Source organism: Symphalangus syndactylus, chromosome 4 (genome assembly GCF_028878055.3).
Source record: "Symphalangus syndactylus isolate Jambi chromosome 4, NHGRI_mSymSyn1-v2.1_pri, whole genome shotgun sequence".
NCBI classification, from domain to species: domain Eukaryota; kingdom Metazoa; phylum Chordata; class Mammalia; order Primates; family Hylobatidae; genus Symphalangus; species Symphalangus syndactylus.
In genome coordinates, this window is record NC_072426.2 from 14194330 (window position 1) to 15347762 (window position 1153433).

The 1153433-nt window shown below is 38.3% G+C and overlaps 6 protein-coding genes, 1 long non-coding RNA gene and 1 pseudogene across 38 annotated transcripts; 3 read left to right on the forward strand and 5 right to left on the reverse strand.

Annotated features, from left to right (window-relative positions):
- Positions 1-3962: 3962 nt before the first annotated feature.
- On the reverse strand, positions 3963-13269 carry LOC129480197 (uncharacterized). The gene is made up of 4 exons (XR_008656935.2): positions 13243-13269; positions 10620-10687; positions 7785-7861; positions 3963-4400 (listed from the first exon to the last, which is right to left on the reverse strand). It is a non-coding gene; the product is annotated as an uncharacterized lncRNA (long non-coding RNA).
- Positions 13270-31911: 18642 nt separating this feature from the next.
- ME1 (malic enzyme 1) lies at positions 31912-260192 on the forward strand. 2 transcript variants are annotated; one of them, XM_055274145.2, is made up of 14 exons: positions 31912-32489; positions 61611-61744; positions 70617-70766; positions 124597-124672; positions 130329-130490; positions 151945-152048; positions 216874-216983; positions 229146-229243; positions 230943-231056; positions 241714-241819; positions 243222-243364; positions 247797-247970; positions 255176-255274; positions 259675-260192. In XM_055274145.2, exons 1-14 carry the CDS (start codon positions 32412-32414, stop codon positions 259843-259845), a joined length of 1719 nt encoding a protein of 572 aa, XP_055130120.1. In that variant the 5' UTR covers positions 31912-32411; the 3' UTR covers positions 259846-260192. The 2 variants fall into 2 exon arrangements, with proteins under 2 accessions (XP_055130120.1, XP_063493889.1); XM_063637819.1 differs by lacking the exon at positions 247797-247970 and having other exon boundaries at positions 31976-32489.
- LOC129480412 (glyceraldehyde-3-phosphate dehydrogenase-like) lies at positions 76011-77029 on the reverse strand (annotated as a pseudogene).
- Positions 260193-272788: 12596 nt separating the features above from the next.
- Positions 272789-278431, reverse strand: RWDD2A (RWD domain containing 2A). 2 transcript variants are annotated; one of them, XM_055274152.2, is made up of 3 exons: positions 278280-278431; positions 277100-277440; positions 272789-276149 (listed from the first exon to the last, which is right to left on the reverse strand). In XM_055274152.2, the coding sequence occupies exons 2-3, from the start codon at positions 277298-277300 to the stop codon at positions 275472-275474; spliced, it is 879 nt and encodes a 292-aa protein (XP_055130127.1). In that variant the 5' UTR covers positions 277301-277440; positions 278280-278431; the 3' UTR covers positions 272789-275471. The 2 variants fall into 2 exon arrangements, with proteins under 2 accessions (XP_055130127.1, XP_055130128.1); XM_055274153.2 differs by lacking the exons at positions 277100-277440; positions 278280-278431 and adding an exon at positions 276481-277088.
- Positions 277790-307207, forward strand: PGM3 (phosphoglucomutase 3). 4 transcript variants are annotated; one of them, XM_063637831.1, is made up of 14 exons: positions 277790-277900; positions 280732-280937; positions 282941-283125; positions 284658-284725; positions 288745-288878; positions 289781-289976; positions 291738-291895; positions 293025-293108; positions 295986-296084; positions 297562-297675; positions 299963-300085; positions 301539-301712; positions 302686-302767; positions 305621-307207. In XM_063637831.1, the coding sequence occupies exons 2-14, from the start codon at positions 280734-280736 to the stop codon at positions 305698-305700; spliced, it is 1701 nt and encodes a 566-aa protein (XP_063493901.1). In that variant the 5' UTR covers positions 277790-277900; positions 280732-280733; the 3' UTR covers positions 305701-307207. The 4 variants fall into 4 exon arrangements, with proteins under 4 accessions (XP_063493901.1, XP_063493902.1, XP_055130121.1 ...); XM_055274146.2 differs by lacking the exon at positions 277790-277900 and adding an exon at positions 278526-278544; XM_063637832.1 differs by lacking the exon at positions 305621-307207 and having other exon boundaries at positions 301539-301716; positions 302686-303100.
- Positions 303534-408723, reverse strand: DOP1A (DOP1 leucine zipper like protein A). Of its 16 annotated transcripts, none has more exons than XM_055274135.2 (40): positions 408603-408723; positions 377476-377568; positions 377184-377374; positions 373384-373565; positions 364855-365025; positions 363626-363815; positions 360505-360603; positions 354982-355081; positions 354115-354197; positions 353184-353292; positions 351625-351745; positions 350722-350841; positions 348879-348993; positions 348501-348530; positions 347968-348201; positions 344186-344807; positions 343295-343569; positions 341360-341512; positions 339405-339505; positions 337825-338084; positions 334547-336536; positions 333602-333713; positions 333311-333493; positions 331668-331793; positions 328142-328276; positions 326512-326567; positions 324951-325055; positions 321913-321979; positions 321540-321684; positions 321191-321270; positions 319935-320044; positions 319520-319669; positions 319319-319380; positions 317454-317606; positions 316248-316384; positions 314921-314976; positions 312156-312320; positions 309156-309285; positions 307361-307420; positions 303534-304144 (listed from the first exon to the last, which is right to left on the reverse strand). In XM_055274135.2, exons 3-40 carry the CDS (start codon positions 377319-377321, stop codon positions 303839-303841), a joined length of 7431 nt encoding a protein of 2476 aa, XP_055130110.1. In that variant the 5' UTR covers positions 377322-377374; positions 377476-377568; positions 408603-408723; the 3' UTR covers positions 303534-303838. The 16 variants fall into 16 exon arrangements, with proteins under 16 accessions (XP_055130110.1, XP_063493891.1, XP_063493890.1 ...); XM_063637821.1 differs by having other exon boundaries at positions 354115-354224; positions 360505-360599; positions 363622-363815; XM_063637820.1 differs by having other exon boundaries at positions 354115-354224; positions 408603-408702.
- A 1790-nt stretch (positions 408724-410513) lies between these two features.
- UBE3D (ubiquitin protein ligase E3D) lies at positions 410514-683795 on the forward strand. 12 transcript variants are annotated; one of them, XM_055274154.2, is made up of 11 exons: positions 410521-410742; positions 418231-418427; positions 421992-422082; positions 431606-431837; positions 437790-437859; positions 452259-452328; positions 453744-453852; positions 457171-457334; positions 512106-512244; positions 596694-596760; positions 597266-597562. In XM_055274154.2, the coding sequence occupies exons 1-11, from the start codon at positions 410666-410668 to the stop codon at positions 597373-597375; spliced, it is 1326 nt and encodes a 441-aa protein (XP_055130129.1). In that variant the 5' UTR covers positions 410521-410665; the 3' UTR covers positions 597376-597562. The 12 variants fall into 12 exon arrangements, 10 of the variants coding, with proteins under 10 accessions (XP_055130136.1, XP_055130129.1, XP_055130137.1 ...); XM_055274162.2 differs by lacking the exons at positions 596694-596760; positions 597266-597562 and adding exons at positions 581000-581117; positions 585169-585819 and having other exon boundaries at positions 410522-410742; XR_010120439.1 differs by lacking the exons at positions 596694-596760; positions 597266-597562 and adding exons at positions 561691-561848; positions 585169-585819 and having other exon boundaries at positions 410525-410742.
- A 442321-nt stretch (positions 683796-1126116) lies between these two features.
- On the reverse strand, positions 1126117-1129081 carry TPBG (trophoblast glycoprotein). Its single transcript, XM_055274163.2, has 2 exons — positions 1128889-1129081; positions 1126117-1128417 (listed from the first exon to the last, which is right to left on the reverse strand). Exon 2 carries the CDS (start codon positions 1128077-1128079, stop codon positions 1126817-1126819), a length of 1263 nt encoding a protein of 420 aa, XP_055130138.1. The 5' UTR covers positions 1128080-1128417; positions 1128889-1129081; the 3' UTR covers positions 1126117-1126816.
- Positions 1129082-1153433: the final 24352 nt, after the last annotated feature.

Here is a 1153433-nt window from a genome sequence, read left to right on the forward strand (position 1 = left end):
ACAATTCCTCCAGAATTTTTGAATACCCTCAAAACTACTCTTCTACTTCCAATCTGGCCCCTTATCAATCTTTTTTCACAGAAAACCGAAATGATTTTTAAAAAATAATTATCTGTGAGTCTGACGTTCTCACTCCTCTGCTTAAAATCCTTCACGAGTTTCCACTGCAGCTAGAATAAAGTACAAACACCTCACAACTCCCTATAAGGCCCTGTATTACCAGGCTTTCTCTCTGGCCACATTTCAGACCACTCCCCGCTTATTCATTATGCTTCAGCTGTTCCTTTCTGTTCTATAAACTCATCAAAACTATTTCCACATCGAGGCATTTGCACATGTGCCCTTGGCCTGAATGCTCTTCCCCCAGATCTTTGTTATGCCCATAGGATCATTCAAATGCCTGCTCAGAGAGGTTCTCTGACCTCTGCATCTGAAGCAGATCCCTCCCACTCCATCATTCTATCACATCACAATTATTATGAAATAATCCTGTTTGGATTATTATTATTATTATTATTGAGAGGGAGCCTCACTCTATTGCCCATGCTAGAGTGCTGTGGCACAATCTCAGTTCATGTAACCTCCACCTCCTGGGTTCAAGCGATTCACCTGACTCAGCCTCCTGAGTAGTTGGGATTATAGGCATGCGCCATTACGCCTGGCTAATTTTTGTATTTTTAGTAGAGATGGGGTTTTGCCATGTTGGCCAGGCTGGTCTCAAACTCCTGACCTCAGGTGATCTGCCTGCCTTGTCCTCCCAAACTGCTGGGATTACAGGTGTGAGCCACTGTGCCTGGCCCTGTTTGGATTATTCTATAGCAATTTTATATAAAATTTTATATCTGAAATGGTCTTATTTATTTACTTATTGTCTGTTTCCCAGCGTTAGAATGTAAGCCTCCTCAAGACAGACATCTGTTGGTCTTGTTTACTGCTGTGGCCTCAATGCCTAGAAAAGTTCCTAATTTATAGTAGGTACTTAATAAATATCTGTTCAATGATTTGGGTTTTTCCTTCAAGAAAAAAAGCATGTTTCAAGGTAAGATATCTAAGAAGGGTACAGAGTCCAGTTGCTTACTTATAATGAAAGATGCAAGCCAAAGACAGAGATATCAGAAGGCTCATCATCAGCTTTTCTAAAACATTCTATTCTCACTCCACTAATATGAATTAAATTTCTGCCTCTTGGACATTGATGTTAATAGACATCTCAAGTTCATGTAGTCTGACCCATGCTTTTCACAAAGTATTTAAAATATAGTGAAAACTTAAGAGCTTTAAGAACACTAGTGTGATGGGAAGAACTTTATATTGATTCCTACAGTCATTGACAAAGACTCTCCTTGACCAAACTTTGGTTAGGCTCCTCTAAGCCCTTTTCTTGACCAGGCCTCCTTCCTGGCCTATAAGAGCAGCAACTGAAAGCACAAACTATTTCTCCCAACTCCTCCTGCCCTCCCAACTAAGAGGCGTGGGCAAACACTAGTATAGTTTCTATAAGCTCTAGGCTGTGTTCCCAGGATGACAAACCCAGATCCCTTAAAATGCCTGCCTGAGAAAGCCCAACACTGCCAAAAGAATTTACTGTTCATTCCAGCCCAAAACGTGAGTATAGGCCCCTGATCTCTCTTTTCTTAGAGCATTTACTTTAGAAAACTTGCTATTGTAAATCTTTTCTCTCTTTGAGGTGTATCCTCTGCATTCCAGGAATGTCTTTCTCAAGGACCTGGGAGCCATCCCTTTGAAGTGTAATCACCAAGAAAGATAGGGCCCTGTTGTGCTGTTTCCCTGGGAGTGTAGGAGCCTAACTTTGAGAAGTTCCAATTAACAGACAAAGACAGACTAATCATTTTGAGCCAACCCCCACTAATGTCCTGTCCTTCAGTACTTTTTCTTTAGTACACCCAGATGTTTAAAAAGCCTCCCACCTTTTATTTCTGCAAAATTGAGTTTAGTTCTGTACTGAAGTATTTCTCTTCTATTGCAGTAGCTCAGACAAATTCTGTCTTGTCATTTTCAACAAATGTCCAGTGAATAATTTCTCTTTAACACCATGAGCTAGGTAGATATTACATGTGGCACGTTTGGCTCTATCTTAGGGTGAATGAATTGTCATAGATTGTGTACTACATCTAGCCAGCATTTGAGATTCCTCAACATGATGATATTTTCCACGAATGGTTCTTCGCACTGTCTTCACTTTGATGGGAGATGAGCTCAAGAAAGGTCCTAGGGATGGATCTCTGGCTAAAACAAAAAGAAAATAATAGAGCTATATCCTGAAGCAATACCCAAACACCTACATCTCCAAGACCATCTTGATAATCTTAATTTAGGCCACTCGGAGTTTTCTTTTGTTTTTTTAATTGTCCCAGTTGGATTTTGCAGTCTCAGTGACTGTAGGACCTCCAAGTGTCATAGATAGTTGGGTATAGAACCTGGGACTCAAGAGAGATATCTGGGCTTAACGACAGCTGTGCTTGGGGACACAGATTTGAAATAATTAACATTCAGGTGCAAACTGAGTAGGTAAAATTACCCAGCAAGAATGGGTTAACTATGAGAGGAAAAGAGGATCAAGGGCAAATCCTCCTAGGAAATGCCAGTGTTTTCAGAAATGGTGGTGGACTGTGCTTCCCAACTGTCTACATGTCATAGCAAACATGGAAAATAGCATTTGTATGACACACTGGGTAAACTGGGAGACATTTAGGAGTGTTTATATAAGGCTGCATGACATTTTTCTTTACTTTCTGTGTTAGTTCCCTAGGGCTACTATAACAAAGTACCACAAACTGGGTGGCTTGAAACAACAAATATTTATCATCTCACGTTTCTGGAGACTATAAGTCCAAAATCAAGATGTCAGCAGAGCCATATTCCTTCTGAAGCCTGTATGGCAATCCTCCCTTGCCTCTTCCTTGCTTCCAGTGGTTTGCCATTAATCTTTGGTGTTCCTCGACTTGCAGCAGTTCAGTATCTGCCTTCATCTTAACATGGTGTTCTCCTTGTGTGTCCACTCTACATTAGTATGACTTCGTCTTAACTAATTACATCTGTAATGACCCTGTATTAGGCTGTTTTTACATCGCTATAAAGGAATACCTGAGGCTGGGTAATTTATAAAGAAAAGAGGTTTATTTAGCTCACAGTTCTGCAAGTTATATAAGAAGCATGGCATGGGCATCTGCTTCTTGTGAGGACCTCAGGAAGTTCACAATCACTGGGGAAGGCAAAAGGGAGCAGGAAGTGTCACATGGCAAAAGAAGGAGTGAGGAGGGAGAGGAAGTGCCACATTCTTTTAAACAACCAGATCCTGCATGTATAGAACAAGAATTCACCCATTATTTTGAGGATGGCACCATGCCATTCATGAGGGATCTGTCCCCATGACACAAACACTTCCCACCAGGCCCCACCTCTAACACTGAGTATCACCTTTCAACATGAGATTTGGATGGGACAAACATCCAAACTGTATCAGAACCTATTTTCAAATGAGGTCTTATTTTGAGGTACTGGGAGTTAGGATTTTAACACATCTTTTTCGGGTAGGGATACAATTCTTAATTCTTTATATTCTATAACTATAATAAGAAAAATTTTAAAAAGTAGTAGGGGTGCTAAATATTGAATTGATATAATATTTAACCTAACTCTTTAATATCAGATTTTATGTTTGAAATTGGTATACTTTCTTTCTAATTATATGTGATCATTACCATTGGTGAGAAATGTTCACATGAGTAGGTAGTTTAAAAAGTGAGAATATTTTTTATTACCACTTAACAATGTATGACAGTTGAAATTATATCTAAAGAATCTGTCATCCCTTTTTTTCAGTGACAAATGTAATAGTAAATTTCTTGCAAAGATGATGATTTTGAATACAATCAAATTTTCTCTTGAACAAACACATTATTAGGATAGTCATACTATAGCTAGAAAGAACGCTACTAAAATTGTAGTTAGCACAAATTTTATGTATTTCTTTATTTCTAAACATTATGCCATAAGAAGTAAACACTAATATATTTGAAGACAGAATTTTTATCCTCCTTGCAGCTCCAATTGGAAAGAACCCCTACCTGGCTTCCCCTGCACAGGCAGCTGTATCTTGAGCTGTGCACTCTCCTCTTTGGCCTACTAAAGTTGATGTCCAACTTGGCCTCTCCCAGATCTATTCAATAGAGCAGTGAGTGCCATGTGATGCTGGGAAGGAGGAAGGCACACTTTCAGATCCACTTTTCTTGGATGACCAACACAGGAACACAAAATAAAAATGCTTCTGATGATAGCAGTCAGCTAAGAGGTTCTGTACTTCCAGGTCTCACATGGGTGAAACAGTATCTCTTTGTTTCCTGTTTGTTGGGAAGCTCCGAGATAGAGGAAGTGGAGTCCTTAAAACAAAAACAGATTAAGCAAGAGAAAAAAAAAAATAAATGAGTGTAGTGTCCCAGAAACTAAGCAAGGGTGTGGCCCACAAAGTCAAGTGCCGATGATAGTCTGGGTAGATAAGGACTTGAAAGGGTTCACAAAGAGGTTACTGGAGACCTTGTTGAGAGTAGTTTTAGTCAAGTGGTAGGAGCCCAAGCACAAGTTTCCATGGGTTGGAGCTGGAAATCGGAATGGCAGTGAGAAGTGGGGACAGAGGAGGCAGACAACTGTTCAGCTTGGATTGCTACTCTGTGTCTCTAAGTTTCCTGGTTTTTTGTTTTGTTTTCTTTTGGTAAAATAGGGCATATATGAACACCAACCTCATAGGATTTTTGGGAGGATTAAAAGAATTAACATGAAAGCTTTCTGAAAATTATAAATCACCAGAAATGTATAAATACATCCAATTATTATCAGGGATTTTAATGAAAGTTTGTGATTCTTCTTGTACCATCCCCTCTCCCCAAAGAACCATCTCTTTTAAGTCTGGTTTAAAAAAAAAAAAAAAGTAGTTAAACCAGGAAATAGAGCTAAACGGTGGCCAAAATTTTTGATCCTCTTTGGTGCTCACATGATAATGGAAGTAAATCCCCTGGGATGCCACTAAGAAAGCAAAATCACCCTGAAGAGCTGTCTCTCTACAAACTATTGGATTTACTCTCTGTGATGAACGTATGTTTTATTAACAGTGATTTAACTTCGGGAAAATTCTGAGAAAAAGCTGAAAGACACGATGATTAATTCCTTGAATTTGCAGAGAATATAAATTCTAGGAAGACCTGAGAGTGTAGATTTGGAATGTGTGTGGCCTTGGCTGGGCCTGAGAATCATAATGGAAATAGATTGCTATTACAGAAAGACCCATCAGTGAACCTAGCTGGGGTCTTCTGCTGTGTTTAGCTAGAGGAAGGCCATGTTCCAGAAGAAAGTATTCCTAGACCAAGACACTTGGCTGCCTTTTCCATCATGTATTCACAGCAGAACAGCTAAACCGGGTGATAAATATGTGTGATGCTGAAGTGGTGTCAGGTATAGCTTATATAATTGCAACTCTACATCCTTAAATCCTGGAATCGGATTTATTTCTGTAATCAAATCATTTCACTTTGCCACATTATTATCTGTATATGATTACTTATGTAGATCATTCAGCTTAAGAAAACATTAAACTATTTTCAGTATGAACTAAGCCTTACACTTTTTTTTTTGAGATGGGGCTTGACTATGTTACCCAGGTTACATTTGATCTCCTAGGCTCAAGTGATCCTCCTGCCTCATCCTCCCAAGTAGCTGGGACTACTGCACTCCAGCATATGCCACTGCACTCAGCTTACACTATTTTGAATTACTATTTTCATTTTCTGAAAACTGGTGTTAAAGCAAAAACTGTACCAGGCGGCCGGGGATGGTGGCTCATGCCTGTAATCCCAGCACTTAGGGACGCCAAGGCGGGCGGATCACGAAGTCAGGCGATCAAGACCATCCTGACTAACATGGTGAAACCCCGTGTCTACTAAAAATACAAAAAATTAGCCTGGCATGCTGGCGGGCGCCTGTAGTCCCAGCTACTTGGGAGGCTGAGACAGGAGAATGGCGTGAACCCAGGAGGCGGAGCTTGCAGTGAGCCGAGATGACGCCACTGCACTCCAGCCTGGGCAACACAGCAAGACTCTGTCTCAAAAAACAAAAAAACCCCAAAACAAAACAAACAAACAAAAAACAATTGTACCAGGCAAAGTAAATTAGGCCAGGATGACATTACTTTATTCAAGGCTACTGCAATAGGGGAGAAGCCAGAACTAACTCTGAACTTGGCTCCACTGAGGCAGAGGGGGTAGGGTTTTTTAAGGGCTCGGTTGAACTGGTGGACAGTACTGGAGGACATTAGGGGAAAGTCATAGGCCATCTGTGTTTGCCAATTGGCTTTATCCAAAGTAAAAATAAACTTCTCATATGTTTATTTTAGAAGGTAGTTTTGCAACCTGGAGCAGATGCCCACTAAAGTTAGGCTCCTACTCTCCCATAGGAACTAGGAGATAGGAGTACTATATCCTTTGATAATTATATTTCAAAGAAATTGCTCTCAGGTCCTTGAGACAAGATATTCCTGGGTTGTAAAAGTGGCAAGAACTGCTCACTAGTAAAACTACTCACTAGCCACATGTGGCTATTGAGCACTTGAAATGTGGCAAGTGAGACTGTGAAACTGAATTTTTCATTTTTATTGATTGAAATTTAAATAGCCATGTGACTGGTGGCTGCCACACTGGACAGTGTAGGCTCAAATTACCTTATCATCATTTGATCTGCAGAAAAACTGCTGCTATTAAATGTAATGTCTATAATCTGGATCATTCTCCAAAGAGAAATTATCACTGGCGATTAGGGACGCTTGTACTCACTTTGGATGGTGGCAGTGAGAATTAAGTTAGATAATGTATGTGAAAGTGCCTAGCAAAATGCCTAGTACAAAACAGGCACCAGTGATGTTAGTTTAGTTTTCAGTCTCCTTCAGGGGACACAAAATGAATTGTGGAAGAGTGTTCAAAGTCAAGAACATAACAAATAATTGCTGGTGTGGGTGTTGCAGGGGCAGAAGTGTTAATATTCCTCATGGTTACATGGTTACAAGATGCTCTGGCTGTTTTGTAATCTACAGGAAGTTATTTAATCTTGGAAATAAGCACCTTCTTTATACTTACTCAAATAAAAATGCCAAATTGTAAAACTACAAACATTTGGGTTACTCTCAATACATTTAATAATACTCTATTATTGCATGATGTTATTGATGCATTCTTTTCCTTAGAGGAGTTAAAATAAAAACCTTTATAAAGACTAAGTCAGAACATCTTCTAAAGATTCTTGTGATGTAAAGGCATGATTTTATATATTACATATGTTCAAAAGAAATTATATCTTCTTACAGTGAATTATATATTTAAAAATGTGGGATATACAGAGGGGAAAAGGAAAAGTAACATATATAATGAAGGAAAGAACAATTTTGGCAAATGTGTTTCAGCAGAATATGAGGATGTTGGCATACTACAATCGGCCTTATCCTGAAAATAAGCTACTGTAGCTCCAGCCATCAGGAATTCCACATTTTTTAGCTGTGGGCATACAGCTGTGGGCTGGTTTCTCCCAGACACTATATTCTCTCGTATGTCTGACTTGGCTTTTTCTCCACTGTTGATCACCATCACGAATTTTCAGTTGCTTTCAAAAGTTTTAATTGTCTCCAGGGAATTGCATAGTGATAAGTTTCTCCAAGAGATGCTTAAATTTTTATAACAGATGAGGATGTTTTTATGAAAGAATCGTTTTGAATGAATTATACTTACTCTCTGATAAGGAGTTTGGGGTGCTGCATTCAACCAAAGGCAGAATAATGAACCTCCTGGTCTTGGATCCCACCATGCTGACACATAAGAATAAATAGATTTTAGTAGTTTATTTCATAATTGGCCTATAATAGGGAGGCATTACATACTGACTTTTTATTCTGAATCTTATGCCCAGGAGATAAGACCCATTACATAATAGCTAGAAAGGTTTTTTTGTTTTGCTTTGTTTTGTTGTTGTTGTTAAAGCAAAATTAAGCAAATTGATTTAAAATTGTTCAGGTTTACATAATGAAGAAGTGATAAGATTATAATTTACTAACAAAGACCATTAAAGCAAATTCCAATAATCCATTTAAGAAACTTATTTTATGAAATTTCAACTCATACTTTTAAGGAACAGATCTATAGTGTAAAATAAGACAAAACTACATAACTATGTTTCCTTTCGCCAACTATCGAATATATAATAAATAGTAAAGAAGAAAACTGACATTTGCCAGGCAATTTCTGTACGCTGGATGAGCACCCAAAAAAGACTCATTTCATCCAGTTTTGTAAATATGTTTTAAGTTATCATCTACCTTGCCCTGAATTCACTTGACTTTTTCACTTTCAGCGATTTTATGATTTCTTTGGATACCACAAGTCACTTTCATGTTGTAATGATTGACTAAACATGCTAATTTTTAATATTCTGCAGATACAGTATGTTACTTTTACTCTTAATTTTTATGTGAATCAAAAATCATATTAATTTCATATGAATAGCTGACAAATATCATAGGCTTTTAAGACTATTATGTAGGAATATTCTTATTTATAAGCATTAAAGAGCTAAACCAGGCCAGGCACGGTGGCTCACACTTGTAATCCCAGCACTTTGGAAGGCAGAGGTGGGAGGACTGTTTGAGCCTAGGAGATGGAGACTAGCCTGGGCAACATAGTGAGACCCTGGCTCTACCAAAAGAAAAAGATTAGCCTGGCATGGTGCACCTGTAGTCCCAGCTACTTGTGAGGCTGGGATGGGAGGATCGCTTGAGCCCAGGAGGTTGAGGCTTCAGTAAGCTGATATCACCACAGCACTCCAGCTTGGGCGACAGACTGAGGCATTTTCCGGGGGCAAAAAAAGCTAAACCAAAAATAATTAACAAAATTGGGAAGTTGGAACATGCTTAAAATTTTGGAAACGCTCTCTTACAAAGTTAGCCCCTTACGATCATCTAGAAGCCATTGTTTATTATTTTACCTATTTGTCATAAAACAATCTTTTTGCAGAATATTTTTTGTTCACAAGTCCAAATGTAATGACTTTCAGATACCTGAGGTGAGCATTTCTAATTAAGGAATTGTGTTGATTTACACTGGCCCCGCACCAAAAAAATTCAGTATTTGATTAAAAAAAAAAATGGGCCAGACATCATGGCCCACACCTGTAATCTCAGCACTTTGGAAGGCAGAGGTAGGTGGACCGTTTGAGCTCAAGAGTTCAGGAACAGCCTGGGCAACATGGGGAAACTCCGTCTCTACAAAAAATAACAAAAATTAGCTGGATGTGGTGGTGCACACTTGTAGTCCCAGCTACTCGGGAGGCTGAGGTGAGAGGATGGCTGCAGCACAGGGGGTGGAGGTTGCAGTGAGCCGAGATGGCACCACTGTACTCCAACCTGGGTGACAGAGTGCGACCATGTCTCAAAAACAAAACAAAGCGAAACAACCAACCCCCCCGCCATGCTTTTGAATATATTCAAGGTGTAATGTAATAACTAGCTTGAATACAACACAGTTTCATTTTCAAGTGATTTGTATCAGCTAATCCTGTAAACACTAATAGTGTCATAGGTAGACTAATTCCTTTGAAGAATGACTCTTGGGACATTGCCAGTATCTGCATCTATTTGTTATTCTTTGATTCCTTTAAGAGTTCATTATGTGGCCGGGCGCAGTGGCTCACGCCTGTAATCACAGCACTTTGGGAGGCTGAGATGGGAGATCACGAGGTCAGGAAATTGAGACTATCCTGGCTAACACGGTGAAACCTCATCTCTACCAAAAATACAAAAAATTAGCCAGGCGTGATGGTGGGCGCCTGTAGTACCAGCTACTTGGGAGGCTGAGGCAGGAGAATTGCTTGAACCTGGGAGGCAGAGCTTGCAGTGAGCTGAGATTGCGCCACTGCACTCCAGCCTGGGTGACAGAGTGAGACTCTGTCTCAAAAAAAAAAAAAAAAGACTTCATTATGTGAGCTTTGCTTAGACACCCAGAACAATTATGAAATTATTGTACAATTTGCTTACTTCATTGAAAACTTTACATTTTATAGTTTCAAAGTTTTGGTTTTCATTTTTTATTTGTGGACTACAGGAGCTATTGTATTTGAAATGCAAGTATATTTCTGAGCCCACTTTCAGTCCACCATCCAGCTAGGATTAAGGGATAACATTTTGGCAATTGTGTAAGTTCACATTCTTGGTTTCCAAGCAACAATTTCAAAAAAGGTTTCCTTTCTTCTTTGTTATTTCCAACATAAAGAAATCCTGTCATAGAATTTCTTTCTATCATGAATGGACAGCTTCTATCACAGAATGACAGAATCTTAGAGTTGGATCTAGTCCACCATCCCACTCAATTCAAGAATCCATTAGTTAGCATAATTTAGTATCCTAGTGGATGATCATCCAGTCTTTGCCTAAAGTCCACCAGTGATGGGAACATTCATCATCATAAACCTCTATTCCATTTATGGTATAGTAGAAAGCCCAGTGGTTTTAGAAACAGACAAGATGGGTTACAATTTTCAGTTCTAACAACATGAGCTAGGGCAAAGTTACTTACTGTCTCTGAGCCGTGTCTTCCATGCCTATGTCTAGCATATAAGTGCTCAAAAAGTAGCTGATGACAAACTGTATGAAGATAAAACTAGTTAACATAAAACATCCTCAGTGGTTGAAAGCTCTTGCCCCTTCCCCACAGAAAGAAAATTCTTTCTCTATTAAGCCAAAATCTGCTTTCCCATAAATTAGTTCATTCAATAAATATTTATAGTAGTACTGTTCAAGGTACTGTATATAACTGTGAACAAGACACAGGGGAACTTAGTATCAGGAAAATTATGTTCTAGTGAGAAGAAACAAATCAACAGACAATAAATTAATGAATTAAGTTTACAGAAAAAAAATTAAGTGAATAGATAATGATACGCATTATACAGAAGGCTGAAACAGTTATGCACTAATTACTGGGTGGCTACTTCAAGGCAAGATACTGCTGAGGCAGTGTCACTTAAGCTGAAATCTGAATGACAATTCTTCTACCCCTTGTTTCTAGATATGGTTTCTGAGCAGCTCAGAAAAATTCTTTCCAATTGTTGAAGGCAGCTATCGTGTTTCTCTTTCGTTCTTTCTCTTCATCTTTCTTATATAACATGATTTCAACAAAAATTTTCAGCAGGGAAGCCTCATGTTTTATTAACGCCATCTTTAAATGTGTCCTTAAATTGAAAACAATACTCTAGGTGTAGCTTGAACCATGTGGAAATGATAAGAACACCCCTTCCCTCTGGAGTCTGTACTTCACTGATAATACCTAAGCTTACCTATCTTTTTTGGAAGCCCAATTCTAAATCAAAGCCCAATTCTGGCTAAGTTTTCATCAACTAGAAATACCCATTCTTTTCCACAGTAACTCCTATTTTGATGCATTGCCTTCTTCCTGTGCAAGGACAGTTGTTTCTGTATCAGAACTTTACCTTTACTTTTTTTTTTCTTCTTTTTGAGACACAGTCTTGCTTTGTTGCCCAGGGTGGAGTGAGGTGGCACAATCTCTGTTCACTGGAACCTCCACTTCATGGGTTCAAACAATTCTCCTGCCTCAGCCAGCCAAGTGGCTGGGATTACAGGCACATGCCACCACACTCAGCTGATTTTTTTTAGTAGAGACGGGGTTTCACCATGTTGACCGGGCTAGTCTCAAACTCCTGACCTCAGGTGATCTACCCCCTCGGCCTCCCAAAGTGCTGGGATTACAGGCATGAGCCACTGTGCCTGGCCTACATTTACTCTTGCTACAGTTTATCTTGTATTTCAACTAATTCTTCCAGCCTATGGAGGGTTTTGAATCCTCATTCTTTCTTCTGCCATACTAGCTATTCCTTTCATCTCCATGTCATTCACAAATTTAGCTAATATGTTGCTAGGTCTGTGAAATGGACACTCTGACAAATATAAAAATATTTCAGAGCCTTGGAAAATTATTCAAGAAATACAATTTGCTAATGAAAAAGAAAAGCCACACTACTATGGATGATTCCCCACCACCACCATCCCGTGTTTCCTAAATCATCTGTATTAAGCATTAATTAATTTTATAATTAGGAAGAAAGTTATAAGAAATACATATCACAATATATCATCTATATTTTCATCTAAAACGTTGGTAAATGTTAAAGAGTAAAGACAATGAAAGAGCCGTGTGTCATTCTATTAGAGACTTCCCCATAGGCTGATGCAGGGCTGTTAATTTAAATCCAACTCAACCTGGGCAATAATAATATATTAATAAGTGTATTAATATTATGGTAGCAAAATCATGGTCCAGAAGGATGCAGGCCTTTAATTCAATATCCTCATATTTGTTATAATCTCATCAAAATGAGATTTTCTGGTGAAATTTCTTCTATTTCTTAGTTTAAAAGTAATTTTCTCAAGAATCCCTAGAAATAGTGATTATTTGAGTCAGTCAAACCTTAAAAAAAGCAAAATTTTCTGCCATAGTGTATGCTTAAAAAAACTAAACAAAAGTGTTTAGAATTTAAACTTTGAATCTTGGCATACAACTAATACTCAGAGGACCAAGAATGCATTTCTGAGTGTGGGAAAGCATTTGCCTTTGAGAGAAATTTAGAACAAAAAAATAACATTTTGCTGGGTGTGGGCGGAAAATTAGTTCTTATTTAGAGAGAAATGCTTACATGATATAATTGTCTTGATAAAATTTATAGATAGAACACATTGACCTTGAGAAGTTCAGGTCAATTTGAATATTTGTCCTTTTATTTCCCTAGAGATCTGACATTGGAATTTGGTTCTTTTTGTTTTTTGGTAAAACTTAGCTTAAAACCTAATCTGTGTCTTTTTTTAAAACTTGACAGTAAAGCAGGCAAAAGCCTTAATAACATCGTCTTCCTCTCCCTGCGTCCCAGCTCTCTGTTGCTAATGTCAAGGCAAGAATGAGCTGGAACATGACAGGTAAAGCTGTTGTATAGGCTCAGTTGAGGAAAGAGGGAGACACCTGAGAGGAAGAATCATTTTTGGTTGTTAAAACAATAACCAGTTTTCCTTTAAAAGGATGGGCATGGTCTTGATGAACACATTTCTTCTTTCATCATATCAGATTTCATATCAATGACATTTACTGATTTTGCTTGTCACCTAAGAGAGTTAGTCAGTTGGCATCTTACTGCTTAAGATGGAAATTAGAGAATGTCTGGCATAAACTGTCTCTTCAAGTACAGGGCAACACACGTCTTGAACTCCTACTGTGCCCCAAGCACCAGGGATTCAAAGATGGATGAAATGTAGGTCTTACTCTCAAAGAACTCACAATTAAGTAGGAAAGATACAGGCAACCTGGATATAAATGCAACCTAGAGGAAAACACAATAAAGGTGTGCCCATCTTATTGTGTGATCACCAAGAGACACCCAAACCCAAGCCAGAGGGATTCCTAGAGGAAGCAATACCTTCTAAGCTCAGCCAATAAAATTATCAGACCACCATGTTCATCACTGCCTCTCCCCAGCATCTACCATAGTGCCTAACCCATACTAGGTGCTTAATAAATATTTGTTGGACAAACTGAGTGTGCTTTACTCTTATTAAAAGGTTTTATGCCAGATCAGAAGAGCTGCATATTCTCATTAAAGCTTCAAAGAATTCAGGTATGTCATGCTTATTATCTCCACATTTATCACACTTTATATTATACACATAATTAACTGTGCTTCTTCTTCTTATTATTATTATTATTTTGCAGTTGCAAGATTTAATAGAGCAAAAACAGAGCTTCCATACAAAAGGAGGGGACCCAAAGGGGGTAGCCATTGCCGGCCCAAATGCCTACGTTTATATCCCAATCATTGTCCCTCCCCCTGTGCTCTCAGGCGATAGATTTGATTGGCCATGTTTTTGCCTAGTTAGTATTTTAGTGAGCTCTTTTTACTACCTGACTGGTCGGGTGTGAGCTAAGTTGCAAGCCCAGTGTTTAAAGGTGGATGTGGTCACCTTCCCAGCTAGGCTTAGGAATTCTTAGTTGGCCTAGGAAATCCAGCAAGTCCTGTCTCTCAGTCCCCCCTCTCAACAGGAAAACCCAAGTGCTGTTGGGGAGATTGGCTGACAACTTCTGTAATTGTTTCCTGCTGAATTGGGGTGTAGTAGGGGTCGTGCAGTTGAGATTTCCTCGTGAGGAGTGCCGTTGATGTCATCAACATCGGAGCATAGGCGGTCCAGGGGTCCGTGGTAGATCTTAGTCATGGACTGCATCTGGGGTTCCATTTGAAGAATGGAGTTTTACAGCTTCAATTCTGGAAGAGACAAACTTAACAAGGAAGTTAAAGATACAGGGATTGAAATGTATGGCCTGCAGTGTAGGGGATTATTTCTTTGGCACACTTCACAGGCGCTGACTATCTGCTTGATAGTTTTGAAAAGGCCTGGTCCAGTAAATAATAATTTGGCCATCTGATGGGTGCTATCAATGCCTAAGTGAAAGGTTTGGTGAAGGGTTTTAAGTAATTTCCATTGGTTAGCTGCAGGCAAAAGTATTTTTCCTTGTTCGGTGGCTAGCCATTCTGAGGGGAGGAAACTGTGTCCTCATGAGGTTCCCCATTCTATTTCTCCTGCTAAGTACTGGGGCTTTAATTCTCGGAGGGGATTACCCCATACTAGGGGCCCTCCTATAAGCAATTCAAATGGAGGGTCCTGCCTTGCGGCTCTTTTGGCTTCAATATCCACTTGGCAGTTCCTTTCCATTTCCCTTTCCTTTCTTTTCTGAAGACCCCAGCAGTGTAAGACTGCCACCTCTTTAGGTTTGTGTATAGTCAATAATAATCTCCTAATGGCTTCCTGAAGTTTGATAGGTGTTCCCTCAGAAATTAGGAAATTCCCTTTCTCTCCATATTGCTGTGTGGGCATGGAGGACTAGGTAAGCACACTTAGAGTCTGTATATGTATTTATCCTTTTTCCTTCTCCTAATTCTGGTGCCTGAGTGAGGGCTGTTAGTTCTGCCAGCTGAGTGCTAGTTCCTGGAGAGAGGGGATTACTTTCAAGTATTCCATTATCACTGACCACTGCATACTCTGTTTTTTGAAGTCCTTTTTCTACAAAGGAACTTCCATCAATATACAAGTTGAGGTCGGGATCAGTCAAGGGAACCCCTAGAAGGTCCCTTCAAGTGGCATAGGTTTGAGCAATCACCTGTTGACAGTTACGTTCTATCTTTCCTCATTGTCTGGAAGAAATGTGGCTGGGTTAAGAGTTGCACAAGTGGGCAGTCACAGCACTGGCCCTTCAATTAATAGAGCCTGATATTTAAGCAAATGATTATCTGACAGCCACAAGTCTCCTTTAGCAGTGAGTATGCCGTTCACATCATGAGATGTCCACACAGTAAGATCTCTTCCCTGTAGTATTTTAACTGCTTCAGATGCTAAGACTGCTACTGCTGCCACTACCCGTAAACAGTGAGGCCAACCCTTTGCCACTACATCAGTTTCCTTACTCAAGCATGCCGTGGGTTGCAAGCTGGTCCCTGGAACCTGTGTAAGGACTCCTAGAGCTATTCCTGTTTTTTCTGTGACATACAGAGAAAAGTCTTGACCCGTCGGCAAGCTTAACACTGGGGCTTGGGTTAGGGCCTTCTTTAGGGCCTGGAAAGCCACTTTTGCTTCAGGTGTCCATCTTACTAAATGAATATTGGCTTTCTGAGTTTCCTTAATTAGTGTATATAATGGCCTGGCTATTTCACCTTACCTGGGAATCCATATTTGGCAGAAGCCTGTTATGCCAAGGAACCCTCTTAATTGTGTTTAGGGTTTGGGGATGAGGATAAGCCAGTATAGGCTGGATATATTTCTCAATGAGGGCCCTGGTGCCTTTGGATAATTTTAGCCCTCAGTATTTAACCTTCTGTAAGCAGAGCTGAGCCTTTCATTTGGAAACCTTGTAGCCACAAGTGGTGAGGAAGTTTAAAAGCACTTGGGTGGCTTGATGGCACAAGATTTCTGAACGGGTGGCTTTTACGTCAGATAATTTCTGACGTAAATTATCCACGTACCGAAGGACAAGAGTGTCCAGGTATGAGAACTGGCTCAAGTCTTGGGCAATGCCTGGCCAAATAGATGGGGGCTATCCTTGAACCCTTGGGGTAAAACAGTCCAGGTGAGTTGAGACATTGGGTTCAAAGGATCTTCAAAGGCAAACAAGAATTGAGAGTCAGGATGTACAGGGATGCAGAAAAAGGCACCCTTAAGATCCAGGACTGTAAACCACTCTGCTTCCTCTGGTATTTGGGAAAGCAGAGTATAATAGTTAGGTACAGCCGGGCGTGGTGGCTCATGCCTGTAATCCCAGCACTTTGGGAGGCCGAGGTGGGCGGATCACGAGGTCAGGAGATTGAGACCACAGTGAAACCCCGTCTCTACTAAAAAAAAAAAAAAAAAATTACAAAAAAAAAAAAGAGGTACAGCTGGGTATAGAGGGACAACGGCCTCATTGATAATCCTGAGATCTTGCACTAACCTCCACTGTCTGTTGGGTTTCTGTACTCCTAAAATTGGAGTATTGCAGGGGCTATTGCATGGTTTTACTAGGCCTGGGGCTTTTAGGTCCTTAACAATCTTTTGGAGTCCTTGTTGGGCCTTGGGTCTAAGGGGTACTGCCTTTGGTAGGGAAAGAAGGTGGAATCCTTTAGTTAAACTTGAACAGGACAGGCTTTGTTTGCTCATCCATATTGTCCTTCTGTTGCCCAGACTTCAGGATCCCTTCCTTCCTCAAGCAGGGGACACAAACATGTGTTCCTTCTCCTGTGTTCAGGTGTATAATGGCCCCTGCTTTTGCTCCGGGCCTAAGGTGGACTTTTGAAGTTTTTTTCTAATGTCTGCAACTGACTGAGTGATGAACTTCTCCTTTAAGATTAGTTGGCCTTTAATAGAGTCAGGTGACAGAGAGGTATGCTTCCTCAATGCCTCATTTAGTCTCTCCAGAAAGGCAGTAGAAATCTCTTGCTTTCCCTGTGTTATACTGGCCATCACTGAATAATTCATAGGCTTCTTCCTAGTTTTCCTTAGTCTTTCTAGCATGCAAGTTAGCAAATGTCTGCAGCACCGATCTACATGTTCTGATTCTGCATCCCAATGAGGGTCTACACTAGGAACTGCCTGCTGACCTGTAGGGAATTGTCTCTTTCCTCTGTTGCAATCCTATCATTGACCTGGCTGAGATACCAGAGATCGCCAAACTCTCAGGCTGCAGTTATGGCGGCACTTCTCTCATTTGGGGTTAGTGTCTGATCTAGCAGTAATGTATCTCTCCATGTCAGATCAAAGGATTGTCCTAACCCTTGTAAAACATCAATATAGCCATCAGGGTTATCTGAGAATTTACCTAAGTCTATTTCAATTTGCTTCAAGTCTGACAGGGAAAAAGGTACATACACTCTGACTAGGCCGAATTCTCCAAAATATATCTTGGGGCGTTTTTGCCTTGGGGGAAATGTTTTCCATCTGAAACAAAAAACATATGGATGCCAGCACCCCTAGTCATTTTCCAGTGAGCATTAGTCCTAGAGCATCCTCTATGGTCCTAATGCTTATTCCTTTCCAGAGTGTGTAACCACCCATGGATCTCTGCTTATTGGATTAGTTACGCTCACCGATGTAGCAGTCCTGCACCTGTTTTCCTGCCCTTCTTGACGACAAAGAAAGGGGTCCGGGCTGCTGGATTCTGGTGGTCCTTTACCAACATGCCCAACATTGCCTTTGCACTCAGAGGTGAGTTCCAGAGCTGGCCTGGGATCCTGTTTCATAACAATCCAGCTGCCCCATCAAGATGCATTCCTATAAACAATAGTTCTTATGCAAATTTGTTTCAGAGAGGGTGTAGGTAACCTTTTGAGTCAGGATTGAGATAGTCTTTTTGATTCTGTAAGTACTTTAAGGCTTGGCTGAGTGCAAACAGCTCGCAGGTTTGAGCAGACCAATTATTTGGCAATTTTCCTAACTCTGCTTCCACAAGAGTCTCCCTATCAATTACTGAATACCCATTGTGTTTCCCCCCCCCCAATCACCTGGGAGGAAACATCTGTCGTCCTGTCCTGAAAGGAATTCTTCCTAGGTCTGGTCGGACCTTTGTATGGTCATTAAGATTTAAATTCCCTGTTACGAAATCTGCTAGGTTAAGGGAATTTTCAGTGGTTAACGTTAAATCACCTTTTTCTAAGAGAATAGCCCCATACTTTAAGATTTTTGAGTTAGTAAGCTACCTTTTTGCTTTTTTGACTTAGAATAATTCTGAACTGGTGAGGTGTTCTCACAATGAGGTTTCCTCTAAAAGTTACTTTTCTACTTTCTTCTGTTAGTAAAGCAGTTGCTGCTACAGATTGAATGCATTTGGGCCATCCGCGGGTTCCCGGGTTAAGAATTTGTGATAGGAAGGCTACAGGTTGTCAGTGGTCTCAGAGTTTTCAGGCTACGCCCTTGTTTACACTGACAATAAGGTAGTATTGGAGTGTTATAGGGTCATGGAGAAGACCTTCAATTATCAATTATAGGTTTTAAATTTACTCTGACTTTTAAAGGAATAGGGCACACTGCTTTTTTCTTTACTACTTCTTTCTCTTTCTTTCTTTGACTCCCTTTTTTTCTCTCTCTCCCCTCTCTGTCTCTCTCTCTTTCTCTTTTCTCCTAGCCCTTTACAAACTTGGGGCCCTGGCAAGGGTGGTGGGGAACAGGCCCCACATAACTGCCCATGTCAAGAGCTGTATGCCTAAATTGGGAAGGACACCAGGGATAAGACGCTCTGGGTTCATAGCCTAGGGGCCTAAGGATGCAGCATAGAACTTCCTTTGATCCCTTTGGAGATATAACTTGCTAGAGGAAATGAAAGTCTGAACCATTAGTACCTAGGAGGCAGGGATCGGAGGAAGTAGATTCAGAGGTAAGGAGAATTTTGGGGCTACACTTTCAAGAAAGTCATGGTTGGAACCCAGGAGATGCGGGTCAGAAGGAGAGGTAGGGACACATGCATGGGCGATTGTTGAGTAGAGAGTTCTGGCTGTGCCATGATCCCAACTGGCTAACACCAGGAGTTCAGGACGACAGCTTTCTGCCTCTAGTCAGCCCTCAGCTTCGCAGGTAAACTGAAAGCGGAAGCTGGTTCTAGGCAGACCAAGGCTCCCAACCCAGAAGGGTTGGGGGTTGTTAGAAAGCCCTTTCTCAGACAGCCTCACACCTGAGTCTTAAGTCCGGTGGCCACGCTAATCGTTTTTAACCAGCTGACAGGTGCCCAGTGTTTTCCTCCAATTCTAAGGAACTATAGGACAGAATAGCAAGCGAAAGCAGTCCAATATTACTGACTGCTTTGGAGGTCCCTTCATGGTCGCCAAAATGTTACCGGGGCGGGGGGGGATCCTTGCTCCTAGAGATCCCAAGATGGTGGCGGGCCGCTTCCAAGACGGCGGCAAGCCTCTTATTCTCTGACCTGGGGTTCTTGGCCTCACGAATTCCAAGGAATGGAATCTTGGGCCATGCGGTGGGTGTTATAGCTCTATTAGAGGCCCTGGATCACAGAAGAGAACCGTGGAACCCAGCAACTAGTGTTCAGCTTGATTAGGACGAACCCGGGCACTTAGCCATGTAGGAACAATGGTGAGCCTTTAGCCCAATCAGGAGCAGTAATGGGCACCTCGCTGGATCAGGAGCACAGCGGACGCCCTGCCGGCTCCGGAGGGGTGGAAGTCAGTGGCAGGTCTGCGACCACAGCCAACAGCAGTGGTGGATGGCGAGTGAAAGCTCAGCTCGAGCCGTAACAAACGCGGACCAGAAGAGTGTGCAGTTGCAAGGTTTAATAGAGTGAAAACAGAGCTCCCATGCAAACATAGGGGACCCAAAGGGGGTAGCCCAGCTGTGCTTATTTGCCACGCCACCTCCTCCAGGAATGTGAGCTTTTGATGATGGAATTTGCATTTCTATAGCCTAGAACTGTGTCTGGCATCTAGTAGAAACTCAGTAAATATTTGTTGAATGAATGTGGAGTTCAACACTAGTGACACTGATGAAATGAACAATTTAAAAGGAAATTCAATACATTTGGCTTTACTTATTTTGCAGGGGGGTTACATGAAGCAAATTCATGAGAATCTATATGAGAATTCAGTGACTAAATTCTTGTTGCCTAGGGCAATGGTCCTGGGTTTTCTGACTCTCATGAAGCTATTAACTCTCTCTATAGAAAAATTTACACATACATCAAGTTTTGACATTAACAAATACACAAAAATATTTGGTTGAGACCTCTTGACCTAGTGGAGAAGTGGGAAAATTTGAAAATAGTTGATTAGGCTTTTTTGTGAGTTTGCTTTTTATTGGCAGGGGGGCGATTTTAATGTCCATCTTTAAGTGTCTTTTATCTTACTTTATTTGTAAAATGAGAGCTATTGTATGATATATGTGTCAATCTGTATTCTATGATATTATCTAGCTCAATACTGAAACATTTTGAAAAGATTTGATTTTTCTTCCTTCTTACTCCCTTTAATTTTGTTTAACAACAAGAAAAAAGTTTTGAGCATTTAGATATATCATTAAGTGAAAACTAGGCAATTATTTTAAAATTTATATAAGAAATTATTTCAAACAATTTTTAAAATTTCAGAGTACAAAATAGACCATGCTTTATTGAAATAAAACTCACCAACCCTTAGAAATGGTTATCCAAGATTGTTGAGATCTACAAAAGCTCTCGAGCTATAAGGTATTTCCCATATCAGGTGTGGCAGTCAGACTCTTAAAAAGCTTCCAAAGATCACTGCCTTTTGGTGTCCACATATTTTGTGCAACCTCCTCACCTGGAGCATGGACTAAACATCATGACTTGCTTCTAACTAACAGAATATGGCAAAAGTGATGGGTTTCTGAAATTAGCTTATAAAAGTCTGTGACTTGCATTTTGCTTCTAGTCATCTTGTGACTGTGGCTCTTCTTGTTTGCTTGCTTATTCTGATGAAGCAAGTTGGCATGTTTGATTTGCCTGATGGAGAGGCCTGCAGAACGAGGCCAACTAGAGACTGAATCCTGCCCACATCCGCAGTGTGAGTGAGCTTGGAATCTGATCCTCCTGTAGTTGAGCCTTGAGATGGCTGCAGCCCTGGTCATCACCTTGACTGCTGCCCTGTGAGAGACCCTGAGCCAGGGTACCCAGATAAACCCTCTCTGGATTCCTGATCCACAAAAACTGAAATAAAAATGTCATCTTAGGCCACTAATTTCTTAAACATTGGTAGATAACTAATGTACCAAAAACTACCTTAACTACTGCCAGGAACACTCTGATGTAACTCAAATGTCACTACAATGGCCTTTAGGGTGAAACAAGTATTTCATAGTAAGAGTTACATATTTCCAGCAAAACCATCATTACTAAGGTTCGGTTTACTCTCTTTTTAAAAAATTACCTAATTATATGGTTCTCCAATAACCTTCCTGTCCTGCCCCCACAATAAGTTTTTCTTTGTAGCATTCCACTTCTGCTTCATTTTAATAGGTTGAACAGAAAGAAATATTAGCAATGTCGCTTTAAAATGAATAAATTAGTTTCATGAAACGACTATGTAGAAATAAGGAGATACCTGAAAAGAAAAACCTGACAATTATAAATGTAAAAATAAATTTACATTTATATCCACTGCAATTATCAGTGGTTTTGAAATAATGGGCATGTTGCAGAATGTTTGTTTATACATTTCTAAAAAAAATGTCTCTAGGGAGATTTGAATTTTTTTCTGGGTTTTTTAAGTCCTCTTCTGTTTGTAAGACTGCTGTAGATTATAAAGACTGTCATAAGCAGAACTGGGAAACAAAAGAATCTTAAATTCAAGTAAATTGTTTCACTGAAGGAAGAAATAACTCTTTCCTATGTGTTTGATGTGGATTTAAAAGCAGCTAATTCTGGAAAAATTATCTTCCTTGGAATGTGGGGGTTGAGAGTAGCTTATATGAAAAAGTGAGATCTTTATGTATAAGAATTAAAATACCATTTTGTTATTCTCTCTACTGCTCTTTAATAGTTCAGAAACTACCCTATAGTTTCAAATTTATATGACTTTACCTTTAGGCTCTTTTACATTTTTCTATGTGCACATATACTTATTAAGAAACTATATGTGTTGTGGTGGCTCATGCCTGTAATCCCAGCACTTTGGGAGACCAAGGCAGGTGGATCACGAGTTCAGGAGATCTAGACCATCCTGTTCAACATGGTGAAATACTGTCTCTACTAAAATGCAAAAAATTAGCCGGGCATGGTGGCGGGCACCTGTAGTCCCAGCTACTTGGGAGGCTGAGACAAGAGAATCACTTGAACCCAGGAAGCAGAGGTTGCAGTGAGCCGAGATCATGCCACTGCACTCCAGCTTGGCAACAGAGCAAGACTCCGTCTCAAAAAAACAAAACAAACAAACAAAATTTTAAAAGTATTTTAGCCTCATGGAGATGGACTTAGTGTCTCTTCAACATATATTAGAAAAAATAAGAATTTCCAGACAAACTGTATATAACAACGTCCAAGTGATTTAATATTTGTAGTAAGTTAACAATATATTTCTGCAATAAATCAGTTTCCCTGTACACAAGGCAAACACATCAAGGTGTGAATCGAAGTCTCTAGGACCTGACCTATAAAACTAATCATTTATTCTCTGGCAAACCTAGAGCTGTCACTGAACTTAATTTCAAGTCTTTAGGGGCATTTGATAATTATATTCCTTTTAATTGAATGATTTTTATAGTTTTGCTCTAACTTTGTTTGTGTTCTGACAGCTTCTTCCCTTTTCTGCTTAGGAAGATCTTTTCACTGCTTTCTGCTTGTTTTTTTCCATTGCATCGAATGGCTTAATAAAGCATGAAGAAAGGAAAGGGAAGGGATGAAGCAAGTGTGTGGGGATTATTCATCTTCCCTTTGTGCAGTTCTGGTTTGCCTGATAAAACTTAATTCCTGTGTTGCCCTGATACTCTACCACACTAAAACCACAGTTGGGGCATAATGGTCTCAGATCTCTCCATAGCCCAATTTAACTGCATAGCAGAGCAGTTTCCACAGCAATCACAGAGGAAAGTATGCTGAGGAGCCTCCTTTTCTGCTCCATTAGCCCCAGAGGATGAACAGCCAGTGGAGGTGGAACGAGCAGGGAGGAAGCTCAGAATTACTTACTCCACATTTTTCTGCATATGGTTCCAGCAAAGAATACTCGAAAGTGTTCTGGTATTCCAGCAAAGAATATCTCCAAATCTAAATATGAATGGCCTGGAAATTTAAAAAATTACACATAAAGGTTTTTGTATCAATATAAGTTCCACTCTTATTTGGAAGTCTTGAATGGATTTGTGTGGATAACAAGTACAAAAACCTTGGATATTGTCAAAACCCCAAAGTGACTTAATAACTTTCCTACCAAATCCATATGATTTTTTTCCCTCCTGCCCAGAGGTTCCCCAGTTTCTCTTCAGGAATTGGACCATGTCTTCAAAATGCATTTTAACACTCTAAATTTCCTCTGGCCTACGTGCTTTCATTCAGGTCTCTGCCTCGATCACGAATGAATCTCGTGTATAACTCTCCTGAGTACAACCTTTCATGTACACATTCTCCCTCTTCCAAGAACCAGAAAATGTGGAGCTTTGTCATTAAATTAGGAGCTTCAGTTAGAACTAGATTTGAAATGCCAAGTTTCTGGTGACATTACAGATTCATAGTTTGTGCTTAATGCTGGCTTCATTCTATTTCCGGCAGGTCACTGGATGTTAACCACTAGTTAGAGTGGTTAACAAAGTTAAATTTAAAAAGTTTGTGTTTTGACCTGATCTCCAAAACAAAGAATATTCTGTCTAGATTATTCAAATTAAAGCAATTTGATAAGGCTCTTTTGTCTGTGTGATTTTTTTTATTCATTTAAAAAAATAATACCTGTTTGAGATAAGAAGCCAAATAATTTAACATGGTACCAGAAACTAATGCCAATTTTAAAGCAAGAATTAGCTAGACATTCCAAAGGGAAATTTTAATAGTTTTTGAACCACTATATTTTTGTGTTTGTAAAACTTTACTCAAAAATAAATATTAAATGTTTATTTTCTCTAACTCTAGCATCAAATTTCTCAAAATATGTAGAAAAATACTGAGAAGTAAAAAGCCACGTAATACTGTTGCTTAGTGAATTACCATTAGCATCATGTTGTATTTGAAAGTCAATTATTTATTAAATAAGTTATATGACAATCTGTTGTTTAGGTGAGTCTGGGTTAAATAAATTCAATCTATATTGTCACAAAAAAAGTTAAACTTTCTATAAAGTTTTTAAAAATTTTACTTTTTAATTTTTAAGATCATTTTGGTTTGTTTGTTTTTAGTCTGGCATTTTCAAAGTAAGGACAGCAGGATGGATCCGCACAGGTGGAATAAGGTATTCTGAAACTTACCCTCCCTAATTCAGAGTTGCATTATGTGGCTGGCTTCAGTGCCTACTGGCAAGCAGTCAGAGATTTTAAGGTATCCACACTGCAGGAAAGTAGTGAAGTATGGTGCCAAATCATCATCTCAAATTAACTTTGGAACAAAAGAAAAAAAAGTGTGATTCCTAAAGTTTTATAATATATTGCTTTCATTATATCCTCCCCTGGGCTATGTTCCAACTGTTAAATGTTTTTTTTTTTTTTTTCCTGAATGTAAAAGTAATAGATACCTTTTTTTTTCTTTTTTTTTTTTTTTTGCAAACTTCAAACATTACAGAACTACAAAAGGAAACAAACCATCAACAGTTTGGAAGCAGATTTTTCCAAATTGAAAAAATTTTCAGGCCACTTGTGGTGGCCCAGCACTTTGGGAGGCTAAGGTAGGAGGATCGCTTAAGGCCAGAAGTTCAAGGCCAGCCTGGGCAACATAGCAACACACTGTCTCTCTATAAAGAAAATTCTCCATCCATTCAATATTCAGTGTCCAGTATTATTTTTAATATGGTATTCTTTTTTTTTTTTTTTTTTTGAGACAGAGTCTCGTTCTGTTGCCCAGGCTGAGTGCAGTGGCATGATCTCGGCTCACTGCAACTTCTGCCTCCCGGGTTCAAGCAATTCTTCTGCCTCAGCCTCCCGAGTAGCTGGGACTATAGGCGCCCGCCGCCACGCCCGGCTAATTTTTTCTATTTTAGTAGAGACGGGGTTTCACCGTGTTGCCCAGGCTGGTAGCAAACTCCTGAGCTCAGGTGATCTGCCCGCCTCTGCCTCCCAAAGTGCTAGGATTACAGGTGTGAGCCACCATGCCCAGCTAAGTTTTTCTCAGCTTATTTATTTATGCACATTTTATATTGGTGTCAAGAATTTCTCTATATTAAGTGCACCACCCTCTCCTTATTTCAGATGAGTTAAAAAAGTGACATAAAAAAGTGTTGGGAACAAACAGTTCAATAGGTCTCTTTATACATCCATGTGTGTGACCGTGTTTTCCAAATGGCTGCAACATTTATCCTATCATACAAGCTCTTCTTACACGTAACTTTGACACTCCTCCAATTGGGACAGGCTTTTGTGACTGTTTGGATCAAGAGAGTAAGAAAAAAGTGACAATATGTGACCTCTAAGGCTAGGTCACCCAAAGGAAAGGCACATTCTGTCCTTTTCCCTGGAATGGTTGCTCTGAAAACCTTCGAGCTCCCGGTAAGCACTTTGACTGTCCTGAGGCTGCCATGCTGTGAAGAATTCAAACTGGCCCATAATAAAAGATCATATATGTAGAGAGCCTGAGACTACTTGAGAGATAGAAATAGAGATGAGGGTGGAGGTAAGAGAGAGAGAGAGAGTGTGCATGCATAGCCACCCCTCACCCCCTTTTACCAGCCACTGTTTAACTGCAACGACATGAGAAACCCTGGGCCAGAACTAACAATCTAAGCCCTTCTCAAATTCTGAATGCACAGAAACCATGAGAGATAATGTAATGATTGTTACTGTTTTAAGTTATTAAATGTTGCAGTAATGTGTTACATCCTGATAAATACCTGAAATATCCCATAAGCTTTTCCTAATTTGGGAGTGACATAATTTCCTTTCTTCTTATAGAATCTGAACAGCTCTACCATTTTCAACCTAGAGAACAGGTTTGGATTGGCACAGGTACAAGTGGCAAGCTTTAGCATGACATGCATAGATAGCTGACCCCTGACCTAGATAGACAAATGATGTTTTGTAGAAGGTATACTGTGGTGATAGCTGGGAAAACATGAAAATTAAAAACAAGCAGTTTCAGAAAAATTTTACTTTGTTATATGAGAGTAAAAAACACAAACAGAAAAATCCAGTACATTAATTAATCCTACAAGATTAATACTTAACCTTGTTAAGTCACTTAATTCTACTTTCTAAAGCCAAAACCTGTAATTGCTAAAATTATAAGTAAAATTTATATTCTTAGAATATTTTAATTTCTTTCTTTCTTTTTTTTTTTTTTTTTTTTTGAGATGGTGTCTTGCTCTGTTGCCTAGGCTGGAGTGCAGTGGCGCAATCTTGGCTCACCGCAACCTCCACCTACCAGGTTCAGCGATTCTCCTGCCTCAGCTTCCCGAATAGCTGGGATTACAGGCGAGTGCCATCATGCCCAGCTAATTTTTGTATTTTTAGTAGAAACAGGGTTTCTCCATGTTGATCAGGCTGGTCTTGAACTCCTAACCTGAGGTGATCTGCCCACCTCGGCCTCCCAAAGTGCTGGGATTACAGGCACGAGCCACCCTGCTTGGTCAATATTTGAATTTCTTTTTAAAAGTTGAAAGTAAGTATACAGAGAAATGCACCTGATTTATTTTTATCTTTGTTTTCATTTGACAAATACCCATGTAGGGCTTGCTATGATGAGGATAAATCACTGGAGGAGACAAAGGGAGGTAAGTAACTTGACAAAGTTGGCAAAATTGGAACAGGAGCCCAGGAACTCTTAGTCCAAAGTCTATATTCTAGATTACTAACTTTAATGCCTTGTTGACAAGTACACCAGCTATTACCTGTCTAAATGAGTATTTTCCCCCTTCAAAATTGAAGTATTTCTGGGAATATCCCCAGTGGGGGCAAATTTGTTATGAACATGCAAGCAAAGTGTTACTGAAGCTATCTTTTATTTACATTTGAAAGAATACTTCTACCATTCAGAGAGATTTTCAAGTACTTAAATACAAGACATCCCAAATACTAATAAAAATACAATTTAAAACATTATGAATATTTAAAAATATTAGTCTTCATGTTGCTAATTGCTGAAGTGCACACTTATTTTCTTTTACAGTTCGGATTTCATAATTACCTACTTCTTTACTTGTGTATTGGCTGTTTTTCCCCATAAGCTTATGTTTGCATACCAGTGCCTAGTCTAAGGCTTGGCATAGAGGAAGTGTTCAAGAAACATTTTGAATAAATTAAGGGGGAAATAGCTATGTGAGGGAATGGGGAATGGCTTCATAAGATGAACCAGATCTTGAAGGAAAGGAATAACATTTGTTGAATGCTTACTATGGGACAGGCACTGTTACAAGTGCTTTACATGTCTATCTGTATTGTATGATATGACATAGTATAGCTTGTTTATTATCTCAGTAGGATGTAATTTCTAGATGACAGAGAATTTGTATTATTCACTATAAATCTTCCAGGGCCTATATCAGGGGCTGACACATAGTAGGTTAATCGGTAAATATTTATTGAATAAATACACAAAAATCACCTCTTTTAATCCCCATAACAACTTTAAAAGGCAGGTACTTTTAATATCCTCATTTTTCTGATGAGGAAGCTGAGGCCCTGAGGCAATAAGATTTTCAAAGACACAGGGCTAGAAAGATTCAAACCCAGTCAGTCTGATTCTAGACTTCATTCTTGTTATGGATTGAACTGTGTCCCCCGAAAATATATTTTGAAGTTCTAATCCCTGGTACCTGTGGACGTAAAACTAATATAATCTTTTTTTTTTTTTTTTTTTTTGAGACAGAGCCTTGCTCTGTTGCTTAGGCTGGAGTACAGTGGCACAATCATGGTTCACTGTAGGCTTGACCTCCTGGGCTCAAGCAATTCTTCTGCTTCAGCCTCCTGAGTAGCTGGGACTACAGGTGCATGCCACCACACCGGGATAATTTTTTTTTTCAAGTTTTTTGTAGAGACAGGGTCTCACTTTGTTGCCCAGGCTGGTCTTGAACTCCTGGCTTCAAGTGATCCTCCTGCCTTGACCTCCCTGAATGCTGAGATTACAGGTGTGAGCCACAATGCCTGGCCTGAAACTAATAAAATGCTCTTAAAAGAATGTGGTATAGTGTTTACCCAGAGTAAATAAGAAATAATTCCAAAAGAGGAACTGAGAAACATTTCAAATAATGGCAGCTGGCCAGGTGCTGTGGCTCATGCCTGTAATCCCAGCACTTTGAGAGGCTGAGGCGGGCAGATCACTTGAGGTCAGAAATTTGAGATCAGACTTGCCAACATGGTGAAACCCTGTCTCTACTTAAAATACAAAAATTAGCCAGATGTGTGGTGCACTCCTGTAATCCCAGCTACTAGGGAGGCTGAGGCAGGGAAATCATTTGAACCCGGGAGGCGGAGGTTGCAGTGAGCCAAGATTACGCCACTACACCCCGGCCTGGGCAACAGTGTGAGACTCTGTTGGGGGGAAAATAATGGCAGCAACGTTGAGAGTATGTGCAAAATTTCTCCAGCAGTTTGCTATCTTGAAGTACAATAGTTATGTGGACATCTGAATTTCAGAAGGTTTATTTAAAATGCAGTTTTACTAATTTAGAATTTTATTCCATATGCCATGTTATCAACCGGGATGTTGTGAACTTTTAACAAAATGGTTTGAGGAATGAAACAACTAGGTTGACTATCTGAGAAGAAGGAAAAGAATCAGTGCTTTGTAAAGAAAATCAGTATGTTGCATGCATTTACAGTTATAAATAGCTATATATGTGAAACTAATAAGGTAGTATAACTTGAGTTACTCTGCGATTCATGTTACAACACCTGTATGAACATTACAATAACACATGTATGTATATTTGACCTTTATTTACTTAAAACATTTAATTAAGGGCCCAAATGCATTGGATTAGACTTGTGCTCTCTAATTCGATGGTCACTGGCATGTTACTAAGCATTTGAAATGTGGCAAGTGCAAATGAGATACTCAATTTAAATTGTATTTGATTTTAATTTAAATATAAAACAGATACTCAATTTAGTCATTGGAAAACTTTAAGGTATATTTGCAACAAGTTAGGTATGAGAGTCTACTATTGCAAATGTAAGTTTTATAAAATTGAAATACAGATCAAATTTCTGACAAAAATTTGGTGTCTAAATTGAGATGTGTTATAATATAAAATGCACACTAGATTTTGAAGACATAGTAGTAGTGTGCTTTTTGTGTGAAGAAATACAGAATCATTTAGTTAATATTACACATCCTCACCTAGATATGTATTTTTTCTATTAATCTTTTTTATCGCATTAAAGTAAAATATTTGAATTGTTGTATGTGCCATGAGTTATTTCCTGAATTTTCTATACTTGCAATCTCAACTGACATTAGATCAGAGTATCTGTTACAATCATATTTTATGTTGTAAAAGCTCTTTGTGTGCTAAACTATAACTTGGGAAAGAAAAATCTGATTTTGACTGATGGCATTCTCACCTGTGTATAACAGAAAACTATAGGTTTTAGTCCCTTAATTCATGAATGATACCCATTCTTAACATTACCAACTGCGTTCAGAGTGACAGTGCAACCACAGTTTGTTACAAGGCAAATTAAAGCAGTTTTTTTCTCTGCATCTGTTTTCCTACGTTTTTGGAAATAAAACCTAACCTTATGAGATTATTATAAAAAAAGACTGAAAATTTTGATATTCTAGCTAACATTTATGTAGAAAAATAGGTTCTTTCTAGTATTCGTGGAACTACGTATTAATGTACTAAACAGCTTCTTCAGCTAGGCCTTATCCTGTTTCATTCAAGATGACTGTGGCTATTTTAATAATTAAAGTAAACATATAGATGAAAGATGTGAACTTTACCCACTACTGGCAGGATATCCTAATCCCCTTGTAATGTTGCCTTTGAGGGAGAGGCCATATATTCTTTGTGGGTTACTCCCTGTACTTACAACACCTTTCCTATCTGTAGATATTAAATCTCAGAAACAGGAACAGATAGGTAGTATATCTAAATTCATGTAATAGGTACTTTATTATAATAATGGTCTGTTGTACTAACATTTTTGTTTCTTCTTAATCAGCTTGAATTGGCTCCCATGCCTGCTGTTAAACTGTTTTCTCTCACATAAAACACCCTAATTGTTATGTGTCTCAGTTAATTCAGGAGAATGAGTTTTGTAAAGTACACCTTTTTCTTAGATGTTGTAGGATTAAGTATTTATGGAGTATAGAATTAACAATGAAAGGTGTCATTTAACTTCAAGGAATTTTTTCAAAAAGAACTTTGTGATGCCTAGAAAATATTCTCTATAAAAACAACTAATTCTAGATAATTCAGACGAGGTCAAAGAAGCTTCTAAATGTAAGTACGGACAAAATACAATTACTGTAAGAAAACTTTCTGATAAGGCAAAGTAACGTAACTGGAAATGAAAACACTGTGATTGGATGTGTGTCTAGTATATGGAGATATAAAATCAGCAAATAATCTCAAACACTATCCTTTGTAACATCAGTATGCAGAGACAAATGGGACAGAAACTAGCAATCCTATGTAACTGAAAAGGAAACTGGGGCACAGAAGGCTTTAGTGTCTGTTGCTATTAATTTATTTTTATCAGACAGGCACTCCTTTTGGCTATGATCTGACTATTCCTCCAGTCCATGAACCTGCAAGCATAAATATCAATAAAACAATATAAAAATGGCTCAGAGCGGTGGCTCACACCTATAATCCCAGCACTTTGGGAGGCCGAGGCGGGCGGATCACCTGAGGTTGGGAGTTCGAGACCAGCCTGGCCAGCATGGACAAACCCCGTTTCTACCAAAAATACAAAAATTAGCCCAGAGTGGTGGCGCATGCCTGTAATCCCAGCTACGCGGGAGGCTGAGGCAGGAGGATCGCTTGATCCCGGGAGGCGGAGGTTGCCCTGAGCCCAGATTGTGCCATTGCACCCCGGCCTGGGCAACAAAAGCGAAACTCTGTCTCAAAAAAATAAATAAATAAAAAATAAAAATAAAAAAATAAAAAATCAGCTTTGGAAGATAATTTAGTTTAACTCTCTGCTTTTACCAAAGAAGAAACTGAAGGCCTGAAAGACTGCTTACTCATCATTATTCAGAGAGAGCAGTGGTTCTTGAACATCAGGTTTCTAGAACTCCCAGAGAAATAATATACAAGATAAATAGGACTGTTCATTGGGCCTTTGCACCCTAACACCTTGACTCTTGTCTTATTGGCATTCAAGTAAAATTCCGGTGGAAAATCTGTAGAAACTGACAGGTGTGGCGCCTGAGCTCTCCTCTCTGGGCTTCCTCCCAGTTCCCCCGGGCCTCGGCATTCCGGGTCAAGGTTAGTTCCCTCCGGCCTCAGGGCCCCGGGCATGGCCGGCATCCTGGACGGCACTGCGAGGGCTGTGGATCTGTAGAAAGAGCTTCCAAGACGCTAACAAGAAGGGAGAGACGAGTCTGCTTCTCTCTCCTCAGCCTGTCGAGGTCTTCTGTCAACAGTCCTGGGGACCCCTCACGAGTCCTTCCGTCCTATAATCCCCCTCAGTGTCTGAGCGACCGCCGGCTCCGCCTGAACCTCTCAGGTTCGCACCTTCTGGCATCTTCTCGCACTTTCTCCAGCCTTCCCGGGCAGGGGGATCCTGGCCTGACGCTCCCCGCTCCCTGCCCCCGCCGTGGGTCTCTGGGGTCAGTGCACTGCGTTTAGGCATGCCCACATGGAGAGGCGATCACAGCGGTGGTCAGAAGCCCATGGTGGGCAGAGGCCCTGTGGAGCCAAGGGCTCCGGCCGCCGCCCCCGCTCCGCCACCAGCGGCGCTGCCAGGACTCGCTCTTCCTCCTCCTCCTCACACGCCGGCTCGGATGATCTCCCGCCATGACTCAGCGCTTCTCGCAGGCTGCCCTGCTGGGGACACCGGCTTCGCTCGGGCCCCTCCCGACGCGTCCACCCCCTCTCGCCACCCACGCCCGCCCCCAGCCGCTGGGCCTTTCCCAGTGCGGCCGCCGCCGCCACGGCTGCAGTCAGCACCATCACCCCAGCAGCATCCGCCGCCTGCACCGCGCGTGCGGCCCGCCCTGGCCTGACCCCGCCGCCGGAACCCGGCGCCAGCCATGGAGCCCGAAGCCCCCCGTCGCCGCCACACCCATCAGCGCGGCTACCTGCTGACACGGAACCCTCACCTCAACAAGGTAAACCCGCAGGCCCACCTGGTCGCCCATCGGCCCCTCTCTATCAGGGTCAGGGCCCTCTTGCAGGTCCCGGCACCATGGCCTCGCCCCTCCGCCTCTCCCCTGGGAAGGTTCCTGGTGAGCGGCCGCGGCCTGGGGGGCCTTGGTGTGGGCAGAAGGAAGAAGGACGCCTAATCGGGTCCGTATCCACTAGAGTGATGGCAGGGCGGTGCTGGTGCCTCTGCACTTCCGCATCCCATGTTAGGGATAGAGGTAAAGGTAAAGGTTAGTGATAGAGGAAAAGGTGATACTTTTCGGCAGCTCTTCTCCAAAAACAATAGCCCAGACAATGAAAGTAGTATCAGACAAAGTGTGTGAATGGAGTGTTTTTTGTGAAGGTAGCAGGCAGGCTGCCAGGTCAGACTCCATGTGCCACCCACTTACTGGTGCACACACAGCGTGGCAATTATTGGAGACTGATAAGGCAAGAAGTGGCTCAACTGGTCCTGCCCAGACAGAAATGTGTACTGAGTGCCTTCACATCACGTTAGCAATCTGGAAATCCAAGTCCTCTCGGTTTCTGGAGTGACACGGTTAAGAGTCTGGGAATGCGTGGTGGGTGGCCTCTGTCTTGGACACTTTGCATGGCTTGGTAGAAGAGCTCTGTCCCAGACATGGGACTGTGGGTAAAGGCATTTCTTTTCTTTCTTCTTTTTTTTTTGTTTTTGTTTTTAATTTGGCTTTCTGGAAGTTAAAAAAAATTTGTTTAGAGCTGCTCTCTTTTTATTAAAGGGGAATTCAGTGTACACCCTGTTCAGAGACTCCTTTTCGGATCCTGGTAACACTTCATTTTCCTTCACTGGTGATGCAATATAAGCACTCGGGATCTCTCTCAAATAAAAAATACCTCCGAATTTATCATTTTGCTTCCACACTTATTTTACAGCCAGGTTTGTCTCTGGATTGTTCCTTTTGTGTGTGTGTGTGCGTGCGCTTTGGACATTTCCTATTTATTCAGGAGTTTGAAAATGCCATCAGTCAGCACAGAGGTCTGTTTAGTTATTTTGGTTGTCTCTTTTGTGGACTGCTTTTCGCATTAAGAACAGAAGCTCAGCTTTTTCCTTGTCGTGTTCCTGATGATTTGTTGATCATACTAATGACTTAAAGACATGATTTATTTAATAAGTTATAGTCAGTGTGAGTTCTTGTTTTTTTGGGGGGCGGTGACAGGCACCTTTTACAAATCTATGATTATGGGCTATCTGTGGCCATGTAGCATTATTAAATTGTAAATAATTCCAACTTCTTTCTTTAAAATAAATTTAATTGCTAGTTTGATTTTTTTTTTCTTTTATTATTCTGCAGGTTTGCCACCTATTTTCAGTGGAACAAAAGTAAAATTTGATGTGACAAAACTATTTGTGACTTGTATGTGTCACCTGCCTACTGTAATTTATGACCAAGTTGTGGGTTGACACTTAAGAAGGACCACATGAGTTGTAAAACCTGTTTGATTTTCCTGAAGTCGGGGGCAAGAGTGTCTATTAAGAGTGTGTAGATGGCATGAGCAATCCCTGAGCAAGAGTAATCATTGCCTTTACTATGCTTACATCAAGAATTTATTATTATTATTATTTGAGACGGAATCTTGCTCTGTCGCCCAGGTTGGAGTGCAGTGGCGTGATCTCCGCTCACTGCAAGCTCTGCCTCCTGGGTTCACGCCATTCTCCTACCTCAGCCTCCCAAGTAGCTGAGACTACAGGCGCCCGCCACCACGCCCGGCAAATTTTTTTGCATTTTTAGTGCAAACGGGGTTTCACCGTGTTAGTCAGGATTGTCTCGATCTCCTGACTTTGTGATCCACCCGCCTCAGCCTCCCAAAGTGCTGGGATTACAGGCATGAGCCACCGTGCCCAGTTAAGAATTTATGATATAACAATTCTTTTGACTCCTGTTCACAAGGTTACTAGGAATTAAGGATTAATTCCTACTTCAGAATAATAGTATCACAAAGATCTTCTATCAAAGATAAGATGTAACATTAATATGTTAAAAACACATTTTCAAATTTGTAATACTTGAACTTTTTATCTGCATTATGTCAAATTGGATTCACAATCCAGTGTACGAACTTTGAGGCAATCAATGGAATAAAATCTTTTACTCAGTTCTAGGATGGTTATCTGGTACCTTATGGGAGTAACAGAATTTCTGATGTACCACTGAAACTACAGCTATGGGACTTTCTTCATCTGTCATACACTCAAGACCTCTAGGCCTTTAATTTTGCTAGTAGCTCAGGAATGTTTTGGTTTATTTTTATTCTTGTTATTTTGTAATAACCTTGGCTCCAAAGAGACAATAGTAGATTTTACTTCCCTCAACAACCCAGCCTGTCACATGTCTTCTTCAACCACACTAACACAGAACTTCATCATCTTACCTTTGGGTAGCTGCAACAACAGTTTTGCTGGTTTTATTTCCATTGATATAGTTCATTCTACATATATGTATGAAAGAGACACCTTCATTGATTAACATTTTCTTCACTTCACTCTTCTATTATCCAAGCATTTATAGTATGTTATTATTTCCTATTATGTTTAATGTAAAATCAGTCTGTCAATTGGGTTTACAGTCTTCTCCAAATTTATCTTATTAGTTCCCCGATGTAGCCTTCAACTTAAAATATATTTGGTGAATCTCTTCTTTCCTTTTTTGTGTGTAATTTCTACTATGAAAATGTCTTAGTTGATTTAATAATGATCTCTCTAGGGAAGCATTTCTTAGTTATGTTAGTCTTATTATTTAACACCTCTGTTTTTATGTATTCAGTTGTACGATATAATTTTGTATTTACTAACTTGTATTTTTCTTTTCCTTTTTTTTTTTTTTTTGAGACAGAGCCTTGTTCTGTTGCCCAGGCTGGAGTGCAGTGGTGTGATCTAGGTTCATTGCAAACTCTACCTCCTGGGTTCAAGTGACTCTTGTGCCTCAGCCTCCTGAGTAGCTGAGATTAGAGGCATGCGCCACCATGCCCAGCTAATTTCTATATTTTAATAGAGACAGGGTTTGGCCATGTTGGCCAGGCTGGTCTCAAACCCCTGACCTCAAGTGATCTGCCCGCCTCGGTCTCCCAAAAGTGTTGGGATTACACGCGTGAGCCACTGCATCCGGCCATAAGTTGTATTTTTTTTTCTTATTTCTTTGATTGTCATAGGGCAGGAGTCACAATATTTAGTACAGTATTTTGCTCAGTAGACATTAAATAAATGTTTACTTAATGAATGAGCCATGTCTTTATTTTTGTCTTTAAACAGAACTCAGCTTTTAAAGTGATAGTTTGGGCATTGTCCTCTTAAAAGTAATTTTGTGAAAATAAATTCACATTGAAGTCTAAAGTTTAGTTCACTTCCTATGCCATTATATTGTATGCTGAAATGTAGTCAGAAAAGTTGGAATTTGGCTTAAGCTTGATAATCTCATGAAATTTTAATTACTTGCTGGATAACCTAAGGGAGGTGCTTCATCTTGGTAAAATCGAAGTTAACTGTAGATATGGTATGAATTCAAAAATTTTCAAAATTAAGAGAATTAGGATCTTCATTTGTTATGATTCATGTATGAGTCTAAGCCTTACTATTTGTTTGTACTAAAATATGCATCATTCAAGGTAGGATTTCATCAAAACAATTGGGGAAGTAAATCTGCCTCATTTTTAGGAGATTTAATATTTTTCTGTGCACAGCCCTAACTATTTTTGAGATGCTTATCTTTGCCAGTTTTATATAAATGTGTCTAATTTAATGTTTAATGTTTTTTATTTTCAGGGATATGGTCTAATATAGATGAGTTGTGTTTTAAATTTTTTCTCAATAATTTTCATGTGACTAATAATATTTCTTAAATTGCCCTTCAAAATTAAAATTCTACACACAATAAAATAATCATGCCTATTTTTTATTCTCAATTAGTTTATTTCCCTTTGCAATGGTAGAAAACACTAATTGATAGTTCTGTCATAATTGTGCTTACACGGTTTCTATATCTTAAGATTAAATAATAACATACCCATAAGTAAATCTCCAAAAGACACCACTCTTCCATATTTTAGGCAGTTTGGTTCAGCATAAGTCATGTTTAAGAGTTATGTTCCAGTAGAAGATAGTGTTTTATAGAAGTTAGTTTGGGTCATCATTACTAACTTTTACATCTAAAAAATCAGCTTTTGTAGCTGTCTGTTTCCTGGCATGACAAGACCTAGTTGGGTGTGTTATAAGAAAGAGAGAGAAATAAGATTCACGGCAATAAAGGAAAAGTACCCTAAACCTCTTTTTCTTCAATGTAAACTAGACCTGAATGAATTATTCAGAAAATTCCATCCAACCACATTCTCTAGAGTTGCCTCCGCAACATGAGAAACTGATTTATTATTTAAGATAGAATCCCACTTATGTGAAAGTCATATACAGCCAGGTACCTCTGTGTATGTTTGTTACCTTGCTGCAGTTGAAACAACAGTAGTAGTATAGAATATTACAATAACAAAATGTGTGCTGTAATAAGAAAGATGAATTTGATATGATGACCCTTGAGACAGGTGATATGGAGTATAAGAAATATTGAAGAAAGGAATGGATTTGAGATTTTTCATTTTTCAGCTCTGATTTCCCTCTAACTTTTGGACAGGTAGGGGAGAATGTGATGTAAAGGAAAGGACATTTTAAAACTTTGTGCCTAGAAGAAATGAGCCCAAGTCCCAAGACTCCCAATTAGCTGTGTGATGTAGCATCTGGGAAGGTCCTCCTTGCTACATCATCCCATGGCGGAAGGCAAGATGGTAGAGGGTGAGAAAGAGCAAGAGAGGGCTGTACTTGCTTTTATAAGGAACCCACTCTTGCTTGCAGTAACGAACCCACTCCTGCATTAACAATACTAGTCACGTCCTAAAAATCCCACCTCTTAACACAGTTGCATTGGGGATTAAACAACACATGAACTTTGGGGGACACATTGAAACCATAGTAGGAAGTCAAATAATGTAATAATGAATAATGTTCTCTAAAAACATGAGAATATAACTACTAGAGCTTTTGTACTAATATATAGACCATGGATTTAAAAACACTGGTATTATTTTTCCAATAATCAAGTAATGGTTGAGTAAGAACATCAGCAAAAGTACTTGCGTGTTTGATATGGTTTGTCTGTGTTCCTACCCAAATCTCATCTTCAATGGTAGTTCCCATAATCCCCATGTGTTGCGGGAGGGACCCAGTGGGAGGTAATTGAATGATGGGGGTGGTTACCCCCCGTGCTGCTGTTCTCCTGGTAGTGAGTGAGTTCTCACGACATCTAATGGTTTTGTAAGGGGCTTTCCCCCCTTTTGCTCATTCTTTTTCCTCCCGCCATGTGAAGAAGGATGTGTTTATTTCCCCTTCTGTCATGATTGTAAGTTTCCTGAGGCCTCCCCAGCCATGCTGAACTGTGAGTCAATTAAGCCTCTTCCTTTATAAATTACCCAGTGTTGGATATGTCTTTATTAGTAGCATGAGAACAGACTAATATAGTATTCATACCAATGTTAATAATTATGTTATGAGGCCTGGTGTGATGGCTCACACCTGTAATGCCAGATGTGAGCCACCTGGGAGGCCGAGGTGGTAAGGTCACTTGAGCCCAGGAGTTCAAAACCAGACTGGGAAACATGGCAAAATCCCATCTTTACAAAAAAGAAAAAAAATACAAAAAGCTGGGCGTGGTGGTGTGCACCTGTAGTCTCAGCTACTTGAGTGGCTGAGGTGGGAGGCCACAGTGAGCCATGATCATACCCACTGCACTCCGGCCTGGATGACAGAGTGAGACCTTGTCTCAGAAAAACAAAACAAAGCAAAACAAAACAAAAGAATAAAACCTTAGAGATCCAGAGGCTGAAGGAGTTCTAAGACTTCCATTATACTATTAGGCATTGGCCCTTTAAGCTTAGAATATATTTAAATACATTTAAATTGTCTATTCAGAGTCTTAAGATGGCCATCTAGTAAGTCCAGGAGAGAAGCCATAGAATAAAATCAACCCTCCAGACACCATGATTTTGGACTTCTATCCTTCAGAACTTTGATAAAATAAATTTATGTTTAAGCCACCCAGTGTGTGGTGCTTTGTTGTGGCAGCCCTAGCAAATTAATAATATACTTCTGTAATTGAAGCAAAATTTCATAATACAGCACTTGCCCTTGCTTTGTTTAGTTGACATTTTCTGGACTTTGGCAGGAACATGTAGGTGAGAAGCAGTAATGATCTAATCAGTCAGGTTTGCTTGTAGCCATTGCCAATTTTTGACAATCTCTGTCTTTTGATTTGTGTGTTTAGGCCATTTACATTTAATGTAATTGTTGATACACAGAGAGATAAACAGATTTCTATCATATCATAGGTGTCTGTTCCCTTATTTTTCATTCCTCTATTTTTCCTTTCCAACCTAATTTTTAATTACTTAAATATTTTTATTATTCCATTTTGATTTATTCCATGAGTTTTTGACAATATTTCTTTGTATAGCTTGTTTTTAGTACTTGGTCTGATGATTATGATACACATACTGAACTTTTCACAGTCAACTTAAAGTTAAAATTTCATCACTTCAATTGAAATATAGAAATCTTACTATTATATAGATCTCATTACCTTCCTCTATTTACGTTGTAGTTATATGTATTATATCATCTTATATCTCTATATATGTATTACATAAATATTTTTAAAATAGTAATTTAATGTAATGTTTATACCTTTTTTTTTTTTTTTTTTTTTTTTTTGAGACAGGGTCTTGCTCTGTTATCCAGGCTGGAGTGCAATGGCGTGATCACAGCTCACTGCAGCATCGACCTCCCAGGCTCAGTCCATCCTCTTGAGTAGCTGGAACTCCAGGTGCACACCATCATGCCTGGCTAATTTTTGTATTTTTTTGTAGAGATGGCATTTTGCCATGTTCCCCAGGCTGGTCTGAAACTCCTGGGCTCAAGAAATCCTCCCACTGTGGCCTTCCAAAGTGCTGGTATTATAGGTGTGGCCTGTAACTTTTATTTATTTTTATTTTATTTATTTTTCATTTTTTTTTTGAGACAGAATCTTGCTTTGTCATTCAGGCAGGAGGGCAGTGGTAACATGGCTCACTGCAGCCTTGACCTCAAGGCTCAAGCAATCCTCCCACCTTAGCTTCCTGAGCATCTGGGACTACAGGCATGTGCCACTACTCCTGGCTAATTTTTGTATTTTTTGTAGAAACACGATTTCATCATATTACCCCATCTAGTGTCAAACTCCTGAGCTCAAGGTATCTGCCCACCTCAGCCTACCAAAGTGCTGAGATTACAGACTTGAGCCACTGTGCCTGTCCCTAACTTTTGTTTTTAACTGTCACACATATTTTAAAGAGTTTAAGAGGGAAAAGATAATCTATTATAGTTATCCAGGTAGTTACTATTTCTGTTGCTCTCTTTGATTCCCCATGTTCCATGTTTGTTTTGGGGTATCATTTCTCTTCCGTTTAAAGAATGTCCTCTAACATTTTTTTTTTAGAGCAGGTTTGCTGGAAACCAATTGTCTTAGTTTTTCTTCCTCTGAGAATGTCTATTTTATCTTCATTTGTGAAGGATATTTTCAATAGTTATAGAATAATGAGTTGACAGTTCTTTCCCTTTAAGACCTAAAAAAAAGCCATTTCTCTTCCTCCTGCCCTTTCTTTTTCCTGATGAGAAATCTGCAGTCATTCAAGTTGATATATGTTTGTAATACATCAGTTTTCTCTGGATGTTTTAACAGTATTTTATTTTTCGCTTTCAGAATCTTAAATACAATGTTTCTGGGTATGGACGTTTTGGGGTTTATCTTTTTGGGGTTTTCTGAGCTTCCTGATTCTGTAAGTATATGTCTTTTACTAAATTTGATATGTTTTCAGCCATTATTTCTCCAAATATTTTTTTTTTTCTCCTCTCTTTCTGGGACTCTGATGAAACAAATGTTAGGCCTTTTGATATTGTCCTGAGTCTCTGAGCCTCAGGTGACTATATGATAGTATCAAAAGGCCTACTTTTTTAAGGACTTGCTTTCTCTTTATTTTTCAAACTGGTTTGTTTCTAATGATTCAGCTTTAAGTTCACTGACGCTTTCTACTCTCATCTCAATTCTGTTCTTCAGCCCATCCAATGAATATTTTATTACAATTATTGTATTTCTAAGTTCTAAAATTTCCATTTGGATATAGCTTTTATTTCTTGTCCAGTACTGTCTTTACATTTATTTAGAAAGACTTTGCTGTTATGTTCTTAGGCATGGTTATAATAACTGATTTTATGTCTTTGTACATTGTACAGAAATTTCAAGGTCTGACACCTCAGGATTGGTGTTTGCTTATTTGTCTTTTATTTTCCAAGTTAACGTTTTCCTGTTTCTTTCTATGTTGAGGAATTTTTTAACCTATTCTGGACATTTGCATATTATGAGATTCTAGCTGTCAGTTGTATCTTAAGGGGAATACTGTTCTTATCTTTAGTGGTCACTCAACCTGGTTAGGTCATTTTGCAAGTTGGACCCACCTGTGGCCAGCGGTTCCGATATCAATTTGGTTTTCATAGTCTACTCAGTAGTACTGTTTGGATTTGTCCATTATGTGTACCACCCAGTGGATAGTGTGGGATCTGTGCAGTAGTCTACACTATAATTTACTTCTCAAAGCCTTTGGTATGCTGTTTAAGGTCAGATCTATGCATGTTTAGCTCAAAGGTGAGTGTAGACGTTAGTATACAACTTTATGGGATTGCTCTCATGAGTTCCCTTCTTTCTGTGATCTCTCTGATATTTTTTGGTTCCATGAGGACCCCCTTTCCAGTCCTCATGGTCAGAAAACTGGGCTTTTGTTTTCCTGCCCTGCTGTGTACTTCCTCCAAATGTATTTGCATCTGAGGGCATGTGATTGGAAGACAGGGAGAGAAAGTTGCAACAGACATTTGACCTAAGATCTTGAGACCAGGTCTATATCCTCTGGTAAAAAGAATGATTCCCTTACCTTAGAATTTTAGGCATCTGTCGTGGTTATTGCTTCTGCCATCCCTATGGGATTACCTGGGAGTTGGGACTAGAGAGGATGGAAAAGAATATTGGATGTTCTTCCTTCTCTGACCTTTAAGCACCTCCTTTCTGATTCTTGGACCAGAAAGATAAGGCTTGTCTTGGCAGTCTTTGTACACAATCAGTTGCACTTCCAGCTTTTCTGGAAAAAAAAGCCAGGCCATATTGGAGGAAAAAATGCCAGGAAACTTAATCTAGTTTTGTTGTACTTTCGATTCTAATCTTCCTCCTTAGTTCTTCTGCTATCATTTATTTTTCAGTTGTCAAATAGCTGCTCAATGCATTTTATACAAGGATTATCGCTGGATTTAGTGGGAGAGACAAGGTATACTATAGCTACCATTTTGCACAGAACCAGACCCTCAGGTTATTATTTTTAAGGTATGAATGTGTGAAACTTAGTCTAACTTGATTTTAAGTTCAGAGAAGAAAAATACCAGGGAATTGGTTCCCAAATGTATACTCAAAATTTTTTCCTATTTTATTGGGTACATACTTGTTATATCAATCAATATTAATAATAAAGATTATTGTGTGGAAATGGTTCATGTAAGACAAAAACTCGATACATAATTTATAAAATGTCTGTGCTCTAAGGATTTAGAAAGAACTTTTGCCTTTTTCATATCTACATACTTCATTTCTGCCCCTCTTTGTGCTGTGAAGGAGAACAGCAAGTTCAACGTTCAAAATTTCTTTGGGGTTCCGTCTCTTGGCTTTGGGGCCCCCCTCCCTGTCTCCATACAGGGAAGCTTCTTTCTTTCTTCCCCCTTCTTTCGTGCCTATTAAACGCTCCACTACTTAAAACCAAAAAAACAAAAACCAAAAACAAAAGCAACAACAACAACAACAAAAAACCCAACAACAACAACAAAACAAAATTTCGTTGTGGATGTGGGAAGGAGTGTTATACTGTTTTGCATCATAGATTTATCTTTCAACATAGTTGCTCTTAGGGCCTGGAATGTAGTAGGTATTCTGTAATAATTTGTTGAATGGATGAATCAGGGATTATTCTTGAAGTAACACTGTTTTACCTTGCAGATATTGCTATAACCTCTCAGCAGTTCACACCCTACCTTGCGGGATAAATGCACAATAACCCCTTTTATATGCTGTTGAATGTGTGTTGGAGAATCTCTTTTCTGTCATGGGTATATGGATGACCGCTATATTGTTTAGGATTAGGTTTTGCTACATATAACAAAAAAGCAAAATAAAAGTGAGTTAACTAAGATACAGCTTAATTAAGATAAACTTTTCTGTGGGTCCACAAAGTCATCAGGAATGTAGGCTTCTCTTTTGCTGCTCTGTTATCTTCAGGATCACTTCACGGTCCTAACTGAGTATGTAGGTCTAAAGATACCACCTACAGGCTGGGCGCAGTGGCTTATGCCTGTAATCCAAGCACTTTGGGAGGCTGAGGTGGGCGGATCACTTGAGGTCAGGAGTTCGAGGCCAGCCTGGCCAACATGGTGAAATTCCATCTCTACTAAAAATATAAAAATTAGCTGGGCATGGTGGTGGGTGCCTGTAGTCCCAGCTACTTGGGAGGCTGAGACAGGAGAATCACTTGAACCCAGGAGGTGAAGGTTGCAGTGAACCAAGATCGCACCACTGCACTCCAGCCTCGGTGACAGTGCAAGGCTCCGTCTCAAAAGAAAAAAAAAAAGATACCACCTACACATTCCAAGGTGGCTGCTAGAAGAAATGAGAGAATCACAAGAAGGCCTGCTTTTCAGTGAAGTCCCCTCTTTTAAAGTAGCCTTCCCCACATTTCACATGATACTTCCACTTAGGTCTTATCGTTCAGAACTCTGTCATATGGCCACATATAACTACAGGGGAGTCAGGAAATGTCTTTTATTTAATGCATTGCCACCCCAAATAATATTAGGATTCTGTTCCTGGGAAGGAAGAGGGAAATAGATGTTGTGGTAGGCAGTTAGCAGTCTCTACCATAGCCAGAGCTGCCAGAGGCAAAAGGATTGAGATTTAATAAATGTAAATATTAAATATGAATGTAATATTCTTGAAAATTGGGGTGAATGGTTCTTAATATTTTAAAAATAGTCTTATAGATTTATTTTATAAAAATAAGAAGTTATAATAATATGAAAAGTATGTCTGCCACTTCTGTGTCTGGGCTAGCTGGTTCCCCTTTCTAAAGGCAACCACTGTTGCCAGTGACCAGTGTTTTCATTATATACTAGAGATATTGTATGAAGTATTTTTTAAAGTTAATTTTCATAAGTTAAAATGTTATTGATACAGGGCATGAATCAGATATGCCCTTAGTGTGGTAGATAGGAGATAATGTTATAAAGAAAAATGTTTCAGGTGGGAGTATGTATGTGAATTTTATAGAGACACCGAAAATTAAGAATCATGATATCAGGTGAACCATCTATGATTTGCCTGGTAGTCTGAAAGTAGTTCTGAAGCATTGTTCTACCCAGCACCTTTTGCTTTTTTTAAAATCTGAGCTAGCCTTAGTATGTGGATTCCTTAATACAGTGAGTGGTAAACATGAGGGTTGGCTATTGCTAAACTCACAACATTTTTACGAAATGGAATAACTAGTCAGGAAAGGTGCTGGGGCTTCCCATTACTCTTAGGATAGTCTCTGAAACTTCTTACCTGGTTAACTAGGACTTGCCCACTCAGGTTCATACCTGTCTTTCTAGTGCTCATCTTTTATCATTTCTCACAGTCGGTGCAGTTTCCTTCCCTATGCTTTCCCTGAGAAGCCAAGCTTTTCTGCATTAGGCGTTATGTCCATGCTGTTTCTTCTCTACCTACCCCCAGCTTTTCACCTGGTCAGCTGCTACTCTTTCTAGTCATCCTTCACATTGCATTTTGACATTACTCCTCAGTGAACTATTTCTTTTTTTAACTGTCTAAATTAAGTTTTTCCTTTTTCCTGTACTTATCACAATTGTTATAGTTATTTGTGTAGATTTTCATATAATATCCTGTTAAGCTCTTTATATTGTAAGCCTAATGAGACTGTGGATCATACCTGACGAGCCACTGTTTCATTGGGGTAGTTCCTGTATGCATTGTAAGCATTCACTCAACCATATCTGTATGATGATTAATTTTATCTGTCAACTTGCTTAAGCCACAGGGTACACAGACATTTGTTCAAACATTACTCTTGTAACTCTTGTAGTCAGTGAGAGTGTTTCTGGATAAAATGAACATTTGAATTGAGTAAAGCAAATTGCCCTCCCTAATGTGGTGGGCCTCATCCAATCAGTTAAAGGACCAAAAAGCTGAGTAAGAGGGAACTTCTCCTGCCTGACTGTCCTGAAGCTGGGACATCAATTTTTTCCTGCCCTTGGACTCAAAGTAAAATGTGGGCTCTTCCTGGGTCTTGAACCTCCTGGCTTTCAGACTGGATCTACACCATTACCATTGGCTCTCTTGGGTCTCTAGCTTGCTGGCAGCAGGTCTTTGGACTTGTCAGCCTCCATAATCATGTGAGCCAATTATAATATTTCTCTCATAAGAAACCTCTTCATATATATAAAGGTTCGGTTTCTTAGGAAAACTGACCAATACAGCGAGCTTCACAACCCCCCATAAAGTAACTGTAAAAGCAGAGAGAAAACATTTCTGCAAATCTCCACAGTGGATTGTGGATGAAAGCCATCTTGTGGTGTTTCTGGGAATATCATGTCTGAGGTATATATCCCTTAAGAAACTGAAGCATAGTCCTCTGCAACAGTTCTTAACATATTTTGTGCCAAAGGCGCAAAAGTTGGAAAGTTGATGAAGTCTGTGGACTCATTAAAGCAATGATTTTAAATAAACAGTATACATAGTAATACAAAGGAAACCATTTGTAATTAAATATAGATACCAAAATATTAACAAATGTATCTTACAAGTGTGTATTGTAAGATATAGTCCTCTTTATTGAAGACTTATATAGGAAGATAATATATTTAAATATGGGCAATTTAAAATAAAGTTTTATTTTTTAAAGAGATCAATATCAAGGTTGTCTGCATGACTAGCCTGTGTGCCTGTTCATGTTACTAAAAAAAGTTGGGCCTGGCATGGTGGCTCATGCCTGTAATCCCAGTACTTTGGGAGGCCGAGGCGGGTGGATCACAAGATCAAGAGATCGAGACCATCCTGGCCAACATGGTGAAACCCCGTCTCTACTAAAAATACAAAAATTAGCTGGGCATGGTGGCACGCGCCTGTAGTCCCACCTGCTTGGGAGGCTGAGGCAGGAGAATGGCTTGAACCTGGGTGGCGGAGGTTGCCGTGATCCAAGATCATGCCACTTCACTCCAGCCTGGGCGACAAAGTGAGACTCCGTCTCAAAAAATAAAAATAAGAAATAAAAAAACGTTGGTTAGGCACAGTGGCTCCTGCCTGTAATCCCAGCACTTTGGGAGGCCAAGGGAGGAAGATTGCTTGAGGACAAAGGACAGGAATTTGAGATCAATCAGGGCAACATAGCGAGACCCTGTCTCAAAAAAAAATTTTTTTTCCAGATGTGGTAGTGTATGCGTATAGTCCCAGCTACTCAAGAAGCTAAGGCAAGAGGATTGCTTAAGTCCAGGAATTCGAGGCTGCAGTGAGCTATGATTATACTACCGCACTCTATCCTGGGCAGCAGACTGTCTCTAAACAAAGCAAAACAAAACAAAACCTTATTGCAGATCTAAAGCTACAGTAATTTCAAAGTAATGAAGAACATGAATGTTATTTCCAGATACATGCCACAGATGTAACATGACATAAAAATAACTGTTATTTCTATTATGACAAAGACACAGAAACCACTTTTTTTTTTTTTTTTTTTTTTTTTTTAATTTTTTGAGGCAAGTCTCACTCTGTCACCCAGCCTGGAGTGCAGTGGCATGATCTTGACTCACTGCAGCTTTGACTTCCTGGGCCAAAGACATCCTACCACCTCTGCCTCCCAAGTAGCTGGGGCTACAGGTGCATGCCACCACACCCAGCTAATTTTTGTCTACTTTTTTTTTGTAGAGATGGGGATCTCACTATGTTGCCCAGGATGGTCTCGAACTCTTGAGCTCAAGTGATCCTCCCACCTTGGCCTCCCAAACTGCTGGGATTAGAGGCGTGAGTCATTGTGCCTGGCTAGGAACTACTATTATGTCTCTTATTTCATTTAAAATGGAAGGAAATACTAAATCTCATAGAGTTTGTGAAAAAGATGTCCAAGTTCAGGCCTCCTTAATTACTCATCCATGCCTTGAGAATCTGTGATTAGGTCTGTGGACCTTAAGTTAAAAGCCTCTGATAGGGGGTTAAATTGGTTCTTCACCAAAAGCACTGACCTTGGTCTCTGAAAACTGATTCTTAAACTCAGAGGCTTTCAGACAATACTGAAATGTGAAGAATAAAAGTCAATATTCACGTAGCATGTGCATGTTAGTGACTTTATTTTAAAACTTAGTAACATAAGCATTTATATAACACTTTATAATTTACATAGGATGCAAAAACACCTGGTCTCATTTTTTTCTTCCCAACAACCCAATGAAACGCACATAACATGTACTATGTGTTCAATAAATAGTTGATTAGCCTCATTTAGCAGATGCAATAATTGAGGCAAATCTCCATTTAACCCTTAACACCTTAAATATTTGCTCAAAATCAAGTGTTAAATAATACCTACTTGTGACTCAAACTTGACGAGTGGTATGCCCTTTAGTCTTATGTTGCTATTCAGTCATATTTGTTGGTGAAGTGTGCATCTAAATTTCTAGTGTATGGCTTATTACAATCTATTAAATACCAAAAATGTACTGAATAGCTGCCTACAACAAATAATTGTCTGTCCTAAAATGTCACTAGTACCAAGATTGAGAAACCTGGTCAAGATGAAAGTACTTTAAAAAATCTCCATAAACTCTGACACTTATGCTGATATGTAGATATATATTTTGGTCAAACCAAAGTTGATCTTGAATGCCTAGTTTAAAGTCAATGAAAAAACTTGTTAATAGTGGATTAGTTTAATTAAATGATTTCCTAAGGTATATGTGGAAAGCTTAATTATTATTTGGGAGATTTTTAAATCATGAGCACTCTTTGTACTATTGCATAAATAAATCTTTGTTTGAAATTTGAATTCGATGATTTGGTTATTCAAAATAGAACTACACAGAACCGAACTACAGAGTACTGAAAATTTGTTTCACATTAATATATTTATACATCCATTTGTTTATTTAAAATTTATTAAGGCCTTGCTCCATCATGACATTGTACTAGGTGCTGTCATACAAATATGAATAGTGTAGTGCCTGTCTTCCAGAGCTGGGTAAAACGGGAGGTAAGCAGAAACAATGAACTATGGGAAATTCTATGATACAATTAAGGAGATCGTTATTCAGGAATAGGCAAGGGACACAGGAAGAAACAGACATTTGCAACTTCATGTGTAAATTAATTGGTAACTAAATGTGTTGGAATTACTGTCTAATGTTCATAGTATGTAGATTCTTCTATAAGCTTGAAGAGTTAAGAAATCAAGACACAATAGAGGATTATTTTATAATTCTGATCTTTCTGGTTCACTATATGAGTGATCACTATACACACTATCATAGGCATAGAGGATTTTGTCACATATATAAGATTTTTAAAAATAGTATAAAGGTACATATGATAACTAGGAACTCTATTGGCAACCAGTGGTTTATTTGGATTATTCATACGCGTTTCAATTGAAGATCTTAAATTTCGATTTTTCATCATTTGTGTACATTGCTAGTTTCAGTTATTTACTGAGAAGTCTCAATCTGCTTATTTAACAGATACTTTTCTCTATTGGTTTAGTGACGGTGAAATTTGCCTTACAACTTCTTGTGATAAAATAGCGCTCCATCTTGCCGAAAAGCTTTTGAAATTTTTCAAATGATTTCAAGAGATATATTTGGGAAAATTTAGTGTTGATATTGTTGGCTAACAATTTTTCAGCCTTATAAAGAATCTATAACAATCAGTAATAAGACTTTTAAGTGAGAAATACTTAAACCTCTCATCCAATGGTTTAAAAACCCATTTGCTCTCTTAGGTAGAGGTGTTCTTTCCTTTTTTGAAAAAAAATTTAAGCAAACATGTCACTTAAATCACAAAATTGTTCATTTGCTTATATCCTATACTCATACCTCAATGAAATAATTTGGGGGTACTGTAAAGTGATATTTTGCTGTAAATTTTAGGGTATCAAAGGCCAAGACTTAGCTAAATATATTTTAGATATATTGTTATAATCATTACCAGGTTAAAATTACTTTATATCAGATATGAGTAAAAATTAATTACTATGCAATGAAACCGAATGATTTTTTGTGTAAAGAAGCTGTGTTTAATATATTGTTGGTCTTAAATAATTGGTTTTCTGTCCTTTAAAGGAGACTAATAAAGAATTTGTTTGTATAGTTAAATGCATTCAAAGTAATTATTTTTATATGATTATTTTCTGATATAAACTTTACCTTGTAAATACATATGTCATCTGGCTGATTTTTTTTGGGGGAAAAATGAGGTTGTACACCACCATAAAAATAATTTTTTTTAGTTTATTTTTTTTTATTTTATTTTTTTAAGACAGGGTCTTGCTCTGTCACCCAGGCTGGAGTACAATGGTGCAATCTCGGCTCATTGCAACCTCAACCTCCCAGGATAAAATGATCTTCCCACCTCAGCCTCTCAAGTAGCTGGGACCACAGGCATGCACCACCATGCCTGGCTAATTTATTTTCATTTTTTGTGGAAGTAGTATCTCCCTGTGTTGCCCAGGTTGGTCTTGCACTCCTGGGCTCAAGCCATCCTTCTGCTTTACCCTCCCAATGTGCCGGTTTACAGGTGAGAGGATCGTGCCCAGCCAATTCTAGAAATTGTTATCTATATTGTCAATTAGAATTTAAAAATAATCATTTCCAAAGAACAATTGTTGGCACTATAGAAGCCTTGGAGGAAGGAACCCTTCAGTAGAATGTGTTCAGGGCAAATTAGTATCAATTCTCTTAATGTAGATGTAAAATATGCACATAAACTATGTTAATAAATTGAACATATGACACTTAAAACAAGCTCAATTTTATCTCTTTATTTCAGAATAATAAATAATAAAAATATAAAGGGTCCTCTTTCTATACTCTTTATATATAAATAATTTCTCCCCCAAATTAGCATTAAAATTCTAAAACTTTTTTGATATGAAGAAATAATTTTAAGATAGATCTACTATATTATTTGCAAAGTCACATTAATAAAATATATATAATTCATCTGAAATAAAAAATTAAGAAAAAATTTTCATAAAGGATTCAAAGACAATCATATTAGATAAAGAATATTTTAGGCTGGATGCGTGAGCCACTGTGCCTGGCCTAAAATATTCTTTGTTTAATTTGTTTTTTTTGTTTCTTTTTTCTTTTTTTTTTTTATTATTATACTTTAGGGTTAGGGTACATGTGCACAATGTGCAGGTTTGTTACATATGTATCCATGTGCCATGTTGGTTTGCTGCACCCATTAACTCATCATTTAGCATTAGGTATATCTCCTAATACTGTCCCTCCCCCCTCCCCCCACCCCACAACAGCCCCCGGTGTGTGATGATCCCCTTCCTGTGTCCATGAGTTCTCATTGTTCAATTCCCACCTATGAGTGAGAACATGTGGTGTTTGGCTTTTCGTCCTTGCGATAGTTTACTGAGAATGATGTTTTCCAGTTTCATCCATGTCCCTACAAAGGACATGAACTCATCATTTTTTATGGCTGCATAGTATTCCATGGTGTATATGTGCCACATTTTCTTAATCCAGTCTATCGTTGTTGGACATTTGGGTTGGTTCCAACTCTTTGCTATTGTGAATAGTGCCGCAATAAACATACGTGTGCATGTGTCTTTATAGCAGCATGATTTATAGTCCTTTGGGTATATACCCAGTAATGGGATGGCTGGGTCAAATGGTGTTTCTAGTTCTAGATCCCTGAGGAATCGCCACACTGACTTCCACAATGGTTGAACTAGTTTACAGTCCCTCCAACAGTGTAAAAGTGTTCCTATTTCTCCACATCCTCTCCAGCACCTGTTGTTTCCTGACTTTTTAATGATGGCCATTCTAACTGGTGTGAGATGGTATCTCATTGTGGTTTTGATTTGCATTTCTCTGATGGCCAGTGCTGATGAGCATTTTTTCATGTGTTTTCTGGCTGCATAAATGTCTTCTTTTGAGAAGTGTCTGTTCATGTCCTTCGCCCACTTTTTGATGGGGTTGTTTGTTTTTTTCTTGTAAATTTGTTTGTGTTCATTGTAGATTCTGGATATTAGCCCTTTGTCAGATGAGTAGGTTGCAAAAATTTTCTCCCATTGTGTAGGTTGCCTGTTGACTCTGATGGTAGTATCTTTTGCTGTGCAGAAGCTCTTTAGTTTAATTAGATCCCATTTGTCAATTTTGGCTTTTGTTGCCATTGCTTTTGGTGTTTTAGACATGAAGTCCTTGCCCATGCCTATGTCCTGAATGGTATTGCTTAGGTTTTCTTGTAGGATTTTAATGGTTTTAGGTCTAACATGTAAGTCTTTAATCCATCTTGAATTAATTTTTGTATAAGGTGTAAGGAAGGGATCCAGTTTCAGCTTTCTACATATGGCTAGCCAGTTTTCCCAGCACCATTTATTAAATAGGGAATCCTTTCCCCATTTCTTGTTTTTGTCAGGTTTGTCAAAGATCAGACAGTTGTAGATGTGCGGCATCATTTCTGAGGGCTCTGTTCTGTTCCATTGATCTATGTCTCTGTTGTGGTACCAGTACCATGCTGTTTTGGTTACTGTAGCCGTGTAGTATAGTTTGAAGTCAGGTAGCATGATGCCTCCAGCTTTGTTCTTTTGTCTTAGGATTGACTTGGCGATGCGGGCTCTTTTTTGGTTCCATATGAACTTGAAAGTAGTTTTTTCCAATTCTGTGAAGAAAGTCATTGGTAGCTTGATGGGGATGGCATTGAATCTATAAATTACCTTGGGCAGTATGGCCATTTTCACGATATTGATTCTTCCAACCCACAAGCATGGAATGTTCTTCCATTTGCTTGTATCCTCTTTTATTTCATTGAGCAGTGGTTTGTAGCTCTCCTTGAAGAGGTCCTTCACATCCCTTGTAAGTTGGATTCCTAGGTATTTTATTCTCTTTGAAGCAATTGTGAATGGGAGCTTACTCATGATTTGGCTCTCTGTTTGTCTGTGATTGGTGTACAAGAATGCTTGTGATTTTTGTACGTTGATTTTGTATCCTGAGACTTTGCTGAAGTTGCTTATCAGCTTAAGGAGATTTTGGGCTGAGACAATGGGGTTTTCTAGATATACAATCATGTCATCTGCAAACAGGGACAATTTGACTTCCTCTTTTCCTAATTGAATACCCTTTATTTCCTTCTCCTGCCTGATTGTCATGGCCAGAACTTCCAGCACTATGTTGAATAGGAGTGGTGAGAGAGGGCATCCCTGTCTTGTGCCAGTTTTCAAAGGGAATGCTTCCAGTTTTTGCCCATTCAGTATGATATTGGCTGTGGGTTTGTCATAGATAGCTCTTATTATTTTGAGATACGTCCTGTCAATACCTAATTTATTGAGAATTTTTAGCATGAAGAGTTGTTGAATTTTGTCAAAGGCCTTTTCTGCATCTATTGAGATAATCACGTGGTTTTTGTCTTTGGTTCTGTTTATATGCTGGATTACATTTATTGATTTGCGTATGTTGAACCAGCCTTGCATCCCAGGGATGAAGCCCACTTGATCATGGTGGATAAGCTTTTTGATGTGCTGCTGGATTCGGTTTGCCAGTATTTTATTGAGGATTTTTGCATCAATGTTCATCAAGGATATTGGTCTGAAATTCTCTTTTTTGGTTGTGTCTCTGCCAGGCTTTGGTATCAGGATGATGCTGGCTTCATAAAATGTGTTAGGGAGGATTCCCTCTTTTTCTATCGATTGGAATAGTTTCAGAAGGAATGGTACCAGTTCCTCCTTGTACCTCTGGTAGAATTCGGCTGTGAATCCATCAGGTCCTGGGCTCTTTTTGGTTGGTAAGCTATTGATTATTGCCACAATTTCAGAGCCTGTTATTGGTCTATTCAGAGATTCAACTTCTTCCTGGTTTAGTCTTGGGAGGGTGTATTTGTCGAGGAATTTATCCATTTCTTCTAGATTTTCTAGTTTATTTGCATAGAGGTGTTTGTAGTATTCTCTGATGGTAGATTGTATTTCTGTGGGATCGGTGGTGATATCCCCTTTTTCATTTTTTATTGCATCTATTTGATTCTTCTCTCTTTTCTTCTTTATTAGTCTTGCTAGCGGTCTATCAATTTTGTTGATCTTTTCAAAAAACCAGCTCCTGGATTCATTAATTTTTTGAAGGGTTTTTTGTGTCTCTATTTCTTTCAGTTCTGCTCTGATTTTAGTTATTTCTAGCCTTCTGCTAGCTTTTGAATGTGTTTGCTCTTGCTTTTCTAGTTCTTTTAATTGTGATGTTAAGGTGTCAATTTTGGATCTTTCCTCCTTTCTCTTGTAGGCATTTAGTGATATAAATTTCCCTCTACACACTGCTTTGAATGTGTCCCAGAGATTCTGGTATGTTGTGTCTTTGTTCTTGTTGGTTTCAAAGAACATCTTTATTTCTGCCTTCCATTTCATTATGTACCCAATAGTCATTCAGGAGCAGGTTGTTCAGTTTCCATGTAGTTGAGTGGTTTTGAATGAGTTTCTTAATCCTGAGTTCTAGTTTGATTGCACTGTGGTCTGAGAGACAGTTTGTTATAATTTCTGTTCTTTTACATTTGCTGAGGAGAGCTTTACTTCCAACTATGTGGTCAATTTTGGAATCAGTGTGGTGTGTTGCTGAAAAAAATGTATATTCTGTTGATTTGGGGTGGAGAGTTCTGTAGATGTCTATTAGGTCCCCTTTGTGCAGAGCTGAATTCATTTCCTGGATATGCTTGTTAACTTTCTGTGTTGTTGATCTGTCTAATGTTGACAGTGGGGTGTTAAAATGTCCCATTATTATTGTGTGGGAGTTTAAGTCCCTTTGTAGGTCACTCAGGACTTGCTTTATGAATCTGGGTGCTCCTGTGTTGGGTGCATATATGTTTAGGATAGTTAGCTCTTCTTGTTGAATTGATCCCATTACCATTATGTAATAGCCTTCTTTGTCTCTTTTGATCTTTGTTGGTTTAAAGTCTATTTTATCAGAGACTAGGATTGCAACCCCTGCCTTTTTTTGTTTTCCATTTGCTTGATAGATTTTCCTCCATCCCTTTGAGTCTATGTGTGTCTCTGCACGTGAGATGGGTTTCCCGAATACAGCACACTGATGGGTCCTGACTCCTTATCCAGTTTGCCAGTCTGTGTCTTTTAATTGGAGCATTTAGCCCATTTACATTTAAAGTTAATATTGTTTTGTGTGAATCTGATCCTGTCATTATGATGTTAGTTGGTTATTTTGCTCGTTAGTTGATGCAGTTTCTTCCTAGCCTCGATGGTCTTTACAATTTGGCATGTTTTTGCAGTGGCTGGTACCGGTTGTTCCTTTCCATGTTTAGTGCTTCCTTCAGGAGCTCTTTTAGGGAAGGGGTGGTGGTGACAAAATCACTCAGCATTTGCTTGTCTGTAAAGTATTTTATATCTCCTTCACTTATGAAGCTTAGTTTGGCTGAATATGAAATTCTGGGTTGAAAATTCTTTTCTTTAAGAATGTTGAATATCGGCCCCCACTCTCTTCTGGCTTGTAGAGTTTCTGCCGAGAGATCAGCTGTTAGTCTGATGGGCTTCCCTTTGTGGGTAACCCGACCTTTCTCTCTGGCTGCCCTTAACATATTTTCCTTCATTTCAATTTTGGTGAATCTGACAATTATGTGTCTTGGAGTTGCTCTTCTCGAGGAGTATCTTTGTGATGTTCTCCGTATTTCCTGAATCTGAATGTTGGCCTGCCTTGCTAGATTGGGGAAGTTCTCCTGGATAATATCTTGCAGAGTGTTTTCCAACTTGGTTCCATTCTCCCCATCATTTTCAGGTACACCAATCAGAAGTAGGTTTGGTCTTTTCACATGGTGCCAAATTTCTTGGAGGCTTTGTTCATTTCTTTTTATTCTTTTTTCTCTAAACTTCCCTTCTCGCTTCATTTCATTCATTTCATCTTCTATCAGCGATACCCTTTCTTCCAGTTGATCGCATCGGCTACCGAGGCTTCTGCAATCTTCGCATAGTTCTTGATACTTGGCTTTCAGCTCCATCAGCTCCTTGAAGCCCTTCTCTCCATTGGTTATTCTAGTTATCCATTCTTCTAATTTTTTTTCAAAGTTTTTAACTTCTTTGCTATTGTTTTGAATTTCCTCCTGTAGCTCAGAGTAGTTTGATCGTCTGAAGCCTTCTTCTCTCAACTCGTCAAAGTCATCCTCCATCCAGCTTTGTTCCATTGCTGGTGAGGAACTGTGTTCCTTTGGAGAAGGAGAGGTGCTCTGCTTTTTAGAGTTTCCAGTTTTTCTGCTCTGTTTTTTCCCCATCTTTGTGGTTTTATCTACTTTTTGTCTTTGATGATGGTGATGTACAGATGGGTTTTTGGTGTGGATGTCCTTTCTGTTTGTTAGTTTTCCTTCTACCAGAGGACCCTCAGCTGCAGGTCTGTTGCAGTTTACCAGAGGTCCACTCCAGTCCCTGTTTGGCTGGGTGTCAGCAGCGGTGGCTGCAGAACAGTGGATTTTCATGAGACCACAAATTCGGCTGTCTGATTGTTCCTCTGGAAGTTTTGTCTCAGAGGAGTACCCGGCCCAGTGACGTGTCAGTCTGTCCCTACTGGGGGGTGCCTCCCAGTTAGGCTGCTCGGGGGTGAGGGACCCACTTTAGGAGGCAGTCTGTCCGTTCTCAGATCTCCAGCTGCGTGCTGGGAGAACCACTACTCTCTTCAAAGCTGTCAGTCAGACAGGGACATTTAAGTCTGCAGAGGTTCCTGCTGAGTTTTTGTTTGTCTGTGCCCTGCCCCCAGAGGTGGAGCCTACAGAGGCACACAGGCCTCTTTGAGCTGTGGTGGGCTCCACCCAGTTCGAGCTTCCTGGCTGCTTTGTTTACCTAAGCAAGCCTGGGCAATGGCGGGCGCCCCTCCCCCAGCCTCGCTGCCGCCTTGCAGTTTGATCTCAGACTGCTGTGCTAGCAATCAGTGAGACTCCGTGGACATAGGACCCTCCGAGCCAGGTGCGGGACACAATCTCCTAGTGTGCCATTTTCCAGGCCCGTTGGAAAAGCGCAGTATTAGGGTGGGACTGACCCGATTTTCCAGGTGCCGTCTGTTACCCCTTCCTTTGACTAGGAAAGGGAACTCCCTGACCCCTTGCGCTTCCCGAGTGAGGCAATGCCTTGCCCTGCTTTGGCTGGCGCACAGTGCGCTTCACCGACTGCCCTGCACCCACTGTTTGGCACTCCCTAGTGAGATGAAACCAGTACCTCAAACAGAAATGCAGAAATCACCCGTCTTCTTTGTCGCTCAGGCTTGGAGCTGTAGACCGGAGCTGTTCCTATTCAGCCATCTTGGCTCCACTCTTTTTTAAAGTTGATTGTGTAGTAATCCTAGGAGTTTGGGAGGCCAAGGCAGGCAGATCGCTTGAGCTCAGGAGTTCAAGACTAGTCTGGAGCAACATGGTGAAACCCAGTCTCTATCAAAAAATACAAAAACAATTAGCTGAGCATGATGGCATGTGCCTTTTGTCTTAGCTACTTGGGAGACTGAGGCAGGAGGATCACTTGAACCTGGGAGGTGGAATATGAAATGTATTAATAATTTGCTAAACAAATTTTTAGTCATTGTAATTATATTTCTTTTTAAGTAAAGAGAATATTAATTACTGAATTGACTCTATAGAGTATAATAAAATTCAATATAATGAAATTTACTTTTGGATGTACAGTTCTATCAGTTTTGACAAATATACAATGTTGTGTAATCAACACCACAATAAGGAATTGTTCTATCACTGAAAAACATTTTCTTTTTGCTTCCTCTTTGAAGTCAAACCCTTTTTTCCACTCCCAGTCCCTGGCAACTACTGATCTTTTTCTATCCATATAATTTTGCTTTTTCAGAATGTCATATAAATGGAATCATGCAGTATGTAGTCTTTTGAATGTGGCTTCTTTCACTTAACATGATGCATTTAAGATTCATCTATGTTTTGTGTATCAATAGTTTGTTTCTTTTACTGTTGGGTAATATTTCAGTGTATGGATATACCTTAGTTTTATCCATTTACTAGTTGAAGGACTTTTGTTGTTTCAAATTATTTGCAATTATTACTTTCCATTTGCTTCTCTACCTTTTCAACCGTCCTTATTCACTTTTCTGCTTTGTCTTCTCCAAAATGTACTATAACAAGTATAATTAATTAATCATTAGTTAATCCAATGCATTTTTGTTGACTGCCTATGAAGTGCCACGCAGGTATTATTCTAGACAGTAGAGATTACACTAGTTAAACAGAACACACAAACCATCTCTGCCGTAATATAATCATAGCCTCAAACATTTAAATTATAACTTCTGTTACCATAATGAATTTTCATATGTGTATAGATTAACTGTCTTAAAGATCTTTGTGAATTAGATAAAGGTTTCCTTTTTTTTTGGCAATTCAGCTTGATTTAGTAATTTTTCAGGGAAAAAAGAAAGTCGTTGATTGGAAATTTTATATTAAGGATTGTTAGTGTGGAATACAGAATATATTTGTTCTGTTTTTATGGCAATAGTTTCTGATAAATTACTCAGGACAAAGTTTCTTTCTCAGTTATGCTTGCTCCCTGCAAATATCATTTCTAATATAAGTCCTTCGTCATGTCAGGAATTTTCTTTTCATTTCTGCTTGGTAGTCTCAGTTTTCTCAAGAAGATATACATAGGTTAATTAGCACAATCCAGAAGAATAGTTGTCCTGTTTGCTGCCCTTAGCAGTGAAACAATGTACCATTCTGCTGTCTAGGGATCTAGTCCAAAGGTTTTATAAGGAATAGGGAAAGGAAAGGCAAGACAAAAAAAGGAGAAAAATCAGGATCAAACTTAGCATATATGAGGATGTCTTTAGCGAATTAGATGTACAGGTGGTCTGGAAACCGAATATATCTATATAGACGTCTAATATTTTCAACTACACGAAAGACTTGATAGAAATCAAATGACAATTAGAATCTGCATGTATAATTTGGGTTAATTATCCTTTGTTGGAAAGGCCCTGCAGGATAATGCTAAGGTAAAAATTCTTTGAAATATTTTACTTCAAATTTTAGACATAACTGACCTCTTTATAAATTTCTACAAAATATATCTCTAATGAATATGTCTCTGTTAGTATGAAAAATATAAACTGTGGCTTAAATGAAATAATACAATATCCATTTTAAATTTTTCAGGGACTTTAAAATTTAAGTTTACTTATTCGTTGATGTTCTTTTAACTTATAAAGGGTAGTAATAGAATGTGAACCCAGTCATGGGACTAGTTTTTTTTTTTTTTTTCCCTTGAGATGGAATCTTGCTCTGTCGCCCACGCTGGAGTGCAGTGGCGCAGTCTCGGCTCACTGCAACCTCCGCCTCCCAGGTTCAAGCAATTCTTCTGCCTCAGCCTCCCAAGTAGCTGGGACTACAGGTACATGCCACCACGCCTGGCTAATTTTTGTACTTTTAGTAGAGATGGGGTTTCACCATATTGGCCAGGCTGGTCTCAAACTCCCGCCTGCCCTGGCCTCCCAAAGTGCTGGGATTACAGGCGTGAGCCACCATGCCTGGCCCATAGGACTATTTTTCTCCCTAATCCTAGGATTTTAACTTGGCCGAGTTCCCTAGATTCCTAAGCCCTAGGTTTTGTTGCTGTTGTTTTTAAAAAAATTGAATTGGTACTTTAGTATGTTTTGGAAAATTTGGCTAACAGTGTATGAGAGTTTTTAGTTACTAAACATCAAAGAATATAAAAAGATTTCCAGATGGCATTATCATTTACATGGCATAAGATATGGAGAATTGTTAGATTTAGGAATCAGTTTCAGAACATACCATTGGAAAATTTATGTTAAAAGACTGGCTAACTATAGCAATAAATGTTGTTTCATTATTAAGAGAATGAAAGGGCATATGTTAGTACTTCTCGTAAGACTTATCAAAATATTGATATTTTGATTATTGTGTTTTTGGGCAGATTTTCAAGGCACAACACTCAGAAGTTTACTGCTTCTTCACATATATTTATATATTTTTGAGACTTTAGCCAGTTTTCCTTTCCCCTTTTCATTTTCTAGTTAGATAAAAATCTGTTGAGTTTTCTCTTCTTTCTTTTTCAAATATATTACTGTCCATAATTTTGTTTCATTCCAAGGAGTTATTTCATGACATTTTGGTTTAAATGTTGTCTTCCCAGTTATATCTTTAACAAGTGAAGTTTGTCTTCCATTTTATAAATTACTTTTTCATACAAATATCTCTTGTTGCTTTGAATTTTAAAAGTAATTTAATCAGAATGAATATGCTAATCAGGTTTTTGAGCAGCAATTTAATAGATTTAAAAAATTTTAATGTCTCTAAAATTGAATATTTGAAAATTTTTATGAATTCTAAATTTTCTCATAATAAATTCTAATGAGTTATAAATATTCTATTGACTATGTTAAAATTTTATTGCAACAAATTTCTGAGTTCTAATTATGTCAGGCACTGTTGTAAGCACTAGGGAGAAAGCAGTGAAGAAAACAAAATTCTGTGGCCCCGTGGAGTTTTCATTCTGTTGTGGGGATGCAAACCAAAAGTAAAAAAGTAAATGGCAAGCAAAGACTTTAGGCAATACCACAGATGTCTTCTGGTGCCAGCTGGAACTGCTGGGCAAAGGACTGACAGATTGTACCATCTGCCATTTAGGTCCAGGAGAGAGTGATTGGTCCAGACACAGTTGAACATACTGGATTATCCTCTTGGAAAGAGACCATTCTGCTGCTGTCCACACAAATTGAACTTCAGAGGATGCCCAACTGTAACAATGGGGGCTTTTGCAGCTATGAGAATGGCTGCTAATGAAAAATATCTTGCAACTAGATACCAGCTGTGGTGATAGCACTTAGAGACCTTATGAGAATTGAAGGTTGTGCACTGCTTCTTGCACCGAAGATTCTGGAGTTGTTGGTCCCAGCTAGCTCTTGCAGTTATCTCAGAGAGCTCTATCATGGCATCATTCAGTGGACAAATTTGTCTCTCTTCAGTCTGGCCCTCAACCCGGGAGGCTAATTAAACACAAACCTTTCCATCAGTGACATGAATTAGTGGGTATATATATATGAAAAATTAGAAGAAAGAGAGGATTGTTCATTCATTGACCTCTTTCATAAACTTCCTGGGGTTGGACATGTTTATTCCTAACCAATCAAGGTTTGTCATCTCCCTGTGGAATGAACCAAATTGTCTCTCCTTTCTCCCTAGTAATACACTTTATAAGTACTCAAGAGTCACTATTCTGTCATTGCAAGAAGCTTTCAGGGACAGAGGAATGATTGTAGAATCACTCAGTGCAAAGTTAATGAAGACATTCTTACCCATCCAGGTTGATTAGAGATAGCAGTAGTTACAATGAGCAAAACTAGCTATCTTAGTCCATTCAGACTGCCATAACGGAATACCATGTACTGGGTGGCTTATAAGCAAAATAAATTTATTCCTCACAGCTCTGGAGGCTGGGAAGTCCAACATCAAGGTACTGCAAATTTGGTGTTTGGTGAGGGGTCTGCTTCCTTATTTGTAGACGGTGGTCTTCTTGCTGTGTCCTCACATGGCTGAAGGAGTGAAAAGCTCTCTGAGGTTCCCTTTATAAGGGTAATAATCCTATACACGAGGGGTCTGCTCTCATGACCTAATCACCTCCCAAAGGCCCTTCTTCCTAATGCCATCGCCTTGGGGGTGAGGATTTCGATGTGAATTTTGGGGGACACAAATGTTCAGACCATAACATCAACTATCATGTCATATTGGTGACTTATCCTGGACCCAGGGGAACAGCAGTCATAGTCTAGATAAAGAAGTCTCTTGGGCTTCAGTGTCTCCAATCAGATGCCTCTCCAGAGGGACTCCTTATCCCAATCTACCACATCATTAATGACTACGGGAGCTGCTCTGATATTACTTTGTCTTGTATTAATGCCAGCAAATATCTTAGGTCCATTATGGTTTATGCATCAATGCATAATTTCTATTTAGTTTTCATGTTTTTGAGCTTCATTGCTTGTTATTATCATTTGTTTTATACAATCAATGTTCATGTAAACATGTAACACAGGTATAATAATAGGGTTGTAATGGATATACTGAGGCTTTAGACAGGAGGAAGCATTTGAGGTAAGGCATGAAGGGCAGAGAAACAGGGATGAATATCTTGACCATGTGCCATGGAAGGATAAAAGGGTGTGGTATGTATGGACAATGGTGAGAAGTTTTGTATGCCTAGGAGTGCATAAGAATCAAAGGCTACAACTTGGGAGAGGAGTGTTGAAACAGGTAACTCAGAATCATATAAGGCATTTCCTGACCTATTTTAAAGGTGGAATCACAGCAGGTCACAGCTGACTTACTCACATTCGTAATTTTAAAATCTCCTCTAATAATGACTTTTTATTTTTACATGTACTGACATTAATAATAATGATTATATCTTCTTTCATTTTTGTGTCTTTAAGTAGTTTCGTACCATTCATCATCTTATTTTATCCTGATAATCTCTGAGTGGCACAGCTCTGAAATATTATAGTATTCTAATTTCTACAGATAGGGAAACTGAGATATGGAGAGCTTACATGGTTTACTCACAGCCACGTGACCATGCTTCCAGTGATGCAGACTTTGGATTTTTGATTGCATATACTTGTCAGATTTTATATTTATGTTTTTTGTCTATTTTCCTCTCAAATACTATTGTGTATGTGTGTGTTTTTTTTTTCTCTATAGGACTTGGCCTTTACCCTGGAAGAGAGACAGCAATTGAACATTCATGGATTGTTGCCACCTTCCTTCAACAGTCAGGAGATCCAGGTTCTTAGAGTAGTAAAAAATTTGGAGCATCTGAACTCTGACTTTGACAGGTAACACATTGCTGAAGGTGGTTTTTGTATTTCTCTTACGCAGTTGTCTAGTTTATTTTTTATTGGGTGAGAAAATGAAAACATTTAATGATTTGGAAAGGGTAGCCAACTTTGAGGAGAATTTGCCTGTAAACACAGTGATGTTTTTAAAAATTTACTCTCTTTAGGAACATTTGAATGAAATAAAATTTTGCTTTCTAAACTGTATGCTCAGACAGACCATGTTTATTGTATGATATTGTAAAAGTAAATGATCAGGAAATGCCATCCTAAACAGAACAAAACAGGTTAGAGTGGCTTTTAGTCAGACTTTAAGTATATTGTAGGTGAAAGCACGCTTTTCTAGCCTCCAGCCTCTGTTCCAACACGGTTGCAAGTTTAGGTCACTTACTTTGGATAGTGTATTCAGTTTCTGTATTTGCACAAAGATAATATTTTTCCCTACCTTTGGGATTAGATAACCTTAGATTGAAATTCTGGCTCTATCTCACTAGCAGTAGATCCTTGAGCAACCACTACAGGCCCTGCCATGGCGACTGTAACTGCTTTGCTGTCTGTTTTTGACTCCACTCTTTCTTACTAAGGTACTAAGCCTTTGTAGACCTTAGTTTTTTTCATCCATGGATTAGAGAGAACAACAGCTATTTGAAAACGTTGTGAGGGTTAAAAGAGGTAGTCAACTCAATGTCACATAAGTATTGGTGTTAATCAGGGTTCTCCGAAGAAACAGAGCTGATAGGATGTGTGTGTGTGTGTGTGTGTGTGTGTGTGTGTATAAATGAAAATATAAATATAAATGGATAGAGAGAGAAAGAAGGAGAGGGAGAAGGCTTGTTAAATCCAAAATCTTCAGGTAGGTTGTCAGGCTGAAGACTGAAGGAAGAGTTGCAGTTGAGTCCAAAGGCAGTGCGCTGGCAAAATTTATTTTTGCTGGACAGGAGGTCTGCTTGTGCTATTAAGGACTTCAGCCATTTGGAGGAGGCCCAACTACATTTTGGAGGATAATCTGATTTATTTAAGTCCACCAATTTAGATGTTAATTTCATCCAAAAACACCTGTGCAGAAACATCCAGAATAGTGTTTGACCAAATGTTGATACACCATGTTTGCTATGGATTGAATGTTTGTGTCCCCCTGCAAATTCGTGTGTTGAAATCTAATCCCCAGTGTGATGTTATTTGGAGGTGAGGACTTTGGGTGATGATTAGGTCATAAAAATGGCACCCTCATGAAATAGGATTAGTACTCTAAAAAGAAGAGGCCGGAGTACCAACAAAAAAAAGCCCAGGATCAGATGGATTCACAGCTGAATTCTACCAGAAATATAAAGAGGAGCTGGTACCATTCCTTCTGAAACTATTCCAAACAGTCGAAAAGGAGGGACTCCTCCCTAACTCATTTTATGAAGCCAGCATCATCCTGATACCAAAACTGGGAAGAGACACAACAAAAAAAGAAAACGTCAGGCCATTATCCCTGATGAACATCGATGTGAAAATCCTCAATAAAATACTTGCAAACCCAATCCAGCAGCACATCAAAAAACTTATCCACCACAATCAAGTTGGCTTCATCCCTGGGATGCAAGGCTGGTTCAACATATGCAAATCAATAAATGTAATCCATCACATAAACAGAACCAATGACAAAACTCACATGATTATTTCAATAGATGCAGAAAAGGCCTTTGATAAAATTAAACATCCCTTCATGTTAAAAACTCTCAGTAAACTAGGTCCTGATGGGACATATCTCAAACTCATATGAGCTGTTTGTGACAAACCCACAGCCAATATCATACTGAGTGGGCAAAAGCTGGAAGCGCTCCCTTTGAAAACCAGTACAAGACAAGGATGCCCTCTCTCACCACTCCTATTTAACATAGTATTGGAAGTTCTGGCTAGGGCAATCAGGCAAGAGAAAAAAATAAAGGGTATTCAAATAGGAAGAGAGGAAGTCAAATAGTCTGTTTGCAGACGACATGACTTTATATTTAGAAAACCCCATCCTCTCAGCCCAAAAACTCCTTGAACTGATAAGCAACTTCACCAAAGTCTCAGGATATCAAATCAATGTGAAAAAATCACAAGCATTCCTTCACACCAAAAATAGACAAGCAGAGAGCCAAATCATGAATGAACTCCCATTCACAATTGCTACAAAGAGAATAAAATACCCAGGAATACAGCTAACAAGGGATGTGAAGGACCTCTTCAGGGAGAACTACAAACCGTTGCTCAAGGAAATAAGAGAGGACACAAACAAATGGAAGAACATTCCATGCTCATGGATAGGAAGAATCAATATTGTGAAAATGGCCATACTGCCCAAAGTAATTTATAGATTCAATGCTATACCCATCAAGCTACCATCGATTTTTTCACAGAATTAGAAAAAACTACTTTAAATTTCATATGGAACCAAAAAAGAGCCCGCATAGCCAAGAAAATTGTAAGCAAAAAGAACAAAGCTGGAAGCATCATGCTACCTGTCTTCAAACTATACTACAAGGCAACAGTAAGCAAAATAACATGGTACTGGTACCAAAACAGGTATATAGACCAATGGAACAAAACAGAGGCCTGATAAATAACACCACACATCTACAACCATCTGATCTTGACAAACCTGACAAAAACAAGCAATGGGGAAAGGATTCCCTATTTAATATATGGTGTTGGGAAAACTGGCTAGTCATATGCAGAAAACTGAAACTGGACCCCATCCTTACACCTTATACAAAAATAACTCAAGATAGATTAACGATTTAAATGTAAGACCTAAAACCATAAAAACCCTGGAAGAAAACCTAGGCAATACCATTCAGGACATAGGCATGGGCGAAGACTTCATGACTAAAACACCAAAAGCAATGGCAACAAAAGCCAAAATTCACAAATGGGATCTAATTAAACCAAAGAGCTTAGAGCTTCTGCACAGCAAAAGAAACTATCACTGGAGTGAACAGGCACCCTACAGAATGGGAGAAAATTTTTGCAATCTATCAATCTGACAAAAGGCTAATATCCAGAATCTACAAAGAACTTAAACAAATTTACAAGAAAAAAACACTCCATCAAAAAGTGGGCAAAGGATATGAACAGACGCTTCTCAAAAGAAGACATTTATGCGGCCAACAAACATGAAAAAAACTCATCATCACTGGTCAAATGCAAATCAAAACCACAATGAAATACCATCTGACACCACTTAGAATGGCGATCATTAAAAAGTCAGGAAACAACAGATGCTGGTGAGGCTGTGGAGAAATAGGAATGCTTTTACATTGTTGGTGGGAGTGTAAATTAGTTCAACCATTGTGGAAGACAGTGTGGCGATTCCTCAAGGATCTAGAACCAGAAACACCATTTGACCCCACAATACCATTACTGGTTATATACCCAGAGAATTATAGATCATTCTACTATAAAGACACATGCACACGTATGTTTACTGCAGCACTATTCACAATAGCAAAGACATGGAACCAACCCAGATGCCCATCAGTGATAGACTGGATGAAGGAAATGTGGCACATATACACCATAGAATACTATGCAGCCATGAAAAAGAATGAGTTAATGTCCTTTGCAGGGACATGGATAAGCTGGAAACCATCATTCTCAGCAAACTAACACAGGAATGGAAAACTAAACACCGTATGTTCTCACTCATAAGTGGGAATTGAACAATGAGAACACATGGACACGGGGAGGGGAACATCACACACCAGGGCCTGTCATGGGGTGGAGGAAAGGAGAGGGAGAGCATTCGGATAAATACCTAATGCGTGTAGGGCTTAAAACCTAGATGACAGTCTATAGGTGCAGCAAACCACCATGGCACATGTATACCTATGTAACAAACCTCACATTCTGCACATGTAACCCAGAACTTAAAATAAAAAATAAAAAAATAAAAGAGGCCTAAGAAAGCTGACTTTCCCTTTCCCTCATGTGAGGATGCAGCGAGAATGTGCTGTCTTTGTGGAATGTGTCCTTATCAGGCTCAGAATCTGCTGGCACCTTGATCTTGAACTTCCTGGCCTACAAAACTATGAGAAATCAATTTCTGTTGTTCATAAGCTACCTAGTCTATGGTATTTTTGTCATAGCAAACTGAATGGACTATGACACCACCTATATGCATCTCCTCAAATCATATTTAATCTTGGAATAAAGGCAATAACAAAGTCAATACTTCCACCTAACACAGTACAACTATCTTGCATACAACCAAAAATGCACCAACCCTATCCTCAAAAGAAGATGCCAAATCCTTGGACGATGTTTACTCTCGTCGATATTCCTTAACTTAAACACTATGATGTAATATTAGCAGTACTTAAATACTATGATACAGTCAGTATATCTTATGTTATCAGATAAGGTGATAAGAGAAGGAAGAAAATGGTATTTTCTGAAATTTGCATATGGATTTTTGCTTATATATGTATACACACATATTAACAGCAAAACAAGGAAGAAATACTTATGGCAATTACAGTCTTCTTTTTCTTTAGTTGATCACATGGTCATAGCTGGTATTTATAACTACCTTTTTCCATAACCCCATCCATATCCTCTTTGCCCTCAGCAAGTATCTCAGCTGATTGTGGTTCTTTACCTGGTGAGGGTGACTCAAACCTTCAATCCTGAATGGTCTGGGCCATTAGTAATCCTGCTTGAATTGGATTGTTGTTTTCATTAGCTTTAATCACAGGGCATGGTAATACTAAGAGCTGCCCTAAGGGATCTCCTGTATTTCAGACATATGCTCTCACCTCCACTGTAGTGTAACAGTTTAGTTTCCTCTTGGTAGTCAGGATCAATTTTTCCCAGCCAGCACAGTAACTCCTTTCTTGGCCTGTTAATTCAGAGGCATGTGGTGCTCAAAGTGGTCAGGTGGCAGTCTTAATTTCCTGTTCAATGGGTTTATTATTGTGTTTCTTGATGGAAACATTCTTCCCTTTGGAATGAAGACCTCTAGACCAGCAGAGCATAAAGTCACAGGGGGAGAAAGGAGAAATTTTGCTAGTGTGACACTAGGGCTTTTAGTGAGAGGTGCCATTTGCATTTCCACCCCTTGATTTCTAGACCTATGAATCCAGGCTATGAGAAAAACAGGACCATTTTTTGGACACTGATTGAGAGCACATACAGCCTCTTGGCGAACCTTGCGTCAGCTTTGCAAGGTATTGCCACTTTGCTGGTACTGTAACTGAGTCTTCAAAAGTACATTCCACTGTTCTGTCAAGCCAGTTGCTTCAGATTGTTGGGAAACATTGTAAAACTAGTGAGTTTCATGAGCATGTGCTCATTCCCCACACTTCGTTTGCTCTAAAGTGAGTTCCTTGATCAGAAGCAATGCTGTGTGGAATACCATGATGGTAGATAAGGCATTTTGTAAGTCCATGAATAGTAGCTTTGGCAGGAGCATTGCATGCAGGGAAAGCATATCTAGATCCAAAGTAAGGGTCTATTCCAGAAAAAAAAGTTGTCCTTCCCATAATGGAAGCTGTTGAGTGTAATGAACTTGCCACCAGGTAGCTAGCTGGCTGATTACCCTGGAGAATGGTGCCACATCAGGGAATCAGCGTTAGTCTCTGCTGCAGATTGAACACTCAGAAGTGGCTATAATAGCCAGGTTGGCCTTGGTGAGTGAAAGTCCATGTTGCTGAGCCTATACATAACCTCTATCCCTGCCACCATGGCCACTTTGTGCATGAGCCCAGTGGATATGATGGGGTGGCTGGGCAAAGAGGCTGACTCAGTTTGTCTGACATGTATACAGTTGCTTCTTTTATTAAACTCCTTCACAACCTTCTCTTTCATTTGTTCCATAATATCTTCCTTTAGCTGCTTGTGTCCTTACTTTATATTCTTTTCCTGGGCCATTTTATCAGCTACCTGCTAAGAGCTGGTGACCTTCATATATTTGCTACAGACTGTTCCTCAATATGTATTGAACATCAACTCAGTGTCAGGTACTCTTTTAGATATTGGGGTTATAGGCAATGATCTCTGACCTCATGAAATTTACATAAATTATTAAAAATTATTATTATTTTGAGAGAGGGTCTCACTCTATTGCCCAGGCTGCAGCGCACTGACGTGACCATAGCTCACTGTAGTCTCAACATCCTGAGCTCAAACAGTTCTCCTACCTCACCCTTCCAAGTAGCTAGGACTGCAGGCATACACCACCATGCCTGGCTTATTTTTAAATACAAATTATTAAATTTTGTAAATAGTAATACAAATTGGTAAATTATAAAATATGCTAGAAAATGGCTAGTGTCTTGGGATGGGGGAAGTAAAGGTAGAGCAGGGTAAAGAGGAGCTCAGAATGCTGAAGGGAGGTATGGCCAGTTTGCATTGTTGAGTTGGGTGATAAGGGTAGCCTCCATTGAGAAGGTGAGTTTTGAGCAAATAATCAAAGGTGGTGGAGCAGTTAGCCATGAAGAAATCTGAGGAACAGTGTTTTGTAGCTGGCATGTTGAAGAATCAGCAGGGAGACTTGTGTCTAGAGCAGAATGAGCTAGGGAAAGAATGGTAAATTGGGAAAAAAAGTTAGCGAGGTAATGGGCGGTGGATTAGGTATGGCTTTGTAGCCTACTAAAGACTTCTGTACTATGAGTGAAAGGGGTAGTCTTTTGAGGTTTTTGACCAGAAGAGCCACGTGATCTAAGCTATAATTTCAGAAAGACTGGCTGCAATGTTGAGAATAGAATCTAGGCTGGGATAGCTTTTAGGAGACCGTTATAATAATCCAGGCAAGAGATGATGGTGATTTAGATCTAGGGTGGTAGCAATAAGGGTAGTCAGATTTTGGATATATTTTGAAAGTAAAACCAACACAATTTATTCATGTATTTCACATGAATGTTAGAAAGCTTTCAGAGAAGAGGAGTGTGTTAGTCTGTTCTTGCATTGCTATAAAGAAATACCTGAGGCTGGGTAATTTATAAAGAAAGGAGGTTTAATTGGCACATGGTTCAGCAGGTTGTACAAACATGGCACCAATTATCTGCTGCCTCGGTGAGGGCCTCAGGAAGCTTACAATCATGGTGGAAACAGGAGCAAGATAGGAAGGATGTGCCAACCAAATCACACATCAACTCAGAGCAAGAACTCATCACCAAGGGATTGGTGCTAAGCTATTCATGAGGGATCCACCCCCATGATCCAAATACCCACCAGGACCCACCTCTAACACTGGGGATTACATTTCAACATGAGATTTGGAAGGGACAAACACCCAAACTGTATCAAGGAGAAAACAGCAAGGAAACAGAAAAGAAATGACCAGAGAGATAGGAGGAAAACCATGAGAATATGATAGATTGGAAGTCAAGGAAAGAAAGTGTATTGAGCCCTAAGGAATATCTCCTGTGTCAAATGTTCTGATAGGTAAGATGAGGTCTGAGAATGGACCATTGATTTAGCAATGCTAATTTCCACATTGCCAAATTAATTTTATCATGTCTAAAGTTAAACTCTTTGTCTTCCACATATTTATTTTCTGGGTTATGTCTATCTAATTGCCCAAACATTAGAATCCATGCATCTCTTACTCAGAATTCTGTGCATTTTCATCTATTCTAGGGAATGAAAATCAATTCAAAATGGCTGGTAAGGTTGTTGAGTAGTTTTGCAAGATTCTTTAAGTTGAACTGAGCAGTTTACGTTTTATTCTATGAACTATTGAAGGTTACAGATATCATGAAAAGGTTTATATTTACAAAGATAACTCTGGATCAGAAATGCTTATAGAAAGAAAAAGGCCATAAGATACAGATACAAAGAAAAGTTTCTTGAACTTCCCTACCTTAGTTATTTTTAGGATGAGTGTTACATTCTCTTACTTATTTCCCGTATGTCATTTCCCTTGGTTATTCAGTACTGCAAGTCAAAGGATGAAATCTTTCTATTAACTTAGTTAATATTAAACTAAATCTATAGTTATATTTTCATCTCTTAAAATAGGGATAAAGTCTCTTCAAGTATTAAATAAAACTGTGCTATTTCAGCAATGATTTTAATGTTTGCATGATATTAGTTAAGTTTATGGTTCTTTATTCTTTGAGATATTTAAGAATATTTCTTGTCTGGGTGCGGTGGCTCACGCCTGTAATTCCAGCACTTTGGGAGGCCGAGGCAGGCAGAGCACTTGAGGTCAAGAGTTCAAGACCAGCCTGGCCAACATGGTGAAACTGTCTCTACTAAAAATACAAAAAAAAATTACCTGGGCTTGGTGGTGCACGCCTGTAGTCCCAGCTACTTGGGAGGCTGAGGCAGGAGAAAATGCTTGAACCCGGGAGACAGAGGTTGCAGTGAGCCAAGATCGCGCCACTGCACTCCAACCTGGGCAACAGAGCAAGACTCTGTCTCAAAAAAAAAAAAAAAATTAGCCAGATGTGGTGGCGTGCCCTTGTAATCCTAGCTACTCGGGAGATGGGGTTTCACCATATTGGCCAGGCTGGTCTTGAACTCCTGACCTCGTGATCCACCCACCTCTGCCTTCCAAAGTGCTGGGATTACAGGCGTGAGCCACCACACCCGGCCATTTTTGTATTTTTAGTAGAGACGGGGTTTCACCATGTTGGCCAGACTGGTCTTGAACTCTTGATCTTGTGATCCGCCCAACTCGGCCTCGCAAGGTGCTGGGATTACAGGCATGAGCCACTGCGCCCAGCTGAGACTCTGTCTCAAAGAAAAAGAAAAGAATATTTCTTAAGTCTTTTTTAGTCAGATGTTTTCTATGTAACCTAAATGTACTTTTTACTTGGTTGAAAATATTTAATTAGATTTCTAAGTAGCTATTTCATGACTTATGGGATGTAGATCTAATTATGTCCAATTTTTACAGGTATCTTCTCTTAATGGATCTCCAAGATAGAAATGAAAAACTCTTTTATAGAGTGCTAACATCTAACATTGAGAAATTCATGCCTATTGTTTATACTCCAACTGTGGGTCTGGCGTGCCAACAATATAGTTTGGTGTTTCGGAAGCCAAGGTATGTCAACTTTTATTTTAAATGCAACTTGTGTCTTTATTTATTTTTGTAAGTTTTTTAACGAATTTAAAATTCATTATTATTTTAAATTTAACAATAAAATTGCATATATTTATGACCTACAGAGGATGTTTTGAAACATATACATTGTGAGACGGTAGAATCAAGCTAATTAGCATATGCATTTCACATTCATATCATTTATTTGTGGTGAGTACGCTAAAATCTACTTTTAGCAGTTTTCACGTATATAATAAATTATCCTTAGCAACCATCTGGTACCATCTGGTACGATAGATGTCTTGAACTCATTCCTCCTGTTTAACTGAAATTTTGTATCCTTTTCACCAGCATTTCCCTAATCCCGCAACCCGCTCCCCCACACCTTTCTCCTATCCTCTCGTTACTACCATTCTTCTCTTTGCTACTATGAGTTTGACTATTTTTAGGTTCCACATATAAAATCATGTGGTATTTGTCTTTCTGTGTCTGGCTTATTTCACTTAACGTAATACCCTAAATGTTCATCCGTATTGTTGCAAATGACAGAATTTCTTTCTTCTTTAAGGCTGAATGGTATCCTAGTGTGTATGTGTACCACATTTTCTTTATCATTCATCCGTTGATGGACTCTTACCTTGATCCCATATCTTGGCCATTGTGAATAATGCTGTAGTGAACATGGGAGTGCAGATATCTCCTAGACATACTGATTTCATTTCCTTTGGATACGTACCCAGTAGTGTTATTACTAGATCATATGGTACTTCTATTAATTTTTTGAGGAGCTTCCATACTGCTTTCTATAATAGATTTACTAGCTTACATTCCCACTGAACAGTGAATAAGAGTGGATAAGAGTTTCCTTTCCTCAGGTTCCTCGCCAATACTTATTGTTCATCTTTTTGATAATAGCCGTTCTAACATATCTCACTGTGCTTTTAATTTCAATTTCTCTGATGATTAGTGATGAGCAATTTTTCATATACCTGCAGGTCATTTATATGTCCTCTTTTGAGAACTGTCTATTCTGGTATTTTGCTCATTTTAAGAACAGGTTATTTGTTTTCTTGTTACTGAATTATTTAAGCTCCTTACATATTTTGAATTAATCCCTTATGAGATGTATGGTTCATAGATATTCTCTCCTATTCCATAGATTGTCTCTTCACTCTGTTGACTGATTGCTGTGCTGAGCTTTTTAGTTTATTATAATTCCATTTGTCTGTTTTTGTTTTTGCCTATGCCACTGGGGTCATATCTAAAAACATCATCGCCCAGACTACTATCATGAGGCTTTTCCCCCAAATTTTCTTGTAGTAGTTTTATAGTTTCAAGTCTTACATTTTGCTTTACCTATTGAGTTGATTTTTTTTTAATATGGTGTGAAATAAGAGTCTAATTTCATTCTTCTGGCATTTGGAAAACCAGTTTTCCCATCACCATTTAATGAAGAGACTGTTCTTTCTCCATTTCACTTTTGTAAAAAATCAGTTGACTGTAAATGCATGGGATTTATTTCTGGGCTCTCTTTTCTGTTTCATTCTGGGCTCTCTATTCTCTTTCTTTGGTCTCTGTGTTTGTTTTTATACTGGTACCACACCGTTGTGATTATCATAACTTACAGTATATTTTGAAATCAGGTAGTATGATACCTCTAGCTTTGTTCTTTTTGCCTAAGATTGCTTTGAATATTTGGGGTCTTTTGTGGTTCATATGAATTTTTTGATTTTTTTTAATATTTCTGTGAAAAAATGTCATTGGAACTCTGATAGGGATTGTTCTGAATCTGTAGATCTCTTTGGGTAGTATGGTAATTTTAACAATATTAATTCTTCCAATCCATGAAATGGAATATCTTTCCATTTATTTGTGTCTTCTTAAATTTTTTTCATCAATGTTTTGTAGTTTTCTGCATACAGATATTTCACCTCTTTGGTTAAATTTATTCCTAAGTATTTTGATTTTTTAGTGGCTATCATTATTATTATTATTGTTTTGAGACAGTCTTACTCTGTCTGGAGTATAGTAGCATGATCTTGGCTCACTGCAACCTTTGCCTCCTGGGTTCGAGTGATTCTCATGACTCAGCCTCCTAAGTAGCTGGGATTACAGGTGCGCACCACCACACCTGGCTAATTTTTGTATTTTTGGTAAAGATGGGGTTTCACCACGTTGGCTAGGCTTGTCTCGCACTATTGGCCTCAAGTGATCCACCCTCCTCAGCCTCCCAAAGTGCTGGGATTACAGGCATGAGCCACCACACCCAGCCTTGGTAGCTATTATTAATGGGATTGCTTTTTTGATATTTTTGGATAGTTTATAGTTAGTGTATTAGAAACATTGCTGACTATTATATGTTGATTTTGTATCATGGAACTTTCCTGAATTTATTAGTTGTAACAGTTTTTTGTTGGAGTTTTTAGGGTTTTCTATGTATATGATCATATTGTCTGCAGACAGACCATTTAACTTCTTCCTTTCTAATATGGATGTCTTTTTTTTTTTCTTTTGCTTGCCTAATTGCTCTGGCTAGGACTTTCAGTACCAAATTTTCTCTCTAGATTTAAGATTTGGCCAGGAACAGTGGCTCATACCTGTAATCCCAGCACTTTGGGAGGCTGAGGCGGGCAGATCACGAGGTCAAGAGGTCGAGACCATCCTGGCCAACATGGTGAAACCCCTTCTCTACTAAAAATACAAAAATTAGCTGGGCATGGTGGCATGTGCCTCTAGTCCCAGCTACTCGGGAGGCTGAGGAAGGAGAATAGCTTGAACCTGGGAAGTGGAGGTTGCAGTGAGCCAAGATCGCGCCACTGCACTCTAGCATGGCAACAGAGTGAGACTCTGTCTCAAAAAAAAAAAAAAGATTTAAGATAATGAAAGTATTTCCAAATCAATTTGGGTTACCTTTTACAGATAGTAAATGAATTTCTTTTTTGTTTTGAAAGAGATTGGCTGGGCATGGTGGCTCACACCTGTAATTCCAGGACTTTGGGAGGCTGAGGCAGGCAAATCACCTGAGGTCAGGAGTTCGAGACCAGCCTCGCCAACATGGTGAAACCCTATCTCTACTAAAAATACAAAAATTGCTGAGCGTGGTGGTGGTTGCCGGTAATCCCAGCTACTAGGGAGGCTGAGGTAGGAGAATTGCTGGAATCCAGGAGGCAAAAGCTGCAGTGAGCTGAGATTGCTAATGCACTCCAGCCTGGGTGACAGAGTGAGACTCTGTCTCAAAAAAAAAAAAAAAAAGTAATCATAATATTAAGCTCGCCTTTCATATGTTAATTACCACTATTACATATATATTTTTACAAGTTAAAACAAAGATACCAAATTTTTCTGAAATGAGGAGAATATTACTTTCTAAATTGAGTCAAAATTAAATGATCTTAAAGTAGCTCTTTTGTTCTTTCCGTTAAATGAAATAGTAGTCACCTTTGAGATGCATAAAATATAGAACACAATTTTTCTAGCACTACTTATTCATTATATTAGTTTCAATACTTTTTGAAACAAGAAACAATTGAAATAAATAAATATTAATACTTTTAACAACAGCAATAACAAAAGTTCAAGTTGAATATGTTTTTCTACTTTTGGCTCTGAATTTAAAGATAAAAAAGAAATGTTTAAAGTATCTACCACAAACACAAAAGCCTATTGAAAGTGCTGTCCTTAAAAGGAATATTTCAGAAGTATTATCTGAAAGCAATATTGAATGTGGATTTCCTTGTAGCTTATTGATATAGTGGTAATATTTATCATACTGTGCTGCATTACCCTTTGTATAAAGAAAAGAGTTGGCCACATCATCCGTTTGTATAAAGAGAGTAATTAGATAAGTATCTATAGATGATCTAAACTACATTAAAATTTTTTTATTGATACATGTTAGATATACATATTTTGGAGATATATGTGATAATTTAATACATTCATATAATTTGTAAAGATCAAATCAGTGTAATTGAGATATCTGTCACCTTAAATATTTATCTTTATGCTAGAAACATTTGGATTATCTTCTTCTAGCTGTTTTGAAATATACAATAGGTCTTATTTCTTCCATCAAACTGCGTACTAAACTACATTAATAGCACATATCCATGTTATATTTATATAATAGTTACATTAAGAATGACTAAATTTTTTTTCATGGAAGAAAAGGAGTTAGAATTTACTGTGAATTGTATTGCAAAGTAATTGTTTTCTGGGTATATAAGAATATTATTTTAACTATACAAATAATTCGATATTCATTATTGAAAAAATAATAAAACAAACATTCAGAAGGAAGAAACTTAAAAATGCCTAATGTCATCATACCAAAAAACCCTGACAGACCCAATACATACTATTTTCCTTATAGATGAAGGAATCATACTATATAAACTATTTCTTCCCTTACTATAGGCAAGAAACCTACAATATTTTCCTTATAGTTGAAGGGATCATACTGTATAAGCTATTTCTTGCCTTACTGTCTTCTCTGAGTAATATATCATAAACATCTGTGCATGTCCAAAAAATATATGTCTATATAAATAATCTTAATACAAGCATAACAAGAAGCTGTTTTATTTTTTTTTTATTTTTTATTATTTTTTTTTGAGACGGAGTCTCGCTCTGTCACCCAGGCTGGAGTGCAGTGGCGCGATCTCGGCTCACTGCAAGCTCCGCCTCCTGGGTTCACACCATTCTCCTGCCTCAGCCTCTCCAAGTAGCTGGGACTACAGGCGCCCGCCACCACGCCTGGCTAATTTTTTGTATTTTTTTAGTAGAGACGGGGTTTCACCGTGGTCTGGATCTCCTGACCTCGTGATCCGCCCGCCTCGGCCTCCCAAAGTGCTGGGATTACAAGCGTGAGCCACCGCGCCCAGCCCAAGAAGCTGTTTTAAATTCAAGGATGTTTATTGAAATTCTGTTTCTGTGAGATGCTAAGTACTAACAATGATAAGAAATGTAGAAGAGCTTGAATCAAATGAAGTATTTGGGTTGAAGTCGATAGAAATCTCAATAGCAACAATTTTTTTTTTTTTTTGGCTAAGCACAGGCGATTTTATTGAGGGTACATGACAAGGTGGGGCTCCCTCAGCTCCTCCCTTTTAGGGGGTCTGCATGGAAACTGTGAGGAGGGGAGATTCTCAGTGTGGTGGGAGACTGAGTGTGTCAGGGACTCCCCAGGAGTGAGGGCCGCTCTCTTCCCGTCGTGCTCTTGCTGGGGCTGGTGGTCTGGGGGTCTTACTCCTTGGAAGCCATGTGGGCAGAGGTCCACCACCCTGTTGCTGCAGCCAAATTCATTGTCATACCAGGAAATGAGCTTGACAAAGTGGTTGTTGAGGGTAGTGCCAGCCCCAGCACTGAAGGTGGAAGAGTGGGTGTCACTGTTGAAGTCGGAGGAGACCACCTGGTGCTCAGTGTAGCCCAGGATGCCTTTGAGGGGGCCCTCTGATGCCTGCTTCACCACCTTCTTGATGTCATCATATTTGGCAGGTTTTTCCAGATGGTAGGTCAGGTCCACCACTGACGCGTTGGCAGTGGGGACACGGAAGGCCATGCCAGTGAGCTTCCCATTTAGCTCAGGGATGACCTTGCCCACAGCCTTGGCAACACCAGTAGAGGCAGGGATGATGTTCTGGAGAGCCCCATGGCCGTCACACCACAGTTTCCCATAGGAGCCATCCACAGTCTCCTGGGTGGCAGCAATGGTGTGGACTGTGGTCATGAGTCCTTCCACGATACCAAAGTTGTCATGGATGACCTTGGCCAGGGGCGCTAAGCAGTTGGTGGTGCAGGAGGCATTGCTGACGATCTTGGGCTGTTGTCATATTTCTCATGGTTCACATCCGTCACGAACATGGGAGCATCAGCAGAGGGTGCAGAGATGACGACCGTTTTGGCTCCTCCCTGCAAGTGAGCCCCAGCCTTCTCCATGGTGGTGAAGATGCTGGTGAACTCCATGATGTATTCAGTGCCAGCATCGCCCCATTTGACTTTGGGGGGATCTTGCTCCTGGAAAATAGTGATGGGATTTCCATTGATGACAAGCTTCCTGTTCTCAGCCTTGACAGTGCCATGGAATTTGCCGTGGGTGGAATTATACTGGAACATGTAGACGGTGTTGTTGAGGTCAATGAAGGGGTCATTGATGGCAGCAATATCAACTTTACCAGAGTTTGAAGCAGCTCTGGTGACCAGGCACCCAATATGACCAAATCCGTTGACTCCAGCCTTCACATTCACCATGGTGTCTCAGGGATGCAGCTGGCAATGCATGAGAAGATGCAGCTGTCTGTTGAATGGGAGGAGCAGAGAGCTGCAACAATTATTTTTTGAGAGCTTTTACTATATTAGATGGTTTTCTCAGGCTTAGGATACTTTGGTGTGCATATATTCCAAAAGAAGAAGAGACAAACATATAAAATAAATAAATTGTCTAGAATGTTTGAAGGTGCTAATTGTTATGGAAAAAGAGAACAGGAAAAGGGGGATCAGGAGTGTCAGTTGCTTTGCAGGAGGCAGTTGTAATTTTAAACAGTGGACAGTGTGGGTCTCATTGGAAGATGACATTGGAGGAGTTGGGGAGGAAGTCATGTAGATATGAGTGGAAACATGCCAGACAGAAGGAACAGCCAATGTCAAGGCCCTTAGTGGGAACATGCCTGGAGACCAGGAGCAGTATGGAGACCACTGTGTCTGGCGTGGAGTGAGAGAGGGAGAGTAGGAGATGAGTTCACAGAGGTGGGGCAATGAGTGGGTATGGGTCTTAGGGCTTCCTGTAGGCTCTTTGGAAGAACATTGGAATTTTACTGTTAGCTAAATGAAAAGCCCTAAATGGTCTTAAGCAGTTACATGACATGATCTAATATTTTTAAAAAGAGCATTTCTTATTGCGGTGTTGAGAATAGTCTAAAGCAAAAGAAGAATCAGGGACCATTGTTAGGAGACTATTACAATAAACCCAGTGAGAGATGATAGTGGCTGAGATGAGGAGAGTAATAATGGAATTAGGGGTAAGTTTTAAAATCTAGATTCTGGATAAAAATGAAGACAGTCACAAGGACTTTCTGCTGGACTGAAAACTTCCTAGAGTAGTGATTGAGAGTATGGGCTCTGGAGTAGGTAGCCTATTTTTACTTACTGGTTTTGCCACTTGTTGTAGTCTGGTATAAGGTATTTAACTTTTCTGTGTTTCAGTTTCCTCATCTGTAAATTGAGAGTAATACTACAGCCCGCCACATCTTATCCATACTTTCGAATTCCAAAACTTTGAAAATCAAGACTGTAAAAAAATCTCATTTGGGACAAAACCTGATCTTATCTGAAATCATTGGCATCAGTACCAAAGACTATATATAGTCTTATAAGTCCAGCAGTAAACTGGATTTATAAGACTATAATAATCTATTTATCTCACTTACTGTCTTTTGTTTTTCTGTAGAAGTACTAATGTATTTGATTATGGGGGCTTTCTTAGAAATAAATATGTTTACATATATATAAACATGTAAGTATGTGTTTTTATGTATGTATATATATATAGAGAGAGAGAGATGGGTGGCTGGGGAGGGGGAGAGGAAGAAATAGGGAAGAGGGTAGAGGTAGGAAAGCATTTGTGGCAAAATGCTAACAAATGTTGAATCTAGGTGGAGGTATTTGTTGTATTATTCTTTCAACTTTTCTGTAATATTTGAAATTTAAGTAAGGAATGCTTTACTACTAGAGAAAGTAAAGTTTCTAAATCCATTTCTGTATGACCTCTTCGTGACAGTTTTCTGTCATATTGCAATTTAGTGTGTATATTTTGTTGAACTTTTGATGATTTTGAAATTTTCCAGTAAAATAATTATGGCTTCTCTTATAATTATAAAAAATCCTGTTTGAAATTGTGTTATGTGGCTTAAATTTAGGTGTTGTATTTAATTAGAAAGGGAATTGTGGATGTGTGAATGATGTGAATGATGGATCTTCCATTAGCATATAGAAAAATAAAATTCATATAGACGAATTTTATTTTTAAGCCAAAATGGAAAAATGTCTAGTAAACCTTATCTACTACAACAGCAGGTATTTTAAGACATTCAGAAAGTGAAGAGGAGAATTATACCCCTTATTCTATTAATACTTACTGTGTATGGTTTTGGTGGTAGCATTTAGGAACATAGTGAAAATTAAGGGTTAAAAGTACTTCAAGTACTGAGCGTAACATAGTTACAAACAGATATGTCTTTTGATCACACTTTTCAGTATGTTTCTTAATGCTGTGATACTTTTCTGTGGCTAGATTTTTTTATTTTGAATATGGCATTAAAATCTGGCTAGGTATCCCAAAATAAATTATTGTATGAATAACCATATTTCTATTTTTTTTCCAAATAACTGCTGGGATATTCATTTATTGGTTTTGTGTGGAATTTCTTTTCTTTTTGGCATAGATACTTTGTGTGGGTTTTCCAGATGTCATAGATAATCATTTTTACGAATATTTTTGGGCTTGCTTGGATTGTCTTGTTCCCATGTGCCTAAATCATTGTAATTCTTGCAGAATTTCCAGTATTTGGTAATGCAATCTGCTTATGTCAGTGTGCCTAATTGTGGTTAGTTTGTACATAGAGGTGTGATTTTTGGAAGCTAGAGACAATTTTTTTTTATTTTTGCAGATTGCTGAGCTTCCTATGTTACTTAAGTTACCTGTGTTTTGTGAAACTTTATTTTTTAAAGAAAAGTTTTGTGCAAATTGATAATGCAGTTATATGTAATGGATAGCTGAAGCAGATTCATATAATTTCTTTGGAAATATTTCTACCTACTGTATTTTTACACTGCATTTTCTAAGATTTATCTCCCTCTCTTTTGAGTTCTGATTAGCTACATATTATTATACCATGTATTTGGCAATTATTCATGTTCCTACTTTTGATATTTCGAATGTTCTATCAAAATATGCTTGATCTCTTTTTTTGGTATTTTACCATTCATTTTGTCTCAACTAGATTGTAAGATTCTAGAGAAAAGGGATCATATTTTATAAATTATTCTTGTATTTCTCATGCTATTTAGATTTAATGCCTGGTTGGTGTTCAATTAATATATGTTGCTTGCTATCTCAGAGAAATTGTAACTTAGAATTACTTTATTCATTCACTCACACAGAAAAAATATAAAATATTCATATATTCTTTATTTCTCCTACTGTTTAAGCATATTATTCTAACAGGCAAATTCTCATAAATAATAGATATTAAAGAAATTGGACACACTCTAAGGAATCAGACTGTGAGGACATGAAATATTATTATTATTATTTTACTTTTGAGACGGAGTCTCACTGTGTCGCCCAGGCTGGAGTGTAGTGGCATAGTCTCGGCTCACTGCAACCTCTGTCTCCCGGGTTCAAGCGATTCTCCTGCTTCAGCCTCCCAAGTAGCTAGGATTATAGGCATACGCCACCATGCCCAGCTATTTTTTTGCATTTTTTTAGTAGAGACGGGGTTTCACCATGTTGCCCAGAATGGTCTCAAACTTCTGGGCTCAAGAGATCCATCCGTCTTGGCCTCCCAAAGTGCTGGGATTACCACGGCATCTGGCCTCATTCACTCATCCTTATACAGGGCACCACTGATTTGATTTTGGCAAAAGAATGTGCTAATACAGCAGTTTGCTGGTGATAGTCTTTTTAAAAGAAGCATTTTCCAAAGTTTGATTAGAGTAGTACTTTTGGTTCACCAAAAAGTTATGATGAAAAAAGTATTCAGTGCTCGAATTAATTGGAGAAAAATGGAATTAAATGAAATCAAACAAGATTCTTTACAGCCAAGTTTCTCAGAATAATAACCTATTTTGCGAGTTTTTTGGATGGTGAGAATTAGATTTAATAAAGTAGTATACATAGCCTAATTCTTGGCACAAAGTAGATATTCTCAAATGGTGGTTATTGTTACTGGTATTATTTTAACTCTCAGATTTCTTGATGATCAAATAGATTATGGTATCATTTACCAAATTTCAGAATTTTGGAATATTTGCAAGAGAAAGTTCATTTGGGGGGCCAGATGTGGTGGTGCATGCCTGTAATCCCAGTACTTTGGGGGGCCAAGGCAGACGGATCAGTTTAGTTTAAGAGTTCCAGACCAGCCTGGGCAACATGGTGAAACCCTGTCTTTACAAAAAATACAAAAATCAACTGGTGTGGTGGTGTGTGCTATAGTCCCAGCTACTCAGGCGGCTGAGGTGGGAGGATTGCTTGAGCCTGGGATGTGGAGGCTGGAGTGAGCTGTAATTACACCACTGCAGTCTTTGTAGCCTGTGGGACAGAGTGAGATCCTGTGCAGGAAAGAAAGAAAAAGAGAGAAAGAGAGAAAGAGAGAAAGAAAGAAAGAAAGAAAGAAAGAGAGAGAGAGAGAGAAAGAAAGAGGGAGGGAGGGAGGGAGGAAGAAAAAGAGAAAGAAAGGAAAAAAAGAAAAGAAAGTTTATTTTTGGGACATGTTAAATTTTAAATGTCTTTCGGACTTCCAAGTAGAAGAGTCTAATAGTCAATTAAATATATGGACCTGGAACTTAGTAGATGATGTGCTGAAAATGTCCTAACATTTTAACTTGCATATTATATATGCTGCGCGAATGATATCTGTTTTGATTTTGGCAATGTCACAGATTATCAACAAGAGTAATTTGTTAAAAAGAATTAGTCAATAAGATGTTCCATTATGTTGCTTTATGTCTTCCTAGAAAATTACTTGAAAAATGCATAAAAGGAAATATTAAAATCAGCCAAAACAAAATATTAAAATATTTTTTCTACATTTAATAATGCATTTTTATATTTATTTCCTTTAGAATCCCAAAAGGATTTGAAGTACAGTATTCATTATTTAAATTGTGGGGACTAAGCTTTCTTTATTACTTAATATGTAATTTCATCTGAGGAAGTATGTCTAGCATGCCATCGTGACCATGATTAGAAATGGAGATGTATACAAATATGAGAGTCTAAATAAGGTTTACTTATATGGAAACATACAGTTTCTGCAGATGTATAGCCAATAATGTTGTCTCATATGATGAGGGTTTCGGTTTTAATTGATATTTGATTTGTGAAATAGCACAAGAAAAGAAGCTTAAAAAGAATAAATGTGAAAAGAAACCTTCCCAAAACTAATACTCCTTTAACCAAAAATGTTCTTGTTGTATAGTACAGATTATAATTATACTATCAAAGGAGAGGTTAATATAATGAAACTTTCATATTGTTCTTGCTTTATAAATTTTCTCTAGTTTTAAATCCACCTAGCTTTTTTCATATATCTATTTTAATGATATACTGTATAGTATGGTAATTTTACTTGATTAAGCTATAAGTACTTCAATAACTCAGTGATTGCAAAATGAGCCTAAGTTGTTTATGGAAAAGAAACATGGTTTCACAGCCAGTTTTAATAACTGCAAATTAAATTTTTAATGCTTGAAATAAGACTGTGGCACTGTCTTAGTCAATTTGGGCTGCTATAATAAACTACCATAAACTGGGTACTTTATCAGTGACAGAAATTCATTTCTCACGGTTCTGGGGAGGCTCGGAAGTCTGAGAGCAGGGTGTCAGTGTGGTTGTGTTCTGGTAAGGACCCTCTTCTGGGTTGCAGACTGCCAGCTTCCTGTTGTTTCCTCACGCTGCAGAAAGCAGAGAGCTCTCTGGGGTCCCTTTTATAAAGGGCACTAATCATATGACCTAAATCACCTCCCAAAGGCCCCATCTCCTAATACCATCATATTGGGGGTCAGGATTTCAAAATACATGAATTTTGGGGGACACATTCAGTCTGTTGCAGGAACTTTCAATAGTTTATTGCTATTCTGCTTGTTATTTGACAATTATAAGGTAAACTGTCAGGTGATTCAGTGCCCAGAGGTTAGTAGACATGCCTTGCTGTCCTAGGTCCTCTCACTCTGAGATGTGTGGAGCTAGCCTTTTTTCATGGACCAGAACAAGAGTTTCTGGGAAGGGGTGAGAGGCGGTCCTAAACCTTTAGGTAGTCCTGGATACTAGAGCTGCCCAGGTGAACCAGAACTATTTTTGATTGCATTTGCGTTTTTTTAATTAAACTACTTTAGAATCCTTAGGAATATCTAGGAAACTTTTGAAAACCAGGGAATATTTTTGGCTTATAGTTCTGGTTTAGTGTGTGACTTTTATTTTTTATTGTGTTATAATTGTCTGCATTTCTAGAAATTCTCTTAAACATCAACTATTTGATGTTTAAGAGGGCAACTAGCTTTTAATGCTTCCAGAAAAGTGATCATTTTAATGTTAAATATTAATAACGTTTTCACTATTTGTCTATGGTAATAAGCCTTTGATTTTGATTTATACTTATTCTGTAATATTATTTGGTCCATTTATTTCATTTCCCTTGAAACTGGCTTAACTCTACTTTAAGGTAGGAGAAAAAGAAATACATGGTGTAATTTTTTTCAAAGATATGAAACAAGTCAGATAGAATGTCTGGACTAATTAAAGTCTTAACTGTTACCTCACTTGATTTTGTAGTTAAAGATAATTATTTATTAAAAGTTGATTTTTATTTATTATAGAGATATAGATGATTTCTTAAATTACAAATTTAAACTAATTATTTTTTCCAAGCAGAATAAAAGTTATTTTTATGAAAATATATATATGACTTGTGCTAAATAGGAGTGAGGTAGAGTATCCTATATCTTAAGTACTGGAAATTCAGTGAGTGCCCAGAAGTAGTTTAAAATACCAAACTATCTTCTTTCCTAAGCATTGCCTTAATGAGGAAAAATTTGGAGAATGGAAAAAATGTAGACATGTTTCAAACATCAGTTCTTTACATCAAGATCTAAGGGTTGTCTAAATTTGTGCATAGACATATAAATCTTCAAGGCAGTGAAACTTATCTTTTACTGTAAAATGCCATTAAAAATATAAAGTAGCAGTTCATCGGGTCTCCATATTCATCTAGAGATTTTAAATATGGAAAACTTGAATGGAAATTTAGTTTAGGATCCAAAAATAACTTTTCTACAATCTGTGTGGTGCATTCAGGTGTTCTGACTTAAGTTTACACATAGCATATGGAGAATTAAGAAAAATTGCCAAGTTTTATCTCAGGTGGTATTTATGGAAGTCTATTAATTTGGGCATTATTTCCTCATCTTTAAGGAGAGTATTTATTTTTAAGGAAGATTGTAAATTTCACTCTTCTTTACTAAAAATAAAGAATTTTTAAAAAGGAGGCATAGTTCTTATATCACTTTGCATCCTCTACCCAAATCACATCTGGAATATTGTATTTAGTTTTGCATACCATGGTTTTGAAGTGTCATTGATATCCAGAGAAAGTGACAATAACAGTGACAGTTACTGAAAACTTGTCGTGTGAGAAACAGTTGGTGGAAATAGGAATGTTTAGCTTAAAAGGAAAGACTTGAAAGTTAAGCCTTCAATTATGTGAAAGATTTTCATACAGAAGAATGTGTGTGCTTGCATGGCATAGCCTCAGAATGTAGAACTTTAATCACTAGATGAGGTGTAAAGCCACATACCCACAACCATGTCATCTTTGACAAAGTCAACAATAAGAAACAATGGAGAAAGGACTCCCTGTTCAATAAATGGTGCTAGGATAACTGGCTAGCAATATGTGGAATATTGAAACAGAACCCCTTTCTTTCATAATTAACTCAAGATAGATTAAAGACTTAAATGTAAATCCTAAAACTATAAAACCTAGAAGAAAACTTAAGAAATACCATTCTGGACATTGACCTTGGCAAATAATTTATGACTAAGCCCCCAAAAGCAATTGCAACAAAAACAAAAAAAGGACCCTAATTAAAGAGCTTCTGCACAGCAAAAGAAACTATTAAAAGAATAAACAGACAACCTACAGATTGGGAGAAAATATTCACAAACTATGCATCTGACAAAGCTCTAATATCCAGAATCTATTAATATAACGAACTTAAATGTACAAGCACAAACCAAACAATCCCATTAAAAAGTGGGCAAAAAACATAACAGACACTTCTCAAAGGAAGACATGAAAAAATGTTCAACATCAGTAATTATCGGGGGACCTGCCCTGATAATCACGTAGGTTCTTTTCTATTTTTCCTAAGCGTCGGCCGGCTTGAGAAATAAAGGGACAGAGTACAAAAGAGAGAAATGTTAAAGCTGGGCGTCTGGGGGAGACATCACACGTTGGTAGGATCCATGATGCCCCACAAGCCACAAAAACCAGCAAGTTTTTATTAGGGATTTTCAAAAGGGGAGGGAGTGTGCGAATAGGTGTGGGTGACAGACATCAAGTACTTAACAGGGTAATAGAATATCACAAGGCAAGTGGAGGTAGGGCGAGATCACAGGACCACAGGACGGAGGCGAAATTAAAATTGCTCATGAGGTTTCGGGCACCATTGTCATTGATAACATCTTATCAGGAGACAGGGTTTTTTATTATTATTATTATAGTTTAGGTTTTAGGGTACATGTGCACAGTGTGCAGGTTTGTTACATATGTATCCATGTGCCTTTGAGATCAACTGGTCTGACCTAAATTTATTAGGCGGGAATTTCCTCTTCCTAATAAGCCTGGGAGCGCTATGGGAGACTGGAGTCTATTTCATCTCTGCAGCCTTGACCATAAGAGACAGGCGCACCTGGGGGGGCTGTTTATAAGCCTATACCTCCAAGCGTGTATTCTCTTTCTCAGGGGTGTTCCATGCTGAGAAAAAGAATTCAGCGATATTTTTCCCATTTGCTTTTGAAAGAAGAGAAATATGGCTCTGTTCTGCCCGGCTCACTGGCGGTCAGAGTTTAAGGTTATCTCTCTTATTGCCTGAACAATTGCTGTTATCCTGTTCTTTTTTCAAGGTGCCAACATTTCATATTGCTTAAACACACATGCTGTACAATTTGTGCAGTTAATGTAATTATTACAGGGTCCTGAGGCGGTATACATCCTCCTCGGCTGACAGGATTAAGAGAGATTAAAGTAAAGACAGGCATAGGAAATCACAAGGGTATTGATTGGGGAAGTGATAAGTGTCCATGAAATCTTTACAATTTATGTTTAGAGATTGCAGTAAAGACAGGCATAAGAAATAATAAAAGTATTAATTTGGGGAACTAATAAATGTCCATAAAATCTTCACAATCGTTCTTCTGCCATGGGTTCAGCCGGTCCCTCCATTTGGGGTCCCTGACTTCCCACAACAAGTGATCGTCAGAGAAGTGCAAATCAAAACCACAATGGGATACCATCTCACACCAGTCACAATGGCTATTATTAAAAAGTTAAAAAAAATCAGATGTTGGTGAGGTTACAAAGAAAAGAAATGCTTATACACTGCTGGTAGGAATGTAAATTATTTTAGCCACCGTAGAAAGCAGTTTGGAGATTTCTCAAGTAACTTAAAACTGAACTACCATTCAACCCAGCAATCCCATTATTGGGTATATACCCAAAGGAAAATAAACCATTCCATCAAAAAGACACATGCACTTGTATGTTCATTACAGCATTATTCACAATAGTAAAGACATGGAATCAGCCTAGATGCCCACCAGCAGTGGATTGGATAAAGAAAATGCGGTGCATATACACATGGAATACTACACAGCCATAAAAAGAATGAAATCATGTATTTTGCAGCAACATGGATGCAGCAAATTGTCAATTTTCACTCAATACTATATGTTTTATTGTATATTTTGTAATAATATTTTATTTTTGCTATGGTAAAATTTATAAAATAGTTGATAGAAGGATTCCAGATTAAATATTATCTACTTAAATCCTTAAAGTTATCAAATTTTATTTTTTTCTAAGCAAAGAAGTTTCTCATTTAACAGTATAAACCCTGATCTTAATATGATTGGTGGCTGAATTAATGGCATTTATAATAATTTGGAGAGTATCATATTTTACAAAAATAGTGCTGCCTTGTGAAATAAAACATTTTCACTATGAAATGAAGTAATTTGTTTTAAAAGCTGAAAATGTGCAGGTATATTATTTCCCTCTTTAAATAAGTTCATTTTTATTGTCAATGTGCCAAATAAATGCCATCTGCCTGATGAGATCAGTGTTACCTTAGGATTCTTTCCAGTGCTTTTTACCATGAAAAGTACTTTGGAGTTTATCAGAACAGCAGTCTATTTATACTTAATTAATTGGGTGCTTGTACTAGTTTTAAAGTGAATAAATGAAGAAGAGGTTATATAAAATTATTTTCTGTATATTTTGAGTCCACATTTATTTGGAAACAATAGTTGAGCTGTGATATGTAGAGATTGAGTCAGTAACATTTGCTATTTGTTGATTTTTAAAACCTGCTCATTTTATAATGTAAAACAATCATTCTAAGGAAAGTATCACCAGGTAGTAAATGCCAGAGTTGGGACCTGAACTTGTTTTCTTCCTCCTAATCTTCTGCATTAGTAAGAGTCCTCCAGAGAAACAAAATCAATAGTGTATATATGTGTGTGTGTGTGTGTGTGTGTATGTATGTATATGTATGTATATGCATATATATGCGTGTGTGTATACATTTTAAGGAATTGTTCCATGAGGCTGGCAAGTCTAAAATCTGCAGTTTGAGTCTGAAGACAGTCTGCTGGCAGAATTTCCCCTTTTTTGGGGGAGGTCAGTCTTTTCTAATAAGATTTCGGCTGACTGGATGAGGCCCATACACATTGTGGAAGTTAATCTGTTTTATTCAGAATCTACTGATTTAAATATTAGTATCATCTAAAAACTACCTGCATGGAAGGTAGTGTGGTACATTCAGGTGTTTGACCAAACATCTGGGTACTATGCCTAGCTAGGCTGACACATGAAAATAGCCAATACATATTCCTAGACCAATCTTGAGTCTTCTTATCTTAGATTGATTATGTTTTCCAACTCTACTCTGAGTTGCTCAGAGAAGCAGCACTCTATCATGTAGCTCCTTGGACTTCCCTATTGATTAATATGTGTTCTGATTTTCAAAAGGTAAAATGATATGTTTGTTAATTAAGATTATTTTCTCAAATACTGGAGTGTTTACGTGTGAAGAATTTCATATATTGCTTTTCAGAGGAGCTTAATTCTAGCAGATATTTCTTAGGAATATTGCTCTACTATATAGTTTCACTTTTAAAAGTTCCTAATACTGACTGGATTAATTATAGTAATTTAACATTTAAACCTAATTTTAGAAATTGTCAGATAATATTATTGACCATTCAATTCTTCCGGAAGATTCTTGCTTTGTTTTCTTCCCAACTCTGCCATTTCTTTACAGTCTTTTAAATTATTGACTATGTTTATTATTTCCCTTCTCCTTTCTTTCTTTACCAGAAATTTATTGGGTGTCCACTGCATGCCAGGCACTTTATTAAGCATTGAGAATAGGTAAATAAAGACTTAATTTCTGCATCTGTGGAATTTACAGGTAATATACAAGTGAACAAAGAAATACATGAGTACTGTTTGTGTTATGAAGGAAATGAACAGAGGACAATGATAAACAATAACAGGGAATTTCCTTTCACAGTGTAGTTAGGGAAGTGCCTCTAAGGAGATAATATTTAGGCTGCCACTTGAAGGATAAGGAAGCAGCTTATGAAAATCAGGGAAAAAAAAAAAGGAAAAAAGAAAAACCTTTGAGCCTGAGCGGATAGCATGTTCAAAAGATCTGGGACTGGGGAGGTGGCATGAGATGAAGTTTGAGGTAGACAGCAGTCTCATGCAGGGTGTGTGGGTCATGATAGAGTTTCATTATAATGCTTAATCCATTTAAAAAGCCATTGAATATTCCAAGTAGACAGCATCTAATTAAAGTTTTAAAAGATTACTCTGGCTACCATGTGGGTAAAATATTAGAAATGAGAGCTAGAATGGAATGGAAAGGGCACTAAGAAGACTTGCAGTACTGGATCCCTTTCCAATCCTTAATCGCTTTGAATGCACTTGATCCTCTTAGGATATGGAGCAAGGAAATCAAGAAAAGCTGTAAGTTAACAGAGTTGCCAATAGCAGCAACCAGTTCACATGGGAATAATTCCACAGTCTTGTAGTCCTGTACTGATGGCTATAGGTAGGTGAGGTGATAGGGATATGATATGCATACACAGCACCTAGGTATGTACACAGACTCTAAATACATCAGCTGGAGATAAGAAGGTCTCCTGTACATAAGAATTTCTCAAGCTTGCAGTCAGCTGAGATTGCACCACTGCACTCCAGCCTGGGCAACAGAGCGAGACTCCGTCTCAAAAAAAAAAAAAAAAAAGAATTTCTTAAGCTTGTAGGCTTAATATAGTTCATTTTATTTATAGCCCAAGTCAATCCCCTCACTATCTTGTCCTTTACTCACTGTACAAATCCATCCTGAACCAATCCTTCTTACCTCCCAGAAGAGCCAATTAGATCATGTTCTATGAAGCCAGTAAGTATTATTCACTTCATTTCTCTGCACCTATTTTTTAATTAAAATATTATTAATGTAGGGGTGGAGTGCTATAATTCTGCCTGCACAGTTCAATTTCAGCTGGGCCTTGTGCTCCTCAGTGTTTCATTCCAGCTGTGTTTTTGGCTCATCTCACTCTTGCAGTTACAAGAATGTAAACATTCTGCAGCCTTATCCTCCTTATCTCAGATATTTCTCTCCATGTCCCCCATGAATTCATTGGTTCAGCATTTTATTTCCATAAACTAAATCTAATACATTTCCTTTCTTCAATTATTTCCTTCTTAATCTGTTCAGCTAACTGCAGTGATCCATTCCACCCACTAAAATGTTGGTTCTTGCTAAGGCTTTATTCTGGGTTCTATTTTCTTTTTATTCTCTATATTCTCTTAGCCACATGTAACTGAAGAATTTCCAAGTCAATATTTGTAGCCTAGATTTCTTTTCCTAAGATTATTACTCACAATTTCAACTATTAAGTAGCTCATCTTGTATGGCAAACAACTACTTCCACCTACCCACTCCCCAGCCTAACATCCCAGGCTCCCAGGTTTTCTAGCATTGTAAGGTGCAACATCATTCATTCAGTTATCTAAACCAAACACCTCAGAGATAATCAGGACTTTTTCCCCTTCCTTTCCTTTTTTGAGCATTAGAAATTGTATCCCTTAATTATCTATTGAGTCTCTTTTGTCCTTTCGATCCCCATTGCCACTTTTTTTAGCTAGTTCTTCTTGTTTCTTTCCTGGACTACTACTGCATATTTACCCTTGAAAACTGTCAAAAGTGAGTGGATTTTCAAAAAGATATATCTACTTATGTCATTCTCCTGACTAAAATAACTGAATGGCTCCCCATTTCCCCCATGATAAAATTCAAACTCTTTAGCATGATATTCAAGGATTTTTGTAATCTGACTTCTTTGCTTGCTTCTCTGTCATCTTTTTCCTGTTCCTCCCACTCAGGTCCCTACCCCACGTTGAATGCCCTCGAAATCCCCTGGGCATTTCCACAATCTATATCATATTGATGGTGTAGTAACTGACTTTCTTTTCTATCTACTGACTGATTTTTTTTCTTGAGGGTAGCAACTCTGTATCTTTCAGCTCTACCCCTGAACTTAGTAGAATTAGCAATTTTTATTAAGTGAATGAATGGGCAATAAGGTATGACAAATGTTGCCAGCCTTGTATGTGCTTTGGACCTGAAGAGGGTTGGTTTGAATCCCTCCATTTCTTCTCACTAAATGTCTCATCTGAACTTTAGTTTCCTCTTCTGTAAAATGAATATTGTTACTTTGTTTAAGTAAAATGTTCCCTCTTAAACCTTTCTTTTGACAAGAGGTATATAGAACTTAAAAACTGATTTGTCTACAATTCAAATGTATTTACAGTTCTCAAATATCAAATTCTTTCTTATAAAGCAGAAGTTTCTTTTTCTAAATATTCAAACTTAGTTTGAAACGTGATTACAGAAATTATCATTGGAACATAATGGTTGTAATGTGATAACATGTATTTAGTAATATATAATAATGGAAAAGGATGGATGTCATCTGACTCATCAACTAAAATTATAATTTTAAGGACTGGATTTCAAAAAACCAAGCAAATGTAAATTATGTATTATAAATATCATTAATGAAGATATTTCTAAGACATAAATCAAGATTCATATAAAAATTACTGAAAGCAGTGTTTACAAGTATTCATAGAATGCAAAAGAAGCTATTATGTTATTCTGCTTCATGACTAGTATATCATATTTAGTACCTTAAAGGAAATACAAGTATTTCTGAAGACAGGTGGAAAGTGTTAAATCTAAGTGATAATTTAAACTATGTAAAGTTTCTCAAGAAAGTCCTCACCCAGAAAACAATCTATTTTATATTGGGGAATTGTTTCTTTTTCACATGAGCAGATGAGGTCACTAATTTTTCTAGTAAGATAAATAAGATACTGGTGTTGTAGACTTCTTTTTGCAAAGATTATTTCTTTACCAAATTTAGCTTGTGACTTATCTTGCAGTTATAAGACATTCCTAACATGTGACTGTTAAAGTCTTGGAGATGGTAGTATGATTTCTTTATTACTTTTCATTATTTCTCATGTAACAAAATAGAATACAGAGTTTATTTTAAAATGTGAAAAGTTACACTAATGAAATTCATTTTATTAGTGTCAAAAATAAGGAAGTAATTAGAGCACTTGTATAATAAATAAGTCACTATCATGAGCAATGCCAAAGAATATATTGAACTGTTTTCGTCTTGCTTTTATTTGGAAATAAGGTACATGCTAAAAAACAATACAAAGCAAAAACCTTAAGCAATCCCAGAGGGCAGTCTTCTTTAGTCTGTACCCAGAGAAAACCACCAATGACTATGGTAGGAAGAATTCCTTGTGGTTGGAAAACAGATGAACAAGTTGCTGAAAGTCTCATTTATGTATTAAGCCAGTTCAGTCAGTTTGAGAGTTATATGAAGGATTTCTGTTGTCCAAGTATCTGCTAACTGCCACACTGAATTGGTTAAAAAAATAAAGAAGAAGAAGAAAGAAAAAACCTTCCCTCTGCTGTCTTCTCCGATCAATGGACGAATATAACTATCTGAATAGAGAAGATACCTTCTAGTTTGATACTTCAACAATATAGCAAACTGTCTTCAGCAAAGATTATTTCTGACTCATTCAACCTGATTTATAGGCATTTGTAACTTTCATTGTATATAGTTTTTGTCAGGGTCTGTATGAGAAAAAAATACCAAATAGAGAAAATTCTTTTATATCTTTCATTGAAACTGTGGTTAGAAACAATATCTACTATGTTGTTCAGTGTGCTTTATATAAAGACCCCTTTGATAAATTCCTCTCAAAATCAAAGAAATGCCTTTTTTTCTTCTTTCTCTCTTGCCAGAATTGAGAACTAATTCAGTTTTTCCTATTGAGCTTTGCCTATATAGTATTTTATGCTCAATTATAGTAGTTTTCTTTAGAACATCTTTTTCCTGTCTTTTCCCCAACCCTCCCCATTGTATTAATTATTTTTAATGAATGAGTCTTGCAAACCCACATTTTAGATAGTTGTTAGCCCTTGAGTTCCTCCTAGGCTCAGTGGAGGTCTCGTGTCCTTTTAAAAAAACATTCTGCCCCACTTTAGCAGAGTCTCACACTTTCTTCCTCCTCCTGGCTATGAGGCACCTTACTGCAGCTCAGAGAAAACAGAGTAAATCTTGCCTGTCTTCTGGATCTCTGTGGTTCCTCTCATTTTTCTATGGTTTGAATAATTTCATGATTTTACTGAATCTGTGACTTTATTAATTATTGCCTCAAACCTTTTGAAATTTATTTTAATCCACTAGCAATTTATTTTAGTTTAAATGGAAAAAAAAGATCAGAAACTAAAACCATAATTTGAGTCTTTGTTTTTTTAAAAATACTTTCTAAACACCAATCCTTTGCCTTCCCAGCTATGAACGTAGTTAATTAGCAAGATCTTGAGGGAATCTGAAGGCTGAGATCCCAAAGGCTTCATACATTTTTTTTTCAAATAATTATTTACCAACCTAGTACCTCTCCCTTTTAAATTAATTATTATATTATATATTTGGGAGTTTAAAAGATTAAATTATTTTTATTGCCAGTATGCTGCCAAATATTGGGTTAAATTTAAGTATTTCCAAAAACTATGCTCTCAAGTCTGCAATTGCATGTTTCAGAGTGACGTAATTTCATCAATGCCAGATGATTATCATTCCTCTTTCTGAAAAGACATTTTTGATAGAAAGTTGTTTTTTTCTTTCTTATTACTAAATGTCAAAGAGTTTTGTTTAACAATGTCATTTAATTCTTAGAACTTTTTCCAAGTCGTGTGCCAAAACACACGTAGAGATATATTATGGAAACTTATTTTTAATTGATGTACCAGTTGACAACTAGATTATATTCTCATTCAAAATTGTTGAAAGCAAAGAATTAGAAGCCACTTGAATTGCAAAAGGATTTGTTGCCCCATCATCATAATCATCACTTCTTCAATTTCTGAAAACTATCTCCAAAAGTCTTTACCAAGATTTTTCAAATGGTCTAGTATCTGTTATTTTTTCACTTAAAGTCATTAAAGTCATTTAATCTGAGATACTCATAAAGGGTTGGGAAAATTAAAATACGAGTTTTGATACATTTCCACAGTATAAACTTTTTCAATGTAAAATGTGTGTATCTTACCCTTTTGTCATAAACTTGAAGTTACAGATTTCATTCCTTGACGTAGTGGAAAATACTTGCCCTGTAACCTCATTGGCCCAAACAGTCCTCTTTATCAAATGTTTCAGGTGAATTAGACTTTCTTTCTGCCAGAAAAATTCTGACTTCATTTTTCAATCAAAATGTGTTAATATTTCTTTTTTGCATTTTCTTTTTTGAATTTTTTTTTTTTTTTTTTTTTGTGAGACAGGGTCTGGTTCTGTCGCCTGGGCTGGAGTTCAGTGGTGCATTCTCAGGGCACTGCAGCCTCTGCCTCCCATGTTCAAGTGATTCTCATGCCTCAGCCTCCCAAGAAGCTGGGATTATAGGCGCCCACCACCATGCCCAGCTAATTTATTTTTTATTTTTGATAGAGATGGAGTTTCACCACATTGGCCAGGTTGGTCTTGGATTCCTGGCCTTGAGGGATCTGCCCGCCTTGGCCTCCCAAAGTGCTGGGATTACAGGTGTGAGCTACTGCACCCGGCCTCTTTTTTTTTTTTTTTGACAGAGTTTCACTCTTGTTGTTGCCCAGGCTGGAGTGCAATGGCATAATCTCGGCTTACCGCAACCTCCAGCTCCCGGGTTCAAGTGATTCTCCTGTCTCAGTCTCCTAAGTAGCTGGAATCACAGGCATGCACCACCACACTTAGCTAATTTTTTTTTTTTTTTATTATACTTTAGGGTTTTAGGGTACATGTGCACAATGTGCAGGTTTGTTACATATGTATCCATGTGCCATGTTGATTTCCTGTACCCATTAACTCGTCATTTAGCATTAGGTGTATCTCCTAATGCTGTCCCTCCCCCCTCCCCCCACCCCACAACAGTCCCCGGAGTGTGATGTTCCCCTTCCTGTGTCCATGAGTTCTCATTGTTCAATTCCCACCTATGAGTGAGAACATGCAGTGTTTGGTTTTTTGTCCTTGCGATAGTTTACTGAGAATGATGTTTTCCAGTTTCATCCATGTCCCTACAAAGGACACGAACTCATCATTTTTTATGGCTGCATAGTATTCCATGGTGTATATGTGCCACATTTTCTTAATCCAGTCTATCGTTGTTGGACATTTGGGTTGGTTCCAACTCTTTGCTATTGTGAATAGTGCCGCAATAAACATACGTGTGCATGTGTCTTTATAGCAGCATGATTTATAGTCCTTTGGGTATATACCCAGTAATGGGATGGCTGGGTCAAATGGTATTTCTAGTTCGAGATCCCTGAGGAATCGCCACACTGACTTCCACAATGGTTGAACTAGTTTACAGTCCCACCAACAGTGTAAAAGTGTTCCTATTTCTCCACATCCTCTCCAGCACCTGTTGTTTCCTGATTTTTTAATGATGGCCATTGTAACTGGTGTGAGATGGTATCTCACTGTGGTTTTGATTTGCATTTCTCTGATGGCCAGTGATGATGAGCATTTCTTCATGTGTTTTTTGGCTGCATAAATGTCTTCTTTTGAGAAGTGTCTGTTCATGTCCTCTGCCCACTTTTTGATGGGGTTGTTTGTTTTTTTCTTGTAAATTTGTTTGAGTTCATTGTAGATTCTGGATATTAGCCCTTTGTCAGATGAGTAGGTTGCAAAAATTTTCTCCCATTGTGTAGGTTGCCTGTTCACTCTGATGATAGTTTCTTTTGCTGTGCAGAAGCTCTTTAGTTTAATGAGATCCCATTTGTCGATTTTGGCTTTTGTTGCCATTGCTTTTGGTGATTTAGACATGAAGTCCTTGCCCACGCCTATGTCCTGAATGGTATTGCCTAGGTTTTCTTGTAGGATTTTAATGGTTTTAGGTCTAACATATAAGTCTTTAATCCATCTTGAATTAATTTTTCTATAAGGTGTAAGGAAGGGATCCAGTTGCAGCTTTCTACATATGGCTAGCCAGTTTTCCCAGCACCATTTATTAAATAGGGAATCCTTTCCCCATTTCTTGTTTTTGTCAGGTTTGTCAAAGATCAGATAGTTGTAGCTATGCGGCATCATTTCTGAGGGCTCTGTTCTGTTCCATTGATCTATGTCTCTGTTGTGGTACCAGTACCATGCTGGTACTAGCCTTGTAGTAGAGTTTAAAGTCAGGTAGCGTGATGCCTCCAGCTTTGTTCTTTTGGCTTAGGATTGACTTGGCGATGCGGGCTCTTTTTTGGTTCCATATGAACTTTAAAGTAGTTTTTTTCCAATTCTGTGAAGAAAGTCATTGGTAGCTTGATGGGGATGGCATTGAATCTATAAATTACCTTGGGCAGTATGGCCATTTTCACGATATTGATTCTTCCAACCCATGAGCATGGAATGTTCTTCCATTTGTTTGTATCCTCTTTTATTTCATTGAGCAGTGGTTTGTAGTTCTCCTTGAAGAGGTCTTTCACATCCCTTGTAAGTTGGATTCCTAGGTATTTTATTCTCTTTGAAGCAATTGTGAATGGGAGTTCACTCATGATTTGGCTCTCTGTTTGTCTGTTATTGGTGTACAAGAATACTTGTGATTTTTGTACATTAATTTTGTATCCTGAGACTTTGCTGAAGTTGCTAATCAGCTTAAGGAGATTTTGGGCTGAGACAATGGGGTTTTCTAGATATACAATCATGTCATCTGCAAACAGGGACAATTTGACTTCCTTTTTTCCTAATTGAATACCCTTTATTTCCTTCTCCTGCCTGATTGCTCTGGCCAGAACTTCCAGCACTATGTTGAATAGAAGCGGTGAGAGAGGGCATCCCTGTCTTGTGCCAGTTTTCAGAGGGAATGCTTCCAGTTTTTGCCCATTCAGTATGATATTGGCTGTGGGTTTGTCATAGATAGCTGTTATTATTTTGAGATATGTCCCATCAATACCTAATTTATTGAGAGTTTTTAGCATGAAGGGTTGTTGAATTTTGTCAAAGGCCTTTTCTGTATCTATTGAGATAATCATGTGGTTTTTGTCTTTGATTCTTTTTATATGCTGGATTACATTTATTGATTTGCATATGTTGAACCAGCCTTGCATCCCAGGGATGAAGCCCACTTGATCATGGTGGATAAGCTTTTTGATGTGCTGCTGGATTCGGTTTGCCAGTATTTTATTGAGGATTTTTGCATCAATGTTCATCAAGGATATTGGTCTGAAATTCTCTTTTTTGGTTAAGTCTCTGCCAGGTTTTGGTATCAGGACGATGCTGGCTTCGTAAAATGTGTTAGGGAGGATTCCCTCTTTTTCTATCAATTGGAATAGTTTCAGAAGGAATGGTACCAGTTCCTCCTTGTACCTCTGGTAGAATTCAGCTGTGAATCCATCAGGTCCTGGACTCTTTTTGGTTGGTAAGCTATTGATTATTGCCACAATTTCAGAACCTGTTATTGGTCTATTCAGAGATTCAACTTCTTCCTGGTTTAGTCTTGGGAGGGTGTATTTGTCGAGGAATTTATCCATTTCTTCTAGATTTTCTAGTTTATTTGCATAGAGGTGTTTGTAGTATTCTCTGATGGTAGATTGTATTTCTGTGGGATCGGTGGTGATATCCCCTTTTTCGTTTTTTATTGCATCTATTTGATTCTTCTCTCTTTTCTTCTTTATTAGTCTTGCTAGCGGTCCATCAGTTTTGTTGATCTTTTCAAAAAACCAGCTCCTGGATTCATTAATTTTTTGAAGGGTTTTTTGTGTCTCTATTTCCTTCAGTTCTGCTCTGATTTTAGTTATTTCTAGCCTTCTGCTAGCTTTTGAATGTGTTTGCTCTTGCTTTTCTAGTTCTTTTAATTGTGATGTTAGGGTGTCAATTTTGGATCTTTCCTGCTTTCTCTTGTGGGCATTTAGTGCTATAAATTTCCCTCTACACACTGCTTTGAACGTGTCCCAGAGATTCTGGTATGTTGTGTCTTTGTTCTCGTTGGTTTCAAAGAACATCTTTATTTCTGCCTTCATTTCATTATGTACCCAATAGTCATTCAGGAGCAGGTTGTTCACTTTCCATGTAGATGAGCGGTTTTGAGTGAGTTTCTTAATCCTGAGTTCTAGTTTGATTGCACTGTGGTCTGAGAGACAGTTTGTTATAATTTCTGTTCTTTTACATTTGCTGAGGAGAGCTTTACTTCCAACTATGTCGTCAATTTTGGAATAGGTGTGGTGTGGTGCTGAAAAAAATGTATATTCTGTTGACTTGGGGTGGAGAGTTCTGTAGATGTCTATTAGGTCCACTTTATGTAGAGCTGAGTTCAATTCCTGGATATCCTTGTTAACTTTCTGTCTGGTTGATCTGTCTAATGCTGACAGTGGGGTGTTAAAATCTCCCATTATTATTGTGTGGGACTTTAAGTCCCTTTGTAAGTCACTGAGGACTTGCTTTATGAATCTGGGTGCTCCTGTGTTGGGTGCATATATATTTAGGATAGTTAGCTCTTCTTGTTGAATTGATCCCTTTACCATTATGTAATGGCCTTCTTTGTCTCTTTTGATCTTTGTTGGTTTGAAGTCTATTTTATCAGAGACTAGGATTGCAACCCCTGCCTTTTTTTGATTTCCAGTTGCTTGATAGATCTTCCTCCATCCCTTTATTTTGAGTCTATGTGTGTCTCTGCAGGTGAGATGGGTTTCCTGAATACAGCACACTGATGGGTCCTGACTCCTTATCCAGTTTGCCAGTCTGTGTCTTTTGATTGGAGCATTTAGCCCATTTACATTTAACGTTAATATTGTTATGTGTGAATCTGATCCTGTCATTATGATGTTAGTTGGTTATTTTGCTCGTTAGTTGCTATAGTTTCTTCCTAGCCTCGATGGTCTTTACAATTTGACATGTTTTTGCAGTGGCTGGTACCGGTTGTTCCTTTCCATGTTTAGTGCTTCCTTCAGGAGCTCTTTTAGGGCAGGCCTGGTGGTAACAAAATCACTCAGCGTTTGCTTGTCTGTAAAGTATTTTATTTCTCCTTCACTTATGAAGCTTAGTTTGGCGGGATAGGAGATCCTGGGTGGAAAATTCTTTTCTTTAAGAATGGTGAATATCGGCCCCCACTCTCTTCTCACTTGTAGAGTTTCTGCTGAGAGATCAGCTGTTAGTCTGATGGGCTTCCCTTTGTGGGTAACCCGACCTTTCTCTCTGGCTGCCCTTAACATTTTTTCCTTCATTTCAACTTTGGTGAATCTGACAATTATGTGTCTTGGAGTTTCTCTTCTCGAGGAGTATCTTTGTGGCGTGCTCTGTATTTCCTGAATCTGACGGCTGTCCTGCCTTGCTAGATTGGGGAAGTTCTCCTGGATAATATCTTGCAGAGTGTTTTCCAACTTGGTTCCATTCTCCCCATCATTTTCAGGTACACCAATCAGACGTAGGTTTGGTCTTTTCACATAGTCCCAAATTTCTTGGAGACTTTGTTCATTTCTTTTTATTCTTTTTTCTCTAAACTTCCCTTCTCTCTTCATTTCATTCATTTCATCTTCCATCAGCGATACCCTTTCTTCCAGTTGATCGCATCTGCTACTGAGGCTTCTGCAATCTTCGCGTAGTTCTCGAAACTTGGCTTTCAGCTCCATCAGCTCCTTTAAGCCCTTCTCTCCATTGGTTATTCTACTTATCCATTCTTCTAATTTTTTTTCAAAGTTTTTAACTTCTTTGCTATTGTTTTGAATTTCCTCTCGTAGCTCAGAGTAGTTTGATCGTCTGAAGCCTTCTTCTCTCAACTCATCAAAGTCATCCTCCATCCAGCTTTGTTCCGTTGCTGGTGAGGAACTGCATTCTTTTGGAGGACGAGAGGTGCTCTGTTTTTTAGAGTTTCCAGTTTTTGTGCTCTGTTTTTTCCCCATCTTTGTGGTTTTATCTACTTTTTGTCTTTGATGATGGTGATGTACAGATGGGTTTTTGGTGTGGATGTCCTTTCTGTTTGTTAGTTTTCCTTCTACCAGACAGGACCCTCAGCTGCAGGTCTGTTGGAGTTTACCAGAGGTCCACCCCAGACCCTGTTTGGCTGGGTGTCAGCAGCGGTGGCTGCAGAGCAGCGGATTTTCGTGAGACCACAAATTCAGCTGTCTGATAGTTCCTCTGAAAGTTTTGTCTCAGAGGAGTACCCGGTTGAATGAGTTGTCAGTCTGTCCCTACTGGGGGGTGCCTCCCAGTTAGGCTGCTCAGGGGTGAGGGACCCACTTTAGGAGGCAGTCTGTCCGTTCTCAGATCTCCAGCTGCATGCTGGGGGAACCACTACTCTCTTCAAAGCTGTCAGTCAGAAAGGGACATTTAAGTCTGTGGAGGTTCTTGCTGACTTTTTGTTTGTCTGTGTCCTGCCCCCAGAGGTGGCGCCTACAGAGGCAGGCAGGCCTCCTTGAGCTGTGGTGGGCTCCACCCAGTTCGAGCTTCCTGGCTGCTTTGTTTACCTAAGCAAGCCTGGGCAATGGCGGGCGCCCCTCCCCCAGCCTCGCTGCCGCCTTGCAGCTTGATCTCAGACTGCTGTGCTAGCAATCAGCGAGACTCCGTGGGCATAGGACCCTCCGAGCCAGGTGCGGGACACAATCTCCTAGTGTGCCGTTTTCCAGGCCCGTTGGAAAAGCGCAGTATTAGGATGGGACTGACCCGATATTCCAGGTGCCGTCTGTTTCCCCTTTCTTTGACTAGGAAAGGGAACTCCCTGACCCCTTGCGCTTCCCGAGTGAGGCAATGCCTCGCCCTGCTTCGGCTCGTGCACAGTGCGCTTCACCGACTGTCCTGCACCCAGTGTTAGGCACTCCCTAGTGAGATGAAACCGGTACCTCAAGCAGAATTGCAGAAATCACCCGTCTTCTGTGTCGCTGGGGCTGGGAGCTGGAGATGGGAACTGTTCCTATTTGGCCATCTTGGCTCCACCTCCACTAATTTTGCACTTCAGTAGAGATGGAGTTTCACCGTGTTGCCCAGGCTGGTCTCGAACTCCTGACCTCGGGCGATTCACCTACCTCAGTCTCCCAAAGTTTTGGGATTACAGGCATGAGCCATCGTGCTCAGCCCTGGCCTCTTTTTTTAAATATTATAAACACCACTAAGAAATAATTTATAGAACACAGCTTGTATGATTAATAAAAATCATAATGTCAAGATTAGCATGATGAAGATATAATTAAATGATTTATCTATTTAAAAGTAAAATATTAAACCGGATAATTGTTTCTCATTTGTTAATTTGTAATAAAGCAATGTAATATATAGCAGAAACTACAAGTTATTTATGAACTAGAGAGTATGAAACACTTCCAAGTATGATATTACTTGAAAGTATGTATGTATGCATATATTAAGTTCTGGTGTTGGGCATTTAGAAATAACATACACAATTCAATTAATGTAATCCATCACATAAACAGAAACAATGACAAAAACCACATGATTATTTCAATAGATGCAGAAAAGGCCTCTGATAAAATGCAACATCCCTTTATGTTAAAAACTCTCAACAAACTAAGTATTGATGGAACATATCTCAAAACAGTGAGAGCCATTTATGACAAACTCACAGCCATTATCATACTGAATGCACAAAAGCTGGAAGCATTCCCTTTGAAAATTGGCACGAGACAAGGATGCCCTCTCTAACCACTCCTATTCAACATAGTATTGGAAGTTCTGGCCAGGGCAATCAAGCAAGAGAAAGAAATAAAAGGTATTCAAATAAGAAGAGGGGAAGTCAAACTGTCTCTGTTTGCAGACAACATGATCCTATGTCTAGAAAACCCCAAGGTCTCAGCCCAAAAGTTCCTTAAGCTGATAAGCAACTGCAGCAAAGTCTCAGGATACCAAATCAGTGTGGAAAAATCACAAGCATTCCTATACACCAACAATAGACAAGCAGAGAGCCAAATCATGAATGAACTTCCTTTCACAATTGCTACAAAGAGAATATAATACCTAGGAATACAGCTAACAAGGGATGCGAAGGACCTCTTCAAGGAGAACTACAAACCACTGCTCAAGGAAATAAGAGAGGACACAAACAAATGGAAGAACTTTCCATCTTCATGGATAGGAAGAATCAATATTGTGAAAATGGCCATACTGCCCAAAGTAATTTATAGATTCAATGCTATTCCCATCAAACTACCATTGACATGCTTCACAGGATTAGAAAAAAACTACTTTAAATTTCATATGGAATCAAAGAAGACCCCATATAGCCAAGACAATCCCAAACAACAAGAATGAAGCCAGAGGCCTCATGCTTCCTGACTTCAAACTATACTACAAGGCTATGGTAACAACAACAGCATAGCACTGGTACCAAAACAGACACATAGACCAATGGAACAGAATAGAGACCTCAGAAATAAGACCACACATCTCTAACTATCTGATCTTTGACAACCCTGACAAAAACAAGCAATGGGGAAAGGAATTCCTATTTAATAAATGGTGCTGGGAAAACTGGGTACCCATATGCAGAAAACTGAAACTGGACCCCTTCCTTACACTTTACACAAAAATTATCTCAAGATGGCCGAAATACTTAAATGTAAAACCAAAAACCATAAAAACCCTAGAAGAAAATCTAGGTAATACCATTCAGAACATAGGCATGCGCAAAGATTTTATGATAAAATTGCCAAAAGCAATTGCAACATTGCTAAAATTGACAAATGGGATCTACTTAAACTAAAGAGCTTCTGCACAGCAAAAGAAACTGTCATCAGAACGAACAGGCAACCTCCAGAATGGGAGAAAATTTTTGCAATCTACCCATCTGACAAAGGCCTAATATCCAGAATTTACAAGAAACTTAAATTTACAAGAAAAAAACAACCCCATCAAAATGTGGGCAAAGGACATGAACTGACACTTCTCAAAGGAAGACATTTATGTGGCCAACAAACATATGAAAAAAGCTCAACATCACTGATTGTTAGAGAAATGCAAATCAAAACCACTATAAGAAACCATCTCACACCTGTCAGAATGGTGATTATTAAAAAGTCAAGAAATAAGAGATGCTGGTGAGGCTGTGGAGAAATAGGAATGCTTTTACATTGTTGGCGGGAACATAAATTAGTTCAACCATTATGGAAGACAGTGTGGTGATTCCTCCAAGATCTAGAACCAGAAATACCATTTGACCCAGCAATCCCTATACTGGATATACACCTAAAGGAATATAAATCATTCTATTATAAAGATACATGCACACATATGTTTATTGCAGCACTATTCACAATAGCAAAGACATGGAACCAACTCAAATGGTCATCAATGATAGACTGGATAAAGAAAATATGGTACATATTACACCATGGAATACTATGCAGCCATAAAAAGGCATGAAATCATGGCTTTTTCAGGGACATGAATGAAGCTGGAAGCCATCATCCTCAGCAAACTAACACAGGAACAGAAAACCAAACGCTGCATATTCTCACTTATAAATAGGCGTTGAACAATGAGAACACATGGACACAGGGAGGGGAACAACACACACCAGGGCCTGTCAGGGGGGTGAGGGGAAGGAGATCAGGACCAATAGCTAGTGCATGCGGGGCTTAATACCTAGATGGCAGGTTGCCAGATGCAGCAAGACACCATGGCACACATTTACCTATGTAACAAACCTGCATGTTCTGTACACGTGTATCCCGGATCCTAAAGTAAAATAAAATTTAAATAAAAATAAATTTAACAAATTAATTTTGTTAAATATAATGATCAAACTTTCATTTCATTAAATGTATTTAATGAAAGATAAAAATACACATTGCTGGCTGGGTGCGGTGGCTCACGCCTGTAATTCCAGCACTTTTGGAGGCTGAGGCGGGCGGAGTTTGAGACCAGCCTGGCCAACAGGTGAAACCCCATCTCTACTAAAAATGCAAAATTAGATGGGCTTGTTGGTGCCTACCTGTAGTCCCAGCTACTGGGGAGGCGGAGGCAGGAGAATCGCTTAAACCCGGGAGGTACGGGTTGCAGCGAGCTGAGATCGCACCACTGCACTCCAGCCTGGGCGACGGAGTGAGACTGTCAGAAGAAAACAAAAACGAATACATGTTACTAAAAATGCTTGGTTTGGTGGTCGGTCAATAATTTGGCCTTTGGACAAAGATACAGGAAATATGAAACATTTGGTAAAATAAATTAATATGAGGGTTATCTAACAGGAAAAAATGCTTAAGTTTAATAAAGTGTTATCTAATATCTAACTGAAGGATGGACCTTTTATTTGAATGAAAATAACATGAAATTTTTATCTGCAGGTTTTAGCCAGTATATCTAGGAATATTGAGTAGTTTTGGAAAATATTCTATTTATGTTAAAACAACCAACATCACTAAACATTTACTTATTTCAGCTGTTTGAATATTTCTTTCTTTCCAGTGGACATATCATAACCATTGTGAATAGCTGGAAACGTATGCTTTTTGTCAAATATGTTAGGGAAAAAGCCATTTTCACTATTTGGTTCTTTTGCCTTACTTTCATGAGTGTCTCCCTCAACAGTGAAGCCATCTCCCACTGGTCTACTCTACGTTGTCTGAATTCAGAACTAAAAATACCCTCATTCTAGTGTCAGAGTTTGCCTGTAACAGGAATATGTGAAAGACCAGATAAAGCACACGTTAGCAGGCCTTACCTGGTCATGTAAGTTACCTCACCAAATACAGTAAAATCCCAAAGGTTTTTCACCTCAGGACAATGCCGATAGTAACTTGAGATAGATAATTTGGTGTCTTTCTTTTGTAAGATAGAAGGAAGTCTAGTATTAAGGCAGCTAGGGAATGGAGAATCTACGTGAGTGGATCAATCTTGGAGAACCACACTGTGTCTTGGCAGATCAAATTTAGGAAAGAGAGATATGAAAGGTAAATATGTAGAAATTGATTAAAACTGTTGATGCTTTTGTTGTCCTAGGAAAGTCTCTCAAACCATACCCCAGTCAGTCTTGGGGTTCTAGGAGCAAATGTTTGAAGAGACAGGAAGTGGAAGCTGATAGTTCTTAAGAATTGGTTGGAAACTGGCACAGTGTTACTCCTGTCATATTTTATGGGTCAAAGCAGTTACAGAGGCCATCTGAAATCACGGAGAAGACATCGACCCCAGTTCTCTATAGGAGAAGTGTCAAAGGATTTGTGATCATCTTTAATGTGCCTCAGCTACTATTTGCTAGACACTGTATTAGGTCATTGGAATAAAATAATGAATACGATAGACATAATGGTTTGTTGCATGAAGCATATGGTCTAACAGAGGAGACAAACAAATGATTATAATATTGTGTGATAAACACTATGATAAGAGAATATACGGTGCCATGGAATCATACAGGAGGGGCCCCTAAACCAGAGAGAACTGGAATTCAGGCACAACACCCCAAAGGAAGTACCCTGAGAACTCTATTGTGAACCAAGTCTTACTGATATGATAATAGTACAGCTGTAATTTTTGAAAACATATTTCTCACTCGTGCTAGACTTGAAGGAAACTAGTGACAGATTTTCAGTAGTAGTATAAATTTGAATTTGTGCAGAGATTATCTAATCTGAGGGAAAATGGGCATTATGTGGTTTATAGAGTAGAATTGGAGGGATCATTTTCTTAGTACCCAGCAGTAGCAATCTCCTCTGGAAAATTCTTTGGAAAAGTGCCTCATATCAGAAGAATTTGCTTGAACTGTATTTGGCAGTATACCAAGTCTGTCCATATGGCTTGTATTTTTCTATTGATAAATTTTCTTTTCTCTGAAAAGGAAAAACCCGGCAATAGGGCCTGTGAACAAACAGCAGTTTTTCTGTTTAGGTTTATATAAGCCTATTCCTACAGTTTTCAGCATATGCATGTGAGTCTCTGTCAGTTTTTTAGAAAAGGAAATGAGACTGGTTGGTTGAATAGTTTGATCAGTTAGTTTTGGGTTTAGATACACTAATCTGCAAGAACACAGCCTTCCAATGTAAAGATCAGCAAAGGGAAAGACTTCTGGATAAAGGCTGAGTCAAGGCTATAGGATTTACTTTAGTAGCAGTTTGAAAGGAACTTGAAAATAAAACTTCAACTGAGAAGATATTGCTCTTCAAAAATGCTGTTTTATCAGAGAAACAATAATAAAATTATTAGAATAAATTATAAATGAAATTATTAGAAAGTTTATAGCAACAACAATATGATTAATGAAAGTTGTATTAATGATAGAGATTACCTAAAGATTTGGGACATGAGATCTTGAGCCAGCATAGGTAAATTTCATGTAAACATTGGGGCAAATCTTAATGGTCTAAGTAAAGTGTTATATGTTTATAAGTAATTGAATTCTACTGTATCATCTTTTTCTTCATTAATTTTTTTTGTGCTTTATGCCTTTGACTTCTTGCATAAAAGCATGGAGTCATTCTGGTGCACTTCCATCATAGAGTGTCTCTCCTATTTCCGCTCTTGGATCCCATTGCATACTCAGTTTATATTGGCCCTAGATATAACTGTCATTCCCTAGACATTAAGTAATGGAAATATTTTTTCTTTGCATTGCCAATAAATGCTGGATCGGATGTATATATTTTCATTTAACAGTGAGAAGTGCTTTTTCGCCTTTACTTCATTGCTATTATTTGTAATGTTTGGAAAGAAACCTGAGATGCCAGTCTAGATGTGAGACTAAGTAATTATTCTATTTGATAGAATTTGCTAACTCGAACAGGATGGGTAGGATGGATACTTGGCAAGCCTTTGGTACTTATGCAGTTGCTTTTTATGCATAGGAGTTTATCATTCTATGGATATTTCTATGTTTTTCAATCCTTATTTCAAATTGTCTCGTTTTCCTCTCTATAATGTCATATTCAAACAATTGTCATCTGTCCCATTAAATATTATGGTGTCTTTGCCACCTTCTTTACTGAAAGGGAGTTTAGAAAAAGCAAGCAAGTTATCATGTACGGGATTGAACACAGTGTAAGTAAAGTTGACTGTTTTTCCTGCAAAGTTAAGTTGTAGAATTTATTATGCCTTTTCCTCTCACCATGTAGTATCTGGAAATAATTACAGTACAGGCTGAGAAAGACAGGGATTCGTCAGCTTCATTTCTTTAACTTCCAATGTCACAGAAAAGTATGAACATATCTTCCTAACTTTATCCATTTTAGTATGTAATGGCCTTTACAAATTTTAGCCTGAATCACTTGTATTTAACCTAAGTTTTTATTTTTGATTGAGATATAGATTCTTAAATTCTTTGCAATAATCCTATAAATATTTAAGAACTATTATCCTTTTCTCTTCATATCTTCTCCGCTGCATCCTTTTAACACCTTTCCTAAAGGATTGAAAACCTTTCCTAAAGGAACCCCTAAAGGGTTGTCTTTTAAAACATTGAATCATCTTTACTGTTCTTTTATGACCCTTTAAAAATTCTCTGTAATCAGTTTAAATCTTATTATACCAAGGTTAATTTGATTGGAAATATATAGGACTTTGATATAGTTGACTGTCAAGTTTTGAGCCGAGAAAGAATATATTCCTTCCTCTCAAGTTGTTATAAAAAAGCATTGTTTTCTATGGATTAGATTTCATTTATTGCCTTCCTTCTTTCCTTTCCCTCCCTCCCTCCCTCCCTCCCTTCCTTCCTTCCTTCCTTCCTTCCTTCCTCTCTCTGGCTCTCTTTTCTTTTTTCTTTTTCTGACAAGGTCGCTCTCTGTTGCCCAGGCTGGACTGCAGTGGCATGATCACGGCTCACTCCAACCTCAACCTCTCTGGGTCTTAGAAAACAGAAGGATCATTTTTCTACCAGTCATTTGAAAATGGAAGGTGTTATCTCCATCTTAGTAAGGATAGTATTTTTATTATATGGTGGCAGATTTTGCACCTAGGTAAAGGGAGAAAATAAGGTCATTGACTTGGAAAAACTAGAGAGTTACTTTAATATAATCTGTTAGGCCAAAACTCTCTTAAATAAAGTATATTTTTAAAATTATGGAACAAACACCTCAATTCACTTCAGTAGACATTTAGAGTGCCTACAGTAAGTTCAGTGTCAGGAATAGAAAAGAAATTTCCAATGAAATGTCCTCTTTGGGCTACCAACATTTAGTTAGGTCTTTGATCTCCCATTCATTACCCTGTTCTTCATGTAATGACCCACATGACCTGACACTTAACTGTGTGCCTGGAAGTTGAGTGGGAAAAAATTATAGGAGAAAATTCTTTAAAGCATATATATCTATTTTTATTTTAAAAGTCACATTCTGTACATGTATCCCAGAGCTTAAAGTATAATAATAATAATAAAGTCTGTTTTCTTTGGAAGGAGGATGTCTTCATTCAACTTTCCTGCAGTTCTCTGGTTGCTAGCAAATATTGCAGAGGGAAATGAAAATAAAATGGGAAAATTTTCTATGGCAAGTTCAGGATTGGGAAAGACAATATAATAGACCCAGAGAATATTGAGTCTCAGCTTACTGAATATTCTAGGTCCAGCTCTTCTTATCTCTAAATTACTGAGTCTCGAGAAGATAACTGACTGTTCTAAGGATTCATAGCCGTGACTAAAACTCCTATTCTTATCCAGTGCCTTTCTTAATAAGAAGCCAAAAAATATGATAGGGTCTACTCAGTAAATTGTAATGTGTTAGTTTTGTAAAACAATGTCGTAAATGGTGAGATCAATGCATGTAGTTATATGGCATTTTAATTTATTATATGATAACATTTGACTTCTTTAAAGTTAGTGGACTAAATGCTACAAAAATTAGAAATGTGGCCATAAAAGTGACCATAAAAGTAATGTAATTCATAGTTAATATTTAAATCCCATGAAAAGCATGTGGAAATATTTAATAGGGAACTAAAACCAAGCTTGTTAGTACAAGCATGCCTCGTTTAATCTTTGTTCATGTTATTGGGCTTTGCAGATAATTTTTTTTTGTTTTTTACAAGTAGAAGGTTTGTGGCAATCCTCCATTGGGCAAGTCTATCAGTGCCGTTTTCCAATAGCATGTATTCACTTGTATCTAGTATCTCTGTGTCACATTTTGATAATTCTCACAATATTTCAAATAATTTTGTTATTATTATAACTTTTATAGTGATCTTATATCTGCAATCAGATCTTTGATGTTAGTACTGTAATTATTCTGGGGTGCCATGAGTCGCTCCCATATAAGACTGCAAACTTAACCCATAAATACGTGTTTTCCAGCCGCCCCAGTGACAGCAGTTCTCATCTCCCTTTTCTTGGGCCTATTCCCAGACACACAACAGTATTGAAATTAACCGAGTTAATAACCCTACAATGGCCTTTAAGTGTTCAGGTGAAAGGAAGAGTCACACATCTCTCAGTTTAAATCAAAATCTGGAAATGATTAAGCTTAGTGAGGAAGGCAAGCTGCAAGCTAGGCCTCTTTTGCCAAACTATTATCCAAGCTGTGAATGCAAAGGAAAACTTCTTGAATGAAATTAAAAGTGCTATTCCAATGAACATACCGATGATAAGAAAGTAAAGCGGCCATATTGCTGATATGGAGAAAGTTTGAATGGTCTGGATAGATCAAACCAGCCACAACATTCCCTTTAAGCCAAAGCCTAATCCAGAGCAAGCCCTAACTCTCTTCATTTTTAGGAAGGCTGAGAGAAGTCAGGAAGCTGCAGAAGAAAATGGTGAAGCTAGTAGAGGTTGGTTCATGAGGTTTAAGGAAAGAAGCCATCTCTATAACATAAAAGTACAAGGTGAAGAAGCAAGTGCTAATGGAGAAGCTACAGCAAGTTATCCAGATCTAGCTAAGATCATCGATGAGGGTGGCCACACTAAACAACAGATTTGCAGTGGAGACACCGCAGCCTTCTATTGGAAGAAGATGCCATAGGACTTTCACAGCCAGAGAGGAGAATTCAATGCCTGGCTTCATAGCTCCAAAGGACGGACTGATTCTCTTGTTAAGGCCAAATGCAGCTGGTGACATTAAGCTGAAGCCAATACCTACTTAGCATTTTGAATATCCTAGAGCCCTTAAGAATTATGCTAAATCTACCTTGCCTATAAATGGAACAAGAGTCAGGATGACAGCACATCTGTTTACAGCATGATTTACTGTTTTAAGCCCACTGTTAAGACATACTGCTCAGAAAAAAAAAGATTATTTTCAAAATATTACTGCTCATTGACAATGCATCTTGTCACATAAGAGCTCTGATGGAGATGTACAAGGAGATGAATGTTGTTTTCATGCCTGCTAACATCATCCATTCTGCAGCCTGTGGATTAAGGAGTAATTTTGACTCTCAAATCTTATTATATAAGAAATACATTTTGTAATACTATAGCTGCCATAGACAGTGATTCGTTTGATGGATCTGGGCAAAGGAAATTGAAAACTTTCTGGAAAGGATTCACTAGTCTAGATGCCATTGAGAACTTTTGTGATTCATGGGAGGAGATCAGAATATCAACATTAACAGGAGTTTGGAAGAAGTTGTATTCATCCTTCATAAGTGACTTTGAGGGATCCAAGACTTCAGTGGAAGTATTTTGATTTCTGGAAACTGCAGCCATCTATGTATGCTATTTAATCAGAACTACCAATGCAATGCATTGGTAATTTGGTCACAGAAGTGGCAAAAGAGGTATACAGCAATACCTGGATAGTCCTCTTGTGTTGATCATATAGCTCCTCAGTGTTCTTCATCCTAGGATTTTTGCCATAGTGTTTCACGCACTTTTGAGCCAGCTAGAGCCCCAGTCTGATCTGAACTATCTTTCTTTCTTCTTACCTTTATCCTTCCTGTCTCTCCCTGTTTCCTTCTTTTTTGAAAGCAAATTCCTTCTTCACACAAAATTCCTGACTTCAAGAGTTGGTATTCTAGTAGGACAGACATATAAGAAAGTGAAAAATTATATGACAATATGGTAAGCATCATAGTAGAGAAAAACAGCAGGGTTCTATGGGATTTCTGAGGGATTCCAAACTCAGATTGAGAATGTGGGTCAGGAAATATTTCCAAGAGGAGCTAACACTTGAACTGCCTCTGGTAAGCAATTAGGAGCTAGCCTAGCAGTGAAAAGGAGCTGAAGGTATTGGTCAGATGCCTAAATGAATCCTTAAAAGATCACTCAGAGTTGGAAACCAGATAGTTCTCAGGCTTAGTTGATCAAATGCCAAGAACAGGGTGGGAACCTTAATGGGAGATGAAGCCAAATTATCTGATGTAGCAGAAGCTGAGACAAAGTGGACTTTGAAAATGAGTCCAAGGATTGGAGCAAAGCAAGGATTCCCTAGGCGTTCACTGTTCATTAGAGTAAAAAAGAGAAGAGTTGAACATTGGAGCCTGGAGAATGCCAGCATTTAGGGGTAAGCAGAAACAAAGAGACTATGAAGAAGACTGAGGAGTAACCAGAGACTGACAGCGTCAGGGTAAACTGGACTAGAGGACAGAGACACTGACCCTTTATTTACTAACACTGTAATGAAGGAAATAATTGGGATACAGATGGAAGGAAGTTTATAGGTAGATAGCTAGAAGCGAATCTCTGTTTATCTTTGGAGCAAATGAAAGTGTACTAATCTATTGAGAGTATAGAGGGGTGGGAGTGAGGGACAGGGGAAATATGAAGTAGCTCTTGTGAAGAATCTAAGTGTAGCTAGTAAGGAACTCCTGGCCTCAAGTGATCCTCCCATTTTGCCCTCCCAAAGTGCTGGGCTTACAGGCACATGCCACTGCACCCAGCCAACAGTAAATAATTATAGCTTGATTTTGTATACCTTACACTAGTTTTTCTGTGTTCCTTAGAGATAACAGCAACAGTCAGGCTGCACCCCTCTCTGCATCATGCTCTTTCATTCTCTCATTGAAAGGGCTGGGAACCCTGCATGAAATGTTGAAGACTGGGCAGGGTTAAGAACACCCACATAGGGCCAGGCGCAGTGGCTCATGCCTGTAATCCCAGCACTTTGGGAGGCCAAGGCGGGTGGATCACCTGAGCTCGGGAGTTCAAGACCAGCCTGGCCAACAGGGTGAAACCCTATCTCTACTAAAAATACAAAAAAATTAGCTGGACGTGGTGGCAGAAGCCTATAATCCCAGCTACTCAGGAGGCTGAGACAGGAGAATTGGTTGCACCCGGGAGGTGGAGGTTGCAGTGAGCCAACATCCCGCCACTGCACTCCAGCCTGGGCAACAAGAGCGATACTTTGTCTCAAAAAAAGAGAACACCCACATAGGTTGGTGGCCTGCCTCAGGGTGTGAGGACAAGTGAGGTGAGAGGAGAATCTGTGTAGGAGGGCAGTCCAGTGCCAGGTGACAGAGCCCCAGTGGGATGAGGAGGACTTCCGGGTAGGAGAGCTACTTACTTCAGAGATTGGTGTCTGAGTGAGGTGAGTGGGGCATCAACTTGGGGAGGGGAGGCAATTGGTTTCATTCAGGAGGACTGAACAAATAAGTATTAAGCATAATGGGAGCTAGGTTTCTCACTGTAAGAAAAAGTGAAAGCTGAAGGGAGACAACCAGAATGAACCCTGTTGGAAGTATTGCTGCAAATTTGTTTTCGATAGATGATAGATAGATAGATAGATAGATAGATAGATAGATAGATAGATAGATGATAGATAGATAGATAGATAGATAGATAGATAGATAGATATGTATATACACACATATTCACATACATATGTATGAAGTGTATATGTACCTATATATAGTCTCTAGCTCTGTCCATTGGGTTGGCCTGGAAGCAGCAACACACCTGGATCAGTGAGCACGTGGAACACTCACATCTAAATAGCATCCTTCACCAAAAGGAACCAGAACTCCTTAGAAAAATTGCTGACTCCAGGGCTGTGCCAGAGTAAGTAAAAGATGAGTTTGGGATATGTACCAAAAAGTAAGAAAGTACTTGAAAAATGATCAGTGTATTAGTCAGGGTTCTCTAGAGGGACAGAACTAATGGAATATATATATAGGGGAGTTTATTAAGTATTAACTCACACAATCACAAGGTCCTACAACAGGCTGTCTGCAGGCTGAGGAGCAAGGAGAACTAGTCCGAGTTCCAAAGCTGAAGAACTTGCGAGTTCAATGTTTGAGGGCAGGAAGCATCCAGCACAGCAGAAAGATGTAGGGTAGGGGAGGCTAGGCCAGTCTCTCTTTTCACATTTTTCTGCCTGTTTATATTCTAGCCATGCTGGCAGCTGATTAGATTGTGCCCAGCCAGATTAAGGGTGGGTCTGCCTTTCCCAGCCCAGTGACTCAAATGTTAATCTCCTTTGACAACACCTCACAGACACAGCTAGGATCAATACTATGTATCTTTCAATCCCATCAAGTTGACACTCAGTATTAATCATCACAAGTCCACCCCTTGTCAACTTGAACCCATACGCATCTCCTGAGATCATACATAATCTTCTAATAAAGACAATAATAAGGTCATAATTATGCCTAACATAATACAAGTATCCTTCCTACAACCAGAAACGCACCAATCCCCAATCCAAATACTGTTACGTAAAGTTAACAATACTTAAATGCTGATGTGCAGTCAATAAATCTTATGTCACATGATAAAGGAGGAAGGAAATAAAATGAAGGTATTTTCTTAGTACAAGTGTATACACGCACAAACATGTTTTTAACAAAAGAAGGAGGAAATACCCATGACAATTACAGTCCTTCTTTCTGCAACTGGTCACGTGGTTGTAGTTGGTATTGATGACTGCCTTCTACTACCCATTCTGTATTCCCTTTGCCTTCAGCAAACACCTCAGCAGGTTGTAGTTTTTTTCCTGGTGGAGTGACCTAAACCTCCATTCCTGAAGGGTCTGGGTCATGTGTAATCCTGCCTGGATTGGGCTGTTGTAGTTTCTCATTGACCTTAATCACAGGGCATGGTAATACGAAGAGAAGCCCTAATGGATCTCCTGTATTCCATGAATACTCTTCCTTACCTCTGTTGTGGAGTAGTAGACTGATTTCATCTTGATAGTCCAGGTCAATCACCCCAGCCAACACTGTTACTCCCTTCTTAGCCTGTTGACTTAAAGGTATGAGGAGCCCAAAGTATCTAGGTGGTAATCTTAACTTCCAGTTTAATGGAATCGTTGTTGTGTCTCCTGGTGGCAGCATTCCTTCCTCTGGAACTAAGACCTCTAGGCCAGCAGAATGTAATCTTGCGGGAACAGGAAGCAAAAATTTTGCTAGTGGATCACTAGGGATGATGGTGAGTGGTGCCACTTCCACCCCTTGATTCCTGGACTGGTTAATCCTGGATATGGGAGAAACGTGCCATATATTGGACACTGATTCAGAGCATCCATGGCCTTCTGGAGAACTTTGCCTCAGCCCTGCAAAGTATTGTCACCTAGTTGGCATTGTAACTGTGACTTCAAAAGGCCGTTTCACCATTCTATCAATCCAGCTGCTTCAGGATGGTAGGAAACATGGTAAGACCAGTGAATTCCGTGAGCACGAGCCCACTGCCACACTTCTTTAGCCATAAAGTGAATGCCTTTGTTAGAGGCAATGCTGTGTGTAATACCATGGTGGTGGATAAGGCATTCCGTGAGTCCACGGATGGTAGTCTTGGCAGAAGCATTGCATGCAGGATAGGCAAACTCATATCCAGAGTAAGTGTCTATTCGAGTGAGGACAAACCTCTGTCCTTTCCGTGATGGAAGAGGTCCAGTATAATCAACCTGCCACCAGGTAGCTGACTGATCACCCTGAGGAATGGTACCATATCGAGGGCTCAGTGTTGGTCTCTGCTGCTGGCAAATTGGGCACTTAGCAGTGGCTGTAGCCAGGTCAGCCTTGGTGAGCGGAAGTCCATGTTGCTGAGCCCATGTGTAACCTCCTTCCCTGCCACCATGGGTACTTTGTTCATGGGCCCATTGGGCGATGACAGGGGTGGCTGGGGAAAGATGCTGAGTGGTGTCCACAGAACGAGTCATGTCCTATCACTTGATTATTAAAATCCTCCTCTTCTGAGGTCACCCGTTGGTGAGCACTCACATGGGATACAAATATCTTCACAGTTTTTGACCACTCAGAGAGGTCCATCCACATACCTCTTCTCCAAATTTCTTTGTCACCGATTTTCCAATCATGCTTCTTCCAAGTCCCTGACCATCCAGCCAAACCTACAGCCCATGAATCCGTATATAATCGCACATCTGACCATGTCTCCTTTGATGCAAAGTGTACAAGCAGTTGCACTGCTTGAAATTCTGCCCACTGGGAAGATTTCCCTTCACTGCTGTCCTTCAGGGATGTCCTAAAAAGGGGCTGTAGTGCGTAGCTGTCCACTTTCGGGTGGTATCTGCATATCGTGCAGAACCATCTGTGAACCAACCCCTTCTCTTCCTCTGTCAACTGATCGTAGGGAACTCCCCATGAGGCCATCAGTGCAAGCTAGGGGAGAGAAGACAGGGTGGCAGGAGTGGAGACCACGGACATGTGAGCCACTTCCTCGTGTAACTTACTTGTGCCTTCAGACCTGCTTGAGTCCAGTCACCTATATACCACTTCCATTTGATGATGGAATGCTGCTGTGCATGGCTCACTTTATGGCTACATGGGTCGAAAGCACCCAGTTCATGATAGGCAGTTCAGGTCACATGGTGACTAGATGACCCATAGTCAAATGTTCAGTTTCCACCAAAGCCCAGTAATAGGCCAGGAGCTGTCTCTCAAAAGGAGCTTATTTATCTGCAGCAGATGGCAGGGCCTTGCCCTAAAATCCTAGAGGCTGCCACTGTGATTCACCTATGGGGGCTTGCCAAAGGCTCCAAACAGTATCCCTATCTGCCACTGACACTTCAATCACCATTGGGTCTGCTGGGTCATATAGCCCAAGTGGCAGAGCAGCTGGCACAGCAGCCTGGACCTGTTGCAGAGCCTTTTCCTGTTTTGGACCCCACTCAAAACTGGCAGCCTTTTGGGTCATTTGATAAACGGGCTTGAATAATACACCCAAATGAGGAATGTGTTGCCTCTTAAATCCAAATCGGCCCACTAGGCATTGTGCCTTTTTCTTGGTTGTAGGAGGGGCCAAATGCAGCAACTTATTCTTCACCTTAGAAGGAATATCTTGACAGTCCCCACACCACCGGACCCCTAGAAATTTTACTGAGGTAGAAGATCCCTGAATTTTAGTTAGATTTATTTCCCATCCTCTGGCATGCAAATGTCTCACCAATACATTCAGTGTGTTTGCTACTTCTTGCTCACTGGATCCAATCAGCATAATGTCATCAATGTAATGGACCAGTGTCATATCTTGCAGAAGCGAAAAGCGATCAAGATCTCTCTGAATAAGATTATGATACAAAGCTGGAGAATTGATAACCCCTGAGGTAGAACAGTAAAGGTATATTGCTGGCCTTGCTAGCTGAAGGCAGATTTCTTCTGGTGGGCCTTATGGACAGGAATAGAGGAAAAGTCATTTGCCTAGTCAATGGCTGCATACCAGGAACCAGGAGATGTGTTAATTTGCTCAGGCAATGAAACCACATCTGGTACAGGTACAGCAGCTGCAGTTGGAGTCACCACTTGGTTAAGCTTACAATAATCTACTGTCATTCTCTATGATCTATCATCTGTCTTCTGCACAGGACAAATGGAAGAATTGAATGGGGATGTGGTAGGAAACACCACCCCTGCGTCTTTCAAGTCCTTGATGGTAGCACTAATCTCTGCAATCCCTCCAGGGATGCGATATAGTTTTTAATTTACTATTTAGGTAGAGGCAACTCTAATGTTTTCCGTTTGGGCTTTCCTACCATAATAGCCCTCACCCTACCAGTCAGGGAGCCAATGTGGGGGTTCTGCCAGCTGCTAAGTATGTCTATGCCAATTATGCATTTCTGGCACTGGGGAAATGACCATAGGAGGAGTCCAGGGACCCACTGTAAGTTGGACCTGAGCTAAAACTCCATTAATTACCTGACCTCCATAAGCCCCTACTTTAACTGGAGGACCACAATAATGTTTGGGGTCCCCTGGAATCAACGTCAGCTCAGAGCCATTGTCCAGTAGTCCCCAAAATGCCTGATCATTTCCCTTTCCCCAGTGCACAGTTACCCTGGTAAAAGGCCAGAGGTCTCCTTGCGGAAGGGTGGGAGAAAAATGCACTGCATAAATTGCCGGTAATGTAGTGGGGTCCTTCCTCCAGGGGATCTGGCCTCCCCTTCATTCAAGGGATTGTGGGTCTGTAAACTGGCTCAAGTCTGGAAATTGATTGAGGGGTCATGATTCTCTGTTTTTATAATTCAAATTAGTCTTTTGTCCATTCGACCTAGAAATTTTCAGATTGTATAGATTAAGCAGGAATGCAGTAGGTTTCCTATCAATTTCACTTCTAGCTCTACAGAAGTCAGACTATTCTGATTGCTGCTTTGCCTCTGCTGTCTATTAAGGTAGCTCCACTCACCTTGCCTTTGAAGGTTGAGTGTGGCACTTGGCCCCTGTCACCTCAGGATCCAATTATTCCTGTTGTATTTAAATTTTGTAGTTGAGTGACTGTAGTTCCCACATTAGATCTGACATGCAGAGGAGAGCAAGTGCAAGGCTTTTCAAAGATGTAGGTGCTGCCCTCACAAATCTATTTTGCAAGACATTGGTCAAGGGTATATCTTCTGGACCCACCCTACTGGGATGAGTCAGTATAAGTGACTAATCTACTCCACCACCCCAATATCCCTAAGCCTTTGGATCCCTCCCTCTACATTAAATCAAGGCAGATCAGGCATTTCCAGCTGACTCACAGTGGGCAATCTTTTAATCCAGATTTCAGCTAACCAAGCAAATAAACTATTAGAACTTTTTGTAACTCCCCGAGCTACAACATTAAATGCAGAGTTCCTATTTAGGGGCCCCAAATCAATAAATTCAGCCTGATACAACTCTATTTTCCTTCCACCATTATCCCACACCCTTAATAGCCACTCCTATGCCTGTTTTCCAGATTTCTGCTGATATAAATTGGAAAACTCAAGCAGTTCTTTTCGAGCATAATGTACCTCCTCAGGGGTCACACTTTCAACCTCACCTCTAGGGGCCTGCCGGGACTTTAGTCTAGTTATAGGTCTAGAAGCAAACAGAGGTGGGGGGTGGCTCCTGAGGAGAATCAACATTATCTTGAACGCCTCTGCCCAGCCCCCGCATTGTCTGGGATGTGAAGAGTGCCTCTGCCTGACCACCGCGTCTGGGAAGTGAGGAGTGCCTCTGCACGGCCCCTGCCCTGTCTGGGATGTGAGGAGCGCCTCTGCCTAGCCGCCCCATCTGGGAAGTGATGTGCCCCTCTATCCAGCTGCCCACCATCTGGGAAGTGAGGAGCGCCTCTGCCCGGCTGCTGTGCAACCTTCCAAGTGTGAAGTGACAGCCTTGTGTGTGATCTTTTCTGTCTTCCCCAAGTTTGCATTTTCGACATTAAAGTTTACTTTTTAATTAAAAGTTTAAATTGGAGAATATAAAAAGAAAAAAGAAAAGGAAAACATTATCTTGCCTGGCAACTGCCTCAGGGGAGGCCATCACAGTTGCCTCAGGCAGCGCAGGGTTTATCTCCTCAGACAAAGATGGAAAGGCTGATGGCAGCATGGGTCCAGGAGGGGATGTTGCCACTACTGGAGATGGGGAAGCTGTTCCTTCTGGCAAAAAGAGTTCATCACAGTTTACAAACTCAGTGTCCCCAGTTTCATCAGGGTCCTCCCACACATCCCCATTCCAAGTTGCATGGTCCCATTCTTTTCCAATCGATGCCCTCACTTTAACAGTAGACACCTGGCGAGGCTGTGCATGCACCTTTCATTGCAGGTCAGCCACTTGCACAATAAGAGCTTGTGTCTATTTTTCCACAATTTCAGCTCTTTCTCTACAGGAGATAAGACTCTCACTCTGAGCAATCTTAGCAGATTTGAGGCTCAGTATATGCTTCTGAAGCCAGAAGATAGAATCTCTGAGTTCATCATTTACTTTCATAACTTTGTCCACTGAACTTAGGAGCAACCAACCACCTTTATTATGGTCCTTGGTTTGCCACATAGGCTCAAAGGTATTAGGTATAGAGTCACTAAACTCCTTGCCTCTCATGAGTGATGAATCAGGAGTGTCAAATGCATTTATTTTGCATAATTCTGTAAACAGTTCACGCCAAGAACTATCAGTGTTTTCCATGCTATTAGAAGTAGAGTCCTTAGCATTTCGTGGTCTAATCATATTAGGCAGCCAACTCCCAAAACCCCAAAACCCCAAAACCAATGAAAGAACTCCATCCTTAATATTCTTTTCCGCTAGAACCACTCATTGTACCAAAATCTGTATTAGCCAGGGTTCTCTAGAGGGACAGAACTAAGTCTGTATTAGTCAGGGTTCTCTAGAGGGACAGAACAAATGGAATATATATATATATACATATATATATATGTATATATATATATATACACACACAGAGAGAGAGAGAGAGGAGTTTAAGTATTAACTAACATGATCACAGGGTCTCACAATAGGCCATCTGCAGGCTGAGGAGCAAGGAGAGCCAGTCCAAGTTCCAAAGCTGAAGAACTTGGAGTTCGATGTTCGAGGGCAGGAAACATCCAGCATGGGAGAAAGACGTAGGCTGGGAGGCTAGGCCAGCCTCTCTTTTCACATTTTTCTGCCTGCTTATATTGTAGCCACACTGGCAGCTGATTCGATTGTGCCCGCCCAGATTTAGGGTGGGTCCGCCTTTCCCAGCCCACCAACTCAAATATTAACCTTCCTTGGCAACACCCTCACAGATACACCCAGGATCAATATTTTATATCCTTCAGTCCCATCAAGTTGACACTCAGTATTAACCATCACAGTTGGGATATCTCAAAAGCCATAGAAGCCAGCTTGAAGGGCCTCCCTCTGGCAAATCTGGGACAATTTGGCCATCAGATACATTATATTTGCAATAGATTAAAACCTATTGAATAAGATAATAAACCATGAGCCCATACTGATCTGAATAAATTGAAAGTTGGATGAAGAAACAGTATACTTACAGTTTTGAAGAATCCTTTCACAAAATACTTGTTAAATACAAAGGTAAAAAAGAATGACTTTGCAGTAAAGAAGCCTGGAGGACACCACTTTAATCAAGTGTCAAATGTGAACATCATCACTAATAGGACCAGTCGGCAATGGTGCCACATGATAGTAAACAATAAGAAGAAGCCAGCATCACTTCTGTAATATTACTGTAAAAGATGTATAATCTCAATGTAATTACGAGCAAACAGCATGCAAACTCAAATAGAGGGACATTCTATAAAAACACTAAATTGTTCATAAGTATCAATATCATGAAAGTCAAGTAAAGACTGAGGAAATGAGATTGACCAAAGAGACCTGACAACTAAATGCTGCACAGCATTTTGAACTACTCTTTATTATGAAGGACAATATTGGAACAACTGGTGAAATGTGAATGATGTCTGAGGATTAGATGGTAATAATGTGTCAATATTAATTTTTTGGTTAAGATTATGTAGGAGAATATTTTTACTTGTAGGAAATGCATTACATCATTTGATAGTGATGTGGCATCATGTTGGCTATTTAAATCATAGTTCAGGAAAAAAACCAATTTTATCTAATGTACTTCAAAGAAGAATTCAAAGAATTTACTGCACTTAATGATCATATTGATCTATGCTTTCTTAACATTTTTTCCCCTTGACTTCCTTTGGCTTCAGAAACACTGGTTGTCTTACCTGTTAGATCATTTTCTTCTCAAAGGCCATTCTTAGTCACCTTATTCTTTTATTGTGGGTACTAATTTGTAATGTTTTTCCTTGGTCTTGTCTTCTTTCCCCTTAAATAATTTCTTCTATTTCTTTCAAGTCTAGGCATATCTATCCTAAATCTGCATCTTTATCCTAGCTATTTCCTGATCTTTAGACCTACATTTTACTTGAAGTTAGCTTTTTTTTAGTACTTCTTTTTCTGTCAATCCAGGCCTTTGGTATATAACTCAGCATTGGGTTAACTCGCAGGGCTCACTAATGCATACTCATATTTTGTGAAAAATGTTGGGTTTACTTTTCTTATTTCAAAAGATAGTAAAATTGGCTTCTGTAATGGAACAGAGGGTTATTAAGAAAATTTCAGAATGGCTACTATCTGTACTGATCTAGGATCAGGGTCATAACTTACCTCCAAAATGAAATACAAGTTTGATTACAGTAGAAAGTTGCATGTTATAAAAAGGTGAATTTTATCTTGATACGAAACAAACTTTTAGGGATATTATCTGAGATAACATGAAGAAGTAAGAATATTATCTCATCTCCCAAATCTGTTTTGAAGGAAGAGGTTATGAGAAAAGTTTGAACTATATATATATGAAAAAGCAGTCCATATTTTAAAATTGTCTCAGTTCTAACATGAAACAAGAGCAAAAATATGAGTATTCTTAGTTGGCATGTTTAAAATTAAACATTTTAAATGGATCAAGAATAACGGATGGTGAAAAGGTATTCGTTATAATTCCATTCATTAAAAAATATTGATAAATACCTTTCTTATTTAAACTTTTTTATTTTATAACTGTATATATGTATATGTTGAAAATTAATGTTTTTATGTCCAACTGTATACCAGAAAGTATGAGTCATTTCTGTGCCAAAACACTTTTGGATATCTCATTTGTTTTCTAATTATGAAGACATTTCAGGAAGTATTGCAAATAACTCAAATAGCTCTCCCAAAATGCTTGGTTTGGGTGGGACATTACAGGTCCTTTATTTGTTGACCTCTCTTCAAAAGTAATAATTCTTTCTATGCATGAATCTCTACTCAGTGCAAGAGATTTCAGGTGGCCAAATGACTCTTCTCCTGAAGCTGAACTCATATAATAAACATTGGCATTTAATTGGTGTTAATTTTGGTGTAATTCATTGTCTCTCTTATTTAAAAAAATGGTGTTTCCTGAAACCAGTGTTACTTGGAAAACCTTGGCTAACTAACAAGTTCCTGAGATATACTATTGGATACCCCAAAGCCCTGACTTGACCACTGTGCAAGCTATGCATGTAACAAAATTGCACTTGTACCCCCTAAATTTATACAAATAAAAAATAGTATATTGCCAAGAATGTCTTAATAATTCAACAAAAGTGCCTTCTTTAAAAAGTCCAAAAATATTTTATTTTAATTTTATAATTATTTATTGAGATCCTGCTGATTTTATAGGCTCACACTGGACTATGACAGGGATCCAAAAGAAATATATACCTTATAAAGAACTTATAATCAATTTTGAGAAACAAAATACATTCATATGAAACAGCAAGAAAACCATGAAAGGATATAATGTAGTGTCAGCTTAGTAAATTAATATTCTTGTTGAATCAGACAGTCATCAGTAATCTTCCTATAGCACTGACGTAATTTTGGGTTACTTAATGAGTCAGTATTAGTCTGGATTTATTTCATGTTTTCTGTGCTTTATAATATTTGATTATAAGAGCCTTATTTTTCAGCACTGAAGTCAGCACATATTGTTGGATACATACTGCTTGCTAGCACACTTATAGGCATCAGGATTACAAATGTAAGCAAAATAGAGATTCTTTGTACTTAAGCACCTTACTGCTTTGTGTGTACATATACTCTGGGTGATGATGCCAGGGAAGACACAGACAGTTAACATTTGAATACATAAATAAATAATTCCAGATATTTTTAAGTATTATGAAGGTGATAAAAATGTTGGGGTGGAGGTGCACTGACTACTGTTATCAGAGAAGGCCTGTCTGAAGAGCCAAGATTTTAGCTGAAGATTGAATAATGAGAAAGAATTAAGTAGGTAGTTAGATTTATAGTTTGGAGCTCAAGGAGAGGTCTAGAGTGATGATAGAAGTTTGAGAGTCACTATTATGAACATGATATTTAAAACCATGAGAGGCCAAGTGCAGTAGCTCATGCCTGTAATCCCAACACTCTGGGAAGCTGAGGCAGGTGGGTCACTTGAGGTCAGGAGTTCAAGACCAGCCTGGCCAACATGGTGAAACCTCATCTCATGTCTACTAAAAATACAAAAATTAGCTGGGCGTGGTGGCAGGCGCCTGTAATCCTAGCCACTTGAGAGGCTGAGGCAGGAAAATGACTTGAACCCAGGAGGCAGAGGCTGCAGTGAGCCAAGATTATGCCACTGCACTCCAACCTGGGTGACAGAGCGAGACACTTTCAAAAATAAACAACCAATCATGAGAATGCTTAACTTACATCAGTGAGTGTAGCTGGAGAAGACAGGAGTATAGAGCCCTGGAACAGTTCAACATTAAGAAGACAGAGCGGAGGAGGAGGCAGCAAAGGAACCTGAGAAGAAGCAGGTGATTAGGAGGAAACCTAGTCAAATGTGGTATCTCAGCAGCTAGAAAAGAAAGTGTTTCACAAAAGGGAAAACCAACAACGTCAAACACAGTCAAGAGGTCAAATAAGATGAGAGTTGAGAGCTGACCTTTGCCTGACCACTTTCTGCTCAAGGAAACAGATTAGAAAAATGGCTCATTTTAGGTCTGGGCAGAACATTTTCAAAATAGACCTGGAACATTTGATCATAACAGAGCAAGGAATCTATCAAAAACTACTCTAGACATGTCAAAAGGACTCAGGGGACAGTGTGAAGAGTCTTTCACTTGCTCAAGATGAGATAGTACGAATATCAATAAGGAAAATAACTATAATGGATTGAAACACATCAGATATGTTTAAATCCATGAGTTCAAATTGATCAAAAAAAGAAAACCAACAACAAAACCACACACACACACACAACAACAACAGCAAACAACTAAATGGAAACCTCCAAAGAAATTGAGTTAACCAGCTTTTTAATTTAAAAACCGATAAAGAGAATCGGGCATTTTTCCTTTTTCTATATCAGCCATATCCTTGGATACCCAAATAGTAGATGTAGTGAAATTTCTCTTTAAAGGGGTGTTCCAGTAAATACATAATGAATGATACAATTGGAATATCACCATTTTGTAATGCCAGATGAATTCGTGAATTTAGACATTTAGCAAAATAAGCTACTAACATCACAAAAAAGACTACCAAATATGGTGTGCCTTCTGATAACATCAACCTATGAAATGTCTTGTCCAAAAAAATTGAACATGAATCTGATTATGCTTCTAGATTCAATTTCCAATTACCAATTTTCCAAGAATACAGAAGAAAGATTAACATGTTAACCTATGTCATAGGGATGTAATTAGCCAAATCCATATTGAGAGAAACTCTGTCAGACAAATTAAACAATAGTGCCTATGGAAGATTTATGATTTGGTGATAAAACAATAAATTAACTATAAAGGATGTGATACCATAAAAGTGAGGATAGCGGTTACACTTAGAAGGGAAGAGTCTTTGGGAGAAAACCTGGGGATGGGTTTTGGGTAGCTGGCAAGATTCTGTTTAAATGAATATTATGTAGAAAGGTGGTTATCTTATAACAATTCATTAAACTGTATGTGGTTCTCTGTATCTGAGTTATATTTAACAACACTAGAGCAAAACTTTTAAATGAGGATAAGGCATTTACATATTTTAAATTATTTTAATTTGTGAAATTACTTGTTAAGCTTTTGTAGGAAATGGGAGGGGCAAGCAGTGTTAAAGACTTGAGAGTAAATAACAGAGTTGCAAACGGCAACTAAGATCACACATCAAAGAAATCAAGTGAGCTCCACATGAAGGAACTGCTCAGCATTGGTCAGTTACTTCAGGCATCTCTGACACATGTTCTCATCTTCATGTTGAAAATGGATTAGGTGGAATATACGTTGAAAATGCCTGTTTACAGATGCTTCATGTTGCTTTTCAAAGTGCTTTTATGTATATTATATCATGACAGATTCTAAATGAATTTGTGAGTGGAACTGATAATGGTATCTAAATTCTCTGTACATAAAAATAGTGAGTTTATTAATTTAAAAATATTTTAAAATATCTAAGAGAACAAACCTCCCTTTATTGTAGATGTCAATATATTATTTCAAGTAATTTCTCCCTTATAAGAATTCCTGCCCCTTATTTGTTTAAGGAAATAATGTTCACCAGTTTGATAAAAATTGAGATAAATTAAATTCTTGTTTGAAAAAAAATTTAAGATATTCGTGATAGCTTGACAGGCCTGAAATAAATGTAAACTATTCCCTTTTTTTTTTTTTTTTTTTCTGCCAGAGGTCTCTTTATTAGTATTCACGATCGAGGGCATATTGCTTCAGTTCTCAATGCATGGCCAGAAGATGTCATCAAGGTAAGTTACCATGTTTTCAAATATGGCAAATTTTTTCTTTTTTCTGTCCCATAAAACAGTTTAAAATATACTGACAATTCTCATGATAATAGGTAGCATTCATTAGTTTTTCTAGTGAATATCACCTAATTTATATCCCTTTGATTTTTACATAGTGGGTTAATTTTATTCTGATGCCATTTAGATACTAAGTTTTCCTATTATTTCTATCTAATTTCTTAAGTAATGATAAATGTTGAATATGTGATAGCATCTGAATTTCTTTAAGCAAACCCTTAAGTTCTGTCTGTTGTGTTTAATTATCAACTAAGAGGTATCCAAGGAGGCAAGAAAAAAAGTCTGTTAATTCATTTCTTTTATCATTATGACTTTAAGTAGTTCATTTAACTTACCTCTGTAAGTGAGCTAATGAAAATAAAAGTAATAATAGTACCTGACATTTGGTAGCGTTCTGAATGAGACTTTTTACATGGATTAACTCTTATAATAATAATGATTGAGGAAAGAGAGGCACAGATGGGTTACAAAGTAGCCTAAGATAGTGGTGGGAACTGCATGCAGGCCCCAGAGCTGGCCTCTGAGTTCCTGTCCTTAGACACAGGGCTCTGCCATCTTCCTTGTCTAAGAGAGGTGAGAAGTGTTTGTTCTCCCTTTGGTTCCCTCTTTCTTTTCTGTTGAGTGCCTAGCAACAACTTTGTGGTATCTTTTAGTACCAGGATGGAATAAATCAATGCCTTTTGGTGGTACAAAGGCACTTCAGCTATAACTTGTGAATGTAAGTCCGTTAATCATCTTTTTAAAATTATTTTAATTTTTTTAGAGACAAAGTCCCACTATGTTGCTCAATCTGGTCTTGAACTCCTGACCTCAAGCAGTCCTCCTCCTGCCTGAGCTTTCCAAAGTATTGAAACTACAGGTGTGAGCTACCATGCCTCGGTGATCTTTCCTATTTGAGACATTGTGCCTATAATTGATTAATTTGGTTCTCTAGGGCTCATGCTAGGAAAATGTGTAAATTAAAATGGTTTTTATTATGTCCAGTGTCCTCAATTTTTTTTTTTTCTTTCTCCACCTAAGTTGCTTCCTCAGCTTTTCTGCTATCAATAAGACCACATTATCCACAGATTCAGGTCTTAGAAACTACCCTAAGAAACATCTTAATTGTATAAAGCATAAATATCTGATCACCTAAGGATGTTTACTTTTAATCAGGAATCTAAAGGAGATTTAAAGAATCAACAAGTTGGCCAGAAGTGGTGGCTCAGGCCTGTGATCCCAACACTTTGGGAGGCCGAGGTGGGTGGGAGGATTGCTTGAGCTCAGGAGTTTGAAACCAGCCTGGGCAACATAGTGAGACTCCATTTCTAGAAAAAATTTAAAAATTAGCTGGAATGGTGGTGCATGCCTGTAGTCCCAGCTACTTGGGAGGCTGAGGTGGGAGGATCACTTGAGCCCAGGAGTTCGATTCTGCAATGAGCTAGCCTGGGAAACAGAGTGAGACCATGTCTCAGAAAAAAAAAAACAAAAAAGAATTAACAAGTCAATAGAGGAAATAGTTCTGCAGTAGAGAGTTCTAGTCAATATCCCTGTAATCATAACAACTAGGCAGTTAGCTATCACACCATATTTCTTGTTCTTCCAACTAGCTGATCTCTGCATCTTTACCTTTATTCATAGGCTACTTTTATCCTTTGGACTCTTATTATTGGACCCTTACTGACGTTCTTATCCCTAACTATGCCCTCTTTTATTTAAAAATCTTAGCATAGTGCCTGGCACATAGTAGGTATTTAGTAAACGGCAGCTATTGATTGTAAAAGAATGCTGAAGATAGATAAGTATATCTTATATGGTCTCTACTATATACTTGAAAGTACTCATGAAATAAAGGCAATTATTAGGCAAAATATAATCAAACTGTGTGGTATTGTAAGTGCCTTATTTATTCATTCTGAGGAGAATATTATTTAGAGAAGGCTGGAATAGTTAAGAAAACTTTTCTAGCTAAGTAGGAACTTAAATCCAACCTTTGATAGTTAGAAAGGGAAGAACATACTATTCTAAGAAGGGAACAGATGAACGTAGGTATCAAGTTCAGTAAGAGAATGGGGTGTTTTTAGACAATAAGGAAATGCACTGGCCTGACTAAAGCTGAGTGTTAATATTGGAATATAGTGGAATTAAGATTGTTTAAGGGGTAATCAAATTGTTATAAAAGGTTTTGAAATTCAGAAAGATTTAGATTTGAAAAAATAGAATGTCATATTTAACAAGGAAATTATATAAGTAATATTGGAAGAAGGTTCACTGGAAACAGATTTTAGAATAGTTTCAAGAAAGCAGGAAAAGGTGCAAAGATTCTGCATTTAGGTAGGCTACAAGAGGATGGGCCTTGGGAAATTAAATGAAGGGATGAAGACAGGACACATGGAGAGATCTTTGTGTGTTCAGGAGAAATCTGCGTATTTCATACACAAGTTTCTAGTCAGGTAATGCCTAGATAATAATTTGTATAGTGGGGTGAAGTTTTAATTTCTGAAAAACAGACATCACTGATAGAATTGTAGTTGTCTTACTGATATTAATCTTGCAGTTGTGACTTAGTTATTGTACAGAAAACATCCAACTGCTTCATTTTTCTGAAGCAGGAGATAAAGTAGGTTAAAAAAAAAGCAAGAGAATATTAATTTAGTGATAAACTACATAAGTGACAAAGCTTTTTTTCTTTGAGAGCATTCTTTTACTGTTAAAATCTACTCTTTTATATGGAAGTATTTATGAATTAATGCCATAAATGTACATTTGTAATAAAGCATAAATATCTAATATCTCAAAACCTATTTTAAAAACTTCTGAAACTGCTATCTAAATGTTCATGTATATGTATATAATTAAATAATATAAATAATAGCTCTAAGAGAAGAACTTAGGGAATAAAAGTTATGAAGAAATAAGAAATAATGCACTTCTTTTTTTTTTAATTTTTTTATTTTTTGAGACAGAGTTTCGCTTTTGTTGCCCAGGCTGGAATGCAATGGTGCGATCTCTGCTCACTGCAACCTCCGCCTCCCAGGTTCAAGCAATTCTTCTGCCTCAGCCTCCCAAGTAGCTGGGAGGCTACTTGCCACCACGCCTGGCTAATTTTTGTATTTTTAGTAGAAACGGGGTTTCGCCATGTTGGTCAGGCTGGTCTCAAACTCTTGACCTCAGGTGATCCGCCCGCCTCGGCCTCCCTAAGTGTGCTGGGATTATAAGCGTGAGCTACCGTAACTGGCCTGCTTTTTTTTTTTTTTTTTTTATGTTCAAGACATATATTTAGTTTAACATAGATGAGCTATCAAAAATAAGTGAAAAGGTATGCCACTTGAAGTCCCGTTTTCAGAATTTTGAAAGCAAATAACAACTCTCTGTGTTTAAGCACTTTTGATGAAATCTGGAAAGCATTTTATAAATTACTATTCAGGTCATAACTAAGCTAAGCTAAATGACTAAGCTAACTAAGCTAAATGACAATATTACTCTCCTTATAAAACATATCATTAAAAATATTTGTAAGTATAGGCAGGCCAACTGGACTTTACCTATGTAAAGATCACATTCATAAAAGTATATATTATCAATGATATGTAAAAGTACCTCTATTTGTGGTAATGCAATAAATAAAACTGTCTGTTAAATACACATTAGAAGTATTAGGACTTTGAAAATTTGACCTTAATTTAATTTAAAAAACAAAGTTATAGTTCTCTGCAGTATTTATCTTTTTTGCCTTAAATCAGGGCTAAGTTAACCCAGTAGTATCAGATCACTTCCTCCAAAAGAACATCACATATTGATCCATTGCTATTTGACGTGGAAAATCTTCCAAAGACAAATGTATAGAATATGCAAAAGTAATTTTCACCTACCTCCCAAATGTATTTGCTTTTAAGACAATTTTTCAAGAGCTGAATAATATAAGTGAACAGGAAATTAAATAAAATATCTTAGAAGTATATTTTAAAATATATTCTGCAATGTGGTATGGTGAAAAGAGCACTGTACTAGGAATTAACGTATGTAGGTTTCTGGTTCTTTGATATTAACCAAGTAAATCACCTTAGGCAAATTATTTCAGTTCTCTGATTTTTCAGTTAACTAATTTATAAAATAAGAGGAATAGATGGAATATACTTTAGATTTCTCTTTACATCTAAAATGCTATAACTTTATAATTAGCTCTGATGAAATAATAGTAATAATAGCTATAAATTTTTAAGAATTTGTAATGTACCAGGTACTGTGGTAAGTTCTTTATATATCATGATTTCATTTTATGTAATCATAGTTTTATTCAATTTACTAATATTTATTGATTGTTTACTGTGTGCCAAATGCTGTACTAGGTGCTGATGTACAGTGGTAAGCAAAAAGACCTGGTACCCAATTTTATACAGCTACTCTGAAAAGTAAATTTATTACTCCCAATTTATCAATAAGAAACAGAAGCTTAAATTCACCCAAGGCCAAATAACTGACATTTTCCCACGTTTCTCTGACTATGATGAGTGTAGCAGTTTGTGGACTATTTAATAAATTGTGTTTCATAAGATTGGTTTTGTTTAAATTCATATAATTGACATGAATCTCAAAGATGTTCAGTAATGATATCAAATTACATGGAATTAAAATCTCCACATGATTAAAGTATATGCTTCATAAATATTCAAGTTAATTAGAAATAAACTAAACAGGCTGGGTACGGTGGTGGCTCATGCCTGTAATCCCAGCACTTTGGGAGGCTGAGACGGGTGGATCACGAGGTCAGGAGTTTGAGACCAGCCTGGCCAACATGCTGAAACACTGTCTCTACTAAAAATACAAAAATTAGCTGGGCGTGGTGGCGGGCACCTATAATCCCAGCTACTTGGGAGGCTGAGACAGGAGAATTGCCTGAACCTGGGAGGCAGATGTTGCAGTGAGCTGAGAATGTGCCACTGCACTCCAGCCTGGGCAAAAGAGCAAGACTCTGTCTCGGAAAAAAGAAAAAAAAAAAGAAGGAAGGAAGGAAGAAGGAAGGAAGGAAAGAAGGAAAAAATTCATTAAGTCTAGTGGAAAATTTTCAGGTAAGAGAAGTAGCAGACTGTACTGGACATGTTTCAAAGATATCAAGTGATTATAGGAGTTAAGGAGAATGGGTCAGATTGTTGTAAAAATAGGAGGATAGTGCCAGGATGCATAAACTAAAGATCAGAGTATTTAGGGCAGAGATATAACCTCCTCAATCTCTTCAGTAACTGTGCAGTACTTTACTAAGGACACGCTCTTGCTCAAAACCACCCTACGTTTCTTTTGGTTCCCAGTCTGAGCTCTTATTTCCCTATACTTTACCCACTTGCTCCTATTGATTGAAAACTTAAGTTATTTGGTATGTTTGAATCTTTATATACACACTTGCCCTTCTTTTTTCAATAACCTAATTAAGCATATTTATAAATCAAGTTCATTTCTTCACCCTATTCTTCCACAATTACAATTTATAAAATCTTTTTCATATATATTCAATTTCTGGTTTTTAACAGCTTAATATTTCACTAGTAGTAACTTCAGAAATAGAGTCAGAAATTGTGTCTCAGGATTTGTGAAAACTTGTTAATAGGTAATTTTTTTTTTCTAGGCCATTGTGGTGACTGATGGAGAGCGTATTCTTGGCTTGGGAGACCTTGGCTGTAATGGAATGGGCATCCCTGTGGGTAAATTGGCTCTATATACAGCTTGCGGAGGGATGAATCCTCAAGAATGTCTGCCTGTCATTCTGGACGTGGGAACTGAAAATGAGGTAAATAATTTACGTCTATAAGGCAGCTATGTACCTTTAAAAATGGCATCAATTCTTGCTTTTTGAACTTATTCCAGGAACTTCATAAAATTCATTCTTTTTTGTCTGGTTCTCTCTCTCTCTCCAAATCTGCCCTTTACTATGATAAGAAAATTACTTCTCCTGTTCTCCTTTTCCCATCTTTATAATGTGATTAATCTTTTATCTACTTCCCTAGTGCCTTATGATGCTTTGATATGTATTTACACCATTGTTCTATAGAGTGTATGTTTTACTTTAAGACAATAGTTTTAAAAATTATTGTTTTTTATTATGTAGGAACTAATCCCACGGGATTTATTAAATTTAATCAGTCTCAAATATTCTTGTTTTAAAAACCATATTGAACCTAAAGTAGATCATTTGGAGTTTAACTTTTCTCATTTATGACTTTATATTTTAGAATCTTAAAGCCAGATGTTAAGTACTGCTTTCTTTTTGCTCATCCTTTACTGGTAATATTTAGGATTAGCTAGCTAACTAGATACTAGAAGTTAAACATAGAATTCTCTGAAATAGAAATGAAAGAGAATAGTCAGTTAAGGATGAACTTTTAAAAAGTTATTTACAAATTTCAGACCTAGGTCTGAAACAGATATATCATCAAATAAGACCTTGACACACATACATACATGCATTATGTTTATTTTCTTTGTCTCCTAAAACAATTGAAGATACAACTTTTGATCTGTAAGTAATGTGAAATATATTTTTGCTTGAGCAAAAATGTATTTACGATAGTGACTTAAACAGTTATGTTTTTAACCTACACATACAAAGTTACAATATTTAACTTGATCTGTGCATGAATGCTCACTTAACCTTTACCAAAGGATACATTTTGATAAAAATACATTGCTTATCTGGCATTTTCTTTTCTAATACCAATAGAAATGGCTTAGAAATTATCAAAGCTCACCTCTGTAAACAATTGTCCTAAAATTATGTGTATACATTGAACATTAACATTTCCTCTTTAAGCCAGGAGAGGTGGTGTGTACCTACAGTCCTAGCTACTCAGGAGGCTAGAAGGTAGGAGCATTGCGTGAACTCAGGAGATTCAGGATGCGGTGAGCCATGATCGCGCAATTGGACTACAGCCTGGGCTACAGAGTGAGACCCTGCTCTAAAAATTTTAAATTAAAATAAAATAAATATATTTCTACTTTATTTTTAAAATATATTTTTAAAATTGTTCTGTGATAAGTTGCATTGAAATAAAATAGTTTATTTATTTATTTATTTATTTTTTTTTTTTTGAGATGGAGTCTCGCTCTGTCACCCAGGCTGGAGTACAGTGGCTGATCTCTGCTCACTGCAACCTCCGCCTCCTGGGTTCAAGCGATTCTCCTGCCTCAGCCTCCCAAGTAGCTGGGACTACAGGCACATGCCACCATGCTCGGCTAATTTTTTGTATTTTTAGTAAAGGGGGGTTTCACCATGTTAGCCAGGATGGTCTCGATCTCCTGACCTCGTGATCCATCCACCTTGCCCTCCCAAAGTGCTGGGATTACAGGCGTGAGCCACTGCACCCGGCCTATTTTTTTATTTTCTTTAAGACAGGGTCTCACTGCCATTGCCCAGGCTAGAGTGCACTGTCATGATCATGGCTCACTGCAGCTTCAATCTCCCGTGCTCATGTGATTCTCCCACCTCAGCCTCCCAAGTAGCTGGGACTACAGTTACATGCCACCACAGCTGGCTAATTTTTTGTTTACATTGAAATCAAATTTTAAAAATCACAAAAATATATAATATATCTTAAAAATTCTGTGGAGAAATGAGGAGGAATATATAATGACAAAACGGACATGCAAAAATGTTAGAATTTGGCTTTTTTTAAATAAGAGATAGGATGTTGCACTGCCACCCAGGCTGTAGTGCAGTGGTACTATCATAGCTTATTGCAGCCTTAAACTCCTGAGCCCAAGTGGTCCTCCTGCCTCAGCCTTTAGAGTAGCTAGGATTCCAGGTGTGCACCACCACACCAATCTAATTTTTTTTTAACTTTTTTTTTTAGATGGGGTCTTGCTATGTATGTTGCCCAGGCTGGTTTTGAACTCCTGGTATCAAACAATCCTCCTGCTTCACTGGGATAACAGTGAAGTTTTAAACAGTTTTAAACCTTGGCCATTTGTTGAGATTGTTTGTATAATGTGGACATTAAAAAGCTGTGCACTAGTGAAACTGTAACACTAGGACTCTTGCATTGATAGATTGTATTATATGAAAGAGTTGATTTCATGGGAGAGATTGTATTATATGAAAGAATTGATTTCATGAAAGTAGGTCTTAAAATAGCCAAATTGATGGTTGTCTTGAATTTTCCACATTATCTATGTTTAGTGTATGTTTCTTTCCTCTTTTGGTATTCATTGCCTTTATGTCATTACATTTCTATCCATTATCTTACTTCCTCAGCCTGCAGAACCCATCCACTTCACGAAATTTCTTCCTTTACCCAGCTGTAGATCTAGCTTTTTCTCTCTCTTTTTATTAAGACATGTCTGGTTCATACTACATTTCAAAACTTTTAAGCTGATAATTAGAAAATAATCTGATTATCTAAATGAATCTACTGTTAAAATGCTATGTATTATTTGTAGAGATTTTGCTTACTGCCATTGGACTTTCAGGAATATTAAGGGAAGAAAATTCAGTGAATGGTGAACCTTTAACTCTTTGACAGGTCACCGGAGAATACCTTTGTCACTTCGAAAGTGACAAAGGTCTTTGAGAGACCTTTCTGAAACTCCTCAAATTGCATTTGGTAGATTTAATTGAATCAGATCAACACTGAGTACCTACTCATTATGTTAAGTGAAATAAACCAGGCACAGAAAGACAAATATCCCATGTTCTCACACCCGAGCTAAAAAAGTTGATCTCATGGAAGCAGAGAGTAGAATGATAGTTGCCAAAGGCTGGGAAGGGTGTGTGTATGTCCGGGTAGGGGGTGGGAGGATGAAGAGAGGTTGGTTAATGGGTACAAATTTGTCAATTGAAGGAATAAGTTCTAATGTTTGGTAGCAGAGTAGGGTGACTACAGTTACCAACATTGTATTGTATATTTCAAAATAGCTAGAAGAGAAGACTTGAAATGCTACCAACACATAGAAATGATATGCAAGGTGGCCGGGGGCAGTGGCTCACGCCTGTAATGCCAGAACTTTGGGAGGCCAACGCAGGCAGATCACCTGAGGTTGGGAGTTTGAGACCAGCCTGAGTAACATAGAGAAAACCCGTCCCTACTAAAAATACAAAATTAGTTGGGCATGGTGGCGCATGCCTGTAATCCCAGCTACTCGGGAGGCTGAGGCAGGAGAATCGCTTGAACCCGGGGCAGAGGTTGCAGTGAGCTGAGATCCTGACGTTGCACTCCAGCCTGGGCAACAACAGCAAAACTATGTCCCAAAAAAAAAAGAAAAGAAAAGAGATAATACCCAAGATGATGGACTCCCTAAATACCCTGACTTGATCATTACACGTTCCATGCATGTAACCAAGTATCACATGTACCCCATAAAAATATACGAATTTATGTATCAAATAAACAAATTTTTAAAAAGCATTGAATATCTGCTATCCATCAAAGCCTAAGCAAATCCTAGATAATATCGGAGTAAGAAACTAGATTTTGCCAGCAGGATGCTCTGAATCTAGAAGAGGAGATACACGTGGAACTAGTTGCAGTATGTATTAATTGCTTTCTTTGGTAAAGCCTTTTGACGGCATTTAGCAAACCAATTCTCTGATAATGATTATATACTCTTGTTACCGGTGAACAAAGAATTGGACAAAACACACAACGGAAAGAAAGAATAAAGCAAGAAAAGCAGAGATTTAATGAAAATGAAAGCACACTCCACAGGGTGGGAGCAGGCCTGGGCAGCTGCTCAAGGACCTGGATACGGAATCTTCTCAGGTCCAAATACCCCCCAGAGGTTTCCCATTGGCCAATTGGTGTTCACCCCATTTAAATGAAGTGGTGGCCTGCTATCAGTCTGATTGGTTGCAGAAAGCAACCCATCAGAGGCTGAAGTGAAGTTACAAAGGTCACACTCCTAGCAAACATCTGATTGGTTGTGGAAAGCAGCCAATCCGAGGCTACCCTTCTATGCAAACGAAGACTTGGCCCACAGTCAGTGTGATTGGTTGGGGACAACAAACAATCAGAGGCTGATGTGAAGTTACAAAGTTACACTCCTATGCAAACGCCTGATTGGTTGCAAAAACCAACCATTCAGAGGTACTTCCAATTTCTCATCTGCCAGCAGAAAAGGTAGGGGTTTGCAAAGGGAGTAGCCTCTGGTCATTTTGTTACTTAGGCGTAGAAAGTTAGGGTTTTCCTTTCAATTTTGTTCTAGGAAGTCAGTGCAAAACGGCCTTAGATTCCCTGCCTCCAGACCCTATTCTCCTGCCTCATTCTTGGTCTTAAACTCTGTATTACTGTTATCTTCTTATATCTTGTCTTTTTAAATAAAACATATTTTGGGAATTTCATTGTAAAAATGTATTCTAGTAAATGATCAACTAGAGTTCTTGTTCTAAAAGGAGAGTAAATTATTTGTTCCCTTTATAAAAGGTAGTTTAGCTGTACCCAGAGTTAAACTACAAAATTTACAGGTATACGTACTCTTCAACACTGTCCTCATTTCTGACATCAACTGCAAGTTGAAGAGCTTCCTAAAACCAACTTCAGGCTTGATAATTTGCTAAGACTCAAAAAACTCACTGAAAGCTATTGTACTCACAGTTACAGTGTATTATGGGCTAAAGATACACATTAAAATCTCACAAAAGAGGAGATGCACAGGGAAGAGTCTAGAAGAGTCCCAAATGTGAAGTGTCCATTTTCCTATAAAATCAGGACATGTCATCCTCCCAGTATGGATGTGAAATATCAACATATGTCCCACTGTTCAGAGTTTTATTGGGGGTCCATTACCTAGTCATGATTGATTGATTGATTGATTGCCCAGGCGGTTGAACTCAGTCTCCAGGTTGACCGATACTGTATGACGCAAAGGCCCTACCGCAGATCACATGGTTAGTCTTTCTGGCATGGCCAGCCTTCACCCGGTGACTCTCAGTTATGGTCGCTAAGCTACTAGGTAAAAGGATTAGGCCCTTATTCAAAGTTGAATGCTTGTCAGCTGTCACAAGAGTCCAAATATAGGAGGCAAACAGACAAAAAGGAAAAGAGATGTAAATTTTGTGTTAATTAAGCAGAATTAAGTTTTAAGCTCAGATAAGATTAAGGATTTGATCAAGCTTTTAAGGAAATATAGTTCCTATGCTATATAAACTGTCCCAGAGCATATTAAAATTGACAGCTTAACATTTCAGTTTTTAAAAAGAGCATAACCTTGATATCCAAACCTGGTAAAAAAAAAATAGCACATAACAAGAAATTGCTAATTAGTCTCATATTTACCCATGCTCCCAGTTTCACCACTTACTAGTGGTGTTTCTGTGTTTTGCTCATGTAAAGTGAGTACTTACCTCATAGAGCTGTCATGGTTTAATACATTTAGAATGCTTAAAATTGTGATTGGCATTTTGTAAGCACTTGGTAAATGTTACCTCATGTGAACATAAATGTAGAAGCAAAAGTTCTTTATAAAATATTGGCAAGTAAAATCTTGCAGAATATTTTAATGTTGAAATAATGTTTGAAATCTATTCAAACCATTAGCTACATCATAATTAATGGTGATATATTAGAGGCATTATTTTAAAAGACAGGACACCCGTTATCACTGCTGTTTTCTTTTTTATTATTCAGAAAATTCTAGCCTCTAATAAGACAATAAAACAAAGGAGATATAACTGATAGGAAAAGACAAAATTATCATTATTTACAGGCAATATGTTTATCTATTACTGAAACCCAAGAAAACCAGCTAAAAAATACTGTGGTCAAATTATAGCACTCAGTAAAGTGGCTGCTTATAAAACAAATATTCAAAACTTAATAGTTTTTCTATGTACTTGTAATAACCGGTTAAAAATTAACTCATTCACAGTAGCAACAATATTCTATTCTGCCATTCTGCTAATGTTATATAGTATTTGACATTTTCTAAGCAAAGCAATAGTTACATATTATTTGGTTAATCAGAATAATTAAATTTGGGGCAAGTATTTTTTTTCCAAAAACTGATCAAGGTGTGTTGCATTTATTAAGCAAAATATGTTTTCATCTTTGACTCAATTTGCCCTTAATTTTATTGACTTTTAGGCTACACATATCAATTGTATTCTGTTAGCAATACAGTACTTTTCAGGATAAAAATAGAAGTTGTTTAAGATTCTGGATTAACTTTTCTGTTGCTTAAAATAGATAGAAATGCTCCAACATATTACTTTCTCTGTTTGAGCTCTTGTTCAAAATATGTTAGTAATATTGTAACCTGGAAAACATCCTAATCTAAATTTTTATGGTCTTTAACTCATAATGTGTGTGAAGAATAGAAAAATATTTGGAATCAACTGAGTTGCCACTCATAATGTTCTTATTTTATTCATTCTGACTTTTTGTTTTTTTGTATTTATTCTTTCACTGCTGCTTTACTGAGAAGACAGGAAGGAAAACTTAATTATGACTGAGTCTATGAGTTCGTTTAAAATGTAATGGTGTTTTTATGTAGTGGCAGTTTCACATATGGAAAACTGATTTTAGTCAAACTGTTCCTGTAGTACTAATTTTTAATCTTAATTGCTTTTTTGAATCTCTGCATAGTTTTACACTTCATAATAAAAATATAGAAACTGCTTGATAATATCACTTAGTTTCTTATCCAGAACCACCTAGCAAATTTTAATAAAAGTAAATCCCCTTTTAATACAAATTATAGATGTTTTCCTCTTTTATCATACCTACATGTACTAGATAGTAATGAAAATAGAAACAGAGTTAGCTGCCAGTTAATATGACAGTCTTCGCTTGCCATAAAGATACACTTGCCTGACTGCTTTTAAGCTTCTGCAGCTTTCAACTAAAGGAAATTTAAGGAGCTAAGACACCAAAACAGAAGTACACAGAAGTACTTGGCTAAAAAAATTCTTATTTTTTAATTTTAATTTTTTATTTTAATAGCCTTAAGGGTACAAGTGGTTTTTGGTTACGTGGATGAATTATATAATGGTGAACTCTGAGCTTTTGGTGTACCCATCACCTGAAAAACATTGTACCCAATAGGTAATTTTTTATCCTTTACCTACCTCCTACCCTCCTCCCATCTGAGTCTCCAGTGTCCATTATACTGCTTTGTATACTCCTATGTACCCATAGCTTAGCTCCTTCTTATAAGTGAAAATATGCAGTATTTGGTCTTCCACTCCTAAGTTGTTTCATTTAGGTTAATAGCCTCCAGTTTCATCGAAGTTGCTGCAAAGGACATTGTTTTATCCTTTCGTATGGCTGAGTGGTATACTATGATATATATGTGAAAATTTTCTTTATCCACTCATTGGTTGTTGGGCACTTGAGGTTGATCATATCTTCGCAATTGTGGATTGTGCTGTCATAAACATACATGTGCAGGGGTCTTTTTGATATAATGGCTTCTTTTCCTTTGGGTAGATACCCAGTAGTGGGATTGCTGGATTGAATAGTAGATCTACTTTTTGTTCTTTGAGAAATCGCCATATTGTTTTCCATAGATGATGTACTAATTTACATTCCCAATAACAACGTATAAGTTTTCCCTTTTCACCACATGGTGCCAACATCTATTGTTTTTTTACTTTAAAATAATGGCCATTTTGATTTTGTTAAGGTGGAAAATACTCTTATTCTTTAAGTTAATAATGCTAAGTATTAAATTAGGTAGGGTGTTTGTGTTTATATTTTCATCTCATCTTTCATCTATTATTTCACAGTCCACATTTTCTTTAATTGTGAAGCAGTTGCTGTATAAAGTTTACTTGTTACCTGAAGTAAGTTTTCTTTAGAGCATATCATGTTTAATTCCTTCTTTTTTTTTGCTGTTGCCAAATCTTTTCTTAGAAATTATGTTGATTATATGTCTATTTTTCTTGTATATGACTAATATTGAGGCTTGCTATTTGACTAAAAATAATTTGGGTAGATGTTCCTTGTGTTCCCTTCACGCTCGTTTGGACAGTATTATGTCTTAAAGAACCTTTTCATGTGTTATATGGGATATTCGTTCTTTTAGGGTTATTGTAACAAAGTGCCATAGACTAGGTGGCTTAACCGACAGAAATTTATTTTCTCACAGTTCTGGGGGCTGGAAGTCCAAGATCAATGTGTTGGTAGGGTTGGTTTCTTCTGTGGTTTGTGTCCTTGACTTATAGATGTCTATCTTCCTCTAGTGTCTTCATACAGTTTTTCTTCTGTGTATGTCTGTATCCTAATTTCCTCTTTTTTTTTTTTTTTTTTTTTTTTTTGAGTTGGAGTTTCACTCTGTTGCCCAGGCTGGAGTGCAGTGGCATGATCTCAGCTCACTGCAACCTCCACCTCCTGGGTTCAAGCAATTCTGTCCCTCAGCTCCTGAGTAGCTGGGATTACAGGCGCCCACCACCACACCTGACTAATTTTTGTATTTGTAGTAGAGATGGGGTTTCACCATCTTGGCCAGGCTGGTCTTAAACTCCGGACCTCATGATCCACCCACCTCAGCCTCCCAAAGTGCTGGGATTACACACTTGAGCCACCGCACCCAGCCAATTTCCTCTTCTTAAAAGGACCAGTCATATTGGATTAGGGCCCACAAGAATGACCTCATTGAACTTAATTACTTCTTTAAATACTCTGTCTCCAAATGTGTCACATTCTGAGGTACTGGGATTAGGGATTCAACATACAAATTTGGGGGCAACACCATTCAACTCATAGCACATGGTCAGTCCTCAAGAGGTCACGGGCAGAATGAGTAGGAGAATGTCGTTTCTGCATAGTTATTCTTTGCTATTAAACCATTGCTTCAGGTCTCAGCTTTTCTGTGTCTAGTTTTATGTTTAGTCTGGCCTCTGATGTGTACAGTGTACCCTTGCCACTTCAGACAAGTGATTCTGTATTGGAATGAATACCAGTCATCATTAGTAAAGCCAGGGGAGAGAAGAAAATTCTCAACTCCCAAGATTTTGGCTTGGAGTTTCATTTGCTTGCTCTTTGTGGTCTCATTTTGCCCCACCCTCTCTAAATTAGATGATCATAATAGATTTTATCAAAAATTTATTTATCTATTTCCTGAGACACTACACTAGTGCCTTGGGAAAGAGAATGGGGTCTTTCTTTAGTTTGATTTTATACACTCTATAACTAGCAGGAACTCCTTGAAATTTTGAGGTAAATTTTAGAAATACTGGTTATACGGAACAAAATAGAAAATTTATTTAAATGAGACAGAAACCTAGTAGGAAGTAGAATGGTTTTATTTTAACTTAATAATACAAGTTTGAAATAACTTAATAATACAAGTTCTCACCACTTCAGAATTATCAGGGGCATGTGTTAAGAAGGCAGAATTTTGCACCCTGCTCCAGACATACTGAATCACAACTAAATTTTAATCATTTTTATTTCCAGCACTTTTTAACAATCATGCCAGCTCATATGCATGCTGACATTTTAGTGGTACTGGTTTTAGACTCTTTCCTGAATGTGATGGTTACTTTGCTTATTCTTATTGATGACATGAGCCAACAAAACAGCAAAAGTTATATATTATTTCTTTATAGAATCCATAACAAAAAATGAGAAACGGTAACAAAGAAAATAATTTTCTGTAGATTATAGAGTTTAAAAATAAATGCTAAAATGAGGAATAGTTACATTAGTATAGAAGATAAAGGTGTATAATGTTCTTAATATTTAAAGAATACTTTCATGTCAGTAAGAGAATGTTAGACTAGGCTCAGTGACTCACACCTGTAATCCCAACACTTTGGGAGGCTGAGGTGGGAGGATCACTTGAGCCCAGGAGTTCAAGACCAGCCTGGGCAACATAAGCAAGACCTTGTCTCTGCAAAAATTAAAATAAAATTAGCCAGGTATGGTGCCTGTAGTCCTAGTTACTTGGGAGGCCAAGGTGGGAGGATTCCTTGAGTCTGGGAGTTCGAGGCTACAGTGAGCTGTTTATGATTATGCCACTGCACTCCAGGATAGACAACAGAATGAGAGCTTGTCTCTAAAAAATAATTTTAAAAGAAGACATAAAAAAAGAGAACACTTTAAAGTAAGTAAGAAAACGTCAAATATCCAGTATACAAATTGCCTAAGGACATATGGACACAGATAATTTACAAATGAAGAAATAAAAATGGTCAATAAACTTATGAAAAAATGCACAACAGTAATATAAAAGACATATAAATGAATGCTACTTGAGAACAGTTTTGTGCCTACGTGCCACACAGAGACACACATATAGCGGGTATAGATATGAATTTATTGTAACTTATTATATATTTATATGTATGTTTCATGATATAGGCATGATATGAAAAGATAGCTTATTTGAGACTGCAACAAAATAGACATACTTATTATATACCACTTGAGGTGTGATGAGGTGCTGTTAATTTGTTCATACATTCTAGGAGAGCAGAGTACCAATACAGATGTTGGTCTATTGACACAAAAACTTTCATCATATATTCCTTTGTGAAAAGAGGTTAAAATATACTCTATGTTATCATCCCAAATTTGGACAGATAATCTTATGTATACATAGATACGAAGAAAAGGACCTGGAAGAATATACATCAAGGTGCTAATGTCGGGTAGTTCTGAACGGGTAGAGATTATTGGTATTCTTTGGTTTTCATTTAACTTTTCAGTGCTCTCAAACATTTCTCATAAACAAATACTGCTTTTGTGATGACAAAAATACTTCTAATATTAAGACAATATTTTTAAATTCTCAGACATGTCAGATTGTAAAGATAGAAATGTTGGAGACAAAAACAAGGTGAGATTTGATAGTGATTACTATTAGCTTCAAATAAATGGATGCTTCAGTTATAAATTCTGAAGGGCCCAGAATTGAGATAATGTTAATAGTAAGATAATTAGTATAATTACCAACATATACCCTCTTTATCTCCTTTTTTGAGCTCTCTTATATTTCCATATGTCTTGCTCCTTACTTTTTCCCCAATCTTTTTCCTTTTCTCAGGCTTGTAAATTTTCATAAGTCTTCAGTGGCACCACATGCATTTAGCGTAACACCTAATACTAAAGAAGTTCCACCCTTTTTTAAGCGCTTCCTTAATACCAAGTGTTTATTCTCTAACAGTGATCTATTGAGTGTTTGCTTCTGACCATAAGAAGTTTTTAATCCAGTAAATTAATATCACTTCTGTGCCAGTCTACTTTGTCTGTGGAAACATTATCAAAATGGAATAATGTTGTTAAATTGCTTATTGTAGATACTATTTTTTTTTGTCAGCCAAATCTCTGAGAATGCACTAACTATTCAAGCCTTAATTATCTTAATTAAAATTATGAAATTAAAAAAACTAATTTTTGACAGGGACATTATTATGATTGGAAGAATTTTTTTTATATACTTTAAGTTCTGGGATACATGTGCAGAACATGCAGCTTTGTTACATAGGTATACATGTGTCATGGTGGTTTGCTGCACCCATCAACCCATCATCCACATTACGTATTTCCTAATGCTATCCCTCCCCTTGCCTCCCACCCCCTGACAGGCCCTGCTGTGTGATGTTCCCCTCCCTGTGTCCATGTGTTCTCATTGTTCAACTCCCACTTATGAGTAGGAACATGCAGTGTTTGGTTTTCTGTTCCTGTGTTAGTTTGCTGAGAATGATGGTTTCCAGCTTCATCCATGTCCCTGGAAAGGACATGAACTCATTCTTTTTTATGGCTACATAGTATTCCATGGTGTATATGTGCCACAGTTTCTTTATCCAGTCTAACATTGATGGGCATTTGGATTGGTTCCAAATCTTTGCTGTTGTGAACAGTGCTGCAATAAACATACGTATGCATGTGTCTTTATCATAGAATGATTTCTAATCCTTTGGGTATATACCCAGTAATGGGATTGCTGGGTCAAATGATTTTTCTATTTCTAGATCCTTGAGGAGTCACCACACTGTCTTCCACAGTGGTTGAACTAATTTACACCCCCACCAACAGTGTAAAAGCGTTTCTATTTCTCCATATCCTCTCCAGCATCTGTTGTTTCCTGACTTTTTAACAATTGCCATTCTAACTGGCGTGAGATGATATCTCATTGTGGTTCTGACTGGCATTTCTCTAATGACCAGTAATGATGAGCTTTTTTTCATGTTTTTTGGCCACATACATGCCTTCTTTTGAAAATGTCTGTTCATATCCTTTGCCCACTTTCTGATGGAGTGTTTTGTTTTTTTTCTTGTAAATTTAAGTTCCATGTAGATTCTGGATATTAGCCCTTTGTCAGATGGATAGATTGCAAAAATTTCTCCCATTCTGTAGGTTGCCTGTTCACTCAGATGATAGTTTCCTTTGCTGTGCAGAAGTTCTTTAATTAGATCCCATTTGTCAGTTTTGCTTTTGTTGCCATTGCTTTTGGTGTTTTAGTCATGAAATATTTGCCCATGCCTATGGTCTGAATGGTATTCCCAAGGTTTTCTTCTAGGGTTTTTATGGTTTTAGGTCTTATGTTTAAATCTTTAATCCATATTGAGTTAATTTTTGTATAAGTTGTAAGGAAAGGGGTCCAGTTTCAGTTTTCTGCATACGGCTAGCCAGTTTTCCCAACACCATTTATTAAATAGTGAATCCTTCCCCGTTGCTTGTTTCTGTCAGGTTTGTGAAAGATCATATAGTTGTAGACATGTGGTATTATTTCTGAGGCCTCTGTTCTGTTCCATTGGTCTATATATCTTTTTTGGTACCAATACCATGCTGTTTAGGTTACTGTAGCCTTGTAGTATAGTTTGAAGTCAGGTAGCATGATGCCTCCAGCTTTGTTTTTTTTTTTTTGGTTTGCTTTGCTTTTTTTGTTTTTTTGGTTTTTTTGCTTAGGATTGTCTGGGCTATATGGGCTGTTTTTTGGTTCCATATGAAATTTAAGGTAGTTTTTTCTAATTCTGTGAAGGAGGTCAATGGTAGTTTGATGGGAATAACATTGAATCTATAAATTACTTTGGGCACTGTGGTGATTTTCACGATACTGATTCTTCCTATCCATGAGCATGGAAGGTTTTTCCATTTGTTTGTGTCCTCTCTTATTTCCTCGAGCAGTGGTTTGTAGTTTTTCTTGAAAAGGTCCTTCACATCCCTTGTTACCTGTATTCCTAGGTATTTTATTCTCTTAGTAGCAATTGTGAATGGGAGTTCACTCATGATTTGGCTCTCTATTTGCTTATTATTGGTATATAGGAATGCTTGTGATTTTTGTATATTGATTTTGTATCCTGAGATTTTGCTGAAGTTGCCTATCAGCTTAAGGAGTTTTTGTGCTGAGACAATGGGGTTTTCTAAATATACAATCACAAAGAGAGACAATTTGACTTCCTCTTTTCCTATTGGAATACGCTTTATTTCTTTCTCTTGCCTGATTGCCCTGGCCAGACCTTCCAATACTATGTTGAATAGGAGTGGTGAGAGAGGGCATCCTTGTCTTGTGCCAGTTTTGAAAGGGAATGCTTCCAGCTTTTGTCCATTCAGTATGATATTGGCTGTGGGTTTGGCATAAATAGCTCTTATTATTTTGAGATATGTTTCATCAATACCTAGTTTATTGAGTGTTTTTAGCATGAAGCGGTGTTGAATTTTATCGAAGGCTTTTTCTGCATCTATTGAGATAATCGTGGTTTTTGTTATTGGTTCTGTTTATGTGATGGATTACATTTATTGATTCTCATATGTTGAACCAGCCTTGCATCTCAGGGATGAAGCTGACTTGATCATGGTGGATAAGCTTTTTGATGTGCTATTGGATTCGGTTTGCAAGTATTTTATTGAGGATTTTTGCGTCAACGTTCGTCAGGGATATTGGCCTGAAATTTTCTTGTTTTGTTGTGTCAGGTTTTGTTGTGTCAGGTTTTGGTATCAGGATGATGCTGATCTGATAAAATGAGTTAGAGAGGAGCCCTTCTTTTTCTATTGTTTGGAATTGTTTCAGAAGGAATGGTACCAGCTCTTCCTTGTACCTCTGGTAGAATTTGGCTGTGAATCCGTCTGACCTTGGGCTTTTTTTTTTTTTTTCTGGTTAGTAGGCTATTAATTACTACCACAGTTTTAGAACTTGTTATTGGTCTATTCGGGGATTCGACTTCTTCCTAGTTTAGTCTTGGGAGGGTGTATGTGTCCAGGAATTTATTCATTTCTTCTAGATATTCTAGTTTATTTGCTAGTTTATTTGTAGAGATGTTTGTAGTATTCTCTGATGGTAGTTTGTATTTCTGTGGGATCAGTGGTGATCTCCCCTTCATCATTTTTTTATTGTTTCTATTTGATTCTCTCTTTTCTTCTTTATTAGTCTGGCTAGCAGTCTATCTATTTTGTTAATCTTTTCAAAAAACCAGCTCCTGGATTTATTTATTTTTTAAGGGTTTTTCATGTCTTTATCTCCTTCAATTCTGCTCTGATCTTAGTTATTTCTCATCTTCTGCTAGCTTTTGAATTTGTTTGCTCTTGCTTCTCTAGGTCTTTTAATTGTGATGTTAGGGTGTCGATTTTAGATCTTCCCCCTTTCTCCTGTGGGCATTTAGTGCTATGAAATTCCCCCTAAATACTGCTTTATCTGTGTCCCAGAGATTCTGGTACATTGTGTCTTTGTTCTCATTGGTTTCAAAGAACTTGCTTATTTCTGCCTTAATTTCATTACTTACCCAGTAGTCGTTCAGGAGCAGGTTGTTCAGTTTCCATGTAGTTGTGCGGTTTTGAGTGAGTTTATTAATCCTGAGTTCTAATTTGATTGCACTGTGGTCTGAGAGAGTGCTTGTTATGATTTCCTTTCTTTTGCATGTGCTGAAGAGTGTTTTCCGTCTAACTGTGGGGTCAATTTTAGAAAAAGTGCTGTGTGGTGCTAAGAAGAATGTATATTCTGTTGATTTGGGGTGAAGAGTTCTGTAGATGTCTATTAGGTCTGCTTGGTCCAGAGCTGAGTTCAAGTCCTGAATATCCATGTTAATTTTCTGTCTTGTTGATCTAATATTGACAGTGGGATGTTAAAGTCTTCCACTATTATTTTGTGGGAGTCTAGGTGTCTTTGTAGGTCTCTATGAACTTGCTTTTTGAACCTGGGTGCTCCTGTATTGGTGCATGTGTATTTAGGATAGTTAGTTCTTCTTGTTGAATTGATCCCTTTACCATTATGTAGTAGCCTTATTTGTCTCTTTTGATCTTTGTTGGTTTAAAGTCTGTTTTATCAGAGACCAGAATTGCAAGCCCTGGTTTTGTTTTGTTTTGTTTTGTTTTGTTTGCTTTGCATTTGCTTGGTAAATCTTCCTCCATCCCTTTATTTTGAGCCTATATGTGTCTTTGCATGTGAGATAAGTCTCCTGAATACAGCACACTGATGGGTATTGACTCTTTATCCAGTTTGCCTGTCTGTGTCTTTTAATTGGGGCATTTAGCCCATTTACATTTAAGGTTAATATTGTTGTTTGAATTTGCTCCCATCATTATTACGCTAGCTGTTATTTTGCCCATTAGTTGATGCAGTTTCCTCATAATGTCAATGGTCTTTACATTTTGGTTTGTTTTTGCAGTGCCTGTACCGGTTTTTCCTTTCCATATTCAGTGCTTCCTTCAGAAGCTCTTGTAAGGCAGGCCTGGTGGTGACAAAATCCCTCAGCATTTGCTTGTCTGTAAAGGATTTTATTTCTCCTTCACTTATGAAGCTTAGCTTGGCTGGATATGAAATTCTGGGTTGAAAATTCTTTTCTTCAAGAATGTTGAATATTGGCTCCCACTCTCTTCGGGCTTTCAGGATTTCTGCAGAGAGATCCACTGTTAGTCTGATGGGCTTCCCTTTGTGGATAACCCAACCCTTCTCTCTCACTGCCTTTAAATTTTTTTTCTTCATTTCAACCATGGTGGATCTGACGATTATGCATCTTGGGGTTGCTTTTGTCGAGGAGTATCTTTGTGGTGTTCTCTGTATTTCCTGAGTTTGAGTGTTGGCCTGTCTTGCTAGGCTGGGGAAGTTCTCTTGGATAATATCCTGAAGAGTGTTTTCCAACTTGGATCCATTCTCCCCATCACTTTCAGGTACACCAACCAAACGTCAGTTTGGTCTTTTCACATAGTCCCATATTTCTTGGAGGCTTTGTTCATTCCTTTTCATTCTTTTTTCTCTAGTCTTGTTTCATGCTTTATTTCATTAAGTTGATCTTCAATCTCAGATATCCTCTCTTCTACTTGATTGATTCAGCTATTGACACTTGTGTATGCTTCATGAAGTTCTTGTGCTATGTTTTTCAGGTCCATCAGGTTGTTTATGTTCTTCTCTAAACTGTTTATTCTAGTTAGCAATTCCTCTAACCTTTTATCAAGGTTCTTAGCTTCCTTGCATTGAGTTAGAACATGCTCCCTTAGCTCGGAGAAGTTTGTTATTACACACCTTCTGAAGCCTACTTTTGTCAATTAGTCAAACTAATTCTCCATCCAGTTTTGTTCCCTTGCTGGTGAGGAGCTGTGATCCTTTGGAGGAGAAGAGGTATTCTGGTTTTTGGAATTTTCAGCCTTTTTGTGCTGGCTTTGCTCATCTTCATGGATTTATCTACCTTTAGTCTTCTCTGTTGGTGACCTTCGGGTGGAGTTTTTGCATGGTCATCCTTTTTGTTGATGTTCATGCTCTTCCTTTCTGTTTGTTAGTTTTCCTTCTAAGAGTCAGTCCCCTTTTCTGCAGGTCTGCTGGAGTTTGCTGGAGGTCCACTCCAGTCCCTGTTTACCTTAGTGTCACCAGCAGAGGCTGCAGAACAGCAAAGATTGCTGCCTCTTCCTTCCTCTGCAAGCTTCCCCCGAGAGGGGCACCTGCCAGATGCCAGCTGAAGCTCTCCTGTATGAGGTGTCTGTTGACCCTTGCTGGGAGGTGTCTCTCCATCAGGAGGCAAAAGAGTCAGGGACCCACTTGAGGAGGCAGTCTGTTTCTTAGCAGAGCTCGAATGCTGTGCTGGGAGATCTGCTGCTCTCTTCAGAGCCAGCAGGCTGGAATGTTTAAGTCTGCTGAAGGTGTGCCCACAGCTGCCCCTTGCCTCAGGTGTTCTGTCCCGGGGAGATAGGAGTTTTATCTATAAGCACCTGACTGGGGCTGCTGCCTTTCTTTCAGAGATGCCCTGCCCAGAGAGGAGGAATCTAGAGAGGCAGTTTGGCTACAGTGGCTTTGTGGTGCTGCAGTGGGCTTCACCCAGTCCGAACTTCCCAGTGGCTTTATTTACACTGTGAGGGGAAAACTGCCTACTCAAGCCTCCGTAATGATGGACATCCCTCCCCACACCAAGCTCGAGTGTCCCAGGTGAGACTGCTGTGCTGGCAGCAAGAATTTCAAGCCCGTGGATCTTAGCTTACTGGGCTCCATGGTGATGGAATCTGCTGAGCAAGACCACTTGGCTCCTTGGCTTCACCCCCTTTTCAGGGGCGTGAACGGTTCTGTCTCGCTGGCATTCCAGGTGCCACTGGGGTATGGAAAAAAACTCCTGCAGCTAGCTCGGTGTCTGCCCAAATGACTGCCCAGTTTGGTGCTTGAAACCCAGGGCCCTTGTGGTGTAAGCACCCAAGGGAATCTCCTGGTCTCTGGGTTGTGAAGACTGTGGGAAAAGTGTTGTATCTGGGCCAGAGTGCATGGTCCTTCAGGTCAGGGTCCCTCACAGCTTCCCTTGGCTAGGGGAGGGAGTTCCCCAACCCCCTGCACTTCCTGGGTGAGGTGACACCCCACCCGGCTTCTCCTTGCCCTCTGTGGGCTGTACCCACTGTCTAACCAGTCCCAATGAGATGAACCGGGTACCTCAATTGGAAATGCAGAAATCACCCACCTTCTGCATTGGTCTTGCTGGGAGCTGCAGACTGGAGCTGTTCCTATTTGGTCGTCTTACTTGGGAATCGATAATTTTTTAACTTTCTGATTTACTTCAAAATCTCTATCTTGTTCATAAATCTTTGTAATTGACTACATTGTAGTCAGACTTCTTTATGGTATATACTTTAATTATTAACATGGGAAAGGAGGGAGAAAAGAGAAGGGGAAATGTAACATTTTTTTCTCAATTGTGTTATTTTTCTAATTCACATTTTAGAAGTCTAAATATGTTCTAGACATGGAGAAAGTATTTTAATTCTGGCAGCCATTAGTAGCACATTGGCACTTCAACTTCAGCTGCTCAGAAGCCTGCCAGTAGATTGTTTGAAGTTTTTATGCCTTAAGGAACAGCTGCACTTTACAGCAGAGCTTGGTTTCAGATTTTACATTTCATCTGAAATACATTTATATGATATAACTTGTTAACTTTCAGCTAGCTGGAAATCCTTAACTCTTCTTATGCAATACATTGTAAGTAAGATATATTGGCCAAACCAAGACAATTTCACAATGACAGAGGGTGTCATTACTAATTACAACAGGACAACAAGTGTGAAGAACTGGGCTATAATTTCTATTGGCTGTAAGTAAACTCCTCTTCGGATTATTCTTAACATCTGAAGGTTTAACCTTCTTAACATCACCATCTCAGTGGCTTAAAACAATTACTGTTTTATTAATGTTTACGATTCTGTGGGCTGGCAGTTTGGACTGGAATGGCTAGGAAGGCTAGGATGCCTGGCACAGCTGGGCCTTTCTCCACATCAGTTCTCATTCTTCAGAAATTGGTCACATTCCACATACAAAATATGCTCATCACCATCCTAGGATTTCAAAAGTTTCATCCCACTAATAGCAGCAGGTCCAAAGTTCAAGATACTGTCATCTAAATCTGGTCTAGATGCAAATGAGATTTCTTGGGTTTTGCTCCTTGGTGGAACTCATTTCTGTGTTCCCACGCATCAAACATACAGTGGTGAGGCAGGGACAGAATAACCACCATCAACATTCTCATTTATAGCTGGAGGAGTAGGAATCATATGGCTCTAAATGGCACATAGCAATTCTGAAATCTCACTGGACATATGTTGCCAGGCCACCTACATTGGGAAGAGAAGGGAATATTCTTTGAATAGGGCCCATTCAGTTTCCTTAGGGTGGTTCTGTAGTTCATTGTTCTTTTTTGGGCTTTTGGTTTTGCCTTCTGGGTTCTTGGCTCTGTCCTCTGAAATATCCTTCCTCTTTCGTAAGAAATGATCTGCATTAGCAGCTGAATAACTTTCTCAGTCTGCTTCCTGACTACAGAAAATTGGGGACCCAGATAATTATTTTCATTTGAAGTGTCTCTATCTTAATAATCCAAGATAGTACCATAACCTTAAAAAATCTTTAGGTCTTCTCTGTATCAGATTATAGTCTACTCAGTTTGACAGAGGCTCCATTCACAATTCTTTCAAAATAGGACTCCTTCCTATGTTGGCTGGCATGTCAGAGTGCTGCAGGACCAGTTCCTTTTGTCTAGTCAAGGTGGTCTATTAGTCTTCACTTTAAATCATTCAGAGATTTCTTAAAAAGTTAGTAAAACCACACACTTAATTTGATCTTCGAAGACCTTATTTTACTATGCACATCTTTTACCAGCAAGTCCTATGTCCTCTATATTCCTTCAATTTTGCTCACAAACTGAACATCTTCTTCTCTAGCTCTTCTCTGTTTTAGACTTTATTATATAGCCACAAGAAGCCAAGTCAGCATTCTGCCTGGAACTCTCATTAGCCAGATTCACAAATTCATTGTTTCAGTTTTCTCTATTCTAGATTACTGAAGGTGTCACTTTGGTCTTTTTTTTTTATTTTTATTTTTTGCAAGTTATTCCCAATTTAAGTCTTTTTCAGTTTCTTTCAGCAATTTTTTGTAGTTTCCAGTGTGCAGGTCTTACACATATTTTCTTAAATATGTCCCTATGAATTTTGCATTTTGGGCTGGTATTATAAATGGAGTTGTATATTTTATTTCATTTTTAACTCTCCATTGCAAGTGTATAGAGGTACAATTGATTTGTGTGTATTTACTTTATAACCTGTGATTGTGTTAAATTCATGTATTTTTTTCTACTGGGATTTTTTTTTTTGGTAGATTTCTTAGTATTTTCTATGTACACAATCATATGTGTACAAATAAAAAAAGTTTTGCTTCTTTTTTTTTTCAATCTATATTTCTTTCTTTTTCTTGCCTTATTGTAATAGCTAGGGTCTCCAGTATAGTGTAGAGTAGAAGTGATGAAGGTAAATATTCTTGTCTTGTTCCCTATCTTAAGTGAAGAGCACTCAGTCTTTCACTGCTAAATATGCTATTAGCTGTGGGTTTTTCACAGATGTCCTTTATTGCGTTAAGGAAGTTCCTTTCTGCTTCTAGTTTACTGAGAGCTTTTGTTATGAATGGGTATGTTATATTGTATTTAAATTATATCTCTATTTCAAAACTGATTTAATAAAAGTGATATTACATATTATATATTCCAAAACTTACACAGGGCAACATTCTCAGATATATCAGTTTAAGAAACCACTTAAACTGTGTAAAGTTAAAAAATTTAAGAAAACACTAGTAAAGGCTAAAAAATTTATTTTAAAGTCTGTTAACTATCGTAGTAAAGGTAAAATAAAACCGTTGTTTGATAATTTTGCTTTTGGAAGTGGAAAATTAAGAAAGGAATTGCTATCTTTCCATTCCTTAAGCTAATATTTCAAAACTAAATGTTATTTCTCTGTGTGATTACCTTTGTCTGTAAAGTCTGAATTGGACTTTTCTAATTAACACAAATGAAATATTTTTTTTCTTTTCCTCAGAATAATCTAGAATGTTTTTAACATTTAGGAATTATTTTTCTTTCTTATTTATTTATTTATTTTTATTGCGACAGAGTCTCCTTCTGTCGCCCAGGCTGGAGTGCAGTGGCACAATCTCGGCTCACTGCAACCTCCACCTCCCAGGTTCAAGTGATTCTTCTGCTTCACGCTCCCAAATAGCTGGGACTACAGATGCACACCACCACACCCAGCTAATTTTTGTATTTTTGTAGTGACAGGGTTTCACTGTGTTACCCAGGATGGTCTTGATCTCCTGACTTCGTGATCCGCCTGCCTCGGCCTCCCAAAGTGTTGGGATTACAGGCATGAGCCACTGCTTCTGACCAGGAATTATTTTTCTTATTTGGTGTATAAATACTACAGGTATATTCTTTGTAACATTAAGTAATTACCCTGTAGGTTAATTCTGAATCAGTATGGTAAGATTTTATTTCTATTTTTATCCCTTTTATACAGATGAAGAAACTGAGGCTCAATAAATGATTTGGTTATAGTTATTTCTATTTTTATGGTAACTTTTTTTAATAGGAGTTACTTAAAGATCCACTCTACATTGGACTACGGCAGAGAAGAGTAAGAGGTTCTGAATATGATGATTTTTTGGATGAATTCATGGAGGCAGTTTCTTCCAAGTATGTATCTTTATTTTACCTATATTTTAGTCGGTAACAATAACATAACAGACTATTAAAAAATCTAAGATTTATGCAATATGGTTTAATAATTAGAAGTAATTTGAATGAAAAATGCATATATCCTATTTCCTCATAACTGTTAATGGACAAATGATAATATCATGTGTCTATCCAGAAAAGATTATTTCTGTTGCTGTCCCTGAATATACTTTTTTTTTTTTTACAAGAATCTTTAGAACCTGTGGCTGTTGAAATGCATGATTAAAGGAGGCAGTGACCAGTGACTAAATTACCTGCAAACCTTTTTGTGTTTATTGACAATCTATACTTTCTGGTTGATGATAAAATCTGATCTTCAGTCATCTTTGTGGCTGGTATTTGACTCTCTTATGGTCAACCACCAGCCACAAAGGAAAAGCAGAAAAAGAGGTGGGGATTGAGCATGAGTTGGTACAAAAGTTTAAATAATTTTGTGTGTAAAACAAAGTTTATGTACATCGAACCATCAGAAGCAAAGATGTCACTGTCTCAGCTACCCATGCGGACAATGTATGGTTGTTTGGCATCACCATTATCCCTGATTCTGAATTTTATATGCTACCAATAAGCAATCATTTTTGCACTTATCATGCATAAATCCTTAACAGTATAAAACATAATATACCATTAATGCAATGAAAAAAATAATGTGTTCAGGGTAACTTGTGGCATCATATCAGCGCTCAAAATGTTTCAGATTTTGGAGCATTTTGGATTTTTGGATTAGGGATGCTCAACCTGTATCTTTTCAAGTTAGCATTTGATTGTGGGCCAGATGCTATTGTAAATTTTTCCATTTTTTTCAGAAAAGAGACTCCCACTGTAATTTAGTAATATATTCTAAGAGAATTTTATCACACTGACAGTCATCCCTTGGTTACTGTGTAGCCACAGAAACCACATACTATTTAAAAACACATATGTTGCCTTGGTTTTTCTTAGAAATAAAGTCATCACTAGAATTAACTGTAACTAGAGATGCACTTCTGGTTTCTTTTTATTATAATGTTTATTTTTAAGAAGTTCTATCCAACAGCAGAAAGTGCTTTCATCAGCTTGCACAACATTTAGAATGCATTGAACCTCTCATTACTCAAGGTTTTAATGCTGGGTACATTGGCCAATTAGTATGGACTACATTTTAGAACCACATGCTTGATTTATTTATTGTAATTATTTGACCTATTTCATTAAACTATACTTATTTATAGAAATAGTTGAGAAACTCTGCAGTTTGTTTGAGATCACATAATACAGTTAATTTCTAATAGTTTTTCATATTTAAAATGCCTTATCTTGTGAAACACTCCTGTAAGGTTTCGAAATTATCCAACTTCCTCAGTAGCAACACTAATCAAGAGATTGTATAGATAATACTGCAAGGCTATATAAAAGGAAAGGAAATGCAATCTGGTATAAAGTCTATCTAAATAAGACAACTTTAACAAAGAGACGCTGCTAACAAGTTAGGTGCACTTAAGTGCTGATGAAATAAGGGGAGAAGGAATTTTTATTATTGGGAACCAATGAAAAGCTTTTGGGAAAAAATGAGATATGAGCGAATTTTGAATATTTTGTGTTAATCCAGAATCAGAAAAACTTTTTTTTTTGATGTGGAATTGAGGAGTTACCTAAGTTCATTGTAAGGAAACAGGGATTGAGAAGTGTCAACAATAATTTTAAATGTAGATAGCACCTATGAATCAGGGGTTGTACTTCCAGAGAAGCTTGAATATTCTGATGATTAAGCCCTGTTTCTGGACATAAGCTTTCTCTACCCAGCAGCTACAGAAGCTGAGAACATCTTTGTATCTACAAACGAGGCCCTCTGGCTTTCTTGTTGGCAATTACTTTCTCTGAGCTTTTTGTGTTTTTTTTTTTCCATTGTCCTTATAGTTACTACTTCTCTCATATTTCTCAAACATCTGAAATATCATTCTAGCTAAGACGTTCCCTTCCCAACATCTAAACTCACCTCTGGTGAGTTTTAATAGTTGGACTGCTACCTTGGACCGGGCGTGTGCTCCATCTTCTACCAGTGGTGGGGTCCTCATTACCACTGTGGCAGTGAGTTAACCAGTGCCAAAGCCCCATCTTATTACCAGCTTTCTCAGACTATCCCAAGATTAGGTTACCTGGGAGGCACATTTGGAAATGAAGTTTAGTGTTTAAGAGGTTTGTAAGAAGTGCCCTTGAGATTAAGCTCTGTGGAAGAAATAACAAAGGAAGCAGGAATAGGTAGAGGGAGAAGCTGAGCTGTCTGCAGGCACAATGACAGCTTTCCCTGATCCGGTGGGGAACTCTGAAGCTACAGTGGCTTTTCAGAGTTGTTACCAGTTGGGCTGAGATGGTCAAGGCTTTATATTCCTGCATCAATTAGTCACTGGATGTGGGTCACTCTAGGGAAGAGCATAGGTCATGGTCTGTGGTGAAAGGACTCTGTAGCTGAGGCAACCCCCAGGACAACAGTGAGGGATCCAAGGGGCATATCATGATATTCAATGTAATTACTGAATTCGGAAAGTATTGCTTAATTAGCTTGGATATTAATTAGCATCTCTAGTGGAGTAGCACAAATCTATTTCCTAGTACTGGCCTGTTCAACAAATTTATCAGTTGGGCCTAGTAATTCTACATCTGAGTATATAGGTTAAGAAAATACTTTAAAATAAGAATATAGGTAAAGGAAAAATTTGAAGCCCAACATACAGAAATTTCTTCTCTTTGCTTCCAGGATAGCACACTCCCCTTGCTTTCCTCCTACTTCACTGATTGTTCCTTCATAGTTTTCCTCAGCTTATTGCTTTTCATCTTCCGCACTCTCTGCCACCTGTATACATTAGAATGCTTCAGGGCTTGAAGCTTGAAACTTTTCTTTTTGCTATTAATCTCCACTTCCTTGGTAATCTCGTGAAGTCATACATCTTTATAATTGTGACTCCCACATCTTTATCTCTAACCTGTACCTCTTCTCTGAACTTCAGAATCATGTGGTAAAACTCCTACTTGACATTTCTACTTAGATCTGTAATAGACATAGCATGTGTAACATGTCCAGACTTGGACTCTCAATCTCCCACTCACCCCCAGCCCTGCTCCTGTTGCAGCCTTTCCCATCTCAGTAAATGACAACCCCATTCTTCCTCTTCCTGTGACTAAAAATGTTGGAATTACCACTTTGTACCCAGGCCACCTGCAAAACTTGGTAGCTTTAACTTCAGAATGTATCCAGAATCTAACCTTTTTTCATTGCCAGTATCATTACTTCTCTTATCTGAACCTCTTTTCCCTGGATTATTGTAACAATTTTTTAACTGTTAATGAAATTCTGCCTCCTCCTTTATTGCCCTTTAGCCTGAAAATTCTGTTTCACTGCTTCCTCCTTTATTGCCCTTTAGTCTGTCCTCAACACAAAAGCTGTGATGATTCTGAGGTAATTTCTCTGCTCAAAACCCCAGGAAATCTTATCATTTTATTCAGAATAAAAACAAGTTCTTGCAATAGCGTAAAAGGCCCTGGGACTTCTGGCTTCCTGTTACCTTTCTCACGTTATCTCCTCCTAGTTTCCCCCCTTGCCCACTTTGTTGTGGCCCGTTTGCTATTTTTCTAATTCAAACTAGGTCAAAGCTTCTCTTTCTGTCTACTTGACATCCTCACCATACCTGCCTTTGCCCAGTTTTCCACATGACTAGTTCTCTCACCTCCTTTAACATTTCCTGAGATATCCCTTTCTCAATAAGGCCTTCTTTGACCAACCTATGTAAAATTTTACCCTCAGCCCACTTTCCTCTTTTCATACATTTATAAATATCTGACATATTTGATATTTATTTATGTTCTGTCTCTATTCATATACTGTTAAGTTCTATGAAAGCAGGGAGTTTTCTTTTTCCTCCACTGCCATATCCCTAGTTTCTAAAAAGTTATCTAGTATGTGATAAGTACTCAATAAATATTTGTTAAATGAATGATAGAATTTGATTGGTTTTGTTTATGTAGCTTAAAATGAAAGGTATGAATGGAAGAACTTATTAGAATTTCTTTTCATGTGATTTAACTTCAGGAAATATTAAAGCTTTTAAATATGTGTGTTTGTTTTGTAGTTGTACTTCTTATAGTGAGAAGCAACAGTGTGCTGGCAGCCCTCACAGCCCTCTATTGCTCTCTGCGCCTCCTCTGCCTGGGCTCCCACTTTGGCGGCACTTGAGGAGCCCTTCAGCCCGCCGCTGCACTGTGGGAGCCCCTTCCTGGGCTGGCCGAGGCCGGAGCTGGCTCCCTCAGCTTGCAGGGAGGTGTGGAGGGAGAGGCGCGAGTGGAACCGGGGCTGCGCCCGGTGCTTGCACACCAGCTGGAGTTCCGGGTGGGCATGGGCTTGGCAGGCCCTGCCGCTCTGGGCAATGAGGAGCTTAGCACCTGGGCCAGCAGCTGTGGAGGGTGTAGTGGGTCCCCCAGCAGTGCCGGCCCACTGGCGCTGCACTTGATTTCTTGCCAGGCCTTAGCTGCCTTCCCGCAGGGCAGGGCTTGGGACCTGCAGCCCGCCATGCCTGAGCCTCCCCCCAGCCTCCGTGGGCTCCTGTGTAGCCCGAGCCTCCGGGACGAGCGCTGCCCCCTGCTCCACGGTGCCCAGTCCCATCGACCACCCAAGGGCTGAGGAGTGTGGGTGCAGCGGCGCAGGACTGGCAGGCAGCTCCACCTGCAGCCCCAGTGCGAGATCCACTGGGTGAAGCCAGCTGGGCTCCTGAGTCTGGTGGGGGCTTGGAGAACCTTTATGTCTAGCTAAGGGATTGTAAATACACCAATGGGCACTCTGTATCTAGCTCAAGGTTTGTAAACACACCAATCAGCACCCTGTGTCGAGCTCAGGGTTTCTGAATGCACCAGTCAACACTCTGTATCTAGCTACTCTGGTGGGGACTTGGAGAACCTTTGTGTTGACACTCTGTATCTAGCTAATCTAGTGGGGAGGTGGAGAACCTTTGTCTAGCTCAGGGATTGTAAATGCACCAATCAGCGTCCTGTCAAAACAGACCACTCGGTTCTCTGTAAAGTGGACCAATCAGCAGGAAGTGGGTGGGGCCAGATAAGAGAATAAAAGCAGGCTGCCCGAGCCAGCAGTGGCAACCCGGTCGGGTCCCCTTCCACACTGTGGAAGCTTTGTTCTTTTGCTCTGTGCAATAAATCTTGCTGCTGCTCGCTCTTTGAGTCCACACTGCCTTTATGAGCTATAACACTCACGGTGAAGGTCTGCAGCTTCACTCCTGAAGCCAATGAGACTAGGAACCCACTGGGAGGAACAAACAACTCCAGACGCGCCACCTTAAGAGCTTTAACACTCACGGCCAAGGTCCGCGGCTTCATTCTTGAAGTCAGTGAGACCAAGAACCCACCAATTCCGGCCACGATAGTATCCTCTTTTTTTTACTGAATTAATTAATAGAAATGTAGAGGCAGCTTCAGCTTTACTGCCTAAAATTCTCTGTATTAGAATTTCATTAATGATTATTAACTAAATGAGAACAAAAGCTTTACCTCAAGTAAGCTTTAAAGAACTAATATTAAATTTTTAAATGGAATAAATAGCTAATATTCAACAAAGACTGTATTTAAAAATTTTGTTCTTTTTTATTTTAAATGACAAAAATTAAAAGTTATTGGGAAGCACTAGGAATGGCCACAAACATGGTTATTATACTACACCCTCCTTCAACCTTGGCTGTCATCACAAATTGTTCTGTGATCTGTCACATAAAGTTTAAGAGAAATAATCTTAGTCTGAAGCCATATCATCTGCCATTTGCTGCCAGGTGTGATAATGGGGTTTTCATAAAATTATGCTTTTTTTTGCTTAGTAGTGTTGAACAAAAGTCTTGGCTGTGTGCCTGAAACAGACCAGACTAGTCAGAGATGCTTTCAAGTTGGTAGTAGTCCTTGAGGGTCACATATCAGATTTCAAGATATATAGCTTCTGAATTATCATGGCCAGATATACTAAATTTATTTCATTAATAATTCATATCTTTTCTAAAGAAAACATCAAATATGTAAATTAGTATGTGCTCTTCACCCTTATTCAGGGTTGCAGTTAGATAGAGTTTCCCCCAACTCTACACTAAATCCTTGGCTTCCCAACAGGGAAGGGTCTTTTTCTACTGCCTTCCTTCTTTCTCCATTTCTTCTGCAGTTAATTTCATGGCTGGCTTTCTGTGCTACCTTTTTCCACCTGTTCTAATCGTTGCTTTTTATGCCTGATCATTTTTTAGATGACAGGGATATATTTATAATTTATGTGATTTTATCTATAAGTCTGTGAGGCTCTTTAGATTCCACCTGTCACTTTGATCAGCATGAGTTACTTTGCTTTTCATAAGAAACTTAATGAAAGCATATGATTATATGGGATACCACCTGCTATTCTTCCGGGTGGACCCAAGGTGAAATAACCAGCTGAAAAAAATAAAATGCAAAGAATGTCTGTCAATGTGAGAAAAATCAGCAGTCATGTTACTAGGGAACATGACTCAAATCAGGTTTCTGACTCAGAGTTTTTTTCCATTTTCCCATCCAAAGAAAGATCAGATTCACAGTTAACTGTAGTCATATTTTCCTTAAAATCCCAACTATTTCTATTTATACCATTCTCTCTACTTTTTTTTCAAGTGAATAAAAATGGTGGGTCATGAAAGAATTAGAAATCTAAAGGTATGCATTATGTGTATGTATGTGTAAATACACGTGCAGTTACATTCCATAACGGATTTAAAGTGGATATATGCTTCAGTATTTTGATATTTGATTTGCATCCCTGTCAGTATCCCAGTCCAACCTTGGAGAAGCCAGAACTTTAGCAAGTCAAGTTTACTGCTTCTTTCTGGACATGGTTTACAACTCTTCTTTTTAGAGCTTTTTGTGCCTAATTCCATTTTATTCTAATCAATTGCATTAATTCCACCATCCCTTTAATATGGATATAAATGTTTTACACTGTTTTTGTTCTGGTTACATGAGTCTTATGCATGCATTATTTCATTTACCCCTATTTTCCTTACTAGAATATAAACTGTGTTAGAAAAAGTACTGTATTATCAAGGGATTGCTTTTTTCTGACTATCCCATATTATATTTTACCCTATAGTAGGCATAAAATAACTGCTGTTAAAAGCATTATTTAAGCATTGAGTCTAATGTTCATGAAACTACAGTGACATATATCTGGAGTAAAGGTAGCTCCCCAACATAAACTAGAGAAAGACACAGTTTTCCAAATAAAGAGTCTCTGCCTATAGTAAACTAAATATTTGAGTTGTAGTTACACAGATACATTTATGTTTCAGGTTGTAATTTTATCTAAAGAAAAGAAACATTTTAATAAATTCCTGTTGTATCCATTGTTACCTATCTTTCTCTCTTGGAATTTGTAAACATTGAGATTTATACAGAGAAAGCCCTTAATATTTTATCTGAATTTATTAAAGCTAAATTATTAAATTATTAAAGATAATCATTATGATTTGAAAATTAGATTATTAAAGATAATCATTATGATTTGAAAATAATCTGTATACCATGTTTCTTTTCTATATCTCTCTTCCTTTTTTATTCTCTTAACTTTAATTTAGCAAGATTAAGCCCAATTTCTTAAAAGCTTGTGTTTCTTATTGTTTTCCATCTATAGTCCCACATGTAATAAATTAGAAAATAAGAATGATACATCTGCTCATTGGTAACATAAAAAAAGAAGACTCAATATGATTTCCTCAGTTATAGATTAACCTAAAAACAAAACAAAAAACACTATCAATAACAATATCTTGTAGGTTAAAATAAGGTCTTTTGTTTATAATATTTTTTCTTGCCATCCTTAATTTACATGTATTTATAGACAAAGGTAAGGCAGGTATGAACATGTGGAAGCAATTTACTTTTCGTTTTTAAAGACCATCTTTGTGGCTGGTTTGGGGAAATCTTATAACAATATTAGAATGAAGTACATATATTTTCATTATTAGAGATTAAAGATGCTGAAAGGAAAAGAATAAAGAGGCAAAGTTAGAAAATTGGTTTGGGGGTAAGTTCAGAAATTAAGGATACTTTTTTGGTTCTCTAGGAAATTGAAACCCTAATTGCAATTAATATCATATCGGGACCTAACATTAGTATTGACGGTCAGTGCATTTCAGTTAATGAAAGCCAAAGTCCTTATAATGGCCCTCAAGCCCTGATGTGGCCCCCTTCCTGACCTCTGTGATGTGCACACTCTCCTGCACCCACATTCTCCACGTTGCCTGTACTGTCATTGAACTCTCAAGGCATGTTTCTAACTTAGAATATTTTCAGTTGCTTTTCCCTCTGTCTAAAATATCCTTCTCCCAGAAATGTGTTTGGTTAAAAACTTAATCTTTTTCGTATATTAGCTCAAATCTTTTTTTTTTTTATTCTAATTTCTTTTTTCTTTAATTTTATTATTATTATTATTATTATTATTTTTTTAATTATACTTTAGGGTTTTGGGGTACATGTGCACAATGTGCAGGTTTGTTACATATGTATCCATGTGCCATGTTGATTTCCTGAACCCATTAACTCGTCATTTAGCATTAGGTGTATCTCCTAATGCTGTCCCTCCCCCCTCCCCCCACCCCACAACAGTCCCAGGAGCGTGATGTTCCCCTTCCTGTGTCCATGAGTTCTCATTGTTCAATTCCCACCTATGAGTGAGAACATGCGGTGTTTGGTTTTTTGTCCTTGCGATAGTTTACTGAGAATGATGTTTTCCAGTTTCATCCATGTCCCTACAAAGGACACGAACTCATAATTTTTTATGGCTGCATAGTATTCCATGGTGTATATGTGCCACATTTTCTTAATCCAGTCTATCGTTGTTGGACATTTGGGTTGGTTCCAGCTCTTTGCTATTGTGAATAGTGCCGCAATAAACATACGTGTGCATGTGTCTTTATAGCAGCATGATTTATAGTCCTTTGGGTATATACCCAGTAATGGGATGGCTGGGTCAAATGGTATTTCTAGTTCTAGATCCCTGAGGAATCGCCACACTGACTTCCACAATGGTTGAACTAGTTTACAGTCCCACCAACAGTGTAAAAGTGTTCCTATTTCTCCACATCCTCTCCAGCACCTGTTGTTTCCTGATTTTTTAATGATGGCCGCATAGCTACAACTATCTGATCTTTGACAAACCTGACAAAAACAAGAAATGGGGAAAGGATTCCCTATTTAATAAATGGTGCTGGGAAAACTGGCTAGCCATATGTAGAAAGCTACAACTGGATCCCTTCCTTGCACCTTATACAAAAATTAATTCAAGATGGATTAAAGACTTATATGTTAGACCTAAAACCTTTAAAATCCTACAAGAAAACCTAGGCAATACCATTCAGGACATAGGCGTGGGCAAGGACTTCATGTCTAAAACACCAAAAGCAATGGCAACAAAAGCCAAAATCGACAAGTGGGATCTCATTAAACTAAAGAGCTTCTGCACAGCAAAAGAAACTATCATCAGAGTGAACAGGCAACCTACACAATGGGAGAAAATTTTTGCAACCTACTCATCTGACAAAGGGCTAATATCCAGAATCTACAATGAACTTAGCTCAAATCTTAACCTTCTTCTGAGGTTTACCCTGACTACCCTATGTAATATGGAAACGTGTCCCATCTTCTCCCCACCCTGGCTCTCCTGATCACCCTTGTTTTGCTCTACTTTTCCTTTTTTTAAATACCACTTATTACCATTATTCATTTATTATGTTTATGCTTATTGTGTGTTTCTTCCACTAGAAGGTATGCTCTCAAGGACAGGGATCTACTTTGTTCATTTTATGAACAAGTTCCTTCCTGTATCAATGCTTGGCACAGAGTAGATAAACAATAAATATTTGTTGAACTGAATTGAGATACTCAAAGGGAGGCCACACAAGACAATGTGAGTGGTTTTGCAGAAATCTTTCACCATTACTAGAAAATTATTTCATTTAAACATGTCTTATTTTTACTGAATTACTTGCATCATTTTTATATGGAAAGGAGAGCCATCAGCACATGGTAAGTAATGAGTACCCGATTGTCTCAGGTCCCAGGAGCAGATTATCCCTCAAAGAATTAGAGGTTAGTTCTAAAGTTAGCATGTTACATAGAGTAATCTAATGACATTTAGTGCAAGTTGGTAGTAAATATTGTTTGAGCTGACATATGTCAGTCTCATTATTTAAAGCTACAACAAAATTTGTGTAAAATTTGCCATGATCAAAATGTAAGAACAAAATAATCATTCCTATTGCCAAGATGAACACATTCTGGCTGACTCAATTTTCCATGATTTGACTGTTACTTTTATTTCGCTAACTATAAAGCAAGCCAGAATTAACACAGTGTGCCATGTTTTTTATTTAACTATGATGTAGTGATTAATTCTCAAGGGTGTTTTTCTTTGTGGCATCCGCAGATGGTGACCCAGTTTTTTCATATACTCATGAAAATAATATCATATTCTGCATATACATGGTAAAAATGCCACCTTTGTGAATAGAAAACAAAATAAGCTACTGTTAAATTTTTGTTGACCAATATTGTTAGATTGGGATGTGTAGAAATTTAGATGGAAAGAAAGGCTCGTCCTACTGAGCACAGGTTGGAATGGTGTTGCCTGGGACAGGTTTGCAGTCCATTTCTTCAGAGGCATCTTAGAATGACATTTCTTAATTCAGTTAATTTACCATGATTTGGAGCCTGACTCTCAGCTCAGGAAGTTTAGAAATCTAATTTTGACAGCTTGCAAAGCCTGTATCTCAGGTACATGTGATAAGTAAAACCTGCACTTTGGAATCAATCCTCAGCTCCACCAACTACTACATTTGTAACCTTGGAAAAATTACTTACCTTCCCCAAGACTTAATTTTCTTGCCTGTAAATTGGGGTAAAATAGTAATAGTACCTTCAGTAGTACCTTCAGACAGTTGTTATGATGATTGAGAGAAAATATATAAAACAAATTACTTTTATCAAGTGCTATAATTAGTAACTATAATTTTTATTTTTCAGGAAGGATTACTAGGGCCAATAATTTAGTTAAAAGGTGTAGACTGGCAAATTTGGCTTAATATTAAATGGAGCATTTAATAGTTGGAATTGTCCCCAAATAAAATAATGTATATAAAATTACTTGCACATAAAAATTACTCAGAGGTTGTTATTCCTTATTGTTTCTGTTGTTAATATTATTTGTGAACTCTCTGTCACTCTAAGAACATGGACAGATGTGCTTAAAGATATAAAGATTTCTACTTTTATTTGAGATGATGGATTAGAATTAAATGTCTGTAAAGTGTTCCAACTTTAGAATTCTATAAAAGTGCTAAAAAAAATCGTATTTTGTTTCAACATTCAGGACTGGTTGTTTCATAAAATTCAGTGATTCAGCCATGCTTGTGATCATTATGAGTCAGTTGAAATTGATCATCACAATATATTTGATCCAGAGGAATAAACTTATCATTCAACATTGTAAATTAGTTTTTTTTGCCTAACAAAACAACTTTAATAAACTTCAGTAAGCTTTAGCTTTCCCTTGCTACCCAAAGTTTATTTCATAAAGAGCTCAAGAGACAATTGACAAGGTAAATAATTCAAAAGAAAAAAGGTTCACAAAAAGTTTTTATTTGCTTTGCATTCTATTCTCTATGCTACATATTAATTGTACAGTTAGCTTCAAAGTAAGTTTGTAGTAAAAATTATTTTTGCGATAAGAAAGGTACATAGATACAAGCAACTATCAAATTAACTTTGCAAAGAGTAAGATGTGGGTTTACATAAGCCATTTATGCCAATTAACTAGACCAGTTCTCAACTCTTTTTTTGAAACATCCGTATCAGTATCATCTGATTGTATCCTAAAGCAGATATGGAAATAATTTATTCTTCTTGGGTCTCTTCTGAGACCCCATTATTGTCCTGTGCATTTGTCTCAAGAGCAGATTCATTATTAAACCTATCAGACAATTCCTCTATCATGTGCCTGATCCATTTCTATAACCATAACCCAGTTTCTATAACCATAACCCAACTTGACCATTTTGTATCTTTACACTATCTCGGTAACTTCTGATTGTCTTTAGGATCATATTAATAAGTATTCAGGAACTTACCTTTACCCCGCTATTGACTGTTTTCACCTACATATAAATCCCTTTGTGATCTGGCCCGTGCACTTCACCTTCCTGTCTTGCCATCCTCCACCCCTCCGTGTATCCTTTACACCATTGTATAAATAACTAGTTTTAGTTGCCTGCACATGTCATTGTTCTGTCACACTTCTTCTCTGTATAAACTGCTCCTTCTTCCCCCAGTGCTTTTGCTTATTTAATTCATGCTTATCTTTCATAACTCAGGTTAAATATCTAGACTGGATTAGAGAAGTTTTCTGTATGGTATCCTAGCATGGATACACCAAAATAGCATGTATCACACTGAATTGTAATTATATTTATTTATTTGACTTAGCTTTAAGTCATCAAGATATTAGAGGTCAAGGCCTCGTTCTTTTCTCTCTTCCTTTATAATATATGTTGTTACTGTGATACTTCTTTTTAATAACTTTAATTTTAAGTTCAGGAGTACATGTGCAGGTTTGTTATATAGGTAACCTTTTACGATGGGGGTTTGTTGTACAGATTATTTCATCACCCAGGAACTAAGCATAGTACTCGTTAGTTATTTTTTTTGCTCTTCTCCCTCCTCCCACCCTCCTCCTCTAAGTAAGCTGCAGTGTCCATTGTTCCCTTCTTTGTGTTCACATGTTCTTATTATTTAGCTTCCACTTATAAGTGAGAACATGTGGTGATTTGTTTTCTGTTCTTGCATTAGTTTGCTAAGGATAATGGCATAATGGCTCCAGCTCCATCCATGTGCCTACAAAGGACATAATCTCATTGTTTTTTATGGCTGCATAGTATTTCATGGTGCTTATGTACTACATTTTCTTTATCCAGTCTTCTATTGATGGGCATTTAGGTTGATTCCATATCTTTGCTATTTTGAATAGTGCTGGAGTGAACATACATGTGCATGTGCACGTGTCTTTATGGTACATTGATTTATATTTCTTTGGGTACATACACAGTAATGGGATTGCTGGGTTGAATGGTAGTTATGTTTTTAGCTCTATGAGGAATCTGCACACTGCTTTCCACAACGCGTGAACTAATTTACACTCCCACCAGCAGTGTATGAGTGTTTCCTTTGCTCTGAAACTACACCAGGATCTGTGTTTTTTGATGTTTAAATAATAGCCATTCTGACTGGTGTGAGATGGTTATCTCATTATGGTTTTGACTTGCATTTCTCTAATAATCAGTGATATTGAACTTTTTTCATATGTTCGTTGGCCGCATATATATCTTCTTTTGAGAAGTATTTGTTGGCTGGTCATGGTGGCTCATGCCTGTAATCCCAGCACTTTGGGAGGCCGAGGTGGGTGGATCACCTGAGGTCAGGAGTTCAAGACCAGGCTGGTCAACATGGTGCAATCCCATCTCTACTAAAAATACAAAAATTAGCCTGGCATGATGGTAGGTGCCTGTATTCCCAGCTATTCAGGAGGCTGAGGTGGGAGAATCGTTTGAACTCGAGAGGTGGAGGTTGCAGTGAGCCAAGGTCGTGCCACTGCACTCTGGTCTGGGCGACTGAGCACAACTCCGTCTCAAAAAAGAAAAAAAGAAAGGAAGGAAGGAAGGAGGGAAATTTGTTGATGTCCTTTGCCTACTTTTTTTTTATTATTATACTTAGGTTCTAGGGTACATGTGCACAACGTGCAGGCTTGTTACATATGTATACATGTGCCATGTTGGTGTGCTGCACCCATTAACTCATCATTTACATTAGGTATATCTCCTAATGCTATCCCTCCCCACTCCCTCCATCCCATGACAGGCCCTGGTGTGTGATGTTCCCCTTCCTGTGTCCAAGTGTTCTCATTGTTCAATTCCCACCTATGAGTGAGAACATGCGGTGTTTGGTTTTTTTGTCCTTGCAATAGTTTGCTGAGAATGATAGTTTCCAGCTTCATCCGTGTCCCTACAAAGGACATGAACTCATCCTTTTTTATGGCTGCATAGTATTCCATGGTGTATATGTGCCATATTTTCTTAATCCAGTCTATCATTGATGGACATTTGGGTTGGTTCCAGGTCTTTGCTATTGTGAATAGTGCCGCAATAAACATACGTGTGCATGTGTCTTTATAACAGCATGATTTACAATCCTTTGGGTACATACCCAGTAATGGGATGGTTGTTTCAATTGGTATTTCTAGTTCTAGATCCTGCACAACTCCATCTCAAAAAAAAAAAAAGAAAGAAGAAAGGAAGGAAGGAAGGAAAGAAGGAAGGAAGGAAGGAGAGAAAGAGAAAGAAAGAAAGAAAGAAAGAGAGAAAGAAAGAAAGGAGGGAGGGAGGGAGGGAGGAAGGAAGGAAGAAAAGAAAAAAGAAAAGAAAAGAAAAGAGAAAAGAAAAATATTTGTTGATGTCCTTTGCCTACATTTTTTAAAATTTTATTATTATTAAGTTCCCTATAGATAATGGATGTTAGACCTTGTTAGATGCATAGTTTACAAATATTTTATCCCATTCTGTAGGTTCTTTGTTTACTCTGTTGATAATTTCTTTTGCTGTGGAGAAGCTCTTTAGTTAGATCCTATTTATAAATTTTGGCTTTTGTTGTGATTGCTTTTGGCATCTTTGTCATGAAATCTTTGCCAGATCCTATGTTCAGAATGATATTTCCTAGGTTATTTTCCAGGGTTTTTATAGTTTTGGGTTTTATATTTAAGTCTTTATTGAGGTGATTGTTGTATATGGTGTAAAGAAGGAGTCTAGCTTCAGTCTGTATATGGCTAGCCAGTTATCCCAGCACCATTTATTGAATAGGGAGTCCTTTCCCCATTGCTTGTTTTTGTCAGCTTTATTAAAGATTAGATGGTTGCCTGATACCAAAACCTGGCAGAAAACCAACAGAAAAAGAAAACTTCAGGCCAGTATCCCTGATGAACATTGATGCGAAAATCCTCGATAAAATATTGGCAAACCGAGTCCAGCAGCACATCGAAAAGCTTATTCACTGCAATCAGGTCAGTTTCATCCCTGGGATGCAAGGCTGGTTCAACACACAAATCAATAAATGAAATCCATCCCATAAACAGAACTAAAGACAAAAACCACGTGATTATGTTAATAGAAGCAGAATAGGCCTTCGATAAGATTTGACATCCCTTCATGTTAAAAACTCTCAATAAACTAGGTATTGATGTCACATATCTCAAAATAATAAGAGCCATTTATGACAGACCCACAGTGCATATCATACTGAATGGGCAAAAACTGGAAGCATTACCCTTGAAAACTGGCACAAGTCAAGGATGCCCTCTCTCACCACTCTTATTCAACTTAGTATTGAAAGTTCTGTCCAGGGCACTCAGGTAAGAGAAAAAAATAAAGAGTATTCAAATAGGAGGAGAGAAAGTCAAATTATCTCTGCTTGCAAACAACATAATCCTATACCTAGAAAACCCCATGGTCTCAGCCCAAAAGCTCCTTAAGTTGATAAACAACTTCAGCAAAGTCTTAGGATACAAAATCAGTGTGCAAAATTCACAAGCATTCCTATACACCAAAAATAGACAGAATGCCAAATCATGAATGAACTCCCATTTGCAACTGCTGCAAAGAGAATAAAATATCTAGGAATACAGCTAGCAAGGGAAGTGAAGGACCTCTTCAAGAAGAACTACTAACCACTGCTCACGGAAGTAAGAGATGACACAAACAAATGGAAAAACCTTCCATGCTCATGGATAGGAAGAATCAATATTGTGAAAATGGTCATACTGCCCAAAGTAATTTATAGATTTATAGATTCAATGCTATTCCCATTAAACTACTGTTGACTTTCTTCACAGAACTAGAAAAAGCTACTTTAAAATTCATGTGAAACCAAAAAAGAGCCCACATAGCCAAGAAAATCCTAAGCAAAAAGAACAAAGCTGGAGGCATCACACTACCCTACTTCAAACTATACACAAGGCTACAGTAACCAAAACAGCATGGTACTGGTAAAAAAAAAAAAAACAACAGACACATAGACTAATGGAACAGAATAGAGATCTCAGAAATAAGACCACACATCTCCAACCATCTGATCTTCAAAAAACCTGACAAAAACAAGCAATGGGGAAAGGATTCCCTATTTAATAAATAGTTCTGGGAAAACTAGCTAGCCATATGCAGAAAACTGAAACTGGACCCTTCCTTACACGTTATACAAAAATTAACTCAAGTTGGATTAAAGACTTAAATGTAAAACACAAAACTATAAATACCCTAGAAGAAAATCTAGGTAATACCATTCAGGACATAGGCATGGACAAAGATTTCATGACAGAAACATCAAAAGCAACTGCAACAAAAGCAAAAATTGACAAATGGAATCTAATTAAACTAAAAAGCTTCTGCACAGCAAAAGAAACTATCATCAGAGTAAACATACAGCCTACAGAATGGGAGAAAATTTTTGCAATCTGTCCATCTGAGAAAGGTGTAATATCCGGCATCTTCAAGGAACTTAAACAAATTTACAAGAAAAAAAACACACAACCCTATCAAAAATTGGGCAAAGGACATGAACAGACACTTCTCAAAAGAAGACATTTATGTGGCCAACAAACATGAAAAAAAGCTCAACGTCACTGATTGTTAGAGAAATGCAAATCAAAACCACAATAAGATACCATCTCATGCCTGTCAGAATGGTGATTATGATTGGTGATTATTAAAAAGTCAAGAAATAACAGATGCTGATGAGGCTGTGGAGAAATAGGAAGTCTTTTACACTGTTGGTGGGAATGTAAACTAGTTCAACCACTGTGGAAGACAATGTGATGATTCCTCAAAGATATAGAACCAGAAAAACCATTTGACCCAACAATCCCATTACATGGTTTATACCCAAAACAGTATAAATCAGTCTATTATAAAGATACATGCAAGCATATGTTCACTGCAGCACTATTCACAATAGCAAAGGTAGTGAATCAACCCAAATGTCCATCAATGATAGACTGGATAAAGAAAATGTGGTACATATACACCATGGAATACTATGCAGCCATAAAAAGGAATGAGATCATGTCCTTTGCAGGGACATGGGTGAAGCTGGAAGCCATTATCCTCAGCAAACTTACACAGGAACTCATAAGTGGGAGCCAAACAATGAGAACATATGGACACAGGGAGGGGAAGAACACACACTGGGGCCTGTCAGGGGTGCAGGGGCAGGGAGAGCATCAGGGTAAATAGCTAATGCATGCAGGACTTAATAATTAGGTGATAGGTTGATAGGTGTAGCAAACCACCAAGGCACAGGTTTACCTATGTAACAAACCTGCACATCCCTCACATGTATCCTGGAACTTAAAATAAAATAATATTTTTTAAAAAAGAACATTAGATGGTTGTAAGTGTGCAGCCTTATTTCTGGACTCTCTACACTGTTCCATTAGTCTCTTTGTTTGCTTAGGATTGCCTTGGCTATTCAGGCTTTTTCATGATTCCATATGAACTTTACAATAGCCTTTTCTAGTTCTGTGGAGAATGTAATTGATAGTTTGATTGGAATAGCATTTAATCTCTAAATTGCTTTGGGCAGTACGGCCATTTTAATGATATTGATTCTTCCTCTTCATGGGCATGGAATGTTTTTCTATTTGTTTGTGTTTTCTCTGATTTCCTTCCGCAGTGTTCTGTAGTTGTCAGTATAGAGATCTTTCAACTCTCTGGTTAGCTGTATTGCTAGGTTTTTAAAATTCATTTTTGGCAATTGTGAATGGGATTGAGTTCCTGATTTGGCTTTCAGCTTGGCTGCTGTTGGTGTATTTTTATGTGCAGGTACTTTTATATCTCTTGGGTAGCAAGGGAAAGCTAAAGTTTATTGAAGTTTATTAATGTTATTTTCTTATGCAAAAGAAAATAATTTAAAATGTTGAATGAGGAGTTTATTCCTCTGAGTTAAATACGTTGTGATGATCAATTTCAACTGACTCATAATGATCACAGGTATCACTGAATCACTGAATTTTATGATACAACCAGTCCTGAATGTTGAAACAAAATACAATTTTTTAGCACTTTAATAGAACCCTGAAGTTGGAACACCTTAGAGTTGTTTAATACAGGTGATTTTTGTACATTGATTTTGTATCCTGAAACTTGGCTGAAGTTGTTTATCAAATGAAGGAGTTTTTGGACTGAGAAAGTGGGGTTTACTAGATATAGAATCATGTCATCTGCAAACAGGGAGAGTTTGACTTCCTTTCTTCCTATTTGGATGCCTTTATTTCTTTCTCTTGCCTGATTGCTCTGGCCAAGACTTCCAATATTGTGTTTAACAAGAGTAGTGAGAGAGGGCATCCTTGTCTTGTGCCAGTTTTCAAGGGGAATGCTCCCAGCTTTTACCCATTCAGCATGATGTTGGCTGTTGGTTTGTCGTAGATGGCTCTTATTATTTTGAGGTATGTTCCTTCAATACATAGTTTATTGAGCATTTTTAACATGAAGGGATGTTGAATTTAATCGATAGCCTTTCTGCTTCTATTGAGATAATCATGTGTTTTATCTTTAGTTCTGTTTATGTGATGAATCACATTTATTGATGTGTGCATGTTGAACCAACTTTGCATCAAAGGGATGAAGCCTGCTTGATCGTAGTGGAGTAACTTTTTGATGTGCTGCTGGATTCAGTTTGCAAGTCTTTTCTTTTTTTGAGGATTTTTGCATCAGTGTTAATCAGGGATATTGGTCTGAAGTTTTTGTTATTGTTGTGTCTCTGCCAGGTTTTGGTATCAGGATGATGCTGGCATCATAGATGAGGAGGAGACTCTCCTCAAATTTTTGGAATAGTTCCAGTAGGAGTAGTACCAGCTCTTCTTTGTACATTTGATAGAATTTCTCTGTGAATCTTTCAGTTCCTGGGCTTTATTTGGGGTGGTAGGTTATTTATACTGATTCAATTTTGGTGCTCATTATTGGTCTGTTCAGGGGTTCAGTTTCTTTCTGGTTTAGTCTTGGGAGAGTTTGTCCAGGAATTTATCCATCTCTTCAAAGTTTTCTAGTTTGGGTGCATAAAGATGTTCATAATAGTCTCTGGTGGTTATTTGTATTTCTGTGGGATCAGTGTTAACATCCCTTTGTTGCTTCTAATTGTGTTTATTTGGATCTTACCTCTTTTCTTCTTTATTAATCTAGCTATCAGCCTATCTATCTTATTAATTTTTTCAAAGAACCACCCCTGGATTTGTTAAACTTTTAAATAGTTTTTCATGTCTTAATCTCCTTCAGTTCAGCTCTGATTTTGTTTTTTTCTTGTCTTCTGCTAGCTTTGGGGTTGGTTTGCCGAGGCTGGAGAATTGCTTGAACCCAGGAGGCAGAGGTTGCAGTGATCTGAGATTGCGCCATTGCACTCCAGCCTGGGCAACAAGAGCGAAACTTCATCTCAAAGAAAAAAAAATAGATTTATTGAGTTGGATTTCAATGTTCTTCCAACTCTCGATGGTCTTCATTCCTCTCCATATTCTGAATTCTATTTCTGTCATTTCAGTCATCTCAGCCTGGTTAAGAATCCTTGCTGGAAAACTCTGTGGTCATTTGGAGGACAGAAGATACTCTGGCCAGTTGAGTTGCTCAAGTTCTTGTTCTGGTTTTTTCTCATCTCTGTGTTTGAGTGTTCCTTTAACTGCCATGTAGATTGAGTACAGTCAGTAGAATTCTTTTCTAGATGTCTCTAGAGGGCTGAGCCTTTGTGCAGAGTCTTTATTTCTAGCTGTCTTCTTGTCTTTGGTTTCACATGGGGGTATGTTACCAAAGTATTTTTTGGTGTTGAAGTTTTGGGGTGTGATCCAGTAGGTGGCACTTAAGCATAATGGTCAGTAGGTAGCCTCTTAACCACGTGGCTCCTCTATATTTACCCACAGTTGCAGCCATGCTACCTCTTAATGCTCTGAAAGTGGGTTCCTCTCCTATTTGAGTGCTGGCTGCAGATCGCAGCTTGGCACTCCGGGGCTGCACACCGTGGTTCTGGAGCAATCTCAGCGTTTATGTTCCCTCTCCGACTTGGGAGCAGCAGTGGTTGTGGCTGAGGGTCTCTCACTTCCCCTTTTCTTCTGGGGCTCTAACCCAGAGAGATGTGGCACTGCAATCTATCAGTGCAATCGGCCTGGGATGGGGAGGCTGCACTGCCTATTGATGAGCAGGGGGAGTCAGGGGGAACTGTGGAAGACAGATTGGCCTCCCCTCCTTAGGGTAACTGCAGCTTGCTGGAGATGTGGATGAGGCACTTAGGGTCTTTGCTCCTTACCCAGTCTGAGGACAACAGGGGCAGTACCGCTGCAGAGGCAGTGGCAGAAGGGCTTTTGGTTGCCCATGGGTGCTCCATGTCCAAGAATTGTTTGGCTGCTGTCGCTGGGAGTGTTTAGCCAGGGGATTGGGCGGCTGCAATGCTGGCCTGAGCAGGGGGCTTTGCTTGTTTGGGAGCAGGGGATCGAGGGCTCACCAGGAGGAGAGACCGTTCTCTCTGTATGGTGACCGTGTGTGCTGCAAGCTCGGATAGAATACTTATTAGGTGGTCAATAACTGGTTGTTGAATGAGGGCTGAGGTAAAATCTTAGAGATGGAATGTCAGAGATGGTGTATCTGAAGACTCTGTAACCTTAAGGGAATTGGATGATTACTTGAAATTAATTCAGAATTCTGGATGAAATAGTGTTTCTTTTTTCCTATGGATTTACAGTGTAAAATTAGCAGTTCTGAATAATACATAGAGTAGTTGTATATTTGTCCAGTGTTTTTGGAAAAGTATTGTGTATGTATTTCAGTGGCAAAAGAATTTCTTGCATAGAAAGTAAAAGTTTAGCCTCATGCATGTCCCATACTTAATATATAATTTAATATGCAAACATTTATGTTGTTTTCTGGTTACAAATAGTTGAGGATAATACCAACTTTAGCCCATCTTAGTTTTCTTATTTAAACTCTGGATTAGACTATAACTGTAGTCTCTGCCTAGAAGTATATATAGCTAATATAAATCTCAAGTGCACACAGAGAGTAAATAGATGCTACAACTAAATGCAAAAGAAAAATTAAAATGAGTGTAATAGCTCACTTCAGTGGTGTTTTTTATAAAAGTGACTGGAGAATTTGTATGTTAGAGATGTCATTTGGAAATAGGAATTGGGCAAAAGAGAAATTGAGGAGATACCCTGGAATGAAGGCAAATGTAGTGAAAAAACTCAGTCAGAAGCAGATATATTATGACAGTTCCTTTCACTTACTTCATTTCACCCCTTTCCCCATCCCACACATTTATGCAGTTGATTTCCTGGGCAAAATTCATTTTTATTCTATTCAGTTTATTTTTTTGTTGTTCTGGTTAAAGCTCTAGGCACGACTGAATCTTCAGTTTCAGTAAAACATACCTAAATAAAATTTTGCCTATGGGAAATTGTAATATTATTTCACTCATATGCAATATCTACAGTAGGCAAAATCGTAGAAACAGAAAGTAGAAACAGAAACTAGAAAATGGTTGCCAAAAGCTGGGGGAAGAGAAGAGGGAGAATTAGTATGGGTATAGAGTTTCAGTTTTGCAAGATGAAAAAGTTCTAGAGATCCATTGTACAATGTTGTGAAGATACTTAACATTTCTGAACTGTACATTTAAAAATGATTATGATGGAGGTCGCTTCCAAGGTGGCTGAATAGGAACAGCTCTGGTCTACAGCTCCCAGCGAGATGGATGCAGAAGATGGGTGCTTTCTGCATTTCCAACTGAGGTACCTGGTTCATCTCATTGGGACTGGTTGGACAGTGGGTACAGCCCACGGAGGGTGAGCAGGGCAGGGTGTCGCCTCACCTGGGAAGTGCAAGCAGTCAGGGGATTTCTCTTTCCTAGCCAAGGGAAGCTGTGAGTGACTGTTCCTGGAGGAGCATTATCGTCCTGCCCAAATACTGTGCTTTTCCCAAGATCTTTGCAACCGGCAGACCAGGAGATCCCCTCCCACGCCTGGCTCAGTGGGTTCCACGCCCACGGAGCCTTGCTCACTGCTAGCATAGCAGTCTGAGATCGACCTGGGATGTGGGAGCTTGGTGCCGGGAGGGGCGTCCACCATTGCTGAGGCTTGAGTAGGCGGTTCTATGCTCACAGTATAAGCAAAGCGGCAGGGAAGCTCGAACTGGGCAGTCCACCACAGCTCAGCAAGGCCTACTGCCTGTCTAGATTCCACCTCTGGGGGCAGAGCATATCTGAACAAAAGGCAGCAGACAGCTTCTCTAGACTTAAACGTCCCTGCCTGACAGCTCTGAAGACAGCAGTGGTTCTCCCAGCACGGTGTTTGAGCTCCGAGAACAGACAGACCACCTCCTCAAGTGGGTCCCTGACCCCTGTGTAGCCTGACTGGGAGACATCTCCTAGTAGGGGCTGACAGACACCTTATACAGGCGGGTGCCACTCTGGGATGAAACTTCCAGAGGAAGTATCAGGCAGCAATATTTCCTGCAGCTTCCACTGGTGATACCTAGGCAAACAGCGTATGGAGGGGACCTCCAGCAAACTGCAACGTAACTGCAGCTGAGGGGCCTGTTAGAAGGAAAACTAACAAACAGAAAGGAATAGCATCAACATCAACAAAAAGGACATCCACACCAAAACCCCATTTGTAGGTCCCAACATCAATGACCAAAGATAGATAAAACCACAAAGATGGGTAGAAACCAGAGCAGAAAGGCTGAAAATTCCAAAAAACAGAAAACCTCTTCTCCTCCAAAGGAACACAACTCCTCGCCAGCGAGGGAACAAAACTGGATGGAGAATGAGTTTGATGAATTGACAGAAGTAGGCTTCAGAAGGTCGATAATAACAAACTTATCTGAGCTACAGGAGCATGTTCTAACCCATCGCAAGGAAGCTAAAAACCTTGACAAAATATTACACGAAGGGCTAACTAGAATTACCAGTGTAGAGAAGAGCTTAAATGACTTGATGGAGCTGAAAACCACACTACAAGAACTTCGTGAAGCATACACAAGCTTCAATAGCCGATTCGATCAAGCAGAAGAAAGGATATCAATGATTGAAGATCAAATTAATGAAATAAAGCGAGAAGACAAGATTAGAGAAAAAAGAGTGAAAAGAAATTAAAGCCTCCAAGAAATATGGGACTATGTGAAAAGACCAAATCTACATTTGATTGGTGTACCTGAAAGTGACAGGGAGAATGGAACCAAGTTAGAAAACACTCTTCAGGATATTATGCAGGAGAACTTCCCCAACCTAGCAAGGCAGGCCAACATTCAAATTCAGGAAACACAGAGAACACCACAGAGATACTCCTCAAGAAGAGCTACCCCAAGACACATAATTGTAAGATTCACCAAGGTTGAAATGAAGGAAAAAATGTTAAGGGCAGTGAGAGAGAAAGGTTGGGTTACCCACAAAGGGAAGCCCATCATACTAACAGTGGATCTCTCTGCAGAAACCCTACAAACCAGAAGAGGTTAGGGGCCAATATTCAACATTCTTAAATAAAAGAATTGTCAACCCAGAATTTCATATCCAGCCAAACTAAGCTTCATAAGTGAAGGAGAAATAAAATCCTTTACAGACAAGCAAATGCTGAGGGATTTTGTCACCACCAGGCCTGCCTTACAAGAGCTTCTGAAGGAAGCACTGAACATGGATAGGAACAACCGGTACCATCCACTGCAAAAACAGGCCAAATTGTAAAGACCATCAATGCTAAGAAGAAACTGCATCAATTAATGGGTGAAATAACCAGCTAGCATCATAATGACAGGATCAAATTCACACATAACAACATTAACCTTAAATGTAAATGGGTTAAATGACCCAATTAAAAGACACAGACTGGCAAATTGGATAAAGAGTCAAGACTCATTGGTGTACTGTATTCAGGAGACTCATCTCACGTGCAGAGACACACATAGGCTCGGAATAAAGGGATGGAGGAAGATCTGTCAAGCAAATGGAAAGCAAAAAAAAAAAAAAAAAGCGGGGGTTGCAATCCTAGTCTCTGATAAAACAGACTTTAAACCAACAAAGATCAAAAGAGACAAGGCCATTACATAATGGTAAAGGGATCAATTCAACAAGAAGAGCTAACTATCCTAAATATATATGCACCCAATACAGGAGCACCCAGATTCATAAAGCAAGTCCTTAGAGACTTACAAAGAGACTTAGATGCCCACAAATAATAGTGGGAGACTTTAACACCCTACTGTCAATATTAGATCAACAAGACAGAAAATTAACAAGGATATCCAGGACTTGATCTCAGCTCTGGACCAAGTAGACCTAATGGACAGCTACAGAACTCTCCACCCTAAATCAACAGAATATACATTCTTCTCAGCACCACATCACACTTATTCTAAAATTGACCACATAATTGGAAGTAAAACACTCCTCAGCAAATATAAAAGAACAGAAATCACAACAAACTGTCTCTCAGACCACAGTGCAATCAAATTAGAACTCAGGGTTAAGAATCACACTCAAAATCGCACAACTACATGGAAACTGAACAACCTGATCCTGAATGACTACTGGGTAAATAACGAAATGAAGGCAGAAATAAAGATGTTCTTTGAAAGCAGTGAGAACACTGACACAACGTACCAGAATCTCTGGGACACATTTAAAGCAGTGTGTAGAGGGAAATTTATAGCACTAAATGCCCATTAGAGAAAGCAGGAGAGATCTAAAATTGACACCCTAACATCACAATTAAAAGAATAGAGAAGCAAGAGCAAACATATTCAAAAGCTAGCAGAAGACGAGAAATAACTAAGATCAGAGCAGAACTGAAGAAGATAGAGACACAAAAAAAACCTTCAAAAAATCAATGAATGCAGGAGCTGGTTTTTTGAAAAGATCAACAAAATAGACTGCTAGCAAGACTAATAAAGAAGAAAAGAGGGAAGAATCAAATAGATGCAATAAAAAATGATAAAGGGGATATCACTACCAATCCCACAGAAATACAACCTACCATCAGAGAACACTATAAACACCTGTATGCAAATAAACTAGAAAATCTAGAAGAAGTAGATAAATTCCTGGACACATACAACCTCCCAAGACTAAACCAGGAAGAAGTTGAATCTCTGAATAGACCAATAACAGGTTCTGAAATTGAGGCAATAATTAGTAGCCTGCCAACCAAAAAAAGTCCAGGACCAGACAGATTCACAGCCATATTCTACCAGAGGTACAAAGAGGAGCTGGTACCATTCCTTCTGAAACTATTCTGATCAATGAGAAAAGAGGGAATCCTCCCTAACTCATTTTATGAGGCCAGCCTCATCCTGATACCAAAGCGTGGCAGAAACACAACAAAAAGAATTTCAGGCCAATATCCCTGATGAACATTGATGTGAAAATCCTCATACTGGCAAACTAAATCCAGCAGCACATCAAAAAGCTTATCCACCACGATCAAGTTGGCTTTATCCCTGGGATGCAAGTCTGGTTCAACATAGGCAAATCGATATACAAAATCCATCACATGAACAGAACCAGTGACAAAAACCACATGATTATCTCAATAGATGCAGAAAAGGCCTTCAACAATATTCAACAGCCTTTCATGCTAAAAACTCTCAATCAACTAGGTATTGATGGAACATATCTCAACATTATAAGAGCTATTTATGACAAACCCACAGCCAATATCATACTGAATGGGCAAAAACTGGAAGCATCCCCTTTGAAAACTGGCACGAGACAAGGATGCCCTCTCTCACCACTTCGATTCAACCTAGTATTGGAAGTTCTGGCCAGGGCCGTCAGGCAAGAGAAAGCAATAAGGGAGATTCAAATAGGAAGAGAGGAATTCAAATTGTCTCTGTTTGCAGATGACATGATTGTATATTCAGAAAACCCCATCATCCCAGCCCCAAATCTCCTTAAGCTGATAAGCAACTTCAGCAAAGTCTCAGCATAGAAAATCAATGTGCAAAAATCATGAGCATTCCTATACACCCATAACAGACAAACACAGAGCCGTGAATGAACTCCTATTCACAATTGCTACTCAGAGAATAAATACCTAGGAATATAACTTACAAGGGATGTGAAGGACCTCTTCAAGGAGAACTACAAACCACTGCTGAAGGAAATAAGAGAGGACACAAACAAATGGAAAAACATTCCATGCTCATGGATAGGAAGAATAAATATCATGAAAATGGCCTTACTGCCCAAAGTAATTTATAGATTCAATGCTATCCCCATCAAGCTACCACTGACTTTCTTCACAGAATTAGGAAAAACTACTTTAAATTTCGTATGGAACCAAAAAAGAGTCCACATAACCAAGACAATCCTGGGCAAGAAGAACAAAGCTGGAGGCATCACCCTACCTGACTTCAAACTTTACTACAAGGCTACAATAACCAAAACGGCATGGTACTGGTACCAAAACAGATATAGAGACCAATGGAACAGAACGGAGGCCTCAGAAATAATACCACACATCTACCACCATCTGACCTTTGACAAACCTGACACGCACAAATAATAGGGAAAAGATTCCCTATTTAATAAATAGTGTTGGGAAAACTAGGTAGCCATATGCAGAAAACTGACACTGGACCCCTTCCTTACACCTTATACAAAAATCAACTCAAGATGGATCAAAGACTTAAATGTAAGACCTAGGACCATAAAAATCCTAGAAGAAAACCTAGGCAATACCATTCAGGACATAGGCGTGGGCAAAGACTTCATGTCTAAAACACCAAAAGCAATGGTAACAAAAGCCAAAATTGACAAATTGGATCTAATTAAACTGAAGGGCTCTGCACAGAAAAAGAAACTATTATCAGAGTGAACAGGCAACCTACAGACTGAGAGAAAATTTTTGCAATCTATCTATCTGACAAAGGGCCAATATCCAGAATCTACAAAGAACTTAAATTTACAAGAAAAAAGCAAGCAACCTCATCAAAAAATGGGCAAAGGATATGGACAGACACTTCTCAAAAGAAGACATTTATGCAGCCAACAGACATATGAAAAAATGCTCATCATAACTGGTCATTAGAGAAATGCAAATCAAAACCACAATGAGATACCATCTCACTTCAGTTAGAATGGCAATCATTAAAAAGTCAGGAAACAACAGATGCTGGAGAGGTTGTGGAAAAATAGGAATGCTTTTACACTATTATTGGGAGTGTAAATTAGTTCAACCATTGTGGGAGACAGTGTGGCGATTCCTCAAGGATCTAGAACTAGAAATACCATTTGACCCAGCAATCCCATTACTGGGTATATACCCAAAGGATTATACGTCATTCTACCATAAAGACACATGCACACGTATGTTTATTGCTGCGCTATTCACAATGGCAAAGACTTGGAACCAACCCAAATGTCCATCAATGATAGACTAGATTAAGAAAATGTGGCACATATATATTCTGGTATACTATGCAGCCATAAAAAAAAGATGAGTTCATGTCCTTTGCAGGGGCGTGGATGAAGCTGAAAACCATCATTCTCAGCAAACTATCACAAGATCAGAAAACTAAACACAGCATGTTCTCACTCATAAGTGGGAGTTGAACCATGGGAGCACATGGACACAGGGAGGGGAACATCACACACCGGGGCCTGTGGCAGGTGTGGAGCTAGGAGGGATAAGATTAGGAGAAATACCTCATGCAGGTGACACGTTGATGGGTGCGGCAAACCACCATGGCTTGTGTATACCTATGTAACAAAACTGCACGTTCTGCACATGTAACCCAGAACTTAAAGTATAATTTAAAAAAAAGATTACGATGATAAGATTGTTACATATTTTTACCATAATAAAAACGTTTTTAGTATTCGTTGATGAAAATTTTCATAAAAACAGTTTTTAAGGGATTGTTGAAATATTTAGTGTTATATACTAACCTGTTTTATTATTTTTATAGTTCATATAAAGTGCTTGGACTAGTACCTATAGTAAGTGCTTAATAATATTATGATTGAATTTGTAACATTTACTTTCCAATGCAATTTGATGCTTTCTGTTTAAGCTGCTTTTACTGAAAGGGTACTTGCACTGTAACTCAAAATGATCTGATGTAGTTCATGAGGGCTATTTATAGTCATAGAGCACTGTGAGGCTACAAGGAAAATTTTAATGTAAATATACATTCTTCAGGAATATTTTATGCTTTGTAACAACTAATTTTCCTTGAAATAGCCAGCCTGCTCCTGTGTTTATCACTTCTTTGTGTTTTTCTCTTAAATGTTATAAATGCAAAAGAATTTTCTTTTAAGTATGCCTTTTGTATACTGCTGAGCACTCATAAATATTAGGTATTAAAAAAGGTATTTTCTTCTAATTTAGATATTATGAGAAGGTAACTTAATTTGAATTCATTGTTTCTCAATATTTAAAAATCTCTCTTTAAGTGTAAGAATGAATACTTGATATGTATTCAAATATTATCATGGATTTGAATCTTCAAGAATTGAAGAATGATTTTAACTATTGACATCAAGAGAGAAAAATAGAAAAGTTAAGGAAGCATTATTTTTTCTTATTTTGACTATGACACATCAAAATACCCACCTGATCCCTTCCATCAGTGTTAATAACAAGAGTCACAGCTAGTACATTTGTTAGTTATGTACCAAGCTCAGTTCTAAATGCTTTAAATTATTTTTATTCTCAAAACAACTATGAGATACTTACAATTATTTATCTTAATTTTTCAGGATAAGAAAACAAGGCACAGAGTAACTTATTATAGCTACCCAATCAGAAAGTGACAGTCTGAGATTGAGATCCAGACTCTCTGGCTTCAGAGAGTCTTTTAATCATACTTTTAACCATACTTTTCTAATCAGTGCACAACACTCCTGTCTTACTTAAAGAAATCTTATTCAGATACGTCAAGTGCAAACAGGATGGCATCTCTAGTACATTCTGAATTCGGAAATGTTATAAGCACCACTTTTGGTGTAATGTGAAAATAGAAATGACAATGACTGTATGCTTTTGGCTTATTTTAAACATGAAGGTAAGCCATACCCAAACAACTGAAAAAACAACTATGGAAAACTCGGTTATGCAGTTGAAAATTATACATTCTCCTCTTTTCCTAAACATAACTTCCCTAAAAAAGACAAAACAGTGTGATAATCTTTTGTCATATTTGAAATTCAAACAAATAGGAAATTTATGTGAATTCAATAGAAGTTTCATTCAATGGCATTCCAAATCTTGCTATTTCTTGTACACTTCAGGTGCACTCTCACCTCAGGGTCTTTGCTTTTGCTGTTCTCTTGGACGTGAAAACTCTTCTAGGTGTCTCCATGCCTTTCTTTATCCCTTTCTCCTCTTCTGCAAGTCTTTACTAACTTGTCACCTTCTCAGTGAAGACTTCCCTTCAACATTTGCATATCTCACAGTGGCTTTCTCCTTCTTCCTTCTCTACAGCACATATCACCTTATAACATGGTATATAGTTTACTTATTCTTATTTATTATCTGTCTTCAACAAGTACAATAAAAACTGTATATAAAGGCAGGGATTTTTTTGTCTATTTTGTTTACTGCAATATCCCCAGAGTCTGATTGCAAGTAAGCACTCACTATAATTTGTTAAAGGGATTCACCTTATCTCTGGTTTCAAAGCAGTTTACATTAAGATTTATCTGACACTCTGGTAGAATTAAAGCTTTTATGCTTTTTGATGCAGTCAAAAGAACAGAAGAGAGAAAAACCAATCCATTTTGTTTTGAACAGTCCCTAATACACATACATTTTCAATAACTGTTAAATATATATTATACTCTGCTGGTTAAGGTTGTTGTATTAATCAGTTTTGTAATATATTATACCCCCATTCACTTATTTTCAGTCTAATGTTAAGAAAAGACAAAACAGGAAAACACATCATCATATCAGAAAGATACCTGCATTCATATGTTTATTGCAGTGCTATTCACAATGGCAAAATCATAGACTCAATCTAAGTGTCCATCAACAGATTATTGGATTTTTAAATGTGATAAATATATACCGTGGAATACTACTCAGAGAGATTATTTTCTTCTTCTTTCCTATTTGGATGCCTTTTATTTCTTTTTATTGCCTGGTTGATCTGGCTAGGACTTGCAGTACTATGTTGGATAGGAGTGGGGAGAGTGAGCATCATTGTCTTGTTCCTGATCTTAAGGAGAATGCTTCCAGCTTTTGCCAGTTTAATACGATGTTGGCTGTAAGTTTGTCTTAGATGGCTCTTATTATTTTTAGGTATGTTCATTCTATGCCTAGTTTGTTGAGGTTTTTTATAATGAAGGGATGTTGGATTTTATTGAAAGGTTTTCTGCATCTATTCAGATGATCTTATGGTTTTTGTTTTTAAATCTGTTTATGTATTCCAAGAATAAATCCTCCTTGATCATGATGTATTAACTTTTTATGTGCTGCTGGATTTGGTTTGATAGTATTTTGTTGAGCATTTTTTGCATATGTGCTTATCAGTGATATTGGCCTGTAGTTTTCTTTTTTTTGTTGTGTCTTTGCCAGGTTTTGGTAGAAGGGTGATGCTGGCTTCACAGAATGAGTTAGGGAGGAGTCCCTCCTCCTTGATTTTCTTGGAATAATTTCAGTGGAACATGGACCAGCTTTTCTTTGTACATCTGGTAGAATTTGACTGTGAATCCATTTGCTCTGGGTTTTTGGGGGATATTTTTGGTTGGTAGGGTTTTTATTACTAATTCAATTTTGGAAGTTAATATGGTCTTATTAGGGTTGCAACTTTTTCCTGATTCAATCGTGGGAGGTTGTGTGTTTCCAGGAATTTATCCATTTTCTCTAGATTTTCTAGTTCATGTGCATAGAGGTGTTCATAATAGTCTCTGAGAATCTTCTGTGTTTCTGTGGAATTGGTTGCAGTGTCACCTTTGTTGTTTTTGATTGTGCTTATTTGGTTCTTCTTGCTTTTTCCTTGTTAATCTAGCTAGCAGTCTCTTGATCTTGTTCCCTCTTTCAAAGAACCAACTTTTGATGTCATTGATTCTTTGTATGGAATTTTGGATCTCAATTTCATTCACTTTTGCTCTGATTTTAGTTATTTATTTTCTTCTACTAGCTTTAGAGTTAGTTTGTTCTTGTTTCTCTAGTTGCTCTAGGCGTGATATTAGATTGTTAATTTGACATCTTTCCAAATTTTGATGTGGGAAGATTAGGGAAATTTTCTTGAATTATTCTTTCAAATCTATTTTTCAGATTGTTTACTTTTTCTCCTTTTCTCTCAGGAATGCCAATAATTCCTACATTTGGTTGCTTTATATAATCGCATATTTCTTTAAGATTTTGTTAATGTTTTAGGGTTTTTTGTTTGTTTTTGTTTTTGTTTTTTACTTTAAGTTCTGGGATACATGTGCAGAACGTGCAGGTTTGTTACATAGGTATACATGTGCCATGGTGGTTTGCTGCACCCATCAACGCATCATCTAGATTTTAAGCCCTGCATGCATTAGGTGTTTATCCTAATGCTCTCCCTCTCCTTTTCCCCCACCCCCTGAGAGGTCCTGGTGTGTGATGTTCTCCTCCCTGTGTCCATGTGTTCTCATTGTTCATTTCCCACTTATGAGTGAGAAAATGCAGTGTTTGGTTTTCTGTTCCTGTGTTAGTTTGCTGAGAAAGATGGTTTCCAGCTTCATCCATGCCCCTGCAAAGGACATGAACTCATCATTTTTTATAGCTGCATAGTAATCCATGTTGTATATGTGCCACATTTTCTTTATCCAGTCTATCATTGATGGACATTTGGGTTGGTTCCATGTCTTTGCTATTGTGAATAGTGCTGCAGCAAACATACGTGTGCATGTGTCTTTATAGTAGAATGATTTATAGTCCTTTGGATATATACCCAGTAATGGGATTGCTGGGTCAAATGATATTTCTGGTTCTAGATCCTTGAGGAATCGCTGCACTGTCTTCCACAATGGTTGAACTAATTTATACTCCCACCAACAGTATAAAGTGTTCCTATTTCTCCACATCCTCTCCAACATCTGCTGTTTCCTGACTTTTTAATGATCGCCGTTGTAACTGGAGTGAGATGGTATCTCATTGTGGTTTTGATTTGCATTTCTCTAATGACCAGTGATGATGAGCTTTTTTCAAGTTTGTTGGCCGCATAAATGTCTTCTTTTGAGAAGTCTCTGTTCATATCCTTTGCCCACTTTTTGAGGGGATTGTTTGTTTTTTTCTTGTAAATTCGTTTAAGTTCTTTGTAGGTTCTGGATATTAGCCCTTTGTCAGATGGATAGATTGCAAAAATTTTCTCCTATTCTGTAGGTTGCCTGTTCACTCTGATGATAGTTGCTTTTGCTGTGCAGAAGCCCTTCAGTTTAATTAGATCTCATTTGTCAATTTTGCTTTCATTGCAATGGCTTTTGGTGCTTTAGTCATGAATTCTTTGCCCATGCCTGTGTCCTGAATGGTATTGCCTAGGTTTTCTTCTAGGGTTTTTATGGTTTTAAGTTTTACGTTTATCTTTTTTCTTTATTTGTCTGCCTTGATTAATTCAAAAAACTAATCATCAAGTTCTGAAACTCCTTCTTCTATATGGTGTAGTCTATTGATGAAACTTTCAATTCTATTTAGAAATTCCTTAAGTGAGGTTTTCAATTCCAGAAGCTCTGATTGATTTTGTTTTCTAAGTTGTATTATCTCTTCCTGCATTTCCTGGATTTTCTTACAAGTTTCTTTGTGCTGAGTGAGAACATTTGGTGTTTGGTTTTCTGTTTTTTTTCTCTCTTTTTTTTTCTTCTTTTTTTTTTTTTTGAGACAGAGTCTCACTCTATCACCCAGGCTGGAGTGCAGTGGCACAATGTTGGCTCACTGCAACTTCTGCTTCCCAGGTTCAGGTGATTCTCATGCCTCAGCCTCCTGAGTAGCTGGAGTTACAGGCTCCCACCACCACACTTGGCTAATTATTGTATTTTTAGTAGAAACGGGGTTTCACCATCTTGGCCAGGCTGGTCTCAAACTCCTGACCTCAAGTGATCTGCCCACACCTGCCTCCCAAAGTGCTGGGTTTACGGATGTGAGCCACTGTGCCTGGCCAGAAGTTTGTGTTGATTTTTAACCTTGTCTTGACATTTTCAATAAGCCCTGTAGTAAAAATTAGTTTAGATAATGTAAGAGCATACAGAAAGTGTACCTAATAAGTAATGTTGTTGGATGAGTTATCAGAGATGATGTCTCACTTATCTCTTCTGGCTTTTATAGAAAGAATGGTTTAGTAGTAATTGTTCTTTTTTAAGTGCCAAGCCACATGAAATTAAGATTAGAGGCAGATTTTTGCTCAGTTTATTCATTTTCATTCACTGTAGCCCCATGATGTTTTGAAAAGTTATATTAAACAGCCATGAAATTTTACCATGGCATAAGTCTTCCTAAATCTGCATATGTATTTGAAAAGCTTTGAAGTATTTTTTTCACAAGGGAATGGTTTATGTTCAAAGACTTGTATAGCTATTCTGAACACCTTTTAATGTGCCAGATACATGATCTTTTCTTAGCATGCTCTTCAATATTTTTGTAAAGTTAGATTCAGAACTGCAAAACAATATAGTAGACTTCATTTTATTTGTGAGATGGTTGTTAACGCAAGTTGACAATAATAAAAATGATTTTATTAGTCCTCAACAGGGATTAAATATTCTTCCTTTTAATGTCAATTAATTTATTCCTTCAATAAATATTGACTATTTGCCATATGGCAGGTTTTGTTCTAGGCACTGCAGACACAAATATATTATTATGAGTATAATCAGACTCACCTGCACAGTTATATCAACTAATACCTAATTATATGTTCATGGTGAGGCAAAGGCTGTAAAATTCTGACACATTTCCATCTCTTCAGCTACTGTAGTTGCTGGATCAATTTTTTTAATTTTATGGGCAGCATTTTTTGTTTATTTACCATCTTGCCAAAACATGGGCAGCAAAAGGAGCAGTTAGTGGAGACAAAATGTGAAATACATGTAGCTCCAAAGGAGAAGTTTAGCAGATATTGCAAGTAAGAAGTTAATTCATTTAAGGAGAAACAAATACTAACCCTAGGTTCATTTTCTCTCCAGTTTTAGCCTATCAATTATATACTTGTTTTTAAAAAATGTTTAGTGGTTGCCTCAGAGTTTATAGTATGCATTTATAACAAATCCAAGTCCACTTTTAAATAATACTATGCTGCTTCATGAATACTGCAGGTACCATATAACAGAGTATTTCCAGTTCTTCCCTGCTGACCCTTGTAGCATTGCTTTCATTTGTTTCACTTGTCCATAAACTATAATTATGGAATATATTGTTGTTGTTATTTTGAAAAAAAAAAGGTTATTTTTTAGGTCAGTTGAGAAAAGGAAAAATGTTTTATTTTACCTTAATTTATTTCTTCTCTAATGCTTTTCCTTTATGTGGATCTAATATCCTACATAATTCCTGATTTATATCATTTTCTTTCTTATCTTTTAATATTACTTGCAAGGCAGGTCTACTGACAAGAAATGTCTTCATTTTTGTCTGAGAAAGTCTTTATTTCTCCTACAGTATATCGGTGTATTACATGATGGAGAATTGTAGGTTGGTGGGGTTTCTTTTCAAAACTTGAAATATTTAACCCCACACCCTTCTTGCTTGTGTGGTTTCTGAGGAGAAGTTTCATGTAATCCTTATTCTTCTCCTTGTGGAGATAGTTTTCTTCAAACTTCTTTCAAGATTTTCTTCTTCTCTTTAATTTCCTACATTTTAACTCTGATATGCCTATGTGTAGGTATTTTGGTATTTATACAGCATGATGTTCTTTGAGCTTCCTGGATCTGTGCCTTGGTTTCTGTCATTAATTTTGTAAAATTCTCAGCCATTATTACTTCAAATACTTACTTCTTCATTCTCTTTCTTGTATTTCCATTGTGATTATTTTACAACTTTTGTAATTGTCACACAGTTCTTGGCTATTCTGTTATTTTTTTCTCTCTCTCTTTTTTCTCTTTGCATTTCAGTTTTGGAAGTTTCTGTTGACATTTCTTTGAGCACACAAATGCTTTCCTTGTGGTGTCTGGTCTACTGATGAGCCCATCAAAGGCGGTCTTTATTTCTGGTACTGTTACTTTGATTTCTATCATTACCTTTTGATTCTTAGAGTTTCTATTGCTCTGCTTAGATCACTTAGCATATTAATCATAGTTATTTCAAATTCCCAGTCTGTTTATTCCAAAATTTCCACTATATCTGAATCTCATTCTGATGCTTGCTTTGTGTTTCCAGACTATATTTCTTGCCTTTTAGGATGCCTTATAATTTTGTTGACAACTAGACGTGATATATGGGGTAAAAGGAACTTAGGGAGATAGGCCTTTAATGTGCTGGGTTTTGTAATAGAGTTAAGCTGTGTTTGATGTTTGCTGTAGCTGTAGTATTAGAGGCTAAAAATTCTTCAGTGTCGTTATTTTTGTCTAACCTCTTGTCTTTGGATTTTTCCAGAGTCTCCTTAAATAGACTTTGAGGCTAGAATTTGTTTTAGCTGTAATCTGCTGTTATTATACCAGGGCCCCGTTGGGGCAGTGATAGGGTGTCGGGGGAGGGGTTGTTTACTATAGTCCTGTGATTGGCTGTCAGGTTTTTAGTGAGCCTGAGTTTTGAGTATTTTCTTTCCTCCATTTGAAAGCCCAGGGAGGACTGTAGTTGGATATTTCCCTTCCCCCAGTTTAGGTAGGCTTTGGTGAACCCCATTAAGTTAGGATCTGGTAAAATAGTTTCTCTTGAGGGTAGGTCCTATTAAGAAGAACAGAATGCTCTGGCATTTTAAAAAATGATAAATAGGCTTGGCACAGTGGCTCATGCCTGTAATTCTGGTGCTTTTGGAGGCTAAGTTGGGAGGATTGCTTGAGCCCAGGAGTTCAAGACCAGCCTGGGCAATGTAGGAAGACCCTCATATCTACAAGAAATTAAAAAAAAAAAAAGACTCTAGCCAGGCACCAGGCATGGTGGCAAGCACCTATAATCACAGTTAGTTGAGAGGCTGAGACAGGAGGATCACTTGAGCCCAGGAGTTCTAGGTTACAGTGAGCTATGACTGTGCCCCAGCACTCTCGCCTGGGTGACACAGCAAGAGCTCCTCTCTAAAAATAAAATAAATTTAAACAATCAAATTTTTAAAATGGTTACTATTCTCTCCCAGCTTGCTGGAAGCACAAGGGGGACTTTTCCTCAAATCTTCAGTCAAAACCTAATGAAGCTCCTGGAGATAAAACTTATGAAAGTGTGCAGGCCCCCATAAGACTGGACCTCCTAGTAGTTTTTAATTTGCAAGTTAGTATACACTGAGTCTCCAGCAATTCATTAATTACAGTTTAAAGCTTTGCTACTGATACTGGCTCTTGCTGCAGGGTTCTGCTCCTGGGCGTCTACTCAAAGCCATGATCCTCTGTATTTGCCTGTCTTTCTAGTTTTGGGGGCAACCTAATGCATCACGATGGATTGAGTTGTTAACGTGTAGTTTGTTCAGCATTTTTCTTGTGAGATGGGAGTAACAGTTTCCAAGCTCTTTACATGTAAGAACCGGAAACTCTGACCCTAGATTCAGAATTCTAGGGTTCAAATGGCAGGAGGTCCAAGAAGATAAGCAAGCTTTCGGGCACACTGAGTTGGATTCCAAATCTTACTATTTTTTTTTTTTTTTTTTTTTGAGATACAGTCTCACTGTCGCCCAAGCTGGAGTGCAATGGTGCGATCTCAGCTCACTGCAACCTCTACCTCCCAGGTTCAAGCAATTCTCCTGCCTCAGCCTCCTGTGTAGCTGGGATTACAGCCATGTGCCACCACGCCAGGCTAATTTTCGTATTTTTAGTAGTGATGGGGTTTCACCATGTTGGCCAGCCTGGTCTCGAACTCCTGACCTCAAGTGATCTGCCCGCCTCAGCCTCCCAAAGTGCTGGGATTACAGGCGTAAACCACCACGCCTGGCCCCAAATCTTATTTTTGTTCTTAGTTTTAGTTTGATAATCTAACTATAGATTAGAATATACTATATGAATCCTTTCTCCATGTTGTGTTACCTTAAACAATACGGTATTCTAACTATTCTGCCATAACCCTGAGTCTCTCGTCTTCCTTGGCCTGTGGCTCTCCGTGACACAGTGCCAACATACTTGTAGTGGACATTGGTTTTCAGCTGTGTTTTCTGCTAATGTAGAATTACTGGTTAGTTCTGATAAAACTGGGGGTGCTGAGGCTAGGCCTGCTGGGGAATTTATACCCAGATTCAAAAGCCATTGAGTTTCATGTTATAAAAGAAGTTGTATAGTTAAGGAGTCAGCATTACACAACTTATAGACAGTGAATATGAGAATGTAAATATTCTCTTTATAAAAGACAATATAACGGATATGTAAGTACCCAGGCTTGTTTTGTTTGGTTCACAAAATATATTAAAAGTTTTATTTAAGAGAATGTTTATTGCTGTTTTTTCTTCTAAAGAAATGCCATCTTATACATTCATCAATTGTTAAATATTTCTTTGAGGTAGGATACAGTTTACTTCAATACAGATGGCTGTCTGTCTTAAGACAATATGCTAAAATTCAGTTTTAAAATCTTAACCACTTAACAGTTTATTGCAGAGCTAGGGAACTGTAGTGTAGCATATAAGTCATTAGTCTCTTTCTTACAGCAATTTGTTATCAGTGATAATTCTAAGTGACCAGGGAACCTGAAACTGTGATTATTAGGTTATCTTAATAACCAATAAGAAAAATTAAAATTGTTCTATGACCTTTAAAATTTTTTGTCAAGACATTAAAAACTTCTTAATGTTGGTTATAAGTATATTGGGAAATGAAAAAATAGTAAAACTAATTTTTTTTAGTGTACTGTAATTGTAAACATCAGAAACATTCAGAATTAAAGTTTTATTTCTTTGTGAAAACTTTTCAAGAGTAGTTTGAACACTTCTTGCCTTGTTTTCATTGTATGGAGCAAGAGGTTTTCTATGCCTTGGCAAATTATCATACTGCTTTCCAAACGTGGGTAAGCTGTCCACTTTTGATCTGTGCATTTTTAATGTCATGGAATATCTGAGAGGTCTTTTAACGTGAAGGTCTTTGCTGGCATCACTGCTCCTGGGACATGTCATGCTTTGCATCACAACTACTTTCCTGAGTTTATGAAGTTTTCCTGGGTATGGATTTCACAGCAGAATCTTTATCTGCACCAGCAGTTCACCAGATAGCTTAATATTATCAATTCATGCTGACTTTTGAAACAAAGAAATCAGCCTTTACTGGAGGTTAGAGATTCATCTTCAGTCTTCTTGTAATTACTGTTTTCAATTACTGTATTCAAAGTAGGTGCTTGGACCTAAATGCCAGCCAACTGCATCGTGAATTTGTTTTATTATAGAGTCTTCAATGCAAAAACATCAGTGCTTTGTTTCTACCATAAGTGACTTTCTGTATGTTGCGCAGATTAAACTAAAAAATGTTGACCAGGGCGCGGTGGCTCACATCTATAATCCCAGAATTTTGGGAGACCGAGGCGGGCAGATCACGAGGTCAGGAGATTGCAACCATCCTGGCTAACATGGTGAAACCCCTCTTTGCTAAAAATACAAAAAAATTAGCCAGGCGTGGTGGTGTGCACCTGTAGTCCCAGCTACTGCTGAGGCTGAGGCAGGAGAATGGTGTGAACCCGGGAGGTGGAGGTTGCAGTGAGCCGAGATGGCGCCACTGCACTCCAGCCTGGACTGCAGAGCAAGACTCCATAAAAAAAAAAGTCAAAACTATTTTACCTAACTTTCAAAATATTCACTGGACTTTTCAATATGGTTTATACTATAACTTCATGTAGTGCTAGTTTTTTTTTTTAATTGTTTGCTTGTTTCTTTGTTTGAGACTGAGTCTCACTTTGTCCCCCAGGCTGGAGTGCAATAGCACGACCTCTGTTCACGGCAACCTCCAACTCCCAGGTCCCAGCAATTCTCCTGCTTCAGCCTCCCATGTAGCTGGGATTACTGGCACCTGGCACCACACCTGGCTAATTTTTGTATTTTTAGTAGAGACAGGGTTTCACCGTGTTGGCCAGGCTGTTCTCGAACTCCTTACCTCCTGTGATCCGCCCACCTCGGCCTTCCAAAGTGCTGGGATTGCAGGCGTGAGCCACTGAGCCCAGCCTGTTTTTGTCCTATCTTAACATTGCTGTTACGATTTTAAAATCTTCTAGTCACATCCAATTTCACTTCCGGTGTCAATTTTCATTTCTTCATTGTACTTTCCTGGGGCATTTTTGGAAATTTCCTCTTTTGATTAAATATTTTTGTAAAATATCACTGGGAGTTTATTACTTGGAGACAACACAATTACATACTTTGCTGTCTGTGCATGAGCCGACTAGCAGAAAAGAAGTGACGTGATTCGTCACTGATCGTAATGTGCATCTCTTATTTATGTAGTGATTTGTAAACAGCAGCAAGCACATCTGGTTTGGTATATTTTCCATATCAGATTTCAAAATGTAAATCAATTGCTTACTTGTTGGTTTTAAGTCCCAATATACATTTTACACTCGAAATAAACACTTCTAGATATATTTTATGTTGATGCTTAGTGGTCGTTTAAATGGCCTTCTCTCCTGGAATTAAACTACAAAGATTCTCACTTATATTCAACAAAAATAATGGATACTAAATAGAAGAACTGAAACAACCTTTTATGAATCCTTTGAAAAAAAAGTTTCTTAGTAAATTTCTGCTGAGTTAACTATTCGATATAGGCTCATCTATAATATACTATTTATGTGTTTACATAAAGAGAAATTACTACCAAAAGATCAAATCCTTCCATTTTTTTTAATGTTCCCTGGAGTTGAAGAGATGGAGCATTTTTATAAGCTCCTGTACTTCCCTTTTTCCATCTATCCACTGCTTAACTTCAGGCAGTATTTTTATCAAACATGTTCTTTTTCTCCATTATCATGACCCAAGATACATGTTCCATTTATTATTTTTAATTAACCATGGGCATGAACACTTATCAATATGGTAAGAGAAAACAGAATGGAAATTTCAAAAATCAGGTAGCAAGCATAAAATAGTTTCATGTTATTCTTCTCCATATTTCATTATTAGCAGAGCATTAGGTGACAATATTTGAGTATTGGCACATCAGAGGAAAGGAGCCAGATTTTGGAAAGGTAGCAGTGAAGCTGAGGGATACGAGTTTGAAAAAAGAAGGGATTAATAGGGCCAAACATAGTGAATCAAGCAAGAGAAGCATTTAACAGTTTCCACTGAAAACTCACTTTTACACTATGAAAGTAGGATACTTTTACACAAAGGGTTAAAAGGCACTTAACCAAATAACTGAAAAGGTCAGTGGAGCACACTGGTGAGTACAGTTAGAAAGGTTTGGCAGAATAAGACTTAACTGAAGCAGCAGAAATGGTGTCATATAACGTTCATTTCATAACACATAACATGAAGCAGATTCTTGTCAGCTGACATAAAATCTTCTTTCTAAAATGGTAATGATTTTACCTGATTTGTCACTGTAAATTCAATCATCTGAATCTATTAGTATATTTCGGGAGTTTAAAGGAAAATCAACCACTTTTTTATACGTAGAAAATACTTCATCATAGAAGAAAACTTTCTTTTTAATCATGGAATGTTGTTTTAGTTCATGGAATAAGACTTAAGTTTAGGATTTTTGTTGAAACGTGAGTGTTGAGTTGAGGTAGTTGATTGTTTTAGAGATTTTTAAAAACTTTTTAAAACTTTGTTTAAAAGTTTTTTAAAACTTTTTAAAACTTTGTGTTTTAAAAAGTTTTTAAAAACTAGTTTTAAAAGAACTTGGAGAGCAGTGTTTAAACCAAGATTCTTATGAAGCCAACCTAGAAAAAATAACATTCCTGTATATTTTTAGTCAATTGTTTATTGTTTTACAAAAGATTTGCTCATAGTCATATTAAAACCTTCTTATTTTATGTCCTCTTAAAAGGGATAATTTGAAATTCTCATTTTAGAAACTAATATTACAGCTTTATACAGTGTCTTATCTTTTGCCTATATTCTTTTTTTTTTTTGAGACGGAGTCTCATTCTGTCACCCAGGCTGGAGTGCAGTGGCACCATGTTGGCTCACTGCTACCTCCGTCTCCTGGGTTCAAGCAATTCTCCTGCCTCAGCCTCCCGGGTAGCTGGGATTACAGGTGCCCACCATCACACCCAGCTAATTTTTTTATATTTTTAGTAGAGATAAGGTTTCACCATATTGAACAGGCTGATCTTGAACTCCTGACCTCAGGTGATCCACCTGCCTCGGCCTCCCAAAGTGCTGGGATTACAGGTGTGAGCCACCATGCCCAGCCCTTTTGCCTATATTCAAAGGAGCTATTAGTTGCTTTTAGAGAATTAGTTTACATGTAAAGATTAATTCTATAAATACACATATAAATATCAATATAAATATATACACATATAAATATTATCTGCATATATACCTGCTAAGTCTATAAAGAGAGACTAATTCTGTGAACATGATACGTATGTCCTCAGTTTTAGAGGAAGCTTTATCTTGCATTTAGTTGTTTGAATCTAATCCTTGGACTTAGGGGGTAAGTAGCTGACTGCATTGCCTTTCCAATCACCCCTAAAAGAAAAAAAGCACAGCTTTTCTGAAGTATAGAACCATGGCAATATTTGCAAGCATCATATGTAAGTCTCCCCAACTTTAACCTGGACATCCTTTGTTTCAACTTCTCCTCTTTCATATGGTTTTTAAAAATATTATATACCTCAATTTTAGGACCTAGAATGTTGTTTTTAGATACAATTAAAGTATGTTACCCACAAACTATCTTCTGTAACACTTGAAATTGGTACCTTTAAAAACTTAATACATACCAATATGGAAATTCAAGATAGCACATTATATTTCAGAAAAAAAAAAATGCTTCTCTGTTGGGATTTCATGACAGTGTTTAGGCGTTTTTCTGTCTATTGTTTTACAGTAAATTTTTATAGATTTGTTTATTTGGTAGCCCTGTTAAGGATATTTCATAGTCATATCTCTAGGATCCTTTAGTGTATCAGGTGAGTTGGTTTAATGATGTCCGCATTTTAAAATGGGTGCAAAAAAATAGAATGAGTAGTATTTAACAGCAAAACAGAGTGACTATAGTCACCTGTGCATTTTGTGCATGAAAATTTGAAATGCAAAATTGTGCAGTTTTAAATAACTAAGGGAGTATAATTGGATTGTTTGTGACACAGAGGATAAATGCTTGAGGAGATGGATACCTCATCTTCCATGATGTGATTATTACACATTGCATACCTGTGTCAAAATATCTCATGTACCCCATAAATACATACACCTACTATGTACCCACGATTTTTTTTTAAAAAGTGATAAAAAATAAAATGTTGCCCTTACATTTTTATTATGAAATTGAATATTTTTACTTGAAGTTACAACTTCCCATGTCTTTACATTCCTTGGTATGTGGAGAATTTGAAATGTCCCATGCTTAATATTTTGATTTGCCACCAGGATTGCTCTGAATCCATATTCTCCTTTATTGCCAAGTTTCTTCTTAACTGGGAGTTTGAAAATATAAACTTTAACATTTTTTCTGGATACCACAGAACTCACAACATATTACTGTTATCAGCTTACAGAAAAACACAATGACTAATACGTGACTAATGACTGATGTAGTTGATATGAGAAAGACTTATATCAATGACTAATACAGATTCTTATGAGAAAGAGGAATGGGAACCTCTTTATTCCACATATGCTTATTATTCAACATTGCCAAATTTCAAAAAACCAATTGCAGCCTCCATGTGACTCAGTTGTAGCCACATTCTCCCCTTTTCCATTAAACTGCCACACAGATCTTTTCACTTATGACCTGATAGAACCACCCCAGGAAAAGAGAAAATGGTTTTCAGACAATTTGCATCTGTAAATTGTCATTTAACTTACTTTGTTTTTAAATTTTTATCCCTTTTGAATTTTCTGGAGCTTTGTGAAGTTACTTACTACTTAATAATCCTATCTTTGAGAAGAGTTAGTGCTGTATCAGCAAGTAATCCTGAGGTGGGAATAGTCCCAAATTATGGGCCCATTCATCTTGAGATGTTTTCATTTTATATTACCAGAAAGTAAAAGCCCCTTTCCTGACATTGTAGTGTGGGTTTTCTAGTTAGATTTTTTTTTTTTTTTTTTTTTTTTACTCCTTCGCCTAGCCACAACTTTACTTCATTTGAAATTAATTAAATTTGTTTGGCTTTGATTATAGATTTATCTTGTTTGTTTAAATTTTCTTCTCCCAAAATGACATTCCTACGTTATTTACGTTATTTATTAGTGTGCAATAGTTATGAATCCTTTCCTTTTTATTACAAACTGTTGAACAACTTAGAACTTTTCTTACGCTGTTTTAAGAATTGCATGTGTAGAGTATTTTCAGTAATCTTTTCAACTCTTTTGGACTGTGGAAAGGTATTTTCTAGTAAAATAAAAATGAGAAATTCCACATATTATGCATCCTCTTCTCAGAGATTATTAGTTTATAGAAGCATGTTAGGGTTCAGAGAACTTTAATGCTGAGTAAAGAAACCCCTTTGTTTTGCTTTGCCAAGTGTTTCCAAAATCAGTTAGTCAGGATTGCTATTTTTGCAAAATCCCAGTTAATGCCCTCCATTAGCGTGCCACTACTGCGTGCAGTAGTGTGCAGTTCTGAGAAACCCAGTTTCTCAGGTGTTTCTAATCACTGTAGGATATGGTGATCACTTTTGCCAGAGGAAAGTATAATAATTAAATAGGATTTGTCCTATAGAAATACCAATTTTTTTATTTTTGAGAAGGCTTTAGGGAGAAAAGATTTTTAAGTAGAGTAGATCATTTAACAAGAAATCTGGGACCTAATTTGTTGTGCAGTTTAGCTAACAACTTCAAAAAGAAAAGGAATGAAGAGTGGCAATTTAGAACTAAAAGCAGATATGGTCTGATAAGAAATATGTTTTAAAAATGTATATGTCTTAGAAAAATCAAATAGGAATTTATTACGCAAACCAACTGAAGTATGATAATATCAATCATTTTACTTACATGAGTACAGGTCACCTCACCCCTTGCCCCAGCACCGTTTTTTGATGTACTATGTTTTTTCCCATTAGATGGATTAAAGAATGAGATATATGGTATCTCATTTTGTAAAAAAGCATTACAGAGACCTATAAATCCAGACTTCTGGGTCTATATTTCACAAGAAGTTTTGGAACAATACGGAGGTTATTTTTCTTGCTATGGAGTAATATAGAATTTTGGAATGAGACAAAGATATTTTTAAAAGTTAATGAAGACTTTTATTTTTATAAACACCTACATATTCCAGAAGATTACATTTGGACAGCCTCCTAGTTTAAAAACTGAAGATAGGCACTAGAATCTTGTTGTAATAAATCTGTTTGGGTCATTTTGGAAGACTTAATCCTCTTCCAAATTCTCATTAACCTAGTCTCCGAGGACAAGAGCACAACCAGAATGCGTTAGTTACTGAACTTCTTTCCCAATCTCTTTTTATAGATAGATTCATTTAGGCCTGTAATTATTTTAAATTTTATAAAATTATTGAAATAAAAAGGGGGAACAGTTGAGTATATCTGAAAAAATGCATTTCAGGAAGGAAAGCCAATTAGACAATTTAGAAAACTGGCTATATTTTGACTTATGCATTGTCTTAGTAATGTTTTATGTTATTGTTTAACTACTTCGTAATACCTCCGCTAAAGTAAACTAACAGAACAGTCTCAAGATTTGTGTATTATGAAATCCAAATATGGTGTACTTTATGACAGAAAAGGCATATAATCAAAGCCTCCCAAGAATATTTCTTAAATGTCACAATTAACATCCCTTAATGTTACTTGCATATACACTTTATTATATATGTGTTGTATATGTATTATATACTTGCATGTACTGTTTATTATAGAAAAAAACAAACACAAATGATAGAGGAACAAGATTTAGAATATAAATGAATCAATAACTGAAAGGTGATTAGACTGGAACTGTTTATTAGCACTGAGTATTTCGTTTGGGATCATACTACCTTTACCCACATGCTATAGTAACACTTACCTAAATATATGCAGATATCTAAGGAAAGGACCAATAAATATTCCTGGGTCATTGTTTACTCAATCATGGTTTAATATACCACCAAGCTTACTCGTGGCTCTTGTGATAAACAACACAATCCCACTGGGCAAACAGTAACTAATATTTAGTGAATCCTTTTTATGTGCCGGAGTTTGTTCCAAGGGCTTGTATTAATTTAACCTCTCAAAAGTGTGAGCCAGATACAGTGGCTCAGGCCTATAACCCCAGCACTTTGGGAGGCTGAGGCTGGCAGATTGCTTGAGCTCAGGAGTTCAAGACCAGCCTGGGCAACATGGTGAAACCCCATCTCTACAAAAATACAATAATAATAATAATAATAATAATAATAACTGGGCATGGTGGTGCACGCCTGTGGTCCCAGATACTTATGGGCTAAGGCTGGAGGATCTCTTGAGCCCAGGAGGTGGAGACTGCAGTGAGCTGAGATTGTACCATTGCACTCCAGCCTGGGTGACAAAGTGAGACTCTGTCTCAAAAAAGTTTAATCTCCAGTACTAGAAAGCAGATCAGTCACTTTCTGGGGCCCGTACTGGACTGGGGATTGACTGAGGTGGGCCACAAGAGAACTTTTGGGGATGTTGTGAATATTCTATACCTTACCTTTGTAAAGGTGAGGCATAAGATACATTTATCGGAACTTACCCTAATTGTATACTTAATAGGGGTACTTTTATTGTATGTAAATAATACATCATTTAAGTTAATTTAAAAGAAAGCAAGGCACAGAAAAAGTCTTACCCTGAAATAAAACTACTATAATACCTTATTGTTTATCTAGGCAACTTTATAGATTTTATTATCAATATTTAGATTTTCTAGGCATTTTCTTTATACGATTTGTCCTATATAAATATCAATTTTTTTATTTTTGAGAAGGCCTTAGGCAGAAAAGAGATGAGTAGATCATTTAACAAGAAATCTGGGAGACAGTTTGTTGTAATTTCTGTTCTTTTACATTTGCTGAGGAGAGCTTTACTTCCAACTATGTCGTCAATTTTGGAATAGGTGTGGTGTGGTGCTGAAAAAAATGTATATTCTGTTGATTTGGGGTGGAGAGTTCTGTAGATGTCTATTAGGTCCACTTTGTGCAGAGCTGAGTTCAATTCCTGGATATCCTTGTTAACTTTCTGTCTCGTTGATCTGTCTAATGTTGACAGTGGGGTGTTAAAATCTCCCATTATTATTGTGTGGAAGTTTAAGTCCCTTTGTAGGTCACTGAGGACTTGCTTTATGAATCTGGGTGCTCCTGTGTTGGATGCATATATATTTAGGATAGTTAGCTCTTCTTGTTGAATTGATCCCTTTCCCATTATGTAATGGCCTTCTTTGTCTCTTTTGATCTTTGTTGGTTTAAAGTCTATTTTATCAGAGACTAGGATTGCAACCCCTGCCTTTCCTTGTTTTCCATTTGCTTGATAGATCTTCCTCCATCCCTTTGTTTTGAGTCTGTGTGTGTCTCTGCACGTGAGATGGGTTTCCTGAATACAGCACACTGATGGGTCTTGACTCCTTATCCAATTTGCCAGTCTGTGTCTTTTAATTGGAGCATTTAGCCCATTTACATTTAAAGTTAATATTGTTATGTGTGAATTTGATCCTGTCATTATGATGTTAGTCGGTTATTTTGCTTGTTAGTTGATGCAGTTTTTTCCTAGCCTCGATGGTCTTTACAATTTGGCATGTTTTTGCAGTGGCTGGTACCAGTTGTTCCTTTCCATGTTTAGTGCTCTGTCTCTCAGACCACAGTGCAATCAAACTAGAACTCAGGATTAAGAAACTCACTCAAAACCACTCAACTACATGGAAACTGAACAACCTGCTCCTGAATGACTACTGAGTACATAATGAAATGAAGGCAGAAATAAAGATGTTCTTTGAAACCAACGAGAACAGAGACAAAACATACCAGAATCTCTGGGACACACTCAAAGCAGTATGTAGAGGGAAATTTATAGCACTAAATGCCTACAAGAGAAATCAGGAAAGATCCAAAATTGACACCCTAACATCACAATTAAAAGAACTAGAAAAGCAAGAGCAAACACGTTCAAAAGCTAGCAGAAGGCTAGAAATAACTAAAATCAGAGCAGAACTGAAGGAAATAGAGACACAAAAAACCCTTCAAAAAATTAATAAATCCAGGAGCTGGTTTTTTGAAAAGATCAACAAAATTGATAGACTGCTAGCAAGACTAGTAAAGAAGAAAAGAGAGAAGAATCAAATAGATGCAATAAAAAATGAAAAAGGGGATATCACCACCGATCCCACAGAAATACAATCTACCATCAGAGAATACTACAAACACCTCTATGCAAATAAACTAGAAAATCTAGAAGAAATGGATAAATTCCTCAACAAATACACCCTCCCAAGACTAAACCAGGAAGAAGTTGAATCTCTGAATAGACCAATAACAGGCTCTGAAATTGTGGCAATAATCAATAGCTTACCAACCAAAAAAGAGTCCAGGACCTGATGGATTCACAGCCGAATTCTACCAGAGGTACAAGGAGGAACTGGTACCATTCCTTCTGAAACTATTCCAATCGATAGAAAAAGAGGGAATCCTCCCTAACACATTTTATGAGGCCAGCATCGTCCTGATACCAAAGCCTGGCAGAGACACAACCAACAGGAGAATATCAGACCAATATCCTTGATGAACATTGATGCAAAAATCCTCAATAAAATACTGGCAAACCGAATCCAGCAGCACATCAAGAAGCTTATACACCATGCTCAAGTGGGCTTCATCCCTGGGATGCAAGGCTGGTTCAACATATGCAAATCAATAAATGTAATCCAGCATATAAACAGAACCAAAGACAAAAACCACATGATTATTTCAATAGATGCAGAAAAGGCCTTTGACAAAATTCAACAACCCTTCATGCTAAACACTCTCAATAAATTAGGTATTGATGGGACGTATCTTAAAATAATAAGAGCTATCTACAACAAACCCACAGCCAATATCATACTGAATGGGCAAAAACTGGAAGCATTCCCTCTGAAAACTGGCACAAGACAGGGATGCCCTCTCTCACCACTCCTATTCAACATAGTGCTGGAAGTTCTGGCCAGGGCAATCAGGCAGGAGAAGGAAATAAAGGGTATTCAATTAGGAAAAGAGGAAGTCAAATTGTCCCTGTTTGCAGATGACATGATTGTATATCTAGAAAACCCCATTGTCTCAGCCCAAAATCTCCTTAAGCTGATTAGCAACTTCAGCAAAGTCTCAGGATACAAAATCAGTGTACAAAAGTCACAAGCATTCTTGTACACCAATCACAGACAAACAGAGAGCCAAATCATGAGTGAACTCCCATTCACAATTGCTTCAAAGAGAATAAAATACCTAGGAATCCAACTTACAAGGGATGTGAAGGACCTCTTCAAGGAGAACTACAAACCACTGCTCAATGAAATAAAAGAGGATACAAACAAATGGAAGAACATTCCATGCTCGTGGGTTGGAAGAATCAATATCATGAAAATGGCCATACTGCCCAAGGTAATTTATAGATTCAATGCCATCCCCATCAAGCTACCAATGACTTTCTTCACAGAATTGGAAAAAACTACTTTAAAGTTCATATGGAACCAAAAAAGAGCCTGCATCACCAAGTCAATCCTAAGCCAAAAGAACAAAGCTTGAGGCATCACGCTACCTGACTTCAAACTATACTACAAGGCTACAGTAACCAAAACAGCATGGTACGGGTACCACAACAGAGACATAGATCAATGGAACAGAACAGAGCCCTCAGAAATAATGCCGCTTATCTACAACTATCTGATCTTTGACAAACCTGACAAAAACAAGAAATGGGGAAAGGATTCCCTATTTAATAAATGGTGCTGGGAAAACTGGCTAGCCATATGAAGAAAGCTGAAACTGGATCCATTCCTTACACCTTATACAAAAATTAATTCAAGATGGATTAAAGACTTACATGTTAGACCTAAAACCATAAAAATCCTAGAAGAAAACCTAGGCAATACCATTCAGGACATAGGCATGGGCAAGGACTTCATGTCTAAAACACCAAAAGCAATGGCAACAAAAGCCAAAATTGACAAATGGGATCTAATTAAACTAAAGAGCTTCTGCACAGCAAAAGAAACTACCATCAGAGTCAACAGGCAACCTACAGAATGGGAGAAAATTTTTGCAACCTACTCATCTGACAAAGGGCTAATATCTAGAATCTACAATGAACTCAAACAAATTTACAAGAAGAAAACAAACAACCCCATCAAAAAGTGGGCAAAGGACATGAACAGATACTTCTCAAAAGAAGACATTTATGTAGCCAAAAAACACATGAAAAAATGCTCATCATCACTGGCCATCAGAGAAATGCAAATCAAAACCACAATGAAATACCATCTCACACCAGTTAGAATGGCCATCATTAAAAAGTCAGGAAACAACAGGTGCTGGAGAGGATGTGGAGAAATAGGAACACTTTTACACTGTTGGTGGGACTGTAAACTAGTTCTACCATCGTGGAAATCAGTGTGGCGATTCCTCAGGGATCTCGAACTAGAAATACCATTTGACCCAGCCATCCCATTACTGGGTATATACCCAAAGGACTATAAATCATGCTGCTATAAAGACACATGCACACGTATGTTTATTGCGGCACTATTCACAATAGCAAAGACTTAGAACCAACCCAAATGTCCAAAAACGATAGACTGGATTAAGAAAATGTGGCACATATACACCATGGAATACTATGCAGCCATAAAAAATGATGAGTTCATGTCCTTTGTAGGGACATGGATGAAACTGGAAACCATCATTCTCAGTAAACTATCGCAAGGACAAAAAATGAAACACCGCATGTTCTCACTCATAGGTGGGAATTGAACAATGAGAACTCATGGACACAGGAAGGGGAACATCACACTCCGGGGACTGTTGTGGGGTAGGGGGAGGGGGAGGGACAGCATTAGGAGATATACCTAATGCTAAATGACGAGTTAATGGGTGCAGCAAACCAACATGGCACATGGATACATATGTAACCAACCTGCACATTGTGCACATGTACCCTAAAACCTAAAGTATAAAAAAAAAAAAAAAAGCAATCTGGGACCTGATCTGTTCTGCAGTTTAGCAAACAACTTCAAAAAGAAAAGGAACGAAGAGTGGCAATTTAGAACATATAGAATGTAAAAGCAGATGTATTTTCTTTATAGAGCATGCCACCTTTTTTCAGTTTCATTATTCAGTATAAACTCTAATGGAGTATGAAAAAAAGAAGAATGTGACACTTGAATTGGTCACTTATGCTGTTTGAGTGAGGAGAATGTTGGACCTATTGGCATTTAATAAATGACTATCATATATATATCTCTGTCCTTGTTCTGCTAATATTTTTCAATGGATTATCAATGGATATCACATATACAGAATATCTATGTTTATATATAAAAAGAAAACAATATGTGAGAGATTTATTCAGTATTTCTTTTGACCATATTAGTCTATTAGTTTCAGAAGTGAGAATGGAATTCTAAGGCATTTGCCAACATGAACCATAATTATCTGTTTCAGAAGTTACTTATGTTTCTTGCACATCTGTGGAAAACAGTTGGCCCAAAATACTCCTATCTAGAAAATGCAAAGTTTATACATCTTGTCATGTATGCCTCATTAAGAGACATAGTTTTATTTAGACATTTTTCATCAGAGAGGCTAAAACTGTTCACTGACTGGGCTGCACTGAGAGGAAAATTATCAGATTTTTATTTCCTCTTTGACTAATCAGGTTACTGACAGGGTCAGACTTTTTCAAAACCTGAGTATTTTGCTTCGTAATAAGTGGCCTGGGGTTGTTCATTTGATCTCTGTTGAGTATACTTTTTCCAGTTCTTTTTATTGATTTAGAATTGCACAAGGAATTCTTAGAAGGGCAGTGGAGAGACTTGAGATTTTAACCCAAAAGGCTCAATTTGTTTGTAACAATCTGCGGGATTATTGGGTTCTTTTTGGTAAGTATTGTTTTAGGCACAGAAATTTCTTGTATTGGTTTATGTTTCTCAGTGATACCAGAATAAAATTATTAGTTTAAAAATGATAAATTATTGAGCTTCCATACATCCCTATGTTAGTAAACTCAGTAAACTACCAAAATTACCCTTCCTAAAAGATGAACTACCTAAAATATAGCTTTGTTAATCAGATTATGGAAGTTTGTCAGTTTGGCAGAGACGAAGTTGCATTCTTGAAAATTTAGGCTGAAATATAAGCATTCTTGTTATTTCAAAAAAAGTTCCAGAGTCATTCATAAATGGTTTAATGTGAAAGGAAGTCCAAACAATTATTAGAACTACATAGATGGCATCATGTTTTGTCCCTAAAAATTGTTAGGAATGAGGCAGAGACTCTGCCAATAGAATTCTAATTTTAGTAGTATGTCAGATTAAATCAACTAATTATTGCACTGTGTTAAGGGTGGGTAGAGATTGGCATGCAGGTGATTGCACCCATACCAGTGCCAATGGAAACAATTCTAAAACAGTTTGGGCTTAAATATCTTCAATACCACTGGACGTATGATGGCTTAGTTCATGATGTCCTCAGTATATGAGAGGAAAGGAGCTTATTTATAAAACAGGGAACATAATATTTTGGCATTTAATTAGTATTAGACAATAATACTGCCATAAGAAACACTATTAATTTGGAATTATAAATAGACATAACTCAGGACATGTTATTGAGAGGTGAGTGCTAATTATGGAAGATGGTTACTATTCAGACTTTGACATTATTCCAGATGATTGTGCCAGAGAAGCTAGATTTGTACTTTACATTGGATTTGTGCTTTCAGCTATTTCTAAATATACCATTCTGATTATTCTTGAATAATATGCATGGATTTCCATTACTCTGTGGCCTAAGAATGGATATTGGCTTTCAAAGTTTTTATTTTAAGCAGTTATACATGCAAAGTCCTTTTTTAATTTTTCTTTTGATTTTGAGGTCTCACTATAAAATAGTTTAATTTTTTTAAAAACAAAGATCTGAATGATTGTTATCTTTTTCTAGGTAGTACTCTGGAATGCTGTACAATGATAACTGCTAATGTTCATTATACTTTTAGAATGCCTCTTTGAAGATTATGTAACCTACAAGCAATTATTTTAAGTATCATAATGGTGACATTTCAGGAAAAATCCTTTGAAGTGGATATTGACTTTTGAGAATAATCAGAATGAGAATATTGATCCAATTAGTATTCATATTCAGTTATAGTTCACAAAATACTTGTTCAAATCTGTTATTGCCAATGAGGAAAAAGGATAGAAAATTACCTACAAGATATAACTATCAAGCAATAAAATTGATTTTAAATTCACCTTGTAGTTGAAAGTAGTTGAGCAGTTGCAGCAACATTGCATAAATTATATAGTCTGAAAGTGTGCACAGAAAGATAAATAACATTCATATTCATTTGAATACAGGCATACCTCAAAGATATTGAAGCTTTGGTTCCAGACAACCACAATAAAACAAATATTACAATAAAGCAAGTCACATGAATTTTTTGGTTTCTCAGTGAATATAAAAGTTATGTTTAAGGCCAGGCCCGGTGACTCATGCCTGTAGTCCCAGCACTTTGGGAGGCCAAGGTGGGTGAATAGTTTGAGCTGAGGAGTTTGAGACCAGCCTGGGCAATGTAGTGAGTGCTTGTCTCTAAAAAACATTAAAAGAAAAATTAGCCAGGCACAGTGGCACACTCCTGTGGTCCCAGCCACTAGGGAGGCTGAAATGGGAAGATTACTTGACCCTGGGATGTTGAGGCTGCGGTGAGTTGTGATCATGCCACTGCACTCCAGCCTGGATGATGCAGTGAGACCCTGTCTCCAAAAAAAAAAAAAAAAAAACCTCACTTGTGTTTACATTATACTGTAGCATACTAAGTATGCACTAGCATTGTGTTTAAAAAGTCTGTCTACATTAATTAAGAAATAACTTTATTGCTATTAAATATGAATGATCATCTGAGCCTTCAGAGAGTCATAATCTTTTTGCTGGTGGAGGGTCTTGCTTTGATGTGGATAGCTGCTGACTGATTAGAATGGTGGTTACTGAAGGTTGGGCGAGTGTGGTAATTTCTGAAAATAGGACAATAATGGAGTTTGCAGCATCAATTGACTCTTCCTTCCTGAGAGATCTCTCTGTAGCATGCAATGCTGTTTGACAGCATTATATCCACAGTAGAACTTCTTTCAATATTGGCGTCAATCCTTTCAAACCAGGTTGTTCCTTTATCAACTGAGTTTATGTGATATTCCAAATCTAAATATTCTAAATTGTTGTGGTTTCAACAGTATTCATAGCATCTTCACCAGAAGTAAATTTCATCTCAAAAAAACACTTTCTTTGCTCATCCAGAAGAAGCAATTCCACAGCCATTCAGGTTTTATCATGAGATTGCAGCAATTCAGTCCCATCTTCAAGCTCCACTTCTAATTCTGGTTCTACTTGTTATTTCCACCACATCTGCAGTGACTTCCTCTGCTAAAGTCTTGAACTCCTCAGAGTCATCCATGAGGGTTGGAATTAGCTTCTTCCAAACTCCCAATAATGTTGATGTTTTGACCTCCTTCCATGAATCACAAATGTTCTTAGTGACATCTCGAATGGTAAACCCTTTCCAGAGGTTTTCAATTTACTTTGCCTAAATTCATAAGAGGAATATTGTCTAGGGTAGCAATAGCTTTAGGAAGTACATTTTCTATATAATAAGACTTGAAAGTTTAAATTGCCTCTCTATGTATGGGCTGCAGAATAGATGTTGTGTTCGCAGGGCTGAAAACATTGTTCTGGGACATCTCCATCAGAGCTCTTCAGCTGACTAGGTGCATTGTCAATAAGCAGCAATATTTTGAAAGGAATCTTATTTTTCTGAGCAGTAGGTCTCATTAGTGGACTTAAGATATTCAGTAAACCATGCTGTAAACAGATATGTTGTTACCCAGGCTTTGTTGTTTCATTTATAGAGCACAGACAGAGTCTATTTAGCATAATTCTTAAGGGACCTATGTTTTTCAAAATGGTAAATGAACATTGGCTTCAGATTAACGTCACCAGCTGCATTAGACCTTAACAAGGGTGTCAGCCTATTCTTTGAAGCTTTGAAGCCAGACATTGACTTCTTTCTAGCTGTGAAAGGCCTAGGTGGCATCATCTTTCTGCAGAAGGCTATTTTGTCTCCATTTTGAATCTGGTCTTTCATTTAACCACCTTCATTTATGAGCTTAGGTAGATCTTCTGGATAACTTGCTGTAGCTTCTACATCAGTACTTTCTGCTTCACCTTGTTATGTTATGTTATGTTATGTTATGTTATGTTATGTTATGTTATGTTATGTTATATGTTGACAGCTGTTTTCCTTAAACTTCACAGATCAGACTCTGCCAGCATCAAACTTTTCTTCTGCATTTTCCTTACCTTTCTCAGCCTTTATAGAATTGAAGAGAGTTAGGGCCTTGCTGTGGATTAGGCTTTGGCTTAAGGAAATGTTGTGACTGGTTTAATCTATCCAGGTCACTCAAACTTTCTCCCTATCAAAAGACTCCCCAAAAAAGACACTTTTTGCTGTCTTATCATTTCTGTGGTCACTAGTGTGGCGCTTTTAGTTTACTTCAAGGACTTTTCCTTCGCATTCACAACTTGGCTAACTGCTTCGTACAACAGGTCTAACTTTTGTCCTGTCTCAGCTTTCAACATTCCTTTTTCACTAAACTTAACCATTTCAAGCTTTTGATTTAAAGAGATGTGTGACTCTTCCTTTGACTTGAACACTTAAAGGCTATTGTGGGGTTGTTAATTGGCCTAATTTCAATAGTGTTGTGTCTCAGGGAATAGGGAGGTTTGAGGAGAAGGAGAGTCATGGGTATGGCCAGTCAGTGGAGCAGTCAGAACATACACAACATTTATTGATTAAGTTTGCCATCTTATATGCAGTTATAATGGTAACATAAAAGATCACTGATCACAGATCATCATAACACATATAATAATAATGCAAAAGTTTGAAATATTGGGAGCATTACCAAAATGTGACAGAGACACAAAGTGAGTACATTCTGTTGGAAAAAATGATCCCAATAGATTTGCTCGACAAGGGTTGTCACAAATCTTCAATTTGTAAAAAAATTGCAGTATCTTCAAAGTGCAGTAAAGCAAAGCACAATAAAATGAGATGTGCTGGTAATAAATTCTGATAAACTTACCTGAAAATATTCTGTATTCTTATAGTATGAAATAAGATAGAATGTATCTTACTACATTACAAAAAAGGTCTACTCTACCGTATGTGGCTATTGGACTTAGTCCCTCTGGCTTTTCTCTTAGATGGCAATATTCACTAACATATATTTTTCTGGAACCGTGGGTGTTTTTTAACCTTCCTGGTCATTAGTTATTGCCAAATGGTCTCTGAGGACATTTCTAGATCTAAAATTTTATGACTGTAATATTATACAGTAAAATAATATACAATTCTCTTTTCTGCTGAATATGTGACCCTTAGTGTTTTGTAGAAGTTGCTGGCTTTTAGAAATAAACAGTTTGATTCAGACTAAATGGAGAAAAAGACACAGATTTAGTGATTCAGACTACAGAAGTAAATGACATGATTGAGGTTGGAGATGAGATATTTACTGGAACATGCATTTGGGGAGACCTTTAATTCTCTATTGTAAGTTTGCACATGGAGTTTATAAAAGCATTTTCTAAATTTCTGCATCCCTTATATGAAGGCATTTTAGGCAGAAGGAATGGTACAAACTAGAAATAGAAGATAAGAATACAGTGGTATGTTGAAGCACAGATAAGTCCTTTAGAGCCAAAGCTTCTCTGAGGATTTGAGCCTGTACCCATGCTGCCTTCAGCTCAGAGGCCATGATGTTCCCTCTTTCACATACTCATCTCCCCATGCTCCACCTTTGCCATCTATCAGATGGCCTGTGCACATAATTAGAAAGTCTTGCTTCACATTATTGTTATACTTGGTTGCCTATTAAAATGTAAAAATAACATGTCATTTGTCTCTTTTCATGTATGCCTGCACATACGTCATGCTTTTTCTTTTTTCTTTTCTTTTTTTTTTTTTTCCGAGATGGATTCTCGCTCTGTTGCCCAGGCTGGAGTGCAGTGGTACAATCTCGGCTCACTGCAACCTCCGCCTCCTGGGTTCAAGCGATTCTCCTGCCTCAGCCTCCCAAGTAGCTGGGATTACAAGCACCCACCACCACGCCTAGCTAATTTTTGTATTTTTAGTAGAGACAGGGTTTCACCAGGTTGGCCAGGCTGGTCTCGAACTCCTGACCTCAGGTGATCCATCTGCCAAAGTGCTGGGATTACAGGCATGAGCCACCGCTCCCGGCCTATGCTTTTTCATACTTCATGTTTTGTACTTCATCTTCCCTAAACCAGACTCCCAACACTCTTCTTCTTCTCAGATCTTTCCACTGTTTACCTGGAAACCCACACTTTAACAACAGGCTCCCTACCTCCTCACTTCCTCACTGGATGTTCCCTTTACCTCCTTGCTTTACTGAGAAATGGCTGTCTGAACATAGGAACAGGCAAAGATTTCATGACAAAGATGGCAAAAGCAATCACAACAAAAGCAAAAATGTACAAATGGGATCTAATTAAACTAAAGAGCTTTTCCACAGCAAAAAAAAAAAAGAAAAAAAAATTATCAACAGAGTAAACAAAGAACCTACAGAATGGGAGAAAATAGTTGCAAACTATGCAATTGACAAAGGTCTAATATCCAGAATTTTAAGGAACTTAAATCTACAAGAAAAAAACAACCCCATTAAAAAGTAGGCAAAGAACATGAAGAGACACTTTTCAAAAGAACATACATACGGCCAATAAGCGTATGAAAAAGAGCTCAATATCACTGATCATTAGAGAAATGCAAATCTAAACCATAATGAGATACCATGTCATACCAGTCAGAATGGCTATTAATAAAAAGTCAAAAAATAACAGATCCTGGCAAGGGTGCAGAGCAAAGGAAATGCTTATACAGCTGGTGGGAGTGTAAATTAGTTCAGCCATTGTGGAAGCAATATGGAGATTCCTTAAAGAAATAAAAACAGAAGTACCATTTGACCCAGCAATCCCATTAGTGGATATATACCCAAAAGAATATAAATTATTTTACCACAAAGATACATGCGCACATATTTTTTGTTTATTGGAGCACTATTCACAGCAGCAAAGACATGGCATCAACCTAAATGCCCATCAGTGATACACTGGATAAAGAAAATGTGGTACTTATACACGATGGAATATTATGCAGCCATAAAAAAGAATGAGCTCACATCCTTTGCAGGAACATGGATGGAGCTAGAGGCCATTATCCCTAACAAACTAATGCAGGAACAGAAAACCAAGTAGTGTATGTTCTTACTTATAAGTGGGAGCTAAAATAATGAGAATACTTGAACACAAAGAGGGACACAACAGACACTGGGGCCTAGTGTCCATGTGTTCTCATCTCCACCCCAGAGGGAGGAGGATCAGAAGAGGAAGAGGAGAAGAAAAAGTAACTACTTGTATACTAGGGTTAGCATCTAGGTGATAAAATAATCTGTACAACAAACCCCCATGACATGAATTTACCTGTAAAACTATCTTGTACATGTACCCCTGAACCTAAAATAAAAGTTTAAAAACCACAACAAAATAATAAAATTAAAATCACAAGGGAAAAAGTTTCATGAATTTTGGAGACAAGGAGGATTTTTTAAATGCTTTTTAGTAAAATATACTAAATAGCAACTTTAGTTATAAAACGGAACTTCAAAATTTGTTGAATTTTAAGGAACTCGGAATCTCTTAGGTTTGCTATTTTTTTTTTGAAAAGCAGACAACACCTAAACGTAGTGATTCCGTTTTGCTTGTGATTCTTTTTTTTTGGTCCTTGCTATAAATGTTGTGTGATTTTTTGATACTATAGATGCTTTTACAGAAATAAATACTAAATAAAAATGGTTGGAAATACTCTTTTAATTATTTATCTCTCATTCTAAAGGAAAAAAGATTCATAGTATAACATTTCTTCAAGTCCTTGGTATCATTTTGGAAACAGAGTTGTTTCTTTGAAAGATCAGCAGCAGAGATACAAATTTAGAAGTCATTTGTGTAAAACATGACTGTCAAATCCTTAAGAATACAAGAAACTTGAGGGGTTAAGAATATGGGGGAAAAGAATGGATGATTATGGCTGAATCTTTATCATTTCTACTGTCACAAAGAATAATTAAGAAGTAACAGTAAAATATAATAAAAGGAATGGTAAGAGAAATGAAAGGACTGTCTAAATGTTACAAAATAATATGGAAGTAAAGTAGTAGGAGCAAAAGCTATATTGCTATGAAAGAAGTTAACACATCCGTCTTCTTCATTGTTACTTACAAAGAAGAATTGAATTTGAATGGTTCTTGGCCAGAGATAACTTGTGTCAACTTCAGATTACTTATTCTAGCATTCAAGACCATTCATCATCTGAAATTCAGCAACCAATACTGATCTTCTAAAGTCCTTGAAGCTAATGTTTGTCATCTCCCCAGTACAAGCTTTGAGACCTCTGTTCTATGATTGATTCTTTACTCCACTCTTTTCCTTATTTGAATTCTACCAAGGACCCATCTTAAGTCTCACCTAATTCATGTTGTTTTCCCTCAGTCCTTTAGTGATCAGTGTGCCATTGCTTTTGCTTTTAATCTGAACCTCCTTTAAGTTATTTGCTTGCATACTTTTGTCTTCCCAATGAGACTTTTCCCAGTGAGCATTTCCAGGGCAAGATCCATGTTTCTTGTTTGCTGCTTAATTCATTGAGCACTCTCAAGCTTCAATACATTATCAAAAATGAGTAATTTGGAATAAGTTATCCCTAAGGTACTCATCAGAGCTAAAGTGCACTAGATCTTGAATGTTCCATATGTAATGAATCCTATAAAAACATTTTACTATATCTCAGGAAAAATTAAAACATGCTTGGTTAACCTGGTTACAGTGAATTCTTGATCAGTTATAATCAAAGAAAGATTCATGTTCTCACCAATATCTGTTCATATACTTCTTATAATAAAAGGACCTGGTATGTTGAATGCATACAAATACTCTTTTGCTATTAATAGTTTTATGATAACATTATAACTCCCTTATTTTATCAGTGCAATATTTTCAGATGTAAATATGCTATTCATTTCATTGACTTGATAACTCTGTTGGTGCTCTATGGTAGCCAGTATATATAGCACTGGGCCCTGTGGTTCAGTCCAGACCTTAACACCTATTAGCAGTATGAACTCAACCATGGCTTTTAATCTTACTGAGTTCATTTCTTTATCTGTTAAATGGATAATAATGCTACTTTCTTCACTGAGTTGCTGACAGAATTGAGATAATCCCTGTAAAGTATGAAGCATAGTGCCTGACACATAGTGCTAGATATAGTGATTAGTCACTGTAATAAGGTATTTGTCAGATTTAACAATGCCACAGGAGCAAAATCTCTGCAGTTTTTACATGTTAATTTTATGGGTGCTATTTCTGTTAACTTTTAAAACCATTTGCACCTAGTATTTTATGTGGTATTTTGATCATAAAATAGTAGGTTCTTTTCATAGTTATACAGAATTGAATTGGCTAAATTCTCAGTGTTCCACTACTTATAATTTTATAGTGACAAAGTGGGTTCAAATTGGAACTAACTATCCCTTACGTGGCTTTCTTTTATTATATGATGCAAGCTGCTTGTATCACAAAATGAATTCAGAATGCCTGTCTGTAAATCTTTAGGAGTCAAGTCAGAGTTAACTACCAGGTAGAGAAAAGTCATGAAACTAAAACTGATATATAGTTTCTAAGGGATACTTCTAAAATAAACTTTTGTAAATGATAAGGTATCCTGTACACCATTTTACTACCTATGCCTATTCCCAGATTTCACTTAAGAAACATTATAAATTTATAGCCTGACCACATTATGTCCTAAACATTGAAGGCAAACCATATTGTAGGGATTTTGTTTTAACCACAGAGAAGTTGTAACAAGCACAAAACCGCAGAACCAAGTAAGTAGTAGATCCGGGAATAGAATTGAGAAGGCTCTGATTCCTCCTCACATACTGAGACCACAGAGTTCTGCTCCTTCTGAACATAATGACAGCTCATCCAGTGCTTCCAGACCACCAGTATATGATACATTAGGAGCAAACCATATGACAGCACTCTCCAAAGGCTCACAGTCTTTACTTTCTAAAGGCCTGCTTAGAAACCAGAGAAGTAGAGGAGCCATTACAAGCACCTCATGATTATTGACTGATATTTGTGTTTGGGGTACTTAGTTGCTATGACGAAGTTTGCTTCTCTGCTAGGTTATAAAAAATGTAATAATTTGTAACCATAGAAGTGGTTTTACCAGTTTTTAGTAACATTTTTATAATTATTAATACAGCTAGCTAAAGTATTTCCTTGGAGGATGAACGGCATCATACATAAAAGGAGTAGAAAAAGTTTACGTTCTCTTCAAGAATTGACCCCACTATCCCATTTTACTTTTAAATTGTTACTTCTTTTTGTCTTTAGTGATTTATAGAGCACTGAAATCGTTGTTTTAAATATTTTGTCTTGCAATATCATTGCTGTTTAGGGAATGAATTTGCCAGCTTCTTCACTCTGTCATGCTAGAAGTAGACTTATTTTTATTACTATTTTATATGGATAAAAATTGCTTGTATTTCCCTACATTTTACCATTTTATTATACATAGGCCTTTTAAACTGGGATTATTTTTGTTCTTTCTGAAATATACCTTTTAGAAGTTTCTTTAGTAAAAGTCTTTTGATTTTTATTTATCTAAAGATGTCTTAATTTTATTTATTTATTTATTTATTTATTTATTTATTTATTTGTAATTATTATACTTTAAGTTCTCGTACATGTGCCAAATGTGCAGGTTTGTTACATAGATATACATGCGCCACAGTGGTTTGCTGCACCCATCAACCCATCATCTACATTAGGTATTTCTCCTAATGTTATCCCTCCCCTAGCCCCACACCCTCAAACAGGCCCCGGTGTGATGATGTTCCCCTCCCTGTGTCCATATGTTCTCATTGTTCAACTCCCACGTGTGAGCGAGAACATGCTGTGTTTGGTTTTTTCTTCTTGTGTTAGTTTGCTGAGAATGATGGCTCCCAGCTTCATCCATGTCCTTGCAAAGGACATGAATTCATCCATTTTTATGGCTGCATAGTATTTCATGGCATATATGTGCCTCATTTTCTTTATCCAGTCTATCATTGATGGACATTTGGGTTGGTTCCAAGTCTTTGCTACTGTGAATAGTCCCGCAATAAACATACATATGCGTGTGTCTTTATAGTAGAATGGTTTATAATCCTTTGGGTCTATACCCAGTAATGGGATGGCTGGGTCAAATGGGATTTCTGATTCTAGATCCTTGAGGAATTGTCACACTGTCTTCCACAATGGTTGAACTAATTAACACTCCCATTAACAGTGTAAAAGCGTTCCTATTTCTCCACATCCTTTGCAGCTTCTGTTGTTTCCTGACTTTTTAATGATCATCATTCTAACTGGTGAGATGGTATCTCATTGTGGTTTTGATTTGCATTTCTCTAATGACCAGTGATGATGAGCTTTTTTTTCATATGTTTCTTGGCTGCATAAACCTTACTGTTGAAGAATAGCTTTGTCTAGGATGACAGTTATTTTCTCTTAGCCCTTTGAGAATGTTATTTACCTGCCTATGGCTTCTATTGTTACTATTAAATAATTTTTTTAAATCTGTAGATTTTTAAGTGGCTATAGAGTACTTATGTGCCAGTCATTGCATTGAGCACTTAATGTTTATCACTTCATTTAATCCTGCTAACAGCCTTGTGGTAATAGGCTGTTACTATTCTCATTTTTCTGATAGGAAATCAGAGGCACAGAACAGTTAAGGATGCACGGTCTGTAAGGAGGACAAGATTGATCCCAGGAGCTCTGACTCCAGAGCCTATGCTTATAAACCAGTATGGCAGCCAAGTAAATACTTAAAAAGAAGGATAAAAGATGATTAACAGTACCAAATATTAAAATCACTATAAAGCTGTAGGAATTAAAGCAGGGAGGTATTTCTTTCTTGATAGATTAGTAAGACTAATCATTACTGTTAGACTATCATTACTGAGCAGTACCGATGTGGTATACCTGTGTGCCTGTTTCCTCACCTATTGGTTGAGAATAATAATAGTACTTACTTCATAGAGTGGTTGTGAAGAGTAAGTGTGTATGTGTAATATCTTATAAAGGAAAACATATTTGTTGTCATCAGGAGTAGTAGAATAAAATAGGAAAGCACAGAAACAGACCCTACTATATATCAGAATACAGTATCTAATTATAGGTGATGAGGAGAAGGATGGACTGTTAAATAAATGGTGCTGGCATAGTTGGGTGATTATATAGAAAACAGAAATTTTGGTATAGCTTGTTTTTTTAATCTATGGCCTAACAGTAAAAGTATACCAGATTTAGAGGTTAACTATTTTCTAAATCTATAATATAGTTGAGGAAATTTTTCATTCATAGTTAAATAAATATATGTAGAGGAGACTGTTGTAAGCATTTCATCAAAGGAGAAACCATAAATAAAAGGATTGAAAGATCTAACCACATAAAAATTTAAAATTTGTTTGGTGAAAACAATTAGGAACACTCTAAATAATTAATGGCACAGTGTACTAGATTAGAAAAATCATTTGTAACATATATAACAGAAGGTGCTATTCTTATGAAATAATAAAGAAAACAACTATAACAATATAAAAATGAACAAGTGAACATAGAATCTTCCAGAAAGAATTACAGATGACGAATAGACGTAGAAAAAGATGCTAGGCTACACTAGTAATAAAAAATAATAATAATAAAATGTTAACGCCAGTTTTCACCTGTGAATTTTACAGTAATTTAAAAAGATAGTCTACCCAGGATAAATATGTAATTATATATAAATTAACATAATTGAAGGGAAATAACAGACAGAGTTTTTTTATTGTATCAGAAGAAAAAGAGAGAAAAATCATCTGCCTTGTGATATCGGGGGGTAGTAGTTTGAGACCGTCCTTGAATTATAATGTTGACAAGAAGTGAGAAATGAGTGCAAGGTTTAACGTTCTCTGTTCTGAGAGGTTTGACATCAGGGGGAAGAAAGATAAGTAGCTATAGCTTTGATTTTGTCATGGTCAAGGGAGGTGGTCTTAAAATCAGGTAGTCCTGAAAATGCTTGGAGACAGGAAAGGACCAGTGGTAAAGGAGAAATTGAAGCTGTTAGTATAGAGAGGTGCAGTTGATTCAGTAAGATCCATAGGGAGGTTCAAAACAAGGAAGCAAGAATCATTCTCACAAGTTGAGAAAGAAAATAGAAATAAAAGTACAAAATATTTTAATGTAGGGGAAAACTGAGAAGGTTAATATTGTTCTCTCTACCATTGATCTTAGTGAGGTAGTGACTGGTAAGAGACTTGGGAGACCAGGAGAATAAAAGGTTTGTAAAAGCTGCTGCTATGGTCTAATTATTGCTATTACATGTTAAGTTGTATATGTTGAAATGTAGTCACCACTGTGAATGTATTAAGAGATGGGGCCTTTTGGGAAGTGATTAACCCATGAGGACTCAACCTTCATGAATGTTTTATCAGTGCCCTAATAAAAGAGACTGAAGAAAGCATGTTTACCCATGAAGCTAGATGGGAGGAATGGAAGGGCCACAATGAAGATCTGACCGTATCTTTCACTACACCATTACATTTACTACCACATTATAGCCAAATAGGGCTTTTAAACCATTTTTTAAACAATTTTTCTTTTTTATCTTTCACCTCAGTTATTTTGCTTCTATTTTTCCTCAGCTTATAAAACCCCACATCTCTACTTTTGAAATTACAACTATTCATTAAAACTCAGTTCATTTGTTGCTTTGTCTTTGATCACAGCCAGAAGTGATACCTATATTCAGAACACCTATCATTCCTTGTTTATACCACTTTTATATTACTTCTTATTTACTTCAAAAATTTTTGTTTCTGTTAAAAGTTAAATTCCTTAAGGGAAGGGAACATATTTTGGTGATTTTATGTTGTTTCACAGTGCCAACACAATGCCTTTTCTGTAGTAAGCATGTAAATATTTACTGAACAGATATTATATTACATATTTATACTTAAGCAGCAAGGTAGAACCTTTAAAAGGAAATAATGTTTTCCTATTTCTATGGGCTAATTTTAAAAGTTTATTTTTAAATAGCATTTTATTAGCCTCTTCTAATATGAATGTTTTTGTCCCATAGGTATGGCATGAATTGCCTTATTCAGTTTGAAGATTTTGCCAATGTGAATGCATTTCGTCTCCTAAACAAGTATCGAAACCAGTATTGCACATTCAATGATGATATTCAAGGTAACAAAATTTTCACTGCATATGGATCAATAACATGTCTGAAATTAGTTCATAATTGTAATAATGATTCAAATTCAATCAATATATACTGAGTACCTTTTAAATTCCAGGAATTATGCTTGCTGATGTCACATACGATTTCTCATCTAGTTGCATATATTTGAGAAAAGTACTCTCTGACTCTATAATATACCATATTATCCATTAGCTAGAAAATGAGCTCCAAGAAATCTGACAAAATCCCTGGTGATTATGGCTAAACAAAGAATGAAATGTATGAGACCATATTATTCATTGCTTAAAAATAAGAGTGTACATACTTCTCTCTTTGGCCTATCTTAGCCACAATTTTTATGCTTTACCCCAGTAGGAGCTGCCTTTATGTAGTATGCTGCATTTTGCTTTTTGTCTTTGATTGTAGATGCTTGGCTACCTGCTTTTGTCTAAGCTGCCAAATTTTTTCCGCTTCAAGCTCTAGTTTTTTAATCCTCTGCAGATCCATGCAGAGCCCACCCCCCAATACACATGTCTTACTATGAGAATCTTATGGATTCTGTTTCATTATTGGAAGGTAGGGGGAAGCACAGGTAGATGTGCTGAGGAGAAATACCGTAAAGAGATTTTGCAACTTGAAATAAGATTGCAAATGGCTTCCATTTCACTAATTCCAATGAATGTTTTCCAGTGTTTATCTTATTTGAATTTTCAGCAGCATTCCACATTGTTGACTCACCTTGTTTCTTGAAATACTCTTTTCCGCTGGCTTCCATGTCAGGGCATTCTGCTGATTTTTTCTTACCTCTTTGGCTGTTTGCCTTTTCTTTTTCTTCTGCAAGTTCATCCTTTCCTGTCTAGGTATTAAATGACAAAACACTTCATTTTTAAATGACCTGCTCAGTGCCAGGTCCTTTTCTTTTTGTTCTGCTATATGTTCTTAGGTATATACTCAAGTCCACACATTCAATTAGCAAATTTATATTGCCAGCCCAGACTTCTTTGTATTCCAGGTCTATATACCCACGTCTTTATTTAAAATGTCCACCTAGGCACCTATAATCCCAGCACTTTGGGAGGCCAAGGCAGGCAGATCGCTTGAGCATAAGGGTTCGAGACCATCCTGGGCAACATGGCGAAACTCTGTCTCTACAAGAAAATACAAAAATTAGCCTGGCATGATGGTGTGTGTCTGTAGTCCCAGATACTTAGGAGGCTGAGGTGGGAAGGATTGAATCCCTTGAGCCCAGGAGGTCGAAGCTGCAGTAAGCCATGATCATGCCACTGCACTCCAGCCTGTGTGACAGAGCCAGGCCCTGTCTCAAACAACAACAACAACAACAACAACAACAACAACAACAACACTAAAACTCCTGCTGGATATCTCAAAGATATCTCATACTTAACCTACTCCCAGATCAAACTCTTATTTCCCCACCAAACCTGACCTTCTTCCAGTGTTCTCCTTTTCAGTGAATTGCTGATAGCTCCCTCTTCAGCTTTCCCACCAAATACAGTCTATCACTAAACCTTTCTCATTTCCTATCATCAAAATCTGTGTTTTTCATAGATTTCTCCTCATCACCCCAGTGTAAATTACTATCATCTAAGTAATCTATCCACATTTACTCTTGCTTCCCCTTCTTATATGTTTTCTGCATAGTATCTCTACAATTTGTCAGATGTAGATCTAAGTGCTGAGGCTTTTGTGGTGAACAGAGATAGTTTTCTTTTTGCTATAGAAATCTGATCTTATTATTTCTTCCTCAAAATAATTTGATGGATTTTCATTGTACTTAGGATAAAGATGAAAATCCTGAATGTGGCCCAAAATGCATGGTCTGACCCATTTCTCTCTTCAGCCATTCTAGCCACACTTCCTTTCTCAGGTCCTGAAATGAGCCAGGTTTCTTCCTATTTAAGGGTCTAGCCAAATGTTGATCTCTCATCCTAGAATACCCTTTATTCCCCTCTTCAAATCTCATCTCATTTATGACATTCATCAGTAAACCCTTCTGAATTTCTGGGTCTGGGTCAATTCCACCTCATAGGCTGCCATAGCACTAATTATTTTTCTTTTTTCCTTATCATAGTAGAATTTTTATATATTTATGCAATTTTTTTTTTTTTTGAGACAGAGTCTTGCTCTATTGCCCGGGCTGGAGTGCAGTGGTGCAATCTTGGCTCACTGTAACCTCTGCTCCTGGGTTCCAGTGATTCTCTTGCCTCAGCCTCCTGAGTAGCTGGGATTACAGGTGCATGCCACTGTGCCCAGATAATTTTTGTATTTTTAGTAGAGATGGGTCTTTGCCACATTGGCCAGGCTGGTCTCGATCTCCTGAACGCAAGTGATCTACCCGCCTCAGCCTCCCAAAGTGGTGGGATTACAGGCATAAGCCACCATGCCTGACCTATTTATGCAATTAAAAAAATTAGTATCTCCATTCCAACTAAATTTTAAGCTCTGTGAAGGCAGAGAACATGGCTATTTTGTTCATCACTGTATCATTAACTTGTCATTAACACAGCCCCAAGCCCACAGAAAGTATTTAATGTTAGTGGAACCAATCAACGTAATATGTCTAAAGCAGGGGTTGGCAAACTACAGCCTGTGAGCCAAATCTAGCCCACTGCCTGTTTTTGTAAAGTTATTGCAACAAAGCCGTGCCCACTTGTTTATATATTGTTTACAGTGGCTTTCATGCCATAATAGCAGAATTAAGTCTGGGATAGACACTGAATGGCACACAAGCCCTAAAATATTTACTATATTGCCTTCTATGAAAAGAGTTTATCAACCTTTGGTCTAAAGAATTAAACATGAAGGAGTTGGTGAGCGTTGAACTAAGGAGTTGGTAGGTTGGCTTGGGTAGGTTTGCATTTGGAAAGATTATTCACACTGTCTTCAGTCTAGAGAACAGGATTGAATTGGAGCACATTTGAAGGCTGTTGCTGAAATCTATGATGGTGGCATCTTGCTCTAAGAAAGTGCCAGTGAAGTTAGAAGTAGACAGGTAATTAGTTGTTGATAGTGAAGGTGAGGAAGGAGCCAAGCATGGAGCCTAGGCTTTTGCCTTGAAGAACTAGAAGAATGGCAGGGCAGTAACTGAGATGGATAAAGTGAGAGACACTCTTAAATGTAGATGTTAAGAGCATGGACTATAGAGTCACACTGATTTGCTTTGCCCTTTACTAACTATGGACTTTGACCAATTTACATAACCTCTCTGTGTTTAATTTCTTACCTGTGGCAGAAAGTCACATAACAGCTTCTATTTTTTTCTTTGAAACAATAGACCAGAAGTTTGAGGAAAACAAAAAATATATGTAATAGCCTCCAATTTTTCTTTGAAATAACAGGATTGGAAGTTTGAGGAAAATAAAAAAAAAAAACAGATCTGAAAGAACTATTGTAGAGAACTAGAGAGCCAACGGACTATGAAACATAAAAGGATTCAGTCAGCGGACATTGCAGATTCAGTTGAAATTAATACTGTAAATGTATCATGATGCTGGCTGAGCAGCTTGAGTTCAAGAGTTCAGGAATAGGCAAGGCCACAATGAACAGCTGGATTCATCTATGTCAGATATTTTATTGTATTTGTGCGAAGAAAGGACAGTGGGATAAGAGCTAAGGTTAAAATGATGACCATGACACTAAGCTGGATAGGGAAGAAAGTGAAGATAAAAAGACTGTGAGATGGGGGAAAGGCCTAGACATTCCAATGGGGTTGAAGAATGGATATAATGAGGATGATTGAATTAGAGGCCTGGGAAGATAGGAGACTGTAGACCAAGAGTAAAGTATTCTCATGCAGTACTTTCAAGGGTTGGTTCTGAGTGATGGCAAGCACAACATGAAATTTAGAAGGAAGTCAGCTGAAGTGGAATAAAGGTGAATGCTACTGGAAATGAGGTGATCAAAGAAAATTTAAATGTAAAATGGGGATGATAATGTTTCTCTCATGGAGTTTACATTGAGGACAAAATAATTATTTGTAGAAATACCCTATAAACTGAAAAGCACTTTATAAATAATGATTTTTAGGCCAGGCACAGTGGCTCACACCTGTAATCCCAGCACTTTGGGAGACCAAGGCAGGCGGATCACGAATTCAGGAGTTCAAGACCAGCCTGGCCAATATGGTGAAGCCCCATCTCTACTAAAAATACAAAAATTAGCCCAGCATAGTGGTGCGTACCTGTAGTCCCAGCTACTCAGGATGCCCTTGAACCCGGGTGGTGGAGGTTTCAGTGAGCTGAGATCATGCAATGCACTCTAGCCTGGGCAACAGAGTGAGACTCCATCTCAAAAAAAAAGAAAAAATAAAAAAATGTATATATATAATAATTTTTAAAATTCACCATGCTTTAAGTATTTAGTATGGCAGCTATATATATTTAACGGCTTTAAAAATCCTGAGTCTTTATTTCTTTTGAGATACTTGAAAGTAATTGGTCAAATCTTTCTTTTCCCCAAATTCTTTGTGATGTTAATTACATTGTTCCTTCAGTGCCAATTTTCATGACAAAGATGCCTAAGTTAAGTAAACTGTGTTTTATTCTTTTTTATATTAAATTTCTTTTTTGAGTATTCATGAAAAGTGAATATAGGATTTCAGAAATGGAATAATCTGGAAATTTCCAGGTGTTAAGAATTGTGAGCTATAGAAAGACAGCCTGATTTTAATATTATTTGCATTAGTCTATTTTCACACTGCTACAGAGAACCTTCCTGAGACTGGGTAATTTATATAAAGGAAAGAGGTTTAATTGACTCACACTTTCTCATGGCTGAGGAGGCCTCAGGAAACTTACAATCATCGTAGAAGGCAAAGGGGAAGCAAGCACCTTCTTCACAAGGCAACAGGAGAGAGATGAGAGAAGGAAGAACTTCCAAACACTTATAAAACCATTAGGTCTCATGAGAACTCACTCACTGTCACAAGCACAGCATGGGTGAAACCACCCCCGTGATCCAATCACCTCCCTCCCTCGACACGTGGGAACTACAGGTCCCTCCCTCAACATGTGGAGATTACAACTCGAGATGAGATTTAGGTGGGGACACAGAGCCAAACCGTATCAGTATTGCATATTAACTTGAAGATACCATTTTAATAATGATAAAGTGCCTTTGGTGCTACAAACACATGCTTTGTAGACCAGTGTTTTTAAGTCACTTGTCAATTCATTTTGCAGTGTTCTCTAAAACAGCCACCAGTAAACTGTTGAACAAAACTACAGAATTCCTTTAATATTGTATATCTTCTCATTTTGTGGGTCTCATGTAAATGTCCATACAAAGTTAAAGACCAGTATTAAATAATTTCAAATTATCATGCAGAGTTAATAAGAAACAGAGTTCAGTTTAAGGAAACGAATGCTAAATTCAAATTATCAAACAAAACAAGCAATTAGGGTCAGGATTTCTATCCATCAAGGCCAGGAATTTAGAGGTCAGGCTCTGGGGTACATCAGAATTAAAAGCTGGAGCACAGGATATCAAAAGCAAGAGCCAAACCTAGGTCAAGAGCAGTGCATGAAGGAGCCCTGAGGATCCACAACAGAATATGCCCCCCAAGCAGGTCACCACAATGGAGGCATTAAATAACTAGTTTTTCATGACTAATTCGGCCTAAAATATAATCTGCACATATATAGTCTATTATTTCCATATAGGAATTTTAAAGTATTACTGCCTTAGGAAACAAAAAGATAGGTTTGAGAAAAATATGTCTAATCTCTGACTAGAGAAAACCTTTGGCAAGTTATTGGGGTTCTGACTAGAAATGACCAAACCATTTTGTGCACATCATACAAAATTGTGCTCTTATGACACAGTTTCTCTGTATGGTTCTTTTTTACCTTTTTAACCTTATGTTCTTACCATTATGCCCACAGATTTAATACTTTCCTCTCTGCAGGCACAGAATTTGCATTCCAGTGCCAACAAAAATAATTATCTAACCATTACAGCCTTACCATGTAAATAAATGTGTTTACACTGGACCCTTGGGTGGACTCTTTTCTTTTTTTTTTTAACAGATGTGTTATTTAAAGATATGATTTATGAAAACTATTTGATTAAAATTGTATATACTTAGAATTCTACTAAGTTAGTTATCTAAAATAACCTTAAATAATATAGATTTTGGTTCAAAATATATTTTAGACATGAATGCGTTCTCATTATAAATTATTTTAAACTGGAAAAAATGCACAAATTGAATCTATTAAGAAATTGGCCACATGATTATATAATCTGAAGACAATCAGAATTCAGCAAATTCAGACTGAAAAAAGTAAGGTTTCAACCTCTAGTCATTTAAAATAAGCTACAAAAAGAAATTTTTCTTCTCATAGTAGCCTCTGGAATGGCTACTCTGTAACATGACACTCTAAATATTGCACACAGAAATTTTTGCCATAATAAACTAGTTTGACTTGTTAGTATTTTTTTAAATACATTTAATGTATTAGGCTACATTTTTGTAAATATAGTGAAATCTTGTACTGAATGCTTTGATAATTGAAAAGATCGAAATCAGACATGGTAGAACAGATATTCACAAAAGGATACCATGGCCAGTAAACATATTTTTGGAGTTTAGCCTTACTATTAAGTTTTAAAAATTTTATTAAACAGCAAGTGAGAAATTGATTTTCTCTATCAAGCTTTCAGAGATTTTTGTAATAAACCCAACTGTTAATGATGCTTTTAGAAAATGAGCACTTGCATACATTGGTGGTAGAAGTATAGGTTGATACAACTTTTGGGGAGCCAGTTTATGTCAAAAACCTTAAAAACATGCAGATCTTTACCTGATACAATTCTTTTGTACAAGTTTATCCTGAAGAAATAATGATATGCAAATTAAATATACAAAGTATTGCAATGCTATTTTTAATAGCAAAAAATCAGAATCCTCTAAATATCTAAAAATAGAGGTTTGGTTAAATGAATTACCATATACCCATAATATGGAATATTATAACTGTACAAAATAATATTATAAAATATAGACATGGTTAGGTATTCACAAGATATTTTAAGAGATAAAAAGCATGTTAAAATAGTAAGTATGGAATGAGGTATTTTTTATATATTAAAATTTTTTGAATATCCACATATCAGTAAGAGACAAAAATTTGTTAAGACTATACATCAGAATGTTGAAAGTGGTTACAGCTACACAGTGAGATTACAGGTGACTTTTTTTGTCTTTATCTGGATTTTAACTGTTTAATGCATTTACCACAATGAGCATGTATTTATGAATAACTATTTCAACTGCAAAAAGATCAAACATGGCACAATTGTTGAGCCATAATATCAAAAATACCTAATATATAATCTTTCATTAGCAAGATAACTTAGTACCAAAGCTTCTTACTTCCATTAGTATTCTTTCCAAAGTGGTATTGTTGTTTATGTTGTAATTTGGAATTTGCCATCATCTCATGTCAGTGACATTCTTCATTATGTCACCACTTATTTGACAAAATACTAGACATAACTGATCGTAGCAGACAAGACAAGTTATACAAAGAAAGAAAGACAATAGCATTCTGACTATACTTCTTCCTCTTACTCATAGATTTTCTGAGTTAATACTCATTTAAGACTTACAATTAACATTCTGAAACATTTTTATGTGTAGATCGTATATTTATGTGTAGATCCTATAAGATTTCTCTATATTAAAATGCAAAAAAAATTTTAAACTATTTTATTATACTAAAATGTGTTTTGTCAAATACTTATCAGAAAAAGTGCATGAATTAGAATGTAAGAATATTTTGTTAAATATTTTTATTACAAAAGAATGTAACATAGAAGAATTTTAAAATATTGCTTTGCCTCGGCCAGGCGCGGTGGCTCATGCCTGTAATCCCAGCACTTTGGGAGGCCAAGGTGGGTGGATCACCTAAGGTCAGGTGTTCAAGACCAGCCTGACCAACATGGAGAAACCCTGTCTCTACTAGAAATACAAAAAAATTAGCCGGGCATGGTGGTGCTTGCCTGTAATCCTAGCTATTCCGGATGCTGAGGCAGGAGAATCGCTTGAACCTGGGAGGCAGAGGTTGCGGTGAGCCGAGATCGTGTCATTGCACTCCAGCATGGGCAACAAGAGCGAAACTCTGTCTCAAAAATATATATATATATTTTGCCTCACTAATAATGACACACCACCACTTTGGAGAAGATGTTCATGGTTAAAAGATGGCTTCTTTTCCTGTAACTTCAACCTCTTTCTCTCTATTGCCTTCTTCCCTTTAGTCTATGACCATAGACCATATTTAAATTGCTTTAAGTCTTAAAATTATTGCCTCAATTCTATTTTCTTCCCTCCAGCAGCCCATGTCCTTCTTCCCTTAAAAACATAAAAATAAGATATTTGCCTCAACCTTGTTTCCCTCCCACCCCATCTCCATCCTCACCCCATTCTTTCTTTTCTTATCTAAGCTTCTCCAAGGAGTGTTCCACACCTGCTCTTCCTGTTCTTCACCTTTTATTTCTTCCTCAGAATACTGCCGTCCACCTTCAGCCCTATCATGCATGCCACTAAAAACGACTCTTTGATAGGTCACAGGTGACGTAATTGCAAGATCCAATAGCAATTTTTCATTTTCTTTCTTGATTGACCTTTGTTCTTTGTCATTACTTCTGTCTGTTTTCAGGTAACTATATGCTCTCTTACCTCTTTGATCATTTTTTTTCTGTTAATGTGTGTTATAACAAAAATGTGTTATAACACATTTTTCTGCCCTCTATTCCTTAGATGTTCATGTTCATTTAGGTTCTCTCCTTTAGCCACTGCACTCCAGCATGGGTGACAGAGTGAGACACTGGCTCAAAATAAAAAAATAAAAATAAAATATAAAAACTGATAGTATGAATATAAACCTAAGCATGAGTTCTGTCAGATTTATAAAAAGCTTAGTTTTAAATCTTAAAGTAAAAGTTATTATGGAATAATTTATTGTAAAAATTTACAGTTTTATGAAATTTCAATTTTCTACATGTATTCCCTTCTCTGCAATGAAATTTAAATCAAGGTAGTACCAGGCCACGTACAAGAATCATGTTCAAGTTAAATTTTTGATAGTGCTAAAAATATCTTTCTGATTTAATTAATTAATTATATAAATGGAAGATTAGTGTTTTCATTATGTTCTCAGGAAATATTATGAAATAGATCTTTAAATATAATGTGTGAACTTAACACATTTTGAGTTTTGAGTGATCTAGCATAACCATATGAAAATAAGGTACCAAATAGTTAGGAAATTTTAGAATATTTTGTGTATCTCTGACCGCAAATGTCCAATTCGATGTAAATAAAAATAATAATACAAATACAGTGATTGCTGATGATACTTCAACTTTGATGCTTCAACTGGTTAAATCTTATAGAAACCCTTAAAATCATAGACTCTCAGAGTTGGAAGGGAGCTTAGAGTTCCCCAGATCCAAACTTCTGGCCAGTTTACTTCAAAAGAATCCAAGAGAGATATAGCTTGAGCTACTATTTCTGAATAACTTCTTATTTAGTAAGTGGATATCTATACCTCTCTTTCTAGTTTAAATTCTCTTTCATCTGTTTAATGACTCTAGTGAATATATCTTGCATGGGGAAAATATCATTCTAATCATGTCATGATATATTCTCTACATACACTAGCCATATTTTTTGCATAGATTTTCACCTTAAGTAATGTATAGAAGAGTGGCTTTTTCATAATATATTATTTAGCACAGTTCATAATTATTGCAATAGTGACTCTAAATTGCATGCATTTTATTTTTGTAGTACACATTGTGATCCTAAATAAAAGACATGTATGGGACTAACAGGCCTTCAACAATTATTATTTATTGTGTTCTTATTTATGGCTACCTAATTATACAAGAAAGAAACTAAAAGATTGAATAGAACAAATTTACTGATTGTGAAATGTTGATTATCTTTGATACTTGACATACATAATGCTTCATCGTTGTGTCATTCATCAAACCTAGTCTAATCTTTGTTTTAACCATAATGTTAAATAAGGGTATTTAATGTTTAGCTAGGCTTTACTACCCAGCTGAGTGATGTAGGAAACATTATAGGTAGAATGTTACCTTAGAGGAGTAAAGTGTAGATACAGCTGGAAAGTGCTGCAAGAAGCTGCTGCTTTATTAGCCATAAAGAAGTTGAGCTGTGTAATTACACTCAAAGCAAGAGAACTGCTTTGTGATCTGTGAATGCTTGTATGGTAAAGTAATATAATTGGAACTGGTGAAGTTTTTATGCCTATGAGACACGATGAGGAAAATACAATTTTTATCTTAAAGAAATTTTGCATTAGTTTTGTCTACTACCTTTGGGATCCACCAGTGATTTTCATAGGTAAAAAGTCTATTAAATAATACAATATAATTAGATTTTAGTTGCTATTAACATTAAATTCCAAGTGTATCAAAAATATCATGAGCACCAATACCATCATCAGCAAGAATTTACTATTTGTGTCCTCCTGTCTGAGGTTCTGAAACTCTTACATTAAGAGTTTCTTTGTGTGAAGAAGAGTTTCTTTGTGTGAAGCCTTCTTGGTGTGAAGGGGATCATTAATAGATTTCAAAACCCCAAGAGTAATTAGATGGAAGAATCTAATAGCACTTATTACTCTTTTATATCATAAAGTAAAACTACTTTACATATGAGGAAACTATCTGTTTGGTGTACACAATAATTTCTCTAAATTCTTTCAGCTAGTCAGTGGGTTGTTGAGCTAGAATCTGAGGAATCCAGATCCCATCCTTTCATTGATTATGTCACTAAGATAAGTCACAGAATCTTCTTTTCGGGAAGTTTTCAAGAATAGTAATAAGCTGCTATCTTAAAATATTGATGTCAGTAGCCTGGGAATTTTACCACATATGCAAGCATGGGATAAGACAACCACAGGTTTCTCTTCTGTACCAGTTAACCTGTTTTATGATTATTTCAAGATGTGAATAAAAGCTTGGAAATTGGCAGGATCTGTTTGAGGATTACTCAAGGATATTTTTTTTTATTAATTTTTTTGCACACAAAACAATAAACATTTTCTAAAAATACATACAAACAAAAAGATGCGTATCAAACATATTAGGAAGGTTGCACATGGGAAGACGGAGAATAGAAATGGGGAGTGGGAATTAAAGAAAATAAATGAGAGAGAGACTTTGTATGGATCAATGATAATAACTCAATCCTCTATTTGACAAAGAAGAAGGAGAAGGAAGGGGAAGAAAAAGAAAGTGGGATAAAGGATCAGAAAGGGAGGAAAATAGAAAAAATTAGAGTATGACTCCAGGGTAGAGCTGTTTTGTTGTTGCTGGGTTGGTTGGTTTGTTTGTCTGTTGTATTTTTCATATGTTTCGCCATGTCGGCCAGGCTGGTCTCGAACTCCTAGCCTGAAGTGATCAACCCGCCTCGGCCTCCCAGAGTGCTGGGACTACAGGCGTGAGCCACCACGTCCAGCCCCCACATTGCTTCTGGCCTCCGTGGTAGACCTCCCAGACGGGGCGGTCAGGCAGAGGCGCTCCCCACATCCCAGACGGGGCGGCCGGGCAGAGGCGCTCCTCACTTCCCAGACGGGGTGGCCGGGCAGAGGCGCTCCTCACTTCCCAGACGATGGGTGGCCGGGCAGAGGCGCTCCTCACTTCCCAAACGGGGCGGCCGGGCAGAGGCGCTCCCCACATCCCAGACGGGGCAGCCGGGCAGAGGCGCTCCTCACTTCCCAGACGATGGGTGGCCGGGCAGAGGCGCTCCTCACTTCCCAAACGGGGCGGCCGGGCAGAGGCGCTCCCCACATCCCAGACGGGGCGGCCGGGCAGAGGCGCTCCTCACTTCCCAGACGGGGCGGCCGGGCAGAGGCGCTCCTCACTTCTTCCCAGACGGGGCGGCCGGGCAGAGGCGCTCCTCACTTCCCAGACGGGGCGGCCGGGCAGAGGCGCTCCCCACATCCCAGACGGGGCGGCCGGGCAGAGGCGCTCCTCACTTCCCAGATGGGGTGGCCGGGCAGAGGCGCTTCTCACTTCCCAGACGATGGGTGGCCGGGCAGAGGCGCTCCTCACTTCCCAGACGGGGCGGCCAGGCAGAGGTACTCAAGGATATTTATTATTGGTTTCAGGAACAGCATCTGTTGCAGTTGCAGGTCTCCTTGCAGCTCTTCGAATAACCAAGAACAAACTGTCTGATCAAACAATACTATTCCAAGGAGCTGGAGAGGTATTTGCCTTTTGTAATACTTATGTTCTCCTAAACTAACATATAATTAACATTAATTGCTCATTAACTCAAGATTTGACGTATTCTTTCAAATGTTTAGTATATTACCACTATAGGCTTTATGGAAGATTCCCAAATTAAGTACTGAGACATATTAATCATTCATAGGATAATTTAGAAGTAATGAGATATTTTTCACAGTTTTGAATTTGTAATATTATCAGATGTTGCCATAGGTATTTGTTATGCATATCTAAGGTGCCATACAGGAAAACTTTCCAATGTATGTGTATATATGCAAGCCTTTATGTATTTAAGCTGGGTTATCTGATACTGGCTTTTAGTATAGTCCAGTGTTACAAATACAAGTTTTTAAAATTTGACTCACAATTCAGTGTGTACGTATGTAACAACATATGTATTTTTAAGAAAAAATACTTTGAATTAGGGATTCGTAGTATATTATTACTGTTCACATGCAAAAATCCCAAAATATTTTAAATTGTTGGAAAGAGACTGCAGCAAAGCCAAATTATGCTTTGTTATTATTTGCCTAATTTAATAATCTGGAAGAAGAAAACTAGACTCCTGTAATAATAATTCATCCCCAAAATAGAAATTAAAATGTTAGTTGAATTTGAGTTTCTTATGGGAAAACTGCCAAAATCTCTTTAGAATTATAGAATGTAAGTAATGGAGAAATATTTTGTGGCTATATATATATATATGTATTTCAAGAAACTTTAAATTTTCAAATTGAATATGATTATGAACAAAACAATATGTTACACTGGTAGATAATTGTTTATGTTGTATTGGTTTTCATTTTGCTTGTTTTTAGATAAAACAAAATATGTGAAGTTAGAATTCAAATGCCACGATACAAATATGTGAAAGTATTCAGAATGTAAATCACAAATTCACTTTCACATTGAAATAAAAATCAAGGCTAAATGACAGCTCATTAACATCTGAGTTCTCTATTTTGCGGATTATTACATGCTGTATTTAACTTTAATAAACCTCTTTGAATTTTCAAAGGGTTTGATGAATGGCACAGGCCAGTTCTTAATACTCAACTAGGCAGAAGCATTCATGGTTGGATAATTCAAAACTAGCACTTGTTTGTCCCTGAAAAGATATTGGAAATTTCATAGATAATTATAAAATTTACCAAATACCAAGGAAGTTGATTCCTTTAATCTTGCAATAAATTTCACAGCACGTTTGGTATCCAAATTAGAAGAGTAAGTAGATGCTTGGAAACACAGATTTTTTTTTTTTCGTCAGTTTCATTCTGTTGCCTAATTGGTCAAGTTCCCATCCAAATGACCAAGCTTCTTTCTTCAAATTCAATTAGAGTAGCTTGAACCTAACAATAAACAATACAGTTCAATGAGCAAGGTTGACCAGTTCATTATTTTGAATTCAGTATTTTTTCTTGGAGCAAATCTTGGTTGTATTAACAGGATTAAATACACTGACAATCAAGGATATCACCAGTTTATCTGTGGCCAAATAGCAAGCCACATAATAGTGGCTCTGTTGTAGTAAAAAGGGTAAATAATAGTTATTTGGCTTAACCTAAATGTAACAAAAATATTTTGTCCCCCCTAACAAAGACAAAATGGGGTGAAATGTAACCCTTAATAAGAAATCATGTAGAACAACTTTAAAATTTTTTCTTTTCATCACTGAGGCTGCCCTAGGGATTGCACACCTGATTGTGATGGCCTTGGAAAAAGAAGGTTTACCAAAAGAGAAAGCCATCAAAAAGATATGGCTGGTTGATTCAAAAGGATTAATAGTTAAGGTAAGAATTTGTCATTTTTAACCAGAATAAAGATAAATATGCCATTCTGGATGACCATCTCAAAGACAGCTCTGTTTCTACCACCTCCCTTTACACTATATTAAAAGAGTAGCCATTAAATACAAATGATCATGTCATACAATAATACTGATACTCTTCTGAATAAAGAAGAAAACTATGGATTAGGAACAGATTCCATCTGCAATGTGAGTCAGCTCCTTACACCCCTTTGAATTGACAGTCCATTTGAATTAGTTTAGTTTTCTTTCTTTCCTTCCTTCCTTTCTTTCCTTTTTCTTTCTTTCTTTTCTTTCTCTTTCTTTCTTTCTCTTTCTTTCTTTTCTCTTTCTTTCTTTCCTTCTTTCCTTCCTTCCTTCCTTCCTTCCTTCCTTCCTTCCTTCCTTCCTTCCTTCTTTCCTTCTTTCCTTCCTTCCTTCCTTTCCTTCCTTCCTTCCGTCTGTCCTTCCTTCCTTCCTTCCTTCCTTTCTTTTTCTTTCTTTCTTTTCTTTCTTTCTTTCCTTCTTTCTTTTTTTCTCTCTCTGTCTCTCTCTCTCTCTGTCTCTCTCTCTCTGTTTTTGAGATAGGGTCTCACTCTGTCACTCAGGCTGGAGTGCAGTGATGCCACCATGATCACTGTAGCCTTGACCTCCTGTTTTCAAGTGACCCCTACCCCACCTCAGCTTCCTGAGCAGTTGAGACTACAGGCTGCCATATCCGGCTAATTAAAAAAAAAAATTGTACAGCTCTCACTATGTTTCCCAAGCTGGTCTCAAACTCCTGAGCTCAAGTGATCCTCCTGCCTCAGCCTCCCAAAGTGCTGGGATTTACAGGCATGAACCACTGCACTTGGCCAGTTTAGTTTCAAATTTAGCAATTTGATATTGATACAGATGAAACACCTAGATATATCACGTTTTATTGAGAGTTGGTGATCAAATTCTACATTAGCTAGAAAGAAATGAGGAAATAAATGAAATAGCTACCCTTTACCTGCTACTTTCTCTCAACCAAATTCTTAAGGGTTTGAATGGGAATTCCTGAGAGATAACTTTGATAAATAGCTTGTTTGAATGTTATCTTACCTGAGCTTGAGTTTCTCCATCTTTAATAGAAATAATAGTACCTACTTCATAGTATTTTGAGAACTAAATAAAATTAGGTTTGTGGCCATATTGCTATATAGTTATAAGGCATTATTAATACTTGTGCCACCTGTGCATATCAATCATTCTTTAAACTGCTAGAAAAAAGTACATATAAATCCCCTTCCTATGTGAAGATGAATGATTAGGAATAAATAATGGTAAGCAGTGTCTTCTGGAATTTAGTAGAGAAGTAAATGTGAATGTGTACATACAGACTTTCTGGAAAGCTGTTTTATGTGTATTCAGAGCCCTTCAAAGTTTATATTTTTGAGCCACTAGTTTCCATTCAAAGAATCTCTCTCATGGAGATAGAGATGTATACAGTATTTTATATATGAGGATGTTATTGCAGCATTATTCACAATAATGATATGGTTTATCACACATTAATTATAATAGTGATATGTTACACTTACCTAAATAAAGGATGATTGTCAAATGAATTGTGGAATAGCCACATTAGTATATTGTATAGGCTTAAAGTTGTTTTCAAAGAGCAGTAAATGACATGGTAAAGGAATCATAATATAATGTTAGGTAAAAAAAGCAAATAACATAGTATATATTATTTTTTATTTAAAATATAGTTGTATATAAAAGTCATAGAAGGAAATATATCAAATGCATATTACCTTAAAACATTATTTCTAATGTCTTTTTTATATATTTTGAATTCTTAGTAATCTGTTCCTTTAAAGCTAGAAAAATATTTGTTTTTTAATATCAATATACATAGATATATTTTTCTTTAAATGAAGAAAAAATATATGCGTAAGTTTTGTAGTAAATAAGTATATATAAAGACAGAGGCTTTCAGTATGGATTTCTTGGCTTAAAAATTGCTATTGCTGGCTGGGCATGGTGGCTCACGCCTGTAATCCCAGCACTTAGAGGGGCCGAGGTAGGTGGATCACGAGGTCAGGAGATCGAGACCATCCTGGCTAACACGGTGAAACCCCATCTCTACTAAAAATACAAAAAAAATTAGCCGGGCGTGGTGGCGGGCACCCGTAGTCCCAGCCACTCAGGAGGCTGAGGCAGGAGAATGGTGTAAACTCGGGAGGCGGAGCTTGCAGTGAGCCGAGATCACGCTACTGCACTCCAGCCTGGGTGACAGAGCGAGACTCCATTTCAAAAAAAAAAAATCACAAGCATTCTTGTACACCAATAACAGACAAACAGAGAGCCAAATCATGAGTGAACTCCCATTCACAATTGCTTCAAAGAGAATAAAATACCTAGGAATCCAACTTACAAGGGATGTGAAGGACCTCTTCAAGGAGAACTACAAACCACTGCTCAATGAAATAAAAGAGGATACAAACAAATGGAAGAACATTCCATGCTCATGGGTTGGAAGAATCAATATCGTGAAAATGGCCATACTGCCCAAGGTAATTTATAGATTCAATGCCATCCCCATCAAGCTACCAATGACTTTCTTCACAGAATTGGAAAAAACTACTTTAAAGTTCATATGGAACCACAAAAGAGCCCGCATCGCCAAGTCAATCCTAAGCCAAAAGAACAAAGCTGGAGGCATCACACTACCTGACTTTAAACTATACTGCAAGGCTACAGTAACCAAAACAGCATGGTACTGGTACCACAACAGAGACATAGATCAATGGAACAGAACAGAGCCCTCAGAAATGATGCCGCGTAGCTACAACTATCTGATCTTTGACAAACCTGACAAAAACAAGAAATGGGGAAAGGATTCCCTATTTAATAAATGGTGCTGGGAAAACTGGCTAGCCATATGTAGAAAGCTGCAACTGGATCCCTTCCTTACACCTTATACAAAAATTAATTCAAGATGGATTAAAGACTTATATGTTAGACCTAAAACCATTAAAATCCTACAAGAAAACCTAGGCAATACCATTCATGACATAGGCGTGGGCAAGGACTTCATGTCTAAAACACCAAAAGCAATGGCAACAAAAGCCAAAATCGACAAATGGGATCTCATTAAACTAAAGAGCTTCTGCACAGCAAAAGAAACTATCATCAGAGTGAACAGGCAACCTACAGAATGGGAGAAAATTTTTGCAACCTACTCATCTGACAAAGGGCTAATATCCAGAATCTACAATGAACTCAAACAAATTTACAAGAAAAAAACAACCCCATCAAAAAGTGGGCAGAGGACATGAACAGACACTTCTCAAAAGAAGACATTTATGCAGCCAAAAAACACATGAAGAAATGCTCATCATCACTGGCCATCAGAGAAATGCAAATCAAAACCACAGTGAGATACCATCTCACACCAGTTAGAATGGCCATCATTAAAAAATCAGGAAACAACAGGTGCTGGAGAGGATGTGGAGAAATAGGAACACTTTTACACTGTTGGTGGGACTGTAAACTAGTTCAACCATTGTGGAAGTCAGTGTGGCGATTCCTCAGGGATCTCGAACTAGAAATACCATTTGACCCAGCCATCCCATTACTGGGTATATACCCAAAGGACTATAAATCATGCTGCTATAAAGACACATGCACACGTATGTTTATTGCGGCACTATTCACAATAGCAAAGAGTTGGAACCAACCCAAATGTCCAACAACAATAGACTGGATTAAGAAAATGTGGCACATATACACCATGGAATACTATGCAGCCATAAAAAATGATGAGTTCGTGTCCTTTGTAGGGACATGGATGAAACTGGAAAACATCATTCTCAGTAAACTATCGCAAGGACAAAAAACCAAACACCGCATGTTCTCACTCATAGGTGGGAATTGAACAATGAGAACTCATGGACACAGGAAGGGGAACATCACACTCCGGGGACTGTTGTGGGATGGGGGGAGGGGGGAGGGACAGCATTAGGAGATACACCTAATGCTAAATGACGAGTTAATGGGTGCAGGAAATCAACATGGCACATGGATACATATGTAACAAACCTGCACATTGTGCACATGTACCCTAAAACCCTAAAGTATAATAAAAAAAAAAATTGCTATTGCTTTGAAGAATCAGCATAAGTATAAAAATTTGTACACTGTCATCATGTGACAAGTTGTGGGCATGAAATAAGAATGTTTATTGAATAAAACCACCTATGGATCGGGTGTTGTTCTAGACTCTGGGGATTCAATAAAGCCCTTGATCTTAGGAAGCTGCTAGCCTAGTGAGAAAAATTCAAGCCACGAGTTACAGAACTGGAACCATATGAAAGTGTTATAAAAAATATGTTCATGGTGTCAAGGTGCACAGGAGATGATGCTCCCAACTGCACTAAGGAAAAAGATGGGAGTACTGAGGAAGATATCAAGACAAGGTGTCTATTAAGCTAAGTTGGAAAGGAAGAGTTAGGAGTTTATCTAGGGTCTCCATAGATACCTTACATTTCCTATATACAAAACTGAAACAAAGGAAATATGATGGCAAGTTCACTGAGAGATCTTGATAGAAGCTAAAGATGATGCCTTTCATCTCTTTAGATCTTCAAAGTTCTATACAATGTATAGCACATGCCTGACAACAAATATTTTGTTAATAAATGAGTGAATAAGTCGCTTTACAGACAGGAGAACCAGCATGTACAAAATAAAATATTTTGGTATAAGGGACATTTACAGATTATATTAGAAAGGAAGCAGATGACAAGAGATGAAGGGCTTTCCGAACCCCGAAGATGAGCAATTAAAGAAACCTATGCGGGGGGGTTTGCCTCTCCTTTACTCTGATGGCATTGTGGAGGATGGATTGCAATGAGGGGAAACTGAGAAAAAGAACTAGTTACGAAGCTGTTGCAATAATCCAGATAGAAATTAATTGGGGCATGACCATGGAGGTGAGTGAAAGAAACTTAATTCAGTAGGTATTTAGGAAATAGAAGTGGCATACTTAGTAACTGATGAAATATGGAAGCAGGAGTAGGGTAGAGTGGAGGAAGGAGTCTAGGTGGACTCCTTGGCGTCTGTCTAGTAAGGAATAAAGAACAGACCAATTTAAGGGAAGTAACAGGATCAGTTTCACACATAGTAAGTTTAAGGTGCTTGTGGAGACCTCAGACAGAGATGTCCCATTGGCAGTTGGAGATACGGGACTGACACAGAGGGTGAGTGTCTGGGTTGGAGATAGGGATCTGGGGGTCATCGTCATGTATATAGTAGGAATAGTAGGAGCTGTGGAGAAAGCTATACAAATTGCTGTCCTTAGGGATATAAAATATTCAAAAGTCCAAAAAGTGGAAGTCTATGTGGTTTTATTTGTTGTCTCTGATGACATTTTTACCTAAAATCTGTGTAAAAATATATAGATTTTAGCATCTTGAATAATTTTAACACACATTTACTGAGCTGAGATTCCAGAGTCCGTGGATATAATACTTGGAATAACTGTGAAGTAGTTGGCTGGATCTAGTCAGTCTCTCTTACTTCATGTCTTTTACTTGCCAAAATAAAGAAGTTCATATATTCTGCTTGCCAATTTAAAATTACATTTTAAAAGGTTGTTATATATTTAATAGCTTGTACACACTATTTAATATAAAAGATACATATTAAGTTTCACTTTTTCTTTCATGCTTTTAAACAGTCAAAATCCTTATATTGATTTTTGTTGCAGAACTAAGCCTTAGAATAACCAGTAAATTAGTGTAATCCTGTTTTCAAATTTACATGATTCTTTTGTGTTTTTTATCCTTCATTCTTAGTACTTTTATATCTCCTGAGAACCAATAATAATCATTTTATTAATTTTATTAACTTGTAATGTAATTGTTTATAAAATGTAAAAATACCATAAAGTTTTAAATAAAAAATTTTCTTGGTGAAACTCCACTTTTTAAAAACACCATGCCAAAAACTAAAACATGAACTGTGAAGTCAGCTCATCTTTGAAGTTATATCATCATCATGCTAGATAATTATTATTCCAGCATATTTTCTCTTTCAACTTTCAATGTCACAGGCATAGCATTTTCCATCATTTACCCCATATCCATATGTGCAGTGGAAAAAGTTAATGCTATAGAATATCAATACTGTAAATAATTCATCCATATCTCTAAGGTTAATTGAAGTCAATTACTTGGTTATGGATCATATTCAAATATCTTTGTACTTTATAGTAATAAAGATAAGATGCATTAGTTTTTATAGTGGAAAATAATTTATATATTAACTTTGTCAACTAATATTAATATATTTTAATGTTAAACTAACAGTTTTAAAAAACCTTCCAAAACAAAAATTAAAGTAAGAATAAAGACAGTGAAAAGAGGATGAAAAGGGAATATTGCCTAGTATTTGCATTTTGCAGTGAAGATTTGGAGCATTTTCGGGGAGGATAAGAAACCACACAACAAACCAGGTTTAATCTTTGTCTTAAATAAATATATTTTCGCTCTCACTAATAAACCAAATTAATGCTAAGACAGAACATCAAAATAAAAAGTAGAATATTAAGAGACCTTGTGAAGGATCGATTTCATCTAACCCAGAATGAAGCCATAGACTGGTTTGAATTTTGTTTTTATTTTTATTTTATTTTGTTTTGTTTTAAATAATTTTGCTGTACTGTATTTTTCTGATTTATAATTAAATGTTTAGCTCCTGTAGAAAGAGATGGTCAATAAACGTATATTGTATGTTATAAAGGTAGTTTTGACAATACAGTTATTTCATTCCTGAAAGTATAATCTCTAGGCCGAGGGCTTGAAACTACAGACTATATAGTTTATCTGCTATTTTATCAGAATTTTTGACTGGTGCTGCCTTCACGCTGAATGATGGTTAATACATTTCATACACTGTGGTTTAATAAAAAAGTCAAACTCCAAAGAGAGTATGTAAGCTGGTAAAAAGTATCTGGCTTGATTATTTTCTCCCTCTTTTTTATTTCATATAGAGTATGATCAATGCATGTAGGTATTAAAAAGAACAGAGGCCAAAGATTATATGCATGAGTCTTAGAAGATTATGAATATTGATTTTTAACATACAAAATTAAATATTGATGGAGTTCACCACCTACTATCTTACATTAAAAACACTCCATGCCCCTTACTATACTTTTGTCACATAATTTATCTTTGTCTAATCTTTCCTGAGATGATGAAACACAGCTCTGGACTCTTTTAGCAAGTGCACATACCTGATTTGCAACAAATGCAGTGAAATGCTACTGACTATGTGCTGAGAAAGCCCTGTCTACAGATCCAAAGAGGGGCCAGGTTCAACTCTGATAAACTAACGACATGACAGCAAAAACAGGCCAGTAAATTGGGGGTAGGTAGTCCAACTGGGGCTTGTGGAAGAGTTTTTCTAGTCCCTGTATGTAGGAAGGAATAAATATTTATCACTGGTAATCTAGAATTAATTTACTTATTCCTATCCTGGGCTGTGGAATAACAGCCCAAAATCTTGGCAACCTTTGCCCCCATTCTCCTCCCTATGCCCACTACAAACATATGTGCTTTTGAAAAGGTAGTAATTAAATCTGGTTATATCTTCCACGACATAGTAAGAATCATCACAATATAAAGGGATAGGGGAGATTAAAGTAATAATATCACAAATAAAGTTTCAGCTATCCATAATATGTTTGAGGTAATTAGAGACTCTTGAAAAAAAGAGAGAGAGAAAAGATGCGTCATAGAATTTGGGATTTCTGAGGTGAGAGGTGCCCACATGCACTTTGCCAAAAGAAGGCAAAAAGATTCCAGCAAGGGATCCTGAAAAGGGAGAATGAAGGGAAAAGACATCTACTCATCTCCATACCAACTGAAGTTATTGGCATAACGAATATGTATTCCAAATCAGATTTTGAAAAATAAAGAAAAATAAGCCATTAGTCTAGAAAATAGAAGTCCAAAGGTACAGGTAGTTGCCTCAGTATTACCGGATTTAGAAAAGGTTGTCACATTTCAGTAGTTTCTTTAAACTAGGTCATCAAGTCAGTTTTGAAAATGGTTAAAGAACATACTTGGGAGACATTTTGTGTGTGTGTCTTTTGCTTCTTCTGTTTTGTCAAGTAAGACCTTCAGTATTGCTAGTATTACCATTTCATGATTCCTGGACTTTTTTCAGCATTCTTTCAGCGTTTGTAAGTCATACCAGGAATCAAGCCTTTGAAGGTGTTGCCGTGGGTAATTTATGCTTCTTACTAGATGGAATGTCTTCTGGCTAAGTTCTGGCTTCAGTGTCTAGGAGCTGCCAGTGGGTATACTATGATTAATAAAGATGTTTATGATTAAGCATATGTCTTTTTCTTTTCATACATTATTCATCTGTCTTTTTATTATTTGTTTCCCATTCTAGGCAATTTAAATATTTTTCATTATATCTCAGTTTGTCAGCCAAAAAAGCTGTGACTTCCAGTTTATCTTTTTCTATAGCTTTTCTTCTTTAGACTCTTTATTGTATACCTTTTTGAAAACATAGCACATAACCTCTTAAAAACGCATGTGATAGGGATATGATAGATCATTTAGTGCACTGATTCTCAAAACTGGCTAATCATTTCTTTTTTTATTTATTTTTATTTTTTTGAGATGGAGTCTGGCTCTGTCACCCAGGCTGGAGTGCAGTGGTGTGATCTCGGCTCACTGCAAGCTTCGCCTCCTGGGTTTATGCCATTCTCCTGCCTCAGCCTCCCGAGTAGCTGGGACTACAGGCTCCTTCCTGCCACCATGCCCAGCTAATTTTTTGTATTTTTTTAGTAGAGACGGGGTTTCACCATGTTAGCCAGGATGGTCTCGATCTCCTGACCTCGTGATTCGCCCGCCTCAGCCTCCCAAAGTGCTGGGATTACAGGCATGAGCCACCGTGCGTAGCCTACAGCAGATTATTAATAGGAGAAAATATACCAAAACTTTAAGTGCTGGAATTATGATTTTTTTCTTCTTCATAAAAATTTTAATTGCAACAACTAGCATTGAGCTCTTACTATAAAACAGGTACAGTCCTGAGTGTTTTACATGTGTTACATTTCATTTACCCCACAAACAACCTGATGAGGTAGAAATTCTTATTATCCTTATTTACAGATGAGGAGACAAGCACAAAGAGGTTCAGATGTTTCAAATTTTTTAATAATTCAGCATATTGCTTTTAAAAACAGAGCCTGTCTCTACTAAAAATATAAAATTAGCCGGGCACCTGCCTGTAATCCCAGCTACTTGGGAGGCTGAGGCAGGAGAATAGCTTGAATCCGGGAGGCGGAGGTTGCGGTGAGCTGAGATCGCACCATTGCACTCCAGCCTGGGCAACATGAGCAAAACTCTGTCTCAAAAAAAAAAAAAAAAAAAAAAGACAAAACAAAATAAAAACAACAACAACAACAACAACAAAAACAGAGCCTGGCATGGTGGCTCACGCCTATAATCCTAGTGACTCAGGAGGCTGAAGCGAAAAGATCACTCTTGAGGCCAGGAGTTCGAGACAACCCTGGGCAATATAGCGAGACCCCCATCTCTAAAAAAAAATGATAAATTAGCCAAGCATGGTGGTGCATGCCTGTAGTTCCAGCTACTAGAGAAGCTTAGGAGGATCCCTTGACCCCAGGAGTTCAAGGCTGCAGTGACCTCTGATCCACGGCACTCCAACTTGCACGACAAAATGAGACCTCATCTCAAACAAAAACAACAGAAATAAAATGATAATAACCCTTTAAAGCAAGAAAATCGTACCATCTTCATTATTAACAATTTGCAAAGACTATGACATACGATTTGTTAATTTTTTGCCTGGGGTGATTCTGTGCTATATTGAAAAGGCTTTGAGTTCCAGTACAATCTCTTGCCTTGAGCAAGTCCCTTAAAACCTCTGAACATGTTTCCACATACGTAAAATGACTATACTTATACTTGTCCTGCTTCTCAGAATTGTTGAGGAGATCAAATGAAATACGTGAAAACAACTTGTAAGTCATCAAGTACCATATAAAATTAGGCAGTAATCCATTATGTAGTCAAATCTTTAAAATTTGGAGGTAGAATATTATAATTAGATGTTTACTAGATAACACATGGCGCATTCATAATCAGAACATTAAAAACAAAAACATATAAAACGAATACTTACTGAGAAAATCTAACAATGACATAAATATGACTTCCAATTCTTTTCTTGGTCAGTAGCATAAATCGGTAGTGCTACAGCTGAAGCCAACTCCAGATTCTGAGACCTGCTGTAAAACACAACGTGTGGCAAACAGTATCATTATTTAAATTATATTTTGCATTGCCATTTGTTAATGCTAGTTCTCACATGTCTGTAAAATTAGGATTTTTAATATCAATTAAATGAAGGACTTTGTTTTGTTCACTGTTACATCTCCATTGCCTAGAACATTGACATATAAATACTTGTTGAACGAATGAATGAAACAACATTCTGACAATTGAAGAAGAGACTTTAAGAATAGCTGTAACACATCATACATAAAAATGTTAAGCATAAATATTTGTAATATATATACCGAAATTTATTTGACCCTCACATGTTTAGCAGATTCTTAATTTTTTCTTACTTGCTTTACTTAGGGACGTGCTTCCTTAACACAAGAGAAAGAGAAGTTTGCCCATGAACATGAAGAAATGAAGAACCTAGAAGCCATTGTTCAAGAAATAAAACCAACTGCCCTCATAGGTAAGCATTTTCTCCTCTCCCTTCTCCCATGCCCCTTATTTTGACCTGATTGGTTTTTTTTTACTACCAATTTTTGAGGTATAATTTAGCCTTTTTGAAATTCTAACCCTTTGAATTAAAAAAACTACAGGTTCGCTCAAGCGACAGTACCCTGTAGAGACCTAGATTTTTAACTTTTACACGTTCGCTCAAGCGACAGTACCCTGTAGAGACCTAGATTTTTATCTTTAGTCCTATCGTCTTTCTTACTGATCTGAGCTGAAGTGTATGGCCCCCTCCTCTAACTCCGTCAGCCTGCTAATACCTGGCGCATTCAGCACTTTTCTAGGCTTGATTACTCCAGATAGACAGTGGTTCTCAAATAAGAGGGATTTTTGCCCTGCAGGAAACATTTGGCAATGTCTGGAAGCTTTGAGTTGTCTTAACTAGGGTAGCGGGGTTGGAAGGAAGTAAAGGGAGGGGCTGCTGACAGCAGAAGGATTCTACTAAATATCCTACAGTGCACTGGACAGCCCCTGTGACAAGGAATTATCCAGCCTAAAACGTCAGTAGTGCTGAGGTTGAGAAACACTGCAGTAGATAAGACCCTCCTGGAAGACAGGGATCACATCTCACATATCTTTATATTCCTTATAGCACTTAATGCAGTACTTACACAATGCATGTGCACTGCAAGACTTTAAAGTGGTTTTAGAAAACTCAAAGGAATTTATGAAACTTTATTCTTTGTTTTGTGCATATATAATTTTGATTTTTACCTTGTATTATACTCCATTCCTACAAGCTCTTGTGAAACAGATGACAATGTTGAAAATAATGATGATAACTACAATAAAACAAGTACTTACTCCATGACAGGAACTTTACTAAGTGTTTAATATTGTTTTTACAAAATATATTCTGCCAATAATCTTATTGTTTTTCATTTCCATTATGCTAATTGCTTTATTCTTCTGTTAAAGTTACTTCAGTGGGTGGTACTTTACTTTTACAATTGAATCAGATGGTTGTCTTAAGTGATAGCGTTGGTTTATAAAACTTAATTGTTTTATAGCCTGACAGACTGAAATATACTCATAGAATTGCTTATAAAGAAAGTTTACATATTAGATACAAATTTCCAAGTGATTGGTGACTAACTCAATGTACTATAGGAGCCAAATATTATCTTTAATTTTTAATAGATATTTGTAGATTTGTGACCCTAAGGATTGTAAGGATTGTTGGCATTAACAAACTTGCCTCTTTTTGTCACTATACTTTAATACAAATAGTCTATATAGCATTTTGTTTAGGGTCTATTAGAAAATGACATGACAGATATCATTGATTTGAGGCATGGTCTTCTTGTCTGAATTAACCAATGATAGTGTTAATTACCAGCTTCATATTTCTTCATTAGGAGTTGCTGCAATTGGTGGTGCATTCTCAGAACAAATTCTCAAAGATATGGCTGCCTTCAATGAACGGCCTATTATTTTTGCTTTGAGTAATCCAACTAGCAAAGCAGAATGTTCTGCAGAGCAGTGCTACAAAATAACCAAGGTAAAGTAAAACTATAACAGATATTTTAATAATCAAATTTTTATTCGTTATAGGGAGGCCTAGGACATCTAAGGTGCTTACTGTTTAAGTTTAAAAATTATACGACCAAAATGGAAAGAAAAGCACACAGATCAGAGGGATAAGAACTATTTCCTTTTCTAGAATGTTGTATAAATCCTCTTCTTCAACAAAATAAAATACATATTTTAATGTTTTACTGATAATTTTCTACAAGTGATTTGGAAATATCTAAGATTTAAACATAAGGGTTAAATAGAAAGGAAGAAGCTTGGTTCTAGAGGCTTATTAAAATAGCTTTTAACTAGCTATTCCCAAACACTGAAGCATACAATGTAAAACCACAACCTTATTTTTGCTTTGCTAAATCCTGGGTTTGGGTTTTGGTACTATGGGTGGAACATTTGGGCAACTATCTTGACATCCAGCCAGATTGGGGTAGGAGTCCTCAATGCTTCAATATTTTACTATGATTTATTTATACTATGGTTGTACTAATATATATTTGGCTGATATGCTGAAAGGAGCCTTTTTTCCCTTCAAAGACTTTAAAATATCATTACAACAAAATAGAGGTTGAGTCATATCTATCTAAAACGTTTATTTTGGAAAGAAATCCAAAATGAACTAGAGAGGTAAACATGAAAGCTATGTCACTCTGCACTAACTGGAACTTAATGGCTCTATTTTAATCATATATCCTTAAATGCTCAATACTAGAATTAATGATTTTTTTTTTGGCAAGGAGCCACTCCATTGTTTATCTCTCTTATTTGGGATGGCATCAGTGTTCTCACTGATTTTAATTTTTATCTCATCTCTAGATTGGGGAATTTGCCTCACATTATTCAGTAGTCCTTAAATCCTTAAAGGAAGAAAAAAGTCCTTTGAGCAACAACAAAATTTTAGCATCATGCCTTGCACATACTAGGCATATAATAAAGTGTTTAATTATTTTGTCTTAATATATCTCAACAGGCCTCAAGGGTTAAGAGACTTATCTATAACACACATAAACAAAATTAGCCAAATTCATGTAGTTGTGTTTTAAACTTTGAATGTGTCTGATGTAAATGCATGCCTCAACTCTTTCTTATCATCTTGCCTAATGTTCAATGTTTTCACATAAAACATTGAAAGTTATTTTGAGGATGAAAATTTAGACACTGGTTTGGCTAAAGGATTGGAGAAAAAGGAAAGGTCTGCCTGTTGCTGGATGTGAGTTTCTGCTATTGTAGGCACAGGTGAAGATAGGAAAAGTTAAGTTACAATATACAAAAAGACTATTGAACCATAAAAATATAATCCAAACATGGTATGGGAAGGTTTCCTTCACCATGTTAATAACATATATATATGAGAATATTTAGCTAGCTACAGTACTATCATTTATTTAATGACATTTCTCCTTAAAAATATGGTGATTACAGAAAGATAGGCAGGAGGAGTGGGAGTGCAGGATGGGGGGAGATATATATATATATATATATATAGTGTTACAGGGGGGAGATATATATATATATATATATAGTGTTACAGGGGGGAGATATATATATATATATAGTGTTACGGGGGGGAGATATATATATATATATAGTGTTACAGGGGGGAGATATATATATATATATATATAGTGTTACGGGGGGGAGATATATATATATATATATAGTGTTACGGGGGGGAGATATATATATATATATATATAGTGTTACGGGGGGAGATATATATATATATATATATATAGTGTTACGGGGGGGAGATATATATATATATATATAGTGTTACGGGGGGAGATATATATATATATATATAGTGTTATGGGGGGGAGATATATATATATATATATATATAGTGTTACGGGGGGGAGATATATATATATATATATAGTGTTACGGGGGGAGATATATATATATATATATATAGTGTTACGGGGGGAGATATATATATATATATAGTGTTACGGGGGGAGATATATATATATATATATATAGTGTTACGGGGGGGAGATATATATATATATATATCTCCCTATATATATATCTATATATATATATATATATCTCCCTATATATATAGTGTTACAGGGGGGAGATATATATATATATATATAGTGTTACAGGGGGGAGATATATATATATATATAGTGTTACGGGGGGAGATATATATATATATATATATATATATATATAGTGTTACAGGGGGGAGATATATATATATATATAGTGTTACGGGGGGAGATATATATATATATATATATATAGTGTTACAGGGGGGAGATATATATATATATATAGTGTTACGGGGGGAGATATATATATATATATATATAGTGTTACGGGGGGAGATATATATATATATATATATATAGTGTTACGGGGGGAGATATATATATATATATATATACATATATATTTATATATATATATACATATATATATATATATATGTATATATATAGTGTTACAGGCCTCTTTCTCAAATATAATTTTCTGAAACCTTTATATATGAAGTAATAATTTAGTTACATTAGAAAGCTGTTTATAACAAAATGTTTTATCTGCTAAAGAGCTTAAGGTATCAGACTTGTCTGAAAACAAAACCGAATTCTGTGCAAAACATAACAGTGTCTTATAAACAGCTGGATGAGAATTTGTTTTTCTGCCTCATCTATTTTCATCTTTTTATCTCTCAAAGAAGGTTGAATTTCTGTTATACAACTTTAAGAACAACTAAAATGTATATTATGACATTTGCTAAAAATAGGTTAATATTAATATCATTATTTAGACTCTACATCCAAGAGATATGAAAGTTAAAACCCATTCTGTCATCATTTAAACTATGCTTTGAGGATTTGATGCTTTAGACTTTTCAAATAGATTTCTTAGACTGTGATGCTTTATTTGTTGAGGGTTTCCGATTCCTACTTTGAAGCCTAAATACTCTCAACTAGATGTCCACTCTCACCATCACAGACAAATGTTCTTTTGATTAGCAATATGAAATGCAGCACCTAACAGGCCCTAGTTAATGCCTTTTTTTTTTTTTTTGAGATGGAGTCTCGCTGTGTCACCCAGGCTGGAGTGCAATGGCACGATCTCGGCTCACTGCAACCTCCGCCTTCCAGGTTCAAGCAGTTCTCCTGCCTCAGCTTCCTGAGTAGCTGGGATTACAGGTGCCCACCACCACACCCAGCTATTTTTTGTATTTTTAGTAGAGATGGGCTTTCACCATGTTGGCCAGGCTGGTCTCCAACTCCTGACCTCAAGTGATCTACCCTCCTCGACCTCCCAAAGTGCTGGGATTACAGGCGTGAGCCATCACACCCAGCCAAGTTCATGCCTTTTTAAAGCAAGCAGTACATGAGATTCCTCGAAACAATTATGACAAAATATTAATACTAGGCAAAATGAAGACAATAGTTGAAAAATATTGATAACTTAACCTTCTTCTTCCTTGCCAATTCTACTCCTGCCAATGAGTTTGTTTCCTATGTGATTCTCCATGTAACTCTTTATTTTATTTTATTTTATTCTATTTTATTTTACTTTATTTCTCTGAGCTGGAATCTTTCTTTGTCGCCCAGGCTAGAGTGCAGTGGTGTGATCTAGGCTCACTGCAACCTCTGCCTCCTGAGTTCAAGTGATTCTCCTGCCTCAGCCTCTCGAGTAGCTGGGCTTACAGGCACCCGCCACCACTCCCCAGCCACTTTTTATATTTTCAGTAGAAATGGGGTTTCACCATGTTGGCCAGGCTGGTCTCAAACTCCTAACTTCAAGTGATCTGCCCCCTCAGCCTCCCAAAGTGCTGGGATTACAGGCATGAGCCACTGTGCCCAGCCCACATAAGTCTTTACAATATAGAAATATATATGATTTTCCCAGTTTTTATTTTGGAAGTGTGTTGATTCCTAAACCTCAACCTAAAATATCATTATTTTCAATACTTAAATATTAGCCCATCATTTTTTATCTTCAGATGTCTATAATTGGAAGCCTATATAGAAATGGTTGATGAGCCTATGGGTTGAACCACTGTAGAGAATAGAGTGCTGGTCTTAGGGCATCCTGTACTTTGCATGCTCCTCCTGGAAGTAAAGAGTAAGACAGAGAACAGTAATAATCACCCATTCCAGAACTGGTTGCACAACATCACAAAAGCTTGTCCAGACTTATTAGCAAGTTAATAAAAAACTAGACTTCTTTCTTTTTTTTTTTTTTTATTTTTTTTTTTTATTTTTTTTTTTTTGAGACAGAGTCTCGCTCTGTCGCCCAGGCTGGAGTGCAGTGGCGCAATTAACTAGACTTCTTTCTAAGTACTTACCATTTAGGCTGTGGGGTAGTTCTATTATGATACATTTGTTTTAAAATATTCTGCTTCTTTTTAAAGTGAGTTGTATGTGTCTTTGTTGTAGGGACGTGCAATTTTTGCCAGTGGCAGTCCTTTTGATCCAGTCACTCTTTCAAGTGGACAGACCCTATATCCTGGCCAAGGCAACAATTCCTATGTGTTCCCTGGAGTTGCTCTTGGTGTTGTGGCGTGTGGATTGAGGCAGATCACAGATAAGATTTTCCTCACTACTGCTGAGGTATTGTAAAATCCTCTAAGTTTACCAAGGGTTTAAAATACCAAGTGTGCTCAGCCTAGGTTGTCTAATGTTTTATTTATCTAGCATCTCAGCTTACTCTCTGAAAGAAGTAAAGTCTGAAGAAGAGAAAATATTTCCCAGTGGAGTATAAGGGGTGGGTAGCTTGTTCATACTGACTCACAAACAAAAGGTTCTTCTTCAGTAGTCATTAGAAAAATTGTGTTTTTGATTTCTTAAGAGGAACATTTTTGTGTCTTCACACATCAGATCAAGTTCTGTGACAGTGATGAGACAATTAAAAATATTGTTTCCAGGGCTGGATGTGGTGGCTCATGCCCCTAATCCCAGCACTTTGGGAGGCTGAGGCAGGTGGATCACTTGAGCCCAGGAGTTCGAGGCCAGCTTGGCCAACATGGTGAAACTTCATCTCTACTAAAAATGCAAACATTAGCCGGGCATGGTGGTGCGTGCCTGTGATCCCCCCCGACTCAAGAGGCTGAGGCAGGAGAATTGCTTGAACCCAGGAGGCAGAGGTTGCAGTGAGCTGAGATTGCGCTACTGCACTGCATCCTGGGCTACAGAGCTAGACTGTTACCTAAAAAAAAGCAAAACCAGAATTGTTTCCAAATGATGATTAAGTGGTAAATATTTCCCTGTTGAGAACAGTACTTAATAATGAATGGCATTTTGAAGGTTTAAAGTGAAAGTCTGATATGGTATAGTGGACATGTTTATTATTCAGGGTTCAGTACAGAAAACAGAAACAACCCTAGTATTTAAGCAGAAATTAAATCAAAACAGGAAATTAGTTGTTTATAAAATCATTAAAAGAATAGGAGAAGTAAGCTCTGTCTGGGCCTTGAGGAAAGATTCTCAGAACATTACAAAGCAGGCCCACTGGGGAATCTTGTACTGTCATGAACTGTGAAAGATCTGAGATTTTACTCTACTTGCAAGCTAACAAGTTAGCCGCAATTTCATAGATATTGACAAAAGACATGAAACTCTTAGGTCAGAGACAAAGGACTTTGATAATTCCTGGCACAAGAGATATCATGAGCTGCATGTTCCTATCAGTTTCCCTCCCCCTCCCAAGCCTCAGCAGGATGATATGGTGATTGGGCATATATTTGTAAAATCATGAGCTTTTGATAATCATCAGGTTGATGTTCATCAGGTTGATATGTTTCGGATTTGAACAGGTTACCATTTGTGGATGAGAAACTTGAGTGAATTTCTTCTCTTACGATTAAACCTTTGCAGCTGAACTGATCCAAAGAACTTGATTGATATTCAAATATTTTTATCCTGCAAATATTTTTTCCATTGTGAAGAGGAACCCCAAGAATGTAGACAAAGATTCTTATGTTACTGATGTGATCTAAAGGAGCATAATCTTGGTGGCTAGCACCCGGCGTCATTCTCTGAGAACAGATGCTTGGAGGCAATAATGTTCTCCTGTCGTTTTCTTCACTGCATTAAAAAGCATGCCAGCTGATGTCTCAGGTTTTCTTTAACTCCGAAAATCTTGTTAAACATAAATGGATGTCTGATTACTAAGAGAGCATGTAAAAGTTGCTTTTGCATTAAGGAAAATGTAATCACTGTCTTTTAGAATAGGCACATCAGAGTTTTGGTTACCTGCAGTAGTCAGTGTTTTCTTTCTTAAATAACTCTAGCACCCTCTAGTGACAAATTCCATGAAAAATATTTTCAGTTTACTCTCCAAGAAAAGTAATAATCACTACCGAAAAACACTTTGAAGGAAAAAAAAAATGTGGTGTTGTCAACATACCACATCACTAATTCTTATCATAGCTAGTGATCTCTCTGGCTGCATCTCTTGGCCTTTCTACTGGTTTTCTCTTAGGCTTCAACACAACATTCCTGTTTTTTATATCATCTCAGTTATGTCCCCACTCATTATTTTCCTTGTCTCCTTTTCATCTCCCTTTTAAGTAAGAGTTTTTTTTCTAGCATTCATTTTTCGTTACCGATTTTTTCTTCTCTTTTTCTTATGCTTTCAAAGATCTCATTCATTCATTCATTTCTATTATCTTCATTCTAGTAGTGGCCAAATCTGTGTATCTCTATTCTCATCTTTTTCCATATCTCCAGTTGCCTGTTGGGTAATTCCACAGACATGCCCTACTGTGTCCTTAAACACAACATTATGAAAGCCTTACTCATCTTTCCTCACTCTCAGCGTTCACATTTTTATTAGTGATACCCCCTTTCCAAGCAGGCAGCAAAGCTTAGAAGCTTGACATTCTTTTCATTCTCCCTCATCCCATAGCCTTCAAATACACCATGCATATGTATGCCTGTGTAACTGCTTTATCTCTTATCCTGTCTGAAAAGACCTGAGAATTATTCTCCAATGATCTAAGCTTCTCCTTTAGGGTACTGCTTAAATCCCACCACATCCTGGAATCTTTTTTGACAAGTCTAGCTCATCTTGATCTTTCTCCGTAGCCATGGCTGTCTTTATTACACACTTTGACATTTAATTTTATTTCTGGTTATGATACACTCCTGAGAGCTTCCTATTGTAAAAGATTAGGTGTTGACTTTATAACTAAATTGTAGATTATCTTGTTTTTTTTTTTTTTTTTTTTTTTTTTTTTGAGACGGAGTCTCGCTCTGTTGCCAAGCTGGAGTGCAGTGGTGTGATATTGGCCCACTGCAACCTCCAACTACCTGGTTCAAGCAATACTCCTGCCTCAGCCTCCCAGGTATCTGGGATTACAGGCACATGCCAACACGCCCAGCTAATTTTTGTATTTTTAGTAGAGACAGGGTTTCACCATGTTGGCCAGACTGGTCTCCATCTCTTAACCTTGTGATCAGCCCGACTCGGCCTTCCAAAGTGCTGGGATTACAGGCATGAGCCACCGTGCCCGGCCTGTAGATTATCTTTTTTAAAGACAGAGAGCCTTCCATATACTTCTTTTAAAACTTCAGTAGTATCTAGCACAATGCTAGGCACAAAGCAGAAAATTAGTAAATACTTTTTGAACAGGATTAAATAGAATGAGTCATGTATCTTAGCAAGAGGAATAAATACAATACCACAGACATTCACCACCAGACGGCCCCAAAAAGAAGAAAAGTACTTCTTGTCTAGATTATATTTTGTAGTTAACACAAGTAACATATAGGAGATATTTCTGAATATTTTGTTTTGCAACCACAAATTTAATAACTGTTAGGATTATTGTCAAAATACTAGTTGAATCTCTTATGGAACTAGAAATGTCACGGGTTAGCACCAATCTCAAAGAATATTTCTGGACATTTTTATATCATGAAGAGATTTTTGGCTTTCCTGGCACCGTAGACAGTCTTCTGGACCTCTGGCGATCAGCCCTCCTGGCCCTGTGTGGTCTGTTGTGTATCCTGGGAATAGACTCCTCGCATCCTGTTCACACCTGGAAGACAAATCTCAGGCTCCTATCTTCACACCACTTCTCCTGAATCACAGGCTGGTGTCTTCTCATCTGCCTTGCTCCACTCCTTTCTCATATCTGCTCAGAGGACCCTTTAGGTAATCATCATGGACAGTCACACATGGAGAGTAAGGATTCAGAATAATTCTTCTTTACTCATCTGTCCTGTGACTGGCTCCAATCTCTTGAAAATGACATTTGTGTGGCATCCTAGAGAAGAAACAATGAAATTGAATGCCAGCAGTGTCCTGGTGTTTATAGGTGGAATACACATATTATGTCGTATAAATATTTGAAAAAACTTGAAGTTGATTCGTTATAGAACTTGCCCCCAAATCAAATAGCTAACGATCTATACACTGTAGAGCCAGATCTGACACCATTTTGCTTCCATTTGGCCATGTGGGCTGCCTATTGGTTCTTTTTAAAAACAAAATAGCTGGCCAGGTGCAGTGGCTCACTTCTGTAATCCCAACACTTTGGAAAGCTGAGGTAGGTGGATCGCTTGAGCTCAGGAGTTTGAGACCAGCCTGGCCAATATGGCAAAACCCTCTCTCTGCTAAAAATACAAAAAAAAAAAAAAATTAGTTGGGCATGATGGCACACACCTGTAGTCTCAGCTACTCAGGAGTCTGAGGCGGCAGAATCACCCAAGCCCAGGGAGACAGAGGGTTGCAGTGAGCCAAAACCGTGCCACTGCACTCCAGGGTAGGCAATCTGAGTGAGACCCTGTTTCACATACATACATACATACATACATACATACATACATACATACATAAAACAAAATAGCTAATTGAATACTTTTCTGACAGACCGTGGTAAATTGTTTGCTGGCATTTATTTCATTTAATCCTTATGAATTAGGAACTATTATTAGTCCTATGTTACTGATGAGAAAACTGAGGGCTAAAAAGGTTAATTAATTTGCCCAAATACAAAACAGATAGTAATTGATGGAATTAGAATTCAAACATAGGTCTACCTCACACCAGAGCCTGAGCCTTCAACCACCATGCTCTGATATCTTTTTAACATTGTGCTATTCGTTTTGTTCTATCCAATTAAATAACAATACCTGACACCCAGAAAAGTTTTTGCTTTAACATCTAAGAAATTATTATTTAAATCTGCCACATCTCCTTTGCAGAACAACAAGAATTAACAAAGTTTTTTGAAAGTTTCAATTCAGTGGAGCAATAACATAAAATGGTTTTATTTTGCCCCAGGCATTGTTTTAAATCATTCTCCACCAGCTCTCCCTCTTGTTTCTCTTAGTGACATTTCGGTAAGAGCCCATAACTTTCAGTTCACTCATTCTTTTAATATTCTTTTAATTAAATACCTAATATATGCTAGGCATCATTCTAAGTGCTGAGAATACATCAGTGAACAATAATTAAGCATCTGTGCAGTTCAAAATCTTATATCCAATTCAAATGTCATGTCCTCTCCCTGCAGTAGGAGAGGCCTGCAGTAGCAGGTAGAGAAAACCCATCTGTTCTTTTACTCTTTCTCTGACGCTAGCACTTTGAGGAATTTGGGGGGAAATGTTTGGCTCGACTCTGAGAAACCTCCTCCCTCTTTTTGTTAAGGCCTACTTCTTCAAGTATGTTGGAGAAAAGAAGGAAGGGTATGGAAAAGGGCAAACATCTCCTTTATTAACTCGATTATTAACTCCACTAATCCTCTCTGGCAGGGTCCAAATCTGGCCCTCTGATGTAGGATGTCTGGCTTCAGCTTAGGTTCCTTACACTTCTTCAGGTCCCCAGGGATGCAGGGGCCTCCTCTGCTGTGGCCAGTTGACCCTGGGAACTCGTGTACCCATACCAGATCCACTGATGGGAATGCATACAGCTTACAGCCACCGTGTCTGTCTGGCTCTCCCTTTCCCATTCTCTTCTCTGCTTAAGTACACATATCTATGACTGCTCACGCTGAGTAGGGGAAAAGAATGCCCCCCAGTCTTTCCTTGAGGACACCACAAGCCTTTAAGAAGGAGTAGCATGCACCAAGAAGAGGGGAGGAAAAAGCCACTACATTACCCAGTAGGCCAAACCATGGTTCCAGCAAATTTCCCTGCCTCTCACTAGCTCAGCCTTCTGGAAGGGGGTGGCTGTGGTTTGTGGAGTTGGCAGGGCTGATTCTACTTCTGAGGTAGATGGCAAGCCCCACTTGTTTGGTGACTTCCTGATAGTGTGGAATAGTTAATGTCTCTTTGTCCTAAAGTTTGGGACCCTGATGACCAATTCTAGGGCAAACATCCTGTTACAAAGGCAAGAGATTAATGAGTTAAATGATGAGTTTTATTATAAAATTATGGTCAACACCCTACAGTTATATGTTATAATATTTTGTATAATATGTAGAGCAATACTAGTCAAACAAATAGTTATACTAGTAACTTTACCTCCTTCTCCCTTCCCCCATCTTACCTCTGCCTAAATGTCCCTGGTCAGAAGTCCTTAGTCACCGACAGGATTTAACTCCAAACTCCTTTTTTGACTTTGATAATGCTCCAGTACCCAGACCCTCTGCTCCACCAGGTCAGGACACTTGGGCGTGCTGAGTCCAGCTCACACACAACTCTGCCTTTGGTCTGACTCTGTTTTTTTGTCTGGAATGCCTACCTACTTTCTGTTTGTCCAACTCCAGGCTTTCCTGTAGGTTTGCCTTTCAAGCCACTGTGCACTATAAGGCCTTCCAGAACTGCTCTTCCTCTGGATTTCTTAGCACCCATATTTCACCATTAGCCTAAGCCGTCTTCTCTTTCAGCATTCTCTTTTTCTTCCCATACTCTGTTACCTCACTAAATTATACATCTCTCAAGGACAACAACACTGTTTTTTAGCTTCTCTGTAGTGTTATGCTTGTTCAGTGTCATATATATTTGCTGATGGCAAAAAGTAATATTTTGGAAATAATTTCATGATTTAAAAATCTAAAAGATATTAAGATATACTGAAAAATAAGTATTTGATTATTTAAAGTGTTACAAAAGAGGAAAGTTTCCTACTCCCTCTCTGCATCCACATTTTCATGGAACAAAGGCCTAGGTATAAGCTGATTTAGATTTGCCCCCATCTAGAAATTTAATCAAAGTCTTAGAGCTGGAGAGAACATCAGGGTTACTAAGTCTCCCTCTCTGCCTTAGGGTTCAATACAAAATTTAACACTGTTTGATTTGGAACTAGGGAATGGTTTGGGGACAGCAAATGTTGAGGCTAATTAGGTGATTTAGATAATCCAGAGTCTGTGTAAAATTAAAATTCTACTTGTAGTGAGACTCTGAACTAGCTTTCTCAGCCTTTTGCTGTACCTCCTGCACAAGAATATGACTCAGAGCTGGGAGTAATGGCATGCTTAGCCTTGGATAGCTGTACTCCTCTGCTTTCGGGATCCGTTTTCATTAGTCTATCATCTTCCTCTTTCTTTCTTTTCTTTTCCCTTGTTCCCCTAATGTATCAATTGGAAAGTATCTAGCATTTCATGGTACAATAGAAAAGGAAGTGGACTAACAGGAAACCTAGATTCTATTCCCACCTTTTTCACCAGTTGTGTGATCTCAACCACCACCACACCGCTCTGGGCTTAGTTTCTTTGTTGATAGAAGTGGGGATAAAATTAGGTAATCATATTAATGTCACTGGTTTTTGTATAGACCATTATATGGAACCGTTCACTTAGTTATTTGCATACCCACCACATTGTATCGTGTGAAGTGTAAACACTTTTTTTCTTTCTTTTTTTCATAAGGTTATAGCTCAGCAAGTATCAGATAAACACTTGGAAGAGGGTCGGCTTTATCCTCCTTTGAATACCATTAGAGATGTTTCTCTGAAAATTGCAGAAAAGGTAAAACCACTCTTGTTCAAGCTTCATTATTTTTCCTTCCTTTTCTTGCTAAATATGCATTTTTAAATATTAAAAATCTGCTTCCTTGAAATGTATATCTGTATCAACTTACTATGTCAGAAGTCAGAGAAATGAGGCACACTGACACTGTAGAGCTTAGGAGCTACATTTGCTTCTCAGAGAAGAATGGAAGTATTGGGCCGAATAATTTATTTCCCTCTCTATCATTCTTTTTTCTCCTAAAATTTAAATAATTCATTAGGGCTTTCTGTCAGCCAGATTTCTCCCATTTCACCTTTTTAAAGTTATTCTTTTCTATATCACATTAGTGATAATTACTAAAATATTACAGATATGTTAGAGTAACATTTAGACCTTGAACCACCTTCCATATCCATGTTACTATGATGTATGGCATCACAAATGACAGATCACAACTGATAATACTGGGCGGAAGGCAAAATAAAGAGGACAAAGAACTTGAAAGCTGTTGGGGTGGCAGATGAGCTACTGAAGGAGTTAGCCAAGAAGAACCCAAAGGCAGAGAAATTTTCTGTAACTAAACCGGAAGATAACTGGACTTTTTTTGCAGTATAATTGTATTAGTTTTCTTGGGTTGGGATAACTACATACCACGGTTATGTAGTAACTGTTTTTAAGTATTTCAGCCACAGACTGTGTGGCTTAAAGCAGAAAACTATTTTCCCATAATTCTGGGAGCTGGAAGTCTAAGATGAAGATGTTTGCAGGTTTGGTTTCCTCTGAGGCCTCTCTCCTTGGCTGGCAGATGGCTGCCCTCTTTCTGTGTCCCCATATGGCCTTTTCTCTGTGTGTGTACACGCTTCTGTGTCCAAATTTCCCCTTCTCATAAGGACACCCGTCAAATTGGATTATAGACCATTCTAACAGTCTCATTTTAACTTAATTATCTCCTTAAAGGCCTATTTCTAAATACGGTCGCATTCTGAGGTACTAGTGGTTAGGGCTTCAACAATGAATTTGGAGTGGGAGGAACACAGTTTAGCCATGACAGTAGTTATATGTCTAAATTGGGGTTTCCCTACCTCAGCAAATGTAGACATTTTGGGTCAATAACCATCATGCGGCTGTCCCAGGCATTGTACAATCTTTAGCAGCATTCCTGGCCTCTGCCCACTAGATGTCAGTAGCATCTGCTCAGTTGTATCAACCAAAGCTGTTTCCAGACATTGTCAAGTATCCCCTTGGGGGGCCAAATTGCTCTGGATTGAAAATCACTAGCTTAAGCTATTAGCAAGTTATCTAAACAACACCATTTAAGAGTCACATATCATTATTTATCTTGTTGACTGAAGGTAGACTCTTAAAAAAGAAGTAATTCTCTAAAAACCTTTACATAATAATCTGCTTGGTTATCTATTTATGAAAAAGTATGTTCATATATTCTACTAATATGTATCTGCTAGTTTTTAAGTAGTTTAAACTATTAATATACTGAATAGCATATTATCATTTTAAGTTCATTTTGGAGATTTAAATGAAAAGGAGTTAGCTTATGATTAGAGGAGAAAAAAGCAGGGGACAGCAGGGGAGTGCCAAAAGATTCAGATATCACACCTAGAATAATGGAAGAATACAGAGTACATACACAGAAATTAAGAAATTAGAACAAAGAACCAACTTCAGAGAGTAAGATCATGTAAGTGGACTGCAAGTTTGAGGTATCAATGGCACATTCAGATGTACCATTTTATCAAGTAGATAGAAATGACTGAAACTTAAAGAGAGGCTAGATAAAAGACCTGGGCATCTTCTGCATGTGGTAACTGGTGAATGTCTAGGAGTGGGTGAGGTTGTCAAGAAAGCAAGTATAGAAAGGAAAGAAAAATGAGAATAGAATATAGTTTATTATTCTGTCTAGAAGACAGAAGAAAGATGCCAGTTAAGAAGAAAAGTGGTCAGGATTTTAAGAAGAGACTCCAAACTGAGCAGCATGTCAATAATTAGGAAAGAGACAATTTCAGAATGGGAGTGGAAATTGTGACCAACACAGCCAAATCCTGGAGAGAAAAACAGATGCAGACTTTTATTTGGTACTTAACAAGTTATCAGAGACTTTTACAAAAGAAATTTCAAGACGTACAAGAGGTTCAGAAGGCAGAGAATCAGGAAAGCAATAAAATATAAGCCACTCTGTCCGAGAGTTTGGCATTGACAGGACAGAGAGAGTGAAGATTTTATTGGGAGGAGGGATTATTTCTATGGTATACCTGGGAGCAGAAAGAGGAAATGAATTTCCACATACTCTATGTCAGTAATGAAACAATGTGTCTTATTATAAAATTAACATAGCCATCTTAAATAGGCACGAGGGATCTTTTTGGGGTGATGGAAATATTCTAAAACTGAATGTGGTAATATTGTTGCACAGCTCAGTAAATTTACAAAAATAGTTTAGTTGTACACTTAAAATGCTTGAATTTTGTGTGAATTATATCTCAACAAATCTGTTTTAAAAAGTAATAATACCATATTATAGGCACTTTGGAAAACAAATAGAGAAAAGGAAAATAACCAATGTCCTATTTTTCTAATATAAGTATTATTTTTTTCCTGTGTTTGTTTTGAGTCTTTCATTTATTTTCTAACATTATTATAATTATGAAATATACATATTGTTTCCTGCTTTTTGATAGACGTTTCATAATACAGCACAGTATTCATAACACTAATTGTTCATAAATGCATAGTTTTACATTGAGATGAGATACTTAATGATTCTGATATTCTTTGAAATCAGACTTACCAAAATAAGTCATATAAATATTGTTTTAAGAACTGATGTGAATTCGGCTGGGCACGGTGGCTCACATCTGTAATCCCAGCATTTTGGGAGGCCAAGGCAGGTGGATCATCTCAGGTCAGGAGTTTGAGACCAGCCTGGCCAACATGGCGAAACCCCTTCTCTTCTAAAAAAGTACAAAAATTTGCCGGGTGTGGTGGCAGGAGCCTGTTAACCCTTGGGAGGCTGAGGCAGGAGAATCGCTTGTTTTTTGTTGTTGTTGTTGTTTTTTGTTTTGTTTTGTTTTTGAGATGGAGTTTTGCTCTTGTTGCCCAGGCTAGAGTACGATGGTGTGATCTCGGCTCACTGCAACCTCTGCCTCCCGGGTTCAAGTGATTCTCCTGCCTCAGCCTCCCGTGTAGCTGGGGTTACAGGCATGCACCACCACACCTGGCTAATTTTGTATTTTTAGTAGAGATGGGGTTTCTCCATGTTGGTCAGGCTAGTCTTGAACTCCTGACCTCAGGTGATCCACCCGCCTCGGTGTCCCAAAGTGCTGGGATTACAGGCATGAGCCACTGCACCCAGCTGGAGAATTGCTTGAACCCAGGAGGCGGAGGTTGCAGTGAGCTGAGATCGTACCACTGCACTCCAACCTGGGTGACAGAGTAAGACTCCACCTCAAAAAAAAAAAAAGCTGGTGTGAATTAAATAGTATATATGAAGTGATTAATTTTGATGAGGAGAATCCATTTAAAGAAAGTAGGGAAAGAGAAGATGTATGAAGACACTGAGGGGATAGTCTGAGTTGGTCAAAAGGGAAATTAAGGTCATTTTCTCTGAGTAGTTAAAATTTTCTCCCATGATGTGATATGATGATGTGATTCTCCAGTGAGTGATGAGAGTCAAATGGAAACTCGAAGATGGGGGAAGGCTTGGAATTGCTTTTTGGGAACCACAAGAGGAAGTTTTAAGAAAAGAGGGAAAAAAGTATAATGTGCAGACTACAAAATAATATAGCACCACAGAAAGTTTACTACATGGTTCTAGGATGCACAGCCACAAAAGGAGAAAGCCAGCTCTGAGGGGTTCCCAGACGAGGGACTAGAATTATGCATGAAACACAGGACGTGATGACAAGAGATTCTGTGACACTGGCAAAGAGCGCTGATCCTGACTGTGGTGTCCAAATGATTAGCTGAGCAAGATCAGGAGACCCTGGGGTACAGGAAGAGATTTTGTAGGAGGCTGTGGTCAAAACAGGGAGTCTTGAAAATTCAAGGTTCAAGTTTAGCAGGACTATTTAGGTATTTATTTCAAGTTAATTGTCAGTCAGGTCATGTCAAGACTTTGAACACTGGCTTCTGTGAGAAATCCAGATGTGACAGTACTTGAATCAGTCTCAACTGTTCACACTTTCCTTAGTTGCTGGTGTCATTTTTCTCTCTCACTATATGAGTTATAATTGCATTTTCATCTTACATGTTCATTGCTTAAATGTGCTTTTATTATAATACACTTAATGTTTTTGCAAACATAAGATACACAGTGTTTTTGAAATGGATAAAAACTTCCACTCACATGGGCTCATGATTACCTCTATTTATTAAAATAATTAATATTCTTTTCTTATATCTAGATTGTGAAAGATGCATACCAAGAAAAGACAGCCACAGTTTATCCTGAACCGCAAAACAAAGAAGCATTTGTCCGCTCCCAGATGTATAGTACTGATTATGACCAGATTCTACCTGATTGTTATTCTTGGCCTGAAGAGGTCCAGAAAATACAGACCAAAGTTGACCAGTAGGATAATAGCAAACATTTCTAACTCTATTAATGAGGTCTTTAAACCTTTCATAATTTTTAAAGGTTGGAATCTTTTATAATGATTCATAAAATACTTAGATTAAGATTTTACTTTAACAGTCTAAAAATAGATAGAAGAATATCGATATAAATTGGGATAAACATCACATGAGACAATTTTGCTTCACTTTGCCTTCTGGTTATTTACGGTTTCTGTCTGAATTATTGTGCCTACATTCTCTTTAAAAGCTGTTGTACCTACTACTGAGAAACTCATCATTTTTATACAGGACACTAATGGGAAGACCAAAATTAGTAATAAATTGACATAACCAACATTAAAACCCATAATTATTTTGTTGACCATTTTGTTAAAATCTACTTTTCAAAAAAAAAAAAAAAAGCTAGAAATGAATCTAGGCATAGGTGAACTTTTGCTAAGCAGAAATAACACTACTTTGTTGCCTGGAGAAAGATAACTTCTCAAGTATTTTTATTCCAGTCCTAGATCATATATGTTCCATTTGTGCAACCGAATTCTAACAGTTCTAAGAGAAAGATCACTGCTGTTTACAATGCCTTGTGCAGCCTTAGATTTTAATATTATTTTGTCATTGTTACATCTCATAGAGTAAAGCTCTTATTACCTTGATCCTGAGTCAGAAATCCCACCTGAAAGCACCTTTTTTTCCCCTTGATCAAACATCCCATCCTTCAGCTACCATACCGTTACTACAGGGACTCTGTGGACTGCAGCCCCTGTCCAGAGGTTGGCACCTTCAGTTCAGCACAGCCTGAGCAGTGAGAAGGTCTGAAAGGAGAGTATATAGTTAAGATCCTTGAGAAAGGGCTGCCTGAGGAACTGACCTCTTAAAGATCTCAGGATCTTTAAGACGACAAGTTAGGTTCCTACTGGAGTTACCTGCCAGAATGGCCTCTTAATTAACTCAGGTAATTAAGAGCTAACTGTGTTATAATCACCTCGCTTTCCCCTGAATTTGGAGAAAGTATTATAATTAAGTTCCCAGTATCAGAAATGTCCTTACATAAGATTAAAATATCTTGATGACTAATACCATTCTATGAGAAAGAGTAGTTATATGCCCAGATTGTATTAATTTACTTTAGAAACTAATGTTTGAAGTAATGGAAAAAATTTTAAATTATAAAGCTAAGGTGCAATAACATTTGCTACTTATTTATAGAATTATTTGAAGAATTTTGTTTTTGAAGTAATGCTTTAAGGAGTATAAGATGTTCAAGATAAATTATACTATAAATGATTTTATTGAAAGTTGAAGGTTACACAAATTGTTTTAGGTATGAGCAGAAGAGGTTAAGGTATTTCTAAAGGTAACATATGGTCAAGAGTTTCCTCAAAATAGTTATTTAGAGAAGAATCAGAATGTCTATGTATTTTTTGTCTGTTTCTATGTTGTCTTATAGCTCTAACTAAATGTGTTTACCTTTGCAAAAGATTTATTAAAGCATAGAAAAGGTGAATGAATAAAAATATAAAATAATGGTCCTTTTTCTTAAAATGTTACATTGTAATGCTGGGTCTTGGGGTCATATGATTATGTATGATGAATTTCTAAAATATTCTAATAACTGCTAATTTCAGTACAAACATCATTCATTTAAAACATATGTGGCTGGGCACGGTGGCTCATGCCTATAATCCTGGCACTTTGGGAGGCTGAGACAGGCAGATCACCTGAGGTCAGGAGTTCAAGACTAGCCTGGCCAACATGGTGAAACCCTATCTCTACTAAAAACTACAAAAATTAGCTGGGCTTGGTGGCTCATGCCTGTAATCCCAGCTACTTGGGAGGCTGAGGCACGAGAATCACTTGAACTGGACGTTGCAGTCAACCAAGATCATGCCACTGCACTCCAGCCTGGGGGACAGAGTAAGACTCTGTTTCAGAAAAAAAAAAAAAAAAAAAAAAAATATGTATATATATATATATATATATATATGTAATCACATATTCTGGACACTGGGATGTGTGAGCTACTTCCTTGTCCTCAGGGAAAGATAATGAAATAAGCATTAGATAGTTACTTACTAGGTGTCAAGTATCCCACATACATTATTTTAATGTAGTCCCCTCACTTTCCTTATGAAGTTGATATTTTAAGTAACTTGCCAAGTCCACAGAACTAATAAATGAAGAAAGTAAGCTTTACATCCATGTTCATCTTTCTTTATAGTTTTTTCTCCTTTCCGTAGGCTACAGTCTAAGAACAGCCCTGTCCCATGTGTAATTTTAAATTTTGTAGTAGCGTCATTAAAAAAAAGACACAGGTGGAATTCATGGTAATAATATATTTTGTTTAAACCAATATATCCAACATATTATCACTTCAACATGTAATCAACATAAAATTATTAAGATAGTTTATTTTGTTCATACTGTCTTCAAAATCCAGCATATATTTTACACTTACATTTTAATTCAGTTCAGACTAGCCACAGGTCTCAGTAGCCACATCTGGCGAGTGCAGTGTTTGGACAGTGCAGGTTTAGAAGAGATGGTTATATACCAATAGCTGTAAGACTGCATCTCCATGAGAGAAGTGAAGTAGAAGTCTGAGGGAAATGGTTACTCAAAAATATTTTGGTAAATAATGCCTCAATAAAGTAGATAAAAAACTAATTTGTGCCAGCCTCTCTTCATAAGCCAGCCATGCATATTAGGAAGGGAGCACAGCCCCAGAACAAGAAAATTATTTAACAATTTTTTATAAAACGCTCACTTTGCTATTAACCAAAGAAATGTAAAATGCTACTGGAGCACACATGGAACAAATAAATTATATAGTGAGAAGGAGATGTCAGGGAAGAGAATATAGTAACATTAATGTTAATAAAATTAGACAAAAAGAAAAATGGAAAAAGATAACTTTATCACAAAAATAGAATATGTAAAGAACTAAATGCACATTCTAAATATAAAAAATAAAATATCTGAAATTAAGAATTCATCAGACAGATGGCTTAACAGCCGACTAGAGGTCATAGAGGAAAGGATTAATGACCTCATAGGCAGGTCATTAGAAATTACCTACTTTTTTTAACTTTTATTTTAGGTTTGGAGTTACATGCAAAGGTTCATTATATAGGCAAACTTGTGTCATGGGGGGTTTGTTGTATGGATTATTTCATCACCCAGGTATTAAGCCTAGTACCCAATAGTTATTTTTTCTGCTCCTCTCCCTCCTCCCACCCTCCACTGTCAAGTAGACCCCAGTGTCTGTTGTTCCCTTCTTTGTGTTCATGAGTTCTTATCCTTTAGCTCCCACTTATAAGTGAAGACATGTGGTATTTGGTTTTCTGTTCCTGTGCTAGTTTGCTAAGGAAAATAGCCTCCAGCTCCATCCATGTTCCCACAAAAGACATGATCTCATTCTTTTTTTATGGCTGCATAGTATTCTATGGAGTTCATATATCACCTTCTCTTTATCTGATCTGGCATTAATGGCATTTAGGTTGATTCCATGTCTTTGGTATCGTGAATAGTGTTGCAGTGAACATTTGTCTGTGTGTGTCTTTATGGTAGATTGATTTATATTCCTCTGAGTATATACCCAGTAATAGGATTACTGGGTTGAATGGTAGTTCTACTTTTAGCTCTTTGAGGAATCTCCGTACTGCTTTCTACAATAGGTGAACTAATTTGCACTCTCACCAACAGTGTGTAAGTGTTCCCTTTTCTCCACAACCTTGCCAACATCTGTTATTTTTTTGACTTTTTAATAATAGCCAGAATGTCATGAAGCCATTCTGACTGGTGTCACAGTGAAATTGTATCTCATTATGGTTTTTGATTTGCATTTCTCTAATGATCAGTGATATTGAGCCTTTTTTCATATGTTTGTTGGCTGCGTGTATGTCTTCTTTTGAAAAGGGTCCGATCATGTCCTTTGCTTGCTTTTTAATAGGGTTGTTTTTTTCTTGTAAATTTGTTTAAGTTCCATATAGATGCTGGATATTAGAACTTTGTCAGATGCATAGTTTGCAAATATTTTCTCCCATTCTGTAGGTTGTCTGTTTACTCTGCTGATAGCTTCTTTTGCTGTGCAGAAGCTAAATTTAATTAGATTGTGTTTGTCAATTTCTGCTTTTGTTGCAGTTGCTTTTGGTGTCTTTGTCATGAAATCTTTGCCTGTTCCTATGTCAAGGTTGGTAATGCCTAGGTTGTCTTCCAGGATTTTCATAGTTTTGGATTTTACATTTAAGTCTTCAATCCACCTTGAGTTGATTTTTGTATATGGTATAAGGAAGGGGTCCAGCTTCAACCTTCTACATATGGCTAGCCAGTTATCCCAACACCATTTATTGAATAAGGAGTCTTTTCTCCATTGCTTGCTTTTGTTAGCTTTGTCAAAGACCAGATGGTCGTAAGTGTGTGGCCTTATTTCTGGGTTCTCTATTCGGTTCCATTGGACTATGTGTCTGTTTTTGTACCAGTACCATGCTGTTTTGGTTACTGTAGCCCTGTGATGTAGTTTGAAGTTGGGTAATGTGATCCCTCCAACTTTATTTTTTTGCTTCGTATTGCCTTGGCCATTCGGGCTCTGTTTTGGTTCCATGTGAATTTTAAAATATTATTTTCTAGTTCTGTCAAGAATGTCATTGGTAGTTTGATCAGAATATTATTGAATCTGTAAATTGCTTTGGATAATATGGTCATTTTAATGCTATTGATTCTTTTGATCTTTGAGCATGGGATGCTTTTCCATTTGTTTTTGTCTTCTCTGATTGCTTTGAGCAGTATTTTTTAGTTCTCCTTGTAGAGATCTTTCACTTCTCTGATTAGCTGTATTCCTAGGTATTGTATTCTTTTTGCAGCAATTGTGAATGGGATTGCATTCCTGATTTGGCTCTCAGCTTGGCTGTTGGTGGTGCATAGGTATGCTCATGATTTTTGTACATTGATTTTGCATCCTGAAACTTGGCTGAAGTTGCTTATCAGCTGAAGGAGCTTTTGGGCCAAGACTATGTGGTTTTCTAGATATAGAATCATGTCCCCTGCAAATAGGGATAGTTTGATTTCCTCTCTTCCTATTTGGATGCCCTTCATTTCCTTCTCTTGCCTGACTGCTTTGGCCAGGACTTCCAGTACTATCTTGAATAGGAGTGGTGAGGGAGAACATCCTTGTCTTGTGCTGGTTTTCAAGAGGAATGCTTCCAGCTTTTGCCTATTCAGTATGATGTTGGCTGTGGGTTTGTCATAGAGGGCTCATATTATTTTGAGGTATGTTCCTTTAATATCTAGTTTACTGAGAGTTTTTAACATGAAGGTATGTTGAGTTATATCGAAAGCCTTTTCTGCACCTGTTGAGATAATCCTATGGTTTTTGTCTAACATAAACAGAAAATTTCCAGATGGAAGCATAAAGAGAGAGCAAGAAAGGAAAAAGAGAGAGAGATGTTGGCTAAAATGAGGTGGTCTAGTATATGTGCTATTGGGTCCTGTAAGGAAAGAAAAGAGATACTGGAGTACAAATATTTGAAGAGATAATGGAAAGGAATTTTCTCAAATTAATGAAAAGCATCAACTGATAGAGTTAGAGCTAGCAAGCCCCAAGTAGGATCAATACAAAGGAAACCATACCTAGGGATATCATAATCAAATTGTATATCAAAAATAAACAGAAAAATCTTAAAAGCAGCCAAATGAAATAGGTATACAATGCCTTCAGAAGTACAGTAAGAATGACAGCCAACTTCTCAGAAGAAAAATGAGATAATAGACATTTTTAATGTGCCAAAAGAATAAAACTTAGCATTCTTTTTTTTTTTTTTTCCAGATGGAGTCTCACTCTGTCGCCCAGGCTGGAGTGCAGTGGCATGATCTCGGCTCACTGCAACCTCCGCCTCCTGGGTTCAAGCAATTCTCCTGCCTCAGCCTCCCAAGTAGCTGGGACTACAGGCACCCGCCACCATGCCTGGCTAATTTTTTTTTTTTTTTTTGTATTTTTAGTAGAGACAGGGTTTCACCGTGTTAGCCAGGATGGTCTTGATCTCCTGACCTAGTGATCCGCCCGCCTCGGCCTCCCAAAGTGCTGGGATTACAGGCATGAGCCACCGTGCCCGGTCTAAAACTTAGCATTCTATACCTAGAGAAAATATCCTTCAGAAATTAAGGCAAATAGAGACATTTCAGACTAATGAAATCTGAGCTAATTCATGGCCTGCAGACCTACACTGCTAGAAATACTAAAGGAAGTTCTTCAGGCTGAGGGAAAATGATCCTAGATGGAAATGTGCATCTGTGGGAAAAAATGAAAAGCACCAGAGAGGGCCGGGCCCGGTGACTCACGCTTGTAATCCTAGCACTTTGGGAGGCCAAGGTGTGCTGATCATGAGGTCAGGAGATTGAGACCATCCTGGCTAACACGGTGAAACCCCCACTAAAAATACCAAAAAAGAAAAAAAAAATTAGCCGGGCATGGTGGCAGGTACCTATCCTCCCAGCTACTTGGGAGGCTGAGGCAGCAGAATTGCTTGAACCCGGGAGGCGGAGGTTGCAGTGAGCCGAGACTGCGCCACTGCACTCCAGCCTGGGCAACAGAGCAAAACTCTGTCTCAAAAAAAAAAGAAAAGCACCAGAAAAGGTGGATGTGTGAGAATATATAATACTATTTTAAAATTCATGTAAGACTATTGACTAATAAAAATAACAATGTATGTGGGGTTTATAAAATATGTAGAAGTAAAATGTATGGCTAGAGTAGGACGAGGGGTGGAAGGGGGATTAATAATGGAAGTATACTACTGTATGTTTTATACATTATTCATGAAGTGGTACATCCATTATAAAAGGAATACTGTAGCAAGTAATATACCACTTCATGAACAATCTAGGAACCTTACAATTTAAAGTGTATTGCAAGAATTCAAGGAATATAGTAATAAATTAAGGAAGAATATTATAACCTCTAAAACACTAAAAATAATACAAAAAAGATATAGTTTAAAAGCTAATAGGCCAGACGCTGTGGCTCACACTTGTGATCCCAACATGCTGGGAGGCCGAGGTGGGTGGATCACCTGAGGTCAGGAGTTCAAGGCCAGCCTGACCAACATGGTGAAACCCCATCTCTACTAAAAATACAAAATTATCTGGGTGTGGTGGCAGGTGCCTGAAATCCCAACTACGTGGGAGGCTGAGACAGGAGAATCGCTTGAACCCAGGAGGTGGTGGTTACAGCAAGCCGAAATCGTACTATTGCACTCCAGCCTGGGCAACAAGAGCGAAACTCTGTCTCAAAAAAAAAAAAAAAAAAAAAAAAGCTAATGGAAGAAATAGAATAATTTTGAAATACTTGATTAATGCAAAAGAAAGATAAAGGAGGAACAAAGAACATAAGAGCTTAACTCCTGGGATAAATATAAAACTAATAGCAAGATGGTAGACATAAACCCAACTTTGTTGGTAATTATGTTAAATGCAAGTGAACTAAACACTCTAATAGCAAAAATTGTCAGATTGGATTTTTTTTAAAGATCCAATTATATGCTGTTTATATATATTTTTTGTTGTTATTATAGAGATGAGGCTTCACTATATTGCCCAGGCTGGTCTCAAGTTCCTGAGGGCAAGTGATCCTCCTGCCTCAGCCTCCCAAACTGCTGGGATTACAGGCATGAGGCACCATGCCCAGCCTACAATTATATGCTGTTTATAAGAGACATACTTTAAATATAATGACACAAAAAGTTTGACAGTAAAAGGATGGCAAAAGATATCTCATACAAAGGGTAAGCCCAAGAAAGCTGCTGTGGCTCTACTACTGTGAGAGAAGCACACTTCAAGGCAAGGCATATTAGCAGAGATAGTGATAAATGGGTCAGTCATTAAAAGACACAATTCCTTCTATGCTTTTAATAAAACAGCTTCAAAATATATGGAAAACAATGGCAGAAATAAATGGTAAAATATACACGTTCACCATAATAGCTGGATATTTTAACTCACCTCTCTTCATAATTGAAAAATAATGACCTGTAAATAATTAAGTCAATTTGTGGCCAGGCACAGTGGCTCACACCTGTAATCCCAGAACTTTGGGAGGTCAGAAGTTCAAGACCAGCCTGGCCAAAGTGGTGGAACCCTGTCTCCACTAAACAACAACAACAACAAAAACAAATTAGTTGGGTATGGTGGCCCAGCCACTCCGGAGGCTGAGCCTGAAGAATCACTTGAACCTGGAAAGCAGAGGTTGTAGTGAGCCGAGATCACACCACTGCACTCCAGCCTGGGTAACAGAGCAAGACTCTGTCTCAGAAAAAAAGAAAAAAAAAATTAAGTCAATTTGTAAAAGAAAAGCAAAGGGGGAATTACGCTACAGATAGTTGCATATACATCAAAGTCATGAGAATATACAGGACAATGGAATGGAACAGGAAACTCACAGGAATATGAGTTACCAAGTGATATAGTTTGGCCGTGTCCCCACCCAAATCTCATCTTGAATTGTAGTTCCCATAATCCCCACATAGCCTGGGAAGGACAGGTGGGAGGTAATTGAATCATGAGAGCAGTTACCTCCATGCCGTTCTCATGACAGTGAGTTCTCACAAGATCTGATGGTTTTATAAGGGGTTTTTCCCCACTTCGCTCTGCACTTCTCCTTGCTGCTGCCATGTGAAGAAGAACATATTTGCTTCCTCCTCCTCCATGATCGTAAGTTTCCTGAGACCTCCCAGCCATGCTGAACTGTGAGTCAATTAAACCTCTTTCCTTTATAAATTACCTAGTCTCGGATATGTCTTTATTAGTAGCGTGAGAACTAATACAGCAAGCTAGCACAAAAATCAATAGATAAAGAACAGAATGCTTGGTAAACGACTGGAAAAACTGGCCCACAACATGGAGAAAATTAAAACTAGAACCCTACCTTACACTATGTGAAAAGGTAGACTCCAGATCGATTAGAGACCTAGGTATGAATGGTAAAAATATAAAGTTAATGAAAATTAATGTAGCAAAATATGTTTGGGACCTTATAAACGCAACTATGAGGTAAAATGGGATATATTATCTAAGGAAGGGAAGGTTTAGGTGGATCAGATGGCTGCTGCCATAAAACAGTGTAAAGGACAAGGAATTCCAGGACTGTGAGTTGGGGTGGCTGCTTCTAGCAGAGATGGATACATAAAGAAAGATAATTTAGGCTTGAGTCTGAAATCCTCAGCTCAAAAATTTTAGAGTGAATTCTCAATCTAAAAACCAGAAAAAGCCCTATGTTTTTGCTAACAAAATATTTTCTCTCTAGTTATAATGCTGAAATAATTGAAAACCAAGATCATACTTAATCTTGCTGGTTGCCAAATTATATTAATACCATGAGTTAAACTGACCTCCTCATTAGGCCTCTTATGTAAAACTTAGAGTATTGACCAAGAAACAGTAGGACCTTGATTTGGAATGGGGAAGGGCATTTGGAGGACTCATAATATCCTAAACTAGGGAGAACAATAGTCCAGGTTTCAGAACTGAAAGTCCTGTGTCCCAGGAAACCCCTCGGTCCCAGGAAAACTGGGATAGTTGTCATGTTCTCCTTTGCTAATCAAAGCAGGAGCTCTTCCTGTCTAAAGAGGTTGTTACTGCCTTGCTAAGAAGATCCTGTAATGACCTCACCTGAGGTAATAATTACCTTGTAAAGGGAAACCAATTGTAAAGGGAGGCCTACGCTCCTCCTCCTTTATTCTCATGATTTCTATACACCTCAAATCAGATTCCAGCATGAGAGGGGCTGCAGTGGCTAGAATTTAAAAGGCAAATCCAGAAGGAGGAGACTTATGGCAAAAACATTCTAGACTTTGCTCATATATATTGGCAAAAACCCAGAGAAGAATGTGTGGGATTCTCAGAACGTTACATTGACAAGGAGAACGTATTTTGGATAGGGCAGAAATGATTGATAGGGTACACTTGCCACAGATTCTGGATTCTGCGTGCTGCCTTGAGCAGCTGGGGGTGATTTGACTTGTTGGTTCAGTTAGTTGAGTGAAACACGAATAATGGTCCACATTAAATGAAATTGAGAATGCAAACATTCCTTAAATAATATAAAGCCATTCAAATATTTACAAAGATACGAATGTTGGAGTGGAATTGTTGTGTGCAATATGACCGTCCTAATCTATTGATCCCCTAAGTCTCCTTGGAGGACCTATCAATGACCCTCCTTTCACTAAGGCCTTGAGAGAAATAACACTGGTGAAGGGAGTACCAGCATCCATGAAAAGCATTTTAGTAATGCTTCTCTTTAAGCTAGGAAGGCTTGGGAAAATGTTATGGTTAAAAGGGGTTCCTGATTTCAATGGAGACATCAGACTCTTGGGGTTGGTACAGGCTTAATAGCATTTAGTAGCAATTAACAACTGGAGACAAGGTGAAAACAGTGATTGTAATAGGAGCAGGCCCAGTGTAATCGAGAGTTCAGCCCACAGAAACCTTGGTTGTGGATAACACGGGGCCTCCTGGCTGAAATGCTGTTCAAAAAATTAATGAGGCAGCGTACATACTAACCAAGAAAAATTGATACCATTGTATAAAACTGATACAGCCATGCCAGTACATACCAGCTATATCCCAGCCTGGTCTAGGACCAAATACATTGGCAACAGTGTACATCCTACTTGATATATAGAACAATAGCAGAAAAGCCTGACTGGAGCCACCAAGATACAGTGTCACCAAATTGCCACAAACAGATGTGAATGAAAGACCCCTAAAGATGCAGAACTCTGTAATTATATCATAAATGTTTCCAAAACCTTCCTTTGAGGCTCCCATTTGCTAAGATAACAATGCGCTGCAGAAAGGAAACTATTAGGCCTTTTGGAGGCCATCTGGGAACAGCTCTGAAAAAATTTCTCAGGTCTCTGAAACCATTGTGGTCTATGGAACAAAGTATATGCTATAGGAATAAACCCATCCCCCACTTATTTTTCCAGTAAAGAGTTATAATTTATTTCTTCATCCTCTGTGGCAATATACCCACATTGGATCCCTGATCCATAAAAAGATGGTTATTCTATCAGGAAGTATGAAGAGATTTGCAGAGATGAGTCCCATCATCAAAAGCTTTGAAAGCAGCAAGAGTGTGATTCTTATCATGGCTTGATTTAGCATGACCTTTGGCATATGAAGGAGGAGACAGATGGGTCTCTAAGAATGACTTCACAGGCCAGGCTCAGTGGCTCACGCCCATAATCCCAGCACTTTGGGAGGCTGAGATGGGCAGATCACTGGAGGCCAGGATTCGAGACCGGCCTGGCCAACATGGTGAGAAACCATCTCTACTAAAAATTCAAAAATTAGCCAGGCATGGTGGCATACGCCTGTAATCCCATCTACTCGGGAGGCTGAGGCATGAGAATCACTTGAATCTGGGAGGCGGAGGTTGCTTTGAGCTGAAATTGGGCCACTGCACTCCAGCCCGAGTGACAAGGCGAGAGAGCGAGACTCCGTCTCAAAAAAATAGAATGGCTGCACATATTCCGAAACTTAATCAGATGTTGATTCCAATTGCAGCTGCTGTCAGATTCCAATTGGAGCAAATCAGAAAGTAGCTGGCTACTGATTTGGTCAATGCTTTTTTGTTTTTCCTTTATTCCAGTAAGTAAAGAGCACTTGAAGCATATACTCTGTCTCAGTAAGCAGCAATGTAGATTGTCTTTTTCCAACGTTACATTAACTTTCTATGTCAGAATATCAGTCTCGATATCAGACCTTTGATCAGCTTACCACTGTACAGGGCAGCATGCTGTATGCCTCCATGTGATAATCTGATAGGACTTGGAGAATGGAGTCATGTTTCCTGGATGCCTAGTAAGATGTGTCATCCCAGAGGGTGAACGATAAATCCCATGGAAGCACAGAGCCTGCAGCCAAGTTTTGTAGAGGTCCAGTGTCTGGTACATGCTGGGATTTCCCCTTCATTGTGAGGAACAAATTGTGTACTTTGTTCCTTCTATAACTAAGGAGAACTCCCAGTGTTTGGTGGGTGATATGGTTTGGCTGTGCCTCTATCCAAATCTCACCTTGAATAGTAATAATCCCCATGTGTCAAGGACGGAACCAGTGGAGATAATTGAATCATGGGGGTGATTTACCCCATACTGTTCTCGTGGTAGTGAATAAGTGTCACCAGATCTGGTGGCTTCATAAAGGGGAGTTCCCCTACACAAGATCTCTTTCCTGCCCCTATGTAAGATGTCCCTGTGCTCTTCCTTCATCTTCTGCTGTGATTGTGAGGCCTCCCTAGCCAGGTGAACTGTGAGTCCATTAAATCTCTCTCCTTTATAAACTACCCAGTCTCGGGTATGTCTTTATTAGCAGCATGAGAATGAGCTAATACAGTGGGCTTACTTAAATTCTGTGTACGCTGCTCAAATTCATTCGTGGGTTGACCCAAATGCGTCTAGTTTTGACTGGGATTGGAAAGAGGTCTCTCTAGCTGGTCCAGGCTATGGTGAAATTAGTTCCACCATGTGGACCTTATGAGGGAAAGCCAACGGGCTCAGAGTTTCTGTGGCAAATCAGGATTATGTATAAAACCAGGAAGTGTGAGCAGCACTGTGCCCCCTTCAGACAATAACTATTCTTTTGACTTATTACTGGGCTACTTGAGATAAAAGCAAGTGAAAAAAACCTGTTCAAAAGGGTTCCATGAAGGCTGCAGACAGACACCATCAGAACCTTCTCAAGTTCTGAGAGGGGATGGATGGCATGTAAGGAGTTATATGTGAACGCTCAAGTTCACAGGCAATGTATGTTTGATTTAATAAGGAATGTTTTAGAGGTCCCTGTGTTGTGGTCTGCCAACTCATCCGGCCCACTCAATTCACTATGCAGGTGTCCTCAGCTCTTAGCCTAACACATAATAGACCAGTAAGGAATGAAAAGCAAAGAACATACTTGACGATATGCCTCATTTAATTCAGCAAACTTTAAAAAGACACTGCAACTTTTATAAATGAGCACATTTTCCAAATAACCATTTAAGAATATAATAAATAGAATATCCAGATTCTTAAGTTACAAGCAATAGAGACTGATTCTGATTTCCAACAACAAAAGGGAAGATGCTGGGTCATTCAAAGGAAGTGCCAAACAGCTGAGCATTCAGTAGGTCAGAAATGAGGGTGGCACTAGAGGTTTAAGCAGCAAGAGCTCACAGCCATCTCTCCAGGAGGCTGCCAGAGGACAACTTGATTCCTATCACTTTCTCCTCCCAAATCACACAGGGAAGGGGCAGTTTCCCAAAATAAGCTGTGTGTGTAGGGGGAGGGGGTTGGGGAATGATGGACTTTTATTATGTGCTCGTATCAGGCTGTGCAAACAACCAGCAGACTCCTATACATACAAAGTTGAGTTTTGAATTATACATGTACTTTTTTTTCTATAAAACCTACACTTCCCCATAATACTATCTGCATTAGTTTTCCTGATAGGAAAAAAGTATTGCAGAATGCTCAAATTAGACTTATAAAAAAGTAGGTTCTGAAAAATCTCAGAAATAGCTCCAGAAGCAGTAGAGTTCATAACCTAGAATTTATTCCCTTTTCTTTACACTTATCTTTCTGTAGCTACTTTTGCTCATGTAATCAGGAAAAACACCTCTATGAGGTAGGTTGATGGCACATATTGATTCATTTGGATGGAGTTACATCTGTTGAAGGCCTAAAACTTGTGAATGCTAATTATAATTATTGATAGCTTTGTGGAGACTGTGGGGGAAAAAGATTCCTACACTTTGTTGTTTTTAGTGCTGGCAAACATTAAGAAATGATTCCTTGGCAATGTAAGTCCTATTTCTTCCCTTTGCATATTGGCAAAGTGTCAGGCTCCAGCCTGAGTTCCAGCACACCAAGGCTAGGATGGAAACATGAATGGCGAGCTGGAGAAGCTGGAGGACCTGGCGGGGCAGGCCCACGGCGAGCCATGGGTTGAAGATCTGAGTTGTACCCTGAGAGGACACTCATTGTGACCTAAGAAGAAAGAGGCAGTACAAAGTGGACCCAGTTCTAAGACCTCCTGGGGATAGGGCCTCCTGGTCCATCATGTCCTCTCCGTAGCCCAAGGACACGTCTGCATCCATGGCACAGAGGGTAAAACCAGATGGTAGTTTCACCAGAAGTTCTGTAGGCTCCCCAGCACAAGCAGCACTGTCTGACATCTAACAGGATTTGTTCCTAAATCCCAGCACGCAGCTTTGGCATCTTGAGGGGACCCAGTAGGAGAATGGAATGCCTCCCGGGAAAGGGCAGCAGTAGCTGACTACGGAAACATGGAGAGCTGCAGAGGCTGCTCAAGACATCTCTTGGCACATGAGACTCGCAGAAATACTTGGGGAGGGATGGAGACCTGGTAATGAAAAGGTTTGGCAAGAGCTACTTAAATAGCGGTTTTTAATCAGTAAAATAAACTCTCATTTTGAAAAGCCTGGTGAAGCCTGTGGAGCTTGGAATTTTCAGAGGAGATGGCAGTAACATCACCAGACTGTAGAATTAGATTTTTTTTTTCCCCAATAAGGTAATGATACAGATATCCACACTGGTCCCCTCAACAGTCTCTTGCCCTGTATAATAATGCATACTGGCACGCAGGCAAAGGTTGGATTGAAACAGAGGAATACTTTGTAGACAAGGAAGCATGAATTTATCTTTTCTGGATAAGAATTAAACTAATACTGGTATCAGGATTGCTAGTATCATTAACTGAACACATAGCATTGTGCGTCATCTTTTAACTCCTGGGACTTCATTTCTATGAGTCCTTTGCCACTGCTATTAGGATCTAGTTTTACTAAAACACTCGAAACAGGAGTTTAAAGTAAGAAATGAAGTAAATGGGCTGGGCGCGGTGGCTCACACCTGTAATCCGAGCACTTTGGAAGGCTGAGGCAGGCAGATCACGAGGTTAAGAGATCGAGACCATCCTGGCCAACATGATGAAACCCTGTCTCTACTAAAAATATAACAATTAGCTGGGCGTGGTGGCGCACGCCTGTAGTCCAAGCTACTTAGGAGGCTGAGGCAGGAGAATCGCTTGAACCTGGGAAGCTGAGGATGCAGTGAGCCGAGATCACACCACTGCACTCCAGCCTGGCGACGAAGTGAGACTCCGTCTCAAAAAAGGAAGTAAACATGTCCTTCCTGTTCTCATTTTAAACTTGATTTAGATTTCCAATAATGAAAGACAAGTGGGTGTGTCACATGTGTGCTAGCAATGTGAAATAAATGCTATTCATATTTCTCAATTCATAATTGCAGTTTGACTTTTGATGTTAGTTATGGGCTTTGGATTCCTCTTCAATCAAATCAGCTTCACAAGTTAAATGGATTGTTTTTATTAATTTACAGTGAAATAGTTTTTGAATGACTTAACACAAGAACCTGGAGAAAACATCACAATTGCACTGTTATAAAGTTTAAAGGCCTATTCATTTCACTGTCAGTTGAAATTCATTACCAGGTGAAAATTCTGGAGCTGAGTTTTGCACTGAGGATGCTACACAGCCACCAGCCTTTTTATTTTGGTCTTATTAACAGAAATACTGACTTAGTGAAATTACAAGCATAGGCCTCTTAATCGCTTTTTATGAGTCTGAACTTTTGCTTTCAATACCAAATAGTATCTGAAAAACATGCTCACTTTTGTGCTTCTTGAGAAATTCTAAGAACTGGCCCAGATTCATGTGATAGTCATTCCTTAATCCATAGTCACCATGAGCCTCAAGGAGTAATTCTTCAAAAGAATGGAAAAGGCGCAGGTCCTCACCATTTCCTTCTGTCTCCACGCTTTCAGCATGCTTACAGGAAATGTGCTTCCAATTGGGGTACCTAATTGTGTGCCAGAACTCCTCACAGTGCTCTTTGAAACCCTCCACACAGATTATACCAGGCTTTCCTGTCATGCAAAATCCAGTCACATCTAACCTTTTCCCAACATCCAAAATCTTTTTCCTTAGGTCCTGCTGATATATATGGTGACTGTAGATCCACATTCGGAGGAATGTGTTCTTGACTGGCTTTGCTTGTGTAGATGGTTCATATACAAGCTTTCTGTTCAGGAAATAAGATGCACTGTTGTCCTGTAGCCACTGGATTGCTGCACATACACAGAGCTCACCTGGATCAAAAGTCCCTATGTAAGAAGTGAGACCTTTGTTGAGAAGTAGCTGCTGATGTCTGTCAAGTTCAGATGACCGTCCAAACAGCTGCAATGCTACATAGGGGTAGCTGTGAGGCATGGTCACTTGCAAATCAATTTTCACCTTAAAATGAAAATCAAATAGATTTAAATACCATAACATCACATAAGCTAGTTTATCAATAGCAACTGCATGATTTTGAGAAATGTTATTGCTACTATTAAGTGTCAGCTGTGTACCAGGTACTTTACATACACGATTGCTTCCTTTTATGCATTATTTCAATATTTATTGAACAACTACGTGTGCCAGGTGCCCTTGTGTGGGATAAAAAAGTGACTAAGCCAGACACTATTTTTGCCCTTCATGAAGTCCAGGGCCTAGTGAAGGAGATACACATTAAACAAATAATTACATATAGCAAGTATTTAATTTCAATTGTGAAAAGCATTACCATGGAAAAGTGGAGGGTTCCATTGAAGTGTGTAACCAGCAGGACAGAATCCAGTCTGGAGAACCAGAAAGTCTCCTCTGAGGGAATGACAACTGAAGGATGAGTAGGAAATAGCTACAACAGTGGTTCTCAAATGCCCAGTCCACGTGTTACCTATGCTATGCTAATGTTGCTGGAGATAAATGGATCAGAAGATGGAGGTAAATTCATTTTTAGTCTTTAGATTTTTCCATCCGTATTTGCTTTGTGTGTTTTAGTGCCATCAAAAAATCCACTCATTCACTCCTTAAAAGACAGTTTTGTTACAGGAGATATTTAGATTTATGAAAATCATGACACATGTGAAAGGTAGTCCAACTGGATGGGTGAACAAAATAATAATGGCATAAGACTGCAAGATAGCTTCAATATAAACTCCAGGTATATTTGTCAAAAAGGTATGTATGTTCACATAAAATTAAAGATATTTACTGAAGACAATTTATAGAGCATTCCGTATCTTTCAAACAAGGAAATATGCACCTGGAATATTTCTATCTTTCCTTGACATAAAGCTCATGTTCTAGATGTTTCAGTTAAAAACCGGGCACCTGGCAAACACTTAAATCAGGGCACCTACCTTGGGCTCTTCAATCTGGAGAGTAATTACAAATTCGATTTTTGGTGGCAGCGCCTCCCTTGTGCCTTCCAAATACCTCTTTATATTTGTCAGGGCATTTACATCTTCAAGTTTTACTTCTCCTTGGTTAGGAAACATAGAAAACAGCATTTCCATCTCCAGTAGCTGAAGCTGAAGGCTTTCTTTCACCGAAGCAGACATGTTGCCTCGCAATCAGCCTGCCTGGAAACCTCACAAGGCCCAGGGACGCTGGGTTTGTCAGTGCCAGCCGGTGTCCAGCGAAATTTCCCGAAGGTCCCTTTACGTGGAAGCAATTCTGCAGGAACGCTTTGCACCGAGAGCTAGGGGCACAAACCGGACACTTACACTCATCTTTATTTCCTGACTCCAAAATCGAGTATGCACAACATCCTCTAAAACACTCCGTTAAAACCCACATTCTGCGTACCCGGGCTCCCGCCTCCCGCACCCCGCACTAGATAGGGGAATCTGCACTTTCAACAGGTGTTTGGAATTGTCCCGCTGCAGGTGGCAGGCAGACACCTGCAGACGCTCTGCAAGCCTGAATTCTGGGAAAGGCTGGGGCTCGGGCTTGGGCGGAGCCAGAGGCTGCGGCGAGAGAGGCCGCAGTGCCAGCGGGATGAGCTCCGAGTTCCCCAGCGCCAGTCGCCACCCTTGGGTCCCGGACTCGCGGACCGCCCCCACCCCGCCACACCGGGGTGCCTTTTCGCTTGGGCCGCATTCCAGAGCTCCGGACGTGTACGATTCACTGGACTCTGCCCCGAGGGACCCAGGATGAGGGTAGGGGGTGTCTCAGAGGTCATTAAATAAAAGATGTTTACAGTGAGCCGGGGGAAGGGGGTACCCGGGGAGACGGCGGCCGGAGAAGGCTTCCCAGCCTCAAAGGTTTGGGAGATGACCTCGACGTCGGACAGGGGGATGCGGGCCGCCGGCGGCGCTCACTGTGGGCGAGGTCTCCCTGTCGGAGGCCCAGCGACGGGGCTCATTCCCCACCCCCGCCCCTAGCCAAGACCACCGGGAACCCCGGCTTCCCAGGAACGCAGGGCCTGCCGCCCCCAGAGGCCCGGATTTGGAGGCGGAGGCTGCGCCTCCGTGGCCGCAGTACTCTGAGGACCCGCGACCCTCGGCCCCAACCCCCGGGCCACCGCGGGGACCTCACCCTTTCTAGTCATTCAATGGTAACAGCCCCAGACCCCGCTCGGAACCACAGCCGCAGTTCCTCAGGCGCGAGCTGCGCGCGACCGGCGGCGAGGAGGGGGCGGGGCCGGCGGACAGTCCTCTGCCGTGATTGGCTAGGGGGCGTGGCGACGAGCCGGAAGCCACGCAGGGCCACGTCTGCGGTTCTGAGGACTGGGTCTGGTTGCAGACGTTGTCGCTTGGGCGCTTCTCTGGTGCGTGTAGGTGAAGGGGGCTTCCTGACCGAGGTAAGCCGGGCCCCGAGACTGGGAGTTGAGAAGGGAGACTACCGGTCGGCAGGGGCTCGGTGGGAGCGGGACAGGTTAGATTCTCTGCCCGACAGAGGCGCTAGCGGTCTGGCGGGCGACTGACCGAGCGGCGGAGCGCGCGGGACACACCTACAGGCCCCTGCGCCCCTCGAGCGGGCTGGTCGGGCCGCGCCGCGGGTCTCCTGCCGGGGCTCTGGTACGTGGACCTAGGCGGGGACCTCAGGGTGGAGTGCCGGGAATCACCCTTGTGCGGTGATTCGAGGGTAGGCGGGAGAGAGGCACCAAGGAGTTTTGAAGATTGAATGGAGAGGAGGGGGATACTCTTAACTTTTTGCGTGGACGCTGGATTTGGCAAATATGCTTTCAATAAAGGCATTCGCAGACGCATTGAAAGTAGTTGTAGGGCCTAAAACGCATGAAGGGATGAACTCATATTATCTGGACCTTTTTTTTTTTAATGGCTTTTTGGAGTTAACAGGACTGGTTTACGCCCTTATGAATAATCATGACACATAACTGCTCAGTTTTTACAAATATGTATTCATCATTAGGAAAGAGATTTGATGACTGTCTTGAACTAAATTATCTTACTGAATGCCAGCTTTTTCCAACTGGACAAAAGCAAGTATTTTTCACCATTTCTTGTAAGTTCTGTTCGTTGAAGCAATGAAGGACAATAAAGAAAACAAAATTATGAGGCCAGCAGCTGGGGGACTGCTCCTCATCTCTGGGCTAATTGGGAATTAATTGACCCAGGAAATGTAGTATATGGACTACTGAAGGAAAACTACTGACTGAGGTTGGAAACCCCAAGTTCCACTTAATGGGAGTATCCCAGAGAAAGCAGTATTAGTGGGCTAAGGGCCGATTTTTTGTTGTTGTTTGTTTGTTTTGAGACGGAGTCTCACCCTGTCGCCCAGCCTGGAGTGCAGTGGCGCGATCTCGGCTCACTGCGACCTCCACCTCCCGGGTTCAAGCGATTCTCCTGCCTCAGCCTCCTGAGTAGCTGGGACTACAGGCGCTCGCCACCACGCCAGGCTACTTTTTGTATTTTTAGTAGAGATGGGGGTTTCACCATGTTGGTCAGGCTGGTCTTGAACTCTTGACCTCGTGATCCGCCTACCTTGGCCTCCCAAAATGCTGGGATTACAGGTGTGAGCCACTGCACCTGGCCTGTTTTTTTTTTTTTGGAGACACAGTCTCCTTTTGTCACCCAGGCTGGAGTGCAGTGGCGCGATCTCGGCTCACTGCAACCTCCGCCTCCCAGGTTCAAGAGATTCTCCTGCTTCAGCCTCCCGAGTAGCTGGGATTACAGGCGCCCGCCAACACGCCCGACTAATTTTTTTGTATTTTTAGTAGAGAGGCGGTTTCCTCATGTTGGCCAGGCTGGTTTCAAACTCCTGACCTCCGGTGATCCGCCTGCCTTGGCCTTTCAAAGTGCTAAGATTACAGGCATGAGCCACCGCTCCCGGCCGATGTTTTATTTTTAAAAGTAAAGGAAAAAGGTGGCATTCTTTCGGAAGAAGATATTGCTAGTTTTAGAGCAACATCTTAGAAGGGTGTCCTGATTGTTCTTAGCAAATGGAAAAAGATCTGGGTAGTCTTGGAGAAGAAACTGTTGCCTTTTGCTTTTCCTTTAAGAATATATCTCTGTAGTTTGGGAGAAATAGCAAAAGAACCACAAAGATTTCTCAGATATTTGAGGATATATAGTTTCAGTCCACTCAAGAATCTGACTTTAGGCCTCAATCCGTCACCAGCTATCTATGTTAATTTAGGTTAGTTTCCTTTTTTGTAAAATGAAATGATCTTTGAGCTCATTGGAGTCTCTGAATAGGTGTAAAATCTTCATTTTAGTTGAGATGGACCAATTTAAGTGTGCCCGGGGTCCAGGAATAGTCCTGGAGCTAAAATGGGAGGAGAGTGGGGACAATCTGATATCTGCCCTGAGTCTGCCCAGGAGTGGACAATCCAAGTTGGACAACATCCTCTAGGTAATTCTAACCCACAGGACTTACTCTCCTGCCCATTGCTCTGTCAAACATAGGGTTCTCTGAGGAGGTTCAGAATGAGACAGACGTATTCGTTTGGGGTGGCAGTTTTTGAAGCAAATGGTTCTTGAGAAATTACGTGTTATGCCTGAAACAGTATTTCTTAATTTTGTAGACATGGATTTAGGTGCTATTACAAAATACTCAGCATTACATGCCAAGCCCAGTGGACTGATCCTTCAATACGGGACTGCTGGATTTCGAACGAAGGCAGAACATCTTGATCATGTCATGTTTCGCATGGGATTATTAGCTGTCCTGAGGTCAAAACAGACAAAATCCACTATAGGAGTCATGGTAACAGCGTCCCACAATCCTGAGGTAATGGGTTTAGTGCCCTGATAAGCAGACCATTATTTACAAGACCAAGCCTTAGTGTCTGAGCAATTTGACCTAATTCTAATTCTAGGAATGTGCCTTCTCATTTATATGTGCTTTGGATGTGAAACAACTTTTTTTTTTTAAGAGCATGATCATTAAGCTCATGATTCTTAAGGGTGTGGAAAGAATGAAAAGATACTGTCATTTTTTGGAGTGTCCATATTAGAGAAATAACAATGTCCTTCCAAATTTATTGATTTCAGACATTTTCAGTAATTGAAAATTGTTTCCTTTGCTAACTTAGCAGTGATTAAAGATATTGGGGATGGGTGGGGAAGGGTAAAGATTTGAAAAGAAACATTTTGAACATTTTCAGACAGGTTTTTATAGCTCGGCAATAATTTCTTGTTCTGAATGAACAAACAGGTGAGCTTTGGAAGAATATTGATGATGCCTGATGGTTCTAGTCTTTGTGACAGTTAGATTTTAATCAAAGTATTCTTTTTGACACAATTATTTTTTCAGCTTTATTGAGGTGTAAGTGATAAATAAAAATTGTATATATTCAAGTCATACAACACCATGTTTTGATATATGTACACATTGTGAAATGATTACCACTATCAGGCTAATTAACATATCCATTACCTCACATAGTTACCTTGTTTTGTGGTGAGAATACTTAAGATGTACTCTCAACACATTTTCAATATATATTATTATGAACTATAGTCACCATGCTATATGTTAGTCTTCCAGAACTTATTCATCTTATAACTGCAAGTTTATGCCCACTGGCCAGCATCTCCCCATTTCCCTTACCCTCTAGCTGCCACCGTACTACTCTCTGTTTCTATGAGTTCCACTTTTTTACATAACACATGTATGTTATGAGCCTGCAGTATTTGTCTTCATGTGTCTGGCTTATTTAACTTAGCATAATGTCTTCCAGATTCAACCATGATGCGAATGGCAGTATTTCTTTTTGAAGGCTGAATAATATTCTATTGTGTATATATACCACATTTTCTTCATCCATTTATCTGTTTATGAGCACTTAGGTTGTTTCTATATCTTAGCCAACCTCTTGACACAATGTAGTTATTCTTTATTATCTATAGACTATTAATACAGGGTTTGAATAACATGCTTCTATTTGATTGCTGGGGCTGTGGGATTTTTGCCTTTGTAGCTAAATCAGCAGCAAGTTAGAGTGGTGTAGGTCTGTGAAGGATTGTAACCTCCTCTTCCCCCAAACAAGGGCATTGCTTGTCCAAATATGTGATCACTATAAATGTGTAAATGTCTAAATATGTAAGTCACCATAATTGATTGACCGATTGACTTCTAGGAAGAGCCCCACATTTATTGCTAGTTCCAGAGGCACTTCTCAAAACGATTCTCTTTTCTTTCAGGTGACATTCACTGTGAACTACACTTTTTTCCACGAATTTGAGCAGAACAGTGTTGGGAGGCAGTGTTCAGTTTCTGTCCTACCCCCTGGTTGACAAGCTGGCTGTGTGTTCTTGGAGTTCTGAGTCATAGTGAGAAGGATCTCTGTGTGCCCTTATTCTGCTCCACTTGTACCCTAGTCAGTTTATTGATAGCGGATGCACAGATCACAGCCTTTTACAGAGGCTAGTGTGGCACAGTGTTTTTAGGCGAGTAAGATAGGCGTGCTGTTTTAATATCAGTACTGACGTTTGTTAGCTGTATGATCGTAAGCAAATTACCTAACCTCTCTGAAGTTCAGTTTTCTCAAAGTAAGATTGGAGTAAAAATAGGATTATTAGTTTAATTGATTTGTGTGTGTCACGAGGATTTAATGAGGTAATATATATATAAAATACCTAATCCAGGGTCCAGTATTAATATTTGGTGTTTATTGTTGAAGCTGCTCAGCCATCACTGTCTTTGGTTGAAGGGAAACAGCTTTTGAGTTCTGTTCTCGACTTAGCCTCATGAGTATGCACAGATTGCTTATTGTTTGTTTTTCTTTTAAGGAAGACAATGGTGTAAAATTGGTTGATCCTTTGGGTGAAATGTTGGCACCATCCTGGGAGGAACATGCCACCTGTTTAGCAAATGCTGAGGAACAAGATATGCAGAGAGTGCTTATTGACATCAGCGAGAAAGAAGCTGTGAATCTGCAACAAGATGCCTTTGTAGTTATTGGTAGAGATACGAGGTGATGATAAGAGTTACTGATAAAAAAAAAAAAAAAAAGCTTTGGGAACGTGATATAAACAATTGTATCAGTTTTAATCCAAGACAAATGGAAAGAAGTAGAGTGGAACTACCCTGAGCTGCATGTCTGCCTGCCTGGCCTTTTTAGGATAGCGAAGTCACTACTGCAGCTTGGGGTTTGGAGTCTGACCCTGGTTCAAAACCCTACTCCAAAACCCAAGCTGCAGAATAATGGATGTAAAATACTTCCTGACACAAGAGAAGCACTCAATAAATGTCTCCCACCCCCTCTGTAGGTTTATTTTTTTTTCCCTACAGAGTCAACACATGATTTGAACTCATTATTTTTAAAGATTTACTTTGTAATCTGTGTTGTTATTGTTTCAAATATTTATATCATTTTCCCATGCTGGAGCTCACTGTCAACTACAGTATTATTTTCCACGTAGTTCTATTTTGCACCTTTTGCCTTTCTTAACAAAAATGTCTTTTTGTAAAATATTAGATGAAAAGTGTACTTTGCAACAGTAGCATTTCCTTTTGCATAAGATCTGGTTTTAACCTGACATTATTTCAAAAGGAAATTTCTACTCAATCTCCAATACCTGGACTGGTTTTTTTACCCCATTGTGTTACCAGAGGGTTTTCCAGATACCCATGATGGTAGCAGAGTAACTTATGTTCTGAAGTAAATTATCCCACTACAGTAAAGCCATCCCACATGTATTTGGTTCTTAACTATTAACTAATCTAAGTGATGAAACATCTTTTCCTACAAGGCAGTTTTTTTTTTTTTTAATTTTTTTGAGACGGAGTCTCGCTCTGACACCAGGCTGGAGTGCAGTGGCAAAGTCTTGGCTCATTGCACCCTCCGCCTCCCAGGGTCAAGCGATTCTCCTGCCTCAGCCTCCTGAGTAGCTGGGACTACAGGTGTGTGCCACCACGCCCAGCTAATTTTTGTATTTTTAGTAGAGATGGGGTTTCACCATGTTGGCCAGGATGGTCTCGATCTCGTGATCCACCCGCCTCGGCCTCCCAAAGTGCTGGGATTACAGGTGTGAGCCACTGTGCCTGGCCAAGGCAGTTTTGTGATCTGTTTTATTTTCAGATAGATAATTTGTTCTGACTTTGCAAAATGGAAAACAGGTTCTGTATCCTTGGTGGCTTAATACAAGTACTGTCTTATACACACTGTGTATATTCAGTGTTTGTTGTTACTGTTCTTAAGAGTTCAGACATGTTGCTGTGGTCAAACTTGAAAAGGTATTTGGGTATGCCGTGGTTAGAGTGTCCTTTATATCTATTTTATAAATACATTTAAAAGCCAAAATTTTTCCTAGAACTAGATTGTGAAAGGCTACTGGAAAATGCTTATAATTTACCAGTTATCTTCAGAGTTTATAGCTTTCAGTTCAGATACCAGGAACTTACTATTTTGAAATTTGTAGCATGTAATTTTTGCATTTGCTTGCAGAACCAGCAACCTGCCAGTTTCAGGGTGGGATATATTATTTTCTTCCTTTTCTTTCCTAGGCCCAGCAGTGAGAAACTTTCACAATCCGTAATAGATGGTGTGACTGTTCTAGGAGGTCAATTCCATGGTATGTAGTTATCCTGAGTTGGAAATTAATCTTTAAAAAACTTTAATTTAGAAAAGTAATGTATATTTATTTAGAAAAGTTTGAAAATGCAGATGAACAAAAAATGTTTAAAAAATGAACTCCTAGATACAAAATACTAACTTTAAAAATAATCTTCCAGGTCGTTTCTGGGCAGGCATGTTTTGTCTTACCTATGGTAGTACTATAGGAGATTATAGCTGGGAAATTCTGAACTAATACAACTTCCTTTACTTTGGTAAGACTGAATTTCCTCAAATAAAAACGTTTTTAAGTACTTGAAGATGATCATTCTGGGGAACTTTTGTCAATATTAGGTCTTCCCTAATAGCTGGTCTCCTGTGAAATCAGCTGTTACCTGTCAAGTAGTGATGGGAAATATTTTTGACAGGTAGTTCTTTATGTTATATCAAATGACAGAAAATTAAGTGAAACAAAACAGACTAGGATCCCCTTCTCACATTGTGTCTGTTGTGAAGGCGCTGCCTCCACCATGTTTTGAGGTTAATATTTTCCTGGTGTGAGATCTTTCTCATTAAAACAAACATCTACTCTTGACCTTTGAACCCTCCTCTCGAGTTCCGACTGTGTTCCCTTCCTGCACGGTCAGTCTGGCCTGTGCTGAGGGCTAGCTCTGCTTACCTTCTCTGTTTCCTCCTCTTGTGTCATTCTTCAGCCTTCTGCAGGTGAGTCTCTATCCTTACCTCTCCTTGAAATAAGTGTCTCCCCAGCCCACCCCTGACATCCATCTGCATTGTTATTGCCAAATCTGGTGGATATTGTAAAGTAGGGATTCTTAACCAGGGACCTCTGGCATGTCTGGGAAAGCTGCAGAGGACCTGTGGACCTCATGGTAACGATGTACAGAGTGTTGCCGGTACAAGCACTTTCCCAGGGAGTGCATGCATACCTCTCCTCAGACACTCAGAGGGGGCTGTGATCTAAAAATAATTTTAATAATTTATGCTTTAAAGGTCTTACAGTTGAAGTCTTTGTAGCTTTCCATAATGTTAAAGCTCTTTCTTTGAGCTTCTACTTGCTTGGCCACTATTCCACATTGGTCTTCTCTGTTGGCTTCTCTTCTGTCTCTTTCGGGGAGGGCGTTCCTTGGGACCCTCTTTCCTTCTGCGTGATTTCTGAATGATTATCTATACTGCCATAGCTTAAGCTACCTATTTTCAATCATTTATTTATTTATTTATTTATTTATTTATTTATTTATTTATTTATTTACTGTTTGAGATGGAGTCTCACTTTGTCGCCAGGCTGGAGTGCAGTGGCTCGATCTTGGCTCGCTGCAACCTCTGACTCCCTGGTTCAAGCGATTCTCCTGCCTCAGCCTCCCGAGTAGCTGGGATTACAGGCACACGCCACCACACCTGGATAATTTTTGTATTAGTAGAGACGGGGTTTCATCATGTTGGCCAGACTGGTCTCAATCTCCTGACCTTGTGATCCACCTGCCTCAGCCTCCCAAAGTGCTGGGATTACAGGCATGAGCCACCGTGCCCAGCCTCATTCATTTGTTAATTCATCAAACATGTTTTACTACCTGCTGTGTACATCCCTCTAGTAGTCTATTTCTGTTTCACTGTGTATCACAACCCATAGTAAGAAACCCATTATGTCATGACATGTCAATGTGTGCTTGTGTGTATAACTGAAATAATAGTTTCAATAAACAATGCTCATCCATCCTACATGACATGCAATCATCTGTTTAAAATGCACAAATGCTGGTTGTGTGTCACTAAGTAAATTCCATGGCCCATTGGCAGGCTGTGGCCTGCAATTTGTAAAGCATTGGTCTGAGTGGTGTCTTCCCTTAGGTGGCCTGTTTCTGTCTCATGTTCACCCTGCCCCAAACTGTATTCTTTCTGTCATCCCCAGAATGGTTGTCTTTTTCAGCATTTTCATTCTATCGCTAGAACCATCACTCTTCTAGTGTTTTAGTCTACAAAAGGTGAGAGTAATTTTTTTAACCTTTCCTTCATTTCTCTCTTCAGCTTAGTGTATTTCAGTAAATGAAAAAAGGTTAATGTGGCTGCAACATAGGGAGAATGGGGGCTAGGAGAAGAGAGTAGGGAGGTAAGGTGGGGCTAACTCATACAGATCTTGGAGGTCATGTGAAGAACTTGGCCTCTATTCCAGATGCAATGGGACTCCATTGAAGGATTTTATGCAAGAGAGTGATATGATCACATTTTCATTTAAGCCAGTCCCTCTGTTTGTCGTAGAGAGAAGGGAAAGGAAATTTGTAAGAAAGGGAAACAGACCAGCTAGGCCACTCTTGAAAAATTAGTATTGCATTCAAAGGATTTTGTGATATGTGGGGAGAACAGAACTGTGAAGAACACATTCCAGGTTTCTGAGTTGATGAGTTGGATAGATAATACTTTTCATTGGGTATATATATAGCAAATGTTTATTTGGTAATTTTGATATTGGTCACAAAATTGTTTCTTCCTTTAGCATGTTTTTTAGAATAATGGGTTCCTCTAGTAAACACTTCATTAAACTAATCTAAGCTCTTATTTGTATTTTTTGAGCTTCTCCATCTCCTCCCATCTCATCATTATACCAGAGCTAAAGTTGCCTTCATAAGGTATCATTTCTGTTAAATAACTTAAGGGCTGAAGAATTTAAAGTGACTCCTTTTTGCCTCCAGTCAAATTCTTGTGTTTGAGGTTCAGGTCCAACTGACTGGTTTAGTCACTCAGTATTTACTTATTGGTTACTGGTCCATCTTTGCTATCCATTTTTCTTTGTTTTTTGCTCATGGTGCTTTTCTTATATGTTAGCTATGTTTAACTGTAAGCTGGTTTTCTTTCTTTTTTTTTGAAAATTATGGGATGTTTTTGAGGTTTACAAGAAAGTATAGTCCTTTGGTAAAGTTTAGTCTTTGGCTTCTGCTGGGTACCTGGGGCACTGGCTGGGTTCACTTTAAATTGATTCATGACAGGCCGGGCATGGTGACTCATGCCTGTAATCCCAGCATTTTGGGAGGCTGAGGTGGGTGGATCATTTGAGGTCAGGAGTTTGAGACCAGTCTGGCCAACATGATGAAACCCTGTCTCTACTAAAAATACAAAAATTAGCCGGGCATGGTGGTAGGCACCTGTAATCCCAGCTACTTGGCAGGAGAATCACTTGAGGCTGTGAGGTGGAGGTTGTAGTGAGCTGAGATTGCGCCATTGCACTCCAGCCTGAGCGATATGGTGAAACTCTGTCTCAAAAAAAAAAAAAATTCAGGACAAAGTTCCTTTGGACTCCTATGGTTATGTATGTTTGGGCAGGAAGTTCATGCAATGGCCTGTGCTTGGTAACAGCTCTTCAAGAATGGGTTTTCCCCTCTTCCCTGCTCAGTGTTAAGATAACTGTCCTGGGAGTGGTGACATGGGGTGATTAATTTCTGACTCATCCTTGCACCGAAGGTATAGTTCTTTGGGATTTCAACTTCATGAGAGTCTGGTCTTCTACTGGGTTCTGCATCTTAGATCAGCATGGGCTTTTTTTGCTCTGAAAACCGTAGCTCAATTTCTAGTTTAGAGGAATAACTTCAGGACAAAACTGGCTTCTGAACTAGCTTAGATCTTCGAGTTCTTGCCTTAAGGTATGTTTTGGCCTGATAATTCTGTAACTTGTCAGCACTGTAGTTCTTTTTAAAAGGAGATTTTTGTCTTTTATCTAGCATTTTGGTTGTTTCCAGGAGGATGATTCATCTCAATTATGTAGTTTGCAATGTTACTGGAAACAGAACTCAATTATTACTTGTCTGTGTTGCTTTATATTTACATTGTTACTTGTTTATATGTAATGATTGGTTTTTTGGCTTCTTATAGTCATTTATATTTCTTTTTAAGATCATTTTTATGTTTTCTAAGATGTCTGAGATGACACAAAAGGATTTGTCACCCTGAAATTCCTACGCATGAATGCATTTAAACTTTTTTCTCTTTGTTAAGAAATGCGATGAACTGCTTTTTGTATTTCTATGACAGATTATGGCTTGTTAACAACACCCCAGCTGCACTACATGGTGTATTGTCGAAACACGGGTGGCCGATATGGAAAGGCAACTATAGAAGGTTATTACCAGAAACTCTCTAAGGCTTTTGTGGAACTCACCAAACAGGTGAAAAGTTTATTGAACATGGTTAGAGTTAAACAAATGAATAAAGTAGCATAGTCTACTGAACAAATTATCTTGTTTGTCATGCCTTCTCTTTCCTTTTCCAAAGATGCTGCATATCTCCTTTCTTGTTTTTCTCTAGAGCTACACAAGGTTCAGGTCTATGTATCCTGCTAACTTACACTGGCGTTTACTTGGCAAAGCACGTAGTACATTCTGAGATCCTCTGGGGAAGAAAACATGGTGGGGGTCTTGACGATGGTATCACAAGTATTCATTCAAATGATTTGATCTTAGTTAACGTAGGTGCTGTCGGCTTAATACCTGAGGCATCTACTATTGAGATTTTCTTCTAGGTATATTGGCTTGTTAAAGGTGGAGAGATTTGAGAAGTATCATTCATTTGATCAACAAATATTGAGTGTATGTCCTTACCAGGCACAATTAACTAAAAGCCCTTGCTCTCATAGAACTTATAATTTGGGGTGAGGATAGCTGGGAGAGGAGACAGTTAGAAAACAAATCTGCCCGATGATGATGTCACATACTATAAAAAGAATGACATGTCATTACTGCCCATTTGTCTGTGTGCTTATTCTTGCATTTGAATGGCTGCCTTGTAATATTACTTTTAAGAGACCCTGTTAATTGAGACTAAATTCTAATAAAGCTCTATGCTATAAGTTGTTCAATCAGCGAAACTGTTCTATTGTTCCAGGTGTTTTTAAATTTTACTTTAGTGTTTTATAATTTTAAAAATTGAAAACAATTATAATTAATAGAACTTAAAAATTAAAATAGATGAGTTAACTGAATATTTACATATGCACATATGTATATATGCTTTATATTTCACATTTATTTTTATAACTTGTGTTATAACCATGTGTCTTTTTCCTTTGTAGGCTTCCTGCAGTGGAGATGAATACAGATCACTTAAGGTCGACTGTGCAAATGGCATAGGGGCCCTGAAGCTAAGGGAAATGAAACACTACTTCTCACAGGGCCTGTCAGTTCAGCTGTTTAATGATGGGTCCAAGGGGAAACTCAATCATTTATGTGGAGCTGACTTTGTGAAAAGTCATCAGAAACCTCCACAGGGTATGTCATACTAGCACTGTAAAAATTTGTTTTTAATGCTCTTTGAAGCCAATCTCACTTATAAACTAAGGTGGTAAAGTGAGTTAAGAATCTTGCAGCTAGTCCTGGCTCTGCCACATTTAGACATTGAGAAATCTTCCCACTCTCAGAGCCATTGAAACATGGTCTGCTCTCTCTGCCTGTAAATCACACCACTCCTCATAGTCTACAGGAAATCAGGTGGGGAAAGCAAAGTCAGGAGATGGCATTCTAGAGCAGTGGTTCTCAAACTGGCATGCGTCAGAATCACTTTGAGGGCTTGTTAGCACACAGATTCCTGGGCTCCACTTCTGAGTTTCTGGAGGTCTGGCATAGGATTTGCATATGATAGAAATTTGCATTTCTATCAAGTTTGCAGGCTTTGTTCACAGTGCTTGTCTGGGGATCCCTTTTTGAGAATCACAGATCTAGAGGGGAGCATAGTAAGTATTATTAGATACCTTATCTAAATTAAATATACTATGGAAAGCAAATGTAACTCTGCTTATACAGTTGTTAGCAATCAGTGTTTTCCACTCAGCGCAGAATAGGAGGAAGACTTTTCTTCAGATTTTAGTTATAGTAAGAGGTGTTCTGGATTTATCTGCATTATAGACCCTATATTATTTGCTTAGGCCAAACCTGACTTGCAGATATGTTTTGTTTGGCCGGCTGCATTTGTTGTTTGTCTGTGTGCCACTGTTTAAAAATTCCGTGACTTCTCATATATTGGAATCTCTAGCATCTCTTTACCAAAATCAGAAAATGTTCACACATGGCATTAGTCCACTGCAGTCAGATAGATGCTGCCCCCCCTTAAATAGGACATGCATTCTAGAAGTCTACAGACATCATCCAGTTGCCTCATTCATTCATGTTATTATGCCTTACTTAGTAAGCATTTAAAATGTCAGTGTAGTTAACCAATTTGAGCTCCTTTTCATTGAATTGCTTATTTTGACATTTACTTGCCAGTTCAGTTCTGCCACTTATTTATCCATTTATTAAATACTGAGCTCTTACTCTCTATGCTCTAGGCTTTGGGACTACAGTATGAACAAAACCATAGTCCTTGCTTTCCTGAAGCTTGCGTCATGTCCTTTCATCAGTCTTATGATCCCATTCCTGACAAAAGCCTTTTACTTCTTAGTTGTCTCATGTTGGATTTGTCACTCTGCTGCTGTCATGGCTAAGGAATAGCCAAATTTTCTAATAAATTTGATGTGACAATTGCTGAGATTTCAGCAACTTTATGTAAATTTCACAGGCCAGTTATCTCTCAAAGTTATAATTCTTTTCTCTTAATTACCAGTGTTTCTTTTTATTGGTGGTATGAACAAATAAAAATCATTTCTGTTAGAATTAAAGCACATACATCATCTGGTGCTGATTATTTTTTCTATGTAAAGGAGATCACGGTCCTAGGTAAATTACATTCAGAAATACATGTAGCTTTCAAAAAACCTTTATGGGAGTCTAGCCAAACCAACCTGCTTATAAAATGGAATTTTATGGTAGTATTATAGCAAATTTCAGCATAGATTTTGAATGCTCCTTTTTTCACTTTGCAGTGAAAGAATTTGACCTGTAAAAACCACTAATAAACTATGTACTATTTAAAGATTATATACTATTTAAGATTAAGACATTGATTTTTAGGTGGATAATTTTAAGAGAAAATTCTAAAACTCTTTATAATAAATTCTTAGACTGAAAGGCATGTTAAATTATCCTGTGTGCTAGGAATGGAAATGAAGTCCAATGAAAGATGCTGTTCTTTTGATGGAGATGCAGACAGAATTGTTTATTACTACCATGATGCAGATGGCCACTTTCATCTCATAGATGGAGACAAGATAGCAACGTTAATTAGCAGTTTCCTTAAGGAGCTCCTGGTGGAGGTATGGTGAGGGGATTGGCTACCCTCTAAAACAAGACCTAGTAGTGAAATAGTTCCATATTTTACAATCATTTGTCAGAAGGGCACAATGTATGACAAATTCTTTACATTAGTGGGACCCTCTAAAACAAGACTTAGTAGTGAAATAGTTCCATATTTTACAATCATTTGTCAGAAGGGCACAATTTATGACAAATTCTTTACATTAGTGGGCAGAAAATTTAAAAAAGAGTGGTAATACCCAGTCATTTGAACATTTGAGGCATTGGCTTTGGAACCTGAAGGTACTCTTTTCCTCCTTATACTGGCTGAGTTTGTGATTTGAAGCTTTAGGAAGTTTTGCTTCCATGATAATTGAAACTTTGATGACAGTTCTGTGGTCACTCCATAGAAGCCCTAAATTCTAATAGGAAATCTCATCATCTGATATATTAACTGATTATGATAATAAGCTTAGTAATGTGAGATTTGTTTCATTTTGCTATTTTAGAAATAAATCTCAGGCTAGCTTTAAGTACACAGTGTAACTGGAAATTATTATAATCTGGAAAAAGCATACTTTAAGAATTCAATAGATACTTTTTGGTTTTTTTTTTTTTTTTTGAGACAGTGTTGCTCTGTCGCCCAGGCTGGAGTGCAGGGGCGAGATCTCAGCTCATTGCAACCTCTGCCTCCTGGGCTCAAGCAATTCTTCTGCCTCAGCCTCCCAAGTGGCTGGGATTACAGATGCACGCCACCACACCTGGCTAATTTTTGTATTTTTAGTAGAGACGGGGTTTCACCATGTTGGCCAGGCTGGTCTCGAACTCTTGACCTCAGGTGATCCACCCACCTTGGCCTCCCAAAGTGCTGGGATTACAGGCGTGAGCTACTGTGCCTGGCCAGATACTTTTATTTAGAAAATTAAAGAGGTGAAGATCAGGAGATACAGGCTTCTTAAAAGAGGAATTCTCATAGAATTGCTTTAAACAGTGTTCAAATGTATTTTAGGCTTTTTTCCTGGCATACATGTACATTTTCAGTCAGACATTTATGGCATAAACTAAGGCACAACTGAACTGGCTCTCATTATATTTGTTTTTGTAGACCATACTTTTGATGGCAAGTTAAGTATCATTGTTTTTGTCTAGATTGGAGAAAGTTTGAATATTGGTGTTGTGCAAACTGCATATGCAAATGGAAGTTCAACACGGTATCTTGAAGAAGTTATGAAGGTATTGAACCATTTTTGTTTTCTGGTAGTTTCTTAATTAAGATGATGTTTCTGTGAGGAAGGTACTGCCCTCATAAAAGTGATTCTGTTGTAGTGCATGACGCTGAGCTGCCGTTCACGTAAAGGTAAAAAGAAAGAAATAAAACATTTAGTTGTCCTTGATGAATAAAGGAAAACTTCTTTCCTTCCTTTTCTTGGAGTTTTCCTTTAGAAAACTTGGAATTCTTTCTCTGTGCCTTTGTAATGAATGTAAATCTTTCTAAAGGCCTAATAAGCCAGTTTTACAGCCCAGGAATATTTTTCTTTAAGGGCCTACAGTCACCAATTTCAAATATCAACATCAAGGAAGATAGCTCACCTATCTCCCAGCCTCAGGAGAGTTTAACTTAAGTGTTTGCATCCAATTTGTAACTATCTACCTGTCACAGAGGTATGAAAAGTTTTATTAGTCCTTAGAGAAGGGCAGTTAACACAGGTGGCCATCCCTATTACCAAGTAAGTAGGATAAACCTTGTGTGTGACAAATGTTGTTGTCAAGTTTTCCTATTTGAGGGCTAGTGTTAAAGAAAAAATAATTCATGACACTTGTTAAAATGGTAAGGCAGACTTGATTCAGGACTGTTGTGATAGGTACAGGGACTAATGTGATGGAGTTCTGCAGTGGTAGGAGAAAGATTGGGCTCAACTCCAAATATAGTAAGGAAAAGTGGGGCTTTATGGCCAAGGAGCAGGGTGTGTGGGGGGTGGGTGGTGGTCAGTGGATGAAAAATTACTGAGAGGAAGCATGAGGGTAAGTGGGTGGTATTTTGGCTAAACTGATCTAACAGGACTTGGGCTGAAGGTAGGCCAGGGTGGTCACATATTACCTAGGGGATGGTGGACAATGAGAACTCAGATCAGATGTCAAGAGTGGTCATTTATCAGGATGAGGGATTCTCGCTAAGCTCACTTAGCATGACTCTTATTAAAATCGGGCTATTGGAAGACATGCCTAAGGACAAGCCTAGTCAGGCCCACCTAAGCCTGACTCAAGTTTGGTCAAGGAGATAATTTTTGTCATTAGCCATCTTTTATCTTAGGAAATTGGATTGGAATGTGTCTGCTTGGCTATATTAAAGGGTGAGCGTTTATCTTTGCTATCTCTTAGCAAATTAGCCTGTGATTGAACATCAATTTGGCTTAATACTTATTCAGTAATAAAACTATGTCTTGCCCTTCTTTTTTTTTGGAGAGGTTTTCTGGGGTGGTGGGAGATTCTAATTATTTCCCCGGTGTCCACCAGATGACCACCCTTGGCACCACACTACTTGATCGGAGAGTTACCAGGGTTCATGGACAAAACTGGAAGCCTGTTTGCCTATACTTTCTCATGAACGAGAAGTTTTCCAACTTTTTTGTACCTCGTTCTGGCATTTATACTAGTTTTAGTTACCTTTCCATTCTCCAGAAAGCAGGAATTATAAAGTCAGATTTCTGCAGGATTTGGACAGGTAAAGTGAATGAAGGCAGCAGGGGGCTAAAAACAGGTCAGTATGTGCCAGCTGATGTCAACTGTAGTCACACTCTTCAAGAGAAGCAGGAATCTGAATTTTCATGTGATTTTCCTACTTTTTTAAAAAGAAACAGTGGCTGGGCAAAACGAAATATATCTTGAGGCTGCTGGTTTATGACTGATTTTAATATATGGTTATAATAAGCTCATTCAAGGGATTTCCATCTGGGGCCCATTTGCCTGCCTTTTATAGGGATTGGGTTATTTCACAGTACTTGGTTTATTGTTTTAGGATTTTCATTTTCTGTCTTAAAAATTTATTACAGATAAAATAACCTAGTTTAAGAAACTGTTACTTCTCAACTCACTGTCTTCCAGATGAAATATTTTTAGCCCTTGCCGTTCCCGAGGTCTCCTACATCCAATCTAATGCTGATCTTTCTTCTGCGGTTTTTCTACTATCAATCTTTCCTTAACCATTCTTAAAGCTCTCTCAGATCCATCCATCCATGACTTTCCCTATTCACTGTTGCTGATCCAGCCACTATTTCTTACTGGGATTAGTCCTAGAAGCCTCCTCATTCCATTTCTTTTTTTTTTTTTTTTTTTGCGACAGAGTCTTGCTCTTTCGCCCAGGCCGGACTGCAGTGTCGCTATCTTGGCTCACTGCAAGCTCCGCCTCCTGGTTTCACGCCATTCTCCAGCCTCAGCCTCCTGAGTAGCTGGGATTACAGGCGCCCGCCACCGCGCCCGGCTAATTTTTTGTATTTTTAGTACAGACGGGGTTTCACCGTGTTAGCCAAGATGGTCTCGATCTCCTGACCTCGTGATCCACCCGCCTCGGCCTCCCAAAGTGCTTCCTCATTCCATTTCTTAACCTTCTAATTGAACTTGCTGATATTTGTAAACAAAGTTTCATTGGAATAGAGCTATGTTGATTTGTTTATGTATGGTCTGTGGCTGCTTTTGTACTGTAATGGCAGAGTAATGGTGACAGAGACCATATGGCCTGCAAAGCCTAAAATATTTACTGTCTGGCCTGTTACAGAAAAAGCTTGCAATTCTGCTCTAAGCTATTCTCCATACTGTAGCTAAACAGCTTTCTAAAACAGTTAGGTCATGTCACGCCCCCACTTCTAATCTTTCTTGTCTTATAAGGAGACCCTCATCTGTCTCACCGTGCTTTACCTTTGGCTGTGTGCTTCCAGAGTGTATTCATGCTTCCATTGTATACATACCATTTTGTATTTTAATGCTTAATCGACTTCCTCACTGGACTCGGCCCCAGTACGTTTTGTTCCCCTTTGTATCTCTGGGATACTAGGTATGCAAGAAACATTTGACATCTGAGTAATTGCTGTATTTCTTTAAATGCATGTGTTATAGGTACCTGTCTATTGCACTAAGACTGGTGTAAAACATTTGCACCACAAGGCTCAAGAGTTTGACATTGGAGTTTATTTTGAAGCAAATGGGCATGGCACTGTAAGTTCTTTTAATTACTGTTGGCCTTAGCTGGTACTTTTCTTTATGATGAGACTTCTGTATCTGGGAGGTAATAATAGGTTAATATTGTACTTTGTTGAAATAATTGGATGTGACAAAAAGATCCTTTGGTTATCTTATATATTGATGTATTATGAAACTGTGATTCTCTTTTACATGGTAATGATTCTTCTTTGAATGTGAGGAGATATAATAAGGTGTTTTGAATAGTTTTGTAAAATTTACAGTTCTTAATTTTGTAATAAGCATGTTGTCTATGCATTTTCCGGCTGGCTATAGGAGGGGAAAAGAAAAATTCAGTCGCTATGGTGAATTGCAAAGTGTTGGAAAGTTGATAATTAGTAAGAAATGAAAATGAATTTAAGGTTAACTAGTGATAGGCATAAAATGTTTCAATTTACATTTTACATAAAATTACATTTTAAAGTGTATAATTTAGTTTTTTGTAGATTCATAATGTTCAGAATATTTTTAAAATGTTTTTATACTCATCTCATTTAATGAATGCACTTGAGGTGGCTATCAGAACATTTGAATCTAAGCCAAATCATTTTCCTCATTAATTTAAAATTGGCTTTTGGAGGGCATAAATATAAAAAGGGGAAAAATAAGTTCCTACAAAATGCAATTAAGATACAACTTTAGTGATCGAATGGAGAAGTTGGTAAATTATTTTCTGAAGGGTAGACAGTAAATATTTTTGGATTTTCAGGCCATAAGGTCTCTGTTACAGTTGCTCAACTCTGCTGATCTAGCTTAAATGAATGTGTGGTTGTGTTCCAGTAAAACTTTACAAAAACAGGTGACTAGCCTGTGCCTTATTTTATCAAGAAAAATGTATTTCATGAAGTAATTGAGCATAGTATGCTAATCTTGCTCAGTATTAGGCCTCTAGAAGGCAATAAAAAAAGATGGGTATTTCCAAATGAGGTAAGACTCTTGAGGAGCATGATGAATTATATATTGTAATGACTATCCATGACATTAGTTGCCATATTTTGATGAATACTATGAACTCTTAATTTTGCCTAGCTCATCCCCTTAAGTTTTAGAATAAAACTGTACTAGCTGCAATGAATTATATCCTTCAAAGTAAAAAGGATACAGACAGGCTCTAAGTAACCTGGTTGCACAGAAATGATTTAGCTGGTTAAAGGAAAAACATGAACTTACTGTGTGTGTTCGCCTCTTGTCAAGGTGGTATTTTCTTTGTAATCAGATGTTTAAATTTTTATAACCAGTTATATAATCCACAAATAAAATTTTTCCCCTAGTACTATCCTCTGGGTTTTAATGTGATCTTACATTATTTTCATACATTCTAAGGCTGCCACTATTTTTCCCCTCAGTTTCTGCAGATTGACTAGGAGGGAAAGGTGGGTTAGCTAGAATAATAGTACTTATGACTAGGCTTTGGACAGTGTTTTGAGACTGATTTTATATGCTTTTGCTGCAGGCACTGTTTAGTACAGCTGTTGAAATGAAGATAAAACAATCAGCAGAACAATTGGAAGATAAGAAAAGAAAAGCTGCTAAGATGCTTGAAAACATTATTGACTTGTTTAACCAGGTCAGAACTGATGGGGTAGTGGACTCTTGGTTACCTTTACATTATTCAGAAGATGGACAGAACAGAGTGTGGGTGCATGCAAAATTAAAGTGGAGACGTCCTGGCCTGGTGGCTTCCTTCCAATAGTGGTATATTCAGTTGAGATTTATAATGAAATGGAATGACAGAACATTTTTTAATATGCTTCCCTTCCCCTACATCTTATGATGGAAATTTTCAAGTATATTGGGTAGCTTCTACTTAGGATTACAGATTCAGCTACTCAGTGTATACATACATATTACTATTTTTTTTTTTAACCAAACCTCGAGGAAATTAAGTAAAAATAACTGGTTGTCAGGCTGGGCATGGTGGCTCATGCCTGTAATCCCAGCACTTTGGGAGGCCAAGGAGGGCGGATCATGAGGTCGAGACCATCCTGGCTAACAGGATGAAACCTCATCTCTACTAAAAATACAAAAAATTAGCCGGGCATGGTGGCGGGCACCTGTAGTCCCAGCTACTCGGGAGGCTGAGGCAGGAGCATGGTGTGAACCCGGGAGGCAGAGCTTGCAGTGAGCCGAGATCATGCCACTGCACTCCAGCCTGGGTGACAGAGCGAGACTCTGTCTCAAAAACAAACAAAGAAAAAAATAACTGGTTGTCTCATCGACAAAGGACATACATGTGGGTTAGTTGGGGTTGGAGTGTCGTTTGGCTATGAAAAAGCAGTACTCAGGGTAGAGGAAAGCGATTCAATTATTTGAGTGTCTTGTACACATTGGACACTTTATGTACCTTACTGTGTAATCCTTACAGTAACACAGGGAGAGAGGTGTTACTGTAATTTCCATTTTATAAGAAACAGATTTATCTTCAGTTATACCTTATACCAAAGCTCATATTTCTCCATTTTACCTTGATGCTTTCTATCATTGTGGGGGTAATATCTCAAAAGGGATCTAATTATAAAGAAAAATGAGTGTGGAATGTTAGGCTGAGCCTTAGAGTTATCCAGTCTAATTTCATTTTATAGATAAGAAGCACTAAAGGCAGGTTTCTCAAGAGCTAGTTTCAGTGTTCTTTGTCATACCTTTCATTGTCTTCCATGGAGATCTTCACCTCATCGTTCATATTTATCCATCCACAAAAACACTTCATTTAAACATGCTGCATGTGAGAAAGCACATGATATAGGCTGAGTATCCCTCATCCAAAATGCGTGGGACTAGAAGTGTTTTGGGTTCCAGATTCACTGGATTTTGGGATATTTGCATATATATAATGTGACATCTTGGGGATGGCACTCAAGTCGAAAACACTAAATTCTTTTGTTTCATGTATGTTACATAAGATTAAAGGTGGTTTTATAGAATACTGTAAATTTAGTGCATGAAACAAAGTCTGTGTCTACTGAACCATCAGAAAGCAAAGGTGTCACTCTCTCAGCCGCCCATTGGACAATCTTTGGTTGTTTGGCATCACCATCATTCCTGACTCTGAATTTATAGGCTATCAATCAATAAGCAATCTTTTTTTACACTTATTCACACACAAGTATTTTAATAGTAAAAAATATGATACATATCTGGCATGCATGGAAATGATATATCACAGCTGAAGGAGGCTGAGAGGGTCTCCCTTTGGGATGCTGAATGAACTGTAGGCCTGCCTTTAGTGGGTTTTCTGTTGTTGTTTTGTTTTGAGATGGAGTCTCGCTCTGTTGCCCAGGCTGGAGTGCAGTGGCACAATCTTGGCCTACTGCAACCTCTGCCTCCTGGGCTCAAGCAATTCTTCTGCCTCAGCCTCCCGAGTAGATGGGATTACAGGCACCCACTACCACACCTAGCTCATTTTTGTATTTTTAGTAGAGATGGAGTTTTACCATGTTGGCCAGGCTGGTTTCAAATTCCTGACAGTGACGTCAGGAGTGCATTTGTTTTTTATTAAGAGACAAGGTCTTGCTATGTTGCCGAGGCTGGAGTGCATTGGCTGTTCACAGGCATTATCACAGCACACTGCAGCCTCAAACTCCTAGCTTCAAGTAATCATCCCATCTCAGCCTCTCCCGAGTAGCTGGGACTGTGGGTGTATGCCACCACCCCTGGCCATTGTATACCCACATTTTGACCAGTCACAGGAGGCCAGGTGTGGAATTTTTCACTTGTGATTATTTTAGCACTCACTCAGCATGTTTCAGATTCAGGATGTTCAACCTGTACTGTGATTGGTTTTCTAAGAAAAAAACATCCATTTCCAAGATTTGCTTGTGTTAAGTGGTTTCTTCCATTTGTTTCCCCATTTGCAGGCAGCTGGTGATGCTATTTCTGACATGCTGGTGATTGAGGCAATCTTGGCTCTGAAGGGCTTGACTGTACAACAGTGGGATGCTCTCTATACAGATCTTCCAAACAGACAACTTAAAGTTCAGGTGTGAGAGAAACTTTAAAATAACTTTTCTGAATATTAGCTAAGTAAAACCTATTATCCTAATTAATTCTCACTATATCTCACTGAGAAGTGTTTCCTATTTCATTCTGTACATACACACATGATACACAGAAAATAAGGCCTTGTGGGCCAGGTGCAGTGGCTCGTGGCTCATGCCTATAATCCCAGCACTCTGGGAGGCCAGAGTGGGAGGATCATGAGGTCAAGGGATTGAGACCAGCCTGGCCAACATGGTAAAACCCTGTCTCTACTAAAAATACAAAAATTAGCTGGGCATGCTGGCGCACACCTGTAGTCCCAGCTACTCGGGAGGCTGAGGCAGGAGAATTGCTTGAACCTGGGAGGCAGAGGTTGCAGTGAGCCGAGATCACGCCGTTGCACTCCGGCCTGGCGACAGAGCGAGACTCCGTCTCAAAAAAAAAAAAAAAAAAAAAGGCCTTATGATATCTAACTGTATTCTCTTACAGCTGAAAAAAAAATTATAGAATAACTAAGTTTCATTTACTTAACATTCTATTGTTTAAGAAGTATTTGGTTTCCAACTTTATTATATAATAAATATGAATGACGGCATCACTTTTTTAAAGAGATTTTATTGTGGAGAATTAAAAATCGATATAAATGTAGAGAAACAACGTAATGAACTTTTGTGTACCCAGCTTCAACAGATTTCAATTATTGCCCTATACATTCTTCATACCCCCTTCCAATACTCTTTTGTATATTTTATTTAGAGACGAGATCTCACTATGTTGCCCAGGCTGGTCTTGAACTCCTGAGCTCAGATGATCCTTCTCCCTTGGCCTCCCAAAGTGCTAGGATTACAGGTGTGAGCCACTGCACCTGGCCCCAACATTATTTTGAAGCAAAACTCAGATCCCCTGTCATTTCAAGTGAAAGTACTTACTCAGCATTATGTTTAGTTCACAGAGTACTTCCTGAGGGTGAGAATTCAGATAAATTGCTAATTGATTTCTGTACATGTTTATGCCATTTTACACATTCACCAACAGAATTTGGGAAAGACAATTGGAGGTACTAAAGCCACAGTTCACAGAAATGGCTGTTGATTGTTGAGATTATTTTTGGCATGTTTAAGAGATTCTTATCGGTCTTCTTATATAATGGGCTACCACTTATCCTGTTCTTATGTGTGATATGGGACTTAAAATCATATCGTATTTACTGGCCATTATCTTAGTGGTAACTAAGCATTTGTGGAAATATTTTTTGCCAAAGGTAATTCTTTATAGACTGAAGAAAAAGAGAAAAGTTGTACAAATGTTGAAATTAATTACCCTGACCTTGGAGAAACAGAAGTTTTAATGTAATTTTATATTTAGTCTGGCACTTTTCGTAGAGTGTATGCTTAACAGGTTAAGCTTCTGAAAGGAAGTGTCATAGAGTAACAAATATGAAATGCTTGCACTTAGGTTGCAGACAGGAGAGTTATTAGCACTACCAATGCTGAAAGACAAGCAGTTACACCCCCAGGATTACAGGAGGCAATCAATGACCTGGTGAAGAAGTACAAGCTTTCTCGAGCTTTTGTCCGGCCCTCTGGTACAGAAGATGTCGTCCGAGTATATGCAGAAGCAGATTCACAAGTAAGCTGGGATAGTTCTATTGAAAAAGAGCCTAACGTTAGGTGATGGGGAGGCAAACTATTTTCATAGCTTTTAGAATCTCACTATGATGATTAAGGCTTTATTTTGTTGAGCCTTTTAGGTTCACGTTAAGACTACAAAATTATTTTCACCAGCAGTAATTATACAATTTAACAAAATTAGACCCACTTAGTTTATTTCCCCAAATATTTTTGACTTATTCTAGACTTCCTGAAAGTGTCATATTTTTAACCATGGCAGGAATAACTAATAAATACTTAGTTTATGCACTATAAGGTAGATGATCCTTTTCTTTTAAAAATATAATCTTGTGACATGAAAACAACCAGCTTTGTAGTTCATTTCTAAGTCAACTGATAGCATTCTGGACTCTTGGTTTGTTTTTCAAAATATTTCCTTTAAATGACAGCCTTACTCTGTGCCTGTTTCCCTGATAGGGGTCAAGACTTGTGGTCTGGATTTTTATTATTTGGCCTCTTCACATACTCCTTAAAGTGTCTGCAAAGCCAGGGCAGAGTACAGTGAGTGCACTGAATAGGGAATCAGGAGGAGACATTTGGCAGCTTTCTTGCAGAAGCTTAAGCCATCTCAGAGTCTAATGAATATCCATGATGGATGAGGAGATGGCAACAGAGGTGGTAATACTTACTATTAGGCCAATTGTGGACTAAGATTTTATTGAATTTTTTCAGTTGTGGAATGAGAGCTATTTTTATAATCTGAATTGATTAAAAACTTACCTTATCCTAGAAGAATTTGGTCTGTTTTCCATTTATTTAAGGGCTTTGGAATTTGTTACTGAAAGATGAAAAAAGGTTTTCATTAGAATTTGTTAGTGAAACAAAATCAAGAATCACCCCTCTCTTCCCCAGAGTTCCAAGTAACATGGTCTTCCCCATGTTAGACACATGCTATGTCTTTCTCATCTAATCTCTTTTAATGTAATTTGCAGGAAAGTGCAGATCACCTTGCACATGAAGTGAGCTTGGCAGTATTTCAGCTGGCTGGAGGAATTGGAGAAAGACCCCAACCAGGTTTCTGAAGATAATTTTCATATTCCTGAGAAACTGGACTTTTTACAAGTCTTTACAAAACTGTCAATAATAATGGCAGTACTAAGAGATTTATAATCATAATGTTTACAATGCAGCCTACTGGATTGTCTCTAGATCTGTTTTTCTTAAACACTACCAGAATAATTCTTTATAAGTAGGTAAGCCTTACACTTGTTAAAGAAATTTACCTCTAATTTCAGTCTCACTAATGTAAAATACTGGGACTTAAGTATACAATTCAATCACTAACTGTACAGTTTTATGTGGGGAATAATTCATGCAGGCTACTGGAAAATTAAATCTTATTACCAACTCCTTGTGGTATCTTTGCCATCACCATCACATGAGCAAGATGTGTTTTGCAGCATTCCTGATACAAATGGAGATGGCAGAGAAGACTTTATACAACCAGTTTCTCCATTGCAGAGTCTTAAGAAAGATTATTAGACGACTCACCTATATGACTAATGCCATCAGGAACTCAGAGGTATGAACAGGGGGTTGCCCATCCCTCTTCTCTGCTGAGGTGGAGAAGCTCGTGCAATACTTATAAGGATGCATGGTCCAGCCTTCAGTTATTCTTCACTGCTCTTGGTGGAGGTATGTGGGAGAAAAACTAATTATAATACGTTTCCCAGCCTCTGATGGAGAAGGAACACCACTCTGATACCAGAACATGGTTAATAAGGAAAAGAGAAAAATCCCCAACCAATCTTAATCAATCAAACCAAGCCTGAAACCAATGGAAAAAAAAATGGGTAGTGTATATTTTGCAGGTTTAAGACAACTCAGGACAATAAAAACAATGGACTTTACATGTGTGTATATATATAGCTCTCTTAGGCACCATAATCAGTATGAGCCAACAATATTTAAACTTGATTCAGGCCACATTCAGACATTTGCTCTTATATACAAATATTTAAATTAAATACAACCTGAAATGTGTTCTGTTACATACAAAAAAGGAAAAACTATACAACGCAGAGCAGTGTGTGTGTTTTAAATAATTACATTTACATGTAAGCTAAATGGAACCACCAGTGGTGCTCAAGTTTTTATCATCCCTTCCAGAAAATCTTTTTCTACCATCTCTTCTATTTTTTGCCTGGCTTTGCTGGAACATGGTTTGTGGTTCTCCAGTTTCATGTCCTTATTAGGGAAGGCATTTGAGTAGAGGATAGGACTCCCTGAGTGTCCTCCACATCGGCTTGTGACTTTGCTGTTGAAGACTTGACTGAGCACATTGAAGAACGGCAGAAGCTGCTCCATACTGCGCACAGTGCAGATGGTGAGCAGCAAGTGCCCTGGCTCCCAACCCAATGTTCTCCCTGAGTTGTCTTCCTCTGGATTTTTCTGCAGAAAACAAAACGTGAACTGGTATTAATACAACAGACAATGTGGTATGTTAGAAAAATTAAAAAGATATAACCTTTGGCAATTGGTCAAGAAATGAATACAAATGACATTAAGTTTCTACTCCTGACCTGATCAAAACCCTTGGTGCTTCTGAGACCTTTTACTGCCATTTATTAGTTTTATATGGAGCAGTCTAACACTGTAGGAATAGTTCCTAACTAGAATGCGCAGATAAGCTTAGTTAACAGAAATAGCTTTGAACAGGAATAGAGTCAAACATAAAAGTTTTATGTTGTGCTTTGTATTTACTCAAAAAGCTCCCAGGTTTCTGAACCCTCACTACTGTAACCAAGGACTGGGTCACAAAATTACTACAAAAAAAAGGAACAAAGTGTTTTATACATTTCATAATATATCCCCTTTTATTATAATTAGTTAATTCCCTTTTATCTAAATGGCCTAAATTTGCCATGATGGTGGCAGTGTCCAGAGTGAATAATTACTGTCAGTACTGCATCACAGAGAAAGGAAGGGGTCCCTCAGGCAAAGTGAATAATTACTGTCAGTACTGCATCACAGAGAAAGGTACTGTCAGTACTGCACCACAGAGGAAGGAAGGGGTCCCTCAGGAGAGACACTGCTGTCTCCTTCTGGGTTGTGCTAAACAACACAGGGAGGAAAGCTGGACCTGGAGTCAAAGGAATTGAGTTAGTGTGCTGGCTCTGCCATACTTACGGCATCCTTGGGCGAGATACACAAAGGTTCCTCACTTATAAAATGGGACAGTCTAAAACTACCTTTTAGTAGAGAAGTCAAATGAGAAGGTATGTGAAAACTCTGTCAACTAAATATAAAGACAATCTGTGTATTAAGAGGCTAGTTTGAGAAGCCACCTGAATTACACAAACACAGCTACAGATATTCTGTCTAGAGAAAGACATGAGAGAACTGAGGTTGGTTGAACTTGGGCAGAATCACAGATACAATACCACACTAAATAAAGATAATGAAAATAAGCAATGAACTAGACAGAAGAAATCATGAAGACTTAAGCAGAATTACAATCTGTCATATTAACAAATGGAGTTTTTGCCTTCTAAGATCAGATGTTGCTCCGAAACTTTCATTGTTTACCTAATAATTTAATATCACTAGTTTCCTAGTGGGTCAAGCAGATGCAAAATCCAGCTTATTTTCTTCTATGTGCTCTCAAGCTTATTGCTTATTTTAAAGTAAAATCCTGAAAAAGGAAAATACTACGTTGGTGCAAACGTAATTGCGGTTTTTGCATTGTTGAAATTTGCCGTTTTATATTGGAATACATTCTTAAATAAATGTGGTTATGTTATACATCATTTTAAGCACATTTCTCACTTTTTTTTTGCTAATGACTTATTACTTGCTGTTGATTTTAGACTATGGAAATGATGTTAGACAAAAATCAAATTTAGCGATTTTCTGAGTTCAAAATAGGTTATAAAGCAGCAGAGACAACAGGCAACATCAACAATGCATTTGGCCCAGGAAGTGCTAATGAACATACAGTGCCGTGATGGTTCAACAAGTTTTGCAAAGGAGACTAGAGCCTTGAAGATGAGGAGTGCAGTGGCCAGTCATCGGAAACTGATGATGACCACTTGAGAGCATCATCGAAGCTGATCCTCTTACAACTATAAGAGAGCTGCCCAAGAACTCAATGTTGACCATTTTATGGTCGTTCAGCATTTGAAGCAAATTGGAAAGGTGAAAAAGCTCAATAAATGGGTGCCTCATGAGCTGAGTGAAAAATAAAAAAAATCGTCATTTTGAAGTATCATCTTCTTTATGCAACAATAATGAACCATTTCTCGATCGGATTGTGACGTGTGCCAAAAGGTGGATTTTATACGACAACTGGTGATGACCAGCTCAGTGGCTGGACTGAGAAGAAGCTCCAAAGCACTTCCCAAAGCCAAACTTGCTCCAAAAAATGGTCATGGTCATTGTTTGGTGGTTTGCTGCTGGTCTGATCCACTATAGCTTTCTGAATCCAGGTGAAACCATTACATCTGATAAGTATGCTCAGCAAATCAATGAGATGCACCAGAAACTGCAATGCCTGCACCCGGCATTGGCCACCAGAAAGGGCCCAATGCTTTTCCACGACAACACTGGGCCGCACATCGCACAACCAATGCTTCAAAAGTTGAACTAATTGGGCTATGAAGTTTTGCCTCATCTGCCATATTCACCTGACCTCTTGCCAACAAACTACCACTTCTTTAGGCATCTCAGCAACGTTTTGCAGGGAAATTGCTTCCACAAGTAGCAGAATGCAGAAAATGCTTTCCAAGAGTTCGTCAAATTTGGAAACATGGATTTTTATGCTACAGGAATAAACAAACTTATTTCTCATTGGCAAAAATGTGTTGATTGTAATGGTTCCTACTTTGATTAATAAAGATATGTGTGAACCTAGTTACAATGACTTAAAATTCATGGTCCCAAACCGCAATTACTTTTGCACCAAACTAAAAGTATAAGTTAAAATGGAAGAGTCCAGGAGCAAACCAAGAAAAGATCACCTACTTCTTCATCTCTGGTCAAAAACAAACCAAAAAACTTAACAGCTATCACTTAAGTTTGCTTCCTAGCAATTATTTAGCTTCCAGTCTAGATTATAGGATATATAAAACTATCTTTCTTTCTCAACTATGACACTGGCACCAATGAGAGTCCTGTGACTGACTTTCACATTTCCACCATTACTCAATTACTGGTACCATACCACCTCTAATCCCCTAAATCAAACTGCAATTCAACAATAAAGGGCGTACAGACATGACTTTGTCCTGAAGGAAAATGAATATCCTTGTACCCTCTATATAGCTAACTTCCAAATGTAAGAGAACGATGGGGTAACCTTTTGTTTATATTCCTACCAAGATGAGCCTTTAAGAGAGGGACTTTTATTAAGCTCTTGACCAAGAAGAATACACTTGATTCAGAGTTTCTGATGCTCTTAATCAGAACTATATGTATTGTTTCAATATTAAATAAAGTCAAACGTTTCCATACAAATGATTTCTCCTTTGACTTCACCAGTCTAAACTTCAAAAAAGACTTCCTTCCTGTTTACCTCCCTTGTACTTGTTGACATTCAGACCTGGGTTTGTGTCTCAGTATTTGGCAACTTTTGCTGCCATAGCATAAGCATGAAACAGCCACCCTCACCTGATGCTTGGCCATCTCCAATCCCTCCAAAATCACTGTCTTAAAGTCCTCCTCCTTGTCCTGTGGAAGGAAAGAGGAGAACTCACAGCCTTTGTTCCAGTGAAAAGTATGCCTGGCCATGAAGACCTTGTTTAAGGTGATCTGGATGGGAAGATGCCTTTCAATCAAAATAGTTTTCTTATTCTGTGGGACAAATTTTGGGCAAAAGACTGTCATATTTATTATTTAGATAAAGGAGAGGGGACTTACAAAAATTCTCATTACTAATGAAATGCAGGCATAACAGAAAAGGACATGTGCCTGGGGTCATATTTGCTTCTGGATTTGTCATGATTACTTGCCCAAACTCTGAGATATCAAAGTGAAAGTACCAAAGTCCTACCCTGAACTCAGGACCCAGCTTACATCCTCATCTCTGTCCTTTTATTAAGCCCCTACAGAAGCAACTAGGAATTTAAGTCAAGTTTTCTCATGTAAATTCCTTCCAGCAAAACCTCTTTAATCACTTTCTTCATTCCATTTCTATAGTTATGGAATTCAGTTTAAGAGCTGCTGCCTGATTAGGAGGACTTCAGAAGACTGGAAAATTTCTGAGCACTCAAAGCACACACTGCATACTAGATCTCACCAAACAACCTAGATCACTCCCAAATTGTACAATTTGATTTTGAAATTTGTTCAATGTAAAAGAAAATTTGACAAAAGGTTAATAACAAAGGCCCAATGGTGAGCGTACCAGTTTCATTGCTGGTAGGTTCTTGGGCAAAGATCTGTAATAAATTAGCATGATGCATACTGAAAGATAAAAAGTATGTAAGACACAATATTTTACAAATTTTATTTTCCTACACTTTTTAATGGTATATGTTCTAAGTAAATTCCCACTTTTCCCCTTAAATAATTTATCTAAGAAGATGCTTTATTTTAAAGAGTCATAAAGCCAGTTTAATTCTGAGCACTGTTTTAAAAACTGCAGGTAGGGGGGGTCTTGCAATCTGTACTCAGCATCATCACTGTGAACTACAAAAAGGAAAATATGTTAAGGGCAAGAACTGTTTTGTGAAACTTTAGATTCGGTTATATAGCTGTACTGGATCAGGATAAGGAACACATTTCGGAATGAAGGTTATAATCAAAAAGTGAAAAATACTTAAAAAATGAATTCTAGCATATATATTTTATTTCATATAAACAGAATGAATGCTAATGATTATTTCCTTTATTCTGATCGAGGTCTAGCTCATTCAATTTCAATGAAATCTGACTCATATTTTACAAATTTAAAATGTATAATCTTCTTACCCATTGATTAGTTCTGTTGAAACAACTCTGACAGGTTCTAAATATACCTTTTGTATTGCATTTTTCTCAATCAACTCATACTTTTGTTTCTCATCATGGCATTAAGATGAACATTATATTACATTCTCAAGTTTTTGACACGAAGACTGTTCAGGACTACAGTCTTAAATACTCACATGTATGGTTCCAAGGTTTTTATTTTCTTTTTTGAGGGGAAAATATTTTAAGGTAGATGTTATTAATGTACAAAAGCCTTCCTTTTTCTTCTCTTTAAAAAAATGAATAACCATATATTCCTTTAAAATACATACGATATGTTTTCTAATGTCTGGAAATATGAGGCTTATGGACATTGACTCTCAAAACTGGGGACTTGTTTTCAAAATAGCTCAACTTGGTAACGTTCTCAGTTTCCCAGGAAGTATTTAATAAATACCTCACTAATGCAACATGTAGTGATGTAAAACAAAACAATCACAAAAGAATGCGATACCTTTGCTCTTTTCCGAAGAAGTTTTGCTAGTCGTACCACGTAAGGTTTAAATTCTCGTTGATGTATACCCTGCCTTCTGACTTCCAAACCTGAATCATCTGAGGCTTCTGGAATGAAGGCCCATCGATACCTATGTATAGAATGACATCAGCATCAGTAAGACAGACTTTGTGCCATCTAAGATTAGGCCACATAATGTAGTAGAAAGATCATGACCCCACTGCTTATAAAAATTCAAATGCCAGATGTGCCACTCGTAGCCTTGTCACTTTGGGTATGTTTCTTAACCTCTCTGAGCCTTCATCAGTAAATATACTATTAACTACCTCATAAGGGTGTAAGGAATAAATATGAAAACTTGTAAAGTACTCATCATTACTTTTTTCATGAGTCCAAAGCGAGTACTCAACAAATGTTTCTTTTCTCATTAGCGAATAGGCATAAGGTTCTTAAAAGGAGAATGTTTTTATTTAGCTTATCTCTTTGTACTGTAACATAACAGTCTGACAAAGACTTGATTTTTGAACATATAATTGGCCAAATGTTCCCTAGTTGCACAGTAAAGGAGTAAAAAGTTGAATGAATTTAAGAAAACTAAGTAGGGCTTTTTTTGCACTTCTCTTGTATTTTTGTTTGTAATTTTGTCTTTCATAAGTAAGTAAAAGTAATATCCGACCATGGGAAAAATTCGAACAGTATAAATGGGCATACCAAAGAAAGGTAGTCTCCCCTCCCCGCATAGGATCCATCAATGTTGTCAGCTTCATAAGTCCTTCCAGAGAGTTTATGCCCAAAAGAGTACATATTCACACAACCAACCCTCTCCTTTAAAAAAACATGATCGCTGCCTGTTTTGATTTAATTATACATGTAGGATATATATTTTGATATAATTTATTTGATATTAATTCCATATCTTGGAGACAATTCTGCATCATATAAAACTTCATTCTTTTTAACAGCAACATAGTAGTACACCACAGCCAATGGCCTAGATTGTCCAATTTCTTGCACTTACAAAGTACCACAATGGATACCCTTATGTAATGCTTATTTATTTTTGTGCACATCTGAGAATATAGAGACAGGATAAATCCTTGGGTGTAGCAGAATTATAGCCTTAAAGATAATACATATTTTAAATTTTGGTAAATATAACCTCTGAACAATTGGACAATATCAGTGTATACTTCCAACAAGAATAAGAATGCTTCTGTTACTAAAAATAAAAGGAAAGCAACTTTCAGATCTTTACCATTCTGATGGTTATCTATAATTTTAATAGGAAACTGCGGAGAACAACTGAGCAGCTTTTCCTATGTTTAGAAACCATCCTATAAATTATTAACTGTCTTGCTCATTGGCCCATTTTTCTACCAGGTTATTTTTATACATTACGCATTTTAGACTTTTGTCATATACATTGAAAATATCTTTTGCCAATTCATTGCTATCTTTCGAACTTTATAGTACCTTTTAGTTACATGGATACTTTTAAATTTATATACAGTAAACTTATCAAATATTTTGAACTTTCCAAATATGGATCATGCTAAGATATTACTCTTTCAAGATAATTAAAATATTCACATTTTCTACTTTATAGATTTTTATTTTTAGAAAGATGTAAGTTTTTAAAAAAACTAATTAATATAACAGCATATTTCCTTCCCTTTTGTAGTAACATCTTGACAAGTAAAGAGGATAAACTTATTTTGGTTCTTGTCATGGAAGATAAAAAGTCAGTATCATGAGCATACTATTTCATGTCTCTCCAAAAGCACCACAGAATAGTTATCACTTTTGTGAAGGTAAGTGTCTTGGTTAATATTAGCCACTTTCCTGCAATTCTGTTTAATATTCTTTTCTGGACTTCCTTAGGAGTAACATCTGTGTAACAGATGCCCAACAACTGAAATTCATCAAAAAGTAGATATATATATGGTTTTCAAGTAGAAGAGAAAATTAAAGGAACTAGAATGACTCTAAAAGTAATTTCTAGTTCTTACCATTAAGTTTAATGAAAAGTAAGCTTGTAAAATAGCAAATTTTGGAGCATGTCCAAATAAAAAAGAGAAAAAGCTCAGTAGCATACTCTTTATCCTATTATTTCCATTCCAGAAGAAAAATAAGACACAATATAATAATACATATTTGATCTTATGGATAAATTCTCATATTACCTTAACTACATTTTGATAAAACAATCTTACATAGCTTGCCCATTGTTTTTAAAATTTATATATGAAAAACCATAATTAAATATTTTTGCCACTTATGAAGAAGGCATTGTGAGCATTTACTTTTATCAACTCTTCCCCTATTCCTTTCAGTTCAATTCATTATCATCTAAAACTACCTCCTTCATTCTAGTCTTGCCCATCTCCAGTCCATTCTCCACACTACATAGCCAAAATAAGCATTCTAAAATTCAAGCCTAATAACATCACTTCTTTCCTTAGCTGTCCAAGTTCTCTAACACAGCTTACAAGGTCTTACGGGGTTTAATCCCTTTCCAGCTTCTTCTCAACATTCTGCTCCAGCAATACCAATCTCTCTACACTTCAGACGTATCATGTCTGCAGCTGCCTCTGTCTTCACTCTCCCAGCTGTCATTCTTCACCACCTCAGGTTAAGACTCCCCTCAGGGCCTGCTCTGACCTTCAGAGCTAGTAGGGATCTCTGCTATGTGGCCTCAGTGTGTCTTGTACATGAGCCACCATAGTATCAGTATGTCTCCTTCCCTGGACTTGAAGCATGTGAGTTATGTACCCCATTGTCTCACATCTGGAGGTACTCAATCTGTTGACTGAATAGTCTGTTAATATATCCACATTGACCATTTACTTCCAGTAACTGCTGTGCCAAAAGAATTACATTTTAGTAAAAATTAGGAATATTTCAACTTACACAAAAAACTTTTTAATTAGTCATAGATGTCAGTGACCAAAGCAAATGCACTTTCAAAAATATCCATTTAATATCCTTGCTTTTACTTACATCTGAAACTGAGGAAGGTTTTCAGAGGGCAGTGCGAGAGCCAAATCCAAAAATTTGCAAGCAGAGAGATAGAGGTTTAACCACCGCTGGCTATTATATGAAGTAGAGAAGCCATTACCTCCTGTGTACGTTGTCTCCAGACCAGCCACAGAGGGCCCTGAAGTCCTGTAAGCAGGAGACAGTGCTGTCAGCAGCTGGACCCATTTACTCACAGGAATTCCTGGAAAGATCTAAAAGTTCCAGCTAATATTTTTCATAATCATCCTGAGATAAATGTGCCAGTAACTGCTAAGTAAGGTCATGATGAAATGTCACCATTTTCAAATAAAAAACTCACTTTTCTTCTTTAAGAATGCAAAAACAGTATATAGACTGGGTGCAGTGGCTTATGCCTGTAATCCCAGCATTTTGGGATGCCAAGGCGGGTGGAATGTTTGAGCCCAGGAATTTGACACCAGCCTGGGCAACAGGATGAAACCCTGTCTCTACAAAAAATACCAAAAAAAAAAAAAAAAAAACCAGCCAGGCATGGTGGCACACACCTGTGGTCTCAGCTGTTCAGGAGGCGGAGGTTGGGGAATCACCTGAGTCTGGGAGGTCGAGGCTGCAATGAGCCAGGATCACACCACTGCATTCCAGCCTGGGTGAAAAGAGTGAGACCCTGTCTAAAAAAAAGTAGTACATAACTTATATTACATTCAAGAAATATAAAAATAAAAACTGTAAAAGCGAGAAACTTCTTTACTCAGTTTCTGCAAAGATGAGAAAGTTCTCTATAATAATAAACAGTTATTACTACAGGAGATGAAATCCTTTTTATAAATCTACTACTGAAGAAGAAAATATATTCAAGAAACTTGGTCTTAAAGGAACTTTTCAATTTATAAATTTGTGTAAATAAAAAATTGTATTTAGTCATACATTAATAAACTGCCTCTATTAAAAAGAATGAAAGTACATTAAATTGGGACCATCTGGAAGATCTGCACATACGGATAGCCTGGTTCCAGGTTACCTACTGAGAGGTGACAGTGTGCTGGCAGTCCTCACAGCCCTCGCTCACTCTCGGTGCCTCCTCTGCCTGGGCTCCCACTTCAGCAGCACTTGAGGAGCCCTTTAGCCCACCGCTGCACTGTGGGAGCCCCTTTCTGGACTGGCCAAGGCCAGAGCTGGCTCCCTCGGCTTGCAGGGAGGTGTGGAGGGAGAGGCGCGAGCGGGAACCGGGGCTGCGCGCGGCGCTTACGGGTCAGCTGGAGTTCCGGGTGGGCGTGGGCTTGGCGGGCCCGCACTTGGAGCAGCCGGCCTGGCCCTGCCAGCCCTGCTGGCCCTGGTCAATGAGGGGCTTAGCACCCGGGCCAGCGGCTGTGGAGGGTGTACTGGGTCCCCCAGCAGTGCCAGCCCACCAGCGCTGCGCTCGATTTCTCACTGGGCCTTAGCTGCCTTCCCACAGGGCAGGGCTCGGGACCTGCAGCCGCCATGCCTGAGCCTCCCACCCCCTCCATGGGCTCCTGTGCAGCCCGACCCTCCCTGACGAGCGCCACCCCCTGCTCCACAGTGCCCAGTCCCATCGACCACCCAAGGGCTGAGGAGTGCGAGTGCACGGCTTGGGACTGGCAGGCAGCTCCACCTGCAGCCCCGGTGCGGGATCCACTGGGTGAAGCCAGCTGGGCTCCTGAGTCTGGTGGAGATGTGGAGAACCTTTATGTCTAGCTCAGGGTTTGTGAACACACCAATCAGCACCCTGTGTCTAGCTCAGGCTCTGTGAATGCACCAGTCGACACTCTGTATCTAGCGGCTCTGGTGGGGCCTTGGAAAACCTTTATGTCCAGCTCAGGGATTGTAAATACACCAATCGGCACTCTGTATCTAGCTCAAGGTTTGTGAGCACACCAGTCAGCACCCTGTGTCTAGCTCAGGGTTTGTGAGTGCATCAGTCAACACTCTGTATCTAGCTGCTCTGGTGGGGCCTTGGAGAACCTTTGTGTCGATACTGTATATCTAACTGATCTGATGGGGAGGTGGAGAACCTTTATGTCTAGCTCAGGGATGGTAAATGCACCAATCAGCGCCCTGTCAAAACAGACCACTCAGCTCTACCAATCAGCAGGACGTGGGTGGGGCCACATAAGAGAAAAAAAGCAGGCTGCCTGAGCCAGCAGTGGCAACTCGCTCAGGTCCCCTTCCACACTGTGGAAGCTTTGTTATTTTGCTCTTTGCAATAAATCTTGCTGCTGCTCACTCTTTGGGTCCACGCTGCCTTAAGAGCTGTAACACTCACTGCGAAGGTCTGCAGCTTCACTCCTGAAGCCAGCGAGACCACGAACCCACCAGGAGGAACGAACAACTCCAGACGCGCTGCCTTGTAACACACTCACTGCGAGGGTCCGCGGCTTCATGCTTGAAGTCAGTGAGACCAAGAACCCACCCATTCCGGACATACTACCATAACAGGGTTGGCTATATGTTGCAATGTTTCAGAGACCAGATCTGACTTACCAAAACCAGCCTAGCTCATGTAGCTGAAACAATACCGTATTGCTTTAAACTAAATTTGTGTCTAGGGGCCCAAGGCAATGAATGCTGATGGCTTAATCCAATCTAAAGGGCTTAAGGAATAAGTAAAACTACATTATATCCAAATGTAATCAATTAGATAATAAGCATTCATAAAAATGCTATCTATATTCTCCTAGATGCTGAGTAATACTCTGAATGATTTCAGGATATTAAAACATGGACAAAAATATATTTAAATTACATATTACCGTGAAATATCTTCATCAGCAGTGAGTTCCTGCTCCATCAATAAAAATACTTGTACCTGAAAATGGGGAAATAAATGTTAAATGTTTATTTAAACTGGCTATTTAATCCTTTCAAGTTATCTTTAAGTTATATTTTCAGTAACGCAAAAACAAATTTTAGAATACATTTTCAGAATCTTTTAAATTATACTTAGTTTCTGAAGGTAAACTGCAAATTTAGCCACATAGGGCCTTGCTAATCATGTGGTGAAATCCAGTGAGAAGAAGGCGAGCTTTTGTTTTTTAGTGATTATGAAAGAGTTACAGTTATTAAAAAAGGAAAACAGATCTGGTGTGGTGGCCCACGCCTGTAATCCCAGCACTTTGGGAGGCTGAGGTGGGCGGATCACAAGGTCAGGGGATCGAGACCATCCTGGCTAACACGCTGAAACCCCGTCTCTACTAAAAATACAAAACAAAATTAGCCGGGCGTGGTGGCAGGCGCCTGTAGTCCCAGCTACTTGGGAGGCTGAGGCAGGAGAATGGCCTGAACCCGGGAGGCAGAGCTTGCAGTGAGCCAAGATTGCGCCACTGCACTCCAGCCTGGCTGACAGAGCGAGACTCCATCTCAAAAAAAAAAAAAAAAAAAAAAAAAAAAACAAAAAAGGAAAAATAAAAGAAATATTAAAGCAATTATATTTGTAGGGAAACTATAAAGCTAGATTTTCAGAGAGATAGATTCCTTTTCCTTTCTTTACTCATTCCTCTTTCCTAACTCCCCAAATCATTCTGATGAGGAGGAGGATGACTGGGTACGGTTTGAGGAGGGGAACAGAAGGGTGTAGGTGGGACTTGGGAAGGTGTTACCGTTTGGTAGGTAAGTAAATCTTTGTGAAAGTCTCTCTGAAGCAAGTTTAAATGGGGTAGGTGCTGCACTTCAAGAGTGAGTATATGTAATATCTCAGAGCAGTGAAATCCAGCTCAGCCATCTCTATCACTAGAGGTACAGCTACAGCTATTGTAAATGGGTCCAGCTGCTATTGTCAGGACTGTAGGCCATGACAGAGTTAAAAATGTAGCGTAGTACAGACTAAACACTAAACCAGATCCAAGAAAGTAATCACTCACAAGGAGCTGGCCATCCATCTATGTTGCATGTTTGTAAATTTAAGCTGTATGGAAATGGAATCTGACTTATTTTACTATTTTCAACTGTAAACAGTGTCAGTAACTGGTTTAACTACAGCTCAATTCTCTCCCAATATTCGTTATATCTAGTAAGCACATGGAAACTAATCACTGTTTTATCATTTAGATTTATAACCTGACTGAATTAAAATTAACTCACAAGTTCTGTAATCATGGTAGGCCAGAGTGAGGTAAGATGTTGGGGAGACATTCTTAAAAGTAACACTCTGAAAAACAGGAACACTTGAGAATGGAGAGTTGGCACCTGTGGCAAACGGAGACTTTCAACCAATCTCTCTGAAAGAAATGCAGAGCATTTTCAATAACTAAATAATTTTAATCACACAAAACTTTCTATATCATCTGGTCCAGTACTCTCAAACTATCTGTAGTAAAGGATAAACTTAAAAAACATTCAAAACTGTTGTATTTTCATAAAATAATGAATAAGAAAACTCCAATTAAACAAAGATACACAAAATACAAATGTCATTTTCTTATTAAGCAGATTCTGTCAAATAGCAAATAAAAGTTTACTCTAAATTTTTGTATGTATGGATGGGATAACAGACGGGTTACTGGTCCATGGACCATACTTTGAGTAGTACTGATCTAGTCAACTTAAACAAAAAAGTCGTAGGGACAAATAGTATACATTTTGTATAACTGAAATTAGGCATAAAAGGTTAGGAAACAAGGAATCATTTGTCTTCTGGGAGAAAAGAAAATTCTCCCTAGAGAGATGACAACTATCACGTTCCCATTTTGGCTCCTGAGGCTGGAGGCTTTAGAGTATGCTGACTCGAGCAGCAAATAATTCTGTTCTGGATAAATCCCCATTGTGGAGCTATTTGGTGGTACAGGGTGATGACGTGTGTACTGATATCCTTCTGGACACAGAAGATCACCAAACCCACTTGATGAAGTTACCGAAAATGTTACATAATCCCCCATGCAGTCCCCAAATTACAGATCTCCAGGTGTTACTTCCAGCCACAATTTCCTGGCTTTGCCTTATATTTTGGTCTTCTCAGAGTACACAAATTCTTGTCCACAAGGAGAACATGCTAACATGACTGCCTGCAGCAAAATCATCTTATACCTCATCCTCAAACATGAATTCCTAAGAAATGTGAACTAAACAATAAAATACAGACCACATTTAGGCAAGTGCTACAACTCAGTGATGATTTCTTTTAGATGCTGGCATTGATGATTTTCGTTGTTTCAGTAGAAAAATTTCTAATTCCCGATTGATCTACATTTGATATATTTTACCCTAACTTAGAATTTAGAGAACTATTTTCTAAGGAACCAAAAACCTATAGCTAGAAAGAGAAAAAATAAAGGGTTTTTCATTTTTTACCTTGTATATCTGGAAGATATTTCTGGTACTGGTCAACTTCACTGCTAAAAATAGCAAATGCTAATCTTTTAAGAAGCATAGCTCTCTGTTCTAGCTCCACATCACGGTTTGCAAAGAGATTAAGTGAACTGCTTTGAGCCACTGCTACTCGAGCTGAAAAAGCAAGTGAAAGAGACTGTGACACTTTCATTTGGAAAAAGATTATTCTGTTGTTTTTTAAAATAGCTAGATGCTCTATGACATCCAAAACTGAGAGGAGCTTGGGGTACAAAACTTGATGCCCCTCTCTGGGGCAGACAGGCTGGCCAACAGATCCAGCATATATAAGCCAGAGGACCAAAATGGTAGGAATTGTGATGGAGAGAGGAAAATTTAGAACTGTAGGTTTTAGAAGGTAAAACCACTAATAATACCATTTATATAAAACCCTGAGGAAACCCTTTAATATTTGAGGCCATCTGCTTAAATCCTTCTCGTTACTTTAAAAATACTTTCTGCTGTAGCCTTGCCTACCTACCTCTCCTTCCTCAAGTCATTCCTCACCCTCAACTCATTCTGCTGTAGCCACATTGTCTTGCTTGTCATTCCCTCAGTGCACCAAGCGTGCTCCCATCCCAAGACCTTTGCAATTTATTTGTATTTTTCTTCGAGATGGTATCTTGCTCTGTCACCCAGGCTGAAGTGCAGTGGGCACAATCATGGCTCACTGCAGCCTCAACCACCTGGGCTCAAGCAATCCTCCTGCCTCCTGAGTAGCTGAGACTACTCAGGAGGTACATACCACATTTGGCCAATTTAAATTTTTTTTTTTGTAGAGCTGGGGTCTCGCTATTTTGTCCAGGTTGGTCTCAAACTCCTGGCCTCAAACAATCCTACTGCCTTGGCCTGTCAAAGTGCTAGGATTACAGGCGTGAGCCACTGCACCCAGCCAACTTTCGTAATTCTTATTCCCTATTCCTGGAATATTTTGACCCTAGGCCTTCTCATGGTTGGCTTCTTTAGTTTCACCTTGTATATGAGCTATTTAGCTGTTACTTAAAATCCATCACACATTGCCCTATTTCCTTCACAACTTTTAAAATTTCATTAAGGGTAGCGCAATGCGTGGCCCACTGTTGTCTTTTAATAAAAATTTGTTGAATGGATAAATCTGAACCTTAAAACAACCTTATGAAGATAAAACAGATATTCTGCCCTTTTTCCAAATGAGAAAACTGCAGCTTTGGCTAAAGAATTTGTTAAAAAATATTACAGAATCATACAGTGTCACTGCTATTTAAGTTTGATAACTTTCAAATGTTTTTTAAAACTTTATTCAGATGAAATTCTAAATGGAATCCTAAACTATAAAACCAATCAAGATAAGAGTAGAAAGGGAGGTGGGGGGTGGTTCTGCCCTTCTTGGCACCCCTCTTTCTTCCTTCAGATGAAATAAAGAGCCCTGGAGATTTAAAGTGACTTGTCTGATAGGCTGGATTCGACTGCCTGCCTTTTGCACTTCATCATCTGTCAGTCTCTCATTCACCGAATAATTATTTATTGAGTGCTATTATGTGCTGGGTATGATGCTGTGTGCTGAGGAAATAATTTAGAGTCAAATTAGACATGGCCCCTTCCTTCCACTAGTTGCTGCAAAAGGACAAATAGTTTTACTTATTATCACTTAAGTTGTCCTCTGTAAATTTTAAGATTATATTCCCATAGCGTATAGAAAGTAGTGTGCTTTCCCTAGAGCATATATCCCCACTGACACTTGACAAAGAGCTAATTCAGTAGTCTCATCGTCTCCAGAAAAGAGTAAAAGTAAATAGTAAGAAGGAATCACGTACAGGAAAGAACTTGGATTGTCATCCCATAATACTCACTCATCAAATCTCTAAATGTTGTTTTATCATGTGTCATCAGATTGTCCATAATTGCTCTCCAACTGAAAGAGATAAGGATTACAACATGGAATTATGCTGTTAGTGTTAAAGAACAGTATTCTAACTTTCCAGGGGAGTAGCTGATTTCAACAGACTGGGAGGTGCATTATCATACTGAATACAAATAAGAGGACAACTTACTGATTAACACAAGAGGCATCCATCTGAAAGAAACTGGGATCCATAAAGAGGTCAAAAGCTTCTTTTTTCCAAGCTCTCCGTGTGTACTGATACCCACTAAGACTGCTGAGCAGCTGGACACAAGCTCGGTAACTAGGGGCATTATGTGCACTACAAGGAAGAAAAACCACCTTAACCTATGTGTCCTAACTTTAATCATCCTATCAAGTTATACACAAATGTTCACATTTACCTAAGACAGTGACATGAAGATAGGAAATAGCACCATAAGAAAAATAATATATGAATTTTTTTAAACAATTGTAATTCAAGGTAAAAATGTCATTTTGTGATAATTCTAGAAATGGCAATAAGGGAACAGAACTTGCTTCTGACAAGCTATGAATTTAAAAAACTATTTAAATAATAATAGTACCTGTGATTTCTGAGGTAGGGCACAACATAATGCATAATATTTATAAGTAAAGGAATAACCCGCTCCTTTTCATCACTATAGAAAACCATATCCAAAAGATGAGCCAAAACCTATAAAAACATAAAAAATGAAGAGTAACGTATGAGGTGAAACTGACATCATCCCAAGGTACTGATATTCAGTTAGCTAGAAAACCCAGACTACTTAAAATTAGAAAAATCTAAAATTACATCTTCCTGAATCATTTTTATGTTAATGAGTTTTGCCACCATCTGCTTTTTTGTACATTGTTACTATAGGATATAAATATGGGCAAATCTTGCCATTTCCAACTGAGATAGGGAAGTACAAAAAAGAAAAGAGTTCAAGAACCTTCTGTGACAGTGAGTAAACAGTGAATTTAGTACTAGAAACTATAGTATTCTTTTTCCCTGACTCAGCTAAAATGTAGTTTAGAAAAAAAAAAAAAAACCAAACAATTGAACTGGGCTGTTCAAATTCCAAGACTGTCAATTAACAGCTGTTTGGCCTTAGTCCTATTGTTCTGATCTTTGTAAAGGTCACTATCCACATCTGCAAAGAGGAAACAAAATGACATTTGTATAATAGGGTATAAAAAAGAACCTGTCAGACAATGTACATGAAAATGTCTGGTAAACTGTAAAATACATTATAGTGGCAGGCTTTAGATCACCTCCACCCCTCCCCAGGCCGGGCGTGGTGGCTCATGCCTGTAACCTCAGCACTTTGGGAAGCCCAGGTGGGCGAATTACCTGAGGTCAGGAGTTCGAGACCAGCCTGGCCAAACTGGTGAAACCCTGTCTCTACTAAAAATACAAAAATTAGCTGGGTGTGGTGGCACACACCCGTAGTCTCAGCTACTTAGGAAGCTGAGGGAGAAGAATAGCTTGAGCCCGGGACGCAGAGGTTGCAGTGAGCTGAGATCATGCCATTTGACTCCAGCCTGGGGAACAAGAGTGAAACTTCGTCTCAAAAAAAAAAAAACAAAAAAAAACTCACATAAAAAAGAATAGGACATGGAGAAGGGGAGCAATATCTAAATTTATCACTAATGTTTGGCAAACTAAATAATCCAAATACATACAAGGCCAAAACTTTATATTAATTCTATATAGTGATTTCTAGAAGCACAAAATAGTTCCTCAAATTAGAAATCTCTCTATAAAAATTACTTGCTAATTTTTAATAATGAAACAGTCTACTTGAGAGTTCATGTGAAAAAGCTTAGTATTTACCTCAGAGAGTAATGTCAATGCATGGACACTATATACAGAAGGAGTTATGTTTGCGGTTTCCATTGCAGGTGATAACATATCTATAAATAAGAGAAAATTAAAGATATGGCTAATTCCCACTGAAAATAAATTTTATATGTGTGTGTGTGTGTCTGTGTGTATATGTGTGTATATATATGTATGTGTGTGTGTGTGTGTATATATATATATATTTCCCACTGAAAAAAACTTACTTGTTAAACATGAGAAAAGGGATAAATTTGTGGTACTTATAGTGCTAGGCAAAATGATTTCTTAGTAAATATATGCCTGCTTACAGACAATAAACCTAAGTGTTTGACAAGAATACCTTCAACATCAGATTCCACATTGGTTCCATCTACCATTATTTTGGGAGAAGGCTTAACTTCAAGATTTCGTCGCAGCCATGTTGTTTGTTCCAGAGAAGAACCAGCAATTGCACCAATTGCATCTACTATTTTGTGAGTTACATCCTAAAAAAATAAGGAAGAACAACTATATATGTACACACAGGCACACTAGTTATGAACTTCTGTAGTTTATATTTCTGATAATAGATATTTTACAGTAGACATTGTTGATTCCCATAGAATGTTCAGAGTGGAAAGAAACTTCAGTTTACCTTATCTGACTCTCTCATTTTCAAATTGAGGGCACTGAGAAACAGTTTTGGCAACAGCTCTTAACTCAGACTGCCTTACCTGAAGGTCTCTTTGGTCTTTTTTATTTTCCAAACTAGGGTTTTTCATAATAAACTCATTCAGAACCCTAAATAGGGCCAAAGAGAAAACAGAAACGGGAAATATCAGTCTAAAAGAAACCAATGCGATCTAATTTCTCACGATGAGTTAAGTGGCTTAATGGTCTTGATTTCCATTTTAAATATTTAATATATATACATATCCTATGACTCAACTGACATTCATAAACATACTCATGAAAAGACATTGTATAAAGATGCTCAAAGTAGTAATATTTGTAAGAGCCCCAAAGTGGAAAGAACCCAGATGTCCAACAAGAGCAGAAAAGATAAATTGTGGAATGTGGTCAGGCGTGGTGGTGCATGCCTGTAGTTCCAGCTACTTGGTAGGCTAAGGCAGGAGAAATGCTTGAGGCCAAGGCTGCAGTGTGCTACGATCATGCTGTGAATAACCACTGCACTCTGGCCTGGGAAACCTGGCAAGATCCCATATCAAAGAAAAAACAAATTGCAGAATGTTCAAATACTAAACAACAATGAAAAATTACAGATATGTGAATTACATAAATGAATCTCATAAACATATGTTGAACAAAAGAAGCCAGACACAAAATATTTATATATACTTATAGTTCAAAAACAAGGCAAAATCCATCTGTGGTGTTAGAATAGTGGTTACATTTGGGGAGATAAAAGAATAGTAATTGGGAGAGGTGTGGAGGGACACATGGTGTTTTATTTCTTAATTTGGGTTTGTAATGATATAGTGGTATGTTGACTTTTTACAAACTTTGCATTTGTAGAGTTGTGTACTAATTATTTGTGTATTTTTCTATGTGTGTTTTATATATAAACAGAAAAGTTTAAAAAATCTTAAATTGTAACACAGAAATAATTTCTTACCATAACACATTAAAAACAGTTCATGAAGAAAAAAATTTCCATTTTCATTATTTGCTAAGAGTCTACTCAATATTCACTCTGACATGATTTTTTGATTTTTTTTTTTTTTTTTTTTTTGAGCCAGAGTCTTTCTCTGTCACCCAGGCTGGAGTGCAGTGGCGCGATCTCAGCTCACTGCAAGCTCCGCCTCCCGGGTTCACGCCATTCTCCTGCCTCAGACTCTCGGAGTAGCTGAGACTACAGGCGCCCACCACCACGCCCAGCTAATTTTTGTATTTTTAGTAGAGACGGGGTTTCACCGTGTTAGGATGGCACTCTGACATGATTTTTTAAAAGAAATTATATGTAAAATGAAACTAAACAGCAACCTTCATATCAATTTCTATTTTTTAATTAGGTAATTTTAGAGGATCAGTACAATGTTTGGCAAAAAGGTAAACTGACAAATTTTAAAAGGAAATTAAGTTTCTAGTATAACTGAAAATGTTCAACTTTCAACTTTTTGTTTTAACATTCAGCATATGCACATGTTGTAAAGGAAGAGGATCCTTCATTCTGAAAGGAAGAAAAGGCATGTGAGGAAACAGTAAAATATTGGAGGGGAACAGCTACAGATCACAACAAATGAACTTAATTTTTTTGATGAAATTAGCCAGCAGGGTTATTTGGTGATGATTCCAACAACTGTACATACATTCCCTCTCTGAACCTTATGACAACTCCTGTGTAGCTGGGACTACAGGCATGTGTGACCACACCTGGCTAATTTTTAAATTGTTTGTAGAGACACGGTCTCCCTGTGTTGCCTGGGCTGGTCTCAAACTCCCAGGCTCAAGCAATTGTCTTGCTTCAGCATCCCAAAGTGCTGGGATTGCAGGCATGAGCCACCGCACGTGGCTTCTTTCTTTCTTTTCATGATCAAATATCCTCAAAGAAGAATCGACATTTACTTTCGCACACTAAGCATTTGCTGTTAACACATCTGTGCTTCTACCTCTCCAAACCCTCTCTCCAAAGTCATCAGATAACTGGTGATTAGATAATTAGGATGCCTGTCCAGATTGTCAACAAACATAGCCTTTTATTATTCCTCACCTTCCTTAACCTCTCTGAAGGTGTTAACCATGCCCTCTTAACCTCCCTTTGGTTCTGGAACAATTAAATGCCTGGTTTTCTTCTAACTTTTTGATACTTCCCTTTCTATCTCCTTTGCTGGCCCCTTCTTCTTTATCCTGTTCTTTTAATCCCATCAATAGTTGAAACCATCCCCACACATCCCACTTGAAATAGAATTCCTAGTCTAGCCTCTTTCCCCTCTGATCTAGCCTACTACTACTAACATGCCAGTCATGTCTCTCCTCAAAAACCTGCAACCGCTCCCACTCCCTTGCAAGACCAAATTCTTTAAAATAAAATTCAAGATCCTGCCCCATCTAGCTCCCATTTCCCTTTTCATCCAGCCTTATTTTCCACTATACCACTGCCTGTGCCCTGCTCTATTACCAAATCAGACAATGTACTTTGCCCCAGAATACCCTTCCCCTTCCTGTTTCACAAAGGCTTTCTGTGCCCACCACCTCTATTCACTTATCAAGTATTTCCTGGGGACCTATTAGGAATCAAGAATAATGGCAAGCAAGAAACAGAGACTGTCTATGACATCCCAGTACTTGCAGTCATGGGTGACTAACATTCATCAAATAATCATATAAATCATTAAGATAAATCAGGAAACTCCAAGACACAGAGAGAAAAATTTTCCCAGCCTGTTTAGGTTTGGGGCCCAGCTCAAGTGCACCTCCTCTATAAAGTTCCCCTTCAGCCATGCTACATCACCCCCTCCCCTTTCCATCCCGTTCTCTCCACCACCACGGAAACAGCTACTGTTGTAACAGTTTTATGTTAGTGTAGTTACATTTTGTATATGTATAAACATAGACTGTTTCCTCCTCTCACCCTGCCTCCCACTTTTTTTTTCTTAAACAGGCCTTATACATCTAGTTTTGCATCTCAAGAACACTATGAGAAGGTAGAGAGATCACTGTCACCTAAAACATCTATTATTAATACTTGGCAACTCGGACAATTAACATTATCCTTTTATTTCAAATAATATTTTTAAATGAAATTGCTTACCCAAGTATAAGAAACTGCCCTGGAGCTGGAAGACTCAGTTGTATGGAGTCTTTCAGAAGTATCAACAGTGACGCCCAGCTATCCACTAAATTGGGCACTGGAATTCTGCAAGATAATATAGTTTATACAAAAGCCACAATAAACTATGGTTTTCTACTAGTTTGTGGAACATTCTCTAAATTTTTATAGACAATGATAGAACAAAATTCCTAAAAACTTTACATTTTTACTAACATTAATTAGTAAACCAACACAGTTAAAATATCAATGCAGTTTCTTTCTTTTTTTTTAAATAGAGATGGAATTTCACCATGTTGCCCAGGCTGGTCTCAAACTCCTGGGATCAAGCGATCCACCTGCTTTGGCCTCCCAAAGTGTTGGGATTACGGGCATGAGCCACTGCATCTGGCCCCAGTGCAATTTCTTTTTTCTTTTTTTCTTTGTTTTTTTTTTTTTGAGATGGAGTCTTACTCTGTTGCCCAAGCTAGAGTGCAGTGGCCCAATCTTGGCTCACCGCAGCCTCCACCTCCCCAGTTCAAGCAATTCTCTCCTGCCTCAGCCTCCTGAGTAGCTAGGACTACTGCGCTGCCATGCCCAGCTAATTTTTGTATTTTTAGTAGAGACAGGGTTTCACCATGTTGGCCAGTATGGTCTTGATCTCCTGACTTTGTGATCTGCCCACCTCGGCCTCCCAAAGTGCTGAGATTACAGACGAGAGTCACCACCCCTAGCCTGCAATTTCTTAATCTAGAAATTTTTCTATTGAAATCCCATTTATCACATGGGATCTCAAAAGTAAAATACAACTGCAATAATTCTCAGTTTAACTACTGATACCACAGTCACGTACTCCCTAGCCTGGTCTCTCCATTTCCCTCTTAGTTCTTTTTCCTTCACCTTGTAAGTCTCCAGCTCATGTTATGGAGGGCTGTCAACTGAACATTAGTCTTTAACCTGTAAAAATAATGAAGACTATCTTTGTTTCAGTCTGACCTTAACCCTAACGCCTGTCTGTATATAAGTTCAGATTTTAGGCAGTGCTTGCTGTAGGTCACAACCAGTTTAAATACACTCAATAGCCTGACCTTATAATGCTAGTCACTGATTACAAATGGAGGCTGAGTTTGGTGAATAAAATGGAATTATAAAGGAGGATGAAGAGTCAGGTTCTTGAGTAAGAAGTTATAAAAACTCAGATCATAACTTCTGTTCACAGGTCAGTTAAACGCAAAATGGAATATAATAGATATTTCATGTAATCATTCCTAACATTAAAAAAGCAGAATGAATTACTGTATGTTCACCTATACCAAAATAATGGATTCAGTGGCAATATGCATAGTTTCGAGAGTAGGTTCAGCTTTTCGTTTATATTTAAATGATTTTATCACAACTCAGTGTTTTACTATCTAGGAATCTTCAATATCCTTAGGTCTTTAGGTTTGTAGGATATACATGGCTGGGTCATTAAGACACTCATTACTTGTATTAATATATCCATAAATAATGTTTCTCTGTTTCTAGCAACATAGTAAGGAGAGATCAATATCAGTAATCTTACCTTTGAATATAAGCATAGAAAAACTGAAGCATGCAGACTTCCAAAGAAAGATGTTTCTATAAATAAAAGAAATCAATTTTATAGTGAAGAAGAATGCTGCCTTTGCTTTTTCATTGTTGCAACTACTCTGTATCTTACTGCCAATTTTTAATTAAAAAAACTGAAAGAACAAAATCATCAATTTTTCATTAATGAGCCATGCAGCTCTCTTCCACCCAGTAGGAAAAACTCAGACACAAGAGCTATTTTAAAAGTTGAAAACAGATGGAAGGAATGGAAAGATTGTCAATTTTTCCTTCCATATATCAGATGTTGATAGTCCACCACTCACTTTTAAATGATTCATGTACTCTATAAGTATCAACAATATTTTAGGTAGCTTATGCTTGGTGCTATCAGAATGACGTTGAGATTTTTAATGAAATGTGTATTTAAGTCTTATTACACATATCTGTTCAATTAGTGTAGTTCAAATTTGTGATCAATTCCTAAGAGCTTTAAACATAGCCACGAAATTAAAGATAGTGTTGAGTGTAATATATAATAAAAATAAAACACCTGCCCTTGGAAATTAACAAGAGGCCAGAGAATGATATTGATGACCACTGACATTTATCAATTTCTGCTTTTTTCGTTCCAACTATTTCCTTGAAGGTTTCCCGTTCAAAAATCAAGTGTCTAATAGATTCAGAACTTAATAAGGGGACACAGGTTGGTGGGGCAGGATGGTGGATTGGCTCTAATTTGTTTTCATATCCCTCATGTGTAGCTCAATGTCTGGCACAAATAGGTACTCAAAATACAAACTAAAAATCCTATGACAAATGCCCCAGTTTTTATTAAAAACTTAATAAGGACACTGACTATTCACACACATCTTACTCCCTTTGGAAACTCAAGATAAAAGGAAAACATAATTCAACATTTTCAGATACATATCATAATTCTTTAAAGGATGTGATTATGTCTATTTTGGCTTGGCTCAAAGTCTAATGTTTGTAGTTGGTAAATACTTTCTGAGAAAATACGACCTCTTGATATTGCTTGAACAAAGAGTAGAAAAAGAGAAAAGTCTGTAATATTCCTAATTTGCAGACTTTTATTTTTGCCCAGAAACACAGCAATGTGTGTGCAGAGACTATGTCATTCATAGTGGAGCAGTTGCATAACACAGTATTATACATGGTCAAGAAATGACATTGATTAGAACTAAGGTTATGGCAAAATTTGGGGAGTTCACAGAATTAAGAGATTCATTCAGAAAAGAAAGCAATAAGGAAGCTGTGAAAAATGGCAACAACTGAGAGAAGCGAATCTTGAGCTCTGGCTTGTGTTCTTTAAGTGACCAGAAAAATCTCCCCTGAGAATTTAGTCACATGGTCCCTGACTACCTTTGAGGTACATATGAAGATAGGAGCAGTTAACTGCTCTTCACTGGCTACCGGATAATCAGAATAGCAAGTCACTACAAATATTGATAATTGTTTTGATTGAAGCAGTTTGAGGGCTACATGCAGTCATCTCTGCAATCTGTATTATATTGAAAGGACATTATTGTACAAAAAAAATCTTACCAGCATAGTTTCTGAAACAGAATTGTAAACACATGTGAAGAAGAGTTTTTTCTTACCTTGTCCTTGGCTATGGCTGGTGGCTGCTTTAAAACTTCTTTTACAGTCTGGATAACAGTTTCTGCTCTCATGACACTGATTGAACGAACCAATTCCACTAATAAAAGCTGTTCTTCACTGGCTGCAGGAATGACCTAGGTAATAAATCATTGTATTTATGTATGTATGTGTGTATATAAGTCTTTTAGGGAAAGTTACAGAATTAAGAGAGTATTTTATGACCTGTTCTTTTTTTATATTTTTTAAATAGAGATGAGGTCTTGCTATTTTGCCCAGCCTGGTCTCAAACTCCTGTGCTCAAAATGATCCTCCTGCCCTGGCCCCCCAAAGTGCTAGGATTACAGGCATGAGCCACTGCACCCAGCCCTGGCCTCTATTTAATATAAAGACCTCTTCAAGTCCCTTGACTACTTTAGGCAAATTTTACTTTTATATATATATATATATTTTTTTTTTTTTTTTGAGACGGGGTCTTGCTCTGTCTCCAAGGCTGGAGTGCAGTGGCTCAATTACAGTTTACTGCAGCCTCAACCTCATAGGTTTAAGTGATCCTCTTGCTTCAGCCTCCTGAGTAGCTGAGACCACAAGCATGCCACTATGCCCAGATAATTTTTTAAATTTTTTTGTGGAGACAGGGTCTCCCAATGTTGCCCAGGCTCAAAATTTTTTTCTCATCAATAAAGGTACATCACCTCAAAAAATAAAGGTTTTGAGGTACATCACCTCAAAAAATAAAACAGAACAATAAGCTTTATAAGAAAAAATAGTATTGTCCTATATCCCTTCCCATGCCCCAAGGCAACCATGCTCAACTCTTTACGTTCTTTTCCATTATGTCTAAATAACATACACTACTATTTTTCCTATTTCTTGATTTTATTTTCAATTTTAGACATTATCTATTCATTACTTATTTTGGAAGACAAAGATGCAGCTCTCTTACACTTTTCTACCTATCCTCCCAACATTGTTGTATCATATTTTTATTTAAATCCCAATGTTCACATGATTATCTGTGGTTGCACTGTGCATTGTACTAGCATTGCATTTGTTTTATGGTACAACTTTTTGTTTTTCCTAGAGCTAATAAACTGCTTTTTTTGTTTGCTTCATTTTCTCTGTACCTATTAAAATACTTCAACTGTAAATCTCTAATTACATATTCAAATACTTCAGGTAATTAATTTGTATCTTTTCCTCCCTCTCTTCTCTTTTTTCCTCGAGACATTTCTGTTAGATGTCTTTTTATTCTACCCTGGCTTGATACTCTCTACGTTTGCTACACAGTGTCATATTGATATCTCTCCTGTTACCATTATCCCAGAGATTCCCCTTGCTTTCTCTTTTGTGTTGGAACCCGTTTCTTGGATCCCCTGTCTTCTTCATTCTCGGTTTATTCCTCCTCTGGTGGAGTTACATCTTCCGGTAGCCGAGAAAAAGTGAACTCATGGCAATTTTCCTTGTTGTTGTTGTTGTTGAGACATTGCATAGCTAAAAATGTTTGAGTGACAGTTTGGCTGGAGATAGAATTATGGGTTGAAACTAACTTCCCATCAAAATTTCCAGTGTTGCTGTTAACAAATCTCATCTTTATTCTTTGGAATGTGACCAGTATTCTTTCTTTAGAAGATTCTAGGATCTCTTCTTTATCTCCAGTGTTTTGAAATTACATGCTAATCTTTGTGCAGATCTCTTTTCAGTGCTAGGCACAATCTGGAAACGTATTTACTTCATTCCTGAGGACTTTTATTGTATTATTTCTTTGTATTTTTCTCCTCTTGTTTTTAAATTCTGCAGAAAGATACTGGGTCTCTAGTATCACTCCTCTAATATTCTTATCTCTTTTCTCGTATTTTCCATATCTTTAAATTTGTATTCCATTTCTGATATTTATCCACTTTCTGTTCCAACCCTCCTAAAAATATTGCTTTGTATCTGTTGTAGAATTTTTAATATCCATGAAAAATTTTAATTTTGGGAATGGTCTTTCCTATGATCTCCCTTTCTATTTCATGGTCTTACCCACTGAAGGACATTATTATTATTTACATTTTCTTCTGTTATCTGCACTGTTTGACTTTTTAAAATCTAGTTGTTTCAGTCTGTCTATCACATTAGAAACTTTATGTGACTGGTAATCCTTGGCTCGCTATTTCTATTTAAATATGAGGAATAATATTATAGCTAATATTTAACAGTGATTATTAAGTGCTAGGCATTGCTCTATGTGAATTACATATTATCAGCTATAATATACCTGATAATTCTCCTGCCTCAGCCTCCTGAGTTGATAGGTCTACAGGCACGTGCCACCACACTTCACTATTTTTATTTTTTGTAGAGACAGGGTCTCATGACGTCTTGAATTCTTGGCCTCAAGCAATCCTCCCACCTTGGTCTCCCAAAGTGCTGGGATTATAGCTGTGAGCCACTGTGCCTAGCTTCAACATGCCATGTTAAATCAAATGTTCTTTACTGCTTTTAAGTAGTCCAGGATTTAAATTTTCAATGTGAGCGATACCTACTACTGAATCTTCACATGCAAAATAATGTAATATGGTGTGAATGTTTATTTTGATTACTTTAAAAATGCAATGTAAAATCAGCACAAAAGTAAATCAGGAATTGTTAGGTGGAAAAAATCGTATTTTTCATATAAATGTAAGTTATATAATAGCCTTACTATTCTAATGTGCCATGATTTATTTTCAATATAGAGCATTTCTCTTGAGCTTTGAAACTCAGAAAGCAACAAAATTCACATATATAACTCAGCTAAGACCAACAGCAAAGTGAGACCTCATCTCTACCAAAAAAAGTAGAAAAAAAAATTTGTGAATTATATTTAGAAACAAGAACTCTTTGAACTATCACATCATAGTAAACTATAGTCAAGATGAAAACTTTTCTCCACATCCTTGCTTTGTACCCTAAATGCCTAGCACTTAAAAAATATACTGTACCATATTACCATTTCTATGTAAGTTTTAATATCATACTAATTTCTCTTTTTTCACATAATATCTTTTATATTTGACCTCAAATTTTATTTTTATCTTTATTTTTTGAGAAAGAGTCTCGCTCTGTTGCCCAGGCTGGAGTGCAGTGGCGTGATCTTGGCTCACCACAACCTCCACCTCCCAGGTTCAAGCGATTCTCTTGCCTCAGCCTCCCGAGTACCTGGGACTACAGGTGTGTGCCACCACGCCCGGCTAATTTTTGTATTTTTAGTAGAGACGGGGTTTCACTATGTTGGCCAGGCTGGTCTGGATCTCCTGACCTCATGATCCGCCCGCCTTGGCCTCCCAAAGTGCTGGGATTACAGGTGTGAGCCACTGTGCCTAGCCTTGACCTCAAATTTTAATCAATACTTAAAGAAATTAAGGCAACGATTTATCTAAAGCTGTCGACAGACTTTTGCTTTACACTCCAATCTACCCCAGCCCCACTGCAATATATGGAGAAGTGGAAATTAGCATGTACTCAATGCAAAAACAAAAAGTGCCAAATGTCTTAAATACATACCTTGGTCCTGGTGGTTGTTTTATTCTGTCTTCTTTCATTCCACACAAATGCAATGGCAGCCATAAAATGAACACCATGATTCATTGAAATGGGGCCCAACAATTCAAGAATCTGTTGTCTCAAGTTCTAAAACAATTTGAAGCAAATGAAAGTGAAACTTTTAAAAAATGAAAACATTTACAACTAGACAGCATTTTTGGTTTCTTTGAAATAATATAGTACTTATAGGTTTTACTATCTAAATAACACTAGAGGAAACTTTAATAACGTTAAGAGCTACAACATGACTATAATTCTAAAAGAAAAACAAATCCTATAAAATGACAGCTACCAATCAGCCAAATACAAGTGTATTCACTGTGAAAAGATACTAGAAAAACACAACACATATAAAATTCGACTTAGTAAGTTTGATATAGAGTCCTTTAAAAAAAGGTGAGGGATTCTATAATTATAAAACACCTCTGTTTTATTTAAGTAAAGCGAAACATAAGTATAGTTTAATCCAAGCATCAAAACTTAGATCAAATGTTCTAATGGTTCCCACCCTTACCCTTTTCGCAATTCCCTATGTGTTCCCTTGGATCCCAGATCCAGGTGGTCTGGTCTAGGAGCAAAATTAGGTTATTGAAGGATGTCAATTTGACAGCTTGATATGGCACAGCATTTGGAAAATATCAGAGTGCAAGGAAGAAAAAAATTTTAAAAATCAATAATCCCATCATCCTGAGATAATTACTGATAAAATACAAACTTTCTTTATTCCTTTTTCTACAGATAACATTTTTTACATAATTGAAAATACGGTATTTGTTCAATTATGTAACATCCCTGTTTCACTGAGCTTTTGAGCCCTTCTCCATCCAATAAGAATTCTTCAAAACCATGACTATTAGTGGCTATGTAATGAAACACTGAAAGGATAATTTAAACATTTCCTAATTAATTGTTTAGGATCTCTATTTTTTCTGCCATTAAATAATACTATGATGAACACTTTGTATATACATCTTTGTATAATTTCAATTACCTTAGAATTCATTCCTAAAGTAGATTACTAGGTCAAAGACTATGAAACTTTTAAAGCTCTCTGTACATATTGCTAAATTGTTTTCTAGCAGGGCTTTGCATATTAAAATGTCAATTTAAAATGCCCTAAAAAAAAAAGGAACAAAGTTATAGCATGTATGAATGAACCTTAAAAATATGTCACGTGAAAGAAGCTAGACACAAAAGACCAAATATTGTTATCATTCCATTTATATGAACTTTTTCAGAAAAAGCAAATCAATATATGGAGAGAATAGATTAGTGGTTGATTGGGATTAGGGATGGGAACAGGGAGTGAGTGCAAATGGCCACGAGGAATCTGTGGTAAAGGACATATTCAAAAATTGGACTGGGGTGATAGTTCACAACTCTGTAAATTTACTAAAAAAATTACTGAATTGTATACTTAAAAATGGGCAAATTCTGTGATATGTCAGCCATAGCCCAGGAAAACTGTTAAAAATTATATGATTATTAATCTATGCGGGGTCCTGTAAATACTACACAAATTATTCACATATTCTGAATATAATCTTCGGGAAGGGGCTCAAATAGACTCTTGAGCTCTACAGATTAAATATGAATTGTCTAACCTTTGTAGCTCCAAGATTAATAGTGGTAACAGATGCGGATGCGGCAATAGTCATCTTTTCTGAAGAATCAGCTTGATGCAGTATGCTCCAAAGCAGTGTCACAGAAGACATGATCATATGAAGGATTGAGAGGATTCCACTGCGTGCTTCAAACAAGTGTTTCTGGTCTACATTGACCAAAAGCTATTAACAGTTGGGGGAAAAAAACATATTACTTACTGAGACTTACAAATGGAAATTTATTAGGTCTCACAGTCTTTCAAAAGAAGTCAAATATTTGTGCAGTCTTACTTGGTGGTATTGTGTAGTTGGATCCAACAAACAGTAATGGATAACGGCCGTAATCCCTTCCAAAAGAGTAAGAATCATATCTGGTGGAATAATTGATGCCATCCACAGAGGCCTGAAATAAAATGCATTCATTTAAACACAAGTTTTATGATAGTATAGTTCATATTTTATCACTAGTAAATACTCACAACGTGTCAGGTACACAGAAGATGTGCAATAAATACTAGATTAACAAATGGCTAAAAGAATAAATCAAGGGCTTTTATTTCCTAATCTATAAAATAAGTGAGTTGGACTACATGTACTAGAGTGCTTTTTGGCTAAAGAATTCTATAAAAAATAAACAAATGATGGCCAGTGACTCTCTAGCCACTGAGGAATGGCAGGCATATTAATATTAAACAATACAGGCAGTTTTCTTATTACTTTACATGTAGAAACTAAGGTTATTCTGAAGAAAAATGAGATAGTCTACTGGAACTAATTTTTCAGACTTCATTTTGAGCATAGGGACTCAGGTCGAATTTGCCACTAAACCATGAAAATCAAAAACAAGAAATAAAATTGGATGGAAAAGATTCGTAAATTTAAATTATTTTCAGTCTGAAATTGATTTGCACTTAGATAAAACAGACAAAACCTGGGAAACCCTTTCCTAAGCTTCCTATTAGTTTTGCCAGCTCAGGCAAGAAGAGCACTGAAATTAATCTCAGCCCTTGGAAGAAAATAAGCCTGTTTAAATATTCCTTCCCTTTTCCATTCTAGATTCTTTTATTGATACTCTTCCTCAAGCCAAATTTTCTTTTTTGTGGAAAGTAATATACTATTTGTAACCTACCAAAAACCACTAATTTATTTACTCAAGTTGTGACCAACTTCCCAGACATTAAGCAGTCATATATGTGAAAAATGTCGGTACAAATAAAGTTAAAAATCACCTCTTACCTACTATCAGATAATCCTGTTTCGTATTTGTACTGCTGAATTAGATTATCTAAATTTCTGCACAGTTGTAGTGTCACAGAAACAACCACTCTCTGTAGAACTTTTCCCATGTAAGGCAGAGTAGATGTGATTAAACCAATCCACTGTGGGTGCATCTTACATGCACAGTGCTGATGCAAAGCTCGTATCACTGCACAGAGGAACATGCCTTGACAGGTGATTGGCTGAGCATGCAAATATTGAAGAGAAGTCATGGGTTGATGGGGACTGATGTGTTCTAAGTCAGATACGACAAAATCAAAACCTGTTTCATTCTCTTCAGGAATAGTCATTACTCTGTGTTCTAGAACAATCAGCCTCTGAAGCACCTTAAGAAGTTGTGACTGCAATGTGCTGCCATTGTCAAATTCATCCTCTGAGAAATTAATAAGGCTGTCCTCTGAGAAACCTTCTTCCACAGCAACCAGGTTCTTACCTGCCATTTTTTCACTATGCCATTTCTGAGCACTAAAGATAGATGACAGCAAACAATGAAGAATCACTTTCTGAACTTTGCACTTAGATAACATATCAGAAATAAAACTAGGGAAACCCTTTGCTGAGCTTTCTATTACTTTTGCCAGCTCAGTGAAGAGTAGTGTCAGAATTTCTATGCTCATCATTTGCATGTTTCGATTGCCTATTAAATCTTGTGCAGTAACCTTGACATGAGTTGGGTAATGGCTACGCATGTAATATAAGCAGAGAGAAATAAGAATTTCTATGTACATAGAACTCCGGAAGTTATGATTTGAGTCCACTGGAATGTGACTATAAAAATCTTTGCCCATAACAGAAATCCGGTGTCTGGCCAATAAATTCTGAAGGAGAGACAACTGAGGAGTATATGCGTTATTTACACTAGTAGTTGAAATGGCATTTACAAAAGCTATAGGGTTAGTTTTCAAGATGGCTTTGATGGCAGAGAAAGCATACAAAGTCCTGGATGAATCATACAACTGGAGATACAGGAGCACATGTTGATAGAGAGGATGAATGTTGAAACTGGGAGATTTCCGAGATCCTGGAGAACCCATGTCACTCTCAATTTCAGAAATGTCTCCCTCTCCACAGCTATACCAGTTCTCTAAATCCAGACCATCACTGAAGAATACACTGGTTTGTTTGAGTTTTTCATTTGAAGGTTTTTTCTTGTCATCATCCTTTTTTCTGGCAAGTTTTACTTTAGGTTTTGCTCCTGGTTGTTTACCTGACTCCTTAACTATTGTTTCCTTCTCCGAAACTTTTTCTGATAATTTTTCTTTGAAGCTGAATTGAATACTACTGTGACTCCTTTGTCTAGATTTGGTTTCTATGGAAGCAACAGAAGAGTCATGAAGAGGGTGTGTGGTTGCTGAAATACAAGGTGAGGAGCTATTCCTGGAGATTCCATTTGCCACACACTCATGGCCTCCCTCTGCAGACACAGACAGAAACTGAGAATTTTCATTACTCAGCAAAGCATTCTGACTCTGTTGAATGGAATCATCTTCAATTTTAATTGTCTCTTCATCTGGATCTACATCACTGCACTTTGGGGGCATAGCTTCAATTTCTAATTGAGATGTAACTGATGCAGATTCCACTTCGAGGCCACTTACAACTTTACGTATCAGGTCAAACACTACCTGCTGAACATCATCATCTGGGAAGCTTTCCTTTGGCATTTGAGAATCCTCTTGGGCATTCACCGTCTCAGGATCAACTTCGTAACTCAAGTTGTCCCCAGCAGAGGACTGTGAACATCCCGAGTCAGAACTCTGAAGTATTTCTATCTGTTGGTCTGGAAGATCAAAATCAGACACAACCATTGGAATTGTCTCACTGCTGGTACTTAGGAGGGAAAGTCTGTCACTTAATGGATTCACAGTGAGACTAAAGTTCTCTATTTCATCCATGGTAAGTGGCTTTTCACCATTTCCTTTTGATGTGATGAGTTGTACTTGGCTCACTGATAGACGAGAAAAACAGTGAAAGAAGAAAAATACAAGATACATTAAAATAATTGAAATGTAGAAATGTAGACTGATCAAAATTTTTAATCATTAGTGTCATCATCTACTTATATTTTCCTACTAAAATTACATTTTATTTTATTGCAGGTGAAAATTTTGTTTTTTTCCTCCTTAATACCTCACTTTAGTTATGCTGTTTCTAAACTCTCTGAAGAGTTTAAAATTAGCAGCAAACCACAAATATATAATTCATTTCTGTATTTTTTAGGGGGCATACAATAATGACGGTCTTCTTTTAGCAAAGGTGGAAGGCTTAGTGACATACAAAGTAGTACATACCAAATGCTAGCAAATTTAGGGAAAGAATCACAATACCATTGATGAGGTCTGACACTGATCTCAGAGGGGAGGTGAGAATTCAGCAGTTAGATAAAACATTAACACAAAGACATTCTGGCAATAAGCAGGGTAATGCAAATTCTTACAAGATTCGAAGAAGTGGAAAAGAAGCCAGAGAGAGGAACCAAGACTCTGTAGAAACACACTAGAGATGAAGTAGGAATATGACAGTTTGGTTTCAGTTTCATCACTTAGTAGCCATGAGACTCTGAGAAAGCCATAGCCTTCCAGGCATCAGCAACCTGCTCAGTAAAATGATCTTTTCATTACCACCACAGGGTTTGTCAAGAGACAAATGACATATGTGAGACTTCTGTCCCTTAAATAAATTAATCTAAGGGGACATTATCACTGTATAGAAGGCGTCACTCAACAGTTTATAAAGTATGGACTTTGTAGTAATATAGTAATAGTGAATATTTAGGCATGTCACAAACATGACTACACCTGATGGTCATAATAAAACCTTGAAAGTTGGGCATTATTCTTCTCTTAAAAGATGAGGAAAATGACTCATGAAATACAAAATGTGCATTACAGATTTACTATAAATTCCCAGTGAAGTATCTACAGAGCCTGTAGGACCAGAATTGCTAACTAAGCTCTAAAGATATTTCCATCAAAATTGAAGAATGTCTCTAACCAGAGCTGTGCCTGATTCCTGCCCTGAAAGAGTCAACTGAGAGATCCACAACCTCTAAGATGGTCATTGACAAAGTACATTCTGACATGGTCCACACAGCATTGCTAGTGCATGAGGAGGCGAGAAAATAAGCCCATGGAGATAATCTCACATGCAGTTCTTTCACCAGTTACTGCTGTATTCATCTATCACTTTATTTTAATAATGCTAAATAAAGCTGTCCACTTCTATGTGATATTCACCATTGCTGCAGGCAAAATTTTGCATGAAATGCTTGTCACTCTCCTCTCCTGGATAACAGGGAGACTTATTCCAATAACGTTCTGCTTGTACACGTTGTACTGAAACCCTCTGAGTTTTTGGATGAAGCAGGAGTAATAGCAATGGTTCCAAAACTCGTGCAATATCATGTCTTTGTAGGACTTGGTTCAGCCAGGCTTGTCCCACAGAGCTCGTAGAACCATCGAGACTGTTAAGGCTATCTAACATGATGAACAGTGACCTAAAATAAACACAAATAATTAAAATAACCAAACATCTACCGTGTCACACTCTTTTATAAAATTAATAAATTGTGTTTCTTATTTTGAATTAACTATTTTGGAGTAGTCATACTTCAGGATAAATTTTGATCATAGCATTTTAATAATCTTAATCCCAATAGTCTCGGTAGGTATAAGAAAGGAAAAAAACCTTTTGCCCTTTTAAAAACATGCTTTGAAATTTCACAGGCATACATTACTAAGATTAATACTGAAGAACTGAAAAAAAATATGATTAGTCTTGTTTTAGCAACATTTTCCTGTTCATATTATCAAGCACTGAGCCTTCGGCAAGTCAGCATTACTCCATGTTGGTCCATGTTCCTCTGCCCACACTCTCCTTGTGAGCCAAAGCTATGTGCTTAATTCAAGGAAAGATCTGTGAAAGGTACGAAAGTGTGGTTTGGAATCAGAAAAACCCAAGATTCAAATCTTTTGTGTGGTGTTGGGCAAGTAACAACTTTTCCTGACCTCTATTCCCTCACTTGTAAAATCAGGAAAGATGGTTGTCAAATAAGAGATGATTATTTATAAAGTAAAGGTTCAATATATTCCAGTACTTTGTAGGGGTTCAATATATGGTTCAGCATCAGATGACTTAAAAACGCTAAAGCTGGTTGAAAAGCACCACCTGAAATAACGTTCAGTAAAGGGCACATCTGATCCTGAGCTCTGCTTGAACACAGATTCACGGCCACCACTATGAGACTGGCTGGTGAGACTACCTTATGACAATATGTGAATCCACCTAAAAACGGCAGCTCCTTGGAATGTAATGCAGATCTGGTATTTGAAGTCACCTACATAGTCCAGACAAAAACCAAAACCACTCTCAGGCAGCTACAAGTTCTCTGGATTCATGGAAAGAATCTGTTAGTGTTTTCGGCTATAGATTTTAATAAATCTAGTTTAGGCAGAAGATTGAAAATAATTGCTTGAGAAACACATAATCTACTATTTATATGCAGTTTCACTAAATGTGAATATAGTCTCAAGAGAGCTGTATCCATTGCTTTATCACTAACAGTATCAGGAATGTGAATAGTTGTCCAAGGAAGGGAAGTGGGGCCGGGCACTCCAAAACCAGAAAGTAAAAATCTGGTGGATGAGTAAAAATGCCATGCATTTTAATACAGCTTACGGTTTTCAAAATAATAAATTCTCTTTATAAAATTTATAAATTGCTATCTCCTACACTTGCCAAGCTAGACAGTGGACTCAAGGAAAGAGGCAACATTAAGATATCTGACTGTGAAATCTTAATATAAAATGTAACTGACCTGTCAAAAGAACGTACAAAAGATGAAGATTTATTTATATGGAGATCTCTCGTTAGATGCCAAAGAACTGCAAACTTGGCATGTGCTTCCATCCTTATTTTCTGAGGAGAAACATGAGAGCTTAAATTATGCTCTTCTCTCTTGAAGATACTAAGTGATTTTAGTAAAATCAGAGTACTATTTAGGAGTACAGTATTACGTTCAACGTCCACAATATTCAAACACACATTGCAATAAACTTTATTTATATTCTTTATGGAAGTAGAAACACACAAAATATGTAAATATATACATAAATATTGAACTTAAAAGGATCATCTCATCCTGTCTCATAAATAATTATTCCTGAGTTTAGACTTTAAGTAATTAGTTTACTAGATTATTGTATATCAGAAGAAAAAAGTTACTAATGTACATATATCTGGAGTCAAGAAAGCACTTGCTCCTTCATTTTAATATAAACATTTAGTTATCAAAATTGATTTCACTGCACTATATATTTTTTGTCCTAGAAATGATACATTAATCCCAAATGAGTTTTTCATCACTTATAAACTTGGTTTGACTCAAAAATTTAAATACTTAAAAATTATTTTTACAATAAAAATATTAAACTACTTTTGAGATTATTTGCAAAAAGATTAATAATGGGTAAAATAATGTAAAAATAAATTATTTAGAAAGGCAAGCACATTTGGTATTAGATAATAAACATGCATAAATCCAGTAGAAATTATCACATTATCAAAATTTTTAAAGTCTTTCTTTAGCATTTATGGATCCTTCAAGCAAACGTCCGAAGAAACCAGACGGCAACTTTCTAAATGCTTGTGATAGGTGGGAGGTGTGCTTGTTTTTTCTATGAGCTTAATATAGGCTTTTCTTACAAAGCCTGCATTTGTATCAACCAACAGAAATGTAAAAATTAAGTAGTAAAAGATATTTTAATTTTTTTCATGGATATATATCTTTATTTAGAACTTGGGAGTATTTCTTTAAAAATGAAATGCTACCCAAGTGACAATAGGCATATATTTGTCCTAGATTTATATTTAATGTAAAACTTAAATTGTTTAGAGTGCTTACCTATTATTTTTGAATAATTTTGAAAAAAACACGTTATAGCAGAAATAGAATTTTAACATTTTTCTTGGAATAAACTTTTCATTCCTTTCATTTACTCCTTCATATACCACTTTCTCCTCTGCCAAATGTTTCATTTGTTTAACACAATTCCTTTTTTGAATATGACCCACTCAAACTCACTAGCATTTTGAGTTTTTAAAAAATAGGACAATCTAACTTCTAAAAGCTCTTCAATAAAATCTTCAATTTATATTACAGAGCAGCACAGGAAGACCACAAACGTCATTAAATTACCCTGATGAGGTTAGTCAAAATGATTATTCCAGCTTCTTCTCAGGCTAATTCTCAGCCACCTTTAACTGAATTACATATCACACTCATATACATTAGGATAAAAAATTCTTATTTTGGATATGCAGTATAATATGCAAATAATATAATCTCACATATTAGCATTCTATGGCTTATAAATATACTTTATACATTATTTCATTTCATATATGTTAGTTAATAAATCCATAAGTTCCATAACTGAGGCCTCTGGTTCCTCTTTAAATGACCCAAGAACTGAGACCACCAATACTAAACATCAGTTCCCATAACTGTGTCCTGAACAAAGAAATAAACCCAGCATTTGATTTTTAATTTTTCATATTACCGATGCTTTTGTAAAGAACTTTCCTCTAGAAGAATTGAATACATTTATTTTAAAGATATTAAGATCACTGTGAACAAAGCTATTTTCTCTTACTCCAATGTTAACTGCAATAATTTCCCTAAAGTCTTCTTAACTTACTTTTGTGTGTGTGTGTGTGTAAGTGTGTGTGTGGTGGAGGGGGCAGTGTGCACAAGATAAGAAAAGGATTTACCTTATCTTTATGGGTTAACTGCTGACTTATAACATCCTCACAGATGCTAGAAGAAGGAACTAAGTTATGTAATTGATAAAATAGTTCCACACTCTTCTGGTGATGCTGAGGTGTCCCATCTCCCAACTGGTCCCACAATGTTAAAGCTACATGCTATAAAAAAGATGTAAAAGTGACAGTCACAATACCATACATGAAAATTTATTTAACAAATATTTCCTATTAGGTACAAATGAATGCCTGCTCTCTGTCAGACCTGAAAGGTTTTTAATACTCTACTCCACAGGGATGGGGTTACTAAGGCAGTCTTCTATGTACCTACTTTCTGATCACCCAAGCCCTTGGAACCTTTTATGATAGTCCTTTAATGATATTTGTTTTTAGACATCAGGCATGTTGTCTGAACATGGTGGCTCATGCCTGTAATCCCAGCATCTTAGGAGGCCGAGGCAGGCAGATCATCTGAGGTCAGGAGTTTGAGACCAGCCTGGCCAGTGTGGCGAAACCTTGTCTCTACTAAAAATACAAAAAGCCGGGCATGGTGGCATGCACCTGTAATCCCAGCTACTCGGGAGGCTGAGACACGAGAATTGCTTGAACCCTAAAGGCGCAAGTTGCAGTGAGCAGACATTGAGTGATAGAGTGAGACTCCACCTCGAAAAAAAAAAATCAGACATGTAAATGTTTTCTGCAGGGCCCAGATAAGACCCCATTTCATTATTTAGTGGTGTTTAGTAAAGTGATGCTAGAATAAACTAACCTTAATAAGATACAAATCCCACATTGAATGCATTTTAATATTTACGGTTGTATATTACAGAGTGAAAAATAATTCACAGTTGAAATATCCAAACTACTTATTAAAACCTATACAATAGATAATAGGTATTTCAGAGCTACATATGTTAACATAGCACTTGAATTGTAAAAGTATTAATAATAATGCAATTAGTAATAATAATAATGCAATAATCTTCAGGATTCACTACCACAATATTATAGAATCCAACTCTAATCTAGCAGGAGGAAATATCTGAAGGCAAAATGACTTGAAATCAGATTTTAAAACTTTTTTTTAATGTACAGTCTACCTGCTTAAGATGTATACAATCCAAATCTATTTGATGTTCGATATGGAGGATAATATTTATACCATTGTGGTAGAAATCAAAGACTGAGTTTTCTGAATTTTTTTCTGAGTGACTTTATACACCACAGATGATAATGAGACAACATGAAGAGTCAGAAAAACTTTTCATGAGAGTTTTGGAGTGCTGAGGTTTTACTGTATGAAAAGCAAAAGTGTTGCTCACGCCTGTAATCTCAGCACTTTGGGAGGCTGAGGTGGGTGGATTACTGAGATCGGGAGTTTGAGACCAGCCTGGCCAATATGGTGAAACCCTGTCTCTACTAAAAATACAAAAATTAGCCGGGCGTGGTGGCACACGCCTGTAATCCCAGCTACTCGGGAGGCTGAGGCAGGAGAATTGCTTGAGCCCAGGAGGCAGAAGTTGCAGTGAGCCGAGATCATGCCACTGCACTCCAACCTGGCTGACAGCGAGACTCTGTCTCAAAAAAAAAAAGAAAAGCAAAAGTGTTACAACCACTTAATCTGAAAGTAAGTTCTACTGCTTTCCTCTTTCTAGCTGAAATTACTTCCTACATGGCTTCAGTGCCCTAATACTTCTCTTTCTTTATCCTAATATTCCTACTCCTTTATCCTTATCTTTCTCCCCTGCCCACAAAATTGGGAATAAGATGGGGAGAGCAGTATGTGTATCAGCTGTGGCATCATTTTCTACATGGTATGGCATATTAAGAGGTGTTTAGATGAAGCTTTATTATCATTTTAAAAATAATTCTTAAAGCCAACTAGGTCAAGTATCATACATGGCTGTAATCATCACAGTCATGTATGCATTTCTTAGAATTTACCTTGAAAAATTCAGTCTTCTCAGCTATGTACCTCAGATTGCCCTGAGTGAGGGGAGGTCTAATAACCACAGCTACTCTTCCCTGGTTTGGACTTAAGGGTTGTGCAGGCTCTACACTATTGATGTTTTCCCCAGTGACCATGGCCACAGACTGCGTCAGTCCCACCAAGTCCATGACTAGTGAAATAGCAACACTCTGAACACTGAAATCACTTGCTTGGCTGCAAGCATTCATCAGAGTCTGGAGCCACTGTGGAGGCTGCACATGCTCACAATCTGAAACAAAAAAGATGGTAGCAATCAGAGTTCATTATACTAAACATTTCACACACACTCTAAGTTAATTTCAAAAAACAAAGCCACTAAATACTTTTAAGGCCTTGATCTGTTAACAAAACCATGGTTTCTCACCTAGTCTAGAGCTTTCATAAAGTAGCAACAAGAATTTCTTATACTTTTTTTAATATATATTTTTCTTATGCCAAGTCATACAATCTATTTTTCTGTCCCGAAAAACAGTATATTGATCAATAAGCATTATGTAGTATTCACTGCACTTTGTGTGTATATATAGAAATCAAAATAAAGGTAAATACATATGTTGCTGGTCATAACAAAGAAAATCAGCAGATCTACTGCTGCTTTTCTCCAGAGATTTCCTTTTCAGCTCCTACTTATCTGCATGCAAACTGTGAAAGACATCAAAATCACAAAATCTTCCAATATATCAATCTCCCCATAGTGACAGTATTTCACTAAAAAAAAAACTTGCAAATTAAAACATTAAAAAAAGTGACTGGCTAAAAAAATCCCAGTTTTGAGTGCCTCTTTTAAGAAGAAAAAACATACTACAGAAAATACTGAAATATAAGCAAAACTGAGATGACCTTACCAGCTTCCAATTTTTCAGAACGCAACTCTGATGTATGGTTCCCCTCAGCAATGTAAACTGGGAAACTTGAGCATTCTAGGAATAGCTGACAGGCAGCAAGGAAGGCAGAGAGGTATTCTTTAGAAGTTTTTTGTTTACTTATGCCTTTCTCTTTTACATCTCCTTGTGAATTTCTGTCCCATTTTGAAGTCTCTCCTTGTTCTTGACCAAGATCCTCTTGATGTTCTGTAGCCAAAGACTGAGAAAAAGCGTTATTCTGAATGATGTAGAGGTTGATAAGTCTGGTAAGAAACTGCTGGACATACTCCAAACAGCACTGCATTGCAGTCTTTTGGGCTGTCTTCCCACTTCGGGTTGCTGTCCCCTGAGTGACTACGGAAGGGGTCTGGATGATGGTTTCTTCGGATCCCACAGTGGATGCTGTTTCTGTCTCAGAGGATGTGCTACCAATTGGGATGGCAGCTGCCCCCTGGCCCTCACTCAGTTCTCTGTCAATATCATCAGTTCGGTCTGCTTGATATTGTATAAACTCAGTGAATCCACTCTCTGATGATCGACTACTTGGTGGATTTTCTCCATCTTCAAACACTTCAGTAGGATTTTCATGAGAAACTGATGATACCTGTTAAGAGATTTTCAAGAAAGCAAAAGGCTGAGTAGCAAAGTGTACATATTAGGAATTAGAAATGACCACTTTTGAGATGTTTTAGACTATTCACAATTTAATCTACCCATTCTGTTGATTCTTAAAGCAGCCCCACACTGATTTATTCATTCACCAAGTATTTATTATGCACTACACACACAGCATACATAAGGTTAGATTCTTGAGGACAAAAAGTCTCTAGGATCTATATCTATATATACAAATCTCTAGGATCTATATCCTTGTTTTCAAATGACTATTTCATCTACTTCATGAAATCACTTTCCTAATGTCTAAACAATGCCAAGAATGAGATACGTAAGTTTCAGAAATGAAATTTTAATAACTACAAATAAAATCTACTAGGTCATCTGTTCAGGGCCACATGAATGTGAAATTTTTATTGAAATGTGTAAAGTACTAATTACATCTTTGCTATTAATCTTACCTTCTTTCAGTGAATAGTTACTGAACTCCTATCATGTGCCAGACACTGTATTAGGTAGTAGAAATAAAAGGAATATTTTATAATCTAGAGGGGAAGATGGGAGAATTATAATAAACAAACAAATGAAGCAGTTCCTAGAGCAGAACTGGAGTATATTAGCCTTTTACTCCCTACAATAGGGTAGAGTAAGTATAAATATCAAGCATATTTCCTGGCTTAGTTTAAGTAAAAGTTATATGTAAGAATTCCTTGGGTGACTGAGTCAGAATATAATAGCATCATGAACTAAATGCTCTGTTGCCCAGAGCTGGGCTTCACCCAATGTTCCTTGCCTCAGTGAATGACACTTTCCTTGAGTCAGGAAGACAGAAACCTAGGGGTCATTCTTGGTACCTTCGTCACCCCTCCTCCCCCTTCCCCACTTTCATATCAGTAGAAGGGTTAAGGGTGCAGGCCTTGAGTCAACTAGGGCTCTGCCATTCACTAGTTATGTGATACCTGGCAAGTTATTTAACTTCTCCAAACCACCGTTTCCTAATGTGTATAATTGAGAGACAGTAATTCCTACATTTTACAATTGCTATGAGGATTACATAACAGTATACATGAAGCACATGGCAAAATGCCTAGCACTTAGTAAACACTCATTAAGTGTTAGCGATCATTACCCTTATCAATCTATTACTAAGTTTATTTTTCCTCCTAAATATATTGCCAATCCATCCGTTTCTATCTTTACTCCTCGTATCTTGCTGGCACAAGTTATCACCACCTCTCACCCGTGCTACTATAGGTCTTCCCACATCTGTGTTTGTTTCTCCTCTACATTTCACACTGCAGCCAGAGTAACTTTTCTAATACACAAACGTAATTATGCCATTTGCCTTTTCCCCTTCAGGGACTTCCCGGTGCTCTAAACAACAAAAGCCCTCAAACAGCCCAAGGCCCTCTCACACCTGGCCTCTGCCTGTCTTACAGCTGCATCTCTTGTCTGCTTGGTGCTAGTTTCTGCCTAAGAGCCTTTGCAAAATCACAGCTGAGAAAATTATGCCAGTGAAAGATATGAAACCTCACTGACCTCATCTTCTGTCCTCTCGACTGTCGTTGTCCATTCCTGGGTATGGGCTGAACTAGCCTTGGGAAGGAATTTAGTTTATAGTTTAAAGTGTTCTTGTAAAGCAGATGAAAGGCCACCAGCCACCAGGTTAGAATGAGAAGGACTGGAATTCTCAATATTACCAGCCATTATTCCAGAGGTCAGAAGATTTGCAACTTCCCCAGTTACTCTTGTAGGTAACATCACTATGTGAACCTAAGATCAGCCTTTTGATATGTCTTTTCAGGTTTTTGCATTTCTAACAACTGAATGGCCCCACCCAGACCTGCCAACCAGTTCTATGGTCCCCACCCAGGAACTGACTCCGCATAAAAAAGCAGCTTCTACTCCCTATGAATTCATCCCCCAGCCAACCAATCAGCATTCCCAATTCACTGGCCCCCTACCCACCAAATTATCCTTAAAAACTCTGATCCCCAAGTTTTCAGGGAGACTGATTTGGGCAATAATAAAACTGCAATCTCCTACACAGCTGGCTGTCCATAAATTACTGTTTCTCCACTGCAATTCCTCTGACTGGCTAATTTGGCTCTGTCTAGGCAGCAGGCAAGGTGAACTCACTGGGCTGTTATACTTCTTCCTCTGTCAGGTGCTCTCTTTTTACCTCCCTCACCACACCAATTCCTCTAGGGCTTCACTCAAACACGCCTTCCTCAAGAAAGCGTTCTTCGGCCCCAGTGTAGGTCAGGTCACCCCATTTTCCATATTCCTACCACTTGATTATTTTCCTTTGTACATTTATCACAACTGTAACTAAATGTGCACTTACTTGTATAATATCTTTCTTCCAATTAGAAAGAAAGGATAGAGAAGGGCAGAGACTATGTTTAGCTCACCACTGGATAGCCAGCAACTAGCATAGTGATAGCAGCAGGAGATAGACAAATCCTAGGCAGCCAGGGATGGGTCCCTGGTGAAACCCCACCTTCAAGCCAAAGACAGTTTAAAGCCTAGCTACAAGTCCTGGATAAATCCACAGACCAGACTGAGAACCTCTCCTCCCATTTGGCATGCTTTCCTCTGATTGATCCCCACTCTTCACCTATTTTACATATACCTACCGTCCCTAATTGGTTATTTATACTGTTGTGCTCACCTTTGAGTGATGCCTTTGTTTTAGCCTCTTTTGTATACTCACAAACCAATCAGCACGAAGATGTGCTGTAAGTGTAAAATGAACACTAGATCTTGAAGACAGTACAAAAAATCATGTAAGCTCACTTATTCATATGACATCAATTTTATATAGATTACATTGAAATAATATATTGGCTACAATTGTCTAAATAAACTAGAATTAAAATTAACTTTACCTGCTTTTTACTTTAATGTGGGTACTAGAAAATTTTGAATTACATATGCCATTCACACGATGCTTCTACTGGAAAGTACAGATATAGATAATTAAACTGCCCTATAACCAAAAGCCTACGAGCCTACTAACGCTGCATGTGGATCTAGGAAAGACTCACTATTATTTAAATGCTTATGTATAAGTGATTTCACTAAGTAACTGTTCTGCTTTGAAGAAATGTAAACGGTCTAATACCAAAAATAATAGTTAAAATTACCTTTTTGTCTTCCCACTCTTTGACTGAATTGTTCTGCCCGCTTGGAAACTGCAAAACACCTCCAGTGCTAGCAGATAACAGTGGAGGCTGAACCTTGCTAAGGATCTTTGAGCAGAGTCTGAGAGAATCTGTGAGTTCAGACAAGTGCAATGTCTGGAGATGGCTTGTCAAGGCAGAAATCATTCTGAGCAGCAACTGGGGCAAGTGTTCTGTCTGGATTTCAATATAAGTCTCCTGAAAATAAAAGTGAAATGAAAAAAGTTTAAACAATGTGGAACCCAAAAGTTACATTTTTTAATCTATATAAATAGGCAATGATTTTACTCATCTGTAACGTTTTATATGCATCATGCTCTTAATTAACACTGTATATTTTATTACTGATGCCTTATAAAATTTCTATTCCCAAATTCTCAATTTAAATACTTCAAAGCATATATTATAAAATAACCCCAGTTTTATCTGCTACATTACTAAAATTATAACAAAAGTAAATAGAATCATTTAAAAACAAAACAGGCTGAATGTCATACCTGACACAGCACCCTCATACTTCTAGTAGGCTTCAAAATGAGAAAGCAAAGAAGTGAGGAGAGAAAACAGAAGGGAAAAGATTTCCAAAAGTCTTCATTTAATAGAAATAATATTAATATAAATGCAGCATTAGACCACTATACACTAAACAGTTAAGACTTTATAACATGCAATAATGAAGTTTACTCCATGTATTTTTTTATATGTATATATCAAAGGACAAACACTTGAAAGATCTTATGAAAAAAAGCTTACCAAAGAGGAAAAAATCAATTTAATTTTAAAGATGAAATGTATCTGAAGGCTTGCCTACAACATGAAATATTTGAACTATGTTATTCGATTTCCTTGATATTTTCTTACCAAGGTGGTCTTACCAAAGAAACTATGTCCAACAAAAAATCCACCAGTAAGCAGAAACTGGTCAGCTGTAATTCAGATGAGTCATTACTATCTCCAGGTCCAATCTGAAGTCTGGCATGCAGTGTCCTCCTAAAAGGACAAAATTCACTTTATTAAGTATACTGTCAAGTGATGTGAATACCTGTGACAGCATCATCATCCTTCTAATGAAGGCCAAGTCAATATTGGGTCACACACAGTAATGTTTTTGTGATGACATATTCTATTTCCCCCAGGACACTGTACATCTTCATGGAAAATTCTCAAAGCAAGATTCCTAGGCTGAACCTCTCCCTGTAACTCTCATCCTGTACTTCGAAGTGTTTTGAATGGATCTCACTTTCTGGGACTTATTTTCCATTGCTTCCTGTACAGATATCACCTCCTAGTTAACACTGATTAATTGCTACTTGATTTCTAACCTTGGGTCTTAAAATAGGCTCATTTGTCCTTCTGTACTACTGTCCTCCCCAATCTCATTTTCCCATGATCAGAATGCATCTGTCCTTCAAAGTCTGAGATCAAATGTTACCTCCTCCAGGAAGCCTCTTCTGATCCAAGTAGTAGAGATCATTCCTCCAACAAACAATTCACATTAAATCATAGAAATCCTATATGACCATACATTGCCCTCCACTCTGAAGACACAAAGTAAGAATATAATATAGTCCCTGACCAACAAGAATATAAGCATGTAGACAAATAAAAGCAACAATGTGACAGTGTTGGAGGCATTAATTCTGATAGGGTGATTTGAGGGAAAGAAGGAAAGGTGAGTAACCTCTACATAGGATTTTAGCAGATGGGCAAGGGGAAAGAGTATTTTAGAAAGAATAGCACAAGTGAAGCCTCAGCAGCATGAAAGTTAAAATGTTGCTAACTTTCAGAGAATAGTCCAGGTTGGCTGAAGAAGTGTGGATGTGTGCATTTGTGAATGTAGAAGGTAAAACCCAGTGTAGGGCCAGGAGGCAAAAAGATACGATTCCTACATTTTAATCTATTAAGACATTTGTAATTTTTAATACTAGGAATATACATGTGCATGTCTTATTTGTTCCCACTATAAGATCTTTGAAGACAGGGACTGTCTATCTGCCTAGCATGATGCTTTTTAACTGGGTGCTCAACCTCTGCTGAATAAGCCAAGAAATTTCTAAACCACTAAAGAGATTAATGGATAGGAGCAACAATTAACATTTTTTATTAAAAGACTTCTAATACTGACACCATAGATAATTACATTTTGACTACATGCTCCTGGGCCTTGAGTGGTTAATCTGGTTGAGAGGATCTGGTCTAGAAGCCAGACAGAGATTCCACTCAGATTCACTAGTATCCTACGGTTTTCAGACCATATTTTTTGCTTTATTTGATAAGGGGTAGAAGGCTTTCATCACTTCCCAGTGACAGTATGGATTAGTTCTAATGGCTTTAAAAACACAAGTCAGGCCAAAAAGTTTTTTGTTAATCAAAGTGGAAATCCTTTTGGAAAAGTGTGCTGAGGCAGCAGCCAAAAATTTGCTGTCTTTTCTACAACAACAAAAAACTGGATGACTATAGACTGAAGAGGGAAAATGTTTAATCTACTCTGGTATATGAATAACTGATCTCTAAACTCCCTTCCAATTCTAAGATTATATGATCAATGATTTTATATCCTATGTGACTAGGTAGAGTCAGATTATGGATAGTAAGTAACAGTTATTATTAGTAATAGAATGTATAAAAGAACATTCATTAAATGTAACAACTTAAAAAAAACCCCAAAAGGTTAGCTTTGGATGTTACTAAATTAAAAGGAATGAAAGTTTAACATACCTACAACATTCTTCAAACCAACGTGCAACATAATCCCACATATAATAAGGTTCGAAGGAATTAAAGAGAAGGTTAGCAGTTTTAATCAGCTCTGCTGTTTTCTTATTTTCTCTTAATTTACTGAAAAAAGAGAAAACAAAAACTAAAAAATGTTACCATTTACTTTTTCAAATTTAAATTTGAGTGCAGTGCCAGTACATATTCCTAGGTAGTTGCTAGAAAATGTGCCAGTAAGAAGATTGCAACAAATAATTTTTATCTACTGCCACTCTCCTATTATTTTATGTGCAGTTATTTTTCCAAATTTGAATTTTTGTCAAATATCACGATCAGAAATTAGACTTGCATAGTTTCTGCATAATAAAAAAGAAAAAGAACAAGAATTTCTTTTTGAACTATTTCGTGTGTGGGACTGTAAATTTGGCAAAATTCTTTTATTTCCCTTGGCACATAGAAACTGAGTAGTGATTTGATTTTCACAGCCTTGATTGTGAAGAATTTTGTCTGCTTCCCTGTGCTATTCAGGATTTTCTTAAGAAAGGTTTACCCTGACCAGTTTCAATCAAATTATTATTCTTAGTTTGAAAAACAACAACAAAACCAACTAGTGCTGTTAATAGCCATTATTACTGAAATTGCATCAGGGAAAAATAACTTTGTTATTTCAAGTGGCAACCATTTAGCCTATTAGCTATTTTCTCCTCCTGTCTTTTGTAACAATTAAAACAACTGTCTTTATATAGTGAGGCACTGTCAATACAACTAGTATGTCAGTATTAAATCAGCTTTACTTATTAGAACACAAACTTCATAGAGTAGGATCCCAAGTTATTACACTTCAAGTTTATATTACGTGAATACATATTATGTCTTCAAGTCACATTTAATTTTTTGATAATCTACCTGCTTAACTGAGCATGATCCTTGCTGAAGGGTGGTTCCGTTTGAAGATCCAACTCTGCTTTGCATTGAGAATATAATGTTCTAAACACTTCAATCAGGACATCTTCTAGAATTACAGGTCCTAAAATTAATATTCAAATTAAAGACAGTAATTAATCAGCATGAGCAAATCATGCTTATCTGAAAATTGGCCCAATTAAATGATGTTTTAGAAACAAGTATTTTTTAAATAGTATTTCTCTTCAGAAGCTAAGCTAAATTCACACTTCTTTGAGAAGGTAATATAAGATATTACGTAACTGAACAAATATTTAAAGTGCAGGCTGACACAGTAGAAATTACAGAATCAGAGAAACTGGTTTTGCCAGTTAATAGTTCTGTTACATTAGACAAGTTATTTAACTTCTTTGAGCTTTAGTTTCCTCATCCAGAATGAATACCAAAATTTACAGGACTGTTAAGGGTTAGAAAAAATATTTGTAAGATGGGTAGCGTAGTTTGTAGAATATAGTTAAGTATTCAACAAATGCTACTTGTAATTACTGCTATTAAATAATACTAAAATGCATAAGGCTAAATTTTCTTGCTATTACAGATATCATTTCCTTAAAAGAATTCCTGAGCTTCATCTGTTATCATATAACAGCTAAAACACCTCTCAAGACCATTTATATAATTCAAGTTATTCTTGTATTTTAAATTTTTCATTTTTAAAAAATGGTGAGAAGACACCTGCTAAAACATCTGTATATAATTTGAAGAAATTAAACTTTATGATTTCATTTTATTGTTGTAAATATTTGTTTTTTACTAACTTCTGTCTCAAGTGCCATGATATATAAGAAATATACAATGGATAAAGAGAAAACATGCAAAATAAAGGGAATGTGGAGAAGAAAGTTGAGGGATATAACTCAAATATTTTTCCTCAAGTCCTTGGATTCTGTGAACTATAAATTGGTCATGATGGATAAATGTTTTAATTTCAGTAATACAATCAGGATTAAGAGAAGCTTAGATAGCATCTTTAAAGTGATTCTTCTGCTACATACATACCACAAGACAGATACATAATAACGTATCAGCTGGATGAATACCTGTATCTTAACTTTGTAGAGTGAACTTTAAGAAATTGTTGGCCGGGTGCGGTGGCTCACGCTTGTAATCCCAGCACTTTGGGAGACCGAGGTGGGCGGATCACGAGGTCAAGAGATCGAGACCACGGTGAAACCCCGTCTCTACTAAAAATACAAAAAAATTAGCCGGGCGTGGTGGCGGGCGCCCGTAGTCCCAGCTACTCGGAGAGGCTGAGGCAGGAGAATGGCGTGAACCCAGGAGGCAGGAGGCGGAGCTTGCAGTGAGCCGAGATGGCGCCACTGCACTCCAGCCTGGGCGACAGAGTGAGACTCCGTCAAAAAAAAAAAAAAAAAAAAAATTGTTGAGAACTTATATTTAAAGGCCATCTCAAAATGTAACAATTTCCCTGATGACTCTTTTTATTTTCTTATTAACACAAAAGTACTACATGTGACCTTATGCCCTAGGACAGTATACATTACCTAGCTCAGGTTTGTCCAGTAAACTGATTAAAATGCGAAAAGGCTTTAGATCCTGCATTAGAGTGTTCTCTTCTCCAAATCCATTCACTTGTAAGATTCCCACCATTGCCTTTAAAAAAGGAAAGTACACTGGTCATTTAAGTAAACATATTCAAATATTTTTTCCTTAAGAAAAAGTATTTTTAAATGTAACCATATATAACGGAGATTTATACCCACTATTGCTTTTCTGACACTTTTTCATCAAGCTTGGCCTTCTTACTCTGCTACGAAAAAAATATATTTATCTATCTTGAGAAAAAAAGTGTCTAAATTTTCTTTAGACATAGTGGAATATCAAAGAAAATTTAGAAAAATATATTCATGAGCTGAGTGTTTTCCCTACGGATGAATTTCTATTTAAGATCATTCTTCTCAGAATCATGCCACATTATCATGGCAGTGTCTGCTATTAGGCAATTATTTTCCCATTAGTGACTTAACAACTATATTCTTATAACCTCACTCATTTAAAAATGCTTCAGATACCATGTATTTTCTTCTGTTTATTTCCTATATCTTAAATAAATTGAATTAAAAATAATATGAAATAAACTTCTCCAGAGCTTCACAGGAAATGGCATAGGTCCTGACTCATTTTTGGAAAAGCTCCAACTTTCATTGAGCAGACAGGTGAGAAGCTACAACTATGTTTTAATAAAGTAATGAAAACAACAAAGTAAGAGAAAAAAAGTCTTTTGTCTTACGTGGTAGTCTAACATATGATTATTATTTTACAGGAATTTGCTGTTATAAAAATTCTTGGGAAGTTTGTAAGTCTTATCTCCACCCCTTCAACTGTGAATTCAATTAAGGCAAGACCTCGTCTTACACTTTTTCACTACCTCTAGTGGTCAGTAAGTAACCAAAGAATAATGAAAGTATTCATTACCTGGACCAATAATTCTTTTGAAAAGGTAGTGAAATAGTAAGTGGCATGTTCTTCGGGATTACTGTGTCTTGTGCTTCTGGGTCCTATGATAGCACCGTTGTTATCAAAACCTCCATGGAAACAAATCACAAAATTACTTAAAATGGAATTCTCAAAACTGTTGTTCACTAAATACCAAAACAGCAAAATCTCAGAACAGCACTAAACACTTACCAGTTAGTAGCCCATTCAATGTCAGCAAGAGAGATCATTTTAGATAGTTTAATAAAGGGAAACCAATTCAATACATAAGTATCATAGTATTCTTCCAGAATTATCCTTTCTTTTTGTGGCCAATTTTACTAACAGTGAAATAACTGAATACTCAGAACATCCACAATAAGTTATATTATGTCCCCTCGCTCTAGGCAGTAAAGAGTTGTGAAGACAGACAAAACGCACAAAAAGCATGGAAGACCAAAGTGTACATATGTATTACTGCCTGAGTGGGACATTGTATGATGTGTAAGACAATGGTACTAGTCCTGATTCCTTTGATGAATTCAAAGTTTTGGACAGTATTTTGATTATTAGCTCATCCTTCTTTGCCTACTAACTTATATGTAACCATCTCAATTTGTAAGGGGAAAAACATCTTCTTAAGGACAAGGGAACATGACTATAAATTCAAATAGACTCTTCAACTACAAAGCTGCTGAAATTTCTTCATACAATACACAACTAATACTGTTTATATTTTTATTGTCCATTTACACAAGAGATTTTAGTTTTTAAATTCAGGACACACATACAACTTGGTAATACTTATACATGACAAATCTCCCTCCATTTTCTCCCCAGTTATGACCATAGACATCAAATACCTACCAAGAAGCCAGGCATAAAGTCTTCGATTCAGAGACATATCCCTTCTTAGCACTACATGAAGGGCTGCTGACAAGATCCTGATCATATCCGGTCGAGTGGCCTGAAAGAGTTAGGAATATGGTTGTATTTAACAATATACAGTATATATTATTTCTTCCTCTTTAAAAAATGCCTTGAAATACGCTTAGAATATTAGGGTGTATGGAGTACTTTCATGTATTATTTCAAACACAGGAACTATTACTTCCATTTTACAGATTAGGAAACAGGAAGAAAGTTAGGTAACATGGCTATTTAGCTGCATAACTGAAACTATAACTTAATTATTTTAACTTCCAGTTTAAAGTTCTTTATATAATAAAAGCAAATTCTGACATAAAACAAATAAAATGGAGCAAGATGGGACAGACACAAGAAAATGATATGCCATTAGTCTTTCACATTTATAATGTTGTCAACTGACTATAAACTCCTGAGAAGGTTACTATCTTCATCCACACAGTCATTTATTCTTTTAAAAAAGTTTTATCTTTTAGTATTTTAAACATATCAAAAAATACAGAAAACAATATAATAAACCCTTTTCTACCAATCATCCAAATTTAATCTTAATTTTTCTCTCATTTTGTTCCATTTCTTTTTAAGAGAAATAATTTTTTTCTTTTTTCCCAATATCCTTAATTCAATGTTCAAAAAAATGATTAAAGGAGATCTGGGTTTTAGCTAAGAGGTAAATTTATAAAAATCAAAATAGAAGAAAAGCAACTTGCTATTAATTTTAAGAATACTGCCAGATAATCACTTTACAATAGAATCTTGGAATCTGAGAATTAGATGATAATGTGGAAACTGACTAGTTTAACAACCACTCTATAAGTAAAGAACCTAAACCTCACAGGTTCTTGAGGTTTTGGCTAAGTGCTTAGCCAAATTCAAATGCCTGGTTAGTGCCCCAGCTAGATGGAGAACTCACTTCTCCTTAATCACAGACCAGTGAACTTTGTTCTATATCATGCTTCTTGATAGAATTAGAAAGGATTCACCCAGCTCATTTGTTCTAAAGGAACCTTAGAGAAATAACTGAGATGATACAGAACACAGATCACCAAAAATTGACAAATTAGGTTCGCTCCTTTGAACACAAATGCCTTCTATTGATCTGTACAATTCTGAAAGTACCGTTCAAGACCCCTAGGTATCTCTAAGACTTTTTCAGGGGGTCCACAAAGTAAAAACCAGCTATTCATATTCATAACAAATAAAACTATGCATATTCATAACAATACAAAGATGTTATCGGGCTTTCTGTTCTGTTGACATATGCTCTGATCATGCAATAGTGGATAAAACTGCAGGCACCTTAGCATGAAAAGAGGCAGCATAGCAGTAGCACCCACTATACTTGTAATCATTATATTTTTACTGCCATGTACTTGTAGTAAAATCAAAAAATAAGTATCAACCTTTGAGCGCATGTCTTTTAATATTCTGTATAATAGAGTGAAAGACACACTTAAAGTATTTCTGATGTGGCCGGGCACGGTGACTCACACCTGTAATCCCAGCACTTTGGGTGGCCAAGGCAGGTGGATCACAAGGTCAGGAGATCGAGACCATCCTGGCTAACATGGTGAAACCCCATCTCTACTAAAATTACAAAAAATGAACTGGGCATGGTGGTTGGCGCCTGTAGTCCCAGCTACTCAGGAGGCTGAGGCATGAGAATCACTTGAACCCAGAAGGCGGAGGTTGCAGTGAGCTAAGACAATGCCACTGTACTCCAGCCTAGGTGACAGAGAAAGACTCTGTCTCAAAATAAAATAAAATAAAATAAAATAAAATAAAATAAAGAAGTGCTAAAAGTACTTCTGATGTATACTGAAGTAGGATGGTTGTCTCAAGGAAAAAGCAATTGTATAACTGAGTTGTGAGCTTAACTACCAGTTTTCTTAAAGAATGCCATTTTTACCTGAAGAATTACTAATATGAATTATGATTACTCAGGCTTGGACATTTTGTAGTCATTTTCTCAAAGTGAGCCTGTCATTGCAAGGAAAATAACATTAATCGTGACAAATAATAAAAGTTGAGCTTCTAGGAGAAAAGTAGAATTATGGAGATCTTGCATTTAGACTGAAACTGTATTTTTTGGGTTTTTTTTTTTTTAAGATGGAGTCTCACTCTATCGCCCAGGCTGGAGTGCAGTGTTGCAATCTCAGCTCACTGCAACCTCTGCCTCCCAGGTTCAAGCGATTCTCCTGCCTCAGCCTCCAGAGTAGCTGGGGTTACAGGCATGTGCCACCATGCCCAGCTAATTTTTGTATTTTTATTAGAGCACGGGGTTTCACCATGTTGGCCAGGCTGGTCTTGAACTCCTGACCTCAAGTGATCTGCTTGCCTAGTCCTTCCAAAGTGCTGGGATTACAGGTGTGAGCCACCGCATCTGGCTGAAATTGTATTGTTTTGATTTGAATTGGTTGAAAGCTTCTCAATACTGAGCTTAAAAGTTTCTCCCAATATCTAAAAATCTTTACTGATGAGATCAGTGGCAATAGTAATAAACATGACTGGTATTGTATAATAAAATGTGAAAACATTTGGAAAATGTGCATAATTCAATAAACCAGTATTTCCTTAATATCCAATCATGATGTTACAAAAGCACATATGACTGAAAGAGCCACTGAAAGTACAAGATAGACCAGTGTATTTTAATGGAATAGAATATGAAAAGTTCATTGATACGGTTTAAGACTCAGTATTGTAACTAATTTTTAAAATCTACAGCTTCAAAGTTTTGGTATAATATCAAAGAATACGTAATTTTAACGAAAATGCTACTGAAATACTCCTCAATTTTCCAACTACATATCAATGTGAGATCAGATTTTCTTCATATACTTTAACCAAAAGAACAAATCACAATAGACGATCTAAGCAATACAAGCAAAAGATTTTTGAGGACCTTCAGTACTTTTGAAGAGTGTAATGGGGTTCTACAACTAAACCATTTGAGAACTTCTGATCTATCCAACATAAGATATGAAGATTATATTGTCACAAAATCTTTAGAAGTACAATTGTCTCCCCATCTTATTTTGGGAGAAAAACTACTCTTCTTAAGAAAGCAGGAAGTACAAGATGTTAGTCAAAGGATAAAAAATTTCAGATGGGAAAAATAAGTTCAAAAAGATCTATGGTACAACACGGTAACTATAGTTGTTAGCAATGTATTGTATTCTCTTTTTTGTTTTTTGAGATGGAGTCTCGCTCTGTCACCCAGGCTGGAGTGCAGTGGCGCAATCACTTGCTCACTGCAAGCTCTGCCATTCTCTTGCCTCAGCCTCCCAAGTAGCTGGGACTACAGGCGCCCGACACCACGCCCTGCTGATTTTTTTTGTATTTTTAGGAGAGACGGGGTTTCACCGTGTTAGCCAGGATGGTCTCGATCTCCTGACCTCGTAATCCGCCTGCCTCGGCCTCCCAAAGTGCTGGGATTACAGGCGTGAGCCACCGCACCCGGCCACAATGTATTGTATTCTTAAAAACTGCTCAGAGTACATTTTAAGTGTTCTCACTGTAAAAATTGTGTGAGGTAATGAATGTTAATTAGCTCAATTTACGGATTCCAGAATGTATACATATTTCAAACATCATGTTGTACAAGATCAATATATACAATTCGTGTCCATTAAAAAATAAATTTAAAAAAGAAGTTGCTTCTTGATTACAATTGATATCACCGTCTATTTCTAATATGAAAAAAAGTCTATTATAATCTCAAAGGTGTAAGTACTACAGATTTGGGTGAGCTTTCCAGGAAACAAGTTAAAGAAGTGTAGCAGTCCATTCCACTGCTGAAGTTCCTAACCGCAATCATCCTTTTGGGATATGGTAATGAAGGCACTGTTAAGTCACAATTATAATACAATCCACACTTGGATTGTATTCTATTATATGTAAAACATAGAAAGAGGGAAAGTGGAACACTAAGGTACCTACATCATAATCTTTATTCAGTTTGGGACAGTAATAGGGAGAACTGTATCAGAATTCGGCAGCGTAGTGGGGAGAAAAGTATTAGAATTATAAGATTATTAGAATTGGGTGTATACTTTTAAAAAATACATTCAACGAAGCTATTGTTTTCATAATACATGTTATAGAATATAAGAATTTAGAACATTTTGGCTGGCAGGAATACAGAGAAGGCAGAGTAAGAAAGTACAGGCTGAGAAAAGCTTAGGAAACGCTGATATATTAAGATTACAAATTAAGTTATTCTTGAGTCTACTATGACTTAATTCCTCAGATCTTGTTGAGACATCTGTCAATTGAGGGCCTAATGATGTTGAATGTTTGGAAGGTAAGAAAGCAATGGGAAAAGTTCAAGAGTGGAAGTCAATAAATTTTTTGGATAAAGATCCAGACAGTACATAATTTAGACTTTCAGATCACATACATTGCTTTGGCATATTCTTCTTTGTTTTCTAAGCCTTTAAAAAAGCAAAAATCTTTCTTAACTTATGGGCTGTTTGGCCATCCCTATACCAGAGCATTGCTAAATTTAGATTATGCTGAGATGACTCAACAGTTGTTTTTGTGAAAAGCCAGAGGGCAGAATAAAGTCCCTTGGTTGAAGGGTGAAAATCTCAAAATAGAAACAGAGTGGTTTATGTTCCAATTAGTCAAAGTATAGACAAGGAAGAGTAGAATTATTTAGTTATTAATATTTCAATTCAAATTAAAGTAAAAGAAAAATGTTAATAAAATAATGAATAAAAAAATTGGCCAGTCATAATGAAAATTCACTACAGTTATCTATTAATCACAGTTCTTATGAAAACCTCAAATAATAGTCCTTTTTAGGAATAAATTTACTTTTCCAAGGTAGATATTCTCTATATCTTATTACTTTAGTTAGGTATGTCGTTCCACCATTCTGAATGCCTATATACTGGTGCTGTAAATCACTCTTCATCAAGGTTTAGAAGTCAAAGGAATTTAGATCCTTTCTTTTAAAATGAGGGCACTGATTAAATTAAGTTCTAGGAATGAACTTCATTCATGATTTGTCAAGTTAGTTGCACTTACTTGTAATAAAAGTACTACAGAATATCACAGTGGCTAAACACGTGGCTCTGAAGTTACAGTCAGCTCTGCTAAGGGTCTGGCATGCATGTTAAAATCACCAAAACAAGATAACATAACACCAGTACAGAAGGCCTGGGTCTCAGTCTTGGCTTACTCAGAGCTAGCAATAGAGAACCTCTTGCTTTTTATATGTTACAACTTTTTTCAAAAGTAAGAAATAATCTACTTCAATGACCACATTCTTATCAAATCAGTAAAGCTTTTATCTTTAGTTTTTTTCACAACAAATTCCACTCCTTAAAAAGGAACTTATTTTCTATGCGCTTACTGATTTATACAAGAATTCAACACACATGCCTTTAAAAAATAACTACACATTAGCAATCTATAGTTTTCCAAGAATGCCTTATATCAGCGTTAATATTTTACCTGACTCATGTGGAATGGAAAACAGAAGAGTATGAGGTCCAGTGTGCTTCTCTGTACAAGTACACTTGAGTCCTGCACTGAAGTACTTACTGCTTCTACCTGAAATAACAGCATCTTTAACATCTATTGTCTATTATGCTGAGAAATTTTTGCCACGAAAATGTAACAACTCTTCATTTTCTCAAAAGTATGCTTCTGAGGATCTAATCAATAATTAAAGATATTTACATTATTTTGAATAGTAAATATATCATGATGGTTTAAAAATTAGGAAGTACATAAGACTATACAGCAAAACTTCCAACTATCCAACTTCCGTTTTGTAGGCACCAGTTTTACAAGTGAATATTTCCTGCAAATACAAGAAAAACACCATACATATATTCCAAATCTGCCTTTTTCATTTAACATGTTTTAGAGATCTTTCCTCATCATTAAAGAGCTTCATTTCTTAATGGCCAAAGTATTTTATTTCATAAATGAACTCTAATTTATTTAACCAAGCTTCTAATCATGTGCACTTATACATTTCTAAACACTATTATAAATAATGTGGCAATATAAAATACTTACATAACATACAAGTATATCTGTAAGATAAATTCCTCAAAATAGAATTGCCAGGTCTTGGAGTATGTGCAGTTACAATTTAAATAGCATAATGCTGTTGGGCATGGTGGCTCACGCCTGCAATCCCAGCACTTTGGGAGGCTGAGGTGGGTAGATCACTTGGTCAGGAGTTGGAGATCAGCCTGGCCAACATGGTGAAACCCTGTCTCTACTAAAAACACAAAAATTAGCTGGGTGTGGTGGTGCATGCCTGTAATCCCAGCCACTCAGGTTGCTGAGGCAAGGGAGTTTACTTGAATCCTGGAGGTGGAGGTTGCAGTGAGCCAAGATTGTGCCACTGCACTCCAGCCTGGGTGACAAAGTGAGACTGTGTCAATAAATACATAGCATAATGCTTTATATTAGGTTTCTATCACTTTATATTCCCACCAGTTTTACATGACAATTTGTTTCTCCACATGCTTGCTTAGCAATATATATAGATATATATATATCTACATATCTATATATATTTGTATTTTTGCCCATCTGACATGAAAACTGGCTTGGTGTAGTTTAAACTCTTATTTCTTTATTACAGTGTTGATCATCTCTTTATGTTTGAATTATTTTTATTTCCTTTAAGTTAATTATCTGTTCAAATTCATTTTCTACTTGTTTTTATTTATCCATAGTAGCTCTTTTAATATTAGAAAGAATACTCCTTTGACTGTGATATTTTGTAAATATTTTTCCATGTGTGTCATTTGTTTAAATAAGTAAAAAATGATTTGTTTAAAATTTCCATTAAGTTATTAAAAAGAAATGTAACAGTATATTTTAAAACCTGAATTTAAAAAGCATAGCCATTTTGGAAAATAGTTTGGCAGTTTCTAATAAACTTACACATTGAAGAAAAAAGAGTAAATCTCTGGTACCTTGGATTAGACAATGGTTTCCTAATATAACACCAAAAGCACAGGCAGCAAGAGAAAAAAAATTACATGAACTGGACTTGATCAAAATTAAAACTTTTTTGCTTCAAGGGACCCTATCAAGAATGTTAGAAGACAATCTACAGAATGGGGGAAAATATTTTCAAATCATATATATGACAAGGGTTTAATATCCAGAATATATAAGGAACTCCTAGAATTCAACAACAAAAAGGCAAATAATCTAATTTTTTAAGATGGACAAAGGATTTGAATAGAAATTTATCCAAAGAAGATACACAAATAGCCAATAACCAACCACAAGATGCTCATCATTAGTCATTAGGGAAATGCAAATCAAAACCACAATGAGAATACTTTATACCCACTGGGAGGACTATAATAAAAAAGACAACAACAAGTGTTGTGTTGGCAATGATGTGGAGAAACTGAAACCTTCATATACTGCAAGTGGGAATAAAAATTGGTGCAGTCACTGTGGAAAAAAGTTTGCCAGTTCTTCAAAAAGTTCGACAGAGTTACCAAAAAACTTGGAAATGGCACTACTAGATGTATGCCCGAAATAAATGAAAACACATGTCCATACTAAAACTCATACATGAGTGTTCAATAGGGCATTATTTTTAACAGCCAAAAAATATAGAAACAACCCAAATGTCCGTCAGCTGATTAATGGTATATGAACACAGGCCAGGCGCAGTGGCTCATGCCTGTAATCCCAGCACCCTGGGAGGCTGAGGTGGGTGGATCACCTGAGATCAGGAGTTTGAGGCCAGCCTGACCAACGTGGATTTAAAGAACACAAAAAATGAGTCCACTTATATACAGTATGGTTTATATAACATTCTAGAAAAAACAAAACTATAGAAACAGTAAACAGATCAGTGTTTCTAAGGGCCTGGGAGTGTAGAGGAAGGGGACTGACTAAAAAAAAGCATAGAGGACTTTTCAGGGTGATGTAAATACTCTGTGTCTTGATTGCAATAGTGGCTATACGACTCTATGTGCTTGCCAAAATTCAGGTAACTACAATGTAAGAAGGGCTAATTTCAGTGTACATAAATTAACTTCAATAAATCTAACCAGAAATATGCATTAAAATATCAGTAATGTCATAATCATATGGGGAAAAAGTAAAGTATTATCAATCAAATTGTTTAATTTTTCAAAATGATCCTTAAGGGTTTTTTATTCCTTGCTCATATTAAGAGTATAGCACTCTAGAGATATAAAGCTTGCCCTCTGTTGTTAATCTTGAAATTAAAAAGAAAAATACTGTATAAGTAAGCAATAAATGTGATTTTTCTTCCTATTATCTTTCACTATCTGTTTTAGTACATCTTCTCACATAAATTCCATACGGAATATGGCTATTTTACTTTATCTAAAATTCACTTCTTATAAAGAAGGCTATGAGGCCAACGTGAGATCACTTGAGGACTGAATTAAGCTTTTAAAAACAATAATTATTATTTTGGCCTTTAATTTTCCTTGATAAATGTAAGCTCGATGAAAATAGGAACTTTGTTCATTATACAATCCTCAATATACGTCTGGAATAGTGCCTGGCTCTAAAGAAATATTTGTGAAATGAGCAACCATATTTTTAGACCTACCATTAGCTCAATATCACTGCCGATTATATAAAGTTGATCTTCCATAGAAAGCTTCCTGTTTAAATGGGCAAGAACATACGTGATTCCAGGTAAACGCACAGCAGGACTGGTGAGAAGACTACCCCACAGGGCACTGTAGAATGCTGACTGGTCCACAGCAGCAGCAACCTTTTCCAACAACGTATTTGTTCTGAGGTATAAATAAAGTGGTGTAAGACGGGAAATATTTAGTTTCATATTTTAAAATATAAATCATTCTTTTCCAAAAATGTATGCAAACATCCATGCTATATTCATATGTTCCACCCTGGAAACAAGTGTGATAGACTGGAAGAAGAATATACTTTAGAGTCAGAGGACTGAATTTAAGTCCTGGCTCCACCATTTACTAGCTGTATATGTTGAGGAAGTCACTTCATGGTTCTTAAGTTCAGTCTCCTCATCTGTAAAATGAAGAGAACAACAACAAAACACTCCACCACAAGACCTATCCACCTCACTAGGTTGTTAAAGTACTCTCAGTAATAAAATACCATATACATTTTAGTTTCTTAATAAGAATATTAGTAACGAGATATTAGAGATACTTAATGCCATCATGCATTGCCTACAATTATTAACTCCCTGAAAATAATAATAGGGTCCAAACAGATCAAATAACTTTATTTGAACAGTTAGATATCAAGAGTACCACATCAACAGCTAGTGAAACAGCACTGTACTGGTACTAAGCTATTTTCTCCCATTAGCAACTTAAAAATTGTTAGTGCATGGACTAATCTTCCATTCTTATCACTAATCTAAATGTCCTATTATTTTAAATTACGGGTCACAATTTTCTTGAGTGACTTATATGTGCTTGGCTAAGGACTAGGTGATTTGTTATTAGGATGATACAAATAAATAGGTATTATGTTTGTTTTAAAGATGAGGAAACTGAATAAAGTTCAGACATTAAGAAAACTTCCCTAAGCTCAGTGTCTGTATAGGCAAGATTTCAACTCAGTACATCCACCTCCAAAGTCTATGCTTTTATCACTAGCTATATTTTCCGTATGATACATAGACTAGATAAACTATAATAATGTTTCATTGCTATAGAAATATTCATGTGATATACTGAACTGTCTAGAATAATTCATTTGTGATGTTAAAACATATTTGACCTAAATATGCTTGCTGACAAATCCATGACTTCAATTACATAACTGCACCAAATATGATCTTACCTCTCATAGTACTCTGATCCTTCCTCTAAGCCAGGAAGAATACCAGTAAGCAATCCCTGTAGACCAGGTTTCAGTGTTTTACCCAAAGGCAGATAATATATCTCATATAAACTGAGCAATGTTGGTTTCACAGACATGGCAGCATTTGCAAGAAGAGGAAATAATCCAGAACTATCAAACAAATAAAGACAAAGGAGGAGAGGGAAGCAAAATAACTATACAATATTAATTCATATGCAATTATATGTATAAATATTTATTTCTGATGAAAAAGTTATACTGATTGGCTTAAAATGATACCTGTATATTAATGACTACATCCATTAAACCAGACCAGTTCTCTCACCTGGGTTTTATACTTATAAACCCAGTAGCTACCTAGCTGTTTCACAAAGTCCTCATATTTCACAATTCCAAAACAGAATTCTCCCCAGATGTGCCCCAGCAAAACATGTGCCTTCCCTGTAGTAATTGTCATCTCAAAATATGGCATCGCTATCTATCTGGCTGACCAAAAGCTATAAATCTAGGACTGATCCTTGACTCATGCAATCCTCCTGCCTCAGCCTCATGAGTAGCTTTAAAAATCTTCTACTCTAACCTGGCTGAGTAAGTTGGCTCATGCCTGTAATCCAAGCACTTTGGAAGGCTAAGGTGGGAGGACTGCTTAGGCCCAGGAGTTTAAGACCAGCCCAGGAATAGTGAGACCCCATCTCTACAAAAAATAAAAATTAGCTGGACACAGTGGCATGTGCCTGTAGTCCCAGCTACTTGGGAGGCTGAGAATAGAGGACTGCTTGAACCTGGGAGGTAGAGGCTGCAATGACCTGTGATCATGACACTGTACTCCAGCCAGGGTGACAGAGTGAGAGCCTGGACGCAAAAAATAACAATAATAATAATAATAATTTTCTACGCTAACCTGCAATCAGTTATCAAGGTCATCAAGTTCTCTCTCCAAGTCACTCTCCTAGATATTTTTTGAATATAACAAATTGTATCTCCACCAGATAGCTACCTAGAAGCAGCTCCTATCATATTTTGCTCTTCATGTTTTAACATGTATTGGTTCATTATTGCCCTGAAGCAGCTCTCAGTAAAACCTTTCACTGATTTCCCATTGCCAATGTGGCCTTTAACATCTTTTAAGAAATGGCTATTACATACCTCTGTACAATCCATATATACTCACCAATTTTACTCCTGTACCCTCTGCTCCAGCTATACTGAAGAATTCCTTTCTAGTTCCTTTCAGAACGTTCTATGCTTCTTTTAGTGCCCATACCTTTCCATACGCTGCTCTGACAGATACAATTCCCACTCTCTTACTTATACCCTCCATGTCTGGGGAATTCCCAAATTTTCAGGCCTCAGCCTAAGAAGCCATTTCCTTAGGGAGACTATCTCCTAATTAGACTAGGTTAGGCCCCCTATTTGATGTTCTCATAGTACCCAATATTTACTCACTAAAACACTTATCATTCTTCATTTGAACTGCTTAATGTCTGTCTTTTCCAATAGACTGTAAATATCAGAAAACAAAGGACCATGACTGTATTTTTATTTCTGTATCCTAAGTTTCAAGCACCATGTCCTGTACTTAGCAAGTGATGAACAAATGAATTAGGAATCTCTCTTGCTCCTAGTTTATGAAAAACAGGAATCATCAAGAAAGAATGGCTTCAGTTTTCTACTTTTCTGTCTCCCATTTCAGGTACTGATTGATCTAAAGATACAGTCATAGTCTCTCAGTCTCTTCCAGGCTTCCTTTTTTTCCATGTGCCCCAGGGCCATGACCCACCTGTCCAGGGACCTGCTTCATCCATTATCTTTTTTCTTTTCTGTAATTTTTCTTCCTGAACTGACATCTTTGCTTTTTAATACAAATGTACTCACATATTTCCTCATAATTCTAAAATGAGAAAAAAATAACGGCAACAACCAAACCCCAAAATCTTTATTCTAACTAACCTTCTGGCTTAAAGCTACCATCCTCTATCAATTGTTAAAATATATATTTTTATGGATTTCTATTTATTATCTTCCATCATTAATCAATCACGATACTTCTACCTCCTCCACTGAAACTGTTCTCATTTTGGTCACCAGTGTCTACCAATTGCCAGATCCAATGCTCTATCTTCAGACCTTATCCTATTTTAACATGTGATACTATTAACCAGAGCATTCTCTTGAAGCGCTCTTCCCTTTTGACTTGCAGGATTGCTTTGTCACCTGGTACATTTTCCTTTCTTTTTTTTTTTTTTTTAGACGGACTCTCACTCTGTTGCCCATGCTGAAGCACAGTGGTGCAATCGGCTCACTGCAACCTCCACCTCCCAGGTTCAAGTGATTCTCCTGCCTCAGCCTCCCCAGTAGCTGGTATTACAGGCACTCACCACCACGCCCGGCTAATTTTTGTATTTTTAGTTAAGATGAGGTTTCGCCATGTTGGACAGTCTGGTCTTGAACTCCTGACCTCAGGTAATCCACCCACCTCGGCCTCCCAAAGTGCTAGGATTACAGGCGTGAGCCACTGAGCCCGGCCTCCTGGTACATTTTCTATCTCTGACTCTTTTTCACTGGCTACTTTCCCCCACCTGATATTTAAATACTGAGACTCCTAAATACTCTTAAAATGACCTCATTCCTTTTTTCCTCCTTGTTATTTACAATGTACATAGGTAATTTCAATTATTCTCTTGGCTTCAACTGCCACCTAAATGCTGACTGCTCTACAGTATCTGTCTAGTCTGCAATCCAGATTTACATTACCAAAAGCTCACTTTACATACCCATCTAAACATTTTAAGGCATTCAAACTCCACTTCTAGCCTTCTTAATAACATCTTTGTGCACTGTATCACATTTAGGTTATAGAACTTTAAAAGTATTTGTATGTAATTATCTTAAACAATAAAACTTGAGATGAAAAAATCATTAATTAAAAATAAACATATCTACATTTAATATAAACTTTAGTTTTTAAAATACTTATACTTCAAAAAAGTATATAATAATGATATCATTTACTCCATAACGTGTATGTGTACAAGAATATCTGCCATATTTAGAAATAGTATTCTAGATTTAATATTACGTAACATACTAATGATAAAAATAGGTATACTACAACTGAAGAATAACTGTGTTGCTTCAACTTTCTGTTAAGAGTTAGAAAGTAGCAGCCATGAATTATGTAAATCTTGCCTTGAGAAAGGAAAATCTACCAATTATTAGATAATTACCTGCAACACTGATTCAGCAATGCTCAGTTTTCTTAACATCATTCTTGAAATGTATTATCTATTACTATCAAAAATACCTTTACTGGCCTTTTTTTTTTTTTTAATTTCCTTTTTTTTTTTTGAGACAGAGTCTTTCTCTGTCCCCCAGGCTGGAGTGCAGTGGCGTGATCTCGGCTCACTGCAAGCTCCGCCTCCCGGGTTCACGCCATTCTCCTGCCTCAGCCTCCCGAGCAGCTGGGACTACAGGCGCCCGCCACAACGCCCGGCTAATTTTTTTTTTGTATTTTTCGTAGAGACGGGGTTTCACCGTGTTAGCCAGGATGGTCTCGATCTCCTGACCTCGTGATCCGCCCGCCTCGGCCTCCCAAAGTGCTGGGATTACAGGCGTGAGCCACCGCGCCCGGCTTACTGGCCTTACATACTATCTTTAAGACATCCATGCTCGACTGGGCGCAGTGGCTCACGCCTGTAATCTCAGCACTTTGGGAGGCCGAGGCAGGTGGATCACGAAGTCAGGAGTTCAAGACCAGCCTGGCCAACATAGTGAAATCCCGTCTCTACTAAAAATACAAAAATTAGCTGGGTATGGTGGCATGTGCCTGTAATCCCAGCTACTTGGGAGGCTGAGGAAGGAGAATTGCTTGAACCTGGGAGGCGGAGGTTGCAGTGGGCCAAGATTGTGCCACTGCACTCCAGCTTAGGTGACAGAGGGAAAATCTGTCTCAAAAAAAAAAAAAAAGACATCCATGTTTATTGCTCCTTAATAATATTTCCTTGCTCATTTCTCTTTAATAATATTTTAAAATATCAAAGAATTGAGTATAACAAATAGCGTTTCTTTATTCATTGAACAAATATTTATTAAGGTTCTACTGTCAGTTCTTAAGGATACTGAGAATAGAGCACTTAATCACAGTAAGAAATCTCAGCTCTCTAACCTCATAAAGCTTATTTTTTGGAGAGTATATATGTATATATTTTAATTGCTTGGTTATTGTATGTCTTAACACATACATACAAACAAAGATTGATATTTCCTCTGTTACAACAGAGGAGAAGAAGTTACAGGAGAATAACGAGGAGAGTGGAGCAGAGGCAGGTTCTAAATAGGGTGGTCAGAGAAGGCTTATCTGAGCAAAAATGAGAGAGTAAACATATATACAGTAGAAAGCATCAGTAAATAAAAGTTGCTTTTTAAAAAGACTAACAAAATTGATAAACTCCTGATAAGACTGATCAATTAAAAAAAAGGATGGCTTGAGTCACCAATATCAAGAGTGAAAGAGGAGACATCACTATAGATCCTACATGTTACAAAGATAACAGTATATTAAGAACTTTAGGTCAATGCATCTAAAAATTTAGTAAAAATAGGCAAATTTCGAGAGAAAAAACTTACTAAAACTGATATAAATAGATTTGAATAGTCCCATAACTACTAAAGAAATTAATCTGTAATTACAAATCTTCCCACAAAGATAAATTTCAGATAAAACCTTCTAAATAATTATACCAATGTTATGAAAACTGTTCCAGAGCACAGAATAAGAGAAGAATTTGAAAGTTAGCATAAACCTGAAACCAAAATTAGATAAAAATGTAAAATCATAGCCATTCTCTTCTAAACAAAGATGGAAAACCAAAAAAAAAAAAAAAAAAAGAAAAAAAACAAAAAACAAAACAAAAAAAACCCAAAGTAAATCCAGTGATACAAAAAGGATTCTAAATCATGAGCTAACTGGATATATTCCAGAAATGAAGGGTCGATTCAACTTTCAAAAATATTTAACATTTTCTACCTGAAGTGAGAAATAAGACAAACATATACTTGCCCCTAGTCTCTTTAACACTTTACTATAGACCCTACTCAATACAATAAGGCAAAAAAAGATATGAAATTATTAAAATCGGAAAAGAAAACTCACCGTTCACAGACAGTGTGACTATATCTCAAAATTCCAAAAGCTATTAGAAAGAACAAGTGAACTTGACAAAGTTTCTGAATACAATGTCAATACAGAAAAACACCTTCGTATTTCTACATTCTAGCAGCAATATACCAAGCAAAGATTTCTTAAATAAGAAGCAAAAAGGACTACTTAATAAAAGGTTGATAAATCAGACTTCATTAAACTAAAAAAAACTTTCTTCAAAAGACAGCATAAAGAACTTTTGGTTCTTCAAAGATACCATTTAGAAAGTTTTAAAAGTTAAGCTGCAGAATGAGGGAAATACATATAGTTGGATAGTAGGGGTTTTCACTAGAAGGGGGTAGGAGGGAACTTGCTGGGTTGACAAGAATGTTTTATATCTTATTTTGAAAGGTGGCTACGAAATTGACTAAATTTGTCAAAACTCATCACACTGAACATTTATGATCTGTTCATTTTATTGAACGTAAATTATATCAACAGTTTAAAAGAAAAGTTGAGTGGTTAAAAAAAGGAGAGGCAGACAGAATTAGTGACCTGGAAACTAGGTCAGAAGAAATTCCTGAGAGTGAAGCACAGAAGGACAAAAAGTTAGAAAATATGAAAAATGGTTAAGAGATGGAGAAGCCATAGTGGGAAGACCTAATAAGTGGGGAGAGAACAGATGTGGTGAAGGCAATCTCAAAAGATCGTGGTTGAAAATTTTCCAAAATTGGTGAAAGGCATCAATTCATAGATTAAAAAAATGTTTAATGGTTTTTTGGGGAAAAGGTGGCGTTTGGTTACATGAATAAGTTCTTTAGTGGCGATTTCTGAGATTTTGGTGCACCCATCACCCCAGCAGTGTACACTGTACCCAAAGTGTAGTCTATTACCACTCACTCTGTTACACCCAAAAGTCCACTGTATCATTCTATGCTTTTGCATCCTCATAGCTTAGCTCTCACTTACAAGTGAGAACATACGACGTTTGTTTTTCCATTCCTGAGTTACTTCATTTAGAATAATGGTCTCCAATTCCATTCAGGTTACTGTAAATGCCATTATTTCATTCCTTTTTATCCAATTCACAGATTTTTTAAAGTCCAACAAATACCAACAGGATAAATAATAATAATAAAAAAACCTACCTAAAAACATATCACAATAGAACAGAATACTAGGGATAAAAATGTGGAAGAAGGGCCATTTCAGATGATAATTAAGCAAGTCTTCTGAGGAGCTGATATCTGATAAGAGACCTGGATTTGAGAATTACAGGGCAAGAGAATAGCAAAGAAATGAGGAATTATAAGCAAAGAGACCTGTGGACCTGAGTGGAATAAACCGGGGGGGAAAAGAACAATAGTTTAGTTTTAGTTTATTAAGAGTTTTAGTTTATTAAGAGTTGAGGTCACTGACAGAGCCAGGGTCAGAGTACTTCAGGAAGTAAAGTATTCAAAGCCATGTTAAAGCCTTTTTCTTAATTTTTCTGAAGTGTGCTGAGAAGAAGTCAATAGAGCTTTTTAGCAAGACAGTAACATTATTTAATATATTAAAAAGATTACACTGGTACTATGTGGAGAACAGGATAGAAGAGGATAAGAACAGATGGTGGATGAATGTTAGGTCAGTGACAAAGCCTGAGCTAGAGATGATGTTTACTTAGACTGCATGCTGCCAGTGAAGGTTCAGGGAAGTAGATGTATTTGAGATATATATCAGAATAGTAGCTGACATGTATTAAGAAGTTACTATACGTTGCCCATTGCATTTTACATGTATGAACTCTTTCAATTCTATTAACCACCCTATGAGGTTGATAATCTTATTTCTGTTGTGCAAGTGAGGACACAAACACAAACAGGTGAGGACAATGGCCCCAGATCACAGAGCTAGTTTGACTCTACCATCTCTTCTCTTAACCACCATGAGACATAAACTCTGAACAACAGACTGTGTACACCGGAGGTGGGAAAATGTGGGTGGGGATAACAAGGTAACAAGTGTAACTCTCGGATTTGAGGGTTATATAAATGGATAGATGGTGATACCATTTATTGAGCTTTAATATAGTACATTGCAGGAAGGTCAGTTCAATAGGAGAAGAGGAAAGTTTAGTTTCAAACAGGTTGAACTTTAGTTGCCTTTAAAGATCTATATGGAGATGTCAAGCAAGCAGGAGTTTAAAGCTACTGCGAGCACTGGAAATGTCCAGCTGGGAGTCAGCATATAGAAGATAAAACAGTTGTTACCAGGGGCAGGAGGAAATGGGAAATGTCAGATGAACAAATCTAGAGATCTAATGTGCAACAAGAAGACTATAATTAATAATATTTTATTTGGGATTTTTACTAAATGAACGGATTTTAACTGCTCCTGCCACATACACAAAAAATAGATAACTATGTAAGATGATGCCTATGTTAATTTGTTTATCTATAGTAATTGTTTTATTATCTGTAGGTATCTCACATCATGTGTATCTTAAATGTATACAATAAAATTTAAAATAAAAAATAAATCATGGGTATGGCTAAGTTTGCCTAAGGCGAGATTACAAAGTGAAAATATAGGAAGGTGCTGCACTTAATGAGCCCTAAGAAACTCAGTGGAGTTTGGGTAAAGGAGGAAAGACTGGTAAAGGAGACTGAGAAAGAGTAACTGAACAGGAAAATGTGGTACAATGAAAGCCAGAGGAAAAGACTGTTTCAAGTGGAGAAGAGTCAACGATGTTGAACGTTGCTGACAGATCGAGGTATCCTATTTTTTTCTCAGGCCAGTTTTCAAGCTTAAAAAGGTAGAATGTACTATAGTCTCAACAACTTTGAATGACAACTTTTAATAAATGATATCTAAGAATAAAAACCAAAAAGACATTAAAGACTGTTCTACATTTTTCTGAATCACTTAACTCAAATATTTAAGATTGATATCTGAGGCCAGGCATGGTGGCTTACGCCTGTAATCCCAGCACTTTGGGAGGCAGAGGTGGGCGGAGCACGAGGTCAGGAGATCGAGACCATCCTGGCTAACACGGTGAAACCCCGTCTCTACTAAAAATACAAAAAAATTAGTCAGGTGTGGTGGCGGGCTCCTGTAGTCCCAGTTGCTGAGGAGGCTGAGGCAGGAGAATGGCATTAACCTGGGAGGCAGAGATTGCAGTGAGCCGAGATTGGGCCACTGCACTCCAGCCTGGGTGACAGAGCAAGACTCCGTCTCAAACAAAACAAAACAAAGATTGATATCTGAAAACTTCTAATCATTAAGGAATTTTCAATTTTTAGTTTTTAGTGCAGAAAGTATAAAATAGTTTAGCAATACATTTTCTTTATAATATTTGTATATATACAGAGTAAAATTATTCTTACCTATATAAAAAAAGATCTTTGGCAAGTCGCTTAGGTCCAATTATTTTGAAGATAATTTCATATGTTTCAAGTGCCTTCCGATGAACTCCACCTGGTAATGCTGGATGTAGACATTGAGCTAGGCGTTTGCCTATGGTCAGCTTTTTGGGTACTACTTGGTACTTCGCATTATTTTGTAAGACCTTGAAGAAAGCATTTTAATGTAGTTGAGAAAAACAAAATATTGCATTCATTTTACTTCCATTTTCTAGCATAGTATTATAAAAAATGATCATTGTAGGTCTTTGTGCTTCGTTAGCTACATTTGCCTATATATACCATTATTTAAAATTAAAACTGAGGAAATGTTACAAACTTTATTAATTTGTTTAAAAAATAAACTCATTACCTGTTAACAGAATAACATTTTTAATGAAAAATGATATTTTCCAAAACAAATTTATGGAGAAGAGAGGCATTTTAGACTTTTTTTGGTAAATTTTTAATATTTGATGTGAGAAAACAGCTGGAATGTTACAGCCTTCAATCTATTTTTGCTACTTAGAAATAAAGTCTGGCCTCACAATAGATATTTACAGTACTTGGAAGAGGTACAACCATTGTCCTAGTATATCAAATTATAGCAAGTAATTCTAATGCTTATAAGAAAATCTACATGAGATTATCATTGCCCATTTGTTTTTATAAACTGATTTTTCTAACTGGACAAAACAACTTTTTGTTTTATTTATTCAACCATAACATTTCCTTAGAAATAATGGTCAGGGCAGAATTTCTATACAGAGATCCTATCTTACCAACCACTCAAAGGAGATTAGTTAAGTAAAGAAGATCTTATAATAAATGTAATCCTTTAGTTTGAACCTAGAAGTCAGTAAATCAAGTACTGATAGAATGTCACAAAGTGAAGACTCAGAATGAATACAGACTATGTTAGAACTGGAATTTAGAAGAAATATACAAAGTCTTATTTTACAGAATAAACTGAGGTTGAAATATTAGGTTAGTGCAAAAGTAATTGTGTTTTTTTTGCCATAATCTATGAAATGACCATCAAAAGCAGTATAAGAGTATATATATGTAAAAGAGCATATATATATGAGTGTGTGTGTGTATATCTATGTGTATATATATGTATACATACACACATACACACACACACACACACACACACATATGTAATCCTTGCCTTGTTCCATCACAATTTTGGCTAAGTTTCATCAACAACTTGGGTATTCTTCTTTGAGTTACCTAGATACCATGAAATCTATTTTCATGAATATTGATTAATCTAAAAAACTAATTATGTACCTAATTAGGCAAATGAATTTCCATCATTTAATGACTTGCCTTTAAAAAGAGTTCCCAGTGTATTTTCAGAAACAGACTCTTCAGAACTCTTTAGAAAAAAAAAGAACCTAACTAACTTTAAGTAAACTTGTACTTTTAGATGGAATTTCTTGTGGATGTTGTAAAGAAATAAAGAATTATTCGAACTTCAAATGATAAATGTTAGAAGTTCTAACATGTCAAAGAGAAGCTTCTGAATCAAATTTTAAGACAAATCCTTGACATACTGAAAATGATAACTTTTCTTTTTATGATATCAAAGTGATTATCTGTCATATCAGGTTGAAAACTAGCATCCTGGTGTGGTACTGTGAGTGAGAGTGTGTCTGTAGGTTTTCATCCATGGTTCCTGGCTCATAACTCCCACAGCCCTTATTATAATATTGGGGAACTTTGGGCCTCAGAAGCAGGCCTCAGAAAAAAATTTCCCTCTGACTTTTTCCTGCCCTCTTCTCATCTCCTTTTTCTCCCTAAGGAAGGAATCTTCCCCTGTCTTGGAGCTGGCCGTAACAAAATTCTCTGGACTACTTGGTCTCATTGTAGGTCAAAGACCCCCATGTCAGAAGGGGTCCTGCCCCATACCCAGAAGGAAGGAATGCTGTACAGAGAGGCCAAGAAAAATCTGACAGATGGGCCTTGCTGGGTTCCCCCACTTAGTCTGTTAGTATTACACCATATCTTTCCTGTCCTATCACATTTCTACACAGCTGTCCATGCTTCAATCATGCCTATCCAATGAAGTCTCAAAAGGCCCAAAAGGATGATGAAAGAGTGTCCAGGCCAGCTGAACACATGTGGAGGTTCCTGGAGGGTGGCACTCCTGAGGAGGGCACGAAAGTTCTACATCCCTTCACCCATACTTCACACTATGCATCTCTTCACTTGTACCCTTTGTAATGTCCTTTATAATGAACCAGTACCCTAAGCTCTGTGAGCCGCTCTAGCAAATTAAAGCTAAAGAAAGGATTGTGGAACTTTATAGCCAGTTGATCAGAAGCACGGGTAAAACAAACTAGGGCTTGTTATTGGCATCAAAACAGGAGGACAGTCTTATGAGGCTCAGCCCTCAACCTGTGGGATCTGATACTATCTCCAGGTAGACAGTGTCCAAATTGAACTGCAGCAAATCCAGCTGGTATCCACTGTAGAACTGCTTGCTTGCTGGTAAGGGAGAAATAACCACTTGCTTTAGGGTTATAGAAGTCTTCTGCATTGATTGTCGTGGTGTGAGAGCAGAGGAAAAACGATCTGTATTTTTTTTCCCACACATTTTAGTATGTATTTTAAGACAAGCTTCTTTCCTAATTTGTATGTTAAGCTATTTGATAGGCTGGGTGTAGTGGCTAATGCCTGTAATCCCAGCACTTTGGGAGGCTGAGGTGGGAGGATCACTTGAGGCCAAGCGTTCAAGACCACCCTGGTCAACATAGCGAGATCCTATCTCTAAAAAAATAAAAATAACTAGCCAGGCATGGTGGCATGCCTGCAGTCCCACCTACTCAGAAGGCTGAGGTGGGAGGATCCCTTGAGCCCAGGAGTCTGCAATGAGCTATGATCATGCCACTGGACTCCAGCCTGGGTGAAAGAGTAAGATCTTGTCTCAAATTAATAAAATAAAATTAAAATAAAACAAAACAAAACAAAACATAAAATAAAATCACAAAATAAAATAACAACATAAAATAACATAACATAAAATAACATAAAATAAAATAACATAAAATAGTTATTGAAAGGCCACTCCTTTCCTATCTAGCCCCTTTAATATTTAGAAACACTCCCATTCAATAACAATTTTTTAAAAAACCTTAATTATGGGTATGCGGTGAAAAAAAATTGATGTTTAAAAAATAAAAAGGTCAAAATGAAGAGCCAGAAGTTGATCAATGATGCCACAACAATAACTGAATAAAAACCAGACATGTCAAGAAGAAGTACTCAAGGACAAGCTGCAAGGCATAAGCAACTGCTGGTATATACTTGCCTTTGTAAAAAGTACCAAATTATAACTACAGCTTGCCAGGATAGAAAATGTTTCCTTGTTGCTATACATCATTTGGAAAGAACACAGGAATTACTGCTTTCCATTTGTAGGTTTTCATTTTGCTGCCAGGAATTCCAGCACCATATCTGATGCTCCATTACAGAAATTTACTAGCCCTCATAGTTAGCATATTTGCTTCCTTCTCTTCTGTTTTTATAGCTGATAATCATGGTGATAACTATATTTTTCAAGCACTGTTATTTCTTTGAATTAAAACTTCCAAAGCCTTAACAATATGCTTGACTACACAGGCATGCAACTCATGAAGAAAAATAGCACTACCAAGAGTAACCTAAGGTTCATTTATGTTTTTGCATTCTTACTTCAAGATTTCGAGAAATCTAACAAGTACAAACACAGATTTCTAATTTTTACTTCTTTTATGAAATGGATAATACAGACATACCTTATTAAGTTTTCCAAGCGCTGATATCAAATCTGCCCATTCACTGGAGTATTCAAAATTCTTTAGTGCTTTGTCAATTGCTGCTACATAGTTTCTGTATTTGGAGTCACTCAATAACTCCAGCTCTTCTGTGTTCATCCTCCCACAACTTCCCACTAGAGACCAGTTCCAAACTCATGTAAAGTCATTACCTACAAAAGAGTTTGCAGGAGGAACCAGGATTACAAAGTATCAAAATGGATTCATATGATCTTACTACAAAGGTAATGACTAACTTGAAAATGTTTCTTACTGTTAGCAGTGGTTGAAACTCTCCTCAGCTAGTGTTCAGGGTCATGGAAGTATTCAAAGACAGCCTGAAAGATAACTACTTCTGTGTTCCTTCCTAGGAATTGGAAAAATGACTGTGAAAATTTAGTAAGTAAAAGCACAGAAAATTTTCTTATACTTATTTCAATTTAGAATCATGTTATTTCTCTGTCATATTTGTTTATGTAACATTTCTGATATATATATGCTCCTCTACTTTGTTTTGATCCTAAAATACATTAAGTCTGGTTAGATTGGAAGAATCAAGAACACAGGGGAAGAAAGAAAAACAAATGAATGATTCAGAGATCATTTTATTAAGTTGTAAGTGAGCATCTAGTATGAAGGCCCATTAGCTGTTTGGAACTAAGACTTTACTTTGAATAAAACTGACAAGAACATGTAGTGGTTTAAAGTATGTCCACAGCTGAGTACAGTGGCTCACACCTGTAATCCCAGCTACTTGGGAGGCTTGAGGATGGAGTATGGCCTAAGGTCAAGGTTTCAAGACCAGCATTGGCAACACAGTGAGATCCTGTCTCTAAAAAAAATAAAAATAAAAATTAGCCAGGCAGGGTGGCACCTGTAGTCCCAGCTACTCAAGAGGCTGAAGTGAGAGGATAGCTTGAGCCCAAGAGTTCAAGGCTGCAACGAAATATGCCTGAGTGACAGAGCAAGACTCTGTCTCTATTAAAGCAAAAAAACAAATCCATAAATTCTTTGATATTTCTTTGAAAAACTGGTTCCCAATCCCCCAGCACCTTAGGGTCAACTTTGTGACTCATTTCTAATGAAAAGAATAGGGTAGAAGAGACAATGTGTAACGGCCAACAGGTCATAAAAGCACTTTGGTTTCCTCTTTACTCTCTCATCATTAGTTCTGGGGGGAGCTAGCTGCCACATCATGAAGACACTTTCAAGGAGCCCTATGGAGAAGGCAGGTCTCGTGACAAGGAGCTGAAGCTTTCTGTACAGCCATGTGAGTGAGCCCCCTTAGAAGCAGATCCTCCATCCTCAGCCAAGCCTTAATTTGACTGTGGCCCCAACTGGCATCCTGACTATAACTTCATGAGTGACCCGAAGCCAGGAATACATGAGCTAAGTCTCTCAAATTCAAGACCCACAGAAGATTTTGTTATAGGCCACTGAGTTCAGGGGTAATTTGTTACACAGCAATACATAATCTAGGGTAACAGGAATAATTTAATTAAGGTTCCACTTAAAAACCAATGTGGCTCCCCTTTAATTTTTCTGGTATCCTAACTGACTTCTAACTAACTTGGTACCTTTCTCTAGAGCTGGGTGCATGGACCTACAGGAAGGTCCAAGAGTGGGCCTTAGGGGATGCTAACACAATTCAACTAAGGTAAGAATAGTCTTCCCAACAAGTAGTTTGGGATAACTAAATATCCCATGTGCAAAAGAACAAAGTTGACTCCTTCACATCTACACAAAAGTTACTTTAAAATAGATCAGAGATCTAAATGTAACAGCTAGAACTATAAAACACTCAGAAAAAAATATAGGATTAAATTTTTGTGACCTGTGGCTAGGCAAAGTCTTCTTAGAAATAAAACTGAAAGCCAGGCACAGTGGCTCACGCCTGTAATCCTAGCACTTCGGGAAGCCGAGGCAGATGGATCGCTTGAGGTCAGAAGTTCAAGACCAGGCTGGCCAACATGGTGAAACCTCGTCCCTACTAAAGATACAAAAATCAGCCAGGTGTGGTGGCTCATGCCTGCAATCCCAGCTACTCAGGAGGCTGAGGCAGGACTATCACTTGAACCCGGCAGTCTGAGGCTGCAGTGAGCCAAGATCACGCCACTGCACCCCAGCCTGGGCAACAGAGTGAGATTCCATCTCAAAAAAATAAATAAAATAAAATAAAAAACCAAAAACACAAGCAACAAAAGAAAAAATAAATTGGACTTCATCAGAAGTAAAACTTTCGTGTTGCAAAGGATAACATCCAGAAAGTGAAAAGACAACTGAGAGAATAGGACAAAATATATCCTCCATATATCTGATGAGACTTAAACTAGATAATAAAAAACTCTTCCAAGCCAATAATAAAAAGACAAATAATTCAAAAGTGGGCAACAGACGTGAATGGACATTTCTAAAAGGAAGATGTACAAATGGTCAATAAGTACGTAAAATGACACTCCACATAATTAATCATCAGGGAAACAAATAGAAACCACAAGAATATTTCACGATTACTAGGATGGTTATAATAAAAAAGATAGACGATAATAAGCATGGTATGTAATAACTGGAACCCTCATACACTGCTGCAGGAACATAAATTGGTGTAGCTCCTTTGGAAAACAGTCTGGTAGTAGTTCTCCAAGGTTCAACAAAGAATTACTATAAGCCAGAAATTCCACTCCTAGGTATGGTGTAGACACAAGAGAAATGAAAATATATGTCCACTCAAAAACTTGTGTGAATGCTCACAGATGCATTATTCACAATAGCCAAAAGAAGAAAACACCCAAATATTCATCAAAAGACACACAAATAACTAAAATACCATGGAATATTATTTGGCCATAAAAAAGAATGAAATAGTGATACAAACTATAACATGCATGAACCTTGAAAACATTATAAGTGAAAGAAGCCATTGACATAAGACCACATAAGATATGATTCCATTTATATGAAATGTCAGGAATAGAAAAATCTATAAAGACAAAGTAAATTAGTGGTTGATTAGAGTGGGGGGAGAAAAGGAAAACAGGAATTGGTGGGAAATGGAGAATGAACTCAAAATGAATACAGGGTTTCTTTCTGGGATGACAAAAATGTTTTAAAATTGATTGTAGTGATGGTTTCACAATTCTGAATATACAGAATACCATCGTATTATATATATATATACACATACATATATATATATGTATGTATATATATATATACATATATATGTATATATATATACACATATATATACATATATATATGTATGTATATATATATATACATACATATATATATGTATATATATGTGTATATATATATATATATTTTGTTTGTTTTTGAGACGGAGTCTCACTCTGTCACCCAGGCTGGAGTGCTGGAGTGCAGTGGTGCCATCTCAGCTCACTGCAATCTCCACCTCCCGGGCTCAAGCGATTCTCCTGCTTCAGCCTCCCGAGTAGCTGGGATTACAGGTGCCTGGCACCACGCCTGGCTAATTTTTGTATTTTTAGTAGAGATGGGGTTTCACCATGCTGGCCAGGCTGGTCTTGAACTCCTGACCTCGTCATCCGCCTGTGTTGGCCTCCCAAAGTGCTGGCATTACAGGCGTGAGCCACCACGCCCAGCCCATATTACATATTTTAAATAGGTGAACTGCATACTCAAAATATATGAATCACCTTAAATTACATGTGAAATTTACATGTCTTACATTTTATTGGGGAGAGTCTACTTCTTTCATAATATTCTCAAACAATAGTTTTTTAACAAAAAGGTTAAAAATCACTAGAGAATATAGCTAATGAATAAAATCTGTTTGTATTGAAAAAAGCTACAAATCTATTGATTTATAAAATCAAAATTTCCTTGGTTAAGGTTGTACCAAAGAGAGGCAATACGAGTTCCCCAATTCTCTACTTCAATTATTTTATCCACAAAAATGAAAACAAGTCCCAAAGCCTATCTTTGGAGAGAGTAATCACCTTAAATGTGACTTCATTTGACATGAAATGTTTTTACTTCAGCATACCATGTGCCAAGCACTATGTTTAGGTGCTGACTAGAGAGAACATCCCTGATCTCATGATACTTTCATTCCCAATTGGGACAGTGAGAGTAAAGAACAAAATAAGATAGTTAATCTATTTTTCTCTTTAAAACTTGATATTTGATGCTAAGGGACTTAAAATAATATAAAGTTTATGTTGGGGGGGGGAAAACACAGTCATACAGTACTTCTTCCCCACCCCCATCCACATTTTCGCTGTCTGTGGGGTTTCAGTTAACCTCAGTCAACCACAGTCTGGAAATATTACATGAAAAATTCCAGAAATAATTCATAAGTTTTAAATTGCATAGCATTCTGAGTAACATGACAAAATCTCTCGCAGAACAAAGTGAACCCTCCCTTTGTACAGTGTATCCATGCTATAGATGATAACTGCCCATTAATCACTTAGTAGCTGTGTGAGTTATAGACTGACTGTTGTGGTAGCACAGTGCTTGTGCCCTTATTTTACTTAATAATAGCTGTAAAGCGCAAGAGTATTATGCCTAATTTGTAAATTAAACTTTATCACTGGTATATATGTATAGAAAAAAACCAGAATTTAGAGTTTGGTACTATATGCAGTTTCAGGCATCCATTGTGGGGGTGTCTTAGAACATACCCCGGTGAATATGGTGGGGGGTGGGAGGGACACTACTGTCCCTTCATGTTTTGGACTCAGAGCAGCAAATCAAACATAAAGCAGTATTTTGAATTACTCTGAAGAATTCACAATAAATATGAACTTAAATATGTGAATCAAAATCATCTTAACCTTGCACATCAAATTAATTTTTGTTTTATATAAGGATTTGCTATGCAATTTTCCTACCAGGAAAGTTCTTTGAGAGCAGGAACTATATTTTATACATGTCTCTATGATGGACAACACATAACTTACAATAGTGAGGCTACAGTTGGACTAATGATCAAAGTGTTTAAACATAATAGTTAAAGACTGGTAATAAATTAAAAACAATACAAGCTATTTCATTATCAATCTATGGTTTCTAGAACTTTTAAATACTAGATTTAACCATAAACACACATACACAGCATACACACAAAGCAATACCTGTATGTATGTCAGATACAAAAGACTAGCACACTAAAACAAGTAAAGCCATAAACTTTGATAGCTAATAAAACAGTTAAATACTAACAGTGACATATATGGAATGAAGGTTAGAGTGAACACAACCTAAAACATTTCTAGTTCTGTTTCTCAGAAATCAGAAGGATAGCAAAACCAAATCAAACTCAGGGAAAATATCAACTTGACTGGATTTTCTGAGAGCACATAAAATTCGTATAAAATAACTAAATTCCAATCAATAAATGTAAGAATGTACTTGTGGTAGACGGAGCAAAACACATGCATAAATTTTATCAGCAGAAACATTTTTTTTTCTCAGCAAGATTTTCAGAATAAGATATAAAATAGCATTCATTTTGAAGATATATAATATTCAGTGCATGAGGAAGATTAACCTGCCAAGCAATTTAGTAGTAATTTCTATTAATGAAAATAGAGGTCATTTATCAGCCTAATAATATAATTTTTAGGCAATATTATCTCAACATACGCATCCTTCAGATAATCTTATTTGCTATAAAAAAGTCAATTAATAATGACCAGCTATGTTTGTAAGGTTTATAACTCTTGTATGCATCTACAGCTAAAAAGTTTGGTCAGGTAATTAATTTGAACTTTCTTACATTTTTTTAGGCAATAAATTCCTAAATATTTAAATATGATTAAAAAGACTTCATATAGCTCGTTTGTTTGATATATGTTTATATCAAACACATAAAACACAGAATATTAAAAGCAAAATCTTAAATTGCGGAAAAATGAGAAGGGACATTTTGCAGAAGTTTCATCAGCACAGCTGCAGTATTACTTTTCATGTGACAAGATGGTTGATATGGTTTGGCTGTGTCCCCACCCAAATCTCATCCTGAATTCCCATGTGCTGTGGGAGGGACCTGGTGGGAGGTAACTGGATCATGGGGGCAGGTCTTTCCCATGGTGTCCTCATGGTGGTGGGTGAGATCTGATGGTATTACAAGGGGGAGTTTTCCTGCACAAGCTTTTTTTTTTTTTTCCTTTGCCTGCTGCCATCCATTAAGACGTGACTTGCTCCTCCTTGACTTCCCCATGATTGTAAGGCTTCCCCAGCCATGTGGAACTATAAGTCCGATTAAACTTCTTTCTTCTGTAAACTGCCCAGTCTCAGGTATGTCTTTATCAGCAGCATGAAGACTAATACAACAGTCAAATCCTAGGACTAAAAATTTAGTTGTAATTCCACAATGACTTTAATGCAAATAAAATTACTCATTATATATCAGAAAAGAAGTGTAAAGATACACCATTTTAAGCCTTTCATCCAATATATACACACAAATTGCAGTTCTCAGGTATTTTCCCCCATATTTTTATAATGGCTTAGGTCAATACTTCTCAAACTATCTGTAGTGAAAGATCAGTATTTCCACCCAACCCATCACTGACCAATACTTTTCTAAAATATAAAATCATGTTAGTTGTTGCAATAATATTAAATTGCTATAAAAGTTTCTAAACGTTTACTTCTATCTCTGTGCTTATTTCATCATGTCTCTTAGCAAAGTTTGTGAATAACACACTTTAAACACCACTGACTTAGATCATAATGCAAATATAACATATCCCCATAGTGTATCAAACTTTACACAATGCCTCTTCTCCAGAATAAACACAAAATAAATACACATACTCAATAACAGAGTAGTGTTTCACAGAAACCCCAGGCGATGAAAAGACAGGCAGTAGAGGGTAGGGCTTCCGAGAACAGGGGTTAAAGTCAAGATGACCTAAATCCAAATCCTAGCTCTAATACTTACTTAGCAGCTGTATGACCTTGGGCAACATGCTTAATTTTGTCAAACCAGTTTTCCTTATCCATTAAAGGAGATGAAAACACTTATACTTGAATGGTTGTCAAAATTAAATAAGTAACATACTAAAGTTATCAGAGTGCCCAGCACATAGAAAATGCTCAAGAAACAGTTGACATTATTTCCTATGAAATCAAAACAACACTGGGAAGCAAGAATGTTAACTATGAGGGGTAGTAAGTTACAATTAAGCATCAGATGTGGCTCTGAATTTCTTGGCAGCAAACTGGAAAACTGAGGACTCACTAACCTATCTTGAATTGTCTTGTGAAAATTAGTTAAAATGTAGTATTATTGCCAAACATGTTTTATGGCTTTGTTAAACTGTATGTATTTAATACACATATTTGATGAGTTCTGACTAATGCATGCACCCATAAAACCATCACCACAATCAAGATTCTTCACTACAGTCAAGATACAGAACATTTCCATCATCTTAAACATTATATCAAACATTTACATCATCTCTGTCAAATGAGCTGTTTTGTTTGAAACTAACTCCCTCCTCTCAATAACCTGCTACTTTCCAGGAGATACAATAATAAACTATTTATTTAATATAACCAGGAAACTTAAAAAAATAAAAATAAAAATTCTAGCTTGTTTAAAGTGATGCAAGTAAATCAAAGTTGCATTTGTAATCTTTCTTTTAGGGGCTGTTAATCGTAGTTTCTCTGACTTGATCTTTAGTCCACTGGATAATTTAGTTGCAATACTTTCAAAGTTACAACTCAGATAAATTGGACCTGAACTGTCATGAAACATAATTTAGTGTCATGTTTTGTCTCACAAATATAACATATATCAAATATAAAAATTAAGCAAAAAAGCTGTTTATGAAAAAAGATAAAAGCTGTAGATTTCTCTGGGCAAGTTATGCCCTATGAAAAAATTAGTAGGTAGTACAGATTTATTTTTACACTTTATAGCGTAAAAAGCTAAAATTTAAATAAGAAATGAAATATTGCATCATACCATCTCAATTTTTAAAAGTTCTGTTTAAATGGCGATAAAAAGTGAGTAGACCTCACTTCAGAATAACAACACAAAGATACTTTGGCTAGTTTGCTTATCACTAGCTGCATTTTATCTTTCTCTCCTTCCTTTGCCATGAAAGGCAGGGGTAGGGCTGAAAAGAGAAAGATTCATTATTACTCAATTCTAAAGATCTATCTGGGGACTAAGTGTTTCTAGCACATCCCAAGAATATAAATTAATGAATTATTGTAAGCACCATGCAATGGGGCAAAAAACCCTGCTGTTGATTATGAAAGAGAACATTAGAAAAAAAGCTGTATAAGTAGATGCTCTTTCCAAACTTTTCTAACTAACGAAAAATTACCATTCAGTAATTGTTACCATCTAACAAATGTAACCATTAATAATCTATTTCATTTTGGTCAACAGTTTTAGGTTTCAGTGTTGGCACTGCCACTAAATAATCTTCAGGAATCATTTATTTAGTCAATTCATAAAGCCAGTCACTCTAGAAAGCTGGAAACTTCCCTTGAGTGTTAAAAATATGGATGGAGGCCGGGCATGGTGGCTCATACCTGTAATCCCAGCATTTTGGGAGGGTGAGGTGGGCGGATCATGAAGTCAGGAGATCAAGACCATCCTGGCCAACATGGTGAAACCTGTCTCTACTAAAAATACAAAAATTAGCTGGGTGTGGTGGTGCATGCCTGTAATCCCAGCTACTGGGGAGGCTGAGGCAGAAGAATCGCTTGAAAGACGGAGTTGGAGGTTGCAGTGAGCCGAGATCGCTCGTGCCACTGCACTCCAGCCTGGGGACAGAGTGAGACTCGATCTCAAAAAAAAAAAAAAAAAAAAAAAAAAGGATTTAAGACAACACTTACTAGGTATTTCACAAATAGGTTATTGTCACTCATTATAAACCTGATGCTCTGTACTTCCCTAATCTGATCCAATCTCCCATGCCCTTACTGTTGTCTCGAACTTTCAAATGGTATACACTCTAGGAAACTTCAGGTATGTGCTCAACAGATCATCAGCCTTTCGTCTGCATGTCCTGTCACCTTCTAGTCTTAATTATGCCATTCCTTTGCTTAAAACCCATCAATGGTTAGCCGGGTGCGGTGGCTCATGCCTGTAATCCCAGCACTTTGGGAGACCGAGGGGGGCGGATCACGAGGTCAGGAGATCGAGACCATCCTGGCTAACACGCTGAAAGCCCATCTCTACTAAAAAAATACAAAAGGTTAGCCAGGTATGGCGGCAGGCACCTGTAGTCCCAGCTACTCGGGAGGCTGAGGCAGGAGAATGGCGTGAATCCGGGAGGCAGAGCTTGCAGTGAGCCGAGATCTCGCCACTGCACCCCAGCCTGGGTGACACAGGGAGACTCAAAAAAAAAAAAAAAAACAACAACAACAACAACAAACCAACCATCAATGGTTTTCCTCAAAGCTTGTCCTGTCACCTTCTAGTCTTAATTATTCTCTGAGGACAAGACCTCTTCTAAGCTTACAGTGTACTTACTAAATACCAGGAACTATTCAAGTGCTTTGTGTATTTTAATTAATTTAATCTCACTTGATCCTTTGCGGTAGGCACTATTACTCACATTTACAAGTAAGGATACTGAAGGATAGAAACGATATGCAATATAGCTAGTAAATGGGAGAGGTAGGGATTTAAACACAAGCAATTTGGCTTTAGAGTCCTAACTCTTAGTCATTACTCTTCACTTTCATGGAGGCTGTTTTCCTTCTCATACCCATCCTACCTTAGGGGTAAAGAGTGTGGAATCTTCCTCTTTATAGTCATCTGACAAAACTCCAATCCTGGTTAAACTCAACTACGTTTTTGTTTGTTTGATTTCAGCCTGAACATGAGCAACTAAACATTGGAGGAAAAAATCATACAATCAGGTTGACTTAAATTGAGAAGCAAACTTCAAACAGGTACTCAACACTATCCTAACCCACTGTTTCCTTAGTAAATTTACGTTCTTGACACAACTATTTCATACCTTGTCTTCTCAAAATCCTAACACTGTCTTCCCTCCATCATTGCTAAAGATCTAGTTTCAAACTTAAGAAAATGGAAGCAAAAAGAATATTCTTACCTTCCCTCCAAAAAATCTGTAACCTATCTTCACCTATACCCATATTCTCTACTTTTCTTTCCATTATGAAGGGCAAAGGACCTTCCTCCCAGTAAGGGCCTCCCTCTTGCTGTGTTCTGAATCTGGTCTCCTCTTGCCTTCCCAAGGACTATTAGCTCAGGTTCCTTCAATACTGTCAGTTTCTTTTCCTGCCTACAGCCTAAAGTCTACCCCCTGAATCTCTAATGGTCTAAAACTAAAAGTAAAACTAAAACTAAAACTAAAACCCATAGCCTTTCCTTGACCCCCACAGGCTCTCTGGCTGCCAACCGATTTGTTTATTCTCTCATAGCAAAACCTGAAAGATTTCTCTATATTTGTTATTTTTTTCCTTATCTTTTATTCACTCTTCAGACTATTTGAAATGCCTATGGGACTGTCTCAAAATAAAATAAAATAAAAAAATTAAAATAAAATAAAATAAAATAAATTTAAAAACCACAAAAACCCATCAATGGTTTTCCTCAAAGCTTGTCCTGTTACCTTCTGGTCTTAATTATTCTCTGAGGATAAGACCTCTTCTGAGGCAGCAGAAACAGCAACATCTCAGCTATACCCTAAATACAAATATTCTAATACAAAGCTTAGAATAATATCCCAACTCAAATACACCAAATTTTTTTGCATTATAGGCATTTTGTTCTTGCTATTCTCTACATTTAAAATCTCTTAGGTCAACTCTATGTGACAAATTTCTTCCCATCCTCCAGTAATATCAAACCCTACCAAAAGTTCTTTCTGATCAGTCTAAGTAGCCTGCTTGGGGCCAAACTCTTACCACGTACCCTATTGACGTCACATTATTTTCTTGCTAGCATTTGCTACAGTTTGAAATTTTCCTATTTATTTGCTTGTTTCCTGTCTATCATCTCTCAATAGAATGCAAATACTATGAAGTCAATAGCCTTATCTTACTTGTTCATACCTTCATCGGCAGTCCCATAATAGTGGCTGATAAACAGTAGGACCTCAAATATAATCTGAATAAATGAATTAATCTATCAACGACAATATAGTTAAACCATTTTAGTTTGTTTTCTCTGAGAAAAGCTTTGTGGGAAAAAAATAAAAAGCAGAACTACAGTTCTATTTCTTTTTTTTTTTTTTTTTTTTTTTTTTTGAGATGGAGTCTGGCTCTGTCACCCAGGCTGGAGTGCAGTGGCGCGATCTCGGCTCACCGCAAGCTCCGCCTCCCGGGTTCAAGCCATTCTCCTGCCTCAGCCTCCCGAGTAGCTGGGACTACAGGCGCCCGCCACCACGCCCGGCTAATTTTTTGTATTTTTAGTAGAGACGGGGTTTCACCGTGTTAGCCAGGATGGTCTCGATCTCCTGACCTCGTGATCCGCCCGCCTCGGCCTCCCAAAGTGCTGGGATTACAGGCGTGAGCCACCGCGCCCGGCCTACAGTTCTATTTCTTAACTAGTATAGTCACACTTGACCTTACTCTCCTCAAATACAGAATACATTCACATGGCTATTAAGTGCTTTAAAAAACAGAAAGGTTGCCTAAGAACATCTATAAAAATGCGCTACATCCAGTTACACTTTTAAAAAACTGGCTCAGTTTAATCTGTATTAAATATAACTATGTAAATGTGAAGGAAGTCATTCCAGCCGTGTGAAAGGAGATTAAAAAAATCCTATTTAGGCTGGGTGCAGTGGCTCATGCCTGTAATCCCAGCACTTTGGGAGGTCAAGGCAGGCAGATCACTTGAGGCCAGGAGTTTGAGACCAGCCTGGCCAACATGGTGAAACCATCTCTACTAAAAAAAAAAAAAAAAAAATACAAAAATTAGCCAGGTGTGGTGGTGCGTGCTTGTAATCCCAGCCTCTCGGGTGGCTGAGGCACAAGAATCGCTTGAACCCAGAAGGCAGAGGCTGCAGTGAGCCAAAATGGCGCCACTGTACTCCAGCCTGGGCTACGGAATGAGACTCTGACTCAAAAAAAAAAAAAAAAAAACTACTTAGGTATGATACTCCCAGACGTCGAAGTCAAATCTTTTCAAATTAATTAGCTGCAAATCTCAAGCTGGAGAAAAATTTGGAAAAAGTTTTATTATACTTTATGTACTTATTTATAGTCATGCATTGCTTGATGGGAATATGTTCTGAGATGTATTGTTGGGTGATTTATTGTGTGAACATTCATAGAACATGCTTAAACAGACATAATGGTAAACCCTACTACACATCCTGGCTATATGGTATAACCTATTGCTTCTAGGCTGCAAACCTGTACAGCATGTTATATATTGAATACTGTAGGCAACTGTAACACAACAGTAAATATTTGTGTACCTAAAAATAGAAAAGTACAGTAAAATATAGTATTAAAACCTTATGGGACCACTGTTACATAGCTGGGCCATCATTGAGTGAAATGTTATACAGCATATGACTATATTTTCACTTTAGGTCTCAGAAAAGCTATACGAATAAAAACCTAAGACACAAGAGGTTTAAAAGCCCATAGATCTGCCAAGGTGACAGTGAAGCTGATTTAACTTTACAATTTCTTTTTTTACCAAGTAAATATACACAAAATTATATACGTTATTAAAAATTGTCTCTGAATGCTATAAAATCAGATTCTCATTTCAAATTCTGTGATTTCTGGTACACATAGCAATATGAAAATATTAATTTTAGAAAATACAAAACGTAAGCACCATTTATAACTTGAAATGAGTCATTAGCAGGTAGGTGGGATTCTACTTTAAGCATCAAATGGTAAATAGCCATAATAATAAACACTTAAACACATACCCTTGAGTATTGTGTTACAAAGGATCATCCTGTCTCCAAAGCATAGTAGCCAAATAAACATTGTCCACATATTACTCAAGATGATGATAAAAATCAGTTGACAGTGACTTACAAATTACTCTGTGCCAGGCACTATGCTAAGCCCTTTCGTGTGAATTATCTCATGTATCTTCACAATACATCCATGAGGTAGATATACACATGAATCCATGTTCATATAAGGCAATTAGTGTTCAAGGTGCCACAGAGAATAAAAGGGAGAACCAGGAAGAACGCTGGCAGACTGACTCCTGGAATTGGCCGTTAATCAGTATCTTTCTGAACTTTTTTTTTTTTTTAACCACAGGTCTTAATTCTCCTGCATGACATATTCTACCTCTCCTCTCTAATTTTTTTCAAAAAACTTTTCTGACTAGATTTCTTTTTTAGAGATTGTACTTAAAAAAAAAAAAAACTATAATAATGTAAATACATATGTTATTCTTCCTAGACCTTGAATGAAGCACAGGGACCAAAGCTCAACTCAAAATACCCCAAGTGGTTCACCACTCAATACTGATAGTGCTTAAAATATAAGGCAAAAATGATCATAATTCTGAGACAGAAGTTTTTATTTTTGGTTGTTATCTATAAGAGTGGGCTTTTGACCGGGCATGGTGGCTCATGCCTGTAATCCGAGCATTTTAGGAGGCTGAGGTGGGTGGATCACCTGAAGTCAGGAGTTTGAGACCAGCCTGGCCAACGTGGTGAAACCCCATCTCTAATAAAAATACAAAAATTAGCTGGGAGTGGTGGCAGGCACCTGTAATCCCAGCTACTTGGGAGGCTGAGGCAGAAGAATTGCTGGAACCCAGGAGGTGGAGGTTGCAGTGAGTGGACATCGCACCACTGCACTCCAGCCTGGGTGACAGAGCAAAACTCGGTCTCAAAAAAAAAAAAAGTGGGTTTAAAAAAAATACATGCAGCTTATTTTAAATTGACAGATAAAATTGTATTATGTACAATATAATGTTCTGAAATATATATACACTGTGTAATGGTTAAATGTAGCTAATTAACAAATGCACTGCCTCAAATAGTTGTCATTTTTGTAGTGAGCACACTTACTACTCTTTGCATTTTTCAAGAATATATCATTAACCATAGTCACCATGCTGTACAACAGATTTCTTGAAATTATTCCTCCTAACTATATATCCTTTGACCAACATTATTCCATCCTGTCATTTTCTCAAACCACCCCGGCCGCTGGTAAGCACCATTCTATTCTCTACTTCTATGGGATATACTTTTTAGGTTTTACATATTTGGTGAGATGATGCAGCATTTTTCTGTGCTTTGCTTATTTCACTTAACAGTGTCCTCTAGGTTCATCCATGTTATTGCAAAGAACAGAATTTTGCTTTCTGATAGGTGAATAGCATTCCATTATGTATATAAGCCATATTTTCTTTGTCCCTTCATCTGCTGATGGACCCCTAGGCTGATTCCACATCTTGGCTATGTGAATACTGCTGTTTATGTGCAGTTATCTCTTTGACATACTGATTTCATTTCCTTTGGATATATACTCAGTAGTGGGATTACAGAATCATACGGTAGTTCTATTTTTTTTCATTTTTCGAGGACCCTCCATACTGTTTTCCATAATGTCTATACTAATTTACATTCCCACCACCAGTGTTCCCTTTTCTCCACGTCCTTTCTAACACTTACCTTTTGTCTTTTTGATAACAGCAATTCTAACAGGAGTGAGATGATATCTCATTGTAGTTTTGATTTGCAGTTACCTGATGATTAGTGACATTGAGCCTTTTTTCATATACTTGTCGGCCATTTATGTCTTCCTTTGGGAAATGTCTATTCAGGTCTTTTGCACATTTTAAAATCAAGTTGTTTACTTGCTACTGAGTTGAGTTCCTTATATATTTTAGATATTAACCCCTTATCAGATATATGGTGTGCAGATATTTTCTCCCATCCTGTAAGTAGGTTGTCTCTTTACTCTGCTGATTGTTCCCTTTGCTGTGCAGAAGCTTTCTAATTTCATATAACCCCATTGGTCTATTTTTGCTTTTGTTGCCTATGCTTTTAAGATCATAGATACAAAATCATGGTGCAGATCAATGTCACATAACTTTTCTTGTTTTCTCCTAGTAGTTTCGTAGTTTCAGGTCCTACTTTTTTTTTAACCCAAGTTGATTTTTGTATATGGTGAGAGGTAAGGGTCTAATTTTGTTCTGCAGTTTATCCAGTTTTCCCAACACGATTTACTGAAGAGAATGTCCTTGCCCCATTGTATATTACTGTCGCCTTTGTCAAAAACCAGTTGGTTGTAGGGCTGGACATGGTGGCTTACACCTGTAAACGAAGCACTTTGGGAGGCTGAGGTGGGTGGATCACTTGAGGCCAGAAGTTGGAGACCAGCCTGGCCAACATGGTGAAACCTTGTCTCTATTAAAAATACAAAAATTAGCCGGGCATGGTGGTGCATGCCTGTAATCTCAGCTACTCAGGAGGATTGCTTGAACCTGGAGGCAGAGGCCACAGTGAGGTGAGATCAAACCACTGCACCCCAGCCTAGGCAACAGAGCGAGACTCTGTCTCAAGAAAACAAACAAATAAACAGTTGTTTGTAAATGTGTGGAATTATTTCTGGGCTCTCTATTCTGTTCCATTAGTCAATGTGTCTGTTCTTATGCCAGTTCCATGTTATTTTGGTTATAATAGCTTTGTAGTATATAATGAAGTTAGGTAGTGTAACACCTCCAGCTTTGTTTTTTGCTCAAGATGGCTTTGGTTATTTGGGGTCTTTTGTGGTTCCACAAGAATTTTTGGATTTTCTTTTTTCTATTTCTGTGAAGAATGTCATTGGTCTTTTGATAGGATTGCATTGAATCGCAGATTGTTTTGGATGACACAGACATTATAAAAGAGGGATTTTAATTCAATAAATGGCCATGGTGAACCTATATACAAGGGGAACTATATACAGAACATAGAAGACAACAATCTATTCCTCCCTAGAAAATAATTCCTACGAGGTAAAAATGCTCTGAAGTGGGATGAAATACCACAGAGGTACTGCAGGTTGGGTTACACATCCAAAAACAGTATTATAGATGTGGCTGTCCCCAAATTTAGGATGTGCAGGGCTGATGACAGGATTCTTGTTGGACTAGGAGTATGCTTTAGTGCACAAATTCTATTATGAAGCACCTAAGGGATGCTTTATAGGACCTACTAAAGACAGGTTTTTTTCTCTTGGCAAAGGGAGATATAATTCCTGAGGGTTATTAGTTATGAGGGGACAAAACGATAGTTCAGAAAACAAATATATCAAAGAAGTTTCCCTTATTTTGATGCAACCTGTGAATATCACTGATAGTTTAATATTCTGGTTTAGTCATATATCATTGTATTAACCATAGCTATAGAAAGAAGTAGTTGTGTGGATAACGTAAAACAGAATCCCAAACAACTAAATTTTGCTTTTAGGATGTATCTGCTTTTTTCAAACATATCTTTCTAATGTTTTGTTTTTCCTAACAGTAAAATGTTTGATTTCCCTACGTATACATTAATTGGGTGGGGGAAATGAAACAAACATTTTAGATGGCAAGGGAAAAAAATCAGCCTAAGAGTAAATATCAGAACAGTACACTTAAAGAACATCTAAATTATCTAGATTGACCACATTCTGTTTTGCTTTTATTAATAGTTTGGAAGAAGAAAGAAAACATGGCTTATTTTTTATATACAGCAGAAGGTAAGACATGAGAATGATAAAAATGAATGCATTGCTATTCAGAATGATTAGAGAGGTGAAACACAAGATGAGGAATAACTGTTAACTATCTCACCGTGTATTTTTTTCCAGCTTATTTGAAACATCAATTTTCATCAGAAAGTACCTTTCTCAAAGTATCTTTGTTTGTAGCTATCATTCTTCATTTAATAACTGACAATGATTTTGCTTAAACTTTTACATATGCTAAAACATACTACTAGAAATAAAGTGAAAAAAGCAAAAATAATTTTTTCAGCATAATTAAACTCATATTAAATTAATCAAATCATTATATGCAAAATAAAATCTAACCAATATACTTAAAAATTAGTAATTTAACAATGTTTTCAGCATTTAAAAAATATATAGTATGCCATTAACTTACTATAGAGTTGGACTTTCAAATAAAGACTGGTTTTTACATAAGTTAACATAACAATGCCGTACTATACATACTAGCCAAACATTTTTCTATACTTCTTGGTGTGTTCCAATTTAACTGAATATCTGTCAACAAATTTTAATTACACCCAGTAGAAAAAAATTTTTCCCATTAAAAAAAAATCCCATGGAATTTTAACGTTTTTCTTTGCATATTTTATAAAGATTGTTCCAAAAGTAAAATCATAAGAAAAAGCACACATGCAAAAAATTCACTGAGATGCAAATTCAATCATGGTTATGTATTTAAAAGATAAGATCAAAATATCACACAGGAAGTCACCAACACTTTAGCTGAGTACTTTTATTTAAAGATGCTTTTTATTTTTTTCTTTTATTTTTTCTTTTTTTTATTATTGTTATACTTTAAGTTTTAGGGTACATGTGCACAATGTGCAGGTTTGTTACATATGTATCCATGTGCCATGTTGGTGTGCTGCACCCATTAACTCGTCATTTAGCATTAGGTATATCTCCTAATGCTATCCCTCCCCCATACCCCCACCCCACAACAGTCCCCTGGGTGTGATGTTCCCCTTCCTGTGTCCATGTGCTCTCATTGTTCAGTTCCCACCTACGAGTGAGAACATGCGGTGTTTGGTTTTTTGTCCTTGCGATAGTTTACTGAGAATGATGGTTTCCAGTTTCATCCATGTCCCTACAAAGCACATGAACTCATCATTTTTTATGGCTGCATAGTATACCAGAGGTACAAGGAGGAACTGGTACCATTCCTTCTGAAACTATTCCAATCAATAGAAAAAGAGAGAATCTTCCCTAACACATTTTATGAGGCCAGCATCATCCTGATACCAAAGCCTAGCAGAGACACAACCAAAAAAGAGAATTTCAGACCAATATCCTTGGTGAACATTTATGCAAAAATCCTCAATAAAATACTGGCAAACCGAATCCAGCAGCACATCAAAAAGCTTATCCACCATGATCAAGTGGGCTTCATCCCTGGGATGCAAGGCTGGTTCAACACATGCAAATCAATAAAGGTAATCCAGCATATAAACAGAACCAAAGACAAAAACCACATGATTATCTCAATAAATGCAGAAAAGGCCTTTGACAAAATTCAACAACCCTTCATGCTAAAAACTCTCAATAAATTAGGTATTGATGGGACGTATCTCAAAATAATAAGAGCTATCTATGACAAACCCACAGCCAATATCATACTGAATGGGCAAAAACTGGAAGCATTCCCTTTGAAAACTGGCACAAGACAGGGATGCCCTCTCTCACCACTCCTATTCAACATAGTGTTGGAAGTTCTGGCCAGGGCAATCAGGCAGGAGAAGGAAATAAAGGGTACTCAATTAGGAAAAGAGGAAGTCAAATTGTCTCTGTTTGCAGGTGACATGATTGTATATCTAGAAAACCCCATTGTCTCAGCCCAAAATCTCCTCAAGCTGATTAGCAACTTCAGCAAAGTCTCAGGATACAAAATCAATGTACAAAAGTCACAAGCATTCTTGTACACCAATAATAGACAAACAGCCAAATCATGAGTGAACTCCCATTCACAATTGCTTCAAAGAGAATAAAATACCTAGGAATCCAACTTACAAGGGACGTGAAGGACCTCTTCAAGGAGAACTACAAACCACTGCTCAACGAAATAAAAGAGGATACAAACAAATGGAAGAACATTCCATGCTCATGGGTTGGAAGAATCAATATCGTGAAAATGGCCATACTGCCCAAGATAATTTATAGATTCAATGCCATCCCCATCAAGCTACCAATGACTTTCTTCAGAGAATTGGAAAAAACTACTTTAAAGTTCATATGGAACCAAAAAAGAGCCCGCATCACCAAGTCAATCCTAAGCCAAAAGAACAAAGCTGGAGGCATCACGCTACCTGATTTCAAACTATACTACAAGGCTACAGTAACCAAAACAGCATGGTACTGGTACCAAAACAGAGAGATAGATCAATGGAACAGAACAGAGCCCTCAGAAATAATGCCACATATCTGCAACTATCTGATCTTTGACAAACCTGACAAAAACAAGAAATGGGGAAAGGATTCCCTATTTAATAAATGGTGCTGGGAAAACTGGCTAGCCATATGCAGAAAGCTGAAACTGGATCCTTTCCTTACACCTTATACAAAAATTAATTCAAGATGGATTAAAGACTTACATGTTAGACCTAAAACCATAAAAACCCTAGAAGAAAACCTAGGCAATACCATTTAGGACATAGGCATGGGCAAGGACTTCATGTCTAAAACATCAAAAGCAGTGGCAACAAAAGCCAAAATTGACAAATAGGATCTAATTAAACTAAAGAGCTTCTGCACAGCAAAAGAAACTACCATCAGAGTGAATAGGCAACCTACAAAATGGGAGAAAATTTTTGCAAACTACTCATCTGACAAAGGGCTAATATCCAGAATCTACAATGAACTCAAACAAATTTACAAGAAAAAAACAAACAACCCCATCAAAAAGTGGGCGAAGGACATGAACAGACACTTCTCAAAAGAAGACATTTATGCAGCCAAAAAACACATGAAAAAATGCTCCTCATCACCGTCCATCAGAGAAATGCAAATCAAAACCACAATGAGATACCATCTCACACCAGTTAGAATGGTGATCATTAAAAAGTCAGGAAACAACAGGTGCTGGAGAGGATGTGGAGAAATAGGAACACTTTTATACTGTTGGTGGGACTGTAAACTAGTTCAACTATTGTGGAAGTCAATGTGGTGATTCCTCAGGGATCTAGAACTAGAAATACCATTTGACCCAGCCATCCCGTTACTGGGTATACACGCAAAGGACTATAAATCATGCTGCTATAAAGACACATGCACACGTATGTTTACTGCAGCACTACTCACAATAGCAAAGACTTGGAACCAACCCAAATGTCCAACAAGGATAGACTGGATTAAGAAAATGTGGCACATAAAGATGCTTTTTAAAAAAAGAGTTCACACTGGACACAGACCATGCATGTATCTGTGCACATCAGTTTCCAAAATCTGTGAAAGAATGGTGACAGAAAGTAGCCTTGAACAAGGGTTAACTCCCTTGATGGACAAAGTAAACTAGAATTAATTTTGAGGATATCAAGATACTTTACAGAGAAAAATGGGGTACAGCCTACAGCAGACCTTCCCCCAGCTCCTACAACCCTCCAATGTTCATCCCCTCTTATGTTTTAAGATTAAGATAACAAAACAATATTAATACTGCTTATCATGAAAGAACAAAATAACTTTGCTGAGGTGTTAATTCTGTACGAGAGAATTAACTCTAGATATTTTTGTAGATTCTGAAGCACGTAATAGAATGAGAACCAAAATAAGGTATTGCTTAATTATCGTAAAAAATCTCTAGAAAACATAGGCACCCTCCAAAATACTGATAAACCATAAACTGTTACTATACCTCTCCTCACTTTCCATTTCACAGTACCTCTGTTAGAATATCACTCCAATACAAGAAATGCTGTAAAGTCTGTCAAGCACTGCTATTATTTTCTGAATTTCCTTTTTTTCCTTCATTACTGTCAACAGAACCATCATCTTTCTAATTACACAAGTTTGTACTTGTGCGATTTCATTTTGGAGCAGTTTTAATAAAGTCTACAAATGTGCATTTTTTAGAGTGGTCTTTAATTCATGCCTATTTTATACTTGGACTATGTCAACAACCTATTTTCACTACCTTCACCTTCTCCAAGAGCCAATTAATTTTACACAGGAAAAAGCAGGTGGAGCACGTTCCCTGCTGGAAGCTCAGAAAAGTACATTTGATAATCCCTGGAAAGCTCTTTAGCTCAGTGTTAACTTAGCATATAAGAAGTGCTCTTATTACTGCTATAACTGTGATATTCATTTTCTTAGACACGAAATCCAAGCTGTTAGCCATATAATTAAAGTCCTCATAAAACAGACCCATTCTTTCAATCTTACTCACACTTCTGTCTCAGCTAAGCAAAACCTAGGCAATTGTCCACTGTTCAAGACTTGCTCCCTCCCATCTCAGTGCCTTTACATATGCTATTAATTTTGTGGACGGAATTTAATTTTCTATTAAATTATACTCAAACTCAAAATGCTATGCCTCTGCATGGTACCTTGTGATTCAACCCCTTTGGCCTAATTTTTAAATCAGTATCTTTTTCAATATTCAGAATAAGCTTGTCCAACCCACAGCCCAGAAGAGTTTTGAATGCGCCCCAAGAAATTTGTAAACTTTCTTAAAACATTAAGAGATTTATGCATGGACCTTTTTAGCTTTTCAGCTATAGTTAAGCGTTAGTGTATTTTATGTGTGGCCCAAGACAATTCTTCTTCCAATGTGGCCCAGGGAAGCCAAAAGTTTGGACACCCCTGATTTAGAAACATGGCTTACACGACAGTATAAAATGTAAAAAATGTACATATGCTTCATGTTTCTAAAAGTTTTAAGTCCTTTTTATTTTTTTGAGAAAAGGTCTCATTCTATCACCCAGTCTGGAATGCAGGGGCACAATCATGGCTCACTGACGTCTCTAACTCCTGGGCTCAAGCAATCCTCTTGCCTTAGCCTCCTGAGTAGCCAGGATTACAGGTGGGTGCCAACATGCCTAGCTAATTTAAACCTAAAATTTTTTTTGCAGACAGGGTCTTACTTTCTTGCCCAGGTTGGTCTTGAACTTGTGGCCTCAAACGATCCTCCTGCCCTGGCCTCCCAAAGTGCTGAGATTACAGGCATGAGCCACTGTGCCCAGCCTATAGTCCTTCTTTAATTTTTTTTTAAAGCATATAACATTTACCATCTTTTTTTAAGGGGTCTTGCTATGTTGCCCAGGCTGGTTTTGAACAACTGGGCTCAAGCAATCCTCTGGCCTTGGCCTCCCAAAGTGTTGGGATTACAGGAATGAGCCATCGAGCCTGGCCAAAATTTCCCATCTTAACCATTGAGTATACAGTTCAGTAGTGTTAAGTACATTCACATTGTTGTGCAACCAATCTCCAGAACTTTTCATCTTGCAAACTGCAACTCTATACCTATTAAACAACAATTCTATTTTCTATTTTTATGAATTTGACTACTTTAGACACCTCATGTAAGGGGAACCATATTGTATGGGTCTTTTTATTATAACTGGCTTGTTTCACTCAGCATAATGTCCTCAAGATTCATCCATGTTGTAGCATGTGTCAGGATTTCCTTTTTTAAGGATCAGTAATATTTCATTCTATGTAGATACTGTATTTTGCTTATCCATTAATCCATAGATGCACACTTAGGTTGTTTCTACCTCTTGATTATCAGGAATAGTGCTATCAACATGGGTGTGCAAATTCCTCTTCAAGATCTGCTTTCAATTCTTTTGGATATATCCAAAAGCGGGATTGCTGAATTTAGAGAGTAATTTTTTAAACTTTTTTTGAGGAATGGCCATACCGTGTTCCACAGGAGCTGAACCATTTTACATTCCTACCAACAGTGCCCAACAAGTTTCTAATTCCCCTACATCCTTGCCAACACTTCTTTTTTTTTTTTTAATAGTAGCCATCCTAATGGGTGTAAGGTTAGGTATCTCTGTGGTTTTGATTTGCATTTATCTAATGATTAGTGATCTTCAACACTTTTTTTTTTCTTTTGAGATGGAGTCTTGCTCTGTCTCCAGGCTGGAGTGCAGTGGTGTGATCTTGGCTCAACTGCAACCTCCACCTCCCGGGTCCAAGTGATTCCCTTGCCTCAGCCTCCTGAGTAGCTGGGACTACAGGCGTGCACCACCACGCCCGGCTAATTTTTTGTATTTTAGTAGAGACAGGGTTTCACCATGTTGGCCAGGATGGCCTCAATCTCCTGACCTCATGATCCGCCCACCTTGGCCTCCCAAAGTGCTGGGATTACAGGCGTAAGCCACCACATCCGGCCTCAATATCTTTTCATATATTTGCTGGCCATTTATATAACATCTTTGGAAAAATGTCTATTTAAGTCTTTGGCCCATTTTAAAACTCAGTTATTTTGTTGTTGTTATTGAACTGTAAGAGTAGCGCTTTCTTTATATATTCTGGGTATTAGCCTCTTTATCAAACACATGATTTATGAATATTTTCTCCCTTTCCATAGTTTGCTTTTTCACTCTCTTGTATTCTCTGATGCAGAGAAAGTTTTAAGATTAATACAATCCTATCTTTTATGTTTGCTTTTATTGTCTGTGCTTTTGCTGTCATATCCAAGAAACTGCCAAACTCAATGTCATAAAGCTTTTCTCCTATGTTTTCTTCTAGGAGCTTTATAGTTTTAGGTCTTATCTTTAGGTCTTTAATCCATTTTGTGTTAATCTTTGTGTATGGTATAAGATATACAACTTCATTTTTTCACATGGGGATATCAGTTTTCCCAACACTATCTGGTGAAGAGGCTGTCCTTTCCTGACTGAGTCGTCTTGACACCCTTGTCAAACACTGTTGGACCATATAAACCAGTGTTTATTTTGGGGCTCTCCGCTCAACATCATTGATCTATATGTCTGTCTTCTGCCAGTACCACACTATTTTGATTACTATAGCGTTGTAATAACTTTTAAATGCATTTTTTGAGAGCCACTCTTTTATTCCTTCTGTTTGAAACACTAAATCCTAACTTGACCTGACAAGTACCTACTTACCCTTCAGGTCTCAGATTTTATGCCTTTTGGGAAGTCTTCCGTGACTGTTCCACCATTCCCCTAACACTCACATATACACCTCCTTCCTGTGAACTCCCACTATATGCTATACTTCCTCTATCATAGAACTTACCTTGCTTTATTATAATTGAACTGTGACTTCAGAGGTGGTAATCCCTCTAACAGAGAGACCTCATCTGTCATTTTAGCTCTCAAATCCCCAACTCCTAGAAAAGTACCTGATCCACGGTAAATAGTCAATAAACATTATAAAAATTGAATGACAATAGAATATTCTCAGTTGGTAAAAATAATGAATTAAGTCCATACACTGATTTTTAAAGTGCTAAGATACATTAACTAAAAGAAACAAGGCACAGAATAGTGTTTATAATATGCTATCATTTATATTAAAAGGAAAATATATATTAATTTGCATATGTACAATACATATCTGAAAGAACACACAATGAAACTAAACATTACTTCCTAGGAGACAGGTGGTAACTGGATGGATGAGGGCCGAGGAAAGGGAGTCTTTTCATTGTACAGATGTTCCTTGATTTATGGCTTCTATCCACACAAACTCATCCTAAGTTGAAAATACCGTAAGTTGAAATGTATTTAACATTTCATTTAGCATTACTAGGCTCAAGCAATCCTCTGGCCTTGGCCTTCCAAAGTGTTGGGATTACAAAAATGAGCCACTGAGCCTGGCCAAAATTTACTATCTTAACCACTCTGTACAGTTCAGTAGTGTTAAGTACATTCACGTTGATTCACTATTATTTACATCATTGCTTAGCTTAGCCTACCTTAAATATGCTCAGAACACCTATATTAGCCTATAGTTGGGCAAAAATCACCCAATATAAAGCATATTTTATAATAAAGTGTTGAATACCTCATGTAATTTATTAAATACTATACTGGAAGGAGAAATCAAAATGGTTGTATGGATACTAGAAGTCCAGTTTTTACTGGATGTGTATCATTTTTGCAGTGTAAAGTTGAAAAATCATAAAGTCAAACTACCATGATTTGGGGACTATCTGTATACTTTCTTATACTTTTAAAATCATGTGAGTTATGCCCCATTTATGGTAACAAAGGGTGAATGAATAATGTCCCTAAAGAACATGAAATAGCAACTCTGTAAAATGTGGCGTTTCCTCCTTTCATCTCATAATAAATAACAAAAAATAAATACAAAAAATCTGTATCTTAAGTGCTACATCTCAACTCAGAATCATACCCCCTCCCAAAGGACCATGGAGACTAAGAATTTTGCCAAAGTGCTTGATTTGTTTGGTACATTAATTTTCAAGTGGCATTTTAAGTTAATCTTTGAATATTCTTTCCAAAATCATAATGAGCTGTGTATACACTGCATACTGAGTAAATAGGTACTGTTTACGATTTAGATACATATTCACATACTGGTTTCTAACATGGGTTTCAATGATCCTCACTTCCTGATATTCATGCTCTTGTGCAATTCCTTACCACACTGAATTACTGTTGGCCTCTATGTCATAAGGACACTCAAGCAGACCTGTGAAGAGGCCCACATGGGGAGGAACTACGTCTTTCCTCTAAAAGCCAGAAACAACTTGCCTTGCCAGTCATGAGTGAGCCACTTTGAAAGTGAGTTCTCCAACTGCAATGAGATTGCAACCTCTTAAGAAACTCAAGCCAGAACTCAAGCCAAATAACTTCCCTATCTCCTCTGACAAAAACTATGTGAGATACTGTTTTAAATCACTACATTTTGAGATAATTTGTCATGTAGCAATAGATAACTAAACAACAGTTTATTCCCAAATAGTATTTTCCTTTTTTCAACCACAATCTGTAACTTAAAACATAATTAAAGTTATCAGATTACATAAAACTAATTGGCAGCCTCAAGTTATGGAATCAGGTAGGTTTGGGGAACAGTGCTTTGAGGACAGCCTTCCAAAAAATGTCAGAGGCCACATTTTGTTTCTGGAACCCCTCATTCAGGCTCAAAAGTGAACTAACTGCTGGCCAGGTGCAGTGGCTCACACCTGTAATCCCAGCACTTTGGGAGGCGAGGCGGGTGGATCATCTGAGGTCAGGAGATAGAGACCAGCCTGGCCAACATGGTGAAACCCTGTATCTATTTAAAAAATACGATAAAAATTAGCCGGGCGTGGTGGCACACGCCTGTAGTCCCAGCTACCTGGAAGGCTGACGCAGGAGAATCGCTTGAACCCAGGAGGTGGAGGTTGCAGTGAGCCAAGATCATGCCACTGCACTCCAGCCTGGGCAAAAGAGTGAGATTCAGTCTCAAAAAAAACAAAACAAAAAAAACAGAAAAAAAAGTGAACTGCTAATTGGTGGTAATCCTGAATATGGAAGTCATTCAAACACATATTTCTTCCAAAATGTCAGAGACTAACTTTAAAGCAAGTACTGTACTATGTTCTATTTTTTCACAGGCCAGCAGGAGAAAAACCTCTCCAGGAAATTTTTAAACTGTTAAGCATGTATGGAAAAGCCACTGTGCCAGCTGCATCATGCTGAACAGAAGCAAAAAGCATAATCAGTGCTCTGCGATGGCATTTGGGGTATATAAAAAATTCTAGCTATGTAGAATATTTGATAAAAATAACACATATTCTAAAGGTTTCAGGTAGCTGATATTTTATAGTACCTTTTCATAATATAATAGCACAATTAAAAGCAACTGAAAAATATAGGGCTACTTACCTGTATAATTCAAAGGATTAAGATTGCAGTGTTTTTATGATTTTCTGATTATAGTCAGCTGTCACTTCTAAATGATGACAATTTACCTATATTGCTTCTATACTGCTCCTTTATTTTACTGTAGAGAAGCAGGAAAGAAACCACTTGTTTGTGAAATAAAGGCTATGCATCCAAGATGGCTCTTTACTTACTTCCAATTTTTTAGGTTGTATCCCAGAACCTTAGATTAACAGGAATCTCACTCCAGCCTGGACTACAGAGCCCCGTCTCAAAAACAAAAACAAAACCAAAACCCAGGAATCTGACCTCTTGGTGAGTAGCAAATGATTGTGTGTACTGATAAACTTATCACCACTCAGGTTAATTTTTTTTTTTTTTTTGAAAACACCACCAAATGAAAGGGTCTATTTACCCAAGCTCTTTGTTCATGAACACGAAATAACAGCAAACTTTAGGATCATAATATGGATATATGCCTGTAAGTAACTACAGCAACTTTAAATACAAGATGTATTTTACAAAATAAGAGCACGGAATTTATTTTCCAGTCTGTTCATACGAAACTCCTGCCACAGGAGAGTAGAAGGTGTCATCTCAGAAGGAAAAAGTCTAGAAATGTCTTTGGCAGGATTAAAATATTAAAATATAGCTATATAAAACTTAAGTGATGAGAGAAAAAACTAAAGGAGATAGGAGATTATTTCAACTTTATTACCTCATCTACTCATACAGGAGCTTTGCCAGATAAACATTATATTAACATTTCATCACTCCTGAATCAACAGTCATCACTTTGTCATATAACAGGTTCCCACTTGTTTTCAGATTTAGATTTTAGATTCAAATGTTTATCTTAAGGCTAATGTACCCTAGTAAGATGTAACATCAGTAACATTCAGAACATTTTTGAAAAAATAAAGACATATCTGATTCAAGAATATTATCTTTGTACTATTTTTAAAGTAACTTTTTTTACTATATTTTTTAAGGTAACTGTAGTACACTTTTTAATTTACAATTAAGGCTTTGTTTCTCAATTATTGCACAGATAAAATTCTAAGGAATTTTCAAGCACTGATTAACTTACTATCTACAAAATTTGGGCCACCAAATGGAGAGATGTGGGATGATTTTATTAGATTTGAGGGCAGAGCTAAGTGACACTGAATTAAATGAGGAGGGGCCAGACACAGTGGCTCATGCCTGTAATCCCAGCATTTTGAGAGGCAGAGGCGAGGCGGATAACCTGAGGTCAGGAGTTTGAGACCAGCCTGACCAACATGGCGAAACCCTGTCTCTACTAAAAATACAAAAATTAGCCTGGTGTGATGGTGGGTGCCTGTAATCCCAGCTAATCAGGAGGCTGAGGCAGAAGAATAGCTTGAATCCGGGAGGCGGAGGTTGCAGTGAGCTGAGATCACTCCACTGCACTCCAGCCTGGGTGACAGAGTGAGACTCCATTTCAAAAAAAAAAAAAAAAAAAAAAAAGATGAGGTTATTTGCTCTTCATTCTCTTTCAGTTCCTCTGACTGCATCAAGAAAGTTTCAGTTTGGTGCCAAGATGTTAACACCACTGAAATTCTTGCCAATCTCACTTTTAAACAAAGGGCAAGTTTTAGGCTTAGAGCCTCCTGCAGGCAACAGTTTCTAGCTAGAAATTAAGAGCACTTTGATTTTCATTATTTTTACGTATACGTCCACCTTCTGTTTATGGCAAGTGCCACCTGCTTTTTACACATAGTTATTCCAAGTTTCCTTTAAAATATTACTTTAATAATCACATTGATATAAAGAAATATTAATAAGTAAACAGGAAGTATGCCAAACAGGAAGATATGGCCAAAATTTTGAAGATGATATCACAATGACTGAAGTTTAGGAAATATTGCATTAATCCATTTGGTCAACAAATAAGTGCCTGCTATACGTTCGCCACTGGGTTGGCCACCACAAAGAACGGAGAAGAATGATTAAAGAAAAATGTGAATAGGAAAGTCAGAAAAGGAGGAAATTGATTCAAAATGAGGTAATCAAAAAAAGGTTCACAGGGTGGCATTTGAGCTAGGTCTTAAAAGATAGGTATAATTTAGACACTCACAAACAGGAGAACATTCTCAGAGAGTAAAAGTATAACAATATGTGCCTGAGTGGTGGCATCTTCCAAATCTTGATTGTGGTGGTAGTTACATGGATGCATATATATCTACTAAAACTTATTGAAATGTACACTTAAATAATGTACATTAGTGCATATAAATTTTCCCTTAATAAATTTGATACCATATCATTGACCAATGCAATGAAAGGTCACTGAGATTTCAGGCTTGGATAGCTTGGAGAGGAGGAAGTAAATACAATAAAGGAAAAAGGGAAACCTCCAGTTAAAGACAAGGGGATCTTATTTTCATATACTTCTCAATAAAAACTGTTGGCTATTACACAAAAAATATTAGCTTTACATTTCTACTTAATAGTTTTATTCCAGGGAGATAATTTACCTGAATTAATGCTTCTCTATTAAAATTACATGTTCTATTCCCACCTCTCCTATCCCCAAGCAAAACTGTGCATTAACAGCATTCACTCTAAGAAAGTAACAAAGAATGAACAGAATATCCACACTGGTGGTGTACAAGTGACATTTAATAGACTTTAGCAAAACAGTTTAAGATTGTGCTCAGCACACATCCTGTTTGTAAAGCAATTTAGAAATAACTGTCTCAGAATTTGTGTTTTAGCCTTTAGCTCTTTTCCATGATATAAGCTCTTAAAATAGGTAGTTATTACACAGTAAGCACATTTTGGGTGGGTTCTACCACAATTTCATTTTAGGAATTCATGACTATAAGGAGAAATCATCATAGCAAAAGTGATGCCATTATCAACAAGTCTTCACTTGTTGGAACTTTAAAATGCCATTTTGAATAAAATCAATAACTACACTCCACCATCAAATTCAAAACATGAATTATGGTTTAAAAAAGTCAAAAAAGCAGAAAGAATAAGATAACTCTTCTGCCAATAACTAAAACATTAAGACTCATGGGAACTTAAGTGTATCATTAATATTTTACTAAGAAAAATATAATTTTTTCATACGAGTTGCCACTACATCTTCATGCTCCAAAAAGCTTAAAATGACAGCCAAAAAATATGCCGAATGCATGGACCTTTACAGTTGAAGAGGACTCAGCTTAAATACAGCAGTTTTTAAATTTATATTCTATGTGATTATATTCTAAGAGTTGTTAACCAACTGGCCATGAGAAAATAGATCAGGTAAATTTGGGAACGCTAGGATAACCTTCTGGAGATTTACATGTATCAGCATAACAGTAAAGGTTTTGAAGAGTCCTACCTTTATAAGCAAAAAAGTTAAACTTAGTTTAACCTAGTGTGCTCCCAAATTATTTGCCATCGAACACTGCTTTGGGGGAAGTAAGCCTATTAAATGGCTTTAGAACACTGTTCTGGGGGAAACATCAGTTTGGAAAACCCTGGTCTTTTCAAATTTCCTTAAACAATGACAAAACCGAAGCCTGGAGATCACACCTGGTTAGTAGCAGATTAAAGGACTTGAATCTAATCTCTTCATTCCCAGGCCAGAGCTCACTCCATTACTTTAACTACAAAATAGGACTTCTTTGAATGTAAACAAACATTTAACTGACAACACTTACATGTAAGATTTGGGTTATGGTGTCACATTTTCTGGTTTGTGTATTAAATCAGGCGTTTTTAGTTCTTTCAGCACTAGGTCCCTAATAATCAAGCCCACCTGGAGATTTGCTACTGCTTAACAATTATAGAGAATGATTTAGTTATCAGTTGTGGCCGAAAGTAATCACTAAAATAAAGCATTTAGACTACTCGTGGTTTTAGTTTACTCATAACTTCAGTCGGCCCACCTAAATCACTGTGTTATCTATCAGGTTGCGAGTTACTTAGCACATAATGCCGACGTATGTTATTCACTGTAGACCATATTAATACCCACAAACAAAATTAAAATGTGAGAACTTACGTCTGCATAGACAATGGCCAGCAACATCAAAACAGATTTTTCTCTCCCTACAGTTCAGGGCCTATTTGTCAGGCAAACCGTTTCCTACATTTTTGGTAATTATCATTTTTTTGACTGCTTTAGCTGGAGTCGAAGGCATTTTCCCAATCTTTACATTTCTCAAACGCCACAGAACTCTAAGATAGTGTAAAAATGTTCAAACACAATTTACTCAGCTTAAGAAAAATAGTTGTGTGCCATTCCCCGCCCCTTCAGGGTACAAGAATGGAGGAGGCCCGAACAAGTGACTATTGTTATGTTGCAACTTTAAAAGGCTTGGGAATCAAAGGTGATAATTGTTAACAACTCCCGTTTGACTCTTCTGACTTCCTCTTAATAAACTTCGGTACTCCTTTCTAAGCCCCCTGGAGAACATGAACCTTGGCGGGCCTACGTGTCTTCTCAATGCTAAAAGAACCCACCAGCCGAGGAGAAGGCACAACGCCTCGATTCCTCCAACCAAGAGGGTACTCCGCGCGCCTCCATCGCACAGGTGCGACCTCTGCCCCAGCCTTGCGCACTGCTCCGACCCAGCAGGGGAGGCTCGGGACCTGCCCCGCCTCCGGCCTCCCTCACCTGGGGCCGCTCTCGTGGCTCTGCCCGGCCCAGGCCCAGGCCCCAGCCCTGGCCCTCCAGTCCCCGCGCAGCTCCCGACTCCCCGGAAACCAGAGGGCGGCCGACCAGCTTCGCGGCTCCTGGCGGGGCCGGAGCGGCAACACCCCCGACGCCACAGCAGTCAGACTCGCAAGGCGTCCCCGCGGCTCAGGACCTAGTTGGGCCGAGAAGGATGCTCGGAGCCGGCGACCAGCCTGGCGACCGCACTGGGGGCGGGGACGCTTTTACCTGCTGCTGGCTCGGCCGCTCCTCGCCGGCGCAGCTCTCCTGGCAACCACGGCAGCTACACCGAGACCGGGAGCCAAAGGGCCTAGTGACAGCTCCCAGAGTGCACCGCGCTCGCGCCCTCGCCGGCGTCGACGTCTGAGGTCTTCGATCCCCGCCCCCGGTCGGCTTCCTGCCTTCCGGCGCTAGCTGTTGCCACAGCGCCCTCAAGTGGACTGTCTCGGGAAGCGGCCATGGCTACCAATTTCAGGAGTGGCTAGAAAGGAGGTTAGCAGATGTTTTCATTTGAAGAGATAATAGGAACTGAAAACAGCTTTTAAATATTATTTGAATAGTTTCTCAATATTTCATATGAGTAACCTGCGTCCCAGCGAGGTTAGGAGACTTGTGAAGTTAGGAGACAAATAGTTGGTGTCAGATTTGGAACTATTTTGAGTCTAGAGCTCTATCAATCATATCTAGTTACTCCAAGGTAAATTGCACCGTTTTGCCAACACCATAGGGTAAAAAAATGAAAGTTTTTACAAATACGTAACTAAATATGTAACAATCTTTTAAACTGACAAAACAATTATAAAGAGTAAGCTGTGCTAAGGAAGTTGTGTATTTCAATATAATGTGTCAATATTTAACCATTCAATAGCCTCGGGTATTAAAGGTGGAAGATATGAAGAGTTGAAATCATCATCCTTCAAATAGATGAATTATTTGAGACCAAATAATAGTAAATTTTATTTTTTTAAGTGGGTTGTTGCTTCCATCTATGACTTCAAATTATTGTGATAGGTATAATAATTTGTGCATCAACATAATAAACTTTAATCACCCCAAATACTGATTTTCGAAAAATTGTCTTAAGCTATTATCTTAAAATATATGACAGGATTTATTTATTTAGAATTTATTTATGGTTTAGGCCGGGCATGGTGGCTCACACCTGTAATCCCAGCACTTGGGGAGGCCAAGGTGGGCAGATCTACCAAAAATAGAAAAATTAGCCAGGCATAGTGGCGGGCGCGCCTGCAATCCCAGCTACTCGGGAGGCTGAAGCAGGAGAATCGCTTGAACCCTGGAGGCGGAGGTTGCAGTGAGCCGAGATCGCGCCACTGCACTCCAGCCTTGGCGACAGAGTGAGACTCCAAAATAAATAAATAAATAAAAGCAGCTCCTTATTTTTAAGAAGCCCTATTGTAATTCTACCCTGGTCTTATATTTTAATAGTTCTTCATTATAAGTATTTACATTATACCAGGTTCTTTACTGTGTCAAACTTTTCAAAACTATCTTCTAGTAGAAACTTCTCCAGCTTCTCTTAGTTTTTACTTTTGTGAAAGTGAATAGTGGAGCTGTACATACGTAATCATTCTCATCTTCCTTTTTTACCCCCTAGAAAATGGTTAGTCGTGATAGACTTCAGCCACACTCTTTTGCATTAGGTAACAAAGAATTTCCTTATATTTTTGCACCTGTTTCAATTTTGGAGCTATCCTGTCTAAGTTGAGAAGCAATGGCAAGTCAATTCTTGAAAATTTTGTTGCTTTAGACGGAGGCTAACAAACGACGCTTGCTCATAAAGAGACCAAGATAAAGTGGGTTTGGGGCCGGGAATTCTGTTCTTGGATCTCCTGGGGACAAAGCCCACCCGTAACACCTGCCTCCATCATCTCCCTCCCTTCGAGCTAGCCAAAGGTGTGAACCCTGGGTCTGATTTTTATGGTCATTTCCGGGGATGCTAACGCGCCAAGTCACGCTCACAAGAAGCAGAGTGGGACGATAGCTAGCCTCTCGCCGCCCACCTTTTTCAGCACTCTGGGCCGAAGCCTAGTTTTGAAAATGCGCGCCCCGCCCCGGCCTCAGGGGTCACGCGCCTTCTCGGTGGTGCACTCTCCGGCCGGCAGGTGGCGCTGTGAGCTGGTAGGCGGCGCCAGCCCTGCGATCTGGCACTGGCGCCTGCGCCGCCGCAGGGGCCGCTGCTGGTTGGTCCGCACGTGGAACGTCTCCTGGTCTTGTTGACCGGGGCCCTTCGGAACCTCCAGGTTGGTGCGGTCCGGGATTGGACGCCCGCCATGGCGGCTACTGCGGCGGAGACGCGCGTGTTTCTGGAGGTGCGGGGACAGCTGCAGAGCGCGCTGCTGATCCTGGGGTAAGAACTGGGATTCTAGGCGCAGTGCCCAGCTCGCTTTACTGCTGCCCAGGGGTCGGGGGCTGGTGAGTCTCTCTCTGTACGAGGGATTTTGAGTTTCTTCTTTCCAGTTGCGTAGAGTCTCTCCATCACTCAAAGTGAAGCTTTCCTCTGTAGTCGCCTCCGCCACTCCCACCCCTACTGACAGTGTGGGTATCTTTGGGGAGCTTTTTAGAAATTCAGGGTCTCAGCTCCACACCAGACTTATGGAATCAGAACTTATATTTTAACAAGATTTCCAGGAATCAAATGCACATTAAAATTTGAGGAACAGTGATGTAAAACACTGTTGGCAGTGCCCGGCGTTTCCAACAAAACAATGCAAAAAGTGATTTGTCTGTCTCTCTTCGGGATCCTCCTTACTGGATCAGTTCCTATGTGTGAGCTTCTTGTTTTGTAAATAACCTCGGGTCTTTTCCTCCAAAACTGCTCTTTGCAGAGAAACCACACAATCATTCAATAAACGTGAGTTTAGTGAACCGCTAAGAAAGGTTGCAGACTTCTTACTGGAAGTCGTTCATTTATTCATATTCTGCGTTCCAGTGAGAACGTCAAACTTGTTATTCGCTACACAAACAAGTAACTTTTAGGGAAAATGTTCTCTATTTTGTTTGACAGCAGTTTTAATGATTTGTGGTCCCCTTGTCTATTCCTTTGTGATCGCTGTTTCAAAGAGAGTAAGTTAGATGTTAAAATCCTGAGAATGGTATTACACAGTGCCACAGGTAGATTGATGCTTAGTTTTTTCCTCTTCCCTAAATCTGCCAGATATCTGGTGTGGCAATTTTGAATATGGCATGAGAACTGAGTTCAAATGCTAGCTTCCTCACAAAATTAGAATAATTTAATCTGAATTTCTTCAGTCTTGAAATGGGAATAATAGTACTCTGAATGTATTTCTTTTTCTCTTTCAAAAATTATGAATTTGGACAAATATCTCCAATTCTGGTGCACCTTGTAGAGTAATTAGGAACCCAAACCCTATCAAAATAAAACAAAAACCACACACACACAACAAACCCTCCCTTCCTCTCATGCAGGGGCCTTTCACAGTTCCCTTGGACTACCCTCCTTTGTTTAGGCAAGGTACCCCGGTGGCTCATGCCTGTAATCCCAGCACATTGGGAGGCTGAGGCGGGCGGATCACGAGGTCAAGAGATCGAGACCATCCTGGCCAACATGGTGAAACCCTGTCTCTATTAAAAATACAAAAATTAGCTGGGTGTGGTGGCGCGCGCCTTTCGTCAGTCCCAGCTACTCAGGAGGCTGAGGCAGGAGAATGGAGTGAACCTGGGAGGCGGAGGTTGCAGTGAGCTGAGATCGCGCCACTGCGCTTCAGCCTGGCGACAGAAAGAGACTCCGTCTCAAAAAAGAAAAAAGAAAAAAAAGAAACCTAACTTTCCTGGACTTAGTTTTGCCATTTCTTGAACTACTTATAAATGGATTAATACAATATATACCTTTTTGTTTCTGGCTGCATTCCTTCCGTAATATTTTTGAGATTCATGTTCCATCTATGTGGCTGCATGTATCAGTAATCCATTCCTTTTTCTTGCTGAGTTTTCCATTGTATGAATATACCACAATTCATTTATCTGTTCTCCTATTGCTGGATGTTTTTCTTGTTTCTGGAGTTTGCTTATTGTGAATATAGCTGTCATAACACTGTTGTGTAAATCTTTTTTTGGACATACATTTTCATTTCTTTTTAGGTAAGTACCTTAGAGTGGAATTTCTGGGTCATAGGATAGATGTGTGTGTTGCTTTGTGAGAAATTACCAAACAGTTCTCCAAAGTGGTTGTACCAGTTTACACGTTCAACCAGAAAAAAAATGAGTTTCAACTGCTTTACATTTTGACTTACATTTAGTATTGTCAGTCCTTTTAGTTTGAACCATTCTAGTGTGTGTAAAATAGTATCTTGTGGTTTTAATTTTCATTTTACCGATGACTAATAATGTTGAGTGCCTTTTCACTTGCTTTTTAGCAATTCATATATGTTCTTTTTAAAAGTATTTGCTAATTTTTTTTTGCCCATAATCAGATTGTCTTGTTTAATTGAGAGCTCTTTATACAGTCTCAAAACAAGAGCTTTTTTCTCATATAAATGCCTTGTGAATATATGACTATTCTTATCTGTGACTTACCTTTTCATTTTTTTTTTTTTTTTTTTAAGACAGCGTCTCACTCTACTGCCCAGGCTACAGTGCAGTGGTGTGATCATTGCAGCCTCAACCTCCTGGGCTCAAGCAGTCCTCCCACCTCAGCCTCTGGAGTAGCTGGGATACAAGTGCATGCCACCATGCCCAGCTAATTTTTATATTTTTTTAGTAGAGATTAGGTTTCACCATATTGCCCAGGCTGGTCTTGAACTCCTGGACTCAAGCGATCCTCCCACTTTGGACTCCCAAAGTGCTGGGATTACAGGTATGAGCCACCATGCCCTGCCTCGTTTTTTTGATAGTGTCCTTTGATGAACAGAAATTTTAATTTTAATGAAGTCCACTCTATCGTTTCTTTATTCTTTAAGGGTTAGTTTTTTGGGTGTCTTAAATCTTTGCCTGCCTTAAGGCTGTGATGATGTTTTGGCAGGTTTATTTTCTAGGAGTTATATCGTTTTAGCTTTTACATTTTGATCTGTGATCATGTTGAATTCATTTTTGTGTTTGCAGTGAAGTAGGGATCAAAGTTCTTTTTTTGGTATAACGATATTCATTTATTCTATCACCATCAGTTGAAAAGGCCATCATTTCTCCCATTAAAATAACTCAGTATCTTCATGAGAAATCAGTTGACTATACTGTTTGCATAGTGTGTCTTTTCTACCTTTTTAACTTTTCTTATGTCTTTCTGTATAAAGCAAAAAACTGTAAAAATACTGTATTTCCCTAAAAATAGCATAAAACTGTATGCTATTTTTAGAAATATATAGTTGGGTGATTTTAAATCCGTTCTGATGATCTGTATGTTTTAATTAAAATGTTTAGTATATTTTATAGTTAAATATTGGTGTTCTTGTTCCTAATTGCTATGGTTTGGATGTGTTTTGTTCCTATGTTTTGTCACGTTGATCCCCAATGTGGCAGTGTTGAGACATAGGGCCTAGTGGGAGGTGCGTGGTTCCTGAGGGCAGATTCTTCTTGAATAGATTAATGCCCTCCCATGGAGGTGGGTGGGTGAGTTCTCTCTCAGGAATGGATTAATTCCTGCCATAGTGGGTTGTTAAAAAGAGTCTGGCTTCCTCAGTTTACATTCACAGATGTAAAGATTTATTTATATTAAGATATCTTAGCATTTTGGGATAAAATTTGGCCATTCATTTGTTCAATCCACAGATGTTTATTGTGTTCTTACTCTAGTGCCAACAATTCAAATTCTAAGTGCTGATAATACAGCCATGAACAGTAACAACAGCAAAGACAAAAACACCTGCCTTTGTTGAGCTTAGGGTCTAATGGTGGCAGTAGAGAAGAGGCGACAGAGAATATACAAAATAAATATATATTTGATAGAAGTGGAGAAAAAATTAAAAAAGGAATGGGGAGAAAAAAGTTACAATCTTTTATTTCAAATGGGAAAGTAACATTTGAGTATTAAACTATAAGCGGTGAGGTGTAGAACTGCCACACCTGGTGGGAGACAATTTCCCTTTGAGAGAAAGTGAGTATGAAAGGGCGCCTAGTTCAGAGAGGTGCGGGTGAGTTCGGGGAACACATAGTAAAAGATCTTATGGCGGTGTGCTGGTGCATGTTTAATAACCTACTCTCCATGAAAATAAAACAAAAAGACAAACTAAGGTCTTGATTTGAAGCATTTGTTGATTTCTTTAGTGTGAATAGTTTCACCACGTATGACCTTCAGCCTACCAACTGGGTGAGGTGAGTTGACCTGCTTTGCAGAACTCTTAGAAGTTTAACAACAGGTTCTCCAAAGCTTGTAGCAGCAGGGCCTGCCATACCACTGTGCCTTATGGACCATCGAAAGGACTTTAGCTTGTAGTTAGAGTGAGAGATGAAGTCATTGGATAGTTTTAAGCAGGTGTGATACCTGACAGAATACAAGTCAATGGTGAAGAAAGCCTCAAGTATGAAATTACTGTATGAACTATGTCAATAAAACTTAGTCTTAAAGTAGGACATTCTCCTAAAGAACCATCATCCAACCCTCACAACTGGGAAATGTGTTGCTACCATCTTACATCATTCATGTTTTGCCAGTTGTCTACATAATATCCCTAATAACAGAAGAATCCAGTTCAGAATAAGGCATTGCATTTCACTGTTATGCTTCCTCTGTCTGTTTCAATCTAGAAGAGTTCCTCATTTTCCATTGACTTTCATGGTCCTGACACTTTGCAAGATGATAGTACAATCATTTTGTAGAATATCCTTCCGTTTGGATTTGTCTTATGTTTCTTCAAGACAAGATTCAGATTTTGCATCTTTGGCAGGAATATAACAGAAGTGACGCTTCCTGTCAGGTGGCACATGATTTTGCTTTGTTCCATCAAATTGGTTATGTTAACTTTGAGCACTTCAGTAAGATAGTGTCTGCCATGCTTCTCTACCTTCAAGTTACTCTTTTTCTCTTCATAATCAGTAATTGGAGAGGTATTCTGAGATTATGTAAATACCCTGTTCCTCATCAGAGTTTTTATTTTAATTCATTTGTGTATGTCAGTAAGGATACATGATTCTTACTGTGGGTTACTCAGTGGGTTTTATTGTTTATTTTATTCAGTGGGCTACTTTTTTGCTCATATAACAGATGTGGCCAAGGAAGTCCTTTCTGGATGGTTTCTGCGTCTTTTTTGGTAGGTCCCTGTCATTCTTTGATTTCTTCATGTTCCAGCAACATGTTCCAGGCTTATTTCATTCTTTCTCTGGTACAGCCCTGGATGTAGTCATTTTACTAAGGAACTTTGTTTTTGGTTTGTTCATTTCATTTTTTAAAGTAGAAAATGGCCTTTACAAACCAAGATCTGGGCACTAAGTGTACTCATCACTGTTGGATGTCGCTTCTCCCAGAACTAGGGTATGTGTGTATGATTTATATATGATGTCTATGTATGGTTGTGCCTACATACCTATGTACATACATGCATTTACAACTATCTATATTACTGTATCTATTTGTAAACATTGAAAACCATGACTTCACACAGGTATTTCTAATTCTGCCCCACCACCATAGAGTCTATTCTGGTTTCCTCCCTTTCTCTTTTTGTAACTCCATTCTCCCACATTGAGAATCATGGCCCTCATTGTCCTAGTGGCATTTATTTATTTTGTCAGTCTCCCTCTATGTAATTAATAGTCTGCTGGCATCCTTTACCACCTCCCCCTGCTCATTGTTGACACTCTCCTCACCTGCTTGGACCCTGTTATGGACTGAATGTTTGTGTCCCCTCAAAATGTACATGTTGAAGCCCTAACCCCCAAAGTGATGGTATTAGGAGATGGGGCTTTGGGAGGTAGTTAGATTTAGATGAAGTCTTGAGGGTGGGGTCCCCCGATGAGATTAGTGTCCTTATATGAAGAGTAAGAGGCACTGAACTTCCTTTCTCTGCCATGTCTGTTGTTGAAGCCACCCATCTATGGTATTTTGTTATAGCAGCTGAGCTAAGACAGGCTCTGAAACCCCATCCTGAGCTGGCCTCACCTCCTGTTCAGATTTCCTCCCCACCTGTCTTGGGATCTGACACCCCTGCTGAGTGGTCCTCCTGGTGGATGCCCTCCACAGCCTGCTTGGTTTCTCAAATCCATGCTGGGCCACTGTGTCACCACCCTTGCACTGATGCTTCTCTTGCTTGGCCCTATAAAATGACTAAAGTTTTTGGGACTGGGAAGAAATGTGATAAGCCAGAGATGGGGTGGCAATGGGGACTTAGGAACCCAGTGGTATCCCTTGCGGCACTTGGAAGTGTCAACTCTACACAGTCTAGTTTGAAAGTCATTGAGGTAGCAAACGGACATTGTGTTATCTTTAAAGCAGTGGTCAGAGAACTATGGCCCATTGGCCAAATCCTACCTGCAGCCTGTTTTGGTACAGCCTGTGAGCTAAGAGTTGGATTTTTCTTCCCTATCTTTTTTTCTTTTAGACAGGTTCTTGATCTGTCACCCAGGCTGGCATGCAGTGGCGTGATCATGGCTCATGCAGCCTCCTGGGCTCAAGTGATCCTCCCCATCTCAGCCTCCTGAGTGGCTAGGACTATAGGTGCATGCCACTATACCCGGCTAATTTAAATTTTTTTTTTTTGTAGAGCCAGAGCCTTGCTATGTTGCCCAGGCTGGTCTCAAACTTCTTGGCTCAAACCATCCTCCCACCTCGACCTCCCAAAGCGCTAGGATTAGAGGAGTGAGCCACCTCGACCTGCTGATTTTACATTTTTTAAGGGTTGTTTTTTAAAAAATAAAAAGTAGAATATGTATTCTACTTTGAGACCATACATGGCTCATAAAGCCTAAAATATTTACTATCTGGTCTTTCACAGAAAAAAAGTTGCTGACCCTTGTTTTAGAGGATCATTATTTCTTAAACACCATTTCTTGAAATTGAACTTTTGACTCGGGTTTGAAGCTGTCATCCCTGCAAAAAACTCAGGTGCTTAATATTCGTTATTGCTAACTAAGTGCAGATCCATATGCTTTGAAAAGGAACTAGCCAGAAAGTAGCTGTAAGATTTTCTAAGGTGTATTTCTAAGGCCTAACCAAGATTCACACCTGAACACACGGTCTGCCCTCTGTACTCGGATGATACTCAAGCAAATGGCTTGCTGTCTGCACTTAGTTGACACCATGTGGATGACCTGCTGTCTGCACTTAAGAGGGAGCCATGGTACTTTGTACCTCTGTTGCAGTGCTAAGCCTATTGCAGTTTCAGAGGAGGGTCGTTTCCATAGATGCCTTTATCCCCTCTATACTTTTGATACCTGGGGGCTTTTGACAGGGATTGTGTTTTACTCTTTATTGCCTATACTGAGTAATTTGTGTTTGCTGTGAATTGGGTTAGTAAGTCCTTTCACACCTGATATTCATACATCACTATATCATTTTCTTCATTAATTCTTTTTATTCTTAAAATTGACAAGTTTTTGTCTTGTATCGTTTCACTGAATCTTGGTCTCTTTATTAAAATTTTGTATATGAAATAACAGTACTTTGCTCTGATTTACTATAAAACATTATTTTAGCGCTCTTCTCAGAAGGAAGAACCAAAAATCTGTCCCAGGACTTGCATATTATGGTGACGGTGAAGGGCACTCTGACCAGATCTAAATCTGGTGTAGGTTGCTTTCCTTTATGATCTGCTTGCTGCTGTTTTTCTGGGGCAGTGACTTTAGAGCCCCTATTGAAGAGGAAGAGAGATCCTTGGCCATTTTTGTTTCTTTCATCATGTGGTTTTCATTGTGAGAAATAATTTGTTTGGGTTTTGTTTTTAATTACCAGAGAACCAAAAGAAGGAGGTATGCCCATGAATATTTCCATAATGCCATCTTCACTCCAGATGAAAATCCCTGAAAGCTGCACAGAAATCCAGCTTCCAGCAGAGGTCAGGCTTGTACCTTCCTCTTGCCGTGGGCTACAGTTTGTTGCTGGAGATGGACTGCACCTGCGGCTGCAGGCACAAGCAGAATTAGGCACAAGTGAGTAATATTAGCACTTCTGCTTCTGTATTTACCTTTTTGTTATAAACAAAAGGTGATTTTTGCTTTGATAAGTTGAACTTTTCCTAGGTGAAGGGGTCTTTGTCAGCCCTGCCAGTTATTGGCTGTATGCAATTGAACATGTTACTTAACCTTTCTGAGGCTTCCTCCCTCCCTCCCCTCCTTTGTTTTCCATCCACAGCAAAATTGAGCAGAAAGTATAGAGATTTCTCATTTACCCACTGCCTTGTTTCTTTAATTGTAAAATTTTCTGGCTCACGGATGGGAAGATTAAATCAGATGGCAGTTGTATAAGACCTGATTGATTTTAAAGCATTACATGGAAATTTATTCATTCAGGAAATATTTTGGTTTGTGCTATGTGCTAGGCATCAATCTAGGTGCTGGGGATACAGAAGTGAACAAGGTAGGGGAGGTGTCTGCTCTCATGAAGCTTACATTCTAATTGGTGGGAGCAGATAATGAGCAAACAATTTAAATAGTAAGAAAAGTGTTATGATAATATAAAACAAAATAATGGGATAGGGAGTGACTAGGGTTGGCTGAAGGATGATCAGTGAAGGCCACTCTGAGGAGGTGATGTTTGACCTGAGTCCTGAATAAGGAAATCGTATCCCTGTGGGGACAGTTCCAAATAGAGAAAACAGTACACAAAAGGTCCTGCAATTGAGTTTGATACTTAATTTGATTTTAACTTTTACTATGCCTGTTATATTTACAGCATTTTGTAACTGGTATAATGATTCGGTAAGGCAGTAGAAAATTTGCTTTTTCTAAGACCTCAGGGTTATTTACTGAATAAAATTATTGGTCCATTACATCTATTACAATATATGTAATATATGCTTTGGGGGATTAAAATTATGTCAAAGGGGGAAACAGTCTGTGAAAGACTTATGTAATGTTTATTATCAGAGAAAGATTGTAATTCTTTCAGCTGCACACTGACACTTCGCTGCTGCCTCATCTGTAATAAACCTTTCATCTGAGCTGTGTGGATCCCGGAGATGGGGTCAGGAGGAGTGTTTGGAAGAGCCATTTAGGAGTTGTTGAGTATTCCCCTGAGTCTCTACTCTTGGCTTTTGTGAGGAAAGAGAAGATAGAGAGGGTTTCATTTCTTTTTTGCTGGAGAGCAATTTTTGCTCAAGTCCTGGGTTAATGAATAACTAGTTTGATTTGGGCAGGATTGGTTTTAGGAACAAGGGGTAGGGAAAAGAGATGTCATGGCACTTAAATGTTGTAGGACAAATACTAGGAATGCCTGTTGGAATAACCATAGCAAGAAGGTTAGGGTCACCGAGCAGGGAAGTAGACTCCCTGAGTGCACCTAATAATGGGCAGAGAAAGTGCTGTTTCAGGGAAGAGGCCATGGGAGGCTGGATGTTGTGTTGTCATCACCTTCTCCTTCACAACCGTTACCTCTTTTACAAGAGTAACCACAGCAGGAATTTTGTGTTGGATCCTGAGATTTGGGAAAGGCAAGCATGAAAGCCACAGTGGAGTGTTTCCTGGGACTGTAATTTTAGAGATGGAGGAATAGAGATGACCAGGGACATAGTACTGCGTTTTTGCCCATTCATCTTCTGTATTCTGTAACTGAATATACAAATATCAAAACTGGAATTATTTTTAAAAATTTAAATCTGCAAACGTTGTTTAAACTGTAGGACAAAATAAATTGACTGCTATGTGCTGATTTGCATATTGTTTGTGTTCATTGGTCTCCTATTTCTTTACACTTTTAATATATTTTGCTCAAATATCTGAAAAGGAAAACTATCAAAGGCCTGTTCCATAGTGCATGAAAGAGTATGCAAAACAGATTCCTCAGCACTTAATTGCCTGAGTGCTTTCCATATAATAGATGGTGTATAAATATTTGTGGAATGAATAAATATGAATAGATATGTACTGGTGTGAACTTGAATCAAACTTTTGTAGGAAGTGACTTGAAAGTTTTAGCCTTCAGTTTGTGTTTCAGGGTTTTTAAAAAGATGACTTTTCAATGCTAAGAACACCCTTTTAAGGACAACTATAGTAAACATCATACTGGTATACTGCTATTTTGAGTGTCAAACTGTGACCCTCGATGTGGAACTAGCTACAGTAGAATCTATTAGAGCACACGCATTAGATTGATCCCCTGCAGCAACACTCTCCCAGGATTCCTCCATATCAGAAACTGAATTTTAAACCCGACCCAGTGCATCATGCTGGGTGGCCAGCAGAGGGTAGTGTTTCACTGAAAATTTGTTTGTGGGTCTGGAAAGAATATTTTGGATTCCTAGGTCTCCTTTTAATCTGCTCAAAGGTAAAGAGTAATACTATTTATTTCACCTTAGTGCTATAGGGATTTCTGGCCAGCCCTTAATTTTTAATTGCCAAGGCATAAACCTTCTAGCATCAGTTTTTTTAAATCTTAAAATACATACAGAAAAACAAAAACCAAATCCACATTGCTTGATTCTGATGGATATGACCTCATTTCTTTAATTAGATTTTTACAGACATATTTTAGTTGATTCTTTTAAATGAAAGTTTTCTTATTTCATAAAAGAAATAATGGAAACTAAGGGAACATACTGCCTTATGCTGCTCTTTCTCATAGTGTGAGAAATACATATTTTTCCCCACCGCTTTCAACGTTTTACCATAGCTTTCATTAGAAATTGATTTTGGATCTGGGAAAACTGGACTCTTTTTGGAGCCATTTCATTCCCAGGGAGGTGTCCAATAAACATTAGTTTGAGATCTTTGTTTGTTCATATGGTTATATGCTAGGTTGGACATAAACCTTGTTTAAATAAAATTAAACTCAAATTTGGCTGGGCACGGTGGCTCACGCCTATAATCCCAGCACTTTGGGAGGCCAAGGCAGGTGGATTACGAGGTCAGGAATGCAAGACCAGACTGGCCAAGATGTTGAAACCCCGTCTCTACTAAAAATACAAAAACTAGCCGGGCATGGTGGCGGGCGCCTATAATCCCTGCTACTCGGGAGGCCGAGGCAGAGAATTGCCTGAACCCAGGAGGCGGAGATTGCAGTGAGCCGAAATCGCGCCACTGCACTCCAGCCTGGGTGACAGAGCAAGACTCTATCTCAAAAAACAAACAAACAAACAAAAATTAAACTCAAGTTTAAGAGCTCTATTTGTTCACACTGATGAAACACTATTGTGAGACACAGCAGAGGAAAGCTGAGAATGTTGGAGATCTGTGTAGTTAGCTTCATGAGAAGGAAATAGTTCTTTTTCACTCATCCTTAATGTTGGTATTTTTAGAATGAGAGAACTAACAAATGCTACACGTGTAATCTAGGGCAGTACCTAGCTCTGGAACGCTTAGCAAAATCTGTTGTTTTCAAAAACACTTCACAATATTTGCTTCTGCTTGAGTCATCAGATAGTATTAATTAAATGTGTACTTCTGGGTGGATCAGAAACTGTTTATGGATGGTAATTTATCGTGGCTATTGAACTGTTTAAGTATGTTAATATATTTGTTTCAATCTCTAAGATTAGCTATTTCATTGACTTCCTTTAGAACTGATTTCAATGTTTAATCAAAGCTTGCAAGCCCAAGAATGTTGCACGTTTTATTGCCAATCCTGCGGTGAAGTCATAATAAAAGACAGGTAAGGAATATATTTAACACTGATTAATTCTATGCCTGGCAATGGTTATCTCTTTTTCTATCAGAATTTTTCAAGTAATTGCCAATGGAGTAGTATATGGCCTTAAAGTGAGAGCCAGCTTAATGTCACTTTGAACACAATCAGCCACAAAACTTGCTAGCAATCACAGTGATTAGCTCTAAGGGACGTAAAGGGGAGCATTAGGATGCTGGCTTTGAGAGAGGAGAGCTTATCTCGGCTGAAAACGTGTGCTGATCACTGAAGCACCTCCCTCCTGAAAAGAAACATGAGACCTGCCACATGTTTCATCCAACACGATGCTGAGTGACATTTTCCATATTCAGTGATTTTTTCCACATAACAAGCTTTTGCACAAAAACTTTTTATTTGAACTGTTTTTATCAGTGCCTTTCTAAAATCCATTTCCTGTTTCTCCTGCTTATTAAAACAGAGCATACAGAGCACAAATTAACCTTTTCTCAATGATTAGGTTAGTTTTGTCGTTTATTCTTGCCATGTGCTGTGATTGCCCTGTTGAGATGGGAAGGACTCTTTGCTGGTTTTTTTGTTGTTGTTGTTGTTTTGGGGTTTTTTTTTTTTTTTACAGTCCCAAAGGCTTTTTAATTTCTTTTTCTTTTGTCCCTCATGTCAGCCTTCTTGTTTCTTGTGCACAAACCCTTCCTCCTAAAGTTTCAGCCACGAGTCATTCATCAGCTGGAGAGACAGATTAAATCCTAATTATTGTTAATACTATTTAAAGAATTTAGAATTCTTTATTAGATGGGTTTCCTGAGCCATGTTCCTAAGACTTATAAGTGAATGGATCCTTCCTATCTGAAACCTGCTTCTCTTCCAGTGTTCCTTATCTCAGTAATGCTGTACTTCTACCTGTGTCGTCAAGGTAGAAACCTGCTGTTGCCAGAAGTTCCTCCCTCTGGAGGCAGGGGAGTCCAAGCCTTCGGCTTCCCTGAGCCACACTAAAGATGAAGAACTGTCTTGGGCTACGCATAAAATACACTAACACTAACAATTGCTGATGAGTTTTTAAAAAATTGCCAAAAAAATCTCATGTCTTAAGAGAGTTTATGTATTTGTGTTGGGCCACATTCAAAGCCTTTGGGTCATATGCTCTAACGTGGGTCAGCTTGCTCCAAGGGGTTCCCCCTATAGTCAGTTGCCAAGTTCTTTTGCTACTTTCTTCACAGCATGTCTTACATAAGTCCACTTTCCTCCATCCCAGTGCCTCTGCCTTAGTTGAGGCCACTGTTTGCTCACCTAATTACACTTGTTGCCAACTCCTCATGCATTGAGCCTCCCTGTAGTTTTGTCCTCTCATCTGATCTATTTTGGCACAACTAACTAATTGTTCTCAAATGCATCAGGCTCTACTGCTCAAACCCCTCCATGGCCCCCCAATTCTCCAATATAAATTCCAGAAACATGCTACATTAGGACCTTTATGAGTTTACCTGTATTTACCTCTCCACCCTCACGTTTCATATCTCTTTCCCCAACCTATTCCTCCTTCCCCCAGAAAAAATGCCATTATTGACTGGCATTCTGTACACAGCTCTGGTGATCATTGTGCAGCCCCACAGCCTTTTCATGATTTTTTTTTCACCCTGGGGCCTTATGAAAGCGACTTCCTTTCCTGGAGGAATGTACCCCACACCCTGTCTCCCCCTCGTTGGCTCCTACCTGAACTTCAGAATTCAGCTGACAGGACAGGTACTGTTATGAGCCTTCTCTCAACCCTGGGCTGGTTTAGGTGTTCCTCTAAGGTTTATTTGCCTGTCTTCACAACTAAACTGTAAGCTCTCGGAGTGCAGATAATCTTGTTGTCCCCTGTATCCTTTATCCCTACTCTTTTGAGAGTGCAGTATAGCGTAGTCCCTTCTGAGTCTGTCTAGTAGTACAGACTCAAAAGCTACAGCAACTAGGTTTGCACCTGCCATTTACTAGCTGTGTGACTCTGGGCAAGTTACTTAACCATTCTGTGCCTCAATTCTTTTACTGCAAAAATGTGGCTAACAGTAGGACCTACCTCATATGGTTGCTAGGAGAATGGAGTGTTTAAGTGTTGATGACAGTGCCTGGCACGTGGCAAGCATTCAGTATGTATTAGCTACTGCTATAATTACTGTTCTTATCATCATCATCATCATCCTCAGCATCAGACACTGTCCCTTGTAAATAGTATGCTGTCAATCAATTTTTGCTGGGTTGAATTGAATAAACGTTGACATGTTTGTTTTGGCCTTCTGCTAACCTCTCTTGCCTGCTTCCTGATTTCTGGCAGTGTCCCAGGTAGATGAGATGGCACAGAGTTACTCTGGTGTAAGTGAGAGGCTACACAAATGGAGGATCCTCAGAGTGACTGTCTTGAGTAAGAAATGAGGTGATTTTAAATTTGCAGAGGAGGGAACCTCATCTTTGCTTGGATTACCTAAGGGTTGAAGTTACTGCATGTACTCGGTGACAGGCCCACTTTATCCTGAAAGGTTCAGGGGATCTCAGTTTACACTGTAGTTAAACCAAGAGTGTTTTCCTTCTCTCGGTCTATTTTAGGCTTTGGTTGAATTCTCAGATGAAGTTTCTGAAACATTCATTCCTAGACAACAATAGAGATTCCTAGAAGTTACAGTTGGAACATGTTAAATCAGTGTAACAATATTTCCAGGTTCTGCTTACAGTAAAGGATATGCTGGTTCATTATTGGCTGTTATTTGTGTTTCATTGGAACAGGATGATAATATGAAAAATCTTTTATCTGTTGCCCCCATTTTTTCTGTTCAGGAACTGTATCTTCTGTGTCAGTCCCTTTTCCAGTCATGGAACTGAGAACTAAAAGGGCAGCACTCACTCTCCCTAACCCTGACCATCGGCAGGCCCTGGAGGCAGGAGCAGGAGAATGGGACCTGGGTTTGAAATCCAGCGTCATGACTTAGTAGCTGGAAAGTTGTGTTTGTACTACCTTAGGTTCTTCTAATGCAGCCTTCAAATAAGGCCTATTTTCCAAACTTGACAAGAGAGTTAAAGGATGTAACATATGTAACAGTTAATGCTCAACAAGGTCTTTTAAATTGGTTTTATAGACTTTCTACTTCCTTTTCCAAATTGTTCTTATTAGCAAACTAGCAAATTACCTAGTTTAGTGTTTCAAACCTTTTTGTTTCAAGACTGTGATTCACATACTCTGCATGTGCCGGGGAGATGAATTCCCTTTCTCTTTTTCTCTCTGAGAAACAGTGGACTTGACTTAGCCTTTGCCTCATTTAAGCAAGGCTTACCCAAAAACCTTTTCATGTTACACCTGTGTGCCTGGCATATGCATGCCTCTTCAGTAATGCAGAGAAATCCTTAGTAAATGACTCAAGGCTTTGCTTACCTTTAACTCTTAGGTAGCATGCCCTGTGACTGAGTTGTATGGAAAAAGATGCTTCCTTAAGTAACTGCACATGGATTTCATGTTGACCGTTAATGTCAAATCCAGTGTTCTTCTTATTTCTCCCTCAGTTATCTGTTTTATGTGAGTGGTAAGGACAACTTTGTGCTCATTAAATAGAAAACAAGACCAAAGGTTTTCAAAAGAGCATGTATGTGCCCGAAATCAACTAATTATAAACATATTTCCCAGGAAGGTACCTTGGAATATGTTGATTTATCTGTATTGGGAGCACCTCTGTAGGAGCAGGGGAACAGAGTTAAGATCTGCTTACTGGCTAGTCTTATTATCTGGGAACTTGTTACATTAATTTCCTGGGGTCCAGTTTCCTCATCTGTAAAATGAGGACGTTGGATTAGATAAACCTGTTGGAATGCTATGAAACATGAAAATTCCCTGATCAATGAGCCTCATTTGTATTTGGGGTTTCATGTACTTGGTGATTCATGATTCTTTGATAGTGTGGGACCAATGCTTATTCTTTTTTTTTTTTTAAATAAAAAAGGTTCTTGTCAACTTAATTATAGAAATAAGATATAGAGGACAGTTTAAACAGTAAGACTCATTAATGGCTTTTAATACTTACTAGCACCAGGGCACATGATATCTGCTAATTGTAGCAGTGTTTTTTCTTAATTTAAGGTCACATGTTCTTAGCTATTTGTTGTGGTTGTTTGAAACCAAATAATGCCTCATTTCTTTATAATAAAATTCTCCAATTTACATTTTACCAGATTAGCAGTTTTTCTGTAAAATTTGTGTGAATGTATGCAATTTTTTATTATGCTAATGTTAAGATTAGTGGGCCCTAATATCCAGCAATAATAAGAAAATTTATTTTGTTGTGAATAGTCTCAGAAACAGCCAAATAGTCCTTGTGTTTGGAATTTATATATTTTAGAAATAAATTCATCTCATACGTGAATGAAATTAGTTGGCCAAACTTTCAAACTCAAGCCTTTTGATTTTCAGATGATTTGAAACAGACTGGCTCTCCCGAGGTCTCTGGATGGTTCGCCCTGTTCTCCCTGCACTGGCAGGGTAGTGCTAGGTGTCAGCCTAGATCTCATGAGGGCATTGAGACCCTAGAGGGAAACCAGCAAGATGGGATCTTTGGAAACATGAGATGTCAGGATATCCAACCACTTGATTGATCCACTTGGCAGTCCAGCTACAATTGTAACCTGAAAATAACTACTCCCAAGAATACAGTCACGTTTCTACAAAGAGGTTAAAAAAGAGTACAGTCACCAACTGCACTATTGGTAACACTGTACAAACTTTTGGAATAAAATTATACTTTTATGGCTCAAATCATACTATGTATGTAATAATATTAAAGTGCTAAGCTAGTTTTATAGGATTTGTGGCCTGCCAGTCGGAGAATGTCACCTGAATTTATCTAATTCCAGCAGCCATGTTTTGAGCTTTAGATAGTTGATGTTATTAATATTCTTAATGTCCACTTGATTATAATCCAGTCTGTAAAAGCTGTTATTACCATTGTTATTATCACTGATTAATGGTTCATTTTAAAGCTAAGGGACATAATTTTATTTTCTTATGTATGTTTCTTTATTTTCACATTCTTCGTTTTTCTTTACCTCTATTAAAGTTAAGGGGCATACATTTTCTTGTGTATATGTTTAAGTATTAAACATCAATATCATTTGGATATTTTAAGTTTTCTAAAAGTTTGTGCTCATGGTACGTTAAAAATAGCTAGGAAACTTTATTGTGAATTTGCGTTGCTGTTTATTATAGAATCTTAGGCTGAGAGAAAATTCAGGAAATCATTTCACTGTTTGTTTGAGCTCCACCAGGTTTCTACTTAAAAACTAACCTTGAAAAAAATGGGATCTATTTTATTTTGAAAGTTCTCTTGGGAAGTATATCATATCAAAGTATATTTTGCAGGGTTTTATATAAATATGCTTTCAGTAAAGCAATGATTAAAATCTTTTGTTCTTAAATGTTTTATGTTTTCTTCAAAACATCAAAAAATTTTTTTCTGCTTTGAAAACTCTTTTATCTTTGCAGTGACTTGTGGATTAGGCACTTTCTTGCTCCTGGTGTCTTATGTAGATGGTTCTAGGATATATTATAGCTTTTATTCACATGATACGTGGTCACATTAAGTTTGAAATATCATATTTTGTGTTAATGTGAGTTGTCTCTCAGATGTCTGTAAGTCTTGGTGCAATTTTATTTCCCTGATCATGTAGGGGGTTTTGACATTGTTGTCTTTTGCACTGTATTGAGGGTTTGTTTATTGGCACTACATGCAGTATGGCAGGAGACAAAAGATCTTAATGATGGAGAAAGTCCAGGGGCCTATTTAGGCCTAACTCCCTCCCACTCTAAACAGGCAATTTATTTGCCCTCTTCTGCTGCTGCTGCTTCTTGGTAAAATTCAAATCTGACCTGTTATTCTGCTTAAAATTCTGTAATGCTTCCTACCCACCTGAGGTACCAAGTCCCTACCCCTTAGCGTGGCCTGGAACACCCCACACAGTTTGCCACCATCCTACCTGCCCAAGTCTCCTCTATGGCTGTTCTGCATTGCCAGGGAAGGAATATATTCTAAGGACCTGCCATTACTGATCACTTCTGATTCTGTGAACTTAATGCAGATTTTTTTTTCTTTTCTTTTTTTTTTTTTTTTGAGCTGGAGTCTCACCATCGCCTAGGCTGGAGTGCAGTGGCGTGATCTCGGCTCACTGCAAGGTCTGCCTCCCGGGTTCACACCATTCTCCTGCCTCAGCCTCCGGAGTAGCTGGGACTACAGGTGCCCGCCACCACTCACAGCTAATTTTTTGTATTTTTAATAGAGACAGGGTTTCACCGTGTTAGCCAGGCTGGTCTTGATCTCCTGACCTCGTAATCCGCCCACCTGGGCCTCCCAAAGTGCTGGGATTACAGGCGTGAGCCACCGCGCCTGGCTTAATGCAGATTATTTAACATTTCTGAGCCTCGCTTTCCTCCTCTGTACAGGAAAATGGTATTTCTTGTCTCACAAAGTTGTTGCGAGCATTAAATGAAATAAGGTGTGTTTAGTGCCCATCAAGGGTCTTTTTAAGTTAACTAAACATGTGGACTCACAAGGCTACCACAGGCCACATTCCTTGCCAGCTTGCCAGCAGGGCAGCGTCAAGAATTCCTTTCAGCAGGGGCTCTGCATGTTTGTACAAGTGACAGCTCACATACCTTTCTGGGGACTGTTGTCTCCCCACACAATGTAGTTCCAGGTACAAAGCATAAGCTCCACATCAGGGAGGCATGGGAGCTGCCCTGGCTCAGAAGAAGCCTCCTGCCTTAAGCAGCCAGGATCTCTTGTAACAATTCTTGATATAGTTTGTAGGGTTCCCAAGAAGAGACTGCATTCAGGGAAGGCCAAAGTATCCTATCAGACATTTACAGCTCATTCATATTTCTTCCTGGTTCAGATGCAGTTTACCAAGCAAGGATCATTTTTACCGTAAGCAGTGTTGCCTAGCAATATTGTCGATGCCTAAGCTCTTACCTGGTTTCCAGGGTAACAGAGCTAGGTGGCTAAACCAGAGGTCAGATCCTCAAGCAGCAAGGGAAAAGGTTTTTTAACCCCTTAATTCCAGTGTGCAACAGACGCAACCAGGGGCTTCACACATTATAGTTATCAAAATACGCTAGTTCATTTCTTCAACAAATATTTAAGAGCTCATGCTATACGTTAGGAGCAATGTAAGACAGTAGAAATACAGTGACAAGGTAAACATATCTGGCATCTACCTTCATACTGTTTCTTCCATGATGCCCTTAATTCCTTTCACTGCCTGGAGAACTACTATTTATCTTTCAAAGGCCAGCTCAGATATTACCTCTTCTCTGAAGTCTATGTACAATCTATTCTTGTAGCACTTTGTGTATATTGCCCTGAATTCATGGATTGGTCTTGGGGATCCATGAATCCCCTAAAGTGATATGCAGATTTTGTGTGCTTGTAGAAATGTACGTGTGAGGAAAGAGGCTAACTTTTCTTAAATATTCAAAGGGATCTGTACTGCTCCCCCTGGCGCCACTGCCCCACCCCCCCACTGCAAGAATTTAGAACCATTACTCTTTTATCAGCATTTATAACATGTGCTTTTGTTATTTGTTTATAGGTCTATATTTCTTACTAGAACATGAGTACTTGAAGAGAGATGACTGTATGTGTTCATATTTTGTGCCAGTAGAATGCCTTATTCATAGTAGACTTATAGGAAATGTATGTTGAAAGAATCACTTCTCAGTATGCTTAACAGGCTCAGCACCTTGATGATACCAATGGTGCAGCATATACTAATTTCAAAGGAAAAGTTCTTCCTTATGTTAAACTAAAATCAGCCTTTCTTGTTTCTAGCTTTGTCTTCTGCAGTTATAAATTGTGTACCCTCTTCTGAACTGTAACTGCCCTTTTATGAAACTCAGTTGATTGGGGAAATCAAAGGGAAATGGTTAACATGGGGGAATTGTTAAAAAAAAAAAGTAGCATTCACGTTTTAAATATTTTAACTTATAACATCTGAATGTACATTAATATACTAGTATTTGTGTTTTGTTAGAAGGAGGAACTTAGCAGATATCACCTTAACGAAGTTATCAAGATTAGCATCACTAAGTTGTGTTGATATGATATATTCTCTGATATGATGTGATGAGAAGGGTATATTTCACTTCTGTGAGATTCTTTCCCCAAATCCATACCACCAGCCTAATCTTGAGACGATATTAGACAAACTCAGATTGAAGAATATTCTGTAAAATACCTGATCTTTGCAAAAATCTCGTTTCTGAAAAATAAGGAAATATTGAGAAACTATTATAGACCAGACGAGACTAGGGAGACATGATGACTAAATGCAAAGTATTATCATGAATTAGATCTTGGAACAGAAAAAAAGGATATTAGTGGAAAAACAGGTGAAATTTGAAGTGTGTAGTTTTGACAAATCTACCATGGTATCATAAAATAGTAACTTTAGGGCCATCTGGGTGAAGTGTATATGGGAACTAATATACTACCTTTGTAAGTTTTCTGTAAATCTAAAATTATTCCAAAATGAAAAGTTTATTAAAATATAGTAATAGAAGAAATTATAGAAGAAAGTTGTTAGGTGATTTGACCATTAAGACATGTAAACCAAAATAAAAGGCAGTAACACCAAAAAAACTTGTAACAGGTTAATAAGTGGAAGGCTAATACTCTTAATATAGAACACATTTTTACAGATTAATAAGAACATAGTAATACCACCCTGAAAAATAGTCACTAATCACAATTCACAGAAGAAACACAGTGGACTATAAGTAGAAAAACTAGATGAATCTCACCAGTAATTTAAGAGTTGCCAATTAAAGCAGCATTGAAAATACTTTCACCTATTACTAATGCAGAAATGGAAAAATGATAGTATTCATTTATGAAAAGGGTAAGTGGAAGAATTATAGATTGGCACAGCCTTTCTGGAAAGAAATTCACCAAATAGGTGTTGGGTTTTAAAATATGCATATAATTTGTGCTTATTATCTCACACTTACATAAGATTCTTTCCAAGGAAAATAGATATGTTCACAAATATTCTAACAGGAACATTCATCACAGAGTTATTGATAATGAAAAACTCAAAACCTAAATATCTAACAGTTGAGGGAATGATCTCAAAAGTTTTGATGTACTTATGGAATAGACTATTGTGGACTAATTAGGAGTCATCTAAATAAAACAGCAAAAGCAAGATATAGTATGTTTATTCACCATTCTCAAACTTCGTGTGATATGTACAGATATATCTTTTGAACGGATGGCAAAGAAATACACTGTCATGTTTAGTTACTTATCTCTGGGTAGTGAGATAAAGGATGACTTTTCCTTGTTTATACCTCCTTGCATTTTCAAAATTAGCTGTAGTGAGTATATATTACTTTTATAATTGGGGAAAAAATTAGCATTGCAAGCCTTGTGGTTAATGAGTTTCTTTCATCTTTTATGCTCATTTAATTAAGAGAATGTTAGTTCCATTTTGTTCTGTGAAAAATGATTTTTCCTCTTTCCACTAGGAAGCTCCTCAGGGTGCTCCCACTGCCAAGTGAGAACTGGGGAGCTCTAGTTGGAGAATGGTGTTGTCATCCTGACCCCTTTGCTAATAAACCACTTCATCCGCAAGAGAATGACTGTTTTATTGGCGACTCTTTCTTCTTGGTGAATTTAAGAACCAGTTTGTGGCAGCCAAGACCTGAACTATCCTCGGTGGAGATGTGCTGTGTTTCTTCTGACAACCATCGTAAATTGGTAAAATATCATTTCAAAATAAATGCTAATTTAGAGGCTGTCTTAGATACTGGATTCTTCAATCTTTTCCTAATTAAGGGCTTGTTACATAGACTGCTGTAAGGCCAAAATTCATTATTTTCAACTGTCATTGCTATCGCTGCTTTATCAAGACAGGAAGAGCATATGGCTTTAAACTAAAACAGCCACAGGGGCCTGGAAGAATAAGGAGAGGAAAACCTCTGCAGGCATAGAATTGCGAGTGCTACCATTTTACAAACAAAATGCTGCCCTGCTTTTTTGTTCTTAGGACAATATTGCATAATTTGTGTGCATTTTATCCTAAGTAGTCTAATTTAAGTTAAAAGTGTTCTCTTGCTCCAGGATATCTACTATACTATTAGGCTGAGGTATTTTACTATTTCTGCCCATAGTCTAGACTTCTGCTGAAGTCATAAATGGAGATGTCATCAAGTAAAAAGAGGAATGGAGGAGGCCAGGAATGGAGATAAAGCTTGTGTTGCAGGGTCTGAGTTGGTGCTTGACAGTGTGAGGTCAGGTGGCTCTTGCTGCAGAAGTTGCTTTGGGAAGAAGGCAATTTTCTCTCACTGCAGAGAACAAGTGTTTTACTTTATTTTAAAAGAAAATCAATGGCATTGGCTTGGCCCATGTGAGAAATCGTTCCACTGATGGCCAGTCAGTACAGATATTATTTAAAAAGTAAAGAAAATCATTCCCAGAGAATCATTTTAACATCTGATTACTGGTGGGAACAAAAACATTGTATTTTAAATTTCATTCAGAACTCATTGAATTTTTGTAATAAGAACTGAGCGACTGCAGGAAATATGCAGTAGGTGGGCAGCTCTTAGATTGTAAATTAGTTTATAGAACTGTTCTGAGGGAGATGAAGGAAATTTGTCAAATGTGGAGGTTAAGTTGGTGTCAGATAAAATTATTTAAGTGCCTCATTTTACACCGTAAACAGAAATCCCTTTATCTAAATATGGTTCACTTTGGTGAAATGTAGTACTTTACATTTTATATTTTAAAAGGTAAATAGTAAGTTAATATACATTTATGTTATATTTAATATGATTAATTAAATTTGTATTTTAATCTAAATATATACTAATACTTTATGTGTTTTAAATTTCATCTTTATGATTAAGCTATACATTTCAAAAATATTTAGAAGTTGTGAGCAGAAAAGTAGTAGAGAAAGATTAAATGAGAGAAACCATGTGTTTCCCTTTTTAAATAAACTCAGCACTCTGTGCTGAAATATATTCTTCACATTTACGTCTTTATCAGTTATGTGATGCCATTTACAAGAATTTCTCTTTATAGTAAACAGCTATCTTATCCATTAAAGAAAGACCCATCATATTTTTAGACATTACAGTTTTAGTATCAAGGAGACTGTGGGAAATTCTGTACTATCATGACAAGCTGCTGTTGAAAAGATTTTCTTCAAGTTAGCCTAGATGAAAGTCCCTCTTTAATTGTATATTGTAGCAGTCCAAAGAGTGTGCCTGTGACCAAAGTAGAAACATAAATTTGGAGGGACTGCGTAAACAGCGCTCTCAAGGCTCCTGTGGGAACAAGGCTGTTCTGTGCTATTGAAAACCTATTTCTCCTATCACCCAGTCTAGCCATCTAGCAGGGTTTTGAAATGTCACATAGTAACAAAGCATCCTAATGGTATCTCTTGGGAAACATTTTTTTGATGAGACAATATCAAGGGTCCTTAGAAATTGAAACAACACAAAGGGAAAATAAAAGGGAGGACACGAGGCTAATCCACCTCTCTGAGCAGCCCTGCAGTGTCTCAGATACATTGACTTAATTAGTCCACAGCAATGTCTGTTTTTGAGGTTTGCACTGTAGAGTTCCCACACTGTTAGGCTGCTTCATTACACAACTTGCCTTATTATTTCCTTGAAGGATAGGTGAAGAAAAATGCATTACAAAGCAGAGATTCTCTTTAAACAAAATTTATGTGTTATAATATGTTTAATTAAAAAGATCTGCTTTTAAAAACAGCACAAACAAACATGAAGCCCAACACTATTTCTTTTCTTCCATAGCCTTTTAGAGTTTATAATACTTTATAAACCTTTGTTATTGCAGCAGTATCTACTTATTTTTAAAAGATACCTGCTGAAGATTTCCCTATTGGTGTATTCATTTATCATCTCCCTTGTGCTATTTTGTGCCTACCCACGTAATACAAATTTTGCATCTTGGATCGGATGCGGTGGCTCATGCCTGTAATCCCAGCACTTTGGGAGGTTGAGGCGGGTGAATCATGAGGTCAGGAGATTGAGACCATCCTGGCCGACATGGTGAAACCCCGTCTCTCCCAAACTACAAAAAATTAGCCAGGCGTGGTGGTGGGGGCCTGTAGTCCCAGCTACTCAGGAGGCTGAGGCAGGAGAATCGTTTGAACCCGGGAGGCAGAGGTTGCAGTGAGCCAAGATTGCACCACTGCACTCCAGCCTGGTGACAGAGCGAGACACTGTCTAAAAAAAAAAAATTACATAATAATGGGATGATAAAGATGGCATTTCATCCTTTTATAAGGTTCAAAATATTATTCAAGACTTCACTCTTTTTTAAAGAGCAAATAAAATTGATCTTTGATTACATTAATATTACTGCTAGCAAGGATAACTAGCATCTTTACCTTTTTTTCTTTCTTGGAGTACTTAGTAATAATTAGTTGATTTTGGCAATTTGTTTTGTTAAATCCATAAGTGTGTCTTTTTTGTTTTCTTAGAAGAATGTGTTGTCAAACTCTGTAAGTATTCACAAGTATAAAAAGAATAGTATTACGAATTTCAATATGGATTCATTAAGTATGCTTCATCTGCTCTTTTTTTTCCTGAAGTGCTTCTAAACAGTCTTGTCATTTTATCTCTATGTCTAAAAATAGGAATTTTTAAAATGTAGCCACACCCTCATCACACCTGATAAAATTAGCAATTATTCCTTGGTGATACAATATCAGGCCATATACAGATTTTATCAGTTGTCTTAAAAGTATCTTTTAGCATAGGTTTGTTTGAATCAAGAGCCACACACGTGATTAAGGTAATTTGGTTGTTGTTGATCTGGTTTTTAAATCCTGATTACCCATGTCTGATAAGGGTAGAATCTTATTTTAAAAACAAGCAAACAAAAAACACTTCTCCTGCCCCCTTGAAAGACAAAATGAGATGTTCTGTGATAGGAATTACAAAGGAAGTACATATCAGAGCACTTGAAAAAAATTTTCTGCTTCAAGTAGAAAAATTCTTTCTTTTCAAGCATTGCTATTACAATACCAATATTAGTTTTTAATAAAGCCCTTAGTTTTTGGTAACATTTAATGAGTGTGATCAGATTTAACTTGTACACAATAGTACTCTTTAAAAAATATTTTCAATGCCAACTTGGAGCCATACAGGTATGTTTTACTGTAAGAAAGCATTAAACTGCCAGAATGGCACCCTTTGTAGACCATACTGGCTTTCTGAGTTCTCTTCTTCCTGGACCTGAATAAATTGGCACCTTCCTAGGTTTCTGTGTCTGTCTCTTACCTCTCATGGGAATGACCCCATCCAGTTTCCCACCTGGGTCAGGCTCTGAGACCTGTCATTTGTGATGTGCCTGATAAGGATGTCAGTGCAATGGCCAGAGATGGCACACTATGGGGCCCACTTTGGGAGTGTGCCTGGATAAAAGTTTGAGCCAGGACTGAACTGACTTATGAAGTTCATATGTGCTTTTGTTTCCTCAGCAGAGACTTTTGAGGAAGGCTGCAGAATCTGTCCAAATACTGCAGCTAGACCAGGAAAAAATGGAATAAGTGTTTATGTTACTGAAGGTTAATTCAGTGTATGAAGGGGTTCATCTCAGAAGTTTTCAAATAGAAGAGCTGTGGGCATTTATGGATTTTTTACTAGTTGCATGTGTTTGAGGCTGGGGGAAAGAATAGGCCATAGAGAAAGACCCCAATATGAATTGTGCTGTTGCTCTTGACTTTGACCTTTAATTGAATATATATATATATATAGAGAGAGAGAGAGAGAGAGAGAGAGAGAGTGAGTCTCGCTGTGTTGCCCAGGCTGGAGTGCAGTGGCACAATCTTAGCTCACTGCAACCTTCCCCTCCCAGGTTCCTGCGATTCTCCTGCCTCAGCCTCCTGAGTAGCTGGGATTACAAGCACGCACCACCATGCCCAGCTAATTTTTATATTTTTAGTAGAGACGGGGGTTTCACCATGTTCGTCAGGCTGGTCTCAAACTCCTGACCTCATGATCTGCCTGCCTTGGCCTCCCAAAGTGCTGGGATTACAGGCGTGAGCCATGGCGCCCAGCATTGAATATATTTTTTTACATCAAGATCTGATAACACACACACACTCATGCACACATACACAAACACACCTCAAATAAAAGTTTCTTGAAGCAGTACTTACTCAGTGTTTGAAGCACTGTCATATTTTCTGTTCTATTGTATTTCATTTTTTAAAAACACAGTAGGCCTGGTGTGGTGGTGGCTCACGCCTATGATCCCAGAGCTTAGGGAGGCCAAGGTGGGTGGATCACGAGGTCAGGACTTCAAGACCAGCCTGGCCAAGATGGTGAAACCATCTCTACTAAAACTACAAAAATTAGCTGGGCATGGTGGCAGGTGCCTGTAATCCCAGCTACTAGGGAGGCTGAGGCAGAGAATCGCTTGAACCTGGGAGGTGGAGGTTGCAGTGAGCCGAGGTCGCGCCACTGCACTCCAGCCTGGGCAATGGAGCAAGACTCTGTCTCAAAACAAAACAAAACAAAACAAAACACTGTAATCCACTGAGTTGGTTCCATGAATTGGTTCCCACTAATGGGGCACATGAGCTGTTGTTTGGAAAACACTTAGCATAGTGTTCAGAAGCTTTAGCATCAGAGAGACCCAGATTCAAACATCAGCACTGTCAGTTACTAGCAGCACATCCATGGAACTCAGTTTAAATGTACTTTTTATGCAATTTTTCAGGAAATTATTTATGCCAAGGAAAAAATACTTAAATGTATATTAATCAGTTAAAATTTTTTTCCTTAGATTAAATACACATATTATCCCACATCAGAAGTCACTGCCCTTCTTTACTTCAGCCTACACCTATTCTGTGGTTTCCCAGGAAAGGTACCCTGGAGTATCCAGAGTTGCAGAACCTCCTTTTCCCTGCCCACTGTATATGGCTTCTGCCTTGTTACAGTGTATCTGGACGAGAGGAGTGTATGGTTTTAACAAAGGTATAACTATGGATGCGAAAGGCACATTCTTTTTTTATTGATTAGGCAAATGCTAGCTATTTTAATCTGTATCTCAAATAGTGAATTTGGACTTTTGAAGGTTAGGTTTGTTTCAGGAGTTGTCCCAGAGCACTACCTGTCTTTCCAGTTACAGTGCCGATCCTAAGTGGAAAAAATGAAAGTATATGAACAGACCAGATATTTTTAACTTTTCATTTATTGTATTTAAGGGTTATAGGTTACTTTTACATAAATTACACTGGACTAGGAGTCAAAATAGTGTGAGTTCAAGTTCTGATTCTTCTGTGTTCTACACACATGAGTTGAGGCAAGTCATCAACCCTGTCTTTGTTGCCCACCATCTGCCTGTTCTAAGTTATAAGGCCATTTGGAAGTGCTTTCTAGAAATGTAAGGTAGCACTTATTCAAATTATTTGGCAACTTTGGGACTATCAAGAAGTGGCTAGTTTTGGAAAAGTGAATCTGTGCTTTATTGTTTCTTAAGACGTGAAAAATTATCTCTGTGCATGTGAATTATGCATACAAGCTAAATGTATTCCTAGTATTTCATAGAGGGCAGAATAAAATGTAAAGTTCAATGTATACTCTGGGGACTATGTTAAAATTATATATTCCTTTTAAGAAAAGCTGAATGACATTTAAATGACATTTTTCTGTTCTACAGGAACCAAAGGCAAATACCAAAGTAATTTGTAAGCGTTGCAAGGTAATGTTGGGAGAGACCGTGTCATCAGGTAAGAATTTCATAACAAGAAGCCAAAATGATTGGCTTCTTGTTTAAAAGCCAGAATGATATGTTATAGTAAATATATAGGAAAGATAGATGATTAATATATGTTGTGGAATTGGTGCTTTTGAGAATAGACCCCAACTAACATATCATCCAATATACCAAGAAGGTTGTATATTTTGACCTTCATAAGTACAGAGTATTGAATTTTAAGTATTAAGAAGTTGAGTCATTTTCAGTGTTTCATAGCCTCTTTGTAGATATAAAGCAATAGTATAAAGTTTGTTCTTGGGCCTATTTTAAGAAAATTGGAGCTTTTTTCTCTCTTTCTTTCTTTCTTTCCTTCTTTCTTCTTCTTCTTCTTTTTTTTTTTTTTTTTTAATTTTACCTTCCTGGTAACTCACAAAACAGAGCTTTTTTCTTAACACAACTCCTCAGTCAGAAGAGTTGGTGCCCAGAGATGGAGAAGTTGTTTTTCTTGGCTGCCATCTGGCTTGGGGCTGTATTTTGGGGCTGGGGATGGGAGAGGACCTGTTGAAATGGAAGGAAAAGCATTCTGAGTTTTGTACTTTGTCCCTTATTCTTTTTGTTTCCCAGTAGCATTGATTATATTTTATGTAAACTCTGTTATACTACTTTAAAATATAATAATGAAAATCCTGATAATTAAAATGCATTGCTGTTTAAAGATACAGTTTATAGTGTCTAGAGAGCTACAACATTCTGTGTTAGCTTGTGGATGATGAATAACTACTTTTAATACAATTAATTAGAAGATGTGATTTACATGAAGCAATTGTACTTAAGGGAAGGCAGATGATGGTTTTTTTTATTTGTTTGTTTAATCGTCAAAATCTTGTAAGTAGTTACTTGTTCACAGTGAGCCAGAAAGGAAAAACGAGTTAGTAAAGGATACCATCCTTAACATCATTTTTGGAAAATGAAAGCAAGCCCAGGAAGCAACACCTTAGAAAAAGTTAAGCCTCTGGTTAAATAAGGTGAATTGATTTTTAAATTATTTTCTCCCTGAAGTCCTGTTAAAATGTCAGTTAAGGAATGAAAAGATGTATATCTACAAAGGCAAAGAGAAATGGAGACGAGATGACAATGACATAAATAAAAGATGTAAACAAACTTTTTTGGAACACACTTGGCAGCCTGGAGGGAGCTGCAGCTTTGGTGTCTGTAGATCATTTGGATAAGGAGTGGGCCAATAATCTCTGTAGAGCCCCAAAACAGGTCAGAATTTGGAGGCAGCAGGGGACAGGGAAGGCAGTCTGAGGCAAGGAGCTGGAAGCAGGATGATTGGTTCAAAGTGTATATATAGAGCTACTAGACTTCTAGGTTTCCCACTTCATTTTCAACTTGCTTCTGTAATCTTCAAGGTTGGAGATTGGAAGACCTCCCCCACACCCTTTTTTTTTTTTAATAATGGAAGAATACCAAGTAGAGAAAAGACTTGTAGACACTGATTCTTTGGGGACATTCAACCAAAAATGAGGTTATGTCATTGTTCAACAAAAATGAGGTTAAAATGAGCACAGTGGTGCATGCCTATAGTCCCAGCTACTTGGGAGGCTGAGGCAGGAGGGTCACTTGAGCCCAGGGGTTCGAGGCTGTAGTGCACTATTATTGCACCTATGAATAGCCACTGCACTTCAGCCTGGAGAACATAGGGAGACTCCATCTCTTAAAAAAAAAAAAGAGAGAGCTTATATTCACTCATCCAACAGTCAACAAACCTTGTCCCTATACCCAAGAACTTCTCTCAGCATTTCATTGCCTTACACTAAAATTGAAATGAATTGTTGAGAATCACCAAATATTTGAGGAAATCAACAAAAAAGAAACCAAGGCAAATAAATGATTAAGCAAGCAAATTAAAAGCACTGAGAAGAAACACATGTATACAGCAGAGGAAAATCTTTAAAAAAAAAATGCCCTTGAAGAAATAAACTAATATTGCTTCCATAATTCAGAGAATGTGGAATTTAAAAATGTAATAGCTTCAGAAAAAAAAATCAAAGAATTGGAAGATGAAAGTAAAGAATTAGGCCAGAAATTAAAACCAAAAGACAGAGATTGAAAATTAAAGAAGAGGCCAGGCACGGAGGCTCACACCTGTAATCCCAGCACTTTGGGAGGCCGAGATGGGCAGATGACCTGAGGTCAGGAGCTCAAGACCAGCCTGGCCAACATGGTGAAACTCTGTCTCTACCAAAAATACAAAAATTAACCAGACGTGGTGACATGCGCCTGTAATCCCAGCTACTAGGGAGGCTGAGGCAGGAGAATTGCTTGAACCCGGGAGGCGAAGATGGCAGTGAGCTAAGATCGTGCCACGGCACTCCAGCCTGAGCAACAGGGCAAGACTCCATCTCAAAAAAAAAAAAAAAGAAAGAAAAAGAAGTACAAAAGATATATGTAATCAGTTAAGTTTCCTGAAGGTAGAGACATTGTCTATCTTGTCTATCCCTGTAATCTCAGCACTTAGTGTAATGTCTGGCACATAGTGAGTACCCAGTAAGTATTTGTTGAATAAATAAGTGAATTGAGCCTTTCAGGACAACCAACATCTAGCTTACAGAAATTCTAGAAAGAGAGAATACAGACAACAGAATGTAGGAAATTATCCAATAACAAAAATACCAAAAATACAAGTCTATTTTCCAGAGCTAGGACTTCAGTTTCTTCACTGAAAGGGTCCACTGAATACCCACTGTAATTAATAGAGGAATAGCAAGGAAGCCACTTCAGGCCACAACAGTGAATAATTTCAGAACACCAAGGATGAAGTTTGCAGAGGGAAAAAGGCAGTTAATATAAGATAGATTAAGAATTAGAATAGCATTGAACTTCTTAACACCAGAGCTGAAAGCTAGAAGGCAGTGAAGCAGTGCCTTCATAATTTGAAAGGAAAAAGATTTCAGCCCAGAATTCTATACACAGTCAAGCTATCAGTCAAATATGAAAATAATAAAAGCCATTTTGCAAATAACAAAGTCTCAAAACACAATTCTCAAAGGTTTATTTTTCTTAGTAACTCACCATAAAATATAAATCACCGAAACTAGGCATTCAATCTAGGAAGAGATGACATGGAATTGGGTAACAAGATGTACAATAAAGGAGAGCAGGATAAGGAAGTCCCAGGGTAAGGAGTGGGCAGCAGGCCTACAGAATAGCAGCCTAGATTGAAGCAAATGGGAGAGAAGATTGCAATAAAGATTTTTTTTTTTTTTTTGAGACATAGTCTCACTCTGTTGCCCAGGCTGGAGTGCAGTGGCATGATCATGGCTCATGGCAGCCTCAACGTCCCGGGCTCAAGTGATCCTCCCATCTCAGCCTCCCAAGTAGCCAGGACCACAGGTGCATACCACCACGTCTGACTAATTTTAAATTTTTTGTGGAAGTGGGGTCTCCATGTTGCCCAGGCTGATCTTAAACTCCAGGACTCAAGTGATCCTCATGCCTCAGCCTTCCAAGTGCTGGGATTACAGGCATGAGCCAACATACTTGGCTGATTTTTTTTTCTTTTTTTTAGTTATAAAATGGAATTGATAAATTATTTGATTTGTTTGATGTGTATTAGTCCATTTTCACACGGCTGTAAAGAACTACTTGAGACTGGGTAATTTGTAAAGAAAAGAGGTTCAATTGTCTCACAGTTCTACATGGCCGGGAAGGCCTCAGGAAACTTACAGTCATGGCAGAAGGCAAAGAAGAAGCAAGCACCTTCTTCATAAGGGGGCAGGAGAGAGAGAGAGCAGGGAACTGCCACACACTTTTAAACCTCAGATCTTGTGATAACTCTATCATGAGACGGGGGAGATGGTGTTAAACCATTAGAGACCACCCCCATGATCCAATCACTTCCCACCAGGCCCCAACTTTAACACATGGGGATTACGACTTGACATGAGATTTGGGTGGGAACACAGAGCCAAACCATATCAACATGTGACAGCTAATCTCAAGACAAACCATTTCATTATATGGAAAGAATTAGCTAAAAAGTGATTGAAGCAGTTATTCACTGCAGGAAGAAGAAAAAAGGTTGTTTGAACAAGAAAAGAAACATCTCCATGGTAGTATTATGGTAATAATAATGTAAATACTGAGTATTCACTTAACTGAACATTGTAGTGTGATACAAAAGTACATTAGAAGGTCAGTATGTGTGAGTTTGTGTGTGGGGTGGTATAAGAGATCTATATCCACATCTGTTCTAAAAGTAAATCACTAGGATTCCACTTCCCAAAATAGTGTCATGAAGAGAATTGGCAATTTTATTCTGTAGAAAACATGTACAAAACTGGACAATTTTAAAAATTAATAAGAACCATATTAGGGCACTAGAAGATGAACAAAAGTGAAGCAACAATTTAAGAACTATTTAAGTAGTGGAAAACTGCTACTGTATTGGGAAAGAATAGCAAGTTTGTAATTTTGTTTGCCTGGGGAGGCAGAGGGACCTTGTTACCTTATATCTTCCCAATTTAGGCAGGAAAAGCCCACAGCTTTACTGTCTATACATGGTGGGTTTGGTTTAGGGTAGGTAGTGGAGAAAGTAAAAGTTTTAAGGAGGGTATTTTGGAAGCAAAGTGATTGTATTAGTCTGTTCTCACATTGCTATAAAGAAATACCCAAGACTGGGTAATTTATAAAGAAAATAGAGGTTTAATTGGCATATGGTACTGTAGGCTATACAGGAAGCATAGCAGCTTCTGGTTTTGGGGAGGCCTTAGGAAACTTACAATCATGGCACAAAACAGAGGAGGAGTGAGGCATCTCACATAGTGGAAGCAGTAGCAAGAGAGAATGAGGGGAGGTGCTACACACTTTTAAACTAGTAGATTTTGTAAGAAGTCACTGACTCACCATCACTAGTACAGCACCAAGGTGATGGTGCTAAACCATTCATGAAGGACCCACTGCCATAATCCAGTCACCTCTCACCGGGTCCCACCTCCAACATTAGGGATGACAATTCAGCAGGAGATTTGGGTGGGGACACAGATCCAAACCATGTCAGTGATATAGTTCTGATGTTTGTCTCCTTTAAATCTCATAAAATAATAAAATAATAATAAAATATAATCCCCAATTTATAATAATAAATTGTAATCCCCAATTTTTGAGGTAGAGTGTGGTGGGAGGTGTTTGTGTCAGGAGGCAGATCCCTCATGAATGTCTTGGTGCTGTCCTCATGATTGTGAGTGAATGTTTATGAGATCTGGTTATTTAAAGGTGTGTGGCACCTCTCCCCTCTCTCTCTCATCCCTGCTTTCGCCATGTGAGACACCTTGCTCCTTCTTTCCCTTCCACCATGATTGTCAGGTTCCCAAGGTCCTTACCAGAAGCCAAGCAAATGCTGGAGGCTTGCTTGTACAGCCTGGAGAACCATGAGACAGTGAAACTGTATTAGTCTGTTCTCATGCTGTTAATAAACACATACCCAAGACTGGGTAATTTATAAAGAAAAAGGTCTAATGGGCTCACAGTATCACATGGCTGGGGAGGCCTCACAATCAAGGCAAAAAGTGAAGGGGGACAAAGACACGTCTTACATGGCATTAGGCAACAGAGCGTGTGCAGGGGAACTGCCCTTTATAAAACCATCAGATCTTGTGAGACTTTATCACAAGAACAGGACAGGAAAACCCCACCCCCATGATTCAGTTAATTCCCACCAGGTCCCTCCCATGACACCTGGGGATTATAGGAGCAACAATTCAAGATGAGATTTGGGTGGGGACACAGCCAAACCATATCATTCTGTCCCTGGCTCCTCCCAAATCTCATGTTCTCACATTTCAAAACCAAGCCTTCCCAACAATCCCCCAGAGTCTTAACTCATTTCAGCATTAACTGAAAAGTCCAAGTCCAAAGTCTCATTGGAGACAAGGCAAGTCTCTTCCGCCTATGAGACTGTAAAATCAAAAACAAGTTAGGTAGTTCCTAGATACAGTGGGGATACAGGCATTGGGTAAATATACCCATTCCAAATGGGAGAAGTTGGCCAAATCAAAGGGGCTAAAGGCCCCATGCAAGTCCGAAATCCAGCAAAGCAGTCAAACCTTAAAGCTCCAAAATGATCTCTTTTGACTTCATGTCTCACATCCAGGTCATGCTGATGCAAGAGGTGGGCTCCCATGGCCTTGAACAGCTCTGGCCCTGTGATTTTGCCGGGTACAGCCCCACCCAGCTTCTTTCATGGGCTGGTGTTGAGTTACTGTGGCTTTTCTAGGCATACAGTGTAAGCTGTCCATGGATCTATCATTCTGGGGTCTGGAGGATCGTGGCCCTCTTCTCACAGCTCCACCATGCAGTGCCACAGTGGGGACTCTACATGGGAGCTCCCACCCCACCTTTCCCTTCTGCACTGCCCTAACAGAGGTTCTTCATGAGGGCTGCGGCCCTGCAGAACACCTCTGCCTGGACATCTAGGCGTTTCCATACAGTCTCAGAAATCTTGGTGGAGGTTCCCAAACCTCAACTCTTGACTTCTATGCACCCACAGGCTTGTCACCACATGGAAATTGCCAAGGCTTGAGGCTTGTACCCTCTGAAGCTGGGGCCCGAGCTGTACCTTGGCCCCTTTTAGCCATGGCTAGTGTGGCTGGGACACAGGGCGCCAAGTCCCTAGGCTGTGCACAGCAGGAAACCATTTTTTCCTTCTAGGCCTCCAGGCCTGTGATGGGAGGGGCTGCTGCAAAGGTCTCTGACCTGCTCTGGAGTCACTTTCCCCACTGTCATAGTGATTAACATTTGGTTCCTTGTTACTTATGCAAACTTCTGCAGCAGTATAAATTCAAGCAGGCTTGAATGCAGGGCCCCATGGAAGTCCGAAATCCAGCAAAGCAGTCAAATCTTAAAGCTCCAAAATGATCTCCTTTGACTTCATGTCTCACAGCCAGATCACACTGATGCAAGTGGCTTGAATTTCTCCTTTGACTTCATGTTTCACATCCAGGTCACGCTGATGCAAGATGCAAGCAGGCTTGAATTTCCCCCCAGAAAATGGGTTTTTCTTTTCTACCTAATTGTCCAGCTACAAGTTTTCCAAACTTTTATGCTCTGTCACCTCTTGAATGCTTTACTGGTTAGAAATTTCTTCCTCAGGCTGGGTATGGTAGCTCATGCCTGTAATCCCAACACTTTGGGAGGCCGAGGCAGGTGGATCACTTGAGGTCAGGAGTTCAAGACCAGCCTGGTCAAAATGGTGAAACCACGTCTCTACCAAAGAATACAAATATTAGCCAGGCATATTGGTGCACACCTGTAGGCCCAGCTACTTGGGAGGCTGAGGCATGAGAATCACTTGAATTTGGGAGGCAGAGGTTGCAGTGAGCTGATATCGCACCACTGCACTCTAGCCTGGGCAACAGAATGAGACCCGTTTTCAAAAAAAAAAGGGAAGAAATTTCTTCCACCAGATACCCTAAATCATCTCTCTCAAGTTCAAAGTTCCACAGATATCTAGGGCAGGGACAAAATGCTGCCAGTCTCTTTCCTAAAGCATAACAAGAGTGACCCTTGCTCCGGTTCCCAACAAGTTCCTCATCTCTATCTGAGACCACCTCAGCCTGGACTTTATTTTACATATCACTATCAGCATTTTGGTCAAAACCATTCAACAAGTCTCTAGGAAGGTTCAAACTTTCCCCCATTTCCTATCTTCTGAACCCTCCAAGTCTCTAGGAAGTTCCAAACTTTCCCACATTTTCCTGTCTTCTTCCAAGCCCTCTAAACTGTTCCAACCTCTGCCTGTTACCCAAGTTCCAAAGTTGCTTCCACATTTTCCAGTATCCTTGCAGCAATACCCCACTCTACCAGTACCAATTTACTGTATTAGTCTGTTCTCATGCTGCTAATAAAGACATACCTGAGACTGGGTAATTTATAAAGAAAAAGAGGTGTAATGGATTCACAGTTCCACATGGCTGAGGAGGCCTCACAATCATGGTACAAGGTGAAGGAGGAAGAAAGGCAGGTTTTACATGGTAGCAGGCAAGGAGCTTGTGCAGGGGAACTGTCTTTTATAAAACCATCAGATCTCATGAGACTTATTCATTATCATGAGAACATGATACGGGCAAAACGCGCCCCCACGGTTTAATTACCTCCCACTGGGTCCCTCCCATGATACATGGCAATTACGGGAGCTACAATTTAAGATGAGATTTGGGTGGAGACACAGCCAAACCATATCAGAAACCTCTTTTTTTTTTTTTTTTTTTTTAAATTACTCAGCCTCAGGTATTTATAGCAATGCAAAAACCACCTGCTGCACAAAGGGTGATAGAAGGGCTGAGATAACTTCTCTGCTCTAACACAACTCTGGCTGACTGCTAAACTCTGCATACACACAAAAAATGGCAGGGAGTATCTATTATATGTATTTTCAATAAGGAATGAAAGCTTAGGGGGACCTGTGAATTTGCTGTGACTGATTGCATTCCTCAATCCACATACAACTTGGGTGGCAGAAGGTAATTTTTTTAAGAAGCCTTACTGGCTTAAGGTATTTGAGTAGAGCCTTGCCCCAAATTATTTGGTGACAGCTAACCTATGCAGGTACAATGGATACTTGCTAGGGAGCCAGACTAAAAAAAAATTAAAACTGAGTAGAGACATTAGTGGCTACACACTATGAGGAGATACATTTCACAGTCCGAGTCCAGGCCAGTCAATTGACTGCTATCCCAACCAATAACCAACAACCTTCAGAAGAGCAAAACAAAATCCACAGTTGCTACGACATATTGCACACAATGCCCTGCTTCTGTCTAAAAATTATTAGATGTGCAAAGAAACAGAAAAGAATGTTTCATACTCAAGAAAAAAAGGACCTAATAAACAGGTACTTAGTAAGCACAAATATTCAATTGAGCAGACAAGTGTGGAAGCAGCTGTTGTAAATATGGCAAGTAACTTTTTAAGAAAAGCTTTGAACAGATAGCAAATCTCAATAAATTAGAAAAATCAAAGAAAAATAATTTGGTAATTCTAGAATTAAAATGTACTGTAACTGTAAAGAAAAATTCACTAGATGATCTAAAGCACAGATCTGAGATGACAAAAGATAAAAAAATTATTGAACTTATAGATTAATCTAAATTAACCAAACAAAAAAAGTCTGAAACAAAATGAACAAAACTTCCAGTTTGTGGGACAATATCAGGTGTTCCAAAAAATGTGTAAATAGGGTCTCAAATGATGAAGAGAAATTGAAAGGGTCAGAAAAAAAATTTGTACAAAAAACTGGCTGAAAACTTGGCAAATTATTTTAAAAATATTGGCTTTCAGATCTAAGAATTTCAATGAACCTGTAGTAGGATAAACGCAAACACACTTTGCTCAGGCATGTTGTCGTCAATCTGTTGAAAGATTAAGAGAGAATCTTTAAAGTAAAAAGAGAAAAACAAAATCTCGTATGTAAGAGATTTCCTAATACAATTAAGGTGAACTTCTAATAGAAATAATGACAACCAAAAGACACTGAAATAAGATATGTGAAGTGCTGGGGGGAAAAAGATGTGACAACCAACAGTACTGTATCTAGCGTAACTATCACTCAAAAATGAAGGCAAAATAAGGATGTTTCCAAATAAATACATGGAAATAATGGATTCCTCGCGTACCTGCTGTACAAGAAATGATAAAGGAAGTTCTTCAGGCTGACACAAAAGATACCAGATGGTAACCGGAAACTACAGGAAGGAATAAAAATCAGGGAAAATGGAAAATAATGTGGGCAAATTACCACAAAGCAGACACAAAAGAGGTAAGCACAAAATTCAACCCACATTTTCTTTGCAATTTGCCCATTCTCTAAAATTAGAACTTTAGTTTTGAGAAGGACAAAAAGACTACTCAAGAGGAGAACCTCACAAAAATATGAGACCCTAAATGTTGTGCCCTCACAGTGAGGGTGAACTGGAAATAGAACAGCCCTGTGGAATTGTAGACAGAGATCAATCCTTTGGGACTTGAGGGAATTTCCGGTCTTGAACTTGGTTTAGTTCACCTTGTTCTAGACATTTGCCAGGTGCCTGGCAAAATCACCTTTGTAAGGAAATATCTTCATTGTAAAACTCATATTATTCTCACAAATAATTTTTCAGGTATAGTATTCTTCATGCAACCAAAGATAAATAGGCACACCAGTAAACTAGACTTCCACCAACAAGAATTAAATCAAATAGACTTCTTATTGGAATTATGTGTAAACTGTAAAACAACCATGCTTAGCATATTTAGCAATATGAAAGGTGTGAAGGTAGCTGAAAGGAAAAGGAAACTATAACAGTAAGTATATTTAGGAAAGACCCACAATAAAATTTCTTAAAAAGTGTTATAATTGATATTGAAAACTCAGCCAGTGGTTTAACACCAGATTAGATACAACTTGAAGAGAGAATTAACGAACAAGAGATACATGACAAGAAAAACCTGTTATGTAGCACAGAGAGACAAAAGGCAAAAAATATAGAAGAGAGAGTAAGAGACGTAGAACAGACTATCTGATGTATGTTTAATCAGACTTCCAGGAGGAAAAGAATGGAGCATGGGCCATATTTGAAGAGATAATTGTTGAGAATTTTACAAAAGTGATGAAGAATAGCAATCTATAGATTCAAGGGACCCAGTGAATTCCAATTCAGCGAAGCCCTAGCAAGAAAAATAAAAAGAAATCCATACCTAGACACATGCAAGTAATACTGTAGAATAAAAAGTGAAGATAATCTTAAATGCAGCTAAAGAAAAATGACAGAGTGCCTTCAAAGGAACAGCAGTAATGGAAGTCTGAAGACAGTAGAACAATATTGCCAATGTGTGCAAATAACTGTTGATCCTAGGACTTAATCTCAAGTAAAAATTTCCTTCAAGAATGAAGGCTAAGATAAATATGTTTTCTGACAAACACAAACTAGGATAATTCAGTACTAGTGGTTTTTTGTTTTGTTTTGTTTTGTTTTTTGAGACGGAGTCTCGCTCTGTCGCCAGGCTGGAGCACAGTGGTGCGGTCTTGGCTCATTGCAACCTCCGCCTCCTGAGTTCAAGCGATTCTCCTGCCTCAGCCTTCCAAGTAGCTGGGATTACAGACATGCGCCTCCACGCCCGGCTAATTTTTGTATTCTTAGTAGAGATGGGGTTTCACCATGTTGGCCAGGCTGGTCTTGAACTCCTGACCTCATGATCCACCTGCCTTGGCCTCCCAAAGTGCTGGGATTACAGGCGTGAGCCACTGCGCCCAGCCCATAGTGGTTTCTTACGAAAAGAAATTCTGCCTGTACTCAGGTAGAAGAAAATGATCCCACATAGAAGATCTACGTTCAATAAGGCTTGATAAAATAGCGAATATTCAGATAACACTTAAATGAATATTGACTATAAAACAATAGAAATAATACTTGTGGGATTAAAATAATAAAATTAAATTTTAGATTAACAACACATGAAATAAAAAGGGTCACTTCTGCTTTGGGAGACGGAGATGAGAGGATCCCTTGATACCAGCCTAGGCAACATAGTGAAACCTTGTCTCTACAAAAAATTAACTGGGCATAGTAGTGCACGCCTGCAGTCCTAGCTACTCAGGAGGCTGACGCGGAAGGATCACTTAAGCCCAGGGGTTCGAGGTACAGTGAGCTATGATCACACCACTGCACTCTAATTGGGCAACAGAGGAAGACCCTGTCTTAAATAAGTAAATAAATAAATACATAGTCATTTCATAAAGTTAAGAAGGTTTAGTTTAGTTCTGTAATAGTTTAGTTCTGTTTTAGTTTAGTCGTGTAATAACATGACTTCAAAATAGTAAATATTGACACATCTTCAATGAGAAATGGGTAAATCTGTCATGGCTGTCTATATATTAATCTGTGAAACTATTTATTTTTTCTTTGGCCTTTCTGTGTGTTATATTGAGCAATTACACACTTTTTCAAAAAATAACTTTCTGTCTTATTAAAAGTGGTTTGACAACACTATTTTATTTTTTAAGTGATGGGATCTTACTCTGTCTCTCAGGCTGGAGCGCAGTAGTTCATTGAAGCCTCAGACTTCCGGGCTCAAACGATCCTCTTGCCTCAGCCTCCCGAGTAGCTGGAACTACAGGCACATGCCACTCTGCCTGGCTAATTTTTAAAAGAATTTTTTGTAGAGACAGGCTGTCGCTTTGTTGTCCAGGACGGTCTCAAACTCCTGGGCTTGAAGTGATCCTCCTGCCTTGGCCTTCCAAAGTGCTGGGACTAAGTGTAAGCCACTGTACCTGGGCAACAACACCATTTTTAATGACAGCCTCATTTTTAATTATTTCTGGTTTGAATTTGACCTATTTAAAATTTGAAACATGCATGCAGTTACATTGCCTGAATATTTATTTAACCCATCCTCAATTTTTAGACATTTGTTTTCAGTATTTTTCTATTACTATTATGAGTATCACTATAGATAAGTGTCTTCATATACCAGTGAGTAATTTTTTGAAATAAATTCTTATATGTTTAATTATGGTGTCACAATACATACACAATTTTTTTTTTTTTTTTAAGATGGAGTCACGTTCTGTCGCCCAGGCTGGAGTGCAGTGGCACGATCTCGGCTCACTGCAACATCTGCCTCCTGGTTTCAAGCAATTCTCCTGCCTCACCCTCCCGAGTAGCTGGGACTACAGGCGGGAGTCACTGCACCCAGCTAATTTTGTATTTTTAGTAGAGACAGGGTTTAACCTTGTTGGCCAGGCTGGTCTCAAACGCCTGACCCCAGGTGATCTGCCCGCCTGGGCCTCCCAAAGTGCTGGGATTACAGGCGTAAGTCACCGCACCCAGCCCTACATATACAATTTTAAGGCCTTTGCCAAGTGGCTTTCCAGAAGTCTGTCATTTTCAGTTCTCACAGCAGTGTGTGAATAAGCATATCCATCTATGTAAATAAGCGTATCCAGCACTACACCTTATCATTTTAAAATATTTTGTTTGATGCAAAAAAAAATCTTATTTTGATGTACATTTTCTTCATTGTTAGTGAGATTAAACTTTTTCTTAGATTTTTTTAGAGCTCCAAGATGGTTGTGATTACATTTATATCTATTAAATATCTATTTAAATTTTTCTATAAGCAATCAGATAACCAGATTTAGTGAGAATTATACATCAATAGAGTCATTGAGATTCTGGGTAGATTCTAAGGTGAGGTTCACTGCATCTGTGTTTTGGGATGCTATGATTAAAAACCCGTTTTCAGGTGGGAGCACTCAAACATCAAAGGCAAGGTAGGTGTGGTTAGTGTAATGGACAGAAAGTCAAGGCAACAATTGGAATAATCTGAGTTATTCAGTTATATGATGTTTGCTAGTTGATCATGATGTTGTCTAGAAGTGAAATAGATAGGAAGCCTGCTAAAATCTTACTTGATTTGTATGAGCAGAAAGTTCTATGTCAAGTGAATAAAAGTCGAGCTTGAATCATAAAAACAGGGAGTCCTGGCCCCTCAATCAATTCTCACACTTGAGCCTTTGTAGACCCAGCACCCCTTGAATGAAGGAGAGGGCAGGTGCCCTCAACGAAAAACTATGCTACCTGAAATTTATACTGTTAATCTTTCTCCCAGGCTTCCACAAAGGGAACCATGGCCTTTCTCAGGGCAACAGTTCCCCATGTGCACTGGGGAAAAGGAAATGATCACACCTTTTAGGGACTGCTGGACACTGGTTCTAAATGAACACCAATACTAGAAGACCCAAACATCACTGTGGCCTTCCAATTAGAGTAGGGGATGGGGTCAGGTGATCAATAGAGTTTTAACTCAGGTCCATCTCGCAGTGGGTCCAGTGGATCCCTGAATGCTTCCTGTGATTAGTCCCGAATTCCAGAGTGCTTAACTCCAATTAACACACTTAGCAGCTGACAGAATCCCCACGTTAGTTCCCCAACGTGTGTATTGAGGCTATTATGGTAGAAAAGATCAAGTGGAAGCCATTAGAACTGCCTTTATCTGGGAAAATAGTACATCAAAACCAAAAACAAACCAGAAGTCTTTTTCATTGACTTACAGGTTTGTAGCTGTTCTGTAGAATTGAGGAAACCCAGTGACTAATTTCTATCCAAGTGCACTATGCCTGTGATGTGACTAACTTTTATAATCTTCCATATGTGTTAGCAGAGTCTCTGGGCATTATTTTCTAAAAAGACACAGAAGCTTCAGAACTATCTCCTTGTAGTGACCAATGCTTTGTCTTCTGAAACTAAGTAGTTTTGGGAAAATGTTTACAGAATATTAATTTTACCAGTATATTTAATATTTAGTTCGGAATATCCTAATTTGGAGTCAACATGCCCACAATAAAATTATTAGTGTATTGGGGAGAGTCTTAATTTTCTTTTTTGTTTCTAGAAACCACCAAGTTTTATATGACAGAGATAATTATTCAGTCATCTGAGAGGAGTTTTCCTATCATACCAAGGTACAAATAGCAAATTACATTTATTTATTTGTAATTTCTTTTTTTTCCCCATTCAGACCTTTATTTTTTTATTTTTTATTTTTTGGTTTTGAATTTATTTTTTATTTTAATAGGTTTTTGGGAACAGATGATGTTTGCTTACATGAATAGTGAGGATTTCTGAGATTTGGGTGCACCCATCACACAAGCAGTGTTCACTGTACTCAATGTGTAGTCTTTTATCTCTTACCCCTCCCCCTGCCTTTTCTCCAAGTCCTCAAAGTCCATTGTATTATTCTTATGCCTTTGCATCCTCATAGCTTAGTTCCCACTTATGAAGGGGAACATATGATGTTTTGGTTTTCCATTCCTGAGTTACTTCACTTAGAATAATAGTCTCCAGTTACATCCAGGATGCTGTGAATGCCATTATTTCGTTCCTTTTTGTGGCTAAGTAGTATTCCATGGTATATATTTGTAATTCTAAATGTAGGAAAAAGAAAGTACAATTGATCATATGGGAATTCATTTTTATTCATACCTTTCTTTATTTGGAAAAGGAAAGAGAAAGCCTTTTAGATAGTTGAACCAAACCACACATATAAAAAATTTGAGGATTTTAAAAAATGTTTTGCTCATATAGTGCTGTAGACAAATGTGCTCTTATAAATCTTCTAATTCTGAAAGTTTTCTATGCTTATTTCTATGTGCCAGATATCTAGAATCTTATCACCCAGTCACCAATAAGTTTTTTGAATAATTTCTGGTTTTAATTTGAATTATTTAAAATTTGAAACATGGGTCAGTTTCAAATGACTCCTATGTTTTAAAAACATGGTACTTAGCCACTAAATCTATTAGTGTTTTTATTTCTTTGACTCTTTAGTTTGCAAACAAGTTAACCATGATATGTCTTTATTCCAGTTTATTTATTGATATCCAAAAATTATGGCAATCTGAGTATAGCCTTGAACTTATCCTTATGTAAATACTTGGATTCTGTACCTCAGAGCTGACACTTTAGGGAGATCCAAATGGAAGAAGATGTAGACAATACTGTCTGATGTTTGGGAGGAAATTTCTTGCCTTCTTTTGTAAGTTAGTTATTCTCTGTTTAATATGCTACAGCACAAATGGAGTATTGACTTGTTCTAACATGGTATTTTTTTATTCAGTAGGGGTGAATAGTTAGGTTTGGCGTGGAAAGTGTATCAAGGATTGGAGAATAGGTTTTAAGAAGAATGGAGCAAACCTGAATACATTAAAATATATTAAAATCCACATCAGTGCAGATTGTGAGGGAATGAGCAGTACATAGAAAAGTCTGGCATGTGGATATCTCTGCCTTTTAGGTACCCTGTGTGTATTTTTTGCTTATCTTGTCAGTTAGATTATTATGAGACACACATTGTAAAAATTGATTTGTGTTCAAACAGGTCTTGGTTTGTCCAGAGTGTGATCGCCCAGTGTCTGGTGCAGCTCTCCTCTGATAGAAGCACTTTTAGATTCACGATTCAAGGTCAGGACGACAAAGTGTATATCTTGGTAAGAAATTATTTTATCCAGCTTTTTGTAGCCTAGGTATCCAAGGTCTCAGAATTCTTTAGTTTTTTCATTCTTTTTTCTTAATTCTCACATGTGGAAAATAAGTGATTAAAAATGTTAGTATCAGGCTGGGCACGGTGGCTTATGCCTGAAATCCCAGCACTTTGGGAGGCCAAGGCGGGTGGATCACTTGAGGTCAGGAGTTCAAGACCAGCCTGGCCAACATGGGGAAACCCCATCTCTACTAAAAATACAAAAATTAGCCTGACGTGGTGGCCCATGCCTGTAATCTCAGCTATTCAGGAAGCTGTGGCAGGAGAATCGCTTGAACTCGGGAGGTGGAGGTTGCATGGAGCCACGATAGTGCTGCTGCACTCAAGCCTGGGGTGACAGAGCAAGACCCCATCTTAAAAAAAAAAAAAAGTTAGTATCAGTTTAATTCATAAATCAAACTCCTTTAATTTAATAACAGATGATCAAGTGCCTCTATGTACTAGGTACTAGGGATACAGAAAAAAATCCTGATTCCTGCCATTTAGAAGCTCATACTACAAAATCAGGGTTTTTGTTTTTTTTTTGTCTTGAGATGGAGTCTCACTCTGTCGCTCAGGCTGGAGTGTAGTGGTGTGATCTCGGCTCACTGCAAGCTCAGCCTCCTGGGTTCACGCCATTCTTCTGCCCCAGCCTCCCGAGTAGGTGGGACTACAGGCGCCCGCCACCACGCCCAGCTAATTGTTTTGAATTTTTTTAGTAAGGACAAGGTTTCACCGTGTTAGCCAGGATGGTCTCAATCTCCTGACCTCGTGATCCGCCCACCTCGGCCTCCCAAAATGCTGGGATTACAGGCATGAGCCACCATGTCCAGCCAAAATCAAGTTTTTACTCTCAGTTTGTAATGGCTTTTTTTTGGTCACTATAACACTATTCTGTCTCACTTTTTTTTTTTTTTCCTATTTAGTACTCTTATGTTTAGAATATGTCCTATTGCTCCTGTTTGTTTTTTGTTTTTTTGAGACAAGGTCTTACTCTGTCACACAGGCTGGAGTGCAGTGGCATGATTATGGCTTACCATAGCCTCGACTTCCCAGGCTAAAGTGATGCTCCCACCTCAGCCTTCCGAATAGCTGAGACTCCAGGCCTACTCCACCATTCCCAGACAATTTTTTAATTTTTTGTGGAGACGAGGTCTCGCTATGTTGCCCAGGTTGGTCTCGAACTCCTGGGCTGAGGTAATCCTCCCACTTTGGCTTCCCAAACTGTTGGGATTATAGTGGGATTACAGGCATGAGCCACCATGCCTGGGCTGCTTCTGTTGTTTTTAATTGCCTCTGATTCTGTGATATTTGAGAAAGAGTGGCAATTTTTGAGGAGGCTCTGTGACTAACAATCATCCTAGCATGTACCACTAGAGCCTAATATTACACTACCTCTATTAAAAATAGTGTCCTGCAGAAGCAAATTTTGAGCATTTATCTGGATAACCAAGAATCATACCCCAAGTATCTTCTCTGCTTCTCCATCTATTTTATTCAACCAGTAAACATGTATGGAGCACTTCTTATATGAAAGACACTGTTCCAGGTGCTCAAGGTAGAACACAAATGCCTTCATGAGACTAAAAAGCTAATAGGGAAACATAGTAACAAAAAGGAGGGAAGGGCCTGAAGTTGCTGTTAGGTGTGACTCTGTAGCTGGCCGTCCATTATGGGGACACTATGCTTTTCTAATTGCAGATAATTTCTATGAAAACCTGAAATATTTTCTGACTGATTTTGATACTAAATATACCTCACAGTTTTCTGAAATCAGTTTTACTTTTTCTTTTGTTGTAAGATTTCAAATTGAAAATCGGGAGTAGGAACTTCTGAAACTTTCTAACATATATTTAATTTTTCTTTTTTATAAAAGTAAAATATTCTTGAAACACAATCAGGGAACATGAAGAACATAAAGTATTCCCTTTCCTGCCTTGCTATATCATACTATTCAGGGAGCAATCAGTATTAACAGTCTGATATGTGTACTTCATTATTTGTATTCTTTCCACATACAACTATATATATGTACACTCACAGGTGTTTGTCTATTTGTAAAAAAAAAAAAAAACGGTATCACATGATTAGCGTTTTTCTGCATCCTGCTTGCTTCACAGTATGTATCATGAGGATTGTTTTTATTAGTTTAAATGTAGGTCTGGCTCTTTAATGACTGGAATTTTGCTGTATGGCTGATAAGACTGAACTGCAATGAAAATAATCTTTGCCTGTGTCTTTTAGTACTTCTTTAGAAATGGATCTTTCTAATGTAATATACTATTAGAATTTGTGTATTTGAAACTCAGGTAATTATCACCTTGCAAAAGAGTTGTACTAATTTATCTTTCATAGTGGGCATTCTTGGTGTGCCACCCAGACCCCATACTGGGTTGATGCACCCATTCCCAGCTGCTGACAGTGTTGGCTGATAATGGCTCACAGCTGCCCCCTTCTCCACAGACTTTCTCTTTAGATGACAGGTATTGCCTTGCCCAGAAGTTACCTGTCCGCCACAGTCCCATCTCCCTGACTCACCCCTTCTTGGTCAGCCCGCTGCCAGTGATTTGATCCTGGGGCACAGAAAGCTAGGGACTCTTGTCTCAAGGTAGAACAAACTCTGTAGGTGGGATTCACGCTGTAGAACTTCCCCGTGGATCAGGCTGAAACCAGACTCCAGATGATTCTATATCCTTAACTAGCTCTTTCTCCTGCCTTATCCCATTTCCTTCACTTCCTTTCTCCTGTGAGTTTTCCCTCAGTGAATCACATGCATCCAAATCCCAAAACACTCTCCCACCAGCAGTGTATTGGAATGTCCACTTCACACCCCTTTTCTGAACTAGATGTTATCAATCCTTTTATATTTGCCAATCTGGTAAATGAAAAATGGTGGCACAAAATTTTACATTTATTAGTTACATTAAGATTCTAATATATGTTTATTTATCATTTATTTCTTCTGTTAATTCTGTTCATATTCTTTGCCTGTATTTCTCTTGGCTGTTTTATCCCCTTACTGAAGCTCTGTATATTATAGATAATAACTTTGTTACTTATGCATATTTTCTCCGAGTCAGTTGTCTTTTTTTTTTTTTAACTTTATGTCAGTTGCTCTACCAAGTGTTATGTTTTGAAAGGCCTACCCAACTTTAAAATTATGTACATGATTTTCATATTTATTTTTTCTGGTATTTTCATGGTCTCTTTTTTGTTTTTGAAAAGTCATAAGATATGGATAAGGTGACAATATTCTTATACTTGGACTTTCTCTTCACATCTTTAGCTATGGCTTTTAAATTCAGACAGTTTGGTGATTGAATCTTTGAGAAATTCCAAATATATCAAAAAATTCCCCTTGTTGGAAGACACATTGAAAGCCGATTCTAGTTCTGCCTGGAGTGCTGTCAAGGTCCTCTACCAGCCATGCATCAAAAGCAGGAATGAAAAGTAAGTTGTGCATTTGTTTTCTCTTTCCACATTATGTTTTAGCTTTTGTTGTCATGTTGGTGTTAAGAAATTAATGAATTAAATGCCACTATACCATTTCCCTACTTGAAGCTTCTAGGAGCCAATACTGCTAAATATTGTATGTTTAAAATAGGTTGAATTATTACAGATGATTCATGTTAATATGCAGAAAGCTTGCTTTTACCAAAAATTATTGTTTTTTTCTTGTAATCTAAGCTGTCTGTACATATGGCTGCAGTACTAAATCAGACTTCAACAGTGATGAATATTTACCAATAAGCCCTTTCCAGGCATCAGGATACAATAACAAACCCCAGCCCCTACCTCTTAGCATTGTTGTTCTAATAGGGGGAAGGCAGACCATAAACAAAACAGATTCTTACATCTCTTACTATGTGTCAGGCACTCATCTAAGAATGCATAGCTCACTGAAGCCTAACAACAACCTGTGTGGTAGGTACCATTATCATCCCCACTTTAAAGATAAGCACATGAAGACACTGGTAGTAAATCACTCTAGTGAAAAATGAAGCAAGGTAAGGTAGTTGGCGAGGGGTAGGATGGGAGTAGAATGTTGTCATTTTATATTGCAAAGTCTGGGAAGATTCCTTAGATAAGGTGACATTTAAGCAGGTAGCTTGAAGGAAGTGAAGTGGTGAGCCATATCTGATGGAAGATCATTCCCAGAAAAGGAAACAGCAGGTTATTTTTATTGTAACAGAATCAAAGTTTGTACTTGTCCTGTACGCTCAGATGGGTTTGATCAAATTTGTCCTAAGAATGGAAGGATCTTAGTCTTTTTCTGGAAAGTAAATAAGACATTGAAAAACTTAATTACATTTCTTATGCAAGTAGTGTCAGTCATAAAATACTCAAACACTAAGAGACATATACAAGGTAAAATTATATCATGCTCCAGAAGTAAAACATTTGTTGTGCACTCTTCCACTTCCTTTTCTATTCATTTTGCACCTAAACATGTGTATTTTTTACGCTTAAAAAAAGCCCATGTCTTAGAGTTCTTTCCATGTCAGTGCTTGACATTTTATGAAATGGAGGTACTATAAATTATTTAGCCAGTTTTCTTTTAATGGATATTTCATTTATTACTTTTTTGCTGTTATAATTAGTGTTGTAATCTTGTATGTTTGTTTTCTGATTATAAGTTTTTTATATTAGAGGAATTTCTAGAAGTACAATTGTTGAGTTAAAGAGTATGGACATTTAAAATTTTGAGAGGTAATATCAAAGTATTTTGTAAAAAGGCATCATGAATTTATATTCCCACCTGAAGTTTTTATAAATGTCCATTACCCTGCATTCTCACCCAAATTTCCATTTAGATTTTTGCCTATCTGATGTGATTCTAAAGGAAACAGATTTACTTGACACTATCCTTATATTTTATTGAGGCATGTTCAGTGGATGCATCTCAGTTTTATGCTTTTGAGACTCTTTTTGAGGGCTTGGGTTTTTTTTTGTGTGTGTGCCCTTATGCATAGTCAACTAGTAAGCCTTACATTGATCATATTCTCTTTTGATGTGTGTGTGTATGTGTATCTTTATATATTTAGGTTTATATCATCAAATTTATTAAAACCTTTATATTCATCTTTTCTGTTTATTAAAATGTGGACTTTTGTGACAGGTATGTTGAATCTTATGATTATGTAAGTAATTTTCTTCTCTTTTGATACTAGTTTTCACATTATGTATTTTAAAGCTGTGTTATTAGAGGAATAAAAGTTTGTGGCATGACAACTAATTGAATATACTATCAATAGGAGATTTTGCTCTTCTTCAATTTAATGCTAGTTTTTATTTCATTCTAATTTGCTGTGATGGTTAATACTAAGCATCAACTTGATTAGATTGAAGGATGCAAAGTATTGGTCCTGGGTGTGTCTATGAGGGTGTTGCCAAAGGAGATTAACATTTGAGTCAGTGGGCTGGGAAAGGCAGACCAACCCTTAATCTGGGTGGGCACCATCTAATCAGCCGCCAGCATGGCTGGAATATAAAGCAGGCAGAAAAACATGAAAAGACTAGATTGGCTTTGCCTCCCAGCCTACATCTCTCTCCAGTGCTGGATGCTTCTTGCCCTTGAACATTGGACTCCAAGTTCTTCAGCTTTGGGATTTGGACTGGCTTCCTTGCTCCTCAGCTTATAGATGGCCTATTGTGGGACCTTGAGATTGTGTGAGTTAATATGATCTTTTATATTATATATATCTTTATATATATGAAGATTTATATATTTATATATGGCTTTATATATATGAAGATTTATATACATATATATAAAGATTTACATATATATGTCTATATATCCTATTAGTTCCGTCCTTCTAGAGAGCCCTTACTAATACTGATTTTGGTATCAGGAGTGGTTCTAGAGGAACAGAATATTAAGAATGGAGTTCTTTCGTTGGTTTTGAGGTTTCTGGAGTTGGCTGTTTAATATGATTACATCCAAAAATGCTAAGGACTCTACTTCTGATAGCATGGAGAACACTGATAGTCCTTGGCATGAACTGTATAGAGAGTTATGCAAAATAAATACATTTGACACTCCTGATTCACCACTCATGAGAGGCAAGGAGTTTAGTGACTCTATACGTAACGCCTTTGACTATATTAAGGAACATAATGAAGTTGGTCGGTTGCTCCTAAGTTCACTGGACAAAGTGATGAAAGAAAATGATGAACTCAGGGATTCTAACTCCCAGCTTCAGAAACAGATACTGAGCCTCAAATCTGCTAAGATGGCCTTGAGTAAGAATCTTATCTCCTGTAGAGAAAAAGTTGAAATTGTGGAAAATCAGACACAAGTTTTTATCATGTGAATAAAAAGTGTATGCACAGCCTCAACTGGTATCTACTGTTAAAGTGAAGGGATTAATTGGGAAAAAATGGGACCCTGCAACTTGGAATGGGGATGTGTGGGAGGACCCTGATGAAGCTGGGGACACTGAGCTTATAAATTCCAATGAACCTTTCTTGCCAGAAGAAATAGCTTCCCCACCCCCAGTAGTGGCAACATCCCCTCCCTAATCCATGCTGCCATCAACCTTTCCACCTTTGTCTGAGAAGATATACCCTTTACTGCCTGAGGCAACAGGCCTCCCCTGATGGCCTCCCCTGAGGCAGTTGCCAGGCAAGATAATGTTGATTCTCCTCAGGAGCCACCCCCAACACCTCTGTTTGCTTCTAGACCTATAACTAGACTAAAGTCCCGGCAGACCCCTAGAGGTGAGGTTGAGAGTGTGACCTATGAGGAGGTGCATTACACTCGAAAATAACTGCTTGAGTTTTCTAATGTATATAGACAGAAATCTGGAAAACAGGCATGGGAATGGATACTAGGGGTGTGGGATAATGGTGGAAGGAGCATAGAGTTGGATCAGCCTGAATTTATTGATTTGGGCCCACTAGGTAGGGACTCTGCATTTAATGTTGCAGCTTGGGGAGTTACAAAAGGTTCTAATAGTTTATTTGCTTGGTTAGCTGAAATATGGATTAAAAATGGCCCACTGTGAGTGAGCTGGAAATGCCTGATCTCTCTTGGTTTAATGTAGAGGAAGGGATCCAAAGGCTTAGGGAGATTGGGATGGTGGAGTGGATTAGTCTCTCTAGACCTACTCATCCCAGCTGGGAGGGTCCAGAAGATATACCCTTGACCAATGCTTTGCGAAATAGATTTGTGAAGGCAGCACCTTCATCTTTAAAGAGCCCTGTAATTGCCCTTCTCTGTATATCAGATCTAACAGTGGGAACTGCAGTCACTCAACTACAAAATTTAAATGCAATTGGAATAATTGGATCCCGAGGTTGCAGGGGCCAAGTAGTGGTACTCAGCTGTCAAAGGCAAGGTGGGCATACTACCGTAATGGACAGAAGAGGTAAAGCAGCAATCAGAATAATCTGACTCGTGTCGAGCTCTGGCATTAGCTAATTACGATGTTCCTAGAAGTGATAGGAAGCCTACTGCATTCCTACTTAATTTATATAAGCAGAGAACTTCCAGACTAATTTGAATTTTAAAAGCGGAGAATCACAGTCCCTCCATCAATTTCCAGACTTGAGCCAGTTTACAGACCCAGAACCCCTTGAATGAAAGGGAGGCTGGGTCCCCTAGGAAGGACCCCTCTACACTACTGACAATTTATGCTGTGAATCTTTCTCCCATGCTTCCCCAAGGAGAAATCCAGCCTTTTACCAGGCTAACTGTTCACTGGGGATAGGGAAATGATCAGACATTTCAGGGACTACTGGACACTGGCTCTGAGCTGACGTTGATTCCAGGGGACCCAAAACGTCATTGTGGTCCTCCAGTTAAAATAGGGGCTTATGGAGGTCAGGTGATTGATGGAGTTTTAGCTCAGGTCTGACTTACAGTGGGTCGATTGGGTCCCTGGACTCATCCTGTGGTCATTTCCCCAGTGCCAGAATGCATAATTGGCATAGACATACTTAACAACTGGCAGAACCCCCACATTGGCTCCCTGACTGTAAGGTGAGGGTCATAATGGTGGGAAAGGCCAAATGGAAACCATTAGAGCTGACTCTACCTAGAAAAGTAGTAAATCAAAACCAATATTGCATCCCTGGAGGGATTGCTTAAATTAGTGCCACCATCAAGGACTTGAAAGACACAGGGTTGGTGATTCCTACCACATCCCTGTTCAACTCTCTTATTTGGCCTGTGCAGAAGACAGATGGATCTTAGAGAACGACAGTGGATTATCGTAAGTGTAAAAAAGTGGTGACTGCAATTGCAACTGCAGTACCAGATGTGGTTTCATTGCTTGAGCAAATTAACACATCTTCTTGTACTTGGTATGCAGTCATTGATTTGGCAAATGCCTTTTTCTCCACTCCTGTCCATAAGTCCCACCAGAAGCAATTTGCCTTCAGCTGGCAAGGCCAGCAATATACCTTTATTTTCCTACCTCAGGGGTATATCAACTCTCCGTCTTTGTGTCATAATCCTATTTGGAGAGACCCTGATCACTTCCCTTCTGCAAGATATCACACTGGTCTGTTACATTGAGAACATTATGCTGATTGGATCCAGTGATCGAGAAGTAGTAAGCACACTGGACTTACTGGTGAGAGATTTGCGTGCCAGAGGATGGGAAATAAATCCGATTAAAATTCAGAGAACTTCCACCTCAGTAAAATTTCCAGGGGTCCTGTGGTGTGGGGCCTGTTGAGATATTCCTTCTAAGGTGAAGGAAAAGTTGCTGCATTTGGCCCCTCCTACAACCAAGAAAGAGGCACTACGCCTGGTAGGCCTAGTAGGATTTTGGAGGCAACACATTCCTCATTTGTGTGTGTTACTCTGGCCCATTTATTGAGTTACCCAAAAGGCTGTCAGTTTTGGGTGGGGTCCAGAACAGGAGAAGGCTCTGCAAAAGGTCCAGGCTGCTATGCAAGCTGCTCTGCCACTTGGGCCATATAACCCAGCAGATCCAATGGTGCTTGAGGTGTCATTGGCAGTTAGGGATGCTGTTGGAGCCTTTGGCAGACCCCCATAAGGGGGCCTCTGCTGTTAGCGGAGGCATCAGGATTTTGGAGCAAGGCCCTGCCATCTTCTGCAGATAACTATTCTCCTTTTGAGAAACAGGTCTTAGCCTGTTACTGGGCTTTGGTGAAAACTGGATATTTGACTATGAATCATTAAGACACCATGTGACCTGAACTGCCTATCATGAACTGGGTGCTTTCTGACCCATCTAACCATAAAGTGGTCCTGTACAGCAGCATTCCGTCATCAAATGGAAGTGGTATATGCATGATTGGGCTCGAGCAGGTCCTGAAGGCAGAAGTAAGTTACATGAGGAAATGGCTCAAATGCCCATGGTCTCCACTCCTGCCACCCTGCCGTCTCTTCCCCAGCCTACACCAGTGGCCTCATGGGGAGTTCCCTGTGATCAGTTGACAGAGCAAGAGAAGACTAGGGCGTAGTTCACAAACAGTTCTGCACAATATGCGGATACCACCTGAAAGTGGACAGCTGCAGCACTACAGCCCCTTTCTAGGACTTCCTTGAATGACAGCAGTGAAGGGAACTCTTCCCAGTGAGCAAAACTTGGAGCAGTACACCTTGGGTGGAAGGAGAAATGGCCAGATGTGCAATTATATAGTGATTCATGGGCTGTAGCCAATGGTTTGACATGGTCAGATATTTGAAAGAAGCATGATTGGAAAATTGGTGACAAAGAAATTAGGGGATGAGGTATGTGGATGGACATCTCTGAGTGGTCAAAAACTGTGAAGATATTTGTATCCCATGTGAGAGCTTACCAACGGGTGACCTCAGCAGAGGAGGATTTTAATAATCAAGTGGATAAAACGACTCATTCTCAGCCTCTTTCCCCAGCCACCCTTGTCATTGCCCAGTGGGTCCATGAACAGAGTGCCCATGGTGGCAGGGATGGAGGTTATGCATGGGCTCAGCACCATGGACTTCCACTCACCAAGGCTGACCTGGGTGTGGCCACTGCTGAATGCCCAATTTACCAGCAGCAGAGACCAACACTGAGCCCTTGATATGGCACCATTTTTTTGGGGTGATCAGCCAGCTATTTGGTGGCAGGTTGACTATATTGGACCTCTTCCATCACGGAAAGGGCAGAGGTTTGTCCTCAGTGGAACAGACACTTTGGATATGGATTTGCCTATCCTACACACAATGCATCTGCAAGACTCCCATCCGTGGACTCACGGAATGCCTTATCCACCATCGTGGTATTCCACACAGCATTGCCTCTGACCGAGGCACTCACTTTATGGCTAAAGAAGTGCAGCAGTGGGCTCATGCTCATGAAACTCACTGATCTTACTGTGTTCCCCATCATCCTGAAGCACCTCGATAGAACAGTGGAATGGCCTTTTGAAGTCATGATTACAACAGCAAGTAGGTAACAATACTTTGCAGGGCTGGGGCAAAGTTCTCCAGAAGGCCGTGTATGCTCTGAATCGGCATCCAATATATGGTAGTGTTTCTCCCATAGCCAGGATTTACGGGTCCAGGAATTGAGGGGTGGAAGTGGAAGTGGCATCATTCACCATCACCCCTAGTGATCCATCCACTAGCAAAATTTTTGCTTCCTCTCCCCATAACATTACTTTCCACTGGCCTGGAGGTCTTAGTTCCAGCAGGAGCAACGCTGCCACCAGGAGACAAAACAATGATTCCATTAAACTGGAAGTTAAGATTGCCACTTGGACACTTTGGACTCCTCCTACCTTTAAGTCAACAGGCTAAGAAGGGACTAACAGTGTTGGCCGGGGTGATTGACCTGGACTGTCAAGATGAAATCAGTCTACTACTCCACAATGGAAGTAAGGAAGAGTATGCATGAAATACAGGAGATCCATTAGGGCATCTCTTAGTATTACCATGCCCCGTGATTAAGGTCAATGGGAAACTACAACAGCTCAATCCAGGCAGGACTAGAAATGACCCAGACCCTTCAGGAATGAAGGTTTGGTTCACTCTACCAGGAAAAAAACCACAACCTGCTGAGGTGCTTGCTGAAGGCAAAGGGAATACAGGCTTTAAGAAGAAGGTAGTCATCAATACCAGCTACGACCAGGTGACCAGTTGCAGAAACAAGGAATGTAAGTGTCATGAGTATTTCCTTCTCTTTTTGTTAAAAACACATTTGTGCACGTATACACTTGTACTAAGAAAATATCTTCATCTTATTTCCTTTTTCCTTTATCATGTGACATAAAATTTATTGACTTCATATCAGCTTTTAAGTATTGTTAACTTTATGGAATAGAGGGTTGGGGATTGGTGCATTTCTGTTGTATGAAGGATAGTTGTATTATGTTAGGCGTAATTATGACCTTATTATTGTTTTTATTTGAAGATTATGTATGATCTCAGGAGATGTGTATGGGTTCAAGTTGACAAGGGGTCGACTTGTGATGGTTAATACTAAGTATAAACTTGACTGGATGGATGCAAAGTATTGACTCTGGGTGTGTCAGTGAGAGTGTTGCCAAAGGAGATTAACATTTGAGTCAGTGGACTGGGAAAGGCAGATCTACCCTTAATCTGGGTGGGTACCATCTAATCAGCTACCAGCATGGCTGGAATATAAAGCAGGCAGAAAAAACATGAAAAGACTAGACTGGCTTTGCCTCCCAGCCTACATCTTTCTCCTATACTGGATGCTTCTTGCCCTTGAACATTGGACTCCAATTCTTCAGCTTTGGGACTTGGACTAGCTTCCTTGCTCTTCAGCTTACAGATGGCCTGTTGTGGGACCTTTTGATCATGTGAGTCAATACTCCTCAATAAACTCCCCTTTATATGTATATATCTGTCCTATTAGTTCCATCCCTCTAGAGGACCCTTACTAATACATTTGCCTGATGGTTAATATTTTTAAAAAATTGTTCATTTGTTCTTTTTGTGTTTATTTTCACCTGTCTTGTGTCATTTAATCAAGTGTATATTGCATTAAGATACACCTTACGAACTGCATATAGTTGGATAGTTTAAAACTCCAGTAGGAGAGTCCTTCTATTTTAATAGTGAATTTAATTATTCACATTTATTGTGATTTTGATGAATTTGGACATAGTTTGCTGTCTTTTAGATTGGTTGCCTTCTGTGTGTCATTTCTTTCTTCTGATGATTTGGAAGCAAAAAATGACTTTTTTATTTATTTCAAAATGATTATTCATGATTAACCTTAAAATTTTAATACACATTTAAATTTACTTTTTTTTTAACTGTCAATATTTAGATTTAATTAGTATTCATACTCTTCACTGGAACAAGGAAAGACTTGGAGATTCATGATTGTCTTCTTGCTCCCTCCCCAACCTCCTCCCTTTCCTATGTTGGATCCTTTGTGATTCTGATGATATGATGGTTATGTTTCTTCTTAAAGAAATATTAAGCTGAAGCCCTCCTCCATTTGTCTACTCTCATGCATCATCACCATGAATGTTTTGTATCTTTATTATAAATACTTCCTTAAAAAGATAGGGTATTATTTGATATTTTCTCTTTTTGTGATTTTTTTCCCTCAGTATTCTTTGTTTGATTTTTTAATGTGATGAAGTATACTCTTTAATACTTCTTTTAACCTTGTACTATAGTCAATCTGTGAATATCTGAAAATTTATTATACCTATTCTGTCTCTCCAAAAACCTTTAGGATTTTCTTTTTATCCTTGGCTTTCTCAGATTTTATACAGATGTGTTTAAATGTGAGCGCTCACTCAAAATTTTCTCTTATTTTATGATCTCTTTTTACAGATACAATATTCACTCAATCTCTGTGAGAATAATATTTTTACTTAAAGTCTTGTTTTTTCTCTATTAATGTTTTCCTTGGGTGTTGGCTCTTCTGTTTTTGAAAACAAAGGTTGAGTTTGGTACCTCTCTTTCATGGTGGTGCATTTCCCAAATATTTCATTATTTCACTGGAATTCCTGCCCTGAAATGTAAACTTCATGTGAACCAGGACCATCTCTGTCTTGCTCAGCTAGATGAGTACTTATAAAAGTGCCCAAAGCATACAATTAATGTTTATGCAGTGGTGCATGGTTTTCTGCTTATCTTTGTAATATTTGGTAATCATTATTTACCTATTGGTAACTGTAGGTTCTTGATACCATAGCCTGCCTGTATGGATTAGTGAAAGATAACTCACAGGGTATACTAGCATGGATGTACCAGTTTGTCTTTTGACAACTTTCAAGTATTAAGAAAAAGGAAGTGGTTATTTTGCTGATTTTTATATTCATTATATGTGGAATCTTTACCTTTCCTTTCTTGAAGAGTATTATAAGAATTTGATGCACCTGCCTTATTACTTCACTCATTCTTAACACATTCCTCTGACACTGGAAATATTGTGACTATAGTCATATGTGTTCTCTTGTATTCAATTAGTAGATTTTTTTTTAACTCTAAATGTTTTAGGGACAAGTTGACATCTAATAAATTAGTTTGGTTACTTTAGTTTGCCTGTTGCATATAACTACTTTTATTTTATTTTTCCTCCTGCTGTTGTTTGACTCTCTGCCCCCGAGGTAGGAAGAGAAGTAGGTAAACATGCTGTGAGTTATTTACTTTGTCATTTAAGGACATTAGTGTCTTTCTTTTTGGGTGTGACTGAACAAGCTGTAGACTTCCTGGCGTATTTTTGGCACATGGGGTGGTGTATTAACTATTTTAGTCCAATTGGCTAGAACTTTTTTCTAGTGGAAGTGTGGATTGCCAGATGGTAGTCTAAAAGAGGAAAATAGAAAATGTAACTATGGTTTTATTTCCTTGAGCATACACAAAAAAGTGGCACGTAATATTTTTAGAGTGTTCCTTCTTTCTAGCAATAGACACACATCTCTCTCAACACTTTGAAGTGTATTGTTTTTCATCCTCCCCTCCTGCCCACTCCAGCCAGCATTTCACATCTTGGTGAGCACCAGCAGTTTTTTTACTGCTCCACAATTTTGTATTGGGGAAATAATTTATTTCATATATCACATTTTTTAGTTTGTTTATCAGCATTTAGATGCTAAATATTAACTTTTTGGCTTTAGACTCTATATTAACTTCTGTAGTTTAAGTCTGCCAATTCATCAGTTCACCTGTGGCCTCATATGCTCTAGACTGGGAGTAATTTAGCCTCACAGGAGACATTTGGCAATGTCTGGAGACGTTTTTAGTTGTCACAACTTGGGGAACTACTGGCGTCTAGTAAATAGGGATGCTCTTAAGCATCGTACAGTGCACAACAAAGAATTTTTCAACCCCAAATGCCAATAGTGCCAAATTTAAGAAACTGTAATCAAGACATCTGAAATCAAAGTGTGTCTGCCTTTTCCCTCTATGTGTTATATAGCCCACAATTTTCTTGAAATTGTATTTAGGCCAGCAAATTAGAAAATCTTACTATCACATGAGCCAAAATTTCTTTTTTCTTATATTTTTTACTTTTTCTGAGACGGTCTCATTTTGTCACCCAGGCTGGAGTGTAGTGGGTTAATCTCGGCTCACTACAGCCTCAATCTTCTGGGTTCAAGCGATCCTCCCACCTGAGCCTCCCAGGTAGCTGGGATTACAGGTGCACATCACCACACCTAGCTACTTTTTGTATATTTTTTAGAGATGGGATTTTGCCATGTTGCACAGACTTATCTCGAACTGCTGGGCTCAAGTGATTCACCCACCTCAACCTCCCAAAATGTTGGCATTACAGGCATGAGCCACCGCACCCGATGAGCCAAAATTTCTATTAAATATAATCCACTTTAACTTTGTTAGGATAAACAGAATTATTGACAAAACACATAAATGTTTATGTCATACTTCTCTTTTTCTGTATTGGAAATATGAAGAATAGATTTGTTTTTATTAAATACTGGTGAAGAATTTCATAGTTATCAAGCTCCTTGTTTTTGTATTTTTAGGAGAAAAAGGAGAATGCAATTAGTAGAGAGTAAAGAAGTGTTTTTTATTTAAGCTAAAATTGAATTCTCTTCACTTTGTAAGTTACATGAGTCCTAGTATTGGTATTGGTAGTGGTTCTTCCCACCTTTTTCAAAGGATAAAATATCTAACTTAGGAATGTGGAAATTTGATCTGAGAAGAACAATTCTACGTTTGACTATTATTAATAACATTTTCTCGCAAAATATATTGAAGGAAAAATGATGATGAAATGTCATTTTCAGCTTTAGTAGAATATAGAGACTAAACTATAAACTAATTTGGTTTCTTTATTTTGCTACATATTGCTAAATATTGCCCCTAAGATAGATGTGTCGTTTTAGCTTAAGATAGTTTAAAAATATGTTATTTTTTCCCAATGAAATAAAAACAGATGTAACCACATCCATATATATTTCATAGCCCTAGAATAGTATTAGTAGTTGTCTTTACTTGTAAACTAGTATTTCCTTATCTTTTTTTCTTTATTTCTGCAGGAAAATTGAAACTCTACTTAATTTTAAAAATTATGTTTAAAAACACATAACACAAAATTTACCATTTTAACCAATTTTAAGTGTATATTTCGGTAGCGTTAAGTATATTCTGTTGATGTGAAACAGATCTCCAGAACATTTTTATCTTGCAAATCTGAAACTCCATACTCATTAAACCACAACCCTCTTTCCCGCTCACCCCAGCCTCTGATAACCACCATTCTACTTTCTACTTCTATGAATTTGACTGTATTATAGTTGACTAGAGCTGCCATAGCAAAATACCACAGACTAGAGGCCTTAAACAACAGACATTTATTTTTTTCTGGAGGCTAAAAGTCTAATTTTAGAGGGTAAAAGTCCAAGATCAAGGGTTGGTTTCTCGTGAGGGCTGTCTTCCTGCCTTGTAAATGGCTGTTTTCTCTCTGTGTCCTTGCATGGCCTTTCCTCCTGCACATGTCAAAGGAGAGAGAGATCTCCTGTGTCTCTTCCTCTTCTGGTGAGGACAGCAGCCCTATCAGATTAGGGACCCATCTTTATGACCTCATTTAATCTTAATGACCTCCTATCTCCAAATACAGGGACATTGGGGTCCTATCTCCAAATACAGGAAAAGCGGGGTCCTATCTCCAAATACAGGGACATTGGGGTTAGGGCTTCAACTTCTTAATTTGAAGGGACACAATTCGGTCCATAACATTGTCTACTTTTTTTTGTTTGTTTCTTTGTTTTTTGAAACACAGTCTCACTCTGTCACTCAGGCTGGAGTGCAGTGGTGCTATCTGTGCTCACTGCAACCTCTGCCTCCGAAGTTCAAGCGATTCTCCTGCCTCAGCCTCCGTGAGCCATCATGCCTGGCTAATTTTTGTATTTTTAGTAGAGATGGGATTTCACCGTGTTGGCCAGGCTGGTCTCGAACTCCTGGCCTCAAGTGATACACCCATCTCAGCCTCCCAATGTGCTGGGATTATAGGTGTGAGCCACCGTGCCCGGCCAACATTGACTACTTTTTGATATCTTGTGTAAGTAGAATCATAGTGTTTGTCTTCTTGTGACTAGCTTATTTCATTTAGCATGATGTCCTCAAGTTTTATTCACATAGTAGTATGTGACAGGATTTCCATCCTTTTAAAGGCTGAGTATCATTCCATGGTGTGTATATATCACATTTTGTTTATCTTTTCATCTGTCAGTGGACATTTTGGTTGCTTCTACCTCTTGGCTATTTTGCATAGTGCTGCTATGAACATTGGTGTGCAAATATCTCTTTGAGGCCCTGTTTGCCATTCTTTTTTTTTTTTCTTTTAATTAAAAAAAAAAAAAATAGAGACACCATCTTACTATGTTGCCCAGGCTGGTCTTAAACCCCTAGTCTCAAGCAATCCTCCAGCCTTAGCCTTCCAAAGTGCTGAGATTACATACGTGAGCCAACATGCTCAGTCTCAATTCTTTTGGATATATATCTAGAAGTGGGTTTGCTGGATTATATGATAGTTCTATTTTTAATTATTTGAGGAACCTTCATACTTTTATAGCAGTTGCAGCATTTTACAATCCTATCACAAGTACACAGGCAGTCCAGTTTCTCCACATCCTTGCTAGCACTTGTTATTCTGTTTCTTTTTAATAGTAGCCATCGTAATGGATGTGAGGTGATATCATTGTGGTGTAATTTGCATTTTTCTGATGATTAGTGATATCGAGCATCCTTTTGTGTTCGTTGGTTATTTGTATATCATCTTTGGAGAAATCTCTGTTTAAGTCGTTTGCCCCTTTTTAATCAAGTCCTTTTAATTTGTTATTGAGTTGTAGGAATGCTTTATATTCTGGATAATAATCCCTTATGAGATGTATGATTTGCAAATATGTTCTCTCATTCTGGAGGTTGCTTTTTCACTTTGTTCATTGTGTCTTTTGATGCACAAAGGTTTTTAAGTGTGAGATAGTCCCATTTCTCTATTTTTACTTTTGTTGCCTGTGCTTTTAGTGTCATTTCCAAGATATCATTGCCAAACTCTGCTTAATTCTGATACTCTGCACCTGATGTGGCAGAGACTGTCATTACCTGAAATAACTTTGGAAATTAAATTAGGTGGTTTTGAGAAGATTTAGAGGAAATTGTCTTTTTGGTTGACTAAAAAGAAACAAAGGTTAATTATGCTGATTTTATATCCAGCAGAGTATCTAAGACTATTATTTAATAGTTGTGTAACCTGCTGAAACACTTTATGCTAACTTATTTGAATAGTATGTGCATATGATGCTAGAGTAAATGAAGGAATGAATTGACAAGTGTCACCAAACCCTAAAGAACATTATTATTAAACAAAATTATTGAACAATCTCAAGTAAGTGTTTATTCCACTTCCCACTTAGGAGTCACAAGGTGACATTGTCAGTGCATCCCAATTGGGTACATTGACTTTGTAGCGTGGGATACACTTAAACTTCAGAAATGAATGTTCGAGTCTTACATTTTACAATTGAGAAATCTGAGGACAAAAAAGAGAAATAACTTCAGTTAGTCAGTATGTTACTGACAAAACCAGAATTAGAGTTGGGTTGTCCTGATTTCAAATTCAGTGCTTTTCATTGTGTCATGTAGTCTCTCACCATAAAATATTAGGAGATCTGAAAAGGCCGCTATGAATGTATATTTTTCCTCAAGAGAAATTCTCCTGGTAGTTTAGAATGTGTCAGGCTTTTGATTACTCCCCAAAATATACTGCTTACTATACTATATTCAGTGAAATTTATGCCTCTTAATCTGTAACATCAGTAGCAGAAACTTCTGATTTACAGTATGTTCATATCTGATGTTATAGATCAGAATTTATGGGTACAAATGTGGTTTTCTTTAGAAGTCCAATGCCTTAGCTCCTTAGAACAAGAATCTATTGAATGGAAATTACTCTAAAGATACAGAGAAGTAGTTAGGTGCCTATGGAAAAATATAAATGCATCATTTGAAATCACTTTTCACATATTTGTCTGTTAGTATTATCATCAAAATTTATACATCTAGGGACCATTCATTATTAAGCAAATTAAGTACATACTTCTTTCATTTGTAAATGGCAAACATCTCCTTTAGACTTGTAAATACAGTCATGAACTGCACAATGACATTGCAATGACAGACTGCATATATGGCAGTGGTCCCATAAAATTATGATACTCTATCTTTCATGTACCTTTTCTGTGTTTAGATATGTTTAGATACATAAATAATTACCATTGTGTTACCGTTGCCTACAGTATTCAATGCAGTAATGTGCGCTATGGGTCTGTAGCCTAGGAATAATAGACTGTATCACTTAGGTTTGTCTGAGTACACTCCATGATGTTCACAGAAAGACGAAATTGCTTTAATAACGCATTTCTCAGGATGTATCCATGTTGTTAAGCGACACATGACTGTACAATGGCCTAAACTAAAACTTGTTTTATTTGAAATTCCTATACTATCCATGAATCCAGGAGTAATCATAAAAGAAGACACAGAAAATAAGACCTATAATAAAAGTGAGCTTTTTTCTTTTACTAGAAATTCCAGGTGTCCTGTGAAAAGCAGTTATTCTCTTCAGATTGCTTCCTTGAGGAGAATCTGGTTTCCTTCTTTTGATGAAAACGTATGAGACAAGTATAATCATGACCCGTGAGAATACAAATGGCATGGGGACTGGGATTGGATAGAGGATGGAAGGGAAATCCGTATATAAAATTGTTTCTTCTCTGTTCTATGATTTCTAATCGTATGTGAGATAGTTTTATGAGTCAGACCTGAAGTAGTTGTCTTAACCTTTTATATGAGAAAGGTCTAAGTTTTTCTTTTTCCTCTTTTTTATTACCTTCTGCTATACTTGGTACTGTATAAATAAGTGATTTTGAAGCAGGAGAACAAAGATTTTGCCAAAAAGGAACTTACAGTCAAGTTAAGGCAACATGGTAAATATACCCCCCATAATTTATTCAGAAGACCAAAATCTATATAAATGTTAATGTCTTAGTCTGTTGTGCCGCTATAACAAACTACCTGAGACTAGATAATTTATAAACAACAGAAATATATTTGTCTGGATTCTGGAGGCTGGGAAGTCTAAGATCAAAGTGCCAGCAGGTCTGATGTTTGCTAAGGGCCCCATATCTGCTTCCAAGATGGTGCCTTGTTGCTATATCCTTAGAAGGGATGGAAGGACAAAAGGGCCCAGCTAGCCCCCACCAGCCTTTTTGTTTGTTTGTTTGTTTGAGACGGAGTCTCACTCTGTCGCCCAGGCTGGAGTGCAATGGCACAATCTTGGCTCACCGCAACTTCTGCCTCCCGTGTTCAAATGATTCTCCTGCCTCAGCCTCCCAAGTAGCTGAGATTACAGGTGCCCTCTACCACGCCCAGCTAATTTTTGTATTTTTACTAGAGACAAGGTTTCATCAGGTTGGCCAGGTTGGTCTCGAACTCCTGACCTCAGGTGATCCACCTGCCTTGGCCTCCCAAAGTGCTGGGATTACAGGGGTGAGCCAACACACTTGGCCCACCAGCCCTTTTAAAAGGTGCTAATCTCATCCATGAGGGCAGAGCCATCGTGGTCTAATCACCTCTCAAAAGCCCTACCTCTAAATACTGTTCCATTGGGAATTAAGTTTCAAAATGACTTTTGGAGAGGACACAAACATTCAAACCACAGCATCTACGGAACAGGTTTTCATGGAGAACAATATTCATTCACTGAATTAAAGACAATAGAACAAAAGTTAGGAAGTACTGTACCCCACTCCACCCCTATTCCAGGAAAAACTGAAAAGAGCTGGGCAGCAAAAGCATCCACATGTTCAAATAGTGGATTCTAGCTAATGGGAGAGTATGTGGCTCCCAGAGGGCTTGGGAAGGTGGGGTAGGGGTCAGACACCTACTGTAGAGATGCTCACATTTATTTCTTTCAAATATTAGTCTCTACTCAAGAGGGTTTTTTGGAAGAAAGGGTTCCACAGCTGAAAAAAAAAATTAAGAATCACTGTGATATGAGGTGATATTTAAGAATCTCTGTGATACGCGTTTCACCAGATTGTGCTTGAATCCACTGGGTTATGGCAAAGTTATGACTTGGAAAGCAACTACACTGAAGTTCTAATTGTTAGAATGGTCTTCCTTTTATTTGAGAGAAATCTGCTTCCTAGACACTCTTCCAGAGCTGCTATTTTTTTAATATGATAGCTCTTTAGAGATTCAGGTAACCTGCTACTCTCTCCAGGCCAAACATTCTCAGCTGGGGTGGCTTCAAGCTTCCCTTTCCTTGTACAATCTCTTTTTCCTTGTGGTCCTTCCGCTCTCCTATTACCATCTTGATTGCCTGTAAGAAGATATTGCGCAGCATCCTGTTAATTTTGTGTAGTAAGAGGTGAACTGGAGAGAAGCTAAAGCTAAGGCTATATCCTACAAGGCTGCTGTAGGAAATTTATATATAAAGGGATAAGGCATTTTCAATGAAACTAGACAAAAGAAGCTGGTAAGAATCCATAGAATCTGGACAACTAATAGAAAAGTTTTCAACATCAGGTGTTAGAGAAGGTCATTGATTCGTTCAGCAAATACTTATTAAATGTGTACTCTTGTGCTAGGTATTAGGAATTTAATATTGAGCTAAAAGAGACCTTGTATCACAGACTTATTACAATCTAGCAGGAAAAATAAGTAAATGCAAAACTGCAAACTGATCAGTGCTATGATGAAGAGATAAATGGTGCTATGAGAACAAATCAGAGAGAGACCAACTGGGTCAGGATAGGAGTCCATGAAGAATTGATGCTTGGGCTGGGCTCAGTGGCTCACACCTGTAATTCCAGCACTTTGGGAAGCCAAGGCTGGCAGATCACCTGAGGTAGGGAGTTCGAGACCAGCCTGACCAACATGGAGACACCCCATCTCTACTAAAAATGCAAGATTAGCCAGGTGTGGTGGCACATGCCTGAAATCCTAGCTACTCGGGAGGCTGAGGCAGGAGAAACACTTGAACCCAGGAGGCGGAGGTTGCGGTGAGCCGAGATCGCGCCATTGCACTTCAGCCTGGGCAACAAGAGCAAGACTCCGTCTCAAAAAAAAAAAAAAAAAAGAATTGATGCTTGACTGCTGCCTAAAGGGTGAGAAGGAGTTTACTGTGAAGAGCTTCGAGGCAAGGGGTGGGAGGCAGTACAGTGAGTACAAGGGACAGGAAGGTCAGGGTGGCTGTAATAGAGAGAGAAACAGGCGTAGAGTAGGAAAGAGACAGACCAACTCAGGGACCCAAAGGGACTTGAAAGAATTTAGTCTTTATCCTAAGAACAATAAGAACCGATTGAACATTTTATCCAGAGAGAAGCAAGAGGTGGTTTGATTTAAGCTTCAGAAAGATTGTTCTGGCAGCCATCTAGAGAATAGTTGGATTTGGGTAGATCAGATAGGAAGCTATTGCAGTAGCCTAAGAGAAATTTTTTAGTTTGGACCTGGGTGATGGTAGCTGCGATAGATTTGAGAGATACTTAGTAAGTAAAATTGCGTACTTGACGATTGATTGGATTTGGGGAATGGGCCACTATATACTTGGATAGATAATATTGGAAGAAGATAAAGTTTTGGGAGAAGATAATTGGTTCACTTTTATACATGTTGAGTTTGAGGTGCATTTGAGTGGTTCAAGAGAGAATAGCAAATAGAATGTTAATATATAGACCTGGTTCAAATGAAAGGTTGGGGCTGGATTTGTAAATTTGTGAGTCATCTGCATATTGGTCATAATTGAAGCCAACGGCATGGGTAACATTATTTAGGAAGAAAGAATGGAAGACAGAGCAGTGAAGAACTCCCACATTTATAGGCTAATTGAAGGAGGGTGAGTCTGGAAAGGAGATAGAGGAGTGTTGAGACAGGAGGAAAACAACAGTGTTGCTTTTTAGAGGCTAAGGGAGGAAACTGCTTTAAGAAAGAGAAAGTGGTCAAACGCTGCTGAGAGAGAGGTCAGGTAAGATGTTGAATGTAAAACATGCATTGGATGTAGATTACAAAGGTTATTAGTGACTTTAACAGGAATTATCTTGGGTGCCTGGGATGGGAGCTGGGGTGGAATGGGTGAGCAGTGAGTGAGAGGTGATATGACAAACAGTAAGTCTGGACCACTGTTTCAGGAAGTTTGGCTGTGAAGGGCAGAACAGAGAGGAAGGGGATGGGAAGCTGACTTAAGGTAGGCAGGTGGGGTTAGACTGACTTGAGTCCATTTAAAAGCCAACAGGGGGCTGGGTGCAGTGGCTCATGCCTGTAATCCCAGCACTTTGGGAGGCTGAGGTGGGTGGATCACTTGAGGTCGGGAGTTCAAGACCAGCCTGGCCAACGTGGTGAAACCCCGTCTCTACTAAAAATACAAAAATTAGCTGGGTGTGGTGGTGTGTACCTATAGTCCCAGCTACTTGGGAGGCTAAGACAGGAGAACCACTTGAACCCAAGAGGCAGAGGTTGCCGTGAGCCCAGATTGCGCCACTGCACTCCAGCCTGGATGACAGAGTGAGACTGTCTCAAAAAATAAAGAAGCCAACAGGGAAGGTCTTGTTGAGAAGAAGTTGATTACACATGAGAAAGAAGGTATGACTGATAAGGCAGGATTCCAGGACAAAATGGAAAGGTCTGGTATCTCAAGCTCTGGTGGAGCAACCAGCCTCCGGAGCAGGATAGCTCTCCTTTTGTAACAGGACAGAAGGAGATCAGTATTGGAGTGGCTGGAATAGATCTGCATATAGGTTTTGAGAAGATGAAATACTTGTCCTCTGATGGCTTCTGTTTTATCTGTAAGATAGGAGTCAAGAGGGAGGAGGCACAAGAGGGAGAAGGGATGAGGGTAATGGACAGTTGCAGATTTGAGGAGAATGGAGAAGTTTTAAAATGGTCATTTGGAAAGGAGATGAGTGAGATGACCAGAAATGTGTGGACTTGGTAGGCATAGTTCATTGCCCATTTGAGGTTCGTGATCACAAATTCATAGTGATATTAACCTTTCTTATGCTGTGACTTTTTCCAGCTTATCATCTACTAAGCACAAGCACAGAGAAAGCAGACAGTGAGTTTATCAGGGTTAAAGTTTGGTTGTCCCCATGCAAAGAGTACTGTGTAACTCTTGTATTAAGTATTATTATAGTGATGGACTATAGAATCTGTGTGACCTGTTTTAATGACTTAAGAGTTGGAAAGAGGCTGTAGTTTTTAATCACTTACTGAAACTTAGATCTGGTGGAAGAGAAAGCTTTTAATTATATATTTGAAGCTTCTTAAAAATTTTTTTAAATACCAAAGATTATTGATGGGAAATGATCTCCTTAAAATATATTAAGAAAAGCTCTAATCCCTTAATGGAGTTTTAGCACTTATTCAGACACATGCCCTGAGTTAAATTTCCTTCCAGATTTTCCATATGATTTTTGTAATCCCATTTTGTAAGGAAATGTATTGGCCTAATGTGAGATGACAAATATAAAGAAAAAGGTGCGTAATCTTTAATGACTGCCAGAATTTTAATTTGACATTTGTTATGTAAAGGAACTGCAATGTTCCTGTGGTTCTGCTTTTATTTTAGACATTGAGGTTGAAAAATGATCTTTGGATCCTAAAGTCAGCTGGAGTAGAGGGAAGAAGTCAGTTTCTTTCATTATCACTTGGGGACTTTTTATCCAGATGGCTGTAAGAGCCCTCCAGGTGCATGCACCTCTATTGCAAAGCAAAATAAATGGAACATTTCATTATTGTAGTTCCCACTGTTAAGTCTAGCTGCTGCTGTAACATCCATTGTGGGAGGAAGTGCTTGTCCCAGGTACCTATGCAAGGCTTCAGGCCAAAGGCCTCTAGCAATAGCACTGTCCTCCATGGGACACCCTCTGCCTCACTGCACAATATCAACTGCCAGAACCTTACTCTTGTCATTGTCTTTCCATGTCACAGAAAATTCTCGTACTTAAAAAAATCAATCATTCCTAATTCCCCAGGTAAATGGTGAAGGCATTCTCCTTGTAAAATAATTTCAAATCACAGGGTCAAGTTCAAATCCCTGGACTACCATTTCTAATTTCACTCCCTGCTATATAACCACTGTAACCAGGTTGCTGTGTATGTTTCCAGACCTTTACCTACGCATTACATATATTTATGTATGCCCCTAGAAGTACATACAAAAACTACTGTGTTTTCCTTTTTATTTTATTTTCTTTTTTTTTTTTTTTTTAAGACAGAGTCTTGCTGTGTTGCCCAGGCTGGAATGCAGTGGCACCATCTCGGCTCACTGCAAGCTCCGCCTCCCGGGTTCACTCTATTCTCCTGCCTCAGCCTCCCGAGTAGCTGAGACTACAGGTGTCCGCCACCACGCCCGGCTAATTTTTTGTATTTTTAGTAGAGACGGGGTTTCACCATGTTAGCCAGGCTAGTCTCGATCTCCTGACCTCGTGATCCGCCTGCCTCGGCCTCCCAAAGTGCTGGGATTACAGGCATGAGCCACCGCACTCAGCCACCTTTTTCTTTTTTTTAACATAAATAATATCATATACCACAGTGTCCTTTTGCAATTTATTTTTCACACAACATTATGTCTTCTCAGTACCTATAGATGTATCTCATTCTTTAAACCTATATTCCTTAACGTATTTCATGATTTATTTCGTCATTCTGTTAAAATTATTTTAAATTTTTCTTTGATACAATTCTGCAGTGAAGACCTTTGCACATGCCTTCTTGTGCACCTATGCAACAATTTATTTAAAGTGGATAGAAAGAAGTGGTGTTGTTCCTGGGGTATATTTATTTTAAATTTTTAAAAACTTTACTTTGGAGTAATTTTAGAATTACTAAAATTTAGAAGTAATTTAGAAGAGTTGCAAAGTTAGTACAGATTGTTCCTGTGTACCCGTAACCCGTTTTCAGTTTCCCCTAATGTAAGATGATAATATTATCATGATATCTTTGTCAAAACTAAGAAACCAACATTGGTGCACTGCTATTAACTACATTTCAGACTTTATTCACATTTCACCAGGTCTTCCAGTAATGTCCTTTTTTCTATTCCAGGATCCAATTCATGATACTACATTGCATTAATTTGTCATATCTCCTTTGTCTTCTCTAGACTATGATAGTTTTTCCTTGTTTTTCATAACCTTGACAGTTTTGAGGAGTATTGGTTAGGCATTTGGTGGTATATCCCTTCATGCCTGATGTTTTTCTCATGATTAGACTGGGTTGTGGGTTTGGGGAAAATAGCATCACATCATATTAGGGTATCCACCTTCCATCACCGGCAATGTTAGTCTTGATTACTTAGCCAAGGTAGTGTTGGTCAAGTTTTTCCACCAAGCTACTCTTTTTCCCTTCCCATGCTGTATTCTTTGGAATTGAGTCACTAAATCCAGCCCACACTCAAAGGGGGAGGAGTGATAAGCTCTATCTCCTGGAGGAAGGTATTGTCTGTAGATTTTATTTGGAATTTTTATGCAAGAAAGATTTGTTTTTTCTCTATTGTTTGTTCATTCAATTATATCTTAAGGACTCATGTATATTTATTTTATAATTTGGGTTATAATCCGTACTATGCTGGTTATTTATTTATTTATTATTTATTTATTTATTTTGTTGCTCAAATTGTTCCAGCTTTGGCCATTGGGAGTCGTTTGGGTTGACTCTCATGTCCCTTTGGCTAACCCCATACTTTTAATTTTTGAGCACCTCCTGGCTTCCTGATCTCACAAAATACTCCAGACTCACCTTATGTTTTCCCATTTTCCCTGCCTCAGCCCTAGAATCAGCCATAAAAGAAGTCCTGGTTCTTTTTTATCAGTGGATAGAAGTGCTCCCTACTACTGATGTTTTTTGCTTTTTTGAGATGGAGTCTTGCTCTGTCTCCCAGGCTGGAGTGCAGTGGCATGATCTCAGCTCACTGCAACCTCTGCCTCCCAGTTCAAGCGATTCTCCTGCCTCAGCCTCCCAGTAGCTGGGATTGCATGTGCCCGCCACCACACCTGACTAATTTTTGTATTTTTAGTAGAGACGGGGTTTCCTCATGTTGGCCAGGCTGGTCTCCAAGTCCTGACCTCAAGTTATCCACCCGCCTTGGCCTCCCGAAGTGCTGGGATTACAGGCAGCCACCATGCCCAGCCCTACTGATGTTTTAAAGGTTAAGAGCTACTGTCCAATTGCTCTCCTATGGGCTTTTCTAGTTGTCGCGTTTGTTTTTCTCCTCATACCTGTTACAATACTTGATACTATCAGGCTTATTAATTTTGGCCTGATAAAATTGTACCTTTTTTAAATGACTGTTTCTCTGATTACTAGTGTGGTTGAACATCTCTGTTTATTAGACATTTGAGCTTCCTTTTCTGTGAATAGCCTGTTCATGTTCCTTTGCTTACTTAAGTTGGTGACTGTGAGTGTGTGTGTGTGTGTGTGTGTGTGTGATTGTTAGTATTAATCCTTTATCTGGTTTTGATGAGTAGTCCTTTTTTCACCCTATAACTTACTTTTAAATTGTATAATTTCTTTTGACAAACAGAAGTTTTAAATTTTGATACTGTCACAATTGAAATTGAAGGCTTTTGCTTTTGTATCATGTTTAAGATCTTTCTAGCATGTCCATGTATGCTTTTATTGCAATCATTTACTGAAACTGCTGAGTCAAAGATCTCAAATGAACGCACCTGTTAAGCAAAATCATTTGCTTTTTCTCAATCCTTAGCATTTGGCATTATTCATGGTTTCTTCTTGGAAGCGTTTGCCGTGGCATTCTCCTGGTTTGCCTCTGGCCTCTGACCTCTTCCCTTTCCTCTTTCTTTTGGCCTCTTCCCTTTCTCCTTCTCATTTATACTTTTTCCTGTAGCCTGCTAGCAGGGGATTCTCCCTGCCTTCTTCTTCCCCTTTGCTAAGCTCATCTGCTGTCATAAAGGAAACTCTAATTTCTGTTGAGTAAAAAATTCAAGCCTACATTTCAAGTCCTACCTTTCACTTAAGTTGTTTACTTCTCCTTCTTGTCTCTATGTTGTCTCTGCTGCATATTGCACTAACTTCTCAAATTCAGTATGCCCAAGGTAGAAGAAACTCATTACCATTCCTGGCAAATATGTCTTTCCTCTTATTTGTATGTCTACCAATGGCATCATGATTCTCCTAGTCACCTGGACTCAAAACCTAAAGTTTGTCTTTAATTGTTTCCCACTTCCCCCACATCCAACCTATTATGAAGTCATATTCACTCTGCCTTCAAAAACTCCTTCATATCCATTCTTTCTTTTCTCTTCATCATTGCATCAACCTCGTTCAGGTGTTTGTCCCTCTTCATGTGGTGTTTACATGCATCTCTTCAACCTGTGTCACCTCAAATCCACCCAGCTTGGTCATTGCAATCATACCCCTGCCTCTGTTTGCCTGTCGCAAATCCTTATCTCCTTGGATTAGTATTAGAGGTCTTCTAGAGCCTGGCTCCAGTTTCATTCCCTAACCCTGCTTTCGCCTGTGCCTGTCATACTCTCTATCATGTCCAGTCAGAATGGAATACTGCTACTGCTCAAATATTAATTCATCTATGCAGGTCATATACAGTTCATTGTGTTTGCTAAGAGTGTATAATTACCCATGGGACTCTAAACTTTCTATTTCAATTAGAGTCTATTTTTTTAGTAATATTTCTGTAAGCAGGGGATTGATATATAAATTGATGTTTTTGGTTATAAGTATTGCATGGGTAAGGTCTTCACTAACAAATATATTAATTTTTTTTCTTCTGTTGTCCATGGCTAATAAACTATTTCTTACATCTTTAGGAATTAAATAAAAATAAACACATGCATACAAAGAAGTTTATTTTAGGCCCTATGATTATTGTTTTACTCCTGTTTCCCTAGTGTCTGTTATTTCCATCATTTTTCTCCTTTCAGCAATTTCAAATAATACCTTTACTGGTGAAGTGACTTAACCTTGCTAATTTTATCACAGAGTTTGTTTCTAGACTAATGAAGTCAAAATAGGGAAATTGGCAAACATATAGTGTATAGCACTGTGAATCTTACATGATCATGGAACTCTTTTTCATGAGAACCCTAGGTCCAGAGAATACACTTTTGAGAAATTCTACAAGAATGTCCTGTATGTCAGTGGAGTGAATGTAGAAAGAGATTTCCCTGTTATTAATTGGACCAAAGTTGGAAAATAAGAATTTAAGGAAGAAGATTGGAGAATGTACAGTTAACCCTCTGTCACCATGGGTTCCATCCACACCCATGGTTTTAGCCAACCTCAGAAAGAAAATATTTTGGGGGAGAAAATCCACACAAAATTCAAAAAGCAATACTTGGATTTGTAGCACACTGATTCCTATGTTGAATCCACATGAATGAAGTGATGTGTAGGCATTGTATTAGGTATCATAAATAATCTAGAGATGATTTAAAGTATACGGGAGGATTTGCATAGGTTAATCCAAATACTATGTCGTTCTTACATAAGGGACTTGAACATGGGTGGATTTTTGCTGAGGGCAGTCCTGGAACAAATCCCCTATGGATACTGAGGGATGACTGTATATTCACAGAGGGAAACCATTTTCTATGTCAGCTGATAGGTGTCAGTGTCTGCCAAATACAGCTTGGGTACAGTCGTGCAAGAGGAAAAGATTGGAAGAGGACAGTCATATGTTGGTAATTTCCAAGAGTACCTGTACATCAAAGGAAGATAATTTATATTTATGCATTTAAAATTAATATACTTTAAAACACTTGAATAATGAATTATACTTTTGCTGACTCTCTCTCTCTTCCCCAATGTTTCTTTCTCTCTCACAATAACCTAACACCAGAGATAAGGTGGAAGGTTTATTTAATTGTGTATTCATCCATTCAACTAACTGATACTGTGTTAGGTGGTAAGTCCGCATTAATAAATAAAAACTACAAAACTCCTGCAGTTGTGGAACACATAGTCTAATAATGGGACTTACTGGGACGAATCTGTATCTAGTATTATGTAAACCATCACCACTTATCTGACAAATACCCAAGTGGCAGAGGTGGTTCTTAGTAAAGGACTCAAATAGAATTAAGCTCTGGAATGGTTTATAATATGAAATATGTCAAATGACATCACTATGTATACCAGCCTCTCATTTTGAACCTGTCCAGTATGCTGGATTCCCAGAATTACAGATAGCATGAGGAATTACAACTACTGGATCTGATATTCAAGTATACACACACTGCCAGGGACCCATAGTGCCCATTTCCCACAGAAGAAGAAAAAAGGAGTGTAACTATTCATTCCAAAGCTATCATCTACTTTTAGCTCACATTTCCATTGGGAAATTCAGTTTCTCCTACTTTATACTCCCTTCCCTACGGGGGAGGGCGTGGTGGCTCATGCCTGTAATCCTAGCACTTTGGGACACCAAGGCAGGCGGATCACCTGAGGTCAGGAGTTTGAGACCAGCCTGGCCAGCATGGTGAAACCCCATCTCTAGTAAAAATACAAAAATTAGCCAAGCGTGGTGGTGGACACCTGTAATCCCAGCTACTCAGGAAGCTGAGGCGGGAGAATTGCTTGAACCCAGGAGGCAGAGGTTGCAGTGAGCTGAGATTGTGCCATTGCACTCCAGCCTGGGCAACAGAGTGAGACTCCATCTCAAAAAAAAAAAAAAAAAAAAAAAAAAAAAAGGAATGCAGATGTCTTTAAAGGTACAGAGTAACTACAGATCTACTTCTTTACCTGAGAGACATGACGTATAAATGTTGGAGTGCTTATTATTCCAAGACATCTTGGAATACTTATATACATTCTCTGTGCATGTTTGTGCTGGAATCTATTAAAACAAAAGAAAATGTAATAAAAACTTTAAACTTTTTGGGTTTTTTTGTTTGTTTGTTTGTTTTACATGAAGATCTTTATTTATATATTAGGGACTTTTACAGGTGACACTGATTAATGCCAGTGTGACTTGTACATTTAATTCTCTATGACCTTATTGATTATGTGTGGCAGCTCTACCACCTGAGGCTGTGTGCTTGGCAGGTTTATATATACACAGGACTTGGGTGAAAAACCTTAAGGGAAAAATCCAAAAGTTGGGAATTCAGGAAATGCTCAGAAGATGGTTCTTTTTTCAGCTAAGAAAGTAAATCTTAACTGCTCAGGGATTGCTATGCTTATTTTGTTCTTTTTTTAATTTTCAAAATGATAAATTTCTTAACAAAATTTATCCTTTTTTACCTTCTTATGTAAGATCTTCCTGCCGGAATCTGGGGGAGGAGGATTTACTCTTAAGCTGTGGAAGCATAGTTTAGGAATTGTCATCTATTCTTCATTTTATAGTTTAATTCATTTATGAGAGTTAAAGATTCTATTTAGATACTTCTGAAGATTGCTACCAACTTCGCAAAATTGTTATAAAAAACTACTTGACCCCTACCTAACTCAATATAGTAATGAGTCATGCCGGGTATTTATGTAATAATTATGGTGCTAGGAACAGTGAGGGATTCCAGGCAGATTAAACATAATACCACCTTCTTGGTATCACTGGGTTCCTTGGAGGTATTGATGGTTGTAAAATGTGGTTTTAAAAATTCTTTCATGTTCCTTTCTTTAAGAGGTGGAGCTTAATTTTCCTCTCTTTTAGTGTTGGCTGGACTTACTGACTCCTCAGGGATAGAACAAAGATGATATGACAGTTTTAATTCTGGGATTAGGTCATAAAAGGCACAGTGGATTCTTCCTTGCTCTGTGTCTTGAGCACTCCTTCTGTGGGAATCCAGCTGCCAACATGAGGACACCAGGGCCTATGGAGAGCCCACATGATAAGGAACTGAGGCCTCCTGCCAGTGGCCCTGTGAAGGTACCCTCTTGGAAGAAGTAACCCTATCCTCCATCTGGCCTGTGGACAACTATAGCCCCGTTGGCATCTTGACTGTGTAAACCAAAAAGTATCTGAAATGGTTCTCAATCAATTTAGAAGTTTATTTTGCCAATGCTAAAGACATGCCTTGAAAAAAGGACCCCAAGTTCATAGGAACAATCTGTGGTTCGTGCCTTTTTCCAAAGATGATTTTGAGGGCTTCAGTATTTATATAAAGGGGAAAAGGGCTGGAGGGGAAAGAGGGAGAGTATGGTCACATTACTGAATCCACATGTTGCAAGAGGAAAGGAGCAGGTAGAGGAATAGTTAATTATATATTCATCTAGCGCTCAGTAAACCAGCACTTTACATAAGATAGGGTGAACATAAGAGTAGCTACCTGTGGAGATTTTTTATCCTTTTATCTGTAGCTATCCGCTTAGGAACAAAAGGAAGGGCAGGCCAGGTGTGGTGGCTCATGCCTGTAATCCCAGCACTTTGGGAGGCCAAGGTGGGTGGATCACCTGAGGTCAGGAGTTCAAGACCAGCCTGTCCAACATGGTGAAACCCCATCTCTACTAAAAATAACAAAAATTAGCTGGGTGTGCTGGTGCGTACCTGCAGTCCCTGCTACTTGGGAGGCTGAGGCAGGAGAATCCCTTGAACGCAGGAGGTGGAGGTTGCAGTGAGCTGAGATAGTGCCACTGCACCCCAGCCTGGGCGACAGGGTGAGACTCTGTCTCAAAAAAATTAAAAAAGGAAAGGCAGTTTCTCTCATTACTCAGCTTTCAGTTTAATTTTTTCCTGTTGGCATAGTGAATTAGGGTCCTGAGATTTTATTTTCCTTTCACAAACAACTTCAGCCACATGAGAGATTCTAAACCAGAGCCACCCAGCTAAGTTGTTTTCTAATTCCTGTCCCACAGTAACTGTGAGATGTTTGTTAGTAGCTAATTCAAGAGATATGGCAGCAACCTGGAATCCTTGGACATACTGGCTTCACTTCCAGCAAATTCCAGGATATCAGTGACCTCTATAAAAAGGAATATAAAATTATGTGTATGTATGTGTGCATTTGCTTGGCAAGTATTCATAACTTTCACCAGTTTCTAAAAGGACTCCTTAATCTCTGAAAGGCCCAAAATCCTGCATTATTTGTTTTGTTCAGAGGAAGCAGGGCAGTGAGGCCTGGAAAATGAGATAGAAAGATTTCATTGAGGGAAGCAGGGCTTACATATAAGTAATTGATGTGGATTTTTTGAAGATGGGATTGAATTGGGCTTTAAAAAGTAAAAAGAACTTAACATGGGCATATGGGACAGTTCCCTTTCAAAGTGTCGTTGATTGCTTTAGATCAGGGTAGGCAAATTATAGCCACTAAGACAAATCCGGGACCTCGCCCTGCTTTTATAATTTTAATGAAATACAGCCACGTCTATTTGTATAGATATTATTTGTGTCTGCATTTGCCGTGCTACAGTAGAGTTGAGTAGTTGCGATAGATGCCCTATGGACAGATAGTAAAATACTTACTATCTGGCCCTTTACAAAGAAGTTTGCTGACCTTTACTTCTGAATATTGAGATGAGTTTGGCATTCTTGTTGCATAAAAGTAGTAGCTAAAATTTATCTTTCTAACTGATGGGTGAATATACTACATGCCATGTAGCCAACTGTCCCCAGGTAAGTAATACATTAACGTTTGCTCCCCAAACCCCATCGGAGTAATTGCTCTCCTGGTCTAAGGAAGTGGCTATCTGGACAGCCTCCTGGAGAAATGAGATTTGTAGAGCAGAGGGCAGGGGTTAATGATGCTGCATCAGAGGTGAACACCCAGGGGCCTTGCACTGCTAACAGTTAAGCAGGAGAGGCCTGTGGTATTTGTTACTGTAAAGGAGCTCTTGCTTCCTCTGTATTTGTCTCTACTTGACATTTTTCTTTTCTGCCCAAAGAGTCTCATAAACCTGATCTATAAATGACACATACATTATTTTGAAATAAGATGCTTGAGGGCTGGATTATAGTCTATTTCCTTTCTATTTTTGTGTAGTGTTGTGAACTCACTTGTCACTAAGAGTTACTGATTGATTCTTCCAGATAAAAGTGATACTCACTTTAGAATTGGGCTTAATTCTGAGAATTTAAGTCTGATTTCTTTTTTTTTTTTTTTGATAGTTAATCTCCTGGTAGCAGCTGGTTTTACTTTGTACCTTAGGTTCAAATGTGCTAAATGTTTATCCTTTAATATCTAAGGTGTTTCTCAACTTTAGAAAAAGTTTGAGAAAGTTTAGAAAAACTAAAGAAAGGAAATGGCACATGGCAGACCATATCTATGTTTTAAAGTCTTTCATGCATGCAGTATACAGTATTTCTGCTGTGACAGGCCACGTGCTCTATCTGAAGCCTGATGTCCCATATAGACCTCATGTGATTACTGGCTGATGTCCTCAGCAGGAAGAGCAATGACAAAATTCATTCAGCTGTATTCAGAGTTAATTGTTTAAGAGATTTGTCTTCATTGCTCATTGTGTCAGTTAAAGAATATTTTTTTTTTCTCATGTCTTGTACTTCACTGAGACGGTCAGTCTGTCAGTATTTTGGCTAATTTTCTACAAGTTCTAATCGAGTTCATAATTTGATTAATTAATTTGTTATGAACTGTTTTGAATTTACAGAAATGTTCCAAAACAATGTAATAAAAATCAATTTTCTTACTCTCAGTTTTAATAAAACTTGATAGGTAGGTAGATGGAGTTTTAAAAATAAAGTACTAACACAGTTGAAGCTTCCTTTAAGTTCATTCTCTTTTATCCTTCCCCAGAGGAAACATGTGTCTGAAATACGGAATGTGTCATTGCCAAACAAAAAGAATTTGTAAAAACTTCTTAGTTGCATAACTAGGAAGACTAGAGACTATTGACTCCAAAAGATGAGTGACTTTCCTACTACTTTATAGGAGGCATTGGTTTTGGTATACCACTGGGTCATTTAGTTGCCATATGCTTTGCATTCTGGAGGTAAACAACAGTAACATTTATAACACCTGTGACTTGGACTGCTCCCATTCATAAATTATATTCTTAAGAGAGCAGAAATTTTCTGCATATGAATGATCTTGGTAATAAAATCCTATCCTCTATGCTGTGTTCATGCATTCTTTCTTTGATATTCACAAGAAAGCTTTGAAGCTTAAAGGGCAAATATTATTACCCTCATTTTACAGCTAAAAAGGCAGCGTCAAAGGTGTGATAGAAAACACTTGGGAGCCAGAACTTGAGTTCTGGCTCTTCTGGGAGAAACATGTGCATGTTCATTTAACCTCCTGAACTTCGGTTTCCTTGTTTGTAAAATGAAACCCTATTTTACAATTATGTGAAAGAATTGGATAACATATAAGGTACTATGCAAATTTCCATTTGTCACTGAAGATGATCATGGTAGGATTATTTTAATAAATGATCACTATGTTGATAAAAACAACTGGAATAGTAAGGAAACTCATCCATTGATATGAAATCACTGTGGGAACATGGTACTGGTATAAAAATAGACACATAGACCAATGGAAGAGAATAGAGAACCTAGATAAAAAGTCACATAACTATAGTCAACTGATTTTTGACAAAGATGACAAAAATACACACTGAGAAAAGGACACCCTTTTCAATAAATGGTGCTGGGAAAATTGGAAATCCATATGCAAAGAATGAAACCCTCTCTTACCATATAGAAATCAAGACAGATTAAAGACTTAAATGTAAGACCCAAAACTATAAAAATATGAGAAGAAAACTTAGGAAAAACTCTTCTGGATATTGGCCTAGGCAAAGAATTCATGACTAAGCCCTCAAAAGCACAAGAAACAAAAACAAAAATAGACAAATAGGACTTAATTAAACTAAAAAGCCTGTGTACAGGAAAGGAAATAACTTAGTGAACAGACAACATGAAGAAGGGGAGAAAAATTTGTAAAATATGCAACTGACAGAGGACTAATATCCAGAATTTAGAAGAAACTCAATGCAACAAGAAACCCCAAATAACTCCATTAAAAAGTGGGCAAAGGACATGAATAGATATTTTTCAAAAGACATACCAATGTTCAACAAACATGAGAAAATGCTTAACATCACTAATCATCAGGAAAATGCAAATTAAAGCCACAATGGGATATCATCTTACACCAGTCAGAATGGCTATTAAAACATCAAAAAAAAGAACAGATGTTTGTGAGGATCCAGAGCAAAGGGAACACTTGCACAATGTTGGTAGGAATGTAAAATTGGTACAACTTCTATGGAAAACAATATGGAGAATTCTCAAATATAGAACTGCCATTCAATCTAGCAGTCCCACTACTGGGTATTTACCTAAAGGAAAATAAATCATTATTATCAAAAAGATGCATTCATTTATTTGTTTATTCCAGCACTACTCACAATAGCAAAGATATATAATCCACCATCAGTGGATGGCTGGATAAAGAAAATGTGGTATATATAAAGAAAGGAATGCTCTTTGGCCATGAAAAAGAATGAAATCATGTCTTTTGCAGCAATATGGATACAACTGGGGGCTGTTATCTTGAGTGAGACAACTGAGAAACAGGAAGTCATATACTGCATGTTCTTACTTACAAGTGGGAGCTAAATAATGTGTGTACATGGACAGAGAGTGTGGAATGATAGATGTTGGAGAGTTGGAAAGATGTGAGGGGGTAATGAGAAATTACTTGATTTGTACAGTATACATTATTTTGGTGATGAATACACCAAAAACCTAGACTTCATCACTATGTAATATATCCATGTAACAAAATTGCATCTTACCACATAAATTTATACAAATAAAAATAAATAAGAAGTCAGTATTGGAAGAAACTTGGGGCATGTTTAGCTTAGAGGAAAATCAGAAGAAAGTGTTAAATGTTGTTTGATATTTTCTGAAGGGCTCACGTTCTGAAGAGCAGATTTCACTCAGTTCAAAGAACTTCCTGGCAGTGAGTTTCCCTGTTATTGGAGTTTTTCAAACAAAGACCAGAGAGCCACATGTTAGGGATGTTGCAGAGGAGCAAAATTTCTCTCAGGTTAGTGTCTACTCCAAGGTTCTATCATAGAAAATTAACACAATTTCAGGGTTGGGTTGCGATTCCTGGTTACTGGCCCAAAGTTCAGAGAAGCACTAATGATAATAGTCCTGTAATGGTATAAACATTGCAAAGGATTATCTATATGATGATTTAAAAAAATCATTTAGCAAGTATGTATTAAGCACTTACCATATTGCAAGATGATGTGCTAGGTACTGGGGCTCTTTTAAAAAGCCCTCTCTGGTGTTCCATTGTTGAACAGAAGATTCTCTTCTGCCAGCAATCATTGCCTCCCGTTTTGAATATACTGTTTCAGTTTTGATTGTGCCAGGTCTTATAAGGGAGGAGATAAAGTGTTAACATTACGCACTATGTATGTTATGTTATTCCAACTGATTTAGTTTCCAATTTTGTTGGAACTTTGCTGCATCGACTTTCATTCTTCAGAGTAGAGTCAAAATGTGTCGAAATGACCTCCTAAAAACAGAAGGGAAATTAGACCCCCTAGTACAAAACATGTGTTTGCATCCCAGGCTCTGAGGATAAAATGTGGTTGCATGAGTAACGTATCAGAACCTTAATGCTATTTAAACATACGGATGGGTGCGTTGTGTGTATTTTGTGGATTTAAAATTGAGATTTTTGTTTGAACAGCGTCTTTCATTTGGTGTACTTCATGGTGATTTATCATAATAGACTGATTTAAATCATTCGAAACACCGAGACATATGAATTTTAACAATAACTTCCCCAAGGCTAGAGAAGTCAGCAGGAGCTCAAACTGCTAGGTAGACATTTTTTTTTTTTTTTTCAAACTCATATGCAAGTGTAAAACTTTTATGAGGCTGCTTTAACAAGGTCCTTTGGGATTTAGGGTTATTTATCTAACCTCTTATTAAAAATGAAAACTTTTCTATGTTTAGCCCTGTAAAGCAAAACTGATCCTAACAACACTGTAAGCTGGAAGAAGAAACATTGTTCTCTAGACTGACTTGAAAATAAAGTCAGGAAACTTTGGGGTCTCTCCCCTGACATTGTGATAATAGAATAGTGACAGCAAAGCCAGTATTTCAAAGTCTCCTTTAATTAGGAAAATTTAGCTCTACCATGCTTATAATTTAGGCTTTGACATGACTTATTAAAATGACTTCCAGCCCTAGAATCAAGAGCACTCCAGTGTCTCCATTAGCATCAACTTGCCCCAGGACTGTGTTGCCTAGCACATCATCTTGCAATATGGTAAGTGCTTAATACATACTTGCTAAATGATTTTTTTAAATCATCATATAGATAATCCTTTGCAATGTTTATACCATTACAGGACTATTATCATTAGTGCTTCTCTGAACTTTGGGCCAGTAACCAGGAATTGCAACCCAACCCTGAAATTGTGTTAATTTTCTATGATAGAACCTTGGAGTAGACACTAACCTGAGAGAAATTTTGCTCCTCTGCAACATCCCTAACATGTGGCTCTCTGGTCTTTGTTTGAAAAACTCCAATAACAGGGAAACTCACTGCCAGGAAGTTCTTTGAACTGAGTGAAATCTGCTCATTTGTGGTATCTACACTTGTTGAAGTATCTTTGGCTTGTGCCCTTTCCCACTGAGATGTGGGGCATGAGAGAGAGGTTGTTTCTGAGATTAATGTGCCAGAATCTCTCCGTACATAACCCAGCGGAAGAGCTGGGGCTGCTACAGGAAAAGTTTTGTAATCTTGAAATGTGTTCAGCTTTTCTGTAGGTATGTTCACGTTTGATGAGTCTGGGTCCTATAGTAAATCTGTTTTTAGACAGATCCTGGGAGCTAAGATTTTGTTGTTGTTTTGTTGTTTTTTTGAGACGGAGTTTTGCTCTTGTCGCCCAGGCTGGAGTGCAATGGCGTAATTTCAGTTCACTGTAACCTCCACCTCCTGAGTTCAAGCAATTCTCCTGCCTCAGCCTCCTGAGTAGCTGGGATTACAAGCGCCCACCACCACGGCCAGCTAATTTTTGTGTTTTTAGTAGAGACAGGGTTTCACCATGTTGGCCAGGCTGGTCTTGAACTGACCTCAGGCAGTGCACCTGCCTCAGCCTCCCAAAGTGCTGGGAGATTTGTAATGCAATACATTTGTGAGGAGTAAGAACATTATGAGAGAATAAAGCAAGTGTTAACAAAATCAGGATCAAGATCTTTTGTACTCGTTAAGAGCTTATCAGGGTCAATTTAGTTTTGTTGTATCCAGTACAGTTGGCAAGGATTTTAAGCTGAGAATGTAGGTGGATAGATGAGTGAAAGGATGGATAGAAAGGTTAGGTATAGAGAGATGGATATACAGTTAGAGCTAAATAATCATTATTGGTAATATAGTTGTTGATTAATAGGTTTGTATGCTATAGAGTAATACAGAAAAATTAGACAAATAGGCATATCTGATAGAGATCATGGTGAAAAAATGCAAGATTTTGAAGACATTTATAAAGTGATCAAAAGTGAAAATTCTGTGCCAGAGAGCATTTTTGGATCTTACCTTTACCTTCTTTTTTTTTTTTTTTTGAGGTGGAGTCTTGCTCTGTCGCCCAGGCTGGAGTGCAGTGGCGCAATCTCAGCTCACTGCAAGCTCCGCCTCTCGGGTTCACGCCATTCTCCTACCTCAGCCTCCGGAGTAGCTGGGACTACAGGTGCCTGCCACAACACCCGGCTAAATTTTTGTATTTTTAGTAGAGACGGAATTTCACCGTGTTAGCCAGGATGGTCTCAATCTCCTCACCTCGTGATCTGCCTGCCTCGGCCTCCCAAAGTGCTGGGATTACAGGTGTGAGCCACTGTGCCCGGCCCACCTTTACCTTCTCTAACCTCAGTAGTACTAGTGTAAGTCATTAGAGATAATATTTCACTTAGTAGAACCTGGAGACTCTGAGTTACTGCCTGTTTCAGAGGAAGTGGAAATGCTTCCAAGACAGTAGAGGAGTAAGTGTAAAGCACACAGGTGATGTTTCTAAGGAGGGAAGTACAAAACCAGCAGCTGGCAATTATAGTTTAGAGTATGATGGAGACAAAGAGCAAACACCAAGAAGATGACGGTGGCAGAAATATTGGCTGAAGGTCAGAGGTAGAGGCAATACAAGTGTAAAAACTTAAACAGGTTGGGAGATGTCAGTATGAAGTTTAGGAACTTCTATTCTGAAAGAATCTCAGAGCAGTTGTAAATGGAGGGAAAATTGTATGTACACTTGGTTTTCAACTCTTCAACATGAGCAGCTGTTTTAACAATTGAGTTGCTAGCCACTGTCAGGAATAGAATATTTTAATTTTGGAAAAACTCAGCTGTTAAAACAGCTGTTTCGTCTGATTAGACTTAAGCTGGCTCTGATTAAGTTGCAAGACCTAATGGGACCATAGCACCAGGCTGTTATGGTGCTATGATTTTATTGAACATAATAAAAAATCTGAATGGATGTTAGGTTGAGTGTTTGGTTGGACACCGACTCTCCAAAGAAGCCACATTCCCGGGTTTGTTTCTGCCAAGTGCTAAGGCAAATAGCATGGGCTTTTTACTTTGTTCCTAGTTAATGAAAATTACCTGAAATAAATTTGCCTTACGTTTCTCGATGTGAGCTTTTTTCCTGGCACTTAAAAAACATTTTTTCCTGGTTCTATTAACATCTCTCTTAATCTCTTAATAATCTTCTCTTAATAATAGATAATATACCTACTCAGATCACCTCAAGTAGTCAGTCATTTGTGTTACTTATTTTGTATTCTTAATTACCTAAGAATTCTATTAATAGCAACCTCTAACTTTGTCAATTTATAGGTAATACATTTTTTAATATCTATAGCAACTTGACTGATGCTAATGACAAAAATCTTAAATTCCAAATTTAGCACCATAAGTACCTTTCTTCATGGAAAAGACTACTTTTTAGGTTAGTTTTTAAAAAATTATCTTAATTTAAATAACAATTGGGTTTACTTGTTAAGATGACTTGATCAGTTTCTCATATAAAAATAACGTTAATCCATATTTTAAAGCATTCAAAGACATTTCATTTTGCGTATTTTCAAAACAAAAGTAGTTCTACTTTGTATATATCACCAAAATAGTATATATTTCTTGTAAGCTATTTGAAACAATACAAGAAAAAATAGAAGAAGGCAAGCAGAATTTTTACACTCACAGCCCACACTGACAACTACTGCCAGTATTTTGGCACTCTTCTTTGCTTGCACCTCTTTATGTACATTTACACAGAAGGATATGGCTAGAAAATTTAAGATTGCATAAGCTAAGTGAAGTTATATGTGCTGTTCTTTATTTTTTTAAAACTTATAAACTATTATGACTGTCTTTCCATGTCAATTTAAATCTACAGTCAGCATTTAGGCATTGATTTTTAGAGGTCTCATACTTTAAAGCAATGACTTATATTTGCTAGTTGCTAAAACTCGATATTGTAAGTAATTAGGAAGCAAAATTGAAGAATATGCTTGGGGTCTTAATAAAGAGATGAACTCATATCAAAAGTATAATTTTGCTGCTTTCACTGAAAAATGTGTGTTTATCTTATTAAACTAAAGCAAGTTTATATATTTTAGATATCATTATCAAAATTTAAACAAGTATTTTGGTTATAAATTATTATATTTTTGTTATTTTAAAATTTAAAAATAAGCATTTTTATTCAGATCATTAAGAAACATTGTGCCTTCTTCCTATACCCTAGACTACTCCAGGCTGATAATTATAAGCTTTCCTCACTTTAACATTCATAAATACTTCTCATTATAGTATGAATTGATTCGGAGGATGACAGTGTTTTAATATTCACAATATGATGTTTTAAAAAAAAGAGTACAAGTTTTTTTTTTAAGCTCTTTTAACATTGGTAAATTCAGGTGCTTAACTACTTTTCACAGCTTTCTTACAATTACTTTACAACGTTTCTAGAATACTTATTTCTTGAGTAGCTATATTTAACTCCTTCCCCATCCCCTGCCACACAAGGTAATACAGTCAGCCTTCCGTATCCATAGGTTCCTCATCAGAGGATTAAGCCAACTACAGATGGAAAATATTCAGGGGTTAAAAAAATAAAAACACAACAATAAAAAAATACAAATTTAAAAATAAAGTGTAACAACTATTTACATAGCATTTACATTGTGTTAGGTATTATAAGTAATCTCAAGATGTCTTATATGGGAGGATATATGTGGGTTATATGCAAACACTACACCATTTTAAGAGTGTAGCGAGCACCATGGATGTTATCTGCAGGTTGTTGTGGGGGGTCCTGGAACCAATCCCCTATGGATACTTAGGGATCACTGTACACACATACACTGTACAGCAGCAGTCCCCAACCTTTTCGGCACCAGGGACGGGTTTTTGTGGAAGACAGTTTTTCCACAGACCAGGATGGTAGGGGGATAGTTTGGGGATGATTCGTACACATTACATTTATTGTGCACTTTATTTCTATTGTAGGTTGGTGCAAAAGTAATTGAAATTTTTGCCATTACTTTAACGACAAAAACCCCAGTTACTTTTGCATCAACCTAATATTATTGCATTGTAATACATAATGAGATAATTATACAACTCACCATAATGTAGAATCAGTGGGAGCTCTAAGCCTGTTTTCCTACAACCAGACAGTCCCATCTGGGGATGATGGGAGACAATGACAGATAATCAGGCATTAGATTCTCATAAGGAGTGCGCAACCTAGATCCCCGTCATGCACAGTTCACAATAGGGTTCAGGCTCCTATGAGAATCTAATGCTGCTGCTTACCTGACAGGAGGCAGAGCTTGGGCGGTAATGTAAGTGATGGGGAGTGGCTGTAAATTCAGATGAAACTTTGCCTGCTTGGCTCACAGGCCAGTATTGGTCTGTGGTCCAGGGGTTGGGGACCTCTGCTGTACAGGGATGATTACCCACATTTTAAGTGTCTTTTTTATACCTTGGAACCAAATACTGAGGCTAGCCTCTTCAAAGTGAACAGAATGTAGATTAATGAAATCCAGCTATCAGAGATAGCTCGTTTTAAGGGTGTGGTGACAAGGAAAGAGAAGCTAAGAATTTTATAATTTTTAATAAAAAAGAGTGGCCTTTGGCAGTTTCAATGAAATTCTTCTTAGGTTTTAAAGCTGCCGTTTAAAAATATTTTGTTCTACCCAGAAAGATTTAGCAAACATTTTTCTCTTCGACTCAAGATGCTCTTCAGGGAGGAAATGGCTTTTAGTGCATAAAGTTTTTGAATAAAACTGGAGTATATTTTCCAGTTTCAATAATCAGACCTCTCTACAAGTCAGTTAATGAGTAAATAACAGATATAAAATTTAGGAGACTGTCAGGACTGACCCGGTAGATTTTGTGGTTATATTCATTTTATCTAGTTGCATACAAATCAAATTCTTATAGGAGTATCAAATCCAAGTTGGTAGAAATGAATTTTTCTCTATGCCAAATAACTTGGGAAATTGATTCTCCTACTTTACATAAAATGGGTGTGGCCAGTTTTGTCCTTTTTTTTGTTTGTTTTGGTGTTGTCTTTTATTCAATCATACAACTTTGGGGATTCCTGAATAAGCTTTTACCTGTGGTAGAAACAACAGATTTCAGAACATTAGTAGCTTCTCATTTATATAGCTTTTTAAAATAATTTTATAGCATATTCTTTAAAACAATACTCTTAAACATATGTGTTTTCAAAGTTAACTGGTAATGATTTTATTTCTATCATAGCTTATTTAAGAGAATAGTTACTTTAGAAGGATAGACTAGACATGTATTTCTTTTTAAAAATATAATTTTTGGTTATGTGAATGATTCATGTTCAGATTTCAAAAATAGAAAATGTCCTAAAGTGCATCATTATATTTATATAACTTCTTGAAATTATAGCAGTCTGCAACATAAACGGTACAACAAAGAATACCAAACTATATTTTTATGTACATTTAAATTTGTAGAATTATGTACCATTTTTAAGTATCTGAACTAAAGCCAGGGTATTTCCAACATATAGCTTATATTTTTATATGATTATTTTTAAGAGCAGACTTAAAATCAACTGTACTAGAGTTACATTGACATGTGACTTCACAAAAGGTCTAAAGGCTTAAACTCGAGGGCATTTTCCAAAATCAAGGGCTCTTGCACAGGTAGCATGAGATCTTGGTATTTGGATTCTCATCTCTTCCCATGGAGGGAGGGACAGAATTCTTAGTCATTAGGATTTGTCTTCTAATGGGTTAGAGAAATCCACTTATGACTTAGGGTTATGAAATTCAGTCACTAGTAGGTAAGATACCAAGATTGGTCGGGCCTTATTCATCTGAATTGAGTTATACCATTGCCAACTACCCTCTTGTGAAAGAACGGTATCTGGGTTTCCAAAGGAAGGGCATCTGAGGATAGACTTGGGAAGAGGTATAAGGGGAAGCCAAGGATACTGAAGATGATGGTACTCTGTGAGGGTAGGAATGGAACTCTGTGGGTTGCATATGATGCAAACAACCAGAACCCACCCCGTTCTGAAGGCATGGGCTGAGAGAGCTCTGCTAGATCGTCTCTCTCTTTTCTGCTGAGACCAGACGTGGTTTCACCATCTATCTCTGGTCTCACCATCTATTTCAACACGATCACTGCCAACCAATTTGAATTGAAAAATGAAGAGAACCTATTTGTTATACCAGGTCTAGGAAATCATCAAAGAAGAAAACGTCAAACATTTTGAATACCTCTAATACAACTCCAAATAAAGCATCTATAAATAATGCCATTTTAGCAATACCAGTAATATGAATATTAATAAATTAAATATATTTCCTGACATGTTTTTAAAAAATTCTTTCTGGCAAAAATAAACTTAAAAAAGACATCAAGAGCTATTAAAAAAAATAGAGGCCAGGTGTGGTAGCTCATGCCTGTAATCCTAGCACTTTGGGAGGCCAAGACAGGAGCATCACTTGAGGCTAGGAATTCCAGATCAGCCTGGGCAACATAGCAACACCCTGCCTCAATATTTTAAAAAACGAAAACATCTTTAATCCTTGCTTCGTACCTTATGCATCCTAAACACTTTGCATTCACACTGGCAAAGGACTTCCACTTTGGGACAGAGTGGGTAATGCTGATTAATGAAAGTGTCAGCTGAGTTTGGCCCCTATGGGACAGGGAATCTAGTAATGCCAAGTGTCAGATTTACTTAGGAGAATGTTATTAGAGTGGACCTAATTTATTATGTCTCAACCCGCATACTTTGACTGCCAGTTACTTAGGAGGGTGATTAGAGGATTGGAAATGCATTTCTCAGCCTCCTAAGTTTTTAACTGATTTCCTCTGGTAATATAATAGAACATAGTAAAAATGTGAGCCAAAAGACCTTATTTTTGAAAACTTTTCCTAAGTGGTTATATTTATTAATGTGCTAACAAATATTATGATATGTAATTAGAAGTTAGTTCAAAATGGAACTGTTTGAATTATTTTGTCAAAAATGGTAAATTAGAAAAAGAGAATTTTGACTGAAAAGCAGCGATCCTTACTTAGGGGTCCACGAATCTGGAAAACATTATGCTAAGTGAAAGAAGCCAGACCAAAAAGGCCACATATTGTATGATTCTATTTATATAAAAGAAGGGAATGAATGGACTTGGAGAGGGGGGTGATCTGAGAAACACTCAAAATTATATGCAAAATCCTCTTTGTAAAATGAATGTTGTTGAGGGGAGAGAGTCCCTAGTTTGTTTGTTTGTTTGTTTGTTTGTTTTGAGACAGAGTCTTGCTCTGTCACCCAGGCTGGAGTGCAGTGGCGTGACCTCGACTCACTGCAACCTCTGCCTCCCCGGTTCAAGCGATTCTCCTGCCTCGGCGTCCCGAGTAGCTGGGACTACAGATGCCCACCACCACGCCCGGCTAATTTTTTGTATTTTTAGTAGAGATGGGGTTTCACTGTGTTAGCCAGGATAGTCTCGATCTCCTGACCTCGTGATCTGCCCACCTCGACCTCCCAAAGTGCTGGGATTACAGGCATGAGCCACAGCGCCCGGCCAAGAGTCCCTAGTTTTAACCATATTGTCATTGAGACCTATGACCTTCAAAATTGTTTAAAAGTCACTACTTAAAAACTTTTTTAAAAATGAATTTCTGTCCTTTGTCCTCTTTTTATAAATTCATAGATGTTCTTTCTGTCAATAAGGTTTTCTGCTCTCTGCCTGTGATTTAAAATTTTTTTTGTTAGCAATACAATTTTTTAAAATTATAAAACCCTTATAGATTTGGGTCTGTAGTAGTTTTTTAGAGTTTTTGTCAAGATTTATTTTATTTTTACATATATGCCTGTAATACATCTTGAATTTATTTTTGAAAATGATATAAGATAGGTTTTTAAATTTATTTTCTTCCAGATGAGTGGTTTTTTGAACTATCACTCTTAATAAATAATCAATTTTTCTGTCCTCAAATTGTAATAGTATATCATTTCTATTGTATTATATCATGTTCTATTATATATAATTATATATATATATATAATAGTATATCATGTTCTGTTATATTACTATGAGTAAAGACCATAGAAATATGTTACATTTCATTAGGGTCTATTTTTGGATTTTGTGTTTTGTTCCATGGAACTATTTGTCTACTTCTATATCAACACCATGTTGACTTGATTACATTAGTTTTATTATATGTTTTGGTACCTGGAAAGCAAATATGCCTATGGCATTCTTTTTACCATGGTCATTTTCAAACGTTTATTCTTGCAAGTAATATTATTTTATCCAGTTCTGATGAAAACCAACCCCTTTAGGATTCTAACTGAAATTACATTAAATTAAAATATAAATTTTGGGACCGTTGATACTTTTATTATATTAAGTGTATCTTTCCATTTTTTCATGTCTTGTTTTGTGTTCTTGAGTAAGGTTATATAGTCTAATTTCTGTAGCTCTTTGTCTTTTTTGTTAACTTTTCTAAGTTTGTTTTGTTTTGTTTTTAGAGAGGGTCTCACTCTGTCACTCGGTCTGGAGTGCAGTGGGACGATCTTGGCTCACTGCAACTTCCACCCCCTGGGTTCAAGGGATCCTCCTACCTCAGCCTCCCAAGTAGCTGAGCCCACAGGCATGTGCCACCATGATAGGCTACTTTTTTGTATTTTTAGTAAAGACGGATTTCACTATGTTGCCCAGGCTGGTTTCAAACTCCTGAGCTCAAGCAGTCCGTCCACCTCGGCCTCTCAAAGTGTCGGGATTGGAGTCGTGAGCCACTGCACCTGGCCTCCTTCTAAGTATTTTTATAGTGATGTTCTTATTGTAAAAGAGGAATGTTTTTCCTTAGTGTTTTTAGGCTTCACTTCCACCCCACCCCCACCCCCACTCCTGCCCTGTGTAGTAGAAAGGTTCTTGCTTTTTACATAAATATCTTGGGCACATTTTCTTAACTCTTGTTGTTAACACAGTCTCTCAGGCTTTCTAAGTAAAACAGTCATATCGCCAGGGGAAAAGGGGATTAATTTTAACATCTCCGTTACAAGAAAACGTTAATCAATGACAGTGACCACTCCTGTCTACTTTCTAATTTCAATTGCGATAATTGTATGTTTTGCCATTTATAATTTGATTTTGAGTATTGCTTACAAACTGATGAGAAAAGGCCTAATAATTAAGGCTACTGATGGCATTCCTGAAGTTGTACAATGAAGCATCTCTGCAAATGACTCAACAAAATTCGAAAATAAGATAAAATTTTTAAAATGTAATTCACAGAAAGCAAATCCAAACAGCCAACAAAGATATGAAAAGAAACTCTAGTTCACTAGAATTAAGCAAATATAAACCAGATGAATAGCACAGAATAATTTTACTTCCATCAAACTTTAAAAACCCCAACTGTTAGTTCACTGTTGGCAGGAGTATGGGGCAAAGAGTACTCTGATGACTGGTTGTGGAAATGTGAATTGGCACAGACTTTCCAGAAATATCTATTAAAATTAAAAAATGCATATACACCTCAATCTGATATTACCACTCTTGAGATTCTATTCCAAACAAATCAAAGTACCAGAATGTAAAGAAATGTAAGCAAGGACATTATTGTAATATTGTTCATAGCAGGGAAAAAACTGGGAGAAAAGATAACCAAGGTATAGTATTTTAGACATACACACCTTGGTGTGTTATATAGCCATTAAAGAGAGTGAATTATTAGTCCCAGAGCAGTTGATTTGAGGGCAGAGAGTGGTCAGTGGATAGTGAGAGATCAGTGATGGGGTGAGGGGCAGGAGAAATAGGGAGAAGTGAGGGAGGTTAAAATCGGGAGAATGCAGTACAATATGGGATTTGGCAAAGATTTCTTAAACAGGACACAAAGTGGTAAGCTTTAAAAATACAAAAGCTTGATTACATTAAAATTAAGAACTTTTTAAGCATGTGCTTATCATGTGACCCAGCAATTGCATTTTGGGGGCTTTTATCCTGGAGAAATGAAAACTTAATGTTCACCCTAAAACCTGTACACAGATGTTCATAGCAGCTCGTAGCTATTATTTATAATAGCCCCAAACTGAAATCAGCCCAAATGTCCTTCAGTAGATGAATGGATAAACGACTGTGATTATATTCCATGGAAATTTACTCAGTTATAAAAAGGAATGAAAGCTAGGTATGGAGTTGAGTAGCCTGTAATTGCACCTACTCTGGAGACTGAGGTGGGAGGATTGCTTGAGGCCAGGAGTTTGAAACTAGCCTCGATAATGTAGTGATCCGTCTCTTAAATTTTTTTTTAAACTTAGCCTGGTGTAATAGTGCATTACCTCTAGAATCAGCTTCTCAGGAGGTTGAGGTGGGAGGATCACTTGAGCCCAGGAATTCAAAACTGCAGTGATCATGCCACTGCACTCCAGCCTAGGTGACAGAGCAGGACCCCATCTCTTTTTAAAAAAGAAGAAAAAATGAACTGTTGATACAATTACTTGGATGAATCCCAAGGGAATTATGGTGAGTTATAAAAAAAGACTACGTATTATATGATTCTACTTATGTAACATTCTTGAAATAACAAAATTATAGAGATGAAGAACAGATTAGTGGTTGCCAGGGGGTAGGGAGTGGAGGTGATGGAGAAGGGAGGTGGTTGTGCCTCTAAAGAGTTATCTTGAGATCCTGGTAATGGAACTGTTCTGTATGTTGGCTGTTCAGTGTTAATGTGGTCACACGAGTCTGCACATGTGAAATAATCGCCTAGAAGTAAATACACATAGACACACACAAATGAATGCATGTTTAATCATGAGATTTAAAAAAGGTTGGTGTGGCCGAGGCGGGCCGATCACGAGGTCAGGAGATCAAGACCACGGTGAAACCCCGTCTCTACTAAAAATACAAAAAAAATTAGCTGGGCGTGGTGGCGGGCGCCTGTAGTCCCAGCTGCTCCGGAGGCTGAGGCAGGAGAATGGCGTGAACCTGGGAGGCGGAGCTTGCAGTGAGCCGAGATTGCGCCACTGCACTCCAGCCTGGGTGACAGAGCAAGACTCCGTCTCAAAAAAAAAAAAAAAAAAAAAAAAGGTTGGTGAATTATATCAATGTTGATGTAGTTATCCAGAATGTTACCATTGGGGGAAGCAGGGTGAAGGATAGACAGCCTCTCTGTATTTCTTACAAATGCATATGACTCTACAATTATCTCAGAACAAAAAGTGGGAAGAAATGGTTTAAATATTTAAAACGGAAAAAATGAAGGACAAGGGAGAGCAGATGCCAGCTTGACAGAGTAAATCATGTGGGGCTTGATTTTCCCATTTGAGGCAGGGAACGGAAATAAAAGATTAATAAAATAAAAAAAATGAAAAAAATATTTTTAAGGTGGTGAACTACATAGTATAGAGACCAATTTGTCTCACATTTTGTTTTCAAGTAAAAATTTTCTAGAATTAATTACAATAGCAACCATAATATGTTTGAGTTTCTGTTGGGAATATTTACTAGTTCTACTAGTTCGCTGTTACGTAATTAAATCAGTGCATTCAGCATTCATCCATCTTGATAAGAAAGAGCTGAATAGATCTATAGATATCCCTAGAGCTGATTTAATTTTTCCACAAATTCTTTTTTTTGTTAAATATGATATACATACCATAAAATTTGTTCTTTTAAAGGGTACAATTCAGTGGTTCTTAAGTATATTCACAAGGTTGTGCCACTATCACTAATTTCAGAATATTTCCATCACCCTAAAATGAAACTCTGCCCACTGGCAATCACTCCCCATTCCTCCTTCCAGCCCCTGACAACCCCTAATCTGCTTTCTGTCTTTATGGATTTGCCTATTCTGAGCATTTTATATAAATGGAATCATACAATATGTGGCATACAGATGAGGAATGCCTTAAAAGACATACCAGTCAGTTGCAATATATGGATCTTATTTAGTCCAAACTCAAACTGTAAAAAAAATAATGAGGCAGTTGAGGATATTTGTGCACTAACTACAGACCTGATATGAAAGAATTGTTACTTTTTTCAAAGTGTAATAAATTATATTGTGGATATTCTTTTTAAAAGAATCTATATTTAAAGATACATACTGAATTATTTCTTCATGAAATAAATGATATGTTGTCTGGGATTTCCTCCAAAATAATTCAGAGGGGTTGGAGGCATGTGGAGATACAAATGAAACAAAGTTGGCCATGTGAGAATGATGGCTTGAAGCTGAGTCTTGGGTACATGGGTTCATTATACTTTTCTCTCTTATTTTTGTATTTGTATTTGAAATTTTCCGTAATGAAAAGTTTTTTAAAATCTGAAGAAGTAGCTGGCCTCTTTAGATAGACTTCTAATTATTATATTCTTAATTATATCACTTCTAATTATGAAGTTTCTGACAGGCTTGTTTGTAGGGTGGATTCTCTTCTTCTTCTTTCTTTTTTTTTTTTTTTTTTTTTTTTTTTTTGAGATGGAGTTTCACTCTTGTTGTCCAGGCTGGAGGACAATGGCGCTATCTCGGCTCACCGCAACCCCTGCCTCCCAAGTTCTAGCGATTCTCCTGCCTCAGTCTCCCGAGTAGCTGGGATTACAGGCGTGCACCACCACACCTGGCTAATTTTTTGTATTTTTAGTAGAGATGGGGTTTCTCCATGTTAATCAGGCTGGTCTTGAACTCCCAACCTCAGGTGATCCACTTGCCTCGGCCTCCCAAAGTACTGGGATTACAGGTGTGAGCCACCGTTCTCTTTTTTAATGAAAGTGTTCCCAGTCTAATTTCTGTGTTCTCAGTGACTGTTGTCTTGCAATGATACAAGCATTTATAAAAGACAAAATTTCTTATTTTTTGGCATGAAGTAATACATTTAATTTTGAGACTGCCTTATTGGTATCTTATTTAAATGAGAACCATTTTCCCCATGCTTTCTGATATGTGGGAGATTTACCTTGACAGACTTGCAGTCATAGGGGCAAAGTTTGAAAGGCATAGCATTCAGGAATTGGGTACTTAAATTCTCTCAAGATCCCTTTAATTCAAAGAGAATTAAAGATCAATTTTGGCATTTGTGATTTAAAAGGGTCATATTTTTCTTCTGTCATTTTCAAAGAAAAATTTTCTTGTGGATACTGTTCATTACTTAATGAACTTTATTTGGACAAACAGTAGTTTGTATGTGCATTTTTTTGGGGTCTATTTTTATTTAATTAATGCTTTTGAAATATTTTAAGTATAATGCAGTCAATATGGCTAATCAGAACAGACATTCCAATATATTTAGATGTTTCAAAATGTTATATTCCTAAGAGTGGCTTATAAGAATTTTAAAATTTTGGTTATGTATTAAATAGATGAATGTTTATAAAAATTCTATCACTAAGTTGTTGCCATTTGCTTGTTTTGCTAGTTTAAGAGCTTAAATTGATGGACGTATCATTGGTATAGCTTTAAAAGTGAGCATCTAAAATTTACAGGTATAAGCAACATAATATTTCAATATCTTTAATAGGCTCTTTGCTTTCTTAGGTTCTCCTAGGGTTGAAGAGTTCAAATTATCTACTAAAATATGAGAAACGAGGTTTAAGTTAAATATTTTCATCTTGAGCTCTCTCATACATACCATTTTTTCTTCTCTACACAATAATATGTTGGATTCCTTTTAAATATTTTAATTTTGGTAGAGTTGTTATATATCATTTCTGTTGTCATTTTAACCTGTGTTACATTAAACGACCTCCATGTTTCCTAGAAGACTATATCACCTTTCTTTTTACTCAGGTTCTTTTCTTGATATTGATTGGTTTGATTCATTCTCAATTTCACCATTTTTGTTAGAAGTGATAGAAAGTGACTTTTTTCCCCTTCTCAATGCCTCTTTGAAAATAGACAGGCCGTAGTTGCTTCTCTAGAGAATTTTGACAAGGCAGAAGTTTAGAAATAAGGATGGTGTGTCCTCTACTTGTATTTTGGTCTGTTAGACTAAGGTCATCTGACTGACAGTTCTGGTCTCCTAGGAAAGCTTTTCCTCTCTCAGTACTTTAAAAATCACAAAAGTAAGTTTCAATTGATGTTTAGTTCATTGTTCCTTTTGAAGTATCTTTCTTATTGACTTATAGTGGATGATTACTGATTTAAGTCCAATAGTCTGTGATGTCTTTGTAGGAAATACCAGAAATGTTCCAGATTCTGCCCTATGGTTCTTAAAATGCTTTTATCAACAGACATTTGTATTGATATTTATGATGGTTCATACTGAATGTCAACTCAATTGGGTTGAAGGATGAAAAGTGTTGATACTGGGTGTGTCTGTGAGGGTGTTGCCAAAGGAGATTAACACTTGAGTCAGTAGGCTGGGAAAGGCAGACCCACCCTTAATCTGGATGGGCATCATCTAATCAACTGCCAGCTCAGCCAGGATATAAAGCAGGCAGAAAAACATGAAAAGGCTAAATTGACTTAGCCTCCCAGCCTACCTGCTTCTCCCATGCTGGATGCTTCCTGTTCTCGAACATTGAATTCCAAGTTCTTCAGCTTTGGGACTGGGACTGGTTTCCTTGCTCCTCAGCTTGCAAACAGCCTATTGTGGGACCTTATGATTGTGTGAGTTAACACTCCTTAATAAACTTCCCTATGTATCTATCTGTCTTATTAGTTCTGTTTCTCTAGAGAACCAAGACTAATATAATATGTGAGTTACGGGCAGAATTGCAAGTGACACCTCTGGCTTTATCAACATATGTCCTAAAATGTGATTGAAATTACAGAGAAAGTTTATAAATCATAACATTAGAAATAAGTCCTGAGCCTCATAAAAAACGTACTGTGGGAATAGAAGGGCAGGATGAACATTAGAAATTTGAGCCATATTAGACCTAGCTAGTTTAATTTCAAAAATAAGATGGTTCAAATTATTTTAAGATGAAGTGTTTTGAGATATCTAGAACTTACCCTATCATTTGCCTTTGGGGTTTTTAATCTCTTTGGGTGGAATTAAATAATGCCTAATATACTTTTGCCTTGTTCATGGAATATTAAAAAGAATGGGATTTAGATGGTAAAGATCATGTTTGAGATTTTCCTATCATTTATTGGCCCTGTGATCAAGATAACACTCTTTTCCTTTATGCACTTCAAGGGGAATAAAAATTGTTAAATCACAGAATATTTTAAGGATTAATTTTAAAATGCCAGTGTTGGATTTACATACCATGCAAATGTCTGTAATTACATAGAGACGTGGATAACTAACATGATAACTAATTGTATCTTTTTTGTGCCTGTGGTTATCATTACTGTAACACTGTCCTTTTGTATAAATTTTGGTAGTTTGGTACCTTGGACAGGTTGTACCTGACTCCAAGGTCCTGTGAGGAAATTAGGCTCCAGAGTGCTTGTCCATGATCACTCGCTGCTGAGTGACAAGGCGGTGCCAATGTATTTTTATTTCTATTTGAGTGTCCATTTTTGACAGGTCGTACCATAGCCATTTAGCAGCATGTTGAAACTTTTAAGCAGCATTTAAAAGTTCCTTTGTCTGAACCAGAAATCACACCAACAGCGTAACATTAACTTGTTTTTGATTATAAAAATAACACTTGAGAAATACAAGTGTAAAGAAGAAAATGTAAAAACCGATTATTATTTTCCTGTAGTGGAAACCACCGTGAATGTATTGCCTCCTAATCTTTTTTCCTCATCACATGGTTATTTTCACTTACTCTAACATGAGTATTTTTCATTGTCTACCTTACTAACTTTCCTAGTCAAGTTTTAAAGTAATACAGACACAGGCACATACACACACACACACACACACACACACACACATAAAAAATAAATTAGCATCTTTTTTGCCTTTTTTATGTTTTATTGTTGCCCAGGCTGGAGAGCAATGGCACGATCTTGGCTCACCACAACCTCTGCCTCCCGGGTTCCAGCAATTCCCCTGCCTCAGTCTCCCGAGTAGCTGGGATTACAGGCATGCACCACCATGCCTGGCTAATTTTTTGTGTTTTAGTAGAGACAGGGTTTCTCTTTGTTGATCAGGCTGGTCTCGCGAACTCCTGACCTCAGGTGATCCGCCCACCAAATAACTTCTTAAAAAAAGATCAAAATACTCAACTACATTTTGCAAGCCAGAGAGTTATCTTGCAGAAGAAGTAGGCATTAGCAGATTCAGTTATTAAATTCCTACTTATGGTTTGCTTGGAGAGGATAGTATATACAGTGTCCTCAGCAGTCAGTGTGGTGTGGTGCAAATAGCACAGACTTTGCGTTCGGGCTGACGTGATTGAATCCTGGTCCCACTTCTTGCTAACTGCATGATGTTGGACAATCACTTAACTTCTCTGCCTTTGGTTTCCTATTTTTAAAGGGATGAATGATGCCTACCGTTCAGGGCTGCTTTAGGATTAGAGACAACAAATATAACTAAAGCGCCTGACCTTGTGCCTGGATGTGTTAGGCATAGGATAAGTGATAGTCAGAAGAAACCTAAGGCCTTAGGCTTACAAAACTGAAGTAATTTTGTAAAAATTAAAGGCGACCATGTTATAGCCATAATTAACTAAGTAACTGTGTCTTCAAAATATTTATTTGCATAATTTACCATTTTCCCTTTCTCTTGCAAATATATTACTGCCCAAAGAGGAATGGAAAATGATGAAAAAGTGACTGTCTTGAGATGCTTTCTACCATGGTAGGCCATGGTCCAGGCTACAGTGTTTACCTCATTTCGAGAAGGTCCAAAGCATCATGGGCCTGGAATAGGTCTGAGAGATTCACTGATGAGTTCCCAAGGAACATTCACAATCCAGGGCAAGAGATTCAATTCAGAAAAAGCAGAAACCTCTTCACCACACTTTTTTTAAAAATTCAGAATGAAAGTAGCTTCAGTGAACCCTATTGTGGGTGGCAGGAGTTGGGGTCAGGGGTATAAATTCTGAAAACTTGAGTTGTTTTATTGAACATACAAATGTCAGTGGGAAAATTGAAAAGGTATTTATTTTAGCCAGTAAGAGGTTAATACCTGACTCTGTCTGCAGAAAAGCAACATTGAGGCAACTTTTAAATCTTTATTTCCAAAGAAGATGAGAAAGTTAGAGGAAATCACTCATGTCTGATCTAGAAAGAATTAGAGACATAGACAGATCCCAAATAAGAATACTAGTAAGGCATTTGTTTCCTTTATAAGAACTTGCCTAATACCATATTTATATCACTTACAAATGCCTTACTAGTATGTAAGTGATATGAGTATGGTATTAGGCAAGTTCTTATAAAGGAAACGGGACAGTATCTCTAAGAAATGATATGTAAGTGGGTCTCACAGGATAAATAGAAATTCAGCAGCAAGGATAACTGCCTTCCAGGCCCAGTTAACTGTATATGTAAGAAAACAGTGGATTATGGAGAGCATGAGGAAGGGGTGTGGGTGGAGAGTGAGCTTAGAGCCACTGCACTAGCACTAAGTTTGAATTATGGAAAAGACAGCAACATTTTAATTTTCATTCCAGAGAAATGTTGAAAATGTTATATAATGAGTAAAAGCAAAAAGAATAGCAGAACCAGTCAATCAATATAAGATAATTTTTTAAACACAGAAAAGACACTTAAATGTGCCTTTGCCTATGAAGGAGTGAAGGACATGCCATCCCAAAATATGTCAGATTGGTATATTGATTATTTAGAGGTGAAAACTTTGGAGAAATTGGAGTTTCGTGAGGCTGTGTGGACAGGATGCCTTCCTGAGCTAGGAGCTCCTGTATACAGAAGAGACAGTGAATGAAATTGCCAAGATGACGGTGTATGTCCCCAAGGAGGAACAACTCTTTTCTTCCCAGGACTGCAAGCGTATTTCCCAGAGGATTAACTATTTCCCGTCATGAAGGCTAGATGAAGACTTCCTGGAGCTGCCTTTCTTCCACTAACAGGACCCTGGGAGGCGTAGGAGCACCCTGTTTGGGACTGTGAGGTGCTTGAAGGGGTGCGAACTGGCATCCAGCTGTCACTAACATACAACTGGTGTGTAAAAGGCAGGGCTTACATTCATTAGGAGCAGAGCCAATCTTTTTTTTTTTGGAGGTCCTACTGAGATAGGAACTTGGATCACTGGATTCAAAGAAACAGAGCCAATTCTTAAGATCACTTGGTGCCTTAAAGACACCCATTCCAAAGTGGAATGTGGTTGAAGGAAGTGGGCCAGGTGGTTGAAGAAAGCCATGTGGGAGCTCAACAAATCAAGGGCTTATTATGACGCTGCAAATGGTCTCCTTAGCATCTCAGCTCTTCTGCAAGGAAGAGCTTGGGTGTTAGACCTCAGAGGCTGTAGGGTCCCTGGGTTACAGAGCAAGGGAGAATGAAGTTCTGTGACCCAGGTGTGGAGAGTACACTCTAGGTTTGCGGGCTGGTGGTACTCCCAGAGGAAAGCCAAGCTACTTCTGTTGTGAGCAGATCAGCAAAGAGCCTCAGGCTGAAGGGAAAAGTGCACAGAGGAAGATATTTTACAAATCAGGTCAGTTTAGGCCAAGACTTATTATGCTCTACAGATTTTGAGGGGGTGGGGGAACTTTTTAAAAACAGTTAGGGGTCTTGACAAGTCGTATGTAAAGATTAAAATTTAATGTTTTTCTAAAAAAAAAAAAAAAAAGGGCATGGTTTGTCTTTTCCTGCATGCAGCAAGCGATCAAGATTCCTCTGGGAGGGGCACCCTCTCCATACCAAGGTGAGAAAACGGCACTTATCAACAGAGACTTGGAATTGGAGACTGCAGTGGACCCGAATAAACATATTTACCTTATCTTCCATCTGTTTTACACACGCCCACACCGTATATCTCCAGTGACTCGCCTAGAAAATGTACTTCCTCTAGCCAGATTTTTTCTTGTCCTGTCATTTTCCTCATACTCATCATTCTGTGCCTAAAAATGTATAAAAGCATCTTGCTTTGGCCACTTCTTTGGACTTCACTTACTTGTAAAGATCCCCGTGTACATGTAAAACTAATAAAATGTGTAGACTTTTCTCTTGTTAATCTGCCTGGTGTCAGTTTGGCTCCCAGATCCAGCTGAAGAGCCTACTAAGAGCTAAAAGGGGGTTGGAGGTGATCTATTCTCCCCTACACTAAAACTGGACCAGTGTCTTATTCCAGTCCAACTAGTTGGCCAGTACTTCAAAGGAGAGTGAACTCCATCACCCCACATCAGAAATCTGTCAGCATAATAAGTAACCTGATTGATAAAACATCTAAACCATTTGCCATGACTTGTTCTGTAAAGTGTTTAAAATCCATTATGTCCTGAACCACTGATTCTCTCCACGTTTCCATTATTCACCACTGATTTGGTTAAAGATCGCTTTTCAGAGAGAAGTTTATAGAAGTGGCAAAAAAATACATGTATATTTATATAAACCAATATAAATATTATATACATGTATCTTTAAAATTAGTGATAAGAGACACTTTGGTCGCAGATCAGAGAGGAAATAAGTAAATAGAAAAGTTGAAAACCTAAAACTCATGCTATTCTTATTACTTTATTTTCTCATAATTATTTTTTGATGTTTCCCTTTACTGTAAGCACTAGATGAGGAGCCAGGAAGCCAGGATTCTAGACCCAGCCATATCACTTTCTACACATTGCCTCATCTCAGACAGATTCCTTTACTTCTCTAGCCCTTGGTTTCCTGATCTCTAAAATGAAAGGATTTTCAAATAGGTTCCGCAGGATATAGCAGAGATGCTTCAAGGGCCACTCTGGAAGATGAAGAGAGGCCTCCTGCCAACCTTTCCCCTTCAGACAGAGCAGCTTCGCTTTTATTTGTATTATAAGTTGGGGCTGTTACAAGATTTTTTTTTTTTTTTTCACAAAAGGATTCTGTCACTTTTTAAAAGTTTGAAAATCACTGAACTAAATGTTCCATAAGGGCCTATCCAGCTCAGAAAACCATTTTCATAGCTGTAGAATGGGGATAACAATAGTTCCTTCTCTTAGGTTTCTGAGGGGTAAACAAGAGATAACATGTAGAACAGGGCATAAAAAGTAGGAAGCATTCAGTGTGTTAGCCGTTAGTCTCTGCCACCCCTTCCCCCAGCAGGTCCCATACAACTAAGACTGCATTTCTGTATACTTCAGAGTATGAAATGATGGCCTGAAAAATTGCCTGATCCATCTGCTTTATATCAACAACGCCATAAAAATGTCTTGGGCATGTTCTCTGTGAATTTTTAATATAGTTTATTTCTAGTTTTTGTACTTTGCCTTTTTCTCTCACAATTGAGTTTTCTTCTTTCATATCAGATTTTTAAAATAATTATGATAATGCATTTTTGAAAGTTAATGTGTTGGTGTGTTCCAGACTTGTCAGCTCGTGGGAAAGTGACATCAGCGTCCACCCGCTAACCCTGCCCTCTGCAACCTGCTTGGAGCTGCTGTTGATATTATCAAAGAGTAATGCCAATCTGCCTTCATCCCTTCGCCATATGAATTCCTTTCAGGTGAGCAATGGCTTCTTTTCTAGGCTGTGATTTCTCAGTTTTACTTGGAATTATTTTTCAAGGATCCTCTCTTTCACAGGAGATAGCCCGTGGAATTCCCCAGTTTCAAATCATAACAAGCATAATGCATGTATTGCTTTGTCTATCTGTTTTTTGTTTGTTTGTTTGTTTTTTGGAGGCAGAGACTCTCTCTGTTGCCCAGGCTGGAGTGAAGTGGTGTAATCTCGGCTCACTGCAGCCTCCGCCTCCCAGGTTTAAGCAATTCTCATGCCTCAGCCTCCCGAGTAGCTGGGACTACAGGTGCATGCCACCGCACCTGGCTACATTGTTGTATTTTTAGTAGAGACAGGGTTTCACTGTGTTTCCCAGGCTGGTCTGGAACTCCTGAGCTCAGGCAATCCGTGTGCCTCAGCCTCCCAAAGTGCTGGGATTACTGGCGTGAGCCACCACATCAGGCCTTTGTCTATCTCTTTTTAAATAAATGAACAAACAGATGCTCAGAATTGACTAGGTAATTGTCTAGTTGTGGCAGAACTCACAGCTCTATAACTCCAGGCTTTGTTCTCCAGCTCCCATCTTGCCTCTGGGAAATGGCAAGAAGATCTGGTAGACACTTGTGAATGCCACCTCCCTTCTCCCAAGTTTGCAGGAGACCTGGGAATCTTAACCATTATTAGTGGCTTTGCTGCTGTTAGCCTGAAGTCAAACTGCCAAGTGGATGTTTAACAGGATTGGTCCATTTAACAGGGTTCTACTTTCTGAGCCATTTCCCTCTCTCTCCTTAGCCCTCCCTTATCACATCCCTACTGCCCTTGATATTTATTTGTTCTCCTAGTCTAACTCAGTTCTGCAAATGTAGACTGGCCAGCAAGATGACCAGCAGGAAGACCCCCCACCTCCCTCACAGTCAGCTAATTGTCAAATGAGTGTGCAGTGAGAATTAAATGTTAACTTGCAGCTTAAGTTGTGGCCCTATTACTGCTATATGTAATTGCACGTATCTGCGACTCTTGACAATGGGAAAATAACGAGCCCTCGGATGCTCATTGGAATACAACATACGTTGCTGAGAAATAAATAAACATGGGTTGTTTCTACTTCTGAAGGGTTGTTAATGTATCCTAAGAAAACTTCAGGAGCATTGTATATTGCTTAGTACTTCTGTTATGTGGTAAAACAAGATGCGAATTTTCCTATGAATCATACCTCAAGAAATGGAGAGAAAAAAACTGCTCCAATCTTATTTACATTCCTCTCCTCTTGGAAATCTGTTACATGGATTGTCTCTGTGATGCTCTTCCTCTTTCCGAGCCTCAGGCACTCATAGAGTACAGTCTTTGGTCTTAGCATGCCTATTTATATTTGCTGCCCGTTGGTCAACTCCAATCCTGGTGTCTCAAAGGACCTTAAAGAACATCTTCTCATTTTGTAGGAGAGGAAATTGACATCTGGAGCAATGGATTGAGTTGGCCGGGAAACACTCAGTGGGTCAGAGACCAAACTGGACTCACTCACCAGGGTTACTCCATCTGCCACCAACTGCCCACTAAGGTCCTAGGGGTGGAGTGAGTGTGAGTGGTGGGTGGAAGCAGGTTATTAGATCTGCCTTGGAATGTCCACAGCCTCCCCTTATTTTGCAGTAGTTTGTATTTATTTGCAGTAGTTTGTATTTATTTTGTTTATTCATATATTGCCTTAAACCAGATATGATTTAAAATTCCGTATATCTATATTTCTTTAAGTTCTGCTCATGGGATTGAATAATGCCAAAGTTTGTATATTCCCACAAACGTTCATGGAGGGAGAGACAAGAAACTTAACAGTGGTTATCTTTGAGAAGTGAAGCTGAAAAACAATAATTCTTTATTTCACTCCTTCCCACGTGTACTGTTTGAAATTTGCGTGCCATGGGTGAGTGGGCAACAAGAGAAATGACTCTGACTTAAAGGATTTTACGGCATATTGGGGGAAATAGGACAGTCATCCATGTATGATTTAACTTGAGAATAATCTTATTACAAAGTAGCCTCAACACAAGTCTTAAAGAAATTAAAGATAAAAGAGTAATCTAAACCAAATATGGGAGGTTTGAGAGGAAGACCAATCTATATTTCTTCCCTGTGAGACCCAGGAGGCCTTGCCCCCTTTAAGGATATCATCTCAATCTCATGGAAACACAGGTGCATGAAGCCTGGCCTGCAATTGGTGGCATTAGTTGGTCTTAGCACCTTTAATTAGAGGAGCTCTTAGAGTGGTCTGAATGTTAATTACTCAATGCCCTTTTCTATTGGTGATTGTACTTCATGTGGTTTTAGTCCCTTTTCTGAATATTATTGTCAGAAACACACAGTGCTTTTCCAGTGTCACAGATACAGAGAAACTTGGCAGAATCTTATGAGCTGGTTTGGTCCCTGCTGTCACCCCTGGAAAGATGTATTCTTTTTTTTTTTTCTTTTTTATTATAATACTTTAAGTTTTAGGGTACATGTGCACAATGTGCAGGTTTGTTACATATGTATCCATGTGCCATGTTGTTTTGCTGCACCCATTAACTCGTCATTTAGCATTAGGTGTATCTCCTAATGCTGTCCCTCCCTCCTCCCCCCACCCCACAACAGTCCCCAGAGTGTGATGTTCCCCTTCCTGTGTCCATGTGTACTCATTGTTCAATTCCCACCTATGAGTGAGAACATGCAGTGTTTGGTTTTTTGTCCTTGTGATAGTTTACTGAGAATGATGGTTTCCAGTTTCATCCATGTCCCTACAAAGGACATGAACTCATCATTTTTTATGGCTGCATAGTATTCCATGGTGTATATGTGCCACATTTTCTTAATCCAGTCTATCGTTGTTGGACATTTGGGTTGGTTCCAAGTCTTTGCTATTGTGAATAGTGCTGCAATAAACATACGTGTGCATGTGTCTTTATAGCAGCATGATTTATAGTCCTTTGGGTATATACCCAGTAATGGGATGGCTGGGTCAAATGGTATTTCTAGTTTTAGATCCCTGAGGAATCGCCACACTGACTTCCACAATGGTTGAACTAGTTTACAGTCCCACCAACAGTGTAAAAGTGTTCCTATTTCTCCACATCCTCTCCAGCCTGACTTCAAAGTATACTACAAGGCTACAGTAACCAAAACAGCATGGTACTGGTACCACAACAGAGACATAGATCAATGGAACAGAACAGAACCCTCAGAAATAATGCCGTATATCTACAACTATCTGATCTTTGACAAACCTGACAAAAACAAGCAATGGGAAAAGGATTCCCTATTTAATAAATGGTGCTGGGAAAACTGGCTAGCCATATGTAGAAAGCTGAAACCGGATCCCTTCCTTACACCTTATACAAAAATTAATTCAAGATGAATTAAAGACTTACATGTTAGACCTAAAACCATAAAAACCCTAGAAGAAAACCTAGGCAATACCATTCAAGACATAGGCATGGGCAAGGACTTCATGTCTAAAACACCAAAAGCAATGGCAACAAAAGCCAAAATTGACAAATGGTATCTAATTAAACTAAAGAGCTTTGCACAGCAAAAGAAACTACCATCAGAGTGAACAGGCAACCTACAAAATGGGAGAAAATTTTCACAACCTACTCATCTGACAAAGGGCTAATATCCAGAATCTACAATGAACTCAAACAAATTTACAAGAAAAAAACAGCCCCATCAAAAAGTGGGCAAAGGACATGAACAGACACTTCTCAAAAGAAGACATTTATGCAGCCAAAAAAATGCTCATCATCACTGGCCATCAGAGAAAATCAAATCATAACCACAATGAGATACCATCTCATACCAGTTGGAATGGCGATCATTAAAAAGTCAGGAAACAACAGGTGCTGGAAAGATGTATTCTTATAAGGAACATACCAGGAATCATCTTCCCTATCCAGGTCTTCACTCCAAGATGAAGGATCAGTGAAAATGGGAAAGTGTGTGTCAGGATTAGAAAGAGATGCTCTGCTTTTTCATCTTTGTACCACCCACTTCATCATTTATTATAATGGCAAGGAATGGGGCTTCTAATTTTGCCTGTGTTTAGGATTTTTTTTTAATTGGAAACTCACTTTCATGCACATTTTTTAAGAGCTGTATTGGCAAGAGCTATAAAATAGCAGAATGACACTTGTTAAAGTTATCTTTACATTTCCAATTCTCTTACTTTTCTGGCTGAGTCACTGTGAGCAGTGCTTCTTTTTCTGTAAAGCTGTCATTTTAGGACTCACTTGGTGCTCCTGCTTGAGCTGTTATCACTGCTGAATCTCAAAAAGAAGAGTTTATCTTATTAATTAAAACAACATTATATGAAATTCTAACTTCTTAAATTACACTGTAACATTTCTCTCAGGCCAACAGGGACCTCTTTTGGTGTTTTTGTTATAAATATAGCTTCCACTCTGTTATAGTACCTTACTATTTCTAATGCGATTATAAGCCAACAAAATGTAGGATTTGATTGATATTCACTGACATATTGCTAAGCATATACTAAGTTGTTGCAGTGGTCCCAAGAAGATGGATGGACTTACCATTCCTTATCATGTCGCTTCCTGCTTAAAATTCTTCCATGGCATCCTGTTGCAATGAAAATAAAATCCAAACTCCTTATCTTGGCCAACAAGGCTGGGGAACATCTTGGCCCTGCCTCCCTTTCTGACCTCATCTCCGGCTCTCTCACTGTCACTGTGCTCCAGGCACACTGGCCCTATCTCCCTGTCCTTATCACGAGCTGGTTCTGGCTGTAGGACCTGTGGACTGGCTGTTTTCTCTGCTACTGGGAGAATACTCTGCACCAGGTCTTTGCATGGCCAGCTGCTTCTTGTCATTCAGGTCTCAGTTCAGGTATCCCCTCTGAGGAGAGGCTCAACCTGACCCCCCTTCTTCACATCACCATTACTCTGTAACCTTACCTTGTTTAATTTTCTTCATATCACTTTCCACTATTTGATCTTGTTCATTTATTTGTTCGTCTTTTTCCTCTACTAAAATATGTGTTGACTGAATGAATGGGGGAATGTCTGTTTTTGTTCAATATTGTGCCAACAGAACTTAGTATAGTGCCTGGATGTAGGAAGAAGTTAATAAATATTGGATGGCTGGCCAGATGGCTGGATGGGTGGATGAAGGCACAGTTAAAATACAGATGGACATAGCCATGTGACATTCTAGAAATCTAAAAGACTGAGCTGAGTTACACAGAGGTATGTACAGTATACACTCAGGGCAGAAGCAGCAGCCCTTTCTCTGCTGAGGCAGTGCTAGACTCAACAGATAAGGTCTGGATTTAAGATATGTCAACAAAGTTGAGCACAGATGGGTATCCACATTGAAACTGCAACCTGGTGTTTTGTACAAATGAGAAAAACTCAAAGAAGAGTTCAGCCCTTAGAAAGAGCTGGCAAGATTCAGATAAGCAAAGTGATCAATATATAGGATGGGACTCTCTGGGTACTGGAGACCACAGTATCACCGTAGGGAATATGGGAATGATGCCCAAGCTTTTGTGCCAGAAACCAAGGCAGTAGGTATTAGAGATGCAGAGGTATCCTCTGGAGGAGGCAAGTTGCAGCCTGTTGACGTCACTGCCGTTGCTAGTTTATTTCACTCTGTGTGCTTCAGAACTCTGGGGTTAGGTGGCACAAGGCCATTTCTATACCCATCTTGATGGGCAGCAACCAGCTCTTAACCTGAAGTCCTGCAATGGCAGCTTTAAATATAGGTAAGATGTCTGGAAGGTAGAACCTTAAAAGCAATCAGGTTGGAACCAGGACTGGGCAAGAGCTGCTGGTTTTAATGGCAACTATGTATTTTTCCTAGAATCCTGGCCTATTGGAGCTAGAAGGAATAACTAGTCTAATAATCTTATTTTTACAGATAAGGAAACACATACCCAAGAAGGTTAAGTTGATATTGGAGACTGAAATTCTGATTTCTTAGTTGTGCTTTTTGTGCTACAGAGAGTATGTTGACTTCTCTTTGGGTAGAGAGGGGGTTTTTCTATACTTAGCATTTCTCTGGCCAAAGTAGCTCACACCTGTAATACCAGCACTTTGGGGGCTGAAGCAGGAGGATCACTTGAGCCTAGGAGTTCAGGTCCACCTTGGGCAACATAATGAGACGCCGTCTATGTAAAAAATTAAAAAATTAACAGATGTGCTGGCATATGCCTGTAGCTCCAGCTACTCAGAAGGCTGAAGTAGGAGGATTGCTTGAGCCCTGGAGGTCAATCCTGCAGTGAGCTATGATTGTGCCACTGCACTGCAGCTTGGGTGAGAGTGAGACTCTATCTCAAAAAAAAAAAAAATTAGATATTAATAATCAGATAATAATATACATTATAATAGCTAATTTTTTTTCGTTCTTTCTGTTTTCCAGGTACGGTTCTCAATGGTTTGTACTTAGTAGCTCATTTCATTTTCATGACACCTCCATGAGGAAGGTATCTTATTATTTCCATTTTACAGGTGCAGAAACTGAGCACAGGTGCACAAGGTGCCCAAGCTCACACAGCTAATAAGTAGAGGAGCATGAGGTACAAGGCCTGGCTCCAGGACCCCTATTCTTAACCACTAAATAATGTTAACCTCTTTTAATAAGGTTGGTTAAACAAAGTTAGATGTTTTTAAGTGGCATGACTTGTCAGCCCCTTGCATGTGCTTAAGGGGTAGTGTGATCCTCCTAGTTGAGGAATATAGTAAACATTATTTCCCAAATGTACTTGATAGCAGGGAGACTTTTTCTAGGGGCATCTTATGGGATTAATATTTGCAGAACACAAATGGGGAGACACTGTTCTATCTGTAAAGACCCTTATGTACATTCTTAGTGGCAGCCTTCCTTACCTCCACAAGAAGTAGTGCTGCAGTTTTAGAGGCAGATTGTCAGGAGGATACCATCTCTTTCTTTTGAGACTAGATGGTTGTCCTTTTGGTCAGGGCCTCTTTGGTCAGAATGGCACAGTAGGAACAAGATCTGCCTTTGGCATTCCTTGGTACACACTGAATCAAGCCTGAGGCCCAGAAGTCCCCTGGCCGAGCATTGCTTTCCCACCCTGTAGCTGTTCCCAGTTCTATTTCAACTGGCACTCATCCACTCTGTACACTGCATACCAAAGTAGTAATGTGGCAAAGGGTTCTGCTGGTAGATTAAGCCCTCTGGCTAAACTCTGCCTCTCCCCTAACTTAAGGATTGACTCCCACTGAGAATGCTCCAGAAGAGTCTTCCTTAGAAAATATACCCAACCTAGGATACGGAAGGAGTGTTTCATAGCCCTGGTCCCTGAGTGGAGGAAACCCTTCCTGTGTATTCCCACATCTTACCTCATTAATTCCAGCTCCAGCCAGCTGCTCCAGGCTATCTAAATGGTATGGATAGAGTTTTTAAGGGCATAGAGCCCCAGGTTAATGACAGAATTCTAAACAATTTTAGATGTTTTCACAAACACTTGCCTTTTTCAGATCCTTGCAATTCCCATTTTATTTCTTCTTAATTTTTATGGGTACATCGTACGTATATATATTTATGGGTTACGTGAGATATTTTGATACAGGCATACAATGCATAACAAGCACATCAGGGTAAATGTGGTATCTATCACCTCAAGCATTTATGCTTTGTGTTACAAACAATCCACTTATACTTTTTTAGTTATTTTTAAATGTACAATTAAATTACTCTTTACTATAGTCGTCCTGTTGTGCTAGCACATATTAGATCTTATTTATTCTTTGTTTTTGTTTTTTTTATCCATTAGTCATCCCCACTTCCCCCATCCCTCCACTACTCTTCCCAGCCTTTGGTAACCATCTTTCTACTCTCTATCTCCATGAATTCAGTTGTTTTAATGTTTAGATCCCACAAATAAGTGAGAACATGCAAAGTTTGTCTTTCTGTGCCTGGCTTATTTCACTTAACATAACGACCTCCAGTTCCATCCATGTTGTTGCAGATGACAAGATCTCATTGAGTTGTATGGCTGACAAGTATTCCATTGTGTATATGTACCACATTTTCTTTATTCATTCATCTGTTGATGGACACTTACGTTGCTTCTAAATCTTGGCTCTTGTAAATAGTTTTGCAATAAACATGGGAGTGCAGATATCTCTTTGATATACTGATTTCCTTTCTTTTGGGTACCTACCTAGGAGTGGGATTGCTGGATTGTGTGGTAGTTCTTGAACTCCTGACCTCAAGTGATCCGCCTGCCTCGGCCTCCCAAAGTGCTGGGATTACAGCTGTAAGCCACTGTGCCCAGCCGGTAGTTCTGTTTTTTGTTTTTTGGGGAACCTCCAAACTGTTCTTCATACTGGTTGTACTAATTTACATTCCCACCAACAGTGTATGAGAGTTCCCTTTTCTCCACATCCTTACCAGCATTTGTTAGCCTGTCTTTTGGATAAAAGCCAATTTAACTGGTGTGAGATGATATCCCATTATAGTTTTGCTTTGCATTTCTCTGATGATCAATGATGTTAAGCACCTTTTCATATACTTGTTTGCCAATTGTGTATATTCTTTTGAGAAATGTCTATTCATATCTTTTGCCCATTCTTTAATCAGTTGATTAGATATTTTCCTATAGAATTGTTTGAGCTCCATATATATTCTGGTTATTAATCTCTTGTCAGATTGGTAGTGTGCAAATGTATCCTTCCATTCTGTGAGTTGTCTCTTCACTTTGTTGAGTGTTTCCTTTGCTATGCAGAAACTTTTAACTTGATATGATCTCATTTGTCCCATTTTACTTTAGTTGCCTGTGCTTGTGGGGTATTACTCAAGAAATCTTTGCCCAATTCGATGTCCTAGAGAGTTTCCCCAATGTTTTCTTACAGTAATTTTATAGCTTGAGGTCTTAGATTTAAGTATTTAATCCATTTTTATTTGATTTTTGTATATGGCTGAGATACGGGTCTAGTTTCATTCTTCTGCATATGGATATCCAGTTTTCTCAGAACCATTTATTGAAGAGACTGTCCTTCCCTCACTATATGTTCTTGGCACTTTTGTAAAAAATGAGTTCACTGTAGATGTCTGGATTTGTTTCTGGGTTCTCTATTCTATTCCATTGGTCTGTGTGTCTGGTTTTATGCCAGTAATGTGCTGTTTTGGTTATTATAGCTTTGTAGTATAATTTGAGGTGAGGTAATGTGATTCCTCCAGTTTTGTTCTTTTTACTCAGGATGGCTTTGGCTATTGTGGGTCTTTTATGGTTCCATATAACTTTTAAGATTTTTTTTTTTCTATTTCTGTGAAGAATGGCATTGTTTAGGTAGTGATTGCATTGAATCTGTAGATTGCTTTGAGTAGTGTGGACATTTTAACAATATTGATTGTTCCAGTCCATGAACATGGAATATCTTTCCATTTTTTTGTGTCTTCTTCAATTTCTTGCATCAATGTTTTATAGTTTTCATTGTAGAGATCTTTTATTTCCTCAGTTAAGTAAATTCCTAGTGATTTTACTCTGTTTGTAGCTATTGTAAATGGGATTACTTTTTAATTTATTTTTCAAATTGTTCTCTGTTGGCATATGGAAATCCTAGTGATTTTTGTATATTCATTTTGTCCCCTGTGACTTTACTGAATTTGTTTATCAATTCTAATAGTTTTTCACTGAAGTCTTTAGGTTTTTCTAAATATAAGATCATATCATCTGCCAACAAGGATAATTTGATTTATTCCTTTCCAGTTTAGATGCCCTTTATTTCTTTCTCTTGTCTGATCGCTGTAGCTAGGACTTCCGGTACTATGTTGAATAACAGTGGCAGTGGGCATCCTTGTCATGTTTCAGATCCTAGAGGAAAGAGTTTTAGTTTTTCCCCATTCAGTATGACATGAGCTATGGGTCTATCATATATGGCTTTTTTTATATTGAGGTATGTTCCTTCTATACCCAGTTTTGTAATGGTTTTTATCATGAAGTGATGTTGAATTTTTCCAGATGCATTTTTAGCACCACCATCAATTGAAATGTTTATGTGGTTTTTGGCCTTCATTCTGTTGATATGATATATCACACTGAGTGATTTGTATATTTTCAATCATCCTTGTATCCCTGTGATAAATCCTACTTGGCCATGAAGGAATATCTTTTTAATGTGTTATTGAATTCAGTTTGCTAGTATTTTATTGATGATTCTAAATCAATATTCTTTAGAGATAATTGGCTTGTAGTTTTCTTTTTTAATGTGTCTTTGTCTAGTTTTGGTATCAAGATAATACTTCTGGCCTCCTATAATGAGTTTGGAGGTATTCCATTCTCTATTTTCCAGAATAGTTTGAGTAGAAGTGGTATTAGTTCTTCTTTAAATGTTTGGTAGAATTCGGCAGTGAAGCCATCAGGTCCTGGGCTTTTCTTTAGTGGGGAACTTTTTATTATGGCTTCAATCTCATTTGGTCTGTTCAGGATTTTTTCATGGTTCAGTTTTGGTACATGGTATATGTCTATGAATTTATTCATTTCTTCTAGATTTTCTTATTTATTGGCATATAGCTGCTCATAGTAGCCACTAATGATCCTGTGAGTTTCTGCAGTATCAGTTGTAATTTCTCCTTTTTCATCTCTGATTTTATTTATTTTATTTATTTATTCTCTCATGTTTTCTTAGTTATTCTGGCTAAAGATTTGTCAATTTTGTTTGCCTCTTCAAAAAAACCAACATTTTGTTTCATTGATCTTTTATATTGTTTTCTTCACTTCAATTTCATTTATCTCTGTTCTGATCTTTACTATTTCTTTTCTTCTGCTAATTTGAAGTTTGGTTTGCTCTTGCTTTCCTAGTTCTTTAAGATGAATCATTAGGTTGTTTATTGAAGGTTTTTCTTCTGTTTTGATGTAGGCACTTATAGTTATAAACTTCCCTTCTAGAACTACTTTTGCTGTATTCCATAGGTTTTGGTACGTGTGTTTCCATTATCATTTGTTTCAAGAAATTTTTCAATGTACTTTTTAATGTCTTCGTTGATCCACTGGTCCTTCAGGAGCATATTGTCAGTTTCCATGTATTCGTATAGTTTTCAAAATTCTTCTTGTTATTGATTTAAAGTTTTATTCTATTGTGGTCAGAGACGATGCTTGATGTTATTTCAATGTGTTTTGAGTGTTTTAAGACTTATTTTGTGATGTAACATAAGGTCTGTCATTGAGAATGATCTGTGTGCTGAGAAGAATGTGCATTCCTCAGCACCATAAGATAGGGCAAGAAAAATAAAAGAAAAAAATTAAAAATTAAAAAAATATGTATTCTACAACCATTGGATGAAATGTTCTGTAAGTATCTTTTAGGTTTATTTGGTCCATAGTGCAGATTAAGTTTGATGTTTCTTTTTCTGTTTTCTGTCTAGAACATCTGTTGAATGCTGAAAGTGGGGTGTTGAAGTCTCCAGTTATTATTTTATTGGAGTTCATCTCTTTCTTTAATAATATTTTCTTTACATATCTGGGTGCTCCAGTTTTGGGTGCACATATATTTACAATCATTATATCATTTTGCCGAATGGACCCTTTTATCATTATATAATGACCTTCTTTGTCTCATTGTATAGTTTTTGTCTTTAAATCTATTTTGGCTGATATAAGCCTAGCTACTTTGCTCTTTTTTGGTTTCCATTGACATAAAATATATTTTTCCATCTTTTTATTGGAGAGTTTACTTATATTCAGTGTTGTTATTGATAAGTAAAGACTTACTCCTGCCATTTTGTTATTTGTTTCCTGGTTGTTTTGTGGTCTTCTCTTCTTTCTTCCCTTCCTGTCTTGCTTTTAGTAAAGGTGATTTCCTCTGGTGGTATGATTTAATTTCTTGCTTTTTATTTTTTCTGTGCCTGTTGTATGATTTTTGATTTGAGGTTACCATGAGGTTTGCAAAAACTATCTTATAATTCATTATTTTAGGCTGATAACTAAACCCTGCTTGCATAAACAAACAAGCAAAAAGAAAACTAATAAAAACTCTACACTTTAACTTTGTCCCCCACTTTTTAATTAACTTTCTAATTTTATTCTTTTGTTGTTTCTGTTTATATCTTATTGTACTGTCTATGTCTTGAAAAGTTGTAGTTATTTTTGATTGGTTAATCTTTTAGTCTTTCTACTTAAGAGTAGTTTACATACCACAGTTACAGTGTTACAATAGTCTGTATTTTTCTGTGTACTTGTTTTTGCTGGTGAGTTTTGTACCTTCAGATGATGTCTTATTGCTCATGAACATTCTTTTCTTTCTGATTGAAGTACTCTCTTTAGCATTTCTTCAAGGACAGGTCTGGTGTTGAAATTCCTCAGTTTTTGTTTGTCTGGGAAAGTCTTTATTTCTTCTTTGTGTTTGAAGGATATTTTCTCCAGGTATACTACTCTAGGGTAATTTTTTTTTTCCTTCAGCATTTTAAATAGGTCATGCCACTCTCTCCTGACCTGTAAGGTTTCCACTGAAAAGTCTGCTGCTAGGTGTATTGGAGCTCCATTGTATGTTATTTGTTACTTTTCTGTTGGTGCTTTTAGGCTTCTTTCTTTATTCTTGACCTTTGGGAGTTTGATTATTAAATGCCTTGAGGTACTCATCTATGGGTTAAATCTGGTTGGTTTTCTATAACCTTCTTGTACTTGGATATTGATATCTTTCTCTAGGTTTGGGAAGTTCTCTGTTATAATCCCTTTGAATATACTTACTTCCCTTATCTCTTTCTCTGCCTCCTCTTTAAGGCCTATAACTCTTAAATTTGCCCCTTGGAGGCTATTTTCTAGATCTCGTATGTGTGCTTAATTCTTTCATTATTCTTTTTGCTTTTATCTCCTCTGACTGTGTATTTTCAAAAAGCCCACTAATTCTTCTGCTTAATCAATTCTCCTATTAAGAGACTCCGATTCAATCTTTAGTATGTGAGTTGCATTTTTCTACTCCAGAATTTCTTCTTGATTCTTTTTAATTAGTTCAATCTCTTTGTTAAATTTATCTGATAACATTCTGAATTCCTTCTCTGTGTTATCTTAAATCTCATTGAATTTCCTCAACACGGCTATTTTGCATTGTCTGTCTAAAAAGTCACATACCTTTCTTTCTCCACCAGGATTGATCCCTGGTGCCTCATTCAGTTTGTTTGGTGAGGTCATGTTTTTCTAGATGGTCTTCATGTTTGTTGATGCTTGTCAGTATCTGGGCATGGATATTGAAAAGTTAGGTATTTATTGTAGTCTTCACATCGTGGGCTTGTTTTTACCTGTCCAGGCATTCAAAAGGACTTGGGTGTTGTGATCTAAGTCATATCTGTATTAGGAGACTGAAGCCTAGTAATTGTGTTATTCTTGGACACTCATAGACTCATATTGGCATGGTTGTCTTAAGTAAGATCCAGAATACTTCTCTGGATTACCTGGCAGACTCTTCTCTTCCCTTACTTTCTCCTAAATAAATGGAGTCAGTCAGTCTCTCTTTCTCCCCCTTTTTCTCTCTCGCTTTCTGTGTGTCTATCTGTCTCTGTGCTGAGCCACCTGGGGCTGAGGTGACACAATCACCCCTGTGGCCACCATCACAAAGACTGCGCTGGGTCAGAACTGAAGCCAGCACAGCCCTGAGTCTCACCCAGTGTCCACTGTAACCAATACTTGGCTAACACCTATGTTTGCGCAAGGCCCTAGGGCTCTACTATCAGCAGTTGGTAAAGCCAGCCAGGCTTGTGTTCTTCCCTTCAGGGTGGCAATTTCCTCCAGCCCGTGGGTGGGTCTAGAGATGCCATCTGAGAGCTAGGGGCTAGAGTTAAAAACCTTAGCAGTCTACTTGGTATTCTATTCTACTGTGGCTTAGCTGGTCCTTGGACCATGAGAAACAGTCCTTCCCACTCTTCCCTCCCCTTTCCACAGGCAGAAGAGCCTCACTCTATGACCACAACCACCAAAAACCCATAGGGAGTACTGCCAAGCTACCACTGATGTTCATGTAAGGCCCAAGGGTGAATTCTCCCAGACTCGGACTCACCCTTCAGGGCAGTGGGCTCCCCTTTGGCTCAGGACAGATCAAGAAATGCTGTCTAAAAACCAAGTCCTGGACCCAGGGACCCAAAGAACCTGCTTTGTGCTCTACCCCACTGTGACCAAGCTAGTACCTAAAGTGCAAGACAAAGTCCCCTTTACTTTTCCCTTTGCTTTCCTCAAGCAAAAGGAGTTTCTCACCATAGTCATCACCGCTTCAAATGTGTTGTGTCTCAGCTGAAGTCAGCACCTCTTAGAATCTCACCCAAGGCCCACAGCTCACTACCTGGATATCACTACTGGTTATTCAGGGCCCAGGGGCTCTTTAGTCATCAGGTGATAGGCTTTGCCTGGACTGGGTCCTTCCCTTTATGGCAACAGATTCCCTTCTGGTCCAGGATATATCTACAAATGTCATCCAGGAGCTAGGGCCTGGAATGGGGCCTCACAACCCTAATCAGTTCTCTGTCCTACTGTGGCCGAGCTAGTATTCAAGATTCAAAATAAAAATCCTCTTTACTCTTCCCCCTCCTCTCTTCAAGTGGAAGGAAGGGGTCTCTTTTGGAGTTGTGTTGCCTACAGTTGGGGGAGGGGTGGCATAAGCACTCCCTTAGCTGCCCCAGCTAGTGTCTCAGTAGGTTGCATCACCCCCGAGTCCACTTGCTCCAAGCCCAGCTCAGCATTAAGACTTGCAGTCCCTGTGGTCTAGGTTGCCTTTCAAGTTTTTTTTATAGCCCCAGAGCACTTCAGCCCATAGTAACGAAGCTTGACCAAACTCAAGTTCCCACCACTGGAATGGGCAATTCCCCTCTGGCTAGGGTTGATCTGCATGCTCCCTCCTTGTGTGGGCATCAGCTGAGTTCCACTTGGTTTTGCTTTCCACTGTAACCAGGAAGCACTGAGTTTAATGTGAAGTCTCATATTCACTGCACTGTCCTCCTTCAAGAGCACAGAGTTCTCTGAGCTGTGCAGCTGCTGTGGGGGAATGGGGGAGGGGTGGCATTGGCAATTCAAGACTGTTTCTTATTCTTTTCAGTGATATGAAGTTAAAATCAGATACCACGAGTCCTTACCTGATTTTTAGTTCTTTTTTTTGTTTGTTTTTTGTTTTGAGACAGGGTCTCGCTCTGTCACCCAGGCTGTAGTGTAGTGGTGCGATCTCAGCTCACTGCAACTGCCACCTCCTGGGCTCAAGCAATCCTCCCAACTCAGCCTCCTGAGTAGCTGGGACTACAGGTACATGCCACCATGCCCAGCTAATTTTTGCATTTTTAGTGGACACGGGGTTTCACCATGTTGGCCAGGGTGGTCTTGAATTCCTGGGCCCAAGCAATTCTCCCGCCTCAGCCTTCAAAAGTGCTAGGATTATGGGCATGAGCCACTGTGCCCGGCTGAGTTTTGGTTCTTAAGAAGGTGCTTTTTTGTGTGTAGATAGTTGTCAAATTTGGTTTCCCTGTTGGGGACAGTGGGTAGGGCATTCTATCCCGCCATCTTGCTTCAACCCTCCAAATCAATCTAACTCCCGTTTTTAAAAAGTAAGTAAAGGTGAAAAAAGTAAGTAAAGTGGGCAAGTATAATTATTTAACTACCAAAATGTGAGGCTATGTTTTAAATATTGGTCTTCTAATTGTGAATCTATTATTTATTCCAACTCATGACAATTACATCAAAGTAAATGCCAGATGGTCCTCCTTGACAGTCTTGTGTCTTGTATAACTTATTTTTACCACGTGGCAGCAACAATATCTCTTTCACTAATGTCATCCTTTAGAGAACAACAGCGTTCAAACATGGGAGCAGTGTGAGAAATATTCTCAGGCATTACGGATTGTGGCAAATAAGTGGAGTGTCATCAAATTACAGCGTTCTGTATATGTTGTATAGTTTAATCATATGGGGAAAATATGTTGGAAAGAAGAAATAAAAAGTTTTATGGACTTTATTACCACCTGATAATTAGGGTTGATCAGGGATATTTCCTGTTCTAGAGGGACTTGAAATCATACACTGTTCTGTGGTGAAGGGTGATGTAATTGGAGCATCTTGAATATGAGACCCACATACTATTCTAAACAAGGAAATTCTCCATTGCTTGTTACTTATCTGTAATTTGATTTTAACTTTAAGAAACTCACTGATACTTAAAATTTTCATCTTTTTCATGATGTAAAAATCATTTAACTTCACAATTATTCAGATGTTAATAGTTTTATAATTATCTCACTCAGCTAGTGTTTTACTACCTGTCAATATCTGTATCAAAAGAAAAGAAAACAAAATAATATGAAAATTAGATTTAGTCATTTTGCCATTTATTGGCACCTCAAGTGAAAAGCTTTGATGATATAGAAGTTTAAAGTTGTGATTTAAACTTAATGTATTAGTTCATTCTCATGCTGCTATCATTAAATACCCAAGACTAAGTGATTATAAAGAAGTTTAATTGACTCACAGTTCAGCATGATTTAGGAGGCCTCAGGAAACTTACAATCATGGCAGAAGACACCTCTTCACAGGGTAGCAGGAGAGAGAATGAGTGCAAGCAGGGGAAATTCCAGATGCTTATAAAACCATCAGATCTCATGAGATTCACTCAACTGTCATGAAAGCAGCATGGGGGAAACTGCCCCCATGATCCAGTAACATCCACCTGGTCCTGTCCTTGACACATGAGGATTATGGGAATTACAATTTAAGGTTAGATTTGGGTGGGGACAAAGAGCCAAACCATACCATTTTGCCCCTGGTCCCTCCCAAATCTCATGTCCTCACATTTCAAAACACAATCATGCCCTTCCAACAGTCCCCCAGAGTCTTAACTCATTCTAGCACTAACCCAAAAGCCGAATTCCAAAGTCTCATCTGAGACAAGGCAAGTCCCTTCCGCCTGTGAGCCTGTAAAATCGAAAGCAAGTCAGTTACTTCCTAGATACAATGGCTATACAGGCATTAGGTAAATACACCCATTCCACAGGGGAGAAATTGGCCAAAACAAAGGGGCTACAGGCCCCATGTAAGTCTGAAATCCAATAGGGCAGTCATTAAACCTTAAAGTTCCAAACTGATCTCCTTTGACTCCATGTCTCACATCCAGGTCATGCTGAGGCAAGAGGTAAGCTCCGATGCTTTGGGCAGCTCTGCCCCTGTGGCTTTGCAGGGTATAGCCCCCCCCTCCTGGCTGCTTTCATGGGCTGGTGTTGAGTATCTGTGCAGGTGCACAGTGCAGGCTGTCGGTGGAGCTACCATTCTGTGGTCTGGTTGATGGTGGCCTTCTTCTCACAGCTCTACTAGGCAGTGCCCCAGTGGGTACTCTGTGTGGGGGCTCAGACCCCACATTTCTGCTCCTCACTGTCCTAGCAGAGGTTCTCCATGAGGGCTCTGCTCCTGCAGCAACCTCTGCCTGGACATCCAGGCATTTCCATACCTCCTCTAAAATCTATGTGGAGCTTCCCAAACTTCAGTTCTTGACAACTGTGCACTCACAGGGCCAATACCACATGTAAGCCACCAGGGCTTGGGGCTTGCACCCTTTGAAACAATGACCTGAGCTGTACGTTGGCCCCTTTTAGCTACAGCTGGAGCTGGATAGGCAGTGGCTGGGATGCAGGCCTGGGCCTGGCCCACAAAACCATTTTTTCCTCCTAGCACTCTGGGCCTGTGATGGGAGGGGCTGCCCTGAAGGTCTCTGACATGCCCTGGAGACATTTTTCCCATTGTCTTGGTGATTAACATTCTGTTCCTTGTATCTTATGCAAATTTCTGCAGCCAGCTTACATTTTTTCCCAGAAAATGGGTTTTTGTTTTCCATCACATTGTCAGGCTGCAAATTTTCCAATCTTTTATGCTCTGCTTCCCCTTTAAATATAGTTCCAATTTCAGATCATCTCTCTCAAGGTTAAAGTTCCACAGATCTCTAGGGCAGGGGCAAAATGCCTCCAGTCTCTTTGCTAAAACATAGCAAGAGTGACCTTTCTATTCCAGTTCCCAGTAAGTTTCTTATCTCTATCTGAGACCACCTCAGCCTGGACTTCATTCTTCATATCACTATCAGCATGTTGGTCAAAACCATTCAATAATCTCTAGGAAGTTCCAAACTGTCTCACATCTTCCTGTCTTCCTCTGAGCCTTCCAAACTGTTCCAACCTCTGCCTGTTTCCCAGTTCCAAAGTCACTTCTGCATTTTGGGTATATTTATAGCAGCACCCCACTCTACTGGTACCAGTTTACTATATTAGTCCTTTCTTGCTGCTCTAAAGAACTCTCTGAGGCTGAGAAGTTTATAAAGAGGTTTAACTCACAGTTCTGTATGGCTGGGGATGCCTCAGGAAACTTACAATCATGGCAGAAGGTACCTCTTCACAGGGCAGCAGAAGAGAGAATGAGTGCCAACAGGGGAAATGCCAGATGCTTACAAAACTATCAGATCTCATGAGAACTCACTCACTATCACGAGAGCAGCATGAGGGAAACTGCTCCCATGATCCGATTACTTCCACCTAGTCCTGCTGCTGATGTATGGGGATTCTGGGAATTACAGTTCAAAGGGAGATTTGGGTGGGGACACAGAGCCAAACCATACTACTGAAGAACTTAAAAAATAATAATATAATAACTTATATAATAATATAATAACTTAATATAATAACACATATAATAATATAACTTATTATATAATAATAATAATATAAATAACTTAATATTTATTATAATAAATCACCAAGACAATGGGAAAAATAACTTATAGGGGCTCCTAGAAATAGACAGACAGAGGCCTGGGAATTTTACAGGTAAGTAGCAACAATGGGCTATAGAGAAGAGGAAGTGAAGTTTTTATCTCTGCACTCTTTTTTTTCTATATACTTTCAAACATTGTACTACATAAATGACCTCATCTGTTATATTCCACTTTCATCTCTGGGTGAATTATAGCGATTATTTTTTTAAGTAATGTTTTCCCCTAATTATATATATATATATAAAATAAAACCTTTTATCATAAAAAAATTGGAAAATTCATAAAAATGTAAAGAAAATTAAGATCACTGGGAGTAACCAGTATTGACATTTTAGAGTAATTTTTTTTTTTTTTATTTTTTTGGAGACAGTTTTGCTGTGTCACCCAGGATAGAGTGCAGTGGCACGATCTCAGCTCATTGCAACCTCCACCTCTTGGGTTCAAGCAATTCTCCTGCCTCAGCCTCCTAAGTAGCTGAGATTACAGATGCCACACCCGGCTAATTTTTGTGTTTTTAGTAGAGATGGGGTTTCACCATGTTAGCCAGGCTTGCCTTGAACTCCTGACCTCAAGTGACCCACCTGCCTCGGCCTCCCAAATTGCTAGGATTGCAGGTGTGAGCCACTGTGCACAGCCATTTTAGAGTAATTCTTATTAGTCCTATTTTTAATGTCTGCTTATACACACACACACAAATATATATATTAATATAAAATTGGGCTCATTGAAGATGCTGACTGGGGCACAGTACTGACAATACTCTGCTCTTTCCTCTGTTTCATCTCCTGGCATGAAGACATATACTTTTCCCAAGAGACTATCAATGGGCCTTGGGGACATTATATATGAGGGTCTCAGGGTCCTGTTATTAGCTGAGAGTGGGTAGGGAAGAAGGGTGTGAGTGATTCCACATGTCAAAGGGCTTCTGCAGATGTAGTCATGAAGCAGACAGACCTGAACCAAGGTGGGCAGGCACTCCCTAGAATTTTCACTCAGCACTTGTGGTAATCCACGCGTGCATCCCAGGGAACTGAGATGGGAGTGATGTTGGCACCCTCGGGTCCCTGGATGTGTCCACTATTTTTCCTTTCCTGCTAATGCCTTTTTCCTCAGTGTGCAAAGATAATCAGGAGTTGAGTGCTGGTCATTATATTTAGGAACTTCGTTCACAAAGGTAGTGATTACTGTCCTATTTTCCATCTCTCTCCTCGAAACAATTTCTGAGAATTGCCTCAGCAATTTGGATGTGAAAGATGTTGCTATCTTCATTCCTTTTTGCCCTGCAGGGCGTTCTGTGGTCTGGGGAAATAAGCAGGTATTCTTAGTTGAATACAGTTCTCTAATCCGAATTGTCTCATCCTCTGCCTCCTTTCATTTTGGACTCTCCTTTTTGCCATACTCTAGAGAGAATGTGGAGGATGGGGCTAGGCAGACAGCCTGGAGATTAACCAGAAATTTAGTCAGATCCACGTTGCTTCCACATCACATCTTTCAAAAGGCCGATTCCCTACCCAGATACCTGCCACGTGACCTGCCCCTCAGATATTTCTGTCCCTACCAAGGAGTTGAGGTTGTGGGCAAACTGGACAGTTTCTGTGCTTTCTGTAGCACTTGGTAGGGGAGGTCTGATGGGACTTAGGATGCTCTGCCCTTTGCTTTATTGAGAGAAGCAGGGATTATGTATAGCTTATTAAGTCTATAATTATGTTTCTTGTTTTGTTTGGTTGTGTTTAGTAAGTTAATTTTTTTTCCTGATTCTAAAGGAAATACCGTCATGTATAATTTAATGACAGAGATACATTCTGAGAAACATGTCATGAGGCATCACAGAGAATGTCATAGAGTGCACTTACACAAACCTGGATGGACTGGGACAGACACAAACTAGATGGGCTGGGACAGTCTACTACACACCTAGGCTATGTGGTATGGCCCATTGCTTCTAGGCTGCAAGCCTATATGGCATTGTACTGAATACTGTAGGCAATTGTAATACATTGGTAAGTATTTGTGTATCAAAATATATCTAAACATAGAAAAGGTACAGTAAAAATATGGTACAAAAGATAAAAAGTGGTGTACTTGTATAGGGCAGCTCCATTATAATCTTATGAGACTACTGTTGTACATGTGGTCCCTTGTTGATCAGACATCATTATGCAGCTTGTGACTGTATGTACCCACGATAGACAATGTGGTATGGGTTTTTCATTAGCAAAACAATACATATTTTTACTTTTAGCAAACTAAAAATATAGAATCTTAAAATTGAACCAATGGCTACCTAGCCCAATTCAGTCCATGTGTCCTTCATGGTGGGGAGAGAAGGCCTAGGGGCAAGGCCTGGCAGGCTCTGGGCATCCTTTGTGATTTGAGAGCACTCACCTTCTCTTACCTCAGTATCTGTAACACAGAAATGGGGATAAGGAAAACTGAAAGACAGAAAGGGTTTGTCTAATTCTGTGATGACATTATTATGAATGGTACTCTTTTTTTTTTTTTAAATAGACAGGGTGTCCAGTCTCACTCGGTCATCCTGGCTGGAGTGTGGAGTGTAGTAGCACGATCGTAGCTCAATGCAGCCTCGAACTGCTGAGTTCAAGCGATCCTCCTGCCTCAGCCTCCCATGTAGCTGGGATTATAGGTGCATGCCACCACACCAGACTATGGTGCTAGTTCTTAAATGTCAGTGTACATGGGAAGCTTGTTTAAAATTTAGATTTCTTAGTGATCTAAGAAATCGGAGTCCTAGCCAGAGAGATTCCGATTCAATAGCTCCGAAGTAGAGCCCAAAAATCTGCATTAACAAGCATCCAAAAGTGTATATGATAGGGAATTTCAAGAACGAAATGATAAGAAACACGTGATAGAGAATATACACCAACTAAAGTGAGAAATGAAAGAATTTTAATTATAACAACATCTAGTCACAGGTCCAAATAGCTTAATTATTTTCCTCTTCACTGCTCCTTATTAACCTGCACTTAACACAATCTGTATTGCACTACATTAAATAGTTGTCATGAAGTTTGTATTTTTTCTTTTTTTTTTTTCTTCTCTCTTTACCGTCAGATGCTTTGTAGAATCCTGGTGTTACCTCTGTCACTCCTCTTTCTGCCATTGGTGTGAACACCCAGCATCCCCACATCTGGTGTCTGGGCTTCTTGCTTTTCTCAGGGATGTGCAGCCTCTGTAGTCCTCTCTCTCACGGCACATCTGATGTGGCAGGACAGCTGCTCACGCTGATGTCAGACACTCAAGATCTAGTCTGGACTGCTGACCCTCTTCTAGGCAGATAACCCTCTATGGATCCCAGTTTCTTTATCTACGGGATGAAGGGTTGGGTTAAATTACATATGTAAGTGTTTTTAAAGTTCCGTTTAAAGTAGAGGCACAGAATCATTGTTGTCTGTTCCCAGCTGTTCCTAATTTATTTACCCAGGCTGTGTAATATAACTGTATTCCTTAAATGTTATAGAACCTTATTTCTGGTGAACATCCTAGAAGTGTTTAACTGAGGAAAAATATAAAGTCAGATTACATAGGGTTGTTATGTGTGTGTGTGTGCGTGCGCACGCCCGTGTGCTCTCCAAGAGGATAGAGTTGATGCCATAAGACCTCCCTAACAGCTGCCAGGAAGGGACAGGAATGATGGGGTTAGGGTGCCATCTGGCCCTTGGCTTTTCCTGCCTCTGACACATAGGTGACTCTTTCATGTGGAGGCTAGTAAAGGAAGAACCCTGTCCGAAGGGCTGTTTGTTACAGAAACTTGAAATGTTCTCTGACAGCCTGTAATTTCTCCCCTTTCCTCTTCCTTCTCTACCCTCCCTTAGACTTTTTGCACTTTTGGCTTCCGCTTTTATTTTTCACTCTGGTTCTTGGTGCACGTTGAAACATTTATGGCTTAGGAATTTTTCAGTGATTTTGTCTTTGTATTTTATTTATAAGTGTAGTTACTCCAAGAAAGTTTTCTAAAATGTGAGCCTCTTCTGTTGCCTGGAGCTGCTACCGAGAGGACTTCATTCTTTCCCACACACTGAGCATGTCTGTGTTCAGTCAAGTGGTGGGTCTTACTTCCTTGGAAAGGAGGCTAAAGATATGTGTCTGCTTTTAGAAACAAAGTGGGATCAAGATTGAAATAACTGAGCTTGCTTCACTCATGGAGGAAGCTGCTGTGTTGTTCTCAGGAGCTTTTTTTGTGTGTTTTTGTTGTTGTTTGTTTGTTTTGTTTTGTTTTGTTGGAAGGGGGAAACAACAGCCTGAGAAGGATGTCAGCCTTCAAGGGAATGTAGTTTGGAAGGTGAAACTGTTCTCAAGCCTCCATTGAGAACCTCTTGTGAGCCCTCCTGGTAGTGAGTAATCATTTCAGCAAAGAGAATATTTACAGTAGAAGAGGTATTGGGGGATCTTTTCTAGTCTAAATGGGAATAAGCCAAAGGAAGCATGGGAAACAAGAATGAAATTATGTTATTGTCCCTTTGGTCCTTGCTCTTATAGACCTCATCTATGGTGCAGTAAAGAAAAGGGCCTGCAGTGGAGGTGGAGGGTATGTTTGGGCTCCTTCATGACTGTTATGAAACCAGCAACCAGCGTGACTGGACCTAAGTCACTTTCCCTGTCTATACCCCAGTGTTTTCATTCCTCCTGTGCTAAACCGATTCTAACTTCTAGTAGTTGAAAGTTTCACAGAAGTGTAAGAGCTTGTGGATTAAACTAGCCTGAAGAAGAAAAATTATCATCCAGTTTGCCCTTCTCTGAGATTAGCACATTGCTTCTTTGGGGGTTGGAGGTTGGAAGCGATGGTCACAAACCAAGTGATCACGTCTGGGCAGCAGGGAAGGGGCTTCAACGAGGGGCTTAATGCAATTAGCATCAACAGTTGGCTTCCAATAATTAAGACAGTGTGGTGAATCTGTAGCATACAAAGGTTATCTGGTATATAGTCCAAAGCTGTGATAATAGAGCACAGACTAAACTGGCAGAATAATGTTTCAGTGCTGGCTCCTTTTCTTGACTCTTTAGAACTGAACGCACTTCTTCATTTAAAAAGAAAAAACTTGTATGTGTCCATAGTCCCTATATTTCTGGTTCTCTTCCTGCTGGTAGTAAATTATTGTTTTCTTCTGATTTAACTTCAGCTTGAAAATCATTTGTAAAGACAATAAATATTTGAGACATTGATCATTTGAACCATCAGCTGCTTTTCATTGAGTCTCCGAAATATGCTAATATTTTTAGCAGAAATCAGAGCACTTAAAATAGAAGGCTTTATTCTTGGTATTTTTATTTTAAATAGCAGAGTTAAATCTGTTTATATTACATTTTTGTGTCACTAATGTAGTTAGACTTACGTCTACAATCTTTGGCAGGGGCAGGATGGAATGTATCTAGGATTTTCTAGCAGAGACTAAATTGTTCAGTATATTTACCTTTTTTAAACAAGCAACGACCTTACCATTGTTTTTTTTTACCACCTCTAGGCACATTCCGCCCTCTCACCCCACATTTCCCCATTACTATTATCTATTGTTTTTCCTGGTTTCACTTAAAAACACAAAAATTCATTATTTTAAATATTTTCATATTCATTACCTAATACATATAATTGTCAGGCTCTTTTTTTCTTGCATCTCACTTCCTGTAGTATTCCTGTCACTGGCAGTTTGTGAATGGGAAACTCTCTTAGTCTTTGTACATCTGGAAATGTCTTCATTTTGTTCACAGTCTTTAGTGATGGCTAAGCTAAGTATAGAATTCTATACCCCTTTTTACTTTGAAGATCTATCATTCATTGCCTGCTGACATCTATTTTTGTTGATAAGTCAGCTGTTGTAAGACTCTTTGCTATTCCTTTGAAGATAAACGGTCTCCTTTCTTTTTCCTGCTGGCCTATAAGATTTTATCTTCATGCTTGATACACTGTAGATTTACAGTGATGTCTTTAGTGTGGAGTTTTAAAAACTTATTCTACGTAGTACTCTGAGAATACATGTAAGAACTCCTGTCTTTAAGTAGTTCTATAAAATGATCAGCTATTATATATTAAATTTCCATTATCCCCACCCCCATTTCCTCATTCTGACCTTCTATTAGACATATGTTGGTGATGTAGTTTGAATATTTGTCCCCATCCAGATCTTATGTTGAATTTTAATCCCAGATGTTGGAGGTGGGTGGGGCCTGGTGGGAGGTTATTTGGGTCACAGGGGTGTATGTCTCATGAATGGCATGGGCTATCCCCTTGGTGATAAGTGAGCTCTCGCTCTGAGTTCACAGAAGATATGCTAGTTTAAAACTGTGTGGCACCCCCACCCCTCTCTCTTGCTTGCTGTGCTTTCTCCATGTGATGAGCCTGCTTCCCCTTCACCTTCTGCTGTGATTGTAAGCTTCCTGAAGACTCACTAGAAGCCAAGCAGATGTCAGCACCATGCTTCCTATAAAGCCTGCAGAACCATGAGCCAGTTAAACCTCTCTTATTTATAATTTACCCAGTCTCAGATATTTCTCTATAGCAATGCAAGAATGGCCTAATACTATTAGAGTCATTCTTGCATTCTCCTTGCCTATTCTTCTTGTCTCTTAACTGTTTTTTCACATATATATATATATATGATTTGTAAATACACACTCATACTTGTTTTTATCTCAGAGCTGTATCAGAATAAATTCCTCAGTACTAGATCTTCCAATTCACTCATTCTGTTGTTTATCTCCACGATTGAGTTCTATTTCAGTGGCTATATATTTTCATTTCCAAGGTATCACATTTTAAAAATCTCTATGAAGATATTAAACATAGCCTATAAATATTCTTAGTTTGTTCCGTTATTTTATTTTTTTCTGAAAGTGCTTATTCTTCTACTTGTTAATTTTGTGGCTAAATTAGATGTCTTCATGTGTTTTGGAATTTTGATTTGCAAGCTTACCTTGTTTAACAACTGTTTTCTCCTCCTTACTCCTTCCCACAACTTGCCCCACCCCCATGGTAGTTTTGCAGCTGCTTCTGCATCTATGTCTGTGTTTTTCTATTTCTCTAGATGAGAAGCCCCATGTAAGTCGTAACTTCCAGCATTTGTCAGCAACAATTTTCTTTGGTTTCCTTTCATAAACATCATGCAGTCTAAGTCCAGCCCCTCTGTTAAAAAATTAAAATAACAGAACAAAGTAAAAAGATTTACAAGCTGTGTTTAATGTCCTCATTGTATTAGTCCATTCTCACACAGCTATAAAGAACTGCCTTAGGCTGGATAATTTATAAAGAAAAGAGGTTTAATTGACTTACAGTTCCATGTGGCTGGGGAGTCCTTAGGAAATTTATAATCATGGCAGAAGGGGAAGCAAGGCATGTCTTACATGGTAGTGGGTGAGAGAGACTGTGTGAAGGAGGAGCTGTGAAACACTTATAAAACCATCAGATCTTGTGAGAACTCACCCACTGTCAAGAGAACAGCATGGGGGAAACGGCCCCCAGGATCCAATCACCTCCTACTAGGACACTCCCTCAACACGTGGGGATTATGGGGATTACAATTCGAGCTGAGATTTGGGTGAGGACACAGAGCCAGACCATATCACTCATAATGATTTTTTTTAATTTGATACCTTGGAAATGAAAAAACCTTAACTTTAGCCCCACTAGGCAGTTCCATGGCTTTAGCTCTTCCTCCACAGTGTGTGCTTCTGGTCCATGGAAGTGCTTACCTTGTTTTCTGAGTATAGCTATGATTTAGAATTCTCTCATTTTATATTTTATCTGTCATTGCCTGATATTTGAAGAAGGCAAAGACTTTTAGTGTAATCTTTGGCTCTCTATGATTTAACCTTTGTTTTCATTTCGTATCTGTAGAAGGAAAATAACAACTGCCATTCCCATTTGTGAAAGCACTTTGTAAGTAAAAACGGCGAGTTGTGGCCATTTGTATAATTAATGTAATTGGTATCATATTTTACCACTACACTCTACCTATGGAGTCAAGGATGTTCAGGATGGGTGGGTGGCATGCTAGGGGAATAATAGGTCATAATAGACTTAAACATCCCTACAGTTGTCTGCTAAATGTTGTCAGTGGTTTAGTCCACAAATTGCAGAGTGCTTTCTACAGGTAAATGGATTGTGACTGTATATTTACTTTTAGAGTTGCATGCAATGAAAATGAATTTTTTTTTTGTGACAGTAAAGCTGGCTCACTAGTCACTGGATTATTCCATTTTTCTTAAATTTGTTGTGATGTTATCCAGAAACTATCTTGCCATTTGCTGCTCAGGTGCTTTATAAAATCTGTCTAAACTAAAGATGGATTTGCTCTGGATATAAAAGAGTTTATTAAACTTTGTCTTTCAGGTGCTTATCACCATCATCGCATAATGTTGAAGGCCTAGAGAGTCATACTGTAAAGGTGATGCCTTTTAACAGTGTTATAAACCGTTTTGTTTGTATCTTCCCCCACCCCCCAAAAAAACCCAAATCTGCTTGGTCAGGTGGCAGGAATCAACAAGAGAAGCCACTGCCTGAATTTGACCCTGGATACACAAAATTAAAGGTTTTCCCCTCTCATACTGTCACATTCTTTATAACAGACAACTAGAGCCCTGCTTTTCTCTTTTAGCTATGTTTTATTAATTGAAAAGTGGTGTTCCTCTCTCTCTCCATGCTCTAGCACGTCCCCGGTGTCTAAAAATGCTCCATAGACATTTCCTTGTAGCAGAAAATGGCAATTGTGTAGTAATCAGTCTCCCAAACTAAAAACAAAAGACAACTTTCCAATTTGGAAAACACTGCACAAAGCCACACCCTTAGCATTACTTATAGGCAGCGAATACAAAAACACAAATAGCTGTGGATAAATAGGGAAAAAGCATAAATAAGTTCCAGTGTTCAGTTCCTCACACTTCTTCCACACTTCCGTTCATGCCAGGCTTCATGGAGGGCAAAGCAGACTAAGAAAAACTGTGAAACAGAAAAGATAGGCTAGTGACAGTGCCTAAGGGTGATTTGGCATGGCCACCAGAAAGATTAAATTTAGCCTAAAGTTTAAAATGCTGGGAAAATGACCAAGCAGATCACAGCATGGAGTATAGGGAAGGGATTTTAAGGTCACATGATTTAAAGAGCCAAAGGCCATATAGGACCAGATACACCATTTAAAGATATACCATTTTATAGGACCAGATACTATTTAAATGGACAATCATCATTTAAAAAGATAGGTATCATTAATGGGTCAGTCTTCCCAAGCACTGTTTCCAGTGAAACTACTCTATATGATACTATAGTGGTGGATATGTGTCATCATATGTATTAGTCTGTTCTCATGCTGCTAATAAAGACATACCCAAGAGTGAGTTAATTTATAAAGAAAAGAGATTTAATTGACTCACAGTTCAGCATGATTTAGGAAGCCTCAGGAAACTTACAATCATGGTGAAAGGGGAAGTGAACACATGTCACATGGTAACAGAAAGGAGAAGAATGAGAGTGAAGGTAGGAGAAGCCCCTTATAAAACCATTATATCTCATGAGAATTCACTCACTATCAGGAGACAGCATGAGGGTAACTGCCCCCATGATTCAATTACCTAACACTGGGTCCCACCCATGAGATGTGGAGATTATGGTAACTACAATTCAAGATGAGGTTTCAGTGAGGACACAGCCAGACTATATCTTTTCGCCCTGGCCCCTCCCAGATCTCATGTCCTCACATTTCAAAACCCAATCCAAGTCCAAAGACTCATCTGAGATAAGGCAAGTCTTCTCTGGTTCTCTGCCTATGAGTTAGTTACTTCCTAGATACAATGAGTGTACAGACTTTGGGTAAATACACCCATTCCAATTGGGAGAAGTTGACCAAAACAAAGGGGCTGTAGGCTCCATGCAAGTCTGAAATCCAATACGGCATTTATTAAACCTTAAAGTTCCAAAATGATCTCCTTTGACTCCACGTCTCACATCTAGGTCATGCTGATGCAAGAGGTGGGCTCCCATGGCTTTGGGCAGCTCTGTCCCTGTGGCTTTGCAGGGTACAGCCACCCTCCTGGCTGCTTTCATGGGCTGGTGTTGAGTGTCTGTAGCTTTTCCAGGTGCACAGTGCAAGCTGTCAGTGGATCTACCATTCTGGGTCTGGTTGACGGTGGCCCTTTTCTCACAGCTCCACCAGGTGGTGCCCCAGTGGGCACTCTGGGTGGGGACTCCAACCCCACATTTCCCTCCCACACTGCCCTAGCAGAAGTTCTCCATGAGGGCTCCACCCCTGCAGCAAACTTCTGCCTGGATTTCCAGGCACTTACATATATCCTCTGAATCAAGGCAGAGGTTCGCAAAGTTCAGTTCTTGACTTCTGTGTACTCACAGGCCTAACACCATGTGTAAGCCACCAAGGCTTGGGGCTTGCACCCTCTGAAGCCACAACCTGAGCTGTACCTTGGCCCATTTTAGCCATGACTGGAGCAGCTAGGATGCAGGGCACCAAATTCCTAGGCTGCACATAGCAGGGGAGCACTGGGCCTGGCCCACGAAACCATTTTTTCCTCCTAGGCCTCCAGGCCTGTAATGGAGGGGCTGCCATGAAAGTCTCTGACATGCCCTAGAGACATTTTCCCCATTGTCTTGGTGATTAATATTCAGCTCCTTGTTTCTCATGCAAATTTCTGCAGTGGGCTTGAATTTCTTCCCAGAAAATGAGTTTTTCTTTTATACTGCACTGTCAGGCTGCAAATTTTTTAAACTTTTATGCTCTGCTTCCTGTTAAACACTTTGCCACTTAGAAATTTCTTCCGCTAGATACCCTAATCATATCTCTCAACTTCAAAGTTCCACAGATCTCTAAGGCAGGGACAAAATGCTGCCAGTCTCTTTGCATAGCAAGAGTGACCTTTCTATTCCAGTTACCAAGAAGTTCCTCATCTTCATCTGAGGCCACCTCAGCCTGGACTTCATTGTCCATATCACTATCAGCATTTTGGTCAAAGCCATTCAACAAGTCTCTTGTTTCCCATATCTTCCTGTCTTCTGAGCTCTCCAAGTCTCTAGGAAGTTCCAAACTTCCCACGTTTTCCTGTCTTCTTCTGAGCCTGCCAAACTGTTCCAACCTCCGCCTGTTACCCAGTTCCAAAGTCACTTCCACGTTTTTGGGTATCTTTACAGCAGCGCCTCACTACCCAGTACCAATCTACTGTATTAATTCATTCTCATGCTGCTAATAAAGACATATCTGAGACTGGATATTTATAAAAGAAAGAGGTTTAGTGGACTCACAGTTCAGCATGGCTGGGGAGGCCTCAGGAAATGCACAATAGTGGCAAAAGGGGAAATGGAACATATGCTTCTTCACATGGTGGCAGCAAGGAGAAGAATTAGAGTAAAGGGTGGGAGAAGCCGCTTATAAAACCATCAGATTTCATGAAAACTCACTATCACAAGAACAGCATGAGGGTCACCACCCCCATTGTTCAGTTACTTCCCACTGGGTCCCTCCTATGATACATGGGGATTATGGGAACTAAAGATGAGATTTTGGTGGGGATGCAGCCAAACCACATCATCATGCATTTGTCCAAACCCATAGAATGTACACCACTAAGAGTGAACAGTAATGTAAACTGTGGACTTTGGGTGATAAGGATGTGTCAGTGTAGGTTCATCAGTTGTAACAAATGTACTGCTCCATGGTGGATGCTGATGATGTGGGAGGCTATGCATGTGTGGATACAGAGGGAATATGGGAATTCTATGCACCTTCCTTTCAATTTTGCTGTGTACTTTAAAAAAAAAATCTATTTCTTAAAAATAGCATAATTTCTGGAGAAGAAAAAAAGCAAAAAGAAAAGAAGGGCTTTTTAGCAATTGGATGAAGAAGGAGAAAAGAAGAAAGGGGGAAAGCTTAGAATTATGTAAGAGAATCACAAAATCAGAGGACCCACTCCCCACCCCCCCAAGCAGAACAAACACCAACAAAAAAACCCACTAAAGTGCTTAGACTTTGCTAGACTGACAGAAAAGGGCATATTTTGAAAGAGGAATTTTTAAAAACACTTTAATCTCATAAAAATGAACAAAATGAAATTAAAATCAGTAAAGAAATTTTGCAAAAAATAGGAAACCTTCAGGCTTTTAGTAAGAGAAAGCCCTTAGTTTGTTCCTTAATTGTCAAAAAAGCTTAGCAAAAATTAGTTTTTCAAAACACAATTAAGTGACCCTTTCCCCACAAAAGTCTTCATGGTAAAACTGAGAATTTTATTAGGTCTATGTTGATCTCCATCAGATGTGATTAGGGCCCACAGTTATGTAAGACAAACATGGCTGTTGAAGAGCCACTCCTATGAATAAGAAAGTCCTTAAGAAAGGGTTCATTGTCCTGTGGACTGGATGGATATCTTATGTTTACCCGAAGAAAGATTTGCTATTTTTATGATTTTGATGATGTTCTTTCTACATCCTTGGATTTAGATCATACAATCAAGCAAGAATCATAGTAGCCATAGTTTTATTTTGGTCGCTATGTGGTTCTTTTGTAATTATGTTTGAAATAATTATGTTTGAAATTATAATGCAGAATAATTGATTAAACTATAAGGTGTTTGTAGTCACTTCTGTATAAAGTTGAGACTAGGTTTTGTTATGCATATCTTTGTTAGAATAGTATTTCCATAAGACAGTCAAATTTATATTACTTTACCTAACTACAGCTATTTTCCCTAGAAGAACATAACTTACCATATGGACAGAGACTGCTGCTGTTTGGATTCCCATGGATATCTTTATCCAGCATTTTGTCAGAGCGGAAATTGCCTTATACATAATCTGAAATAATTGAAATAATTGGAAGTATAATGAGAGCCAACATTTAGAAGCTCCCTTGTGCTTCGTTCTACTCTGCAAATAAAATGATCACTGAATGCATTCATGTTTTAAAATTCAAGCAGACTTGGTAAATGAATCTTGTTTTCTAAATGTGCAGAGGGGCTAATATAAGGTGGTTGGTGTCCCTAAAACAGATGTTGAAAGATCTTTTTAAGCTTCTCAATACATTTGCAAATTTACCATGATAAAGTGGCAATTTGCAGTGTAGAGCTGATTACAGAAATCAGGAAATAGTTGAAATGTATTTTTTACAATTCATCATATTATTGCCTATTCCTCTGCGTTTTCATGATACATACAACAACATTAATAATGTTCTCAGAAGTCCCTGAGAGATTTGTTGGCTTGTTTTATTTTTAGTGGTTGACAGGAATTGGCTTTAAAATGAAAGCCATTCATATGTGGTTCCTGGGATCCATTTTAGCATCTGACCAAATTTTGCGTTCTTATTCATCATTTTAAAAAGTAGACTTTTTTTTTTATAGCAGTTTTAGGTTCACAGAAAAATTAGGAGGAAGATTCAGAGATTCTCATATACCCCTAACCTCTACTTAGGGATAACCTCCCTCATTACAACATCCCTCACCAGATTGGTACATTTGTTACAGTTGATGAACCTACATTGACACATTCTTACCACCTAAAGTCCATAGTGTACATTAGGGTTCACCCTTGGCATTGTATATTTTATGACTTTGAAAAAATATATAATGATGTATGTACCAACATAGTATCATACAGAGTAGTTTCACTGTCCCTAAGAATACCTGTTCATCCCTTCCTCTCCCCACAACTACTGGCACCCACTGATCTTAATACTGTCCGTATAGTTTTGCTTTTTTCCAGAATGGCATTTGTCTTTGTTCAAAGATGCCATGATTGTCTTATTTAGAAAATCCTGAAGAATTAAAAAAAAAAAAAAACCCTCCCAAACTAATAAGTGATTATAACAAGATTGTAGGATACAAAGTTAATATACAAAAGCCAATTGCCTTCCTACATACCAGCAATGGATAAGTGAAATTTGAAATTAAAAACAGTACCTTTTACATTAGCCCCCCACAAGTGAAATATGTAGATATAAATCTAGCAAAATATGTATAAGATCTCTTTGAAGAAAACTGTACAACTCTGATGAAAGAAATCAAAGAACTAAATAAATGGAGAGATATTCCATGTTCATGGAAAGGAAGACTACATGTGATCAGGATGTCACTTCTTTCTAACTCTAGATTCCCAATCCACAGATTCCATGCAATCCCAATGAAAATCTGAGCAAGTAATTTTGTGTACATTGGCAAACTGATTCTAAAGTTTATATGGAGATGCAAAATACCCCAACTAGCCAACACAATATTGAAGGAGGAACAAAGTTAGAGGACTGACACTACCCCACTTTAAGACTTACTGTAAAGCTACAGAAATCACCACCAGTGTGATATTAGTGGGAAAAAAAAAAAAAAGACAAATAGATCAATGGAACAGAATAGAAAGCCCAGAAATGCACCCGCATAAATACGATCAACTGATCTTTGACAGAGAAGCAAAAGCATTTCAACAGAGAAAAGTTAGTCTTTTTAATGAATGATGTTGGAACAACTGGACATCCACATACAAAAACAATGAATCTAGATGCAGACTTTACACCCTTTACAAAAATCAGTTCAGAATGGATCACAGACCTCAATGTAAAATACCAAACAAACCCTTTGAAGATAATGTAGAAGAAACTCTAGATGGCCTAGCATCTGATGATGACTTTTTAGATACAGTGCAAAGGCATACCCCATTAAAGACAGAATTGATAAGCTAGACTTCATTCAAATAAAAATTTCTGCTTTGCAAAAGACACTATAGAGAATAAAAAGAAAAGCCACAGACTGGGAGAAAAGAAAACAACCTGATTTTAAAATGGACAAAGACCTTAAGAAGCATGTCACTAAAGAAGATATACAGATAGCAAATAAACATATGAAAAGATCCTCCACATCACATGTCATCAGGAAAATGCAAATTAAAACAACAGTGAGAAACTACCACACACCTATTAGAATGGCCATAATCCAGAACACTGACAACACCAAATGCTGGTGGAGCAACATAAATGCTCATTGATTGCTGGTAAGAATGCAAAATGATACAGCCACGTTAGAAAACAGGTTGGAAATTTCTCAGAAAACTTAACATACTCTTACCATATCATCAATACCAAAGGTGCTCAAACTTATTTCCACACAAAAACCTGCACAGGGATGTTTATAGCAGCTTTATTCATAATTGCCAAAACTTGCAAGCAACCAACAGTCTCTTCTATAGGTGAATGGATAAACTATGATACATACAGACAATGGAATATTACTCAGTACTGAAAAGAAATGAGCTGTCAAACTAGGGAAAGACACAGAGGAAACTTAAATGCATATTACTAGGTGAAAAAAGCCAGTCTAAAGAGACTACATACTATATGGTACCAACTATATGACATTCTTTTTCACTTTTTATCTGGATTCCACTCCATTTTTACCTTCAAGTTTAGAAGTCACAGTCAGGTGAATTAAAAGGGGCTTGAGCAAAGCAAGCTGGGGTTTCCTTCTTTAGGAAATATTTTCAAAAGATGATCATTAGATCATTGTTTTTATATCGTCTATTGAGGAAGGGAGGTGGGGAGATTTTTTAGTAAGATTTTAGACTATAGAGCTAGAAATGTGGGGATTTGAATACTGGTTCTATCATGTACTTAACCAGCTGTGTGACCTTGGGAAGGTTTTTTTCCACCTAAATGAGCATTTAGTCTTTACTTAGTAGGAACAAAGTATAGAACCAAGGAATGGAATATTACTTATTTAATATTTTGGTAATTTTGTGGAGTATTTATTGTTACTCCTCATATTTTAGAGGCTGACTCTGTCATCATTCCCCCTATTGGTCAGGGGTTCTTAAAAGCAACAAAATCCTCTCTGGCTAGTTTGAGCAAAAGCGGGATTTTAGTGAAGGATATTGGGCAGTTAAGCATGCAGCCAAGACCAGAGCCCAACATGCCATCCAGATTGCTTTGAGGAAAATATCACTACATTATTTACACAGGTGACTCTACCCAGATGTCCTCAGAAAGACAGATACTTCCCTTCCATGGTCACCACAGGATAGGATGGATTCCCCATGTTTCCTCCTCAGGTTACTTACATCTGAAGCTAATCCTGAGCCGAGTGTCTAATCAATAGAGTCTGGTCACGTGTTGCTGTTCTGGCTTCACAGGAAGGTTGAAGAAACAAGTTTTCTGGCTTTTGACTTAAAGAAGTAGGGTCAGTAAGGAAGGAAATTCCTCAGACATTTTGAAAAAGTGCTGTGCAGGCAGAAAATATGACAGTACTCCAAGGACATTTTTGTTTCAGTAGATGGATTCATAAAGATAGAAATATGTTCAAATTAAAAGGAAGGTGACTTTGGTTTATATTCCTTCTTTGAATCATTATTTTATTTTTAAGGTAGACTTTGCTTACAGATATATCTGTATCACTTGCCTTTATCATTCACTTTTTTGTACCTTTATACAGGGACAAAACTATTTGAGGCTAGCATTGCAATGGGGGACCATGGCTGGAGACTGTCTGTCTTTGAACATTATGCAAGACAGGTTGCAGATTGTCAGCTTGCTGTGTGAATACTATTGGGAAATATCAATCTGTAGGGGCATATGCAACTGCAACATAGCTGAATGAATTTGTGACTCAGAAGTGGGCTTATTTAGGCACAGCAGGTATGATGACCAATAAAGATGAGGTTCCATATCTTAGGAAAAGCATGACCAGAAAGCCAACAAGGATTCTAATAGAGTTTTCAGTTAGGTTCAGTCAAAGGAAGGATAATGCTTACTATAAATACTATGCATTTTCCATATTCTGCCTTAAATTGGACAGTTGAACTTCAAAATATTTTTGAATAAATGGATGAAAAAATTTTAAAGGAAACAAATGATGTTATTTAAAAATGCAGAACAAAATGAGATGTATGCCTTTATTTTTCAGTTTGTGCAAAGATTCAGTGATTTTAAAGATAGAGCTAATACCCTGATTGGCAAATATTTTTAAATGATATTCTATAAATGGTAATTAATTTACAAATTACCTAATCACTTTCCAGTGTGTGTAATTGAATTGAGAGGTAAAATAGTGTTTTGAATTTTTGATACTAGAAACTAAACAAAGTTGCTATGCAGTTGTCATAATAAATTCTAGTTTTTATACAAAAAAAATGTTCTGTAGTAAAGATTCTTGTCCTTAAGCTTTGACTAAATATCTGATCATTTCCTAAATCAAAACTCAGAATATTTTTGAGGCTTTTGACATTTTACCAAATTATTCTCTAAAACGTTCATATCAACCTATATTTCATCCAAGTAACTTCTCTTATCAGTTAGTAATTGTAAGCTCTGCAAGAAAATGGCTATGTCTGGGTTTTGTTTTGTTTTTCTTTTTATTATTATGTACCTTTTCAAGTAAATATTTTTGACTAAGTTAGAAAAATGTGTTCAATGGCTGCCATTTGTGGACTTCCAAGTACATTTGTTTTCTCTCCTACCTTTTTTTATTTATACGCTGCTTGTGCATATGCATGCTTCTGCTTAAGAAAAAAAAAAGCATCTTTTCACTGCTTCACCATTTTGAAGGACCAGGTACACAGTAAGGGTATGATTGTTCTACAAAGAATATTACAAGCTGAAATTTATTTTTCTACTTTTGGCTCTAGGCTCTTCTAACACACAGTTTTTTTGCTGCATTTAATCTGTTTATATGGTGAATTACCTGTAATAATTTTCAAATGTTAAATTAACATTCTTGAGTTAAACTTAACTTGGTCATGATATGAAGGTCATGATATAAATTCATATTTTGTTTCTTATCTGTGTTTGTGTTCAGAGTCTAGATAAGTAACAGACGTTCCTCTTTTATTTAGTTATTTATTTTTATTATACTTTAAGTTCTGGGTTACATGTGCAGAATGTGCATTTTGTTACATAGGTATACACGTGCCATGGTGGTTTGCTACACCAATCGACCCGTCACCTACATTAGGTATTTCTCCTAATGTTATCCCTCCCCTAGCCCCCCACCCCCACAGGGCCCCAGGCCCTGCTGTGTGATGTTCCCCTCCCTGTGTCCATGTGTTCTCATTGTCCAACTCCCACTTAGGAGTGAGAACATGTGGTGTTTGGTTTTCTGATCTTGTGATCGTTTGCTGAGAATGATGGTTTCTAGCTTCATCCATGTGCCTGCAAAGGACATGAACTCATCCTTTTTTATGGCTGCATAGTATTCCATGGTGTATATGTGCCACATTTTCTTAATCCAGTCTATTATTGATGGACATTTGGGTTGGTTCCAAGTCTTTGCTATTGTGAATAGTGGTGCAATAAACATACGTGTACATGTGTCTTTATAGTAGCATGATTTATAATCCTTTGGGTATATACCCAGTAATGGGATTGCTGAGTCAAATAGTGTTTCTAGTTCTAGATCCTTGAGGAATTGCCACACTGTCTTCCACAATGGTTGAACTAATTTACACTCCCACCAACAGTGTGAAAGCATTCCTATTTCTCCACAATCTCTCCAGCATCTGTTGTTTCCTGACTTTTTAATGATCACCATTCTAACTGGCATGAGATGTTTTCTCATTGTGGTTTTCATTTGCATTTCTCTAATGACCAGTGATGATGAGCATTTTTTCATACGTCTGTTGGCTGCATAAATGTCTTCTTTTGAGAAGTGTCTGTTCATATCCTTTGCCCATTTTTTGATGGGGTTGTTTCTTGTAAATTTGTTTACCTTCTTTGTAGATTCTGGATATTAGCCCTTTGTCAGATGGATAGATTGCAAAAATTTTCTCCCATTCTGTAGGTTGCCTGTTCACTCTGATGATTGTTTCTTTTACTGTGCAGAAGCTCTTTAGTTTAATGAGATCCCATTTGTCAATTTTGGCTTTTGTTGCCTTTGCTTTTGGTGTTTTAGACATGAAGTCTTTGCCCATGTCTATGTCCTGAATGGTACTGCCCAGGTATTCTTCTAGGATTTTTATGGTCCTAGGCCTTACGTTTAAGTCTTTGATCCATCTTGAGTTGATTTTTATATAAGGTGTAAGGAAGGGAACCAGTTTCAGTTTTCTGCATATGGCTAGCTAGTTTTCCCAAGACCATTTATTAAATAGGGAAACTTTTCCCCATTGCTTGTGTGTGTCAGGTTTCAGACTTTCCTCTTTTACACTGTCTGTGGATTTTTAATATCAAGGTTTCGATAGCCCCATAAAATGATTTGGAGAGAATTTCTCCTTTTTCTGTTTTTGGCAGACTTTATTTAAGATTGAAATTACCGGTTTGGTAAAATGCATTTGTAAAACTCTCTGGGCATGGTGTGTTCTAAGTTGGAAGCATTTTTTAACTGCTGATTCAATATCTTTAAATGTTTAAGATGATTCAGGCTTTCTATTTATTCTGGAATCAGTTTCAATAATTTCTGTTTTCCTAGGGATTTGTCCATTTCATCTGCATTTTCACAATTTTCATAAAAATTGTTCAGAATATGCCTTTTATGTCTGCTACAACTATTATCTGGTCTTATTCATCTTTCTTCTACTACGTCCTATCTCTTATTCGTCTAACATTAAATTTCTGGTAGCAGGTCTTACATTTTTTCCTTTCTGGATATACTGTTTGGTTGTTTTTCAAATCTGCCCATAAGTTCTGAAAGTCTCTTGTAGCCTAGGCATACTTTTGCTATTTCCTTTATTTGTTTATACTTATTATGTATTCTTCCTGGTGAAAATGTCTACAGGTTTGCCGGTCTGGTTGTGTAAGTTGTTTCTGTTGATGTGCTCACATATTGGGTGATTTTATGATGGCAAGCTCATGTTCTCCTTGGGACTTTGGGAGGGTTCTTCAAGGCCTAGATGAAAATATGTTCCTGCCTAGAGGACTGTTAGTGAGGCCCCATAAATAGTGTGAAAATTCCAACCCCAAACATGCCCATGAGTGGGCCTGTGATCAGGAATTCTCACGAGTGCCTTTCTCCTGACCCTCCATGCCACATTCTGAGCTGAGGCTGAGACAGGCAAGTTGCTTCATTCACCATCTGCCTCTAAAAGGTAGATTTTTTTTCTCCAGTTCATTTACTATGGGTGAGTGGTATGGAGGAAGAAGGAAGGATCTCAGGGGTGTGTGATCCAGTGTGCTATTTTGCAGGGCCCCAGGCTTGTCTGCTGACCCTCAATCTTTTATGGGTTTAAAGCACAAGCACAAGTCTAGACCTTCCAGGATCGGCAGAAGCCTCAGGGAAAATTCTGTCTTCAGCCCTGGCTTACCAAGAGGCTTCAGGAATTTTTCCTACCTCCGAGGATTTGGTTATTCTCCTGATAGCTCAGCTATGTGTTTAAAAGATTTTTTAAAAATATTTATTCAGGGCCAGGTGCTCATGCCTGTAATCCCAGCACTTTGGGAGGCCAAGATGGGCAGATCCCTTGAGCTCAGGATTTCAAGACCAGCCTGGGCAACATGCCAAAACCCAGTCTACTAAAAATATAAAAATTTGTTGGGCATGGTGGTGGGCACCTGTAGCCCCAGCCACTTGGGAGGCTGAGATGGGAGGATCACTTGCACCCTGGCAGTTAAGGTTGCAGTGACCTAAGATTGTGCCACTACACTACAGCCTGGGTATCCAGCCTGGGCAACACAGCAAGATGCTGTCTCAAAAAAAAAAAAAAAAAAAAAAATCGGCATTTTTAGTTTTCTATACTGAGAGGGCTTCCTCTGACATCAGGCTACCATATTGGAAAAAATGTGAATTAAATCTTTTCTTTCTTGTTTGTTTGTTTGTTTGTTTCCTAGAAGAGAAATGGGAGTTGTAAATCTTACATGGTAACTTCTTAAACGTTACATATATAGGTCAACCTCAATTTTTGAGACCACAGTCAAGAGAAAGGAAATAAGTGAAAAAGTAGCAGTGGCTAACATTTTGGGTTGATTCTTAATCACGTATGGGGCTCTATACCAAGTGCTTTATTAGGAAGATCTCATTTAATCCACCATCACAATTCTACCATTCCCATAGTAAAGAAGAGGACACTGAAACTTTGGAGAGGTTCATATCACTTGCCCAAGGTTACACAATGAACAGGTAATTCATAATGTTGACCTTGGGTCATCAAGAAAATAAATCATGCTAGATGGAATCTGTTTATATTTGGTGCATTGTTATTTTAAAAGGCATCAAAATGTATAATATATCTTACATTTTCATTTAAATGGTGCTATTATAGATCAGTGTGGTCTTATCATATTAAAAAGATAACGTGTATCAAAGGAATGCATAAGCCAGTTTACCTTGCCTCTTACTACTTTGTCTCCTCTAAGAAAAATTACTCTTAAAATACTTCCCAAGGATTTTTCTGGATGTCATATCCCAAAACACATTTGTTAGCCTGGATAAGAAGAGAAACTTTGGCCAAGGACTTTAAAGATTCATTACTAAACATGGATCCCCTTTGTTTCATGATTCATCTCAAACTACTTCTCTCCCACAACTTCGGTCAACTGTGTGGTATCTGGTTATAGTGCTAATAGATACTTCTTCCTGTGAAAGTGGTTTCTGAATATGATTTATATACATTTTTTCCATTTGAAGCATAATGTTATAAATCAGACTTGGAAAATGTAACTTTCGTGGTACAGAAATTGCATTTGGTGATACTTGATGGACAGTTTTCTCAAGTAGTGTTTTCAATGAACCTTCTTTTTCTTGTGTGACATTGTTTCCCAGTTGCCAGTATTGGGATAGATGTCGAAACCACGATGTCTGTGTGTTTTTCTCAAGCAAGTTCTCATTCTCCTAAAGCAACCAGGGCCGTCAGTCCTGGAAAATCAGGAAAAAGATTGCTGGGAAGACACTCCTTGCCCAAATTCAAAAGTAGGCAGTCTCCCTGGTGATTTTACTTCCTCTGTGCCATGCTAGTAATTGAACCTTGTGCTGTTACCTCCAGGGTCTCCACTGGCATTCTTATTATCATCTGACCCTGCATGTCCTGATACTTCTTTTTTAATTATTATTTTTATTTTATTTTATTTTATTTTTTTTGAGAGTGAGCCTTGCTGTGTCGCCCAGGCTGGAGTGCAGTGGTGTGATCTTGGCTCACTGCAAACTCCATCTCCTGAGTTCACACCACCTCAGCCTCCCGAGTACCTGGGACTATAGGTGCCTGCCACCACGCCCAGCTAATTTTTTGTATTTTTAGTGGAGACAGGGTTTCCCCGTGTTAGCCAGGATGGTCTCGATCTCCTGACCTCGTGATCTGCCTGCCTCGGCCTTCCAAAGTGCTGGGATTACAGGCATGAGCCACTGTGCCTGGCCGGGTCCTGATACTTCTAAGGCCAGCCACTGAAAAAGAGCATGGGTCACCACCACTTGGAAACTTAACCCACCCCTCTTCTTATTAATACTTACATCCCAAGAAGTCTACTTTCTCCTCTTGGGGCGGCCACTTCCCTTGCCTCTGGAAGCTCCGGCCTTAAGGATGGGCAAGGAAGGCCAGGATTCAAAACACTAGGTCTTTTTGCCCTTTCTAAACATGGAGGAAGAGGAAGAAAGTGGACACTCTCATATAATGCTTTTGTGAATGAATCTGTTACCAAAACACCAGGGGATGGATCTAAGTCCTGCTACTCTCTGCACAGGAGGCCAATCATGGAGATGAGAATTACCAGGGAAGAGGCTTTATTTGGGTGCTGCAGCTGATGGGAGATCAGTCTCAAATCCATCTCCCGGACCAATTAAAATCGGGGGCTTATATATACAGCGGGGAAGAAATGTAACTACATGCAGGTGAACAGGAATTAGAGAGAAGTGAAGAAATCATGAGAGATGAGGCGTTCTGGCTTCTCATTGCCTGGATCTGGTGAGTTTCAGTTCCTTGATACTATCTAGGAGGCCTGAGGGAGGAACTCAGATAAGACCAGTGTAAGTTTTAAGACCAGGAGGGTCAATTTCTATGTTTATTTAAAAAGACTGTAAATATCAGTTCTATGGGACATTTGGGCTGGTTTGAAATCCATAGCAACAAAGGAGACAGTACACTAGTATTTATCTCAATAATTCATCTTATTACAACAAATTCTATTTTCCATGGTATTTTAATTATTTAAGCTACTAGGAACCTGTTCGGGAAATGCTTTGTTTTGTTTTTCAACTTTTTCACTGAGCAAACTCAGATACGTTTCGTAATACCTGATACTATCATTTTCCCATTTGTAGAATGACTTTAGAAGCCTTGTACCTTTATAATAAGTCATACAGATGAAGAGCATGAAAAGCTCTGACTGGTGAAGGGTTCATATGACAATAAGATTCAGGAAATGAAAAGTTTTTTGTTTTTTTACCCTTTATCTTATTTCCCTTGGTAGAAGGGTAAATGAGCATTTTTCTTTTAGAAATTAAAAGACAGCTTGAAGAGAAATATAAAACTATTCCCAAAAACTGAAAAGATAATTCCATTTTCTCCCTGCATCCATTTCAATTCTGTTTGTTTTACCGGAAAGTACATGAGTCCTTGGTTCTTGTCTTACTTGGGAGAAAGAATTTGGCCAAGAGACAAATTTAGCAAAGAAAGCAGAGAAATTATTGAAGGAAAATAAAGAGCAGGGAGTTTATTGAAGGAAAATAAAGAGCAGAGAGTTTATCAAAGGAAGTAGAGTTTAAGAGAGGAGCAGGCTGGTCCGGCTGGAAGACAGCTACAATAGCAGCAAGGGTTAAGCAGTGGCAGAGTTTAGAGAGACAGCACACTCCGAAAGACAAGGCAGAGTGAGCTGCTAGAAAAAGAATGAGCCAGCAGCCCTGAGAGTTCTGCGTTGAGGTTTTTCTTACGTCAGACTCTTTAAGTTTGTGCCTCTGTCTTAAGTCTCTGCCTTTGTCTTTGTCTAGTTTCCCACTTCTGCCTTAAGTCTCTGCCTTTCCCCCACCTAGTTCCCATTCCAGGTTTGTGGGATTCTCCCTTACTGTCAGCTGATACACAGGTACAGGCTCAGTGTTGGATATGAATCCTTCCTAATCGTGCTCATTACCATCACCCCAGGGAGGTCTCATAGTGGTTAAATATATACTTACTGCACCTGCATATCTCTTAGGAATTTCACCTTTGCCCTCTTTCCTTCCCTGTCAGCGTGTAGCTAGCTACCTTCTGACAGCTTAACTGCACAGTGAGCAATTACTGGGCATCTTAAGGGATGTCCGAGGGTGTTCCTTCCTGCATACGTATTTTCCCCCTTCTGCTCATATCTAGCATGCATGTTTCGGGTGGTCTCTGGGGTGTGAGATTTTCCAGACCTCCTTTTCTCAGGGGCTTCCCCCTCCTGTTCATGTCTAGCTGTCTGCCTGTCCTAAAATTTACGCTAGTCTTGCCCTCCTTCCTTTCTCCTTTCTTCCCTCCCTTCTTTCTTCCCAGTTGAGCTCCTGTAATCTCTCAGGACAGTGCAAATTCATTTCCTTGTGAGAATTTACGTCTTTATTTCAATGCTGGGAATATGAATTGGGAGAAAGCTCTCATTTTGAACTGTCATTTTGTTCCACATTCCTTAGAAAAGGAAGATAAAGCAGGATTTGGAGGCAGAACCTTAGCTTTTCCTTTGGTTTTTTTAAGTGCTCCCAGGTATTCTCCCTCTCTAAAATTATCAGTGTTCATTTTTAGACTCAGTAGGAGAAAGTGGCTTTTAATAACCAGTGTCTGACTTCTTAGGGCAGGAAGCTGGGTAGATTAATTGAAACGTTCTAAAACTAAATAAAGTTGGTATCGGGGGTCCAGCTGAGCACACCCAGGTGTTACATGCAAGTCCCCCTAATTTGTTGCCGTATCAGGAAGTGATTGTACCTTCAGCTGAAAGCATGAGATCGTCCTTAGAACTAGAGATAGATACCATTTGTATTTGTTTTTCCTGTTTGAAAGTTACACTTGAAATGTGTGTAGATGTTATTTGTCTACAGTAATTTTCTTGTAACCATATCGTTAAATCTGTCAGATTTGTATTTTCTTTCAGTCAGCAACACAATATTTATTCATTTCAATACTCACATATCTCAAGTTCAACTCAATATTTCATTTATCAAAGCTAAATAAAATGGCTACATAATTTACCAGTTATTAATGTATTCTGATTGTGCCAGCCTTTAGTGTGAACCTCTGGAAACTAAATAAGATGCGTGACCTATGTTCTTCTATGTTGTCTTACAGCTGCTGTAGTAATAGTGGTTAAGATGTATTAATGTAAGAAGTAGAATATTATAACATACTTGGATGTCAGTAATGTCTAAATACTTCATGAGTCTTGCTATATTTAATAATTGAAAATGACATAGTGGATATTTTGACACAGATTTACAGAATCTCAGAAAAGGCTAGACTTGGGCAGGACTGGAGTATGGGCCTAGAAACTGGACAGGTGTGGTGTTAAATTGCAACCCTTGCACACACTGGCCACAGGGCCTCAGGGAAGACATCTCATCTGTATAGTAAGAGTATTACTTACCTTATGGATATTGTAATGATAAAGTCAATGAATATATGACAAGTCCTTGGAATATAATAAATACTAAATAAATGATTATGACTTTTGTCCCTATGACTATGCCATTTCTAATTCTAAGCATCTACCTCAATGACTGTTAGAGGCCAGGTTCTTATCTCCCGGCCCAGTGCTCTGTTGAACTCTTGTTCAACAAGCTTGTCATATACCCAATATTAGGTATTGTAAAGGATATCAAAGAAGACAATAAGATCAACACTGATATTTTCATCGCTTCCTGCTCTACCTGTTGTCACATAGCATGACTAACAGCTGCTCAAGTGTCTGTCTCAGTTTCCAGTGAGATCATAAGTTCCTTTTAAGGAGGATTATCATCTTACACTTTTATAAGGTAACTTGCAACACCTGGAACATTGCTGAGTGTAAGCCCAGCTGTTCAATGACAGAATATCTTTAAAAATTATAATTCAAAGAGAGCATGTTGACAAGAAGAAATGGTTGCGTCTGAGAGGTAGAGTTGGACCAGCTGATGTCTCACTACCCCTCCCACCCCAGGGTTCTGCCATCCTTCAGAAACACGTTCAGTGAGGCAGGTGAAAGCTGAAGAAGACAAACATACAAAACTTGTTGGCGGGGTGGTCATTTCCCAAGTATGGTACTTATTTGTGAAGTCATATATTTAATATTTATACTCGAATTTTGTACAGACTCATACAGGCCCCATCTGTGATCCTGATGTTTATAACGGAATCTGTAAGAGCGATTGCTTGCCAAAATATTCCTGCTAGCTGCAGCTGTTATAACTATTTTTTTTGTGATCTCCTGTAATCTACTTTTGCCATATTATAGCTCAAGGTTAATGCAACACAAACAACATTATTTAGGCTGTGTCTTAGGGGCATGAAGCTCTAATTTTGGCTGAAAATGACCAAATATACTGCTTCCTAAGCTTTATTACTTTTTGCTAGATCTCATTTTTCCCTATCCCAAGTTATAGAACATTCTATAAAACTTAAAACTTTTTGCTTCTAAAAATATGCCCTCAATTCTTTATTGTCTGAAGAAAAAACAGAAGGGAGAGCATTCCACAGGTTATAAAAGAGAAAAAGGTGGGCAATCCACTCAGGGTTTCAGGTACAACTATAGCAACACCTAGACCTTTGGGATGAAGATCATCCTGTGAGAAGCCAGGGAAATGGAAAAAAGTAATTTCCATTATCCTCTCAGGATGAGAAAGTACGGACATAGGTTCTTTTTTATAAGCAGCTTCAGTTCCTCGCCCTTATTTTCTTACCACCAGCAGCATTCACAAAGATGTTGGGAAGCGAAAGGTATCGTCTTGATTGCTAAATGGAGAAGTAATAGAACAGCAGTAGATAAGGGGCTCTTTGCAGAATGCTATAAATTATTTTTTCAAAAATGAGTGTGGAGGTCACAGCTTTGTTAATATTGTATAGGATGTAGTCTAACAATGATATCAGTTCACCTACTCCTGGCAGCAGAAGCCTTTCCTTCAGCTAATGGAGCAGAACACTAATTTGGAAAGCAGAGAGAAAGTGAAGCTGCCCTGCTTGATGCCGAGGTGCCACAGTGGAGTCCACTTTGCCAGCCAACTTCTCCCTACCCCATGTCGTCTGTGTCTGCACTGGACACATTTCCACTTGCAGCACCTTGGAAACCACTGGTCTAATTGTTCTGGTCTCTACCCAATCCACTGCATTTCACTTGGTTTTGCTCACTAACACCTTTAAGAATCTGATAAAAGCTTTAGGTCCTATTCCTTTAAAAAAGTGCATCTGCTTGAAATTTTGTGTGCTGTTTCAAAGCATTCGTGGACTGTTCCACCATCACCACAGCCACATAAATTCCTCAGACCTAAGCCCTTTCTAAAAGCCAGACTGCATCTTTTTCACACTAAACAAAATAAAAATAAACAAAAACAAAATATAACTCTAACCACCTAAACACACTATACCTTCATCATTTTAAATTAGTTTTGGAAGAAACTGAAAGAAACCTAGGTTCTGGTTTTAGCTCTGCAGCTAGTAGCTGGATGACCTTCACCAAGTCATGTAAGACATTTTTGGGCCTAGTGTTCTGTGTTCAGCTGTAGTCTTCTGTAATTCTGGGAGCCAAAGTGAGGCCACATGAAGTCAGTAGTCCTCTCTATGACCAACCATATGCTGTTTGCATCCATTTATTCATTTTTAGCTTATGAGGGAATGGCCTTTCCATTCACTCAGGCTAGATGTGAATGTTGTAGTTGATAAGCAGGGCAATATTGACATACTTATATGTAAAAAGACACTTTCTGCTGTTAAGTTTGAATCATTAAGTTCTGGATTTGTTTTGTTTTGTTTTGTTTTGTTTTGATCCAGCTATCCAGTCCTCTTCCTCACATTTCCATCACCTCCATCCCCAAGCAAAAAGTAAACTGATTTATCACCTTCCCTTCCCTTGACTCATTTAAAGTAATACACTAATGCCCTGAGTTAAACTGTATCTAAATAAGTTTGGATGATAGAGGGAAAGAGAATGGTGGCAGGTAAGGCCCAGTGAATGGGATGCTAATGTAAAGGTGCATCTATGGAGATCATGAATAAGTAGGTCATTAGGTACATGAAGTAGGAGCACAACTCAAGAGAGAAGAGGGGTTGGGTTAGGACATGTGCTACACTTCTTTTACAACCTAGTTATCCTCAGCCTACTTTTCTGAGAAAAAAGAATTCTTTGCCTGGGGCAGTCATTTCTCCCAGGCTCTAAAACCCAGCCATAATAATGATGCTGCTAAAATTATAATTTATTGGACATCAACTTTGCAACAGTACAGTGATAGAAACTTAGTGGATTTTAGTTCACTTAGTGACTGTAACCACCCTTTGGTAATTGTGCAGCTATTTCCGTTTTTCACACGAGGAAACTGAGGCTTAGAGAAGCTAAGTCAAAGCCATATAGGCCTCTAACCACAGAGCGAGAATCTAAGCACAGGTTATTTGATTCTAAAGCCTCTTTTTCCCCACTGGATTGCATAGCCACTGGGCTTTCAGTTAATAACTAGTGAAACAGTCCTGTAAAACTGTCCACCTTAGTGAATCTGCCTGCGGGTAGGTTTATTGTTACTGTGGCTCCTCATCTTTTGCAGGTAAATACCATGTATGAGATCATTTTTGAGGAGAGTGGCATGCCTAGAATAGAGAATAACCACTGACAAGATTCTCAGGATTTAAAAAAAAGTTGTTTGTTGTTTTATTTTGATTTGCTTTTTATTGCCTGGCACATTGGAGGAACCCAGTGAATACATCCAGAGGATGACTACGTGGATGTATGAGTGAATGAAAGGTAGTTTATTCTACAAGGTTTAAATGAACTGATTTTGCAATAGCAAATACAGAAAGCAAAATTTTAGCATTATACCCTGGTATGACTTTATTTCTATATTTCAGGAACAAAACATCATATAACTTTGCACGTAACTCTTTGAAACTCTTGAAAGGTTTTTTATATTCCGCTTCCCAAGTCCTTTTGTGTAGTTACAAGTCAAAAGTAGAGTATTACACCACTTTCATTGGAAAAAAGACTAATTTTACATTGTAATAATTGTACCTGTTCTGTGACAAAGCCTTGATTTAAAAAAAAAATTCCAAAAATTCCAGTTTAATAGCTCAAAGAAAGAAGATTGTTTCTAGGAGAACTGGGACACAGTTTTACAGTTTACTCGTTGTAAAATTGGCCTTCAGTGCTAAAATGGAAAAAAGGATGAATGCAGAAGAAAAAAAAGCATAGAATAACTGACTAAGCTCGAAGGTCATTAATGACACTAAGAGGAGTAAAAATGATAAAGTGAACATAGAAAATCATATTCTGTGAAAAATAAAATAGAATTGCTCTTAGCAAGAAAAAAAAAGCATGGAAGAAATCTTTTCAGTACATTTGAGGGAAGGGAGGAAGGACTGTGTGCTCAAATGAGTAGCTCTGTTGGAGCCAAAAAATGCGTTCTAATCCTTATCAGAACTTCAGAACAAATTTCTTAAAAATGTAGGTCAATAAGAGCTTACAGTTAGGAGAGAAGCCTGGTTTCCTGGAGACATGTTTTCTGTTCCCCAGGAAGAAAGTCCAGTGTCAGTCAGCCTGTGAATCCAAATGTGTGATTCTAAGGAGGTGCAGCATTAATTGGAGCAGCTGCTAGCACAGGAAGAGTGTGCAGCCTTTCTGACCGATGACAGGAGAAAGCTTTAAGCAGGGTAGATATCAGCTACTCCCATGACTTTTCCTGAGATTATAAAATTATCAATGTAAATGTCGTGATCCCCTGTCGTGATCCCCTGTCCTGATCCTGTACATCCCCCTTTTTCTACCCCCTCACCTTCACGAGGGAAAACTATTCATTATTTAGAAGGCAGCAGCACTAGTGAAATGTACAAAACTCAGATCATTTTTGAAAGAGCTGATCAATGTGTTTAAATGAAAGTCTCAAAAGAAATAAAATCTGTCTCACATGTGGCCCATGTGCTGAGTTTAAAAGGTTGCTATGGGAAACTTTGAGCTAACCTTTAGCCTCTGTGACTATATATTGCCTAGCTCAGACTTGTGAGAAGTATTCTAATTTATAAGTTTTATTTCATGTAATTAGAAAAACAACAAAAACCAGTTATTGTCTCAAATGTTTGGGCCCTTGCTATTCCATCTAGAAGCAGTATATTGGTAATGGAGCTTTTTGCTGTGTCCCCAAATACTGCATTTCAAAACCTCAATTCTGGTCCTTTACCATGTAGGAAGATGATTGGAGAGTACACAGTGAACTGATAATCAAGTCTTGCATTAAGGTAATAAATGAAAAGACTGTCACAAAATCTATTCATGTCCACCCTGAGATTTTTTTTTGCTTTTGTTTTTGTTTTTGCCAAAATGTCCTTGCTGTGACCTACTTCTGCAGATAAGAAAAATGATTTTGCCATCCTTCTATGACATTATGGCTATAGTGAACTGTTCCCAAGTGTCTTGGTGTAGGTTGCCTTATGAGGATAAGCATTAATTATTTTTAGACTGCTGATGCATCACCTCTGTGGTGTCTATATTTGTCTTCTAAGAATGCATCATCACTCTCTAATTATAGGTGATCTGGTGGGATCAGATCTTTTGAGTTAAACAGACTAGGATGACACAAAATATGCATGGAAAGTAAACATTTGAAAAATTGGTGAGCCACAGTGATTGTTAAGATCCAAACTAGTATTTTATTGAGGATTTTTGCATCAATGTTCATCAAGGATATTGGTCTGAAATTGTCTTTTTTGGTTATGTCTCTGCCAGGTTTTGGTATCAGGACGATGCTGGCTTCGTAAAATGTGTTAGGGAGGATTCCCTCTTTTTCTATCGATTGGAATAGTTTCAGAAGGAATGGTACCAGTTCCTCCTTGTACCTCTGGTAGAATTCAGCTGTGAATCCATCAGGTCCTGGACTCTTTTTGGTTGGTAAGCTATTGATTATTGCCACAATTTCAGAACCTGTTATTGGTCTATTCAGAGATTCAACTTCTTCCTGATTTAGTCTTGGGAGGGTGTATTTGTCGAGGAATTTATCCATTTCTTCTAGATTTTCTAGTTTATTTGCATAGAGGTGTTTGTAGTATTCTCTGATGGTAGATTGTATTTCTGTGGGATCGGTGGTGATATCCCCTTTTTCGTTTTTTATTGCATCTATTTGATTCTTCTCTCTTTTCTTCTTTATTAGTCTTGCTATCAGTCCATCAATTTTGTTGATCTTTTCAAAAAACCAGCTCCTGGATTCATTAATTTTTTGAAGGGTTTTTTGTGTCTCTATTTCCTTCAGTTCTGCTCTGATTTTAGTTATTTCTAGCCTTCTGCTAGCTTTTGAATGTGTTTGCTCTTGCTTTTCTAGTTCTTTTAATTGTGATGTTAGGGTGTCAATTTTGGATCTTTCCTGCTTTCTCTTGTGGGCATTTAGTGCTATAAATTTTCCTCTACACACTGCTTTGAACGTGTCCCAGAGATTCTGATATGTTGTGTCTTTGTTCTCATTGGTTTCAAAGAACATCTTTATTTCTGCCTTCATTTCATTATGTACCCAATAGTCATTCAGGAGCAGGTTGTTCAGTTTCCATGTAGTTGAGCGGTTTTGACTGAGTTTCTTAATCCTGAGTTCTAGTTTGATTGCACTGTGGTCTGAGAGACAGTTTGTTATAATCTCTGTTCTTTTACATTTGCTGAGAAGAGCTTTACTTCCAACTATGTGGTCAATTTTGGAATAGGTGTGGTGTGGTGCTGAAAAAAATGTATATTCTGTTGATTTGGGGTGGAGAGTTCTGTAGATGTCTATTAGGTCCACTTTATGTAGAGCTGAATTCAATTCCTGGATATCCTTGTTAACTTTCTGTCTCGTTGATCTGTCTAATGCTGACAGTGGGGTGTTAAAATCTCCCATTATTATTGTGTGGGAGTTTAAGCAACAAAAACAAGAAATGGGGAAAGGATTCCCTATTTAATAAATGGTGCTGGGAAAACTGGCTAGCCATATGTAGAAAGCTGAAACTGGATCCCTTCCTTACACCTTATACAAAAATTAATTCAAGATGGATTAAAGACTTATATGTTAGACCTAAAACCATTAAAATCCTACAAGAAAACCTAGGCAATACCATTCAGGACATAGGCGTGGGCAAGGACTTCATGTCTAAAACACCAAAAGCAATGGCAACAAAAGCCAAAATCGACAAATGGGATCTCATTAAACTAAAGAGCTTCTGCACAGCAAAAGAAACTATCATCAGAGTGAACAGGCAACCTACAGAATGGGAGAAAATTTTTGCAACCTACTCATCTGACAAAGGGCTAATATCCAGAATCTACAATGAACTCAAACAAATTTACAAGAAAAAAACAAACAACCCCATCAAAAAGTGGGCAGAGGACATGAACAGACACTTCTCAAAAGAAGACATTTATGCAGCCAAAAAACACATGAAGAAATGCTCCTCATCACTGGCCATCAGAGAAATGCAAATCAAAACCACAGTGAGATACCATCTCACACCAGTTAGAATGGCCATCATTAAAAAATCAGGAAACAACAGGTGCTGGAGAGGATGTGGAGAAATAGGAACACTTTTACACTGTTGGTGGGACTGTAAACTAGTTCAACCATTGTGGAAATCAGTGTGGCGATTCCTCAGGGATCTCGAACTAGAAATACCGTTTGACCCAGCCATCCCATTACTGGGTATATACCCAAAGGACTATAAATCATGCTGCTATAAAGACACATGCACACGTATGTTTATTGCGGCACTATTCACAATAGCAAAGAGTTGGAACCAACCCAAATGTCCAACAACAATAGACTGGATTAAGAAAATGTGGCACATATACACCATGGCATACTATGCAGCCATAAAAAATGATGAGTTCGTGTCCTTTGTAGGGACATGGATGAAACTGGAAAACATCATTCTCAGTAAACTATCGCAAGGACAAAAAACCAAACACCGCATGTTCTCACTCATAGGTGGGAATTGAACAATGAGAACTCATGGACACAGGAAGGGGAACATCACGCTCCGGGGACTGTTGTGGGGTGGGGGGAGGGGGGAGGGACAGCATTAGGAGATACACCTAATGCTAAATTACGAATTAATGGGTGCAGGAAATCAACATGGCACATGGATACATAGGTAACAAACCTGCACATTGTGCACATGTACCCTAAAACCCTAAAGTATAATTAAAAAAAAAAAAAAAAAAAAGATCCAAACTATACTGCAGTGTTCAGAATAACACTCAGAAAAATCTTCACATTGTCAGTGTCACCACCTGCCTAATTCCTACATTTTAAATCACTTGCCAATTGAGTTTATTTTTATGTTTTCAACTTGAAAATTTATCACCTAATTCTAATTCTTGGACTCTTGCAATGTTACCCCAACAGCTTTTGTGAAAGAAAAAAAAAAAAAAAGGAAATCACCATGGAATCTCTTGGACGCTGCTCTGTGGCAGCCATCTCTGCAGAACCAGGAGAGCAGTGAGGGCTGTGGCACCTTGGTCTCAACTTTGAGGCTTGTGAGGCAGTACAGAGCAGAGCTCTGAGCAAAGTTTTAAAGAGCAGATCATTTTCTGGGCAGGACGTTTTGCCAAGTAATGTGGAAGTAATAGAGTACTGGGGTTGAAAATAACAAATCTCCTAGTCTCTTTTCAGCTCCATCCTATAAAAGGTTATTTTCTCTGATGTTGATGCAGAAAATAAACCTAGATTCTAGTTGTATAATTAATTAATCCAATCATTCATTCCAGGCAACAAATATTTACTGAAAACCTTCTGTGTACAAGACCTCAGAGAGAGAGATACAGAGATTTAGATAAGATGTTGTGCTTCCACATGAATGGTCCTTTTGCAGGCAGGAGTGGATACGCAAGGGTTTTATTGGGAAATCTAAAGCACAAAGTGTCGTCAAGAAGAGGCATTTGGTTCCCTTCTCAGTGTGTGTGTGTGTGGACTGTGTCACAGGCAAAGTGTGGGAATTTAAAATCACCAGTGCGTTTCCTCTTTTCTTGAATCCCAGTCTAAGAAGTAGCTTTCGGGAATCACAAATTCAAGTGTTTAATCGATGATGGACATAAAGCTGGAGCATTTGAACATGTTGAGGGTAGTGACCAAAGTGCAAGGGTGCCTTTCTTGTCCCTCAAGATCACTTCTAAAACTCAGTGCCATTTTAAACAGTGAAGTTGGGAGGTAGGGGAAGGATCGCATCTAATTTCATTCCCCTACTGTGCAGCAGATGTGCCCACAGGAACAACTGCACAGTGCGATGTTGTCAGGTTTCCAAAAGAATTTAGCTAATGGGCTTCATTGCTCATAGACCTCGAATCCCAGAGAATCAACATGAAGGTGACAGACAAGTACAAAACTTGAAGCTTCTAAGAGTGAGTAAGTGATGAAGTTTTTGTGAGCAGTTTTTCCACCCTGAGAGTTCTAATTTGCCCCACCCAAAATTTGAAGCAGCTACCCTTGCACAAAGGGAAAGAAAGCAGATGTGAATGCTTATATTACAAGTCAGCTAATTTAAACCTAAGGAAAAAATTCTTATCTCGGGCAGAATATTGAAGGAGCTCTGCAGCATCTCCTCTGGAGGCATTTCTGAATAATATCTCTCTTGAACGGCTTAGCTGTACAGGTAATGGGAAAAGCTGACTCAGGGCTCCCTCCAGGCTTAGCAGAGAATATATTCTGGGTACCATTGTTAAGTATTAGGGAAGGCCTGAAAATCACTGGCGGAAAGGCTAATGTTACACAGTTCAGATTCCCCCAAGAAAGAAAATGTTTATGCAATTCAACTTTAGTAACCTGACTTGTAAGCTACTTGTTTTCTGCAAACATCAGAGTTAATAGTACCTGTACTCTAAACTACTAGTTCATGGCATATTTTTGGATCCATTTTTCTCTCCACTTAAGAACAACTTTTAACTTCGTATCAGGAATGTTCTCTTAGATTCAGAGAGAACCACAGAAGTCCGTTGCCAGTTTGTTACTGTGACCTGTGGGACAGGGGTAACCCCTTCAGAAGTCCTCACCCAGCTGCACACTTGCCACACTCCCTGTGACAACTTCAGACTGCATTAATTGAGCACAGAGCCATGGGGCCAGGAAAAGTGTGGCACTACAGAGACGGGTGAGTGAAATGCTAAGGCTTACTGGGAAACCAGTACTGACTCACCTGCAGCGTGAGCCAGGCCCTGCTCCACTCCCACACTGCTTTATGACCCCAGGACTGTCTTTGTGCCCTGGCTGTATAAATATCTCCCTGAGGCCTTCAGGAAGTTTTGAGTAGCATAGTACATGAGTAAGTTATGCAGTGGAGGAACGGAAGAAAGGAAGAGTGTATTTGAAAGGAGAGTTATTGACAAGAAGTCCTATACCCCATCCATCTTTCTCCTAATATTTTTTAATAAACATGTATTAAGCACAGTTTATATATATAATGCATTTATTGAGCAGTCAGACTCATAGGATTGAAATAAGAAATTTTTTCCCCCAATCTTCAACCACATTTTGGAGTTAGGAAAGGTGTTGCTGAGTTTCTTTTTGTTTTATTTCTTATTTTCTTATTTCAGTAGCTCTAGGGGTACAAGTGGTTTTTGGTTACAAGGATGAATTGTATAGTGGTGAAGTCCAGCCATTAGTGTCACCCAGATGGTGTACATTGTACCCAACTATTGACATTTTAAGATGGATTTTTTTTTATTGTAGAGAGCTGTCCTGTTCATCCCGGGCATCTACCTACCAGATGCCAGTAGCATTCCCCTAGTTATGACAGCCAAAAATGTCTCCACGCATTGCCAAATGTCCCCTGGTTGAGAACCACTAATACAGACCCATGTAACCATTATCCAAAAAGAAGATTTAGATCATATCCATTTCCCATAAAGTTCCCTTCAGGTGTCTTGCAGTTAATCCTTCCTCTTTGAAAACCATTGTCTCTATTTTCTATCATCTTAGATTCATTTTGTCTATATTTGGACTTCGTATAAATTGAATCATACTGTATGTACTCTTTTTTGTCTCGACCTCCCACTTAACATAATGTTTTTGCAATTTATCCCTATTATTGCATTTATCAGTAGTTCATTCTTTTTTGTTGCAGAGAAGTATTTCATTGAATAAATATGCCACAATTTGTTAATCAGTTCTCCTGTTAATGGGCACTTAGGTTGTTTCCTATTCGGGGCTATTTTGAATAAGGCTGCTGTAAATATTCTGGTAAAATCTTTTTGCGGACCTGTTTTCATCTCTCTCAGGTCCATATCTAGGAATGGAATTGCTGGGTTGTAGGATAGATGTATATTTAATTTTTAATAAACTGCTAAACACTTTTGCGAAGTGCATGTGCCATTTTACACTCCCAGCAACCATGTCTGAGAGCTCCGGCTGTTCCGTGTCTTCATCATTGACATCATTTGGTGATGCCCATCTTTTATTTAACTATTCTGGGTATCTCATTATGATTTTCGTTTGCATTTCCCTAACGACCAATGATATGAGCACCTTTTCATGTGCTGTATCTTCTCTTGTGAAGGATCTGTTTTAAGGCTTTTTATCATTGATTGTAGGAGTCCGGTTCCCTTCCTACATCCCTCACCACTACCCGTAATTGGTTTGAGTTTTACAGGAAACTCAGGGACTGAGAAACCTTTGGCCATCTGAATAAATTTGATCTAAATTATAAAAACCACTGTGAAACATGCCTTCTGGATTTTGTTTTGTTTGTTTCCATTTCCAAACATCTGTGAGTTTACAGAATATTTTCCTTAGAGGTTAGAAATACTCCTAGTTAGCCAGACAGGTATGCAGAACTACTTTAATTTTCTGTGGCACAGCCTTCCAGTGCTTACAGCCCCTACACACAACAGCCCGACCTTACCCTTCCACAGCTTTGACAAGCAAATTAGCAGCAGGAACCTATCCCCACATAAGGCAGTGAGTCACTTTTATAATTCCATGCTCAAGGGAGTTTTGTGGTGAGCCTTTTTCTGGAAGCAGTTATTTCTCACTCCTCCCTCCATTTTTCTTTTACCCATACAGGAATGTCTTTACCTAGTTTAAAAAGAATTAAGTTCTGTATCTAGAAAGATCCTTTTTTTTCATTCCTATTTTCTGATAATAAAGCTTAGCTGTTTCCTTTTAATTACAGTGGAAAAGGGAGGGACTCATGACCTTTCTTTTGTTTTAGTTTGTCCGATAAAGTGACTTGATTGTTAAGATGGTTTTAAGATAGTATTTTCTAGCCTGTCCTACTTAGCTAACGAAATAGAAAGATTCATCTCTGAGTAGTTTAGGACCTTGTTTCTAAATAGGATACAAGGACGCTTGAATCAGGGTGTTTTCTTGCTGCACTTTGAAAAGGGAAAGCAGTGGCCTGCAGAAGGGGAGTGGCTTGTGTTATGTGTATACATGAGGTTAAGTGTTCAAAGTGCTTTGTAAGCAGTAAGGCAATCTCCAGATGTGGTGACTAAATACCATTCCCCACTAAAAGGAACCATGTTTCTTGGGAAAATGGCTGATGCTATGTCTGAGATAAGAAATGTACAAGACAAGACTAAGTTCTGTCTTACCATAAGTGAGGGAAAAAGTAATCAAATTATTATAAACTACTAGGATCATGTCAAAAGGACTTAGGCTCTAAGTTGAAGAGGTTTTTACTGACAAAGATGGGCAGGTTTGAGTATCAGTGAGAATGACTGCAGTGGATTAAAGCATATCAAATATATTTCAAATCCATGAAGTCATAAGGACACTAAAAGCATAAAAGTGGTCACATTTCAGTCTTTGGAAAACTCTGCAGAACAAAAGGCCTGATTTCTTTGAAACACAAATTGCAAATGGAGAAAAAGGGAAGGAAGAGGGACCTATTAATTAAAAGCGATGTAAAAGACTTAATTAGTTGTAATATGAGGACCACATTTGGATTCTGATTTGAACAAACGCCAACTGTTAAAAAAAATATATATGAGCTAGTTAGGGAAATTTGGTCACTGACAGGATATCTGGTTATATTAAGGAATTATTGATATTTTAAATGGGATCGTGGCATTGTGGTTTTATTTTTATAGTAGCCTTTCTCTTTTAAAGATACATACCGAGTTATATGTGAAGTAATAGGACTGGGATTTGCTTCAGAAGAGGTCTGTGGCAGGGATTTGGATGAAACAAATGGCCGTGGGCACATAATCATTGTTTCTAGGTAATAAATATATGTAGATTTGTTATATCTTTACTAGAGAATATATTAATATTTGAAATTTTTCATCAGCTAAAAAAAAACCAGTTAAGTACACTACAGATTGTTATTGTTAAGGGTTTATTGGAGAACAAAAGCAGATGTTTGAACAGGGAGGGAGGACTGCTGGGGTGACTAGACTTGAGTAAGGAGCTGTATCTTGCTGGCCTTGTTTGTTGGTATGTTGCGGTGAAAAAATTAGTATCCACTGATCTAACCTGCCCCCAACATTTTTCTCTCTAGCTTTTGATTTAAGTAAAAAATGTGTGGCTCTTCCTTCCGAAACTTGAACATTTAGAGGCCACTGTAGGGTATTAATTGGCCTAATTTCAGTATTGTTTTGTGTGAGAGATTAGGGAGGCCCTAGGAAAGGGAGAAAGACAGGGTAATGGCTGGTCATTGGTACAGACAGAACAGACAACATTTATCGATTAAGTCTGTGGCTATATATGGGCATGATTTGTGGTGCCCCAAAATAATTACAATAGTAACATGAGTGATCACTGATCATAGATCACCGTAACAGGTATAATATTAATGGAAAAGTTCAGAATATTGAGAGAATTACCAAAATGTGATGCAGAAAAATGAAGTGAGCACATGTTGTTGGAAAAATGGGGGCCAGTAGACTTGCTTAATGCAGGGTTACTGCAAACCTTCAATTTGTAAAAAATGCAGTATCTGCAAAGTACAATAAAGTAAAGCAGAATGAGTGAGATGTGCCTGTATTTGTAAAGGACTATTCAGCCAAATAGTTTCATATATTAAAGATCCATGGCTTAATCGTTAATCCTGGATTCAGAGTTGAATTTCTCAGGAGTGGATTATGTCGGCAATCCAGGATGTGCTGGTTTGAATCCCTAGGAGTGTTGCCCATTACAAACCTTTAGACGCCCCCTACACAATCCAGTCAGTGGCCTCTGGGCTTCAAGTTATTTTTCAAGGAGCAGGTGATATTTTACACTAAGCAACCTACATGCTTATATTTGAAAATGCTATAGGTTTATAGTTTTTTCTTCAGATGCAATATCTGCAATTTCAGTGACTGTCACTGGTAGATGTTTTGTTACTTAGGGTAACATAGGAAAAAAAAAAGCCTTATTTAAGCCTTGGATATTTTATATACACAATTAGCCATTGATGCTTCTCCTTTAAAAATAAACAATTTAACATGAATTTGTTCATTAGCAGCAGACAGCAAAAGACATGCATCTGCAGCAATATTTAAAAGAAACACTTAGGTTTAATATAATAATATTAAGCTCTTCCATTTATTGAAGGCCTCATCTGTGCCACGGCCTGCCAGGCCATTTATGTCCTTTATTACTAATCCCCACAACCACTGGTGGGCAGAACTGGAGGGAGCTAAGGCTCCAAGAGGTCATTCAGCTAGTAAATATCAGGGAGGCATTCAATCTCTGCTCCCCCAAGAGCCTGTATATTTTCCTGCTCTCCCACCACCTCTAGCAGTGTACAAACTGCTGCCTTCTTACACTAATCTGTTTTTACTTCTCTCTGTGTAATGTACAGTAGTCCTTGTTTAACGTGGTTGATAGGTTCTTGGAAACTGTGACTTTAAGTAAAATGACGTTTGGCAGGTCCTTGAATAATATTGTTTCCTTCAATGTCATTTCATTATAACTTTGATGATAAAAAATTGATTCATTATGCTTCGTTTCACTTCAAGTCACAGTTTCCAAAAACCTATCAACAACATTAACTGGGGACTTACTGTACTTTATCTCCAATTCTCCCATCCTTTCATATCAGTTAGAATTCACCTTTCTGCACCTTCCTGGTAGCCACCTGAGACTTCCAGCTTCTCATGGAGAATCTACTGCTTTGAATGCTGAGAGCCTTTTTCTAGTCCCATACCCTACACTGTCCTTGACCTGGAAAAGTTCAGTGAACAGTTTTGTATAAAAGAACCAACCCCCTTTGCCTTCCATGTGGCTAAAAGTAAAAAACCCAAGGCTTCTGGTGAAACATCACATAGCATCCTCTTCAGCGTTTCAGCTTGTTCCCCTCTGTGGTATGACCGTTTATAAACTCCTCCTAAGCCATTATTTACCCCTCCTTTAAAACAAACAGGCTAATTACTGTTTTGTGATCCCTCTTTATTCCTAGCAAGTCCAAACAATAGACTTAAGAAGTAAATGGTATTTATTCTTAAATGGCTATATCAGCATGTTTTTCTTGTTAAAATTTGCATGTCTTAAGTATATTTTCAAATGAATGTCTGAGTAGTGAATGGCTAAAGAAAATGGGCACCTGGTTATATTTTGATTCCTTTCTTGCCAGACCTTACCTGTTATTTAATTATTCCAAGTCATAATCGTTTTTACTGAACTGATTCAACTATGCTACTATGACGTATCCAGCTTTCCAAACTTAACAAAAATTCCTTCCCAAGATTTCAGGCCAATTTGTCATGTATCCTGTTGGCTCTCCTTCTCTGCCAGAAGTTTCCTCCTCTAATCAAATAATTATTTTCTCTTAAAGAGTAGGATTTACTTTGCCATTCTATCTCTTCTTTCTCCTCCTTACCACTAATCCAAAACAAGTAATCTACTTTCGTCTCAAAAAAATGGGGTGCTAGCTGGGCATGGTGACTCACCCTTAATCCCAGCACTTTGGGAGGCCGAGGTGTGAGGATCACTTGAAGCCAGGAGTTTGAGACCAGCCTGGGCTACAAAGTGAGACCTCATCTCTTAAAAAAAAAAAAAAAAATGCATGCATCATTTCAATTGCTACTAAATCTGGCTTAAAACTGGATTATGGATTCCTTCTTCAATTAGAGTTACCATAGCAATGATCTCTCACCATAATTAAATGGAAGGGAGCTTTTATGATGGAATGAATGTGAAGCTCAGAGACAAAGATCCACTCGCACCCCTAGTCTTGTTACTAGGGTACAGCCATGATCAAAAGTTACCTAACTTCTCTGACCTTTGAGTCTTCACTTATAATTTGAGTAGAATTAAATTAGATATTTAATTCAAGTGGATTAAGGATTTAGTTAGATGGTACCATGCTTGGCACTTAATTTCTTCACCACACAAAAACATATTAACATTTACTAAAGAGCTTATACAAACTATTGAAAAATTTAAACAGTCTGTTGATAGGTGTACTGAGTTCTATACAATGTTATCACCTGTGTATGTTTGTGTATATGCCACCATAGTCAAGACACTGAGCAGTTCTATCAACACAGGAATCCCTCCTGTTGCACTTTTATAATCACACCCTCTCTCCCCTCTCCACCATCCTTAACCCCTGCAATCATTGCTCTGTCCTTGACTTGTAAAATTTTGTCAATTCAAAAATGTTATGTAAATGGAATGATACAGTATGTAACCTTTTGAGATTGTTTTTTTTTCACTCAGCATAATTCCCTAGAGATTCTTCCGAGTCATGTGTATTGATAGTTGGCTGCTTTTTATTGCTGAGCAGTGTTCCATGGTGTGGCTGTACAACAATTTAACCATTCACCTGGGCTGACTCCAGGTTTTGGCTATTAAAATAATGCTGCCTTAAACATTTGTGTACAGATTATTATGTGAACATAAGCTTCTATTTCTCTGGGACAGATTCCTAATTTGCAGTTGTTAGGTCATGTAGTAATTACATGTTTAGTTTTAAAAATAAACTGCCAAACTGTTTTCTCGAATGGCTCTGCTCTTATATTCCCCTCCTCAGCAATGTATGAAAGACTCAGTTTCTTTGCCAACTTTTGTTGGTGGTACTGTAGCTTATTTTGAAGCCAAATTTGTGACCATTTTCTTTACCTGAGCTAACCAAATAAATTTGCTGGAGACCCACGTGGAGTGACTAGATTTAGAAAAGAATGCAGTCATATGTGATATGCCACAGTCTAGTCATATGCCACATCAGGGCATATCAGAAGCTGTCCCCGCTAACTCCCACCCCCCAGAAAATTCATTCACTTAACTTTTAACAGACTAACTTTATATGATAGGCCAATTTGAATTTGAGATATTGGCCCCTTCAGTCTGTACATCGTGAACAGAAAGGGCTTGGCTTTCCTTTTGTCAACAGTGGGCCCAGGCTTCTCTATTAATATTGGGAAATAGGACTGGATATAATTTGTTTCTTTCTCCCTTGACAATTTTATTGTCTTCTAGAGGAAAAAGATGTTTTTTGAAAAGATTTTTGGGCACCCCAATCAGCACCTTTGAGTTTGCACTGGTCTAGAAATGAAGACACCGGAGTAGGAGTTAGAAGACCTGTGTCTGAGTCCTGGCCTAATTAGCTATGTCACTTTAATCCGACTCCCTTCTCGAGGATGGTTTGCTCAGCTGTGTAAAATGGTTGGACTAGATCAACAGCTCTCAAACCTAGCAAGCATCAGAATCACCTGGACAACCTATTAAAACACCCCTTGCTAGGCCCTACCCCTAGATTCAGTAAGTCGGGAGTGGGCACAGTAATTTGCCTTTTTAATACATTCTCAAATGAGGCCAGCAGTGTCGGTCCAGAGACAACACCTGAGAAGCACTGGGCTGGACTATTTGAAAGTGTTTCCTGGGACTGTCAGTCAATACCACCCTCTCCCAAGCCCTGCGCCCCTGCCAGACTCCCCAGATTTGCTTTCTGGTGAAATACGTTATGCACTTACTCTTTTTTTTTTAAGTGATGCAGATGTGTAGTAAAATATAATGCAGCAATTAAAGATATCCTAGAATAATATTATTTGAAAATTACCACAATACATATTACATTTAGTTTTAGAAGCGCTATTTCACAAAACAGCTATATGGAATTGTCCAGAAAAATAGAAATAAAAATCTAGAAATATATATCCAAAATGTTAATAGTAGTTATCCCTAAGTGATGTAGCCACAAAATTTTTCTTTTTTGTGTGTACCTTTCTGTGTTTTGTAAGTTTGTCTATAATTCATATAATCATAAATCATGTATTTAAACAGGAATTATGGTAGGCAATATAAGTCTCGACTTCCCTAAGTTTCAATAATTGCAGTAAAGAACTTGTTGAATATCAACCAATAGAAGTAAGGCTTTTTTATTTCTGGTGTGAAATAAAATTGTCCAGGATGGTTTTCAAAGGCAGGTATGACCCTCCTTATCCCTTCCTCTTAAACAATGTGTTAGGTCACCTTTTGCCATTCTTCCTACTGGATAGAAATATTCCCTCATGCACAAGTAGCCCTGGCCTCAGGGCCACTCGTTAAGTATCTCAATACTGCCTGCATAGTGTTTCCATGACACTTTTCGACTGATAACTAGTGGGATCCACAGTCGCAACCTTACAAGCTATTTCCTCCTCTTTCCTTCACAGTGGGTCAGAAAGCATTTTGTCTGCATGAAGCAAGTTTTCTTCTTGGTTGCATGTCTGTTAAAAGAATTAATATTTACAGCTAAAATAGGAATTTAAAAATTGCCACTGAAATAAATCTATTTAAATGACAGAACCCATTCATCTGTGGAAATCTATTTTGTTCCACAATATAGGGGTTCATGCCCCTCCTGGGATTTCTAGTTGTAGTGATATTGTAAGCATACCATTTCTTCACCAGCCATGCTTCTTAACCTTAATGTAAGAGTGGGCATGGTTTCCTTTAAATATGATATATTAAAATGGTTTTGCTGCTAAAGTCACCTCTCCTTAAGCAATTGAAAATATTTCAATTGATACTATAGAAAAGCACTTTATTTCTGAGCTCTAGAAACTCTGTTTCTGAATAAACTTGCTTGGTCAGAGGCATGTCGCCAATAGGGCAGCACAGTGTTGATTTTCAAAACACCACTCTAGGCCAAAGCTGCAGCAGTGCCACTGTTCCCTTCTGCAGGTTCCTTCCTGCAGATATTCCATAGGAAGGAGAAATTAAAGGGACTTTTTGATTTGTGAGTGTGTGTGCATGTATTGAGGTAGCACCATTTTATATCTTGTGTTTTAACACCCACCCATATTGGTATCCTAGAATTATTTCCTTACAAATGTTTTGTGCTTCAGAGGCAATATATTTTTATGTAATATCAGAAGACTGCTATATCAATGTCAGCCCCATCGGTTTGCTCTCATTAGTAAAGTTACCAGATTTGCTTTATATGACTGGGAGCGTCAGAACTGCTTGTTCACTACAGTGTTACAATAGCACCATCCAATGCCAACAATACTGTCCGTAGTCCAGTTATTCTAAAAGAAGTGAGAAGTTCACATCTAGGACTTACTTGCTTTTGTTGAAGAATAGGATCAAGATCCAGTAACTGCTATAGTGGTCCTTGATTTCAGCCCCATCTAGAAATGAAAAGGCACCAGTAGTCCTCTTCCCTCTGCCACATATACATCTCTTAAAGTACTTCTCATCCTGTAAGTGGACTGCGGGCCTTCTACCTAGATGTCTGCTGGAAGACATAACAGGGCTCAGCCTAACTTTTTCAATCAACAAGCTTTTTGTTAAATGTAAATTTTCATAGTGCCTCATGGCTTAAAGCAAATACAGGGTGAAAGTTTAATTTACGGATACCCATCTTTTTTTCTGTCTACCTTTTAAAAGTTCTTACGGAATGTGTGCAGAAAGTCCGGGGTTGGAAGGCTACACTGATGTTCCCTTAGTCTATTGTTTCTGTCCCTTACTCACATAATTGTTGCCAATTTGGAGGGACAGGATCTTCTTCCTCATTGGACTGCTTCTCACATTTTTGGTGTTTTGTTTGGTCCTTCCTTTTTGCCAGTCATTCATTTGGCAGGCCAGCATCCTAGGGGGATCAAGTGTGTGCCAAACTCCGTGCCATGCTGAGGTTTATGGCTCTCTTTGCCTCCTCCTGGGTAGTGTCTCAGGAGGCTCTCTTGCTTTCATAATGCAAAAATAGTCTTGTTTCTCCCAGCAGGTGTTAAGGTCCATCTTAAATTTACTCCACCTTATTGGAATCACCTAATTCCTTGACTTCCTCTCCCAGTCTCATTTTAGCAGGAGGCGGAAATTCCTTCTCAGTGTGCTCTGTGGCTGGAACAATCAGTGTCACATAGGAGATAATTAACGATTGAATGAATGAAGCTAGCCTCCCAGCCCAGAGAGAGAAATATCTTTAAAAAAATTTTTTTTTATTATACTTTAAGTTCTGGGGTACATGTGCAGAACGTGCAGTTTTGTTACATAGGTATACATGTGCCATGGTGGTTTGCTGCACCCATCAACCCATCACCTACATTAGGTATTTCTCCTAATGCTATCCCTCCCCTAGCCCCTCATCCCCCAACAGGCCCCAATGTGTGATCTTCCTCTCCCTGTGTCCATGTGTTCTCATTGTTCAGCTCCCACTTATGAGTGAGAACATGCAGTGTTTGGTTTTCTGTTCTTGTGTTAATTTGCTGAGAATAATGATTTCCAGCTTCATCCATGTCCCTGCAAAGGACATGAACTCATCCTTTTTATGGCTGCATAGTATTCCATGGTGTATATGTGCCACATTTTCTTTATCCAGTCTATCATCAATGGGCATTTGGGTTGGTTCCAAGTCTTTGCTATTGTGAACAGTGCTGCGATAGACATACGTGTGCATGTGTCTTTATAGTAGAATGATTTATAGTCCTTTGGGTATATACCCAGTAATGGGATTGCTGGGTCAAATGATATTTCTAGTTCTAGATCCTTGAGGAATCACCATTCTGTCTTCCACAATGGTTGAACTAATTTACACTCCCACCAACAGTGTAAAAGCATTCCTATTTCTCCACATCCTCTCCAGCATCTGTTGTTTCCTGACTTTTTAATGATCACCATTCTGACTGGTGTGAGATGGTATCTCATTGTGGTTTTGATTTGCATTTCTCTAATGACCAGTGATGATGAGCTTTTTCTCATATGTTTGTTGGCTGCATCAGTGTCTTCTTTTGAGAAGTGTCTGTTCATATCCTTTGCCCACTTTTTGATGGGGTTGTTTGTTTTCTTGTAAATTTGTTTCAGTTCTTTATAGATTCTGGATATTAGTCCTTTGTCAGATGGATAGATTGCAAAAATTTTCTCCCATTCTGTAGGATGCCTGTTCACTCTGATAGTTTCTTTTGAGAGGAATATCTTTTAGTATTTATCCAACACAAAAAGTTGAGTCTAGGGTATCCTCAACATGGACGTGATTAATGCCAAATTAGTAAGTTAGTAAAAACTACCTAATCCCCATATTATTTTAAGACATCAAGTGTATTTGCTAGCTGCTAGAAAAAGTTGTAGTTTTTCATTTTATTTTTGTTTTTACATTTATATTGTATGTTTTGTAAAGGAAATTTGGATCTTGGAAACTAGATTTTATTTTAATTAATTAGTTTATTTATTTTTGAGATGGAGTCTCACTCTGTCACCCAGGCTGTGGAGTTCAGTGGTGGGATCTCAGCTCACTGCAACCTCTGCCTCCTGGGTTCACACGATTCTCCTGCCTCAGTCTCCCAAGTAGCTGGGATTACAGGCACCCACCACCGTACCCATCTAATTTTTGTGTTTTTAGTAGAGAGGGGGTTTCACCATGTTGGCCAGGCTGGTCTCGAACTCCTGACATCAGGTGATCCACCCACCTCAGCCTCCCAAAGTGCTGGGATTACAGGTGTGAGCCACCGCACCTGGCCAAGAAACTGGATTTTATAATATAAGGGCATAAACTTTCCTTGTCCTTTTCCTTTTCCACCATAAAAACAGCCTGTTTTAGATCATAACTTTGAACATGCACTGGACAAAAATACATATCTAAAGGAAAGTTTTGTGTTTTTTTTTTTAAGTCAACAATGTCCTTTTTAAAAGGAACATTTGTGTCCGTCTACTTAGTGTAAAGAGTCCTTTCTAAAGCCTTTCTATGTAGCCAGCCTTGATGATATGTCTTTTTAGTGATTGAAATTCTAAGGCCAGGCAGAGTGGCTCATGCCTGTAATCCCAGCACTTTGGGAGGCTGAGGCGGGTGGATCACGAGGTCAGGAGTTCGAGACCGTCCTGACCAACACGATGAAACCCCATCTCTACTAAAAATGCAAAAATTAGCCGGTGTGGTGGCATGCACCTGTAATCCCAGCTAGTCAGGAGGCTGAGGCAGGAGAATTGCTTGAACCCAGGAGGCAGAGGTTGCTGAGCCAAGATCAGGCCACTGCACTCCAGCCTAGGCAACAGAGCAAGACTCCCTCTCAAAAAAAAAAGAAGAAACAAAACAGAGGATAAGAAATTCTAAATCAATGTTGAGAAATCAGTTATTATAAATTTGTTATCTAGGGTAAAATAACATTAACAAATGTTTAATGTGTCACACAAATGTATTAATGCATCCCAAACTTACATTTGGTCAATGATACATCAACCTGGCCATGTTTATTGTGGTTTAAGAAGACTGTTTTTAGAGATTACTCAAAGCAGAGACATCATTTTTAGATATCTTAACATCCTGTCCCTCTCTGCATTTCCAAGTGTCACTATTCAGTTGTACAGAACTAAGTCAAATCTTATAACCGACAGGAAAGGGTTGTTTTTTGTTTTTTAAAATAATTATTTATACTTCGTAACTATATTCCAGAAATATAACAACCAACAAAACTTTAAGCTGCAGCTATAGTCATATGCTCTGAGAAGCTTTAAAACTTTTACTTTGGGGAATAAAACTAAAAAGATGAAATTCAGAGATCTTTCTCAGTGTAGTGGAACAAAATAAAATTATCCTCTCAAAATAAATGGCAGTTAGGGGAAGTAATTTTTCTTGTCATGGAGAAATGGTAGGGAACACAAAATCAGCGTTTGAAATATGTTAACTCACAGTGTTTTAAATGTAAGGAATAAAATGCATTGTATAGTACCTGTTCCCAAAGATGATTGCAGTTTCATGTTGTCTTTAAAAATACATAATGTGCTCGGCAAATGAAACTATAAAAACCAGATGAAAAGAAGACATTAAGCCAAATTTTAAACTTTTTCTTTTTCACTGGGAGGGTCCATTTTGCATTGTTTAATTTAATCAGCTCAGCCTCTTTTGTAGTTGTTCCTCATCTTGAGTTCATATTCGCAGGCATGCAAAAGAAATCTTTTGATAGTTGAGGCAATACCAAAGATTGGAAGTCTCTAAGTCTCTGTAGTTTGCTGTCATTCATCCGTGAAGTTATAGTGGGAAAAGCACGGATTAGAAATCAATTTCTTTCTAAGCCCACCATTGTCACCTAACAGCTTTGCTACCTGAGCAAGTTTCATAAGTTTTCTGAGCTTCTGTTTCTTCATATGTAAAACAAAGTTTCAAATGCCTGCTTTACTAAACCATAGGACTGTGCTGTGGATGAAAAAAATCAAAGTAGGCTTAATAAAGTGTTTCACAAATTTCATGTACATCCTGTTAGAATTCCCATTTTGTGGATGAGGAAAGGCTGAATGGGGCTAGCTGATAATTCTTTGTTTTAGGGGCTCTCTACATTGTAGGAGAACGTCCCTGGCCTCTGTCCACTGGATGCCAGTAGCACCCCCTCCCAGTTACGTTGACAACTGAAAATGTCTCCAGATACTGCTAAACGCCCGTCAGTACACAAAATCACCTCAAGTTGAAAATCACTATTCTGTGTAGCTAAAATTCTTAACCATTTTCTTTTTTTCTTCTTTTTGAGACAGACTCTTCATCTGTCAGCCAGGCTGGAGTGCAGTAGCGTGATCTTGGCTCACTGCAACCTCTGCCACATGGGTTCAAGTGAGTCTCATGCCTCAGCCTCCCAAGTAGCAGGGATCACAGGTACCTGCCACCACGCCTGGCTGATTTTTGTATTTTTAGTAGAGACAGGGTTTTACCATATTGGCAGGCTGTTCTCAAACTCCTAACCTCAAGCCATCTGCCTGCCTTGGCCTCGCAAAGTGCTGGGATTACAGGCCACTGTGAGCCACTGTGCCGGCCTCTTAACCATTTTCCTAATGTCATTTATCAGTGTTATCCTTATGCTAAGTATTTCCTGGTTGGAATATGCCATGACATAGCAATTTTCAGAATTACAAAAAAGATCAATGGTTTTCTTCCATTGTCTTTCTGTTTGAATATAAGCAGCGTCATTGTCTTCTTTGTACAGTTGTGAGCTTCCTGCTCCTGTAAACTGTCTATGTAGAAGCAGAATGTCACCTGCCAGGGATGCTGCCCACAGTGAGCCCTAAGTCAGGCTCAATGACTTCTGGCCTTCCTTCCTCTGTCTATTATAACAGGCTCTACTGGCCTATCTTCTCATCTGGTATATTCACAGGCTTCTAATATCTGTTGTCAGCTGAGAGACAGGGGAAACACATGGATTTTCCTAATCATTATTATTAGGTTTTGAAGGGAAGGTGAGGGTTAAAGACAGAGAGAGTTGGCGGCTCTACAGAAATGCAGGTTTTATGTCCAGCACAAGACCTGCAGAGGTGGGGGACCAGTTAATGCCAGCCAGAGCCCACCGCTGCTTACAGGCTGGGGTACTTATAGGTATGGATGGGAGGGGTCTGGGCAGTGTGGCTTGCCACCAGGCAGGGTATTGATAAGATGTCCCTATGATCAGGCGGTTTGGCCCTTTTTCCAGTGGGATGTCATAGGATGTTCCTTGGGCCTTTGTCCAGCAAGATATGATAGGGATGTTCCTTCAGTTGGGCCTTTGCCTGGCAGGGTATGATAAGAAAGTCAGGTGGTTGGGCAGGATGTTTCTCATGGTCCGAACCCCCATGGAACGTTTCACTTTGACCAGGGACTGTGAAATGGTGGGGGGGCAGGGGCGGGGGCGAGGCTTACAAAATGGTGCAGCTTGAACTAACAATGATCTCATTTGAGCTTCACAGTAAGCTCTTGAGGTTTGTATCAATTGTCCATGTTTACATTTTGTTTAGGAATCAACCTTTCTTCTCTGCTGCTCCTTCCAATTTGGTGTTCTCTTGATAGAGAAACTCAGCAGGAAGTTGATATGGAAACTCAGCAGGTGCCTTTCTCACCAGCACCGTATGAAGGGTAACATCCTTCTGAATTACTCAGCATAAAGCAGATGGCTTTCTGCCCTGTGTGACCCTCCCTTTCCCTTTTCTTTTTTTTTTTTTTTTTGCAATTTTAACAGTATATTTTATTTAACCTAATATATCCAAAACATTTTTATTTTAACATGTAATCAATATAAAAATTTTTAATATTTTACATTTTTTTTGTTTGTTTTTTATTATACTTTAGGTTTTAGGGTACATGTGCACAATGTGCAGGTTTGTTACATATGTATCCATGTGCCATGTTGATTTCCTGCACCCATTAACTTGTCATTTAGCATTAGGCATATCTCCTAATGCTGTCCCTCCCCCCTCCCCCCACCCCACAACAGTCCCCAGTGTGTGATGTTCCCCTTCCTGTGTCCATGAGTTCTCATTGTTCAATTCCCACCTATGAGTGAGAACATGTGGTGTTTGGTTTTTTATCCTTGCGATAGTTTACTGAGAATGATGTTTTCCAGTTTCATCCATGTCCCTACAAAGGACATGAACTCATCATTTTTTATGGCTGCATAGTATTCCATGGTGTATATGTGCCACATTTTCTTAATCCAGTCTATTGTTGTTGGACATTTGGGTTGGTTCCAAGTCTTTGCTATTGTGAATAGTGCCGCAATAAACATACGTGTGCATGTGTCTTTATAGCAGCATGATTTATAGTCCTTTGGGTATATACCCAGTAATGGGATGGCTGGGTCAAATGGTATTTCTAGTTCTAGATCCCTGAGGAATCGCCACACTGACTTCCACAATGGTTGAACTAGTTTACAGTCCCACCAACAGTGTAAAAGTGTTCCTATTTCTCCACATCCTCTCCAGCACCTGTTGTTTCCTGATTTTTTAATGATGGCCATTGTAACTGGTGTGAGATGGTATCTTACTGTGGTTTTGATTTGCATTTCTCTGATGGCCAGTGATGATGAGCATTTCTTCATGTGTTTTTTGGCTGCATAAATGTCTTCTTTTGAGAAGTATCTGTTCATGTCCTTTGCCCACTTTTTTTTTGATGGGGTTGTTTGTTTTTTTCTTGTAAATTTGTTTGAGTTCATTGTAGATTCTGGATATTAGCCCTTTGTCAGATGAGTAGGTTGCAAAAATTTTCTCCCATTCTGTAGGTTGCCTGTCCACTCTGATGGTAGTTTCTTTTGCTGTGCAGAAGCTCTTTAGTTTAATGAGATCCCATTTGTCAATTTTGGCTTTTGTTGCCATTGCTTTTGGTGTTTTAGACATGAAGTCTTTGCCCACGCCTATGTCCTGAATGGTATTGCCTAGGTTTTCTTGTAGGATTTTAATGGTTTTAGGTCTAACATTTAAATCTTTAATCCATCTTGAATTAATTTTTGTATAAGGTGTAAGGAAGGGATCCAGTTTCAGCTTTCTACATATGGCTAGCCAGTTTTCCCAGCACCATTTCTTAAATAGGGAATCCTTTCCTCATTTCTTGTTTTTGTCAGGTTTGTCAAAGATCAGATAGTTGTAGATATGCGGCATCATTTCTGAGGGCTCTGTTCTGTTCCATTGATCTATGTCTCTGTTGTGGTACCAGTACCATGCTGTTTTGGTTACTGTAGCCTTGTAGTAGAGTTTGAAGTCAGGTAGCGTGATGCCTCCAGCTTTGTTCTTTTGGCTTAGGATTGACTTGGCGATGCGGGCTCTTTTTTGGTTCCATATGAACTTTAAAGTAGTTTTTTCCAATTCTGTGAAGAAGGTCATTGGTAGCTTGATGGAGATGGCATTGAATCTATAAATTACCTTGGGCAGTATGGCCATTTTCACAATATTGATTCTTCCTACCCATGAGCATGGAATGTTCTTCCATTTGTTTGTATCCTCTTTTATTTCATTGAGCAGTGGTTTGTAGTTCTCCTTGAAGAGGTCCTTCACATCCCTTGTAAGTTGGATTCCTAGGTATTTTATTCTCTTTGAAGCAATTGTGAATGGGAGTTCACTCATGATTTGGCTCTCTGTTTGTCTGTGATTGGTGTACAAGAATGCTTGTGATTTTTGTACATTGATTTTGTATCCTGAGACTTTGCTGAAGTTGCTAATCACCGAAGGAAATAGAGACACAAAAAACCCTTCAAAAATTAATGAATCCAGGAGCTGGTTTTTTGAAAAGATCAACAAAATTGATAGACTGCTAGCAAGACTAATAAAGAAGAAAAGAGAGAAGAATCAAATAGACGCAATAAAAAATGAAAAAGGGGATATCACCACCAATCCCACAGAAATACAATCTACCATCAGAGAATACTACAAACACCTCTATGCAAATAAACTAGAAAATCTAAAAGAAATGGATAAATTCCTCGACAAATACACCCTCCCAAGACTAAATCAGGAAGAAGTTGAATCTCTGAATAGACCAATAACAGGTTCTGAAATTGTGGCAATAATCAATAGCTTACCAACCAAAAAGAGTCCAGGACCTGATGGATTCACAGCCGAATTCTACCAGAGGTACAAGGAGGAACTGGTACCATTCCTTCTGAAACTATTCCAATCGATAGAAAAAGAGGGAATCTTCCCCAACACATTTTATGAATCCAGCATCGTCCTGATACCAAAGCCTGGCAGAGACATAACCAAAAAAGAGAATTTCAGACCAATATCCTTGATGAACATTGATGCAAAAATCCTGAATAAAATACTGGCAAACCGAATCCAGCAGCACATCAAAAAGCTTATCCACCATAATCAAGTGGGCTTCATCCCTGGGATGCAAGGCTGCTTCAACATACGCAAATCAATAAATGTAATCCAGCATATAAACAGAACCAAAGACAAAAACCACATGATTATCTCATTAGATGCAGAAAAGGCCTTTGACAAAATTCAACAACCCTTCATGCTAAAAACTCTCAATAAATTAGGTATTGATGGGACGTATCTCAAAATAATAAGAGCTATCTCTGACAAACCCATAGCCAATATCATACTGAATGGGCAAAAACTGGAAGCATTCCCTCTGAAAACTGGCACAAGACAGGGATGCCCTCTCTCACCACTGCTATTCAACATAGTGCTGGAATTTCTGGCCAGAGCAATCAGGCAGGAGAAGGAAATAAAGGGTATTCAATTAGGAAAAGAGGAAGTCAAATTGTCCCTGTTTGCAGATGACATGATTGAATATCTAGAAAACCCCATCGTCTCAGCCCAAAATCTCCCTTTTCTTTTAACAGAGATAGTTAAATACACACCTCTTTTTACTGCATTCGGGGACTTAAGGACAAAATTTCCTGATGCTATTGACAGATGTCCCACACTTCCCCAAGAGTAGAATGTTTTTACTTCTGTTGCTCACACCTAATATGAGCTTCCCAAGCCTCCCATACTTCACGATCTATCTCTGCTCCATACTTGACTCTCTTCCTCATATTGGCACAGTTCCCAATTTATTGTCACCCCGAACTAAACCTTTCTAAACATTTATGATTGACATTGTTATGTTTGTTTCTGTTTTCAAAACTATTGGTAAATTAGATGCATTTGATCTCGGCCTCATTACATAGTCTGAAAATATTTTGTACATAAGACTGTGTGAATTAATTTTTTTTAACTCTAGGTTTTAAGATGAATTGCTGCTGACCAACCAATATAAGTGAAAGTATCACGATGACCTAGGAGAGACTGGTATAATTACCTACAGGGGTGAGGACCTGCAATCGCCTAGGAATGAGACTCAGAATTCTAAATATGGAAGGTCCAAAACAATAGTTGTGAACCAATGGGAACGAGGACTGGATTACGTCATAGCAATATAACTTTTAGTTTCAATTAAAACTCTATTTTTCTCCTTTAAAATGCATGTGAATCTCTTAATTACTATATGGTTCATTAAAAAAAAAAATACTAATTGCATCCTGCTGTAAAATACAATGTCTACATCCACTAAGAGTCATTTTTCTGTTTAAATAAGCATATGGTCTTATTGACCAGACTTACCTGATTCTGACTTGATGTACATGCAGCCATTTTGTCATATTGTAGAAGTAAAGCATTGTGGGTTTTTCTTCCTTCTCCAGGTGGCCTTTTTGAAGATGTAACTATTAGAGCTGGGCATTCTCCTCCCCCGGCAGACAGCTCTCAAGCAGGAGCACACTGAGGCCAGCAGTCGGCTCAGGGGGCATCAATTACAAAGACAAGAACCAGAGCTATGGGATAAGAGCATTGCATTGAAGTTCTAAGTTTACTTGTTTGCATATATTCTCTAAGAGAAGAGTTAACTTTAGATCTTTGAAAACCCAGGACTGTGAAGAAAAGTCATAGTAGCAGGTTGAGGCAAGTATAGAAGTTACATCTCTATTTCCCACAGAGAGGAATATTCACATATGTGCCAGCACCACCTGGAAGGTTATTAGCTAATGGAGACCCATCTGTCCTGTGTGGAATCCAGTGAGGAATTTTATTGGTGGAACTGAATGTTAACTGCTATAAATCCTAGGACATAAACTTTTAAAGAGTTTCTCAGGATTATTTAAAACAAATTTTAAAAAAGAAAAATAGAAAACATTTTATACTTTATTCAGAGGAGATGCTCAGTAGATGTTTGTTGAATGAATGATTATCAAATTAAAGGATTTCCCATTTATGCAAATCTGTATGTGTTTCTTTTGTTATTTCCTTTACGATACATTATTGCAAATTAATAAATATACCTTACTAGCATCCTGTTACAGAGTTGTTCTATTCTTTGTGTACCAGCACAAGCGGTGAGGAAACCTTTCAGTGAGAAGGATAGAGCTGCAGGGAATCCCACAGAGTACAGGCTAGCTCCTAATTTCACAGGGAACTTTTGAGACTTGCCTAGAATCACACAACTAGGATCAAAGCTGGGACTGGAGCCAGGCAGGTCCATCTCATCTGCCCAAGATCTGAGCCATTTCTCTCTGACATCCTCCTTTTCTGCTCCAGGATCAGAAGGACAGTCTCTGGATTTGCAAATATCCTTGCTGCCCAATTGGCATTAATCTCCACAGACCACCTGATACATCTTGCCTCAAAAACCCTGAGTTTTCTATCCGCAAATTTTCTAACTTTTTTTTTTTTTTTTGAGATGGAGTTTAGCTTTCGTTGCCCAGCTGGAGATCTCGGCTCACTGCAGCCTCCACCTCTGGGGTTCAAGCAATTTGCCTGCCGCAGGCTCCCGAGTAGCTGGGATTACAGGCACCCGCCATCACGCCTGGCTAATTTTTTGTATTTTTAGTAGAGACGGGGTTTCGCCATATTGGCCAGGCTGGTCTCGAACTCGTGACCTCAGGTGATCCACCCACCTCAGCCTTCTAAAGTGCTCAGATTACAGGCGTGAGCCACCACGCCCGGCCTCTAACATTCTTAATGCAGGTATCACTTGGCATTTTATGATTGGATGAACTTTTCATGATTTCTTCTTCCTGGTGGTGCAACCAAAACATTTGTCTTACTAGCAGAGCAGTGGTATGGTGCTCCTAATTCTGTAACTTGTAGACTGACATAGGAATAATACCCAACTGTTGATCCTGCACAGTCATTTTATTAAGCACAGTTTGAAACGTTGAAGTCCTTAGTGATACATCCAAGACTCACAGCCACAGAAGAGAATTAGTTTGGCTTCACTTAAGCTACTAGACTCCCAAACGTCATGCTGACTTTCCATGCTTTAGATTCCTCTCTGTCAGTATACAGCAGGGTTCCTCAGCCTCAATACTGTTTATATCTTTGTCTGGATAATTCTTTTTTGTGGGAGAGTGCTCTCTGCATTGAAGGATGTTTAGCAACATCCCTGACCTCTACCCACTAGATTCCATTAGCACAGCCCCCTCCTCCACTCCAGTTGTGTTGACCAAAAATGTCTGTAGATATTGTTGTGATTGACAAAATTAACTCCAGCTGAGAACCAGTGCTGTAGAAGATGTGGCCTGAGAAACAAGATTTGGTGACTGTCTATAGAGTTGTGTATTGCCCATGACAGATCATTACAAAATCTGAATCTTCTTCTGGCATGTAGCCTAAGCTTAGTATACTATTTTTTTTTCACAAATGAATACATTAGTGGTGAATACCTTTATGTGTGACTGTTTCTTAGAGTTCAGTTTGTATTGGTCTAATGTTGGAAATTGGAATAAATTAGATGAAGCAGAGTTCGGCCTGTGCATAAAAGAGAATTTTCTTCTGAGATAGTTTTTCTCCCTCTGGAAAAAAGCAGTGGCTATACTATCATACTAATGTATGTTTATGATTTAGATCCTAAAGGTGCTTGTGATGGCACAGATAACTCTGTACTGCTCAAAAAAACCCAACTAATTTACTAACCTTGCCTCCCTAATAAAATCAAGTTGAGTCAAATGTAGTGAGACACCCTCATCTCACCTCTTCCTTGGGCCTTAGGAGGAACCAAGCCAGCCTTCTTTCTGATGGCACAGTGTGGGGAGTGGAGGTGGAATGACCATGACCATGAGAAGCTCTGAGGGACAGATGTAAGAGGAGGTCATGCAACACACACTTGCACACAAAGGGCAGGTTTCTGGCGACACTATAGTTACTGTGCTTTAAATTGCATCTGTCATGAATCACATAAATTTTGTCATGGTGAAGTTCCCAAGCTCAATAGGTCTCCACTGGATCTTCCACAGTTGGGAAGGGAGGGCCAGCACAGCTGAGCCAGTGCTCAAAGTAAGTTATTTACATCTAGTCACTGGGTGGGTCTGAGGGGTAACATGTCTGTACCTGTGAGAGTCTACTTTGGGGCTATAGGGCATGAAGGGAAAAGGGAAATGGCCCTTTCTATCTTTTTGTTGCTGTGGGTGGGTGAATTGGTGTGTATGAGACGCATGCACAGAAACAAAGAGACACAGGGATAGCATTAAAGACATTTAAATTTCATTATAAACCATGCTGGAAGGGTTAGACAGAATTGAAGCAGGCTGTACAATATTAATGTTGACCCTTGGAAGTTGTTCTACATTAGCCTCCTCTGTCTTGTGAGTATAATTCCACAATCTATTCAGTAACATTCTTAGATAAGGATACCACAGAATGCAGACATGCATTGGTTACCAAGGACCTCTTAGTAAAACACCACATTTCTAGTCCCTTTTTTGTGTCTCTAAAATCTGCTATAAGCAAGTGGTTCTGTGAACTTGTTTTTATCTAGTATAAAGTTACAGTAAAATTACGGTGGATAGACCCTGCTGAAAACTTCTGTCGGCCACTCATTTTGGCAAACCTATATAGGTTTGTTCATTCAGTGAGGACTTTTAGAACATCTACTACATTTCAAGCATAGTTACAGGTACTGCAGATAGAGATAATAAGACAAAGTCCTTGCCCTCATCGAGCTTACATTCTCATGGAGGAAGCAGACAAAAACAGAAGTACTATATTTTATCATAAAATTATTATCTATAATTTCTGCGAAGCACAATAAGACAAAGATGGATTAAGAAGGATTAGGTGCTATTTCAGACAGGGGTGGCTCAATTGAGCTTAAAGTGTATGTATACTGTATGGTACCATATATGGTTAAAATAATTCAATTCCATCAAGAGCTGCATTGTTAAAGGCCAACAAATCACATGCAAACTGCAGCCTTGCATCATTTTGCCAAAAGTAGCTTGACTAAACAAGGATCCACCGATATTAGCAAAGCGTGTTTGATTCCATAGATACCAGAAAAAAGAATCCGATTAGACCCAGACATGCTGATGTAACTGGCCTTGTGCAGGCCTTTTGGTAATTAAGTCTGCTCAGTAGCCACTGTTGTAAAAAGTGCTGACAGTGTTAAATAGTTTTCCTTTTGCATGATAAAGCCAGCCTAGTTGCTGTTCCTGTACATTTGTTTTTGCGTCTAGTGTATAACAAATATTAATTGAGATCCACATTTCATTGTTATTCAGGAATGTAGGAATGATTGGTACGTCTTAGTCTACAGTTAGAGAAGAATCACCATTAATGTTACCCATCAGAGGAGTGTGTCCCACTAGATGCTTATTTAAGAGTTCTACGCATTCTTAAATCTTAAATACGCAAGACCACTCAATATGATTTAATGTAACCATTTCTCTTGTTTACATTTTAAGATGCTTTTACGTGTTAAGATACATTTTACCTTTTATGATACATTTTACATTGTAAGATGCATTTGAGATTTCATCTACTGAATCAGAGCTCATCATCAAAACTTCATCTGGGAGAAAAAGTAAGAGGGAGTTAATGGAAATCAGTCATAAGAGGTAAATTCTCCAGTTTTAAGAAGAATGACAAACACATAATTGTTCAAAACAACATTTTAAAAAGCATCTAAACTGTACTACCATTCTTTTAAAAATATGTCCCTATTTCCATTCTGGAATAAACTAAATCAATTTGTTCTCAATCCCATTACATATAAATTATGAAACCCATTTTCAAGGCCACCCTTATTCTAGGATCCTTTGGTTACAAGGTACAATAAACACAGTGCAGGATTTGTGTCCTAGTCGTGTCTTTTAGCAGCCTTCCTGGGACCTTTGGCAGCTTTTCTGGTCAGAATGACAACTGCTGACCAGATGACTACATTTTCTTTATTCACCTTTCTCCCCTATTATACACAGCCTGATTAGTTTCTTTCTATAAATATTTCAATATTTTTATTTGATCCCTTTTTAACATTTCATAGATTAAAACTATTTTCTATTTTAATACTTGTTTTAGAAAAAAGATGAAAATGATTTTTATTGTCATAATTTGTATACACTCTATTTGTGTTTTGGTTGCAAATTTCAATAAATCTGCTTTAAAAAAAAACACCTAAATCATGAACACTGTAAGTGGTTAACTTAATTTCAAGCAGTAGCAGCAGTAGATTGCCTATATGGAGATTCTGGCTGAACTCTTCCTAAACTCAAGGAAAACAGGGCTTGTCAGCCTCTGCCCAGTACCCTTCCCAGCCTAAAAAGGACATGGCAGGCTTTCTGCAGATTGAAATTGGGAAAGAAATTGTAAATACAAAGCACTTTATAAGTGCCCACACACAAAAAAATGGAATCTTCTCTCTTTTTTCACTGGAAACCAGTGAAGGGAACCAGTCTTTGGTGAAAAGCATCTCTCTGACCTGTATCTCCCCTTACATTTCCCACACCCTCTTCCTCACTTCCTAGGCAATAGCATTTCTAGGAAGAAGAGCCAGAAATGCCAGCTTTGATCACTCCTGTGGTCCCTCTCCTGAACCCACACTCAGGGATTGATCACTATGTGACCCCTTCGCTTGAAACTTTGTCTTCATAGGATGGTGATATAAGTATCAATATTAGTCATCATTAGTTTTAAGTTCCATAGTAGTACATATTAGACTCAGAAAGTATACCATCCAATATTCTTTTCTTTTCTTTGTTTTCTTTTTTTTTGAGATGGAGTATCGCTCTGTTGCCCAGGATGGAGTGCAGTGGTGCCATCTTGGCTCACCACAACCTCCATCTCCTGGGTTCAAGGGATTCTCTTGCCTCAGCCTCCCGAGTAGCTGGGACTGTAGGCGTGCACCACCACACCCGGCTAATTTTTGTATTTTTAGTAGCGATGGGACTTCACCATGTTGGCCAGACTGGTCTCGAGCACCTGACCTCAAGTGATCTGCCTGCCTCGGCCTCCCAAAGTGCTGGGATTATAGGTGTGAGCCACCGCACCCAGCCCACTATTCTTTCTGGGAAAAAAAAAAAAAAAATACTGTTACTGTCTCCTCCAAATACAGGGTTTGTTTGTTTTTTCTCTCTCTCCCCCTTTTTTTTTTGAGACAGAGTCTTGCTCTGTGGCCCAGTCTGGAATGCAGTAGCAGTAGCATGATCTCAGCTCACTGTAGCCTCTGCCTCCTGGGTTTGAGTGATTCTCCTGCCTCAGCCTCCCAAGTAGACTACAGGCACCTGCCACCACACCCAGCTTTTTTTTTTTTTTTTTTTTTTTTTGGTATTTTTAGTAGAGACAGGGTTTCACCATGTTGGCCAGGCTGGTCTTGAACTTCTGGCCTCAAGTGGTCCACCCGCCTTAGCCTCCCAAAGTGCTGAGATTACAGGCATGAGCCACCGCACTAGGCCCAAATAACGGTATTTTGAATAATAAACTCAATATAGGGCACTATAAATTCTCTGAATTGTTCATTTGATTATACATACTCTGTTTAGTGCCAATGTTAAAAAATTCTTGAAATAAGGTGCATACTGTAACAAAAGAATTGAAATAAAATTCCACATTTCAATTCAATACCATCTGAAAAGTGATGATGTCAAGAAGAAACGAAATAGTGGCCAAGCATAGACACTTTGTCTAGCACAGGCAAGAGATATTTATTGTTGATATCATGAGAAAATTAAGTTGAAATTTTTTTTAATTTCTAATGAAATCACCAGTAAGTTAGAAATGTATGGGTTAAAAATCACTAGAGGAAACAAAGAGAACTTGATAAAGAAAACCCATTTCCTATGTATCTTTCCAGTCCCGTGACAATTGCTCCTGGCAATTTTAGAAGAGCAAATTTCAATGCTTGTGTTTACTTTTTTCCCTTTATTCCATCAAGCCAAGGATGTTCTCTACATCAGGGATCTCCAGCCCCCGGGCTATGGACCGGTACCAGCCTGTGGCCTATTAGGAACTGGCCTACACAGCAGGAGGTGATTGGAGGGTGAGGAAGCATTACTGCCTGAGCTCTGCCTCCTGTCAGATCAGGTGGCATTAGATTCCCATAGGAGGTGAACCTTGTTCTGAACTGCATATGAGAGGGATCTAGGTTGCGTGCTCCTTATAAGAACCTAACCAATGGCTGGTGATCTGAGGTGGAACAGTTTCATCCCCCTTCCACCACAGGTCCATGGAAAAATTGTCTTCCACAAAACCAGTCCCTGGTGACAAAAAGGTTGAGGACCACTGCCTTACGTAAGCAAAGGCTACCACTTGTGGTTTTACCACAGTGGTTGTATTCCTTACACGGACATAAAGTGTTCCTGAAATGAGTACTGTCATTAGAGATTGCTTTGTATGAAAGAAAAATTAAGAATGGAGGTGAGAAAAAACACACAAGACAAACCGGCAAAGCAGTGAGTGATGATATCAAACTGCTGGTGTGGACCCCAGCGGTTGTGGAGTACAAAGAGGGCCCTCCCAATGGACAGAGAAGGCGTCCTTGTCTGGATGAGGCAAGACTTTATGTGGGCCTTAAGTGATTATTAAGATTTGGACAGATGGGAAGAATGAGACACTCTGGAAGAATGAAACTTTGAAATAGTAAGAACATTTGGCTGGATTGGAGGAGTTGAGATTGGACTGTGAATAAGATAGGAAAGAGTTCCTGTTAGATTGTGGAAAGCTTTGAATGCCATCATGAACCTGCAGAACATTCTCCTTCCTTCTGACTTCTCAGTGCTCAAGCATAACATGAACAGAAAATATACATTTTTGTACCCTTGAGGGCTTTTTGAGCTCTAAAATGTAGATGCGGTAGTTAAGAGTGAGAGGGTTCTAGAATCTGCCTGCCTGGGCTGAAATTCCACCTGTGCAATCTTGAGCAAGTTATTTAAGCTCATCTTTAAAATGGGGTAAAAAATTGCATTTGTCTCGTAGGGGTTGTTTGAGCATTAAATGGATTAATGCATGCATAATGTTTAGAACAGCACCTGGCACACAGTGTGCAATACATTTTAGATACAGTGATTATTCTATGAGTTTGCTGCTCTGCTACCCCTCCTTGTCATCCCCTATGGAATTGATTTTCTGAAGTTTTAAGCAGGAGAATAACATAAAAGTGATGCACTAAAAAAACCAATCTGGTTGCGGAACACAAGGTAAGTTGAGGAGAAGAAGAAAAGACCTTTTGTTGCAAAACAAGAAGAGGTTTCCCAGTTCCAAAAACCTGCCAAAAAGTGTCTTGACCAAATAGCTTTGTCAGTGCTTTTTTTTTTTCTATTTTACTTTTAATTATTTGTGAAGGCCATTAAAGATACAACGGAATACATAGTTTTCCATCTCCAGTCAGCTTTGCTCTAACAAGGGACGTGACAACCCATTCTAAGCATTTTCGTACAGATATTTTTAAATGAGATCTTTTTCAGAATCTTCTCTTGCAAGCAGAAAAGCTTTTGCAAAAATCTTTAAGTGAGGAAAGGAATCCAGCACAGAAGTTTCTGACCAGGCATCAGACAGGGATGCCCTCCGGACTAAAGTTCAATTTACTTTTTATATAATTTCCAAAAGTACCAGGAATCTTTCTGTTCAGTGTCACTGGTTCTCAGGAGAACAAGGCAAAGCATCTTCCCTGGTGAACCAGTCCTACTCCCTTCTATTCATATTTACCCATGCATTTTTCTTCTCAGAATTGTGCTGTGGGATCACCCCAGTGTAAAATCTCAGTGTTCCACCTGAAATACCATGATGGGAAAGAAGTTGTTGACTATGTTACTAAATTTCAGATAAGTGAGCACTTTTATTTCTATTTAAAGAATAATTCAACACATTCTTGAAATAAATTAGGATGTAATATTTGAGTAAACTGTGTGTATGGAGCCGAACATAGGGGAGTAGACAATGAGGTGAAATGAGCAGGAATAAACCCTATTTATCTGATTCTTATCCTCACTTACTATTGAAAGTCCTGCCGCTCCCTGCGAAATACTCTCTAATTATGTCTAGGGTGCCTTCTGGGGTGCCCGTATGCATCATTTACCTCATGGCATCTGTCACTTTATTCCTTTTTTTCTCCGGCATCATTTGGTGGTGATGATGTTCACTGCTGCCCCATATGAGGTGTAGGCGCCTCTGCTACCTGGAAGCCTCCAATGCAGCCAAAGAGTGAAACAGTCTTGGAAACTTCAATAAGCCAAAGTTTCAGTGTCTAGAGTATAGATGGAAGGAGAAGGTTGATCCCCTCCACCATGTGTTGCGCTTTGTGACACAGATCCCAAAATGGGTGTTTCCCTGCACCCCAGTGTCTATAATTATAGTTTCTTATTGAAAGCTGCTCTTTTTAATGTTTTAAAATTTGAAATTATCATCCCAGCCCAGGGGCTAGACTTGAAAACAAATTTTGAGTACCATATACTCAAATGCTAAAACACCATTTTTGAACCAAACCCAAATGCAGAATTATCTCTTCTTCCAAAATGAGGTTCTCCCAGAAGTTCTCTTGGTCCTGCACGTAAATAGATTCAGGGCAGAAATCTCAGGTGTTAGCACTGTGTGGGTTCAACCTGGGACTAAAATTTAAGTACATTTTTTTGCCTATTCTACCTTTATAGAAGTGCTATAACACAAGCTTTGACCATTCTTGTTCTCTTTTAGTTTTAAAGCAGTTATGTGGCATTACCAACTTTAAGTTTGTGACTGTGGCTTTGGTGAAAGTATATTAGATTGAGTTGATTTTTGCAACTCCTTTCTATCCTGGGAAAGCTGTCTTCTCTGTATCTTAGGCCATTCAATTTTATTTTACTGAGAAAATTGCTGTGGAACAAAACTTTCAGGTGGTGCTTCCAACTAAACTTGGGAATCAATTTATAATGATTCTTGTGTTTTATTTTATGTAATAAAATTAAGAACAGTTGAACTTTTTGAAGGGTGGGCGCTCTTTGAGGGCAGGTCCAGTATTTTATTCATCTTCTTAATCCTGTGCTTAGCACGATGCCTAATGCAGAGAAGGAATTCAGTAAACGTTGGCTTCATTAATTACTGTATTGGGGATGTTCATATTGGAAAACTAGAAAAGTTGGGTCAATAGGGTATGATTGATTTGAGTTAATCCATTCTTAAAATGTTTATGAATCTCTCTGGCTGTTAAAAGGTTCTATATCCTTTAAGGTTTATTTCCAATATCACTTCCTCTGAGAGACATTTTCCTTATTCCTCCCAGACTAAAAACATTTATTTCTTTTTTGAAAATATACTTTTCAAAAATAAAACGATTAAGTCTTTTGTCCTGTTGGAAACGCATTGAAGGCATTTGCTCACGTATAAAATGCAGATGAACCTTCACTTCTTGTTAGATTATATGGTCTTAGATGAATATAATGACCAGGTTTACAAGTCCATTCTATGTCCTGACTGTTTCTTGACCTGGTTTGGAAACTTTGTGTAAAGTGGCCCTTTATCTCTTATTAATTCCGAAGATGACAGACACAGAAATTTATTGTCTAGTTAGTAGAAGCTGCGTTCTCTGATTAGCTGCCTTGCCCGTTTTGAAGCTTTGATTTATTGGGGTGGAGCAAGCACTGGCTTTTGTATGTGCTGAAAGGAAACTAGGGTAAGGAATAATTTATAGTTCTCTCTTTGTGGCTGAAAAACAAAGGTTATTTTCATTATATTGCTATAGGAACTGTTCTAAAACAGAAGAAAGATACTGTAATAAGTAGAAACCCAAAGAATGACATTGAGCTACTGTTTCAGATAACTTAAAAACATTGTTAAAGTTATAGTTTGAAGCAGATTGGCCCTTCTGCTTCAAAATCTCTTATCTTAATTTTACAGGGAACAATGTCTTTTCCACTCTGGCATCAGCTCTGTGCAGAGTAGCATTTCTGCAGCTCTCAGGCAAGTTACACTTGCCAAAACAAAGCATAGGTGGAAGGTAGCTGGGAAGAACTGGCTGGTAGCATTTTTAGCCTGGGAAAATGCTGCCAAAGAGGAATCCAAAATAGAGGTGCCAAGTATTTAATTATCCACAAAAAAACAGTAGCAAACATTAGACATTATCACATTTGTTTGGGGTTTCCCAAACTTTTCTTTTCTCCTTTTTTATATTCTGATAAGGCCTTTATTTTGGTGAGGTGCTTTGCTATACGATCCCTCTGTTAAAAGGTTTTAGGAAACCCCTACAGCATGAGAGTATTTGCTGTAATAGGATAAACTCTGGATTTCCCCTTCTAAGCCAGTCAAGCCTTTTTTAATCATCACAGTGAGGGTGCAAGCTTTTCCAATCTCATGGATAATTCCAAATTCAAACCCTGGCTCCTAGAGTGAAGAGTAAGTAGGATTTCAGGATCTTGTGTAGAGAGTAAGATGAGCAGTAGCGAATCGGTTCCTTTGGAGAGCATTGTAAGTGGAGAGCAGCAGCAAATGACGGGAGGAAGGAAAGTTCTGGGTGTGTTCGTGGAATGGTAAATAATTTGGCTTACTAACAGCTGATATTTTTAGGCATTTTCAATATGCCAGGTATTCGCTGGCATTAATTAATTTATTTGTGGGAACATTTTACAGAAGATACTTTAGTTATCACCAGTTTATATGTGAGGAAACTGATGAGGCTTAGAGAAATCCAATAACTCACCGAAGGTCATACAGCTAGAGAGAGGCAGAAAGAGTATGTGATTCTAGGATGGCTGAGTTCCGCATCATTGTTAACCACAGCGCTATCTATAGCCTTCAGGTGGGACAGAGAAAGAGAAGAGGGCCTTTTTTCAGAGGAAGAAAAAGCAGTAGAGAAGTGATGGATACTCTGGAAACTGTAGAGCACTCAGCCTCTTTTTCTAATAGTGTGCTGGACATCTCCGTATGAACATAGTATCTGCCCTTCAAATCCAACTGATCTAAAAACCAAGCTCATTATCTCTTCCTCCCCTTGAAGGTGGTATCCAGGTTACAGCATCATCACCAGATGCTCAGGTACCCAGGCCAGATCCCTTGGAATCAAGGTACAGCCCCTCCTCATAATCCTCCTCCTCTGTGAGTCTCTCTCTCCCCTCTTATTCTAGTCTGACTGCTTCTTCTCTGCTTCCCACCCACGTATTCCTACCTGGCGGCATTGTCACAACTACCAACTTACCAAAGTCCCTTTCTCCCTATGTCCTTCTAGCTCCAATGCATCCTGCAGTTGCTGGCTAGAAAATTTTCCAAAACCAGGACTCTGATCATGCCACTCTCCTCCAAACTTCATGTCTCCCTCTTACATGCAGGATTCTCTCGAGACCTCTCAGCCTGGCTTTCAAGGTCCTCCACAACTGAATCCTGCAACTGACCGAATGTTTCTGTCCCCTTAAAATTCATGTATTGAAATCTGAACCCTCAATGAGATGGTATTAGGAGGTGGGGCCTTTTGGAAGGCAAGTAAGTCGTGACAGAAGAGCCCTTATGAATGAGATAAGAGACCTTATAAAAGAAACTCCAGTGAGCCCTCTTGTCTTCTTTCCCTCACGTAAGGACATAACAAGAAGTCAGCAATCTGCAAACCAGGAAACAGCCTGCACCAGAGCCCAACAATGATGGCGCCCTGCTCTAGGACTTCCAGGCTCCAGAACTGTGAGAAATAAATTTCTATTGTGTGTAAGCCACCGAGCCCATGGTGCTTTATTAGAGCAGGCTGAGCTGACTAAGGCAGGTCCTAACCTATCTTTCTAGCCCACAATTCCTCCCTGATGTTAACTTTCTGGGCATGCTAGCCAGACTCCCCTGAGGCCTCCCTCATGCTTTCTATTCTCCTCTTCACACCTCGTTAATGAAGTGCCCCTGCCTGAAACACCTCTGCCCAAACCCATCCCACTTCTTTTTTTTTTTTTTTTTTTTTTTTTTTTTTTTTTTTTTTTGAGACAGAGTCTCGCTCTGTCGCCCGGGCTGGAGTGCAGTGGCGCAATCTCGGCTCACTGCAAGCTCCGCCTCCCGGGTTCACGCCATTCTCCTGCCTCAGCCTCCGAGTAGCTGGGACTACAGGCGCCCGCCACCGCGCCCGGCTAATTTTTTGTATTTTTTTAGTAGAGACGGGGTTTCACCGTGGTCTCGATCTCCTGACCTCGTGATCCGCCCGCCGCGGCCTCCCAAAGTGCTGGGATTACAAGCGTGAGCCACCGCGCCCGGCCTCCATCCCACTTCTTAAAACCTTTCCTCATTCTTTCAGGTCGAATGAGTTACTCCCCCAGGTCCCCCATAGCATTTGCTTATACCTCACATTCCCTGCATTATGTCACAGCTTTTTGGGTTGAAGACTTTCTCCCCAGTTACACTACAAGACTTTTATGATGAATGACCCGGTCTTATTCATTAGTGTGATTTCACTACTTAGTAGTAAGTCTACTGAAATGAATTTTGCTGAAATGAAGGCACAGTCACTTGGTCCTGAGCAGAGGCTACCTTTGAAAATGACCTTAATGGCCCGTTTCTTCTCTGAACCAGATCATCCTTGATAGGAGACCATATCTTGAAGGAGTAGGTCGTTATGAAGCCACATGGAACAGGGTGGCTTAGAAACATATCCAGAGCTTTTTACTGCGCAAAGCCCAAACTAGGCTAATTAACTGAAGTGAAAGCAGGAAGAAAGTTTACAGAGTTATGTACCTTGGCATATTCTTAACAATGTGGATATTTTTTCATAAAAAGGGGATCCTAAATCATTTTCTACTTTTCATGTGTGTGTGCAATCAGCATGGGGCAAATCTGACAGGATACTAGGATGCCACACAGAATAAAATCCATAAATATTATTTTTAAATATATATTGACAAATTGTATATATTTATAGGATACAAAGTGATGTCATTTTTTAATAGAATGTGCCATAATTAAATCAAGTGAAATAATATATCCATCATCTCAAACAGCTCACATTTTTTTGTGATAAGAAAATTTGAAATTTATTGTTTTAGCGATATTGAAATATACAGTACTGGGCCATGAGGTGGCTCATGCCTGTAATCCTAGCACTTTGGGAGGCCGAGGTGGGCGGATCACGTGAGGTCAGGAGTTCAAGACCAGCCTGGTCAACATGGCAAACCCTCCTCTCTACTAAAAATACAAAAATTAGCCAGGCATGGTGGCTCACGCTTGCAATCCCTGCACTTTGGGAGGCCAAGATGGACAGATCAATTGAGGTCAGGAATTTGAGGCCAGCTGGCCAACATCATGAAACCCTGTCTCTACTAAAAGTACAAAATTTATTAGCCAGGTATGGTGGCACATGCATGTAATCCCAGCTACTTGGAAGGCTGAGGCAGGAAAATCACTTGAACCTAGGAGGCAGAGGTTGCAGTGAGCCGGGATCACACCACTGCACTCTAGCCTAGGCGTCAGAGTGCAACTCCATCTCAAAAAAAAGAAAAAAACTATACAGTACTCAGTTATTAGCCATATTCACCATATTGTAGTATTGATCTAAAAATAATCAAACTGATGATAGTCAAAGGGGACTATCAAAGCCTCAGTTAGATGATAGGAATAAGTTTAATTTCTTTTGAAATTAATTCCACAGATATAACCTACAGGCACACATAATGCACTACCTACAACACAGAGGAGAAATGAAAGTAATTTATAATAAATACTCTCCACTTTAATATGGGAATAATATAATAAATACTCTCCACTTTAATATGGGAGTGCTCAGTTTAGGACCACACTGGAAGACCTGGGGAGCAGTCTATGCCTACCACACATGTGCAACTGCACGTGCAGACTCACACACGTGGGTGGTCTCAGTGACTCACTCTAGCGGCATCCCAGGGAAAGTGCCAATCCAAACAAAGTGAAATCTCCCCTCAATACTTGGTAGTTGTAAATCTGGAAAATTCCACGTGTATTAAAATCATGCAAGAACATACTTCGTTTTTCTGTGTAAAACGAAGTTAGATTCTGGGCTCAGATAATTATAAAAAGCTGTCTCACCTATGGGAATGTCTGACAAAACATCCAATATTATATTTGAGGCATGTGGAACAATTCTTTGATGGGCAGTGCTGTGCTGTGTATTGTGGAAAATTTAGAATCCCTGGCTTCTCCCAAATGCCAACGGCACCTCAAATATTACGACAACCAAAAGTAGCCCCATCAGTTTCCAACATGGCCCCTGGTAGGCAAAATCTTCCCCACTGAGAACCCCTGACCTAGGTGACTGGGTTTATGAGGAGGTAGACTCAAAAAATTTAAGTGAATCACCAAAGTTGACATTGCTAGGAAGTGGCAGGATCTGAACTATATGTGTAATTCACATCTGTTGACTCTCAATCCAGTGCTATTTTGTTAGGTATATTCACACACATATAGCCATAAATGTATATGTTACATTTATATATAGATGCATACACATATGATAAAATTTGTTTTATTGAGAAACTATCTAGTCAATATTTGACTACATCTGAATTTCATAAAAGCCTGTTCTGACATTTCAATTAAAATTAGTTCAGTCATACTGCTCAACTTAGGTGAAACAGATATGGAACACAGGCTAAAGGCAGGAGAATGTTGCATCTCCTAATTACTACAGACTCTTCCATTTCTATGTGGCTAGCTGGGTAATGAGACCACCTTTTCACTGAAGCAACCACTTTCTACTGAAAACAACTGCAGAGGTAGGGGAGTCCCCAAGACCACACTCATTTCTGACACCAATTACAAGTTTGGGGTCCCCAAGATAGCCACAAACTTGAAACCTTGCTAGAAGGATTCACATAACTCACTGAAAGCTTTTATACTCACAGCTGTGATTTATTATAGCAGAAGGATACAGATTAAAATCTGCCAAGGCCAGAGACACACGGGGCAGAATCCACATATGGAGCTTCCATTGGCCCCCTCCCAGCTGAGTCATGGACTGTGCCAACTTCTCCCAGCAAGGATGTGAGAAAATGTGCACAGAGTATTGTCAACCAGGGATGCTCAACTGAGCCATGGCTTCCAGTTTTTACTGGGGCTCAGTTACTTAGACCTGGCTGCCCGCCTTAAAACTGACCTTTAGTCTCCAACCCCTCTAGAGCTCGAGCTGATACCATGTGACTCACAGCCCCAACTCGAAATCACATCATTAGGCTATTGGTGTGGACCAGGCTCTCAGGTATACAATGGCATTCATGTTGGGCAGTACATTCCAAGGGCTTAGAGACGCTCTCCCAGGAGCCAAGAGCAAAGGGCGGATGGCTCTTGGTTAATAGAAGACCCATCTGCTCATAACACTAGGACCTCAAACTATAAGGGTAAGTCAGAAAAAAATTCACCTCATACCCTCCTCCAAGAGAGTGTAAGGATATTTACCTTGGCACCAAGCAGTGACAGAAAGAGGGAAAGCTATCCCTGAGATATTACAACAAGCTAATCTTGACACAGATTTGCAACCCAGCCTCCCAGATTTGCAGTCCAATAAAACCACAGGTTATAAATGTTATTTAAATTGGCCTTGAAGTGGTAGTGCCTCCTAGCATTTGGCAGAAGTAAATTCCAGTCCTCTCTGGAGGAATATGCCTTTATCCTAGGCCTCAAAGAAGTCTCACAATAAATTTTCTGAAAAAAAAAAATGAGCAGCTTATAACAATCCAAGAGTAGGAACCAACAGAATAAAAGACAGCAAAAACAGACCTGCACATACTTTAGATATCAGAACTATCAAAGAAATGATAAAAATAAACATGCTTCCTCTTTTTAAAGACATGTAAAACCCTAAATACCACAAAAGACACTAAGAGCCGGGCGCGGTGGCTCACGCTTGTAATCCCAGCACTTTGGGAGGCCGAGGCGGGCGGATCACGAGGTCAGGAGATCGAGACCACGGTGAAACCCCGTCTCTACTAAAAAATACAAAAAATTAGCCGGGTGTGGTGGCGGGCGCCTGTAGTCCCAGCTAGTCGGAGAGGCTGAGGCAGGAGAATGGCATGAACCCGGGAGGCGGAGCTTGCAGTGAGCCGAGATTGCGCCACTGCACTCCAGCCTGGGCGACAGAGCGAGACTCCGTCTCAAAAAAAGAAAAACAAAAGACACTAAGAGAGCTTAGAAAAATGAATCTATATAGTTTTCAAAGATTTGAGCCTCTTCACATAACACATGTAGACAATAAGTAGAAATTATTGTTTATAGAGCTGTGGATAAGCTAGGTTGGCTTTAGTCAAAAGTGCATTCTAATTTTTGGCCTTCTTGATTTAAAAAGTAGAGATCTTATGGTAAATATTATTCAGTGCTATTTTAAAAAGAAGTGTAAATACAGCTGTTCCTCATTTACTAGCCTTACTTAAAAAATAAAATTAATTGTGTCTACCATTTATTAGCTAGTTGCCATTGGACAAATTATTTAGTAACATTAGTCTAAGTTTTCTGAGAAATGAAGATAAGAGTAGTATTGACTTCATTTTTAGTCAAATGAGGATGGGGATAGTATTGACTTCCTAGGAGTATTGTGAAAAGTAAACAAGATAATGCATGTCAAATGCCCAGCACACTTGGCTTATAGTAATTGATCAACATAATATGGCTTTTTTTTGGGAAAAAAAGGAAAATGTGATGTTTTAAAGATGACTAATTATGGGCAACTATTTGCTTGATAAAATTATACACTATGGTGTTCCTTTAAAACGAGGTATATTAACCCACATTGATTAAAACAATCTTTTACTCCTGGACAGAAAAGTCTGCCATGGAGGCAGAGAGGAGAGCCAGTGGGGCCCATTGTTTACAGGTGTTTACCTTGTCAGGTCATTATATTCTTCCAGTTCCATTTCCTTCTCATGTCTTGCTTTTCCCTTCCCTTCAATTCTCATGTCTTTCCACTCAGTGAACATATAAACAGTTGGACAATCTTTAGCAAAGTAACACTTAAAACATGTAAAAACTATTTTATTACCTCTTCTTTGTTGCTCAAGTTGAATACATCAGCTCATTTTAAACTTTTTACTTGGCCAGTTTTCCAAACCTTTAATCATCACTATTTTAGAAGCTACGCGAGTTTATCATATGCCATTTAAGTGTGGAGCCCAAGGAAGACATTCATTCAGTGATGGTCTGACTAATGCTGACTCATCTGGAAGGTGAGTGTCCTGCTCCTACTTATGTTTCCTAGGATAGTATTGTGCCCGATTTTATTCTTTCAGGGGTTGGCAACTGAAAGAATTTGGCCTGTAGGCCAAGTCCACCCACTGCCTGTTTTGGTAAATATTTGAGTGTTGTTAGAACACAGCTACCTGTATTCATGTTAAGTATTGTCTGTATCTACTTTCGTGCTGCAACTGCAGAACTGAATAGTTGTGACAGAGAACTTACGACTCATCAAAGCCTAAACTCTGGCCCTGTGATCACTGAGTGCCAACTTGATGGGACTGAAGGATACAGAGTATTGATCCTGGGTGTGTCTGTGGGGGTGTTGCCAAAGAAGATTAACAATTGAGTCAGTGGGCTGGGGAAGGCAGACCCAACCTTAATCTGGCGGGCACCCTCTAATCAGCTGCCAGTGAATCTAAAGCAGGCAGAAAAACGTGAAGAGGGAGACTGGCCTAGCCTCCCAGCCTACATCTTTCTCACGTGCTGGATGCTTCCTGCCCTTGAACATCAGACTCCAAGTTCTTCAGTTTTGAAACTTGGACTGGCTCTCCTTGCTCCTCAAGCTTGCAGACTACCTATTGTGGGATCTTGTGACTGTGTATGTTAATACTTAATAAACTTCCCTTTATATATTATATATATATATACTATTAGGTTCTGTCCCTCTAGAGAACCCTGACTAATACAGGAACTTTGCAGAAAATGTTTGCCAACTCCTGCTTCAAAATGTTACTATGCTTGTGAGCCATATTTACCCTGGATGCCTTCTCTCCAGCCTCATCTCTCTCTCTCTACTTGCTCTCGTCTCTCTACCACCTCATATCTTTCTTCATCCTCTCTTGTCCACTATGCTCAAGTCACACCTGCCTTCTTTCAGTTCCAGGAAAACACCAAGACCTTTCCTGCCCAGGAACTTAGCACAGGATATTCACTCTGCCTGGACAGCCCTCTCTGTCTGGAACAGTCTTCTTTCGAAAGCGGATTGCTTCTCATTGCTTTCCAGCTCATATCTCAGAGAGGTTTCTGTAACCACACTGCTCTAAATAGTTCCTTCTCTCACACATCAATTGTTCTTTTTCACATTACTCTGCTTTTTGCCTTCAAAACACTTATCACAACTGGAAGTTTTTTATTTATTTCCTTGTTTAAGGCCCCTGTCCTCCTTTGTTCTGTGAGTTCCCCGAGTGAGAAACAGTGTCTGTTTTGTTCACCGCTTTATCCCCAGAGCCTGGCACATAATATGTGCTCAATAATAAACTGCTGAATAGATGAACAAATAAGAGGCAAATTTGCATGTATAATGACCTTCCTTTTATTTTGTAATTCGGATTTTCTCTTTAAATGTAAATATTCTGCTTTGATAATGTTTGTTATATTTTCTCTCTTTTGCTCCAAATTATCAAGGTCATGTGGTATTTAAGGTTTTTTTTCTCTCCTTTGTGGTAATTTCTCTCCCAGTGTGATGCCATTTGCAAACTTAATGAATACTGTTTGGTTATTTATGTGGTTAGGAGCAGAATGAGGAAGACAGGTTGTACTGACTGCTCTGTTACATTTGGGTCATTTCAGTAATAGGAGCACAATCTTCACAGAGAAAGCCTCAGCTCATTACTGAATGAGATGCTGAAAATAATGTATTAGAATATTAATGAATACCTCATAAATTATTGAATGTTGGTTTCTGGAATATTTGTACATTGATGCCAGTATACATTTTGATTTCTAGAAAAGTGTTCCCATAAGCCAAAATTGATTATACTTATATCGTTTAATTACAAAAATTGTCTGCAGTAAATATCTCTTCACAGTAAAATGAGATACAGTAGAGAAAATTGGAATTCTTAAGCAGTGTAACAATTACGGTTCTGATTAAACTCTGTCTCTGCTTTGCAGTGATGGTCCAGTGATGGTCTGGCCAAAATGAAAGCTTTTCTATTGCTGGCTCCACTGTACACATCTCCTTACCTAACACCCATCAGAACAGCCCCTGAGGCAAAATCCATCAGCTCCTTAACAACTCAAGAACACTATATAGAACTTAGAAAATGTAGGTAGGGCCAGTAATCTCAGAATGTGGTTCCCAGACCAGTAGCAGCATCACTGGGAACTTGTTACAAATGCTAATTCCTGGGCCCCACCCCACCCTACTGAATTAGGAACTTGGTGGGCTGTGTTAGAGAAAAGCTGTACCATGACCCTTGTTAAAGATGGTAAGACAGACGTTATTCAAAGGAAGGTACTACAACAGGGTTTTGTAATAGAGAGATTGGGCTCAACTCCGAACACAACAAGGATGAGTGGGAATTTATAGCTGTATTAGTCAGGGTTCTCTAGAGAGACAGGACTAATAGCATAGATGTATATATGAAAAGGAGTTTATTAAGGAGTATTGACTCACACGATCACAAGGTGAAGTCCCACAATAGGACGTCTGCAAGCTAAGGAGCAAGGAAGTCCCAAAACCTCAAAAGTAGGGAAGCCGACACTGCAGTCTTCAGTCTGTGGCTGAAGGCCTGAGAGCCCCTGGAAAACCACTGATGCAGGTCCAAGAGTCCAAAAGCTGAAGAACCTGGAGTTCAATGTTCAAGGGCAGGAAGCATCCAGCACGGGAGAAGATGGAGGCCAGAAGACTCAGCCAGTCTAGTCCTTCCACGTTCTTCTGCCTGCTTTTCTCCTAGCCGTGCTGGCACCTGATTAGATGGTGCCCACCCAGATAAAGGGTGGGTCTGCGTCTCTCAGTTCACTGACTCAAATGTTTACCTCCTTTGGCAATACCCTCACAGATACACTCAGGAACAATACTTTGTATCCTTCAATCCAGTCAAGTTGACATTCCATATTAACCATCACAATAGCTAAGGAGCAGGAGGGGATCAGGGGATGGAAACTTACTTGAGAAAACATCACGAATAAAGGGAAATTCTGGCTAAAGGGACCTAAGAGGATTCTTGCAGAAGGCAGGCCAGGGTGATCAGACATCACCTAGGGGATGGTGGACAATCAGATATTCAGGGTAATCGTATCTGGAGGGTGGAGAATTCTAGTTAAACTGATTTAGTAGGATTCTTGCTAACATGGACAATGCAGAAACAAACAGAAGCTTAAAAGCCAGGGTCTCATTGAGAAGAGCATTCAGAGGAGGCTGACTGGAATTTGGTGAAACAGAGAATCTTTGTCAGGTGGTGGAGAGGCAAGGAGAAAGGAAGTCAGCGATCTGTTGTTGTAACAAGCCCACCAGAAGAATCTAATACAGGTGAACTACTGAAGAAGGCAGAAAAAATTTATCCCAGGTGGTGTGTAGGTAGAAAATCTGTGTTTTAACTCACATATGTAAAACACAGAGGTCCCCTAGCTACGTATGCTGAGGAGCAAAGCTTTCCAACTGGGTCCGTTCTCTTTTGATACCTACTAAGGCATTGTTTCTGGGATGAGTCTCCAAAAGTCAGCAAATTCCTTCTCTGATTTGGAGGGCTTTTCTTCAGGTAGGTTTTATGCACACTTCTCCTGACTCAGATGTGGGTAACAATTGGGCCAGGACCTTTCTTCTCTGCAGCCTACATTACACACTTAACCTGCCAGAACTTTGACTTTCCCCACTTTTTTTTTTCATTAAAATTGACCTTGAACTCTCCCTCGTTAGACTTGCTCTACCTTGCGGGCTGAAATGGAAAAAAGATTTTTACATTTGAATAGTCATTCATAAACTTTAGTGTGCAGAATCACTGGATGCCTGTTAAAACAATTGCTGACCTCCCTTGATCACCACCAAGTTTTTTGATTCAGTAGGTCTGGAGTGCGTTCAAGGATCTGAATTTGCATAAATTCCCAGGTGATGCTGATGATGCTGGTCTGGGGACCACAGTTTGAGAACTACTGTTCTGGAAGAGTGAAAATTCATTTGATTCATCAAACAGTACTCAAAGTTTTTAAAACAGATGTGTGTTTACTAGGTATATTAGTCCGTTCTCATGCTGCTAATAAGGCCATACCCAAGACTGGGTAATTTATAAAGTAAAGAGGTTTAATTGACTCACAGTTCCACATGGCTGGGGAGGCCTCAGGAAACTACAATCATAGCAGAAGGGGAAGCAAACACGTCCTTCTTCACGTGGTGGCAGTAAGGAGAAGTGCTGAGCGAAGAGTGGGGAAAGCCCCTTATAAAACTGTCAGATCTCATAGGAACTCACTCAGGATCATGAGAACGGCATGGAGGTAACTGCCCCCATGATTCAATTACCTGCCACTGGGTCCCTCCCATGACACTTAGGGATTATGAGAACTATAGTTCAAAATGAGATTTGGGTGGGGACACAGCCAGATCATATCACTAGGTACTTGTCCAAAGCATATCCTAACAGGGAGGATTTTAATTTTTTAATGCTTTTTTTTTCAACTTCATATTTGCCAATATGGGAAGGAGCTGATGGTTTGCTAGAAATCACAGGCACCAGGTACAGAAAACTGTACCTGAGAGATTAGATATCTCTTTCCAATTCTGTTCAGCGACATCATGTTGGTAGCTTGAAATCATCTATGGCAGCAGTATCTATATCGTGGAAATCAGACAAGCATTATAGATCAGGGTTTCTCTCCCACTCTCCCAAACTGATTATTTAACATTTACCAGCACACTACTGGGAAGAAGCATAAATAATGAGCATACAGGATAAGATCTGAAATTTCCTTGCAGTAGTATAGATGTGAATTGAACAAGGGTTGGGAAGTGAAATTTGTAAATGTATATGTCTTCCAAGAAAATGTGAAAGGGAATGATGAGGTCAAAAAGTATTTAGCAATTGCTTAGGGTAAGTTGAGAGGCCAGAAAAGTGTACTCTTTAAGTGATGGGCTTTGGAGTTAGATACACCTGGGATGGAGTCTGACTCCATCACTTATTGTCACTTACTGTATGTAATCTTGAGTAGGGCGCCTGACCTCTCTTGATTTTAATTTCCTCATTTGTAAAATAGAAATAATGTGTTGTTATGAGGCTTACATAAGAAAAGTATTTTTAAATCTGGCATGATGCCAAACACACTTGTTACCTTAATTCAGGCAATGTTAATTATTATTACTATTTTTTGAAATTAAGTATAGAGGTTGCCAACATTATGTCAACAAATATTTACTCAGCAACTTTTATGCACCCAATACTCTGTAGACACCATTACTAAGTTGTTGTTACTACAGTCCAGGAGTTTACAATGTAATGTTGCCATCACATTTTCTATCAGCCTGCAAGAAAAGAGAATCTAACTGTATTTGTTTAGGTATGTATGCTAACTTTGAAGTATAAATATTGACAGAAAAGGAAATAGACCCAAAAGAATTAATAGGATTATAAACTAAAAGGAACAGAGGCTATGAAATATAATGTGAAACGATTGCTCTTTCTGATCATGCTTTGGCAATAACTGAAAAAATTTCTCAGGCACGAGGATACTTTGCAAAGAATACATAGAGGATTTAAAAATCTCGTTTGAACAAGAGAAAATGTTAACATATGATTTAAAGTGATTAAAAGCAGGAACGTTTTGTCTCTTTTCAGGATAATATAGAATAGTGTGACATACAATATGAAATGAAGAATATTAATTGGCTTACACAATTAAAACACTATTTGAAATATAATTCTATAACAAGGGGACTATTCATTTGGTTTTTCATGATTCCTACCAAAACATTTACTGAAATTTTTATGTATGTAGAGTTGACAGTGGAGGATTTTTAACTTATACTTTTATAAAGATATAATTATAAAAATAATTCACTCAGAATCAATTTACTCTCTGTATAGAGAGTAATATATATTGCTATACCTTTTTAAAAATGTAAATATATATAATACCTATATATGCTATTGAATGGAGTTCTGATGTCAATATCATGTTCTTTTACATTAAACATTGGACAATCATTCTTATGCAGATATCCAAGGGAAGGGTCTCTGTTTTGGATTCCTCCTCTCCCCGTGTTGTCCAAATTCAGCTTGTTTTCTTTCCCATTTACATCCTGTGATCACTTCTTGTCTCACTCGATTCTGGCAGAAGAGCGTAGGCTTGTGTTAAAACCACCTAGATTTTATCACATATATGCTACGTGATTTTGGGCAACTTATTTGAACCTCAATTTCATCTTCTGTGTGATGGCTAAAATAATAGTTCAGTTTTATACGGTTGGTTGTGAAAATTAAGACAACACAGGTAAAATACTTTGCATTCTGCCCAACACATGGTAAACACTCATTAAATAGTGGTGGGTTTTGTTTTCTCTTTCCTTTCAGGGTTCTTACTACTACTAGTTACAACTTGTTTTCAGTCAATGAATATGCAAATGAAAACTGTTCATTGTAAGCATAGTGTTTATGGAGGTTCTTCCTTCACTATGCTTTGCAAAATGCTGGCTGCCTGCCTTACTAGAAAACTATAACTTGAAAATTTGTCTCTTGCTGTTGTTAAACTCTATTTTGTAGCTCTCTGTCTAAACTGAGTATTCTCTGGCTGGGTACTATGGCCTGTCCTGGATTCTCCATTTAGATGGTAGGAGTTTCTTCTTGCTAAGAAATTTCTCTTCCTTTGGGCCTTACATAATAATGGATGTCCTCCAGGCATGGTGGCTCATGCCTGTAATCCTAGCACTTTGGGAGGCTGAGGAGGGAGGATTGCTTGAGCCCAGGAGTTTGAGACCAGCCTGGGCTATAGCAAGACCTCTCTGCAACAACAAATAAAAAAATAAAAAAATAGATGCCCATCCCAGAACACAGGTTCTAACACTTCCTGAATAAGCACATTAAATATCCTCTCTGTATTCCAGAAGCACTAGGGGGAAGAAATGGATCCAAAGGCTTTAAAAACTAAAATATATATTCCTAGTTGCAGAAGTATTTAATGGAGATGAGCCTTGGAGTGGATGGAGGCAAAGAAATTTAAGTCAAAGCAACAAAAATTAAAATGGAAAAGAAAAGTTTAGAAAATGTCAAGAAGACGAGAAGACAGAGAAGTTCAAGCAACAATAAAGACCTCATCCCCAGAGTGTACAAGGGACAGAGAAAAGTGGGCAGTGATTTAAAGAGAGAAAAAGAAAAAATGAAGATGGTGTCAAGAATGGTTTCAAAAGAAAGAAATACAGAGGATTTGGGGGTCTGAAGGAAACAAAAGAATGAGCTGTAGATGTCAGGCCCTTTGATTGAGGTACAGACAGGATATTACTCCTTGTCCTTATGAGGGGACAGTTTTAAAAAACTACATATATACTTTCTCTTTTGCAGTTCCTCCCATTGTTCTGGAGAACATTCTTTGCCTTGGGGACGCTGAAGATTGTTATAGCAGAAATACAAAGTGGGAGGGGGTGTGTGTTGAGGCAAGGATGGGGGAGAACAAGATAAAAAGAAAAGCAAGAGATTTAAAATTAGCTCCTGAAATCCAAAATAAGATTTTGCAAGAAGACACAGCTCTTAAAAAACAGACTTCTTTTTAAGGCAAAGAAATTCTCTGATTCTTATATTTATCACTCATGTGTTAAGGCCTAATGGACCTTGACCATCAAGATACATTTGATTGAAGTCCCAGAATGGAAGAAGGGTTTGAGTTGAGCTCCTATAAGAAATCCTGGGTCATGTGCAACCAAATGGGACAGAGAAATTTCTACCTGCTCCTAAGGAGGGATACAAGGGGCATGGCCAGGTTGTATCACTGGTGTGGGCAGAACTGACCCTGTGGCCAAAGGCAGAGGGAGACAGTCTGGGCCAGGAATTGAATGGCCAATATTAACAGGCCTCTGAGGTTCTGCGGACTGACAGGAGCCAGGGCAGAGCTGTCTCAGCAGCTGGGCCTAGCCTGACAAGGTGAGAGACAACAGCTGGCAAGTGTACCAGACCCCTTCACAGCCACAAAACAAGTCAGGATGGTTGCCCAAACCTTAGGCTGCTTTCTGAGTGATGAGAAAAAGAATGGTGGCCGAGAAGAATGGCCAAGGCAGTAGAGCAAAATTCTACATATTATTATATGTTTTTTAAAGACCAGAGGTGAAATTAACTGATGGGTACTGGTTTTACCAAAATCAGTTTTCCAGATTTTTACAGTGTATTGGTCCATTATCACATTGCTATAAAGAACTACCTGAGACTGGGTAGTTTATAAAGAAAAGAGGTTTCATTGACTCACAGTTCCACAAACTGTACAGGAGACATGGCTGGGGAGGCCTCAGGAAACTTACAATCATGGAAAGGAGGGTGAAGGGGAAGCAAGCACATCTTCATACGGTGACAGGAGAGAGAGAAAGACAGAGAGAGCGAGAGTGAGCAAAGGGGGAAGGGTTACACACTTTCAAACAACCAGATCTTATGAGAACTCTATCATAAGACAGCACTAGGGGGATGGCACTAAACCATTAGAAATCACCCCAATGATCCAATCACCTTCCACCTGGCCCCACCTCCAATACCTGAGATCACAATTCAACATGAAATTTGGGTGGGGACACTGAGCCAAACCATATTATACAGGAATTGTGCTTCGGTGATAAATATGTGAAAATACAGAGTGCATGATAGGTCAGATCCAGCCAGTGTAGCACAAAATAAAAAAAGAGTTAATTCCGGAGTACATGATAAGAGGGAGTTATACAGCTTGTCTATAACATGCAGATCAAGAAAAGGCATTGACTATTTAAAGCAAGACACATTAATATATTTGTCTCTTTATAACCAGGCAAAGATGTGGCATGGCATCACTTAAGCATGTGGGTATTTGAGAACCATGAACCCAAACCCCATCCCGCCTCATTCCGCCTGCACACTAGAGCAGCATTGCCATGATGAGAACATTGCTGGGGGAAAATATAAGTGATGGGGGAGATCCATTAAGCAAGGCCACTCATGGAATATTTACTGGGGATTCTTCTGAAAAACATGTTTACATCAAATCTGAAGGTGAAGAGAGAGGAAGAAGAAAAGGGGAGAGCACCATGAAGATGGCATAAGCCAGAGCTTATGCAGACATCTTCATGGTGAAAGCAAGAGAAGGGTTGGCTTAACAATTATCCTGCCCAGTTCAGTTTTATCTGCTAATGAGAAGAAAAATGAGCAACAGTGAGGGAGAGGAAATTTATTCACACATGGAATCTCTTTGGGTTCTTCTTTGAGGGGCAAAAGAGCTCTGGGGCTTTGATTGATCCATCTGCTAGAACTGCCTAAAAAAAAAAAAAATGGAAAGAAATGAAAAGAAGAAAAAGCACAACAGGAGCCACCGATTCTGTGAATTACTTGATGCCCTGGGCAGAGATGGGCACCTTGCTGCTTCTGGTCACTGCAGGGCTGTTGGAATTCAACAGTCATCAGCTGTTTCCTGTTCACTGGACTGGATACAAAACAGATTCAGTAAAGGGTTAGCTGCCCACCCAATCTAAGACTCTTGGAGGCGAACACTCAGCTCATCCGGGCAGTAACTTTCCATGAGGGCAGCTGGAGTTTATTTGGTTTTATTTGCTTTTTCACTAAATATATTATGTGGGCCATATTTCTAGGAGGGATGGGATTTGGTTGATGCCCAAGCACAACATATATTTATTTTGTGTTAAACTAGAATAATGTGTTATGTGAAGAGGCATTAAACTATAATAAAAATGGCCTTGAATTAACTTTTAAGCCAAACATTTGCAATTTGAAGTAACTAGTAGTTAGGAGAATGACACCTGGTACTTTTGCAGGCATGTTTCAAGAAAATTTATATTCTATGAATCTAAACTTATATTAATGTCAATGTATTCATTGACATTTATTGAACTCTGTTAGCCCAGTTACAAATAGTAGCCTTCTCTCACCTTCCTAATTGAAAAAGGGAGGCAGAAAGAGGGTAAATTACCTCCTCTGGACTAGTGGCTTAGTGGCACAAGTAGGATAGGAACACAGAGACACTGATCTGGTCGCAGGGATCTGACATTTGCGGCACAGCAGAAGCTATGTTGCAATTTCCAACTCCTGTTTGCTGTAATTGATACCTGGAGAAATCTGTGACTTTAAGGACATGATGTCGCTTTCATGAATAATATTTACCAGATTATTTATTCATAGGTTATAGATTATTTACAGACCATAATTGTGAATAAAGCCATTGGAACTGATCATGCCATGGTGATTGGGATTACATTAACGTGTGGGATGATAGAATACAAGCAAGCAATTTTATCAACAGAAGAGGATGCCAAAGCTGAACTGATAGTACGGATAGCTTCTAAAAATTAGAGGATTTGCCAGTGCTCTACTATAGGCCTCCGAATATATTAGGGAAGCCTGAGAACACAGACAGGGAGGGGCATAAAATAGAGCTGCCTACAGACAGAACTGAGTTCTCGTTTGGAACAGGAATAACTGACTGTATTATGAGCTAGAGGATTTGCAAGAGAAGCTTGCATGTGGATATTCTCCGTATTCAAATGCTTCACCGTGCATTTAAGTATTACACTGAATCCTTTACATTACATCAAAGGCCTTTACTTTCTTATCTTATCCACCTATGGAGAAAACATGCATGCATTATCAACTCAATGGTTATTTCATCTTACTGTAACATGTAAAGAAATGTATTGGCAAAACACCTCACAAGGGTGTTCTGTTAGAAAAATGAAGGCCATCTGTGCTGGAGTCTCCAGGTAGTGCTTCTTTCTTCTCTTTTGTTCTATAGAATTGCACTGGTTTGTACTCTCTAACTTTCAGCAAAAAGCAATTTTGTCAATGGTGCACTCAAATGCTCTGATGAAGTTATAACTGATAAAGGCACTGAGACGAAGATGCTGCAGTGAAAAATGGGGCACGTCAAAGAAAACTGATTCGTAATCATAAAATGCAGACAAGGAAGAATAAAGTGGTGTGTGTATTGCAGGCTGTCAGTTGCCCACTTCCAGGTTTGTCCACAGCCTGAGGGCACTATATCTTGTCAGAAGTGCTCGTGGATGCTAATCTGTCAATACTTGTTCAATGTCAAATTGTATCAGAGAGTTCAGTCTCCTTTTGGACTTCAGTAGTCATCTCTCAGCTCTATTACATCTCCTTTGGTTAAATGAACTTTCATTTTAAAACTGTCAGGCTTTCTTCATCCATCTCTTTCCCCATAGAACTGGGAATCTGGGCTGGATCTTAAAGCTGTATATATTGTTTCTTTCTTTTAGCAATGACCTGATACGGATCTTTAATAGAAAATTCCTATCACCTCCCAGAATACACATGACCCAGCACACTCTTTCCCCAACGTCTGTGCCCCTTCATCTAATAGTACTCCCTGGTAGGGTCAAAGATTTTTGTCTTCAGTCATGAAAGCCAATTGCTTTACCCTTTTCTGTTGTGGTTCTTTACAACCATCACTCTCCTGCAGGGGTGCCCTTTTCCTCTTTCCTGCTACCATTTCCTTTTTTCTTTCTCAGCAAATTAAACCCCTTCTTTAAGATTCATTATCTCACAGCCATTTCTAATTTATTACTACCTAATACTTTCTTTCCAGACATTATTTTATATGAAATAAACTGCAAATCCTCTCATGAAAAAATGCCTAGAAATTCTATATGAACAAATTTTTAAACCTCTCTTTTAAATGCATAGATGAGTTGATAAAACATAATCTCCATGGAGAAAGTGAATAGAAAGTCATATCTGACACCGTAGCAGTTACTGCTATTTGTGTTTGTGTGTGTGTGTGTGTGTGTGTGTATGTGTGTTAGGTGGGGGTGGGTGCCAGTAGTCATGAGAAGATAGGGATATAGACTGTAACACCATGGAGCAACAGATGATGAGATGTGGGGACTTCAAGAGATAGGAATTGGAACTGAGATATATGTATAAAGCTGGGACTCTTGAAGGGCAACACTTCGTAAAAGAGTGACTAGAAAATAAATATGCTCACCCATGAAAGGAAGCCATGTGGCAGCTTTTCTAGCTAAGACTGGTTGCTTGGGGACAAAGTCTCCCCTGGAGAACTTTATAATCACAGGCTTGTCATCTCATTGTTTGTGATTCAAACGTATACTATTCTTTATGTTTCATGAACCCACAAGCTGAGAGACAAGATGAGAAATTGTCACAAGTCAGTGAAACCCATGGATACCTGGGAAAAGCAAACACACAGCCTAGGCCAAAGTGGTTTCCCACAGAAATAGATCCTTTAAAGATGAGTTCACAATCTAAAATTACAGAATAGTCAAGGAAATAATTTACCCTGAACCAGAATCAGTAAAGACAATAATAAATATCAAGATCATGAGCCTAAGAATTCAGATGTTACATTTATCTGTTAGACTTTAAAAAGGTATATTAAAATGGTGACAAGAAATATAATATCAAAGAGGCCAAATAGAACTTCCAGAAATTGAAAATGTAAACACTGAAGTAAGAACTGAGTGAGCATTTTAAACAAGATATTGGACACACCTGAAGAGTAAATTCATGAACTGGAAGATAGATCTGAAGAAAACTATTTGTAATGGGATGCAGATAACATTACGAACGGCATAAACATTACAAATGACATACTCTATCTTTTGCATTGTGTTATGTGCCATGTACAGAGATTAAAATCTAGTCCCAAACTTACACTTCCAAAAATTGCCTATGTTGTGTAACCACCTCCTGAATGATCAGAAACTCCTGAAGAGAGGCAACTAAAATGTATTTAGTGTATCAATCAAGTTCTCACTCCAAGTTCTGCAATATAAGTACCAAACAGTAAAGTTAACAATCCTGAGAAAAAGGAAAGAGAAAAGATGGGCATTGTATCTAGGTATATGATTATATACATAACACAGCAAGGAAGAAATGATGGGTAGATGCCGTAATTCTTACTTCTGCAACGGCATGAGCCATGGTTGACCTTTCCTTCAGTTAGCACCTCAGACTGTTGACTTTCTCAATGAAGCCTTCATTTCTGAGGAATATAAACTCTTGATGTCCAGTTTGTTTTGGATTGCAAGACCCTTGCATTGATCTTTGCCTCTTGACTTAATAGAGGCATCCCAGATCAACTGGATTTTAGCCAAAGTCTTCCTGCTCCCAATTTGCAGCAGTTATTCTGTTTCTCCTAGACAACCAGGATCAAACACCACTTTTTTGTTTTATCTGGTGTCCTCAAGAGACTAACTGAGCAGATGGCAGTTGCCACTTTCAGTTTAGTGGGATTATTGTTAAACCCTTTGATGGCAGTGTTTCTCCCTTGGATATGAAAAACTCAAGTCAGTAGAGTAAAAAGTAATGGAGATTGGGAGTAAATATTTTGTAAATGAGTCGTGAGTTGTAGCTATAAAAAAGGCCAACCCTACTCACCCCTTCAGTGTTGGAACTCTTGTTTTCTAGCCAGTAATTGATTGCTCTTCAGAACATTTACCAAATTCCATAGGAGAGCATTTCGAGCTTGCAAAGCGTTAGATACTGGATGATATAGTAACTGAGTCTTTAATAGGCAATTCCAGCTACATATGGGTAATGAGCAAGCAGATGTGACCAATGAATTTTTATAACATTTCTTTATTTCTTTTTAAAGTTAAAAGGACTTTCTTGGCTAGAAGTACTGTTGTGTGATACTCCATGAGGATGAAAAAGCCATCGGGTAAGTCTATGGTAGGTGCTACTTGAGGAGATTATGAGACATGGAAAGCATACCCAAATCCAGAATAAATGTCTGTTCCAAGGATGTAGCAGGATTCAGTGTAATGAATCTGCCACAGGTGAATTCCTGGTCCAATTAGAGTGGTCTTCCTTACTGGAGGAGTCAGGGTCAGTAACTGTTGTTGGCAGACTTGGCACCTGACTCTGACAGTAACTTAGTCAACCATAGTGAGAGTAGGTCTTTGTTGATGAGCTTGTGTATAACCTCTGTCCTTGTCAATATGGATGATTTTAGAACCCACTGAACAAGAATGGGTTGGCTGGAGAAAGAGGCTAACTAATACCACAGGTTAGCTGAGCTTCATCTGACAACTAAGAACCTTCTCTGCAGTGGAGGCATTATAATGAGCATCTCTATGAGACACAGATATTTTTCTTGTCATCAATCCTCTGATCCTGTTTCTTTTAAGAGCTTGATGATCTCTTAAATCTAATCAATCTGCCCTTCTCCTAGCCAATGTGGACAAAGAAATGTATTTGAAGTTCTGCCTACTGGAAAAAATTCTCCTTCCACTTCTCTTCCTGAGTGCGCTCTAATATCATGGAGGTCTGTCTCTGCCTATTGTCAGCCACAGGTTTCTCTTTTATATCACTGCATCATAGGGAACTTTCCACACAGCAATGTGGGCCCATGAAGTAAGCTGAGGGGAAGATGGCAGCATGGGAGATTCAGGCCTGCTAGAAGAGTAGGCAACATTCTTATTCAACTTTTTTTTTTTTCAGGATCTGTCTAAGGCTGGTCTCTAATACACTAACTTCTCCTTGACTATGGAATGTATTGTTTGCAGCCAGTTTAGGGCTAGGTAGATCTGGTAACACCAAGTTTATAATGGTCAACTGAGTCCCTTATCACCAGGTATACCATGGTTACCAGGGCCCAGTGGCAATCAAACTACTGTTTTCCGAAAGAATGACAGCTACATACCAAAGAGGATGCAGTTTTCTCTCAGATTCTTAGGAGACTTCATTGTGATTCTTCTAATGGGAATTTCTGCAGCCTTCATATATTATCTTAATCTGCCTAAGGCATTTAATTTGCCATAGCATTGGCTGAGTCATGGGGATCAAGGTGCAGAGAGCTGTTTGCAGTGTAGCTAGGACAAGATGAAGACTCTTCTCTTGCTCTGGGCCTTACTCAAATTAGGCAAAGTTTCAGGTCACCAAATAAACAAGTTACCTTGTAAATATAGCTTGTATTACTTCAAAAATACAAAGATCCCACCAAGAATTGTATGTACAAAATATTGCAACTTATTTTTTATTTTGGAAGGAATATGCTGAGCCATTCTACTGGTCTGCCAAAAACTTTACTGAGCTTTCAGATTTTTATAATTTTGTGGAGGACACCTTCCATCTTCTGATGAGCCTGGCTTCTAGGCAACCAGCTTCTTTTTGCTCTTCAGGTTGTATTATTACCAACAATGTGATGTACCAGGGAGATATCTTGTGGAATGGGAAACAGTCAGATCCCTGAGGAGTAAATTGTGGCATAGCACTGAGGAGTTGCTGTGTCCTAACACAGAATAACAAATATGTACAGCAGGTCCTTGAATAACATCTCTTTATTCAATGTTGTTTCATTGTAAATAAACCTGATGAGAAAAAGAAGAATTGATTCTTCACTGGGGCCTCTGTCTGTATGAAGTCTGCATGTTCTCCCCATTCTGTGTAGAGTTTCTCCAGGTATTCTAATTTCCTCCCACATCCCAAAGATGTGTACATTATGTTAATTGGTATATCTTCTAAATGGTCTCAGTCTGGGTAAGTGTGGGGGGTTGTGTGAGTGCACTCTGCAGTGCAATAGTATTGGTGCCAATCTCGTGCCCTGACAGGTTCCATCCGCTGGCAACCCTGAATTGGAGTAAGTGGGTTGGGAAATGAATGAATAATGAATTTTGTTATTGTCCAATAAAAATTCATAAAGTGTACAATAATTATCCAGATGCATGACAATAAATGATGCCAGATGAAAGAGCTCAGTGAGCCTGTCATATTTGTTATTGTGTGATTTTGAACTGTGTGGTGGTAGGAGGTGCTCTTTTCAATTTTTGACTTGTAAACCCTTATTCCTTGATTTAACCCATCATTAGGACTGCCGTTACTCACCAGTTCACCAAAACCAGTAAATAATTATCTGGGTAAATAATTATCTTACTTGCTTCTATTAATCTTTCTTAAATGTATTTGTAGCTCACATTTATTTCAAATGTTAATACTATAAATGTTTTGAGCCTTTAGAAGTTTAGTGATGGTTTTGTGACCAAAAATATGCTGTAGGAAGTTAGCTCTTGTTTATATCAATTAGCCTATGATAAAATTGGTTTCAGAGCATGTTGTCTTGCATAAAGTCACAGTTTCCAAGAACTTATTGACAACATTAAAGGATGACTTACTGTACTAATCTCTTTTTCCGGGGAAGCTGTTGGTTTCTGGTATTTTCTGCTTGTTGGGATTGAAAAAAAGTCACTGGACCAATAACTGGTTATTAGGTATCCATGGTTGTATTAATTTAGTCCATTAAAAATATTACATCTGGAACAGCAGCTTTTATTGGAGTCATCAACTAACTCAGGTTATGAAAATTCACTATTGCTCTCTGAAAATCAATCATGTTTTGCACTAACTAAACTAGAGAATTACGCTGAGCATTTTATAATTACCACTCTGCATTTTCCAGCCTTCCATGGTAGCAATAATCTCTGCACTTCTCTTAGGGGTGTAGTATTGTTCTTGACTTACTATTCTGTATGGAAAGAGAGATAGCCTCTGCATGTCCCTATTTTTCTATAGCTTTTACTCTATGAGTTGGGAATCTAATGTGAGTATTTTTCTAGCTGCTGAAATGTATTCAAACATTATGGTCAGGACCTGGGGAAATAACCATGTAATGGGATGAGGGTCATACACAACCAATTGTGAGGGAGACTCAGGTGAAAATTATTTTCATGGCATGTGGCTCTGGGAATATAATGGATTGAGTGTGTGTGTGTGTGTGTGTGTGTGTGTGTGCAGGTGTTCTTATTGGGGACTAAAGTTAGATACTTCATAAGACATAGTTCTTATGTTTTGGGGTTTGAAGAAAGTAAGGGAAATTTCCAAAGTACCAGAAAAAAGGCACAGCTGCGAGGACTTAAAAAGCAATTAACACAGAAGTAATGAGGGATTCCAACAAAGGCAGGAGCCAAATTGTCACTGCTACTAAGAAAGTGTACTTTGATCTGGTGAAAAGATGTATGTGGGAAGTTGCTAAACTTGAGTGTCCCAGGTTAAGTGTAAGAAACTTGAAGGTGATTTAAGTCATCACAGAAGTTGGTAGCCTATCCTGGCTTGTGTTTGATGGAAACCAAATCCACTTTGGTGAAAATATCTTTATTTTATGCTCTCATGTTTTCCATTGATCAAGATCAGCCAAATACAAATCCAGAGAGAAAGATTACCAAACATGCAAAGAAACTAAACCATATCAATGATAGTTAGCATAAGTAACCTACAATACATATGAACCCTCAAAGAGTTGAGACATGATAATAATAAAATATAGTTGCATAAGATGTAGGATATAAGACAACATTTTATGAACTATTTAAAGAAATGGAAGATGGAACAACAAAAAATGTACATGCAATAAAGCACTTAAAATTTTCCAAGAATATCAAATGTAAATTTTAGAAATAAAAAATGTAGCTGTTGAAAAACAGAGGTTAAATAACATTATAGATATAAAAGAAGAGAAATAAGTTAATTGGGAGACAGGCTTGAAGAAATTAACTAGAATGCAACACAGAGAAATGGGAGGTGTAAAATGAATGAAACGTTAAGAGATGTGGAGGAGAAAAAGAGAAGGTCTAATACTATGTCCCTTGTGACATGTACAAGAAACAATAGCAAGAGATCTACCTGGGAGATTGTTAGATATTCAGATTCAGCCTTACTGCTGACCTCTTGAATCAGAATCTTTATTGATTAGGAAGCTCCTCAGGTGACCATGTACACCCAAGGTTTGAGAAGAAGTAGGTGAATAAATGTACAGTTAGAATCCCAGACTGAAAATAAAGAGAATGAAGAAGAAGCAGTATTTCAAGAGATAACAATCACACATTTTCCAGAATTGAGGGAAGACATCAATCTATTTATATCAAGTAGGATATCTGTCTGTCTATCTGTCTGTCTGTCTGTCTGTCTGTCTATCTATCATCTATCATCTATCTATCATCAATCATCTATCTAGATTGTAATGAAACTGTAGAACACCAAAATTCAAAAGGAAATCACAAAAATGACCTAGAAAGAAAAGACACTTGGACCGCTGACAATTAACACTACAACTGTAACTTCAACAGCAACAAGAGAAGCAGAAGAGAGTGGAATAATATCTGAAAAACAAGTCTTCTGTACCAACCAAAACTATCTTTTAAGAATAAGGTGAAACAAAATAAAGTCACTTTCAGAGAATCAAAAACTGAGAGAATTGTCCATATGTCATACTTAGGAACGTCTAAAGCATATATTTAAGAAAGAAAAAAGATTATTCTAGAAGAAAGAGCTGAGATGCAAGAAAGAATGGTGAACAAAGAAATCAACAAAGTCATAAAACAAGTCAAAACAAACATCATTTTTATAGAGTGATATATAATTTGTGAGGGCTTAAAAAAAGGGAAGAATTAAAATACTTCACAACTAATATGTAAGCTGGGAGGGGTGGTTAGAATTAACATTTTTTTCTTAAATTTTAATTTCTTATTTTTAATTTTGTATGTAAAAAATATACATTTTTATACATATTTATAGGATACATGAGATATTTTTTATACAGGCATATGATGCATAATAATCACATCAACGTAAATAGGACATCTATCACCTCAAGCACTTATGTTTTCTTTGTGTTACAAACTATCTAATTATATTCTTTTAGTTATTTAAAATGTACAATAAATTATTGTTGACTGTAGTCACCCAGTTGTGCTATCAAATACTAGATCTTAATCATTTTCTGTAAATATATTTTTGTATCCATTAACCATGCTCCCTTCCCCCACCTGCCCAACTACCTTCCCAGCCTCTGGTAACCATCATTCTACTTTCTGTCTCCACTAGTTCAATTATTTTAATTTTCCCATAAATAAGTGAGAACACGCTAAGTTTGTTTTTCTATGCCTGACTTATTTCACTTAATGTGCTCCACTTCCATCCATGTTGTTGCAAACAACAGGATCTTGTTCTTTTTTGTGGCTGAATAGTACTTCATTGTGTATAGGCACCACATTTTCTTTTTTTTTTATTACTATACTTTAAGTTTTAGGGTACATGTGCACAACGTGCAGGTTTCTTACATATGTATACATGTGCCATGTTGGTGTGCTGCACCCATCAACTCGTCATTTAGCATTAGGTATATCTCCTAATGCTATCCCTCCCCCTTCCCCCCACCCCACAACAGTCCCCGGTGTGTGATGTTCCCCTTCCTGTGTCCATGCGTTCTCACTGTTCAGTTCCCACCTATGAGTGAGAACATGTGGTGTTTGGTTTTTTGTCCTTGTGACAGTTTGCTGAGAATGATGGTTTCCAGCTTCATCTGTGTCCCTACAAAGGACATGAACTCATCATTTTTATGGCTGCATAGTATTCCATGGTGTATATGTGCCTCATTTTCTTAATCCAGTCTATCATTTTTGGACATTTGGGTTGGTTCCAAGTCTTTGCTATTGTGAATAGTGCTGCAATAAACATACGTGTGCATGTGTCTTTATAGCAGCATGATTTATAATCCTTTGGGTATATACCCAGTAATGGGATGGCTGGGTCAAATGGTATTTCTAGTTCTAGATCCCTGAGGAATCACTACACTGACTTCCACAATGGTTGAACTAGTTTACAGTCCCACCAACAGTGTAAAAGTGTTCCTATTTCTCCATATCCCCTCCAGCACCTGTTGTTTCCTGACTTTTTAATGATCGCCATCCTAACTGGTGTGAGATGGTATCTCATTGTGGTTTTGATTTGCATTTCTCTGATGGCAGTGATGATGAGCATTTTTTCATGTGTCTTTTGGCTGCATAAATGTCTTCTTTTGAGAAGTGTGTGTTCATATCCTTTGCCCACTTTTTGATGGGGTTGTTTGTTTCTTTCTTGTAAATTTGTTTGAGTTCTTTGTAGATTCTGGATATTAGCCCTTTGTCAGATGAGTAGGTTGCAAAAATTTTCTCCCATTCTATAGGTTGCCTGTTCACTCTGATGGTGGTTTCTTTTGCTGTGCAGAAGCTCTTTAGTTTAATTAGATCCTATTTGTCAATTTTGGCTTTTGTTGCCATTGCTTTTGGTGTTTTAGACATGAAGTCCTTGCCCATGCCTATGTCCTGAATGATATTGCCTAGGTTTTCTTCTAGGGTTTTTATGGTTTTAGGTCTAACATGTAAGTCTTTAAGCCATCTTGAATTAATTTTTGTATAAGGTGTAAGGAAGGGATCCAGTTTCAGCTTTCTACATATGGCTAGCCAGTTTTCCCAGCACCATTTATTAAATAGTGAATCCTTTCCCCATTTCTTGTTTTTGTCAGGTTTGTCAAAGATCAGATAGTTGTAGATATGCGGCATTATTTCTGAGGGCTCTGTTCTGTTCCATTGTTCTATATCTCTGTTTTGGTACCAGTATCATGCTGTTTTGGTACCAGTATCATGCTGTTTTGGTTACTGTAGCCTTGTAGTATAGTTTGAAGTCAGGTCATGTGATGCCTCCAGCTTTGTTCTTTTGGCTTAGGATTGACTTGTCAATGCAGGCTCTTTTTTGGTTCCATATGAACTTTAAAGTAGTTTTCTCCAATTCTGTGAAGAAAGTCATTGGTAGCTTGATGGGGATGGCACTGAATCTATAAATTACCTTGGGCAGTATGGCCATTGTAATGATATTGATTCTTCCTATCCATGAGCATGGAATGTTCTTCCATTTGTTTGTATCCTCTTTTATTTCATTGAGCAGTGATTTGTAGTTCTCCTTGAAGAAGTCCTTCACATCCCTTGAAGTTGGATTCCTAGGTATTTTATTCTCTTTGAAGCAATTATGAATGGGAATTCACTCATGATTTGGTTCTCTGTTTGTCTGTTATTGGTATATAAGAATGCTTGTGATTTTTGCACATTGATTTTGTATCCTAAGACTTTGCTGAAGTTGCTTATCAGCTTAAGGAGATTTTGGGCTGAGACGATGGGGTTTTCTAGATATACAATCATGTCATCTGCAAACAGGGACAATTTGACTTCCTCTTTGCCTAATTGAATGCCCTTTATTTCCTTCTCCTGCCTGATTGCCCTGGCCAGAACTTCCAACACTATGTTGAATAGGAGTGGTGAGAGAGGGCATCCCTGTCTTGTGCCAGTTTTCAAAGGGAATGCTTCCAGTTTTTGTCCATTCAGTATGATATTGGCTGTGGGTTTGTCATAGATAGCCCTTATTATTTTGAGATACGTCCCATCAATACCTAATTTATTGAGAATTTTTAGCATGAAGGGTTGTTGAATTTTGTCAAAGGCCTTTTCTGCATCTATTGAGATAATCATGTGGTTTTTGTCTTTGGTTCTGTTTATATACTGGATTACATTTATTGATTTTCATATGTTGAACCAGGCTTGCATCCCAGGGATGAAGCCCACTTGATCATGGTGGATAAGCTTTTGGATGTGTTGCTGGATTCATTTTGCCAATATTTTATTGAGGATTTTTGCATCAGTGTTCATCAAGGATATTGGTCTAAAATTCTCTTTTTTTGTTGTGTCTCTGCCAGGCCTTGGTATTAGGAAGATGCTGGCCTCATAAAATGAGTTAGGGAGGATTCCCTCTTTTTCTATTGATTGGAATAGTTTCAGATGGAATGGTACCAGCTCCTCCTTGTACCTCTAGTAGAATTTGGCTGTGAATCCATCTGGTCCTGGACTTTTTTCGTTGGTAAGCTATTAATTATTGCCTCAATTTCAGAGCTGTTATTGGTCTATTCAGGGATTCAACTTCTTCCTGGTTTAGTCTTGGGAGAGTGTATGTGTGGAGGAATTTATCCATTTCTTCTAGATTTTCTAGTTTATTTGCGCAGAGGTGTTTATAGTATTCTGTGATGGTAGTTTGTATTTCTGTGGGATCGGTGGTGATATCCCCTTTGTCATTTTTTATTGCATCTATTTGATTCTTCTCTCTTTTCTTCTTTATTAGTCTTGCTAGCGGTCTATCAATTTTGTTGATCTTTTCAAAAAACCAGCTCCTTGATTCATTGATTTTTTGAAGGGTTTTTTGTGTCTCTATTTCCTTCATTTCTGCTCTGATCTCAGTTATTTCTTGCCTTCTGCTAGCTTTTGAATGTGTTTGCTCTTGCTTCTCTAGTTATTTTAATTGTGATGTTAGGGTGTCAATTTTAGATCTTTCCTGCTTTCTCTTGTGGGCATTTCTCTTGTGGGCACTCATGTAGAGTGCTATAAATTTCCCTCTACACACTGCTTTGAATGTGTCCCAGAGATTCTGGTATGTTGTGTCTTTGTTCTCATTGATTTCAAAGAAAATCTTTATTTCTGTCTTCATTTCATTATGTACCCAGTAGTCATTCAGGAGCAGGTTGTTCAGTTCCCATGTGGTTGAGCAGTTTTGAGTGAGTTTCTTAATCCTGAGTTCTAGTTTGATTGCACTGTGGTCTGAAAGACAGTTTGTTATAATTTCTGTTCTTTTACATTTGCTGAGGAGTGTTTTACTTCCAACCATGTGGTCAATTTTGGAATAGGTGTGGTGTGGTGCTGAAAAAAATGTATATTCTGTTGATTTGGGGTGGAGAGTTCTGTAGATGTCTATTAGGTCCACTTGGTGCAGAGGTGAGTTCAATTCCTGGATATCCTTGTTAAGTTTCTGTCTCATTGATCTGTCTAATGTTGACAGTGGGGTGTTGAAGTCTCCCATTATTATTGTGTGGGAGTCTAAGTCTCTTTGTAGGTCACTAAGGACTTGCTTTATGAATCTGGGTGCTCCCGTAATGGGTGCATATATATTTAGGATAGTTAGTTCTTCTTGTTGCATTGATCCCTTTACCATTATGTAATGGCCTTCTTTGTCTCTTTTGATCTTTGTTGGTTTAAAGTCTGTTTTATCAGAGACTAGGACTGCAACCCCTGCCTTTTTTTGTTTTCCATTTGCTTGGTAGATCTTCCTCCATCCCTTTATTTTGAGCCTATGTGTGTCTCTGCACGTGAGATGGGTTTCCTGAATACAGCACACTGATGGGTCTTGACTCTTTATCCAGTTTGCCAGTCTGTGTCTTTTAATTGGAGCATTTAGCCCATTTACTTTTAAGGTTAGTATTGTTATGTGTGAATTTGATCCTGTCATTATGATGTTAGCTGGTTATTTTGCTTGTTAGTTGATGCAGTTCCTTCCTAGACTCGATGGTCTTTACAATTTGGCATGTTTTTGCAGTGGCTGGTACTGGTTGTTCCATGTTTAGTGCTTCCTTCAGGAGCTCTTTTGGGGCAGGCCTGGTGGTGACAAAATCTCTCAGCATTTGCTTGTCTGTAAAGTATTTTATTTCTCCTTCACTTATGAAGTTTAATTTGGCTGCATATGAAATTCTGGGTTGAAAATTCTTTTCTTGAAGAATGTTGAATATTGGCCCCCACTCTCTTCTGGCTTGTAGAGTTTATGCCAAGAGATCAGCTGTTAGTCTGATGGGCTTCCCCTTATGGGTAACCCGACCTTTCTCTCTGAGTGCCCTTAACATTTTTTCCTTCATTTCAACTTTGGCAAATCTGACAATTATGTGTCTCGGAGTTGCTCTTCTTGAGGAGTATCTTTGTGGCGTTTTCTGTATTTCCTGAATTTGAGTGTTGGCCTGCCTTGCTGGATTGGGGAAGTTCTCCTGGATAATATCCTGCAGAGTGTTTTCCAACTTGGTTCCATTCTCCCCGTCACTTTCAGGTACACCAATTAGATGTAGATTTGGTCTTTTGACATAGTCCCATATTTCTTGGAGGTTTTATTCATTTCTTTTTATTCTTTTTTCTCTAAACTTCTCTTCGTGCTTCATTTCATTCATTTCATCTTCCATCGCTGATACCCTTTCTTCCAGTTGATCACATTGGTTACTGAGGCTTGTGCATTCATCACGTAGTTCTCGTGCCATGGTTTTCAGCTCCATCAGGTCCTTAAAGGACTTCTCTGCATTGGTTATTCTAGCTATCCATTCGTCTAATTTTTTTTCAAAGTTTTTCACTTCTTTGCCATTGGTTCGAAATTCCTCCTTTAGTTCAGAGTAGTTTGATCTTCTGAAGACTTCTTCTGTCAACTCATCAGTCATTCTCCATCCCGCTTTGTTCCGTTGCTGGTGAGGAGCTGCATTCCTCAGTTTGAAATGCAGAAATCACCTGTCTTCTGCATTGCTCACGCTGGGAGCTGTAGACAGGAGGTGTTCCTATTCGGCCATCTTGGCTCCACCCCAGCACCACATTTTCTTTATCCATTTATCTGTTAATAGAAACAGGTTTCTTTCGAATCTTGGCTGTTATGAATAGTGATGTAATAAACATGGGAGTGCAGATATCTCTTCTATATACTGATATCCTTTCTTTTGGGTAGATAGCTAGAAGTGAGATCACTGGATCATGGGGTAGTTCTATTTTTAGTTTTTTCAGGAACCTCCAAATGTTCCGCATAGTGGTTTTGCTAATTTACATTCCCAGCAACAGCGTACAAGGGTTCCCTTTTCTCCACGTCCTTGCCGGTATTCATTGTTGCCTGTCTTTTGCATAAAAGCCATTTTAACTCAGTTGAGATGATATTTCGTTGTTTTGATTTGCATTTCTCTGATGATCAGTAATGTTGAGCACCTTTTCATATACCCTTTTGCCATTTGTATGTCTTCTCTTGAGAAATTTCTATTCAGATTTTTTGCCTGTTTTAAAATCAGATTATTCGTTTTTTCCTAATGAGTTGTTTGAGCTCCTTATGTATTCCAGTTATTAATCCCCTGTCAGCTGGCTATTTTGCAAATATGTTATTCCATTCTGTTGGTTTTCTCTTCACTTTGTTGATTGTTTCCTTTGCTATGCAGAAGCTTTTTCACTTGATGTGACTTCATTTGTCCATTTTTGCTTTGGTGGCCTATGCTTGTGTGTATTACTCAAGAAATCTATGCTCAGTCCATATCCTGCAGCGTTTCCCCTATGTTTTCTTGTAGTAGTTTCATAGTTGGAGGTCTTAGATTTAAGTCTTTAACTTTGATTTTTTATATGGTGAGAGTAGGGGTTTAGTTTCATTCTGCATATGGATATCCAGTTTTCTCAGAACCATTTATTGAAGAGACTGTCCTTTCCCCAGTGTATGTTCTTGGCACCTTTGTAAAAAATGAGTTACTGTAGATGTATGAATTTGTTTCTGGGTTCTCTATTTTGTTCCACTGATCTATGTGTCTGGTTTTATGCCAGTATCATGCTGTTTTGGTTACTATAGCTTTGTAGTATAATTTGAAGTCAGGAAACACCTTAGTGTTTCCTCCAGTTATGTTCTTTTTGCTCAGGATGGCTTTGGCTATTGTGAGTTTTTTGTAGTTCCATGTATATTTTAGGATTGTTTTTCTATTTCTGTGAAGAATGTCATTGTTATTTTGATAGGGATTGCATTTAATCTGTAGATTGCTTTGGGTAGTAGGGACATTTTGACAATATTGATTCTTCCAGTCCATGAACATGGAATATCTTTTCATTTTTGATGTCCTCTTCAATTTCTTTCATCAATGTTTTATAGTTTTCATTACAGAGATATTTCACATTTTTAATTCCTAAGTATTTTGTTTTATCTGTAGCTACTGTATATAGGATTGCTCTCTTAATTTCCTTTTCAGATTGTTCGTTGTTGGCACATAGAAATACCACTGATTTTTGTATGCTAATTTTGTATCCTGCAACTTTACTGAATTTGTTTCTCAGTTCTAATAGTTTTTGGTGTATTCTTTAGGTTTTTCCAAATATAAGATTATGTAATCTGCAAACAAGGATAATTTGGCTTTCTCTTTTCTAATTTGGATGCCCTTTATCTCTTACCCTTATCTGAGTACTCTAGCTAGGACTTCCATTGCCACATTCAATAACAGTGGTGAAAGTGGGCATCTTTGTCATGATTCAGACCCTAGAGGAGAGGCTCTCAGTTTTTCCCTATTCAGTGTGATACTAGCTGTGGATCTCTCATATATAGTTTTTATTGTGCTGAGGTGTGTTCCTTCTACACCCAGCCATTTGATAGTTTTCATCATGAAGGAATGTTGAATTTTATCAAATGTGTTTCAGTATCAATTGAAAGGATTGTTTTTTCCCTTTATTCTGTTGATATGATGTATCACATTGATTGATCCGCATGTGTGGAATCGTCCTTGCATCCCTGCATTAAGTCTCACTTGGTTATGATGAATGATCTTTTTGATGTGTTGTTGAATTCGGTTTGGTAGTATTTCATTGACGATTTTTGCATCAATGTTCATCAGTGATATTGGCCTATGGTTTTTTGTTTTTTGAATGTATCTTTGTCTGGTTTTGGTACGAGGGTCATACCGGCCTTGAGTAATGCATTTGAAAGTATTCTCTCTCCCTGTAGCTTTCAGAAGAGTTTGAGTATGATTTGTAATAGTTCTCCTTAAATGCATGGTAAAGTTCAGCAGTGAAGCCATTGGGTCCCAGACTTTCCTTTACTGGGAGTCTTTTTTATTGCAGCTTTGATCTTATTACTTGTTATTGGTTTGTTTAGGTTTTGAATTTCTTTATGGTTCAATCTTGGTAGGTTGTATATATCTAGGAATTTATCCATTTCTTCTAGGTTTTCCAATTTATTGGCATATAATTGCTTGTAATAGTCTCTAATTATGCTTTGAATTTCTGTGGTATTGGTTGTAATATCTTCTTTTTATCTCTGATTTTATTTATTTGGGTCTGTCCTTTTATAGTTGGTCTGGCTAAAGTTTTTTCCACATTTATTTCATTTTTCTTCTTCTTCTTCTTGTTCTTTTTTTTTTGAGATAGGGTCTCCCTCTGTTTCCTGGGCTGTAGTGCAGTGGCATGATCATGGCTCACAGCCTCCACCGCCTGGGCTCAAGTGATCCTCCCACCTCAACCTGCTGAGTAGCTAAAACCACAAGTGCATGAGATCACACCCAGCTAATTCTTTGCCTTTTTGTAGAGATGAGGTCTCACTGTGTCTCAAACTCCTGGGCTCAAGTGATCCTCCCTCCTTGGCTTCCCAAAGTGCTGTGATTACACACATGAGCCACCACGCCAGGACTGATTTTATCTTTAAAATAAAGGCTAACTTTTGAGCTTTTGATCCTTGTGTTGCTTTCTTTATTTCAAATTCATTTATTTCTGCTTTGATCTTTATTATGTCTTTTCTTCTACAAACTTTGGGTTTCGTTTGCACTTGCTTTTGTGGTTCTTTAAGATGCATTGTTAGGTTGTTTATTTGAAGTTTTTTTACTTTTTGGATGTGGGTGCTCATAGCTATAAACTTTTCTCTTAGTACTGCTTTTGCTATACCCCATAGGTTTTGGTATGTTGTGTTTTCATTATCATTTGTTTCAAGAATGCATTAGAGATCCATTGTATGTTATTTGTTACTTTTCTCTTGGTGCTTTTAGGCTCCTTTCTTTATCCTTGACCTTTGGGAGTTTAATTATTAAATGTCTTGAGGTAGTCTTATTTGGGTTAAATCTGCTTGGTGTTTGATAACCTTCTTGTACTAGGATATTGATATCTTTCTCTAGGTTTATGAAGTTCTTTATTATTATCCCAGTGAATAAAAGTCCTTCTCCCCCCTTTAAGGCTAATAACTCTTAGATTTGCCCTTTTGAGGCTATTTTCTAGGATCTCATATGCATGCTACATTCTTTCATAATTCTTTTTCTTTGGTCTCTTCTGTATATTTTCAAACAGCCTGTCTTCAAGCTCACTAATTCTTTCTTCTGCTTGATCAATTCTGCTATTAAGAGACTCTGATGCATTCTTCATTATGTCAATTGTATTTTTCAGCTCTAGAATTTCTGTTTGATTCTTTGTAATTATTTCAATCTCTTGGTTAAATTTATCTGATAGGATTCTGAATTTCTTCTGTGTGTTATATTGAATTTCATTGAATTTTCTCTATATGGCTGTTCTGGATTCTCTGAAAGGTCACATATTTTTGTTTCTCCAGTATTGGTCTCTGGTGCCCTTTTAAATTTGTTTAGTGAGGTCATGGTCTTGATAGTCTTGATGGATGGGGATGTTTGTTGGTGTCTGGGCATTGAAGAGTTAGGTATTTATTGTAGTCTTCACAGTCTGAACTTGTTTGTGCCATTCTTTTTGGGAAGGCTTTCCAGGCACTGAAGGGACTTGGGTGTCATTATGTAAGTTTTTGGTCACTGCAGCTATATCTGCATTACAGGATACTCCAAGCCCAGTAACATTGTGGCTCTTGCAAACTTGTACCAAGGTATTACCTTGGTGGTCTTGGATAAGATCTGGAAGAATTCCCTGGATTACCAGGTGGAGACTCTTGTTCTCTTCCCTTTACTTCTCCCAAACAGAGTCCCACTGTTTATTCTGAGCTGTCTGGATCTAGGTGAGGGGTTACACAGAACAGAAGCACAGAAGCCAGCACAGCACTGGGTCTTCCCCAAGGCCCACAGTAACTAGTGCCTGGCTACTTCCTACGATAGCTGAAGGACCTAGGGCTCTACAATCAGCAGGTGATGAATCCAGCCAGGCTTATGTCCTTGCTTTCAGGGTGGCAAGTTCCCATAGTTCCCAGGTAGGTTCACAGATGCCATCTGGTGGCCAGGGCCTTGAGTGGGAAACCTTAGGAATCTACCCGATGCTCCATTCTACTGCTTCTGAGCTAGCACCCAAGCCACAAGACAAAGTCCTTTCCCTCTTTCCTCCCCATTTTACAAGTAGAGGAGTCTCTCCCAAAGGCTACTGCCACCGCATCCACATGGCCAGAGCTGTCTGGCTACCACTGATGTTCATTCAAGGCTTAAGAGGTTTTTAGTCAGCTTGTGGTGAGTGCTACAAGGCCTGGGTCTCTCCTTTCACAGCGTTCAGCTTCCCTCTGGCCCAGGGCAAGTCCAGAAATGCTGTGCAAGAGCCAAGGCCTGGAATTGGGGACCCCAACAGCCCAGTTGGTACTCTACCCCACTGTGGCTGAGCTGAAACCAAGGTAAATTTTGATTCCTGTGAAAGTGTTTTCATGTGAATAGTTCAATTTAGTGTTCCTGAAGGAGGACAATTGGTGAAGGCTTTTATTCAGCCATCTTGATCTAAAGTATTTTTTAAAAAATTAAAACGAGGGTGGAGCCAAGATGGCGGAATAGGAACAGCTCCGGTCTCCAGCTCCCAGCCCCAGCGACACAGAAGATGGATGATTTCTGCATTTCTGCTTGAGATACCGGTTTCATTTCACTAGGGAGTGCCTAACAGTGGGTGCAGGACAGTCGGTGAAGCGCACTGTGCGCGAGCCGAAGCAGGGCGAGGCATTGCCTCACTCGGGAAGCGCAAGGGGTCAGGGAGTTCCCTTTCCTAGTCAAAGAAAGGGGAAACAGACGGCACCTGGAATATCGGGTCAGTCCCATCCTAACACTGCGCTTTTCCAACGGGCCTGGAAAACGGCACACTAGGAGATTGTGTCCCGCACCTGGCTCGGAGGGTCCTATGCCCACGGAGTCTCGCTGATTGCTAGCACAGCAGTCTGAGATCAAACTGCAAGGCGGCAGTGAGGCTGGGGGAGGGGCGCCCGCCATTGCCCAGGCTTGCTTAGGTAAACAAAGCAGCCAGGAAGCCCGAACTGGGTGGAGCCCACCACAGCTCAAGGAGGCCTGCCTGCCTCTGTAGGCTCCACCTCTGGGGGCAGGGCACAGACAAACAAAAACTCAGCAAGAACCTCCACAGACTTAAATGTCCCTGTCTGACTGACAGCTTTCAAGAGAGTAGTGGTTCTCCCAGCACGCAGCTGGAGATCTGAGAACGGACAGACTGCCTCCTAAAGTGGGTCCCTCACCCCTGAGCAGCCTAACTGGGAGGCACCCCCCCAGTAGGGACAGACTGACACCTCATTCAGCCGGGTACTCCTCTGAGACAAAATTTCAGAGGAACTATCAGACAGCTGAATTTGTGGTCTCATGAACATCCGCTGTTCTGCAGCCACTGCTGCTGACACCCAGCCAAACAGGGTCTGGAGTGGACCTCTAGTAAACTCCAACAGACCTGCAGCTGAGGGTCCTGTCTGGTAGAAGGAAAACTAACAAGCAGAAAGGATATCCACACCAAAAACCCATCTGTACATCACCATCATCAAAGACAAAAAGTAGATAAAACCACAAAGATGGGGAAAAAACAGAGCAAAAAAACTGGAAACTCTAAAAAACAGAGCACCTCTCCTCCTCCAAAGGAACGCAGTTCCTCACCAGCAATGGAACAAAGCTGGATGGAGGATGACTTTGACGAGTTGAGAGAAGAAGGCTTCAGACGATCAAACTACTCTGAGCTACGGGAGGAAATTCAAAACAATAGCAAAGAAGTTAAAAACTTTGAAAAAAAATTAGAAGAATGGATAACTAGAATAACCAATGGAGAGAAGGGCTTAAAGGAGCTGATGGAGCTGAAAGCAAAGTTTCGAGAACTACGCAAAGATTGCAGAAGCCTCAGTAGCAGATGCAATCAACTGGAAGAAAGGGTATCGCTGATGGAAGATGAAATGAATGAAATGAAGAGAGAAGGGAAGTTTAGAGAAAAAAGAATAAAAAGAAATGAACAAAGCCTCCAAGAAATTTGGGACTATGTGAAAAGACCAAACCTACGTCTGATTGGTGTACCTGAAAATGATGGGGAGAATGGAACCAAGTTGGAAAACACTCTGCAAGATATTATCCAGGAGAACTTCCCCAATCTAGCAAAGCAGGCCAGCATTCAGATTCAGGAAATACAGAGAATGCCACAAAGATACTCCTCGAGAAGAGAAACTCCAAGACACATAATTGTCAGATTCACCAAAGTTGAAATGAAGGAAAAAATGTTAAGGGCAGCCAGAGAGAAAGGTCGGGTTACCCACAAAGGGAAGCCCATCAGACTAACAGCTGATCTCTCAGCAGAAACTCTACAAGCCAGAAGAGAGTGGGGGCCGATATTCAACATTCTTAAAGAAAAGAATTTTCAACCCAGAATTTCCTATCCCGCCAAACTAAGCTTCATAAGTGAAGGAGAAATAAAATACTTTACAGACAAGCAAACGCTGAGTGATTTTGTCACCACCAGGCCTGCCCTAAAAGAGCTACTGAAGGAAGCACTAAACATGGAAAGGAACAACCGGTAGCAGCCACTGCAAAAACATGCCAAATTGTAAAGACTATCGAGGCTAGGAAGAAACTATAGCAACTAACGAGCAAAATAACCAACTAACATCATAATGACAGGATCAGATTCACACATAACAATATTAACGTTAAATGTAAATGGGCTAAATGCTCCAATCAAAAGACACAGACTGGCAAACTGGATAAGGAGTCAGGACCCATCAGTGTGCTGTATTCAGGAAACCCATCTCACGTGCAGAGACACACATAGACTCAAAATAAAGGGATGGAGGAAGATCTATCAAGCAACTGGAAAACAAAAAAAGGCAGGGGTTGCAATCCGAGTCTCTGATAAAATAGACTTTAAACCAACAAAGATCAAAAGAGACAAAGAAGGCCATTACATAATGGTAAAGGGATCAATTCAACAAGAAGAGCTAACTATCCTAAATATATATGCACCCAACACAGGAGCACCCAGATTCATAAAGCAAGTCCTCAGTGACCTTCAAAGGGACTTAAACTCCCACACAATAATAATGGGAGATTTTAACACCCCACTGTCAACATTAGACAGATCAACGAGACAGAAAGTTAACAAGGATATCCAGGAATTGAACTCAGCTCTACATAAAGTGGACCTAATAGACATCTACAGAACTCTCCACCCCAGGTCAACAGAATATACATTTTTTTCAGTACCACACCACACCTATTCCAAAATTGACCACATAGTTGGAAGTAAAGCTCTCCTCAGCACATGTAAAAGAACAGAAATTATAACAAACTGTCTGTCAGACCACAGTGCAATCAAACTAGAACTCAGGATTAAGAAACTCAGTCAAAACCGCTCAACTACATGGAAACTGAACAACCTGCTCCTGAATGACTATTGGGCACATAATGAAATGAAGGCAGAAATAAAGATGTTCTTTGAAACCAACGAGAACAAAGACACAACATACCAGAATCTCTGGGACACGTTCAAAGCAGTGTGTAGAGGGAAATTTATAGCACTAAATGCCCACAAGAGAAAGCAGGAAAGATCCAAAATTGACACCCTAACATCACAATTAAAAGAACTAGAAAAGCAAGAGCAAACACATTCAGAAGCTAGCAGAAGGCTAGAAATAACTAAAATCAGAGCAGAACTGAAGGAAATAGAGACACAAAAAACCCTTCAAAAAATTATTGAATCCAGGAGCTGGTTTTTTGAAAAGATCAACAAAATTGATGGACCGCTAGCAAGACTAATAAAGAAGAAAAGAGAGAAGGATCAAATAGATGCAATAAAAAACGAAAAAAAGGATATCACCACCGATCCCACAGAAATACAATCTACCATCAGAGAATACTACAAACACCTCTATGCAAATAAACTAGAAAATCTAGAAGAAATGGATAAATTCCTCGACAAATACACCCTCCCAAGACTAAACCAGGAAGAAGTTGAATCTCTGAATAGACCAATAACAGGTTCTGAAATTGTGTCAACAATCAATAGCTTACCAACCAAAAAGAGTCCAGGACCTGATGGATTCACAGCTGAATTCTACCAGAGGTACAAGGAGGAACTGGTACCATTCCTTCTGAAACTATTCCAATCAATAGAAAAAGAGGCAATCCTCCCTAACACATTTTATGAATCCAGCATCGTCCTGATACCAATGCCTGGCAGAGACATAACCAAAAAAGAGAATTTCAGACCAATATCCTTGATGAACATTGATGCAAAAATCCTGAATAAAATACTGGCAAACCGAATCCAGCAGCACATCAAAAAGCTTATCCACCATAATCAAGTGGGCTTCATCTCTGGGATGCAAGGCTGTTTCAACATACGCAAATCAATAAATGTAATCCAGCATATAAACAGAACCAAAGACAAAAACCTCATGATTATCTCAATAGATGCAGAAAAGGCCTTTGACAAAATTCAACAACCCTTCATGCTAAAAACTCTCAATAAAGTAGGTATTGATGGGACGTATCTCAAAATAATAAGAGCTATCTACAACAAACCCACAGCCAATATCATACTGAATGGGCAAAAACTGGAACCATTCCCTCTGAAAACTGGCACAAGACAGGGATGCCCTCTCTCACCGCTCCTATTCAACATAGTGCTGGAAGTTCTGGCCAGAGCAATCAGGCAGGAGAAGGAAATAAAGGGTATTCAATTAGGCAAAGAGGAAGTCAAATTGTCCCTGTTTGCAGATGACATGATTGTATATCTAGAAAACCCAATTGTCTCAGCCCAAAACCTCCTTAAGCTGATTAGCAACTTCAGCAAAGTCTCAGGATACAAAATTAATGTACAAAAATCACAAGCATTCTTGTACACCAATCACAGACAAACAGAGAGCCAAATCATGAGTGAACTCCCATTCACAATTGCTTCAAAGAGAATAAAATACCTAGGAATCCAACTTACAAGGGATGTGAAGGACCTCTTCAAGGAGAACTACAAACCACTGCTCAATGAAATAAAAGAGGATACAAACAAATGGAAGAACATTCCATGCTCATGGGTTGGAAGAATCAATATCGTGAAAATGGCCATACTGCCCAAGGTAATTTATAGATTCAATGCCATCCCCATCAAGCTACCAATGACTTTCTTCACAGAATTGGAAAAAACTACTTTAAAGTTCATATGGAACCAAAAAAGAGCCCGCATCGCCAAGTCAATCCTAAGCCAAAAGAACAAAGCTGGAGGCATCACGACACCTGACTTTAAACTATACTACAAGGCTACAGTAACCAAAACAGCATGGTACTGGTACCACAACAGAGACATAGATCAATGGAACAGAACAGAGCCCTCAGAAATGATACCGCATATCTACAACTATCTGATCTTTGACAAACCTGACAAAAACAAGAAATGTGGAAAGGATTCCCTATTTAATAAATGGTGCTGGGAAAACTGGCTAGCCATATGTAGAAAGCTGAAACTGGATCCCTTCCTTATACCTTATACAAAAATTAATTCAAGATGGATTAAAGACTTATATGTTAGACCTAAAACCATTAAAATCCTACAAGAAAACCTAGGCAATACCATTCAGGACATAGGCGTGGGCAAGGACTTCATGTCTAAAACACCAAAAGCAATGGCAACAAAAGGCAAAATTGACAAATGGGATCTCATTAAACTAAAGAGCTTCTGCACAGCAAAAGAAACTACCATCAGAGTGAACAGGCAACCTACAGAATGGGAGAAAATTTTTGCAACCTACTCATCTGACAAAGGGCTAATATCCAGAATCTACAATGAACTCAAATTTACAAGAAAAAAGCAAACAACCCCATCAAAAAGTGGGCAAAGGACATGAACAGACACTTCTCAAAAGAAGACATTTATGCAGCCAAAAAACACATGAAGAAATGCTCATCATCACTGGCCATCAGAGAAATGCAAATCAAAACCACAGTGAGATACCATCTCACACCAGTTAGAATGGCCATCATTAAAAAATCAGGAAACAACAGGTGCTGGAGAGGATGTGGAGAAATAGGAACACTTTTACACTGTTGGTGGGACTGTAAACTAGTTCAACCATTGTGGAAGTCAGTGTGGCGATTCCTCAGGGATCTCGAACTAGAAATACCATTTGACCCAGCCATCCCATTACTGGGTATATACCCAAAGGACTATAAATCATGCTGCTATAAAGACACATGCACACGTATGTTTATTGCAGCACTATTCACAATAGCAAAGACTTGGAACCAACCCAAATGTCCAACAACAATAGACTGGATTAAGAAAATGTGGCACATATACACCATGGAATACTATGCAGCCATAAAAAATGATGAGTTCGTGTCCTTTGTAGGGACATGGATGAAACTGGAAAACATCATTCTCAGTAAACTATCGCAAGGACAAAAAACCAAACACCACATGTTCTCACTCATAGGTGGGAATTGAACAATGAGAACTCATGGACACAGGGAGGGGAACATCACACTCCGGGGACTGTTGTGGGGTGGGGGGAGGGGGGAGGGACAGCATTAGGAGATACACCTAATTCTAAATGACGAGTTAATGGGTGCAGGAAATCAACATGGCACATGGATACATATGTAACAAACCTGCACATTGTGCACATGTACCCTAAAACCCTGAAGTATAATAAAAAAATAAAAATGAAAACAAAAAAAAATTTTTTAAAGACGTGGTCTTATATTCGTCCTTGAACTTTATTGATGTAGGTGTTTATTGCTATAAACTTCTCTCAACACAGCTTTTTATGTATCCCGTAGGTTTTAATATGTTGTGTTTCCATTTTCATTTGTTTCAAGAAATTTTTTTATTTTCTTCTGAATTTCTTCATTGACCCAATGATCCTTCAGGAGCATGTTGTTTAATTTCTATGTATTTAATAGTTTCCCATTTTCCTCTTGCTATTGATTTCTAGTTTTATTCCATTTTGGTCTGAGAAAATACTCAATATGATTTCAAATTTAAAAAACTTTTTGAGACTTTTCTGTGGCCTAAAATATGGTTTATCCTGGAGAATGTTCCATGCTCTGGGGAGAAGAATGTATATTCTGAAGCTATCAGATTAAATGTTCTGTACATTTCTATCAGGTCCATTTGGTCTAAAGTGTAGTGTAAATCCCTGATTTCTTGTTATTTTCTGTCTGGATGATCTAATGCTTAGAATGGGGTGTTGAGGTCTCCAACTATTATTATATTGGAGTCTATTTCTCCCTTTACATCTAATAATATTTGCTGTATATCTGGGGTGCTCGGATGTTGAGTGTATTGTGGGTGCAATTTTAAATTGTTATATCCTTTTGCTGAACTGATCCATTTAAGAGTAGTATTTTCTTTAAGTTTTAGGGTACATGTGCACAATATGCAGGTTTGTTACATATGTATCCATGTGCCATGTTGGTGTGCTGCACCCATTAACTCGTCATTTAGCATTAAAACTTAAAGTATAATAATAATAAAAAAAGAACAACAGAAAAAGCACAGAAGGGTGTGTTAATTTCCTCACTGTCCATTTTAAATTAAATTACACGTATAATTTCAATTAATAAAATCACTTATTAATATTAACAAAAAATAGTATTTTCAACAAATAGTACTGGGACAACTGAATATTCACATGCAAAAGAATGAAGCTATATCCTTACCTCACACTACACACAAAAATTAACTCAAAATTGATCACAGACCAAATGTAAGAGCTAAAGCTTTTAAAAAAAAATCTCAGAATAAAACAAAGGTGCAAGTCCTCTTAACCTTGCATAGGAAGTAATTTCATAGCTGTAACAGCAAAAGCACAAGCAACAAAAGAAAATTTAGATAAATGGTGATGTATCAAAATTAAAACTTTAGTGCTTTAAAGGACAATATGAAGAAAGTGAAAGGACAGCCTCCACAGAATGGGAGACTAGTCTTGCAAATTATATATTCAATAAGAAACTCTTTAGAACCAAGAATATATAATGAAGTATCACAATTCAACAATAAAATGATAAATAGCTCCATTTAAAAATGGGAAATGATTTGAATAGATATTTCTACAAAAATATATACAAAAAATAATGTCCAGTACAGCACAATGAATTACTCATTAGGTAAATACAAATCAAAACTGTTAGATAACACTTCGTATCCACATGTGCACATGTATCCTAAAACTTAAAGTATAATAATAATAATTAAAAAAACAGACACAAAGGTTACATATTACATGATTTCATTTATATGAAATATCCAGATTAGGCAACTTCATAGAAATAGAAAGTAGATTAGGGATTGTGTGGCTGGGGGAAAGGGAAAATGAGGAGTGACTGCTTATGTATCTGAGCTTTCTTTTTAGGGTAATGAAAATATTCTGTAAGTAGATAATGGTGAAGGTTGCACAAGTCTGTGAATACTAAAAACCATTGCATGATATGCTTCAAAAGTTTTAGCCTTATGGAATGTGAATATCTCAACAAAGCTGTGATTAAAATAAAAATAAAATTTAACCTGGCATCAGGGTATAAACAAATTGGGGTGAAGAAAGCAGAATAGCCAAGTTAATAGATTATTAATTGACAAGTGTTTAAGCTCAGTGTTAGTAATGGCAATGGGGAAAAATGCAAGAACCATAACCAAAGTTAGATTTCAGAATGTAGCAACTCCAATTGCAAGAGAAGTGAGAAAGGGAAAAATCAATAGGCTTTGCTCCTGGGTAACTCAGAGAATGGCTGTGCCATGAAGGAGTGAGAGACTGTCAGGGGTGAAGGGGGTGAATGTGATGTCCAATATAGCATAATGAATTACTCATTAGGGAGATACAAATCAAAAGTGTTAGATCTGAGTGGAATGTGAAAGAGAGTAAAAAAGGGATGGCTAAAAACCACTAACTGCCTTTACTTAATGTAACAGCTAACTTTTTTTCAAGAGAGGGTCTCACTCTGTCACCCAGGCTGGAGGGCAGTGGCATCATCTTGGCTCACTGCAGCCTCGGCCTCCCGAGTTCAAGCAATTCTCCTGCCTCAGCTTCCAGAGTAGCTGGAATTACAGGCATGCACCAATGACGTCCAGCTAATTTTTGTGTTTTTAGTAGAGATGGGGTTTCACCATGTTGGCCAGACTGGTCTGTAACTCCTGGCCTCAAGTGATTCACCCCCCTTGTCCTCCCAAAGTGCTGAGATTACAGACATGAGCCACCATACCCAGCCAACAGCTAACTTTTATATAGAACTTGCTGTGTCAGATAGCATCCTAAGCACTCAACATGTATTAATTCATTTAACCCCTACAATGACTCTATGAGGTACAGACTATAAATATCTCCATTTTAAAAGAGCAGAAAATGAGGCTCTGAGAGGTGAAATAATTGCCCAACATTGAGAATGAACCTATGCTGTAACTTCTATACTCTATATCACCCTTTTAAGTAATAAGAAGGCACCCATCATTTATAGGTAATATTCATCTCGTCAATTCACAGTTATTATTGATTAACCATTTGTTTACAAAAATGCAAATTATCATGGAGTATTTTAGCCTTAATTTGTATAACTTGATTTTGGAATCTATCTGAAAATGAAACCAGTCAACTTAGTGGCAAATACACTTGCCGTCACTGAAGTTTGACCCTTCAGGAAGATGTGGAAGGCAAGTTTCAGAAGGATTCATGTATTAGCCAAGGGTAGAGCTGATGTCTTCTCATATGCCCTCAGAGATATTATCATTCTCTGTGAAAGAATTTCTGCCCTGTTGGTCTCTCTGACTTCTGTAACATATGCAGAGATTTTCTGGAGAGCTTGAGATTTTATTTCTACTAAGTATTATGAGTTTTGTAGCTACCTTTCTGGCATGATTTTTAAAGCTTAATTTGCAAAAGTAATGATTCCTTTACTACTAATTGTTAACTGTATTCCCTTAATATTTATAATGACTTACTTCTATCACCCACTATGAGATAATTATATTTCCTTTACTTCCTTTTTCAAAAGGAAATTACAGTGTCTAGTGTGTATTCTTATGAATGAAGGCTGTTGGAAAAAGCAGTCATGCACAGGATACTGACCCTTGCATGGCTGCATAACAGAGTGCCTCAGTCCTGAAACATTTTCCTACATGGAGATAAGGAGCCCTCACAGCCTGTGCTGGGCATATCGTCTTGTTTGGGAGTATCTTTTTCTGCTCCAGGTTCAATGTATACTTTTTTCTTCTGTGTAAAGTGTGCTCATCCTATGACACCTGGTCAATCGCACTGCTACTTCTGTTCCTTGCGGAGGAAGAGATAGAGTCCTTTGCCTATAGTACAAGAGGGGCCCATGCGGACCATCTCCCTGTGTTGGCTGTGGGGCAAGACGTGCTGTTCATGGCACCTGTTTGAAGCCGATCTTGCTCTGCTTCTTCTCTATGAGAGAAAAGTGTTTTTCCACTCAGCGCCTGTGTGAATCACGTCTTTCTTGGTGACTTGATGCAGTGAGGTGACATCCTGGGACTGCTGCTCCTGGTGGTAGGCATTGTCATGCTCTTTGCTCTCCTCCCTGCAGTGGACTCCTCCCCTAGAGGTGGTAACAGGTGTCATTTGCTTGCCAAGGGCCAAAATGCTACCTATCTGAAGAGGCCAGAGACCAAATGCTGGGACTGTTAGGTTAATATCAAACCTTCAAGAGCTAAAAATCAAAATTCAGTGATATCATTTTAAAAACATAGATAAGCAAAAAAGAAAAACTATTTGTAATCCTGCCACTAAAACACAACTACTAATAGGGTTTTGAGGCATACCTTTCTAGTTTTTTCTTCTTTTTATATGTATACATTTTTTAAAAAGAATAGTTCTAGATTTACAAAAAGGTTGCAAATATAGTATAAAGAGTTCCATACACCTTATACCCAGTTTTTCCTATTTTAACATCTTATGTTAGCACAGCATATATGTTACAGTTAATGAATTGATATTAATACATAATTAATAACTAAATAACATTTTGTTCATATGTCTTTAGTTTTTACCTGCTGTCCTTTCTGTGTTCCACAGTCCCATCCAGGATGCCACGTTACCTTTAGCTGTCATGCCTCCTAAGGCCATTCTTGGCTTGACAGTTTCTAATACTTGGCTTGTTTTCGATGACCTTGATAGTTCTGAGGAGTATCGGTCAGGAATTTTGTAGAATGTCTTTTAATTGGGATTTGTCTGACATTTTTGTCATGATTAGACTGAGGTTATGTGTTTTTGGAAGGAAGACCACAAAGCCACAAAGGTAAAATGCCATGCTGACCATTGTATCCAGGGCAACATACTATACACATGACTCATTACTGTTCAAGTTAACCTTGATCACCAGGATGTGGTAATGTTTTTCAGATTTCTTCATTGTGTTACATTGTGAAGTTACTCCTAACCCACCCCATACTGTACTCTTTGGAAGGAAGTCACTATGTACAGCCCAAACTTATGGAATGGGGAGTTATGCTCTACCACCTTGAGGGTGAAGTATCTATATACATTATTTGAGATTCTTTTGCATGGGAGATTTGCCTCCTCCATTTATTATTTATTTATTTATTTATTCAGTCATTTATTTATATCAGTATGGACTCATGGATGTAGATTTTATACCTTGGGTTGTAATCTAATACTATTTTACTTGTTTTCTTGCTCAAATTGTCCCAACTTTTGCCATTGAGAGCTCTTTCGATTGGCTCCTGTATGCTTGCCCTTTGAAATACCACTATAATTGTGAGTTTGTTTTGGGGGATTTTTTTTTTGGAGTAATTTTTTACTTTCTGGTACTGCACTTACTCATCTTCAATGGGTCATATTCATGACCCCAGGCCTAGAATTGGCCATTTCTTTAATGAGCTTTTGTCTTTTAATGAAAGAATGGCATTAGAAAGCAAGATCTGGGCACTAGGGGTGTTTATTAATATGGGGGTGCCATTACTTCCAGGTCCTTTAAGCAGAAGAGAGCAAGAAAACATACATATGTATATATCAACTTGTGTATATATATATATATAAAATATTTCTATATGTAACCATCTATACTTATTTTAAGCTAAAACATGAGTTCATACTGATTTCTCCAACTCTAATTCATTACCATAGTGATCATTCTAGCTTCCTCTTTTCGCTTGTCAAAAACCTCCTACTCCAACAGTGAAAAACCTGGCTCCTACCATCTGCCATCCATTTACATATGCTTTAATCCCAGTATACATGTATAGCAGAATCAGAATTGTTAACCTGTATTCCCATGGAAACAACTTTATTAGCTGGAGTACACTAGTTATATGCAATTTATTTTGCCTTTAGTCTTCCTGTATTCACTCACTTCTGAACTTACTTATTAGTACCTTTTCTCCCCTACCCATTTCACTGAAATTATTTCATACATTTGTAATAAGTTAAATTCTTTGGTCACATTCTGCATTCCAGGATCACATGCTAAGATCCCCTGAACTCCTAAATGCTTTTTTAAAAATTTTCACCCATTGAGGTTCACTCTTTGTGTTGTAAAGTTCCATGGGTTTTGTCAAATATATAAAGAGATGTACCTACCATTACAGCATCATACAGAATACTTTCACTGCCTTAAAAATACTGTGCTGCACCTTTTCGACCCCCATTCCTCTCCTTGAAACCCTGTTAACAACTATTCTAAAATTGTTTTGCCTTTTTCAGAATGTCATATCATTGGCATCATACAGTATGTAGTCTGTTCAGACTGACTTTTTTCACTTAGCAATATGTGTTTAAGATTTATCCATGTTTTATTACGGCTTGATAGCTCACTTCTTTTTGTCACTGAATAATATTCTACATTTTTACCGTTGAATAATTGTACCACTGTTTATTCATTCATCTGTTGAGAGACAAATTGGTTGCTTTCAATTTTCAATTTAAACTTGCTAGAAACATTACATGTAGGCTTTTGTGTGAATATAAGTTTTAAAATCTTTTGGGTATGCACCTAGGAGTGCAATTGCTGGATTATATGGAATGACTATGTAAGAAACTGCCAAATTCAGCCAGATGTGGTGCCTCATGCCTGTAATCCCAGCACTTTGGAAGGTTGAGGTAGGAGGATCACTTGAAGCCAGGAGTTCCAGACCAGCCTGGGCAACAAAAAGACCTCATCTCTATAAAAAATTTAAAAATTAACCAAGCATGGTGATGCGTGCACCTGTATTCCCCACTACTCAAGGGTCTGAGGTGGGAGGACTGCTTGAGCACAGGAGCTTGAGGCTACAGTAAACTATGATTGACCGTGCCACTCCACTCCAGCCTGTCTCTTAAAAATAATTAAAATTAAAAAAATTAGAAATGGTCAAGCCCTGATTCAGTACCATAGTTATCATTCTAGCTTCCTGTCCTTTCTGCTTCTAAATGACCATCCCGTTTTGTATTCCCACCAGCAATAAAAGAGTTTTTGCTGCTCCACATCCTCAACAGCAATTAATGTGATTAGCTTTTTGGATTTTAGCCATTCTAACAACTGTAGAGTTGTATTTGTATTTCTTTTTTTTTTTTTTTTTTTTGTTTTTGAGACAGGTTCTCACTCTGTTGCCCAGGTTGGAGTGCAATGGCACAATCTCAGCATACTGCAATCTCCACCTCCCAAGTTCAAGTGATTCTCATGCCTCAGCCTCCAGAGGAACTACGGGTTTGTGCCACCACACCCGGCTGATTTTTGTATTTTTTGGTAGAGACAGGGTTTCACCATGTTGGTCAGGCTGGCCTCGAACTCCTGACCTCGATTGATCTGCCCACCTTGGCCTCCCAAATTTGCTGAGATTACAGGTGTGAGCCACCACACCTGGCCATTCATTGTTATTTTAATTTGCAGTTCATGACAGCTAATGTTGAGCACCTTTACATATGCTTTTTATTGCCATTTGTATATTTTGTTTGGTGAGGCATCTGTTGAGATCTTTTGCTCATGTTTTGGTGAGTTGTTTTCTTATCTTTGAGTTTTAAGACATCTTTGCATATTTTAGATACAAGTCCTTTATCAGATATGTTTTGAAAATATTTTCTTACTGTTTGTGGCTTATGTTTTGATTCTCATAACTGTCTTTGACAGAGTAGAATTTAAAAATTTTAATACAGTCCAACAATTATTTTTCTTTTATAGATTGTAATTTTGGTATTATATCTAAAAACTTATCACCAAACTCAAAAATCACATGGATTTTCTTTCCAGTCTTTTTTATGCCTATATATTTTATCAACGTGAGATTGTACTGTATATACTGCACTGCAACTTGCTTTTCATTCTTAATGATATATTGCAAACTTTTCTCACACTGTTAGATATTCTTCTAGAGCATCTTTTCATTAACTGCTTGGTATCTTCTTACATAGATGTACCAGTAAGTATTAAGTCAACCCCTCTAATGTTGAATAATATATTTTTAGATTTACTGAACCATTATACACATTTCTGAAAAGCTGTTTCAAATTAAAACTTACTGGACTAAATAAGGGGTTCTTAGACTCTGACGTGAAGAAACAATTATAGCCTTTCTTTCTTCCTTCCACAGATATTTAATGAATCTGTGCAGTGTATGAGGTTCACGAGAGGCTCACTCTATTAAACCCTGGGATTGCAGCAGTGAATTGGAGTTCCCGCCTTTAAGGGGGTTACGCTCTAGCAGAAGAGTCATAAAAAAACAAAACAGAATGACTTTTGATAGCTATCATTCTAATAAAGAATACAAAGGAGGGTAAGGGGGTAGTGATGGAACATGTGTCTTGAGGCTTTAGGCAGGAAAGACAATGAACACATTAAGGACTGGTAAATTGGAAGAGAAAAGTGTTAGGGGCTGAGATTTCTGAACTGCTATAGCAGGAGTAAAGAAAGGCAGAGCCAGAAGGTTAGAGAATATAGAGAATGAATTTTCAAAATAGGAGCAATTCTGAGCAATGACAAGTGCTCCAGTGTGATTGGGGGAAGGGATAGATGGAATGACAAAAGCTACAATCAGTGGAATTGCGAAGAACCATTAGGTTAGGGCCCTGAATGGTCATCTGCATGAAGTCTCACAGGATGGCAGCGGAACTCACAGTTGAGGAAAAATTCGAGCAGGTCAATGAACAGTTCAGAATGAGGTGGAGTCACTGGAGGTCAGAGCTGACGGAGATGAGTGGAGTAAGAAGTCATATGGGGCCGGGCGCGGTGGCTCACGCTTGTAATCCCAGCACTTTGGGAGGCCGAGGCGGGCGGATCACGAGGTCAGGAGATCGAGACCACGGTGAAACCCCGTCTCTACCAAAAATACAAAAAATTAGCCGGGCGTGTTGGCGGGCGCCTGTAGTCCCAGCTACTCGGAGAGGCTGAGGCAGGAGAATGGCGTGAACCCGGGAGGCGGAGCTTGCAGTGAGCCGAGATCGCGCCACTGCACTCCAGCCTGGGTGACAGAGCGAGACTCCGTCTCAAAAAAAAAAAAAAAAAAAAAAAAGAAGAAGTCATATGGCCGGGCGCGGTGGCTCATGCCTGTAATCCCAGCACTTCGGGAGGCCGAGGCGGGCGGATCACCTGAGGTCAGGGTCTCGAAACCCCGTCTCTACTAAAAAAAAAAAAAAAACACAAATATTAGCCGGGCGTGATGGCGGGCGCCTGTAATCCCAGCTACTTGGGAGGCTGAGGCAGGAGAATTGCTTGAACCCGGGAGGCGGAGCTTGCAGTGAGCCGAGATCGCGCCACTGCGCTCCAGCCTGGGCGACAGAGAGAGACTCCGTCTCAAAAAAAAAAAAAAAAAAAAAAAGTCATATAGCCAAATGACAGTGTCCTAAACGGAATGGAGATTTTTGTACAATACAACAAAACCCAGTGGTCTGGAAGTGGCTTTTTTTTTTTTTTTTTTTAATGTCGACTCCAATTCCCAACCCCTAGGCACAGAGTAAGAAAATGAGCCAGAACCGTCTCCTGAAGCCTGTCAACGGTAAGGAGCAGCCATTTTAGGCGAGGCGGGTTTTAACCAGGGCAGTGAGGCAGGGAAGGGGAAGGAGTTTTCTGTGAGGAGCTGAAGGGTGCGGGGGAGCTTGTTTATCATGTTTCAGTGAAAATCTCTGGGAAGGAGGGAAGCGGTGAAACCTGAGGGTGGGGAGAGGACGCACAGAGCAAAACCGGGACGTGGGTGGAGGACACAGGTGATAAGAGTTGCTTCTGTTTTGAACCATAACCAAGGAAAATGTAGACCTCAAGGTTTTAAAGGAACTCTGGGAGAAAGTGCCTTGATGTCAGCGCAATTTGTGGCTGAAATGAAGCTCACGGTTAGCGTCCTGCTGTGGTCATTATAGGTCAAGTTGAAGCCATTGCTGGAAAGCGATAAAGCCATGCTATAAACCAAATTATAGGCAGTTGCTTATATTCAGAGAAGAACAAAATCTTTTAAATACCTTCAAGCACTTCAGAAATGCCCATTTATCCTCAAATTGATTTGTTAATTACAAGTGACTCAGAATTTCTTTAAGGTAATTCCCTTGATAAACTATCTAAATTATACTTCCTCACCTTACCTGCTGGCAGTGTGTACCTGAAAATAGTGGAACTATATTTCTTTAAATATATTTAATAATTACAAAATCCACCTGACCACTTGTTGTGAAATAGCATGTACCTATGTCACTCCCACCCCATAGCTATTTTCCTCAGCTGTCGGCCAGAACAAACTCTCCTGAGTTCTCCACTCAAGTTCCAATATTTCTTTGCGCTTCCTCTCCCCTCTCCCAATGGCTCCAGCAGTGTAGGTTGGGGGAAAATTCTGGCTAAACTCACCTCCACAGGGAGAGGCAGTATTAGGAAGCATCACTACCCAAATTAGGTGACAGGTCATGATTTTCCCATAACTGGAGATGGCAGGTTTTTAAAATTTTTTTTAATTTGTAACCTACCTTTTCATCACATAAAAATGGCAGTTTCGAAGTTATATTTCCTATGCCTAGATCATCATTCTTGAAATGGTACTCCAGTGTTAGGGAAGTGATAGGTTCCAATACATTTGCCATATTATGCAGGAATAGTTTCGTATTTGAAAGAGCCTGGATCAGGTTTGTCAAAGATCAGATGTTTGTAGATACGTGGCATTATTTCTGAGGGCTCTGTTCTGTTCCATTGATCTATATGTCTGTTTTGGTACCAGTACCATGCTGTTTTGGTTACTGTAGCCTTGTAGTAGAGTTTGAAGTCAGGTAGCGTGATGCCTCCGGCTGTGTTCTTTTGGCTTAGGATTGACTTGGCAATGCAGGCTCTTTTTTGGTTCCATATGAATTTTAAAGTAGTTTTTTCCAATTCTGTGAAGAAAGTCATTGGTAGCTTGATGGGGATGGCATTGAATCTATAAATTACCTTGGGCAGTATGGCCATTTTCACGATATTGATTCTTCCAACCCATGAGCATGGAATGTTCTTCCATTTGTTTGTATCCTCTTTTATTTCATTGAGCAGTGGTTTGTAGTTCTCCTTGAAGAGGTCCTTCACATCCCTTGTAAGTTGGATTCCTAGATATTTTATTCTCTGAAGCAATTGTGAATGGGAGTTCACTCATGATTTGGCTCTCTGTGGAAAGGATTCCCTATTTAATAAATGGTGCTGGGAAAACTGGCTAGCCATATGCAGAAAGCTGAAACTGGATCCCTTCCTTATACCTTATACAAAAATTAATTCAAGATGGATTAAAGACTTAAATGTTAGACCTAAAACCATAAAAACCCTGGAAGAAAATCTAGGCAATACCATTCAGGACATAGGCGTGGGCAAGGACTTCATGTCTAAAACACCAAAAGCAATGGCAACAAAAGCCAAAATTGACAAATGGGATCTAATTAAACTAAAGAGCTTCTGCACAGCAAAAGAAACTACCATCAGAGTGAACAGGCAACCTAAAGAATGGGAGAAAATATTCACAACCTACTCATCTGACAAAGGGCTAATATCCAGAATCTACAATGAACTCAAACAAATTTACAAGAAAAAAACAAACAACCACATCAAAAAGTGGGCAAAAGATATGAACAGACATTTCTCAAAAGAAGACATTTATGCAGCCAAAAGACACATGAAAAAATGCTCATCATCACTGGCCATCAGAGAAATGCAAATCAAAACCACAATCAGATACCATCTCACACCAATTAGAATGGCCATCATTAAAAAGTCAGGAAACAACAGGTGCTGGAGAGGATGTGGAGAAATAGGAACACTTTTACACTGTTGGTAGGACTGTAAACTAGTTCAACCATTGTGGAAGTCACTGTGGCGATTCTTCAGGGATCTAGAACTAGAAATACCATTTGACCCAGCCATCCCATTACTGGGTATATACCCAAAGGACTATAAATCATGCTGCTATAAAGACACACGCACACATATGTTTATTGCGGCACTATTCACAATAGCAAAGACTTGGAACCAACCCAAATGTCCAACAACAATAGACTGGATTAAGAAAATGTGGCACATATACACCGTGGAATACTATGCAGCCATAAAAAATGATGAGTTCATGTCTTTTGTAGGGACATGGATAAAACTGGAAATCATCATTCTCAGCAAACTATCGCAAGGTCAAAAAAACCAAACACCGCATGTTCTCACTCATAGGTGGGAATTGAACAATGAGAACACATGGACCCAGGAAAGGGAACATCACATTCCGGGGTCTGTTGTGGGGTGGGGGGAGGGAGGAGGGATAGCATTAGGAGATATACCTAATGTTAAATGATGAGTTAATGGGTGCAGCACACCAACATGGCACGTGTATACATATGTAACAAACCTGCACATTGTGCACATGTACCCTAAAACTTAAAGTATAATAATAATAGAATTAAAAAATTTAAAAAAAAGTAAGAGCCTGAATCTAAATATGTAGTTGTTGCTATTACGGTTACTATATTTGAACCTATTTGTCTTAAAAAAGAGTATAACACAGTGGCCGGGTGTGGTGGCTCAAGCCTGTAATCCTAGCACTTTGGGAGGCCGAGACGGGCGGATCATGAGGTCAGGAGTTCGAGACCATCCTGGCCAACATAGTGAAACCCTGTGTCTACTAAAAATACAAAAAATTTAGCAGGGCGTGGTGGCGGGTGCCTGTAGTCCCAGCTACTCGGGAGGCTGAGGCAGGAGAATGGCGTGAACCTGGGAGGCGGAGCTTGCAGTGAGCCGAGATGGTGCCACTGCACTTCAGCCTGGGGGACAGAGCCAGATTCTGTCTCCAAAAAAAAAAGAAAAAAGAGTATAACACAAAATATAGTTAAATATGTATAAAATAATAAAAATAGGTAAAATAATTGTAGATAGGTAAACATTTATAAATTTAAATGTCTGAAACAATGACATTAATTATAGAAATATGTAAAATGTACAAATAAAATATGTATAAATAAAATATGGTTAAAATCATTAAGGAATCTCTGTTATATGTAGTCACAATAAGATTTTGAAAAATGTTTTGGAAAGTTTTTTAACTCTACCAATTATATTTAAATTATTTGTCAAGAGTTTGGTCCAAATGCTGTAAATATATTGTTGCTTTTGTCATAATTTTCAGCTGAAAGGCTGGTAGCCTTTTCAGTACATAAACTTTTGGAGGGGATGACCATTACTTAGGATAGGAGGAAAAAACCTCTAAACAACAACAGGAACTTCCCACTTTGATATAGTTTGGATATTTGTTCCCTGAAATCTCATATTAAAATGTAATCCCCAGTTTTGGAGGTGGGGCCTGGTGGGAGGCGTTTGGGTTATGGAGTGGGTCCCTCGTGGCTTGGGGCTGACTTTGCAATAATAACTGATTTCTTGAGAGATCTGGTTGTTTAAAAGTGTGTAGTACATTCCCCCACTACTCTCTTGTTCTTGCCTAGTGAGATGCCTTGCTCTCCCTTTGCCTTCTGCCATGATTGTAACCTTCCTGAGGCCTTACCAGAAGTGCATGCCAGTGCTATGCTTCCCATACAGCCTGCAGAACGGTGAGCCAATTGAACTTCTTTTCTTATAAATTACCCAGCCTTGGGTATTTCTTTATAGCAGTGCAAGAACAACATAACATACAAGTAAACAAACACATGGGGCCAGGTAATAAAAAGTCAGGCTCAAGAGGTCAGGGGAGACAATCTTCCTTAGGTTCCAAGAAGGTTAAAAAGATTATACTTATCTGGAAAAAAGTGATATGTTAAAATGGACTCCCTGTTGTAAAACCAGAAAGGGAGTAGCAAAATTGAAATGCGAATATACCAACGCTTATGGGAGGACATTCTGCTGGATTGATGTTGTCTCTTGACCTGAAAATTAAGAGTACTTCTGTGTAGGTTGAATCTCCATTTCCCCTAGATAGGTAACAAGTAAGCTTGCAGTTGTGCAGTGTGATAGTCAACATACCCAGAATATATTCTATAAGGGATTAAGAATCTTGAGTCTACCCTGTTGGCTTAGTAGATTGTCAACCAAGATTCACTCAATCTTGACTCTACTCTGTTTCACTTAGTTCAGGTTAGCAGCCAATCTCCATATGACAATTTTGCTAAGTATAACTGAACTCATACTTTGAAATGAATTTTGGGGGATCAGGGGCATATTTTGGACTGTCATCTCAGTAGATCTGGAAAGCAGAGCATTGCGTCAAAGAAGATTATTCCTGAGGTTTAAGATCTCATAGAGTTTGCCTTGCTAGGTTTTGAACTTGCTTGAGGCCTGTCACTCTTTCTTTTCTCTTTTGTCTCCCTTTTGGAATGAAACTACCTTTGCAAAGATAATGACAGTGAGAGAAATCTAACATGACTGACTCCATCTTGCTGCTAGTCTCACAGCCTGGCTGTCCTTGCTCATTCCTGGGTGTAGGCCAAGCTAACTTCGGGAGAAATTTAGTTTATAGTTTAATCTTAAAGCAAGGATGATAATAGCCCCTCCCCAAACTAAACTGCCTTTTGTAAAACTAATGAAAGGCCATGAGGTTAGGATTATGAGAGGGGCATGAATTTTGCTAAAATGTAGATGTAGTTAAATGATACCAACTATTGTTCTGGAGGTCACAAGATTTGTGACTTCCCCAATTACTTCTGTAGATAATGTCACTACTGTAGAACTTAAGATTGGTCTTTTGAGATATTTTTCAGACTTTTCCATTTTGGCAAATGACTAACCCCACTCACAGGTGACTGACCCCACCCAGAGGCAGACTCAGGGCATAAGGACGATTTTCCACACTGCTATGATTGCATCCCCAACCCATCAGCAGCATCCATTCCCTAGTCCCCTGCCCACCAAACTGTCCTTGAAAACCCCTAAACTCAGAGCCTTTTGAGAGACTGATTTGAGTAATAACTCCATCTCTTGCATGGCCAGCCTTGCATCAATTAAACTGTTTCTTTATTGCAATGCCACGGTCTCACTGAATTGATTTTGCCTGTGCAGCAGGTAGGAAGAACTGGTTAGGCGATTACAGGAATGGGATGTCTCTTTTATGCCTGAATCACCATTGTATTTTGGAAGCACATAACTTGTTTGGCTTCACAGGTTCACAGCTAGAGAGAAATTTTACTTTAGGATGAATAGTACCTTGAGACTCACCAATATCACATTTAGATGATATTCAGATGAAACTTTGGACTTTAGATTTTAGAGTTGATTCTGGAATGAGTAAAGACTTTTTGGGCGGTTGGGGTGGAATAAATGTATTTTTCATGCTAGAAGGACATGGATTTTGGGGAATTAGGGGCAGGAAATTATAGACTAAATATTTATGCTCTCCCCACCAAATTCATATGTTTAATCCCCCAGTGTGATGGTGTTTGGGGATGGGGCTATGGAAGGTAATTAGGTCATGGGGGTGCAGCCTTCATGATGGAATTAGTACCCTTACAAAAAATGATATGAAAGAGCTTTGCCTCTTTCTCTGCTCTCTGCCATGTGAGGCTACAACGAGAAGATGGCCATCTGCAAACCAGGGAGAGGGCCCTCACAGATACTAGATCTGCCAGTGGCTTGATCTTGGACTCCCCAGCCTGCAGAACTGTGAGAAATAAATGTCTGTTGTTTAAACCACCCAGTCTCTGGTATTTTACAGCAGCCTGAACAGACTAAGACAATATATATAAAGGGCCATAAGTGGTCTATAACTGAGACTTAATTGAGTGTAATGTGTGAAATATGTAATTGTCTCAAAAAACTATTTATATCCAGTGATATACAGAGGGGTCAAAGAATCTTCTGGAAGCAACAATAATAACCTGTCTTTTGCTGTGACTTCCAAGAAAGTTCAGGTGTGTGTGGGCATGTTATGAAAATTAGGGTAGAGGACAATGGAATTCAGGTTTCATTTAGGAACAGTGAAGATGCTGAGGGTCTGAGGAAGTTATTATTTCAGATATAAGAGAAAGAATGTTACATACACTTGAAACTGACCCTATCCAGCCAGGAGGAGTGTTACTTGGAGAAAGCACTTGTCTTTTCACTTCAAAAGAGTCTACCAAGCTCTCAAAACACTAGAAAATGGGAGATCTACAAGGATCTGTACTTAGCATAGCAGAAGCCAATGTGGCACAAGTTAGGACAGCACAGGTGACAGTTCAGAACCAGAGGCCAGCAGAGGTGAGGACTGATGGGGTCTTCTGTAATCAGAAGATCACTGGTTGCCTGCTAATCACAGATCATGTGATTAGTCTTTGCCTAGTAACCCCAGGGATGGCTTTGTGGGGCTGTAGATGTTTGTATCTTTAATCTGAGCGCTCTAAATCTATGCTCTTTCTGTTGGATCTGCATTCTTCTGTATTCCATGGTGGTGATGGCTGGGGGTTGAGAAGTGGTAGCAGAGGGTATAAATCTTCGTTGGAAGAAACATTTGCAAATTGGAGTTGAAGTTGAAAATGCATCTACTATTTGCCTAACCGGATGATACTTCCTGTGTGACCCCTCTAAACACTCCCTACTTGCAGTGCCTCAGGTACAGTTTAGGAGTATTTCTGTTTAACCATTTCATGCCTGATATCATGTGGGTTACATTTGCTGTAAACTGTGTCTCTTCAGACTGGTATATCTTTGTCACACAGAGTCTGATCACCCCTGAGGACTTTGGAGACAGTTTTGAAAATTCAGTTCTAACCGGGTGACCATCTTGTGGTGTTTATACAGATTTGATATTTTAGATCAAGTTACAAAGAACTACTAGTTCCAAGGGAGCTTATCAAATTATAGAAAATTACTAGTTTCAAAGGACATTATATGGTGCTCCCTGTAAGTTTGTGAATCACTTGGTTAAATGATGTAAAACAAGTTTCTTTATTGCACTATTTTTCAGGGTCTTTAATATGCTAATGTACATCGGAAAAAAAGAGAAGATGATATACTATTAGGCATTTCGGTAATTTATTTGAATATTTTTCACAGAATACTTATTAACATCTTTTTCTCTCATAATTCTAGTTAATAACTTTCAGGATAATACTGTTCTAAGAAATAAAGTTTGAGAAATATTGTTTTACAGAAATTAAAAACATTAGCCTGGCCTTTTGAATTTCTATCAACCCCTGCAGAGCTGAGCTATTATTTTTGGTGAAATTCCAGCTTCATTAACAAGATTATATTAGCCAAATTACCCTCTGAGCCATTGAGGGACAATCTGTCACCTCCTATCCTAAACTTCCAAATTATTATCTTGGGAATTAACATCTAGTTCACTAAAAGAAAAACAAATTCTTCCCAGTGGAAGAACTCCAATTGCTTGGTTTGTAGTCATGGTTACACAGTTTTCCTATTTTTATTAATTTTTTAAAAAGATTTGCTAAAACAAGAGTAGGACGCTGCCTAGGTCTTACTGTTGAGTTTTAGAAATTTGTTTTGTTATAATTTGGTATAGTAGAAAAGTCATTTTCCAGAAGGATGATTGTCAGAATCAGATCTCTTTCTTAGCCAAAAATAGGAGCAGCCCAGACTACTCTCTCTCCTGCTTGAAATGGCATAATTTATCAACAAGGGGCCTTTGAATGTGATGTTCTCAGATGGAGGCTTGCAGTAGAGCTTGAAATTTCTGGTTCTTTAAAGTTCTTCTAGGAGTGAGAAATAGCTCAAATCATGAGTCTCTAGGTGGCACAGAACCTTACAATCCCCAGGTACTTGTGGTTGGGGACAGGTGTCTCTAAGGTCTGTGGATAATGTAATATGTGATATAAAGGAAGGGCAAAACATTAGCACGCACTCTCTGATGGGTTAAAAGAAAAGCCCTGCATGGATGTATATTTTTAAAATGGTGTTCATGACCTCAAATTGTGGGTCTACAAACTGTTTTACCTTTACCTATCTAGCAAGTAGTCATTTGATAGACACAAAGCAATATGACACAATTGTTTTCAAGGTATCTTTAAAACCAAATATTTGATAATCCATCTAAATATTTGAAAAGTATTTAATCAATTGTTTGCTTTTATGAAATGACACTGGGTAATAGGGTATTGTATTAGTCAAAATAGTCTAGGTTTTCTATGTTAACAAACTTCTCCAAAACCTCAAAGGTATAGCCTAAAGATTTATTTTCTTCCACACTACATTGATAGCATAAACAGGTTCATCAATGGGTAAACTACAAATCTGCTCCCCATAATCTTGACTCTGGGGTCAGGCAGGTGCAGTAGGCTTTACCTGGATCATTGGTAGCTTTGTGACAGATGGGGGAAAAGACAGCAAGCCATGTCTTGGCTCCTATAGCTTCTGTCCAGGAGTAACACAAGTCACTTTGGCACTTTTTATTGGCTGAAAAGAAATCACAAGACTAAACCTGACATCAGTGGAGGTGAGAAAGTATAATCTTTACCCAAACAGGAGCAATGAATATTTTTGAAGAAGAGTGCAGTTTACCGTGGAGATCCTGACTTTGTGTTAAAGGGGTGCAGGCTATGGGGGACAGGGAAGGATAGTCTCAAGGAACCCATTGCTATGCTAGAAGCTTTCTGGGTGCCAACTCTAGTCTAGATGCTCTTGGGTCCAGCAGCTCAATTTTTTATCTTACTTTTTCAACACACACCAATCCCCTCAATGCTTGAGTGTCCCAGCTCCTGAAGGTAGGTTTAGAAGTATTCTGGTTCAGTCTAGACAGATATTACAGCATAATCTTTGCTTCGGAGGTTGTCTGGACTCCAGAAAAAATGTGCAGCCTTGAAATGGCTGTAAAGCTAACCTTGAAGTGCCAGAGCATCCAGATGTCAGTGCCATCTTCTTGCCAGCATAGCAAGAACCTTTTGCCATGGCTCCTCCTCTGACCCATATGCATGCTAAGGAGATCCTGGGTAGGAGTGTGTGTGTGTCTATGGGGGGATAAAGACCTAAAACCTATACCACTCTTTCTAAAGAGCCTGAGGAGCTCTCATTGAAATACAAACTTAGTAGGCACCCCACAATTCCTGAGCTTATGAGAGAAGGAGAAGGGGGGGTGAGTAAACTTGACTTTTTTTCATCCAGAACTATTATTTTATCCAGAGTAACTCTGTTTTTACTGCTTACATAATTGGGAAGCCTCACAAGATTGAGTTTGTGAATAGAAATCTATTGAAACCACAGTGTTACAGAGCATGAAGGCAGATGCTTAAATCGGTTAAATATAGAAATAAAATTTAAGGAAATTTCTACTTGTAAAAGCCTTTAGAGCAGCTGGGCATGGTGGCTCATGCCTGTGATCCCAGCATTTTGGGAGGCTGAGGTGGGAGGACTGCTTGAACACCAGTCTGGGAAACATAGTGAGACCTTGTCTCTACTAAAAATTTTAAAAAATTAGCTAGATGTGGTTACTGGTGCCTGTAGTCTCAGCTACTGGGGAGGCTTAGGCAGGAGGATTACTTGATCCAAGGAGATTGAGGCTGCATTGATTGCTCCACTGAATTCCAGCCTGGGCAACAGAGTGAGACCAAGTCAATCGATCAATCAATCAATGCCTTTAGAACCTGTTTTATTAAAAGGAGATGATATGTATTTTCTTTTTTTACATTTAAATTTTATTTTACTTTAAGTTCTGGGATACATGTGCAGAACGTGCAGGTTTGTTACATAGGTATACATGTGTCATGGTGGTTTGCTGCACCTATCAACCTGTCATCTAGGTTTTAAGCGTCACATGCATTAGGTATTTGTCCTAATGCTCTCCCTCCCCTTGACCCCCACCCCCCGAGAGGCCCCAGTGTGTGTTTTTCCCCTCCCTGTGTCCATGTGTTTTCATTGTTCAACTCTCACTTATGAGTGAGAAAATATGGTGTTTGGTTTTCTATTCCTGTGTTAGTTTGCTGAGGATGATGGCTTCCAGCTTCATCCACGTCCCTGCAAAGGACATGATCTCATTCTTTTTTATGGCTGCATTGTATTCCATAGGGTATATGTACTACATTTTCTTTATTCAGTCTATCATTGATGGGCATTTGGGTTGGTTCCATGTCTTTGCTATTGTAAATAGTGCTGCAGTTAACATACGTGTGCATGTGTCTTTATGGTAGAATGATTTATATTCCTTTGGATATATACCCAGTAATGCGATTGCTAGGTCAAATGGTATTTCTGGTTCTAGATCCTTGAGGAATTGCCACACCGTCTTCCACAATGATTGAACTAATTTACACTCCCATCAACAGTGTAAAAGCATTTCTATTTAAGGAGATGATATATATCTTCACTCATATATTTATTTTTTATTTATTTATTTTTATTATCATTATACTTTAAGTTTTAGGGTACATGTGCACAGCGTGCAGGTTTGTTACATATGTATACATGTGCCATGTTGGTGTGCTGCACCCATTAACTCGTCATTTAGTATTAGGTATATCTCCTAATGCTATCCCTCCCCCCTCCCCCCACCCCACAACAGTCCCCGATGTGTGATGTTCCCCTTCCTGTGTCCATGTGTTCTCATTGTTCAATTCCCACCTATGAGTGAGAACATGCGGTGTTTGGTTTTTTGTCCTTGCAATAGTTTGCTGTTCACTCATATATTTAATCTTTCAGTTTAAACCCATTTCTTCTCAACCTGTCATTGGCAGTGACCTGGAAAAGCATTTGTGTGAGTGTGTCAACAACAGTATGGGGTTTATCCTTTCTGCTCTTCTCTTAACTCTGCAAACACTTCTTTTGGGACTTTTAAGTTGTAATATATATTTTTATATTTTTATTTTGAAACAATAAATAACTTACAGAAAATTTTAAGTCCATTTCAAAGAATATTTTTTCCTGAAGCACTTAAGTATAAGCTAGTAGCGTAAAACCTCATCACTCCTGTTTCTTTAATTTGCTTCAAACAAGAAGTCTCTTACATAACCACAATATAATTATTATATTAAATTGAAAGTGCTGTCATAACAAAGTATCACAGACTGGGTGGCTTAAACAACAGAGATTTATTTTGCTCACAGTTCTGGAGGCTGGAAGTCCAAGATCAATGGGTCAGCAGCTTTGATTTCTCCTGAAGTCTCTCTTTGGCTGGCAGATGGCTGCCTTCTCATTGTGTCCTCACATGGCATTCCTTATATCTCTCTCTCTGTGTCCAAATTTCCTACTTTTATAAAGATACCAGTCAGATTGGATTAGGGCCCACCCAATGGCCTTATGTGAACTTAGTCACTTCTTTTTTTTTTTTTTTTTTTTTGAGATGGAGTCTCAACCTCTCGCCCAGGCTGTAGTGCAATGGCACAATCTCGTCTCATTGCAGCCTCTGCCTTCTGGGTTCAAATGATTCTCCTGCCTCAGCCTCCTGAGTAGCTGGGATTACAGGTGTCTGCCACCACGCCCAGCTAATTTTTGTATTTTTAGTAGAGACGGGGTTTCACCATGTTGGCCAGGCTGGTCTCGAACCCCTGACCTCGTGATCTGCCTGCCTCAGCCTCCTAAAGTGCTGGGTTTACAGGCGTGAGCCACTGCGACTGCCCACTCTGTCACCTCTTTAAAGACCTTATCTCCAAAAACAGTCACTTCTGAGGTGCTGGGTGTTAGGCTTCAACATGTAAATTTGGGGAGAAGGATACGATTTAGCCATAACAACCTAATTCAATGCATTTTAATTCATTATTACCATTAAGTATTTTAATGACCCAATTGTCTTAGATTTGACCAGTGGGAACCCCTTCAGGATGATTTCTGGATTCTTTTGAAATATCTCATTCATTCTGTGAGCATTTTCTTGTTTTCTGGCACAACAAGATGTTCCCCCAGCTCATTTCATGTTTTCCCTGCTCTGGCCCTGGAATTAGCCACTTTTTCAAGGAGCTCTCATTTCTCTCAGTGAAGAATGGTATTTAGATCTGAGTGCTCGTATGGTCCTTGCTACTGGGATCGCAACGTCAGTAGACAGAGCTAGAGAATATGTGTGTGTGTGTGAATACATACATGTATACACACATTTTTATGTATATCTATTTCTGTATGAAAACACACACACGCTCACACACACATAAAACTATAAGTTCACCCTGATACCTTCCAATCCAACACCACAGGCCTCGTGCTAGTTCCCTCTCTTTTCATATTGGTAGTTTCCTTTTCTGACAGGGAGACACCTGGTACCCACTATGCTTAATGTATTTTTTATTTGATCAGTTCTCCCACAAGTCACCAATTTCTTATCACAGCCATCACACCCTTCATTGGGCATGTTCCCTCATCACCCAGCTCTGGCTCTGACACCCCACACAGGGTCCTTTCTGACACGTATGCCTTCCTCACCCTCCTTGGGCTCTGATACCTGCTGTAGACCACTGTGCCTCCTGTCCCCATCCTGGTCTGGACACCTATGTTATTCTGTCCTACCTAATGGCTTTAGAACTAAATTTCTAGGGAAGGGAAAGGAAGGGAAGGGGAAGCGGAAGACGATGGGTCTGGAATCACCTTAAACCTATGCAAACTATAGAATGGTGTCTACAGTATTGTTAAGCATGTGAAAGTACCACGTAACCCAGAAAGAATATATAGGGGTTTTTTTTTTGGTTGAACTCATTGCACATGTTACTATGTTCTTTCTGTTACATATTCATAATCAATGCTAGCTTCTGTGTTTGACTCTCAAATGAGAAGAAATATACACCTGCTGGATAGCATCAGTTACCTAGAAAGTACCCAAGAAAGGAGGTGCATTAGGAGTTGTCCCATCTTGTGTCTGTGCTGGAAACCACTCTGGATTTTTAAGTGAGCAGTAACTCGAAGGACAAGTATATACCATATGGCTAGGACCTGTGGACACTGCTATCTTGGATTTGTAGAATTCTTTCTTAAATATTGTATTCTGGGGAATGCTCATATAATGCAAACAGGCTAGTTATACATGACAGCTACAGAAGAAACAAAAATTAATAATAGAAAGATCAGAAATGAATGCTATTTACTGCTCACAATTTTTCAAAACATGGCATTTTGCCTATACATTTATTAATGTGCATGTGTGGATAAACGTGTATGTAGTGGAATCCATTACAAGGTTATGTTTCCTGACAGTCACACTGGGCCTTATTGAATCAGAAATTTTACTGTATTGAATTACAATTTAGGGAGCATATTTTGACAGCAGTATTCTAAATCCATCTATTTTAATGGTATCTCACTGTAACAGTATAAATACCGTCAAGTATTAGTCTTTATAGGAATTTGTCATCTGAACAGGTTAACACTAATCTTTGCTTGTGTGGTTGTTCATTTTAGTATTTTTATAGGAAAATATACAGATATGATATTGTATATAAAAATAGCACAACCAGATATCTATACAGCAATTAGCATAAATGAATCCTAATTCTAGAATTCACTTTCGTGAAAGAAATGAGACTCATTTCTTTCCAAAAGGACAAATTAGATAAGAAATCCAATTAGTTTCCCAAATCCTCCTTTCATTCTCAAATCATTTCATCAGAGCTGCTGCCTTGGTACCACTGCGTGGATTGGGTAGGAGAACCAAATGTCTAGCAGGCTTACTCAGCCACTCCTAGCACTAAGACATGAAATATAATCTGTATTTATAATGCGGTTTGAAAACATTTGCTTAGAGTGTGTTTTTCCCCACAAGGACAATTGCATTTAAGTTAAAAACAGCTGATTCTGAAGGGGTGTCTTTTTGTTTATTTACCGTATCTTACTGAAAAAAAAATTTCTGATTTTCTTGAATTTTCTTTATATTCAAGGTAGTTGGAAAAATAACTATTTACTTCCATTACTTCTATTCCTGCTATGGAAACTGTTCTTTTTCTGTTTTTCATTATGCTTTTCATTTCCTTTTGTCCTTCTCCTTCCTTCCCTGTCTGGGTTTTGTTAGTTCATATCCTCTTTGGATATGGTCAGAGTCATGAGTGATGGAAAATGTGACTGCCAGGAAGTCTACCTTCATCTTTAAAACTAAATAACTTGACAGCCTGTTAATTTACACTGTTGTCAGAGATGGCATGGAACATTTAGGCTTTGTTACTGATTTCTGACATTTAACTCATTGAACAGTGTGGCAAATGAAATCCAGGAACTTCATATTGATAAAAAGACACATTAATTTTTTAATAATACATGTCTTTTAACGTTTTTCTTTTAAGGAACTGTGACTATGACCTTCTAGAAAGGAATATTTTTGAGAGCTATAAGAATGTGTGTCTAGTCCTTGTGACAAATGACTTGTAGACAATTGACCAGTTAGAAAAAGCCTAGAAGCTATGTTATCTATAAATGCAACCTTCAAATTCCAATATTTATGAACAGGTCTCTCACACTTTACCATGATAAATGATGTTACAGGAACTAATTAAAAATGACCACCTTTTAAAATAACTTTCATGTCTACAATTCTTTAGACCCTATGACTCAGGAATCACCTTTCCCTTATATGGTGTTTGGTAAACTTCAATGTGTGCTGTATGCTGTAGTTGATATCCAGGATTAGCTTGTTTCTTTTAAATTGTCTAGTGATGTGTCCAAAAGAACATTTAAAAATGTGCCCTGTGATACATAAACAATTTAAAGGTCAATGGAAATTTAAAAATCCAAACATCCAATAGAAAGTATAATGAAATAGCAAATCAGAATTAATTTTCTCTTATTTTTCATCCACATTTACTTTGGAACATAAACCAGCTTTCTAGGTTAATAGATACTTACAAGCTAATATATGTTTGATGTTAACTGTTAAACAAATGTATGATCATTTAAACATTTTTTTAAATCCTTTAAAAATTTTTATAAACAAAGCTTTGTTTTTAGAAATCACATCCTTTTCAATAAAAATCATTTTTATTTCTTTTCTTTTTTTTTTTTTTGAGACACGATCTTGGCTCACTGCAGCCTTGACTTCCCAGGCTGAAGCCATCCTCCCACCTCAGCCTCCCAAGCAGTTGAGACTACAGGCATGTCCCACCATGCCCAGCTAATTTTGTTTATTTTTTGTAGAGAGAAGGTCTCTACTCACTGTGTTTCCTGGGCTGGTCTCCAACTTCTGAGCTCAAGCACTCTTCTTGCCTCAGCCTCCCAATATGCTGGGGTTACAAGTGTGAGCCACCATGCCTGGCCGATAAGCAGCATTTAATATATATTAATATATATAAATATAATATATGTAATTAATATATTAATATAATATAACCTGTTCACAGAAGGCTGAATGATAATATAGCTCAGTTATGGCTACCATTTATTGAACATTTATGACACATTAGGCTCTTTCATATATCTCGTTTAATTCTCATGTCAGCTCTACTGGTAAATAATATTATGTTTTTTTACGGATAAGGAAACTGAGGCTCAGTGAGCTTAAGTAATTTTTCTGTGATCCACAGATAGAAAATGATAGAGTGATACAGAAACTTAAGTCTCGCATTTGAAAAATCCATAAAAACCCTACCATTATACCACATAGGTTTTGAATAAGTTACAATGCAATTTCACATATATTTATCTCTTAAACTTGCTCTCACTATTTACGGTCTGAAATCTGAACTACGGTGCCTAGGCTCATGCTTTCGCTTTTCTCTATATTCAGTTAAGTATTGTAGAAAATTATGTAGAAGTATTTCTATTGAACATAATAGCCCTCCAATAAATACAGTCAGCCCTCCAGATCCACAGGTTCCTATGCAACTGCATGGATGCAACCAACTGCAGATTTTACAAATCTTTTAAATATTTTTGAAATATTAAAAAAATCCACAAAGGTCCAAAAAGCGCAACTTGAATTTGCCATATGCCAAGCACTGTGTTGATTCCATGTGAATGAAGTGATATATAGGCATTGTATCATGTATTAAATGTAATCTAGAGATGATTTAGAGTATATGGGAAGATGTACATAGGGTATATGCAAATACTACCCCATTTTATCTAAGGGATGTGGGCATCCGTGGATTTTGGTATTCGAGGGGGGTCCTGGAACCAATTCCCCATGGATACCGAGGGACAACAGCATTTACAGACTGAGTGCAGAATTGATCCTAGAACAATATCATTTTTGTCTCTTTAAAAGCACCTTAATAAACACTGATCTGTGGAACGTTGCATGTCGATGGAGACTGGACAGCTCTGGATCTCGGATCTCTACAGCAGCATATAAAAAAATAAGGCATTCATTGCTGATGCTGAAACAACTTCTCTTCCCTGTGGACTGGCTCTTAAGCCACAATTACATTTTACAAATACAATATTATTCAGCCAATCATTTCCCAAGATGTGTAGAAATCTGAATGCAGATCATGTTTGTGTAAGTCTCAGCACAGTTGTATGTCTGAAAAGTGAATTCAGTGACAGTTATTACAAATGTCTCAGCCTCCTTTTGAAAGGCATCTCACTAAGGTCAAGAATTAAGAAACTTTTTGTTCCTTTGATCTCTGTCATGAAAACTTGAGGCTAAACATATTTGTACTATGCAAACATTCAAAGCAGCAGCTAGGTACTACATGTTTTAATGTAATTTTTGTCTATGATATGCTGTGAAAATATTTCTAAGAAAACATCTATCTAACTGCTGAAACTTCTCTATTATATCAATTATATTGAGACACTGAATAATAAGTACATTTTTTACTCCTTATTGGAATTTCTTTCATTTTTTTCGTTAGTTTTCTCATTTTTCCTAAAAGAGATGTGCTTGTCACACAAAGTAATTATTAAACATTGTGAGATTTGTGCTTCAATTGGAGATAAAAAATAAGATGCAAATGAGATGAAAATAAGATTAAAACGTTACCTCTTTCATCTCCATGGATTGAAATCAAAATGTCTGTTTACCTCAAGTACCCAACACATCATCTTTTCCTTTCTGCAAGACCACAGTGGTAGAGGATAAAGCTTGCTCTCCTGGCACCATAGAGCCCAGAAAATTGCTGTCTTTCTCGTTTGTATTTCTGTACTCTGCACTAGGTGCTACCAGAGGTTGGCGGGAAGCATGTTAGAAATGAGACTAATGCTTTCTATTTCAAGTGGGTGCTGGAGAATATTAGAGGTAAAAGCTGCCCTTGAAGCGCCCACTTCATCTTGTAACAAGACTTTGTGGCCCGTCCTACTGGAATCTGGGTTACTTTTGGAAACCCAGTTTATTACCTAAAGATGTGAGAAGTCTTGATTGACCTGTCCTCCCTCTATGGCTAATAGAACTGTCAACTCTCCTGTCACTCGGCCATCTCCAGCCCTAGAATATAATAAAGACCTTGAAGGTAATACAGGAAGTGGAGCATCCCAAGGGTATAGCCTTCTCGAAAATAAGGCTGCTTGTTGAACCCAATACTCTACTTCAAATGTATGAATTCATAGCAAAGGGGAGTGAACTTGAAATAGCCTTGCTTTTTTAATCAGTATAATTTCCTTTTCCATTTCAGCATGTGCATATCACTTCAATCTATGAATGTCCCAAATGTAGCAATGAAAAGTCGAGCCTGGCAAGGTGAGAAAAGATAATTCAGAGGAGGCCATGATTTGTGTGTGTGTGTGTGTGTGTGTGTGTGTGTGTGTGTTGGGGATATGAGTAGGTAATAGCGGTTAGTTGCAAGGGGTGCTTTGTCTGAAGGAAAGCTAAAACCCAGATTTTAGTAAATAACTATTAAATTCTATTCCATTTATTGAACCAGGCAATATACATTGACCTCTTTATCTTAACTGGTATCATTCCTTCTGCTGAAGTTAGAGACAGAAGATGCCCTGACAGAGATGAATGTTCACAAAACATTCATGTTCTCTCCTTTACATTTACATCCAGTCTCCCTTGCAGTGATGTTTGAACCATGAGACTAAGTTCTCATCAATGGGAGCTGAGCAGAGATAATAAACCATTTCCAGTACTGACTGCTGAAAACATCTCAAGTGACTCCATGTCTCTCTTCCCTTGCCTTTTGACCTTAGAGGCATTACTACAAGGGAGGAGCAACCTGGGTTCCTGGATTTCTGCTTAGAAGAGGACTTCCCTGGAGAACTACCCAGTTACACTTCAAATAAGTGAAAATAAACTTTTATTTTATTAAGCCGATGGGATTTCAGGGTTTGTTATCACACAGCATAGATTACCCAGGAGTTCTCAAAATGTGATTCCCAGACAGCAGCATCAGCATCTCCTGGGAATTTGTTAGATATGCATATTCTTGAGCTCACTTGAAGTCTAGTAAATCAGAAACTCTGAGGGTGGGACACAGCCATCTGTGTTTTAGCAGGCACTGCAGGTGATTCTGATACACTCTAAAGCTTTGAGAACCATAGGTCTAAACTACCTCATCAATATGGCAGAATCCTTGATCTCAAGGATCTCACGGTCTAATAGACAGAGGCCCTTGTGTCCTAACCTCTTCTCAATTTTCCCAAGGCCTTCTTGCGTTCACTGAAACCAGCCCATCTTCTGAGGACAGGGCATTTCTTATAGCTATCTCAAAGTAGTGCTATTTATTCTTTTACTACTCATGCCAAACCTGTGGTTGGTGATGAAACAAACTGTTGTTATCTTTGCTTCTTCCACCTTAGCACTCCCTTACTCTTTTATAAGAAAAAAATGTTTTGAAACTCATGCCATTCAGCTCTATCATTCTTTTTATTTCCTGGTTTATGTCATCTGGCAGCCTCTGGGTGTCCATTTATTAATGACTTTGGCATGTGGATCACAGTCTTCACCTCCACCATGCGTATGGATCATTTCTATGCACATTTATACTTGTTTAAATCTCTCTTAGATAAAATAAATTCCTGAACCTCACATAACCCTCCTAAGTTTTTGTCCTATTTCTCCTCTCCCTATTCACAACCACATTTCTTGAAAGAGTTGTCTATAATCATTGTCTCCATTTTTTTAATCCTCTCAAATCCATTGCAATCTAACTTATGCCCTCAACAATCTACCAAAATACCGTTTGTGAACATCACCAATGTCTTCATTGTAGCTGAATTCAATGAATAATGTCAGAGCTCAATTACCTGATCTGACTCTGATAACCACACCCTTCTATCTGAGATAATCTCTTCTCTCAACTTTTCTCGTACACTTTTTTATTTTAAATTTTCTGACCAGTTCTTCTGTGTCCTTCATGCGTGCCCATCTTCCTCAAAGCATAGTCCTTGCTCCCCACCCCCTGTTTTTCCTCATGCTATATTCCTCCCCTAAGAAATCTCAGCCCAAACTATATTTCAATTACCATGGATGCCCAGATGACTGACAAATGTATATTTTCATTCAAGACCTCCCATCTAAATTCAATCCCATATGTCCAACTGTCCACTGACTTCTCTTCGTATCTCAAGCATATCTTAAGCTCAACATGTCCAGCCCAGAACTTAGAATTTTGCCATGCAATACTCAGTACTCCTTATCTCAGTAAAGGATATTCTCATCAGTCTATTAGCCAGAAACCCATGAGTTGTTCTTGATGCTGACTTCTCCCTTACTCTTCATATCCAATATATCACCAACTCCTGTCAATGTGATCATACTGAATATCTCTCAAATGTTCCTGTTTTTAACCATTCCACCAGCATCATTCTTGTCCAAGCTACTATCTACTTTTATCTGGACGACTACGTTTGCCCCTCAAATGATGTATCCACATCTATTCTATGCCATCTCATTCTTTTTTTCTAAAAATCTTCCAGTAGCATCACATTGTTCTCAGAATAAAGAATAAAATGTTTATTATCCATATGACACCTTTTATATATTAGTCCTTCTTTCCACTTAAACCTCACTTCACACTCTTCCTTTTGGTCTCTTTCTAATTTTTAGCTGTGTGTGCTGTTGCAAGTTATTTAACTTCATTGATTTTCAGATATCTGTAAAATGGTGACATTAATGTCGATTTAATTGGGCTCAGTATCTGAAACAGAGCATATCATAAATGGTAGGAAGGGTTCTAGTAATTATTAAAGATATACAGCAATTCTAATTCTGGGTTTAGATCTCTGATCAAATGGATTGTTCAATACAGATCACAAAATACTATGCTACATGTATAGTATTTACTGTCTTCAATGTTTTAGCAGGACCATTTGCGATGATAAATATAACTCCTGAGGAATTCTGGGTGGATTCTTGAGATGTGTGATTCCTCCCAGTCCTGAAAATGCTGCACCAGACAAGTCACACACATCCATAAGGATTCTTTGTTGTAAATTCTCTTTGCTGAATTAGCTGACAGAGTTGAAGATTTCTTAGCTCAGCAGTTCTGGGTTTCAGTTTGGGCCTGCCATCAATGATTCATGAAGAAAACATTAAAATTCAGATTTCGATCATAAAAAGGCAATGTGAATGCTTCACATAGGGGATGTAATTATATCAATTACATGAAGTCTCAAGGTAATTATAAAGGAAATATATATATATAATATATATAAAGGGAATATATATATAATATATATAAAGGGAGTATATATATTATATATATAAAGGGAATATATATATATTATATATATAAAGGGAATATATATATATATATATATATATACATTCTACATTAAGTTCTGGGGTACATGTGCAGAATGTGCAGGTTGTTACATAGGTATACAAGTGCCATGGTGGTTTGCTGCACCCATCAACCTGTCATCTACATTAGGTATTTCTTCTAAAGCTATCCCTCTCCCAGCCCCGACCCCTGACAGGCCCAGTGTGTGATGCCCCTGCCCCCATATCCATGTGTTCTCATTGTTCATTTCCCACTTATGAGTGAGAACAGGTGGTATTTGTTTTTCTGTAATTGTGTTAGTTAGCTGAGAATGATGGTTTCCAGCTTCATCCATGTCCCTGCAAAGGACATGAACTCATCCTTTTTTATGGCTGCATAGTATTCCATGGTGTATATGTGCATTTTCTTTATCCAGTCTATCATTGTTGGGCATTTGGGTTGGTTCCAAGTCTTTGCTATTGTGAACAATGCCACAATAAACATATGTGTCCATGTGTCTTTATAGTAGAATGATTTATAATACTTTGGGTATATACCTAGTAATGGGATTGCAGGGTCAAATGGTATTTCTAGTTCTAGATCCTTGAGGAATCGCCACATTGTCTTCCACAATGGTTGAACTAATTTATGCTCCCACCAACAGTGTAAAAGCATTCCTATTTCTCCACATCCTCTCCAGCATCTGTTGTTTCCTGACTTTTTAATGATCACCATTCTAACTGGCATGAGATGTTTTCTCATTGTGGTTTTGATTTGCATTTCTCTAATAACCAGTGATGATAAGCTTTTTTTTCATTCCTTTGTTGGCTGCATAAATGTCTTCTTTTGAGAAGTGTCTATTCATATCCTTAACTCACCTTTTGATGGAGTTGTTTGTTTTTTTTCTTGTAAATTTGTTTAAGTTCTTTCCAGATTCTTGGTATTAGCCTTTTGTCAGATGGATAGATTGCAAAAATGTTCTCCCATTCTGTAGGTTGCCTGTTCACTCTCACGATAGTTTCTTTTGCTATGCAGAAGGTCTTTAGTTTAATTAGATCCTATTTGTCAGTATCGGCTTTTGTTGCCATTGCTTTTGGTATTACAGTCATGAAGTCTTTGCCCATGCCTATGTCCTGAATGGTATTGCCTAGGTTTTCTTCTAAGGTTTTTAAGGTTTTAGGTCTTATGTTTAAATCTTTAATCCATCTTGCATTAATTTTTGTATAAGGTGTAAGGAAGGGATCCAGTTTCAGCTTTCTGCATATGGCTTGCCAGTTTTCCCAACACCATTTATTAAATAGAGAATCCTTTCCCCATTTCTTGTTTTTCTCATGTTTGTCAAAGATCAGATGGTTGTAGATTTGTGGTGTTATTTCTGAGGCCTCTGTTCTGTTCCATTGGTCTGTATATCTGTTTTGGTGCCAGTACCATGCTGTTTTGGTTACTGTAGCCTGGTAGTATAGTTTGAAGTCAGGTAGTGTGATGCCTCCAGCTTTGTTCTTTTTGCTTAGGATTGTCTTTGCTATGTGGGCTCTTTAATTTCATGTTGCTCAGATTGTTTCCAGCTTGAGAAAATGTCATCTCTGGATCTTTAGGCCCATTATTTATCTAACATCTATCCCATGTTAACCTTTTAGATGATACTTGTTTGGAAAAGCTAACTGAAGTATATTGTCTTAAAGGACCATTGAATATGGGATGCCAAATCAAGCCTATGTGTTTGTTCTTTAAAAGATTTTTCTTCCCTTTTATCCTCTAACAATATAAATGTAGGAAAGAATTAGAATAGACCTATTAAGTATCATCATGCAAAGTTAAGAAGAATTAATAAGCTGCACAGTTCCAGCATGATGATTCTAGTCACCCTGGTGATGTGCATCTAACAGATTTTTCAGGGTCACGTGTAATCTACCTGGGCACTTCCATGTGTGAGCAAGATGCCATGAGGATTTTCATGACATGGGCTGGCTCCTTCACTGACTTAGTATAATAACTGCTCTTTTTGCACTATATAAATTATTATTATTTTTATTCTGAAATAAGCAAGTCAAAATCATGTTAAAATCTATGAAAACATTATAATTTGCCAAAACAGCTGTGACAATAATGAAACACTTTCATTTATTTACCAATGGAACTATAAACTGAAAAGAGCTTAGTGAGTAAGGATGAATATAATGTCCCTATATATGAGTTCCTGACACAACAAAACGGGCACAACACAGTGAAATGGGAAATAACATTATTTTATTACTCACTATGATCTGTCCAGCTCTACTACATGAATAAATGAACCACAGACAATTGACAGGGTGGGAAAGCCTCGTGGGTGTGCTTAATAAAAAGACAAAGTGAAAACGATGAAGGTCCGGGTAGAGTATTTTGGGGGAAACATCCTATTAAAGATACTCATGCAGCCTGCTGGGAGGCTTTTAATGATCAGATAGTCTAAGAATCACTTTGGTGACTAGTGACTGTCTTGTTAATAGAAATATCTCTTCATCATTAGTAGGCAGTAAGTAATCTTTTTCATAGATCAGTGAATTTCCATTAAATTCTACAAGTACTTACTGATCCACTATCATGTGTGTATTTAGTATTGTGTCAGGGACTGAGAATGCTAGAATTTAGTATTGTAATATTTAGTATTGTAATAGCAGCTAAATAGGAAGATGTAACATCTGATGACCAAATAGTTAAGAGTCAAAATCTGTGAATTATTTTCTAAATTAATCATATACATGTTATACATGCTCTAAGAATTAAGAGGGGGATGAAAATGCCATGAGATGCAAAATATTGAGGATGGTTTCATGTATGACATGAAGTTTGAACTCTGTCTTGACTGTCTTGGAGAACAGATAAAATTTCGAATAGGAGAGGAATGGAAGAGACTGTTCTTTGATAAAGACCAGCTTGAATAAAGCTACAATGATTAGGTAGACTAAACCTGAATTTCCAAGACATGAGCATAACCACCTGGTTGTAATGAAGGACTCACGTTTAGAAGAGTGATAGAAAAAGTTTTTGAAAGGTTTATTCGAGATTGCTTCACTAGTAACTGCAAAACGAAAACAGAGCCTGGTTCTCAGTTTTGTTACTCATACTTTCTTGCTTTAACATGTAATCTTCCTCTTTTTTCTCTCCACACCTAATTCATCTGTCCCCCAAATCACTTCAAATCCATTTATATTTTCTACACATCTTCATTTTATATTGTGTAGACCAAGGCTTATTAGCACATATACTTGATATGAATTCTTATCCAAGCACTGAATACAGTTTGCCCCTACTGAATGCAAAAGTTGGTTACTTTTAGCTGCTTCATAAGTATTATAAGTATTACTGTTTTTTTTAGGAAAAAAATTATTTGTATGACATATTATCTGGATACCTGACTTGAAGCAAGTATGAAGGTCTTACATAGGTGATTATACCACATACGCTGTGGTTTTGTACACAGAAGATGCTCAATTCCCAAATACGTAAATATATGAATAAATACATGTAGGCTTCCTTACCAACTTTAATCATTCTAGAATGATTGGCATGTGTTGTTGTGAGTTTAGAGATTTCATAGTGAATAATGAGAGGATTTTAACTTATGCAACAAATGAGAGAGAGAACTCCCTAGATTACTTCATAGACAACTTGGCTCCCTGCAAGTATAATCAGAAGTAACTTTTATAAAAATTTTCAATGAAATAGTCAAATTATAGGAAAGTTATATTTTACTAGTCATAAATTAGAACAGAAGTCTATATCTAATATTTATTAAACTGTCTCAGTCCACCTCTGGATGTGGCTTGGAATCATTTCACATGACCCTCAATTATCTTCTGGTCAATTCCTATTAAAACTTAAGTTGATAATGTGGCTTTTTATTTTTATTTTTATTTTTGATGGAGTCTCACTCTGTCACCCAGGCTGGAGTGCAGTGGTGTGATCTCGGCTCACTGCAACCTCTACCTGCCAGGTTTAAGCAATTCTCCTGCCTCAGCCTCCTGAGTAGCTGGGACTACAGGTGCGTGCCACCATGCCCAGCTAGTTTATTGTATTTTTAGTAGAGACAGGTTTCACCGTGCTGGCCAGGCTGGTCTCAAACTCCTGACCTTGTAATCCACCCGCCTTGGCCTCCCAAAGTGCTGGGATTACAGGCATGAGCCGCCACGCCCGGGCGATAATGTGGCTTTTCTATAATGACTGATTGAAATTTCATGTTTCTTTGGACTTCAGGAAGCTTGGGGTGAAATTTACAACCCAGTTATAATTGTTCATGCTGTACCTTTTTGTTTGATTGGAGTTTTAGAATGCATTTGTCATATTGTGTGTGTTTTTGCAAAAGTATGCCTCCAATTCTATTTTAAGAGGGATAAGATATAAAGGAGTAAACATTTTCAAAACACATATCCTGTTCCAGGCACTGTGTTAGACATTGCAGATGTAAATAAAAAATTGATTAACAAATCATAGAAAAGAATATTGAAGCTTAATAAAAATTGGTAAAATTTCTCCATTCCCTAAAGTTATGTCAGTTCAAATATGGCAGATAGATGCAACCATAAATTTTCATTGGATGGTTGAAGTAGAAAGGACTAAAGAGGGTATTTAATACAGCGTTTCCCAGATGTGTTACATAGGGCACTATTGCAGAAGATAGTAGTCATTTTGGGTGACAGAGCAAGACTCCGTCTCAAAAAAAAAAAAAAAAGAGAAAGAAAAGAAAAAAGAAAAACATAAATATAAACCCTTTCTGTGGTCAAATAATGGCAGTGCAGGCAGGGTGCAGGCTCATGCCTGTAATCCTAGCACTCTAGGAGGCCGAGGCGGGCGGATCACTTGAGGTCAGGAGTTTGAGACCAGCCTGGCCAACATGGTGAAACCCCATCTCTACTAAAAATACAAAAATTAGTTAGGTGTGGTGGTGCGTGCCTGTAGTCCCAGCTACTCAGGAAGCTGAGGCAGGAGAATCTCTTGAACCCAGGAGGCGGAGGTTGCAATGAGCAGAGATTGCACCACTGCACTTCAGTCTGGGTGACAGAGCGAGACTCCATCTCAAATAATAATAATAATAATGGTAGTGAAAATTAATGGTAGGCAACATGGCTGGTGCCTTGGGAAAAATTAAAGAAGTGGTTTCAAATTGTGTTAGTTGTCATTGCCACACACTTGCAGTTTAAAAAACAAAAGGCCAGCTTTACTTGATATGATCTTCAAGAGAATAGTATAAATTATTGTTGCTAAATCTTGGCTATTGCGCATATATGTTTTTAATCCTGTGTGACTAAGTGGAAAGTATGCATAGAAAACACTTCTACTGCATGTGAGTTATGATGGTTATCTTGAGGAAAAGGACTCGTGGAGCTGAACTAACTACGTTTTTCTTGGAACACCATTTTCAGTTGAAAGAATGACCAATGAACAAACTGTTGGTATTAACACATGACTACTTTGCTAATTTTATTTTTTTAATGAACAAATTGCTTCTGTCACTTTAAGGAATACTGATAGCATTTGTTGCCAGTGATAAAGTTTGAGCTTGCAAGTGACAATTTGAGTTTTGGAAAATTTGTATTTGCCACCATGAACTTGATAACTTTCCAACACATAAAGACTTTTCTGATGAGAATGGTGAGGATATTAATGAATGTGTTTTTGATATTACATAATGAAATGCACCAACATTTGGGAGATCTCCATAACTCAGGGAATCAAGATAGTCCAAATGTCACAAAATTATGCCTGGGTAAAAGATCCATTCAAAGAGTAAGAAAGAACAGTGGATTTTAATGTAACAGAAAATAAAAGTTCATTGATATGGTTTCTTATTCCGTATTACAGTTAACCTTTCAGAAAGGACCACTTGTTGAGTTTCACTGTAGTGTAAAAGAGGGATAGCCACAATTATCTGGAAGAATATTAAAATACTCTTCCTTTTCTAGATCATAGATATTGAGATGCCAGATTTTCTTTATATGCTTTAACTAATACCACATATCACAACAACATAAATGCTGAAACGGATATGACATCCTAGCTGTCTTCTATTAAGGCAGGCTCAAAAAAGATTTTCAAAAATATTTTTAAAATGCAACTCTTTTTATTAATTTTATTTTTAAAAACAAAATTAATTTTTCTAAAGTAATTATGATAACATGTAAAGCTTTGTTATTTTAAAGTGAACTAATATTTTTAAATTCAGTTTTAGTTTTTAAAAGAGTATCAATAGAAATAACCCATATAAACAAAAGCAAATTGGATTCTCAAAATTTTTAAGGATGAAAAGGAACCATAGGACAAAAAAATTGGGGGACTGCTGTCCTAGAAGAAACCTCCTGAGGTCACATGCATCTTTATTTGGTCATATGAAAATTAAAATCAGCACCCATATTTCCATCTCAACCAATGTTTTAAAAAAGCCATAAAAAACCTCAGTAGTGTTACAACTGCTAAAGCTAGGTACAAACATTTATGGAGAATGGAAATCCTGAAATATTATTCTTGTATTACTTTACCAAAGATACCATGTGTTTATGTATCAAATAAAAATTCTTGGCTGGGCGTGGTGGCTCATGTCTGTAATCCCAGGATTTTGGAAGGCCAAGGCAGGTGGATCACCTGAGGTCAGGAGTTTGAGACCAGCCTGGCCAACATGGCAAAACCCCGTCTCTACTAAAAATACAAAAAATTTAGCTGGACATGGTGATGGGCACCTGTAATCCCAGCTACTCAGGAGGCTGAGGAAGGAGAATTGCTTGAACCTGGGAGGCAGAGGTTGCAGTGAGCCAAGATTGTGTCATTGCACTCCAGCCTGGGTGACAAGAGTGAAACTCCGTCTCAAAAAAAAAAAAAAGAGAGATACCCGGGCAAGATGGCCGAACAGGAAGAGCTCCAGTCTGCAGCTCCCAGTGAGATCAATGCAGAAGGCAGGTGATTTCTGCATTTCCAACTGAAGTACCCAGTTCATCTCAATGGGACTGGTTAGACAGTGGGTGCAGCCCACGGAGTGCAAACAGAAGCAGGGTGGGGTGTTGCCTCACCTGGGAAGCACAAGGGGTCGGGGAAGTCCCCCCCCTAGCCAAAGGAAGCCATGAGGGACTGTGCCGTGAGGGACAGTGCATTATGGCCCAGATACTACACTTTTCCCACAGTCTTCACAACCTGCAGACCAGGAGACTCCCTCGGGTGGCTACACCACAATAACCCTGGGTTTCAAATACAAAACTGGGTCACAATTTGGGCAGACACTGAGCTAGCTGTAGGAGTTTTTTCTCATACCTCAGTGGCACCTGGAATGCCAGCAATACAGAACCTTTCCCTCTCCTGGAAAGCGGACTGAAGCCAGGGAGCCAAGTGTTCTGGATCAGTGGGTCCCACCCCCATGGAGCCCAGCAAGCTAAGATCCACTGGCTTGAAATTCTCGCTGCCAGCAAAGCAGTCTGAAGTCAACCTAGGATGCTCCAGCGTGGTGAGGGGAGGGGTGTCTGCCATTACTGAGGCTTGAGTAAGTGATTTTCCCCTCACAGTGTTAACAAAGGTACCTGGAAGTTCGGGCTGGGTGGAGCCCACCACTGCACCGCAAAGCCACTATAGCCAGACTGCCTGTCTAGATTCTTTCCCTCTGGTCAGGGTACTTCTGAAAGAAAGGCAGCAGCCCCAGTCATGGGCTTATAGATAAAACTTCCATCTCCCTGGGACAGAGCACCTGGGGGAAGGGGCGGCCACGGGCGCAGCTTCAGCAGACTTAAACGTTCCTGACTGCCAGCTCTGAAGAGAGCAGCGGATCTCCCAGCACAGTGCTCGAGCTCTGCTAAGGGACAGACTGCCTCCTCAGATGGGTCCCTAACACTGGTGGCTCCTAACTGGGAGACACCTCCCAGGAGGGGTCGACAGACACCTCGTACAGGAGAGCTCTAGCTGGCATCTGGCAGGTGCCTCTCTGGGATGAAGCTTCTAGACGAAGGAGCGGGCAGCAATCTTTGCTATTCTGCAGCCTTCACTCATGATACCCAGGCAAACAGGATCTGGAGTTGACCCCCAGTAAATTCCAGCAGATCTGCAGAAGAGGGGCCTGTTAGAAGGAAAACTAACAAACAGAAAGCAATAGCATCAACATCAACCAAAAGGATGACCACGCAAAAACTCCATCCACAGGCCACCAACAGCAAAGACCAAAGGTAGATAAATCCACGAAGATGAGGAAAAACCAGCATAAAAAGGCTGAAAATTCTAAAAACCAGAACACCTCTTCTCCTCCAAAGGATCACAACTCCTCGCCAGCAATGGAACAAAACCAGATGGAGAATGAGTTTGATAAATTGACAGAAGTAGGCTTCAGAAGGTGGGTAATAACAAACTCCTGCAAGCTAAAGGAGCATGTTCTAACCCAATACAAGAAAGCTAGGAAACTTGATAAAAGGTTAGAGAAGTTGCTAACTAGAATAACCAGTTTAGAGAAGAACATAAATGACCTGATGGAACTGAAAAACACAGCACGAGAACATCGTGAAGCATAACAAATATCAATAGCCAAATCAATCAAGCAGAAGAAAGGATATCAGAGATTGAAGATCAACTTAATGAAATAAAGCATGAAGAAAAGATTAGAGAAAAAAGAATGAAAAGGAATGAATAAAGCCTCCAAGACATATGGGACTATGTGGAAAGACCAAACCTATGTTTGATTGGTGTACCTGAAAGTGACAGGGAGAATGGAACCAAATTGGAAAACACACTTCAGGATATTATCCAGGAGAACCCCCCCAACCTAGCAAGACAGGCCAACATTCAAATTTGGGAAATACAGAGACCACTACAAAGATACTCCTTGAGAAGAGCAACCCCAAGACACATAATCATCAGATTCATCAAGGTTGAAATGAAGGAAAGAAAAAATGTTAACGGCAGCAAGAGAGAAAGTCAGGTTATCCACAAAGAGAAACCCATCAAACTAACAGTGGATCTCTCTGCAGAAACCCTACAAACCAGAAGAGTGTGGGGGCCAATATTCAACATTCTTAAAGAAAAGAATATTCAACGCAGAAATTCATATGCAGCCAAACTAAGCTTCGTAAGTGAGGCAGAAATAAAATCCCTTGCAGACAAGCAAATGCTGAGGGATTTTGTCACCACCAGCCCTGCATTACAAGAGCTCCTGAAGGAAGCAATAAATATGGAAAGGAACAACTGGTGCCAGCCACTGCAAAAACAAACCAAAACGTAAAGACCATTGACACTATGAAAAAACTGCATCAACTAATGGGCAAAATAACCAGCTAGCCTCATAATGACAGGATGAAATTAACACATAACAGTAGTAACCTTAAATGTAAATGGGCTAAATGACCCAATTAAAAGGCACAGACTGGCAAATTGGATAAAGGGTCAAGCCCCATTGGTGTGCTTTATTCAGGAGGCCCATCTCACATGCAGATACACTCATAGGCTCAAAATAAAGGGATGGAGGAAGATTTACCAAGCAAATGGGAAGCAAAAAAAAAGCAGGGGTTGCAATCCTAGTCTCTGATAAAACAGACTTTAAACCAACAAAGATCAAAAAAGACAAAGAAGGGCATTACATATGGTAAAGGGATCAATGCAACAAGAAAAGCTAACTGTCCTAAATATATATGCATCCAATACAGGAGCACCCAGATTCATAAAGCAAGTTCTTAGAGACCTACAAAGAGACTTAAACTGCCACACAATAACAGTGGGAGAATTTAACACCCCACTGTCAATATTAGACAGATCAATGAGACAGAAAATTAACAGGATTTTCAGGACTTGAACTCAGCTCTGGACCAAGAGGACCTAATAGACAGCTACAGAACTCTCCACCCCAAATCAACAGAATATACATTCTTCTCAGCACCAAATAGCACTTATTCTAAAATAGATCACATAATTGGAAGTAAAACAATCCTCAGCAAATGCAAAAGAACGGGAATCATAACAAACACTCTCTCAGACTACAGTGCAATCAAATTAGAAATCAGGATTAAGAAGCTCACTCAAAACTGCACAACTGCATGGAAACTGAACAACCTGCTCCTGAATGACTACTGGATAAATAATGAAATTAAGGCAGAAATAAATAAGTTCTTTGAAACCAATGAGAACAAAGACACAATGTACCAGAATCTCTGGGACACAGCTAAAACAGTGTTTAGAGGGAAATTTATAGCACTAAATGCTCACAAGAGAAAGCAAGAAAGATCTAAAATCAACACCCTAGCATCACAATTAAAAGAACTAGAGAAGCAAGAGCAAACAAATTCAAAAGCTAGCAGAAGACAAGAAATAACTAAGATCAGAGCAGAACTGAAGGAGATAGAGATGCAAAAAAGCCTTCAAAAAGTCAATGAATGGGCTGGGTGCTGTGGCTCATGCCTGTAATCCCAGCACTTTGGGAGGCCAAGGCAGGTGGATCACGAGATCAGGGGATCAAGACCATTCAGGCTAACGTGGTGAAACCCCATCTCTACTAAAAATACAAAAAAAAAAATTAGATGGGCATGGTGGCAGGTCCCTGTAGTCCCAGCTGCTTGGGAGGCTGAGGCAGGAGAATGGTGTGAACCCAGGAGGCGGAGCTTGCAGTGAGCTGAGATCACACCACTGCACTCCAGCCTGGGTGACAGAGTGAGGCTCTGCCTCAAAAAAAAAAAAAAAAAAAAAAAAAAAAAGGTCAATGAATCCAGGAGCTGGTTTTTTGAAAAGATCAACAAAATAGACTGCTAGCCAGACTAACAAAGAAGAAAAGAGAGAAGAATCAAATAGACATGATAAAAAATGATAAACAGGAGATCACCACCGATCCTACAGGAATACAAACTACCATCAGAGAATACTATAAACACCTCTATGCAAATGAACTAGAAAATATAGAAGAAATGGATAAATTCCTGGACACATATACCTTCCCTAGACTAAACCAGGAAGAAATTGAATCCCTGAAAAAACCAATAACAAGTTCTGTAATTGAGGCAGTAATTAATAGCCTACCAACCAAAAATAGCCCAGGACCAGACAGATTCACAGCTCAATTTTACCAGAGGTACAAAGGAGCTGGTTCCATTCCTTCTGAAACTATTCGAAACAATAGAGAAAGAGGGACTCCTCCCTGACTCATTTTATGAGGCCAACATCATCCTGATACCAAACCAGGCAAAGACACAACAAAAAAAGAAAATTTCAGGCCAATATCCCTGATGAACATTAATGCAAAAATCTTCAATAAAATACTGACAAACCGAACCCAGCAGCACATTAAAAAGCTTATCCACCACGATCAAGTTGGCTTCATCCTTGGGATGCAAGGCTGGTTCAACATATGCAAATCAATAAACATAATCCATCACATAAACAGAACAAATGACAAAAAACACATGATTATCTCAACAGATGCAGAAAAGGCCTTCCATAAAATTCTATACCCCTTTGTGCTAAAAACACTCAATAAACTAGATATTGATGGAACGTATCTCAAAATAATCAGAGCTATTTATGACAAGCCCACAGTCAATATCATACTGAATGGGCAAAAGCTGGAAGCATTCCCTTTGAAAACTGGCATAAGACAAGGATGCCCTCTCTCACCACTCCTATTCAACATAGTATTGGAAGTTCTGGCCAGGGCAGTCAGGCAAAGGAAAGAAATCAAGGGTATTCAAATAGGAAGAGAGGAAGGCAAGTGGTCTGTTTGCAGATGATATGATTGTATATTTAGAAAACCCCATCATCCCAGCCCAAAATCTCCTTAAGCTGGTAAGCAACTTCAGCAAAGTCTCAGGATCCAAAACCAATGGCAAAAATCACAAGCATTCCTGTACACCAATAGTAGACAGAGAGCCAAATCATGAGGAAACTCCCATTCACAATTGCTGCAAAGAGAATAAAATACCTAGGAATCCAACTTACAAAGGATGTGAAGCACCTTTTCAAGAACTAAAAACCACTGCTCAAGGAAATAAGAGAGGACACAAATAAATGGAAAAACATTCCACGTTCATAGATAGGAAGAATCAATATCATGAAAAGGTTCATACTGCCCAAAGTAATTTATAGATACAATGCTATTCCCATCAAGCTACCATTGACTTTCTTCATAGAATTAGAAAAAATTACTTTACATTTCCTGTGGAACCAAAAAAGAACCCATATAGTCAAGACAATGCTAAGCAGAAAGAAAAAAGCTGGAGGCATCATGCTACCTGACTTCAAACAATACTACAGGGTTACAATAAATAAAACAGCATGGTACGGGTACCAAAACATATATAGACCAATGGAACAGAACAGAGGCCTCAGAAATAACACCACACATCCACAACCATGTGATCATTGACAAACCTGACAAAAACAAGCAGAGGGGAAAGCATTTCCTATTTAATAAATGGCGTTGGGAAAACTGGCAAGCCATATGCAGAAAACTGAAACTTGACCCCTTCCTTACACCTTATACAAAAATTAACTCAAGATGGATTAAAGATTTAAATGTAAGACCTAAAACCATAAAAACCCTAGAAGAAAGCCTAGGCAATACCATTCAGACATAGGCATGGTCAAAGACTTCATGACTAAAACACCAAAAACAATGGCAACAAAACCAAATGGGATCCAATTAAACTAAAGAGCTTCTGCACAGCTAAAGAAACTATCATCAGGGTGAACAGGCAAACTACAGAGTGGGAAATAATTTTTGTAATCCATCTGACAAAGGGCTAATATCCAGAATCTACAAGAAACTTAAACAAATTTACAAGAAAAAAACAACCCTATCAAAAAGTGGGCAAAGGATATGAACAGGCACTTCTCAAAAGAAGACATTTATGCAGCCAACAAACATTTGAAAAAAAGCTCATCATCACTGGTCATTGGAGAAATGCAAATCAAAACCACAATGAGATACCATTTCATGCCAGTTAGAGTGGTGGTCATTAAAAAGTCAGGAAACAACAGATGCTGGAGAAGATGTGGAGAAATAGGAATACTTTTATACTGTTCATGGGAGTGTAAATTAGTTCAACCATTGTGGAAGCCAGTGTGGCAATTCCTCAAGGATCTAGAACCAGAGATACCATTTGACCCTGCAATTCCATTAATGGGTAAATGGAATTGCAAAAGTATTATAAAGTATTATAAATCATTCTACTGTAAAGATGCAGACACACGTATATTTATTGCAGCAATATTCACAATAGCAAAGACTTGGAACCAACCCAAATGTCCATCAATGATAGACTGGATAAAGAAAATATGGCACATACACACCATGGAATACTATGCAGCCATAAAAAAAGAATGAGTTCATGTCCTTTGCAGGGACATGGATGAAGCTGGAAATCATCATTCTCAGCAAACTAACCCAAGAGCAGAAAACCAAACACCGCATGTTCTCACTCGTAAGTGGGAGTTGAACAAGGAGAACATATGGGCACAGAGAGGGAAACATCACACACCGGGGCCTGTTGTGGGGTGGGGGGCAAGGAAAAGGATAGCATTAGGAGAAATACCTAATGTAGATGACAGGTTTGTCGTGAAGTAAACCACCATGGTACATGTATACCTATGTAACAAATCTGCATTTTCTGCAGATATATCCCAGAACTTAAAGTATAATAAAAAAATTTTTCCAGAAAGCTTAATAATATTAATATTAAAAGAATGTTGGCATCCAGGTAAAAGCTGAGACTCAAGAGATATCAGGATAAACAGAAATTCAATACTTAGTAATACATTCACTATTCTTTCCCAATGGCTTTTTATTCATGGAATTATGACATCTGACAAATCGCTGCAGGGAAAGTGTGCCAAATGAGTTCCCCTGGTGTTTACAGCTTGTAGCAGGCAGGTGCCACACGAAAAGAAGATGAATACACCTTTCCCACTCCAGATTGTTTCTACTCATAAAAGGAAGCTGCTCTCTCCCCATCCCTACAATGTTTGACTTAGATCGCAACAGCTTAATGATGTAGTTGCTTGATGAGTTTATGGAAACAGAGCAAGGAAGATATAGTTCCACTCATGGATTTCCCTGCAAGGTGATCTCACAGTAGCCAAAGCTAAAGAACATTGTTTCTGTTTCCTACAGGTTCCACTTTTTGTGTCTCCAAATTGTCCTCTGGGTTTTTCTGATTAAATTAATGCCACCCTTGCATGTTGCTGTCTACTGGAGGCTTTCTGCTCCAGGTGTGTTTCTCAGACCGGCAGCCCTGGAATTCCCTGAACTTTTTAGAAACATATAGATTCTTAGGCATCACTTTAGACCTCCTGAATCAGAATCTGCATTTTAATAAGATCCCCAGGTTATCTGTGTGTTTATTCATGTTGGAGACGTGCTGTTGTATATCAGATGATTTCAATTATGACTGAAATTTGAAATCTCCTAGGGAGTTAAAAAAAAATCCTAACACTTGGGCTATACTGCCTAGCAATAACATCAGAATCTTCGACAGTAAGACACTCCCTGAAGAACGGTATTCTCCAAGCTCTGACAGTGTCACCTTTTTCTACTGTCTCTATTTTTCACAGATGCACCTTTGGAATTATTAATGGAAGTTAATGGGAAAGCATACTTCCCTTCACAGATAGCTTTTCAAAGGCACTGAGTTGCAGGTGGCATAATGGTACCCATTTGGGCACCATTTTAACCATCTCCTGGACAGTCCTCTGTGCAGTCCTCAAATTTCCTCCAGCCTTAAACCTCTCCATTTACCTCACCGAAAGACATCCTGTTGGGAGAGCTGGCTTGCCGTTCAGTGTTAGGTTGGAACAAGAAGGTTCATTAAATTTTTAGCGGATCAGAGTTCACAGCCTAAAATTGGACCTGATCTCCTCCTTGCCAAAGACCTTTGCTTAGAACTGGAACTAAGTACAGGCGTACCTCAGACAAATTGCCTGTTTGATTTTAGACCACTATAATAAAGCAAATAGTGCAATAAAGTGAGTCACATAGTCTTTTTGTCTTCTCAGTGCATATAAATCTGTGCATATAAATCTATCCTACAATCTGTTAAGTGTGCAATAGCATTATATGTAAAAACATGATGTACACATCTTAATTAAAAAATACTTTATTGCAAAAAATGCCAACTGTCATCTAAGCCTTCAGTGAGTCCTACTGCCAGTGGAAGGTCTTGCCTCAATGTTGATAGCTGCTGACTGATTAGGGTAGTGGTTGCTGAAAGTTGTGGTGACTATGGCAATTCCTTAATATAAGACAACAATGAAGGCTGGGCATGGTGGCTCATGCCTGTAATCCTAACACTTTGGGAGGCTGAGGCGGGTGGATGGCTTGAGCTCAGGAGCTTGAGACCAGCCTGGGCAACATGACATAACCAGACCACGTATCTACTAAAAAGACAAAAACAAAACAAAACAAAAAAACCTTGGGATGGTGGTGCCTGTCTGTGGTCCCAGGTACTTGGGAGCTCCGATTGACTTCCTTTTACAAAATATTTCTCTGTAGCATGTGCTACCATTTGACAGCATTTTACCCACAGTGGAACTTCTTTCAAAATTGGAGTCAGTCCTCTCAAACGCTGCTGCTGCTTTATTAACTATGTTTATGTAATATTCTAAGTCCTTTATTGTCATTTCAGCAATATTCACAGCATCATCATCTCCATGAGTAGATCCCATCTCAAGAAACCACTTTCTTTCTCATCCGTAAGAAGAAACTCCGCATCCATTCAAGTTTTATCATGAGATTGCAGCAATTCAGTCCCATCTTCAGGGTCTATGTCTAATTCTAGTTCTCTTAGTATTTCCACCACAGCTGCAGCAAATTCCTCCATTGAAGTCCTGAACCCCTCGAAGTCATTCATGAAAGTAGGAATCAGCTTCTTTCAAACTCGTGTTAATGCTGATATTTTGACTGCTCCCTAAGAATCACAGATGCTCTTGATGGCATCTAGAATGGTGAATCCTTTCCAGCAGATTTGCAATTTACTTTGCCACATTTGTCAGAGGAATCACTGTGTATGGCAGCTATAGCCTTACAAAATGTATTTCTCAAATAGTAAGACTAGAAGTTTGAAATTATTCCTTGCTCTATATGCTGTAGAATGGGTTCTGTTAGCAGGCATAAAAACAACATTAATTTCCTTATGCATCTCTATCAGACCTCTTGGGTGACAAGGTGCATTGTTAATGAACAGTAATATTTTGAAATACATCTTTTTGTTTCTGAGCAGTAGGTCTCAACAGTGGACTTCAGATATTCAGTAAACCATGCTGTAAACAGATGTGCTGTCATTCAGGCTTGATTGTTTTATTTATACAGCACAGGCAGGGTTGATTTCATACAACTCTTAAGGGCCCTAGGATTTTCAGAATGTTAAATGAGCACTGGCTTCAACTTCAAGTCACCAGCTGCATTTGTCTCATTAAGAGAGTCAGCCTGTTTTTTGAAACTTTGAAGCCAGGCATATTTATTCTCTCTAGCTATGAAAGTCCTAGCTCAAATATTCTTCCAATAGAGGGCTATTTTGTCCACATTAAAAATCTGTTGTTTAGTGTAACCACCTTCATCAACGATCATAGCTAGATCTTCTGCATAACCTGTTATGGCTTCTGTATTAGCACTTGCTACTTCACCTTATACTTTTATGTTATGGAGATGGCTTCTTTCCTTCAACCTCATGAACCAATCACCACTTGCTTCCAACTTTTCTTCTGCAGCTTCCTCACCTCTCTTAGCCTTCATAAAATTGAAGCAAGTCAGGGTTAGGCTTTGGGTTCAGGGAATGTTGTGGCTGGTTTGATGTCTATCCAGACCACTCAAACTTTCTCCATATTAGCATTAAGTCTGTTTCTCTTTCTTATCATTTCTCTTATTACTTGATAAGAAAGAGAAATAGACTTAATGCTAATATGGAGAAAGAAATAGCACTTATACTTTGCTTCAAAAACTTTTTCCTTACATTCACAACTTGGATAACTGTTTGGTGTAAGAGGTCTACCTTTCAGCCTATCTTGGCTTTTGACATGCCTTCCTCACTAAGCTTAATCATTTCTAGCTTTTGATTTAAAGTGAGAGATGTGCAACTCCTCCTTTCACCTAAACTTAGAGGCCATTGCAGAGTTATTAATTATCCTGACTTCAATGTTGTTGTGTCTCAGGCAATAAGGAAGCCTGAAAAGAAGGAGAAAGACAGGGGAGCAAGGGAGCAATCTCTTTTTGATTAAATTTACTGTCTTGTATGGATGTGGCTCATGGCACCCCAAAACAATTACAATAGTAGTATCAAGGATCACCAATCACAGATCACTCTAAGCGATACAATAATGAAAAAGGTTGAAACATTGCAAGAATTACCAAAGTGTGGCACGAGAGACATGAAGTGAGCACATGTCGTTAGAAAAATTGTGCTGATAGACTTGCTTGATGCATGGTTGATACAAACCTTCAATTTGTAAAAAATGCAATATCTGCAAAGAACAGTAAAGTGAAACACAATCAAATGAGATATGTCTGTACCTTATTTAACATCATACTAATCTGTATAAATTTGCTAGGGCTGCCATAACAAAGTACCACAGACTGGGTGGCTTAAACAACAGAAATTTATTTTCTCACAGTTCTAGGTGCTAGAAATCCAAGATTGAGGTGTCAGCAGTGTTGGTTTCTTCTAAGCCCTCTCTTCTTGGCTTGTAGATGGCTGTTATCCCCCATATCTTCACTTGATCTTCCTTCTATGTATTCTATGTTCTAATCTCCTTTTCTTATAATGATACCAGTCTAGTTGGATTAGGACCCATCCTAATCCCTAAAGGGATTTCATTTAACTTTCATTATCTCTTTAAATACCCAGTCTTCAAATACAGTCAGTTCTGAGGTACTGGGGGTTGGAAATTCAGCATATAAATTTTGGAGTTGGGGTAGGGACACAATTCAGCCTGTAACAATTAAAGGCTGGTTGTGGTGGTTTACACCTGTAATCCCAGCAATTTGGGAGGCCGAGGTGGGCAGATCACCTGAGATCAGGAGTTTGAGACCAGCCTGGCCAACATGGCAAAACCTGTCCCTACTAAAAATACAAAAATTACCCAGGCATCATGGTGCATGCCTGTAATCCCAGCTACTCGGGAGGCTGAGGCAGGAGAATCACTTGAACCTGGGAGGTGGAGGTTGCAGTGAGCCGAGATTGCACCACTGCACTCCAGCCTGGGCCAGAGCAAGACTCTGTGTCAAAAACAAAAAAAATAAAAACAAAAAACCCAAAGAAAACAATAATTAAAGAAGAAAAGATTACAGAAGACAGAAAACTATTGATGCTTTCAACATTGTCAGTAGTAACAAACGACATCAATAAGAATGATGGCACACTTTTTAGATGTCAACACACCTAAATATTTACATTACATATTAAATACAATATATTTAATATTTTTAGTTTTAGACCTTTTCAGTAGAGAGGACTATATGCAAGGTTTCTTGCACAGTTGGTCCCTGCTTCTTCATCTTGTATATTTTACCTGAAAACAGAAAAAAATGTTTTATAAACGTATAGCAAAGCAGTATGGTTGACTTAATTTGATGTCTGAGTCAATTATCAATGGACTTTTAAAATATAACCTTTAATTTTAAAATCATTTAAGACTTAAGTTGCAGAAATAGTATGGAGAGTTTGTGTGCACCCTCACTCAGCTTCCCCTGATGTTTACCTATCAATTTAAAAAATATTTGTCACTAATTGATATAGCTTTCTTATGTTTTAATATCATTTAAATAATTATAGGAAGGAAAAATGAAGATTGACAGTGCTGGCTTGTTTTCTTTAAAAAAATGTGCAAAAGACTCATACAAATCAGACTTAGAATACAAAAGCCTAGTCAAAGAAAGTGAAAAATTTCCTGGTAGTTAAGAGCTTGGACTTTGGAGTGAGAAAGTTGTATTGGTCAGAACTTTTGGTTGCACATAACGGAAGGCCAACTCAAGCTGCTGCATCCAGAGACTTTAATAATGTTATCGGCATCATCTCTTTCAAGTTTTCTTCCTTCTATTTTAGTTTCATTTGCAGTCATGCTCTCTCCATCTCGAAGCTCCAGCCATATGTTGTGCATACAGTTAGTGAGCTCAGAGAAGAAAGAAGGCTTCTTTGTGTAGAAGATACTGACTAGACTAGCTTGGTTTATTTATGTGCTTGTGGGAGGCAGAATTCTAAGATAGTGCTGAAAATTCCCAGCCCCTGGTGTCCATAACACCTTTTCCCAGTTATTTCATCAGGCACTAATCTAGATGTTGCTGAAAAAGGATTTTATAGATGTAACTAAGATCCCAAATCAGTTGATGTTAAGCTAGAGTGATTGTCTGGGTGGGCCTTACCTCATTACATGAGCCCTTTAAATCTGGATCTAGAGGTCAGAGATGGTGGTATCAGAGATGTAAAGTATGAGAAGAATTCAACACACTTGCTGGCTTGAAGATGAAGGGGGTCTTATGGCAGGGAATGTGAGCAGCCACTAGCAACTGAGAGTGGCCCCTGGCTGACAGTCAGCAAGGAAATGGATCCTCAGTCCCACAATGGCAAGGAATTGAACAAGAATGAACTTGGAAGCAGATTTCACCCCTGGAGCATCTAGATGAGAACTCATCCTGGCTGACACCTTGATTTTAGGCTTGTGATGCTCTGTGCAGAGAATGCCTCCATGTTGTGACTGGACTTTTGATCCTCAGATCTATGAGCTGATAAACTGGTGGTGGTGTTTTTAACCTTCTGTGTTTGTGGTTGTTCGTTATGCAGCAGTAGAAAACTAATACAATGCCCATCCCTGAATTAATCATTGTGGCTAGAGGAATGGGATTCTTTAATTGGCCAGCCTAAGTCACATCCCTAAACCTATATTGAGAGAGGCTGGGACTGAGCATTCCTAGGAATGAAAGATGGTGGTCACCAATTTTTCGTTTTTGTGACTTTCCCAGAGTCACCAAAAGTAACTCTGGGAAAATTGCTTAACCTTGTTGTGCTTCAGTTTCCTTATTTATAAAAAGATATTAAAGAGTACCTACCCTCTATTGTTATTGGGTTGGTTAAATGACACAGTGAATGCCAGTCAAGTACTTAGTGTAGTGCCTGGCGCATAGTTCTAGCTCAATAAATGTTAGATATTATTATTATTAATGAAACTAGTAAGGACAAACTGTGCAACGTTAGTTACAATTTCAAAAGTTGGAGATAAGGGTGAGTTGCCATCTCTTCTCCATGGCTAGCTTTTTGCCTAAAACGATTGTACCACTAGCGTGTCTGGCCATTATTTTAAGGCTCATTTCTTTTTATCTAGCATTTTGGCTGGGATCTGAGAGTGGAGAATGAAGAACAAACTGTGGAGGCTTGCAAATAAACAGATACAAAGAACTACATGAATAGAAGTCCACAAAATAAGGGATTCAAAGAGTATGGTTTCTTATGTAGAAATATTTTTCTTTTGGGACTCAGGGTTTCTGTGAGTCCCATAATCACTCTTGGAGCACAAAATGTAATAGTAATTACATGAGCCAAAGAAGGAGAATGCTGTGTGGACATTCGCTACAGGAGAGTATGTTTTTAAATTTAAAACATCAGCATATGCTTGTTCTGTATGAAAGTGCATTGCAAAGCTCCTGGTTACCACTAATTGGTTTAAACCTCAGATCTCAGTAGGGATCCACAGATGTTAACGGCTCAATGATGCACTAAAGCTTCCTAAGTTTCTCACAAAGGTTCAGAGTAATTGTAAAATATCTTCTGGAAGACCATGGATTAGTGAAGTTGTTAGCTGGGAAGATGCTGTGAGGCCTGAGTTAGTTTTGGACTAACATGTCTCTTCTGAGAAACAAAATATTTTGGTTGGTTTGTGAGTCATAGGGATAAGTAATCAGTTGAGAAACACAGGTAATGTTTTAATGTAAATCTAGCACAAGAAGGAATTCCTGTTTTGCAGAATCTGAAGCTTATAAAATTTGAGTAATCCTCTTTAAAGTCAGAGTGAAGTTAGGTTTCAATGTGCACCTTTGCAATTTTTACAAAGTCATACACTAAGTGAGGTTATATGGGCTCTGCTTCCAGGGCTCTGAAAGGGATGTATGCATATGTGGGGCTCTGGAGTTTAAGCTTCATTGGATTCAGGATAAATCTACTTCTGCCCAGAAGTGAGATTAAATAACCAAATTTTAATCTACCCAACATAACTTGGACTTAGGGTCCTGCAGCCTGTTTACATTCTTACCTTTGGCTCACTGAGTGGTTTCATTCAAATCACTTGCTCACTTGGAGTCTTAGCATCTTAGCTTGTTCTGGAAAACACAGATACTTTTTACATTTTTTTTTTTCCCAGCAGTGTTGCTGCAGCAAGCAATGGCTATTTATAAGACACAGTATATTTTCTTTGGAAAAAAGTTGTTCCAATATGCTATAGTATTATATTTTTCATCCTAAATTAATTTTTGCGTGACCTTGGACTCAGTGAAGAAGAGGCTCTAATTTAAAGTCTTCTTTTATGTCTTTATATATCCATTAAAACAACAATGTAAGGGAGACAAGTCTGTGTCTTGAAAACCTATAACTTATAGACAAGACCTATTTAATAAAAATTGTATATTGCTGCAGAGACTAAAGCATTATCAAATACCAGTGAAGTAAAAAGATAAGATAAATGTGAACCTTTTAAAAAAAGTATTTCTAGGGTTAACTCAATATAAATTTAATAAAATGTAGGTGAAAAACTGTCTTAGTTAAAACAAAACAGAAATATAGTGTACCAAATACAGAAACCCAGCTTATTCAAACCAAATATTAGTTCAATTTTTTAAAATTTTTAATTTCTGTGAGTACATAGTAGTTGTATATACTTATGGAGTGCATGAGATATTCTGATACAGGCATATAATGCATAATACTCACATGAGGGTAAATGGGGTATCCATCATCTCAAGTATTTTTCCTTTCTTTGTGTTACAATCTAATTATACTTTTAGTTGTTTTTAAATATGCAATAAATTGTTGTCAACTGTAGTCACCTTGTTGTGCTATCAAATACTATAATAGCTCTTATTCATTCTATCAAACTATATTTTTGTGCTGATTAACCATGTTCCCTTCTCCTGACTTGCCCAACTACTCTTCCCAGCCTCTGATAACTGTCATTCTACTTTCTGTCTCCATGAGTTCAATTGTTTTTATTTGTAGCTCCCACAAATAAGTGAGAACATGTGAAGTTTGTCTTTCTGTGCCTGGCTTCTTTCACTTATGTTCTCCACTTCCATACATGTTGTTGCACACGACAGGATCTCATTCATTTTTTGTGGCTAAATAGTACTCCATTGTGTATATGTACCACATTTTCTTTGTCCATTCATCTGTTGTTGGACACTTAGGTTGCTTCCAAATCTTGGCTATTATGAATAGTGCTGCAATAAACATGGGAATACAGATATCTCTTCTATATACTCATTTTCTTTCTTCTGGGTACATACCTAGCGGGGGATTGCTGGATCATATGATGGTTCTATCTTTAGTTCTTTAAGGAACCTCCTATCTGTTCTCCATAGTGATTGTACTAATTTACATTCCTTCCAACAGTGTACAAAGGTTTCCTTTTCTCCGCATCCTTTCCAGCATTTGTTGTTGCCAGTCTTTTGGATAAAAGCCATTTTAGCTGGGTTGGGATGATATCTCATTGTAGTTTTGATTTGAATTTCTCTGATGATCAATGAAGTTGAGTACCTTTTCATAAACCTATTTGCCATTTGTATGTCTTTGAGAAATGTCTATTCAGATCTTTTGCCCATTAAAAAATCTGATAATTAAGTTTTTTTCCTAGTTGTTTGAGTTTCTTGTATATTCTGGTTATTAATCTCTTCTCAGATGGGTAGTTTGCACATATTTTCTCCCATTCAGTGGACTGTCTCTTTATTTTGTTGATTGTTTCTTTTGCTATGCAGAAGCTTTTTAAATTGATGTGATTACATTTGTACATTGTTGCTTTGGTTGCCTATGCTGTGGGGTATTATTCAACAAATTTTTGCCCAGTCCAATGTCCTGGAGAGCACCCTAATGTTTTCTTGTGGCAGTTTCATAGTTTGAGTCTTAGATTTAAGTCTTTGATCCAGTTAATCTGCCTTTTGTTTATGATGAGAGATGGGAATCTAGTTTCATTCTTCAGCATATAGACATCCAGTTTTTTCAGCACTATTTATTGAAGAGACTGTCTTTCCCTCAATGTATGTTCTTGGCACCTTTGTAAAAAATGAGTTCACTATAGATGAATGTATTTGTTTCTGGGTTCTCTATTCTATTCCATTGGTCTATGTGTCTGTTTTTATGTGAGTACCATGCTGTTTTGGCTACTATAGCTTTTTAGTATGATTTGAAGTCAGGTAATGTAATTCCTCCAGTTTTATTCTTTTTGCTCAGGATATCTTTGGCTATTCTGAGTCTTTTTAGGTTTCATATAAATTTTAGGATTTTTTTTCTATTTCTGTGAAGAATATCATTGGTATTTTGATAGGAATTACATTGAATCTGTAGATTGCTTTGGGTAGTAAGGACATTTTAACAATATTGTTTATTCCAATTCATGAACATGGAATATCTTTCCATTTTTTGTGTCCTCTTCAATTTCTTTCAACAATGTTTTATAGTTTTCATTGTAGAGAGCTTTCACTTCAGTTAAATTAATTTTAGGTATTTTGTTTTATTTGTAGCTGTTGTAAGTGGGATTTCTTTTTCATATTGTTCACTGTTGGCATATAGAAATGCTACTGATTTTTGTATGTTGATTTTGTATTCTGCAACTACTAAATTTGTTTATCAGCTCTAATAGTTTTTCACTGAAATCTTTAGGTTTTTCTAAATATAAGATTATGTCATCTGCCAACAATGATAATTTGACTTCTTCCTTTCCAATTTGGATGCTCTTTATTTCTTTCTCTTGTCCGATTGCTCTATCTAGGACTTTCAGTATTATGTTGAGTAACAGTGGTGAAAGTGGGCATCCTTGTCATGTGCCAGATCTTAGAGGAAAGGCTTTCAGTTTTTCCCCATTCAGTATGATATTAGTTGTGGGTCTGTTATATATGGCTTTTATTGTGTTGAGATGTGTTCCTTCTATACCCAGTTTTTTAATATTTTTATCATAAAGGGATGTTGAATTTTATCAAGTGCTTTTTCAGGGTCAATTAAAATGATTATGTGGTTTTTTTACTTCATTCTGTGATATGATGTATCACATTTATTGATTTGCATATGTTCAACCACCCTTGCATCCCTGAGAGAAATCCCACTTGATTATGGTGTATTATTTTTATGATGTGTTGTTGGATTTAGTTCACTAGTATTTTGTTGAAGATTTTTGCTTCAGTGTTCATCAGGGATATTGGCTTATACTTTTCTTTTTTTGATATGTCTTTGTGTGATTTTGGTATCAGGTAATACTGGACTTGTAGAAGGAGTTTGAAAGTATTCACTCTTCCTCTATGTTTTAGAATAGTTTGAGTAGGATTGGTGTTAGTTCATCTTTAAATGTTTGCTAAAATTCAGCAGCGAAGCCATTGATTCTTGGACTTTTCTTTGATGGGAGACTTTGAATTATAGCTTTGATCTCATTAGTTGTTCTTAGTCTACTCAGGTTTTGGATTTATTCATGGTTCCATCTTGGTAGGTTGTTTGTGTCTACAAACTTATCCGTTTCTTCTAGGCTTTCCAATTTACTGGCATATAGTTACTTACAGTAGCCTCTAATAATCCTTTGAATTTCTGTGGTATTGGTTGTAAAGTTTCCTTTTTCATCTTTGATTTTACTTATTTGAATTTTCTCTCTTTTTTCCTTAGTCTGGCTAAAGATTTGTCAATTTTGTTTATCTTTTCAAAAAGTGAAGTTCTCATTTTGTTGATCTTTTGTATTATTCTTTTAGTTCAATTTTGTTTATTTCTGGTTCAATCATTATTTCTTTTCTTCTACTAATTTTGGTTTTGGTTTGCTTCTGCTTTTCTGATTCTTTAGGGTGCACTGTTAGGTTGTTTATCTGAAGTTTTTCTACTATTTTGATGTAGGTGCTTATTGCTACAAATGTTCCTCTTAGTACTGCTTTTGCTATATCCCATAATTTTTTGTATGTTATGTTTTCATTATCATTTGTTTCAAGAAATTTTTAAATTTTCTTCTTAATTTCTTTATTGGTCACTGGTCATTTAGGAGCATATTATTTAATTTCATGTATTTGTATAGTTCCCAACATTCCTCTTGTTATTGATTTTTAGTTTTATTCCATTGTGGTCACAGATTATCCTTGATATAATTTCAGTTTTTCTGAGAATTTTAAGACTTGTTTTGTGGCCTAACATATTGTCTATTCCTTTAGCAATTCTTGCAAGACAGTCCTGGTGTTGATGAAATCCCTGTTTTTTTGTCTAGGAAAGTCTTTATTTCTCCACGTTTGGAGGATATTTTTGCTGGTTATGCTACTCCAGGATAGAAGTTTTTCCTTCAGCACTTTACATATGTCATGTCACTGTCTCCTGGCTTATAAGGTTTCCACTGAGAAGTCTACTGACAGACATATTGGAGTTCCATTGTATGTTATTTATTTATTTTCTCTTGCTGACTTTAGTATACTTTCTTTATCCTTGACCTATGGGAATTTGATTATTAAGTGTCTTGAGGTAGTCTTATTTGGGTTAAATCTGCTTGGTGTTTTATGATCTTCTTGTACTTGAATATTGATATGTTTCTCTGGTTTGGTATGTTCTGTCTTATTATCCTTTTGAATAAACTTTCTCCCCTGATCTGTTTCTCAATCTCCTCTTTAACCTATTTCCTGTTTAGGAAAAAAAAGTGCAGCTTGCTGCCAAGTGCTCATTTAATTTTACATCAACATACTCTTTGAGGCTGAAACAAATCTGACTGATTTACAATGTAAAAATAAAATATAAAAACTGTTCTTGGAGTTATTTCTAAATAGAACCTGTCTCTAATCCTAATGTAATGGAAATGTATATGATATTACATTAGGATTACAGACAAGAGTATTCTTGGGCAAACAGGAAATGGGTTAAGGCCAGTAACTCTTAGATTTGCCCCTTTGAACCTATTTTCTAGATCTTGTAGGCATGTTTCATTCTTTTTTTATTCTCTTTTCTTTTGTCTCCTCTGACTGTGCATTTTCAAATAGCCTATCTTTAAGCTCACTAATTCTTTCTTGTGCTTGATTAGTTCTGCTCTTAAGAGACTCTGATGCATTCTTCCATATGTCATTGCATTTTTCAGCTCCAGAATTTCTGTTTGATTCTTTTTAATTATTTCAACCTTTTTGTTAAATTTATCTGATAGGATTCTGAATTCCTTCTCTGTGTTATCTTACATTTTGCTGAATTTCCTCAAACTGCTATTTTGAGTTTTCTGAAAGGTCACATATCTCTGTCTCTGGGATTGATCACCAGTGCCTTATTTATCTAGTGCATTTGGTGAGGTCAAGTTTTCCTGGATGGTCTTGATGCATGAAGATGTTTATTGGTGTCTGGGGATTGATGAGTTAGGTATTTATTGTAGTCTTTGCAATCTAACTTTGTTTGTACCCATCCTTCTTGGGAAGGCTTTCCAGATATTTGAAGGGACTTGGGTGTTATCATCTTCATGTTTGCTCAGTGGAGCCATATATTCATTAGTGGGCATCCCAAGCCCAGTAATGCTGTGGTTCTTGCAGACTGGAAGAGGTATCACCTTGGTGGTTTTGGGTAAGATCTGGAAGAGTTCCCTGGATTACCATGCAGAGATTCTTATTCTCCTCCCTTCCTTTAACCCAAACAAATGGAGTCTCTTTCTGTGCTGAGCTGTCTGGAGGTGGGAGAGGAGTGAAACAAGCACTGGTGTGGCTACCACCAGTGGGACTGTGCTGGGTCAGACCCAAAGCCAGCACAGCACTGGGTCTCTCCCAAGGCCCCACAGTGACCACTGACTGGCTACCACCTATGTTCTCTTAAGGCTCTAAGGCTCTACAAACAACAGATGGTGAATACAGTCAGGCTTGTGTTCTTCCCTTCATGGAGGCAAGGTTCTCCCAGCTCCAGGCAGGTTAAGAGTTGCCATCCAGGAGCCAGGGCCTGGATTTGGAAAACTTTTGAATCTATCTAGCGCTGTATTCTACTGTGGCTGAGCTTATACCCAAACCCTGAACACAAAATCCTTCCCACTCTTCCATCTCCTTTCCACAAACAGAAGAGTTTCTCCCCATGGTCACCACTACCACAGGCCTGCAGTGAGTACTGCCTGGCTGTTGTTGATGATCACTTAAGTCCCAAGGGCTATTCCATCAGCTTGTGGTGAATGCTTCTGGGTCTGGGTTTCTCCTTTCAGGGCAGTGGGCATCTCTCTGGCTCACAGCAATTTCAGGAATCAAGGCCTGGAATAAGAGACCCCAGAAACCTGCTTGGTTTTGTACTGCACTGTGGCCATGTTGGTACCCAAACTGTAAGATGAAGTTTCCTTCACTCTTCCCTCTCCTTTCTTCAAGCAGAAAGGGTATCTCCCCATAGCCACTACAAGTAGGAATGTGCTGGATCATAACTGAAGGCAACACAGCTCTGAGTCTCACCCAAGTTCTGTGGTGAGTATTACCTGGCTACCACTGCTGAGTATTCAGGGCCCAAGTGCTCTTTAGTCAGCAGGTGATGAATCCTGCCACAACTGCATCCTTCCCTTCAAGGCAGCAGGTTACTTTCTGGCCCAGGGTGTCTAGAAATGTTATCTGGGAGCTAGGTGCTGGAATGGGGCCTTAGGACTTTGATGGGCACCCCATTCTACTGTGGCTGAGCCAGTATCCAAATTGTAAGACAAAGTCTTCGTTACTCTCCCCTCTCCTCTCCTCAAGCAGAAAAAAAGAGTCTGTTCTGGAGCTGTGAGCTGTGCTGCCTGGGGTTGGAGGGGGGGTGACACAAACACTCCCTTGGCTGCCTTGGCTAGAGTCTCACTAGGTTGTATGCACCCCAAGTCCACTGGCTCTGATTCAGCCACAGCACCAGGACTTGCTCAGGAATTGCAGTCTTTATGGCTTAAACTGCCTTTCAAGTTCATTTAGCACCTCAGAGCTCTTTAGCCCATAGTGGCAGGGCTTGCCAGAACTCAAGTTCTAACCACTGGGATGAGTGATTCCTCTCTGCCCAGGGCTGGTCTAAATGTTGTTTTCAGCTGGCTGAATTCTGCTTAGTGTTGCTTTCTGCTGTGACAGGGCAGCACTGAGTTCCAGTGCAAACTCCTACAAGCTCTGCACTCTCCCTCCTCTGAATGCACAGATTCTCTCTCTGTGTCATGAGGCCACTACCAGGGAGGAGAAGAGGGATGGTATTGGCAATTCAAGACTTTCCTACCCTCTTCAGTGCCTCTTTCCTTAATATGATGTCCAAACCCGGTGCTGTAATCACTCACCTGATTTTTGGTTCTTATTAAGGTGATTTTTGTGTGAATAGTTGTTCAATTTGGTGTTTTTGAGGGGAGGATGATTACTGGAGGCTTCTCTTCAGTCATCTTTCCTTGTCTCTCCTCCTAATTCTGAAGATATTTACACAATTATTATGTTTTGTCCTCATTTCGTAAGGCAAGTATGCCAAATACTACTTTTGGCTTTTGAACAAATATGGTTGATTTTTTTAGTTTTACCTCAAAATTGCTTGTTAAATCAGTTTTGAGCCTGATTGGTATTCAGTTCTGAATAACTGTCTGATTGAATTGAAACAAAGGTTCTGAAAACTTGGCTCTTGTTAAGAATTGGATGAATATGTCTCAAACTGTTTGAAACAGACTGTTTACTTACTCTTCTAGCTTCCCATGACATGATCTAATATAGTTATCTTTTTTTTTTTTTTGGAGACAAAGTCTTGTTCTGTTGCCCAGGCTGGAGTGCAGTGGCATGATCATAGCTCACTGCAGCCTTAAACACCTGGGCTTAAGCCATACTCTTGTTTCAGTCTTCTGAGTAGCTAGGACAACAGGTGCAAGCCATATTGCCTGGCTAATTTTTATTCATTTATTTATTTTAGAAGTTTAAAATTTTTAATTTTTTTGTAGAGGCAGGATCTTGCTTTGTTGCCCAGATTGTTCTTGAACTCCTGGGTTCAAGCGATCCTCCTCCTGTGGCCTCCCAAAGTGCTAGGATTACAGTCATGAACAACTGCTCCCAACTATTTTCTTTAAATATCCTTAAAATATGCAAAACCAAACCAGTGTGGTCTTCCCTTTCTGCCATAGCTTTGGGACCTTTTGTGTTAGGGTGGACTCTCCCAATAGAACACTCAAAGGCCAGGATTTGTGTGCCAGTAAGGGTAAGTATTCAGTGGACACTGGTGGGAAAGTGAAGTGGGTCAGGGAAGCTCCCACAGGGTATGTCAGCAGGCACTGTACCTGACCTCTGAGAGATGGTATAAAGCACACTTCAGGGTTGTCCCACCTGAGGGTCAGAAGCTGGCTAATAATCTAACTTCTTCTGTCATTAGCTGAGAGCTGGTATGCAGCATTAACTTTCCAGCACCTTCTTCCTACATATGCATAAACTCAGTATGTTCTGTGGCCAGAAAAGGGAGATACAGGAACCCTTAGGAAGGGCTGCCATAGGAAGCTATGGTCAGATATAGGAACCCTGATTGGTGAAGTGATCATTCTTGGCACCAGGAACCTCTGCTGCATGAAGCAAAAGCCAATTTCAGGGCTGGAAGTAAACTTTGAGTTCACTCCAGAGAATCCACCTTCTTTAACTGCAAAATGAGGACTGTAGAATAGATAATTTCCAGTTATCTGTGTCTCTAAGTTTTCAGTTCTTTCACTGTTCTGGTCTTTCATGCATGTGTGGTCCTGTACAAAGTAATATCTCTGTACAAAGTCATGTTCTGCATGCCCTTGGTAGAAGTGTATTTCCTGGAAGCATAATACAAGTACCAGGAGGCTTACAAATTCTTCCAGAATTCACAAATTCAAGTGTTTTTATTCTATACCAGCATTAGCATGGGGGCTTTTTTTGTGTTAAAATGTATGATGTGAATTAAGTGTGTCTGAATCAAAATAACTGCTCTAAAACGAAATCTATACTGAATAGAATCAAGTGGGGAACTTAGTATTCAACTTGAACTTGTCTTTAGAAGCAGTCTCAACTCAGGCAATTATTGAAGTTAAACAGAGTTAAAGGTTAGATATTTGAAAATAGTAAGAGAATGATTTTCTGTATTTATCTCTGAGCTCTCCTTTCTTTAAAAGGAACTGGGGAATCAGTATATGGCCTTGCTGTCCCTCAGTAGCCATGTTTGAACTTTAAACTTGCCTGGGTAGTATTTTTTGTTGTGTCTGCCATTGATCGATGGCAACCAGAGGATTTATGGGTGCTTGTCTTTGAGCAGCACCAGCCAGAGATGCTGCAAAAATCCCTCTGTGACTCACTTGCAGCTGCTCTTCTGAGCCAGTAATATCAGTCAATAAATAATAGCAAGGCAGGTGGCCAGAGGCACTGCCTGTTCAATGAAGGTGGGCACCTGGCTAGGAGGAGACCTATATGAGGTTCAGAGATTTTTACCCAATGCGTAAACAGTTCTAGACTCACTCCATCACTGACGTACATGGCTTCCAGATGCTTTGTGCACTCAGAGAACAGGACTATTCTGGGCCCATTAGGCTGAGGGCAGGAGCCTCATGCCAACCTTAGGAAAATTTCCAGTGATTTGGACCTTGAATTACCCTAATACTTCTGCACAGGTGTGACTAGTTTGACTGATATATTTTAGGGATTAGATGAGAAAAGCCTTTTGCCATGGAGGCAGTTACCCTAGAATGGTAGAGCTCCTCATACTTCAGTCCCTTTAGAAATCATCTAGTGGGTTTGCTAAAATACAGATTTGGGGGCTTTTGATAGCTCTAGAAATCTGCATTTTAATGTTTCTCAGGTAGATTTTGAGGTGGGCAGTCTATAGATCACACCTTGATATATATATTGCCAGTGAATATGTTTATCTGTCATGTGGATCTGTTTTACTTCAGTGATTGGGGATGGTTGGGTGGATGGGTACCTGCTTCACCTTTGAGTAGAAAACAGCAGCTGAAAAATAGACCAATTATTGGATTATTTTGGCTAGTTTGGGGGAAAATACACTATCTTCCAATTTCATATTGGGATGTATCTAGTTAAAAATTATATATTTAATATATTGCATATATCTAGTTCAAAACTTAAAAGCTTAGAGACTGTTCTGAAACCTATATACAAATACAGCCCAAGCAAGTAAACAAACAAAACTAAAAGTGTATTGATATAATAGATGTCAGAGGCAAACAGAATTTTGAGATCTAAAAAACCAGCAGCAGCCTAATGCTCTGGAGGGTGGTGGGCTTGAAACCACCATGACTGATAAGAGAGGAGAGGAGACTGGTGGCAGATGATGATTCAACTCAGAAGGCTAAATTATATGTACTCTATTCTGATCTGTTGTCTTTGCCCTGCTGCTGCCTCTGTTCTCAAGTTGCATTCTTTATCAGGGAAACAGGTCTTCTTTAACACAGACAACAAGTTGTTACTCCCATCATGCATCAGTGTCACAGTTTCTATGTTTGTCACAACTCTTCTGAATTGATCATTATGGAAAGTTAGTGTTTGTATGGCATATTCTTATATCTGTGGGGAATTATATTGCTTTAGTCTATTATTTTCTCCATGTTTGTTCTAATTTCAACTATTGTTACTGATATCACATATAACACACATGTAATCCACAAATTCTCAAACACTTTGGAGTGGCAGCATTCAATATTTAATTATTTGAACTTACATCAGGGACCTTAACCCCCTTTTAAATATAACAAGAAACTTTAGGGAATTTCCTGCAAATATCTGTGGCTTGCTTAGGCTTTTGCAAAGCCAAGGTTAAGATTAGTCATAAAAGAATGGTTCTATTTGAATGCAAGTCCTTTTCTTAAACTTTAAGAACATGGACAATATTGTCTATTGGTTGGTTTTAAGTTCAAATGGCATATTGTGTTTGTTAGAAACTAGACCTTATTTGTTGCCTGAGATTAATGATGTGTTTAGTTATCTTTCTGTGTCCAGTGCCTAGCATTGTGCTGGGCTTATACTCAAATCTAATGAACTCATATTCAAGTTCAGTTAATTGTTGAATGAACTAAATAAACTTTGCAAGCCCTGTTGGTTGCATTGAGGATATTGGAATAGTAACTTACCAAATGAGAGAGTAAGGCAGATAGGGCAAATACATAGCATGTATATTGCCACTCTGTATTCCTTATTGCTTAGCAAGACATTACTAATGCATAATAGCACTAACTCTTGTTGGGCCGGAATGCTGTCTCTTGATCACCTTAAACAGTGCTCCAGAAGAGCTACTACCAGTCAATCAGAGTGGCAGAAGGGGCAAGAAAAAAAAAAAGGAAATCTTTTTTTCCCAGTTCAATACTGAGGATTAAGTTAATACTTTCTACTGCCAGGAGGATAAAAATTCCCTAGAGGTTGCAATAGGTGCCATCTTCCATGTCCACTGTTATTAATTGGTGGTGGCTGTCTCTAGCCGTCTTTTAGCATTTTGAGATTGCAAGTAAGAGTCTTCAAAATCAGCTAATGGCTTGTCCCAAGCAAGTGAGACAAGAATGGTGGCACTTCGCCGAGTATTTTCTATCCCTGCCCGGCAATATTTTTAGCTCATGGGCCATTGTGAGCGCAAGCAGGGAAATTGAAATAGCTAAGTGAGGGAAGAAAAAAGAGGATCCGAGTAGAACCAGAGGGAGGGAGAGAGGAGGGGCTGTGTGAGGCACAAATAAAAGAGGGCTATGCAGTAGGTAGTGTGAGAGTGTCACCACTAGGGACCTCACATGCCACTTGGTAATTTCATTGCCACAGACTGCCTGTTTCTGCATTGAACTGCAATGGATCTTAATTGCCATTCTTTTGCAGCACCTGCCATATTCAGAAAAGAGTTACATTGTGAATCTAGAAGTTACAATTGCAGTAGAACTTAAGAGAAAAAAGAGAACTATGACTATGAGATTGAGAGGCATTCAGGAGAAATTAAGTGCTTCAACATTCCACCCCCTCTGCCTTGCCACCCACATCACAGTGCTGCTGTGGGGATTAGGCAGAAGAGAGAAAACTACAAACCTCTGGCTACAAGTTTTCATTATTCATTCATCTATAATGTGGGAGGCTCTGTGAAAGTCATTGGAGCTTACTTGAAGATAAAGAAGATCTGTTCTCCACTCTCAACAGGAGGGTCCCAATCTGGTGAGAACAGAAGATCTATCAACAGCAGCTCCTATTGAAAATGTGAAAACAGTATGATATATGTGTCTTAGTCTATTTTCTGCTGCTATAACAGAATACTACAGATTGGGTAACTTATAAACAAAAGAGATTTATTTGGCTTATGAATCTGGCAGCTGGGAGGTCCACGATAAAGGGTCCAAATCTGATGAGGGCCTTCTTGCTGTGTCATAATGTGGTGGATGGCATCACATGGCAAGGAAGTGCATGTGAGAGAGACAGAGAGGAAAAGAGGGCCAAATTCCCATAATAACTAACCCACTCCCATGGTAATGGCATTAATCTATTCATGAGGATGGAGCTATCATGACCTAATCACCTCTTAAAGGTCTCATCTCTTAATATAGTAGCCCCCCCTTATAGTTGGTTTCACTTTCTGTGGTTCTAGTTACAATATTTTGAGAGAGAGAGATCACATTCATGTAACTTTTATTATAGTATTTTATAATTGTCCTATTTTTATTAGTTATTATTCATCTTACTGATTAATTTATAAATTAAGCTTTATCTTTGGTATGTATATATAGGAAAAAACAGTATATATAGGGTTTGGCACCATCAATGATTTCAGGCATCCACTGAGGGCCTTGGGATATATTCTCTGAGGATAAGGGGGCTCCTGAACCATCATAATGGCAATTAGATTTCAACTTGAATTTTGGAAGGGACATTCAAACCACAGCGTTCTATCCCTGGTCCCCCCACTCTCACATCCTTCTCACATAAAAAATATATTCATTCTGGCTGGCGTGGTGGCTCATGCCTGTAATCTGGCTGGGAAGCACTTTGGGAGGCCGAGGTGGGCAGATCACGAAATCAAGAGATCAAGACCATCCTGGCTAAAATGGTGAAACCCTGTCTCTACTAAAAATACAAAAAAAAAAAAAAAAATAGCTGGGCATGGTGGCATGTGCCTGTAGTCCCAGCTGCTTGGGAGGCTGAGGCAGGAGAATTGCTTGAACCTGGGAGGCGGAGGTTGCAGTGAGCCAGAATTGCGCCACTGCACTCCAGCCTGGGCAACAGAGTGAGACTCCGTCTCAAAAAAAAATTATATATATATATATATATATAATCATTCTATCCTAATAGCCCCAAAAGTCTTAGTCTTAAGTTGTTATATATATATATAAAAGTTGTTATATATATTATATATAAGTTGTTATATATATATATATAATCATTCTATCCTAATAGCCCCAAAAGTCTTAAGTTGTTCCAGCACAGAGTCAAAAATCCAAAGTTTAGAGTCCCATCTAAATCAGATTTATGTGAAACTCAAGGCATGATTCATCCTCAGACAAATTCCCTCCAGCTGTGAGCCTGTGAAATTAAATGAGTTATCTATTTTCAAAATATATTGGCAGGACAGGCATAGATAGACATTCCCATTCCAAAAGGGAGAAATATGTAAGAAAAGGGGTAACTGGTTCCAAGTAAGCCAAAATCCAACAGGGGTAAAAATCACATCTTAAAGCTGGAGAATAATCTCCTTTGATTCTATGTCCCACAACTTGGGCACACTGGGGGTGGAGGGGTGGGGTACGGACAACTGGGTACCCAATGCCTTAGGAAGCCCCATCCCTGTGGTCTCGCTAAGCTCAGTCCACCCAGCAGCTCTCATGGATTGGCATCTTGTGCTTTGCAGCTCTCCTGTGCTGGAGTTGCACACTGGTGGCCCTACACTTCTGTGGTCTTGGGTTGGTCTCATTTCCATGGCTCCACTAGGCATTGCCCCAGTAGGGACTCTTTGTGGTGGCTCTGACCTCAGATTTCTACTCAGCATTGCCCTAGCTGGGACCCTCTGTGATGGTTCTGCCCCTGTGACAAGTCTCTTCCTGGGCCCCCAGGCTATCTGTGAAACTGAAGTCTGCGTGGAGGCTGCTAAGCCTCTCCAACTCTTGCATTCTGTGCTCCTGCAGAATTAGCATCACATGGGTATTGCTAAGCATTTATGGCTTGAACCTTCTGGAGTGGCAGGTAGAGTCACAGCTGGGCTCACCTGAGCCACAGATGGGGCAGTTGAGGAGCACTGTGTGGATCCTGAGTTGGATCTGGGTAGTGGATCCATGGAGGCCCCCCAGGAAACCATTCTGCCCTCTGGGCCTGTGGTGGGAGAGACAGCTTCAGAGATCTTTGAAATACCTTTGGGATGTTTTCCCCATTGTCTTTATGAAGATACTTGGCTCCCTTCTAACCATGGCTATCTCTTTAGCAAATAGTTGCTTGGCCACGCTCTTGGTTTGCTCTCCTAAAGATGCCTTTTCACTATTTACATGGCCAGGCTGTAATTTTTTTAAATCTTTGTGTTCTGTTTTTTTATTATTATAAATTCAATCTTTAATCATTTTCTTCATTTTGCATCTCACTGTATGAGGTTAAAAGTAGCCACACAGCAGCCTGAATGCTTTTCTGCTTAGGTATTTCTTCTACCAGGTATCCTAGCTCATCAAGCCTTCAGGCATGAACATAATTCAACCAAGGTCCTAGCAACTATATAAAAAGAATGACCCTTTCTCCAATTTCCAATACCTTGTTCCTCATTTCCCCCTGAGATCTAGTCATACTGGCCTTTACTGTTCATATTTCTACCGGTTAAGTAACTCTAAGCCAAAAGTCCAAAATCTGAAATGCTCCAAAGTTCAAAACTTTTTGGATAACAACATGATGCCACAGGTGGAAAATTTCACACCTGACCTCATGTGAAGGGTTGCAGTCAAAACTGAGGTGCACAACACATGGTTTATTCAGCGTCCTTAGGGATAAAAGACCCTCCCAGTCCCCTTCATCTGCAATATCTTTTTTCTTGTCATACCCAGATTCCCTCATGAAAGCACACCCACAAAGGGTAATACAATAGTTTAATGTAAATAAATTTTGTTTCATGCTCCAAATTACTTAAAATATTATATAAAATTATTTCAGGGTATGTGTATTAAGTGTATATAGAACATAAATAAATTTCATGTTTAGACTTGGGTCCTAACCCCAAGATACCTCATAATGTATATGCAAATACTCCAAAAAAATTTCAAAACCTGAAATGCTTCTGGTCCCAAGTATTTTGGATAAGGGATACTCAACCTGTACTAACATTCTGATCACTACTACTCAAGTACTCTCTAAGAGTACTTTCCCTACAGCTCTTTTCTTCTTCTAAGCCCTTACAAGAGTCGCTCTTATTGCTCCAATTGCAGCAATCTAGGTTTTTAATTAGTATAAGCTCCTTGGAGGCTGATGATGTGACTTCATAGCAGATAATAGAATGGACCTAAGAAACAGTGCTAAAATTAAACATTCCTTCAAATGTTTAAGCTGGGAAATGCCTGCTTCTCCAAATTCTTCTAGCCTCTACCCATTACACAGTTCTAAAATCACTTCTACATTTTCAGGCATTTGTGATAGCAACAGCCCCATTTCTGGGTAACAATTTTCTGACTTACTCCCTTTTCTGCTACTATAACAGAATAGCACAGACAGGGTAATTCATTAAAGACAAACTTATTTGGCTCACAGTGCTGGAGGCTGGGAAGTCCAAGATGGAGGGGCCACATCTTGGAGGGGCTGTCTTGCTGCTTCATAACACGGCAGATGACATCATATTGCAAGGAAGCACATCAGAGAGAAAAAGAAAGCTGAACTTTCCCAATAACTAATCCACTCCCATGAAAATGGCATTAATCCATTCACAAGGGCAGAACATCTTGACCTTATCATGTCTTAAAGGTCCCACCTTTTAATACCATCACAATGGCAATTAAATTTCAACATGAGTTTTGAAGGAGATATTCAAACCATAGCAATATGTATGAACAAAGGGCTATTAATTCTGTGTGAGGGGGCTGGGTAATTTCAGCTGTGAAAAATATTTAATTATACTGTACCATAGGAGATATTTATTTTGATAGATTAAATAACTTGCTGTTGAAAGAGAGATTCTAACCTAGTATAGAATTGTAAAGTAGATACAGTATACACTACTGCATTGATGGATTTATTAGGAAGAGCCTATAATGCTTCAGTATGTTTTTCGTCTTAAAAATAATGTACAATACATGAGCATTACATTTAATGAGGCAAACCAAATGACATGGATCAATGTGCTGGTCAGTAAAAGACCAAATACCTTTTCCACAAAAACAATCTTAACGTTTGTGATTTGAATTGAATTTCTTAAAGAAAAAGTCTTGTTATTCAAGATGACCCTAGAAAGCTTGTGTTTAATATCAGTACTCAAGTGATTCCTAATGGCAAGAACTCAATAATAATCTAATTCTATACATGTGAAGCCATCTTATCGGTTTGGGGCTTAAGGGTGTTAGTTTTTGCAGGCCTAATTGCTCACTGAAGCATCTACCAAAGTTAGAGGCACAGATAAAGGGAATCCATTCTTCTGTACGAGTGTGCTTATATTGTAGACTGATTGCCCATTGTGGACTTTCATTAACTGGTCTTTCCAGTGGGTGGTTCTGCTTTATATGCCCAGTGTTTGCTCTATTGATCTTCTCAGGGGGTTGGCAGGCATTTCACGGCTTAGGATTGCCTGAAACATTTGGAAGGAATGTTTAATTTTAGCACTGTTCCTTGGGTCCATTCTATTATCTGCTGTGAAGTCACACCATCAGCTTATAACCTCCAAGGAGCTTATACTAATTAAAAGGGAAAGTTCAAGAGACCATGCTCTTGTTTCACCAAAAGGCTTTTGTATGAAATAATGGCCCAGAGCATATAGATATATAGTTCAATAAAGACTTTGGGTAATTTTAACTTATATGATGAGAAGCTGAAGCGGACTTTTGGGAAGAAAAGCTTTAAAATGAGATCACTGTGTGGATACTATTTGCACTATGTTCTTTAGACGTGGCACTAAATATTACTTGAAATAGGAGGTATCAGTTTGGTCAAAACCCATTACAAATTTAATTGGGAGTGAGACACATACAGGAAATTGTGTGTCTATGGAATATAAGCATTTTGCAAAGGTCGAAAGGGCTTCAGATCTGAGAAATTTGAACCATTCAGAGACTGACAAAAGAGACTTGAATCTATAGAGCAATTCGGGAGTCAACACAGGTTGGGGTTTTTCCCCTAACTTTTCTGGTATAAAAATAAAACTTTGTTTTGAGATTATGCTGTCAGATATGATTAGTTTTTTCTCCTTCTTTTATATGATTACTTATGATTTATCAACGTTTATGCTTTTAAACTCTTCCCCAAATATGAGCAAATGTAGCTTATGTTTCTCTTGAGAAATGAACAGAGCAAAATAAACCTTTTCTTTTTTTCTCTTCCCTGAATTTCTTTTTTTTTTAATTTTATTACTATTATACTTTAAGTTTTAGGGTACATGTGCACAATGTGCGGTTTCGTTACATGTGTATACATGTGCCATGTTGGTGTGCTGCACCCGTTAACTCGTCATTTAGCATTAGGTATATCTCCTAATGCTGTCCCTCCCCCCTCCCCCCACCCCACAACAGTCCCCAGAGTGTGATGTTCCCCTTCCTGTGTCCACGTGTTCCCATTGTTCAATTCCCACCTATGAGTGAGAACATGTGGTGTTTGGTTTTCTGTCCTTGCGATAGTTTGCTGAGAATGATGTTTTCCAGTTTCATCCATGTCCCTACAAAGGACATGAACTCATCATTTTTTATGGCTGCATAGTATTCCATGGTGTATATGTGCCACATTTTCTTAATCCAGTCTATTGTTGTTGGACATTTGGGTTGGTTCCAAGTCTTTGCTATTGTGAATAGTGCTGCAATAAACATATGTGTGCGTGTGTCTTTATAGTAGCATGATTTATAATCTTTTGTCTTCCCTGAATTTCTAACAGGACAGATTAAAATTTTTTTTCAGTCTGAAAGAATTCATCTACACTATAAAGTTATCAAGTCAGAGATAGACAGGGTGTAAGTGAAACCCTGTATAATTTAGTTTGCAACAGAATAATCTCATCTGTGACACACTGAAATGTTTTATTTTTATAGTAGACTCAGAATTTAGGGCATTAGAAGTTAGAGCACTTGCATCACAATAATTGTTCATACTTGGATAAAGTTGACTAAATAATGCAAATATTATATGACTTGTAGATAAATTTAAACAGGAAGTTAGCAATTTTATGATAAAATGATCCCTTTTGACTTAATGACCATTAAATGAGATTACAAACTAGCAAATCACAGGCCAAATCCAACCTATAGGCCCAAAAAATAGATTTTTTTTTTTTTTTGATTTAAGATACCTTTTGGCTATATAGTGAAAGGCAAATCTTTCTTCCACTATTGTTCCCCAGTTGAGAAACTAACCAATTTCTAATGGACCCTTCCGGAGACAGTTTGTGCAAATGTGTATATAAACAAATGTGTGTCCATTCCCCAACCCCAACTTTATACACACTTTTCTACACCACTGTCCTTCTTCTTTCCTTCTTTCCTTCCTTCCTTCCTTCCTTCCTTCCTTCCTTCATTCCTTCCTTCCCTCCCTCCTTCCCTCCCTCTCTCCATCCCTCCCTCCCCTCCTTCCCTCTCTTTTTAAACATTATGTCTTGGAGTCCATTCCATTTTAGTACATTCTTATTAGTGCATTTTTATTCTTTCTGATTCTATTATATAAATATACCAAAAGTTATATAACAATTTCCATATTAATATGGATTTTGGATGTTTGCCAACATTTGCTATTTTTATGTGACTATGCATACCTTTGTACAAATACCATATCAGATATGTGAGTACATATCTATCTGTAGGATACATTTCTGGAAGTGCAACTGCTGGGTCAGAGGGTAAGGACATTGGTAATTACACTAGATTTGTTAAATAGCCCTCCAAAACGGTTGTATGGATTTAGCCTCCTAGCTGCAATGCATGAGAATGCCTATTCCCTCACTCTTGCCAGCCCAGTGTATTATCTAATTCTTTGATCGTTGCCAATATAAGTGAAAAAATGTAATCTCAGTCTTGTTTTAATTTGCATTTTTCTTAAGAGTGAAGTTTAGCATCTTGTCATATGTTCAAGAGCCATTTTTATTTTCTCTTCTGCAAACTGTTCATTGCCTTTTAAAATTGAGTTGTTGCTCTTTTACATATGGAATTATAAGACTCCTTTTAATTTAGAAATAGTAGCCATTTGGAATATGTGTTGCAAATATTTTTAACCGTTTTCTTTGTGTTTTGTCTTTACCATGTGGTGGTTTTAGCTATGTAAAAATGTTATTTTATGTGTTTTAAATTATTAGTCTTTTCATTTATGAATTATGGATTTAGTGTCATACTTAGAAAATTGTGAGCTATATGTATCTCATAATATATCTCACATATATGTATGTTTATAATAGATGTATGTATAAACATAATTTCTATATCTCACAATATATCTCACATATATGTATGTTTATAAACTGAAACTATTTCTAGATGGAATTTCTATTTAATTGTATTGTTATTTCTACTTTTTTGAATTTACAAAAGTTATCTTTGGGGTCTAATATGTTGTTAATTTTTATGAATGTTTATGTCTATATGAAATGAGGTATAATTTTCATGTTATAGGGTTTTACATTTATTAATCAGATTTCTATTTACCGATTTTCATTTTATTATTCTATAACCTTATTTTTTTTTCCTACACAATTTGTCAAAAATTGAGAGAGGTGATTTCAAGTCTCTTACTACTAATGAGTTCCTAGGTATTTCTCTTTGAAGCTTCTATCATTTCTGCTTTGTTTATGATGCAGCTATGCTACTTGGTGCATAAATATTTGTAGCATTTGAATCTTCATTGTGAATTTTACATTTTATCATTATAAAGTAGGCTTCTTTGTCTTGTTTAACACTTTTAATTCTGAATTCTATTCTGCCAGATGTTAAAATTCTAAGTCTTGCTTTCTTTTTATTTGCTTTCTTATTATAATGCTGACTATCTTTATATTTTCACTTTCTGACTCACTTTGTTTTGGAACTGGGTTTTGATTTGTGGTTCAGTTTTTGTCTTTTAATTGGTGTAGGCCATTTAAATGTACTGAAATGACAGAGATGCTTGGTCTTGATTCTGTCATGTTAGTTCATGTTATAGTTTCTGTTTTGAAAAGTCTGTCACATTCTGATCTGTTTTCGTTTATTTTGCCTCATGCAGTTTTTTTGATATTGAGAAATTTACACTTCTGTACTGATTACCTTTTAATTATACTTTTATATAATAACTTTAGCTCTTCCAATTTTGAGTGTACTTATTAGTTTCCTAATATACAAAATAATGAAATTAGCATGAAAGAAGATTAGAATTTTCTTTCCCCTCCTCTTCTACTTTATCAACTAATTTCAGTCAATAACATTAGCTTTCTTAGTGTTTCCGTTTGTACGGCCAAGTATGTTTAAATTTATGTGATTTAACTTGTTATCTTTGAGATACTTGGATTTCCAGGTATAAAAGCTGAAACAGTCACAGAACTTATTTTACCTATCATCTTCTTTTGACCTTTTTATAAAAAAAAGTTCTCTCCGAACTTTTGTTCTCTTTTAGTTTACAATCAAATACATTCAGTGTTTACCATCATTTCTTTTGCTAGATTTTCCTCAGCTATATTTCAGTTGGAGGAAACTTGTCATCCAGCCATTTTCTTAAGGAGGAATCATGGCAAAAAAATTCCATGAATTTTTGCATATTTTAAATGGTTTGACTGAAGCCTTCACAAAATTTGGAGGATAGCTTACTGGATATGAATTCTTTGGCTTACAATTCTTTCTTTGGCGCACTCCTGTGTATCGATTTACTGGTTTTTGGCATTGGATTCTGTGGAAAAATACAAGGTCAGCCTTGTTTCTTTTTCTTTATATATTATTTCATATTTTTGCCTAAGTGTTCCCCAAATTTTGGATTTAAACTTCAATAACTTTCCTAGGATACATCTCAATTTTGATCATTCTGGATTAATTATTCTTAGGTCAGTATGTGCTCTTTTACTCTAAAGAAAAAACTAATGAGATTAGATGTGTTATATTTGTTATAAAACATTATTTAAAATGTAAATATCATTCAACCAATACATAATAAATGCTTAAAATTTCCATTACCACTAAAATAATTATTCAAAGTTATTTTTCATTTAATGTCTACATGAATATTTATTACAGGTCTAGTCTCTCCAATTCAACAAAAATGTGAATGCCATCATGATAATATTAATAGTTGGTATGAGTAATTCCAGGCCTTCCTATGTATTATTTTGTCTCCTCTTCCAAACAAGCTATGTGTAAGTACTGTTATTATCCCCATTCTGAAGAGGCAGGGACTGAGGCTTAGAGAAGAGAAATAACTTGCCTAACGTTAGTAAAAGTTAGAGCCAGGATTTAAACCTAAGCCATCTGACTCTACAGTCAAATTTTTAACTGCTAGGTCACCCACTTATTGAGCTAGAGGGCTATTTGGATACTTCTTTGGATGCTGAGCTATTATTCGATCTATTAGTGTATCTCTTTCATGAAAACTATGTGCTTGAAGGTTTTCTCAGAGCTTTAGATCCTTTAATTAGTCAGTTGTTTTCAACCTGAGGTGATTTTGTTTCCCAGGGAACAGTTGGTAATGTCTGAAAAACAGTTTTCGTTGCTACGGCTGGGGCAAGGGGTAATGCCCCTGGCCTCTGCCCTGGCTTTAATGCACAGGAGAACCCTCACAGCAAGTAATTATTCATCCCAAAATGTAAAGAGAGCTGCTGCTGAGCAAATCTGAATTACATGATAATTTTCTTGAGGGAAAGTCTTTGCTTTTACTTGTATCACTCCGTATCATTTAATCTAGTGCTATAACTGAGAAGATACATAGTAGCTGTCGACTGGCTAATGTTTTTAACAAAAATAATACTTAAACTTATTTTCCAAAGTTCTAATACTCTTTAGAATTGTATTGTTTCAGCAACAAAAAGGACAAGCCAATCAGCTAGGACTTATTGAAGATTTGACCTTTAAGAAAAAAGCTTTTTTTCTCTTTCTGATCTAATTTTATATCAATAAATATTTCAGTAACAGTTATCTCATCATTGAATTAAAGTGAGGCTGTTCATTAAGGAATTTTATCCCCATTATTAATGAAGAGCTCTAAATTAATTATTTCCTGATTACTTAGCACAGTGTTTATGAAAATTAGTAAGAATAGTTCATTTTTCTTTGGGAGTGGAGAAAGGTTGTTAGGATAATGAAATTGGGCAGAATTATCTGCATTTCTATTTAAAAGACCATTTTATTAATTAGCCTTTCTCTTCTCTCAGAGAATGAGATCAAGATCTGTTCCCTTACCAGAAGCTTACCTTTCAATTCCACCCCACACTTTGGAGCAACTGTGAACAATAGCAACCCATAGTTATAATAAAGTCTGGCCACTTTGAAGACAAGGCTGACTGCCATGACGATAACTTAAGAATTACTGACTATATCCTTTTATTCCCCTTGCAGGTCACATATATCCAAAGCAAGAACATGTATTAATTGCTTCTGGATAGAGATATGGAGCTGTCATAGAGCTCTAAGCACAGTATCTTTTTGAAAGTGAATTAGTCAATAATGTCCAAAAGGCAAGTTCGTACTATCTGGCTCCAGTATTCAAAGTATTTGTTTGCAATTCCCTTATGCAATACCAGGGGCTAGCTACCAGTCAAATATGTGGGAAGTTTTTTGAACATTTCAGGGAAATGATTCCTATTGTAGGCTTTCACGAGCTCAGAGGATGATTTTTTAAAAAACCAGTGATAAATCTTTCTTGTCTTAAGGAGTTCTGTTTGTGATTGAAGGAAATTGATTTAGGAAGGATGAATTGTGCATTTTAAACAAAAATAAGGCATGTAAGTAAAGTGTTTATCAGTATGAATTCCTCTGAGTGCTGGTAAATGCTCTTCATAACAAGTTCTCCAGCTAAAGGTTTCCATTAGCAGCTGTTCGGTTGTTAATTGTCTTTCTTCAACAAGTAGTCACGGAAAGGTTTCATAGTGCCAGAGTTCTTTCTGTGTGTCTCCTCCATCCAAATTCAAAGGCATCATTAGAACATCTGGAGGACAGTATGACAGATAGCAGAATCCTTCTGGTACTTGCACTTCCCTGTGTCTCTCTCTGTCTTCTTAATTAGGATGCAAAGTAAAAGTGACAGAGTCGTTGCTAGTGAACAGGCGGCATCTGGCACCTGCATGAGAGGTGGCAGATTTAGCGGTGAGGGGAGTAGAATAATAAATTCATATGCCCTGACAGACAGGAACACTTTAAAAATGGAATGTTGCAAGGTTCTTTGCTACAGTCAAATGTGACTTCCTTGCTACATTTTCTATATTTTGCAGTTTTGTGTGATGAAAGTGGGGCCACTCAGGTTCCAACAGATCTCTAACTTCTGAAGAACTCAGAACTGAGTTCAGGGGAGTTGAGTTTCCTTAGGAAATAGTGGGAAGAATTGAGATATTTCTTTGGGAAAGATAACCTGAATATAGTGGAGTAAAAATGTCTTCAAGTCAGTCTAGAAGTTCGTGGTGATGGAGTTCATTGGATGTATTGACTAATTTTTAACAGGTGAAGGTCAGAAAAGTAGGCAAGACAAGTTAGGGGTTAGAAGGCTGTTTGTAAATTTTAGAATAAGATTATACAAGTCTGTAGATTGGAAATTATGTCTCCTCTCTTATTTTTTTTTTATTTTTTTTTTATTATACTTTAGGGTTTTAGGGTACATGTGCACAATGTGCAGGTTTGTTACATATGTATCCATGTGCCATGTTGATTTCCTGCACCCATTAACTCGTCATTTAGCATTAGGTGTATCTCCTAATGCTGTCCCTCCCTGCTCCCCCCACCCCACAACAGTCCCGGGAGTGTGATGTTCCCCTTCCTGTGTCCATGAGTTCTCATTGTTCAATTCCCACCTATGAGTGAGAACATGCAGTGTTTGCTTTTTTGTCCTTGCGATAGTTTACTGAGAATGATGTTTTCCAGTTTCATCCATGTCCCTACAAAGGACACAAACTCATCATTTTTTATGGCTGCATAATATTCCATGGTGCATATGTGCCACATTTTCTTAATCCAGTCTATCTTTGTTGGACAATTGGGTTGGTTCCAACTCTTTGCTATTGTGAATAGTGCCCCAATAAACATACGTGTGCATGTGTCTTTATAGCAGCATGATTTATAGTCCTTTGGGTATATACCCAGTAATGGGATGGCTGGGTCAAATGGTATTTCTAGTTCGAGATCCCTGAGGAATCGCCACACTGACTTCCACAATGGTTGAACTAGTTTACAGTCCCACCAACAGTGTAAAAGTGTTCCTATTTCTCCACATCCTCTCCAGCACCTGTTGTCTCCTGATTTTTTAATGATGGCCATTCTAACTGGTGTGAGATGGTATCTCACTGTGGTTTTGATTTGCATTTCTCTGATGGCCAGTGATGATGAGCATTTCTTCATGTGTTTTTTGGCTGCATAAATGTCTTCTTTTGAGAAGTGTCTGTTCATGTCCTTTGCCCACTTTTTGATGGGGTTGTTTGTTTTTTTCTTGTAAATTTGTTTGAGTTCATTGTAGATTCTGGATATTAGCCCTTTGTCAGATGAGTAGGTTGCAAAAATGTTCTCCCATTCTGTAGGTTGCCTGTTCACTCTGATGGTAGTTTCTTTTGCTGTGCAGAAGCTCTTTAGTTTAATGAGATCCCATTTGTCAATTTTGGCTTTTGTTGCCATTGCTTTTGGTGTTTTAGACATGAAGTCCTTGCCCACGCCTATGTCCTGAATGGTATTGCCTAGGTTTTCTTGTAGGATTTTAATGGTTTTAGGTCTAACATATAAGTCTTTAATCCATCTTGAATTAATTTTTGTGTAAGGTGTAAGGAAGGGATCCAGTTTCAGCTTTCTACATATGGCTAGCCAGTTTTCCCAGCACCATTTATTAAATAGGGAATCCCTTCCCCATTTCTTGTTTTTGTCAGGTTTTTCAAAGATCAGATAGTTGTAGATATGCGGTATCATTTCTGAGGGCTCTGTTCTGTTCCATTGATCTATGTCTCTGTTGTGGTACCAGTACCATGCTGTTTTGGTTACTGTAGCCTTGTAGTATAGTTTAAAGTCAGGTAGCGTGATGCCTCCAGCTTTGTTCTTTTGGCTTAGGATTGACTTGGCGATGCAGGCTCTTTTTTGGTTCCCTATGAACTTTAGAGTAGTTTTTTCCAATTCTGTGAAGAAAGTCATTGGTAGCTTGATGGGGATGGCATTGAATCTATAAATTACCTTGGGCAGTATGGCCATTTTCATGATATTGATTCTCCCAACCCATGAGCATGGAATGTTCTTCCATTTGTTTGTATCTTCTATTATTTCATTGAGCAGTGGTTTGTAGTTCTCCTTGAAGAGGTCCTTCACATCCATTGTAAGTTGGATTCCTAGGTATTTTATTCTCTTTGAAGCAATTGTGAATGGGAGTTCACTCATGATTTGGCTCTCTGTTTGTCTGTGATTGGTGTACAAGAATGCTTGTGACTTTTGTACATTGATTTTGTATCCTGAGACTTTGCTGAAGTTGCTAATCAGCTTAAGGAGATTTTGGGCTGAGACAATGGGGTTTTCTAGATATACAATCATGTCATCTGCAAACAGGGACAATTTGACTTCCTCTTTTCCTAATTGAATACCCTTTATTTCCTTCTCCTGCCTGATTGCTCTGGCCAGAACTTCCAGCACTATGTTGAATAGGAGCGGGGAGAGAGGGCATCCCTGTCTTGTGCCAGTTTTCAGAGGGAATGCTTCCAGTTTTTGCCCATTCAGTATGATATTGGCTGTGGGTTTGTCATAGATAGCTCTTATTATTTTGAGATACGTCCCATCAATACCTAATTTATTGAGAGTTTTTAGCATGAAGGGTTGTTGAATTTTGTCAAAGGCCTTTTCTGCATCTATTGAGATAATCATGTGGTTTTTGTCTTTGGTTCTGTTTATATGCTGGATTACATTTATTGATTTGCGTATGTTGAACCAGCCTTGCATCCCAGGGATGAAGCCCACTTGATTATGGTGGATAAGCTTTTTGATGTGCTGCTGGATTCGGTTTGCCAGTATTTTATTGAGGATTTTTGCATCAATGTTCATCAAGGATATTGGTCTGAAATTCTCTTTTTTGGTTATGTCTCTGCCAGGCTTTGGTATCAGGACGATGCTGGCTTCGTAAAATGTGTTAGGGAGGATTCCCTCTTTTTCTATCGATTGGAATAGTTTCAGAAGGAACGGTACCAGTTCCTCCTTGTACCTCTGGTAGAATTCAGCTGTGAATCCATCAGGTCCTGGACTCTTTTTGGTTGGTAAGCTATTGATTATTGCCACAATTTCAGAACCTGTTATTGGTCTATTCAGAGATTCAACTTCTTCCTGGTTTAGTCTTGGGAGGGTGTATTTGTCGAGGAATTTATCCATTTCTTCTAGATTTTCTAGTTTATTTGCATAGAGGTGTTTGTAGTATTCTCTGATGGTAGATTGTATTTCTGTGAGATCAGTGGTGATATCCCCTTTTTCGTTTTTTATTGCATCTATTTGATTCTTCTCTCTTTTCTTCTTTATTAGTCTTGCTAGCGGTCTATCAATTTTGTTGATCTTTTCAAAAAACCAGCTCCTGGATTCATTAATTTTTTAAGGGTTTTTTGTGTCTCTATTTCCTTCAGTTCTGCTCTGATTTTAGTTATTTCTAGCCTTCTGCTAGCTTTTGAATGTGTTTGCTCTTGATTTTCTAGTTCTTTTAATTGTGATGTTAGGGTGTCAATTTTTGATCTTTCCTGCTTTCTCTTGTGGGCATTTAGTGCTATAAATTTCCCTCTACACACTGCTTTGAACGTGTCCCAGAGATTCTGGTATGGTTCTCGTTGGTTTCAAAGAACATCTTTATTTCTGCCTTCATTTCATTATGTACCCAATAGTCATTCAGGAGCAGGTTGTTCAGTTCCCATGTAGTTGAGCGGTTTTGAGTGAGTTTCTTAATCCTGAGTTCTAGTTTGATTGCACTGTGGTCTGACAGACAGTTTGTTATAATTTCTGTTCTTTTACATTTGCTGAGGAGAGCTTTACTTCCAACTATGTGGTCAATTTTGGAGTAGGTGTGGTGTGGTGCTGAAAAAAATGTATATTCTGTTGACTTGGGGTGGAGAGTTCTGTAGATGTCTATTAGGTCCACTTTATGTAGAGCTGAGTTCAATTCCTGGATATCCTTGTTAACTTTCTGTCTCGTTCATCTGTCTAATGTTGACAGTGGGGTGTTAAAATCTCCCATTATTATTGTGTGGGAGTTTAAGTCCCTATGTAGGTCACTGAGGACTTGCTTTATGAATCTGGGTGCTCCTGTGTTGGGTGCCTATGTATTTAGGATAGTTAGCTCTTCTTGTTGAATTGATCCCTTTACCATTATGTAATGGCCTTCTTTGTCTCTTTTGATCTTTGTTGGTTTAAAGTCTATTTTATCAGAGACTAGGATTGCAACCCCTGCCTTTTTTTGTTTTCCAGTTGCTTGATAGATCTTCCTCCATCCGTTTATTTTGAGTCTATGTGTGTCTCTGCACGTGAGATGGGTTTCCTGAATACAGCACACTGATGGGTCCTGACTCCTTATCCAGTTTGCCAGTCTGTGTCTTTTGATTGGAGCATTTAGTCCATTTACATTTAACGTTAATATTGTTATGTGTGAATCTGATCCTGTCATTATGATGTTAGTTGGTTATTTTGCTCGTTAGTTGCTATAGTTTCTTCCTAGTCTCGATGTTCTTTACAATTTTGCGTGTTTTTGCATTGGCTGATACCGGTTGTTCCTTTCCATGTTTAGTGCTTCCTTCAGGAGCTCTTTTAGGGCAGGCCTGGTGGTGACAAAATCACTCAGCGTTTGCTTGTCTGTAAAGTATTTTATTTCTCCTTGACTTATGAAGCTTAGTTTGGCGGGATAGGAAATTCTGGGTTGAAAATTCTTTTCTTTAAGAATGTTGAATATTGGCCCCCACTCTCTTCTGGCTTGTAGAGTTTCTGCCGAGAGATCAGCTGTTAGTCTGATGGGCTTCCCTTTGTGGGTTACCCGGCCTTTCTCTCTGGCTGCCCTTAACATTTTTTCCTTCATTTCAACTTTGGTGAATCTGACAATTAAGTGTCTTGGAGTTTCTCTTCTCGAGGAGTATCTTTGTGGCGTTCTCTGTATTTCCTGAATCTGAATGCTGGCCTGCCTTGCTAGATTGGGGAAGTTCTCCTGGATAATATCTTGCAGAGTGTTTTCCAACTTGGTTCCATTCTCCCCATCATTTTCAGGTACACCAATCAGACGTAGGTTTGGTCTTTTCACATATTCCCAAATTTCTTGGAGGCTTTGCTCATTTCTTTTTATTCTTTTTTCTCTAAACTTCCCTTCTCTCTTCATTTCATTCATTTCATCTTCCATCAGCGATACCCTTTCTTCCAGTTGATCGCATCTGCTACTGAGGCTTCTGCAATCTTTGCGTAGTTCTCGAAACTTGGCTTTCAGCTCCATCAGCTCCTTTAAGCCCTTCTCTCCATTGGTTATTCTAGTTATCCATTCTTCTAATTTTTTTTCAAAGTTTTTAACTTCTTTGCTATTGTTTTGAATTTCCTCTCGTAGCTCAGAGTAGTTTGATCGTCTGAAGCCTTCTTCTCTCAACTCATCAAAGTCATCCTCCATCCAGCTTTGTTCCGTTGCTGGTGAGGAACTGCGTTCCTTTGGAGGAGGAGAGGTGCTCTGTTTTTTAGAGTTTCCCGTTTTTTTGCTCTGTTTTTTCCCCATCTTTGTGGTTTTATCTACTTTTTCTCTTTGATGATGGTGATGTACAGATGGGTTTTTGGTGTGGATGTCCTTTCTGTTTGTTAGTTTTCATTCTACCAGACAGGACCCTCAGCTGCAGGTCTGTTGGAGTTTACTAGAGGTCCACTCCAGACCCTGTTTGGCTGGGTGTCAGCAGCGGTGGCTGCAGAACAGCGGATGTTCATGAGACCACAAATTCAGCTGTCTGATAGTTCCTCTGAAAGGTTTGTCTCAGAGGAGTACCCGGTTGAATGAGGTGTCAGTCTGTCCCTACTGGGGGGGTGCCTCCCAGTTAGGCTGCTCAGGGGTAAGGGACCCACTTTAGGAGGCAATCTGTCCATTCTCAGATCTCCAGCTGCGTGCTGGGAGAACCACTACTCTCTTGAAAGCTGTCAGTCAGACAGGGACATTTAAGTCTGTGGAGGTTCTTGCTGAGTTTTTGTTTGTCTGTGCCCTGCCCCCAGAGGTGGAGCCTACAGAGGCAGGCAGGCCTCCTTGAGCTGTGGTGGGCTCCACCCAGTTCGAGCTTCCTGGCTGCTTTGTTTACCTAAGCAAGCCTGGGCAATGGCGGGCGCCCCTCCCCCAGCCTCGCTGCCGCCTTGCAGCTTGATCTCAGACTGCTGTGCTAGCAATCAGCGAGACTCCGTGGGCATAGGACCCTCCGAGCCAGGTGCGGGACACAATCTCCTAGTGTGCCGTTTTCCAGGCCCGTTGGAAAAGCGCAGTATTAGGATGGGACTGACCGGATATTCCAGGTGCCGTCTGTTTCCCCTTTCTTTGACTGGGAAAGGGAACTCCCTGACCCCTTGGGCTTCCCGAGTGAGGCAATGCCTCGCCCTGCTTCGGCTCGCGTACAGTGCGCTTCACCGACTGTCCTGCACCCACTGTTAGGCACTCCCTAGTGAGATGAAACCGGTACCTCAAGCAGAAATGCAGAAATCACCCGTCTTCTGTGTCGCTGGGGCTGGGAGCTGGAGACTGGAGCTGTTCCTATTCGGCCATCTTGGCTCCACCCCTCCTCTCTTATTTGTTATAAGGCTGTAATAGACAAAGAAAATGTGATTTTGTACTATAATCCATGGATCTTTCATACATCCAACCAAAATGTGAAAATTAGTCTTGTCAGCTGGTGAAAATTCAATAAATTGTTTACTTTTCTATATATGTAATAAAACCTTTTAAAAAGTCACTCAACTGTTTCATTCTTACATTACCAACTGAACAATCTGAATCTGAATTTTTTCTCTTTTAATTAACCAATTTTTTTATTAAAATGACTTATTTACCATTGAGGTGAGCTAATTTGTTACCAGATAAAACATCAGCTTTGAGATCCCACTATTTTTGCCCCTATTTAGCCATATGATATTTGGGGCAATATCCATAATCCCTCTGAATTTGATTTTCTTCATCTATAAAATGGGGCTAATAATGTCTTCTTTATAGCAATGTTCTAAGGATGAGAGACCCCCCAGCTCCCAGTATTGCTTCAGGCACATGGTAAATACACCATAATTGGTAGCTAGTATGATGATGATGATGATGATGATGATGATAAAGCCTGTAGTCATGAAGGAAATGGAAGCGAAACAGGTGTAAAGTAGCACAAAAGCATATTCATTTATTTACTTAGAGAATATATTATGAATACTTACCTTCTGTTATAGTAGTAATTTGGAGAATTATTACAAATATTCAGAACTACATTATGCTGGCTGGGTGGGGTCTCACATTAATCTTGCTGCCCCAGACCTGGTATCTGATCTTCCTGAGCTGTGATCTAGGCATCAGATGGCTTTGCACCAGGCCATTTCTGGCTCCTGTTGGCATGGCTACTACCGTTCTTCATCGGCCTTAGCATCTCCTAAGCACTCTCACACTGAGAGGGACTGTACCCTATGTTGAGCCCATAGCTGGGCCTTTGTCAGAGGCTTTTCCAGGCCTGGGCTGTTATGGCCAGAGAGAAAGCCCTGGAACTATGGTTTTGCTCACCCTCTGACTTCAGATGCTCTCTGCTGTCTGGGCTTCTGTTGTTTGTCCACCCAATTGATGGGAGTTCAGTACCAGGACTGAAGGAGGGTACATATCCTTCAAGCTCCTTTATACACTGTCCTATAGATTGTGAGATTTGGGGCCAGTTCTGTCTGGTCAGTTACTCTAGCTTCCATTTTTGCCTAAGTTAAAATACTCCATCCTTTCTATGTGCCCTTGATCCTCTCAGAAAATTTACTCACCTTTCAAGGCCCAGAGAAACCATTATCTTTTGATGATATTCTGTCTGGCAATTGCAGGCCAAGATTTTCATGCTTTTCTTTATGCCCTAGTTTACTTAGTTCATACTTCTCTGATAGCCTTTATCACTTGGTATAATTTATAGTTGGCTATGTAAGGATGGTGCATTTCTTGAAGGCAGGAAATGTCTACTTCATCCCTGTATACTAGTATCTACCAGAGATTAGCACATATTAACTGATTAGTAAATGCAGGATAAATAGAACTGATTTAAACATGTTATCATTTGACTTCAAATCAAACATAATTATTATAGTCAACACTAGGGAAATATAAGTTGTTTACATTTGGCTTTGGAATGTACAGGGCCGAAAGGAGGCTTATAACTGAATGTGGATGAGTATAGTATTCTGGGAATTTATTAATGAAACTATAAAGCATCTCAATTCTCTCCGTTCAACTCCCTATTGAAACTTCTGCTTCTTTCTGAAGCTGTTATTTGGATTTCATCTTTCCCTTTGCATCAATGGGGAAGGTAATTAAGTGTTTCAAAACCAAATTATGTTTCAAAGTTCTGTCTTTGTGCTGTGTCAGGATAAGGACAAAGGAGGAAATTAGTGACTTCCTTTAATGACTTCTTGGTATCGTAGGAGGGCATTACAAATTTCTTGGCCTCTTTCTAGACCTGGCCTGTGCCCTGTTGGGCCTACCCCATCTTCACACCCTGAAGTTCCTTGTCCCTTACTCTCTTCCATTTAAAATTACTCCAGTTGTATTTCCACGATATCTATATTTTCATATTTCTACCTCAAGTGTTTTGTGACGAGGAGACTGTACCACCATTACATGAAAGGAAATAGGCTGTGGAAAGGGCGTCAGATTGGGCAGCTTGAAATCTAGTTGTGATTCTTCAATGTGTGATGTAAGCAAGTCGTTTAACCACCTGGAGCCTCAATTTCCCATCTGTAATAGGACAATTGAATCTATCTCAGTGTCTAAAGATCAAATAAGTGAAACTTCCAGTACAATGGCTGGAAAATAGCAGCCATTCAATGAGTAGTGGAAGTTGTAATTACTGTTATTATTATTTCTGTGCCTTTTGCTCTTTTCTCTAGTACTATGCATATAGTTTCAACCCTAGTTATTTTCTTTTCTAAATTTTCTTTGACTTTTCACCCACTGTCCATTATCATATCTCCAGTTGTCCACAAAATATGGATGTTACACTTAATCTAAAATCTAACATTGAAATGATTTGCTATCTGGCCCCCTCAAAGTCGCTTCCACCTACTTTCCTCATTGCTCTCCAGAGCTCTTCCATCCTTCTAGTGTCCTCCCAAAGACATGGATCTTCTCTATTCTGTTTTCTACCTACATGTAGCTCTGAACAATTCTTTGTTAGATTTGTCCCATTCTACAATTATCATCAAGTCCTAGCAATTATTTTCTTACATTGTAAATCATGATAACAGCATGAAATAGTAGGCTTTCTGTCTTCACTTTTCTTTGTAATTCATCCTACACACTGCTGCTGAAATCTTTCAAGGAGGAAGACTGATTTTATCACATCTCTGGGTAAATCAAGAATCTTCAAAAACTCTCGGCTCTATAATGCAAAGATCTTAACTTTTTGGCCTTGTCTTTATTTTCCAACAGTAAGAAGAATCATTTACTCCCAATTAATAAGAGACAAGTTAGTATTTTCAAAAAGAACTATTACTCAACTGTAAAAGAAAAGCAAAACAAAAATAAATATGAGCATATATAGATTAACAGACTTTTTTTTTTTAATTTTAGGAAAACCATTATCTACTTTATTGATACAATCCTCAGGATTGGAGCTTTAAATTTCTTTCCTCACTCTCAGCCCTCAGATTGGCATGGCTTTTGGGCTGATAGAATTCTCTGTCCCTCTCAGAACCTTTTTCTATTTTTTGTTTTCTACCTGGGTGTGGGCCCAAGGTTGTCGTCTCCTTAGATCCAGGCCTGGGTTACACATCAGTGATGTATGGTGGATTCCCCTCCTAGACCTGACCAGCCTGTGTTGACCTCCTGTACGAAGAATATTCTAATCAGAATACCCTTGTCTCACTGTAACGTGATGGGCTGGGACAGTGCAATGAACACTGTCTTCTGGGGAATCTGTCCGCTCCATTATCCTATTCCACAAAGTCCTTGCTTTGTAGGGGCTTTCCCATTCTTTCCTACATCCAGTCTGACTGATTGTTCTTGTTAGATAATTTGGTAAATAGAACTGTTAGGCCCTGATCCCAATACCCGTACTCTTCTAGGCTCTGTTCAAATGCCATTCACTGCTTCACAGGTTCCCCTAATAGGCTCTCTTTGGGACATTGATGTTAAATAATTTTAGTTCTTACAAGCTATGCTGATAACCCTGGGGAGGTCCTTTCATTCTCTGTTCCTAAAAGCAATGGTGGTGACTTTCGATTTTTATTTGACCCTAATATGGGCAACTTAGTTCTTAGCAGCAGGTCAATGCGGAGCTCACCTACTACTCCACCTGATTCCTTTATCGGCTTCCTTCGCTTGAGCTACAGCTCTGATTTCTGTAACCTGCTGAGCCCTTGTCCTGTTCTAGCTCCTGTACCTGCTGCTGGATCTCAGCTGCAGGTCTTCAGCAACAATCACTGAAAAAGAAAAATATGTTTCTCCAAAAAGAAAACAGTTTGCAAAGTTCTGCCCTGCCCAAATCACCAGGGTAATAGATTCCCATAGTGATGCTAAGTGTTTTCATTCAGAATGACTCAAGAGTCCAGGGATCAATCAAAGCTTCCAAACTGAACTTTTCTTCCTCTTTTCAATTCTTTTAAAGAAATAATTGCTATGGAAGCACTCCCCAAGCCCTTGCCATTTCAGAGAACAAGCTTGAATTGTGCTGAAGTTTCCACTAGGTTTCTTCACTTGAAATTCAAAAATGACTATTTACTTCAGATTTAATGTCATTGGCTCTTTTTACTTGTTGGCTACTTTTAACTTGAATCAGGATCCATAGTTTCTCAGCTTCCAGAATCCAGGTGAGGTTCAGGCTGAGCCACGCTCTTTGGCACAGCAATGCCCTCCCCACCCCCCATTTTCCCACTTTGCCCTTTCTCTCTTACACCCACTTTATCTCTTCCAGTTTTCTTTATGTATGTAGGAGGTAAGCAAATTTGTCTTTTTTTTTTTCCTCCACATTCCTGTTTTCTCAGTTCTTCCTGGCTATGGAAGATTTTTTTTCTCTAACCCCCTCCACCAGATCTATAAAACTTACTTTGTTCCAAATATGGCTTACAGCTGATATTTGCTGAGAAGAGAATAACCACAGCTAACTTCCTGTGGTGATGTAGAGTTCACAAAGCACTTTTGCAAAGTTATCAAATGAACTTCACGCGGCTCAGTTCACCCTTCTCCTTAGTGAGTCCTCAGAATGTCAATACTCAGCACTGTCGTAGCTTGCATGAAGATATATTACTTTGTGGGAGTTGTTTATGTCTTTGTGTACACTCAATCTTCCCACAAAAGTGGTAAATTTCTTGAACCATCATTATTTAATTAAGAAATACTAACAGCTTCCACTAAATTAGAATTACCTTTTAATGGGTGTAGTTAAGGAAAGTCTAAGTAGCAAGGAGCAGACAGTGACTCTGATGAGGATAGCAGGACACACTGGTGTGGATGTGTGCTGCGGCGAGGAAAGAGGGCCGAGGAGGCTGGCTTCAGGGACCCCGGCCCTTGGCCCACTCCCACCTCCTGATGCTGAAGCAGTATCTGCAGAGCCAGACTCCAGCCTGAGGTAAAAGGGAATGTCAGTTACACTGATCCTGTCTTTATTGAGAATTTTAGAATTTTATTCATCATGACTTTTTTGCATTCATATGATTTAAAAAAATATTGCATTAAAATATTATTCGTCTTGATCGTTGAATATTTTGGCACCTCACTGGCCTCACTCTTGTCCCAGTCTTATGCTGAAGCTCCATCGTCAAGCATGGGAGTCTTTTGCTTGTGTATCTGTGTGTCTGGGAGGAATGTGGGGTAGACATCTGTTGACTTCAGCAAGCATCTGAATCACCTGAAGGGCTGGTTAAAAGCTCGCTGGGCCCCGCCCACTCATTCAGCGAGTCGCTGGAGCCCGAGACTTTGGGTTTCTATCAAGTCCCAGGTGCTGCTGCTGCTGCTGCTGTTACATATCCCACACTAAGAATCAATGACATGGAGATTCCTCTATCTTAGACTGTTCAGCATGGATAATGTGGGTCCCTTTATTTAGCCTCTGGACAACTTTTTCTTTCTTTTATGTGCATGTGTGTAAACAAAAAGCAATAATAAGATAGTAATGAAACTGATTACATCTAATCTGAAGATAATTCCCAACTTTTAGTGTTTTATAATGACTTTTTTTCAGGAAAAATTAATATTTGTATTAACTCTCTGAAACAGCTCTACAATATTTGTTAAAGTGTAAAATCTGATAACTGTTTTTAAATGAATAGACTTCATTTTTTAATGCAGTTTTAAGTTTACAGAAAATTTGAATAGGAAGTACAGAGTTTCCGTATACTACTACTCCCAACCCCTGAATAGTTTCCTCTATTACTAACATTTTGTATTCGTGTGGAACATTTGTTATAACTGATGACCCGATATTAATACTGATGCATTATTAATAACTGAAGTCCATAGTTTACATTAGGACTCACTCTGTGTGATACATTCTACAGGTGTTGACAAATATATAATGACAATATCCACCATTATATTATACAGAAGAATTTCACTGCCTTAAAAAATCTTTGTGCTCCACCTATGTATTCCCCTCTTTCCTCTACAAAACACCTAGCAAACACTGATCTTTTTTTTACTGTCTCAATTGTTTTGCCTTCTCCATAATGTTATATAGTTGGAACCACACAGGATGTAGCCTTTTCAGATTGGCTTCTTTCTTCTTTCACTTAACAGGGACCTGTGTGGTCCCCGTACATTTCAGATTCCTTCATATCTTTTTGTGGCTTGATAGCTCATTTCTTTTTATCACTGAATGATATTTCATGGTATGGATGCATCACAGTTTATTCACCTGCTGAAGAACATTTTGGTTGCTTCTAAGTTTGGGCAGTTATGAAGAAAGCTGCTATAAATATTTGTATGCAGGTTTTTGTGGTAACGTAAATTTTCATCTCATTTGGGTGCGTATCAAAATTTTAAATACAAGATGTTTTAAAAGTTTCCAGTGCTCTGTTTTTGATGGGAAATGGTGGGCATGGGAATGGGGTCCTCAGACTGAGTACCACCACTACTACAGTTACTTCTGCCTGCTACTATCTATTGAGTGAATGTGTTGATTCATGTAAAATGCTTAGACAAGGGCCTGGAAGTTGCAAGCACTCAATAAAGGTTGTCGATGTTATCATCATCATCACCATTACTAGGTGACTGGACCTTGGGCTAGGGGATTTTTATACATTATCTCTTCTCCTCAAAAAACTTCACAAATTAGGGCTTCTGTTCCTGTGTTACCTGTGGCACTCTGAAGCTCAGTGAGGGTAACATGTCCAATGTCACACAGCTACAGTGGGAGAGCCACGATGTAACCTAGGCCTTTCTGACTTTTTAAACTTTAAAAATATTTCCATGAGAAGGGGAAGGAGTTTTACCAAAAATGTTAGAGAGAAATAAAAATATTAATAATTAAACAAACAGTGGAATTTTTAAAAAGGCATTATTAAGATACCAAGTAAAAGATTAATTTTATCAACCGTTGTAAAAAAAAAATCCATTATGCTATAATTACATGCCATAATCATGGCCCTTAATATTGTAAATAGTTCATTATGCATATTTATACAAATTACAAAATGAGTTCTAATTATTCTCATGATATAAATAAGTGGCTAAATGCTGCCTAAGAAACATAATGGAATGACTTTTCAAGTATATTATTCTTATTAAAGCAAAGGAATTCCATATTACTGGAATTAACTTTTACCTAACCCAAAGCTTAGCATTCCAGACATAGCCACAGTTTTCTAAGTTACCCTGCCTGTCTCTGCCATTTCATGAAATTAATAGATTTCTTTACTACGTTTTCTCACCTCTCACAGTGGAGAACTCCACCTTTAGGATAGCATAGCAGCTAAACGCTCAGGCTCTAAAGGCATAAGCGTGTGGATCCAAATCCTGTGTCTACCCTGTATTCCCTGTGTCCTGATATAGGCTCGTTATTTCTAGGCCTTGATTCTCTCATGTGTTGCAGTGATGATAGAGGTATCTAATTAATGCATCGTTGTAAGGATAAAATAATGCAACATGTAAGTAAACACACACACACACACACACACACTCTTAGCATGTGATTTGGAACATAGAGAGGAATTAATCCATGTTGCTAATAATATCAAGGCCAGGTTTTCATTGATGTTCTTTAAGTACAGAGTGAAAGATTCAACACCTTGGGAAATGGGAGTGAACATGTATGAAAAACAAGAAATATTTGGTATCATTCTTGCAGGGTAGACTGTCCACTGAGTAACCTTATTTTTTTCATTTATTCAATATTTTTAAACAAAAATATATTTTGAGATATTTTGCATAGCACTAGGGAGACAAAGAACAACAAGACACATCCCTGCCCTCAGCGAACTCATATTCTGGAGAAGGAAGATAGACATGTAAATATATAAACTCACAAACAATACCATGAGTGCCATAACAGAGCTACAAACACTGGAATGCCAGATACTTTTTGTCTCCAGTGTTAGTAAAGGATGTAAGAGCAATTAAACCTGCTTTTAGTCACCTGATAGAGACCTGCAGCTGAATTCCAGTCAATGCAAAATGAAGCTTTAAGGGGGTAGAGCCAATACTCTACCTATATAAACTTGGTGCCTCTGTCTGAAAATCCAGCTGGGAATGTGAATACAGAAGCTATAACATTGATGCACATAAAATGGTGTTAATCCTGATCTGGGCATGGCACAACTCTAATTTTGGTTGCTGATATCACTCACCAGAGAAGAGCATGGTACCAAAACTATGTTTTATGCCTTTGGGACCTCGCTTCCAACCTCCATTAACCAAAAGAGCCAAATGGCCGGGTGCAGTGGCTCACGCCTGTAATCCCAGCACTTTGGGAGGCCGAGGTGGGCGGATCACGAGGTCAGGAGTTCGAGACCAGCCTGGCCAATATGGTGAAACACTGTCTGTATTAAAAAATACAAAAATTAGCCGGGGGTGGCAGCAGGTGCCTATAGTCCCAGCTACTCAGGAGGCTGAGGCAGGAGAATCACTTGAACCCAGGAGGTGGAGGTTGCAGTGAGCAGAGACCACTCCACTGCACTCCGGCCTGGGTGACAAAGGAAAAAAGGAAAATAAAAAAGAGCCAAATGACTCCTGACTACCTTGAAAAACAGCCTAATAACTTGATGTAGAAATGAGAAGATGCTAAAGCCCCACAGGCCAATTGTGAAAGATTCTGATATGGATGCAGACTCTCCTGTGAATTTCCTGGGGGTCATTTTGCTGTCTTACTCACCTTTGCATCCCTCAGGTGCTTGGCAAAGTTCCTGTCACACAAATGCTCATCAAAAGTTTGTTCAATCTAAGTGAACTGAATTACTAGAATTTAAAGACTGGCAAAATAGTGACTTTTCCTATAAAGAAATTACGAGTAAAACACGAGAGGCCTATGACACAGAAATAGTAATCAATGCCCCTATAATTCAGTATTTTAAAGGGCTGTAAAGTAATGCTCTAGAACACCCCTTTTTGTTTGCTGATATATTTATTAATAATAAATATAATTAATAAATTATAGTAAATAATACTACGCTCTCCTTTTTATAGGAATACAATGCTAACAACTCTTTCTTCATAGGGAAAATGTTTTTATTTCTTCCAGAATTGATGAGTAAGTGGATTGTTCAATTATTCACTTCCTTGACCGGTTCTGCTTCTTTTTACAATGTATTTGTGTTATTTTAATTTTTAAACTATAAAAATTGCAAAATTAATACTTACCCAAAACAGATGTGAAAATAAAAAGTGAAACTCTTTCCCGTCCTCCACCTACTGCTCTTGATTCTGATCTTTCAGTGTACGTCCTTCCAGTCCTCTTCCTATACAAGTATAAATGTATTTTCCTAATGCATATATTTATATCTATTAATATATAATGTTTTAACCCCAAACTGACATATTATATATATTTTCTTAGGATTCAGTCTCTGTACAGAAGTTTTATATAATTATACACTTATTTCTATGTTTATTTATCGTTTATTTTCCTTGCCAGCATGTAAACTGCATAAGAACTGTTATCTTCAATATGCACCTAATACTTAACACAGTGCTAGGCACATGATAGGCCCTTGATTAATATTGAGTAAATAAATTAACAAATAAATGAAAACATTTCCACCAACATCACATTATGGACATCCTTCCATGAGGGCCCTGACATCCTCTTTTGTCTTTCCAGCAACCACATAGGACTCCGTTGCATAGATACCTTATGAAGGATATACTACTAATTCTCTGTTAGGGAGGGCCCACCTTCATTTTAAGCTAGTCTTTTATTAAAAAAAAATAAAGTTTTATCTAGGCATAGTGAAAGTATCCAAACCATAAGAAAAATATATGAAAAGAAAAATAATAGTTCTCTCTTCCTACCTCTAATTCTACTTCCCAAAGAAAACACTAGTACCACTTTTAACTATTTCTATTTTATGTCTACTGGCACTTTTCTTTATAATTTAAATAAAACATTTATGATTCATAACTTATAATTCATAATTTGGATGGTACCTTTCACATCTTAACTATGAAAAATAAGGAATTTAGTACACAATCCCTCAACCACAACCTCTTCAATTTCTTGCTTTTAACAAAAATTTTATTCTTATTTTTTATGGTCAAAGTTTATAACATTTAGAATGTAATCTTTAGCTAGAATTCAGCATTCCCTGATTTATCTGTAGATTGACTCTAAAAGTTTAAACCCAAATTAAAATAACATTCAAAGTATTAAAAAATTTATTCCCAAAATCAAATTTATTTTGTTTTTAAATAAACCACCATAATACTCCTTCTGAAATCTAACTACTGGGAAAAGAACATCTCAATTGCATCTTCAGTTGCTTTTCTTCTTTTAGGTATTACTCGGTTGCCATGGTTGCTTGTATCTCAAGTCATATTCTTTCTTGCATTCCTTTTTAGTTTTGCTGAAATTGTTTTCCCAGGGGAATAGTTTTCATATGGGATGTATGCGTGCAAACTTTCTGAATCCATACGTGGCTGAAATTATCTTTATTTTATTCTTATAATATTTGATAGTTGAGATGTACACATGCATATATATGTATATTTATAGATATATACAATTCTGGGTTGAAAGTTATTTTTCCTTGGAGCTTTGAAGGTGTTGCATCTTGATAGTCTAGTGTGCACGGTTTTTGATGGCCTGTTGCCAGTTTGTTTCTCATTTCTTTGTAGTTAAGTGTGAGTCTTTAAAATTTATTTTTAGCAAAGTGGTATATGAGTCCTTTCAAGTTGCTACTGCTGTTTTCTGATTAAAGAGTCAAATAGCTCTAACAAGCTTATTAAATAACATGTTTTACTGACACTTCTTTCTTCCTTTTAATTTTTTTTCCTTCCTTCCTTCCTTTCTTCCTTTTTCTTTTTTCTTTTTTTGTTTGGAGCGTTATCTGTTGACCTTCCATTATGGAGATTGAAGATGTAGCCTTTTTTCATTCTTCTGCAAGTAGCCTTCAATTCCTTCTATCCTTTCGATGAACTTACACTCAATTTTGGTTAGATCAATATTATATTTTAATGATTGGATCATGTAAACTTTATTCAAAGCTCTCTTACACCTCTTTTTGCTCTCCCTGGAATTATTTGTTTTAGTTTTAAAATATATACTCATCATTAATTTATACCCAGACTCTGCCAGTTGTTTAAATATCCTTTTGATATATTTGAGCACATCTGGTATGCTATCAATTTTGTCTTTCTGGAGAACTCTGTACTGGAAGTTTCTGAACTTTTCCAACTTGGATCTGTTTATTCCTAGGCTTCCCACACAGCTATCATCCTAGGGTCTCCTTTCACCATTATTTGGTGAATTTCCTTGCCCACTTGGGTTGAATTCCCTGTTCTAGATTCCCATATATTGTATCTTGTTTCACTTTACTCATTTTGTAGGAACACCTCCTCTAGTAGCTTCCTGAGAAAGAGTGCATGGAATATAAATTTTTGAGACATTTCATGCCTGAAAATATCTTTACTCCGCCATCATAATTAGTTGGCAATTAACTGGATGTGGAATTTTTTGTTGAAATCCATTTCCCTCGGAATTTTTGAAGGCATTGCATCATTCTCCAAGTTTTTCAATTTTCCGAAGTTAAAAAGTCTGATGCAATTTTGATGTTTTTTTCTTACATACAACCTCTCTTTGGCCTCTGAAAGCTTTTAGGATTATCTCTTTGTTCCCAGAAATTTATTTTTACTTTTATTTCAATAGTTTTTGGGGAACAGATAGTTTTTGGTTACACGAATAAGTTCTTTGGTGGTGATTTCTGAGATTTTAGTGCACCTGTCATTCAAGCAGTATACATTGCATCCAATATGTGGTCTTTTTTTCCCCTCACCTCCCTCCCACACTTCCCCCACTGAGTTCCCAAAGTCCATTATATCATTCTTATGCTTTTGCATCCTCATGGCTTAGCTCCCACTTATAAGTGAGAACATAAGATGTTTGGTTTTCCATTCCGGAGCTACGTCACTTAGAATAATGACCTCCAGCTTTATCGAAGTTGCTGCAAAGGCCATTATATTGTTCAGTTTTATGGCTGAATAGTATTCCATGGTGTATATATACCACATTTTCTTTGTGCACTTGTTGGTTGATGGGCATTCAAGTTGGTTCCATATTTTTGCAAATGCAAATTGTGCTGCTATAAACATGTATGCACATGTGCCCTTTTCATATAATGACTTCTTTTCCTTTCAGTACATACCCAATAGTGGGATTGCTGGATTGATGGCGGTTCTATGTTTACTTCCTTAGGGAATCTCCATACTGTTTTCCATAGTGGTTGTACTAGTTTACATTGACACCAGCAGTGCAAACGTGTTCCCTTTTTTACCACATCCACGCCAACATCTATTTTTTTTTTATTTTTAAATTATGGCCATTCTTGCAGGAGTAAGGTGGTATTGCATTGTTGTTCCCAGATACATTTTACCATTTATCCACCATATGTTTAATTTTTTTCTTTTTTTAATTATACTTTAAGTTCTAGGGTACATGTGCACAACATGCAGGTTTGTTACATATGTATACATGTGCCATGTTGGTGTGCTGCACCCATTAACTCGTCATTTAGCATTAGGTATATCTCCTAATGCTGTGCCTCCCCCCTCCCCCAACCCCATGACGGGCCCCGGTGGGTGATGTTCCCCACTCTGTGTCCAAGTGTTCTCATTGTTCAATTCCCACCTATGAGTGAGAACATGTGGTGTTTGATTTTCTGTCCTTGCGATAGTTTGCTGAGAATGATGGTTTCCAGCTTCATCCATGTCCCTACAAAGGACATGAACTCATCCTTTTTTATGGCTGCATAGTGTTCCATGGTGTATATGTGCCACATTTTCTTTATCCAGTCTATCATTGATGGACATTTGGGTTGGTTCCAAGTCCTTGCTATTGTGAATAGTGCCACAATAAACATACGTGTGCATGTGTCTTTATAGCAGCATGATTTATAATCCTTTGGGTATATACCCAGTAATGGGATGGCTGGGTCAAATGGTATTTCTAGTTCTAGATCTTTGAGGAATTGCCACACTGTCTTCCACAATGGTTGAACTAGTTTACAGTCCCACCAACAGTGTAAAAGTGTTCCTATTTCTCCACATCCTCTCCAGCATCTGTTGTTTCCTGACTTTTTAATGATTGCCATTCTAACTGGTATGAGATGGTATCTCACTGTGGTTTTGATTTGCATTTCTCTGATGGCCAGTGATGATGAGCATTTTTTCATGTGTCTGTTGGCTGCACAAATGTTTTCTTTTGAGAAGTGTCTGTTCATATACTTCGGCCACTTGTTGATGGGGTTCTTTGATTTTTTCTCATAAATTTGTTTAAGTTATTTGTAGATTCTGGATATTAGCCCTTTGTGAGATGGGTAGGTTGCAAAAATGTTCTCCCATTCTGTAGGTTGCCTATTAACTCTGATGGTAGTTTCTTTTGCTGTGCAGAAGCTCTTTAGTTTAATTAGATCCCATTTGTCAATTTTGGCTTTTGTTACCATTGCTTTTGGTGTTTTAGACATGAAGTCCTTGCCCACGCCTATGTCCTGAATGGTATTGCCTAGGTTTTCTTCTAGGGTGTCTATGGTTTTAGGTCTAACATTTAAATCTTTAATCTATCTTGAATTGATTTTTGTATAAGGTGTAAGGAAGGGATCCAGTTTCAGCTTTCTACATATAGCTAGCCAGTTTTCCCAGCACCATTAAATAGAGAATCCTTTCCCCATTTCTTGTTTTTGTCAGGTTTGTCAAAGATCAGATGGTTGTAGATGTGTGGTATTATTTCTGAGGGCTCTGTTCTGTTCCATTGGTCTATATCTCTGTTTTGGTACCAGTACCATGCTGTTTTGGTTACTGTAGCCTTGTAGTATAGTTTGAACTCAGGTAGCCTGATACCTCCAGCTTTGTCCTTTTGGCTTAAGATTGTCTTGGCAATGCAGGCTCTTTTTTGGTTCCATATGAACTTTAAAGTAGTTTTTTCCAGTTCTGTGAAGAAAGTCATTGGTGGCTTGATGGCGATGGCATTGAATCTATAAATTACCTTGGGCAGTATGGCCATTTTCGTGATATTGATTCTTCCTACCCATGAGCATGGAATGTTCTTCCATTTGTTTGTATCCTCTTTTATTTCATTGAGCAGCAGTTTGTAGTTCTCCTTGAAGAGGTCCTTCATATCCCTTGTAGGTTGGATTTCTAGGTATTTTATTCTCTTTGAAGCAATTGTGAATGGGAGTTCACTTATGATTTGGCTCTCTGTTTGTCTGTTATTGGTGTATAGGAATGCTTGTGATTTTTCCACATTGATTTTGTATCCTGAGACTTTGCTGAAGTCGCTTATCAACTTAAGAAGATTTTGGGCTGACAGGATGAGGTTTTCTAAATAAACAATCATGTCATCTGCAAACAGGGACAATTTGACTTCCTCTTTTCCTAATTGAATACCCTTTGTTTCTTTCTCCTGCCTGTTTGCCCTGGCCAGAACTTCCAAGACTATGTTGAATAGGAGTGGTGAGAGAGGGCATCCCTGTCCTGTGCCAGTTTTCAAAGGGAATGCTTCTCTTTGAAAGCATTATACGACAAAAGCATTACAATTTGGCCTGTTCAGTATGACTTTTCTGCCCATTTAGTATGATATTGGCTGTTAGAAGGAAAACTAACAAACAGAAAGGACATCCACACCAAAACTGCGTCTATACGTCACCATCATCAAAGACCAAATGTAGATAAAACCGAAAAAATGGGGAGAAACCAGAGCATAAAAGCTGAAAATTCTAAAAATCAGAGAGCCTCTTCTCCAAAGGAACACAGCTTCTCGCCAGCAACAGAACAAAGCTAGATGGAGAATGACTTTGACAAGTTGAGAGAAGAAGGCTTCAGATGATTGGTAATAACAAACTTCTCTGAGCTAAAGGAAGATGTTCAAACCCATCACAAAGAAGCTAAAAACCTTGAAAAAAGATTAGACGAATGGCTAACTAGAATAAACAGTGTGGAGAAGACCTTAAATGACCCGATGGAGCTGAAAACCATGGTACGAGAACTACGAGATGCGTGCACAAGCTTCAGTAGCTGATTCAATCAAGTGGAAGAAAGGGTATCAGTGATTGAAGATCAAATGAATGAAATGAAGCGAGAAGAGAAGTTTACAGAAGAAAGAGTAAAAAGAAATGAATAAAGCCTCCAAGAAATATGGGACTATGTGAAAAGACCAAATCTATGTCTGATTGGTGTATCTGAAAGTGATGGAGAGAATGCAACCAAGTTGGAAAACACTCTGCAGGATATTATGCAGGAGAAATTCCCCAACCTAGCAAGGCAGGCCAACATTCAAATTCAGGAAATACAGAGAATGCCACAAAGATACTCCTCGAGAAGAGCAACTCCAAGACACATAATTGTCAGATTCACCAAAGTTGAAATGAAGGAAAAAATGTTAAGGGCAGCCAGAGAGAAAGGTCGGGTTACCCACAAAGGGAAGCCCATCAGACTAATAGCAGATCTCTTGGCAGAAACTCTACAAGCCAGAAGAGAGTGGGGGCCAATATTCAACATTCTTCAAGAAAAGAATTTTCAACCCAGAATTTCATATCCAGCCAAACTAAGCTACATAAGTGAAGGGGAAATAAAATCCTTTACAGACAAACAAATGCTGAGAGATTTTGTCACCACCAGGCCTGCCTTATAAGAGCTCCTGAAGGAAGCACTAAACATGGAAAGGAACAACTGGTACCAGCCACTGCAAAAACAGGCCAAATTGTAAAGACCGTCAATGCTAGGAAGAAACTGCATCAACTAACGAGCAAAATAACCAGCTAACATCATAATGACAGGATCAAATTCATATATAACAATATTAACCTTAAATGTAAATGGGCTAAATGCTCCAAATAAAAGACACAGACTGGCAAATTGGATAAAAAGTCAAGACCCGTCAGTGTGCTGTATTCAAGAGACCCATCTCCAGTGCAGGGACACACATAGGCTCAAAATAACAGGGTGGAGGAAGATCTACCAAGCAAATGGAAAACAAGGAAACAAAAAAAGGCAGAGGTTGCAGTCCTAGTCTCTGATAAAACAGACTTTAAACTAACAAAGATCAAAAGAGACAAAGAAGACCATTATATAATGGTAAAGGGATCAATTCAACAAGAAGAGCTAACTATCCTAAATATATATGCACCCAATACAGGAGCACCCAGATTAATAAAGCAAGTCCTTAGAGACCTACAAAGAGACTTAGACTCCCACACAATAATAATGGGAGACTTTAACACCCCACTGTCAACATTAGACAGATCAACGAAGCGGAAAGTTAACAAGGATATCCGGGAATTGAATTCAGCTCTGCACCAAGTGGACCTAATAGGCGTCTACAGAACTCTCCACTCCAAATCCAGAATATACATTCTTCTCAGCACCACATCACACTTATTCCAAAATTGACCACATAGTTGGAAGTAAAGCTCTCCTCAGCAAATGTAAAAGAACAGAAATTATAACAAACTGTCTCCAAGACCACAGTGCAGTCAAACTAGAACTCAGGATTAAGAAACTCACTCAAAACTGCTCAATTACATGGAAACTGAACAACCTGCTCCTGAATGACTACTGGGTACATAAGGAAATGAAGGCAGAAATAAAGATGTTCTTTGAAACCAGTGAGAACAAAGACACAACATACCAGAATCTCTGGGACACATTTAAAGCAGTGTGTAGAGGGAAATTTATAGCACTAAATGCCCACAAAAGAAAGCAGGAAAGATCTAAAATTGACACCCTAACATCACAATTAAAAGAACTAGAGAAGCAAGAGCAAACACATTCAAAAGCTAGCAGAAGGCAAGAAATAACTAAGATCAGAGCAGAAATGAAGGAGATAGAGACACAAAAAACCCTCCAAAAAATCAGTGAATCCAGGAGCTGTTGTTTTGAAAAGATCAACAGAATTGATAGACTGCTAGCAAGACTAATAAAGAAGAAAAGAGAGAAGAATCAAATAGATGCAGTAAAAAATGGTAAATGGGGTATCACCACCGATCCCACAGAAATACAAACTACCATCAGAGAATACTATAAACACCTCTATGCAAATAAACTAGAAAATGTAGAAGAAATGGATAAATTCTTGGACACATACACCCTCCCAAGACTAAACCAGGAAGAAGTTGAATCCCTGAATAGACCAATAACAGGCTCTGACATTGAGGCAATAATTAATAGCCTATCAACCAAAAAAGTCCAGGACCAGATGGATTCACAGCCGAATTGTACCAGAGGTACAAGGAGGAGCTGGTACCATTCATTCTGAAACTATTCCAATCAATAGAAAAAGAGAGAATCCTCCCTAACTCATTTTATGAGGCCAGCATCTTCCTGATACCAAAGCCTGGCAGAGACACAACAAAAAAAGAGAATTTTAGACCAATATCCCTGATGAACATTGATGCAAAAATCCTCAATAAAATACTGGCAAACTGAATCCAGCAGCACATCAAAAAGCTTATCCACCACGATCAAGTTTGCTTCATTCCTGGGATGCAAGGCTGGTTCAACATATGCAAATCAATAAACGTAATCCATCATATAAACATAACCAAAGACAAAAACCACATGATTATCTCAATAGATGCAGAAAAGGCCTTTGACAAAATTCAACAGCCCTTGATGCTAAAAACTCTCAAACTAGGTATTGATGGGACGTATCTCAAAATAATAAGAGCTATTTATGACATATATTTAATTTTTAAGAGAACTTTTTGCTCTGAATGCTCCTTATTAAAAGCATCCTATTCTTATTTTATGGATGTAATATTTTCTTATTTCTCTGAGAATATTAATGAATGAATTAATGAATACCGTTTAGAAGTTTTTTTTAAAAAAAAAAAGGAAAAGAAAACAGACTCTGTTTCTTCCAGCTTGCTTTATTTTGTATGTGGTTTTGATCTTTCCTATTAGGCTCTCCTCTATACTCATTTAAGAATGGGGCACTAACAAGCAGATGGGAAACTCTGTGAATTTGATTAGGACTTGTTGCCTGTTGGTCTCCCAGCTGGGAGATTGACTAAGTTTAATTGGGAAATTGCTAATGTCAGTATTCTTAGGCCTTTTTCTTTTAGACTGTTCTTATTTCCCAGAAAAGAATCTCCTAGTATTTTATCTAGAGGACAGAAGCATCACTGAAAATATTCTGAGATCCAACTGGGAACAGGGTGATGGGTCTCAAGATTCTGTATGTACCTAGACTTCTACTTATTTTTCTGTTTTTAATACAGTGGCCGATCCTTCAGCTGTGCTCCATTTCCTCCAGTCCAGAGACTTTCTATTTCATCTAAGTTTTGCTAAGTCAGTAATCATTTATTTTTGTTTCCAGCTTCCAAAATCTTATTGTTATAATCTTTCTGTTCTTTTTGTCTTTATTGGATTAATGTCTTTCATTTGTAATCTTTTAACTCATTCGTATTTATTGTGATTAGTGATATATTTTGATTTATTCCACTTGCCATCTTATTTTGTGTTTTCTAGTTGACATTCTTTTAAGATCTTTTTTTCGTTCTGTTAGGTCTTTCTTGGACAATCATTTTTCTGTTTCATTTCCACCCATCATCCTAAGGTTTGGAAATTTTACAGTCTTTATATTTCTAATCTTCTGGTGATTGATCTTTAAATTTTAATATCAATAATTAAACATGTTTCTATTGGTGTTATTAAGTTAATCAGTATCTATATAATTTCTCTTCCAAAAAGGATAAGAACCTTAGAATGTTATTTCCTTTTCTACTTCTCCTTCCTATTTTGAGATTATCTGTAATTTTAGTTCCATTTGTATACTTGACATATATTATTTTATTTATATTATTATATATTCTATATTACATTTTACATATTTTATATATTATAAAATTTACCATATATAATAGGTACATAAGCATATCAATATGTAATATTTATTTTTTATTTATTATGACAGTATAATGATATAGTCTACATATATTTTAATATTATTTTTAATATTTAATATTTTTAATATTATTCTTGTTTATTGCTTTTTTGTATCAAACTACTTTCTCTTGGCTTTTTTGCTAATGTACTTTAGTAATTCTTTGAGAGAATGTTAATGTGTTAAAAAATTCTGATTATTTTGTGTGTTCAAAATGTCTTTGATTTACACTTGAATGATAGTTTACTGGGCATAGAATTCTAGGTTCAAAGTAATTTTCCCACATAAGTTTTTAAGAGGCAGCCTCAAGAAGACATTCTTTCATGTGCTGTGGATGATGAGGTAGCCTATGTCAGTCCGATTCTTGTTCCTTTATACAGAATCAAGATATTTTAATTCTGTGATGCAATTGAGCTTTGTCTTTATCAATGAAGTTCTGCATTTACACCATAATGTGTCTTTTTGATTCACACTGCTTGACACTTAGTGGGTGCTTCTACCTACCTTGAGGATGCCTGTCTTCAGTTGTGGAAATTTTTGTTTCATTATTGCTTTGAATATTTTTTCTATGTAATACTATATAACCTCCTTTCTGGGATAATAGTTAGATAAATATTGGAAACTTTGGGGTTTTTCCTCTGAACTTCTTACTTTTTTGTTGTGTATTCAAACTCTCTGTCCTTTGAGTTCTGTTGTGAATTCCTCAGTCTCATTATCTAGCTAATTAATTTGCCTTCATTGTCCATTTTGCTACTTAGTTTAACTGTTTATTTTTAATTTAAATGATTAAACTTTTAGTGTTCAAGATCTAGACTTGATTCACTTTATGAATATCATGTTCACTGTTACATCTTTGAGGATATTATTTACACCTATCTAAAGTTTTATTCTTTTTTCTTGATTTCTTTAGGGGGCAATTCCTTCTGTTTATTATGTTTGATGCCTCTAATCAAATACTAATGATTCATGTTTGGTTTGGTTTTGTTTTTTGAGACAGAGTCTTGTTCTGTCACCAGGCTGGAGTGCAGGGGTGCAATCTCTGCTCACTGCAACCTCCGCGTCCCGGGCTGAAGCAATTCTCCTGTCTCAGCCTCCCAAGTAGCTGGGATTACAGGCATGCACCACCAAGCTTGGCTAATTCTTGTATTTTTAGTAGAAAAGGGGTTTTACCATATTGGTCAGGCTGGTCTCAAACTCCTGACCTCAAGTGATCCACCTGCCTCGGCCTCCCAAAGTGCTGGGATTATAGGCGTGAGCCACTGCACCTAGCCTGGTTTTGTATTTTTCTCCAGATTTCCCAGTAGCCTGTCTATGAAGCCTGCTTTTGGGAGAGGGTCAGCGTGTGCTGCCTACCTAGGTACATTCTCCAGTGACTGTGGAGAAGGAGCAGTAGTGCTTATGTCTAGAGCATGTAGGTGTTTTCTGGGTCTAGTAGATACCTGATTCCCCTCATTTTACCCACGGCTGCTCTGTATCTGTGACCCAGGTGATTGCAGTCCAAGTTCTCCCTGAGGTGCAGCATTCCCATTGGGGTTAGAGGGGTACTTGCTCATTAGCTGCCCCAGGGCCCATTCCTCTCCATAGTAACTACTGCATCTGGGTTTCAAGCACCTTTGGGCCTCCTTTCTTTTTTTATTCAACAGTCCCTTTTTTGCATATGCTTTAGTTTGTGGTTTCCTTCTTTAACCTGATTGCATTTGACTTCTGTCTTTAGGAGTCTTCAAATTTTCTGGTCCTATAAGGACATTTTTTGTCACTGTAGAAATGAATGCTAATTTTTTTTGTTGCTAATCTTTTTGAAGGATGGCACATTCCTTGTTTTTCACTGTAAAGATAGTGCTAAAACTTTTGTTACTGTTATTTCTAAGGATGGTGCAGAAAGGTAAGGCTGGAGCTTGTTCTCAGTCTGCCATTCTGAATCTGAAGCCCCCCAATTTAATAAAGGCAGTTTTCAACTGGCCTTCTATGGCAGTATAGCATGGTTATTGAGGAACGTGTTTTCTGGAGCCAAACTGTTCTTGGGTTTGAATTCCTGTTCTATCAGTCATTAGCCATGTGACCATAAGTTGCTTATCTCAGTGCGTCAGTTTCTTTATTTAACAAATAGGATAATAATAGGGCCTACTTCAGAGAATTGTAATGAAGATTCATGAGTACCTGACTTTTTTGAGTCTTCGATAAAAGTCTTCCGTTATAACTCTGGAAATTGCAAGGGACCAATTGGCTTAGCTCTTCTACATTCAATTCTTTATTAATTACTTTGATGGGTGCCCCAGGTCCCATTCCTGCTTTTTGTGTTAGTTGACCCAGATCTTGGAGTTTCACTGGGCAATGTGGTTTGGAAGTGTTGTTTTTCCTACTCGGTTTTTCTTTGTACATCTGATCATGTTTGCTTTCTCTCTTCCTAGTTCCTTTGAACTTTGTGTTCTTTTTCTTGATTCCCTTCTTACGAGGATTGTTGTAGGCTTATTAAAAAAACCCAACAACTTTTCTACCATTTCATTAGGACACAAGAGGAGTAAGAGTAGTTGATGCATATATTTCGTCTTTCATCTTGAATCTGGGTCCTGTCTTGTGAATTCCTCAACTTTCTGGCTAGCATTGGAATGTAATCTTTAGCCATTGGCAATGAAATAGCATTTTATCCTTACATGCTGCACTAAATTACAGTTTTGGGTTTTTTGGGTTTTCGTTTGTTTGTTTTAATTTGCTTGCATTTCAATGGCTCACAGTTTTTCCTCTCTGTGACTAATCACACAACAGCATGGATATTTATGAAACTCAACCACCCGTTCAGGCCAGAATATTGGCACTTTCAGATCTTCAGCCAGAAGGCTGAGCAGTAGGCTCTGTTTCTACGTTAGCCTTCTCAGTGTCTCATAACCCACACATTCTGTTTCTCTTCAGTTCCACAACTAGGAAAACATGATTCTTTCAAGAAATTTTTCTTGCATCTCTCCAAGAGCAAACACAAAGTCTAAGACTAAATAAACCTCTTTAGTTTAAGCTTTCAGATGGAAAAGAGGAAAAATAAGCAGAGTGTGACAAATTCAGGCTGATCTGAATTTGTTAGATTAGAGGCCACTCTCTGATTTGAAAGGGCCCATTTTCCAAGAGATTAAAACAAGCTATATTAATGGATAGCACTCTATGTAGGAAATAGTGCAACTTGAGTATTCTTAACACTTGCCTTTAAAAATAAGGTTTGCATGGAAATGAATTTATGAGTGAAAATAGTAATATGTATAATTTAAAAGAAGAGCTTAAGTTGCAAAGTGCTGTGTAGTTACTCATTTTCACTCAATAGTTAAAATGGTTTAACTCTTACTTGTAGTGCTGGAGAAAATGTTTAGAGCTACAGAGGATTAGTATGGATATCCTTCTGCCTGCTTCCAACCAAATAAAAGGTTCTTTCTCCTTTCTGAAATGTAACAGTCTTAGATTTAACTGTGTGGAGCACATTTCTGTAAATAAAGATACCGCTGAGAGTCAGACTGAAGAGAAATACAAATAGCTGCTGAAAAGCTATTATCCAGATCCTTAAAACTATGGTTTTAGCCAGAACTTTCTTAGAAAATACATTGCTTTCACATCTGTAATTACTAAGGTGTATAAATAGCCCCCAAATTAAAGCATAGTACTTTCTTTATTCTTTCCACTTGGGAGATTGAAGTAAGCTTGACACCAGGGCAAGACCTCATCTATAATACTCCCATGGCACTATGCTTGCTTTGCTCAATTTAGACCCAAATGGATTGTATCTATCTTTGTAGTATTGTGGAGGATGTCTGCAATTAGATGTTAACCATTAGATGAATTCAAACCTGCAGAACATTGGACCTTGCAGTTTTGCTGTCTTATGCCCCAATTCAGGAACACCCTGTGTGACTGCCATCTGTGCCACTCACTACCAAACGAATACTAAGGATGGGCTAACAAGTGAGGTAAAACATAAATTTCACTTTGAGCCTTTATTCATTAAGTAAACCAAGATAGTGTTAAGGACTACAGTAATTTGAAATGAAATAAGGGTAGGGATTTCTGTTTGGTTGTAACTTCTCAATAGATGGTGACCCTACTGGTATCTAATATGCTGATTTTTCCAGAATTACACATTTTTCTATTTGGCCGATGAAAGAGCAAGATCACAGTCATTAGTGCCTTAGCAGACTGTTCCTAACAGCTTTACTACCCTGGAATGGGAAGGCTTATTTGTCCCTTTAGAACAGAAGTTTTCAAACGATCCTAGCAGATTCTGGAATTATGCCGGGGCCTTTGGGGGATGTGCAGGAGGTGGGTTGTTAGAGGGCAGGCAAGCTGGCTAGAGGCCAGACCCTACCTTAGTCCAACCCACACACCTTCACCACTGCACAGGCGCAGTGTTTACTGATTTTATAGAGATTATTCTTCAACATAAAACTCAGTTTAATGAGGATTTCATTCCTTACAACAAAATAAAACAAACTCCTGGCTGGGCGCAGTGGCTCACGCCTGTAATCCCAGCACTTTGGGAGGCCGAGGCAGGTGGATCACGAGTTCAGGAGATCGAGACCATCCTGGCTAACACGGTGAAACCCCGTCTCTACTAAAAATACAAAAAATTAGCCGGGCGTGGTGGCGGGCGCCTGTAGTCCCAGCTGCTGGGGAGGCTGAGGCAGGAGAATGGCGTGAACCCAGGAGGCGGAGCTTGCAGTGAGCCGAGATCACGCCACGGCCCTCCAGCCTGGGAGACAGAGCAAGACTGTCTCAAAACAAACAAACAAACAACAACAACAAAAATAAACTTAAAAACTCCCCTCATGTTTGGAAACTGATGTTTTCAAAGAAAATGTATGATGCTTTACTTTCTGAGAATAAAGTTATGTCCAAGAAACTTCTGAAGGAAAAATGAGTTTGGTGGATTGGAAACCCGCTATTCCCTAGAATACTACTCCAGGGATTTGGGGTGGGGTAGGGGCAACGTTTACAGCCAACATTTCAGCCATATTTAGCCAACATTTACAGAACTCTGTTTGTGTGTCTAGGCCCATGCCGTGAGCTTTCATGCATGTCCTTTTACTCATTCCTCATAGCACCTTTGAGGTATGCATTATTGTCCCTGTTTTATAACCAAGGAAACAACAGCTCATGGAGGACAAGTGTTTTGTGCAAAAACACAGGGCTCATAGTGGTAGAGCCAGGATTCAAACACATCTTCCCATAGCTTGCTTTTACAACATGATTTAAGTCTTAGAACCTAAAACTCTGGGAATTTATACATGACATCCTACTTCTATATATTCACTATTTATGATTAAAAGTATATTATTATAGGGGAAAAATTATATTCTGGATGAAATTATGCATTTATACAGTGACCCCATTGAGATTCCTTTGTACTTTCTGGGCTTTCCTATCCCTATAATAACAAGCTACTAGGACCTGGGGAACTTTTGGAAGTCAAAGTATAAGGACACCCAGCTTTGAGAACTCATAGAGCTACTCCAGAGGATCAAGATACCTACACCTTCCACCTCCAAACAAATTCTCCATTTTTGAGGTTTTTCAAATGGGTCCAATATTAATAAAATACATTTTAAAATGGGCTACTACAGAGATCGATTTTAACCTGAAAGAAATTTTCTATCTAGTTTATAAGACAGGTTGCAATAAAAGATAGATTTTATTTATAAGAAAACTAATAGTTTTCTGACTTCTCAACATGATTATATTTGATGAGGTCTTGGTAGTTTACATGTATTTTCTCAAGTTCTAAGATAGCTATGGAAACTATAACCAGAAATATTCTTTTCTTGTACATCAAATATATTGTTCCAAATTATGATGTCTCAGCACTATTCAGTATTATTGCGTGTTCTTGCTGTTTTTAAAATTTGTATTCGTATTTCGTATTTATAAAACGTTAAGCACAAGCTGGCTTGTTAAATATGAGAGCTACTGCAAATATTTCTTTGAAGAAATGAAAACACTGAATCATCAATGCTGCAGCAAAATTGGAATCACACGGAAACTGAATTTGTTTTCTCTCTTCTCTCATATCATTGGCCTCTGCTTTGTTTCTGAATGTCCCCCCGATTGTCACTGCAGATTTTCCATACCTAATCTATCTACAGTTTTCTTAGACAAAAAAAAAATTATGTAGAATTTAGTATACATATACATATGTGCATATATGTATATGTGTATATTACATGTGTATATAGGTAACATATGTATATATAGTGGATATATTTTATGTATATTTTGTATGTGTATACATACATATTCTTACGTATTTCATGCTATGAACCTGACCAACGTAGTATGGTGGGAATGTCAGTTCTTGGCCACTAGAGCCAGAAAATAAGCAGAACTCATAGTAGAATTATTCCCTACATAAGAAACACATTTATTACATTGTGTGAAAGATAGGACCAAAAAAAAAAAAAAAAAGACAAAAGGGCCAGGAGGCAGTGTGGTGAAGAGTGTCCATGTAATCAAGTCTGGGTCCAAAGTCCAGCTCTGGTTCTTCCTAATGGAGTGGCATTGGGCAATCCTGTCCTGCCCTTTGTGCCTCAGTCTCCTCTTATGTAAAACATGTGATTAGCCCCTAACTCAGAGGGCCTCAGGCTAATAGCTACTACTTTAAAGAGTGCTTCCTCCATGCCAGTCACCATGGAAAATGCTCTAATATATGGGAACACTTTCTCCTCCCAACGTGTCTTTGTGGTAGGTATGCTTATCTGAATTTTACCCTTCCAGAGAAGTCAGTCAACCTTGCTCAAGGTCACCAAACCTGACCTAGGGCTAGGTTCAAACACACATTGATCTATCTGGGCTCTCAAGCCCATGTGTTAGGAGCAACTGTAAAGTTGCCTCATAAAGTGGAAAGTGTTAACATTGGCAAGGTATCTTATTTCGAGGAAAGAGAGAAAAAGCACGAGGACAGCAGGGAGTGGGAGAGTGGACAGGAGGAGGAAGAAGAGATCTAGGGCAAGAAGACTGGAGCAGGATCTCTTGTTTGTTTTCATGCTCTATACGCAACGTAATGCGGGAGGAGGGCCTGGGTGGTGGGCAATGCTCACATGTCATGTGCCCAGTCAGGTGGGCAAGCATGGCTGTACTGCACATGTCTACTCCGTGTTTTGACAGTTTCTTCCAGCACATCCTGGGCACCTTGGCAGGCAGTTAGCCTCTTTGGGAAGGATACTACACTCTTGCAGGTGCCTGGATCTCACCCTGCTGGACTCAAACCTGCCAGGCTTATGTTAGGTGTGTCAGCTACTTCCTTTGAGAATCCAGATAAGTAAAAATAATGTGTGGAAAAAGGAAACATTCACAAAGCTCCTGCTCTCCTGGAAGCATGTTCACCAGAGACTTCTGTAGAAGGAGACAAAGGGCTTCTCAGTAGCTGCATCTGGAAGCCCCGTGCCGGGTACACTGTGGAGCATCCACACAACGGATTATTTCCCAATATCTCTAGTATTACATGATATCTGAAATTCCAGCATAAGGTCGGTTAGCTAGAAACTGACCACCTGAAAAAAAAACACTAAAAATCCTCGTGGATTTTAAAACTCTCAAATGATCTGCTTATGTGATCTTTGTTCTTTCACACTTTATTGATTACAAAGACCCCTACCCAGGTGCTTTCTCTGCTTTGCTTCTCATTTCAAAAGGAGATGGCTTCTTGGAAAGTAATTTCCATTTGCAGAAGGAGAAAAGGAGGATTTTTGTTTGTTTGCATTGCAGGTCAGAACCACATGAATAGTGACACCTTAACAAGCTGAGTAATCAATCTTCAACAATTGGGTATTTTCTATGGACACAGAGGATTTAATTGGACAGCAGCATTTTATAGAGACCAAGAAGTTTCTGATAATAATAACTAACCATTGACATTTTTACAGTACTCTGTAATTTATGAAGTATTTTCACAAGTCTCATGTAGTTTCATCTCCAGCATTTAATACACTTTAAAAAAGTAATAGCTAGCACTGATTGAGTCTTGCTATATGTCAGGCATTTTCATTTAACCCATTCAATGAATTAGTTTATTAATCCCCAAGACATCCTTATGCTTTCTCCATTTCACAGATGAGAAAACTGAAGGTCAAAGGAATTAAATGACTCCCCCAATCAGTCATTTACACCTACAGGGCCTGCAAATGGCTGTGGTTGAATTATTGCCTGAGAGGCTAATCCACATCTTGATATTTGGATTGTCTCAGTAGGGGTGGATCGTATCTTCCTTGCCTCATTAAGTGTTTGGTGAATTCTCAGTTCTACCGGGTCCTAGGTGTTCTATGGAAAAAAAGAAGGCTTCTGGGTCAAGTGAATTTTTGAACTGCTGAGCTACACAAAACCAAACACGTATTTTCCCTTTTTAAAAAGTTGCTTCTCAGGAGCTTCATGTTTTTCCATCTACATATTGGTCATACTGACCTGGACAATTCCCCCAAAGAAAGAGTTCTAAAGGCAGAGCTGGGAGGTCAGTCACTTTGGCCTCTTAGGGTCTGGTAACACTCTTCTCTTATGATCCTAGAAGACAGTTGAGAAAACACTGAAAGTGGCTTCACTTAGAAAAAGTGTATCAAAAACATTGCTGCCCAGAGCCACACCCTGCACCTGTTGTCTTCCCCCCTCCAGCTTCAGCTTCAGCTTTCCTGGTCAGGGCACCTCTCATCCCCACAGCAGCCCAGGGAGGATGTGGGACCTGGGAAGTAGATGACTTTGAGATCCACTCCCATTTCTACTGCCCTCCAGGAATGTGAACTTGGGTGAGTTATTTGCCCCCTGTGCTTCCATTTTGATATCTATGAAATGGGGATAATGATACCTACTTGGTATGCTTGTTGTAAAAATTAAGAGTCTGTAAGAAAGCTGCTAGTATGAAGTCTGGCACTGAGTAGGTGATCCAAAATGGTAGCTATTGCGGCAAGCTAGAAATAGGGCCTTCAAAATAGAAGCTGATCTTTGCTCTGGCCTTGGCCCTTGCATAGGAAAGGGATTTAGTAAATATTTGCTTTGCTGACTCTCAGTAGTATTTTATATTAGCAACAGATCTCCATGTTGTCCCTTGACCAAAAAGTTAAAGAATGTAATGTATTTCTTACACACAGCAGTAGGATCATAGTGGGCAGTCTTTATGGGAATCCTTTTGGTATGTCCTTAGCAAGAGGAAAGTGAGATAGAACCAAATTTCCCTCCAGTACCATAGCATGTTACCATTTGTAAGCACTTTCTTCTGTGTGAAACTTGAGTCTCTTATGGATCCTATCGACCTGATTATCTCCTTCGTGTTCCACGGCTCAACCCAGACAATAGGAATTCCTCCTTGCAGCAACATTTCAAGGCAGCCTATTCCATCTTCAGTGCTAAACCTCACAGGTCCCTTCTTCTTCTTCTTCTTCTTCTTCTTTTTTTTTTTTTTTTTTTTTGAGACAGAGCCTCACTGTCATCCAGGCTGGAGTACAGTGGCATGATCTCAGCTCATGGCAACCTCTGCTTCCCAGGGTCAAGCGATTCACATGCCTTAGCCTCCAGAGTAGCTGGGACTACAGGTATGCGCCACCATGCCCAGCTCATTTTTGTATTTTTAGTAGAGATGGGGTTTCACCATATTGGCCAGGCTGGTCTTGAATTCCTGACCTCAGGTGATCAGCTCGTCTCAGCCTCTCAAATTACTGGGATTACAGGCATGGGCCACCATACCTGCCCAGAGTTCCCTTCTTTTGAGGTGAGATCTCCCTCCTCCACAGTGTCTGGTTCTATCCCCAAGGGCCACAGAGAAGATTGATTCCTCCCCTAGAACAGCAGCTGCCATGTGCTCCCTTCAACCCCCTCCCCATTTGTAGACAGGGAGAACAACAGAAAGGCATCCAGGTTGTTAGAGAATGCTCTCCTTCTCGATTAACTATACTACCTTAAATACTTTCATACCTTTTTCCATGTAGGAGGGATTTTTCGAAAACCCAGAAAATGTTCTGACTCTTCTCAATTCCTGTGGCCCACCAAGTAAAACCAAATTCCCTGGCCAGGCCTTCACAATCTAGTCCCAACCTGTCTTTCAAGTAACTCTTTCTCACCCATTCTCCTCTCTTCAGCTCTTAGCCACCATAGCAGATTCACTCTCTCTTCTGTGAATAGCGCATATCTTCTTCAATGGCATATATCATTTTATACATTAGTGTGTTGTTTGTGTTGCTTTCCTTAATAGGAGTATTCTATTCCCCTTCTCCGCTAGACATGCTCCTATTCATTTTTAAAGCTTGGCTTCAATTTCACATTCACCACCTTCTCCAGGCAGTTATTTAAAACTTCTTGCTGTCTATTATAATAGAATATGAACACATCACTACAAGCATAGGACTCTAACACTCTGATACAGTCAGTTGGTTGAGTTGACAATTGGCCTGTCTCACTGGACTGTGAGAGCCTGGTAGGTATGGGCAGTGACTTCCTCATCTTGGTGCCCCACACATTTAATATAGTACCTGGAGCAGCTTGGTAGATGCTTGATACATTTTTGTTGAATGAATAAATAGAGTAGTAGAGTGAAAGCATCCTCCTACCTCAAAATTAACCAATAGCCAGGGGCTGGTTGGAGTCAGGAGGGTCTGGTGATTTGAGACTCAGTCTGATGTTCTGACTGTAGTCATTAATGTTGAGATAATTACCTCTCTGACCTGGCAATAGCAGGAGAATTTGTGGGTCAGAATAGGAAATGAACGGAGCCGGTGACTGTGTCTTATGCTCCTATGCTGGCTGACTGGGAGGCCTAGGAGGGCCTCGCTGCTGCCTGGAGCATCTAGTGTGGTGTCCACTGCCAGAGTATTGAAGCTTCCTGAAAATTCAGACTTAGGGGCTCTCTTACTGAGAGTAGCCCAGCCTTTCAAGTTTCTGAGGACTTGAAGGGTAAGTGACACCCCCCAAAAGATGGATCAGACTAATCAGAACAGAAGCCCCAGCCGACACAGAGAAGAAAGTGTTGCATTTAGCCGGTGAGGGCAAGCCATTCCAGTTCATGTACGTTGTTGGATCTGTACACTGGGTTTGCACGTTGGATCTCCCAGTCAGCCCAGCTCCTTGGTCAACGTTAAGAACAGTTCCGTGTAGAGAGGTGGGCTTCTCTTAAGTCTCCTCTGCTCAGGCTGACTTCAGGAAGTCTGTGACGGCAGAGGAGTCAGGACCAGAAAATAAGTCACACCCAATTAAGTGATCCTATAATCTGAAACAGCAGCAGCTGCCAAAGAACAAAGCAGGTTTTCAGGCACCAGAGGGCCCCTAAGGAAATTAGGACAAAGCAGTTTCATTGGAAGTATGTAAATAAACTTTCTGACTTGATGAATAGGCATTGCGCCAAGTGGTCAGGCAAGGGGATTTGTTACCTTGGGGGTGGCTGTGGAATTTTCTTTCCCAGGGATTTTAACAGCAGGTTACATTTTTATTTGTCTAGAGCTGTGCAGCTGTGAGCCATCCTGGAAGCAGGGAAGGGGTGGCAGCTAGGAGAGATTAGTCTACTCTTAATTATGGAAACTGCTTTAGAGGAGGTATGAGGGGAATTGTATATGATCTATAGATATATTTTTACCACAGGAAAGTCTTCCTTCAGTTGGCCATAGAGGCATGACTTGTTTTCCCTGATGATTCAGAGTTCTTGGGATTCAACATGCTAAATGAGTCTCTTAATCAGTATCCAGAATAGCGTAAGAGTTCCAGAAGATGAACAGATAGATATAAACCACAAAAGTTGCTTTAGCTCATCCTGTAGGCTAAAAACAACTTTTAAAAAGCTGGAATTAGTAAGATTGTAAACGGATTGTTAGAATAAGTAACTGCATATTTGAAGTGAGAGGTAGCATGGTATAGCAAATTAGCTCTAGAGTCAGATTTTGTAGATTTAATTCTTAACTATACCACCTGCTAGCTGTGTGATCTTGGGCAAGTGTCTTAACCTCTCTGTGCCTCACTTCCTTCCGTAATAAAGAGAAAATAACTGCTCCTACTTCAAATGGATATTATAAGTATGAGCTCAATCATGTAAAGCACTACTGTGAATAGTACTACATAAAAATTACTAAAAAATTACTAAATAAAATATTTTATCTATTGTTATTACAATTGACAAAATATTCCTACATCCTATGCCTCTGGTTTATCTATTTGAACATATTAAGAGTATAGAAATAAATATCTTAGAGATCCTCACGCTGAATAGAAAAGTCATTAGCCATGAGTAGGTGATTTGTCAAATTTATGTATTTAGCATAATTGGTAAGTATTGTGTTAAAAAATATCCAACTCCTTCAAAAGGATTTTGGATCTTTGTACCCCGTTCCTTCCTTTCTTGCCTTATGCACTTCAGTCTGACTGGGCTACTGTATTATTTCCCCTTTAGTCCTTTTCTTCAGTTGTCTGCTGTCTTGGAATCCCTCATTCTTCTCTGTGCTTCTCTGCATGTTAAAATCTCACTCATCCTTCCAGAGCCTCTCAAGCCCTACCTCTCCCATGTCCTTCAGGCAGTCTTCCGGGACCTTTCTGGGGAAGCAGTGTCTTCTTCTTCTCTATCTAAGAATCTTTTACAAGTCTTTTAGGGGACTTATCTCTTTCTACATTGTTGTGTAGTTTATTTTTGAATTTGTCTATTTTTTCCTGCTAGATGTGAACATCTTATATCTTCCATAACCCCTACCATAAAACCTTCTATATCATAAGTCCTTGAAACCATTTATTGAGACTGAGTCAATCTTATACTCTAATGTTGGCTATGAAACACTTCTATTCTTGGGGTGTCAGGGTTAAGTACAATCACTTATGATTCTGGTAGCAGGAATTACTAGGGAAATTGAAAAAAGTTTCTACTCTTATATAGGAAAATGTGTTCCTCCAGAAAGAACAAAAGCCTTTGCACTGGGCTCTAAATCCATTAGGTTGGTGCAAAAGTAATTGCAGTTTTTGCCATTACATTTAATACTACTAAATGCAATACTAAATACTATGTGAATCTTCCAGTAAGTATATTTTCACATTGACATTGACCAAATAGGACATAGTCATGGGATAGTGTCCTGGGGAATATGGGGTCTGCTCTAAATGAAGAGGTGTGGAAACTGGGAATGTGCAGCCTGAGTGAAGGAAGCTCTTGCTGCCTTCAAATATTTGAAGAGTTGTCATGGTGATGATGAGGGTTAGACTCTGAAATGCTTCAGAGAACAAAACTAGGACCAGTGGGTGGAAATTACCAGGAGGAGGATTTCAGGCCAATATTAGAACATTCTAATAACTGCTGCTGTTTGTCAGTAAAAGAAGCTGCCTGAAGCAGTCGTAAGCTCCCCAAGTGGAGTGTTTCAAATATGGGCTGGGTAATCTCCTGGCTGTAGGAGTGTTGAGTGGGAGACTGGGCGTCATGACCTGCAAGTCCCCTTTCACCCTAAAGATTAATTGATTTTATGGAAATCTGTATTTGGGCAAAGGGTGGTAGGATAAATATTCTGCTTTGTACTGCATTTTGAATGCTGACTGAGTTAGGGATGAAAAAATGTCAATGGCTTATTTCGTTGCCTTTCCCAAAGAAAGGGATATAAGCTTTCATTTAGGGATTTTAGAAAATCCATTTAGTTTGATTTTCTTGTCTCATGGCTTAAGTGCAAGAAGGTACTAGCTGGGTTTTCTACTTAGTGACAGGCTAAACTGTGTTTGCACAAATTGCTTCCTGTGAATCTTGGTTTTGGGTCCATATTTATAGGCTCTACTTGCTACCAGGGCTGTATTTCTATGTCTTGAAAATTGGTGCAAAGATGTTTATGCTCTGCATGTTGGAGGAGGGAAGAGCTGTTTGTAATCTTGTACTAACCTGAATTTCTTGAGTAACTTGAACAGTTTTCACATTCTTTCTACACTCCTGTGGATAATGACATTGCTAGCTTGCTCCCATGCTGTTAGTGTATTCATGTGTATTCTTAGGACAAAAAAAGTACATGGTGTGTTGTTGGCTGAAGGTTGCCCTTCATTCCCTCCTTCTGTGTCTCTCCTAGACAGAACAAAGTCTTTCCTGTTGTTGATCAAGGCCATGTTTGCATTTTCAAAGTAATTAGCAATAGATTCTTTTGTATTTTTTCTTTTTCTTTCTTTCTTTTTTTTTTTTTTAGGAGTGGAGGTTTAATAGGAAGGAGAGAAGAGAGTGAGAAACAGCTCTCTCCATAGAGAGAGGGATCTTCAAGTGGAAAGCTGTTTTGCATTTTTTTCTATACTGCTTGCTGCTTATAGTTATACCATCAGGTGCATAGCTAGGATTTATACCCAGTATTTACTAAATCATTTCTATCAAAGATAGATTTCTATCAAAGTTGTAGTGGATGTCTCCACTATAACTTTACCACTGGATGATCTGTAGTAGACACCTTCTCATTTACCAGGTTATTAGAAAAGCAGAAGCACTTCCTAATGCTGATCTGAAGGAACAATGTCCCATCTCTATCCCCAGCTCTGCACTATCTCTAGGCTCCCTCTTGAGTTGAATTCAAAGCAGTAAGATTATTCTGGAAATTCAGCTTGTCTCAGGGCAGTTGGAAATGGGAATTGGCTTTAATTACTTTAAACACAAAATAAACAGTCCTTTGGTGGAGGGGCATTCCTCTTGCTTTTCACCTGCAACAATCACAGCAGAACTGAGTAATTGCCTTCACCATGCTTATTTCAGGAAAAACTTTCTCACTACCGGCAGTTCTGACTTAATTAAACGGAAGGAGTTAATTTGAGCTGCAATTTGAGCTATTATGTATGTATAATTAATAATGTTTATATTAATTCATATTAGATTTAGAAGTTGTTTTCCTTAAAATAATTATTGAATTTTATAAAAAAGAGCTTCTGAACAAACAAAAACACCTCAAACTCTAACCTAGAAGGGGAGGGTATGGGGGGAAGGAGATCCTTTTGTAATTATTCACATATTGCCGCTCTCAGTTCTCAACTCTAGTTGGGAGTGTTTGTCCTTTTCTCAAATTCACTAATAATAGAAATAGGAAGAAAAGAGGATTTTTGTTGTTGTTGTTGTTTTTTCTTTTTTTCCTCTATCTTTGGCTTAAATCAAATACAGGCTGAATTTTCTAGTTCTTTCTTAGGATCAGGGGCAGCCAGATAACACATCTTTTCTCTCTGCTCTTACATTGTGTGCTGTTCTCAGTGTCTTATTTTGGACCTGATTGGTTTCACATACCACCAGATAGGCAGAGAGAGAAATAATTTCCCCAGGAGGTCTCCAAGCTATTAGGATATTACTATAGAAACAGTCTGTCAGCACTGACATTCTTACATATCAAAATTTGTTTATGTAGAAAATGAACTATATAAAACCATCCTGATTGCAGTATTTCCCCTCCTCCAACTGACCGAGCCTTTGTCCGGTTTACATTTTCATGCCTCTTAACTATTTATTCCACTAAATAAAATTTGGTAGGTTTTCTGTTGTTTTTTTCTCTTTTTTTTTTAACACCTGCCATCTGCAGTATATACAATTGCAACGTGCATGCTTCCTACTTAGATTCTGCAATGTAATCAGAGATGCCATCTTCTTTTATCGGTATTGGATCATGTTACCTGAACTTTACTTAGATTTTTGTGAGCAAAGTTGGAAGCTCATCATCACCAACTTTAATCCTAAGAGGTCAGGCTTGCTGCCATGTGGTGGCAGGGGAGCCGTTTGGAAGGACATCTTGAGAGTAAAATCCCTAAGGCTTTAGAAACTCTTGGTATAGATATTAAGCTCAGATTTATATGCTTGCTAAATCACCCTAGCTTTGCAAGTGTCAAGGTGGTTTTAATAACTCTAACTAAGGGGAAAACTCAGAATAAAACTTTAAAAATAAAAGAACAGGAATGAAAATTAAGATTTCTACAATCTGATTTACAAAATGAAAAATGTATCTTACTTAAAAATGGCACAGTGGCATTATTCCTTGTTTGCTTTAATATTTTTTCCCCAGTGACTTCTCTTAGTCTTTTTTAGTTTGGTACCACATTTTTGGTAATAGATTTTGCGGATTTCAGGGAGAGAATCCTTTCCTCTGGAATTACTGGAGTGCTTGGAACTTCATAGCACCACCACTCTCTGATTGTCATTAATATAACAGTACAAATAGCTAAATATGTTAAACACTGTATTTGGACTTCTGTTATTCCAATTATTATTTATTTATAGACAATTCAGTATCCCTAAAAAACAGTTTTCCTGACCCCTATTTTAAAAATCCACATCATCTGCTAGGAGGCTGACACCATCAGGCTCTCATTTACTCCATTTATGCTATGATTGATAAAAGAAACTACCACCAGTTGCCATGTGTTACTTCTGTAGTCAAAGTCTGAATTGCTTATGGCTTGATGTGGGGTAGGGGGTTTCAAACAACAAGGATGCCAAGGTTAAGACTTCTCAACACCACGGGCCCTGTAAGTATAAGTAATACTACTAGACATATGTGTAGAGAAGGGCTCCAAGAGTATTGAGGCTGGTGTATGAGATTTAGAAGGAGAACCTAGGGGATGATGTAGAAGAGGATACAAAATGCTAGAGGTGGAGATGAGCAAAAGGTAATGGGCCAAACCCAAGGTAGAGCCATAGAGGTTTAATAAACTAGAGAATTTTGTCCTTATTTGCTCTCTATGTGAGAACCAGGTTATAAACAGAATGGGGATGTCTGTGGCATTTGTCCTCAGTGTCTCTACGTGCAATTTCTATGTGCTTTCTCATCTGTGAGTCTGTGAACTTTGTCAGCTCTGTTTTCATATCTTTCTGGGTTCTGGTTGTACCACTTGTGAGTGTTCTATATTTAAGTTGTGTTGTTCCTTCCTAGCTTCTCTCATTTTCTTAATTTATTTCATTTTGAAATATTAGATTACAGCAGTCAGTTACTTTGTGATTTTCTCTCTCTCTCTCTCTCCATATATGTGTGTGTATTTGTATTTCTAGTATGTGGCAATTGCCTCAGTGTAGGATTTGGACAATTTCCCCTTTTTACTGGTATTTGCTTGGGGCTCCATCTTGATCCTTTTCTGTTACTCGTGGCAAAATGTGATGGGCTTTCCTGTACGTTTAGGAGTTCCTTTGTCGGGGAGGGGAGTGGGCCAGGAAAGTTTTTTCAACCTCATGGCTGTTGCCAAGCATTAAAACATATGGCCTTTCTCGGGAGCCACCTCCAATTCCCTGCTCGATCCCTGTAGTGTGCCCCTTGGATTATTTTCCCAGGGGTCTGCCTCTAGATGTGGCTTTGTTCTTGTGGAGAGTTTAGCTGAGGATTCTGAGGGCTTCAATTGCTCAGGTCACCCCCTTCCCTGCCCCACTTTGCCTCTTCCCGCAGCCCCTCATGGGACTGTTTCCACATAGGCCCTAATGAGAGGCTGGGGAGCCCTGGCAGTGAGTGCAGTGAGCCGGGATCCACTGGAAGTGGGATTCACCCTCCTGAGAGTGAGCCCCATGGGGCTGCTCAGGGTCTCCTAGTTCACTACCCTCAGGGCTCCTCTGTGGCTTTCCTAACCCACCTGGCCTGCGGGATCAGGCTGCCAGATTTTCCTGCTGATAGATGCTCTCCCTCTCCCCGACCCCTCTGCTTCCCCCTCCCCTCTTTTTATGTTAGTCTTTGCACGAGATGATTTGGAGAGATTCATGAACTACTCCAGGGAGCCCTCATCTTGCCCCTCTCTGAAGGCCCTCCTTCCCCTCTAGGTCGAAATCTTTCCTTCTTTGGGTTCCAGGGTTTCAGATCACAACTTTCTTTGGGCCTGTACTTCTTTGATGACTCCTAATACGTTTTTATGGTTCCCTTCTGTATCTACCCTTTGTATGTGGCCTTCACGGAATGTATTCTTGATACTCTTCCCCACACTTTCTCTGGGTAATCTGTACTGTACCCGCAATTTAAAAATCTTTATCTCTTTGGTGAAGGTTTCTCTGATTCGTGTCCAATTCCCAGTTCTCTATTAAAATTCAGACTTGTGTTTCAGGTTGCTTGTTGGATGTACAACAGGCGAATTAAATTTGGAAAATCCAAAACCAAACTTTGCAGATTTGGCTTCCCGCCAAAAACCTTTTTACCCTAATTCAATGGCTAGAATCAATTTCTCAGAATCATGGTAGCTGTTCTAGGTTCTTTCCTAGCCTGACTCCTCTATTCTGGCAATCCCTAACTGCCTAAATTTACTATTATTATTGTTGTTATTATTCTGAATTTAAAAATCTTTTCTTATCCTTCTGTGTTCATGGTATCCATCAGATACTGTGATCTCATGACTGACCCATTGTGGTGTCCTTGACTCTTGGTTTTGACACTGTCTATTCCACTCCTACATTCTTACCAGGGAATGAATTATTAACAACAAAAAAAATCAACTATACGAACTACCCTATTCAGAGCTTTCCAATGGATCATTATGGCTTAGGGAAGTGGTTTTCACACTATTTTTGACTTGGCAGTAAAATGTTTTGAACTTTGGCCCAATGTAGATATGCCTATTTATTTATTTATAGGAGATATATATATATATATATCAATATACATAAAATGATTATGATGTTAATAACGCTAATAATAACAAACATCTATGGAGCTCTTTTTTTAAAATCTCAAGGTCTATAAGTGCATTTAGCCAGATATATTATTTCCTTATTTATTGAAAGCTATTCACTTGTTTAATCATCACGGCACACATCAATATAATAGAAATGAAAAGAAATAGGAGGATAGTGAAGCAAACAATATTTTAGAATAATTTATTAAAATGGCTTATATTCAAAAGACAGGCAATAACAAATGCTGGCGAGGACGTGGGAAAAAGGAAACCTTGTATAGTGTTGGTGGGAGTGTAAATTAGTTCAATCACTATGGAGAGCAGTTTGGAGGTTCCTCAAAAAACTACAAGTAGAGCTACCATAGGACCCAGCAATCCCACTGCTGGGTAAATACCCAAAATAAAGGAAATCGGTATATTGAAGAAATATCTGCACTCCCATGTTTGTTGCAGCACTGTTCACAATAGCTAAGATTTAGGAGCAACCTAAGTGTCCATCAACAGATGAATGGATAGGGAAAATATGGTACACAATGGAGTACTATTCAGCCATAGAAAAGAATGAGATTTGTCATTTGCAACAACTTGAATTGAACTGTGTAGATCATTATGTTAACTGAAATAAGCCAGGCACAGAAAGACAAACATTGCATGTTTTCACCTATTTGTGGGATCTAAAATTTGAAACAATTGTACCCACGGAGATAGGGTAGAAGGATAGTTATCAGACACTGAGAAGGGTAGTGAGGGAGTGAGAGAGAGGTAGGGATGGTTAATGGGTACGAAAGTTAGAATGAAGACAATCTAGTATTTGATAGCACAACAGCATGACTATAGTCAATAATAATTTAATTGTACATTTAAAAATAACTAAAGGAGTATAATTGGATTGTTTGTAACATAAAGGATAAATGCTTGAGGGGATGGATACCCCATTTTCCATGATGTGATTAGTATGCATTGCATGCCTGTATCAGAACATCTTATTTATTTCATAAGTATATATATATACCTACTATGTACCCACAACAATTAAAAACAAAAAAAAGAATAATTAAGAAACTTTTCATTGAGAAATGGTACAAGAAATTTTCTGCTCTCAAATTTTGGTAGGTTGCATTTATGTTCAGGATACTTAGTTGTTAATTGTCATACTCTTAATGATGTTATCATGTTATAATGTTACTATAATTTACCAGCATTGTATGTATTTTACTTATCTTTTATTTTATATGTTGTCCATCTCCCTCCATTAGAATCAAAACTCCATGAAGCCAGGATTTGACTGTTTTGTCCACAGCTCTTTCCCCGGCATCTAGAGGAGTTCCAGATGAATAATAGGTGCTTCATAAATATTTGTTAAATTAATGATTGAAGAGCTAATATGTTAATACACAAAATTCACTTAGAATGAGGATTGTTGCTAATGAGGGGATATATATTCTTTTTTTCTAATATTCCACTTGGCAATTTAAATTTTGGGGGGTTCTAAGTTTTCATCAGGTATGACTAGACTATTCTTTTTCTACTTTATGATGTGGCTAAAGAGCTCATCATAGGTTAGAGTATCAGTTTCCCATATTCTTATTGTTTGATTTTTCTTGCTTATTAGTATGTCCAATCTATAGTTGGCACCTTGCAAGAATATTTTCAGAGCCACAGATACATTTTATAAAGATTAGATTGGTTTCTAAGACTAGAAATATAATCTTTAAACACACAAATATACATGGGAAGAAACAAATGACCTGCAATATGTGCTAATATACCAAAAGTTAACAAATGAGTGAGAATGCTGTCTGTATTAGTCCGTTCTCACACTGCTATAAAGAAGTACCCGAGATTGGGTGATTTATAAAAAGAAGAGGTTTAATTGGCTCACGGTTCCACAGGCTTTACAGGAAGCATGGCTAAGAAGGCCTCAGAAAACTTACAATCATGGTGGAAGAAGAAGGGGAAGCAGGCATGTCCTACATGGGTGGAACAGCAGGAAGAGAGCAAAGGGGGAGGTGCTACACACTTCTAAACAACCAGATCTCGTGAGAACTCGCTCGCTATCACAAGAACGGCAAGGGAGAAATCTGCCTCCATGATCCAATCACCTCCCAGAAGGCCCCTCCTCCAACATTGGGGATTACAATTCAACATGAGATTTGTGCAGGGACACAAATCCAGACCATATCACTGTCTTCAACAATTCCATGCCTGTAACCTCTACCAGTTCTCCAACTTTTCCTGTAGAATACTTCATATAACATATAATAATGATAACTTCCTTTTATATGATCCAAATGAGGGTGTGTTAATCCTTAAATATTAGTAAATATTAATTGCTTTTTATGTTAGCTAAAATGATAAATGATAACTAAAAATATGAGTTCTGTTTCCACTTCCACTAATGGCCAAGTAGGTCTATCGGATCACCTATCCTGCAAATAATATCTATACATTTTGGGCAAAACGTAAAGCAGCTATCTAAAGGCTATGTAGAGTGAACAAAAGCAGAAAAATACTGAAAGAGGGGTTAGATTTGAAGAAAAGAAATGGTACTGGGTGAGCTTCATTTTTTAGAGTTTCTAGACTGAGGGTGAGCCCCAGATTACTAACACATAGGCTGTTAAAATATGGACAGAAATGCACAGTCTTACTCTTTGCAAGGAACCAGAGTTTAAGGTAATTGTAGTAGCTGGAAAGTGGGGGAATACTAGAAAGGAGAACAAAAGTATGCATTTCCAAAATCTCTAGAAAACACCTTTCATGTGCAAGGCAGACTCCAAGCAGTCCAGCTAAGGCTTAAAGCACTTTCAAAGTTTGAGTTTGAATTCAGCCAAGTTAACTGCCCGCTAAAACAAAAATTAGTATTCCTGTGAGGAACATAACAGAATCTACATTCTCTACCATGTATCATTTATAGTGTCCATGGTACCAGACAAAATTCCTAGGTATAATACAAATCCAAAGAAATAGAAAAAGTAATACCATAATAAAGAGAAAAGGCAATCAGTGGAGACTGATTCAGAGATGAAATTTAATGTGCCTATTATAACTATGCTGAAGGATGGAAAGGCTTATAATAACAAATCTCACAGAGATGGAAACTAAAAAAAAGCAAATTCGAGAATAGAGAAATACAGTTATCTAAAATAAAAAATTTACTGAATGAATTTAGTAGCAGATTGGAAAGGAAAAAAGTTAATGACCTTGGAAATCAATAAATAAAATTATCTAACCTGAAGGTCAGAGAAAAGAGATTGAAGAAATGAATAGAGCTTTAGTGACCTGTGGGAAAAATCAAAAGGTATATTTGTAGGTTATATATTTGTAATTTATTTGTAAAATATGTAAGTATTTGTAATTGGCATCCTGGGGGAAAAGATAGAGATATTGGGGCCCACCCCAAAATTTTTAAGACCTAATGGCTAAAAATGTCTCAAATTTGTTGAAAGACATGAGTTCATGAATTCAAGAATCTCAGTGAACCCCAGGGAGGATAAATACAAAGAAAGCTGCAAATAGATGCATCACAGTCAAACTGCTGGGAAGCAAACATGGATAGAATACCCTGAAAGTGGACAGAGAAGAATGACACATTACACCTAGAAGAATGCTGACTTTTCTTATCAGAAAGAATGGAGGCCAGAAGACAGTGAAGACTTTAAACTGCTGAAAGTAAAAATAGACTGTCAATCAGGAATTCTATATCCATAAAAAATATCTTCAATAATAACAAATATGAACAGAAATATACAAAAAAACAGTAAAAAATGGATTGGTGCATGGATAGAGCTATGAACAGATGTTTGATAAAGCAAATATATTAAGGTGTTAATTGTATAATTTAGGTGATGAGTATATGGGAATTCTCTGTACAATTCTTCTAACATTTTGTGTACTTAAAATTTTTCATAATTTAATGTTGGGAAAAACAGAAGTTCTAATGTTTTCTTTCGTAAGTCTCCGTGATGATCTTAACTCTTTTTGGAATAACCCACTTGGAGGCCGCTGCTGTAGAGGGTAACATCTAAACATAGAATAGCTTACTAGGACCTTCGCCATCTGACTGGTTTGCCTCCCGGAGATGCTTCTCCTCTTATTCCTTGTCTTGCATTTTAAGCTTTGAGAATACAGAATCTATGTAGTTCAACATACATGCTAGAGTTTCTATTCTATCTACTTTATTTCACTTATGCTTTCCTCCAGAATGCCCTTCTGTACTTGACTCCTGACAAATTTCTACTCAGCTTATAAATCTCAGCTTTTGTGGACACATTTTGTGATTTCTTACCAGATAACACCAGAAAGAATGTTCTTTCTCACATGACTCCATTCCAATTTGTCCATCTTTATTCTCTTTGTACTGTAAGCTTACTGTAAGAATATTATGATTTTCTTTTATTCAACACAGTCCCTGTTACATATTATGTGCTTAATAAATGTTTGTTGAGTTGATGAAATAGCATATTCTTGGGAGACTTTAATTAGAAGTAGGTCAAATTTTGCTTATATCCATGAGCATAGTAAGAAAGATCTTTCCTCTTGGAGGATATCAACCACATAGAAAAATAATTTGAGAACCATAATAGACTAAAAAATATTTTAATTGAGAATTTTTTTTTTTTAAAGAACAAGATAAGAAAGAACCCAACAAAAAGTTCCCTAATTGTGAAATTAAAAACGAGGAACAGAAAGCTTTATTCTACACATACTATTACGGGGAAAATATTTGTTTAATTTCCTCAGTTTGGAGCTAGGGCAAAGGCTAGGAGAAAATAGAGAGTAAAGAAGTGGTCAAGGGCAAGTGAGATGGAAAAATAAAGAGACGAGGGAAAAAATGTGTGTAGGGAGATCTTGCAATGACTGATTATTTTCAGCAGTATTCCTTCATTTGTAGCTCTTTCATGTTCTCAAATTTTCTTTCTGAAATTCCAATAGCAAACTTCAATGATAAAAATGAAAATAGAAATCGGCTACAACTAAAACATTATTATTATTTGGCACATATAGATATAGAGATAGATAAATACTAAAACAAAAAACATTTTACCGTGGTACTTGGGATGTTTAGAAGATAAACTGTCAGAAATCACTTTGCTAGAAAATTCTATTGCTTATGTGGATGATGAAGCTTACAGAGCCTTACCACCACTGCATTCAACTGGACCTTTACATGTTTTCAATAAATGTACTTACATGAAACGTGCCACAAATCATTAAATTTTATTAAAAATTGAGCTTAAGTCAGTGTATATCAACTTAATTTTATAAACATCATTTTTCTGGTTTTTTTTAGTTGTCTTTTTTAATTTTTTATTTTATTTTTTATTATTATACTTTAAGTTTTAGGGTACATGTGCACAATGTGCAGGTTTGTTACATATGTATCCATGTGCCATGTTGGTTTGCTGCACCCATTAACTCGTCATTTAGCATTAGGTATATCTCCTAATGCTGTCCCTCCCCCCTCCCCCCACCCCACAACAGTCCCCAGAGTGTGATGTTCCCCTTCCTGTGTCCATGAGTTCTCATTGTTCAACTCCCACCTATGAGTGAGAACATGCGGTGTTTGGTTTTTTGTCCTTGCGATAGTTTACTGAGAATGATGTTTTCCAGTTTCATCCATGTCCCTACAAAGGACATGAGCTCATCCTTTTTCATGGCTGCATAGTATTCCATGGTGTATATGTGCCACATTTTCTTAATCCAGTCTATTGTTGTTGGACATTTGGGTTGGTTCCAACTCTTTGCTATTGTGAATAGAGCCACAATAAACATACGTGTGCATGTGTCTTTATAGCAGCATGATTTATAGTCCTTTGGGTATATACCCAGTAATGGGATGGCTGGGTCAAATGGTATTTCTAGTTCTAGATCCTGAGGAATCGCCACACTGATTTCCACAATGGTTGCACTGGTTTACAGTCCCACCAACAGTGTAAAATTGTTCCTATTTCTCCACATCCTCTCCAGCACCTGTTGTTTCCTGATTTTTTAATGATGGCCATTCTAACTGGTGTGAGATGGTATCTCACTGTGGTTTTGATTTGCATTTCTCTGATGGCCGGTGATGATGAGCATTTTTTCATGTGTTTTTTGGCTGCATAAATGTCTTCTTTTGAGAAGTGTCTGTTCATGTCCTTTGCCCACTTTCTGATGGGGTTGTTTGTTTTTTTCTTGTAAATTTGTTTGAGTTCATTGTAGATTCTGGATATTAGCCCTTTGTCAGATGAGCAGGTTGCAAAAATTTTCTCCCATTCTGTAGGTTGCCTGTTCACTCTGATGGTAGTTTCTTTTGCTGTGCAGAAGCTCTTTAGTTTAATTAGATCCCATTTGTCAATTTTGGCTTTTGTTGCCATTGCTTTTGGTGTTTTAGACATGAAGTCCTTGCCCACGCCTATGTCCTGAATGGTATTGCCTAGGTTTTCTTGTAGGATTTTAATGGTTTTAGGTCTAATATTTAAGTCTTTAGTCCATCTTGCATTAATTTTTGTATAAGGTGTAAGGAAGGGATCCAGTTTCAGCTTTCTACATATGGCTAGCCAGTTTTCCCAGCACCATTTATTAAATAGGGAATCCTTTCCCCATTTCTTGTTTTTATCAGGTTTGTCAAAGATCAGATCGTTGTAGATATGCAGCATCATTTCTGAGGACTCTGTTCTGTTCCATTGATCTATGTCTCTGTTGTGGTACCAGTACCATGCTGTTTTGGTTACTGTAGCCTTGTAGTATAGTTTAAAGTCAGGTAGCATGATGCCTCCAGCTTTGTTCTTTTGGCTTAGGATTGACTTGGCGATGCGGGCTCTTTTTTGGTTCCATATGAACTTTAAAGTAGTTTTTTCCAATTCTGTGAAGAAAGTCATTGGTAGCTTGATGGGGATGGCATTGAATCTGTAAATTACCTTGGGCAGTATGGCCATTTTCACGATATTGATTCTTCCAACCCATGAGCATGGAATGTTCTTCCATTTGTTTGTATCCTCTTTTATTTCATTGAGCAGTGGTTTGTAGTTCTCCTTGAAGAGGTCCTTCACATCCCTTGTAAGTTGGATTCCTAGGTATTTTATTCTCTTTGAAGCAATTGTGAATGGGAGTTCACTCATGATTTGGCTCTCTGTTTGTCTGTAATTGGTGTACAAGAATGCTTGTGATTTTTGTACATTGATTTTGTATCCTGAGACTTTGCTGAAGTTGCTAATCAGCTTAAGGAGATTTTGGGCTGAGACGATGGGGTTTTCTAGATATACAATCATGTCATCTGCAAACAGGGACAATTTGACTTCCTCTTTTCCTAATTGAATACCCTTTATTTCCTTCTCCTGCCTGATTGCTCTGGCCAGAACTTCCAGCACTATGTTGAATAGCAGTGGTGAGAGAGGGCATCCCTGTCTTGTGCCAGTTTTCAGAGGGAATGCTTCCAGTTTTTGCCCATTCAGTATGATATTGGCTGTGGGTTTATCATAGATAGCTCATTATTTTGAGATACGTCCCATCAATACCTAATTTATTGAGAGTTTTTAGCATGAAGGGTTGTTGAATTTTGTCAAAGGCCTTTTCTGCATCTATTGAGATAATCATGTGGTTTTTGTCTTTGGTTCTGTTTATATGCTGGATTACATTTATTGATTTGCGTATGTTGAACCAGCCTTGCATCCCAGGGATGAAGCCCACTTGATCATGTTGGATAAGCTTTTTGATGTGCTGCTGGATTTGGTTTGCCAGTATTTTATTGAGGATTTTTGCATCAATGTTCATCAAGGATATTGGTCTGAAATTCTCTTTTTTGGTTATGTCTCTGCCAGGCTTTCATGTCAGGACGATGCTGGCTTCATAAAATTTGTTAGGGAGGATTCCCTCTTTTTCTATCGATTGGAATAGTTTCAGAAGGAATGGTACCAGTTCCTCCTTGTACCTCTGGTAGAATTTGGCTGTGAATCCATCAGGTCCTGGACTCTTTTTGGTTGGTAAGCTATTGATTATTGCCACAATTTCAGAACCTGTTATTGGTCTATTCAGAGATTCAACTTCTTCCTGGTTTAGTCTTGGGAGGGTGTATTTGTCGAGGAATTTATCCATTTCTTCTAGATTTTCTAGTTTATTTGCATAGAGGTGTTTGTAGTATTCTCTGATGGTAGATTGTATTTCTGTGGGATCGGTGGTGATATCCCCTTTTTCATTTTTTATTGCATCTATTTGATTCTTCTCTCTTTTCTTCTTTATTAGTCTTGCTAGCGGTCCATCAATTTTGTTGATCTTTTCAAAAAACCAGCTCCTGGATTCATTAATTTTTTGAAGGGTTTTTTTGTGTTTCTGTTTTCTTCAGCTTTGCTCTGATTTTGGTTATTTCTAGCCTTCTGCTAGCTTTTGAATGTGTTTGCTCTTGCTTTTCTAGTTCTTTTAATTGTGATGTTAGGGTGTCAATTTTGGATCTTTCCTGCTTTCTCTTGTGGGCATTTAGTGCTATAAATTTCCCTCTACACACTGCTTTGAACGTGTCCCAGAGATTCTGGTATGTTGTGTCTTTGTTCTCATTGGTTTCAAAGAACATCTTTATTTCTGCCTTCATTTCATTATGTACCCAATAGTCATTCAGGAGCAGGTTGTTCAGTTTCCATGTAGTTGAGTGGTTTTGAGTGAGTTTCTTAATCCTGATTTCTAGTTTGATTGCACTGTGGTCTGAGAGACAGTTTGTTATAATTTCTGTTGTTTTACATTTGCTAAGGAGAGCTTTACTTCCAACTATGTGGTCAATTTTGGAATAGGTGTGGTTTGGTGCTGAAAAAAATGTATATTCTATTGATTTGGGGTGGAGAGTTCTGTAGATGTCTATTAGGTCCACTTTGTGCAGAGCTGAGTTCAATTCCTGGATATCCTTGTTAACTTTCTGTCTCATTGATCTGTCTAATGTTGACAGTGGGGTGTTAAAATCTCCCATTATTATTGTGTGGGAGTTTAAGTCCCTCTGTAGGTCACTCAGGACTTGCTTTATGAATCTGGGTGCTCCTGTGTTGGGTACATATATATTTAGGATAGTTAGCTCTTCTTGTTGAATTGATCCCTTTACCATTATGTAATGGCCTTGTTTGTCTCTTTTGATCTTTGTTGGTTTAAAGTCTATTTTATGAGAGACTAGGATTGCAACCCCTGCCTTTTTTTGTTTTCCAGTTGCTTGATAGATCTTCCTCCATCCCTTTATTTTGAGTCTATGTGTGTCTCTGCATGTGAGATGGGTTTCCTGAATACAGCACACTGATGGGTCCTGACTCCTTATCCAGTTTGCCAGTCTGTGCCTTTTAATTGGAGCATTTAGCCCATTTACATTTAAAGTTAATATTGTTATGTGTGAATCTGATCCTGTCATTATGATGTTAGTTGGTTATTTTGCTCATTAGTTGATGTAGTTTCTTCCTAGCTTCGATGGTCTCTACAACTTGGCATGTTTTTGCAGTGGCTGGTACTGGTTGTTCCTTTCCATGTTTAGTGCTTCCTTCAGGAGCTCTTTTAGGGCAGACCTGGTGGTGACAAAATCACTCAGCGTTTGCTTGTCTGTAAAGTATTTTATTTGTCCTTCACTTATGAAGCTTAGTTTGGCTGGATATGAAATTCTGGGTTGAAAATTCTTTTCTTTAAGAATGTTGAATATAGGCCCCCACTCTCTTCTGGCTTGTGGAGTTTCTGCAGAGCGATCAGCTGTTAGTCTGATGGGCTTCCCTTTGTGGGTAACCCGACCTTTCTCTCTGGCTGCCCTTAACATTTTTTCCTTCATTTCAACTTTGGTGAATCTGACAATTATGTGTCTTGGAGTTGCTCTTCTCGAGGAGTATCTTTGTGGCGTTCTCTGTATTTCCTGAATCTGAATGTTGGCCTGCCTTGCTAGATTGGGGAAGTTCTCCTGAATATCTTGCAGAGTGTTTTCCAACTTGGTTCCATTCTCCCCATCATTTTCAGGTACGCCAATCAGACGTAGACTTGGTCTTTTCACATAGTCCCAAATTTCTTGGAGGCTTTGTTCATTTCTTTTTATTCTTTTTTCTCTAAACTTCCCTTCTCACTTCATTTCATTCATTTCATCTTCCATCATTTTTCACATTGAGAATTGTTTTTACAACTTATGTTATTGTCTGAGCAATGCTTCAAAAGTATTTTTTACAACTAAAGATAAAAGGATTTAGCAGAAAAATATAGTAAATGTATTAGCCAAGAGGAATTCTTCAAGAAAATATTGCCATCTCGGATCAGTTTACTCTATAATATTGGTGGGAATCTTTTTTTTTTCACTTTGAAATATTTTTTTCCCTTTACTTTCAATTTTGCTGGCAAGCAAAACACTGTTCAGAAGCTCACTATCATAAAAGGAAAAACATATTTCTGATCTTTTTCTTCTCTGAGTCAAGAGGAGCTTGTATGTCCTTTTTGGCATTCTCTTTTCTTGAAGCTTTGACTGTAGCTCTAATTTCCTCATATCAGAATCAATTTTTTTAAGCAGATTTTGTTTTCATTTCTACACACATTCAATACTTTTTCAATGAATGAAGAATCTTTTCCATTTCATCAACATTTTGGTACAAAAAGCAAACTCTTATCACCAGCATTCTTATAATACTGTATTTGCTCCACCTCCCAACTCTCCCATTAAGTTAAAAATCTAGGGTGGTGGGCCTTTACCTTTATTCTGAAATAATTTACCTTTATTCTGAAATAATTTAGTCCAATAAATTAGCAGTGATATCGCTAACTTTTATTGTTTAATTAAGAAGAACCATCTTTAAAACATAAAAAGTGATGTTTACAGCTAGGTGTCCTATAATTGTATGTATATATAAAATTTTAATATTTAGCCTTTATATTTTGTTATTTTAAAGATTCCTTTAAATTCTTTATTTTTCAGCTTTAAACAAATTTTTTGTTCTGGTAAAGAAAATGTGGTAAACATTTTCTCTTAAGTAATATTAACTCCTTTCAAAAGAAATGAGTAATATTAAAGCATTTGTAATCTAGTGCCATCTTAGAATTAAGGAAAGGAAAGCCATTATAACATGTTTTGCAGAGAGACGATTCTTTTCAAACAGACATGCTGGATTAATTGCAGAATAGAAAAATCAGCCACTAGAAAAACTTAAACATTTAGTATTACTTTATAGAAATCTGATAAAATCTCATGCTAAAATGACCAAAGGAGGCTGGGCGCAGTGGCTCACGCCTGTAATCCCAGCACTTTGGGAGGCCGAGGAGGGTGGATCACGAGCTCAGGAGATCGAGACCATCCTGGCTAACACAGTGAAACCCCGTCTCTACTAAAAATACAAAAAATTAGCTGGGCATGGTGGCGGGCGCCTGTAGTCCCAGCTACTCCGGAGGCTGAGGCAGGAGACTGTCGTGAACCTGGGAGGCGGAGCTTGCAGTGAGCTGAGATCGCGCCACTGCACTCCAGCCTGGGCGACAAAGCAAGACTCCGTCTCAAAAAAAAAACAAAAAAAAGAAATGATGACCAAAGGAGTCAGACATTTAAGTCATTTTTAAAATTGGAATATTAAAAAAATTACATGAAAGGAACATCTAATGAGCATTTGCATATAATATATGAATAAAGAAATGCAAATGAATGTTGCAAAATCTAAGGCAATCATTTTATATGCAAGAATGCTAACGGAGAAGGTTGATCACCTCTTCAAATTCAGTTGGCCTGACCCTTACAAGCTCTAAGACCTATGCTTTCTCAAGAATTTGGCTGAACTAAATTTTAACCTCCAACCTGCACCTATGAGTACATTGACAAAAGCCAAAACTTTCCTTATGGATATGTTTGTAATGTCTTTTCTTTTCCAGGAGTTGTAGGTTTACCCAGATGTGTTTTTCATCAGATCTTTAAAATTCCTATTTAGATACATAATCTTATAGTGACGTAGTATTATTGCAGGGAAACATTCTGGGCTTTGGAGTCACAAAAGTGATGAGAGCAATATATAGTTCAGAGAGGGTAGGAGTCAGGATATGGCCAGATGGAAGTTAAGTAAAGGAGGAAGAAGGCAGAGATGTAGAAATGTATTGATATCAGCATTTTTATTGTTATTTTACATTAACTTCTGATTTCTCCCCTGAAACTTGCTTCTCTCTCCCCCTCCCCACAGCAGTGGTCCCTATCCCACTAATACCTTTCATCTAGTTGCTCAGACCCAGAACTGAATCATCATTTTTTTTTTGGGGACGTAGAATCTTTTACATCCTACATGCGATCCACCAGCAGATTCTGTTGACACTGCATTTGTAATTTATCACAAATTTGGTCATTTCTCATCCTTTCCACCTCCACCTCCATACTCTTTTACAAGGACTGTTGTAATAGCGACCTAACTGGCATTTTCTATTTCTGTTCTTGCCTCTATACTTGTTTTCTGGGGCCACCCAGCAGTCAGAGTGATCTTTTAAAATATAAGTCAGGGTGGGGTGCGTTGGCTCACGCCTGTAATCCCAGCACTTTGGGAGGCCGAGGCGGGTGGATCACGAGGTCAGGAGATCAAGACCATCCTGGCTAACATGGTGAAACCCCGTCTGTACTAAAAATACAAAAAATTAGATGGGCGTGGTGGCGGGCGCCTGTGGTCCCAGCTACTCGGGAGGCTGAGGCAGGAGAATGGTGTGAACCTGGGAGGCGGAGCTTGCAGTGAGCCAAGATTGCATCAGTGCACTCCAGCCTGGGCAACAGAGTGAGACTCCATCTCAAAAAAAAAATATATATATATATATATATGTGTATATATATAATATATATGTGTATATATATATATATATATATGTGTGTATATATATATATATATATATATATATATATATGTATCAGATAATTTCACCCCCTGCTCAAACCCAACATGGCATCCCATCACTATTAGTACAAAGTGTTATGGTCTACAAGGCTCTGCAGCAATGGTTCTAAACATGTCTGTATATTAGAATCACCTGGAGAGGATTAAAAAATTACTGTTGCTTGGGTACCACCCCTGACCAACTCAGATCAATCTTTGGGTTTGGGACCTGAACATTTGTGGATTGTCAAAGCTCCTCAGGTGTTCCAGAGGCAAAATAAAGACTGAGAGGCTTCTCTGGCTACCTTTCCAACCCCAGTGCCTACCACTCTCCCCTTTGTTCTCTCTGATCTGCCATATTGACTTCCTTGTTCCTAAAGCTTGCCAAAGATGCCCATGGCTCAGGACCTTTGCACTTAGTATTCTATCACTACAGCTGGCTACATGGCTGGGTCCCTCACTATATTCAGATCTCTGCTCAAATGTCACCTCCTCAAAGAGGCCTTTCCTGACCATCTTATCTAAAATAGGTGAGCAGCCCTTGTCTTGCTCTCCTTGTTCTATTTCACATTTCTTAAGGGCAGTCTTAATATTATATCCCAATTATTTATTTATTTATTTATTTTTATTCTGCTCACCACTAGAATGTTAAATCCATGAGGCCAGTAAATTTGTCTAATTTGTTCACTGTTCTATTTCAACTCTGCAGAACAGTTCTTGGCACCTAGACATAGTAAAAGCTTAATAAATATTTATTAAATGAACTAATCAACAAATGTAGTTTTATTCCATGAATATATTTGGAACATCTACTATTTTGGAGACATTGTGGAAAGTTCTTCAGGCCATGAAAAACGACAACAACAGCAACAAAAACAAGATATGGTTATCTGTCTAGGTGGGAGAGGCCAACAGGCCAATGGATAAAAATAGAATCTAGATTCTAGTATGTGCTGAAAACAATACGCCAGTAGGCACAAAGGGACATTCACACTGATATAGGAATGTATACACTAGGAAGTTCCTAGTGTACATTTTTGCTGTTATGGAACATAAAGTAGATGGCGTCTGGTCAATATCTGTTTGAAATTTAATTTCGTATTTCGTGACTGCAAAGGCTGGAACATTAATTACATTTTTTTAACTCTTGCAGTTAGGCTTTTAGATGCAATTTATGTTGTTCCAGTCAGGTGCATATATAGGAGACTGTAATTCAGAACTGAGTTAAGTGGGGAAAGAGGCAGTAGTACATGAACCATCCATATTGCTGGTGTGGATTGAGCAGTTACTGCATGGCTCTGAAGTCAGCAGTTAATTTAGCGATTTTTCCATTCTTAGATATCACTGTGCTTGTGATACTCTGTGCCCCAGGAACATGATGAAATAGTTCACTACTTCACCTAAGGTGCCATTGCTTTAGTTTTTTGAAAACTAAGTAATTTTTGCTGGGTGTACCATTCTAGATTGACTTTTCCCCCTTGTGTTTTAAAGATGTTGCTTTACTATCTTTCTGTTTACATTGTTTCCAGTGAGAAAATTTCTCTCATCTGTATCTATCTCTATAAATAATGTATCTTTTTTCTCTGTCTGCTTTTAAGATTGTCTCTTCATCACTGGTTTTGAACAATTTGATTATGATATGCCTTGTTATAGTTTTATCCATATTTCTTGTACCTGGGATTCATTGATGTTCTTGCTACTGTGGGTTTATAGTTTTCATCAGCTTTGGATTTTTTGAGCCATTATTCTTTCAAATATCCCCCACCTCCTTGAGGTTGTCCAGGAGCTCGCTGATGCTCACACAGTGTGTTTTTTATGATTATATATTTTTCTCTGTGTATTTCATTTTGGATATTTTCTGTTGTTATGTTTCAAGTTCACTAATCTTAATAGTTTTCATTTCATACCTGGTAGGTAGAATTCTAAGATGACCTCCCCAATTTTTTACCCTAATTCAGAATTGTTACTATAATGAGATATAATCCCCAATTTTGTAATGTTTTATGGCAAAAGTAATTTTTCAGATTTAATTAATTTTAGTAATTTTGGTTACTAGTCAGTTGAATTTGGATGAATCAAAAGGGATATTAACTGGGAGGGCCCTTAAGAGGAGTTTCTTCAGGATGGTAGCAGAAGAGGAAGTCAGAGAAATTTGAAGCACATGAAGGATTTAAGCCATTGCTGGCTTTTAGATAGAGGGAGCCTCATGCAAAAGATCTGACAATGGCCTCCAGGTGCTGAGAATGACCCCTGGTTACTAGTCAGCCAGAAGATGGGGACTTCAGCCCTATATCCACAATAACTAGATTTTACTAACAACTACAGTGAGCTTGTAAGTTAATTAAAAAAATTATATCTATATTTTTGTAGAGACAAAGTCTCACTGTGCTGCCCAGGCTGGTCTTGAACTTCTGGCCTCAAGCAATACTCCTGCCTCAACCTTCTAAAGCAATGGGATTACAGTCATGAGCCACTGTATTCGGCCTAGAAGTTAATTTTTTTTCAAAGCCACTGGGTAAGAACCCAGACCAGTGAATGCCATAATTTCAACCTTGTAGGATCCTAATCACATACCCCAGGCTAGCCCTCTCAGACTTCTGACCTATCGAACTGTGCACTAATAAATGGGTGTTGTTTTAAGCTGCCAAGTTTGTGATAATTTGTTACGTATCAGTAGAAAACCAATATATCAGACACTGTAATTTTTATCTCTAGAAGTTTGAGTCTTTAAAAAATATCTTTCATGTCTGTACTGAACTTTTGAACATAGGAAGGGATATTATAAAAACCATTTTAATGTCCTTGTCTGCTAGTTCTAATGTCTATGTCATTCCTGGGCCAGTTCGTTTGCTTGATTATTCTAGAACCCCATTGTGGGTTGCATTTTCCTGTCTCTTTTTGTGCCTTGTAATTTTTTATTAGATGCCAGACATAATGAATTTTAGGTGGAAGCAGAATTGTGTTTAGTCTGGGGCTAATTATTCTCCATTTAGAGGCAAGACCCTTCTAAATACTTTAACAATTTCCTGTGAGTTATGAGGCTTTCCAGTTTGATTAGTAGGAATAAGCATCATTCCTGGTCCTGTGTTAGGTACCATTTCCTCTAATTCTTTCAGCTGTTTTTTGTTGTTGTTGTCATTTTGTTTTTTGAGATGGAGTCTTACTCTTGTTGCTCAGGCTGGAGTGCATTGGCACAACCTCGGCTCACTGCAACCTCTGCCTCCCGGGTTCAAGAGATTCTCCTGCCTCAGCCTCCTGAGTAGCTGGGATTACAAGCGCCTGCCACAATGCCCGGCTAATTTTTTGTATTTTTAGTAGACATGGGGTTTCAATGTGTTGACCAGGCTGGTCTCGAACTCCTGACCTCAGGTGATCCACTCGCCTTGGCCTCCCAAAATGCTGGGATTACAGGCGTGAGCCACCGTGCCGTCTCAGCTGTTTCTTTTACCGTTGTTTTTCTAATATGTATGAGCAGAATCAAAATCACGTTAATAGTTGAGATTTTAGACTTCTGAATCTGTGAAGCTCTCTCTTCTCTGGTACTCTTTCCTGTAAACTCTAGGATCTTCTGTCTCCCTGGACTCCTGGGTCTGTTTCTTAAACTCAGGGAGTCTATCAGACTCCACTTAGGTTCCCTCTCCCTGTGCCATATCCTGGAAATTCTCTCAAGGCTGCAAGCTAGGACAATCACAGGGCTTACGTTGTTTGTTTCCTATCTTTTAGGGATCACTAACCTTCATTGCCTGATATTCAGTACCTTGAAAAACTGTTGTTTCATATATGTTTTGCAGTTTCTTGGCTGTTTTGATTCGATTATAAATTCATTCTCTGTTACTTCATCTTGGCCAGAAGCAGAAGTCTGTTACTGATCTTTCGACATATAATAGTAAGATGAGATACACTGCTCATACCTAGAAAGCATATCTTTTAATCATAACATGTATTGTCATGCATAAATCAATGTGAGGCATGTACTATATACCACATTTATTTACAAAATAGATTCCATTTTTCTGTTGATTTGATGTTGAAATGTAAAAACATAAAACCACTCAAATCAGATGAACATGATCACTGGAAGACAGCAGGGAGAAAGGCAAGTTGTTAGATAGTCAGAGGTTGGCAGTAGAGGATACAGCAAAAATAAAATAATGAGAAAAAAGGAGGGCATACTTTAAGGACCAGTGAGGTAGAAGTTTGGAAGCAGGAATGGAAATAAAGATGAAGAGAAAAGGGGTCATCCTTGGAGGGCAGCTTTTGTGTGATGGATTTTTTTTTTTCACATAATAGGGTGGTATGACTTTTGTTCCCTACTCCACTCCCTTTATTCTGTGTCTTTTTACCACTTTCTTCCATGCATCTCTTTTCTACATGCATCTGTGGGCATGTAGCCCCAAATAAAGGACATGATAAATGAAGACTGTCATTCATTCCTTTAACATATGATTTTTATTATCGATTCTAATCTAGATTGTGATAAGTGATGCAACTTTTAACAAGGCAAACAGAGTTATTTGTCCCAAAGATGGTAGATCCTAGCAAGGGAGACAGATAATAAGCCAGAACAACAGAGTTTGGTGTGTACTAAGATAAGGGTAAACAGGGCACTGGGGAAGCCATAGAATGCCACCTATTCTGAAGTTGGGATAAGGGTGCTCAAGGAAAGTATTTCTGTGCTGATATTTGAAAGATGAAGAATTGGTTAAGTGAAGAAGGAATAAGAGGAAGGAAAGGGTATTTTGGGCTGAGGTAGCAGCAAGTATCAACAGGGCATGATTTTGCAAGATGGCAAAGCTCAGTACAGTTGGAGCAGGGACTAAAAGGGCTAAGGGGATATTATTGTAAAGTTTGGAAAATGTGGCACAGATTTGGCCCCCACCTTTAGGATTTTGGCTTAAGTAGTGGCTACAGATGGAAAAACACCCCTGCTCAGGGATTTTTGGCCACATATGTCGTCTATATATATACCCGTCTGCAGAAGAGGGGCAGGTGAGAGTTGAGATTTCTTCCTAGTTTGGTTTTCCTGGGTAAATCTCCATCTCAGCATCCTGTAGCTAGGAATGTACCTAGTATGTGGCAAAATGAGAATTCCCAAGGATTTTGTACTTTCTGACAGACTGCAGAAACTCAAGAAAGTGCTTTCATGTATTCCAAAGATCTGAATATGTTGCCTGAGACTTTCGCAAATGAAGAAACAAAGAAGAGGCAGTGTGAAGAAACAATGGAACGGTGGCTACATCTTGGCAGTTTTGTTTTCAGAAGAATATTTGTTTTTCTTCACTGAGTACCAGGATAAATGAGCTTCAAAGTGGGGCAGCTTAGTATCCTAAGTGCTATTCCCTTGATCTGGTGCATGGGTTATGCCAGCCATAAAGAAGTGAAAATGAAATACTAGCCAGTGTATAACAAGTGAGGATGTATGATAGTGACTCACATTTTGGCATTTTAAAACGTAAACCAAGCAAGTTTTTAATTGTCTAAATATGCAGAGTTCAAGGAACAGGCTAAATTACCTTCTTCAATCACTTGAACAGTTATAAATCACTTAGAAAATATTTTAAGTACTTTTTGTTATTTATAGAAGGCTGATAACTTTTTATTTGCATACCTCATAATAGTTTATTTAAAAATGATGCACAATATAAAAAGCAATATATCATTTAAATTACTTATGAGTAAAGCCATTCACTTCCCCCAGCCTTGTATTATTTTATTTTATTTTTTCTTTTTTGTTATACTTTAAGTTTTAGGGTACATGTGCACAACGTGCAGGTTTGTTACATATGAATACATGTGCCATGTTGGTGTGCTGCACCCATTAACTCGTCATTTAGCATTAGGTATATCTCCTAATGCTATCCCTCCCCACCGCCACCCCACAACAGTCCCCAGTGTGTGACGTTCCCCTTCCTATGTCCACGTTTTCTCATTGTTCAATTCCCACCTATGAGTGAGCACATGCGGTGTTTGGTTTTTTGTCCTTGCAATAGTTTGCTGAGAATGATGGTTTCCAGCTTCATCCATGTCCCTACAAAGGACAGGAACTCATCATTTTTTATGGCTGCATAGTATTCCATGGTGTATATGTGCCACATTTTCTTAATCCAGTCTATCATTGTTGGACATTTGGGTTGGTTCCAAGTCTTTGCTATTGTGAATAGTGCCGCAATAAACATATATGTGCATGTGTCTTTATAGCAGCATGATTTACAATCCTTTGGGTATATACCCAGTAATGGGATGGCTGGGTCAAATGGTATTTCTAGTTCTAGATCCCTGAGGAATCGCCACACTGACTTCCACAATGGTTGAACTACTTTACAGTCCCACCAACAGTGTAAAAGTGTTCCTATTTCTCCACATCCTCTCCAGCACCTGTTGTTTCCTGACTTTTTAATGATCGCCATTCTAACTGGTGTGAGATGGTATCTCATTGTGGTTTTGATTTGCATTTCTCTGATAGCCAGTGATGATGAGCATTTTTCATGTGTCTTTTGGCTGCATAAATGTCTTCTTTTGAGAAATGTCTGTTCATATCCTTTGCCCACTTGTTCATGGGGTTGTTTGTTTTTTTCTTGTAAATTTGAGTTCATTGTAGATTCTGGATATTAGCCGTTTGTCAGATGAGTAGACTACAAAAATTTTCTCCCATTCTGTAGGTTGCCTGTTCACTCTGATGGTATTTTTTTTTTTTTTTTTTGCTGTGCAGAAGCTCTTTAGTTTAATGAGATCCCATTTGTCAATTTTGGCTTTTGTTGCCATTGCTTTTGGTGTTTTAGACATGAAGTCCTTGCCCATGCCTATGTCCTGAATGGTATTGCCTAGGTTTTCTTCTAGGGTTTTCATGGTTTTAGGTCTAACATGTAAGTCTTTAATCCATCTTGGATTAATTTTTATATAAGGTGTAAGGAAGGGATCCAAATTTCAGCTTTCTACATATGGCTAGCCAGTTTTCCCAGCACCATTTATTAAGTAGGGAATCCTTTCCCCATTTCCTGTTTTTGTCAGGTTTGTCAAAGATCAGATGGTTGTAGATATGTGGCATTATTTCTGAGGGCTCTGTCCTGTTCCATTGGTCTATATCTCTGTTTTGGTACCAGTATCATGCTGTTTGGGTTACTGTAGCCTTGTAGTGTAGTTTGAAGTCAGGTAGTGTGATGTCTCCAGCTTTGTTCTTTTGGCTTAGGATTGACATGGCAATGCGGGCTCTTTTTTGGTTCCATATGAACTTTAAAGTGGTTTTTTCCAATTCTGTGAAGAAAGTCATTGGTAGCTTGATGGGGATGGCATTGAATCTATAAATTACCTTGGGCAGTATGGCCATTTTCATGGTTATGATTCTTCCTACCCATGACCATGGAATGTTCTCCCATTTGTTTGTATCCTGTTTTATTTCATTGAGCAGTGGTTTGTAGTTCTTGAAGAGTTCCTTCACGTCCCTTGTAAGTTGGATTCCTAGGTATTTTATTCTCTTTGAAGCAATTGTGAATGGGAGTTCACTCATGATTTGGCTCTCTGTTTGTCTGTGATTGGTGTATAAGAATGCTTGTGATTTTTGTACATTGATTTTGTATCCTGAGACTTTGCTGAAGTTGCCTATCAGCTTAAGGAGATTTTGGGCTGAGACGATGGGGTTTTCTAGATATACAATTATGTCATCTGCAAACAGAGACAATTTGACTTCCTCTTTTCCTAATTGAATACCCTTTATTTCCTTCTCCTGCCTAATTACCCTGTCCAGAAATTCCAACACTATGTTGAATAGGAGCGGTGAGAGAGGGCATCCCTGTCTTGTGCCAGTTTTCAAAGGGAATGCTTCCAGTTTTTGTCCATTCAGTATAATATTGGCTGTGGGTTTGTCATAGATAGCTCTTAATACTTTGATATATGTCCCTTCAGTACTTAATTTATTGAGAGTTTTTATTGGTCTATTCAGGGATTCAACTTCTTCCGGTTTAGTCTTGGGAGGCTGTATGTGTCCAGGAATTTATCCATTTCTTCTAGATTTTCTAGTTTATTTTCATGGAGGTGTTTATAGTATTCTCTGATGGTAGTTTGTATTTCTGTGGGATCAGTGGTGATATCCCCATTATCATTTTTTATTGCTTCTTCTGTATTTTCTTCTTTATTAGTCTTGCTAGCGGTCTATCGATTTTGTTGATCTTTTCAAAAAACCAGCTCCTGGATTCATTGATTTTTGGGAGGGTTTTTTGTGTCTCTATTTCCTTCATTTCTGCTCCGATCTTAGTTATTACTTGCCTTCTCCTAGCTTTTGAATGTGTTTGCTCTTGCTTCTCTAGTTCTTTTAATTGTGATGTTAGGGTGTCCATTTTAGATCTTTCCTGCTTTCTCTTTTGGGCATTTAGTGCTATAAATTTCCCTCTACACACTGCTTTGAATGTGTCCCAGAGATTCTGGTATGTTGTGTCTTTGTTCTCGTTGGTTTCAAAGAACATCTTTATTTCTGCCTTCATTTCGTTATGTACCCAGTAGTCATTCAGGAGCAGGTTGTTCAGTTTCCATGTAGTTGAGCAGTTTCGAGTGAGTTTCTTAATCCTGATTTCTAGTTTGATTGCACTGTGGTCTGAGAGACAGTTTGTTATAATTTCTGTTCTTTTACATTTGCTGTGGAGTGCTTTACTTCCAACTATGTGGTCAATTGTGGAATAGGTGTGGTGTGGTGCTGAAAAGAATGTATATTCTGTTGATTTGGGGTGGAGTGTTCTGTAGATGTCTATTAGGTCCACTTGGTGCAGAGCTGAGTTCAGTTCCTGGATATCCTTATTAACTTTCTGTCTCATTGATCTGTCTAATGTTGACAGTGGGGTGTTGAAATCTCCCATTATTATTGTGTGGGAGTCTAAGTCTCTTTCTAGGTCTCTACGGACTTGCTTTATGAATCTGGGTGCTCCTGTATTGGGTGCATATATATTTAGGATAGTTAGCTCTTCTTGTTGAATTGATCCCTTTACCATTATGTAATGGCCTTCTTTGTTTCTTTTGATGTTTGTTGGTTTAATGTCTGTTTTATCCAAGACGAGGATTGCAACCCCTGCCTTTTTTTGTTTTCCATTTGCTTGGTAGATCTTCCTCCATCCCTTTATTTTGAGCCTATGTGTGTCCCTGCACTGGAGATGGGTCTCCTGAATACAGCACACTGATGAGTTTTGACTCTTTATCCAATTTGCCAGTCTGTATCTTTTAATTGGAGCATTTAGCCCATTTACTTTTAAGGTTAATATTGTTATGTGTGAATTTCATCTTGTCATTATGATTTAGCTATTTTGCTCGTTAGTTGATGCAGTTTCTTCCTAGCATCGATGGTCTTTACAATTTGGCATGTTTTTGCAGTGGCTGGTACCGGTTGTTCCTTTCTATGTTTAGAGCTTCCTTCAGGAGCTCTTTGAAGGCAGGCCTGGTGGTGACAAAATCTCTCAGCATTTGCTTGTCTGTAAAGTATTTTATTTCTCCTTCACTTATGAAGCTTAGTTTGGCTGGATATGAAATTCTGGGTTGAAAATTCTTTTCCTGAAGAATGTTGAATATCGGCCCCCACTCTCTTCTGGCTTGTAGAGTTTCTGCTGAGAAATCAGCTGTTAGTCTGATTGGCTTCCCCTTGTAGGTAACCCGACCTTTCTCTCTGGCTGTCCTTAACATTTTTTACTTCATTTCAACTTTGGTGAATCTGACAATTATGTGTTTTGGAGTTGCTCTTCTCAAGGAGTATCTTTGTGACATTCTCTGTATTTCCTGAATTTGAATGTTGGCCTGCCTTGCTAGATTGGGGAAGTTCTCCTTGATAATATCCTGTAGAGTGTTTTCCAACTTGGTTCCATTCTCCCCATCACTTTCAGGTACACCAGTCAGACGTAGATTTGGTCTTTTCACATAGTCCCATATTTCTTGGAGGCTTTGTTCATTTCTTTTTATTCTTTTTTCTCTAAACTTCTTTTCTTGCTTCATTTCATTCATTTGATCTTCCATCACTGATACTTTTTATTCCAGTTGATTGCATTGGCTACTGAGGCTTGTGCATTCATCACGTAGTTCTCATGCTGTGGTTTTCAGCTCCACCAGGATTTTTAAGGACTTCTCTGCATTGGTTATTCTAGTTAGCCATTAGTCTAATTTTTTTTTCAAGGTTTTTAATTTCTTTGTCATGGGTTTGAACTTCCTCCTTTACCTTGGAGTAGTTTGATCGTCTGAAGCTTTCTTCTCTCAACCTGTGAAAGTCATTCTCCATCCAGCTTAGTTCCGTTTGCTGGTGAGGAGGTACATTCCTTTGGAGGGGGAGAGGTGCTCTGAATTTTAGAGTTTCGAGTTTTTCTGCTCTGTTTTTTCCCCATCTTTGTGGTTTTATCTACCTTTGGTCTTTGATGATGGTGATGTACAGATGGAGTTTTGGTGTGGATGTCCTTTCTGTTTGTTAGTTTTCCTTCTAAGAGTCAGGACCCTCAGTTGCAGGTCTGTTGGAGTTTGCTGGAGGTCCATTCCAGACCTTGTTTGCCTGGGTATCAGCAGTGGCGGCTGCAGAACAGTGGATATTGGTGAACAGCAAATGTTGCTGCCTGGTCATTCCTCTGGAAGTTTTGTCTCAGAGGCGTACCTGGCCATGTGAGGTGTCAGTATGCCCCTACTGGGGGGTGCCTCCCAGTTAGGCTACTTGGGAGTCAGGGACCCACTTGAGGAGGCAATCTGTCCATTCTCAGATCTCCAGCTGCGTGCTAGGAGAACTACTACTCTCTTCAAAGCTGTCAGACAGGGACATTTAAGTCTGCAGAGGTTTCTGCTGCCTTTTGTTTTGGCTATGCCCTGCCCCCAGAAGTGGAGTCTACAGAGGCAGGCAGGCCTCCTTAAGCTGTGGTGGGCTCCACCCAGTTTGAACTTCCAGGCCGATTTGTGTACCTACTCAAGCCTTGGCAATGGGGCCCCTCCCCTCGCCTTGCTGCCGCCTTACAGTTTGATCTCAGACTGCTGTTCTAGCAATGAGCGAGGCTCCGTGGGCATAGGACCCTCTGAGCCAGGCACGAGATATAATCTCCTGCTGTGCCATTTGCTAAGACCATTGGAAAAGCACAGTATTAGGGTGGGAATGACCCGATTTTCCAGGTGCCATCTGTCACCCTTTTCTTTGACTAGGAAAGGGAATTCCCTGACCTCTTGCACTTCCTGGGTGAGGTGATGCCTCGCCCTGCTTTGGCTCATGCTCGGTGCACTGCACCCACTGTCCTGCACCCACTGTCCGACACTCCCCAGTGAGATGAACCCAGTACCTCAGTTGGAAATGCAGAAATCACCCGTCTTCTGCATCGCTCATGCTGGGAGCTGTAGACTGGAGTTGTTCCTATTTGGCCATCTTGGCTCTACCTCACCCCCAGCCTTGTTTTGTTAGAGCCAATTTTGTTGTAAAATAACATTTTTCTTCAGAGAATTTGTACATGTGTTTGTGTATTAGTTTTCCAAAGATGATATTAGGACAAGGAATAAATAATTCTAAAGTCTCTATCCTTCAAGTGGCCAGTTCTTGGTGACAACATGGAGGCAAAATTAGTGTGATGGTCATGAGCATCTGTCTGGGCTCAAATCCCACTCCTGCAAACTTCAGCAAGTTATCTAAATTCTGTGGGCATCTGAGCATCAGTTTGCCCATGATATGGTTTGGATATTTGTCCCCTCCAAATCTCATGTTGAAATGTGATCCCCAGTTTTTGAGGTGGGGCCTGGTGGAAGGTGTTTGGGTCATGGTGGTAGATCCCTCATGTATGGCTTGGTGCAGTCGTTATAATAATGAGTGAATTCTCACTCTGTGTGTTCACATGAGATCTGGTTGTTTAAAAGAGCCTGGCTCTTCCTCCTTCTCTCTCTTGCTCCGTCTCTCACCATGTGAAATACTGGCTCCCCGTCAACTTTCGCCATGAGTGTAAGCTTCCTGAGGCCCTCACCAGGAGTAGATTCTGGCTCTATGCTTCATGCACAGTCTGCAGAACAGTAAACCAAATAAGCTCTTTTCTTTATAAATTACCCAGTCTCAGGTATTCCTTTACAGCAATAAAAACAAACTAATACAGTCCATCTGTGATATAGGTACTTCTTTTATCATTATCTATGGTAATATTTTTATTAGACAATTGTGTTGAGAATTTGACTCATTTATGCTAGTACTAGGCACATGACAAAGGCTTAATAAAAGGTGGCTATTATTATTATTAGCTCTTAGAATAATGGGGCTAAATTTTTTTGTTTTGTCTGAGATTTTTGTAAAAGCTGTAGATATTTCCTTAGAAATGTGAATACACATGACATTTTGCATATCTTTACAGGAATCTCATCAGCTCCTGAGGCTTTTTTTTACAATTAAGAAACTTTTCACTTGAGCAGATGAGAAGAGTTGAGATCCCATGTACAAAGGGAGGAACTGTGAGATAAAAACAAGGGCAGTTGGTTTGTACAAAAAATTGATAAATTCAATGATGGGATGATGTGGAATTCTCTCCTGATGGTACCCATTTCCTCATTGAAATAAGAAGCGAAGCCATTGATTGAGAATGAGGAGGGCAGGGAGTGTTGGAGGTTTAAGGAGGGAAAACTTGTGAATCATTGGGAGAGTAATAAAAGAAACCGATTAGGAGAATATAGCAGGATTGCCAGGCAGCACTGACGGCCCACTTGAGATTTGTAATCACAAATTCAAAGTGAGACCAGACAACTGCTTGAACATGAATGGAGAGTAGAAGGATGGTTGAGTGTAATCAGGGTTGGATATTTGAGGTGAGTACAAAGGAAGGAGAGGCAAGGAAATTGAGGTGTATGATAATGTTTCTCATGTGACTTTATCTACCCCCTGTTACAGCCTTTGGAGAGGCATAGGCCTTTGGTCATGCAGTTCCTCTCTTACTGGGAAGTGGCAGGAGATGCACTGTAGGAGAGTCAGGAGAGCCCTCCCTTCCCTCCACTACCCCACTTCTCCTTTCTTCCTGTTTAGGAGCCAGAGGGCTGAGTACTTTCCCCCTGCATTGCCTTGAGGCAAGATAGTGTCCTTCTGAGATGGGGCAGGGAGGAAATCCATACTCCGGAATAGATCTCCATGCCTCTTTCCACCAATGTTTATTTATTTTATTTTATTTTTTTTAAGATGGAGTTTCACTCAGTCTCCCAGGCTGGAGTGCAGTGGCATGATCTTGGCTCACTGCAACCTTTGCCTCCTGGGCTCGAGGGACTCTCCAGCCTCAGCCTCCCAAGTAGCTGGGATTACAGGCACAGGCTACCACACCTGGATATCAACCAATTTTTTTTCTTAGGTAACTATATTACCTATGCTAATTCTATCTTAGGTAACTACATTTCTGATGATGGAGTCTTCTATTGAATGTATCCTTTGATAATCACAGCATTTATGTATTTAATAAAACATTCTCCAAGAAAAAAGTACTTAGTCCATGGCAAATCATGTTCATATTGAATTTCCTTTTTTATTGATACATAATCATTACACACATTTATGGGGTGCACGTGATATTTTAACACTTGCATAGAATGCGTAATGAATTCTCATGACCTAAAGGGGGAGCTATATTCTTTATTTCACTTGCCTCAAAAGGAAGGAAAATAAAAACAAAGTAGTTGTGTGTGACTTTCTTTGCTCTCGTGCTGATTTTTAAAATATATTTGACTCCACTGATAGTATTTTATTTTCTCCATCAATCAACCTTTTTTTTCTGTTAAGCCCTTGAGAATGGGAGTTGCTGACAGTTTCCTTCCCATTTACCACCAGAATTTTCCTTGTTATAAAACATGGCCCAGGAAAGCCACAGAACAGGAGACCCAGCAGTTCCTGCCTCCTCTACTTCTGTAGGATCTGGGTTTCTCCTTTAAAGCCTGAGTTCCATGGTTAGGACCCTTTCCCTTTCTCTTTTATACAGCTCTCTGTTTCTCAAGCAAAAGCTCTTAGCCAGCTGATGTGGAGATGCAGGGCACATCCTATTCAGGCAGGTAATCAAGATTGTGCTCCTTCCTGCTATTCACTGTGGAGAGGCTGCATGAGATGAGAATGGAAAAAGATGGACTTTCAAAATCAGCTAGACCCAAGCTGGAGTACTGATTCATTACAAGTTGCTTAATTTTTCTGAGTCTTACTTGTAACAGAAACTTTTCATTTCTTCTTGTCCCCCTTCTTCTCTTTCTCTTCTTCCTTTTTCTCCTCACGCTCCTCCCCACCTTCCTTCTTTTCTCCAGGATATTTCAGCTACGTGACAAAAGTATCCAACTCAAGCTGGCTTCAACCATAAGGATTTTACTGGCTTGTGAAACTGGAAGTCCAAGGTTGAATGGCTTCTGAGTGACACAACCTCATGGCCTTGTTTTTGTGTTTCTGTGGCTCTCCTCTCCTTAGTGGGCTGCATTCCTAGGCTGGCAGCAGTTTTGAGCTTGCATCATAAAGAACACTAAGGAGTTTCCAGAATCTCTTCCAGAAGGTGGGGAAGAACTTCTGCAGAAGCTCTAGAAATCTCTCCTTGGTCTCAATGGTCATGTGACAGTTTACCAAGCTCTGGAAAGGAGGACAGGATTTCTTTTAAACTACTGAAACACACCCTTAGAACTGGGCATGGGGTCAGCTTTTCCTGAGGCCCATAGGCTGCATGGGGGAAGGTAAACTGCATAGAAAGAAATCAGGACTCTGTTAGGAAGGAAGAAGGAGGGATTATCTGCAGGGCTGATAGCTGATAGCATCCACTCTGCCCAGGGCTCACGCACTGCTCTTCTGCTTACCTGACAAGCAAGATCCCTTCTCTATTTGACTCCTGGTGGAAACAAGTTAGACACCTGGCCCCAGACGTCCTCATGTCTACCAACAGCAATTCCCTGAAGCAGACTTTCTGGGTGCACAGCCTGTACTGGAGTTGTAGTGATTATGCTCTCTTCACAAAGACTGTCACTCAGTCTTTCTTCGTGCTTTTGGTGGCCTGGCGTCCTGATCAGAACTCTATGTTTCCTTTCGTCATTAATCCTCTTCTTGGCACTCTCACCATCTGAGGCTCTAGGCTCCCATTCAAGATGCCTGCACCCTGCGCAGTGTCGCCTCTCCCAGGCACCCATCTCCTGGTCTTTTCTTGTTACGACATTGGCATTAGCTTTGAAAAATCAAAAACCCAATTCCGTTTGATAAATCCCCATCTGTTACACCAAATTCTTTTCATTTCCCATTTTATTTTTGTTATCATCATCCAGGGCATGAACTGAGCAGAGGAGAGGATGCGAGGGTGGAGGAAGCAGCTGCGCATGCTCAGCACAGGCTGTTGCGAGGAGGAGCCCTGGGAATGCTGCGTTTAATGCCACAGGGGTGACTTTGCTGAGGAGAAGACTTCACAGCCTTTGGTCTGCAGGAGGAGGCTCCACAGTCCCCATCCTTAACACAAAGTGGAGGCCTGCTTGCTCTGTTTTGGGGAGTTGCTGCCTCTGAGGACAGGGGAAGCATCATGCTCCTGTGATTGCATCCTCACCATTGAATAATCAGGGAATTTTAAAGCATAGTCCCAATTTTTCAAAAACACAAATTAAAAACAGACTTACTGCAAGGTTGTTTTTCACTCCTGACAGTAACTATATGTCATAATCTGTCAGACTCTTTCTTTCCAGACAAGAAACTTGGGTTACTATGAATGAAAAGGGTCATGGAGGCTCTTTTCCTATATTCTCTTCCAGGGCCGATCCCCGGCCCCCTTTTTTTGTTCCCTGGGGAGAATAAGCACACTAATTTAGCACATATACATGCCAACTTTAAGCCATTTTGCATATGTTTAAAATATTTGTAAGAGTCAGGAGTCCAAATGACATTGTTCTCATTATACTAGCCAACATTAACTGTGTCCATACTATGTGCCAGGCATTAATATGAATTAACATACTTAGTCTTCACAAACTGTTATGAGGGTAAGTGGTATTATTATTCATCTATTGAAGCTGAGCCCAGAGAGGTTAAGTAATTGTCCTAAGTTAACCTAGTTGGTAAACTGCAGTGCTGGACTCAAATCTGTCACTCTGTCCCCAGAGCTCCTGCTTTTAACCACTTGTACCATAACTGGAACACTGCCCCCACCCCTTTAACAAAACATCCCTTGCACTTCACAATAGGACATGTCTTATTTCTCTTTCCTCCTTTGTGACTATGTCTTTGCTGTCTCTTTTCTTGCCTCCATTTCCCTCTCCTATTGCTTTTCATGATTTTAGGGTGTTTTTCATGTGAAGTGAGGTCCATGCCATCAAGGAGAGGTCTGACAAGGGTGTCTGGGCTTGAGTGATGACCTAGGCAGAATTGAAAGAGGGGTATTGGAACGTATGAATTAAATGAACAATAAATTAATTCCAAAAGACTAGGAAAGGTCCCAAGGGCCTAGAAAAGAGGGGTCCGGAGTCTTTGCAGACCAAATGGTATATGTAGCAGCCTTAGTAAGGAGTCGATACTACCGTTTTTTTGTTTTGTTTTGTTTTGTTTTGTTTTGAGATAGAGTCTCAGAATCTCGCACTGTCACCCAGGCTGGAGTGCAGTGGCATGATCTCAGCTTACTGCAAGCTCCGCCTCCCAGGTTCACGCCATTCTCCTGCCTCAGCCTCCGGAGTAGCTGGGACTACAGGTGCCTGCCACCACACCCGGCTAATTTTTTTGTATGTTTAGTAGAGACGGGGTTTCACCATGTTAGCCAGGATGGTGTCAATCTCCTGACCTCGTGATCTGCCCACCTTGACCTCCCAAAGTGCTGGGATTACAGGTGTGAGCCATGGCACCCAGCCAGGAGTCAATACTATCGTTAAGTCAGGTACTAGGGAATGGGGCCATGGACCTTCAAAAAGATTCTGTGGCTTGGTTTTGGGGGCAAATTCTACCAAACGTTTCAAGGAGAATTAATGCCAATGCTTCTCAAGCTCTCCAAAAAAAATTGAAGAGATGGGAATATTTCCAAACTAATTTTACAAGGCCTGCATTACCCCGATACCAAGGCCAGACAAGGACACTACAAAAAAAATTACAGTCCAATATATCTGATGAACATAGATGCAAAAGTCCTCAATGAGGTAAAACTGAAAACTGACTTCAACCACACATTAAAAGGATCGTATACCATGATCAAGTGGGATTTATCCCTGGGATGCAAGATGACTCGACATACGCAAACCAGTCAATGTGATATACCACATTAGCAGAATAAAAAATGAAAATCATATGATCATCTTAGTAGATGCAGTAAAAGCATTTGACAAAATTCAACATTCTTTCATGACATAAGAAAGGCCATATATGACAGGCTTACAATTAATGTGATATTTAACTAAGATCTAGAATAAGACAAGGATGCCCACTTTCACCATTTTTATTCATTGTAGTAGTAGAATTCCTAGCCAAAGCAATTAGGCAATAAAAAGAAATAGAAGGAACTCAAACTGGAAATGAAGAAGAAAATTTGTCTCTGTTTGTAAATGATGTGATCTTGAAAACCTAGACACCACCAAAATAAAACCTGTTAGAACTAATAAACAAATTCAGTAAAGTTATAGGGTACAAAATCGACATGCAAAAATCAGTTGCATTTCAATACACTAGCTATGAACCATCAGGAAAAGAAATTAAGAAAACAATTTCATTTATAATTTTTAAAAAAACAACTTAAGAATAAATTTAACTAAGAAAGTAGAAGATGTATACACTGAAAACTATAAAATATTGATGAAGAAAATTGAAGAAGACACATATAAATGGAAAGGTATCCTGTATTCATGGATTGAAAAAATTAATGTTGTTAAAATGTCCATACTACCCAAAGTGATCTACAGATTCAATGAGATTGCTATCAGTATTCCAGTGACTTTTTAAAACAGAAATAGAAATTCATATGGAGCCACGAAAGGCCCCTAAAAATCAAAGCAATTTTGACCAAAAAGAAAAAAGCTGGAGGCATATCAATACCTGACTTTCAAAATATATACTATAAAGCCACAGTAATCAAAACAGCATGGTACTGGTATAAAAACAGACATATAGACCAATGGAACAGAATAGAAACCTCAGAAATAAATCCTTACAGTTATGGTCAATTGATATTTTACAAAGGTGTAAAGAACAGAGAATGGGGAAATGACAATTTCTTTAATAAATAGTGTTGGGAAAACTAGATGTCCACATGTAGAAGAATGAAAGTGAACCCATCTCTCATACCATCCACAAAAGTAAAATGAAAATGGATTAAAGGTTTAAATATAGTACCTGAAACTGTAAAACTGTTAGAAAAAAAAAAAACAGAGAAAAAGCTTTTTTTTTGTTGTTTTTTTTTTATTTTTTTAGATGGTGTCTTACTCTGTCTCCCAGGCTGGAGTGCAGTGACTCAATCTCAGCTCACTTCAACCTCCACTTCCTGGGTTCAAGCGATTCTTGTGCCACAGCCCCGTGAGTAGCTGGGACTACAGGTGCATGCCACCACGCCTGGCTAATTTTTTGTATTTTTAGTAGAGATGGGGTTTTGCCATGTTGGTCAGGCTGGTCTTGAACTCCTGACCTCGGCCTCCCAAAGTGCTGGGATTACAGGTGTGAGCCCCACACCCAGTCAAGAAAAAGTTTCTTGATACTGGTCTGGGCAATGATTTTTTGGATATGACTTCAAACGCACAGGCAACAAAAGCAAAAACAGACTAATGGGATTGCATCAAACAGAAAAACGTCTGCAGAGCAAAGGAAACAACAAAGTGAAGAGGCAGCCTACAGAATAGAAGAAAATATTGACAAGCCAAATGCCTGATAAAGGGTTAATATCCAAAATATACAAGAACCCAAACAACTCAATAGCAAGAAAACAACCTGATTGAAAAATGGACATAAGACCTGAAAAGACATTTCTCAAAAGAAGACATACATATGGCTGACAAGTATATGAAAAGATGTTCATCATCACTAGTTATCAGAGAAATGCAAATTAAAACCACAATGAGCTATCACCTCACACTTTTAGAATGGCTGTTAACAAAAAGACAAGAGATAGCAAGTGCTGGTGAGGAAGTAGAGAAAGGAAAACCCTTGCACATTGTTGGTGGGAATGTAAATTAGTACAGTCATGGAAAATGGTGATGAAGTTCTTTTAAACATTAAACATTGAACAATCATATGATCCAGCAATCCCACTTCTGGGTATATACTCAAAGGAACTGAAATCAGTATGTTGAAGAGATATCTGCACACCCATGTTCACTGAAGCATTATTCACAGTAGCCAAGATGTGGAATCAACCCAAGTGTCTGCTGATGGATGAATAGATGAAGCAAATGTAGTATAGACATATACACATACATACAATGGGATACTATTCAGCCTTACAAAATTAAGGAAATTCTGTCATTTGCAACAACATAGGTGAACTTGGGGGCATTATGCTAAGCAAAATAAGCCAGGCGCAGAAAGACAAATACTGTATGATCTCACTTAAATGTGCAATCTAAAATAGTAAAACTCATAAAAGCAGACAGTAGAATGGTGATTTTCAGGGCCTGGGAGGGAGAAGGGAGTAGAAATGGGGTGATGTTAGTCAGTGGGTACATAGTTTGTTAGATGGGAGAAATATGTTCTGGAGATCTATTGTACAGCATGGTGACTATAGGTAATAGTAATATATTATAGAATTGAACGTTATCAAAAGGGTAAGTTTTAAATGTTTTTACCACTAAAAATTGGTAAGTATGTAAAGTGATGGATATGTTAATTAGTTTTATTTAATCATTGCACAATATATACATGTATCAAAATGATTATATACGTAAATATATGTTGATAAGGTTTGGCTCTGTGTTCCCACCCAAATCTCATCTTGTAGCTCCCATAATTCCCATGTGTTGTGGGAGGGACCTGGCAGGAGATAATTGAATCATGGGGGTGGGTCTTTCCCATGCTGTTCTTGTGATAGCCAATACGTCCCATAAGATCTGACGGTATTATAAGGGGAAATTTCCCTGCACAGCTCTCTCTCTTTGCCTGCTGCCACCAATATAAGATGTGACTTGCTCCTTCTTGCCTTCCGCCGTGATTCTGAGGTCTCCCCAGCCATGTGGAACTATGAGTCCAGTTAAACTTCTCTCTTTCATAAATTGCCCAGTTTTGAGTATGCCTTTATCAGCAGTGTGAAAACAGACTAATACAGTAAATTGGTACCAGTAGAGTGGGGAGCTGCTGAAAAGATACCCAAAAATGTGGAAGTGACTTTGGAACTGGGTAACAGGCAGGAGTTGGAAAATGTGGGAAAGTTTGGAACTTCCTAGAGACTTGTTGAATGGCTTTGCCCAAAATGCTGATAGCGATATGGACAATGAAATCCATGTTGAGGTGGTCTCAGATGGAAATAAGGAACTTGTTGGGAACTGGAGCAAAGGTGACTCTTGTTATGTTTTAGCAAAGAGACTGGCAGCAGTTTGCCCCTGCCCTAGAGATTTACGCAACTTGGAACTTGAAAGAGATGATTTAGAGTATCTGGCAGAAGAAATTTCTGAGCATCAAAGCATTCAAGATGTGACTTGGGTGCTGTTAAAGGCATTCAGTTTTATAAGGGAAGCAGAGCATAAAATTTCAGAAAATTTGCAGCCTGACAATGTGATAGAAAAGAAAATCCTATTTTCTGAGGAGAAATTCAAACCAGCTGCGTAAATTTGCATAAGTAATGAAGAGCCAAATGTTAATCCCCAAGACAATGGGGAAAATGTCTCTAGGGCATGTCAGAGGTCTTCATGGCGTGCCCTCCCATCACAGGCTCGGAGGCCTAGGAGGAAAAAATGGTTTTGTGGCCCAGGCCCAGGTACCCATGCCGTGTGTAGTCCAGGGACTTTGTGCCCTCCATCCCAGCCACTCCAGCCATGACTAAAAGGGTCCAAGGTACAGCTTGGGCCATGGATTCAGAAGGTGCAAGCCCCAACCCTTGGCAGCTTCCATGTGGTGCTGAGCCTGCAAGTGCACAGAAGTCAAGAATTGAGGTTTGGGAACCTCTGTCTAGATTTCACAGGATGTATGGAAACGCCTGGATGTCCAGGCAGAAGTTTGCTGCAGGGGCAGGCTCTCATGGAGAACCTCTGCTAGGGCAGTGTGGAAAGGAAATGTGGGGTTGGAACCTACACACACAGTCCCTACTGGAGCACTGCCTAGTGGAGCTATGAAAAGAAGGCCACTGTCCTCCAGACCCCAGAATGGTAGATCCATCAATAGCTTGCACCACATGCCTGGAAAAGCCACAGACACTCAACACCAGCCCATGAAAGCAGCTGGGAGGGAGGCTGTACCCTGCACAGCCACAGAGGCAGAGCTGTCCAAGACCATGGGAACTCACCTCTTGCAGCAGTGTGACCTGGATGCGAGACATGGAGTCAAAGGAGATCATTTTGGAGCTTCGAGATTTGACTGCCCTGCTGGATTTAAATTTGCATGGGGCCTGTAGTCCCTTTGTTTTGGCCAAATTTTCACATTTGGAATGGCTGTATTTATCCAGTGCTCATACCCCCATTGTATCTAGGAAGTAACTAACTTGCTTTTGAATTTTACAGGCTCATAGGCAGAAGGGACTTGACTTGTCTCAGATGAGACACTGGACTGTGGACTTTGAGTTAATGTGGAAATGAATTAAGACTTTGGGGAACTGTTGCAAAGGCATGATTGGTTTTGAAATGTGAAGACATGAGATTTGGGAGGGGCAGAATGATACAGTTTGGCTCTGTGTCTCCACCCAAATCTGGTCTTGTAGCTCCCATAATTCCCACGTGTTGTGAGAGGGACCTGGTGGGAGATAATTGAATCATGGGGGTGAGTCTTTCCCATGCTCTTCTCATGTTAGTGAATAAGCCTCATGAGATCTGACAGTATGATAAGGGGGAGTTTCCCCCCACAAGCTTGCTCTCTTTGCCCTCCGCCATCAATGTAAGATGTGACTTGCTCCTCCTTGTCTTCCATGATTCTGAGGCCTCCCCAGCCATGTGGAACTGTGAATCCAATTAAACCTCTCTCTTTTGTAAATTGCCTAGTCTTAGGTATATCTTTATCAGCAGCATGAAAACGAACTAATGTATATATATAACTATATTTATGATTGTATGCCATAAATATCTAGTTTTCATTTGTCATTACACCTTAATAAAGCTGGGGGCAAAAAGATCCTACCACAGGTCCATCACTCACTCTTGATTTCTGTCACTTTGCTTCTTTATGAAAGCTTACTGGCTTTGAACTTACTTTTCCTCTTGAAATCTGATTCTCTGAAGCACCACTGCTAGGAACTGATGACTCATCATGTTGATTCCATTTCTTACCATGGCTTGTTTACCACCTGATTCACTCTCCTTAATCAAAGTTCTAGTGACCTGATCATCTATGTGCCTTTCCCAGGATTGTTCCTTTGACACAACTTTATTTTGCTTGCCAATCTTGTTTGTCTTTATTATCTTGAAGGCTTTACTATCTTTATCCTGGAACTTCCTGGATGAAATTAAAAAAATGAATCCTAAGGCTGAAGCTGTTTCTTAATTTGTTCACACATCGAGAATTTATTGAATACCTACTATATTTCTGGTCTTGTCGTAGGTGCAGGAAGTTAGCCAGATGATCAAGACACCTCTAGCCTTTCTATAGAGGAAGCAGGGAACAGGAAAAGAAGACATTCTAATCCAATGAACGTATATCCATGAGCAAACTCTGGTTCATGCCAGTTAATCAGGTTTATCTGAACCTCAAATCCAGACCAGGTGATAAAATTTGTTTGAACTTTAAATCCAGACCATTTCTTTTCATCAGGAGATTTAGTATTAGTCAATTGTCACTAGAATCAGAGCTCCAGGGACCAGATTTGTGTCTTCACTGTTGTATCCCAACACTCATCACAGTTCTGAGATGTAGCAGTGGCAGCAGCAAGCAGGCAGCATTTATTGAATAAACATCACTGTCTGTAAACCTTTTTGTCATGCCAGTATGCTTTTTGATGCTTTCTAAAGCCTTTGTTGGTGAGAAGGATCCAGGAAAAAAGGGATGCTCGGAGAACACAACAAAAACTCTCTGGAGCCTTTTCCTGTGATGGTGGCAGTGGGAGACAGATGACATGGGAGTGAGTTCTTTGTGAAAGTTTTGCTTGGAGGCCCCTGGAGTTAAAATGGAATTAAACTTTCATCACTGCATGTGATGGAGTGTTACATTTGTTTAATGAGCCCTTGCATTTTCTCTCATTTTCCCATTGTCTTCAGCTATAGATCTGAGGAGGGAGATTGTGCGGAAACAGTGATTTCGGAGAGGGAAGGCTCGTGGCATGAATGAGACGTGCCTGAAAATGCTGCCTGGCATGTCTTCATGGCATCACACAGGTGGAAAGAGGGGAGAGGAAGAGACGAGGGTGGGGTAAAGGCTATGGGAGGAGGTTAGCTATTTACTACTGCGTGTTTTTATATCTACTGAAAACGTACAATTACACAGCATGGTGATTTAAATTTGCTTTAGCACCAGAGATAAAATTCTCAGAAGAAAGATTATCAACTTGCCTGTTTATTAAAAATCAAGCAAGCTGTGGCTGAAAATGTTTAAACTAAAACTTAGACTCTTTGAGGGAAACCAAGCTGAACTATCATTGCTCAAGGGACTGTGTGCATTTTCTCATTATTGCTGGTGTACTTTGTCAGCGTGAGTGACACCCTTCTCTCCTCTGGCCTTCCGCTCCACTGGCTCGTGGCTATTATCCATTCTCAAGGTGAAAATATGAATAAGAGTGTTGTCATTTGGAAGCCTGAGAGTGTGAGAATCTTTCCCTTTTGCTCCTGATTCTGAATACTGTTCACAAGCAATCCAAGCCAGTGCTTTCACCTATGATGTCAATATAGTTCTCATGCTTTTATTTGTTTCACCTTACTGGGCTTCTGTTTTCTCATCTATTAAATGGAGAAACTAGATAGTTCTGTTTCCTTCTAGTCCTAATGTCCCACAGCATCTATGATGGGACTATCTTGGGAAGAGAACAAAAAGAGATCATTAATGGGGTGCCTCATTTTAAGTATAAAACGTATGTGTCCGGAAAACTGTATTTTGAACCTGCCAAAAATGGTTTCTGAAAGAAATTTTTGGTGACTTGTTTTGGAAAGTTCTTTTCTCCAACCTCACCTAATTTGATTTGCTTTGATAGCTTGACTTAAAATAACCACTTACCTGTGGTTTTCTGTCTATAAAATGTATACTTGTTTTGCCATGTGCTTGTTAAATGATAAAAGCATCAATAAAATTCTTTATCTCCATGGTGCTGTGTGGAAATCATCTGAAGAGAGTTAAATATACCATACCTGCCTCTGGGAATTTGTCTAGTGTAGCAGTTGCATGTATAGATAAAGGGCAAAAAACCAGTTCTTAAATTATAATATTTAAATTGAGTTATAAGAAACAGCAAATGGGTGATTCAGAGTGAATTTTTTATGGAGTGGAAGGGAAAAGGTGCCATCTCCTATAGTAAATCAAAGAGCACAGCATGAAGGACATCAGAATTTATGAACCACAAGGGGAAAGGGTGAAGCCTCATCAATTTGTAAAGAAGGAGGCTTGGGCATCTGATGACATCTGGAAGGCTTGAAGACAGATGTGGCTTTAACTCATTTTGAAGATCTAACTCATTTTGAAGAAGATCTAGTTACTATTATATTTTAATGGTGGTAGGTAGAATAATAATCTTCCCAAAGATGTCCATACCCTAATTCCTGGAACCTGTGAATACGTTACCTTACCTGGCAAAAGGGGCTTATGCAGATGTGATTAAGGCTAAGGACCTAGAGATAGAGAGATTATTTCAGATTATCTGAATAGACCCAGTCTAATCACATGAATCTAATCTCTGGACATCAGAGATGAGATATCAGAGAACGTTTTGGAGCTGTGATCAGAGAAAAAGATATGATCACAGAAGAATGGTCAGGGTGATGAGATGATGCTGGCTTTCAATATACAGAAAGTGGGACTGGGCACAGTGGCTCACACCTGCAATCTTGGCATTTTGGAAGGCTGAGCCATGAGGATCACTTGAGGCCAGGAGTTCAATACCGGCCTGGGTAATATGGTGAGACCTTGTCTCTACTAAAAATTTAAGAATTAGCTGGTGTCGTGGTGCATGCCTTCTTTAGTGCCAGCTATTTGGTAGGCTGAGATGGGAGGATCACTTGAGCCCAGGAGTTCAAGGCTGCAGTGAGCTGTGATTGCACCACAGTACTCCAGTCTGGGTGACAGAGAGAGACCCTGTCTCAAAAAGAAAAAAAGATGCAGGAACGGGCCATCAGCCAAGGGATGCTGGCAGCTTCTAGAAGCTAGATGAGGCAAGGAAACAGATTTTTCCCCAAAGCCTCCATAAAGAAATACAGCCCTGTCAACAATTTGATTTTAGTTTATAAGACATGTACCGGACTTCCAACCTATGGAAGTATAATATAATAAATTTATGTTGTTTCAAGCAACTAAATTTTCATAATTTGTTACAGCAGCAGTAGAAAACAAATGCACATATTCAAGTTTATATTACATAAATAAAACTGACATTTCAATGTGAAATGACTTTCCAAAGGAAATCTAGATTTCATCCTCAAAACCCTTATTATTATGCTCCAGTGAGAAAATTTTCATGTCTTGCAATGCTGAAACCAGATCAAAATAAAAATTGGATGCTTCTTCGATTTCTCTGATTACTTATGATCTTTCCTTGACTCATGCTGGCTGACCCTATGCTCCTCTTATCCTTCCTTGGCCCTTCCGTTGCCAAGCTGCCCTAAAAGACCCTCAGTTTGTACTTTGCCATTTGAATTATTTTTGCTAAGTGTTTCAAAGATTTTTATGTAGGGCAAGAAAATCTAATCTTTCCTTGAGAATTCTTGCTTTAATTTATTGTGCTTATTATTTTAAAAATATATTTGAATGACCTCAATTTGCTGGGTCTTTGTTCTTGCTTTTACACCTTAGATAAATTTGAATACTACTTTGCCTTTGAATATAATCTTAGACCAGGGGACAATTTAACTAAGAAGTAAAAATGAATAATATTCATGCTAACATTATAGTACTACTCTCTTCATATGCCTATAGTGCTTTATAAGACTTAAGATTTATTCTTATCTAACATTTAGTAGAATTTTAATTTTCATTTAAACTTATAGGTCATGGCTAATATCTGTCAATTAATAGGCATATATAACCCCTAAGTTAGTTAAGTCTGGCCATACTTACACACTTATATGTTTCTTATTAACCAATGATTTCTAAATTTTTCATTAGACATTGTTCCTGTATCAAAATGACATTCTTGAGTCTTCCAAAGTTTGTGTTTATCTTCATTTCCAAATATTACTTTTTAGACAGCATTCTTTTGATATAATATCTATTTCTGTTGGGCCTGAAGCCATCTATTTGCTTTTTAGCAGTTGCCTTGGTTAAACCATTCCACTGCTTTAGATCTCTATTTGAAATACTACAGATATTTCCCCTCTGTCTGTCACTTAAAAGCATTGAATACATACTCAGAAACTGAAAGGATAAATTATGCTGCACAAATTATAATGGACAGAAAAGGAACAGGACCCAACAATACTATCTCATAAAGCAATTGAAACTTATTGGACATATGCACAAATTAAGTAAGCGTGATTAAGCAACCTGCTCTTGTTTCAAAAGAGGCATAGTAACCTCAGGAGATGAGCCCATGATATTGAGATTGGCTAAAGTCACTATATGACTTTTACTCAAAGAAGTAGAAGCAAAGGTTGCATGATCTCCTAGGAAATCCTGGCTACATCTTAAAACATATTTTTAATATTGTGGTAGTTAAGAATTGTGTTTTCCTCATTGAGTCTCTTCCATATAGCAATAGTTCTCAGTCCTTACAATCACACAGGAAGTTCCTAAGAAATTTCAATACTCATGTTCCACCCCAGACGAATCAGCATTTCCCCATGTAATTCTAATGTGCTATCCGGACTGGGAACCACTGACTTAGGGGTTGAATTCAATATCCATTCATTTCTAAGGATAACAGGATAATACAACTTATAAGGCATCTGGTGGGTTTCTTTATCTAGCCTGGTGGCTTGCCTAAGGAATTCAAAATTTTATGTAGAAATGGTTCTTATTAATTGGATCTCCTGAAATATTAATGATCTCCTAAGGAAGGTTGCTGCTAGTAACATAAATACAGCTCATAACTTTATTTTTTGTTGCATCTTGTTTGGTGAATTCAGATTCACACCTTTGACCATTCACCCATACAGTAGAAAACGACTGGCTAAAGAAAATTAAAGTGATGAGTTCTGTTAATAGCTGATGTGCATCCTGACAGTTTCTTTAAGCTGCTCTGGAGGCTGCTGTGTTCTGTCATGGGAGGTTTTCAGCCAAAGTAGTTAATTAAGGTTCATTAGAATAGTCAAAATTGATTGTCTGTTTTGCTTCCATCTCACTCTCCTGCATCTCCATTAGTCTTATTTTCATAGCCTTGGCTGCTGATCTCAGTTTTGTTTGAGTCTGGCCTGCTTCCTACATACTTCTGTCAATTTCACCAATGCCAGTTTCACCTCTGCCATCCTCTCTAGGCATTCTCACCTGGCACCTTGACTTCCTTGGCGCCCTCACTCATTTTGCACTCTTGTTTCCCAAACTTGCCAACTATATTCTGCCATTCTCGCTCCTGATTCTTACTTGCCAAAATCTTCCTTATCTATCTTGACTCTCATCTGTTCTATGCCCTCCACTCTCAAGCCCATGTTCTGTATCTACTTCCTCCTTTGACCCTTCTTGCTTCTGTTAGCCTCCATTCACTCTGTAGCCCAGTGATGAATTCCTGCCAAATTATGTGAAAAAAGAGTTTCCTTTCATAAAAGTGATTTGAATCAAGCTTCTGTTTTTGCTATTGCTATGAAGGCTTTTGATATCTATGCCTGCCTACATCTTGGCAAAAGAGCCCATTGGCAGACAAATAGAAAATTCTCTAATGCGCAAAATTACACTTACTCATAGAACACAGGGGCAGCAGGGAGCAATCAGCCTGCAAAATACAACCTGCAATTATAAATAATAATGACATATGAGAGTGTTTAATTTTTCATGTCTTATAAAATACAACAAGGAAAATAAATCTGAAGCTGAAGTCTCAGGTCCGGGAGGAGTTATGTCAAGCTTAATAAGCATCAGTCTTTGGATAAGTGAGTTTTTTAATAAAAAGGCCAGATCTGGGAACACTTCTTCAGACTGTTATTTTCTGCCCTTATGAGCAACATGTCTGTCCACTGTAGGACTACATCAAAAGTTCAGAGTTGTAGATAAATTTGAGGAGCCCTGTAGTTCAGAGCTGTGTCATACATTTTATTGGGAATTTCATGTGCAGTCTGGCTCTCTGAGAGAGCCTTTTTAGCTTCAATATCATATATATACACATATATACATATATATACATATATACATATACATATATACATATATACATATACATACATACATATATACATATATACATATATACATATATACACATATATACATATATACATATATACACATATACATATATACATATATACATATATACGTATATATACATATATACATATATACATATATACGTATATATACATATATACATATATACATATATACATATATACGTATATATACATATATACATATATACGTATATATACATATATACATATATACATATATACATATATGCGTATATATACATATATACATATATACATATATATACATATATATGCATTTTGCATATATATGCATCTATCTATATATATGTATATATTTCCAATTAGGTATAATTGGAGTTATGGTTCTCAGGTGGCTTACAGAAACAAGGGTATTTGACCACTTAAACTGCTAAGTAGTGAGAGTCCACATGATAAAAACAATATACACCATTATAAAGTAAACACTTATTATTTATAGTGATCAAACAAAATCTTTGACTCTACAGACAACTAATAGAATTGAAACTACAAATTAGGGAAGTTCAAGAGTAATCTTACCAAGGAAAGCTATGACTTAACATAAACCTTAAGTATTAGTGTTTGAAAGTTTAAAAACCTTAAATTTTTACCGAATATTTTTTAAAATTAAGCAGCTCTGATATTTTTATAGTGTCTAGAAAACAAGGCAGAAACCTGGTCCTTTGCGGGTACTTGGCAGAATGTGAAAATGGTGTTTTGTTTTGTTTCTTCTGTAGGGTTAAAAAGATAACAAGGCAGTCCCACGTTCTCACATGGATTCTCCTCCAGATAATGGACAGAAATACAGTTCTCTTTATCTAATTTTCAATCACTCCAGAAAGGGAGCCTGATTTTTGCTTTGTTTTGATATTAAAGGAGGCCAGTGTAGGGTAAAAAAAAAATAGAAATCCTATGGCTTTTTAAAAATCTTATTTTAGATTATAACATCAAACTTTGAATAGAAAATGATGACTCACATTTTATTCAGAAGTCTCTGATTCCTGGACTTCTTAATAAAAATTCCATGTTTCAGCAAGTTTTCAATGCCTATAATTTATGCTATTAAGTTGCTCCTGTAATTTATATAATAAAACATAGGGAAACATCTTTTCTAAAAGCTTCCAGGAAAATGGTAGGCAAGCCATTCAAAGGTTCCATTAAGTTTGGGGTTATGTTTAAAGTATTCGGGGGGTTTCCATATTTACCTAGACCACTGGATCTCAAAGTGTAGCCCCTTCTAACAACAGCATTGTCATCACCTGGGAATTAATTAGAAATGTAGATTCTTAGCCCCCACCCTAGACCTACTCAATCAGAAAGTCTTCAGGTGGACCTCCACGGTCTGTTTTAACAAGCCTACTAGGGAATTCCATTGCATGCTAAAGTTTAAGAAATGGGGTCGGGTGCGGTGCCTCACACCTGTAACCCCAGCACTTTGGGAGCCTGAGGCAGGCGGATCACGAGATCAGGAGATCAAGACCATCCTGGTCAACATGGTGAAACTCTGTCCCTACTAAAAATACAAAAATTAGCTGGGCATGGTGTTGCGTGCCTGTACTCCCAGCTACTCAGGAGGCTGAGGCAGGAGAATCACTTGAGCCAGGGAGTTGGATGTTGCAGTGAGCCGAGATTGTGCCACTGCACTCCAGCCTGGTGGCACAGCGAGACTCCATCTCAAAAAAAAAAAAGAAAAGGAAAAAGAAATGGGTGGGTGTGTCTGTCCATTCATTCAATAAGTATTTATTGAAACCAACTACGTAGCAGATATTCTTCCAAATTGGTATGAAGAAATGCGAGACAAAGAGAGTGATAAAAAAAGCAGAGATCAAGATTGTGTATCTAGATCACCTTTGGAGATTTGTCAAAATAAAACTGCTTGAACCTCACCTCATACACATGGAACCACCACATTCCTTGTATTAGCCATGCTTTCATCCAAGGAGTAGGGATGAGCAGAATGGTGCAAACTTTCCTAGCATCTGATGAAAGGGCAAAATATTGATGGAAGATTCCTTCTGCATGTGCTGAGGCTGAATACAGAAGTATTCCCACTAGAGGCAATATTTGGTGGCAAGCTTGTCTACTACATTTGCAGTAAGGAACAGGAACCAGAGACAACAGTGTTTTTAAGTAATGGGCATAAGTTTCCAGGCATCGTTCTGCTCAGAATATATTTTATACCGTAAATGTTTACAAAACTCTTCCCAGCACTTAGGGAGAAAGCACAGGCTCTGGCAGAGTGTATATATAATTTTATGAGGACTGTAGTTTCCGGCCAAATCGGATCATTATTTTTTTCCTTATCATTTCCTACCTACTCCAATTTCCTAGACTTTGATAGACATTTTTCTGCCACACGGAATGCTTCCACCTCATTTCTATGTGTCAGAATCCCATAAATTCACTAAGGCATAGTCCAAAACATCCAGTGGCGGCCCAATCTCTCTGCTCCCCCAACTTAATACAATGTCTCCTCCCTTCAGTGTCCCCATATTTGGTGTGTATCTTTTGTGTTGTGTGCACCATGTACACACTGACTCGTGTGTAGAAATAGAAGCAGTTTCCTATAAATTGGTCTAACTTACTCATCAGCCACCAATCAGCTCTAGAAAACATGTGATCTTGCCTCTTCAAGTTTATTCAGTCATTAGTGAAATCAGGACTTAAATTTAGTCAATCATGGCTCATGTTCCCCACTAGGATCGGTGTCTCCTCATAGGTGTTCTCCTTTCTCGCTTCCAGCACATGGAAATGAAGCATGGGCTTTTCGTGGCAGGGGCAGGCAGGTGGGCCTGGCTGGCTTTGTATGAGTCTGTTTTGAAGGCTTCTCTGGCTGGTGTAGCTTGTCCTCTGTTCTCTTGGCATAGCCACGGTCTCTTTCTGTTCTCTCCTCCCTCAACTCTGCTCTCACCAGTGCTGCTGGCCCTGTGAGACTCACTGATGGACCCATCTGTCTTCTGGCTTTTAGCTGTCTACCTTGCAGCCTCTGTGAATGGTCCCCTTTCCCTGTGATGCAGCATTCTTCAAGCAGGCATAAGGACTCATCACATTCTGTTATTTATTTATTTATTTTTCTCAGATGTCTTTCTTGCCTCTCTGCAATGACTCCAGGGATTTTCTGGATTGGTTTCACTTTGAGCTGGAGTAAAGAATAGGGATCTATCTCAGACCCTCTCAGCCTAAATGCAGTTCTACTTGACTGTGGCCCAGGGTGGCTCAGTTAATTTGTGAAGAGGTCCCCTCCAAGAGGTCCTGAAGGGAATTGATGCTCAAGCCTCCTACACTCTGGCTTCCCAGCCATCCTGGGTTCTACATCCCCCACAAGGCTCTCAGCCCCAAGGTGGCCCAAGACAAGCATCTCAATTTTCTGGGCTCCTCCTGCAGCCACAGGATGGGCTTCCTCAAATTCCTGCCCCATTCCCTAACCTGCATTTCCATACTCTGTGTTTACAGTTAGAACTCTGTAATCCAGTCTTCTAGGCTTGGGCAATTGGAATTTCAAAGCCCATCTTTGAGATTCCTGAGAAACTGGCTTTCTCTTTCAAGCATCCAGCTTTCTATTGAAAGCCAGAGGGTTTTCTGTCCATTGTGAACCCTCTAAATGTAAAAAAATCATAATGTTCCTGTGTCTTCTTTATTCTAGGCAGATATACCTTCTCCCTGAAAATGATGAGCATCTCAGCCTTGGTGTGTGGAAAGTCACAAGATGGCAGCTTTGGGAATAAAAAAATAGAGACATTGAAAAACAAATGAAAAATATGGTTCTTGCTACGTCTCTTCTGGTTGATCCCATTCTGCCTTTTGTCATGCTTAACTGTCTTCTGATATTTGAGTATTTTTTCCACTTTTTGCTACCTCTCACTCAAATTGTCAACTTTAGTTAAGGGTAGGCCCAAGTCCTTCTTATCTCTATAACTCTTCAGCACCTAACATGGTATCATTTCTCAAAAGTATTTTGCTGCATTGCATTGGGTTGATTCTTAATATTTTGTTTAGACTTTCTCCTATAAAATAGCTATTTGTTTATTATTGAAAACATTCTCCTTTGCCTCTCTTTTCTTTTTGAGTTGCTTATTTAAATCCTGAGAAAATAAAATTCTCTCAGGAATTTACCTTTGATTCTCTGAAGCTTAAACTGGCATTATTTATAATAATTATACCTAAAACCACCACCTGGATACCACTACTAAACAAAAAAAGGGCATGGGTACTCTCATTAGCTTTGCTTACTAAAAGAGTGCTCAAACATGATTCCCACAGCTATTAATTTCCTCTGTGCACATACCCTCTTTCTCCTTTTGGCCTGAATATGCATTTTAAATGCGGGTGTATAGATCCAGAGGAGCTCCTTGAACATGCTGGTGTCTGAAGGATGAGTTAGGCAGTTATGATGATGAGTAGGAATAGCTGGCTTGCCCATTTGGGATTTCACATTGTCTCAGCTTCTAGTGGGGTCACCAAGAACCTTGAGTCTTGTCTGGTCCATGAAATTTGCAAGATTAAAAGAATATTAGCACTATTTCTTGGAGTAGGACTCTGAAAACAGGATTATATTGTTCAAACTAACAAAAAATATGTGGGTACCAAAGGAAATATCTACCTCTCTGTAGCGTTTGTATGGCTAGATATTCTTACCCCTATGGTATTTGTTGTCATTTAATAGGTCAAGAGTTGCACCTTTAGCTCTCGGTTATTTCAATCATCATACGAAACCCACATGTATCAGTCAGGGTCTTAGTTCCAGCTAACTTAAGCAGAAAGGGGATTTATTGAAAATATAGTGGGTCATGGATAGAATTACCAGCAATCTGCGGGACCTGGCTCAGGCTCAGTGGCTCCATAAAGACCTTTGTCACTACAGCTGCAGAGTGGTAGTGGATGCACTTAGGTTGCCAAAGTAGACCCTGCTGGCACAGAGCCGTGCTTACTGCTGATACTACTGTTGCCCTGGGAACCTGATTTTGCTGCTGCATCTGGCACTACAAAAACAGGCTTTCCCTTCCTCTCAAATCCTTGTGCCTTTACATTGCTGGCTGGAGCAGGTGCACCTGATTTGGTCAAGTGCCAGCACTCTACCTGCAAGGTTGACTTGGGAAATTGTGAATCCGACAGCCTCAGTGCCTCAGCCTATGTAGTGAGAAATAACTCTCCTTCTCAACAGGACTTTCAAAGTGGGAAATTTCTTAGACAAAGGAGGAGTGGGAGGTAGTTTGGATGAATGGCAGCCAAATGAGAAAAGATATGAACTCCAGTCCAATTAGAAAGATGGTGGTGGCAGGATCTGCATGCGAGCCATGTGTGTCAAACAAAAGCTTATCCTTACCCAGGAGAAGATTGTGTGCTTTTGTTCTTAGAATAAAACATAGAAAATATTGTGAAGAAATAAACTCCTATGTAAAGTTTGGTATCTATTTTACCAAATCCTAAGTATTTTCTTTCCTCATAATTTTCCTGCCTGCCCTTAGCATTCTAGAAAGAAAACTTGGGGTTGAAATCCCCATCTTACATGCAGACATTAGCTTTTGATGGCATAGTCTCCTCCAACACTTTGGGATTCACTTTCTATCTCAGTTTCTCCCTCTGTTATTTAGTGGAGATAGTGTATGAAGCCCAAAATGTTGAGAGACTGCCAGGGAGAAAAAGAAAACAGTGTTTCCTTTTGGCTTCCTGCCTTAGCTTACCTAACTTTGTATGTATTAGGCATCTAAAGAAAGAAAGAAGTCATTTAGGTTAGAATTCATGCTGAGAATATGAAGAAATATACATATGCAGACTTTTTTCCAACTAGAAGAGAATAATGTTCTATTCTCACCTAAGAAAATAAACAAGAATCTTTACTAATAAGAAGCTCTATCAGTTATAAGATAGTAGGTAAAAGTAACAATGTCTCTGCCCAATTCTCCTCTCAGAAGTTACCACAAAATAACAAGAACAGTAACAACCACAGCACAATTACAAGTGCTCAGCTTTATCTTTAATGAAACCAGGAAACACCTAAAACTCCAAACTATAACATATGAAGATTGCACATGGTTGGGTGAATTTCAACCATTGGGCAGATCAAAGGTCAAATTTACAAGTGTGTATGTGGAGGGGAGGAGGGAGGTTACCACTGAGAAGCTCAGTAGTTTACCCTGCCAGATTCCAGGAATTCTCAGAAATTGGAAGCCCAAAGCCTGGAAGAGAGGAGGCTGAGAACAAGAGGACTATTTGTTTAAGGAGCAATTGGATGCCAATGCCCACCTTCATTCTGAGAAGTTAGATGACTACCTTTCCTGTGCCCTAAGACAGCTGAGAGATCCATTTCTTAGAGGAATTGCAGAAACAGTTTTTGGAGTTGTGGATACCAAGCACAGAGGAGAGAAGTGATTCAGTGCCGGATAGAAAACCAGGGAAATATAAGAAACATGTTGTATCTAATGAGGAGGTTTTCCATCATCTAAGCTGAGCATACTAGCAGCCAGCCTTCTATCCCAAGGACGAGATTGGAGGATTCTTCCCTTAGGAATCTCAGGAACTGACCACACCTACAAATAAAAACCTGAAAGAGCTGGATGCCTGCTCATTGCTCTACAGTGAGATTCACTAGTTGTCAAGCCCTACTGCTGTGGTTTGAATGGGTCTCCTCCAAAATCCAGGTGTTACCAATGTGATGGTATTAAGAGGTGAGCCTTTAAGAGATGATTAAACTGCAAGGGCTCCTCCCTTATGAATGGGATTAGTGCTCTGATAAAGGGCCTTGACAGAGGGAGCTGGTTCCCTCCTGCCCTTCTGCCTTTTATCATGTAAGGATGCAGTAAGAAGACCCACACCTGATGCCACTGCCTTGATCTTGGACTTCCCTGCCATCTAAACTGTGAGAGAATACATTTCTGTTCACTCTAAGTTAGTCAGTGGCATTTTGTTCTAACAGTACAAAATGAACTAAGATGCCACCAATAGAGTGGGGCTTCCAATCAGCATTTTAATGTGTTGTTTTTAAATAGGAGAAAATAACCAGATATTTAAGGAAAACCTTCAACATGAAAAGTAAAGGTACAAACCAACTCCTGCCCCAAAACATAATAATAAAAAGACACTAAGAGTCAACAGAGGCAAATCAAGGAATGGAAAAAAATGCTATCAAGTATTGCTATTTCATATCTTTAGTGACATAAAATAAGAATGCAAATTAATGAAACCAGTCTGGTCAGAGCAAAAAGCACTTAGAAATTAAAAATTATAGTTGAAATTAAGAATGCTCATCATTCAAGAAGATGAAGTCAAGGAAAACACCCAGGAAGAAGTAACATTAAAGAAATAGATAATAAGGGAGAAAAGCTAAGATAATTAGAGGCTTAATCTAGGAGGTTCAGTATCCTAAGAAAATAGGAGTTTCATAAAGAAAAAGCAGAGAAAATGACAGAGAGGACATTTTCAAAGCATTAACAAAAGATAGTTTCCTTGGAAATCTTGAGAGTCCAGTCTGCTTCTGTGGGGTAGATAACAACCCCTTACACAAGCTATATTCATACAGTTTTGTCGCCGTTGTTATTTTGTTTTGTTTTCTTTACATTCAGTGTACATATGTGAATACGAATTGTGGTCCTGCATATTCAGAGGCTGTGAATCTCAGGCACATTTTTATCTTTATCTTGGGCTACAGTGGTGCCTGCAGAAAGTGACCTCAAGTGTAATGGTAGCAATGCTGCCACCAAAGACAGAGGTGAGTGGACTTGGAACCCGTGGGAGGAGATGGTAATAAACGCTAGCTCACAGTAGGATGTGCAGGCACCAAGCTATGTTGTATTTTAATATAACAATAATGAAAGTATTTTAAAAACCAAAGTATTTTATCTCTTGCTATGAAGGCTCCTAAAATTTTGAGTAATAATAAAAACCACATATGGGAAAAAGCTATGTTCTTCTATCTTATCTATAAAGAAAATTTATTTGTTACTTATAGGTTCATTAGTAAGAGGTAGATCTCATTCTTTATTTTTTTAAACAAAAACTACTTTTCCAAATGTAAAAAACAGGGGTTGCAAGTAATATGAATGATAAAATATTATGAAAAAACAGTTTCCTTTAAATTTATGAGCATAAAAATGTGGAAAGAAAAAAAAAAATACCTTTCCAGCAGAGTGGAATTGGTGAGGAGTATGTTAGAGAAATTACCAACTTTTTCTTTATGTGTTTATTTCATGCTCTGTTAAAACGAACATCTTTTCCTTTTTTTTTTTTTTTTTTTCCTGAGATAGGGTCTCACTCTGGTTGCTCAGGCTGGAGTGCAGTGGTGTCATCTTGGCTCACTGAAGCCTTGACCTCCTGGGTTCAGGTGATTCTCCCACCTCAGCCTCCCCAGTAGCTGGGACTACAGGCATATACCACCAAGGCCAGCTAATTTATTTCCTTCCTTCCTTCCTTCCTTCCTTCCTTCCTTCCTTCCTTCTTTCCTTCCTTCCTTCCTTCCTTCCTTCCTTCCTTCCTTCCTTCCTCCCTCCCTCCCTCCCTCCTTCTCTCTCTCTCTCTTTCTCTCTTTCTTTCTTTCTTGTTATTTTTAGTAGGGAGACGGGGTTTCGCCATGTCGCCTAGTCTGGTCTTGAACTCCTGGCCTCAAGCAATGCACCCGCCTTGGCCTCCCAAAGTGCTGGGATTACAGGGATGAACCACTGTGCCCGGCCATCTTACTTATATAAATAAAAAAGATAATACATTTAAAGTGATATTCCTTTTTACCAACATTTTATATTTTCAAACATACCACAAAGTTGAAAGAATTTTGCAGTAAACTTTTGTATACCCACCATCAATCCATCTTATGTTTTGGTGTATTTCAAAGTAAATTGCAGGCTGGGCACGGTGGCTCACGCCTGTAATCCCAGAGCTTTGGGAGGCTGAAGCTGATGGATCATCTGAGGTCAGGAGTTCGAGACCAGCCTGGCCAACATGGTGAAACCCCGTCTCTACTAAAAAAATAATAATTAGCCGGGCGTGGTAGCACACACCTGTAATCCCAGCTACTCAGGAGGCTGAGGCAGGAGAATTGCTTGAGCCCAGGAGGTGGAGGTTGCAGTGAGCTGAGATCGTGCCACTGCACTCCAGCCTGGCTGACAGAGTGAGACTCTGTCTTAAAAAAAAAAAAAAAAAAAAAGAATCAAAGTAAATTGCAAACATTAGTATACTTCCCTTCTAATCACTTAAATGTGTATATCATTAATTAGAATTCTATATTTGTTTACATTTTTTGAAATGACTTTCATTATAAAATACGTGTTTATCATAGAAAATTGATAATTACAGATAAAAAATCTGCAGATCTATAAGTTAGTTTTTTGTTTATACCAAATATTGTGCTATGTACTTTATTAACACCATTTCTTTTAATCCTTTAACAAGCCCTAAGTAGTCACATTATCCCCATTTTACAAATAAGGAGTCTGTGAGAAAATTGCCCCAGTTCCCAGAGTGGCAGAGTTAGGATATGCATCCAAGTATGTTCAATCCCCTTACTCTTAACTGCATGCCATCCTGCTAGCCTTGTGTCCACCCCACTCTGAGATAACCACTGATGACTCCTCTCTAAACCCTTTTCTGGGTGTATGTATTTCCACTAAACTGGGGCTATATTGTATGTGTTGTTTCATAACTAGCTTTTTCTCATGTATAAACCTCTTCCTCCAGCTCCTTGTTAATGGCTGCAGAGTATTCTGTCAAGTGAAGATACCATATTTAATAACTACTTATTCTTGTATATTTTTCCAGTTTCTGCTATTATCAAATCTTCTTGCATATTACTAATTTTATCCTTAGGATCATAAGTAGAATTGCTTGCTGAGAGATTATGCATAGTTTCTACTGTTAATATAAATTCCCCAATTTGCTTTTACCAATCTCCCACCAGTAGAATGTGGGGAAACCTGACTAACAAGTTTCCCAACATTCTACACTGACATCAAATACAACTTAAAAAAATCATTTCTAGTTAGATAAGCAAAAACTTGTATGTGTTGTTTAGCATACCTTTGATTGTTAATGAGGTTGAACGTATTTTCACCTATTTATGTATCCTTTAAGTTTTCCCTTTCAGATACTGCTTGTTCAGATTCTCGGAATTCATTTATAAATTAGTCTCTTGAAGAATTCCAACCCATTTCACAGTAAAGCTGATGTTAAGACCGAAATTTTATTTTTCATGCAGAATTCACTCTTGGAGAGTTGCAGTAAAGGCAGTCACATTTGGAGTACCTCAGTGGCGGCAGAAAGGTTTATGTTTTCCTCTTTGTGACAAGATAAATCTCTGTGAGATTGCTGTAAAGGTAGGGAGGATTTTAGAATTCATTTGCACAGAGGTTCCCGGAGCTTCCAATTTGACACGAGTGGCCTTGGAAGATTCGCCTGGGCAAACCACAAGGGCAGAGAGTTGGCTGGTTTAGTGATTGGCTTTGAAGCAGCACCAGATGCTGTGGGCACCGGGACGCTCTGGGCTGCCCTTCAGGAGAGCAGCGGAGCAGCAGAGGAGAGCGCCATGGGAGAACATGGGCCACCCTGGGTGAGGACAGGAAACAGGCAGAGGAAGTGAAGGAATTCTTTGAGGAGCAGAGGAGAGAGAGCTGGTGGTTCATCTCACTTTCTCTGATTAATAATCCTCACCCCTTCTGCCTGCGCAGGTTGACTGTGAGCAAAATAAGAAATGTACAGCTCATGATGTCCTGAGTCCTGCTTCCGTGTGGGTGGTTGGTGGTGGGGCGCAGTACCTCTCGTCCAGCATTAGATCTCAGAGGACTTGGGGGAGAGCATTTTTTGGCTGGCTTAATTTAGGAAAAATATTTGGCCAAAATTCACTTATAGTTTCAACTACTTTCATTTTCCTATAATACAAGTTATAGGAGAAAAAAGGTGAAAAGAAGCCTATTTAAATTGTTAATATTGGTATTTATGAGTGATTATTTTTACTCCTTTCTGTTTCTCTTTATAATCTGTAATGAGCACATTTACATATGTAATAGAACTACTAATAAATTGTATATAACATTTCTCCCCTGGGTGAGAACTCATCGTGCTGCTAAGTTAGGTTCAAGAAACAAGAAATCCTGTTGTCTGTAAACATCTCTTTAAACAGAAGTTAATGCTTGTGAGTATAGATTCTTCTGTATTGCTGTGTTGGCAATTTAAGCCTTAATAGAAAAGGGCAGTAGTTTGGTAGTGGTGGTAACTTAAAGCCAGGATGGAGTTTTCCAGATCCCCCAAGATTCTGTGTGGACAGTGTGACTGGCAGCATGTGGGCTTGTTAGGGACTCTGGTACCAAGGCAATCCATGCTGATATCTGTTATATTTGCTCCAGTCCAGTGTGGTCCTTAGCTTAGAGTATGTAGCTTAATCTCGGTGACCGTGGATCCTAAAAATTCCGTCAAAAAGGCTCTATTAGGAGAGGTTACATATAGAGAAGCTTGCATAATGTGATGTCATTATTTCCTCCCATGAATGGTCCCACTGAGTGAACAGGAAGGGTGGGGCCTTCCATGAAAGGTAAAGCCAGTCTCTCCAGTGAGGTTGGTATCTGAGCAGAGAGGGCCAGAAATGTAAGAAGTGCTTGAAGTGGGCATGAAAAACTTCTTGAAAACTGAAAAATGGTACCATTGTATCTTTTGTTGGTTTGAAATTTTTGGCATGTTAATTAGTCTATAAAAAGGGCCTTGACAATGTCATAAGGCAAGTTCTAAAAGCCTCAGGCTTTTAAACTTGAAGTAGCACAGTGAAGGACGGACCTCATGCAGAATGTTCACAATGAATCGCAAATAGTGACAAAAGTTGATTAATTACTTATATGAAAACTAATTTGCAGTGATGATATTAACGTTCTGAAGCCAGCCGTTTCCTTCCATTTGCTTCTTGTGGTTGGGACGTATCTTCCTTCTTTGTTCATTTCTTAAAGGAACCATCTTTCATTTTCCCTCTCTTTTTGGTAACCTGTTTCTTCCAAGGACTATAAATATCTGAGATTCACTGATCTAATCAAGACTTCCTCTTTGATAGAAATTCTTAGAGAATTCAGTGGCAAAAATGAGCTCTATCTTTGAATCAAAATCTGAAATTATTTTTTAAAAGAAAGATAAAAATAGAAAATAGCAAGTTCTTTAACTTGGGTAGGATGTTTGTGACAATTCAGAAACCATCTTTGCAAAAATTATAACAGTAAGAAAATTATGACAGTGGAGGATATCTGATCTAGACAACCCCCTCTTGCCTTTAGCCTTCAAGCTGACTTAATTTTTCCTGGGCATACGCTGGGCTAGCTTTGGGAGACATTTATAGTTTATATGATAATAGCCCTTCCCCCAAACACAGCCATCTTTGTAAAGCTTAATGAGACCACCAGGCTAGGAAGATAGAGAAGCCTGGATTCTACTAACATATGAGCATTGCCAGCCATTTTTTCTGGAGATCACAAGATATGCAACTTTCTCAGTTACTTCTGCAGATAACATCATTATTGTAAAACCTAAGATTGCCCTTTAGAGATAACTTTTCAGGTTTTTTGCATGTCTGACACCAATGATGGTTCTACCTGGACCTGCCAACCACTCCTGTGTCTCCACCCAGAAGCACTTCAGCCAGCAGGAGGATAATTTCCTATATCCCTATGATTGCAACCCCAACCAATCAGCAGTAAGTATCCATTGCCTAGCCACCTCCACCTCTTCCCTCATACTACCTTTGGAAAACCCCTAACCTAAGATGAGACTGATTTGAGTAATAACTGTCCCCCCTGGCATGGCCAGCCTCGTGTCAATTAAACTCTACTGCAATGCTGTAGTCTTTGTTTGTGTATCAAGCAGGAAGAACCTGTTGGGATCTTTCAATTCTATTAAGTAGATACATTAAAAGACATCACCTCATGTCAATCCCTCATTCCCTCCACCTAATTTTAATCAACTAGTTGAATTTAAGAAAATAATCTTAACACTAAGTTGGTTACCAGCAAGTGTTCTATTTTTAAAAATTATCTTTTATACATCTAAAAATGATAAAGGTGCTTAAACTTTAAACAATTTAAGGTATGTAAAGTGCCTATCAGAATGTCTTATCTATAATAAATGTTCGATTAAAAGTAAAAAGTTTTGCATATTGATGGAGACATTTTGGTCTTGCCCTTGATTTGAGTGAGGTTCAGCAAACATGAGAATCTACTTTCTCTTAAATGCTTCAGCTATCTGGGGCACCAGGGCCTCCTGGATGAGTAGCATAGAAAGCTAAGAACTCTTTATTGCACTTGTTCATTTTTGGGTGGTCCACTGGCCAAAGCTTGCTATATTCTATGGAGCAGAATTTTCCAAAATGTATTCCATAGAACACTGTCCCAAAACAGTCTCCATGAGAAAATGCATTACTCAACTGAGCTCGCAAAGCATTACTGATATGGTTTGGCCCTGTGTCCCCACCCAAGTCTCAACTTGAGTTGTAATCCCCACGTGTTAAGGGAGGGACCTGGTGGGAGATAATTGGATCATGGCAGCAGATTTTACCCTTGCTGTTCTCATGATAAGAGTTCTCACAAAATCTGATTGTTTGACAAGTGTGGGGCTCTTCCCCTTCTTCTCTCTTTCTTTCTGTCTCTCGCCTGCTGCCATGTGAGACATGCCTTCCTTCCCCTTTGCCTTCTGCTATGGTTGTAAGTTTCCTGGGGCCTTCCCAGCCGTGTGGAACTGTGAGTCAATTAAACCTCTTTCCTTTATAAATTGCCCAGTCTTGGGCAGTTTCTTACAGCAGTGTAAAAACGGGTGAATACAACTACTGAATAAATATTATTGAGTAAGTTTAGTATTCTCTTTTTTTTTTTTATTTTAAGTGCGATTTATTCTTTTTTTTTTATACTTTAAGTTTTAGGGTACATGTGCACAATGTGCAGGTTTGTTACATATGTATCCATGTGCCATGTTGGTTTGCTACAACCATTAACTCGTCATTTAGCATTAGGTATATTTCCTAATGCTGTCCCTCCCCCCTCCCCCTACCCCACAACAGTCCCCGGAGTGTGATGTTCCCCTTCCTGTGTCCATGAGTTCTCATTGTTCAACTCCCACCTGTGAGTGAGAACATGCGGTGTTTGGTTTTTTGTCCTTGCGATAGTTTACTGAGAATGATGGTTTCCAGTTTCATCCATGTCCCTACAAAGGACATGAACTCATCAATTTTTATGGCTGCATAGTATTCCATGGTGTATATGTGCCACATTTTCTTAATCCAGTCTATCATTGTTGGACATTTGGGTTGGTTCCAACTCTTTGCTATTGTGAATAGTGCCCCAATAAACATATGTGTGCATGTGTCTTTATAGCAGCATGATTTGTAGTCCTTTGGGTATACACCCAGTAATTGGATGGCTGGGTCAAATGGTATTTCTAGTTCTAGATCCCTGAGGAATCGCCACACTGACTTCCACAATGGTTGAACTAGTTTACAGTCCCACCAACAGTGTAAAAGTGTTCCTATATCTCCACATCATCTCCAGCACCTGTTGTTTCCTGACTTTTTAATGATGGACATTCTAACTGGTGTGAGATGGTATCTCACTGTGGTTTTGATTTGCATTTCTCTAATGGCCAGTGATGATGAGCATTTTTGCATGTGTTTTTTGGCTGCATAAATGTCTTCTTTTGAGAAGTGTCTGTTCATGTCCTTCGCCCACTTTTTGATGGGGTTGTTTGTTTTTTTCTTGTAAATTTGTTTGAGTTCATTGTAGATTCTGGATATTAGCCCTTTGTCAGGTGAGTAGGTTGCGAAAATTTTCTCCCATTTTGTAGGTTGCCTGTTCACTCTGATGGTAGTTTCTTTTGCTGTACAGAAGCTCTTTAGTTTAATTGGATCCCATTTGTCAATTTTGGCTTTTGTTGCCATGGCTTTTGGTGTTTTAGACATGAAGTCCTTGCCCACGCCTATGTCCTGAATGGTATTGCCTAGGTTTTCTTCTAGGGTTTTTATGGTTTTAGGTCTAACATTTAAGTCTTTAATCCATCTTGAATTAATTTTTGTATAAGGTGTAAGGAAGGGATCCAGTTTCAGCTTTCTACATATGGCTAGCCAGTCTGAAGTTTGGTATTCTCTACTTAACCTGAAAGCCAATCATTAGGCATGTCTGACTGGTGCTGATGAATACTAATGGTAATTTACTTTCTCATCAGTCTTCATGTGGTTACGATGCAGGGAATCCTTGTGTATCATGTGCCTGCCTCCTAACTGCAACCAGACTCCTTCCCACCAGCTCAGTTTTTCTCTCAGACCTCACCATTGCAATCTCCACAGACTCCAGCAAGATTAACAAAGCCAATTAGACATTAATGGACATTGTCATATCTCTGGCATGCATCTGCTGGCATAATACAACACTCTGTGTTTTAAATCAATCTATGGTGCAGCATTAATGATAAGATCTTTTGTCTCCAGGAAGCTTTTCAAGTGCACATTTCTCAATGAGAACAGCCTGGTCAGGAGGGAGACAGTTGTTTCATGATCATCTCGCTTCAGACTGCAGAGTCTGACTGCTGGGTTTGCCATTACACATAATTATATTATACATAATTAATGGCTGAGTTTGCCATTAATTATGTGATCTTGGGCAGTTACTTAAATGTACCATACTTTAGTTTCTTCACCTGTAAAATGGGAATGATAATGGGATCTACTTTGTGTAGGGTTGTTACAAAGGTTAAAGGAGGTAGTACTTACATTAGAACAGTAACTGGGATGTGATTAACAATCAATAAGTAGTTGTTATCATCCTAGTGCTGTTATGATTATTTTCTCAGAAGTTGGGGTTGGAGTTAGCATTAATCTGATACCGTTTTTGAGAGTGTGTCTATAATTAAATCTTTCTAGTCTCTTTTGGAGGGCATATTACATTTAATAGGCATATAAGACTTGGTTAGTCTGCACTTAGACCGCTGAATCTTGAGGAACTGATGTTGAAAGGTTAGCACTTTGGAGCTGAATATGACTGCAAAAATGACCAGGTCTCTCTCTTATTTTGCAGATCAAGAGCCTCAGGTCCAGAGACGTATTTTTCCAAAGCCCCACAGTTTGCTATAGGTGGGGTTGACAAGAGAACCTAGAACTCCTGATTCCAGGTCTACTACACTATTCCACACTGCCTTAGTGCAGGAGGCCTCAGTGTGTGTAGGATAATGCATTATTAGTTATTCTGTATTCTGCTTAAATTTGTAGATTGTTTCTTATTCAAGGTTGATGTTCCTCAAGTGTAAAGAAGCAATTTGAAAGGAGAGGAAGAAAGACATGGAAGAGACACAGGCTTTAGAGCCAGAGTCCTGAGTTTCTGTCCTATTATCTAAATGTCTAACTCTCAGTGACTTCGTGAATTTCTGTGACTTTCACCTTCCTTGTGTGTTTGAGGATGATATTTGCTTTTCAGAATTATTGGGAAAATTAAATGAGAAAATATATAAAATTGCTTTGAATGTGGTAGGTACTCAAAGATGGCAGTTTTACAGATGTTCCTTGACCTACCATGGGTTTATCTGGATAAGTTGAGGGGTGTACTGAATGCCTGTCGCTTTCACACCATCTTAAAGTTGAAAAATCCTAACTTGGGGACCATCTGTGTTAACATTTATGGCTAATGAGAGCTTTAATTTAACATTTATGGCTAACGAGAGCTACCTGAGAATAACAGGCTAGAAACAATGTGCAGAGTTTCTTAATCCCATGCTTCTTGAACTGCGGTATGTATAGTCCAGTGGTAAATAGCTGTGTGCCAAAGTGAATGAAATGGTATGTCATTTAGGAGTGTCAATTTTATTTGGAAAAAAAAAACTTGAGAAACTATTAAGTGATTAGTAATTTAAACGACTTGAAAAATAACATGGATATTCTATGGAATAAAATTCAAAGTTAAACATCTTAAGTAAAAAGCACAAGACTTCAAATAAATTTTAATTTTGCAGCAGACAGCTCCAAAATATTCTGCCAGCCTTCTATTTCACCACCCTTCTGCCCCAAAATCCAGAGTGCTCACCCTTTATGGCTGTAGGGGATATTCTGATGAAAAGTTGAGAAGGATTAATTTAATCTGTCCTCTTACTGCTGCTTTGTAAAGGTAACCACCCAAGGAAAGATAAGCTGAGATGATGTGTTCCAGGTGCTGCCAGCTCCTCTACTAAGTGATGCGGGAGTGTTACATGGAGGGCAGTGATATCAAATTGTGTTGACTCTGAACCCATACACCTGCCTTGCTAACTTCTCATGCTCATTTCTGAATGCCTGGTCCTGATTTGTGGGTTCTGTTTGAGGTGGCATCTATTCTTTTTGCCTGCCGATCATCCAATCCATCCTTTCTTCTGATGATAGCTCCTGTTTTATCTCCACCTTTCTCCTACTTGGTCTGTGAGTCTTGGCTGTGACTAGTCCTGACCCCTGGATTCAGGGTAGCCATGTGACTGTAGCCTGACTGTAAACTTATGCCTTTCTTCGTGGCTCCTGTGGTGCTTTCTTTCCCCTGAACTTGAACCTGTGAGGATATAAGCCTGGAGCTTCCCGATGCTTCTGTCAGTGAAGGAAGCTATATAGAGACTCATAAATTATGTCCTTTATTTGTTTTGTTTTGCCTTAAAGTTGTAGAGTTGAGTTTTCTTTTATTTGTATCACTCTGCGTCTGTATTTACTCTTAGCTTTTCTACCCTAATCAATTATAAGAACTATCTACCTGTCCTTATTGCAAAGATTAATATTTACTTCTTCATGCTTCATGCATTTATTTATTTACTCATTTATACTTATAAAGTGTATAGAATACCTACTGTGGCAGAGCTGATAATTGTATACTCATTCTTTTCCACTTTTTTTGCCAGTTGAACTGCAAGTTTATTCACAGCAATGATGTGCCACCTGAGGCCATGGGTCATGATTGATCTAACGTTCTAACTTAATCACACCAATCCTGTTCTAGGTGAATCACACCAATCCCATCCTCTTCTTTCCCAGCCCCCCTTGTAGCTAGTGGTGGCCATGTGGCCCACTTCTGGCAAGTGGCACCTCTTAGTGGAAGTTTGCAGGAGAATTCTGAAAAAATTTGCTTTACTGATTAAACAGCATATGCACAATTTGTACAACTACCTTCCTCCTCCTTCCTGTGACTGTGATGTGTAGAGCTGCAACCACTATCTTGCAACCATCATGCCCCCCAGGTATGAAAGAAAGGCCAAGAGAGTCACAGAGAAGCCAGCCTTGACATTGTTGAGCTAATGAAACCCCACCAGTAGCCACTTCCCTCAAGACTTTTTATATGAGAATTACAAACCTCTATTTGTTTAAGACTCTGTTGGCTTTCTGTTACTTTTAGTGGAAAGCATTCCTAAAAGACACACCCAGAAATAATCAGGCAATGGGCTAAATGCTGGAAATAGATAAATGAAAAAGACTTGCCATTTCAAGAAGTTTGGCACAGAACTATTCAGTTGGTACAGTGTGATGATGTAATTGCTACAGAGTATAGACAGTGAGCCAAGGGAGCCCAACAGAAGGCATGCTTGAAAGACATGAGCCTTGAGCTGACCCTTACATGGAAATGAGGGTTTTCTAAGTGGACCTCGGCATGGGGTTGGGGATTAGAGCAGTCCATGGAAGCTGGAACAACAACGTACACGGGCTGGCTCAGTAGCTATAAGCAGTTGTAAGCGATAAAATGTGAGGGAGAAACCAGTAGCAGAAGACGACTCTGTAGAGGTAGACAGGGGCCAGATCTTAAGGACCCTTTTTGTTCCATGCTAAGGAATTTAGAATTAATCCTGTATGTCAGTGGATCAGCACCTGTATGAGCCACACATGGGTTTTAATAACAGTTTCTCAGACCATAGCCTAGACCTACTGCTTTGGAATCTATGTGTTAAATCCCAGGAAGCTGTATTTTTGAGAAGTTTCGCAGGTGATATTGGTTGAGAATTAATCATACAGATGATAACAAGATAGTGAAAACTTTTGGTCAGGGGAATGACAAGATCAGATCTGTCTTTTAGAAAGATCCAGTTGTGTGCCTATCTTATTTGATGCACAGAATACATCATTTTTTAACAACTGCCTCCTCTATATAACAACATTAATTTTAGTAACATTTTTCTGATTTTTTAATTGAAAAATAAGAATAAATTTTAATTTTAAAGATATTATTCAAATTCAATAAAATATTTTCTGCATGAGCTTAGAATTTACACCTACCAAACAAAACTTCACAGTTTGTACTCTTTTCACTGTTTGAAACATTAAACACAAATCAAAACTCCAAGTGGGCACTTAGAATGACTGACAGAAGTAACTCGAGTTCTGTTTATTCATCTTGAAATCACTATACTATCATTGTTTGTTGTGAATCTCCTTTAGTAGTCCTTGTGTTGCACAGTTCTGATGGACAAGAATTTCAGTTATCACAGTTTAGTTAAATAGCACCAGTCCTGTAACGACAAGGTTCACATTTCAGTTACCAGTTCAGCTTATTAACTGTGAGTAATTGCATGAAATACAGAATTTACAGCCAGCTCTTCAGCTCAAAAATCACTACATAAATAAAAGATGCACATCATGATTGGTGACCAATCATGACACTTCTTTAAGAGCCTGTTAGTGACTGATCACCGTGCATCTGTTTGCAGTACATGCACAGATAGTGCAGTATGTAGTTGTGTTGCATCCTTGTTGTCCAGTGATAGTCCACAAGATATTTTTACAAAAATGGATAGTCAAAACAGTATATTGGTCAACAAAGATGAAAGTGTAACAAAGGAACAAAAGCGATAATGCTAGAAATGAAACTGACATCAAACATGAATTGAGTTCTAGAAGAAATAGCTGACCGTGGGAATGCTGACACAGCCATCATTTGAGACTTAGATAGCAGCCAGAGGAACTTGGTGAAGGTGAATTTATGGACATAAATTAGGCAAGTGGATGTGACAAAAAAAATATAAAGATGTCCCTGAGGAAGTGACACCAGGGACTTCACATGAAGGGGACTCTTGGAGATATTTCATGATGTGGAAAATGCAAAAATAAAATGTTGGAAGCTGATTCAAACTTCAAAATAGTATAACAATTTGTCAAGGGATAGAAAAAAATCCTCATTCCAAAAATAAGTTATAGGAGAAAAAGAAAGAAAACACCATTCAAACTACTCATGATAAGTTTTTTTAAAACAAAGAAATAAAACACTAATTCACAATGTTTCTAATGTTTTAAATTACAGTGTACTAAACAAATATCAATTTTACTATTTTTCATTTCTCTATTCATTTGGAACTGAGAGTAAGAGAGCTTTTAATGTCTCAACCAAAAAGTTTAGAAGTCACAGAAGAATCTTCTACCTTTTGATGATGAAGATCTTTTTGCATGGTTTCTGCTTACGTGACAATATTTTCAGTTCCGCAGTGCTGTGCAAACCAAGGACTGCCTGTATTTAAAAGTAGGAATGTATGACACCTTAAAGGTTAGACATAAAAACTGCTCTTGCAAGGAGCTTGAAAAATACTTGAATAGTTACAAGCTTATGACGGAAACACATTTTAGGGTGTTTATTGTACAACTGGAAATTCTCTGATGAATTTCTATATAAAAAATGTTTATGAAAGTAAAATGTCTACTAAATACACAATTAAAAATGTGCTAATTTGAAGCTCATGTATACAATGTTAAAACTCATTAGTAATCACAATTGTTTAGAACTTAGGCCAAGAGAATATTTTTGGGGGAGGAGTAACGTATCATTGATGTTGTTTAGACTTACACACGCATGGATATGATAAAAGGCAGACTGACTTTTAGTTTTATTATTGTTTTAAATTCCCTTTGTGTTTGCCCACCTTATGGCTTCCACTGGGGTGAACTGCTGCCACTGTCCTGCCATTGGTACACCACTGGAAACATCACTGAAGAAGCACTGTGGTGGAGGATGACATGAAGGCAGTGAGACAGAAGCTGGATATGTACATAGGAATGGCAGAGAGACTGATTAGAAGATGAGCTGAGGCAGTCACATTGGAAATGAACCTATTTTAGGCTATTGGTCTTTGTCATGATGACCAAGTTTAATTCCTGCCTGAGATGACCACTGTCTCTTACAATTTCTCCAGCAATCTATCTCTTTCAGACCCATCCTTCTGTAGCTGGCACTGCTGATTATTCTAAATCTCCCCTGAACGTAGCTGTGAACCTGCTGAATGCCCTTTACCCTATCACTGACCTCCAGCTCTCCCCTACCCACATTTGACCCTCAAGGAGATTTGGCCATGTCCTCAGTTGGGTCTGACAGTCTAAAATCACAGCCTATTATTCTTACAAATTATAAGTGAAAGAAATTCTAGATTCCCTTATATTTAACTTCTTTCAGAATCTACTAATTTTGGAAGTACAGGTTTTGCCCCCATCTCTGTCCTGAGATGTCTTTTTTTCTGGAGATGACTATTATTTTTCTTTTAGTTCATCATTCTGAAACTGGCCCAATTATCCTATAGAACTGAGATTTATGGTTTCTTTTGAGTAAACATAGAAATTGATCCTCCCAGTCTTAAAACTTGAGAAAGTTTGATTTGTCTTATCTGAGTTCCTTTCTCAGGAAATCAACCATCAGTCCTCCCAGATTATAATAAGGAACTGAAACTTACCAGATCATCACATCTGGACAATGAGATGCCAGACCCCTCACCCAGCATGACTGCCTAACTGGCCACTTGCTTCCTGTTGACCTTCCTAATTTCTGTTTTCCCACACAGGATTACACTTATTTCCTGCATATAAACCCCCAATTTCAGTCAGTCATGGAGATGGATTTGAGACTGATCTCCCATCTCTTCAGCTGCAGCACCTGATTAAAGTCTTCTTCCCTAAAAATACTTGTTGGCTCAGTGATTGGCTTTCTGTGTGATGAACAGCAGGACCTAGACAGGACCCCTCGTATTTTAGTAACAATTCTACAACCACCTTTTCTGAATTTGATTCTTTCATCACACTGAAGACACATATATTTTAATTGTATATTTGAACATCTGGAAAAAGCCTGACAACAATAAACAATTAAAACCCCGAATTCTAATGGTATAATTAGGCCAGAAGTTATAAATTAATTGCCTTTAGTACACATTAATATCACAGATATATTTCATTGGGCCCATGCAGTGTTTTATATTTTTTTAAACCAGTGCTAATATTTCAAAACCTTCATGACAAAAATCAGGCTTCTCTTCTTTTTCTTAAAAATACCCATTAATATTGGGTCTACATTTCCACAAGGTAGAAGTCAGTTGGTGCTAATGGTCACCACTACTTTTAGACAGGGTCTGTCTAAACTTGATTTCTATTTTCCTTGATTCCTGTTTTGTGATAACTACTTAAACCTGGTAGACATTTGAGTTTGTAACTCATGATTTCAAATTTAGAGACTTCATTCTTATCAAGAGCAACATTAGCCAAAGCTATTTTCTTCAGAATAAATAACCAGACTATTGACTGTCTACTCCTCCAAAGATCACCTAATAAATTTAGATTTGATCAACACATTTATCTTGTGGTCTTTTCAGATCTCAGCACCCATATTTAAGAACAGGGTCAGTTTTGCTTGGCTTTGGAGGAGAATTTGAACGAAAATGCAGAAGGACATGTCTCTTCCCAATTATGTGAGTAGAAATAAGTATTTGAAGAGTATGTTTTAATTTCCTAAACAGTAAACTATAATTAGATGTTGCCACAGCCTTCAGTAGTCCAATCTATGATGGTGCAGTATCTGGCAGTTGATCTGCAATTGTTTATGTGTTCTTCCTGAGGTCTTCTCCAGCTTGATTTCTCATCTGTACCAGGACACACAATAATTTAAACCACTCATACATATTCTTTGCAAATTAAAAAAAAACAAAGTCTGCATAGTCATAAGTTGGCCAAACTTATTAAATAGCTAGCTTACCGAACCAGACTGCTAAGCTTCTTCCTCTGAAATAGCTATTGTTTGGGTTATTTCACCACACTTAGGTCTTCCGCAAAAATGAAAAATACGTACTTGTATTATATTTGCATAACTAAGATGTCTATTGTATTGATTGTCCCAGAGCGAAACAACTTTTAATTCAAAGTTTCTTATTTTAGGAAACATACTGAAACTTGCTCTCACATGAACAAAATTAAATAAAATCTTCTTTTAGAATAGTTTTAGGTTTACAGAAAAGTTGCAAAGATAGTACAGAGAGTTCACATGTACTCCTCACCCAGTTTCCCCTGTTCTAAAGGGTACATTTGTCACAACTAAGGAACCAGCATTGGTGAGTATGATAAATGTCACACTTTATTTGGATTTAACTGTTTTTTCCCCAACAGACTTTTCTGTTCCAGGATCCAGTCCTTTTTTCTCTCTTCCAGGATCTCATTACATAGAAAACACATTACTGGAAAACACAATTATATTTAGTTACTATGTCTCTTTAGACTTTGCTTGGCTGTGATAAGTTTCTTAGATTTTTAAAAAAATTTTTGATGACTTTGATAATTTTGAGGAGTACTGGTTGGATATTTTGTGGAACTATCTAAATTTGGGTTTGTCTGATGTTTCCTTTTTACAATCAGTCTGGGATTATGAGATTTTAGAAATAATACCACAGAGATAAAGTGTCCTTCTTATCACATAACATCAAGGGTATATGCTATCAACATGACTGGTCAATGATGATGTTAACCCTGACCACCTGACAAGGTAGTGTTTGCCAGGTTTCTCCACTGTAAATATAGTCTCCCTACTCCCCAACACTTGAAATCAAGTTAGTAAGTGCAGTCCATATTCAAGAGATGGGAAGTTAAACTCTACTTCCTTGAGGGTAAGTATCTATGTAAATTATTTGGAATTTTTCTACATGGGAGATTTGTCTCTTCTCCCTCTTTGAATAATCTCAGGTTAATTCATGTATACCTTTGGCAGGTCCCCATCATTTTGTTTATTTGGCATATCCTTACTTGCTGGCACTACATGATGTTCCAGGGTCATTTGTTTATTCTCTATCTCAGCCTTAGAGTCAGCCATTTCTCAAGGAGCCCTGGTTCCTTTCAATGGAGAATGGTGTTAGAAACCAAGATCTGGGCGTTGAGTGTGCTCATTCATCCTGGGATGTTATTGCTTCTAAAAGGTCCTCTCAGAGGGCAGAGCTAGGAAATATATGTATGTATACTAACCCATGTGTTCACACATATACAAAATCATTTCTGTATTTATCTATCTATATATATATTTTAAGTTAAACATGAATTCACACTGATGTCTTTGACCCCAAGCCCACACCACGTGTTTCATTCTGACTTTCAACTTATCTATAACCTCTCAGCAGAGAGAAACCTGGATCCCACTATCCACCATCAATTTACTCATTTGTTCAATCCCAATATAAGATTTTCTTATCTGCCTAGTTTCTGGTTATTATAGGTTCAAGTGAGATATTGGACCTTAATCTCAGATAGGAAAACCCTTTTAGTTCTTTCAGTGATGTAAACAGCAAAGCATAATTTGGCCACACTGTGAAATAAAAACCCTCAGCATGTTTCCTCAATTCATTGAAATAGATAAGTGTGCATTAGCAGTTAACACATCTGTGCACACCTGGAATGCTATGAATTTTAATTAGGGATATCAGGTCTAGAGGATTTATGAAGGCAAGTGATTAAACAGGTAAATATACGTTTTAGTCATTCAACATTTCAGGTCTACAAATTTTGTTTTTGTGTAAAACAGAAGCCTCTTGGGAACTTTAGTTCTACTCATTACTTGTTTGCAAAAAAAGATTTTTATAAAAAGGTATTTTGTAAATTTGCACAAATGAGATTTTATCCTTTCAGAGTAACAAAAACCAAGGTGAACGATACTGAGGGAATTAAATTATAAAATGAGATAGCGTAAGTTTGGGGTATACTGAACTATTGCATTAAGAGTTGTTTGAATGCAGAAACAACTTAATATCTTTCTGGAGTAAAATAAATTTCAGGTTTTTTGGGAAAATGCTAATGCAAACATATTATAAAAGATTTTTCTATCATTAGACGGAAGCAGCTAAGATAATGACTGTGCTTCTGGGTAGGCCTACAGTGCTTTTGGAAGAATTGATCATGTTCTCCATTGTAAGTTCTGCTCTGGATGCTGTAACTATATCAGATATGGGGGTGTGATGTTACCTTTAGTGCAGAGATTATCAAATGAAAGGAAACCATTGAAAAGAGGCCTAAGAACACCTCTAAAGTTTGCAATAATGTAAAGTATTCATACAATATGGTGTATAAGATAGGACTGTGATGCTAGGAAATGATTCCTTGAAACTTTTATAAAAAATATGGCTCATAGCCTATTGCTATAATTAGTGATCATTTGTCTAAAGCAATAGCCAGCTAGGTTGGTGAATGACACTGGGAAATTATAAATGGCAACATTAATTTTCTTTTTTCTTCTCACCGCATATCTGTCTAGGTTTATTTCTAGAGGTTTTATTTATTTTTTTTTTTTGGTCTTCAGGAAAGCTTTATTATGATTTATTTATTTGTTTCTTTATTTTTTATTTCAATAGGTTTTGGGGAAACAGGTGGTGTTTAGTTACACAAATAAGTTATTCAGTGGTGATTTCTGAGATTCCGGTGCACCCATCACCCAAGCAATGTACACTGTACCCAATGTGTAGTCTTTCATCCCTCACCTCCTCCCACCCTCTCCCCCGAGTCCCCAAAGTTTATTGTATCATTCTTATGCCTTGTGTCCTCATAGCTTAGCTCCCACTTATGAGTGAGAACACATGATGCTTGGTTTTCTATTTCTGAGTTACTTCACTTAGAATAATGGTCTCCAATTCCATCCAAGTTGCTGGGAGTGCCATTATTTCATTCCTTTTATGGCTGAGTAGTTGTCCATGGTATATATATACCACATTTTCTTTATCCATTTGTTGATTGATGGGCATTTGGGCTGGTTCCATATTTTTGCAACTACAAATTGTGGTGCTGTAAACATGTGTGTGCAAGTATTAATATCTTTTTCGTATAATAACTTCTTTTCCTCTGAGTAGATCCCCAGTAGTGGAATTGCTGGATCAAATAGTAGATCTACTTTTAGTTCTTTAAGGAATCCCTACAATGTTTTCCATAGTGGTTGTACCAGTTTACATTCCCACCAACAGTGTAAAAGTGTTCCCTTTTCACCACATCCATGCCAACATCTATTATTTTTTGATTTTGTGATTATGACCATTCTTGCAGAATTTAGGTGGTATTGTATTATGGTTTTGATTTCCATTTCCCTGATCATTAGTGATGTTGAGCATTATTTATATGTTTGTTGGTCATTTTTTTTAAAGTTTTTTTAATTATTATTATTATACTTAAAGTTTTAGGGTACATGTGCACAATGTGCAGGTTTGTTACATGTGTATCCATGTGCCATGTTGGTGTGCTGCACCCATTAACTCGTCATTTAGCATTAGGTATATCTCCTAATGCTGTCCCTCCCCCTTCCCCCCACCCCACAACAGTCCCCAGAGTATCTTCTTTTTAGAATTGTCTATTCATGTCCTCAGCACACTTTTTGATGGGATTGTTTTTTTCTCGCTAATTTGTTTGAGTTCTTTGTAGATTCTGGATAGTAGTCCTTTGTCAGATGTTAGATTGTGAAGATTTTCTCCCACTCTGTGGATTGTCTGTTAACTCTGCTGATTATTTATTTTGCTGTGCAGAAGCTTTTTAATTTAAGTCCCATCTATTTATCTTTGTTTTTGTTGTAATAAATGGCAACATTATACTTTCAAGTAGTGTCTTGGTGGTATCTCCAGTTTGGGACTTTTTAATCCATTAGGTTGCCAACGCTCATTTCTGTTGGGAACATATTTACTGCCCATCTTTTGTCATCTTATAATAGTTAGGGTTGAAAGGGTACTTAGAAACTCAAACACTACTGGAGTAAGGCTTTGAGAAGGAAACCACCTGGGTTAGGTTAAGTTAAATTAGATAAGAATACATGAAATGAGCAAAGAAGATATATGTGAACTAACATGGAAATCTCTAACAGATATATTGAAATTAAATAAAGAAAATTTCAGAAAAAATGCATACCTGGATTAAAGGGAGAGACTTGGGGATCATGTGGAGAAACTTAGCCTATTTTTTTGTGTGGTGTATTCCTACAACATTTGATATAGTTTTGAAACCTATTTCATATTTTATAATGGATGACTTGTGAAATAAACAGCCTTATCAGGCTACTTTAATTTGGATAACCACAAACTGACTGACCAGATGAAACTAGTGCAATAGTTTGAATTAGTACCTTCTCAGGCTATGTGATTGTGTGCCTATTACTGATCTTACAGTCATCGCTTTGGGAATCAAAAATGAATTACAGAAATTAAAATACTGATGTGCCTTTCTAGCTATTAAAAACTGAATCTTTCAAAAGTATGGTTCATCTTTGTTACAATAAAAAGGGTTTTAAAATATTTCTTATTGATGTGTCATGAATCTGTCAAATTTAGTAAGTACAAAAATTGATTTTATTTCTTTATTTTCAGTGGTGAAATTTTTCTTTTATTATTTCAAACCAAGAAAATAATATTTTATATTATACTACTAAATACTTCCAAAATATGATGTTTACATAATGATTTACTTCTTACAAAGTATTTGCACAACTATTATTTCATCTGGAGTCTCCAAACAAGAGAAATGTTAAGATCTAAAACATATGTTCTTAGAAATTCTGAAATGAAAGGGCCCTTTTAAATGTTTTATTAACAATTTTTCTATTCAGGCATTTTATCTTCTAACCCCAAAGTTTGTTATATTCTTATAGTTTTATTTCTAAGGTAAGATGAAGTTTTAATGACATAGAAACTTAGCAATACAATGACTCCTCATTATAGAAAATATTTTCATTAAAGAAAACTTTCATTTTAATTTAATTCAGTTCGATTCAACCATTACTACTGATTGTGTGTGCACTAGAGGATGCTATGCTGGGAGCTGCAGGGAATATTATGAGCAAAGCATTGTCCTGCTTTCAAGGAGCAATAATTACACATAAAATATAAGCAGTTCAATGAGGAGCTTATTGCTGTGTTGTGGTGAGTGTAGGAGAGTCAAGACAGAAAAATAATAAATTATGACACTAAGCAGAACATGATGATATGAGGGAAATGAAAGCAATGTGTCATGGGAGTTCAAAGGAAAAAGATGATGCCCTGAGTTTGTAGGATTGGAGAAGGCTTCATGAAGGTAGTAAGTATGAAATGAGCCTTGAATATGAAATAGAATTTAAAGAAATTAGGAAGTTTAGACATAGTCATGGGAAAAACCAAAAGTATTTCAGCTGAGGCTATCTCAGTGAGTTAGCCTTTTTCTTTTCTGCTGAAGATATATAAATCATCTTATCAGTGAATGACATAAAGTAGGGACTCCTTTTCTTTGTCGTAAGTCTTATGATAGGAGTTATCATCTCATCCAAGTTTTTCAAGAAACTCTGATCCAGAGAAATTAAGTGCCATTCTGTAAATCCCCGGCACTTGGTAGAGGAGTCAGACTTAGAGCCAGTCTTTTTATTTCCAAGCCAGTGATTAACTCAGTTTACTTAAAAAAAAAACAAAAGAACACTACAAATATCAGTGACTCTTGGATGTTTCTTTTCAATTATTTTGGATGTCAATATAAAGAAAAAGATGCAAGTGACTTTTTTTTGGTGATTTGAGACTTTTTTCTACATTATGTCACAGTCTTGACTAAACAGAAGGAAATAATAACAGATGCCATTACTAGGAGGCAGGCATTTAGCAAATGTTTTCTCATTTAATCTTCACCATAAACAGGCCCAATTATCATAATTATCATTTTTATTATGAGAAAAATGATACCAAAAGAGTGTAATTGATGTGCTTAGTGTTGTATCCTTAGAAATGGTGAATTCAAGACTCAAACTGAGGTGCTGAGCTATTAATCCACATTGCCAATTTGGAACAGTTAAATACAGCTCTTGGTTAGAGGAAGGTGCGAGATCCTTCTAATAATCCCCTTAAAACTACCTTCTCCTTTCTTCAACGCAAACAAAGTGTTTAGGACACACAAATCATTTAGGTTATGCTTCCTCTAATTTCGATCTGTAGGCTTTTGGGAAAGACAAGAAGGAGTCATTTCTTCACTTAGAATGAGGAAAACACAAAACATGTGGTGATAAATATATGGGAAGTATTTTTTTTTTAACCATTCATATCAGTTGGAAGGGTTCCAGAGCCTCAAATCACTTCCCTCCACCACCACCAGCACCATCACCACCACCACCACCACCAACAACAACAACAACTGTTGTCCAGCAGGGCGTCCTCTACTAGTTGATCCTAGTTATTTCGCCTTTACTGGTGACAGCGCTAGACTTAAGCATGGGGTAAATGCTGGTGTCTACAGGCAGGGAAGAGGTACCTTCTAGTCTTTTAAGAGGTGAGCTTTCTTGAAGGCTGAATGTATAAAGATGTGCAAAAGAGATGTCCATAGAAAGTGAAGCTTTCAGTCACATACAAAAATGGAGAAAAGTAAAATGGAGATTTCCAGAATAAGGTTTCAAATGTACAGACACATGTCCAGATGAAGGCAGGCAATGTTCTCGGCATATTTCTCTTTGTTTATTTTTAATTATGGTGAGTTTTTAGGTTAGTCCTACTCTTTGGTTGTACTTTTATTATCCCAATTTTGTCTTTCTATGTTATGATCCCCTTAACAAGCAAGAAGAAATAGACATTTAATAAACCAGATGTCACTCAATAAATCCTAAGTGTTTTTCTTAGTATCAGAAAAGCAAATGCAAACCAGTAAAGAAAAAAAAAGTGGCGGGTGGGGGCTGGATTTTAAAGTTATTCATTTGGCATAGTTTAGAGTTATTATTGACAATGATGCTCTTCAAACTAAAAAAAGTTCTTTAAAACGTGGCATAGAAAAGGACTTCTTATGGGTGAGATGAGCAGTATGCTAATAGAAAGCTAAATAGTTATATATTTTTCTGTCTATTTACCTATCAATTTATTCGCTATAGTTTATTCCCAAATTACTCCTTTCTTCAAATAAGGGTGATATTATAGAGTAAGACTCAGCATGACAAAGTGAAATATTGAAAGGCAGCAGGCACTTTAGGTTTAGTCAATGGCCATTTCCCTTCTTTGAAAATAGAACCCTGGTTTTTGTTTGTTCTCCTCCTATGAGCATCTCTTTCAAGGATAGCTGGACTCTTCCCCAACCAAAGAGGTAACCCTTAATTGTTTTAAGCTAATTACAGTGGTCTCATTATTTTTTTTTCCAAGTAATTGGTGAAACCATGTGTAATTTACAAAGTTTTGGCCAAGAAAACGTGAGAGGAAATCTCCCGAGAGCCTCTGGGAAGGTTTTTATCACTATTAAAAAAAAAAAAAGGACAAAGACAGAGTAGATGTATCCTCAAGGAATGCTTGACACTGAGTCAGATATCTGGAGGCTATGAGGGGGAGTCAGCCTAAGAGTCAATATCCTGGGGATCAGCAGATGGCACAGCAGAAAATGGAAGGAACCTGCTTTTATGATGACCTCATTGAACTATTTGATTACCCATCCCTAAAACTGACCTACTTATGTGAGATAATAGTGTCCTTGTAAACCTCTGCTGGCTGTGATTTCTCTGATTTGCAGATGAAAGCACTCTGAATGGCACAAGTGTCAAATTTTTTTTTTCAGGATTATATTTAACTATTACCCAGTTTGAACTTATTCCTAATTTTGCCTTGTATTCTCCACCTAAAATGCTCTTCTTTTCTTCTTGGACCATCCAGAGCCTGAAATCTCTGTATGTATGTATCTCTGAAATCTCACAGTATGTATGAAACCTTCCCTAAAACTTCCTGCAGGAGCCCTCTCTTCTGAACATCTAGAAAAGTGCTTCTTAAACTTTAATGTTAATTTGTGTCATCTGGGGCTCTTATAAAAATGCAGATTCTGATTCAGTAGGACTGGAGTGGGACCCAAGATTTTGAGTTTTCAAAAGCTCCCAGGGGTTACCGTGCTGCTCTTCCAGGGAGCACACTTTGAGGAACAAGAACACTCTTACTGGTAACACTCACTTGATACTAGATCACATGCACGCAATAATGCATGTTATTTAGTTTCATGAGTTTATGTTTCCTCTTTCCAACTAAATTTCAAATTTTTCAGGGGCGGGGTCATTCTTTCTCATTTTTTGGTTTCATGACAGCACTCAACACAGTGAATCTGTTAAGCAAAGAAGGGATGAATCAATTCATGAAAAGGAAATTAAGTTAAATATAACCAAGTTTTTGATAAAGAGGAATCCATTATCTCAAATAACTATCAATAAGATGATTTGTTCTGTCTTTGCTAATTGACAAAATACTTACAATACTTCTGTAGAGAATTAAAAATTCTAGACAAAATATTTTAAAAAATTATTTGCCTGATGGCACTGGAAAGTGAACAAAAGCAGGCAAATACTGGAGGGGAAGTGACACTAAATTAAATAAATATCATTTAGTGATATCTTTTCTTTTTGCGTTAGTACAGGTCCCAGTCTGCTATGCAGGGTGGCTATTAAAGTACTTCATACAGTCTTACTGTTTAAAAGAAGTAAATGACAGAGTTCAGAGAAACCACAGCCACTGGAAAAAGAAGGAGAAATCTTGGAGACGAAAGAGTCAGAGATGGGGAGTCCACAATGCTGTTCATAAACTCTTTTCAAATTTCTGGGTGGTCTCAAATCATGCATGTGGGACAGACTCCTAGCAGCTCAGCTATGGTAAAGGAATTGAACTGGTAAAGGAATTTGAGCTGCCATTCACCATAGAAAATATAGAGTTTTCAGTCTGAGTTCAGCCAATTTAACTGACTGCTCTAACAACAAAATTAATACTCTTCAGAGGAACATAACAGAATCCAGAGTCTGTATAAGATATTATTCACAGTGCTTGAGATATAATGAAAAAGTACTTGCCATACAAAGAAACAAGAAAACTTAACCAATAGACCTTTCTCATGAAAAAAGACAACAGAGACTGACCCTGAGATAATCCAGATGTTGGAATTAGCAGATGTAGATTTTAAAGAAACAATTACACCTATTTTTGAGTATATAAAGGAAAATTTGCCCATATAATAAATTAAAAGGTAATAATTCTTAATAGGAAAATAGAAATTATAAAAAGGTATCAAATGGGAATTCTAGAACTGAAAAATACATTCTCTGAAGTTTAAAAATTCCACTGCATAGGCTTAAAAGAAGAATGCATATGATAGGAGAAAAAGTCAGTTTATTCTGAAGCTAAATCCTCTGAATTCAATGAGGTGATTTGGTTCTATGATTCCTAGTTTGAACCTTAGAAATGACAGTTATGGCTGGTCTAAAGACTTTCCAATTACCTTTTTTTTTTTTTTTTTGAGATGGAGTCTCACTTTGTCACCCAGGCTGGAGTGCAGTGGTGTGATCTTGGCTCACTGCAACCTCTGCCACCTGGGTTCAAGTGATTCTCCTGCCTCAGCTTCCCAAGTAGCTGGGATTACAGGCGCCTGCCACTGCGCCTGGCTAATTTTTGTATTTTTAGTAGATACGGGGTTTCACCATCTTGGCCAGGCTGGTCTTGAACTCTTGACCTCGTGATCCACCCGCCTCAGCCTCCCAAAATGCTAGGATTACAGGTGTGAGCCACTGTGCCCGGCCTCCAATAACCTTTTTAAGGACCCCAGGAATCCACTCTTTTTCTGGGTCAAGGATCTTAAAACTCAGGAAAATTCAAGGAGTTTTTAGTGTTCTTACCTCTGCTAAACAACAGTTGGAAATCTTCAGTGAGCCTAGAAGAGATATGCCAACCAGGGATTTTTTCAGGTATCTGCTTGATGGCAACCCCATTAGCAATGCCCTAGAATGTACTGAATGACACAAACCTAATTAGACTGATTAGAATCTGATCACTTCTGAGAATGCAGTTAAGCAATGTTGCTGCTTAGTTAGTGTTATGTCACTCCCAGAATAACAGAAATATTTGATGTTGCTGAAAGAGAACGGAGAACTTGAAAGGAATTAAAAAGTAGACACATCACCAGTTGGCAGCCACTGTAGTAATAATAATTTTAGCCAAGAACCAAGAAAGAAACTAGTGGTTGAAGATTTGATGAAAAATAGGACATTTACATCACATCAAAGTAGGTCTCCAGAAGGTATTTATTAATTACAAAGGGAAAAAAGATTTACACTGAGGAAACATGGCAGAAATCACCTTAAGTAAGTGATCAAAGAAAATGCCACTAATAATGAGACAGAGATATCATGTGCTTCTTATTATTATGCTCTGAAAAGGACACAACACTTTATTTCTGTGCTAATCCTTCCAAAAATGCAAAACCTAAATCTATTTATGAGGAAACATCAGATAAACCCAAACTAAGGGCTTGTATACCTTGAATGTCGAGGTAATGAAAGACAAAGAAAGATTGAGGAATTATAAGGTGATAAAGAGACATGACAACTAAATGCAACGTATAATTCTGGATCAGAAAAAAAAAGACATTTTCTTCCTTTTGCTATCAAGGACATTAGTGTAATAATTAGTGAAATTTGACTAAATTCCGTAGATTAGATAATAGTCACATAAATAGTAAGTTCTTGATTTTGATAATTAAACTGTGCTTGTAAAAGAATGCCCTTGCCCTTGTTTTCTAATTAATAAACTTTTAGTTTTAGTTTCACAGTGCAATTGAGCAGATAGGACACATACCCCTGTCCTCACATATGTACAGCCTCCCCCACTATTGACATCTTGCGCCACAGTGGTACATTTCTTACAAACAACGAACCTGCATTGACATATCATTGTCACCCAAAGCTCATAGTTTACATTAGGGTTCACTCTCGGTGTTGTACATTCTATGAGTTTTGACAAATGTGTAATGACATGTATTCACTGTCATAGGCCCTAAAAATCCTATATGCGTTGCTTATTTTTGCCTTCTTCCTCCCAACCCCTGGTAACCACTCATCTTTTTACTGTCTCCATAGTTTTGCCTCTTTCAGAATGTTATATTGTTGGAATCATACAGTATGTTAGCCTTTTTGGATTGGCTTCTTTCAATGACAGCAATGTGGATTTAAGGTTCCTCTGTATCTTTTTGTGGCTTGAGAGCTCATTTATTTTTACTGTTAAATAATATTCCATTGCCTGAATGTACAACAGTTTATTTACATATTCACCTACTGAAGGACATCTTGCTTGCTTCGAAGTTTTGGCTATTGTGAATAAAGTTGCCATAAACATTAATGTCCCGGTTTTTATGTGGACATAAAAGTTTTTAACTCATTTGGGTAAATATCAAGGAGCGTGACTGCTAGATCACATGATAAAAGTATATTCAGTGTTGTAAGAAACTGGCAAATGATTTTCCAAAGTGTCTTTTCCATTTTGCACTTCCAGGAACAATGAATGAGAGTTTCTGTTGCTCCACATACTCATCAGCATTTGGTATTGTCAGTGTTTTGGATTTTAGCCATTCTAATAGGTGTGTAGTCATTGTTTCTAAGAAACATACATGAAAGTATTTGGCTTTGCAAAGTAAGGAGGCATTACAATATAATCTCACATGGTTCTGGAAAAAAATGCATTTCTGTGTGTGTATAGTGCACACTAGGCACTCACAAAATAACAGATATGTTACGATCCACATATGTTTCCTAGCTTTATCTGGTTTTCCTCCTTCTCCTAATCTTCAAATTCTCTCTCCCTCTTTCTCTCTCTCTCTCTGTGTCACATCCAGAATAACAGAGAGGAGATATTATTATGGCCAGGGTTAGTGGAAGTAAGAGAAACACATTCTAATTCTTTATGGCTGTGATCACAAATTCTAGAGCAATAATTTTCAAATATGGCTGCACATTGGAATCATCTGAAGTGTTTCAAAAAAAAACCAGATGCATAATATTATGAACCATGCATAAGTAAAAACATTTATTCAAAATATAAAATAGAACAATAATATAATGTAACAAAATATACAAAGTTCATTAATATTGTTTCAGATTTCATACTGCAACTAACATTTAAGAAGTTACCATTTGTAGAATTTCGACGTAATATCAAGAACACCCACAACTAACTGAAAATACTCCTTTCTTTTCCAACTACATGGCATGTGGGCCAGTTTTTCTTCAAATGTTTCAACCCAACAATTTATTGCAACATATCGAGTGCAGAAATGGATATGAGAATCTAGTGTTCTGTTTTAAGCCAGAAATTAAAGAGATCTGGCCGGGTGCGGTGATTTATGCCTGTAATCCCAGCACTTTGGGAGGCTGAGGCAGGCAGATCACTTGAGGGCAGGAGTTAGAGACCAGCCTGGCCAACATGGTGAAACTCTGTCTCTACTAAAAATAAAAAATTAGCTGGACATGGCGGTGCATGCTTGTAATCCCAGCTACTCGGGAGGCTGAGGCAGGAGAGTCACTTGAACCCGGAGGGAGAGGTTGCAGTGAGCCCATACTGTGCCACTGCACTCTAGACTGCGCTACAGAGAGAGACATCATCTCAATCAAAAAAAAAAGAAAAAGATTCACAAAATGCTAAATAATATCAGTCTGTTCACATTTGAGGAGAAATTTTGGATTTATTTTTATAAAAATGTTATTTATGCCAATATGAAATGAGTATATTGTTATTTTAGTAAATTAATAGATACTTAAATTATTTTTCCATTTTAACTTCTTAAATTTTGATAGGTATGATTAATATAAATAAAACCCTTTTGGGGTCTTCAGTAAGTTTTAAGAATGTAACAGCATTATGAGATTATGCTGATCCAACAATCTTCATTTGGGAGTGTCAGGAAAAACTTCCTAGCATTTGATAGAGCTTTTGTGGCTTGGCTGGGGATTTGGCAATTGAAGATTAGGGTTGGGCATATAAGAGGATGTTCTAGACAGAGGGATCAGTATGAGCTGAGGCCCGGAGTTGTGAAACTTTGGAGAGAATTTAGCAAACAATGAATAGTCAGTCCATTTCAATTCGACTATCTACAGAGCGCCAGTAGGTAGATGCTGTGTGTAGTGCTGGAGAGTAAGACACTATCTCTACCCTCAAACTCACAGTTCATATTGGTGGGAGAATTATATTTTGAGTGGAAAAGCAGTCAACAATACATGTGGCCTGACCTCAGCGTTATTTTCCCAGGTGCTTTCTTTTTTTAAAAAACAATTTGCTTAATTTCATAATTCCTCATTTATAAGTCTATGCAACAACTTAGATTTAATTAACTATAATGCCTTTAGACTTCATTATTTAGGCAATCTTAGCAACAATGTCCATTTTTCTTTGTGGGCACATTCTTCTTTATGCAGCCAGTTTTACAAGAAGCAGGTGAAATTCTTCAGCTGATATATGAGCAAGTTATGTCCATTAAAATTAATGAGAGCTGACTATGTGCACTGAGGGAAGAATATACTTCAAAAAGTTAATTTACACAATGTTTCTTGTTACGTTTTCATTGTGGGATTTCTTTTTCAATTATGCTTAATGAATTGTATTGAATGCCCTGTCTCTAGGGTTAGTGACATTACATATGCTTCTGTTTCATGTCTTAGGCTGTCCAAAGCAATCTTTTAGAAGTGGAATTAATCTTATCACCTATGATATTTAGACACATGTAATGGTTTTCAATACAGTTCAATACCAAAGTCTCCACAGAAAGAGAATTCGATTAAGAGACTAGTAAAGGAGACAGAACAGATTGCTTGTAAAACATGTGACTTTTGGAGATAATAAATGACACTTTATTTATTAAAAGAGGATTTCTGGTTAGAAAAACAAACAAAACCATCACATAACTGTGGGGATCTTCAGGGGAGGAAATGGGCCTTTTCTCCCAGGGATGCTTTCACGGGTTGTGCAGTTTGTCAATAAACCTTGGTTTCATTAAAGAGTGTTCATCCTCATACTAATAAACCAAATTTGCCGAGAAACCCCAGAACAGCAACATGGCAAACCTAACCCACACATTTATGTTATTGTCTACTTACTGGCTTCTGGACACAAATAGATCCTCTGTTGGCCTGGCTGTCTCAGACCTTCTAATAGACTCAGGAACTGCCTGGGGCTTTCAGTCACAAGGAGCCAATGAATCTGGTCATCCTGGTGGTTGTTATTCTTAATAATCTTTTCCCCCGTTCTTCCAAAGGGACACCTAATAAGTGCCTTAACGCTCTATCAACATCATTGATGTTATTATTGCAGTAACTTTTTACTGTTTCCTTGCTGTTCTGCTTCTGGTAGCTTTAACAGGATCTTGGAGAGCACAAAGGTAATATTTCTGCTTGTCAGAAGGATTCCTTGGATTGAGCTTTTGTAATTTAAGCATTTGCTTTTGAGGCAGCAGATATGGGAAAACTATGAGCTCTTGTGTTGAATCTTTAGCCTGGTGGTTCCACAGAGATGCGCTTTGCGAATGGTGCTATTTTATCTTTTGTTTTCACTTTCAGCTAGCATGTATCCATCATTCTAGTTTCAAAAAGGTTATTCATGCCTTCATTAACTTATCTGGTATATAAGGAAACAATCATTAACACATAGGCACTTGCTTTAAGGAGCTTTTGGTTTAGTTATCAAATGAATGCATATACTTTATTTTCAATGAAAATTAAATTTAAAAGATTGACTCTGTGCTCTGTGAGTGATATTTTGGTTGTGACACTCATATTGGCATATTATAAGGAGAATCCTGAGACAAAAGATGCAAGCCAACATATGTCTCTTAAATAATGCTACTTTTTTTGCTTGTTTGTATTAATAAGCAATGTCCCTTTCTAGGAAGGTATTTTGCTTCAGAGGATCTGCTAGCTGAAGTGCTACTGTGCTCTTCTGAGCACAGAACATGGATGCCTTTGGTCCCTGGTAGGAGGAGTGATGGGCCACACTTACAGATGCCAGGCACAGAGCAACATTTTGCATGTACCCCTATTCCTTTTCCTTTAATTTTAACTCATCTGCCCCATTATCTAGACCCCTCATAGAGATAAGAGGATATCTAAGTGAAATATTTTAGTGCTTAATTTTATTTTTGTGCTATTCCTTTTCTTTCTTGGTCTTTTAAAAAGCACCCTTGATCTCCTGTATATTTTTGGTACCAATGTTTCTGAAGATGTGCTCTTTTCAATCACTACAGGAATTATTTCACAGAGAATGGGTCCAAGCTACCTGTAGTGTGACTTTAACATTGCAAGGAATCAAACCAGGGCCCAGACTGGGTGCTGAGGCCTTGTGGGGGCTGAGGGGGTAGTAGCTTAGTTTTAACTTAAAGATTCAGGATTTGAGCTGAAGTATTTTTTTGGGGAAAAAGCACGTGTATCAATAGATTTGGGCACAATGATTGTTTGAATAATGGCAGACATGAAGGTAGAGAAAGGAAACTATATTTAAACTTACTGTAAGGTCTCAAAACAAAGTACTTGAATGCAGAGATGAGACACTAAAGGAAATGGAAAATGTGTAAATGTCAACTGTAAGATATATTAAAACGTAAAAAGAGTCTTTAATGGAAAGAGATTGGGAAGCACTAGTATAAGCAACCTGCCTATTTATTTTTCTTAACCAATCTATTTAAAATACTGTTAAGTCAATAAATCTCAGGTTGATTGTACATGGAAAAGTCAGATGGAGAAAATCCCATGATGAGAGAAACAATTAATGATGTGATTTCTTTACAGTTCAACCAGCAATGTTTAAGAATTGCACTCTCTGGATTCAGTTCTGAACCGATCAGTGCAGTGGATATTGTTTGGTTTCTCAGTCAGTAAAAATGTTGCATCAAAATTGGAAAGTTTTCTCTTATTCTAGGAAACTACAGATATTTTGATTTAAAAAATACTACTTTAAACATTTATATTATTTAGATTTGGGCACCATTGTGATAGCAGAAATGAAGAACAGACAGATAAATTCAGAATATATAAAAATACTGTTTACGCAGCACCATTCCAGTTGCAACATCTATACAAAAGCCAGTCTGGTAGTTTTATTTTGATATTGCAATTAGAGCTTGAGGTAAAATTTAGAGCTACCAGTATGTCTCCTTACTAAGGTATTGGATGCTCAGAAATGGACTCCTACGTGGGTCATAAATCAGAAAAATGATTTGTGATGCTTTTTATCAAGGCTTGCTTTCAGAATTTTGGGACCTCCTCGGCCACAGATTTTTTTTTTTTTTTTTTTTTTTTGGTGAATAGGCAGCTCCATTATGGCTGTGATGATTGTGTGGATTCTAGAGTCTATGCTATATCTCTTTTATCTGCTGCTTTTCACCACATTCTGAATTTTACCCTCTCATGTATTTGTGTTTTTGTGCCTCTCTAGCCCTGTTATTAATATTCATCGTTGTCGTCATCATGATGATTATTTATCTGAGATTCATATAAGAGAACAGCATGTTTGCATGTTCTAGTATTTTAGAAATTTAATTAAAAACCAGGGACTTTTAAGCTCAGTTTGATCTGTTCTTTTAATCTTTTGGTCTTTGGCAATAAAATCCTCAAAATAAAAGCATTCTAGCTAGTTTTAATTCATAGATTTTTACTTATTTGAATTGTAGATTTAAGATTTTTATCAAGTGTTTGTTACATTTCTTTAAACTTTGAGATTTCCAAAGCTTCTCTGAATACTAAAATAGAATCCCTCTGCTTCCCTCTACCACTACCATGCATTATAAAGGGTGTTTTTTTTCCCCTCTTAGATGGACACCTTTGAAAAATTCTAGTGAAAAAGTAGGATGTAAAATATGGTGATTTCCTTCACATGCAGTCTTTATGGAACTGTGTCTATTTTGTAAGGTAGAAAAAATTAGTTTTACAATCAGGGCCACCTCTCTCAGTGAAAAGAGGTTCAATCCAGCCTATGATCTAGCCTTGGTCCAGCATGGAGAAAGGAAAACTCCTTTTTCTACAGGGTCCATCCAAAGAGGTGACTTTTTCCTAATTCCTACAAACCACATGGCACATGCTAGAAGCAGCCATAGTAAGATACATTAAAGCAATTAAAAAATTTTTCTACAAAAGATAAAAATTGCCCCTCATTTATCTTTTTATACAAATCCAACAATGAAGTCATTGCCAAGTACGGCAACCATAACCCAAAGTCTCTTATGTTCCTGGGAGCATCAGAAATGTTTCCATTCTCCCAAATACACACATATGTATACACACACGTAACACATATATGGAGTAAATTAATTTTCAATATGGTTGTTGCCCCATATTTAATGATATGCCAGAAGGTTAAAGGTAGTAACATTTCTGCTATACATTCATATTGGGAAGAAATTAATTATATAAAATGTTATGTTGCTTTAAATATTCTTTGACTTTAGAAAATTATTTTTCTATAAAAAACTGCTAATGTTAGAATCATAACTAAATTTGTTTACCTGGAATCCAGAGTTATAGTCTTTTCAGTGTTAACTTGCATAATCTATTCTGTTTTGATGAAGAAGAGACAACGGCCAGTAAACAAGTTGACGACAGAGAATTCTAGAAATCAACTTTCAGACTGCCATAAACTAGATGACTATATCGATTCATCATGAAATTTATCTTCCAAACCTGAGCACTTTTGAGAGTGAAAGAGAGAACTGTGCTTGGACTGTATTGTTAACTGGGATGTTCCAGGCAAAGTGAAATATATGAAGACCCTGGTTATAGTTCACAGAAAAATCTTAATTAATAAGTTAACAGAGACTGTAAGATATCATAGTATTTCACTCTTTAAAAATGTCTTAAGCATGCACTAACTGTTTTATGGTGTGCTAGTTCTTTGTTAGTGTATATAAACATGAATCTAATACACAGGCCTCAAAAAGCTTACAAATAGGAGATAAAAGATAGGTATGTGCAGCATGGTTTGGCTCTTTAAGATGCTGCTTCTGGCCCAGTAAGATGTATCAAGGCAGCCAGAGAAACTTAGAATTCTCAGAACCAAGCGTTCAATCCTCTTTTGTCACTTCCTGGTTTTGCTCCCACCTTCCTCTCCCTCACTTCGTGATCTTATCCAGGCTCAACAGGACCTGACCACCCTTTGCCTCTCTCCTCCAATGATTCTGGAAAAATGGCAGCTTACAACATGTTTTATGGATTTCTTTTCAGCCTTTTATAGCATGAGTTAATTTTATTTGCATATGTACACTGATTTGTTAGTGTGTGGGAGATTGTTTATTAGTCAATTTTCTTTTCAATGACCTATTTAAGATTTTTCAAACCACGGCTGCAACTCATTTTGTGTTTTATTATGTATTATAATTTTATTTTAAAATTGTACCATGCATGTAGAATTCTCTCCTGTCTTAAGTTATTTTTATGTCATCTCTCCTTGGCAAAAGTCATGATTCTTTTATTATAATCTGTCCAATAGAGAAGGAAAATAATAATAAAACAAACCAATTAAAAAGGAGGCAAGTTTTAAATTTCTCACTGAGATAGTAATACTATACCTACTGAATCTGTTCCTTGAATCTGTTACTGTGAGACTCCTACAATATTAGATATTTATTATTTATTTCTTAGCATACAGCATTTGGAAGACAATGATTGTAATGAAAGGAAAGAGAGCTAATTGCAGAAAGTCCAATATGAGATCCAGTGATGACTGGTTCTATATTGCCCCAAGAGAAGCAGCTATTTAGCCATCATCTCTTTGATCTGATCATTACAGACAGTCAAACTAGAAAATTAAAGCCTCAAATAAAGAGCTCTCAGATAATCTCCAGAAGGGTCATTTATAAACTTGATTCAATTCTAAGAGTTTGGAATTTCAAAAGTGAGAATAGAAGTCATATTTAGGAAAATATGAAGCCTTCAACATTTGAAGATAATCAATTCTTCCTTGTTTATTGTATGCCTAGCAATGTAGAGTGCTGGAGTTTTGGCAGCAAATAAAATTGTCCACTTCCCTGCCTTTAAGGCTTTTCATTGTAGCAAAGAAGACATTGCACATGCTTGTTTCCGAGGACACATACATGGATGCATAAGAGCTATAAAGATGAATCATAGGCTGATAGACATTTGAATTTGGAGGGAGCATTTTGACTATGCAATGCCAGTACCAAGTGAAATTGTTTCTAAGAGGTGCGAGTGTTTCAGCAGGTGGAGCTAATGTGGCTGGGAAGGCAGAGGGCATGGGCAAAGGAATGAGGGAAGGGCTTGGTAGACTATGGAAATTAGTATGGTGTCCCTCAGAAAATTAAAAATAGAGTTACTGTGTGATTTGGCAATTCTACTTCTTGGTATATACCCAAAAGAACTGAAAGCAGAGTTTCTAAGAAATATTTGTATTCCCATGTTCACAGCAGCATTATTCACAATAGCCCAATGGTGGAAGCAACCCAACTGTCCATTGATAGATAAATGGATAAACAAAATGTGGTATATACACACAGTGAAATATTTTTTCAGCCTTAAAAAGGAAGGAAACTGTAACACATGCTACAACTTGGAGGAACCTTGAGGACATTAAGCTAAGCAAAAATAAGCCAGTCAGAAAAAGGCAAATACTGTGTTATTCATTGATATGAGGTACCTATAGAATGGTCAAATTCATAGAGACAGAATACAAAATGGCGGTTGACAGGCTGGGGTGAGGACAAAATGTGGGGTTGTTTAAAGGGTCTAGAGTTTCACAACATGAAAATAGTTTTGGAGATTGGTTGCACATACTTAACAATATTGAACTGTACACTTCTAGTGGTTAAGATGATAAATTTTATGTTATGCATATTTTATCACAATTTTGAAAGGGAGACAGAAAGAGATATGCCAGAGTGTGTCCATAGAGCTTGAGCAGTGGAGACCAAAAAAAGGGATCAAAGTTAGCTTTAAGATTTTAAGCTTATATGACTGACTGAGAGAAAAATGGCAACATTAATAGTAAGGGAGAAATTGGGTGGAGAAGGTTGGTGTGGGTGGTTGGGGTAGAAAGGTTTGGTGGAGATGATGACTTGGATTTTAAAACGTTCACCTGGAGGATCTGGTGGGACATCTTGTTGGTGGTAATTTGAGAAGAAGAGCTAAAAAGATATCATTTATCCTTTTCTTAGGTTGATAAAACTTACCTGTCATGTATTTGGTAAGGTTATTTATCATGATGTAAAAACGACTTTGTGAATAATTATCCTTTTCAGGTAAAATTATCAAAGGTTTATGATTATGTTGCCTCAGAGTGATTTTAATGACAGAAATTCCAGGAAAAATAGCACGGCATATGTACTTGAACAAAGTCTTTTTATATTCCTTAGATGATACTTGATGAACAGGGAGTGACATCAGTGTCCAACTTTATAACTTGAGTCAAAATTACTCAGCCCAACTATGATGGGTTTCGCTTCTCCTATAGTCTTAGATGATCTTCTGACTTTTGCCATCCACCTGCTGTGAGGGGAAAAACAACAGCATTGGTTTAAGCTCCTTGGATATTTCTCAATGAAATGGGGGTCATAATATTATATAAACTATAAAAATGTAGTATTATTGTGATTATTTCTACTTTGTTTTTCTCACATCGTATGACCTGCTTAGGGGAGTGGCCATATCTTTTTTGTCTTTGTAATGGTAAGAACTAGTAAAGAGCCTGGCTCACAGCAGGAATAAGTTCACAGCCTTTGATTAACAGCATCATAGACAGGTAAAATGGAAGAAACTGGAGGGGCCTCGCCTTTGCTGTCACACAAAGAGGTGAAGCTCAGAGACACAGGCTGGCTTGCCCAAAGAAGTACTAGTGGGCTAATCCAGACTAGAGCCTGGATCGCCTGACTTCTAGTCCAGTTTAACTTCCAGCTTACTTCGTCATTTCATGAAAGTTCCTGAAGCTCCCAAACCTCGAGTCGTATCCCATTGTACCCTTGTTAGTGCCCAGCATAGTACCTTGCACTTAGTTTTCAAATAAATGTTTATTGGGTCTTTTCCAAAGCAAAAATCAGATGAGGGGAGAAGCAGCAGCAAGTGTAACACACTCCTGAATGGTACCTAAGATAAGCTTTTATTTGAATTGATATTCTAATACAAAGAATAGTTAGATGCTCAGTTATTAAATCAAATTCTGGGCTAGCCTGATGAGAATGGAGTTTTTTTAATAAGCAGTTTTACTTACACCAATCTTACTAGCTGTGTGTGGCAAGCCAATTGGCCGTACAGAAACTCTTTGGTTCTTTTTGGCAGATAAAGGAAGCTGCTGGAGAAAGTTAAAATCGATAAGGGTAAACACCTCCTCATAACTGCAGTATCACTTATTTATAACAGCAGATCTCAGATCAAATTCTGCTACACGTACAGATATTTTTAAACAAATATAATTAGAAAGCAAGCATAAAATTGCACATACAACCAGCTGTGTAATCCCAATGAAATCCCTTCTGTCTGTCCTTTGGCATATTCTAACCCCTGTCTTACATGCAGAGTTTATTGGGGACAAACATAACCATATTCCAGCAGCAGGAATCCATCCTTTTATAGGCAGTATCAGGCAACTAGAAAGCCTCCTAAACCAATGGCTGAACACAGGACCGGCTAGTGGAGTGTCATCCTTGAAGGTGAAAGCATAGATCTCACTGGATTTTATACCCTGTTCATAAGGAGTTGAGTGTCACCAAAATGCCTTAAACCAACCCATACCTAGATACCTTCAATGTAATCAATAAGAGCTGGTTATAAAATTTGTCATGCTACTCACTAGGTCACCATTTTTAATCAATGAAAATCCGTTGCTGATATTCATTAAGCTAATAGCAAAGTGTTGGTTATTGGCCAAGATGTGAATCATTCAAGTTATTATGGTAGCTGTTTTGGGGAACAGATTTCCTGGGTGGAATGCCAGAAAACCATCTGGGTTGTGCATTCTTGATTAGTGCCTGAGTGAAGCTCACTGTAAGTAATATACACATGATATCATACTATGTATGTTGACTATTTTAAAGTATATTATAGGACAGCATAATACTATCTCAATTTTCTTTTAGTTAGGTCATTTTAGATAAAATGGAGGGTTTGGGAACCAAGATGGAATTTGGGAGCTAATTTTAGTAATTCATTTTCTGAACTGGATGCTTTTTTCTAATGAATGTCAATGAATTGATATCATACCCATATGACATAAATGGAAACCGTACCACAGCTTAGTTAAGTGACTTTTGAAGTGTAGATAAAATGGTGTAGAGTAAGAACCAGGGACAGAATCCAGAGCCCCTGGTTTCTTTGCTAACATAAATTCCATGGGGCGGTGGAGGGGGGGGCCCATGGCAGGAGCAGGGACATTTCTGGGAGAGAAATGAGACACTAAAATTAGGTTACCCTTAAAAACCTTTCCCTTCACTATTGGAACTGGGCAGCCTTTAGATTATGCACTTTAGTAGACATTTATCTCTGTTCTTACCTTGGGAAGTATTATCAAATGCAACTGCCCTTTCTGCCTGTGAGGCTAGGGTCCTCCTCACCTGAGCTGAGAGATCTGATGGATGTAGCCTTCATGGATATGCACTGAGCCCCTGGGGTTATGCTTTCCAGCCATAGGATGGTGGCAGCTATGAGGACAGTGGCTGTGATGACAGTGACTTAGCTGATTGTAAACCAAACTGTCTGAAATTATTTCCTCCATTTTGCCTAGAGAATCCTATGTCAACATTGAAACTATCATTAGCTTTATGGTGCCCCAGATTCAAGTCATAAACATGAAACTAGCACAACTTTTGAAATCCCATTTTTTTTTTTAACTGAGACAGAGTTTTGCTTTTTGCCCAGGCTGGAGTGCGGTGGTACGATCTCGGCTCACTGCAAGCTCCACCTCCCAGGTTCAAGCGATTCTCCTTCCTGAGCCTCCAGAGTAGCTGGGATTACAGGCGCCCGCCACCACAACTGGCTGATTTTTGTATTTTTAGTAGAGACAGGGTTTCACCATGTTGGCCAGGCTGGTCTTGAACTACTGACCTCAGGTGATCCGCCTGCCTTGGCTTCCCAAAGTGCTGGGGTTACAGGCAGGAGCCACCACGCCAGGCCTGAAATCCCCTTTTGAAGAGTTTTATTCAAAAGTCTCTACTTCCAAGGTTTACAGACACAGAGTGACCTCCTGAGTTTCTCCCATCACCACCCCCATCCCAAATGTTGGAGACATGGAGGCCCATGAGATGGTATGGACAGAGTGGGGATTTTTTTTTTTTTTTTTTTTTTTTTGAGACGGAGTCTCGCTCTGTCACCCAGGCTGGAGTGCAGTGGCACAATCTCGGCTCACTGCAAGCTCCGCCTCCCGGGTTCACGCCATTCTCCTGCCTCAGCCTCTCCGAGTAGCTGGGACTACAGGTGCCCGCCACCACGCCCGGCTAATTTTTTTTTGTATTTTTAGTAGAGACGGGGTTTCACCGTGGTCTCGATCTCCTGACCTCGTGATCCGCCCGCCTCGGCCTCCCAAAGTGCTGGGATTACAAGCGTGAGCCACCGCGCCCGGCCAGAGTGGGGATTTTTTAAAAATTATGTTTTTATGCAGAAGAAGGGGCAGTCCTAACAGACTTAGTACTTTCCCATCCCCATTTCAGGTGTTTGAGATCACATAAGGGGGTAAGAGAAGATTTATTGCTGCCACTGTTTGATGACTATCTTTGGTGCCCAAACTTGGTATGGGTTCTCTAATTTTGATAGATATTTTCCATCCCTTAGCCTGTACAAACATTTTAAAACCTCAGTAATGCCGTAGTCATGGAAATTACTGTTTTAACTGAAGCTTCTGAGATCTTGATTGACTTCAAACACTGCTTCAAACATCTATGTCAATGACAAGGCCTTATGCCATTATTTCTGCATTACATTCTAGGCAGTGATTTACTGACGAGATGCTAACTGGCCAAAATTGAATTAAGTCTCATCCTGCATTTGAAGACTGAGGTTTTTATATAAGTTCAACTTTGTTATATAAAGTATCAATTTGGAGGGTGGAGCCAAGATGGCCAAATAGCAACAGCTCCGGTCTCCAGCTCCCAGCCTCAGCGACACAGAAGACGGGTGATTTCTGCATTTCTGCTTGAGGTACCGGTTTCATCTCACTAGGGAGTGCCTAACAGTGGGTTCAGGACAGTCGGCGAAGCGTACTGTGCGCGAGCCGAAGCAGGGCGAGGCATTGCCTCACTCGGGAAGCGCAAGGGGTCAGGGAGATCCCTTTCCTAGTCAAAGAAAGGGGAAACAGACGGCACCTGGAATATCAGGTCAGTCCCGTCCTAATACTGCGCTTTTCCAACGGGCCTGGAAAACGGCACACTAGGAGATTGTGTCCCGCACCTGGCTCGGAGGGTCCTATGCCCACAGAGTCTTGCTGATTGCTAGCACAGCAGTCTGAGATCACGCTGCAAGGCGGCAACGAGGCTGGGGGAGGGGCGCCCGCCATTGCCCAGGCTTGCTTAGGTAAACAAAGCAGCCAGGAAGCTCGAACTGGGTGGAGCCCACCACAGCTCAAGGAGGCCTGCCTGCCTCTGTAGGCTCCACCTCTGGGGGCAGGGCACAGACAACCAAAAACTCAGCGAGAACCTCCACAGCCTTAAATGTCCCTGTCTGACTGACAGCTTTGAAGAGAGTAGTGGTTCTCCCAGCACGCAGCTGGAGATCTGAGAACGGACAGACTGCCTCCTAAAGTGGGTCCCTCACCCCTGAGCAGCCTAACTGGGAGGCACCCCCCCAGTAGGGACAGACTGACACCTCATTCAACCGGGTACTCCTCTGAGACAAAACTTTCAGAGGAACTATCAGACAGCTGAATTTGTGGTCTCACGAAAATCCGCTGTTCTGCAGCCACCGCTGCTGACACCCAGCCAAACAGGGTCTGGAGTGGACCTCTAGTAAACTCCAACAGACCTGCAGCTGAGGGTCTTGTCTGGTAGAAGGAAAATTAACAAACAGAAAGGACATCCACACCAAAAACCCATCTGTACATCACCATCATCGAAGACAAAAAGTAGACAAAACCACAAAGATGGGGAAAAAACAGACCAAAAAAACTGGAAACTCTAAAAAACAGAGCACCTCTCCTCCTCCAAAGGAACGCAGTTCCTCACCAGCAGCGGAACAAAGCTGGATGGAGGATGACTTTGATGAGTTGAGAGAAGAAGGCTTCAGACGATCAAACTACTCTGAGCTACGAGAGGAAATTCAAAACAATAGCAAAGAAGTTAAAAACTTTGAAAAAAAATTAGAAGAATGGATAACTAGAATAACCAATGGAGAGAAGGGCTTCAAGGAGATGATGGAGCTGAAAGCCAAGTTTCGAGAACTACGCGAAGAATGCAGAAGCCTCAGTAGCAGATGCGATCAACTGGAAGAAAGGGTATCGCTGATAGAAGATGAAATGAATGAAATGAAGAGAGAAGGGAAGTTTAGAGAAAAAAGAATAAAAAGAAATGAACAAAGCCTCCAAGAAATTTGGGACTATGTGAAAAGACCAAACCTACGTCTGATTGGTGTACCTGAAAATGATGGGGAGAATGGAACCAAGTTGGAAAACACTCTGCAAGATATTATCCAGGAGAACTTCCCCAATCTAGCAAGGCAGGCCAGCATTCAGATTCAGGAAATACAGAGAACGCCACAAAGATACTCCTCGAGAAGGGCAACTCCAAGACACATAATTGTCAGATTCACCAAAGTTGAAATGAAGGAAAAAATGTTAAGGGCAGCCAGAGAGAAAGGTCAGGTTACCCACAAAGGGAAGCCCATCAGACTAACAGCTGATCTCTCAGCAGAAACTCTACAAGCCAGAAGAGAGTGGGGGCCGATATTCAACATTCTTAAAGAAAAGAATTTTCAACCCAGAATTTCCTATCCCGCCAAACTAAGCTTCATAAGTGAAGGAGAAATAAAATACTTTACAGACAAGCAAACGCTGAGTGATTTTGTCACCACCAGGCCTGCCCTAAAAGAGCTCCTGAAGGAAGCACTAAACATGGAAAGGAACAACCGGTACCAGCCCCTGCAAAAACATGCCAAACTGTAAAGACCATCGAGGCTAGGAAGAAACTATAGCAACTAACGAGCAAAATAGCCAACTAACATCATAATGACAGGATCAGATTCACACATAACAATATTCACGTTAAATGTAAATGGGCTAAATGCTCCAATCAAAAGACACAGACTGGCAAACTGGATAAGGAGTCAGGACCCATCAGTGTGCTGTATTCAGGAAACCCATCTCACGTGCAGAGACACACATAGACTCAAAATAAAGGGATGGAGGAAGATCTATCAAGCAACTGGAAAACAAAAAAAGGCAGGGGTTGCAATCCTAGTCTCTGATAAAATAGACTTTAAACCAACAAAGATCAAAAGAGACAAAGAAGGCCATTACATAATGGTAAAGGGATCAATTCAACAAGAAGAGCTAACTATCCTAAATATATATGCACCCAACACAGGAGCACCCAGATTCATAAAGCAAGTCCTGAGTGACCTACAAAGGGACTTAGACTCCCACACAATAATAATGGGAGATTTTAACACCCCACTGTCAGCATTAGACAGATCAACGAGACAGAAAGTTAACAAGGATATCCAGGAATTGAACTCAGCTCTACATAAAGTGGACCTAATAGACATCTACAGAACTCTCCACCCCAAGTCAACAGAATATACATTTTTTTCAGCACCACACCACACCTATTCCAAAATTGACCACATAGTTGGAAGTAAAGCTCTTCTCAGCAAATGTAAAAGAACAGAGATTATAACAAACTGTCTCTCAGACCACAGTGCAATCAAACTAGAACTCAGGATTAAGAAACTCAGTCAAAACCGCTCAACTACATGGAAACTGAACAACCTGCTCCTGAATGACTATTGGGTACATAATGAAATGAAGGCAGAAATAAAGATGTTCTTTGAAACCAACGAGAACAAAGACACAACATACCAGAATCTCTGGGACACGTTCAAAGCAGTGTGTAGAGGGAAATTTATAGCACTAAATGCCCACAAGAGAAAGCAGGAAAGATCCAAAATTGACACCCTAACATCACAATTAAAAGAACTAGAAAAGCAAGAGCAAACACATTCAAAAGCTAGCAGAAGGCTAGAAATAACGAAAATCAGAGCAGAACTGAAGGAAATAGAGACACAAAAAACCCTCCAAAAAATTAATGAATCCAGGAGCTGGTTTTTTGAAAAGATCAACAAAATTGATGGACCGCTAGCAAGACTAATAAAGAAGAAAAGAGAGAAGAATCAAATAGATGCAATAAAAAACGAAAAAGGGGATATCACCACCGATCCCACAGAAATACAATCTTCCATCAGAGAATACTACAAACACCTCTATGCAAATAAACTAGAAAATCTAGAAGAAATGGATAAATTCCTCGACAAATACACCCTCCCAAGACTAAACCAGGAAGAAGTTGAATCTCTGAATAGACCAATAACAGGTTCTGAAATTGTGGCAATAATCAATAGCTTACCAACCAAAAAGAGTCCAGGACCTGATGGATTCACAGCTGAATTCTACCAGAGGTACAAGGAGGAACTGGTACCATTCCTTCTGAAACTATTCCAATCGATAGAAAAAGAGGGAATCCTCCCTAACACATTTTACGAAGCCAGCATCGTCCTGATACCAAAACCTGGCAGAGACATAACCAAAAAAGAGAATTTCAGACCAATATCCTTGATGAACATTGATGCAAAAATCCTCAATAAAATACTGGCAAACCAAATCCAGCAGCACATCAAAAAGCTTATCCACCATGATCAAGTGGGCTTCATCCCTGGGATGCAAGGCTGGTTCAACATACGCAAATCAATAAATGTAATCCAGCATATAAACAGAACCAAAGACAAAAACCACATGATTATCTCAATAGATGCAGAAAAGGCCTTTGACAAAATTCAACAACCCTTCATGCTAAAAACTCTCAATAAATTAGGTATTGATGGGACGTATCTCAAAATAATAAGAGCTATCTACCACAAACCCACAGCCAATATCATACTGAATGGGCAAAAACTGGAAGCATTCCCTCTGAAAACTGGCACAAGACAGGGATGCCCTCTCTCACCGCTCCTATTCAACATAGTGCTGGAAGTTCTGGCCAGAGCAATCAGGCAGGAGAAGGAAATAAAGGGTATTCAATTAGGAAAAGAGGAAGTCAAATTGTCCCTGTTTGCAGATGACATGATTGTATATCTAGAAAACCCCATTGTCTCAGCCCAAAATCTCCTTAAGCTGATTAGCAACTTCAGCAAAGTCTCAGGATACAAAATTAATGTACAAAAATCACAAGCGTTCTTGTACACCAGTAACAGACAAACAGAGAGCCAAATCATGAGTGAACTCCCATTCACAATTGCTTCAAAGAGAATAAAATACCTAGGAATCCAACTTACAAGGGATGTGAAGGACCTCTTCAAGGAGAACTACAAACCACTGCTCAATGAAATAAAAGAGGATACAAACAAATGGAAGAACATTCCATGCTCATGGGTTGGAAGAATCAATATCGTGAAAATGGCCATACTGCCCAAGGTAATTTATAGATTCAATGCCATCCCCATCAAGCTACCAATGACTTTCTTCACAGAATTGGAAAAAACTACTTTAAAGTTCATATGGAACCAAAAAAGAGCCCGCATCGCCAAGTCAATCCTAAGCCAAAAGAACAAAGCTGGAGGCATCACGCTACCTGACTTTAAACTATACTACAAGGCTACAGTAACCAAAACAGCATGGTACTGGTACCACAACAGAGACATAGATCAATGGAACAGAACAGAGCCCTCAGAAATGATGCCGCATAGCTACAACTATCTGATCTTTGACAAACCTGACAAAAACAAGAAATGGGGAAAGGATTCCCTATTTAATAAATGGTGCTGGGAAAACTGGCTAGCCATATGTAGAAAGCTGCAACTGGATCCCTTCCTTACACCTTATACAAAAATTAATTCAAGATGGATTAAAGACTTAAATGTTAGACCTAAAACCATTAAAATCCTACAAGAAAACCTAGGCAATACCATTCAGGACATAGGCGTGGGCAAGGACTTCATGTCTAAAACACCAAAAGCAATGGCAACAAAAGCCAAAATCGACAAATGGGATCTCATTAAACTAAAGAGCTTCTGCACAGCAAAAGAAACTATCATCAGAGTGAACAGGCAACCTACAGAATGGGAGAAAATTTTTGCAACCTACTCATCTGACAAAGGGCTAATATCCAGAATCTACAATGAACTCAAACAAATTTACAAGAAAAAAACAAACAACCCCATCAAAAAGTGGGCAAAGGACATGAACAGACACTTCTCAAAAGAAGACATTTATGCAGCCAAAAAACACATGAAGAAATGCTCCTCATCACTGGCCATCAGAGAAATGCAAATCAAAACCACAGTGAGATACCATCTCACACCAGTTAGAATGGCCATCATTAAAAAATCAGGAAACAACAGGTGCTGGAGAGGATGTGGAGAAATAGGAACACTTTTACACTGTTGGTGGGACTGTAAACTAGTTCAACCATTGTGGAAGTCAGTGTGGCGATTCCTCAGGGATCTCGAACTAGAAATACCATTTGACCCAGCCATCCCATTACTGGGTATATACCCAAAGGACTATAAATCATGCTGCTATAAAGACACATGCACACGTATGTTTATTGCGGCACTATTCACAATAGCAAAGAGTTGGAACCAACCCAAATGTCCAACAACGATAGACTGGATTAAGAAAATGTGGCACATATACACCATGGAATACTATGCAGCCATAAAAAATGATGAGTTCGTGTCCTTTGTAGGGACATGGATGAAACTGGAAAACATCATTCTCAGTAAACTATCGCAAGGACAAAAAACCAAACACCGCATGTTCTCACTCATAGGTGGGAATTGAACAATGAGAACTCATGGACACAGGAAGGGGAACATCACGCTCCGGGGACTGTTGTGGGGTGGGCGGGGGGGAGGGACAGCATTAGGAGATACACCTAATGCTAAATGACGAGTTAATGGGTGCAGGAAATCAACATGGCACATGGATACATATGTAACAAACCTGCACATTATGCACATGTACCCTAAAACCCTAAAGTATAATAAAAAAAAAAAAAAAAAAAAAAATATATATATATATATATATATATATATATATATGTAGAGAGAGAGAGAGAGAAAAAAAAAATAAAAAAAAAAAATAAATAAAGTATCAATTTGTTTACCTTTTGAAAAGTGACACCACACAGAAAGCACAGTAAAATCGTGACAAATAATATTTGAAAATACCAAATTATAAAATATAACTTCATCCAGTAACTATTATAAACACCTTGTTTAATGGAATTTATGAAGGTTCAGAATGCATAATTAAGTTTCTGAAAAATGCAATTTGTCCTAACATTTTTTGAGATATAAATCTATTTGGTCTTAGTAAAATAAAAAATATGTTTTTGTTTTTAAACCACTGGACTTCCTAGTTGGGTAAGTTTTAGATAATAGCCCTTAGCTTTCAAGTATGGATTCTCTCTTGTTCTGTTCTCTTCTGTTAAGTCCCTCCATTCTAGTGATGATGGTGATAAAAACTAAGGTTTTATTGAGTATCTAATATTTGCCAAGCACTGTAGTGAGGATTTTATATACATAATGCCATTTAATTCCCTATTTTAGAGATGAGAAAACTGAAACTTAAAGAGGTTAAATAACTGATCTCAGGTCTTCCAGCTGGACCACAGTGGAAAAAGGATGCATACATTGGCCACATAAACTTTTGTTTTTTCTAAATTTTGTAACATTTGCTGGATTGCAATTTCTTGTCTAACATTGGGATGGAGTCTCCACAGATTCCCTAGTCATTTTGAAAAAAACCCTTTTTAGTCCAGCTGTAGGTACTCCCAGCCTGGATAATTCTGTCCAAGTAAGATTCTACTTAGTGGCCTTTTTGGTTGTATCAAGCAGACTTCTGAAAAATATACACAGCTCTGTAAGAGAAAGAGCCTAGTTGTATCTTAAAGATGCTCAACATAGTCTCTCTCCTCCTTCCTTCCGTCCTTCCTTCTTTTTTTCTTCTTTCCTATGTTTTGTTTTCTAAAAAGATACAAATTTTATTGTATTTGATTTCTTCCCCCAAATAAATACTGTAATTTAGTATTTCTACTAAATACTCCTTGTATTGAATCCTTTATAAAGGCACAGGGACTAGGCAAAAGACAGCATAGGACATGGAATGGGTTATCTGATAATTAGTAATACGCGATGGCTTCCATGTGATTTATCATCATGTTAATTAAACTTTGACTCTATCAGTCTGCCAAAGAAAGTTAGACTCCCCTGAGCAGAGGACACACACTTGATCTTAGAATGAGAAGGGTAGATGAGTCATTTCTGTTATAAATCGATCTTGACAGGCAGTGTCAGAAGCTCAGGGCCAATAAGTCAGTGTCACTTACTGAGCCCTAACCTGGCCACTGTATAATTACTCTCGGGCTTTTCCTCTTGAGTGCACCACTGTCTTTGTACTTGACAAGGTATTAATTACTACACCTGGGAAATTCAATGTGTCTGATTTCACTCAATCACTCAAACTCATGTCATTCTCTATGCACATTACAGTTAGGCATGAGCAGTAAGGCTAGTGGAAAATAAGGACTAACTTCAGCTCCACAATTCCTCCAGGCAAGCCTAAAAAGTATATGGACTCAGATGTCAGAAAGTTTTTAGTAATTCATGCCATTCTGTGTTTTCATTGTAATTGTCACTACTATTATTGTCATCACTAGAAAATTTGCCACATGGTAAAATAATGTGATTTTTTTTGTTACATTCCTAGATCAAATGGAGTGCAATTTTTGAATTTGGAGGAAAAAAAACAGGATTTCTGCAGGTTTTCTCCAGTTTATAAAGCATATATTCTGGAAGGTCAAATGTAAAATAAATTTTATATAGCTAAAGACTCATCTTGGAGTCATTTCTCTGTGAAACCGTCAATGAGCTTCATGTTTGCCTTTGACAGAGTTAGACCCCTGCCCTTTGTGTCTCCATTATACCCACAGTCTACTTCTTCTTCTTTTATTTTATTTTTTATTATACTTTAAGTTCTGGGATACAAGGGCAGAATGTGCATGCTTGTTACAAAGGTATACACGTGCCATGGTGGTTTGCTGTACCCATCAACCCGTCATCTACATTAGGTATTTCTCCTAATGCTATCCCTCCCCTGGCCCCCCACCCCCAGAAAGGACCCAGTGTGTGATATTCCCCTCCCTGTGTCCATGTGTTCTCATTGTTTAACTCCCACTTATGGATGAGAACATGTAGTATTTGGTTTTCTGTTCCTGTGTTAGTTTGCTGAGAATGATGGTTTTCAGCTTCGTCCATGTCCCTACAAAGGACATGAACTCATCCTTTTTTTGTGGTGGCTGCATAGTATTTCATGGTATATATGTGCTACATTTTCTTTATCCAGTCTATCATTGATGGGCATTTGGGGTGGTTCCAAGTCTTTGCTATTGTGAACAGTGCTGCAATAAACATGCATGTGCATGTGTCTCTATAGTAGAATGGTTTATAATCCTTTGGGTATATATCCAATAATGGGATTGCTGGGCCAAATGGTATTTCTGGTTCTAGGTCCTTGAGGAATTGCCACACTGTCTTCCACAATGGTTGAACTAATTTACACTCCCACCAACAGTGTAAAAGCATTCCTATTTCTCCACATCCTCTCCAGCATCTGTTGTTTCCTGACTTTTTAATGATCACCATTCTAACTGGTGTGAGATGGTATCTCATTGTGGTTTTGATTTGCATTTCTCCAACGACCAGTGATGATGAGCTTTTTTTTCCATATGTTTGTTGGCCCCATAAATGTCTTCTTTTGTTCATATCCTTCGCCCACTTTTTGATGGAGTTGTTTTTTTCTTGTAAATTTGTTTAAGTTCCTTGTAGATTCTGGATATTAGTCCTTTGTCAGATGGACAGATTGCAAAAATTTTCTCCCATTCTGCAGGTTGCCTGTTCACTCTGATGATAGTTTCTTTTGCTGTGCAGAAGGTCTTTAGTTTAATTAGATCCCACTTGTCAGTTTTGGCTTTTGTTGCCATTGCTTTTGGTGTTTTAGTCTTAAAGTCTTTGCCCATGCCTATGTTCTGAATGGTATTGCCTAGGTCTTCTTCTAGGATTTTTATGGTTTTAGGTCTTACATTTAAGTCTTTAATCCATCTTGAGTTGATTTTTGTATAAGGTGTAAGGAAGGGGTCCAGTTTCAGTTTTCTGTATATGGCTAGCCAGTTTTCCCAACACTACTTATTAAATAGGGAATCTTTTCCCCATTTTTTTTGGTCAGGTTTGTCAAAGATCAGATGGTTGTAGATGTGTGGTGTTATTTCTGAGGACTCTGTTCTGTTGCATTGGTCTATATATCTGTTTTGGTACCAATACCATGCTGTTTTGGTTACTGTAGCCTTGTAGTATAGCTTGAAGTCAGGTAGCGTGATGCCTCCAGCTTTGTACTTTTTGCTTAGGATTATCTTGACTATATGGGCTCTTTTTTGGCTCCACATAAAGTGTAAAGTAATTTTTTCTAATTCTGTGAAGAAAGTCAATGGTAGCTTGATGCAGATAGCATTGAATCTACAAATTACTTTGGGCAGTATGGCCATTTTCACAATATTGATTCTTCCTATCCGTGAGCATGGAATGTTTTTCCATTTGTTTGTGTCCTCTCTTATTTCCTTGAGCAGTGGTTTGTAGTTCTCCTTGAAGAGGTCCTTCCCATCCCTTGTGAGTTGTATTCCTAGGTATTTTATTCTCTTTGTAGCAATTGTGAATGGGAGTTCACTGATGATTTGGCTCTCTGTTTGCCTATTATTTGTGTATAGAAATGCTTGCAATTTTTGCACATTGATTTTGTATTCTGAGACTTTGCTGAAGTTTCTTATCAGCTTAAGGAGATTTTGGGCTTAGACAATGGGGTTTTCTAAATATACAGTCTTGTCATCTGCAAACAGAGACAATTAGACTTCCTCTCTTCCTATTTGGATACCCTTGATTTCTTTCTCTTGCCTGATTGCCCTGGCCAGAACTTCCAATACTGTGTTGAATAGGTGTGATGAGAGAAGGCATCCTTGTCTTTTGCTGGTTTTCAAAGGGAATGCTTCCAGATTTTGCCCATTGAGTATGATAGTGGCTGTGGGTTTGTCATAAATAGCTCTTATTATTTTGAGATATGTTCCATTGATACCTAGTTTATTGAGAGTTTTTAGAGTAAAAGGGTTTTGAATTTTATCAAAGGCCATTTCTGCATCAATTGAAATAATCATGTGGTTTTTGTCATTGGTTCTGTTTATGTGATGGATTACATTTATTGATTTGCATATGATGAACCAGCCCTGCATCCTAGGATGAAGCCAACTTGATCATCACGGTGGATAAGCTTTTTGATGTGCTGCTGGATTCGGTTTGCCAGTATTTTACTGAGGATTTTTACAGCGATGTTCATCAGGGATATTGGCCTGAAATTTTCTTTTTTTGTTGTGTCTCTGCCAAGTTTTGGTATCAGGATGATGCTGACCTCATAAAATGAGTTAGGGAGGAGTCCCTCTTTTTCTATTGTTTGAAATAGTTTCAGAAGGAATGGTACCAACTCCTCTTTGTACCTCTGGTAGAATTCGGCTGTGAATCCATCTGGTTCTGGGATTTTTTTGGTTGGTAGGCTATTAATTACTGCCTCAATTTCAGAACTTGTTATTGATCTATTTAGGGATTCAACTTCTTCCTGGTTTAGTCTTGGGATGGTGTATGTGTCCAGGAATTTATCCATTTCTTCTAGATGTTCTATTTTATTTGCCTAGAGGTGTTTGTAGTATTCTCTGATGGTAGTTTGTATTTCTATGGGATCAGTGGTGATCTCTTCTTTATCATTTTTTATTGTGTCTATTGATTCTTCTTCTTAATAGTCTGGCCAGTGGTCTATCTACTTTGTTAATCTTTTCAGAAAATCAGCTCCTGGATTCATTGATTTTTTGAAGGGTTTTTCATGTCTCTATCTCCTTCAGTTCTGCTGTGATCTTATTTATTGTCTTCTGCTAGCTTTTGAATTTGTATGCTCTTGCTTCTCTTAATTGTAATGTTAATTGTTCTTTTAATTGTGATGTTAGGGTGTTGACTTTAGATCTTTCTTTCTTTCTCCTGTGAGCATTTAGTGCTATAAATTTCCTTCTAAACAATGCTTTAGCTGTGTCCCAGAGATTCTGGTACATTGTGTCTTTGTTCTCATTGGTTTCAAATAACTTATTTATTTCTGCCTTAATTTCATTATTTACCCAGTAGTCTTCAGAAGCAGGTTGTTCAGTTTCCATGTAGTTGTGAGGTTTTGAGTGAGTGTCTTAATCCTTAGTTCTAATTTGATTGTACCCCACAGTCTACTTCTTATAACATCATAATGCTTCCTATATTTTCCCCGCTCCTCATTTCAAACAAGTATTCAGAGCTTTTTAGCCTACTGATTTCAGGATGGTTTATGTTCCTGGGCTAAGAGCCAAAGTTTCCTGCCAGACACATACCTTTCAGATTTTTGAAAAGCCTGAACCCATTGAAGAGATACGCAAGGTATGTTGGAGGCCGATGGCTTAGAGAGGATTGGGCCTTTGAGAGGCTGTAGGTGGGCGGATCACCTGAGGTCAGGAGTTCGAGACTAGCCTGGCCAAAATAGTGAAACTCCCTCTCTACTAAAAATACAAAAATTAGTCAGGCATTGTGGTGGGCACGTGTATTACTAGCTACTTGGGAGGCCGAGGCAGTACAATCGCTTGAACTCAGGAGGCAGAGGTTGCAGTGAGCCAAGATCACGCCATTGTACTCTAGCCTGGGCAACAAGAGTGAAACTCCATCAAAAAAAAAAAAAAAAAAAGGAGAAGAAAATAAAATAGGATAGCAGAGAGTTAGTAGAATCTGGGGGATGAAGGGCATAGTACCCAGAAAGAGCAGGGGCTTGCATTCTGCTCTGAAGCAGCACCTGAGAAGACGGCATGACTCAGAGGGTAAGGCTGGGGACTCTGTATAGATGCCCATTTCCCACACTGGGACAGAGCAATAGGGCTGAATCTGAAGGGACCATGCTGACTCTACAGTGGGCATATTCCGCCAGCCACAGAAGACTTTGAGCTGATGGCCACAGGGCCTCCTGGTGCTTTGTTACTATCTGAGAGTTTTGGTGTTTGCCTGGCCCTGCTGGGTTGCTCCCAGAACGATTTCAGATATGCCTTCTGTCCAATAGTTTAAAGTAACCAATGCCCTCATCACAAAACTGACCATTGTTAATAAAAAATGTAGACCGGGTGCGGTGGCTCACGCCTGTAATCCCAGCACTTCGGAAGGCCGAGGCCAACGGATCACGAGGTCAGGAGATCGCGACCATCCTGGCTAACACGGTGAAACCCCCGTCTCTACTAAACATACAAAAAATTAGCCGGGCGAGGTGGCGGGCGCCTGTAGTCCCAGCTACTAGGGAGGCTGAGGCAGGAGAATGGCGTGAACCCCAGGGGGTGGAGCCTGCAGTGAGCCAAGATCACGCCACTGCACTCCAACCTGGGCAACAGCGACACTCCATCTCAAAAAAAAAAAAAAAAAAAGTAGCTCTGCTTTCCTACAAGGCATAGCAACAACTTTATTCTCTGTTTTAAAACTCTTTGCCAGGCCCTAACTCTATTGGGTTTTTTTCCTAATCTACTTTGCAGTGTTATTCAAACTCTAATATGATTCTTACTTCTTTAGGAAATTTGAGACCTCAATATTAAATGGTGACCCTAGCAACTCTGGTCCTTTCTTTGGTTTTAGCTACTGTGCACAGCTCTTGACTGTCTGAAATAGGTGAGTTATTGGGATTAAGGTGGGTAAACCTGGGCTTTGTCCTCTATGGGTGAGCAGATGGTTCTGAGAAGGAAGTCTAGGGAAGAAAGAATGGATCCCAAGTTGGAATGATCAGACTAGACTAAAGCTGAGCAAGCAAAGATATACAGAACTTGGACTGAGGAGGGTGAGATAAGGAAGGGCCAGAGGCCTGGCTTCAGGGGTGTCTATCTACTTCTGTGAAGTTCTGTCTGCAGAATGGAAAGACAGAAATATATTGTCAGTGATCCACATTTGTTGGGTATCACTAGCTCCTACCAATGAATGTACAGGATTGAAAGGATAAATAATAGTCACAATGAACTTACTTTAGGAGCTTTGGAATTCCCCAGGTGAGCTGGATGGTCCTGTTGCTGCCAGTAGACACCCAATAACACATTTACTCTTGTAGTTTATCTGCATAGCCGTATGGTATTTGTTCCATTTCTGTTATGTTCTGAATTGGTTCCTCTGTTCTCACTGACACTGTCTTCCTTAAATCATAAATGCCTAGAGGTTAGGCATCATGTCTGTTTAATTAGCTCTGTAAAATGCCCAGCACAGCTCTATACACAAGAAAGTATTAAATGTGCTTGGATAATGAGTCAATGTTTGAAAAGTGGAAAAGGGCTCTGAGTCACTTAAAATAAAGATCACAGTTCACAGTATCCTTTTAAGCCTCCTGTTAGGAATCCTTTTAGTTGTCAAAAAGTATCTTGGAGATAGGGGTGTCACTAGGGGTACATTGGGAGCTGATGTTTATTTCCGTGTACAGGAATGAGTTTCTCAAGTTCAAACTTGTGGGCCTAGGTTGAACTAAGGCACCCATGTGGATGCTGTGCTGAGTGTAAGGAAAAGACGACTGATTCCAATCCCTCTGAACACCCCTTTCTCTATGCCCTTCTTCTCTCAGGAAGCATGGGCAGCTGGTGCCAAGACCCGCCTGCAATAGATGTGAGCCTGGCCCTGGGGCAATGAAATATGTGGATGAAATGACTTGTTTTATCCCTTTGCTGAAAGCAGAGGCCAAAAACCCTTACCAAACAAAAACCCAAAAGCCTCGTTTGCTCAAAAAATGACCACAAATTATCAAAGTTATAAAGAACACGAAAAAATCCAAACTTCTCTTTGAGTGGTCAATTTTGGACAGCCATTGTCCTTGAAATGTTAAGGGTTATGTAGATGAATGTATCCATGACAGCACTTGAGACACAATTGGACCAGGGAGGACAGGGCTATTGTTGACTCTGACAATGGACAGGAAGGAATTGAGCTCACATGGGCATAAGAGCCAAGGAGCTAATGAGGTCAACGATCCAGGAATTAAAAAAAAAATCTTGTGAAGAGCTTTGAAATGTTCACCTGTAATAGTTCTGGAGCTGTTAGCACAAGCTGTCATATCTGCAGGCCCTATTTCAATGACTGCTTTAAGTATCCAGCGTGTTAGATATCACACACTTGAGGACTTTTCTTGGCCGGTATTTACTGAAGGTGACAGCTAGTAAAAGTTCCAAACAGGCTTATGAAATATGCAATTACGACTCTGGAGAGGAGACTGGAGAAGAAAGATGGTTAGTACAAAAGAAGAGCAAACCTCTGGAAGTTTTTGTCTCATTTGATTAATTACCTTAGATTTACATTGGTGGAGGAGGATCTCAAAGGCAAAGTTTGGAGTGATGGATGCCTGGTGATTTTGTTCTACAGCCCACCTGTGATCTAGGAGCTTGAGCTCTTCAGGCAGATTCAGCCACAGAGATGGTCCGTTCCCTGCCCTTTGCTTTTCTCTCTGCCCTATACCTCTGGATCTCATTGGTGCTTGTGTCTTCTAACAGCTTAAAGCAGATGGCTTTCAACTCTGTATCTCAATCTCTCTTCTGAGTGTCTGTCACACATTCAAAATTATTCACTGGATGTTTCTACTTGGAAACTAAAATGTAGCCTGGATGAACCTAACTCACCACCTTCCATCAAGAACTGCTTGTCCTCTCCTAACTTGTTCTGGTTCTGAGGGATACATGTCCACTGTTTTTCTGTACCACCGATAGGGAACCTTGAGGTCACTGTTGACTTCTCCCTGTTCCCACCTATCCCATAAATAATCACTCATCAAAACTAGTTTATTCTTCTTCCAATATCCTTTCCTGCAACTTGGACATTTCAGGCCCTTTTCTTGGCAGCCTTGGATTATTTCTTTTGTCTAGGTATTGTGCCTTTCTATGGTTCAATCTTTCATAAGACTGGTAGTTTGTATTACTAAGCCTTTTTCAGAATGTTATATACTTGGAAGCATACAGAATGTTGACCTTTTCAGATTGGCTTCTTTCACATAACAATATGCACTTAAAGTTCTTCTGTCTCTTTTCGTAGCTAGACAGCATATTTCTTCTTTGTGCTGAATAAATTCCACTATTGGGATATACCACAGTTTGTTCGACTATTCACTTATTGAAGGACATCTTGGTTATATCCAAGTTTTGTTAATTATGGGCTAAGCATCTGTAGTCAGAAAATCAGAAATCCAAAATGCTTCAAAATCCAAAACTTTTTGAGCACCAACATGATGCCACAAGTGGAAAATTCCACACCTGAACTGACATGCCAATGTTAGTTCCTGCTGATATTTAACAATTGATGCAAGTATCCTAATGATGCTACTATGCTGCTTAGTTATCCCGAACACATTTTTTTTACTATATTAATGATATGTCATTTTTTTGCTGTTAAGTACTTATATGTGAATAAATATGAGAAAATGATTGTTTATTGGTAGCTATAAATTCAGAGTCAGGAATGATGATGATGCCAAACAGCCACAGATTGTCTACACAAGTGCTGCGATAGTGATATATTTGCTTTCTGATGGCTTAGTGTATACAAACTTCGTTTCATGCACAAAATTTTAAAAAATATTCTATCAATTACCTCAGGCCATATATATATATAACATATATATATATATAAGGTATATATAAAACATAAAGAAATGTCATGTTAAGACTTGGACCCCATCCCCAAGGTATTTTATTATGTATATACAAATATTCCAAAACCTGAAAACATTCAAAATCTGAAACACTTTTCGTCCCAAGCATTTCAGATATGAGATTCTCAATCTGCACAAATAAAGCTCCTATAAATATCCACATATGGCTTATCTAGACATAAGTTTTCAACTCATTTGGGTAAATCAAGGAGCATGACTTCTGGTTCATTGGTAAGAATGTGTTCAGCTTTGTAAGAAACTGCTAAACTATATTCTAAGTGACTCTCCCATTTTGCATTCCCACCAGGAATGAATGAAAGTTCCTGTTAGTCCATATCCTTGTCAGCATTTCGTGTTGCCAGAGTTTTGGATTTTAGCCATTCTAATAGATGGGTAGTGTTATTTATTTATTTATATTTCAATAGTTTTGCGGGAGCAGGCTGTGTTTGGTTGCATGGGAAAGTTCTTTAGTGGTGATTTCTGAGATTTTGGTGCACCCATCACCTGAGCAGTGCACACTCTACCCAGTGTGTAGTCTTTTATCCCTCACTCCCCTCCCACACTTCCCCCTGAGTCCCCAAAATCCATTGTACCATTCTTATGTCTTTGGGTCCTCATAGCTTAGCTCCTGCTTATAAGCGAAAACAAAACAAAACAAAAAATGGCTGGGCGCAGTGGTTCATGCCTGTAATCCTAGCACTTTGGGAGACCGAGGTGGGCGGATCATGAGGTCAAGAGATTGAGACCATCCTGGCCAACATGATGAAACCCTGTCTCAACTAAAAATACAAAACTTAGCTGGGTATGGTGGCACACACCTGTAGTCCTAGCTACTGGGGAGGCTGAGGCAGGAGAATCACTTGAACCCAGGAGGGTTGGATGTTTGGTTTTCCATCGCTGAGTTAATTCACTTCGAAGAATAATGGTCTTGAACTCCATCCAGGTTGTGTGAATGCCATTATTTTGTTCCTTTTTATGGCTGAGTAGTATTCCATGGTGCGTGTGTGTGTGTGTGTGTGTGTGTGTGTGTGTGTGTGTAACATTTTCTTTATCCACTCATTGGTTGATGGGCATTTAGGCTGTTTCTATATTTTTTCAATTGTGAACTGTGCTCTATAAACATGTGTGTGCAAGTGTCTTTTTCTTGGAATGATGTCTTTTCCTCTGAGTAAATAACCAGTAGTGGGATTACTGGATCAAATGGTAGATCTACTTTTAATTCTTTAAGGAATCTCCATGCTGTTTTCCATAGTGGTTGTACTAGTTTACGTTCCCATCAGTAGTGTAAAAGTGTTCCCTTTCACCACATTCATGTCAACATCAATTTTTTTTTGTTTTTTAATTATGGCCATTCTTGCAGGAGTAAGGTGGTATCTCATTGTGTTTTTGATTTGCATTTCCCCTGTTAATTAGTGATGTTGAGCATTTTTTCATATGTTTGTTGGCCATTTGTGTATCTTCTTCTGAGAATTGTCTATTCACATCTTTTGCCCACTTTTTTATGGGGATTATTTCCTTTTTTCTTGCTGATTTATTTGAGTTCTTTGTAGATTATGGATATTAGTCCTTCTTTAGATGCATAGTTTTCAAATATTTTCTCCCACTCTGTGGGTTGTCTGTTTACTCTGCTGATTATTTATTTTGTTCTACAGAAACTTAAGCTTAATTAGGTCCCATCTATTTTGTTTGTTTTTGTTGCATTTGCTTTTGGGTTCTTGGTCATGAAGTCTTTGCCTAAGCCAATGTCTAGAAGAGTTTTTCTGATGTTATCTTCTAGAATTTTTAAGGTTTCAGGTCTTAGGTTCAAGTCTTTGACCCATCTTGAGTTGATTTTTATATAAGGTGAGAGATGAGGATCCAGCTTCGTTCCTCTATTTGTGCCAATTATCCCAGCACCATTTGTTGAATAGGGCAGCCTTTCCCCACTTTATATTTTGGTTTGTTTTGTCAATGATCAGTTGGCTGTAAGTGTTTGGCTTTATTTCTGGATTCTCTATTCTGTTCCATTGGTTTACATGCCTGTTTTTATACCAGTGCCATGCTGTTTTTATACGAGTACCATGCTGTTTTTGGTAACTATATTCTTTTAGTATAGTTTGAAGTTAGGTAATGTGATGCCTCCAGATTTGTTCTTTTTGCTTAGTCTTGCTTTGGCTGTGTGGGCTCTTTTTGGGTTCCATATGAATTTTAGGATTTTTTTTCTAGTTTTGTGAAGAATGATGATGACATTTTGAGGCAAATTGCATTGAATTTGTAGATTGCTTTTGGCAGTATGGTCATTTCCAGTGTTGTTTCTACCCATGCATGAGTCTGGGATGTATTTCCATTTGCTTGTGTCATCTATGATTTCTTTCAGCAGTGTTTTGTAGTTTTCCTTGTAGAGAGCTTTCACCTCCTTAGTTATGTATACTCCTAAGAATTTTATTTGTTTAGCTGTTGTAAAAAGGGTTGAGCTCTTGATTCGATTCCCTGTTTGATCATTGTTGGTGTATAGCAGTACTACTGATTTGTGTACCTTAATTCTTTATCCTGAAACATTATGGAATTCATTTATCAGATCTAGGAGCTTTTTGGATGAGTCTTTAGGGTTTTCTAGGTATATGATCATATCATCAGTGAACAGTGACAGTTTGACTTCCTCTTTACTGATTTGGATGCCCTTTATTTCTCTCTCTTGTCTGATTGCTCTGGCTAGGACTTCCAGTTCTATGTTGAATAGAAGTGGTGAAAGTGGGCATCCTTTTCTTTTTCCAGTTCTCAGGATGAACGCTTTCAACTTTTGCCCGTTCAGTATAATGTTGGTTGTGGGTTTATCATAGATGGCTTTTATTACCTTGAAATATGTCCCTTCTATACTGATTTTACTGAGGGTTTTAATCATAAAGAGATGCTGGATGTTGTCAAATGCTTTTTCTGCATCTATTGAGATGATCATATGATTTTTGTTTTTAATTCTGTTTATGTGATATATCACATTTACTGGCTTGCCTATATTAAACCATCCCTGCATCCCTGGTATAAAACCCACTCGATCATGGTGTATTATCTTTTTGATATGCTGTTGGATTTGGTTAGCTAGTATTTTGTTGAGGATTTTTGCATCTATGTTCACCAGCGATATTGGTCTGTAGTTTTCATTTTTAGTTATGTCCTTTCCTGGTTTTGGTATTAGGGTAATACTGGCTTCATAGAATGATTTAAAGGATTTCCTCTTTCTCTGTCTTTTGGAATAGTTTCAGTGAGGTTGCTACCAATTCTTTTCTGAATGCCTGATAGACTTCAGCTGTGAAACCATCTGGTCCTGGACTTTTTTTTGTTGGCAATTTTAAAATTACTGTTTCAATTTGGCTACTTGTTATTGGTCTGCTCAGAGTTTCTATTTCTTCCTGATTTAATCTAGGAGGATTATATATTTCCAGGAATTTATCTGTCTCCTCTAGATCTAGTTAGTGTGTGTAAAGGCATTCATAGTAGCCTTGAATGATCTTTTGTATTTCTGTGATATTGGTTGTAATATCTCCTATTTTGTTTCTAATTGAACTTATTTGGATCTTTTATTGGTTAATCTTGCTAATGGTCTATGAATTTTGCTTATCTTTTCAGAGAACCACCTTTTTGTTTTATTTATCTTTTGTATTTTTGTTATTGTTGCTGTTGTTTCATTTTCATTTAGTTCTGCTCTAACCTTTGTTAATTACTTTCTTCTGCTGGATGTGGGTTTGGTTTGTTCTTGTTTCTCTAGTTCCTTGAGATATGACCTTAGCAATCTAAATTGTCTATTTGTGCTCTTTCGGATTTGTGATTAGGCATTTGATGCTATAAACTTTTCTCTTAGCACCACTTTTGCTGTGTTCCAGAGGTTTTAATAAGTTGTGTCACTATTATTGTTCAGTTCAAATAATTTTTTAATTTCCATCTTGATTTCATTGTTGACCCAAAGATCATTCAAGAGCAGATTATTTAATTTCCATGTATTTATATAGTTTTGAGGATTCCTTTTGGAATTGATTTCCACTTTTATTCCACTGTGGTCTGAGAGGGTACTTAATATAATTTTGATTTTCCTACATTTGTTGAGATTTGTTTTGTGGCCTATCATATGGTCTATCTTGGAGAATGTTCCATGTGCTGATGAAAAAAATGTATGTTCTGCAATTGTTGGGTAGAATGTTCTGTAAATATCTGTTAAGTTCATTTGTTCTAGGGTATAGTTCAAGTCCACTGCTTCTTTTTTGACTTTCTGTCTAGATGACCTGTCTAGTGCTGTCAGTGGAGTACTGAAGTCCCCTACTATTATTGTGCTGTTGTCTGTCTCATTTCCTATGTCTAGTAATAATTGTTTTATAAATATGGGGGCTCCCATGTTAGGTTCATATATATTTAGGGTTGTAATATTTTCCTGTTGGACTGATTCTTTTATTATTATCTCTCTTTGTCTTTTTAAACTGTTGTTGCTTTAAAGTCTGTTTTGTCTGGTATAAGAACAGATACTCCTGCTCACTTTTAATGTCCATTTGCATGGAATATCTTTTTCCACCCCTTCATCTTAAGTTTGTATGAGTCCTTATGCATTAGGTGAGTCTCTTGAAGACAGCAGATACTTGGTTGGTGGCTTTGTATCCATTTTACCTTTCTGTATCTTTTAAGTGGAGCATTTAGGCCATTTATATTCAACATTAGTATTGAGATATGAAGTACTGTTTTATTCATCATGCTAGTTGTTGCCTGAATTCCTTGGGATTTTTTCATTGTGTTATTGTTTTTATAGGCTATAAAGCATGTAAGATTTATGCTGTAAGGAGGTTCTGTTTTGGTGTATTTCAAGGTTTTGTTTCAAGGTTTAGAACTCCCTTTAGCATTTCTTGTAGTGCTGGCTTGGTAGTGGTGAATTCTTTCAGCATTTGTTTGTCTGAAAAAGACTATCTCTCTTTCACTTATGAAGATAAATTTTGCGGATACAAAATTCTTAGCCGGCAATTAATTTGTTTAAGGAGGCTACAATAAGACCCCAATCCCTTCTGGCTTGTAGTCTTTCCGCTGAGAAATCTGCTGTTAATCTGATAGGTTTTCCTCTATAGGTCACCCGATGCTTTTGCCTGAAAGCTCTTGAGATTCTATCCTTCATCTTGACTTTAGATAACCTGAAGACTATTTGCCTAGGTGATGATCTTTTTGTGATGAATTTCCCAGGTATTCTTTGAACTTCTTTTATTTGGATGTCTAGCCCTCTAGCAAGGTAGGGAAGTTTTCCTGGCTTATTACCTCAAATATGTTTTCCAAAGTTTTAGATTTCTCTTCTTTTCAAGGAACACCAATTATTCTTAGGTTTGGCCATTTAACATAATCCCCAAATCCTTGAAGGTTTTGTTCATTTTTTTAAATTCTTTTTTCTTTGTCTTTGTCTGATTGGATTAATTCAAAAGCCTTGTTTTTGAGCTCTGAAATCCTGTCTTCTACTTGTTCAAGTCTATTGCTGAAATCTTCCAGTGAATTTTGTATTTCTCCAAGCGTGTCTTTCATTTCCAGAAGTTGTGATTGTTTTTTTCTCTATGCATCTATTTCTCTGGAGCATTTTTCATCCATATACTGTATTGTTTTTAAAATATCTTAAAGTTGGTTTTTACCTTTCTCTGGTATCACCTTAAGTAGCTTAAAAACCAACCTTCTGAATTCTTTATCTGGCAGTTCAGAGATTTCTTTTTGGTTTGGATCTGTTGCTGGGGAGCCAGTGTGGTCTTTTGAGGGTGGTATAGAACTTTGTTTTGTCATATTATGAGTAATCCTTTTCTGATTCTTTCTCATTTGGGCAGACTATTTCAGTGGAAAAATGTGGAACTTAAGAGCTGCCCTTCAGATTCTCTTGTCCCACAGGGTGATCCCTTGAAGTGGTGCACTCTTCCTATCCATAGGGGTGGGGCTTCCTGTGAGCTAGGCTGCAGAGATTTTTATTGCTCTTTTGGGTCTAGCCACCCAGTGGGGCTACCAGGCTCTGGGCTGGTGCTGGGGAATGTCTGCAAAGAGTCCTGTGATGTGATCCATCTTCACATCTACCAGCCATGAATATCAGCACCTGTTTTGGTGGAGATGGCAGGGGAATGGAGTAGACTCTGTGAGAGTCCTTGGTTGTAGATATGTTTAGTGTGCTGGCTTTCTCAAATGATGGTTACGCTAGCAGTGAAGTTGTCATGTGGACAGATTCAGAACCACTGGTTAGCCAGGATGTTGCAGGCAGTGGAATTAGCTGTTGTTTTCTTCTTCTTTGGAGCAGGGTTGTTCTGTCATGAGTTGCTGTAATGTCCTGAGTTGGCCTCCAGCCAGGAGGTGGCACTTTTGAGACAGCACCAGCTGCAATAGTAGGAGGGGGATATAAGCTTGCCCTAAAGTGGCCAGGGTAAATATTCAGTTTTCTCAGGTGATGGGTGAGGTGAGAAAGCTCCCAAGAGTTTATGTCTTTTGTGATCATCTACCAGGACCAATGGAGAAGTTCCATCAGGTGGGGGCAGGGTTAGGTGGGTCTGAGCTCACCCTCTCCTTGGGTGGGGGTTTCTGCAGTCACTGTGGGGGATGGGTAGTACTTGGGCCAATGGGGTTATGTTTCAGAGGGGATTATGGGTGCCTCTGTTGCTAGGGAAATGGGGGAAAGCCAGTAGTGATAGGCACCACCCAGCTCCCAGGCAGTTGGCAAGCCCAGTCTTGCTCCCTGCACACCCCACTAATAGCACCAAATTTACCTCCAGGCAGCCTGAAGAGGGGACTCAGACCTAGCCCAGACTATAAGCTTCCGTGCTGAGAAAGGAAACAGGGTTTTCAGGCTATGCCTGTCCTCATCTGCCCACACTGTCCCTCAGTCGCAACTCTTGCTCTCCTTTCTGCAGCAGTTCCCGTTTGCCCTGGATTCTGCTGAAAAGATTTTGCGCCAGTCAAAATTGTTACTAAGTTTAGTTGGAAACTTCTTTCACCTTGTGACCCCTCACAGATTTTGCCAGCTACCTTCCCCAAAGCCTCCTGTGAAATATAGTCAGGGATGGCTTCTCTGGATTCAAGCCAGAGAATGGGAGTGCCTGCAAGGCTCTTCCCATTGCTGCATCTACTTTTATATTTAATACTAAATCTATTTCAGCTCTGGGTAAAGCTAAATCTTTCTCCCATAATCTCGATTTTCAGGTTCCCCAGTGGGGATATGTGTTCTAAGGCAGATTTTCTCACTTTCACACTTTGGGAACTCAATTTTTTGCCTGGAATTTGCAGCAGTCTGCTGCTTCTTTCTAAGGATCTGTGACTTCTTTTGGTTTTCCTTGTACACTCCTGCAGTGGTTCCCGGAGCAAAAGTCCATAGTGTGAGTCTCCACATGCTGTTCTGTCTGTCCAAGTGGGAGTTGTACATCAGCCTGTTACAGGTAGTTAGACAGGCATGAGTGGGGCAGAAGAGGGCTCTCTCACCCACTAGGTACGTCAGGTGATGGTTCAGCAATTATCTCATTGCTTCTCTAGAAGTGATAAATTGGCAGCTGGTGCCAGGGAGAGGCCATTTCCTGATGGTCCACATCTGTTGCACTAAAGTGTTGATTGAATTCAGGCTCAGGAAGTAGCAACTTCCTGGGTATGCACATTAAGAGACAAAATGGCAGAGTATGACCTTCTGGAGGCACTCAACCAGAAAAGGGAAAAAAGCCTCAGGTGGGCATGTGTATAACTTCCTAAACACACTGCACATGCTCACTTCCCAAGGGTAAGGGGGATGCTGTGCATGCAGACAGCCCACCCTAAGGGAAGAATCGTGGGTAAAGGGACCAGCCTATAATGTCCTAGTATCGAGGTCAAACACTGCACTTGACCTTCAGGTGCCTGCTTGGGTGTCTTCCAAGCATATTTGCCTTTCTTTCCTTTTCTAAAGCCTTTTAAAATAAACTTCCACTCCTGCTCTGAAGCTTGCCTCAGTCCCTTTATCTGCCTTATGCCCCTCAGTACAATTCTTTCTTCTGAGGAGGCAAGAATTGAGGTTGCTGCAGACCCATATGGATTTGCCCCTAATAACTCAGATCCCTTCCACAAGTAACAAGCCCTGTCTCCTATCTTCCATCTCCCCTGACTCTTTTAAGTGTTATTTTAATTTGCAATCCCCTTATAATGTATGATGTTATCTGCCATCTTCCCTGACTCTTATGTTATTTTAATTTGCAATCCTCTCACAGTGTATGATGTTGAGCATCTTTTTATATATTTATTTGCTATCTGTACGCTTTTTTGTGATGTGTCTGTTTAGATCTTTTGCCCATTTTAAAAATCAGGTTCTTGGCTGGGCACGGTGTCTCACACCTGTAATCCTAGCACTTTGGGAGGCCGAGGGCAGCGGATCACTTGAGTTTAGGAGATGGAGACCATCCTGGCTAACACGGTGAAACCCCGTCTCTACTAAAAATACAGAAATAAAATTAGCTGGGCGAGGTGGTGGGCCTCTGTAGTTCCAGCTACTCGGGAGGCTGAGGAGGGAGAATGGCATGAACCCGGGAGGCAGAGCTTGCAGTGAGCTGAGATGGCACCACCGCACTCTAGCCTGGGCGAGCGAGACTCCGTCTCAAAAAAAAAAAAAAAAAAAAAAATCAGGTTCTTCATTTTTCTATTGTTGAGTTTAATAGTTCTCTGTATACTTTGGATAACAGTTTTTAATCAGGTATGTCTTTTGCAATAATTTTCTCCCAATCTATGGCTTGTCTTTTCATTTTCTTGAAAGTGTCTTTTGCAGAGCAGAAGTTTTAAATTATATTGAAGTCCAGCTTATTAATTCTTTCTTTCATAGATTGTGCCTTTGGTGTTGTATCTAAAAATTCATTGCCAAGCTCAAGGTCATCTAGATTTTTTCATGTTTTCTTCCAGGAGTTTTGCTTGCTATACTCACTTGCTATAATCACTCATTAATTCCAGCAGGTTTATTCCCAATTCTTTCAGATTTTCTACATAGTCAATCACATCATCTGCAAAATAAGGTTTCATTTCTTCCTTCCCAAGCTGTATACCTTTTACTTTATTTTCTTTATTTCTATTTCCTTTTGTTATTGCATTAGTTATATATTCTAGTATGACATTGAAAGTGTGGTGATAGAGGACATCCCTATTTTGTCCTAGTCTTAGTAGGAAATCTTCTAGGTTCTCACTATTACGTATGACATGAGAAGTCGGATTTTTGTACATGTTCTTTAGCAAGGTGAGGAAGTTTCCCTCTACTCTAAATTTCCCATGAGTTTTTGTTATAAATGGGCGTTGGGTTTTATCAAATTCTTTTTCTATTTCTATTGATATGACCATGAGATTTTTCTTCTTTAGCCAGTTGATGTGATGGATTACATTAATTTATTTTCAAATGATGAACCAGCCTTGCATACCTGGAATAAATCCCACTTGGTCATGTTGTATAATCCATTTTATATATTGTAGAATCTCATTTGCTAATATTTTGTTGAAGATGTTTGCATTTATGTTCATTAAAGGTATTGCTTGTAGTTTAGTTTTCTTGTAATATCTTTGTCTGAGTTTGGTATTAGGATAAGGCTGGACTCCGAATGAGTTATAAAGTATTCCTTCTGCTTCTATCTTCTGAAAGAAATGATAGATAATTTGTATAATTTCTTCCTTAAATGTTTTGTAAAATTCATTAGTGAACCCATCTTGGCCTGGTGCTTTCTGTTTTAGAAGGTGATTAATTATTGATTCAATTTATTTAATAGACAAAGGCCAGTTCATATGGTCTATTTCTTCTTGTATGAGTTTTGGTCAAAGAATTGGTCCATTTTATCTAGGTCACCAAATTTGTTGGCATAGGGTTGTTCATAGTTTTCTTTTAATATACTTTTAATATCCGTGGGATTTATAGTGGTATTCCCTCTTTCATTTTTGATATTAATAATTTATGTCCTCACTCTCATTTTTCTTGGTTAACCTGGCTAGAGGCTTGTCACATTTATTTATCTTTTCAAAGAAGCAGCTTTTGGTTTTGTTGATTTTCTCCATTGATTTCCTGTTTTCAGTTTAATTTATTTAATATTTTCAGTTTCTCCATTGGTTTCCCCTCTAATTTGTATTATTTCTTTACTTCTGCTTACTTTAGACTTAATTCACTCTCCTTTTTCTAGTTTCCTAAGATGGAAGCTTAGACTATTAATTATAGATCTTTCTTCTTTTTTAACTTTTATTTTAAGTTAAGAGATACATGATCAGGTTTGTTATACAGGTAAACTCGTGTCATGGGAGTCTGTTGTACAGATTATTTTGTCACCCAGGTATTAAGCCTAGTATGCATCCATAAAAAAAAGAATGAGATTATGTCCTTTGCTGGAACATGGATGAAGTTAGAGGCTTCAGGAAACTAATGCAGGAACATAAAACAAAATACCACATGTTCTCACTTATAAGTGGGAGCTAAATGATGAGAACACATGGGCACATAGAGGGGAACAACACACACTGGGGCCTAACAGTGTGTGTTGGGAGGAGGGAGAGGATCAGGAAAGACCTTTTTTCTTTTCTAAGATATGCATTTAATGCTATAAATCTCCCTCTAAGCACTGCTTTTGCTATATCCCATAAATTTTAGTAAGTTATATTTTCCTTTTCATTTACTTGAAAATATTTTAAAATTTCTTTTGAGATTTCTTCTTTGACCTATGTGGGTTTTTGGAACCCATTTTATTTTTTAAATAGCTTTATTTAGGTATACTTGATATATAAAAATTGCACATATTTAATGTATACCGCTTCATGAGCTTGGGCATATGCATACACACATGAAGTCATCACCACAATCAAGATAATAAACATATCCATAACTTCCAAAAGTTCCTTCATACTCCTCTTTCTTCTTCTTTGTGATAAGAACACTTAACATAAAATCTACCCCTTACATTTTTTAAGTGCTTAATACAGTGTTTACTATAGGCACTATGTTGTACAGCATATCTCCAGATATCCATTGAACAGCTTCCCATTTCTGCCTCCCCACTACCATTTCTTCACTCCCCTGAAAACTACCATTCTACTCTCTATTTTTATGAGTTTGATTATTTTTAAAAACCTTATGCAAGTGGAATCATGCAGTATTTGTCCCTCTATAATTGGCTTATTTTATTTAGGTTAATATCTTCCAGGTTTATCCATGTTGATGTATATGGCAAGATTTCTTTCTTCTAAAGGCTGAATACTATTCCATTGCATGTATATACCACATTTTCTTTATTATTTTTCCCATCAATGAACATTTGGGTTGTTTCTGTATCTTGGCTATTGTGTAATAATGCAATGAACATGGAAGTACAAATATTTCTATGAGATCCTGATTCCAATTCTTTTGGGTGTATACCCAGAAAAGCGATTGCTAGATCATATGGTAGTTCTATTTTTAATTTCTTGAGGAACCTATGTGTTATTTAGTAGTGTATTGTTTAATCTACAAGTATTTAGGGATTTTCCAACTTTCTTTTGGCTATTGATTTCTAGTTCAATTCTATTGTGGTCTGAGAGCATACACAATATTATTTCTATTGTTTTAAATTTGTTTATGTGTGTTTTATGGTTCAGTGTGTAGTTTATTCTTGGTGAATTTTCCATATGAGCTTGAGAAGAATGTGTATTATGCTCTTGTTAGATGAAGTAGTTTAATAGATGTCCATTATATCCGGTTAATTGGTCATGGTGTTGAGTTCAACTATATCCTTACTAATTTCCTGCCTGGATCTATCCATTATTGATAGAGGGATATTGAAGTCTATAATCATAATAGTAGGTTCATCTGTTTCTTCTTGCATTCTATTTGTTCTTGCCTCATGTCTCCTGATCATTTTTGCTCAAACATGTCCAGCTTTACAACTCCCATAGCTTGACAGCATGCCCCAGTAAAATGTTCTACTCATCTTTGTTTCACAGTTCCACCTAAGATTCTGCTCAGTCCTATTTTCATATACTGTAGCCCAAAGCAAGTTCAAGTCTGAGGTCTGGACTCAATCCAGTTTCCCTAGATCCTGCCTGTTGGGAAGGGGCAACTAGCTGGTTTACTTAAATTGGTTAATTCCATCTTATTACTGCATGTCAACTTTTTATAGGCTTATTGTGTGGCAATGTATATAGGTTCAACATGATCTTCTAATATTAATAGAATGAGTGTAGGGCCAGGTGAGCTGTCTACTCACCCCCACACAGGAGCATGGTTGAAACTTAATAAATGTTTGAGAATCAAATGAGCATATTAGTGTCTAGCTGGAAGAAGAGATTTTGTGTCCTAATGTTTGAGCTTGAAAAGACAAAGATCAAAGATAAAGATTTTTAAAGAGAAGAAAAGGAAAGAAAACAGTTCTTTGGAATTAAAACCCCAATTCATTAAAGAAAGAGAACCTATTAATATGTTTATTAAAAATAATATTGTATTTAGAGGTATGAGATCAAAATATGAGCTCTAGTTCCATCCTTGGACAACTTGATTATCCTCTCAAAGTTTTAAATAATACTTACCTCATGGAGTCATTGTGAGAATGCACTGAGATATGATGATTTATGCATGATATTAAATATTTCCACTAAGTCTTCATTAAGGGTGAGAATAAGATGACGTCAAATATTCATTCACAGGTAACTGTTTGAAAAACACTGAGCATATATATACAAAAGAGAACAGCTATGGCACATGGTCACTTTTTCATCTTTGTTTGGAGAAGAGGTGAATCCTGATTTGGCTGTTTTGCTTGGCTTACATTTAAAAACGTTCCACATTGTGTTGCTAGTTTGTAGAATTTGAGATTAATGCTTAATGGATGTTTACAAAGACACATTTTTATTTCTGCAACATGAGTTTATGCTATTGGGCTTAGCGTGTCTGTCTAGTATAAGCTCACTTCAATTCTCAGCTACTAATGTGTTTCTAATTAATAAATGTGTAATGGAAGCATGGAAAAATCTTTTTCAACATGAAGTGAGGCCTGAAATTACTTGTTCGTTTCATATATGCCTTTTTTGCTTGTTTATTTAAGCTTTATTGCCAAATTGCAATTTAATTGCCTTTAATATATTAGCAGGACTAATTTTTTCCATAATAGAATTTCTGAATTATCACATATGCAGCGTATATGGGGTTTCTTAAAGTAACTAATTTCGAAGAGGACCCCTTCCAGAGCCTGAAATTCCGCTTAATTTTTCTTAAAAAAAATTAAAAAACAAGTTCAACTAAGAACTCAGTGGATAGGATACTTGCTATGTTGGTAACTTACCTATTCATTCCTGTCTCTCTCTCACAGGAGAAATAACTAATTAATGCCATCTAACCTAGGCTCCACTTTCCACAGTCTAGCTCCAGCCATGAACCAATCCTAATCATGCAGCTATGTACTGATATGATTAGGCTTTGTGTCCCTACCCAAATCTCATCTTGAATTGTAATCCCCATAATCCCTACACGTCAAGGGAGAGACCAGGTGGAGGTAATTGAATCATGGGGGCAGTTTCCCCCATGCTGTTCTCATGATAGTGAGTTCTCATGAGATCTGATGGTTTTATAAGGGGCTCTTCTCCCTTCACTTGGCACTTTTCCTTTCTGCTACCTTGTGAAGAAGGCGCCTTGCTTCCCCTTCACCTCCTTCCATAATTGTGAGTCTCCTGAGGCCACCCCAGCCATGCTGAACTGTGAGTCAATTAAACCTCTTTCTTTTAAAAATTACCCAGTCGCAGGCAGTTCTTTATAGCAGTATGAAAACGGAAGAATAGATGTCCACACTCAGTGGGAATTAGTCATATTACTGTAGACTTAGACCAATTTGTACAACAAAGCTTTTGCCTCAATCTTTGAATAGCACCCAACTCTTCACCATCTTCAACTCAAGTCTATTTGGGTAGCCCCTTGTACCTTGCCAGGCTCTAACCCTCCCTTTCCTCTGAGAGTAGAGTCCTGCTCCCTGCCCCAACTCAATCCACTAGCCAAAGAATAGTTGCTATTGACCAATTACTTAAATTCATAACCACTATTGGGATTCCTCTTCAAGTGCCTTAGCTAGGGTACTGGATCTGCTTGGATTTCTCATCTCTCATTGCTTCACCCCTGCTACTCAATTATCTAGCCATAAGCTTCTGTCAGTTCTTCCAAGGCATCAGGCTCTCTCTGGTATCTGAATATTTTCATGCACATTTCCCTTTGTGTGGAACAGTTTTTCTACTTCAGCTCCTTCTCCTCCAAGCACAGACAGCCCTAACAAATTCTGTAGTTCATTCAGCTTATCCTTCTAAGACACCCAGTTTGGGTTAGGTAGTTTTCTATCACACCTTATACCTCCCCTGTTGTAGCGTTATTATATTAATACCAGATGATAATTGCCTGTTTAGTTATCTGTTACCCCCATCTCTTCCCCCTGATTATAAGAGATCATGTCTATCATGTTCACAGTTGAATTTCCATGAATAGTAAAGAGCCTACCATGTAATACGCACTTAATGAAAACTTGTTGAAGGAATAAATGCTGACTTCCTACCCCAACTAAGTCTCAAAATTAGCATGCTCTTGGGGCTGAATTTCAGCTGTCCTTGAAGAAACCAGCTCTATAACCATTATTATTTCTCCATGATCTTGTCTTATTCAGGCCCTGAATGATCCTTTACCAGTCTGAAATGCTGAGTTTTGACATAATCTTGAAGCCCTGTAGACCAGGGCAGGAGGAAGTATGTCGGAAGGTGAACTTTAGTTCACAGCATCTCTCTTGTATCCTATACCTCTGAAACTCTCCATATCCCCAATCTTTCTTTCAAGGTGCTGCGCAGTCATATTCTTATGCAGATTTAGACGTCTCTGAAAGCCATCATTCTCAGGTTCCTCACCTGTGTCAGGGTAGCAGTTTGCGCTAACAGTAGAGCTGAGGGAACACAGACGCCCCCTTCCCCTCCCAACACTGTCCTTTGCATACACTTTTTTCTCAAGGCAGGAGGGGGTCACAGTCTTGAGTGCTTCTGGGCCACTCACCTGGATACCTTATTATGGATGTGTTCCTGAGTCTGTTTCAAAAGGATAGAACCTACCCTTTGTCTATGTCTGGTTGATGGATGAAACTAAAATTATAATAGTACAATAAACTTCAATCAAATTTTATGATTCAAACAGGATCCAGTTTTCTAATTCTTAACTTGACTCTTTCCATAAGAACCCAGCTAATGTAGAGGCCTCAGACTTGTGGCCCATGGACTGAGTCTAACTCTCAGTTTCGTTTGTCTTGCATAGTATTGGCTCAAATAGTGTTTCCTAAAATATTCCACTAGTTGTCAATTTTTAAAAATCAGATGATACATCAAAAATTTGAATTCTGGCTTCTCTTGAAAAAAATGAGAAGACCAGGACCTGACTTCGGGCATAGGAACAATCGTTTTGAGCTGGGTAAGGCTGCTGTCTTTATAAGGGCCCATGCTTTCTGCATCACCATAGTCCTCATCACTCCCTGTTGTTGCCACCATGGGTGGACCAGGCCCTGTGTTTACATTACCTGCTAGGCCCTGATGGCCATTTGAGTTTGTGATTCTTAGCCCAGAGACCCATCATCATCTAGGTCCTAACTTATTAAAGATAAGCTGTGCTTGAGCTTTATCTAGTATGTCCCCTCCTATTGTACATGTGGCATAGACTGAGCTAAGACCATCTAACTTCCAATAGAGAGATAAGATTAAGCATGAGCAGAAATAACAACAACAAAAAGCACAGAGGCATGCTTAAACATGACATATCTAGTGCGTGGCATATAGGGAACCATTACAACTGATTTTTAGAAAGATTTTTAAGGCAAAGAAAAGTAATCACTATATGTTGTTAAGTAGAAAAATGCTGACTGTATTACTACATCTAGTATAATCCTAATTATAAAGAAAAAATATACAGATACATTCATCGAAAAAGTCTGAGAGGAAAGAAACATACTGGAAAAAGAAGCTGGTGATCTCAGGTTACTGGGATTGTAGGTAATTTTTGTTTTTTATTTTGTAATAATTTCTTGAATTTTCCAGATTTTCTCCTGAGTATCTATTACCTTTCTAATCAGAAAATAAGTAATCTTTTAAATAAATGAATATAGCATTATTCCAGCAATATAAATGTACCACTTTAATAAACTCTGTTACAGTCCTAGGGAAGCTTTCTAGCCTGTGGGTATCCCGAGTTACTCAGTTTGTGTGTGTGTAGATATATAAATAAATACATATATAAATTATAAATATGTATCATATAAATATAATCTATAAATATTCATGTATATAATATATATAAAGTGTATATAGTGTGTATAGAATATATACTGTATATACACTAAAATATATAGTGCATATACACTATACATATATAAATATATAGTGTATATAGATTATATATATTCATACATGTTTTTATATAGACATATAGAATTATATATGTATATATTATATATAAATATAGATGTGTGTATAAATATATAAATATCTATGTAATTCATCTCTAAGTATAGATAAATATATCTCTATATTTATAGATCATAAATTATTATAAATTATATAAAATATATTTGTATTATATATATATTATATTATATAAAATATATTTACATATTATATATTATATATTATAAATATAAATATATTTTACATATAAATTATTTTAAAAATATATTTATTTATCTATACTTTTATATATTCTATATAAATTATATATGTAAATTATTTATATGTAAATATAAAAATTTATTCATTTATTTTTGAGACAGAGTCTCACTCTCTTGCCCCAGCTGGAGTGCAGTGGTGCAATCTCGGCTCACTGTAGCCTCTACTTCCCAGGCTCAAGTAATTCTTGTGCCTCAGCCTCCCGAGTAGCTGGGATTACAGGTGCATAGCACCACACCTAGCTAACTTTTGTATTTTTAGTAAAGACGAGGTTTTGCCATGTTGGCCAGTTTGGTCACGAACTTCTGGCCTCAAGTGATCTGCCGCCCTTGGCCTCCCAAAGTGCTGGGATTACAGGCTTGAGCCACCATGCCGGGACATAAAATTATTTATATACATCAATTATAGATATTTATAATATATATATAGTATTACATATAAAAATATTATATATGTTATATATAAATATTATATAGATATATATAGAAATATATTGAATAACATTGAAGGAAACATGAGCTTCATTAATGGGAGCCAGAGGGACAGCTGGGGAGGCGGGAACTAGAAGCAAACAGGTACTAATCATTCCTGCTATTGAGGCACCTGCTCCATACAGTCCTTTTTTCTATACTCCTGTACCTGTATGAAATAAACAATGAAAGAAGTCAAAGAACCAATGTCAAGATGCTGAAGAAATTAGAAATAGATAAACTCACAGAGGCAAAAGTTTAAGAAGAGCAGCAATTAAGAGACTAAAGTGCAAAGAACAGAAAGAATAAAAGAAGCAAAAGTGGCTGGGCGCGGTGGCTCACGCCTGTAATCCCAGCACTTTGGGAGGCTGAGGAGGGCAGATCACGAGGTCAGGAGATGGAGACCATCCTGGCTAACATGGTGAAACCCCGTCTCTACTAAAAAATATTTAAAAATTAGCCAGGCGTGGTGGCAGGCACCTGTAGTCCCAGCTACTCAGGAGGCTGAGGCAAAAAAATGGCATGAACAAAGGAGATAGAGCTTGATGTGAGCCAAGATCGTGCCACTGCACTCCAGCCTGGGCGACAGAGCGAGACTCCCATCTAAAAATAAATAAATTAATTAAATAAAAAATAAAAAAATAAAAAAAGAAGCAAAAGTTAGAGATATTTAAAAGTTGAGACATAAATGAGTAAACAAAATATAGATAAAGCAAAAGCAAATTTTAATTAAACAAAACCCCAGAACCACATAAAATTAAAAGGGCTCAACAAAGAGAGAGGTAATATATAAAAGGAGAAAAAGGAAAAAGGCTCAGGAATAAAACAAATGCAACTGTGAAAGAAGTGAAGGTAATTACAATGATAAAATTTGAGAAATAAATGAAAGGGACAAAAATACCTAATCTTTGAAGGACAAAGTAAAAGATTATAGTAGTATAAAAATATTAAGAAAAAAATACAACCATTTAAGAGAGAAATGGTAAAATCAGGAAGCTTAAAAACTAAAATCAGGAAGCTTAAAAACTAAAAGAAGATAAAATATCCTAATTGTCTTAGTCTGTTTTATGCTGCTATAACAGAATATCATAGATTGGGTAATTTATACAAAAAAGAAGTTTATTTTTCACAGTTCTGGAGGCTGGGAAGCCCAAGATGAATGTACCTGGTGTGCGCCTTCTTACTGCACACTCACAAGGTGGAACGGCAAAAGACAGACCAACTCTGTGTCCTCACTTGTAGGAAAAGCAGAAAAGAGCAAACCTACTCTTGCAATCCCTTTTTACAGTGGTATCAATCCATTTGTGAGCTGAACACCTCCCATTAGGCCCCACCCCCCAACACTGTTGCATTGGGGATTGAATTTCCAGCACATGAATTTTGGGAGCCGTATTTAGATGACAGCAACAATAGAGAAGAAAAACATATAATAATTAAAAACAAAATAAAGGCCTGGAGCGGTGGCTCACGCCTGTAATCCCAGCACTTTCGGGGAGGCCGAGGCGGGCGGATCACAAGGTCAGGCGTTTGAGACCAGTCTGGCCAAGGAGGTCAAGACCAGTCTGGCCAGCATGATGAAACCCCATCTCTACTAAAAATACAAAAATTAGCCGGGCGCAGTGGCGCATGCCTGTAGTCCCAGCTACTTGGGAGGTTGAGGCAGGAGCATCGCTTGAACCCGGGAGGCGGAGATTGCAGTGAGCCAAGATGAAACCGTTGCACTCCAGCCTGGCGACAAAGCGAGACTCTGTCTCAAAAAACCAACCAACCAACCAACCAACCAAACCTAACCAAAACAAAACAAAAACAAAAGAAAAACATATAATGAGTAGAATTACAATAGACACCTTTTTGTAGGAGCTTACTGGTACCAAGAGCTTTACATTAATTCATGTAATCCTTTCAATCACCCTTTGAGGTCAGTGCTACCACTTTCATCTTCCTTCGAAGCAGGAGGAAAGTGAGGCACACAGGTGAATGGTTCCCTTGCAGTTACTGGCTGGGAAGGTGTGTGGCTCTGGGCTTGAACACAAGTCACCTGCCTTCAGATCCAGGGTCTTTTGACCCCTTGGTCATATATGCTACAGCTTAGTATAGATGAAATGACAATCTTAAAAGATTAAGCTCTGCTAAAATAGTAGCCCCTGTGAAGTTAGAACACATTTAAAATAAATACAGTTTCAATGAAGAAGGAGGAAGTAGAAAACAAAGGACAAGATGTAAAGGCTGAAAAAATAAAAAAATAAAAAAATAAAAAAAAAGATGTAAAGGCTGCCACGCCAGGCTGAAATGTCCCATTAGACCATTAGCCTAATGAAATGTCCCAAAGACTATTAGTAAAAGCTGCTCTGCTGGGCTGAAATGTCCCTGTGAACAAGCACAGATGCCTGAGGGCAGAAGGCAGAAGCCTAGGTGGCAGTCTGCATACTCTCCAAAGGACAGCACCCAACCTTATGCAATCTACAAAGAACACATATTCCCTAACCCCTGGAGGTATGTGCACCTGATGCTGCTCCGACAGCAGTGTAAGCAGCCCAAATATTGCAAAGAAGGCTAACGGAGAACTATCTTTACCTATTTAAGGAGATAGAAAGTTTGGGAATAGGTAGAAAGTTATAGAAAAATCTCACATATTTTCTTTTCAGTGAAATCTTAAAGAGGGTTATTTGAGCCTCATGCCTCTATACCTTTCTTTTCAAAGGGATCTTCATTACTGTTTTTATTTTCTACAGCATCTTTAGCAGGTAAATCCTGTAAATGTAAATTGCTAACTTACTGCAGTGTATTCATAGCCCATTGTTATTTCTTGAGCCCTCCTGTTTAATGTATACCAAGTGGGTATACAGGAAAGAAAATAAATTAATATAACAAAAAGAATTTTGGGGAAAAATTTGATGGCAATATCAAATCTTATGTACTATTTTCCACAAACTTAGAAAAGTCAAATTCAACTGGTACTGAGGCTCAATACCTCACATATAGTAGGAATAAATAACTTAATGGAAAAGTTCTATTTGGGGCAGTGCAAACACTTAAATATGAGGAATTTTATTGCGAGGTTTAGGCAGAATCTTGAAATCACATGTCATCTGTGTTAAAATTCCTTGCTACTAACTAGAAGCTCGGCATAATCTTACAGGGAACGTAAATTGATTTTATTTTTTGTTTCAGCAATTATACTGTTGCTGTTATACTAATATATATATATATGACATTACTGTTCTGGCTGCTATAAAGTTTTAAAAGGTGCCACAAAACACCATTGCAATCTACTTTCTCAAAATTTAAAACTAATACAAGATAGTAGAAAGGAGTGGGGGGAAATGTTGAGTGTTGCAGTTAACTTGCCTTTTTGATTCTTACTTTACTTTAAAATTAAAATGATTTGGGCTTTCAGGGTAAGCATGATGATATAGGGATCTTTCTTTCCCTCTTTCCATGCAAAAATCAACTTTTACAAAGAGAAGAACGAGAAATAGCAAACACTGTCTTTGTGAAATTAGGAAACACACAAAACTCTGAGTTGAAAAATAAAATAAAATCTACTAGGCGCATTAAATACTTGACCAGGGTTAGCAGATACGTGCAGTGGTGGGGAGCGGAATACCAAGAGATGAACTTTGTCTCCAGATCTCAAGCAACAGAGTTGGTAGCCTATATAGCCCAAGGATTAGAGTGTTTTGTGAACCACAGAAGATTCCCTTAACTCTGTTGAACCCCAAAGTTTAGAAATGTAGGTGGGGCTAAATTCCTAACTCAAAGCATGGACTCATCCAGGATTCCACATTACATTCAGTCACTGTCTTTAGTCTGCTTGGACTGCTATAGCAAAATACAATCAACTGGGTGGCTTATAATAACAGACATTTACTTCCTGCAGTCGGGAGGTTGAAAAGTCCAAGATGAAGGAGTGAGATTTGGTGTGTGGTGAATTGCTTCCTCATAGATAGTGACTTCTCATCATATCCTCACATGGTGGAAGGGACGAGAGGTCTCTGCGGTCTCTTTTAGATAATACAAGGGCACTAATCCCATTCATGATGGCTCTACCTTCATGACCTAATCACCTCCCAAAGGCTCCACCTCCTAATACTATCACATAGGGGTAAGGATTTCAATATGAATTTGGGGCACACATTCAGACCATACCAGTCACTGTGTCTCCTTAGATTCCTGTTGGCAGTTTCTCAGACTTTCCTTATTTTTGATGACCTTGACAGATTTGAAGAGTACTGATCATATATTTTGTGGCATGTCCCTTGATATGATTTGTCTGTGTCCCCACCCAAATCTTACTTTGAATTGTAGTTTCCATAATCTCCATGTGTCATGGGAGGGAGCCAGTGGGAGGTAATTGAGTCATGGAGGCGGTTACCCTCATGCTGTTCTCGGTGATAATGAGTTCTCATGAGATCTGATGGTTTGATAGGGGCTTTTTCCCTTTTGCTCAGCACTTCTCCTTCCTGCTGCCGTGTGAAGAAGGACATGTTTGCTTCCCTTTTTACCATGATTGTAAGTCACCTGAGGCCTCCCCAGCCATGTGGAACTGTAAGTCAATTAAAACTCTTTTCTTTATAAACTACCCAGTCTTGGGTATTTCTTCATAGCAGTGTGAGAACACACTAATACACCTGTCATTTAGGATTTGTCTGATATTTTTCTCATGATTAGACTGGGGTTATGGGTTTTGGGGAGGAAGGCCACAGAGGTAAAGTGCCATCCTGATCATATGAAGCCTGCATACTATCAACATGGCTTATCACCATTGATATTAACTTTGATCACTTGACAAAGATGTTTGTCAGATTTTTTTTCAATGTAAAGTTATTTTTTCCCTCCTTTCCATACTGTACTCTTCAGAAGGATGCTACAATGCACAACCCACATTTAAAGGGTAGAGAGTTACGCTGCCCCTCCTAGAAGGTAGAGTATTCACATAGATTTGGAATTATTCTGCATATGGCACTGATTTGTTCACCTTTTCTATAGTTTAATGTTATATAAATGGCCTTTTCAGAATGACTTCTTTTATTTAGCAATACACACTTAAGACATGTGGTTTGATAGCTCATATTTTTTATCATTGAATATTTTATCATGAAATAATGGTACTACAATTTACTTGTCCATTCATTTGTTAAAGGACAGCTCTGTTGCTTCCAGTTTTTGGCAATTTAAATAAAGCTGCTATAAACTTTCACATGCGGGTTCTTGTGTGCATACAAGTTTGCAAATCGGTTGGATGTGTGATTACCCAAGACACCTAGGAGTATATCGCTAGATCGTATGGGAAGACTGGGTTTAGCTTTGTAAGAAACTGCCAAACTGTCTTGTTTTGTTTTGTTTTGTTTTGAGACGGAGTCTTGCTCTGTCGCCCAGGCTGGAGTGCAGTGGCGCAATCTCGGCTCACTGCAAGCTCTGCCTCCTGGGTTCACGCCATTCTCCTGCCTCAGCCTCCCGAGTAGCTGGGACTACAGGCGCCCGCCACTATGCCTGGCTAATTTTTTGTATTTTTAGTAGAGACAGGGTTTCACCATGTTAGCCAGGATGGTCTGGATCTCCCGACCTTGTGATCCGCCCGTCTCGGCCTCCCAAAGTGAGAAACTGCCAAACTGTCTTCCAAGTAGCTGTAACATTTTGAATTCCCATCAACAATGAATGAGTGTTCTTGTTGCTCCGATCCTTAGCAGCAATTGACATATTGTCAGTTTTGTTTTGTTTCTCTGGATTTTAGCTACTATAAGAGCTACACAGTGGTATTTCAGTTTTTAATTTGCATTTCCCTAATGATATATGATGTTGACCATTTTTTTATATGCTTATTTTCTATCCGTATATCTTCTTTGGTGAGAAGATATATATCCAGATCTTTTGCTGGTGTTTAAGTTGGCAATATTTCATTTTTCTAAGATTCTTTTATTAACCTCAGCTTGCTGTTTCTCTGTTTTCTTATCTTGGAATGAGAAGACGCCAACTAGACCTGGCATTTATATTCCAACTCCAGTGCAGGATTCCCTTGACACCCCCCTCACTATTCACCTGGGGCTCAGAGGCACCTCCTTAACTCATGCAGTGCATATGATCTGCATGCCCATTAGGCATTTACCTATTGTGAATCTGCTGGTCTGGAAAAGAATCTGTTCCTGCTTCTGCTGCCTGATTGTGTGATATGTAGAGGAAAATTACTCTTGATAATTTGAATCTATTTGTCATTTCCCCTTGTCAAATTGTATGTGTGAAAAGCCTACAGAATCTACCATTCATTCTCACGACTCTTCCTGTCTCCTGCTCCTTCCTCCCATGGCCAGCACATCTCAAGGTGCAATCAATGCACCTGACATTTACTTCCAGCTGTACTACATTACTTGGTGTTATAGTCCATGAACAAATGAAAAAAGAGTTACTGATGCATGGGATGAAGGATGCTGCATTGATTGCTTTAGCAAAAAATCCCGGTAAGAATGTGATCACCAGCTTCTACAAATACCCTGCATCTCCAAGGTCAGCAACATGATGGGACAGGGAGAACAATCTCTCTAATCATGACAGCTCCCTTTATTAATCTCTTAAAATGAGCCCAGAACTTTTCTAAGCAGTTACATTTTACATTTGCTAAGCACTTTACATATTATGACATTTAATGCTTACAGAAACCCTGTGAAAGAGAAATAATTGTCTTCCCTTTACAGATGAGGGCATAGATTCAGAGAAAGCTGAGAATTCACTCAGGACAGTTCATTTCCAACCAGCATTGTTTTCCCTACTTTGGGTTTCGTACTTTTGGGGCAGGTCTATATTTAGGCTTCACTCAGTGACAGTTCCTCCTGGAGTTTGGAAGATGGTGGTTAATATTCATATTTCCAATTCTGTGATGGTTTGGTGTTTTTATGGTTAAGATATTGGAGTCAAGTGAAGTATGAGTAACTCATTAGCTGCCATCTCTACCCAACTCTCTCTATAGCTAATGTTAGAAAAATGAAGTCATAAAAACAGGTTTAAATTTTTAAATGACAATCTATATTCTGAATTACAAAACATCCCACTGTTCTTTAGTTGTAATAAATTAAAATACTGTAAATATTTTTAGCTGATATGACACTTTTCATCTGAGATCTTTACCATCTCTGTCATTCATAAATCATCAAACTACTTTGGGAAGCAAAATTATTTAATAAATGGCGCTCATAACATTTTAAATTAAAAATGCTGAATTCTTCTTTAAAGTATCCCTATGTTAATCAATAGAAAAAAAAAACAGTAATTTTTTTTCCAAAACAAGAATGAGGCTTACATGTCGAGACTCTGCCTCAAAAAAAAAAAAAAAAAAAAAAAAAAAAAAAAAAAAAAAAAAAGTGCACCTTCTATTCTTCTATCTCACCTCCTGGAACAATTAAAGTAAATTTTTTTAAGTTAAATTCTACATGGTTAAATATATCATGTGGACTTCTGGGACAGATACAGTGTTAACTTTGGCTAACAAAATTTATGATGTTATTCCTACTAGTATCATTCTAGTTCAAGACTTGTCTTCTTCTACCCGGATTATTGCAGCCATCTCCCAGCTGTACTTATTTATAGTGTCAATTTCTCTTCTTTAAAACACATACATGTTCAGTATTGTGCTACTCACTCCTGGGGAACCTCTTCACTTTCTGAAGTGGCAGTAAAGAGCTTGTTTATATCCCATGGAAAGAGCATATCAGTTGAAGTCGGACAACCCTAAAGTGGAATCTTATCCGCTCTGCTGGTTAAACCTGAGCAAGTTACTTAGCCCAGCTAACCTTTAATTTCTCAAGGGAACCCTGAAATATTGCCATAAAATTAAATGAGACAAAGTATATAAATAAACATTCCTCATTTCCCTATCCAGGACTGGCACCCTATGGAACTTTATCGTTTCATTTCCCAAACAAATGGTAGATAAGCCATGCATTATCTACCATTTTTGAAACAAGTTTTGTATTTCCCTGTGCATTTGATCATGTGTTCTCTCTGACTGGAATGTGCTTCCTTCCATATTTTCATCTGCCAAAAATGTCAACCCTTTCCTGATCCAGCCTACCTTCTGATATGGAGGACCTTCTGATGGCTCAGCCCTGTCATTTCCTAAGCTAAGATCCTGGGTGGGGCAGACCATAAAATAATACCTTCCCCATCCTAGTGGTGTATGTGTGATAACATATGGGCACGCATACCCACTAACCCACAGACTTCTCTTAACTTCTATATTTCTCCAGTATGCAAAATTGTCGATTACCTGTACTTTAAAAAACAGCACTCTGATTGTTCCATGTTAGAAGTGCATCCTAGCCCTAGGCTCCCATCTTCTTGCCTGGGATCCTGATGCTTCCTAATTTTTGATAATTCTTACTCTACAAGGCTATTACTACCTCTGAATGGGTCTTAATCTGCCTAAATGAATCCATATAAAATATCACACCTATTTATCTCGGCATCTTTACTTGAGAGAATGATGCTATAGACTATCTACAAGAGTGGATTACAATCTTGATTTCTGCCATGCTTCTTTGGGCATTATAATTTGGACTCTGGCTTCATATTTCGGGGACAAATTGTATAGCCAAGCAAACTTCTCCACCTCCCCAGGTCTAGCTGTTTATTCTCCTTAGTCTATGCATTGAGAATGGAGGTCCCATCTTGCCTTATAGCCATGTTCAGAAGCAATGAGCAACCCATCATTCATACCTAGCTCAAATGCTTCCTCTCCTAGAATCTCTTACTTTTCTCCCAGAATTCTCTTTCATTCAGAAATATTTATTAAGCATCTAGTACATGCCAGGCACTTGGATGCAGCAGAGAAAAAAAAAAAAAGAAAATTCAAAACCCTACTCCTATTTTTTTATTTTTATTTTTAACACGGTTTATTGTATTTTCATAGTGCCTCTTATTAGTTAGTCGTAAATGCTGTAATACAAGAGCAGGAAACTTAAAAAAATTAGTCTGTCCAACCACACCTGTAATGGGTTGGATGGTGGCCTGCCAAAAAATACATCCATGTCCTAACTCCTAACCTAAGAATGTGACCTTATTTTGAAAAAGAGTTTTTGCAGATATAATTAAGGATCTTGAGATGAGATCATCCTATGTTATCTGGATGGGACCTAAATCCAATGTCCTTATAAGAGAAGACACAAACACAGAAGTGAAGGCCATGTGAAGATAAAAGCGCAGATGAGAATCATACAGCTATGAGCCAAGGAATGCTTGGAGCCATCAGAGCTTCCTAGAAAAGGCAAGAAAAGATTATCTCCTCTAGCCTTTGGAAGGAGTACGGCCCTGCTGAAACCTTGATTTTTGGACTTCTGGCCTCTGGAACTGTAATAGAATATATTTCTCTTGTTTTAAGCCATAATCATCACAAATTTGTTTGAAATTTGTGATAATTTTTTATGGAAGCCACAGAAAACTAATATACCACCATACTTTGCAGATGACCAGAGCTGGCTAAAATCCTTAGAACCCACAAATACTAAAAGGATTACAGTCTTCACCCTACCCCATGCCCTAACCTGTAATTTGAAAGAAAATCATTTCTAAATAGAAAAACAAATACCCATACTGAAATTAAAAGTTCCCTTCCAGCTTTTCTGATTATAAGATTCTAAAGAGTTCATAGAGTATGATTTGTTCTTTTGCTTCTTTTTTCTATTTTTTTCATTGCTCCATTTCTTTGGCTGTAATGCTTTTTTTTTATTTGCAGAACATAAACAATAAGCCAGCTCATAATATGGGAATAAAGTGATACAGCATGTGAAGTACATGGTGCTAGTCACTTGGTAACTAAATATGCCTTCTCTTTATTTTGGGACTGGTGATGGGGTGGTGGCAAGGGTATAATGAAGACGAGACATACTTTGTTCCTTGGTCCTATCTACAGACTCAGTGGTTTGAGATCTATGAGGTAGAGACATGAGACAGTTCTCCAGATAATTTGAATTAACTCAGCTGAACAGATTCATTCTACCTTGCAATTGGCATTTGGTGAATCTCACAGTTCTTCATTTCTGCACCACAGTTTTTCCAATCACCAGATGAGGTCATCTGTGTCCTTCTCATTGAATTGTTCTAGAACCATAAGGCAAGATGTATCTGGGTCTGATTCCCAAGAAACAAATCTTAAAATTATTTTCCTTGAGTGGATGAGGAAAAAGAAGCAAGAGCTTTCTCCTTGAGATGTTTCTGGATTTGTAGGTGGCTGATTGAGTGGCTATGAGCCGTGCATGAGCCTTAGCATTTCTTCCAAATGAGAGTGAAAATAGCATAATTTCTTTGGGAAACTTTTTACTGTCAATTATATCTTACCTCCTGGAGAGACTAGCCAGACAGACTCCACTGACAATATGTAAAGGAAGCATCTTAAGTGCCACTTAATTGTCCCCAGAGCTTTAGTCACTCATAATACTTCCTCAAGACTATAAAAACATAATCCAAAATTATTTTACCTTTTTTTAAATTGAAGAATTCTTTGACCTTTCTCTAATAGTTGCTCTCTAGAAATTTCTTCTAGCTGAAGCCATACTTTACCCAGGCCTCCCAAACAAGTTAATGTCTGTGCATGCAGGTTTCCTCATATTCATTTGAAAATGGGGAAAATAATAACGACATTTCTTTCTTTTTGAGCCATAAAGTTATTTTCTGAACTGACTTCCAATTTAATTAGATCAAATAGACTAGCACTGTTATCACTAACAAGCATTCATATATCTGCCTTATCCCTAGGCAAATGCGGCACATTTGTTATATACTACAGCAGATTCTTGGTGTTTGACTTCCTGTATCTTAAGTTAAACCTGAGTTCAGTCTTAGTAGAACTTAGCAGCTGATACAACCATGTGATATACTCACTGTTTATAGCCAGCTTCTGTTCTGATTGACTGGTGTCCATGTTAAATATCTATAATATCACCCTTGTTTAACAGCCATAATTTAGAACTGATCAGTGAAATAAACGGCTATAGGAGTCCATATAGTGCTTGTAAAGCACCACAGTGTTTGAAAAAGATTTTGTTTCCTAAAATGTGGTGAGTCAACTCCAAATCTTGGAAAGGAATGGGAAATCTAATGGGCAATATTATATCTTGTGACCACTTAGGTTTGTTGCTCCATTTAGTTTAAATGATAGTTGTTGGGAGAGGCAATCTTCTTCTGTGGGCTCTGAGTATCCCTGCATGTTCTTGCTGGGTGTGCCAGCCAAGAACACAGGGTCTTGTCTGCTCTTTACCAGATGTTTCCTAGAGTTGAGTTTGTAGTGAGTAACCTAACCTTGAAAGATGAGGTAATATTTCCCCAGAAACCAAAGGCAGGCTTGCTTCTGCTTAGTATAAAAACAATGAATCCCCAAGCTCAGTGTTCCTTTCCTGTAAATACAACCCATTTTCTTTGCAGGCATCCATCACAAGCCCTTTGTGTTGCCCCATAAAACTTGGGGCATGGGGACCTGAAGCAAGCAACCATGAAACTCTGGTCACTGCTTTTGCTATGAGTAATAAAGTCTTTTGTCTCCATCCCAGGAGTCTCATGCCTTTTGTCAGCCGTCAGTGAAATAGTAACAGGCTCATTTGTTAGTTTATAAGTACAATAAAACCTTAACTCTTGCAGAGTTCCTGAGGGTTTTCAAATATTTCTTATGTAAACCCCAAAATAGGTCCTATAATGGTTATTTATATTGTTTCAAACAATTAGTGAACATAACCAGTATAGAATCTTGGTCTTGTATCCTGACTCTACCACTGAGTAAATGATCTTGAGTAAGTTTTTTTTTTCTTGTAGGCTTCTGTGTTTTCATCTGTAAAATGAAGGGGTTCAACTGTGCCCTGGGGAGTTGATGACAAGTCACTTCAAGGGCACTTGCATTAGCCCCCGGTTGTGGGTTGTTGGCTATGGCTGGGAACAATGATATAGCTGTGTTGACTGGCCTGGTCTCCTACCCTCAGCAGGGCCAGCAGCTGTAGACACTGTCCCTGATCAGCTCCCTTTCATATTTCTCTTACGTATGATTTCCTCCACACTTTTCCTCATACTTCCTAACTCTCATTTCCTTTTTCTCGGGAAGAAACCAATGCAGATCATCAGAATTTTTTCCTTTCTATCACTTGAGCCACTGACTGTGCTCTGGACACCATCCATCTTATCAATCCAGGGCTGACACCTGGCAGGAACAGATGACATGAGGTTTCAGACCACACAGTCATTAAAGTCTCTAAGAGTTTGGCAGAGAGGGAAATCACTATGAACTGGCATGTGGAAGAATGGGGAAGAGTGAGCTGGACCTTCAAAGCTGCATTCTGAAATACAGAAGGAGAGCCCTGCCTCAAGGACTTGCTTTCTAAGACTCTTTCCCTACAGGGATGTGGAATATTTATCTCAACAGGGAACACAAAGAGCTGGCTTTTGCTAAGTTGATCCACTGTCCCAATTTGCCAGAATTGAGGGTGTTCTTCAGACGTGGGACTTTAATATGTTAAGCCAGGACAGTCCTGGGCAAACTCTGCTAACATATTCTTCTAGATCCACACTTTGTGGTATAAGCTTTATGTTATAAGGTCCTCAAATATTAAGGTTTTGGAAGCTCAGACATCAAGAATTTGATGTAGCCCCCACTCCCCAAATGTTGCTGTAACAATATCCTAAGGCAATAAACACCCCTGAATAAATGGAAGAAAGAAAAAAATAGAAAACATAGTAGAAAATGTTGGTTAAAATAACATGTGTTATCTTCCTGTAGCTATCTTTAATAACTTGTAAACTAAAATGGTTTCATTATGATCCCTTTCTAATTAATTTGTAAGTAATGGGAGTGAAAATACTCATGAAAATATGCTTAGAGCAAAGAACTGATATAGGAAAAAAAAACAAATAAAAAGTGAAAGAAAAGGGCATAGAGAGAATGTATACCTACATAGCAAAAAGCAACTGTCAGGACATAAAATTAAATATGATTAATAATGGTTATATTCTGGGTGTTTATTTTTATTCCAGTATTTATGCTTTTTTGTGTTTCTAATGTAACTATAATAACCACATATTACTTTTGTAATAAAAAATAACTGTTAATTGCAGCTTAAAAAATGAGAGAAGAAAAGAGGTATAAAGACCACAGTGGGGAGGACTATGTTAAGAAATATTAGGATTTCGTGCTGGAGACAATGGAAATTAATCAGAGAAAGAGTTTTAGATCAGATTTTTGAAAAGGATCCTGATGGCACAAAGGGAGGTATTGCCCTGGCTGGAATATTTGGTTTTAAACATGGGTCTCTTATTTTCAAATCCAAAAGTAATAGAAGCGCGGGTCCTCTGACAGGTGACTTGAGATTCATTCAGGCCAGAGGGCCCAGCCCAGTGCCTGCCAAATATTTTGACATAGGTGAGCATTTCTTTCTCCTACTCAAGTGGCCTGCCCTTTTCTTCATCAAAATCATTTAAAGGTCAGCTAGAAAACTTGTTGAAATTGCCAACTTCCACTTTCTCTGAATTTCTGGTAATCTGAAGTCTTCTGGGTTTAGCATCCCCCTTTCTGAAATCTGAGTTTTTATAAGTTTGATTTTATTTGATTGGTTGTACTAATTTGTAGTGATATATACTACCATGGTACAATAAGGAACTGTGCAAGGAAACATAGGATGTTTGTTTTATTTTATTTATTTATTTTTGCTAGATATGTTTGTTGGGGTTTGGGACTTTATGTAATTCTGTAATCATTTGCCAAAGAGAGAATTTCAGTAAAAAGAATATAAAAGGGCTTCATCAAGGAGTGTTTATAGATACATTAATTACTGTGACTTAACACCAGAATATGAAGGAAATTATTACTCATACTGAGTGCTTCTTAGTTCTCTTGCATTTTATTTAGGAATGAGAGTTAGGGGATTCAATGTATGTGCTAAGGTAGCATGCTCTAGACAACACTATAAAACCATGAGTCACCTAGGGTCTCTGAGGGAGGCCCTGGCTTCTCTAACTGTGGAATTTAAAGCACACAACTGTATTGTGTGATATTTTTCTGTTCTGTGTTTTCAACAAGCATTATCTGAAAAGAATTTTCAGTCTGCTGCTTGTATGCCATGCTGTTGTCATCCTACTGAAACATGAAGTGATTTAAGCTTCACAGCTGTTATTGTTTTCAATAGAGCAGCTGCCTGGCACTTCCAGGGACAATGCCAGGTTCACATGGAGGCTATCTATGCAAATTACAGTAGAAGGTTGAGCAATAATCTGGTGAATTTGATTATTACAGACAGTCTAAATAATTCAGATGCAGATAGTGTAAAGTTCTTTCATTGGCCAGAGCAATGCAGCAAATTGCTTTAGTTCCTTCACTTGATTTAGTGATTTTGGACTTAGCCTTAGTGATCAATTTAATAACCAAATTCATAAGAGACTGATGTATGAAACTAAATGCCAATTTACAATGAGAACCACAGTTCATGCCAGTAGATTCTCTCTTCATAGGAAGAGCTATATGTGAAAATTACTATAATCAGAAGATGAACTTAGAATAACAGCTTGAGCAAGCATAGTCAGTTATTTTAATCAATAATAATCTCAGCTGTAGGAATAAAACTACTCAGTAATAGATCCAGGATTTTGACGTCAGAAAGCATAGGGCCTTTAGCCATTAGATCATGTTGTCTGGAACATTTTTTTCTCTATTAGTTTTAGTTTTGCTCCCAAAATTCCAATTTATACACCTTAATTGGCTTGAGTACTTTCTAAATCTGCTTCCCAGGTTCACACATAAAATTCTGAATCATATCTTTAGATGGCAATCCCATCCAGTCTCGGTTGATTTCCTGTGTTTCAATTCTCAGGCACTCTGGACCCTAAGAACAAATGACATGGGGTTTCAGACCACACAGTCATTAAAATCTCTAAGAGTTCAGCAGAGAGGGAAATCACTATGAACTGGCATGTGGAAGAATGGGGAAAAGTGACCTGGACCTTCAAAGCTGGCATTCTGAAATACAGAAGGAGAGCCCTGGAGACTGTGACTAAATCTGCTTGCCTAGGTGAAAAGGTAATGCTGCAGAGAAGTACAGATAAAGATGGAAATGCACTTTGAGGCCAGATTGTGGAGGCTCTTAAATGCCAGGATAGTGAGTGTGGATTCATTTTAGCAGCTACTGTGGATGCCTAAGAGCTTTGGTTTAGAGGAATGACATGATCAGTCCAGGGTGTGAGAAAAATAAATCTGACATCCTTTCATAGAAAGGAGGAATGGAGAATAGAAGCAGAGGGAACAGGTAGGAGACTGTAACCCTAGCCCAGATGGAGGGGAAATTGAAATAAGTTTCGGACCAAAGTCATGTATAGAGACTATATTTGTTGCGGATTGCTGCTGTAAAAAATGACAACAAACTCAGAATCTTAAAGTAACACTAATCTCTTCTCTTACAGTTCTGGAGGTCAGAGTCAAAAATCATGGTGTTGGCAGGACTGCCTCCTTGTGTTTCTCAGCTTCTGGAGGCTGTCTGAATTTTAGGCTCATGGCCTCTTCCTGTCTTCAAAGTGCATTACTCCAACCTTTGCTCCTTTTGTCCCATCTCCTCCTTCTGCCTTTGATCTTCCTGCCTCTCTTGTATAAGGACCCTTGTGATTACTTTGTGCCCACCTGGCTCATCCAGGATTGTCTCCCCATCTCAAGGTCCTCACTGAATCCCATCTGCAAAGTCTTTTATGCCATGTTAGGTATCATACTTTCAAGTCGTGGGGATGGGGATATGGACATTTTGCGGGGAGGTGCCTTATTCAGCCTACTACAGAGACACAGAAACATCCACCTCTCACTGTTGTCTCACACTACTTCCCTTTCAAAGACACCGAGCTCCAAAGGAACATGATTACTTGTATCCAAAACGTACTTTGCTCTTTGCTGCTTTTAATTCTGTTCTTTTCTTTGCCTAGAATATCTTTCCTCAATATCGGCAGCCTCAAATGCTTCCATCCCCAAAAATCTTTCTGCTATCCTCCCTCCTCCCCTCCCTTTGACTTATGACTTGAGGAAAGATTCTCTCTCCTTTGTCTTCTGCCTATACTTTATATCACTCCTGTTATTTTAACAAAAACCTTTATTTTGAAATAATTTCAGACTTTCAAACAATGCAAACATAGTACAAAAAATTGCATATACTGTTTGCTCAGTGTCTTCAAATCTTAATAACTTGAATAGCCATAGCATAGTGATCCAGGCCAGGAAATTAACATTGCTACAATACCATTAACTAATCTACAGACTTGATTGAGATCCTAACAATTTTCTCACTAATGTCCTTTATCTGGTCCAGAATCACATGTTGCATTTAGCTGGCATGCTTCTTTAATTTTCTTCAATCAGAGACAGCTTCCCAGTCTCTCTTTGTCTTTCATAATCTTACTACTTTTGAAGAGTCTTGACAGTTATTTTGTAGAATGTCTCTTTATCTAGGTTCATTCATGTTTTCTCCTGATTTGATTCAGATTATACATTTATGGCATGGATATCTCAAACGTGAGGTGCCCTCTCGGTGCATCATATCAGGAGTTAAATTACATCGGTATGTCTCATTACTTGGGATATGTAACCACTAGTTTAAAATGGTGTCTGCTAGGTCTTCTGTTGCTCTTAGCACATTTAGCCTTGTACCGTATATACTTTTGTCAGCATGTTAGTACTGGAGAGGATCAAAGAAATGATTTGGCAATAATATAAAAGTAACATAATATCAGGTAATTTATACTAAAGATTTAGCACATGCTAGGAACTATACACATTAGTTCATCTAATCCTTAAAATACCCCTTTAAAGTTGACACTTTATCAGCTCCATTTTATCTCTTTGGAGAAGATATTCCTGGTTGACAAGTAGTGTCTCGAGAAGAGGGAATACAACTTGCTGATTTTTGTCCCACACAGAGCCTAATACAGCACTCTACATAAAGTAAGGGGTAGAAAATATTTGTTAAGTTAACTTAAATTGAAATTAAATGGAAGGCAGAATCTTGAGATTGTATAACTAATTAATGTCAACAAAGGAGAAGGAATCCTGGGTAATTATGAGGTGCTGAGTTTGTGGGAGGGGTACACATATAGGAAATGATTTCTTTTCAAAGGGGCAAAAAGTTGGAACTTTTGTTGGCCAAAGTATGAAGAGTGGCTTAAAAGCAAAGACTTGGAAGTACATTCACATTTATTTGGTAGAAGAAAAATCGGTAAAGGAGAAAAGGGGTGAAGTATAAACAAGGTAGAAGAAGCAGGATAGTGTAGGCTTATGGCTACACAATTTTAAAATCTGAAATGAAGAAAATTCAGTGGGAATACACATAAAGCCATCTTACATTACAATCAATATTTTGGGAAAACTGTAAAAACACATTTGATGAAGTTGTTACTGGTTTTGAAAAATTTAGGCAACACACAATTATCCATAGTAGTCCATAGTAATGGAAAAGAACAATATCAAGCATAAATCAGAAGAATGGATGATTCTGAACATGTAGAAGTGACCATAAAGCACATTGTGTATGATTTCTGAGGCAGCATGTTTCCCTTTCAATGACTGCTGAATTTAGATGAAGAACAGCTTTTATTTCTTAATACAAAACCTGAGTGCTGGAAGGGAAAGAAAACCGGAATTTGAAAAGTGGTCACGTTTATAGTTGAGGGCTTATTATAAATATAAGACTGTTTCACAGTGTTCTAAGTGTAAGCCCTTTCTGGCTTTATCAACCTTCCAATTTTACAATAAAGGAGATCAGGTCACTGGACCAGAACTCAGACCTGGCTTCTATTCTTAGCATGGCCACTAACTGTGTAGTGAAGCGGGGAAATTCATTCTGGCCCTTTGGGCCCCGGACAAGGAGGTTATTAACTAGACAATCTCAATGATCCCCTCTGGAGCTAAATCTCTGAAGCTGGTTCTGTTGTTTAGGGAATGCTAATTATATAACTGGTTTGCATTACATACAAATTTTATTTACTAGATTATTTGACATATGTAAGTACTTCCTTAAAAGCAGAGTTTTCAAGAGAAAAATGTAAGTGGAGAGATTCATCGCCAGAGCTACACAACATGGTAATTATAGAATTACAGGAATAGCTTTCTATTTAAAACAAGCTTGGCATTTTCCATTTGTTTGGGGTTTTCTCTGAAGCATTAAGGATGGCCCTTGCCAATTAGTTTTCTCTCCCTATGTCCTTGGATGAGCTGCCTTTCTGTGAAAGATTGGTCTTGGAAGCCCAAAGCAGCCAGGAAGAAAGGTGTGAAGCTGGAGTGCCCAGCAATTCTTCAGAGAGGACAGATGGAGTCAGGAACTAAAGAGGGGAGGAGCTGACAAAGGAATGAAATTAATTTGGATGCGACCCATGGAAACTGGATGAAGTCAAATAGTTTATCAGTAGGAGGGCTTATTTTACATCCAAAGTAGTTTTCTTCTGAAAGAAGACCCTTTAATGATGGGAAACATTCTTTCTTCTTCCATGGCAATCTCTGTTTTAAGTCTTTATTCTTGCTTCTTCCCTCCTCAACTTTGTTGTCCTTCCTCCCCCTTTTCGCCACTCCCCTCCCATTTTTCTCTTTCCCTCCCCCTCTTAACGCTCTTTCACGATTAGATTAATTTGTTTGCCCAGACAAGGGGAAGAATAGTTTGCAGCCTTGTAAGAACAGGCTTCCCTTCCCAGTGCACATTAAGCCTCAAAACACTGAACTCCTCTCACTGCCCTGTGAGCAAGAAAAAGGGACACTTAGTCCTAAAACAAAAGAAAAGACTCCTGAGATCTTTTAAGATTGAAGTAATGAAAGTCCTGCTGTAGTGAGGAAAGGAGAAGCGGTGTGTGTGTGTGTGTGTGTGTGTATGTGTGTGTGTGTAGACAGACTATAAGGCTCTGATAAAGATGGATGCCAAGGTTACAGAGGATAGGAGGGTAGAAGGAAGCACACAGGAGCCTTGAAGAAGGAGAGATAGTTTGAGTTGAATATATGTCTGAAATAGTGCAATTTTCACACTATCAAGTTCATATTCCTAGGAAGAGGGAGTCTGGAGTAAGTCTGAGCAAGCTACTTAACCTCCCTGAGTCTTAGTTTCCTAAAATAAAATGGGCACATTCACACTTTCTCACAGTGTTTTTGGAGGGGGACATAATAAGTCATTCATGTGCTAGCGCTTAGAGAGTTGTGTGATATTGGATACACTTTTGAGTATCAACTTGCCCATCTGTAAAATGGGAATAATGAGGGAGGGTTTTCGTGGGAATTTAATGAGATAACAGAGCCTAGCGTAAGGAAATGCCTGATTCTTGTTTATTCTCTTATTTTCCCTTGGGTACAGGTTATCTTAAGTATTGGGAAGTAATAATAAGTTGGTTTGTATTACTCATCTTTAATACTAGCCTAAAAGCATAGTTAAAAACTTGAACTTACTGAAAATCATATAATGCATTATAAGTAAAATAGAAGAGCATTTAATGTGGTTTGTTGTGTTTAAATTATCAGTTGACCATTGATAACAGCTAACTCAGAGTTCACTCTATATGAGCAAATGGTTAACAGAACAAAGTATCTAGTTTGTGGTCTCATCCGCTTACATTATAATCAACTGGTGTTGTGTGGGCATCACCCAATTAGAATGGACACCCTTGTGATAGTTTGCACCACATATTCTCACTCATAGGTGGGAACTGAACAGTGAGAACACTTGGACAGAGGGCGGGGAACATCACACACTGGGGCCTGTCATGGGATAGGGGAGCGGGGAGGGATAACATCAGGAGATATACCTAATGTAAATGATGAGTTGATGGGTGCAGCACACCAACACAGCACGTGTATACATATGTAAAAACCTGCACGTTGTGCACATGTACCCTAGAACTTAAAGTAGAATAATAATAATAAAAAGAATGGACATCCATCACAGTGCTGCAGCAGGGCCTCTGAGGCCCCTCACTGTGACATGCCGGACATCAACCCTTGGATTGCCAGAGCCTGGGCAGCTTCGGGGCTCTGGGGAAACAGGAAGTTCCTTGAAGGGGTTGTGGGTAGTGACTGTTTAATAACTGGTATAAAAGTATTTTGATATTTTTTAAATGGAAGGGATAAGCCAGTGCAGAAAGAGTGAGTATCCCAGCTCATCTGGAACTCCATAATAACCTAATGCAAACAAACAAAATATCACTACACCATCCCACTTCCCCTCAAACAACAACTCTCCACCCATTGTAACATTGACTAGCAAGTTTCTGAATGGGCTTTCAAGTCACAGAAGAACCTTATTCTTTTGATAGGACAATAGAATGAGGGAAAAACAGTTAAATTCTAAAACGGGATCTCAGAATAGGCATAGAACAGGTGGCTTGTGCTAAAAATTACCTACCCTACTTTTAACACTTTTCCACTTAGTAGGAATCAGTTTCCATAAGTATTGCTGTGATGTCTGGGCCTATCAATCATTCTACTTCAGAGAGATTTATTTAGTTAATTATGTTGAGAATCTGGGAACTTTGATTGGGATAGTGGTATGAGGAAAGAAAAGAGATCGTTTGGAAGGTAATTTACTTTAGAAGAAAGCAGACATGGTAGAAGAGAGGCATTCGAACACTTGGACATCATGAAGTAGTCCTAAAGTTACTGGCTGCCTAGTAGTTAGGGGAAAAGGATTTCCAAAAAGGAGGAGACTTCAGGTCCCCCCATCCTGATGAATGACCCTTTCCACACATCTCATGCTTTGGGCTTGTGTGGCATCAGATGCAAATACAGGTTCCAGCATAAGAAACAGACCGATCAAATGCACATGGCAGTTCTTGCTGAAGCTGCAGCTGTGCTGGGTAGCATTATCTAATAGGAGTGTACCTGAAAACACAAATGCAAGAAAAGAGTTGGAAGGCAGCCAAGAGTAATTTCTCTCTAATTGGGAAGAGAATCATAAATTTTCCTATGACATTTAATGGCCAGGAACTTAGATTTGGGGGGAGATCACTTGAAGAGCAGTGAGGCTGGAAGAGAGGTAAGACAGAGTCATAGAGAGTCCCAAGCACTGTTTCAACTGGGAATACCCTGGAAGACAGTCAATAGCTAACTCACCAACACCAACTGCTTCACCACTGAGATGGCCTACTTGGAGGGCAGCCTCGCATGAAGAAATCTTGTTCAATAAGGGTCAATTGCTAGGATTATGGCTCAGGGCATAAAGCTTCCAGCTGAAGTCCTTAGCAAACATAGATACTAGTTTAGTGTTGCAACTGAAGTAAACTCTCATCAATAATAATGTTTATAATTTAAGTTCTATTATGCTATTTTCTTTCCTTATCTAGAATTCCTGAAAAAATGGGAATATTCTGGTGAATAGATTTTTTTTAAAGGAATTGTCTTTAGGACTATATAGGAAGCAACAATTACTAATAATTGAAAGATAATAAAATATGCTTAAAAGTACAGTAATTCCTTTGTGATTTTTAAGAAGCCCTTGAGGAACTCATATTGCCTAAAACTCATGAGGGGCACCAAGTTCAGGATGTCAAATACTGTTCTTAATCTGATGGCACCAAAGGAATACACTTCAGAAAGTGGTTTTTAAATTGTTTTAGCTAAGATTTCTTTTTTCAGTGTTCTCAAAACTAGAATGTAAAAAGTACATTAAAAACCATCAAATTTGGATGTATATCATTTTAACACTTATGCTGAATAAAAAGTTGATCTTATTTTTTTGACAATTTTGGGTTATGACCTTGTTTGGCCAAAAGATGGCTTTTATCCTAATTTAAGAGACATTATTCCCTAATTTCTTTTACTAGAGTAATTGTTTGAAAACCAAAATTAGAAGAGTTTTCAACAGAACTTAGAGCTTACTGACTCCTAAACTTCAATTTAGTGTAAATCTATTTCCTTAGAAGGGATCTATTTCCTAGTAATTTTAATAGTTATTTTAAAAATTGAGATATAATTTACATACAGTTAAGTTCACAGATCTTTAGTTTCACAGTTTGAATTTTTACATATTTGTACACTACTGTAACCACCACCTAATTAAGAAATAGAACATCTTTACCACCCGAGAAATTTCCCTTATCTTCTTTGCCAGTCAAGCCCTGCCACTTTCCCTCCCTCAAGGCAAATGCCGTTCTGATTCCTACCAATATAGATTCGCTTTCTGTAGTATAGTACTACGGTGTGGGAGATTGAAGATGCCCATACACTTTTTTTTTTAAAACAGAGTCTTGCTCTGTCGCCTGGGCTGGAGTGCAGTGCCGCGATCTTGGCTCACTGCAACCTTCGCCTCCTAGGTTCAAGTGATTCTCCTGTCTCAGTCTCCCTGAGTAGCTGGGACTACAGGTGTGTGCCACCACACCTGGCTAATTTCTGTGTTTTTAGTAGAGATGGGGTTTCACCGTGTTGGCCAGGCTGGGCTCAAACTGCTGACCTCAGGTGATCCTCCCGCCTCAGCCTCCCCAGGTGCTGCGATTACAGGCGTGAGCCACCGCGCTCAGCCCCCCATACACTCTTTGACATTCCTTCCATCACAAAGTGGGATCTACGTCCCCTAGCTTTGAATATACGGTAAGAGCTTAACTAATGGAATACAGTCAAAGTTATGCTGTGCCAGTTTTCAGGCCTGTGCTTTAAGAAACTGGTAGCTTCTGCTTCCTGAATCTTGGGATACTCTCTCTTAAAGCCCAACTGGCATACTGTGAGGAGTCCAAGTACCCCATAGAGAAACCCATGAGGAAAGAAACTGAGGCCCTAGCCAACAGACCTGGCTGCATTTCCAGTCAACGCCTAACACTAATTTTCCAGCCATATGAGTGAGCTATGTTGAAAGTATTAATAGTTCTGACAGTCTCAGTAGAGCTGCCTAGCAGATACTGTATGCAGCTGAGATGAGCCACTCTCATGAATCTTTGTTCGAATTGCACATTTGAGGCCAAAATGGATAATGTTTGTTTAAACCGTTAAGTTTTGGATGGCCTGTTTCACAATAGGTAACTAGAACATTTATATAAATAGAATCCTACCACATGTACTTAAAAAAAATTTGACTATAATGGTTAGTTTCATGTATCAACTTGAATGGGCCATGGGGTGCCCAGATTAAATATTATTTCTGGGTGTGTCTGTGAGGATGTTTCTGGATGAGATTAACATTTGAATAGGTGGGCTCAGTAAAGGTGATTGTTCTTCCTAGTGTGAGTAGCCATCATCCCATCCATTGAGAGCCAGAATAGAACAAAAGGTGGAGCCAGGAAGAACTTACCCCCCTTTTTTTCTGCCCAACTACTTGAGCTGGAGCATCTCATTTCATCTTCTCCTGCCCTTTCACTGAGATTTACACCATTGTCTCCTCTGGTTTTCGGGCCTTCGGACTTGGCCTGAATTACACCACTGGCTTTCCCAGGTCTCCAGCTCACAGATGGCAGATGCTAGGACATCTTGGCTTCCATAATCATATGAGCCAATACATCATAATCTCCCATATATATCCCATTGGTTCTGTATCTCCTGTTGGTTGTTTCCCTGTAGAACCCTAACTAATACACTAACTTCCTTAGCTCAGCATTTTAAAAAGTATATCCACGTCACTGCATGTACTGATAGTTTATTCCTTTTTATTGCTAAGTATTATCCCATTAAATAAATACACCACAACTTGTATATCAATTTTTATGTTGAAGGAGATTTGGATTGTTTCCAGTTTTTGCCTACTGTGAATGATGTTGCTGTGAACATTCATGTGCAAGTTTCGTGTGGATATTTGTTTTTTTTTTTTTTTTTCTCATATTAATCTACTTTTAAAATCTTTATTTTTTTTTTTATTATACTTTAGGGTTTTAGGGTACATGTGCACAATGTGCAGGTTTGTTACATATGTATCCATGTGCCATGTTGATTTCCTGCACCCATTAATTCGTCATTTAGCATTAGGTGTATCTCCTAATGCTGTCCCTCCCCCCTCCCCCCACCCCACAACAGTCCCCGGAGCGTGATGTTCCCCTTCCTGTGTCCGTGAGTTCTCATTGTTCAATTCCCACCTATGAGTGAGAACATGCGGTGTTTGGTTTTTTGTCCTTGCGATAGTTTACTGAGAATGATGTTTTCCAGTTTCATCCATGTCCCTACAAAGGACGTGAACTCATCATTTTTTATGGCTGCATAGTATTCCATGGTGTATATGTGCCACATTTTCTTAATCCAGTCTATCGTTGTTGGACATTTGGGTTGGTTCCAACTCTTTGCTATTGTGAATAGTGCCGCAATAAACATACGTGTGCATGTGTCTTTATAGCAGCATGATTTATAGTCCTTTGGGTATATACCCAGTAATGGGATGGCTGGGTCAAATGGTATTTCTAGTTCGAGATCCCTGAGGAATCGCCACACTGACTTCCACAATGGTTGAACTAGTTTACAGTCCCACCAACAGTGTAAAAGTGTTCCTATTTCTCCACATCCTCTCCAGCACCTGTTGTTTCCTGATTTTTTAATGATGGCCATTCTAACTGGTGTGAGATGGTATCTCACTGTGGTTTTGATTTGCATTTCTCTGATGGCCAGTGATGATGAGCATTTCTTCATGTGTTTTTTGGCTGCATAAATGTCTTCTTTTGCGAAGTGTCTGTTCATGTCCTCTGCCCACTTTTTGATGGGGTTGTTTGTTTTTTTCTTGTAAATTTGTTTGAGTTCATTGTAGATTCTGGATATTAGCCCTTTGTCAGATGAGTAGGTGGCAAAAATTTTCTCCCATTCTGTAGCTTGCCTGTTCACTCTGATGATAGTTTCTTTTGCTGTGCAGAAGCTCTTTAGTTTAATGAGATCCCATTTGTCGATTTTGGCTTTTGTTGCCATTGCTTTTGGTGTTTTAGACATGAAGTCCTTGCCCACGCCTATGTCCTGAATGGTATTGCCTAGGTTTTCTTGTAGGATTTTAATGGTTTTAGGTCTAACATATAAGTCTTTAATCCATCTTGAATTAATTTTTGTATAAGGTGTAAGGAAGGGATCCAGTTTCAGCTTTCTACATATGGCTAGCCAGTTTTCCCAGCACCATTTATTAAATAGGGAATCCTTTCCCCATTTCTTGTTTTTGTCAGGTTTGTCAAAGATCAGATAGTTGTAGCTATGCGGCATCATTTCTGAGGGCTCTGTTCTGTTCCATTGATCTATGTCTCTGTTGTGGTACCAGTACCATGCTGTTTTGGTTACTGTAGCCTTGTAGTAGAGTTTAAAGTCAGGTAGCGTGATGCCTCCAGCTTTGTTCTTTTGGCTTAGGATTGACTTGGCGATGCGGGCTCTTTTTTGGTTCCATATGAACTTTAAAGTAGTTTTTTCCAATTCTGTGAAGAAAGTCATTGGTAGCTTGATGGGGATGGCATTGAATCTATAAATTACCTTGGGCAGTATGGCCATTTTCACGATATTGATTCTTCCAACCCATGAGCATGGAATGTTCTTCCATTTGTTTGTATCCTCTTTTATTTCATTGAGCAGTGGTTTGTAGTTCTCCTTGAAGAGGTCCTTCACATCCCTTGTAAGTTGGATTCCTAGGTATTTTATTCTCTTTGAAGCAATTGTGAATGGGAGTTCACTCATGATTTGGCTCTCTGTTTGTCTGTTATTGGTGTACAAGAATGCTTGTGATTTTTGTACATTAATTTTGTATCCTGAGACTTTGCTGAAGTTGCTAATCAGCTTAAGGAGATTTTGGGCTGAGACAATGGGGTTTTCTAGATATACAATCATGTCATCTGCAAACAGGGACAATTTGACTTCCTCTTTTCCTAATTGAATACCCTTTATTTCCTTCTCCTGCCTGATTGCTCTGGCCAGAACTTCCAGTACTATGTTGAATAGTAGCGGTGAGAGAGGGCATCCCTGTCTTGTGCCAGTTTTCAGAGGGAATGCTTCCAGTTTTTGCCCATTCAGTATGATATTGGCTGTGGGTTTGTTGTAGATAGCTCTTATTATTTTGAGATACGTCCCATCAATACCTAATTTATTGAGAGTTTTTAGCATGAAGGGTTGTTGAATTTTGTCAAAGGCCTTTTCTGCATCTATTGAGATAATCATGTGGTTTTTGTCTTTGGTTCTGTTTATATGCTGGATTACATTTATTGATTTGCGTATGTTGAACCAGCCTTGCATCCCAGGGATGAAGCCCACTTGATCATGGTGGATAAGCTTTTTGATGTGCTGCTGGATTCGGTTTGCCAGTATTTTATTGAGGATTTTTGCATCAATGTTCATCAAGGATATTGGTCTGAAATTCTCTTTTTTGGTTATGTCTCTGCCAGGTTTTGGTATCAGGACGATGCTGGCTTCGTAAAATGTGTTAGGGAGGATTCCCTCTTTTTCTATCGATTGGAATAGTTTCAGAAGGAATGGTACCAGTTCCTCCTTGTACCTCTGGTAGAATTCAGCTGTGAATCCATCAGGTCCTGGACTCTTTTTGGTTGGTAAGCTATTGATTATTGCCACAATTTCAGAACCTGTTATTGGTCTATTCAGAGATTCAACTTCTTCCTGGTTTAGTCTTGGGAGGGTGTATTTGTCGAGGAATTTATCCATTTCTTCCAGATTTTCTAGTGTATTTGCATAGAGGTGTTTGTAGTATTCTCTGATGGTAGATTGTATTTCTGTGGGATCGGTGGTGATATCCCCTTTTTCGTTTTTTATTGCATCTATTTGATTCTTCTCTCTTTTCTTCTTTATTAGTCTTGCTAGCGGTCCATCAATTTTGTTGATCTTTTCAAAAAACCAGCTCCTGGATTCATTAATTTTTTGAAGGGTTTTTTGTGTCTCTATTTCCTTCAGTTCTGCTCTGATTTTAGTTATTTCTAGCCTTCTGCTAGCTTTTGAATGTGTTTGCTCTTGCTTTTCTAGTTCTTTTAATTGTGATGTTAGGGTGTCAATTTTGGATCTTTCCTGCTTTCTCTTGTGGGCATTTAGTGCTATAAATTTCCCTCTACACACTGCTTTGAACGTGTCCCAGAGATTCTGGTATGTTGTGTCTTTGTTCTCGTTGGTTTCAAAGAACATCTTTATTTCTGCCTTCATTTCATTATGTACCCAATAGTCATTCAGGAGCAGGTTGTTCAGTTTCCATGTAGTTGAGCGGTTTTGACTGAGTTTCTTAATCCTGAGTTCTAGTTTGATTGCACTGTGGTCTGAGAGACAGTTTGTTATAATCTCTGTTCTTTTACATTTGCTGAGAAGAGCTTTACTTCCAACTATGTGGTCAATTTTGGAATAGGTGTGGTGTGGTGCTGAAAAAAATGTATATTCTGTTGATTTGGGGTGCAGAGTTCTGTAGATGTCTATTAGGTCCACTTTATGTAGAGCTGAGTTCAATTCCTGGATATCCTTGTTAACTTTCTGTCTCGTTGATCTGTCTAATGCTGACAGTGGGGTGTTAAAATCTCCCATTATTATTGTGTGGGAGTTTAAGTCCCTTTGTAGGTCACTGAGGACTTGCTTTATGAATCTGGGTGCTCCTGTGTTGGGTGCATATATATTTAGGATAGTTAGCTCTTCTTGTTGAATTGATCCCTTTACCATTATGTAATGGCCTTCTTTGTCTCTTTTGATCTTTGTTGGTTTAAAGTCTATTTTATCAGAGACTAGGATTGCAACCCCTGCCTTTTTTTGTTTTCCAGTTGCTTGATAGATCTTCCTCCATCCCTTTATTTTGAGTCTATGTGTGTCTCTGCACGTGAGATGGGTTTCCTGAATACAGCACACTGATGGGTCCTGACTCCTTATCCAGTTTGCCAGTCTGTGTCTTTTGATTGGAGCATTTAGCCCATTTACATTTAACGTGAATATTGTTATGTGTGAATCTGATCCTGTCATTATGATGTTAGTTGGTTATTTTGCTCGTTAGTTGCTATAGTTTCTTCCTAGCCTCGATGGTCTTTACAATTTGGCATGTTTTTGCAGGGGCTGGTACCGGTTGTTCCTTTCCATGTTTAGTGCTTCCTTCAGGAGCTCTTTTAGGGCAGGCCTGGTGGTGACAAAATCACTCAGCGTTTGCTTGTCTGTAAAGTATTTTATTTCTCCTTGACTTATGAAGCTTAGTTTGGCGGGATAGGAAATTCTGGGTTGAAAATTCTTTTCTTTAAGAATGTTGAATATCGGCCCCCACTCTCTTCTGGCTTGTAGAGTTTCTGCTGAGAGATCAGCTGTTAGTCTGATGGGCTTCCCTTTGTGGGTAACCCGACCTTTCTCTCTGGCTGCCCTTAACATTTTTTCCTTCATTTCCACTTTGGTGAATCTGACAATTATGTGTCTTGGAGTTGCCCTTCTCGAGGAGTATCTTTGTGGCGTTCTCTGTATTTCCTGAATCTGAATGCTGGCCTGCCTTGCTAGATTGGGGAAGTTCTCCTGGATAATATCTTGCAGAGTGTTTTCCAACTTGGTTCCATTCTCCCCATCATTTTCAGGTACACCAATCAGACGTAGGTTTGGTCTTTTCACATAGTCCCAAATTTCTTGGAGGCTTTGTTCATTTCTTTTTATTCTTTTTTCTCTAAACTTCCCTTCTCTCTTCATTTCATTCATTTCATCTTCTATCAGCGATACCCTTTCTTCCAGTTGATCGCATCTGCTACTGAGGCTTCTGCATTCTTCGCGTAGTTCTCGAAACTTGGCTTTCAGCTCCATCATCTCCTTTAAGCCCTTCTCTCCATTGGTTATTCTAGTTATCCATTCTTCTAATTTTTTTTCAAAGTTTTTAACTTCTTTGCTATTGTTTTGAATTTCCTCTCGTAGCTCAGAGTAGTTTGATCGTCTGAAGCCTTCTTCTCCCAACTCATCAAAGTCATCCTCCATCCAGCTTTGTTCCGTTGCTGGTGAGGAACTGCGTTCCTTTGGAGGAGGAGAGGTGCTCTGTTTTTTAGAGTTTCCAGTTTTTTTGGTCTGTTTTTTCCCCATCTTTGTGGTTTTGTCTACTTTTTGTCTTCGATGATGGTGATGTACAGATGGGTTTTTGGTGTGGATGTCCTTTCTGTTTGTTAATTTTCCTTCTACCAGACAAGACCCTCAGCTGCAGGTCTGTTGGAGTTTACTAGAGGTCCACTCCAGACCCTGTTTGGCTGGGTGTCAGCAGCGGTGGCTGCAGAACAGCGGATTTTCGTGAGACCACAAATTCAGCTGTCTGATAGTTCCTCTGAAAGTTTTGTCTCAGAGGAGTACCCGGTTGAATGAGGTGTCAGTCTGTCCCACTGTGGGGGTGCCTCCCAGTTAGGCGGCTCAGGGGTGAGGGACCCACTTTAGGAGGCAGTCTGTCCGTTCTCAGATCTCCAGCTGCGTGCTGGGAGAACCACTACTCTCTTCAAAGCTGTCAGTCAGACAGGGACATTTAAGGCTGTGGAGGTTCTCGCTGAGTTTTTGTTTGTCTGTGCCCTGCCCCCAGAGGTGGAGCCTACAGAGGCAGGCGGGCCTCCTTGAGCTGTGGTGGGCTCCACCCAGTTCGAGCTTCCTGGCTGCTTTGTTTACCTAAGCAAGCCTGGGCAATGGCGGGCGCCCCTCCCCCAGCCTCGTTGCCGCCTTGCAGCGTGATCTCAGACTGCTGTGCTAGCAATCAGCAAGACTCTGTGGGCATAGGACCCTCCGAGCCAGGTGCGGGACACAATCTCCTAGTGTGCCGTTTTCCAGGCCCGTTGGAAAAGCGCAGTATTAGGACGGGACTGACCCGATATTCCAGGTGCCGTCTGTTTTCCCTTTCTTTGACTAGGAAAGGGAACTCCCTGACCCCTTGCGCTTCCCGAGTGAGGCAATGCCTCGCCCTGTTTCGGCTCGCGCACAGTGCGCTTCACCGACTGTCCTGCACCCACTGTTAGGCACTCCCTAGTGAGATGAAACCGGTACCTCAAGCAGAAATGCAGAAATCACCCGTCTTCTGTGTCGCTGGGGCTGGGAGCTGGAGACCGGAGCTGTTCCTATTCGGCCATCTTGGCTCCACCCCCCGGATATTTGTTTTTATATCTCTTGGGTAAATATCTAGAAGTGGAATTGCAGTGTCATATAGTACATATAAGTTAAAGTATTTTACTTCATAAAAATACTGCTGAATCTTTTTCCAAAGCCACTGCCAAATTTTACAGTTCTATCAGCAAAGTTATACGAGTTCTTGTTTCTCTACATTCTTTGCATGCTTTTATATTGTCAGTCTTTTAAATTTTAACCATTCTTGTGTTCAAAAACATCTTATTCTTATAATTTGCATTTTTTCAATGAATAATAATGTCAAGTACTTTTCCATGTTCTTATAGCCATTTGGTTCTTCCTTTGAGAAGTATCTGTGCAAGCATTTTTTTTCATTTTGAATTGGGTTGTCTTTTTATTACTGAGTTATATGATATTTTTATATATCCTGATATCAGTTGCTTTTTATTTACAGGTTTTTGACTATATTCCCCTAGTGTGTGTCTTATTCATTTTCTTAATATTAATATGTCTTTTGATAATTAGAAAACTTTTATTTCAATTAGGTCTAATTTATCAGTTTTTTATAATTAGTGCTTTCTGTGTGCTAATAAATTTTTCCTACCCTAAGGTTGTGAAGATATTCTCCTATATTTTCTTTTAGAAGCTTCACAGTTCATATTTTAAATCTATAATCCAACTCAAATTAAATTCTGTACATACCGTGAGTTAGAGGCCATGTTTTTTTTTTTTTTTCCCCAGGTGGATATACAGTTGCTCTAGCACCATTAATTAGAAAGAATTTTATTTACTCATAGGGTATTTTTCCCTCTGTTGAAAATTGATTGCATATGTGTGTGTCCCTTTCTAGATTCTCTCATCTGTTTCATTGATCTACTTTTCTAATTCTATATCAATGCCACACTATCTTGATTAATGTAGCTTATAGCAAGCCTTGAAATCAGGTAACATAAGTCCACCAACTTTATTTTCTTCCAAATTGTTTTACTATTACATATCTTTTGCATTTTCATGTAAATTGTAAAATTAGATTGTCAATTTCTATGTAAAAAGCTTGCTTTGATTTTGACTGGACTATGCTGAACCTGTGAATCAATTTGGGGACAGTCAACATCTTAAAAATATAGTCTTCTCATCAGTGAACATAGTGTATCTCTCTTTTTACACAAATGTTTATTTTGTCTCACAAAGGTGTTTTCAGTGTAGAGGTTTTAAGAATCTTTCATTATATTTTTAATGATTGATTTTAATTAATTGTTCAAAAGTAGATATTGAAGCACCTATGTGTCATACACTGTTTCAGGTGCTTTAGACACAAGATCAGCAAGTCTTCTGTTTTCATTCTGGAAGGAAAGACAAAAACAAACAATAAACATATATGCAACATAGCTTTATGTAGCAATAAAGGCTATAAAGGAAATAATGCTCCATAAGAAATAGAATCATGGATATGTACATTTTTGATGGGGTCATCAGGGAGCATCTGTCTGAGAAATTGACAATTGAACAGAGGCTTACATGATGTTGAGGAGCAAGTCATAGGAAATATCTGAGGGAATAACTTTCTGGACAGAAGAAATAAGGGGCAGAAATAAGCTTGGTATATTTTGACAACAGCCAGAAGAATTGCCGGTAGTTTCAGAATGTAATTTTGAGATATTCTCATCTGATTCTGTCTATTTTCTCAAGGAATAAGAATTGAGATGATTATTTGATAATGAGTGGGACAGATATTGGAGAGAGGAGAAATACAAAATGTTCTTTTGTGAAATGAGAGAACAGTAATACAAGAAAAGTGTGGCAGTATTGTTTGGGCACTTGGGAGTGTTCTTTGAGATCTGGATCATGAATTGAATAGTACTTAGTAATGATTGTGTATCGTATGGCAGGAAAATTCATCCGTTAGAGAGTAGATGGAGATTTGGTGTGGAGTTGGGTTTAACTAGCACTGAGTTTGTTTCCTTTTCCTAGTAAGAATGTCATAGAAGAAGATGAGGAGAAGAGTTTAGAGTACATTCAATGGGATGATTACAGTGATGATTAATGGAAATCAAGCTGGGAGCAGTGAGAATATAAAAGGAATGAGAAAGTTTTAAAAATTTGCCAATGGATTAGAGAACCAACTACCTTTGGAGTTGGGATGTTGAAATAGATGATCTGGAAAGACAGGAATTGGTAAAGTACAGGCTGTTTGAAGATTTTGGAAGTGGCGCAGTGAGTACTGATACTGAAAAGTTCTAAGACAGGCTTGGGATTGGATTGCTACAGTGAGGAGGAGAAAATAAATTGTTGAAAGTGAGTTAAGGAACAAGAAGGGTGTTAAGTGGATATTGACATGAATAGGGAACTCACTAAGAATGATGAGAGAAATAATAGTGGAGGGAATGATAAATGAGAAAGAGCGATCCAAAGGTTGATGGTGATGATAATAAACAATGGTACCCAGGGGTACAGTATGATGGAAAGTGCTTTAAAGGTCAGGAGTTTTGGGGCTGAGTGTAGTGGCTCACGCCTGTAATCCCAGCACTTTGGGATGCTGAGGCGGGAGAATCACTTGAGTGCAGGAGTTGAGATAAGCCTGGGCAACATGGCAAAACCCCATTTCTACAAAAAAACATATAAAAATTAGCTGGGTGTGGTGAAACGTGCCAGTAGTCCCAGCTATTCAGGAGGCTGAGATGGGAAGATCGCTTGAGCCTGGGAGTTCAAGTCTGCAACAAGCTGTAATTGCATCACTGCACTCCAGCCTGGGTGACAAAGTAAGACCCTGTCTAAACAACAACAACAACAAAAATCTAGGGAAGAGCTAGAGAAGAATTATAAGAGTGAGTTTCCGAGAATACAGTGCAAGAGTTTGGGAGGTCAAAAGAGATTTTGGAATAGGGATAGACGTAGCTCTATGAAGGGATAAAGTGTGGATAATGAAGGATGGTCTGAGAAGTTTGGACTTCTAGCAGTGCCTGAGATAAATAAAGTTGTGAGGCATGATGAGTTTCCTTCAAATGATTTCTTCTGGGAAAGTGTATGGTCAGTTCTAATCATAAGACACTTATGCCATTTGTGGTGGTAAATGAGGTGGTATTGAAGTCAGGAGAGGCAAAGTTGCACCAGGAGCACTTAGAGCTCTGTAGGCCTCTCTTACATTCACATTCATAAAATGCATGACGAATGAAACAAAATCTCATGGACCTCACACACTTGTCAGTGGACATAAAAAGAAAGAGAATCATCAGTTTGTATTTATAGATTTTAAAATGGTTTGTTACTTCTAAAAGAGAGGCTTGGGCATGCAAGAAGACTTGAAACAAGTTGAGACACATTATTGGTCAACTGTTAAGATGCGTTTGCCTTCCTTTTTAATTATTCCAAGTATTAAACACCATTTAAAAATGGTATAAAAGATCAGGGCAGTAACCCTACCAAAATAAAGACTGACAATAAACACTATTATATATATTAATAACAATAATAATATTTAAGATTATTAATAACTATTATTATTTGCATATATATCTCATTAGAGCACATTATGTCATCACACAAGCCAAGCCTATTATTTGCAATATAATTTTCCACGTTTATGAAAAAATTGTAGTTGCCCACAAAGATTTTAAAAAACATATCATTTGTGCTTATGTTTATTCACAGGTTTAAAATCTATTTCTTCAACTGTTTAAATCTATGTTATTGAAGTGTTTAGCTTTAATCCAAGAAACACCTTTCTTATCCGGATTTACTCTTTGATTTTTCTTTGTCAGCTTGAGACAGGGAAAAAAATGTCTGTAATAATGAAGACAGAAAAAAATCTGTATTTATTATTAATCTTGTGTTCTAGGCTGGAAAACTGATGTCTTATATTAATATTGGGTAAATGAAAGAAAGTTTTCCTATATGACTGTATCTTGGAAAGTGGTTGTCTCCCTATTTTCTCCTTTTCTGCTTGTTCCCTTTTGGAGAGAGCTCTTCTGTCTTATGGTTTAGATGATTCTCTTTCAGCAGCTGCCCTGCAAATTTATTTCTCTGCTTAAAACCCCTTTCTCTCTGCTCAGCAGCTCCTTTCTACCTGACACTCAGATGTATCAACTTAGATGTTTTTTTCTCTTTGCAAGTTAAACATGGAAAAGACAAAAATAGAAAAGCTCATTAATCGTCGTAAGGAAAATATGTCAGAGAGAGAAAAAGAAGTTATAAGGGCAACCACAGTGTTGATTTTTAGCAAGTTGACCCAGGATCATCCTTCATCAAATAGCTGTAATGTAGTTCACAGTTTGGATCATGCAAATATTATGAAATACTTATTTGATTTATACATTTATTATTAATGAATGATAATATTAGTAATAAACTTGAACTAGACTCAGCTGCTTCATTTGGCGATATAATACAAATAAACCCCATGTTCAGATAAATAGAAAAAAAGCAATAAAAACAATTTGCCAAAGGGCCCATTTCCCACTTGCTATGACAGCTTTCTTAATTTGTTTTCTAAGCCTTTACTCATTTTCTCATTTATTGCAGCAGTTTCTAGTTTGGGAAGTAAACAAGGTTACATACAAAATTGTAATTAAATTTTTCTTCAAGTTCAATCACCGAAGAGTTGGGCTTAGAGGCAAAGCAAATGTTTAATGGTATAGCAAATTGGAATCTTCTTAATTTATTCAGAAGAATAAAATAAACATGGCCTGGAAAATCTGAAATGGGAGAAGAAGTTGTAGCCTTGCCAAACCTGTCTCACAGGTGAGTAAATATAATAGGGAGTGCATTTTCTTTTTAGTGGTGTCTAGGGCAATTTTTTGAGATATTAATTTTTAATTTGTTCTATTGTTTTTCTATTGTTCAAAGTCTTCATACTCACTTGCCTCTGGGAAGGATTGTGTCACAGAGTAAAAGAAGAAATTGCTTATAGACTACAAAGGCTGACATGGAGATAGAAGAACCACATGGAGCTTGGAAAATGGGAATCTCAGTAATAACATAATGGCTGTGGGTCTGCAGGGGTGTCCTCCAGTGCTTTTGTTCTTGTTAAAACCCCAAGGACTTCTGAAGGATGGTGGGGAGGGGAATCCTCCAAATACCTAAGATTAAATTTCCTACTGGCTTGGTAGGATGGAACTTGTAAATGAAATTAAATTTATTTATATTATTATTGTTGTTATAATTATTATTATAATTTATTTTGGACATTAGGCACCAAACAAGACCAATCATAATTTTTGGTTCATAACATACTTGCCATCATCGCTTACTCCTGGCCTTCATTTATTTTATTTATTTAATTTTATATGTTCATCAACAATATGATGAAGTTATATGAATTCACTGCCTGAATCAAGAACTAGAAAGTCATTAATAACAAATATACACATATATGTTCCTCTCTACTCCATTTTTAAAAACCTGCCCTTGGAGTCGCTATTATTTTGATTTCGATTTTTATCCTTATTCTGCCTTAAAGAAACATTATTGTGTTTGTGTGTATGTGTGTATAGTCCTAAAAATATTTTACTTAGTTCAAAATGTATGGATCTTCTTGGATTTGCTCTTCCACTCTTCATTTTCATAATAGGATTCATTCATGTGTTACATGTTGCTTGGTTCATTAATTTCCATTGATATTTAATGTGTCTGTGATTATGCCACAGTTTATTGAAACTCTTGTTAATGGGTATTTGGATAGCTTCCAGATTTGTGCTATCATGCACACTGCTGCTTTCTCGTACACATTTGCTAAACTTATCTTGGGTAAATACCTAGAAGTGGAATTGCTGGCTCACTGGGTGTGCAAATATTCAACTTTATAAGATAATACCAAATTGTTTTCCCAAGTGATTATTCTAATTTACATCCTGTCAACAATGTGTGAGAGTTCATCAATCTACAATCTCTGGAATACTTGGTATTGTCAGCTTTTCAGTTCTTGCCTATTGAATGCATGTAAAATAGTATTTCCTACTCTTGTTTCACATTTCCCTGAGTATGAGTTAGATTGAGCAACACTTCATATGCTTTTTATTAATACATATTTTCTCTTCTGTGAAATGCCTATTCAGGTCTTCTGCCCAGTGTTCATTTATTATTGGCTTGTAGGACTTCTTTACATATAAACGGTAGCACAATTTTAATCTTTTCTATTAAGTGTTTTTGCGGTAGTTTAAGAAATTATTATTCACCTTAAATTCAGAAAGATATTCATCTATATTTTATCTTATAATTTTAAACTTTTTAATTCAACAGCACATCACCATTTCTACACCTATCATGTAGGAGTTTCTAACTAGTTCCATAAATGAAGAAATGAATTAAAAGTTATAAGGTTAGGAAAGGAGAAAAAAACCTGTAATTTTCAGATGACATGATTGTCTGCTTGAAATCCTCCCAAATTGAGCAAACAAATAAACATAACAGGAAGTTGAGCAAAGTGGATGAACATAAGATTAATACAGAAAAGTTGATTACACTTGTATAAATCAGAAACAAACAATAATAACTATGAACACACAATTTACAACTAAAAGTATAAAGTACAATACTTAGGAATAAAGCTAATGAAAGATGTATAAACTTGGATGTAGAAAACTATAAAACATTTCTGAAGAATATTTTAAAAATACTAATAAATGGAGATGTATCCCTTGATCAACAGGAAGATATCATTAAGACCTTAATCTTTCTTATACAGATCTATAGATTTAATGTAACTCTACTCAAAATCCAAAAAGGATTCTTTAACTAAAAAAGGTCCAAAATAGCCAAAATACTTCTTTATTAAATGAAAACATGTAGATGGAATTGCTCTTATAAATACAAAGACATACAGAGCTATACTAACTGGCGTGTGTTATTCACACAGAAAAGAGAAATTCATGCATGAAATAGGATACAGAACTCAATAAAGGACCCATATATATAACTTTGATAGGGGTGGCATGGAAAGGAGTTATTATTCAATAGTTACAGCTGAAAAAGTTGGTCGTCTACATAGAAAAAGCATGAAAATTGATCTTTACCTCATACACAAAACAATCTTCCACAAATTAGGAATTTAAATGGCAAAGGCAAAAATAACAACTTTTTAGTGGAGTTAATTTGTTTTAGAGAAAGTAAAATCATGTGACATTTCGTTTCTGCACACCCAAATTTGCAGTACCATCTTCACATCCGGTTTGCTTTTAAGTATTGAGCCCATATTTATTATTGGACACAGACTCTAGGGGAATCTCTTGAATAAAAAATTCTCACTTTTTTGTTTCTTTGTAACAAATAATGCCCACCTTTTTTCCATTGCTTTCTCATGTCCAACCCTTCTGATTACCAGGAAAGAAAATCCTAAATTAGGTATTCATGTCGTTAACTTTTGCAATGTTTTTATAAGAAAAGAAGGGTGTATCCACGGGAGACAAAGGGATGTTGGAGCAGTGCTGAGGAAAGCAGGAGGCAGCAAATATGAAAAACTGAGTTCTGAGTGTGTATTGAGTTCTTACTTGAGGCGGATATTGTGTGTTGACTCTCTCAACACCCATTCCAACTTCTTTTTACTTGCCTTCCTCCATTTTGGAAGCTTAAAAGCTAAAAGCTCATCTTTTCAGATTACTTTTTACTTAGAGGTGGTCATGTTACTCAGTTCTGGCCAATGAGACATCAGCATTGAAAGACTTCAGTACTTTCAATTAGGGCTGCCTCTTCTCTTTCTTCCTTTCCACTGCCCAGAATGTATAAGCCATCCCACGGTTGAAGCAGCCCTTACTAAGGATGATGGAGCAGAAGAGCAAGAAGTCTCCTTTGTCGATGGCATCCTTGAGCCCCTACACATGCTGTAGACCTACCTACAACTTTTTGTTACCTTAAGTGAAATAAACCTGTTTCTATTCAGTTACCATTGATTGAGCTTTCTCATACTCATTACTGAATGCAATCCTAATCAACAGAGTGTATAGTAGTAATTCACATGTATGTACCTGAATACAGTGATTATCTTTCATTAATATGAGTGCATACAACTTCAGTATACCTTTCTCAGAATTTAACAGTTCCTGTAGACAAAGATTAAGTAGTAAAGATAAAGAGGAATTGAATCATACAATTAATACATTCAAGTAGTAGGCATAAATAGGCACTTCTATTCCTCAAAAAGAATAAATTTTATACACTCTGGAAGTTTCACAAGAACTGATCATGAATTTGATGACAAAAAATGTTAAAATTTTTAATGGTACTGTCAGCTTTTCATGGGTCACATTCTCTGGTCATGCACCTATAATCTTTGAAATAAATAGTAAATAAGCAAATATAAAATTCTGATTTCTTGGAAACACACGTAGAAATATTATGTTGGGTCAATAAGAAAATGAAAAAGGAAATTACATGCTATCTGGGAAACAAGGAAAATGAGAATACTTCATCCCAGAAGCTGTGATACACAGCAAAAGGGACTCAAGATAAAACTAATGGTATTAAATTTCCTCACTGTTGATGAGGAAAAATAAAGGGATTAGAAATTTGAAAAGAGGGAATGCTTCCAGTTTTTGCCCATTCAGTATGATATTGGCTGTGGGTTTGTCATAGATAGCTCTTATTATTTTGAGGTACGTCCCATCAATACCTAATTTATTGAGAGTTTTTAGCATGAAGGGTTGTTGAATTTTGTCAAAGGCCTTTTCTGCATCTATTGAGATAATCATGTGGTTTTTGTCTTTGGTTCTGTTTATATGCTGGATTACATTTATTGATTTGCGTATGTTGAACCAGCCTTGCATCCCAGGGATGAAGCCCACTTGATCATGGTGTATAAGCTTTTTGATGTGCTGCTGGATTCGGTTTGCCAGTATTTTATTGAGGATTTTTGCATCAATGTTCATCAAGGATATTGGTCTGAAATTCTCTTTTTTGGTTATGTCTCTGCCAGGCTTTGGTATCAGGATGATGCTGGCTTCATAAAATGTGTTAGGGAGGATTCCCTGTTTTTCTATAGATTGGAATAGTTTCAATTAGGAAAAGAGGAAGTCAAATTGTCCCTGTTTGCAGATGACATGATTGTATATCTAGAAAACCCCATTGTCTCAGCCCAAAATCTCCTTAAGCTGATTAGCAACTTCAGCAAAGTCTCAGGATACAAAATCAATGTACAAAAGTCACAAGCATTCTTGTACACCAATCACAGACAAACAGAGAGCCAAATCATGAGTGAACTCCCATTCACAATTGCTTCAAAGAGAATAAAATACCTAGGAATCCAACTTACAAGGGATGTGAAGGACCTCTTCAAGGAGAACTACAAACCACTGCTCAATGAAATAAAAGAGGATACAAACAAATGGAAGAACATTCCATGCTCATGGGTTGGAAGAATCAATATCATGAAAATGGCCATACTGCCCAAGGTAACTTATAGATTCAATGCCATCTCCATCAAGCTACCAATGACTTTCTTCAGAGAATTGGAAAAAACTACTTTAAAGTTCATATGGAACCACAAAAGAGCCCGCATCGCCAAGTCAATCCTAAGCCAAAAGAACAAAGCTGGAGGCATCACGCTACCTGACTTCAAACTCTACTACAAGGCTACAGTAACCAAAACAGCATGGTACTGGTACCACAACAGAGACATAGATCAATGGAACAGAACAGAGCCCTCAGAAATGATGCCGCATGTCTACAACTATCTGATCTTTGACAAACCTGACAAAAACAAGAAATGGGGAAAGGATTCCCTATTTAATAAATGGTGCTGGGAAAACTGGCTAGCCATATGTAGAAAGCTGAAACTGGATCCCTTCCTTACACCTTATACAAAAATTAATTCAAGATGGATTAAAGACTTAAATGTTAGACCTAAAACCATTAAAATCCTACAAGAAAACCTAGGCAATACCATTCAGGACATAGGCGTGGGCAAGGACTTCATGTCTAAAACACCAAAAGCAATGGCAACAAAAGCCAAAATTGACAAATGGGATCTCATTAAACTAAAGAGCTTCTGCACAGCAAAAGAAACTACCATCAGAGTGAACAGGCAACCTACAGAATGGGAGAAAATTTTTGCAACCTACTCATCTGACAAAGGGCTAATATCCAGAATCTACAATGAACTCAAACAAATTTACAAGAAAAAAACAAACAACCCCATCAAAAAGTGGGCAAAGGACATGAACAGACACTTCGCAAAAGAAGACATTTATGCAGCCAAAAAACACATGAAGAAATGCTAATCATCACTGGCCATCAGAGAAATGCAAATCAAAACCACAGTGAGATACCATCTCACACCAGTTAGAATGGCCATCATTAAAAAATCAGGAAACAACAGGTGCTGGAGAGGATGTGGAGAAATAGGAACACTTTTACACTGTTGGTGGGACTGTAAACTAGTTCAACCATTGTGGAAGTCAGTGTGGCGATTCCTCAGGGATCTCGAACTAGAAATACCATTTGACCCAGCCATCCCATTACTGGGTATATACCCAAAGGACTATAAATCATGCTGCTATAAAGACACATGCACACGTATGTTTATTGCAGCACTATTCACAATAGCAAAGAGTTGGAACCAACCCAAATGTCCAACAACGATAGACTGGATTAAGAAAATGTGGCACATATATACCATGGAATACTATGCAGCCATAAAAAATGATGAGTTCATGTCCTTTGTAGGGACATGGATGAAACTGGAAAACAACATTCTCAGTAAACTATCGCAAGGACAAAAAACCAAACACTGCATGTTCTCACTCATAGGTGGGAATTGAACAATGAGAACTCATGGACACAGGAAGGGGAACATCACACTCCAGGGACTGTTGTGGGGTGGTGGGAGAGGGGAGGGACAGCATTAGGAGATATACCTAATGCTAAATGACCAGTTAATGGGTGCAGGAAATCAACCTGGCACATGGATACATATGTAACAAACCTGCACATTGTGCACATGTACCCTAAAACCTAAAGTATAATAAAAAAAAAAAAAGAAATTTGAAAAGAAACACGAACCTCTCACACACACACACACAAAGAAAATACAGGAAATTTTTAAATATAAACTGGATTTAATAAAATTTAAAAACAACGCTTCATAGGAAAAGAAAAAATAAATCTAAAAGATTTTTTTGAAAACAATAAAATGGAAAAGCCAGATTATTTTAAAAAGAGAGAAAACAAAAATATATAAAATTAGGAATGAGAAAGTAGATGTAAGTATGAATATAGAAGAGATTGAAAAAAATTATAGAAGACTGCATCTATTTTGACAATGAATTTGGAGACCTAGAGGAGATGGATGATTTTCTAGCAAAAGATAAAATACCATATTTGACCTAAGAAGATGTAGGATCCTTAAATAGAACAATTACCGAAGACAAGATTGAAAAGGTGAATAAAGATGTACCATTCAAATACACACCAGGGCCAGATGAGTTCTCAGCCAAGTTTTATATAACCTTTAAAGAAAAGTTATTCCAGATTATTTAAACTATGTCAAGCCATAGAAGAAGCTAGAAATCATTCTCATTTATTTTATAAATCTCACAAAATAACAAAACTTTATCAGGTACCAACATAGTTCCCAAATAAAATGAAACTCATTTATTAATATAGGCAAAATTATAAATAAAATATTGGCAAGTAAACTATATCAAAAGAATAATATATTATCACAAAAGTAACTCAGGAATTCAAAGGCAATTCAATATCAGTATAAACAAGTTTAAGAGGAAAAGATCATGATATAAACAGTGCTGAAGAGGCATTTGATAAAATAAAGCAATTTTTCCTAATAAAAAGTAAATTTAGAAAAAAACCTACTTAAATGTACTAACATGTTTTACTGTTTACCCATAGTAAATACCATTCTAAACAGAAAACTAATTCTAAATCATGAAAACTTTCCAATGAAATCAAGAATAAAAATAAATAGCTAGCATTTTTTTAGTGTTTACTATGTGCGAGCATGGTTCTAGGTACTTTACATATGTAAGTCTTCATGAAAATAATATACAATATTGTATAGTATGATAATCCCCACATTGCAGATTGGAACACTGAGGGACAGAGAAGTTGAATAACTTCCCAATAGCAAGTGGTAAATTTGTGATTCAAAGCTATGCAGTTGTGCTCCACAAATTGTACTCTTGGCCACTATGCTATATAGTTTTTGCACCTAACCAGAGATTCATATCATTGTTACTTTTCAACATTTTTGAAGTGCTCACAACTGTTATAAAACTAGAAAATGGAAGAAATGTTAATGTTGAAAAACAGGGATAAATCAACATTTTTCAGATTGCATTTCTTGAAAACCAAAGAACATCTAGGAAAATGCTACTAAAATTAATACAGAAATTTGGTAAGGTAGCTGGACAAAAGGTGAGCAAAATTGATTTCCTCTACTCTTGCAATACAAAACCTAGAAATAGAAATGGGGGAAAGGATTTTGCTCACTACAGTCAGATGCAGAAACATAAACACACACACACAAATAAAATAATTTTTTAAATTGACAAAAATTTGATAAGAAAAGCATGGGATTGATATGAAAACTATAGTCTTAGAAAATATACGAAGCAGATTTAAACAAATAGAAAAAATCTCAGATTGAAAGATTTAATATCCCTATCATCCAAAATTAATACGTAATTTTAATAAAATTGTAGTAACAAGATATTTGGGGCATTGGATAAAATAATCTTAGTATACATAAGAGAAAAATGCCCCAAAATAGCCAGGAAAAGTATGAAATGAATGAAGAGTGTAGGGGAAATTTCCTTACCAGGTATTCAACATAATCAGTATGGGTATAGGGAGAGACAAATAGTTTGAAACTCAAAAATAAATCTCAGAGTATATGAGAATTTTATGTTTTATGAGTGAGGGATGAATTTAATGGGAAAATAATGAATAATAAATGGTAATGTCACAATTGCCATTCTAACTGGAATAAAAAATTTAGAGTTGTCTTTAATTGGCCAGTCTGTAGTTTTTTCAAATGGCAGACCAAATAGCCAGGCTGTTGCCAGCAACCCAAGAATTAGCAAAAATATAACAAAATTCATCAAAAGAGGGACTGGTTCAAGCTATGAGAATGGCCTGGGTTCTACCTACTGAGTGGCATAACCATACCCATTTTTAGCTTTCCATAACTGGTGTGGGGGTTGAAAAGCTGTTGATTCCAGTGGACACTGTTAGGTTTCAGCTCAGCCAAACCATTAGTGAACTAGGCCCAGGCACTTTGGTGAACCTCAGTGCATGGAGAGACCCATTGAGCCTGCAGTTTCCTTCAGGTGACAGAGTGGAGAATAAAGTTTCTCCCAAGGAAAGAGCTGCCCTTTTTTCATGTAATGTTGAGATGCCACTTAAACTGTGCCAGATATGGTCTTCAGTATACCATTTCCATGTGACAATCAAGGCTTGTTAGGCCCCTCCCATATTTTTGCTGAATATAAGTTGATCCACTTCAAAATGAAAATATGAGGCCCTAGAAGGTCATAACGTCTCCATGGTCAGGCATTCCGTTTTAACGAGGGCTCAAGAACAAGCTGTGGTGTTCTTGGTAGCCATTTCAAGGAGGAAACAAGTTTAAGGTCACAAGGGACACCTTTGGGTGGTGACTGTCTCTCTTTGCCAGAGACTTCACTTGAAAAAAATCATCAGTCTCAGAGATATGAAGTTCAAAAGGGTTATCAGGAGTATGGGGCCCAAAGGTTGAGAGCCAGCCATAGCTTGCTAGACCGCTTCCAAAGCCACCTACTGGTGTGGGCCCAGACTCAAGGACGCTGATATAAACATCCAAACAGAATGTCGAAGTGAGCACATACTGTCTCCAGTACCACAGCATTGAATAAGGTGTTGTTCGTTTTGGTGGTTGGAGGCCAGAGGCAGCAGTTTTTCCTTGGCTGTCAGAGGCATTGAACATTCTGATTCTGCCTACATAATCCTAAGAAGCCTTATTCACCTAGCAGATCCCTGAATTTTTTGTAAGGTTCATCAGCCACCTCTGCCAGCACAAGTAATGATAACACTGCAGGTAGAGTGTTTAAAACTGGATCTTCTCACTTGTCAACTAAATAATATTGTCTATATAGCAAAAGCTTTGGCTATCAGAGGGTAGAGGCATTTGTACTAATCCTGACACACCCACTGGTGGTAAATGGTAGGGGAGCTTAGGTACCCCAGGAGGAATATTGCAAGCCAGTGGGCTAGAAAACAAGGTGCTGGCAATGTCTAAGACATTATATCAAGTGCCATGTACAGCAGATGTACAGTAAATGCCATTACAGCGTAAGGTCTATATACAGCCAGGGATTTGAGAACAACAGCTGAATTCAGTAAGTCGCAAGCCTCCGTTGGCCTTTTACACTGGCCATACAGAGTTATTATTTTGAGCTATTGCATCTCTTACTACCCCTGCTGCCTTCAGAATAAGGCTTCAAGGCTGTGATTTCCCTTTTGCCTCCTGGGATACTATACTATTTCTGTTGGACCTGCAAGGGGACAGGGAGATGATTTGAGGAGAACTTGACAGTTCCATTTAGCACTTCTCTATATGTTGCTTTTCCCACTTGGGAGACTCCCTCTAGTATTTATGGGATAGGAAAGTACACGTGTATAACACCTCAATTCTTACTATACATGCAGATGTAGAAGCAATAGTAACAGTACGTTCAATTGGCCCAAAGTTCCTTAAGGTGCCATGAAGTATTTTCTTCCTCACCGTGTACCCAGTCCAAACCCCATTAACTGAATCTAAGTGCCTTTCCTTCCCCACTTTCAAGTAGGATAGTGATTTGATTGTCTGTTGCTAAGATAATCATACAAATTAGAATCCCTCCCACCCTGAAATTCCCCAAGATATTCAAACTGGTGTGTATGGCTTTTGGCTTGCCCTTGGCAACAGGGAGACTTGGCCTCGTCCCTAACCATTTTTCTCCTTAAAACAGCTGAAATAGGGGTCTGGGGGAGGGAGGGGATGACGGAGTATAGTGGGAGAGAGCAGCAATATGACATTGAACAAGGTTTTACATTTACATTTGGTTTCAAACAGCACAGCAGCTGGTGGGAGCTCAACCAGAAAAACTTCCACATTTTTTTGCCCTTATCCCAGTCCAAGCCTGTTGAGTAGCAAGATCATTATTAGCGACACTATTTCGGCTTTGGGGATCCCTTGACACTACAGCCACACCGTTTTTTGAACGGGACGGTCAGATTTGGACCCTTTGTAGATTTGTGCTTAACTGACACACAAACAACTTTTAAAAAGAGGTACACTTTAATCTGGGTCAATTGCTGCCCTATTATTGTAACATCTCTTAACATAAAGACATAAAACATATGTCCAGTTTTAACATAGGAGTGGGAGAGTTTTCCAGAGGAATGAGGCTGATCATGAGAATATATCTAGAGTACTTTGGGTTAATTTCTCATTCTCCATTGATCATCAGCACTGTAAAACAAATTTAGGGCAGAAAGAGCGTGAATACTAGTCAATGACTCATCTGTGGTTTTCTCTTGAAGTTTGTCTTTCTCAAGGAAATCTCCCCAAGAAGGTCAGAGGTCTCTCATAGCAGCCAAGACCCAGTGAAAAAACTCAGTCTTTTTCCTGCCATTTGAATGGATCTAAGATTGGCTTGATGGCCTGCAGAGGGGGCTGAGACATGTAAGATGTTCCACCTTTAGCCATTCATCCTTAGCAAGCATTATGCATCTGACACCCTCAACTCCCCAATGACCCAGTGGAAGCACTAACAGCCTGGTTTTCTGCCACAGTGATTGCAGATTTGCCTCCTTTCACACTCCACGTCGATGCTTATTTCTGTCATCTGAAAGGGACAGAACCTTCATATCAGGATGAATCTTAGGACTAGTTGTCACAATGTAGAGGGCTTAAGGCTGACAGCCCAACTGGTAAGAAAGTTCACCTACTGGTAGAACAACCTCTGCACCTTTTGGGCAGTCAGTTGTCTCTGAATTAATTTCCCAGTACTCATTCTGCAAACATTTCCTTAATTTTTCCTCATTAACAGGCATTAAGGTGGAGGACCACTTATTGACCAAATACATTTGGTCAGCATATTCACTATATTATGAAAGTCCTTCAGTTGGTCCAGAAGGTCCTCCCCTCTCTTCCGCAAAATCATGTCTCTATCAGCATGCTATCCTTATCATAAAAATTGGTAAGAACTGTGACAAGTCTAAGGTTTTACCTGATTTTTTCCTTCCTTCCTTCCTCCCTTCCTTCCTTTTCTTTCTTCCTCTCTTTCTTTCTCCTTTTCTTTTTTCTTTCATTCATTCTTTCTTTTTTCTTTCTTTCTCTCTCCCTCTCCTTTCTGCCTTTCTTCGTTTGTTTCTTTTCTTTTCTTTCTTTCTCTCTTTTCTTTCTTTTCCTTCCTTTTTCTTTCTCTCTCCTTCCTTCCTTTTCTTTTTTCTTTCTTTCATTCTTTCTTTCTTTCTTTCTCTCCCTCTCCTTCCCTCCTTTCTTCCTTCATTCCTTCCTTTTCTTTTATTTTTTCTTTCTCTTTTCTTTCTTTTCCTTCCTTCCTTCCTCTTTCTTCCTTCCTTCTTTCTTTTTCCTTCCTTCCTTCCTCTTTCTTTTTTCCTTCCTTCCTTCCTCTTTTTTCTCCCCTCCCCTCCCCTCCTTTTCTCTCCCCTCCCCTTCCCTCCCTTCCCCTTTCCTCCCCTTTCCTCCCCTCCCCTTCCCTTCCCTTCTTTCTTTTTCTTTTGATAGGGTTCTGCTCTGCCACCCAGGCTACAGTGCAGTACCATGCTCTTGACTCACTACAGCCTCTGCCTCATAGGCTCAAGCCATCCTCCCACCTTAGCCTCTCGAGTAGCTGGTGCTACAGATGTGCACCACCACACTCAGCTAATTTTTAGTTTTTTGCAGAGGTGAGGTTTCACTTTATTGCCCAGTCTGGTCTTGAACTCCTGGGCTCAAGCAGTCTTCCCAACTCAGTCTCCCAAAGTTTATAGGTGTAAGCCACCATACCCAGTTTGGTTTTACCCTATTTTCAATCTACTATGTTAGCCTGCCAGAATTTGGTGATGGTGGTAGAAGACATGAGTCTCCTGGGTTAGAGATGAAAGAGAGTTCATTACTCAGAGCAGTAACAATAGCCAGAGTATAGCACTGGCATTTTTTGCACTGATTCCCTGAACCCCAATTCTCCTATCTGGTGTGGAGAGCCCCACACTGACACCTGCATACACAGCGAGTTGGATTATAGGAGAGAAACTTTGACCTTAGGGAACCTGAATCTTTTTTAAATGAGCAGGAAGTATGCCTGGACTTTGCTGCAGAGGGAGACACTTTATATTCTAAGAGTGTAAATCAACTTGTCTTTTGCTCTAGAGGGAGATATTAGTTCTATCTTTCAAGGCCGTTTCCTACACAAACATCCTTGGAAAGGTAGTCTGGAACACAAAGGACATTCAGTTGTAACTCTGAAGATACTCAAGAATGTGAGAGGCCGGGTGTGGTGGCTCACGCCTGTAATCCCAGCACTTTGGGAGGCTGAGGCGGGTGGATCACGAGGTCAGGAGATTGAGACCATCCTGGCTAACACGGTGAAACCTCTTCTCTACTAAAAAAAAATACAAAAATTTAGCTGGGCGTGGTGGCGGGCGCCTGTAGTCCCAGCTGCTCTGGAGGCTGAGGCAGGAGAATGGCGTGAACCCGGGAAACGGAGCTTGCAGTGAGCCGAGATCGCGCCACTGCACTCCAGCCTGGGTGACAGAGCGAGACTCCGTCTAAAAAAAAAAAAAAATGAATGTGAGAAACCCATGGAGAATCATCTCCTAGCAATGAGTACATATTCTTTGCCAGAATGGAATAAAATTGAGAACTAAAATTTTACAGCATTTAAATCAAAGGAAACATTTAAAAAATCATAAACTTATTTGATGAAAACTATTGTGATTTACAGAGAAGGGTCCATTGAAAGTGTCAACAATTTTAAATATGTAATTGATAAATTTGTATACATTTTGAAGATTTCTGGAAATTTCATGAAAAGGAAATTATAAAGACATTCTTTTTTAGAAAAAAATTCTAACAATCTAATATTTCAAACAGCTATAGCTCAGAAACTGGTTATTCTCCTAATATTATTTTAAGTGTTGAGATAATCAATATAACAAATTTTTGAAACATTTTCTTCAGATATACACAGATGTCATTTTTATTTTCAAGAAGAATTTTGATTTTGAAAATAACTTTTGAACAGAACTATTTATAAATCTACCCATATAATAAAAACAATTGATAATAACATGTTTTCCAAAACAACATATAATTTCAGTTATTTAAGGGTTCCTTTTCAGGATCAAGTATGTCCTCCTAGCTTGGATGAAAAATTATCTGTTCATCTGAGTATGAATGAAAGTTACCTGGTGAGAGGAAGGAATTGAGTGATTGCAGGAGACCAATAAACAGTAGGGAAGTTTTAAAAGCTTTTGTGAGAAATGTGAAACTGATCTCATACAAGATATGCACAAAACAGCGCTGTTCAATTCATTTATATTTTCACCAATCATTCAGAGAATCATTGAACTTTTGAGTCGGAAACTTAGAATTTACCTACTATAATGTTCAACCCAATGCAATATTTTTTAAGACACCCTTTACAGATTTAAATTTTATTTTAAAAGCATTACATATATTTTAAAATAATTTAGGGGGCATGTGAAAAAGTAATATGTTGAATACATTCAACATAAAAGTCTATTGTATTCATACTGTTTCTGTTCTATTCAAAAAATCACTCATATTTTCTCCTAATGTTGACTTTCCACCTTTCAGCTGAGCGTAGTTTTGACTCTCTTAATTAAAAAGCTGCCTTAATTTGGGGCATTTTCTATACCTGCAATAATGTCAGCTTCTTGATGTCTTCTTCCTTTCCATACATAATTGCAACTGGATTTTAACACCACTTTTGGTTGCTAAGTAATTTAATCATGAAGATCAGTATGATGGGAATATAGCAAAGTTATTAAAAATTGAGACTTTGGGGTCAGCTGGAATGAGGTTTGAATTCTAATTCCACCTCTTATAAGCCATGGGGCTTGAAGTTACTTAATCTCTCAAAGTCTCAACTGCCTCATCAGTGAAATGGGGGTAATAATAATACTTTCCTCACTGAATGGTTGTTAGGGTTAAATGCTGTGATATACTTAACAGCTTAGCATAGTGCCTGCCACGTGGTTAACACTGAATAAACATGATCAGTGATGATGAGTATGATGACAATGTCAACATAACACAAAACCAAAGGTCTAAAAATCTCAACATAGTCTTAATTTTTAAAAAGCCATTAGTATCAGAATCTAATTCTAACTTTATTTTATTTATCAGTGTATATATTACCTTCCGCTTCATGGAATTATTTCAGTAGAGATGCCTAATGACATCTTCCACTTGACTATTTTCTCACCTGAGAAAACCTAGTGTGTAGGAGAAAGGAATGAATGGTCTGAGTGGGAAAGGATGGTACTTGGACAGATGGACAGAAGTGCATCCTTTGCCTGAGTGTGATTTTTGCAGCTTAATGATTTTTCAGAAGCTGTTTGCAAAGCTAGGATAACTAATCTGGACCATGGCCTTATTAGTAAAGTCAATATTTTTATCCCTGTTTTACAGATAGAGGAACTGAGCCAAGACATGGTAAATGTCTTTGTCAAGGTTATGCGGAAAGTCAGGGCAGAACTACATTATTTATTTCAGAGTATTGATTCTAAAGCCAAAGCCATAGACTGCATAATCCTGCTAATGTGCAAAATAACTGAAAACACACCTTTATATAGTGGATGTTTTAAAAATAGAATAATGCAAATATCATTTTCAAAATCTCCAAATTAATGTCACACCTGTGTAATCACTTATTTCTAACATTACGCTGGTGTTAGTTGAAGCATGAAAAAAAAGTATCTGCAAAAAGAAACTACTAATTGTATTGATAAAGCAGCTTTTGGAAAAAGACTAGAGCTGGAGGAAGAGGTAGGGAAAGGATAGAAGAAGGAATTGATTTAATACCTTTAACACATCTGTACCTGATGCATTTTAATATTGAACTGAAATTCATGAACAAAAATTACCGGTGGGGTTTCCCGCTGACATAAATGGCAGTACTGAATTTCCTTCCTCGTTTGCAGCACTAGCTCATCTGGATCTCTATCGCTAAATGAAGGAGGAAGCCAGCCAGAGAATTCATCACAAAATGTAGTAATTCTTGTCCAGCAGAAAAGAGCTATTTCTTTGGTGAAGCAGGGTGTGGATAGACAGTTTAATTAGAAGTACATCTAGTTGCAGGGAATAATTATATTTCCTTTCTCTATTTTTGTCTTCAGTCTTTTGCTGAAATGTGTGATCAAGCCGCTCCTGAAAACCACTTTAAATTGGCGTAGATGGATCTTCCTCGGCTAAATTTAGCAGGATAGTCAAAATTTTAGTAGTCTGTCTCACCCACTCTAATTTCCCACTAAGCATTTATGCCTGCTAACTGGCTGTTGTTTGTATGGAAATGTATAGTTTTGCTTTCCAAGAGAAGAGTTGGCAGTGGGGTATAGTAAGCCCCGAAACATTTCCTATGCCAGGATTAGACATTATTTTCATCTTCTAGGGGGAGGTAAACCAGGCATGTACAGACACGTCCTCTACAAAAGCCCTCTGTAGAACATATTCACTTTCAGTATTGCTATTTCAGATAAATTGCATCTCCAAATACTTTGTATGAAAACTTTCCAGTTACTAAATTTGGTTAAAAAATATTACATTTGGATGGTGGATACAAGGATGTCATCCTGGTTACATCTGATACAATAAAAATAGCCCATGTGGATAACTAATTTAAGAAAGAAAAACCTATCGTGCTTCGGTGCTAATTTCAAATAGTCTGTTTCTGTGCTCAACAAGCCAGGTTCTATCACCACTCACAATAGGAATTTGAAATGGACTTGGATAGTAAATCTATTGTGGCTATTAACGATCACACTGGAATCCAAACAGTGCACTGAGTTTTTTCCCCATTAACCAGATGATTAAATGAAAAGCGAGCCACCCCCACCCCAGCTCCCTGGCATAACCCCTGCCTGGTCTGGCTGTACCTCCTACTCAGGGCTCACCTTTCCAAGCTGTGTCTGCTGCCCTCGCTGCTGCAGGCCCCCAGCTGAAGCTTCTTGACTAGTCACATCCATCTTTGTGTGAGGCTGGGCTGGGACTTTTTCTCCTTTTCCTGGGAAAGTTCCTTTGGTTGGTTTCTGGGTGGTTGCCTCATAGTCCCTATTTCTGACCTGATTCCCTTTCATTTAGGTGGAATTATATCCTCTTTGGTAGGAGTATTTGATTAATTTCTTGCCTCCCTCTCCCCAGACCATAATCTCTTTAAGAGCAGAAAGTATTATTGTATCCACAGCACTTAGTCCCTTGTCTAGCAGCTACAAAGGGGAAACTTCCTAAGTATTTGCTGAGTGAATGACTGAATAAATGAATGTTAGGGGAATTTCCCCCAAATCAATTGTCAATAAAATGCAGACAAGGTGTTGTGTCTCTGAGTGACCTCAGATAATGGGAAAACAGAAGAGGCTAAAACCTAGAAGACAAACGTCTCTAGTCTCACAATTTTACTTAAGGGCTCACCCTGTTACTGAGTACCCAAGTGCCTTGGGACATGTTGATAACATTAGTGTCAGATTTATCTCAGTAATATATTGTGAAAACCCCAGTTTATTAAAAAAAAAACTTTTTCCACAGGAACTGCTTCAGTAATGGAAGTGATTTTTCTCCAGCAGAGCTTGATAAACTTAACTACAATCCAGTTAGAGAACTGAAAGGAGCCCCCAGGAGAAAGGCACGGCCAAATGGAAATAACTTCAGAGCAGCAGTGCCTGTGAGGTTTGGATTCCAGGGTCACGTTGCGGGAGTGTTCAGGGTGCCTGTGCTGATACATGAGAGTCCAGGTAGCATCCTTTCCCACTCCCTGTTCCTTCACTCTCCTCTGGCATTGTAATGACTGGGGTCAGGTCTAAGCAGACATCTTTGATCTCAAACCTCTTGAGTTCGCATGCAGAGGACAGGTAAAGTATGCAACAGGAAGGAGATCTTAATAGCAAAACACATGTAATTCTTTTTGGTAGTTGTGATTTTTGTTTGTTTGATTTTGGGTTTTGTTTTGTTTTGTTTTAATGAGACATGGTCCTGCTCTGTTGCCAAGGCTGGAGGCTTGGGTGCAGTGGTACAAACATAGTTCACTGCAGCCTGAAACTCCAAGCTTTAAGTGATCCTTATTTCTCAGCCTCCCAAGTAGCACGACTACAGGCACCTGACACCCCACCTGGCTAATTTTAAAACTTTTTTTGGAGAGATCCGCTATGTTGCCCATGCTGGTCTTGAACTCCTGGCCTCAAACAATCCTCCTGCCTCAGCTTCCCAAAGCACTGAAACTACAGGCATGAGCCATGGCACTCAGCCAGTAGTTGCTTCTTTAAAGGTGTAATCTTGGGAGTACTGGCAATCAGATTTACCTATGTGCTTTCAAAAATTCAATTTATGCCTACTCAGCCCCAACTGAATCAGAATATTCTGTTGGTTGGGGGCGTGGGAGGTGAGTGTGGAGTTGTATTAGTTTGCTAGGGCTGCCATAACAAACTACCAAGAATTGGGTGGCTTAAACAACAGAAATTCATTTGCCCAGAGTTCTAGAGGCTAGAAGTCCAAGAACAGTTGACAGCAGGTCAAGTTCCTCTGGAGACCTCTCTCCTGAATTTGTGGACAGCCACCTTCCTGCTGCTTCTTTACATGGTCCCTCTCTGTGCCTGTGCACCTCTGATGTTTCCCTATGTGTTCTAATTCCCTCTTCTTAGAAGGACACCAGTCGGATTGAATGAGGACCCACCCAAATGACCTTATTTTCAGTTTTAGTGAACTCTTTAAAGGGCCTGTCTCTAAATACAGACACATTCTGAGGTACCGGAGGTTAGAGCTTCACGCATATAAATTTTGGGGGACGCAATGCAGTCCACAACAGGAATGTTAACTTAAAAACACCTCAGATGATTATAAAAGCACGAATCTGAAAAGCAGTGGTTATTCTTCACCCCTGCCTTGTGGAAAATTATAGGGCTTTTGCTAGTCCTTGGCAGAACCAGGAAGCTCCCGCTCTTGCCGCTCTAAACTCATTAGGCACATCTGTGTGTCATAACCATCAAGGTGAGGGAATGCCATGTACTTTTTAACCTAATGTGATGACTCTTTCCTCCTGCACTTAACTATCTCATTAGCAACTCTCAGAATAGGAAAACAACTTGACTCGGGGGCTAAATAGTATTTACACTCATCATTTTTATTTTGCCAGGCTCAACAGACTTTTTTTATGAATTAACAATCCTTAATAGAGACATTGACCTCCTTCCATTTAATAAACCAATAAGTGTTGCACTTCCATGTACAAAGAATGCAAATAACCTGTGACCAGAGCAGCCTAGATGCCAGTGTGCTGAGTGGCCATGCCCATGGGGTTCAATGTGTGCCGTAGTCTGAATGTGTCCCCCTCGAAACTTCATATGTTGAAACAATTGCCAATGTGATAGTATTGAAAGGTGGGGACTTTAGGAAGTGATCAGGTTATCAGGGCTCCACACTCATGGATGGGATCAGTGCCTTATTAAAAAGGCATCACACAGCATTATCCTTTTGTGCTCAGCCTTCCACCATGTGAGGATGCAGCAATAAGGCACCATCTTGGAAGCAGAGAGGGAGCTTTCACTGGACACCAAATCAGCCAGAACCTTGATCTTAGACTTCCCAGACTCCAGAACCGTGAGAAACAAATTTCTATTGTTTATAACTTACCCAGAGTTTGGTATTTTGTTCTAGCAGCAGGAGCAGGCTAAGATTGTACTAGTTAAATTTTGCAATTATGGGTAATTTGCCTGTGCCTGTGTGATAGAATTGATCATAGTATATCATAGTTAATTGTTCGTATATTTGTCTTTTTTGCCCACTGGTAAGTTTCTCGAGAGCAGAGGCGGGAACTAGACTTTATTCAGTTTAGTTTCTCTAAAATATTGCCTGGCATAAATATTTATTGGATAAATGAATGATCAATGTATTTGAGAAATATCTTTAGTTTGAGATTTGTCTTCACCCATCTTCTTTGCTAGTCTCACTAAATTATACATGTGTGTTATTTTAAATCTCTGCCTAGGAAGGTGAAAGAAGAAAATCTCAGTCTTTGCACAATCTCAAAAACAACTAAATGTAAACAAATATGAATAAAATTCCAATCTATTTCTTTAATAGAAAAGCCTAGTAGCAAACCAATATGATTTGAACAAGGGAATTATCTCATTATGGAAAACACATTATGCCTGTATCAACCATTTGCCTTGTTATTGTGGCACAAACAGAAATAAAGTGGTCCTGGAATGAAATGAATTGAGTCTTTGAGGGAGAGGGTGCAAAACGGCCCCCTGCCTCCTTCCAGCAGAAGGATTTGTCAATACAGAGAGGACCCCTTCTGGAAAAGGGTCTCCTTTCTTTGAAAAGAGCGCCTAAAACGAGTGTTACAGCTCTGACCTGGTTACTGAGACCTCCCAGGGCACACATTTTCCTTCACTATGCTGCCACAAATAGGCAGGTCTTCACTGGGGACTAGGAGTCTATGTTTAACAGTAAGAGTTCATTTTATTCATTATAACATCATGGAAATGACATTTGGGACATTTCATCTGCATAAAGTAGAATCTTTAAAAACTTCTATTTTGAAAACCATTCCATATCCTCTCAAAACAATGCCTTTTGTTAAAATATTTCTAGTATAGGACTAAAGTATGAAGCATTTACTGAAGAAATGAAAATATTCCAGATGGCAAGCAGGCAAGGCAATGGCAATGGCTCAAAAGAACTGAGTTATAAAAAAATTATCTAAATAGTGTAACATTTCACTTATCAGGACTCCTTTAATAAAGAATTTTTGCTAATTCTGATAAAATTGAAACTGAAAAGAACTTCTACTTCTGTAGAAGAACAAGACTTTTCTTTCTTAAGTAAAGAAATAGCATAAATATGATGTTTATTCAGGAAGAGTAAATAAAAGGCCATTTAATAAATACCTATTTGATAGCCATTTTCAAGTACTTTGGCCCCACAAACCTACATATACTAGGCATATTATAGTATAACATTTTCTTTATTCCTTTAACTTCTCTTCTTCATTATCATTGGTGAGAAGGTTTTGTTTTTGTTTTATTGCAAAATAATACATCAGCCCTGAGAGATGATGAATATTGGCCAGAGAAGAATCTGTTTAGTCTTATAAATGCTCCACAAATGCTCCCAGAATGGATCCAGGAATAGCTTTCCACAGTTTGACAACAACAAGCAATAGCTGAAAGTAGCTGAGATGCTATGGGAGGACTGAGGGGAAAATAGATTTTGGGGTGCCCATTCCTAGATAACTCTGAATGACCTGACAGGGACCCGGAGGAGACAGGACAAGGGATGTTGTGACTTTCCTTTGGAGTCAGAATGTTTGGAATTGGCTGCTTATAAATTTGTGTTCTTTCTGATCATAGTCTTACTGGCATGCCCTTCCAGGTAAGTAGGTCCTTTTGGCAAGGTTACACTTACCCCATTGTTAAAGGTGTCCTTTGCTGCCTAATTCTCCTCAAGCACTCATAAACAATAAAAATGTATTCTTTAAACATATGTTAGAAATCACATTTTAATTTTTATTGGCCTTCCTTTCTGTTAGCTTTGCTCGTCTCTGATCTCCGAATGCTCTGATGTTTCCAAACAGGCAGGTCCTTCAATGTTCTCTCATTTTCCTTGTCTGCCTACCTGCTCTGGCTCTGCTGTAGATTGGGGTCAAGTTACTTCACAGTAGTAGGACCTTGTTTTACATTTTTATAATCTCCAAAGAGCAGAGTATATAACAGGAACATAAAAGTCTTCAATAACATGTATTGCTTGTTTGACATTTTAAAAATCGGAAAGCATAAATCAAACAAGTTTCTTCTGATTTCAACTCAGTCTTTTCTCTGCTTTTCTTAAATCTCTTCTTGAAAATTTTAAGAAAAACATGTAGGTATTCAAGTCACAAGTTTAAAAATAATAATAATAATAATAAAAGACCCTCCCTTTCTGCCAGAAGCAAGAGTGATACAAACGTGAATGCACTGAATCCTCTTCAACCACACCGTGCCATAGAGCCTGTTTTATAAGTTAGTTATGAGCTGAGCTCTGTTGTTGTTCAACTGATAAAATATGTGACATGTTTCATGTCAGACACAACTACTCAGCAATCTTTCACCCACTGTGTCTTCTTGCTGAAGATCAGCATCCCCCTGCAACCACCGACTGAGAACCTTCATCGCTCTCACCTGCTGCCTCTTCTCCACCCATTATGCACAGTACAGCAAGAGGAAATGGTAGCTCTCATCTTAGAGAAGAAATGGAAAACTCTTTCTTTCTCTTCCCTTCCTTATTCTTGGTGTTCCCAAAGGGTTAGCCCACCACCAATCATCACATTTGCTAATGGGAAGCCACAGCAGTTCCTTTGTTCCATGCTTTCATCATCAGCCCCATGTCCTAATGAATTAACTTGAGTATGTACACCATTGCTCTCCAGAGGAATATAATGGGCCTGCATAAAAACAACCACCACTCTTTCCCATGCTGTGCTAGTTCATTTTCTGTAAACACTCTATATCAGAAAATGGTTTTTTGCTCTGGCAGTGATTTTGTGAGAAAAGATTTGGGAAACACTGCATATTGATTATTGCTGAGAAAAATATGAATATTAACTGTTAGGTTTTTTTCTAATTGTTGGATAGACATTGAATTGAAAAATAATAATAGTAACATTACTGGGCCATTTGTTAGGAAACTGGACTATCTCTTAATGCCAGTATCATTAGAGGTTCTTTTTTTGTTTGTTTAAATTTCTTGGTAGTTTTATATCATAGAATCATAGAATCTTAGAAGTAACCTTATAAACCCTCTAATCCAGCCCCATTAATTTAGCTTGGGAAAAAGTTAACAAAAGAATAAATACTCATAATAGTATATTATACTTCTTTTATTAAGCTTAAAAATTAAATCTTAAATTTTAGAAAAGATTTTATTTACAAAACATTGCAAAGATAGTACAGAGATTTCCTGCATACCCAAAGACAGTTTACCTTATTATTAATGTCTTAATATGGCACATTTGTCACAATTACTAAACTGATATTGATATATTAGTATTTATGAAAGTCAATACTGTATTCAGGTTTTTTTAGTTCTTTCCTAATATCTTTTTTCTGTCCCAGGTTCTCATCCAGAATACCACATTGTATTTATTTGTCATAACTCCTTAGGCTTCTCTTGGTTGTGCCAATTTTTCAGACTTTCCTTGTTTTTAATGACCTTGACAGCATTAAGGAGTACTGGTCAAGAATTTTGTAGAACGCTCCTCAGTTGAGATTTGTCTGATGTTCTTCTCATGGTTAAGCTGGGGTTATGGGTTTGGGGGAAGATACCGAGGTAAACCGCTCACATCCATTAAGGATACATACTATCAACATGATTAACATTGTTAATGTTGACCTTGACTATCTGGCCAGGGTAGTGTCTGCCAAGTTTCTCCAGTATAGTCACACTTTTTTTTTTAAACCATTTTACATATTGTACTCTTTGGAAGAAAGTCACTTTGTACATCCCTCTACATAGATTATTTGGAATTCTTCTGCATGGGAGATTTCTCTCTTCTCCCTCATTTATTTATTAATTCAAATATTTTATATATGTATGGACTCATAGATAATTACTTTATACTTTGAGATGTGGTATAATACTATATTTATTTTATTGGTTGAATTGTTCCAGCTTTGACAATTGAGAGTGCCTTCAATTGGCTTCTGTGCACTTTTAATATAATCTCATTGATTTGTGTTTTTGTTTTCTGGGGCATTTCCTACATTCTGGTAATATAGATGTTCCAGGCTCATCTTAAACATTTCCTGCCCCAATCCTAGAATCAGCCTTCTCTCCAGCTATCCCTGGTTCATTTTATTGGAGAATGATATTAGAAACTAGTATCTGGATACCAGTTTTACTCAATGCTATTGGAATGTCATTGCTTATATGCACTGTCAGCTGGCACAGCAAGGAAATACCTACATATGGATATATACTAATCTGATTATATACACATATCTATAAATATTTCTATATGTTACCAACCATATAAATATTAAGCTAAACATGATTTCATATTGATGTCTCCAACTCTAATCTGTTACCCCATGGATTGTTCTAGACTTCTCCCCTTGCTTATCTATGACCTTCCATTTCACAGTGAGAAATCTGGCTTTTACCACCTGACATCTATTTAGGTAATTGTTATATTCCACATATACGGATTTTAGAATTACTAACTTATATCCCTGTGGGAAATAACTGTATCAACTATAGAACAGTGCTTAGATACAGTTCCTTCTGCCTTTAGTCTTATAGACACACTCGTTTCCAAAATCACCTTAGTACCTTTTTCCTTGTTGATGAGGTTATTTCATAACTTTGTAACAAAATTCGATTTTTTTTGGCAGGGGGGTCACAGTCTATATTCCATACTGGGGTCCTTCAGCCTTTAAATGATTTCTTTTAAATTTGCATACAATAAGGTTCACACTTTATACTCTAAAATTCTATGGGCTTTCTCAAAAGCATTGTGTCATGTATCCACCATTAAATATCATCAAGAATCGTTTTACTGTCCTAAAATATCCCATGTGCTTTAATTATTTCACTTTGTCCTAATCCACCCCTTCCTGAATCCCTGGAAACCAGTGATCTGTTTACCATCTGTATAGTTTTCCCCTTTTCAGAATGTCATATAAATGGAAAGATACAGACTGGCCTTTTCAGGCTGGCTTCTTTCTCTCAGTAATATACATTTCAGATTCATTCATGTCTTCACATGGTTTGATGGCTCATGCCTTTTTATTGCTGAATAGTATTCCTTTATATGGATATACCACAGTTTGTTTATCTATTCACTTGTTGAAGAACATCTTGGCTGCTTCCCATTTGGGGTATTATAAATAAAGCTGCTGTAAACATTCTTATTTAGTCCAGTGTGGTTTAGGTGTCAGTTGCGGGTATGGGGTGGGAGGTCTTCCCCATAAGATCTTCCAAGGACTCAGGTCAATAATTTACACATTGAAAATATATGTATCTCTCAAGTTTTCCCTGGCGTTGACATACAACTAGCAGCTAGGGAGAGGACAGGAAATAGTGCCATAGATTTTGTGGGCAAGTTCTGGATATGGTATACGCTTCAATTATGCCTACATTCCTTTGGTTAGGACTCAGTTGAATGACCGTGTTAACTGTGAAGGCAGCTGGACTCTATGCACAAGAAGAAAAGAAAATAAGTTTGGTAAACACATAACATTTTCTCTGCCATGTCACCCCCATTTGGTCCCCAGATATCTGTTTTACTCTTCCTTCCATGCATAGAACACACTGACATCCTCCTCAAGCTACACAATTCAAAGTCCTGTAGCTACTGCATTCAGCTCAAAGTCTAGGATCTCAGACTGATGTGGAGGTCAAGATGTGGCACTTCATGGTGTGGTGACTTTTGAACTCTAAAGATACCACACAATGATGGAGCAAGGGGAGGAAAGTCACAATAAACATTGTGAGAAGAACGGAAGACCCAGCAGTCACTGGTGCAGAGCAGTGAGGGAATCCTGTAGGTCAGGCATTGTGAAGTTTCTCTGCCTTGGAAAGGTGAGAAGTTTCTGATTAGCTCCTGTTTAGACTTGATTCTGCTCTATGGTAGGAACTCCGTGGCCCCTGGATCTACTCTCTAGGAGGTTCTTTCTTTTTCCCCCTCTTCCTTGGCCACATCTGCAATAGCATTTGGTATGCTCTTGTTGGAAGCTATAGAGCTCCCTGCATGTGGAAGATTGAAGGTTCAAGAATTATTTTTAAGTCACAGTTAGAAATGTGCTAAGTCCATGCTCCTAGCTTATTTGGTCATATAATGCTCTTAAAACTTTAGTAGGCTACTGATCCAATTTTCTAGTTATTCCACATGCCAGTAACCTACCATAAATTCTTTATTGGATATGATTCTCAAATTTATTGTATGTATTGGCTTCCTCTCTATCCTTCCCAGTCCTATTTCTCCCAACTAATGGTAGATATTTTGAGGCTATTAATCTTGAAAGAGAAGGCCACATTCTTAATTTCATTTTGTTGCAGAACTGGGTTTTAAATGTTTCTCTGACTCAACAGCTGTCTCAACTCAAATCCTTAACTCTTAAATTAAGATGTAGAAGCAGTTGGTTTTCCAACTCTTGCCAAATTTTTAGAAACTGGCCAATTCTCTATTAAGAACATCTTTTTCTTGCACTCCCATGCCACTTTCAGCCAAGGCAAACAACACACCCTTACTCATTCATTTTATTTCCAAACAATTCTTTCAGAATGGCCACTTCAGTAGGGACATGGTCTGTTTTCCAATTTACTGCTATTTTCCAAATGTTTTGCCACAGTATATCATTGATTACCATCCTCCTGGCACCTGATATTAGTTTCTTTGCTAATGTCACATATTTTAGATTTGTGTTACAGCAGCTCCCTGCATCAAAGGTATCGATTCCTGTATTTGGCAGGATAATTATCACTGCTTTTGGTTTTCAACAAAAATCTCCAAATAAAAATGTCAGTGAGTTAACCCATTAACAGTATGTTAATTGCTCCTGCCACATTACAATATGGTCTGCAGGGGGAATTGCTTCACATAGCTATTTAGAAAACCAAATTCACAGACACCTCTCCATCTTTAGTCTGTGTCTCACAAGGTCATCTTGCGTATAAATATCCAGCAAACAGATGGGAGGAGAGACCTCGTTGCTTCTGCCTATGTTCTACTGGCCAATAAACTATGTGGTTCTATTTAATTGCAAGGCAGAGAAAGAAGTGTGGTCTAGCTCCAAGAGGAAAAGGAAATAGGTTTGGTTTACAGGGAGCATTGATTTTGCCATAATGTCCTTGAATTTCTGTCATCTCATCAATAAAACAGGGCCATTAATAACGTTCCTCATTGGGTGTTGTGTATGAATGCTTTAATTTATGTGAGCATTATTTAAGTTCTAGATGTGTTTTCATATTTGAGAAATGGGGATAATCATATCTATATTCTGCATTATCTCTCTCCCTTCCTTCTTCTTCCTCACCCCTGCCTTTCCTTTACAAGAAGTAACTTCAGCCGTATTCTTCAAATTAGTGAAGTTAGAACTTAATGATCTTTTATTGTACATCATATGATCAGTGGAATGGTAGCTGATTATAACTTAGTATTTGAATTTGGTTTTCTCTCTCTCAATGTCTTTCTCTCTTTCTCCAGCTACACTTATTTTTTTCTTTTTCTGTAGCAATACTTATTCCAAAAAGCTTGTTAATTTCCATCAAACTAATTGGGTTCCACATGTTCTTTGTAGCCTCCTTATATAAGGATGCTAAAAACGAAGAAGGCCTTCCTGGTCTTGTTGTTAGATCCCTGGATTTTGTCCTCATCGAAAATCATGAGTCCTGGAACACAAACTGTCTGTAATTGAATTCACCCAGACTTTTATTCATTTATAAGCCAAACACTGGAGATAATGATCATACCCAGATCATCACTCCAGATATGTCAGGCAGCTCCTGGTGATAGGCTGCAGGAAGTGACTATCTTTTCCCAGGATAGGTACCAACATATCAAGATCTTTAAACTAATACATCATGATAATCAGTGCTTTTAAAAATACTGAATGCCGCATAATGAAGATACAGAAACACCAGAAATCCTCAGCAATGCTTCACCCTAATTGTCACACAACTGAAAGCCTGGGATCTCCCAACAGCTGGAAGTTGCTGCCATGGAAACAATGTTCCATTATCTAAGAGATTAAAAGTTGAGACTATTAATGGACCTGACAGTAGTTTGCATGTTTCATTAGTAAAAAATGCCATTATTCTAGGGCTCAGGGGAATTAGATTTTTGAGTGATGTGTCTTATTCTCTATTAAAATGGTCCAGGCATAATTTGGATGGCATAAGAGAAGAAAGAAAACAACAGAGGAGGAATTAGGACATTCTGGCAAGTCAATATTTTTTCTTCTTGACGTTCCTCTGCTGATTGTTTAACTGGGAACAGGTGGACGTTGGAGGATGGGCAGGAAATGAGAGAGAAGAAAATTTCAGATTCCATTCCTTTCCAGTACAGGCTCCTTCCGAATCCCAGGTCTCCCCTTTATTTGGGGAGCTAGGGGGTGCTAAATAGCACACAGCATAATGTAGTGCAGCAGCATTTGGAAAGCTGAAGGCCACAGCCCATTAATAGAATAGGTAATAAATGGAATTCAGTGTGTCTCAAGCAGCATTTATTAAAAATGAAATGGAATCAAATAAAATGAAAAATACTGAAAGGTGTTCCATATTGTTTGGATAAGTATTATTTTTTAAAACTCTTTCTACTGGCTCATAATCTAAAGTTACTTCCATTATGAATTGTGACCACAAACGTTTGGAAAAAATGACTACAGTGCATGGTTAAGAGGCCAGGCTCTGAGGCTAGACTGTGAATTTGACTCCTGACTTTATCATCTGCTAGCTATATAAGCAAGTCACTTCACCTCTCTGTGCATTCATTTGCTTCTCTCTAATACAGGTATGATAATAGTAAAACTATAAGTGTTTTCATAAAGAGTAAATAATTGAACTATGTGAAGCGTTTGGAATATGTCTGGCACATAGAAAGTGCTCACATGACAGCTGTTGAAAATACCTCATTGATTACTTGAAGAAATTACATCTTTTGGTCACTGAACATGTCTATCTTTTCATATTTACATTTGTGAAATAAGGCTAATCCTTACCATTGTTATAAATTATCCTGTTAGACCACATGATACATTGTATCTCCTAAATAGCTCTCAATATCATTTTGCAGCTTGTATTCCTGTCTCTTGATACCAGAATCATAATGGGGTTCTACAGTATCAGGAGGTCCTTAGAGAAATGCTATAAAGACAAATGCAAATATTACACATCTTTCTTTTCCTAAGAAAGAGTCTTTAGTCCAGTTTCTCCTTATATACTGCATCTTGTCTGAATGGACCACTGGGGTACCACTTAGAGTGTGAAAACGTTAATCCACTAAATGGTGCCTGAAAGGTTAATGCAACCTCTGGAAATGACTGACCTATTCCCAGAGGCCTGTCCTTGGCCTCTAAAAGATGGGATATTGCCCTGGACTGCCAATCAGCAGAGAGCAGCAAAAAGTCTTTGAAATAGACACATGGGCTCTGCTGGTATATGGCCCCTCTTGGGATCTGACTATATGTAGGGTTGCCTTATTAAGAGTAAAAGGTGATCTAAATGATTCCCAATGTCCTCTTTAACACACTGAAATATTTTCAAATATAATTTATTGAGAACAGAGGTATTCTGGCACTAAAATGTGATGTTAGTTTTGTGTTTGAACTCTTTACCCTCACCAAATCACCAGATGGGAGAATGATCTCAAAAGCACAATCACATTCTAATTTCCGTAGGTGTTGCAGTTAAATACAAATCAAGTGACATTCACAGAATGTTAGAGTTGGAAACGACATAACAGTCCAATCTTCTCAGCCTCATGTTAAAAATAAGGGAACTGAGGCCCAAGGAGTTTGAAAGGGGAAGGGGGCTAGTGATAATGATAGCTGCCCTTCCCTGAGCACTACACCATTGTAACTGTACCAGGCAGGCACTGCACTGAAGGCTTTATATTTGTGTGCTAATTGAATACTAACCATGGCTCTGTAATGCAGGAATTGTTTGTCCTGTTGTCCAAATGAGGAACCTGGGGCTTTGAAAAAGTGTTGAATATATTACCAAAGATAATGTAGGTATTATGCTTTAAAACTGTCTAACTCCCTCACAATGTAAAGTTACTCCCTGTTATGAATCACAAATATAAATGTTCGAAAAACGTGACTATAGTAATTATTCTAGCGTCATCATTTTAATGACTGATAATAGAGACCTTCAATTCATTGACCTCATTGAGTTTTTTACTCTCCATCACCTAACCACCTGTATCCTCACTTCATTCCTAAGATTCTAAGCTTGCTTTCTTTTTTCCTTCTTTTTCTAAAATCACTGTCTTATAAAAACCTCTCCCTTTGCATCTCATCCCTTCACTGTGTTCACCTGGGGAAACTCCAAGGTTGGTTAAACCCAGCTTTCTGCCTGCCCCGCACCTGTGTTGAAGCAGCCATCTATCATCTCACACAGCTGCTTCACCAACTAGTTCTACTGATCTTCCTCCAACAAATAGAATTTGTCCCCTTCTCTTTCTCTCCACTGCTACCACTGTCATCTCTTGCCTAAACTGTGGTGGTCTTTAAGCAACCTCCCTGCTTCCACTCCTCCTCCCTACACTCTTAGAGCTGCCAGAACAGTCTCTTAAACAAGTATTCAGATTATGGCCTCTGTGTTCCTCAGACCCGCCCGTGGTTTGCCACTCATCATGGAACAAAACCCAAGGCCCGCCATCATTAAGCCCTTGCCTGCTTTCGGACCTAAGCTAAAATCATTCTCCCTGTGGCTCAGCATGTCCTCGTCCCATTGGCCTTCTTTTCGTTTCTTGGACACTGTGACCTTGCTCCTACCTCAAGGCCTTTGCACTTGCTCTTTCCTCTACCTTATCAGCTCTTTCTCCAGACCATCCCATAACTGGCTCTTTTTTACCATTCAAGTCTCTGCCCAGATCTCACTGCTTTGAGAAGGCTTCCTGGATATTCAGTGTGAGGGGCCTGTTACATCGTAAAGAGTTCAAACAGCTCCCCAAGGAAGCACAGAGAGGGCAGAGCAAGGCTTTTTCATTCCTGTTCCTATGTTATTTTTAAGTATTTATTAATTTAAGACATAAGAAACTTAGTCCAGATCTTTCAGATTATCACTTTGATCAAAGATTATAAAATCCCAGCAGAACAAATGGCAGAATTTTCTTTGGTGAATTCTCAGGGTTGTATCCTCTGCTGCTAGTTGCTCCCCGGAGTCCTAAGATTAGGCCTGCTCTCAGCTGGCTCCCCACTCACAGACAGGCAGGCAGCTTTGAGGCCAGCTGTACAAACATGGGTAAATACTGCTCCAGTGCTGTGTGGAGGAGAAACTTCATGCCCCACTGGTATATCTGCATTTTTTACTTCACAAAATCAACTCATGTCATAATGACCAATTGTGCGCTTGATGTTTATGTGTACATAACCAAAAACAAATGCGGCCTTTTATTGAACGTATGCTCTGTGTTGGGTGATTTTACCTATATTATTCCTAAGTTCAGCAGAGTGGAAAAACATATTTAAGTTCCCATCTGAGTGATGCCAGGGCCTGTGTTCTTCCTAGAACATCGTATTGTCTTTCAAATAATATATGATTTGGTGAGTTGCCCTGAAGGTGTAATTTTCAATTAATGCTTTCAATCTCTCCATTCCACCCGTTTCTTCAGTCTTAGGATCCCTGACATAATCACCCCAAGGCTTCTACCTGTTTCTTATCTGGTCAATGTCTAAACTTCATGAAGGTATTATTTGATATGGACCACTCTAAAGAGGTTGAAGAGAAGGCAGGTTATTATTTTATTAGGGCAATAACAGTCATACTGAGAAGGGATAAGAGAATGAGACAGATTTTATGAGGGTCTCACCATGAAGTCCCTCAAATGGTACCACATAAATAGCCACTGTCTTCTATTTATGTGCTAACTCCTTTTCAGATGATATACCCGTGTCTATGTCCAAATTCTGTTATATCTACCTGTACCTGATCCTGGGATAGTGTTTCTCATGCAAAGTAACTAGCCCAAGTAAGAATTAACTCTGATCTTAGTTTCATTAACACAGATTCTAACTAGTAGAACTAGCTATTTCAGACCTAATGTCAGGAAACACTTTTGATAATGTATATTTAGTAGCTGTTCAACATCCGAATGAATATTCTTCTTACATGATTTCTTAGATTTTTTGAGTACAAAAATTATTTAAGAACTAAATAGGAGAAATCATGACTATTGTTTTCTTTCCTGACTGTATAATGACACTGTACTGGCTTGCCACTGGTCATGTTTTCTGAAAAGCTGCTTTCTATGTCTTTTGGACAATAATCATTACCCATTACTAGTTTCTTGGCGTGGTTCTTATTTGCTAGGGACGCTATTCAGAAGCTCCCACACCCTGCTTGTGACCCAGATAGTAAGATAATATCAACATCTCTGCAGTGCACATTACCAAAACAGCAATCTGGCAGCATTGATTAGTAGGAAAGATAAAGTGGCATTTTAAAATTCTTTTCTAAATTTTAGAATTCTTTCATTTTAAAATACTTTTTAACCTCTTTAAAAAAAAATCAGGGTGTAAAACCTCTAATAAACTCTTTGGTGGAGTTTGTGCCAGGATAAATACGAAACATAGCTAAAACAAAATCAAATGCCAAAGCAATCAAAAGTGGGCAGAAAAGAAAATATAAGTATTTTTATCTTCCAACTTCAAGTTGCTTAAATTATCTTGATGACTCTTTACCTTTGATTTGATGATGGATCTGAGTATGTTTCATTTTCTGTGTTATTTACCTATTGTCCCTCGGCTCCATATCTGCCATTCTCTATTTGTTTTGTGCCACTGGGGCTGGTAGTCTGAAATCTACATTTCCCAGGCTCCCTTGCCAGCTGCCTTCCCATTAGGTTTTTTTCAGTGGGAGACACTGGTGGGAGACGAGAAGGCAGAAAGAAGGAAGATTTTTGTTTCTGGCTCCCGCTCCATGGCGGGGACTAACAGTTGCTGGTAGTTTCTGAGAGTGGCAGAAGGGTGATGGTAGGCTCCCCAGCAGCACATCCTTGCAAGTAGTCCAGTCCTGGCAACAGACCAGGGCATTTTCAGCCCCAGTCACAGTGGTTTCAGTACTGACAGTGTCAGTATCTTTGGCGGCAAGGCAGCAGGTGCAACCCAGTGGGCACCAGCTGAGGGCACATCGGCAGCTTCCTGATCTCCAGATACCCCCACTCCTTCCTTTTCCCCTTCTAACCCTGCCAACACCTTTGTGGGGAATCCTCTCTATTTGAAATATATAGCATGGGTTCTGTTTTCCTGCCTGGATTCTGACTGATACATTTATAGACTACTCCAACAGCCAATACAACTCCAAAGTATTAGCACATTGATTTTCAACTTTAAAGGCTCAAGGGTCTTACATTTTGTTTCTCATTTTCAGCTACTGAGTGTTTTACTTAAATATTTAAGTAGAAAATACTAATGAAAATTAATAATAATGGCTGACTTTATCAATCATTTACTATGTGCTAAGTGTTGTTCTAAGCACTTATATTTTATTTTAATCCTCACAACCCTATTAGATATGTACTAATAGGGTTGCTTGGCAAACGTCTCCAAATTGTTATTGCAGATGAAGCCCATCAGACCCTGGGTAACGGAAGTGCTATTAATTATGTTCTCCTTCTGTGCTAGCTAACTAATTTCTTGATAGAGAGGAAGAGTAATGATGGTCTACTCTTTGGAACCAGCTCCATGTGTCAAGAAAATCTTAATGCTTTATTCACATTAAGACATTTTGGTGAATGCTTTTAGGTTTCATGTATGAGTTACAGCATTTCTTTCAGGGTGACTTTGTTTAAATGCACATGATGCCTGCTAGTGTCATATTCCTTTTTCTTCTTCAGAGCCAATGAGTTAAGGACACTTTGCTAGGGATGGACCATCAATGAAGAGTTCTGAGTTGGATACCTGTTTAGAAGCTAATATTAATTATCCACACTTGCCAATGTTAGGAAGAAAATGCTAAAGTTCAATAAAAAACATTTTCTTTTACTCAAGTAAACATTTGATATCATAACCGATAGACTTTATGTTTACCTTCCCTTCAGGATTTAACCTCCAGGTAAGTTTTCTCGTATTTGATTGTGGAGTAGAGCAAGACTAATAAAAATCATACCACAAAGTGTACGATTCAGAGGGATACCAAAATCAGTTAATAAACACCCTGAAGAGGACTGAAATATAAGGAATTACCATCATTGATTTGTAAAGAACAAGTCCTGTTGGCTTAAACTTTTATAACAAAATGTCTGGCATTTTGCAATGCAATTACATTGCATTACAATGCAAAATAATAGATATAACCTTTCCTGACTTTGCAAGACATTTGAATTTGTCACATATAACTTCTTCGGAAAACTGGAAAAATATAGGTACATCATTACCTGGTATCTGAATTAGTTGGGCTTTGACACATATGATGGGATTAAAGGGGTTTCACAGAGGAATTAGGGCCTCTGGGATATGGACAGAGCTGAGGAGTGAGAGTTAGGGAGGCTGTATAGGTGAGAGGCTAGGGAAACAGTTACCTTAACCTAAAATGTATGTCTTCTAAATTTTGGGGGGAAATGGATGAACTTCCCAAGACTCTCTAGAAAAGCTTCCACCAACAGAGCAGTCTGAAGCAGCAAAGCAGGCTCTCTGAAGAAGCCTAAGGAACCTGTTTACCAACACATTCGGCCTCCACAACCATTGTTCTTGGAAATAATGGCTTCTCCTCCTTCTGCCTTCCCCATCTTGCATCAATTGTTTTCACTGGCAAATCTAACATGCAATCACACAAAAAAGAACATTCTATGCAATGGATTTCCCTACACACCTACATCACATAGGAGGGAATGCATGATGTCAGGTTAACAACAGACAATCCAGCAGTCTCCAAAGAGTGACTACTACTTGTCACCTCAAACAAATCAGACTTTGGCCTCCCCATGCAGACCACACTGAAGAATATTATCAATCTTCTGTTGACAAATGATATAAAGGAGACCATTCTCATTCATTCATTTATTTTCCCATGACACCAAGCTAGACAGTAAAATGAGAGATTGAGTGGCCAATATGGTGAACTGGAATTAGGATTAGAATAAAAAAATAAGCATATATAAAATGCTAGATTTTTATAAAGCACAGTCATGTGGGAGAAATGCAAAATTGCACACATATAAATAAAAATGGACTGACTAAATGTGTTAAAAAAAAAAAAAAAGAAACTAATTGGTGATATTAAGAAAACAGAGTCTTAGAACTTCTGGAAACTTTAGGAATTGTCCAGCCTTCCTTTTGCCTAAAGAAAAGTAGGAAGAACTCAAGTGTGAATAAAGCATCCAGGGAGGAAGAAATGATAAGGCTCTAGGAGGTGGCATTCACCTCTGCCCTGGGTCTAACTCTGTCTTACAGATGCAGAAATTTGTTTTCTTTGATTATATAGTTGATTAAATATAGAGCAGGCTGACACAAATTGGGTGCTAGCAGAATACCAATTTGTTAACTTTCTATGAAAAATATAACTGCCAGAGACCAGAAAGTCATGTTGGTCTGAATAGCACCTCTGCTTCTTATAGGCAAGTGACAAGGGCAGCCAAATCCCCAGTGGGTTCCGTGGTTGGTGTAATGACAGCAAGATTTCAGAGCTACTATAGCAATCTCCACATCGTGGCCAGGTGTCAGAATAACCTGACCAACACCCTCTTCCCTGGATATTGTTTGGGTGGGCATTGCCAAGATCTGACTCTGTGATTCTCCCTTTTCAAGCTTTCATGGTTGATCAACAACAGCTCTTCTGAGTGACACCATCTTTCTCATAGTATGTGGTCTTTAATCAAATGACCATCCTGTTGGCTCTGGATTTTTTTCCCGTTAAATCTGTCTTAATCTGGGGTGTTTTATATTAATTTTATAATTTCACCCTCATAGGGCAATCCCATAGTTCTTATTTCTGGAAACTTACTATTATATGCCATACAGGCTGTGGTAAGTCAATGATCATAGGGAAGTCTACCAATCAACTGAGGGCTTCATCACTCTCTTTCCAGCATCCTCACTTCTGAATTTAGAGAAAAGCATAGAAGGGAAATAATTCAAAGGAAAGCCAGTGAAGATGATTTATAGTTTTGAGAATGACTCATGGAAGAGTCAAAAGTACTGGGAGAAAGCTGAGGATGGATATAACAGTGTCCAAAAATGCTGCATTGTTAAACATATGAGACCAAATTATTTTGCAGCATGAGGGAGTTAGGCTTGACATAAAGAAGAACTTCCTTATGGTGAGAAATGTGACAGATGAATAGGCTACCAAAAAAGGTTTGGCAATCTGCTCTGCAAAGGTTGAAAAATGAATATATTTTCACTTATTTTAGGCCATAGCTCTTTCTGAAGGCAAAGAAATGGGACACATAGCATTTCGATTTTTTCTAGGTCTGAGATTCATGGATTAATTTTCTCAGGAATAGAGTAATGAATCCTTTTACAGTTAAGTGAACTCAGAACTTCAGATGGTGATCCAAGGTAAACTACAAATAAATTCCTTTTTGTGCACTGGTTTTAATTTCCTTTGGGCAAAAGAAAAAAAAACTATTTGAAAAACTGATATAACCAGACTGCCACACATGCATAGATTTGCACATGCCACATTTTGTAGGTAATTGCAAGGGATTCGTGAACTCTGCACAGCTTATACAATGAGCCACTTAAGGGTCAAGGGACTCAGGTTAAGAATAAAACAAAACACACAACACTCTTCCTGGAAGAAATGTATTCTTAACCCAGAAATGGGCAATTCTATTTTTACATTTATAGCAAAGTTCTTCTGGAATCTTTTCCACATCATGTATGCCTTCACACCATAAGAAATGCATGGCTTGAACATCTCTTCCTTCTCACTTTTTTCTCTTTTGTTCTGCCTCCTAATTTTTTTTTCTTCTTCCGATTCTCTCATACCCTCTGCTGTCTTCTGTTTTCCTTCCACTCTGTAAGGGTCAGCCTAAAGTTTCTTCATAGCTCCCTAAAACTAAATCCACAGCAATGAAAGGCTCTTAAAAACCATATTTCCTAAGTCCAGGTTTATGTCACACCTACAAGTATGTGTGGCAGAACATCATCTGTGAGTAATTGTACAGAATTTACATGAAAATCCCATGTTTTTCAACTTCTTGGGATTTGGGATATGAATGGCCTGAAAAACATAGAAGACATATGCCACATGGCTTAAGTGTTTAGATCTCAAATGTTTCCCCATGGAGCCTGGCCATCAAGGAATTCGTTTGGTAGCACTTAAGTTGCCTCATTGCCATCTTTGGAAGATCTCCTCAGGTTCTAGAGCCACTGCTGTTTTTCTAGAAAATCTGGACATTCCCTTGGGGAGCACATACTAGGCATGGTTTAATAGAGACTGGCTACACAGCTGGGGGTTGAAAGCTATGGTATAGGGTCACCACAGCATCACAATTTAGGAATGAGTGGGCTCATTTATTTTAAAGGAATAATTTGGGAGGACAGGAGATTTTTATTGAATAAGGTATTGAGGAGTTCTTCCAAGTGTAGCATTTTTTTTTTCCCTCTGGTGTCTACACTGGCTGCTGGTTTATGTATTTTTCTTGGGCCTGAACAATTTTCAACTTTGAATTTCTCCTCTGCAATCTGTGAATTAAGAAAATGGCTCTGGATAGAGTAACTCGACTTCTCTTTGGCAGATCTCACGTATCCCAGAAAGTGACAAAGGAGAGAAAGATTGGAGAGGTGAAGGGAATTGCCAAAGGGGCAGAAATGAGAAAATAAACTAAATTCCTTGAAGACATCCCTGACCCCTGGGTGATTAGAACTTTCACCTTTTGAGAATCCGGCACTGTAGGGATCCCTTAGATTATAGATAGAGCAATTATAAATCTGGAGACTGGTTAAAGGTTGATAATAACAAAACTTTAAAGATAAGCCTTCTGCTAAAAGATAATCTTTTTCAGTTTCAGAAATCTTTTGGTAGAATCTTAGAAATACTTTTTCCCATTATGTTCTGTCTTTTCCTATAAAGAATACAGCGAATGAACTGAGTTCTGGAACGTATAAGGTGCAAAATAAGATCACAAAGAGAAGTAAGCCATCCGGATAAGGAAAATAACTATATCCTGCTCTTCTCCTGGCAGGATACTAAGAGTCTGGAGTTACTCTTGTTATGTGATGGTCATAAGACAACAGTGGGTGGTGAAATAAAGCAATAGCATAGGAGAGAACCCTGTTGTGGGCTTGAAAGATTTGGCATGATGACTATATTTGAGGAGTCTGACGTTAGACAGATTTGGGGTTATTTGATGGGCAGTTACGTGAACTCTATCTCCATTTCCTAATCTCTAAACAGCACAACAATGCTGTTTAACAAACATTACATGAGATACTGCATGAAAAGCACATGGTGAGTACCTGGCACATAGTAAGTGCTCAATAAATAGTGGCTATTATTATTTATAGTTATTAACTTTTTTGAGAATGCAAGATGCCCCTTTTTATATCTAGATTTCAAATCTGTGTTAGAAATAATTATGCCAGCAGTATTTTTACCTCATTAAAGGAAAGTGTCATTTATTCAGTTAAAAGAAAAACCTTAGATAAATTTAACAGAGTTTAAATGAGCAAAGAATAATTCACTAATCAGACAGTTCCCAGAACCAGAATAGGTTCAGAGTGACTCCAGGGCTGCTGCATGGTCAGATAACATTTATGAACGGAAAAAGGTAAGTGATGTGCAGGAAACAAAAGGGAGGGACAGAAGCAGCTGGATTGGTTACAGCTTGGAGTTTGCCTTAGCAAACCTGCTTTGAGCAGTTGGCTGCCTGTGGTTAGCTGAGATTTGGCTATTAGATTTGGATGTTAAGAGTAATTGCAGTTTACTTATGCATCAAGTTAGGTTACAGTTCACTCTGTATGGAGAAATCTTTAGACTGAGCTTAAAATGTATAGGGAAGCATCTTTAGGCCAAACAATTCATATCAAGTTTTACTAATTTGGAATGACTTGCTAGAGGGTCAATCTTAATGCTTAATAACTAGTACTATAGATATATCAAAGGCAATGCAGATGGAGCACTAGCTTGACCCATAGTTAGACACTAAAACATATTTGTTGAATTGAAAAGTATGCAAATAATTGGAGAAACTCCTCTCTCTAAGTCCCATAATTAACAGGTGGTGGCCACTTGTAACTAGTACCATTTGAATGTGAAGGTGTTCGTTATTTTATAGTTTTTGAGTTATTTTCTAATTAAAATAATTTTTAAATGATGTCGAAAACTTCAGAGCTGAATTTGTGCATAGGGCAAGACCCAGTGTTTGCTGGGCTAACTCCCCTAAGCAGGTCACTGGCTAATTGTATTCTGGGCTCTGTCTTCCCTTCTCTCTTTTGCATTTTTCCTCTTTTTCATCCTGCCTTCAGGGTCCTCCTGCTCACCCCGGAAGCTACAAAGTCTACCATTTTATAGCCCTAATGAGATAAGCACACTGAAACTTTTGTCTCTTCCTATCCTCATCCAAGCCAAAATGTACTTATCCAGTGTCCAATTTTCTCAGAGATCTGCTCTTTTGATAACTGATAGACTATCTGGAACTACAATGTGGAGTAACTCATAATAACTTTTCATATTATACATCCCAGATACCATTTGCATTTGTTGCCATTAATGCATTTATAAAATGTCATTTTTGGTCTTCATTTATTCCTTTTAAAATTTGTTTTATTTTGAAATAATAATAGATTTACCAAAAAAAGTGGCAAAAATAGTACCAAAAGTATCCATATATTCTTTAGCAAGCTTATCGAAATGTTAACAGCTTACATATTTCCTCATGTTTAGATTCAAAATGTTAACAGCTCGATTTTCCTCATGATTAAATTCAGGTTATATAATTTTCTCAAGAATGCCACAGAAGTAATGTTGTATTCTTCTCAGTGTATCATCGCAGGAGGTACTTTCTGTCAAATATAACATAATGAGTAGTGACCTTAACCATGATCACTTAGTTCACTTGGTGTCTACCAAGTTTCTCCACTACAAAGTTACTATTTTTCCTGTTGTAATTAATAAGTATCTTGTAACTGTCATCCAAGATGGATGAATAGGAACAGCTCCCGTCTACAGCTCCCAGCATGATCGACACAGAAGATGGGCGATTTCTGCATTTCCAACTGAGGTACCTGATTTATCTCACTGGGACTGGTTGGACAGTGGGTGCAGCCCACGGAGGGTGAGCCGAAGCATGGCAGGGTGTTGGCTCACCCGGGAAGTAGAAGGGGTCAGGGGATTTCCCTTTCCTAGCCAAGGGAAGCCATGACAGACTACCTAGAAAAACGGGACACTCTCGCCCAAATACTGTGCTTTTCCCATGGTCTTAGCAACTGGCAGACCAAGAGATTCTCTCCTGTGCCTGGCTCAGTGGGTCCCATGCCCACGGAGCCTTACTCACTGCTAGCGCAGCAGTCCAAGATCAACCTGCGAGCCTGCAGCCTGGTGGGGAGAGGGGCATCCGCCATTGCTGAGGCTTGAGTAGGTAAACAAAGCGGCTGGGAAGCTTGAACTGGGTGGACCCCACTGCAGCTCACCAAGGCCTACTGCCTCTATAGACTCCACCTCTGTGGGCAGGGCATAGCTGAACAAAAGGCAGCAGAAACTTCTGCAGACTTAAACTTCCCTGTCTGACAGCTCTGAAGAGAACAGTGGTTCTCCCAGCACATTTCAGCTCTGAGAATGGACAGACTGCCTCCTCAGGTGGGTCCCTGAACCCCCTGTAGCCTAACTGGGAGACATCTCCCAGTAGGGGCCAACAAACACCTCATATAGGCAGGTGCCCCTCTAGGATGAATCTTCCAGAGGAAGGATGAGGCAGCAATATATGCTGTTCTGCAATATTTGCTGTTCTGCAGCCTCCGCTGGTGATATGCAGGCCAACAGGGTCTGGAGTGGACCTCCAGCAAACTCCAACAGACCTGCAGCTGAGGGACCTGACTGTTAGAAGGAAAACCAACAAGCAGAAAGGAAGAGCATCAACATCAACAAAAAGGACATCCACACCAAAACCCCATCTGCAGGTCACCAACATCAAAGACCAAAGGTAGATAAAACCACAAAGATGGGGAGAAACCAGAGCAGAAAAGCTAAAAATTCTAAAAACCAGAGTGCCTCTTCTCCTCCAAAGGATTGCAGCTCCTCGCCAGCAACAGAACAAAGCTGGATGGAGAATGACTTTGACGAATTTACAAAAGTAGGCTTCAGAAGGTCGGTAATAACAAACTTCTCCGAGCTAAAGGAGCACATTCTAACCCATTGCAAGGAAGCTAAAAACCTTGAAAAAAGGTTAGACGGATGGCTAACTAGAATGAACAGTGTAGAGAAGACCTTAAATGACCTGATGGAGCTGAAAACCATGACATGAGAACTTCGTGACACATGCACAAGCCTCAGTAGCCTATTCGATCAAGTGGAAGAAAGGATATCAGTGACTGAAGATCAAATTAATGAAATAAAGTGAGAAGACAAGTTCAGAGAAAAAAGAGTAAAGGCCGGGCGCAGTGGCTCACGCCTGTAATCCCAGCACTTTGGGAGGCTGAGGCAGGCGGATCACGAGGTCAGGAGATTGAGACCATCCTGGCTAACACAGTGAAACCCTGTCTCCACTAAAAATACAAAAAATTATCCGGGCATGGTGGTGGGCACCTATAGTCCCATCTATTCAGGAAGCTGAGGCAGGAGAATGGCATGAACCCAGGAGGCAGAGCTTGCAGTTAGCCAAGATTGCGCCACTGCACTCTAGCCTGAGCGACAAAGTGAGACTCTGTCTCAAAAAAAAAGAGTAAAAAGAAATGAACAAAGCCTCCAAGAAATATAGGACTATGTGAAAAGACCAAATATACGTTTGATTGGTGTACCTGAAAGTGATGGGGAGAATGGAACCAAGTTGGAAAACACTCTTCAGGAGATTATCCAGGAGAACTTCCTCAACCTAGCAAGGCAGACCAACATTCAAATTCAGGAAATACAGAGAACACCAAAAAGATACTCCTTGAGTAGAGCAAACCCAAGACACATAAGCATCAGATTCACCAAGGTTGAAATTAAGGAAAAAATGTTAAGGGCAGCCAGAGAGGAAGGCCTGGTTACCCACAAAGGGAAGCCATCAGACTAACAGCAGGTCTCTCTGCAGAAACCCTACAAGCCAGAAGAGAGTAGGGGCCAATATTCAGCATTCTTAAAGAAAATAATTTTCAACCCAGAATTTCGTATCCAGCCAAACTAAGCTTCATAAGTGAAGGAAAAATAAAATCCTTTACAGACAAGCAAGTGCTGAGAGATTTTGTCACCACCAGACCTGCCCTAAAAGAGCTCCTGAAGGAAGCACCAAACATGGAAAGGAACTGGTACAAGCCACTGCAAAAACATGCCAAATTGTAAAGACCTTCGATGCTATGAAGAAACTGCATCAATTAATGGGCAAAATAACCAGCTAGCATCATAATGACAGGATCAAATTCACACATAATAATATTAACCTTAAATGTAAATGGGCTAAATGTGCCAATCAAAAGACACAGACTGGCAAATTGTATAAAGAGTCAAGACCCATCAGTGTGCTCAATTCAGGAAACCCATCTCAGATGCAGAGAAACGTAGGCTCAAAATAAAGTATGGAGGAAGATCTGCCAAGCAAATTGAAAGAAAAAAAAAATCCAGGGGTTGCAATCCTAGTCTCTGATAAAACAGACTTTAAACCAACAAAGGTCACAAGAGACAAAGAAGGCCATTACATAATGGTAAATGGATCAATTCAACAAGAAGAGCTAACTATCCAAAATATATATGCACCCAATACAGGAGCACCCAGATTCATAAAGCAAGTCCTTAGAGACCTACAAAGAGACTTAGACTCCCACACAATAATAATGGGAGACTTTAACACCCCACTGTCAATATTAGACAGATCAACGAGACAGAAGGTTAACAAGGATATCCAGGACTTGAACTCAGTCCTGCACCAATCAGACCTAATAGACGTCTACAGAAGTCTCCACTTCAAATCAACAGAATATACATTCTTCTCAGCACCACATCACAGTTATTCTAAAATTGACCACATAATCGGAAGTAAAGCACTCCACAGCAAATGTGAAAGAGCAGAAATCACAACAAACTGTCTCTCAGACCACAGTACAGTCAAATTAGGACTCAGGATTAAGAAACTCACTCAAAACCACACGACTACGTGGAAACTGAACAACCCGCTCCAGAATGACTACTGGATAAATAACGAAATGAAGAGAGAAATAAAGATGTTTTTGAAACCAATGAGAACAAAGTTACAACGTACCAGAATCTCTGGGACATATTTAAAGCAGTGTGTAGAGGGAAATTTATGGCACTAAATGCCCACAAAAGAAAGCAGGAAAGATCTAAAATTGACACCCTAACATCACAATTAAATGAACTAGAGAAGCAAGAGCAAACACATTTAAAAGCTAGCAGAAGGCAAGAAATAACTAAGATGAGAGCAGAACTGAAGGAGATAGAGACACAAAAAAACCCTTCAAAAAATCAATGAATCCAGGAGCTGTTGTTTTGAAAAGATCATCTGACAAAGGGCTAATATCCAGAATCTACAAAGAACTGAAACAAATTTACAAGAAAAAAACAACCCCATCAAAAAGTGGGCAAAGGATGTGAACAGACACTTCTCAAAATAAGACATTTATGCAGCCAAAAAACACATGAAAAAATGCTCATCATCACTGGCCATCAGAGAAATGCAAATCAAAACCACAATGAGATACCATCTCACACCAGTTAGAATAGCGATCATTAAAAAGTCAGGAAACAACAGGTGCTGGAGAGGATGTGGAGAAATAGGAACACTTTTACACTGTTGGTGGGACTGTAAACTAGTTCAACCATTGTGGAAGTCAGTATGGCGATTCCTTGGGGATCTAGAACTAGAAATACCATTTGACCCAGCCATCCCGTTACTGGGTATATACCCAAAGGACTATAAATCATGCTGCTATAAAGACACATGCACACATATGTTTATTGCAGCACTATTCACAATAGCAAAGACTTGGAACTGACCCAAATGTCCAACAACAATAGACTGGATTAAGAAAATGTGGCACATATACACCATGGAATACTATGCAGCCATAAAAAATGATGAGTTCATGTCCTTTGTAGGGACATGGATGAAACTGGAAATCATCATTCTCAGTAAACTATCGCAAGGACAAAAGACCAAACACCACATGTTCTCACTCATAGGTGGGAATTGAACAATGAGAACACATGGACACAGGAAGGGGAACATCACACTCCGGGGACTGTTGTCAGGTGGGGGGAGCGGGGAGGGATAGCATTAGGAGATATACCTAATGCTAAATGACGAGTTAATGGGTGTAGCACACCAACATGGCACATGGATACATATGTAACAAACCTGCACATTGTACACATGTGCCCTAAAACCTAAAGTATAATAATAATTAAAAAAAAATCTGAATTGTAAAAAATAAATAAACTTAGATTCAGAATTACTCATACCACTGTGAAAAGAAAATGTACTAAAAAGAGTAAAATATTTGACTTTTTTCCTTAGCTTTATATACTAGACATTGTTTTCCAACGCCACTTAGCATAGTTCTTTTCTTCACCAATTCCTTTAGTGTGGCTATGTTATTCATCAGTAATACAGTTAGGTTAACTCTGTTGGAATTCCATTTTGGCCTCTCTCCCATGTCCTGGTTGATTTTAATTAGTTTTGGCTATGTGAAACATTAACATAGTCCTAAAAATCAGAAATATACAAACAATTTATACTTTCCATTATTTTTAACACTTTATTCCACCTACCCACTGTAAAAAAACTATTCCCACTAATATTTCTGATTTTTGCTTCTCATATTTCTTTTTGTATACTGCCTTGTTTTCTCTTATTGTTTAATGAAGATAACACACTATAGACAATGTTTTGCACTTTGCTTTCTGTGCTTAGCAATATATCCTGGAAATTACTCTGCATCAGTCCATAATGATTGCCCTTATTCTGCAGTTCCATAGTACTCCATTGTGTAGATATACCATGGTTTATTCAAACACTTTCTATGTGTGGGTAAGTGCATACATGGCTTCGTTACATATTGCCAAATTCCCCATCCCCAGTTGAAAATTTGTTTCAGTTGACGTTCTTAGAAATTTAAGAGAATGCATATTTTTTCATAGTCTGGCCAGTAGCATATGATGTCATATTTTTAGATTATTTTCCAAACTGATAGGTAAAAACTGATAATTCAGTGTTGCTTTAATTTGTATTTCTTTTATTATGAGGGAGTTTAAATATCTTTACATGTGTTTAAAAGCCACTTGTCTATTCATATATTTTTACCATTTTTTCTCTTGGGGTTGAGTCTTTGTCCTCCAGTTTTTTTGTTTGTTTGTTTGTTTGTTTTCCTGAGACGGGATCTTACTCTGTTGCCCAGGCTGGAGTGCAGTGGCATGATCTCGGCTCACTGCAACCTCTGCCTCCCAGGTTTAAGCAATTGTCCTGCCTCAGCCTCCGGAGTAGCTGAGATTACAGGCACACACCATCACGCCCAGCTAATTTTTGTATTTTTAGTAGAGATGGGGTTTCACCATGTTGGCCAGCTGGTCTCAAACTCCTGACCTTGTGAGCCACCTCCTTGGCCTCCCAAAGTGCTGGGGTTACAGGCGTGAGCCAGGGCTCCCAGCCTGCCCTCCAGTTTTTAAGAGCTCTTCTTACATATGAGGTATTTTAGCCCTTTATTGGGATATGTCTTGCAAATATTTTTTACCAGCTTGTCAGTTGCCTTTTAACTTTGTTTATGATATTTGCCATGTAATTTTAAAGAATTTTTTTTTTGTGGAAACATGGATGGAGCTGGAGGCCTTATTCTTAGCAAACTAATGCAGGAACAGAAAATCAAATACCATGTGTGCTTACTTAAAAGTGAGAGCTAACTGATGAGAAAGTACGAACACAAAGAAAGGAACAACAGACACTGGGGACTACTTGAGGGTAGAGGGTCGAGGAGGGAGAAGAGCAGAAAAAATAACTGTTGGGTACTGGGCTTAATACCTGGGTGATAAAATAATCTGTACAACAAATCCCTGTGACACGAGTTTACCTATGCAACAGACCTGCACATGTGTCCCTGAACCTAAAATAAAGGTTAAAAAATAAGAGAATTGGCCAGGCGAGGTGCCTCACTCCTGTAATCCCGGTGCTTTGGGAGGCTGAGGAGGGCAGATCACCTGAGGTCGGGCGTTCAAGACCTGCCTGACCAACACGGTGAAACCCCATCTCTACTGAAAATACAAAATTAGCCGGGCGTGGTGGGAAGCCCCTGTAATCCCAACTACTTGGGAGTCTGAGGCAGGAGAATTGCTTGAACCTGGGAGGTGGAGGTTGCAGTGAGCCGAGATCATGCCACTGACTCCAGCCCAGGCAACAGAGCGAGACTCCGTCTCAAAATAAAATAAAGATAAAACAGTTTTATATAATCAAATTTATGAATATTTTCTTATATTGCCTCTGAATTTGAGTCATATTTAGAAAGCCTTTTCCTACACTATGGTTAAAAAAACGACTTAATCCCGCGTGGGTGCAGTGGCTCAAGCCTGTAATCCCAGCACTTTGGGAGGCCAAGGTGGGCAGATCACCTGAAGTTGGGAGTTCAAGACCAGCCTGACCAACATGGAGAAACCCCATCTCTACTAAAAATACAAAATTAGCCAGGCATGGTGACGGGCGCCTGTAATCCTAGTTACTTGGGAGGCTGAAGCAGGAGAATCACTTGAACCCAGGAAGTAGGGGTTGCAGTGAGCCGAGATCGTGCCATTGCACCCCAGCCTGGGCAACAAGAGCGAAACTCCATCTCAAAAACAAACAACAACAACAAAACAAAAACAAAAAAACCACGACTCATCCATCTTTTTGCCTGATCTATTTATTACTATATACAGAGTGAGATAAGATCTAATTTCATGTCTTTCCAAATGGCATATTTATTTAAAAGTTTATCATTGCTCTGGCTGGGCATGGTGGCTCAGGTCTGTAGCCCTAGCACTTTGGGAGGCCGAGGTGGGCAGATCACTTGAGGTCAGGAGTTCAAGACCAGCCTGGCCAACAAGGCAAAACCCTGTCTCTACTAAAAATACAAACAATTAGCCTGACATGGTGGTGCACACCTGTAGTCCCAGCTACACAGGAGGCTGAGGGAGGAGAATCACTTGAACCTGGGAGGCAGAGGTTGCGGTGAGCCAAGATTGTGCCATTGCTCTCCAGCCTGTGTGACAGAGTGAGACTCTGTCTCAAAAATAAATAAATGTAAAAATAAAAGTTTATCATTGCTCTAATAATTAAAGATGCACATGTATCATATACTACATTTCCATATGTACTTGGATCTATTTATCTTTTTTTCCTTCAGTCTGTCTATTCATGCACCAGTATCACAATGTTGAAATCATAGAGGCTAGTTTCCTCTGATACTTTTCCTTTTTCAGTGCTTTTCTGAATATTCTTGTAATTTGTTTTCCATATGAACTTTAGTATCAACATGTCCAACTCCAGGAATCTTGTTAGTATTGTACTGCAACTGCTGTAAATTTATGAGTTAACTTAGAAAGAGTTGATATCTTTATAAAGTTGAGTTGTTTTACCCAAGAACAGGGGAGGTCTTTCCATTTGATCAAATCTACTTTTATGTCTTTCAGGAGAGTGCCATTCGTGTTTTAGTCCAAAGAAGAGACTTATAATGAAAGGTTCAGGAGTCATGGGGCACCACCTTTAAACATGACATGCTGGTGATTGCACCCTCCTTGATATCAATTCAACTAATATTTACTAAGCATTTATCTACCAGATGGTAGGATCTATGGTAAGACCTGTGGATACAAAAGCAAAACACCTGGTTCCTGCCTAGGAGGTGCTCACAATTTAGTAGGAGGACGTTTATTAAATTGGCAGTAGTGATTAATCTTTTAAAGGACAGCCCAGTCTTTTCATGAGGAGAACTAGATTCAGTGTCTGTGAGACATCAAGGAGGTTGTCAAAATTGGTTGTATGAAACCTAGCTGGAAATTTGTTTCTCAATGTCATTTATGCATGAAATAACTTTTGCTTACAGCTGAGTCTTACAGAAGATAATTTGAAAGTCTAATTGTAAAGTGTTGGAGCCCTTCTTGTTCTTGCATGTGTATCCAGTGTGATATCAAGTGGAATGTTGTAATTAGTTGACTTCAGCAGCAGCTGGTACTCAGCAAGATTTTCTTTTTAAATCACTTTACTTTCCCATGGTTATTAATAATTTGACTAAAAAGGAGGCAAATCCTTAAGACCTTTATTATGCTCCCTAATTTTTTCTATCAGTTCTTGCAATGTAATCTATGACTAGCACTTTTTCTGTGTGTGATAACAATGTCGAATATTGTGTTTATATGCTTTCAACAAAATATAATTGTTGCCCAAGTTGAGTGAATCATCACTTTAAAAGTTGTTTTTACTATGGCTCCTTCAAACTTAATTCACATCTTATTTTGAGCCCATGGAGAGTCAAGCAGGATCTTGAAAAAAGGGTGATCCAAGGTAAAATTAATTAACCCTTTCAGGATTGTCAATGTTCCTAGAAAAAGAGATAATCTATTTTCGGACTGTTCTTTGGCCAAATATCTAATATAGAATTCCCAATCTTGCATTTCTCTTGCTAGAATAGAATTCTAGTTTTCAAAATGGAACTAAGACAATGATAAGATGCTAATATGGATGCATGCTTATGACTTTAGAATTAGAAGTGTGATTGCAAATACTAGCTAGGAAAAGGAGATGGGGTCAGAGAAGGGAAGAAATCTTATTCTTTTTGATCCTTTCTTATCCCAGCTTGAAAGTAAAAGGAGACTTGTTCACTATAGCTTTTCAAAAAGCAAAGACTGTTTGTTCAGGGAGTCCAAGAGTCCAAGACAGAAAAATGATGGAATGTGGTCTTAGAAGCTTTTCAGAATGAGAAGCAGGTGGCTATTATTAAAATATGAGCTGAAAGTAACCTTACATGGAACTTACTCACAAGTAACTCCCAGAATTTTACTAGTTTTTTTTTCCTTTTTCTGGTTAATTTTAAACTTCCTCTTTTCTGCACAGCACTGTAGCCATTTAGTTAAATCAATTCATTCCCAATCCTGCACACTTCCCCACCCCCACTCTGGTCTCTGACCCTTTTCTCCATCCTACTTGTACTTTTCCTCTTTTATTTTCATTCTAAAGTGGATGCTGCAAGGGAGCTATGTAGGCTCTAAGTCTTTGTGGCTTGTCTGCAAAACTGGTTTTTGTTTTTTTTTTTTTGGTTATTATATCTAGATCACCCAAAGTTACTGATCACATCAATTAATATCATCAATTTTCCTCCATCAAACAAGCGTATTTATTCCAAAATAATGCTAGCACTTAAATAATGATAACATTTATAGTCAGAAAATTACAAAAACATAGAAAAGTGAGGTGACTGTGTCAAAGAATTATTACATACTGACAAGCTGGGAAATGTGAACTATGGAATGAAATATGAATTTCAGTAGCAGTCAATAGTAACTGCTCCCCACTCGACTTCTGAGAGTGTGGATACAATATTCCCCACAACCCTCACCCCCAAACCCTCAAACCTAGCAAGGGAACAAAAAGCTTCTCACCACCATTTTTTGAAATCTTGGCTGACCTAGTGTTAGTATTTTAACCTCATCCAATGCAATCACATTCATCATTGCATTTCACAGATGAATTCCTGCTCCTTAACAGCCTCTCCATACCTGGCCGCTTCTATTTCATTATATATTAAGATTTGACAATAACTTATTAAAAAGGAAGTATGTCCATATTCACTTGCTACGTCACTGCTCTTTCCTTCTGTAGTTTGTTTGTATTTTTTTAAATGCCACGTAGAAGAAAAAGAGGGATTGTTTATAAATTTGGTTTAAAATTGTTATAAAGAGAAGGATTGCTTTAGACTTCTTTCTCCCAGAGATTCAGGATTTGGATTTTATCATGTTTGAACTAAACATAGAACTATACAGTAGTTATAACTGCAGGGAATTTACTGGTTCATTGTCTTCCATGGAATTAGAGGTTACTACACCTTTAATCTTAGAACAAGCTTACTTTCATTTAATTACTGTAATTCAAGACCAGCCATGCTCAAACTGACAGCACCACCCATATACCTATCTGAGTTCTAGCACAGGGGAAAGTAGAAGAGAGAAACACCGTTGTGAAATGAACACTTCTTGGCTATGAAAGAAATTACTTCAAAATTTTTCCTAACCCACTCTCTTCCCTCTCCTTCTGGGACTCCAGTTATATTTGACTGTTTGATATTATCTCATTGTTACGGATATTCTGTTGGTTTTTAAACAATATTCTTATTTCAATTTAGGTAATTTTTATTGACTTGTCTTCAAGTTCACTCATTCATTTTTTTTTTCCTGCAATATCTAATCTGCTGTTAAGCCCATCCAATAAATTTTGACTTCTAATATTGCATTTTAAAGTTTTAGAATTTCCATTTTGTTGTTTCATAGAGTTTCCATTTTTTATAGAAAACCAAGAGAAAAGTCTATTTCTTCATCCATAATATGCATTTTTCTGTAAATTCTTTGACAAATTTATAATTATTGTTGTAAAGTGTTTGTCTACTGATTTCAATAACTAGGTTAATTGGTCTGTTTTTACTTCCTCTCAATTTTTTTCCTGATTATCATGTTTTCCTGCTTCCTCACATTTCACATATATCCCTCCTCTATTGCTACTCTGTCACTGTGAGGAAGGCTGGATGAATAGACTTACTGGATTGAGTTCTTCCAGACTCCAGACTCCTCCTACCCTGTCCTTCAGCCCAGTCATTCAGGGAAGGCCTGGCTATTTCTTCTCATTCGCAGAAAGTCTCCCCATCCAGGTGTGGAAGCTGCTGCATTTTCTGCTCATTTCTCTCTGGAACATAATTTATCAAGGCTTCTTTGCTGCCCTTGCTCTTCACTAACTCCTTAGAGAACAATGGTTTTTATTTTATCTAGGTCTTTTCTTGTAGATACTATGAGAACAAAGGTCTTTTGCATTATTCTACATCCTAACTCGAAGCAGAAGCCTAATCTACTTCTTTAAGTCAACATGTAGATGTCCTGGCAAAAGACACAGGACATTGAGGAATATTCATAAAGTCCCCAGAGAATCTGTGACATCAATGGTTTCTGTTAAAAAGTTGGGGTTGGTTGGGGGCAGGGAGATGGATAATGAAATTTCCTGGGAAGATGTTATTTATGATTATATTTTTCAGATGAGATAACAAAGGGAAATATAGGGAAAGAACATGAATAAGCACAGGATGATTAAAGAGTCAGCATCACAAGATTAGAGTATGAAGTTACCATGCTATTATAATCACAATAGTTTCCAGCTAGTAGAGAACCTTAGGTACTCTCAAGTCCAAACTCATCTGATAGATGGCGATGGTTATCTGAGGTTCACTTGATAGACTGAATGTTTCTTTTGCTTTCTCCAACGTCCTAGGAAGCCTGTGACTAAACATCAGCGTTTCTTCCTCAGACCTGTAATGAAGGCCTCTCCTTCCTTTTTTATTTCTCATAACCAAAAACCCCAGGAAGCATTTATCTTTTTCTGAGTTCTAAATTGGAAATCTTTTTTCAAAAAAATAAAACTTAGACCTTGTAACCTAGGAGAAAAAAAATCACACCCTCTCTGCACAATGGAAAACAAGTTTTGTTAAGTGGTGTTATCAACTTTTGACAAAAGATAACACCTCAACTTAGTTTACATGAGTCAGGGCAGGTCTGAAGGATCAAAAGCATTTTGGGATGCATGTGAATCCTGCCAGGTCTGTAGGATAGCATAGGAAAAAATGCATTAATTAAGAATAGACCTCAAACTCTTTAATGCTGACTCACAGGCTCAGTGACTAGAAATTCATGCTTTGGGCATGTAAAAACTAAAATCAGAACTCATGGTAATTGAACAATGTTTCCACAGTCTAAGAATTAATGTCGCCAATGATTCTTATTAGGATATGGTCCACTGTTAGGTTTCTAATTTGTGCCAGGGCATGTAACCTTGCATTCATATGCAGTGTTTCTCGAAAAGTTCTAGGAGAAGGTGCTAAAGAGTCACCTTCATGATCTAACAGGAGATCGGTAGTTTGTATCCTAAGGGAATTTCATAGTTCCAAACAGCTTAAATATTCCAATCAGAAAAAGCCAAGGAGAGAGAGAAAAACAGTGCACTAATAATACATGCCCTAGGGAGTAAGCTTAGGATACAAGAGAAAACAGAAAATGTAGGAGGTGTGCACATTTTTAGGAAAAGAACGTCTGAAGGTTGAATTGATACAAAAGTATAATCTGTGGTTATATCAACTGTGATAAGAAGACCTGTGCTATTTTTTCAGAAGATAATTTGTTTATTGAATGTGGCCAATGCCTTCTTTGGAATCTATAGAAATATCATACACTAAACTTATATGAACATCCTTTCTCTCACAGGAAAAGGTGATTTAATTATTGAAAGAGATTTTAAAAATGGAAATTAAACTCTTCTGGCTTTAGAGCACCTCCCAATTGAGATGCTTTGGTAAGGTAACAGAAAAATATCATGATTGCTATATCCAACCATCTCCAAGTTTCTTAAGGACACTTTGTGGTTTCCTAACACAATGCATTAAATGTAAAAACTTTGTTTGTAGACTATTCTTTTATCTTGACTTGTTTTGGCTCCTTTTGTTTAATTTATTTTATCTTGTATCATTCATTTATTATTATTTTTATTATTTTAACTTTAAAAAGGTTTTGTCTTACCTTTTCTCCTAGTGAATGCTCCAGAGGGCATTGGCTATAAGATAGCAGTGAAAAAATTAGAAGATTTTATTCCTTGTAGCTGGGGCCAGCAGGATTTAATGAAAGGGAATTGAAGATTAACAATATTATTGTTTTAAAATATTCAAACTGCCTACAAATTGCACATCATCTGCAACAATGACTTGAGAATATTGTTAGGGAAAGTAATAATTTATGACTCCAGACAAAAACTTGCTTAATATCCCATGGCAATTTACAAAAAATAACATGTTCCTAACATTTTATTTATGAGTGATCATCCATTCATCCTTAATCATAAGGGTGTCAGAGAAACCAGAAAAAAATAGAAGACTATATCAAAATATTCTTTTAATTTACAGTATTGTTTATATTCAAGCCAGGAACTGAGACAACTTTTCTCTACTGTCCTAGTTTTTCATCTACTTCTGTCACATTTTTGACAGCCATATTTTTAAAGATTGTATGTATATGTGTATGTGTGTGTCTTCACTCTTCCAAGTCATATTAAATGGAAAGACTCTATGTCTATCTATCCTATATGTCTACCTCCAGGTAAAGGTCATCCCATGATACTACAGGTTCCGTTTAAGGCTCTGGTTAAGTTCCATTTTCTCCATGAGCTCTACAGCTTTTCCTGACCTTTCTAGTGATCTTATTTTCCAAAATGCTCACCTGAGAATCATGTGATGCTAAGTATATTGACTTATATTTCCGTGTTACATAATTTTAAACTCCTGAAATATATTTTAACATTTGAGTGTCCACATATTTTCTTCTCTAAGAAAGTTTTATGCTCATTTAATACTGTATTCTTTATAGTTTCCTCAGCCCCTTGTACAGTGTCTGCCATAAAGTTGGCCCTCATTAGCAGAAAAAAATACCAGACCATGTAAATTCTCTGAACTTCTAGCTAGAACACTCTTTTTCATCAGAATTTCTGAGATCCCAAATCTGGAAGACTATTATTCTCTCTCTAATAAAACATATAATGATCTTCAAAAAAATAAAACAATCCATGGTAAACAATTTATGGTAGGTAACAATCCATGGTAGGTAAAAAAAATAAATAAATAAAACAATATTTCTTGGAGGAACTATTGCTCCAGCACTAGCATATAGCCTTGAAAACTAGAGGAGCTATTGCTAGAGCAATAGTTCCTCTAAGAAATGCCTTCATGTTCTGAAATAAGTCAGCAGTTCCTTGAAAGACAAATGGCTTACTGTTACCACCTTGGCACCCTCAGAAAGTAACAAAGTAGTGCATCGGTAGTCTCTCCATTGAACCCTGAGAGTGGCAACTACAGGACAGTCTGGCTCCTTCTAGAAGATTAAACAAAAAATGTGTAAAGTCTCCTACATAGCATCAGAAATATAATCTCATATCTGCTTTAGTTTAGTTTATTGTAGTAGTTGGGGTTCTCCAGAGAAATGGAACCAATAGGATGTGTGTGTGTGTGTGTGTGTGTGTGTATGTGCACACACACACACGTATATAATGATTATAGAGGCTGGCAAGTCCAAGTCTTCAGGTTGTGCCAGCAGGTTGGAGACCCAGGAAAGAGTTGATGTTGCAGTTCAAATCTGAAGGCCCTCTGCTCCAGAATTCTCTGTTGCTTGGGAGAGGTCAATCTTTTGTGCTATTCGGGCTTTCAACTGAAGGCCCACCCACATTTTGGAGGACAATCTGCTTTACTCAAAGTCCACTAAGTTAAATGTAGATCTCATCTAAAAACACCCTTACAGAAATGTCCAGAATAGTATTCAACCAAATATCTGAGCACCCTGTATCAGCCAAGTCGACACATACAATTTACCATCACATTTAGTTTTTATTTTATTTTAACCCCAGGTACTCCCACACTCTCTTGGCTCAGTGTGAACTTAATCTACTGAGGGTGGGGACCCTCTGCAACTTATTCATCAGTGTATCCACAACACCTAGCCCGACAGATGAATAAATCACTGCACACTACTAGCAGCCATTCTCAGCCATCCTCCTTCCTTTCTCCCACTCCCAGTTGCATTTCAGGCAGCATCTAACTCAACAGTAGTCCCCAATGCCTTCATGTATACCCCCCACCACGCATACATGTTGCCTCACTTGCTCATAGGCCACAGAGGCATATATTAAAAGTAGATCATCCTAAATACGCCATCCATAAGCAAACTGATATCTAATCAGACACTGGCCAAGTAACTTTATCCTACATTGTCACAGAAAGCAGGGATTGTCCTTGTCACTTGGTAAAGTGCCATCTACTTCCCTAGGCACACTTACGCTTCTTTTTGATACCTTGTTTTTTCTTGCTCCTTCCCTTGTTACTTGGCCTTTACACACACACACACACACACACACACACACACACACACACACACCCCTACCTTCCTTCCTCTCTATTGTCCTTTTTTTCCAAACTTTTCCTTACCTTCATATATTTTCCCAAGAGTGGAATGGAAATAATGTTAATTCTAGGATTTGCAGAGCTGTTTGTGAAGCTCTCTTGTCTTCAGGGAGAATTGTCAGCTGTTCTTTTGTCTCCTACCTTCCCTAGGGTGTAACTCACTGCACTGTTCAATGTCACAGGCTTCAGTATCACATTCAGGCTTGTGGTAGTTGTGTTGCTTGTATAAATGTGAAAATAAATACTGGGATTGGTGCCCAGAATCTAATGAAACAAGGCAGAGACCTAGAAGCCACTTAAGTGTTCCTTGTTTCTGCTACTTTCTTCCTTTTCGTCTGTCCTTTCTCAGAGCTGTATTTACAGATGGAGTCTGAATTTAGAGATCAAGTGATTTTGTTATTGAATAGGAAGTGGATGGAAATGCTTGCAAATAAAAGATTCAAAATCAGTGGACACTTTTTGAGTATAATTTTGAAAACATTTCTCTGTACTATACTTTGTTGTGTGTCTTCTTCCCCACAAAAATTGTGTAATATGTAGGCCACTTAGACAGAAACATCCGTGTTCATGCATATTTTTATATGTTTTATATGTGAGTTTTCTTGCTCTGTACACCAGAATCTTGACTAGATGAATGAGGTAGACCAATTCTGATATTTATCCAAAGTACTGGTTCTTTACTCTTTAAAATCACAGACATCTCTAAGGGTCTAAAGAAAGTGATGAATCCCCTATATACACATGAAATTTCACATAGAATTTTAGCTTTGACCCAAAGATACCCTTCAAGTCTATCCATGGGACTACAAATAAGAATCTCTAAGTGTTGTTCCCCTCCCTGTGTCCATGTGTTCTCATTGTTTACCTCCCACTTACAAGTGAGAACAGGCCATGTTTAGTTTTCTGTTCCTGCATAAGTTTGCTGAAGATAATGGCTTCTAACTCTATCCATGTCCCTGCAAAGGACATGATCTCATTCCTTTTTATGGCTGCATAGTATTCCATGGTGTATATGTACCACATTTTCTTTATCCAATTTATCATTGACAGACATTTGGGTTGATTCCACGTCTTTGGTTTTCTGTTCCTGCATTAGTTTGCTGAGGATAATGGCTTCTAACTCTATCCATGTCCCTGCAAAGAACATGATCTCATTCCTTTTTATGGCTGCATGGTATTCCATGGTGTATATGCACCACATTTTCTTTATCCAGTCTATCATTGATAGGCATTTGGGTTGATTCCACGTCTTTGCTATTGTGAATAGTGCTGCAATGAACATATGTGTGTATGTATCTTTATAACACAATGATTTATATTCCTTTGGGTATATACCCAGTAATGGGATTGCTGGATCAAATGGTATTTCCAGTTCTAAATCTTTGAGGAATCATCACACTGTCTTCCACAATGGTTGAACTAATTTACATTCCTACCAACAGTGTAAAAACATTCTTATTTCTCTGTACATGTACCCTGAACTTAAAAAAAATAATAATTTTTTTAAAAAAGAATCTCTGATCTATGCACCACTTCATTCCAGCCTAGGCAACAGAGGAGGACCTTGTCTCTAAATAATTTTCTAAAAAATAATCCCTGATCTATGACAAAAAATTCTGCTTACTCTGAAATTTATAAAGGATTAATTGAATCCTTTATAAAGGATGAATCCACTCATATTACATAAGTTCTGTATATGTCACTAAATTCTTAACCTAACAATGAAACTCAAATAAATGTCAGTGGTGTTTGCCTCTAACTTTATATTTCTTTCTCTCTGAGACTTGGTGAATTTAGGGAATAGTCTCTGCCCTGGTGTGGCCCAAACTCCAGGTCCCTCAAGCTGTAACAAGACCTGTTGATATTCAGCATATTCTTATGGAGCCATACTGGGAGATACAGTTTCATATTCAGAAGCTAACTTTTACTTTTCTTTGTTCACTTGTGCAAATTTCTTTTAAAGTACAAACTCTCTATTGTATTGCTAAGTTCTTTCTCTCTTAAAAAATCTCTGCTATCCCTAAGCTCCTGAAGGACTTTTCTCTCTGTTTGCAGGAATCTGTAGTGTAACCTCTCTCTGAATTGAGTGTTTTCCATCCGTCTGTGATCTGTACTCCTTGCTATCCTTGGGTGTTGGAAGGATAGAAGGTTTTGAAACATCCTTTGGCTAAAAGAGCATTTTTGTAGTTGAAACTTGCACTAAAAGCAGATCCCTTGCCCCAGTTTGGGTAGAAACATGGAAACCATGACACCTTCTGTTCCTCTCCCCCTACCCGGAGGCTGAGGCAGTTAAAGTTGTATCTTCCCGTAACCTCATCACGCTCAGTAGGCTATGGCAGATTGAACAGAATATATAAGCAGAAAGTCAAATTACTTTATTTCATAGTTATCCAGTCTTATATCATTTAAAAAAAAAAAAAGAGGCAAAGTCTCACCCTGTTACCTAGGCTGGAGTGCAGTGGTGCAATCCTAGCTCACTGCAGCCTTAAATTTCTGGGCCCAAGCCTCCTTTTGCCTCCGCCTCCCGAATTTGAGATTACAGGTATGAGCCACTGCACCCAGCCAATCTTATACTTTTTAATCCATAGATTTTAAAGCAAATGTTTTGTGTGTGAAACATTTTGAATAGCAAATTTAAGCAAATAAAATTCGAGAAGGCAAAAATTATTTCCAAGTCCTGTAAGTTGAGAGGCAGTTAATACACTCATTCATTTAATTTATTAATTATGTATTATATAATATAGTGTAAATATGAGGCAAGTCTTCTACCTTCTCAAAGTTTTGAGTGATAAAAATTAAAAATTCAGTTAAGAGGAAAATCATTAGCTTTGAATTGAATCTGCATACAGGCCTCAGGGAACCAAACGTCAATCTCAATCTTTTAATGATTATAACAATCATCTCAGGAGCTGGTAGAAGCTGACTGCAGTGTATCATACATCATGCCCAATCCACGTATTGGGCTTTCTATTCTGCTTAATTGGTCTACTTATCTATTCTTAATTGACACTGATGAATAATAAGTATTTGGTAAGCCAAATCTTCTCATTTTATTCTTTTTGGGGCAGCAGTGTTGGGTATTTGTGGGTTTTTGCTTTTCCATGAAAAAGAGCTGTTTAGAACCTAGTGTTCAAGTTCCAAAACCCCATTAGTTTTTTGTTATAATTGAATGAAAAACATTGTTGAAAGAAACTAATCAACTGGTGGTGGCTCATGCCTATAATCCTAGCACTTTGGGAGGCTAGGGTGGGCGGATGGCTTGAGCCCAGCAGTTTGAGACCAGCCTGGGCAGCATGGTGAAACCCCAGTTCTATTAAAATACATATATACATTATGTATACATATATTATATATATTATATAATATATGTATATATAATATATAATATACACATATATTATGTATATTATATATTATATATTATATATACATATATTATGTGTATATTATATATTATATATACATATATTATGTGTATATTATATTATATATACATATATTATGTATATATTATATATTATACATACATATATTATGTATATATTATATATTATAGATACATATATATGTATATTATATATTATAGATACATATATATGTATATTATATATTATAGATACATATATGTATATTATATATTATAGATATATATGTATATTATATATTATAGATACATATATATGTATATTATATATTATAGATACATATATGTATATTATATATTATAGATACATATATATGTATATTATATATTATAGATACATATATATGTATATTATAGATACATATATTATATATGTGTATTATATAATGTATATTATATATGTATACGATATACGTATATCGTATATAATGTATACGATATACGTATATCGTATATAATGTATACGATATACGTATATCGTATATAATGTATACGATATACGTATATCGTATATAATGTATACGATATACGTATATCGTATATAATGTATACGATATACGTATATCGTATATAATGTATACGATATACGTATATCGTATATAATGTATACGATATACGTATATCGTATATAATGTATACGATATACGTATATCGTATATAATGTATACGATATACGTATATCGTATATAATGTATATTTTATATCTATATATAATCTGGGTGTGGTGCACATGTCTGTGGTCCTGTGGTCCAAGCTACTTGGGAGGCTAAGGTGGGAAGATCACTTGAGCCCTGGAGGCAGGGTTGCAGTGAGCTAAGATTGTACCACTGCACTGCTCCAGCCTGGGTGACAGAGTGAGACCCTATCATACACACATACACACACACACACACACACACACACACACAGAGAAACTAATCAGATCTAAATAAATAGGAAGACATTTCATGTTCATGGATTGGAAGACTTAATTGTTAAAAGGCAATACTTCCAAGTTTATCTACAGGTTCAACAGAATTCGTGTCAGAAACCCACCTGACGTATTTGTATAAATAGACAAGCTGATCTTAAAATTTATATGGAAACTCAAGACACCCAAAATAAGCAAAACAATCTTGAAGAGGAATAAAGTTGAAAGATTCACACTTCCTTATTTCAAAACTTATTACATTGCTAGGGTAATGAAGATGGTGTGGTACTGGAATAAGGATAGACGTATAGACCAGTGGAACAGAATTGAGAATCCAGAAATAAACCCATGTATCTATAGCCAATTGATTTTCAACAAGAATGCCAAGGCCATTCAGTGGGAAAAAAATAGTCTTCAACAAGTAGTGCTGGGACGTGTGTGTAGCCATATAAGAAAGAATGCAGTTGGGCCTACATCACGTGATATACACAAATTAACTCAAAATGACAAATAATGTATCACCTCACTTATATGCAGGATCTACAAATGCCAAACTTAAAAGCAGAGAGTAAAATGGAGTTGGCAAAGGGGTTGGTGGGAGAGAAATGGAGAGGTGGAGATGTTGGTGAAGGAGTACAAATATTAAGTTAGACAAGATGAATAAGTTCTAGTTATCTATTGCACAGCATGATGACTATAGTAATAATAATGTATTATATACTTGAAAATTGCTAAGAGAATAGATCTTAAATGTTCTCACCACAAAAAATAAATATGTGAAGCAATATTTTAATCACCTTGATTTAATCATTTCACAATTTATACATATATCAAAACATCACATTTAGTGGGGTTTTTTGGTCAATTATATCTCAAATCTTTTTTTTTTTTTTTTTTGAGACGGAGTCTCGCTCTGTCGCCCAGGCTGGAGTGCAGTGGCACGATCTCGGCTCACTGCTAGCTCCGCCTCCCGGGTTCACGCCATTCTCCTGCCTCAGCCTCTCCCAGTAGCTGGGACTACAGGCGCCCGCCACCACGTCTGGCTAATTTTTTTGTATTTTTAGTAGAGACGGGGTTTCACCGTGGTCTCGATCTCCTCACCTCGTGATCTGCCCGCCTCGGCCTCCCAAAGTGCTGGGATTACAAGCGTGAGCCACCGTGCCCGGCCTATATCTTAAATCTTAATAAAGAAGGGAAAATGAAATAAAATAAGAAAAGAAAAATAAAATAATAAGCCACTAAAAAAGTTAACTCAAAATGAATAAAAAACCTAAATATAAGAGCCAAACTATAAATCTCCTAAAAGAAAACATATGGATAAATCTTTATGACCTCAGATTTGGGAATGGAGTCTTAGTTATGACCAAAAGCACAAACAACAAAATAAAAAAATAGATAAATTGGATTTCATTAAAATTAAAAATTTTTATGCTTCAAAGAATACAACCAAGAAAGTGAAAAAGACAACCTACACAATGACAGAAGCTATTTACAAGTCTATGTCTGATTAGGACTTGTATCTATACAAGTATATAAAGGAATCACAACTTAAAAACCAATTTGGTTCTGATGGCTCTGGGACCTTCAGTAACTGTCACACAGGGGAGAAGAGAAAGGACCTGGGCTTGCCCAGATGGCCTGTCGCTACCCTCCCATCTTCAGTGACAGCGCATGGAGCTGCCTGTCACACAAGCAAAATTATGGCAGTGTATTCTTCATGGTAGATGAGAATTCCATGGGATGAGACCACTTCAAGTGGAAGTGGCTATTTCCTGTGTTCTGTTTTTGAGATTAGATCAAATTTCAAGCCTTTTCATTATAGGTGAGTTCTTTACCTTAAGAAGAGCTTAAATGCTAGGCAGTAGTTCTCAACTTCAGCTGCACATTAAAATTACCTGGGAATGTTTTGAAACATACCCATGCGTGCTTCCCAATGCAGGTCAAATAAATCAGCATCTCTGGGAGTGGGTCACAGGCATGGGTAAATCAAATGTGCAGCCAGGGCAGTGAGCCACTGAGCTAGAATCCTCTTTAATTCAGTCTAGCTCTTCTCCAGTAAACAGAGTCAATGTGTTTAGAGTTACTGTCAGCCATCTACTATAACAGATGCCAGGAAATTCGTATCTGTTTCTAGTGAGACTTGCTTATCTGTCAGCTCTGATATTGAAAAAGAGAAGCATAGTGACGGTATTATTTCTTTTCAGAATAAAACCTTATTTTTCTATTGTTAATGTGATTTAATATTCAAATGAACAAATTTTGGTGGTATAAGACACTCTTTTATATTGTATTTGTAATTAAAAGTATGTGAGAATACCATTTTCTCCTAAACAAAGCAGGTCAGAATATTTTTAAAAACTGATTCTATAGGTCCCTTTGAGATAATCATTAGTAAAAGTGTAAATAATATTACTTCCAAATTTTAACTTAGAAAGAATGCTAAATTTGGATCTCAATTGCATACTTCCCTCCCAATTGTATTAAGTAATTAATTTAGAGAGGCTACAGAAAAGGGACCCAAGAAATGGGACTCATCTTAAATGAGTACAAACATGCTATATATCTTATCTTTAAAAAAAAAAAAAAAAAAAAAAAAAAAAAAAAAAAAAACAGCAAAACCTCTCCAGGATCCTGTATCTGTATATATATATAGCATATCTGTATCTCTTTAAAAAGAGTTGTTTATGGCCGGGTGCAGTGGCTCACACCTGTAATCCCAGCACTTTGGGAAGCCAAGGCAGGTGGATCACCTGAGGTCAGGAGTTCGAGACCAGCCTGGCCAATATTGCGAAACCCCATCTCTACTAATAATACAAAAATTACCCAGACTTGATGATGCGCACCTGTAGTCCCAGCTACTGGGGAGGCTGAGGCTGGAGAATTTCTTGAACTCAGGAGGCGGAGGTTGCAGTGAGCCAAGATGCACCACTGCACTCCAGCCTGGGTGGCAGAGTGCGACTCTGTCTAAAAAAAAAAGAAAAAAAAAGAGTTGTTTATAATACTGTTTTCTGTTTTCATTTTCATTTCTCCTTCTATTCTTGCCTTAACCCTTTAGAACTAGATTTTTGTGCTTATACTCCACTGAATCATCTCTTGTAAGGGTCATCAATGATCTCCTTGCTTCCAGATAAAATGGCCACATCTCAGCCTACATCAGCAAAATTTGGCCAAGTTGTTACTCCCTTGATCCAAAACACTTCTTCTGGCTGACATCTTGGATGATACTTTGTTTTGGTTCCCATCCTGCCTCCCTGACTGCTCCTCTCCATTTCCTTTGCTGGTTCCTCCTCATCCCCCTGATTGTTTAGGTTGGATTGCCCCAGAGTTCTGTCTTCCTTCCCCTTCTCTCTCTCTGCCCTTGCTCTAGAGCTTAGAATATTTCATATCTCCTAAAATTCGACATATATGTTAATAACTCCCAATTTATATTTCTATTTTTTACATCTTTCCTGAAGTATAGATTCATTTCTCTGAATCTTCTCTTCACTACTAATAGACATCCTTAGTTTAATATATTCAAAATTAACTCTTGGTTTGCTCTTCTCCAAACTATTCTTCTCACAATCTTTCCCATTGTAGTAAATGACAACTCCCCTTACAATTTGCTCAGGTAAAAACCTTGCCATCTTCCTTGATCTATTTCTTCTGTACTCCACATTCAGTTTACCAGTTAATCTTGACAGGTCTACCTTTGAAGTTTATCCAGTATACCACCACTTCCATGCTACTGAAACAGGAAAGGTTCTCTTGTCCCCCTCACAGGGCATGCGATGGGGGTGCGGCTCGCTTCTTCAGTGCCCCGCTGCTCAAACCTCCACGGGAGCTTACCCCACGGCAGTGTCTAGGGGTGAATATTTACAGCACCTGAAGCCCCAGTGGGCCTGTGTTACAGCGTGCTCTTTCGGTTTTGCCGTCTACAGGTGGCTTGTGTTAACCGGCTCAATTAAGCCTCTACCTTGTTGAAAGGACAGAGAGCTTTGTGTATGCCCAGTTCTTGCTTTGGTTTACTGGGAGAATTGAATCACACCTGGGTTTGGAGAATGAGTGCAAGGTTTTATTGAGTGGATGTAGCTCAGGGGAAGTCAGAAGGAGAGGGAGTGGGAAGGTTTTCCCCTGGAGTTGGGCCGTTCAGTGGCCTGGGCTCTCCTCCGACAGCCCCAGCTAAACTCCAGGTTGTCCTGCTTCTGCTGGTCGCTGGCCTGCCGGCGTGCGGGTGCCTGTAGGTACGTTCCTCTCGATGTCTAACCGCCTGTGTTCCTCTGCTGATGTGCTCCTCTCAATGTCCAGCCGCCTGTATGTGTGGCTGCCAGGGTCTTGGGGGTTTTTATAGGCACAAGATGGGGGCATGGCATGCCAGGGTGGTTTTGGGAAATGTTCAAGAAATGCCTGTCCTCACCTAGGTCTGTGGGGGTGGAGTCCTAGCCAGGGACCATGCTTGTCTCTACCCAGCACTTCCCTTCCCCGCTTCCCTATCATTTAAAGGGACCAAACTCTTCCATTTCCAGCACTTCTGTAACACTACCACCCTATTCCCACTGCTACTACCTCTCACCTGGATTACCGTAGTGGCCTACTTACTCATCTTTATGTTCCCATTCTTATCAAACCCTCTCCTACACTCCCCCCCACCCTCTCCCCACAACACAAGTCAGGCTCTATCACTCCTCTGTTCAAAACGTTTTATTATATTTTTTTTTGAGACAGACTTTCGCTGTTGTTACCCAGGCTGGAGTGCAATGGCACGATCTTGGCTCACCGCAACCTCCACCTCCCGGGTTCAAGTGATTCTCCTGCCTCAGCCTCCCAAGTAGCTGGGATTACAGGTAAGTGCCACCATCCCTGGCTAATTTTGTATTTTTAGTAGAGACAGGGTTTGTCTGTGTTGATTAGGCTGGTCTCAAACTCCTGACCTCAGCTGATATGCCCGCCTCAGTCTCCCAAAGTGCTGGGATTACAGGTGTGAGCCACTGCGCCCGACCCTCTGTTCAAAACTCTTAGTAGCCTCCCACATGGTTCGAGATAAAAGTCAAAGCCTTACAGTGACCTCTGGGGTCCCATATGATAGGGGCTCTACCTCTTTGGCCTCATCTCCTAGAACTCCCACGCATACCCACTGGCTGCAGCATACTAGCCTTCATTCTGTTCTCAAACACTCCCAGCATGTGTCCTCTTTTTCTGGAATTGTCTACTTCCCTTCTCTGCCCTTTCCCAGAATGTTCTACTCACAGAAGACACATAACTCACATCCTTGCTTCTCTATGCAAATGTCCCCTCCTCAGAGAAGACCATCCTAATGATCTCATCTGAAATAGCAATCACCCTCCACTTTTCTCCCCAACTTTATTCCTGCTTTGTTTTATTTTGTAGCACTTATTATCAACTGACTTATCGTAAATTTATTTATTGTCTATTTTCCCTACTATGATGTAAGTCCACGAGGATTGTTTTGTTCACTGCTATATCCTTAGCATCAAGAATAGTGATGGGTAAATAGTAAATGCTCAATAAACATGTATTATTTAAATTATAACTGATTTCTTAGCTTTTAGCAGATTTCTTTCTATGTGTTCTGATTTTTATCATTTGATTACCTACTTTTTATTTTTAACTAAAATCATTAACGGTTTACCCCAAATCTGGATGAATCACTCATTAGGTACAATTCAACACCATATTTTGTTGGATATAAGAAACTATCAATTATAAAATACATGATTATTTTTTATGCCACTAAGAAAAAATGCTGCCATTTAAGGTATGATGTGTGATTTATTGAAAGATGCATTTTTATTTAAGAGTTATTAAAATACAAATTCATATATGTATCACAGAATTAACGAAATATGGTATTAAGAATCTTCTGTAGGGCAGATATTGCCCCTCTCTTCCCTCAGTAAGGAGTACAGAGGCTGGTGAGGAGAAAGACAGGTTTATGTGTGATAGTGTAATTCATACAGGAGTCATGAAAAGCGGGTAACCATAGAGATTATTTGAGTGCTTGATACACTGGAGGGTAGGGTGAAAGATGATTTTATCTAAATGAGTCTGTCTCATTTTGTGTTTTGTTTGCTGTTTTGTTTTGTGTGTTGTTGTTGTTTGTTTTTCTTTCTTTTTTTTTTTTTTTTTTTTTTGCCTTTTGTAAGCTCATTTTGTGACTGTTGAAGGATGTTTACTTCTTAAGGGATAAACTTAGGCAATAGAAAAACAAAGACCAAGACAAATAATTTGGAAATTAATCCAACCAATTTCTTTTTGAACCAGTAAAGTCGGGTATTATCTTTTGCAAAAGAAGCAATTTAGTTTGCTTTCATTTCAAAAGCATTTGAAGCTTTCCCAAAAGGATACTTCTGGTGAATAAAATGGAAATTCAAGGTGAAAAACTGCCAGATCAGTTATCAGAGTTTGATTTATTCCTGAGAGGCAGTTAACTTAAACTGTGCATGTCTGCAAGTCATTGCATCATCTGCAGTTCTCCTGAAATTACTTGGTAGGAAGATACTGAATAACCTTACGTGGCAGCTGGTCATAAAGGATCCAAGGCTTAAGAAACCATGCAATATTAGATTAGCTAGAGTGTTTTACAGAGACATTATCACTGGGAACAGACAAAGACATTGAAGGACAAAGAACAGTTCTATTCTAAGGTATGCATTGGATTCCTATCCAACAATAAGTGGTTTTAGTGTCTTCAGAGAAAATAAAATATCTTTCCTCGTAAGATCATTTACCATAGGATTTGTTTAACCTTAGTCCTTGCCTCGTACTCCCTGTTACTTAGATTCATTTTCCATTCTTGAAAGTCCATAATATATGTATAACGTAGGAGAAAGCAAAAAAGGGAACTTGAAAAGTATGTACAAACCTCTCCTCTCTCCTGGCTCCTGAATCCTTTGTTGGGGCTCTTTGACTACTAGCCCTTTATTGGACTGATCACTATAATGAACTGTGGGAAGAAAATGATTTTTCAAGCCAAAACAAGTAGAATATAAGGTCGTACTTAAGATGGGCTTAAGCTACTTGGGAAGGAAGTCCCAGGGTCAGAGAGGAATCTAAAGGTACACAGAGAGAGAAGAGGGGACATGAGCTGAAACTTGACAGCTGGTGGCTGAGAGCAGCTTTGAGCAATTTCCATGAGAAGTAGAACTTTTGAGAAAGGAAAAGCTCTAAAGACCCCGTTTAGAAACCTTGCTATGCTATATGTGCTGTGCCTGCACCTATATGCTACTTCTGCCTCTTGAAACTCCAGTAAAAGCCTATAATTCTTTCAATGTTTTTTTGGAGTTAGGTGTGTGCCTTTTTTTTTTTTTTTTGGATGTAATGGCATATTGAGATAGGCTAAAGGTAAATGTAAGGCAGCCCAAAAATTCCAGCTTTATTTGTGTTAGATTTACTGTTATTCTCAAGCTCTAACAGGGCAGCAGGCCCACCTTGGTAGAAATGCGAAGTGTGATTAAATTTGTCTAGTGACATCTCCCTCATTCTATCTCAACCTCTCCACCGAGGTACCACTAATCCTTGAGCTGCCCACCTGGACTGGCCCACATTCTCTCATCTTCTCTTCCATTCAGCAGAAGTACCATGCCCCAAATCCTGTCCCATGAGAGACATAGTAAGTGAGTGGCCAGTTAAAGGATGAGTAACTGGCAGGAGGGTGCAGTGCTTAGGAACATGGAGTATGGAATCCAGCAGACTCAGGTTTAAATTGACTCTGGTATTTCTTAGTTATGTGAAATTGGACAAGCTTCTTAGCCAATGCTGTGGTTTGGATATGGTTTGTCTGCACCAAAACTCATGTTGAAATTTGATGTAGCAGTGTTGGGAGGTGGCACTAGTGGGAGGTGTTTGGGTCATAAGGAAGGATTCCCCCATAATTGATTAACTCGCTCCCTCAGGATCAGTGAGTTTTTGCTCTTGTAGGAATGGCTTAGTTGTTAGAGAGCAGGTTGTTATAAAAGCAAGCTCAGCTTCCTACAGTCTCTCTTGCTACTTCTCTCACCAACTGATCTCTTTGTGTGTGCCTGATCACTTTTCTGCTTCTCTGCCATGTTTTGACGCAGCAGGTGGCCCTCACCAGAAGCTGGCCAGTTGCAGCACCATGCTTTTGAACTTTCCAGTCTGCAGGATCATAAGATGAATACATCTTTTTTCTTTACAAATTACTCAGCCTCAGGTATTCTGTTGTAGCAACACAAAATGGACTAAGACACACCCCAATGCACTGTTTTATTCAGGTGAAAGAGAGTGGATGCCTGTCTTTTGGTGATGGTTTAAGGATTCAATAAAAGTGTTTGCATAGCAGACTCTACTGCTTTGGTCTCCTTAGCACACTTTCTTCCCTTCTCCTAGTGACAGTCTGCCGCTGGTACCATACCTTATCTTCCAGCTACAGTGATTTCATCTACGCTGGGCCATCGGAGTCTATCTGAGGGATATTTGCTAGACTGGAGCTAAGGTGAGGACTGCTCTTTGTGCTCTTGTCATGATGAAAATGGGCTGACGGCCATGTTGTCTGTTCTGTGAAGAGGCCAGGCTCCAAGAATAAAGCTGAGGACTCCTGTTTGGAGTCAGATGGCATATTAGGTTATTTGAGTAAATTCTCCCACTGAAAAACAAATAAAAAACACTGTAAATTGTTTTTAAGTTATCTTAAAATCAGTGAAGAGCTGACAAAATAGTAAGGTTAAAATTTAACTGAAAATGAAAATTAATGGTGGCAAACTGAAATCCAAAGGTGCTTATATTAATAAAAGATTCAAAAAACTGAGGATGTGAGCTTTTGTTTTAAATAAATCAAAATTTCAGGGAACAGAAACCCACTCCTATGGTACATCAAATTAGGGAGCTGAATAGGAGATGTATCTCCATAAACCCAAGGCCCCAAAGGACTCCCACCTCAGTTTAGGAGTGACCTTGAAGTAAAACTGGCCCACCATCTCACCATCACCACCACCAGAGACCACAAAGGAAATTACCTTTGGCATAGTCCAGAACAGGAAAAAAGAAGTTCCTGAGAATTCACAACTGCAAGCTTGTTTTCCTGCTTTCCTGCAGATTTGCAGCTGAATTTTTATCACCTGAATAGTCCAAAAATGTCTCAGTCCCAAATTTAGTTTAAAGTGGTCCTGGGCTGGTAAAGACATGTGGGAAAACAAAAGAAACTCTTCACTAAAAGTATATTTTATCATAGGCCTTATGAGCGTTCCACAAATGATTTTTTCAGGAAAAAATTTGAAAGCTCACAGTAAAAAGTAAAATTTTAAAAAGCACACAAGGAAACAGAGCAATATGAGTAAAACTACAAAATTCTAGGTAGAAGAAACAAACTAGAAAGACCTTAGGTATTAGAATTACCAGAAGAGAATTAGTTTTAAAATGTGTGCCATAGTTAAAAACAAGTTTGTAAATATTATAAAGCAAATTTTAAAAGACTAACTCCATACCATGCATGATCTCGGACCACAGTGCAAATAACTTTGCAATAAAAATTAAAAAGACAGCAATAATGTTCCTATGTATTTGAATATTAAGAAACACATGATTACAAATTGAATAGCAAAAACTATGAAAATTAGAAAACATTTTTAACTGGGTGATATTAAAAATACTACTTTTGTTTTGCTTTTTTAAATTATGCTTTAAGTTCTGGGATGCATGTGCAGAATGTGCAGGTTTGTTACATAGGTATACATGTGCCATGCTGGTTTGCTGCACCCATCAACTGATCATCTTCATCAGGTATTTCTCCTAATACTATCCCTCTCCTAGCCCCCAAGCCCTGATAGGCCCCGGTGTGTGATGTTCCCCTTCCTGTGTCCACGTGTTCTCATTGTTCAATTCCCTCTTACGAGTGAGAACATACAGTGTTTGGTTTTCTGTTCCTGTGCTAGTTTGCTGTGAATGATGGTTTCCAGATTTATCCATGTCCCTGCAAAGGACATGAACTCATCCTTTTTTATGGCTGCATAGTATTCCATGGTGTATATGTACTCTATTTTCTTTATCCAGTCTATCATTGATGGGCATTTGGGTTGGTTCCAACTCTTTGCTATTGTGAATAGTGCTGCAATAATCATATGTGTGCATGTGTCTTTATAGTAGAATGATTTAGAATCCTTTGGGTATATACCCAGTAATGGGATTCCTGTGTCAAATGGTATTTCTTGTTCTAGATCCTTGAGAAATCACCACACTGTTTTCCGCAATGGTTGAACTAATTTATGCTCCCACCAACAGTGTAAAAGCGTTCCTATTTCTCCACATCCTCTCCAGCATCTGTTGTTTCCTGACTTTTTAATGATCACCATTCTAACTGGTGTGAGATGGTATCTCATTGTGGTTTTGATTTGCATTTCTCTAATGACCAGTGATGATGACCTTTTTTTCATATGTTTGTTGGCTGCATAAATGTCTTCTTTTGAGAAATGTGTGTTCATATCCTTTGCCCACTTTTGATGGGGTTGTTTTTTTCTTATAAATTTGTTTAAGTTCCTTGTAGATTCTGGATATTAGCCCTTTGTCAGATGGATAGATTGCAAAAATTTTCTCCCATTCTGTGGGTTGCCTGTTCACTCTGATGATAGTTTCTTTTGCTGTGCAGAAGGTCTTTAGTTTAATTAGATCCTATTTGTCAATTTTGGCTTTTATTGCCATTACTTTTTGTGTTATAGTCATGAGGTCTTTGCCCATCCCTATGTCCTAAATGGTATTTCCTAGGTTTTCTTCTAGGGTTTTCATGGTTTTAGGTCTTATGTTTAAGTCGTTAATCCATCTTGAGTTAATTTATGTATAAGGTGTAAGAAAGGGATCCAGTTTCAGTTTTCTGAATATGGCTAGCCAGTTTTCCCAGCACCATTTATTAAATAGGGAATCCTTTCCCCATTGCTTTTTTTTTCGGTCAGGTTTGTCAAAGTTCAGGTTGCTGTAGATGTGTAGTGTTATTTCTGAGGCCTCTGCTCTGTTCCATTGGTCTATATATCTATTTTGGTACCAGTAGTCTGTTTTGGTTACTGTAGTCTTACAGTATAGTTTGAAGTCAGGTAGCATGATGCCTGCAGCTTTGTTCTTTTTGGTTAGGATTGTCTTGGCTATATGGGCTCTTTTTTGGTTCCATATTAAATTTAAAGTAGTTTTTTTTCTAATTCTGTGAAGAATGTCAATGATAGCTTGATTAGGGATAGCATTGAATCTGTAAATTACTTTGGGCAGTATGGCCATTTTCATGATATTGATTCTTCCTATCCATGAGCATGGAATGTTTTTCTATTTGTTTCAGCCCTCTGTTATTTCCTTGAGCAGTTCTCTTGAAGATGTCCTTCACATCCCTTGTGAGTTGTATTCCTAGGTATTTTATTCTCTTTGTAGCAATTGGGAATGGGGGTTTACTCATGATTTGGCTATTTCTTTTTTATTGGTGTATAGGAATGCCTGTAATTTTTGCACATTGATTTTGTATCCTGAGACTTTGCTGAAGTTGCTTATCAGGTTAAGGAGATTTAGGACTGAGACGATGGGGTTTTCTAAATATACAGTCGTGTCATCTTCAAACAGAGACAGTTTGATGTCCTCTTTTCCTATTTGAATACCCTTAATTTCCTCCTCTTGCCTGATTGTCTCGGCCAGAACTTCCAATACTATTTTGAATAGGAGTGGGGAGAGAGGGCATTGTTGTCTTGTGCCAGTTTTCAAAGGGAATGCTTCCAGCTTTTGCACATTCAATGTGATATTGGCTGTGGGTTTGTCATAAATAGCTCACATTATTTTGAATATGTTCCATCAGTACCTAGTTCATTGAGAGTTTTTAACATGAAGGGATGTTGAATTTTATCAAAAGCCTTTTCTGCATCTATTGAGATAATCATGTGGTTTTTGTCATTGGTTCTGTTTATGTGATGGATTATGTTTATTGATTTGCATATGTTGAACCAGCCTTGCCTCCCAGTGATGAAGCCAACCTGATTGTGGTGGATAAGCTTTTTGATGTGCTGCTGGATTCAGTTTGCCAGTATTTTATCGAGGATTTTCACATCAATGTTCTTCAGGAATGGCCTGAAATTTTCTTTTTTAGTTCTGTCTCTGCCAGGTTTTGGTATCAGGATGATGCTGACCTCATAAAATGAGTTAGGGAGGAGTCCCTCTTTTTCTGTCGTTTGAAATAGTTTCAGAAGGAATGGTACCAGCTCCTCTTTGTACCTCTGGTAGAATTCGGCTGTGAATCCATCTGGTCCTGGGCTTATTTTGGTTGGTAGGCTATTAATAACTGCCTCAATTTCAGAACTTGTTATTGGTCTATTCAGGGATTCAACATCCTCCTGGTTTAGTCTTGGGAGGGTGTATGTGTCCAGGAACTTATCTTTTTCTTCTAGATTCTCTTATTTGCGTAGAAGTGTTTATAGTATTCTCTGATGGTAGTTTGTATTTCTCTGGGATAAGTGGTGATCTCCTCTTTATCATTTTTTATTGTGTCTATTTGATTCTTCTCTCTTTTCCTTTTTCATAGTCTTGCTAGCAGTCTATCTATTTTGTTAATCTTTTCAAAAAATCAGCTCCTGGATTCACTGATTTTTTGAAGGGGTTTTCATGTCTGCATCTCCTTCAGTTCTGCTCTGGTCTTAGTTATTTCTTGTATTCTGCTACCTTTTGAATTTGTTTGCTCTTGCTTCTCTGGTTCTTTTAATTGTGATGTTAGCATGTTGATTTTAGATCTTTCCTGCTTTCTCCTGTGAGCATTTAGTGCTATAAATTTCCCTCTAAACACTGCTTTAGCTGTGTCCCAGAGATTCTGGTATGTTGTGTCTTTTTTCTCATTGGTTTCAAAAAACTTATTTATTTCTGTCTAAATTTTGTTATTTACTCAGTAGTCATTCAGGAGCAGGTTGTTCAGTTTCCATGTGGTTGTGTGGTTTTGAGTGAGTTTCTTAATCCTGAGTTCTTATTTGATTGCACTGTGATCTGAGAGAGTGTTTGTTATGATTTCCATTCTTTTGCATTTGCTGAGGAGTGTTTTACTTCCAATTATGTGGCCAGTTTTAGAATAAGTACGATGTGGTGCTGAGAAGAATGTATATTCTGATGATTTGGGGTGGACAGTTCTGTAGGTGTCTATTAGGTCCACTTGGTCCAGAACTGTGTTAAAGTCCTGAATATCCTTGTTAATTTTCTGTCTCATTGATATTTCTAATGACAATAGGATTTTAAAGTTTCCCACGATTATTGTGGGGTAGTCTAAGTCTCTTTGTAGGTCTCTTTAAGAACTTGCTTTATGAATCTGGGTGCTCCTGTATTGGGTGCATATATATTTAGGATAGTTAGCTCTTCTTGTTGCATTGATCTCTTTACCATTATGTCATGCCCTTCTTTGTCTTTTTCGATCTTTGTTGGTTTAAAGCCTGTTTTATCAGAGACTAGGATTGCAATCCTTGCTCTTTTTTTGCTTTCCATTTGCTTAGTAAATCTTCCTCCATCCCTTTACTTTGAGCCTATGTGTGCTTGCATGTGAGATGGGTCTCCTGAATACAGCACACTGATGGGTCTTGACTCTTTATCTAAATTGCCAATCTGTGTCTTTTAATTGGGGCATTTGGCCCATTTACATTTAAGGTTAATATTATTTTGTGTGAATTTGATCCTGTCATTATGATGCTAGCTGGTTATTTTGCCCATTAGTTGATTCAGTTTCTTCATAGTGTTAATGGTCTTTACAATTTGGTATGTTTTTGCAGTGGCTGGTACCGGTTTTTCCTTTCCATATTTAGTGCTTCGTTGCTCTTGTAAGGCGGGCCTGGTGGTGACAAAGTCTCTCAGCATTTGCTTATCTGTAAAGGATTTTATTTCTCCTTCATTTATGGAGCTTAGTTTGGCTGGATATGAAATTCTGGGTTGAAAATTCTTTTCTTTAAGAATGTTGAATATTGACACTTGTGCTCTTCTGGCTTGTAGGGTTTCTGCAGAGAGATCAGCTGTTAGTCTGAGGCTTCCCTTTGTAGGTGACCCGACCTTTCTCTCTGGCTGCCCTTAACATTTTTTCCTTCATTTCAAACTTGGCGAATCTGACGACTATGTGTCTTGGGGTTGCTCTACTCGAGGATTGTCTTTGTGGTGTTCTCTGTATTTCCTGAGTTTGAATGTTGGCCTGTCTTGCTAGGTTGGGGAAGTTCTCCTGGATAATCTCCTGAAGAGTGTTTTTCAACTTGGTTCCATTCTCCCTGTCACTTTCAGGTACACCAATCAAACATAAGTTTGGTTTTTTCACATAGTCCCATATTTCTTGGAGGTTTTGTTTGTTGCTTTCCATTCTTTTTTCTCTAACCTTGTCTTCACATTTTATTTAAGTTGATCTTCAATCTCTGATATCCTTTCTTTCACCTGATTGATTCTGCTATTGATACTTGTGTATGCTTCACGAAGTTCTCGTGCTGTGTTTTTCAGCTCCGTCAGGTCATTTATATTCTTCTGTAAACTGGTTATTCCATTTAGCAATTCATCTAACTCTCTTCAAGGTTCTTAGCTTCCTTGCATTGGGTTAGAAGCTCAGAGGAGTATGTTATTACCCACTTTCTGAAGCCTACTTCTGTCAATTCGTGAAACTTATTCTCCATACTGTTTTGTTCCCTTGCTGGTGAGGAGTTGTGATCCTTTGAAGGAGAAAAGGCATCCTTATTTTTGCAATTTTCAGCCTTTTTGTGCTGGTTTTTCCTCATCTTCATGGATTTATCTACCTTGGTCTTTGATGCTGGTGACCTTCAGATGGGGTTTTTGTGTGGACATTTTTTTTTGTTAATGTTGATACTATTCCTTTCTGTTTGTTAATTTTCCTTCTGTCAGGCCCCTCAACTGCAGGTCTGCTGGAGTTTGCTGAAGGTCCGCTCCAGACCCTGTTTGCCTGGCTGTTTGCCTCACCAGTGGAGGCTGCAGACACAGCAAAGATTGCTGCCTATTCCTTCCTCTGGAAGCTTCATCCCAGAGGGGCACTCGCCAGATGCCAGCTGGAGCTCTCCTGTATGAGGTGTCTGCTGGGAGGTGTCCCCCAGTCAGGAGGCATGGGGGTCAGGGACCCACTTGAGGAGGCAGTCTGTCCCTTAGCAGAGCTTGAGCACTGTGCTGGGGGATCCACCGCTATCTTCAGAACCAACAGGCAGAAACGTTTAAGTCTACTGAAGCTGCCCCACAGCCGCCCTTTCCCCCAGGTGCTCTGTCCCAGGGAAATGGGAGTTTGATCTATTAGCCCCTGACTGGGGCTGCTGCCTTTCTTTTAGAGATGCCCTGCCCAGAGAGGAGGAATCTAGAGAGGCAGTCTAGCTAGAGCGGCTTTGCTGAGCTGTGGTGGGCTTTGCCCAGTTCAAACTTCCCAGTGGCTTTGTTTACACTGCGAGGGGAAAACTGCCTACTCAAGCTTCAGTGACGGTGGACGCCCCTCCCCCGACCAAGCTCCAACATCCCAGGTCAACTTCAGACTGCTGTGCTGGCAGTGAGAATTTCAAGCCAGTAGACCTTAGCTTGCTGGGCTTTGTGGGAGTGAGATTTGCTTAGCTAGACCACTTGGCTCCCTGGCTTCAGCCCCTTTTCCAGGAGAGTGAATGGTTCTGTCTCGTTGGTGTTTCAGGAGCCACTGGGGTATGAAAAAACTCCCGCAGCTAGCTAAGTGTCTGCCCAAATGGCCGCCCAGCTTTGTGCTTGAAACCCAGGGCCCTGGTGCTGTAGGCACCTGAGGGAATCTCCTGGTCTGCAGGATGCAAAGACCGTGGGAAAAGTGTAGTACCTGGGCCAGAATGCACCATTCCTCATACACAGTCCCTCAAGGCTTCCTTTGGCTAGGGGAGGGAATTTCCTGACCCCTTGTGCTTTCTGAGTGAGGCAACACCGCACGCTGCTTTGGCTCACCCTCTTTGGGCTGCACGCAGTGTCTAACCAGTTCCAGTCAGACGAGTTGGCTACCTCAGTTGGAAATGCAGAAATCACCCTCCTTCTCCGTTGATGTCACTGGGAGCTGCAGACCAGAGCTGTTTCTATTTGACCATCTTGTCAGTAATCTGAAAATACTGTTTTAAAACTTATAGGACATAGCTAAGGTGAAACTCAGAGAGAAATTTAATGACTTAAAATTCATGTAATTAAAAAAATGAGAGGCTGAAAATTAATGAGCTAAGTATCCACCCCCAAGAAGTTAGAAAGTGTAGGAAAATAAAATTAAAGACAGACAAAAAAAAAAAAGGAAAATAATTCAACAGAGCCAAAAGATGATTCTGTAAAAAAAAATAATAATAATAAGCAAAAACAAAAGATTTAAAAAACCCCAATAATTTACAAACCTCTGGTAAATCTTGTGAAGACAATAACTTTCTGGGTGCAAGGCTCAGAAAATAGGCTACTGAGTTGGGACATGGAATCTGTGGTTTTTAAAAAATTTCATAGGAGATTGTGATGTACAGTCATGCTTGGCAACCACTGACTTAAAAGATAGTTGCACTTTTAGCAAGAAATAATTATTTCCTATAACAAATTTCACATACTTTATAAGGGCAATATGGCCATGAGATACTTTTTCACCATTTATATTACCATTTACCCCAAAGCAACTCCCACAGCCTGTGTAAAAGTGGACTTTAAATTCTACCCCATTAGGGATTTTTCTTTTTCAGTTAGCAATACTCTTTTCACTTTTCCTTGCTCAAGTGCAAATGTCCCTGGTAAAATATAAAATCACTAACTTATTTATAAAATTTTCCTTATGAGATACCTCTATGTTATGCTTAAAAGCATCAAGAGGGATAAAGAAGAGAAAGAAGAGTATGGGAAAGAGGGGAAAGGGCTGGTCTCAACCCTTTTACATTGTTTTAAATTCACACGTATGCCAGACTTTCCATTCACTACGGACTTGTTCCAAAAGTTGAATACATGACAATGAGCAGGAAACCACAAAGTTCAGACAGTGGCATGGCACTCCCATATCCGCCTCAAGGTGTATACTTTCGAATGTGAATCTTAGTGAAATGATAAATTATTACATTTTAAGGAGCTTTCATGTAACTTGTAATGCTTGAGTCTATAAGTGTAAAATCCTTGAAAGTCAAAGATCAACTAATTTGTAAACTGCAATTCAACTGAGCAGTAGAAAAATTAAGAATATCAATCCTATAGTCTCATGACAGCAGTCCACAATCTTCTGTATTAAAAGGTCTGTGCAATATGTAGGTGTGAACAGAGTATAAGAAGGAAGGATGCCAATTTGTGGTTTTCTTGGAATTACAACACAGAAGTGTTATTATAATATTTTAAGACATATTTATATTTAATGAGGGTAGAGAAAGACATGGGGTGGAAAACAGTAATTATTCCTAGGTCACTAATTGATCAGAGGTTTACTTAAGCTACTTCACTTGAAAAAAATCTATACCATAAAATATGCATGAGTTGAGTGAAGAAAAAAATGTCTTCCTACACACCCATGCCTCAAAATAGCTAGTATTTTAGTTTAACAATTCTGTGGCACTTCAAACAAAGAAAACCTACATGTCCCTGCCATCATATCCCTCCAAAGTTCTGATTTATCTATTAACTTTATGAAAGTTTATGGTTCAATTCAAGAGATAGTTGCAACAAAAAAGATAAAGCCTAGATGATGGTTTTCTATTGTCTGTGATCTCTGTTGTCTGCTATCCTCTTTTTGGGGTTATTCTTATTCTAGGGACTTCACAGATTGCAAAGTGGAATAGCCAGTATGACTGGGCCATTCTCCCAGATTTTATCAGCTGCTCTTCACAGAAGACATGTAACTTGCTTAGGTGCTCTGGTGCTTGGACTGTAAGGCCTTCCTCTGTGGCTGCTAGAATTCTGTTCTGTAAAGTAATGAAATTTAAAAGTTAGCAAAATTTGTCGTTAGCACCATTTCCCTTAAAGTCTTCATCTCTCCTTCCCAGAGGTCCTCCTTCACCTGCTGCCTTCTCTTTGCTGCATACCTTCTTTTTATAACACCCCAATCTCTACTGCTGTTCTCAAATAGTTTTGGGGGTTCTGGACCTCCTCTACTAGTTCCAGTTACAGAAGTGTCCCAATCCTAGCTAGCAAATCTAATAAGCTAGTTTGTTTAAAGTGTTAATAACCAAAATGATTTAGATGCTACTTCCTTGAGGCTAGGTACTCAACTTCTAATGAAAATAATTTGGCCTGAACCTATCTAAGCTTCATTTGGGAATAATAGTATTAAATAACAAATTTTATATTTTTAAACACTTGTGGATACTGAATTTTCTGAGAACTAAGGTGAGAAATTTTCTATTTTCCGTAATCAAGAGTGTCTTCTCAAAATCTAATAAAATTTAAAGAAACCATCTCTGGTTTTAAGTATTAGAAATGTGTAATGATTTACTTTTCTTGTTTAAAATGAGTATTTAGGAGGTCCTATTTCTACAACTGAAAATAATCTTAGTCCATAAAAGTCTTAGTTTGATATGTAAAATTACCACAACTTTAGTCTTTATCAAGAATAAGATATACGTATAGATATGACCAAAAACTACTAGCCTAAGCAAGATTTGAAGGTTAGCATAAGTGTCACTGAAAGAAATAGAATTTTTTTCAAATACTTTGCAAGACTGCTCAAGTTAGGAATAGCAATAGAATTGCTCTCACACACATCATCCTGTTGCTTCCAGAATCTGGGATTGGCAAAATGGCCTTTGATAGTCAAAGTTCATATACATGCACATGACTAGTCTCTCAATTCTAAATAAGAATTAAAAGTGTTAAATATCTTTAGTTCATACTTTTAGGTATGTGTTAAACTAATAGGAAGATGAACAAGAGTCCTTTCATTTTATGAATGAGGAAATGGAAAAACAAAAAGGCAAAGTGACTTTCTCGTGGCCACAAGGAAAGTCAGTGGCACATTTCCAACATATTTGATCTGACCCTTCTTGCTAGACTATGCTCCATTTAACAGCTAAAGCACAGCAAACTATAGTATTTGCTCCCATAACTTTTTTCTTTTTCAAAAAAAGGTGTAAAAACACTGCTGAAGTGTTAAGGTTGGGCAGCAAAGCCAGATGTGGGCAGATGGCAGACTATGTGTGAACAGCCCCAATGTTTGCAAGGTCGACAGAAGGCTGTGGGGTGTTCATTTGACATTATATGCAAGTTTGCACTCTCTTGAGGCACAGTAGGAGGAAAAGCCTTCCTGCCTTCCCATGACAATTCAGTATAAATGAAAATATGTATTTCTGTAGGTAAGCGAAGGACCTGAAAAGAAAAGAGTTGATACTGACATATGCATTCTCTACTTCTTGCTGTCAGTTTAGTCGTGCACTTGCCTTTCAATCCTGCAGATCCACATGTGCACAGGGGAACAACTATACCAGGTTATTCATTGTAACATTGTTTATTAACAGGGGGCAGAGGAAATAAGATTGCTATCCATCAGTAAGCTAATGGACTGTATTTAGTCAGGGTTCTCCAGAGAAACAAAATGAAAGGCATAGAAACACACACATACACACACACACACACACAGCCCTCAAAAAGTTCATTGAAAAACAGAATTAAAAGATAAAAATAAAAAATATAAACTATTTCTCAACATAAGCTCTTTCAAGTTCAAGACACTCTTGTAAGCAATGATACCAGCCGTTTAGTCCATCCTTTAAGAACTGAGAGTTGTGGGAATTCATGGTCTTTTTTACACATTATTACCTTAAGAAAAATTGGTGCCCTTCAGAGACTTTTTTAAGTTAAAGAAACAAAAAGAAGTCAGAGGGAGCCAAATCAGGACTGTAAGGTGGATGCCTAATGATTTCTCATTGAAACTGTCACAAAATTACTCTTGTTTGATGAGAGGAATGAACAGGAGCATTGTCATGGTGAAGAAGGACTCTCTGGCACTTTTCTGCTAAAACCTTGGCTGTTTCAAAGCCTTCACATAATCAGACATTATTGTTCTTTGGCCCTCCAGAAAGCCAACAAGCAAAATGCCTTGAGCACACCAAAAACTGTTGCCATGACTTTTATGCTTGACTGGTGTGATTTTGCTTTGACTGAACCACTTCGGCCTCTTGGTAGCCATCACTTTGACTGTGATTTGTCTTCAGTATTGCACTTATAAAGCTGTATTTCATCTCTTGTTATAATTCCTCAAAGAAAATCTTCAAGATCTTGATCCCACTTATTTAAAATTGTCATTGAAAACTCTGCTGTTTTCTGCAGCTGATCTGGGCACAACAAATTTGGCACCCATTGAGTTGAAAGTTTGCTTAACTAATTTTTCAGTCAGAAATGTGTAAGCTGAACCAGTTGAGATATCTATGGTGTTGGCTATTTCTACTGTTAATCGTTGGTCTTCTTCAATTAGGGCATGAGCAAGATAATTTTTTCCCTTGCAAATTGATGTGGATACTCTTCCATCGCAGGCTTTATCTTCAACATCAACTTGTTCCTTCTTTTTCTTTTCAACTTTCATTTTAGGTTCAGGGGATATATGTGCAGATTTGTTGCATGGGTAAACTATGTGTTACAGGGATTTGGTGTACAGATTATTTTGTCACCCAGGCAATAAGCATAGTACACAATAGGTAATTTTTTGATCCTCACTCTCCTTTCACCCTTCACCCTCAAGTAGTCTGTCATGTCTATTGTTACCTTCTTTTTATCCACCCACTTATAAAAGAGAACATGTGGTATTCGGTTTTCTGTTCCTATGTTAATTCACTTAGAATAATGGCCTCCAGCTGCATCCATATTGCTGTAAAGGACATGACTTTATTTTTTTATGGTTACATGGTATTCCATGATGTATATGTACCACATTTTCTTTATCCAGTTGATGGGCATCTAGGTTGATTTCATGTCTTTGCTATTGTGAATAATGCTGTGATGAACATACAAGTGCATATGTCTCTATGGTAGAACAATTTATATTCCTTTGGATATATACTCAGTAATGAGATTTCTGGGTCAAATGGTAGTTCTGTTTTAAGTTCTTTAAGAAATGTCCAAACTGCTTTCTACAATGGCTGAACTAATTTACATTCCCACCAGAAGTGTACAAATGTTCCCTTTTCTCTGCAAACTTGCCGGCATCTGTTGTTTTTTAACTTTTTAGTAATAGCCATTCTGACTGGTGTGAAATGGTATCTCATTGTGGTTTTGATTTGCATTTCTCTAATGATTAGTGATGTTGAGCATTTTTTCAAATGCATGTTGGTCACTGTATGTCTTTTTCTGAGAAGTGTCTGTTTATGTGTTTTGCCCATTTTTTAATGGGTTTTTTTTTTTGCTTGTTAATTTGTTTAAGTTCCTCTGGATTATAGATATCAGACTTCTGTTGAATGCATAGTTTGCAAGTATTTTCTCCCATCCTGTAGGTTGTCTGTTTACTTTGTTGATGGTTCCTTTTGCTGTGCAGAAGTTCTTTAGTTTAATGAGGTCCCGCTTGTTAAATTTGTTTTTGTTGCAATTAGTTTTGGAGTCTTCATCATAAAATCTTTGCCAAGGCCTATGTCCAGAATGGTATTGCCTAGGTTTTTTCCTAGGGTTTTTCTAGTTTTTGGTTTTATATTTAAGTCTTTAATCTGTCTTGAGTTGATTTTTGTATATGGCAAAAGGAATGGGTCCAGTTCTAATCTTCTGCGTATGGCTGGCCAGTTATCCCAGCACCATTTACTGAATAAGGACTCCTTTCCCCATTGCTTGTTATTGTCAACTTTGTTGAAGATCAGGTGGTTGTAGGTGTGTGGCTTCCTTTCTGAGTCGTACCTTCTTAAAATGAGTAGTTTATTTGTAAACTGCTGATTTCCCTGGGGCATTGTCTCCATAAACTTTTAGTAAAGTATTATTGCTTTTACCATTCTTCTACTCAAGCTGCAGCATATATTTGATGTTTTTTTCTTTCTTCAGTTTTAGCAGAATTTATGTTGCTCTGATAGGGACCCTTTTCAAACTGATATCTTTCTTAGTGTCTCAAACTAGATCCTGTTCAGAAATGTTATAAAAATTTGAAATCCATGCGTAGTTTTTACATAGTGTGCATTTTTCATAAACTTTTAAAGACACTGTGTGTGGGTGTGTGTGTGTGTAGAGAGAGAGAGAGGAGGGCAAGACTGGAACTATTATGAGGAATTAGCTCAGGCAATTATGGAGCCTGAGAAGCTGCAGACCTAGGAAATCTGGTAATGTAATTTGTTCTGAGTCTGAAGGCCTGAGAACCAGGGGAGCCAATGGTATAACTTCCAGTCCCAGGGAAGAAGATGAGATGAGATGTCCCAACTTAAGCAATGAGTCAGAAAACAGGGGCAAATTTCTCCTTTTTCTGCCTCTGTTCTATTCAGGTCCTGAATGAATTGGATGATGCTTACTCACATTGGGCAATCTCCTTCACTGAGCTCACCAATTCAAATGCTAATGTCATCTGGAAATACCCTTACAGACACACCCAGAAATAATGTTTAATCTGGGCACCCAGTGGCCCAGTAAAGTTGACACATGAAATTTGTCATTATGTGGAAAGATTATGGTTTATTTGTTAAATGGGAAATCTTAAGGTAGTTAAAGTAAATGAACTACATCTGTAAGAATTGCTGAACCTCAAAAACAAAATGTAGAAAGAAATAAGCAAATGGAAGTTGTTGATGCTTTTTTTTTTTTTTTTTTTTTTTTTTTTATGGAGTCTTGCTCTGTCACCAGGCTGGAGTGCAGTGGCATGATCTCGGATCACTGAAACCTCCGACTCCCTGGTTCAAGTGATTCTCCTGCCTCAGCTTCCCAAGTAGCTGGGATTACAGGCATATGACACCACACCCAGCTAATTTTTGTGTTTTTAGTAAAGACAGGGTTTCACCATGTTGCCCAGGATGATCTCTATCTCCTGACCTCATGATCCGCCTGCCTCAGCCTCCCAAAGTGCTAGGATTAAGGCGTGAGCCACTGCGCCCAGCCCTGTTGATGCCTTTTGACACTCTCAATGGTGCCCCTTTTCTTGTGGTCATGTAATCTCAATCAAAACAAGATGAAGTTAATTCTTTTTTTTTTTTGAGATGGAGTCTCGCTCTGTCGCCCAGGCTGGAGTGCAGTGGCGCAATCTCGGCTCACTGCAAGCTCTGCCTCCCGGGTTCACGCCATTCTCCTGCCTCAGCCTCTCCGGGTAGCTGGGACTACAGGCGCCCGCCACCACGCCCGGCTAACTTTTTTGTATTTTTAGTAGAGACGGGGTTTCACCGTGGTCTCGATCTCCTGACCTCGTGATCCGCCTGCCTCGGCCTCCCAAAGTGCTGGGATTACAAGTGTGAGCCACCGCGCCCGGCGAAGTTAATTCTTTTAAGAAGAATCTTGAAAAGATTTTGGACTAAAGATGTTTATTAGAGTAATTGGTTTCTTTTTTCCACTCTGTTAGTAAGCTGCCAGTGCTCATAAATTCTGTATGCAGAATTCCCAAGAAGATGTGGGACTGAACTACATACTGTTTTTTTGTATTTAAAAAGAAAAATTAAATGTACACTCTTTATTTAAAGGTACATTTTCTAATAATATTTCTAAACTTTTAAGTTATTAATAAGCAAGACACATGAATAATCCAAACATCAAGAATTATCAAAGGGTATGTAGAAAAAGTTTGTCCTACCAGTGTCTCCTATCTACTCAGTTTTCACTTTTCCAACAAACACTGTTATTATTTTCATCTTGAAATAGATTTCTAAATCAATTAAAGAGATGTGTAATAGCTATGTTACCATAATAATTTCTTTATTAGGAAATTTATATAAACATATTTAAGGAGAAGCTGGGACATATAAAACAATATGCCACTCCAAGACAAGTAATACCCATTTACTACAACTGACGAACCCATCATCTAGTAAGAAAAATCAGCAAATGCACCCATAATAAAAGCTCTGATACAGTCAGTTTTAGGTCCATCCCATTGTCAGAATCCATGACAGGTCACAAATTCTGATTTTTGTTCTGAAAGCCTGATTATTATAGTCATAATCATAAGGGCTGTACAAAATTACACCTGATTTTTAAGGAGAGGGAACATATGAAATGGCCTTAAATGATGGGTATAATGCTGACATTGAAGGGAAAGGCATTACAAATGGATGGGACCACATTAACAAGCATGTAAAGCTAGGACAGGATGGGCACACTTAAAGAATTACAGGTAACCTGTTTTCATTGAAGGGTAGTATATAGCCAAGGTTTTCTTTATATTTTGGGAAATAATGAGAGACAAGCCAGGAAAATTTAATTTGAGAACATACTCTGGGAAAACCCTAAATTCTGGGGTAATTCAGATTGTATAGGGAAGCGATTAAAAGCTTTTGCACAGGTGTGTGTGTGACAGGATCAGGGCTGGGTTCCAGAAAACAAATTCAGTATAAACTTGAATTGGAGAATGTAAAAACTGGACACAAAAAAAGATGAGTTGGGATTGGATAAGCATACCTTCAGTTTTCCTAGGTTGGTCATAATGTATACCTATTTTCCTTACAAATTATTAATAGCACATTATTTCCATCTCAATAGTGTCCTGGTTTGGATGATTAATTAATATGCTCCCTCTAGGAGACTTTTACATTACAGGCATGTGAAGATGAGAACTGGAACTGGGCATTTTCAACACATAGGAGTAACCTTTATTATGCTTGGTAATAAGATGTGAGAGCAACAGAAAGAGTCTTTTCAAAAAACCATTTTAGGATTTTGAGCCCATTAAGTGAAGGGGAGATTGGTGGTACCAAGAAACAAAATAAGAAAGTTAGGAAAAGCAGTAAACTTAGAGTAGTGTAAGAAACATTATTATTGGTGGCCTATGTCAAGTTTTCCCTTACTTCTACGTCTTTCTTATGGGAAGAGACCCACATTTCTTCAGTTATTCACCTTTTGTTGCATAACTCCATTCGCAGGGAAAAGGAATCAATATTAATCTAAACTCATAATGGTAACTCTTTAATCATTGCCAGTGATTGGCTTGGAAAGGGTCATGTGACCTCGTTCTGGCCAGTGAGATATGAGGGGACACCTACTGGGAAAGAAGATGTATGAGAAAGATTTATTAGTTCTTATAAATAAACATAAAGCAGACAGACAGCCTTGTTCCCGCCTTCAGACACTGCTAAGAGAAAAAATGGGAAGTTTGAAGTTGCTGTAATGATCTTGGGACCATGATGGTATGCATATGCAGTAGCAGGAGAAAGGCAGAGTGATGAGATAAAGGAATGCCAAGGATACTGGGCATGGAATTAATCACTTCTGGAGCCTCCCTACGTCAATTTGTTTTGTGAAGTGAAAAATCCCCTTACTGTTTAGAACATTTTGAATTGTGTCTTCTATTACTTGTATGCCCCAAATCCTTCTAAGTGATACGGAGGTAAGTACAGGGATAGGGTAGGGAGGGAGGAAAGTCATGAGTCTGACTTCTGATTAATATCTCAAGCTGGAGTAAGCATTTCATCTGAACTTCCACAGCCTTTCATCCATACTCATCTGCTCTCTCTTTTCCATTTCTAACCAATACTATAGCTATCACAGTAGATGTCTTGCTTTTCTGATGAGATTATATTAATAAATCTTTCTAGATTAAATTGAGTTTGAGATTCATATTGTATCTTTGTACCACAGAGGCCAATGCTTATATAATGGAAGTCCTGAATAAATATTTCTTCAGTTAGTGAATATATTGAGCAAAACTGAGTAATAGAAATCCTGAATAAGTATTTCTTCAATTAATGAATACATTGAACAAAACTAAGTAAGGCACTTAGTCCCAAATGACAAAAATAAATGTATTATTTAACCGATATTAGTGGGGTATGCAGACAATTAGAGATGTTTGAGAAAAGGTTATAAGTATATCTGCCATTTTGTATACTGAGCTCTCTGGGTGATTCTGACAGTGAAATTAATGTTTTTCCAGGTAATTGATCAAAATTTGTTAAAGTGTTTTAGATAACTAGACATGCTTTTCTGGAAAATTACAAGAAGCATGAGACTTAATTTCAATAGAATAGGCACACTGGGCTTTGAAATCTATTCTACTATGATGATGAGGATAAATAACATGTGTATGTGAAATCGCTTTGAGCTCTTTGGAAGCTGCTATATGAATCAAATATATTGTAAATACTGATGATACATATTTGAAGTTGCCAAATTTTTATCAGTGTTAAATTGATGCCCATGTCCAAAACAAAACAAAAAAAGAAAAGCTGACGTTTCTTATCTCAGAAAGTGAAGAAAAAACAACAATACATAGAACTGCAAATGATGGTCATTGCTTTGCATAATTGTTATTTCTTTGGAACTTTTTTTTTTTTGGAAATAAAAACGTTAACTTTATTTTAAAATAAGGAAATAGATAAAGCAAGATCTTGGTGTTATGTAGAAAATGCATTAATGCCAGGGATGGGTCTATTGTGTCATCTCTAAATATTTATAGTTTGTTGATTTTTTTTATTTATTTTATTTTTTTATTATACTTCAGGTTTTAGGGTACATGTGCACAATGTGCAGGTTTGTTACATATGTATCCATGTGCCATGTTGATTTCCTGCACCCATTAACTCGTCATTTAGCATTAGGTATATCTCCTAATGCTGTCCCTTCCCCCTCCCCCAACCCCACAACACTCCCTGGAGTGTGATGTTCCCCTTCCTGTGTCCATGAGTTCTCATTGTTCAATTCCCACCTATAAGTGAGAATATGCAGTGTTCGGTTTTTTGTCCTTGCGATAGTTTACTGAGAATGATGTTTTCCAATTTCATCCATGTCCCTACAAAGGACACGAACTCATCATTTTTTATGGCTGCATAGTATTCCATGGTGTATATGTGCCACATTTTCTTAATCCAGTCTATCATTGTTGGACATTTGGGTTGGTTCCAGGTCTTTGCTATTGTGAATAGTGCCGTAATAAACATACGTGTGCATGTGTCTTTATAGCAGCATGATTTATAGTCCTTTGGGTATATACCCAGTAATGGGATGGCTGGGTCAAATGGTATTTCTAGTTCGAGATCCCTGAGGAATCGCCACACTGACTTCCACAATGGTTGAACTAGTTTACAGTCCCACCAACAGTGTAAAAGTGTTCCTATTTCTCCACATCCTCTCCAGCATCTGTTGTTTCCTGATTTTTTAATGATGGCCATTCTAACTGGCGTGAGATGGTATCTCATTGTGGTTTTGATTTGCATTTCTCTGATGGCCAGTGATGATGAGCATTTTTTCATGTGTTTTTTATATAATAAAAATATATGCTGCATCAGGATTCTTTGCAAAAGTCAAGGGATTTGAAATACAATTGTATAATTTCAAAATCATATCTTGTACATTGAACTCTCTTGGTTTAATTTGTCCTCTTTTGTTCATAGAATATATTTCAGTGTATTCTATTTACAAATTTTATTTTATTTTATTTTTTATTTTTTTTTTTGAGACAGAGACTCGCTCTGTCACCCAGTCTGGAGTGTAGTTGCACCATCTCACCTCACTGCAACCTCTGCCTTGTGGGCTGAAGCAATTCTCCCACTTCAGCCTCCTGAGTAGTTGGGCTACAGGCACATGCTGCCACGCCCAGCTAATTTGTATTTAGTAGAGACAGGGTTTCACCATGTTGCCCAGGCTGGTCTTGAACTCCTGGGCTCGGGCAATCCACCCGCCTCGGCCTCCCAAAATGCTAGGATTACAGGCGTGAGCCACTGTGCCAGGCCACAGATTTTATTTTTATTAACTATAATTTGCTAACAGGCTCAAAAGCTGAAGTTTTTTTTTCTTGGTGGGATTAATAGTTTTTCAAACCTATGGTGATATTCTCTCCCAATGAACCCCTTAGAGCACTGGAACATCTGTGACCCAAAAGCCCTCCTATACCCTCACTGAGAATTATTGAACGCGTTTCCATCCACTCCTTACCACACTTCTGAAATCTTACTTTTCTTATCCATTCTTTCTTTGTTGTACAGTATTGGACCAGGATGGAAAGTAAAAAATCCAAATTAATTTTTGAAGGATGAAAGGGAAAGAGTAATATTCTAAGGATGTGTATAATTTCATTTTCTCCAAGTATGTGATTTTGTATTTGTGCAATGGCTTGATGTTATTTTTTAAAAAGTGGCTGGCATTCTGGGCAGAAATTGCTTCTGCTTAGAATCAGGTGTTAAGAAATCAATTTTCTACCTTATGCTGGCTAAGTATGTGAACACATAGTGGCACACACACAAACACACATTCTTCATATGAGGATTTAGAGGATAGCTAGTGGAATCTTTTCATTTGGGGGCTGCCATCAATCTTTGGAAACCTGTTGTAATTGCCTGTATGGTATGTGTTTGAAGTGTAGTGTTTCTGGCAAATGTAAGTCACCAGGAAGGCCAAGTGCAGCACCCTGTACATAACAGGATTATGCAGAGGCATGCTCACTGTCTGTGACTGCTAGAGCAGGGAAAGCAGGCATCCCCAGCTTAACTAATAACCTTCATTCACCTACTCAGAATGCTCTGTGGAAGGCTTCCTGTTTTTCTTCAAACCACTGCTTTTTAGACTGTTACTTTCCTGATTCTTTCTAGGAATTGAGTAATACAAAAGATTCTTTTTAGTAATTAATTTGGTTTGTGTTATTTGTCACATAGGACTGTTTTGAAAGTTTCTATTTGACATAACGCTTGATATTTGCAATTTGTACTTTTTCTTTTACTGTTTGTTATAAGTTTAAATATTCTTTAAATACATACACACAGTGTCACAGTCTCACACATATAGACTCATGACACATACAAAAGGAAAATCCTAACCTTTAAAAGCTACTGATAACACTATTGGAATTCAAAATCCCTAATGTTTCAAAATCTTTACTATGACCAACTTAAATTCTTATATAAATTGTAAAATTTAATTTAAATGGGGCAAAGGAAAGCGGAGGATAAAAGATGACAATAGGGAGAGACTGGGGGTAAAAACCCATGACTAGATCCAGTAGTTAAACTAGAAAGATATCACAGATTCGAAAGAAATCCTCCAAAAAGAGGGAGAGAGAAAAAGAGAGAGAGAGAGGGAGAGAGAGAGAGAATGAGTTTTTAAGCCCAAAAGAGGAATTGGTGTGATCAGAGTGATAATAACCCAGAACAGGACAATCACTTCTAGTCCCTGACAGAGCTGAGAGCAGCTGAAACCTTTCTTAGGGGAACGTTAGAAAATTCCTTTTTTCCAGAAGGAAACACATTATTTCATCAACAGATTAGGACTATCACAAGCCACAGCCTATCAAACAGACTGTCCCTTGGCTCTCATCCAGTTCTAGTGCCAATTTTCTTCGTATATATGAACAAAGACAATCCCTTGTGTCTATTTGTCTTCAGAAGATGGAATCTGTGTTGCTTAGTTCACAGTAATAGTCATCCTGCTGCATGCACCACAAGACAACACCCTGATGGCCTATGTGTTATCAGCCTATTTTTGAGTGCTGGACTATTTGAGATATTAAATCAGGTTCCACTATGTTTGCACTCCCTTAGTTGGAATGGTAATGATTTCTTAGGGTTTTACATCCATTTGTTTAGGCCACTATCTCATCTATCCCCCATAAACTAGCCTCTGAAATATTATTACTCTGTTTTACACAGACATCAGGCTCAAATTGGAAATGCATATATTTATATTTTGTATTCAGTGTCAGTGATTGCCTGTCTACCCATGTCCACTCCTAAGAAAACTGCCCTGTCCACTCTCATGGCTACACTGGTGGCCATGTACTGTAGTAGTAGACCCATTCTCTACTCCCATTCAAATCCCCCACCTTGATCACACACAACTGTTTGGTTCTGACATAGTTGACTGACCAAGGGACCTCTCCAATGAATATGCCTGCCAGCAACCAGTAAAACTTCTGGAATGAAATGCTTGTCTTAGCCAATCAGATTCTTGCTCTTGGGAGTCAGAATTAGGAAACACACAGAGAAAGTCAATCACAGGAATAGCAGAAGCTAAAAAGTCATGATCAGGGACAGCTTTGTGGCATGCATTCTGTGCAGTCACCCAGGACTCCAAGCTTAGAAAGGTCCCAGCTTTGGTTTAATCCTCTACTGTAGCCATCTTGAAATCCTTAATAATGTTTGAACAGGGACCTTGCATATTCATTTTGAACTAGGCCCCACAAGTTATACAGCAAGTCCTGGTCATGATGTAGAAATTAGAGCAATAATTTTTAACTTGAGGAATGGGCTCTTAGAGAAATACTAGAATCTCTGGGAAGTGGAGGGTGGTTAGAGGCAAGTAAAAAATTTGAGAAGACATGTTCAATTTTATAATTTTTATTTTATAAAAACATAACAAAACTATTATTTTTATAATGGCAACTTCAGAAAACAAAACACAACCACATTGTTTTTGCTGCTGGGTTACAAAGAAAATACAGAGATTCCTAATTGAAGTTTCCACTCCCCTAATCCTGAGGAATGTGTTAGAATTTCTGGGGAAAGTGTGAATAAGATGTTTATATTTATGAAAAGTTGGCATTGATTTAAAGGGTTGAGAAACACTGGAGTGGGAAGAAATTGGGCAGCCGTGATGAAGCCAGTGGGAGCTGGTTACAGGGAGTGGACTGGAGGAACAGAGGGCTGGCAGTGCTAACCTCTGAATTCAGGCCTTTCCTAACAGCCCATTTAATCAGCCCATATGCGCTGTCTTCAGATATCTAAGATCCACATGCTGTCTGCTGCTCCGTGATAGAGAACAAAAAAGTGTACTTAGTGTTTACAAAGAATGTGGACTCATTTCTTTCTCTAAACACACAATTAGCAGGGGCCTGATTATTTTTGAAAACCAAATAAAGTTAGCATCTAATTGATGTAATTATAATGTTAATATCTAAGCTCTTTCTTTTTACCTAGAGGTCGAGAAGCCCTTTCAAATCCACACACTCTCTGCCTCCTCCCCTCAGCTCTAGGACAGTTAGAAGAGAAAAGAGATTTTGCATTGATTTGAGAAGAAAGCTTTCTTTTGCAAAAGGCTAGGAACACCTTCCAGCTCCTCTAGTGGCAGCTATAACATTAATTGAATAAAATTCTTAGGACATCAGGAAAACAGCTCTTCACCTGTAAGTATAAAAACACAGTCTCAAATTAAAGAAAAATAATCATTAGGACTTTCAGCTATTTCAGATTATCTATTAATGAGATAATTGAGAACTGCTTGAAAATGTGAAGTTCTTTTTTCATTTCAAAATGTGTCAGGTGTTTTATGTTGATTTAGATGCCAAGACTCTGGTATAGGACACTTTGTAATTCATTTGGAAACCAGCATTGAATGGAAGTTGAAACACCCTATAAGCAATTTCCAGATATTTTGTTTATTTCAAGTGTGAACATTTATCTTTGTCTGTTTTACCAGACTAGAAAATGTGTGTATAGCAAATATGTATTTTTATCAATTGAAGTAACTTAAAATGTTATTCTGAGGAACTTTTCAGAATTGCATGAAATAGCTAAAGACCCCTGGGGTGCTGTAGATCCAAATAATGAAAATGTTAAAAGATAGTATGGAAAAGTCATCTGAAGCAACTAAGGATGAAATTTTACACTTCTGTGGAGTGTACACATACACACACACACACACACACCATCTTTTCATCACCAAATACCCATTCCAATGTTCACCTTAAGCCAAAAAGTTCATCTTTCCACAGTTTTAAAACACTGTAACAATATTCTCATTACATAATACTGATCATTTACTTTACAGCATTAGGTATGTTTTTCCAATGTAATTTCCTGGGAAATAACAATAACAGTGTCCAAAATTGTATAATGATGAAGAAATGAGGCAAAGAAAAAGTAGTTTGCTTTTTCCTGTAACCAATTATAAAATAAAGCATTTTAACTCCGTTTAAAAAAAGGGAAAACCCACCATTTTTTTAAAAAGCGGAAAAAAACAGCATTTTAAGAAAGAAGTGAGGGAAAAGTGGGTACAGTGGCTTAAGTGATTAAACTGTATTCTTCAATGATATGATTTTTTAAAAATTCCTGTGTTAAGGTCTTGACCCAAGACAGTAGAGATCTGTCTCTCATGAAGAAAAGTTAAGATGATTATTGAAACACAGAATCTTAGCATTAGAATGAAAGTTGGAGATAATCTAGACCAGTGGTTCTCAAAATGTGGCCTCTGGACCAGCAGCATCAGTATCACCTGAGAACTTGTTAATAATGCAAATTCTTGGGATCCTCTGCAGACCTACTAAATCAGAAACTCTGCAAATGGGATCTAGCAATCTATGTTTTAACGAGTCCTTCATACCAAAGTTTGATAACCACTGATCAATACCATCCTTCCAGCTGCTAGGGAATTCCCTATCATGGCAATTCTAACAGAAATTTATCCATGCATATGATAACATATGTAAAGTACCACAATCAGAGCCTGGTGATGTACAATTTATTTGCTCCTTAGTTCAGCCAAATCTGGGTTCTTGTCTCACAACCAGGAAAAAGTAGGCAAGTGAACACATTGAAAGGTGAAGAGGGCAGAATTTATTAAGTGAAAGGAAAGCTCTCCATAAAAAAGAGGGGTCCTTCATTCAGGTTTCTACCTCACAAATTGAATACCAGGCCACTACACACGAGCTGAAGAGGCCAGGTCCCTTCCCTGCATAAGATGTGGATTCCTGGTGACTCCACCCCATTTTTCCAGTATTCATGTGGGCCCTTAGTCTGAGCCACTCGATATTGATGTATTTCCTGTACTGCACATGTCTTAAGGGACAGAAGTTTTCACCGTAGGCATGGTTAGGCAAGCCCCCTCTGCACAATGACCTGGGTGGGTTGGAGGTTCTCTGGGTACCCTTCCTTATCTGCCTAGGCATTTGGCTGTCTCCTGCCTCTATCATTCCCTGCTCTAAAGAAGTACATCTAACAGCCTTTAGAATAAGGATAAGGACGATGATTGATCTTAACTGCTTTCTGCTGACAGGGTGTGCTGTTTTTGAATAACAGCAGTCAGATCTCCCTCAGAGGTCTATCTAAGGGTCCCTGGTAAAAGGGGGCCATCATTTGAGGCTCTAGTTGCATGATTGTTTGGAGTTCAATGGCCTAAAGGCAAGAAGAGACAAACCAGGTTATTAGAAGACATGTATCAAAACAAAACAAAAGGTAAAGGTAAGGACAGCTCAAAAATTCCAAGGCTACCAGCATGCCCAGATAACTGGTGGCTATAGATATGCCTCCTAAGATTTGGGTGCATGGGGCTTGGCTTTGGTGAGCTCCCTTGGTCTTATTTTCCCAAAAAAAGAAACCTCCAGGTTATGGGCACCCCATTTACCCCCAACACCTGGCAGGAATTGCAGGATAATTGCCCAGAACTATAATATTATCCAGATTTTTATACTACCCATCTCTTTTTGTTTCTTCTGAGCTGCAGTTGGAGATTGCTGGTTGGTTCACAGGAATAAGCAGGGTTAGTTTAAAATGTAGGTGAAAAACTTAACAACTAATGAGTCTAGAATTTAATGACAAATGTATAATAAGTCTTGAAACATAATTTCTCAGTCCTCATTTTTGTTAAAAACAAATCATGATAGGACTGAGTTGTTTGCAAAAATAAACTTTAGTCTTATACTTGGCCTTATTACTTGCATAAAGTGCAGCAAGAATAATTATTTTTACAGTCTTTTTAAATTGGCTTTGATAGAACTTTGTTCCACAAGGAATCTCAGATAGGACTTTTAAAAACCAAGCCCAGCCATGGGTTTGTCCCCTCAAATACCTATGAGTTGAGTGAATTATTCTCCTCTTGGGATCCCAAGAATATGGGGTTCTTGGGCCTATTAGAAAGTGACATTCTTTACTCACTACAGATTAATAACCCTGTACGGGGACTGTGTAGACAAGATATGCGGCCGGTTTCCCCAAGGGGCTTTTATCAGCTCTGCAAGTCAAGCTTGATTCCTTAAAGGAAAGTATACCCTTCCAGTCAAAGCCTTGGTAGAACAACCAGCTTCTCCAATTGCATCCTATTGCAAAAGAAAATAGATTCTTATTGCACTGATGAAAATAACCATATTGCCATAAGAATACTCACAGATAGTTTCCAAATTCTATAGGAACCATGCAAAGAGAAACAAACATGCTCCAAATTTTGTTCACAGGAGTCTACCTTACTCAATTATTAAAGACTGTAAAGAGCTCAAAATAAAAGTTTCCTTGACTCTGAAAAACAAAACAAAGATCAGCAATGTTTTAAGCAAAAGTTTTAAAAAAGATTACTTCAGTTTTCTATTAGTTTAGTCCATTCAGTTAACTCTTGTATTGATATTTCTAAACATTTCAGTTCTTCATTAGCCCTGTGTGTTTTTCCTTTATACCAATGTCACAATTTACAAAGTCATCAGTAACCTGCATTTGAGAGCACCTGTCAAAGTTCTATAGCTTATTATATACCATCTTTTAAAGAGGATCAAAACAAGACAATTGTCTATGAATAACGAAATGTCCAAGGTAGTTACAGTCAAAAACATAACTGACAAAGAAATTTGGTTATCTGTGTGGTTTACAATAACTTAATATAACACCCTGAATTGTGATTGATAAATATACTCATACATTAGAATTTTTAAAATCCTATACTATTTTGGAACAGATATTAATATTATTCACTAAGATATAACCTGAAGAAGATTAAACATCATTTTGGCAATCCCATGTACCTAAAGACATCAGGTAATCCTGTTTACCCTCTTTGGATGCTTCAGGGGCCCTCTGTAGCATCCAAAAACTAGGGGTCAGGAAGGACAACCTTGAAGCCAAAATTTGATTTTGAGAAGCCCATTAAATATGTTAGTGGTTTAAAACACTTAATGCTATGAAATAGAATTCCAGATTACCATCAGTTAGTTATTTTGCCAAAATTATGTCACAAAAATTTTTAAACCAGGCAAAAACCTTTGCTCATTAAGAGGGAAGACAGCTTTTCCAAACAATTTGTCTCCTGTCTTCTCTTTCATTTCCTTAGGAGTCTATCTGCAAGGCAAATGAAAATCTTTCATTATTCTTTACTATTACATTAAAATCTTTTACAAGTGAGAGAAAATCAACTTTTACCCTAACATTAGTTTACTATTAATGTCAACCCAATTTTTTAAATGAAACCTTATGGACAATTCTATCCAGTCTTAACCAGTTTGACCATGAGGTGAGATTCATATAAATCTTTTATAACCCTTTACAAATTTTGCTAAAGGGCAGATTAGTACCTTAAGAAAACCTTGTTGTGCTTTTATTCCAATGATCAATTTACAGAAACACCCTTTTGAATTTAGTCATTGTTCACACACAGAATTTCTTTTGCAATATTAATTTTTAGAAATTTTCCATAACTTTTTTAAACCTTTAGCTTCATCTTACTTAATTTAAAACCATCCTTTAACCCTAGGCAAAAATTTACATTTCCATGCTGTCTTACAATCTTTTACTAAAAACACATTTTATTGTTCTTACACACTTTGCATGTAAATCTATTTTCAGTGGTCTCAATTACATGTTATAATGGTACATCTTACCAATTTTTAATTTTGATGTAAAATCTGTCAAGTTGTTTTAGTTATGCACTAGGCATCAATAAAGTTTGACTCCTTCCAGCATAGTTAAGGGTGTGGTTAATTCCACATGTCACCAGGCCTTACCAATTGTGAGGCTGGCAAGTGGAACAGTTCTCAACAGCTAAAGAAGCAATTTATAACCTTAAAACATTTAGTAAACCTAGTATCTGAGCTGTATAATTTAGACCACCTATTTACATTTTAACAACATTTGCATTTTACCAATAATCATTGACTGTTTTTATTTCTCAAAGATTAAAGTCACATGAAGTAAAAGGCATTACAGCTTTTATTTTTCCCTCAAACAATATTTGATCTAATCACTTATTTTTCTTTAGGACAATTAATTAGAGCTCTTTTTATTATAGACATCACACACAATGCCTATATAACTATGCAGATAGAAGAAGATCCAGTAGCTATAAAATTTTTTGTTTGCCAATCTCCTAATTGAATTATTGGTCTCTGGGTGGGGCCCTTTAAGGGCAGGACTAGGAAAGCATGCAGTTTCTATAGCCTAATAAATAGGCATAGTTGGAAGACAAAAACAGATTTTGAGGGATCTATCTGCCTCTAATTCCTGGGGTTCCATGAGGAAAACAGAGGTTTCTCCTAAAATGGAATCTGTGGCACCTTTTCTGTTTTTCCCAAGGAGTCCCATGGCATTAGAAGTTATCTTAGGGCCTGCTATGTGTGCATTGAGTGGCAAGACAAAGAGGAGAAAAGCAATTCAGTTGACTGGGAAAAAACCTTTTTCCAGAAAAAAAGATCCAAGAAGAGAAAAACAAAGGCCTTTTAAATATACCTATAACTTGGATATTTACTTTTAATTAAGTTGCATGCTCTTTAAGTAAATCATTTTAAATTCCTTATTGCCTTTGGCAACACCAAGTAGCCAATACTTCTGGCTTTTGAACTTTACCAAAAGTGACCTCCCAAGTGAAACCACTAAGCCTCAATTAAGACACACAAAGCATACTAGATTGGCTAGAGCTTAAGACCAACCTCATAAATTATTTTTCATTAATCAAAACTTTATAGAGAATATAAAGAGTGATCCTTATCATTACTTGTACTAGTTTGCACAGGGAGAGAGAAGATAAAAGTCCAACTAGTTAAAAAAAAACTTTTACCCTTTTGCCAGCATGTCAGGCTTCTGGATTCCCTTTCCCCAACCTCAATTCTAAGCCAACCAGTTTAAGGTTTGGGAAATTAACTTTCCTCAGTTTGGAGGATGCATCTGAGGGAAGTGTCCTGGAATACGGGAACACAGTTATCCATCTGTGAAGAGAGGATCAAGGAGGAAAAAGGGACAAAGAAGGCTTTTTGTTTTCAAAGGAGCCCCACGGGTTCAGGATGCATTCAAAAGGGGGACAGACTGAACATGAATGGCTACTCATCTAGAAAGAGGGGAGCTAGGCATCTCTGGTTCCTTTATTTTCCTAGCAAATACCCGGGGTTTATGAGGGAGAGAAGGAAAAAGCATCCTCTTTCCTTCGTTCATCCTTATATTCCCAAGTCCCAGCAACCTCAACAGGGTGCTGCCCATGGGTGACAATATGGCTTTCACCCATGCTAACGTTGGGGGAAGCTAGGGGATGGGAATATTTGTTCTTACCTGTGTGCTGCCTTTCCCTCTGGTGTCAGTAGCCTTTGAGTTCTCTAGACCTCACTTATGCCATGGATACTAGCATGACCTTTATCCATGAAATGGGAGGCTTGGCTTAAATGGCAAGAATTAGTCATGCCCATTTGTGCTGTGCCTTTTAACTTCCGTTGTCATCTGCCTCTGGATCCCTCAGATCCGGTTTTCTTTCCTAGGGTTTTGACCCAAAGCTTGGAATTCAGTTGGGACAAAAGAACTGCCTCAGGGAGTGCACAGACTCATCAAGCCCCAGGTGTCCCTCACCAGATTGGCTGTTGCCTCCTTATCATAAGCCAAATGCTAAGGTGAAGCTGAGGAACTGGATCCTTCTGAAACAAGGGAGGGGAAACAGGTGTCCTGTGAATTGAGGTCCTGGTCTAATAAGACGCCTTTCAAGAAAGGAAAACCTCTCCCTTAAAAGTTAACTCCTGACAGCGTGGAGAAAAGAAAAAAAGTCTTAAGTATGGGGCTGTCTTAAGTGCTGACAGAGTGCAGAAAAGGAAAAAAATAGCATGCTGGGTGGGGAAGATGCCTGGGAGAAGAACAGCTTATTCTTATGCAAATGAATTTCTCCAGCAGGAGGGAAACTTTTAATTGCTGTCAGACTGAGCTGAACCCTTCAGCTGGTAGAGGGAAAGACTCTACAGACAGTGGCAGTGGCAGGGAATGTTGGCTAGCTGGCTGAGCAGGACCCAGGCCCCCGAGGCCACCCTGGGGCCTTGGCAGCAGCTGTGGCTCATTCCCACCCAACGTGGCTATTGACACCACATGCACATGCAGGGGACATGGCCATGCAACCCAGCTGGGAGAGGAGGGTTAGGGGAGCTGCCTCTCACTGAACCATCCTGAGCACATGCCTGTGGCCACTGGGGTTGGGGTGGAACATCCCCAATATCGTAAAAGAAAATATAGGTGCCATTACATTCCCCCCCAGTAAAGAGGAAAATGCCACAGAAAAGACTGGGTTGGACTGAGGCCGATATTCCCAACCTCTGAGAGCAACAGAGTGGGTGGTGGGGGCAGCTTCTCCTGCCCTCAGAAAAAGTCTTAGGATGAGAAAGCTCAGAAATGAAAGGGAAATAGATTTTTGGATCCATGTTTTACACACCTTTCCTCATGTCCCCATATGAGCCACCAAAATGATGCAGGATTTTTCACTCCTTTGCTCAGCTAAATCCGAGTTCTTGTCTCAACAACCAAGAAAAATTAGGCACATGGACACATTGAAAGGTGAGGAGCACAGAATTTATTAAGCAAAAGGAAAGTTCTCCACAAAAAGAGGGATCCTGCACACAGGTTTCCACCTCACAAATTGAATACTAGGCCACCACATGAGTTGAAGAGGCCAGGTGTCTCCCCTGCATAAGGCATGAATTTCTGGTGGCTCCACCCATTCTTCCAGTGCACGTGAGGGCCCTTAGTGTGAACCACTCCACCCTGATTTATTTCCCTTACTGCGCATGTGTTAAAGGATGAAATTTTTCACCTTGGGCATGTTTAGGCAAGCCCCCTGTGCACAATGACCCAGATGGGTCAGAGGTTCTCCAGGGACCCTTCCTTATCTGCGCAGGCATTTAGCTGTCTCCTGTCTCTATCACTAGCATATGGTGCACATTTAATATATTGTAATGATAGTCATAACCTCAAAATATAATAGAAATCACCATTATCATTGTTGTCATCATCATCATCCAGCCACTCCTTGAATAATATTTCCATTGTTATCCTGCTTACTAGCTATCAACACCCCAGTCTTTCATGATGCATCTAATTGTTAGAAAGTTCCTTCACATCTAGTTACAACTTTACCTCTCTGTAATGTTTATTCATTAATTCTAATTCTGTTTTCTACAGTAAGTCCAATCATATTCTTTAACCCATTATTATAACTTTTCAAATGTTTGCATAGAAGAAGGATACGATTTGAGAGATGATATAGACCCCATTAATTTCAAGCCCTTTCATTTTATACAAGAAAAATCTGAGGCTCAAAATAGCTGAATGACTTGAAAGCCAGTCTGTGTGTTTATCACTGTCTACCCTTTTCCAGAAAAAATTCGAAGCTCCCCCAACCATTTTCTAATTGACAGGACATCCAGGGTGTTCGTCCTTTGTTCATTGCTTATTGAACGTGTTCCTGTTTGTCAATATCTCTCTTAATATGTTATATCCATAATCTCACACAAAACTCAAAATACGGTTTGACCATTGAAGGGTAAATTAGGAATGTTTCTATGATTTGAGGCTTGCTTTCTTTTTTTAATGCAACTTAAAGATTGTATTTGCTTTTTAGAAGGTGGCTAATATCCTACTCAGCTCAAAGACGGCATTTATATTCACTGTGATTGATCTTCCAGCTGCCAAGCTACTTTACAGCACAATCATGCATCTCCTTTTCCATCATCATATCAAGTATGTTATGAAACAGTCAGTCCATTGTTTTACTGGAATAAACATATGATTTTTTTTAGTACTTGATAAATGCATGAAAAAACTTATATAAAATGTTAATAGAATGAGTTTAGGCAATTTACATTTTTTCAGTGGACTCATCTTAACTATAGTTTTTCAATATATTATTTTCTCATAGACCCGTTCTACAGGTTTCTGGGGGGTTGATGTCTAGGGGTTGTAATTTCTGAGATTACCATTGCTTAGCCTTTTGACTAAGGTTTTTGCCTAAGACTGAGGGCACTTTCCCATCTCCAGTCTTCTGCAGACATTTTCCAATACTCCATGTTTTCTCTACTGTGACTGACAGTGGCTCCTAAGTGGTTACTTAAGGCTGCAATATCATTTTCTGGGTCTGAGGACTTGACTTTATTCAAAGTATTTACAGGGTGTTTTATTCTTCCATCTCATGTTGATTTTCAGTTTTCCCTTAATCATATTTTGCCATTCCTAATTTAAAAAAAAATACTCAATTTTCTGGAAAAGGTAGTAACAAAATAACCTGGCAGTTATCTCTGTTAACTGTAAGCCATAATCCATCTTACACAAGGCATAGCAAAGTGGTATTGCTTAGTGGTTAGGAGCTCAGGCTTGAGGTCAGATTAAAAAAGGGCTTGTTGAGGTCTTTGAGACGGAACCAAATAAGAAATAGAACCCAAAAAGGTAAGGCCAATGGGAAACAAACATATCTGCATGACTGATAGAGCTGATGTTGTAGTATTTTACATGTCTGGGGGCTAGTGAGCTGGAGCTACACCCCAGGATTTGACAGACCTTCCCAGACAGTCACAGGCAGCTCTAGGCTATTGCAGATCTTCTCCCAGGAAGCAAGGCCTTAACCTCTAAGTTATCTCAAGGCTGAGAGCATCTGAGGACATGTGCTTGCTGGGGCAACTCTCAAGAGAGAAGGAGGAAGGGGCTGGTTAGTATAAATTATCCCTCCAAACTTATCAATCATGTGTTTGCTCCTTCATCATCACAGTGGAAGGATGAGAGAGATGAAGAAGGCCAGGTTAAAGGATGTTCCTCCACATGCAAGGAGATATGAGTAGGGAATAGAAGTTCTTAACTTGTTTAAAATCTCTGCTCCACTATTTACACGTTATATGATACCGCAGAAGCTACATTGCCTGTTTGCCCCTTAATCTTCCCCTCTATAAAATGGAGGAAATAATAATATATACTCATGGTTTGCACAACTTGACATTTATCAAGTGTTGTTATTTTTAGGCTGATAACTCTTTTTTTCTCTTTCTTAATTCAAGTCTCTCTTTACTTTGATTTTTGACTTCCCTAACACTATTCCTAACAGTTTGCGCTGTTGTTTGCCCTTGCCTTCGCTTTTCCTTGCTTTCCTCCATCTTTGACTTAGGTCCTTTAAAATCCTGGGCTTGTTAGGGAGCTGCCTATACAGCCACGCCGGCTTCTCCTGATGTCCATCCTTCACATCCCACAACCTCCTCTCTGAGAATTGTTTTAATATATGGTTAGAATTTCATTTCTCAGGATCTTTGATCTTCATGAGTCATTTTTTTTTCCTTTGTACCTCTGGCTGTTGGCATATGCTGATTCTCCCTAGAACTTTCTGAAGTTAGTCTGCAATGTATGTCCAAAAATGCCCAGGACTGCACTCTCTTACTTTTGTGAACTCCAAGATGACATGGCCACTTTTCCCTGTTTCTGTCACTCCCATGTTGTCACCAAATCCTTCTTTGTGGATCAAATGAAGTCCAGAGAGGCACTTCATGTCTTTTTGTGCTTTATGACATTTTGATTGAGGTCCTGGAATTTAAATTAATAATTCTGGGTGGAAGTAATTTATATGGTCTTGAGCTGTATTATGTCAAACATTCACTCATTCTTTAGATTTTTGTCATGTTTCTTCTCTTTATCTTGCCTGTCATTATAGTTCCCTAAAAACTCCTATAGGTATCTCATAATTCATTTCCATACTCATCTTACTTTAATAGCCTGGTTTTCAAATAAGTAAGTACTTTATGTACTAAAAGATCTGAATTTTCTGATAATAGGCTTAGTACTTGCCAACAGTTTAATGATTCATAAAAACTCTTAAAAAGTTAAAAATCTTTTGTGGTTCATATTTGTAAAAATTTATACTTTTTCTAAAGTAAATATCCTTAGAAGGTAACACCATTAAGAAAAGAAAACTGTTTATTGGCAAGAAAAAAATGGATTAAAAAATGTTTTCAAGCTAAATAGATAATAATGTTCAAGAACATTATTAATGTACCAAATTAACATTTGCTTATATCTTTGTTTTCATTGTTTTGAATAGTCACTAATAATTATGGCAAAGATCATGTTATATATACTTAGGAAAAGTATGAGATTATATAATGGAAGGTCTGTTACTTTAATATATGTGTAACATTGAACACAAATTAAAAATAATGCCATACTCTAACCTGGTTGTTGCTAGCCTTTGGAGTGGGGATAGCAGAGTAATAGTTCATTGAAAATAATGATAAACTCTCTCCCCAGAAGAGGCATGTATGAAATTACACATCAAATTTTTCATAAAACTCTAGCTCTTCCAAAAATCACTTGAGTGGTTACTATGTGCCAGGTACTTAGCTTACGTGTGTTGATATTTTATTATTTGAGAAATTGGACTATTAATCTGTGGGATTCAAACCGTGTACAAAAAAAAGTAGCTGGTTAGTTTTATACTTTACATTTGCATAATCATTAATGTACACCAGACACAGCTATTTGAGAGTAGACATGGGGATAATTAAAATGTCTAAACAATTTAAACTACTCAATTTTGTTACTGGTTTTATTGTTCCTTTTGCCAGACTACAGAACTTTCACAGGTGGCAAGAATTTGGATGATTTAAAGGTCTCAGTTCATCTATCAACTGGATACTCAACTTATTAAGTAACAAAGAACTGATTGGAATGGAAATCGACTAGGCAAGTTGCCACTATGCCTGGTCACCAGTGAATTTAGAAGGCTTTACAGCATGCTACATCCTATAAGCCTCCCACTTCCCTGTCTTGCTCCCTGCCTCTCTGCTCCACTATTTTAATTATTAAAAATTCTCCCAGTAAGCTATTCACTGGCTAGGTGGGGGAGTCCATTCCAAAATTCTCTGTGTATAGAAGATATATACTGCTTTGATCCCTCAGCATCTTCCAAGTTTGGGGAAGGTGACATCAGGCAGGGCATGAGAGAGCTTACACAGGGCTGCCAGGGATCTGGAGCTGGCTGAGTAGGATGGGGGAGAACCAAGGAAAGATGCCACAACTAGCAGGAAACAAAGAGTCTCCCCTGTTCTCTCACGGAAGAGAAGAACATCTGACGCCCCAGAGCCTTGAGGCAGGGTGTGGGTGAAAAGCTCACTCTGTGCTAACTGGCAAATCTCTGTGTTAAATACATTGAAGGCAGATATTAGCAGAGGCCATGGCACCCAATTTCTCAGAAGTTTCATCATTTCCTCCAACATCAGCCAGTGATTTCATAATTAGACACTCCATTCCCCAGACTGCTTGGGAGTTATCTATAGATCTCACTTGGAAGGTAGTACTTAACTTAGAGGCACCCGCCAGTCTGGGACATTCTCTGGCACTTGCTGCTGGAAAAGGATTTCTACAAGTGGCATCTTTTGGGCCAGTAGAATGGTCAGTAAATTGGAACACCATTTTAATGTTACTGTAGTTGCTGTTTCTCCTAGTACACAGAGATGTCTTTAAGAAAAAGTCAGGAAATAGCCCTTCTTATTTCTGTCAATGAAAGTCATTTCCCTGGTACAAGGGTATACCAGGAGCTTGTGTGCTTTATTACATCTTCCCCTTTTGGTACTTCTTGGTTTGTGAACTGGAAGGTGAGTAGAGGTTAAGCAATTTTGCAAAGATATCAATTCCTTGGGAGAACTGGAATGAAGACTATGACCACTTGCCTTTTGAGGTCATTACAAGATCCTTTCTGTTGGGCTGGAATATTCCTGCCTGAGATTTGCTACCAGAAGATAACACAAAGGGCCTCTTGCAGGGATGCTTCAGGTAGTGAAGGGAGTGTGGCATAATGCACTTGCACTGTGTTCTGGGGTGGAAGCCCGGCTGCCCAATCCTGCATGTGCAGAGGGCAAAATGCTACAGCCAAGTGTTGCCATTTCTCCCCCATCAGACTGGCAAAAATTAAAAAGTGTAGGACAGCGTATTTTGTTGGCAAAGCTATGGGAAAACGAGAGCTCTTATCCACTGCTGGTAGGAATGCAAACTAGCATAATAATTTAGAAGAGAATTTGGCAATAGCAACAAAATTACATACTCATGTGCCTTTTGAGCCAAGAATCTCACTTCTGTTAATTTCACCTGAAGAGACACTTCCAGCAAAACAAAACTGCATTATTTTAAGGAAACCTTAGGGCTAACACAGTCTGTAGACCACCAGCAGCATCATTGCAGCAGGTCACAAAGACACTGGAATTGCACAGGTACCTTTTCAGAAACGTCATCTGACCTTTGCCCAAAACACAGCAGCAAATATCTGGCACATAATTGGACTTCCTGAATTTATCTTCACCTAGTGTTTGGAAGCATGACCAGAATATTTAGGTTTGATTAACAGCAAACTTGGCCCTACTTCCCTACAACAGAGCTCTTAGATAATCTAGGAAAAGTAATAACAAATGAATCAAATGACCAATTTTAATATTAAAAAGAAGCTCATTGAAACATACTGGCAGGGTGTGGTGGCTAATGCCTGTAATCCCTTGGGAGGCTGAGGTGGGTGGACCACCTGAGGTCAGGAGTTCAAGACCAGTCTGGCCAACATGGTAAAACCCCATCTCTAATAAAAATACAAAAAACATTAGCTGGGCGTAATGGCGGGCACCTGTAATCCCAGCTACTCAGGAGGCTAAGGCAGGAGAATCGCTGGAACCCGGGAGGTGGAGCTTGCAGTCAGCCAAGATCATGTCATTGAATTCCAGCCTGGGCAACAAGAGCAAAATTCCATCTCAAAAAAAAAAATAAAAAGAAAAGAAACATACCATTAACCTCTACAATTAAGCATTGAGGAACTGGCACATGAATAGACAAACATACCAGTATTAAAATAGAAAGTTAAGACACAGACCCAAGTACACATGGAAATTTAATATGTGGTAAAGCTGGCATCTCAAATCACTGCGGCAAAGAGGAACTTTTTAGCCCATCACCTTAATAATATTGCTGGGACAACTGATAAAAGTTTATCTTCATATCACATCAAACACAGGAACAAGCTCCAGATGGATTGGAGGCCTGCATGTAAAAAGTATAAAACCGTGCAAACACTACCAAAAAATGAGTAACTTTCTCTACAGCATGTAGGAAGGAAAACTTTCTACGACCTAAAATCCAGTTGTAATTTAAAAAATCAATAACTTGGATTTCACAAAAGGCTTTAAAAAAAAACTACATGGCAAGAAAAAAACCCACCTATAAACAAAGTCAAAAGTTCTCTGACAAACTGGGAGAAAATATTTGCAAAAGAACACAAAGAGCTGATATCCCTAATATATAAGAACTGTTCAAAACTGAGGCAAAAAAGACCAAAGACTTTCTTAAATTAATAGGCAAAATACACAGTCAATTTAGATAAACAAAATATGTATACATGGCCTGATATGGTTTGGATGTTTGTCACTTCCAAATCTCACATCAAAACGTGATCCCCAGTGTTGGAAGGTGACTGGATCGTGGAGGTGGATCCCTCATGAATGGCTTAGCAACATCCCCTTGGTGATGAGAGTTCTTGCTCAGTCAATTCATGTGAAATCCAATTGTTTAAAAGAGGCTGGGATCCCTTCCTTCTCTCTCTCTTGCTCTCACCATTGCCATGTGACATGATGGCTCACCATCACCTTCTATCATAATTATAAGCTTCCTGCGGCCCTTACCTCAGAAAACTGAGCAGATATTGGTGCCATGCTTGTACAGTCTGCAGAACCACAAACCAATTAATCCTCACTTTTAAAATAAATCACCCACCTTAGGTATTCCTATATAGCAATGCAAAAATGGCCTAAAATGTGGCCATTAAACTTGGGAAAAGATATTCAATCTTACTCATAATTAGGAAAAAAGACAAATTTAAAGATCACACAGATATCATTTATGGCCAATCAGACTGACAAAAACTAAAATGTGTTATAACACATTCTGTTGGCACACCTGTGACAAGACAGGTACACTCACACATTTTTAGTGGGCGTACAAATGAGTACAATCCTTTTAGAAGGAAATGTGGAAATTTATAACAAAACTACACGTAAATTTATTAATACCTTTTGACCCAGCAATCCCATTTTCAGGAAATTATCCTTAGGATATACTTTCTACAATACAAAAACACATTGCAACATTGTTTGTAATTGAAAAATATTTGAACCAAACAAAAAGCTCATACATGGGAGAATGGTTATGTAGACTTGTTACATCCACAAAATGGAGTGCTGAGCAGCTATAGAAAAGGAAGAGGGAGATCTCTATCAACTGATATGAAATGATTTTTAGAATATATTAAGTAGAAGAATCAAATTGAAAAAACAAAATATGCTACCGTTTGTGTAATAAAAAGAGGGAATAAGAAAGAAATAGTGGGACAGAATGGTGGGAATAGGATAGAAGAACTTGGGGAAGTCCTTTCTTGAAAGACCTTTTTACATGAATCTAACATTCAGAACCATATTAATATTTCATTTCCTCAAAAAAAGAAAATACACACACACACACACACATCAAAAATTGAATGACATGGCAACTCTAAATAGAATAGAGACAGAAAAAAATGATCCTACTGTATTTCAAAGGAATAACATAACTACCTTGTAGTATGAGGGAAAAGGAGTTAGAAAGTAATCCAAGTAATTTTTGAAAATTTACCATGAAATAATTTACCATAAAAGACACAGGAATAAATACAAAGCCTAAACAATACTATGTCAAATAATGAAACTATAATTCAAAGACATTTCACAAAGAAATATCTGGGCTGAAATGGCTTCACTAGGCAGTTTCTCCAAATATTTAAGGAAGAAATAACACCAACCCTACCAAACTCTCCCAGCAAATTGAAAAAGGGTGAACACTTCCTACTTTTCCGGTTAGGTCAGTATCACCTTAATAACAAAACTTGACAAAGATGTTACAGGAAAGCAAAAACACGAGGAAATGTTAAGTTTGTTCCAAGAATGCAAAAATTAACATCTAAAGTCAAATTAATGTAATTCATCATATTTGCCGAACAAAAACAGAATAAAATAATTTTAACGGATACAGGAAATATGCAGTCACAGTTTTTTTTTTTACAGAAGAAAAAACGAGAACCTCCTCTAGCAACCCAGAAACAGGAGGAATTTCCCTAATATTATGGAGAGTATCTATTTGTAAAAGTCTATAGCAAATATTATGCTCAATGGCAAAATATTTAAAATTATCCCCCTAAATTTGGGAACACCACCTTTTTAAAATTTTATTATTATTATACTTTAAGTTTTAGGGTACATGTGCACAACGTGCAGGCTTGTTACATATGTATACATGTGCCATGTTGGTGTGCTACACCCATTAACTCGTCATTTAGCATTAGGTATATCTCCTAATGCTGTCCCTCCCCCCTACCCCCACCCCACAACAGTCCCCAGAGTGTGATGTTCCCCTTCCTGTGTCCCTGTGTTGTCATTGTTCAATTCCCACCTATGAGTGAGAACATGAGGTGTTTGGTTTTTTGTCCTTGTGATAGTTTGCTGAGAATGATGGTTTCCAGCTTCATCCATGTCCCTACAAAGGACATGAACTCATCCTTTTTTATGGCTGCATAGTATTCCATGGTGTATATGTGCCATATTTTCTTAATCCAGTCTATCATTGTTGGACATTTGAGTTGGTTCCAAGTCTTTGCTATTGTGAATAGTGCTGCAATAAACATACGTGTGCATGTGTCTTTATAGCAGCATGATTTAGAATCCTTTGGGTATAGACCCAGTAATGGGATGGCTGGGTCAAATGGTATTTCTAGCTCTAGATCCCTGAGGAATCTCCACACTGACTTCCACAATGGTTGAACTAGTTTACAGTCCCACCAACAGTGTAAAAGTGTTCCTATTTCTCTACATCCTCTCAGCACCTGTTGTTTCCTGCCTTTTTTTTTTTTTATTATACTTTAGGTTTTAGGGTACATGTGCACAATGTGCAGGTTTGTTACATATGTATCCATGTGCCATGTTGATTTCTTGCAGCCATTAACTCGTCATTTAGCATTAGGTATATCTCCTAATGCTGTCCCTCCCCCCTCCCCCCACCCCACAACAGTCCCCAGAGTGTGATGTTCCCCTTCCTGTGTCCATGAGTTCTCATTGTTCACTTCCCACCTATGAGTGAGAACATGCGGTGTTTGGTTTTTTGTCCTTGCGATAGTTTACTGAGAATGATGTTTTCCAATTTCATCCATGTCCCTACAAAGGACATGAACTCATCATTTTTTATGGCTGCATAGTATTCCATGGTGTATATGTGCCACATTTTCTTAATCCAGTCTATCGTTGTTGGACATTTGGGTTGGTTCCAACGTTTGCTATTGTGAATAGTGCTGCAATAAACATACGTGTGCATGTGTCTTTATAGCAGCATGATTTATAGTCCTTTGGGTATATACCCAGTAATAGGATGGCTGGGTCAAATGGTATTTCTAGTTCTTGATCCCTGAGGAATCGCCACACTGACTTCCACAATGGTTGAACTAGTTTACAGTCCCACCAACAGTGTAAAAGTGTTCCTATTTCTCCACATCCTCTCCAGCACCTGTTGTTTCCTGATTTTTTAATGATGGCCATTCTAACTGGTGTGAGATAGTATCTCATTGTGGTTTTGATTTGCATTTCTCTGATGGCCAGTGATGATGAGCATTTCTTCATGTGTTTTTTGGCTGCATAAATGTCTTCTTTTGAGAAGTGTCTGTTCATATCCTTCACCCACTTTTTGATGGGGTTGTTTGTTTTTTTCTTGTAAATTTGTTTGAGTTCATTGTAGATTCTGGATATTAGCCCTTTGTCAGATGAGTAGGTTGCAAAAATTTTCTCCCATTCTGTAGGTTGCCTGTTCACTCAGATGGTAGTTTCTTTTGCTGTGCAGAAGCTCTTTAGTTTAATTAGATCCCATTTGTCAATTTTGGCTTTTGTTGCCATTGCTTTTGGTGTTTTAGACATGAAGTCCTTGCCCATGCCTATGACCTGAATGGTATTGCCTAGGTTTTCTTCTAGGGTTTTTATGGTTTTAGGTCTAACATGTAAGTCTTTAATCCATCTTGAATTAAGTTTTGTATAAGGTGTAAGGAAGGGATCCAATTTCAGCTTTCTACATATGGCTAGCCAGTTTTCCCAGCACCATTTATTAAATAGGGAATCCTTTCCCCATTTCTTGTTTCTGTCAGGTTTGTCAAAGATCAGATAGTTGTAGACATGCGGCATTATTTCTGAGGGCTCTGTTTTGTTCCATTGGTCTATATCTCTGTTTTGGTACCAGTACCATTGCTGTTTTGGTTACTGTAGCCTTGTAGTATAGTTTGAAGTCAGGTAGCGTGATGCCTCCAGCTTTGTTCTTTTGGCTTAGGATTGACTTGGCAATACGGGCTCCTTTTGGTTCCCTATGAACTTTAGTTTTTTCCAATTCTGTGAAGAAAGTCACTGGTAGCTTGATGGGGATGGCATTGAATCTATAAATTACCTTGGGCAGTATGGCCATTTTCACGATATTGATTCTTCCTACCCATGAGAATGGAATGTTCTTCCATTTGTTTGTATCCTCTTTTATTTCATGGAGCAGTGGTGTGTAATTCTCCTTGAAGAGGTCCTTCACATCCCTTGTAAGTTGGATTCCTATGTATTTTATTCCCTTTGAAGCAATTGTGAATGGTAGTTCACTCATGATTTGGCTCTCTGTTTGTCTGTGATTGGTGTATAAGCTTACAAACCAAAAAAAGTCCAGGACCAGATGGATTCACAGCCGAATTCTACCAGAGGTACAAGAGGAGCTGGTGCCATTCCTTCTGAAACTATGCCAATCAATAGAAAAAGAGGGAATCCTCCCTAACTCATTTTGTGAGGCCAGCATCATCCTGATACCAAAGCCTAGCAGAGACACAACAATAAAAGATAATTTTAGACCAATATCCTTGATGAACATTGAAGCAAAAATCCTCAATAAAATACCAGCAAACCGAATCCAGCAGCACATCTAAAAGCTTATCCACCATGATCAAGTGGGCTGTTTGTCTGTTATTGGTGTTATAAGAATGCTTGTGATTTTTGTACATTGATTTTGTATCCTGAGACTTTGCTGAAGTTGCCTGTCAGCTTAAGGAGATTTTGGGCTGAGATGATGGGGTTTTCTAAATATACAGTCATGTCATCTGCAAACAGGGACAATTTGACTTCCTCTTTTCCTAATTGAATGCCCTTTATTTCCTTCTCCTGCCTGATTGCTCTGGCCAGTACTTCCAACACTGCTGGATAGGAGTGGTGAGAGAGGGCTTCCCTGTCTTGTGCCAGTTTTCAAAGGGAATGCTTCCAGTTTTTGTCCATTTAGTATGATATTGGCTGTGGGTTTGTCATCAATCGCTCTTATTATTTTGAGATACGTCCCATCAATACCTAATTTATTGAGAGTTTTTAGCATGAAGTGTTGTTGAATTTTGTCAAAGGCCTTTTCTGCATCTATTGAGATAATCATGTGGTTTTTGTCTTTGGTTCTCTTTATATGCTAGATTACGTTTATTGGTTTTCATATGTTGAACCAGCCCTGCATCCCAGGGATGAAGCCCACTTGATCATGGTGGATAAGCTTTTTGATGTGCTGCTGGATTTGGTTTGCCGGTATTTTATTGAGGATTTTTGCATCAATGTTTATCAAGGATATTGGTCTGAAATTCTCTTTTATTGTTGTGTCTCTGCTAGGCTTTGGTATCAGGATGATGCTGGCCTCATAAAGTGAGTTAGGGAGGATTCCCTCTTTTTCTATCGATTGGAATAGTTTCAGAAGGAATGGTACCAGCTCCTCCTTGTACCTCTGGTAGAATTTGGCTGTGAATCCATCTGGTCCTGGACTTTTTTTGGTTGGTAAGGTATTAATTATTGCCTCAATTTCAGAGCCTATTATTGGTCTGTTCAGAAATTCAATTATTCCTGGTTTATTCTTGGAAGGGTGTATGTGTCAAGGAATTTATCCATTTCTTCTAGATTTTCTAGTTTATTTGCGTAGAGGTGTTTATAGTATTCTCTGATGGTAGTTTGTATTTCTGTGGGATCAGTGGTGATATCCACTTTATCATTTTTTATTGCATCTATTTGATTCTTCTCTCTTTTCTTTATTAGTCTTGCTAGCAGTCTATCAATTTTGTTGATCTTTTCAAAAAACCAGCTCCTGGATTCATTGATTTTTTGAAGGGTTTTTTGTGTCTCTATTTCCATCAGTTCTGCTCTGATCTTAGTTATTTCTTGCCTTCTGCTAGCTTTTGAATGTGTTTGCTCTTGCTTCTCTAGTTCTTTTAATTGTGATGTTAGGGTGTCCATTTTAGATCTTTCCTGCTTTCCCTTGTGGGCATTTAGTGGTATAAATTTCCCTCTACACACTGCTTTAAATGTGTCCCAGAGATTCTGGTATGTTGTGTCTTTGTTCTCAATGGTTTCAAAGAACATCTTTATTTCTGCCTTCATTTCGTTATGTGCCCAATAGTCATTCAGGAGCAGGTTGTTTAGTTTCAATGTAGTTGAGTGGTTTTGAGTGAGTTTCTTAATCCTGAATTTTAGTTTGATTGCACTGTCATCTGAGAGACAGTTTGTTATAATTTCTGTTATTTTACATTTGCTGAGGAGTTCTTTACTTCCAACTATATGGTCAATTTTAGAATAGGTGTGGTGTGGTGCTGAAAAGAATGTATATTCTATTGATTTGGGGTGGAGAGTTCTGTAGATGTCTATTAGGTCCGCTTGGTGCAGAGCTGAGTTCAATTCCTGGATATCCTTGTTAACTTTCTGTCTCTTTGATCTGTCTAATATTGACAGTGGGGTGTTAAAGTCTCCCATTATTATTATGTGGGAGTCTAAGTCTCTTTGTCAGTCACTAAGGACTTGCTTTATGAATCTGGGTGCTCCTGTATTGGGTGCATATATATTTAGGATAGTTAGCTCTTCTTTTTGAATTGATCCCTTTACCATTATGTAATGGCCTTCTTTATCTCTTTTGATCTTTGTTGGTTTAAAGTCTATTTTATCCAAGACTAGGATTGCAACCCCTACCTTTTTTTTGTTTTCCATTTGCTTGGTAGATCTTCCTCCATCCCTTTATTTTGAGCCTATGTGTGTCTCTGCACGTGAGATGGGTTTCCTGAATACAGCACACTGATGGGTCTTGACTCCTTATCCAGTTTGCCAGTCTGTGTCTTTTAATTGGAACATTTAGCCCATTTACATTTAAAGTTAATATTGTTATGTGTGAATCTGATCCTGTCATTATGATGTTAGCTGGTTATTTTGCTCGTTAGTTGCTATAGTTTCTTCATAGCCTCGATGGTCTTTACAATTTTGCATGTTTTGCAGGGGCTGGTACTGGTTGTTCCTTTCCATGTTTAGTGCTTCCTTCAGGAGCTCTTTTAGGGCAGGCCTGGTGGTGACAGAATCACTCAGCGTTTGCTTGTCTGTAAAGTATTTTATTTCTCCTTCACTTATGAAGCTTAGTTTGGCTGGATATGAAATTCTGGGTTGAAAATTCTTTTCTTTAAGAATTTCGAATATCGGCCCCCACTCTCTTCTGGCTTGTAGAGTTTCTGCAGAGAGATCAGCTGTTAGTCTGATGGGCTTCCCTTTGTGGGTAACCCGACCTTTCTCTCTGGCTGCCCTTAACATTTTTTCCTTCATTTCAACTTTGGTGAATCTGACAATTATGTGTCTTGGAGTTGCTCCTTCTGGGGAGTATCTTTGTGGCATTCTCTGTATTTCTTGAATCTGAATGTTGGCCTGCCTTGCTAGATTGGGTAAGTTCTCCTGGATAATATCCTGCAGAGTGTTTTCCAACTTGGTTCCATTCTCCCCATCACTTTCAAGTACCACAAAGAGACGTAGATTTGGTCTTTTCACATAGTCCCATATTTCTTGGGGGCTTTGTTCATTTCTTTTTATTCTTTTTTCTCTAAACTTCTCTTCTCACTTCATTTCATTCATTTCATCTTCCATCACTGATACCCTTTCTTCCAGTTGATGGCATCGGCTACTGAGGCTTGTGCATTTGTCACGTAGTTCTCATGCTGTGGTTTTCAGCTCTATCAGGTCCTTTAAGGACTTCTCTGCATTGCTTATTCTAGTTAGCCATTCGTCTAATATTTTTTCAAGGTTTTTGTCTTCTTTGCCATTTGTTCAAACTTCCTCCTTTAGCTTGGAGTAGTTTGATCTTCTGAAGCCTTCTTCTCTCAATTCGTCAAAGTCATTCTCTGTCCAGCTTTGTTCCATTGCTGGTGAGGAGCTGCGTTCTTTTGGAGGAGGAGAGGCGCTCTGATTTTTAGAGTTTCCGGTGTTTCTGCTCTGTTTTTTCCCCATCTTTGTCTTTTTATCTACCTTTGGTCTTTGATGATGGTGACATACAGATGGGGTTTTGATGTGGATGTCCTTTCTCTTTCTTAGTTTTCCTTCTAACAGTCAGAACCCTCAGCTGCAGGTCTGTTGGAGTTTGCTGGAGGGCCACTCCAGACGCTGTTTGCCTGGGTATCAGCAGCAGTGGCTGCAGAACAGCGGATATTGGTGAACCGCAAATGCTGCTGCCTGATCATTCCTCTGGAAGTTTTGTCTCAGAGTTGTACCCGGCCGTGTGAGGTGTCAGACTGCCCCTACTGGGGGGGTGCCTCCCAGTTAGGCTACTCGGGGATCAGGGACCCACTTGAGGAGGCAGTCTGCCCTTTCTCAGTTCTCCAGCTGCGTGCTGGGAGAACCACTACTCTCTTCAAAGCTGCCAGACAGGGACATTTAAGTCTGCAGAGTTTACTGATATCTTTTGTTTGTCTGTGCCCTCCCCCCAGAAGTGGAGCCTACAGAGGCAGGCAGGCCTCCTTGAGCTGTGGTGGGCTCCACCCAGTTTGAGCTTCCCAGCTTCTTTGTTTACCTACTCAAGCCTTAGCAATTGCAGGCACCCCTCCCCCAGCCTCGCTACCACCTTGCAGTTTGATCTCAGACTGCTGTGCTAGCAATGAGTGAGGCTCTGTGGGCGTAGGACCCTCTGAGCCTGGTGCAGGATATAATCTCCTGGTGTGCCCTTTGTTAAGCCCATTGGAAAAGCATAGTATTAGGGTGGGAGTGACCCAATTTTTCAGGTGCCGTCTGTCACCCCTTTCTTTGACTAGGAAAGGGAATTCCCCTTGTGCTTCCCGGGTGAGGCGATGCCTCTCCCTGCTTCAGCTCACGCACAGTGCACTGCACCCACTGTCCTGCACCCACTATCTGGCACTCCCCAGTGAGATGAACCCAGTACCTCAGCTGGAAGTGCAGAAATCACCCGTCTTCTGCGTCACTCATGCTGGGAGCTGTAGACTGGAGCTGTTCTTATTCGGCCATCTTGGCTCCACCCCTCCAAGACTTTTTATTTAACATTGTTCTAAAGATCCTAGCCAGTCAATAAGGCACAAAAAACAAATTAAGTTTATAATGATAGGAAAGAAAGAAATAAAACTCTGATTATTTGCAAATGACACAACTGTAAACATAAAAATATCCAAAAGGATCAAAGGATCTATAGAAAACATAACAACTTTGTTTGAATAATAATCTGATTTCAGTTTTGTACTTATTGGCTCCACATGATGATTGATGGGCTACTTGTGAATATCCACAAAGCTGCTGTTTCTGCTGGTTCCCAGGCACTGGCACAGTCACCTTACATCTCTTTCAGCTATCTTTGGAAATGCTAATGAAACACCAGGAGTTTGGTCTAGACCTGTTGCTTGCCACACAGAAAGCCAATCACAACGACAATGAGTATTGCCAGGGAAGAAGGCTTTATTCAGGTGCTACAGCCAAGGAAATGAGAGATCAGTCTCATATCCATCTCCTCAACTGACTAAAATTAGGGGTTGATTTATCAGGGAAGAAATGTAACTGTGTATGGGAAAACAGGAATTAGGAAGGGGTAAGGTAGAGGAGTTGGTCAACAGGAAGCAGGTGGTTGGTTAGGCAGTCATGATGGGTGAGGGGCCTGGTGTCTTATTATCCAAATGTGGTGATCTGGTAAGTTTCAGTTCCTTGAAACTCTGGGAGAACTGATAGTTGGTTTCCTGAGAAAGCAACTCAGATTAAGACATGTAAGTTTCTCAAGTTTTAAGATTGTGAGGGTCAATTTCTATGTTTATTCCAAAGAAACCATACATATCAGTTATGTGGGACAACTGGGCTGGTTTCAGTCCTTCTTTTATATTTATGTTAGTAAATTCCTCAATCCTGGGGAATCTGGTTGTCAATATCTCTGGCTGCTTCATGCTGAGCAGGGTTATCATAGGCAGCTCCATATCATAGGTGAACACATGGCCACCCAACAATCAAAGGCTAATCTAATACTAGAGTTTTCTTTTGAAACACAATCTTTCTCTCTCTAGTCCTCTAGTTCCACCAAAGATGAATCACAGCAGGGCAAACCTACCTGCAAAATATGCTTCAGTCCTCCTATACTTGACCTGAATACCCACACAAAGTGCAGCAAGAATCACTGTCAATATAAGATCTCCTAAAGTGGCTTTGCTGGAACCTCTCACAAAGAATCTCAGACTTAACCTCCAATAGCCTCTTGAGCCAAACCAAGGATGCATCTGCAGCTGCAGATACCTACATGGATTTGGCAAATCCCTCTCTTCATGAGGCCTCAAAACAACATGAAGTTCATGGGCCTGTCAGAAAGTGACACTCTAGGCCAGCATGGTGGCTCACACCTGAAATCCCAGCACTTTGGGAGACTGAGGTGGGCAGATCACTTGACATCAGGAGTTTAAGACCAGCCTGGCCAACAGGGTAAAACCCTGTCTCTACTAAAAATCCAAAAAAAAAAAAAAAAAAAAAAAGCTGGGCGTGGTTGCACATGCCTGTAATCCCAGCTACTTGGGAAGCTGAGGTAGGAGAATCACTTGAACCCAGGAGACAGAGGTTGCAGTGAGCCAAGATCTCACCACTGCACCCTAGCCTGAATGACAGAGTGAGACACCATCTCAAAAAGAAAAAAAAAAAAAAAGAAAGTGACACTCTACTTATCACAGGCCAGGAACCCTGTGAAGGAACTGCATAGGCAAGGTATGAGGCAGTCCTGCTAAGGGATTCTCATTGGCTCTATAAAGTCAATTTCTCAAATCAATCTGCTCATAACTGAAAACATGCCATTCCACTCAAAGGCCTGGGAAAATAACCAGTTCCTCCAACTGTGTCCTATTATAAAATAAAACAGATTTTTATTGAAATTATGCAAGCAACCACATTGCTGTGAATTAGGAATATTCACAAATAGTTGCTGACTTCTGGAGAAATCTCAAATTTTGTTCAGCAGACTTACTCTACCCAATTGTTAAAAGTTATGAGTAGCTCAAAAGGAATAAAGTTCTCCAGACTCTGAAAAATGAAACAAAATATATCAGCAATGTTTTATTTATTTTTAATTTAATTTTATTATTATTATACTTTAAGTTTTAGGGTACATGTGCACAATGTGCAGGTTTGTTACCTATGTGTCCATGTGCCATGTTGGTGTGCTGCACCCATTAACTCGTCATTTAGCATTAGGTATATCTCCTAATGCTGTCCCTCCCCCCTCCCCCCAACCCACAACAGTCCCCGGAGTGTGATGTTCCTCTTCCTGTGTCCATGTGTTCTCATTGTTCATTTCCCACCTATGAGTGAGAACATGCGGTGTTTGGTTTTTTGTCCCTGTGGTAGTTTACTGAGAACGATGACAAATCAGCAATGTTTTAAACAAACACACAAAAAGCCATAAAAATTTATTTCAGTCCTCCATTATTAGCTCAGTCCATGCTAAACACCTGCTCTGTTTCATATTGGGTTAACAATCTTTGTGAACATATCCACCTTTTAATTTGAAGTCCTGGAAGTTTTCTCTGTAGTTCGATGGCACAACCTCTGAAGTTATTAGAAACCTGCATTCAAGAGTCCTTTTCTTTTTTTTTTTTTTTTTTTTTTTGAGTCGGAGTCTTGCTCTGTCTGTCACCCAGGCTGGAGTGCAGTGGCGCAGTCTCGGCTCACTGCAAACTCCGCCTCCCGGGTTCACGCCATTCTCCTGCCTCAGCCTCTCGGAGTAGCTGGGACTACAGGCGCCCGCCACCACGCCCGGCTAATTTTTTGTATTTTTAATAGAGATGGGGTTTCACTGTGGTCTCGATCTCCTGACCTCGTGATCCGCCCGCCTCGGCCTCCCAAAGTGCTGGGATTACAAGCGTGAGCCACTGCGCCTGGCCTCAAGAGTCCTTTTCATGAACTCTCCCAAAAAAGCAAGCTCTGGTCTGTGGCTGATTGCAAGCTGCTTTTGAGAAGAATCAAAGCAAAACAACTGTGGATGACAAAAGTTTTAGGCCATAGTTAAATACACAATTGACAAGAAAATTTGGTTATTTCTGTGACATACTGACAACATATATTAAAGCATATCAGAATTTCAGGAATCTCATACAATCCTGAAACACATATTAATAATACATCTATATATACATCTATAACTCAAACAAAGGTAAACACCACCTTACATTTGACAATGCTTCCCGTGTAGTTCTAACATACCAAATAAACCTAATATGTCTCTGTTGGACTTCAGAGGACCCACTATCCAAAAAAAAGTTAGTTTGAGGTAAAAAAAAAAAAAAAAAAAAAAAAAAAAAAAAAAAAAGACTGAATTTAGCACTTGAAATTTTACTTTTGGAAAATTTGTCAAGTATCAAAGATTTAAGACACTTGATATCACAAAATAGGATCACGGGTCACTATAAAATAGTCAGTCATTTAGCCAAAATGATTAAACAAACATGTTTCCTCTTTGATAGATAGAGACTCAATTTTCAAACAATAAGACTTCATAAAGACAGCCTGTGGCCAACTAAATCTGTCTCTCTCCCCTCGTTTTTTCCTGCAGTTTACTCAAAAGGTAAACAAAAATTCTTTTATCATCTCTTAATATTTCACAGAAATTTTGTTCAAAAGAGAAAACCAAATTTTACCTTTATATAGTGTATTATTAATGTTAAAGCTAATTTCTATAAAACCTTATAAACAAATCTAACTTTAATCAGTTTGACCATATGATTTCCATAAACTTTTACAATCTTTTACAATTTTCTATTAAAGAACAGATCAATGCTCCAAGAAAACTCTGTTATTCTGACACAGGGGCCCAGATACTGGCCTTGCACCAGCGTGCTTTCAATATTAATGTTTAATTTATAGAAAAACTCTTACCTAATTTTATCTCAAAGTTGGCCCTTACAATCTCAACTGCCCACTTCTTCGATGATAGTCTCTGGGCCTAGAGGGATTAAATAGTTTAAAAATTTCTGGCTCTATGTCTCATGAAAGCAATTCATTTTGATTGTCACCTTCTCCAGGGTCAGAGGATGAGGCTTTGACTAGTGTCAATGCTCATGAGTTAGCAGGAGTTGGTGCCTTTTTCAGACCCAAGAGCCAAAGCCTTAACTTAGCACAAGGATTAGTTAATATGATGTTTATACTGCAGAAAGTCCTATCATGCTAACATATCACAAGTTAAAACACTGTGATTTGGTGTCTAATAGTTACTGCCTCCATCATTTCAAACCACTGTATTAAAGTGGTTAGGTTACTCCTCGCATATGTCTAATTGCTAATATTCTAGTGACAAAACTCTGACCAAAAGCATAAGAAATGTGATAGATCTTATGCCAAACTTATCAAAATAAGAGAATTAGCTTTTCTTTCATCCAAAAAAGGGTAAATAAAAATTCAGTTTTGAAAATTCAGAATGAGGATAATCTCCTTTTGTTTAAATACTATACAACAAAACAAAGTAAGAACAAGCACAGAACCATTTCTTTTCAGCTGTTTTAAAAGAGTATCATTGGCCGGGTGCAGTGGCTCACACCTGTAATCCCAGCACTTTGGGATGCCGAGGCAGGTGAATCACAAGGTCAAAAGATTGAGACCATCTTGGCCAACATGGTGAAACCCCATCTCTACTAAAAGTACAAAGATTAGCCAGGAGTGGTGGCATGCGCCTGTAATCCCAGCTACTCAGGAGGCTGAGGCAGCAGAATTGTCTGAACCTGGGAGACAGAGGTTGCAGTGATCCGAGATCGTGCCCCTGCACTCCAGCCTGGCGACAGAGCGAGACTACATCTCAAAAAAAAAAAAAAAAAAAAAAAGTATCATTATACATTTCCAAGATTGGTTTTTAGATACAGTGCTGACTACTGATTATGTAATTTTCAACACTAGAATCTTCAAACCAGTGTAACACTTGTACATATTTTGTTTTTAAGTACACACGTGACGGCTCAACAGTGATAAAAGGCATGGGATCAAAAATCACTAGAAAGTGCCACTTTTTTATTACTACTTAATCCAAGTGAATTTCACTTAATTTTAATAATGATAAACACAGCTAAAATAATTTGAGATAAATCCTCCTCAATGTAATTTTCTTAAAAACAAGGCCAATATTTCCTGAACATTAGAACTTTGTATCCATATCACAGTTTCACAGGTTTTCCTCATTACCTAAAGGAAAAGACCTGAAACCAACTCAAATTATTGATTGAACTGAATTACCTTACAAATAAACACCATTTAAACATTTGTATTCTCACTTACTTTTCAAAATAACAAAATGAATTATGTACTATTTCTATTCAGAACTTATAAAATAAGTCTTCTATTTTTTTTTTTTTTTTGCCCCAACCTTAAAGCTCTGATAGCTCTCTAGATCTTCAGAGGTAAGCAAAACTGATCCAATTTTAAATAGCTGGCGTGCACTGTCATTTTCCAGTAGCTTGACAAAGATAGCTTAGGAATTTTAGATAAATAGGGCAAACGAATTGTTGGAAATGCATAGGAAACAAAATGACTATTCATAGAACCAAATACAAGCTTTCCATTAGAACCAAAAAAAAAAATGATTTTATATATGTATGTACAAGTAAAGCCCAAAGTAGAGTGAACAACAAATAACTAAAAATTAAGAGCAAAATCAAATAAATAGGAAACCAACCCCCAATTTTTCTCCCATTCAGTTTACCTTGGAGGTTACAGTGTTAGCAGAGCCTAAAAAACTCCAAAACAAGAAACCAAAAACAAAATACATGACGGATATTTTATTATTGCTATACAAATTCCTGATATACAAACTTAAATCCACCAGCACTACCATACATTTTGCACAGTTAAGAAATTTACTTCAGCCATGTGACCAGTAAATATTTTAGTGCTAGTCCTATCCATGCAGAATAGCCAATACAGTGTAGAACAAAGCAATACAAGCATTTATGTGAAATTTGGCTTCATGCCAAATCTGGCTTCATATTTAACTATGTTAAAAAAAAATTACCAAACTGCCAGTGTATTTCTTTACAATATTTCTTGCTTTACCTGCATCAAGACTAACGTTGCTTTATGAGCAACGTTAATTAGCCACATTTATCTAATTTTCTATCATATTTTAAAAAATATTTTACTATCTAAACTTTTCCAACTTTCTATTTTCTCTGTATGTGGGTGAAGATAGACTCAAAGACAAACAGGAGAAACTGTGACTTACACAGACCACACATGATACTCTTGGACTAGGAGGCATGAAATTCTGAACTATCAGATATTAGTATTTTTTACATGAGAACGTTCCACAATTTTAAAAAACGTATTTCCCCGTATAAAAACCCTTTCTTAATTGGAAATGACCCAGGCATCCAATGAGCAACAATAGTAATTTTAACATTTTAAATTCCACAAAAAGTTCACTTACAAGCATTTATCTCATTTACATTACTCATTTTTTTCATTTTGGAAAACAGTTTATCTCAATTACTTCTGAAAACTGACATATTTGACAAAGCTAGTCATAATTTCAAATTAGTTCCTTTGTAACCTTTTTTTTTTTTTTTTTGAGACAGAGTCTCACTCTGTTGCCCAGGCTGGAGTACAGTGGTGCCATCTCGGCTCACTGCAACCTCCACCTCCCAGGTTCAAGCAATTCTCTAGCCTCAGCCTCCTAAGTAGCTGGGACTACAGGCACGCACCACTGTGCCCCACTAATTTTTTGTATTTTTAGTAGAAACGGAGTATCACCATGTTGGCCAGGCTGGTCTTGAATTCCCGACCTCAGGTGATCTGCCCACCTCAGCCTCCCGAAGTGTGGGGATTACAGGCGTGAGCCACCACGCCCAGCCTTGTTAACCAATTTTAAACAGTCTGAGAATATCAGGTATTCACCTAAGTAAGTACTTAAACTTAAATACATGAGTATTTTTGCCAATAGCAGATTCAGCTATTTTTATTAAACAACATTAGTTTTGTCTTATTTGTCAAAAAAGTCACATAAAAATCACTTTTTTGGCTGGGTTAATAGTTTTATAATCTTCTGTGACAAACTCTGACACTTCAAAATGTCTAGCACAGGCAAATATGAATCCAGACAAAAATGTATGCTGAAAATTCCAAACACATTTCTATTTTTATTTTACCAATAATTTCTTTTTTTTTTTTTTTTTTTTTTTCTTTTTTTTTTATTATACTTTAGGGTTTTAGGGTACATGTGCACAATGTGCAGTTTTGTTACATATGTATCCATGTGCCATGTTGATTTCCTGCACCCATTAACTCGTCATTTAGCATTAGGTGTATCTCCTAATGCTGTCCCTCCCCCCTCCCCCCACCCCACAACAGTCCCCGGAGTGTGATGTTCCCCTTCCTGTGTCCATGAGTTCTCATTGTTCAATTCCCACCTATGAGTGAGAACATGCGGTGTTTGGTTTTTTGTCCTTGCGATAGTTTACTGAGAATGATGGTTTCCAGTTTCATCCATGTCCCTACAAAGGACACGAACTCATCATTTTTTATGGCTGCATAGTATTCCATGGTGTATATGTGCCACATTTTCTTAATCCAGTCTATCGTTGTTGGACATTTGGGTTGGTTCCAACTCTTTGCTATTGTGAATAGTGCCGCAATAAACATACGTGTGCATGTGTCTTTATAGCAGCATGATTTATAGTCCTTTGGGTATATACCCAGTAATGGGATGGCTGGGTCAAATGGTATTTCTAGTTCGAGATCCCTGAGGAATCGCCACACTGACTTCCACAATGGTTGAACTAGTTTACAGTCCCACCAACAGTGTAAAAGTGTTCCTATTTCTCCACATCCTCTCCAGCACCTGTTGTTTCCTGATTTTTTAATGATGGCCATTCTAACTGGTGTGAGATGGTATCTCACTGTGGTTTTGATTTGCATTTCTCTGATGGCCAGTGATGATGAGCATTTCTTCATGTGTTTTTTGGCTGCATAAATGTCTTCTTTTGAGAAGTGTCTGTTCATGTCCTCTGCCCACTTTTTGATGGGGTTGTTTGTTTTTTTCTTGTAAATTTGTTTGAGTTCATTGTAGATTCTGGATATTAGCCCTTTGTCAGATGAGTAGGTTGCAAAAATTTTCTCCCATTGCGTAGGTTGCCTGTTCACTCTGATGATAGTTTCTTTTGCTGTGCAGAAGCTCTTTAGTTTAATGAGATCCCATTTGTCGATTTTGGCTTTTGTTGCCATTGCTTTTGGTGTTTTAGACATGAAGTCCTTGCCCACGCCTATGTCCTGAATGGTATTGCCTAGGTTTTCTTGTAGGATTTTAATGGTTTTAGGTCTAACATATAAGTCTTTAATCCATCTTGAATTAATTTTTGTATAAGGTGTAAGGAAGGGATCCAGTTGCAGCTTTCTACATATGGCTAGCCAGTTTTCCCAGCACCATTTATTAAATAGGGAATCCTTTCCCCATTTCTTGTTTTTGTCAGGTTTGTCAAAGATCAGATAGTTGTAGCTATGCGGCATCATTTCTGAGGGCTCTGTTCTGTTCCATTGATCTATGTCTCTGTTGTGGTACCAGTACCATGCTGTTTTGGTTACTGTAGCCTTGTAGTATAGTTTAAAGTCAGGTAGCGTGATGCCTCCAGCTTTGTTCTTTTGGCTTAGGATTGACTTGGCGATGCGGGCTCTTTTTTGGTTCCATATGAACTTTAAAGTAGTTTTTTCCAATTCTGTGAAGAAAGTCATTGGTAGCTTGATGGGGATGGCATTGAATCTATAAATTACCTTGGGCAGTATGGCCATTTTCACAATATTGATTCTTCCAACCCATGAGCATGGAATGTTCTTCCATTTGTTTGTATCCTCTTTTATTTCATTGAGCAGTGGTTTGTAGTTCTCCTTGAAGAGGTCCTTCACATCCCTTGTAAGTTGGATTCCTAGGTATTTTATTCTCTTTGAAGCAATTGTGAATGGGAGTTCACTCATGATTTGGCTCTCTGTTTGTCTGTGATTGGTGTACAAGAATGCTTGTGATTTTTGTACATTAATTTTGTATCCTGAGACTTTGCTGAAGTTGCTAATCAGCTTAAGGAGATTTTGGGCTGAGACAATGGGGTTTTCTAGATATACAATCATGTCATCTGCAAACAGGGACAATTTGACTTCCTCTTTTCCTAATTGAATACCCTTTATTTCCTTCTCCTGCCTGATTGCTCTGGCCAGAACTTCCAGCACTATGTTGAATAGGAGCGGTGAGAGAGGGCATCCCTGTCTTGTGCCAGTTTTCAGAGGGAATGCTTCCAGTTTTTGCCCATTCAGTATGATATTGGCTGTGGGTTTGTCGTAGATAGCTCTTATTATTTTGAGATACGTCCCATCAATACCTAATTTATTGAGAGTTTTTAGCATGAAGGGTTGTTGAATTTTGTCAAAGGCCTTTTCTGCATCTATTGAGATAATCATGTGGTTTTTGTCTTTGGTTCTGTTTATATGCTGGATTACATTTATTGATTTGCGTATGTTGAACCAGCCTTGCATCCCAGGGATGAAGCCCACTTGATCATGGTGGATAAGCTTTTTGATGTGCTGCTGGATTCGGTTTGCCAGTATTTTATTGAGGATTTTTGCATCAATGTTCATCAAGGATATTGGTCTGAAATTCTCTTTTTTGGTTAAGTCTCTGCCAGGTTTTGGTATCAGGACGATGCTGGCTTCATAAAATGTGTTAGGGAGGATTCCCTCTTTTTCTATCGATTGGAATAGTTTCAGAAGGAATGGTACCAGTTCCTCCTTGTACCTCTGGTAGAATTCAGCTGTGAATCCATCAGGTCCTGGACTCTTTTTGGTTGGTAAGCTATTGATTATTGCCACAATTTCAGAACCTGTTATTGGTCTATTCAGAGATTCAACTTCTTCCTGGTTTAGTCTTGGGAGGGTGTATTTGTCGAGGAATTTATCCATTTCTTCTAGATTTTCTAGTTTATTTGCATAGAGGTGTTTGTAGTATTCTCTGATGGTAGATTGTATTTCTGTGGGATCGGTGGTGATATCCCCTTTTTCGTTTTTTATTGCATCTATTTGATTCTTCTCTCTTTTCTTCTTTATTAGTCTTGCTAGCGGTCCATCAATTTTGTTGATCTTTTCAAAAAACCAGCTCCTGGATTCATTAATTTTTTGAAGGGTTTTTTGTGTCTCTATTTCCTTCAGTTCTGCTCTGATTTTCGTTATTTCTAGCCTTCTGCTAGCTTTTGAGTGTGTTTGCTCTTGCTTTTCTAGTTCTTTTAATTGTGATGTTAGGGTGTCAATTTTGGATCTTTCCTTCTTTCTCTTGTGGGCATTTAGTGCTATAAATTTCCCTCTACACACTGCTTTGAACATGTCCCAGAGATTCTGGTATGTTGTGTCTTTGTTCTCGTTGGTTTCAAAGAACATCTTTATTTCTTCCTTCATTTCATTATGTACCCAATAGTCATTCAGGAGCAGGTTGTTCAGTTTCCATGTAGTTGAGCGGTTTTGACTGAGTTTCTTAATCCTGAGTTCTAGTTTGATTGCACTGTGGTCTGAGAGACAGTTTGTTATAATCTCTGTTCTTTTACATTTGCTGAGAAGAGCTTTACTTCCAACTATGTGGTCAATTTTGGAATAGGTGTGGTGTGGTGCTGAAAAAAATGTATATTCTGTTGATTTGGGGTGGAGAGTTCTGTAGATGTCTATTAGGTCCACTTTATGTAGAGCTGAGTTCAATTCCTGGATATCCTTGTTAACTTTCTGTCTCGTTGATCTGTCTAATGCTGACAGTGGGGTGTTAAAATCTCCCATTATTATTGTGTGGGAGTTTAAGTCCCTTTGTAGGTCACTCAGGACTTGCTTTATGAATCTGGGTGCTCCTGTGTTGGGTGCATATATATTTAGGATAGTTAGCTCTTCTTGTTGAATTGATCCCTTTACCATTATGTAATGGCCTTCTTTGTCTCTTTTGATCTTTGTTGGTTTAAAGTCTATTTTATCAGAGACTAGGATTGCAACCCCTGCCTTTTTTTGTTTTCCAGTTGCTTGATAGATCTTCCTCCATCCCTTTATTTTGAGTCTATGTGTGTCTCTGCACGTGAGATGGGTTTCCTGAATACAGCACACTGATGGGTCCTGACTCCTTATCCAGTTTGCCAGTCTGTGTCTTTTGATTGGAGCATTTAGCCCATTTACATTTAACGTGAATATTGTTATGTGTGAATCTGATCCTGTCATTATGATGTTAGTTGGTTATTTTGCTCGTTAGTTGCTATAGTTTCTTCCTAGCCTCGATGGTCTTTACAATTTGGCATGTTTTTGCAGGGGCTGGTACCGGTTGTTCCTTTCCATGTTTAGTGCTTCCTTCAGGAGCTCTTTTAGGGCAGGCCTGGTGGTGACAAAATCACTCAGCGTTTGCTTGTCTGTAAAGTATTTTATTTCTCCTTCACTTATGAAGCTTAGTTTGGCGGGATAGGAAATTCTGGGTTGAAAATTCTTTTCTTTAAGAATGTTGAATATCGGCCCCCACTCTCTTCTGGCTTGTAGAGTTTCTGCTGAGAGATCAGCTGTTAGTCTGATGGGCTTCCCTTTGTGGGTAACCCGACCTTTCTCTCTGGCTGCCCTTAACATTTTTTCCTTCATTTCAACTTTGGTGAATCTGACAATTATGTGTCTTGGAGTTGCCCTTCTCGAGGAGTATCTTTGTGGCGTTCTCTGTATTTCCTGAATCTGAATGCTGGCCTGCCTTGCTAGATTGGGGAAGTTCTCCTGGATAATATCTTGCAGAGTGTTTTCCAACTTGGTTCCATTCTCCCCATCATTTTCAGGTACACCAATCAGACGTAGGTTTGGTCTTTTCACATAGTCCCAAATTTCTTGGAGGCTTTGTTCATTTCTTTTTATTCTTTTTTCTCTAAACTTCCCTTCTCTCTTCATTTCATTCATTTCATCTTCTATCAGCGATACCCTTTCTTCCAGTTGATCGCATCTGCTACTGAGGCTTCTGCATTCTTCGCGTAGTTCTCGAAACTTGGCTTTCAGCTCCATCATCTCCTTGAAGCCCTTCTCTCCATTGGTTATTCTAGTTATCCATTCTTCTAATTTTTTTTCAAAGTTTTTAACTTCTTTGCTATTGTTTTGAATTTCCTCTCGTAGCTCAGAGTAGTTTGATCGTCTGAAGCCTTCTTCTCTCAACTCATCAAAGTCATCCTCCATCCAGCTTTGTTCCGTTGCTGGTGAGGAACTGCGTTCCTTTGGAGGAGGAGAGGTGCTCTGTTTTTTAGAGTTTCCAGTTTTTTTGGTCTGTTTTTTCCCCATCTTTGTGGTTTTGTCTACTTTTTGTCTTCGATGATGGTGATGTACAGATGGGTTTTTGGTGTGGATGTCCTTTCTCTTTGTTAATTTTCCTTCTACCAAACAAGACCCTCAGGTGCAGGTCTGTTGGAGTTTACTAGAGGTCCACTCCAGACCCTGTTTGGCTGGGTGTCAGCAGCGGTGGCTGCAGAACAGTGGATTTTCGTGAGACCACAAATTCAGCTGTCTGATAGTTCCTCTGAAAGTTTTGTCTCAGAGGAGTACCCGGTTGAATGAGGTGTCAGTCTGTCCCTACTGGGGGGGTGCCTCCCAGTTAGGCTGCTCAGGGGTGAGGGACCCACTTTAGGAGGCAGTCTGTCCGTTCTCAGATCTCCAGCTGCGTGCTGGGAGAACCACTACTCTCTTCAAAGCTGTCAGTCAGACAGGGACATTTAAGGCTGTGGAGGTTCTCGCTGAGTTTTTGGTTGTCTGTGCCCTGCCCCCAGAGGTGGAGCCTACAGAGGCAGGCAGGCCTCCTTGAGCTGTGGTGGGCTCCACCCAGTTCGAGCTTCCTGGCTGCTTTGTTTACCTAAGCAAGCCTGGGCAATGGCGGGCGCCCCTCCCCCAGCCTCGTTGCCGCCTTGCAGCGTGATCTCAGACTGCTGTGCTAGCAATCAGCAAGACTCTGTGGGCATAGGACCCTCCGAGCCAGGTGCGGGACACAATCTCCCAGTGTGCCGTTTTCCAGGCCCGTTGGAAAAGCGCAGTATTAGGACGGGACTGACCCGATATTCCAGGTGCCGTCTGTTTCCCCTTTCTTTGACTAGGAAAGGGAACTCCCTGACCCCTTGCGCTTCCCGAGTGAGGCAATGCCTCGCCCTGCTTCGGCTCGTGCACAGTGCGCTTCACCGACTGTCCTGCACCCACTGTTAGGCACTCCCTAGTGAGATGAAACCGGTACCTCAAGCAGAAATGCAGAAATCACCCGTCTTCTGTGTCGCTGGGGCTGGGAGCTGGAGACCGGAGCTGTTCCTATTCGGCCATCTTGGCTCCACCCCTTACCAATAATTTCAAAGCCAGCTTGTTTATTAAAGATTTACTTAAGTCAGGTAAACTTAAAACTTGCTTGGACTTATTTACCTAACCTATGAGTACTCTTTTACTTATAAACCAAATTTGGTAGACATGACATCTAACATAATAGATGTCCATACACATAAACACATCTAAACATGTATACACCCCATGCACACAAAAATCCAATAGCTTGGAACTTTAGTGATAAGATAGAAATGCAAACTCACTAGTCTACAAACATGCTTACATGGCTAAACTTTGTTTGCCCCAGTAGGTAATTCAATGAAGCCCCAGATAAAATCAAATTTGTGAACCAAAATTTGGGGCAGTTTCCATGGCAGTTTGATTTTTAAAGGCCAAACTTCCCCAGACTCCAAAGAACATTGGGGACAAACAGCACTAAAGAATGTCACGCACTAACCAGACTCAACTCTGTTTAGAACAGCAGCATAAAGCCCGAGCACACGGAATTCCATCTCGTTTTCCCATTCAATAGCAAAATGAAGCCCGTGGAGAGGCCAAACTTCTCCAAACTCCAAAATATATTGGGGCCAAACAATATTATGAAAAAAAATAGTTTATCAATTTCTGATTTCCCATAACTATATGGATGCATGCATACTAACAAGCAATCACCAAAACACAATCCAACTACTGCATCAACAAGCCCCATGGATGTCCAAACTGAAACAGTCAGCGTACTTTCCTCTCTCGGTTGAGCTTGTTCAGTCTGCAAATTGAAATTCCTTTGGAATGTCCCAAACTGAGAGAAGAAGATCCCACTCTCTGGGCCCACAAAAGACACTTGATCATCTAGATGCACATGACAAGTTTCAAAGGCTGTTCTTCCTTAGCAATGAGGAGTATGGTTGGGCCAGCAGTGGCAGGGCCAGAGAGAGGGAGACTGAGACCCACCTCTAGACAAAAAAGAGTTAGGAAGCTGCTTAGGAGGACTGCTTAAACTCAGCCCATGGCAGCTGAGCAACAAGCAACATGTTTCCAGTCAGGAAACCAAGATCTGTTACCAAAACACTAGGGATTCAGTTTAGGTCCTGCTCCTGACCACACAGAAAGCCAATCACTGAGACAACAAGTACTGGCAGGGAAGAAGGCTTTATTCGAGTGCTACAGCCAAAGAGATGGAAAATCAGTCTCAAATCCATCTCCTGAACTGACGAAAATTAGGAGTTTATGTAGCAGGGAAGAAATGTAACCGTGTGTGGGAAAACAGAAATTAGGAAGGAGTAAGGAATAAGAGTTGGTCAGCAGGAAGCAGGTGGTTGTGGTTAGTGGGTGGTCATGATGGGTGAGGGGTCTGGTGTCTCATTGTTCAAATATGATCTGATAAGTTTCAGTTCCTTGATACTCTCTGGGAGGCCTAATTGTTGATTTCCTGAGAAAGGGACTCAGATAAGACAAATGTAAGTTTCTCAAATTTTGAGACTGAGAGGGTCAATTTCTATGTTTATTCCAAAGAAAACATAAACATCAGTTCTATGGGACAATTGGACCATTTTCAGAAATTCACACTCTTATATTCATTTCTACAATACTCTCAAGTGATGTTTTTCCACATTTAAAAAAATTTTCATGGTCACAGATGCTTGTGCAATAGATGCCTAAATCAAGTCTTTCTCCTCCTGGAGTGCTTCTAACATTTATTTATAAAATAAATAACTATGTTTCACAAACTTAGAAAAGTATTATGAAACTCACTGAAGACAAATGTGAAGTCTAATGTATTCATTTTCAATTTTTTATTGAAAAAATTTTATGGTATATGTAGTTAAAAATAACAACAAAAACCTCCTGACTTAACAGCTTACCACCTGGAAGCAAACATATTTTTCGTGTGATTAAGAAAACAGGAAAACAAAAATATATACATTTAAAGTTCAGAGGTTGTAAAAATTTCTTTGTACATATGGTAGTTTAGAATGGGATGGCAAACCAGTCTTTTAAATTTTTTAACCAATGATAACATCTCCTTCAATGTTTCAGGTGGGCTTATTTATGTTATTTTTGTATAGGTCCCAAGTCAAAAACCTTTCATATACTCTTTAACAACAAAAAAAGAAAGAAAAGAAGCTTTTCTGAAAAATCACCGCTTTATAGACCTGAGCACGGTGGCTCATGCCTGTAATCCCAGCACTTTGGGAGGCTGAGGTCAATGGATTGCTTGAGCCCAGGAGTTTGAGAACAGTCTAGGCAACATGGCAAGACCCCATCTCTACAAAAAAATAAAAAATATTAGCCAGGCATGGTGGCACATGCCTGTAGTCCCAACTACTTGGGAGGCTAAGGTGGGAGGATTGCTTGAGCCTGGGAGGTCAAGGCTGCAGTAAGCCACGATCATGCCACTGCACTCCAGCCTCAGTGACAGAGCGAGACCCTGTCTCAAAAAAACAAAATTAAATAAAAATAAAATTAGTATATATTCATTAAAGAAAATCTGTAAAATTCAGAAGGTAAGCAAAAGACAGAATAGTAATTTCCTGTGGTCCCAAGCAAAACCACTTGTACAATTTGTGTATTACCTTCTCTATTCATCTTATTCTTTATATAACTATCAGCACAGAATAATATATATCATATATAAATGTATACATTTGTATATATACAAATTTTGTATTTTCCTTTTTTCCAGTATCATTATATTTCCAAAAACAGCTTTAATAGTTGTAAAATATTGTGTCCAATAAGTGTAGCATGATTTATAACCATGTTCCTGCACTTAGGTAGTTTTTGCTTTTTTTCCTACTGTAAATAATGCCATAGCATATACCTTTGTATAGCTTTTTCACATTTAGGATTCTTTTTTTTTTTATTTTTTGATTCAGGATGTTGCTGGAGTGCAGTGGTGCAATCATGCCTCACCTACAACTTTAAACTCTTGGGCTCAAGTGATTCTCCCACCTCCCAAGTAGCTCAGACTATAGGCACATGCCCCAACAGCCAGCTAATTTTTAATTTTTTTTTTGTAAAAACAGGGTCTCACTATATTGCCCAGGCTGGTCTCAAACTCTTGACCTCTAGTCATCTCCCTGCCTCAGCCTCCAAAGTCACAGGATTATTATTTGATAATATATGTGAGAAGGAATATTATAGAATCCATGCGATATGAGCATTTTTAAGGCTCTTAATTCATTCTAACATGTTTTTCAAAAGGGTTATACTGATTCATACTACCACAGGCAATGCATGAAGTATTCATTTAACTACATAGATAATTACTGTGTGGATGGCCAGTGAGAAGGTAGAGGTGGGTATACTATTTGGCTCTAATATTAATTTATTTGATACAATGAGATTGGATACTTTTTCAGGTGTTTGTTGACTAATAACTACACGGTTATCTTATTAATCTGGGGTTTTCAGTGGTCTGCCTATTAATGCATCCAACAAATATTTATTATACATATTATAATATGTGCTAGACATTGTTCTAGGCACCGAGGATATAGCAGTGAACAAAACAGACAAAACCCCCTGCCCTCAGGAAGCTTGCATTCTAGAGGTCTTATTTTATGTATTATGAGTGGTTCTTATGTAATTAATTTAAAACTACCATTTATTAAGTGACTACTATGTGCCTGGCATTGTCCCAAATACGTACATTTACCTCATTTAAAGGCAATCTGAGGATGGTAGATTAAGAGGCTTTTAGCATGCCTCAGCTACTTAGAAATAGCAAGATAATGCATAAACATCAACTCTGTGAGCTTTAATTCAAGAAGCAAAGTAGGAATACATGGGAATTGTGAAGGACACTCCAGATCATGGGCAGGAGAATACCAAGAAACAGCCCTCATGATAGCATCTGGCTGATAAAGTGAGTAAAACCCCAGTATATGAGAGAGGCAGAGAGCCTCTAGCCTCTCTCTGTGACTTACTTTTCCACCGGGGTTCCAAGCAACCCAGACCAAGGGAGAGTACTTTGTTTTTCCCAACCCCTAAAGCTAACGTAGGGCAAGGCTTGGAGACGTTGTGAGGGAAAGACACCAGGAAATGCTGCAGACATTTTCCCAGACCTGTGACCAAGAGCAGGATGCCTTTTTTAATATGGGTGCATGCAAAGTCAGCCATTTTGTGGTGACTCAGCAGTGTGGCAACACAGACATGTTAGTCTCCGGCCAGAGACTGAAGCACCTGTTCTGGAGTGAGGTAGGGGCCTTCACAGCCTTTCCAGCAGCACTTACTGCTGGAAAACGTCTCAGCAATAGGTGCTGGAATTGGGCTCTCATCTATCACAGCCTGGAGTGGGAAGAGAGCTGCTACAGTTGCAGTTTCTCCTAGGAAGGGAGATTTGCAGCCAGGGCCAACTTGGTAACCTAGAACCTGTCTGCATGTGCCATTGTTGGGTGTTCCAGCCTGTTCCCCTGAGATTGAGGTGCAGCAGAGCCCTCTTTGCTCCACCCCCAGGCAGATCTCCAGGCATTTAAAGCATCAGTTCATCTGGTCAACAGCATGACCTGACTCACTTCTCCTGTGCAGAGAATCTGGTGCAGGGGAGCCCTCTCTGCTCCACACTCAGGCAGTTCTCCAGGCATTTAAAGTAGTCATTTGCCTGGTTCATCAGCCTGAGCTGCCCCACCCTTCCTGGGCATAGATTATGGTGCAATAGGGCTCATGCCCAGAAAGATCTCCAGGTACCTGAAGCACCTGCTCACCTGAATCAGCAGCCTGACCCACCCCACCCTTCCTGTGTAGAGATCCCAGTGCAGAGAGGCCCCGCCTGCTTCAGGCCCAGACAGATCTCCAGGCATTCAGAGCACGATGGCATACAGCCACAAGACTGTCCAAGGTCGATGCTAAAGAAACAATCTTAAAGGCAGCTAGAGAAAAAAGTCAGATTATGTACAAAGGGAACCCCATCAGGCTAACAACAGATTTCTCAGCAGAAACCTGATGATCCAGGAGACTGGGGGCCTATTTTCAGCATTCTTAAATAAAAGAAATTCCAATCAAGAATTTCATATCCCACCAAACTAAGCTTCATAAGCAAAGGGGAATACAATATATTCTGGACAAACAAGCACTAAGGGAATTATTTACCACCAAACTGGCCTTACAAGAGGTCCTTTAGGGAATTCTAAGCATGGAAATGAAGGAATGATACCTACTACCATGAAAACACAATTGAATACATAGCCCACAGACCCTATAAAGCAGCCACACAATATAAACTACAAAGCAACCAGCTAGGAACTTCATGATAGGATCAAATGTCACATTTCAGTATTAACTTTGAATGTAAATGGTCTAAACACCTCACTTAAAAGGCACAGAATGGCAAGTTTGATTAAAAACAAAATGTAAGAACTATCTATCTGGTGTCTTCAAGAAACCTATCTCTCACACACACACACACAAAAGAAAACCCATGAGCTTAAAGAGTTGGAGAAAGATCTACTATGCAAACAGAAAACAAAAAGGAGCAGAGGTGACTATTCTTACATCAGATAAGACAGACTTTAAACCAACAACAGTAGAAAAAAACAAAGAAGGGTATTACACAGTGATAAAGGGTTCAATTCAGCAAGAAATCTTAACTATCCTAAATATATATGCACCCAACAATGGAGCACCCAGATTCCTAAAGCAAATACCTCTAGACTTATGGGAAGACTTATATAGCCACATAGTAATAGCAGGGGACTTTCACACCCCATTGACAGCATTAGACAGATCATTTAGGCAGAAAACTAACAAAGACATTCTGGACTTAAAAACTCAACACTTGACCAACTGGGCCTAGTAGACATCTACAGAATACTCCACCATTAACTACAGAATATACATTCTTCTCATCTGCACATGGAAAATACTCCAAGATTGACTACATACTCAGCCATAAAGCAAGTTTCAACAAATTTAAAAAATTGAAAACACACCAACCATAATCTCAGACCACAGTGGAATAAAAATAGAAATCAATACCAAGAAGGTCTCTCAAAACCACACAATTAGATGGAAATTAAATGAAAGAATGATACCTGCTACAACAAAAATACACTTAACTTGCTCCTGAATGACTTTTGGGCAAACAAGAAAATTAATTCTTTGAAATAAATGAAAACAGAGACACAACATACCAAAATCTCTGGAATGCAGTAAAAACAGGGTTAAGAGGAAAGTTTATTCCACTAAATGCCTATGTCAAAATGTTAGATCTCAGCCAGACGTGGTGGTTCACACCTGTAATCCCAGCACTTTGGGAGGCTGAGGTGGGCAGATCACAAGTTCAGGAGATTGAGACCATCCTGGCTAACACGGTGAAACCCCATCTCTACTAAAAAAAAAAAAAAATACAAAAAATTAGCCAGGCATGGTGGTGGTTGCCTGTAGTCCCAGCTACTCAGGAGGCTGAGGCAGGAGAATGGCATGAACCCAGGAGGTAGAGCTTGCAGTGAGCTGAGATCGCACCACTGCATTGTGGCCTGGGCAACAGAGTGAGACTCCATCTAAAAAAAAAAGAAAAAAAAAGTTAGATCTCAAATTAATGATCTAACATCACTGCCAGAGGAACTAGAAAAACAGAAACAAGCCCCAACGCTAGCAGAAGAAAAGAAATGACTAAAATCAAAGTGGACCTGAACAAAATTGAAACTCAAAAATCCATAAAAATAATCAACAAAACCAAAAATTGGTCATTTGAAAGGATAAAGAAAATTGATAGACCACTATCTAGATTAATAAAGAAAAAAAGAGAGAAGATCCAAATAAGCACAATCAGAAATGACAAAGGTGACATTACAACTGATCCTACAGAAATATAAAATAACCTCAGAGACTATTAGGAACACCTTTATGCACATAATCTAGAAAATCTAGAGTTAATAAATAAATTCTCAGAAACACACTATCTCCCATGATTGAATCAGGAAGACACTGAAACTCTGAACAGACCAATATCAAGTTCCAAAGTTGAATTGCAATTTAAAAAACCTACCAACCAAAAAAAAAAAAAAAAAACCCAGACCAGATGGATTCACAGCCAAATTCTACCAGACATACAAAGAAGAGTTTGTCCCAATTCTACTGAAACTATTAAAAAAAAATTGAGGAAGAGGGACTCCTCCCTAGCTCATTCTACAAAGACAGCATCACCCTAATACCAAAATCTGGCAAAAACACAATGAAAAAGGAAAACTATATTCCAATATTCCTGATGAACATAGATGAAAGAATCCTCAGCAAAATACTAGCAAATAGAATCCAATAGCACATCAAAAAATCAATTCACCATGATCAAGTAGTGTTCATTCCTGGCATGCAAGGTTGGTTCAACATATGCAAATCAATAAATGTGATTCACCATAAACAGAATTCAAAATACAATTGAAATCTTTATCAATAAACCATGATAAAGGTTTATGTGATTTAGATAAACAGAATTTTTAAAAAACATATGATCATCTCAACAGATGTGGAAAAACTTTTGATAAAATCCAATATCTCTTTATGATAAAAACCCTCAATAAACTAGATATCAAAGGAACATACCTCAAACTAATAAGAGCCATCTATGTCAGTTTTCACAGAACTAGAAAAAACTATTCTAAAATTCATATAGAACCAAAAAACAGCCCCAAATAGCCAAAGCAATCCTAAGAAAAGATAACAAAGCCAAAGGCATCACATTACCCAACTTCAAAACATACTGTAAGGTTACAAAAATAAAAACAGCATGATATTGGTACGAAAATGGACACATAGACCAGTAGAACAGAATAGAGAGCCCAGAAATAAAGCCACACACCTACAGCCATCTGATGTTTGACAAAACCAATAAAAATAATCAATGGGGAAAGGACTCCCTATTCAATAAATGGTGCTAGGATAACCATATCGCCATCCTGCTAACTAGTGCATAGCCTCAGTTTCCCCAAGTTTAAACTGTGGTGGTATGAGTTGTTAGGAAAGAAAATTAATCCTGGATTTCAGGCAGTAAAAAATAGGGAGAGGAAAAGGATAAGAAACTTAGGTGGGCTTTAGGTTTTCTTTCCTTGTTAATGCCACACTGCAGAAGTCAAAAGCTCTTTTAAAAAGGAAAAAGCGGGGAGAAGGAGAGAGTAAAGTGTATGCAAATTAATTAGCCAGTAATCTTGAGAGATCCTTAAAAAGCAGGTTTTATTAAAACCAAAAAACACAAAAACATGTTTTAGGCATAGGATCATACATAAGTAAAGAGGAGGAATTTGATTATTAGTAGCTGGTTAGAAATTATCTGTTATACCAAACTAAAAAAGTAGGAAATGGTTGCAGGCAAAGCAACTTATTGTGAGCTTGCCTATTATTGATAATTACAAGTTTACTTTCATTCTTCTGCTTTTGAGGATAAGGAGGTAAGAGACTGCAATCCTGTATCACTGTGGTGTTAATCCATGTGTCGTGGAAAAGTTAATCTCATATATATAAACTACAAAAAACCAGTTATATAACATTGGCTTTTGGGTATTTTTTTTCCTAATTAGTCTATCATTCCATGCCAATTATTTTGTCCATTTTCACACAATTTAAAGTAACCTCCCATAAACTGGCTCATACATACAAACATTTAGGAAAAGTTAGTCAAGTATTGTTACCTAAAAATGACACTATAAAATACATGAGATTACTGATGTAACATGGCTTATCTGAGCCTTTACAATTAATTTTTTAAAATCTCTCAACACAATAATTATAATGTAATTTTGATACTAAAATATTTAAACACAGTATTGCATATTTTAAATTTACTTTTATCACAGAATATATCTGATACAGAATTGTCTTCCAAAGATTGTATTTGGACAAATGAAGTGCCCCTCCCTCACTTTTAGAATCTAGCTAGTAGGGGCATTTTTAAACATAAATTTATAAAGATGGTTTAGAAGTGAAAATGTATGAGAAAACTAATCAATAAGCCTATTAAAATGGATAGAGAAACTTATATGAGTTCAAATTGTGTAGTAACAGAAGAGAGACTTCAGAAAAGTAACAGTAAGTCATTGTTTTTACAGAAACAGTTTAGGCATAGGCCAGCATCAATCAAGAATGGAAGTGATTTTGACTTAGAACACCTAATGTTAGTAGAAAGTGTATTCTTAGAATAAAGCATTTAGGTTTTCTGGGAAGAGGGAAACAATGGCACGACATAAAGTCATTGAGGGAATAGATTCACAAAAGACATGAAATAAGAACTCAAAGACACGTTTTACTATAATAGCTCTTTGATGCAAGTAAATAAGAAAAATATAAATACAAACGTGGCTACAACTCAACAAATGCATGCCAGTAATGGAAAACAAGATATTGAGTATTGCACATAATACAGCTGTTTTCACTCTTTGAGGGTTTAAGTGTTAATTCAAGTCATTTTATTATTGGATGCTTACCTCATTCAAATTCGTTGCCATGTGAGGTTCAAAGACCCTGATACAATCCTAGAGCTGTGAAGATGGATCTTTAAATGCCTTTAATTCATTCATTCACTCACTCAGCATTTATAGAATCCTACTATGCTAAGTAACGAAGATGCAAAGTAGGGTCAGATACACATTATTTAAGGAGTTTGCATTCTATTAAGGGATAAAAGACTATTAAATAACTTTATTAATAGGCAAAATGAGATTGTCATTGGAAAGGCACAAATGCAGTAAAGGAAGAGTGAAAAGGAGAGGTGGTTTTCACCTTGAGATATTGGAGAAGGCCGGGTGAAGAGAGTGACATTTGAGCTAGATCATCAAGGATGCTTAGGATTTGATCTTGTAGAAACAGGAGGAAATTGCAGAAGAGAACAGCAAGAGTTAAGAGATGGGAAATTGCAACTATTCTATCAAGCGGCTTTATCTGTGTACAAAAAATACTGGGAAACAAGGGAAGACATGGTAATGTAATTTTGAATCCATCACTTTCTTTAACTAAAAAGATAAATTATTACTTGCAAAATAAACACATTTCTAAAGGAAGGATGGGCTCTTTGAAATGAATGTGAGCGTTACTAATACCAATGATGAGAAGGCATAGAGCACTGCTTTTGGAGCCTAGCATACCTTAGATTTTTATCTCCATTCTGCTTGCCAGTAGGGTGTGACCTGGGCATATCATTTGAAACCTCTGAAATTCAGCTTTTTCATCTGTAGATACATATTACATTCCAGAGTCCTTGTGAGCCTAGAGATAATGAATATAATGTGCCTGAAACATAACTGGTGTTCTGAAAATGGTAGCTATCAATGTAATTCTGAATTAACTGAGATTCTTTTTATTGCAATAAAGAAACTAGCTCAAACTTCTGGGCTTATGTCTCTGAAAGGTCCAAGTGTAGATCTGAGCTTCTGGCAGAGTTGTGGACGACATCATGGCACACATGCTTCCCCTCCTTCTTGAACTTTCTCAGTTTCTTTCCTCTTAGTTGGCTTCATTCTCTTTCAGGTTCTTTTCATGTGATGGCAAAAATGGCCACTGGCAGTTCTAAGATGATAACCTACCAGCTTAGAAACTCTAGCAGAAAAAGATTCCCCTTTCCCAACAGGTAGAGTAAAGTTTCTCGTGACGCTGATCGTTGGTCTACTTTGAGTCTCTGCAGCCAGGCTGCCGGGGTAACCTCAGTGGTCAGATCCTGGGTCGCAGACACCAGAGAAGGCAGAGGTAGGGATTTGCCCGAAAACTACATGGAATAAAAATTGGAAAGGAAGGTATGTCAAAGAAACTTTAGACAGAAAAGTACATGTCCACTATAGGCAGTGACACAGCTATTACTAGATTTTTAATTTCATCGTAGGTCTGCCATTTCTACAGTGGAATTTAAGCAGGGTGTGGCACTTTGAATGCCTTGAGATGAAACTAACATAACGTCTGGTCTAAATAATAAGGAAATATATTACTTATTATTAAGTCTCCAAGTAGAGCAGGCTTCAAAATAGTTTGATTCATTGGCTTAAAGATGTCATCAAGGGCCTGAGTTCTTCCATTTCTCTGCTCTGCCAGCTTGGGGAGTCTTTCTTCCTCAAGTGGCATGGTGACTGCAGCAGTTTTACATCTCACATCCAGACCAGACAATGTCCAGAGGCAGATGAGACACTATCTCTTCCTATGGCTCTCTGTTAGGAATAAAGACAAGTTTCTTAGAAGATCCCCCCTCCCAGCATCCCTGACTCCAGCAAACTTCTCTCATATCTCATTGGACAGAATTGGGTTTCACAGTCATTTCTACACCAATCCCTGACCTGGATCAGGGTAGTCATGAAACACGGAATGACAGTTGGGAAAGCAGCCCAATGTTTACCATACCCTTGTGTGTGGTCTATGAACTGAATGTGAGCAACAAGTTTCAGAAGCTTGGTTAAGTGAGCACTAACACACTTACACATACAATGGAAGAATGAATCTCAGCGTCTATGCGTGTAATCTTATTCTAGAGACTGTGCTTGTAATCTAGAAGTTGAAGCTCTTTCGAGAGTAAAAAAAAGATAAAAATAGACTCTTCCTATCAAAGTACCATAGTAACATGCATTGTACAATGTGTAGTTATGCCATTTAATGTGTTGATGAGACTGTCTGCCCAGCACCTCCTGGGCCTAGCAGACAATTTCTGCCACTTATCTGAAGAATGGTCTAACATTAAGTAGTGATTATTCACACTACAGAGAACTAATATCCCAACATAATACAGAGAATCTCCTAGCTATTTATTTAGAAAAATAAAAATATGTCCCAAATTTATAGCAGATATCTCAAAATGACACTTTAGCAGCTATTACACCCTTGGTGGGGGGAAATGGAACCAGCCCCCCATCTTTTCCAGAGAAGCAGATCTAATGTGAGAGTGAATCAGATAGGAAGCACACCACTTCATCTATCCTGTCTAAAAATTAGGATTAGTGGACTTTCCATTAACTCTCCTGACGACAGTTTCTAATTTCCCCAGTGAATCTGCCTGCCTCAAATGGCTCGTGCTATTTATCTTCATCTGCATTTGTACTAAATTTCTGAATTCATAAATTACTATTTATTTAACTGGAAACGGAATCTGTGGAGAGTTAAATTCATAAAACCAACCTGAGGCCTCTTTTTTCTTCCTCAAAGCAGTATACATACTTTTAAATTCAAAAAAGTTTCTCCCTATTTTAGCCAGGGCTGGGGGGCAACCAAATGGAAGTTGGTACACTCAGTTATTCAATTATCTGGCTTCCCAATTTCTTCCTGTAGCATATATATATGCAGACATTCAACAATGTGAGTTTAATTTGTTCCATATGTGCATGTCTTAAATTCTTGAGATGTAAATGTTTTACACAATAGCATTGTAGATTTATACATTTGGAAAAAAATCATCTCATTTTAATAAGCACTTAGTGGATTTCCTACTATATGCTAGGCATATAAAGCATTTCCTACTATATGCTAGACATAAAAATAAGGACAGTTTCTGGCACCTCAAAATCTTGAGAATCGAGAGAAAACTACACAATTATAGACCAGTGTCATCTCTACTGTGGTGGAGATGGTAGCTATGGCAGCGAGAAGCACAGCATGGTATTACAGAGAAAGGGCACCAACGCAGTCTTTGAATACTATCTGGGAAGCAGATCTGAGATGACAACACTTGAGCACACATGGCACTTGTATTAGCTTCCTGTGGCTGTCATAACAAAGTACCACAAACTGAGTGGCTTAAAATAACAGAAATATATTCTCTCACAGTTCTGGAGCTTAAAAGTCTGAAGTCAAAATGTTAGCAGGGCCAATCTCCACCGAAGGCTCTAGGAAGAAATCCTCCCCTGCCTCTTCCTCACCTCTGGTAGCTACTGGCAATCCTTTGTGTCCTTTGCCTTGTAGCTGCATCACTCTCATCTCTGCCCCCATTGTCACATAGACAATTTCTGGTCACCAAATCTCACCCTCCTTGTAAAGACACCAGTCATTGGATTTAGAGGCTGCCATAATCCTGTATGACTTCATCTTAACTCGATCAGTTTTTGATCACATCTGAAAATACTCTATTTCCAAATAAGGTTATATTCATAGGTACCTGGGGTTAGGATTTCAACATATCTTTTTTTTTTTTAAGTGAAAGCAAGTTTATCAGAGAAGTAAAGAAACAAAAGAATGGCTACTCCATAGGCAGAGCAGCCTTCAGCATATCTTTTGGGGGGATACAATTAAACCCACGAGTACTATAGAGAGAATAGGAGTTCACACGGAAAAGAAAAGGATAAATGTGTCCATGTACAAAGGCACAGCATGGGAGGGAGTTTGGATGTATCATGAGCCAAAACAGGTCAGGCTTTTGGGCTCCCAATAACCTTCATCTGTCACACATTCTGCTCCTTAACTGCAATTATGCTTTATTTGTCCTTCACAGTTTCTCTTCAGGGACTTGGTAGACTATTGGTTACTGGCTGGATAGGTTATTGACTGATTAACCTGATTCTTTGGTAATAGAATCTTAAAATAGGTGCTAGTGGATTAATGTATTCATATCTCTGAGGTGATTTTTGCATTTTTTACAGTATTTTCTTGTCTGTTTCAAGGAACTAAAATGTGGATGTAATTATATAACAGACAGAGGCAAAGAAAATTTGCTAAGAAATTGCCATTGTGTTTCTTAAATCATTTCCTTTGCCAATCATTCCTCCTACCCCAATACTCCTTCTCAGAGATTCTGCCCTAAAAACTCTTGCTAAATGGGCAGCCAGCTTTAGGAGTCAGCCCAGTGGATACCTAACCCAAATGGAACCAGTCAGATTCTCTCTTAGAAGGATTTGAATTTGGGACTCAGAGGCACAGCCATGCACAGACTCAGTGAGTCCATAGCAGCCTTAGAATTGGAAATGATGCAAAGCTGGGGCTGGTAGCCATGTTTGCCCTGTGCATTTCAGAATATAAAAAAGTCAGTCTATAGAGAGTAAAATGAGTGGGAACCTTGAGACAAACAAAGATGAGAGACTATGTGGTCCAGAGAGACAAAGATTTTCCAGAGGTTGTTCCATTCTTTTGTGAGATCAGACTGTTCTTCTTGCATTTGAGTCTTCAGGCACCCCCTCCCTCCCCAGTTTATCTTAAACTCAGCAAGTTTCTGCCTCTTGTAACCAAATAATCCTCAAATAAAACAATCCGGAACCTCTTTATATGCCTGTGTTGATAACTGGCTGTGAATAGGCTCCTTATCTTGAAATCAGCTGTACTCCAGTTATCCTCCTCATTTTCTTCCTGCGGTTCTCATCTCCCAGTCCTCATTCCCCAGTTCTCCCGCTCCAGTTCTCATCCTCCTGTCCTCCTCCCCCCTCCTCTGCCAGTTCTTGTCCTTCACTTCTTGTCCTCTTGTTCTGGAATGTCAACCCTCCTCAGCTGCGGACCATCAAGCTTTCTTTTACACATCAAGTCATCTCTCCGCCATTGTGTGGAAATGTTAATTCACTTGTGAAAGCATTCTACCTGACCTAGAAGCAGGAACTTTCCACTTGTATAAAGATCTCCATAGGAGAGTTGAATATATCAGTATTAGAAGTATTATGTATATACTTCTATTTCTTCCCAAAAAACAATCCTTTTTATTATTGTAATGAGAAATGACTTTGATGGCCTAAAATGATGACTTTAGAGTGAATTATTGGCCTAGTTTATACCTTCCTTAAATGAAGCTTGTAAGATTAATTGCAACCTTGAATGTTACTTTATTGAAGAACATTCACTTGGCTTTGGCCTTCTGGAAATATGACATGAGTCATGTCCTACAAACTTAAACCTAAAAGGAAACATAATGAAGTGGTAAATATACAGCATCTAAAAGATAAGTAATTTATAGAGAAATCTGTGCGTGGTTATTGGGGCTTCTCACTTGAGACAAGAACATTTGGATGATGTAAAGGACAAATTGAGTTTGCTCTGACAGAGCTGGCTGTCTTCTATCTCAGAACTGCAGCAGGGTGGGTAAAGTAAATTATGGTTAAAATCTATCTGACAAAACTACATTTTATGCTGAGGATTCAGTGTGATGAAATTGTCATCCCATGAAGAAGAGTTCACGTCCAAAATCTCTTTTAATTTGCAGCATATTGTCCACTTTCAGATTCTGTTATCTCTTCTTAAACATCCTTCTCTGAATTTGTAGGTCTGAAAGCCCAGTTTGACTCATTACAGACTGGTTCCTTGAGGGAGTCCAGTATGGGTTAGGGTGGACCTAACTGGACATCTCTTTTTCATGCCCCCTCTATCACCTCACTTCCTCCGTTCAGTCTTCGAATAGCTGGATCTGTTCCCAATCCCTTTGGGGTTGGATGTAAGAAGCAGCAAGGGAAGACACATTAGTTGACCCCATCGTAGTTCTTATTCCCTCCTGACCTATAAGCCACTAGAGGGATTAAGCTAGATAACCCCAGACATCTATAATTGCTTTAGGAAGCATCTGAGCTGGCTCTAATACTTGTGATTTGACTGGAACCTTAGTTCTGTATCTGAGTGATAACTCTTCCCTTGGACTAAATCTACCTCCATCCCATGCCAAAGATACAAACAAAAGTAGGGAAACTTCATGAGAATAAATGATGGTAGTATTGCTCATGTGAATTCTCATCTTTATTCCCAAGAATTAGCACATAGCAGACACTCAGTAGTGTTTATTAGATTTTCAAATGATTTTTCTACAGGCCCTTGTGACTGTGCTCACCTTCTTCTCTGACCACTCCTGAACATGGTTGCCTTTCAGATTCCTTTCACAGCATTCTGAACTTGATCTGCATGGCTTCCAGCTCTACCCAGTCTCTAGTCCTGACTGCTCCTGTTTCCTTAGCTAAGGAGTCCCTGCTGTAGCTATGGCTTCACTGAATCCCATCCAAGCTAAAAGAGATCCCTGATGCTGATTTCTCAAGAGGCTTTAAATTGCAAGCAGCTTAGTTCATGGATATTTTGTGATTTGGGTTTAAGATAAAATTAGATCCAGCATTCAGGCTCAGGGATGGAGAATCACAGCAGATGGTTATTCTATTCTATTTATTTTCATGCTGTTCTTCCATTCTGAATTGATTAGACTGATGTAGTAACCAAGAACAGAAATCAACCATATGATGGAAAAGCACACAAAAGAATCAATCTTTTTAATTCCTTCTTTTGAAAAGTATACATTTTGGGAAAATTATAATAGGAGTTAATACATATTGAAGACTTACTACATTAAGGCACTATACTAAATGCTTTACTACAACATTCTCCCCCGTAATTCTCAAAACAGCCCAATAAATTAGGTACTATATTATCACTCTCCAGTTCTACATATTTAAAAGGTGAGGCTCATAGATTAAGTAATTTACCCACAGCCTCACCAGCTGCCTTGGACAACTTCAGGAGTGTGTTCCGACTGAGGTCTAGGAAAGTGGCTCTACACTTTCACTTACACAAAGTAGTGCTGGTCCCTAATCCAGGGGGTGCCATTCATCTAGATTCTGACGTGAACGAGTTCCTAGAATTGAACAAAGTAGCTGCCCTGTCCATAGAAGCAAGGAGTAAAATCAGAGCTTGAACGTAGGTCTGCTTGACTTCCAAACGGAGGTTCATTACCACCAAGCAACACTGAGATAAACATTTGGGTTTTACAAATATGATTTTCCTTTCATCAAGCAATTAGTAGAATAAGTAGGTGGGGTGTAGGGCATATTATATTACAGTTGCAGGTGTTTGCCATTTTTTGTGTGCAACACTTAACACAAAGGATTCCAGATCTTTTGGAGCAGAGCCATTTCAGGATTAATGACACTTAGTGGGGGAAACATGTCTTTAACCACATTGTAGGACAGAGGAGATCAGTGTATACATCCAAAAAATTGTCAATAAGTGAATTTGGCCTTAAATTTGTATAGGATATATAAGGGTAACACATTTCCCCTCTGACGAAAACAATGACATCATGCTTTTTTTTTTTTGAGATGGAGTCTCCCTCTGTCACCCAGGCTGGAGTGCGGTGGCGTGATCTTGGCCCACTGCAACCTCTGCCTCCTAGGTTTAAGAGATTCTCCTGCCTCAGCCTAATTTTTTTTTTTTTTTTTTTTTTTGTATGTTTAGTAGAGATGAGGTTTCACTATGTTGGCCAGGCTGGTCTCGAACTCTTGACCTCAGATAATCTGCCTGCCTTGGCCTTCCAAAGTGCTGGGATTACAGGCATGAGCCACTGCGCCTGGCCAACATCATGCGTTTTAAAAATCTGATGTTATTAAGATAAAATTATAATCAGAAGGAATCTTCATGCAAAACAAGAGAACAATTTAATAAGCTATGATATATCTACTCAATGGAATTGTATGTTATCACCATGTAAAATATATGCATATGAAAAATGACTGGAAGTGATAGTTGCTATATTAGAGTATGTGATTTATTCTGTTGTTGTCTCTGCTTTCTATTGTTTCTATTGCTATGTGCTGTAATGTAATACTTTCTGTAATGTAACTCGATGTCTACAATTTTTAAAAAGTAAAGCAGAAATGTATTTTATGTACGAGAGAAATATAATTTAACTTTAGACATCTGTTTAGCAGCCCAATTTTTCTCTAAAAACAAGAAAAAATATCCGGTTAGAACTGTTCACTACATAGAATTGCCCTATACTCCTGCAGTTTTAAACAATCTAGGCAATATAACAGCCACCTCTTCTAAAGATCACTGCCTTCAAAAGCACATTGTAAATCATAAATTATTGTAATTTATGAAATGCAGTAGAACAGTGAAACTAAGTTTGCCTTCCCAAACATCCATCAGGGAGAATATCGGTAATTAGTTTGTATTCAATTTGTAATTTGATTGTTTAAACTGGTGCTTTGTTCAATGTCTGTTGTTTGTTCTGTTTTGTTAACTACCACTTTGCAAATATTTTATTCTAGAATCGCAGCCCATCATGTTCTAAAACAAATTGAATTGTCAAGAAATACACCTCGTGTTTTAGTCTGTTCAGGCTGCTATAACAAAATACCACAAACTGCATGGTGGCTTATAAACAAAATCCATTTCTCACAGTTCTGGAAGCCAGAAAGTCCAAGAGCAGAGAACCAGCAGATGCAGTGTCTGGTGAGGACCCGTTTCCTGGTTCATAGATGATGTCTTCTCCCTGTGTCCTCACATGGTGGAAGGAGCAAGGCAGCTATCTGGGGTCTCTTTTATAAGGCAGTAGTCCCATTTTCAAGGGCAGAGTCCTCATGACCTAACCACCCCGCGGAAGGGCTTACCTCCTAATATTATTACTGGGTCGGTGTTGGGGGTGGGATTTCAACATATGAATTTTGAAGGAACGTAAACATTCAGGCCATAGCACCTCATAACAAAGTTGACCACTTTTAAGACTCACATTAAAAGAAAAAAGAAAAATTCTCTCTCTTCTTTTGTGATGATTGGCTTTGGTGCTGAACACTTTACATTTTTGATCAGGGATTTTTAGACAAAAAACCTGAGTCATAAAAGTAGTGAGCCCAGGGCAAAATAAATCAGTTTTGGCCCCATAAGTAGTGTATCATCTTCTCCTTTCTATTCCTTTTTGGGTGCTTTTCATGCAAAAAAGTGTTGCTGGCAAATAGCAAGAGCCTACTGAAGTAAAATGTTTGTCTTCTTTTGGCTTCAAAGACACCTTCAAAGGTAGAAGTGGGAGAGAGCAGAAAATGAGAACATTACAACAAGGGTACAGCTGCAGTTGAAATGTTAATGTCATTTTCAGGATTACTATTATTGTCACCTTTATTTGGATTGCCCTAAATGTGGCTAGAGCACAGGTGCAAAAATGACTTAGGACCTGAAGTCAGGAGCCTGGGTTTGAGATCAGACTCCTTCGCCTTCCAACTCTGTGACATGGGATTATTTTACTCCAGTCTTTATAACAGAGTTTTATTTCTCAGATGAAATTAAAGTATGAAAGTATTTTGGAAAGCACTGATTGTCCCTTCCTTTCCTGCACTTTATTTTAGTACATAGTGGCCTGTTTCAGTTCACTGTGCCTTTTCCAAGCAGTTTTCCCAGGTGTCCTGTCTTGCGGTCATTCTCCAGGCCCTCAGACTCCTGCCTTTGTGTCCCCTTGGGTCTGGCATCCAGTCAGTGCATGTTCGTCTGATTCAGAGCTCATTTGCCATTTTATTACTAGCTTTGCACATGCACCTGATTTAGGTGTCTACCTTGCTCCCCATAGCCTTCTCTTCCAAGCTCATGCCTGGCCCTGTGCGATCATTGTTTCTCTTCCAGTCATGCTAATCCCACCAGTGAAGGGACATATGAACAGTACCAGGTGGGGAGTTCAAGAAGAGCAAGTTTATAAGGAAAGGAGCATGAAAAATATTCGAACATGGTTAGGATATGTTGAGTGAGAAATGCCTGTGGGACATTCAGGTAGAAATATTTAGGAGGCTTCTGGAGCTAGAAATACAGGTTAAGAAGTCCTGACTCTGTGAGAGCTGAAGCCCAGAGCATGGCTGAGATTGCCCAGGGAGAGTGTGTCAAATGAGAAGAGGAAGAAGAGCGTAAGGGAGATGCCAAGTAAAGTAGGACCAAAATGTGTTCACTGGATTGATTCTGCAAGGCCATGAGCAATCTTTGCAAGAGCAATTTCCAAGAAGTACAGTAGATGCAGGCAGATTGCAGTGGGAATCAATACATTAGGGAAAGGAGGTGTCTTTATAGTCAGTTGCCTGCAGGTACCTGTGGGTTTTATGTGCCAGCCAGTTACAGCGTCAGGGGTGGGAAAACTGCACGTGCTGTTCACTGAAAATGAAAAGATGATGGTGTCAGGACTCAGGATATTTGGAGACATTTGCCTTGAGAGTTGAAGGAAATTTATAATACCTGCATTATTTGTTTAAACTCTATGGGATAGCAAACCTATTTCAGATATAGTGATTTTTTTCTACCTATCTGTAAGATTCAAATAATTTGAATGAAGAAAAGCTTTATGGGACTATTTACTTTGAATTTATCATTTATCAGGAAATGGGAAAATCCTAACTTTGTCATGGTTTTTATAAAACAGTGGTGGTGTATGTATGTGTAAGGGACGGCATAGGTAGGCAGTGAAGACACAGAGAGGGTAAGTATAAATACCGGCTAGCTCTTTTGTGTCCAGTGAGAATGCTGATAATAGGGCATTTCCAAAGCAACGGAAATGTATTGTATTCCCAAAAGAGATGGGGATACAGAGCCAAATCTGCCATATTACGTGAAAATATCGCCACCTGAGTTAGAGACTTGGGTCACTATGTCTCTGTCTCTGGGTAATCCATTGATGAAAAGGAGGGCCCAGTGCTGCATTACCATTAGGAACTGGTTGGAGGGGAGATTATGGCAGGACTGCAAGAGAATGTGTTGGAAATAAATTCATGCAGTCAGTAGGTATCTCTTTTCCTGTATCTTGATGCGGTTTCCCTTAGTCATCTCTCTTGGAAATCATCAGAATAATAACACTGATTTATAATATTTAACAGTTCGGGAACTCCACATCCCATAGTTGGCATTTCTTGCTAACTGAAAAGGGAGAACTTGGGGGTTGAAGGTAGAACCTGGGTTTTCTATAACAAAACGCATTTCTAAAGGCATAATAAGAGGTTCATTCTTTTCAAGACTCTGGGTATTAAATATTCCAATGTTCTATTTAGGGGTTCAGTGAGAATAATTATTGAAATCTCTCCTGTGAGGAAAGTATAATAAAGAAGTTTCCAGTTTTTGCAGTGTCGCCAAATAAGGTTTGCTAAACAATGTATGTGTATTTATAAGGGACCAATATAAATTCTTAATTAAGTTGTATAATGGAGTCATCATTAATCTTTATCCTAGCTCAAAGAATTTGAAGTTGCTTCACCTAAATGTTTTTTGTTGTTGTTCTGTGGGTGTTCTGAAATGTTGAGAGGAAAGCTACCCACTCAGAGAAGGTCTCATAAAGCCTAGGGGCACAGAGAAGCATCAGGCCTGATGCCCGGCCTCTGCAGAGGTGCTTTCTGATGACACATCAATGAAAGGAGCAACAAACAAGATCCCTGGGTGTAGATTGCCCATGCGTGTAAGAAGCATGGCCCATGCTGGCAAGGCTATAGACAGCCAGGTCAGGGCTTGCAAGGCCAACAATGGCCACACCTGCAGGAATGAAGGATGGTGCTCAGCTCCCTTCCCATTTGTGAACATTTGAACACTCCCCCTCATGGTGTTCTTGGTGGCTTTCATGCCATATGTGAGGTGCAGGAGTCCTGGCAAGGTCACCCATGAGGGCTTCTACCTACACATGTTCACAGTCCTTTCTTCTGCAGGGTGTTGCCGCTCTCTACTTCTTCCCCACGCTCCACCTCAGCCCGAGGGAATATTTTCCAGCCTGGGACAAATCCTCCTCTTTTCTGCCTGCATTTTGAACGGAGATACAAATTTCTGTTCTTTTAAGTCTATTGTGAAAAAAAGAAATCCTTCTTACCATCAAACCCAGAGCCTTAATTAATCAGAAGCCAGTTCTCCTTTTCACAGAGGGCAAAGACAGTTTAAACTTTAAGCCCTTCCAGAACAGTCAAGATAGAGGGGAAAAACAAAATAGCTAATTGCCATATTAAAGCAGCTTGTTAATATCCTGCCTACATAGGAAAAATCTATGTTGTGTGTTTTGTCAGAGTTTAAGCCTATGGAAGACCCAAACCAACATATTACTTAGGAAAAAATACACATATCACTGGAAAGTGTACATAAACTGATTGGTTTTGGGCAGGCAAACATGCAGGTTATGAATTCGGCATTTGCAGGTTATAAATTCAGCATTTCCCTTCCTAATTCACAGGCAGGCATCGTAATGGTTTTCTTTTTCTTTTTTTTTTTTTTTTGTAGATTTGAGTTAAAGGCCTCTATTTGACTCACCCCTGTTGTCATTTTACATCAAAATGTTAAAATGCCAGATTTGGGGTAACTAAGCCATGGTATACCTGTTTCATTCACTAAGGAGTCCAAAGGTTTTTGCAGAAGGATCAAATACTATTTAGACTAAACTATAAAAAGTAAGTGCTTGATGGAAGAGACCTCATCCTGGTGTCCCACCTGCTTTAATATTGATTAAATAGCAGCCTTCATCTTTAATATTTAAAAAGTCAACATTTGATTTTGATAGTAGAGTGGCCTGGAGCCTGGTGCGCCTTCTCTCTGGGGTGTGCTCTGCTTGCAACTGACATGCTTTCCTCTCATAGGTCAATCCATAGGTTTTGTTTTTGGCAGGCAACAAAGAAGAAAGAAATAACACATTTCACTTTCATTGTGTCAAGAATTTTTATCAAGAGTGTTTTCACATTGTTGAGCAAAATACAAGGAATACCACTTTTTAAAACTCACAGAACTGGATTTCCATCTGAACACTGGCTGTCTGACATTTCTTTTCTCCTCTCTGCCCCTTCCACTTCCCACCAAAACACTTTTTCCAGGTATATCCATGCTTCACTTTAATCTTAATTTATCAGTCAGGCTTTCTTTCATCACCCTAGGGTCAGGTGAGGAGATAATTTAGGAGGCTACTTAAGAAGCACTGAGGAGATGGATCAGGATAACCTGACCAGGGTGACAGCAGCAGAGATAGGGAAGTGGAAAGAATCAAGTTACATAAACATGTGCTTGAATGAATGAATATGTTTCCATTTGTTTAGCATTTACTGTGTGTCAGACATGGTACCAGGTTCTTTATATGTATAACCTCAATTACCCTTAAAATAATCTTAAGGAATAGCTATGGTACCTCCATTGTAAAAAGGAGACTGACCCTTGAGGAGGTTCCATAACATGACACAAGTAATACTTAATTGTTGGGGCAGGAATTTGGATTCAGGTCTGTTTGACCCAAGCAAGACAAAAAGAGAGAGTACAAAAGATAAATATCTATATCTATACCTATAGATACAGGTCTGTCTATATCTGTGATGGTTAATTCTGTGACAACTTGAGGTTGTTTTGGATAAAATTAACATTTAAATTGGTGAACTTTGGGTAAAGCAGATTGTCTTCCATAATGTGGGTGGGCCTCATCCAATCAGCTGAAGGCTCTTAGTAGAACAAAAAGATCAGCTTCCTTGAACAAGAGGGAATTCTGCAGAAGCCTGCTTTGGACTTTATCTGCTACATAGTTTCTCCTGGGTCTCCAGCCTTGGATTTGGATTTGCTAGCCTCTATAACTGCATGAACCAATTCCTTATAACCAATCAATCTCTCTCCACACACACACACACACACACACACACACACACTCACTCACACACATACATTCTATTGGTTCTATTTTTCCGGAACCCTTGTTAATAAAATAAATTTATCTAGAAGAGAGAGAAATGAGCAACTGAGAGAACTATGACAAAGGGATGATTGTGACATTGAGATTATGGATCACCAACCATGGGAACAACTCATGTAATAAAGTAGGAAAGAAAATAAACAATTAAAATGTTTATCTTTGTTTGACTATGTTCTTTTCTGAATAGAGGTGATTTTTAGTTTTTAACATAGTCCTCCTATATGGTAAACTAGTTAGACACCTTACACACACACACACACACACATACACACACACACATAAATATATAATATTACATATATTATATATGTCTGGGTGATGTGTGTATGTGTGTGTGTGTATATATATATAGAGATATATATATATATATATACATGTGTGCATATATATACGTGTGTGTATATATATATGGCAAATGCCACACACATGTAATAATCTTGGCCAAGAATACCCATTTGAATCTATAAGGGAGATATACACTTGGAAGCTTTGCTGCCCTCCATTACTTCTAGGGTGACTTGGAATGAGCTTGGCAGTTCAACCCAGGAGGACTAATGATAGGTATTTCTCTACTCCAGGCAGAGCCATGGCAGAGGGAGCATTTTCTTATTCTGCAACAAGCAATATCTTTGTTGCAGTGACAGAGACAGCAAGATGCCTCCCACTAAGAACCTGGGGGATGAGCCCGTGAAGGCCCAGTCAGTTAGGCAAAACAAGAACAGAGTGAACAACAAAAATGCATTTCAGCTCTTCTAGCTCAAGTGGCTCCAGCTCTAAGATGAGACAAAAAGGACTCAATAAAAGGATATTAAAAGACTGAAAATGTCATGGTGACATTATCTTTTGGAAATACCAGACCATCAGTTAAAGTGCTGCTTCCTAATAGTACAGTTTCCAAGATTTGTAGCTGGAATTTGTGGGTTATCTATTGCAGTTCTCAGAAGATGCTTTGCTGAGAATTTTGTGGAAAGAAACTCCTCCCCCCGACCCCAATTCAGCAGGAATTATAGCTAATTGTGCATTCTGTGTACATCCTAGCACAATCTGTGGTGCTTGTAGATGGGGGTAAATCAAAGGCATGTGACAACTAATTGCATTTAGTTACAGAAAGAAGTTTTAGAGTAAAAACACACGTGCCTAAAGCATCATGTTTCCTATGAAGAGTATCATTAATTTTTATAGAACTACAGCGCATACTTGAAATAGCAAAGATTTTTCTTTCTTTTTTAGAGATTTATAAGAACTTCATCCATAGTGTAAATTCTCTAGCTGCATCCAGAGTATGAAAATACAGGTATATGTTTGCTAAACGGTATAGGTGTCTTCCAGCAAATTCAGTAAAGCTAATCTCATTTCTCTTTGATGTCCTTTAAAAGTTAGAGATGATTTCCCAAAGGGGCCAAATCTTCTGACAATCTAAGCTGCTAACTTTTAGTAAAACAGTGGATAGCCCAGTGGCATAATGGAATTTGGGATGCATTCACTATTTTGTCAATAGATTATTAACTCCAATTCTGGGACTCGGTTTTTTCTTGAGTATTTTAGACTTTTTATCCAATATACTTTCTTCCTTTCATTTAATTCATTTTTTCCAATACATACACTATTTTCCCTAATTACCATTATCAACCTTATTGTTATCATTATCATGTTATTATTTATTTGACAAAGAGTTGTTGCTAGACAAATACTGGCAGGATACTGCTGGACACTAAAGGAAGGTAGATAAAGAATCAGTACTACCCGCCGGGCGCTATCAGTCTCCAATAGTAATATTTAACATCTAATTCATACTGAAATCTGGATAGCACTTCACAGTTTAAAAAACATATTCATATAAATGATCTCTTTTAAACTTTCAACAACCTCTTGCACAGTAGGTATGTTAAGTATTTTTACGTCTCTGAAACTCAGAGAAGTAAAATGACTTGCCCAGTCTTTGACCATGTCCTTAAGGGAGCATGCTGCTTCAAATCTTGCAGTCTTTTTAGTACCCTATGTCAAGCTTAGAAAACATTTTAAAAGAAAAAAACAGGACTTCATATTTCTCTTTTGGTCTAGTCTATGTCTGATACAGCAATCATTCATACCATCTACAACCAGTAGTTGCTACTATACCTAAAATATAGAGGTTCTCAACCATGTCATGACTTCTGCTACATTGTAGCCAGTTAAATTGGATGCAAGAAAAGTACGATGACAATAAAATGAAACAGATTCTAGGTTTTTTCTACAACTCACTGTTTCAACATTGTCTCCATAGTGAAAAAAGAGATGGAGTTGCAGCAAAAAGAAAGAATTTTATATAAACCTACCAAGAAGATGAATGATATTGCCTTCTCTTAATTTACTGTAGCAAAATGAGTGTTGGGACCATCATATTAAATGCTAATTTTACCCTTACATCTCTCAGATTTTAGAATGTAAATAATATAAAATGAATTCATTTCCTACTTGCTCAATGTGGAGAAAATTAAGGTTGTCTCAACAATATCCACTCTACCCGTCCCCAATTTTGTGGTCAAGATGAGTTTAGATGGGATTGATCTCTCCACCCACCCCTGCGAACATGGGCTTTGATAACCTTAATCAATCAGGGAATGACATGCCCTGGCTAGTGTGATTGATTAAGGATGGTTCAGTTAAACCAAAGGTCAGGACTCTTGTCTAATTGCTTGTGGCAAAAAGATTCTTACTTTTCCAGTTTCTCTGCCCCTTTCTCTGCAACCCACAGCTGACATGAATGAGAAAGTATAAAAGACATTGGTGTTGGAAGCTGTAATAAAACCATGCAGGTAGCCAGTCACAGAGTGATGCCAATCGAGCAGGGCAGATCTGTAAAAACTTGCAAAAAATAGGGCCTGGAGTCCTTCTGGACTGCCTGAAGTTCACCCACCCTCTGGACTTTTCTGTTTCTATGTAAATAAATTGCTCGATTATTTAAGCCCCTATTACTGGATTTTGTTATTTGCGACAAATAGTATCCTCACTGAAACAATCCATTCAGAATATGAATTAATAGTTAGGAATGGGGAATGTCGGGGCTGAATATCATTGATAAATTTTAACTAGGAAAAGACAAAATATTTCTGTACATTCATTTTTGAAGAATCAAACACAAAGGATATAGAAATTATTTATGGACCTTCGAAAATAAAAATTACAAGAGGATTTTAACTAGGTCCAGCTTCCTGCAAAACTAAAAAGATCATCTCTAAGATAATGAGAGTCTGCCCAGTAGGAGGCTTTATTGCTCAGCATTAGCACTTCCATCCCACTGAAAAATGAATGCTTAGGTCCATCTCAGTAGCCTAATCACTGTACAAATTGGTGTACTTATGAAGTGATTGATTTTCTGCCACCTTTGGGATAATATTCTGCAATAGCTATTCACAAACTCATGCCCTTGCACACAATGTTTAGCCTTCTTATGAAGAGAGCCACTCATTAGATTAAGTAAGAATTACTGTTTTCCTGAAAACTATCATTATATAAAAATTTTGATCATGGATAGGCAGGCCCTCGATTAAAAATTCAATAAATGGGCCGGGCACAGTGGCTCACGACTGTAATCCCAACACTTTGGGAGGCCAAGGTGGGCGGATCACCTGAGGTCAGGAGTTTGAGACCAGCCTGGCCAACACAGTGAAACCCCATCTCTACTAAAAATACAAAAATTAGCCAGGAGTGGTGGTGTGTGCCTATAATTCCAGCTACTCAGGAGGCTGAGGCAGAAGAATCACTTGAACTCGGGAGGCAGAGGTTGCAGTGAGCTGAAATTGTGCCACTGCACTCCAGCCTGAGCGACAGAGTGAGACTTCATCTCAAAAAAACAAAAAAACAAAAAAAAAAATCAAGAAATGTACAAATCACCCAAGTGATATTCAAGCTCACTCTATTGGTAAAGCAGAAATGATTCTAATGAATTAAGAAAATCTAAGTTTAATCCAAAACCATCTTTTAGCTTATAAAAGGAGTGAAAACAATGACTCTATCAGTGAATACATTGCAAGTTGTATTTTGATGGCCTGCCAGGTCATACGATTAATTGGGAGGGTCACTAGGCCATTGTCTATTCAAAATATCTCTACAGGCTTTGAATGATGCAACTATAAGAAAAACAAAATTCATATCACACCTTGCACCCCCCAACTTTATCAACTCAGAAATGGACTTGCTATCTGTACCACTGCTGCCTCTATATCTTGAAGCATAGAGATATAAGAATAGAGACATCCTCTGAAGAAAAGCCATTCACCTCCTACTCTCTATTCATTATAGCTTCTCTATATGAAAAAAAAATACATCTTAAACTGCATATATAAGCAAGAATTTCTGAATGTAAATAATTCCCATAGTATGCATAAACCAACTGATATTTTACTGAGGTCTAAACTAATGCATCAAATTTTGGTACTTGAATCATATACATTTAAATATATATAAATAACTTAAAGGTAATATTTCAAATACAATTAAGTTTTATCTGTTTATAAGAAGTTATTTCCGTTTAGTCAGATTTTTTTTTTTTTTTTTTTGAAATGGACTGTTGCTGTTGCCCAAGCTGGAGTGCTGAGGCTTCTGCCTCAGCCTCCTGAGTAGCTGGGATTATAGGTTTGCACCACCATGCCTGGCTAATTTTTGTACTTTTAGTAAATACAGGGTTTCGCCATGTTGGCCAGGCTGGTCTCGAGCTCCTGACCTCAAGTAATCCGCCTGCCTCAGCCTCCCAAAGTGCTGGCACCACAGGTGTCAGCCACCACACCTGGCTTGTTTAGTGAGATTTCTTATTGTTGTCATTATTATATAGATTTGAAATTGACCTTTAATAAGTCTTAAGGTCTTTGGGCCTCAGCTTTTTCATCTGTTAAAATGAAATGTTTAGAACGATGATCACTAAGATTATTTTCAATCAAAACGAACAAAGGTAATAACAATAGTATCAACAACAAAGCCCTGATCTCAATGATTCTACCAAACACAGTGGTAGAATGTATAAAGACTGGGCTTCAGTCTTACTGTAACCACATTCAGTAGCTCTGTGATTATTAATAAGTTGAAATAGATTGAATAGCCAAGATTTTAATTCTTCTAGGTATTTTAGGAGTTAATTCAGGACGAGCAGAATCTTCCCTCCTCCTTCAGAGACAAGAACCACAAAGGGATCCCATTTCTCCTTTCCTTTAGTTGATGATGGCAGGTCTATCCAAATGGTGGGGTTAAGGGGTTGAGGAAGAAAGCATTCCAAAAAGAGAAGTGGAAACTCATTTGCTGGGTTAGAAGCAGTCTATTTATAGCCTCAGGCACTGCCACCAAATTGAAACCATCCAGAGACTATGGTGGGCTTTTTGTTGTTGCTGTTGTTTGTTTTTTGACTGAGGAATTATTTACATTTCAGAGCAATTAAGTGGAAACTTGACTTTGAAGCAATAACAAAAACAAAATTGATACCGATTTCTGAATGAGTTGTTGCATTTCCTTTAGCTACAAAGCCTCAGTGCTCAGTCACAGAGGGGAGGAGGAAAGAGGGGTTGATTGCTTTAAATGAATTTGCCTTTCATACAGGGTCATTTTGATACTCAATTTTTATGTTCCTCCAAGTTTGTGTATATTGGTTGTTTGATGATTATTCTACTACCTTCCTAAATAGTACCATAAGAAATTTCATCTTGCAGAAGAAACTTAAAGCATAGAATACACTTTACATTAAAAAAAAATCTAATAAAGCCAGTTTTATAAAAGTAGAATGGTATTATTTGTTCATTCGACAAGTATTTATTGAGTACAACTCTGTGCCAAGCACAGTGATAGGCATGGGAGACACAAATGAGCAATATAGACTAAGTCCCAATTCACATGGAATTTACAATCTAATAGGAAAGATGGAGAATTAAACAAGCAATTCCATGACAGTGTGACTGAGAGGTGTTATAATAGGCAATGATGAGTGCTGCAGGAGCACAAATACGGCATCTGTATCCAAATCTTCAATCAGGAAGGCTTCCTGGAAAAAGTGATATCTAAGCTACAGAGTCTGATTATGTGATGTTTGAGTTAAAAGCAATTTGTTTGTAATAACAAACAACTCACAAACTTAATAAAGATAATGAGTTCCTACTGTGTGCCAGGAACTGTTTTATATACTTCATAGGCTTTGTTTCATTTAATTCTCATGAAACATCTTCAAGATAAATATTATTCCTATTATAAGAAGGAGGTTTAGAGAGATTAGATAACTTTTCCAATATTATATCGCTAATAAGTAGTAAAACCAGGATTATAATACTAGTCTGTTTGACTTTAAAATCCATGGTAGTTCCAACATGTCTAGCTAAAAGAAAACTCTAATCTAAAATATGGGGAAAAAATTTAAAATAGACAAAACTCTTTAACATAGTATGATGATTATCATTGGAAAACATTACACTGACTTATTTTTAAAGATGGTGGGCTGATCACAAATACTTGTATCTTCTCTTTCCAGAAACTGTGTTTAAATATTAATTAAGAGTTTGGACATGGTGGTTCTTGCCTGTAACCCTGGGACTTCGGGAGGCCAAGGTGGGAGAATCATTTGAGGACAGGAGTTTGAGGCCAGCCTGTGCAACATAGCAAGACCCATCTCTATAAAAAAATTAAAAAATTAGCCAGGTGTGGTGGTGCATGCCTGTAGTCTCAGCTACTCAGAAGGCTAAGACAGGATTCTTTTAAGCTCAGGAGTTTAAAGCTGTGGTGAGCTATGATCACACCACTGCACTCCAGCCTGAGCAGCAGAGACTCTGCCTCAAACAAACAAAAGCAGTAGGGCATGGGGTGGAATATTAGTAAAGAAAAAAAGTGTCTAGAAACCTACAATAATAGAAAGAACTTCTATTCTTTTTGTTTCTGGAGAACAAAAGGAGAAGGAATAATGATAGCTGATGAAGTAGGATAAAGCTGAAACCTTATTAAATGTAGAAAAGAATGACTAAGAAGGAGCACATTTGCCTCCTAGAACTTGGGAGAGGTTCAAGAGTGGAGCAGGAATGAGAGTGCAAACGTGGAAGTGAAGCCTAGAACTGGATATAATGGGTTGATTGTGTATGTGGAACAACTGGACAAACCCTTCTGATATAGAGAGCACCTGTAATCAGGAATTGCACTCCCAAGTAGAAGACTGAATGTATTTTCTTTTTTTTTTTTTTTTTTTTTTTTGAGACGGAGTCTCGCTCTGTCGCCCAGGCTGGAGTGCAGTGGCGCGATCTCAGCTCACTGCAAGCTCCGCCTCCCCGGTTCACGCCATTCTCCTGCCTCAGCCTCTCCGAGTAGCTGGGACTACAGGCGCCCGCCACCACGCCCGGCTAATTTTTTGTATTTTTAGTAGAGACGGGGTTTCATCGTGGACTCGATCTCCTGACCTCGTGATCCGCCCGCCTCGGCCTCCCAAAGTGCTGGGATTACAAGCGTGAGCCACCGCGCCCGGCTGACTGAATGTATTTTCTTTGGAGCAGCTGAGTGGCTCTGGAGACAAGACATTCTACCAGCCCCTAATGCAAGAGCTGGCTCTCTGTCTGATCCACCTAAAGCAAAAGCTGACTGTCAACAAGCTACATAGGTTTTGGTGATCATTTGTAAATATGAGGAATCAACCCAAACTCAGACATTTGAGAAAAGCCTCTAACATAAACAAACAGTGGGGAAAACAAACAAATAAAAGAAAAATTCAAAAAAAAGACTAAAAAGGCCCAGGAAAAAATAGAGACAGTTCACAGAACAGAAAAGAAATTTCAAAAGAGAAAACACACCCATTAGCATCCTTTGAGATATAAGAGTAGTTATTGCCTCCATATAACAAAATCATCTAACATAAGAAAAAAGTTAATGAATGATGTCTAAAATTGATAAATAAAAGAAAGGCCAGATAGCATATTATTTGGGGATTTGGGAATAACTGCCAAAAGCAGCAAATTAAAAAGCGCTAGGTAGTTGTCTCTAGGAAACTGGGCTGGAGAGTCACGGGGCGTGGAACCTGAGATTATTATTTTGTCATTATAAGGATTTTGATGCTATTTGAATTTTTTAGCTATATTCAGGTTACTAACAGAAAAGTTTATAAAAGGAAAAATATTATGTACCAGATCATTTGTCAAGAAATCAACATAAGTTTCTGTTTAAATTTATTAAATGTCCCTGGTCCTACCATTCAGAATAAGAATCAATGATAATAACACATCATCAATAAACAATTTCAGTTCCTTGTACACCATCCCATTGTTATGGGATCATGTAGCTCTTTTATTTACTTTTTGATTCAGATATATACTTTTGTAGCTACCACCCTCTCAGGCCCTATGTCTACCTCTTTGCCTCAGCTACTAAGAAACTAGAGAATAGTCCCAGGTGGACTTGATCAGGTGTTATCCAAAGATGCCCACAACTGTGCATTAACTGTTATAGTTTATTGGTAGCAAAATATCATGCATTAAGAAGGCCCTTTAGGATTTACTCTATCTCTTCTTTCAATTGGCACTGAAAATCCCCCAAAAGCTGCCCCAGAAATGTCTTGGCACTAACCTTGTTGGATACCATCAAATTGACCTTAAAATATGTAATTTAAATAGACAATTCCAATTTGTCTAAAAATGAGTAAATTATAAAAAGGTGAATGCCCTAGAACAGTGCTGTCAAATAGAAATTTCTGTGATGATGGAAACATTTCCACACCTATGGTAACCAATAGCTACATGTGGATATTGAACACTTGAAATATAGTGTGACTGAGGAATTGAATTTTAAATTTTATTCTAATTTGATTAATTTAAAAGCCTTAGGAAGTCATTGTTCATATGCATGCTTGTACAGTAAATATTATTGTAAAAAGATAGTTGGTCCTAAGGGAAAGAGATTTAGATTTGCCAACAGGCTTTATTTTAGAAAATTATTGTCATTTATCTTTGTATCAGTAGGAGTTCACTGATGGCCACAAGGTAATTCATGATGGGTACCTTGAGTTATTTCCTAAAGACAAGTGAACAATAGTGACAGTAAGAGGTGAAATGGATTTGATGTGATAATTACACAGTTCAAGGTAAGAAGTTGTTGACATATAAAAAGTTTGATTTATTGTGGGGAGTTCAGGAGGCTGAAAATTGCCTATTCTGTCACCCACTCAGAGCCTGGAAGCTAAGTAGTGAGTTAATTACTTGGACCTAAAATTCCCATTTTACAGATTGCATTCCTATTGTTCTCTTCAATTAATAATCTTATGTATGGAGAAAATTGTGCTCTAGACAGTAAAATACTGTGTCTGTTGTTGGGGGTGACAAGAACAAGAAAAGGATTCTGTCTGGATCCTGAGCTGGTATGGCAGGTATCATGAAGGAAAGGGACTCCAGATTTCTAATTTTTGGTTAGCTTACCTGAAGGGTTTGAGAAAGTTCAATAGATACTCCTGGTGAAGGACTGGGGAAAGCTACAGGTGATTACATACCATAGATCTACATCCATATTCATTTAGCCTCATGTGTTTCGAAGATACCTCCAGGCCAGATGTGATGGCTTGTACCTGTAATCCCAGCTACTCAGGAGGCTGAGGCAGGAAGATCCCTCAAGCCCAGGAGTTCGAGACTGCAGTGAGCTATGCTCATGCCACTGCACTCCAGCCTGGGTGACAGAGCAAGACCCAGTCTCCTAAATAAATTAAACTAAAACAAGTCATCTCTATTTTCTTCTGAGTATAACATTTACTGTAAGATAAAAACACAGTTTGACTACAATGAGATATCACTTACTACCCATTAGGATGGCTACTATCAAAAAACCCCGAAAATAACAAGTGTTGCCAAGGATGTGGAGAAATTAGAACACTGGTGTACTATTGGTAGGAATGTAAAATGGTATGGCCTCTTTGGAAAATATATGGTGGTTCCTCAAAAAATTAAAAATAGAATTACCATATGATCCAGCAATTCCACTTCTGGATATATAACCCAAAGAATTCAAGATAGGTTCTTGAAGATATCTTTGTACTTCCATGTTCATAGCAGCATTATTCATAAAAGTTAAAATGTGGAAGCAACCCAGGTGTCCACTGGCAGATAAATGGATAAGCAAAATATGATATATACATCAATAGAATACTATTCAGCCTTAAAAAGAAAGAAACTTGGCCAGGCGAGGTGGCTCATGCCTGTAATCCCAGCACTTTGGGAGGCCAAGCAGGTGGATTACTTGAGGTCAGGAGTTCGAAACCAGCCTGGCCAACATAGTGAATCCTGTCTCTACTAAAAATACGAAAACTTAGCTGGGCGTGGTGGCATGCACTTGTAATCCCAGCTATTTGGGAGGCTGAGGCAGGAGAATCGCTTGAACCCATCAGAGTGGAGCTTGCAGTGAACCGAGATCCTGCTACTGTACTCCCACCTGGGTGACAGAGTGAGACTCCATCTTAAAAAAAAAAAAAAAAGAAAAAAGACATATTTATTCTACTATGTATCATATCGCCCATCTCATCATCATTACTATTATTTTCATATTATGAATCATAAAACATTTCATATAGTATGAGAACAGGGCTTTTTTAGGTCTCTTGATGACTGTTGTATCCTCAGTGCCTAGAACAATGTCTGGCATATGGTAGGCATCCCATAAATATATGTTGAAAAAATGAGCAAACTAAAGATAGTGTCTCCTTTTAAAGCAGTGCTAGTTTCTGATATCTTCTTGTTACTTTGATGTTTCTGTTTTGGCAGGGAGTAAGCAAACAAGGAGACAAACATGAGCTTGGCTAGACAACTGAAAACTCATTACTTTGTGACTCAATTCAGCCTATCCTATTTCGTAGGCATCTGAGTCTGGTTGTAGTTTGCTCAAAAATGTGTGTGCTTGTTCTGTGCAGAGGGATTTTTTTTATCTACCAGCATAAAACCTCAAACGACATCTCTTCATTTTAGGACTAGGAGCCAAACCAAGTTAAAGATGGGAAGAAATTAATAACTTTAACATCTGAAGGCAAAAGAGTTCATATCTGAGAGACATAAAAAAGTTCTGAGGTCACGTTTTCTCCTTTACCTTCCCTTTTCATTGCTGGAGGTGCTCTGCTTGGTTAACAAGTGGAATTTATCAAGGCGGATTTGACATTGTACATGATTTCCACTATGTATAACTCAGCAATGAAGGGAGGTGATGGGTAGTTTTTCTATTTAGCTTAGGAGAATGTCCCATTTGTCACCTACAATACTTTAGTGGCTTTCCTCTGGAAGTGTATTCTGCAGATGGGGCAATGAGATTCATGACAGGCTTTAGGAGAGTGTTGCCAGGAAGAATTACCCAAACTATATCCTCTGGGGACTGAACATAAGCTCATGTCTGCAAGAAATAAAATCCTGGAGTGACTGGGCTCACCGAAGAGTGAACCACATGAGGAGATCTGAGTGAAATAACAGTTGGTGTGAAAATACTTCCATTCTGCTGAGGTTAAGTCTGAACTGATAGGTTCTCTCAGTTAGAATGTGAACAAGAGCTGTTTCGGTTTTGCAGCAGACCTTAAAAAAGTAAATGGACAAGAGATAAAAGGAAATCTTAAAAAGCCAGTTCCCGAGCACAGTTAACTATGCACTTCTGAGAACTAAAACTCAACCCAATTACTGGTCTATTGGCTATACAAAGACAAAACCTTCAAGATTTGACTAATTTGGATGCTTTCATAAGGTAACAGTTTCTGAGACCACTGTAGAAAGAACCAGCAGAGGTTTTGCTTGCTATAAAAATAGGCTTGAGTGGGGACTTTCAAAAAGATTAGAAGCAAGTTAAAATCTGTCGCCCTTTTTCTGTTATTCATGGCTGATATTTGGTAGATAAGTTTATTCCAGCCAACAACAGGCCCAACCTTATTAAAACAGGCCCAATCCTTGTGGCACTTTTTTTCTGCTATGGCATAGCCCAATAGTTTGCATTTTAAAATTGTATTAGTTTTTGTTAAAAATTATAACTATGAAATAAAACACATGTAGCAAAGTGTCTCATTTTACATATTTCAGAAAGTTCCTTCATGCCCCTCCCAGTCATAATCACTATTCTGGTTTTCTTCGTGAAATATTAGTTTTGCTTGCTCTTGAATTTGCATTTTTAATAAATACTCCAAGGAATTCTTATGTACATTGAAATCTGGGAAACACTCACCTGAAGCTTTGAATATAAAGCAAAACAGAAATCTTTCATTGGGCCCTTTAAATAAAACAAAGCACAAAATCCACGTGTTTGGATTGATCTATAGTGGGGTGATCACAAATCACTATTTTCCATTTCATCATGAAGGCCCTGCAAGAAAATAAAATACAGCTTTGTGCCTGGACTAATATTGATGCCAAATATCAGAGAGGTTCACCTGAAGCCAGATGCCTACAAATTTCTATTATCATAAATAGACCATGATGCTTCCTGGACTCAGAGTAAACCTTCTTTTGCATAGGCAGGAAATTCACATTCAAGTTGTCTATTTTCTCTGTCAGCTGTGGTATATTTTCCTTATTCATTCTAGATCTGTCATTTTCAGTCTTATAGGTACACTTTCTGGTTTACTGTACTGTAATTTTAATATGGAATGCAATTTTACCAGGTTGTAGGAGGTAGTACACCTTTCAATTAATCCAAATAAAGCTGTACATATTAAAATTGGAGCTCTCCATATCCGTTTTATGGTTCATACAATTTTATTTTTGTTTAATAAAGAAAATAATATTTTGCTGTACTTTGGCCATCTTTCCCTATCCTTTGAGCAGTATCTTATAATACCACATGAGTCTTCCAGGACATTGTCAGGAGTCCTTTTCGAATTTCTGGACTAGCTTTTGATTACCTGTTTGCCTGATAATCTATTTACTTCTTCTCAACTCACAGTGACTACTCAATGCATTTAAGTCTTCCTTGGAACTTTCGAGTGATCTAAATCAACATTTTTCAAATTAGATGGACTTTTGAACAAGGCTACATACATTAAGTTCTTTGATCTCCCATTATGAGTTGCAACAGACCCAGCCACTCTCAAGAATGTCTATACAGTAATGGCCTTTGATATTGTTTGTCAATGCTTATAAGTGATTATCTAAATATTTTCATTACTTGTAGTCCCCATCACCATATATTTACAAGGAGGCACAGCTTCCATGGATATAGAGGACAGAGTTAAAAAGAATCATCAAATCATCTCAAAGAAAAGTTCACTCCAACTCTGATTCCAACAGAATCCTTGTGATACATGCAAATGCTTTAAGTCAGGCCATGGAATCTATGCTATTCTAATGACAGACTGAAAATTCTGCACCAACAATTTATATTTCTTTCCTTCTTGCCAATTAAATCCTATAAAGCAAAACTGACTTATGAGTATGGAATTTCTAATGCTAAAATTCATACACATATATGTATCGGGTACCTATAGATCTATATAGATATTTCTATTCACTTTTAAAAAGACTACTTTACATTATGGTGCAGCAAGTGAACTCGTTTTGCTATTAGTTACACCAGCACAAGGCTAAGATGAGAAAAATTAGTATCAACAACTTTCCCAGAAACTAAAACTGACTTTATGTTTTCAAATATAAGAATAATATAGGTACATTATAAAATACAGAAAATATGGAAAAGTAGAAAGAGTAAAAAAGTGTATTTAACCACTCATGAACAGCAACTGATGTCCTTATGATCCATTTCCTTCTATGTTTTTTCTCCCTGCGCCTTTGGCCTGGTTGTGATCATTTTGCAATCTGCGAATTTCATTTGCTGTTTTACCATGATACTCTCCATTTTACTAAGGTGCTTCAAAACATGATTAATTACATATTTTATTGTGTTAATATAACATAGTTGAATTTACCATTTGTCTTCCTTTGAGCATTCAGCCTGTTTCAAACTTTTTATTGCTGTAAGTAAAACTACGATGAACATCTTTATTCATAAGGCTTCTATTTTTTCTGACTATTTCCTTATGCTGGATACCATGAAAAATTCTTGCAGGTCAAAGAGAATGATCAACTTAAGACTGTATATTGCCAGTTTTTCCCCTAAAGAGTTACGTCAAACAACACATTTGCCAGCAGCACGTCCTTTTTGTTTCTATTATTGATTGAACCCTTAAAACCCAACCTTAGCAAGCTCCTGTTTAGAATCCTTATACAGGAAATTGGTTACACTCTCCTCACTGTGCAGGCTCACCTAACAAAGAAACTAGATGGAGGAAAAATAAAGGAGAGAAGTAAAAAGAGGAAGTAAAAGCAGAGAGAAAGGAGTGAGGGAGAAAGGCATGCAGGACGGCAGGAAGAATGGACTTTTATAAAGCAAACTCAATCTGCAAGTTTTCCCCATGAAGATAGAGTTTACACAAAGTAGTTCTTCTTAACCTTTTCTGCCAGTTCAGGACAAGGGATTTATTTGTCAAAAAAAGAGGTTTCAAATCCTCTTCTTCCTAAATAGCACTGTTCCCTCTTTAACCCTAAGCTTATAAAAACAAAAACACTTAAAATTAGCCCTTTTTCTCCTTTTGCCAGGGCACATGAGTTTTCATTGCATCATCTCACTTGATTCTCCAGTTATTATGAGGTAGGTATGATTACCCCAAGTCTACACATGAATAAACAAACTCAGAGAAGTTAAGTGGGTTCTTCTGTGTCCATCTGTAAATAGTAGGACCAGGTCTCACATCCAGGTTTTGTAACTTTAATTTTACTCTTCTCCAAAAGTTCTATGGCTTCCTGGTTTCTATTCGCTTATCTGATTTCTCATGCTGGTATTGCCCTGGCATTCTTGGATTTTTGCCTGGGCTTTGCTTTTCTAGTATGGGCTTCTTGTCTAGTTCCAACTAGTTCACATTGCTACTGCCTACTTCCCAACCTGCCAATTTGCCAACTTTGTATTCTTGAAGAATGTGTTCATTTAAGAAAATTCCTTTCAGTATATTTTAGACAATGAAAAAACTTTATTAGAATTTCAAATATTTCCCCCTAAATGTAACCACTAGCTTCCTGTTCACTTATAGGTCTGACCTATTCCTCCACCAAGAGTCTCCAGTGTACCTCCACCACCATGTTGGGTAAAGAAGAGTGGTTCTTTGATGCCCTGTAAATTCTCCACACTGACCCAGTTGCTATATACCATTGTAGAAAAAACTGCTAATTGCTTCCCGGATGTCCTGTTCTTCATGGACACACAGTTAGATTACATTTCCCATATAACTGAGTTCTGGCTGTTGGGATGTGAGTGAAAGTCATAAGTGCCACTTCCAGGCCTGGAAAAGTCTATTCTTCATATTTGTTTTCTTTTCACTGGCTTGAAGCAGACCTTTGAAGCCACATGTTGAAAATGACAGAGCCACAGATGAAAAGGATCTGAATTCCTGCTGAAAAGAGAGCCAGCTGTCAATGAGAAAAACCCATTTTAGACCTTATACAAGCAAGAAATTGCCCTCTTTTTTGTTTCATTATACATTTGGGGGTTTATATGTTTCACCAGTTAGCCTACCCTAGCTAGCATAGCCATGAATACCTCTGTATAAGAATGTTGCTAATTAAGGCGTGCCTCTTTGGTGTTGTGCTTTGACTATAAAGCAGAATTAAATACACTCACACGTGAGAATTTCCAAAAAAGTTTTATGTATGTAAATATGCATATTTGTGTGTGTGCATATGTGTGCACAGTTTTTAAAAAACAGTGCCATACAGTTCCTGTAAGTTTTTAATCTATAAAGCAGTGCCCTATATTTCTGCTTTGCCTTTTAAAAATGGCATGTAGTTGCACTGCACTTAACAGAATCTTATCCCAGGGTTGGAGGGGTGTAGAGTCTTGGAAGAGTAGAGTCTCATCACCCAATCCACAGAAGCACTCATAGGGCAATCCCAACCACCTGCAAGAAAACCCACAGTCACCCACCAGGTAGGACGGCTAAGGAAAAATGGCCCCACAACCCCTCCCACTGCTGCTCCTCCAGCAGCAGTGTCATAAGCCTGACAAAGCCTTCTTCAGGCTGCTGGAGATGTGATGAAGGATTAATCAAGAGGCTTTTGATGACTTATGAGATGTCTGCAGGACTTAGGAGAGTGTGAGAAACACACAGTGACTTCCAGTGTCTATGTCCAGCAAACTAGAAGACTGGGCTGGGGGATAGGGTGGGGGCATTAACGGAAATAAAGAAGTTGGAAGGCAGAGGCGTTTGTTCTGAGAGGAAGACAATGTGTTCCACTTTGGTGCTGTTGATCTTGGAGCCAGCAGCCACTCCTGTTTCAGGCAGTCAGTAAGTGTCCTCTTCTCTCCTCTTTAGGCCATCCATCCTCTGTTATGTGTCCTTGGCCAAAATCCCTTCTCTCTGCTTTTGACTAGTGTTTAGCACATCGAGTGATCCTGCGTGCATTTCTAAGTATGGATACCTTTTGGCGATGCTTTGTCAGTAACTGAAACTAAAAAAAAAGGCAAAGGAAAAGCAGCCAAGTATAATATATCCATATCTTATTTAATCCCATCCTCTTTAAAAAAGTTTTTTTATAGATTCAATCAAATATCTGCCTGGTTCCTAGGCTGAAGCATAGTCTATACCATTTCTTCTATCATGGTTAGGCTGTGATACATTTTTGGGTTTATTTGTTTTATGAGTTAGCCTGCCTTATTTAGGACAATCATGAACATTTCTGCATAGCAACATTGCTGATTAAAGAACAACTAACAGGTCTAAGTTGATAATTGAGATATTCACCAAAGTAATCGCATCATCATTTCAGCTGAGTTGTGGGAAGGAAAAAACCCTCCTGACTCTAGATAAATAAAAAATTTCACTTAAAAAGTAATTTTTGTTTCTTAGGTTACAGCTCTAAATATTCTTGAAACATCTCAACTCTGAGCTTTTCTCCAGCAGCCTTTGCCTTGATCCATTCCCAGGTTCGTACCCTAAGGCATCATCATCTGAAACAGCTTCAATATCCTACTATGATCACAGTCCTTATCCTTCCAAAAATCTCACTCCATTGCTCCTGACATATTTTATCTTCGAACTCATGAAAGTTGCCAATGTGCTGTGATCATAGGTCATCCTCCATTCCCCTGCACCAGCCTGGGACACCTCTCTCTCCATGTTTCTTCTGATTCAGCCTAGACTTGATGGCACATTGTTTCAGCGCATTTCTTCTCAGAATCAATGCCTCTGCTCAAGCCCTGCTAATTGAGGACCTTTCTCAGATCTATGCTCCTATGGCCAGACTCTCGCAAACTAATGCAGAAAATCATGCTAAAAATATACTGCCTCTCACCTCAGCCAAGCTCCCTGGGCCACTGAGCCACCTTTTGGTTAGCTGTCTTTCCCATTCCCTTCAGTGGCTGTTCCTAACCTCCATCACTCTCCCTAGACACCATACCCCATCCTGAAACTCTTCTCCCTCAGCAGATGATATTTCTCATATTTCATAGGCAAAAAATGGTGTCTTTCAGGAGAGGACTTTCTCACACTCCTTTCCCCACACAGACAGATGTGCTCCATTTTTTTCTCATGTCCTGCAGAAAGAAACTACTACCTAAGACTGGTCCCTCCATCTATTGTTCTCCCAATTACTCAAGGTCTCTCCGTTGTCATTATCTCTTCTCTTGCCTACATCATCAACTTTCTCTCAACTGGATCCTCCCTTCAGCTTCCTTCATTTTCAAGTTTCTCCCACAAAAAAGAAGCTACCCTTGATATATTCTTACTCTTTGTCATCTCACTCCCCCATCCTGTAAAAGTTGTTTGTGCTTTCTATCTCCACATCCTGCTATTAATCCCTCAGTCTTTTGCAGTTTGCATCTACTTTAACTATACTATTGAAATTACTATTGCTAAGATAATTTCAATAATCTCCAAGTTTCTCAATTTAAAGACCAGTTTCTCATTCTCTTCCTTGACCTCCCTGCAGTGGCTGAGGCTCCTGACCACTCTCACCCTCTTCAAATGATCTCTCCTGGAGTCTAGAATAACAATCTCCTTTGTTTCTCCTCTTACCTCTCTGACCAGCCTTTTTGAGCCTGCTTCCTGGACTCTTCTTCCTACCCATGTTAAAAAAAAAATGTTTTAAAACCAAACGATACCAACAAGAAGAAGAATTCTACATTCGGTCCCCTTCTCCTCTCTCTCTCTTTGTACTCTTAACTGTCGCTTGGTCACAGATCTGACTTCCACTGCCAATGCTCCAGCTCAGGGGGTGTGAATATACTGTTGGATTGGAAACTGGGCACCCTTAGAATAAAATCCTTACTCCTCAATATGATTTCAGGCTCCTTAATGACCTGGCCTCTGAGGACCTCTCCACCAGCCTCTGACCTCTCCCCTCTTTATGTCATAAGTGCCAGGAAAAAAAGATGAACAGAAGTAGCTATTGTTTACTGGCCATTTATCATGTATAGTACAGGTGAGTGGCTAAGAGCTAACTTAGAAGCCAGGAAACCTAAGTTCAGATCCTGGGTCTGGCAGTTTGTAGCTAAGGGACCATGAGCTCATTAAAAAGATCCCTTTGTGCTCTGCTTCCTCGTTTGCAAAACAGAAATGATAATAGTAGCTACCTCATAGAGCACTATGAATATCTGTAAAATTATTAGAATTGCAGCTGGCATGTAGCATGTATATCAAACAAACGTTAATGGCTACATGGTCATTATGTCAGGTAATTTGCAAACAATGGTTTATCTCCAGGATTGAATGACATTGTGAGTACCACGTTCCTAAGGTAGATGCTTTGCCTCACCTCTCTTGCAGATAGGCATGTGATAAACACATAGTGCAAGACTTTGATTCTAAAGAGAGAAAAGTGAAGATGCAGGCATCGTGTAGAATCCATTTTTTGATGAGAATGGATGGCGGAGGTTCTGGTGGTTAATGCCCAATGTTAGCCATACACAGCGTGGTGTCTGTGCCCACAGGTGGCAATGGTGCTTTTGCTGAAGCAGCCCTGGGGTACAGTCCAGGCATTTTATCTGGCTGGGTACCCTCATAGCCCGACTCCCCAGAGACTCTGTGATCTCTGTGGACTATCCAGAACATCCTTTAATGACTGACTTTCCTGCTTAAACTAAATATGGTGGGACCTAGTGTTGGCAACTAATAACCCTGGTTGTTCTTTATTATTGAGTAATAAGTTCATCAATATATGTTTATTTTTAAATGGTTTCTGTTGTTTCTAAAACAAACAAAGTGCTACAACAGAAAGTTGCCTGTTCGCTCGGATGTTCTCTGCATTACTGGGGACTGGAGTTCTGCCACCTCTATGGCTCAGATTCCCTTGTCAGGTGTCTGCGGAGTAGTCTTGTCAATGGGAGGCAATGGTAGGAGATGTAAGGTGGCATAAAGGGATAAGCCACTTTTCTTCTCCTTCTCTGTTTCTGACCTTGTCCTAGGTAGGAACAACAGCAGTAGGTGTGTGTGAGGTCCAGGCTTCTTGCTCTAGAAGCATGGTTTCAGAGGTGACGGAAGCAGTGCACGCTCTGGCAGCCTTGGATCTCGTTCCAACAACAGCTGTGGTGGGCGCAGGTAACTCTGAGTTTCTTGACTTCTGGCTTTCTGTAAGGTAGTGGCTGTTGTGGTCCCAATGGCCCCAGAGCATGGGTGGATACTCCAGTAACCCTAGTTACAGTGAGTGTGGGCTCTGAGTAACTGCATTCTCCCCTTTACTCCCAGGCTTATGTGGTAGTGACTTCATATTGTCATCAATCTCTGGTTAACTGCACCACCTTCTTTTTTGCATCTCCAGCCTTTCCAACATTTTGTAACCAATTTGCTGTATTAAGTAACTTCTGTTTAAAATACCTAGAGGGGCTTCTGTCTCCATGACTGACACAAGAACCAAAGAACATACTTTTTTTTTCTGAATTCTCAGGAACATTGTTATTTGTGATTATACTTCCTCAAGGGAAAATTGTTTTTAAAGTAATACTTGAATAATCATTCATTGAACTGGAATGCTAGCTCTATACTATGTAAATAATTCATATATGATTTATGAAGCTTAAAAGCTTTGATTTCATCAGATAATGATGGTTGAAGACAGACTACCTGGGTTCAAAACTTGGCTTTAGCACTTGCTTGTGTGAACTTCAGTAAGTCATCAAATTTCTCTCTACGTTTTCATGTATAATATGGAGCTAACTTTAGTGTCTAGTTGCATAATTGCTCTGACAATGAAATGTGTCGATATATGTAAAGTTCTCAGGACAGTCCCTGGCATATTGCAATCACTCAGTAAATGTCAGGTGTGCTGTTATTATTGTTATTGCTGTGGTTTAGATATGCTGTGTTCGTTCCCATCAAAACTCACGTTGAAATTTGATCCCCAATGTGACAGTGTCGGGAGGTGGGGCCTAGGGGAAGGTGTTTTAGTCTTGGGGGTGGATCTCTCATAAATAGCTTGGTGCCGTTCGTGCAGTAGTGAGTGAGTTCTTGCTCTGGCAAGACTGGATTAGGTCTCATGGGACTGGATTAGTTGCTGTGAGACTGAGCTGTTAGGAAGCCAAGATGCCCCTTGGGTTTTGTCTCTTCAAGTGTGTCGGTTTCCCCTGTGACCTTCGCCATGTTGTGACGCATCAGGAAAGCCCTCACCAGATGTCAGGGCCATACTCTTGAACTTCTCAGCCTGCAGAACTGTGAACTAAAGAAATCTTTTTTCTTTATAAATTACCCAGTCTCACGTATTCTATTACAACAAACCATGCTGATTTTTCCTGAAGCAAAAAGAAGTCAAAATCTTTTAAAAATCCAAACAAATGATGAATAAATTATCTTAAATCTATCTAAAGTAAAAATAGTCAAAAGATAAGTGGTTGTCACCAGTTGGGGGAAGGAACTTACAGGCAGAACTCAGAGGATTTTTAGGACAGTGCAGATATTCTGTATGATACACAATGGTGGATCCATGTCATTTAAAGACGAGGAAACTAAGACACAGAGAGTTAACTAGCTCACCCGAGGTGACACAGACACACTAGAAAGAGGTGGAGCAGGGACTTGAACCCAGCGTAGTACGATTCCAGGTCCTGCTATGAGCCTCTCCCTGTACTCTCATATATGTCTCTTTCACAAAACAATTTGCTGCTGTCTCTTCTTATACGCCAAACGCAAGAGGCTTCTCTTCCATTTTCTTAATCCTATGACAAATGTTCAAAACTATAAACTGCTTCTCTGTCTCATATTAAGTAATAATAGTTCTGGCGTCCTGGACATTGATTTAGATGTCTCCTTTTATCTCTATGTTCTCGGAAGTGTCTACAATTATAATGCTTACACACTCAGACAAATATATGAGACATGGTTAGCAAGAGAGAGAGAAATTTTCTCCTGGTCTCTATTATATTTTCATAGTGTTAAGAATAATGCAGAGGACAGATAATGAAGCAAGGCAAGGAATTTGGGGAGGAAGCTTCTTTGATGATTTTTGGCTGATCACCAGACAACAAATCAGATCTTGACTATCCTGGCCTAGATTTCTGAATCTTGGAGCAAAAAGAGAAGTAATGGTTAACACCGAGGTGCAACAGTACAGTAGTCCCCTCTTATCTTCAGTTTCATTTTCTGCTCAGTTACCCATGGTCAACCTTGGTCTGAAAATATTAAATGGAAAATTCCAAAAATAAACAATTCATAAGTTTTAAATTGCATGTTATTCTGAGTAGCCTGATGAAATCTTGTGCCGTCTTGCTCCTTCCTGTGAATCATCCTTTTTTCCAGTGTATTTACACTGTATACACTACCTGTCCATCAGTCACTTAACAGCCATGCCAGTTATCAGATCCACTTTTGTGGGACGGTAGTGCTTATGTGCTTGTGTTCAAGTTACCCTTATTTTACTTAATAATGGCCCAAACATGCAAGAGTAGTGACGCTGGCATTTTGTAATAATTATTCTATTTTATGATTAGTTATTGCTGTTATTCTATTACAGTGCCTAATTAATAAACATTATCATAGGTATGCATATATAGGCAAAAAACATATTATATATAGGGTTTGGTACTATCTGAGGTTTCAGGCATCCACTGGGGGTCTTGGAATGTATTCCCAGTGGATAAGGGGACACTACTGTGTAAAGCATGCGATATACATCTAATCCACACAGTGTCACAGATTGGTAATGGACGACTGTGTTGAATTATTAAAGTGTTTTAATTAGGTTTTCCTGCACTTCCAATAATAACTGTCCTTGGATAAGATACGCAATGAGTCTGCCTTATAATAATTCCACAATATAGAACCATTAGAAGCACTGTTAGAACAATAAGCTAAGTTGTTTACATATTAGATACTATTAGCATAAATTATTACTGAAACAAAAATGCCTGTATAAAGATACTAGAAACACATTAAGATAAGTTGATGAGGTAAACTCTAACTCTATATTCTTGTTTTCACATTATTTTGGGTATAAGTGCCTTCCTTTACTAACTTATTTACTTGCAAATAACTTAATTAGACAATTTTAGTTGTATTGGGTTCTGCGTTCTTCAAGTTGGGAGTGTAATGGAGGCATGTCCAGCTCCATATTCAGGCCTTTTCCTTATGGGAGATCTCTAGGATAGTAAGTAATGGCCATTTGTCACTCTTACTTATCATTGTTTGTCAGGCTTCAAGTCAGCAGGCAGAGAGGTAAGACAAGTGACAAAACCATCTTTCAAGAACTTCTGAGACTGTTCATTGCTACTGGCAATGTGTGAAAGAGCTGCCAGTGCCTTGGGGAAAAGGAGGGAGCTTCCCATTTAGAAACAACTAGTGGATCACCCAAAGGCCATTCTCTCTGTGGCTTCCAAGAAGAACATGGACAAGAAGCAAGGAAATCTGTTTAAATTTGATGTTTGTTCCAAATGTCATTTTTGGTGATATAATTTTGAAGGAAGAAATTTCATTGTGATGGAAGTTAAAACACTTAGAAGACAGGAGAGCATAAAAGAAATGCAAAAATTTACATTACCAAGGTACCTCCAACATTCCGAATTTAAAGTACTTTTCAGTCTTGAATTAAGTGCAGTTCCTATTGACCAAACAAAGAGACAGATTTGGTTCTGGACCGAATGGTTCTGAACTCTTTTATTTTAATCATACTGAGTAAGATGCACAGTACCTGTTTTAAATATACATATATACACATAATATATATACATACACATATATATACATAATATATATACATACACATATATAATCTCCAATATTTATTTGTGAATACCATAATATTGGAACAAAAATTTCTCATAAACCTTATGTGGCTTGAAAAACATTTTTAAAAATTAACTTGAATGAACAATATACTTAAAATGAGACTTCCGAAAAGATAGATCTTTCACTTTTAAATCCATTTTTATTGTCCTTACAAGGTGCCTTAATTATAATTGGAACCTTTTATGGCTATTTAATTTAATATCTTTTTCTCTTACAACATTTGCACTTGTCTTTTTTGTATAATAATGTATAATAATATCACATTACATTAATCTTCAAAGTGATTGCAAAGAACTTCATGATGAAGATTAGCTTGTTCTATGTTGATTTCTATTTGTTGTTGATATCTGACTAAAAGCATCATACTATAACAAAGGTAGCAAGTTATTCATTCTGAATAAAAGGTTCACCTTAGACATTGTTTATGGAACATCTCTCTCTTCTGTCTCATCTCTGTATTGAGCCATTGGTCCTAACAGTAATGAGTTCTCGAAAAGCAATTATTTATAATTTTTGTAGTTTTATGTTCTTCACCCATCACTTTATTTTACTACTCAATATGATAACTTCTATACTACATTGAGAATGCTGATAATATCAACCCTACTTGAAAAGCCTAGATAATAGTAATATGTAGTATATATATGTATACATACTTCTATTTTTCCTGTTCATGCTTATTTTTAGCTAAGCTTTCTAATTACAAAAAATCTAAAGCCAGTTTATCTCTGAAATCAGATTAACACAGTTATAATTACCCACTGTTTATATATTGTAATGTTAAAAATCCATAGCCATATTCACGTCTAAAAAAATAGTGTCTTAAAAGGCACAGGGCCCATGGCTGTATCTCACCATGTGTGACATGATCATCTCTGGTGTTCTAACATGACTTATATGGAAATTAGAGGGCAAGATATATTAGTGCAAACAAAAGTAAGAATCCTGTGAACCAGGAATCTGGGTTCTAATTTTGATTTTGTCACTTAATAAATAGCATATGACTCTTGGAAAATTCTGTTTTTACATCTGTAAAACTGGAATAATACTTCTTATTTCACTAAGTTTTCTGAGGCTTATATGAGTTATGACATTGTCCAACATCCTGCATGGCTTCAAATAAGTGGTCAATACATGTTAATTTCCTTTCTTCCTTTTGAGCTCCAGTTTCCTCATCTGTACATCTGCTATAATATCTCTATAGCCAAGCAGCATACTGAAGCTGTCTTGTACCAGTTCACGGGAGCCGACTGTTAAATTTTAGGAACTTGGCAAGCCTTTTTCAAAACACAGCCAACAATAAAAATTAAATTATATAAACCTACAATTAAGTAAATTATATTAAAAACAATGGCTATAAATATTCAAAATTCATTACTTCCTAATTATTTTACTACATATTTCTATTATCTAGGCCGTCAAGTTTATTTACACGTATCTGTGTGGTACAAATACTACAAAAACAATGCCACATTCCGTGAAGTAACGTTGGAAGCTTGAAATGGTGGGAATATTTACACCACAAAGATTGTCAAAAGTTTTAAATCAAGGCTTTTTCCCCTAGAGAACCAGTTACTAAACATTTATGTGAGTGTTCCATATAGCTAACTAATTTTGAAATGGAAAAGCACTCCACACATATAATTTTAGAAGTTCTTTCCAAGTTTAAAATTCGAATGTTCCTATAATCATGTTGAAATACTGTGCAATAAGAGAAATGGATGCTATTAGTGGTCATGGAAACAACAGTAGTTAATAGCATGTTGACTGTAGCTTGGGACAGGTGGTCCTGAAGACTGGGTATAAAAAGTGACTGGCCCCTTGGATTTAAATAAATATTTAAAATGTGACCATAAGCATTTGGCAGCCATGTATTTCAAGAAGTAAGCCCTGCACATGGCCCTAAATATCACTTAGTCTCTCATTCTAATTATAATCTGTAATTCACTAGCTCTACTTTTAGAGCAGACATGACAATACTTGCATGTCTATTCTTTATGGTGTCATAATGTGCATGTATAAGGTGCCTTATTGATAAATAATTGCATCTGAGCACCCACAGCCTTAAAACCTAATTCCATAAGACATAAATTCTCAAATGAAGCAGAAGGTTTTTACCCTAAAAATATTTTTTCATTATTTAAGACCATGTTACCCACAAAGAATGGGTTGTATACTCCAAAGTTCCAAGGGAAAAAAGAACTAAATATGGACTGTAAAATACATGCCAGTGATGGAGTGTCATTATTTGTAGTATTCTTTCTTGTTAGTGCTCTTAAGAAAGCTCTTAAATCTCATAAACCTCTACTTTGAAGTAGCTGTTTACAACTAAGCCCTTTTTCATCTTGAAGTTAACGAAAGGTTGAATCTGCTAAAAAAAGTAATCTCGGCATGCCAACTTTAAAATAATAAAAAATCATAAATTATAATGTTTAGAGGAAGTACTATAAGTCATTTCAAAAATAGAATCTGGAAAATATAAAGAATAAAAAGCAGGTTAACATTTGATTAATATTTCCAGCAATGATTTTATCTCTTATACTAAAATTCATTTTACTTATGCAAGAGAATAGTCTCTATTACAAATTACTTTATTATGACGAAATCTATTCTAACTTGGTTATATGATCTGAGAGGATATTATGAGAAAATAATATTTTATTGATAAATTATACTCCTAAATTTTATATTTTGCTTTTAAATTATTAAGTTATTTTCTATCCACATTTTTTCTTGTATTAGTGCATAGTGTTCTTTTTAACATTATAATTATAAGACTGGGTATGGTCTCTATTGCTTACTGGTCATGAATAAAGTAATATAATTCTTCTGATTAGTTTCTTGCACTCATAAAAATAAGGAATAACAAAATCCAAGAAGCAGTTCTAACAAGGTTTTTATCAAGCACAAGTTGATTTCCACAGATGTTCCTATTTAAGATGATATTATACTTCTTTTCATAAGAGAAAGTATGGTATGGTAAACTTATACAGAGGTTCCAAATGCCATCAAGAGAACAGTCCTTCTCGAGACTATTAACTTTTCACTAAAACACAGAACATGGAAACAAATGAACATTCACATCACTTAACACTGAGATCAGACTGTGGAAATAATCTATTCAAATTGCAAGGAATCATGAGCTGGATTGAGGAAAATTTAAGCAAGCCTCAACTCTCACATGAAATAAAGAACATTTAGAAAATAATACAAGATTTTAAAAACCCCCTCAACTGCACCCCATTTGTCACTAGCCACAAAGAATGAAGAGAATCAGACAGTCAGTTCTTCATGTTTCCTCCACCCCAGCCTTCACACACACACATCGTGTATCCCAATAAAGATAGGAGACAACAGACTGAACCGCCACCACTTGTCCTTGGGAGGAGAGAGAATTCTACAGTACCTGCATTCCTCCCGAGGTCCCCAGTGGAATTAAGTCCCAGTTGTCCATAGTTGGCAATGAGCTCAACCTACTTTGACTTTGTCTTTCTTTCTCTGTCTCACACTCTCTCACTCCAGCTTCCGGGGCTCATGCTGTAAATTAACTACCCGCCTCTAAGTCCTTACTGTAGGCTCTGAATTCAGGGAAACCCAAACTAAGGCAAATTCTCTATTACCTCCTTCTTTGGCTTCTTTATCCTTGTACTCACCCTTTGAAATTTAGCTCAGTGTCACCCCCTTGGAACAGCTTTACCTGACTGCCCTGACTCAGATACCTCTTTCATTAAAACATTATAATTATTGATTAACTAGAGTCTCCCTCACCATTAGACTGTAGTCTCCTGAGTATCAGGACATGTTGGTATTGCATTTTTACGCCAGTGCCTGGTACACTGTAGGCTCCAATAAATATGTGTCAAATAGGTAGCTGAATAAATGAAAAAAAAAAAAAAAGAATAAAAGGAGAGGAAAGGAAGAAAAACAAAGACAGCCTTCTCTTGCTAACATAAAATAAACTAGGAATTTGTGCTTGATCATCCCAAATGTAGCTCCCCTTAACCAAACTATATTTCCTATTTTCAGCTTACATACTCATCCCATAAAAATAACCCTGGAAAGAGCTTTCATATCTTAATTCCCAAATGAAATCTAAAGGACTTGCTAAGATGAAGGTATGTGAGATCATTTCAGCAGCAGGAGGAAAATAAAACTCTTTTCAGCTAAACCCAACACAAAATCATTCAGAAATCCCCTTGATCAATAATTTCAGGAGCAAAAAAGAAGTCACAAGCTTACACTTGAAAAATTATTCATACCTACTACAGTAATGGTAGCAAACTCCAGAACAGTGGGACAAACCCTAGGCCAAATGCTAAGTAAATCTTGTGCTGTGCCAGGTAGGAGATGCTCAGAGAGATTTGGGCCCTGCAGCCTGTCCCACAGACCTGAAGAGGAAAGAGCTCACTAACGGGACAGAGAGCTGCCATAACGCGTATCGGTGGAATGGTGGACTAATGGAAATCACTAGTTAAATGACACTTTCAAAAACCCTTTCAAGGGAAAAAACTCCATCCTTTTCTTTCCGGGAACGGAGGATAAGAAGTAAATCCAGCCTTGCCTGGAATAATCAGATGAGCTAACTGAGGTATACAGGAATGACGGTTGACTTTGTCTCGCTAATGTGCAAACTCTTAAATCAGGAAAAAAGAAGGCACGTGGTACAAATATAACCTTTCTAAGTCAGTATTTTATAAACTGCAAATTGTGACCCACTAGTGGGGAATAAAATCAATTTATGAAACTTGACCATTAGTTTTAAAAAGTACAATGGAATGGAATAGAGTTGGAAAATATCAGAATGTTCACATTCTTGTGGGCACAGGTATATGAATGGTGGGTCACAATATAAAATGTTTTCTTAACTCTAGGGTGTGGTTAAAAGTGTTTGAAAGTCCCTGCTCTTGGCTGGTGCTTCTCTTAAATGTGGTCTAGGGTTCCCCATGTCAAAATCATAGTTCAGATAAAAATGTAGCTTCTTGGCCAGGTGCAGTGGCTCACACCTGTAATCCCAGCACTTTGGGAGGCCGAGGGCACCTCAGGAGTCAGTTGTTGGCCAGCCTGGCCAACATGGTGAAACCCCATCTCTGCTAAAAATACAAAAAAAATAGCCTGGTGTGGTGGTGCACACCTGTAATCCCAGCTACCTGGGAGGCTGAGGCAGGAGAATTGCTTGAACGCAGGAGATGGAGGTTGCAGTGAGCCGAGATCACACCACTGCACTCCAGCCTGAGCAACAGTGAGATTCCGTCTCAAAAAATAAAAATAAAAATAAAAATATAATTAAAATAAAAAATAAAAATGTGGCTTGTGGCAACAACCCTAGAGATTCTGATTGAATATGTCTGGGGGCGGGGCCCAGGAATATGCATTTCAGAACTGCAGATGATCCTGCTGCAAACTAAATTTGAGACACAGATGATAGCACCTCTAGGGTTGCAATGAATAGATGTAAAGAATTATTTGTCATTTCACTTTCTGGCATTGCAGAAGGATTCTCCATGATTAGCATTTCGGAGAAGATCTTAATTCTGGATAAAAAGTAGTGTAGCATAGTGGTTAAGAGGGTTTCTGTGAAGTGAGATAGATCCAAGTTGGAATCTCAGTTTACCATTTATTAGCTGTGACATCTCGGGAAATCTCAATTACTTTGTATAAGCGGAATCAATAACTGTACTTACTACATAGAATTAAAAGAATTACATGAGATAAGGCAGCTGGTGCATAATAAGGCAGGAAATATTAGCTATTATTATATTTAAGAATCCACCAACATTTTGAGAAAAATGCTATTCAACTTAATTTGACAGACATTAATTGAGTGTGCAAAGAACTATGCTACGTGCGTATGTAAACGCAAAGATAAAAAACAGCTCCTAATTTCACGGAATTTACAATGCTATAGTCACAGTTTTTTGTTTTTTTGTTTTTTTTTTGAGACGGAGTCTATCTCTGTCACCCAGGCTGGAGTGCAGTAGTGCAACATCGGCTCACTGCAACCTCCATCTCCCAGGTTCAAACGATTCTGCCTCAGCCTCCTGGGTAGCTGGGATTACAGGCACACACCTGGCTAATTTTTGTATTTTTAGTAGATACGGGGTTTCACCATGTTGTTCAAGCTGGTCTCAAATTCCTGACCTCATGATCTGCCTGCCTCGTCCTCTCAAAGTGCTGGGATTACAGGAGTGAGCCAATGTGCCTGGCCGGTCATAGCTTTTAATAGCAGAAAATCTTACAGGTTACTCAATCTAGCTTTCATTTAACAGAAGAGGAAACTAACACTTGAGAGTCTAACTAAGCAAGTTGCCCAGAGTCATCCAGATAGTTAAGTGGAGGAGTCAGAAATAGAACCTGGGAACCCGAACCCAGGCCACCTGGGATCCTTCCACCAGAGCGGATCTCAGTTCCTGGATAAGAGAAAGCCCAATCCTGACAGTGGTGTGCTGGTAAATATTAACAACCAGCACTTTGTTGGGAATATGTGTGTATGTATGTGTATATATATTATATATAGAATACACTATATTATGTATGTTACATATGTATGTAAATGTATTCTAAACTTTACTAATATAAAGGATATGTAGCACACAGTTTACTAATGATAATAAAGTATACAATATACTTTATTATAAATTCCAAATGATTCTCACAGAATGCTTTAGTTGATTTTTGCTCAATTCCTATATCCATAGCCAACCTATGATTGCAATTAACTATAATTTGACGAACGGAGATGTATCTCAATCCACTAACACTTTTTTAAAAATTGTGGTAAAATTGGCATAACAGGCTGGGTGTGGTGGCTCATGCCTGTAATCCCAACATTTCGGGGGGCCGACATGGGTGGATCACGAGGTCAGGAGTTCAAGACCAGCCTGGCCAACATGGTGAAACCCCATCTCCACTAAAAATGCAAAAATTAGCTGGGCGCAGTGGCAAGCACCTGTAATCCCAGTTGCTCAGAAGGCTGAGGCAGGAGAATCATTTGAACCCAGGGGTTGCAGTGAGCCGAGATCGCACCACTGCACTCCAGCCTGGGTGACAGAGTGACACTCTGACTCAAAAAAAAAAAAAAAAAAAAAAAGCATAATATAAAATCTGCCATCTTAACAACTCTTAAATGTATAGTTCAGTAGTAGTATTAAGTGTATTCACACTGCTGTGCACCCAATCTCTAGAATTTTTCATCTTACAAAACTAAACTCTACACCCATTAAATGACAATTTACTCTCTTCTCCCCTCAACCCCTGGCAATCATCACTTTACTTTCTGTTTCTATGAATCTGACTACTCTAGATACTTCATATAAGTGAAAAAGAGTATTTGTCTTTTTGCGACATTTTTAGCATAATGTCCTCAAGATCATCCAGGTTGTAGCATGTCACAAGACTTCCCTCCTTTTTAAGGCTGGATAATATTCCATGGTATATACATATACTGCATTTGTTTATCCATTCATCTGTCAAAAGATACTCGGTTTGCTTCTACCTCTTGGCTATCATGAATAATGCTGGTATGAACATGGGTGCACAAATATCTCTTCAAGACTCTGTTTTCAATTCTTTGGATATATACCCAAAAGAGGGATTGCTGGATCATACAGTAGTTGTATTTTTAATTTTCTGAGGAATCACTACACTGTTTTCCATAGTAGCTATACCATTTCCCTTTCCCACCAGCAGTGCACAAGGGTTCCAACTTTTCCATGTCCTCATATCCTTGAAAACACCTATTTTCTGCCTGGTTTTTTTTTGTTTTTTTTTTTGTTTTTTTTTTTTTTTTTGAGATAGGGTCTCACTCTGTCACCCAGGCTGGAGTGCAGTGGCACAATCATGGCTCACTGCAGACTCCACCTCCTGGAATCAAGCGATCCTCCTGTCTCACTCCTTACTTCCCCCCTCCCACGAATAGCTGGGACTACAGGCACGCACCACCATGCCTGGCGAATTTTTTTTATTTTTGTCATGAAGTCTGACATGTGATCTACAATTAAGCTATCTTCCACCATCATACAGATTATATTCATTAAATTAAAACCTTTTTTTGGTTCAGCATACTTAAGTTCAAACATAATAGTCAATACTGAGTGATTACTGAATCAGATAACAGTTTTCCGGTATTGAAAAAAGTATTTCCTCAGTTTTGTGTGCTATTCACAATGTAATAGCTACTAAAAAAGCATGCTCTTAAGTTTAATTTGCATTTTTAACACTTTACTCATCACTTTTTAAAGTCTAGATGAAGGGTATGGAAACGTTTTCTATAATGGGCCAAACAGTGAATATTTTAGGCTTTGTGGGTCTAACATCTCTGTTAAAACTACTCTGCCATGGTAGCATAAAACTAGTCACAAACAGTACATAAGTAAATGGACATGGCTGTGTTCCAGGGAAACTTCATTTATAACAACAGATAGCAAGCATGCCCTCTTTTACTGAATCCTGATTTAGATAATCAACAAAACAATAAATCAAGCTGTGCTGCTTGCCAATTTCCCTCATGTAAATACTCCCACCATTATTAAATTTAAGTTTCAACACGAAGTTACTGAAAGTAGAGTTAGAAAGAAATGCATAGTTGCATGCCATTTTTAGCATTCCTACCATTAACACAGATAGACACAACCTCAATGGCACAGATAATAGTAAAAATGTAGTTAAATAATTAGGGAGTGATAAATTTTGAGTATTTATTACTTTGTAAAAAATACAATTTTAGGTTGGGCACCCTGGTTCACACCTGTAATCCCAGTATAATAATTGGCTCTCCCAAGCCCATGTGGGTGAGCTCCAGCACCCCAGTGGTTCCATACTCTAGTCTCCTGACAATCCCCTCAGTGGTCTGAGAACCAATCCAACCCTTGCCCCTTGCACCCTTTCACAAACTTTAAGAAAATATTCTCCTCTGAAAGGCAGAAACCTGCTTTCTGGATATCTATCTTACTCTCCCATAACTTAATTTCTATAAAAACATCTTCTCTTCCAGTTTTCATTTTACTGTTATTCTAGTCTGGCCCTAAGGTAATTACATTTCTGACCAAACCTGCACTATCTTAGAATTTACAGAAGTAAACAATTGTTCCTGTGTTTGTATTGTGAGTCACCTTTGGCCAAAAAGAATCTGCATTCCTTTAGAAGCTTCTAAAATTATAGCATTTCCTAGTCCAGGAACCAGTAACTTTGGGTAGAAAGTAAAATGGGTATAAGATCACATAACTGAGCAGAATCAGGGGATATATATTTTAAGTTAGCCCTAATATACACAGTTATTCTTGGACAACTGATTTCACTTATTTATGTAAATCTCTATTTTTCTCTCCTCTACAAACTAAGGAGGGTAATAACACTTGGTATTCTTAAAGTTTGTGAGGGCTAATATTGCTCAAGTGATTTAAGAACATTGGCTAACAGGGTGTTGGAAATGCAGGTCATCATTTATCATCTGGACATGAATGTGAGGCATTAAAGATTGCAATTCCATGAACCTGACAAAATCACTTTAAGCTTTGAAAAATGTACTTAGATGGTTAAGGCAAATTGAAACTACCAGGTGAAATTAGCGTTTCAATTTTTATCTGCATTTCCTTTAACCATATTCTCCCTTTCTCCCTATGCCATAAGTAACTGAGAGGTGACAGCTTATTCAGGCATGTTCTTTTTGTTTGTTTCCACTGGCTCTGGAATAGATACTCTATGGTACCATTGCCACCATTTCCAGGTCTTTTCTTTCTGTGCTCTTCCTTTCTAACTCAATCAATGAATCCATATTTATCAGGACATTGTATTAGATCATCCTTTTTCTGTTTCCAGGTTATTTCCAGGTTCTGGCTCATATCTTGTTATGAGTGCATACAAGCAACACACAGCCTTCTAACATTGATATGTCTCTTTAATCATAAAACATGGGACAGGACACAGAATATGGGCACGGGAGTTCACTCTGGCAAAGCATAGCTCTTGCATGATAAATCTCATTCTATGTATTCTGCAGAGTCCAGTTTGGTTTATGCTTTAGTCTCATGAGAATCCCAGCCTACCCATGAATCCTTCCAGAGATGACCTATCTCTCTGTTATGAAGACACAAAGTGAAATCTGTTTAATGCATGAAATGTAATTATTCTTTACTCTCACTGAATGTTAATGTATATTTACAAAGCTGCACCAAGTTGGGAAATATATTTTGCATTTTTAGTAGAATACAATATTTATACTGTAAAGTTTTTGTTTTATGAATATTTTATTGAAGAGTAGCTGGGAATGGGTTATCCAATTCAAGGTTTTGCCTTTTGTATATTAATGTGGGTTTGAAAGAGGAAACACTTGCTTTTATATCTGCTAAGATTAGTCACAGGTAATTGTGGTTAGGTTTGCTGAAATTCCTCATCCTAATGATGCAAACAAAAATCACAAAGCACAGAGCTTTTGGTTTCAGAGGTGACTCACAAAGTCTAGCAATCCATCTTGGAAGTCTTAGCAGGCCTATTTTTGGGCCGTTCTCCACACATGGCGAGGCCGAAGAATCCCAGGTGTTCTTGCTGAGAGCATAGTGAGAGCATGAGGATTGCCCTGAGAAGCAAGAAAATGCTCATTAAAGGAGGTTTCTGGTGGGAGATGACTGACTGGCAGGCCTGCATTCCTCCTTGTGGTGACCCCTTTCCTTGTTAGAGACGGGGTCTGATGTCCAAATGTATCTGGGTTTAATGAGTAGCAGTTCACTGGGGATGCAGAGAGGGCAAAGTGCTTGCTTGGTGAACCAAGAACAGCATATCGTTTATTTTGTGGATACGACACTGTTTAAATAATGTAAAAGTTTTTCTTTTGTGAGATGCTTTCCATGCCTTAGTAAGTCTGAATGGCATATGTGGATATAAGAAACCTGAGGCTATGATATAAATGGACTAACCAGGTTGGCTGAATTAATGATTCTGACAAAATCCCTAAATTCTTAAAAATAATTTGATAAGATCAACAGACATTTATGTCCCTATTGCAAATGAAGATGGAATAAAATTAGGAATTCTTCCCATAAGTCTGCAGATGTAGAATGGTTAACCAAGTGAAAAGATATTTAAATAACAGACCAGGGAATTAGGCCACCATATTGATTTTTTTAAATTGTTTTAATCTGTCAGATACTTACTAACAGCAAGCATATTTCGTCTTGCAGGGCCTATTTCAACGAAATGGCAAATAATATGTATTTTGGTGAAACCAAAATTGAGTAATTGTATATAACAAAATTGTGAATAGCAAAGTAGCAATTTATATATGGCTAAGAATAGAATTTTATACGAAATATAGAGTGCAATGTCTGTGTGAGAAAATGCATGACAGGTAGTGGAGCCAAGATGGCCGAATAGGAACAGCTCCAGTCTCCAGCTCCCAGCCCCAGCGACACAGAAGACGGGTGATTTCTGCAATTCTGCTTGAGGTACCAGTTTCATCTCACTAGGGAGTGCCAAACAGTGGGTGCAGGACAGTCAGTGAAGCGCACTGTGCCCCAGCCAAAGCAGGGCGAGGCATTGCCTCACTAGGGAAGTGCAAGGGGTCAGGGAGTTCCCTTTCCTAGTCAAAGAATGGGGCAACAGACGGCACCTAGAATATCGGGTCAGTCCCACCCTAATACGGCGCTTTTCCAACAGGCCTGGAAAACGGCACACTAGGAGATTGTGTCCCGCACCTGGCTCGGAGGGTCCTATGCCCACGGAGTCTCGCTGACTGCTAGCACAGCAGTCTGAGATCAAGCTGCAAGGCGGCAGCGAGGCTGGGGGAGGGGCACCCACCATTGCCCAGGCTTGCTTAGGTAAACAAAGCAGCCAGGAAGCTCGAACTGGGTGGAGCCCACCACAGCTCAAGGAGGCCTGCCTGCCTCTGTAGACTCCACCTCTGCGGGCAGGGCACAGACAAACAAAAAGTCAGCAGGAACCTCCACAGACTTAAATGTCCCTGTCTGACTAACAGCTTTGAAGAACTTAGTGGTTCTCCCAGCATGCAGCTGGAGATCTGAGAACAGACAGACTGCCTCCTAAAGTGGGTCCCTCACCCCTGAGCAGCCTAACTGGGAGGCACCCCCCAGTAGGAACAGACTGACACCTCACTCGGCCGGGTACTCCTCTGAGACAAAACTTCAAGAGGAACTATCAGACAGCTGAATTTGTGGTCTCACGAAAATCTGCTGTTCTGCAGCCACTGCTGCTGACACCCAGCCAAACAGGGTCTGGAGTGGACCTCTAGTAAACTCCAACAGACCTGCAGCTGAGGGTCCTGTCTGGTAGAAGGAAAACTAACAAACAGAAAGGACATCCACACCAAAAACCCATCTGTACATCACCATCATCAAAGACCAAAAGCAGATAAAACCACAAAGATGGGGAAAAAACAGAGCAGAAAAACTGGAAACTCTAAAAAGCAGAGCACCTCTCCTCCTCCAAAGGAATGCAGTTCCTCACCAGCAACGGAACAAAGCTGGATGGAGGATGACATTGATGGGTTGAGAGAAGAAGGCTTCAGATGATCAAACTACTCTGAGCTACGGGAGGAAATTCAAAACAATAGGAAAGAAGTTAAAAACTTTGAAAAAAAATTAGAAGAATGGATAACTAGAATAACCAATGGAGAGAAGGGCTTAAAGGAGCTGATGGAGCTGAAAGCCAAGTATCGAGAACTACACGAAGATTGCAGAAGCCCCAGTAGCAGATGCGATCAACTGGAAGAAAGGGTATCGCTGATAGAAGATGAAATGAATGAAATGAAGCGAGAAGGGAAGTTCAGAGAAAAAAGAATAAAAAGAAATGAACAAAGCCTCCAAGAAATTTGGGACTATGTGAAAAGACCAAACCTATGTCTGATTGGTGTACCTGAAAATGAGGGGGAGAATGGAACCAAGTTGGAAAACACTCTGCAAGATATTATCCAGGAGAACTTCCCCAATCTAGCAAGGCAGGCCAACATTCAGATTGAGGAAATACAGAGAACGCCACAAAGATACTCCTCGAGAAGAGCAACTCCAAGACACATAATTGTCAGATTCACCAAAGTTGAAATGAAGGAAAAAATGTTAAGGGCAGCCAGAGAGAAAGGTCGGGTTACTCACAAAGGGAAGCCCATCAGACTAACAGCTGATCTCTCTGCAGAAACTCTACAAGCCAGAAGAGAGTGGGGGCCGATATTCAACATTCTTAAAGAAAAGAATTTTCAACCCAGCATTTCATATCCAGCCAAACTAAGCTTCTTAAGTGAAGGAGAAATAAAATACTTTACAGACAAGCAAATGCTGAGTGATTCTGTCACCACCAGGCCTGCCCTAAAAGAGCTCCTGAAGGAAGCACTAAACATGGAAAGGAACAACCAGTACCAGCCACTGCAAAAACATGCCAAATTGTAAAGACCATCGAGGCTAGGAAGAAACTGCATCAACTAACGAGCAAAATAATCAACTAACACCATAATGACAGGATCAGATTCACACATAACAATATTAACGATAAATGTAAATGGGCTAAATGCTCTAATTAAAAGACACAGACTGGCAAACTGGATAAGGAGTCAGGACCCATCAGTGTGCTGTATTCAGGAAACCCATCTCACGTGCAGAGACACACATAGACTCAAAGGGATGGAGGAAGATCTATTAAGCAAATGGAAAACAAAAAAAGGCAGGGGTTGCAATCCTAGTCTCTGATAAAATAGACTTTAAACCAACAAAGATCAAAAGAGACAAAGAAGGCCATTACATAATGGTAAAGGGATCAATTCAACAAGAAGAGCTAACTATCCTAAATATATATGCACCCAACAAAGGAGCACCCAGATTCATAAAGCAAGTCCTGAGTGACCTACAAAGGGACTTAAACTCCCACACAATAATAATGGGAGATTTTAACATCCCACTGTCAACATTAGACAGATCAACCAGACAGAAAGTTAACAAGGATATCCAGGAATAGAACTCAGCTCTACACAAAGTGGACCTAATAGACATCTACAGAACTCTCCACCCCAAATCAACAGAATATACATTCTTTTCAGCACCACACCACACCTATTCCAAAATTGACCACATAGTTGGAAGTAAAGCTCTCCTCAGCAAATGTAAAAGAATAAAAATTATAACAAACTGTCTGTCAGACCACAGTGCAATCAAACTAGAACTCAGGATTAAGAAACTCACTCAAAACCGCTCAACTACATGGAAATTCAACAACCTGCTCCTGAATGACTATTGGGTACATAATGAAATGAAGGCAGAAATAAAGATGTTCTTTGAAACCAACAAGAACAAAGACACAACATACCAGAATCTCTGGGACACGTTCAAAGCAGTGTGTAGAGGGAAATTTATAGCACTAAATGCCCACAAGAGAAAGCAGGAAAGATCCAAAATTGACACCCTAACATCACAATTAAAAGAACTAGAAAAGCAAGAGCAAAACACATTCAAAAGCTAGTAGAAGGCTAGAAATAACTAAAATCAGAGCAGAACTGAAGGAAATAAAGACACAAAAAACCCTTCAAAAAACTAATGAATCCAGGATCTGGTTTTTTGAAAAGATCAACAAAATTGATAGACCACTAGCAAGACTAATAAAGAAGAAAAGAGAGAAGAATCAAATAGATGCAATAAAAAATGAAAAAGCGGATATCATCACCGATCCCACAGAAATACAATCTACCATCAGAGAATACTACAAATACCTCTATGCAAATAAACTAGAAAATCTAGAAGAAATGGATAAATTCCTCGACAAATACACCCTCCCAAGACTAAATCAGGAAGAATTTCAATCTCTGAATAGACCAATAACAGGTTCTGAAATTGTGGCAATAATCAATAGCTTACCAACCAAAAAGAGTCCAGGACCTGATGGATTCACAGCTGAATTCTACCAGAGGTACAAGGAGGAACTGGTACCATTCCTTCTGAAACTATTCCAATCAATAGAAAAAGAGGGAATCCTCCCTAACACATTTTATGAAGCCAGCATCATCCTGACACCAAAGCCTGGCAGAGACATAACCAAAAAAGAGAATTTCAGACCAATATCCTTGATGAACAGCAATGCAAAAATCCTCAATAAAATACTGGCAAACCGAATCCAGCAGCACATCAAAAAGCTTATCCACCATAATCAAGTGGGCTTCATCCCAGGGATGCAAGGCTGGTTCAACATATGCAAATCAATAAATGTAATCCAGTATATAAACAGAACCAAAGACAAAAACCACGTGATTATCTCAATAGATGCAGAAAAGGCCTTTGACAAAATTCAACAGCCCTTCATGCTAAAAACTCTCAATAAATTAGGTATTGATGGGACGTATCTCAAAATAATAAGAGCTATCTATGACAAACCCACAGCCAATATCATATTGAATGGGCAAAAACTGGAAGCATTCCCTCTGAAAACTAGCACAACACAGGGATGCCCTCCCTCACCACTCCTATTCAACATAGTGCTGGAAGTTCTGGCCAGAGCAATCAGGCAGGAGAAGGAAATAAAGGGTATTCAATTAGGAAAAGAGGAAGTCAAATTGTCCCTGTTTGCAGATGACATGATTGTATATCTAGAAAACCCCATTGTCTCAGCCCAAAATCTCCTTAAGCTGATTAGCAACTTCAGCAAAGTCTCAGGATACAAAATCAATGTACAAAAATCACAAGCATTCTTGTACACCAATCACAGACAAACAGAGAGCCAAATCATGAGTGAACTCCCATTCACAATTGCTTCAAAGAGAATAAAATACCTAGGAATCCAACTTACAAGGGATGTGAAGGACCTCTTCAAGGAGAACTACAAACCACTGCTCAATGAAATAAAAGAGGATACAAACAAATGGAAGAACATTCCATGCTCATGGGTTGGAAGAATCAATATCATGAAAATGGCCATACTGCCCAAGGTAATTTATAGATTCAATGCCATCCCCATCAAGCTACCAATGACTTTCTTCACAGAATTGGAAAAAACTACTTTAAAGTTCATATGGAACCAAAAAAGAGCCCGCATTGCCAAGTCAATCCTAAGCCAAAAGAACAAAGCTGGAGGCATCACACTACCTGACTTCAAACTATACTACAAGGCTACAGTAACCAAAACAGCATGATACTGGTACCACAACAGAGACATAGATCAATGGAACAGAACAGAGCCCTCAGAAACGATGCCGCATATCTACAACTATCTGATCTTTGACAAACCTGACAAAAACAAGAAATGGGGAAAGGATTCCCTATTTAATAAATGGTGCTGGGAAAACTGGCTAGCCATATGTAGAAAGCTGAAACTGGATCCCTTCCTTACACCTTATACAAAAATTAATTCAAGATGGATTAAAGACTTAAATGTTAGACCTAAAACCATTAAAATCCTACAAGAAAACCTAGGCAATACCATTCAGGACATAGGCGTGGGCAAGGGCTTCATGTCTAAAACACCAAAAGCCATGGCAACAAAAGCCAAAATTGACAAATGGGATCTAATTAAACTAAAGAGCTTCTGCACAGCAAAAGAAACTACCATCAGAGTGAACAGGCAACCTACAGAATGGGAGAAAATTTTTGCAACCTACTCATCTGACAAAGGGCTAATATCCAGAATCTACAATGAACTCAAACAAATTTACAAGAAAAAAACAAACAACCCCATCAAAAAGTGGGCAAAGGACATGAACAGACACTTCTCAAAAGAAGACATTTATGCAGCCAAAAAACACATGAAGAAATGCTCATCATCACTGGCCATCAGAGAAATGCAAATCAAAACCACAGTGAGATACCATCTCACACCAGTTAGAATGGCCATCATTAAAAAGTCAGGAAACAACAGGTGCTGGAGAGGATGTGGAGAAATAGGAACACTTTTACACTGTTGGTGGAACTGTAAACTAGTTCAACCATTGTGGAAGTCAGTGTGGTGATTCCTCAGGGATCTAGAACTAGAAATACCATTTGACCCAGCCATCCCATTACTGGGTATATACCCAAAGGACTATAAATCATGCTGCTATAAAGACACATGCACACGTATGTTTATTGCGGCACTATTCACAATAGCAAAGAGTTGCAACCAACCCAAATGTCCAACAATGATAGACCGGATTAAGAAAATGTGGCACATATACACCATGGAATACTATGCAGCCATAAAAAATGATGAGTTCATGTCCTTTGTAGAGACATGGACGAAACTGGAAAACATCATTCTCAGTAAACTATCACAAGGACAAAAAGCCAAACACCACATATTCTCACTCATAGGTGGGAATTGAACAATGAGAACTCATGGACACAGGAAGGGGAACATCACACTTTGGGGACTGTTGTGGGGTTGGGGGAGGGGGGAGGGACAGCATTAGAAGATATACCTAATGCTAAATGATGAGTTAATGGGTGCAGGAAATCAGCATGGCACATGGATACATATGTAACAAACCTGCACATTGTGCACATGTACCCTAAAACCTAAAGTATAATTTAAAAAAAAAAAAAACTATAAAAAAAAAAAAAGAATTTGAGAGCCCAAGGGTAAAAAAAAAAAAAAAAAAGAAAGAAATGCATCACAACAACTACAGTGTCAAAGTCCTCCAGAAACACCACATGTGTATCATAAGCTAAGCTAAGCATTTACTTGGAATTAAGTGCCAAGAAAAAATATTATTTCCCTGTGGCATGTTATTTTGAAAGACTTCTCCATCACTCAAAAGTAAGGTGTTTTTTTTTCTGTCAGTATTCTAGAAATAAATTTGAAAGCACTTAGGGTATACGGAAAATTTTCTACTGTTACTAGTATAAAAAACAACTGCAAAGGAAAACTCAGTGCTTTCCAAATCAATGTGTTTAATGCCCTCTTTATAGAATCAATTGTATCAATCACTTCATGGTATAATTTGTTTTCTCCCATTCAGATGAAGTTCTATATCTGTGGAATCTTAACTTAAATACTTAACCCCTATTAGGCTATGTCTTGTGCAACTGTGGCCAATTTCATTAATTTTTCTTGGCTTTGGTTTCCCAGCTGAAAAATTAGGATCATAATGTAGTTCCACCTCTTCGTCACATTCTATAGGGTTAGGCTAAACTGAGCACAAATAAAATATTTTTACGTAATAAAGGTATTATATAAAATATTAATACTCTTGTGAATTTTTAATTATTGCAATTTTAAAAACAACATAATTTTCCAAATAGATGTGTTGTAAGTATATGATTTAAGTCATCATTGAGCTTATCAGGTGGGCAGGGGAAGAAACTGATACACAGATATTTAGTGACCACATTCTAACGCCAAGCATTTTATATGCACTGTTTCACTCAACCGTCATTACAGTTTGAGGTAAATACTACTATAAGATCTACTTTATAAATGGGAAATTGGGACTCACATAAGCCATGTACCTTGCCTAAGTTCATGCACAGGGGAAGTGAGAAAGACCAAGATTTGAACATAGTCCTGTTTGATTCCACAGCCCAAGGTCTTAGTCATGCTACTCTGTGAATGCCTCCCCAAACTCCAGCTCCCTATTCATACAATCTAACATTTTGAAATACTACATAAAGTGCTATCTCAAAATATAAATGGAATCTACTGTAGTTGAAATCAATACACAATTTCTGAAATCTTATTCCATTCAAAACTTCTGGCTGAAATGCATGCAGTTTTGTCATCCAAATGAAAATAAATTTAGAAGAATCCCATCATATGAGCTAGTAGGTGAGAGATATGGAAACATATTTCTTGCTTTGTTAGCTTTGTGGGTCTGATAAAAAAATTCATATTCTTTGGATAATGTTTCAGTTCCCTTTGGATAACATTTCAATATCCAAATGTGTCAATTCATGAAAGCGTTAAACAGAACATTTAAGCAAATATTTGTTTATCATGCTAAGAAAAATATGTAACCATGCATTATCTGGAAGCTTTTTAATCAATACAATTATATATTTTTTCACCTCTTTCATGTAAAAACTATTATAGTGGTCCAGAAAAATGACAGACGCCTCCAGATTAGGAATAATCTGTGTGAAATAAGTAAAATAAATAAGCTACTCACCGACTTCATTAGCACTTAGTACATTTTGAATCTAACTAAATATTTTAATTTTGGTAATTTTCCATAACAGTTTATTTGTTTGAGCCAGAGTCCTGATCTATCATCCAGGCTGGAGTGCAATGACGTAATCTCAACCTCCACACCTCTGCTCCTGGGCTCACGTGATCCTCCCACCTCAGCCTCACGAGTAGCTGGGACTACAGGCATGCACCACCACGCTGAGCTCATTTTATTTTATTTAAAAAAATTTTTCTGTAGAGACAAGGTCTCACTATATTGCTCAGGTTGGTCTCAAACTCATGGGCTCAAGTGATCCTCCCACCTCAGCCTCCCAAAGTGCTGGGATTATAGGCATAAGCCACTGTGCCTGGCTCGTAACAGTTATTTTTAAGGGAAATATATAAATTAGATTAATTTTTAGAAAAATTAAAACACATATACCCTAAATATAGGGAAGAATGATATACAGTGGTCATTTTTAATATTGATTTTCTTAAAGGAAGAATGCATATTTGTGTTTACAAAACACGGTTAGAAAATTTTTAAAACTTATAATAATATAAACTGCTATGGCTTTCAGTTAGGAAAAAACAGTATTTTTTTCCAAAAATGTATTATATTTAAAGGTTTGAGCCTCCTAGAACAGGGTGGTTTAGCTTTCTGAAACATGTATTTTTTCTTAATGATATATGATAAACAATAAGTGTTACAGTGGGTTCAACTCATTTTTGAAAGTCTTAGAAGAATACAAAATGGAGAGCTACATAAACACCAGGAAAGAAACCAAATTATTCAGAAATAACCACCTTAGGTAAAAGCTTCATCCAAATGAGGATTTTTGTGTAATGTAAATAAACTTTTTACTAAAAGTAGACAGTTACCATTATTATTAACACTTTATCCCCAGGAGGTACAATTTTCCCAATTCTAAGTAGTAACACAAAAATGCCCAACAATTGTTCTTCCTAGAAAAAAAAAAAAAACTGCTGTATTCAATTTGTATTTATTCTACTATTTTGCAAAATCACTGGAATATAAAAAAAAATCATATAATGTTTCACTCTACATAAAACGAGGTTTCAGAAAGAACTATTTTCCAGCCTGCCAGCTGTTTTTCCTCCTTTACTGTAAGTTAACAGTAGTGATATATCAAGGATATTGAGAATGCACAAATGTATTAAGTCTCCTGCTGCCTTGTCTATAAGCATCTTATTCATTTGCAAAAAAAGATGTACTAAAGTTTGTACTTGGCATCTTCCAACTGAAAAGCTGCTTTAAAAGATACAGAAGTTGTTTCCATTATTCTAATAATTTCTGCTACTCAATTCTACCTCAACTTGCAACTGACAACCAAACATTCGCTTTTATTTGCTTTCATCAAAAACACCACCAAAAATGAGTTTGTTATTGTTAAATTAGTTCTATAACCTTCCATTTAGTTTTAAGTGACTCCTGAAGGAGTTACCCAAGATAAAGAGAAATGTTGACAGAATCTGATGGCACAAGAGGGAACTTTCCAGGCAGAAAATCTCACAGCCCCCAGCACTGCTTGGTGGTTCAGGAGTAGGAGAGTTAGAGGTGAAAATACACACACCCATGCTCACACGCACACACACACACACATTCATGTGCACATGGACACATATACATAGAACATAACATCAAGGAGATTCCCCTCGTGTTTGGAATTGCTTTAACAGACACCATGCCACATCAAAATGTGGCTAAATCAGCTGTGTTCTAAAGAGAAGCAGAGAGGCCAATGCCTTTCCTGGAAAAAGTCCAGTGTTAGAAGCCCATTGCAGCTACATCTGAGGTTCGCTTGCCCATTCCTGCCAAAAGTGCATGCCTCTTAACCCTTTTGAGTCTATTATTATTATTATTATTCCATCTCAAAATGAGGCTAATAATACTCCCAAGACTTCATTTTGGTTTTACACAGCATCCACTGGATTGCACCTGTAAATGCTGTATAGTCACCTGGGCAGGAACCAGTAGTAAGAGCCACTATTAGAGGTATTAAAGGCTCAGAAAATCAGTAGACAGAGAAGTCAGTACCATGCTCAATACAATCTTGATCCCTTGATCAATACCATAAAAATTGAAAGCCAAATTAATTTAAAATTAAATCTAGGCAAAACCCCGTATTTTAATAAAAGAAGTTCAAACTCTGACAAATAAGACATATTCAAACTGCAACATCACTAATTGCTTTTCTTTTACTCTGGTTTACTTTAGAAGGTTTTGGTGCCGTCATTCTAATGATTACTACTGTTTTAAGCCTCTTAATTAATGTCTTAAGTTTTGTACTTTTATCCTGAGAACAGTTTTATAAAAGGAAACAATTTTGAACAAATAAAAAGTGTTACCTGAGCAGTTCTTCAGCTTAGCCAGCTGCACAGGTATAATGGAGCACTTGGCACAGTTCCATTTAGCCTCTGGCATTCTGAGAATATTTGTTATGAAGTGCAATCAGACACACATCTTATGGATGCAGATGACTGAAGTCCTCTGGCTGGAGACCATCCCTTCATATCTGTACAGCTCCGGTCACCAAAGGCTTCCTCACGACTTCCCAGGGTACAAAGCCACAAAGTATAAATGTGAGGGTAAGAGGAGGGTTCTGTGCTAGAGCAGAGGCTAGAATGAAAGCTTAGTATGGTGCTGTTTTGGATAATGCCTGGCGTAAACTGGACACTCGTTAAATGCTCAACTGAGGTTAAATCAATTTGCTATGGGGAGAAAACGAGGAAAAGAGGTAGAGAGCAGGGGTTAAAATGCTGAGAACTAACATATTATGAAATGTCCTGTTATTATTTAATGAGCACTCAGCTGTGTCTCTGATACCACATAACCTAGATCATAACACCTCTGTTAAAGCTGTGTGGCTCAACCTGTCTGTTCTTTCATGGAAGTTTATTTTTAATTACTTTTATTTTGTAATTAGGGAGTTTTTCCTACCATAGGAACTGAGATTGGCATGCTAATGAGGAGACAATGAAAATCGGATAATTTAAAGTGCAATGAAAATCTCTTCAGGCTGGTAACTGACTTACCAGGGTTTGACATCCTTGTAGTGTGTGAGAAAGGCATAACTTCCAGTTAAGATTTGTGGTCCTCACTGCTGACCTCAGACTTGATCTTTAAAGAATTTGAAATATGACAAATGAACCTTGACAGAAATACATTTAACAACTAGTTTGCTGACATCCACAGGTAAGGCAGAGAAAACTGCCACTTCTCAAAAAAACTAATTTGCATCTGGCTCTCACCCTCAGGAGCTGCCTCCAGGGCCCTGTTCACACTCACCTGAAGGAGCCTTGCTGGGTGAGCCCTGCTCCCATGCCTGGGGACCCTGGACCATCTATCTGGAGCCAACACAGTGAGCCAGAGGAGCCGGCTCCTAACTTGTTAAAATGCAGTTTGTAACCACTGAGATAAATATTTACTTCCTTTAACCTTTACTTACGTTAGATGGTTTTACTCAGGAGATGAGGAAAAAATCTGCTTTGTAGAAATATCTGTTAAATTTCTGTTAAATGCCCAAAGTTCAACATTTTGAAAGGAAAAGAAATAAACAAACAAAAACACAATCTACATAATGAACATCTCATCTGTTATTAGTTACAGGATTCGCTCTACTTAGGTTTCTCCCTTTCCCACTCTTGAGTGTTTATGAAAGGCTAGTAAGTAATTAGCCTGAATGTCTGCAAAAGGGTATCAAACACAAATCTAGCATTTGAAAGACATAAGCTCCTGTGAAATTCCAAACACAGTATTAATTACTTGTTAAGAGTAATTAATGAAAATGACTACATTTAAATATCTTCAAAGACTTGGAAAAGGCTCATCTCAAGTTTCCTCACAAACACAAATCCAAAATATGAACTCGTATTTTATGTTTGATGTCTGCAGTCAACTCTAGATTAAACTTGTTGTGTCAGAGTGACAGAGCTGTGGAGTTAGTAAGTGCACGAAAGAAAAATATTTTGGAAAACGTAACTGAGTTAAAATCTCCTACCTTATTGCAGTTGTGAATTGTTTAGTATTGAATGATAGCCTTTCCTGATGCCAGCATTTCATGAGCAATTTACGTGTAGTTAAATTGATCTATCGGACAGTTTTCCAAACACATTTTCTTTTTTATCTTCCTCTAAAATCTTGTTATTCAAAGTATAGCCCCCGGACCAATGGCTTCTGCACTGAGGTTGTTAGAAATGTAGAATCTCAGGCTCCACACCAGAACTTCTCAAACAGACACTACACTTTAACAAACATTCTGAATAATTCCTCCACACACTACAGTTTGAGAAGCACTGTTATAAAACACAACTACACAGGTTTCTTGTAAAGGAGAGATGGGTTTTTTAATTTTCAGAACTAATAAAGTCAATTTTTTTTAATTCGAAAACTTTTCCTATTTAAATCAATTCAAATAATGAATGTAAAGGACTTTTAACATGGCTCTAAATTTTTCTAGAAATCCCCCCTCCATTTGTTGGAGGTTTGTTATAATAGTCCCAATATGTAATAAACAAGTTACAAGTTGCAAACAAAATGATAATTCTTGATGCCAAATATAATAGTGACAACTAGTTTTGTCTGATGTGATATTACAAATAGGCCACGCTTATTATTCTGCCCTCGTTTATCAAATATTTTGTCTTGTATGTAGTATTTTCAGAATTTGTGATGATGGAATTATGCTGCAAATCCTCTGACAAAATTATAAAAAGCTTTGTTCAGAACAAGAGTAACCTCTGCTGGATCGTGATGGCCTTTTGAAAATCCGGAACAAAACTGAGAATTTTCTCTGTTTTTACAGAGAAAGAGCAACTGCTTTGTTTACTTGGAGATAATCTGCCTTCATTTTTTGAACTACACTAAGACTCCTAATGAATAATGTGCTGGTGTCCTGAAGAACACATTATCTAAATGATAATGTAACATTTTACTGTCAAATCACGAAATCAGATTTATTTACGCCAATGACATATTTTCTACTTAAATTTAAATATTTTCATGCATCATCTTCAATCTTTTAACAATAAATTAGATTCAGGAAAAAAACTTAAAGAGAAATAGGGGTCTGAAGGTAAAAAAAACTATGTTGATCTATTTGTTGTTTCCATTTTTCAAAAAATTTCCCAAGTAGTTAACAATGAAGAATTTTTTTTGTAATTTGTAAAAAGGCTTCATTTTTTAAAAAACAACCAAAAATTGTTTACCCCTTGGTAAAAGTACAAACTAATTGTATATTAAAAATAGAATGAGAATCGCTAATAGGAGGTCTTCTTGTCTCCATATTGCCCATAAAATAAAATCATTTGATCCTACAGATGTTTAAATGAGAGTCAATCAGAGGAAAACAACCTTATGCAATCAAAATTGTTAAGCAGTTACCCAAAGTTTAAAGAGCAGTGATATGAAATGCATAATAGTCTGTACTTCTAATTTTTACTTTGTAAATTATATGTTCTTGTTGACAGGACAGAAAATTCAACAGGAAAAAACGTGTAACCACAAGAAAGTATACAGTATATATAAGAAGAGAAGATGTTCTTCAAAAAAGAAAGCATAGTTTTGATTCTAGTTCTTTCTGCTCAAAAACCTTCCATAGCTTACTGTTTCTGATTGAATAAATTCTAAGCTTTTAAGCATGGCTCCAAAGTTTTTCATGACCTTGTCCCAAATCTTACCAGTTACCTCCTCCTACTTGCCATCCTCTCTTTATTCTAACCAAATCAAACCATTTGCTACTTCCCTAGTGCAACCTGAGTTTTTCCATTACACACTTCTGCTCACATTGTTTATATGAATTGGGAAATACCACCTCAGCCTGCCATACTCCCCATTATGACCTCAAACTACCTAGAAAAATCCTACTCTGTCAGTTAGAATGCTTATAAGCTTCTTGTAACAGAATACTCAACTGTGCCTTAAATGATGTAAACACTTATTACCTTACATAGCAATAAGTCTGAGCTAGAAGAAGCCATGTGATTTCCATCATTCTATTTCGCTATCTTTGGGATGTTGACCATTGTCTTCGGGCTTCTTTCCTTATGGTCACATGGTAGCTGCCAGTGCTCCAGGCATCATATCCTCACATATCTATATCAAAAGGGAAGGAGACACCGGGTGCAGTGGTTCATGCCTGTAATCCCAGCACTTTGGGAGACCAAGGTGGGTGGATCACCTGAGGTCAGGAATTCGAGACGAGTCTGGCCAACATGGTGAAACCGCATGTCTACTAAAAATACAAAATTAGCTGGGCATGGTGGTGCATGCCTGTAATTCCAGCTACTCAGGAGGCTGAGGCAGGAAAATGACTTGTACCTAGGAGGTAGAGCTTGCAGTGAGCCGAGATTGTGCCGTTGCACTCCAGCCTAGGTAACAAGAGTGAAACTCTGTCTCAAAAAAAAAGGCGGGGGGAGGGGAGAGAAGTTCTTCTCATACATCTTTTTTAAAAGAGAAGGAAAATGTTTTCCAGCATGCCTTCAGTAGACCTTTGTCAGGTGCCAATTGAAAGAAACCATCCATGCCCATTCTGTAGCTTCAGAGGAGGCAGGAAATGCAAGCATTGCAGCCTATAAAATGAATAGCCTCTATACTATCCAGAAGGAGGATGGGGGTGGGGTGGGAATAGCTGTCATGTAGGCAATCAACGGTTGCCTCTAGTACTCTAATCCTCCAAAGCCCAAATCCAGTAACATTGACTCCATGGAGTCTTCTCTGAATCATCCAAATAAAAATAATCTTTCCTTTGGGTTTTCACAACCCTATGTACCTTTCTATTCACATTTTGCTTTGTATTATAGTTACCTGTGTATTTGCCCCATTTATGTTATAAGAATGTATCAATTCCATTCTTATTCATCTATTGTTCCCCATATGCCCCCATGGCCTTGACCCTTAGAAAGTCTTGAATAAGTATTTCTTGAAACCTCACTAATGTGAACCACAGTGAGATGGTTCATTTTAGCTACAGAAGGAAAAACAAAAACAAAAGCCCACATAGCCCAAAACGAAATGTAGGGCTTTCACCACAGCTGCAATTAATAGATATTCTGTTTTTCAATATGCAAACTAACATGGTTAAGAGTCAGAAAATATATATATAGAGAAGCTGAGTTTATCCCCTCTCCTGACACACACACACACACACACACACACACACAGACAAAAAAGGCATCCTGTAAAGACTGGTCCACTTGTTACTGGAGGACAAAGTGGAGGCTCCCAAGGGCTTATCCTCACAGGATGCTAGACTCAAGCCAATTCACACCAAAAGGATTAGGGCTACCTACTAGGCATAGAGGAGCAATAAGGCTAGAAATCTCCCGAGAAATCTGTGGAACAAAGTTGCCATATCACTTCTTGATTCAAACCTCCTCTCTTAACATGAAAGAAAAAAATCATGTACCTCAACTTCTGCCACTCACGGTTGAACTTAATCCAAATTCATGCATTCAGTCTCCCATGGAGACTACGGCACTGCCAGAATCTCCAGAAGCCATTGCCAGTAAGAAAGTCCACTTGAGTCAAGGCTCAACCTGGCTTGGAACGCTGCTCAACTCAAGGATTGGCTAAAATTAGTCCCATCCAGTCAAGTACCATCGGCTTTCTGCACTCAGTTCTGTTAGCAAAATGCTGGCTGCAAATTAAGTTTCTCAAGCAGAACAAGGACAACAACACATTGTCAAATATCCTAAACATCAACATCGCTGGTTGTGTTTAGTTAAATGCCACTTTTTTCCTAACACGAAGTCAAAGAATTGAGTCAGGTTTTCTCAATGCCAAAGCAATTACCTCCAATCAAGGGGTAGACGACACACAGGGAAAAATCCAGCTCAGTGGTTCTTTGCTTTTGATTTGTATTGTTCCATCTCTTACCAAAGACTAACACTATGGCAACCTGCACATGCAAAACAGTCAAGTGTAGGAAAAGTCAATCTAAAAATACAGTTTCTATCTTATTCTAAAGGTCAAGTTAATTGAAAAAAGTTGTTTCTTTGGACTGAATGGTAATTTCGGTTTTATGACCAATAAAGCCAGTTAAAATAAGAAGCAGCTGATTTGTATGTGAAGCTGCAGGTTATTTGAAAAATACCTCGACTGAAGTGTACATCAGGTCAGTTTACATAAGCAGCAGAGGAGCCCTTAAAGTTGGGCCTTGGTGAGGACATAGGGATTAGCACTCTGGCAGACACATGAGAAGGGCAGGAACGCTTGTTCTCAGCTTTTCTACCGAGAGGACAACTGTCCAGCCAAGATTAAGCTGAAAAGACATGACAAAGTTTTCTTAACTATAAAAGGAGAACTTCATAATCATCTGATTCATATGATAAATGCAGACCTTAGATCTGATAATTAAGGTCAACACATTCAAAACAAGGCTTGAAATGTCTTACTTATCTACAATGGTCTTACACCAACATTCAAAACTAAGTTTCAGTTTCTGGAAAGCATTTTTGCAAAAATGGATGCAGCCAATAGCATAAAAACGGATCACTTAATGTCACAAAGAAAATCTATGAGCATATCTGGATAGTCAAAGTAAAATAGTGTTACTATTTTTTTAAGGGAAGTGCTTCATTTTTGAGCTATTTTTTTTTTCCATTTTAGATTAGTAAATGGCATTCCTGTGGTCCTCTTTTGCATATGCAATATCTTAACCAGGATTTTATATTATTTTATTATCATTCTTCACATATGTTAAATGCCATCAAAATGTAGTGATTGTTTATAGTTTAACATCAAAAAATAAAAAAAACAAAAACTTTGATTTATTTGGGTCACTTAGCCCATAATCCCATATACCATACATGCAGAAGAGAAACATGTTACGTATATATACTACCCCTCCCTTTTCTTCTCTCACCCCACATCTGGGCAAACTAATAAGTCCGCAGTTATTCCCATTTCCTACTTCTTACTCCTTCATAACCCCCTCCTACCTTGGCATGAATGGCGGGTAGAGGAGAAGCAGGAGGGAATTCAAACCAAGCAAACCTAGGAACCCTTATCCTGGCCTGACTGTCTACCCACAATAAAAATCAGAGCCACTCTCCTCTCTTTGCTTAAGCCCTTCTATACTAGCTTGGATGTCTGCCCTGCTCTCTCCAGAAAGTCCCATTATACGTGTAATAAATCCTTTCATACCCTCTTGGTGGGGGTGTGTGTGTGTGTGTGTGTGTGTGTGTGCGTGTGTATCATTCTCAAACTTAAAATTCAAACCACTTTGGTGGGAGTCATGAGTAGATGATGATCCTGCCATCCACAAGGCAACCAAAAAGCAACTGGTAGACTCAAAACTGCATTGTCTAGCTGATGACCACCACCACCTAGGAGTCTTTCTTTTTCTTGCTCTTAGCTTGCTCACTGTCTTTGATGACAATTATCCATGTCTCTCCTTTACCACTGATACTATTGCCTTAACTAAATTTCCCATAGTCACAGCGCCCATTGACCTAAAATATCCTATAGTGCGCATGAATTCTTTGACCTCACAAGTAATAAATCGAAATAAAATTAATTTTTTTTTTTTTTTTTGAGATGGAGTCTCACTCTGTCACCCAGGCTGGAGTGTGGTGGCGCGATCTTGGCTCACTGCAAGCTCTGCCTCCCAGGTTCACGCCATTCTCCTACCTCAGCATCCCAAGGAGCTGGGACTACAGGCACCTGCCACCATACCTGGCTAATTTTTTGTATTTTTAGTGGTGATGGGGTTTCACCGTGTTAGCCAGGATCGTCTCGATCTCCTGACCTCGTGATCTGCTCGCCTCGGCCTCCCAAACAAAATTTTTGGCACTTAAAATTGGCTTACCAAAATGGGACCCCATGGACCTTCCCTCACAGCTAAATTAGTTAATATAGTCCAATATAGATTAAACCAAGACCATGGACCTTCCCTCACAGCTAAAATAGTTAAAAAGTCCAATATAGATTAAACCAAGACCTACAGGAATTAAAACCCACCATATAAGACTTCCAAAAGGAAGGCACCATCATTCCTGCTATTTTCCCTTTTAATTGCCCAGTTTGGCCAACGCTCAAACTTGATAAAAATGAATGGCATCTAACAGCAGATTATCACAACCTTAATGCCATGGTGCCTCAATTAAGGCTCTCATACCTGACATTATTGAAATTATTGACTCTATCCAATCAGTAACTGGAAAATGCTTTCCTATTATACATGTGGCAAATATGTTCTATTAAGTTTCTATTTCAACAGCCTCTCAGTTCCAATTTGCCTTCACCTTCAAAGGGACACAATACAACTTTCCCTGACTGTCCATGAGGTATCTCAACAACCCTGCCCTCCCACACAATCTCTGCTGCCATGATCTTCATCACATCCACCTTCCTCCAGGAATACAGATATGATATTACATTGATGGCATCCTCCTCTTCAAAGATTCATTTGACATACTCATTCAAAAAACACAAATACTCACAAAAAGAAATGGAAATTGCCCAACAAAAAGTACAAGGCCCTGCCATATCAGTTAAATTACTGGGAATTATTTTGTCAGTCAAGGACTACTCCAGCTCTGATACTATCAGAAAACAATTAGTGGCCCTCTCTTAACACCTGCAATGTTAAGATAAGCAAACAATCTTTTAGGACTTTTTAGGCTTCTGAAGGCAAATATTCCTCACTTACAAATTTTACTTAAGTTCATTTATGCTGCTACTTGCAAACTGGCCCATGATATAGTCTGGCTGTGTCCTCACCCAAATCTCATCTTGAATTGTAGTTCCCATAATTCCCATGTGTCTTGGGAGGGACCTGGTAGGAGATAATCGAATCATGGGGGTGGTGACCCCCATGCAGCTGTTCTCATGATAGTGAGTGAGTTCTCATGAGATCTGATGGTTTTATAAGGGGCTTTTCTTTCTTTTGCTCAGCACTTCTCCTTGCTGCCACCATGTTTAGAGGATGTTTTTGCTTCTCCTTCTGCCATGATTGTAAGTTTCCTGAGGCTTGCCCAGCCATGCTGAACTGTGAGTTAATTAAACCTCTTTCCTTTGTAAATTACCCAGTCTCGGGTATGTCTTTATTAGCAGTGTGAAAACAGACTAATACAGTAAATTGGCACCAGGTAGTGCAGTGCTACTGTAAAGATACTCACAAATGTGGAAGTGACTTTGGAACTATGTAACAGGCAGAGGTTGGAACAATTTGGAGGGCTCAGAAGAAGACATGAAAATGTGTCTCTTCCTAGAGACTTAGAGGGCTCAGAAGACAGAGACATGTGAGAAAGTCTGGAACTTCCTAGAGACTTGTTGAATGGCTTCAACCAAAATGCTGATAGTGATATGAATAATAAAGTCCAGGCTGAGGTGGTCTCAGACGGAGATGAGGAACTTGTTGGGAATTGGAGTAAAGGCAACTCTTGCTATGAAAGGCCACTCTTGCTATGCAAAGAGATGGGTGGCATTTTTCCCCTGCCCTAGAGATCTGTGGAACTTTGAACTTTAGAGAGATGATTTAGAGTATCTGGTAGAAGAAACTTCTAAGCGGCAAAGCATTCAAGAGGAAGCAGAGCATAAAAGTTAGAAGAATTTGCAGCCTGACAATGAAGTTGAAAAGAAAAACCCATTTTCTGGGAAGAAATTCAAGCCTACTGCAGAAACTTGCATAAGTAATGAGGAGACAAATGCTGTTCACCAAGACAAAGGGGAAAATGTCTCCAGGGGATGTAAGAGACCTTCCCAGCAGCCCCTCCCAGCACAGGCCCAGAGGCCTAGGAGGGAAAAATGGTTTCCTGGGCCAGGTCCAAGGCCCCCCTGCTGTGTGCAGCCTCAGACTTGGTGCCCTGTGTCCCAGCTGGTCCAGCAGTGGCTAAAAGTGGCCAAGGTATGGTTCAGGTCGTGGCTTTGGAGGTTGCAAGCCCTAAGCCTTGGCAGCTTCCACGTGGTGTTGGTCCTAAGGGTGCATAGAATTGAGGTTTGGGAACCTCCACCTAGATTTCAGAGGATGTAGGGAAATGCCTAGATATCTAGGCAGAGGTGTGCTGCAGGGGCAGAGCCCTTATGGAGAACCTCTGCTAGGGCAGTGCAGAAAGGAAATGTGGGGTTGGAGCCTCCACACAGATTCACCACTGGGCACTGCCTAGTGAAGCTGTGAGAAGAGGGCCACCATCCTCGAAACCCCAGAATGGTAGATCCACCAACAGCTTGCATCGTGTGCCTGGAAAAGCCACAGATACTCAACACCAGCCAAAAAAGCAGCCAGGGAGGGTGCTATACCCCGAAAAGCCACAGGGGTGGAGCTGCCCAGGACCGTGGGAGCCCACCTCTTGCATCAGCATGACCTGGATGTGAGACATGGAGTCAAAGGAGATCATTTTAGAACTCTAAGGTTTAATGACTGCCCTACTGGATTCTGGACTTGCATGGGGCCTGCAGCCCCTTTGTTTTGGCCAATTTCTCCCATTTGGAATTAGCCAATGCATGTACCCCAATTGTATCTAGCTTGCTTTTGATTTTATACGCTCATAGGCAGAAGGGACTTGCCTTATCTCAGATGAGACTTTGGACTTGGACTTTTGGGTTGATGTTGGAATGAGTTAAGACTCTGGGGACTGTTGGGAAGGCATGGTTGTGTTTTAATGTAAGGACATGAGATTTGGGAGTGGCTGGAGCAGAATTATATGGTTTGGCTGTGTCCCCACTCAGATCTCATCTTGAATTGTAGTTCCCATAATTCCCACATGTTGTGGGTGGGACCTGGTTACCCCAATGCTGCTGTTCTTGTGATAGTGAGTGAGTTCTCATGGGATCTGATGGTTGGTTGGTTGGTTGGTTTTTGAGACAGAGTCTCTGTTTCCCAGGTTAGAGTGCAGTGGCACAATATCAGCCCACTGCCATATCCACCTCCTGGGTTCAAGCAATTCTTCTGCCTCAGCCTCTCAAGTAGCTGGGACTGCAGGCACGCGCCACCACACCTGGCTAATTTTTGTATTTTTAGTAGAGATGGGGTTTCACCATATTGGCCAGGCTGGGATCTGATGGTTTTATAAGGGGCTTTTCCCCCTTTAGCTTGGCTCTTCTCCTGGTTGCCGCCATGTGGAGAAGGACGTTTTTGTGTCCGCTTTCGCCATGATTCTAAGTTTCCTGAGGCCTCCCCAGTCATGCTGAACTGTGAGTCAATTAAACCTCTGTCCTTTATAAATTACCCAGTCTCGGGTACGTCTTTATTACCAATGTGAGAATGGACTAATACAGCCCACCTTGAAGGAGGTCTCCTTTAACTAAACACTCTAGAATCTGTTCAAATTGCACACAATAAGCACTCTCCTTAATATACCCCAGAGATTCTCTCACGGTAGAGGTTTTAGCAACCTCTTCTCATGCCTCCTGGGGTCTCTGGATCACCTGTAAGTTGCCCACAGGCTTTTGATACAGGAAGCTGCCCTCCTCAGTCCCATGCTACACACCATTTGAACATCAACTGCTGGTTGCACATTGGGCCTTTCTGGAGACAAATACCCTCATGGCCCCTAAGCCTGTGATCCTATGTACCCAGCTGCCTCTTATGCCTTGGATCATTGACACAGCACTCTGCACAATCAGCACAGTTAGTTATAGAGGCCTCTGGACAAAAATGGAAATAGTACTTATATACCAGAAGCAAACTTAGGCCTCCTGGCATATCCAATCTACAGGAGGAAGTGGTTTCTCCTGTCCTCAGCCCCTTGCCAAAGTTAATGGTGCTGTAGGCCACCCTTCTTCCAGGCCCACTGGCCACCTGGAGAGTCTCTTGGGATCAACTGAGTAATCAGAAAAGGGATTTCATATGCAAGGTCACCATAAAATGTGATGATGCCCTCTAGTGAGCTGCTGCTATTCATTCCCTAACCAGGACATCCCTGATCAAGGATGGGACTCAAGAGCCAGCACAACCGACCAAACTTCATGCAGTCATCTTAGCACTACATGATGTTTAACCAACAACTGGCCCAGTATGTATATTTGTATACATTATTGGGGCATTACTAATTATCTAGTCAGTCTGATCTCAATTTGCAATTAGCAATAATAGCAATTCCTTATCCAAGGTCACCCCACTTTGGGCTAAAAACAAAATCTCTGGGAATTTCTTGCCTTACAGATAGCCAAAATACAAACAAATGTCACACATCAGCCCGTACTAAAGCTAAACTAAAAGGCCTCACCAAGACACTTCTTATCCCCTTCAGAGTTCCAGAAATTATTGATGATGACCAAGGCCTGCATTTCACTTCTTAAAATACACACCATGGACTTTTGAAGAAGACATTCAATGGAACTCTCACCTCTCTTACTGACCTCATGCTGCAAGTCTCATAGAGTACAATAATGGTTTATTTAAACAAGTTCAAAATCAATTAAATCAGCCCTGGCACATTTCAGTCATCAATCAAACATCAGTGGTGAATTGTAATAGAGTCTGACTCCATTTGTGATGTCTGAGTACTCACAGTTTTTAAGGTCCATTCCTCCTCCTCCCACTTTTTGTCCCATATCTGAGCAAGCCTATAATAGGGCCCATGAACTTCATCCCTTGGCATCTGCTGGAATGTGAAGACCAGACAAACCTGAAGCCTCACTGTGGCCCCAACCCTGATCACAAGGAAAAACAAAGCCAAGTCCTGCTCTCCCCAGAAAGTCACATTATGCAACTAATAAACCTGTGCATACTCTCTTGGTGTGTGTGTGGTCTCATCAGTCTTGATATCCAAACCAACTTGGGAAGGGGGTTGATCTCATCTTTGTTGGGTACAGCCATAGCTATGCATATAACTCCTTTGCTCATAGACTTCCAAGAGCTCCCCCACTGTCCACTAAATTGTATAGAAACTATTTATGATAGCTTCTATCTAGAAAGATAAATTTATCTTTCTAGTCTTATACTCCATTATTCTCCTTTGTAAACATTACATTTCAAATGTTACTGTTCCTGGAAAACGCTTGGTCTTCAATTGCCTCCATTCTCTTTGCTTATGCTATTCTCTGTGTCCTGAGTTTTCTCTTCTACCCATCATCTTTCTTTGCCTCTTCTTCAAAATCATCTTAAAAGCTAACTCTTCCATGAACCCTTTTTGGATTCTCCTGAACAGACAAGATCTCTCCTTACTTTGAACCTGATATCACCTTGTTTGAATCTCTGGTGTTGTTTATCATGTTCTATGCTAGAAAAAGCACAGACGTGATCGTCGTTCACGTCTCCTCTAGAGCAGGAGTTAAGAGCTTGGATCCCGAAGGCTCCCCCAACACCCTCCCCAGAAAAAAATAGCAGTTCAAATCCCATATCTGATTCTTACTACCAAGTTGTTCTTGGGCAAGTCATCTATCCTCTCCAAGCCTCAATTTCCTCTTCAAATGAGAATAAATCTTTTATGTGAAAAGCCGCACTCCATGACATGTTAATTATCATTACTTGTCCTCACAACTAGATTAGAAGCAAGTTTATCTCAGAAACTCATTTTTAAAAATCCAATGCAAGATCTGAAAAAATGATTCATGGGAACGTACTAAGATTTTAAAGCAAATTAACAATAAGATGAGTACAATTAATTCACTTGTATGAACTCTCACTTAATTCTAAGTATACCCATACAAGGCATCTAAAAAAATAAATAAAAGAGTAGAATTCAGGCAAAGATGTAGGTTTGTCTTAATAACTGCTTCCTAACTCATAGCTAGCTAAATTTATTTCCCAGATGTTCCTCCATACCCCACATTGTCTTTCTCCACCCTCACACACACACACACTCACTCTTAACTGGGCTATGGGCTTAGCTATCTTCTAAATTTGTTAACAAAGAATAGAAATTTATGGACTCAAAACAGTGACAAGTTAGTTGACAACTCGGTCCATATTTACTTCTGTTCAAAATCCTGTCCACAGACATTTCGTTACTATGTAAAGTTTGATGTGAAACTCTTAAAACATATAGTGAGCTATGATCTATAGTTCATCATCCTAATTTAAATAGGCATCAAAAATATTTTTTGAAGTTAGAAAAAAAGAGATTATACCCTCGGAGCTAGTAATTCTCCCTCAAGGTAGGGAAAAATGCAAAAGGTAGAAACACAGGGGGGTACAACAATGCTTATTAGAACATAAGTTAAAACTGCAAGCAATATCCTGTATGTATAAAACATATGATTGTCTGCAGTACATTAGAACCAGATGTTAAAATAGTTTTTCATAGTAGTGGACAATGCTCAAAAAAGTGTAACTAAAAAGGCAGGATACATGTGAAATAAAGAGAAGGCCATTTATCCCAATATTAGCACTTCCTTTTTCCTTAGTCATAGTGTTACTCATGGTACTTTTCCCTTCCTGTACTTCAAAATATTCTACAAAACATGAGTTAATTTAAAAATATTTTTTAAGTGTTTTATAGCCAGTGTTGAAATGGTCTATAAGAATCACCACAAAATGTGTACGATTGAAAATTAAAGTCCTCCTTGAATACAATGTAATACTGTATTGTAAAACTGAGAGAAACTGTCACAGGGTCACGTGTATTTGTAAACTGACCCACCTAATGTTCCAGTCAGTCCAATTCCCCTGGGTAAGGTCACCTTGAAATGTTGTGTGTCATGGCTCTCTTGGGAGGAAGAAAGTAAAAAGTAATAGAAACAGAACTGACAGCTGGGCACGGTGGCTCATACCTGTAATCCCAGCACTTTGGGAGGCCAAGGTGGGCGAATCACTTGAGGTCAGGAGTTCCAGACCAGCCTGGCCAACATGGTGAAACCCCATCTCTACTAAAAATACAAAAATTAGCTGAGCATGGTGGTACGCACCTGTAATCCCAGGTACTAGGGAGGCTGAGGCAGGATAATTACTTGAACCCGGGAGGCAGAGGTTGCAGTGAGCTGAGATCATGCCACCACACTCCAGCCTAGGCAACAGAGCAAGACTGTCTCAAAAAAAAAAAAAAAAAAAAGAACTGTAAGGGGAAGGGGAAAATAAATCTATAATCTTCCGTTTTTTTTTTTTAAAGCCTATCTCGATAACATCCTTGGTTCTTTAAAACATATTTTTAATATTTACTTTTCACAAAAAGTATTATAGAGGGTCATATCTTAAGCTTCTGCTTCCTTAGACCAAATGGTTCCTTACATTAACCAAGTTAAATTGTGAATCACAAGTAAGTCCTATCATCATGTCAGCTAAATATAAACTGTATTTGTTTTTATAAACATTTACGTGTAAGTGTATGATAATCATGTTGCTTAATCTTAACCCACACTTTTTTAAAATAATGAAGTAAACCTAATTAATTTCCCATGCAATACCCTGAAAGGTACTCACGCTAGCTTCCCAAAATTCACATAAATTATAAGCCTTTTGCAATTTGCAACATAAATACTACGATGTGAGAAAATTGAGATGTAGTGTGTGTGTCCTGCATATGTAAAGACAGTAAACTGGCACTTCAGCAGCCGAGCTGGCAGTGTTTGGCTGGTCAGTCCCCTGGTTTTCCAGGGTGATAATGGATTTGCATTGATTAACCTCCCTGTTTGGTCCAGGCCCTTGGAGGATGGCAGCATGCACCTGGAGTGGGCGTGAGCTGGGAGAACACAGCAGAGAATGCAAAGCGGACTGTCTCACCTGGTGACTGACTGACTTAATGGTCATGAACTTGGTCTCATTTGTTTAGTTTTCTCACCAGCTGAGCTAACTCACATTTAAGGTTGAATTACACAAACCAGCACAGCACTCCAGAGTTTTTATTTTTCTTTTCCAAAGAAATATCACCATTAAATTTCCAAAATACTTCCTATTATATAATAGACTCATAAGATTGTTATGAAAAAATTATTTCGAAAACATTAAATGTTTTCAGGGGGTTAAAACATGGTAATTTTTAACAAAGTAAAATCTAGAGCAAACTGAAGCATTCACTCAAAGCAACAACAATAAAACAAATAAATTCACCAAAGCAATTGCCTTTTTTTATTAGACATGGGGATTTCAAAGGCCTCAAGATAGGCAATTAGTAATGCCATCATCTGGTAAAAAGAGCACCAGAAGGGGAATCTAGAACCCTAAGATTTTGTCCTGGTTGTCACTGTATAACATAATAAGTCACAATTACCAGTTACTTCATTTGTGGAATGGAAAGCTGAGCTTGACACTTCTAAGAGTGCTTCCAATTTTGAACTACTAAGAATTTGTATTCTTGTCAAAATTATATAAATCATATATTAAACATTTTTTTAACTCTAGATTTTTTTAACCCATGACAAAGAGCTGCTAAAATGTTCTAAGATAAAACAAAATAAAATGAGCCTGCCTTTTTGAAACAAAAGTCTGTAAGAGTAACAATGGGAAAATAACTGTACAAAACATCCTCAAGAAGATGTTTTTCATCATCTAAAAGGTGACAGGATCACCTGGACAATGTCGAATGTATTTTCTTAAACTATTTCTAGTGCAGCACTGCAGTATGGGTGAAAGATCTTAAAAATACAGTATCAAGGTAATTTTCATATATTATCTAGAAATATAAATTCCTCCTTTCCTCTCCTTTACTGTTAAAAATCTTGCACAAGTGTAAAAGTGAAACCAGAATTTCATCTAATAAATGTCTGTCTTCACTTGACGGTGCTGCTCTGAAAGCTGGGTGACTGGATTTGGGAGCAGGAGGAAGCACGTGCAAAATTGTTTTTAACCTTGTAAATCTCATGATGTCTCCTTTAGTGCAGTCTTGGGAGAAAAACTAAAATGATATGAAAGAGTCACAATCTAGAGTTGCAAAGCCTCTAAGGTCCTCAACAAGGTAAGCCCTGTTTTAGAACATCAGGTAAAAGGAAAAGAGTAAAACAGAATTCCTAAGGAAACAATCTCAGTTCATCTGGACCTTCTTTTTTACAGCCACTTTAATTAAAAAGACAGAAGACAAAGATATTTCTAATTAAATACTGAGATGAGCATAATCCACACTTACTGCCAATCAAGATATTTCTAAAGGATTTATTATTTGTGATTTGCTCATTTATTTCAACTAGCCTTCCCCCCCAGCTCCTACTCTTTTTTTCCTTTAAAAAATCCTATTCATTTAAAAAACCCTATTCAATGTGCTTCAAAGTCTCCTTATTTTGTTAGAAAAATCTATCAGCTCCTGTACAAATTTGCCATTGAATCACACCCATAGCAGCCAAACTGCTATTACAAAAACGAATGCTGCAGACTGAATGGTTATGATCAAAGGGGGGCAGTTATAATTCAGGGCCAAATAGCTGTATTATCCTAAAATTTTTGCTACTTTAAATAGAAATTTATGGGATAATTGAATAGCTTTTTAAATTAAAGGATTTATCAAGTCCTTGAATTTCTAAGTATTTTTTCTAACTTTCTTCAAATGAAACTTGTAAAGGATAAATGAAGGGTGTTTTACGTTGAAAATTTTATATTCAGTAATAGAGTATTACCAACTAAAATTTTAAAAATGGATACTTGCAGGTTTCTAGAGTCAACAATGCATTAATAGTAAGAACAGTATTTAAAACAGACTTGTCTTATTTTTAAATAAAGTGATACTTTTATTTTTCCCATATTCCCTAATACTTATTGAATTTATATAGCCTCTATCTTCCAAGGAACTTAGAATGTTTGGTAGGCTTATAGACTTAAGAGTATTAGGGCTGCAAAACATTAATCAGTTGTCAAATAATAACAATTTTTTATCTTAAGAATAAGGTGTTCTTTTTATTGACTTTTTTATTTCCATATTTTGGAGAACAGGAAGGAGTGATGTGATGGAAAACAAAGCAGTGGCAATTGGAAAGTCCATACAAGAGAGTAAGTAGGGGGATGAAAAAGAAGCCATAAATTATAACTTCAAAGAAGCCATCTACCTAACAGGGAAAACTTGGCTTCACTTTATCAGTTTCATCATTGCTTCAAAGAGTTGATGAGAAAAGCTAGACTAATGAATCTACTGCTTTCCTGGTTCTTAAAGCTCCACTTTAAACTGTTGCATTATCATGTGATGAAGAAACAATTCTTCTCAATAGAGGCTCTATCAATATTATAATTTGTTTCCTACAGTATCAGAAGACTTACTAACTGAAGTCCATTAACAGTTTACTAAGATAGTGGCCACTATTTTTGACAGATTAGTATCTCATTGTTCTTACCAAATAATGGCAACCAGACAGTTCAGGAATTTCTGATGAACACTTAAACTGTTTGATGGAGTTTTAAGTGCCAAATATTTAGCTTTTTCTGAGGTAATTATAGGATCTGAAATATAACCCTTAAATAATAAATACTATATTTCACAAAACAAGCCTGATGGAATTTAAGGAATTACAGCTTCGTATTCTGACTACATATTCTAACCTATAAAAAGGAAGATTTACTTATTTTTAGCCCTACTTTGAAAATTTCTGAATTCAAAGAAGGAATCAGCAAAGATTTCTAGAACCTAAAATACTATCTGATCCTATTTTACTTATAAAAATATGAAAACGTAGATTTTATTTCAAACATAAAGCACTGAAAGACATAACCAGTTCAAAGGAAAAGCAGGCCCTAAGACTCACTGATGCAAGTTTACCTAATACTTTTAGTTAAGCAATAATGGCTACATTTAAATCACTTGATAAAAGAGCCTGAAGATTGATTAATGGAATTTACTTTTCAGCTTAAATGGCAGAAAATAAACTGAAAAAAAAAAAGCCTTGTATATTATGGATGTATCAATTAATGATTGCCTGTATTTACATCTAAATGTGATTTATTCTTCACAAAGGTGTATATACTTACATTATGAGCAGCTTAGCTAAAATCAAAATATCCTCAAATTCTTAAACACTGAACTGAAGATAAGAACCTATAAATACTTGAGACACGTGTTTACAGATGTAGACATTTATCTGTGGCTATTTCCTCAAGTTCATACTGAACCATGTCAACTTTTTAAACATATTAGCTGGGTCTCTGATAAACTAAAGACCATTTATGTTCCACTTCAAATGTTTTTTTGAAAATATCCTCAAGAAAATCTAAGTTTCAATTTACATTATGACATTGAGAAATATTTTTTAAATTTATATTTTATATCTTTTATTTCAGAATATTGTCTTCAAGACATTTTATCTTCATATTTATTTGCATTGTATTTGTTTCAAATTCTGCTCTAAAAATCCACAGAACAATTTCAAACAGAGTTTTATTAAGTAAATACTATTTTTCTAGACCAACGATAACTTCATTAGCCTTGAAAAAGCCCCAAACTGGGAACTGTTTATTGTACAGAACGCTTAGCTTTTACCAACTTCGTTATGCTCTTACAAAACTGTTTCATAAATAGCATTAACTTTGGGACCATACAGTCACATGAATACTCAAACTCTCCATTTAAATACTAAAAGGATCCACCATTTCAAAACGATCTCCCAAGTCTATTTATATTAGACATTGCTACAGTTTGATTCTCAGCTATGTTAAGTAATAATTAGCATCGGAACCAAGACCTTTGAATACCCCTGCCCTTAATCCTTTTTTCAAAGCAAACTTGCACACACTGTAACTCTTTTAAGAATCTTTATTATTTTTTTTTTTAACAATTCAGTCGGCTGGATCTCGATGCAGTTTATTAAAAAAAAATCAGTACATTTTCATATAAACTGCAATCAAAAAAGCAATTTACTTTGTCAAAGAAGTTATGAAGTTGCAAGTTATTTTTTGTAATACGCAGAACAGTAAAATGGAAGCATGCTCTTGGATGCAGGTGCTCCTGTATACTATGGAGTTATTTTGAAGAGCCTGCTAACGTCTGCAGGTATAGGATGCAATTATTTTCTCCACAACTTAGGTACATGAGAATAAAACTGATATTTGTGAATAAAGTATTTTTCTCGAAAAAGTTGAGGCAGCTTTTGTTGAACGCTATCTGTGTGGGTACACTTGCTACACCTTGAACTGTACTAAGAGAGAGACAGACAGCAAGAAGTCCATGTTCACGCTGAAACCTGAAAAATCCCTCCGTACGTGTTGACGAGTTCCAAGAAAAAGAGGGTAAAACATTATACACAATTGTTCATCGTCTTACATTAACAGAACACACCAAGAAACTTTACATAACAAAGAAGCAAATCCCCTGCACTGCTTTTAGTCAAAGTCCGTTGTGTCTATAGTGGAGGATAAAAGTGGAGCAAGCCTAGTAGAGATAAAGCTTAAGTCTACACCTCATGCAGAGTTGTCCTTGGTCTGTCCTCTAACATTCCTCAGACATCCGAGTTAGAACTGAGGTTTGTCAATCTGGGGTCCGCGTTGATTTCATATCTGTAATGATACCCCTCCATGTGATCCCTGCACGCATCTCTGATGTTATGCATCCACTTTTTTATCCCCTTGCGGTTCAAATACAAAACCAGAAGGAAAATAGCGCCTATCAGGGCTAAAACAATACCCAGGAAGACATAAGAGGTTTGCAGGGATGGGGGAAGAATCGGGTCACAGTCCAGGTCAGCACTGTTGAGTTCCAAGAGGACCCGATTCCTCATTTTTTCCGGATATGCACAGGTGAGCCGGTCTTTGCCCTGCACTATCTCTGTTTCCTTGAGCCAGGTCACCATGTCTGCCATGTGGCAGTCGCAGACCCAGGGATTGTTGTCCAGGAAGACCCTAACGTGGGGTAGACCTTGCAACTCAGCCAGGGTGCCATTGTGAAGGACCTTGAGGGCATTGTCCTCCAGGTGGAGGCTTTCTAGATGTGTCAGGTTGCGGAAGGACACGTAGGTCAGGCTCACCAGCGAATTGTTACTTAAGTCCAGGTGCCTGAGGCTGGGCAGTTGGGCCAGCACATCCCGCGGCAGGTAAAGGAAGTGGTTACTGGCCAGCTCCAAGCGGCGGAGCCCCTGCAGTGCACGGCCCGCCAGCAGGGCCGCCACCACCATGCCCTCGAAGCTCCGGTTCTGCCGCCCATCTTCAGGCGGCACGATGTGGTTCATGATCAGTTCCACAAGGGGACTGGGGGCCGAGACGCTGGCATTGCTGCCCGAGAAAGCGAAGGGGCTGAGGCAGGCCAGTGGGTTGTGGCTGAGGTCGAGCTGGCGCAGGCTGGGCAGATGCTCGAAGGCGCCCGCGCGCACCTCGTCCAGGCGGCTGCCGCTGAGGTTGAGCGCGGCCAGCTCCGCCAGCGGCGGCCGGCGGGCGAAGACGCCGGCAGGGAGCACGGCCAGCTGGTTGCCGGTAAGGAAGAGGTTGCGCACGTAGGGGGGCAGGTCCGTGGGCACCTCGGTCAGATTGCGGTTAACGCACTTGACTGTGCGCGCCGCCTCGGAGCACTCGCACAGCGAGGGGCACTGGTCGGGCAGCGGGGGCTGGGCGGACACGGCAGAAGCCAGGAACGGCGCCGAGGAGGAGAAGGAGGATGCCGAGGAAGTGGGAGAAGACGAGGAGACCCAGCCCAGGAGGACCAGCGCCAGTCGCGCCAGCCGCAGCCGCCCGTCCCCGGCGGCGGGGCCCCGGGAGCACCCCCCAGGCATCGCGGCTCGCGTTTCCCCGGAGCTGGGCTGGGACGGCGCCCGCTCCAAAGGCTCGGGAGGCTGGGCCCGGAGGGCGCGAGCCGGCGGAAGCGTCTGGAAAAAAAAACTTTCCTCTCGTGGCAGCGAGGGAGTGGCGCCGCAGCCGGAACTTGGCTAACCCCCTCGCTACCGGCCGCTTCCCTCCGGGGCCGATTCCCCCGCCCCCTCCCTCCAGAAAGTACGCACGGGGGGTCGAGACGCTTGGCTCCGCGCTCCTGCTCCCGCTCCTCTTCCTGCCGCCGCCTCGGTGGCACCTCTTCGCCTCTTGTTGGCGCCCCTCGCTGGATCCTCTGAGGGACCTGGGACAAACAGGAGAGAGGCGTGAGCAGCGGTGGCTGCAGCGGCTTCCGGAGTGCAAAACTCGGCCTTTTCGAGTCTAGTCGTCTCCACTCGGTCCCAGAGACCTCCCTCCGAAAGCCCGCCCCGGCCTCGCCTCCCCAACCCCTCCGGTCTCTCTTACTCCGGAGGGGGACGCGCATCCGACACCCAGAGCGCAAAGTCTTCCTTCTCCCCTGGCCCACACTAAATAAACCCGACCGGCCTCCCGCCCTCCGCCTTTCCCGAGGAGACTCGTCTCCCGCGTCTAACTTCTCGCTTAATCCCCAATTCCTTCCCTACCAAACTTCTCCCTCTCCCGGTTCCTTCCCGCACCGCCTCGGCGGAAAGTCGGCCTCCGGGTGTCTCCGCCCCCGCCCGGACCTCACCACCCGGTCCCGGTCAGGATGCGAGAGAAGTTTCAAGTTACAGGGCTTTTTGATCTCTTTTTGTACCTTCTCGCATTAGCAGGAAGTGGATCTACAACTGTCGCCCCCCAGCCCGCGCCCCGCCAGCCCCTCGGATCCCAAAGGGGTTCAAGTCATCTCCAAAGAGGAGGGGAGAGTCTGGGAACAAAGCAGCAGTGGGACTCGGGGTAGACTGGCAACCCGAACCAATGCTACTCTCCACCCGAGGATGGGGAGGAGCCCCAACGATGCCTCCCAGGTCTCTCCCAGGCCGCGGGCTCCCACTGCTCACCTCCACGTCCGCCGCCTCCAGAACCAACTCTGAGTTCCACCAGAGTAGCGACGACTTCCCAGCTCCGCGCTGCGGGCGCCGACTCTCTTCGCACTCCAGCCCCTGGCCCAACCTCCCAACCTCCGCAGCTGGGAAAAACCAACCCGGGGGGCGGGGGAGGGCCAGGACTGTCGGGGAGACTCCCGCCTCGCGGCCAACCTCAGCAGCCGTAGGTCGGGGGATTTAAGAAGAGAGACTAGGGGAGCTGGGCTGCGCGCCTCCTCCTGGTGGAAATTAACGAGGAATGTGCCGGAAAAGGTGAGGGAATCCCTTTCTCTCCCCCCTCCCCGACATCCTTGGGTGGTTCCTCATTTTGCATACTGTATTTACCTTGGACAAGAGCAAAACCGCAGCTGAATCTCGTGGAATTCACCCTGATTCAGGCACCTTTGGCAGCGACGAGATAGATTTAGGCATGACAGAGCAGCGCGAAGCAGCAGCAGAAAGAAATGAGCTGAAAATCTACAGCGGCAGCAGCAAAGGCACAGCAGATTGTATGGAAGCTTCAGAAGCTCTCCCCATCAAAGTGGTACCTGAGGCCGCAGACTTCAGATTTAGGTGTAATTAATGCCTTCCCGCCTGTCCCCCCCCCCCCCGCCCCCTCACTTCTTGGGTAGTGATGGAACTTGTGAAGAGAGCGCGCCAACTTTAAGAGAGAGAGAGAAAGAAAAAGATTAGTGGATAGGAGATTCATTCCTGATTCATTAGCTTTTCTCTTACCAAAATTAAAAGCAGATGGAAGAGAAAGGCAGCCAAAGGCATCCCAGAAACAAAAGGCAAATAGCAAAGACTTGAGTCACCTGGAAAGCGGACCCGCCCCCCTCGCCAGATGTAGCGCGGTGTGTCAAGTCACTTCTGCGGAGAAAGCTCCAAGGGTGGGGAGTGGAGATTGCAGGAGCTGACCTGGGAGAGAAGTTTGGTTTCAAAGTCGATTGTCCCAGGGGGCATCTGGCAGATGGTGATGGAGAGGATGGGGTTGGGGAGAGGGACAAATTTAATGGTTGGTTACCGGAACGATCTGTTATTATAACCAGACAGGTTTTGGGTTCTGAAAGCCCTATCGTTGCTCTCTGTAACTCCATATCCCCTTTGTCCCAATTAAATAATTTCCCCGAAGGGATAAGAAGGTGCTGGTTATTCCAGGCTTCTTCATTTTAGAGAGAAAATGGCAATTGGGGAAAACATGGTTCGGAAATTTAAGACCTGGTCGTATTAAAAAAGATCAAATAAGGATCCTGAGGCTTGTGCCTGGGACATGTGCCTTTAGTGTGAAGAAACACCCCAACTCTCGAATGCCTGATTACTTTTACAGAAAGAGACAGTCTGCAAAGCCGACAGCAAAAATGGCTCAGACAAAAGCTGAAAACACTGGAAACTGCAGAGATTTGTGCACAAAAGCTAGTTTCATTAATTTGCATCTTCAGCACGTTTATCTACATCTCTTTTCTTATTTTTAAAAGTGTTTTGCAACATGAATGTCAAACACTTTGAAAAAGAATCTCTAAAGCTGTAGTCATGTTCTGTATCCGGATTGTGATGGTGGTTACATAAACCTATACAACGTGTTGTAACTCATAGAACTTTGTAAACTAAAAGAGTTAATTTTACTGTATGATAAGTTTAAAAATAAAATTAATTACTCATTGGAAAAAAACCTGTAATAATGCTCTGGCATATTAACTCTGGTCCTGATCTGAAGACCAACTGCTTTGTTAGGAGAGTGAGATACACTTTAGAATTTAGAAACGTAATATATATTCTCATCTGATCTTCAAGACAACTCAGAGGCAAGATAAATATTGTTAGTATTATTGCTTGTTGCTATTATTGTTGTTGTTCTGTTGTACAAATGAAAACACTGGGGCTTTAAGTTAGCTTGACTGAGTGTCTTCCACTTGCCAAGCACTGTGCTGATCACAGATATTATCTCATTGACTCTTCACATCGGTACTCAAGTTAGGTCCTCTCACTCCAGTTTTACAGACAAGAAAATTGACGCAAAAATAAATTACATAACTTGTTCAAATGAGTGATGGAGGTGGGAACCAGGCCCAGATTTGCCTGCCTCCCATATAGTACATCCCACATTCTGCCTCTAGGCAAGCTTAAGGAGTTTGTGCAAAGTTCTACTCTGTTCCACTTAGGCAGAACGTAAACCTCACCTCTTGTTCCCTTTTCACTTCTTCTGCCTCCACCTTCCTGCAGCTGGCAATTGCTTATGGCTGCTGAACAGGGACCCAGAAATTTAGGGTCATTTCTAGCTCTGACACTTGCCTGCTGTGTGCCTTCTATAATAGGACCACTAATGAAATTTGAAGATATTTCCATGAAAATTGAGATAAATATGTCACATACTTAGCAAAATCACCTGTTTTGATTGTTCTTTCCTAAATTACCCCCTCATGTTATTTATTGTAATCCACTATATCTCTGTAACTGTGTTAGTAATAGGAATACAAGGATAAATAAAGTCTCTTTAAGATAGAGTTGCCAGATTTAACAAATAAAAATACAGGACACTCAGTTAAACTTTAATTTCAGATAAACAATGAATACCTTTTAAGTGTGTCCCATGCAATATTTGGGAAATGCACCCAAAATTTTGTTGCTTGTACTTGAAATTCAACTTTAATTGAGTATCCTATATTTGATCTGGCAATACAGCAGTTGATAATCTGGTAAAAGAAAGAAATAGACACGGAAACAAAAGCTCTCAATGCAGAATTGAGTCCGGTTTGGTGTGTGTATCTTTCCAGTCAATGCCCTCCTTCTTTGTAAATATTTCAATTCTGTTTCTGCTATTTTTTATGTGAATGGGATCATAGTATATGAATTATTCACATTTTTTCTTTTTTAAAAACAACCATCTATCTTTCTGTGTGCATACGTATAGGTATGCTTCTCCTTTTTTAAAGACTGAAACATTTCAAACTGTAGATTGTTGTACCACAATTTATTTAACAGCCTTATTGAAAGACATTTAGATCAGTAACTACTTTTTAAAGAAGTTTCCTTCAAGTGAGAAAAGCTTACTAGGATCAGTTCTATTTTGATTGTCTTAAGCATTTAATTATCCCAAATTATCATACTTACTTTACTCCTGACAGCTTGAAAATTTTTTGTGCATGATGCTATTTACATACTCTAAGGCAGGGCAGAGGATTGCAGAGCACATTTTTCCCAATTTATTCTTCTATTCCAAAGTGAAATAAAGGAAGGATCTGAATGTCCCGACAGATAAGAACCAATTTAGTGTATTTCAAGAGGTCACTTTGTAGCCTCCAGGAAATGTTTCTACAGGGACCATTTTTCTTCTAATGACCCAAAGGAAAGTCATTAGTAAATTATTGAACTATTGCCTCTAAATCCTGATTAGGCAAGGAATAAGATAGGTATAAAAAGAATTATGAGTGGTTATGATCACCCTTATGGTGACTAGCAGAGACAAGACACGTGGTCCAGCGTGGACAAACACCAAGATTATTTAAGACTAGTTCATTTGATCTCTGTCTCAAATTAGCAAAGGAATTGAATACATGTGAACACTGTCAAATCTGAAAAGTAACTAAAACAAAGTCAAGTGTTGGTGAACAACAAGCACATATGTCAAAAAACCATGAACCAACACTTAAAACTAAAACCATCAATTTGAGGGTCAATTTGACCAAAAAAAAAAAAAAAAAAAAAAAACACCAGGAATTATGCATGTATATATGTATATTCATGAAGAAATAATTTTTTAAAATTGTCAGTGATTAAAAAGAAAACTTCAAGTCACTTTAGAAGGAATGGGCTTCTGTTCTGAGATGTGTAAACTAAAGTAAAATATAAACTAGGGAATGGGTCAAAAGGAATGTATTTGTCTCAGTCAGTACAATAAGTGCTGTGGCTAGTAAAAGAAAAATATAGCCCTCTATATGTGTGGGTTCTATATCCCTGGATTCAACCAAACCACAGATAGAAGATAATCAAAAGAAAATAAATGGGTGGTTACATCTGAACCAAACATGTACAGACTTTTCAAAAAATTATCATTATTTCCTAAGCAATACAGCAGGGCGCGGTGGCTCATGCCTGTAATCCCAGCACTGTGGGAGGCAGAGGTGGGCAAATCACTTGAGATCAGGAGTTTGAGACCAGCCTAGCCAACATGGTGAAACCCTATCTCTACTAAAAATACAAAAGTAAACCAGGTGTGGTGGCCCACACCTGTAATCCCAGCTACTGGGGAGGCTGGGGCAAGAGAATCACTTGAACCTGGGAGGCAGAGATTGCAGTGAGCTGAGATCATGCCACTACACTCCAGACTGGATGACAGAGCAAGACTCCATCTCAGAAACAAAACAAACCACAAAAAAATACAGCATAAAAACTATTTACATAGCATTTACATTGTATTAGGTATTATAAGCAACCTAGAGATGAATTAAAGTATACAGGAGGATGTGCATAGGTTATGTGCAAATACTATGCTATTTAACTTAAGGAACTTGAGCATCCGTGGATTTTGGTATCTGCAGGGATCCTGGAAGCAACTCCCTGAGGATAACAAGGGATGACTGTATATAGTAATATCCAAACTCTGCAAATAGTCACCATTACAGGATCACTCAACATTAATTCAATAAATGCTTTTTTAAGACCCCGCTATATACTGTCCACCTATTTGATGCACTTGAAATACAAGGGTAGATAGGATAAAAATCCCTGCCCTCAGATAACTCACAGTCTAATGGGAAAGCAAATAGTTACAAAACATACGGTAAGTGCAAACATGGGATGGAGTGGGGAGACTGTCGGAAGGTTTTACTAGGGTAGAAATGCCTGAGTTGCATTTTGAAGCACAATCGGCCTGTATACTCAGCTTCTGCTCCGTGTATTCAATCAGCTGGGGATTGAAAATATACAGAAAAAAGAAACAGGAAAAAATAATGCTACGACAGTAAAAAATAATACAAATGAAAAATACAGTAAAACAACTATTTGCATAGCATTTACATTATATTGGGTATGATAATCTAGAGATGATTTAAAGTCTGTGGGAGGATGCATGTAGGTTATAAACAAATACTATGTCATTTTATATCAGAAACTTTAGCATCTGTGGGGTTTGGTATCCACAGGGCTCTTGAAACCAATCCCCATGCATACTGAAGGAAGACTGTGTTAGTAAGAACTTGACAGACAAAAGATTGGTAAGTTGGTGAAAAACCTGAGAATTTATTCAGTTCTAGAGACTACACAAAGCAGAGCACAGCACACATTGACACATTGGAGGGAGTGGTACAAGGTGATTTGAAATATAGTGGGATCAGATTACTGACCTCCAGTCTAAAAGGTTTGTATTATTCCAGCCTGGCACGGTGGCTCACACCTGTAATCCCAGTACTTTGGAAGGCCGAGGTGGGTGGATCAGCTGAGGTCAGGAGTTCGAGACCAGTGTGGCCAACATGGTGAAATCCCATCTCTACTAAAAATACAAAAATTAACCAGGCATGGTGGCAGGCATCTGTAATCCCAGCTACTTGGGAGGCTGAGGCAGGAGAATCACTTGAACCCAGAAGGCAGAGGTTGCAGTGAGCTGAGATCACGCCATTGCACTCCAGCCTTGGCAACAACAGAGAAACTCCATCTCAAAAAAATAAATAAATAAAAATAAAAGGTTTGTATTATCCTGTAGTGATGGGGAGCCAATGGAAGTTTTCAGCAGAAGGATGACATGATCACAAGTGCATTTTAGAAAGATCACATTTGCTATCTGTTTAAAAGGTAAATTATAGACAAAGAAGACAAAACAGAGAGGAAAGTTGGGTGGTTCAAGTGAGGGATAACAAAGAGCCAAACTAAAGTAGAAGGAACAACAAAAGCCAAAATCGACAAGTGGGATCTCATTAAACTAAAGAGCTTCTGCACAGCAAAAGAAACTATCATCAGAGTGAACAGGCAACCTACACAATGGGAGAAAATTTTTGCAACCTACTCATCTGACAAAGGGCTAATATCCAGAATCTACAATGAACTCAAACAAATTTACAAGAAAAAAACAAACAACCCCATCAAAAAGTGGGCAGAGGACATGAACAGACACTTCTCAAAAGAAGACATTTATGCAGCCAAAAAACACATGAAGAAATGCTCCTCATCACTGGCCATCAGAGAAATGCAAATCAAAACCACAGTGAGATACCATCTCACACCAGTTAGAATGGCCATCATTAAAAAATCAGGAAACAACAGGTGCTGGAGAGGATGTGGAGAAATAGGAACACTTTTACACTGTTGGTGGGACTGTAAACTAGTTCAACCATCGTGGAAGTCAGTGTGGCGATTCCTCAGGGATCTCGAACTAGAAATACCATTTGACCCAGCCATCCCATTACTGGGTATATACCCAAAGGACTATAAATCATGCTGCTATAAAGACACATGCACACGTATGTTTATTGCGGCACTATTCACAATAGCAAAGAGTTGGAACCAACCCAAATGTCCAACAACGATAGACTGGATTAAGAAAATGTGGCACATATACACCATGGAATACTATGCAGCCATAAAAAATGATGAGTTCGTGTCCTTTGTAGGGACATGGATGAAACTGGAAAACATCATTCTCAGTAAACTATCGCAAGGACAAAAAACCAAACACCGCATGTTCTCACTCATAGGTGGGAATTGAACAATGAGAACTCATGGACACAGGAAGGGGAACATCACGCTCCTGGGACTGTTGTGGGGTGGGGGGAGGGGGGAGGGACAGCATTAGGAGATACACCTAATGCTAAATGACGAGTTAGTGGGTGCAGGAAATCAACATGGCACATGGATACATATGTAACAAACCTGCACATTGTGCACATGTACCCTAAAACCCTAAAGTATAATAAAAAAATAAAATAAAATAAAAATAAAGTAGAAGGAAAAGATTGGCAAGGCAACAACAGATTATATAGACCAGTGGTTATTATATAGACCATAAGATTACATGGAACAGTGGTTCCCAACAGAGTGGCACTGCACCCAGTGCCACTAAAATATTTTTTGAAAAGAAAACATTGGTTTTTAGGAAGTTTGAAAACAACCTATAAAAATTAAGATAATCTACAAATCTTGGTGATTTATTCACTTTGAAGGTAACAATACATACATTTAGAATTCTAAATATAAGATTACAGATAACTTCTATATTTTAAATAATGACCAAGAGAAATTTTAATTTATCCCCAGTGTGACTAGATAAAAATCTGAAGTTCTCAGCCTAGAAACAATCTCATTTTACATTTTAAGCTCCAAATACTTATAGTATGATTTTATTATACGCTGAATTTTCCAGTAACAGTTAACACTGTAAGGAAAGAATATATATTGTTTTGTTTGGAACTTTACCAAAATTTTATCTCTGATAACCATGCCACTCATTCTACTCAGATCATCAATATAGTATCAGTTTGCATTTGTAGTTGTTACATTTGCAGTGATTCTTATTTCAAAATGTCTAACATTTTTAAAAATTATTTCAACATTCATTTGAATATTGGTCTAACTTCTCTTAAATCCTAGCTTATTTATAAGTAGGCAGAAGAATATCACCACTTCATTGAGTTTCTATCCTAGTTATGCCCAAGTATTTATATGTAGTGCTACATATTAACTAATATTCTTCTTTTATTTATCCTTTAATATTCTAGTTAATATAGTATGTACTTTTTAAATTATTTATCAAGATGCATTTTGTAAAATAAAAAAGGCTTTATAAAATATTTGTTTTGAAGAAGAAACATTGGTTTTCTGAAAGTTTGAAAACAACCTGTATAAATTTTTAAGAGAATCTACAAGTCTTGGTGATTTATACACTATGAAGGTAAGAATACAGACATAATTCTAAGTAGCATAACATCACAGAAAACTTATTTAAAATTTTTTTCTCTTTTGAATTTAATATTTCAGATACATGGTATTCAGTCAGCTTCTATATTTTAAGTAATGGCCAAGAGAAATTCTAATAATTCTTAATTAAAGAGTCAAGTTTGATTATGATGAAGTGAAAAAATACCTAGAGAAAGAACAGGACAAGACACTTATCTGTTTCAAGAACCTGTCTTATTTGATTGAAATTATTGTCTTTTAAAAGGAAGTTATGGTAAATATTTAAATTAGCAATGTTACCTAATATCCTTTTTTAATGTACATTATTTCCACTTTGGAGGTGACATGGAAGATGTTCGCAGAGATTCTTGCCAAATGTTCTTACCCAAGATGGGTTCTAAACCAAGACTGGAATTCAGTCAAGAAATGGGAGCAGTTGCAATTGTAGCCACCATCCAAACTCAATTAATTTCAATTAAATTTAACACAGTTCAATAAATGTTTATTAATGTGCTTTTCTGTAGTGTACTCACTTTGTCTTCCAAACGGGGCTACCTCCAAAGCCAGCAATTTCCCTTAAAAAAATTTACAATACTGGCACATTGACAGGCAATCTATTGCACGTCCATGGCAGAGGTTCAGCAGATAGTGTTAGGCCGAAGTTTGGGTACATGACCCAGGCTTCTCTATTTTATAAGTCCTACCCAGTGAGTTAAAATACAGAGGTCAATAAGATGGCTCTTAGCACTGTTTGAAATGTTCAAATACAAAATTGAGTATCAAATTTAGATTCCCATATGAAAGCTAAGGAAGAGAGTACTAGAGATGTTATGTACTTTGAAATAGAAATTTATCATATTACCTTGGAGTGAAAAAAAGGAAGTTAAGGAGCTTAACTAGGGAGATAAAGTCAAGCCAGTGTCAAACCCTATGGCCTGAACAGTGTGGGTAGCGATAGGATAAAGGAGTTGGGTGCGGGGCACACTCCAAAGGATGCCCATACTGAACTTCAATAGAAGCCCGGCAGAGAAATGTGTGACATCAGGCGGTACTTTCACCCCCAAAATATTGATGTGGGTGACATTTACAAAGGGGTGAGATTCAAAATGGTTTGCAACCAGTATAGCACAAAAACTGATCAAACACTGTTCAATAATCAGGGGCTGCCACCTGTAAACAACTAATAGAGCTTTGTTGTTGCAGACTGCCTGAATACAAGCCCTGCATCTTCATAAGAAAACTAAAGACACTTCAAGGTTTCTGATAATCTCCACAACCACCCTCCAGAGTATGTGCTATCACTCAAAAATTGTTCGATAACTTCCAAGCTTCATCATAAGAAATTGGAAGCTTCTTTAAAATAGGAAAATTACTGGTAGCTATGGATAAACTGAGTTTATTCATTATTTATTACATAAATATTTTTGGAGTATGTGATACGTGCTTCTAGGCGCTGTTCTGAGAACTGAGGAAGCAATGGTGAAGAAGACAGACATGGGCTCTATTTTCATGAAATCTGTTGTTCCCACTACTTTGTTAAATCAACTAACTCCAGTGTGAAAATCTAGATTTCTTTTTTAAGTGAATTTAAATATTTTATTATTAAATACAGCAAACACACTCAACAATACAGAACAGCATAAAAACCTGTGCACCTATTACTCAGCCTTACAAATCCTCACATTACGTTTCTTTTTTAATGTTCTTTTGCATATAATTAAAGTGTACCATTGGATAATTATGTATACATCCTTGAAACCATCATTACTATCAAGAAAATGAACGTATTCATTATTCTCAAAAGTTTTCTCATGTCCTTTTGTAATCCCTCTATTCACATGCCACCCTTAAACCACCCCATCCTCAGGCAACCATTAGTTTAATTTCTGTCACTACAGACTAATTTAAATTTTCTAGATTTCATATAAATGGAATCAAAGTTGGTGCTCTTTTAATTTGGCTTCTTCCACTGTGCATAACTAATGTGAGATTCATCCATGTTATTGTAAGTATCAATAATTCATTCCTTTTTTTTTTTTATAAGTAGCATTCCATAGTATGGATATAAAACAATTCTGTTCCAAATGGCTCTGACCTTCCTCCTAAGCCAGTGAAATAGCCTAAACATGCTATTCTTATGGCAACAGGTTAAGCACAAGAGCAAGCAAACATAAATCATGTAAATCCTTTTTAAGATACTGCTTGCCTAACATCTGCCAATATGCTATAAACCAAAGCAAATCACATACTAAAGCCAAGGTGCATGGAATTACACCCCAAACAAAGTGAAAGGGCCCTGCAAAGTGGCATGGCAAAAGGTTTGTAAAGGAAGGTTTGAAGAAATGGGGCTATTGATGCAATCTACCATGAACTGACATAACACCCCCCATGAGGATGTTTTCAGTCTCGTGCTATTGCAAACAATGCAGGGATGACTGAGTACATTGTCATCTTCCACACAGGCCAGTATATCTGTAGGATAAATCTTTAGAAGTGAAATTCTTAGTTAAAGGAGATAGGTTTTTGTAATTTTGATAGGGGTTGCCAAAGCACTGTTCAGATATAATTGACTGTAACAATTATATTTCCACCAACAATGTTGGGACGATGTTATCATTAAAAAATTTTTTTCCAGTCTTACATGTGAAATGTAATCTTTGTATGGCTCTGATTTGTATTTTTCTCGTTAAAAATAAGATTGACAATCTTTTTATGTTTAAAAGCCATTTACATTTCCTTTTTTGAATCCATCTGTTCAGATCTTTTGCTCATTTTGTTTCAGTGAAGGGTTTTTTTTTTTGCCTTTTTTTCTTCCTTTTTTTTTTTTTTTAAAGAGATGGGAGTCTCACTATGTTGCCCAGGCTGGAGTGCAGTGGCCATTCAGAGGTGTGATCATAGCACACAACAGCCCCGAACTCCTGAGCTAAAGTGATCCTTCTGCCTCAGCCTCCAGAGTAGCTGGTGCTACAGGCACATGCTGCTGTGTCTAGCTTAGTGGGTTATTTTTTTTTTTCTTTCTTTTCCCAATAGATTTGTATATACTAGGGAAATTAGTACCTTATTAAATTAGTTACAAATATTTCTTCATTTGTTTAATGCCTTTGGTCCTGGAAGTTTTTCATCTTGGTTTTTCATTTTAATAGAGTCTAATTTATCATTCTTTTATGGCTTCTGGGTTCTGTGTCATAGGAAGGCCTTCACTTCAAAATTATAACATTTCATTTTTTACATTTTTTAATCATCTGGATGTATTTTTTCAGCACTTGTTGAACTCTAGTATCTCTTCTTTTTCTTCTTGTTTTATAGAGATTTTTGCTATAAATATTGTCTTTTAAAAAATTTTAGGCCAGAATACATGATTACTATTTTCATCTGCTTTAATGCAACATTTTTTGGTGGTTTTTTTGGTCTGGCATTTGCTTTTCCCATTCTTGTCTTGCTTTCTTTTTCTTACTCATCTTTCAGATAGGTAAGATTTTTCCTTGACCAGCAATCCGTCGAAGGTTCACAAAGTGAAGGTGATCTTGGCGATGTTCCAAGAAACTAGAATTTTCCTTAGAATCCAGGATGTTATGTATGAGCCACTTTAACCTCTATGCTTCCCCAACAGAAAGAAATAATCAAGTGTGGAAGTTTTCACAATGCGAAGTTTCTCTTCCTCTCTTCTGCCACAAAGACTGACTACCTCTTGCAAATATGACTGATCTGTGAGAGTCCTGATTTAGCCTTGACTCCTCTGATTCACAGAACCAACCCAGTCTTAGGGAAGCATCTGCCAGTAGTCCTTGCATCCTGTGCTAAATACAAGATTGATCTTTTCCACCTCAAAGTATGTACTTCACTTTCCAAAAATGTACTTTCTGACACTTTTTTTGAAATCTACATCTACAGTGTCTTCTTTCTTGCTCAGTCCCACTGCTTGTAGGAGCCATTTCCCCTATTGTGTTATTTGGGGATTTAACTCTGTCATTGTTCCACTAAAAATGAGTTTGCACTTTTTGTTTCTTATTTTTCTTGTTCTTTTTGATGATTTTGGGTGAAAGAAAAGGGAGAAAGCAAACTTATTACCATTATTTTCAAATGGGAATTTTCTCTGGAGTTGTGGGGGGATAAATGTGTGGCACCAAAAAAGATAAGTAAAGTTTATTAGATATTAGCAAAGGGTGCATATATTCCAAATTACTATTAAAAAAAGAATCACTGCATAACAAAGGGTAAGAATAAATAAATTAATTAAAAAGATATAGCAGAAGGAGAACCAAACCAAAAGCGTTTTAAAGATTCAGAAACAGAATGAACCCTATCAGTTATGGTATTAAGTAAAACAGCATAAACTCTCTATCAATAATAGACTCATAGACTGAGTCATAAAACAAACTATATACTGTTTATAAAAATGATTGACAGATTAAAAACCAGATTAAAAAGCCCTGGTAAAAATGCATCAAATAGTGCAAACAACAAAAAAATGTAAGGAGCAAATTATTAATATCAGACATAAGGGAAAGAAGCAAAAAGAGGGTAATTTTGTTAAGAAAATGATAGTATAATTCACAATGAAGAAAATATTCATAAAGTTTTATGCAATGAATAACAAAAATATGTAAAGAAAAAATACAAGAATTATGAAGAGAACATTTGTAGTAGAGACTTTTAGATGCTCTTTGATAGAATCTTTGATAGATTATGCAAATAAAAAATAAGATAATGAAGAATCATAATGTAATTCAGGTTATAATTACATTATGTATGTATACATCATACTCTCATTTTCTAGTGCTCATTGAATAAATTCAAAATATGACTAATAGACAATACTGAACTTAAATAAATTTCAAAACGCAGAAATGAAATAGGTCACATTTTCTTACCACAATAAAATAAAATCAGAATTAATAATAAAAGATTTACCCTTTGGAAATAAAAAATGTAATTTTCAATAAAAAATAGGAAATTTTAGAATTGTAGACAAGTTGGAAATATGAGAAAAATGTCTTTTGAGAATTGTGGGCTGAGTGCGGTGGCTCACTCTTGTAATCCCAGCACTGTTGGAGACCGAAGTGGACAGATCACTTGAGGCCAGGAGTTCGAGACCAGCCTGGCCAATATGATGAAACCCCATCTCTACTAAAAATACAGAAAATTAGCTGGGCATGGTGATGCGCACCTGTAATCCCAGCTACTCGGGAGGCTGAGGCAGGAGAATCACTTGAACTCCGAAGGTGGAGATTGCAGTGAGCTGAGATGGCACCACTGCACTCCAGCCTGGGCAACAGAGCAATACTCTGTCTCAGAAAAAAAAAAAAAAAAAAAAAAAAAAAAAGAGAATTCTGAAACTTAGCCAGAGCAACATCATGTAGTGTTTAAGAGCAAGTTCTAGAGCCAAAAAAATTTTATTTATATCCTGGTTATACTGCTTTGAAGCTTGGGTAGACATTTTAAGTGCTCTGTGCCCTTATATGAAAATGGGAATAGAATAGTACAAACATTATAGGTCTGTTTTGAAGACTCTCTGACTCATTATGAGAACTTTATAAATGCTATCCATTATTACTAGGAGAAAATTCTTTTTTTTGAGACAGCATCTCACTCTGTTGCCCAGGCTGGAGTTCAGTGGCATGATTACAGCTCACTGCAGCTTCAACCTCCCAGGCTCAAATGATCCTCCCACTTCAGCTTCCCAGGAAGCTGGGACTACAGGTGTGTGCTACCCCTGGCTAATATTTTTATTTTTTTTGTAGAAACGGGGTCTTACCGTGTTACCCAGGCTGGTCTCAGACTCCTGGGCTTAAGCAATCTCTCCCAAAGTGCTAGGATTACATGTGTAAGCCACCACACCTGGTCAAAACTCATTTTTAACTGGTTTTGTCATAAAATAATGAAAATAAGTTATTTAAACACCAAACTCTCAAATTAGGTAAACAACAAGAAAATCTAAGGAAAATCAGAGATTTGATAAATTAAAAAGCAAACATTAAAAAATTTTAAACAATGATATCATTAACAAATAAATCCAAAAGATGATTGTAAATATATACAAATCTTTCTTAAGATGAAAGCTCTATTATCTTACAAGATAATAGAGCAAAACAGATTAAGAATAAGAAAAGGGACATAACCCAAGAAATGAAATAAAAATTTCAAATTATAAGAAAGTACTATGCCATAACTTTGGAAACATAAATATTAACAATTTCTAGAAATACTTAAATTAGGAAAACTAGCACAAGAAAAAGTAGGAAAATAATGGAAAAAATGTGAAAAAGCTTTCAAATAGCTATCCCCAAAATGGTGCCAAGCCCTTACAGTTTTATTGATGACTTCTATCAAACTTCAAAGAACAGTTTTATTACCTTTATACTATTTAAGATAGTTCATAATATTGAAAAAGAAGAAAAGCATTCTAATTTTCTATGAAAGACAAGCAAATCCTATGAGAAAAGACAAACTTGGATGGCCTCTGAGGCTAATTTCCTCCTCTATTTGATGGCTTAGCAGAGTTGGCTTAGCAGGTCACAGTCAGTTGAAGAGAAAACAGACCACAACAGCTTGTGAGCTCTGAAAATCCCACCCCCATCTTTCTAACAAGGCCACTTTCCAGATTAGAGAGCTCCAATGTTGCATGGTACCCGCTCCTGTCCTGATAGTTATGTTCAACCTAATGGGACAGGACCCTTCCCCATAGCAACAATGGCCATAGGGCATGCCTTCTGGCCTAAACTATGGGATGAGAAACTAGAAGATTTTACGCATTCTACTACTTCTCTACTTGTGAATTCTCTCCACCTCTAATGAACCCTATTTCATATCTGCAACAGTTGCCACTAGTGCTGTATTCTGATTGCTTTGCCCAACACTCTAATCACAAAATTTGACAATGTCAGTACCAAACAAAAAAATTATAGCTAAATAACCATACATTTAGTTGCAGATATACTAGTAAATGAAACTCAGTAGCGTACAAAAGGAAGATTTTCCCAAGAAGACAAGTAGCATTTTCCCAGAGATTAAAGTAGTATTTAACATTGGAAATTTTAGTTTTATTCATAATATTTATAGATGAGAGAGGAAAAATCATACAACTAACTTAACAAATGTTAAAAGGGTATTTTTAAAAATGCTCTGCCAATTAAAACTTTAGGAAAATAGAAGTGAAGATTAGGGTTGTCAAGAATTACTTCATCACATTAGAAGCATGTCAGCTTTAAAGAGTGATTTGTGAATAATTTGTAAATGAGGTGAGGTGATAGGAGACATTAAGAGTCTTGCAATGTAGCTAATACGAAAACATAATGCCAGGCTGGGCACAGCGGCTCATGCCTGTAATCCTAGCACTTTGGGAGGCCGAGGCGGGCAGATCACCTGAGGTCAGGAGTTGGGGACCAGCCTGGCCAACATAGTGAAACCCCGTCTCTAGTAAAAATACAAAAATTAGCCAGGCATGGTGGCAGGAACCTGTAGTCCCAGCTACTTGGGAGGCTGAGGCAGGAGAATCTCTTGAACCCGGGAGAAGAAGGTTGCAGTGAGCCGAGATGGCGCCATTGCACTCCAGCCTGGGCGACAAGAGCAAAATTCCATCTCAAGAAAAAAGGGAAAACATAAGGCCAGATGCTGGTAGTATCTTCATATGTCATAAGCATATTTTGAATAAAATAAGTCCCCCAGTTACGAGGTAGTTCCTGGGAAATCCAGACCAATTCTGTTGAATTGTTTTTATTCTTTCCTTCTAACCCCTTATTTATTTCTCCTCCCTTGTAATTTTTGGGAATTCTCTAGTTTAAATGGAGGAAGAAATTGTTCCTTCAGTGGGTAGTAGAATATGATTTAGGCCTTCAAGGTTAGACTCACCTGACTTTGACTCCCGTTTTGTCATTCCTATTTGTGTGAATTAGGATACTTTCACTTCATCCGTAAATGGGGATTAAATAAGATCGTTAATTATTACTGGCTTCTCAGAAAACAGACTCTCCACAACTACCATTCCAAAACTAGGCCCTTCATAGCAAAGGTTGAATTTGTCTCCACCTAGGGAAGGCCCAGTCTGTGTCTCTGCCTAGCCAGGGCAGAGACTTTTTTTAAACACCGTAGTGTTTAAAAGGACACTAGTGAAAGAAGCTCCACTCCAAGTGGGTGTGGCCAAGAAGATGGATTCCCTCCTCAGCTCCTAATCAAGTGTTAACACATCTCACCAGAAGGGGCAGGCTGTCAATGTTTCTTATCCCCTTTAACTCCAAGATAAATAGGCTAAATTCCTGGTGAGTGTTGTAGAAAAGTCAAGTGCTCTCCTCCTCCACCTAGCCCCTATCCACACAGAGGCTCTGCCCCAAGCACAGCAGGTCAAGAATGTTGGGGTCTGAATTGCCCTCATCCTAACACTCATAACACAAAAGTCTCATACCAGGAAAGGTAGGCTGGAAAGATCAGAGACTATGCACCCCACTCTCTGCAGTACTGGGAATGGTGGCTCAGAAATTTCGTTCTGAGGGAGAGACATCCATAAGAAAAGAGAGCTCTGAACCTGTTTCTGAACTGACTGTATTTGAAAAGGAGTGTAGAGAAGCTCAAGCATAAAGATACTCTCAACAACAATAGGGCTCCCTTATTAAGAACAACAAGCTGAACCACAGGCCAGCTGTTCACAGACATAATCAGTGAAAGAGAGGGCTAAGAAGAGTCCTCCTTAGCTCAAAAAAAATCTGGGAGACTGGCCTCAAAAGTACCCCAGTCTGAATTTAATTGTGAATTTATTTAACTTATTAATAAAATAACAATTAATTGTAGTTATAAAGTATAAAAACATGTTTCTTATTTCATCTTTCAACTGATTTAAAATGAAGTTGTATGAAATACTATGTTTATAAATATATTATTGGGCCAGAACATATACAAATGTAATATATTTGCTAATAACAGCATAAAGGAGTGTGGGAGCAAGTTGAATTTGGCTAAGGAAATGACACCAGATAGTGACTTGAATCAATGCAACATATGTAGAAAACCAAAAATGGTAAATAATAAGGTTAACATAACAAACTCTATGTGTATAGGCCTGTGCTTAATGACTGGGGTATATTCTGAGAAATGCATTTTTAAGGTAATTTTGTTGTTGGGCAAACACCATGGAGTATACTTACACACACCTAGATGGTATAGCCTACTACACACTTAGGCAATATGGCATAGCCTATTGCTCCTAGGCTACAGACTTGTACAGCATGTTACTCTACTTAATACGGCAGGCAATCACAACACAATGGAAAGTATTTGTGTATCTAAACACAGAAACTGTACAGTAAAAATACCTTTTTTAAAAGTATTATAATTTTATGGGACCACCAGCATATATGTTATACATGTGGTCCATCGTTGACTGAATGCGATTATGTGGCACATGACTGCGTATACTTGTTCTTCCTTTTCTGAGCTTGATAGGCATAAAATTTACAAAGTAATAGTTATAGCAATATATTATTGGGTTAGTAACATTTATAGATATAATATGTATAATAATAATGGCATAAAAAGGAGAAAGAGGGAATAGAACTATATAGGAGTAATGTTTCTGTACCTCACTTTAATTAAGTTTGTATAAATTTGGAATAGACTCTGATAAGACATGTATGGCAAACCCTAGAGCAACCACTGAGAAAAAAAACTTTAAAAATAGTTTAAAAGTAATTACAGTAATTAAAATATTACTCTAAAAATATTCACTTAATGCAAAAGAACACAATAGGGGTAATAGAGGAACAAAAAAGATATCAAACAAATAGACAAAACAAAAATTAAAACTGCAAACATTAACTATATCGATACTAGTGTTAAATGTGAATTGATGGAAGTCAAATTGTCCCTGTTTGCAGATGACATGATTGTATATCTAGAAAACCCCATTGTCTCAGCCCAAAATCTCCTTAAGCTGATTAGCAACTTCAGCAAAGTCTCAGGATACAAAATTAATGTACAAAAATCACAAGCATTCTTGTACACCAATAACAGACAAACAGAGAGCCAAATCATGAGTGAACTCCCATTCACAATTGCTTCAAAGAGAATAAAATACCTAGGAATCCAACTTACAAGGGATGTGAAGGACCTCTTCAAGGAGAACTACAAACCACTGCTCAATGAAATAAAAGAGGATACAAACAAATGGAAGAACATTCCATGCTCATGGGTTGGAAGAATCAATATCGTGAAAATGGCCATACTGCCCAAGGTAATTTATAGATTCAATGCCATCCCCATCAAGCTACCAGTGACTTTCTTCACAGAATTGGAAAAAACTACTTTAAAGTTCATATGGAACCAAAAAAGAGCCCGCATCGCCAAGTCAATCCTAAGCCAAAAGAACAAAGCTGGAGGCATCACACTACCTGACTTTAAACTATACTACAAGGCTACAGTAGCCAAAACAGCATGGTACTGGTACCACAACAGAGACATAGATCAATGGAACAGAACAGAGCCCTCAGAAATGATGCCGCATAGCTACAACTATCTGATCTTTGACAAACCTGACAAAAACAAGAAATGGGGAAAGGATTCCCTATTTAATAAATGGTGCTGGGAAAACTGGCTAGCCATATGTAGAAAGCTGAAACTGGATCCCTTCCTTACACCTTATACAAAAATTAATTCAAGATGGATTAAAGACTTATATGTTAGACCTAAAACCATTAAAATCCTACAAGAAAACCTAGGCAATACCATTCAGGACATACGTGTGGGCAAGGACTTCATGTCTAAAACACCAAAAGCAATGGCAACAAAAGCCAAAATCGACAAATGGGATCTAATTAAACTAAAGAGCTTCTGCACAGCAAAAGAAACTATCATCAGAGTGAACAGACAACCTACAGAATGGGAGAAAATTTTTGCAACCTACTCATCTGACAAAGGGCTAATATCCAGAATCTACAATGAACTCAAACAAATTTACAAGAAAAAAACAAACAACCCCATCAAAAAGTGGGCAGAGGACATGAACAGACACTTCTCAAAAGAAGACATTTATGCAGCCAAAAAACACATGAAGAAATGCTCATCATCACTGGCCATCAGAGAAATGCAAATCAAAACCACAGTGAGATACCATCTCACACCAGTTAGAATGGCCATCATTAAAAAATCTGGAAACAACAGGTGCTGGAGAGGATGTGGAGAAATAGGAACACTTTTACACTGTTGGTGGGACTGTAAACTAGTTCAACCATTGTGGAAGTCAGTGTGGCGATTCCTCAGGGATCTCGAACTAGAAATACCATTTGACCCAGCCATCCCATTACTGGGTATATACCCAAAGGACTATAAATCATGCTGCTGTAAAGACACATGCACACGTATGTTTATTGCGGCACTATTCACAATAGCAAAGACTTGGAACCAACCCAAATGTCCAACAACGATAGACTGGATTAAGAAAATGTGGCACATATACACCATGGAATACTATGCAGCCATAAAAAATGATGAGTTCGTGTCCTTTGTAGGGACATGGATGAAACTGGAAAACATCATTCTCAGTAAACTATCGCAAGGACAAAAAACCAAACACCGCATGTTCTCACTCATAGGTGGGAATTGAACAATGAGAACTCATGGACACAGGAAGGGGAACATCACACTCCGGGGACTGTTGTGGGGTGGGGGGAGGGGGGAGGGACAGCATTAGGAGATACACCTAATGCTAAATGACGAGTTAATGGGTGCAGGAAATCAACATGGCACATGGATACATATGTAACAAATCTGCACATTGTGCACATGTACCCTAAAACCCTAAAGTATAATAAAAAAAAAAAAAATGTGAATTGATTAGATAATCCAATCAAAAGGCAGGGATTGTCATACTAGATAAGAAAACATGATGTAACCACACGCTGTCAACAGGAGAAACACTTTAGATTCAAAGATACAAATAGCTTGAAAGTAAAAGAGTTAGACCAGGTGGGATGGCTCACACCTGTAATCCCAGCACTTTGGAAGGCCAAGGTGGGCATATCATGAGGTCAGGAGTTCAAGACCAGCCTGACCAACATGGTGAAACCCTGTCTCTACTAAAAATACAAAAATTAGCTGGGCGTGGTGGCTCGCATCTGTAGTTCCAGCTACTCGGGAGGCTGAGGCAGGAGAATTGCTTGAACCTGGGAGGCGGAGGTTGCAGTGAGCCAAGATCACACCACTGCACTCCAGCCAGGGCAACAGAGCAAGACTTGGTCTCAAAAAAAATAAATAAATAAAGTAAAAGAATTGGCTGGGCACAGTGGCTTACATCTGTAATGCCACCTATTTGGGAGGCTGAGGCAGGTGGATCATCTGAGGTCAGGAGTTTGAGACCAGCCTGACCAATATGGTGAAACCCCCTCTCTACTAAAAATACAAAAACTAGGCAGGTGTGATGGCATGTGCCTGTAGTTCCAGCTACCCGGGAGGCTGAGACAGGAGAATTGCCTGAACCCGGGAGGCAGGGGTTGTAGTCAGCTGAGATCACACCACTGCACTCCAGCCTGGGCAACAGAGTGAGTCCATCTTGCAAAAACAGAAAATAAAATAAAATAAAATAATTGAAAAAGGTGTATCATGTAAACAGCAAGCATAGGAAAGCTGGAATTGCTGTAATATTAGACACAATCAACCTTAAAATAGAAAAAGGTTATTAGAGACAGAAAGGTTATTTTATGATAAGGATCAATCTATCAGGATGTTATAACAATTATAAACATATATGTACCCATCAACAGAGCTTCAAAATATGTAAAGCAAAAACCAACACAACTCAAGGGAAAAATAGACAATTCAACAATAATAGTTGATTTCAGTATCTCCCTTTCAATAATGGATAGAACATCTAAGCAGAATGTTAACAAGGAAATAGAAAATTTGAACAGTATACACAAAATAGACCTTACAGGCATATATAAAATAATCCACCTAACAACAGCAGAATATACATTCACTAGAGCACATGGGGTACTCTTTAAGATAGACCATATTCTAGGCTATGAAACAAGCCTCAATAAATTCAAAGAGATTGAAATTGTAGAAAGTATTTCTGTGACCACTATGGATGGAATTAGGATTAGAATTTAATAACTAAAAGAAATTTTGGATATTCATAAATATGTGAAAATTAAACAATATTCTATAAATGACCAATACATCAAAACAAATCAAAAGCAAAATTAGGAAATATTTTAGGATGAATGAAAATGAAGACACAACATACCAAAACTTATGGAATGCAGCTAAGGCAGTACTTAGAGGAAAGTTTATAGCTATAAATTCCTATATTAAAACACAAGAAGAAAGATCTCAAACACTGAAAAAACATCAACATAAAACACTAAAAAAAGAAAAGCAAATTAAACCCAAAGCAAGTAAAAGGAAGAAAATAATAAATATTAGAACAGAAATTAGTGAAATAAATAAAAGAAAGTAATAGAGAACATTATCGAAACTGAAAGTTGGTTGTTCAAAAAGATTAACCAATTTGATAAGAATTTCTTAGACTTAAGGGCTCAAATTACTTAAATCAGGAATAAAAGAGGAAAAATTACCACCATCCTTACAGAAATACAAAGAATAAAAAAAGAATACTATGGACAGTAGTACCAACAAGTTAGATAACTTAGATGCAATGGACAAATTCCTAGAAAGACAAAAGCTACTGAAACTGACTTAAAAAGAAATAGAAAAGCTAAATGGACCTATAATAAGTAAAGAGACTGAATTAGTAACCATAAAACTTCCCATAAAGAAAAGCCAAGGACCAAATTACTTCACTAGTGAGTTTTCCCTTTAAAGACGAATTAATTCTAATTCTCAAACTTTTCCAAAAATAAAGAAAAGGGAATATTCTCCAACTCATTTAGTGATATCAATTATTACCTTGATACCAAAAGCTGACAAAGGTATCACAAGGAAACTATAGACCAATATCTCTTAAGAATATAGATGTAAAAATTCTTTTTAAAAAACCTAGGAAATAAAATCCAGCAGTATATAAAAAAGGTATACACCATGACCAGGTGGGATTTACATCCAAGAATGCAAGGTGGTTTAAAATCTAAAAATCAACTAATACACCATATCAATAAAAAAATATTAAACATAAAGCTACAATACGACCCAGCAACTCCACTTCTAGGTGTATATACAAGAGAAAAGAAAACATATGTCCACACAAAACTTGTAAATGAATGTTCATAGCAGCATATTCACATTAGCCAAAAACTGGAAACAACCCAAATGTTCATCAAAAGATAAATGGATAAAGAAATATATTTATGAAATGGTATATGATTTGGCAACAAAAAGGAATGAAGTACTAATACATGCTGTAACATGAATAAGTCTTGAAAACATCATGTTACATGAAAGAATTAAGTCAAAAAAGGCCATACATTGTATGATTGTGTTTATATGAATTATCAGGAATAGGCAATCTACAGAGACAGAGAGTAGATTCATGGTTGCCTAGAGCTGGAACTGGTGGTGTTGGAAATGGGGATTGTCTGCTAATGGGTATGGGTTTCTTTTTGGGCAGATAAAAATGTTCTAAAATTGATTATGGTGGTGGTTGCATAACTGAATATACTACAAAATCATCAAATTGCACACTTTAAATGAATGAATTATATGGTATGTAAATTATATTTCAATATAACCATTAAAACTACTAAAACAAAGAAAAAAATTGGGATTAAAAAGCACCATTGTACAAGTGAGTTTTAAGGGCTAACTTGAGGCATAATAACTACGATTCAGAGAATCCTGGGATTGCTGTCTGGAACTGTTCCAAGCTTGTGCAGCCTACGGCCCATGGGCTTTGCAGGATGGCTTTGAATGTGGCCCAACGCAATTCGTAAACTTTCTTAAACATTATGAGCTATTTCTGTGATTTTTTTTCTTTTAGCTCATCAGCTGTCGTTAATGTTAGTGTATTTTGCATGTGGCCCAAAATAAGTATTCTTTCAGTGTGGCCCAGGAAAGCTAAAAGATTGGATACCCCCATGTAAAATGTTAAATCTCACAGATTAAGGAATTTGATATGGCTGGGCTCAGTGCCTCATGCCTGATGCCAGTGCCTCATGCCTCCACCTTTCGGGAGGTCACGGTGGGAGGATTGCTTGGGTTCAGGAGTTTAAGACCAGTGTGGGCAGTGATCTTCATCTATTAAAAAAAAAGTCACAATTGGTTGGACATGGTGGTGTGTGCCTGCAGTCCTGGCTACTCAGGAGGCTGAGGCCAGAGGATTACTCGAGCCCAGAATTTCAAGGCTACAGTGAGTTATGATCATGCCATGGTACTCCAACATGGGCAACCAAGCAAGACTCTGTCTCTGAAAAAAAATAAAAATAAAAGCTTTCCATGAAATGGGCTCATACGGAAGAAAAGAAAACATTCCATATGGAGAATAGAAGTATATGTGCAAAACCCAGTACTTCCAGTCTCTCATTTTTCTAATTCATCCTCCACACTGGCACTGGAGAGCTCTTTCTGAAAGCAAAATTTTGAGCAATTTACTCGCTCCTTAAAGCACTAAAGGCATCTCATCACCTCCAGAATAAGGTCCAGACCCCTTAGTTAACATTCAGAGCCCCTCAAACCACTTGCCTCAAACCACTCCTTATATCCCTTGTTTCCACAATGCTAAACTGTTCGTGGTTCTTATGCATGTCATATTCCTTTTTTCTTTCTGCGTTCAGTACATTCAACACTTTCCTCAGAAAACCTCCTGGGCACATATTTTCTTTGTCTGCCTGCTAAACTCATATTCATGCTATAATACTCAGCTTAACATTGCTGTCTTCTTGAAACCTGTTGACCTCAGAGTGCACCACTTCATCTTCTGCCTTACCCATGCAAGTTATGAAGTACAAACCTTTGTTACTGAACTTACTTTGTGTATGGTAATTATTTGTTTACATAGCTGACTTCTATATCAGACTGTAATCCTTTCTTCTCTGTATCTTTAGTGACAGGAAAAGCACTGGTTGAATAACTACAGGGATGGTTGGATGAATTACAAACTAATTACAAAGTCTCCATCATCTACTTTAATCTAAGTGTAATTTGAAATATCTAAATAATTAATCTGATGTCTTCCTAATAGGATTGATATGGTTTGGCTCTGTATCTCCATCCAAATCTTATGTTGAATTGTGAGCCCAGGTGTTGGAGGTGAAAAGTGATTGGATCATGAGGGTGGTTTCTGATGGTTTAGCACCATCACTATAGTGCTGTCTCATGATAGAATTCTCAAGAGATCTGGGCTCAGAAGAAGACAAAAAGAAGAGGGAAAGTTTGAAACTTCGTAGAGACTTGCTGGATGGTTTTGACCAAATACTGATAGTGATATAGATAGTGAAGTCCAGGCTGATGAGCTCTCAGA

What these genes read in the sequence shown, in the direction of transcription:
- ME1 (XM_055274145.2), top strand. Translation starts at nt 32,412, where the DNA reads ATGGAGCCCGAAGCCCCCCGTCGCCGCCACACCCATCAGCGCGGCTAC. An exon ending in GGCCAGAAGATGTCATCAAG is followed by an intron (nt 124,673 to 130,328) that starts GTAAGTTACCAT and finishes TTTTTTTTCTAG; the next exon opens with GCCATTGTGGTGACTGATGG. An exon ending in CTCTGAAAATTGCAGAAAAG is followed by an intron (nt 255,275 to 259,674) that starts GTAAAACCACTC and finishes TCTTATATCTAG; the next exon opens with ATTGTGAAAGATGCATACCA.
- RWDD2A (XM_055274152.2), bottom strand. Translation starts at nt 277,300, where the DNA reads ATGTCTGCTTCGGTGAAAGAAAGCCTTCAGCTTCAGCTACTGGAGATG. An exon ending in TCCAGATTGAAGAGCCCAAG is followed by an intron (nt 276,150 to 277,099) that starts GTAGGTGCCCTG and finishes TTTCATTTTAAG; the next exon opens with GTGAAAATTGATTTGCAAGT.
- PGM3 (XM_055274149.2), top strand. Translation starts at nt 280,478, where the DNA reads ATGGGAGGAGAGTGGGGACAATCTGATATCTGCCCTGAGTCTGCCCAG. An exon ending in TCATCAGAAACCTCCACAGG is followed by an intron (nt 289,977 to 291,737) that starts GTATGTCATACT and finishes CCTGTGTGCTAG; the next exon opens with GAATGGAAATGAAGTCCAAT. An exon ending in ACAGACAACTTAAAGTTCAG is followed by an intron (nt 300,086 to 301,538) that starts GTGTGAGAGAAA and finishes GCTTGCACTTAG; the next exon opens with GTTGCAGACAGGAGAGTTAT.
- DOP1A (XM_063637821.1), bottom strand. Translation starts at nt 377,321, where the DNA reads ATGAACACAGAAGAGCTGGAGTTATTGAGTGACTCCAAATACAGAAAC. An exon ending in TGATATTGAGCTAATGGTAG is followed by an intron (nt 360,600 to 363,621) that starts GTCTAAAAATAT and finishes TATTTCAGGTAG; the next exon opens with AAGCAGTAAGTACTTCAGTG. An exon ending in GATGCCTCTTGTGTTAATCA is followed by an intron (nt 319,381 to 319,519) that starts GTAAGTTGTCCT and finishes TATCTCTTTCAG; the next exon opens with TTGGAGAGCAATTATGGACA.
- UBE3D (XM_055274162.2), top strand. Translation starts at nt 410,666, where the DNA reads ATGGCGGCTACTGCGGCGGAGACGCGCGTGTTTCTGGAGGTGCGGGGA. An exon ending in ACAAGCAGAATTAGGCACAA is followed by an intron (nt 418,428 to 421,991) that starts GTGAGTAATATT and finishes GACTTCCTTTAG; the next exon opens with AACTGATTTCAATGTTTAAT. An exon ending in AGTTTTCCTATCATACCAAG is followed by an intron (nt 452,329 to 453,743) that starts GTACAAATAGCA and finishes GTGTTCAAACAG; the next exon opens with GTCTTGGTTTGTCCAGAGTG.
- TPBG (XM_055274163.2), bottom strand. Translation starts at nt 1,128,079, where the DNA reads ATGCCTGGGGGGTGCTCCCGGGGCCCCGCCGCCGGGGACGGGCGGCTG.